We start from the raw sequence: 817,778 nt of genomic DNA, 5'->3' as shown, positions 1-817,778 counted from the left end.
TCTCTTTTCCTCCTCAGTTGCTAATGTTTAGCCTTTAAATAATATATTTACTGTTGCTCTATTGTAAGAGGTGTGGGGTGATTGGGGAACAGCGGGAGACACAACCTTCCATGCTCTGATTTTCAGTAAACAGGAATGCTTTGAATCTGTGCAAAACCAAAACAACCTTCTTATGCATGCTAAAGAACTCTCTATAGAAAATACATTCTGTATGGGATTAAGGGGAATAAGTCCAAATTTCTAGAAGACGGCAAACTGTATTATCTGCCTTGTTGATGCAATTTTCAGCAGCGGTTAAGGAGAGAGGAAAGACTTTGCCATTGGGTAAAGAGCTGGCCAATAGCAATCCATGCCAGTTGCTACACCCATTCTGTGCTCTAATATTCTATTTTCAGAAGAAAGGAGGCAATTATCTGTGTGAAGCAGAGTCCAGTAGGTACTGATGGGTATTTAAAAAACAGACAAACAAGGACACCTATTTGCCTTTCCTTTGCCTGGAGTATAATAAACATCACAATCTGGGCTGAAACCATGCAGTATCAAAGAGGGATGTAAGTGTTAACTACATATTGGACAGCAGCCTGGAGTTCAGCTTCCTTCTCTAAGGCTGAGAACTTGAGCCAAACAGCTTTCTAAAGGAATTTGCTATGGAGACATGCATGTTAAGTAAGAGATAACCAGAAGAGCTTAGCCTTCTCTGCTATTGCTTTTTAAAAACTCATTTTTTTAAAAAAATTCTTCTTGGGCAGCATTCTTTGGCTTAGAAAATAAATCCACAGTGTCCTCAATCATTAAACTGCTTACTGCACAGAAACCTTTTACTTTACCGGTCCTGCCTGATAGTCAGATATTGGGAACTTGCTGCCTTTGGCATGTTGTTGGACTCTAATTCCCATCAGCTGCAGCCAGCACGGCCAATGGTGAAGGATGATGGGAGTTGTAGTCTGGAAAACAACCAGAGGTTTCCCACCCTCCCATAGTCCATGGGAAATCAAAGCTCAAATACTAAAGGATAACTGGTGCAGGTTTCTTCCAGGGCCGGCTCAACCATGAGGCAAGGTTAGGGGGCTGCCTTAGGCGGCAGGATTTGCAGGGACAGCAGATCCCAATGTAGATCTTTATCCCCCCTCCCCTTATTCCTGATGTAGATTTTCACTCACCCTTCTTCCCTGGTGGGGAGGAGGCCCCATTTTGTCATTCGCTTCACGCCCCAGAGTCTTGGGCCAGCCCTAGCTTAAAGCTAAGAAGGTGTTGGTTTGCTGAATCTGGACTGAATTCAGCCTTCTCACAGGTGTTGGTAACTTAACTGGTTTATTAACAGGTTTTTATTCCATTCCAGGGCAGGACTCTTTAATATATGCCTGCCACAGCTTTTCTCCTAGGTCAGAGGTTTCCAAACTCTGGTCCATGGACCACCCGTGGTCTGTGAGCTTCATGCAGGTAGTCCAGGGCATGTGTATGGATTTGGGGTTGAAGGTGGGAGGCGATGCATCCACTGCATTAAACATCCTTATTGATTTTTAACTGTATTTTTATTGCATCTTTCATTTCTTATGTTCTATTTTATTGCATTACAGTTTGAAATCTATGCAACTTAAATTGTAATGCAATTAAATAAAATGCTTAAGAAACAAACGAAGCAAAAGGGTACAGTCAAAAATCATACGGATCTCTGACTTCCGGTTTGGATCGCCAGCAGTATGGGAGCGCGGAGAAGTTGCTGACTGACTTCTCCGAACTGCACGGGGGTTTTGAGGGGCAACGCAAAGGCACTGCGACCCCAAAATCTCCAGGGGGGCCCCCTGGAGGGAAATGCTACCAGCAGCGTCGAAAAGGTCTGAAGCTTTTTGGAATTTTCCCCTCTTTTGGGAGGGCTCCGGAGCAGAGGGACCGAGAGACGCAATTTGGTAAGCCCTGCGACCCCGCGCAGCTATGTCTCGAGCTCCCGCTGGAAAGCGGCGACAAATCTCCGAAATCTTTCAGAACTGCTGACTTTGGAGCTGTTAAATAATTATTGGAGTGTAAAATTTGAAGAATAGGCTCCAAAACGCAACAGATGTGAACGGATTAATCTTAAGGTGCCTGACTGTATCTCGGAGTCAAGATGGCGCTGGAAGTTAATTGGAAGAGTGAGACAAAGTAACTAACTCTCTCCGCTGTAGAACTAAGAGAGGGGGAAGTCCCCGCTGGTGATTTCGTGGGGCAAAGTAACCAAGCGGGAAAAAAGTATATAACGAAATGAAACTCTAGAGACTTTGTATCGGAAAGTGGATTACTGGAGAGCCTCAACAGAAAGCTGAAAGCTGAGGAGAGAAGGGAGGAATAAGCGGAGGGACATCAGAAGCGGAGAAGCGGAGAAGCGGGGAAGACGAACGGAGGGGGAAGAAAGAGCTAACAGCCTAGAGAGTCGGCGAGGCGAATTTCCTACCCCCCCCACCAACCCCCGCGACGGTGAAGAATCACCCCGACCCTCCGCACCTACCTTCCTTGTGGTTTTCCTTCAGCTCTACCAGTTTGTGTCCCTTAGTCAGTTGCCATTTTATTCGGACAATAAAAAGGACATAGCGCGCAAGCCCGGCTGTACGAGACGAAACAGCCTGCCTCTGAGGGCAGAAACTCGGCTAGTAGACGCTCGGCTGGATCCGCTCGAAACTGTTTTTTTTTTTTTTGTTTTTTTTTGAAAGACGATTTTGAAGGATTCTTTTTCTGCCTTGTTTTTGCTTTTGGACTGATTTTGCGTCGTGGAGCCGACCTTTCTCCTGATGCCTGCGCCCCCCTTTTGGAACTGGAAGCCGACCTTTTCCCCTTAGAATTCGAACTTTCCCACCCCCCGTGAGGAGCCTATTCAGACTCTGGCGAGCAACTCCGAAACCCCTTGGACCGCTGCCCCCGTGTTTGTCCGGTGGCCCCCCCTCTGTCCTCCCTCCCCCCTCTTTCCTTATATCCTTACACCCTCCGCTTCATTGACATCACTGACCCCCTGATCTCTGACCGCACATAAGGTATTATTAATAGGATTGGAGCCTGCATTTATGTGGGAATAGACTAAGCTAAATAAGTGGTGGAGAACCAAAGAGAAATCTCCGTGCTACCTGCTCTAACCGGATTTAATTATTTTTTATTGCTCTCTTACCGCTTTTATGTTATCCTTTTCCCTCTTTCTCTACTATTCTGGTATTAGGTAGATGTAAAGATCTATAGATTAGAGGGGAAAGCTTTTCTATACTGTGCAAGGGAGCAACTGTGTACTGAGTGTGAAAACAGACGGGATAGTAGCATACTGATTTAAAAGACAACGGAGATATTACATAGAGAGGGAGGAGAAATAAGTCTGAGAACACAGGAAGAGTGTGCTGATTGAATCAGGGGGCAGGTTATAACCCTCCCCGGTGACAACCAAAATATCCAAGAGTGTGTGTTATTTTGTAGGGAAAATTACAAAACCCTTTAAGTTAATTTATAGTGAGAGGAGGGGAGGGAAATAGGTAAATAGGCAGATGGCGGGGAGGGACGGGAAGAAGTCTGCGGGAACACCAATGGACAGGAGAACCTCAAGGCAAGAGGAAATAAAAGACCTAGATGCACTATGGTTGAAAATAAAAGAGGAATTCAGACAAAATGAAACACGTATAGAAAAAAAGCTAGAAGAAATGCAAGAATCCTTTGACAAAAAGATCGAAGTTGTCACAGGAGAACTTTCAAATAAGATAAAAGATCTTACAGTCAGAACAAAATCTTTAGAAGAAATAAACAAAAAAGTGCAGAAAGATTTGAGAGACCAGAGGAAGGAAGTTGAAAAAGCCAAAGGAAACTTTGGGGAACTGAGCAAAACTCAAGATCAGGTCTTAGATAATTTAGCCTTGATGGAGATGAAACAAAAGCAGTTAAATTTAAAATTTAGAGGAATAGGGGAAGAAAGAGAGGAAGACATAAAGGGGAAAATGATTAAAGAACTTGCGACGTGGCTTGCACTGAAAGAAGAAGAGGTCGCGCAAACGATAGAAAATGCTTTTAGAATAAAAATAAGACCGAAACAAAACAGATTGAAAAAAGCTCCAGGGGACTGTCTAGTGATTTTCAAATCGATAGAAATGAGAAACATGATTCTGAGAGAAAGTTACCAGAGGAAATTGGTAATTGATGGAAAACCAATTATTATTTTTAAAGAAATTCCAGTTAGACTCCTCCGAAAAAGAGAGGGCTACAAACAAATAGTTGGTATCTTAAGGAAAAATGGTATACAGCACAGATGGGAATTCCCAGAAGGGATCTCCTTCTTTTACAAAACGAAAAGATTTAAAATAATGGAAAATCAGGAAGTCAGTAAATTCCTACGTAGATACGAAAAAGATCTCGGGGGGGTGGGAGAAAGACGTGGAGAGAAGGAGGGAGGGAGAGAGGAAAGAGGGGAGGCGAGCTTGAGGGGGGGACCAGAGAGGGAAGGAGGAGCAGAGGGTGGGGAGGAGGAGGAGGAGGGGGAGGAGGGGGAGGAAGGGGAGGAGGAAGAAACCGAAGAGCAAATAGAAGAAGAACCCAACCGAATTTAAACCGGTAAAACCTAGACTGGGAATTTACTGACTTACTAGCAGATAAAAATGACAAGGAATCTTAAAATCGTGTCTTGGAATGTAAATGGTTTGAACGAAAAAGCTAAACGGAATAAAATTGCGAATGTGTTGAAAAAGAAAAAAATGGATGTAATCTGTATACAAGAAACTCATATAGCTAAAAAGCATAAACATATTTTAACAAACAAGTATTTGGGTACGGAATTTATAAACTCTACGGAGGAGAAAAAAAAGGAGTGGCAATATATGTGAAGGAAAAATGGGAACCAAAAATGATATATAAAGATGAGGAGGGGAGGATACTAGGGGTTCAAATCAACTTCCAGGGAGAAAAGATTAATGTAGTTAATATATACGCTCCAAATACAAATAGACCTGAGTTTTTTAAGAAATTGGAACAAGCCCTAACAGACTTAGATGACAACAAGACGATACTATTGGGAGACTTCAACGCGGTGCCAGTACCAGAAATTGACAGACAAACTGAAAACAGAAAACGAAATCAAGGAAAGTTACCGAAATCTTTCCAAGATCTGGAAGAAAACCTAGACCTAATAGACATATGGAGACATCTGCACCCAACAGAAAAACAGTTCACCTTTTTTTTCAGAAGTGCATAAAAGCTGGGGCAGGATAGATCAGATCTGGACCTCGAGAACACTTACCCTAAGAGCAACAAGCTGTGAAATCCATCCAAGAACACTTTCAGATCATAACTTGATAACCTTAGAAATTAAAGGTGCAACACAGGGAAGCTTCAGATGGAGACTAAATGAATATCTATTAGAAAATGATGAGATCATTGAAAAGGCCAAAATTACCCTAAAAGAGTACTTTGACTTGAATCTGAACACAGGAACAAACATAGAAGTGGTATGGGACGCCAGTAAGGCGGTAGTAAGAGGCTTATTTATTCAGCAAAATAACTATATGAGGAAGATAAGACAGCAGAAGAAGGAAGAAATACTTAAGCAACTAAGAGAGCATGAGAAAAAACTAATAGATCACCCGACGGACGAGCAAAGCATTCGAACAATAAAAATCCTACAAACACAATTTTCGATGCTGACGAGTCAAGAAATTGAATGGAAAATCAAACAAATGAAGCAAAGATATTTCGAGTCAGCAAACAAAATAGGGAAATTCTTGGCCTGGCAACTGAGAAAAAGACAGAAGCAGAATACGATAAACAAAATAAAGGTAGAGGAAGATCTGATAGTAGACCCAATAAGAATACAAAAGAAGTTTCTCGAGTTTTATGAGGAATTATACAAGAAAGGGGAAGAGGATACAACACAAATAGACAGATATTTGAAGAGACATAAAGGGAAGACCATTACAGAGGAAGAAAGACTCCAATTAAACAAGCCCATAAGTATAGAAGAGGTCCAGAACGCCATAAAAAAAATGAAAATAGGGAAAGCTCCAGGCCCGGATGGTCTCTCGGCTAAATATTATAAAGTCTTAGGAAGTCAATTATTACCGACGCTTTGTGATACCATGAATAATATCTTGAGGGGAGGAAAAATACCTGAGTCGTGGAGGGAAGCCTTCATAACATTAATCCCAAAACCGGATACAGATAAAATGCATATTAAAAACTACAGGCCAATATCTTTATTGAACAACGATTATAAAATATATGCCGATATTATGGCAAACAGATTAAAAAAATGCCTGATACATCTAATACACAAAGACCAAGCAGGCTTCTTACCGAATAGATTCCTGAAAGACAATGTGAGACACACCATAAATTTAATCGAATATTTGGAAATCAACAATGATATACCAGCGGCTTTGATTTTTATAGACGCAGAAAAAGCGTTCGACAATGTCTCTTGGTCGTTTTTGCTAAAGACCATGGAAGAAGCGGGAATAGAGGGAGAATTTCTGAAAGGAATACAGGCAATATACTCAAAGCAAACGGCCAAACTGGTGATAAACAACACTCTTACAGATACATTCCAAATTGAAAAAGGAACCAGGCAAGGCTGTCCCCTCTCCCCGCTTCTATTCATTATAGTATTAGAAGTCCTGGCAAATATAATAAGATCAACATCGGATATTCGAGGAATCAAAATAGGATCAAGGGAGTATAAACTAAAAGCCTACGCAGACGACCTGATGTTATCTTTAGAAGAACCGCAAAGGAGCATCGAGAAGGCGCTGGAAATATTAGAAGAATATGGCAGACTAGCAGGATTCAAATTGAATAAATCAAAGACCAAGATATTAACAAAGAATTTGAGAAATGAGACGAAAGAAAAATTAGAGAGACAACATGGAATTGAAGTAACCAAGAAAATAAAATATCTAGGTATTTGGCTCACACCCAAAAATATAAATTTAATGGAAGACAATTATACAACGACCTGGAATAAAGTCAAAAAAGACCTGGATGTCTGGAACAGAGTAAACCTTTCGTGGCTCGGCAGGATGGAGGCAATAAAAATGAATATCCTACCTAAGATGTTGTTCCTTTTCCAAAATATTCCGGTTATTAGAGGGACTAAAATATTCAAAGATTGGCAGAAAGTCCTCTCAAGGTTTATATGGCAGGGAAGGAGGCCAAGGATTAGATACAAACTACTTACAGATCGAAAAGAGAGAGGAGGATTGGCGGTACCCAACCTAAGATTGTATTATGAAGCGGCCTGTCTATGCTGGGTGAAAGATTGGATAACTCTGGAAAATAAGGATTTACTGGAACTCGAGGGGGTGGAAAACAGGTTTGGCTGGCATGCCTACCTCTGGTCAAGTAAAGGGAAAGTACACAAGAGCTTCTCGAACCACATTATCAGAGGTCCGATATATGAAGTCTGGGAAAGAAACAGAAAACTGTTAGAACCCAAAACACCCTGGTGGTTGTCCCCAACAGATATTTTATCACTTAAGAAAACAAATTTGGATGAACAAAGCTTAACATATGAAGATCTACTGACAAGTTCCCACGAAGGTTGGAAATTAAGATCGTACGAGGAGTTGAAAGAAAAGTTGAAGGGTTGGCTACATTACCATCAAATCAATGCAAGATGGACGGAAGACAAGAAAGTAGGAATGAGTGAAAAGAAATCAAAATTCCAAATTGAAATAATTGAAAGTAAATCTAAGTTACTATCTAAAATGTATAATATTTTATTAGAACATGACACAAAAGATGTAGAAATTAAAGAAGTTACGGTAAAGTGGGCAAGAGACTTAGGATACAATATAGAACATGAGAAATGGTTAAAATTATGGAACGAGGGAATAAAATTTACAGCAAGTGCGGCAATTAGAGAAAACTTAGAAAAAATGATATACAGATGGTATTTAACCCCAGAAAAACTAAACAGGATGTATAAGACCGGTAACAAGGCCTGCTGGAAATGCAAAACAAATGAAGGGAACTTCATACATATGTGGTGGACATGTGAGGGAATAAAAAAATTCTGGAATCAGATATATGATGAATTAAAAAAGATATTTAGACTCACATTTCCCAAAAAACCAGAGGCCTTTTTACTAGGGATGGTGGGAAAAGAAATACCGGAAAAAGATAAAACCCTGTTCCAATATGCAACAGCCACGGCTAGAATGCTAATTGCTCAAAATTGGAAAAATCCAACTTTACCAACGGTGAAAGATTGGCAACTGAAACTTTACGGCTTTATAGAAATGGCAAAAATGACGCAAAGAATTAGAAATCAAAAAAATACAAAGTTAAAAGAAGATTGGAATAAATTTATGGTATACATTGAAGGCAATCTTAGTAACTTACCAACTACAGTAGGTCTGACCTAAATCTTCCAATGTTATAAACTAAAAACCTACACCAGCTGTATGATGAAATCATTAAAGGTAGAAATCCGAAATCAGGAGGGAAGGAAGTTGTTATTAGCAAATTGTCTGTATGTACTCTTTTTTCTTTCTTTCTTCTTTTACTTTTCTAATTTCTCTTTTTTTCTTTTTTTCTTATTTAATGTTTTTTTAAATGTGTAGTGGATGTGTTTTTCTCTTGGATGTATGTGATGAAGAAAACTTAATAAAAAGCATTTGGAAAAAAAAAAATCATACGGATCTCGGAAAGGACAATACAATTGTTACAGCAGGTCAGGTGGAAACAACATTAAGAGGTCTGCCAAGAACCTGAGCAATTTTCCAGTGTGCCATGGAACAAACAATGGGAAACACTGAGATAGGCCCTGGGAAGACTGTGAAAGAGGAGTTGGAGTTATTTGGGAACGGTGCACAGTATTTCACTGTGCCTGAGTGTATGTGGCCAATACACACAATACACATGGCCAGTTTCCCATAAACCCTATATGTACTGTCCTGAATTCGGTGGAAGCAGAGATATATACATGTAGCCTTTTGGAGTAACATCAACCTCTTTTTTTCTTACAGATAATTACTGCAGCTTGAACACCTCTTTGCATTTCAGCTTCAGGATCAGAGAGAAGAATCCCATGGAAACATATCACATTACAGAACTGGGTTGTTGTTGTTGTTTAGTCGTTTAGTCGTGTCCGACTCTTCGTGACCCCATGGACCAGAGCATGCCAGGCACTCCTGTCTTCCACTGCCTCCCGCAGTTTGGTCAAACTCATGTTCGTAGCTTCGAGAACACTATCCAGCCATCTCGTCCTCTGTTGTCCCCTTCTCCTTGTGCTCTCCATCTTTCCCAACATCAGGGTCTTTTCCAGGGAGTCTTCTCTTCTCACGAGGTGGCCAAAGTATTGGAGCCTCAGCTTCAGGATCTGTCCTTCCAGTGAGCACTCAGGGCTGATTTCCTTAAGAATGGAGAGGTTTGATCTTCTTGCAGTCCATGGGACTCTCAAGAGTCTCCTCCAGCACCATAATTCAAAAGCATCAATTCTTCAGTGATCAGCCTTCTTTATGGTCCAGCTTTCACTTCCATACATCACTACCGGGAAAACCATGGCTTTAACTATACAGACCTTTGTTGGCAAGGTGATGTCTCTACTTTTTAAGGTTTCTTTTCTCCAAAGAAGCAGGCGTCTTTTAATTTCGTGGCTGCTGTCACCATCTGCAGTGATCATAGAGCCCAAGAAAGTAAAATCTCTCGCTGCCTCCATTTCTTCCCCTTCTATTTGCCAGGAGGTGATGGGACCAGTTGGGAGAGCCAAGCAAATAAGGAGCAGAATGAATGGAAAACAGAGCAGTGTCGTTTCTATGGTAGTTTAAGAGATTAACCCCTAGAACATTGCTATGCACTCCTCACTTTCACAAGCAACAAGAGGTTTCCTTTGGCTTACAGTGGACTGGAGATTTAAGTGCCTAGGTAATATTTGCTTGGGAGACGCGTGTGGCGCTGTGGGTAAAACCTCAGTGCCTAGGACTTGCCGATCGCATGGTCGGCGGTTCGAATCCCCGCGGCGGGGTGAGCTCCCGTCGTTCGGTCCCAGCTCCTGCCCACCTAGCAGTTCGAAAGCACCCCTAAGTGCAAGTAGATAAATAGGTACCGCTTTATAGCACGAAGGTAAACGCCGTTTCCGTGTGCGGCGCTGGTGCTGGCTCACCAGTGCAGCTTCGTCACGCTGGCCATGTGACCCGTAAGTGTCTTCGGACAGCGCCGGCGCCCAGCCTCTTGAGTGAGATGAGCGCACAACCCTAGAGTTGGTCACGACTGGCCCGTACTGCTTGTTTTTAAAGAAATATATATACAAGGAGGCTGAAAGGAGAAGCAAACGACACTCCTCCACAGCAGCCAATCTGCTCTCATGTGCTTTAACTTTGTCAACTTACACCTGTCTTCAAAACTGCCTGCATAATCTGCTGAAGAAGAAGAAGAAGAAGAGTTTGGATTTGATATCCCGCTTTATCACTACCCGAAGGAGTCTCAAAGCGGCTAACAATCTCCTTTCCCTTCCTCCCCCACAACAAACACTCTGTGAGGTGAGTGGGGCTAAGAGACTTCAGAGAAGTGTGACTGGCCCAAGGTCACCCAGCAGCTGCATGTGGAGGAGCGGAGACGCGAACCTGGTTCCCCAGACTGCAAGACTACTGCTCTTAACCACTACACTGCACTGGCTGAGCACTAGTCACAACCCTCTGTATTTGCAGGAAACATCCACAGCCATGAAGCTTAAGGAACACTTAATTTCTGCCTCTAGGGTCACAAAAGTCTGTAAACATAACCATTGTGATAGACCAGCTCGCAGTAACCAGGACAGCAAACATACCAATGTGTTGCTACAAGCTTGCATTTCAGTGGCAAGATCAGAGCACTATTGCATCAGGCCCTGTCTAAAATGACACATAATTCGCACCTTGTGGAGACTGGAACCTGAATGTAGAAAATCTCCATTTTCCCAGGGAGTGTAAGGAGTTCCTGAAATGGGTCAGGGAAGACCCAGCTGCGGAAAAAGCAAATTCCTTGCCAGGGATCATTAAGAAAGTAACTGAAAACTAGTGATATCATAATGACTTTTAAGTGTATTATGTGACCCCATTTGGAATACTATACAGTTGTGGTTGCTTCACCTCTTAAAAAGGATAGTGTGGAGTTTGAAAAGTTTCAGAAAAGGAAAACCAAAATGATCAAGGGCGGGAGAACTCCCATATGAGGAAAAGGTTTGCATTTGGCATTTGAGCTCCTGGGCTGAATGCTGGAAGATTCAGGACAAAAGAAAGTACAGTCGTACCTTGGAAGCCGAACAGAATCCATTCCAGAAGTCTGTTCGACTTCCAAAATGTTTCAAAACCAAGGCACAGGTTCTGACTGGCTGCAGGAAGCTCCTGCAGCCAATCGGAACCCGCAGAACCCACATCGGACGTTCAGGTTCCAAAGAATGTTCACAAACCGGAACACTCACTCCTGGGTTTGCAGCGTTCAGGAGCCAAAACGTTCGAGTCGCAAGGCGCTCGACTTCTGAGGTACGACTGTACTTCATATAACTGCACTCCCCACACTTATGCCCCCTGGCAACTGATATTCAGAGGGCTACTGACTCCAATACTGGAGATAGGATGCAGCCATAATGACTCGCAGCCATTGATAGCCTTATACTTCATCACTTTATCTAATCCCCTATAAATTTATCTAATCTCCTTTTAAAGTCCAAGTTGGTGGCCATGACTACATCTTGTGCTACTGAAGTCCAAAGTTTAATTAAGTGCTGTGTGAAGAAATACTTTCTTTCATCCATTCTTAATTCTTCCAACATTCAGGTTATCTGGATGACGCCTGGGCTTCTAGCATTATCCCTAAAGGAGAAAAAACAAGTGCTGTATTTTTTCTCAACCTCATGCACAATATTACACACCCCCTCTCCTTATTTGCTTTATTTCTAGACTGAAAAGGAATTGCTCCAGGCGCCTAATAATAACAATAACAACAATTTATTTATACCCTGCCCATCTGGCTGGGTTGATCATTGTGGTTGCTGTTTTCTGAACCTTTTAAAAGTTCTACAGTATCCCTCTTGGGGTGCTGCGATCAGAACTGTACACAGTATTATTCCAAGTGTGTTCACGCTGTTGGAGAAATTTAAACGGAAGTTCCTAGAGTGGAGGTTACTGACACAGAAACCCAAAAGGAAAGGAAGCAGGCTTCAAGTCAAAAGATAGGCCTTTACTGAAATAAAAATGTGCACAGGCACAGGCTCAAAAATAAGGAGGCTGCTAAGATCCACATCCAAAGCAATGCTTTTTATACACTTCCAGATCAAACGCGTCATTTCATTTCACCGAAGGATCACACAACAACCTTATGTCAAATAGTTGCAACCCACGCCATAGATCCGTAAATGGAAAGCTTGCTAATTATCCATCCTGCGGATCAAAACTGGGTTGCTGTTTTCCCCTGTCCTGCTGCTCAGTTGGCAAGCGCAGCAGGCTCGCCGCTTCTGCGATGCTCACGCGGGGGAACGTTTCTAGCCCAAAGCAAGCCGTTTGCATAGCCGGCTTCTGGCCAGGATTTGCAAGCGAGCGCTTTAACCCTCCACCCCACCTCGCTCCCCTCCTAAGTGTCATGCAAATACCAGGGAAGAGAGGAGAAAACCGCCCAGCGCGCAAATGTAAGCGCTGCTACTATTGGCCCGTGCAGAGGGCGGGGAGGACCGGTGTCATTTCGCCGCGTTGCCTCACGCGCCCCCGGACCTCGAGGAAAGGAGCCCGCCCCCTCCGAGGCGAATTTGGCCGGCAAAGGGAGGGAAGGAAGGAGGCTCGCTCGGCTCCGCGGCTTCGATTGGCTCCGGGAGGCGGGCTGGGCCCTGCCTCGATAGGGCAGGAGAGCTGTCACACTCCTCGCCGGATCGAGTTTCTCGCCTTTTACGCACGGCCATTGCGCGCCGGGAAATATTTGGAGAATTCGCCGGGGAGAAGCGTGTCGACTGCTGCTTGCCGCTGCTTTTCCTCCTCCTCTTTGCACGGGTGGAGGCAGGACCGGCCGCCTTGCTACGCGTCTCCTCGAGGGCAAGCCTTGCCAGGTAACAAGAGAAAGCTCGCGCCTTCGCCAGCTGCTCGCTTGCTTCCCATTCATCTTTCTTGCATTGCTTGCGCTTCACAGGAAGCTATGGGAGGCGGCTGGAAGGTTGCAATGCTCCTCTGCAGCAGCCGCCTCCTCCTCGCGTTGGCGCGCAGAAGGAACGTTTCCAAGCCGCTGTTCGTCCCCTTTTGCTATGCATCTTTCCAGGGCTTTCCGCCTAGGCGTCCTCTTGGTGCTCAGTTTTTGATGTGGACATGCCCTGCTTAAGGAAGAGGATGGGTTTCCCCACTTCCCTTAATTTCTGGGTTTTGTTGCGCGCACGGTTGACAGGTTTGGCTTGCAAGCCTCGACCCATTTTCTCCAGGGTTGTCCCAAATTGCATGTATTCAGATTACTCACCCTGGAGTCGATGGGGTAGGGAGAGGCTGCAGCGAAGCGCTTGCAGGCCGAATTTGAATACAGTACTTGCTTGTGGAAAAGAGCCTGGCTGAACGCAGTATATCACAGGCAAATGTGCTTAGGACTTTATCGCTCGACGGCTACAGATGCTGCCGCCTAAATAATAATAATTTATTATTTATACCCCAGCCACTCTGGGCGGCTTCCATAGAAACCTCGATGCTCCAGTTTTAAAGTACCTAGGACGACCCTGTCAGGATCTGACTGAGGGCCGATCCAAGACTAATATTCTGTATCCTTCAGTAGCAAAAAAAGACAATTTTTAATTACATAGCATTTTCAAATGTTCAGGGCCCTTTTGAATCACAGAGCTGTAAGGGACACCCCAGGGTCATCTAGTCCAGCCCCCCATGCAGTTTCCACAACAACCCTGTGAGGCAAGTCAGCATTATTGTTACCCATAGAGAGCTGAGGTCGAGGGAGTGCCTTTGCTTCAATTCACGCCGTGAATACATGGCTGGGGCGAAATTTGAACCGGGTACCTCTTTAGCCACTATGATTCAGCTACTCCGGCTGCTGGTTTCCATGGCAGCTGATAGGCAGAGAGATCCATTTTAGTTGTCACGAGTAATAACTGTTTATAGATCCCCATAAATTTTATCCGCTCATTCCGCCGCCGCCCCCTCACCTGGCCACTAGTTTAAGTTCTTAACTGTAGAGGGTAGCTTGCCATTAGAGACATGTGAGCCAGCCCTTCACCTTGCATTCCTCCTTCCTGATTATTATTTTTTAAAGACACATCATTCCCAGTTCGTTTGTTGCGCCTTTAAATCCGCAGGCCGCTCCGTTGCGCTTGCCTTAAAGCAAGAAAACGAGATCGTGTTTCTTGCTGGCTTCTCTCCAGGGGAAACATATGTGGGTGGTTCTCTCCCCCCCTTTTTATTTTGCAACGGGTTTTTTTTATAAAAAAAACAAGTATCCCCCACCCCCGTTCCGCCTGCAGTAGAATCGCACCAGGTGGAACTCGCGGCGGCCCTTCCCTCCCGGGTCTCGATTTCACAGTCGCGTTTCTCCTTAAGGCGATGTTTGGTGCACACGAGGGCGCCTGTTTCTAGAAGAATCGCCTGGAAGGAAGCCGGTGGCGGCAGCAGTAGCAGCTTCCTCCAGCGCTCTCGGCTGGCTGCGGTGCAAATGGCGCTTGCTTGCCAGGAACTCGAACAGGAAGGCGGGCTGGGCTGGTGCAGACGGAGCTGCGCAACAGCGGCGGCGAAGGTTGGAAACCGCCGGGTTCTAGAACGCGAGCCCGGGGAATTCCAATTTGGAACGCGGGTTAAAATTTGGAACGCAGCTGAAGCCGCTGGACGAACGCCTGCCGTTCATCCCGCGGGGGGACGGGAGGAGAGGCGTGGCTCGGCTTTCTCTCTCTCTCTCTCTCTCTCTCTCTCTCTCTCTCTCTCTTTTTACACGCAAGGAGGCGGTGTCTTCGCTCTGGTGGAAGAGAAAATTTTCCAACTTGCGTGACGCAACCGATACGCCCATGGTGCCCTCCTAGTGGTGCAGCAAAATAATAATAATAATTGCTAGCGCATTTGCAAAACTAACCATGGATGCGTTCAAATTGAATGGGGGAGCGCGTGTTGAGATGCCTGCATTGGCCTCGATGACCCTCGGGGGTTTCTTGCGAGACTGATTCTTTTTGCTATTCGTGGAAACAGACACACCCCTGTGCTGACGTCAGGAGTTGTGCCCGCCTCAGTTAGGACCCCCTCTCCAATATCTCTGCCCAGAGACCTCTGGTGTTGCTCCTCCTTGTAGCCTATTGACCTGCTTTCTCCTAAATCTGTCAGTAGTGCGAAGGAGAAGTTGCTTCCATATGCCAAGCCCTGGGCAGCTTTGTGCACCCTGCTCAAAGGAAGAGGGCAGATAAATGGCCTGGGAGTGATGATAGTAGTGAAGCCAGCCCTTTCAGGGAATGTGTTGGCTGCCGCACACCCCCTTTGCATTTTATTTGAGGGGCCACCAAAATCTGGAACGAGCTCTGAATCTCTTTGAGACCTTGTGTAGGGGATCTGAGCACTCAAAGCAGTAATTTGCTGTGGGCGGGAAAGTGGATTTCTCCCTTTGTCCATTGCCATTCCGAAGTGTTCTGGATTGACCTTTGAGACCCTGCTTGAAAGTAGTATTAGACAGGGAGGTCTTTTTCCTATGGTGGCTCCATGCTTTTCAAACTCTTTGCCTAGATAGGTAGGTGTGGCTCCGATCTTTTTTCCATTTAATAAGACCTTGAGGATTCCCTGCTTCTCCCCCCCCCATTGTTTTTAGTTGGTATTTATTTTAGTTGTTTGGTATTTAACTGCTACTTTTAAAATTCTTTGTTTTGCTGCATTTGCTGCATACTTTCCCGTGCTGATTTAATGTTTTATTGCTGCTGTAACCTTCTTAAATGTCTTAGTGTGGTTTTTTCAAATTGCACTTTTATGGCTTGCAAATTGCCCTGTGGGTGAGTTTTGTGTTTTTATATCCCGCGAGTCACCTTGGTTAATCCCGAAAGGCGGCTTGTGTAAGAATCTAAACAAATTAAAGTTTATGTCCATGGGCTCAAAGGCAGGCTTCCTCAAACTCAGCCCTCCAGATGTTTTTGGCCTACAACTCCCACGATCCCTAGCTAGCAGGACCCAGTGGTCAGGGATGATGGGAATTGTAGTCACAAAACATCTGGAGGGCCGAGTTTGAGGAAGCCTGCTCAAAGGTCTCTTCTCTCCACCCTGCCCCATTTGATCCTTGCCAACAACTGGAAGGTAGGTTAGGTTGCAAGAGAGGAACCAATCAAAAGTCACTGAGTGAGCTGGAATGGGAATTTGAACCCAGGACATTCTGCGTTTCAGTCGGCATATTTCAGAAAGTGTCAATAAGGTAGATTTGCCTTTAAATGCAAACTGAATCAAATTCCTCCTGCCTTCTTAAGCGGATTGTAATCTCTTGTTGCCAGTTGGCATGGAATGCACCAATCCTGCTTGTTCCATTGCAGGGCTGAGAAAATAAAGTGCCCGCGAACCAGCATTAGATGTGTTAGTGACTGCTTTGTACAAGTTTGTCTTTGAACACATACACCCATGCAAGCATCACATAGGCAATTGTGACTTGCCAGACCATAAACCCTGTGCAAGGCATCCTATTACCTGGCTGGCCTTGAATCAAGATCCTGCAGCAGTGACAGCCAGGTAAATCCTTAGAAGTGCATGAGTTGCTCAGCTTTACATGTGAGTATGTTCTTAACTTGGGGCTTAAAGCTGTAAATGGCTTGCAGGATTCAAATTATTGAGAGAGTCCGAAAGCCTTTGTAGCCTTTCTGTATCGGGTAACTATGCAGATTATGTGGAAAGCTATGTCTTTAAACAGGTGATGGGGCAAGGGACTTCCAAGGGAAGTTATTTTGCACCCCCCCTTCCCAGGAGTGCAGTTTTTCTTACAGCAGTTATCCACACATTTATATACCCTGTAGTCCAGCCTTTTCTCAGCCTTGAGTCCCCCAGATGTTGTTGGACTACAACTCCCATCATCCCATCATAGTGACTGGGAGTGGCCGCCGAGACCACATAACACTGGTCTTGAAAGACCTACATTGGCTCCCAGTACGTTTCCGAGCACAGTTCAAAGTGTTGGTGCTGACCTTTAAAACCCTAAACAGCCTCGGCCCAGTATACCTGAAGGAGCGTTTCCAGCTCTGAGGGCCTTCTGGCGGTTCCCTCAATGTGAGAAGAGAGGTTACAGGAAACCAGGGAGAGGGCCTTCTTGGTAGTGGCACCCGCCCTGTGGAATGCCCTCCCATCAGATGTCAAAGAGATAAACAACTGTCTGACGTTTAGAAGACATCTGAAGGCAGCTCTGTTTAGGGAAGTTTTTAATGTTTGATGTTTTAGTCATAGTGTGTTTTTAATCTTGGTTGGAAGCCGCCCAGAGTGGCTGGGGAAGCCCAGCCAGATGGGCAGGGTACAGTAAACAATAAATTATTATTATTATTATTATTATTATTATTATTATTATTATTATTATTATTAATTTATTTATTATTATCCCTAGCTAGCAGGACCGGCAGTCAGGGATGATGGGAGTTGTAGTCCTCCCAACATTTGGGGCCCAGGATTGAGAAAAGGCTGCTCCTAGTCACTGAGGTTTTTTGAAGCTTAGAGGGAGTGATCCAAATTTCTGCACTGTAGAAACCTTCCTGGTTTCAAAGAATTTACATAAGCAATGCCTTGTAGCTTTTGGCTGCACTCTGAAGCAAGGTCATTCCTCTATAATCTTCCCACCTCAGCTTGTGTGGAAAAAAAACTTCCGCTGAACCTGTTTTAACCCTTCAGGCACTGCTGGCTGTTTACACACCTTTGCTGAAACATTCTTCTGAGCAGTAGGTGGAAAATTCCACCACCACTAGCGAGCCAAAATCCCCAGTGGTAGGATCAGCTTCCTCTTGAAATAGGTCAGAACACTTAAAGGTATAATTGTGATTTTTTTGTATTGGCTCTGATCACATTGGTGGGCTTCTGGGACTCAGTAAAACCTCCCCGCCCCGCCCCCAAGTAATATTCACTTTTTGCAGCTGTATGGTTGTTTGACTTATTTCCCCTCTGCTACTGATTCCTGTTCCTTGTGTCAACCCCTCCTTTTGCTTGCTCCTAAGCAGCAGACACGGGTGGCGCTGTGCGTTAAACCACAGAGCCTAGGACTTGCCGATCAGAAGGTCAGCGGTTCGAATCCCCAACACGGGGTGAGCTCCCATTGCTCAGTCCCTGCTCCTGCCAACCTAGCAGTTCGAAAGCACATCAAAGTGCAAGTAGATAAATAGGTACCGCTCTGGTGGGAAGGTAAATGGCGTTTCCGTGTGCTGCTCTGGTTCGCCAGAAGCGGCTTAGTCATGCTGGCCACATGATCCGGAAGCTGTACGCTGCAAATTTAGCGCAAATTCTGGGCATTTGCAGTCTGATTTCTTTTTGGTGAATGCAAGTTAAACATCAATGAGAATGAAAAGTGCTCAGCTGTGACTGGCTCATGCCTGTTGTGCATTTGACTATCAAAACTCACAAGAGCAAACATGCATTTCATCAGTTGGGAGTTGACATTTGATAGGGTACACGGAAATGAGTTCCCTTTCCTTTTATTCAGCTTTGATTGAAAAGAATGGAAAGACATGTCTGGCACGCAGGAGTCCTAAAACTGGGTTCCTGAGTCACGGGACCGACCTGGTCTAGCAAGAAAACTCCTAGCACATTTGCAAAGCTAAGTAGAGTCCAGTGCTGTTTCAAGTTAGATAGGGGGCTGTGTGTTGAGATTGGGATCGGACTATTGACCCCCAGGCAATGCACTTTCCCCCAGCTGCTAATATGTCCTAACTCCGTAGAAAACAACAACGCAAACTTTCTTTTTTGTTTCCCCTCCCTAGACCAGATCTCTTTATTTTGGGGATATTCTGAGACCCGCTTCCCACTGTTCTCTTCTCCGCCCCAACACCTGCGGATCCCAAGTTATGTCCACTGCTCTAATTAATCTGGTGAGAAACGGAGGCCACCAGGTGAGGAGGAGAGCGCTGCTGACATCGCGCCTGTTGCAGGACGACAAGCGGGCGGCGGCTATCTGCCCTAGCTCCACCAGCGTACGCCGAACATCTCGCTTTGACTTGGACGGCAGCGGCCGCCCAGCCACGTGGGACTCCTTCGGGATCTGGGACAACCGCATTGATGAGCCCATCCTCCTCCCGCCAAGCATAAAATATGGGAAGCCCATCCCCAAGGTCAGCCTGTCCAAGGTGGGCTGCGCCAGCCACATTGGGAAGCGGAAGGAAAACGAAGACCGCTTTGATTACGCCCAGCTGACCGATGAGGTCCTGTATTTTGCCGTTTACGATGGGCACGGCGGGGTGGCGGTAGCGGACTTCTGCCATAAGCACATGCAGGAATTCATCCAGTGAGTACATGAATTCTCCTTGGGGTTTTTTTTAAAATTATAGTGGGGTGGAGGATATTGCACAGTTGAGTAGGAGACACCTCTTGATGTGTATAAGCTGGGCACCCAATGGCACCTTAAACCAAGAACAGGGCCTTCTCTGCAGGGGCTCCCCATCTGTGGAATGCTCTCCCCAGGGAAGTTCGCCTGGCGCCTTCATTATACACCTTTAGGCGCCAGGCAAAAATGTTCCATTTTAACCAGGCCTTTGGTTGATCTGGTTTACATCCTATGCCCTTTTAAAATATGGCTTTTTGGGGGGGGGTGTTATTGGGTTGTTTTTCTTTTGATTATGTATTTTGTGGTTTTATATCTTGATTTTATTCTGTGAACAGCCCTGAGACCCCCCAGGTATAGAGTGGTATATAAATTCAATTTATAATAATAATAATAATTAATGAACTATGGTTATAGTCTCCACAACAGGATGTTTTCGCCCGGCAGGTTGGTTGAGATGATGTTCAGGGTCCCTTCCAAATCTGATTCTATGATCTCAGCTACATTGCTTGGCTGTAGCCTGCTCTTACAACACTTCACTTGTCCCACTATGCAAGAAGGATAAACACACACAGTGGAAATGGAATTAACTATGCACTAAGGCAGTGGTTCTCAAACTCTGGTCTGAGTTCTGTTTGGGTGGCTTGTGGAATGGCTGCAGCACAGTCAAATATACCTGTACCCAGCGCTGCACTTACTTTCCTTGATGGGATAATTGAGGACTAAGATGCCCAGCAAAGGGGCCCATGATTCACATGAGTCAGCTGGCTCGATGGAGATGTCAGCCGCCAACCTGGTGCCGAGAGATCTCCACGTAGTTGTAGTTGGACCTGCACCAGTAGCAAAAGGCACCAGGTGGCCTGGGGAATTTCAAACAGTGGTTCAGAGCAGTTCAGTGGTGGGATCGGTTATCTGGGGTCTGAGGGTGTATGAGTGCTTGTAGTAAGTAAGTAAAAAAAATAATTATACCCCGCCCTCCCCGGCGAAGACCGGGCTCAGGGTGCCTAATATCAAATATCAAATGCATTAAAACAAAATCAAACAATTGATTAAAATACAGCATAAAAATTAGAATCAGGATAAAATTAAATGACTGCCAATGAATTACAACCATAGGGGTCGGGAACCTCAAGTATTCATCAGGGAGCCAGTGTGGTGCAGTGGTTAAGAGCGGTAGTCTTGTAATCTGGGGAACCGGGTTCGCTTCCCCGCTCCTCCACATGCAGCTGCTGGGTGACGTTGGGCTAGTCACACTTCTCTGAAGTCTCTCAGCCCCACTCACCTCAAGAGTGTTTGTTGTGGGGAAGGAAGGGAAAGGAGAATGTTAGCCGCTTTGAGACTCCTTCGGGTAGTGATAAAGCGGGATATCAAATCCAAACTCTTCTTCTCTTCTTCATCAGGGCCAGCTATCCATGTTGGTCCCACATGAGCCGATAAAAGGTAACTTACAGGGTCCCATAGATGGGGGGGGGGGTCAAACTGGGCCCAGACCGAAGGCCAGGCGGAACAGCTCCGTCTTGCAGGCCCTGCGGAAGCATGTCAAGTCCCACGGGGCCCTGGTCTCCTGCAATAGAGTGTTCCACCAGGCTGGGGCCAAAGCCGAAAAGGCCTTGGCCCTTGTTGAGGCCAGTTTAACCTCCTTGAGGCCCGGCACCGCCAATATATTATTATTTGAGGACCATAAGGTCCTCCGTGGGGCATACCAGGAAAGGTAGTCCCGTAAGTACGAGGGTCCTGGGCCGTATAGGGCTTTAAAGGTTAAAATAGTGGTTCTCAACCTGATGGTCCCCAGATGTTGTTGGACTACAACTCCCATCACCCCTAGCTAGCAAGGCCAGAGCTCAGGGATGATGGGAGTTGTAGTCCAACAACATCTGGGGACCCACAGGTTGAGAACCGCTGGGTTAAAACCTTGTAGGAGATCTTCAGACAAAGGCTGGACTACTGGGGTGGTCTAGCTCGGATTTCCTCCAGTGAGTGGACAGGAGAGCTATTTATTTATATATATGATAAACATATACTTCATCCAAGGATCACAGGGCAGTCAACAGCATAAAAACACAAAAATACACACAACATAAAAGCAAACAAAGTCATAGGCTAGATGGCCTATGACAGCATTCACCAATCTGCTGTCCTCATATAAACAGAGGAAGCTGCCTTATATATTGGTCTGTGTAGCTCTACATCATTCCACTGGCTAGCAGTGGCCTTCCAGGGTTTCAGGTATACCTGTCTCTCCCAGCCCTACCTGGGAGGGATTGAACCTGGAACCTGCCCCATAGGCCTTCCAGCTCTGCTGAAGGAAGCTGTCCCAAACGTCTGAAGGGCAGCTGATTGGTGAAGGCTGGTCTACAAGATTCCCTCCAGCTGTATATGACGACACCAGTTGCCTACCCATGAGAAGGCCAGGGGGATGATATTGGTGCTTTTGCAACTACCGCCACTTGTATCTCAGTAGCTGATGTTAGAGGGTTTCTTGGATTGGAGCTTTTGCACTTCCTTCCTTGGGGAGAATTTTAAGACTCTCCCTTGTTTTTTCCAGCGGCTTTCTCACTGAGGAGCAGAACATGGAGTTGGTATTGATGAAAGCGTTTTTAGAAATAGACAAAGCGTACGCCAGGCATGCTCAGTTGTCCGCGGATGGTAAGTAAGAAGCTTGTTTCCGTTCAGCCATAAAAGAAAGGCAGGAGAAAAAGAAATTCATGTGGAAACCACTGTTTTTTCTATTGAAAGTTAAGGCTAGCAGTTGTAGAGAGAGAACGCCAAGTAAAATATAGAAGGACTTGCCTGTTTTTACAAGGTTAGCATGGCTTCATAAGCCTGTGCTGCTTAAAATAATGTTAAAATAATTTGAAATGTTACCTTCAAGCAGATTTGTCCACAGCTGATTTTACACCGCGAGACTATACAGAAGTTTCTGTGTAACTCGGCGGGACTTAAGTTTTGAAAAGGTATGTTGAGCTGTTGAGCTACAATGACTGGGATCTAGAAGGTTGTGATGAACAAAAAAGTCTTTCCATTCGTTGCCACTGGATAAAAAATCTCTGTGTTGATGCACCGACCTCCACTTAACAGAGGTAATGTTGGTTAATGTCATTGGCATGGATTAAGCTATTTAAGGCTAGGCTATAGTCTTACTTAAAAGCAAGGGCCATTGATTTCCAGTACCTTCACATAATAGCGGTTGGACTGATGGGGTGCCAATTCTGTGTTAAATGCAAGGTGCTATCCAACTTACTCAGGTTTTTAAATTAAGTGGAGACAGGCCTTCAATGTGAACCTCATGTTATGGCTCAGGCTGTAGATAATAACTTGATGAAAATAAACACACACGCCAATGTGCTTTTCCATCACCTTTTGATAACCGTCCCAAACACAACATCTAGCTTGATGGGTAGAACACATGTTTACATGTAGCAGCCCCTGGCTTTTCCCGTAAGGATGGGGAAGACTCCTGTCTGACACCCTGGAGAGAGACTGCTGGCTTATAAGAAAATATTAAGATTAACCTTAGGTCTGATGTTCCAATACAGCTTCATAAGTTCATCCTTGGTGGCTCTTTGCATCCTGTTTTCTCATAAAATATAACATGCCTGCCAGCCCAACGCCTAATCTATTGCTAATGTATTGTTTAGTTTTACATGGATTAATTATTATTGCTCACCAAATTAAATAGATACTTCCTGATGCAAAAAATATACTAAATGTATATCTCACTTATAGCACTAAAAGCAATCTTAATGGAAGCATTTGTTTGGCTTAGTATCCTTTCTTTCACATTTGGGTCGGTTCCATCTTTAGATGTACGTGTCTTTTGGATGGAGAACATCTTGCATAGCCAGCAAGGACACTTCTACAGATCTAGCCTACAATTCTGCCCATATTCTGTTGAGACTGAGCCCTTTGAACCCAATGTGACTTACTTATGAGAAAGTATGCTTGGGATTGGGCCGCATGGTTGCAATCATAGAATTGTAGAGTTGGAAGGGACACTGAGGCCAACCCCTTGCAATGCAGGAATCTCAACACGTGGTCTCTCATCCAATTTGAAACCATACCGGACCTGCTTAGCTTTGCAAATATACTAGCAGTTTTATTGCTGCCTATACATCAGTGATGGTGAACCTCTGGCCCACGGGGCATAATTACACCTCGCAAGCAGTTTCATTCAAACTGCCTACCTGCCCCAGAAGTTTAAAATATGTTCCTGGGCCATCAATTTACAGATGCTTTATTACAATCAGACTTGTAGTTAATGCGCTGTTTGGGTAGTCTGAGTCTTGTTTTACAATGTTGATTTAGTAATGACAGTATAGTTAGTAATAAAAAAAAGGTGTGGTGTAATTTTTGTTTCCTCGTCTTAAGAAGTTGCCAATCAAAACCATGATTTTTAAATTCTTTAATATGTTAACCTGCAACACTGAAGAAGTGAAAGAGCTGCAGAAACATGCCTGTTTTTATGTTCAGATTTGTGACACCAAACTTGGGTGCATTTGCTACATTTATCTACCAGGCCATTGCTCTGAAGTGAACAGGAATTATGCCTTGCACGTGTCCTATCTGTCTTAGTGTGGCTGTGCAACTAAATTCCCAGGGAATTGTACTTATAGGCTACTGGAGATGGTGGTTTTTTAATGTTAAAATTGGTTGGAGCACAACAGCCGCAGTGCCCTTTAAAGTATCCAACTTTGCCTAATGCAAATGGTTGGGACTTTTGGACAAATAACAGCTAGGCAAATGCGTAAGTGGGTTTTACTCAGTTAAAAACTAGAAGCCAAAAAACAAACCCACCCCGGTATTTCCCCCCTCCTTGGTGATTGATTATATTTGCCCAGGTCAGATGTGCACAGTGTAACTAATAAAACCGCTTATTTGGCCAGTCCCCTTATAAAATGTTCCTTTTAAATGCCTTTTTAGAGCTGTGCAATTCCAAACTTCATAATCCCTCGTCGAGTGTTTGAACAGCAGGAGGTGTGCAGATGGATTGGCCTAGTAACCAAGCCATGGTTGCTATCAGAGATGGATGCGTAATAAAATTGGGTGCAATAATATACCCCCATAGCATTTCTAAGCCGAGCCCTTGAGTTAAGAGGGAATGCTTCGCTCTCTTTTGCAGCTCTGATCATCCCAAGTGTTGCAGGTTTCCTCTCTTTACTTTGAGCAAAATTCCTGGGTGAATTTCCTATTTGCCTCTGTGTACATGTTATTTATGGCAGACACTGTACCTGACCAACAGCTCTAGAATTGGAGGCCCGGGACTCTATGCTGGGCTTCAGTGGAAAGAGAGATCTGCTTAATGTGGTCCCAGGTGAAGGAGTCTGGCGGGTTCCTAGCCGGGACCATCGGAAGGTTCCCACAACCACTTTGTCACATTAGTTGTGACGACATGCTCTAAAAGGTGCCCAGTGAGTGTTAAGATACCTCTTGAAAGATTTTAGATGATAATATTTCTGTAGTAACATAATTTCTGTAGCTGTCTAGGAAGCAAACAAATTTTTGTTTTGTTTTAAAATAAGTTAATTAACTTGTGTTCTGAGCCAATGTGTTTTTATGCTGCTAGATACCTTCGGAATAAATGGTGGCAAATGGCTAGTGACTTTATGAATAGTGTGATTCCTTGATTTTGGAACTGCAATACCGCTTGCGGAACAAATCCACCTATTTGCATTTTTTTTCTTTTTACATTCTCTCATCATTCCAGTGAAACTTGGAAAGGACTCCTGTACAAACTTCAGTAGATATGAATGCATTGCCCAGCTTGAGGCATTTAGGCAGAGGTGGGCAACCTGTGGCCATCAGTGATGTCTGACTCAAATTTTTGTTCTTCCCAGGAAACATGGCTAATGGTCAGGCATGATGGGAGTTGTGGTCTGGCATCATCTGATCCTAATGGCCCTTCCCATTATATACATTATACTTTTAAAGCACATTCAAAACAGGTTCTTTCCCTCAAAGAATTCTGGGTACTGTAGTTTGCCACGCGCAGAGTTAGTTCCCAGCAACCCTTGACAAACCACAGTGCCCAGAATTCTTTGAGGGAACGAATATGCTTTGAAGGTATGGTGTGTACACAGCTTAGTCCACTCATTGTTTTGATCACTGTCCTCTGGACAGTTCGTCAACGTCCGCCTTAAAATGTGGCACCCACAACTGGGCATGGTACTCCTGGAAGCAAAGCTTAGGAACAAAAAACATAGGGCTTCCCACAAAGTTTCACTATTCATTTAGGAAGTGGAAGAGAACGTTAAACTGAGGGCTGTGTTATTTCTTAGTGCTGAGTAGCTCAGGCTTTTAGGATCTACCTATCCAACAGGATAAGAGGTCAATTACTTTAACTCCTTTTGCAGAGGCTATCTAGGAATTTCTGTGCATTCACTCCTGAGTGCTTTTAGTTATGACCCTGGGATTCGCTGCAACACCCTCAGACATTGGGTGTGTGCATACACACAAATCTCAGTGTGGTATTTGGAGAAGGGCTGTAGATTGCTCATCCCAAAAAGCTATGTCGTCAGGCTTTTAACACTGTGCAAGAGGAGCAAAGCTGTGCCTCTTTTCTGATTTTGGGTGGCAAGATCACGCCAGCCTCTTACGATGGGGTTTCAGGGAAGGCGTTGCCTTTTAGAGCAGTGATGCTAAGGTAACGTTTGGTTACAGATGCACATCCCAAAATGTGCAACTTGCCTTTCCTTAATTTTATGGGCGTAAAAATAAAATAAAATAACAATGTCTGATAATTCCCATCCCAAATGAAGTCCGAAACTGCCCTGGAGTTTGTGCTTTCCAAGAGCGGAAAAACAAACCCACTGATTCAAGATGTCCTGCCACTGTACATTTGTATCTGATGTCTCGGACTGATTCCATCATTATGGGATGGGTGCTCTGATTCCTGAGGTTTTCCACAGCATTCACCTGGCGTCAATGCCAAGGAAATCCAACAAGTTAAAGAAAAAAGGCCTGTTGCAAACATCCCCCCGAATTCGATGACCCATTTGTCATATTAAACCTCCATGTAGAAGCACTCATAGTAGTCTCTTCCTGAAGTGGCACTGCAGTTCGAAAAGCAAGGAATTGAATTGGGGCGAGGGAGGTGGGGGAACTAGAGGTGGCCTCCAGATCTGGCCTTTAAAATTTAGAGGGGAGTTGGGAAAGAAGGCAAAAATTAGCTCAACCTTTTACGCCTTGCTGTGCTTTATTCATATTGCTACTTAAAACAGGTATCTTACGAGCAATGCTAAAAAGTGTGGTTTGCCCCTCTCCATTTCATGTGTAGTGCTTCTCCTTTCCCACCCTTTCCTTATTTAAGCACCTGCTTTGGAGTGTGCAGGAATGTTATGCAGGTGGACCTAGAAGTAAGTCGCACACCCAAGCCCACGAGGTGTACTTCCAAAACACAAATAATACCAGGCTGATTGTGCTATAATGTCATGACCACATTGAGCTTTCTGTGGTTAGAGAGTTGGACTTAAGGCGTGAGACCAGGGACTTGGCTATAAAGCTGCAAATGCCACATTTTAAGTGCATTTTATTTGCATTATACAAATTTGACACTACATAGTGATGGTGAGCTTATGGCAAATTCAATATATTTTTCAAAAATAAAATTAAATTAAAAAGTATTTTTATATGTGTCTAGATTCTGCCCAGGGCTCAAATCCCCACTCATCTATTAAGCTCCCTGGGTGACCTCAGGCCAGTCACTCACTTTCAGCCTGACCTACCTCACAGGGTTCTTGTGGGAATAAAATGGGGAGGAAGAGAAGCCACGTATATCGCCTTGAACTCTTTGGAGGAAAGGTGGGATATGAACGCAAGAAAATAAATACATTTCCTAATGATACAAAACATCCAAGAAGAGATGGGAGGAAGGGGGGGAAATTATTCCATCAAAAATTGTTGGGCAACCTTACAAAGGCAGTTTTCAACAGCTGGTCAGCGAGCTCTTTGCAGTAAGAATACCTGTTTTAATTCATTGCCTAGTTTAGATTCCTCTTCTGTTGCTGTCCTTTTGTTTTCCTATCTAACGTCTCCATTCTGTGGTGCTTCCACTTCACAACAAGGCTTGATGTCTCCCCGCCCCCCGCCCCTCAAGTGTTCAGTTCTTCTTTATTTTTTAATATATATTTTTTATAATGCATGCCGCCCTTTCATCCGTAGATCTCAGGGTGGTTCACAACAAAGAAACACAATATAGAAACACTTTAAATATGTGATAAAAACAATAACAAAAATACACGAACCAGTAACTCAACTCTCCCCCTTATTAAAAGATTGCTGTAGATTCTCTTGGCATTTCAGTTCAGGGGCAAAACTAGGCATAACTCAGGACCTGGCGCCAGTGTTAGGAATTCAGTTCTATAAGTTGGGCGCCATATGGGTCCATAAACCAGGGTCACACTCGCCCAACGGAATGCATGGCGGCCATTTTGGGACCAGGTGGCTTGAAAGCCCTATTTTTCAGTATGGCTTTTTGGTTCCTGAAATTCATTCTGATAAAACAGAACGGATAGTGGCAGATAGCCAGGTGTGAAATGCGCCTGGTGAATTTCGAACGCTGACCTGGCCTGATCCCCTTCCCTGAAAGGCTTGTCATACCTTTCACAACTGGCTTAGTTCTCCTGCATCTGTACCCAAAAAGGAAACTGATCCAGCGCCATGCAGCTTTGCTACTGATCACCCGGGAGTAAGGAAAAAGGCTTTCCCACTACTCGTAGAACTTCAGCCCCTGTAAAGCACATGCCAGTTTAATTAAAGTACTTCAGAAAGCTACTGTGTAAGGGCATTTGTTTAAGGCTCTGTAAAGGTAAAGGGACCCCTGACCATAAGGTCCAGTCGTGGTCGACGCTGGGGTTGCGGCTCTCATCTCGCTTTACTGTCTGAGGGAGCCGGCGTACAGCTTCTGGGTCATGCGGCCAGCATGACTAAGCCGCTTCTGGCGAACCAGAGCAGCGCACGGAAACGCTGTTTACCTCCCTGCTGGAGCAGTATCTGTTTATCTACTTGCACTTCGTGCTTTTGAACTGGTAGGTTGGCAGGAGCAGGGACCGAGCAACCGAAGCTCACCCCGCCGCGGGGATTTGAACCGCCGACTTTCTGATCAGCAAACCCTACGCTCTGTGGTTTAACCCACAGCGCCACCCGCGTCCCTTTTAAGGCTCTGTAGCTGCACCTGTTTTACTAGTATGAGAATAGACGAGAACTCGCCACAGACTTCACCCAGCCCAAGCACCAACATGCCACATTTTCTCCCCATTGCATGGAGTCTTGTTGCCAAAACGCTGCTGCTTTGTGTGCATGCCCCCACGCTGCTTGTTTCCTGTCTTTGTAGTTTTAGCTATGCAGCAGTGACTCTTTACGGGTGGTTAAAGTTTTTTAAGTTGAGTGGCAGCTTCGTGTGTAGTGCTCAGGCCTTGACCGCCTCTCCTTGCATGACGTTTTGTAGCTACCTTGCTGAATGCCGGAACCACGGCGACAGTGGCCTTGTTGCGTGATGGGATTGAGCTGGTTGTGGCCAGTGTTGGAGACAGCCGCGCCCTTCTGTGTCGCAAGGGGAAAGCCATGAAACTGACCATCGACCACACTCCGGAAAGGAAGGATGAGAAGGAAAGGTACTTCACCAGAAACCTTGGGCTGGAGCTGTTGTTTTTTTTTGGGGGGGGGGGGGAATGTAAAATTTGTATCCCTTGCAAAGACTGCTAAGGAATGAAAACGAGCAGCTGTGGGCAAATAATAATAATAATAATAATAATAATAGTAATAGTAATAATAATAATAAATTTTATTATTTGTACGCCACCCATCTGGCTGGGTTTCCCCAGCCACTCTGGGCGGCATCCACAAAGACCAAAAATACACTAAGCTCTTTCACAGCAAAGCTGTGGTTGGCGTCGCTTGCATAAATTGGCCGTGCTTATTGCTTGGATATGTACAACCATAGTGAACGTTCCATCCTCTCTTCCTTTCCTACTTTGTGTGTTTGCGCATGTGAAGAATCAAGAAAACTGGTGGTTTCATAGTCTGGAACAGCCTGGGACAGCCCCACGTAAACGGCAGGCTTGCAATGACCCGCAGCATAGGAGATTTGGACCTTAAGAAATACGGTGTCATAGCAGAACCAGAGACAAAACGGCTTCAGGTAAGAGGCTGAGCATCTTCCTTTTCTACACCCTGACCTCATTTTCTTGTAAAGATGGCACAGCACAAAATAGCTGGCACTGCTACCATTCCTTAGAAGTGTTTCCCACTATCACTGCTCTTTCAGACTGTGGTACCCTGGCAGAGCCTGCTATGGCCTGGTCTATACAGTATTTGGACCTAGGGGCGGGGGGGGGGGTGTTTCCTGGCTAATTTATTTTTTTCAACAAAGCATTTGTGCCTTGGATAGCATACAGAATGTGTGTGTCAATAAAGCCACTTTTGCAGAGTTGCCAAGTTCCAGGGAGATGCATTTTTGGCTATATACCTATGCATCTCGGAATCTTTTCTTCCCTTGAGGCCTAGCTGGCTTTGAGAGGGAGGTGGGAGAGCCACTACTGACCTCTGTTCCTGGCCAGTATTACTCACTTTTCCTTATAGGGTTAATGAGGGTGAGCCAGAGAGAGAGAGAGGAAAAGATCGGAATGCTACCTAGGTTAAAAGTATTTGCCCTCCCTCTAATGGTTAACTCGGCAGGTGAGGGCCAGCAGGATTGTAGCGTAACTGGGGCCGCTGAGAAGGAAGCTCAAAATTTTGCAGTAGTATAGTGGTACCTCGGGTTACAGACACTTCAGGTTACAGATGCTTCAGGTTACAGACTGCGCTAACCCAGAAATAGTACCCCGGGTTAAAAACTTTGCTTCAGGATGAGAACAGAAATCGCGTGGCGGCAGCGGTAGGCCCCATTAGCTAAAGTGGTACCTCAGGTTAAGAACAACTTCAGGTTAAGAATGGACCTCCAGAACAAATTAAGTTCTTAACCCAAGGTACCACTGTATTAAAAATATACTAGGTGCCCTCATCCCAAAAATAGCCCTATGAAGACTGAACATGATTGGCCACAGAATGCAAAGTGTGGGTTCTTTTTTTTGGGGGGGAGGGGTAATATAAAACTAGAGGGAAGGGTAATAAAATTGAGGTTCATGGAAAGAGGGGGCTGATGGAACCCTGAAGAGGATCACGCCACACTGCAACACTTTGTTGCAGCTCTCACTTGTGGAAATAAGTATGTTTACGTTTGTATCACTACTCAAAGCTGGGCATTTAGTATACTTTTGTTTGTGTGGCGTGTCATTTCAGTTGCACCATGCGAGCGACAGCTTCCTGGTCCTTACCACAGACGGCATCAACTTCATGGTGAACAGCCAAGAAATCTGTGACTTTGTTAGCCAGTGTCACGATCCCACGGAAGCAGCTCACCTTGTAACTGAGCAGGTAGGCGTTTCTGCCTTTCCAACACAGAAAACACCACCACTGTCCAGTTTTGAGCAAAGCCAGTTAAGTCCGCTTGATTCTTTTGGGGTGGAACAACCTCCTACAAACCAGTGATGAGACAAGCCCAGTTTGTTAAACGTATATGGCGGTTGTGTTCCTGCAAGGAAAATTTTCCCATTAGGTTTTATTGCCTTCAACAGCTAATTGGAAGTTGCTGGTGTAGCTCAGATACATCACTTTCCTTTCAGTTGTGCCCTTGCTCAAGGACAGCAGGGACCCATAGTCTTGCTTTACTGTCAGATATAAAGAGTTGCTTTTCGAAAACAGATGCTGAAAAAGTCAACAGAACTGCTGCTGCAACTGTTTACCTGCTGGGAACGGTTCTCTTACTCAAACCGAGAAGATACTAATTTTGAACAACGCAGGCAGTCAATGGATGACTACCATATCTAGTCAGCTGGAATCCAAAAAATAAATCCATACACTACAGTCTGCATTGTTTTATTTCCCCCCCAAAATCTGAAGATCACTGTTCCCCACATTTATTGATAGCGTAACTTAGGAGTAACTGATGTGGGGCTCCCCTGGATGCTATTGGACCCCAGCTCCCATCAGCCCTAGCCAGCATTGCCAATGGTCAGAGGTTGTAGGAACTGCAGCTGTGTTAAGCTAGGTATACAATGTGGTGGCATTAGCTGATGATGAACAAAATTGTATTTTATTTTATTTTGCCATTATGATGATTGTTATTAAACAGTATCCACCCCGTGTTAAAACTTCTGTGGGCTATTCTTTCTCCTCCCACACCACCCTGTGATGCATTTGCCCCATGTTGAAATTCACAGACTTCTAAAAAGGTCCAACATGCAGAAATGTGCAGAGTGGCTGAAATTTGTGGGTAGCTTTTGTATCAACACCCTTCTCAATCCGTTCCTGTTTATTAATAGTCACAGACTTCAGTTTCTAGAAAGTATGTACTGATAACAAGATTAGGTTCAGATCCTGATTTTAGTAGTTTGTAAAACAGACCACCTCAGCGCAAGGTACTTTATGGATTGTCCAGTTTGACTGATCCATCTAAGTCCATTTTATTTCTCTCCTGCTCGTCATTCACAATTGGGAAACTTGTGTATTTATGCATACATTTCCTCTTTTGACAGAAGTGGATAAAATTTGAAGGCGGGGTAAGCCCTCCAGTGTAGGCAAAGCCTGCCAAATCACAGGCAATGAAGTCCAATTGCTTTTACGCCTTTGGGAGGTGCTTGGAATGGGAGGCTATAATGTAGCCACAATTTGGGGGGTGGGACTTCCCTTGAATTTGAATTATCTGGGGAATGCATTAGATGCTTGTGGACACCAGTTCCCACCAGCCTCAGGCAACATGGCCAATGATTGGGGTGATGGGAATTGTATTCCAGCAACATTGGGCAGGTCACAGTTTCCCCCCATCCCTGATTTTGGTAGGATTTCAAAACTCCAGATTGCCTGCATCAATTCTTAGTTGAAAGAATACAGCCGAACAGAGTGAAGGGCTAAAGCTTTGTGCCTTTTGCAATCTCTCCCTCAGGCTATACAGTATGGAACGGAAGATAACAGCACTGCCATCGTCGTGCCGTTTGGAGCCTGGGGCAAATACAAGAACTCTGAGGTCAACTTCTCATTCAGCCGGAGCTTCGCCTCGAGCGGGAGATGGGCCTGAGTCGCTGCTGCTACGAGGAGATGTGGACTGGACTGTCCTGTAGGAGGCCTCGCAAGGCAGAGAGCAGATCTGTAGATAGTTGCGCCCATCTCTCTCTCTCCCAGCACCTTGTGCTTTCTGCCTGGGTAGAAAACCATCGTTAACTTGATGTTGCCTCTTTAACAAACACATCTGCTACTGCTTAATCTCAGAGCCAGTGATTTCCGCCCCCTCCGTCCAACGTAGATAATTCTGTCTGGTTCTTTGGCACAGACAAGATGTTGGCTCTTTGCACCTGGGTGACACACCCTCTCAAGGGGTTTTTAACCAAGTGTTTCTTATGCACAGCGTATGTTTTTAGAGGATGAGAGAGAGAGAGCGAAGAGGCCAAAGGGGCTCTCTTAATTTGCACAGTGCGAAAGGGAGCAAGCGCACAAGGAGAGAAAAGGTGGGGTTTCATCTTCTCCGCTCTCACAAGTCTTTCCTTCCCTATTTGAACAGAAGTAAGAGAAAGCCAGGAGATTCGGAGGCAATGTGGCTGGCTGTGCTTTGCTCTGCTCAGCCTGCTGGCACCAGGTTAACCACCAAAGCTGACTTTGGTTTTGGTTAGTCCAGTTCTGGAGAGAAAGGGATCTTGGTCTCGGGGCTAAGACTCCGTTCAGTGGAAGTCAAACAGAAAATATCAGCTGTGTGTATGTGTGTAATGTCCTGTTCTTAAGTCCAATTTCTCATAAGCAGAATGTGGCTTTTACACTTGGGCTGAAGCCCATGTCTATTCCTCTGTCCGTGGGTTTATAATTGGAGAACCCCTCCATAACCCTCAAGGCAGAAGTGGACACAACACTAACAGGGATTGTGGCAATCGTCACGTTTCTTCCGAAAGGCAGAAGCAATGTAGGTTTTCTGTATTTATTTGTTTTTTCTTTAAATATACCAATACTAAGAAATCCCCTTTTTTAAAAAAAATACTGCTTTTCAGGAGCTAAACCCTTTCAAAGAACATCTTGTTCTTCAGTTCTTTTTTAGATGTTGCTTCTCTTTCAGAGCCACTGAAAAATGCTGTCACAGATGCACAGAGTTAACTTGGATGGGGACATGTTGCCCAGTGGGTATTCAGTGTTCGATTGCACAACGGTTGAAGTTCCTAAGGGATTTCTCTCCCTCTTCCCAAGTTAGCAAAAAGTTGAGGATACGCTTTGGAAGGGAGATTTTTGTAAGGGAACGGGTAGGGTTATATTTGCACTTGCCACTCGTCTTAGTCAGAATTTCACTTTAGAAGCAAATGCTGGAGGGAAGCAAAAGGTTTAAATGAGGTAAGTAGAGTTTCTCCAGGAAATTCTACACTCCCCCACTTCAAATCTACCACGGGGGGGACCAAGGGAACAATCGGCATTCCTTGGCAGGACTTCAATAGGTTTCATGTAATAGAGGCCAAGGATATGATCCAGAGTGTTGTGTCACAGAGACCATTCACACCTCTAGATCATGGGTAGCCAACATGGCAGCTGCAGGTATTGTGGACTGCAGATCCCATAATCCTGACAATTGGCCGTGCTGGCTGGGACTGCTGGAAGATGGAGCCCCAGAACACTTGGTATATACTGCTATATACCGTTGGTACTAGAGGCTGTCAACAATAGTTCTTCATTTCTGACATAGATACTTTGAACATAAATACTTGGAATTGAAAACTGCCACCCCAAAGCAGTAAGAATTCTTTCACAGTGGGACGTTCTCCCTGGAAAGGTGGTGGACCTTCATTGAAGGTTTTCAAGTAGAGGTTGTATGGGCCTTCAGACATGGGTGCTTTAGTTGAGATTCCTGCATTGCAGGGGTTTGGACTATAGATGACCCACAAGGCCCCTTCCAACTCTACAATTCTGTCATTCTATGAAAACCCAGAATTAAGCCGCTATAAAGTTACCTGGCACTGAGGTGTAGCAGTGCTGAGCTCTTTTAGCTGAACCCTGATCGCAATGTGAACCCGTGGACTTGCTGCTTGATGCCAGTACTAATTAGAGCCACACCTTTTGCATAAATCATTCCACTTTCACTTCTGCACAGCTGCTCATAAAGCTTCCTTTGGCCATGTACCTGTTGAAAACCACAAAGTACTTTGGAAACGGTGCCCTGGGTCCTGTTCTGGTGTTATCTTGTGTGTATTCTACATGTTTGTATATATGATATATAGAGAGAAATGATATATCTTACTTTATAAGTAAAAGAATATGTTAAAAAATATTTGCATCCAGTGCTGTTTCGCTTAGTCCCCGCAACGGCACATATGAAAACGGCTTCCCTCTTTCCTACTTCCCAGGTTGTTGGGACCTGGGCTGAGAAAGGGCTAAAGTGTATGTCCCTATAGAGTCAGGGTGATGTATTATCCCATGTGAGGAGAACATTGACCTGTCTCTGTTGGGGTTTGTTGCCTTTGGAGATCTTGTTGTATAAAAACAGCAACCTTTTTGTGCGCGTCCAATTGATGCACAGCCGCTGAAGCGTGGGTCATTTGGGATCCGGAAGGGTGGGCTCATGTTCACTCCATCGACATGCACAGGGGCCATTAACAGAGAGAGCCCCCCCCCAGTGGTCACTGCCTGTCTCCAAATTTGGCTACCTAGTTATGTGGCATTGTGTTAATCGAATGATCCCTCATTGGCTGGGATTGTTCCATTGGATCAAAGGCTGCATAAGAAGAAATATTTGTCACAGTCCTAATAAAGTTTCTGCCACCAGCACTTAAGTCTTCTAGCCCACTAATGTGTACCAACACAACGACAAACAAACCTATGGTCACGTAAAGCATACTCAATAAACACACAAGACGTAACCGGCTGTGTTCTTAGATAAATAAGGTATACTATTCATTGTATCAAATCATAAATTTCAACAGAAGTAACTCATAAAGTTCAACAAATGAACAAAGCAGAAGACCCAGTAGATCAGATCATTCTCTAATCAGTTTTTGCATAAGGTCCATTTGTGTAATAGTGTATTCCACCTGTCTGTTCATAAGGTCCAAACAATCCACATGAAAGGTTGTTACAGAGACCTTGTTTTGCCATCCTGGGCTTCATCAGTAGTTAAAGCTCTAAGTAATACAAATAAATACAATATTGTGATCTCACACATTTTACAGCAAAAATAATATAAAACCATAAATAACTATATACCATATGTGATATTACAGGACAGTGGATCTTATGGCATAGTAGTAGCTGCGGTAAGCAGCAACTGTTACAAAGTAGGGTTATATGAACAAGCACAATATTGATTTACAGATGTTGGCAATCCACAGTTACAGAATATCTTTCTTAAAGTGACCTATATGGCACAGCAGAAGTAAAACAAATTTAATCCATGCTCAGATGTTATACATATAAACATTAATACAAACTCATACATTAATGTAAACAATTTTTGGATTGAAAGTAATAGCAATCCACAGATGCACAATTTTGTACTCAAAATTTGAGACAATGAATAGTATACCTTATTTATCTAAGAACACACCCAGTTACGTCTTGATTGAAGATTCACGAATGTGTACCAGCATGTCATGGAATAAATGCAACAGTCGCATTTCCCAAACTGCGCAGAAATAACCACCAGTGGCTACCTGCAGAGAGGCCTTGACCGTGCTGTATACAAACCGCGCCCTGGGCTTTTTTGTTGTTGAATGAAAATGCCTTTTCTTTCATTGTGTGCCGGAAGAACTTTGCCTGTATTTTGCACAAAACTTGGAGCTTTGGTAAGCGAATGGGTGGTTGATTTGGTTACAAGGGATTTGATCAAACTAAATGTAGGCAGTGGGGAGCAAACTTAAAGTATTCAACCAAACCGAATTAATAGGTGCTAGTTTTTAGGGTGGGTGAGTGGGTTTCTGAGACTGGGGATGGGGGAAGTTCAGTTGCTTTTGATATTACTAAACCATAGATCCTTTTATCACGTTGCTGAATGTACTGGAGAGAGGGAGACCCTCTCCTGGGGAGTCAAAGTTGGGAGGTTGCAATGCCCCTCCCCAAAGGCGAGATGACAGTGTAAGGAAATTCCTGCATATGTAGAGTGTGACTTGCAGCTTCATGCATTGTAACTGACTTGTTGGAAGTACTGAAGAGCACTTGTGTAAATTGTGTTGCGTACTTTTTGCCTTGGCGAGAATGTAGATATTTGAATGTTGATTGTTCAGGTTTGGGGGTGGGGCATACAAACTTGTTGGGTAGTCCAAATGCAGGCTCCCCCCTGCTGCATTTTTGCAGAGGCTGTTGGCAGACCATGGTTAACTATTTCCACACTGGGGCTTAATGAGAAACCCCCCTTGCTCTCTGTCAGGAATGTCTGCCGAAGGCAACACCACGGTCTGCTAGCACGTCTGTTTAAAAATCAACAGCAGTGTGTATGATAATTAAAGTTTCTTAATGGTCGCTGTGACTGGATGTGGACATTTCTGTTGTGGATTCTGTGGCACAGCTGCTGCATCATTTTAAACAGTTGCTTTGTTTAAAAAAAAACATGTGGAAGCAGGTTGGAGACGGAAGAGTATTTTAATAAACAGCTTGCTCCTAAGGACAATTGCCCCCTCGCTTTTTCTTGACCTGCATGTCCTTTGATTCGAATTACAAGGAATGGTAGGATATTTTTTTTGTATTTTTTGTTAGATTTTCCGTCATAGAATTTAATTAAAAAAGAGAAAAAATACACAACAGAAAAGAAACATTAAATCATTATACATTAAATCATACAATATCCAAAAAGAAAAAACATAAACAAAATAAAATAAACCCACCACCCTGTTTAACTTCCTTCCACCACTACTCGTCTTATCAAAAATCAGTTTTACCCTTCTCATTGCATTCTTATTGTTTTTATTTTCTCTATATACATACATATGTCATTGATAATTTGTTGTTTTGATGCATTTACATTCTTAATTTAAGCATATTAGCATGTCTTTTTTAGAGCAATATTTTGTCATATAATCATCAAAGCACTGTGAGGAATGGTAGAATTTTTCTGGGGCTTTGCTCTCTGGTAGTTGGGCTGGTGTGTCCTTTGGACCTTTCAGGGAAAGACAAAACAGCCTACGCAAGTTCCCGGATAATGTATTCACATGTCTTTTTAGGGTGCCAAGCAATGGGTGGAAGGCACAGATGGTTGTGGGTTCTTGTAGGCCTTGGGCTGCTTTCCCTTCTAGCTGTCAGAATGGAAGACATCCTTGTGTAATGGAAGCTAATAATGTCATGTAGGCCAGTATGAGCCAGTTTCATGCCCAGGGTACTTGTGTGCTTGGAATAAAGCTCTCGAGGGCCTCATTGCGATGCTGAGTGGAAGATTTCCCAAATATTCAGCCTGATCTTTTATTCCCCTTCTCTTCCCTCCCTCTCCCCTTTTATGAAGATTACCCACTCTGAGACCCCACAGCTAATTCTCCCCTGGCCTCCTCCCTGGCCCAAGTAGGACTAATTCAGCCAGCTAGCCCTGGGGATTATCTAATTCTTATTAGATGGATTTCCCCTAAATTGATTTCTGAACTTTGAATTTTATTGTTGTTCATGTTTTTATACTGTAGTTTATGCTGCTTTTACAATTAAGTGTTTTAATTAGCTACCCTGAGCCTGGTTTTTGAACCAAGAAGGGTGGGGTATAAATAAAAAAAAATATTATTATTATTATTAGGGTGCCATATCTTAGTTGTGGAGCATGCAGAAATCTCCAGTTAAAAAAGATTGGTGGAATCTGCCCCTTGCCTGAAGTCTTCGTGATCTGCTTGGGAGATTTATAGAAAATTCTGGACTTTTGTTTATTAGATTTATAATCATAAGATCTCAGGGTGGTTCACGGAATAAAATACAGGATAAAAACAAGTAAATGAGTAGAACAAAACAGCAAAACAGTAACCCCTCACCCTTCCCACAGACACATTTAAAATGCTGTATAATATTAATCAGTCCTGGCTGAAGAGGAACGTTTTCGCCTGGCTCCTAAAAATATATAATGAAGGCACCAGGTGAATCTCCCTGCGGAAAGCATTCCACAAAAAGGGAGCCACTACAGGAAAACGGCCTGTTCTTGTATTGCCACCCTCTGGAACCTCACATAGAGGAGACACACAAAGAAGGGCCTCAGAGGATGAACGCATAGTCTGGGACAATTTATATGGGGAGAGGCAGTCATTCAGGCTAGGTGGACCAAGTCAAACGATTGTCTGGTTCCGATGACATTGGATACCTTTTGAGTAAATCATGTGTGTCTTCAGTTAACAAATCCTTTCGGGAAAGTCTGCCAGAGCTGTGCAAGTTTCAGCCTGCAGGAGAAGAGAAGACAGAATATGCTTGCAGTCTTTTAGACAAGAGGATCCATTACCTAGAGGGGTGGTAGGTTGGACAGCTGAGGCAAATAGCCCAGTCCATTGCGAGACTTGGCAGTAAATGTTATACTGGATGTTGAACCACAAATCCCTTGCCAGGATATTTTTTTCCTGTAGCAGCCAGACGTGTCAGCCAAATGGGCCTGTAATTGAAGTCAACAGTCTTCAAAAGCATGTCATGGTGACCTGTATCACTCATGGGACACAGCCAGAGAAATGGGCTGCACCTCATTGCTTTCGGAATGAACTCAGGTTTATGCAACATGGGTTTCAGGAGTTGCAGTGAAAAGTTCAGACCAACTGCATTGGCACGGAAGCCAAATTGCTCTTGCTCTCGTGGCAGGTGCAGTGACCCATAAATGGATCTGTATCCTTTCCAAAATGCTCCTGTCAGAAGACACCACTGGCTATGACACACTTGGAAAAGCACCTGCCCCATCTTGTCACACATACTTTAGTAAGGCGGTTTTTCCAGGCAAGGCTGAAGGCAATCATTTCTTTCAATGTGGATTTATTGGCTGAACTTGAATGAGGGGTCTTACTGTATGCACCATGAGTGCAAAAGGGATATGTTGTTTCTGCTCTGGAAGTGCAAAATATCGAAGCACAGGCATATAATAAGTTGTCTACTCATCTCCTTGATATACTTTTTGACTGAAAAGGAAAACTGATGAAACCTGCGGCAAAGTTGTGGACACTCAAAGACACACTGCGGGGGAGGGGAGTGTCTTAATGTTTAATCCACTGAACTTTCTTGTAACTGGCGAGAATTGGTTTTTCAATGCCATCCTATTTGGGTTATGTTTTTGGATTACCGTACTTACATTACAGGTACTAGGCATGGGGAAAAGGAGAAGTTGTTCCCCTTCCCTATTTATAAAGTTAGCTTTTCCGAAGTTGTTTGCAAAGTTTCACATTGAGACATTTGCAGTTCAGTAGAAGAGCAGCTTGGGTGATCCAAAGATCAGGTTCATCCTTGCACACCACACTTGTCCATTCATTGTCTTTTTGCACACACTGCCCATTAATAAGTATATGTAGATACGCAATTTCCACTGGAGTTAAAATAAAACAAAAAACTTCCCATTCATTCCAGTGGGAGGTTTTTCCACATGCAAACTGCAGGTGCAGAGGGCCTGATCAGAATCAAAACTCTTAACACAGGTGGGCTTTAAACCTTTGCTTAAATTTTTAAGCATTTCCATTTTCACAGAAACACCCATGGTTCTTAATGTTATTAACAACAATAATGTTAAATAGCATGGCCCATTGGTATGAGGTGGTTTCCTATGTTCCTATGATTTGGGCAAGGCTTCATGGGCCTCATCCTTACTGAGGTAAGATGGTCAACCTGCCTTTGGGCTACACCACTGGACTGCAGGAAGGCTCTCACATTTTAAAAATACACTTTGAAAAGCTCTCACTTTTTTAAAATACAGGACTTTTTTCTGACTAAAACAGCTCCTAGGCATCCTTGAAACTGTATCGTGCCGTGTGAGGAACAAAAATATTGTAGCGAGCACCCTTGTTTCCATATAAATAATAGCCCACAAGGGCTTTATTTTGGGTAAACAGACTGCTTAGTAAAATACCAAATCCTTAAACAACCCATATATTTGGAGCACGACAGAAGTGAGAAGAGAAGTCTTGAATGTAAGAATATTTTTATTTGCAAACAAGCGCTTGTATTGTTGTGTGCACTTTAGGGGAAAGGGACTGTGGCTCTGTGGTAGAAGCATCGCTTCTGCACACTCTCCATGCTCATAAGCGCACTGGCCTGGGTCATGTGAGCCGGCAGGGAAAAGCTGGAGGACAGATAACTGTTTTCTAAGCACTAGAGAGCTGGAACAGATGGCCCTTCCCTCTGGGCATTGACAAGCATTCCTCTCAGAATACTCTTTCTATCTTGCTCCTACACAGCAGCTGAGGTGGAACAGAGCCAAATGCAAACAGACCAGTGCTTCACCAGTGGGGACTCTTTAAGTATACTTATCTGACTGTCAACACTATGCTCAGCCACCAGCAAGAGAGGTGAGGGCTCTCCTGTCCAATCAGAGCTTTTGCCGCCTGCCCTGCCTCTTTCCTGCATCCCAGCCTTCGGGTGCCAAGCAAATATGGCTGCCTCAAGCCAAAATATACCTGAGAGGAAGAATGATGGAGCACACATCGTCTCCACATTAGCACCCATGGGCCTTTATTCTTTTTTAAAAAAATCCATAGGATTCCTTTAAACTTTATCTCTTAGGAGAGTAAAGGGAAAGGGATGTATTTGCTAATTCATCTAATAATAATTATTATTTATTTACAGGCAACTCCCAATCTATTCAGGGGTTACGTTCCAAGGCACCGTGTGTTTAAGTGAAATTGTGTATAGCTGAAACACCACGGAAAAGGCCAAATCCACAGTGTGATCAACTCCCACCCAGAAATTAATGTCCCCACGTGTGGATCCAGAATTGGTCTCCACAGTCACTTACGGACTCATTGTTAAAACTGTGTTTATGGAAGACAATCTTACTTGGCTACGGGTGATCGCCGCCGAAGAAGAAGAAGAAGATTATTAATTAAGATTTGTATACTGCCCTTCATTCATAGATCTCAGGGTGGTTCACAACATAAAAATAAAACACGAGTAGCAACAGCACACAGTTCCAACAGGAGATAAAGCCTGCATGTAGTGGAAATGTGGGTTATCCAGAGAAAGTTAAGTCACAGATATGTTACACAGAAAGCAGTCAAATTCCTACGCATTTTATAAAGGTAAAGGTACCCCTGACCATTAGGTCCAGTCGCGGATGACTCTGGGGTTGCGCACACATCTCGCTCTATAGGCCGAGGGAGCTGGAGTTTGTCCACAGACAGCTTCCGGGTCATGTGGCCAGCATGGCGAACCAGAGCAGCACATGGAAACGCCGTTTACCTTCCCGACGGAGTGTTACCTATTTATCTACTTGCACTTTGTGCTTTCGAACTGCTAGGTTGGCAGGAGCAGGGACTGAGCAACGGGAGCTCACCCCGTCGTGGGGATTCAAACCACCAACCTTCTGATCGGCAAGCCCTAGGCTCTGTGGTTTAGATCACAGCACTACCCGCGTCCCATACGCATTTTATAACCACCTTTAATTCTTTTAATTTCATTGGGACCAAGGGAGAGTTAGCTTTTCATTCACATGGATATAGCTCCCTTCGATAGGAAACATACCTTCTCTTGTGCTAGGGATCTGTACTAAGCAATAGTGTAGAAGGGAGGGGAAAACCCATCCCTTGTTCATAATTCTCATGATACAGCACAGTAATCTTTCAACGCTCAGCAATATAAGAATAGATGCTTCCATCTAGCGGCTATAATGGGAACTGGGAGTTTTGAGTTTCAGCCTTCAGCAGCAGCAGGTGGTGATAACATCAGGCTTTCCGACTGGTGAGGGTCACAATCCCTGTGTATACACTGGGTGGTATTCAACTCAGTGTTACTCAGAGTAGACCGACCAATGAAATGAAAGGGCCTAACTTAGCCATGCACATAAATTTCTTCTTTTTTTTACAAAAAGTTTTTATATTTTTCAAATTTATACATTTCATTAATTTTACAATCATTTTAACATTTCAAAGCTTGACATCTTTCCCCCTCTTTCTGTAGTTCCTTAAATTTATTTTTTAATATCTTCTGCATATCCAAATTCATTTAATTATCTAATTTAAATACAAACTGTTATGCAGGTTATTACAATAATCCTGCCAATGTTTTTTTATCTGATTGTACTTTATCTGAAAATTTTCAATAAACCATTTTCATCATATTATAAAAGGTTTTGTTATTTTGATTTCTCATTCTTCCGGTGAGTTTCGCCATTTCTACATGTTCCATAAGTTTTCATATGCATTCTTCCTTTGCTGGGACTTCTGCTTCTTTCCATTTTGGGGCGAGTAGCATTCTTGCTGCTGTACGTAGTAGCATACCTAACTAAATTTCTATACAATTTAGGTAGTTCTGTCCCTATAATTCCCAAAAACATATGTTATAAGAAAAATACTGCTCCCTTTCCCTTATGGGGTATCTAAGAGCCCGTAAAGAAGGCTGATTGCCAAAGAATTGATGCTTTTGAATTATGGTGCTGGAGGAGACTCTTGAGAGTCCCATGGACTGCAAGAAGATCAAACCTCTCCATTCTTAAGGAAATCAGCCCTGAGTGCTCACTGGAAGGACAGATCCTGAAGCTGAGGCTCCAATACTTTGGCCACCTCATGAGAAGAGAAGACTCCCTGGAAAAGACCCTGATGTTGGGAAAGATGGAGGGCACAAGGAGAAGGGGACGACAGAGGACGAGATGGTTGGACAGTGTTCTCGAAGCTACCAGCATGAGATTGACCAAACTGAGGGAGGCAGTGGAAGACAGGAGTGCCTGGTGTGCTCTGGTCCATGGGGTCACGAAGAGTTGGACACGACTAAATGACTAAACAACAACAACAAGAGCCCGTATAGAGTCCTTGAGTAGTTTCTCTATTGGTAGGAGAAAAGAACAGAGGCCAACCAGAGAAAATTGAGACGCAAGGCAGCTAGTAAGCCTGATCTTTATTAACTGTTGCAACAGGGTGTTCACAACCACATGCAGGAGGCAGGAGGGACCCAGAACAATGATGCACAAACCCTAATATAGACTTTTGAAGTTGCCCACCCTTCAGCCAGAGACCACCCCCCAAAACATCACACGTACATCACAGAAAGAGGCGGGCTACAGTAGAAAGACATCACAAGGGGCCGTCTACAATACAAATCCTGTCTGGCAGGATACTGATAATGGTCACTTGATTGCTTCACCTGGGCAACCTGGCCATTCCTCTTGAGATGCTAAATAGCTCACCCTATTCATATACCCTTAAGACAGGTAAGCAAAAGACAATGGAGAGTCTTTCCCATTTCCTTCCTCCTTGCAGAGAAATATCTGAAGTCAATTTGGGAGAGCCAAAATGGTTTCAGGACTGCTCTCCTGTACTATTTCAGACACACGGTTCATTTACTCATGTATGTGTTTGCCTTGTAGATTTTTGAACATAGGATTTTTATATATGAGACCTTGGAATTCCTATAACACCTAATTTCTCTGTGTCTGCTCTGAGTAAAACTCAGCTGAATACCAACCACTATACCCTGGAAACTAATAGGTCGTTATGTGCCCAAAAGGTACTTAGGCCTTGTCCACACAATACCTCTGAAGCACATTTAAAGCACATTATTTCCTGCAAAGCATTCTGGGCGCTGTAGTGTACACCTCATGGCTTCCTGCAAATCTCCCGTCTCACCTCCCGCAACTCACCATGTTGTAGCTGAATCTGCTGCAGGTATTCCTCTCACAGACATGGTGGACCTTGATTACTGGTCCCCACTGGAACTCATAGTGTGAATGATGAAGGTAACTGATTGGGGCATTTTAGTGATTTTCACCTGGACACTGTTTCTGACCGCTGTCACATCAGTGATGAGAAAAACTTATAGCCTGAGCTTCTGTGTGTATATTTGGAAGCAAGTCTGGGATAGCTCAGCTGGTAGAGCATGAGAGTCATGGGTTTGAGCCCAACATCAGGCAAAAGATCTCTGCATTGCAGGGGGTTGGACTAGATGACCCTTGTGACCCTTCTGATTCTATGTCCCACTGTGATCAAGAGGCTTTATTCCCTAGAGCAACCTTCCCCTACCTGGTGCCTTCCAGATGTTTTGGATACAAGTCTCAATGTCCTGCCAATCTAAGGGCTTACCTTTATCACTTATCCTATTGCCCTGCTCTTTCCAGGCATAGGTAAAGGTAAAGGGACCCCTGACCATTATGTCCAGTCACAGACGACTCTGGGGTTGCGGCGCTCATCTCGCTTTATTGGCCGAGGGAGCCGGCGTACAGGTTCTGGGTCATGTGGCCAGCATGACTAAGACGCTTCTGGCGAACCAGAGCAGCACACACAAACGCCGTTTACCTTCCCGCCAGAGCAGTACCTATTTATCTACTTGCACTTTGACGGGCTTTCAAACTGCTAGGTTGGCAGGAGCAGGGACCAAGCAACAGGAGCTCACCCCGTCGCAGGGATTCGAACTGCCAACCTTCTGATCGGCAAGTCCTAGGCTCTGTGGTTTAACCCACAGCACCACCCGCGTCCCTTTCCAGGCATAGGCTCCTGCATAAAAGTTCTGTGTCTGTGTTTTTTTTTGCCTCCAAACTTTCCCACCCCCACCCCCCTATTTAGCGCTCAATTGTAGCAAGCACCAATTCGGGTTTTCTGCAGACTGCCATTTGCTCCGACTGAGCTTTAGAGAGTGGGTTTCTGCAGGGGGAAAGCTCTGGAGTGAAAAGGAAAAGGGGCTCTCGGATATGGAGCTTTAAAGTGTGGACTGTGCTTGAAAAGAGTGGAGGAAAGGAAGTGTGGATAAGCCCTAAATCTATAAAACATTTTACATCAGGTGCAGCTTCCGAACACTCTTCAAGGGCTTACGCAGAACACATTGTGGTAATCTAAATGGGAAGTGGCTTCGGCATGCCTCAGTCTAGCTGGTATGTAGGCACTTCATCCTCATCACGACTCTCAGATTGTTTTTCTTACTCATTGCTAACACCCAATGTTCACTTTCATAAGACACTCAGGATCTCCCCCCCCCCCCAGTGAGTGTTATGCATTAAAGCTGCAGTCCTGGGAGCAGTTCCGACTGAACTCATTGGAGCTTACTTCTGTGTAGACATGTGTAGTACAGTGGTACCTCTGGTTACGAACTTAATTCGTTCCGGAGGTCTTAACCCAAAACCGTTCTTAACATGAGGTGCACTTTCGCTAATGGGGTCTCCCACTGCCGCCACATGACTCCCATTCACATCCTGGGGCAAAGTTCACAACCGGGAGCATCTACTTCCGGGTTAGCAGAGCTCGTTACCCAAAGCGTTCATAAGGAGGATGGTACATAACCCGAGGTTCCACTGTATAGTATTGCACTGTAAGGAGTCACTAATCTCTTAAAAGAACTTTATACTAAATTGTGGACCCCGATATGATTCTATACCTCCTATGTTAGGTTGGCCGACTTTTAAGAGCAGTATCTTGGCTTCAAATCTTATGCATTATATGAAATTAGCATTTCATATAATGCTAATTGGTTGGCACTCAGAATAGTTTTCATAGCTCAGTCATGCCTTTCGAGGGAAAAGCTGTTATACAACGGACAAATCATCATAAATGCCTGATGCAAAAGGTCAAACTTATATAACTAGCTATTGATGGGCACAATCCATTTTTATTACATGGCTGTATAGTTATGGTTATACAAGTGGCTGTCATGCATATCAGCAAAAAAGAACGCTGCTTTATTAACAGGGAAAAGAATATCTTCAGTTCTTTTACAGAAAATCGTGCCTCTTTGTGACACATAAATGAAACCGGAATAACTGTTACTAATTCCATGAAGTACTCATAGCTGAGGAGGGGATTTGATTATGTACAAAACAATATGAGAACCAAAACGTATTCATTCTTCAAAATTCACACTTCTCTGAATTTTGCAATCTAGTTCTCCAACCAATGTTTGCAGCACGGCATATGTCAGGGGGTAAATGTGCATTAAAATGATGATAGTGAAGTTAACATGCAAAAAAGCATGATGTCAGGAGAAATTGCTTGCACAAATCTGTGGCATTAGGAGAAAATTGCCTCTGATGTGGGACTACAATTCCCATCATCCATGCTGGCCGAGAGTTGTAGTCCAAAACGTTTGGAGGAGCCCAGGTTGTTTTGCGCATTCTGGAGGCCAGAGGCCTAGTTCATTTACTTCCATATGTTCTGGGTTCTGTCAATCCTATAATTGGCACAGACTTCTTAGGATTGCAAAATTCCTTATTCATATGGTCCTGGTCCTCTTACCTGCTCTGGGACACCCTGCTAGGTCCTCCTCCTGCTGATGCACGTGCATGGAGGAATGTTGGGATCTGTCGTTTTTGAGAGAGCATGTCCCTCTTCTCTCTTGTCTCTCAAACCACAAACTCCATCTTGAAGAAGCTCCATTGTAGCATTTGGGGAACACCAGCTCACTGTTCAAAGCATTGCTTATTCTCACCTGCTTCTGTTGGGCTCTAGCCCAATCACACGGGATCTGGGCACAGAGATGCAGGGAAAGAAGTCTGCATAAGCATCCTGAAGGAGGATGGTTATACATTTAGCCTTAATTTCCCCTTCACAGTTGCCGCCTTCCAGCCTGAGGACCTTCAGGCCATGTCCTGCTGGGGTCCTCCTGGCTTAGCAACAGGGCAGAATTGGGTGTGTTATTGAATACCAGTAAGTTCTTCCACGCATCCTGGGCTACTCCTGCGGCACTATCAGCTCTCAGACAAGAGAAAGTGAGCCTCTGGGCTCGCCCTTCCCTAAGCAGACCTTTCACCCCTCCCTTAACTGCAGCTGGAAAGGGGAGGGGTGAGCTGCCTCCTTTACAAGGCCCTACAATAGGGCTTGCCTGGGAGACAGAGAGAGGAAGTGGGAGAACCTAGCTGGCTCTGTGGATTAGCACTTTATGCCACAGAAAGTGGTCCCTTGGGTGCCCCAGTCAGGGGGAAGACTTTGCCTTCTTGCAAGCTGTTCAAAAGACTAGAATTGAAGCTTCACCGGACAGCGTTTCTTCAACCTTCTCTAGCTTTTAATATCCTTATCTGCTGCTGCCTCTTACGCACAAAAGGTAAGTCCAAAGTTGACTTCTGAGAACAGTTCTCCAAAAAAGCTTTCTTGCTTTTTAAAATTTTATTTTAAATGTGGGGCTTTTTCCCCTCAAGCACACCATGGGTGAAGAAGGGAGAATATTAACTATGAGCTATAGTTACACGACCGAAACAGAACAGGCGTGTTTCACAGCTGCTCCAAGCTGATAGCAAGGTAGAAATTGGAGCAATTTGGACCTGTTGCCTATTGCCTTTGCCGATTATTCCGACTGAAAGGTAGATTTTAATCTAAGAACGAGATTCACAGATTGAGGTTAAAAGGAAACCGAGACTTAAAACCAGCCTCTAAGGCGGAAAGTGGCAAATACAGGAGGGATCCACTACGTTTCTCAGAATGACGGGAATATATAATGGGTGCAAATGAGTGTAATCTGGGCAGAAACAGAAGTCTTGGTGATTGAAACCTATTCAGTACTAATATGAACATTAGATTGATTTGTAATTTTTAAAATCTTGGATGCAAATGCCCCTGTGTTAGGGGACTAACAAATAGAATCATAACAGAAACTCTTGAATTGTGGATTCACAGTTCTTCAAAAAAATATGTGAGCCAAACAACAGCTATCCTTCAAAATCTGGGGTACTGTGAATTTTATGATGCACTTGTTCAACCAACAAAGAACATATTACATGTAGGGTAAAATGTGCATAGAAATGCATATGCTGCTGACAACGGCAACGAGAAATGTATTATGTTGCTGTAAATTCCTTGCAAAATGTACACAGTAGGCAAAATTGCTTTAAAATTTACTTTAAGAGAAATGTGCCCTAAAACGCTGATTATTTTTTGGTGAGGACTTTTCACATAAGAAATATGACAAAGAGTGGGGAAATCAGAGAAACAGAAATCGACAGGATTTACCTATTCTTTTAAGTATAGGAAACATTAGTATTTTTCTTTTTAATGGACTGATTCCAATTTCTTTAAAGTCAGAAAGAATTAAGCAACTTCCCTGGGAGACGACCAGCGCTTATCTAATGTATCTTAAAAATAAAAGCAATGTGAGGGCAGCTAAGCAGCATAAGAGATATTATTCCCCCTGCTCCCCTGAATTAGTTTAAGAATTTTTTGGCTAAATTATATCTGGTATATTGTGAGGGAAACAACTTGAATTTTCTTGGAAATGCAGGCTGCTTTCTCTCTCTCTATATATATATATATTTGTTGCTTAAATAATGTGGACACTAAAGTGTAGATTTAACTACCGTATTTTTCGCTCTATAAGACGCACCAGACCACAAGACGCACCCAGTTTTTGGAGGAGGAAAACAAGAAAAAAAAATTCTGAATCTCAAAATCCAGAACAGCAAGAGGGATCGCTGCGCAGTGAAAGCAGCAACCCCTCTTGCTGTTCTGGCTTCTGGGATATCTGCGCAGCCTGCATTCGCTCCATAAAATGCACACACATTTCCCCTTACTTTTTAGGAGGGAAAAAGTGAGTCTTATAGAGCAAAAAATACGGTAACTACCAGGAGTGTCATTTAAATGAGCTTTTGCCTTTTTTTAAAAAAGCTGGTAATTCAAACATAAATATTTCAGGGACTTTAAATGTATATTGAATTTGAAAATGGCCCATCTGTTTCCAATTCCCTGTCAACAACATTCAAAAGTAACACACACAAAACTAACAGCAATGCTCATGAGCTGTTTGTAGGTTTCCCAAAGGAAACTGTTTGGCCACTGGGCAAAGACAATGATAGATTGGCTGGGCCTTTGGGCTCATCCAGTGGTTCCTGAACTTTTTTTTCTGGGTCATGCTTTCAGAATAGAAATTTGCTCACCACACTGAATATGTTATTGATAAGAAATACATGGGGAAACAAAAACAAACAGCTCTTCGCAGTTCTTGATTCATAACATAGAACACAACTACTTTGTAATGTGATCGTGAGACACCCAGAAAGCATAAAACGATTATTTTTGAACTGTGCTACACTGAAATGTTTAAATGTTTATTTGTTTGCTCCTGTCGCACCATTTGAGAACAGCTTCCTTATATCCTATGCATGTTGACCCACATGTACTGTATTTTTTGCTCTATAAGACTCACTTTTTCCCTCCTAAAAAGTAAGGGGAAATGTGTGTGTGTCTAATGGAGCGAATGCAGGCTGCACAGCTATCCCAGAAGCCAGAACAGCAAGAGGGATCGCTGTGCAGCGATCCCTCTTGTTGTTCTGGCTTCTGAGATTCAGAATATTTTTTTTCTTGTTTTCCTCCTCCAAAAACTATGTGCGTCTTATGGTCAGGTGCGTCTTATGGAGAGAAAAATACGGTAAGTCCCACTGTTTTCAACGGGGCTTTCTCCCAAGAAAGTGTGCACAAGATTTCAGCCTGAAAAGCATTCTTAGTATTACATGAGAAAACTCCATTTAGCATTGCTCCTCACACCCCTAATATTACATCCAAAACGTATCTGTAGTTTGGGCAGGTGTAGCAGTTTTTAATAGGCCATTTAAAATAGTTGAGAGACGGGCTGTCCTGCCTGCTACTTCTGTATATTTTTAAAAGCAGGCGTGCTATATGCTATTGAAATCTGATGTGCTATATGCGCACATCATTCTTCTGGATGCTTGCGTTATGATTAATGCAACGAAGTATGTGGTCCTTAGTTATGCAGGCTGCAGTCTTTTACTGTTTTGTCCCAGGGCAACCAAAGCAGTGCCTTCTCCAATATGCTGATTCTGGTCTCTGATATCCTCTGTTGAGGTTCTGCTGTTGACTTATAGTGGCGACAGTGAAGGTCTTTTCTGTGGAACCATCATTTCCCAAGGTTTTCAGGGCTTTATATGTCATTGACTAAGCCTTGAATTCGGACTAAAAAACAAGTGGGCAGCTGCTGATGACTGAAGGATAGAAGGGGCTGTCAGTCTCGGTTCTCTTAGTTCCGTATTTTCGTCCCGTTATTAAATTCAGTTCTCCACATTTTGCAGCAATTTGCGATCAGAAAAATCCTTATGGAAATTTTAGTGCAAATTTCTCCTTTAACAGCAGTTTTCACTAATGTACACATTTCATCCTTTTTTTGCACAGCTTCTCCTAATAATACTCATTTCCCCCTTAAAAAATGTTTGGTTGGAGCACTGCATAGCAAATTTGGACAAGTGCAAATTTCGAAACTTTGTTTTGGTTGGATAGCTGTGTTTTGCTTGGCATCATGAGTAGCCCTACATAGTGTGTTGAAATAACTGGGCATTTTCTCACTGATCTGCCTCTCCCATTTCCATACCCATTTATTTCATTCACCCTAATTTCAGTCTCCTTTAGGCAGCAAACTTGCAGGCAGTGTCTATATTTCATATCTTACATAAAGCGCTTCAGTGCCTTCACTACAATAAATGAATAATACTAGGGTACAGCATATTTTCTCAGTATTGGCACTATCCAGCAAACATTAGTCAATAAAAGCAGCAGACTAACATCTCTCAATGAGCTTAGTGGGACTGATTATCACTATTTTGTGGGATTCGATTGTGTTCATACTGGAAATCTATGCTTCTGCAACTAAAATGGATTTAAGTGCCCTGATGCAACAAATCCATGTTTTAAAAATGAACTTTTTGCAAGGAGGAGAGTGATGGGGAAATACTGTACACTTAAGAAGTGTGGGATATGCACTGACTTGCAAAAACTGATATAAACTTTGTGCAAGCAAATTGGGATGAATGCTCGCTGCCATATAACCTCCCTGCAAACGGTGTTATTTCTTTCCTGGAATTCCTCTGGAGAAATAGCATTCACTGCATCAATATGACAAACTCTCTGGTTACAAAAGCTATAGCAAGTCAGAATCGATGGGATAAACCTCTAGGATAGCACACACATACACACAAACTAACACAAATATCAAAGGCAGAGGAACTAAATCAGTAAAATGTCTAGGGATATGGCACAAATGATTCAACAGAAATTCTCAAAATAAACCAAGAGCTATTACATATTAAAAAACTGAGAAATATTTGGAATGTTGGAAATCTCTCTGTATATCCTGGATTGATAGGATATCAGTAATTAAAATGAATATGCATCCCTAAACCCTGTTTTTGCCCATAAATATTCCTCTATTCAAGGAATATTTATAAGCAAAACCAATATTTCCCCCTTCTTTTATTTTCTAAAATTTGCAGATAAAAATAGATAAAAGTGAAAACATATTCCTGTTATCGTTTTCTTTAATAATTTTAGACAAATAGCAAAAGCGCTTATTGCACTTTATATAGTCAAAGAACCCACATAGAATAGCAGCAAAAATCATATTCCTTAAAAAAGTAGAAAGAGGAGTGGTGGTTCCTAGTACTGTATTCTGTTACCAAGCAGCAAAATATAGCTTCTCTTTAGGATTCGTTATTTCCAGTAAAACAACAGAAGCAGAAAAACAATTATCCTGAATAAAGAATTTAAAAGTCTGTTAATGAGGGGCACCTTGGAGCCACCTGAATTTTGTTGCTTATATTGTCTGTGTTCATCTTGTGGTTCACAGGGATAAAGCACCTCCGGAAAGATGGCTCAGAACCCACAAGTTGGCATCCCCATGTCCGAGACCAGTACAAACGGCATCCCAGGCAAGAAGCAGATGAAAGCCAGCACAGTCACTTTTCACAACATCTGGTACAGAGTGAAGACAAAGTCTGGCTTCATAGGTTGCCGAAAAACAGTTGAGAAAGACATTTTGAGAGACATCAAGTACGTATTTCTCAGCCTGAATGTGCACTCACTTTCCATATGTATGTGTGTGTATACTTTGAGAGGGTCCCCTGTGTTTCTCCTACATTATCTTAGTAATCCTTACAACAGCCCTGTTTTGTAGGCCAGTATTATTATCCCCATATTACAGATCAAGGGCAGTGCCTGAGTTCATGAAGGATGGGTGTCAAATATTCTGATAAACCAGCCACACCCAAGTTCCTTATCTGCTGGCCTAGCGTCAGCGAAGACCAGACCCTGCGAAATCCACTGAGAACTTGGGTGATATAAGTTAGGAAGAGGAGACTGAAACGGTTTCAGAGTTCATTGCACTATCCAAAGCCCTTTCAGTGGACAATTTTTGCCTTAGAAAGCATAGGTGGAGGAAGGGTGGCCCTTTGGCAGGTACGTGATGGCAGTGCTAACAGATCTTCTGCCTAAGATGGCGTGGCAAACTTTCTGTGGGAATTGCTGGATCTAAAATGGCAGCCACCGCTGTGGAAATCTGCCAATGCTCGCTTATTGACCTGTGTCGGGAACAAAAATTGATCAAGCAAACACGGCGGTGGTTGCAAATGGTGCGTAATTGACTGTGAAGTTCAATGCTACATGAGAACAGACAGTAATATGACTATGAATAATTAACCGAATTATATTGTTCCCTGTGTGAAAGGTAACAGGGGACCACACCCTACGGAATATTTGGTAGCTTGCCCTTAGATAAACTGAAATAATGTGTTATGAAAGCAGTCGCTATTAACCCTAGGGACCCATAGGGTTGATTTGTAAGTTTCAGGGATGCCCCATGGATCTGCGATCAGTGCTGGATTAACTCTAGGCATCCCCCCCACAACATGCGTGTGATTGACTCGCGCATGACCACATACGTATGCAGTGCTGGGAATAAATAAATCGATTCAGACTTGGAATTGGCAGCAGAGCACTGGAGAGTCCTTGTGGAGCCCGAAGAGTACTTCAGTGAGGACAGAGGAAGCCTTGAAAAGACCGGAGGCACAGCTGGAGGGAGAGAACTTAATTATACCACATTGTGCTCCTTGAAGTAAAGGTGCAATACAACTGTAATAATAATTATAAAGTATGTATGTATGCTATCTTGAAGGACAGCTTGTCCAGATTGCCGCTGTAATGTTAACTCGCAGGGGCATTTTTGAGACCATTGTATGGATGCACTTTTTAAGGCTTTCAGCCTTTTCAAACCCAGGCTTCGAATCAGTCTGTAGCTTGAGTTTGACCAATAGATGCAATGTACTGAAGGCGAAACAACTCACAAGAAATGTGCTGGTTTTGTATTGCAGCGGTATAATGCGGCCTGGACTGAACGCAATCCTGGGGCCAACCGGCTGTGGCAAGTCTTCGTAAGTTTTGTGGCAGTGAGCTAAAGCAGCTACATGTTAACTTGGCTCCAATTCCTACCCTTGACTAAAAGAAAGCCCTCCAGGCAGAAAACATGGCTTCATATATTGAAGCCCAGAAGGGGTTCATAGTCTGGTCTAAAATAATTTTGCTGGAGGATCAGCCTCTTTCCTGCAATTCTGGTATAATGTTGTGAGCATGTCCTCAGTTACGTTTCTCAGTGGGACTAGCTAAACGATGCTGATTATGCTATTATGGTCTTGACAGAGGCAGACAGAGGAGCAGAGCAGTCTATAAACTGAGTCAAGACATCTGTGTGAACAAACTGCAAGTTATGTCCAACACACAGGGCTGGATTCATCTACTCTGTTCTGCTAGCAGAAGCCGGCAGAATGACTCCGGCTAAAATAATGGGGATTCTTTTCTTCTCCGTACACCTCCTACACACACACACACACACACACACACACACACACACTTTCTTATGGAGGACTGGGAGGCTGCCCAGAACAGCACTGGAGGGAGGAGAGATCATCCCATCGGTTAATAGGGTGTGTTGAAATTTTCAGCTTTCAATTTCCCCAAATGAGTGGTGCTAAAAAGTTGTAACATGGCTTGGGAATTCAAAAGATATTTTGGTTAAATGAATAGAAATTAGTTTTTTTTCTTGGCAACTAGAATGATAGGTTTCAGGAGCCAACACCATCGGCTCTTAATCTCAAGTTCGTGGGTTCAAGCCTCACGTTGGGTGAAAGATTCCTGCGTTGCAGGGGGCTGAATTAGATGACCCTCGTGGTCTCTTCTAAGTCTACAATTCTATGGTTCTATGAATTTGGTGATCTGTGCTTTTTAAAATAAAACTCTTAAATGGCAGCCACACCAGGGAAAAGCGCAATCAGATCAGAACCATGGGGGGTGGGGGAGGATTTAACTCCTTCCCCTCCATACCTTGGGCCTGATGAAAATCCTCCCCAGCTACACTTTTGCACTGGAGAGAAGCTTTCCTCTTGTCCACATAGTTGCTTTTGGAAAGGGTTGGGATGAGTTATTTCCATTAAAACTGTGCACGATCAAATCCAGTTTGACTCCCAGTGTGCTTTAACAACAACAACAACAAAAACACACATTGTGTGGGTGGGTGGGGGGAGTCCTGTGTGATGTAGTTCTGCCTTTTTCTTCTAGACTACTGGATATTTTAGCCGCAAGGAAAGATCCCCATGGCTTGAGTGGAGACGTTCTAATCAATGGAGCCCCTCAACCTGCCAATTTCAAATGTATCTCTGGATATGTTGTGCAGGTAAGCCACCCATTTTCTCTGACTCTATTTATTTTACCCTTTACAAAATCCAGTGTTAAAACCAGGATTGCCCGGTGCGATGCACAGTCCCCGTTTGCTTTATGCGAATGTTGCAGAGCATGGAATAGAGAAGGTTTGCCTGGAGCTGTGCGCGTGATTTGTGGCTTTGGTATGTGAACTGGAGTTCCTGATTTGAGTTGCGTATCTATCTGTTTCCTTTGGATTTGTCCAGGATGATGTGGTCATGGGGACCTTGACCGTGAGGGAGAACTTCCAGTTCTCAGCTGCCCTCCGATTACCGAAGACTGTGAGGGAGCAGGAAAAGGAGGATAGGATCAACCAGATCCTCAAGGAGCTGGGCTTGACAAAAGTGGCAGATTCAAAGGTATCATCATTGCTTCTCCAAAACTATGTCCCACACTTACTAAATTCCGGGATAAAAACTATACAAACAAGACACTACAGAAAAAAATTAAGAATTTCAGAGGTGAATATTCTTTTGAACAATATACCCATTGCACTGAAATTGACAACAGGACAGTGAAAATGGATTCTATATGCCCTAATGGTGGGCAAGAGATTGATACTGATGGATTGGAAGAATAGAGATACGATTCCTCTTAATCAATGGCTTGACAACATGGCAATGTTTGCAAAATATGGATAGCTTATAGACACAGACTGTCTTTGAATACAATATTTGAAATGGGTTTACACAGAAGATATTAGGTTATTGACAATTATATGTGTGTTAGGATAATAAGAATATACATATTTGTATATTAATGTATGGTAATGTAAGGGGTTTTTTCCGTTCTCACTTTCTTTCCCCCTTCTCTATCATTATAAATGAAATTCTTCTAATGAAATATTAATCTTTATTATTTTAAACGTTTATTTATATGGCACAATCGACATACATAATATCGCTCAAGTTCTTGTTTTGCATTAGGTTGGAACCCAGTTCATTCGTGGCATATCGGGGGGAGAGAGGAAACGAACCAATATCGGCATGGAGCTGATTACTGATCCTGCAATCTTGTTCTTAGATGAGCCAACCACTGGGCTCGATGCCAGCACAGCCAATGCTGTCCTGCTACTCCTGAAAAGGTAATTGCTAGAAAAGGTACTGCGTGTCTTTGGCCGTGCATGGGATGAAATAATAGCGCTTTCTTCAGCACTGGTGCAACGAACTGTGATGCCCAAAGTACGATTCTTGTGTGAGCCACGGGGATTTAGTTGATAGGGCTGGAATTGGGATGGAGAGACCACCTGTGTCCAGAGTTTTACTTAGCCATGTTATTTATGCTAGGAAACAACAATGCTTGCAATAAGTTACCTGAACCAGGGTGGGGGGAGGTAGACGGAAAGGCAACCTATTCTTCCCTTCCTGATTCCTTCTTGACGAACTGCTTGTTGATATGTAGATTGTTTCTCATGCTTTACTTCTTTCCTGCTTCTCCAAATCAGTTATTGTTAACTTCTTGATTCCGTGTTGGCCACATGTAAGATTGAGCTGATATGTGGCTTTGTTTGCCATAAATAATAAACCTTGCTTTCGTCTTTCAACCAGCCATCAGTCTTACTTGACTATTAAATTCTGCATTTCACTGCAATATATACCAGACACCACAATTTATTTAAAATGATTTATGTGCCACTGTTCATACAATGTATTGCAGGGATTTCCAAATGTAATATTTATTTATTTATTTATTTATACATACATACATACATACATACATACATACATACATACATACATACCCTGCTCATCTGGCTGAGTTTCCCCAGCCACTCTGAGCGGCCTCCAACAAAATATTAAAATACAGTAGTCCAAAATATTAAAGCACAACAGTAAACCAAGACTTCTCTAAAACCAGTCTAAAAAGTAAAAACAATATAGCAAAACAGCCAGAAAACAGAGGATGAGGTAGTCAACTTCAGCTTTAAAAGGCCAGATGGGACAAATAGTTTTCTGCAGAAAAGTGACAAGAACTTCTCTTGGAAGGCACAATTGCAAAAACGAGGGCCAAACCTAGCTTCCCCGTGAGATGGAATCCTGAGCAGGGCATCATCGGAAGATCTTAAGTGCCGGGAAGTTTTGTATGGAAGGAGGCATTCTCCCTAGATAATCGAGACCCAAACTGGTTAGACTTACATGGTGAATTTGGGTCAGTCACTCCCTGTGAGCCTGCCCCAACTCACAGGTTTTTGTTGAGCTAGGGGAACCCATCTGTGCTTTCCAGAGGTACTTTGGGGGAAAGTCATATACCGTACAGTAAATAAACGAGGTTAAATAGGTTTAGTGTTTTTCAGAGAATCAATCTTGAAGTGCAGTAACAGCACTTGATTTTTTTCTTTGAATAGTTCTTTGATGGGACTTACAATACTCCCAGCCTCATAACAAGACAAAAGGGGAAAGTACGGTGATAATAAATGCAAACTGTGTAGCTGCTGAAAGAATGGACTAGGTCCCTTTTTTTTCTGCGGCTCACCAGACATTGGGGAATTGTAGCCAGCCTTTAACAAGTCTCATTTTCCTGGAGGTGTGCAATGCATTCATAATCTCTTCCTTCACAGGTATGCAGTTGAGCAGGTATTATGGAAGTGCAGAAGCAGGCACACTTCAAGAAGTATTAGCAACCTAACAATATTAAAAACCCTAACCCCACTCCCAAGCCGTTTCTGACAGCCTACTCCCAGGTTTAGCTTGCCATACAGCAGATCCAGTGTTAGAAACTGAGATAGGAGCAAAATGGCACCTTAAACCTAGGTTATGGGCGCAACAACGGAATGTCTAGGCATGCTTTTTTAATAACAAGAATACAAAGCTGAAAATGAATGAACTGCAGCTAAAATATTATGTCCATTTTTCACATGGTCTAGTCCAGTGTTTCCCAACCGGTGTTCCGCGGCACACGAGTGTGCCGTGAGACATCGGCTGGTGTGCCGCGAGATACCTGGAGGGAGGCGGGCGAGTCGGTCGGCGAGAGGCGGGGCGGCGGCGGCGAGGAGAGGCCGCGCCTCCTGCTGCTGCCTGGCGCTCCTCCTCGCAGCCGGCAGCGCTGCCTGGGCGCCTCCGCGCGACTCTGCCTCGCTGGGTTTGGTCTCCCAGCAGAGACGGGTCACACGCGCCCCTCCCTCCCTCCCTCAGCCTGCGCGGAGGAAGAGCCAGAGAGAGGCATCGCTCCTGCGCGGCGGGAGAGGGAGCAGCCGGAGCGATGCCCCAAACGAGCTGAATTCCGAGCGAGGGACTGAGGGGGGAGGGGAAAAACTTTCACTTTCGTGCGTCCCTCCCGGCGTGACGCTGCGCGCTGACGTCACGGGGCGGGGCTTTAATGGTGGTGTGCCGCGAGATTTTTTTTCAGTAAACAGGTGTGCCGTTGCCCAAAAAAGTTTGGGAAACACTGGTCTAGTCCTTCCCCTGCCCACTCCCCTAATATTCTTAAGAGGGGTCTCTTAGCCTTCAGAGAGCAGCTGGAAGTGGGGAGGCAGGAAAATGTCCTCTTTTCCTTCCACTCTGCAGTTTTAATCTGAAATCTTAGGCGCAGTAGTGCACCCAGAGCTCAGAAACCGCTCGTGCTCATGAAATTCCCTGTCACAAAATGTGCCTAGAACAATGGGAGTTTTGAACACTGAGCAGAGCTGGAAAAAAGGCAGAAGCTATCTGCTGGGCCAAATCGGGGAGTGAAACCAGCTTCTCAGGTAGCTAGAACATCAATTCAGTGCCCATTATACAAGTAGTCATAGCTACTGGGCTATGGAGAAGAGAAGCGGTGGGGCAGCACAGAGAGAGGTGGTCTCTTCACTTTGCACAGCTGTATGTTGAGAATTTTGACCTATGATAAATTGCAGGGGGTTTTTTAGCTTGCACATTTTGAATGAGTAACACCATGTTTTACAAAACCTTAAGCTGGTTGACACCTTTCTTACTGCCTTCTCTGTTCAGGATGGCCAGGCAAGGGAAAACAATCATCTTTTCCATCCACCAACCTCGCTACTCCATATTCCGACTGTTTGATAAATTGACCTTACTGGCAGCAGGAAGGATGCTTTATCATGGACCAGCTCAGAATGCCATAGAATTTTTCAAATCCAGTGGTAAGGTTTCAGAAGACTCTCTACTGAACATAGTGGGGACTGCTATATGTGAGCATATCTCCCCGTTGTTGTTTTGTTAAAGTCAGCTCAATTTGGCTTTGCTACAGGGGAGCGGGTGGATGTATTTATTACAATGGCCTAGTCTTGAAGTTACCAAAGCATGGACGGCTGCAGGCTGTTTGATAATCTGGAGACAATTTGGGGGCTGGGAACAAATCTGAAGATTTTGAATACACGACCCCAAGTACTTTGCAATACATTTTCACCACCTGCTTATTGAAAGACCTGCAAGCCTTTTATTTCTTTGTAGGTTATGAGTGCGAACCGTACAACAACCCTGCTGACTTCTTTCTGGATGTCATTAATGGAGACTCGACGGCTGTGGCTTCAAACAAGACGGGTGAAATTGAAATAGGTGTGCAAAACACAGTTTCTTTGTTAGAGTCATTCTGCGTTGATTAGCTTTGCCATAGAGAAATCGCTCCTGTACGATACCATACAGAGACCACTGGTTTGTATAGTGCCGGTGCCAGCACAACAATCTATTCAGAGATCATACCCATCTGTTGTGCAGATTACGGCATTCAGCTGTGCATCCGTGTGCATTCAACGTACCGCCTACCTCCCACTGGTACTGACACACGGTGAAGTCTCAGCACCTACAATCCGACAGAGCATAAGACCCTTAATCTCAGGGTCGTGGGTTAGAGCCCCACACTGGGCGAAAGATTCCTGCATAGCAGGGGGTTGGACTAGACCCTCATGGTCGCTTCCAGCTCTGCAGTTCCATGATTCTATAAATAACTGTTATTATTTATAGATCAGAGCAACAAAGAGCTGGTTTCAAACCAGCCTGACAAGGAAGCTCAAACCCTGCCCAGGCAGCAGTGAAGTTTTGCCGAGCTACCACTGCATCCAGACCCCTGTCACTCATGCTAGCAGGGGCATAAGTAGGCATAAATCTCTGTGCGAGCCTGGAGTTGGTGCAGGAATTGGACCTGATGCTGTCAAATGATGGCAGTTGGGTTGGCTAGGGAGCTAGCACATCCTGGGCCTGCTTAGCTGGTCCCTGCCTCATTTTGGTGCTTTCTGTATGCTGCTGCTGGTGATGTGGACCTGCTAATAGTTCTTCTGCCCACTCACATGCTTGGAAAGGGGAAACTGCCCTTGTAGAGTGACTCTGGTGTTACTTTGTGGTTGGAGGACACCAAAGGCCTCCACTCAATCCAGAACCACCTCATCCTGGCACAAAGAGGGTTGGGATTGCAATTGAATGGCTTAGGACCAGGATACCTGGAGGACTGGCTCCTATCATACAACTCTGGTCATTCCTTTAGGGCAGTGGTGGCCAAACTCAGCCCTCGGACTACAATTCCCATCATCCCTGATCACTGGTTCTGTTAGCTAGGGATGATGGGAGTTGTAGTCCCAAAACATCTGGAGGGCCGAGTTTGGCCACCACAGTTTTGGGGTCAGGCTGAACATGGGACAGGATCTTCTTCTCTGTCACCATGTCCCAACTTTGGAATGTCACCTGAGAGATCAAGTACATGTGAAAAGTATCTCGGTGTCTTAGTTGACCACAAAATGACCATGGGCCACCAATGCAAGATGGCTGCAAAAAGAAGAAGTTATTCCAGTCTTAGGCTGCATTAGCAGACAAATTCATGGAAGATCTACTTATCAACAGCTACTAGGCATGATGGCCATGCTCTGCTTCCACAGTAATGCTTCTGAATGCCAGTTGCTGGAAACCGCAGGAGGGAAGCGTGCTCTTGTGCTTGAGTCCTACTTGTGGGTTTCCCATGGGTATCTGCTGAGAACAGGATGTTGGACTAGGTGGGCAATTGAGGCTCTTCCTGTGTCCGTTTCATTCAAACAGTGGACCAAACTGAAAGCGAAGAGCAAAGCACCTCTTTGGATGGTATGAACTCTAGTCCACAAAAGCTTATGTCATATAAAGTAAAGGTAAAGGTAAAGGGACCCCTGACCATTAGGTCCAGTCACGAACGACTCTGGGGTTGTGGCGCTCATCTCGCTTTATTGGCCGAGGGAGCCGGCGTACAGCTTTCGGGTCATGTGGCCAGCATGACTAAGTGGCTTCTGGTGAACCAGAGCAGCGCATGGAAACACCGTTTACCTTCCCGCCAGAGCGGTACCTATTTATCTACTTGTACTTTCGAACTGCTAGGTTGGCAGGAGCAGGGACCGGGAGCTCACCCTGTTGCGGGGATTCGAACCGCCAACCTTCTGATCGGCAAGCCCTAGGCTTTGTGGTTTAGACCACAGCGCTACCTGCGTCATATACAGTACTCAGCCTTTATGTTATGCTACATTTTGTGTTTTGTGCTCTAGCTCAACTCCCATAGATCCAGAAGACCATGTTAAATGTATTTCTCCATCTCTCCAAAGATAACATTGACGAACACATCAGTCGTGATCAGACACTGGCAGAGAAATTGGCAGAAAAGTATTCCAGTTCCACTTACTACCAAGAAACCAAAGCAGAATTAGAGAGGCTGTCTTTGGGGAGCCAGAGGGAGACCTCTTTCCGAGAAATCACCTACTCCACTCCCTTCTTTCACCAGCTCAAGTGGGTCTCTAAACGCACGTTCAAAAATCTGCTAGGCAACCCTCAAGCCTCCATAGCACAGGTAATACTAGTCATTTAAAATGCTTTCTTCATTAATCTACGCCCCAGTGATACAATACTTGCATTGACCTGTGCAGCTAGTGAGTTACTGCTGTGCACATGTTGATTGCACAAGAAATAACCTTAAGCTGTTGGGGGCTTCCAGGTGTAGAGAATGGCAGAAATAACAAATGGATACCAGAATGCACCAGTGTTTTTCCATAGATGCTGGAATATTTCACCCGGAGCCATGATGACCACCCACATTTTGTTTTGGAGATGGTAGTTTGCATGACTATATTGGAAGATGCTCACCTAAACCATTTCTTTATTTATGAGATTTGTTTCCTTCTCTTTCCATTAAATATTGCAATGGAATTAAAAAACAGAACCAATAAAATGAAGCGGTTAAAATAACCAGCATCTAAACCAGTAAAAACCAGCAGCAGAAACAAGAGGTTCCATGACATTCACACAAGCCACTAAAATTCCTAGGGGAACGGGTATGTTTTGAGTTGCCGCTGAAACAACAGTAGTGTAGGCGCAGTGCTATTTTTCTAGAAAAAGAGGCGGCAGAACTCACCACGAACGCCTCACTTGTTCTCTTATAATGGCAATGGGGCCTACCTGAGTGGTGCCAGAATTGAGTTCCGGCGGAAAAAAGCCCTGTGTAGGTGTCATCCATACCTCTGGGGGAAGAGCATGCCGAAGTCTGGGGGGCAAACACAGAGAAGGCCCTATCTTGTTTTACCTTTGTCTGTGTTCTTTTGAATAACCAGAAGTCTCTCTCTCTTAAGTTTCTTGTTTTCTGTCTCCTTCCACCTTGCCACAAGGTTTTCTGTTCATAGACTTTAGAATAATAATAATTAATTAATTAATTACTAAATACACTGGTACCTCAGGTTAAGTACTTAATTCGTTCCGGAGGTCCGTTCTTAACCTGAAACTGTTCTTAACCTGAAGCACCACTTTAGCTAATGGGGCCTCCCACTGCTGCCGTGCTGCCGGAGCACGATTTCTGTTCTCATCTTGAAGCAAAGTTCTTAACCTGAAGCACTATTTCTGGGTTAGCGGAGTCTGTAACCTGAAGCGTATGTAACCTGAGGTACCACTGTAGTAGCTATCCTGGTCTCCAGCTCCATATTGGGAAGCAACACCCATTTCACTGAAGAGACCTGCGTATTGGGCCAAAAATACATACTGTGTCCCATGATTGGCGCCTACACAGAGGGCAGGGAAAGAGGGCGTTGGCAAAAGCAGGGGATACGAGGAAGCCTTAGGGCAGTGGTTCTCAACCTGTGGGTCCCCAGATGTTGTTGAACTACAACTCCCATCACCCCTAGCTAGCAAGGCCAGAGCTCAGGGATGATGGGCGTTGTAGTCCAACAACATCTAGGGACCCACAGGTTGAGAAAGGCTGCCTTAGGGGAAGAGGAGACTGGCTCCGAGGGCGAGGATCACCTGGAAGAGGCTTGTTCAGTGGGAAAGTGACAGGGAGGATGAAGATTGCCGGAGGTTGGGGGGACCTTGCAGAGAGCAGCAGCAGGGACTTGGTGGAATGAATATGGGACCGGTGGAAGAATTGATCGAAGCAAAAAAGGAGCCCAAATGCCCTCCTCTCCACCATTACTGTCACCTCAGCCCGTAGGCAGGCAAGGAGGGAAGAAGGGCATTGTTCGGCTGCGTGCACATAGCAGCTTGGGGAGAATGACAGCTAAACACAGGTGGGGAACGTCTGAGGGAATGCCGGGGAGAGTTACAGCTGAACCTAGGTGGAGAACGCCTGAGGTAATGTTCACAGCTGTGCCTGGCCAGGCTAAGATGGGGCTGGAAGCAAAGAGCATGTGATTTCTGCACCTGCAGTTGACTCAGCTGACTGTAGCTCTTGCCCATCACTCCTCCCTGGAAGAGTACTTTAAAGAGAAAGCGTCCCTCAGGCTGAAAAAAAAAGTTCCCCACTTGGTTTTAACCACATAGTCCCGACCTTTTAAACTGGTACGATGAATTGACATGCTTTGCTGCCATTCCCCTTCATTGTTTATATAAAGGTATGCATAAAAAAGGAGAAAATAAAAAGGTTCCCCACATCTGGTCAAAAGAGCGTCAGATTTGAAGTGGTGAACAAGGGAATGTTGCTTATCCCAAATCAGCTTTAAGCCTTTATTTTCCCTAGCTGCGTTTATTCTGAGCCCCAACAAATATGCATCTGGGTGTCCTGAAGGAGGAAGATTATCTTGGGGAGGGGAGCGCAGGAGGAAGGCCACGAGAAGGCTTACGTTTCTCCCACCTTTGCGCTTCAGATGTTCAGCAAACCTCTTTGGCCCTTAGAGGTTGGGGCTCTATAAAACATCTAATTAGATCCATTTGATTCCTTCTTAAACTTTTGCTGTCCACAAGCCAAAAATCTCCTCAGAATCCTAGAATTACGGCCTTTGATTCCATGTGTATGTTGATATTATGGAGATCTCTCTTAATTGCTTTGTAAAAGCTTGACCTTGTGACAAGAATAATGCCCTTTTAGAGCTTTTTAATCTTCCAGGGTTAACGGTCCTGACTCCCCAGCCCCTCCAATCGTTTTGATCTCCCTAACCTCATTAGGAATGGATTTGAAATGCGGTCTCCAAATGCCCTACAGTTCTTTTTTAATCTTCTCAATTGGGCCTTGCTATGATCCTTGTTTTCTACTACAATTGGCTTAGTGCTTGGATTATCCCTGACATTTGGTCCTTTCGGCAGGTTCTTAACATCACGGTACCATGTATGGAGGGCCCTCTGTTACGTTTGAGGGCTGCTCTTGCCAAACTGCCTGATACCATCACATTGGCCGCGGTTTTAATCATTCATACTTAATGCTTGATATGCGGTCTTAACCATTCTGGCAGTACCAGCCCAATACATTCTGAGTCCAAACGGTGCCCTACCCACGATGGTCGAAAGCATCCTTCGTCAATCTGGTGCACCTCCAACCTCCCATCAGCCCCAGCCAGCATGACCAATGGCCAGGAATGATGGGAGTTGTAGTCCAACAACATTAGGGTGGCAGGTTAGAGAAGCCTTCATGGAGTCATTCGGTCATTCAAACACTAATCCTTTCCTTCAGCTGTCACTTCCGCCCCTGGTATAGCCTTGTGTGCTCCAAGTACATTAGTATACCAGTAGATACTTCATCAGCTAAAAAGAGAAAAAATGTTTACCATATATCACACTTTATAATACAGGAGTACCTTGTGTTACAAACTAAGGTTACCAGACGTCCCCGTTTCCCGGGGACAGTTCTCGGATTTATAAATCAGTCCCCTGATAAAATCCTCTCATTCCTACTGAAGTTGAAAAGTTTCCCCGGATTCATTGAAAAAAATCTGGTATCCTTATTACAAACACCTTGGGTTGCAAACACTTCGGGTTATAGACTCTGCTAGCCCGGAAATAGTACCTCGGGTTAAGAACTTTATCTCAGGATGAGAACAGAAATCACGCAGTAGCAGTGTGGCGGCAGCGGGAGGTCCCATTAGCTAAAGTGGTACCTCAGGTTAAGAATGGTTTTAGGTTAAGAACAGACCTCCAGAACGAATTAAGTTCGTAATCAGAGGTACCACTTTAATAATAAAAAACCCTTCTCAACCAGGGTTTCCCAAACTTGGACTACAACTCCCATCATCCCTAGCTAGCAGGGCCAGTGGTCAAGGATGAAGGGAATTGTAGTCCAAAAAAAGGCTGGAGACTCAAGTTGGGAAACCCTATTCTGAACCTATTTGGGCTGCCTTGAATCAACACCCTTCTTCAAAGTTTGCTGCATACATCATCACAGGCCACTGCCAGTTGTGATACTTATTTTATCATTAATATTATTTTATTAATGATATCAATATTATTTTATTTCAAATGTAGATCATGCTAAGAAACCAAATAATAAAAACACGCTGGGGCTGCAATTCTATGTCCCAGGCTTGGGAGGAAGCCCCTTTGTATTCCAGGAACTTACTTCCGAGTAGATATGAATAGAATTCTATTGCACTGTAAAAAAAAGAATACCAAAAAAAAACACCACCAAAACAATCGTGCACCCACAAAATACATAGCAGCAGATGAGACCTCAGTAAAACAGCCATAATCCGAAAAATAAAAGTCAATTGCAAAATATAAACAGCTTGAGCTGATTTCAAATGCCTCCTTAAAGAAAAAGGCACGTGTCTGGTATGCCGTTTCTCAGGCTGCAGCAGGTTTAACCTGCTAAATTCCAAAGTTCTATATGAAACCATGATAACTTAATATGGAGCTTGCGGTGGTTTTTAGCTGCTGGAGGGTGTTTCGTTGCTAATGACAAGTCCAATTTTCAGAAGGAATTTGATTTGTATTTGTCTTCAATTTTGTAGTTGACAGCTAGTGATTTTTGCACTCGACTGTATGCGATATAACACTGCTGTATATTTCGTTTATGTTTCAGCTCTGTGTTACCGTTTTCCTGGCGGCAGTCGTAGGTGCCATATTCTTTCGGGTAACGAATGATACCACTGGTTTGCAGAACAGGTGAGGAATCCGGTGGCTGTGTGATGAGAAAATGGTGGCAGTTTTTGATTCTAGAGAAATCTTCAGACTTCTTAAGAAGATAAGAAGATCAGGCTGGATCAGGCCCATGGCCCATCTCATACCAGCACCACAGTCGCCTGTGGGAAACCAGCAAGCAGAATCTGAGCCCAAGAGTCCATTCTCCCTTCCTGTGGTTTCCTGCAATTGGAAGCATTCAGAAGCATTGATGCCTCCCATTTTGAAGCTTGAAATTTAGCTCCTGTCAATTGAAAAACACAGCCTGTAAAACAAATACTAGCTTCTGCTTGGACTTTATACATCTCTTTTATTCTTTAACTGGATAGAACTGCTAACCAGCCAGTATCTTAGCGTTCCATCTTGTAAAACCAGGCGATGACAGCTCCTTCCCCCACAATTTGTAGGGTACTGGCAGCGCCTTGCAGAGCCAGGCAGAGGCCTGGGCCAGGTAGATAATGTGCCCCCCCCTTTTTTACCCTGGGGATAACTGAAGTCTTATAAATAAGTATATAAATAATTTTCACAAAAGTTATGCTGACAAATAATGTTATTTCAAGGCTTGAGCTGTATCTGCATATAAAGACAAAATGGAAAATATAGATATACAAGACAGTGCTACCTCGGGTTACATACGCTTCAGGTTACAGACTCTGCTAACCCTGAAATAGTACCTCAGGTTAAGAACTTTGCTTCAGGATGAGAACAGAAATCGTGCTCCGGCGGCGCGGCAGCAGGAGGCCCCATTAGCCAAAGTGGTACCTCAGGTTAAGAACAGTTTCAGGTTAAGAACGGACCTCCGGAAAGAATTAAGAATTTAACCCGAGGTACCACTGTAGTGCTTTTTAAAAATACATTGGGGAAAGGATTCCAGGCCTAGTCAACAAAATTTTAAACAAATGGCCACATCTTCATCAATTTTTCATAATTTTCAAAAGAACTTTTAGCGATAAGAAAGCCAACACACTTATCTTTAAGGTACGTGTGGTTTTAATGTTTGGCAAACAAGATTTTTTTTTTAAAAAAAACCCCACCAACTTTTAATAGCATGAAAAACATGGTCCACCATCACGCTGGCTGCTTGGAGCCTTGGTAGCCTCCACCCAACCGGGGCCCGTTCCGTACTCCTCTGTGGAGCCGATCGCAGGACAGGGAAGCTTTTCTCTTGGGCCCGGTCTTATTCAACATCTTTATCAACGACTTGGATGATGGACTCAAGGGCATCCTGATCAAATTTGCAGATGACACCAAACTGGGAGGGGTGGCTAACACCCCAGAGGACAGGATCACACTTCAAAACGACCTTGACAGATTAGAGAACTGGGCCAAAACAAACAAGATGAATTTTAACAGGGAGAAATGTAAAGTATTGCACTTGGGCAAAAAAAATGAGAGGCACAAATACAAGATGGGTGACACCTGGCTTGAGAGCAGTACATGTGAAAAGGATCTAGGAGTCTTGGTTGACCACAAACTTGACATGAGCCAACAGTGTGACACGGCAGCTAAAAAAGCCAATGCAATTCTGGGCCTCATCAATAGGAGTATAGCATCTAGATCAAGGGAAGTAATAGTGCCACTGTATACTGCTCTTGTCAGACCTCACCTGGAGTACTGTGTCCAGTTCTGGGCACCACAGTTCAAGAAGGACACTGACAAACTGGAACGTGTCCAGAGGAGGGCAACCAAAATAGTCAAAGGCCTGGAAACGATGCCTTATGAGGAACGGCTAAGGGAGCTGGGCATGTTTAGCCTGGAGAAGAGGAGGTTAAGGGGTGATATGATAGCCATGTTCAAATATATAAAAGGATGTCACATAGAGGAGGGAGAAAGGTTGTTTTCTGCTGCTCCAGAGAAGCGGACACGGAGCAATGGATCCAAACTACAAGAAAGAAGATTCCACCTAAACATTAGGAAGAACTTCCTGACAGTAAGAGCTGTTCGACAGTGGAATTTGCTGCCAAGGAGTGTGGTGGAGTCTCCTACTTTGGAGGTCTTTAAGCAGAGGCTTGACAACCATATGTCAGGAGTGCTCTGATGGTGTTTCCTGCTTGGCAGGGGGTTGGACTCGATGGCCCTTGTGGTCTCTTCCAACTCTATGATTCTATGCCAGCCATGGCCCCAGGGAATCCGCCCACCGCTGCTGCACCTCCGTGTTTGTCCCAGTGCATCCCCTGCAATTGTGAATATGCTGAATTGTGAATATTCCAAGGCCCCCTTTGGAATCGGAGGCCCGGGCCAAGTGGCCCATATGGCCCCTCCCCTCTGTCTGGGCCTGGGTACTGTCCCCTCCCATTCTGCCTCCACTCACCTCCCAAGGGGCTAGTATCTTTAACATAAATTGGCAGCTGCTCAAGGGCATACACTGTAAATGCCTGTTTTCTACCAGAAATGGACCTTATAGCTCTTTTCCCAGTGGGTGAGGCAGTGGTGAAGATGAGAACATGGGATCGTCCAAGGATGAGCTTGCTAAAAAAGTGGGTTTCGGGGAGGAAAGAGGATCCTTGTTGTGAATATCAAATATTTTTTCAAAGGCTTTATGGTGACAATCCGTATTTCCTCCCCATAGAATTGGTGCTATGTTCTTTATGACCACCAACCAGTGTTTCAGCAGCATTTCCGCTATTGAGCTTTTTGTTGTGGAGAAGAAGATATTCATGTAAGTAGAACACTGCTGAACAGGCAACACTGTATATTATTATTATTATTTGCCTTATTTATTTGCTTATTTTATTTATTTATTTCAAGAATCATCTTTCTTACCCGCCCTTCACCATAAGGTCCCAGGGCAGGTTGCAATTTAAAAACGCAATATTAAAACAAGTTCAAAACATATTAAGAGTCACAGGAATAGAGTGGGTCCTAATATATAAGGCCAGGAGACAAAACTACATAATAAAGGTCCCGGACACACCTCTGTGGAGAGGTAATTTTACAGTATAGGGAGGGTTTTTTAATGTTTGATGTCTTACTATGTTTTTATACCCGTTGGAAGTCGCAGAGTGGCTGGGGCAACCCTGTCTGGTGGGTGGGGTACAAATAATAAAATTATTATTACAGCATAGGGTCCACCCTCTTCCAGGCTGCTCCCCCCCAAAAAAATAAATAAATTCTGAGGGTAGTGAACTACCAAGAGTTCTACCCTATGCTGATCTTAACACCCAAGAAGTTCTAAAGAGAAGGAGACAGTCTTACAGTGTAACTACAAACTACAATTTCCAGCCTCCCCTGAGAAGAGGAACTAACTGTTTTACATCTCTGGTCTGCATGACCCCAATGTATATTTTTATGGTAATTTTTTTTTAAAAAACGATTTAATCCCTAGCATAACATTTTCTTAAAAGACTGATAAATAAGACTGAACGGATGTAGAGTTTTGGGGGGGATGATTTTATTATGGCAACATCAAAGTTTTGTCAAACTGCATACAATGTATCTCGGTTGTTTACTGTGTTAAATTATTTCAGTACTTTAAAACTTTACCTGGTAATATTGTACTGTTTATATTCATAGACATGAGTACATCAGTGGATACTACCGAATTTCTGCATATTTCTTCTCAAAGCTAATGGCTGATTTAATACCCATGAGGACTTTACCAAGCATTATCTTCACCAGCATTGTTTATTTCATGTTAGGTAAGTATGTTGTCCTTGAAGCTATGCAACAGAGCTTGCCAGGTGGATCCTGCAACAAAATGTTCTCATGTGCAAATGCTCCTGTTCCGCTTTCCAGCCCATCAACCCTACGCATTAGGATATTCCATCCCTCCGTCACCAGGGCTTTTTTTCAGCTGGAACTTGCCAAAACTTGCACTTCTTAGGTGGGCGCTATTGCCATTATAAGAGAACAAGGGAGGAGTTAATGGTGAGTTCCGGCACCTCTTTTTCAAGAAAAATAGCACTCTCTGGCACCCAAACTGCGGCCACTCTGCTTCCAGTGCCCATTGGCAGCTTGTTGCACCCTCAGTGCACTAGGCGCTGGTTGCAGAGGGATTCTGGAGGCAGCGGTTTCATCCGGAATATACTGCTGAGTGAAGCTGTCGTCGCTGTCTGCCCCTTATATCGGTCCAGGGCGATATATTGCCCAGGCCTGTTCCAAAGGCCAGGTAATGTCTGAATGGGCCATTGGCAAGTCACGCTCTTTCAGCTTTCCACCTAAAACTAAAATAATATGAGCAACCTCATATTATTTGTTGTAAAGCTGCACAAGGAGTAGAAAGCATTTCACCCATGCAGACATTATTAAATAAGCAACATCATGAAAATAAAGTGTATGTAAAGTCTATGATGCATAATAAACTAGTAACAATATTTGACTGTATATTCTTCATCAAAAAACACGCATTTTCTTTTTGATCTCTAAGGTCTAAAGGCAACACCAGAGGCCTTCTTTATCATGATGTTTACTCTGATGATGGTATCTTACACAGCGACTTCTATGGCGCTAGCAATTGCCGCAGGACAGAGTGTCGTGGCTGTAGCAAATCTACTCATGACCATCACCTTTGTTTTTATGATTGTGAGTATCCTTAAATGGTTGATAGGAAGTTGCTGGCATTGCAGCAGCTAGGAAACTGAATCAGGTGGGTGCCCCCTTTTTTTTAATAACTAAAACTTTATTGCCGGAATTGCTTTTTATTGAGTTTTATAAACAAGGACCACAGGAATAGTAAACAGTACAAATAAACAGACCAAGTTTTCTCATGTCATTTGTCTATCACAAAATTAGCATAATAAATTTGCAGTACGATCTACAACATAGGGTTCATTATTAGTGGTCAGTGTGTAAGTTCTTGGTTCCTGAATTGGTTTAAACAAAGACAGCAGGGAAACAGGATAAAACAGAGTTAACAGATAACATCCAACATCACATAACTAAACGCCTAATCAGGAGCCCTTGTGGTTGTGCTTAGATTAAGTATGAGTAATGGTCATTTTAACTCTTACGTTACCTATGAAACAATAGAAAGTGTTGGTAAATTGATGGACGTGAGAGGGGGTTTCAAAGTGAAGCTAATACTTTATGTTTAAATTTAGATCAATCAGATTGAGCCAAATGCTAGGATGGTTCGGGGATGGTTCGCTGGGATGGGTGGGATGGTTCGTTTTCTGGAATACAGTGGTACCTCGATTTAAGAACAGTCCTGTTTACGAACGATTTGGTTACAAACTCTGCAAAACAGGAAGTAGTGTCCCGGTTTGCAAACTCTACCTCGGTCCAAGAACAGAATCCGAGGCCTCATTAGGGAAAGCGCGCCTCTGTTTAAGAACGGTTTCAGTTTAAGAACGGACTTCCAGAACGGATTAAGTTCGTAAACCGAGGTACCAATGTACTGGCATATGTTATGAAATGAAACCACACTGGAGTAAAGCCATCTTTCTTGATCTGTCCGTGTGTCAACCGCAGTTTATTTGTTAAATCTTTCAAGAAGGGCTGATTCCCAAACAGCTTTGTACCAATTGTACAAGGTCTTTCCATTGTCTGGGTATCTTGCATCTCACTCCTTGTAACAAAATGGCTCATTAATTCTTTATTATGCAAATCCAGATTGTTGACTACAAAGCGTCATCGGATTAAATTTTTAATTATGGTTTTGTCTGCAGATTTTCTCTGGGTTGTTGGTAAATCTCACCAGTATACTGCCTTGGCTTGCCTGGCTCCAATACTTCAGTATACCTCGATATGGGATGACAGTAAGTGCTTCATGCAAAAATCATTTCCTCCCCAAAAGTAACTATTCTACCTATAATGGAGCCTTGGTGAAAGACAAACTAGTCAGCTCAAGCGCTTGGAAATTCTGCCCCATAATTACAGGCATATAGATAGATAGATAGATAGATAGATAGATAGATAGATAGTTTTACAGGCTTTGCCCTCAATCCAGCTAAAGTGAGTTGTGACTAAGGTTACAGCCATAAACATACTTGCTAGAGAGTCTACCCACTGAATGTAGGTCATACTCCTGAATAAACATGCATAGAATTGTGTTGTAAGATCCACTGAAAGCAAAAGGACATATCACTTTCAACGTAATCCTGATGCCGTCTGCAATGCCTCGGTTAACAGCTGCCCCTAAAGTCGACCTGGGCTGAAGCACTTCATGGATTGCTGGAACATTTGCATACTAAGTCACTTAGAATCATAGAATCTAGAGAGTTGAAAGGGACCGCAAGGGTCATCTACTCCAACCCTCTGCAATGCAAAATATTCTTTTGCCCAATGTGGGGCTTGAACCCACAACCCTGAAATTAAGAGCCCCGTGATCTACCGATTGAGCTGTTCCAGCTGTAGTAATCTGGGCTGAAGAATAGCTTCCTTTATACTCACCACCACAAAAAAGTCTACAGTCTGGGAGCCACCAATTTCAAATTTCACCAATTTCACCTTACCCCCATTATGTGGTTGTAAATAATAATGAACGTGCAAATATATATGACACTCTCCCCAAATGCTCAGAGCATTTCACATACAACCTTTGTGTTCCTTACAACAATATTACTCCCATATTGCAAATGGAAGAGGGAATGTTGAATGATAATGGCTTGTCTGATATCACCCAACAAATGTCATAGTGGAAGTGAGGACTAAATCAGCAAAACAAACTCACAGCTCATTTTCTATCCTATACTAGCTAGAAAAGAATAGTCTGCACACTACAACATTTTTACATGAAACTACGCTGCAACAACTCTCTTGCTGTTACTATGCCTTTATATCATTTTTTCTTTTTACTTTCAAAGGCACTGCAGGTTAATGAACTTGCTGATCTCAATTTCTGCAACGTAAGCATGAATGAAAATTGGAGCAATTCTAACTGTACAGATCTCAGCAAATTACAGATGTAAGTGAAATATATTTTCATTCTAGCTAGATCTAACCCACTTAGCAGGAGGCACCTACAAACCCCCACAAGAGTACTGTTCACATTAATATGATGACTGCATTCAGACATACTGAACCATAGTTTAATGCAATGTGAATGGACCTAGGTGAGCCTCGGGTTTAATTTACTTCCCTGTCCCCTCCAAAAATGGTCATTGTTTTGGATGCCTCCCAGGGGAAGAAAGGCATTAGAAAGAAATTGCTATGTTATTGTTTTGACACTATACTATTTATGATAGCAGTGACACTATGAATGGTTTTAGCGTAATCCCTTTAAATGAGGAATTCTGGAAACCCCTGAGCCAAATCAGAGGGACATTTCACTATACTGTATATATCTTATTTCATTAAGTACACACAAAAAACAGCTGTCTTAATTGCAAGTTAATTCATAACCATGAAACTAGGATCATGCTTACTGCCCACTCGGAGGCATATGGAAAATCCATGCATAGTCTGTACGCTTTTCTGTGCTGAATTTAATCTTGGTCATGCTGGATGGCCCGATGGAACATAGGAAGTTGATTTATAGCTGGGGGTGGGTGGGGCTGATGTAGTCTCACCACCACTGCCCAAGCAGATCCCTTCCCCCAAAAGATCCTACTAATTTTGCAGTAATGTCAAAAAAAAGAAGTTAAAATTATATACAGCACTGGGGTTAGGTGGAGAAGTTTTTAAATCTGCCAAATCCAGTACCCTGATGGGAAGGCAAGTTCCTTGGTCATCAGACTGATCATCCATGGAGTGCAGAGGGGTCACTATCCCCCCTCTTCAGCTGACCAAGTGAGGATGGAGGTTGTGTTCTGTGTGGTGTCTACCTTCATTCTTAGCCCAACCTGCTGTTGCCATGTGGTCCCCAGAGTATTGGCTAAGGATAGATGCACCCTTAGGCCAAAAAGCTTAGCTATCCTTGTTTTATAATGAATCAGAGCAGTGGTCCATCTAGCTCAGTGCTGTCCACACTGATGGCAGTGGCTCTTCAGTTTACGATAGGGAATCTTTTCCTGCTCCACTACAGTAGATGCCCAGGACTGAAACTGGGACTTTCTAGGTGGTGCTGTGGGTTAAACCACAGAGCCTAGGATTTGCCGATCAGAAGGTTGGCGGTTCGAATCCCCGCGATGGGGTGAGCTCCCGTTGCTCAGTCCCTGCTCCTGCCAACCTAGCAGTTCGAAAGCACGTCAAAGTGCAAGTAGATAAATAGGTACCGCTCCGGCAGGAAGGTAAACGGCATTTCCATGCGCTGCTCTGGTTCGCCAGAAGCGGCTTAGTCATGCTGGCCACATGACCTGGAAGCTGTATGCCGGCTCCCTCAGCCAATAAAATGAGATGAGCGCCGCAACCCCAGAGTCTGTCATGACTGGACCTAATGGCCAGGGCCCCCTTTACCCTTTACTACCATTGGGAAAGGGTTATGTGCTCTTTCTGTGCTAAGCTGCAAAGTCACTGGCTACTTCTGGAGGGGAGGGGGACACTTATAATACGTTGCAATTCTAGGAATAATTCTCAAAACCTCTACTTGTACTTCTTTGTAGGTGCACTGGAGAACAGTATCTCAAAAGCCAAGGGATCGAACCAACTGCATGGGGCCTGTGGCAGAACCATGTTGCACTTGCTTGCATGACCGTAACTTTCCTTACGATTTCATACATGAAGCTGCGTTTCATGAAAAAGTTCTCTTAAAAAGCAACAGCTTGGAAAACAGATCTATGATCCAGGCTGCCCTGGGGGTATCATAAGTAGCAGAGCTAAAGGCATAACTATTCTCTTCTGCTGGCAGTCTTATTTCTTTCTTAGAACACATGATGGAGAAAAACATTGCCAAACGCCTGCATTTGTAGTGCACCAAAATATTCTCTTTTAATATTGCTATACTTATTTAGTGGCACTTCCAACTGCAGGCAGGCAAATGCCTGAACAGTTATTTTCAACTAGCCTGATCCAATCAAGACTGACTTGTAAGCTCTGTAAATTTCAGTGGGAGAGAGTTCATCATGTGTTTAATTCTCCAACAGAAACCAATAGGATATAAAGTTTGGAAGGAAGAATATTTATTAGAACAGTTTTTGAGAGGTTTGCCCTCACATTTTGAAGTGTGTAAAGGCAAACAGATTCAACTTAGGAAGAAACTTGGGTTTTTAAAATGAAGCCCTTTTCGTTCACAGGCTTTGGAATACAACTTCTGCTACTGCTTTGATAGCACTTTTGGTGTGTTTGGAGCATGTCACACAGATTAGCATTACACCCATGAACCTTCCCTTATGTTCGGTGCATGAATGGAAGGAGGAAAGAACATGATTGAAATTTCACCCCCCAAATCCCCTTTCTGGCCCTGTCCCCCTGGTGTCCATGCAGTTAGCATGGTGTTTGGAAAGTAGAGACTGTCATGCATACTGTTGCACACACACACACACACACACACACACACACACACACACACACCTTCCTTTTCAGACACTGCACAAAACATTGACTTCAGAGTGGAGGACTTCATGCGTTTATTGAACGTGGTGCTAGAGTGTCATGTGAAAACCTGTTAAGCCAGTGTATCAGATACGCAAAGCAGCATATACTAGGATCTCAACAAGGTTTGCTTCATTTTTTAAAAAAGAAAAGCAGCTTTGGGAGATGGGGTGAATGTGTGTAGAGATTAAGTGGGGCAGGGAGCTGGGACAAAGGATGCTCCTTATTTTCATCACTGCAGGTTACGCCCCCCCCCCCATGGCTTCCCATCCACAGTGTTTGGAATCAGTTTGCCCACTTTCATTTAAATCAGAATTCAAGCTATTATTTCATTGCATGTAGTTTGTGAAATATCTTCTTTCTCTCCCCCCCCCCCGCCCCAAATAGGAGCTAGTCAAGAAATTAGCATATCTCAAATTTAATTTAGAAATGCTTTTATTTAGGGCATCCTATGAATGGGAAAGTTTTGCATACGAATTGTAACTAAATAGTTGAAAAATAACTGCTTATTATACACTTTATGAAAAGGATCGTGTTCCTTGAAGTGCAATCGGTTACAGATACCCAGTATTATGGTTAATGATTTTTTAAAAAAATTTTTAAATGTTTCCTTTCTGTTATGTAGCCTCTTTGCCCCATTTTGAGTTTAGGTTAGGCGGCAGAACCTCATGAGCTGAGTTGGACCCTGAATGGCTTACAGCTTTATCACTTCAACTCACCCTCAATCTACTTTCATCTCTGCTGTGTGCTGATATTCTTACTGATGAGTGTGGGCCTTAGGGAACAAGGGCAGACTGTCATCTTACACTTGTACAGCATTTTGTTTCTGTAGGTACCCTGAAAATAAACAAACAAATAATATCAGATGCAGTGAATGTGTTTTGGCTTCAGCCTTTTCAGACACATACATACGTTTGGGGACCCATTTTTTAATCTTAAACCATATATGGTGGTAAGTGCTCCTGTTGCGACCCACCTTGGATCAGGCTATGTATGACCCAGTAGCTGGTCCTGACCCACCAAATGAAGACCAGTGAATGAGTGCAAACTGCTGCTCCCTAAAACAGTGGTGCTGTAAGCTCTGGCCATTTGAGTGGAAGTTCAGGGCTTCCTACTCATCAAAATGAGCAAGAGTACTACCAAAAAGCACCAGGTTGGGTTTGCCACATTTTGAAGTACCATTTAAAGAGCAGTCACCACCATGTAAGCCTGACTGGAGGTTGTCTTGTAGTGTTAGCTTCTATGTGCTGACTGATTTTGTCCTTGGTTTAGCATGGATAGATAGATAAATAAAGATATAGATATAATAATAATAATTTATTATTTGTACCCCGCCCACTCTGGGCGGCTTTCAATAAAGATTAAAAATACATTAAAATGTCACACATTAAAAACTTCCCTAAACAGGGCTGCCTTCAGATGCCTTCTAAAGGTCAGACAGTTGTTTATCTCTTTGACATCTTATGGGAGGGCGTTCCACAGGGCGGGTGCCACTACCGAGAAGGCCCTCTGCCTGGTTCCCTGTAGCTTAACTCTTTATGTACTGTGAGAGCAAACAGAACACATTTTTATTAATGCTGCAGTAACATACCTAATCAACACTGCTGGATATCATATTATTTTGATCTTTCCTCCTTTCGGATAAAATAAACTCAATAAATAATAACTAATTATGTTAATTGTGAAAAAGAACAATGCACGGGGGGTGGGGTGGGCAGAGCTGGCACAAGCCATTTTGGTGCCTGAGGCAAACCACAAAATACTACCTCCCTGACCACGGGAGAAGAAAGGATGAGTGAAAATCTAAACCAGAAACAAAGAAGGAGGGAGAGCCAGTGGTGGTGCAGTGGTTAGAGAATTGAACTTGGACCTTGGAGACGAAGGTTCGATTCCCCACTCAACCTTGAAGCTGACCTTGAGGGCTAATCCACTACCTCTCAGCCTAGCCTGCCTCACAGGGTCGTTGTGGGGATTAAATGAGGGGCAGGAGAACTAGGCAAGTCCCCTTGGAGCTGCATGGAGAAAAATGGTGGGGATATAAATGCAGAAAACACAGTGGTACCTCGGGTTAAGAACTTAATTTGTTCTGGAGGTCCATTCTTAACCTGAAACTGTTCTTAACCTGAGGTACCACTTTAGCTAATGGGGCCTCCCGCTGTGCCGCCGGAGCACGATTTCTGTTCTCATCCTGAAGAAAAGTTCTTAACCTGAAGCAATATTTCTGGGTTAGCGGAGTCTGTAACCTGAAGCGTCTGTAACCCGAGGTACCACTGTTTTTGCTGCTTACTTTGGAATCAGACGCTCTTTTAATTCTCCAGTGCCCGGCTGTCCAAAAGCTCCAGCTCCCCACGAGAAAACTCTCCCGTTGTTGCAAACGGCCAGTGAGTGCTCCTTCCCACAGCTTACGTGGACAATGGTCTGTGTTTCCAGCGCTTGGATTTGCTCTTTCAGAGATGGACACATAAGAAAGAATATTCATTTGTACAGCCAGAGGGGTCATTGACATATTTAAACCGTCTAGAAAAGCAAATGGTGATGACTTGGGTTCATGAACTGCAACCTGACGTACCACTGTAAAAAGATCCTGCTGACCCTGGGGATCCTGTCGCCTCACCTTGTCCCATGGGGGCGGGGGCAGCCCATGTAACCCAGAAACAGGAGCCCCCCCCTCCCATTGGTGTAGCCAAGGGGGAGGGGCTGCCTCCCAATCAATTAAAAAAAAACTTAATTGAGATTCTGCCCACCCAACCCACAACATGAAGCTTGCCCCCCCCCCAACATAAATCCTAGCTTAATCCCCCCGACCATGACGTCTATTTTTGTCCCCCCCCCCATTTTGCCTCCTCCCACGCTCGGGCCACACACGCCACCCCCGCCGCGCGGTGGAGGGAGGGCGAATGGGCCGCGATGGAACGTCCCCGGCGGAGCCGTTATTTCCTGGCTTGCGGTGAGATGGGGAAGGGAGAAGAAGAAGCCGGAGCGGGACCTCAGCGCGCGCGCTCTCTCTTTCTCCCGCCTTCACCTGCCGAGGCGCTCACCTGGGCCCCCTTCGGCCCGTCGGAGTGGAGGGACTGCTGCTAGCGCATGCGCGGCACTTCGCCCGCCCCGGCGCCTTCATGAATGGGTAACAAAACAAAACAAAAGGGACGGAGGGTGTGGCTGGAAAAGGTTTTGAAAAAGAGGGGAAGTGTGTGAGTTGAGGGGAGGCTGCCCTCTAGTAATCCCGTGGTTTTGAGGGGTGGGGAGTGAATCTTCATGAGGGGTGGGGTTGGGGTTGGGTGGAATCCCTCAGGAAAAAAGGGCGCTCTTCAAAATGGGTTGAATTTCCAAATCTCGTTCATCATCATCATCACCACCACCACTTTTAATTTGTATACCGTCTTTCTATCTTACAATACCCTAGGCGGTTTACAAGCTGAAGAAACAAAGAATGTATACCTTATAACAATCTAATGCAATACAAAAACGTGACAATAAAACATAACGTTAAAATACGCAACCTGCATCAAATAATATAGAATAATATTAAATATCAGCATATAAAAATTAACAGAAATCCACTTAAGAAGTACAATAGTTTCTAAACTACAATCGATAAAACAACAGCAAGCCACAGTGCATAAAAGAATACAATACAAATTGAGAAGCAGAGACTGGAGGGTGGGGCAAGGCAGGTTCAGTGGCTCTGAAATGCCTCTAGGCCTGATGATGGTGATGGGTATAATACCTTGCCCATCTCACTGTGTTGCCCCAGTCACTCTGGGTGGCTTTCCAGCACATAAAAAACATAATGATGGGGCATACCCCTAAACATTTTGTGAATGTTTTGCTTGGCCTCATTGAGGGGCAGTATTTCAATGTGAGTAGCAAAATGAGAGTATCCCTAAACATTTTTAAAGGGAAAAAAGCACTGAATAAAACATTCAGATGTTTTGGTTTGGGGATGCTACATGCACCCTGAATCCAGAACTTGGGGTCACTGGCGGAGGAAGAGGAGTGCGGGGGGGGGAGCGCACCACCCCTGACAGCGTGATCCCAGCAGGGTGCCATCGCAGTTGCCCCCCCCCTGCGCTGGGCACCACGCCCCCAAGATGCGCGCCACGCCCCTGCGGCCGGCCAGCCCCCCCCCGCTCTCCGCCTCCCCCCCCCCCCCCCCGGTGCTGGAGCATGAAGCTCCGTCACTGCTTGGGGTGGGTGGGCAGAAGAAGGGCTCTGGTGTTTGAAGAAAAAAAATAAGGGAGGGGGGGCATAAATTCTAACCATGACCCTTCTCTGCTCGTTGTAGCTTTAAAAACTAAAACTAAGACTATTTATAAACTGCCGATGCATTAAAACTATAGTGGCAGTGTGCAATAAGATCATTTGCATGTAAGATATTTCCTAAAAACACATGCTCACCTCAGAGGGAGAGACAATTATATATGTATGTATTTTCTCATAACTACGCCCCAAATAATTGTGCACTTAGGGTGATGCTGTCAAGGGTGTGCCTTTAGGAGGTGCTCTGTGGTGACTGGTTGCACAGGTCTTTTTCGGTTCTTATTTTGTATTTTTAATAGCTACAACTGGCTCGGGTTGTTTATTTTGTCAAAATGTTTCTATTCCAGAGTACATAAATTGGCTAACAAAACACAAACAATTTAAGTTGCATTTGTTACTCCAAATCCCTGTCATTCTCTCTCTGTTAAATGCATGAGGGGAACACAGTTGCAAAATGGAAATGGGTGTTTTGCACACTGGTGCCAGCTTTGCTGTGGGATAAATGGGCAACCTAGTTATTTCCTTTAGCCATCATTTTAAAGATCTGGGTAAATGTGCATTCCTGTGTGGGCGTTGTGAAGTGGGAAGTACATAGCTCCCTAAAGAATTTAAAAGAATAAAATTAAAGGATTGTACAGAGGGCAGAAATTGCTGACAGGATTCAGCAGGTGCTCATGATATCCATGCAGCCATAGTCCACAGAGCAATGATAATAGCAATGAATTCTGTGCCTGTAGGAAGAACTATATTTTCCCAAATACAAAACTAATTTACACAGGGGTTATGTTTCGAGGCACTGTACGCGCCAGTGAAATTGTGTATATTTGAAGCACCATGGAAAAACCTGCAAACACACCCTTGAAACCTCTGTAAACCCTTTAAAAAGCCAGCAGTGCTTACCCAATGCCAAACTCCACCACAATTGTTCCCTACAAACCTTCTCAAACTCCACAGGCCTCAATGGTCAGCGCAAGGGCTCCTAGGATTCCTCTTACAAGGCTCCTGGGATAGATAGGCGCTGTTTTCACTCCTTTCCCCCATTTCTGGGCTCTTCTAGAGCCGTTTTTGCAATTATTAAATTCACTTCTGGTTCGGCATGATGTTTGTGTGTACAGTTGTGCATCAGCTGGACACTCATAAATAACTGGAAGATTCCCTAGAATATTCTGAATGGAGAAATCCAAGAGAGCTCAGGGACATTGACACACTCCCACCCACTCCCCAAGCACAGCTGGATCTTAAGTTGTTTGTAAGAGACAACTTCATTTTTGAGACAGAGGCTGCATATACACCATACATTTAAAGCACATGACTGCCCCCAAATAATTATGGGAGCTGTAGTTTACCATCTCACATAGCTACAGTTCCCAGCATGCTTAACAAACTGCAGTTATTTGGGGAAAGTCAGGTGCTTTAAATGTATGGTGTGAACATAGGCCAAGATAGAGAGGCAGACAGCTACCAGAAGGCTGAAAGGCATAAGATGATGGAACACCTCTCTAGGGATCTGATGGGGCAGTGTTTCTTAAGTTAAACAAATATTACAGAAACACCATAAGCCCTCTCTATCAGAGGAAGCCAAACCCTGATAACCGGTGCCCTTGGAAATCCCCACAGCTCACGCAAATAGAGAGTGTAACAGAAAATTAATTTAGAAAACTTGGATGCCCTGCCCTCATTTTGTTTCCTTTAAATTGCCTTCGTAAAATTTTTATTGCTGGTGGTGTTAGATTAGAATTGGGCTCACGATATACTTCTGCTACCTGTTGCTACTGGTTCCTCGTTTGTTACAAACCTACAGTGACTTTTCTGATCACTCATTTGTTTATTGCCATCACCAGCATTTTCATCAAGAATCAGACAAATTGAAAAGCATGTAAGCATATGTGATGACGAAGATGCAGGTTACCTACGGAAGAAGAAAATCAATTTTCTAGGATCCGAGTTTGCTGAAGGAAGCACAATGACCTTTCATCACATCAGCTACAGAGTGCATTTGAAGACTGGCCACTACGGCTTTCGAAAAGTGGTTAAAAAAGATATCTTGACGGATGTCAGGTATGCTTAATTGCCATTGCTTACTTATTTTGGGGTGCAATTCCTGCTTGTTCCATGTACGGAAAGCAAGGTGGGGAGTGGCGTCACTGGAGGGAAAGTTGCTGCAGCTCACTGGTAGAGCATCTACTTTGCATTCAGAAGGTTTCAGGTTCAAACCCTGGCATCTCCAGGTAGGGTTGGGAAAGATTCCCCACCTGAAGCCCTAGTGAGCTACTACTACCAGTCGACATAGACAATACAGTGGTACCTCAGGTTACAGACGCTTCAGGTTACAGACGCTTCAGGTTACAGACTCCGCTAACCCAGAAATGGTACCTCGGGTTAAGAACTTTGCTTCAGGATGAGAACAGAAATCGTGCTCTGGCGGCGCGGCAGCAGCAGGAGGCCCCATTAACTAAAGTGGTGCTTCAGGTTAAGAACAGTTTCAGGTTAAGAACGGACCTCCAGAACGAATTAAGTTCTTAACCCGAGGTACCACTGACTGAGCAAATGGATCCACAGTATCATGTGGTATGAGGCAGCATTCTATGTTCCTTACCAGTCCTTTCCTGCCCCTGGTATTGTTTTACATGCATTCTACTCTGCAGCTGGAATACTCATTGTCAAGAGATGCCCTCCTGAACCCATCTCTCTGTGTTACAGAGGCCAGGCTTGTTTCACCTAGAGGCAGTGCTTTTTTCCTTCTTCTAAAAAAATGTTTAGGGATACTCTCATTTTCCTACTCATATTGAAATACTGCCCCTCAATTAGGCCAAACTTAGATTCACAAAATGTTTAGGGGTATGCGTACCCCCTGCGTACCCCCAGGAAAAAAACCCACTGCCTAGAGGGTTTCCCAAACTTGGGTCTGCAGCTGCTTTTGGACTGCAACTCCCATCGTCCCTAGCTAGGAACGTTTTAGGCCCCTCCATGAACAAAAGGATCCCATCTGTTAAGAATAGGGACAATCTGGATCTAACCCATACAGAGAAACTAAACCCAAATGTAAGATGAATATTTATGGCATATAACCCATAATCTTGTAGAAAAGGAGTAAGGAACGTGTCACCTACCAGATGTTGCTAAATTGCAACTCCCATCATCCCTGACTGTTGGTCATGCTGGCTAAGGCTGATGAAAGTTGCAGGATATTTCCTGTTGTAGAACATTTTCTGCTTCTTGTACACTGATATTTAAAGGGGTGGGGGGAAAGATGCTTAGTTTTCAAATTATGAAGAAAGTACTCGTTTTCAAACTATGAAGAAAGAACTAGTTTATTTTTGTGCAAAAGTGAACAATTTTATCAAAGATGTCATTTTATTGGAATGGCTTTACACATTAAACAACTGACTACTGACAAATTGCTTTTCGTTTACAGTGGTGTCATGAAACCTGGTCTCAACGCAATCTTAGGACCTACAGGCTGCGGCAAATCTTCGTAAGTGTTAACATATGGGTAAAGATCTATTTTCTGATAATATTAAACGTAACATTGTTACAGGTTTTTTTTTACATTCACAACCAGTAAGTGAGGTTCTGCAATGAACGTGCATATTTGATCAGAACAAAATGGCATCAGTCAAAACCAGAAAAGTGCAAGGTAAAAAGATTCAGTATGGTGTGCAGAAAATGGGTAAAAAGAAGTGTTTTTTCCTCCTCTTATAATACCATAACTTGGGTTATCCAACATGGCTGGATATTGGAAAATGCAGGGCAGGTAAAAGGAAGATCTGCTGCACACAGCACATAGTCCAACTCTGGAATTTTCAACCACAGGGTGCATTGATGGTAACCCAACTTGGATAGCTTTAAAAGGGTATTAAGCAAATTCATAAAAAGATAATGCTAGACTAATAATGGAGATGGCAGGACTTTGAATACCAGTTGCAAGGGGACATGAGTAGGGAGTGTGGTTGTGCTCATGTCTTGCTTGAGCACATCTGGTTGGCTAGCATGAGAAGAGGCACCAAATTGCCCCCAATATTGAGGGGGCCTAACTCGCATGTGTGACATCACATGTGTGACGTCACACTGTCCAGAGAATGGTGAGCACTCTGGAGGAGCTGGCCACTGAAGCTGTGCTGCTCTCAGCTCCACAGTCAGCCTCCTCCGCCCCCTCAACATCGAGGGGGCCCGACTCCCTTCCAACATGTATTGAGGGGGCAAAAGATACCTTGGCCCCCTAGAGTTAGTGTACCTGGCTAGACATGTTTTTGGTGTGATCCAGCAGGGCTCTTCTTAAGTTTGCAACAGTGCGATCTTCAGATGTTGGCACAAGTAACTTTTCTTGAGTCCCTTTGGTTTTCCTTATAGGCTCCTGGACATTTTAGCTACAAGGAAAAATCCTAAAGGCCTGACAGGAGACATTTTGATCAATGGCTTCCCTTTGCCTCCAAATTTTAAATGCATTTCCGGATATGTAGTTCAGGTAAATAAAGTCTGTAGTGGATCTTTTATCGCGTTACATGTGTGATAGCTATTATTCTATTTAGACAAATGATTTTTATGATACTTCATGTGTTGATTGTCTGCCAGTGCAATAGCAGGATGCCAGTGCTATCAGTGTCTCCTTTTCTGTGCATGATTACTGTTAATCATGTAAATCCACTCACCTTCTCTGGTGGGCACCATTGCATGCCAGCATTCCCCACCCACCCTGCCTGCTGGATCCCACCCATGGATCCCACCCATCTGCTCAATCAGAGAATCGTGAGTGGGCATGGGGGGTGAGCCACCAGGCAGCAGGCTCAGCCACCCCTGGCATATAGCGGAGGCTGCAAAGCTAGAGTTTTCTCTTGCTCTGGCTGTTTCCCAACTGATTTCATTCTAGCTTGTACCAGGACATATGGAGAGGGCCATAGCTATTAGCCACCTGTCATCAATGCTCATTAAATAATCATCTTCTGAGCAGGCGACTTCAGCCAGCTCTGGTAATGTCAACTGACCTTCAGTGCCCTTTAGCGATCAATCAATACATAAAACAAAAAATAGCAGCCTCTTCTCTTGACACAGCACAGTAGCACTTTCTTTACTATGTTAATGCGTACAGTGGTACCTCGTTTTACGAACAGCCCTGTTAACAAACTATTCAGTTTACGAACTCCGCAAAACCGGAAGTAGTGTTCTGGTTTGCGAACTTTACCTCGGTCTACAAACGGAAGCCAAACGGTGGAAGGGCACCGGTGGTGGGAGGCCTCTTAGGGAAAGTGCGCCTCAGTTTAAGAACAGAGTTAGTTTAAGAACGGACTTCAGGAACGGATTAAGTTCGTAAACTGAGGTACCACTGTACTAACAATTGTGCAGTAGTGATAAAACCTAGTATAAAGTTCAATTGAAAACTTTTTTTTTAATCAATAAGGATGACATAGTGATGGGAACATTGACAGTCAGAGAAAATTTAGAGTTCTCAGCGGCCCTTCGGCTACCATTGTCTATGAGCAAAAAGGAAAAGCAAGAGAGAGTTGAAACTGTTCTCAAGGACCTGGATTTGTCTAAAGTTGCAGACTCCAAGGTATCTGTGTAGTGGCATTTAATACAACCAAACATTAATTGTTAATGTCAGAACTCGTGTTATAAATACTGGCAGATTATGCAGCCCTTCTGGCCATCTGCCATAGAGGCTTTAGTTGAGATTCCTTCATTGCAGGGGGCTGGACTAGATGACTCTCGGGACCCAACTCTACAATTCTATGATTCTCCCTGCCTACCTCTGCAGGGAGTCTAAGTGCCCATTGTTTGCTACCCATTCCCACTTGATCGTGAGACTATCTCAGCCCCTTTCTTATGCGATGCTGGTAGCATGGGAGCTATGCAGCGCATCTCTCTTCTATGCCACTGGAGTAAGCTGAGGAGCCCTGGGTTGGGGAGAGAAGCCTCACCACTCTGGCATTGTCCCATTGTGGACATGGGAAGCCCCAGCTCTGGTGACCAAATGCAGCCCTGCAGATTGCTCTGTCTGGTCTTTGGGGCTCTCCCAGGCCACGCCCCCTCTTTGGACCACACACTCTCACCAGTCCTGCACCATGCCCCCCTCAAGTGCTAGAATGTGTCTTTGAACTATATCATAATCAAACACATAATACCAAGGTTGGCAGGTCTATAACAGCAACTAGTTTCCCTCCCCTCCCTCTGACCAGAGTTTGAGCAGCAGTGTGTGTGTGGGAGAGAGAGAGAGAGAGAGAGAGAGAGAGAGAGAAAGAAAGAAAGAAAGAAAGAAAGAAAGAAAGAAAAGAAAAGAAAAGAAAGGGTTATGGGTTGAGTTCCAGAAAGACCTGTGGCTGGGAAATGGAGGTGTTATAAACAAGGGTGGACTTTGGTAAAATGGTGCCCTGAGTAAGGACAAAATTTGACACCCCCCTTGAATATCTCTTATTTTCACGCCACCTCCCTCTTGCCTTCTGTTCTGTGCATACTCTCAAGCGCACTATGTCATAGTTGTGGCATATTTTGTGCCCCCTTGGCTCAGAGCCCCAAGAGAGGAACTGCCCTAAAAAAGCTGCTGGTTGTAAGAGAGGTATCTGAAAGATAGGGGTGATGAAATCTTATGGGGGGGGGGGGAGAGAGAGGTCCAGAGATTTTTCCTGTGTGCTAACTGAAACATTTTCATAGTTTTGAGGATCCTCATTTTGAAACTTCATTTCCTGTACCTAGATTGGCACCCATTTTATCCGTGGAGTTTCCGGGGGAGAGAGGAAAAGAACCAGCATTGGATTAGAGCTCATTACGCACCCTACAGTATTGTTCTTAGATGAGCCGACAACCGGACTGGATGCCAGCACAGCCAATGCCGTCCTGCTTCTCTTAAAAAAGTAAATTGTGCTAGACTCTTGGAGACTGCACCTTATGGCTAATGATGTACTCTCTAGATTGAAGCAAGAGACAGACAGACGGGGGTGGGTGGGTGAAAACCTGAGCCATGGCTGGAATATTGACAGTCTGATGTTCCTTGGTTTGGTTTGTTTTTCAACAAGGCAATTATTTTTAAAGACAGCATTCCTTTTTTTTTGTTTTTCGTCACAGCTTTTATATTCACTTTCTTATGCAATAGTTTCCTCCATGCCTCCAACTCTGGTGCGATCCCACAAGACAGCACTTATGTTATGGTTATGTTGTGAGTTGTGTGACATGCTAAGTGGATATGGGTAAATGAAGAGGGGTTGAGTTAGAAGACTATCAGTTTTGGTAAGAATTTTGCTTACAGTGCTGCTTAATGCAAGAGCCCAGTGTTGTTATCTAAAGTTATGTCCATTCGTGTTGTGAATGGTTTGGAACATTAAAACAACAGGTAATTACAGTAGTTGACGATCTTTCCTGTGTTGCATTCAGGATGGCGGTACAAGGGAGAACAATAATTTTCTCAATCCATCAGCCCCGGTACTCTATTTACAAATTGTTTGACAGCCTGACGCTACTTGCTGCTGGAAGACTTCTTTACCATGGCCCATGTGACAATGCTCTTCCATACTTCAAAGGTCTTGGTGAGTTTTCATGTGGTATGTTAACTTTAGACCCAGAATTGAGCATGAGTCCTTTCAAATTCCTGGATCCAGGCAAGAGTTAAAATCTAATGGAGAATCCCATTGTTGAATTAGCCAAGCAGGGGCCATAATGGCTGCTTACCCAGTCCAGGGGTGGGCAGCGGTTGCAGTTCATTATGTCCGGCTAGTGGGACTGCAGTGGCCCCTAAGTATGGGTCATTAGCTTTGTTGGCATCCATCTGTCTTGGGAGACAATGGAAGAGTGCAGAATGTGGAGAACTGAATTTAAGACTGAAAACATGAGAAACTGAGAGAACCGAAAGTGACAGTTCATAATTGTACCTGTAATGTTCGCAAATGTACCTGTAAATGTGTTTTCATTAAAGCTGCCTCAGCTGCCGGCTATGTCAAAATAAACCATCTTTTATTTACAGGTTATTTGTGCGAACCATATAACAACCCTGCTGATTTTTTTCTGGACATCATTAATGAAGATTCAACTGCTGTTGGAATGAGTAAAATGACCATCATTACTATACGTATGTATTCTGAAAGTCTTCAGAGTTACCTTGATGAATCTGTGTGTATCAGCACCAAACCACTTCTCTCTCTGTGTTTTTTTTTAAAGTACTTATCTATTTGGCCCTAAAATGTGATAGGAGGTTCTACTTTTTTGTGAAAATCCCACCCATCCCCACCCATAGAATTGGCAGAGTTACTAGACCTGATTTAAATAGCTTCTGGTCTAATCAATCACAACCCTAAGACAATATTGGGCTGCATGCACACTGTTCATTTATATTACATTTTAAACACATCACTTCCCCCAACAAATTGTGGGTCATACAGTTTACCTCTCACAGAGCTATGATTCTCATCTCCCTTAACAAACTGAAGTTCCCAGGATTCTTTGGGGGAAGTCATGTATGTTAAATGTGCCTTAAAAGTATGGTATGTATGCAGCCTTAGAGAGTATTCCTAACTGTCCAGATCCTCTGGCTGGAGTGCTTTCAGTTTGGGGCAGAGGTGCTTCTCCACCTGTGTGGAGCAGCTCTGCTAGCAACAGGGGGACTGGGGAAACAATTATGCCCATAGAAAGATCTGTGGGCATAGAACTACCACCAGCAGTATTTTTGCTAGCCGTAGACTGTGAAACGCAGCATTTCAGTGTTCACCCAGAAGTAGCTTGGGATCTGTTGCAAGATGGTCAGTCTGTACACAACCTAAGATAGTTCAGAGTACACAAACTGTGATTTAATTTGCACCTGTTGCTCATTTGCAAAGGAGTAACCTCAGTTTTCATTATCACCCAAAACAGCCATTGATGAAGACAATGACATGGAAGACACTGACAGCATTGCATTAGGATTAGCCATACGCTTTACCAGAAGTACTTACTACAAACAAATGATGGCAGACCTCGATGCACTATCTTCGGACGATAAAAAGAAAACGACAGCTTATAAAGGAATTCCGTACACCACACCCTTTCTTCATCAGCTCAAATGGGTGTCCAAACGCACATTCAAAAATCTGATTGGAAATCCACAAAATTCTACTGCCCAGGTATCCTAAATTAACCTTTTTTTTTGGCGGGGGAGATCAATGTTACTAGGAAGCTATGCGGGCTATTTAAAAATGAATTTAATTTAAATAACAAAGAGCTATAGGAATAGTTATGTTTGATATACTGTGGGTTGGTGTCAGGGTGGGTGTTGGGAGCAGGACAGACCTAACTTACATGGTGTCAGTGAAGTGAACCATTCAAAGAAACAAAATAGCTCGGGCCTCGTGAGCACAGCAACACTTCCCAGCAGATCTTGCCCCAAGCAGGCAGCTGTGAGGACTGAAGGTCCCTACCTTTCCGCAGCTCTCTAAGTCCCAAGCACTCTGAGACTCCTTTGTCTTGACTGTCTTTGCTCTGCTCTCTTCAGACCTCTGTGGGTTCTGGGAGACCAGTGGGAAAGGGAGCTGGTCACAGCGGAGGGGGAGACTCCCTGGCTTCTTCAGCAGCCTGCCTCATCTCTGCCTCTTGGCTTCCATCATCTGCTTCTGCCTCTGGTTCTGAGCTGCTCTCTGCTACAGCCCCTTCCTGCTCACTAAACCCTGTTACCTCTTCGGCTTCTGACTCCGCCTCCGCCTCCCAGTCAGCTCCCTTTTCTCCCTCTGACCACTCATTGTTGTCCCACCACCAATGCCCAGGCTCTGAGCCTTCTTCCCTTGGGGGTTCCCCAGCTGGTGGCTCCTGCCGCTCCTCTGTGTCCAGCTACTCCATCACATCTGAACTGTACATGTCCTCTTCTTCCCCTGGGAAGCACATTTCAAGCACACGCCTGTACTAGAAACACCCGCAAGTTGAACATGACAGAAATGACGAGGAACAGGCATGGGCAGAGCTAACATTGTCGCCCCTGCTGTCCTCCTCACTGATTTTCTGAACGCTGGGTCATGATGTCTGAAGAGAGCCGTAGAAAACAGCAAACAACAATGTATTGCTGTTCCAGCAGGTATTCTGTCCAAAGGGCTCTTTGAGTTTTCATCTCAGACGGTGTGCCCATTCCTTTCGCTATGACCTCCACTTCTGCTGCAGATTTGTCAAGAATTCTGCAGCGGTTTTCAAAGATACATAGTGATTGCTAATCATCTGTTCAGAGGCCGTGAAGTTAAAAGCTTTGTGTGTGTATGTTGATATTATGGGGATCCCTATTAATTGCTTTGTAAAAGCTTGACCTTGTGACAAGAATTAGGATTTTAAGAACCGATAATCTTCCAGGGTTAATGGGCCTGACTTTTTTCTCACAATCATTTCTATCTCCCTAACCTCATTAGGGATGGATTTTGAATGCATTCTTAAAAAGACCCCACATTTCATTAAGCCTTTTTTCCTTTTTTGGTAATCTTCTTAAATTGGTCTTGATATGATCTTTGTTTCCCACTTCAACTGGCTTAGCAGTAGAATTATCCCTGACATTTGGTCCTTTCAACAAGTCCTTAGCACTACGGTACCATGTATCAAGTGCACTTTTAGTGTTAAGGCTCAGGCAATCCCTCCTGCTTAAACACGACTGAACAGGCTGTTACCGTCATCTTGGCTGAGATTTTCATCACTTTTGCTTGTTCTTAAGAAAGCAAAGCATAGTTTTTAATCAGTTTGATCGTTGTCCTCTCCCTCCTTCTCTCTGTATATTTCATATAGAGAGAGATACATATAAATATATGTGTGCATGTGTGCGTGTGTAAATTGGCTGGGCAATTTTATTGCTCTGTATAAATGTATTTAAAGGGATGTGGGTGGCGCTGTGGTCCAAACCACTGAGCCTCTTGGGCTTGCCGATCAGAAGGTTGGCGGTTCGAATCCCCGTGATGGGGTGAGCTCCTGTTGCTTGGTCCCAGCTCCTGCCAACCTAGCAGTTTGAAAGCACACCAAAAAAGTGCAAGTACTTAAATAGGTACCGCTCCGGTGGGAAGGTCAATGGTGTTTCCACGCGCTGCTCTGGTTTTGGTGTTCCATTGTGCCAGAAGTGGCTTAGTCATGCTGGCCACAGGACCCGGAAAAACTGTCTGTGGACAAACGCCAGCTCCCTCAGCCTGTAAAGCGAAATGAGTGCCGCAACCCCAGAGTCGTCTGCAACTGGACTTAACTATCAGGGGTCCTTTACCTTTACAAATGTGTTTAACAATACCTGGTTTGTTCCAAAATCTGGCAGAGTTTAAACACATCTCTGTTGGATTTTACCTTGTAAACATTTAGTAGAATGTTTTCTTTTCAAATTCAAGTTGAGTTGTTCAAGTTATTATTCCCAATAGCATTTTAAAGCAAACATTATTTTACAAAGGGGGGGAGTTGCATAGAATTCAAGAAATAAAAGAAATAACAATGCAATTAAAGAACCAGTATTAATATTTAATGCAATAGGTGTGCTTTCTCCTGTTTTCAATCCCAAATCCATAGACATGCTGTGGGCCATGTGAATGAAGCTTATGGACCACTGGTGGTCTACAGACCACAGTCTTGGAACCCTGTTCTATATTACAGTGAAGGTCCAAAGGCCATTTTTATAAGTTACCTACAGTGATATGGTTACTTCTTCTTCTGTGGTTTCTCCTATGCCAAAGTATGATTTGTATCCACCATTTACCGGTACTTAGAAAAGACTGATTGAAACGAATGGGAATTATTAACTTGGGTCTGATTTCTGTGGATCTGCTCAGCTGGATACTAAGTTGGATACAACCCTATGTTCTAGGACTAGTATTGCCAGGCATGACCAGTGTGGTATATCAACACACATCCTTCCCTAACAAAGTGCAGTGCTCATCATCACAGCAGGAGAGCAACTTAATAGATAACAGTTATTATACTTTCACGAAGTCCACTATTTTTCAAAAGTTTCCTTCTGCTCCTCACTCCTCCCTGCCCAAGACAGCGTGTTTTCAATATGAAATATTCTTTCCCCACACTAGATATGTATTGCCACTTTTCTGGGACTAATAGTAGGATCCGTATTCGCTGGAGTTAAAAATGATGCCACTGGCATTCAAAACAGGTGAGTAAACGCTTCAAAAAAAGAGAATGCAATGTAGCGTCATCTTCAGCTAGTATTTATGTGCAGAAAAGTTTAGGTAACAATTTACTTTAGGACGTATTTTATGCAGCAGTCTCCAATATATTTGCTTAAAGTTTTATTTAACCATGGGACAAGGCTTTTTTCCCTTTTAGAAAAAGTCTGGTATTGTCTGATTCTATCTGAGAAGGGCTTCCTAGAGTTCACAAATCTTTAGCAAAGCTGAGTCACCCAATTCAAAGCATTTGTTTCTCCCATCTAAGGATGAGGGAGAAATTTGTTTTTTTATGCATTTTCTTGTGAAACTACCTAATCTGCACCTAAACCAGAAAGCCAACTGAAGGACGGTTGTCTTTCAAAATTTGCACATCTCCAAATTTTGCAGTGCAGTTCTAAAGCTGCAGTTGAGTTTTGCTCCGACTAAACAGTGTGCACAAAAATATATTAGAAGAAATAACGTACGAAACTAAATTATATGGGGAAATTGCTTGCAGAGATGCATATTTTAGAAGAAATCCACACAAAAATACGTAAGGCTTTTTGCACAATTTTTTTTTTTAATTGTAGATTGATGCAGAAATTAATCTGTGCCTTGGTATCTCTAATTCTGTCTTTTTTGGGTTCCCTTGTAGAGTTGGTGCTTTGTTCTTCTTGACGACCAATCAGTGTTTGAATAGTATTACGACTGTTGAACTTTTTATCACAGAAAAAAGGATATTTATGTAGGTAAAACTGCGTGTATTGGAAAACCAAGCTTACTCTTCTGCTAGTAGCCTTATTTGCTTACCTGTTCTTTGGTTGAGTAACTCATCAGTCAGTTCCACCTATGGAGCCCATGCTCACGGCCATTTTGCCACACATATCAGCCCCTGGTTATGATAAAAGCCTTCTCTTCATTTGGTAAGGAGATACAGATGGCCAAGCTGTCCTGGCTGAGAGCGCTCAGTCTGAATTAAAGTTTGGCTGTCTGTATGGGCTCCGGGTTTAGGGAGAAATAATTCTCTAAAATAAGGGTGAGAAGCTTTTTCCAATCCAAGGACCACATTCTCTTCTGGGCAACCATGCAAGTGTCACATATCCATGGTGAGCAGGGCCTGGGCAAAAGTGGGAGGAGCAAGAATTTGACCATTGTAAACATAGTCTAGTTTCTACACACCTTTCTCTGTCCTCCAACCAGACAAGCAAGAGGCATCATCGCAATTCAAAGACACATTTCTGCCAGGAAGAACCAGATATTGCCTGAGAAGAGGGTGTGTGACCTGGAGAAAGTATCAAGGGCCAGAAAAAGGAGCCTTGAGGGCCGCCACACCCAGCCCTGCTCTATAGCATCAGTTTTGGCACCTAAGGAATATGTGAATGTTGAGCCCATATTCCATTCCAGCGAATACTAGCTCAGCAGTTGCATGCTGGATGCATTGTGGACCTGGGTAGAGCAAGCACACTTTCATTAAAGCTTCAGGGGCCCTAGCTAAGTGGCAGAATATGTGCTTTGCCTGTTGCTGAGTAGTGACCTCATATAATCATAGAGCTGTAGAGTTGGAAGGGATCCCGAGGATCATCTAGTCCAGGGGTCTGCAACCTTTAAGACAAAAAGAGCCACTTGGACCGAAGGAAAAAACCTTGGAGCCGCAAAACCATTGCGACATTTAAAACAGTGGGGAGTGTCGGGGCCCACAATGCGCCTTCTCCCCTCGCTAGTATCCGCCCCGGAGCCACGGCAAAGGTGTAAAAGAGCCACATGCGGCTCCAGAGCCGCGGGTTGCTGACCCCTGATCTAGTCCAATCCCCTGCAATGATAGAATCTTGCTCTTGGTGGGCTAGAACCACCAACCTCCTGGTTAACAGCCAGACACACTGATCTATTGTGCCACAGGGAAGACGAAGGACAGGGCATGTTGCCTGAATAATCCTGGCACTATCTGGACACCATGCTCTTTCTGTTCTTGACAGTAAAGCTGAATGTGATTATATTGGGTAAATCTTTCATAAAGCACTTTTGACACCCTCACAAGTCTATAAAGCAGGACATAACTGTTTTAAATAAGCTTCTGGGAAATGTCTGGTACTAGTTTGAAAACTGGATTGAAAACTGCTGCCATTTATAAATCCATTTGTTGGTTGTGCAAGTCCTGAATGCGTGTATTTTGTGTTGCAGACATGAATATATAAGTGGCTACTATAGAGTTTCTGCATATTTCTTCTCAAAGATATTAGCTGATATGGTGCCCATGAGGACTTTACCTGGCATCATCCTCACTTCCTTAAATTATTTCTTGATAGGCAAGTATACTACAAAAGTCATGTTTCTTTTTTCCTTAATTTAGATACTAGATGGTGGCAGGCAGATTGCTTGTTGCATATCACTGTTGTTGGAAAGCACAATATGCTTATTTCGCCACTTAAAACCATGTGTGTATTCAGGCACACCCTCCCGTACCAGCAACTGGGGAAGTGGACTTGATACTAGAAATGTTTATGCCATAAAAAAAAATTAGTTAGTCTTTAAGGTGCCACAAATGCATTGGTTGTTTTGCCGTAGGAGACTAACATGTATGTTCCTCTGGAAATAAATAGTAAAGTTATTGTTTTCCTTTTGTCGACCAAATCTCACTTTTGGTGTAAAATATATAATAGGTTGATTCTAAATTAGCAATAATATAAAACACATACCCAATGCTTGAGGTGGGGTAGGAGAGACCTGCTAACTCCTATATCTTGGCAGCCCCCTCAAGCACTGTGTATGGGCTTATGGATTTCATTAAGACCCACTCACCCCAGAATTAGGGTGGTTAAAGCAGAAAGGGATAGCAAAAAGCTCCAAAAAGTTCTCCTGAGCTAGGGGACTGAGCATTGAAAGGTTAAACACAGCTCTTACGCATTTATGAAAGTGATGCACACTGGACTCCAAATACAAATGTCACATATACATAGACGTGATCTGAGTGGACAGTGATTGACCAGGCTACCAGTCTTGGGGTTGTGGTGGAGAGCTGGATGAAAATGTTGACCCAAAGTGCAGCTGCTGCAAAAAAGGCAAATTCTTGGCTTTTCAGGTAACAAGATCATAGAACATTGTATTCTGTGTTCTGTTTACAATACATGCAAGGACCAAAAGCATCACAGTCAACAATGCTCTTTATTGACAAATAAAACCAGCTCTGATATTAAGGCTGACATGCTAGTGCAAAGCTGCATATGTGTACAGTTTTGCTCATGGGGAAGCCTGCATTGCAAAATTTTGATGCCAAGTATGTACATCTACAGTCGTACCTTGGTTCTCAAATTCAATCCATTCTGGGAGTCTGTTTGACTCCCAAAACACTTTGAAAACCAAGGCGTGGCTTCTGATTGGTTGCAGGAGCTTCCAAAAAACGTTTGCAAATCGGAACACTCATTTCCGGGTTTGCGGTGTTTGGGAGCCGATTTGTTCGGGAGCCAAGCTGTTCAACTACCAAGGTACCACTGTGTTAACATTTTTAATTTGTTTCAGGTTTCAAGCCAACTGTGGTAGCCTTCTTTACCATGATGATTACTGTTATATTAGTCGCCTACGCAGCCAGTTCCATGTCTCTGGCAATAGCAACAGGGCAAAACGTCACGTCGGTTGCAAACCTCATCATAAATATTTGCTTTGTTTTTATGATTGTGAGTTTTGGTTGATTCTTCTCTTTCCCCTCCTCCTTTGGTGGGTGGGGGTGGGAATGTTTAGACAGATATTATGCAAAAAGGCCACATTGCCACATTTCAGCCACCGCCCAAAGTTCTATCACATGAACGGGATGTTTCATAGGGGAGCAAGTTTGCCTTCAGGGACGCGGGTGGTGCTGTGGTCTAAACCACTGAGCCTAGGGCTTGCCGATCAGAAGGTTGGCGGTTCAGATCCCTGCGACGGAGTGAGCTCCCGTTGCTCTGTTCCAGCTCCTGCCAACCTAGCAGTTCGAAAGCACGTCAAAGTGCAAGTAGATAAATAGGTACTGCTCCGGCAGGAAGGTAAACGGCATTTCTGTGCGCTGCTCTGGTTTCGCCAGAAGCGGCTTAGTCATGCTGGCCACATGACCCGGAAAAACTGTCTGCGGACAAAAACTGTCTCTCGGCCAGTAAAGCGAGATGAGTGCCGCAACCCCAGTCATTCGTGACTGGACTTAACTGTCGGGGTCTTTTACCTTTACCTTTTTAAGTTTGCCTTCAATGGCTGTAAGACTCCTAGATAGTGCCCATTTGGGGTGAAGTCAAACTGTGAAAAGTTAGAGCACTTGCTGTGGCTGTTGAGACAGGTATGAGAGACATGGTTTTTTGCAGCTGTGGCAGATGAAGGCATCCAGTTGTGCTGCTGCAGATGCACCACAGGGTTTCTTATCTCTGCTATCCTCCCAGTGGTCATTCCTGTTCTGGCCACTGCTATGGATGTGCAACCTGTCTGTCTGTCTGTCTCCAGGCTCTGTGGTCGTCTGCAAGGGATTCCCACACAGTGGGGTTGATGTTGCCAGCCTTCATGCCATGTTTACAGACATAATGGGAGTTGCAAAGATGGTGCCCTATCTAAGACTCTTTATCCCATAGAAAACGAATAGCCATTCATTCCCGCAGGAAAAATGTCTGCCATTAAACTAACTTATGATGCACCCCTGAAATGGGGGCGGTGAATAAAAAACACACACAGTTTGCTGAACTTCAAAAAGTACATGCTTACTGATGATGGGTGCTCCAGAGGAATAACATCTTGGTAAACATGAAATCCACAAAACCACTTTGTATATTTCACGGCGATGAGAATGAATTCTGGAAATGGCTGAAATCCTTTAAGAGCTTTGGGTGAAATTTTTTTCTGTCAGTATGACTTTTCCCTGTCTTTTAAAACTACTATTACCATTTGTAGGTTTTCTCTGGCTTGCTGGTGAACATCACAACCATTTCACCTTGGTTGCTGTGGCTGAAGTATTTCAGTATCCCGCGCTATGGCCTGAATGTAGGTATCAGCCTTTCCCCCTTTCTTCTTTAGAAATGGTTCTGGAAGTTTAGAACTCACCACCAGCTATTATAACCCTGGCTACAAATTCATATAACTGACCAGAGAAGGCTATCTTTCCCCTCAACATTGACTCTGTTTTTTTTAAATTTTAAATACTTCTTAAACACCCAAACTTCTAAGCAGTTTACATAAAATACGGTACGATAAGTTCTCTTAAGGCTGCACCATATGTGCAGGTGTTTAATAAAACCATGTTTGCTCGCCTAGCAAACACATTTTAATTAAACGCCACATGTTACTTTAGCTAATTTTAAATGTAGGCATTAAAATGCCATTGTGTGGGACCAATCTGGATTAGGACCCTAGTGTGGCAGGTGGGTTTTTTAAAAAACAACAACAATGGCATTGATGTACCTTCATTGATTTCTGCTCTTGGGGAAATATTAAGAGTCCCTTCTCATTTCATCAAGCAACTGCCTGGATGGTGGCTCTGTTATACCTGGTTTGGGAATGGACGAAGGCTGTTTCTGATGGTGGAAGTGCAGGCCTGCCCCCTTTCTCATGTACTACAAAGAAGACCCCACATATTAAGCATTTGCCATACACTGGTTACTGAATGTGTGAACTGGGCACAAGCACACTTTCCACGTCCTTTTCTTTTAAATGAGAGGGTGAGTTATGTGAATTGGACACCACTACATGATGAGCGGTGGGAACGAAAAACACCCCACCCCTTTTGGACCTGTGACTTGAGATCACAAGACAAAACGAAAGTGTGGAAAAGTGATCTCACAGTGACATCTAGTGATATAGGCTGTGAACTGCACAGTGCTGCCTGTTAATTAATTAGAATCAAATATCCCTCTCCCCCGCCCACATTGTTAGTTTGATGTGAATGATTTTTGGACTAGGGGGAGATTGAGATTTTGTTCATTATTGTTCATTTGTTAATTAGTGGGTCTGAGTATTGCTTTATTCTTTGAGCATGGCTTTTTTATAAAAAGGATTTTATACGAAATATTAATATATTATTTGATTCCCCCCACGGTAATATATACTGTATATCTTCCCTTTTTGCTGTAAGTCACTTGGAGAACTTCAATAAATCTAATAAATGAAATGAAATGCATATAAAACTTCAGGTGAAATAGTGTTTTCTGCTACAAAGGGTGTGTGTGAATTGCAGGATTTCTTATGCAACATTTTCCAGTTATGTTCTTAAAAGCACCAATTGATCCTTGGTATACTAACTTGTGGCAAAAAATAGTGCTTGAAAGCATGTGAGGCTGTTCAGACAGGTTGACTCTTAATGCACACAGCGACTGACAGCCAAACTGAGAAACCTCAGCTACTTTTGGGATCTCCACCAATCTTGGATATTGAGAAGTAAATGTGTAATGTTTTCATATCCTTAACAAGACTGAAATTCTTCTTGTCATTTTGCCTCTTCCTGTAGGTGTGAAAATATGGAAGTCTTCTTAGGTAACAACAGTAGAAACAAGCAAGTAATTCAGTTTTGTTTGTCTTTAAAGGCTTTGCAAGTAAATGAATTTACCGGGCTTAAGTTTTGCTCAGAACTTGAACAAGGGGTCAACGTAACCTGCATCGCTCCTAGTCCATTTACTATGTAAGTACTTGGCATTTTGCAAAGAGTTGAGCTATACAGTAAGCTAAAAAAAAAGATACCGGAGTTTATTTAACAGTTACTCAGAGCTGATTTCTTGCACATTAGAATTAACCAGGGATGCAGGTGGCACTGTGGTCTAAACCACTGAGCCTCTTGGGCTTGCCGATCAGAAGGTCGGCGGTTCGAACCCCCATGACGGGATGAGCTCCCGTTGCTCTGTCCCAGCTCCTGCTGTCCTAGCAGTTCGAAAGTACACCAGTACAAGTAGATAAATAGGTACTGCTGTGGCGGGAAGGTAAACGGCATTTCCATGTGCTCTGGTTTCTGTCACGGTGTTCCATTGCACCAGAAGTGATTTAGTCATGCTGGCCACAAGACCCGGAAAGCTGTCTGTGGACAAACGCTGGCTCCCTCGGCGTGAAAGCGAATGAGCGCCGCAACCCCATGGTCGCCTTTGACTGGACTTAACTGTCCAGGGGTCCTTTACCTTTTTAACTAGAATTAAACCAAGAAGAGCCCACTGGATCTGGCCAATGGCTCTTCTAGCAATCTCCTCCTCTGGTTTTCAGCAACTGGTATTCAGAAGCATGCTGCCTCCAACAGTGTAACACACTCACTAAATAGAGCCTAAGCATAACCTCCCCAACCCCCACTCCTGAATATTTGACCCTTTGCAAAAAGCAACAAATAGCAAGAGGCAACTGCTCTTCTGCCCTTACCTCACCTCCCAACTTCAAGCCTTAAAAAAAATAAAAATCATTCTTTGAAGACTGCTTGCTCCTTTCTCTGTTGGTGGAGTGCACAATACTATGCCTTATTTAAAAAACAACTATCTCCTATAGTATTATTTCCTCAGCCCACCTCCATTTACAAGGGAGTTGGAGAGCACAATACAGTGGTACCTTGGGTTAAGAACTTAATTCATTCTGGAGGTCTGTTCTTAACCTGAAACTGTTCTTAACCTGAAGCACCACTTTAGCTAATGGGGCCTCCTGCCGCCGCTGCACAATTTCTGTTCTCATCCTGAAGCAAAGTTCTTAACCAGAGGTAATATTTCTGGGTTAGCAGAGTCTGTAACCTGAAGTGTATGTAACCCGAGGTACCACTGTATTGGCATTGGGCTCGGAACTCAGCCACTAAAGCACCAAGGATGAGATGGGTTTACAAACTGGGTTACATACAGCTCTGTTCCTCTGCTCATGGAAGGCTCTTCACTCCAGTGGAAGCTTGTGAACAGAATATTTTTGCCACCTTCCTCTGCAGGGATGCTTTGGAACAGCATGGCAGAGCCTGTGCAAAGAACTGCAGGAGAAAGAATAAATTTGTAAACTTTGCCTGCTCCCTTTCCACCCATGGCACAGCTGGATATAACCCAGCATCTATAAAAGTCCAAAGGTGAAAGGTGATGTGGCCAGTTATGGGAGAGAAGAGATCCTAGAAGTGGGCTGTGGTGGAGTGGAGAGGAAGGCTTCACTGTATTAGTCTTAGAGTAGGGTGTGTGTATGTGTGTGTGGAGTGTCTGTGTCATCCTCTATCAACTAATAGCAGTGTCTTCTTTGTATTCCATCTTTTGTTGTCATACATCTGACTTATACAGTGGTAACTCTGGTTGTGAACGGGATCTGTTCTGGAGGCCCGTTTGCAACCTGAAAAGAACGCAACCTGTGCCTGCGCGGGTTGCGATTCGCCGCGTCTGTGCATGCGCGTGACATCATTTTGCGCATCTACGCATGCACGAGCGGCAAAACCCGGAAGTAACCCTTTCCGGTACTTCCGGGTCACCACGGGACGCAACCTGAAGCAAACATAACATGAGGTATGACTGTATTAAGAAACAGCATTGAGAGTAAAACAAGAAAACTAGGTAAAATTAGGGACAATGCATTTCTAACAAAATTTCTGCCTTCAACCTGTCTTTTCTAGATGCACTGGAGAAGAATATCTGAAGATGCAAGGCATTGACATGACTTTCATGGGCATGGTGAAGAATTACGTGGCTCTTATATGCATGACAATCATTTTCCTCTCTATCGCGTATCTGAAATTGAGATTTATTAAGAAGTATACTTAATCGAGCAGGGCACGCGTGCCTACTAAACACTACAGTGTATTTTTATGGTAAACATGTAATATATGTAAAGTATACAGCTGATTTATAAAACTTTTCTTTCTTTCTTTTCTTTCTTTCAAGAGAGAGAGTGGAAGGAAAGTGGCCATTGTGCCAACTGGAACTTTCCTCCCGTTAGCAATTAGCAAATAGCCAGGGATTCTGAATGGGGAAATGGGTGTGGCAAAGCACCCTCCCCCATGGTCCTAACCTGGCCTGTGACCTCCCCCACCAGTGCCATCTACATATAAAACTATATGTATTTATAATCTACAATGTCACATTTAAACTGGCCTTGTCCTTCCAAACAGTGGTTAAGGTGGTCAATGTCTTGCCCATACAAAATCAAACCAGAGGTGGGAGCTCACATGGTGGGATATAAATCTGCTCCTTACGCAAACAGAGACGTTTGCTTTAGTTCAAGATCCATGGATTGAGTTGAACTGGGTCAAGAGACCACCTATTCCTACAACCGGCCCACAGAACTAAATTGAAACCCAGCCTGTTCCCCCCCACCTAATAACACACACAAACTACTGCAAACCATATAAAGTCTTTATTTAAAGTGGGGAGGTGGTCACTATTAAACCAATACATCTTTGACCACTATGGAAGACTTGGATAACTAATAACTTTCCAACACACCTTTGCTATTAAGACATTAACCTAAAAACAGGGGGTAGCTCACGCTTCCATTGTGTGAAACAAAAGGGATACAAAAACAGGTAGCTTCGCTGTCATACACTAAATGTATGTACGTTGTCAGTATGCATGGATAACCCATGAAATCTTATTGCACTTCAAAATGAAGTTTGTTATTAAGTAACAACATGTTACAACAATATATATAAACATATATATTAATATATATAAACAAATATGATTATGAATGCAAACATTTTGGTTTTTATAGCAACGCTGCAAATGTAAGATATAATGACTGTGATGGCTGTAAATACAAACAGGAAGACACAACTTTTGAAACAAGCACGCCAAGGCGTGTTGCAATGGCAGCTTCCCACTCTGCGGCTTGGCATCTGCGACAGCATGGCATGAAAGATCTGGGATGCCATTAGCACTACTGTGAGAAATCCCTGTGGACTGAAGCACCCTCTTGAAGACATCTAGCCCCCAGCAACAAAGCCAACTGAATGTGTCCCTATGAGTCATACTGTCACACAGGTTGTTGTTTTGGAAATGCACCACATAAAATCTTTCAGAAATCTAAAAGACTCTGACTTGCTGACTTTTGTGCTCTTGCTACATCACTAAATGACCTTTCAGGGTTTTTAAAAAAATTTCATGTCTAATTTAAGCCACAACCCAACCACAATCCGTGCCTAAGAATAGAATGTTGTAAATTTCCTACCAAAAAAGAGAACTCTGGGTCCCTCTTGTGGTCCCTTTAATTTTCAATTAATGCAAGGCACATTGCTAATACTGTTCAATTGAAAGGCATGAGCTGCCAGTCTGGCACCTCACAAAAGCTGCTTCCACAGTGGAATTTTACTGTAGGATAGACATACTTTCTGCATTATGTTCTGAGCAAAACATCCTCCCCCTGCAAGTATCCCTCCTTCAGCTTTGGGGCAATTTCCTCAGGTGTAGGTGACCTGCCATCTAGCTGTTCACTCCCCCCATTTTTGCCAGTTATGACCTGCATAGATTCATCCAGCCATTTCCTTCTCTATGGTTAATACTCCTCTCTAGGAATCAACTCTTTATCATTTTAGCCCTTCCCTTCCCAAATTTCATTAATCAGTTTCTTACCCCATCCCAAAACTCTAGAAACAAGATGGGGGGAACACTTATTATCTGGGATGCAACCCAGAGGTGTGGGAGGGTGTAGTTAACCCTTTCACCCTCATGCTGCAGCTTTAATTGAAATTGCTTCACCCTCTCAACGTTTGGGGCTGGGGACACTGCCTACCAGGCTAAAAGAATGTCATTTGAATTTCAGAGGTCTGGAAACCGAGCTGCTATTCTGCTTATAGCTTGAAGCAGAGCTATTAAACAGGGTGTTATTAAACAGTACTTTTTCTAGGGGTACTCAAAGGTATGCAGTACTGACACCTTATTTTCTTAGAAGAAAAGCACTGGTTAAAAATGTGGCACTTACTGTAACAACTTCATGGGGAGTACCAGCACCCTTTTTTTCTAGAAGAAAAGCACTGCTATTAAATCACCCATGTTTAGAGGCACACTGTGTGAAAATAGCAGCATTTTAAGAACCAGAGGGGACTTTGCCTTCACTTGCCATTTGAGAACTACCGCTTGCTTAACAGAAAATTCCTGTGCCATTCCTTGTAGAAAAACAGAAGAAAAAAAGCGTACCATCCCAGCCACATTATTCTGGACATTGTGTGATTTCATTTCTCTCTGGTGAATGAAATGCAGAGGTTACTTTTTTGGCAAGTAGTTAGGATAAACTACTGTAATACCCATTTCTCTTGAAAGCAGACAACAGCTATTTATCCTTTGATTTGGACAGTTTCTTTGCAATACTATTAAGAGTACAGGATTTCCAGAATCCTGCTAACTTTAAGAACATACAGATAAGATTTGCATTAAAAATCGGTGTGTTTTATACTTTATATAGCAAATTGAAACTTGATAGTTTAGGGGTCGTCGTCCCCCACTCTAGAGGGCTAATTGCATTTTTGAAGGGAATAGAGTCCGGAGGGGAAGCCTCAATGCATCTGTATGAAAACATGTAAAGCAACTACTAACAGTGCAATCCTATGCATATTTACTAATGTGTTCAATTGTGCTGACTTTCAGGTAAGTGTGTATAGGATTGCAGCCTCAGTTATTGAGCCGACAATTCACTATATGAGCTTACTCATTTTCTATGGAAAGCAGAGAAATTTGTGACATTTCTGTAGATTCTTAAGTAGCTGGAACCGAGTCCAAGGCTGGATCAGTTCTGTTTGGTAGTGCAAGGGTTCTTGCACTAGCAGATGCGAAGGTTTTGCTATTTCACAACAGAGAAATCCAATATAACAGCTGTGCTGGTGGAAACTTGGTGCGCAACCTACTGTACAATCTATCGTGTGACAAAGTTACCTGCAACCTACTTTTACATTACTCTGTATGTATATCGCTAAGTGATTTTAATTGAGTGCTACATTAGAGACAACCCCAAATTAACTTTTCTTTTTAAAACACTTCTTAGTCTCCCATTTTATATTTTAAAAAGCATCAACAGCTCGGCTGTTTCTCTGCTTACTGAATCTGCCTCTGCATATCTTAGAGCTTCCTGTGACTTAGCCAAATCACTAACTGTGCGCAATACTCATAATTTTGTAGGCAAAGGAAAAAGTCTACTAGACATGGACATTGTTGCCACTGTTCCCACCTCCTCCGGCATCAATGCCTTCTGTGGACTGTGAGGAAGAAGGGCGGGAACTCCTAGCCCGGGACTGGCCATTGAGCCCCATTGGAGTTCCCAGTCTGTGGCTCACTTGGGATGCCGTGTCATCCGATTCCCATCGCTCCAGCTCTTCTCGTACAAGTCTCTCCATCTGATCCCTGTGGACTTCATTATCACGGCCCAGCCTGTCGTCCTAGGCACAAATATCATAGTGTCCGATCATACAAAGATTGCAAAAAAAGATACACTGGAGTATGAATTCTTAAACTGGGAAGAAACACTTATGTGGTTTAAATGGTTTAAAATTACTAACACAGCTAACAGAAACAATACTTTGTCTTAAGAAAACAGGAATAGAGTGAAACAGCAAATTTGCAAGAACTGTTTGCCTTTTTCTGGCACATGTGAGTTACCTCTGTGACCCCATCAAGCAGCCTTCCCAGCACCTCTTTCCTTTTCAGTTTTGCTCTCTCCATGGCTTCCAACTTCACGATGACAGCGTCAATCTTAGAAACAATGCTGCCTATGGAATGCTCCATGCGATCCACTCGCCGCACCAACCTAGAGCCAAACATTTTTTTTTTTATAAAATACGGTTTTTACTTAAACAATGCGTATTTTATTTTGACTAGAGATTTAATGATCAAGCAATTCATGTAATACTTATTAGGAAAAAGCCCCTCTGCCCTAGTGGTCTATTATCATGTACTTTTGCACAGATCAGTCTCTTGCATCTCCAATGAAAAAGTAGTGTAAGAACAGGGAGAAACCCCGAGGAGCCGCGGCCAAGCGAAGTGGTCAGTACTGAAGCAGCATCTGAATCAGGGAAGCCTCACTTTGAATTTTGCCTCTGACATGGACCTATGAAGTGGCCTTGGGAATGCCACTCCCATTCAACCTCCCATTTTCAGTAATGGTAAGAACCTTGCAGGGCTGTTATATGGATTTCAACAGTTTAATGCAGGTGAAGTACCTTGATAAATAAATCCGCAACAAAGCATAAATATATGGTTATTTTATTACGGGGTGTGTGAAATGCTGCAAGCAACACTCCACAGACCATAGCAATGGGAGCCACAGCTTCTTTGCATGGCAACTGTCTTCTGGAGCACACAAGAGGTGCCACTTTAAATTGAGAAAAACAGCCGAGAGCTCATGTTCTCTGGCAATCATATAGTTCTACCGCTGAATATATAATAGCCTTGATTAAAAGGGAGGAAAGGCACCATGCAATGTTCTTTGAACATTCATAATCAAGTAGAATTCCCCTATATCTGGACATCTCAGAAGACAATCGAGCAGTCTACACGTACTACTGTGGAAGGACACTAACAGCAGCAACCCAAGAACCTTTCAGCACCTCGCTCAGAATGCCTAGGCAACAGAATCAGCAACAATCATCTCCTATGCTTGCTGGCTGCTCATATAGCTACAACCCTATGCAAGGCTTTGCAACACACAACAGAAAGACATCAAGATTAGAGAGTGGTCGGGATACTCAAGTGTTTTAGCTTATTCTAGCAGGATGACAGCATAAATGCACAGCTGTCCAGAAACAATAGTCCCACATTCCTTTGCTGACTTAGTCACAGGACGGCTTGTTGTTACTACCCATCTGTATTTAGTGTTATTCCCCCTTCTGTTTTCCACTGGAACAGAAGCATTTTCCCTCAGATATTTTTCAGCTGGATTCCTTCACATTATGTTCCCAGACTGAAGTTATCAGAGATGGGAAGAAGGTAGACAGTGATCCACCAATGGAACTCTGAGCAATTTCTGGCAACTGCCTTCTCCCTGCACCTTCTCCCAAGACAAATCCAGCACTCCATTGCAAGCAGAAGCCTCATGCCCCACTGGGTTGAATGCAGGCTGTTTTATACATATATAAATGCTGAAAACAAACAAACAAACAAACAAATAAACAAACAAACAAACGCAAAACCCATGAAGATCCTGGTTATAGCAGGAGCTCTTGCCTTTGATAAAAGGGACGCGGGTGGCGCTGTGGGTTAAACCACAGAGCCTAGGACTTGCCAATCAGAAGGTTGGCGGTTCGAATCCCCCCGACGGGGTGAGCTCCTGCTCTACTCCTCGGTCCCTGCTCTTGCCAACCTAGCAGTTCAAAAGCACGTCAAAGTGCAAGTAGATAAATAGGTACCGCTCCGGCAGGAAGGTAAACGGCGTTTCCGTGTGCTGCTCTGGTTCGCCAGAAGCGGCTTAGACATGCTGGCCACATGACCCGGAACGCCGGCTCCCTCAGCCAATAAAGCAAGATGAGCGCCGCAACCCCAGAGTCAGCCACGACTGGACCTAATGGTCAGGGGTCCCTTTACCTTTTACTTGCCTTTGATGCTAATGCCCACCCCCAAGTAACAGATTCAAGTCTCTCTCACACAACCACACGAGGGATACAAGCAACATGTTGTTGCAGGGCTCTGCTTGTAAGTGATGGAGCACCACAGTTCAATGTTAAAGCATCTGTTTTGCATTCAAAGGTCCCAGGATTTAGTTCCCAGCATCTCCGTGTAGGGCTGGGAATATCCCCTGCCTGAAATCTTGGAGGCTGCTGTCAGTCAGTGTAGACAAGACCGAACCTGATGGACGACCAGTGGCCTGGCTCAGATTGAGGTCGTTTCCTAGGATGCATTTCAAAAGGAATATCCAGAACTGTGTTGGATAATGACATTGTTTTAAAACCCCAAAAATTCCTAATACTAACACTTGAAATTCTTCATACGAAACCCCACTTGAGCTGCTGCCTCTCCTCCGGGAGCTGTGTCCACTGTCGTCATCGTCGTCCTCTTCAGAGTCATCCAGGCTTCGTGGGAAGCTACGGCCGCTCAGCGGACGATTCAGAGAGCTTCTGTCTAACTCTAAGTCCTCCTTGGTGAAAATAACAAAGGCTATAAGGTTCGTAGGGCAGGCACAATATCAGAAATACACAAAGCTCTCTTTCCTCCCGAGCTTGTTACAACCAGGGACCCATGCTTGCCACAAACTGAAATCCAAAATTCTGCCTAAGTGATTATTTGAGACAGCTTCCTGCAGCATTATTCCACGTGTACTTTGTGTCTTGCCATTTTTACCTTCTTTGTTCTGAAACTAACGATGGCATTTGTGGCTCGGCAAGGCCAAACATAAGGCATCGCTCTACTCTGCCTTGCACTGGTCCAAGATCTGCACAAGCAGAATACAGTACAAATGGAACAAGCAAAAATAAGATAAAACTGCTTCGCTGAAAGCAAAAGCAGTAGCTTGGATCATATAATCCAGACTTCTAATAGCGAATACAGCTAAAAACAGTATTTGTTCATTTCAAGAAGTCGTCCCGTGGTATTTAAACCATAACTCACCCTCTCTTTTTCCAAATCATCTCTCATTTGCTGATGCTCCAGCTCAGTCAATTCCTGATCTCCATCTTGGTCATACTTTGTAAAGATGGCTTCAATCTCGGCATCAGTGTGTCCCCTTCTGGAAATAAAACACACACACACAAAAGCTTCAACAAAAGGTTGCCAAAGGATACAGGGTAGGAGAAGTTAAAACATTATGCATGAACAGACACAAATCAGCAAATATAACTGCTCCTTGGATCCATGATGTTATATTGCTATCGTTAGTATGTCTAAAATTGGCATTCCATACAAAAATATCCATTGAAAAAGATCAAAATCCACCCATTGCACAAAAAAAGGTTGGTGAAATTAATTACTCCTTAATGCACCATGTGGAAAGCAAGTTCAGGATGCTGAAAAGGCTACTCACCACCATTGTTCTTGAACTATGGTCACCAAGAGCCTTTTGCTGGGAGAGTACAGTGGGCCCTCCGGATACAAACTTAATTCATTCCGGGGGTCCGTCTGCAACCTGAAAAGTCCACATCCAAAGGCACCGCTTCTGTGCATGCGACGAAACCCAGCAGTATACACTTCCGGGTTTGCCGCATTCGCAAGTCAAAGTTGACATATCCGGAGGGATACATAAGCAGAGGTACAACTGTTTTACAGAGGAGGACAGTTAAACTTACCCCTTCAGGTCTTGCCGCAGTTCATCAAAGTTCAATTTGCCTCCGCTTTGTCGCAGACTCTCTGAAATGTCATCGACTGGTGTTTTTTTAAGTTTTAATTTCACCATGGCTTTAGTGTAACCCTGAAATAGGAAATACAGTCTGTATATATAGCCAAAGCTATAAAACTTAGCAGCATATGCTAGAACTGTGTATTTTTATGGATGCTTTCCTCTCACATTACCTTTGGTATGAATGCACTGAGCTTCCTACTTCCGCATCAGAGGATTAACTTGGGAATGTTTTGTGTGGCAAAATGCTTTCTAACTGACCTGTGACCTGTACATTGCTGCTTTCTAACTGCTAAAGAGATCAGTGTCAATCTTCTTCAGCCGTTAAGTTTACTCACATGAAGATATTGACTTTCCAGGGTTCTAACATGCAGGGAGGGCCTCCTCACTTCAGAAACTTGCTCTCCCACCTGTGGAGGACTGTAAAGGAGAGAGTGATGCACTGGATGGGGAAGAGACTGCCAGCTCTCCCTGCCAGAGATGGAAACCTTGGACCCTCCAGGTGATGGACAGCTTCCATCAGCCTTGATGGCTATACAGGTTGGAGTTGATGGGAGTTGCGAGTCCAACTGCTGAATGCCTACAAGTTCCTTATCCCTGGCATGTCCTGGGAGCTGCATTCAGGTACCTTCATAAAATACCAGCTGAAGCTCCATGTTTAAATATGATTAATAAAAGGAACTGGTAAATTAATTTGCCAACCAGGAATTGTGAATTAATTTGCTAACCATTCTGAAGGGGCTCTGAGCCCCTTGCTTGTGCCGTAAGGTCAAGGCAGCAAAGATACCTGTAAAAGGCTTTTACCTTTCTTATAAGATCCGACAGTTCCATTTCAGATTTCTGCTGCGCCATATCCGATTTGACTTCAGAGTATGTATCGTTGATGATGGCCAAAAACATGTTCTGTTTAAGACAAAGCATTTTAAAATGCAGCTTGAAAAACAAACAAACCCAAAGCCTTTGACTTCATTAAAATATAGTTACTGAGCGTATGCTAAGATTAAGTTTTGTAATTTTCAAAGAAAACGGCAGGCTCTGTCCAAGTGAGAGGAAGGGGGACCTAGAATAATGAGGGTAATTTGCAACAGCCCCACCAGAACTAGTTGTTCATTATCCTGTCCTCTCAAAAAGAGTGAACATGCCTCGGTCCTGTATACCTGAAGGAGCGTCTCCACCCCTGTCGTTCTGCCCGGACACTGAGATACAGTGCCGAGGGCCTTCTGGCGGTTCCCTCACTGCGAGAAGTCAGGTTACAGGGAACCAGACAGAGGGCCTTCTCGGTAGTGGTGCCCACCCTGTGGAACACCCTCCCTTCAGCTGTGAAGGAAATAAGCAGCTATCCTATCTTCAAAAGACATCTGAAGGCAGCCCTGCTCAGGGAAGTTTTTAATATTTAATGCTGTATTGTGTTTAACACTTGATTGGGAGCCGTCCGGAGTGGCTGGGGAAACTCAGCCAGATGGGCGGGGTATAAATAATAATTTATTATTATTATTATTATTATTATTATTATTATTATTATTAGGATATAATGTATAACCCTCTGGGGTCAAATGCAAAAGAAAAATAGAATTAGGCCAGGCTTGGTGCTCTCCCTCCCCCTTTCAGCATCACGCACTCTGACAAGAGCGGTAGATGTATACTGTAAATGGCCCCGTGATCCTTGGATAAAGCATGGTGTATAAATATAGTAGATATAACAACAACAATGGGCAACAACAACAACAGGCAGTTGCATTCATAGCTATAACTCATTTCCATAAGGCTTTGTCTCAAAATAACAGCTCCTGAACTGATTTTAGTTTTAGGTTTATTTAGAGTTCAAACTGAGCTTGGGAAGAATGAAGGCCTCTTGATCCACCTCCATTGAAAAATGCAAGAAGGACATGGACAATAGGGAGAGGCTGCCATCTCTACGAAGTGTATTTCACAATTTAAGAATGGAACGCTAAGCAGTCACAGTCTCACATTCCAGAAACTGAGTAAGCTCGTAACAGATTGGGGCAGGATACTTGTCCCTGCACTTCCCCAGGGCCCCATGTACCTACTGTCAAACTGTACAACTGTTACTTTTTTATAATGAGGAGTGGACATTATCATGGGGACATACACAACTCAGAAACTGCACACTGTTAAGGCCCTTTGAGTATTAGTCGTATTGAAGCCCAGGAAAGATAATAAAACAAAACAAATAAAATTCAACTTAAGAGGATGATGGCAATAAAACAAAAATGGCTATGAATAAAATGGTTACATACCAAAAGAATGAAGAACATAAAGAACACAAATGTAGTGAAATAAACGGGTCCCAAAACTCTGTTAGCTTCTTCAATCTCTGTAAAGTCAAAATCTCCCAACAGGATGCGGAACTGAGTAAAACTTTAAAGAGAACAACGCAGTTTTAGCCAATAGTTGAGTACGTCTCACAAAACTGCTTCCACCCCCCTTGTATTCTGGCAGTGGTCTACACCATTCTTTCCAGCATGAACACAGGTGGCTGGTAGCAACTGCCTAAACAAGTCCAGCCGCAATGCAAATATATCTGCAAATATGGAAGTATTTTATGAAGTTCAGTTGGTTACAGCGTGGTGCTGATAATGCCAAGATTGCAGGTCTGCTCCCCATATGGAGCAGCTGCATATTCCTGCATTGCAGAGGGTTGGACTACATGACCCCCAGGTCCCTTCCAACTCTACAATCATATGGTTCTAAGTTTTGCGTAACATCAGAGAAATTTATTTGATGCTAGAATTTTGAAAACCCACAAGAAGAACTTCACTAAAACAGACAGAATTTTAACAATGAATTTGATGCGATCTTCTGTGTCCGATGAGGACATTTGGTAAGCCACTGGCAGCCTTTTAAAGATTCTATTGTTGTACTTACACACTGTCCTGGAAGGTACTGAAATCGTCAACTTGTGCACCAAACACAAGGTAAGCTAGCTGAGCATAGGCTATGAAAATGATGAAAAACATAATGGCAAACCCAAGAACATCTTTGGCACATCGTGACATCGTGGTAGATAACTGGCTCATTGTTCGGTTGAAGCTGATAAATTTAAAGAGCTGTCAAAGAACAGAAAAATATTTCATGAGCTGGGTAATTGAGTGAGAGTAGGAAACAGGGAGAAGAATTAGGCTGTTAAACACTGTAAACCACAAAAGAAGGAACATTAAACAATTCTGTAGGCTTGTTCAGACATATTGACAAGCCACGGATTGTACTAATCATAGACGGACTCTAATTCACAATGTGTGCTCCAGGCAAACACATGGAAGACATGGTTTCTGTGGTTTTCTTCTCCTCCTGCCTTCTCTGTGATTCCCTGGATTCTATTCTAAACAATAGAAGCCAGTCAAACTTTGCAAACCATGGAGTGGTGCAGAGGCTATACCAAACCCTTGTTTGCTGAATCTTTAAATCATGGATTCAGGTCCTGGTTTGTCAGACACTCACAAAGCACAGTGGATTAGAGTGTATTGTTCCAAAATTATGAAAAATGATACCTGGCCCTTACAGCTGAACTATTTCAGAGTGTGGTATGCTAGTACTGTAAAACAAAGTTCAAAGGAACTCTCTGCTAGGTAGCACTAAACACCAAGGATGACACAAGTAGCAGAAAACAGTGTTGTAATAAGTCACTTAGAAAGGAAATTTAATCTAATTAAATCTAATTTTCAAATAGTTTAATCATTCTTTCAAGGCAAAAAGCAGGTGGTCTAGCCAAGTGAGTGTTCTCTTCCTGCCTAGCAACAGCTTTCTCGGATCAACATTAGCTCTTAAAATATGAAGAGTTTCAAAAGCAACTTTGGATTTGATGGATTTTGCCCTTGGTTTGGAATGTTCTCCTTCCTGCTATGAGTCTTATGGTAGGGTAGGGAACAACACATATTTAAAGGAATAAAACCATGAACAGATTTGGATGTAAATTGATTTATCAAAATAACAAATACAAATTCCCTTAAAAAGATATTAATATATGGGATGAAATGCCTTCATTCACCTGAGTATCAGTTAAGCATGAATTACCTTAATCCAGACGAAAAACATGGTGACAGCTGCAATATTGTTGAACTGTGTTTGCCAGTATGCTAAAGGTTCAAAATTTGGGAAGTTATTTTGATTTTCCAGCAGCTCCTTCAGTAACCTATCCACAGTAGATGTTCGATATATATTAATTCCTATAGCTGCCACCGATAGCTGAGTGCAGAAAAAGAGTACATAAATAATATGGAACATGCATCTTAAAAGAATCATAAGAAGAGCCTGTAACTCTTGTCCAGAAATCTTGTGAGACATAGAACTGCCAAGTCTTGCAATATCTCTCCCTCTCCCATTTCTATGGGATAACTGAGAACTCAACCATCATGACAGCTCACCTAGAGGTTTTCTTTCCCAGCAAGAGGCAGCTGGGGCAGCTAAAGAAGCTGTGCACTGGAAGAGCAGATAGGCACACTGCCTCCTCATGCACAGGGAACTCACGAGACAAATTACCCAAGGTCTCTGCCCATTAGAACTAGTGAGTCAACCCACTCTTCACATCAATCCACAAGCACTTCTCTCAAAAGAAGTGGCAGCAGTGCCACTACTGAAAGATTTGTAGTCCTTAGATCTCACTTACCACGATAATGAGAACATCAAGACAATTCCAAAGACTCCTGAAATAAAAGAGTCTGTGTATGTGAATTTCCAGGATTTCTTCCACCACGTAATAAAGAACAAAAAGACAAAAGACAATTTCGCAGGCAGCCAGGAAGAAGTCAAAAGTGGAAATGTAGTGGATCAACTTTACAGGCTGGAATTGCCAAGATGTAAGGAGGCCTCCTGTTGGTGGGAACTCCACCAATAACCTGCATTTCAAAAATAAATACATGCATTTCAAAAATAAATACATAAATTCATCTTGTTATTAGTAGCAATTTGTTGTTTTATCGCTCAGGAATCCACCTGGAAGTATTTTTATACTGAAAGAAATTAATTTTATAATAAATAAACATTTGAAAGACAAGGCTTGGAAACAAACTAAAATGCAAGCAAGCAAAATATATACAGGTAAAGGACCCCTGGACGGTTGAGTCCAGCCAAAGGTGACTATGGGGTTGTGGCGCTCACCTCGCTTTCAGGCCGAGGGAGCAGGCATTTGTCCACAAACAGCTTTCCGGGTCATGGGGCCAGCATGACTAAATCACTTCTGTCGCAACGAAACATCATGACAGAAACCAGAGCACACGGAAACGCCATTTAACTTCCCACCACAGTGGTACCTATTTATCTACTTGCACTGGCATTCTTTCAAACTGTTAGGATGGCAGGAGCTGGGATAGACCAATGGACGCTCACTCCATCGCAGGGATTCAAACCACCAACTTTCTAATTGGCAAGCCCAAGAGGCACAGTGGTTTAGACCACAGCACCACCTGTATCGTGCTTTTATTTATTAAAAATTACAACCCACTCTTTACTATTCACCCATCCCAGAGCAAGAAACATTAAAACACTACAGTAAAATACCCTTTTATTTAAAGACAACTTAATGCAAAAGCAGAGTAACATCATTCATTCTACTGTTTTAATATTTTTTAAAAAGAATTTTTCTTCACCGCCCACAAGAATGCTGTACAGGAAATTATTTACAAACAAACTAAAAGTGTCAGCGCCATTTAAAAGTTAACAAGGATGTTACCAATAAGAAATCGTACCGAAGTCTAATGTTTTCATGAGTTTTAATTATTGAAAAAAACTCCCTGTAAATGACTTTTTAATGCAATTCATTTTAAATTGCTCTCATTTTACATGAATGCTCTTTATGCATGTGTATATGGTTCTGCATATCTACTGTATATAAAATTACAACATATACACACAGCTGTGTGGGAGGTGAAAGATGTGAACGCAGATCTCACTTTAATAAGGGAGGGTTGCTCAAATGCACCTCTTCAATTTGCCTGTGAAAAAAGCTGCAAGCATTTGAACTCACTGAACTAAACTGTTCTTCAAATGTCAAAGTAACGTCTTTTTAAAAATGACTGATAACATTTCATTTTATGTCCCCTTAATAAAATTCAAGGCACAATTAACTTTTCAGTATTCCTGCCAGTGTGTTTGCACTATGCCACTTTTCGGCCTCTCCCCATCCCAATGAGCAGCGGCAAATTCACCTGTTGAGAGGTCAGAAGTGCCATTCACTACTACATATATAGTTTGGCTCTAGTTTTCATTTATTTCAATGGTAATTACTTATGAATAAATACACACAGATGCTCTAAATCAAGCTTACTCAACCTCGGCCCTCCGGATGTTTTTGGCCTATAACTCCCATGATCCCTAGCTAGCAGGACCAGTGGTCAGGGATAATGGAATTGTAGTCTCAAAACATCTGGAGGGCCGAGGTTGAGGAAGCCTGCTCTGAATCTACACAGTGAAAGCAGACACTACCATCTGCTTCATAAAGGCTGTGTTCCATCACCCAACAATTCCAGACTTACCTGATAATGCAGAAAAGATTGATGTTTGCATTGTACACTGAAAAATCTATAAATGTTGCCCGTGTGCCTCTATCAAGCCACAAGCTGTTCTTAAGGCCAAGAATTAAAGCAGATGTCTCCTCTCTGCTTCTGGACAGATCCTGGTAATAGCCAGCTCCACTGTAAGTTGCAAGCAACCCCCAATGGCTACTTCCATTCAGTTCTTTTTCACTGGTATAAATCCAACTGAAATGCAACCAGAAAAGAAAAGACACATTGAAGAAATTCTTTTCATGCATGTTTACTACTTTGCAGGAAAACCTAACTGTAAACTCTTAGTGTTAACAATTCTAACACAGATGGAGGAAATTCCCTCTCAGCCTTCTCTCTCTTCATCAAAATTAAACTGTTATGGCAGACATGGATGCATCTGAACTATTCAAGAATACAGTGGTTGTTTTTTTTTCAAATTTACACAGGCTGTTTATGTGTTAGCAGAAACAAATTAGTGGTTATGGGATCTCAGGTAAAATAGTGCTTTTATAGGGACTACAGCACAGACTAAATGAAATCTAACCAAGTCCCTCCACCAAAAGAAGAGACCCCATTTGTGAGATGGATTCCCCCTTCACCCTACAGCCTCCTGCATTCCCCCCAAATCTGTTCCAGATTGCTAGAGTTGGCTATATTTACGTGAGAAAAATACATACGCGGTTCCATTGCGAGGCCCGAACGGTGCAGTGTCCTCATTACTCACAGAGTAAACATCGTAACAGTCTTTAATTTCATCTTTTAAATCTTCAGGTATTGAACACGTGCCATTCCTCACTTTCAGCTGTCGAATGCGAGGCACTCCCAAAAGCAGGTTCTCATGGTAGATAAAACTCCTGTTCTCTGCCACGGTTCTGTTGTTGTACCACATCTTCCAGTACAGGCCATCTAGCAAAGGACCCTCAGTGAACTGAGACAGAATGCAGTTTCAGGGAAATTAACTCTTGCTAAGATTCTGCAGGTTGATTTTCTTTAAGATATAATTTTATCACTGAATAATGTTTTAGAATAGACCCTGTGTAACAATTTCTATCATTACAGCATAATCCTCTGTCTATATCTATCTGTTCATACTATAGAAAACTAGTCCTGTTGATGGCAAGAACTGTTTCCAGGATATCCAAATAGAAGCTTTTGTATATTGGAGAGAAGTTGGTTTTATCCCAACTAACCCCACCCCACCCTCCCACTATATATAAGGGTCTGGTGACTTCTGTGGCAATGTATCTGAAGAAGTGTGCATGCACACGAAAGCTTATATAAGTCATCACTGTGCCACAAGAAATAAGAAGGTGAGGTAGTAGTAGTTTCATTAACTGGCTTCTTTGAAAGACTGGATTAAATTGTACCGTTAACTCCTGCCAAATCATACATACTTTTCAACACTGCAATAGACTAAAATTGCCTTAATATTTTTCTGATAACACACCATGTACATATTATTTGAACATATTCCTGCTCAATAACCAGATTCCACAGTACCTTCCAGAAGTCTTCCATTGTAGATAAAGTTTTAAAATTGGTCTTCTCCATTTTTGACACTGGTGTGTCTAGAAAGAGCTGTGACATCACCCTTGTGTAGTAGTACATATTCGAACTCACCATCCCATATGACACTGTAAACGCAAGTTGGGGGGGGAGTCAAAATGTTAATTTTTTATAAAAAAACAACAACAACATACAACCCATACAAGCACCAAACAATATTTTATTAGGCTGTGTTATGAACACAGTAGGTAAATAAACTTTTAATTCAAACAGTCTACGATTTACCTAGCAGACTCCAGTGGGGATCTGGGTCTGATCCTATACTGATTCAGGAATAGGGGGGAGGGAATGCCCACAATCTTGTTGGAACCTGCCTGATTTCATGCTCCACCCAAATAAATGTGCTGTAGCATCAGTGGCCCCGTTACAGAAAGACCTAAAATATTGTATATCTTAACAGTAGCTTTCATCCTTTTTGACCCACCTTTGAACTCAACCCCCATCATAGAATCTACCTTTGACTATTTTTCTGCGCAAGTCCATCTTTGTCCTTCTCTTTCTAGTACTCTCCTCTTTCTCCTGTCCTTTAAAACATTTAAACAAAAGAAAGAAAATGGTGGCGCTGCTGCTTATGTAACCCATTTTAGATCATGTCACAACCAAGTTTTGAGCACCTAACTGCTGGCTTGAAGAATACGTATTTGATTCCTCCAAATATCTGAACCATAAGCAAATCTAAAAATTGTTCTAATAATTCAAACAAAATGGTCCATACTATCCAAAAATGTTTCTTGCATATATATCTTTTTTAAAAGAGAAAAGATGGCAACTTCGCAATTTCAATGAAACCACATTAGACAGCAATGCATTTCATACAAATTCACATCTGGTTAATCAGCTGCCTAAGCTTCTAATATGGATAGCCTCTAACAGCAATAAACTTCACAGAAAGCCTGCACTGCAGAACAGCAGAATGCTCTCAGAATATTTTATGTTTCTTTAGGAAGCAACGCTACTGGCATAAGCACAAATGAGCTTGCACCAGCCGTGCTCCGAAAGGGAAGAGACTAATAACTTGTCAGTAGCATCTTCTTCACTTTACTCATATGCTCTGTTTGTTGATTTCCACTAGTGAAGAGAGGATTATGAAATATTGTTCTTGACACTCAAAATTATTCCTTAACCCCCCCAACCCCCCCCACCTTAGCACAGGTAAGGAACTGAACCAAATACAGAACTTCAATTTTGTGAGTGGCAGTGTTGCTTTTGCAAAATCATAATATCATCTGCAATTGAATTTTGATAGCATAATGTAAGGCTCTCTTTTTCCATAAAAGATGGACGTTCATGAATTGTCAAGACAGGTTAGCACATGTGCTACTTCTTTTCTAGGACTATTAACCATGTAGAGACACACTGAATCAGAGAAAATGTATAACCATTACAGCTGAATAACTAATTTTAGGAACAATGCCAGTCCATAGTCTTGAAAGAGGAATGCTTTAAAAACAACAACCCACTAGAACTATACTGAATTAAGAATAACTAGTGGTCATTATTAGTTATCATGTTAAAGTGATAGCAAGAGTCTACTTACAGAAAGACAAGACCAGGAGAAAAATCAAGTACGTGATCAGTTCTCGTAAAACACTTTTCAGATATCTCTCTCTGGTTGTGGTTTCTTCCATTAGGGTAGTACCCCACAGACCTTGAAAAGGAAGCATTAACAGAAAAAACATAAGAAATGTAACATACAGTACTGACATGTTTAACTGTGCCTATACAATCAGGTCAAAGTGTGCATTTGATTTTAATTTGGTATATAAGCTCTGGCATTCATTTCCCTCCTACACAAACTACCAGATCTACCATATATTGCTTTAACATTTTGGGCTTTAACATTCTGGGGCAAGGAGCTATGAGTATGCTGAGGACGCTCCACTCTGTTTCTCCAAAACATCTGAATTGGTGGATCTGTTGAGACTTAAACATTACACATTACACATAACTGATTGCTGTGTGTTTTAGGTAACGTTATCTTTTTAAGCAACTGCTGCTAGATGTCCTGTAAATATTTTCCATTCATTTAAAATATTGGGACATTTTGAACAGTACAGATTTTGAGATTAATACATGAAGTAAGGATTTAGCACCATGTGCTGCCAGAAGTATCTCTAAGATTTAGTACATATGCCAAAACATGACCTAAAATCAAAGCGTCAGTAAATACTATACATTCTCTTCACCAAGAAGAAGTGCTTCAGTATGTGACTGTAAAAAAGATTAGCCGGCATATTACCTAGTCACAAGAAGGTAATAGAAAACTACTCAATGCCGGGGCTTTTTTTGGGAGGGGTTGAAATTATACAAAGCGGTTGGGAATATTTTGCAGGAAAATACTCAACACAAAAAAAGCTTAACCTGAATGTCCCACAACTTGCTATAATGAAGCTTGTAACCAAGTCTTGTTTACCTGTCTACCCCTGACTCTACCTTCCAGTGGCTCAATGTCAAATTTTAGTTTGTAAGTTCCTCTGAACAAGGCCCTTTCCCCTTTCCTACTCTGTAAAGCGCCCAGTCCACAGAGGACAATGTAAAGAATACATTAACCCAAACAAAAATGGGAGCGAGTGAAACATGGAAAAAATTGCTTATGCACGCTCATATCACAACAAGCCAGCAAATATCTGTCACAGCACTGTTTGCTTTTTTGCTGCTATGGGCTAAGATGGCTCTTCTTCTGGAATTTGTAGCTAGATGGTTATCCTGAACTGGAACAAATGAGCAAATACTGGTTGACTAGGCAACAGAAAGCTTGAAATGTACTCTGACGGAGCTGCAATTCGCAAAACTTGGCAGGGTGCAGGTTTTTTTTACATATATAATCAGACATTGCTTTTCTGCTGTGTTTCCCCTCCAAAAGGTCTCCTGTTCAAACAACTTAACAATAGTGTATACAACAACTTAACAATATTGTATAAACCATATTGCATGTGGTTTTTAAAGGGATACTGATTCCTGAGGATTTGGAAATCATGCAGTCTATGTGACTGCAATTCTGCATGTACGTTTGCCGGCTTGGAGTCCAAAGTAAAGTGTCTACATTTTTTGAGGAGGCTCCCATATAACATCTTTACTGTTAGCTTTGGATTTTCTCTTAGGAACTTGAACAACTTCAATATTTTCTTTTAAAGTAGCCTAGTCTGCAAGAAGTCTTCAGCACTGGACGAGAAATCTTTTTCATCCCAAACCCGTGTGCTTTTCTAGTCAAATACGTATTACCTACTCGTTTGCATGAAATGGTGAAAAACTTTGTTGGAAAACAATACACAGTGTATTCCCACATCAGATGCAAACAGAAGCAGACAAAAGTGAACTGCTTTGCTTGGTTTTCCCCATTATAACTAGTTTGGCCCAAAGCGTTACAATTTTTTGAGATAGATTAGCTAGATGGATGAAGGAAAGGTCTGACTGGATAGAAAGTAGCTTCCTGGGCTCTTAATAAAAAAGCATTAGTAGCAGGAGAGGAGGCAATGAGGTGGTAGGGCAGTGGTGTCCAAACTTTTTTCAAGGAGGGCCAGATTTGATGAAGGGAAGGGCCGTGAGGGCCAACCAAAGTTGTTGCGCTGTTTTTAGGATTGAAATTATTGAGCTTTTTTTTAGGGTTGAACTTGTTGCGCTTTATTTAGGATTGAAGTTGTTGGGATTTTTTTTTAGGATTTTACCCCATAAACTGCCGAAGGGGCCCCCAAAACGGACTTTGGACATGCCTGCATGCCTGTGGTAGAGCCTTTGGCCAACAAGGGAATCAAAGGTGTGCAAGGAGATTGCAGAGGAGCTGAATGGATTATTTGACTCGCGAGAAACATACAAGTAATAAGGTGAGGCAGGAGAGATGCGAGCCAGGAAGGGCGGCGGAAGGGCCCGGCCGGGCGGCCACTCACCTCGCAGGCGGTGCGCCATCCCTTTGGCCCAGGCGAGGCGGCGAGGCGGCGGCGGCGGCGGCTGCTCGGCGACCTCCTCGCCCGCCTCCTCGTGAGGGAAACGCGGCGTCGGCGTCGGGGCGCCTCCGGCGGAGCAAGGCCGCTGGCCTTCGCCCTCCTCCTCTTCGCCGCGCCGCCTGCGCCTCCGCTGCCTCCCGCTCTCGGCGGGCCCTGTCGGGCGCCGGGCGCCGGGCTCCGAGGGCGAAGGCGTCCCTCCTCGGCCCCACTCCACCACGCCCATCTGCAGCACGGGCCCCGCCGCCACCGCCGCGCTCCCGCCAGCCGCCCTGGCCGCTTCGCCCGCCTCCTCCTCGGGCTCGAAGCCCGGGTTGTCCCGGCTCCAGGCCTGCCTCGAGCAAGACGAGAGCGGCGGCGACGGCGAGCAAGACGAAGGAGGAGGAGAAGGGGAAGAAGCGCCGCCGCCGCCCGGCGGGTCCCGCAGCCGCCCCAGCTCCAGGTGCTCCAGGCCGCCGGGAGGGCAAAGTCCCGCCATGGCCCCCCGACCCTGGACGAAGGCCGCCGCCTCCGCCTCAGAAATTTCCTCTCAGGCCGGCCGAGTAACGGCGCGGGAAGGGAGCGCCTTCGCCTTCTCCACCGCCCGCCTTCCAGCCCCCCATCCCCGCCCACAGCGCGCCGCCTCGCAGGGGGAAGCGGGCAGGCCGGGCTGCGTGTGTCTCTTGGCCGGGAAGCTGCGGGGAGGGGAAGAGCTGCGTTCCCCGGACAGCCCGGAGTTCCTGCGGCTCCTTCCGAATCTAATAGGAGTTTTGTTTTGTTTTTCTCTCTCTTTTTCTGCAATTTGAGCTGCTGACACAGCCCCGTCCTCGCCTCCGATTAGGATTACCCCGGGGGATCCCTTTCCAAGGTTCCTCTAGTCCAGGGATTTTTCAATTTCCAAGAGACTGCGATCTACTCCTACTAAAAAACAGCAACTGGCAGTGATCTACCCATTGTATTGACCAAAGTTGTTGAGATTTTTTGGGGAGAGGAAGACCCAAAGTTGTTGAGTTTTTGCTTTGTTTTTGGGGGTGAGCGATCAGGATGACACGGTCGACCAGGGACGCCCCGCAATCAACCGGTAGATCGCAATAGACCTGCTGGACATCCCTGCTCTAGTCTGTTATAGAATTCTCAGATACAGAATTAAGTTTTGATAATTGCACAATGTGCACACACACACATAGGTATATAAACCACATTAAAACAGTACAGGAGAGCAATTCAAAAGCCATCTTGGCTCTCCTTAAAGACTCTAAATCAGTGGTTCCCAACCTTTCTTTGGCTGTGCCCCACCTAAGCATCTCTAAAATCCTGATGTCCCCATCTGTGGCATATAATTCTTATTATTCAAAAAGTGAACCCCTGTTCACGTGGAGGAAGCCTAAAAGGCCATTAACTGTTAATAATTCATTCTTGAATTGTCCCCCTTAAAAATCAAATTGCTCCTCTGTGGGGTGTGTGCCCCATGTTGGAAACCACACTCTCAATATTTCCTCTGCCTTCTTAATCCCCCTTTCCAGAGAACAGGTAGGCAGATAGCAATCAGGGAAGTTCCTGAAGGTTATTCCTCTCTTATATCTATGAAGCTCCTTTGTACGAATTGTTTGCCCACATACTCTGCACTGAAGGATGTCTGACAGGCCTCCTGATTATCTTATCAAATGCTAATGTTTTGTGTAAACTGTGTCTGGAACTATGTAAAGCTTGTTAAATCCTCAGGAATATCACATCTTGGCCTGCCTGAGCCACAGTAACCCCACTTTACGTGTGATATAATTTCTGACTGTACCAGTGGCGTAGCGTGGGTTGTCAGCACCCGGGGCAAGGCAAGTAATTTGCGCCCCTAACCCGTGGATTTGCGCCCCCTAACCCGTGGATTTGTGCCCCCTAACCCGTGGATTTGCGTCCCCTAACCCGTGGATTTGTGCCCCCTAACCCTAACCCCCAGATGTTGCGCCTGGTGCGGCCGGCCCCCCCTGCACCCCCCACGCTACGCCACTGGACTGTACAGTACAGGGGGTGTCCTTCTCCATGCCAGAATGCTAAACCCTTAAAAGAGATGTTTCTTCTTGGTTCTGGGTCTCTCATGCCTCCTTCCTAGGAGGGGAGGAAACTCTGTCGCAACAGAAAAATAAAGATCTGCCTTGCTTTCCCTGCATCCTGCCTCCATCCATTCATCTCTGACCGATCATGGACTTAGGGGACTCAGTCCCTTAGGGAGTTGGGCAGCAAAAGTCAACCATCCCTATTTTTTCTATATCAAGTCCAACCCCTGCAATGCGGGGATCTCAGCTAAAGCATCCATAGCAGATGGCCATCCAACCTCTGCTTAAAATCCTCCAAAGGAGAGTCCACAACCTCCCGAGGGAGAGACGGTTACTAAAAAGGGTCCAATTTAACTAACTTGCTTTCATGTTTCTTATGTTCGATGTTTTCTGTTAGTGCCAAGTCTCACATTCTTTGGTCCCCAGTTTCAGTAGATGGTTGTTGGCCTGCTGGTTGGTGTTTTTTGTGTTTTTAAACAGATCAACATGCCTGAGTGTGTTTTGGAGTACTTTGGAAAATAGACAACACTGCTCATTTAGATAGCATTTTATTTCAAGTGTTAAAATCATTAAATGTGAATCATATAGAAGACTCTCTAGGTTTTTCTTTTTCTTTTTATGATGAAAATGAGAATGAGCTACACAGAAAGGCTTGCATTGCTTTAGTGGAAATGAGAACTAAAGGCTTCAATTTGTTTATATAACAAAGCCTGTTGTATTTGGATCTTTACTAACTGAAATCAAACTCATTCTTGAAAATAAATGTTGACATGAAAACAAGTTTCCCATCTGCCTAGCTGAGAAAAAGAATATTACTGATTTCTGTCCACATTTTAATGTTAATCTTCCTTGCTTTGAAAGTAGAAATTTCATTGTCAATGCTAGGCAGTTTCAAAGACCTCTGATTATAGTAGTTATTTTAGAGGCACAGGTTTCATATTAGACTTCTACACTTCAAACTTCAGCTTCCTCACTGTCCTGGAAATCCCCGAGGACATCGGCTGACGGTTCACTTTCATCAAAGACCTGTCAAAAATATAATAAAATTACCATATTGCCCCAAATATAAACCACACTTCCCCCCACAAATTCTGACCGTGAAAAGTTAAAGAACTTATAGAATTCTATGATTCTATGAAATCCTCAGATACTGACTTACACATACAATCATGCAATCAACAAAAACTGCTGTGATGGCACACAAGGCAAGAAATGAGCATCTCTCCTAAAACCAATGGTTGAACTACTAGAATGCATTTAATGCTAATAAATTGAACAGTCAACACAAAGAGCGTGACGACTTAGAAGCCGTGACCCACCAGTTGAAGCCTGACGGGCTAAAATCTACCTGTAGTTGTGATCATTAAGGTGCACCTCTGGAGGAAAGTAAGCTAAGAATATTCTATTGCCTAGAATTTCTAAATTTGCATAATTTGTTATAGCAGTTATCGCTGAGCTACCCAGTGTGTGTGTATGCTTAAAGCAGTCATTTAAAATCTTAGGATACTTAAATTTGTGCTTCTATAGTTAATAATACTTTATCTCAAAAAGCTAAAACCAGCAGAGGGCTAAACTTTAGCCATACTGACTATTGGCATTCTCACAGCCAATGCCAAAGTGATGCCTATAATGAACTAACTGAAGCAGAGTTAGATTTCTATGTTGTCATTTTTACCTGTTGCTCAGCAACGTTATTGTTTTCTTCTGTTAAAAAGGATACCTGTAACAAAACAACAGCAACCCAGTATATTACTGTTATATCTGTAGAGTTCTGCCAGATGCAAAACTTTGGTGCTGCCCTTTTTAAAGCAACTCCCTTTCTCTTGTCCGGAAAGAGGGTTAAAGGTGGTTTAGAGTTCCAAGGACACTATAGTTAATGTGAACTGCTTTCCCTTGTAATCACGGTTGCAAACTAATTTCAAACCATTAGGGAAGGACTGGAGTTCATTAGTATATTACTGGTTTTGCATAGGGGGATGCAGAGGTACGCATAGCCCTAACCATTTTGTGAATTCAGTTTGGCTTCATTGAGGCGCAATATTTCAATATGAGTAGGAAAATGAGAGTACCCCTAAACATTTTTTTAAAAGAAAAAAGCACTGAATATATGCATTTTTAAGCACACTGTATATGCATTTTTATACACCTTAGTTGGCTGGGGTCACAAAATTCAGAGAAGTGTGAATTTCAAAAGATTGCTCTGTTTCAGGTCATGTATTGTGTTGGAAAGTATGAATTAAGGAGGCTTGCCTTTAAATGTGAATGGGAATGGATTTCTCCACCAGCTCTAGTCCCAGATTCAATCCTAGGCATCTCCAGGTAGGGCTGGGAGAAAAAGCTATCCAAAATTTTGGTGAGTCACTACTAGTCTTTGTAGACAATAGTGTGCTAGGTTGACCAATGATCTGACACTGTACAAAGCAACTTTCTGGGCTTCAAATTCTGTGTGTGTGCATGTGCTTATGTGTTTCTAAGGGAACCATGGTTAGTGTTAAACCTGGTTAGCATTGGTGCACCAGCAGTAATCATCAAAGGCAAGGAAGGGGATTTTTATTTAGAGGGGAAGGAGAGAAAAAGGAGTGCACATGCACAAGGTTAGTTCCCAATTTGTAAACCATGGTTTGCTCTGTTTTGTATCTGCTAAAGACCTTGACAACTAATCCTGTAAGTTAATCATGAACAAGTTATTCATAGCATCACACACTCACTGTACAATTCTCTATAAGAAAGCTTACTTGTGGTTCAATCTTCTCTATAGCTTCATCCGAAGAAGGAGCACTCTGAAAAAGCAAAATGGATAATGTTAAAAGCTATGTCTATGACAAGGCCGACTGAAACAGTGAAAAGGTCAAACAACACATTGGTTAAGTTGGAAAAACCCAAATACAGTCGTACCTTGGTTGACTAACATCTGGCGAGTCAAATGTTTTGGCTCCCGAACGCCGCAAACCCGGAAGTGACTGTTCCAGTTTGTGAACTATTTTTGGAAGCCGAACATTCAATGGGGCTTCCAATTGGTTGCAGGACTTCCTGCAGCCAGTCAGAAGGTGCACTTTGGTTTTCGAACATTTTGGAAATTGAATGGATTTCCAGAATGGATTCCATTTGACTTCCAAGGTACGACTGTATACTGAATGTTACAGTTGTGCATGAGTGCCAGCCCTGACATCAAAGAGAGAACTCTGAAATAATAATAAAAAAATATTCTTGTATCAAAATAAAAAAATTCCTTCCAGTAGCACCTTAAAGACCAACTAAGTTAGTTCTTGGTATGAGCTTTCGTGTGCATGCACACTTCTTCAGATAGGAGAGATGCTCACTTCTTCTTCATTATCTGAAGAAGTGTGCATGCACACGAAAGCTCATACCAAGAACTAACTTAGTTGGTCTTTAAGGTGCTACTGGAAGGAATTTTTTTATTTTGACTATGGCAGACCAACACGGCTACCTATCTGTAATATTCTTGTATGTGTGGCATCGTATCTTCACCGATAGAAACATAATAAAACCTTTGAACAAAAATGTGTTCATGTCAAGTTGATTGATTGCAGTAGTTAATTGAAGCAACTTAACCATAGTCCATTCTGTAAAAACTCAGTGTGATAAGTTACTAGATAAGATGTTAGATTCCAACTGACATCAGGAGAAGCATCACCATCAATGGTCAAGGCAGATGGGAACTGTAGTCCAACAACAGCTGGGGGGCAAAAAACTCCCCATCCCTGTTCTAGAGGGAAGCATTCCTGCTACTATTTTACGTCAAAAAAATGGAAGGAGAAGAAGTGTTTGGAAAAATGTAAATGATAATACTGAAAGCAGTGTCTTGCCTAAAGCCAATCTAAGCATAATGCAAGCTTCTTATATTTAAATACGAAAAGGGAAAGTCCCAACTTCATTAAATGTTGCCGTATTACCTCTTTGTCAACCTCTGTCAAGTCCAAAGCAGATGAGTTCAGAAAATCAAGAGAGTGGATTTTAACAGCACAATTGTCTTGTTAAAAATGATTTGTATGGCTTACTCCCAGGTCAATGGGGTCAGGACTACAACCTTTTTAGCTGTCACATCAGCAAATAACTCCTATCCATAGCAAAGAAAGGTATTGCCATATTTATTCACATCACTGGTCATGTTATTGCTCCCAATATTTATATGTTTTGTTATCATGTTAGAAGTCATAATTCTACCAATGATGACCCTGAACCTTGTGGATACTTTTTTGCTATATTTCTCCGGAGAGTTGAACAGCAAAGAAACTTTACATACCTGAGCATCTTCTGCTGGAGCTTGCAGTTGTTTGACAGCAGGGTGGTTTTCAGCATCCTGGGCATAGAAAAAGAACCAAAACCTGTATTTTTTCCACCACATCAGTTTCAGGTTAAGAACAGACCTCCAGAACGAATTAAGTTCTTAACCTGAGGTACCACTGTACCGAAAGTAGTGTCTTGCCTAAAGACAATCAAAGCATAATGGAAGCTGTTTCTAATTAACTACGAAAGGGGAAAGTTCCAAGTTTATTAAATGCTGCCATCATACCTCTTGGTCAACCTCTATCAAGTCCAAAGCAGGTGAGTTCTGAAAAGGAAGAGTGTGGAAAGTCATATTTCTCCTGACAAGTGCACAGTTTTCTGATTTAAAAAGATTTATGTGGAAAGGGCCCTCATTTGGACTGATTGCTCTTAGATTTCTGCTCCACTGCTTAGATATGGCCCACATCAGCAAGTCATAAGATCACAGCAAGGAAAAGTCTTGCCATAGCTATTGCTTCAAATATTTGTTTGCTTGTTTGTTATCATGTTAGAAGTCATAACTCCACCATTGGTGGGACTTCCGGGTTAGCGCCTCCGGCAATGGCGGATTTCCTCTGATCGGGAGGAATCCGCTTCGTGGAAATTAGGGTCTGGACCGCCACGGCGAGGCGGAGACCCATCAAAAACCACAGGCGGGAGAAGCCTGTGGATGTGGGATTCGGCAGGCACCTTTTGCGCCTCCCCTACTCGCGGGGAAACCCGGTTTCGGGGATCCGGAGTGATGTGGGGTGAGCGGCGCGGTGCTTCGAATTGACTGCTCTTTTCACGGAGTGAAGCCGCATTGCTGTTGCCGGAGAGCGCTGACTTAATCCTTAATTCCTTAATTCCTATATTAGATGCGCTTGAAGCCAATTTAAAAAGAAGTACTGTGTACAGTGATGTTGCTCAATTGTTTTCCATTCTTGCTAATCTGACAGCATCTAAGCAAGAAATTGAGCAAGGTAGTGAACCGTTAATGGAAGCACACCCAGAAGATACTGACCTGAAACTTCTTGATAAATTTTTGCACTTTCATCTGTATGTGAGACAAAGCCATAGGCTTACAGAAGAGCACTCTCTGTCTCATACAGACCTTTCTCAAATTATATACAAGGAAAAAATTCAGCTGGCCTTTGCTAATGTGGAAACAATCTTGCGGCTATTTCTTAGCTTTATGGTCACTAACTGCTCAGGAGAGTGGAGTTTTTCAAGACACAAAATAATTAAAAATGAATTAAGGGCCACAATGTCTCAAGAGAGGTTGCCTGCACTGAGCATTTTGTACATTGAAAGTGACAAACTTAGACAAACAAATTTTGATGAAGTTTTGGATGATTTTGCTATGAGGAAGGCTAGAAAAAAACATTTTTAGTCTGTCTTACTGTATTTGATGGTTGTAGTTTACTTCTTAATATGTAATTTAAAACTGACTTTTTAATGAAAACATAAAGTAGATTCTAAAAGTGCCACACTGTCAGGTAACCATGATCATATTACCGTATTTTTCCGTGTATAAGACTATATTTTTCCTAAATTTTTGAAGTTTAAAAGAAGGGGTTGTCTTATACATGGAAAGATACAGTATTTACACTTCCCAGGCAATATAATCCGTAAACTCAAGGTGGTTTTTTATTTTTAAGAATAACATTACAACTTCATTTTCCTAAAAAATAATGCTTATTCCACAAAAGGTTTACAAAGTTCAGCTATTGCAAAAGTTTTTCAGTGTTAATTTTAACATTTATGCATTTTTAAAAACCACCATGGTATTTAACAATAGTATCTTATGTCCTTTAGAGGAGAAACTGTGAATTGCAGAATTTTAAATACCTGTCATATCCTTGGCTTCAATCAATTTTGTTTATAGCACTCTTCCATTTTCTTCTAGTTGTGAGTGTAGGGGATTGGGAGGGGATCACAAGTAAGAGTAGCCTAGGGCCCCTCTTCGTCTAAATCTGGCCCTGGTTTTCATGTCAGAAGTCACAATTCTACCAATGATGACCCTGAACCTTGTGGATACTTCCTTGCTATATTTCTCCAGAGAGTTCAACAGCAAAGAAACTTTACATACCTGAGAATCTTCTGCTGGAGCTTGCAGTTGTTTGACAGCAGGGTGGTTTTCAGCATCCTGAGCACATAAAAAGAACCAAAAAGACAGAGAAAACCTGTAGCGTGGAAAGTCTTATTTCTCCTGACAACGGCACAATTGTCTGATTGAAAATGATTTATGTGAAAAGGGCTCGATTTGGACTGAAACCTATCCATTCTGAAGGAAATCAGCCCTGAGTGCTCACTGGAAGGACAGATCGTGAAGCTGAGGCTCCAATACTTTGGCCACCTCATGAGAAGAGAAGACTCCCTGGAAAAGACCCTGATGTTGGGAAAGATGGAGGGCACAAGGAGAAGGGGATGACAGCAGACGAGATGGTTGGATAGTGTTCTTGAAGCTACCAGCATGAGTCTGACCAAACTGCGGGAGGCAGTGGAAGACAGGAGTGCCTGGCGTGCTCTGGTCCACGGGGCTACGAAGAGTCAGACACAACTAAATGACTAATCTAAACAACAACCTTTAGATTTCTGCATCAGTGCTTAGGTGGTGTGAGAGGGCAGGAGTGTCTACACTTCTAGTTCAGAATGTAGTATAGTAACAAACAGCACAATTCTAACACTGTCCACTCAGAAGTAAGCTCTACTGAATGCAGTGTAACTTAATCCCAGGTTAATGGTGTCAGGATTGGAGCCTTCGTAGTTGTCACATATGGGCCACACCAGCAATTAAATCCTACCTATAGCAAGGAAAAAATCTGGCTATATTTCCTCATATTAATGGTCAAGTTATTGCTCCAATTTTATTATATTTTTTGTTATCATGTTAGGAGTCATAATTCCTGACCCCGAACCTTGTGGATACTTTCCTGCTATATTTCTCTGGAGAATTCAACAGCAAAGATACTTTACCTACCCGAAAATTTTCTAATAGAGCTTGCAGTTGTCTGACAGCAGAATGGTTTTCAGCATCCTGAGCCTACAAAAAAGAACCAGAAACTGTATTCAGAATGAAACTTTCCCATTCATAATGTTCTCTCCGCCACATAAGAGTGGAACTTAATAAAAGCAACAGAGGGTCATAATTTATCCAACAACATCTGGAAGACGTCAGGTTCCTATTCCTGCTCTGGGGGGAACATGCTTACAACACAGATAGGAACTATTTTACCTCAAAACATGCAAAGAAAGAAAAACATTAGAAGAAACATACCGTATTTTTCGCTCTATAAGACACACTTTCCCCCTCCTTAAAAGTAAGGGGAAATGTGTGTGAGTCTTATGGTGTGAATGCAGGCTGTGCAGCTATCCAAGAAGCCAGAACAGCAAGAGGGATCGTGAAAGCAGCAATCCCTCTTGCTGTTCTGACTTCACTTCGCTTCTCTCTCTGTGCAGCGCCTCTTCAGTGCTGGAGAGGCACTGCACAGAGAGAGAATATTTTTTTTCTTGTTCTCCTCCTCTAAAACTAGGTGCGTCTTATGGTCGGGTGTGTCTTATAGTGCAAAAAATACAGTAAATGGTAATATTGAAAGGGGTATCCGACCTAAAACTGATGAATGCATAATGAAAGCTGCTACTGTAATAATTAAACAAGAAAAGACAAACGTTTGACTTTATTGAATTCTGCCATCTCACCTCCTGGTCATCTTCTCTCACGTCCAAAGCAAATGATTTCTGAAAATCAAGAATGCAGAAAGTCATATATCTCCTGATGAAAGCACAATATTCTCATTGGAACATTATTGATGGGCCCCTCTTTGGACTGATTACTCTTAGTTTTCTGCATCACTGCTTAGGTGGTGAAAGATGGCAGATGACTTCACACTTCTTGTTCTGTATGCAGTGTAGCAACAAACAGCACAATCCTAACCATGTTCACTCAGAAGTAAGTCCTATTGAATTCAATGGGGCTTACTCTCAAGTAAGTGGGGTTAGGGTTGCAGTGTATTAGCTGTCACATATGGCCCACATCAACAATAAAATTGTATCCACAGCAAGGAAAAGTCTAGCCATAATTCCTTATATTGTTGGTCAAGTGACTGCTCCAAATAACATTTGTTTTGTTAGCAAGTTAGAATTCATAATTCCACCAATAATGACACTTTCCTGGTACATTTCTTTGGGCAGTTTAATGACCATGACGCTTTACATACCAGACCAACTTTTTCCAGATTCCTGAAAGCAGGTTGATTTTCAGCACCCTGAGCCACAGAAAGAGAACCAAAATCAGTATTCAAAAATGAAACTTTTCAGCTGCTAAAGCTCTCTCCACCACACAAGACTGTAACTTCATTACAGAAACAAAGGGCTCTCCCAGTCATAATTTATCTTTTCTGCAGAAGGTTGCCTTTCCCACTGTAGTTCACCAGGGAGGAAGCATTCTATGCCAGTTTACAGCGCATGTTTTGAGCTTCTGCATTTATACTGCTGAATACAGGAATAAATCTCAGCAGTTCATCAGTTACTTTGGTCAGAAAATAGAGATAGAGTCGAAAGACTAAAATTTGGCTAATTTAAACATAGTTAAATATGCTTTTGATAGAACTGATAAGGAGTTAAGTTGTTTCAAACATTTAGTTTGGGGCGAGATATTATATTCCATGAATTCGATGGTATTAAATATAAAGAGCCCTTCTGAGTCAGATCAAGAGTCTTAGGGCGGATCTACACTCGTCATTTATAATGTTAAAGGTAAAGGTAAAGGGACCCCTGACCATTAGGTCCAGTCGTGGCCAACTCTGGGGTTGCGGCACTCATCTCGCTTTATTGGCCGAGGGAGCTGGCCTACAGCTTCCGGGTCATGGGGCCAGCATGACTAAGCCACTTCTGGCGAACCAGAGCAGCGCACGGAAACACCGTTTACCTTCCCACTGGAGCGGTACCTATTTATCTACTTGCACTTTGACGTGCTTTCGAACTGCTAGGTCGGCAGGAGCAGGGACCAAGGAACGGGAGCTCACTTCCATCGCGGGGAACCTTCTGATCGGCAAGTCCTAGGCTCTGTGGTTTAACCCACAGCGCCACCCGCATCCCTTTTATAACATTAAAAGTGTGTTATTAAAATGTGACACCAGAGGGCACTGCAGAGCAGCGAGCCACCGGCGATGGAAAACTGTCATTAAGCGGTATAAAACGTTACATTTAATAACGTTTAACATCTAGAAGATCAATGTAGATGCAGCCTTAAATTGGCCAGTTGGATGCTTCCAGGAGGCCAACATACAGGGCTCAAAGGCAAGAGCTCACCTTGATTGTTTACCCATTAGCAACTGGCACAATATAGAGCTGCCATTTAGCTGTCATGGGTGACACACCATTGATTTATCCTCATTTAACAATTTCTAAGCCAGTGGTAGGGAACCTGTGGCCATAATAATAATAATAATAATAATAATAATAATAATTTATTTATACCCTGCCCATCTGGCTGAGTTTCCCTAGCCACTCTGGGCGGCTTCCAACAAAATATTAAAAAGACATTAAAACATCAGTCATTAAAAACTTCCCTAAAAAGGGCTGCCTTCAGATGTCTTCTAAAAGCCAGACAGTTGTTTATTTCCTTGAATCTGATGGGAGGGTGTTCCACAGGCCGGGCGCCACTACCGAGAAGCCCCTCTGCCTGTTTCCCTGTAACTTCGCTTCTCACAGTGAGGGAACCGCCAGAAGGCCCTCGGCACTGGCCTACCAGATATTATTGCCCTTCAACTCCCATCATGCCTGGCTGCTGGCCATTTTGGCTGTGCTGCGTAGGAACTCAGTGCCCAACAGGACATGGCTGGACACAGGTTCTCCACCCCTGTTCTCAGCCAGCGACCCACCTGATATAGCTCATTTCATATGCTTGTTCTGTGCAGTGCACATAACTTTGTTTTGACCATCCTGAGTCTACCACCTGCATTTCCAGTACTTGTGTGAATGAGAGGGAAAGGGAGAGATGTCTCTGTTTCAGTGGAGAGGATGTTTCACATACCGGTGTTTTCAGTGCCCGAGTGCTCTTGGAAGTAGGCTTATCTTCAGAATCCTTCAAACACAGAAAAAATAAAATAAAAAATATCAGCAATACTTCAAAATGAAACTGCCATGCCCTAGTATTTCAATATTTCATTCACAACCAGGGACGGATTTAGGTTTGATGAAGCCCTAAGCTACTGAATGCATTGGGGCCCTTTATATATCCTGCTGTCCTTTGTCAACAACAAATTGTCGCTGTTTTTGTGTTGAATATATGCTATATGGTAATTTATGGACCTAATAGGTATCTAAAGCCATTTGCACATAACAAAATATGTATTTTATCAAAGAAATTGTTGAACTGAAATACAATTAAGAAGAGGTATATTAATAGTGAAATTTTGGGGGCACCCCCAAGAGAGTGGGGCCCTAAGCTATAGCTTGTTTAGTTTATACGTAAATCCGGCACTGTTCACAACACACTGCTGTGTTTTAGTAGAAAGCCTTTTGGTGGAAACATAAATTATTTGGTGGCTGAAACGCCTGTTTTATTGATTATAGGCCTGTTCAGTTTGCTAATTTCAAAGGCTGAAGTAGCCCATAAGGTAAAGGTAAAGGGACCCTTGACCATTAGGTCCAGTCTTGACCGACTCTGGGGTTGCGGTGCTCAGCTCACTTTATTGGCCGAAGAAGCCGGCGTACAGCTTCTGAGTCATATGGCCAGCATGACTAAGCCACTTCTGGCAAACCAGAGCAGTGCACGGAATCGCCGTTTACCTTCCCGCCGGAGTGGTACCTATTTATCTACTTGCACTTTGACGTGCTTTCGAACTGCTAGGTTGGCAGGAGCAGGGACCCAGCAACAGGAGCTTACCCCATCGCGGGGATTCGAACCGCTGACCTTCTGATTGGCAAATCCTAGGCTATGTGGTTTAACCCACAATATAGGTTGCAGTAGTTATCGTTGGCCTGCTTTGGACTAATTATGAAGTGCCGAGAGCTTGGAGCTTGAGAGATTATAGGGAGAGGTAGAGGCAGAAGCACTCAAGACTCATGTATGAAGCACCAAGCAATGATATGGCATTATATCTGATCCACGTCTTTAAAACCCAAAGCTGAACAATTAAATGGGCTCTATCAGAACATTAACAATGAAAGGGGGATCTGTAACTGAGCCCGTGAAACCATTCTGAAATATTGCAGTTATAAACCGCTTAGAGGAGGGATGTCCCAGTTGTCGTGAAATAGAATCCTTTTCGTTTTCTTGCCTTATCTTCCTTGGTTTTCCCGCTCCCAGCATTAGAAGGATGGTCCTGAAAACAAATATCAAAAACTAGTAGAGTATGTGAAAAACCATATCACACAATATGATGTTTTCTTTCTCATATTAGTTCAGTGTGTTATAGGTTTGGGGGAGACACTCTGAATGATAGCTGTGGGTCTTTTCCCAACCTGTGACCCTGTAATTGTGAGTTTAGCATTGAGTAGAAGAAACCTGTTAAAGCAGTTCCTTTGTGAAATAATAACTCTTTTGGTTCCTTACCTTTTCTTCCTTGGGTTTGTCGCCTTCAGCTTTAGAAGAATGCACCTGAAAATAAAAATCAAACCCGTGTGTGTGTTGGGAAAATGCATCTCACAATATGACGTCATCTTTCAGAGAGACAGAAACATGGCTGATCTGTGCTGGACCTAAAATGGTGGCTTGGGACTTCCCTGCAAACCAACTGGGGAAGGAAGATCTGTTGGGGTGTTAATGCTGTGAGCCCCTCCATCTTACGCTCAGGTTGTATAGATGTGTATATATGAAACCATATGCCCTAAGGACACCACAGTCTCCATTGACCTTCACTCCAAGGGATCGGAACCTTGGCTATGCGCAGGGTCCCATGGAATCTCTTGCTGCTTGGAGACTGGGGCGTGTGCCACGGGGTCCTTTTAGGTTCCTTACCTTTTCTTCTTCAGCCTTGTCACTTACAGCTGAAGTCAAAGGGTCCTGAAAACAAATACCAAATATTAACGTGTAAAAAATACAGTCGTACCTTGGTTCTCAAATGCCTTGGTTCTCAAACAACTTGGAACCCAAACTCTGCAAACCTGGAAGTAAGTGTTCCAGTTTGCAAACTTTTTTCGGAAGTCGAATGTGCTCCTTTTTGAGTGTTACGCTTCCGATTTGAGTGCCACACTTCTATTTCGAGCCCCACACTTCCGTTTAGAGTGTTATGCTGAGGTCTGTCTGTTTTTGCTATTTATTTTGCGTTTTTGTGGCTCTTTTTCTTTTGGTGTGTGACATTGTGGAACCCAGTTCAGCTACTGATTGACTGTGTGAGTGCAGTACATTGTTTATTGCTTTCATTTTATGGATCAATGGTCTTGTTAGATAGGAAAATTCATGTTAAATTGCTGTTTTTGGGTTATTGCTTTAAAAAGTCAGGAAAGGATTAATCTATTTTGCATTACTTGCTATGGGAAAGTGTGCCTTGCTTTTGGAACGCTTTGGTTTTGGAACGGACTTCCGGAACGGATTAAGTTTGAGAACCAAGGTACCACTGTAAATAAATCACATCTCACAATAGGATGTTGTCTTTCCCAGATCTATTCAGCAGAAAGGAAGCTTTGCATACCTTTTCAGGTTTCCCTTTTTCTTTTTCTGCTTTAGCTTCTTTCTCCTGGTGATCATCATGCTTAAAGCAAAGAAAAAGTACCAATATCAGTATTTCATCTGGCACTTACTTCATGTCTCATGACTGTCAGATAGGAACTTCTCTGAAGTGAGAAGCCTTCATATGATCCATGATCATAACTGAATCCTGTTTATTCAGTTCTGTGCAGTGCACATAACTTTGTTTTTACCATCCTGAATCTACCACCTGCATTTCCAGTACTTGTGTGAATGAGAGGGAAAGGGGGAAAAGTGGAGAGGATGTTTCACACACCGGTGTTTTCAGCGCCCGAGTGCTCTTGGAAGTAGGTTTATCTTCAGAATCCTTCAAACACAGAAAAAACAAAAACAAATATCAGCAATACTTCAAAATGAAACTGCCATGCCCTAATATTTCATTCACAACCAGGGACAGATTTAGGTTTCATGAGGCCCTACTGAAGGCAATGGGGCCCTTTATATGTCCTGCTGTCCTTTGTCAACAACAAATTGTCGCTGTTTTTTTGTGTTGAATATATGCTATATGGTAATTTATGGACCTAATAAGTATCTAAAGCCATTTGCACATAACAAAATATGTATTTTATCCAAGTAATTGTTGAACTGAAATACAATTAAGAAGAGGTATATTAATAGTGAACTTTTTTGGGGGCACCCCAAGAGAGTGGGGCCCTAAGCTATAGCTTATTTAGCTTATACGTAAATCCGGCACTGTTCACAACACACTGCTGTGTTTTTGTAAAAAGCCTTTTGGTGGAAACATAAATGATTTGGTGGCTGAAACGCCTGTTTTATTGATAATAGGCCTGTTCAGTTTGCTAATTTCAAAGGCTGAAGTGGCCCATAAGGTAAAGGCAAAGGGACCCCTGACCATTAGGTCCAGTCGTGACCGACTCTGGGGTTGCGGTGCTCATCTCGCTTTATTGGCCGAGGGAGCCGGCGTACAGCTTCCGGGTCATGTGGCCAGCATGACTAAGCCACTTCTGACAAACCAGAGCAGGGCACAGAAACGCCGTTTACCTTCCCGCTGGAGCGGTACCTATTTATCTACTTGCACTTTGACGTGCTTTCGAACTGCTAGGTTGGCAGGAGCAGGGACTGAGCAACATCATGCTTAAAGCAAAGAAAAAGTGTCAGTATCAGTATTTCATTTGGCATTTACTTCATGCCTCATGACTGTCAGATAGGAACTTCTCTGAAGTGAGAAGTTTTCATACGATCCATGATAATAACTGAATCCTGTTTATTTTATGGCGCAGTTTACATACACACCCCAGTTCAGTTTTCCATCAGTGGACTGGATGTGTTTTGCACCAGCGCCTTAGTGCCTGAAGTTCTCGATTTTCATGATGACCTCCAAAATCTTTTTTCAAAACAACAACAACCCACCCTTTATTTTTTAACCTTGGTGCTATCGCTTGTAGCTACACAAGGATGATCCTGAAAACAAAAATCATATCTCACAATGTGATGTTGTCCTCCCTATACTGGGGTGTGTGTGTGTGTATTTATTTTGATTATATATTTTGTGGTTTTATATTTTGATTTTGTTCTGTGAACCACCCTGAGACTTCCGGGTATAGGGCAGGATATAAATTCAACAACAACAACAACAACAACAATAATAATAATAGCAGCTCAGTGGGGACCAAGATTTACATACTTTTTCACTTTTTTCTTTTCCTGCTTCCGCCCCTTTGTCCTGCTCAACTGACTTAACCTCAGCATCCTTAAATCACAGAAAAAATACCAACATGAGTATTCCATTTGACACTTGCTGCAGGCATTATGCTTTTCAGATAGGAGTTATCGCTGAAGTTGGAAGCCTCAATATTACCAGTAATCATAGCTGACTTCTCCGGGTTTATTGGTGAAGTGGATGCACCATGGACTAACCTGCTTAGTGCATAAAGTTCTGTGTGGGAAGATTGACTTCCCAAACCCTCCCAAGACAGAATTCTTATGAGACAGACTCAACACCAGTGTTCAAAGATGGGACTCGATTAACAGAAGGAGGTCTGGAGGCATAGCAAGTAATTAATTAATTGCATTACATAATTCCTTTTTGAGTGATTTAATGTCATCATGGGAAAGACAGGCTCCACTGAATATTGTGTTTTATACCACTCCATTCTATCAGGAATTTATCATTGAATTGCAGACCTGCTCTCCAAATCAACAACACGCGCACACACACACACACACACACACACACACAGACAGACATTGTCTTTCCCATAACTACTCAATGTGTTTGGGGATGGGGGGGGTGTCAGACTGGATTCTACCTGTGGATGCCCTCCAAACCTGTGATCCTGTGTTTGTGAGGTTTAGAATCTAGTAGAATAAACCTACTAGAATTTTGAATTATGGTGCTGGAGGAGACTCTTGAGAGTCCCATGGACTGCAAGAAGATCAAACCTCTCCATTCTGAAGGAAATCAGCCCTGGGTGCTCACTGGAAGGACAGATCCTGAAGCTGAGGCTCCAATACTTTGGCCACCTCATGCGCAGGGTCCCATGGAATCTCTTGCTGCTTGGAGACTGGGGTGTGTGCAACAGGATTTCCTACCTTTTCTTCCTTAGGTTTATCACTTTCTGCTGGAGATGAATGGTCCTGAAAACAAATATCAAGTATTAATGTCACACACACACACACACACACACACACACACACACACACACTGATATTGTCTTTGCCATATCTACTCAATGTTCTGGGGATGGGCGGTGTGTGTGTCAGTCTGTATTATACCTCTGGATCCCTTCCAAAACTGTGATCATGTGCTGGTGAGGTTTAGAATCTAGTAGAACAAAACCTGTTAAAGCAGTTCCTTTGTTAAGGAGACCAGAATGTGTGCAACAGGGTCCTTTTAGGTTTTTACCTTTCCTTCCTTAGTTTTATCGCTTCCTTGTAGAAACCAATGTTCCTGAAATCAAATACCAAATATTAATGTGCAAATAAAAATAAATCTCACAATATGACGTGGTCTTTCCCATATTTGTTCAGCACGAAGGAAGCTTTACATACCTGTTCATTTTTTTCTTTGGCTGCTTCAGCTTCTTTTCCCTGGTGATCAGAATTAACCTGAGCCCTCTTAAAACACAGAAAAGGTACTAATATGAGTATTCCATTTGACACTTACTATATGCCTCATGGCTGTCAGATAGTTCTTAAACTCGAGGTGAGTAATCTTCATGTTATCAGTGACCATAATTGAAACATGTGGATTGTTTGGTGAAGTTTACATACACACAAGTTCAGTTTTCCATCAGTGGATGGGACATGTTTTGCACCAGCCTCCTAAGTGCCTGAAGTTCTGGGTTTTTAAGGAGAAGACTGACCTCCAAAATCCTTCCAAAATAGAATCCTTATGTGATAAAATCAATACCAGTAATAAAAAAAATGAGTGGGTATGGGATATTCTTAATTACAGAGTTCCTTTTGTTTGTTTTTTAAATAATGTTTATTAGAGTTTCACAAACAATAAAGAGTTTCAAAATTTAAACATAAGAAAAACTACAAAAATGAAAAAATACAAAAACAAAACACATAAAAAATACACAATAGAAAACAGTTAACAAAAGAAGGGAAGGAAAAAAGAAAAGGAAAGAAAAACCAAAAAACAAAACAGAAAATAGATTAGTATTTTCATATCTTATATTTCATTCGCTAGTTTCTGGACCTCCTCACACCTCCCACTTTGTATTCCAGTTCAGATATTAAATTCAGCAAGTCCTTACCCTCTAGCATTTATCCTCACTCAAGATATTAACCTATTATAAATATCAATTTTCCAGTTATCAATCCCTATTTACATTTTCTTTGAAATCTTTTTACCAATACCACTTATTTTCCATCAGACATCATTTTAACATTCCTTAATTTTACAGTGCTTCTGCAAGTAGTCTTTAAATTTCTTCCAGTCTTCCTCTACAGAGTTCCTTTTTAGTAGATTAATGTCCTCACAGCAACGGCAGTTTCCACTGAGCTGGCTGCATTACTTTGTTCTACCAGTAACTTTTCCTTGGGTTGTGGAACTTCTCACAAAATCAACAGAACAAGAACTGCCACTCACACAACATGGAAATTGTGTCTACCAAGAAATAAGAAACACCTTTCCTTAAGCTGCAACATGGCTGCTTTACACAGTCTCCACACACAGAACAAAGGGGCAAAGCTAAATTTTACACAGGGTGTGTTATTTGCCTGTGTGTGCAATTCATCCGACACACAACAGGGATGGATCTAAAGGGCAGGTACTAGCATGTGTCGAGCATTCTGCACATGTGGTGGGCACATGTGAGCCCAAGCGCCGCTCCTGTGTCCCTCACTGTATGGGCTCTACGTGCCACTGAGTTCTTATGGACTGATTCTGTAGATCAGTGGATTATCAAAGATGGAGGCCGTAATGAAAGGTTTGCCAAGAAGTAGCATAGGGATGTGAGTCTTTCTGGTGTGCCAGAGGCTCCTTTAGAAGCAGTAAAAACTACACTGTGATGGTGCAGCATAGTGTCTAAGAATCGAGCTATGAATCATAGAATCATAGAATCATAGAGTTGGAAGAGACCACAAGGGCCATCAAGTCCAACCCCCTGCCAAGCAGGAAACACCATCAGAGCACTCCTGACATATGGTTGTCAAGCCTCTGCTTAAAGACCTCCAAAGAAGGAGACTCCACCACACTCCTTGGCAGCAAATTCCACTGTTGAACAGCTCTTACTGTCAGGAATCAGGAAGTCCCTGATTTGAACAACATCTCCATCAACACCTCTCTATGCTGCCTTAGGTTGTTGTCTGTGAGCATCAGTTCTCCCCACATCTAATAACACTGATTTTCTTCATAGGGTTGTTATATAGATTACAACTACGACGTGTATGTGAAGCACTTTGAACTCCCGAAAATGCTATTCAGATGTTAATATTGTTATTAATGCTTTGCCTTAGTGTTGTTAAACTGGATCTACTGGATTAGGGTGATCATACAGACACCTGGCCTGTGCTTCATTTTCCACAGGAGGCAAATGAGGGGATGCATTACATACCTTCTTTATTTCCCAGTCCTTCTCAACATGGCCATCTTTTTCATGGTGAATCTTGGAAGGAGAGAAAGTAGAAAAAAGAGATGATGGGGCTGGATCTCTTGCTGTCAAGCCATTAAGTTTACAATTCTTGGCTTTTTGCTTTTTTGCAAATGTACTTACTGGCAAAGCCAAGGCAATGCTGAAAAGGCACCAGCAGATCACAGCAGTCTTCATTGTGAAAGATCCCCTGAAGAAGATGTTCTAATGGTCAGTTGATAGGTTACATGTACAAAAGAAGAAAAGCTGAAAAGCTGATTGCAAACTTGCTAGAACTTTTCTAAGTGGCAACACGATCACGCGCTTTCACTTTGTGGTCTACATTCCCACTGCATACTGCTCATCAGTGCCGAACCATCATCAACGCAAGGGAACAGTGAATAGACTGAAGCAAAGAGGCACAAGGTGGCTTCCTGAGAGTGGTACCTTGAAAGCAGGTGAGTGTGACAGCATTGCCCACTATGGTATTTACATTTGTTCCTTTACTGCCCCTGGTAAATCAGTTTTGCTGCAGGTGATGTGTGGGTAAGTAGCACTTCAACAACCTACAAAACTCGATTGATCTGAAATAATAGCAGGACAAAAGAAATGCTTGTGTGTGTGTAGACTAAGGATGTCAGAGAAATTCAATTCAATTTGCTTTTAAAGGAAAACTTATGTCATTTGCATTTCACAAAACAATACATGAACTGAAACTCATCCATCCTGAGAAAAACCACATTTTTTTCCTGAATTTTGTAATGCAGTTCTTCAAACGAGTAATGTGTACAAAAATGCATATACTCTGGTAAAGTGTGCATATAGAAACGCAGATGTTGGTGGAAATGACCTCCAAAAACGCATTGCATTAGAGAAAATTGCTGTGCATAAATGTATGGGAAATGACATATAAATATGTATATAGTGGTACCTCGGGTTACAAACACCTCAGGTTACAAACACTTCGGGTTACAGACTCCACTAACCCACAAGTAGTACCTCAGGTTAAGAACTTTACCTCAGGATGAGAACAGAAATTGCACAGCGGCAGCAGCGGGAGGCCCCATTAGCTATAGTGGTACCCTCAGGTTAAGAACAGTTTCAGGTTAAGAACGGACCTCCGGAACGAATTAAGTTCATAACCAGAGGTACTACTGTATTAGCAGGAATTCACTCTAAAATGCTGATGAATTCTCATGAGGACTTTTGAAAATATATATCTATAAATGGATGTGGAAAATCAGAAATTTAGAGAAGCCAAAACTGACAGATTCGTCTAAGAGCAGTCGTTCCAAAATTTACTTACATCTGAGAGTGGAGCTTGGAGCAATCTTGGCTTACTCAGTTTCTTCCTTTCTTCTTCTTCTGCTGGATGCCTACAGCCCCCTGGCATTTAAACCCTTCCCAAGAAATTAACCCACCAGTTGTCACCCATGAAGTCGAAAGGGGGAGGCCATTAGCTTTCTTATCACCACATTCCCCCCTCCCCATTCAATGACTTTCAGAACAGACAAAAGCTACTGGTTGAAGTGTTCCTTATCATGATCAAGCATTTGTGTTCAGTGCTCGTTTTTTCGTCTCAGGTGGGAGGATTTAAGGGGCACAGAGTATTTCATTCAGCTCGTGTAGGAGATTGTGAGGGGCATGTTCTCTTTTGCAAACTGTGTGGAAGAGGAAAAAACAGTTCTCTCTTCAGAGATCAACTGATAATTGCTCTTAGATTTCTCATGGATGAAGATATGTTTGGTGTGCTTCTTTCTGTGTGCATGAGTGGTTCATTAAAAGGACGAGGTAATCATTCATTGGCATTTGGTTTCAGTGCAGAAAAGGGAGGACGGAGTTTGGATCCCATATGGAGGATGAAGTAAGAGGGCTGTACAGTGTAGTGCAATGTATTCACAGTGTACTGATTACATTTTTTTTAAAAAAACCCCCACACTTCTTCACGGCATCTCATGGTGGCATACAATAGTCTTTTCTTTCCTTATTTTTTAACCTTCAGAACAACCCTATAAGGTAGGAGGGACTGAGAGATGGCAATAGACAAGGTCAGCTTGTAAGCATCACGGCTGAGTGAAAGGTTCAGTTGAGCCTGTTGTCTCTGTAGCTCTCATTTAACATAGTACAGTGGCTCATACAGTGGTACCTCGGGTTGCAGACGCTACAGGTTACAGACTCCGCTAACCCAGAAATAGTACCTCAGGTTAAGAACTTTGCTTCAGGATGAGAACAGAAATCGTGCGGCGGCAGCGGGAGGCCCCATTAGCTAAAGTGGTACCTCAGGTTAGGAACTGTTTCAGGTTAAGAACGGCCCTCCGGAACGAATTAAGTTATTAACCAGAGGTACCACTGTATGTTGTGAAAAGTTGTTTGTCCGTGTGCCCATCTGCTGTCCATAGGTTTGGCCACCTCTCGCCAAACTCAGCATGGGGGCTCCTGAGTTGGGGTGTGTGGTCGTTTTAAACATTTGGGCACCCACCACCATTTTCAATCAAGATGGCAGACTGAAATGTGCCTTTGGTCTGACTTCGCCTATTTTTTTCCACATAGGTGACGCTGCCTCTTGAGATATTACACTATCCATATAAAAAGTCACAAAGTGCTTTTTGGTTTCTACAAATTCCCGGGCAGTGCCAGACACTCCCTGCTAATATAATATAAAGGTAAAGGGACCCCTGACCATTAGGTCCAGTCGTGACCGACTCTGGGGTTGCGGCGCTCATCTTGCTTTACTGGCTGAGGGAGCCGGCGTACAGCTTCTGGCTCATGTGGCCAGCATGACTAAGCCGCTTCTGGTGAACCAGAGCAGCGCACGGAAACACCATTTACCTTCCCGCCAGAGTGGTACCTATTTATCTACTTGCACTTTGATGTGCTTTTGAACTTCTAGGTTGGCAGGAGCAGGGACCAAACAACGGGAGCTGATCCCGTTGTGGGGATTCGAACCGCCGACCTTCTGATCGTCAAGTCCTAGGCTCTGTGGTTTAACCCACAGTGCCACCTGCGTCCCATAATATAATATAGATCTAGGCATAATGATGAGTTCCATACTAGGTGAGATGCTGAAGGCAAAAAAAGTGTCTTTGTTTTCAATGTTTGGAAGGCCATTTAGCTCAGGGCAAGGGTCCATAGCTCCATGGTAGAGCATCTGCTTTGCATGCTGCAGAGGTCCAATCCCCATCATCTCTAGGTAGGGCTGGACCTGGGACAGACCCCATCTGAAATCTTGGAGACTCTCTGCCAGTCAGAATAGACAGTACTGAACTACATTGACCAACGTTCCTACTGTGCAGGGTTTTAAAAAAAGAAAGAAAGACATAGCATCAGTTTGGGTAGTGTGTGTAATGATTATCAGGCCTACAGGAGGTGAAAGGGTGAATTTAAACAATTCTTCCACTGCTGTAGCCCTGAAAAGCCATCTTCTGAAGTTGACCACTGAGCCACAGTCGCCAGTGGCGTAGCGTGGGGGGTGCCAGGGGTGCCGGCCGCACCGGGCGCAACATTTGGGGGGGCGCGTTTGGCCGGCCCTCCTCGAGGAAGCAGGAACCCCACTGTCCTCGGACCTCCTCCAAAGGCTGGCGGTGGGGCGGAGAGACCTTCTCCCCGCGCCAGCCTTCGGATGGCTGCTCCGAAGCCTGGCGGTGGGGCGGAGAGACCTTCTCCCCGCACCAGCCTTCGGAAGGATGATCCGAAGCCTGGTGGTGGGGCGGAGAGACCTTCTCCCCGCGCCAGCCTTCGGATAGCTGCTCCGAAGCCTGGCGGTGGGGCAGAGAGACCTTCTCCCCGCGCCAGCCTTCGGAAGGCTGCTCCGAAGCCTGGCGGTGGGGCGGAGAGACCTTCTCCCCGCGCCAGCCTTCGGAAGGCTGCTCCGAAGCCTGGCGGTGGGGCAGAGAGACCTTCTCCCCGCGCCAGCCTTCGGATGGCTGTCCTGAAGACTTGTGGTGGGAGCAGTGGCGTAGCGTGGGGGGTGCAGGGGGGCCTGCTGCACCTGGCGCAACATCTGGGGGCGCGCGGAAGAGACTCGAGTGCTAAAATCCATGGGTTAGGGGGCGCAAATTACTTGCCACGCTACACCAGTGACAGTCGCTTCTCATTTCCCCATCTGATGCAGGTGGAAAACTGATCAGAAGAACATCTGGGTTTACGCACTTTAATTTTTAACTAAAAATTAGTTAATTTTTAGTTAACTAAAAATTAGTTAACTAAAGGGGGAAGTAAAGGAATCTTTAAAAAGCTCTCACATCTATATTAAGTCTCTCCCTCACATGTATCTAAATATAGAGACTGATTTGCCAAACTTGTTCCCCCTCTGGCTTAGCTCTCAGATGAGCTTAAGGAGTACAGATTGTACTTGCAAAATGGGCCAGGGAGTATTTTACCATGAAACTGACAAAGCAACACACACCATATATATAGAGATAGTCTAGTTGTGGATATTTTTGGATACAGTACTTTTGGTATGGATTGAAGAGAAAGCAGCAGAGAGGGTGTTTAAAGGCTGTTCTCCACTTTACATGATTTCATGCCCAGAACATAACCCCTGCGTAAGTGGGGAGTCACCTGTATACAAGTTTGAAGTCAACAGCGCAGAATATCACTTTCAAGCCCATTGCTGGCTTTCTCCACTAGGTGGGGCTTGCTGCAGTCCCAGGTTTGAAATTAGTTCAATTAGCTGGAGTATTTGAGCGATTTTTGTTTTGTAATTTCAAGGGCTACAGGGCTGGCACAGGGCTGCTGAATCGCAGAGGCATTTTGAGAGGGAGAAGGTGGATTTCATTTAGTTTGGTGGGTAACAAGTGCTGTGGAGCTGCAATCAGCACCACATTGTTCCCTGTACAATAGCCAAAGGGGAATGGTGCCGCAAAGTGACATTTCCCCATTGCAGGGGACACAAGGCTGGCTGACAATTGCAGCGCTGCGCTCACTCCAAGCCACCTCAAGTCAGCTGTGTGAGAGAAGACCTGCCCTGTCCTCTTGGGCTTGGATGTTGCTCCTGGATCTTCTCTGAGATCTGCTCTGGAGGCGGGTGGAACGTTTCAAGTGGGGACCACTCTTTATCAAAGAAGAAGAGTTTGGATTTGATATCCCGCTTTATCACTACCCGAAGGAGTCTCAAAGCAGCTAACATTCTCCTTTCCCTTCCTCCCCCACAACAAACACTCTGTGAGGTGAGTGGGGCTGAGAGACTTCAGAGAAGTGTGACTGGCCCAAGGTTACCCAGCAGCTGCATGTGGAGGAGCGGAGACGCGAACCCAGTTCACCAGATTACGAGTCTACCGCTCTTAACCACTACACCACACTGGCAAGACACCCAGAATGACCGCTGACATTGGTGAGGAGTTGCTGCTCTTAACTTGGCTGTTAGAACTGTGACTTAAGAACTTGCAACTGAGGTTGCCTTGTCCTCCTCCCTTCCATTTCTTTTTTCCTTGTGCCTTTTTAGAATGTAAGCCTGAGGGCAGTCTTAATACGGGTCATTGTAAGCTGCTCTGAAAGCCTCTTTTGGATCAAGGGTGGGGTATTGATGCAATGGTGATAATGGTAGGTCCCCTCTCCGAAAAGTTAAAAGAATTCACCTTCCACTTGAAAGTTGGAAAAATTTCCCCTCTTTCGCAACTACATGAATGTCCCAGTGAAAGTATGTGTGTGAACTTCAGCCAAACACTACTTTAAACCAATGATTTATCCATAACCAATTTCCTCATACCCAAATGAGTTGGTCAACAGAGTTTTAGAAGCTTCATGTGTCTATGTGCATTCTAGACTCCATGCTTAGCTCATATCAGAAGTATATAAATTGAATATGAACTATCTGAGCCAGGTTAGCCATTCGTCTATAGCCTTTTAGACCCTCGTTGTTGTTTTTAGACTCTAGATTTCCAAGCTCAGCTGAGAAGCTCACTTGGTGACCTTAGGTCTGCCGCTCACTCTTGTCTTCCTTACAGGGTTGTTGCTATGATGATGGGCAGAATGGAAATCCATGCATGTATGCCCCCTTGGATGAATGACATAGCCAAAGTAAGAGAATAATGTTTGTTTGCCTGAAGCAATTAGAGTAGAAATTAGTGTACTGAATGGTCTTTGGAGATTTCATTGTTGCTTTCAATATGTGTTTTCTTTAAAATTAGACTATGAGTGGATCTACACTCACGGTTTATAACATTAAGGAATGGTGAAAGAACGGTTATCACAACGTACAGTGGTGCCTCGCAAGACGAAATTAATTCGTTCCGCGAGTTTTTTCGTCTTGCGATTCTTTTCGTCTTGTGAAGCACGGTGTCGGGGAAGTTTTGGAAAAGCTTCAAAAATCACCAAAGTCTTTAAAAACCTTTAAAAAGGCTACCACGCCACGTTCTATGAGTTGCTCCTCGAAGTCAAGTCGCAACTGTATTAACGGTGTTAAGAAAAAGGAAACAAACTTGCAAGACGTTTCCGTCTTGCGAAGCAAGCCCATAGGGAAAATCGTCTTGAGAAGCAACTAAAAAAACCAAAAACCCTTTCGTCTAGCGAGTTTTTTGTCTTGCGAGGCATTCGTCTTGCGAGGTACCACTGTATTTGGACATACTATGTTTTGCCTGTAACATTAATAATACATTATTAAAATGTGACACCAGCCGGCGCTGCAGAGCAACCAGGGAAACTGCGTTGTTACGGAGGAAACAGGTAAGGAACGTCTTTGTTTTAACAGTATGCCCTGTGATGTTTAAAAAAGATATATTTAATATCGTTCTAATAACGGTAAAAAAGTCAGTGTAGATCCAGCTTCTGTTACGGTGTGGGATTGAAGATCCGTTACTGTTTTTTTCTTTAATTTATGCATTTGCCATGTTTCTATTTACATACCATACTTTCCCATCATACCTTGTTTCTGTACATTCTTAATGTTGGCAGTACAGAAGAGTTCTGCAAGTAATTTTAAAAGACGGAACCAACATATGAGGTCTGGTGAGAAGACGACACTGGTCTCTTAGCATATAGCTCAGAGACAGAGTATCTGCTTTGCTGGAAGAAGATCTCAGGTTCAATCCCTGGTATCTCTAGGTAGGGCTGGGAGAGACCGCAGCATCTACACTCAGTGTACACAATACTGAGCTAGATGAACCAATGGCAGAAGGCAACTTCCTAGACAGTCATATCTTGGAAGTCGAATGGAATCCGTTCCGGAAGTCTGTTCGACTTCCAAAACATTTGGAAACCAAAGCGTGGCCAATCGGAAGCCCCATCGGACATTTGGCTTCCAAAAATAGTTTGCAAACCAGAACAGTCACTTCCAGGTTTGCGGCGTTTGGGAGCCAAAACGTTCGAGAACTAAGCTGTTCGAAAACCAAGGTATTCCTATGATAAGAACCATGCTGAGACCTAGGCATATAAGGTTTTGTCTTTTTATTTAACTCACAATTGTCAACAAAATATACATTGCAACAGTAAATCCTTTGGTACTACAGTATCATGAGATGCAACATTCACTCTGATTGTAAAGCTAGATTTCTCTCTCTCTCTTTCTCTCTCTCTCTCAACTCCATCACAACCCCCTATGAGACAGAGCAGGAAAAATATGCAGCAAGAAGGGCTTACAGTTCTATAATGGACAGGACAGCTAGTACTGCACATTTAAGGTTGACATCCTCAGCATGTTTACCTAGCAGTAAGCATGCACCAAAATCAGTGGGACTTACTTCCAAGTAAACATGTGTTGGATCAGGCTCTGCATTTGCCTGGTTAACACTGCTGCCGATAACTGCTATGATTGCGGAAATCAAACGTGTGATATGCATAGAATTGGGAGCAAACATTCAAGTAGAAATTGCATTGCCTTTCTCACACTTCTCTCCTTCACGCACTCAGCAAAACAAATTTAAAAAAAATTCCCAGAAAAAGCCACCTGTTATGAATTTGGGCTCCAATCCTAGCTGCACCCACACATGCGAAAAATCTGGGGAGTGCTCATAGATAGGCGTGGAGACAGGAGCCTGCCTGTTTATCCACTTAGAGGGTGACCTCATTGTCCTCAATGCTGTGGTGGTCCTCAGCGCTGTGGTGATGATCCTCAGTGCTGTGGTGGTGATCTTCAGTGCTGAGGTTGTGATCTTCAGTGCTGTGGTGGTGATCCTCAGCACTGTGGCGGTGGTCCTCAGCGCTGCGGTGATCCTCAGCACTGTGGTGATCCTCAGCACTTTCGAATGTTTGGTTGCTGACACTGTCAGCATCATGGCCGTGATGTGCCTCTTGGAGTACCCCACTGAGGGCCTTCTTATACTCTCTGCTGTCATGGCTTTCCATGGATAAGTGGCTGTCATCGTGGTCACTGTCGTCATGGGGTTCCTCAACGCTCTCAAGTTTCTGGCGGCTGTCGTTCTCCGTGCTTTTATCGTGGACCTCTTGGCTGTCTCTCAGGTGACTTGCGTCATCACTTTCAAGGCTTGTGTCGTGGCTTTCGAGAGAATGTGACTTGGCGGAATGGGATTCGCGGCTCTCCACGTCTGGGGTGCTGTCCACGTCATCCGAAACATCACGCGAATCAAACTGCAAGGCCCACAAATGGAAGACAATAAATGGCCACCCAGAAACAGGAGGGATAGCTACAGTGTTGAGTAACAGAACAACTGTCGTCTCCAACTACGTTTTACTCATAGCAGACCCACTGAACGAACCCAAGTTAGCCATGTCTATTAATTTCAATGGGACGACTCTGAATAGGACAAACATTGGCTACAATGCTATGCCTACTTGGAAGTAAACCCCATGACATTCACAGGTACTCTCAGGTATGTGTGCAGCCTTAAACAGGTTTAGCAGTCATCCTCTTTCTTTAGGAAGCTGTAGGAATGGACAGAGCAGCCTAATTTCACCCTGTTTCTGGCTGCATACTCACCACGCCTTTAAAGCACCCCTCCGCAAGGAATATTATATATATATACACACACACACAAATTTTATTACGGTCCCAGACGAGTTTTACATACCATACTAGACAAGCATAAAACACAATAGAATTAAATTTGGATTAACAATCAAATATAATAATAAACAATACGAATATGGCAGCCGTTGGAAAGGTGGTTTAGCTCGTAATCTCTAAAATATTATCTAGAGTTTGCATCTGAGGTCTTAGTCTTTGTAGTTGCACAGCTTGTTCCCTGGGTTTTATGGCAGCTACGCAAAATTTGGCCACCCTTAGTGTGAACTCTGAATCCTTGTCCTCTAACAGAAGACAATAAATCTCGATCACCTCCACGACTGAGTCGCAAAGAATATTGGTAGCTCTGTGAGGGATAAACTAAAGTTCCCATGATTCTTTGTAGAAGGGGCTGTATGCATTTGATGTATGATGTGTATACAGTTATCAGTGCCTCTGGTGCTCAGGCAAAGGTCTGTCCCTTTCAGTTCTCATTTTTTGAAAGAATGCATGAAAGGTCCACATATAAATTGTACATATATTTTTTTACACACCTTTTATGTAACCCCCCCAACTTTTAAGAAGATAAAATACGTGCTTTTCAGTCCTCTCATCTGAAATATATATGCATTTCTGTGTGCAGGTTTTAGGTTATAATACATATTGTATGCGCACATTTTGTGTGCCAAAACTGCACCAGAAAATCTGCTGTGAAAATTGAACAAATTGCTCCCCATCCCTAGGAGAACACACACCTAGGAATCTCTAGCAGAAAATTCTTAGCAGTTCAGTTTGTTGCTTCTACCCCGGAGTACCCAGGGTGGCTTCCTAATAAAGAATAAACTACATTATAAAATAAAATCAGCGTTTAAAAATAAATAAATAGACACAATCAACAATCCAAACTACCTTCACCAGACTACAACTGCTAAATTTATTATGCCCAGATAGTTATAGTGGCAAAGAACAGGGCTGGGTAGGCCAGAAAACTTTATAGTGACCTTACATTTCATTTCTAATTGAACTCTGTATTGGGGAACCAGGCAAAATTTCTTTTTCTTCTGGAGTTTTCATGCTTCCAAACAAAAACAAACATGTCTCGGTTAACTAAATTTTAAGACTGGGAATCCCAGAGATTTTGCTTTTCTTTCCTGGGATTGCTAGGACTTTTGCGAAGTCTATCCACCAGATTTTTATTATTTTTATTTTAGGCAGGGAGTTTCCTAAAAGAGCATTACTACTTTTCCTTCCGAGCTTTCTTTGCAACATCTTGCTTCCTGTTTCAACTGGCACCTTCACAGCAACCACAAGCGATACTTTTCAAATATGCAATGTTTTGAATATCTCCGGCTCGCAGAAGCTTCTGTGAGACAGATGGACTTTTAAAACTGAACATTTGCTTCCTCTTATGCAGTTAGGGAAGATGAATGGAAGGAGAATGAGTTGCTTAGGGTTCTAAAAAAGAACACTCAGAGGTACCATAGCATTGCTGCCCCGGGGGAATTAAACCATGATGGCCATAGAGTAAGAATTCCACTGGCAAAAATGTGTGAACCATAACAACGGCAGGTGGATTATATATTTCTAAAGAGGTCAACTGCCTAGCTCTTTTTACTTACAGTACATCTGTAGCATTTACCTTTCCAGATCTTTTGTGTGCCTTTACAGAGTCCTCATAATGTACCAGGTCAACTTTTGCCTTGATTCCATAAGGTACATCTCCTCTACCAGTAAAGACCTCAGGAGTGACAGGCAAGGAAAAGGGAGCCTCGGTAGGGTAATCTGTGACGCCGTTTTCGTGTGACTCATCCGACTCATCCGAATCGTCATGGTCATCATCGTCCACATCACTGTGGTCATCGTCATCTTCCTTGCTCTCGCTTTGAGGCACAAGAAGGGTCTGCAAGGAAAGAGAAGCAACTCAGTATTACAGGACGCAGAGATGTAACACTCAAAACATGTTTATAGGTCTGGGTGTGCCTGATGACTGCACAACACAAACACAAGCCTAGGGGGAGGGAAAGAGGTGAAAATATTGGGAGGTATGTAGTGATGTATGGAAGTGAGAGCTGGACCATAAAGAAGGCTGATCGCTGAAGAATTGATGCTTTTGAATTATGGTGTTGGAGGAGACTCTTGAGAGTCCCATGGACTGCAAGAAGATCAAACCGATCCATTCTGAAGGAAATCAGCCCTGAGTGCTCACTGGAAGGACAGATCCTGAAGCTGAGGCTCCAAGACTTTGGCCACCTCATGAGAAGAGAAGACTCCCTGGAAAAGACCCTGATGTTGGGAAAGATGGAGGGCACAAGGAGAAGTGGATGACGGAGGATGAGATGGTTGGACAGTGTTCTCGAAGCCAGCAGCATGAGTTTGACCAAACTGCGGGAGGCAGTGGAAGACAAGAGTGCTTGGCATGCTCTGGTCCATGGGGTCACGAAGAGTCGGACACGACTAAACAACAACATGTTGTATGTGGAGGGGAGAATTAGTTAGGCACCCATGCTGTCTGCTGAGTGTCCTCTGGAGATGGCTTTTCCAGCCCTTGTCTTGCAACACTAATACAAACTCAATCTCTGTTTCCTAATATACTGGTTCTCGTCCCCCACCCCAGGCCATGTAAACTCCCTTCTGTGGTTCCCGCACTGGGGGGAACAGTGATCTGCGATGGATGGAAGTGAAGGGCACATGGATGTAAGAAAAAATATTCTGCGGCAGGGAAGTGAAAGGCACATGGATGAAACAATATTCTACAGCAGGGATGGACAGCCTGCAGCCTTCCAAAATTTTGTTGGACTGTGGCTCCCATCAGCCCTGACAATTGGTAATGCTGGCTGAGGCTTGATGGGAGTTGAAGTCCAACAGTGCTGGGGAGAGCCATAGGCTCCCCATCCCTGTTGTACAATCCTTCTAGTGGCAGCACTGACGCAGGGGTTTCGTACTTAAGATGCACATGGTTGGAGGAAAACCTACCTGTTGCTCAGTGATCTCATCGCTTTCTTCGGAAGACAGAGAGGCCTGGAAATGAAACAGTTATTTTGTGAAGGCTTGTTTTACACACACACACACACACACACACACACACACACACACCATGATCCCACTGAATTAAAAAAAAGTCAAATGAGTAGTTTTAGGACAGACAAAACGTCTCTGCGCACTGCATGGCTGACTAATGGGATTTGCTGCTACACAATAGAGTGATGGCCAGTGGCTCAGAGCGCTTTAGGAGAAGATTAGACAAATGCAAGAAGGGTAGGTCTATAAAGGGCTCTTATCCTTGACAGCTAACTGGAACCTCTGGATTTAGAGTCAGGGAAGCTCAGAATACCAGAGGACAAGCACAGAGGGATAGCTATTGCCTTTAAGCACTGCCTGGAGGCTTCCCAGAACTATCTGGTTGGCTTCTGTTGAGAAGAGGATGGAGGCGGCAGGAATTTCCTTATGATCTCTTTCTGGTCAAGTTTCAATTGGGTTTGGATTCAATTGGAAAGTAAAAAAAAAAAAAAAGACAAACTAGAAAGACAAAATGAATAGAAAAGTGACCAAAAATTAAATCTAGGAACCAATACGGAGTCCGAGGCAAGCTAAAAGTTAGTCATGACTAATGCCCAGTGGGATTTCCACGTTGATCCTATGCATCTTTACTTGGAATACAGTCCCACTGAGTTCAGTTGAACCTATTTCCAGGTAAGTATGCACAGAATTGCAGCTAGGTTGGAATTTTATCCAACCAGGTCTGTGGAAAATTATCTCTGCTGAAATTTTCTTGTATCAAGAACAAGAGCAAATTATCTGAATGGTTGCCTACCTACATGGATAGAAGAGTACTGGTTCTAGATTCAACCCCACTGTCCCCTCTTGGCATTACAGTACAGTATAAAGGTAAAAGTACCCCTGACTGTTAGGTCCAGTCACGGACGACTCTGGGGTTGCGCTCTCATCTCGCTCTATAGGCCGAGGGAGGCAGCCGTTGTCCGCAGACAGCTTCTGGGTCATGTGGCCAGCATGACTAAGCTGCTTCTGGTGAACCAGAGCAGCGCATGGAAACGTTGTTTACCTTCCCATCGAAGTGGTACCTATTTATCTACTTGCACTTAATGTGCTTTTGACCTGCTAGGTGGGCAGGATCTGGGACCGAACAACAGGAGCAGGGATTCGAACCACTGACCTTCTGATCGGCAAGCCCTGGGCTCTGTGGTTTAGACCACAGTGCCACCTGCATCCCGCTCAGTACAGTATAGGTTATATAAAATGTTGGTCGTACTCAGAATGGACCCATTGAAATTAATGGGCGGGCCAAATTTTGGTCCCTTGATTTCAATGTGAGTGGAACTTAGCTGGGTACTACCACATCTTGATTCTTTAACGATGGAGAAGAAAGGCTTCGTACCGGCTGGGAGGACTCCTGATGCTCTTGAGACTCGTGGCTGTTCACATGCTCCTGGCTGTGCTCCTGGCTATGAGAGTGATGGTGGTGATGCCCGTGAGCATGGTGTTTATGATGATGCTTGGCAACCTTTAACAATACAAAATACCAATGTTGGCATTCAACATGCAACATCGCAGAGCTTGGCTAACGTAGAAGGGGAACCAGGGCCTGGCAAATGGATACCAACCCCAGAACCAGTGGCGTAGCGTGGGTTGTCAGCACCCGGGGCAAGGCAAGTAATTTGCGCCCCTTAACCCGTGGATTTGCGCCCCCTAACCCGTGGATTTGCACCCCCTAACCCTAACCCCCAGATGTTGCACCCGGTGCAGCCGGCCCCCCCTGCACCCCCCACACTACGCCACTGCCCAGAACTGTGAGAACAAGGTGGAATAGTTAGCAGAATTCAGATCCTACTGCAGAAGTGTTAGGGGTGACTGAAAATAATTCAGCTAGTGCCACCTTGAAATCAGTATTGGCCATATCAAGGCTGTGTGCAGTTCTGATTACCTCAACTTGTATACGCCATACATTGAAAGCACTTCCTCCCCCCGAACGGTGGTTTCCCCTCACAAAGGTGCAATGCTCAGCATCCTTAACAAACTACACTTCCCAGGATCCTTTGGGGGGGTGCTTTAAATACAGTGGTACCTCGGGTTAAGTACTTAATTCGTTCTGGAGGTCTGTTCTTAACCTGAAACTGTTCTTAACCTGAAGCACCACTTTAGCTAATGGGGCCTCCTGCTGCCGCCGTGCCGCAGGAGCACGATTTCTGTTCTCATCCTGAGGTAAAGTTCTTAACCTGAGGTACTATTTCTGGGTTAGCGGAGTCTGTAACCTGAAGCACATGTAACCTGAAGTGTATGTAACCCGAGGTACCACTGTATATGGTATGAACGCAGCCTAAGGCTCTGAGTAAGGTGCGGGAAAGTCAGCAAAAGTGACTAACTGTTCAATCTTCTGCATCTTTACTCAGAACAGAAGTAATTCTCGCTGTGTTCAGTGGGGCTTACTCCCCAGGAAGAGAGGGTAGGACAGCATCTGAGGGGATGGAAGATGCTCCACTTGGAAGCAGGTCATTGTTTTTGCTTGTTTTCTCAAAGGGGGCACATGAATTCATGAAAAAGAGACTCAGCCTTATGTAATAGGTGTGTGGATCTCAGAATCATGGAATTAATCCCGAGCTGTGATATAATAAATCCAACAGTAAAATGAATGGAGTGCTAAAAGGATGGGGGGGGGGGAGGAAGGAACTTACATGATAATCTTCAGAACTCTTTGAATCATCATGGTGTTTGCCAACCTTTGAAAAGAAATGCGGGGGAATAGAGAGTCAGTATCGATTCACTTATTCTGCATTACGGAAATACGTGCTTCTCATGGCTTATTTGTTGTATTTGTATTGTACTTACTGGAGCTGCCAAGGCGATGGCGAAGAGACACATGCACAGCACAGCGATCTTCAACATGATGGATTTGCAGTTGACTGTTCAAAAACAAAACAAACACTTCACTCTTAGGACCAGTCCAAATGCACAGAAATAGTACAGGGGGGTATAAGTCTGTTTTGTTTTTTTTTTGCATTTTAAATTTTTTTATTAATCTTTCCATATATATACATTAAATCCGTGTTTCATACATCTCATTCTTTTGGACTTCCTTCAACGTCCTTGACATTCATTCGTATTTATCTCTTTATAACGCATTCCAATCTTTCGTACTGCCATTAGTACCATCTTTCAGACATTGTTTTCCATAAGCAATACTTCTTAGTGTTTTACAGTGCCTCTTTAAATCCTACTAGCGTTGTGTTTACTAAACATTTGTTCTCCAGATAATCCGCAAATTTTCCCCAGTCATCTATAAATTTTTGATCCTTCATATATCTAATTTTCCCTGTCAATTTATCTAACTCCGCATATTCCGTCAATTTTAATCTCCACTCTGTTAACGTTGGGCTTTCTTCCTGCTTCCACTTCTGCGCCACCACGATTCTAGCTGCTGTTACCGCATATTGGAAGATTTTACAATCCTTTCTTTTAATATCTTTTCCGACCATACCTAATAGAAAAGCTTCGGGTTTCTTTACAAATGTGTAACTTAATATCTTTTTGATTTCATTATAGACTTCGTCCCAGAAGCTTTTAACCTTCCCACATTCCCACCATTGGTGATAGAACGTCCCTTCTTTTTGTCTACATTTCCAACATTTGTTATCTGTTTTATACATCTTGGCTAGTTTAACGGGTGTTATATACCACCTATATAACATTTTTAACATATTCTCCCTTAACAGTACACATGCTGTAAATTTTATATTCACTCTCCACAATTTTTCCCAATTCTCCAATTGAATATCATAACCGAGGTCCTTTGCCCACTGAGTCATCACTTTTTTGACTTTCTCATCTTTCATGTTCCATTCTAACAGTATTTTATACATACTTGACAGATTTTTCCGATCACAGTTTATTATCTCTCTCTGAAATTTCGATGTCTTTTCATCGTAGCCCCTCTCTTTCACTTCTTTTTTAAATATCTCATTTATCTGATAGTAACTCAGCCAATCGTATGTATATCTTTTTACCTGGTCGTATGGTTTAATTTTCCACTTCCCTCCTTCCTTCAATACCATTTCTTCGTACCTACCCCATTTTTTCCCCATATTGACTTTCTTTACACTTATTAACTCCACTGGTGAATGTTTTCCTAACATACAATTCTGCCCAATATACTCATTTATACAAAACACATTTCCCCGTTATCTATATTTTCACTCATATATTTGTATATTATTTTAATATGCATCTTTTAAAAAAGATATATTACAAACTTTATTGAAAGCATATGCATTTTGTTTTCTTTGCACACATTACTTGGCTAGAGAACTGCACTGCAAAATCTAGAGGATTTCCAAGGATTTCCGTGTTTCACTTTGCATATTGTTTTGGAAAGTGGGAATCAAGTAGATTCACCTTTAAATGTGGACTGAATTAAAATTCTCCCCCATCTGCAAGTTTGCATGTGTGACTCAGCTTTTTCACATTTCCCTTTCTCAGGAAAGAATATATATATATATATGTATATAAAACCACAGAAAGCTATATATACAAAGAGGCTAGCATTCTGCCTGTGGAACTTTCTTCTAGGTTTTGCACCCCGATACAATATTTTCCCTCCAAATATTATTCCAGGAAAATACCATATCAAATCAGAATCAGTTCCCATTGGTTTCCCTGTATTTATGCTATCACTTGACAAAGCTAATCTGACCAACAGAAGAGAACTTCTGCTGCCCAACATCAGACAAAAGGGAGTTAGAATGACTTCTAAATTCAGCACTTTGTTTGGGCTGAGAGATGAAAGAACTGAACATATGACCTCTGCAGATAAGATGCTCTTGATGTGATCTGATCCCAGGCCATGACTGCAGTGGGAAAAATCTCTATCTACTGTATATGTGGTGCTGCAACCATGGGTGTGGGCAAGGCCCGCCCCCTAGATCAAGTAAAACAATAGAAATACTTAACTAACGGACCAATCACGTTGGTTCTGCACCCCCAACAAAAGTCCTGCCCCCCCAACAAAAATAGGCTGTGCCCATTGCTGCGAGTCAACATTGGGAGTTGTAATGACTGGGCATCTGCTGAGGCCCATGTCCCAGAGGAGGCCCCTCCAGCAACCCTTAGCACAGCTTTCCTTAACCAGAGGACCTCCAGAACTTTTGGACTACGCCCATCAGCCCCTACCAGCATGTGCAATGGCCTAGGATGATGGGATTTGTAGTCCAAAACATCTGGAGGGCACCAGGTTGTGGAGAAGTGCCATAAAGCCTCCTGGACCTACTCCTTGCTATTGCTACCAGTTTACTTGTACTGTCTACAAGCGAGGGCCATGAGATGAGAGCAAAGTCAAGGAGCATCCTTCCTCTGTCCCTCTGGGCAGTGATGTAGAATGGGTCCAAAGGGGCAGGACTAAACAAATGGGCAGGAGCAACAGTGATGCAGAGGAGAGGGACTACTTAGGAAGGGCATATTTCCCAAGCCTTCCCTGAAAACCAAAAACTAAACATCCCCGGAGACTGCAAAACTTACTTCCTAGATACTTTTGGAATGTTTCATAGAGTTAATTGTTAGAGAAAAGGGAACAAACCCCCACTTTCTGGTTCAGAGATCTAGCAAAGTTGCCTGCCAAAGAGTAATTCTTTGAGGTTCTACCAAGGAGCTGACAGTGCTCACAAATAATATAATAACCAACAGGGCGATCCTATATTCATACTCAGAATTCAATGAATACTCAGAACTCAGAATACTCAGAATACTCAGAACTCAAATTCAATGGAATTTACTCCCTAGTATCTGTGCTTAGTATTGCAGCTGAAGTCGGTGAATGAAATAAGCACCAAGAGCAAGCACAATATTGACAAATATTTGTATTGTTACTACATCTTCTGCTACCCTACCCTGACTCATTTGCCCAAGGCATCACCTTTCAATACTATTTGCAACTGTGGAACACTGCAGTTTGGATTGCATAAAGCTATTGAATGGTGTCAGATGGTGTCAGTTGGCTCCTTACCTCTCTCGCCCTGACCTAGCCACTGTGATCCACGTGACGGTCACCTCTAGACTGGATTATTGTAACTCGCTCTACGTGGGGCTGCCCTTGGGACTGACCCAGAAACTCCAGCGGGTGCAGAATGCTGCAGCGAGACTCCTTACAGGGTCCTCGCTGCAAGATCACATACACCCGGTGCTATACCAGCTGCACTGGCTCCCGGTGGAGTACAGGATCAGGTTTAAGGTGCTGGTCTTAACCTTTAAAGCCCTATACGGCCTAGGACCCTCGTACCTATGGGACCGCCTCTCCTGGTATGTCCCACAGAGGAACTTATGATCTTCAAACAAAAACATCTTGGAGGTCCCAGGCCACAGAGAGGTTAGGCTGGCCTCAGCCAGAGCCAAGGCTTTTTCGGCTGTGGCCCCGATCTGGTGGAATGCTCTGCCACAAGAGATTAGGGCCCTGCGGGACTTGACATCTTTCCGCAGGGCCTGCAAAACAGAGCTGTTCCGCCAAGCCTTTGGCTAAGGCACAGCCTGACTCCCTCCTTTGGCAATCTTCACAGAACTCTAGCCCAATGGTTGCCATCAATTTGATTTGAAGTAATTTTTTAATGAAATGATTTTAGAATGTTGTATTATTTTATTGTTGTTAGCCGCCCTGAGCCCAGCCCGGGCTGGGGAGGGCGGGATATAAATAAAAAGTTATTATTATTATTAAATCTGTAGGCTTTTGGTAACTTCCCCTTCTATGCATCTACCATCCTCAGCATAGCTCAGTCAGTAGAGTATGAGACTCTTAATCTCAGAGTTGTGGGTTCAAGCCCCATGTTGAGCAAAATATTCCTAGATTGCAGGGGGTTGGAATAGATGATCTTTGTGGTCCCTCCCAATTCTACAATTCTGTGAGTCTATGATTCTAATTCCCAGTTAACTTATTCCAGAGTAGCCCACAAGGCACTCTGTGAGATTTAAAGCTTACAGACTGCAAAAGGACATACACTATTTTATTTTAAAAACCTCTGTCTTGCTCAAGAATATTACAATCCAATAGAATTTACTGATTTTTGCTCCAAGCAGATTAATGCACCAGTTCTATAAATTTCCACAGACATCAGAGCACTGCCTTGTAGTCAAAGGGAAAATTCCAGAAGAGAGAATTTCCATGGGGGGTCCCAACTCATCAGCCAACAGATTTTCTCTCTTTCTCTGACCTTGCTACACATTAATATGAATAGGAACCTGAAGCAGAATTTTAATTATAAGTTGGTTTTGTAATTGATCCTTCCTTCAAAGGCATTTGGAAAGAACAAGCTGAAATTTCCAAATCAGGAAGGATCGCATTGCTCAGTGTGGCACTGCAGGGGGAAAAACTGATGAATCAGGGCTCAGGGGACATCAGAAATTGATGAATCACGACGGAAGGCTAGGTATTAGCAACCAGGCTGATGGGAAAGCTGGCACACTTCACCATGCATTGCCCTTCCTCTCACGAGGTTAATGAGCACTTGTGCTAAGAGAGAAAATCGATGGGAGAACATTGCACCAAAATGTATTTGAGCAAAACCCTTGAAGAGCAAAGCAGGAGTGCTTTTTCAGAGATTAAATGCAAGAGTAATATGATGGCTTTTAGCTAGGTGCACAGTGATAATTAACTAGAAATTGCATCTGAATTGATGGCACAAGAAGTTAAAGAACCTCCTTGGACAAAGTCAAGCCCAGACCCACCAGCCTCTGATCCCAATACATGTGAAATAATAACTGAGCATATACAGAGTGATTTTCCCCATTACCAAGTAACCACATCCTGCACTTGCATATATGGGACTAAGGAAACAGATTATTAGTTATGGTTGCCAACTGTTTTTCCTTGACAGGGCTCTTCTGTCTTTTAACAGCTGCATGGTAGGCTGAATATTCAGCTCTTATTTCTGTGCATTAGGTGTCTGTTAAAGACATAGGACTGCCCCACCCCCCAACATAAAGCAGCTGGCTGGCAGCCCTAGTTTCCAAAGCATAGAATCTGAATTTCTGACAAGCTTATTTGTTATATTTTCTTCCTCCTCTTCCCCCGTGTTATTCTTGCAACAACCCTGTGAGGTAGGTTAGGCTAACAAACAGTGGCTGGTCCTAAGTCACCCACTGAACTTCATGGTTGAGTGAGGATTCGAATCCTGCACAATCCTAGTCCAGCACTCTAACCTTTGACCCACCTGGCTATCTGCATGTAAACCCCTAGACTTCAAATATTATAAATTTAGCATCAGGGATGCTGGAATGAAAACTACATCTTGTGCCAAAAGCGTGTGGCATTGGAAGTTGGTGAGGGTACAGCTCACAAATCTGTGTTTTCAAGTGGCAGGTTCTGTTCAGCAATACTCTCTCTCTCTCTCTCTCTCTCTCTCTCTCTCTCTCTCTCTCTCATAAACCGCTTCCTCCCCGAATCCCTAAACATTCTCCCTAGTGCAGGCAAAAGAGGCGTTGTAAATTATTTTTAACGCTGTGCACTAAAAGCCTTTCTATCTCTGCCCCTGAAGCTGGAGGAGTTTAAAGCCTCCATCAAGTACTGCTGCACTGCTTTCAGCTTTCTGGAAATATAAGAAGACTGAATAAAATAGGTAAAGCAAAGGGAAAAGGCTCAGGTACCTTACGTTTGTCTGGATCCGAAGTGTAGTCTGAGGCAGAGGTCTGCTGGTTTGTATGGAGAAGCTCAAGGCAATCCTTGGATCATTCACTCAGATGGTGCGTGATCGTCCTTCTCCTGTTCTGCTGCTTTTCCGTCTGCAGACCTCTGGAATTTAAACTCTTCTCCCAGACACGAGCCGACCAATCCCCACGAGGCGGAAAGGATGAGGTCATGAGGTTTCTTGTCACTGTCCTCCCACCGTTCTCCTACATTTCCTTCTGGGGTTTGTGGCTTTCAAAGCAAACAAGAAACTACTCTATGGTTAAAGCATTACTTATGTACAATCCCATTAACAGGCATTTCAGATCAACGCCCAGCATTCAGTCCTGAGCCAGAGGGCTTTAGGGTCAAAGAACTTTTCATGGCATTTGTCGGAAGGAGAAATAAAATTGGGAGGTAGGTTTTTTCCCCCATGGATAAGGAACGTCTTCATCTCAAAACAAATCACTAGAAGCTGAGGGTGGGGGGAATATGCGCTGCACACAAACCACAGGGAACAGTGGGGTGCGAATAGCATCTCTGAAACATAAATGACGAGGCAGATCAGAATTAATCTGTATGGAAACAAATTCTTATAAATTTTATATTTAGGGAGCTTGGAAAGGGGAAGAAAGAAAGCGAAATGCCAGCTTTTGCAATATTTGCCTCCTGTCCTACAATGTGGTTGACCTCTGTCACCAGTACTGGCTTATAAGGGTGGCCGAACCAAATTCTTGATCCTTCTTTCCTCATCTGCCAGAATGCTCATATACATTCAGCTGGTCCTCATTCTTCCTGTTCTTCCTTTGGGACCCATAACTTTATGTAACTACTAGTGATCCATCACTTGGAAAAGGTAGCTTTGTGGGAAGGCCCTGGGCTTCCCTAGTAAACCAGCCGATCACAGGCCAGATTGTCTTCCTGCTGCCAAATGGGCCAATGGCGACAGTACTTAGCGGGCGTTCCACTGGGCGCGGGACCATCTGACAAATTGCGGCCCTTGGCACCACGTCCAAGAGAAGTTTAAATGCCTGGCCTGCAGGGTCTTTCTGTCTCACTTTGCTGGTTCTCCCACCCTCTCTCCCTCAGATTAGGGTTTTTCATGGATGGTACAATCTTGCTGTGGACAATGCCAGTAGCCTAATTTTCAGGGGCCGGGCAGGAATTTCCCCCACTTGGCTAATTGGCACCACCATTTGGGCTTTCGCCTACCTCATAGCAATTGTCACAACTTTGTAAGGCGGATAGGCATTGGGTAGGTCTTGGTTGGAGGGGAGGTTGTAGCCTACACCTCCATAGAAGAAGAAGGGTTTGGATTTGATATCCCGCTTTACCACTACCCGAAGGAGTCTCAAAGCGGCTAACATTCTCCTTTCCCTTCCTCCCCCACAACAAACACTCTGTGAGGTGAGTGGGGCTGAGAGACTTCAGAGAAGTGTGACTGGCCCAAGATCACCCAGCAGCTGCATGTGGAGGTGCGGAGACACGAACCCAGTTCACCAGATTACGAGTCTACCGCTCTTAACCACTACACCACACTGGCTCTCACTGGGTAAGGGCATCCTCTTAAAAGGCTCTGGGAGGAATGGCTCCTGTCCGATGGCCAGGCGAGGGCTAGGGCCATGCCACTCCTCAAATGCGGACCACTTTGGGGATGTCCCAATTTGACGTAGGTCATAGTGTGCTCCCCTCTCCCACTGTCTTCACCCTTAGAAACATTCCCAGTGGATGGGCAGGAGTGACAGGCGCTGTTGCTTACCACAATGCCTATTGCCAAACTCCACATCTGTAACCACTAATATTGTGGGCTTATTTGATCCCGAAAACCAATATGCTGTGTGTTGTCTAGTTATTCGCACCTTAGGGAACAGGGTGGTCACGGGGCCTTGATGCACAAATCCTTCTGTTTATCAAGCAATATATAAACTTTACTAAACTAATAAACTAATAGGGAGGCTGCTGCTGCTGCTTGAAGAGGTGGCAAAGTTTATATACCACCTCATATATATCATGGTAATCCCCACTCCCAAATATATAAAAAATTCTCCCAAGTATCTTTAGGGGTCCTTTTCACGCAACACACATGAAATGTGAAGAAGAAGAAGAAGAAGAAGAAGAAGAAGAAGAAGAAGAAGAAGAAGGCGAATGTATTGAATTTTACACATTTTTGTATGTAGCTTCTGCAATAAACACATTTATTTTGCAAAGCAAAATATCTGAATGTCATGCTTTTCCTCTTTTGCATCAATGCATTCTTATATACAATTTACTCCAGTTATATTGCATTTCTGTACCCGTTATTCAGCTGGAGAGTTGCATTGCAAAATTCAGAGATGTGTGAATTTCAGACTGTAGCTGCATTTTGTTTTGTGTTTTGTTTTCGAAAGTGCGAATTTGGTGGGTTCCTCCTTAAATGTGCATTTAACTGAATTTGTCCACCCTCCTCTAGTGAAGAGTGAGAAAAAAGAAATGGCGTAAGGCACAATGGTGTCAAACGACTGCAGTGCATCCGTGCCATTTGCAATGCAACCAACAGACTTTAGGTTAAGGCGACATGCAGTCCGAAGATTCTTCATGACCTCTTGACATTTATTTCACTGGTACCTTATTTTGAAGCTGCAGAGTGACTAGCTAGCCACCAGAGGGCTCTTATTGACAGCCCTGCTTTTGCAACAGTTCTCCCACCCCCTTATTGAGGTTACCTTGTTTAGGCAGACATAAACAAGATAAAATAAGAGAGGGGGAGGGGGTTGGGAACATGTGCTTGGGTGGAAGAACCAGTTTCTTCAAAATCAGGGGTGGGAAGACATCGGTGGATTCAAAAGACACGTGGTCACTGAGTTTCTAGGAAAGCAACAAAAACAAAGTCCAGTTTGAAATGAAAATTAAAATTTGGGTTTCAAATGTCACTTGGCAGCCAGAGTGTAAATAAGGTCTCTGTGGTCACAGCTTTCCAAAGCAAAGCAGGCTGTGTGGAGTAAATAGAAGTTTACGTGAAAAGCAAACGAAGAACCCAAATGTATCTTCACTATTGCTGGCAATCTATCTTGCTGGGAGGCGATGGAGATTTTTTTGGGGTGTGTGGATAGATGAGAAAGAGAAGGAGCCTTTAAAATCCTCTCACCCAAATGGCCCATCTAATAATAATAATAATAATGAAAGCCTGGAATAAGAAATATGTTTATCAATTGAATTACATGTTCTCAATTTCACTTTAAGGAGGACAGACGAGAACAGACCGTTCTCAGGTAGGAAGGGACTGTTCTCTGGTCTCCTGTAGCTGCACATAGAACAGGACAGAGAGAATGTGGCCTGCAAGGCATGCTGGGAAAGAAGCAGAGCCAAGGATCCCTGTTACAGAAACAAGTCTCAGTCCATCAAATTGCTGAGTCAGGATTGTCAGCTATAGCATTGGGATTTGACTACCTTCTTGAAATGGGGTTTAAAATTTCTTTATCGACCAGCAAATGTTAAAGATGAAGTTCTCAGGGGCGTATAATCCAGACCACCATGGACAAGGGTGGGGAGCCTCAGGCCTGGGGGCCAAAATGTGGCTCTCCAAGCCTCTCTCCCTGGCCCTCAGGTCTCTTCCCAAGCCACTCCCTAAGCCTGTTAAGCAGAACGGATCTAATTCACATAGAAATGAAAAATGTATGTGTATTAATGAAGGTTTGAAATGGAAAAGTGCTAAATATGCATTGCTAACATCTGAATGAGAAGCAACTTTACTTGCATTTGTTCAGCTTTTGATTAGATAGCTCATTTTTAAATTGCTTTTGTGCTATGCAGCCTACTTGATAATGCTGATGCTCAATTTACAAATGCATGATTTATTCCTGTCGTATGAAATATTGTAAAAGTTCCTGCAAATAACAACAACCAACAAAATGCTGGCCAGGGAGGTTGATGCTGTCAGCTTTTCAAGTGAAGAAGAAATGTATGAACTCCACTGAATGGATAATTGAGAAGGTACTAACCATAAACGTAACCCTCCCAAACCTGGTTCCTCAGCTGGTCACCTACATAATTGGTCCTGGCAGCAGGGGCAGGTAATAATTTCTTGGATGCCGAATCTGCTGCCCCCTGTGGATCCTGGCACCTGAGGTGGCTGACTCACCTTGCCTCATGGGTGTGCCAGCCCTGGTCATGCTACAGTGTGACAAAGAGACAAAACACAGGAAATAGCTTTAAACATTTATGGTATACTAGCGCAGAAAAACACACACACCATTTTACAAAAATGGATTAACAAAACCATGGGTTTAATCATGAGTAGTTCTGGCTCCAGCCCATAAATTTTTGTATGTAAATTCTAATTCACCCCCAAACACCCCTCATTGAAATTGTAATGTGTTGCCACAATCATTTATTTATTTATTTATTTAGACATACCCCGCCCATCTGGCTGAGTTTTCCCAGCAACTCTGGGTGGCTCCCAACAGAATATTATTATTATTCATAATAAAGCAATAAAATATCAGTCATTAAAAACTTCCCTAAACAGGGCTGCCTTCAGATGTCCTCTAAAAGTCAGATAGTTGTTTATTTCCTTGACATCTGATGGGAGGGCGTTCCACAGGTTGAGCGCCACTACCGAGAAGGCCCTCTGCCTGGTTCCCTGTAACTTCACTTCTCACAGTGAGGGAACCGCCAGAAGGCCCTCGGAGCTGGACCTCAGTGTCCAGGCTGAACGATGGGGGTGGAGATGCTCCTTCGGGTATACTAGGCCGAAGCCAGCTTCCACATTCTGGATTCGTTGTAGTTTCTGGGTCACCTTGAAAGGCAACCCCATGTAGAGCACATTGCAGAAGTCCAAGCGGGAGATACCTAGAGCATGCACCACAATGGCTATGCTATACCTCCATGGTAGGTGAGACGGTAATGCTTCTGGATAACAATTTGTCAGGAATGAACCAGCTCCTAATGGAACTTTGCAGCCTGCGGCAGGTCAGAGACTTAGATTTGACACAGGCTGAGCTGAGCAAAGAACACAGCAGAATGGTGACTCTTCCAGAGATTGGAATGCCAGTTGCCAAGGGAACAACTGAGAGCGGGCTGGAACACAGCCAAAGCTCTCAGGATGCTCAAACAGGCATGAACAGACATGGAGACAGTCTGTCAGAGCAGGTAGAGGCTGGAGCTAATCCAATAAATTGGAAGTTGGCAAATAGGAGGGCTGCTAGATAGTAAGCAAAACAAGAGACCCAAGGGGAGACGGTTCAATATATTATGTAGAACCTGGAAGAAGTCTTCAGAAGAGTCATCTTGAGTGATAATGTCAGCGGCTGCGGCATGCTGTTTATTTTTGCAATAAATCCTCCTTTTTAATTACCTACACTTACTGTGTTATCAAGCTGGGAACCTGGACTCCTGACACAGTTGCTGGAAGCCATAGGAGGGGAGAGTGCTGTTGTGCTCAGGTTTTGCCAAAGGGTTTCTTACTACCATCTGGTTGGCCACTGTGAGAACTGGATGCTGGACTAGGTGGGACACTGCCCTGATTCAGCAGCCTTCTCTTATGTTGTTTTCCAGGAAGAGAACATGTGCATTGACAAAGGGGGGAATTTGGGAGGTGCACAATGTTGTTGCGGGTGCCTTTCCTCCTCCCCAAATGAACGCCCCACTCCAAGTGGGAGAAAACCAGAGCATGCACCACTCTGGTGAGACAGTGCGCAGGCAGGTAGGGTCTCAGCCTGCGTACCAGATGGAGCTGGTAGACAGCCGCCCTGGACGCAGAATTGACCTGCGCCTCCATGGACAGCTGTGAGTCCAAAATGACTCCCAGGCTGCGCACCAGGTCCTTCAGGGGCACAGTTACCCCATTCAGGACCAGGGAGTCCTCCACACCCGCAGCTGCCCTCTGTCCTCCCAAAACAGAACAGGCACTGCGTAGATAGTAAGAATGTTGCCAGAAAGGAACGTTTCTGGACTCCTGAACTTCAAAATACCAGCACACAAGTTGTTTACAAGATGTTAACTATGACGATAATGGGCAACAGATGGAGAAAGAACATCCTGCATATAATTTGATGTTAGACATATAGGAAGATTATTGGTTGAACACGTGGCAGAAAGTTTGGCAGGAGCAATGGCAAATTGTGGCTGGCCCCACATGTGGAGAAGGAAATTAAGCCTTAAGGTGCACATTACAGAGAGGAAAGGGAAGCTTTGGATTTCTAAAACCAAGAGACGTGGAGAGGTCTGGGGCGCCATTTAGGGAGGGTAACAGGGGCCGCTCTCTCCTGCATGTGATTATTTCTCTACAGCACCTATTATCTCAGTCCATTTTGAATTATGGTGCTGGAGGAGACTCTTGAGAGTCCTATGGACTGCAAGAAGATCAAACCTATCCATTCTGAAGGAAATCAGCCCTGAGTGCTCACTGGAAGGACAGATCCTGAAGCTGAGGCTCCAATACTTTGGCCACCTCATGAGAAGAGAAGACTCCCTGGGAAAGACCCTGATGTTGGGAAAGATGGAGGGCACAAGGAGAAGGGGACGACAGAGGATGAGATGGTTGGACAGTGTTCTCGAAGCTACGAACATGAGTTTGACCAAACTGCGGGAGGCAGTGGAAGACAGGAGTGCCTGGCGTGCTCTGGTCCATGGAGTCATGAAGAGTCGGACACGACTAAACGACTAAACAACAACAACATCTCAGTCCAACTCTCTAGAGGAATAGCTGCGCTTGGAACAGTGATCCCTGAAGTCTAAACAAAACTGCAAAATTCTATGAGGGTAACATTGAATGCATGGTACGAAACCTACTTGGCGTCTGCAGTATGTTGATGCATGGGCAACAATAGGTTATCTGTTATGTTAGGTTCTGATGCTCTCTGCAATTCCCTTATTTTCATTTTGCAGTCAGATGAAACTCCCCAATATAGGTTTGGATATGCCCCTTCCCACCTGTGTGCTGAGGGAGATCACTCAACATCAATTTTTTTTTTTTAAGAAAAACAGATGCAAGGAACCCAGATTGAAAGAGGGCCATCATGGTATTGGGAGAAGGAAACTTTAGGCTTTCCACTTGTGCCCCTGCCTCCCTCTATTAGTGAAACAACATGGAGAAAGGGTTAACTCCCTCCTCCACCAGTGCCCCTCTGGTGCAGCAGCTTTTGAGCCTGAAAAAATACTTTGCAAGTTCAGTGTTGCTTACATTGACTAGCTGGTTTTTACATGGGGGATGATTCTAGTCTTACCCGGAGATGCTGGGGATTGAACCTGACATTTTCTGCATGCAAAACAGGTATCAGGACAGGAGTAGGCAGGAAAGGTGACAACAATCATGAATCTACCAAAATAGATAGATACTGGCTTAATCTAGGTTGATATTGTTGTTGTGAGGTACCTGAAAAAAATCACAACCAGTTCTTAAAAAACAAATTACTTTTTAAAAGCAATTTAATTATTGGATACTGTATATGGATGGGCCTGTGAATCTGCCCCCTGCACGGGAAATACCTTTGCTGTCCCCTCCGCCCACCAACCAAACCCTGATATGGCATCTTGAGGTAGTTGGTGGATAGGATTTTGAGAAGCATTAGAGATAGATAGGCCCATCCCTGAAGTGTTCGGGTCCTGAGTACACTGGAAAGCATAATATATAATTGCACACACAAGTCTGTGAATTACGGAAGTTCCTCGTATGGCCCAATGACTGCCATTTAGCCCATTTTAGTCAAGTGACTTTTATTTCTCCGTGGAAAATGCAACAACAGCAATACTCAATGGAAACAGTTATTGTGGAAAGTGGTTTTAAATGGCCTTCAGGTGGACATCTTATGACGTGTTGTGCAATCTCGAAAGATAAAGACTGGGTTCTCAAACTGGGGTGGGGCCATATGGCAGCTATAGGAGGTTGTGAGAATTACGTTCTAGAGAAAGAAAGGGTCCTGTGGCAGGCAGTGCTTTCATTCTACTGAGAAACTGCTTGGTTCTTAAAGCCAGGGCCGGCCCCCAGGCAAGGCAAGGTGAGGCAGCTGCCTCAGGCATCAGGTCCACAGGGGCAGCAGATCCAGATGTAGCTATTTACCCCCCCCCGCTTGTTCCTGATGTAGGTCTTCACTGACCCCTTCTACCGTGGCAGGGAGGCGGGTGCCACTTTGCAGTTTGCCTCAGGTGTCGAAATGTCTTAGGCCGGTTCCGCTTAAAACTATATTGACAAATAGTTCATGACATGTTAAACTCCGTCTGTTTATTAAGACTTCAAGTGGGAGGCTGCAGAACTGAATGCTCTCCTGTATGTATGTATGTATGTATGTATGTATGTATGTATGCAGGCATGAATGTGTGTGAGTGTATGTATGAGTGTGCATATATGTATAATAAAAACAGCACCTTTCTGTGCATAGAAAACTAGATGCTTGTCACATAGTTTGGTGTTGCATATAGGGAAAAATGAATTTGCCAGTTTAGTCTCTCTCAGAAAAAGTACAAATGGGGGCCTCCGTTAAGTAGGACATGTGGATCTTGGTCCATTTAACGTTGGCTCCCAAAGTCAGAATTTTTTTTCACTTGTGCAAATATTTCTGAGCTATGGGGCTCATGCGAATTTCAGGCTTCTTGTCCTGCCCAACTGTTTTTCATGTTTTCATCTACTCATTATAACCACAGCAAGAGGAGGAAGACACAGAACATTCCTGATGTCTTTCCAGCAGTCTAGTGGAAAGACGTTCCTGGGTGTCTTCTTGGAATTTATCTGTGAGTGGAAACATCTTCAGTGGCATCTCACCACAATACAAAGGAAGTCTGAACACCTCCCAGAAATAAACCTATGATTTCATTGGGACAGCCTTACTGACCCATGGCCACAAGGTAAATATTGCGTCTCAAACACTCACCGGAACTTATGGTTACAGGGCATTGAAAACATTTTTTCAGCAGATTTCACAATAATAATAAAAATGGGCATCCTTATTTATTTTACATAGCTGGAATTCTTATTGTCCAAGCATATAAGAGACTGCTTTCATACTGCATTGATCCAATTCATTGGACATGACCCAGCTAACTTTTGGGGGACTTTCAATGCAATCCTATAAAGCAAGCCTGACCGAGTTCAATGGAGCTTACTCCTTGGTAAAGCAAGCCTAGGTCTGCAGTCCGAAAAACATGCTTACATATCTCTCAATAAACCATAATGAAGGAAACCTTCTAACAGATAGTTGAGTTGGTCTGCTGCAACAAAAATAGCACCTTAAAGCATGTGGAAGGTCTCAGGCCTGGAGACAGAATGTAGCTCTCCTGGGAATGAGTTCTAGTTCATGAAAGCTGTGCTGCAGTAAGTAAAGCAACATTTTTTCCCCCTATTAGTCCTTAAAATGCCACATGACTTCTTGTTGCCGCTGTTAACCACTCATGAATCACCAACCAAAAATGGTTCTTTCATTTGCCTGTTTGTATATAGGAACCTGCTTTTACACCACGGCAGACTGTTTTGGCCACTCACCTGGGATGTATTAAAATGTTGGGGGTTTATAAATATTTTTTAAAACAACAATAGAACAAAATGAAAGACTAGTATTCGTGATATTTTGGTTATTGATGCAGGCTCGGAGCAGATGTAAAGTAATGCCATCGTGTTCTGCATTTCTCTGCCACACTGTTGGTTGCTGTGGGAGAGGAGGGCGGTTGGGCACCGCATCATGTGTTTCCTTACGTGCACATTCAGGAAGAGCAGAGCGTAAATACAGGGCTGCCATTTTGGTTGCCAGCCCTGTGAGCAGTGTCTGCGCCCAGTTCTAGCTATAGATGCGGGTTCCTTTTTATGGGATAAGCTGTAGGTATTTTTTACGGACATCCTTGTCATTTTGTGCCTAAGGGTTCACCCATCGTTCGGTTACTTTCACAGACTTTTAAAAAGAATCTTCTGTCACCCTTCAAAAAGTAAAGTGAAAATAAAACCCCAACGACACGTCATGGTGTGTCCATGCTTTCCAACCCTGAGGTGAGCCTTGCTTGTTGTCTTTTCCTAGGCTGAGGCTGGGCTACTCTGGAACATTTGGATAAATGCCTCCCAGCTATGTCTGGAAAGTGCCCTTCGCATGTTCGTTCTGTATCACTTTACGCCGCATTGTGTGGCAGTCATTTCTCCAAGCAATGCTTGTGCTGTGAGGTCATTCGTAATTATTAATCAATATTTGAAGGAGGTGCTTTTCTTGTCTCTAGCAACCTCAGAATGTACCTTTCACCACACCAGTACAGTGGTACCTCAGGTTACAACACTTCAGGTTACAGACTCCGCTAACCCAGAAATAGTACCTCAGGTTAAGAACTTTGCTTCAGGATGAGAACAGAAATCATGCTCCAGTGGCGCAGCGGCAGCGGGAGGCCCCATTAGCTAAAGTGGTGCTTCAGGTTAAGAAGAGTTTCAGGTTAAGAACGGACCTCCGGAATGAAGTAAGTACTTAACCTGAGGTACCACTGTATTTCCTTGCTCTGCCAGAGTTGCTAATATGTCTCTGCTGTGATTTTATTTTTATTCTTTTTTGTAACACATTTTCGTAAGGAGGAAGGAGCTGTGATGCTTCACTTTGCACCATGCCAGCTGATGTATGGGATGGGTCCCTGGCATAGATCTCTACATGAGTTGACCTGCACAACCAAGACTCCAGCTCCTGTAAAAGCCTACACAGTGTGCATAGACAAGTGTGCTCATGGGCTGTCTCAATTAAGATACCTGTGCACAACAACATAGAACAACAATAATAACAATATAGAATAATAATATAGAAATGGATGCATTCCTCCAGAACACACTCTGCTTTTGAAATCTGCAGCCTTTTAAACCACATACAGTGGTACCTTGGGTTAAGAACTTAATTCGTTCTGGAGGTCCATTCTTAACCTGAAACTGTTCTTAACCTGAGGTACCACTTTAGCTAATGGGGCCTCCTGTTTTCTGCCACACTGCTGCCATGCAATTTCTGTTCTCATCCTGAAGCAAACTTCTTAACCTGAAGTACTGTTTCTGGGTTAGCGGAGTCTGTGACCTGAAGCATCTGTAACCTGAAGCTTCTGTAACCCGAGGTACCACTGTAATTCAGAGTCAAACATGCAGTCTCTTCCTGATGCTAATTGTGGTTAAGCAATTTCTACCTATGCCAAGCCAAGATGCCCACAAACTGAGCAGACAAGCGAAACCACCAGTGGGTGAGGCACTGATTAGGAGCCACATGACAATGGCTTGCCTCGGTTTCTGTTTGCAGCGTCTGCTTCCTAGACCCCATGATAAGAAAGTGCATGGAACCGCTTCCCATATGCAAACTGTGGTTCCTGTGTGTATGTCTGCGTGCAGGCCCTTGTAAACATACCCTAATCTTGCCTGCCCACTCCTGCCTCAAAGGCAGGACTTTCGGTAAGGGCAATGGTAATTAAAAAACCCTACATGTCTCGAATACAATTACACGGTTAGCTTCTTTTTATTTATTCGTTGTGTCTGTGTTGGCTTCTTGCTCTGGGGAGAGGAGGCGGGGGTGCTCATTGTGACAGTAAATTGTTGCAATAAAAACAAGAAAAATGAAGCCCCAGACCTAAGTATGATGTAACACAAGGCTTCATTGTTCTTGGACTTTGTTTTCCCACATGTGCACATTTATGAAGGTCGTGCCCTCTGCTATCATCCCCGGCAGAAGTCAAAACACTTTCTAAGTTGTAAAACTTGAGGGTTGGCTCAAGACATTGAGCCATTTGAAGCAGTTGCAGCCTCACACAATTTTGGAGGTGGGTTCTTCTTCTTCTTCTTCTTCTTCTTCTTCTTCTTCTTCTTCTTCTTCTTCTTCTTCTTCTTCTGTTTTATAGACTACTCATCTTCATGACAGAAACATCAGGGTTGGTTTCCAATGTATAAAATAAACATAAAATAAATTGATTACAGTGTAGTAGTTAGGGCAGGGAAGGGGAATCTGCTACCCTCAAGATGTTGCTTGATCATTGGCCATCATGAGGCTGATGGGATTGGAATATATAAAAATCTGGAGATTTCCGAGTGTTGGACTGGGATTGGGAAAACCAAGGTTCAAATCCTCACTGAGCGATGAAACCAAGAAAAGACACATCATCCTCATCCTCAAAATTTATTATCTACATGCTCCCCCCCCCATCTGACTGGGTTCCCCCAGTCGCTCTGGACAGCTTCCAACAAATTAAAACACAATACGACATCAAACATTGAAAACTTCCCTAAACAGGGCTGCCTTCAGATGTCTTCTAAGTCAGATAGTTGTTTATTTCCTTGACATCTGATGGGAGGACATTCCACAGGGCAGGTGCCACTACCGAGAAGGCCCTCTGCCTGGTTCCCTGTAACCTCACTTCTCGCAGTGAGGGAACTGCCAGAAGGCCCTCGGAGCTGGACGATGGGGGTGGAGACACTCCTTCAGGTATACTAGTAAAGGGACCCCTGACCATTAGGTCCAGTTGTGACCAACTCTGGGGTTGTGGCGCTCATCTCGCTTTACTGGCTGAGGGAGCCAGCGTACAGCTGGTCATGTGGCCAGCATGACTAAGCTGCTTCTGGCATACCAGAGCAGCGCATGGAAATGCCGTTTACCTTCCTGCTGGAGTGGTACCTATTTATCTACTTGTACTTTGACGTGCTTTCAAACTGCTAGGTTGGCAGGAGCTGGGACCGAGCAACGGGAGCCAATGTAGGTCTTTCAGGACTGGTGTTATGTGGTCTTGGCAGCCATTCCCAGTCACCAGTCTAGCTGCTGCATTCTGGATTAGTTGTAGTTTCTGGGTCACCTTGAAAGGTAGCTCCACGTAGAGCACATTGCAGAAGTCCAAGTGGGAGATACCTAGAGCATGCACCACAGTGGCTATGCTGTAACTCCATGGTAGGCGAGGCGGTAATGCTTCTGAATACTAGTTTCTGGAAGTCACAGGAGGGGACAGTGCTGTTGTGCTCAGGTTCTGCTATAGGGTTTCTTACTAGCATCAGGTTGGCCACTGTGAGAACTAGATGCTGGAGTAGGTAGGACACTGCCCTGATTCAGCAGCCTCCTCTTATGTTGTTTCCCAGGCAGGAAACACATGCATTGACAAAGGGGGAAATTTGGGAGGCGTACAATGTTGTTGTGGATGCCTTTCCCCCTCCCCAAATGAGTGCTCAGGTTATTACCATTATGCAGAAAATGTCTGTTGTGCCCTAAATCGAAGGCTGCCGCATTTCTAAAACAGAGTTACTGTATTTGCACACTGTGGAATCATTCTCTCTCTGTGTGTTTTAAGCTTGCTTAGGAAATTGTTGTTAAGAAATATGTCTCTTTGGTGGAATGTAATTAGCATCGCTTTCTTCCTGCTATGAGCTATAATTCTGTGAGTAACTGGAAGCAAAAAAAAAATTGAGGTTATTCTGAGCCATGGTTTATGCATTTCAAATAATTTGTAAAGTTAGATTTGTAGCAGTAGATGAAGAAGGGGGTGTGCGGAAAAGCCCAGCAGACGTCTCTTTCACTTCCTGTTTAAGTCCGTGGTCTGGGGAGGAGTGCCACAGCCTCAAATGACAGTTGGTTCACTGGAAGAAATTGGTTTCTTCCACAATCTATAAATGTAATTTTAGGGAGATTAAACAGGGCATCACAACATGCATGGACTTTTGTACTGCAATCTTTGGCTTGACATGAACTGGGTAACTCAGATTCTGATCACGAGTAATTTGTGATGCTTGTACCAATAACTTCATTTATTCAGAAACACTTTAATATTATTATTCAATATTTATTTTTTTTCAGCTGGGACTCAACAGAACTCAGTTCCAGCACCTCTCAGATGAGTGCCATTGCCATTACAGTTGTACCTCTTGGCTCCTGAACAAATTGGCTCCCCAAACAATTGAAACCCAGAAGTGAGTGTTCCAGTTTTTGAACGATTTCTGGAAGCTGAACATCTGGTGCGGCTTCTGATTGGCTGCAGGACGCTCCTGCAGCCAATCAGAAGCCGCGCTTTGGTTTTCAAATGGTTCCAGGAGTCAAATGGACTCCCGGAATGCGTTCTGTTCGAAAACCAAGGTACCACTATATAAGAGAACAAGGGGGGGGGGGATTCGTGGTGAGTTCCAGAACCTCTTTTCCCAGAAAAATAGCACCGTTTATTATTATTTTATTTATTAAATTTGTATACTGCCCTCCATCCGTAGATCTCAGAGCAGTTCACAACACCAAAATAGAAGATTTTAAAAAAACAATACAAAATACATAATAGAATAAGAATGAAAACCAACCATTAACCCCCCTTCCACAACCCATTTAAAAGGAAAAAATTCCTTCCAGTAGCACCTTAAAGACCAACTAAGTTAGTTCTTGGTATGAGCTTTCGTGTGCATCTGAAGAAGTGTGCATGCACACGAAAGCTCATACCAAGAACTAACTTAGTTGGTCTTTAAGGTGCTACTGGAAGGAATTTTTTTATTTTGACTATGGCAGACCAACACGGCTACCTATCTGTAACATTTAAAAGGGTATTGGATGTAATGAACCAAAGGCTTGGTTTTCACCTGTGCCACTGTCAAAGGTGGGAATGCATGCAACTGAGACTTGCTGAGGCTCATTCTCATTTAGTGATTTAGCGTTGTGTCCAAATGCCGCCCATCTCCTTTGTCTTCCCTCCCCTCTCCCTTTTTGTCACCAAAAAGCCAGTTAATACACTTAACTGGTTTGTTAGCAGGGTTGTACATGATGTCCTGACATGAGTTCCTAACAAGGCTTGACACAGAGTTTCTCCAAGCCATAGCAAGGCCATAGCAAAGCCATGTGCAAGCTTGGCAAATCCACACTGTGATCAACTCCCACCCGGAAACCAATGTCCCCACTGTGGAAGGACGTGTGGGTCCAGAACTGGCCTCCACAGTCACTTACGGACTCATTGTTAAAACCGCGTTTATGGAAGACAATCTTACTTGGCTACGAGTGATTGCCAAAGAAGAAGAAGCAGCAAGGGGGCAAACGCATAGTTAATTCACTGTGTCTAAATATAGTGCAGAGAGCCAGGGCAGAAATGTGAGTCAATGAAGTGAGAGGTACCTAAGATTTGTTTCAGATTATGATGAGTTTTGAGGAATTAAGCTGCTGGCTTTTAAGAGAAGGTGGGTTTTTGAAGGAAAGGAGAAGTGAAGAGTAATTATTCTGGAAGAAAGTCCCGACACTGGCGGAGGAAGAGGCGTGCGGGGGGAGTGCACCGCCCCTGGCAGCGTGATCCCGGTGGGGTGCCATCGTGGCTGCTGCCCCGCCCGCGCTGGGCGCCATGCCTCCAGGACGCGTGCCACTTCCCTACAGGCTGCGCACTACGCCCCCAGGACTCGCACCAGCACCGCCCACACCTGCTCTCCGCCCCCCCCCCGGTGCCAGAGCATGAAGCTCCACCACTGAGTGGATTCACTGACTGTACCCAGTACAGTGGTACCTGGGGTTAAGTACTTAATTCATTCCGGAGGTCCGTTCTTAACCTGAAACTGTTCTTAACCTGAAGCACCACTTTAGCTAATGGGGCCTCCTGCTGCCGCCGCGCCGCCGGAGCACGATTTCTGTTCCTATCCTGAAGCAAAGTTCTTAACCTGAAGCACTATTTCTGGGTTAGCAGAGCCTGTAACCTGAAGCGTATGTAACCCGAGGTACCACTGTATCAGGTTCTTGAGGCAGGAATGTCATAAGTTTTTAGGCTGGGCTCCAGATTCATGTACTTGTGTTTAGGCCTCAGAGCCCTCATCCAGCACAGAAAGGAAGGTGTGCAATGTCCAGCAATGATCTTATTCAAATGACTAATAAATACAGCAGCTGCCTTAGAACAATAGAATCTTAGAAATCTAGATTTGGAAGGAACTCCAAGGATTATCTATTGCAAGCTCCTGCAATCACAGGTGAACCTGCTGACAAATTGACATCTTGTGGCAAAGAGCTTTGTGGACCAAACAGCTTTGTTTATAATGGCCAACAACCACACAACTAACAAGCCTAATTATTGGCTCTTGCTGGATTCATAGTGTCAGGAACTGGAGTGTGTGGGTCTACATTTCCTATTTGCCACAGGGTTCGCCTTCTATGAATATCGTGCCTCTGTGAATGTGAGTTGCTGGGGAACAACAGCAAGAGATGGCTGTTGACCTTGGGTTGTGTTAGCAGACTTCCCAAGGGGCATCAGGCTGGCCACTGTGAGAACAGGATGATAGATGGGCCTTTGGTCTGATTCTTATGTAAACCCATTGTGCGAATTAGATCAAAAGATTCCATGTGACTTGAATGCTTCCACGTTGGTCTAATAAAAACCCGCAAATGTCTTCGTTGTTTTTTAATCCTCTAGGTCTAAGAGGAATGAAGTAGCCCCTTCCTCCACCCAAACCACAGCCCAGATTTCATTTTTGAAAACACGTTCCTTGCCATCTTTTTGGATCAAAACACTAGAATAGCGCATCCAGTGGCGGTAATTTCCCTTCTAAAACCATTGTCCAAGGCATCTTGGCATTCTGCCTTCCAAGTTGCTACACCCTGCTATTGAATCAAACGCCAAGGTTGGTGCCCTGCTTTTGATTTATATAGCCCAAGTTCTTGGCACCATCACGATTCTCTCCGCACCTCCCTGACTCCATATAGTTAAGATCTAGATTTTGCCAGCTGGGCAGTTGCTGCATATTCCGTCACAATGACTGCATTTGAAGGCATCACACCAGCTAGATGATATAGCCAATTGCACATTTAATAGCAATTGTGTAGCATATTTTGCGTGTAACAGTGAATGCCCAAAATGTAGCTGGCGGACAAGTTGCACATTTTCACTCAGCAACTAATAAAAAATGAATGCAACCTTGTTTCAATTGGCCACAAATAGCCAAACAGCGAGATGGAGAATGTAATTAATCTATACCACAAAAGCACTTTTGAGGACCCAAACACAGCCATAATTAAAAATGCCTCTCCCAAATCTCTCTTTCTTCCTTACTACACTAATTAGTTCCATCAGAGTCAATAACTGGTTTAGCACTGTACTTCGCAAGGCCTGAGGTTCCTTGTGGATTTATTGGCTGCCAAGAAACTATTAAGAGCTATAAGTCCACAAGCTTATAATGGAAGGATGCCACAAGTCTCAGCTGGTAGCTGCTGTCTCTGTCAATGCTGGTGTGGTTTATTAAACCATACTCGAGACCAGCTGATGGTGCAATGTATTAACTGGGTGGAAAGCGAGATGAGACGCAGACAGGGCTGTAATCTGAACCCCTGGATGGGCTAGAGGCCTTGGGTGGTCAACCTGGGTGACCTCCAAGCTTTCAAGGCCCAGACTAACCACATGTAAACAGAGAACAAGCAGACGTCTGTGCAACATTGTGAAATGTTCCTCACCTGTGTCTGCAGCTTGTCTTTCTGTATGCACCACTACTAAACCACCTTCAACTTAAGCACCTTTAAGATGAGGTCTGTCAACAGAATCCTTCTCCATCATCATGAACTCAATCCCACCGTACACTGGACCTCTTTATTTGAAGGCTGTTCCAAACATGGCTTAATTTTTATTTATTGTATTGATTTCTCATGTTTTCCTCCAAGGAGCACAAGACAGCACACATGGTCTCCCCTCATTCAACCCTACTTAACAACCCTAAGACCCTACATAACATCTTCCAGCCTTGGTTATTCAGTGTATGCAAGCTGATTCTCAAATGTTTAGTACTAGAGCAAAGTTGGGGTCTGATTTCCAGATCTGGGATGTACGTTCTCATGTTAGGCCTTGATGTTAATTATTATTGCATTTATTTGCATACATTTATCTGGTGCCTGCTTCTTGGGAGAAAAGCAATGACAAACCTAGACAGCATCTTAAAAAGTAGAGACATCACCTTGCCAACAAAGGTCCATATAGTAAAAGCTATGGTTTTCCCTGTAATGATGTATGGCAGTGAAAGCTGGACCATAAAGAAGGCTGATCACCAAAGAATTGATGCTTTTGAATTATGGTGCTGGAGGAGACTCTTGAGAGTTCCATGGACTGCAAGAAGATCAAACCTCTCCATTCTGAAGGAAATCAGCCCTGAGTGCTCACTGGAAGGACGGATCCTGAAGCTGAGGCTCCAATACTTTGGCCACCTCATGAGAAGAGAAGACTCCCTGGAAAAGACCCTGATGTTGGGAAAGATGGAGGGCACAAGGAGAAGGGGACGACGGAGAACGAGATGGTTGGATAGTGTTCTCGAAACTACCAGCATGAGTTTGACCAAACTGTGGGAGGCAGTGGAAGACAGAAGTGCCTGGCATGCTCTGGTCCATGGGGTCACGAAGAGTCGGACATGACTAAACGACTAAACAACAACAAAATCTGGTGCATGGGTACTGTAAGGATGCAATATTATTTCTTGAGTATATCAATGCAATAATTTCTGTCTCAAAAGTGACACCCAAGATAGCTTGCATCCTAAGTCATATGCAGAAAATGCTACAAAACAGTGAAACTGATTAAAGCTAAATTAAAATGGGACACAGAAAGAGAACCTAAAAGGGTTCAAAGACCTAAAAACTCAAGGGGGTAAATAACTGGTGGAATTAATAATAATAACAACAATAACAATAATAATATCTTCCCAAGGCTTAAAAAAGCATCAAGGAGAGGGCCAGTCAGCCCTCCCTAGGCTTCGAGTTATGAGCTTTGCTGGATGAGGTCAAAGGCTCATCTAGTTTGGCATCCTGTTCTCACATTGGCCAAATACACATACACATACACGCATCACTTTTAATCTTTCTCTGAGATGCAGCAGGGAGGAAAAAGGAAAATTGGGATATTCCAGGATCAAATCAGAAACCAAGATGGCTTCTGTAATTCCAGGACTGTCCCTGGAAAATCAGGACACTTGGCAGGTATGTAAACTTGGAGATACCCTTTATTTAAAGTGTTCCTAAGGGGGTGACAGGGATGCGGGTGGCGCTGTGGGTAAAACCTCAGTGCCTAGGACTTGCTGATCGTAAGGTCGGCGGTTCGAATCCCCGCGGCGGGGTGAGCTCCCGTCGTTCGGTCCCAGCTCCTGCCCACCTAGCAGTTTGAAAGCCCCCCTAAGTGCAAGTAGATAAATAGGTACCACTTTATAGCGGGAAGGTAAACGGCGTTTCCGTGTGCGGCTCACCAGTACAGCTTCGTCACGCTGGCCACGTGACCCGGAAGTGTCTTCGGACGGCCCCGGCCTCTTGAGCGAGATGGGCGCGCAACCCTAGAGTCGGTCACGACTGGCCCGTACGGGCAGGGGTACCTTTACCTTTTTAAGGGGGTGACTGTCCCAGACCACACACTTTGAAGGGGACGCTGCCTTAATGTGGCATCAATGACAGTAACCCTGGTGGGCAGCTAACAGCTGGCTAACAGCAAGGTAGGACCTGCACCCTCACCTGGGGCCCTACTTCCCTGCACCTGTATTCAAAACCCAGCTAGAGATGCCACAGGGCTGAGAGAAAGGTCAGAGACCGGAGGAAGGGAGAAAACAGAGCGTGCCTGGGACTGATTAGCTCTTCAGAATTTAAAATGTTTTCTGCTAGTTAATCTCGATGAGGATCTGTATGCCTATTGTTTAAAATAAAACTGAAAGAGACCTGCATAATGTTTGCTTTAGATTGCAAGGAAGACTTTTTGTTCACTGATCTAAGAAGTTAAGGATTTAACATCTTTGCAGGATTGCTGTGTATCATGTGTTCTTCAACCTGATCTGAGTTTGCAGAAGGTATACATCTTTCTCAGCTAAGACTCCCCCTTTTTTCCTGCCCCTTTGGCTCATCAGTTGTTCACCTGATCTGGATACAGCCGGTTTGTCTTTTCTTAGATCTCTCATTGATCCAGGTTTAGGGGGAAGAAGAATGGAAAAAACAGTCCTTCCCACATATAGCCCGGATTGGGTTGGAACAATCCAATCTGATCAGCAAGCAGAGCCTTAAACAAATCTGCTCTAATTAACCTTATCTCAGCAATCTCTGAGTCTCATAAATGCCAGCGAGATCACCCTCTTGCATGAAGCAGCCTCATTCTACCAACATCAATGGAGCCATGTGGATTTCACTAGCCCCGTGCTGGCTGGTTCACTGAAAGGAAAAGCACAAAACCTTCCTTCAATAGACAATGGGAGCAGAGGGCTTGGGTTAAGGGGAAAAGGAAGACCCTGCTGTCTTTTTTCTAACTGCTGCAGAGCAAAAACTTGCTAGCATTTTATCCCCGAATCATTGCACGCCAGTCTGCTTTGCTTATGGATTTGGGTCAGGGAGAAAACAGAGTTGCCATATTTTAAAAAGTGAAGCTTGTTGATTATTATTTTTTTGGTCAGAGTTGTTGAGCATTTTAATTTTTTTGCAAAAGTCATCATACGTTGCCATACAGACTTTTAACACATACCGGAAATTCCCCCCAAGACAAAACCCTAGGACAAAAGCAAAGCAGTTGGGTGAATGATAGCCAGCTTGCATGATTGCAGGAAGGGGCAAGGTAGGATCAGCTGCCTGGGACACATGCCAAAGTATTGTGCAAAGAGATATGCAAGATGGATGCTGTGGCTTGAACTGAGGACCAAATGGCCTGGCCCTGTCTAGTGTGATATTTGGGCCTCAGCCAATAGAACTTTCTTAACAACCATGGTCTAATAGGATACCTGAAGTAGTTGCTAGTTAAATTTACTTTTGCTATATTTTAGAGTTAATGTTCACGCACAGGAGTGCAGTACTCTATGATAAAACAACCACGTGATATTCTACCAGAACCTTATTGTGAAGGCCAGGTAAGAATAAATAAATACTAGTAGGTCTTGCACAACATGGAGAATCTGAGGATGTTCAGAAATTCTTTGTCTTGGATCTGTCACTTTTAATGACTATCCATAAATTGCATACATTGGGAAGATTATATTGCCTAAAGTATCTAAATTGATGTACCTTTGAAGACTGCAGCCTTCTAAACATCCAACTTGTTTGTCAGCAAATTATTTTCTAGAAAACATCTCTGTGGATCACACCAATAATGTTCTTTCTCCAGAAATCCTGGAGATATATATTTTTTAAGACTCTTTTTTATTACGCTCCTCTGAAAGCACTGGAGCAGTCATGGGTTTCGTGGTTTCTTGCATGGTTTCGCTTTGGGAGGCAGCAAATAAAAAGCTTAATAAGAGAAATCGTGTTTTTCCAGACTCCAGCGGGTGAAGTGCAGCATGTAACTAGCTTAATTTGTAAGTGGCTTTGACTCATATGTTCCAAAGTCTTGCAGTTAAACGCTAGACGTTATGTGGACGTCACAAGTAAATTTATTGCTAATGGAAATAAAGGAGAGATTGAGAGAAGTCTTGTGACTGAAGATACTATGCAAGCTTTCCATAGTGATAGCTGCTGATTTGGCATCTGGCAAATCATAGCTTGCCATAATCAACAAAGTATTAAAATTGTATTTTAAAAAACAGAGCCCCCAAGAGAACAAATTGTGGCCACTCAAGCATTACTCTATCTCCTCTCAGACCACATTGCCTATTGCAACCTGTGATTCCATATCCATTGTCATGGATGAAGGCAGTCCAGTCATGGCCGACTCTGGGGTTGCGGCGCTTATCTTGCTTTATTGGCCGAGGGAGCTGGCGTACAGCTTCCGGGTCATGTGGCCAGCATGACTAAGCCACTGCTGCCGAACTAGAGCAGCGCATGGAAACGCCATTTACCTTCCCACTGGAGCGGTACCTATTTATCTACTTGCACTTTGAGGTGCTTTCGAACTGCTAGGTTGGCAGGAGCAGGGACCGAGCAATGGGAGCTCACCCCATCATGTGGATTCGAACCGCCGACCTTCTGATCGGCAAGTCTTAGGCTCTGTGGTTTAACCCACAGCGCCACCCACATCCCAAGAGTCATGCTAGATCAGATCAAAGGCCTGCACAGCATCCTGTTCTCACAGTGGCCAACCAGATGCGCAGAGGAAGCCTGCACTGATTGCAGCACCACTTCCCTCACTTGTGATTTCCAGCAACTGGTACTGAATACCAGTGTGCTGCCTCCAACAGTGGAGGCAGATTATAGCCATCACCTCACCACCACCCCAGCCACAAAGTACCCCCCCACTGATTTCCTGCCTTCATTTCTTGTTTAATATTGTATTAATATGTTGGTTCAATTATAATTTCCCTTGAGCATATTTTTTTATAATGGAAAGGCAGGATACAAACCCTCTACTAAACAATAGTAACGATATGCAGCCATAATTTTCAAACATATTTTGCAGTCATTTATCTCCTTAAAGCGATTTGAGGTATAGTATAGGAGTTTCCAAAGTGGTTTACAAATGTCTGAAATGGTAAAGTTTCCGCAAAGGTCAATACAGTAACAACAGAACGTTGCAACAGGAGACCATAATGCTAAGTTAGAGGGAAATGCAAAGAGATTGAAGGTACATTCTTTCACCTTTGGTGGACGTGCCCAAGGATCAAGGCCTTCTGGGAAATGATATATAATGAACTGAAAAAGGTATTTAAATATACTTTCCCGAAGAAACCAGAGGCCTTCCTCCTGGGCATAGTAGACCAATCGGTGTCAAAGAAGGATAGAACTTTTTTTATGTATGCTACAGCAGCAGCAAGAATTCTCATCGCAAAGCATTGGAAGACACAAGATCTACCCACCTTGGAAGATTGGCAGATGCAATTAATGGACTATATGGAGATGGCGGAGATGACTGGTAGAATCCGAGACCAGGGAGAGGAGACGGTGGAGGAAGATTGGAAGAAATTTATTTGCAGAAATACTGTAAAATTCATGAATGTTAAGGACATTGAAAAGAATCGCAGGGGCTTTAGCAACAAAGTAAAATGTAAGATTGGACCAACAACAGATAAATTAAGAGGATATGAATTTGCTGAATTGGTTTTTAAAAAAAGGGATACAAGAACGGGAGATGTGAGGAAGTCAGGAAAGTAAGCTAATTGAAAATGAGAAATTAAGAAAGAGGGAATTTTTGTTTTTTGTTATTATATGTGTTTTTATCTTTTTTGATGTGTTTAATGTTTGTACTCTTCTTTTGTATTGTATTGTTTTTTGTGATTTTCTTTGTTTATGCTTGTCTATTGTGGAAACTTAATAAAACATTTTTATATATAAAAAAAATAATGCTAAGTTAGAGAAAGCCAGCCATTGAATGAACTAAAGAAAATCTTCACCTGATGCCAAAAAAACTAATACTGTTATGGTTGAATAGGGGAATTATATAAACAGCAAAGTCCAAAGGGAATTAAATTCAAGAGGGTACAGACTGCATTAACTACTTTGATATCAGTGACTATTCATAAAATACAATTGTGTTGATAACACAGATATCCAGGCATTGTTAAACCAGGATGTCTATGGTGTATGGTGTATGGTCATTTCAGTTTGTTTTTACCCTTACTGTTTAAAACCCTCCCATTCCCACTGTGTGTGTGTGCCAAACATTTCATGAGTCTAATGAAGAAATCTGTAGTCCATGAAAGCCTGTGACATAATGGATTGGTTAGTTTTTGAGACCTCATTGCAACCCTCTTTGTGGACTTCATAGTCATTCCTCCTATATCCATATTAACTGGACAGCAATTTCCAGTTTTTCAATTGGTCTTTCCATACAGGCATATGTTACAGATACACTATTTCCATTTCCATGGGCCCCTTTGGAAGGAAGGGTGGGATATAAATTGAATAAGCAACTAAATAAATATTGGGCCCAAATCATCATACGTTCCTTCACTTGTTTAAACTCCCATTCAAATTTTAAAGATGACTTTGTAATGATTAAAAGAGGTGTTAAATGAAATTGTTTTTGTCCTGCAATGAATTCCTAGGACTTGGTTGATGTTCTTAAAGATATGTTGCCTCTCAAAAAAGAGAAGAAGAGGACAGCTTTGTTAAAGCTCCAATATAATTATGTCATTTATTAGATTTATATAGCGCCCTGCATCGTAACATCTCAGGGTGGTTCACAGAATAAACTTCAGGCTAAAAGCCTGGTTGGATTCATTCCATTTACCTTGTTCTTACTTTCACTGTAATGTAGAATATTTTAAGGCACAGTTAAGGCTGTTTCCTTTTACCTGCGAGTAAGTCCTCTTGAACTCAAATGTGGCCCTCCAGGCCTTTATCTGGCCCTCAGAATTCTCCCTAGGCTGTGCCCCACCCCAAGGCCTCATCCCTCCCCAACCTGCACTACACCTAGATTGTGCTTTTGCACGGGTGAAATGTGTCCTTTGAGCTGTGATAATACCTCCTGCTGGATGAAAGATGGAGAGATAGGTGTGTGTGTGTGTGTGTGTGTGTGTGTGTAGACCTTAGACTTCTGTACAAAAAGTAAAAAAGAATACCCTTTGCTCTTCCAACTTTCTTCTGACCCCATTCACCTCTGGCATGTGACACTTGTCTTCCACTCAAAGAAGGTTATTCATGAGGGAATAGCTCTAGAGCTGCTGTTTTAACTTCCCCTGATTCCCCTGCTGTAGTGTTGCTCCAGGCCATTGTGGGAAATTAAAATGGCGGTTCTTGGACCCAGCCTCCTGTCTGCTTCTGCTGGTTCCTGGACATGCCCACATTGGACAGGGGTCCCTGACACAGGACAGAACCTACCAGAAGATAATTTTGAGGAGCCTCTGAAACCTGGATCGAGCCCTATGTCGGGGGATCAACACTGAAGGAACATCTTTGAACTTCTGTCAAGACTCCACGCAGAGAGAGACTGTTATGACTGCCATCCTGGTAGTCTCCTGCTACCAGCTACAACCTGGACTGGAATGACTTTGGTTTACTACTGAATAAACATATAAGAAGAAGTAAACAGTCCGTTCCCTGTACATGTGGACGGTCAGATGTTTCTTCTTCTAAGTGTCTCTACATGCAGTTTATCCTTTAAAGCTCAGCCTTCCGACTTAGTAGACAGACAAGTTGGCAAATCAACGTGAGCTTGTCTGCTGGAGGAGGAGTGGAGTGAACTCAGTAAATGTGTACAGAAGCCGCTGCCAGTAGTCAAGTCAACAGATCGTATTTTATTGGAATGGGGCCTGTGCGGTAAAGGAGAACCTCCACCCTTCCCTCCACCTCCAGTGATAGTTTTTAATGTCCCATCAGGGCAGTAAGAAAAATAAAAACAGTCTGTCTGGGGTCTAAAATTGCTAGAGTAGAGTACATCAATAAAGATGTCCATCATGCAAGATGTTCTGCTCAGGAAGCACCAGGGCCTGTTAACAGTTATAACATGCTCAACTAACTGCACACAGAGGCTCTTTAGAATTTTTTTTATATACTGTACTTTTCCGTGTATAAGACGAGGTTTTTCTCTTTAAAAATCATGCTCAAAAGTGGGGGTCGTCTTATACATGGGTAGTGCATAGGGTGGACATTTGATTGGTTGCTGCTGAGGCTGTCAGTGGCTATTGTGCAAGTTATTGGTTGCTGCATCAATGGGTGGTGTTGAGTGGATGACGCTCTGGCAGTTGGGTGGGCAATGGAACAGATTGGGAGGTGGATTTAGCAATGTGTGTGGCAAAGTGATTTCGGCAATCCCCCCTAAAAAAAAGCTCAACAACTCTGTGCCATCTCCCCCCATTTTCTTAAATTTGAGTCCCCCAAAATAGGGGTCATCTTATACATGGGGTCGTCTTATAGATGGAAAAGTACGGTATAGACCTGGCACTAATATTATGCCATTTTAAAAGGGGGCTTCACTCCACTGCTTAAGCTGCCACTGCTTATTCTGGAGCAGGCCTTCACCTCACTGATGCCCAAATGGCATACTGATTATATTAAATGCAGGACTGAATGGACTATGTGTCTGTTTCTATATAGCAGCTGTGGGGATGGGTGACTAGTGTTGCAAGCAGTGCAACTGCTCCATTTTGAGTGGGACATCCTGGATTGACAGAAGCCATTCCAGCTTCTGATGCCAATCCTGGATGTTCCAGAAGCCAGTGTTTCACTCACCCGGGAACCAAAAGTGCCCAGAACCAAAAGCTCCTATTCCTCCCGTGCCGCTTCCGGAAGTACAGTGGTACCTCGGGTTAAGAACTTAATTCGTTCTGGAGGTCCGTTCTTAACCTGAAACTGTTCTTAACCTGAGGTACCACTTTAGCTAATGGGGCCTCCTGCTGCCACCGCACAATTTCTGTTCTCATCCTGAAGCAAAGTTCTTAACCCAAGGTATTATATCTGGGTTAGTGGAGTCTGTAACCTGAAGTGTATGTAACCCGAGGTAGCACTGTACATGTTTGTGAGGCGTTTGTGGAGGTGGTAATGTGTACACAACCAAACCTGAGATTCTCTCATCTGTATTTTGAAATACTTGAGTCAAGAAGCATGCTTCTTCTGAAGATGTCCTCTAGCTCTTGATTAGACAATATGCCCAGCTTATTTAATTTTCTATATTGAAAAGGAAATCCAAAAGCAGAGCTTGCTGTGTGTGTGTGTGTGTGTGTGTGTGTGTGTGTGAGAGAGAGAGAGAGAGAGAGAGAGAGAGAGAGATGTACTGAACATTAGGAAATCAGTGGCAGAATAGCTGCAGACTAAATTTTTGCAGACGACAAAAAGTTGGGAGAAGCAAGGACAACCAGTACAGAGAGGAAGAGGAACAGAAGAGAGGACAGCCAGAAATGGATACAAGCAGATGAAATTACATGTCCTTCTAGTCTAAGAGCAGATCTCTCTAAGATAGAAGGCGTATACTGTGCATGCTGCTCTGAAACATCCAAATCAGGAAATCACGTTAGAAGAAGGGCTGTAGCTCAGTCGCAGAGCATCTGCTTTGCATGCAGAATGTCCCAGGTTCAAGTGGACTTGGAATGTTCCCATCTGAAACCCCAGAGGGCTTCTGCCAGTCAGTCTAGACAATATTGAGCTACATGGACGGATTCAATGGGGGAAGCTTTCTATGTTCCAAAAGAACATTTAAACTATTGCTATCACAGGGTGTTGAGTCAAGGGGGAGCCAATTTGAGAAGATCCATGTGGGGGGACGATGACGACAAATTTTGGCCTTGCAGTGAGTGCCATACTACAAAAGATTACCAAAGCCGACACCTGTTATTGCAGGTGTGAAATGGTGCCCTAATAGCTCTCTGTTATAGCTTAAGCTCCTCCCCCCCTTGTATCACAGCGCAAGTAAACCTTGGAGGTTTTTAAGCAGAGGTTGGATAGCCATCTGTTATGGATGTTGCAATTGTCAGGAGCTTGTCCTACTCTCGACTGGCATGTTCCCTCCCTCCTGGTCGTCGTTTGGGAGCTTCAAAAGCTTTCTTCTGCCTGAACATCACAGCAACCGATGCCAACAGACATCGACACATTTAGGAATCCGCAGAGTTTGCGCAGCTTGCATAACACACTTCAGCAACTCAGCATTTTGGCTAATCTACTTTATTTACATATAAACACACACTGAGCGCTGCAACATGGCTCCCTCTCTCTCTAGCATCAGACAGCAAAGAGAAAAAACAAAGGACAATAGTCCCACTTCACGGAACACAGTAACACAAACAACCTGTCTCCCTCATCACTTCCCACTCTGTGGAGTCAAAACATATACCATCATGTGACAGACAAAAATCCCATGACTGCAGTCATGAAGCAGGAATTGTAACAGCAATACTTGCACTGCAGGGGGTTGGAGTTGATGAATTTTGGGGTCCCTTCCAACTCTACAATTCTATGGTTCTAAGTCTCAAATGCTGCTACCGTTCCTCACAGAGGAGTTGCTCCATCTCCTTGATCATTTTGGCTGCCATTTTCCAAACAGAAACGGAAAGAAAGAAGGGACCAGTATGGGTAAGTCATTAAATATAAAGGATAAGTCATAAATATAAAGCCTCAAATTGAAGCACAGAAAAATTGACGTGTACTGCATGTTTTCAACTAGCTGTTGTCTTGGGCAAACATGTCTCACACACTCTTAAAGCGAGGGTGGTATAGTGGTTAGACAGAGGTTTGGACCAGGATGAGAGAGACCCACGTTCATCTTCCCACACAGCCATCAACTTCACTGAGTGACTTCAGGCTAGTTACTGTCTCTGAGTCTAACCCACCTCACAAGAAAAATAAAAAAAATTCCTAGACTATGGCAGACCAACACGGCTACCTATCTACCACCTCACAAGGCAGATGATAAAATGAAGTGTGTGAGGGGAAACATTCCACACAACAACTCAAGCTCCTTAGGGGGGAAATGAAATATAAACAGTTCTACTGCCTCATTGCAGTCATTTATTTTAGAGCTAAGTTGAAATTTTCCAGAAGACATTAAAAAAAAAATCCCCTTAGAAAATGAAGATCACTTTGTAGAATTTTACCTGAATGTTTTGCACAATATTTTTGATGGGAAGGTGTCATCCCACCTTCCCACCCCATGCTGTGGGACAATGCTAAGTTCCAAGGCATTGTGACATATGCAAAAGGTTGACCAGGTTGCTAACACACTTGTTGCCATTGCCACTTGCAGGGGCAAGAAAAAACGAAAAAGAAAATAAGCATTAGATGGGGGGGGGGAGAGAAATAGCTGTGCTGCTGACTGCTAATGGTGAGCCCCTCACTGTATAAAGCAATCCACACCTGACTGCCCTTGGTGTGAAATATTAGGGCGCTTTCCTTTCCTTTTCGTGTGGGGGGCCATTCAAAAATAGCACATACCCCACCCAAAGTCTGAAATGGCACAAACCATTCCAACAATTTGTTTTGCTGCACCTTTGGGTTTTAAAGGTCAACACCAACAGGTGAAGGTTAAAACAGAAGGTGCTTGCTGAATCTTTATTAGCAGAGCATTCCACAAGACTGGGCTGAAGATATTAAAGGTGTAGTTTCTCGTTTTCAGATAAGCCACACCACCTCAGGGGATGACCAACAACACTGAGGCAGATGATCGCACTGATTGAGCTGGACCATAAAGGTTCAGGTGATTCCTAAGGGATTGTTCAGGGCTGGGTAAATTAATACAAGGACCTTGAACCTGGCTTGGTAGTAGATGGGAAGCCATGCAGACGTTTTAACTAGAGTGTCACATGTGTCCTCATCAGTAGTCTGGCTGCCACATTCAGCAGCAACTGCTGCAGCTTCTAAACTAGGCCTAAGTGCAGCCACTTTTGCCACATGTGTAGACCAGAGCACCTGACCTTTCCATGGCTTGTGGTAAAGGGTAAAGGTAAAGGACCCCTGGATGGTTATGGGGTTGCGGCACTCATCTCGCTTTCAGGCCGAGGGAGCCGGCATTTGTCTACAGACAGCTTTCCAGGCCATGTGGCCACCATGACCAAGCCGCTTCTGGTGCAACGGAACACCATGACGGAAACCAGAGCGCACAGAAACACTGTTTACCTTCCCGCCACAGTGGTACCTATTTATCTACTTGCACTGGTGTGCTTTTAAACTGCTAGGTTTGCAGGAGCTGGGACAGAGCCATGGGAGCTCACCCCGTCGCAGGGATTTGAACCACCGACCTTCTGATCAGCAAGCCCAAGAGGCTCAGTGGTTTAGACCAGTGTTTCCCAACCTTGGGCCTCCAGCTGTTTTTGAACTACAATTCCCATCATCCCTGACCACTGGTCTTGCTAGCTAGGGATGATGGGAGTTGTAGTCCAAAAACAGCTGGAGGCCCAAGGTTGGGAAACACTGGTTTAGACCACAGCACCACCTGTGTCCTTGTGGTAGTGCTGCCCAGATGTTGTATAGCTTCCAATCTTTGGGATTCTTTTGTGTTGTTCACCTACAGATTTCTTTCACTTTTGATTTCACTTGGCTGAGCATATATTTGGATCTCGTCCTCTCCATTGTTCTTCTCTCTTTTGACTCAAGTTGCTGAGTTTTGTTTTAATTCCCCCCCCCCCCCGTGTTCCCAGCTGTTATTTTTTCCATCTTCTATAGGCTGAACAAAGGAAACTAGACCACAGTGACTAAGCATCAGCTGGTGTTGCACAAAACTGTGAAGTTCTCCTGCTGGGACTCTTTCCCATCAGGTGGGGTTGATTAAGTACTGTATGTCATCCTCTTTCCTCTAGTTAGTTCATAGCTGATTTATTAATACATTCCATTCTTGCTCTGCAATCCACAAGCCACAGCTATCAAATAAACTAGATGTTTGTCAAGCTTAAATGGCTTACAAGGACTGCATTACCTCATATTTTTGCCAAATGTAACCCTTCTGTAAGATATGTGTTTGGTGTTAAATTTGAGCCAATCTAGCAAAGTTGCATTTCTCAAACCAATATGAGAACCAAAACACTGCTGTCCTTCGAAATCTGTACTTCTTCAGATTTTGCAATGCAATTCTCCAACCCAGAAATGCATACAAACATCCATATGTTAGAGGAAAGTGAGGACAAAAAATGCATATATTTATTAAAATAATGTACAAAAATACCGTTATGGTAGGGGCAGTCTCATGCAAAAATATCTATGTTAGAAAAAAAGTGTGCAAAAATGCATACCAATTTTAAGGTGAGCTTTAAAGTAAAGTGGTACCTCAGTTTTCAAATGTAATGCCTTCTGGAACACTGTTTGAGTGAAATGTTCAAAAACCGAAAACTCAGAATGGAAGCCTTAAAACAGAAAACTTGAAATGGAAGTCACGTTTCCGGTTCAACTTCCGAGGTGCATTTGGAAACTGAGGCACTTATTTCTGGGTTTACGGTATTCGAGTTCCAAAATGTTCGACAATGGAGACATTCGAAAACCAAGGTACCACTGTAACCACACACTAATGCTAAATTGGGGAGAATAGAAATTAAGATGAGAAATTGAGAGAAGCTTGAATTGACAGATTGGTTCGTTCTTCACTGCAACAGCTTCAAGTTTATCACTAGACCATCATTCTTCCCATATCTATTTAGAGAAACAATTAAGTTTGTGGATATTTTCATTAAACTGGATTGAAGGAAATGAAAGGAATGGTGTGTGTGTGTGTGTGTGAGAGAGAGAGAGAGAGAGAGAGAGAGAGAAATCAATGAAGTTGGCTAATGTGTGTCAGTGATGCACTGTAATTCAATATACAAAGGCCATCTATAATATTTTACATTTAATTCCCTGACATGCCAGCACCAAATATGGTCTGCAAAAAATAAAAGACTACGGAAATCAGTTCCTACAATTAATCCACTAAGGCTTCAGTTGATTAATCTGTCATGTAAACCAATTAAAGGCAACAGGCCTAGCTGAGAAACAAATTGCTGGTGCTGTAGAGAGCCTCTCTGAAGGTGCTGCCTAAGGAGCAAGTCATGATGAAACCAGAGGGTCTTGTGCTGCACAAGGAACACAGAGAGATGTACTCAATAAAGATAAAGACTTTGAGTGATACAGAGTGGATCTCTGGCCAGGCTGGCCTTGCCCTCACAGAATTTGATGCATCTTTTAAAAAGGAACTAAATGTAAAAGGTAAAGGACCCCTGGACGGTTAAGTCCAGTCAAAGTCCAGACTATGGGGTTGTGGCGCTCATCTCGTTTTCAGGCCGAGCGAGCTGGCGTTCATCCACAGACAGTTTTCCAGGTCATGTGGCCAGCATGACTAAACCGCTACTGGCGCACAGAGGACCGTTACGAGTGCCAGAGCGCACGGAAACACCATTTACCTTCCCGTCGCAGCGGTACCTATTTATCTACTTGCACTGGCATGCTTTCGAACTGCTAGGTTGGTGTAGTGGAAATGCGGAAGACAATTATATTTCGAGGAGTTAGGTGGCATGTCCCTTTCCCTTTAACTTCCCCAGTTTGAGGTCTGCTGGATTCTTGTGTTTCACACACCTGTCGGGAGTTTCTTGGGTTCTTCTGTGTTGCAAGTGCTGGCCGGATGCCCGGATGCAGGTAGTGGGAGACTCTCAGCCGCTCTGTATTAATTTCACCTCAGGGTCCTGGGCTAATCATGAGTAATGCCAGGTACGCTTGATTATATCAAGGCAGGCTATAAAAGCCATAGGTGAGAGGGGCCCGGGAAAGCTTCTACCCAGATCAAAGGACCTGATGCTGGGAGACTGATGGTCGGGGTCTTTCTCCTGCTGCTCTACCTGGGGCTCTGGTCAGCTGAAGGGGAGATTGGGTAGCCCCTGTCAGGTATGTTTTATTTTATGCTTTGCATGCCTGCTGTTTATTTGTTAATAAAACTGTTTTGGTTCCCCTTCTACCTCCTCATTCCTTTTGTCCTGATATCCTTGGAAAGAACTGCTGTACAGTGGTACCTCAGGTTAAGTACTTAATTCATTCCGGAGGTCCGTTCTTAACCTGAAATTGTTCTTAACCTGAAGCACCACTTTAGCTAATGGGGCCTCCTGCTGCTGCCACTGCGCCGCCGGAGCCCGATTTCTGTTCTTAACCTGAAGCACTATTTCTGGGTTAGCGGAGTGTGTAACCTGAAGCGTATGTAACCCGAGGTACCACTTTATTTGGCAGCCCAGTTGGCAGGAGCTGGGACAGAGCAATGGGAGCTCACTCCGTTGCAGGGATTCGAACCAGCAACTTTCTGATCAGCAAGCCCAAGAGGCCCAGTGGTTTAAACCACAGCGCCACCCGTGTCCCTAAATGTATCAGTTTCTTTTTTTTAAAAAAATATTTTTATTGCTTTTTTTTAGATACAAATGTAAAGTCAGATATATCAAGAGATAATAGTAAGAAGAAAAAAGAAGAAAAAAGAAAAGAGAAAACCATCTTTCCAAAACATTTTCTCATAACCAACCGGACTTCCCCACATCTCCCACACCCTGCATTCTTTACAATAAAGATATCAGCAAATTATTACCTTGTTTCATGCATTCCTTTGTACTTTCAAATAGTTATATTTTATGTTTAAAATACTTGTTGTCAGATTACTTTGCCTTAAAATGAATATGATATTACTCTAAACATTAGTCCTTTCGTAATTATGACTTAATTTCCCATATCACCAAATCTTATTGCTGAAGCTGAATTTTCCAAGTCATGCAAATTCTTAACATTCATATAACTTATAATATTTTTGTAAATAGTCTTTAAAAATTTTTCCAGTCCTCTTCTGTTGTTTCTTCTTCCAAATCTCGGATTCTGCCAGTCATTTCAGCCAGTTCCATATAGTCCATCAATTGCGTCTGCCACTCTTCCAGTGTGGGCAAATCTTGTGTCTTCCAATGTTTTGCAATAAGTATTCTTGCTGCTGTTGTTGCATACATATAAAAAGTTCTGTCCTTCTGTATCAGTTTCTAGAAACAGCAGGAGGGGAGAGTGCTGTTGGACTTCAGTCCTGCTTGGACTTCAGTCCTGGGTTCCCATGGGCATCTGGGTGGCTACTGTGAGAACACGACACTGGACTAGATGGGCCCCTGGCTCGATTCAGCAGTGCTATTCTTACTCTGCTAAATGGATGGGTGTGTTGGCAGATGAGTGTTTATTGTGGGATGGATACCCTCATTTGTGCACGTATGAAGGCTGTATAGAATTCCATTGGCATTAGAAAATGCCAGTCCCCCTCCCATTCCAGTCCCGATTTAATCCTTATTTACTCTTTCTGTGGGAAACCTGACAAGTTAAAAGAACCCTGCGGCCAACGACTCACTTGCAATATATCTCAATACCTGCAAGCTGTATTAAGCCCTGTCTGGGGAGCACCATTTGAACATGTCATCAGTGTAATTAAAGCATATAAAGACAAGGAGCATAAATGCTTCAAAGGGATGGAACGGTGTGGAAAGGGAGGGATTTATAACAATGGGAACATTGTACGTCTGTGTGTAGGGGAGAGACCGGTGATGATTTTTACTGCATAAGAGATTTGTTTCTGTCTGAGTTCTGAATCCAATTTCATGGTGGTTTTACGCTTTCCAGTAAAACAAAACCTCGGTGAAATATTTCAGGGGTGTCGGAACGTACCCCAAGGTTGACTTCCTTAGCGTTCACTGGAGACCGTGGTGCCTTTATGATAGATGGATTTATTTCCACAAACATATAGGCTGAGCATAAAGGCTGAGAGCAGTGACGCTCAAACAGATCTTGCTCCCAAATTAGGATTCTGAGGGGGTTCCCAGAGCCATAGCTTTGGATTCAGACCAGAGAGACAGATATTGTGTCTCCCCAGAGCTGATATCATTTACTTTACATCCTTAAAGTAAAGTAAAGGTAAAGGGACCCCTGACCATTAGGTCCAGTCATGACTGACTCTGGGGTTGTGGTGCTCATCTCGCTTTATTGGCCGAGGGAGCCGGCATACAGCTTCCGGGTCATGTGGCCAGCATGACTAAGCTGCTTCTGGCGAACCAGAGCAGCGCACGGAAACACCGTTTACCTTCCCGCTGGAGTGGTACCTATTTATCTACTTGCACTTGGTATGCTTTTGAACTGCTAGGTTGGCAGGAGCTGAGACCAAGCAACGGGAGCTCACCCCGTCGTAGGGATTCGAACCGCCAACCTTCTGATCGGCAAGTCCTAGGCTCTGTGGTTTAACCCACAGCGCCACCTGCGTCCCTACTTTACATCCTTACCATTGATTAAAACAGCAGCAATGCAGAACAGGAATCAAGGAAGAAGGTGGCAAATAGAGAACTAGCCTTTTCTGTTGTACCCAATGAAATGCTCTTCCCAGAGAAGCATTTGGTCAGTGCTAGTGGCCTATCCTTTGGTAGATGTCTGATATTCACAGGGGATGGATATTTTATGTTTTTAGATTATTTTTGTTTGGACACCATATTGCATTATTCCAATGAATCGCTTCGTTTTCAGTTGATATTTGATTATACACAGTATTTTTGGTAGCGTCATTTTTTTCTTCTGTAAATTGCTTCAGTTGCGGGAAATACTTAATAGATTTAATAAACTAAATGTGCCCATCTGCCACCTTCTGCCCCTTCTGGTTTGCTCCCCTTTAGATGGCTATGTTTGTTTTTCTACACACAAAATCAAGAGCAAAGACACAACATTAAAGTATGGAATACATATTTCGATTTGTCTTTTCTTTTCCCGATGACTGAAAGTGCAAGAAAATAGTTTACTATACAGTGGTACCTCGGGTTACATACGCTTCAGGTTACAGACTCTGCTAACCCAGAAATAGTACCTCGGGTTAAGAACTTTGCTTCAGGATGAGAACAGAAATCGTGCAGCAGCTGCGCAGTGGCAGCGGGAGGCCCCATTAGCTAAAGTGGTACCTCCAGAACAAATTAAGTACTTAACCCGAGGTACCACTGTACCTTGTAGGGGATTATTATTATTATTATTGTTATTATTTTGGTGGAACGATTAAGAACCAGGCAAACTGTTTGCAGTCTCTGCTCTTACACCATCAAACTCACATCCAAACATTTCCACCTGAACCTAAAAGTAAAATATTACCTTTACTTTGCTCTTGCCCAAATTAGTAATACAGCTATACCCAATTCCTGCCTAGATATTTAATGCTTCGTGTTGCATGGCTCATAATGAGTCCTTGTGTCCCGTCCCCCCCAACACTTTCACCATCTGGGCGTGGGTAGGATTTAATGATTACCCAGGCACACAAAATAGCATCCGTTCACTCCTGCTTGGTATGTGTGGGAGCAGGAGGTGGAGGTGAACGTGCAAAACAAAGGAGAGCTGTTCATTGACAGGAAGCTGTCCGTTAATCACGCTCCGGGTTAAAATGGGTGACTAGGAGGCAGTGAGGCAACAATAGCGTGGAGGGAAAGGCTATGGCTGGATGGGCACACGCACAATCCATTGCTTTCAGGTGGAACATCAGAATGTAAGGAGAGGTCTCTCCTGGATTAGACCAAAGGTTTGTCTTGCCCAGTAACTTTCCCAATGAATCAGAGGCTTCCAATAAAGACACACGCAAGGCATTATGACAACTGCCTTCCCACACACTGTGACACCCTCCACAAAGCAATTGGTAATCAGAGGAATAGTGCATGGGTTGGCAAACTAAGGCCTGCAGGCCGAATCAGGCCCAATTGCCTTCTAAATCCTGCCCCCGGACTGTCTGGGAATCACCAGTGTGTGGATCGCCAGTGTGCACGTTCTTTCCCTCGCCCTCCCTCTCCCTCACACAGCAGCGCCGCCGCTGCCTCCTCCCTCCCTCCTCCTGGCTTCTCCCCGCCCTGCCTAGAGGAGGAAGGGGGCAGGGCTTTGTTGGTGCCAGCCCCTCTCCAGAGCCCTTTCACATGCCGCTCATCATCCTTCCGCCACCGCCGCCAGCCCTGCTGCTCGCAAGACACAGAAGCCACGGTTGGCTGATCGCCCCTCTCGAGCGGCCACCACGCAGCCCCTCTCCAGAGCCCTTTCATGCACTGCTCATCGTCCCTCATTCATTCCCCCCCTCCAAAATATAGTCTGGCCCCCCACAAGGTCTGAGGGACATTGGACCGGCCCCCTGCTGAAAAAGTTTGAGGACCCCTGGTATAGTGCCTCTGAACTTGGGGGTCCTATTTAGCTCCCGGCTAATCACTGTCAATAGAGGGATGTGGGTGGCACTGTGGGTTAAAGCACAGAGCCTAGGACTTGCTGATCAGAAGGTCGGCAGTTCGAATCCCTGCGACGGGGTGAGCTCCCGTTGCTCGGTCCCTGCTCCTGCCAACCTAGCAGTTCGAAAGCACGTCAATGTGCAAGTAGATAAATAGGTACCGCTCTGGTGGGAAGGTAAACGGCGTTTCCGTGCGCTGCTCTGGTTCACCAGAAGCGGCTTAGTCATGAGAGCCAGTGTGGTGTAGTGGTTAAGAGCGGTAGTCTCGTAATCTGGGGAACCGGGTTTGCGTCTCCGCTCCTCCACATGCAGCTGCTGGGTGACCTTGGGCTAGTCACACTTCTTTGAAGTCTCTCAGCCCCACTCACCTCACAGAGTGTTTGTTGTGGGGGAGGAAGGGAAAGAAGAATGTTAGCCGCTTTGAGACTCCTGAAGGGGAGTGAAAGGCGGGATATCAAATCCAAACTCCATGACCCGGAAGCTGTACACCGGCTCCCTCAGCCAATAAAGCAAGATGAGCGCTGCAACCCCAGAGTCGGTCACGACTGGACCTAATGGTCAGGGGTCCCTTTCCCTTTACCTAATCACTGTCGATAGGCATACCCTCCATAATGATTGGCGTCTTCTTTATACACCTTTAGGTGCCAGGAGAAAATGTTCCTCTTCGACCAGGCCTTTGACTAACCTTCTATACCCTTTGAAATATGTTTGTGGGAAGGGGTGGGGTGGGCCATTGTTTTGTTTTTATTATATAGTTTGTGTTTTTATCTTGTATCTTTATGCTGTGAACCACCCTGAGATCTACGGGTGAAAGGCGGAATACAATTAAAAAAATATATATAGATAGATAAAATAAATAACAAACTTTCTTTTGACTGCCCTGAATTTACTGACAATTGGTTTCTTTGACCCTGAATTCTAGTGTTATGAGAGTGGGAGAGAAAAAATCTACAATGCTCGTAATTTTATAAGGTTACATTATGTACCCTTTCTCTTTCTTTTTTTCTTTCTTTCTTATGCTAAATTTAGATAATAAATCCTACATAGGAAGCTGTCTTATACTTAGCCAGATCACTGACCCATTTGGCTCAGTATTGTCAATACCAGGACTAGAGAACCAGTCCCAGTTAATGTCAGGGAACTGACATCGGAGGGAGAGGCGAAGGGGAGGCTCCCAGATGATGCTGGCGAAGGACCCAGCAGTAGGGGGAGAAACAGCTCAGTAGAGGGGGAAGCCAATCAGCGCAACACCGGGAATAAAGGGGGGCAGATGGGGGAAGTGGAGAGAGGGCTCCAGGACTCTTCACTGGACATCAGTGAGGAGAGCCCAGGTCCTCCGCTACCCACGCCTTCCCTGCGCAGAAGACTCCCGCGCAGTGAGAGGAGGAGGAGACTGGGTGTCAAACAACTATTATGTTGGAAGAGGTTCAAGAAACGCCCACTGACAGATTCTGCCAGTGACTGAGGCAGCCACCATGAGAAGGGGCTGTGCAGTCAGAAAGGTTTAACAAGGCAAATTAGCCGAGAAAGGCACCAGTTTACGCACGAGTAACTCATACCCATTACAGTTAAGGTTGAAAACCTCTGAGGGAACCTTAGGGACTCAGCTACAAAGAAAAAGAACTTTATATGCGTTGTTTATGCATTCTAACAATGTGACACCAGATGGCGCTGTGGAGTTCCGTTTTTGCTTACCCGACTTTTCCTACAAAGTTTGCAACACATTTAACTGAAACCCTTCTTTGATGTGTCTAGAGAGCCAGCCTAAGATGGGATAAGCTGTCCTCCTAGCTCCACTACAATTCCAGGTTACATTCTCAGCCAACTCACAAGTGAAGTGAGCTCTCCACCATTTTTGTGCTGCGGGCTGTAAGTTGCTTTCTGCCTGCGCAACAGATCTGAGCTGCGATGATCTGAGCTGGACTGACTTTCTGTCTCGGGGGAAGTTAACACCTCCAGAATTCCCAGTACCACTTCCTGAGCAACCTTCCGTGTTTGCTTTCCACGTGGTCTCACATCTGTGTACTTACCTGGCACAATCCTGTTTCCTCCCAAGAACTAAGAGTGGCATGACTGTTGCGACACCACAAATGAGACAACATTTCCAGGTGTACCCACTTCATTATATGCTTTGTTTCATGCGATGCCATGCACCATGGCACAGCGCATCGCCAAAACTCTCACTCACACAAACCTTATTAATGCGCTCGCCTCCTGTTCTATTTTTGTTTAGACGAAGCAAAAAGAGTTCAGCCGAATCTTAAGAAACTACTTTTAACTTCTTCTTTTTTAAAAATAGACAATACATCATAAATTGGGTTCGCTAAGCCTTTTCTATGGAAACTGTCAGAATAGCACAAGTCTACCTCAGAACTGAGCACATGGGCCAGAATTGGAACAGTGGGGACCATGACTTAAATGGAAAACCTGTTGTTTTCTTTGCCCTAAATTTAGAGCAGGGGACATTGCTGACATTTGCCCAACCTTGGAAAAAGGAAGAATGGCTCATGGTTGCCGGCTCTCGATCGCCTCAGACAGCTGCCCATGAACCAGCTCTGCTATTTGCATGCAGAACAGCCAATGTTCAGTCCTTGGCATGGCCCAGAACTGGTCCCACTAAGGCTAATGGGGCACTGCTCCACCAACCTCAGTTGGCACTAAGTCAGCTCTCACCTGCCTGCCTTCTTATTTACTTAAATCCAGTCCAGCATGGCATGTCAACTCTCTGCTCTTTACTCACAGTATTGATTTATAGGAAAATGGATAATGCTTTGGAACAAATTCAATGATAATGTCCAACCTTATGGTGCTTTCACCCTGATCAAACTGCTGTAACATTCTGAGTACAAGCACAATCACACACACACCACTTGTGCACATCTGCATATATGTGTGGCGCTGGGAGATAAATAAATAGAACCATACTGTGATGGCCTGGGACTCGGGCTCAGACTCGGAACCAGAGGAGACTCAGTCTGCACCGGATCCTTTGCCTCAGGCACCATCTAAACCAAGTCTGGGGCCTGATCCAGAAGAGTCCCAGTCTGCACAGGTTCCCCTGCAACAAACACCAGCTGGGCTGAGTCAGGGGCCTGAGCCTGCCCTGGCTCCAGATGCAGGGATGACCTCGTTGCCTTCAGCTGGGCCATCACTTACAGCTGCTCCACTACCGGTTTGGTCAGGGGAGGCTGAGGCGGCCCCTGGGTCTAGTAACCCACCGACGTCTCCCGAGCTGCAGAGACTAAGGTCTGAGAGAAGGAGAGACCTCAGTACTCGCAGGAGGAGTGCTCGCTTCAGGCCAAACAGGGAGGTGAGTTGCTGGGGGATCAGGACCGGCCACTACCCCGACAAAGATAAAAGGCTGTTGGACCCTGCCCCAGGTTGCGGGAGCAACATTGCTGTATGCTAGATCCTGCCTGAGATCCTGAATCTGTCCTTGCCTGGTTTCCTGCCTCGTGTCCTGCCTTGGCCTTGTTGGACTGACTCCCACCGGAACCTTTGGATTCTGGACTGGTCCTGGACTGCATTTCACGGGTTACCCCCGGGCCCAGCACACATACCAGGAAATGGGAGAGAGCTGGAGAGTCCCTGTGGCTTGTGAGAAGACCCTCCTTGAAGCCTGAAGAGGACATCAGTGAGGGCAAAGAAAGCCCCAAAGAGACCTGAGGTGCAGCGGGGCTTTGTTTTCACTGCTCAGCCTCCCTGCCTAAGAGTTGATGCGCAGGGTAGCGCAGCAGTTGCAGCAGTTCTTTCTCCCTGCATCCTCCATCTGGCCCCAGAGTTTCAACTCTTGATATTTTGGTCTGGATGAGAGAGAGAGAGAGAGAGAGAGAGAGAGCTGGGGAGCAGGATGGAATAGGCATTTAAAGGCTTTTTAGAAGGTGCTCCTCACTTTACACAATTTCACTTATGTGTGGGGGGCCTAGAAAGTAACCCCCATGTCAGTGGAGCGATCCCTCTATTTCTTTGGTTTATTTAGTTTTTAAATAATTGGGAGGGGAACCACCCCTAGAATGTCCTGGCTTTGCCTGTCATTGGCTCTGACTCCACTTACTGGTGGTCTCTCCGCTTACCATCATACCAGTTCCATGGGGCATCTCCAGGTACGGCAGGGAAATACTTCTGTCTGAAATGCTAGAGAGTGCCTGCCACCTAGAACAGACAGGCCAATGTTCCTCAAACTTGGGTCCCCCCCCACCCAAGATGTTGTTTGACTTTGACTCCGACTGTTCCCGATGGTTGGCTAAGTAGGCGAAAGATGTTGCGAGTTGCAATCCACCCCCTCTAAGGACCCAAGGTTGAAGAATATTGGAGTAGACATTCCTGAGCAAGACAGACAAACAGTTTGATGTGGGAGAAGGCACCTTTCTAGGCCAATCATGTGTGTGTCCACCTGAAATATTATTGGTTCAGCCCAGACACAGGTAAGAGTGGGCAAGGTACCTGATTCAGTTCACATTTAATTCACTTTCCTTAACAATTCACAAAGTGAAACACAGAGCATCCCTTGAAACCCATAGGGAACCTGACCCTCTCTAGGTATTGCTGGACTTGCTTGGTTGGCATCCACATGTCTTGGGAGACAATGGAGGAGTGAACCTTTGGGGTGGAAGGTTACAGCGCCTGCCTCCCGTTATTCCTGACCAATGGCCAAGCTGGCTGGAGTTGATGAGACTCAGAGTTCAGCAACATCTGGCGGGCCAAAAATTCACAACCCCTGACCTAGGCAATTAGGCTATTTGATGGTAAGCCTCATTAGGAGTATGCTTCCACCCTTTAATTCTTATTTTTTTCTGATTTTACATGACTTCCTTTTGACTGGGGGAAGGGAGGGTCCTGAATATCAAACTTGGGCGGCTTTAAAAGAGGATTGGTCGAATTCATGGAGGGTAAGGCTATCAATGGCTACTAGCCATGAAACCTATGCTTTACCTGGGGTTGTAATACTTCTGGATACCAGTTGTTGGATAGCATAGAAGGAGAGAGTGCTGTTGAGCTCAGGTCTTGCTTGTGGGTTTCCCAAATGTTGGTCACTATGAGAACAGGATGCTAGACTAGATGGGCCATTGGCCTAATCTACGGTAAAGGTAAAGGGACCCCTGACCATTAGGTCCAGTCGTGGCTGACTCTGGGGCTGCGACGCTCATCTTGCTTTATTGGCCGAGGGAGCCGGCGTACAGCTTCCGGGTCATGTGGCCAGCATGACTAAGCCGCTTCTGGTGAACCAGAGCAGCGCACGGATACGCCGTTTACCTTCCCACCAGAGCGGTACCTATTTATCTACTTGCACTTTGATGTGCTTTCGAACTGCTAGGTGGGCAGGAGCAGGGACCGAGCAACGGGAGCTCACCCTGTCGTGGGGATTCGAACCGCCGACCTTCTGATCGGCAAGTTTAACCCACAGCGCAACCCGTGTCCCATATGGCCTGATCTAGCAGGTTCTTAAATACTGTTTTGTTTCCCCCCAAAATGAATACCATTATTGGGACCCTGGCTCCCCCCCCACCTCACGTCCTTTTAACGATTAAAAAAATGGAAGAGGGAGGGAAACAGAAATATACAGCAGCATCATGGAACTTTCTTTTATTTGCCAACAATTTGGGATGGAGAAGAAAGAAAGAGGAAGCGAAACCCCCTAGGGAGGATGTGGTCTGGAGATCTGACCCAAGACAAACTCTGAGAGAAATTTGATCCGGTCATTGCCACACAGCCACTGTCCTGGGCAGCATCCCCTTGTCTTTGCCAAAGCTCATTACAGGCTTTTGCTGGGGCTTTTGTATAGTGTCTCTTTTCAGTAAGTTTAAAGAGAGCCTTCTCTTCCAGTAAATTACTGCCTACAGTTGGGTTTTTTCAAACAAGTCTGTAAACTTGTGTTTTCATACAGTCTGGCTCGTCGTGGGCCTTGCCTAAATGCTGGACATACAGAAGGCTGGACGGTATAGCAAAGCTGAGTCTCTGGTATGAAAACAAACCTACAGACTTCTGGTTTGAAATGCCCACAAGTAACAACAACATGTGGGGAGCAACATGGGCAGGATGGCTTGGAATGGGACCAGGAGCGGAATAAGCCTGTGACGTGGGGCCTTGGTCACTCCAGTCTTTAGTCTTCAGCCTGGGACTGGGCCCCTTAAGACAACAAGCCTGTGGAGAAAGACAGTGGGTAGGGGGAGGATGCGGGCCAGGATTTCTGAAGAAAAAAGAAGGAATTAGAAGCAAATGGTGGACCAAGCTGATTGTCAACCCTGCTTGGCTATTTCGAGGGACATTCACTGTACACAAGCACCACAATGCCAATTTAAACAGTCTTGGCTCTCCCCTGTGGAATCTGGGAGCTGTTAAGTGTTCTGAAAGTAGCTAGGAGGCCCTTATTCACCTCACAGATCTACAGTTTACAGAGTGGTTTAACAACCAGCCTCTTCACAGGAAGGGGCTTCTGGTGAAGGCCACGGGGTCAGGGACGGTTCATGTGGGGAGACGTGGTCTTTGAGGCATTGCTTATCCTGAACCACATATGGCTTTGTAGGTTAAAACCAGCACTTTGAATTGAGTCCAGAAAGTAATTGGTAGCACGTGTACTCCAAAAATGTTGTCCAGTCCCTTTTTAAATGCTATCTAAGCTTGCATCCCTTACTTTAACTGGTGATTGTGAACACTGGAAGTGATTTGGGTATTGCATAAAGAAACAGGTATTGAAAGCTGCTTTGAGCACATTTTGAACCTGAAGAAGAATTCTGTATAATGCGGACCTTTGCCTTCTAGCATTGCCTTTCTAGCATTTTCGAAACCAAGACTTTATGGTCTGACAAAAGGTGTTGCCATCCTACTTGACCCGTGTGTTTTTCGTTAAACAAGGTGCACCTTAGGAAGACTTCAAGTCGATGTTGAATGGTGAAAAATAATTACAATGGTGTCTTATTTTTAGAACGTTAGGTGAGATCCTATTTGTCCTTCTTAAGATAATCATGTCAGCAAGATTCTTATGGCATCCAGTTATAATATTCCTTAGTTATAATTACTGACCATGATGTGAGTAGGTGTTTGGCTGTCAAGGTGGCTCTCATTGGGTTTCTGAGTAATCTAGCTAAGAGGAGACAGGATGTCGTTCAAGAACCCAGAGGGAATTTCCTGGTTTATAAAGAGAGGGGTCATGGTTGGGCTAATTAAACAATCCATAAATATCCATCGTTTTTGTTGTAGCTTGGGAATGGGCAATTTCCCCAATCTTAAGGGTTCTATCCAATGCTAGTGGCATTCAGTATAGACCCATTGACATAAATGGACATGACTAATTTAGGCCTATAATTTCAATTGGTCTACTTTCAACAGAACTTGGTTGGGTGCAACCTCAAGTTTAGTTTTCCACATTTCCGGGTCAGTTTGTAATGCTTAAAAAAAATAAAAAATCAACAGCATTTTAGTATGAGATTCTCCTAAAAAATTGTTTGCAGCTTTGTTGAATATTCCCATTTTGCAAATATAATATAATGCAATATAATGCAGTTTTATGCTGTTTTCACTAAAATATGCATTTTTGTGCATATTTTGCTTAGTGCATATTCCTTTATGTACACATTGCTCGACTGGACAACTGCATTGCAAAATTCAGAGAAGTATGAATTTTGAAGGATGGTTATTTTGGTTCACACATTGTTCCAGAAATTGCAAATTAGGAGGTTCATCTTTAAATGCAAACTATAATGAATTTCTTTTCCATCCCTTTTATGGGGAATAAAAGTTACATAGCTGAAACTGTGAGCTATGTGTCCTAAATATGTCATGTCATGTGTGAATTTTAATCTCTTTAGTATTTTAACTTTTTGTATGTTTTAAACTTTTCTTGATTTTATTGTCTTATCTTTTGGTAAACGATTTTGAGGTTGTTGTTTTTAATCAAGTGGTATGTAGATTTTATGGAATAAATAAATGAACAAAGTAACAGGTTTCTGAAAAGTTATCACCAGTCCCAAGGTGGTGGTGGAATACTTCTTATGCAATATGTTTATTTAGGGGAAATGGATAAAGACTCTCCAATAGCCTGGTATCATGACAAGCACCATTGCAAGACAAATCAGAGCTGTGAATGGAAAACTGTGATGAGAAATAACTCGGTTGGATCCGTTTGGGTTGGATCAATTTGCCCCAAGTTCCAAAGGCAGTCATGATTTAGCTCAAGTTCCATGGGCAACTAAAAGCAACTAACCCACTGTAGTAGGTATGAGTTACTCGTGTGTAAACTGGTGCCTCTCTAGGCTAATTTGCCTTGTTAAAGCTTTCTGACTGCGCAGCCCCTTCTCATAGTGGCTGCCTCAATCGCTGGCAGAATCCGTCAGTGGGCGTTTCTTGAACCTCTTCCAGCATAAAAGTTGTTTGACGCCCAGTCTCCGCCTTCTCTCACTGCGCGGGAGCCTCCTGAGCAGGGAGGGCGTGGGCAGCGGAGGACTGATGTCCAGTGAAGAATCCTGGAGCCCTCTCTCCGATTCCCCCATCAGCCCCCCTCTATCCCTGGTGTTGCGCTGAATTGCTTCCCCCTCTACTGGGCTGTTTCTCCCCCTGTTGCTGGGTCCTTCTTCCGCATCATCAGAGAGCCTCCCCTTCGCCTCGCGCTCTGATGTCAGTTCCCTGACACCCACTAAACATTGAGAAGCCAGTCAATTATTTTTTGGAGAACATAGATGACCAGCTATTTGAATGGGCAGTGGTTCCCAACATTGGGCACACGTCCCACAGGGGGGCAATTTGATTTTTAAGGGGGGCAATAGGAGAATGAGTTATTAACAGTGAATGGCCTTTGGGGCTTCCTCCATGTGAATAGGAGATCACTTTTTGAATAATAAGAATTATATGTCGGGGGGGCATCAAGATTTAGAGATGCTTAGGTGAGGCATGGGGACATGGAGGGACACGGGTGGCGCTGTGGGCTAAACCACAGAGCCTAGGACTTGCCGATCAGAAGGTCGGCGCTTCGAATCCCCGCGATGGGGTGAGCTCCCGTTGCTCGGGCCCTGCTCCTGCCAACCTAGCAGTTCAAAAGCACATCAAAGTGCAAGTAGATAAATAGGTACCGCTCCGGCGGGAAGGTAAACGGCGTTTCCATGTGCTGCACTGCTTCGCCAGAAGTGGCTTAGTCATGCTGGCCACATGACCCAGAAGCTGTACGCCAGCTCCCTCGGCCAATAAAGCGAGATGAGTGCTGCAACACCAGAGCTGTCCGCGACTGGACCTAATGGTCAGGGGTCCCTTTACCTTTACCTAGGTGGGGCATGGCCAATAAAGGTTGGGAACCCCTGACCTAACCCTAAGTGAAGCCTGTCAGCTGATTGTGCATTAGCCATCTTCCAAAATAGCAGGCAAACTCAAAATTCAGAAAGCTGCAGAAAAAGGCACGGTGCTAGCATTTCCACAGTGAGTACCACATTTCTGCAACAGTTGAAAGTGAGAGGTGGAAGCTAGGAAACTGTCCTAAACTAAATCAATCCATTGGCCCACCTAATTCTGCATTGTTTACACAGATAGCCAACTGCTTTCCGGGATTCTCCCAATCCTACCGGGTGAGGAGATTTCACCCCTCCCATACCCAAGAATCTCCTGATTATCTCCTGATGGTCTCTGCTGACTCTCCACAGAAGAGGAGGCGTGTCCTGCCTATCTACTTATTCTGCCCAGCAACATATCAGTGTGTGTGTGAGAGAGAGTCAGTCAGTCAGTGTATCGGAGAGAGTGAGAGTGTTAGAGATCCTAGAGATAAGATTGCTGCTAAGAGCAGCTGCAGACTCTCAGTGTAGCATTGATTTATGCTTAGAATATTCAGCTCTGTATATAGTTTTGTATCATAGTTGTAGTTACAGAATAAAAGGAAGATATTTTACAGAGCTGCTCTCCGAGTGGTTTATACTCTGCAAGACTCTGCAAGACTCTGCAAAACTCTGCTGCGCAACGACTGAATTATTGAGACAGTGAATCCGGTGCTCTCAGCTCTAAGCTGTGAGTCCACAGCACTGTGACCTGTTCCTGTGAGAAGGAGGTCTCTGGCGGTGCTACCCACCTCGCCTAGCCCAGTCGGGGTTGAGGTGCATGAGTCCAGTTGGTGCACTGGCTCTAGGGCGATGCTGACACCGGGAGATGCCAGGAATTGTACTTTCTTCATGTAAAGTAGATGCTCAACTGAGATATGCCCCTTCTTGTGTGAGAACACGCAATAATTCTGCATCCAGGAACCTTAATCAGTCACAGCACATCTTTTGCATGTTTGAAAACTGCGCCTGCACCTCTCCTTTCAGTATAGCTGTGATTTCCAGACAGCAAAAAGACAGAGATTTGGAGGTTTTTTCTGTCACTTATGAAATTGCCCTTAAATTGTCAGGTCAGGAGATTTCTCAGACCCTCAGGACCCAAACCTGAGGCCTAGGGGTGACCTCTGGGGATGTCAAAGGGGCAAGCCCCAGAGATGTCATTTAGCGTGACACATTAAAACATTAACCTTAGTTGCTGAAAGTATGTCATTCAGATAACCCCCCCCCCCACACACACACAAAGTCTAACAAAGAAGCAAATATAACACTGGTTTGGCACTGAGATAGAAACCTTTGCTAAATAAGGTGTTCCCAGGTTTTGTTGAAATGAGTGGATCATTCCTTCTCCCTGCTTAGGGAGCTTTTGTAGTGAAGGCGCTGTCTCTCACCTGGAGATTTACCTGCCGTCTGGGGGAGAAGGCAGGCAAACCTGGAGACTTCGGTTCAGCCCCTGGGGTCTGGCAACCCTAAATGTGAGGGGTGTGTGTGTGTAGATGTGGTTCGTCAGAGCACAATGCACCACAGTGTGTTCGTATTCAAGGTACTCTTGTCTTTATCTGGTTCCAGGCCTGAGTCCTGGCATTGCAAACAGGTTTCACAGCCAGGTTTATTTAAACCCTGCTTGCCGGCTGTTTATGGAAACAAACCTGCTTTTTTATTTTTCACATTCTTTCCCATGAATTCAAACAAAGAGAGGATGTTGGCCTCCAAATTGCTTTCACTTTCTTAACCATAATCAGGGAGGCTCATAAAGGTTGTTTGTGCTTTCGGCAGACCCCGCACATTGTATGTGAAATTGGGAATCTCCTGTCCTAGAAGTTTATCTGGCAGGTTGTACATGACCTGCTTCTATACCATTCTCCAGACACTGGTGAGAGGACCCCTCACCTCTGAACTGTATTTAAACCAGGCTCCTTGGAGTTCAGGAAGACTAATACAATGGAACCTTGGGTTAAAGATGTTTCAGGTTACAGACGCTTCAGGTTACAGACTCCGCTAACCCAGAAATAGTACCTCGGATTAAGAACTTTGCTTCAGAATGAGAACAGAAATCGTGCAGCAGCGGCACGGTGGCAGCGGGAGGCCCCATTAGCTAAAGTGGTACCTCAGGTTAAGAACGGACCTCCAGAACAAATTAAGTTCTTAACCCGAGGTACCACTGTACCAGAAACTTTATCGTCAGTTAATGCTTGTTTTGCTTTGTATTTATGTACTTAAACCTAGATTGCCATTTTGTTTTGTTTTTGTAATATTGAGTTGGGAGTGCTCTGGGGTTGGGGTCTGTTTCTACTCTCCAACTTCAGGCCTGGCCTTGGGTCCCTCCATCCCCAGTAAAATAACTGCTACTAGCTTCTTGATCTGATTGAAGAACTTCTACTTAGTTCTGTCCTGAGGATTCAGTGTGGGCTTACACAGTCATAGGATTCCTGTCTTGCTTGTTCCACTGGGAAAGCCATTCTATTTACTGTACCTCGTTCATTTTTCCAGATAGCATCACCCAAAACTCTGATTTAGCCACAATTCATGCATGCAAGGGGGTTGGACTAGATGGCCCTTGTGGTCCCTTCCAACTATGACTATTGCATTCATTCGGTTTGTTAAATTGTTGGTTTTTTGCCATCTTTGAATTTACTGAATTGTATATTTCTATTTTGGTGTTTTGAATGTTTGCTGTCCGCCATTTTGGACACACCTCATTGTGGGAAAATTGGAATGTTGGTAAACTCAAACCAATCAATAAAAAATGAAAGTGAGATAATCACATGTGAAAGCACACTATGCTTGTTTGAGTGGGACCCTGGCCAAGTCCATGCTGGCAATATTTGTTCAGACATACTAGTCACCGTGTTGTTGTTGTAGTAGTAGTTCTTGTCCTTTTAATTGGGCTCAGTTTCGAACTCTACGCCCTGCTGTCAAACTGACAAATGCTAACTCCCACCTCACCCACAGAAGGTCTGTCAGTGTCATCAGTCCTTCCTTAACCTAATAAACTTCCCCCCAAAGCAATTCAGACCGGATGTCATTATTCAACCTGAGGATATACAGTATGTATATTTAGTTTTTACAAGTCTACAAAAATACAATCAATTCCAAGGACCTGAAGAAGTGCTTATTTTAACAACAGGTGGTCTTCAAGAGGTTGTTTTCAGTTAAGTTCTAGGAAACAGCCAAGTCTACAAAACCTGTCACAGACAGTTTGGTTTTTGTAACAAGGTTATCGTTGGTTATTTCAGGTCTGTCTGTCTGAAGCAAATCATTCTCAGAGGCAGGTAGTGTAAACAGAAAGGAAGGGCTGGGATTGATGGGGAGGAGATATTTAATTTAGTTCTTCTTTGCTCTCACACAGCCCCCATCCACACCAAAATATGCATCTAGGCCAGGCTTCTTGAACCTCAGCCCTCCAGTTGTGTTTGGCCTACAATTCCCATGATCCCTAGCTAGCAGGACCAGTGATCAGGGATGATGGGAATTGTAGTCTCAAAACATATGGAGGGCTGAGGTTGAGGAAGCCTGATCTAGGTAGTTTAATGGGAAGGATGAGTGCTGTGAAGTAAATTTTATGTTGCACATGCATTAGCCTTCAATCTGCAAATTTCCTTTGCTGAATTCATTTGTGTTTGTAAAATATTGTTTTGTGCCACTCCAATTTCTGAGCAGTGTGAGATTCCAGGGGTTCCAGGCGCTGTGGTGCCTTTATTTACACACATATACAACAACGGTGGTTCACAGCATTGACACCCCAAGAGGGTCTCGCTTCTCCCATGGCTCCAGCTGTGGATTCAAACAGAACTCAGTCATCACTCTGTATATCTGTTTCCAGCTTCCTGCCTTTGAAAAGTGCTCAAATTAAGGCAGAGTGCATGCAATTTGCCCTTGATCCTTGGTGCCTACATGTGCCTATACACCAGAGGTGCTGACTTGTGCCCAAGATTGAGGGGGCCCAGCATGCTGTGTGTGTCATCCTGCACACATCGCACATCATGTGCACACAATGTCATGCACACAACATGCATGTATAACATCATGCACATGACACGTGTCATGAGCGAGATGGCGCAGCGTCGGAAGGAAGCTGATTGTGGAGCCCAGCATGGCACAGCTTCAATAACCAGTGGCTCCTCCTCTCTCGCATTCCGGAGGAGCTGGCCATTGAAGTCGCACAGTGCTCAGTTCCATGCTAGGCCTCCTCCACCCCCCCTCCAACATTGAGGGGGCCCAGCCCCCTCCCAACAGATATTGAAGGGGGTGAAGAACCTCGGCCCATAGAGTTGCCATGCCTGACACACACACACACACACACACACCAGATTTGCACTCCACCTACAATCTAGTAATCGGGTTTTGTTTTTATGGTTTTATTTTATTATAAGCTACTTTAAGAATCCTGTTGGATTGAAAAATGGGGTTTTAAGTTACAGAAAGATATAATACATCAATAAATGTAAAAAAAACACACACAACAATTTTCCAAGGGGAAAAAAATGATACCAGGATCTATTGACTACAACTGACTGCCTCCTGGAAGATTTAAAATGTTTACTAGTATCCACTTCCAGTAAGCTTAAAAAGATTTTGAAATCAGGACAGGTTTGCCCTCTAGTGGGAATTTGAGTTGCAGCCGTGTGTTCATTTCTCCCACTAAAAGCTCTACTGCTATTTATGCATGTGTTCATGAATACCTGCCTGCGTTCTCCTGGGACTGTGCCCTTTGGCTCTTTCCCACTGAAGGTCCCACAAGGACTGACCCTCAGAAGGTCCCAAGTTCAACCCTTTGCATCAAGATGGGGCTAGAAAAGCTTCCTCGCTAAAACACCGCTTCCCCATGAGAGCAGACAATAAGAGGCAACGGTCTGATTCAGTGTAAGGCACTTGCTTTGCTGGGGCACTGTGTACAAGAGCACGTGAAGAAGGGGAGAGCAAGCTTGAGTGTGTGGTCTCTAACCCCATTGTTGCCCTCTGCATGTTCAGGGAGAATGATCAGCAGTGGGGAAGCCTCCTATGGTTGTGGAGACTCCCATGCATTCGAGAACCCTAGAAACTCATCATTCCAAATTGGGTAGGTAGCTCAGGTAGCTTCACCCAGTGCAAGCAGTTGCAGTTGCCCTTGAACTTGAGGAGGGTAATGGCAAAGGGGTGGTGGAGCTACATGTGATCATGCAGGCTGTTGTCACCTTGTGTCCTTATTTAAGCCTCATTATGAGAACCTGAGGAGGACTTTAGTCACACACAGTTCTCATGGAGATGAGTGGGACTTAAGTTTACTTTTCACGCTGGTTTCAGTGGGACCTATGCTTGTGAAACACGGAGCACTTATAAACGCCATCCCCAACTCCTCGAAAGATTCCATCAACAGTGTCTCCGAAAAATTTTACGCATCACTTGGGAAGACAGGCCAGCTAATTCCAGTGTACTGGAAGAAGCAAAGATCACCAGTTTTTGAAGCAATGATTCTTCAACATCAACTTCATTGGACTGGTCACGTTGTGCGGATGTCTGATGATCGTCTTCCAAAGCAACTACTCTATTCCAAACTTAAAAATGGAAAGCGCAAATGCAAAAGAGGTTTAAAAACTGTCTCAAGGCAATTTTTTAAAAATGTAGTATGAACACCGACAATTGGGAAACACTTGCCTTTGAGAGCACCAATTGGAGAACAGCCTTTACCAAAGGTGTCGTGGGCTTTGAAGACACTCCAACTCAGGACGCAAGGGAGAAACATGCTAAGAGGAAGGCACACTTGGCAAATCCACACCATGATCAACTCCCACCCGGAAACCAATGTCCCCACTGTGGAAGTGCGTGTGGATCCAGAACTGGCCTCCACAGTCACTTACGGACTCATTGTTAAAACCGTGTTTATGGAAGACAATCTTACTCGGCTATGAGTGATCGCCAAAGAAGAAGACATGCAATAACTTAGTCCAGAGCTAAGTCATGGATAGTTGTTAGCATAAGAGCCACTTGTCTCCCAATAACTACATTTAGCAGTCAGGTTGAAAGAATGTGCTTGCAGGGAGTTCGTGAGTGCACTGTATACTCTTTTGCATGTTGTCTGACTGCTGTGCAAACTTTTCCAAAGATGATCCCATGAGCAACACACAAAAGGAATCTAAGATTTTCCTAATGTGATCAGTTTTCCAGTGTTCTTATAAAAAGCCTGAATACAGAGTATAGGAGACTAATTGCACAATCCAACCGGACAGTAGACTTTTTATTCCCATTGAACTGGGTGGTGGAACACATGCTTAATTATTGCATTGAAATCGATGGGAGAATTGTGATCAGTTGCCTAAGAGTTAAATTTACATTTCTCTTTTTGAAATAAAGCTGACAAAAGCTGGACTTTTCCAATACTTTATTGGCACGTGACATAATCATAGCATCGGTTATTATTAAATACTACATGTTATATAGATGTCCTTCTACTGTTTTGCAGCATGTTTTACCCAAATAAAATCAATACAGTAAAACAACTATTCAGTCCTCTAGCTAATAATTTCAGATTACAACATAAAAGGTATTGTGAAAGACGTAAATTTCAAAGTTGCTTTTAATGCAAGGATAAGGAACCTATGGCCTTCCAAATGTTGTTGGATGGACTCCAGTTTCCATCGGCCTAACCAGCATGGCCAACGGTCACAGGTAATGGAGTTGTAGTTATGCGTCATCTGGAGGATCATAGATTTCCCTGCCTTCAGAGTTTAGAAAACATTATAATGACAGGAGCTGTGCTAAGTAATCTATTGCTGATTTTTGGACATTATTGTGGAAATACAATTTTCTTAGCTGCCCCAGCTGCAACAAAGCATGTCTCTCCCATATCAGTCTCTACAGCCACAGTGGGCACTGTAACTCTCCAATAGTTTGACTTTACTCCCAAAGGCACACTCTTCCATTGTACAGACAGATGCTAACAAGCTGCTGCAGTGCTTTACCTAGGTGCTGCTTCTTCCTTCCTGAATTGACCTAGCAGATGATCACTATGCAATCATTGCACAGTGAACAGGTTACAGCAGCCTCCCCTGAGCTGCAACTTCTAGCAGTGTTGCTAAGGCTGATGGGAGTTGTAGTCCAAATTAGCTGGAGGGCGCTAGGTGGGGGAAGGATGGGTTATGGGATCACCTCAGGATGTCATGTGGCAAGCAGATTTGTGCAATATAATGACATCACTAAGAATAAAAGCTAGCAAAGCCAATTTACACAAATAAGCTCTCCATTTTGCCATTACTCCCCCCCCCCAAAAAAATAATTGAGCAAGGGAGGTACAGCTGAAAACACTTGTGAGTTATTTCGACTCAGCCCTAATAATGGCTCTTGAAGTGCAATCTCTGATATATGCCTACTCCAAAGTAAATCCCATTGAGTTCAATGAATCGTGCTTCCAAGTAAGTGGGTATAGGATTTCAGCTTTATTCTGCACACCAGAGCAATGCCACATAATTATGGCCTATGAATCACCTAGCCTAGTGCATTTGAGGCTCTCTTTTCTTCCCTTCTGAACAAACGCAAGCAAATCAAGCAGTACTTTTCCGCTCCTGGGAATCTTCTTGTGAGTTGGTTCCTTGACTGTGGTCATGACTTTCATCAGATCGGTCTTCTTCAGTACTCTCAGGTGATTCATGACTGTCGGGTCTGTCATTCTGATAGTCTTCATAAGACTGGCGGCTGTTTTCCTCACTCTCCGATGATTGGCTGCTGTCATTTCTACGGACAGATGGACGCCTCTTCCCATGTTGACTGCTCTTTCTCCTCAGGACACCCGAATACCCATGGTAGTGCTTAGCTGCACTGCTGCCATACGTTCCAGTATTAACCCTAGATGCCTTTTTGCTTGGCTTCATAACCTTCTTATTGCTCTTCACAGTGGCCAATGAGGGCCCCTGACTTTTAAGCTTCTCATTCTTTGGAATATTAAGGATGTCTCGGATACTGCCATGAGACCCACGAGATTCAGACAGGGCACTTTTGAACTGGATCGATTTTTGACCACTGAGCTCCTCCTCTTTGTTGGAAGAATCTATATCACTCCTCTTGAGATCTGCAGAATCTCCAGTAGCTTTCTTGTAACTGATAGCTCTTTCTGGAGTGTCCTTGTTGACTTTTTGAAATGTGACACCAAATCCTGTTTTGCCACTTTCAGTCATCTTTGGGCCACCCAATGTGCTCTCATGAGCATTTTTGGTTGTTTTTTCATAACTGCCACCTTCACCAATACTAGGCCTTTTATGAATAATCCCAACTTCACTGGGACTTTTTCGACCGTGCTGTGTTGTACCAGAATCAGAAATTTCTTTGCCGGAAAGGAGAGTAAGTTCACCTTTTGAATGTGACTTAGTAGTACCAGATCCATCCACATGACCATTTAGTTTCCTGCTCAATATAACTTTGCTTTGCTTTGTTTTCTCTGCCTTGGTATCACCAAGCTCCCCCACGTGACTGATAAGCCTTTCTTTGGTACCAATTTCATCACCAACTTTTTTTTGTAGTTTGGTAATACCAGCTGCGTCCAGATGGCTGTTGGACTTCTCATTACTGACATCCTCTCTGGTTCCATCTTTTTCCCGTAGGTTGGTAACACCAGCTGCTTCCAGGTGGCTCTTGGACCTCCCATTAGTGACATCCTCTCTGGTTCCATCTTTTCCCTGTAGGTTGGTAACACCAGCTGCTTCCAGGTGGTTCTTGGACCTCCCATTAGTGACATCCTTTCTGGTTTTATCTTTCTTCTGTAGGTTGGTAACACCAACTATTTCCACATGGCGGCCACTAGTGACACCATCTTTTACATCACCCTTTTTACTTGGTTTGGTAGCTCCATATCCGTCCTTCTGTCCATTCAGCTTCCTAACTGCCACTGTATACCCATCTTTGCCTTTTGTATGAACTGTAGCATTGCCACTACCATTTTCATTAGCCACTTTAATTTCACTGGTGTCTACGATGTTAGTGTAGTTGCCTCTGGTTCTCATGAGTTCAATTTCCCCTACACGTTCTCGAGACATGTTGGCTTTTACTTTGAGACTTGTGTATAGTTTCGTGGTACTGTTATCCCTTTTGCTTTTGTCTAACAAATGAACATGACCACCTTCTTCTTTTCCTGGCTCCCTATTGGTGGCATCAGTTATGACTTTCAAATGGACTTTTGAATAATCTTTGCTTGGTGGGTCTTTAATTTTCTTGGGAATATCATGGAAAGGATTGTTTTCCCAGACTGCACTGGCATCATTCTCCTTCATCTCTATTTTGATGTAGGGATCTTTTGATGACTTGGTATTACTAGATAACCCAGATTTGCCATCTTTATCTTTCCCCCGAAGTTTATCAGTGCCTCTTGTGTCTTGATGGTCTTTGACTCGGTCATGATATTCATTGCCAATAATGACGCCATGATGGGTGTCAACTTGGCCTGGAAAGCCTATGTCCCCACTTCCATCTATCTCAATGGTGTTATCTCCTGTAGCAATTTCATTTCCTTCCTTGTTTACAATTATCTCCATGTGATGCTGGTGGAGATCCTGATTTGTGGTGTTTCCATAATGTCTATATAAATTTTGGCTGCTTCCAGTAGTTCTTCTGCCCTCAGTCTTTCTGCCATTTCCAGTTGCATCAAAGTGCTTCTGCTCTTCTCTTGCCTCTTGTGTTGTATCAGTGAAATTGTCAGCGGCCTTCCTTGGTACATTTTTTCTGTCAGACCCATGAGTGATAATGGAAATGTTATTTCTGTTTTCTTCTTCTTTCTAAATTCCAAAAGAAAACAAATGGTGAGCTTGACAGGAGAGTGTATTTAATTTAACAAGCAAGGTAAAGCTTATTCATCATCTAATTTGTTTATGGCTAATGTGTTTATCCATGGAGTATGGGAGCTACAACCGTTGCTATTTCAGTAATAATTCAGTCTGGAATTTCCATGTTTTGTTCACTTATTATTATATTTTTTACAGAGAATCCAGACCATGTCACTGGCAGACTGTTGCACTCTATGTTTTCTATGTTGTCCTTTTCAATGTTTTCCTTAGACCTGATTTGTGGGAATTATTTTGATTTTAAACAGTTTTAGAACCATCCTGCCCAGTGCCAACTGGCAAAATGCCAATGAAACATTTCAGGGCCACTGTGTGTGTGTGTGTGTTTTTTTATTTTTTAATTTAAATGCTTCCTGTTTGTAGCTCTGGCCCTTCTTACCATTTTCTGCTGAATGTGGCAGTGGGAATGCTGATAAATAGCTTGTTGATTGCCTCTTGGATTGCCTGTTAATTACCCTTTAATGTCAGTTACTGTTCTTGGGGAAGCAGGGAGCTCATTTCGGCAAGGCTGTTAAATTTGTGGGGTAGTTTTTTTTAAATGAGAATTACTTACAGAAGAATATTGGCCATTGGGATGGGGCATTGCTGGATAAATCAGCAAGACCTGCGGAGCCAGCTCGCTTATGAGGTGAATTTGCCTGAGGCAGCAGGAACTACAAAGGCAGCAGATCCAGCCTCCAAGGAATGCATTGACTGCTGCTGCAAACTCCTTGGAGGCTAGATCTGCCATCTCTTTGACAGCTCTCCCCACAAGCCACCTCTATAGTGGCCTCTTGGCAAACAGAAGAGGTGCTGCTGGTCTCTTCCCACCCTTGTTCCCTATGTCGGTCATTATCCCCACTTGTTCCTGATACAAATCTTCACTCACTCTTTCCCTTGCTGTGAGGGCACCATTTTGTGGTTCGCCTCAGGTGCCAAAATGTCTTGGGCTGGCCATGCTTATCTGTGTTGGACCATCATTTAATTCTGCTCCCAGCTGCTTAAAGGTAAAGGTAAGAACATGCTCTGGTCCATGGGGTCATGAAGAGTCGGACATGACTAAACGACTAAACAGCAACAAAAGGGACCCCTGACCATTAAATCCAATCATGGACGACTCTGGGGTTGCTGCACTCATCTCGCTTTACTGGCCGAGGGCGCTGGCGTACAGCTTCCAGGTCATGTGGCTAGCATGACTAAGCCGCTTCTGGGGAACCAGAGCAGCGCACGGAAACGCCATTTACCTTCCTGCCAGAGTGGTACCTATTTATCTGCTTGCACTTCATGCTTTCAAACTGCTAGGTTGGCAGGACCTGGGACTGAGCAATGGGAGCTCACCCCATCACAGGGATTCGAACAGCCAACTTTCTGATCAGCAAGCCCTAGGCTCTGTGGTTTAACCCACAGCACCACCTGTGTCCAATCCCAGCTGCTTATGGAAAAGCAAAACACTCCTCTAACACGAGCACCGCACCATGTTTCTGCAGATCTTGCTTAAGAACAGTTTACTTACTCGGCAAAAGCTGAGAAGTAAAGTCACTTTGGTGGCATTGCATCAGGATAGATGAGTGTGCAGATTTCGATATGTTTGCAGGCCAGGGGACATTTCCAAGCTTAATAACCCAAGCACTAGCGCTTTAGGCTGCACAAATGCTTGTCATTCTGAAGGCAAGGGGTCGAAAGGTGCATCTCCTCTTTCACCATGAGCCTTTTTCAAAATAAATTAAAATGGAAACAGCTGCTGGGATGCTGTTTCTTGGTGCTGCAAATGAGAATGAAATAGCAACTGCAAGAGAGTTTGTGGGTGAAATTGATGTGCTCCTTGTATACCGTGTGGCGATAGTGCAACAAATGCAGACAACTAAAAAGGTGTGTGAGCCAAAACGTTGTTCTACCTGAATCTGTGTTTGATTGTTGGTCACCGCAGACGAGTACACATAATTAAATATGTAAAACCCGTGCTTGGAGTGACGACCTTTGAGCATTATCTGGGGGCAGAAAAGAAGGCATTAAAAGTACTCTTGGAAATACCACGCTTCTGTTCATTTCAGCTAAGTCTGCTTCTTGAACTAGGAAAACAACAACAACAACAACAACAACAACAACAACAACAACAACAACACCCCAATGGACACCAGGATGTTTGTGTGATAATCAACACTGCCTTGTGAATGGTCAGTATAATTATTTTTACAGTACTTTTAAACTTCATTGTAATTAGTACAATCTGCATTATTATTATTAGTCATTTCCCTCTGACCTCTCTGCTCATGTTTCTACCTCATCAAATCTTATGCCACATAATACATCTGTTCGACTTTAAAGAGCCGCAGGATCAACACAGCTACCTCTGTGGAAATTATTACAATCCCCACCAGAGGGCATGCTTAATCTTCTTCCTTCCATATTCCAGAAGGACAGTCTCTTGAGTCTGTTAGTCAAACCAGAAAGATGCAAGCAAGCTTTTCCAAAGCAGTCAATTTTGAGGTCACAGGGACTGTGCAGGGGGTGGGGTAAAGACTTAGGGACCAAAAGGGGGAGGTGAAAGAGGTGCTAAATAAGTTTAAGAGTATAGCACAAAAATATAATTAGTGCACTTGCAAATGAGGAGACTGTAAGATGATTTCACATTTCAATAGTATTTCTCATTTTTTTTACATGTTATGGTTCTTAGTAATTCTGATAAATGGTTAATAAATATTGATTATATGTTGATATTTCTTGACTTTATTTCATTTATATTCTTAAGAATCTTTGTTGGGGATAACAACAGCTTTATAAGCTCTTCAAAGGATCAATGAACTCAAGTTTATGAAACCCTGTCTTAAAAACTAGGCATTGTATCAAAGCCATTTTTTCCTGTCCATTAAAGCTTACACCACAACATATCTATGATTCTTTAAGATGGCACAGGACTCCTGTTTGCTTATCCTTAAGTGTGGGAGTATCTCTAGGTTGTAACTTTAAAGGACTTTCCACTCAACTTAAACATTGTTACTGGCATTCAAAATTTGGCAATATGGTTGTGGAACATGTATTTGTCCCCAGAAATTCTAGACTTCCTCCCCTCTCATTTTCTTTAAAGAATAATGTGGAAGCTCAAAAATTGCTGTAGCAAAGTGGAATTTATCTGAACTGTGTAATACCCTTCATTTCTAACAGTTACCAAAGCTTGTCATTAATTTACAAAATGGCAATGCTACAGCAATTCAAATATTGCATCCAAACAAATGGAAATGGAATTATTTTTTTAAACCTCCCAGCAGCCCTCCTCCACATCAGCAAAAGCTTGTCAGAAAAGGATGAGCTGGCATTACTTCCTACCAATGATGTGGTAATCTGGATCATGCCTAGGATTGGTCCCACCCTTTAACCAAGATGGGCCCCTTGCCTCTAGAAGGTGGAGAAGCGATGAATCAGTGGCCCTGTCACCCTGACCACTGCATCTGAAAATGCAGATACTCTTCGGGGACACCTCATCCTCAATTGAAATACTTTATTGTCACTTGTACAACTTGTATACAGTGAGATTACACAAGCACCCCCCCACTCAGCTCTCTTAGTCTTAATTCCCCTTGTTTACTGACTCACACCCACCAAACCCAAAAGTCAGTTGTCCTGTTATCTTTTCATTCAGCAGCCTAACAGCCCACGGATAGAAGCTGTTCTTTACCCTGTTGCTGCGACTAATCATGCTTCTATATCTTCTGCCCGAGGGCAGGAGACCAAGAAAGTGCCGGCCAGGGTGTGAATGATCCCTGAGAATTTTCCTCACTCTCCTGAGGCAACGTTCTTCCGCTATTTCATCCAGCGGATTCACGGGACAGCCCATAATATCTTGTGCTGTATTTACCACCCTCTGTAGGCACTTCCTATCAGTTGATGTCAAACCAGCGTACCGCACTGTGATGCAGTATGAAAGGACATTTTCTATTGTAGAAGGAGATCATCAAATGTTGATTGACATCGTTCTTTCGCAATACTCTGAGGAGATTAATACTCAATGCCTCGCTCTGAGGAAGGACCCTATGTTCCTCAGAGCAAGTTGTAGATCCTAAGAAGGGCCTTAAGTGACCTCTGAACAGGAGCGAGAAGAGAGTTGGCAGCAGTGGCAGTGGAGGAGGCTAGTGTACAGGGAGGCAGCGGCTGGCCTGTCTTGCCTCAGGCGGCATAATATTTTGTGCCAGCCTTGGCCATGCTACAGAGCTGGTTCTAAAGACACAAGGCCTCAGGGTGAGAAAAGAAATTTCCCATTCCTGTTCCAGCAATGGAAATTAGCATTAGAAAGCAAAGTGCATTAAAACAGAAGAGTATCATATCGATTATGCCTCCGCGCAGCATCTGTATATTGAAGCACACTACTCATCCCATGTTTCTGTGGAACAGACAACACTTTCGCGCCTTCTTCTGCTAACAGAAGCTGAAAGAAACCATGTTGTCATCAAAATACCTGACTCATTTACCTGGTGTATATACGCTCGGTCTTTATCACCCCTGTTATACAGAAAATTCCAAGTGGGTCTGAACTTCAATGCTTAAAATCCCTGATAGAGAATAAGGATCCAGATATCATGCTAAGGGTGGCCAAATTTTGTGCAGCTGCCATGAAACTCAGGGAACAAGCTGTGCTATTACAAAGACTAAGGCCTCAGGTGCAAACTCTAGATAATATTTTAGAGACTAAGACCTAAACCACATTTCTAATTGCTGTCATATTCGTATTGTTTATTGTCATATTCAATTGTTAATTCAAACTTAATTCTATTGTGTTTTATGTTTGCTTAGTATGGTATGTGAATCTGGTCTGGGACCATAATAAATTTAATTTCATTTACCTGGTGATCTCCCCGGCACTTCTGCTTTGCTTTCCTGTAATGGGGTTGAAGCTCCTGGAGAAAGATGGGAGGAAAATAAACAATATCAGGTAAATCTCTTCTGAATTGTTGGTGTGTTCTGCTAAAGGGTTGTCTACAGGTATTCAGAGGGTGGCTGGGTAAGAATCTAACTTTGTTTTAGCTCTATAGTAGCAAACTCCTGGTCTTGTTCTGACACTCACCTGAACGTGATCTCAGAGAAGGTGAGGGAGGAAGCCACATATGCTGGCCCCACCTCCATGTTCTCCATCTCCACTGACTGCAGCCTCAGGTCTTTGAGCAGTGAGTGGGAAGGTGTCTGCATGTTGGGACCCTCCACACAATTGGGAACCCTGAGCATTTGGGATTCCTTGAGGGATCATCTTACACCATCCGTTTCTATCCTATCACTTCAGCCTGCATATCTATAATGTTGGTTCTGTGTTTGTAAGGAATAATCCCTTCAGTGTGGCAGCACTGGAACACACAACCTTCAACGTACTGTATAGCAAGGGACTATGAGACTCTGGGCAGGAAGCTGAAGAGCCTTGGGACACAGGTGGTCTTTTCATCACTCCTTCCTGTTGAAGGCCATGGCCCAGGAGGAGAGAGGAAAATATTGGAGGTAAACCACTGGCTGCGCACGAAGAATTTGGCTTCTTGGATCATAGTTTCCGCTTCCTTGAGGAAGGACACCTGGCAAAGAGATGGGCTGCATCTCACAGCGGTTGGCAAGGATGTGTTTGCTAAGAATCTCATGAGCCTGATCAGGAGAGCTCTAAACTAGAACTTGAGGGGGAGGGAGACAACATTACAGATGACAGAAGAGCACTTGCTACTGGGGATAATAGCTTCATTGATGCACAGGAAGCCGAGGTGCGGCTCCAGAAACCTGCTAAAGGGCAGGAGATTACAAGAAGGAAGCAGTTGGAAGGAATGACTCGTGGTTTCAGTTGTCTCCATACAATTCTATTATCTCGTTGCTCTCTTTGCTCCATTCCTTCTAACTCAAAGCAGAAATGGTGCCTCTCCATGCAAATAAATGTCACTCCTTGACTTTAATTCATGTAGAGACATTTCATACAAAGGCACATGGGGAAAGGGGAACATTATGAACTACACCCTGTCATGTGAATCTGCCTGAACATTAGAATCAACACTGAATTCCAAAATGTGGAGTCCTAGCCATAGTTTTTCACCAGATGTCGCACTTCTCTGAATGTTGCACAGTCTGTTTATGTCGTGTCTTTTCATAGGTATGCGTTCCTCTGTTGAAACTTTCTAAAAACATCTGTCCTCCAGATGTCACTCTTCCCCAAAAGTTACTCTCGGGAGAATCTGTATATCATTTCAGCCTGAAGTTTGGAATACTCACCGACTGAGCCCAGGTTAAGCCACAGAGAGTCAAGTACAAAACAGCAGCCTTCATCTTCAGAGCTTCCTAAGGACAGAGCAATATAACTGAGAAATGTTTTTATTTCACATTTAATGCCTATGATCACAATCCAAAATAACCCCTCCTTGCTCCTGAAAGCAAATCACTCATCGTTCTGAGAATCAACAATTAAAGAGTAATGTACTTTTAATCTTTGTTGGAAGCTGCCAAGAGTGGCTGGGGAAACTCAGCCAGATGGGCGGGGTACAAATAAATTATTATTATTATTATTATTATTATTATTATTATTATTATTATCATTATCATATTTCTGAATCAGAATGAATGGAGCATTGATTTGCAAAATGTGGAGGCCAATCCTATCCTTGTTTATTTATTTATTCATGACATTTATAGCCCATTGTTCCTTCAGCGTGGTATATATTGACCCCCCTCCCGCTTTTACTCTTACAACAGTCTTGTGAGGTAGGCTAGGCTGATAATCAATGTCTGGCCCAAGGACACACAGCCTATCAGGCTTGAGTAGGGATTTAAACCTAGATACATAGTCAACTCAGCCGGTAGAACATATATTGGGGGAAAGTGTGCATAAGAATGAAGCTGTTGGTGGAAATAATGTACAAAATTACATTATATTAAGGGGTATTGCTTTACAAAAAAAAAGTTTGCATTAGGCAAAACTGCATATAAAACCATGTTTATCAGGGAAAAATTGCACTAAAATGCTGATGAGTTTCCATGAGGATTTTTTTTAAAAAAGCAGAAATAGTGGAGAAATGAATTTGATATAGGAAAAATGAGAAACTGACAGATCCTTCCAATCCCTTGTTCTGATTGCAGCTTGCTTCAATAGGAGCTGTCCCCCCCCCCCATATCTACTGCAGGCACTAGGTAATGGTGGTACAAATTGGGACCATTAACAGAGACCAAAAAATTACAGCCCCCTCCCCCACATTCCCCAAGCTAAGGTCCTGATGGGAATTGGGACCCTGCACTGGCAATTTGTGTTGAACAACAACAGCAACTGTGCACTTAAGGGCACAAATACAGAACTAATGTGACATCTAGTTAGGCCCTTAGTTAATTTTACTCAGTTAGACTTAAGACATAATTAAATTCTTCTATAGATTTCAGTAGGATCCATCTAAACTGAAAACGGTACGCAACTAAGATTTACTGAAGCCCACTGAAATTAATTGAAACCTGACTAAGTTAGGTCCATTAACTTCAACATGTCTACTCTGAGTAAAACTTGGTTGTTTGAATCCAACCTAATGTAAATTTCAAAGCCTTTGCATGCACATCCAAACCATGGGATTAGGGCAGTTGTGGATAACAGATTATATTAAATAAAACAAGAGCTATTTGCACCTGCCAGCAATGGCAAAGGTTATCGCTATGCTGATGTGCCTCTCCTCCTGCTATCCCTCAAACAAGCAGAGTTTGCCTAGAAGCATCTGGCTTAAATTGAGCACATTGCACCTCCAATCCTCGAATTCTTGAGTGAAGATATACAACAGCCTTTGCCAACCTGGTGTTTTGCAGTCCAAAACCTCTGAGGGGCAGCAGGTTGGCAAATGTTGAAATGTAACATACCTGAGGTCAATTATGTAGAAGTATTGCTTTAAATTATTCAAATCCATAAAACTGCATAGCTACGAGGGAGGACCCCAACGCTGTTTAATCCACCTTCTTAAACCTCCACATGTTAAACCACATAATGCATAACACATTAATTTACTTTTGCTTTATTTGTTAAAAATGTGTGTGCTGCAGTCTCTCTGTCATTGTGGGTTTTGAAGGTAAGGTGGCCAGTGGGAAGAGGGCTGCTGCACTTTTAATAGTGGCGTAGAAGAGGAAATTTCTACACTACTATTAAAGGTACAGGAGCCCTGTCTATTTGTCCATTTGGCCACTTCAACTTGAAGTATCAGGATAGTAAAAATATAGAAGTGCAGATAAATTCAAAATACATGCCATTGTACAGAAACAACAGCAATAACAAAGGAAGCAATTAGAAAATCAGTGGCAAGCAGATCCAACCCTAGGCAAAAAGAAAAAGACCAAATTAAGAAAATCAAATCAGTTTACCTACCAAAGATCTGAGCAAATGTAACCTTTCTGGGAAATGATCGGAAAAAGAGGTGAATGGAAATGCAATCATTTAAAAATAAGGACTGATATACATGGTTGACAGGATATGGACTTGGGTGTGAAATAAAGAATAAGAATTGAATGCTTCCTAATATTGAAGGTAGTGCTGTAATGTTGTACTGGAGGAGAAATATTGTTGATTATAATATACAACAATAATTAGAGAATCCCCCTTGGGCTTCTTGCATCAAAAGAAACGAAGGAACTGGAGGCTCCTGGGTCGAAGACTGGAAAAATATTGGCCAGCAGAGGAAGGAACAGCTGAATATTAATCTAGATCGAGCATTTGACCACTGTGAAGAAATATTGTATGTATGGCTGACAGATCTGAGCAAATGGGGCGAACTTTGCTTGCCATCTAAATAGTAATATAATACTCTCCTACCCATATTTTTACAGATCTTTACCTGGCATGCACTATGCACAAAGCTAAGTATTCTTTAATACAAAGGTGGAAACCTTCCATCGATATAACTAACATATATTGGCTCAAGGAAATGGGATTAGACTTTGATGGAGGTCCATCCAATTTCCATTTGTCAGCATTCAAGCTTTGCAGCATTAGAAAATGAAAGGCAGAATGTTAGGTTTAGCTGATCCAAGAGGAAGCAGGAGATTGTTATAGAATAGTAAGGAAATAGCTCACGTTTCCTGAAGAAGACAGGGTATCTTCAGCCGATGTTGGCAGCCTTTTGCCCACCTTGCTGAAGTTTAAAGTTTATTATAATAGTAATGGCCAATCAGCTCTGGCTGCTTTTAGCCCTTGCCCACAGATAACTGGAGGAGGGTCGGTTTTAATCTAAAAAAGTCTTTGTGGTGGAAGCCAGCCATCTCATGTTCCATCGAGGTGGATAAACAAAATGCAGGTTATAAATATCTATTGTGCTGCTGAAGGTGCCTGATAGTGACTGACATTTCATGATGAGGGCTTCTAACTTCTTCAGTTAATACAGTGGTACCTCGGGTTACAGATGCTTCAGGTTACAGACACTTCAGGTTACAGACTCCGCTAACCCGGAAATAGTACCTTGGGTTAAGAACTTTGCTTCAGGATGAGAACAGAAATCATGCTCCGGCAGTGCGGCAGCAGCGGGAGGCCCCATTAGCTAAAGTGGCGCTTTAGGTTAAGAACAGTTTCAGGTTAAGAATAGACCTCCAGAACGAATTAAGTTCTTAACCCAAGGTACCACTGTAATATGGGTAGAACTATACTTATGAAACAGGGGTGGTCTCAAGAGGCCTGATCCAGCCACCCATCAAGACCCCACTGATTTTGACAGCAGCAGCAAAAAAGAAAAAGAAACTGAAACATAAGGGAGATAGATGGCTCATTTGATGAACAGAGAGGAGCAATAACCCCACTCCACAGATTAGCTGAGGAGATGAGGCCTATGTTCCTGTGCATATGCTTCTGTGTGTCCTTTGTATGTGAGCATCCTGTGTGCAGGTAAAGGTAAAGGACCCCTGGATGGTTAGGTCCAGTCAAAGGCGACTATGGGGTGCAGCGATCATCTCGCTTTCAGGCCGAGGGAGCTGGCGTTTGGCCACAGACAGCTTTCCGGGTCATGTGGCCAGCATGACTTCCATTGCACTTCTGGTGCAATGGAACACTGTGACAGAAACCAAAGCGCACGTAAATGTCGTTTACCTTCCCATCACAGCGGTACCTATTTATCTATTTGCACTGGTATGCTTTCAAACTGCTAGGTTGGCAGGACCTGGGACAGAGCAACGAGAGCTCACCCTGTCATGGGGATTCGAACTTTCAACCCTCTGGCAAGCCCAAGAGGCTCAGTGGTTCAGACCACCTGTCTTCTGTGTGCATGCTCATGAGTGAGTGTGGGATGACCACAGCCACTTGAGACCATTACTGGCATGAGACCCCTGGAGGGTTGGCCAATGGTTGGCCCTTGAGACCCAAAAGATTAGCCACTTCTATGGGTGAATATTATGGTTCGATTTCTCTCATTTTCTTATTTTTTTCTCCAGTCTTAAATTTACTTCTCCACATTTTCACATCAGAAAAGAGTTTTCATGAACATTTTATTGCAAATGTATTCTCATATACACACCTTTGAATGTCATTTTTCTTAATATACACATTTCTCAAAGCAATTTCCATATATATATATATATATATATATATATATATATATATATATATTGGTATGCCATTTACACCAATATATGCATTTATAGGCACACTTTACCTTATCATATGCATTCTTGTATTGTTGCTTGGCCGAAGAACTGCATTTCAAAATTTAGAGATACGCAGAGTTCGAAGGATGGCTGCCCTCTGGTTTGCAGAAAGTATTTCAGAAAGTGAGAATTAAACAGGTTTGTTTTAAAGTGTGAACTGAATGGAATTCCTCCCCCGTCCCAAGCCAACCCTATTTTAAAAGAACATCCTGTGGGGCAATTCCACTCTCCCCTGTATCAGTGGAGGAGGAAGGGGGTGCAGGTGTCATCACTGAGGAAGATGACAAAATGACAAAAATACGAGTTTTAAATAATAATAATAAAATTGGGCTCACAAAACTTTTTAGTTCAGTCAACAAATGGAACGAAACATGGCTGGCACTGGGCGCCACACTGTGGGGCCTGGCACTTACCGTGGGGTCTGCAGCATGCCCGAGCCACGTGTTTCTCCTGGGAGTGACGTGGTGGCTTGGGCGACTGCAGGCTTTGTGCTGCCTGAAACGGCAGCGTGGGACTTGTGCCTGCGCTCCGCCTCTCCCTCAGTCTCCCTACAGCTGAGGGGGAGGCAGAGAAGAAGAAGAAGAGTTTGGATTTGATATCCCGCCTTTCACTCCCCTTAAGGAGTCTCAAAGCGGCTAACAATCTCCTTTCCCTTCCTCCCCCACAACAAACACTCTGTGAGGTGAGTGGGGCTGAGAGACTTCAAAGAAGTGTGACTAGCCCAAGGTCACCCAGCAGCTGCATGTGGAGGAGCGGAGACATGAACCCAGTTCACCATATTACGAGTCTACCACTCTTAACCACTACACTGCACTGGCCGGTATACAATGCAGTGCGCCCCCATAGGCGGCTTGCCCCACCCACATGGGCGGCTCGCCCCGCCCCCAGCTGCAGGACACGCATGCCACACCTGGCATTCGATGGCTAGCTACCCTGCATAACAGCTAGTTCAACTTTCCTTGCATAATTATGATGTAAGCTGCCATATCTGAACTCCTACTTCACATCAACTGCCTCTGGCTGGGGGGCAGAGTAGACACATTGGTCACAACATCAGCACATGGGATAAGTTGATATTACAGAGGGGATGGAGGAACCTGGCACTGTGCCACCATTTTTATTGGAAGCTGTTCTATGTGACGCCAGGATGGGAGATCTGCAGCCTTGTAGATGATGTTGCTGGACCTCAACTCCCATCACCCACTGCTGGCTGGGGCTGATGGGAGTTAAAAGTACAGCAGTATCTGGAGGGATGTGTACGTCCCTGTTGTATGGCACAGTTCCAAACTCAGTGTGGTTTTGTAGGTTCCTTTCCATCTTATTTACCATCATGGGTGTTGAACTGAAAGTGATAAAGTTAAAAAGGAGGGCTACATCGAGTGAGTCAGAGCAATTATGTTCTGCTTTTTTGAGTACCGGGAATGCATTTTTGCCTAATTGGTTGTAATTGCAGCTTTTATTAAGTATACAAAAAAAAATTGTTGCTGTGGAAAGTTTAGGGAGTAATTGGTCTATTTTGCTTGAGTATCTGTAGGCAGCAAGTCTGCTTAGCCAGGTGCATCAAGCAAATTTGAAGCATGGTAAGGAAATATACCTGTGGGCTGAGTTGAGGTATGTTAAAGGGTAAGGCAGCTTACAGGGTGAAGAAAGAGGAGGCAGGGAATGAAATAGCAAACACAGCTTGATTGCCAGGCCAGTACCGTGCCAAGTCAATACCCGTGAAAGCTTAAATATTTGCTGTGGTATTAAAATAAATGCAGAGCATGGGCAAATGGTAGATAAAATAGGGAGCTAATTGCACATAATCCCCATTTAGATTTATTAATAGGTCCTGGTTTTCCAGTCTGCTGTTTTTATTAAAATAACGGCCATAATTCACAGTTGTTTTATAGGCGTAAATCATTGCTATGGCAACAGCTAAGGAGTGAAATACTGTGGTTGTGATTGATGGGTAATTTCAAGTAACCTCCTCTGGATTAATCTATGTTAGAAAACCCCAGCAGGTGTATGGAGGTCCTGGGCTGGCTGGACAACAGGACCTCCCTCAGGTAGGTCCAAAGGAAAGCAGAGCGATGTGTTTGGCATCAACTTGGCTGCAGGAGTTGCTGGAAGGAGGCGCCATCCAACCATCTTTAAAGCCCTATGCGGCCTAGGACCCTCGCACTTATGGGACTGCCTCTCCTGGTATGTCCTGCAGAGGACCCTAAGGTCCATGAATAATAATAGCTTAAAGGTCCTGGGCCCTAAGGAAGCCAGACTATCCTCCACCAGGGCCAGGGCATTTTCAGTGACGGCTCCAACCTGGTGGAATGCTCTGTCCCATGTGACTAGGGCCCTGCAGGACTTGATTTCCTTCTGCAGGGCCTGTAAGACAGAGCTAGTCCACCTGACCTTCAATTTGAATTAGCCTGATCCTCTATTCCCTTTCCCCTTTCCTCTTCTATGAAGAAACCCTTTCTGGGACCCCACATTTAAATTCTTCCCTGGTCTCCTTGCTGGCCCTAGTAGGACCAACTTGGCCAGTTAGCCCTGGTGTTCATTTGATGTCTACTGACTGGTGTGTTTTTTTCTTCCTCAAAATGACCCCTGAATTTTTGAATTTTATTGATATTGATGCTGCATTTTATGTTGTATTTTATGCTGTTTTATGCTGTTTCTAAGTCACATTTTAATTGTTAGCCTCCCTGAGCCCAGTTTTTAAACTGGGAAGGGTGGGGTATAAATAAATTATTATTATTATTATTATTATTATTATTATTATTATTATTATTATTATCTTAGGGACTCCACTCCAGATTTGTGGGTGTTTTCTCCTTAGCCTTTTCTTCTCCTGAAAGTATCCCATGGGGCAGTGGAGGTTTAGGTTCAGAGTTTTCCTTCTCCTGAATGGGCTAATAACCAGAGTGTAGTTCCCCATCATTCCTGACCACTGAACATGCTGCCTGGGACTGGTGGGAGTCCAATAGCATCTCTTAGGCAACCAGTTCCCCATTCCTTCTCTGTCTGCTTACTGCTAAAGTATTATGGTGTGTGAGCATCAGCTCATACGTAATGTTAGTCAGGTAGAAAACACTGCATGCATGATGGTGAGACTTGTGTGCTGTTTACTCGGTTGAAGGGAAGTTATAATGTGGAAGAGGAAGCAGTCATCAAAGCTAGCTTACATTTTTAGACATACACGACTAGAAATGCACAAGGGAATGTGGAAGTTCTACATTGTTTTGGTGGCTGCAACTTGAAAACTTCTCTGCAGTGTTAACTGCGTCCAAACATGAAAAAGTGTGTCAAGAGAGGTTTCTGGTTCCCATATATTTGTCAGGATTAGGAGTGGAGGAGAAATCCAATCGGGTGTGCATTTAAAGCCTGATTATCAAATTTGCACCTTCTGAAACACTGTATGTGAACCAAAACACAGCGGTTCTTCAGAATTCGCACTTCTCTGAATTTTGCAATGCAGTTCTCCAACCAAATGTGTTTACAAAAATGCATATATTTGGGGAATGTGTGCATGAAAACGATGCTGTTAGTGAAGATGACACAAGAAAAATGCATTGCTATGGGAAACGGCTTGCAAAAATGTGTACATTAGTCAATGGTGCATATAAAAATGTGTTTATTAGGAGAAATTTGCACTGAAATTCTGATTAATTTCCATCAGGACTCCCCCCCCCCAAAAAAAAATATTGCAAATTGCTGCAAGATGTGTGGAGAACTGTATTTAAGGTTGGAAGACGAAACTCTGGGAGAACTGAACCTTACAGATCCTTTCATTCCTAGCTCGTCAGGATCTGGATGTGAATGTTTTATGGTTATGCCACATAATGTTGACAACAGTACTTGAATTATAAGGGGTAGTGGAGGCTCAGTTACCTTTTATTATAAGTCCCATAGTTCTTATTTTCAGAAGCCTATAGAAGAAGAAGAAGAAGAAGAAGAAGACGACGACGACATATTGGGGACATAGTTTGGCTAAAGTTAGGGGATTCAGTAGATGGGATATGTATATTTCATAACAGAGTCCCCTACCTTTCTCTCATCTTATGTCTTCACCCGTAATTTGAGTAGTGGGTTTTACACTGTTCAAGCTAAGCAGATTTCAGCCTGGCTGGATAGGATGACCTCTGGGTGCCCCATGAAAACTGCTCTGCGCTTCCCAAAGGCAATGTGGAAAGAAATGAAAATGGCCTGACAATTTCATCATTCTTTATCTTTACTTAGAGCGAATCCAGCCTGCACAATGTTTCAAAACTCATCTTGACTTTAACAGAAACACAGGGGCAGGGCATGTACAGCATACGACACACTTCAGTTTGACAATAACTCCATTCGACACACTTCCGAACCGTTCTAAAAACAAAACTGCAAACCCTACAAAAAGTCCACAACGGGTACATGAATACTGGTCTAAAGCGCAACAAATACAGTTATTTTAAAAAAAAAACACCAGACAAAAAGAATACATTTTCATAGTTAGCAGTAAAAACAGACAGCAACCTCCACTCTCACTTAAAAGGCACCATGTTATATTGTGATACTTCCTGAGTAAGCATTTGCAAAAACATTAAGCAGGCCAAGAGACGGCTTCTTTTCCTCATTGGTTATAGTAGTATTCTTGGCCATAGACGTCGTACCCATGGCCTTTGTAGTAGCTATACTCGTCCTCATAGGCTCTGAAAGTATCCCCTCGGGGCTGCCCATTCTCACTCGCGTAGTATTCTGTTTGAACCTCATAGCCATTCTCATAACCGGTGGTGGTGGTATCGTATGGCCATGGCTCTTCAGAGGGCGTGTCATAGTGCCACTGGTCCTCCGTGGTGGTTTCGTATTGGTCCTGATACTCCGTGGTGGGGAGGACTGTGGGGAGCAGGGTGGTCGGAACGGCGGTGGTCGCTTCGTTTTCTTCCCCTTCTTCCTCTTCCTCTTCTCCATTGCCGCCATTTCCGTTCTCTTCCGCGGTGCTGTTGGTGCTTGTGCCGTTGATGCCGCTTCCGTTCTCGTCCACCGTCTCTGCTTCTTCCTCTTCCTCCTCTTCGTTTTCTTCTTCTTCGTCACTGTCTTCCTCTCCCTTCCCTCCTTTTTCGGGAGCTTTGTCCTTTTCACCCTTTTTAGCTGCTCCTCCATTTCCAGGTTTCTCCAGGGGCTCCTTCTTTACGGGGCCCTGCATGGACACATCAAATATTGCGGGAGGCAGGAAGGGGGAGAAAACACAGTATTAGAATGGAGGTAGGTGATCCAGGCAATCAATCCAAAATATGAAAGCTAGGAACATAGTATAACAACTTTCCCCACTAATCAACATACCATGCCCGCATGTGATCCCAAATAGCAGTGAACAGGAGTTGTCTAACCCTCTACATGATACAACTTTGACCATGTATATATTAGCAGCAGCGTTTGAAATTCACCAGGCACATTTTGCACCTGGCTATTGGCCACTTAAGGGACGCGGGTGGCGCTGTGGGTTAAGCCACAAAGCCTAGGACTTGCTGATCAGAAAGTCGGCAGTTCGAATCCCCGCAACAGGGTGAGCTCCCGTTGCTCGGTCCCTGCTCCTGCCAACCTAGCAGTTCGAAAGCACGTCAAAGTGCAAGTAGATAAATAGTTACCGCTCTGGTGGGAAGGTAAACGGCGTTTCCGTGTGCTGCTCTGGTTCGCCAGAAGCAGCTTAGTCATGCTGGCCACATGACCCGGAAGCTGTACGCCGGCTCCCTCTGCCAGTAAAGCGAGATGAGCACTGCAACCCCAGAGTCGGTCACGACTGGACCTAATGGTCAGGGGTCCCTTTACCTTTTACTATTGGCCACTTGCAACCAAGTGAAGATGCCAGGATGGTGCCTAACGTCTCCACCATATGGAGGTGCATGCCTGGGGAATTCTTGCATCTTGACTGTTTTCACACACTAGCAACACACCCTGTAGAATTCTATCCGTTATATTCCACCTGTATTGTACAATCAGAATGAATTTCAGGAACCAAAAAGTCGTACTGAAAAATACGACTTTCGAACTATCTGCCCCCAAAATGGTAGCTAGGCATTCCGTTTTGGTGACTGTAACCCTGGTTTAAGGAGCCATTTGGAGCCTAGCATATATATCTGAGTTTCTAACTCTGATTAGCGCAGGCATAGATAAACTCGGCCCCCCAGATGTTTTGAGACTACAATTTCCATCATCCCTGACCACTGGTCCTGTTAGCTAGGGATGATGGGAGTTGTAGTCCCAAAACATCTGGAGGGCTGAGTTTGCCTATGCCTGGATTAGCGGCTTAAAATGCAGCGAGATTGTTTTCACACCACTGTGTTTCACGTTGCATTTGCCACATTGCTGTACACACTAGAGAGGGGCTGAGGATGCCTTCACCTGGTGCCCTTTACCTGTTTGGTTTCCCTGTACCTGCAACCCCTCCCAAACTTCTACTGATGAAGCTGTCATCTGCACATACGCTGTCATCTGTTCATGTGCCACAGCCTTCTCAAATGTACTCTTGGCTTCACTGCCAAGTGAGTGCAACTACCATTTTCATATTGGTTAGAAGATGATTTGGAGGAAAATGCAGAAAGCAGCAGCATTCCTCAAGAAGCTACAGGATAGATATGGACTGTGGCTAATGTCACATGCTCTGGGCAGCCTTCCAGAGGTCAGAAGCTACAGTGGGTGGAGAAATGAATATGAATTTTACTTTTATACAGGAGGTTAGCTTCTACACACACCTCTCTCTATCCTCCTTGAGAACAAGCAAGAGCCATTTAGAGTTGCCATATCTTGAAGAGCAAAAAAAGAGGACTCTCATTTAAATACTTCTACTATATGTAGGCTATAAGAAGCTGTGATATATTGCTGAGGGTGGAAGGAGATGAGAAGAGGGAAGCAAGTCTTCAACCACCAGTTACGTCTACGTCTCATCCAGAAAGTATAGCCCAGACACATTTTGGCAAATTTAAAAATGCCCACCAGGACAGAAATTTTACCCCTGAAAAAGAGGGCCTGTCCTGGAAAAAAAACACCCAAGCAAGAGAGGTAACACAAGAGGGGTGAGGGGTGTGGCTAAGGAGAAGGTGTGGCCTGGAAAAAGTCCATTAGGCCTTCCACCTGCTGAAGGATCATAGAATGTGGTAGAAGCCCTGCTGTGTCCATAGAAGACCAGATTTGCTGCTGCCACGACAGATATGCCCCTGTCTGAGTTGGATGAGGACCATGGCATGGGAGCAGGGATGGAAGCTTCAACCCATTGCCCCCCACAGCAGTTCTGATCTGAATCATCTCCCCTCCACCCCACTATTTGCAATGGGAGGGGAACTTGCCTTAACGCTATTAAGAAGAAAGCACCCCATTATATGGGATGGTTTGAGGCAACAGGCTGGTAGTAGCAACCTGTACAGCTTTCCATTTATTGCAGGGGTATTAAAGGTCCACCAATCTTACCTGCTTAGGAGGTGTGGCTTTGCTAGTGCCCTTTTTATCTGCAGTCACTGCTGCAGTAGGAGCCTCTGTCGCCTCTTCATTCTCCTTTCCACCTTCATTGTTTTCTTCATTTGACTGTCCCTGGAGATGTATCAAAAACCAGGAATATCAGAATTAATTTCAACTTCAGTAGATGCAGTAAACACTGGTTTATAGAATGGGCAACTCTCTCTCTCCTTCCATTTCTCATGTGTGCAATAACCATATATCTGTTTAGCTTCCCTGTTTAGGGAAGCTTTTAATGTTTAATAGGTTATTGTATTTTAGTGTTTTGTTGGAAGCCGCCCAGAGTGGCTGGGGAAACCCAGCCAGATGGGCGGGGTATAAATAAATTATTATTATTATTATTATTATTATTATTATTATTATTACATCAGATTATGACTGGTGCATAGAGAAGACATTAAACAGCTCTTTATGCACTATATGAAGAAGACCTTTGTGATGCTCAAAAGCCTTCACTGTCATCAGAAAGTGACATAAATAATAGCACCTGTCTACCTTCCACTTTGAAATCGTCCCAGCTCAACAGAGTCCATGGTGTGTGTGAGAGAGATCGAGACAGAGGACTCAGCTATACAGCTGCAAATAAAACGTTTTGAATGTGTTGTAAAGGGCAATATATAATTGTGACACAAGATGGTGGTTGTGAGCTATAACGAATTCAAAGCATTTTCCAAAACGATTTTTTTTTTAAAAAAAAAAAAGCATTTTCACAATGTTTTTAACATGTGTGCAGATTCCACCAGACAACGAGACGGCTGATAGATAGATCCACATGCCAGATCAAATGAAATGGAAACACTGCTAACCATATTTTATTTAAAAAAAACAACAGACGAAGCTTGAAAAAAATGTTTCCAGGCTAATATTGGAATGATGATCCAAATGCACGCATGTTGCATTGTGGAATCACAACTAGCATCTGGTATTTATTCTAGAGCAGGGGTCAGCAAACTTTTTCAGCTGTCCCTCAGAACTTGGGGGGGGGACTGTATTTTTTGGGGGGGAAATGAATGAATTCCTGTGCCCCACAAATAACCCAGAGATGCATTTTAAATAAAAGCGCACATTCTACTCATGTAAAAACACCAGGCAGGCCCCACAAATAACCCAGAGATGCATTTTAAATGAAAGCACACATTCTACCCATGTAAAAACACACTGATTCCCAGACCGTCCGCGAGCCGCATTTAGAAGGCGATTGGGCCGGATGCACACACATTTTAAGATTTAAATTAGTTTGACTGAGAGATGGGGGATTAGGGCACTTTCTGCTACAGCTGTCATCAAGGCATCTGATATTTGAAGGGCGAACTGGGAAAGTGAACCTCAGGTCCTGGATCAAACTTGATCTCAAACATTTGCACTGGCACCAGTGCCCCCAATGCTGGCACAACCTCACCACAAACTGGCATAACGCCATGTTTTGCAGTATTGCTCTGGCATTGCTGTTGGTCAGAGCAAGCTAAGTACTTCTGTGCCGGGGCAGCAGTTCTTAGGATCAGGCGGTTAAAACACTTAAAATAAGATGTCGTGCAGTGCCAGTAAAAACCTACGTTATTTTCTTCTCTGTTGCGAGAACTTGCAAAATTGCATGGTGTGGCTGGCTATTTGGATAGCAATCTGAGAGCATCACAAACTCTATAAAAAGCAATTATAGTGTTCTTGTTTGTTTAAATGTTCCTGAGGTTCTGCTTTTGTCGAGGCTGGACATAGCCAGTAGCAAAACCATTGAGATGGATCCGAGAAATACAGTGGTGCTTTCTGAATATTCGCAAGTGACAGTCTGCTTTTCTACATACTGAGGCTTGTGAATAGAAGCCTCCAGCTGCCTGTTGTGGCAGCTCGGAATCCCAAGAGCCATCTTTCAACTGCATTACTACCACTTACATCCTTGTCAGCACCTGATAGAAGAGTGGAGGAACAAGGAAGTGTTGCCAGGATCGGTAAATAGCTCTGAAGGAAGGGATGTAATGAAGCACCCCAGATCCCTGTAGTAGCTGTCAGCTACTACAGTCAACTGGATGCTTCTATGTGATTTTTCCCCATTGTTCCTTTGAACATATTTTCAAATGATTTAAGTTTCTTAAGATCGCAATAAAAAATTATCAGGAAATATAATGTTTTCATTTAGTGCATTTCCATCCACCCCTGAAGGGCTCTTTGTAATGTAAGTCTTACCAGGATTGGTAAGATTTTGCAACCTAATTCAAAAGATCTAGAGGACCCTCGCTGTCCCTTCCAACTCTACAATTCTATGATTCTATGACTGTGCTAACTACCTACTATTTCCCACTTGCAGCCCCACATGTCTTCAATTCCCCCTCCCCACTTTGTCCCTTTTAAAATCCCTAATTTACACCGCCACCTCTTTGACTATATATATATTTAATTCACATACATTCAGTAAATTGTGTTTTAGAGTACTTTTCTCCATACCATTCTAATTACTAATTGCTTCCCAACAAAATATATTATGGACAGAGGGTACAGTGCAAACATTAGTCCTGATGTTCAGACCTCCTGCTCCCCACCCCCAAAAAAGCATTGACACAGGATAATTGCCTCTCATGTGTGCAAATTACAGCCTAGCAGAGCTGGTAATAAATAGATCTTTACCTCTAAAGCCCTATTCTGTTGTTAATTAGGGTTGCCAACTGTGAGGATTATTTGTTTGCTTGCTTCTTTGGAAAGACAGTTCCCACCTCAAGGCAGTTTACAGCAAGTATATATATGTATGAAGTTTTAGTGTTTTGACCATCATCTTCAAGAGAAGAATCAGAATCTCCATCCCATCCTGTTTTTGCATGAATCTGCCATTTTAAAAAAAATCTGTGTGCAAATTTGTATTTAAATATATATTTCTGAATGTATTTTCTCACAAGAGATGCATTTATCAATATCCTTTATCTCACTGCACACATTTATAAACATATTTTTATCCTAAAATACATATTTCTAAAGGCACTTTGGTACATTTTATGGTGTTCACACAATATATTCAATAAGTGTACAGTCTATACCTGTGTACACAGATAGTTGAGCTGCATGCTTGTGGAGTCACATGTAAATTTCACTGAGTGTACAGTTTGTGTGCCTGTGTACACAACAGCTGAGCTGTACAAATCAACAAGTGTACACTCTTTCACACAAACCCTTGTGCGCGGGTAGAGACTGCTTGTGACTTAGCACCACCAAAAGCCAAGAAAGACAACTCCTTTCCCCCAAAAACCTGGGAACTGTAGTTAAAGGTGCTGGGAATTGTAGCTCTCTGGTGGGGGAAACTACAATTCCCAGAATTCTTTAGAGGAAGCCAAGTGCTTTAAGAGAGAAAGGGGTGTTGCCTAATTAAAGACAGGAGGTTAACTTTTTATTAGGGACCCGTCCAACTCTCCTTCTATGACTAGAAGCTCCTTCCGTTCACACAACAAGAAGTTAGGATGCAAAACAAGGTGTTTGTCTCCCAAAAATAATTGTTTCTTATAACTCCTGCCACCAGGTTGCTTCACCTGGAAGCCCAATCTGGCACTTATTCTGATCCACCAGGTACCAGCCTTTGCCCTCAGTCACCAGGCACTGCTCTGCTCTGCCCCTATCCTATCAGGCTCCACTCTGTGATCCACTGAGTCTCATCCTCTAGTTTCCAGATTCTGCCCCTAAATCTCAGGGCCTGCGCCTCAGGAGAGCTGGCTAATTGTCATGGTGACAAGGAGAATCCTACCCAGAAGTAAATCCCCGTTGCTGAAGCCACAGAGAACCTATGAAAGAGCCTTTTTGGGGAAAGCCAACAAGGCTTTCTCTAGTAACCAGAGAAATAATAAAAGGTTGGGCGAGATGGTGAGGTCTACATTTAACTTAGACCCACCCCAATAACTGTTCATAAAAACAACACCCTAACAGAATGGGCCTAGAAGGCTCAGGGCTTGAGACAAATGTGTGTAAAGTTCTGATTCTCATGCAGGAACTTCATTTACATGGGAGAAAACATCTGCCCCCAAAGTACAATAGAACATAGTGGCACTCTTGTAGCTTTTGACATCCAAGTCAGGCAAAAAAAAAAATCATTTTTTATAAATACTCTTGTGTCTAAGCACATATTGACCCAAGAGACCATAACGGTACTGAAATGAAGAAGCTATTCCAGGCTGTTCAGGTAAAATATGTGTTCCCCAAATAACATGTATACCAAGATACATATTTACCTAGGAGATTATATCGGCTCTCGGGGAGCTAACACGGTCCTGAGGTAAACACAAACATGGAGAAGATGCATAACAGCCAACACTGCAAATACGCCAGCGCCCAGACCTGTGTCAGATACCATTGCTCCTTGTGGACACATTGTCCCTTTTTGTGTCAATGGGCTTGCTTTCTGTTTGACTGAGGTGGGTCTTGTTGTGGATGGCTCTTTGGGGACAATCCAAAGGAAATAAGACTCAAGTCCACTGGCTTAAGGAGACCTAAGTCCTATTTCAGGCATAGGCAAACTTGACCTTCCAGATGTTTTGGGACTACAACTCCCATCATCCTTGACCACTGGTCCTGTTGGCTAGGGATGATGGGAGTTGTAGTCCCAAAACATCTGGAGGGCCGAGTTTGCCTATGCCTGTCCTGTTGATTACAACGGGGCTGAAGAGTAGTGGGAAAGCCCTTCCTGCATTCTACCAGGTTGTGGATTGAGTAGACTTTGTACAGTTGAGGGAGCAGGCGGAGAAGCAGGGGAAAGGCTAGGTTGAACCTTCTTCCTTAATATACCTATTTTCTTAATGTAGGAAGTGATATCTGGTTTTCAACATTGCAATATATCATCAACTAAACATCTAATATACCAATAGAGTCGTACTTTGGAAGTCAAACTGAATCTGTTCCAGAAGTCTATTCAACTTCCAAAATGTTTGGAAACCAAGGCACGGCTTCCGATTAGCTGCACAACCTTCCTGCAGTCAACCGGAAGCTACAGAAGCATTGTCAGACGTTTGAGTTCCAAAGAACATTCGCATACCGGAGCACTCACTTCCGGGTCTGCGGCGTTCGGGAGCCAAAACATTCAAGTTGCAAAGCATTTGTCAACCAAGGTATGACTGTATATCACAATGTCTGAAATAAGGATGGAGCTATTAGCTGGCTTCATGGTTTTTCCCACATTGTGATTTTTGCATAACACACACACACCATGATTCATGATATATTGCCAGGTCAAAAATTATGAAACCAATGTCACGATATGGACTTCAAACCTGCTTTGGACAATATATCGTCCAGTCCTCACACACATCATGATTCGCAATATATTTCCAGGTCAAAAATTATGAAACCGATATCACAAAATGCACTCCCAATTGGTTTTGGATGATATTTTGATCGTATATATCACAAGGTGTTTCTTTAAATTATAATTATTTAGCTATGTGATTATCCTTATAAAAGAATACCTGAGGGTGAATTAAAGCTGACCTGCCCAAGTACTGAAGAACAAAATATTATTGAATACTTCACCTGAGGACCATAACAGCTGCATTGGTATAAATGGACAAAAGTCACATCTGTCTCTAAACCTTTGGCTCTCACAATCTCTCACTGTGCCTTTAAGGGTTGCTTCTTGTTTAGAGGACTTGAGACTTGAAAAATATTGCGAGGAACCAGAATGGAAACTTGTGGGCAGTTAGTAATCGGCACCATGGACTCTCGCAGAGTACATTCTATAAAAACAATCCTGGTTGTTTTCTTATGCTCCTTGGTTTGTTGTGACCAATGCCAAACCTGTCTCTTACCCCTTCTTCTTCTTCCTCCTCCTCTTCTTCTGAACTATCACCACCATAGCCTTCTTCGGATGAGTCACTGTTAAACTAAAAAGAGATACAATTGTGAGGCATTTCCCGTATTTCTATCACAAAACAGAATGCTGAATTGTACGCATGTAAACGGTCAACTTCAGTTCTCAGAAAAACACACACACAACCCAAACAGCAACAATCCCATCTGCACTATACAATTAAAACAGTATCACCCCACTTTAAATAGTCACGTCTTCCCCCAAAGAATCTTGGGAACCGTAATTTGTTAATGGTGATGAGAGTGTTGGGAGACACACACGCACCCCATTCCCCTCACAGATTCCCCTATTCTCAGATGTCCTTGGGAAAAGGGATTGATTGTTAAACCAATTTGGGAATTACATACTGTATTTTTCGCCCTATAGGATGCACCGGCCCATAGGACGCACCTAGATTTGGGGGGGGGGGAATAAAGGGAAAAAAATTATTTCCCCCTCCCCCAGGCGCGGGGCCCCCAGAACAGGACCCAGAGCGATGCAGAAGCTGCGTGCAGCTTTGGCATGGCTCTGGGAGCTTGCGGGGCTGGAGGAGGGGGAAGCCCTCTGCCAGCCTTCTAACCAAGTCGGGGGACAGCGGGAAAGGCGCGCTGCGCCTCCCGCTGTCTCCCGAGTTTGCGGGGCTGGCGACAGGGAGGAGCAGGCTTCTCCCCCCCGCCAGCCTTCTAACCAAGTCGGGGGACAGCGGGAAAGGCGCGCTGCGCCTCCCGCTGTCTCCCGAGTTTGCGGGGCTGGTGGTGGGGCTCTCCTGAAGCCTGCATTGGCCCCATAGGACGCACACACATTTCCCCTTCATTTTTGGAGGGGAAAAAGTGCGTCCTATAGGGCGAAAAATACGGTATATAGTGCAGAAGGAGCTTGGTAGTTCACATGCTTGTTATGCATATATATGAGGCTCCACATTCAAAGTTTAAAACCAGAAGGTCTCTGGTTTGTTCTGTGTCCTGCTGATACTGTGAAAGTTATTTTTTAAAAAAATTAGATTTACAGTGGTACCTCGGGTTACAAACACCTCGGGTTACAAACACTTCGGGTTACAGACTCCGCTAACCCGGAAGTAGTAGTACCTTGGGTTAAGAACTTTACCTCAGGATGAGAACAGAAATCGTGCACCGGCGGCAGCGGGTATCTAAAGTGGTACTTCAGGTTAAGAATGGTTTTAGGTTAAGAACGGACCTCTGGAACGAATTAAGTTCGTAACCAGAGGTACCACTGTATAGACAGCCCTTCATCATAAGGTCTCAGGGCAGTTCACATAATAAAAGGCAGGATAAAAACAAGTAATTATTACAAACAAAACAGTAAAACAATAACCCCACCCTTCCCACAGACACATATCCCCCTAAATTGATTTTTGAATTCTGAATTTATTGTTATTCACATTTTATACTGTATTTTATGCTGTTTTTTTGTTGCATCAATTAAGTGTTTTAAATTTGTTGTTAGCCACCCTGAGCCCGGTTTTCTGAACCGAGAAGGGCAGGGTATATATAATTTTTTTTAATGATGTGATGATTATTATTATTTCATAGGTTGTATAATATTTTACACACACACACACAAATTATTATCATGCGTCTAAACTTAAAAAAGGAGCAAGGATCATGAAATATGGGTGCTACTCAGCACCTGACCTTCAGCCAAAGAGCTCAGAGGAGCTTATCATAGAATCATATATTTGATTCCCAGAGAGGCTTTCATGCGGCTTTTTATACGGTGACAGGCCCACCGAACTTCAGCCATAGAGCTTCATGGGCTGGACCACACTTCTCAGCTCACATGGCACTCTAAACCTTGGCAATGCTCTCAAGGGGTGTGTGTGTCAGTTTCTTCCTATCACCCATATAAAAAACCGGAATGTTGCAGAAGCATCCTACGTTTTAGGTTAGGAAATGTTATCCCATTACAAGCGTTAGGTGTCTGAACAGTGTACTTAGAAGCGTACCTAGACACCCAAGCAGTCTACAGATGTTTGGGTTGTATGCCTATATTGGCCTTAACCTAAATGCCATGCCTGTTTTTTATAAGGAGGCAAACAAGAAAGATATGAACAGGATTCATCTTCTACACAGCGAAGCACAAAAATATCTCTGTACTCAAGAGACATGCCAAACCACTATTCTGCCGGCACAACATTCCCAGAAGAAGGACCATTTTTAGGCTTCTTGCATGAGCTATCCTTGAAAACATGTAATTAGCGTCCCCCTGCCCCAGCTGGAATCTCTCTCTTGCATGCAAGAGTAGGGGTGGAGGGACAATGTCCATTATGTTCGCGTTTCAAGGTGAACTTGGACTTACTTAAACAAGATGAGACCTGAAACACAGCCGTCCTTTGACATTCACAGTAATCCAAATTTTGCAATGCACTTCTCCAACAAATTAATGTCTACAAAAATGCATATTACTTAGGTGAAAGCATGCATAAATTAAATCCAGTTGTGAAAATAACATGCAAAAATGTGTTATGAGAAATGGCTTGCAAAAAATGTGTACATTGGTCAAAACTATATACAAAAATCTGTTTATTAGGAAAATTCTTAAGGAAATTTCATGAGGATTTTTTCCACACACAACTCCCCCCCCCCCAAAAAAAAAATGCCAAAAAAAATGTGTAGAACTGAATAAAATTGGGGGGAAATGAGATACTGAAGAGAATCAAAATTGTCAGATCCTTCCATCCCTATTTAAGAGACAATGATCAAGACTCCTACATATGGAACTGCCGTCTGAATAGCTGCAGGCAAAGGTTTTGTTTCCTTTTCTTATCTTTACAGTGGAAGTTGTTATTATAAGAAATATTGTGACTTGTATTCAGAGGCATGAGGCAAGTTATCTCATGCACTGTCTCCCTGGGCCATCATCACTGATCTCACGGGGACCAGCTTAAAAATCCAAAATTCTAAACACACACACACCCAGACACACACACCTTTTTTGTGGTGCATGTGGCAAGGACCTGAAATTACAAAAGGGATTTCACATAGGGGTTGTGGGTTTCGTGGTTCTGTGACTTATACAGTGGTACCCCGCAAGACGAATGCCTCGCAAGACGGAAAACTCGCTAGACGAAAGAGTTTTCCGTTTTGGAGGTGCTTTGCAAAACGAATTTCCTATGGGCTTGCTTCGCAAGACGAAAATGTCTTGTGAGTTCCTGCTGGTTTTTTCCCCTCCCCCCCCTTTTCTAAGCTGCTAAGCCGCTTATCAGCTGATCCGATCAGCAGATAAGCCGCTAAAAGCCGCTAATAGCGCTAATAGCGCTAATCCGCTAATCCATCAATGGGCTTGCTTCGCAAGACGAAAAAACCGCTAGACGAAGAGAATCACAGAACGGATTCTTTTCGTCTTGCGAGGCACCACTGTATGTCATTTCTGAGGGCTACACATAGATGGAGATGGTCTATTCTACACATAGATGGAGATGGTCTATTAGGGTGAATGGCAGACCCTATTTTCCAGGGATAGTCCTGGTTTCAGGTTTGGTCCTGGAATGTCCTACTTTCCCTTAGGACATCCTTATTTTCATCAGAGAAATGTTGGAGGGTGTAGAGTTATGCAGTGCTTTTTTTCCTGGGGGTACACATACTCCTAAACATTTTGTGAATCATTGTACTTTTCTCTATTTACTGTATTTGTTTTCCCCAATTTGAACTATAAATGGTGATTTTCTTGAGTCAAAATGAGAGTACAGTCATACCTCTGGTTGCAAACGTGATCCGTGTGGGAGGCACGTTCGCAACCCTCAGTGTTCACAGCCTGAAGCGCCGCGTCTGTGCATGACACGATTTGGTGCTTCTGCGCATGCGTGTGACGTCATTTTGTGTTTCTGCGTGAGCGCCAAAACCCAGAAGAAATCCATTCGGGTACTTCTGGGTTTGGTGCAGTCTGCAACCCAAAAACGCACAACCCGCAGTGTTTGTAACCTGAGGTATGACTGTACCCCTAAACAGTTTTTTTAGAAAAAAAAGCACTGGAGTTATGTGACCCCCGAACCATTGAGATAAGCAATTATACAACCTTTAGAAGACAACTGAAGTTAGCCCTGTATAGGGAAGATTTTAACATTTAATGTTTTATTATGTTTTCATTTGTGTTGGAAGCAGCCCAGAATCGTTGGGGCAATCCAATCAGATGGGTGGGGTATATTTAATAAAATGATGATGATGATGATGATGACGACTAATGCTGAATTGTATGGAATGATGCACTGTTCAAGCAACCTCATTCTGCCCTTAGCCAACTCCTACATGTCTGCATCCGATCCAGAAGGTGGCAGTAGCTGTGGCTTCCTCCTTAATTTCAGGATTGCCATTATAGAACTCAGAAGGGAGGAGAACGACAGCAAAACGATAATTTCTTGTTTGTGCCTCTTACTGGCTCTGACTTCTCCTACTGTTGGCCTCCTAGCATTCCGCCACACCAATCCCAGTGGACACCACTTGCTACTACGCAGAGGCAAAACACTAGAGCCATCATATAATAATTAATTAGGCTCAAAAGGGCCTCTAACTCAGCGTCTGTATTTGCCTTTATTTCATGTCTCAGTAATGGTTCTTACGTTTTTTTTAAAGATTTGGGTTTGGCATTTTAAAAAGGAATTGCATTTACCTGATATCTCTTTACAGGTGGGTAGAGGTAGGGGTACCTATAAAGAAAATACCTATATCTGTTCTTGAATACCTGTCAGAAAAAAGATAAAAGAATTTCAGCTGTCAAATTTAAGGAAAGAATCAACACATTTCATTTTGAACTGAGAATTTGATTTAGTTGACAACATACTGCATTTTCTTCAGAATCCTCTGCTTTGAATCTTCTTCTGAAGTTTTTTACCTGCAAGAAAAGAAGAGATTACTTAAGGCGGTGGTGATTTTCCCTTTTTTTCCTGCTTGCTTAGCTGGGTTTCGGTGCAGGCCTTAGTGATTCCTAGGTGAAACACATATCCACAATAGAAAGGAAAGTGTTCTTTATTTCTTCCTCACTTTCAGGCTTCTGATCTGGGGTTGTGTTGTAGTAATACGTTGCACTAAAGTGCTGTTTGCTTCTACATTAGCTTCACCCCCCCCACCACATACACACCAAACAACAACACTAGAGTGACACCTAGTGATGTATGCAGGATTGGCCTTCATAGATCAAAGCTATTTCTGCTGAGCAAAGAACAAAAACAGTTATCCTTTCTTTCTTTCATTATCTGTAGTGGGATGGACCTCTTCTTATATCTGTAGGATGGAGTTGGATGGGGTATAGAAAAGAGCAGCAGTGTGATAAGAGAAAGAAATATATCATTCTAAGCTGTACAATGTACTATGTGCAGGGATATAAGAAGCCAGAGATTTCCATCCCATCCTGTGTTGCTGTTGTTGTTGCCATCAGCATTGTTTCCATTTTGCTGCAGTTCAGCTTCTTCTACAACCTACATGATTCACCTTGCTATTTGCTGTGGCCAAAAGCAATCAAATCAATTATGCAATTACCGTAATGTCAATGCATTTCACTGGAAGGGAAACATCAGAAACATTTGCAGACTGAAAATGGCAGGGCTAATTTCACTTATATTCTGTTTCATGATTTCTGTTCCTAACCTCAGATGAACATGTGAACTGCAGCAATTTCTGGTCACATTTCCATTTCTGATGGAATTATCTTGCATTCCTAAAGGAGGTGATATTTTCATTTCTGTGAGTTAACTGCAAATAATCAAAGCTCTAGGTGGGACACAAATTCACACACACCCAAGGGCCACATTCCCTTGGGGGTTATTTGTCACGGGGGTGCAAAGCAGCACCTCCCATCCATCTATTCAAATTGACACACAAGTGCATCCTATTCATCCATCACCCATTTATTCTCTCAGAGAGAGAGAGAGAGATGTACTGAGTTGAATAGGATCCAAAATGCAGCAGTCTGATTGGTCCCAGAACAATAGGATCCAGAATGCAGCAGTCTGATTGGTCCACAGGAGCCACCCAATCCAGCTCCAGGTGGAAGTGAATCTGCAACCTGATTGGCCTACAGGACAATCCCGGAATTAGCCAATCACGTGGGGCCCATTGTGTAAATAATGTATATAAAGGAGACATTTCAATAATAATAATAATAATAATAATAATAATAATAATAATAATAATAATGGAGGCATACAAATTGGACAAAAAAGTTGGTTTCCAGGTGGAAAAATCAAAATTGGAAACAGAATTGTTAGATCCAAAACCCAAGAATTTGTCAAGAATGTATAACTTGCTGTTGAAATGGAACACTCAGGATGAGACGGTGAAATCAGCTATGATTAAATGGGCACAAGATGTTGGACATAACATAATGATGGCTGACTGGGAACGGTTATGGACCACAGGTATGAAATTTACAGCATGCAATGCCCTAAGAGAAAATTTAATGAAAATGATTTATAGGTGGTACATGACACCAGTTAAGCTTGAAAAAAATTACCATTTGCCCAATAATAAATGTTGGAAATGTAATGAGACTGAAGGTACATTCTTTCACCTTTGGTGGACGTGCCCAAGGATTAAGACATTCTGGGAGATGATTTATAATGAAATGAAAAAGGTATTTAAATATACCTTCCTTAAGAAACCAGAGGCCTTTCTCCTGGGCATGGTCGGCCAATTGGTGCTAAAGAAGGATAGAACTTTTTTTATGTATGCAACAACAGCAGCAAGAATACACATTGCGAAGTATTGGTGGATTTACCCACCAGGGAAGAATGGCAGATGAAGCTGATGGACTACATGGCAGATGAAGCTGATGGAAAAAGTTTAAAGACTATTTACAGAAATATTGTAAAATTAAGGAATGCTAGAAGAATGTTGGAATTAAGTGATATGGCTTTAGTAGAAAGGTTATAAGGAATTAAGTACAAATAGATTAATAGAGTATTAAAAGAAAAATAAGGTTGAAATGTGTTAAGATAATTATAGGATAGGAAACAGGGGAAGATGGAAAGGAATTGCTGAAATAATTAATAGAAGTGGAATACAAAAAGGGAGGTGTGAGGAGGTCGTGGAAATATGTGAAAGAAAGATAAGACATTGAAATTTATTTATTTTTTCCTTTTCTTTTCTTTGTTGATGTGTTTTTAAATTGTTTTTGTTTTGTCTTGTTAGTTTAATGTTTTAGTGTAAGGCAGTGTCTTTGTATTGTAATGTATTGTTTTTTCTTTGTTTTTTTTGTAGTGTTTAAAATTGTTGTAAAAACAATAAATATTATTAAAAAAATAAAAATAAAGGAGACATTTCGGGGGAAGTTCCATTCCTCACTACTATGAGTTGGATAAAGAGCACGAAATCCACTCTCGACTCTGAGTATATTTCAGAAGTCAAGGAGAAGAGATGGAGCTGAGAAGCAGAGGACCCCTGGAGCAGGATGGAAAGGCTCCTTGTACACTTCTTCCTTGGATGCTAAGCGGCAGCTGTTTGATTTTGTCTCATGAATGATATTGGTATGTCTTTCTCCTCAACCATGACTTTTGTGGTTGTGGCTGTGGCTAGGCAACTCGGACATCAATCCATGACCAGTCCCCACTGGGGACCTGCTGCCAACTTATCCACACACCCACCCGTTCTGTTTGCATATGGCTGTGTGACCTGAGCAAGAGACAGGCACATTGCCAATATACACAGAGTTTTCTTGTAGCATTTCAACGGTCCACCAGCAGGCAGGGCCAGCTGGCAGGGAATTCAATTGCTAGATGCAAAAACACAGAATGGAAGGGTCAGTACCCTTCAGAAACAGTTGCGATAAGTGTCATTGAAGTAGATGTTCACAATGCATCCTGTGCTGCGTAAATAATTGCTGATTTTACTCACCGAGAAGGCGCAAGCTATTCCCAAAATGCAGAGGAAGATTAGGGCTGCCTTCATTTTTTTCTGATTTCTGGAAATAAAAAAAGAAAATACATTTCTAGGTTGGGAAACCAGGCATTTATACATGACAGGTGTTATTTTCACTGTCCTATTCACACAATAAATGTGTATAGAGTAAACACATGGAAGAGGAAACAAGGCTGTGTCCACTGGGCCCACCAATGACCTCCACGTGTTCATCGAGAAATCCTGGTCAGTGTAGACAGAATTGAGCTAGATGGACCAATGATCTGACTCTGTATAAAGCAATTTCCTAAGTTTCTAACAGAACCTACATGCCCGTTTCTTGGCAAACTTACAAAGCCTCTTGACTGAGAGCCAAAGACCAAGAAGGTGAGAGTATTAGACCCATCCTTCAAAAACTCAGGGCCAGATCCAGCCCAGCCCCCACCATCAGATGCCAAGGCGACAGATGTTGAGGGGATAGGGAGCTGAGGTAAAGTGTTGGAAGACAGAGTTGTTGTTGTTGTTGTTGTTAAAAAGGTAAAGGGACCCCTGACCATTAGGTCCAGTCGTGGCCAACTCTGGGGTTGCGGCGCTCATCTTGCTTTATTGGCTGAGGGAGCCAGCGTACAGCTTCCGGGTCATGTGGCCAGCATGACTAAGCTGCTTCTGGCGAACCAGAGTAGCGCATGGAAACGCCGTTTACCTTCCCGCCGGAGCGGTACCTATTTATCTACTTGCACTTTGACGTGCTTTCGAACTGCTAGGTTGGCAGGAGCAGGAACCGAGCAATGGGAGCTCAACCCGTTGCGGGGATTCAAACCGCCGACCTTCAAATCGGCAAGTCCTAGGCTCTGTGGTTTAACCCACAGCGCCACCTGCGTCCCTGTTGTTGTTGTTAATTGAATTTATATACCCCCCCTATACCCAGAGGTCTCAGGGTGGTTCAGAGAAAAGATCACAATATATAAAATCAACGTAAAAACAATAACCCAATACCCCCCCAAGCAACATTTTAAAAGAGTACAGGATGTCAGTCAGGTCAACCAAAGGCCTGGTTAAAAAGGAACATTTTTGCCTGGCGCCTAAAGGTGTATAATGAAGGCGCCAGGCGAACTTCCCTGGGGGGATCATTCCACAGGTGGGGAGCCACTGCAGAGAAGGCCTGTTCTTGTGTTGCCACCCTCCGGACCTCTTGAGGAGGAGGTACACGAAGGAGGGCCTCAGAAGATGTTATGTAGGCCATGCACGCTTTGCCATGAACCCAGTAAGCTAGCCTGCTGCCTTCAGATAAATGGAGGATGCTGTGCTCTGGGCAGTGCTAAGAAAGCTACCAGTTCTGACTGGTTGTGGTTTATGTCTGTGTAATTGGGGCAGGAACCATCTTGTCCTCCTTTGCCTCAGGCAGCAATGGTCCTTGGACTGGTATGGCCTACCATGTTGATGGCCTCCCCTCCCAGTGTTGGTGAGTGGTCCCTCCTCTTATATATTTCTGCTTGGACATGGTAGAAGCTCCGCAGGTGGAGGAGAGGGCAAGGGCAGAGTTGAGTGCCTTTGCGATTGCTCACAGTGCCTCACAGCAATGTGATGTTGCCCTGAGGCACTATGAGTAGCCCCAGAGGCAGCCACCCTGCTGGAAAAGGGAATTTAGGCCATCAGCCTCAACAATGGTAGACCCTTGGCTGAGGTTGCTGCCTGCTTGTGCCAGGTTTGAAATGGGCTGCTGCTACTGCGTTGATATATGATCTGTTCCCTTCATCTGGTGCCCCTCCTCCTCCCTCCCTTGGTCATGTTCCAGTGTGACCAAAACGCTTCATCACGTTTCATCATTGCCAATATACCATCATGCGATGAGAATGGCTGTTTTGCACCGTGAAGTTGCTATTTCTTTGCAGCAGAGGAAACTTAAGCAAAACAGAGACACAAAAAATGTTGTACTTGACCTCACATTTGCTGTCAAGATGGAATTTTTAAAAGAAGAAGAAGAAGAAGAAGAAGAAGAGTTTGGATTTGATATCCCGCCTTTCACTCCCCTTCAGGAGTCTCAAAGCAGCTAACATTCTCCTTTCCCTTCCTCCCCCACAACAAACACTCTGTGAGGTGAGTGGGGCTGAGAGACTTCAAAGAAGTGTGACTGGCCCAAGGTCACCCAGCAGCTGCATGTGGAGGAGCGGAGACGCGAACCCGGTTCCCCAGATTACGAGACTACCGCTCTTAACCACTACACCACACTGGCTTTTTTCTGAAATATGGCTGCCAAACATGTCCTATACTCAAAAGCAACTCTTGATCCTATCATAATCACATGTAATAGTATAGGCATCTATTATGTTATCATCATCCTATCATGTAATGTAGACCATCATAGCTTGGCAGGGGGTTGGACTCGATGGCCCTTGTGGTCTATTCCAACTCTATGATTCTATGATTCTATAGCCTCATGTGATATAATAGGCACCTCTTATTTCACTGTAGCTCCAACTACCCATTATTTATGAGAATTTGGCAGTGATATTGTGAGGAACAGCTGTGCTGGAACAGCTCCATGGATCTTAGTGGGATAGGAAGTAATACAAAGTTAATTGAATGAGGCTGGTGCTCCCCAAACCTCAAAACACCAAATCTGGACTGATTCCATGGGCCAGCTGTGGGGAAGATTGAGAGAAGGCGATATCTTTATCTCATTCTACTCATCCAGCCCTGTTAACAGACTGATATGCCAATCCATTCCATAACAACTTCACTGTTGATATAAGGCAGCAGGAGTAGTTATTTTTTGACCCAAAGGTCATCCTTGTCCAATTATTAGAGACCTCATGTCAGTGGTAGACATTGCCAATAATGGGTGTGGCTACCCACATGCTCTCTTGAACACAGCTCCTCCTCTTCCTCAACTGATCAGGGTGGATTAACACCTCCTCTCTGCTCAAATAATCAATCTGATGACTGAAAGGGGACGTCTGCATCTCCTTCAGGGCACTGGCCTCTGCCTACCCCAGTTCTGTGTCCCCCCCCCCCTTGCCACTACAATCAAAACTGGTGGAGTCTTGGGGAGCCAGAAAACTTTCTTCTGGGGCTGGATCAGGCCTTGAATTCGGGAGTTAGGCACCCATGTTAGGTAAATTCATAGTAAGGGTTAAAATCATAGTACGGGGGCTGGGGAAGAAGAAGAAGAAGAAGAAGAAGAAGAAGAAGAAGAAGAAGAGGAGGAGTTTGGATTTGATATCCCGCCTTTCACTCCCTTTAAGGAGTCTCAAAGCGGCTAACATTCTCCTTTCCCTTCCTCCCCCACAACAAACACTCTGTGAGGTGAGTGGGGCTGAGAGACTTTAGAGAAGTGTGACTAGCCCAAGGTCACCCAGCAGCTGCATGTGGAGGAGCGGAGACGCGAACCCGGTTCCCCAGATTACGAGTCTACCGCTCTTAACCACTACACCACACTGGCTCTGGTAAATGAGTTTTGAATATTCTGGAATAAATCACAATGGTTACAGCTTTATATGCATTCACTTCATTAAACCAAGGCCCCTCAATAAACGATCTAAAGTATTTGATGGCACCCACAATCCTAGTTTGGTTTTCTCAGCATAAAATCTTCACAACTTGGTGCCTTCCACCTGTTGTAAGACTACAACTTCCATCAGCCCCAACCAGAAGGGGATGATAGGAGCTGTAGTCTAAAACATTGGGTGGGGGGCACCTGGTTAGGGAAGGTTGATATAAAGATTGATCCAGGAAGTCCCTTGTCATTTATTTTACTTCCTCCATACAGCAGATGAGTTCTCATAGACATTGTGTTACTTATGGCCTCCTAATGAGGTCGTGGCTGATGTGATGTTTGAGGAACCCAAGTAGCTTTAAGCAAGACAGTTACCTGCTAGGCTCAGCCTTGTCTACAGACGGCCGAGAGAATGACAGTGACATACTCAGTAATGTATGGATTGCTGAGGACATGAATGGAGAATACTCTGAACATGCACAAAATGCTAAATAAATGCTAAGTATTAGCACAGGCTCATTACATAGAGCTAGAGAAAACTTTTGCTATTGTGGTTGTTAATAATTTTGGACTTCCTGCCCTCCCTCCACCCACTAGTAATGATGTAAAATAAAGTTCAGCCAAGCATCTTTGAAGCCAAAGAGCTACGAAATACTACTAGCTTGTAAAATGTAAAACATTCCAGGTCTTATTCTGTTTGAGCAATTTCTGGCTAGCAAGAGAATGATTTAAGTAAAAGAAATTGCACTCTTGATAAATTTGCACCTACAAAATGAAACATAGGTTACCTCAAAGCTAGAGTCAGAAATCCAGAAATCCGTGGCCTAAAGAGGAGAGAAAATTACAGTTGCCAGTCACTTACCAGCTTGCAGTCCTGAGAGTTTACAGGCTAGTCTCAAAGGAGTGAGGGGACAGAGATTTAACAGTTCGTCTGTTTGTTCTCGGCCATCCTAGTGGGATATAAGCACTATTTTTACCCTTCACCAGCCAATCACTGCTTCCCTTGCATGATGTCATTGAGTGGACTCTTACCAGAAATTCTCCAAACTTCAACATTTTTCTAGTCACAGATTTCATTTATAAACACACAGTGCCATTTTAGTGCCCAGAGTTTTGGATCATTCCACTTAATTGAAGGTTTGAACCAGAGATGAATAGGTTCGGATGCCGAGCTGCATAATGATGGTCTGGGTTTAAATTAAACTAAATATCGGGAACATTAGTTGGGTGGTTTTTTAAAAAAAAGAACGTGGGTTTTTTTTTCATTTTTCTTTTAGGGGGGGAGGCAGAAATTGCAAAGGGGTGGAGTGAGAATTTCTCTATTTCCTCCTGTAATGCTCTCTACAAACAGAGTGAAGTCATTTGAATGTGAATTAGAAATAACTCAGACATCAAAAGGGCCACTTCACCTGTGATGTTATTTCTGCATGGAGCTGCTGCAAATAAGCATACGTTGCATTAAAATAGACATCTGTACTATTTTCTCAATCAACAGTTAACAGCATATTTTATTTAGCGTTTAGATGGCACTTTAAAAAGTCTTCAATGCACTTGGCATATGAGACCTTTCTGGTGATGCAAGACTACAAGTTCCATCATCCCATATTGGCTGGAGCTGATGGGAATTGGTGTCCAACAGCATCTGGAAGACCATAGGCTCCTCACCCTTGATCTCACTGAACATCCTGTTTTCCACACTGTCCAATCAGATGCCTATGGGAAACCCACAAGCAGGATATAAGGGCAACAATATCCTCCTGAGTTGCTCCCCAGTAAATATTATTCATTGGCAAACTATTTCTGAACCTTGAGGTTGTATAGAGCTGTCATAAATAATAACTATCAATGTGGTATAGTGGTTAAGAGCAGTGGACTCGTAATCTGGTGAACTGGGTTCGATTCCCCGCTCCTCCACATGCAGCTGCTGGGTGACCTTGGGCTAGTCACACTTCTCTGAAGTCTCTCAGCCTCACTCACCTCACAGAATGTTTGTTGTGGGGGAGGAAGGGAAAGGAGATTGTTATCCGCTTTGAGACTCCTTAGGGTAGTGGTAAAGCGGGATATCAAATCCAAACTCCTCCTCCTCCTCCTCCTCCTCCTCCTCTTCTTCTTCTTCTTCTGTGAATTTGTCTAATCCTCCTTTAAGTCCATCTGAACAAGCTTCCATCACCAAATCCTTTGGCAAGGGGACATCCGTAGATTAATTGGGCAGGCTGTGAAGAAGTACTTCCTTTTGATAAGTAACCCCTTTCCTGAGAAATTTCAGTAGCCTCAAAACACTTCCTCCATCGAAATACTTTGGATGTTTCTCCAACCTCCAAAATGCATTTCAAATTTTCACAATGCCCAAAATGACACTAGGTTGCGGCATTGTGGATGAAACAAAATGGTGGCTCAGTTGCCAACACAGTTCCAGCAGCAGCAAGGGGGGAAAATACAACCTAGGTTAAAAAAAAGAAGGAAGCTATGCTGGGATCCTCAACTTTGAGAAACTGTTGGAGAACTTTTCCTTCTCCAGGAGAAAGTTGGGGAAATGTTCCTCATATTTTTTTCAGCCCATTAAGAAGGTGGAAAAATTTTGATAGGTCATTTGCAGACAGCTCTAAAAGCAGCCAATGAAGATTGAATACTTCATATACAGTGGTACCTCAGGTTACATACGCTTCAGGTTACATACGCTTCAGGTTACAGAAATAGTGCTTCAGGTTAAGAACTTTGCTTCAGGATGAGAACAGAAATTGTGCTCCAGTGGCGTGGCAGCAGGAGGCCCCATTAGCTAAAGTGGTGCTTCAGGTTAAGAACAGTTTCAGGTTAGTACGGACCTCCGGAACGAATTAAGTACTTAACCCGAGCTACCACTGTATGTGGAACAACGGTGTTGTTGTAAATTACCAAGTCAGAGCATAGACACTAAAGTTGGATTATGGTCAGGACCCCAGGGCCAGCTACCCTAATCCTGAAGAACTGCAACTGGCCACAAGTGATGTTTGCATTGCATTTTTGCTCCTTTGAAGACTGCCACCTTCTGAAGCTGTGACCTCCCAACACAATTCTAGGTTTGGGACTCCATGCTGACTCAGAGGGAAAATGGCCACCTACATTCAGGGCAATTTCCAGAAAACATGCTCCTTGGTGGTCTGGCACTTGGCTGGACAACCAGCAGAAGCAGTTGGCTGGGATTTGCCACGGACACCAGCTCCTAAACTGGAAATGCCTTGGCGAATATTTGCATGTTATGCACATTCCAAATTTGAGAGAAGCATGCTAGTTTTACATTTGAAACAGCATAATACGTGTCATTCTGATGCAAACATGGGAGAACTGCAAACCAGAAATGGATTCTAGCATGCAACCTGTGTCCAAAATCCAGATGGGAAGGTCATTTCCTGCCGAAATAACCCCAGTTGACACTAGGTACATTTTTGTTGCGAACCCAACATGATGGAAAGTAATTGTAAGCCACGCTGAAAATAGGAATCTCTCTAGTTTCTCCTGGGATCTAGTGTCTGGCTGGAATAAAAAGAATCTTTATAAGACGATGTTGCATAAAAGTTTCAGTACTGGATGTTCTGACTTGAACCAAGATTTAAGAATGAACAGAGGCCTGGAGAAAGGTCTGAAGGTAACTATTGTAGTTCCATCTCTGCAGTTTTGCAGACTTTGACCCAGCCAGTACCAAGATGGGTGATGTCTTGGGTGGAAGGAATCCCATGTATCTCTGAGGCCTAGGATACAAGTAATAATACTAAGGCTGCAATCCTGTACCCACTTACCAAGGAGTAAGTCCCAGCTAACTCGCATAGAAAAAAGTGGCATTCTTTTCTCTCTCTCTCACGAGACGACACAGGCCAAAATGGCCGCTGCAAACTCATGCAATTTCAGGCTGCACTTTTTTCAGGCATGGTGTGCAAAAGCACATGTTTTGGGGTGTTCTGCCTGAAAAAAGTGCTTTATGGGGGCTCATGATCTTGCATGAGTCACTTGACTCACACAGGAGTGAGGACCTGTAAGTTGGGTTCTCCATTTCCTCCATTTCCATAGCAGTTTATGTTTTTTAAAAAATTCACATGAACATTCACCAGCATTTTAGTGCGAATTTCCCATGATATACACAAACTTTTGTATGCAATTTCCCCCAAAACTCATGTTTTTGCAAAGCAGTTTTCCCTAATACATGTTGTGTGCTATTGTCACCATTTTATGCATCTGTGTGCACATTTTGCCCTAGTATGTGCATTTTTGTACACATCGCTCAGCTAGAGAATTGCACCGCAGAATTCGGAGAAGTGCAAATGTCAAAGGATGGCTTTGTTTCCTGTATTGTTTTGGGAAGCATAAATGAGGAAGCTTTGGGCTGAATTTATCCTCCATCCTTACCACACACAGTGCTGAATGGGACACTAACTGTCTCTGTTGGTCCTTGAAGGCAAAGGTAGGCATTCCTCTCCTATGACTTTCTCATAGGAGCCACCAAAGGTTTTGTCTAGCAAACATCCACAGTGGATGCTTCTTCTTCTCCTCTGTCTTTTTTTGTTTTCATTGATAGGAGAAGGTACGGGGAGAATTAAACTACTTACCTGAGAGTAAGCCCTATTGAACTCAATGGGACTTCCTTCTGAAGAGACGGGCATAAGATTTCACTGCCGATTGCTTAAACTGTGATCAGAAATATTTGTGTTTGGAAAAATGATTGTAAGATGCACACAACCCACTGGTGGTATTTGACTCCTAGTAAGTTGGCAAAAACATACAAGACAAGTACAAATATCTGCTGGAAATGTAAAGAAAAAGAAGGTACCGATTATCATATGTGGTGGACTTGTAAGGTAATAAAAGCTCTCTGGGAGATGATATATAATGAAATGGGGAAAAAAATGTTTAAAATAAACTTTGTTTAAAAAAACCAGAAGCGTTTTTATTAGGAATTACAGGTACCAACATTCCAAAGGAGCAGAAAAGACTTTTTATGTATGGAACAACAGCCACATGGATGTTACTAGCCCAGAGATGGAAAGAAGAAGAAGAAGAAGAAGAAGAAGAAGAAGAAGAAGAAGAAGAAGAAGAAGAAGAAGAAGAAGAGGAGGAGGAGGAGGAGGAGGAGGAGGAGGAAGAGGTGGAGAAGAAAAAGAAGAGGAGTTTGGATTTGATATCCCGCTTTATCACTACCCTTTGAGGAGTCTCAAAGCCGCTAACATTCTCCTTTCCCTTCCTTCCCCACAACAAACACTCTGTGAGGTGAGTGGGGCTGAGAGACTTCAGAGAAGTGTGACTAGCCCAAGGTCACTCAGCAGCTGCATGTGGAGGAGCAGAGACGTGAACTCAGTTCACCAGATTACGAGTCTACCGCTCTTAACCACTACACCACACTGACAAGGTCCCAACCAGAGAGGAATGGCAAACCAAGCCGATGGACTATGCCAAAATGGCAAAGCTGACTGGAAAACTCGGGAACCAAGAAAGAATGAAAGAATGGGAAAATTTTATAAGTTATTTAGGAGACCACTGTAAGCAGATGGAAACATTGGCAGGATTTTGATTTCACTTGTAGTGTAATAAATACCATGGATAATATGGACTGATATCAAAGTTAGAGTGTGGAAGAATATGCAGTTGTAAATGTTTAAAATGGGACCCCATGGAGGGGGTGGGGGAAAGTCTTGCGATTCGGACGAATCTCTGTAAATGGATATATATATGTATATCTGGATTTTTATAACTCTGTACAGTGGTACCTCGGATTAAGAACTTACTTCGTTTTGGAGGTCTGTTCTTAACCTGAAACTGTTCTTAACCTGAAGCACCACTTTATAGCTAATGGGGCCTCCTGCTGCCGCCGCACCGCCAGAGCACGATTTCTGTTCTCATCCTGAAGCAAAGTTCTTAACCCGAGGTACTATTTCTGGGTTAGCAGAGTCTGTAACCTGAAGCGTCTGTAACCTGAAGTGTATGTAACCCGAGCTACCACTGTATTTGTAAAATCAAATAAAAATGATTTTAGGAAGAAGAAGTAAGATGAACTGAACCCAGGCAACATATAAAACCAATAAATGCATACATAAATAAAAGCAGTTTGCCAAGTAGTCATGGGGAGGAGGCTATTAGAGGAACACAAGTTCAAAGCCCATTTTGGACATATGGGACCAGTTGCAGTGAATGATTTAAAAGCTGAGCAACTAAATCAACCAATGGAATGTAAGAGAAAGAGAGAGAAATGTTATAGCTTCCCCAGAATCTCGACAGCGGTTATGTCAACAAGCTCCAATTGATTAAGCACTTTCTCTGCAGGGACCTATAGAATTTTAACTAGTTTTTCCCCAACAGCTAGGTAAGAGTATGCATCCCACAAGCATGATTTTAATAATTAGTGATTGCCCCGGTGAGGTTAGCAATGAAAGTGAGCCTTTCAATGCCTGTGGGGTAAATCATGTCAAGAGCGTAGGAATCCCACAGAGACAAGTTTATGCTTGATATTCTTCAACCCAGCAAAGCAAACAGAAGAGAGTGAAAATTACCTATTGGTGTGTTTTTTTATTTTTTAAAAAGACAAACCCCAAGAGTAAGACCGTATGTCCTGTTTCCAAATCAAACTGGAAAACTCCGTAGGACAGGAAAACCAAGGTTATGTCATTTCAAATTCCTTACCCCTGGCGGATTTCCTTCACAGCAATGGCTTATAAACACCTGGCTACGAGACCCAAGTTTTTGGTAAAAAAAATTAATGTGGTTGCTTTGGGTTGTGACATTCTGGCAAAGATGGCCACTAGTCGTGCTGCTCCCATTCAAAGTTTGCTGAGTTACTGAAGTTACGCCACAGATTATTAACCATGAGTTTTCAAAGGCACACCTCAGGGATGGCATTATCAAACACAGCACTCTTCCTTCTTGCATGATGATGAGAACCATGAGGTATAATCCCTTAGTGTTGGACCTGGGTGTAAGGAGAGCTGAGTTCAAGTACTTACTCAGGTATGTGTAATTAATATAGGGGTTGCTCGTGCATAAGTTGCCGCCACTCCTAGCTATGTTGCCTTGTTAAACCCTTTCTGTCTGGACAGCCCTTCACTTCGTGGCTGTCTCAGTCGCTAGCAGAATCCGTCAGTGGGCATTTCTTAAACCTTTTCCAGCATAAAAGCTGTTTGACCCCAAGTCTCCTCCTACTCTCCCTGCGTGGAAGTCTTCTGCGCAGGGAGGGTGTGGGTAGTGGAGGACCCGTGCTCTCCCCGCTGGTCTCCGGCGAGGAGTCTTGGAGCCCCCTCGCCGATTCCCCCATCTGCCCCCCTTTATCCCTGGTGTTACGCTGATTTCCTTCCCCAGCTGTTGAGCTGCCTCTCTCCCTGCTGGGCCCTTCTCCAGCATCGCTTGAGAGCCTTGCCTCCGCCTCTGGCTCCAATGTCAGTTCCCTGACAGTATGAAACTCACTTTTTAAAGTGAGGGCCTTCTTGGTAGTGGCGCCCGCCCAGTGGAGCGCCCTCCCATCAGATGTCAAAGAATTAAACAACTATATGACATTTAGAAGACATCTGAAGGCAGCCCTGCTTAGGGAAATAATATATTATTATTATTATTATTATTATTATTATTATTATTATTATTATTATTATTAAATTTGGGTGCTGGCAAATGAGACAAATAAACAAGATCACGTATCCCTGTTCAGTTACCCAGATGCACACCTTCACATCCAGCCTAATTAGGAGTTCCAGAGAATTTGAAAGCTTCCTCACTATTTTATGACATGTTAGTTGGTTCTAAGAAAGGTGTTGTGTCTGTGTGTGGTAGATTTAGGAGTTTTTTGTATGGACCCAGCATCCTTGGGGGGGATGCCTTTCAATAGTTTACAGAGACAAAATAAATCTCTTTCACAAGCCTTCCATTATACTTTTCACTAAGAACTTCCCTGTTGCCTTTTCTGATAAAGAGACTTTGCATAATCTGATCTCATTAGCATGGTCTGTACCAGGCTGAAGAAAAATGGGGAAAGGCATTAAGTCCAGAGGACTTTAGCTCATGGGCTAACACAGCATTTTTGGTTCTTTTTCAAGGACAGCTTAGGAACCCTTAACGTCATCAGGAATATTTATAAGCCATTTTAGTTTTAACCCCTGCTTTCCAGGGAGTTTGATACATCCCCCCAACCCATCCCCCAATATATGGTCCTTGATCCTCAGATCTGTGATATGCTAAGGTTGAGTCAAAATTACTGGCCTAAGGAAATCCAGTAAGCATCCTTAATAAACCGGGATTTGAACTTATCCCAGCCCAGGTACAATATTTTAGATAGATTCACAAATGGTAAAGGGACCCCTGACCATTAGGTCCAGTCGTGGCCGACTCTGGGGTTGCGGCGCTCACCTCGCTTTATTGGCTGAGGGAGCCGGCGTACAGCTTCCGGGTCATGTGGCCAGCATGACTAAGCCGCTTCTGGCGAACCAGAGCAATGCACGGAAACGCCGTTTACCTTCCCGTCGGAGCGGTTCCTATTTATCTACTTGCACTTTGACGTGCTTTCGAACTGCTAGGTTGGCAGGAGCAGGGACCGAGCAACGGGAGCTCACTCCGTTGCGGGGATTCGAACCACCGACCTTCTGATTGGCAAGCCCTAGGCTCTGTGGATAGATTCGTACATAGTGGCAAAAACATGGTTTGTCATTTAGTGCACAGGAGAGAGTCACAGGCCTAAAGCTTCCTTTTCTCTCTTCAACTCATGCGAGAGGAGGAACTTAAAGATTCTAGTCAAACGTTCTAACAAGCTGCAGTTTTCCATTTCTTCTGAATCCAGGAAACTGTGGTTTAGGTGGGGATAAGTAATAAAAAGAGGACAGAAGAATGGAAGAAGACTGTGGAGTGGAGTGTAAGGAAGTCTAACAAAGTTCTGATTTCCCCCACGAAGACTGAAATATCAAGTGTCAATTTCTTTCCCAACATATTTCTCGTTCTTTTGGTGCCCTTGCTTTGCTGGTGTCCTAAGCACGTCCTTAGCCTGCCTATTGGCTAATCCAACACTGCCAGTTATTGGTGGGGAGGTCTTCATATCCTTTTGATTTCACATTCCATAAATCGCTAAAGTGCAAGGAGAAGTTTCAGCTGGGAGGGCTGTTGTTTTCTTATCTTAATCAGCCATGGAGCCTCCCCTCAGATTGTATTCTTCTCTCCGTACGTCTACTGCTTTGACAAAGAACGTGCAGAGCCATTCCAATGGCTGGGGTTGCCCCAAGGCTTTTGGAACCAAGTTGGCTGTGTCACGCTAGTGTTAACAGTTACACAAACCACTTGGTTTATTGAGGCATTTACTTCAAAGCCTAGCTGAAGCCCATTGTGCTGTTGCAAGTGAGGCCTAATTATAAGGATCTGAAGCTCAGTTTGGGTTTCGATTGAAGCTCCAGGCCAAAAATATCCTACAAAATCAAAAGTAGACCCTGTCATCTGATGCCAGCTCAGCACACTTCAAGTGGAGAAAAGAAAGGACTGGTGTTCAGCGTTCTGCTTTTTTTCATGGACCCTGAACAAGCATATTAGTCAAATGCCTGGACTGCTATGTTGTTGTTGTTTTTAACGTTCACTGAAAACATGTATAGCTTTAGTTTGTGAAGTTGTGTGATATTCTTTTAGCTTTCCAAGCAGAAATATTGTGTATTTGTGGTAAATCATGAGCTTGGTGTTACATACAGTGGTACCTCGGGTTACATACACTTCAGGTTACAGACTCTGCTAACCCAGAAATATTACCTCGGGTTAAGAACTTTGCTTCAGGATGAGAACAGAAATCCTGCTCTGGCGGCTCAGCTGCAGCAGGAGGCCCCATTAGCTAAAGTGGTGCTTCAGGTTAAGAACAGTTTCAGGTTAAGAATGGACCTCCGGAACAAATTTAGTACGTAACCAGAGGTACCACTGTAGTCTATTGAGAGTTGACTATTGATTTTACTTTTAAAATGTTGGTTGGTATTAAATTGAATCCAAACTGAATCTTCATGGGACATTATTCTAATAATTCTATGATGAGATCCAAAAGGAACTGAGCTGTGTGAAGACAACAGCATTTAAGACAAGACCGGGCCGCCTCCAATAAATTTTGCTGCCAAGAACAAAAGACAAGATTCTCCCCTCCCTTTCCATGTACAAATGCCAACCCAACTGGCAGTTAATTTTTATTTAAATACTGGTGGTGAGCCATTGTTTCCCATGGCATCTGAAGTGCAGAGTGCATTGGTTGGAACAAACTCTCTTTCTGTCTCCTAACACCTCGCTGCAAATCCCAACATTGCTGTCTGAGGCTCATTTTGCCTAATGGTAGGAACAGCCCTGAGACAAGGTAACAGGATCAGGTAGTAAGTCGGGATAGAGGAATCCATCCATTTGTCTCATTTTCACATTTTCCTTATTATAAATCCAGTCCTCCACATTTCTGCAGCAATTTGGATTTTTTTTATTAAAAAATTGCATTATAATTTATCTGCATCTTAGTACAAATTTCTTCTAACAAACCCATTTTATATGCAACTTTGCCCAATGTTTACATTTTTGCAAGCAATCTTTGCTTATATAATGCACTTTGTATGCTAGTTGCACTCTTGTATGCATTTTTGCACACCTTACTTGATTAGAGAACTGCACTGCAAAATTCGGAGAAGTGCAAATTTCAAAGGATGCCCTTCTTATAGTTCGTGTATTGTTTTGGGAAGTGTGAATTAGGATGTTTGGGGCTAATGTTCCTCTCCATCTTGAGCTCGCACAGTGCAGACTAAGACACCCCCTGTCTCTGCTGGTACTTAAAAGCAAAGGCAGGATTTGGTTTTCGCTTGACTTCCTCGCAAAAGCCATCAGGGATTTTGGCTAGCAAATATGCCCACTGCATGCTTCTTCTTCTCTGCCTTCTTCGTCTTCAGTGAGGGGATGGGCAGAATTAAACTGCTGACCATTGTTCAGTCGGCCAACTGCCTCAAAAAATTCAGATAAGCACAAATTTCAAAGGACAACTTCAGTTCACAGAAAGAGTGAATTTGCTAGATTTGCCTTTCAATGTGAACTGACAGTGATGTAAAGACACCTGCCCTGGAGAGTTTCAGCCAGTCAGATTGGACAATGCTAGGTCAGAAAAGGATTCGGAGATTGCTATGAATGTTGATTAAGCTGAAATGCAAAGAGTCTTAGATTCGTAGCCTAATACTTCTGTTCTGGACAAAGGGTAAGTCCCATTGAAATCAATCATACTTAAGTAAACATGGAGAGGATTGGCTGTCCATTGTATTAAACCCTCCACTGTTTCTCTATGAAATGTCAACACATTTCTTTTGGTTAATGCTCACCAGTTTGCTTTAACTACAATGCTAATGCCAAAAATGTGGCAGAAAGGGGACACACATACACCCAATTTTAAAGTATCCTCATCCTAACCACAATTACTCAGCCTGGTTAATTTCAATTGGGTTTACTTCCAAGTAAACATTGTGGCATAAAGCTCCCCTTCTAAGCACGCCTGCTTTGAAGCCAGTTCCATTTGACTCCATGGGCTTACGCAGAAGTAAACTGCTTAATGAGGCATCTGTATTTATCCACGGAATGAAATATAGAGCAAAGCTTGGGCAAGAGACACATTAACAAAAATTCTACTTGGACGTGTTTTTATTTTTAATTTCAATAATAGCTGAAGACACGGTGCCGCAAAAAATATCCCTGTACTCACAGAAGACGCCAAACCACCATGCTACTGCTGAGACATCATTCCCAGAAGACAGACCACATTTAGCTTCTAAGGAGCCTTCCTTTAAAACACCAGCCAGTTGTTTGTCGTCCCCCCCTCCATGCAAGTGCATTCCAGTGTGGGGAAATGCAACCTCTGGGGCAGCCAGACCCACGGGTGCTCAATATTGTCTACCCCAGGGGTTAGCAAATTTTTAAAGCAGTAGGCTGGTCCACTGTCCCTCAGACCTTGTGGTGGGCCAGAGAAGCAGCACTGGGGGGGGGAGCTGGAAGAAGAGGTGAGGGGGGCAAGTAGTCCTGCTCTCCACCCCCCAGCCCTAGCCCCAGCCCCAGTCACTGCGCTTACCTTCCCAGGGACTGCCGCCGCCGCCACCACCGCTGCTTCTGCTTCTTGTGGCTAGGCAAAGCGAGCTCGTCCACTCCGCCCTCTGGCCCACAGGAGCACCAGGGCAGCGACACTGATGACGATGGGAGGAAGAGGCCGAGCCGCGAAGCCAGAACCCACCACGAAGTCGAGACTTCCGGTGATGGTGATGGGAGGAAGAGGCCAAACAGTGGCAGCTCTGCCGGTGACAGGAGGAAAAGGCCAAGCGGCGGGGGCTCTGCTGGCAGCGGGAGGAAGAGGCCGAGCGGCAGCTATACCAGTCAAACGCTGTGCCTGGTTTACCTCAGCACGGCGCATGGACGTCTCTGCCAATGAAACGCCGCTGAGGTAAACCAGGCTTTTGAGTGGCAGAGCCACCACCGCTTGGCCTCTCCCTCCTGTTGCTGTCACCAGGAGTCTTGGCTTCGTGGTGTGTTCCGGATTTGTGACGCGGGCCAGATTTACGAGCCTGGGGGGCTGCATCCGGCCCCCCGGGCCTTAGTTTGCTGACCCCTGGTCTACCCTGGCTGGCCGGATTTCTGACATGGAACATTTCCAGCCCTACCTGAAGATGCTAGGGACTGAAACGTGGACCTTCTGCATGAAAAACAGGTAGACTAAGCTACAGGTGCCTGACAGATGCACAACTTCACCACACTCAAGAGCAGTAAGAAAGCCCACAGACATCTGTCTTTTTCTTCAGCTGACATTAAAGCTACATATTTTCTTTTGAAAATAAGGGTGCTGAGCATTCATTGAGAATATTTCTTATTGTTTATGGAATTGGGATTTAAAGTTCACAGCATGTTACACATTGAAAGAAAATTATACGAAAATGATGTACCGGTGGTATTTAACTCCTAGTAAATAGCGATAAAATGTATTAAACATGCTCAAATGTATGCTGGGAATGTAAAGAAAAAGAAGGCACCTGTTATCACATGTGATGGAATTGTAAGGTAGTAAAAGGATTTTGGGAAATGATATCTAATGAGTTGAAATAACTTTTGTTAAAAAGCCTGAAGCCTTCCTTTTAGGAATTCTAGGTGCCGAAATCCCAAAGGAGCAGAAAAGACTACAGTAGTACCTCTGGTTACGTAACCCTCTGGTTACGTAAACTTCAGGATGTGAAAGTGGCAAACCTGGAAGTATTTGACTAGGTTTCACCATGCGCCCATGAGCAGAAGCAGTTCTCAGGTTGCGGAAACCTTGGGATCCGACCGGACCTCCAGAACTGATTCCGTCCACAACCGGAGGTATCAATGTATCTATGTTTGCAACCACAGCTGCATGGATGCTACTGGCCCAGAGATGGAAAGAAGATAAAATTCCTACCAGAAAAAAAATGGCAGATGAAGTTAATGGACTATGCTGAAATGGCTAAAATGACCGGAAGAGTCAGAAATCAGGAAGGCCAAAATTTTAACAAGGAATGGGGAAAATTTATATCTTACCTTAAAGACCATTGTAAATAATTTAAATCATTAATAGGATTGGAATATCACTTGTAGTTTAAGGTTGAATTCTGGACATAACAGAAGAAGTAAAGGATCATAAAAGATGCGGGAGGAAAGAATTAATAATTGGACCCACAAAGGGGGAGGATGGAAGTCCAGAAGATTCCTTTCGATCTTGTTTTTATGATTTATGTTATGTAAAATTTTACTTTGAAAAACCAAATAAATAAATTTTATATATAAAAAGAGAGAATTATTTCTTATTGTTATCGATCTGTTTAATTCATTTTTCAGATAATGTAAGCTCACCCCTCACACAGCAGCGGTACGTATCCCAATAATGGATATCAAGGTTAGTATTGGGCATAGAAAATGAATAAAACTTGAAATAATAATAATAATAATAATAATAATAATAATAATAATAATAATAATATAAGGGCAGAACTCAAAGAAGCCAAATGTTGCTGAATACTGGGGTCACCGTCTTTACTGTGTTTGCAAAGGCAATAAAGCTCCGCCATTCTATTGCAAAAGAGCCTCTTTTCCTCTGACCTCTAACTATTCGTAAATGCTGAGGTAGCTTTTCAATCAAAGCAATTTCCCAAACTTTGCTATGCCATTGTTTCAAACGGAGTCCTTTTTAAGCTTTCCCAATGACTTAAGAATATGAATGCTGGAGGTTATTTCTTTTTGGAGGGGGGGGGGTAAGCTGAAGAGTAATAAAAAAAGCAGTGACCAAGTGTGCCAGGCCTTCAGTCCATTTCCTACAATGCCCACAACCTAGCGTTGCACAGTGCATTGTGGGACATTAAAAAATGGGCTAGGCCCGGGAGTGCAGTGCTGTATAGAGCAGCCTTTCCTGTGCTTCCTGGGGTTGATGGAAATTGTTGTCTAGTAAATCTGGAAGAGATGCGGGTGGCGCTGTGGGTTAAACCACAGAGTCTAGGACTTGCCGATCAGAAGGTCGGTGGTTCGAATCCCCGCGACGGGGTGAGCTCCTGTTACTCGGTCCCTGCTCCTGCCAACCTAGAAGTTCGAAAGCACATCAAAGTGCAAGTAGATAAGGTAGGTAAACGGCATTTCCGTGCACTGTTCTGGTTCTCCAGAAGCAGCTCAGTCATGCTGGCCACATGACCTGGAAGCTTACGCCAGCTCCCTCGGCCAATAAAGCGAGATATGCGCCACAGCCCCAGAGTCGTCCGCAACTGGACCTAATAGTCAGGGGTCCCTTTACCTTAACCTAAATCTGGAAGGTAGCAGGCTGGTAGAAACTGACACAAAGCACAGCCACCACAGCAAGGAAAACCGAACCTAACAGAGTAGGGGGTTCACCAGAAGACACTTTGCCCAGTTTGTCCTCAAGCCTGAAGCCAGCCCAGAATACACAAGTCAATTGTCCCTTCCAGTAAGCCCTGGAACCTGTATATTGAAGCCATATTCAGTGCTGGTGATTCACCTAAAGGCAACATGGAACCATGCAGGAAAACTTTACCGAGTACCCATGATCACTCCTGCAAAGTAAAGGGACAGCTCTCCAAATTATATACGGCCCAATGGAAGGAACAGCTTGTATACTTAAACTGCACTTTCAGCTTTCTCTTGATCCCTGCCCCTTGTCTATAAATACTCCATTTTTTCTAAAAGTAAGCATTTTAGTGAGAAAATTAGGGAGGGAAAGGAAAGGGGAATGTGGGCTGGGTTCCACTCTCGTGGAATCAAACGCCTATGAGGTGGAATCAAACGCTTTCTGAAACCAAGTCTTTTGCATGGAGGGGAAAAGAGGCGACATTACTCAGGGCAGAACCATGTATTATAAAGAAGGCAGGATGCGGCATTGCTGTGGAAGCTGCAGGACCAGCGTCCTGTTGGATCAGACCAAATCTCCACCTAACCATCTAACTTTCTCTACATTGGGCATAACTTCGCAATTTTAAATACCCATACCATAACCCCTCCACAGCCGTGTTTTTTAAAAAAATAAACTTTGCCCACCTCCCAAGAATGGGAGGGCATGTCAATCTTGTCTTTTCTCTCTGTTTCTCATTTTTTAAACCAAAAGTCCAGTCTTTCACATTTCCACATCATTTCGAAATTATTGTGTGTGTTTTTAAAGAAAACACCAGCATTTTGGTGAGAATTTCTCTTCCACGTTTTTGTATGCAATTTCACCTAATACAAATGCTTTTTGCAAAGTGATTTCCCCCAATTCATGCATTTTTGCATCTTTTCCCCCACCAATATATGCATTTATTTGCACACTTTAATCAAGCGTATGTATTTTTTGTGCACATTATTTGGATGGACTGCAAAATTCAGAGAAGTGCAGATTTCCAAGGATGGCTGGTCCATGTATTCTTCCGAGATTTGCAAATTAGGTAGATTTGCCTTTCAATGTGGACAGATTGCCTTTCAATGTAAAATTCCTTCCCCATTTTATTACTGCTCCCTCACCACCACCACCACCCCAGGTAACAGCTAGGTCAACCTACCTGATGCCCAGGCCTCATAGCTACATATACTTTCCCAGCTTCTTGTTCTTTGTAAAGTGTAGCTCCATCCTCAAAGGGCTTTCCTCAACACCATTTTCTTCCTTTCCAGTGTTTGGATTATTTATTTATTGGCATCTCAGCCGTTCAGGACCTCAGTGGGTTTTGTTTTGTTTTGTTTTTTTCAGTTATATTTTATTAAATTTCAAAAGTTTCACATATACACTCCAATATATAATACAGTTTTCTTTTCTTTTGTCAACTTCCCACCCCGTTTTCCATGGTGCTTTTTTCCCATTTCCCCACCTTTGCTGAACCCTAGCTTCTATCTTCTATGCCATAACAACAGTACAATAATCTCTAATTCCTTCTGTTGCTCGTGGTTCAAATCCTGCCTGTGAATTCATCATACTATAGTATTTCTTTAAGTAATCCAAGAAAGGCTTTCAATCTTCCACAAGATTATCATCATTAGGCTCTCTTATTTTGGCTGTTAATTTTGCCAATTACCAGCCCACCACCTTACTTATTCATTCTTCTTTGGTGGGAACTTCTTAACTGGACTGGTTAAACCATGAATGTGGCCAAATACACAATAGGGTACTATTTTGTTTAATAGCAGAAGCTTTGAATAAAGCAGCCACTGAGGCTTACAAAAGACCTTTGTTCACGGCACAGTTTGCAATCTGGACATTTAATTTTTTATTATTACTTTTCCGAAGCATGTTGAAAGCGGGGTTGTTGTTTTTTGTTGCTGTTCCTTTTCTGCCAGGATATTTACAGCACCGCCTGGGCTTGTCCTTCTGACAGCTTCAGCACACTAGCTTTGTTGTGTTGTCAAGTTTCCACGCCCTAGCTCAAAAAAGGAAGCCACAATCCCCAAAATAAGTAAAAAGAAAACAAATGCCCCAGAAAACCACAGAGAATACAAGAGTAAGGGATTTGTCTGCCGTCCCATTCCAGCAGGTCCCTTTCCCTCTCTCTGTAGTATTTGGAGGAGATTTCTCTCTGTGTGTGTCCAAAGCTTGTTTGAAGGAGCTACCCTGATAATAGAAATCCGCCTGAATCGATGGTGGTATCAATGTGCAGGGATATATGTCCACAGGGTTTGGTGGGTATGCATGGCAGGACAAACTTATGAGCAACATCCATTCTGCATTAAGAGGGACTGTCAGGGACTGGACCTCAGAGTCTATGGTGTCTATGGTGGAGACATCCCACCCTCCTTCTCCTGAACCATCTCGAGAAGAGGAGGCTAGTACAGTGGTACCTCGGGTTACATACGCTTCAGGTTACATACACTTCAGGTTACAGACTCTGCTAACCCAGAAATAGTACCTCGGGTTAAGAACTTTGTTTTGCTTCAGGATGAGAACAGAAATCGTGCTCCGGCAGTGTGGTGGCAGCTGAAGGCCCCATTAGCTAAAGTGGTGCTTTAGGTTAAGAACAGTTTCAGGTGAAGAACGGACCTCCGGAACAAATTAAGTACTTAACCCGAGGTACCACTATATAGATTTACAACAGTGGTTTGCAGAAGGTCATGACTCTGAGAGAGAAGAGGGGAAAAGCTGAGAGAAAAAAGAAGAGAAAGGTGGGAAGCAGCAGAGCTGGAGCAGCTGGCTGACACATTATCATTAGAAAGCATTCCTGGCCCTGCTCCTCCTGGAACCCGGCGTGCATCAAGAGTACTAGAACAGAAAACTCAGAGGCAGAAAGCACAGATCAGCCGATGAGGGACGACTTACAATAGGAGAGATGGAGGGCATGGGACTTTACTCAGAGAAACGCCATTGCTGGGATGGAGAGGTATATTGAATAAAGGACTTGGTAAGAACTCTTCCTGTTATCGGCTTCTTGGCTGCCCACCAGGGGAGGGATCAGATTCCCTGAAGCCTGACAGGTACCTGCAGATGAACCACTCACTGAGCATGTGTCCTAATTTGTTTGCAAAAGGTTTCTGCATACAATGCCCACTATTTATTTGTTTACTGAGCATTCATTCTGACTTGTCTGCATGGAGGTTATATGGCCCCCACCACTCCATAGTTCTCCCACACTTTCTGGTGGATTTCCTTATCACTTTCATTTCCACAAGAAGTCTGGTGATTTTCAAAGCTGGCTTGTTGCACAAGAGGACTGGAGCACTTTGAGCCCTAAACTTGCCAAGGCACCGAACCACATAACACCAGTCCTGAAAGATTTACATTGGCTCCCAGTACGTTTCTGGGCATAATTCAAAGTGTTGGTGCTGAGCTTTAAAGCCCTAAATGGCCTCAGCCCAGTATACCTGAAGGAGCGCCTCCACCCCCATCGTTCAGCCCAGACACTGAGGTCCAGCTCCAAAGGCCTTCTGGCGGTTCCCTCACTGCAAGAACTGAGGTTACAGGAAACCAGGCAGAGGGCCTTCTCGGTAGTGGCCCCCGCCCTGTGGAATGCCCTCCCACCAGATGTCAAGGAAATAAACAACTATCTGACTTTTAGAAGACATCTAAAGGCAGCCCTGTTTGGGGAAGCTTTTAATATTTGATGAATTATTGTATTTAAATATTTTGCTGGAAGTCCCCCAGAGTAGCTGCGGAAACCCAGCCTGCTGTATAAAAGGGAAATCATTATTCATTGCTCCACCTACTTTTGCTTCTGGCCACGCCCACCAATGACATGTGGCTCCTGGAAGGTTGCTCAGAAAGGTAGGTGGAGATGCTTCTCCCTCCTGCCCTAGAGAAATGTAGTTTCATAATGATGGCAAATGTTTCTTCTTTAGAGGTTGCCCTCCATTTTGCTGTGGCCAAGTCAAGAGAACGATCAGGATAGAAGACACTCAAAATCTGCTCATGGATATGTGAAGGGGATATGTAGTCCAATGTGGCTGTGAGGTCCACCACGGTTGTCACATGTCACTTCCAGCTCCTCTCATGCACGGTTCCTGCACAATCAAGGTTCTAAATTGTGCAAGGAGACCCCCTGAGTACAGCAGGCTCCATGCTGCAAACATTGGTACTGAATGCGTGGGAAGCTGGAAGGAGCCACGTGACAACAATGACAAAGCTCCTTTACTGCCCCTTCATACAACTGAGCAGGGTTCATGCGTCATTTGAAATGGTTGGAAATTCATCTTTAGACAGAATCATCACATTCGCCTTCCGTGCCTCGTGGAGGAAAGCAGCCATTTCAATTGTGAAAGGCGCTTTGGAACGCCGCAAAATATTGCCTCAGTACTACAGGACCTGCTGTCCCCATTCACTCCCCCTATTGCAATTTTGTCCCAAATTCTACCATTTTGCCTTATTAGTACTGATATCTATGGGTGGCACCAGTACTATCTGAGCAACTTCTCACTTATTTGGAAGTGCTAGAATTATTGGAATCACTAGAGTCACTGGAGGTGCTGCTGTCATTGGAACTATCAGAATCAGTGGAATCAGTGGAGCTGCTGGAATCACTTTGCCCACTGGAGTCACTGGAGTCAGAAGAGTTGCTAGAATCACTAGAGTCACTGGGATCACTAGACTCAGAAGTATTACTTGAGTCACTGGAGCTGCTGGAGTCACTGGAGTCACTAGAGTCACTAGAACTGCTAGAGTCACTGGAATCACTGGAGTCACTAGAGTCACTGGAACTGCTAGAGTCACTGGAATCACTGGAACTACTGGAGTCACTAGAGTCACTGGAACTCCCGGAGTCACTAGAGTCACTGGAACTGCTGGAGTCACTGGAATCACTGGAACTGCTGGAGTCACTAGAGTCACTGGAACTACTGGAGTCACTAGAGTCACTGGAACTACTGGAGTCACTAGAGTCACTGGAACTGCTAGAGCCACTAGAGTCACTGGAACTGCTGGAGTCACTGGAATCACTGGAGTCATTGGAGTCACTAGAATCACTGGAACTGCTGGAGTCACTGGAGGTGCTAGAATCACTGGAGTCACTAGAGTCACTAGAGTCACTGGAACTGCTGGAGGCACTAGAGTCACTAGAATCACTGGAACTGCTGGAGTCACTAGAGTCACTAGAGTCACTAGAATCACTGGAACTGCTGGAGTCACTAGAGTCACTAGAATCACTGGAACTGCTGGAGTCACTGGAGGTGCTAGAATCACTGGAGTCGCTGGAGTCACTAGAATCACTGGAACTGCTAGAGTCACTGGAATCACTGGAACTGCTGGAGTCACTAGAGTCACTGGAACTGCTGGAGTCAGGGGACCCATTGGAGTACTCTGGGCTTCCAGAGTTCCCTGAAGTGCTGGCCTGTTTCACCTCTTCCTCGTTTGAACCACTTGAACTATTTGGTTCTCCAGGCTGCTGACTGAAATTGCTCTGGCTCTCCACCTGCTGACTAGACTCAGAGTCATCAGTACGACCTGGGTCATCTCCTTGCATGCCTTCATCACTGAAATGGTAGCTGTTCAGATGATAAGGGACATTTTCTCTCACATCAAACTCACGGCTGGCCTGGAAATCCTTGATGTGCTGTTTGCCAGCAAACAGAGCTGCTTCCGAAACGATGGACTCCCTTGTGGTCAACACTGGACCATGAACTGCATTCTTCTCTCTCAAATGCTGCGAGCCATTTTGTTCCGCATTGCTAATCGTTTTGAGAAGCGCTACATCCTGGCTGTCAACCTCTTTCTCTGTTGGATATTCAACATAGGTCTCCCTGGGTTTTTCCGTGTTGGGCTGACTGTGGCCTTTGGCCTGCACAAAGCTGTTGTCCTCATGGAGCAACAGGCTCTCGGTTTCGTGCGGATAGCCTCCTTGGGAACGGATAGGATCGGCTGTAGAAACTTCTTCAGGAATGGCATATTCTTTGGTGAGATCCAGAAATATTTCTCCTTCCTGGTGACCCTCATCTCCATTCTGCTGGTTCCCATTCGTAACGGCAGAGCTGGTCTTTAATACTTCTTTATCTGCACTGATGGAATTAATATTACCCTCATAGCCTCTCCTGAATAGAATTCCACTTCTCTGGATCTGTCACACGGAAGCAAAATAAAACACCAGTGTGTTAAGTCAATTCAAAGGTATATATGGAATCTCCAGAAAAAGGAGGAGGTAGTCAGTTTAAATCCTGCCATATTGACACTAATACATTCGCTAATTGCTCCTAAGTACCAGGACATTTATGAAACTCACCAGGGCCAACATTTCCTACCTTTCTAGCGCTAGGCAAAGGTGTGTGTCCCCCCGATATTTTTTTAAATGCTTTTTATTGATTTTTCAAAACAAAAATAAATAAAGCATATACTCTTACATTCAACATTTTTGTGTCTACTTACCGTATTTTTTGCACCATAACACTCACTTTTTTCCTCCTAAAAAGTAAGGGGAAATGTCTGTGCGTGTTATGGAGGGAATGCCTACGGGTGGCATGCCTACAGATATTCCTCCTCTACAAACTACGTGCGTGTTATGGTCAAGTGCGTGTTATAGAGCGAAAAATACGGTATTTACCATGCGCATTATCGCGCCCGGACTTCCCTCCTTCCCTACATCGGCTTTCACAATTAACATCCTCTCTTACAGATTCTTATTTACACTCTTTCCACGTCACAATATTTATATTAACCCTGCTTCAATCTTTAAGCTTCTACAATTATTCGTATGTACTCAACAAATTTACTCCGCTCCTCTTCGAACTTTGTTACTTTTTGGTTCCGAATCTTGTAGGTCATTTTCGCCAATTCTACGTATTCAAACATTTTCATCTGCCACTCCATTAAAGTTGGGATTTCCTGGGTTTTCCATTTTTGAGCCACTAGAATCCTAGCGGAGGTCGTGGCGTACATAAATAATTTATGATCCTCTTTTCTTAATTCATCCCCTATTATCCCTAGCAAAAAAAGCCTCTGGTTTCTTTGGGAAAGTGTATTTAAAAAGTTTTTTCATTTCGTTATAAATCATGTCCCAGAATTTTTTCATTTTTTCACATGTCCACCACATGTGAAAAAATTCACCATCTTTTAATTTACACTTCCAACAAGCTTTGTTACTCACTCTGTACATTTTTGCTAGTTTAACCGAAGTGATATACCACCGGTACATCATTTTCATTAAATTTTCTTTTAAAGTAGAACTCGCCGCAAACCTCACACCTTCATTTCATAACTTTACCCAGTTATCATAATCAATATTATAACCAAAATCGACTGCCCATTTTATCATAACTTCTTTTTGTTATAAAGATTTTAAAGGCTTTATTAAACTTGTTGCTGCTGTTTTAGGCTTCTTTTTATTTGCCATTATTGGTTGTATTTTGTATACCGTACTTGTCTCTTTTCGTAAAGTGCTATTGATGCTGAGCAGAAAGGCAGTATATGGCCCCATCTGCATTGTACTTTTAAAGCAACATCATACCACTTTAGCCGAAGAATCCTGGGAATTGTAGTTTGTTAAGGGTGCTGAGAGTTGTTAGGGGGCCCCTATTCCCCTCACAGAACTACAATTCCCAGAGTTCCCTGGGAAGAGGAATTGGTTGTTAAACCACACCAAGGAATGTAACTTTAACAAGCTACAGTTCCCAGTATTCTTAGGGATAGGGAAACTATGACTGTTTGATACCGCTTTAAATATACACTGCAGAAAGGCCAGGAAGCCCATTAGTCAGCTATTGTTTATATCCTGCTGTTCTGCAGTCACACTCCAAGTAGAAGTCAACAACAAGAAACATACCTAGAAACCAATCTATAAGATTAAAACAATTTGAATGCAATATATGATACACAGCTAAAAAAGAAAACTGAAGAAATTGAGATGACTCAGATGGTAGAGCGTGACAAACTTAATCTCCCAGCATGTTTTCGAGCACAATTCAAAGTGTTAGTGCTGACCTTTAAAGCCCTCAATGGCCTCGGTCCAGTATATCTGAAGGAGCGTCTCCACCCCCATCGTCCAGCCTGAACAGTGAGGTCCAGTTCCAAGGGCCTTCTGGTGGTTCCCTCACTGCGAGAAGTGAGGTTACAGGGAACCAGGCAGAGGGCCTTCTTGGTAGTGGCGCCTGCCCTGTGGAACGCCCTCCCAGCAGTTGTCAAGGCAATAAACAACTATTTTACTTTTAAAAGACAACTGAAGGTGGCCCTGTTTAGGGAAGTTTTCAATGTCTGACACTGTATTGTTTTTAATATTTGGTTGGAAGTTGCCCAGAGTGGCTGGGGAAACCCAGCCAGATTGGCGGGGTATAAATAATACATTATTATTATTATTATTATTATTATTATTATTATTATTATTATTATCTCAGGTTCATGTGTTTGAGCCACACATTAGGCAGAAGATTCCTGCATTGCAGGGAGAAAACTAGATAACCCTTGTGGTCCCTTCCAACTCTATGATTCTGTGATTGTGGGTAAAATAGCAAAGTCCATCAAATGGATGTCAATAGCATGTCAGAATGAACAGGTTTTCCATTCTTGTCGAAAGGCGCTACCATGGAACTCCTGGGTTTCCCAAAGAATTAAGTCCATTTTCTGCAAAGAACCTATGCAAGCCAGCTAGTTTTCAAGCACGCAAGTATTGCAATTTGCAGGACTCTTAAGATGTTTAAAGACTGAAGCATTTTGGATTGCACCCAACAGAGCTTAGCTGCGAAAGGAAGCAAGGCGGAAAGCACTGGTCAGTCATGAAAGACCTGCTCTTGTAGGCTAAGCAGAAGCTCGGAACGTTCCTTAAATCTTTTATTTATCTGGTGTTAAGACTTTTCATATTTTGTATACTTACCGGGGAAGCAATGGCTATACCAATGATATATATCAGCAAAAGCAGAGTCTTCATGCTTGGGATTGCTTTCTGTGAGGAAATGGAAAATGTATTATATATTTCACTACTAACACTGAGTATTTAATTACATAGCAGAGATATACAAGGAAGGCTCATATAGGTTGCATTGGGGCAAGGGGGCTATGCCAGAAGAACCAACAAGTGAACCATTAGGGGAAATAACCAAATAACGAAAAAGTATTATTCATATTGACCAACAATCAAAACTGACATTATAATATTGCCATAGAATGCAAATAGCACCCTCAGTTGAAGTATATAAAAATCCCAGCAGAACAACTATGCAACAAGTATAGAAGCAGATGTGTTATGTAAGATTAGTTTTGAGGATCTGATCGAAGCCTCTGAAATTAGAAAAAGTAGGATAATTTTTTCAAATGTAAATAAAGTGGACGTATACAAAAATGAACATTATTTTCCATCTTACCGTAGGCTTCATTTCATTTCAAAAAATAAAATTTTATTTTATAGTTTATTATTGTTTATATTTTGATTTTTTTGCCAACTTAGCAGTTGGAAAGCACACCAGTGCAAGTAGATAAATAGGAACTGCTGCGACGGGAAGGTAAATGGCATTTCCGTGTGCTCTGGTTTCCGTCATGGTGTTCCGTTGCGTCAGAAGCTGTTTAGTCCACATGACCCGGAAAGCTGTCTGTGGACAAATGCTGGCTCCCTTGGCCTGAAATGCAAGATGAGCGCCACAATCCCATAGTCGCCTTTGACTGGACTTAACCATCCTGGGGTCCTTTACCTCTACTCTTTTTTTGCCTTTTACCTCATATTTTGAATCAGAGACAACGAAGAACAGAGTTTGGCACATCATTACGTGTAACACAGACTCCCTGGGCTCACTGAAAGGTGGCAGTACTATTCTGAGACAAGCCACTACCCGTCTGAAAATATACCAGCCTCTCCAAAAAGGGACAGAATTCTTGGAAATGTAGAAGTCTGCTGAATGCAAAATGTAGCCCTCACAATTACATTAAATCCTTGCTTCTACCATGTCGTTTATATATAGGACAGAGCGCCCTGGGTGGCTGAAACTGAGCTCTGACTGTGAGGGCTCCTAATCTGTTATTTCCTCTCTCTAGAATATTTGACGGGAATTAGGGTGAGAACTGTATGTTGCAAGTGCAGGGTATTTGCATGCAATCCTATAAAATCCTCTTTGTTGCTCACCTGCCGGTCTCAATAAGCCTATTGAGACTACTTAATATGATACAGAGTAATAATTTTACTGCCTGAGTAATAATACATTTTCCTTGCAAAGTCCAGGATCTAGGTTTCCTTTCTTGTGTTGAGAGAGTGACACAATGACAAACAAACCTAGTCACTTTTTAGACTGATTAATGTTCACTGCCCAGTCTTCCAAAAGTGTAAATTACGCTGAAAACATCTGGCAGGGGTAACAATAAACACTGCTGCAGCTGGCAGAGGTTTTTTGCTTTACTTTTTTTTGTTCTCTAGCAGCAGAGCACTAAATGTACACATCTAGGCCTCAATTATTGACACCAGGCCTGGGGCTTGATGTGCCACCCAAGACCAGAGAAGCCACATCAGTTGGTTAATCATAACTTCTATGGCTGACTAGAGGATTCTGCATGAAGCAAAGGGCAATCTTAGCTGGGCATTTCCCAGCTAGCACAGGGTTCTAGGCGTTGCAAAACCACAGGGGAGGCAGAAAACTCATAATAATGGGTTTCCTTCGGTCATGAGTGTGACATCCCCATTTAGGTGGAGAAAATGCTCTCCTTCTGTGGCTGGAAAGAAAGAAAGAAAGCTACAGGGGAAATCTCCAGACACATGAGAAAGTCCACTATTCCATATGGTAAAAAAGGAGGGCTGGGGGAAACCAACGTTCTCTTTTGAAAATAGCTAAGAGTCAATTATTGTGCATGGTTTAAACCAATGTACCTATTGAGAAATTCTTTTCAAACCATTTTTGGCTTTTACAGTTTCCACAGACGGGTGGGTGATTCACAAGCAATCGCCAAGGGAGTCAAGTGGGTTTTGTTGGTAAGCACTACCCAAAGGGCCACAGTTCAGTGGTTGAACATCTGCATCCCAAATTTCCATCGCCAGCATCTTCATGCAGGGCAGGGAGAGACCCTGGTCCAAAGTCTTATAGTCATGGCTAGTCAGTGTGGACCATACTGAGCTAGATGGACCAAGGATCTGATTCCATATAATGTAGTTCCCTATGTCCAAATGGAAATGTAAGCAGATGCTTCAGAGGAACCTTTAGAAAGGGGAACCCGAGATGAACCAAGTTTTAATGAAATCTAAAGTTTGCATTCTTTGTAGTATCAGTCACTGAATCAGATGGCCACATCTTAATGTGGTAAGCTTCCTGCCACTAAACCTGGGTAACTCCCCCACTCAAAACCTATTAGAGAGCCAGCGTGGTGTTGTGGTTAAGAGCGGTAGACTCGTAATCTGGTGAACCGGGTTCACGACTCCGCTCCTCCACATGCAGCTGCTGGGTGACCTTGGGCTAGTCACACTTCTTTGAAGTCTCTCAGCCCCACTCACCTCACAGAGTGTTTGGTGTGGGGGAGAAAGGGAAAGGAGAATGTTAGCCGCTTTGAGACTCCTACGAGTAGTGACAAAGCGGGATATCAAATCAAACTCAAAAAACAAATGGGGGGGGAATTCTGGAGGGCACAGCAGGAGCAAAGTATATTTCTAGGTGGACAAAAAAAACCACAAATAAGGCAATCTTGTAGGTAAACTGGTCCCAAGTATTTAAGGACTTCGTATACTAATGGTAATAAGGGACACGGGTGGCGCTGTGGGTTAAAGCACAGAGCCTAGGACTTGCTGATCAGAAGGTCGGTGGTTCAAATCCCCACGACGGAGTGAGCTCCCGTTGCTCGGTCCCTCTCCTGCCAACCTAGCAGTTTGAAAGCATGTCAAGATGCAATTAGATAAATAGGTACCGCTCCGGCGGGAAGGTAAACGGCATTTCCGTGCGCTGCTCTGGTTTGCCAGAAGCAGCTTAGTCATGCTGGCCACATGACCCGGAAAGTGTACGCCGGCTCCCTCGGTCAATAAAGCGAGATGAGCACCGCAACCTCAGAGTCGGTCACAACTGGACCTAATGGACAGGGGTCCCTTTACCTTTATACTAATGGTAACACATTGAACCTGAACTGGTAGGAATTCAGAAATGGAGGGCATGTGGGGGATGAGCTCATTGCTTGTGGGGGCTGCTTGCCCCCTGTCTAGCACCACCAATGCAATCTAGACATGGATTTCATGTGCAGAGACTTTGTGTGTGTGTGTGTGTGTGTGTGTGTGTTTACTTTTAGAGTCAAATAGCATCATGGGGAGCCTGATAATTATCAACATTGCAGCACGCACAGTGGGAAAAGTTAACATTTTCCTCCCCTGCTGTGGTCATGAAGAGAATCTTGCCCCTGAAGCCAGCATTTGCTTTGGAGGGGAAGTCCCTGAGTGATGTCAATGAGCAGCATTCAAAGGGGGAATTTTCCTCAAGACCACAGCGAGGGAGAAAAGAGTTACATTTCACCTCTGTCCCAATGTCAGTACCACCAGCTGGTGCTATTTGCATTTTTATTAAATCAACAACAACCCAGAGACATTTTAGATGCAATAATGCATTTGATATCATGCATATCATGCATGAGTTTGACCAAACTGCAGGAGGCAGTGGAAGACAGGAGTGCCTGGCGTGCTCTGGTCCATGGGGTCACGAAGAGTCGGACACGACTAAACGACGAAACAACAACAACATATTGTAGACCTAAGTAAGACCATTGCTTCTTCTGATCCAGAATTGCTTGCTCTGGTAGTGTCCGCACTAAGCAGGTATCTCTCCCAGTTCTGCTACTTGAGAAAGTTTATTTTTCAATGGCGATGCCAGCGATGGAACCTGGAACCTTCTGAATGGACAATAGCACAGGGGCTGCTATTGCCATAGTGATGCTCTCCTACCAACCTGTCCTTATCTGAGGATGCCACATTTTTTAAAAAAAATATGGCTCCTGTGCCTTTATCTGCATTTACGGCAAACAGAAATTCAACAGGGAGCATCCCTCTTCACAACTTCTCCCTGCTGGGAAAAGCCGAAGCTGTTGAGATTTCTGCCTGCTGAGTAGAAATGATCATGTAAACTGATGATACATATAATTGTGTGATAAATTTGCAAAGTACCTCTACCTCCTTCCAGTAAACCACAGAATGCTAATTGCTGTTAACCCTCCTATGCAAAATTGTTGATTTTTTTTTTAAAGCAGCTTTGCTACCTGCTAAACATCAATGCACTCATACAAATGATCACTGTATTGGTTGTAGGAAATATTTGCTATGTATACATTGTTTGTCCTTTTACAAAATTAAATAAATTCAGCGAGAAACCATCTGTTTCAAAGTAAAGCACGTTCCACTTACCTTCTTTGCTGTGCTGCAGTGAACAATCTTAAAATCATTAGTGATGTTTTTTTGATGCCTCTGTGCCTCAGTTCTCTGAGGTACGGACCCACGGAAGTACCCTGCAAGAATTTAAATCGTGTTTTAGCTTCCAGGCAACCAATCAAAGCCTAGCAACTTAACTGTGACTTCACACAGGGTCTTAAGCGAAAACCCACTAATCCCCCCCTTTTGTCCTTGAAATGATTATGTGCCTTTGCACTAAATTGAAATTCTCCACTTCTCCCCCACTCAGGCAGAATGCTAGATAAGTATATTCCATGGCTTGTTTTTGCAAGATAATATATATTATGAATGCCAGGCAAATCCCCGCTTCTGTGATTACTATATTCCTTTACCTACGTTTTTCCTTTTGAGATATTCAGGTGCATTCTAACTGAAAGGTAAAATTTTAGTGGCACTCCTGATCCGGTTAACTTATACATCAGCCTACCCTTTAATAGCTATTTTTTGTGATGCTCCATAATCAAATCTTCTAGCCTGGCTATTGTCACAAGCCTTCCACTTGTTCAGACAACCAGGTTTCCCACTGAAATGTCCCTTGATTTTTGCAGTCATCAAAGCCTTCTCGGCAGCTACTTTTTTTACACATCACTTAGCATCCCATCTCTGAATAGATGATAGACTTTAGCCACGCTAGGTTTTCGCACATGCAGCCAAACAAACTGTGTTTTCACCACACAGCTGGTCCTGGTTTTTCAATGCATGCTGACATTTTGCGATGTCACAGCTGACAAACTGTTGGAAACCTTTGTGGTGGCACAGCAAACTTTCAATATTCACCAAACAATTGGAATGTGGAAGGGCTTTGAAGCAGCCCTGTTAATGAAGTCATGTTTCATTAAAGTCTCACGTATTTAGGGCCTCAAAATCTTTGAAAGAAAGAAGGTACCGTAGAAAAGAATTTCCCCCAGAAGAACAATGTCCAAAACTCATTGGGAGTCAGCTTGTCAATAAACCTTTCTCTCTTTTTTCCACCAAATAGTTACTTTAAAAAAAAAAGTGTTTGTTATATATTTAACTGTACAAACTCTAACCGATAATAGAGGATGGGTTTTTTTAATATAAAAGATCTAATCATTGTATGTTCAGGTTAAAAATCTATAGAGTCATCGTGCTCACAATCACCTTAACATTACAGAAAAATACTGAATATGCAGCCCATGACCTCTCCCTCAGTTTTGGAGATATGTCCAATTTTGTCCATGAATTTGCCTTATACACTTTTGAATCCACTTAATGCTAAGGACAAGCAAATTCCATAAACCGGTCATTTAAATAAGTGCTTCCTGAGGTTTTCCCGGACATAACTGAATTTCCTGGACATAACCGAAAATCAGCAAAAATACGGGCGTATGGCAACCCAAAAATTTGGGTCAGTAGAGAAAGATTTCTGGTTGCTGGGCAGAGCCATCCCAGAAGGCCACGGACCTAGTTACAGTGTGAACAGCATCCATTCTTTACAAGCCTAGATGACCCTCATGGTTTCTTCCAATCTACAATTCTATAATTCTGTTATTATTTTTTGTATGTTGCTTGCTCTATGAGCTGCCCAGAGAACTCTTTTCATGGGGCAGCTATAAAAATGTAAAAAATAAGCACAGGGTTGTGTGAAACCGTTCCGACATTTTTATTGCTCATTTCTGACTTCACATTAACTTTTCAGCTTTCCCCCTTTCTTTTTAAATAAAAAAAAATCATACTAACGAAATATAAAATATAAACACCTTTTTTCTAGCAAAGTAGCTCCTGGATCTACTTTCTTTTCTTTTTTTTAAGCCACTGGTGTGTTTGTTCAAAATAGTTATTATATACTATATTGTAGATTTTGCAGGTATGTGATATATATACCTAATGGGCACCCTTGAGGGAACAGTAGTCATTACACTATTGAAAAGCGAAGCCCTGGAGGCTCTGATGAAATTATAGATTTGCATTCTCAGGAAGCCAGGGCTTCAAATAGGAAGGGAAGTCTGCCACCATTCAGCAGGTAGACAAAGTGCTTGTTTGTAGGAGCCACTTCTGCTAACAAACAGCCATTTCCCAGGTTTTATTGAAGGGATATAAGACAAGCCACCCTCAGCTGCTCTAATATTTCTGCTCTCTTAAATCAGTGGCACTCAGTGAGTAGGAAGAGATGGAAGTGCCATATTTGTTCATCTACCCCAGTGCCTCTCACAACCTAGTGTCCTACAGGTGCTGGCTAGAGCTGATGGCAACTGTGGTCCAAAACATCTAGACAGTAATAGGTTGGGGAAGGCTGATGGAGCTCATATTGTCCCCTCCAGCCTCCCCAGCTGCCCTCTAGATGTCTGGTGTCTGGAATTTCCTGAACATATATGCGATTCGTGAGCCGAAAATAGTGTCTGGGCGGAATTTACAGTAACCAGTTGAAATGTTCAGGCGTATGACATCAGAAGTGTTGTTTTTTGACGAATTTCCTTTAAAAATAGCTTAAAAACGGAATTTTTGAAATATGATATTTCCCAGTCTGTATCTGTATTGGAGTTGTTTTGAATATGTTTTTGTTGTTACAGGGGCGTGGGGGGGGGGTAGAAAGGAGAATTCCCAGAATGCCACAATCCAGGTTTGGGGCAAGTACTCTCTTGTGAGATAAGCCCAGCAGAGATTTAAAAGCACAAGATATGCAGCCAAGTAAAGCATGGGAATATAGGCTGTTAGACCTTCCAAATATGCCCTGCCAAGCTCCTTTCAATGTTTCTCACTTCCCGTAGCATACTACACATTTAGTAAAATGGTTTACTTACAAATTCTTCAAAGGTCTGGTCCATGTGCTTTTTCCATACCTCAGTCAGAAAAGTTGCACAGGCAGTAAAACCTGATTTAGTTAACAAAGTGGTGAAAGTTACTAAATTATTGGCATAGGAACACAAGAATGGCTGTTGAGAACCATACCAGCTTAGCCTCTTCACATGCTGAGTTCATCAGGTAGACTGGGGAGGGAACAAAGGCTTGATTACCTAGTTCTTTGCAATGTGAGAGGAAGTGAAGATCGCTATGCCTGGCTGGACAGATTACTCTATAGCAAGGTTTCTGAAACTTGGGTCTCCAGCTGTTTTTGGACTGCAACTTCCATCATCCCAAGTTAGCAGGACCAATGGTCAGGGGTGGTGGGAATTGTAGTTCAAAACCACTGGAGAACCAAGTTTGGGAAACCTTGCTCTATGGTATTAACTCCTTCATGCATTAATTAGACTAAAGTGTGATGGTTCTATGAGGCTACTTATTCCACATTTTATTGTTTTATTGCTGTACGTTGGCCACTATGGACTCCTTTGGGAGGAAGGTTGGGATATAAATTAATTAAATAAACAAATAAATATAAGTACACAGAATTTATTAGAGGGAGAGAAGCAGACAAGAGAGATAATTTTTAAAGATAAGTGAGCTCTTCTAATTAAATTTATGAAGAATAGATATAAGGTAAAGTTTCTCTATGTGGATAAATATACACATACTGTATATATAGTAGTATGTATTTAAGTAGTTATTGTAATTACATTGTATTTCTGAGATTGAATAAAAGTTAATAATGTTGATAATAATTTAAATTATAGTAATTATATCTAAAATTCCATCTATGCATGTTAATTAGTCAATGCAAATTTTATGCAGTGTCGTGGAGTTCTGCCCCTGTGTCTCATATAGATACAGTGCTTTTTTTCGGGGGGGGGGGCGCAGGGGTACGCATACCCCTAAACATTTTGTGAATCTAAGTTTGGCCTCATTGAGGGGTATTATTTCAATGAGAGTACCCCTAAACATTTTTTTTAGAAAAAAGCACTGTATAGATATACACAGAAACCTGCTTTGATTGTATAGCAAATATTTCTGACAGAGAGTGGGAAGTAGTTACTTAAAACAGCATTTTCCCTCACAACGTATCAAAATACAGCCATGGGTTTGACCCAGAGCTGTTCAAACATTTTCCTTTCTGCTGGATTGATTTTCTATTTCTATACAAGTCCTTATCCTGAATTAGTATTTCCCAAGAGCACCAACCAAAAGGTTACAAAAATACCCCCACCCCTCCAAAATGAAAAGGATAGGCATGTCCAGCACAGACTCCTAAAATACCAGGTGCCAGGTAAATGTTCACATCTCAATGAACTTAAATAGAACCGCAAGCAAATATGACAGGGGACTTTTTCTGCACGTCAAACAGTGTGGGCACAAATCCTTCAAGTTTAGGGATGGCAAGGAAATAACATCACATAACCAAACAGATGGCCAAACCTCTGGACTTGTTTACAACCACTGAAGAGCCTTTTGATTTAAAACATGGTGGTGTTAGTAGCAAGACCGGTGAGATGTTGCATAAGGCTTTTGAATAGCAAAGGGCTGGTGTCTTCCTTAATATAGAAAATACTCCCTGTGGAACACTGGGGCTGATCTCTTGCTTTTATGCCACACCTTTGACAGACAGCTGCTTATCATAATGCTCTTTGGGGCTTCAAGGAAGTCTGGCTCTCAGGCTGTCAGAGGCTGGACTGAGGAGGAATGGTGGGGACGGCCGCCCCTCTTCCTGCACTGTCCCGAGAAGAGGAGGGCAGTATAGATTTAGAACTGTGGTTTGCAGAAGGCCATAGTTCAGAGGCTGCAGAGGGCAGAAGCTGGGGAATATTGGAAGAGTAACATCAAGAAGAAGCAGCAGCAACAGGGGAGAGACAGCTGACAGACTCAGTGTCCTTGAAGAGCATTCCTGACCCACCCCATCCCTGTTGGGATGCGTCCAAGGAGACGGGGGCAATTGGCTGGCCCCCAGCTGGCTCCAGCCCAGTGGCCGGCAGCCGGGCGATCTCTGGTCCTTGGATCAGCATGTAACTGCCACTCAAGCTTCAGAAACCTTCAGAAGCTGAGCACACAAGCCAGCAGAGAATAAAACTCTTCACAACAGAAGGGCAGATAGAGGCTGTGTAAAGCATATTTACAGGCATTTTATTCAGCATCAGGACAAAGAGAAAAACATGTCTTCTCCCCCTAGTGTCCAAACAAGCAGCATAAGCAAAAGCTATACACACAACGGAAGTTCCCAGCAAGCTGTGCTGGAATGTAAACAGACATGTGACATACAACAACTCCACACATCTGTTAAGGTGGAACGGAATATCGTAACACTCCCAAGACGAGACAGGCATTGAGGCTATTAGAACAGAGAGCTCAGAGGCAGAAAGCTCAGATTAGCCAGCGTAGGAGTGACGACGAATAGGGTGGACGTAGGAGGGGTGGGACTTTACTTGGAGCAATGCCATATTTTGGGAAGGCTGCATTCCTTCGTCACTCTCTGTGAATTATTGCGTGGTAAGAACTTTTATCGTTTCTCTGATTCTTGGCTGCCTCCGTGGGAAACATCTGATTCCCCGAAGCCTGACACAGGCCCATTTATTTAAAGCAAAAAGAGCTAGAAGCCTTGCAGCAAGGTCAACCTGATCTCCAAATGATATATTGTCCTCAAACTAGGACAATTTCCTGCTAAGCAGGAAAGTGTGCCATTTAAACATAATCATTTTTGACATGGCTCTTGAACATTCACCACCACTGCCCGAAATCGCTGTTCTGCACCTGGCCTTACTAGATCCCTTGGGGTTCTAGCAAAAAACACGAAGTTGATATCACAAGCCTGAAGGGTGTCCATCCCTAGACCAGAGCAGGGGTGGATTTAAGGCTGTGCGAGTGGTTCAGACATATTGGGTGCTGAGACAAGGGGGCTGAGCGAGGGACTGGGCTTTGGGAAGGAGCTGTGAGGGCTCTGGCAGGGCCTTCATTCCCAAAGTCTAGTTAGCATTTCCCCAGCTTTAGGAAGGAGGTGGGGGCTCTAGAACTCTGCCAGAGCCCTCACACCTCCTTCCCAAAGCCTGGTGTCTCCTTACCCACCTCTGGGAAGAAGGGCCTCGTCGTACCACCAAGAGATAAGGGAAACCTTGCATAAGCACTGTAGTGAACATTAGAGTTGCTGTATTTAAAACTTTGGGTTTGAGTTGTGGCAGGCTTGGCTACTGATTTAGACCAAGGGTACAAGGTGTAACAGTAAGGGCAGTGGTTGAGGAGAAAATTCTCTCATTCTCTCTCTCTCGGCTGCATTCCTGTGGTGTTCCAAAAATATGGTTCTCACTAAAAGGCAAAATGAGAGAGTGGTCTTGTGTAAAGAACACTTTGAAATCCTTTTCCTTACTTTTCCTTCATCTCGCTCTTGGCGCTGTGTTATTATACTTGGGAAGCTGGGGCTCCATGCAATGGGAAGACATTTGTCTGCCGAAACAGTTTGAAGCACAAAGGTTTACTATTGCCATGGCGTCCTCTTGGGCTCCTGAAGATGGAAGAAAGAGCTGTAGCCATGTGTAACAAACCTTAGCTTGAGGACTTCTCTTTTTTAAATCCGCAGCATTGTGGTCAAAAACAAGAAACCTATTTAGAACTTTGTAGGACGTTTTGGAGTGGGTACTTCAGTGAGACTCTGGCATGCTTTCTGAGGCAAATGCTCCAAGTTTTATAAACTGATGGAGAAGATCGTATTATACCAAGAGTTGTGTTGCCAGGATGGTTTGGTGGGCTTGAATTACAGGAGAAATGCAATTTTGAGGCAATTTAAAATTCACTATGAAAATTTTGAAGATTCACATTTTAAACCACTGGGAGATAATTCACATGTAGCACTGAACCAAGCCATAGCTTATTATGAACGTATAAGCATTGGTTTGGGTTAGCATGCCGTCCAAACCTTGCCTCATGGTTTGTCATCTCCTGACAAACCATCCGCTCTGGGCCTGCAAGTTCACATATTCCTGCTAAGCCATAATAAAAAAAATCCTTCCAGTAGCACCTTAAAGACCAACTAAGTTAGTTCTTGGTATGAGCTTTCGTGTGCATGCACACTTGTTTTTAATAAATGTGAAGGCAATCCCCTGGAGAATCACCAAAACAATATTTCATCCAATAGACCTGAGCAACTTTACTGTCCCTTATTTTTCTCGTATGTGCCCAACCCAGGAGTAAAAGGAAAAAGTCATCATTTGCTTTGTCAACAGCTGATGTCAGCTCCATTTAAGTAGAGGGAGAACATGCAATTTACCATAAAAGTAAAATATACATTGCATTTAAGTGGTACTTAGTAAGGTAAGGAGAGGGGTCTCCTCAATTAATGTTTTTTTTAATTAAAAAAAACCACCTTTCAGGCTCTAGTCATAAGAAGCAGACCCTTTATTTCAGCCTCTTGTCATACCTCCTGGAGTGGCTTCAGGGCAATTCACTGTGATGTTCCCCTGCATTTCACCCTTCTGAGGAGCTTCACAGGTAGCTAGCCTGAAGTTCCTGTCTGGCTCACTCTTCCTCCGCTGCTGTGGCTCTGGGGAAGATGAGAAGGAGTCTGAGAGCTGACGGACAATACTGACAGCTAGTATGGTGACATCTATCCCTGGGATTGGAAGGTCCAAGCCCAATCACTTCTCCAGATCACTGGCCGTTAAGAGATCTGCTGGAGAGTGCTGCTCTCCTTGGTCCTCATCTAAAGAGACCTCAGATTCCAGGTCTGGGTAGGGCTATACCATGACAGGCAATTTACCACCACCGCCCCCAAAAATACCTGGGCAGTACCTCTTCATTCAAGCCCCTCTGGTTCAAAATGGGTGCAGGAAACTCTATTGGTAGTTTGTGCCTGTAACTTATGACTTGGGTATATATTGTTGGTTGGTTGGTTGATTAATTGATTGAATATGTATCCCACCCTTCCACCCTAAGGAGCCATGGGGCAGGAAATATATATACAATTTAAAAATGAAAACAAAGTATAATCATAACAATCATAATCATATTTATATGCTGCTCCCAAGAAATGTTCTAAAACAGATTAAAACTCTAAAAGACAATTAAAAATATACTTCCACATATTAACCATTTCCAGACTAAATCTAATATATATAATATCTTAATATTAATAGATTTAATAACATTATTAATTCAGCTATATAATATCTAAATATTTGTGGCAACTCTTGGAAGTAGCCAAACCATGCTGAAAGTCTCAGGGGAATTTTAGGAACACCCCTAATGGAAACACCTTTATTTTGGGGGATTAGTAATGGAGAAAATGTGCCTTTGAAACAGGTTGAAAGGTATCCCTTCCAGAAATTTCAATGAGCCTCTTCTTCTGGCTTTATTGATCTATTTAAATGGTCAGGACAGGCAGGCAAACCACCTTAACCTCAGTCATCCAGGAAGGATGCCTGATGATATAAATACTCCAGCCCGCCACATCCAGAGGCAGCTCACCTTCTGTGATCCCCAGGACAGGTGGAAGACAAAGGCGACTTTTAAGGTTCCTCCTTAAAAGCTTCTTTGACTTAGGAAGTCGTAACTTCTCAAGGAAACTTTGCTACAATAATCAGACTGGCTGTATTTTTCGCTGCACAAACTCTAGGGCAGAGCTATCCAGACTTTTCACGTTGGTGACACATTTTGTTTCAGACATGCATCATTTCGTGACACAGTAATTCAGTTTTACTAGCAAACCAGAGGTGAAACTAACCCCTTTACCAACCCTGGGAGGAGCGTGGGGAGCATTCGCATGACACACGTACACTGCAGCTGACACACTAACGTGTCATGACACACAGTTAAGAAAGCTCTGCTCTAGGGTGCTCACCCGCCCAGAGTGGCTGCAGAAACCCAGCCAGATGGACAGGGTATAAATAATAAATTATTATTATTATTATTACAGTCTTACCTTGGGTTACAGCCACTTCAGGGTGCGTTTTTTTGGGTTATGCACCCGCCGAAACCCAGAAGTACCGGAACAGGTTACTTTGGGGGGTTTGGCGGTCGCACACACGCAGAAGCACTAAATCACGCTTTGCGCATGCACAGAAGTGATGAATCGCAACCCGTGCACGTGCAGACACGCCGCTGTGGGTTGTGAACATGCATCCCGCACAGATCACATTCGCAACCCAAGCATCCACTGTATTATTACTGCTACTACTACTACTACTACTACTACTACTGTGCAATTAATTTATCTGCCGCGGTCCCCGCTAATTGATTTGCGACTCCAATTAGCGATTTATGGCCGCCCGGCACACTTCCTCTTGCGCAGCTCTCAGTTACGTCTCAGCAGAGTTTCGCACAGCGGTGTAAAACTGTCACATAGCTTGGCTTCCAGACAAACACACAGAGAGTCCAGGTTTGTCTATTTACAGCTTTTATTCCAACATTTCTCAGGAATTTCCAGGACTATTTGCAGCCATGACAAAACTGCATCCTTTCCCCTCACAACACAGAGTGAGACTGGCAAACTTCTGACCAAGCTCCTCCCAAGCTTCCAAAATTGACGTCAGAATGGTGTGGCATCATGGGAACAACTTAACCTGTTAAGTTCCAGCCTCAACACCCCCCCTTGCTGCACCTTCTGACAAGACCCTTTTGAGTTCAACACCTTCCCCTTTACCTTGTGCTCCTTCCCAGCATCTTTCCCAGGCACCTGTTGAACCCCTTCAACACTCCCAGAATCGCACTGTGCGACACTTTCCCACGCACCCGTGACCTGAAACCCCTCTGACCCACTTGGGCCAGCAGTTGTTTCTTCTCCGTCAGATTTTTCCCCCTCTGACTTGACAACCCGTCCGTGAGCTTTCTCCATTACGCTTACCGGAGATGAAGCCTCACACCTGGACACTCCTTTCACAACCCTTGGAGATGCCCAAACCTGCCCTGACCCCTGACCCTGGACTTGGTCCCCATCACCAGGTTCTGAACCCTGATCCTGGACCTGGTCCCCATCACCGGGATCAGCCTCTGCCTCCCTCTCCTCCCTTTGAGGAGACTTTGCACCCGTCACCTGGTGACGTATTCCCTTTTCCTTGAAGAACTCCTTCAGAGCAGACCCAGTGAACTGTGACCCACGGTCGCTCCTGAACTCTTGCACCTTGGTGGAGAACCTTCGTTCCACCTCCGCAACCCAATCCTGGATCAGTTGCGCCACCTCCCCCTGTGATTTGAGAGAGAAACACCAGCCAACCTGGCTGTGGTCACCTGTCAGCGACAGCACATACCTGGCCCCACCCAGACTCTCACACCTCATGGGTCCTGACAGATCTGTGTGAACAAGCTCAAAGGGCTCTTTGGTTACCTTCCCAAACCCGGGAAAACCAAGCACCTTTGCACCTTTGCATGCCCTGCACCCTTGGGACCTCCCACATTCCCGGAGCTTGCACCCTTTTGTGCACCTGGGCAACTTCTGCACATGACTGGGAACCTTAGCACACTGCGCCTGTGCTTTTCCAGCATTCCCACAACCCTCCAGAGGTGACTTCAGAACAAAGAAATCGTTCTCCCTCTGCACGTTGACCAGTTGTCTCCCTCCTCTGAAAATGGAACAGGTGTCATTTTCAAAACAAATAATGTATCCCTGCTTCATTAGAGCTGATACAGATAAAAGACAACACTTCAGTCCCGGCACAACGTAGACCTCTAGCTCCTCCTGTAAAGGAGAGAAAAACACGTTAGCCACACCACAGACTGATTTTTGTGTTCCGTCTGCGAACATAACAGTCATTCCAGTTAAAACAGCCCTGCAGTTCCGCATTTCGCCAGCAGGTTCGCTTTGGAATCAAATTGCAATTAGCTGCAGAGTCAATAACAAAACTTAGCTCTGTCCCACAGCTGTCTTCAGTCAACGCCAGACTAGCCGTGATCTGATAAGTCTCTTCCTGGCACCTGGCACGTCCACCAGCCTCAGTCCCACGCCTGGTTGTTTTTCCAGACTGGTTGCCATGGAAACCCGACTGGTTCCCATGAGAGTTCAGCTGTTTGACCTTGGCAACATCCTGTCTTGCCTCTTTGCTCCGGTGGGGGCAATCTCGCCGCAAATGTCCCGGTGCTTTACACACGTGGCAATGACGAACTCCAGTGGAAAAACACTGCCTGGGGCTCTTTCCAGCTGGCTTGGCCCTCCTTCTTCCGGAAAAGCACTCCTTGCCAGATCCGCCCCCCCTGAACTGCCGCTTCATTCCAGCAGGTTCAGTGGAAAACTTTTCAAACTTGCCTTTGGAAGTTTCCGCCCCCCCGACTTGCTCACTAGCACTTCTTGAGGCTAAAACATCAGGAACAGGGGCTCCAGCCATCTCTAGGCTTTTGTATTCCTTCCCCAGGGCTCTGGCCTCCTGCTGAAGCTTCACAGCAAACACAGCAGTACATCCCCAGACAGCCCTTGCTGACTTCACGTCCTTGCCCAACTTCTTAGAGTGAGCTTTCCAGACGGAATGTCCTCCAGACCTGGCTGTCTGCCATTGTCTTCCCGGGGCCCAGCGTACTCACGTAAACAAACAGCCGCTCTCCAGCTCCCGGTCTAGCAGATCAGCTCTCCTGCCTCTCACAACTCCAGGCAGAACTCCAAGCTGGCTTCAGCATCGTCGTCAGCTTGCCTTCAAACGTTAGGCACAGCTCCAAGCTCTCTGCAGCCTTCCTGCACAGCGTCTTCAGCTTGCTTGCCTGCTTGCCTCAGATTCCGGCCTCCTACCGTGCCTCCTGCTCGAAACCGCAGATCAAAGCTCCCGGCAGTATCTTCCGTGACAGTTTTACGAGCGATGATTTAGGTTACCCATAACCTGTGCAATTAATTTATCTGCCGCGGTCCCCGCTAATTGATTTGCGACTCCAATTAGCGATTTATGGCCGCCCGGCACACTTCCTCTTGCGCAGCTCTCAGTTACGTCTCAGCAGAGTTTCGCACAGCGGTGTAAAACTGTCACATAGCTTGGCTTCCAGACAAACACACAGAGAGTCCAGGTTTGTCTATTTACAGCTTTTATTCCAACATTTCTCAGGAATTTCCAGGACTATTTGCAGCCATGACAAAACTGCATCCTTTCCCCTCACAACACAGAGTGAGACTGGCAAACTTCTGACCAAGCTCCTCCCAAGCTTCCAAAATTGACGTCAGAATGGTGTGGCATCATGGGAACAACTTAACCTGTTAAGTTCCAGCCTCAACTACTACTACTACTACTACTACTTTCACCCTGACGCCACCACCATCACACCCAAAAAATAATGTGATACCTTAAAGTTAGCTTCTCAAAAGCCTTGGGAGTGCAAAGGGCTTGTGTTAACTCCAGACACCCGCTGGAGCTCAAATATGGATGGTAAAATATGAGGGGAGGGGGAATGAGACTAAGGCAGCAATCCTAACCATGCCTACTCAGGTGTAATTCCTACTGAATTACCCTTGGGCCTTCCCTCCCATTAAGTATGAGATGGGAGCTGTCTTCATTGTCTGTTCAGTGCTTGCTGAAGATCTTCCCTTTTCAACAAGTCTTTTAAGCAGAGATGTTTCCCAGCCTGCACCTGTATCGGAACTGGTTTTTTTTAGATGTTTTCATTGTTCCATTAATTAGTGAGTTAAAAGGGAGAGACATGTGCGTGGCACGCTCTTCCAACCACAGGACCCAGCATTCTACAGTTCCTGATGGCAACAGGTGGGGCCAACAGGATGTAAAAAAAGGAGGCAGAAGCACCATAATCATCAGAGACTTTGAGAACCCAGGTATGGGGCAATCAGGTGTGTTGGCTGGCAGGGGGAAAGAGCTCTGAGACTCAGTAACAGGATGCCCATAAAGAATAAAATAGAAGTAGCTGAGATCTCTACTATCCTAGCCTACTCAAGGTTCAGTTAGTTGTCAGTCCTGAAGCATCATCTTTATACAGTGGTACCTTGGGTTAAGTACTTAATTCATTCCGGAGGTCCGTACTTAACCTGAAACTGTTCTTAACCTGAAGCACCACTTTAGCTAATGGGGTCTCCTCCTGCTGCTGCGCTGCCGGAGCACAATTTCTGTTCTCATCCTGAAGCAAAGTTCTTAACCTGAAGCACTATTTCTGGGTTAGTGGAGTCTGTAACCTGAAGCGTATGTAACCTGAGGTACCACTGTACCTAAAGACTGTGAGAATATTGTAGATCTGTTGCAAGTTCCTTAATTCATCCTACTCCTGACTCCTAAGTCTTCCTTCTAGAGTACATAAATAATATATTTGACCCCCTTACACAACTAAGTTCCGTGTAGATTATTGTAGAAGTGCTTTCAGGACTCAGTTCTGGAAAACCAAGCCCCCCCCCCCATTTCATCTTTTCTCTCTGAAAACATTGCTTCTTTTGACAAACTTATATGGAAAGTTTGCACAGCAGATCTTCAATTTGAACTGAAAGCAACAGGCATGATTCTTTTGACTTTAAGCAGCAGTGCCACTTGCTGGCCATTAAAAAGCATCACAGTTCATTCTCGCAGCAGCTTCTAGGACAGCGGTTTCCACGAACAGATGTTGGACTACATTTCCCATCAGCCCCAGCCAGCATGGCCAATGGTCAGGGATGGTGGGAATTGTAGCCCAACAAACATGTAGAGGACAACAGTGGTGTGGACAGGCTGAGGAGAGATGGGAAGAGCCATTCCTGCAAGGGTAGGAGTGTGTTTTCAATTGGCGTGTGAGGAGCTTACCATCTGCCACCTTTTGGGAAGAGAGATCTGTAGGGGTGCTTTTTTGGCACATGTGCTGTGGGGGCCCTGCATTGTTACGTGGCCTCAGAAGCACTTGAGAGTTAAGTTTATATTTGGTACTCAAGAGGCCGTTCGTGCTGAGCCCTCCTGCCCCTTCTTCCACAAAGGAAGTTGAGCCCAGGGCCCAGTAAGGCGCAGCTTCAATGGCTAGTGGCTCCTCCTCTCTTGCCCCCTCCCAGCAGACATTGAAGGGGCTGAAGACACTTCAGACCTATAGACAGGGGCCGTCTTACCCAGAGGCACTAGAGGTGTGGGGCACTCGGGCGCTGGGCTCTCAGGGGTGCCAGGCCAAGAGTCCGGGGCCCGAGAGTTGAGTCCGGGGAAGAGCCCGCCCATCAGTCGGAGCGCCACAGAGGGCTCTTCTGCTGCAGGTGGCTCTGCGCCATGAGTTTGCGGGCGACTGAGCTAGCGAGTCACTGAGACTGGTGGCCAGCTCTGCCATCCTACACGCCTGGGACTGGGCAACCTGGGGGGGGGGGCGTCGGGTGGATCTTTGCACCCCGATGCCACATATGCTTAAGACAGCCCTGCCTATAGAGTTGGCTGCTGGTGAAATGTGCTGCAGACACCTATTGTGCTAGGAGTTGTTTGGAAACCCCTAATCCCCTCAAACAAGGTGAAGGGGATGACAGAGGATGAGATGGTTGGACAGTGTTCTCGAAGCTACCAGCATGAGTTTGACCAAACTGTGGGAGGCAGTGGAAGACAGGAGTGCCTGGCGTGCTCTGGTCCATGGGGTCACGAAGAGTCGGACATGACTAAACGACTAAACAACAACAACAATCCCCTCAAAGACCTACAATTTCCAGAGTTCCCTTGGAAGCAGGATGGACTGTTAAACCGCTCTGGGAACCGTAGCTGAGGAACATCAAGTTAAACTGGGAAAGTGTAAAGGAACGGGGGTGCTAAACTGGGGACTTTTGTCAACAAGACCCAGGCAGCTCTCAGGGTTGGCTCACCAGAAGAGGGAGCAGCTGGCCTGCTTATTGCTATAGTACAGAAGGTGATACTCTAAGCAGTGGTTCTAAGTCCAGCGGTTGTCTGGTGACACCAACAGACATGCTGGCAAAGTTCATTGGGTTCAGGCCCAGATATGAGTTTTTGGGGGCTGGTAACATAAGCAGAAGATTGGACATATTCCCCAATCCAACCCCCGTTTGCAAGCTCAACAAAATTTGGAGATTCAGAAGAAGCAGGTATATGGCTGGATTGCATATACTGGGCATCATGCTGCTCTCAGATACCCCCTTGGTGCCCATCAATGCCTGCTGGCCCCAAATATTGTATGTTTATATTGAGAGGATTTAGCTTTTGGGGAGGTTGTTTGGTGGGAGGGGTGTGTGTTGTTTGTTGTCTTTTATCTCCACCTACAAACTTGTCACACTCCTGCTTCTGTTCTCTGACACCTGCACCCAACAGGCAATATAACAAAACCATTCAGCAGAGATGTATTAAACCAGGTATAGGAAAATATATATTTATAATAGGTTAAGATGTTGAGCAAGGACAAATGACAGAGGGTAAGAACTTGCTGAATTAAATATCTGAACTGGAATACAAAAAGGGAGGTGTGAGGAGGTCAGGAAACTAGTAAATGAAGTATAAGATATGAAAATATGGATTTCTTTCTTTCTTTCTTTTCTTCTTTTTAATTGTTTTCTATTTTGCATTTTTCACATGTTTTGTTTTTGTATATTTGTAGCTCTTTTTTCTTTTATTAGGGTAATTCTTTGTTTTTATTTTTTTATGTTTAAACTTTGAAACTCTTCATTGTTTGTAAAATTTTAATAAATATTATTTTAAAAAAATAAACCAGGTATAACTAATTTTTCTTTTACATTTTAAAGTTCTTTATTAGTAAATACAGAGTTGTGTTGTTGTTGTTTTTAACTTAGGACCACATGTATAAAAAAGGGATTAGAAGATAGCCCACAACATTTTCCCAATACAGCTATACATTTATTACAAAATATTACATACATCCTGTATTAATTATACCTCCGAGGCTGTGTGAACAGCTTCTGTGCACAGGCAGGTGGCAAATATCTTCTTTGCTTTCTATCTGTGCAGTTGCTACAGTTAACAGACGTCTTTTCATTACCACACAGGTGCGAACAGGAGCTGGCTACTATATATTTGGAATCAGTGTTTGCCCTAGGCTGTGCATGGCTGTGATCTTTTTCTTTTGTACAAACAATGGAAAATAGGTCCTCCTTTAGACCTCTCATCCCTCAAGAACCAGTCTTGTATTTGGGGTGCTATGGTTATTCAAATGAAATTTGGGGGTGTTGAGGTGTGAAGCCTTTTTGTACGTGAGCAACTTTGCTGCGTAGAAAGACCAGCTCCCTCTTTGTCCTCTTTAAAAATGAGGCTGCATTGGCATCAAGGAAATAAACAGTCATGCATGTATTCACCACATTTAAATAGTGGAAGGAGCAATCATGCTATAAGGCAGAAGAGGACCCACTCTCAAATAAGAAAAGAAAAATAAACTCCACTCTCCAAACAGCAAAAAATAAATGCCCAAGAATGGAGAGAATGAAATATATTCCTTGTTGTCTCTTCAGTGACGTCACAGGAACTGGCCAATTGATGCCAGTAACAAGGCCCAAGCAGCATGCAGACAAGCAGGGGATTTCACTGCTGTGGGGCAGGGGCTAAAGTAATGAATGGAAGGGACATGATGTAGGGGCTCTTAAAATGTTGCTGAGGTTCATAGTGCAGGTGGTTCCCCAAGTACTTTACTGAAAGGCCTTCTTTTGAATGGAACAGGCATCAGCTGCTACAATGACAACCTGTCCTGGGACTTTTATTTTTCTAATTCTGTGGATTACTGTTTCCAATAAGGCTATGCTGTGGTCTAAACCACTGAGCCTCTTGGGCTTGCCAATCAGAAGGTCGGCAGTTCGAATCTGCGCAACGGGGTGAGCTCCCGTTGCTCTGTCCCAGCTTCTGCCAAACTAGCAGTTTTAAAGCATACCAGTGCAAGTTGATACATAGGTACTGCTGCGGTGGGAAGGTAAACAGCATTTCCGTGCGCTCTGGCACTCGTCACGGTCCTCCGTGCACCAGTAGCGGTTTAGTCATGCTGGCCACATGACCCAGAAAGCTGTCTGTGGAAAAATGCCGGCTCCCTCGGCCTGAAACAAGATGAGTGCCACACCCCATAGTCACCTTTGACTGGACTTAACCTTTACCTTGCAAGACACATACACAACAGCCCCCCCAAAAAAATTCAGTGGTAGTGGCAGAAACAGATAAAGGTTTTAAATGTTGTTGAACTCCTAACTCCCATCAATCCCAGTCGGAATGGCAAATGGGATTATGGGAGTTGTAGGAGAGCAACACGGGGGCAGCCCCAGATTCCCAACCCGTGTGGCAGGCCAGTGCAGAGCTTATCTGAGGCCTGGAACCTCAGTCTTGTTAGAATAAAGTTATAAACTCACACAACAATGCAGCTGGTCACTGGAGGCCTGAGGCAAGCCTATTCGGCTGTCCCCACTTCTGCCCTGGACCTGCCCTGCCTCAGGCAAAATTCCTGGTGGCTTCCACTGTTCTGAAGTGTTGTTGAAATATTTTAGTCTCCCTCAGAATTACTTTTTTTTAAAAAAAATAATTTTTATTAACCGGCCAATCACATCAAATCAAATCACATCACATAAATTCCGAATTACAAAGCCGAATTTTAAATTTTGTTGAGGGAACCCATATTTCAAGATCCGAAGGAATTACTCAGGTGTTTTACCTGAGGAGGAACCCCAACATTTGCTTTGACTTGTGCTTTAGTTAGAATTCCGTGGCAACTTGGAAATGTGTCAAACCTCACATGGTTTGTTCTGCTAATCTTACTCCTCAGATAGGATCCATCTCGAATTTCACTTTAACTGAAATTCAGCGGTGACTCTAATTTCCTGTTATCAATATTCACATTGCTAAAAAATGATAAAATAAATTAAAAGATGAGATCACATCTTGACCTCGAAATATTATGTAGTGTTGGGTTTGTTTTTAATGCTTTAATACCCATCCTGGCAATCGTTATCATCGTAATCGCTAAAAGGCTTATTATGATAAATGTCAAGCATTAACTTTCGGCTTTCTAGCTCCATGCTCCTTGACCAGCTGTCGTCTTCTGTACTTTCAGAATTGCTTTTTGTGTCCTCTCTGGATTGGCTGGATTCCCCTTCTATAGAACGACTGTTCTCCTCGCCTTTGGATTCACTGCTTTCTGTTGATCTGCTCTGCTGGCCTTGCCATTCTTCGGACCGGAGAGCATTCGAATCGCTGTCTTCACTGCTGGCACTGTCTTGGGAATCTTTGCTGCTCTCAGACGACGCACTTTGAGACAACCTGCTGTCACCCTGGCTGGATTCATCTGTGTCCTCGGATGATTCTTCACTCTCTTCTGTAGATGTGCTCTTCTCACCTGATCTGCTGTGTTGTCTCTTAAACTCCCTGGATTCACTGCCCCTCGGTGGCACTTTTCCTACTTCTTCAGTAGAGTCACTCTCCTGCTCTTTAGATCTGCTAACACTGGCTTCATCTGATCTGTCGCTTATCTCTACAGATTTTTTCAAAGTCTTCTCATATGAGTCCCTGCTGTCTTCAGTGGATTCACTCTTTACGTCTTCTGCAGATGCAGTGTTGTCATCCTCTCTAGACTGACTGTTCTCATCCTCTCTAGACTGACTAGCCCTGAGTTCTCTGGACTGGCTATCTGCATCTTCCCTGGACTGGCTGTGCGCATCCTCCCTTGAGCGGCTGGGTGCATCTTCCCTAGATTGACTGTGCACATCTTCCCTGGACTGGCTGTGCCTGACTTCCCTGGAGCGGCCGTGTGCATCTTCCCTGGATTGACTGTGAGAATCTTCTCTGGAGTGACTGTGCTCGGCTTCCCTGGAGTGGCTGTGCACATCTTCCCTGGAGTGGCTATGCTTGGCTTCACTGGATCGGCTGTGCACATCTTCCCTGGAGCGGCTGCGTGCATCTTCCCTGGATCGACTGTGCGCATCTTCCCTGGAGCGGCTGTGCGCATCTTCCCTGGAGTGGCTGTGCGCATCTTCCCTGGAGTGGCTGTGCACATCTTCCCTGGATCGGCTGTGCACATCTTCCCTGGACCGGCTGTCAAAGGTCTCTTTGGACTGACTGCGGCTGTGCCCTCTGGATGAAGGCTTTACAGCCTCTCTGGAATGACTGGTTGCATGCTCTCTGGATCTACTGGGAACATTTTCTGTTGATTGACTAATGTCTTCTACAGACTGGCTTTCTTCTTTGGAATCAGCATCCTCCTGCTGCAGGGACTTTTCCTCTTCAGGGCTGTGATCTTCATCTGAATCAGCATCAACATAATGGTATACTTTCCTGGCAAACTGTTCCACTGATTTGCTGTGATGTTTGGCTTTTCTCTGCCCGTTTTCTCTGCTGCTTTCCTGGCTGCTTTCTTTTGAATGAACATCTCCGTGAAGCATGTGAGAATCACTGTCATGGCTCTCAAAGATGTTTGGGTCATCACCTTGCATTTCTTTGTCATCAAAATCATACCTATCCTCTTGGCTGCTGCTGTAACTATCACTTGCTTGATTTTTGCTGTAATCAGTAATGTGGTTATTCTCTTTTTCAAGGTCTCTGCTCTCGCTACTGCTGCTGCTGCTGCTACTGCTGCCATCATGGCGTTGGCCGATAGCATTGTCACCATCTTGCTCCCCGTTGGTCACCCACATTTGCTGATCATTTCCTTTGTTTGGAGTGACAGTCTGCCCATGAGTGCCTTCCTCATTATGTCCATCATCACCACTGGCACCCTCATCATTGGTCAGATCACTTCCTCCTTTCCCCATGAAAGTATACAAGACTTGATCAGGGGAATAAAGCATGCCATCGTTTTCAACATCAAACTGTTCTTTGGATTTTCTGATATCGCTGTGGTCTTCGTGAACCTCATTTTGATCCTCCTATAAAAGACGACAAATGGGAAGGGGGACAAAACTTTATTATTTCACGTTGTTTTTAGAGTTTCTTAGGCCAAGTGGCACTCTTGCTTCTACCCCAACAAGCAGCTGTTGTGCCAAAAGCAAGGTGGTTCTTTTACAATGAGATTCAGAAGCAAGACATCTGAAGGCAGCCCTGTTTAGGGAAGCTTTTAATGTTTAATAGATTATTTTATTTTACTATTCTGTTGGAAGCTGCCCAGAGTGGCTGGGGAAACACAGCCAGATGGGTGGGGTATAATTATTATTATTATTATTATCATCATCATCATCATCATCATCATCATCATCATCATCATTATTATTATTATTACTATACAAAATACACAAGCGAGAGAGAAGATTAAAGGTTTTATTCTAAAACAGCAAGCAATCTATTCATACCAAGCAAGCACTTCAATTTGCCACTTGGAAGACCTCAAGAACCAGAGAAGTGATTCCCCCAGCCTCAGTTTGCACAGCCCTGCGGCCGATCAGTCTGTGCACATGCTTCAGAGAAACTCTGCCCAAACCGTCAGATTTTGTAGACAACCTGTGTAGTTTTCAAGACTGGCTACATGCAGATCCTCCATTCGCCACCCCCTCTCAAGACCTCACTTTCTCAAAACACGTCAAACATGAGAGAAGGCACCAAGTACTATCCTTCCAAACTGATAAGGTAGCTGGCGAGGGGCGGGTAGCGCTTCACCTCCTCCCAATGTTCCCAAAACATCTAAGACTGTTCTCAAAACATTCATATCACAAAATAACGATGAGAAGCCAAAATACATTCCATCAAAAAAACTCAAGAAGAGAGATGGAGGAGGAAGGAACAGAGGCGGGAAGGGCTCCGTGTCAGACCCCTAACTCCTCAATACATTTTGTCTTCTGGAAGCATTTCTCATTCTGCACCACAACATAGCGTTTTGCTGCTGTATCTATCAAAATGTTACAACTGAGTGAAAATAGCCTCCTAAAATTCTCAGCTCTATACTTTCAGGCAGTGAAATTGGGAGCAGGGTAAGACTGTGCAGCTCAGCTGACCTCCATCCAGGTGAGTTGCTGCAGTATACCAGGAATGGGCAGGAGATGGCAGTTGCAAGGTTGGCGCAGTGCAAATACAGCAGAGCAGTCAATCTGGCGTTCCTGCTGGCGTGTTTTCACCATGCCAACCACACAATTGCCATGCTGCTTTCTGTCCCAGTGTGCTGCTGTGACTCAGCCAGATAGAGGTCAAGGCTGGGTGGGGAAAGTAGCTGTCAGTATGTATTTTTTTTTTTCATAAAATTTTTATTGGTTTTACAAAATTTTTAAGAAAAACAAACAAACACTTAAAATGACAAACATACACGTATAGTTTCAAACCTATTTTCATAAACCTCTTTTCTTGGACTTCCCCATACCCCCCCTCTTTGCATCCCAATGTCCAAGATTCAACTAGCAACTCCCAATTGTTACTTTCCAATCTCTGTCATCTTAGTCCTCTTTTATATTCTAACCTTATATCCCTGTACCCCCTTGTTTCTAGAAACCACAACATTTTAGCATTCATTAAGTTTATAGTATTCCTTAAGATAACTTTTAAATTTTCTCCATTCTTCTTCCACCGTCTCTTTTCGTTGGTCACGGATTCTGCCTGTCATCTCGGCCAGTGTCATATAGTCCATCACTTTCATCTGCCATTCTTCCAGAGTGGGTAAATCTTGTGTCTTCCAATACTTTGCGATGAGTATTCTTGCTGCTGTTGTAGCGTACATGAAAAAAGTTCTATCCTTCTTTGTCACCAATTGGCCGACAATGCCCAAGAGAAAGGCCTCTGGTTTTTTAGGAAAGGTACATTTGAGTACCTTTTTCATTTCATTATAGATCATATCCCAGAAGACCTTAATCTTCGGGCATGTCCACCAAAGGTGATAGAAGGTACCTTCAGTCTCTTTACACTTCCAACACTTGTTATCGGGCAAATGATAAATTTTTGCCAGCTTGACTGGGGTCATGTACCACCTATAGACCATTTTCATGATGTTTTCCTTTAAGGCATTACATGCCGTAAACTTAATGCCGGTGTTCCATAACCATTCCCAGTCAGCTGACATAATGTTATGTCCAACATCCTGTGCCCACTTGATCATAACCGATTTAACTGTTTCATCCTGTGTATTCCATTTCAGCAACAAGTTATACATTCTAGATAAATTCTTAGTGTTGGGTTCTAACAATTCAGTTTCTAATTTTGATTTTTCCACCTGGAAACCGTTTTTCCTATCCTGTTTGAAAAATTCCACTATTTGACGATATTGAAACCAATTTTGTACCTTATGTTTCAGTTTCTCATGACTTTGTAGTTTGAACTTATCTCCATCCTGTTCTAAAATTTCCCAATACTTCGGCCATCCGACCTCCATATTGAGTTTCTTCACTGCTTTAGCCTCCACTGGTGACACCCATCTAGGGGTTTTATTTTCCAATAGATCTTTATATCTTATCCAGACATTAAACAAAGCTTTTCTGACAATGTGGTTTTTAAAGGCGCTGTTGACTTTGTCGTACCAAAGATATGCATGCCAACCAAAAGCATTATTGAAACCTTCCAGATCCAAGATGTCCGTGTTCTCGAGGAGCATCCATTCTTTCAGCCAGCAAAAAGCTGCTGCCTCATAGTACAGTTTTAAGTCCGGCAGGGCAAATCCCCCTCTTTCTTTAGCATCTGTCAATATTTTGAATTTAATTCTGGGCTTTTTGCCCTGCCAGACAAATTTCGAGATATCTTTCTGCCACCTCTTAAAACACTCCATCTTGTCGAGAATCTGCAAGGTCTGGAACAAAAATAGCATTCTAGGCAATACATTCATTTTGATCACTGCAATTCGGCCTAACATTGACAATTTCAAATTTGACCATATGTCTAGATCTTTTTTAATTTCTGACCAACATTTTTCATAGTTGCCCTTGTACAAATTCACATTCTTAGATGTTAAGTAAACCCCTAGGTAGTAGCTGTCAGTATGTAGGGTAGGGTAGGGTAGGGGAGAAAGAAAGGGTAGGAGAGAAAGAAAGGTAAGGCGTAAGAAGCTAAAGAGGAAAAATGAGACAGGAACATCACCGGGGAGTGAATCAGTGAAGCGGGAGCTGTGATCAAACATTATATGCAGGCAAGGGAGTTTGGAGTTAAGTGCTGAAGCCTATGCTTCAAGGGACTGCAGAGGATCTGGGAGCAGGAAGAGAGTGGGTTGCAGTGGGAACATCACCTTGCTGTACCACATAGGCAGCACCAATTCACCAAAAAGGACTCCATCAAAAAGGAGGACAGAAATGTTGGTACATTGTATAGGAAAGGATTGTGGAAGAATGGGGTACAGTGCTGGTCCAGGGGTGGGGCTAACAGCACAACCCCACCCCTTGTTATATGTAGGGCTACCCTTCATGCAAATAGTACATGAAGAGGTCTCCTTTTAATCCAACATTCAGAAGGAGTGGAATTCAGAGCAGCATAGACCACAAGAATAATGCAAGAACGGAGATCCTTTCAAAACTACAGTGAATGATCTGTGATGACTTTATGAACATTCATATTACTGAATTGAGGTGACTAAACTTTTAGCTGCTTATGATGGGGAAATAATTCTGGCCACTTCAATTCAAAGGTTTATACGGTAACCTTTTGAATACCTACCAGAGATGTTCCATCAGCAGATTGATCATCAGAACTGTCCCCATGGTCATGGTTGTCATCTGCCCATTTCCTCTGAACTGTCTGGTGGTGGACTCTGAAATAATTGCCGTCATCATTGTCCCGAGTGATCCATTCATGGTCATCTTCTGAGGAGCTCTCCAGGCTTCCACTGGAAACTTTCCTGATGAAGTTCTTGCCTTCACTGCTCTCATGGCTAGTGCTCACACGTTCACTGACATCTTTCCTTCTGTTTTCCATGCTTGTGCTTAGCCTGCTCTCTGTATCTTCATCACTAACATCTGTGGAATCAGCTACCTCATTCAAGCTTCCTTCAATTGCTGTAGCCTGTACAAAAGATGGACATTAAGGAATGCCTTGTTGCAGTTTTGTTGTTGCTTCTGTTCTTATGCATTTGTTATATTATAGTAAATGTCAAAAATAGTGTGGTTCCTATCACATGGGACTATATCAGCCACCCCTAATGCTCCAGCTGTTTCATCCTACAACTCACATCATCCCTGATCATTGGCCATGGTGGCTACGCTAATGAAAGTTGAAAGCCAACAACATCTGGAGGGGCACATGTGCACAGGTGTATTTCTAACAAATTTTGTTTGTTTGTGTGACCTATTCCTTTGCTGGGCATTAGGTAAAGCGGGGCAACTCCTGGGATTTTCTGCCTCAGGTACCAGAATAACTTGGATGTCCTTGGGTACTTTGGGAGGAACCACTATTTGCTTATCTGCCTCAGGCAGCAGAATGTATTGAGCCTTTGCCTCAGAAGACCTAAGTGGAAGCTGCTCCCCAGCAACTGGTAGCAAAGGAAGACTTGCTTTTATCAAGCACTGAGTTCCAGCTTGCCTCAGTGGTTATCGGTGGGCTGTGTGACAGACAACAAAAGGCAACATTTGGGGAAACCAAAGAGGAGGGCAAGAAATGCTGACTAAATAATTCTAGTGTAGCAGATGGCCAGGTGATTTCATCCAAAGCACAACTCAAAATCTGAGGGAATTGGTTTTTTGGTTGGTTGTGTTGCACTCAATGTAACTTGATGATCTCAAGTGGTACTAGGGAGAGTTCTTTCCTGTTTCTGACTTCTAAAATAATTTTGTAGCAGAATTCATCATTTGATGAAAGAGAAAGCACAATGACCTGCTTACCCAATGTTCCTCAGAGCTCCTGTGATGTGCACCTAGGTGTCTGGATACCTGGATATATTAAAAGAAGAAAAACATGAATGAATGAATGAATGAATGAATGAATGAATGAATGAATGCTGTAGCTGTTAGAGAAATTATTCAGAAGGACAAAGTCAGCACAAAGGACACAAGCCAGTTGAAGTTACATGTTTTTATATCCTACTTGATTTCAGCGGGTGAGCTGAGGACATACTTAAAACCAAACATGTTTAAAATGTCAGGGTTGCAATGCATTTTTTAAAAAAATACTTACAGGACGAGCACAGGATAGAGCCCACAGGGAGATAAACAAGAGTGACGTAGTCTTCGTATTCATTTTAGTTTCTGTAACAACATCAAAAACAGAGTGTAAAAATAGAGAATGAGCAAGAACTGTATTGGCCATTTTTAGGTCAGAGATGGTAAAGAGTCCCTCATCACTGCTCCTTTTCACCATGCTGGTGCCAGAGTACACACCTGGCTGGTTTATGCAGAAAGACCTAGACCAGGCTTGCTAAGGCTAGTCATTTCTTTTTGCAGGGCAGAATGGCCCACTGCATGTTGCTAGCAAGTGGATTCAGCCCACATGCAGCCAGCTGCCAATTTCATGCCAGCTTAGAGCAACAAATCAGTGTTGCTTGCTAAAGCTATGTATTATGTGCAACTATGCAACGATAGTGGAAAACCAAATTTGCATGTACACTTTATTTTTCCAGGCAATTATTACTTCATGTGTTTTGAGCACACAGGCTGCACCGGGGCCGGCCCACTCGTGAGGCAAAATGAGGCGACGACCTCAGGTAGCAGGATCCACAGGGTCAGCATATCCTGATGTAGATCCTTATCTCCCCCACCCCCCATTCTTGATGTAGATCTTCACTCACCCCTTCTTCTCTGGTAGTGGTAGGGAAGGGGGTGTTGTTTTGCAGTTGGCCTCAGGTGCCAAAATGTATTGGGCTGGCTGTGGTCTGCACTTTAAAGCACACCAAACAAAACCGTGTTTTGATAGAGAGGGCATGCCTGGAACTTTGTTTGCAAAATGGGTCCTCCTGCACATAAGCTAGTGACTGTGCACAGAATGTTGACTGCCTTTCTGAGAAGTATGTTTTATTGTAAACAGCTTTGGGGATTTTGCAATGAAGCAGCATACAAATTCTGCTGAATAAATAAAACATATAGAGCCATCATTGCTTTGTGTCCCACCGTGCTTTCATAACACTTCAAACGGTACCCCTGAAAAGGCTGAGAGGGAAACAGAGAATCGGGACCCAACACCTGCATTTTGGTATGACTCATAGGTGACTCACTACACCCCGCCCCTAAAAACTACGGAAATAGTATTTAAAGGATTGTTTAATAAATAAATTCCTAACTACGTGAAAGAAACAAGGGTATATCTCACACATCCACATAAGCACTCATAAGAATTAGTGTGCTGTAATGGTTAGAGTATTGGACTCGGGCCTGGGATACCAGGATTCACATTTGCTCACTGGGTGGCATTGGGCCAGTCATTGCCTCTAAGCCTGACCTACCTCACAGGGTGGTGGGGACTGATTTCTTTTTAAAAAACAAATTTTTATTGGTTTTTAAACCAATAAAAGAACCATTAAACACCATTAAACACTTGTCCAGCAGTGCCTCTAATGATGTTTGCCCTATCCATTGACTTTAGACATAAACTTACACATTCAATCTTCAAACATATTACTTAACATAACTTCTCCACTCAGAATATTGAGCAACTGGCATAACAAGGTCCACATTTGGGTCCTTAACATAGTTAAAGAAAGGGGTTTCACGTCTCTTGGAAGGTGTCCCTATGTGTTATGCCTTTATGGAATCATAGAATCATAGAGTTGGAAGAGACCACAAGGGCCATCGAGTCCAACCCCCTGCCAAGCAGGAAACCCAACCCCTTTAATTGCCCTCCTGTCTTTGGTAAGGCACTCAGACATTGCTGGATCCCAGGTATCATTTTCCCATATGTTCCGGGGTATTTCAGTCTTTTGCTGCTGAGCTATTGCTAATTGTGCTGTGGTCAGTCGGAAGGATGCTAGTTCTCTGCGATGCAGTGTGGAGCCCAAGTCTACGTCCAAAGATAAGAGTTGCTAAGGCAGGGTGTTTTGGGGATTAATTGCAGAGAGGGAGAACCATGTCTGAGTGACTTGTAGAAAAGGAAGTACAGTGGTACCTCGGGTTAAGTACTTAATTCGTCCCGGAGGTCCGTTCTTAACCTGAAACTGTTCTTAACCTGAAGCACCACTTTAGCTAATGGGGCTTCCTGCTACCGCGTCGCAGGTGCACGATTTCTGTTCTCATCCTGAAGCAAAGTTCTTAACCTGAGGTACTATTTCTGGGTTAGCGGAGTCTGTAACCTGAAGCGTATGTAACCTGAAGCGTGTGTAACCCGAGGTACCACTGTACATAAATGAAATAAATAAATAATGTGCCTTTCTTTATTTTTAAGTGCTAAGCTTCCCCCCGCCAAAAGAAACGGACAAGAATGATCCTAAGTCGCTTACAACTTGACTTAGTAAATTTCATGATTGAGTTGTATGAAATAAAGGGAGCAAATGCAATTGGTAAAGTAAACCATCCGCCCCCCCCACCCCCGGTCATTCCTTTTCACACAACCACACACAACACCTATGTACAGTTAGATATAGATGCTACCTCCAAGACAACAGCATTGAGGAAATGATTGCAGCAGCTCCAGATAAGTGATCACCTACACACAGTATTCTCAAAACACATTGGGACTAATGATCTGTGGATGGTGGTCTGTTAGGAGAAGGGGTACTTCCCCAATTTTTTAAACGAGTTGGGGGTGACTGTCTATTATTGGCTCTGACTCCACCTACTGTTGGTCTTCCTGCCTTTTGCCTTACTGGTCCTGATGGGCACCAGTCACTACTGTTAGCGATAAGTGTACATGCACCCTTGCACTGTGGTTTGGAGCTGGCCCTTTCCTTCTTGGTGCGTATGTAGCATATGGATCTCCTATCACAGATTCATCATCATCACTACAGCCGGAACTTTTGTATCGCCTGATAAACATGGAAGCACAATCCTTTGGAATGGTGACACCATGCTGAGATTCATCAAATGATTAGATAAGAAGTGATGAGATATCAAGAGATGATGCATAAAAATCAGCCCTAAGCCCTGTTCAACCAGGGGGGCCACACATATTTCAACAATAAATAATGGAAACCAGGTACGTATTATTAGCAAACATGGCGTTAATATTACAGAATTACAGAATAGTAGCATTGGAAGAAACACCAAGGGTCATCTAGTCCAGTGCAGGGATCCTGCTCATAGCTATCATTGGGCAGGATTGAACCACCAACCTTCTGGTTAACAGCAAGACACACAGAACTTGTATATTGGAGGCAAAGTTTGTAGGCAAGATACTCCCAATTTATTGTTTTGTCTCCACATGCATCCAAATTTGCATTTTATAAAACACTCATTTCCATTGTTCAATGAGTATCAAAATGATTTAAAGACCCTTTTTGCTTAAAACTCACAAACATCAGATAATGAGAACAGGGACTTAGCATTTTCCTTCATTAATGCTTCTTCATTAATCTCCCACATCTTTAAGACTTCTCATTAATACAGTTCCAGCAGCTGCCCCCTGTGCTGGCTTTAACTCTTAACAGCATCGGAACAAGGAAAATAATTTAAGATTTTACCTTTGTGCCTGTCTCAGTGAGGTTGCTCCAGGGTTTCCTTTTTCAAAATTTGCTCCCCAAAGCACATCAGTTTGGGATCCAGTTCTTGAACACCAGTTTTTGACATCTTCTATGACGGTGCACGAATTTAAACTCTGCTTCAGCTACAAAAGGACCAATCAGCAGCCTTGAGGAAGAGAGTGATGTCATAAGGTGTCATCAGGCTTCCAGGCTGCCCCCGCTTCCCTTCTGCCTCCAAATGGACGTTTTCCCTAAAAATAAGCTGTGGTTCTCAAAATGACTAGACCAGTTTGCATTTAATGAGGGATCTTGCTAAGGGTTCATTTGGATTTCTAAATTTATACCACTTCTCATGCCTGCAGGTTTATGAGTGTAAACAATTGCAGTGTCACCCACATTTATACCCAAAGTGCTGTTATCCCCAGTCGCACTCGCTTCCTGCTAATATATGTATTATACCAGTAGACAGTTTGTACCGAAGTGCTTCCGAGAACCGTCTTTAGCATAAAAAGATCTGTGGGCTACCATATCTTCTCGCCTTACAGCCACCATGTGGGAGGATGCTTAGAACAGCTGCAGCACTGAAATGAAACTGCTGAATTTGCCCTTTGCAGCTGTGATACAACCAATTGGCATGCTACCGATGCCAAGGTTTGCACCCAGCTAGGATTTTCTTTAGCATGTCTGCTGTGACAGTTTAGGCAGTGGAAGAGGCAAGCCATTTTTCAGACTCAGCTTAAAATTTCAAACTGAAAAGTGGGTTGCCTCTTCAGTGTGCGGTAGACACAGGGCTGGATTAAACCCTGTGGAGGCCCCCAGGAAGTCAAAATTGGGGGTGGGGCTGAGGCCTCACAAGAGCGAAAACAAGCAATATTTCTGCTTCTACTCAGCTACTTGTGAATATTCTACTAGGATCTGGAGTTGGCAGGAACTTGCAACACGCTAACTGACAGAAAGCTTTATGAGGTTTCTGGTTCATGCACTCTAGTGGGATAACATTGAACTAAGAAAGCTTGATTGTAATTTTCTTTCAAGGTCAAATCAATATTATTTCGATGTGTTGTCACAGGCGCCCTACCTGAATAGGTAGCTATTATAGTCTTTCTTTAGTCCTTTTCTTAATATTTAGGCTGTGTTACTATATGCCTGAACATTTTGCTTGCCCTTTTCGCAATTTTTCCCAAGTCTACTGTGTCCTTTTAGAGGTGAAGCAACCAGAACTGTACACAGTATTCCAAGTGCTGTATCCTCCAGGTCGGCAGCTTGAATCCCCACGACAGAGTGAACTCCCATTGCTCTGTCCCAGCTTCTGCCAACCTAGCAGTTTGAAAGCACACCAGTGCCAGTAGATAAATAGGTACCTGTGGTGGGAAGGTAAACGGCGTTTCCATGCTCTCTGGTTTCTGTCATGCTGTCCAGTTGCACCAGAAGCGGTTTAGTCATGCTGGCCACATGACCCAGAAAGCTGAATGTGGACAAATGCTGGCTGTCTTGGCCTGAAAGCAAGATGAGCGGCGCAACCCCATAGTCGCCTTTGACTGGACCTAACCATCCAAGGTTCCTTTATATTTTTATTCTCCAATGATTATATTCTGTTGGTAGCTGCCCAGAGTGGCTGGGGCAACCCGATGGGCAAGGTAAAAGTTACAAATTATTAATATTACATTATTATTATTATTATTATTATTATTATTATTATTATTATTATTATTTGGTCACACCATAGATGTGTATAGTGGCATTATATAGAGGTAGTTTTCTTTGCGTGTTCTGCTGTGAATTGATCCTCCCAAATTAATGGGCTGATCCGAGTGTAAGTTTCCACCGGATCACAGATTAACATGGAAATGGGCCGGAAGGGACTTGGACATGAAATCATGTGAAAGCAACACAGACCAGAAATAATACTGTCTATCCCTATGAAGAGGTGCTGGGGAAACATACACCAATGACTGCGCCCAGTTTGGACCTAAATAAAACCTTGCCACATCCTGTTAGTGAGACATGAGGGACTGGAGGCAGAGAAAGCTTACCCAAGCAGAAGAAAATCCATGACGGCAACTACAGCTTCCCCACTTCCTCACACTCAGCTCAGCCATTTCCTGGTGACACCCACAAGGAATGTTAGGAATAGCTGCCAGGAAGGGCTTCTCCAAGCTTGCCTGAGAAACCAAGCCTTATATAAATTGCTAAGAAGAAGCGCTTAAGAACACAAAAACTTCACAAACTTGTTTCTAGCATAAAGCGGGCATATACATTGCTTCCAAGTGGGACTTCCACCTGAGGCTCTGGGAGTGGCCAAATCTATTCATTGTTATTGTTCCAGACTTAAATGTAGACCTCCACACTTCCACGTCACTTTGCGATCATCATTTGAAAGCCCTCGTAAAAATCCGTCAGGATCCGGGTGCAAATTTCTCCCTTACACAGATTTGTAAGGGAGAGCCAGTGTGGTGTAGTGGTTAAGAGCGGTAGTCACGTAATCTGGGAAACCGGGTTCGTGTCTCCGCTCCTCCACATGCAGCTGCTGGGTGACCTTGGGCCAGTCACACTTCTGTGAAGTCTCTCAGCCCCACTCACCTCACAGAGTGTTTGTTGTGGGGGAGGAAGGGAAAGGAGAATGTTAGCCGCTTTGAGACTCCTGAAGGGGAGTGAAAGGCGGGATATCAAGTCCAAACTCTTCTTCCAAACTCTTCTTGTATGCAATGTTGCCTACGATACACATTTTGCAAAGCAATTTCCCAGAGTATAAAATATTTTGCATGTCATTCTCACTCATTACATGCACGTTTTACCCCGATACATGGATATTTACCACCATTACTCGTCTTGAGAACTGCATTGCAAAACTTGGAGGGAAACTGGCGCATCCCTACATCCCAGACCTTGCAGCTGCCCTGCCCCATCCCCATCCTGGACAACAGACTCACAAGACCACATGAGTCACAGCTGCATGAATGGCATCAACCAGACACCTTGGAGAGCCACTGCCAATCAGAGCAGACAGTACTGGTGCTAAGTGGACAAGTAGCCTGGCAGTTGACTACCCAAGATCTCATTTTGAATTTTGTAATACACAGAACTGTTTTGAACTGAGGAATGAAGGGGGGGTTCTTTGGAAAGCACTGCTGGTGTGCTTGATTCTGCAGGTCCGCAATACCTGCTCAACCTGTCCATTTGTATATACAGTGGTACCTCGGGTTAAGTACTTAATTCGTTCCGGAGGTCTGTTCTTAACCTGAAACTGTTCTTAACCTGAAGCACCCCTTTAGCTAATGGGACCTTCTGCTGCTGCCAAGCCGCTGGAGCACGATTTCTGTTCTCATCCTGAAGCAAAGTTCTTAACCTGAGGTACTATTTCTGGGTTAGCGGAGTCTGTAACCTGAAGTGTATGTAACTTGAAGCATATGTAACCTGAGGTACCTCTGTAAATCTACTCTATCTTTCAAAGGGAAGCAGAGCTATCCCTCCTGACCAGGGCTCAGGAAAAGAGGAACGTGAAACAATATATTTTTGACATACTTTGGAAAGTTCAGGAAATGTAAAAAAATTCCCCTAGCCACCAACACACCAGTAGTGGTAGGTTCAGTTACTTACATACAAACCCCTAAATAACTCTGAACCAGCTTACCTGGGGGGCGGGGTGAATCTTCCTAGAGTCAGCATATGAAACCTGTTTAATTTTGCCATTGCCTGATGATTATTGGCCTGTGGTAGCATGGAAGTGGGCTTTTTCATTGGTGGTGCCTGTGTTGTGGAATGCCTTCTCTTCTGAAATATTAGAGGTCTTATCAACATTGGCATTCCACCGGCTCTTTAGGAAGCATTCCCTTGAGTTGAACTTGTGATTTTATTGTTTTAACTGATTTTTAAATGTATATTAATGTTATTGGATTGATTTCCTGTTTGTGAACACGTTAAAAGCCAGTTGGGCATGTAAGTGGCCTATAAGTTAAATAACAATAACTCTTGTTGTTCTTGTTCAGTTGTGGCGCTCACTGAAATATGGCTATACAAGGCTGCAAATTGAAAATACATTTCCTGCGACCAAATGATGTTTATATCAAGTAGTATATTTACTCATGTACAATTGTAAAAAGGATCTCAACCACTGGATTCAAGGCAAAACACGATTGCCTCCTGCACAGTCTTAAATTGATGAGGCTCAATAGCATCCCTTTCTCTGATTTCCTTTTGAAACAGAGAGTAAAAGCTGGGTGGGCCATTCCCAAGAAAAATACATGAAACAACATGAAAAATAATAATTTATTTTACAGTTTACACACAGGGCACATTTATAATCTTCTAAGAACCATGATATTGAACAAGTAAACCAAGAAAAAACGGGCCAGGTGGTGTTTACCAGGAATTCTATTTGCAATGTTTCATTCACATATGCAAGTCAGGATCCTGCAGCCAAGTAATGAATAACACTTATAAGAACCAACCCTGGAGGTCTTTGATGAATGAACATGTGTATCAGAACCTGGGCTTTTGTATCTGTTTACCAACAATTGAATACCCATTGTGCAAAGGCATATAATTTATTGCAAACAAAACCGCAGCACTCAAAAATGTATAAACACAGCATTTTTGATCCCCTGCGACTATAAGGACTGGGGCAGCTTTCCTGCTAATGCGTCCCCAATTCAACCTCGACCCTGATCCTAATCACACTTATACAGAGATCTTGTGGTGGTAACTTCCTGACAAATGTGTTTCGGCCTGTTGGCTTGGCTTCTGTGTCGTTGTCCAGTCTTCCTCTGCCATCATGAGCGCTCCCATTGCCGTAATTTGATCCTTCCTCAACCTTGCGTTAATAATCACTGGTTAGGTCGTTGCTCTGACTGCCTTCACTTATGGATTCACTCTCAGTGTCTCCACCTTCTGACTGAGCATCACTGTCACTCTCCTCGCTTGCTACAGATTCATCGTCACTTGCCATTTCCGCTGTATCTGAAGCACCGTCGCTGGCAGCACCGTTTTCCGCACTCAGAGGTGCACTCTCACTATCGCCGTCAGGTTGGTTTGCCGAATCGCTCTCACTTTCACTGCCCGTTAACTCACCACCGTCCTCGCTATCAGTGTCTGACTGGCTGCCATTTTCACTGCTTCCTGCTTGACTGCTACTTTCGCTGGTGTCCGATGGACCACTGCTATCACTCTCGCTACTGCTCTCGGATGTGGAGTCACTCTCACTGCTGCTATCAGATTCGCTGTCGTCCTCACTGCTGCTTTCACTCTCACTGCTGCTATCAGATTCACTGTCGTCCTCACTGCTGCTTTCACTCTCACTGCTGCTATCAGATTCGCTTTCACTGCTACTGCTCTCACTGCTGCTGCTGCTGCTGCTGCTGCTGCTCTCACTACTACTGCTACTGCTGCTGCTGGACTTCTCACTCTCACTGCTACTCTCACTGCTGGATTTCTCACTCTCACTGCTACTCTCACTGCTGGATTTCTCACTCTCACTGCTGGAATTCTCACTCTCACTGCTGGAATTCTCACTCTCACTGCTACTCTCACTCTCACTGCTACTCTCACTGCTGGAATTCTCGCTCTCACTGCTACTCTCACTTTCACTGCTACTCTCACTGCTGGATTTCTCACTCTCACTGCTACTCTCATTGCTGGACTTCTCACTCTCACTGCTACTCTCACTCTCACTGCTACTCTCACTCTCACTGCTGGACTTCTCACTCTCACTGCTACTCTCACTCCCACTGCTGCTATCAGACTCACTCTCACTGCTGCTTTCGTCAGCCTTGCCATCACTTTCGCTGCTACTGTCAGGCCCACTCTCGCTGCTGCTCTCAGACTCACTTTCTCCATTGCTTTCCGACTCGCTCCCACTGCTGCTATCAGATTGACCTTGGCTGCTGTCTTGATGGCTGTCACTGTTGCCGCTGTCTGACTGATCGTCACCCTCGCTGCTCTCTGGCTGACTGTCTTCGCCGTTGCTCTCGGCCTGCTCGCTGCTCTCGTTCTCACTGGCACTTTCTTCCTCTTCTCCATGAGACTCGTCTTCTGAGTCCTCCCCATCGCTTGCCTCACTTGACGCTTCTTGCTGGCTGCCTTCAGACTCGGGGCTTTCGTCGGGCTCGTCCCCTTGCATGAGTTCAGAACTCAAACTAGAAACGCTATTGCTCTCGGCTTCGCTGGTGTCCTCGTGGTCACTGGCATCCTCTAGGCGACCTTCACTGGCGTCCTGGGAGCTGCTTGCATTGGGAAGCCCATCCATGGCCTCTCTGTTGTCAGGGGTCCCATCCCTGCCAGTATCATTCACATTGCTGCCACCTGCGTGGTTCACAACTGATCCGTTACTGCTACCGCCAGCGCCCTGGAGACCAAAAGGAAAGGAGAATGCAAGCAAATCCCAAATGAAATCATTCAGTTAGCAATTCCATGAATGGATTTTAAACTGCAGGCAGATGGGGGGCCCTGGTGTAGATTGAAGGGGCTTGAACCCTTTGCCCCCCACTGGAGACCAACTCCAGACTGGGCCCATGCTGTTTGCAATTGAGGGAGGGAAGCTTTCATTAGAGTACAGTGGTACCTCAGGTTACATACCCTTCAGGTTACATACGCTTCAGGTTACAGACTCCGCTAACCCAGAAATAGTACCTCGGGTTAAGAACTTTGCTTCAGGATGAGAACAGAAATCATGCTCTGGCAGTGCGGCTGCAGCAGGAGGCCCCGTTAGCTAAAGTGGTGCTTCAGGTTAAGAACAGTTTCAGGTTAAGAACGGACCTCTGGAACGAATTAAGTACTTAACCCGAGGTACCACTGTAAATGGGAGCTTTTGCTGCAGTGCAGGTAGCGTGATCTGGATCAGGACCCACAACCGAAGGCAAAGGGGCTTAAAGCCCCACAACGACCCTTCCAGATGGGAAGGGAGATGTGCCTTCATTTTTTGTTTTGTTTTTGTTTTGTAGTGAACAATTGTCCACTAGGAGAATGGCATCTGAGAAGAGGGTTGTGCTAAAATGGTATAAAGTGGCAATTCCAAGCAGAGAAGCAGCTGCTGGGAGGCAGTGCTAAACTCTTCCCCCGGCTCCAACTTTTGGTTCCTGCAACCCCTCCCTCAAGCTGCTCTACTGCTCTACTTATTTCTAGTCTCAGAGTGCAGAAATGAGAGGGGTGGCAGGGGCAAAGGCAGGGCTTGGCAGAATAGTTCAGTGGCCTCCTCCCACCTGCTCCTTCTCTACTTGACATTGCCCCATCATGGGTCCCAACTCACCGTAGCAACACCCTCTGAGTCTAGAGTGTTATTCTCTTTCTTTTTGAGGCACAGCTCCACAGTTCCGTTGGCTGCAGCATCTCCACCAACATCTCTGTCATTGTCACAAGTCTGATTGCTATGCTTCCCTCTCTCATTTCCCCCCAGAGCTGTCGTGTCTTCGTCACGTCCATCCCCCCAGCCATCGCTAGAACCTTCTTCACTTGGATCTCTGCCATTACCACTGCCAGCTTCATTAACATCCGCCCAGTGAATGCTTTCTCCATGGACCATATTTATCATAGATGCCCTTGTTATGTTTCCTTCAGGTGCAGCATTTGCATATCCACCTCCACCTGCACCATTTAGGCCTTGGATGTTGTTACTCTGGTCTCCTGGGGTGCCACCATATCCTTCTGCAACCATGTTACCAATGTGGTTTTCCTTTCCATCGTCATTTTGAGTGACTGTCGAAAGGTCTGTTTGGATGGTATAATCAACACTCCCATCTCCAGTCCCGCGACTGGCATCACTTGAGTTTCCACCTTCCAAGCTACCCCTAAGGATTCCCTCTCCAGTAACATCCCTTTCTCTACTTCCATTTGTTGTGGCATGACTAGGGATGCTCTCAGGTCTTCTGCCAACATTTCCAAGAGCATTCACTAAATCATCAGCTCCACTGATTATATCTCTTTGTGTGGCAGATTCGATTCTTTCACATTCTTCATGGCCAACATCTCCTCTGTTGATGCAACCAGTGGTATTTCCAATGGTATTTCCACTGTTTCCACTTTCATAAAATCCCTCGTCATTCTCTGCACCGTCGTGTTTGCTGGTATGGCCCACGTTTGATTCATCCTATGGAGAGAAAAACATAATCAGGAAGCAGGAACTGAACAGAAATGAAAAGGGAACATAGGAACCTGTCTTACACTGAGTCAAGTCATAGGTCCTCCTAGCTCAATGTTGTCTCCACTAGCAGAAATGTTAGAAACAGAGATATGAAAGCTAGGAGCTAAAGTGCACCTTAAACCCAGGTTATGGGCACAACAGCAAAATGTCTAGGCACACTGTTTTATAACAAGAATACAAAGCTGATAGTGAATGAACTCCAGCTAAAATCTTACGTTCATTTTTCACATGATCTAGTCCTCACCAGAAGACTGCAAAACACAAAGCCATGCTTCCCTTGCCCGCCTCCCTAATATTCTTAAGAGGGTCACTTCTCCAGTCTTCAGAGAGTGGCTGGAAGTGGGGAGGCAGAAAAAGGTCCTCCTTTCCTTCCACTCTGCAGTCAAGCCCTGGATTCTTCTTACGCCCCCTTTCCTTCATATAAATATATCTTTCTGGCACCAGAATCAACACGTATTTAGGGCCTATACAACTGGTGGCAGAGACACCCACCATGAGTGTCCAGTTCACAAACCTTACTGTATTTTTCTGGATCTACTGGAAGTCTAGCGGGAATGAATTTCTCCTCCCTCACTCTCAGTACCAGCAGTGGCAGTTTTAATGTGAAATCTTAGGCACAGTACTGCACCCAAATCTCAGAAACTGCTTGTGTTTATGAAATTCCCTGTCACAAAACGCGCCTAGAACAATATGTTAGTTTCTGTTTGCCACTGAGCAGCTGCTTAGAGTCACAAGGCTCTGTTTACATTCCAGAAACAGTCCAAGCTATTGGAAGTCTCACGGGAGAAGGGAGACGGATGTGACGTACTGGTTTCTCTGTTCCTTTGTTCCTTTGTTTCAGTTGCTCTCTGCTCTCACAGAGAGAGGATGTATTTTTGTCTGCGTAGTAAGAAATAAAGCATAGCGATGTAGCCATAAATCTCATCACTTCTGCTGCTTTGAAACTCTGCTGAATGGGGGAACGTGCCTTGGAGCCTCATCAGAGGCTCAGGTCATTAATTATTCGTCGGAGGGCGATTCCGAAGGACTCGGCCGGAAGGTGAGCTTTATCAGCTTGGCCGAGTGGAGATTCCGGCACAATAGGAGTTTCAAACAGTGATTGGCAGTGGCCCTCCAGAGTTTCACTGGACATTGCTAGTCCTACCTGGAGATGTGGTCCGTGGCAGTCATGTGACAGGAGGGCTTGAGCCCACAGAGGGCCCAGAAAGATGTCAAACAGTTCCTGGAGGCAATGGGGTTGAGGGGGAAGGGAAACGTATCCTAAAAGGCTTTCCTGAATAACATCGCTGTGATGGCCTGGGAATCTGATTCAGAAGCTGAACCTGAGGAGTCCCAGCCTGCACAGGAGTCCCCACCTCCAGGGCCGGCTGAGCTGGGACAGGGGCTTGAACCTGAAGGGCCCTCACCTGTGCCGGATCCTCAGGAGCAGACACCAGCTGAATCCGCTCTGGCCCCCAAGGTGATTGAGGACCCATTGCCTGCAGGTGCTCCTCTCCCAGCCCTGTCAGGGGAAGGTGAGGTTGCCTCTGGGTCCAATAACCCTCCAGCCTCTCCGGAGCTGCAGAGGCTCAGGGCAGAGAGGCGGAGGGAACTGGTTTCTCCCAGGAGGAGTGCTCGCATTAAGGCCAGGAGAGGTGAGTCACCTGTGGGCCGGGACCACCCCTGGCCTCAGAGGAAATAAAGGCCAGTCAGCCCAGTCCCAGGTTGCGGGAGCAACATTGTTGGTAACCTGTTCCTGCCAGCACCCTGTCCTGCTCTTCCAGAGTTCCTGACCATGCCCGGCTCCGCTTTGCCCTTGACGGACAGCCTCCATACCCTCGACCTAGGACCGGACTCAGACCACGCCGCACGGTAACCCCCCCCTCCCCGGGACCAGACAAGATGCCAGGGTTGAACCAGAGACCTTCTGCTTACAAAGCAGCTGTCCTACCAGGGAGCGGCAACCCTTGCTCGAAGAAAAGTGGGAAGACTCCAAGCAAGAACCATGCAATACTCAGCTGAAGGCTGGCTTTGTGTTACTGAGACTATGTGGGAAAGAATTGACATTGCACCATGTGGTGGCAGTCATAATGTGGTCCGTGGCGGTCATGTGACAGGAGGGCTTGAGCCCGCAGAGGGCCCAGAGAGATGTCAAACAATTCCTGGAGGCAATGGGAGTGAGGGGGAAGGGAAACATATCCTAAAAGGCTTTCCTGGATAAAATCGCTTCCAATGAGAGAGGGCTTGTTGGAGTTGCCCAGGGAGAAAATTCCATATTGAAGGTGCCACGGTGGAAAGGGTCTCTCAAACGGAGACTGGAACCTAAGACGGTGATCTTAAATCAATGCAAATAAATAGGTCTCTTTGGGGGTATTTCCTCTACATGCCACTTCCTTCTCTACCTGTGTGGGTCCCTCGTGTGGTTTAGAATCCTGACCTTCCAGGGTTCTAAATTGTGGGGATCTGCTACAAGCAGGGAATCCTCCCCACGGCAGAAAGTTCAGCCCCCAATGCATGGAGGGGCAATGCAGCTGTCAACAGTGATGCTCTGAGGGGGTGTGGCTAGGAAGGGCCCTCCCCTTCTTCTTGGAATAAGCCTAGCACATGGGTAGGCAAGCTAAGGCCCGGGGGCCAGATCCAGCCCAATCACCTTCTAAATTGGGCCCGCGGACGGTCCGGGAATCAGCGTGTTTTTACATGATTAGAATGTGTGCTTTTATTTAAAATGCATCTCTGAATTATTTGTGGGGCATAGGAATTCGTTCATTATTATTATTATTTTCAAAATATAGCCCGGCCCCCCACAAGGTCTGAGGGACAGTGGACCGGCCCCCTGCTGAAAAAAATTGCTGACCCCCTGGGCTAGCATGTCTTTAAATGCTTTTCAGAGCAGGGTGCCAACCAGTTTTCAAATTGCAGGATGGCCAGAGGTGATCTAACCCTCTTAGGTATCATTTTCAGAAAGCTACAGAGGAAGAATTGGTTGCCTAAATTTGGGGAAGATGGGTTTGTGGTCTTCTGTCCATAATCCAATTGCTCTTTCAATTTCTTTTTTAAGAAAACACCAAAACCTGTCTATCTGTCACATTCTATTACCCATTCCTATAACTTTTCAAGCAACATATTTGTCAATGCATTTTCAAAAAACCCTTTCTAACACATTTTTTAAAAATATTCTGCTAGAGGTCACTCCCCGGTGACCAGAAATAAAAGGAGTTGACACGTTTTGCTTGACTGCTGTTGATCTTGCTTAGCCTTAATTGACGGCGACAATGGCAGGTGGGTGGGCTGTTTTCAAGGCTTCAGGCCACATGCTGGCACCTGTGACAAGAGCTAAAACGGGAGCTTAATTTGGCACAGACAGGAAAACCGCTGTTCTTTAAATATTAGTTTTTCAGGAAGTGCCAAGTTAGGCCTGGGCAGAATGTCAGATTTCAAAGGAGTGCAGGATCAAAACGACACGGTTGGGTGTAAAGATAGCATCACCTGATCGTCTTGTTTATTTCACTGAGGAATAGCTGCCATTATTAGGCTGCATACACAGTATAAGATTTAAAGCACTGTTATAATACTTGGACAATCATGGTTTCTAGGGAACCCTTCCCTGTTTTGCCTCTGGCACTGCCCAACACTGGTATGTAAGAAGGAATTGTGGTCCTCAGACTTAGAATAATCCAAATGTTCACCACTCCATCTTAATCTGCAACAAACCAGCCAGAGTATTGTGGGAGCACAGTAGGGTCACATCCTCACCATGCATTTAAAGCACTGCTATATTGCTTAAACAGTCATGGCTTCACCCCAAGGAATTCTGGGAGATGCAGTTTGTTAAGGGTGCTACAAGTTGTTAGAGGATATCTGTTCCCTTCACAGAGCTGAGGGACGACGACGAATGAGGAGGAGGCGGAGCTAGCACCACAGCATTAAGCTGCTACACACGCCCCCCGGAGGCACCTGGTTGGCCACCTCCGGTGGGCGTGGGCGCCAGCCAGGTAGGAGGGGAGGGGGCTAATGCCCCCTACCAGGGGCGGGGCTCGGTCTCCCGCCCACAACCACTCCCCTCTCTTCCAGGGAGGAGAGTCTTTGTTAGAGGATATCTGTTCCCTTCACAGAGCTACAATGTTCAGAGTAACCCAGGACCAGCCCAATACATTTTGGCACCTGAGGCAAATCACAAAATGGTGCCTTAATCCCCCCTCCCCACCTCCAGTGCATGAGTGAAGATCTACATCAGGAACAAGGGAGGAATAAAGAGCTACATCAGGATCAGCTGTTCCTGTGGATTCTGCCGCCAGAGGTGGTTGCCTCACCTTGCCTCATGGGTGGGTCAGCCCTGGAGTAACTCTCTGCCCAGGCTATACCTTATGTGCTGTGTTGCATTTGGAATGAGAGAGTTGGGCTCCCCATTTGCTCATAGTAGGGGCCAATATGGTTAAGCCCTTACTAGGAGCAGTGGATCTGAAATCTGGAAATCTGGAAATCTGAAATCTGGAAATCTGAAATCTGATTCAACTTTGCAGAATCAAATCACATAGCCAAGAAATTTCACAAAGATGAACTCACCTGATTTCTCCCGATGCTACTGTTGTTGTCCCTTGGCTCACTCTGCAAGAGCTTTTAAATCAGAAAACAAAGTTGAAAAGGCAATCGAAGCTCACTTTTAAAAATTAACCAACAGAGAATATCAAGATTGGTGGGGGGTTTTTTGTCTGATGTGTAGTGGGAATTTATGTAACAACACAGAAAATTCTGCAAAACGGGAGCAGGGAAAGATTTAAACTAAAGAGGCTATGGAAAAAGGACCAATTTAATTTGAGAATGTCCCACCAAAAATAATTTGCATTTGTAATTTGAGTCATTTCTCTCCTTAATAAATTTTAAAAAATAGTCCAGTAGCACCTTAGAGACCAACTAAGGTTGTACTGGCTTTCGTGTGCAGGCACTCTTCTTCAGATACACGAAAGCTTATACAGTGGTACCTCTGGTTGCGAACGCTTCAGGTTACGAACTCTGCTAACCCAGAAATAGCTGCTCCTGGTTGCAAACTTCGCCCCAGGATGCTAATGGAAATTGTGCGCCGGAGTCACGGATGCAGCAGGAGACCCCATTATCGAAAGCACGCCTCAGGATAAGAACGGTTTCAGCTTAAGAACGGACCTCCGGAACAAATTAAGTTCGTAACCAGAGGTATCACCCTACCCAGTACAAACTTAGTTGGTCTCTAAGGTGCTACTGGACTATTTTTTAATTTTTTATTTTGACTGCGTCAGACCAACACAGCTACCTAACTCTCCTTAACACGTGCTTCATAAGAACTGCTGCTGCTGCTCAGCAGAGAGGGCTTTCTCTTTTAACTTGTTTTTAAATTTAATAGCCTTTGAAATTCTTTTTTTAGTGTTTCAACGGTTTTTCACTGGCTGTAAGGGCACTTGGTGGGATGTGCCTAGGAGGAGAGCCGTGGGGGAGAGCAAGGGAGGCCCAATTACAGCGGTTCTGGGTAGGGGGAGGTATGGCTTGGGAGGAGGGGCAGTTAGTGACTGTGCTGGGTGCCAGCCTCTCCTCCCTCCTAGGGAATTAGGGTTGTCATATCAGCAAGCCCTCAAGTCTGCGACTGCTGCTGTTGAATGCCAGGCTGGTGGCTTTTTGCACATGCTTTGTGAGCCCTACTGCAGCGTGAGAAAGTTTCTAGGCCACAGCGTGCCTTGTGTGTGCAGAGTTGCACGTGCAGAGTTCTGGCCTGTTGCCGCGTTAATGACGCCGCTGCTCAGACCCCACGCTGGAATCTTCCACGCATGTTTCTCAAGCAATTCCACGCACTGTTCACCTGTCTTTAAGTACAATGTGCCCTGTGAGTTCTTCTACCCAACAGCCGTTGCTTTCACGTAAGAATATATTCCTTTCCATCTCTGCATGCGCCCATTTGACGGCTAATTCGTGCCCGTGGACATGTCTGACATATACGCAAGCCATTAAGAAGAACTTACTGGGGCTGCCCAGGCTACGGCAACAATGCAAAGAAACACAATGGTTCTCTTCATCTTCATCGGCAGGCACAGCCTGACCTTACAAATGGGGCTGCAAATAAACAGATCATTCAGTGAATTATAAATCCAAGCACACATTGCTACATGTACCATGGCGTACGCACTGTTTAGTGTATTGTTCAGGTGTAATTTAATTATCTTCAATTTTCCCTTTCTTTCTTTCTTTCTTTCTTTCTTTCTTTCTTTCTTTTTTCTTTCTTTCTTTCTTTCTTTCTAGGATGTAGTAGTTTCAATGTCAGATGAGGACCTGGAGACCAGAGCTCCAGTCCTCGTTTAGCCCAGAATTTCACTGGGGAGTTGCCCACATTGCCACTTAATATGGATTTGGAGCTTATACATTGCTTCCTCCAAAGAATCCCAGTAACTGCCTCTCATAGAGTTATAATTCCCAGCACCCTTAACAAACGACAGTTCCCTGGATTCTTTGGGTGAAGTAATGTGCTTTAATGTGCTTTGCAAGTGCTTCAAATGTAAGGTCTGTATGCAACCAGTGAGGAGGAGGAGGAGAATAAACTCTCCTACTTGCATTGTTGGTCTATTAGCTCCACCGCTGCTCCAAACAAGACTAGAATGATTTCCTGCATTGCACTTACAAAGCTTTGTGGCACAGGCTAGCCTTTTCTAAGCAATTATAATTCGAGAAACTTCCTCTCTTGTAATTCAAGACTCTCATATGCAAGAAAACATCAATGCAAACATCAATGGAAGTGTTTTCTACTTTTTCTTTTCACATGCACATGGACTGGAGAAGATGAAAGATCTGGAATATTTCCCTAAGATATGTGTATGTGGGGGGAGAATATTAATATATATTAGGAATTTTACATTCAAACTGTAATCTATTTCTTGCAACCCTTTTGGAAACCCAAGGCTTTTTTCCCCCAGCCAGAACTTGCCAGAACTCAGTTCCAACACATCTCAGGTGGGCACCATTGGCATTCTAAGAGAACAAGTGAGGCATTCATGGTGAGTTATCTTTTCCTAGAAAGATAACACTGAGTAGACCAGCTGAATAAGAAAATGATTCCTGCTCCCTCCTAAATCATCTCACACTTCCACCCATCTGGGTGATTCCGAGCAATGTTTCATCTTATAGTTTGATTCAGATTAGGCAGTAGTCTACAAAGCCTTATGCTACAATGAATCTGTTCAGCCCGATCGCAGCTCAAGACATTTTTAAATAGCAAAACTAACCAGCTGACACAGTGAGTTCTTACCTTGGCCTCCAAGACAGACACTATCTTCTAGACCTCGAATCCACCTCACCGACTCTGGATGAAGCTTTGCCCCTCACCTTTGAACCTGCCTGAAATTTAAAGTCCGACTGGGGAGGATACTAACCAATCATTGCTCTCGGGGAGCTGCAAGATGGAACTTTGGTGGTGAAGTACATATTAACCACCCACATTTCCTTAACAAGACGACAGGCTTTCAGGGGCCCGAAAATCAACTTGGTTCCAGTGTGACTAGACTGCTTTCCCTCCACTTAATTAAAAAGTTCACATCAAGCCAGTATAGCCTCTCTTAAATATATAGAATCAGCCGCCTGCAGACACGGTGACCCAGACATTTCTTTTCCCATTGTGGTCATTTTACTTTATAATCTCCCAACTTTCCCCGGTGAATAGCTTTAATCGACGAAAAACGCACTTTGCTTGGGATGGGCATTAATTACTCTTAACAGCCGCGAGAAAACATTGATTGCTCCATTGGTGGGTCATCATGACATCCTCAGTTTTTCCTTTATGCCAATGGTTTTAAAAGTCAGAAAAGTGCAGGAGCAATTGCCGTTCGATTGGTTACCCGGCAAATCTGCTTGCGAAGGGAAGTAGATCCCTGTGGCCCTGCATGGTATCTCCAGACCAGCCTTCCACAAACTTCTTCAGCCCCTGGCAGTGTCTGATAGGCCAGGGATGATGGGAGTTGTAGTCCAAAACCTCAGAATTTCACTCTCTGACATTCTAGAGAACGACTGCCAGTCAATGTGAGCTGGATAGACCAATGATCTGATGCTATTAAGATAGCTTCCTATGTTCCAAAATGGTGCCACCTGGAAGTTGTTTTCCCAGTAGTGATGTATGGAAGTGAGAGCTGGACCATAAAGAAGGCTGATCACCAAAGAATTGATGCTTTAGAATTATGGTGCAGGAGGAGACTCTTGAGAGTCCCATGGACTGCAAGAAGATCAAATGCATCCATTTTTAAGGAAATCAGCCCTGAGTGCTCACTGGAAGGACAGATTGTGAAGCTGAGGCTCCAATACTTTGGTCACCTCATGAGAAGAGAAGACTCCCTGGAAAAGACCCTGATGATGGGAAAGATGGAGGGCACAAGGAGAAGGGGACGACAGAAGACGAGATGGTTGGACAGTGTTCTTGAAGCTACCAGCATGAGTTTGACCAAACTGTGGGAGGCAATGGAAGACAGGAGTGCCTGGCGTGCTCTGGTCCATGGGGTCACGAAGAGTCGGACACGACTAAACAACAACAAGGAAGTTGTTCCATCTGTCCCATTCAGAATGGGCAACAGTCAGAGGAGATGGGGGTTGTAGTCCAACAACATTTGAAGCTCACCACATTGCTTACCACTCCCCTATAACCTGCTGTTTGTGCAGTCTTGACAAAAATGTCGCCATAACAAATGGAAGCAGCAGGGGACCGCAACAGATGGGAAAATTAAGTTGAGGCCTAGAATGCAAGTAAACATAGGAGCTCTTAGAGGGCAGGGAACAGTCCTATAGAATGCCTTAAAGCTTTCTCATAGAAGGAAGTCGATATCCTTTGGGGCTTGTTTCCTGTAATTATGCCTCCAATTTGTCTAAATATATGAGTTCTGCATGTAGCAGGGTCAGGAAGCAGCACCACATACCGCTTCAAAGCTCGGGAAAGTGCTATTCTCAATGTCAACAACCTTCTGAGGCGATAGCTTAGCTTGTGTTTTGAATGAGACAGTCTGACTTAAGCTTCTATTCAATGCTTTCTAGGATCTGCACTGTGGTCCCCCAGTTCTGACTTGCCTTTATGCCAAAATCACACCCCCCTCAAAAAAAGCCATCCACAAACCACCAATATTTTGACAGAATTCTCCTGTACTGCACGCCATCCTGATCTCCGAAATTCCAGAGGTTCCAGCCACTCAGTCAAAGCCCATGTTTCTGCTTGGGAATAAGGCACAGCAGAGACTGTGGTGTCTTTAAGATATATGGTTCATTTACACACATATAGAACATGAGCTTTCGATGGAGGGGTTCACAGCATTAACACCCTGAAAGGATCCTGTTTCTCCCATAGCCACAGCCTTGGAGTCAAACAGATATCAAACATCATGATTTCTTCTCCACCCCCATCGTTCTGACCGGACACTGGGGTCCAGCGCTGAGGGCCTTCTGGCAGTTCCCTCGCTGCGAGAAGCCAAGTTGCAGGGAACCAGGCAGAGGGCCTTCTCAGTAGTGGCACCCGTGGAACACCCTCCCACCAGATGTCAAAGAGAAAAACAACTACCATACTTTTAGAAGATACCTGAAGGAAGCCCTGTTTAGGGAAGCTTTTAATGTTTGATGGACTATTGTATTTCAATATTTTGTTGGAAGCCACCCAGAGTGGCTGGGGAAACCCAGCCAGATGGGCGGGGTATAAATAACAAATTATTATTATTATTATTATTATTATTATTATTATTATTATTATTATTATTATTATTATTATGTGACACCAGAGAAGCCACCAACAATGGGAAACTCCTATGAAACTTTATAAAACTTTTTTAAAAAACAACAACAACACGTTTAGCAGATCGATGTAGATCCAGCCCAGGTTCCTTTTGATCTTTTGTTCTCTTAGTGGCCCATCACACAAGCCATCACCTCACGGGAACTAGCCTAGCTTAATTAGCTTTTAATACTTGCTGAGTTCAGAAATTAAAAGTGTCCAGCACACACTCCAAGCCTTAAATTAATTCTAACATGTGCTGAGTCCAAGAATTATAGGTGCCAGACACTCACAAACTCATAATATTTATTTGTCCATCTGTGATCATAGCACACAGAACAATATGTCTAGCATCTGACACACAGTATTTACAGCTGTATCAAGTGTTTCACTATATTTGATAAGTTGAATTTCAATGGTGTCTGGTGTTAGACACTATTTGATCGTTGACATGTGTTTTAAATACTATGCTGTGTTTAGATGCAGACAACATTTGCAGCTGCCAGTTTATAGTTCATATTTTGAAGACTGGAAGCAACAACCAAAAAAACCAGCCAAGAAGACTGAAGCAGTCAGATTTTGAAATTTGAGGTAGAAGTTCACATTCAATATGGAAATGTGAATCTACCTGGTAAGGTATATGATCTTGTTAAGTGTCACAACATTCTCATGAAGAATGGCTGAGAAATAGCCGTTTAAAAATATTGTCCCTTTCTAGGCCATATTTTGAACATTTTTGTACATCTGTCTATCAGTCTAGAACTCTAAAGCATATTTTAAAAAAGAAATTAAAGGATAGTGTGGAGGTCTCCTTTTTGCGAATTTGATTAAATTATGTTATGCATTCCAAAAATTATGAGGTTTCAATAACCATCCAGAGTGAGTTATTTACAGGGACGGATGAATCTGTCATTTTTGGTTCCCTTCAGTTTCTAATCTTTCCAATCTTATGCAGTTCTCCACATTGCCAGCTCAGTTTGTTGACTTCCTTTAAGCCCTTGTGAAAACTCACCAGAATTTTAGTGCCAATTTCTTAACGTTTTAACAAACAATTTTCACTAATATATGCGTTTTTATGCATGCTTTATCCTAGTTTTTTTTCCTTTTTTTGCTCCACACTATGAAGAGAGAGAACTGCATTGCAAAATTCAGAGAAGGATGGCTGTGTTCCAGTTCACGTCTTGCTTTAGGAAGGCTTGTGGTTGTCCACATGTTGTTGGACTACGCTTCCTAGCATGGCTCATGAACAGGAATGGGAATTCCAGTCAACCAACATGTGAGGAGCTGCAGTTCCCCCAACCCTGCTCTAACCACTGCACTCCACTGCATTTATTCTCTGTTTGTGTCAACTAGCCTTAAGTAAGCAGGCAGCAAAAGGTAAACTGCTGGAAGGCCGAAAACAATGAGTTGTATAAAGTTACCTTTTTTTGGCACTCGGCAGGGTCAAAGAAGGTGTGTAGTCTAAATAACTATGCTCATCCCAGTTATTATCTGTCTGGCAAAACAATGTTCTTGTGGGGAGAGGCTGCCTTTAAATAGATTAAACCACAGTGCATTAAACACAAAAGGGGAAGTTACTTCTGCAGGTTGCTTTGGAAATGAGACATAACAGCTCTAAGAACCACACGCACACGCACAAACAATTGTGGTGGGTGGGTGGGTTTTAAATCAGCTTATCAGTAAAGCATGTTCAGTTAGTTCTTTTTCCAACTGAATTCTCTTTTAAAAAACAAAAACCTGTAGTCATTTCATCTTGTAGCCACTAAAGCTATTTATCATCTCACAAGAAAGAAGATTCCACCTAAACATTAGGAAGAACTTCCTGACAGTAAGAGCTGTTCGACAGTGGAATTTGCTGCCAAGGAGTGTGGTGGAGTCTCCTTCTTTGGAGGTCTTTAAGCAGAGGCTTGACAACCATATGTCAGGAGTGCTCTGATGGTGTTTCCTGCTTGGCAGGGGGTTGGACTCGATGGCCCTTGTGGTCTCTTCCAACTCTATGATTCTAGGATTCTATGAAATGTGAGGGCTTCTTCACACTTCCACTAGAAAGCATGAGTCTGGGTGGCTTTGCACTTGTCCCATGCTTTCCTCCAGAAAACCCGCTCTTTAGCATCAAAATCAGAGCAAACATCAGTCTGGAGAAAACCTGGTTGACATTTCCTCCAATTCAGCAGTAAAGAACGGATTTCTCCAGGGGAAAGTAGAAGTGTGGATTTATATACAATATACGATATCTTTATTGTCATTGTCCCATGCAGAACAATGAAATTCAAAAACTACATAAAACTACATAAAACATTCAAAACCCCCTAAAAACTCTGAAACCCCATTTTAAAATATACTATACTATAGAGACCCCTTATGCTGCGTTTAGAACCAGAATTGCATTTGCGTAGAAACTGTTTCTCAGGCGGCTAGTCCTGGCCTTTATAACCCTATACCTTCTTCCAGAAGGCAGAAGCTGAAAGAGATCATTTCCGGGGTGCATACTATCCTGCGCTATCTCTGCCGCTTTCTTGTGGCACCTGGCAGCATAGATTTGATCTAAGGTGGGAAGAGTGCACCCAATTATTCTTTCTGCAGTCTTTACAACCCTGGATAGCATTGTTTTTCCCCTGACTGTGCAGCTCCCAAACCACACAGAGAGACCATAAGTTAATACACTCTCCACAGTGCAATGGTAAAATGCCATCAACAGGTCCTTTGAGAGATTGTTTTTTCCGGAGGATTCTCAGAAAATATAACCTCTGTTGTGCTCTCTTCACCAGGTCTTTGCTGTTTTCTCCCCAGGTTAGGTCGTCTCTCAACTCCATTCCCAGAAATCGAAACACCGAGACCTGTTCCACGCACTTCCCCTCAATAATAAATGGGTGAATAAGTGGGTGATTTTAATTTATTTTAATTTATTTATTAAATTTGTATGCTGCCCTTCCAGCCATAGACGCTTAGGGTGGCTCACTAAGTCTTCTAAAGTTAAATTTTCTGGAAAGTGGCTTTGTTGGGTGTTATATTGGATTGGGTTGAGTGAATATTGTTTTTATATAGTGGGCAGATGAAGAATCAGAAGTTCTTTACTTTACAGTGGCTTCTAAAGTCCCTTTAGAAGCAAACTTTGTTCATCTCCTATGGGGGGGGGGAGGCCACACACCGTTGACCATCCTTGCAAGTTTCCATACCACCTTTGACTAGCTGCTGGGGCTGCTTGTGCTGAGCTTGGGAGTAATTACACAGTACTGCTTGTGGTCGTCTTCAAGGAAATTGAGTAACTGCCACGTTCTTTGGAGAGGCATCCCTTAAGGCAACAACAGCAACAGGGAAGGCAGCACCATATATGGACTTCCTCTGGTTGCCCAGTGCTCTTCCTACAGACTGAAAGCCAGCATTAACTGAGAGCTTCCATGAAGGAATCAATGTACATCCCTCCGGACAACTAGGGATGGGCGCACCTGTCAATTTTGGTTTCTCCGTTTCTCATTAAGTCCAGGTTCTTCACTTTCCCACATCAGCCTACATTTTTTTTGTATTTTAAATGTCCTCAGCATTTCAGGGTAATATATGCAGAATTTTGCCTTGCAATTTTGACCCATTTTATGCATTTTATGGACATTTCCCTGTGTCCTGTGGACTTTTTTTTTTTAACTGCATCATAAAGTCTGGAGAAGTGAGAAGTTTTAAGGATAGTTATGTTTTGGTTTGAGTTGTATTGCTTCAGGAGATGCAAAGATGAATCATAGAGTCACAGAATTGTAGAATTGGAAGGGACCCCGAGGGCCACAGAGTCCGAATCCCTGTAATTCAGGAATCTCAGTTAGATCATACATGACGGATGGCCACCCAACCTCTGCTTAAAAACCTCCAAGGAAGGAGAGTCCACCATCTCCCGAGAGAGACTGTTCCACTGGCGAACAGCTCACTGTCTCAAAGTTCTTCTTGTTGTTTACTCGGAATCTCCTTTCTTGGAGCACACAGCCAGCAAAAGTTGAATTTAAGTGAAATATAGGGTTGTCGTCAATTAAGGCCTACTCATAACAGACCTATTTTAATTAATGAACCTAAGTTACTAACTTCCATTCATTTCAGTGGGTCTACTCTGAGTAGGACTAGCCATGAATTTGAGCCTTAATTTTTCAAATACATTAATAACATGATGGGAGCCTTGAAAATAACAAATAGATAAACCAATCAGCATCCGTTTCATGCATCTCTTGGGTCTTTTTTATGCTGATGGACCTATGCTGCTGTTTGAAGCTTTTTTTAAGAGACTAGTCATTTTAATGATAGATTTGTGCTGTTCGTAAAGGTAAAGGTAAAGGGACCCCTGACCATTAAGTCCAGCTGCGAATGACTTTGGGGTTGCGGCGCTCATCTTGCTTTATTCAGCATGACTAAGCTGCTTCTGGTGAACCAGAGCAGCACACAGAAACACCGTTTACCTTTCCGCTGGAGCTGTACCTATTTATCTACTTGCACTTTGAGATGCTTTCAAACTGCTAGGTTGGCAGGAGTTGGGACCGGGAGCTCACCCTGTCGTGGGGATTCGAACTGCCAGCCTTCTGATCAGCAAGCCCTAGGCTCTGTGGTTCAGACCACAGCACCACCCATGTCTCTATTGTGCTGTTCTTAATGGTGTTTTATAGTTTATTGGCCTGATATTGCAGTATACAAATGGAGGTATGTAAATATTTTTATAAATAATTTTAGAGGCAAAAATCTAAACTTTTTATCACAGAATTGCCATTGGTCTCCATTGATCCCAGTCAAAGGAAAAAGAGACCCCACACCGCTCAGAGAATACACACATGTATTCACACCAATCCCAGACTGTATAGAATGGTCTTTTGTGTTCTGCATTATTTTGATTCTAGTTACAAAATGTGCTTCGAAAAAATTCCACCTAAATATAGAGTTGACTTAGTGAAGCCTACAGGTGGGAGGGTGGGTTTGGTGTGGCTTCAGACTGGGCCATGAACATTCTGCACAGACATCCTGTTGACACAACGGAGGGAGCCTCCCTTGAAGCACATAGTATTTATAATAGGTTGGGATTTTCAGCCAGTAGACCCCAAACATCTAATTTTCTATGGGAAAGAAAATAATGCTCACCCAGTTCTCTCCACTGAGATGCTTATGTATCATGTACTCTCTCCCTCCCTCCCTCTCCCTCTCTGGTTTCTCCTTCCTTCGGGGCATACAGATATGAGAAACTTTACCCATGCACACACAAAAATAAGATGTGTGTGTGTTTGTGTGTGTTTCCATTGCCTGGTTCCTGCCCCCACTGCCACATTCTGTAGTGAAACTATAATTTCATCACAAGAGCTTTTCTGTTTCCAGAGCTATTTTTAAGGCAATGGTTTATTTATTTTCTTGAAGCTACAGCAGAATATCCTCTCTAATGTGGCTGACTAATTCATAATTATTATTATTTCCTTGATAGTAGTTCACTCTAGATAGTCCTGATGCAGAAATGTGAGATACTCCCTGCTCTCCCCATGTCTTCTAACACCATCCGGTTCATATTAATCCTAGAATCGTAGAGTTTGAAGAGACCTGAAAGGGTCATGCAGGAATCTCTACTAAAGCATCCATGACAGATGGCCATCCAACCTCTGCTTAAAAACCTCCAAGGAAGGAGAGTCCGCCACCTCTTGTGGGAGTCTGTTCCACCATCAAACAGCTCTTACTGTCAGAAAGTTATTCTTGATTTTTCATCAGAATCTCATCTCAGCTTGAATCCATTGGTCCTCTAGTCCAGGAGAAATCAAGTTTGCTCCATCTTCTGTGTGACAGCCCTTTAGATATTTGAAGATGTCTCCTCTTTTCCAGGCTAAACACTCGCAGCTCCCCAAATGGTTCTTCATAAGGCTTGGCTTCTAGATCCTTGATCATTTCGGTCACCCTCCTCTGCACACATCCCAGCTTGTCAATACAGTGGTACCTTGGGTTAAGAACTAAATTCATACTTAATTCAACTGAATTCAACTAAATTCATTAGCAGGATTTTAACAACACTTGTAAGGTAACAAATACGTCGGATAACATGGAAAGTTTTAAAATATGGATGATGAAATAATATGCAGTTGGAAAAGATGACAATAGGACCCATGGAAGGGATGAAGGGGAGTCTTGAGATTCAGAGGAATCTCTAAATCTGAGTATGTATTTGATATTGTTATAATTTTACACTTGTAAAATCAAATAAGAATTGTTGTTGTTTAGTCGTTTAGTCATGTCCGACTCCTCGTGACCCCATGGACCAGAGCACGCCAGGCACTCCTGTCCTCCACTGCCTCCCGCAACCTGGTCAAACTCATGCTGGTAGCTTTGAGAACACTGTCCAACCATCTCGTCCTCTGTCGTCCCCTTCTCCTTGTGCCCTCCATCTTTCCCACCATCAGGGTCTTTTACAGGGAGTCTTCTCTTCTCATGAGGTGGCCAAAGTATTGGAGCCTCAGCTTCAGGATCTGTCCTTCCAGTGAGCACTCAGGGCTGATTTCCTTCAAAATGGATAGGTTTGCTCTTCTTGCAGTCCATGGGACTCTCAAGAGTCTCCTCCAGCACCATAATTCAAAAGCGTCAATTCTTCGGTGATCAGCCTTCTTTATGGTCCAGCTCTCACTTCCATACATCACTACTGGGAAAACCATAGCTTTAACTATACGGACCTTTGTTGGCAAGGTGATGTCTCTGCTTTTTAAGATGCTGTCTAGGTTTGTCATTGCTTTTCTCCCAAGGAGCAGGCGTCTTTTAATTTCGTGGCTGCTGTCACCATCTGCAGTGATCATAGAGCCCAAGAAAGTAAAATCTCTCACTGGCTCCATTTCTTCCCCTGTTATTTGCCAGGAGGTGATGGGACCCGTGGCCATAGCTCAACATAAAAAATAAATAAATTACTCACACACAAAAAGAAAAGGTTGCTCCCAGTTGACAGCTGAGGGAGAGGAGGCCAGATGGAGCTGGGCTAGTAGATACTCTCCCTCTTAAATTGGTTGGAATAGTTGGAAAGTATAGAATAGAAATCTCTTTTTTGCCCCTTCGATGTTTTTAAAAGGCTCATGTGGGGGGAAGCAGCTCCATCTCCGATCATATATTTCTTCCAAAAACATCCACTTTCTGAGGCCTGGGAGAGGATGCTGGCTGATCCAGGGCTTTTGTGTTCCCAACCCATTTCCGAATTGGTGGAAACTTCTATCTTTGTTGCCTGTCCTTGTTAATTTTGGATGTTCCCAAGTATGAGATAATATAATTTTCCAAATTATAACCTGCGAGTACATTCTATGGTTAAAATATTTTTTCAGGCAATTTTTGAGGAAAAATAAACGATAATTTAAGGCATACACACACAGAGAGAGACACAGAAACACACACACACACATGGAAGAAATTCATCTTTATTAAGATGGTGTGCAATTTATTGCGATGAACATACAGAAACAGGGCAATTTAAGATGCAAGTTGAAGCATTTGCTTTAAGTCAATTGGCTTCCCTTTTGAGTTTGGGTTGTCATTTCACTCCAGTTAAGTCTGGAATGGAATTGGGGTTGGCAGAAAAAAATGCAATATTTGTATGTTCAGATTGTATAAAAATCACAAACTGACATAAGATCAGGAGAAAGTTTAAAGTTTAAACATGGATTGTGGTCCTTCGTATTTGTCAATCTGGCTCTAAACTTCCCCCTAGTGATCTTACACAGTAGAACATCCAATCGTGTTGTTTGTTTGTTTGACTGGCATGGCACCTATAAATGGGTGGTATAATGGGTTGGGAGTTACTCGTGCGTAATCCTGCTCCGTTTGAGCATTAGATTGCCTGGTTAAACCCTCCGGACTGCACAGCCCATCTCAGCATGGCTGCCCTTAGTCACTCGTAGAATCTGTCTGTGGGCATTTCTTAAAGCGCTGCCAACATAAGAGCTGTTTGACGCCCAAGCGTCTCCGCCTCTCACTGCGCGGGAGTCTCCTGCGCAGGGTGGGCGTGGGTAGCGGGGTGCCTGGGCTCTCCTCACTAACTTCCAGCGAAGAGTCCTGGAGCCCCTGCACCTCCCTGTCCCGTTGCCCTCCTGGATCCCTGGTGTTACACTCATTCTCTTCCCCTTCTTCCCAGCTGAGTCTCCCCCTAGCGCTTGGACCTTCCCCTGCAGAATCAGAGACCCTCTCCTTCTCCCGTGCCTCTGATGGCAGTTCCCTGACAGGTGGCAAGGCATTTGCAAAAACAGTGCTGTTCTTTCTTAAGTACGGAAAGTATCCTTCAATGCTTGGAAATCTAAGAAACCCAAAAATACTGAGATTCATAAATGGGTTGTGTAGTTTGTTGCTTTTCTGCTAAATCAGTGCAGTCTCGATTGGTTTATTCTGCCATCTTGGTTCAAAATGGCATTCAATGGTATCCAAACAAGACCTAAAACTGCTCCTCAGTCTCAGGAACCACCGTGCCAAATTTGGCGGTGATATCTTCAGAGGGCAATGCAACAAAAAGATGGTTTCAGGGCTGAAACAGCCTTGGTTACCCAGGTGGGTTACCTTTATCAAGAGAGGGACAGGGAGAGTGTGACCCTGCTGCCCCTGCTTGATCCATCATTGGCCTTTTATACCTTTGGAGACTCTTGAGAGTCCCATGGACTTCAAGAAGATCAAACCTCTCCATTCTGAAGGAAATCAGCCCTGAGTGCTCACTGGAAGGACAGATCCTGAAGCTGAGACTCCAATACTTTGGCCACCTCATGAGAAGAGAAGACTCCCTGGAAAAGACCCTGATGTTGGGAAAGATGGAGGGCAGAAGCAGAAGGGGACGACAGAGGACGAAGTGGTTGGACAGTGTTCTCGAAGCTACCAGCATGAGACTGACCAAACTGTGGGAGGCAATGAAAGACAGGAGTGCCTGGCGTGCTCTGGTCCATGGGGTCACGAAGAGTCAGACACGACTAAATGACTAAACAACAAGGCAAACTAGGGCCTGGGGGCCAGATCTGGCCCAATCGCCTTCTAAATCCAGCCCACGGAAGGTCCAGGAATCAGCGTGTTTTTACATGAGTAGAATGTGTGCTTTTATTTAAAATGCATCTCTGGGTTATTTGTGGGGCATAGGAATTGGTCCATCATTTTTTTACAAAATATAATCCTGCCCCCCACAAGGTCTGAAGGACAGTGGACTGGCCCCCTGCTGAAAAAGTTTGCTAACCCCTGCCTTTGACCATGGTATCCTTCTGGACCAGGGATGGGTATCAAAGGCCCTGAATTACAAGGGTTTCTTTCCTGCCAGAGAGTAGTGGTGGGGGAGTGTGTCTCAGTCCACTGGCATTTGTGCTATGGGGTTTTGCAGGGAGCTATTCTGTCCCCCTCACACAAAAAAGCTGCACTTGTTTTTCCCTCTTCCCCTCCTTTTTTTTTTTTTTTTAAGAAAACCACTGAGACAACTGCAGGTGTCATACAGCTGCTGATGGGACAAGTTCTTAAGTGCTTTTGTTGAGTCTGAGCATTACCGTCTAATCCCGAGGATGGTGATGTCAATGAAAACACTCCCAGTGGATTCCATGGGGTTTCCATGGGGTTTCAGCTTTTAAGTGGGTGCAGCTTAAGTTCCCTCCTTCTTTAGGTTGCTGTCGTGGGACTGGGAATGCTCAGGATGGAGTTTGGTAACCCTTGTGGCTTAGGTAGGACTCCAATGAACCATGCTTGAGGTTAGTGTTCGGAAGGGAGGGGGGTTGGAGAGGACTTGGAATCACAGGCTCCAAGTACAGTGGTCCCTCGGGTTACATACGCTTCAGGTTACAGACTCCACTAACCCAGAAATAGTACCTCGGGTTAAGAACTTTGCTTCAGGATGAGAACAGAAATCATGCTCCAGCGGTGCGGCAGCAGCAGGAGGCCCCATTAGCTAAAGTGGTGCTTCAGGTTAAGAACAGTTTCAGGTTAAGAACGGACCTCCGGAATGAATTAAGTATTTAACCCGAGGTACCACTGTATGGGGGAACTGTGGGGGCCTAGGTCCCTTCTGCAGCAGCTGCATGGGCATGCCACAGGGCGTCCACATAAATTTTCACAGAGACCTTTCATAAAGATACATGGCAAGCTGATGGGAAAATGTGGAGAATGGACTTAGATTAGAAAAATAAGAAACCAAGAGAAACCCAAACCCACACATTCACCCACCCTGGCTGGTGAGTAAACTCTGTGGGTTACTTTCTAGGTCTTAGAAGATTCACCACAGTGAGAGGGTTTGGCACTCTCCGAACTGAGGCCACGTATGATGAAGTTCCGTACTGGAAAGGGCTTCTTAATCCTGCAAAAATAAAACAAATCCCATGTGAGTATTAGACATAACAAAGTAAAACTCTGGAGTTAGAAGCCAATGGTTGGGATTAGCAGACGTGTTTTTCACAAAAGCCTTGCAGAAACATCATGCCAGCTCCTTGACCCTGTTAAGGTTTTTACACACGATGGGAAGAGTGGAGTGCATTTTGCTAAGCTCCCACTCCCTCCGGCATGTCACCTTCTCCTCCCCACCATCCTTCTACTGGTGGGGAAAACTTGCATGCAAATCCTTGGTATGAGACTCAAATAAGGGATAGGAAAGGGGAAGCAGAATGATAAAGGGACTGGAGAAACTCCCCTATGAGGAAATAACGCAATGTTTTGGTCCTTTTAGTTTAGAGGGAAAAGGTGAGTCTGGAGGGAATGGAAAGAGGTGTATGAAATGATGTGCAATACAGATACAGTGGTACCTCTGGATACGAACGGGATCCGTTCTGGAGCCCTGTTCGCATCCTGAAGCGAACGCAACCCGTGTCTGCACGTGCACGGGTCGCGATTCGCCACCTTCCACACATGCACGTGACGTCATTTTGAGCACATGCGCATGCACGAGCGGCGAAACCCAGGTCGCCGCAGAGCGCAACCCGAAAACGCTCAAGCCGAAGCTACTTTAACCCAAGGTATGACTGTAAAGGGAAATAGTGCTTCAGGTTAAGAACTTCGCTTCAGGATGAGAACAGAAATCGGGCTCCGGCAGCGCAGCAACAGCAGGAGGCCCCATTAGCTAAAGTGGTCTACAGGTTAAGAACAGTTTCAGGTTAAGTACGGACCTCCAGAACAAATTAAGTACTTAACCTGAGGTACCACTGTATTATTATTATTATGTGTGTGGAGCACGTCTTTCCTTCTTTGCTAAGGTGAGTTATGAGAAAGGGGGCCCCTTCATAACTATTGGACGGTTGCAACACCTGCTGTGGCTGTAAGAGACCAATGCGGTAAATACGTGTTTTGTTGCGGCTGGGGCAGATGAAGGTATCCAGTTGTGCTGCTGGCTTGAGTAATATTGTATTCCAGCATTTTGCCCTCCCATTTGTCCAGAGTCAGGACTCCAGGATGGAAGAACGATTGCTGGGCAATGGTGTTTGGGGGCCTGTCGGAGCAAAGCAAAAACAGATAACATACACAGAAGGCAAGGCATGCCAGAAACTGTGGCTGCTGTGCAATTTATTCAGAAGTCAAAGAATTGTTTCGTTATGTGTTTCAGAAAATATTGGCAGCTTGACATAACAAATAGGAGGGTACATAATGTACAGCCATCCCAAACTTTAGTCAAAGGTTTGTAAGAAAAAACTGTTACAAATATAACCAATGAGAAGCTGGCTTGCTTAACAGGTTAGCGTCATCGGTGATTTGCAGATAAGCCTTCCTCACAGGGATGGTTCCAAAGTATAATGACCTCCATGTCACGAAGAGACTCTAACAGTGGCCTGGAGGCAAACTAATAAGGCAAAACTAAGAGTGGTCCAAGGCAGTTTACAATCACTTTGCGGCAGCATATGTATGTGTGTGTAGCTTTCCTTTGAGGAAGACAACTCAGCAGCACATCTTTTCTCCCTTGCTAAGGTGAGTTGTCGCCGAAGAATTGATGCTTTTGAATTATGGTTCTGGAGGAGACTCTTGAGAGTCCCATGGACTGCAAGAAGGTCAAACCTATCCATTCTTAAGGAAATCAGCCCTGAGTGCTCACTGGAAGGACAGATCCTGAAGCTGAGGCTCCAATACTTTGGCCACCTCATGAGAAGACTCCCTGCAAAAGACCCTGATGTTGGGAAAGATGGAGGGCACAAGGAGAAGGGGACGGCAGAGGACGAGATGGGTGGACAGGGTTCTCGAAGCTACCAGCATGAGTTTGACCAAACTGCGGGAGGAGTGGAAGACAGAAGTGCCTGGCGTGCTCTGGTCCATGGGGTCACGAAGAGTCGGACACGACTAAACGACTAAACAAGAAGAAGAAGAAGAAGAAGAAGAAGAAGAAGAAGAAGAAGAAGAAGAAGAGGAGGAGTTTGGATTTGATATCCCGCCTTTCACTCCCCTTCAGGAGTCTCAAAGCGGCTAACAATCTCCTTTCCCTTCCTCTCCCACAACAAACACTCTGTGAGGTAAGTGGGGCTGAGAGACTTCAAAGAAGTGTGACTGGCCCAAGGTCACCCAGCAGCTGCATGTGGAGGAGCGGAGACGCGAACCCGGTTACCCAGATTACGTGACTACCGCTCTTAACCACTACACCACACTGGCTCTCAGGGTGAGTTGTGAGAAAGGGGGCCCCTTCATAACATTTTTTTCCCCATTTGTGGGTAGGATACTGTCATGGGACAGGAGGCAGCTTTACCTGCTGAACAGCAGCCTGAAGGTGGAGAAGTTGGAGTGACTCCACCTGCAGCTGATCAGCCTTCAAGGTCACAGAGCAGAAGGCACTGATGAGAACCAACTGGCTTCAGCCTTCTTAAACACAGCTCTCAGCACCAGAGTCAGATGCTGGAAACAACATCTGTGGTTCCTGGTCCGGCTTTGCTGCTGCCTGCTCTCCATCTGAACCCTTGGCTTTGATCATTGGATTCCTTGACCACTGGACTGTCTGACTATGTGGATTGCTGTTTGCCTGACCCTCGAAACGGACTTGACTTCATATGCTGACTCTGTCGAGCATATCCTAGAGTCTCTTCTCTTTTGTTTGATTTTGCCCTGCACTCCACCAAGTCCTGCATGCTGTTGCTCAGCACTGGGACTACAACAAGTAGGAAGAATGCCTCTGAAGAAGAGTTGAGGGAAATCACAAGCTCACACTCAGGTCCTACTTGCAGACTTCCCATGGGCATTGAGTTGGCCACTGTGAGAACAGGATCCTCAGCTAGATGAGCCATTGGCAGCTGGCCTGATCCACCGGGGCTCTTGTGTTCTTCCTTAATCTATGGGATTTGCAACCACAAGATGTGGTGATGGCCACTAATTTAGATGGCTTTAAAAAGGGATTAGGCAAATTAATGGAGGATGACTGTGTGCTACCTCCAAGATCAGAGGTGACATGCTCTGAATACCAGTTGTTAGTACTCATGTCCAGTTTACGGGCTTTCCCATAGACGTCTGGTTGACCACTGTGAGAAGTCCACTCACCTTTTACCCAGTGGGCAGCCTTGCAGCCAAGCAGCTGGGCCTCAACAGTTTTCTAGCGCAGGGGTGAAGGTACGCTGCCTCCTCCCTACGTCACGGCCGACCGTGTCATCTGTGCTGTGGGACAGCCCCAGCCAATCAGCTGGCAAGGTGGGTGTGGCCATGGGCAATTTAATCACAGATATTGAGAAGATATTGAATTATTTGAGTAGGTTTGAACAATTTGGGGCATTTAAAATGTTAAAAGTTAAATAAACTTTGTGGAAGGAGAAGTGTTAAGGTATATAGAAGTGCACATATGGTTGATTTGAATATGTTATTGAATATTATTGAATATGTATATTATTGAATATTGTATACCCAATGTATCAGCTGCCTGGGAGGTTTCACTGTTTGTGTTTTGGTGATTGGTAAACAACAACAACAATAATTGATCACAGCGTTGCCGGTCGGCACCCTCTTGCCTCTTTTTCGGATCAAACCCTCTTTTCATGCCTTGCTATGGCAGTTGTCAGTCGCCATGGTATTGGGGCTGGGTAGGAATTTTCCCCACTTGGCAAATTGGCCATTTTGTTTTCGCCTACCTAGTAGCAATCATCACAACTTTTGTGAGCTTAGGCATTGGGTAAGCCTTTGGTTGGTTGTAGGGGAGGTTGCTGCCTTCGCCTGCCCCTCCTCAGTAAGGGTATCCTGTTAAAGGGATCCAGGGTGTGAATACTATCTGAAGCCTGGATTTTGGCTTAGGGCCATGTCACAGCCCTTACGGGGACCCTGAGGGTACCCCTATATAGTGTAAGTCATAGGGCACCCTATCAGTGGTTTACCCTTCCGTGGACTCCCTGCCAGAAGTCAACATATAGCCTGGCTTCACCCCAGTGCCTAAGCCAAACTGCTCACATCTGTAACCGATAAAGTTATGCCCTATTTGAACCCACAAACCAAAATACTGTCAGGATGTTTTATTGTTCTCCTGGGAACTTTGTGGCTCTGGTGCCTTGGCACACAACAGAATGTTGGATCAGACAGACCTAATCTAACTGGGTTGTTCTTGTGTTCTTCACTGGATGTAACGTGTGTTCCTGTTTTCATCTGGGAAGTCTTGGATGACATGCTGCTTCATCATTTTACATTCAAACGCAAATTTTAGATGTGAGCCATGAACCAGAAGTCCCAGATGATGGGCCAGGCATGGGAGTCAGTCATGGGTAGCACAGAAATGTTCCAGGACTAGGCAGACTTTGTTACCAAGGCAAACTCCTAGCCCAAACAATAAGCATATTAAACCCCTTCCTATCTAATATGACCCAATGATGGCTAGCCTCGGTGAACAAAGCTAGTCCAGAGCCTTCCTTCCTGGTAGGATGATGTTCGGTGTAGCAGTGGTGAGAGTTTGGGAGCTGCTCATAGGACCAAAGATTCTTGGGTCTGTACCTGGGAGCACCTGACACTGACTCTGGTGTTGGTCACCTGATGCCCTTCTGAAGTTTTGGACCACGTCTCCGATTGGCCCCAGCCAGCATGGTCAACAGTCAAGGAAGATGTACGCCAAACATCTGGAGCGCACTAGGTTGGGGGAAGAGTGGTTGAATTCCTAGCAGGCCTTCTCTCTCTCCCTACTACTGCCAAACACATTATTTGTCTTTCCTGCCAATTTTATAGCAATTTGGATGACACAGTGGCAAATCTACTCAGAGGGATATGGAAGCCTGAACTAAGAAGATAATTATCTGTGGTGGGTGGTGTTCCCGATGTTTCACTTTGGGGTGTTGTCTTCAGATATTTTAAACCGGAGAAGATTACTGACTGACAAATATTTAGAAAGTAAGGTTTCAAAATAGGCAAGCAATGTAAGAACAGAGGATTTTGGACGGGGTGGGTCTTGGCTATGAGATGGTAATAAGGTTTTTTCCCCTTTAATAATAGGAGTTGGGTAAGCGTCAACTTCCCTAAGCTTTGTAAAGATATGAATAGGATCACCTGGGCATAATTTATTAATGGATAGCATTTGCTTAGTCCAGTGGCTAACGTGTGGTCTTGAACAAAAAAACACCTTGGGATCAGATCCTGTACCTGAGATGCAATAGTGGTCATAAGCAAAGGCCATTGCATATAGATCCAACCATATCAGCCCAGAGTGGGGCAGTCATCTTTATGGAACCATCCCTATCAGTGCAATCCTGTGAATGTAGAGTCAAAAATAAAATTCACTGTTTTTAAATTCACTTACTCCCAGATACATGGATTTTAGCTTAATAATTTGGATCTCAATAAGCTGCACACAGTCTCATTCTCTGTGTCCCAAATCTGAGGAATGGATCTGAAGTTTCGGAAGCAGCCCAAAGTTGGAGGAGGTTGCTTTGCTTCAAACAAGGTCCACAACTCTTTGAAACAGGTTGCCACTGTACAGGTTGTCCAGAGCAGATGCACACCCTAGGAATTTCTGCCACTGTGGTACTCAATGCAATGGAGATATTATTCCCCAGATGATATTGAGGTACTGACCTTGGCTTCAGCAAGACTGCTGCATTAGTACATACTTCATCAGTTATGGGCAGTTCCTCTGACAATCGCTTCTTATCACAATAAAAAGATAGCCCAGGAATTTCTGAAGGTAAACCACAGACACGAAACCAAAACTCCTAATCTTATTGGGTATGAACAAATTATGACTCATGAAGACCAGTGATTTTTTTTCTTTGATGATTAAAGCCATGTTATTGGGACATGACTATACAGTAATATAAATACCAGCTACTCACATAGAGTTGTGAGATCAAGTTGACTAGATTTTTCTTCAGCCAACCTTGAAGCAAAGTAAAGGTAAGACTTGGGGTGCTTGAGAGCCAGTGTGGTGTAGTGGTTAAGAGTTAAGAGCGGTAGTCTCGTAATCTGGGGAACCAGGTTCGCGTCTCTGCTCCTCCACATGCAGCTGCTGAGTGACCTTGGGCCAGTCACACTTCTCTGAAGTCTCTCAGCCCCACTCACCTCACAGAGTGTTTGTTGTGGGGGAGGAAGGGAAAGGAGAATGTTAGCCGCTTTGAGACTCCTTCGGGTAGTGATAAAGCGGGATATCAAATCCAAACTCTTCTTCTTCTTCCATTTTGGGGCTTAGCATTGCAAACGGATTCCTGAGTTATCACATGTGGCTTGTTGACAACATGTGTTTATTTGTTTTCAGCTTAATGGATTTTCCTTGGTAATTGAAAATCTGAATTGGGGAGGGAGAGATACAGGGTAGCATTTTGATGGCAACAACACTGTGTGCTTACTGCCAAAAAGAAAAGCTTTTCATGCATTGGGAGCATCGATCCCACAATAATCACCCATCTGGATGCACCCAAGGATTTTAGTGCAATTTAGAGAGCCTAAACTACTTGGATGTGTCACAAATGTACTCTACAGGTAAAATTACATATATTCGTTACATCTCATCAGGGCTGGCATCCAGGTTAGACTCCAGCTATGAGCCAAAATGTATATCTAGTAGTCAAAAAGTAACCTGAACAGCTGCTTCCGCTAGAATGTCATAACATTACTAAAATATATTGTTTTGGTAGAAATAAGTAATTAATTTCAATGGGATTTACATCCAAGTAAAATTTTATGCAGAAATTGTCCTTGAAGAACACATGGGGGGGGGGGAGAGTGAGGTCACACACTGACCATGCCCACAATATCACAGTTGTTGCCAGCTCCGTCATTCATTGGGTGGAAGTTCTGAAGGGTAAATGATGTTCATTCTGGAGGAACCTATTGTGTTCTAGCCAAACCCAGCAGACATGAAGGACTGGGAGTGGAGCCAGTGGGTCGTGAGATGTTTGGGTAGCAGCAGCACATGTGGCTCCCCTCCCCTATCTCCACACAATCTTGGATAACCTCTAGATAATTTTTGTAAAGAGTTCTGCTGACTACCCAATCTTTAGCAAGCTGGAAAAAAACCCCTGCATCAATTGTTCCTTACTTATGTTGCTTCAGGTTCTTCTGCCACAATGAAACTGCTGATTTGTCTTTCCTGCATTCTGAGCATAGCAGCCGCTGTCCCAGTCCGTGTAAGTAGCACTGAACCTGTGGAATGGGGAAACCTGTCAGGCCAACTACAGCTGGAATCTCTTCGTAATACAGTTGTTGCGCACTGTAACAACATCACAATGAGATAAAAATAAGTAAAGGTGGTGGGAGATGTCAAAGAGATAATCAGAGCCTTTTGGGCTGCTAAACACATGACATATTTCCTACTCTGGGTATCAGTTCTGCATAGAAAGTTGCAAGTGTGCCACCACATGTGCATTTTGCCCAGTGCGCATATAATGGGAAAGCCTGTTTCACAGGCTCTTCCAATCTTGTGTATGTTATACAAACAGCAATTTATCACACTTGAGTTCACCATTTCAGAGATGTGTATGCCCCAAACTGGTATTCATGGAATAACCAACTCTGTATACTGATTATATAAACAAGTCCTGGCTCATATGAAGTGGTTGCCTCAATCTCCTTCCTTCCTTCCTTCCTTCCTTCCTTCCTTCCTTCCTTCCTTCCTTCCCTCCTTCCCTCCTTCCCTCCTTCCCTCCTTCCCTCCTTCCCTCCTGTTATGCCAGGCACCAGACTCTAGCTGCTGAATCATCATCTTCCTTTCCTTACACCAGCTGCCCCTCTCCTCCTTTGCTCAGGGAAATGTCTCTGGGCTCAGAGACATGTTAGGGAAGGCTGAGGGGTCTACACACCTGAAATTCATTTTCGAGCTGGGCCAGCGTTGCCCAAATGAAAACAAGTGACAAAAGAACTGTTTGGAGAGGTAGAAGCCTCCATGGGCTGCAAGAGGGGTGCCTGGAGGCATCATGCTAGGGGCTCTGGCCCTCTCCCAGCAAACTCTCATTGACCAATCCATGGGCAAGGACAAGTTGTGCCTCCAACTGCATTGTGAGATGAGGGAAGAGAGAAGAATTCACATGGGAGGTGACAGGAACCTGAGGAAATGGGGAATAAAGGATATGTGGAACCTTTGCTTGGGTTCTAGAGGATGGGATGACCCAGTGTCATCCTGTGAGGATAAAGCATGAAATCCAACCCACAAAACACGAAATCTAACCCTGGTTTTATTTCATATGTTTTGACAGCGGTCAGCAAGTGGCAGTGCCAGCAACGAGGTAAACCATCTTGTGTATTTCTTAACTGTTTTAATTGTAATATTTTATTGTTTGTTTTATTGTATATTTTAATTCAGGATGGTAAGATGCCCCAATGGATTTGTTATTGTGTATTTTGATTGTGCATTGATTTTATAGTTGTATGCCACTTAGAAGCCTTTCTGGTATATAAGTGGTATATAAAATAAAAATTATAATTATATCAATAACCGTCTGTGTGCAAGAGTGTTAGTGCCATGGAAACAATATTAAAAGCACACATTCTGGAAGATGCTTTTGATTTCTGGCAGGGTTTTTTTAAGAGCAGCATGAATATGTTTGCTTGTTTGTTACCTTAATTTTGACTCCACTATTTTTAGGGCAGACCCTTCACAAGGCCGCTCCCCAAATTTAGTAAACTTCGTATATCAAACAGTATGAGGGGTGTGTGGGTGTGGGTGTGTGGGTGTGTGGGTGTGGGTGGGTGTGGGTGTGTGTGGGTGTGTGTGTAAAAGCATAAAGCCATCAATCAAATACCAACCAGAGCAAATCAGTTTTCAAAATCTGCTTGATTTTGATAGGCTTCTGATGATGACTGATCTCATGTTCACCAGGATGCAGGTAGCCTTTCGAGCAACCTGGTCCTTAACTGTTCAGGGTTTAAAATATCAAAACCAGCTCTTTAATATAGCCATGCTGAGACTGATAGGAGTTGTTCTCTGCAACATCCAGAGAGCAACAGGTTAAAAAGGGCCAATATACATCGAGCCTCAAAACACACACACAACCAATTAAATAGGAAAAGAATGGGTGTCACATGATCCCATAAGCATTTTGACAGCTGCTTTCTTAAAGGTAGCCCTGCAGAGAGAGCATTACAGGAATCAAGTGTGGATGTCAGCAGAGTGTGTTCAAGCCACTTCCACCACACTTGCGGTGTTGTCTGTCTCCACCTTCTGTTTCTCTGTTTCCACAGCGCATTCCTATCATGGTTCCTCAAGTGCCTCCTCAGGTTCCTCCTCAGTTTCCTCCTCAGTTTCCTCCTCCACTTCCAGCACAACCATACCCACCTCAGATTCCAGCACAGCCATACCCACCTCAGGTAATACCAGCACAGCATGCCTATGCTTGTGGCAAGTACTAAGTTCATTCCTTCAATGGCACAAAACCCATTCACCAAAATGAAGAGCTATGCTTCTGCATCCCTGGATCCCTTGCTCCCCAAACAGGAAGAGCCCACTGATGGCAAGTTGCAAGAGGGTGGTCTACATCGTCATCTAGAGGCCATTTTAAAGGGCGCCATATTGTCAGGCTGGATTTGGATATTACCTGGGAGCAACAAGAGATGGTGCGCAAGGCTGCTCCTGACTACTGCTTTGTTGTGGGCAGCCGCGCCAACTATAGGGGTTGGAAGGGGATTCGGCCCCCTGAATATTTGTGGGCAAGGGGCTGAGCCCTCCCCCCAAATATTGAGGTCATGTGTATGACTGAAGGAGCGTCTCCACCCCCATCATTCTGCCCGGACACTGAGGTCCAGCACCAAGGGCCTTCTGGCGGTTCCCTCACTGCGAGAAGCCAAGTTACAGGGAACCAGGCAGAGGGCCTTTTCAGTAGTGGTGCCCTCCCTGTGGAATGCCCTCCCACTAGATGTCAAAGAGAAAAACAATTACCAGACTTTTAGAAGACATCTGAAGGCAGCCCTATTTAGGGAAGCTTTTAATATTTGATGTATTACAGTATTTTAATATTTTTCTGGAAGCTGCCCAGAGTGGCTGGGGAAGCCCAGCAAGATGGCGGGGTATAAATAATAAATTATGATGATGATGATGATGATGACTTCACATGATGCTGGGCCACCTTAATGTGGGGGGCAAGTCAGCACCCCTAATTGTGGGTGTATTCTGCAGCATGCTCTTGATACATGCTGCCTTAATTCTGCTTTGCAGTCATACCTCAGGTTACAGCCGCTTCAGGTTGCGTTTTTTCAGATTGCGGACCGCCGAAACCCGGAAGTACCGCAACGGGTAACTTCCGGGTTTCGGTGGTCGTGCATGCGCACCAAATCGCAATCCGTGCATGCGCAGACGCCGGTTGTGAACGCTGCAGGTTGCGAACGTGCATCCCACACAGATCATGTTCGCAACCTGAGCATCCACTGTACTTTGTTCTTCAGTGCTTCTCCAATACTACTGCGTTATTGCTGTCGGGGCAGGTGGGGTGGGGTGGAGTGGAGAGTTATAGCACAACAAAAGAAAGACAAAAATAAACCAGAGCATTTGTGCTGTAAAAGTTACAGAATCTCAGCAGGCTGTTGCAGGATATGCACTAATCGGAAATGGAGCATTGTGACTGCCCTGGAACTTTTTGTGGGCGCAAACAGTATTGAGAGCAAGATCTCGTATGAGCAGCTCAGTAGCATGAACGTAAGTCATTATGAATGCAGGATAAATAGGATGTCTGGAGGGGATCTTAGCAACACTTTGTTTTCCTAGGCATTGTATTCAACTCGTTTATACACAAAGCACATTTTCATTGTACCTTCAATTAAAAATAACAAGGTGATACAGTATACAATAAAATGCAATAAAATATGCTGCTGTAACATCCAAGAACTGACCATACATATTTCTAGTATGAGGTTGGTTTGATGCTGTTCTGTTATGCATAGAGCCCAAATTACTAGCCCTTCCTTTAGCTGATTCCTGGGTGGCTGAACACTTCCTAAAACCCTTCTAGAATTGCTATACCACCAGATGGCACCATTGTTTCAAACAACTGTAGTTCTCAATAAGAACCTTGGTTTTCTTCGCCAAAGTCTGGTGTGTACTGTACACAAGGGGGAAAATGACATTTCATGCAGCTGACTGTTTTGTTGAGAAGATGCCTTAGCAACTGGACAGAGACATTTAATGAGGGGGATGTGAATAACAAGATAATTAAAGTCACATGTAAGTAGCCGTGTTGGTCTGCTGTAGTTGAAACAAAATTTAAAAAAAATTCTTTCCAGTAGCACCTTAGGTAAGGGACCCCTGACCATTAGGTCCAGTCGTGACCGACTCTGGGGTTGCGGCGCTCATCTCGCTTTACTGGCCAAGGAAGCCGGCATACAGCTTCCGGGTCATGTGGCCAGCATGACTAAGCTGCTTCTGGCGAACCAGAGCAGCGCACGGAAATGCCGTTTACCTTCCCGCCGGAGCGGTACCCATTTATCTACTTGCACTTTGACGTGCTTTCGAACTGCTAGGTTGGCAGGAGCAGGGACCAAGCAACGGGAGCGTTACGGGGATTCGAACCGCCGACCTTCTGATCGGCAAGCCCTAGGCTATGTGGTTTAACCCACAGAACTACCCGCGTCCCTATACCAATAACAAACTTAGTTGGTCTCTAAGGTGCTATGGAAGGAATTTTTTTTAATTAAGATAATTAAAGGCAAATATGTTAGCGCGATTTGTTTCATAGCCTTGTTTCTTTTACAGATGATCCCGATCTATGTGACCTATGATCCAGCTCAGGTAACGCCTTAATATCCATGCATGGGGGAATTCTAGCACAGAGGGGGAAAGCAAGGATTCAGACTGGGGGGATAAGGGCTAGGTGGGAAATCCTGTGATGAGTGTTTATATTTTGAAGATAAACCAGGTGAAGGTAGCCGTCGGGTCTTGAATCCTTGGTGAGTTAGGGACTTTCCCTGCATCCAAAGACAGGCACTGGTAGACTGAGCAGATGAGACCAACACTGAGTCCATGAGGGTGGTTTCTGCCCATGTTGTAGAGCAGGCTTCCTCAAACTCGGCCCTCCAGGTGTTTTGAGACTACAATCTCCATCATCCCTGACCACTGGCCCTGCTAACTAGGGGTCATGGGAGTTGTAGGCCAAAAACATCTGGAGGGCTGAGTTTGAGGAAGCCTGTAGTAGAGGGAAGTGAGGGGCAGATTGGGCTTGACAACCAGGGAAGGGAGCCCACCTAGAAGAAGGAATACTCTGAGCATTGATCAGTGTGTGTTAGTAATTAACCTGCTTTGCAACAAGGAGGCAACCTAGATAGTGTAACCCATCAGATTTTTCTGTTTTGTTTTAATGTGTGTGTGTTATTTACCGTTGTGAGTCACTTTGAGTCGCTTTTGCTTTTTTTAAAAGTGACTAATTTAAATATTGATATTGAATCAAAACCAAATATCTCCCTTGTTTTCTTGTTTTCGCTTAGGGTTTGCCCTCTATTCTCTCCAATCTGCCAGGCGTGGTAAGTTCAAAATTCTGCTTGCTTTCTATACCACCACCTATTTCAGACTTTCATAAGCAGCAGCTGTGGTTAACACTCAGATTGAGTAAGAAATGAGAGTTCAAGAGTGAAATATCATCCACAAGGTAGTTCCTTTGTTATCTCCTGCCATCTCTCCTATGGTTTCACCAGTCCTTTTTTTTTTTTTAAATAAAAAAAGGTCACATTTTTGAATGTCTATGCTGTTTTCCAGCCTGTTTTCTTCCTATCAGAACCAACTTGTATGACTCTCCTGGCTGGGGCTGATGGAAGTTTTAGTCTAGAACATCTGGAGGGTGTCAGTTTGTATCCACTTCCATACAAAAACTCATGCGCATTTGGTGAAATGAACTGAAAAATAAATATAAAATGCCAATTCTGGCTTAACCAATTTCAGAACAGACTTCTTTGTGGGGATTCAAAAGAGCACTAATCAAGTAACGTTAGTTTTGATCATTGAATGAGTGCATTTGCAGCATAATACTCAAAACCTCTCTACTCAGAAGTAAGCCACATTGAGTTCAATGTTATACCTGTTTACCAGGAAGGAAAAAGTCCCTATGAACTCAGTGGGAGTTACAGCACTTTCTGAGCAAACATGGATAAGATTGCATTGTGGAATGCCACTTACTTTCTCTGGGTTGCTCCCCAAATCTATGAAATTTAAGAGATGGGAAAGGAATAAAATCCACCAAGAGAGCAACACTTCTCGTCAAATTCTGCATCGGTGTTGTAAATACTTTAGCTAAAGTGAATGATCTCATAGTTTCCTCATTGCCACCACATTGTGGCAGCTCCCGGATATAGAAAACCACCATTTGAAACCAAGCTTTATATGATTGAATGAGGTCCCTTTTCTTTAGGTGAACCCTGGAGCTGGAGGTGTTGGTGGCCCATTTCTGGTAAGACAATTTACTGTTCATCATTATTACTAGATTGTAGCACAGTGGCCGGGGGGTGGGGGGTATCTACACTGCACTGTGGAAATCGGCCCATAATGCTCACCAAATAACCGTGTGACTGACCAAGAATGCAGTGTACTGATTTATTGCCTCTCTCTAGATCCCTTATCCTGGAACTCCTGGGGCGGTAAGTTCATTGATCTTCATTGCATCATACTTCCATAGTCAGAGATCCAAGGGGAAACTCAGAGGTCTTTGAATGGTTGCCTGATTATATGAGTGGGTTTAGGCCATTGCACTTAATGAAAGGTATTCTGCAATAGAAGCGGGGAGAGAAAGCCCTCAATGTTTGTGGGGGAGGCCATGGGCACACTTGGAATTTTGAAAAAGTGGCTTCCGTGGAGTTGTAACCTGTCAGAACCAAAAAAAATATATGAAATATGAAGACATATTATTTCATTATTTGCAACTTTTAACATATTTATGATCTCAATAAAAATTAACAATACACAGTGTTTCATTTAAAAACCAAAAGGCAAACAAAATCTTCAAAAGATTTTATAGTGCTCTGTTTTGAATTCCAAAACACTCTAGAAGTTTCCAGTTCTTCAGATTTATTGGCAAACAGTTTTCCTTGCCCTCACATAAAGGTAAAGGTAAATGGACCCCTGACCATTAGGTCCAGTCGTGACCGACTCTGGGGTTGCGGCGCACATCTCGCTTTATTGGCCGAGGGAGCCGGCGTACAGCTTCCAGGTCATGTGGCCAACATGACTAAGCCGCTTCTGGCGAACCAGAACAGCGCACGGAAACGCCGTTTGCCTTCCCGGCGGAGTGGTACCTATTTATCTACTTGCACTTTGACGTGCTTTAGAACTGCTAGGTTGGCCGGAGCAGGGACCGAACAACAGGAGCTCACCCTGTCGCAGGGATTCGAACCGCCGACCTTCTGATCAGCAAGTTCTAGGCTCTGTGGTTTAACCCACAGTGCCACCTGTGTCCCTGCCCTCACATATACATGCTAAATACTTTTATTGAATTCTGCAAGATCCCAAGAGTTAAATATACCAAGATCATAGCTTGTTTTTACTCATAATTTGACTATATGAGTAGGGGACATTTATGTTTTTTATAAGTATGAGACTTTTACATATATTTGGGGAGTGTAAGATATCCAGCAAGTCAGGGGAAGTTGAACAGAGAGAAAGCTTGTTTTCTAGAGCTGGTGGTAATTAATCATACTGAGTTTTAGGGTGTACCGGTATACCTTTCCTAGTCCTAGAAATAAATTTAATTCATGCTCAGACAATCCTGATCTAGATGGGCAAATATAAGAAATATAAATAGATAGCTTACACTGTGCCGTCATGCAGGGATGGGTAGGAAATGGGTTGAGATCTACTGCGGATATCTGAGTGATTTGAAGTAGATCGGCAAGGATTTCTGAATCCAATTATTTTACAGAATACCCCCTCCAAATATATATACTATGCTAAAATGAAGAAAACCGTGAGCAGGTGGAGCAGTAACAAAGAGTTTGGAAGAACAAAGGGTTAGGAAGAACTATAAGCTCAGAGCACAGTTCAGTTTGGCACTAAAAACAAATTCCTGGGCTCAGAAGTCTTTAACTCTTAAGTCAGGGGTCACCAGTCTCTTGGGGTCTGTGGACACATTTGAGATCTGGTGAAACTGTTGCAGACCACATGCAATGGCCAGTCACACACTGCGACCTATTCCATTGGCTACAGTGGAATACTACTTTCATGTGTAATTTCAGAAGTGGGAGGGGTACCTTTTGAGTACCAGGGAAGGTACCTAGTGGTGAATCAATGTTTTTTGCACATGCTCTTATTGGTGGATTTCAGTTTCTGGGTGCGGGAAGTGGGTAGCAAAGAAAGCAGATTCCTTTCTGCCTGATATCTGCCCACACCTTTCTTGGAGGATACCAAGATTTATGTCAAATGCTTTTCAACAGTCTTACTGTCTTACACATTTTTAGGGCTTCCCACCTATTGTGGGGGTAAGTAGTTTTATGCTTCTATTGGTACTAAGAACAACCAGCTGGAGTCTGCGGGGGGCTGGTTTGTGCCCCCTCAAAAATGTGCACCCAGGGCCACGGCCTCCCTGCTTCCCCCACTATGCCCCTGCCTACCGAAAAGGTTCAGTTTCTATGCCCCTCATCCACAGTCATGCTTGCCCCATGCCTTTCCCAGGTAAAACCTATTCTTTAGCTCAAAATCGGAGCAAAAACTCAACTTGCCATTTGCTCTGAGTGGTAAAGAATGGTCCCGTCCCCCTATGGAGATAGCAACGGAATAAGAGGGAAAGCTGGGATAGCTCTGTCAGTAGAGCATGAGGCTCTTAATCTCAGGGCTGTGGGTTCAAGCCCCTCATTGGGCAAAAAAATTCTGCATTGCTGGGGGTTGTGCAAGATGACCCTTGTGGTCCCTTTCAACTATTCAGTCCTATGATTCTATGCCCTAAGGGGAGGAAGCCTAAAGAAACCACTACAGCATATGCATGAACTCCCAAAGGCTTCCCCCAACATCTCCTCAAAAAACATAACATAGTATTATGAACAAATCATGGTTTATGAATGAGCCTCAGGGCTGAGTACTACCCACTCTCCTTCCTTCATGGCTTGTGTTAAGCCAGAGTTCCCCATTACATCTGAACTGATGAACTTTAACTGAATGATGGGATAAGAAACCATCCAGGGCTGTGGTGGATGAAGCTTTAAAAGATCATCCAAACTGGGACAGAGTTTTACCAGGGACCAGAATCAGACATTGGGAACAAGTGCTGTCTACATACTTTCTGTATAAGAACTTTTAACCAATGAAACATTACTTTCTTCAACAGAAATAGCATCCCAGCTGATATACCCTCCTGCGGTATGTACCAAATGTTTTGTTGGCAAATTCCATTTCATATCATTTATAGCTTTGCTGCTTTATGAAATGCTTAACTGTCAGCAAGCCCAAGGCACAAGGCTTATGTTTAATACTAGTATGCCAAAACCTGTACAGCATCCCGTCATGTGTGCCAACTTCCCTCACTTATTCAGGACACATTCCAGTGAATGTTTAAAAATGCTTAAGGCTACAATCCTATTGAGAGCAGGTTTGATTGTATCCCCAAGTAAAAATGCATAAAATTGGGCTGGGTGCCCCATGGCTTTCAGTGAAGCAGAAACCAATGGGATTTTCAAGGACTTTGCTTTGGCTGAATTGGAGAGCAGATTTGTAGCGCAATGAGACAAGTGACCAGGGCCAGCCCAAGACATTATGGATGTCCGAGGAAAACCACAAAAAGGCACCCCCCTCCCCGCCAGGGAAGAAGGGATGAGTGAAGATCTACATCAGGAACAGGAGGAGAATAATGATCTACATCTGCTGCCCCTGTGGGTCCTGCTGCCTGAGGCGGTTGCTTCACCTTGCCTCATGGGTGGGCCGGCCCTGCAAGCTTGTAAATCTCTGTCACACATCAAATCAGACTATTGGTCCATCAAGCTCAATATTGTATACATTAACTAGCAATGGCTCTCTAGAATTTTCAGGCTGAGGTCTTTTTCCTAACCCTATCTGGGATCTTCTAGGTACAAAGTATATGCTCTACTACAGAGTGAAGCAGAGTAGATTGATGGGATCTTGCAAAAAAGAGAGAAAGAGTTGTTGCCTATGCTTTTTAAACCCAGTTTAAGAGATTCGTTCAGCTTCAAATCTGATTTTGTGTTCTAAAGGTGACAGCAAGAACATGAAGGATGTGCTCCATGCCTGCTTTTACTTCCCTGCTGCAGTCTTCAAGCCACATTTGTATGCATCTTGAATGGCAGTTGTTTGCTTTAAATGGCTATAAGTAATAGTAAATTTCTTTTTTTGACAATGATACACCATCTGTCATCTCTTGTGAAGAATTGTTTTCACCTAATGCAATATAAAGGCATCAGCTTGTAATCTAAGCAGTGTTCATATTTGATTGGGTAAATGTAAGCACTGAGAGTTCCATTTTGAAATTGTCAAATTTTAAAAGAAAAGACCACGGGTTTTAACTATGGGTTTAAAGTTCATTACCACCACTAAAGATGATAAATGTATGAATGCTGCATTGTGTAACACATTGGTAGAAATGCATAAATTTTGGTTTGCTGCTCTGCCTCAGTGATTGAAATGTCTCGCTTAACAGATTTCAGTCAAATAGGTCACTTTCAATTAATTGTGTTTGAATTCCATTCCAAGCAATGAGAAAAATTAGTTATGACTAACTTAAGTCCCACGGTACTAAGATGTAACTAACAGTACCCAGCCCACAATATCTTTTATGTTTCTTGCTGGAAAATGGGAGGGGTATTCCCTTTAAAAATTGCATGAATAAAGAATACAAATGAGCACATCAAATTTATGTTTATGGTCTGTTTGGAGCAGAATCAACACATCACAATTTTTCACACCTCAGTATTTTGGGTTTTTCTCTTCCATGTAGATTCAGTAGCTTCTAACAAAGCCTAACCACAGTGCTGGCCTAGTTTGCACACAACAGTAAGCCGTGGTTTGCTTAATGAACCACAATTAACAATGTGTTATTCCACAAGTGACTGAACAAACCATGGCTTGTTTTCTAGCTGCAAAGGACTTGGCAGCTTGATGAATGTCTGAGGCCAAAAACAACAACCCCAAAAACCCCTATGGTTAAAGAATGGTGTTGCATTCTCACATAGTGCCAACCCTTGGTTAAAACAAATCAAGGTTCATAAGCTAAGGGCTTCATGCTATAAACAAACCATTGTTAAGCTGCTGTGCAGGATTTATATATAACACTTAATACAAAAAATTGTTCAATAAACCTTAGCATAAGGTGTGAGCCAGATGGTTTTATTATATCAGCATTTCCCAAACATTTGATATCTGGGTTAATTTTTCTTCCGGAATAAATGGAGGTCATATCACATTCAAAAAGATTAAAAACCAGCTCCCAGGATGATGAGCATACGTTCTCCTTACAATGACAGGATTTTGTTGGCATCAGTCTGCCTCGGGAGCCAACGGAGCAGTGTGCCTTTGGGGATGAGGTCAAGCTGTTGGATGATTGCAGTACCTACAGTAGCTGTAGAGACCAATGTGGTAAATACGTGTTTTGTTGTGGCTGGGGCAGATGAAGGTATCCAGTTGTGCTGCTGGCTTGAGTAATATTGTATTCCAGCATTTTGCCCTCCCATTTGTCCAGAGTCAGGACTCCGGGATGGAAGAACGATTGCTGGGCAATGGTGTTTTTGGGCCTGTCGGAGCAAAGCAAAAACAGGTAACATATGCAGAAGGCAAGGCATGCCAGAAACTGTGGCTGCTGTGTAATTTATTCAAAAGTCAAAGAATAAAACCACTTCGTTATGTGTTTCAGAAAATATTGGCAGCTTGACATAACAAATAGAAGGGTACATAATGAACAGCCATCCCAAACTTTAGCCAAAGGTTCATAAGAAAAAACTAAGCACTACAGTATAACCAATGAGAAGCTGGCTGGCATAAAAGGTTAGCGTTATTGATTTGTTGATAAGACTTTGTCATTACGGTTCCAAAGTATAATGACCTTTAGGCAGGCCATGGCATGAAGACACTCCAACAGTGGCTCGGAGGCAAAGCTATTCTTTAGAGTGGTCCAAGGTAGTTTACAATCACTTTGGTGGTAGAAATATTAAGTGCTTGAAAGCAGGTTTCTAAACTGCTGGTGGTTTCAAACAAGAATATTCTGTGACTGGAGTCCAGAGAGCTTCTGTTCAAACACTAAAACATCTAGTTCCTGTATATCAAAATATTCTCCAGTAGCCAAAACAGTGAAAGCTCAGCCAGTACAGGAAACGAGAATAATTAAAAGAGCTCCCACTTTTTTAAAAAATTGGAAATGGCAATATAAGATAAGCTTACTGGAGTGTTTCATTCCAATATGAGCTAAGCCTAGAGGTGTGTTTCATTCAGCCAAGTAAATATTTTAAAATATGTTTGTGTTGCCCTCTGTTTCCTCAATCATAGGCTCCTGGGTCAAATCCTATATTACATTTTCTTTGCGATTATACCAAAGATCTCTTTTCCCTTCTCTACAAATACTAGGATCAGTGTGGTAAAAACAACAATAGTACGGTGGCTTATTTTGTATGATGAACAAGAGATAATTCAGATTATGATTTAAAGATACACAATGCAACTCTGTGCATGGTTTACTCAGAAGCAAGTCCCTCTGGGTTCAATGGGGTTTATTTCCAGATTAAGTGCATAGGAACGCAACCTAAATTGCTTCCTGATTATGGCAATAAATATTAAGCGCAGACACTAAAGGGTTATTTCCAGAACATTAGATCAATGTCAGGAAGTAAAACTGATTGCAGCTGTTAATTTTTATAATTGTAAAATACCTCTCAACACTCCTGTTGATCAACAAAAACCACACCCTTATACATGTTTTTATTTACGTATAATGGATGCAGAATGTGTTCTTGAATACCTTAGCAATATTTCTTGATAGAAAGAGAGGGCACCGTGCAGCGTAAGCTAGACATTTAGAAGTCACACTGATTTTATTTTACTGGAAAATTTAATGGGGATTTGGCTTCACTTAAATTTGGCTGCTCATCCTTTGCGGCTTTAAGACAAGGATGAGGAAGCTGTGGAACTCTAGATGCTGTTGGATTACAACTCCTATCAGCCCTGCCCACTGGCACATGGTGGATGGGGTTAATGGGAACTGGAGTCCAACAAATCTGAAGGGCTGTAGGTTCTCCATCCATACATCAGTAATCTCATTCTTCAAAGCAGTATTAACACCTCATTCCATCCCTAAACTTCTATCAGCCATGTTTAGGCTTTAGTTTAGGCCTTGATCTCAGCCCCATCATGGCAAACCAGGTTATGATCTTCCCTCCAGTGTGCTCCTCTTTTCTCTGCTACGAGCTTGACAAAGTCAGCATGACTGGCATAGAGTTTCAGCTTTTCTCCAATGTCAACCCATTTCACTTTCCCAGCATCATCTCCTGCTTCCAACTGTAAATTCTCCATTGCTTCACCTGTTATGCAAAGAGAGATTCTGGCATTAGTTTGAATCCTTTTAACCTACAGCACAACCCACTAAATCCTCCACCAGGACTTCTACCCCATGACAGCTTCCATGGCAAAGGACATAAGTAAACACCGAATATTCTTGTGACAGAGGTTCTCATACTTTCTGTAGATTTGACAGCCCACCTTGTCCCAAGGAATCAGGCTTGAACACAAAGGAAGGGTGATAGCTCAGTGGCAGAGTGCATATTTTGCATGCAGGAGGTCCCAGGTTCCATCACTAACATCTTGATTAAGAGCTGGGAAAGATCCCTATCTGAATAGCCACTGCAATACTGAGCTACATGAACCAATGGACTGGTTTGGTATGCAGAAACATAGGAGTCGGCTTGAAACTTAAAGCAACAAATGATAACAAGATGACATTTTTTGTGCAATGGTACTCATGTGCCACTTAGTCATCAGGAAACTTTTTTTGGTTTTTAGTGTTGAACTTTAAAAAAAATAACAATCTAGCATAACAATGCACAAGTAAGTGTGCCAACAATTAGGCATTCAAGTATTACTTAAATTTCTTTTTCTGTCCTCCTCCAACTTCCTATAGTCAAGAATGTGGGGGGGAAATGGTTAGCAACTGGAAAAATAATTATTATCCTTCCCATCTTCTAACAGAGATGAGGAAATTGTGGTCCTCCAGTTGTTAGACTATAGTTCCCATCATCCCTGTCCACTGGCCATGCTGGCTCGTGCTGAGAATTGTAGTGCAGAACGTCTGAAGGCCCCTGGTTCCCCACCCTTGTTCCAACAACATGACAATGGGTGTGGCCACAAGGAAGGCAGCATCCCTTACTCACCAGTTTCATCATGGTAGTTTACGGCTTCTGTCTCCATCCAAGCATTGTCTGTGTTACGAGGATCATCCACATACCCTTTGTATACCTGGAAAGCCAAGATACAGGCTGACAACTGTCCTGTTTACTATTTGGGCTCTAGCCCAATTAAAGAAGTCTTAGGCAGATAATCACGTGAGTTTGTCAACTAAATAAATCTACAAAAAATGTGCAGCTGAGATGGGAAATTTAAAGAAAAAAATATTTGTTTTTGAATGGTGCATGCTTAAGTCACACCAGGTATCGTCTTGGAACAAGGGAAATGCCATTTAATGTATGCTTGCCACTGGCAGTTTTTAAAAGCACTTTTCTTTAAAATGTACTAAAAACGGGGTGGAGAGAATGTTGTACAGATTATTTTAATCAGTCCATTAAAGGTTGTTATACTTCCTGCTACCAAAAGCTGCTTAATAAGAAGCTGCTACTCTTTGAAATGTAATTGAAAAGAGTTCCATCGACCTTCGCATGTAATATTTAATGGGCTTGCAAAATTATAACAGGAGCAGAGAGGGCACTCACCACAAAGTAATCTTGACTGAACAGCCTGTTCAGTTGTTTCTCCATCTCTTCCTTCTCAGCCTCAGTTTTCTGTAAGGAGTTCAAGGCCTCCTCGCTAAATTCTCTCTTTAGTGCAGCCGACAATTTTTCCCCTGGGTCTACCATGCCCTAAAATAAAAGGTTGTCACTTGTTACAACTTCCTTCAGAGCCTGGATGCTTTCCCTTTGAGGCTAATCCCACCTTTGTTGGGGAGGGCGATTGTCAGAGCTGCTTGAAGATCCTAGCTCACAGAGGATCACGCTAGCCAGCGATCATTAAGTAAAAGTCTTTATTGAATTACAGTTTCCATTCTCACGCTGCTGCGCGCAACTCTACGTCTAGTAGCTAGATCGGCGAAGCTCCGTCTGAGTCTCCGCCCCGTGTGCACCAACTTAATATCCTAGCCTTGCTCCACCTTTTCCGCCTGACTGTCCTCCTCTGGGTCCCTCTACCCCCCGGGGCTTCTTCCCTCCGGGATTCTTCTGACGCTGACCCGGACCCTCCTGCCTCCTTGCGCCGGGCTTTAGGACCTGGTTCCCTTTCGGGGCTGCTTACTGCGCCGCCTTCCTCTGCATTTGAACTTGGCGCGCGCGCCCAACCTTCCACTTTCCTCTTAACCGTTTCTTCGCTCCCCGATGGAGGTGTGGCCACTCCTGACTCATGCCCTCCCTCCTGTGGTGAGCTGCCAGCGCTTCCCCCCTGGCTCCCTTCCTCTTCCCTGCTTCCTGGCGGTGACGCTGGTCCCGATTTCCAGCTGCTCCCCCCTGAGTCCCCTCTGGCTCTATCTTCCTGGGGTGCCCCCCTAGACTCCCCCCTTGCCCTGGCCACTGGTGCTCCTTTCTGTGAATCCTCTGATTCACTGGAAAGACTAGGAGATCTCGGGTCGTCGTCATCACTCATCTTTTCTTCTGCCTCCTCCCCTTCGCTCTCTGTTTCCTCCCTTGCCCGTGCCTCTGCTTCTAAACCCCTGACATCCATCCCCCCCTCGAAGCCCCCCATTCCCCCCTCCCCTCCTTCCGGTGCTGGAGCTGGGGGCTGCTGTTGCAAAGGGACGAACGTCGGATATCGGTCGCTTCCCGTGGCGGGCCTCCATCTGAAGTCTCCCGGGTCTTCCTCCCTGCTCTCGTCGACGACGGTCACCTCCGCTTCCATCTCTGTGCCGCCGTGCTCGAAACCAGGGTCGTCCCCGAAAATGTCCATGTCCGTCTCTCCCTCACTTCCTCCTGGCGGCGTTGCTCGTCCTGAGCATTCCAGCCACTTTCTGCGGAACTGCTCCTCTGGCCTATCGTCCCACCAATACGAGGGTTCTGAGGCAGATCCCGAGGGTGACCCCTCCGGGGAACGGACGTCTCGTGTCGGGTCCTCGTCCGAGTCGAACCCCCGGAACGTGCTGGCCGAAAGCGTGGGCGTGAAAAACCAGTCGTCGAAAAAGTCTGCTGGCATGGGTCTATGTGGGAAGAGGGCATGAAACTCGTCTTTGAGCAGAGGTTCGTCCAAGGCGTAGCCCGGCACCCAGCTGTTCGCACTGGCCGGGGTGCCCTCCTTGGCGAGAAAGTATTCTACCCCCTCTTCCCCCCACCTGGAGTCCAAAATCTCCGTGACTTCGTTGATGCGCTCCTTCTGTGCCACTCCCGCGTGCCCTGTTCTGTCTCTGACCGGACTCGGCGCCGTTCCGGGTTCCTGGAACCTGTGCGGTGCCTTGTAGGGAGTGAGCACCGATCTGTGGAATACCGGATGCATTCTGGAACCCTCCGGAAGTGCCAGTCTGAAAGCTACCGGGTTGACCTGCTCTTCGACTTGGTAGGGCCCCAGTTGTTTATGCCCTAGTTTCTTCTTGGCCAACGACCTGGCCGGCACTGCGTGGGCTGCTAACCAAACCCAGTCTCCCACGTGGAGCTCTTCGCCAACCCTTCTGTGCCTGTCCGCTTGTACCTTGTATGCGTGCTTGGCCAGCTCCAGGTGGCGCCTCAGCTGATCGTGGACTTCCTGCAGCTCCGACGCGAACGCACCTGCTGTCTGCGGCTCCCCCTCCCCCATTCTTTCCAGTCCCGGGAAGGTTCTGGGGTGCCTCCCGTTGTTGGCGAAGAACGGCGTGACCCCCGTGGACACGTGCTTCGTGTTGTTGTAGGCGAACTCGGCAAGCGGCAGGTAATCTACCCACGTCGCAGGCTGTTGATTTGCATAACATCTCAGGTACTGCTGCATGATGGCATTGACCCGCTCCGCTTGCCCGTTGGTCTGCGGGTGTCTCGCCGATGCCAGGTTGATCTTGACGTTCAGGAAGCCCATCAGCTTCTGCCAGAAATTCGAGATGAACTGCCGCCCCCGGTCGGACAGAATAGACCGTGGCAGACCGTGAACCTTGAACACGTGGTCTATGAACAGTTTGGCGGTTTGCTCCGCCGTGGCCACCTTAGCACACGGAATGAAATGCGCCATCTTGGAAAACAGGTCCACCACCACCAGCACTGCCGTCTTGCCCCTCGAGCTGGGCAGATCCGTGACAAAGTCCAGGGCCACCCTTTCCCAAGGTTCAACCGGAGTTTGCAGCGGTTCCAACAGTCCGGCCGGCGGTTTGTGCACTGGTTTGGCCCTCTGGCAGGTGTCACACCTCGCCACGTAGTCTGCGACCTCCCCTCTCATTCCAGGCCACCAGAAATCCCTGGCTACTAATTCCACCGTCTTCTCCTTGCCAAAGTGCCCGGCCGTGGGCGCGTCGTGCAGCTGCTGCAGCACCTTGGCGCGAAGGTCGTCTCCCGGCACGAAGATGGCCCCCTTACGGATGAGCAATCCATCTCGTAGCTGGAAACCGTCGGCCGCAGCCGTGCCCCTTTGCACCTCTGCCATCTTTGCTTGCGCGAAGGAGTCATCCTGCAACGCTCGTCGCACCGCCTCCAGGTCCACGGTGGCCGCGGCGCACGCCCATACTGTTGGTGCGAAGATGTGCATGGCGGCCGCTGGCGTTGCGTCCTCCAGATACTGTGGCTTACGGGAGAGGGCGTCCGCCATGATGTTAGTGTCCCCCGGGACATACTCTATGCGGAAGTCGAAGTTCGCAAAAAACTCAGCCCAACGTATCTGCCTCTGGTTTAGGAACTGTGCCGTGCGCCAGTGCTCCAGATTCTTGTGGTCCGTGCAAACCTGCACCGTGTGCTTGGCGCCGATCAGGAAGTGCCTCCACGCTTTGAACGCTGCATGAATGGCCAGCAACTCCCTGTCCCAGATGGTGTAGTTCTGCTCGGACTTGCTGAGCTTCCTGGAGTAAAACGCTGCCGGTCGCCACACCCCCTGCTGGTCCTTTTGCAGCAGGACCGCCCCCACGGCTCTGTCCGAGGCGTCTGTCTCCACCCTCATCGGCCTGCTGGGGTTGACGTGAAGCAGCTGCTCTTCCGACGCGAAGAGACGCTTGAGTGCCTGAAAGGACTGCTCCGCCTCCTCTGTCCAAACGAACTTCTTTTTCTTGGAGCTAAGCGTGTCTGTGATGGCCGCTGTCTGCATAGCGAAGCCCTTGATAAACTTGCGATAGAAGTTCGCAAAGCCGACAAACCTCTGGACCTCCTTCCGGTTGCGTGGACTCTTCCAATCCAATACCGCGCGAACCTTGGCGCTGTCCATGGCGAGCCCCTTGTCAGACAACTTGTAGCCCAGAAAATCCACCTCCGTCACGTCAAATTGGCACTTCTCCAGCTTGGCGTAGAGCCTATGTTGCTTTAGTCTGGTCAGCACTTCCTTGACGTGTCTGTCATGCTCCTGCTGCGATTCCGAAAAGATCAGGATGTCATCTAAGAAACAGACGCACGTCTTGTAGAGAAGTCCCGCCAACACGTGATGCATGAAAGCTTGAAAAACGTGGGAGCCATTTTGCAATCCAAAGGGCATAACTCTGTATTCGTAGGTACCCAGTGGCGTGAACATGGCCGTCTTCCACTCATCTCTCTCCCGCATACGAATGAGGTTGTACGCCCCTCGCAGGTCTAACTTGGTGAACACTTTTCCCTTCCGCACCTTCGCCAGGAGGTCGTCGATTCGGGGCATGGGGAAGTCCAACGGCTTGGTCCCATTGTTTAAAATGCGATAGTCCACGACCAGTCTTTTTTGGGGCGTGTCTCGCTTTTTAACAAAGAATACTGGACTGCCCCCCGCTGCCTTGGACTCTCGGATGAAACCGCGCTCCAAATTATGATCTATGAACTGTTTGAGTTCCTGCAGCTCGTCCTCTGACATGGAATACAGTTTCCCCTTAGGCAGCGCCACCCCCGGCAGCAGGTCAATCTTGCAGTCATATGGTCTGTGAGGGGGTAGCCTGTCTGCCTCCTTCTCGCAGAAAACTTCCAAAAATTCTGCGTACTTGTGGGGAATCGCTTGCAGCGTGCCTAGCAGCAGCTGTGACTCCTCTTCCTCTCCTTCCTGCCGGGGCACGATGCAGTGTTCAGCACAAAAGGAAGAGCCGAAGATCAGCTGCCTCTGGTACCAAGCCAGCGTTGGGCTGTGCTTGTCCAGCCAACTCATTCCCAATACAATGGGCGTATCCGATAGTTGAGTGACATTGAAGCTGATGATTTCTTTGTGATTTCCAAGTCGCATCGCCATGGGCGGCGTCTGCTTCACCACTTGCCCCCCTAGCAACTCCCTGCCATCCACCGTGACAACCTGCAGGGGCAGTGTGGCCGGCAGCAACTGTATAGCGTGCTTGTCGACAAAGTCCTGCCCTATAAAGTCCGCATTGCTGCCTGAGTCAATGGTGATTGGCACGTCAACGGTGATTCCATTGGGCAGCTGGAGAGATGCGGTGAGCCTCACCACTGGTTTGGGCGGGAGGGGGTTCACGGGCTGTAAAACCTCTGGGGACTGCGTCACTAACACGTCTGGCTGGGCCCCAGGGCCTCTTCCTCCAGCCAGACTGCGTCGTTTCCCTGCTGTGGTCCCCCTTGCTGCGTTGCTGCAGTCACCATTGCCGAGGCTGCAGTAAGCTTGTGGAGCCTCTGGGGACACTCTTTTGCCATATGCCCTGGCTCCTCACAGACGTAACACTTCCTGTTCCCTCTAGGAGGCTTCGCTTTCACTGCTGCCGGTGCTAGGGCTCTGGTTGCTGACTGAGCCCTTGCACCTCCAACCTCCATAGGTTCGGCTCCTCCTCCTGGCGGAGGCGTGGATTGCGCCCGCGCTGCTTCTCTGGGAAGGAAGGAGGGGCCCCTGGCTGGTTCGCGCCCTCCACGCCCTTCGTCCCTGCTCCACGGACGTCCTTCCAGCCTCACCCCCACTGCCAGTGCCCTCTGAACGACCTCCTGGGTGGTTCGGGGTCTCTCCCCCCTCGCGATCTCATCTTTAATCGAGTTGTGCAGCCCCTCCCAAAAGAGGTCTCTTACAGGAGCCGAATCTCTGTCCCATTCCAGGGCACTGACCAAGGCGAAAAAGCGGGCATGATACTGCCTGACGCTGGCCCCCCCTTGTCTCAGCCCATGCACCTCCTTCCGTGCAAGATCCACGTCAATACTTGATAAAAAACACCCATCCATCGCTTTAATAAAGGCATCTGCATTCTGGAGCGCCGGATCCTTATCTCTCCATAAATTGCGTAGCCATGCTCTAGCATCCCCATGCAAATGAGACATGATGAATCCCACTCTCTCTTGCTCATCTCTAAAGTCTTTATGCAGCAGTTGCAGTGCGCACAGTACGTCGGCTCTAAAGTTGGGATACTGTTGCAGGTTCCCATCGAAGTGAGAGACCAGCCCGCCTGTCCGTCTCGCCAACCCAATTCCCTCCTGCCGGGGTGTCTGCTTTGTCAGCACGTCTAACCTGACCTGGAGATCCCTGCAGGCGGCAGCTGCCTCCTCCTCTCTCTTCCTGGATGCGAGAGCCTTGGCGTTCAGTTGTGCCACTGCTTTTCTGAGTTCCTCTATCTGCTGCTCAGCCGTCATGTCGTCTGCCGTTCGTGAGCTCGCTAGTAGGCACCTGTTTCTCTCCCCTCCTCGAGGCTGTAGATGCCCACAATACTGAGACGGAGCTTACTGTCAGAGCTGCTTGAAGATCCTAGCTCACAGAGGATCACGCTAGCCAGCGATCATTAAGTAAAAGTCTTTATTGAATTACAGTTTCCATTCTCACGCTGCTGCGCGCAACTCTACGTCTAGTAGCTAGATCGGCGAAGCTCCGTCTGAGTCTCCGCCCCGTGTGCACCAACTTAATATCCTAGCCTTGCTCCACCTTTTCCGCCTGACTGTCCTCCTCTGGGTCCCTCTACCCCCCGGGGCTTCTTCCCTCCGGGATTCTTCTGACGCTGACCCGGACCCTCCTGCCTCCTTGCGCCGGGCTTTAGGACCTGGTTCCCTTTCGGGGCTGCTTACTGCGCCGCCTTCCTCTGCATTTGAACTTGGCGCGCGCGCCCAACCTTCCACTTTCCTCTTAACCGTTTCTTCGCTCCCCGATGGAGGTGTGGCCACTCCTGACTCATGCCCTCCCTCCTGTGGTGAGCTGCCAGCGCTTCCCCCCTGGCTCCCTTCCTCTTCCCTGCTTCCTGGCGGTGACGCTGGTCCCGATTTCCAGCTGCTCCCCCCTGAGTCCCCTCTGGCTCTATCTTCCTGGGGTGCCCCCCTAGACTCCCCCCTTGCCCTGGCCACTGGTGCTCCTTTCTGTGAATCCTCTGATTCACTGGAAAGACTAGGAGATCTCGGGTCGTCGTCATCACTCATCTTTTCTTCTGCCTCCTCCCCTTCGCTCTCTGTTTCCTCCCTTGCCCGTGCCTCTGCTTCTAAACCCCTGACAGCGATTATCATTATAAAAACCATATCAAGAGGTGAGGCAGGGATGATATGAAATGTGATAACGGCAGATGATACTTTAAAAAATGAAATACAATGGAGATATCTGATGACAGATCTCTCGACATGTCAGTTATGTCCTTACTCACAGCCTAATATGCCATGTAACAATGAATAGCCAGCTGCTGAGTGTTGTAAGTTTTTCTGGGTGTAGCTCAGGGGTGAGGAACCTCAGGCGGGGGGTGGGGGGTAATGCAGCTGTTCAGACCTCTCTATCCGGCACTCAGAACTTTCCCCAGACTGCCACCACTCTCTGCAAGCCACAGTCCCCACTGGCTCTGCTTTAAACCCATGTTTTTGCCTGGCTGCAATGTGCCCTTGAACTGTGACAGTACCTCTTGCTCATCTGGATGAAGGAATCACAGAATCATAGAGTTGGAAGGGACTCAAGGGTCATCTAGTCCAACCCCCTGCAATGCAGGAATCAATACAGAGGGGTACAGTGGTACCTCGGGTTAAGAACTTAATTCGTTCCGGAGGTCCGTTCTTAATCTGAAACTGTTCTTAACCTGAGGTACCACTTAAGCTAATGGGGCTTCCCGCTGCCGCCGCGCCGCTACCACGCGATTTCTGTTCTCATCTTGAAGCAAAGTTCTTAACCCGAGGTACTATTTCTGGGTTAGCGGAGTCTGTAACCTGAAGCGTCTGTAACCTAAAACGTCTGTAACCTGAAGCGTCTGTAACCCAAGGTACCACTGTATGTACAGGAGCTAGTGTGCGGCCCTCAGAAGGAAATGTGGCCCTCAGAATGAAAAAGTTTCCCCTCTCCTGGTGAAGATTTTAGTAATCCTTCAAATGCTTAGCGAGAAAGGGAGCTGTGACACACACACAGAGTCCTTTGGAGACCAGCACATTTTTTAAAGCCAATTCTGTCAATTCTCTCTTCTCACCCCTGGAATGGCCCATTCCCCGCAGTCCTTCCTTTTGATTGCGATGAACTGCAAGATACTTTTGCCAGATGCTGGGTGAGCTACTTTATTGCCACTGCCGTCTCTCTTCCACCTGCAAAGAGTAACAGGGGAAAAAAGATTAATCTGTGGTTCAGCTCAAGACATGCAGGAAAATGCCACTTCAGATGTAACATCAAACCATAGCTATGGCCCCAATGCCTGCATACTTCCCACTCACACCACATGCTCAGATTCTCTTGCTTGCAATTTAGCTGCAAGACACAATTTGCTGCTACTTCTGAACCATGTTTCGCCGGATTTTGTTGCAGTTGCAAATGTAAGGCTTGCTGCTGAACTGGAAGTGAGGGAGGTAAACAGAGGAAATGAAGAGAAGAAGGAGAGAGTGTGTGAGCTCTGGGCTCATTCATACAGTTCCACAGTTTGGTATTCTGTCTGAACCCACCCAGAACATTGGAACTGAAATGAATGTGGAAACCTTGGGTCTGCTCAGCAAGGATGCATTGTGGGGGCTCAGGCAACATAGCAATTGCTTCCATATAGTTTTTTAAGTCATCTTAAAGTAGAATTAGAAGCAATATCATGATCAGCATTTTTAATATTTCACATATTGACTTGAACGTAAAATATTCCCATTTGACATCATCTGGAATGATATTACTTACTTAGTTACAAGAGGATCTGCAGCATGATTTGGTCCCCAACGCCCCAAGAGACCTCGGCCCACTAATCCTGTCCTGCCTACAGGATTCCTGAAAAACAACAGAGCACAAATGAATGCCTGGATATGATCCAAAGGCCCACAGAACTGAAGTTCCACATGGCCAAAGAAGATTGCAGCTCATCTTTCTTGAACAGCAACGCCCCCTCTTAACCAAATGCCACTTAGCACACTACTTTTGAAACATGGAAGCCTTTCAAATGCAGTCTGTGATACAGAATTGGGAGCGGGATGGATCTGCTGTTCAAAGACCAAAACCCTACTGGGCATGTCTAGCCTCTCTGGTGCACCCAAAATAGGTCTTCGAAGCATATGTATTTTAAAAAATATTTAACGAAACAGTGTTATGACAGTGTTATAGCAGGGGTTCCCAAACTGTGGTCTGTAGACCACCAGTGGTCTGTGAGTTTCATTCAGGTGGTCCGCGGCATGTCTACATTAAGTATTCATATTGATTTTTAATTGCATTTTAATCGTTCATCTTATTTTTCATATCTTTTTGTTGTATTACAATGTAAGGGATGAAAATAGTATTATTATAAAATACTATGTAAGAAATAAAAGCAATTAAATACAGCATCTAGCACACTGCATTACGATTGCTACAATAGGCGGGGGGGCGGATGATTGGGAACAAATGGCTTACAGGGTATTCAAGATTTTGTTAGAGATGTTTTTCTTATATTCTCATTTTTTAGAATGCATTTTAAAAGCATGTAATAGTTTCAGTGTTTTCTTTTTAAATGCTAAAGTCCTGAATATAATTTTCTGAGGAATAAGAATGTATAATCTGGTTTACATGCCTAATGCACTATCAAGGAGTTTACATTAAATACACAGTTAAGAAAAACATTATCAAGAACAACTCATGGAGCTATGAAACAGCATGAGATAAACCTTTTCTTCCTGCTTCATTCTTTACACTTGGGCCACATAACAACCATTACTTTGCCTTTCACATAATAGCAATACTGGTTGAAGTTATGCTCTTTTAATTGTCTTTTAAACCCATGGTCCTAATGGCAATCAAGGCTTCAGAAAACAGCTTCAGAAGAGTTTTAACTTGGAAACTTGCAAATATGTATTGGACACACATTTTAGCAGACAGGCAACCAGGATTCTGAACCAGTGAATCAGTGCTGACCTCTTAGGTTATTTCCACTAAGGTATGTGATCAGATCAAGACCTTCACTCACAGACTTTTGATGCATGCACAAGCACCAACGCAGAATGTCAAATACCTGGGCCTCTCATTTTCCACGTGATAGAAACCATTCTGGCTCCTCCTCTCCACTTGCCCATCCTTCTCGTTGAACTTTGGAGAAAAGTTTTTCACCCTTTTCAAGAAAATAATAACAAAACTGAAATAAACAATTTTAAAACCCTTCAATGTGCATTACCAACATCCCAGTTTCTATGGAACTTATTTCCAATGTTAGCTGTATTCAGGATCACAACCTGGCAGCCCAATCCTATCTGGTAAGATGTCCTTTACTGTAATCCTTTTGCCCTATCCTCAAACTGTCTATCAGATTCTTCAGTCTGTTTTCGCATTACTGTGTGTGCTCTTTAGCTTGCTCATTTCATTTGTGCTTCTCTGTGATATCCATGTGTTTGGCATGAGTTTGTGTGCCAACTGTTAGAAAAAGTTTGTGGTGTGCAGGTATGTAGGGAATTAGACTTGTGTTGGGGTGCTCTTTTTGGGATGGTTGCAGGGCACATGCCATCTTTGTCTAGCCAGGACCTACCTAATGCAATGATGAAGGGCAGACTTTCATTTTTCATTGCTTGACAGATGCCAGTTACAGACAACTTAGTTAAAAGCTTAGCATGGACAGCCTAGAGTTTCGTGTAGGTGGGAGAAGCATTCTGCTTTCAAGCATGTGCACATCTGACCTATCTTTTTTAGACAAAAGCTGTCTCCTTCTCTAGCCCGTACATAAAGAAGTTTGTAGCCCAAGGCCAGTGCTTGTTTGGCAACAATTTGGCAGCTGCTTGATTGCTGACCGGCTCTTGATTTTCTCACAGTCAGAGAGCGAGCGGTAAAACCTCTAGTTATTTAATGGTTCAAAAGAATAAGCCATAATGACATCAATTTTGCACTAAACAAACAATGCTAATATTTGGCTTTTTTCAAATCATGCTTATTTTTAGCATTGTGGCTGCTAAAATCTGGGGACACTAGGTAGCTGTGCTATATGAAAATGGCAAAGTTCTTCCCTGTGACACAGCCAAGTTATGTTGCTAGGCTCAGTTGTCACCCTGGCCTGCAAATAAGCCTTCAGTACATGCAGGACAATGCATGATAAATTCCTCCATTATGTAAACCAAGAGAGGACTAGATTTATAACTTTGCTTCTAGTAAAGTAAGACCTTCATGCTTCGATTTGTCACTTGGTGGTCTGGAATTAAGCTAGTAAATCTCCTTAAGGTTTTAAAACTGCTTTGAGGGTTTTTGTTTTTTACAACTAAGTGGTCTATACATTTTATGAAACAAAATAAATAAAAGGTGGTAGTTTAAAGCTACCAGTGTGGTATAGATGGTGCTGGATGGGGACTCACGGCAACTGTTTAAATTCTCCCACAAGCATGCAATGATTTTTTTGAACTTCTTTAAAAAATGTGTTTTCTACCTTCCAGAACCTCTGAAAAAGGGCATGCCACAATAAATATATACAATATCAAATGCATGATAAAATTAAAGAATGCATCCTTTACTTTTGCATTTGTTGATTGTGAACAAGCCCTACAAATTTATAAAGTGCTTAACTTGGGTACTGTTGGTAGCTTCCCCAATCCCACCACCCCATATCAAAATTAAACACTTTGGTTAATTTGTAGGATCTCAGCACAATTCCTCTGGAATTGTATTCATGCCTAGTAATACGTTTGCTATTACCAGACGAAATAAGATAAAGGAAGCACCTTATCCAAAGCTGCTGCTATATTTAAGTTTAGCTGCTAGTCAACAGCTGGAAGGATTAAGTGGCAGTGCCAACTCACCAAGCAGAAGGGAGGGCTTCCCCCTTGAGCCTTCATTATTCCCTGCCACTCTCACCAAAAGTGTCATGGACTTTGAAGACGCTGGAACTCAGGACGAAAGGGAAAAACGTCCTAAGAGGAAGGCACGTTTGGCAAACTCTCACCATGATCGACTCCCACCCGGAAACCTATGTCCCCACTGTGGAAGGAGGTGTGGATCCAGAATAGGCCTCCACAGTCACTTACGGACTCACTGTTAAGACCGTGTTCATGGAAGACAATCTTACTCGGCTACGAGTGATCGCCAAAGAAGGAAGAAGATGACTCCCTGCCACTGTCAGAAAGCATGTATGCATTAGCAAAACTTACATAAAATATTTGCTGCCCTTGATATAACTACAGTTAGAAGTGCAATGAACAGAGCTGGATTTTTACGTGTCAACGAGATTCCAAAATTTACCCTATAAGTGCCAAAATCTGTACAGCAAGCTATTTCCACAATGGTGAGCTTAAGCACTGCATATTCTAACTGCAGCATTTGTGGCTCCCTTAGTCCAAAATTTAAGTCCCATTTAAGTCTTGGGGTATAAATAACCTGAACTGGAACTGTATTATTGCTTGTTAGCTGCCCTGAGCCCGCCCTTGGCTAGGAAGGGCGGGGTATAAATAACAAAATTATTATTATTATTATTATTATTATTATTATTCAGCAGCCTCCCTGGAGAACTTAATAACTGAACACAACTCCTCTTTCAACAGTTTCTCTCTTATAACTAAGAACGAAGGCAATATATGGTCACATTCATAAATATTATGCCCACCATTTACTTTTAGTCAAGCAAAAGCGAAGTCATTCTCAAAAACAAGCCCTCCCCTTTTACTGCACCCCATTAGTCAACCAACAGTGCTCACCCAATTTCTGGATCTGCCCATTTAGGTCCTGCCAAAACAGATTGTGCTGTATATTCCACAGGGCTGTAATCCTCCCATTCAGTTGACCAATCCACCTTATCGTTGGGAACTCTGCTGCGCTCAATGTTTGATCCTGGATATGGGGAGGTCCTTGCTTTGTTATGCAAATTTTCTCTTGCATCTTTACAATTCGACATTTTAGCAGCCTTGCTGTGAAACCAACTTTCTGAAGATGGGCTGTAGAAAAATAGAAGGAGTTGCACACAAAGGGGAAAATAAACTTGATGTAATGCTGTGCGTTGCAGGATTGGGACATTTCATACATAGTAAATTGCACACAAACACCATCAATATCACAGCCATCCAGGAAAACTCCACATCTTGTGTGATTTAAGTGCTAAATAACCAACTGTTAAAAATGTGGGCAAGTGGGGAAAGTTCATCCTCCCCCAGGAGGATGGCCCAGTCTGTTGAAAATGAGATTCTTAATCTCAGGGTCATAGGCTCAAGGCCCAAATTGGGCAAAAGATTCCTGCATTGCAAGGGGGTTGGACTAGATGACCTTGCGGTCCCTTTCAACTCTGCAATTCTATAATTCTATGAAGGTGGAAATTTCCTTACACAAGCTGTTGACCTATCAACCAAACTGTAGTTTCATCACATTGTAAAAATAAAATATCAAGTATGGTGCTCATGGGTATTATAGGGGTGGCATGGTGAACTTTTCTAATGCTCGTTTGTTCAAAGAGGGGGGAAGGTGGATGGGGACACTTTAGTAAATGACTTAAATAATTTGCAAAAAAACAAAACAAAACCAAGGAAAGGGAAGGGCCGCGTGTGGCATTGCCTCCCCCCCCCCATGCAGCCCACGCGCCCCCGTAGGCATGGGGGGCAGCCAGAGGGGTCCCCGTGCCACCACCCAGCACTCTGGGGCATCAGGGCCCGCCTAGGGAAAAGGATCCCCTTTAAAAGGGGATCCTTAAATCCGTTTCCCCCCCTCCCCGCTATCCCTTGGGAACCCTGTCGCGGGGGGGGGGAGGCCAAAGGCCCCAGGCTTACCTTTGGAGCGAGGAAGTCCTTGAAGTCCTTCCAGGAGAAGCTCTGGAGCCAAGTGAGGATTCCTAGGTAAGATCCTCCCTCTATTGTGTGGGCAGGTAATCCCTCCCCTACCTGGCCTGGTCCCCTTGGCAACGCTTCCCCCAGGTGGGATTGGACAACTGACTGAGGTAGGCGGAGACCTCCAGGTATCCCACCTGAGGGAAGGCAAAGCCAAGCCTATGCTGTTGGAGCCGCTCCAGATCTAGGGGCTGCACGCGTCCACGCAAAGGGCGCCCCCCATTTTAAGCGGGGAGCGGTCATTCCTTAATAAATTATCAGGTTTTTTTAAAAAAAAATGAAAATGAAGAACTAAAGTACATTTCTAGTTGTTTTAGTTAGGGAGATACATTTTTTTAAAGGCAATATTGCTTCCTCTGCTACTGAGCCATGGGTGAGTGATGATAGGATTGCAGCCAAACCACAGTTACTGAGAAATAAGGAGGTGGTATAAAAGCAGAGACATCACCTTGCCAACAAAGGTCCGTATAGTTAAAGCTATGGTTTTCCCAGTAGTGATGTATGGAAGTGAGAGCTGGACCATAAAGAAGGCTGATCGCCGAAGAATTGATGCTTCTGAATTATGGTGCTGGAGGAGACTCTTGAGAGTCCCATGGACTGCAAGAACAAACCTATCCATTCTGAAGGAAATCAGCCCTGAGTGCTCACTGGAAGGACAAATCGTGAAGCTGAGGCTCCAATACTTTGGCCACCTCATGAGAAGAGAAGACTCCCTTGAAAAACCCTGATGTTGGAAAAGATTGAGGGCACAAGGAGAAGGGGACAACAGAGGACGAGATGGTTAGACAGTGTTCTCGAAGCTCCCAGCATGAGTTTGACCAAACTGCGGGAGGCAGTGGGAGACAGGAGTGCCTGGCGTGCTCTGGTCCATGGGGTCACGAAGAGTCAGACACGACTAAACGACTAAACAACAACAAATGTGTATAAAGGTTAAAATGCACACCGAAGGGAAAACTCACCATCACCATTAATGAACACTGAGTATGATCAGTAGCCATGGAACACTGAATGTTAGTTGGAAAAGAAAGTCAGCAAAGGACAATTAGGGGACAAGGGAAAGAGGGAATGGAGTATTTTGGAGGAAGGTGTGGTGGCTGGAAACCTGAATAAGAGCACTGCTTTTAGGCGGCGAGAATACACTGCAACGTTTTGTTGCAGGCTCCATTTCCGCTACGCAGTTGTTTCACCAAGAAGCAAACTTGCTCCCAGATTTCAACATTCTAGCCAAGGAGCTTAAAGGTGCTAGCTAGAATAACTCAGAATTCCTTATGCTTACATTTAAAATGTATAAAATTAAAATACATTTTATTAATTTTCCATATCAATACAATTAAGTCGGCTGTGAAAACTATTAGGCTACCAGCATTATCATTCTGACATTATTCCCCACACATCTAGGAGCCCTTGCTCACTGATCTATGTAGAAAGCAGGAGTGTAATATTAGATCTTGGGACAAATACCTGTAGGCTAGATTCCTGGCTGCTTGAAATAGTGGGTAGAAGTAAGTGCAGGAAGAAGACTTAGCAGCAACAGCAGTTAAAGTCACAGTGAGAGAAACCACGGTAACCGTCCGGGCCAGGAAACCCCTTGCCATCCCATGCAGTAAGCTCAAAGAGAAATGCCCACCAGTTGTGGAGCAACCTGGAAAGTCAGGAAACCAAATAGAAAACATCTTAGCATAGTATGTGTTGATCCTTCTCCATTCCCCGCAAGACAAACTGACAATTCACTTCACAATTTATACTTTATACAAATTATGGGGCGGAAGGCAGGTATTGTTGCGAATATTACGGTACATAAGACTTGCTACCTTTATTTTATGTAAACTCGCCCCCAAGATTCGGCTTGTGTGGCCGAAGATAAAACACATTTTTGCATTTTAATCTCCACAAGTATTGGCTGTTGCATTATTTATCTAGGACAAGCCATTTTGCAAAATACACCAACGTATGAGATGAAATAAGACTGCACTGCAATCCTATTTTTATTTTCACAGGAGTAAGTCCCACTGAGTTAAATGTGTAGCAGGAACCCCCCACCCCAATCATTCTGTTTGCACAAACTCCACACACACTCACACTCACACACTACATACGCCACATTTCTGTTATAAATTCATAGAAAATCAACCATATATCGGACTCCATATGACAAGGACTATCAAAGGGGGGGGGTGACTTGATTCTGGTCAGCCATAATCCCTTCATCATCCCAGCACATCCACAGGAGCCCTGCCCAGTTGCTATGTCAACCCTGATAATCCCAGACAGAAGACAATCAAAATCACAAAAACTTGCATATGGGAGTGGATTCAGCACAGACTGAAACAAAGGACAATGATCAGATCTTCCCTCTGGGGGCAGGAAACTGCAAACTCCCCTTTGTCTCCTGGAAGTGACTCATGGGCAGGGGGAAAGGAGGAACCAGCCAGGTGACAGGACACTCAGGTTACCACCACAACTCCTCCCTCAACCCCTCCTTTCTGTAATGTATGCATGATGTCAACCCCTCCTTTCTGTAATGTATGCATGATGTTTCTGGGGGTGGGCTTGACCTGGAGGATGGGAATTTCAAAAGTTTTTATAAGGTCTTGCACACCATCTTTCTGGGTCTTTCCTCTCTCCTGCAAGTGAGGGGAATACCCTGTTGAAACAGTTCAATAAAGGCCAAGCCTACAGGCTGCTGTTTTGCTCCAAGTTATCCTGGTTGGTGTCTTTGTTTTTGTCCAAGGGAGCCCTCGGATTTTTCCGGTAACAAATGGGAGACTGCATCTTGGTTTTTGTGGCAATTAAAGAAACCATTCGGATTAGAAAGCACTGATTTAAATCCTTAACATTAGTCAACATTTTTCATTGACATATCACAGGGTTGGACTGTCGTCCCCCTCCCCCCACCCCAAAAAGTGTATTGCAGTTTTTACGTAACTGTTAAATTGTGTTTACAACTAGGCAGAACACTTGCAATTATATTAGTAGGAGTACTTTATAGCTATAGGCATTGAATTATATTGTGACATTTTCATACTGGGTACCAGGGCAAAAAAACTTGTGCTTTTAATAGCTGAAGAGGAGAGGACATTCTAGCAAGTTTAGCTTTTTCTGCGCCTGCACTAAAGCTGTATCTGGCAACATTATACACCTGGCATCATAACCAGCAGGGTGCAGGTGGCAATATTCTTCTACACATGTATTGACGGTTCAGAAACATTTTATTACAGGATAAAACCCATAAACAAACAAGGCTGCTTTACTATATTCGGACAGGCTTGCTTTGACTAGCCAGTCAACAACTATTTGCATTTTTTTTAAAGGATGTCTTATGTTTTTGCATTGTAAAACACCCTGATATTCATAACATTGTAGCGTTCGAAGGATCCCAACACCCCATGGTCATTTAACTGAGCCTCCTGCAATGCTGAAATCACAGCCAAAGAATCCCTGGTGGTCATCCAACCTCTTATTTTAAAAAACTCAATGGAGTTTTCTTAAGGGGAAGCTATTCCTAATGTTTAGTCAGACTCTCCCTTCTTGTGCATTTGAGTCCATATCATCATTACTGCTGTATATTTATTTACACTCCGCCTTTTCCCCTGACTGAAGGCAGCTTACAAATAAAAAATAAGAACAGCTAAAAACATAGGGGTTATTATTGTTATTATTACTAGGTGTTATAGAAACAGTTCTGTAAACAAATATCCATTGAAGTAACTATTGCTATATATTTATTTACGCCCCACCTTTTTCCTTGACTGAAGGCAGCTTACAAAAAAAAGAACAGTTAAAAACAGGATTATTATTATTAGGTGTTATAGAAACAGTTCTATAGACAAAATATCCATTGAAGTAATTATTGTTATATATTTATTTACGCCCCGCCTTTTTCCTTAACCTGAAGGCAGCTTACAAAAAAAAAGAACAGTTAAAAACATAGGATGATTATTAGGTGTTATAGAAACAGTTCTATAAACAAAATATCCATTGAAGTAACTATTGTTATATATTTATTTACGCCCCGTCTTTTTCCTTGACTGAAGGCAGCTTACCCCCAAAAAAGTTAAAAACATAGGGATCATTATTATTATTGAGTGGTATAGAAACAGTTCTATAAACAGAATAAATATCCACTGAAGTAATAGCCGAGGCATAAATACGTTTTGTTGTTTTATCTTTTTTGCTCTGAGGTGTTCTGTTCTGATTTTTGTTTTTCTATGAAGTGGTGCATATACCGTAAATCTTAGGGAAATATGAAATTCCCCACTCAGCCGTTAAAGCTCACGGGGCTGCCTCCTGTCAGGCGAGCCTACCTCGCAGGGTCGTCGTGGATTAAACCGAGGGCTTTGCGCTTCAGAGGAAAGGGAGAGCTAGATCAATGCGGGTTTAGATAAGAGCCGCGTAACATTTGTCCCGTATGTATACGCGTCTCTGCATACATATTTCTAGAACCGAAATACAGATCGCATCTCATTTATTTTTGACATTCGCGTTATCTATATAGGAAAAAAAGCGCGGGAACTGGCGAGGGGGGGAGAGAACCGGCCTCCCCTCCCCCTCTCGCTCTCGCCTCAGCACTCACCCCCCGCAAAGCTTCCTCTCTTCAGCCCTTTTTTTCCTCCCAAGCCGCCTTTGCCCCCCGTCAGTCAAATCTCTGCTCCGTGATTGGCTGCGACGGGGACAAAAAAGAAAAACTGTCGCCGCCCTTACCCAATGGGCCACGTCCGTGTGGCCTTTACCCCGCCTCCCTCCACCCCTCAGGGAAATGAAGCCAGGGGATTAGCGGCGTCTCGTTCGCCCCGCCTATTCTGGATGGTCGATAGGGCAGCGCGGGTGGCGATGTGTTGACGTCGCCTGTCACCTTTCCTCGAAAAACAAAAACAAAAAGCGCTTCTACGTCACACGTCGCCCGTATTCTGATTGGGTTTCAGATGAAGGAGAGGCGTCAGGCCTTTACCACTGCCCTCTCGCCTTTCCACACATAGAGGTAGAAATATAGACTCACACACCATCCAAGAGGCTGAGAATAAGCAATAAATTAATAGGGAACCGCATAGGTCGGAACCCATGAGGATTTCCCTACATTGCAGGGGGTTGGACTAGATGTCTGTGGATCTCTTCCCGCTCTACAAAGCTACCCGAGAACGGTCTGCCAAAAATTCATGTTTTGCGCCGCTCTACATTTTTCCTACCTCTATGGTCCCTGTGACGAACGTGGCAAATACTCTTAAAGGGATATCGCCCCAGGTCCAGTTCACAGAGAACTGACACCACAGAGATAGGCAGCAGTAGAGTTACTTTACCAGCAAAGGTGTCTGCGCTGACCAATGGGCAACATTAGAATCATAGCATTGTTGGAAGGGTACCCAGGGTCATTTAGTCCAACCCCCTGCAATGCAGGAATTATATAAAATGCATTAAAAACCTTGCCCATAATTACCATAAAAACAGCATGGCGTCAACCCTTTCCTTAAAACCAGTTAGTTCCCAAAAGCCTGTTGGAACAAGAAAGTCTAAGGAGGGAGTTCCGAACTAGGAGCAGCCACCAAGAAGGCCCTGTCCTATGTCTCTACTAAGCATGCCTGGGAGGGTGGTGCTGGGACTAGGAGAAGGGATAGGAGCGTAGTAACATGACTGGGGTTAGGGTGCTTTAACACTTGGTTGTCCCCACACTGATTCCTGCATTTCAAGGGGTTGGACTAGATGACCCTCAGGATCCCTTCCAACTCTATGATTCTATCATGCTAGAATCAAGAATTTTACTTAAGGCTTTTACTTTAAACATGCTTCTAAATCAACTGGCTATTTGTTCTGCTAAGCCAGGAAAACATTTCCAGATGCTTTCTAGGATCTTTTCCTACCCTTGAGGGAAATTATCCTAACCACCCAGCTCATCCCTTAGCCAAGCCCTACCCAAACCCTCTCCAAACCCTCTTTCTGACAGCTGATCTGTCAGGTTCTGTCTTACTCTCCACTCCCTCCTGATCCGCCAACCCTGATGGGATGCACCATCTCCAGGGGGGTAACTCTAGCTCTCTGTCGGGCCTGCAGAGAGCATTTTAAACAGCTTGATTCTGTCTCCCAGCCCTCATTTTTAAAGGTCCTTTCTCAAATTCAGTTCCTCCACTGTGCAACAGGCTGCTCCCAAAACTGCAGCAGGTCAGAGAGCTTTAATGGGGGAGGGAGTACTCTAGCAAGAATATACACACACACACACACACACACACACACACACACACAAATTATTCCTACAAGGTTGTTCCTCCACCCATTTCATCTTCACAACAACCCTGTAAGGTAGCTTAAAAGGTAACGGCTATATTTCAAGTTTGGGAAAGAAACAAAGACCTATTGGAAAAGAAAACCCCTTGGTGGATTTCACCAATAGAAGTTTTAACCATCAAAAAAGTCAACATGGAAGGGAAAAAAGCTACTTTTGAAGAACTAACCAAAAAGACAGATCATGGTATAAAACTCTAGCCGTATGAGGAGGTAGAAAGTTTATTTACAGGGTGGTTACAGTATCACCAAGTTAATGATTTACTAAAAGAAGATAAAAGGAAAAAGGGATTTGAGGATAAGAAATCTAAATTCAATATCAATATTCTAGAAGGTAAAAATAAAGTACTATCAAAAACATACCATTTATTATTGGATTGGTATATGAAAGATGAAGAGATAAAGGAAGCCATGGTTAAATGGGCTATCGATTTTGGCCATAATATCGAGTTTGATGCGTGGCAAGAACTATGGAATGTAAACATGAAATTTACGGCTTGCACTGCCTTAAAGGAGAATTTGTGGAAAATGATCTACAGATGGCATCTAACGCCAGTAAAGCTAGCAAGGATGTATAGAACAAAAAATAAAAAATGTTGGAAGTGTGGAGAGGTGGAGGGGGACCTCTACCATATGTGGTGGACCTGTAGTAAAGTGAAGGGCTTTTGGGAATTAATCTATAACGAACTTTAAAAAAATCTTTAAATATACTTTCCCAAAAAGACCTGAAGCTTTTCTACTGGGATTGATTGGAAAGGAAATTGAAAAAAAAAGATAAAAACCTCTTTTTATATGCCACGACAGCAGCCAGAAATATGTTAGCTCAGAATTGGAAAACAGACATAATACCAAATATGATGGACTGGCAGGTTAAAATGATGGACTACGCAGAACTGGCCAGACTATCAGGAAAATTAAGAGATCAGGACGAGCAGAAGTTTCAAGAAAATTGGAGTAAATATTTGATGTATATAAGAAAAAATTGTAAATCTTTGAAGACACTGGTAGGGTTGGAATAACTCTTACAGCGTGTAGTTGATAATATGATATATAAAGTACGTGACATTAGAATTTTATTTGATACTTACCTGTTACCGGAAAAATCCGAGGGCTCCCTTGGACAAAAACAAAGACACCAACCAGGATAACTTGGAGCAAAACAGCAGCCTGTAGGCTTGGCCTTTATTGAACTGTTTCAACAGGGTATTCCCCTCACTTGCAGGAGAGAGGAAAGACCCAGAAAGATGGTGTGCAAGACCTTATAAAAACTTTTGAAATTCCCATCCTCCAGGTCAAGCCCACCCCCAGAAACATCATGCATACATTACAGAAAGGAGGGGTTGAGGGAGGAGTTGTGGTGGTAACCTGAGTGTCCTGTCACCTGGCTGGTTCCTCCTTTCCCCCTGCCCATGAGTCACTTCCAGGAGACAAAGGGGAGTTGGCAGTTTCCTGCCCCCAGAGGGAAGATCTGATCATTGTCCTTCGTTTCAGTCCATGCTGAATCCACTCCCATATGCAAGTTCTTTGTGATCTTGATGGTCTTCTGTCTAGGACCATCAGGGTTGGCATAGCAACTGGGCAGGGCTCCTGTGGATGTGCTGGGATGGTGAAGGGATTATGGCTGACCAGAACCAAGCCACCCCCCTTTGATAGTCCTTGTCATATGGAGTAAAATAAAAATGGAACAGTGCAAATCCGATGTATGGTTGATTTTTCTATGAATTTATAACAGAAGTGTGGCATATGTAGTGTGTGAGTTGTGATAGGAATTTTATGGTCTGAGATATATGGTAATGTTCATAACTGCACATACATAGATCAACACAGGAAGACCAACCTGGAACCATTTTGATTCCTAAACTGACCAAATCCTTTCTCTGCAAGGTTAACCTGGAAAAGCCTCCCCATTGTCTCTTTCCTCACAAATCCTGTCTCAAGGATATGTCTGTTTGAATAAGGTGTGAGCCTGTGACCTGGCCCAGGAAATAAGTATTTTACCACTACAAAAGAATGGCCAGGCTCCCCAGGCAATCCAATCAAGTAACTTGCCAGACAGGAGATAAACTGTGACAGGAGAAAAACAACATTTAAATTTTTGTGATGCATGCATAATGTTTCTGGGGGTGGTCTTGATCTAGAGCATGGGAATTTCAAAAGTCTTTATAAGCCATTGCACAGCATTTTTGTGGGTCCTCTTCCTCTCCTGCGTGTGAGGGGAGCACCCTGTTGCAACAGATTAATAAAGATCAAGCTTACTAGCTGCTTTGCTTCTCAATATTCTCTGGTTGGCCTCTGTTATTTTCTCCTACCAATAGGGAACCTATGTAAGGACTCTATATGGGCTCTTGGATACCCCATAAGGGAAAGGGCATATTTTTTATTTACAACAGAGTGTGAGTGTGTGAAGTTTGTACAAACTGAATGATTGGGGTGGGGGGTTCCTGCTACATACCAAAGAAATGGAGGGAACTCAAAGGCACGATAGAGCCTAAGTTAAATATGTAACCTATATATGTGTATTTATGAATGTATGTATGTTTACTGAAAATCAATAAAAACTTGATTTGCAAAAAAAAAGGTAGCGACTACCCCAGAGGGAGAACCATGTATGGTGCATTGAGCTCCCTGGAGGACAAAGAAACACTTTCATGTACTTTCCTTTGGACCTTTGAGCTTCTCTGTAAACTGAGCCACTGCCACAATACTTTGTTTCTTCAGTAACCTGCAAGAAAGTGGCACACATACATACATGCTGATCTCAGTTTATTTATTAAGCCATGTGGTAAGGGTGTAAAAAAAAGTCCAATGCATTAGGTAATTTTCAAAGTAATTTGTATGTTGAAAAGTGCTGCAGAACTGCAAATATTTCTGCAACCTTTGAGATGACATTGTTAAAAAGGGTTTTTTAAAAACAACAACAACTGTGGCATCGTGAACGCGAGTGAAAGTGAGGCAAATATAGAGAGGATTTCTGCCTCTGTAGACCAAGGTTCAGTCACTATTTCTCAGCCTAGCCTATGTGATAGGAATTTTATGGTCTTAGATATATGGTAATGTTCATAACTGCACATACATAGATCAACACAGGAAGACCAACCTGGAACCATTTTGATTCCTAAACTGACCAAATCCTTTCTCTGCAAGGTTAAACTGGAAAAGCCTCCCCATTGTCTCTTTCCTCACAAATCCTGTCTCAAAGATATGAATAAGGTGTGAGCCTGTGACCTGGCCCAGGAAATAAGTATTTTACCACTACAAAAGAATGGCCAGGCTCCCCAGGCAATCCAATCAAGTAACTTGCCAGACAGGAGATAAACAAGGACAAGAGAAAAACAACATTTAAATTTCTGTGATGTAGGTGGGATGTATCTGAGGGGTGGTCTTAGGTTACACCCCTTCTGTGATGTATGCATAATGTTTCTGGGGGTGGTCTTGATCTAGAGAATGGGAATTTCAAAAGTCTTTATAAGCCCTTGCACGGCATTTTAGGGCGTCCTCTTCCTCTCCTGCGTGTGAGGGGAGCACCCTGTTGCAACAGATCAATAAAGATCAGGCTTACTAGCTGCTTTGCTTCTCAATATTCTCTGGTTGGCCTCTGTTATTTTCTCCTACCAATAGGGAACCTATGTAAGGACTCTATATGGGCTCTTGGATACCCAATAAGGGAAAAGGGCATATTTTTATTTACAACACCTACTTCACAGCATTGTTGTGAGAGGAAATTGAGGAAAGGGAGAACCATGTATGGTGTCCTGAGCACTGAAATGAGGCTGCATTTTAATGTTGTATTTTAATCTTGTTTTTAAGTTGTATTTTAATCAATTGTTTTTTATCCCTGGTGTTAGCCGCCCTGAGCTCGGTCTTGGCTGGGGAGGGCGGGGTATAAATAATTTTTTTTATTATTATTACTACTCAACTAAATATAAAACCCACAAACAACTAAGATCTGTGACCATCTGCAATCTAGTTTCACGAACAGGTTTGCTTACAATAGTGTGCAATATATAATCACACAGGTTAATTGCTAATATAGAAATTGCATCCTTCTAAGCAACTGGGTGTGTTCCCCCCCCCCTTGTTCATCACTATTAAACACACACACACACACACAACTTAGTAAATGAATAGCCTGTTGTATTACAAAGTCCTCCCAGCTGTCAGCTAAGTCACAGACGAGCAGGAGGAATTAAAATGAATCTCATACTGGAACTCCTGCGGCTCGTAGGCATTATAGTCTATTCGTACCTGGAAGCTTGTGTGAAACTTGTTATTCCTGCGAAAAGAAAATCTGTCAGTGGTGAGATTGTGCTTATCACTGGAGCGGGACACGGCATCGGAAGACTCACTGCCTATGAATTTGCCAAACGGCACAGCAAACTGGTGCTCTGGGATCTAAACAAGGTACAAAATAGGTCCCCCTTTGAAACCCTATAACGAATGGGAATGGTAAATGCTGGTGTGTGGAAATAATGGCTAGCAGGCTTCCTGGGTTCTTAGAATCATTTGCAGTCAGTCCTACTCATGTTTTCCTGGAAAGAAACTCCATTGACTTCAGTGGGATGTACTGTGCTCCTTCATTATGTCCGTTTGCCCTTCTGCGGCAGGCAGGCGGATTTGCGGGCAGGCCACGGGGATGCTCCCAGGATTGGTATATGACCAGCTGGATTGTTCCCTGCCACCCTTTTGACAGGTAAGGGTATCCTGTTAAAAGGATCCGGAAGGGATGGCTCCTTTCTGACGCCCAGATGGGGGCTAGGGCCTTTCCACTCCTCTGAAGGGAACCACTTGGGGGATGCCCTGATTTGACATGGGTCATAGGTTGGCTTCACTCTTGGAGATACTTCCAGCAGATGGGCTGGAGTGATATTTGCGGTGACTTACCTCAATGCCTATGGCCTAAACCTACACATCTTAGTTTGCCTACCCATGGCGTACATGATTTTGCCCCTGAAAGGCAGTGACTGGCCCAAGGTCATCTCATGGGCTAAGTGGCCCTTTGAATTCCGGTCTCCCGGATCCTAGCTAGACACTCAGTTATGTACAGAATGCAAGGAAATGAGCCATTTTTCTCCCTTTCTGCGTGGCATAGCATGGCGTTGAGGAAACAGCTGAAGAGTGCAGAAATCTGGGAGCCACAGTTCATGCCTCTGTTGTGGACTGCAGCGTCAGAGAGGAAATCTACAGTGCTGCAGAGAAGGTGAGACCTGAAAGCGGCAACGTTTGTTTGTTTGTTTGTTTGTTTGTTTTTGTGTGTGCCCCCCCCCCTTTCTCTCATCCCCCTCCCATTTATGTTATATCCAGCCTGAAGAGCTCTGGAGTACTCAAAGACTTCCTCACTATTTTGTGATATTTTGTTTAGTCCTATAATAAAGGTATTGCCTGCCTCTGGATTCTGTGACTGTAAATCTAATCCCGGCTGCTCTTCTCGTTTGTCACATTTTAAAGGTGAAAAGAGACATAGGAGATGTCAGTATTTTAGTGAATAATGCCGGTGTGATAGCAACAGCAGATCTCCTTTCCACCCAGGACAAGCAAATACAGAAAACGTTTGAGGTCAACGTGCTCGCTCATCACTGGGTAAATATTGTTACGGTACTGCTAATTGGTGCTTTTTCTCTATTAAAAAAAAATGTTTAGGGGTACTCTCATTGTCCTACTCATATTGAAATACTGCCCTTCAATGAGGCTGAACTTAGATTCACAAAATGTTTAGGGGTATGCGTACCTCTGCATCCCCCCTGATGTTGATAATAATAATAATAATAATAATAATAATAATAATAATAATAATAATAATAATATTTTTTTGTTTATATCCCACCCTCCCCGGCCAAAGCCGGGCTCAGAGCGGCAGCTAACAGCAAGTAAAAATAGCAGAGTGGACATAGAATCACACAGTCAATTAATTAAAATACATTCTAAAATCAGTTCAGAATCAAATTAATGGCTTCTATGAGGATTACAGAAGGAGAGAGGGGGTCAGACTGTGCCTTGGCCAAAGGCCTGGTGGAACAGCTCTGTCTTGCAGGCCCTGCGGAAAGATGTCAAGTCCCACAGGGCCCTAGTCTCTTGTGACAGAGCGTTCCACCAGATCGGGGCCACGGCTGAAAAAGCCCTGGCTCTGGTCGAGGCCAGCCTAATACATTAAAAAGTACTAATACACTGCTACAGTTATATCTGATAATCCAAACTAAACCATGACCAATGCACTTATATCATTTACATGCTAAATATTATGGTTGATACACACTTTGCCATAACTTAAGCTGATTTCCACGGAGGGAATCTATTCGTTTGGAGGCCGACACCGAGCTGGTCATCAAAATCATCAAGCTACACCCCTTTTCCCAAAAGCAAACATATTTTCAAAAGCAAACTGCTTTAAGGGGGAATGACTATCTCCTCCACCCCAAAAACCCTAGGCAGAAAATGCCTTGCAAGCAGGGCATGCAAGGAAGTAGCCATTGCCTGGGTTTAAAATTCATTCTTCATAGACAGTTGGAATAGCTCAGCTGGTAGAGCATGAGACTCTTGATCTGAAGGTCTTCTCCAACTCTACAGTTCTATGATTCTATAAAGACCTTGGGCGATCAGCGTAGCTCCTATTTGGTGCTCATCACCCCTGAGGTTAATGTCATAGAGCATCTCCAGCAAAGAGAATGAAGATGCTCCCTTCCTTTTCTTGCCATGTCAGTTCCGTAGCATCTGATGGTGGCGTGCCACTGCGGACCAGCCCCAATGGGGAAGTTCTGTTTGAGGCACTCCATCAGGGTGTGACAAGGGTGCAGAAATTCACCATGGGCAAATGGTTGTGGATGAGCTTCCTCCTAGCTTAGAAACTGGGGCAGCTGATGGGGTGTGGGAGTAAACCTGAACAGGTTTGTTTGTGGACGGAGTGAGTGAACTCGTATTCCAAGCAAGACATGGAACTCTAGGTAAAGTGTGGATGTGGTTCATGAACTTGCATCCAGCGTGATTACAGGGTATTTGTGGGTTGGGGGGGCGTTGAAATATTTGTTTGATTTCTGTTGCATTTTTATTGAATATTTCACTTGCGATAATATGCTCTTTAGGCCAAAAAGCAGCATATAAACAAACAGTAATATAGCAAAAGGAAATACTAGATATGTGGGAATCTAACAAAGTCTTCCCCCTTCTTTTCAAACTTCAAGACAACAAAAGCATTCCTGCCAGCAATGATGGCAAAGAACCATGGCCATATTGTCACTGTTGCATCAGCTGGTGGGCATCTGACAGTCCCTTTTATGGTGTCTTATTGGTGAGTGTAATAGAAACATTTCTGTTCATACCAAAGAATGCTCTAGAATTAGTCTAGAATAAAATTGTTACGTCTTCCGTGGTCTGTGTTTGCCTGAGCTTGAGTCTGGGCTAAGGATTCTCAGCCCCTGTGTTCTGATTCGATACATGATATCCAATCACAGGACATTTCAGGATTTGGGCCTCTGCCATTGGCCCTTAAACTCTGACTTATGATTCGCGGCTTGGAAGTTTAGCCAGCCAATCACGTTGGGAGTAGGAGTGGCCTAGGCCTTCAGAAATGTATATAAGCAATTGCTTTGCCCCTGTTGTCCAGTTCTGTAGTTCAATAAAGGTTCTTGCCGTTATCACTATGTCTTTCCTTGTGGGTGATATCCAACAAAGGCATATTCAGGGTAAACCCACTGAAATTAATTAATTTTTATAATGAATGATTTTAGAATGTTGTTTATGTTGTACTTTTGTACTGTTTTATTGTTGTTAGCCGCCCTGAGCCCGGCTTCGGCTGGGGAGGGCGGGATATAAATAAAATTTATTTTTATTATTATTATTAAATCAGTTTAAGTGTTGTGAAGAACTTTGGTCACTTATAAGTGATTTATTTTCTGTAAGTTTGTTACTAATTCTCTAGTATTATCTGTCTTAGCAATTCATTGATTGCGGCTATATTTTGAAAGCTTGCATGTTGCACATACATTGGGTAATGTATATCAATCTGCTACTGGGTCAAGTTCATGGTGTTAGTACTAATAGATAAGGTCCTTTACAGCTCAGGACCGGGTTGCCTGAGAGACTCCCTTATCCCTTACACACCCAATCGATGTCTGTGGGAACATTTCTCGGGCAAGTTCCAAAGATCTCTACTGTAGCAGGGCTTTTAGTGTGACTGCCCCTGTTCTGTGGAATAGTATATTCCTACATTGCAGGGGACTAGATGACACTTGGGATCCCTTAAAACTCTTTGATTCTAGGCACCCACAACTGGATACATTTTTCTTCTGAACGGTACAGAACACTGATCCAAATCCCTACTCAGAAGTCAGTCCCACTGAATTCAATGGGGTTTCTTGTCAAAAAGTATTTTCAGGACTTTCCCAGGTGGACAAATATCTCTTTGCTACGAGTGTCATTTTTTTAGAAGTTGTATTAAATGTATCAGCTTTTTTGTATGTGTGCTATTAACTGTTTTTTTCTGCTTTCATTGTACAACATCTTGAAATGGTTGTGTAGATTGTGATTATTATTATTATTAATAATAATAGCTAAGAAATGTTTTCAAAGATCTCCCAAATCTCCTCTTCCTCTTAGCTCAAGCAAGTTTGCTGCTGTTGGGTTTCACAAAAGTCTGACTCAAGAACTGTCTGCTTTGGGAAAGGATGGGATAAAAACCTCATGCCTTTGTCCAGTGTTTATTAACACTGGCTTTATTAAAAATCCAAGATCAAGGTAAGTAATGCGAAGGCTCTTTTCCTTTTTTTAAAAAAAAATCCCCTTTTGAAACAGCTGCTCCTGTTCTAGAAAAACATGTATAATAGTCCCCGGATTCATTGAAAAAAATCTGGTAACCATAGTCTACTGACATATCTGTTGGCTGAACAGCTTCTTAGTCTTCCACCACCACATGTAGTACAACGTCCTCTGTCTCAGACTGCGCTGACTCCCCCCACTCCTGGTTCCTGCCTCGCAGGTGGCATCAAACCCCATAAATTACTGGTTCCTTCTCCTAGATCACTTTCCTGGTCCCCTGCCTCTGCCCCATGCTCTTCAGGGTCCTGTCAGTCACTGACATCATGGGATTAATTTCATGGGCTAGCAACAAAGGAAACCATTACAGTGCTCCTTGGGTTACATATGCTTCAGGTTACATATGCTTCAGGTTACAGACTCCGCTATTCTTCAGGTTAAGAACTTTGCTTCAGGATGAAAACAGAAATTGTGCTCCGGCGGCGCGGCGGCAGTGGGAGGCCCCATTAGCTAAAGTGGTGCTTCAGGTTAAAAACAGTTTCAGGTTAAGTACGGACCTCCGGAACGAATTAAGTACTTAAACTAAGGTACCACTGTAGACCTTTGGAGGAATTGCAGAGAGTTAACAACATTTAAGAAACATTCTGGCAATTATTATAACAATGTTGCTACAGCTAATCTCAAATTGCCCCATATCCATGTTTCTGGCAACATTTTAGTGAGTGTTTTCCTTTAACCGCAGGTTGTCGCCTATTCTGGAGCCTGATGTAGTTGCGAAGAAACTCATCAATGGAATTCTTTGCAATCAAAACATGATTTTCGTTCCTTCAATTGTGAAATTCCGCTTGCTGCTGGAAAGGTATATGGGGTGCACGTAGGAAAGGAGCAATGAATTTCCGAGTTGTTATTTGGGTTAAAAACATGCCTTGTGGTCAAAACAACATCAGCAAAAAACAGGCAACCAAAGTCAAGTAACTGTATCTAAAAGAATTCTGAGCTTCTGTGACGGTTGTAACTTGATGCTTCTATTTTCTTTGCAGAATCTTACCCGATCGTGCCTTGGTGGCTTTGAACAAGTTCACAAACGTAAAATTCGATGCAGTTGTTGGAAGCAAGGGAAAAGAACATTAGATTAAGAGAAGAGATGCCTTCACTTGGGGTGTATATGAATCCATTATTCAGGTGTCTGATTAATGCCAGGCAAAGGGTAAATTATGTAACACCTTGTCTGTAACCTGCAGATGCAATCCCCTGAACTTCCCATCCCAAATATATTAAAAGCACAGTATCTTGGCATGTATATTGCTTCTTGGTATGTTGCAATCACGTACTTTCTTCCATTCTTTATGTTTATATGCCACCTTATGGGAGCAGCTCATCCATTAAGGCAGAGATGCAGCAATGCAGCCCTAGAAGCTCCTTGCTGCTTTCGAGGAGGAAGAGCGATGAGCTGGTAGCAAGTTTGTGACTGTGTGGGTGTACTGGCACAGCCAGTTCCACTGGCGGTGTGCCTGTGCAGCTCCCCCTTGCAGTTCCCTTGCCTCTCTTCCTTTTTAGTAAGCAGCAGCAACACCACAGCCATACAATCATAGAATTATAGAATTGTAGAGGACCCTGATGCTGGGAAAGATGGAGGGCACAAGGAGAAGGGGAAAGATGGAGGGCACAAGGAGATGCTGGGAAAGATGGAGGGCACAAGGAGAAGGGGAAAGATGGAGGGCACAAGGAGATGCTGGGAAAGATGGAGGGCACAAGGAGATGTTGGGAAAGATGGAGGGCACAAGGAGATGCTGGGAAAGATGGAGGGCACAAGGAGATGCTGGGAAAGATGGAGGGCACAAGGAGAAGGGGACGACAGAGGACGAGATGGTTGGATAGTGTTCTCGAAGCTACCAGCATGAGTTTGACCAAACTGCGGGAGGCAGTGGAAGACAGGAGTGCTTGGCGTGCTCTGGTCCATGGGGTCACGAAGAGTCGGACACGACTAAACAACAAGAGGACCCTGAGGATCATCTAGTCCAACTGGCTGAAATGCAGCTGTGCTGCACAGGGATCGAACCTGCAACCTTGGTGTTACCAGCACCAGCTGAGCTATCCAGGCTTTGCTATTGCCATGTCTCCACAAGGGCTGGGCGATATATCAATATATCATCCAAAACTGGTTTGAAATCCATATTGTGATGTTTAGCTAGTGATATATCATGATGTTGAAAACTAGGTATCGCCCAGCCCTACTGTTCGACTCTACATAGTTCCACCCTTATTTCACAAATCATGATGTATCTGCAATTCAGATGTTTAGCTGGCAATGCCATAGAATTAATTAAGCAATGGCAGGGCAATATTAACTTGACATGCAAGTAGAAAGTACAATTACTGATAACGGCAGTAATTACAGGGGCAATGACTGACGCCATGCTAATCGTAATACTAGTGGCAAAGGTTGGTTTCGATGGGAGAGAAACATCCAGGAATGGGTAAAATCAGCCAGATACACTTCATGTAATCTGTTTGTAGACACTCAGCAGGAAATACTACATTACTTGCCATTGTGACATGCATTTTCCAGGCACAAAACAAAGGATCACATGAGTGAAAAAATGTGGGCACACATAAATATTCATGCTATTAATTGTTTGATCCTGATATTTCCTAACATAGTTTGTAAAGTATGAAGGAGACATCCTTCCCTGTCTCCCACCAACATTACATCCATGATCACACAGTAGGAAAACCATATTTCACACTCATGTTTATTGGGTTCTGCTACATTATTTCATACTTCAAGGGAGAAAGTTGTAAATGCCTCATCCACCGTCCAGTGACATTTTGCATTTCTCCCTGAAAGAACTGAGTTAGAGGCTTCATTCATTTCATGATACAAAACATTATTATTTCTTTGTTTACGGAGGGAGGAAACTTAACTCTGGATTACACCATTCTTGAGAGATAGGAAGACATCATTTCAGTTGCAAGGAAAAGTTGATTTCTCCGTGCCATTCATGCATACATAGGTTGATGGAGCTACTTGCTACAAGGAGGAAGTGTATGATAGGTTTCATAACAGATTAGATTCTATCCAGAATTACAGCTTCAAAGAGTTAAAAGCAATTAAAAACGGGAATCCTATCCCCTTAGTTTTCCTTGTCCTTGTATCCAATGGTAAAATCAAAATTAAGTTTATTCAACTTCCACAAAGCTTTAGCTCCACGAGCTGGAAGAAACCTGGAGAAAAGAGGAAGATATATTAGTTTTTCAGTGTTGGGCATCCTGCAACTTTCTAAATATTGGACTTTGACTCCCATCAGCTGTGGCCAGCACGGCAATGGTAAGGGATGACTGAAGTTATAGTCATGTGAAGACCTATATGTTCCCTATAAAAAAATTCTGAAGTGTGTACTGCAGTGTGTATCTGAAGAAGTGTGCATGCACACGAAAGCTCATACCAAGAACTAACTTAGTTGGTCTTTAAGGTGCTACTGGAAGGAATTTTTTTATTTTGACTATGGCAGACCAACATGGCTACCTATCTACTATATGTTCCCTGTCATTTGTCTACCTGGAAGTAACACTCTGAAAGCAACAGACACATTAATTAGGCCAAAAGTGGTTTTGGTTTTTGTGCTTTGGTTTTAAAAAAATACATTTAGCAGTTGGCTTTAATTTTTCAGCATACTTACCTATCCAGCATGACACTGACTTTCAGAAATCGTGGGATGAAAATCATGCTCTCATTGGTTAGAATTCCCTTCATTGCTTGACTTGCGACTTCTTCAGGCTCCAATGGAGGCATTAATCTGAAGTTAGAGAGGAAAAAAGCAACATTCTATTTGCATATTCTTTGCAAGGTCAAGGCTTGGAACTTGCGACCAGTACAAAAATCAGGCAATGGGATGATGCTCACATGATAGGCCAGGAGCACAGGTAAATGAAGCCAAAACACAAGAGAAGGTAGGGGAGGATTTCTTTTAACTGAACTACCTGAAACAAATCTAAATGGAAACTCAGATTATTTTTAAAAGAGGCTGGGCCACTCCAGACCGTTATTTTATTGCAGCAATATTTTGCAACATGCTCTCTGATGCTATAAAAGTGCTTTAGTGGTGGATTTATTTTGCTTTATTTGTTGTTCTGCGACGCTTCCCCAATACCACCTACCACATTATTGCTGTCTGGAAAGCACGACAAAAAACCAAGCCATGCCACCGATATAATCTGTGGCGTGAAAAGTTACAGGATTTCAGCAGGAAGTTACTGCTGGAAATGAAGCAGTATGACCTGCAAAAAGAGTATTGAAAGTGATATTATGTATGACCGCTGTAATGGTTCTAGGGGTTGCTCGTGCGTAAATCGGAGCCACACCTGGCTGGGTTGCCTGAGTGAACCCTTTCTGTCCGGACACCACTCGCCCATGGCTGTCTCAATCGCTGGCAGAATCCGTCAGTGGGCGTTTCTTGAACTTCTTCCAGCAAAGAAGTTCTTTGACGCCTAGTCTCCGCCTGCTCTCCCTGCGCAGAAGCCTTCTGCGCAGGGAGGGTGTGGGCAGCGGAGGACCCGTGCTCTCCCCGCTGGTCCCCGGCGAGGAGTCATGGAGCCACCTCGCCAATTCCCCCATCTGCCCTCCTTCTCCACTGGTACTACGCTGATTTCCTTCCCCAGAAGATGTGCTGCTTCTCTCCCTCCCGAGACCCTCTCCGGAATCCCTCTGGAGCCCTCCCTCTCCCCCTGGCTCCGATGGCAGTTCCCTGACAACCGCCAAAATAACATCTTGATAAGCACAAATCATCATGAATGTTCAATAAAAAAAAGACATCTGGGACACAACAATAGATGGAACAAAAGGAAAGGAAGGACTAAATGGCTGGCACTACAAAAGGGCACTTTTAACATTGGATTTTTCTAACTGTCAATGTCACACCTTTCTTATTCAGTACCTTGACGACGGATTTTTGACAAAGTCAGAATTTATAAACATAGGGCAGATGCATGAAGTCTTGACCCCGTCTTTCTTCAATGCAGACAGCTCTTCTGTCAGAGCTCGGTGGAGCCCAACTGCAGCGAATTTGGACGAGCTACGAGAAATTTTGGACATAGCTTAGTGGCTGGATGATCATGATTGCCTTCTGCACAATACAAATCTCACATGAAACATCACAAATATTCAGGGACAACATGCAGCTGTTTTAGAGCTGTCAGCCCTCACTAACCTCAGACCTACACATATGGAGTGATTGTATTTGTTATAGACTAGACTTATGAGCTGCTTCTCCACATGCTAATTTTATATTTTTTAAATATACATTTTTATTAGTTTTTTTAACATATCATTTCCAACAATCATATAATATAACTTCTTGTCTTATACAATATTTTAGACTTCCGTCAACACCTCTGATGATTTTCTGTTCTTTATCACTTATTCTGCATTCCTTAATTTCTCTATTACTCTTTATTATCATTACCGGTAACTAATAGTTCTCCTCATAGTCTTTCTTGCAATATTTCAAATAATCATCCTTACAAAACTTCTTGCAATCCTACTAGCACAATCTGTTCATTACAATTACTTTTCAGATCGTTTGTATATTTACTCCTACATGCGAATTTTACAATGCATGCATGTGCTTTTGCCACTCAACTGCTGTTCAGCTACTGGAAGCACATTTTGGCCAACTGGGATTTAGATATTCAGTGAAATCTTCGCCCACTCAGCAATCCCAGGGTCATGAGAATTAGCTTTAGGTTAGCAATCAAGCACCACTCAGTTCCTCTGGTTAAAGTAAGATGACTATAGTTATGATGATCTCTTATTGACTGGGCTCAGGTTTCTAGCTCCTAAGCATGTGGGATGTGGAAATGGTGAGAGCACTCTGAAATCCTTTAGTTTGGGAGGGAATCATTTTATTCTTCTCCTTCTGCATCAGGGATCGAGAAATGGTGGTGCGTCAACTGTTGCTGGACTGCAATTCCCATCATCCCTCACTATATTGGCCATGCTGACCAGGACTGATGGGAGTTGGGAGTCCAGCAACATATGGAGGGTCACAATTTCCCCACCCCTGCCCGATGCTGCGATTCCGCTGCCTTACATGTATCATAATTTTGACGGATGATTGGCTTATTGCATTTCATGGTACTTTCATTGTATCTTTGGTGGCATCCATGCGCTGTTCACCAAAGTGGGGACCTCTGGTCCAAGAGGTAAAGGTAAAGGGACCCCTGACCATTAGGTCCAGTCGTGACCGACTCTGGGGTTATGGCGCTCATCTCGCTTTATTGGCCGAGGGAGCCGGCGTACAGCTTCCGGGTCATGTGGCCAGCAGGACTAAATCGTTTCTGGCAAACCAGAGCAGCGCACGGAAACGCCGTTTACCTTCCCGCCGGAGAGGTACCTATTTATCTACTTGCACTTTGATGTGCTTTCGAACTGCTAGGTTGGCAGGAGCAGGGACCGAGCAACGGGAGCTCACCCCGTCGTGGGAATTCAAACTGCTGACCTTCTGATCAGCAAGCCCTAGGCTCTGCGGTTTAGACCACAGAGCCACCTGTGTTGCTTGGGGTGCAGGTAAGGGGGCCCTTAGTCAAGCCCAAACATCCAATGGGAGGACAGAGGAGAACCTTTTGATCAGCAAGTCCTAGGCTCTGTGGTTTAACCCACAGCGCCACCCGTGTCCCTGATCCAAGAAGCAGTATATAAATTAAGAATTGCAAGCTCGTGGACTTCAAGTATGTATTGGCATTGGCTGGACACTTATGATGTAGTCCAAAGAGCTTCTGCCTGAATTCCAGAACATCTGAACCCTTGCCTTCCACACCACAGACATTCATGCTCCCAGAAAATGGCGCCACACCATTGGGAATCCATGGGTGCAGCTTCTGAAACAGGAGCAGGCGCTGCATTTAGAACAGGAACTGCCATTCTTCTTGTGCGGCAAATGTCCACTTGTACAACAGAACACACACACCCCGTCCTCTCTGTGGCTGCTCCTCACACATACTCAGAATGTCCTCCAGATAGCTGGGGGACCCTCGGGAAAACATTTCTGGGGTGCACACACTGGGAGAGGGGAGGAAGAAAAAGCTGAATCCCATCCAAAGTATTCTTCCGATAAGCTGCATTTCTCAAAAGGTCAGATTCCATATAAAATCACTTGTTGGGTAAATAAAACCAATACAGGTAAATTTACTCACAAATTTAACAAGAGTAGGGTATTATTTTATGGCTTCTTTTATTTCTGCTGATGGGGAAATGTCTCTCCTATATACGCACCAATAAGCCACGAGGAATGGAGCCACTATGTGTCCCCCGGCAGAAGCCACGGTGATGATATGGCCGTGGTTGTTCTTCATCATGGTCGGTAGAAATGCTTTTGTGGTCTGAAAGTTTAAAAAGAAAGGGGGTAACTTTCAGGGCCGTCTTAAACATATGCGGCACCGGGGTGCAAAGATCCACCCGGCAACCTTCCCCCCCCCCAGTTTGCCCAGAGTTGTTGACCTGTTTTTAGGGAGGAGAAACCCCAAATTGATGACCTTTTTTTAGGGTGGGCTGGTGAGTCGCGCACAGCAGAGCTGGCTTCGCCAGCCGCCTCAGCAGCAATAGAGGAGCCCAAGGCAGCAGCGGCAGCAGAGCAAAGGGGGGCGCCTGGGGGGCGGGCAAGCAGAGCCCAGCTGTGATGGCCTGGGAATCTGATTCAGAGGCTGAACCTGAGGAATCCCAGCCTGCACAGAAGTCCCCACCTCCAGGGCCGGCTGAGCCATGGCAGGGGCTTGAACCTGAAGGGCTCTCACCTGTGCTGGATCCTCAGGAGCAGACACCAGCTGAATCCGCTCTGGCTCCAGAGGTGATCGAGGACCCATTGCCTGCAGGTGCTCCTCTCCCAGCCCTGTCCGGGGAAGGTGAGGTTGCCTCTGGGTCCAGTAACCCTCCAGCCTCTCCTGAGCTGCAGAGGCTCAGGGCAGAGAGGCGGAGGGAACTAAGGTCTCTCAGGAGGAGTGCTCACCTTAAGGCCAGGAGAGGCGAGTCACCTGTGGGCCGGGGCCACCTTAGGCCTCAGAGGAGATAAAGGCCAGTCAGCCCAGACCCAAGTTGCGGGAGCAACATCGTTGATATCTTGTTCCTGCCGGCACCCTGACCTGCTCTCCTGAGTTCCTGACCACGCCCGACTCCTCGCTTTGGACCTCGCTCCGCCCCTGACGGACAGCCTCCTTACCCTCGACCTAGGACCAGACTTAGACCACGCTGCACGGTAACCCCCCCGGGACCAGCACACCAGCACAACAACAGTTGAGTGTGAGGAGGTGGCAGCGGCAACTGAGTGAACCCGGGCGCCTCATGTGAGCAGCATGCACTGGGCGGGCGTCTCAATGGCCCACCAATCCCAGGTGTGCAGGAGGGCAGAGCCGGCCAGCTGCCTCTGCCTTGCTCGCCCACAGAAGAGCTGCGGCGCTCCGATGGACTCTGCTCCACTCGGCAGTGGCTGTCGGCTCTTCCCAATCCCTGGACTCCAAATCTCGGCCCTGGACTCTCAGTCTGGCGTCCCTGAGAGTTCGGGGCCTGGGTGCCCTGCACCCCTAGCACCTATGGGTAAGACGGCCCTGGTAACTTTCCATAGAAGTCAGCCATTTAGTAAAACAGTAGCGACTGTTGTGCCAGCTCTGCTGTTGTTGTTTCAGGTTTGTTTGTTCTTAGTTTCCTTTATTTATTCTGAAGTGGGTTTTATTCCGTAGGGGTCAATGCAGTCACGTAGGTTCCACTCTCCCGTCTTCCAAGTGCAAGTGGCAATTACAGTGGGGAGGGGCAAGGAGAAGGGACCCTAGTTCTTTATGTACATGCGTTATTTAATATCACACGTCTTCAATCCATAGGATGAGCAGAACAATTTATGGTATAAATTTGAAAACCAGATGCAGAAATGAAAACGAAATAGTGCTGTGCTGCACTAATAAAACAGCGCTGAACCACGCTGCATCTTTTCATTCCGGTGTAATGTCACATCAGATGATGGAAATTGGGGTGGGAAGTCAGCAAAAGAAAAGAAAATAAATATTATGTATTGGAGTGTATATGTGATTGTTTTTGAAAATTTAATAAAATATAACTGGGGGGTGGGGGAGATGATCGCCTTTTCCAACAACATAACAGCAGCCTGCCCTGTGGCACTCATGGGAACGCTCCAACATTATCCATGTGAGAGAGTAGTCCGCCCTTTCGCCAGCATGGCACCTTCCAAATGTTTTGAACTACAACTCCCATCAGCCCCTGCCAGGACTACCATGAAAGCTTGTCATTCAAATAATCTGGAGGCCAGTAGGTTGCCTGAAGGCTATAGGAGATCATGGCAAGCATTATCAGTAACTCTCATTACACAATGATGGGTTCATAGGGCTGTTCTTGCAACAGGGCTGTGCTTAATGATTCTTTATTACCCAGTAGTGAGCAAGGATGTTGACTTCAAACATTTTTTGGATGGCTTCATCCTCAGTTGACAGCACGTCTGTTGGGGAGATCACCCCAGCGTTGTTCATCAAGATGTCCACATCACCAATCTCCTTTCTCACCTTTAAAGAAAGGGAGTAATATAGGGCAGAGGTGTTTAGCTGCTCTGAGACATTTTATGATGTATGGAATGAATAAATGCAAATAATAATAAAATTACAGATTACAGGAGGTTAGATTAGTTTGCTTATATGGTGGTTGGACATACTGCAAAGCACAGTGTCAGCACAGAACACCTTTAGCAGCTGCTCAATGCCTTCCTTTCCCCGGGGCATCTATACTGTAAATATAAATAAGCACATTCAAATTTTATGCAGAAATGTAGAGTGATCCTGTGCCTCAATCTCCACAAGCGTATGTGCCAGGATTGCAACTTTCTTGAATTTCTCATATTCATTTTGCTATCGCCAGTGAGTATGGACAGGTAAAATAAAAAAATTCCTTCCAGTAGCACCTTAAAGACCAACTAAGTTAGTTCTTGGTATGAGCTTTCGTGTGCATGCACACTTCCATGCACACTTCATGAGCACACGAAAGCTCATACCAAGACCTAACTTAGTTGGTCTTTAAGATGCTACTGGAAGGATTTTTTTTATTTTGACTATGGCAGACCAACACGGCTACCTATCTACATATGGACAGGTAGGTTTGCATGACTCACCTTTGTCATTGACCCTGCTGAGTGGGTTAATGAAGCCATAACAGTGCCATTCTACACATGTCTACCCCGAATGAAATCCTATGGAGTTCAATAAGGCTTGCTCCCAGGCAGGAGGGTACTAGATTGTAGCATAAAGCAATTTTTTATTGTTAAATTTCTTTCCCCCCCCCATTGAAGTCAATAGGGCTAGGGTTAGGGAAAGTGCTTAACTTTGACAGGATCTTGTCCTGAACCCCTAATTAATACAAAAAGCATAAGAAGTCCAGTTGGTCCATTATTTTCATTATTGGCTGTTTTTATTCCATTTATTATTCCATCTTGGCTGTGAGTCCTGGAAGACCTGCTCCCTGCCTTTCAGGCCTTTTCCCACCTGGCCTGGGAGGGAGGGTTCTAGACTGACTCCAGCTACAAAAGCTGAAGCTGCTGAACAGACACTTTGGCCGGGGTATTGTTTCGGGGTGGGGTTGTTGGGGTTTTTTGTTTTTGCTGTTATTGATAATTTTTTTTAGATCTCATGATTTATGCGGAAGTTGTTCAGTTTGGTTGTGTTCTTTGTGATGTGTTTTGTTAATTGTTTTTGGCTAATTTCATTATACTTGTATTTATGTAAATCTTTTCATGTAAGCTGCCTTGTGCATGGTTTTTACTATGGAAAGGCAACATACAAATAAGATTATGATGATGATTTAAAAGGGCAATGCATTTATTAGGAGTAAACTCTCCACCAGGGAGGGATCTCCAGTATGAGCAGTGCAGAGAGCTGATTCTCCGGAGAAGAGGAGAGGGACAGAAATGTCTCCACGGGTCTCTCTCAGGTGAAGTGGAAGGATTTGATGGTAGGAGAAAGAGCCTGGTTTTGAGATAGTGCAGGACTTTAAAAAATATTTTATTTTTTTACTGGTGCATTGCCCTAATGCACAAATCTCCACTGAATATATCTCTGCAATTTGGCTAGCTGCCAACGAGCAAGAGACACCTCTCTTTGCAACGCTGCTTACTTAATATAAAACAAATGGAATGAGAATGAGAAACCATCTTGCACAAGAAGCTATGGGCATGTTTTCCTTTAAGTCTTCCGCATGCAACCTATCATTTCCCAAGCATTCCTGCTGCTAAGCTGATAATGAAGCCTAGATATGTGTAACACCTCAGAAGGTCTCAGGCTCAATCCTTAACAATTCCAGGGAGGGCTGGGAAAGGTTCCTGCTCAAAACTCTGGAGAACTACTCCCAATCATTGTGGAGAATACTGAGCTAGAAAGTCCAATGATCTGACTTGGTATAACCCAAAGAAAATCCCGTGTGTTGCAAATCAGAACACTCTAAACAACAACAAGCAACAAGTCAGCTAATAATATACAGACAATATTTTTATAACACTATACTGTTTCAAAATTCATAAACAGAAGACATATAATATGTGCATGGAGTCACAAACTAATAAGAATCAAATAAATGTTCCATGAACAGGAATGGTGGGAGTGGTAGGTCACTGTCAAAGGTCTTTCAGGATAATGAACTGTTTCAATGATAAATCTTCATCAGCTAGCAATAATATGAAATGAAAACCATTACCATTCAAATACAGTCCTGTGAAAGAAATGACAGGCCTGCATGTTAACCAGCCAATAATAAATACACACCAAATTAATAGGCCCCAAGGTACATCAAATGGCCATGGATCAGCTATCACTAAAAAGTGTAGTAAGCTGATGCTGTTGGCAAAACCCTAGCAGTAGCATTATCAAGGCCTCCATTTCAGTGATCTTTGACAGTGACTTACCACTCCTACCATTCCTGTTCATGGGAAGACAGGCGAACCAATATCAGTGTACTGGCAGAAGCAAAGATCACCAGTGTTGAAACAATGATTCTTCAACACCAACTTCATTGGACTGGTCATGTTGTGCGGATGCCTGATGATCATCTTCCAAATCAACTACTCTATTCCGAACTTAAAAAGGGAAAGCGTAATGCTGGTGGTCAACAAAAGAGGTTTAAAGGCTGTCTCAAGGCAAATATTTAAAAATGTAGTATAAACACTGACAACTGGGAAACACTGGCCTGTGAATGCTTCAGTTGGAAAATAGCCTTTACCAAAGACACTCAAACTCAGGACGCAAGGGAGAAGTATGCTAAGAGGAAGGCACACTTGGCAAATCCACACCGTGATCAACTCCCGCCTAGAAACTAATGTCCCCACTGTGGAAGGACGTGTGGATCCAGAATTGGCCTCCACAGTCACTTACGGACTCATTGTTAAAACCGTGTTTATGGAAGACAATCTTACTCGGCTATGAGTGATTGCCAAAGGAGGAGGAGGAGGAGAGTGTGCACTAATAGCGATATTATATAAATAACAAATAACAATATTTAATAATTTGCTGAACTTTAGGTAAAAAGGTAAAGGACCCTGGACAGTTAAGTCCATTCAAAAGTGACTATGGGATTGTGGCGCTCATCTCGCTTTCAGGCTGAGGGAGCCGGCATTTGTCCACAGACAGCTTTCCGGGTCATGTGGCCAGCATGACTAAACCACTTCTGGAGCAATGGAACACAGTGACAGAAACCAGAGCATACGGAAACGCCATTTACCTTCCCACCGCAGTGGTACCTATTTATCGACTTGCACTGGCGTGTTTTCGAACTGCTAGGTTGGCAGGAGCTGAACTTTAGGATACTGGCATCATAGCAGGTTGGGGAAGCCTTTGGGAAGCCTTTGGGGGAATCTGAAGGCTCACCTTCTCTGCAGCGCTGTAGATGTCCTCTTTCTTGCTACAGTCCACCACAAAAGCATGCGCTGTAACTCCCAGCCTCCTGCATTCTTCAGCAGTTTCTTCAACGCCATTCTAGAAGTGGAAAGGGATTGAAAGCTCACTGGGAAAGGGTCTCAAAAACCAGTTAGAATTCTTTTAGAGGATGCTATTGAAAAAGGTCCAGTCAGTGTAGACTAACCCAGCTCTAATCCTAGTAATAAAGCAATCATACCTTGTTGATGTCCCACAGAACTAACTTGCATTGACGCCTCGCAAATTCGTAAGCAGTGGCTCTCCCAAGCCCATGGCCGGATCCAGTGATCAGAACAATTTGTCCGCTGACACATTTTTCCTTCACGGGAATGAAAAGCTTGACAAGAGCCTCTAAATAGGAGTAGAGGACTACAAGGAAAAACACAGGGATCTCTAGCAAGAGATGCATCTTCTTTTGAGAAAAGTTCTGCACACTGAGACCAGTGCACACCTGTGTGCGCACTGTTATTTATTAATCAGAAACTGACGTCCTGGCTAGGTTCCACATGGCCACGCAGCTACCCTCAACGCTCCTGATGCAATGCTCCAAAGATCTGGCTTTCCATGCAAACATTTTGCAGATTTATGCCTGCCTAACTGACACCCCACTGAACAGCCTCAAGCCCCCATCCCATGAGAACAGCCACAAGTCCCTGGTCTCCTTGGCTTGGCTTGGCTGGCTGGAAGTGGAAGTAGAAATGTATCCTTATTGGCTTTGGAAAATGGAGAAAAAAGTCCCCCCCCACCCCGATAATATAATCACTCAATCTGCTGTTCTTCCTTTAGCCTCCTAGCCCCTCTCTCAGACATTAAGCTGACCAATGTGTCCCAGCCAATCTAAATAGTCCAGTGCTCAAACTGGGTTTGGGGTGCAGGTAGAGGTAAAGGTACCCCTGACCGTTAGGTCCAGTCATGGATGACTCTGGGGTTGCACGCTCATCTTGCTCTATAGGCCGAGGGAGCTGGCGTTTGTCCGCAGACAGCTTCCGGGTTACGTGGCCAGCATGACCAAGCCGCTTCTGGCGAACCAGAGTAGCGCACAGAAACGCTGTTCACCTTCCCGCTGGAGCGGTACCTATTTATCTACTTGCACTTTGACATGCTTTCGAACTGCTAGGTTGGCAGGAGCTGGGACTGAGCAATGGGAGCTCACCCCGTTATGGGGATTTGAACCGCCGACCTTCTGATCGGCAAGTCCTAGGCTCTGTGGTTTAGACCACAGCGCCACCCTCATCGCTTGGGGTGCAGGTAAGGGGCCCCTTAATCAAGCCCAAACATCCTATGGGAGAACAGAGGAGAAGCAGTTTTGTTGTTTTTAAGGTACATGATAAAATAAAATTGCATGTCAGAATTATATAGGCTTGCCTATTTAGCAAGTGCTGAAAATAATACAGAGCAAGTGCCTGACTCTAAAAAAGAAAAGAAAAAAAGGGACCTCACCAAAATGCTGGAGAGGGTGCACCTCCACAGGCACATGCCTCCACATGTGGTGAGAGTGTCCCAAAATCCAACTGTTCTGGACAACAGTCATACGAGAAATGTGTAAAATAACTAAGCAAATATTAGAAATCACCCCAGAATTGGCCCTACTAAACATCTTCCAAGACAATAATGCCCATTTACACCACAAAGAACTCATAACCCACCTACATTCAGCAGCCAGAAACTTCATAACCAGACACTGGAGAGACCTGTCAGGAGTAAGCATGGACCAATGGTACAAAATAGTATGGGAAACAGCCTTACTAGAAAAATTAACCAATAAACTGAAACTGACACGGGGACAAATAGAAGAAGACGTCTTCACCCCGGTATGGCTCCCCTTTATCACATACACAGCTCAATAAGACAATGACAAAAATCCACCAGCAGCATACAAATCAATATGACTAACCTGATCCAAAACACCCACTCCACTCACACATGAAAACAAAGATCACCACAGCCAATCACAAACAAACAACCACACCCGAGGCCAACCCCAACCTCTCTCACCACCAAAGAAACACAAGTGAATAGCAGAGAACCTGCACAAGCGACGCTGACACAAAACCCCACATATATTAAGTATAATAGAAACATCGCCACCCAACCCCACCCATCTTTCCCCCTCCACCTCTTTCCCCCTTTTCTTCCTAATGTCTCAACAAATGAAACTGATCTGTAAAAAAATGTTACTTGAAGAAAAAAAAAGAGAGAGGATTGCAGATACTTTTGTAAACCACGAAAATCTTTAATAAAAATACATTTAAAAAAAATAGCAAATTGATGTGGGAATGTGGAGAACTGAACTTCGACTTAGAAAAACAAGGAGAGAGAAACCAAAATGGACATATTCATCCATCTCTAATTCCTTCAGTGTCTTCCTGGTTCCCTGAAAATGCTCAGTGTTACAAGAGTTGGGGGCCTCCCCCTGTTTCTGAAGAGCAGTAGCAAGATCACAGGGGGTTCCCTGGACCTGTGTTCCTTTGGAGAACTGAGACACGGAGGACACTGTTGTAGCTTTAAGAAATATGGTTTATTCGCCTATTTACACTTTCAGCATTTTTATTTCAAGAGGGGCTTCTTACAGCAGTGCAGCCCTGGAGTCCAAGGGATCTCTCCTAGCCAGCCTTCAGCCAACCTGCCTAAGATGGATCCCAGTTTTTCTTCTCTCATTTCTTCTTCCCAGAACACCTTGCTAAAAGACTCCCTTTTCCTGTCACCTCACACCCAGTTCCCCTGGCACCATCTGTCTCCTCAGGCAAAAGGATTCTTCTCAGACGGCGAATCAACACCATTTGTCATGTTTACAGATTTGCTCTTCAATAGGTCAGCCAACCTGGTTTGTGGAAGTCAGCCCAGGAATTCCTTGTCTGGGACTGCCATACATCTGGGTTTTCCTGGACGTGTCCGGGAATCAGACTGTCAAAATGGCGTCCGGGCAGATTTTTGCTGAATCAGCAAAATGTCCAGGAAAAACCTGGGCATATGGCAACTAGGGTGATTTTTTAAAGAAAAATTATGGGGGGACACCACATTTTTGAGATGTTCCCAAAAAAAGCTCAACAACCCTCTTCTGCTGAGGCAAGTACCCAAAATTTCAGAAACTGGTGGAAGACCAAACCAAAGGCCAATCATAGAATGAAGCGATTAAAACTTTGGGGGCCTGTGTGTCAAAGCAAGGAGATACAATGAAGCAAGAGATGGTTTACTAATTTATGGTTTTTTAAATGGCTAAGAAACTCAAAGTACATCTTAAGGGAGAAGGGGGTCTTTTTTTCTATGACTTTCCTTGAGGCAAACGGAAGGAGACACTATTTTTAACCCACTAGGCCGGGGGTCTGCAACCTTTAAGACAAAAAGAGCCACTTGGACCCGTTTCCGAAGAAAAAAAACCTGGAAGCCGCAAAACTGGGAAGGTGATGTCGGGACGGTGCATGACTAACACACGCACCGCCCCCATGCGACGTCACAGCCATACAGTGCCCGCCACAGCGGGGAGTGTCAGGGTGCACAATGCGCCTCCTCCCCTCGCTAGTATCCGCCCCGGAGCAAAGGTGTAAAAGAGCCACATGCGGCTCCGGAGCCGCGGGTTGCAGACCCCTGCACTAGGCTAATATATACTGCTACCCTAGGCAAGAAGTAAATAATATATGAGAATGTATTGTCCCCCATGCATTTGTTTTGAACTTGGATTTCTGATCAAAAAACATGGGGGGGGGGGGTGAAAAACATTATCTGAACACAATTCCCAAACATTTCCCCTCAGTCCAACTCTGGCCTACCTTGTTTACTTAACTAAAAAAAAATGTGCCTGCAGAAACTTTGGAATCAACCCAAATAACATATTTGCTAAGGGGCAGTAAACATTGCAAAATAGGTGAATATGTGCATAACTAACTTTAGAGGTGGTTTAATCATTTGTCTTTTGTTCACAGAGTTAGGAAATGTGACTAGAAAGCACAGTAAAACGCTACCTGTTCAACTTATTTTTGCTTGGTGAACACATTGGGGGAAATGTGTGAGGCAGGTGTGGAGGACTCCCTGGTCCTGAATGGGGTAACTATGCCCCTGAAGGACCAGGTGCGCAGCCTGGGAGTCATTCTGGACTCACAGCTGTCCATGGAGGCACAGGTTAATTCTGTGTCCAGGGCAGCTGTTTACCAGCTCCATCTGGTACGCAGGCTGAGACCCTATCTGCCCGCATACTGTCTTGCCAGAGTGGTACATGCTCTAGTGACCTATACAACAGGTACGGTCATTCCCAAACTGTTGGTGCTGACCTTTAAAGTCCTAAATGGCCTCGGTCCATGTTATGTACTCAGTTGAATAGGATCCAAACTGCAGCAGTCTGATTGGTCCTAGAACAATAGGATCCAAAATGCAGCAGTCTGATTGGTCCTAGAACAATAGGATTCAGAATGCAGCAGTCTGATTGGTCCTAGAACAATGCAACAGTATGATTGGTCGGCAGGAGCCACCCAATCCAGCTCCAGATAGAAGTGAATCCACAACCTGATTGGCTTACAGGAGAAGTCCGGAATTAGCCAATCACGTTCAGCCCATTGTGTAAATAATGTATATAAAGCAGATACTTTGAGGGGACTTCCATTCCTCCTCACCACTATGAGCTGAATAAAGAGCATGAAATCACTTTGCGACTCTGAGTATATTTCAGTCCAGTATATCTGAAGGAGCGTCTCCACCCCCATCATTCTGCCCAGACACTGAAGTCCAGCTCCTTTAATATTTAATAGGTTTTTGTATTTTAATATTCTGTTGGAAGCCGCCCAGAGTGGCTGGGAAAACCAGCCAGATGGGCGGGGTATAAATAATAAATTATTATTATTATTATTATTATTATTATTATTATTATTATTATTATAAATGAAACAGGATGGGTTGTTTTCTGAGTTTTGAACCATACTTTGGCTTTCCATGTATCAAAATTGGCAGGTTAGATCAAGACACACTGCCAGTTATGGCTCTCTCTTCAAGGGACCCAGATGAAGACTGAAAGCCACCCTCTCCATCACCACTTCAGACAAAGGAACCAACCTCCAAGCTGGTGACCTTTCCTTCCACTTTTACACACAAGGAGGCCTAGCTCTGGTGGGAAATCCAGATGGAGGATGCATCTGGCAATTTTGGTTCCTCTTACTTTCTACCATTTCCAGGCTTAAGTTTAGTTGGGGATTTGAATCTTGCCATTTGATTAGTGGTACAATTAGGTAACTTAAGACTCTGTTTCTTTCAACCCAGCCCCCCTTTTATGAGGAAATGTGTGTTACAGTGGTACCTCAGGTTAAGTACTTAATTCGTTCTGGAGGTCCATTCTTAACCTGAAACTGTTCTTAACTTGAGGTACCACTTTAGCTAATGGGGCCTCCTGCTGCTGCCACGCCGCGTCGCGGGAGCCCGATTTCTGTTCTCATCCTGAAGCAAAGTTCTTAACCTGAAGCACTATTTCTGGGTTAGCGGAGTCTGTCACCTGAAGCGTATGTAACCTGAGGTACCACTGTACTTCACTTGTTTCAAAACATGGCGCTCAAGATCTCAAAGGAGGAATGGCTTGAATTTTATTGGCTTAGACTACGGGACAGTCGATTTTGGAGGAACATGAGGAGAAAACATGGGCAGAGCAGTTCAGCTGTGGAACCTCAGCCTGGGGCTGATCTTATATTTGCAACAGTCACAAGAAGCATATGGCACATTCTGCAGTTGTTTGCCATCTCCCAAGTATGCATAATGTAGACCAGCCACAATCTTCAAACAGCTGTTAAGTGTTGGAGTAGGATCAAATATTTGTGGGACCTTGCAAGGCAATCCCTGCTGCTGAATGCAGCAAATCCTTCTCTTTTTATGCCAATTAATTTTTATTGCTTTTCAAAAAAAATAACAAATTAACAACAAATTAATTTAAATTTAGTACAAACTTTAAAAGTTGACTTCCCATCTTACTTTCAGGGTGTTTCTCTTCCCTCCTTTACTTGCTCAGTGTAACATAAATTTCCTAATTCCATTTCAATACGTAAAATGTTTCAGCATTTTATCATTATTTTCCTCCTTCTTCATTTCCCAGCGGCTGTACATACTTCAATTCCTGCTTAGACTTTTATTTAACTAGAACATATTCCCAAATGTCAAGCCGAGTTACTCTTCACTTTGTCAGCCCACAAAAATCATTAGTTATAAATCAATATTCCACAAATACTACTTATCGCTCCTGCCGTTTTACGTGCACCAAAGTCTGACTAGTGGCGGTAAATAAGAAATCCTCTTCAGCGCAGAATTCCATTCCCAGAAAGTCACACTTCTAAATGTAGTTCACCATCCTAATTAAGTGTACAAAAATGCATATGTGAAGATCAAGTCTGCAAAAAAGATGCATATATTTGGGAAAATAACTTCCCCACAAAGCATTACATATGGGGAAATGGCTTTGCAAAAATGAATGTACTAGGTACAACCACATACAAAAATTACGGTACATCAGGAGAATTTTGCACTAAAATGCTGGCAAATACTCCTGAGACATTTTAAATATATATATTTGGAAACTGATGTGGAAATGTAGAGAACTGAATTTTAGATTGGGAAAATGAGAAACTGAGAGACATTGAAGTGGACAGATTTTCCTACACCTAGCAGCATCACGTCCTACATTCTAAATTTGAGTAACACATAGGCTGCCTTTGTGAATATACGCAATAGAATGTTGCAGCAGAGGTGACTATTGCAGCATATTCTTGTTAGCTGTACTTCTGAAGCTGATAACAAGAGGAACAGCCATCCTAATTCTTCAGGGCGTGGGTACTGCCAACTCCTTGCATTTTAAGGATTCATGTGCACTCACTGCTTCTTTATAGCATTAGCTACCTGAAGAGTTTCTTTTGCCAGAATGCACAATAAGCAGCTGCAGGGCAGAAAGCCTCTAATATGGAGGGTGGTGCTTGTCATCCATCTAGTCCTCAAGACTTTAGTCATATGCATTTATTCACTCTTGGAAGCATTGGTGAAACTCTTTATTCCAAAAAGGAGAAAATCTGTTTGTGGAGAGATTGTTCTGATCACCGGAGCTGCCCACGGGCTTGGAAGAGCAACAGCCCATGAGTTTGCCAAACGCCAAAGCAAGCTGGTTCTTTGGGATATCAACAAGGTAGGTGTGTGTTATTATTCTACCCTCAATTCTGAGTATCAACAGGTAGTGGTAAATGTTGCAGTGAAGCGTCCAAAAATGCTTTCAAATTATTACAGGGCTTGCAAATTTGCAAACCAGACCTAAGGCCATGTCTTCACTATTAATTTAAAGCAGTACCATACTTTAAACAGCCATGGCTTCCCCCAAAGCATCATGTGAATTGCCATTTGTTAAGAATGCTAAAAGCAGTGGCGTAGCGTGAGTTGTCAGCACCCGGGGCAAGGCAAGTAATTTGCGCCCCCTAACCCGGGGCAAGGCAAGTAATTTGCGCCCCCTAACCCGGGGCAAGGCAAGTAATTTGCGCCCCTCTAACCCGGGGCAAGGCAAGTAATTTGCGCCCCCCCTAACCCCTAACCTGCCGATCTGAGGCGAGTTGCCGCTGGCGCTGCCGCCCAAACGACGCCGCTTGCCCGGAGAAGGAGGGGGGCAGAGAGGCGAGGAAAATGCAACATGGCCCAGCAGCTGCTGCAGCAGCGGCGGCGGAGGCGGGGCTGTGAGGAGGGGCTGCCTGGCGCGTCCTCCGTGGCCCTTACGCGCGGGGACCGCTGCCTGCCAGATGCCTTCAGCCCGGGCGCGCGCACAGCTCGTCGGTTCCGCGAGACATGGGGCTCTGCTACAGCCTGCGCCCAAGGCTCTTCGGCAACTCTGGAGGCAGCGAGCGCGCCCCCCCAGATGTTGTGCCCGGTGCGGCTGGCCCCCCTTGCACTCCCCACGCTACGCCACTGGCTAAAAGTTCTGAGGAGACCCCTATTCCCCTCAGAGAGACACAAATCCCACAGTTCCTTGGGAAGGGGGGGGGAGGCTGCTGACGGTGCGCGCACTGCCAAGGCTTGACAAGGCGTCCAGTTATCCCAGGTTGTTCCAGCAAGATTCCTGCTGCAGTGCCAGCCTTTGGCTTTTGACCAAGGAAGGGATACAATTGTTTGCATGGACATTTCTGTGTGTGTGTGTGTGTGTGTGTGTGTGTGTGTGTGTGTGTTGAAAATCCCTCAGAGTGTTTCAGATGACAGCCTGGTGCCCAACACCAGATGCAGCGCCGGATTTTGGGTGGTGCGGGTGGTTCTCCCGCAAAGGAGTGCCGAACCGAAGGGGTGCAAAATTGAGATCACCCATCACTGAGAAGATTCATTTTGGGGTGCCAAATCTTGGCCTCGCTCAGGGTGCCATATTACCAAAGATGATCAAAGTCTGTCCCTTCCGGATGGAGAGGAATCATTATTAGGTGCTTTAAAATAATCGGAGCTGAGGATTGGGGTGGGCTGGAGGACTGCTACACCTTGTTGCCTGCCCTAGAGAGAAAGAAAGATGTGGCCACATGTTCCCTTCTGCTCTCTTTTACCTCTTGCCTCCTGCTTCAGGTCTGCCTATCCCTCGTTTATTGAAGAAATGAACCTATGCTGCCAATTCTCATAGTAAGGTAAAGGTAAAGGGACCCCTGACTATTAGGTCCAGTCATGGCCGACTCTGGAGTTGCGGCGCTCATCTCACTCTATAGGCCGAGGGAGCCGGCATACAGCTTCCGGGTCATGTGGCCAGCATGACTAAGCCGCTTCTGGGTAACCAGAGCAGCACACGGAAACGCCATTTACCTTCCCACCAGAGCGGTACCTATTTATCTACTTGCACTTTGACGTGCCTTCAAACTGCTAGGTTGACAGGAGCAGGGACCAAGCAACGGGGGCTCACCCCGTTGTGGGGATTCGAACCGCCGACCTTCTGATCGGCAAGTCCTAGGTTCTGTGGTTTAACCCACTGCGCCATCTGTGTCCCTCGTAGTATTCTCGTATTAGATCAATATAAAGTAAGCAGCACATAAGCGGCACACAAAAAACTACCAAACCATTCTACGTTCTAAATATTAATTTTTGTATTTATCCTCTCAGAAATTATATAATGAATGTTTAAAGGTTAATCAGGTTTTGGTTTATATCACCAGTGAATGTATGTAAATACCCAAAATATTGAGGGAGAATTTCCTGAGAGAGAATTTACTGAAGAAGCCTGAGACTCTTTATGGGCAAAACAGGTGACAAACTCCAGCACCCTGTGTAACTCTTGTGCATAACATCACCGACACTTCGTTTGATCAAACTTAACTTTGTTGATATCTACAGGAACCTGGCTAAAGGAACTTTAAAGACTGAACCTTCCTTTTGGACACAATTTGAATGAGTTTTCTGTTTGTGGCTTCTGCAGTAGATCTTGTACATTGTTCTCCCAATTTTTGGATTATTTATATAAGATTTAGAACGTAGAATGGTTTGGTAGTGTTGTCTATCCCTCGCTTATTAGCTGCACCCCTGGCAGTGCAATTAACACAGGGAAGAAGGAAACCACTCTTTGCGTAACAGAAATAAATGCACATCCCACTGCTTATTCCTGCCCCAGTTTTGCTTCCCTTCCCTCTGTTGTATATTAAACTATGGTTCATTAAAATTTGGCACACGCAGCACGGCTTCCCTGTACAGGTCTTTTGTTTATGCCGTGAATATGCTAACATCATACCTGTGGGTTATAGATGTTTATAGATGTTTTCTCCTGCTAGGAAGGTGTTGAGGAAACAGCTGAGGAATGCAGAAAGTTGGGTGCCATTGCACACGCTTTTGTCGTGGACTGCAGGAACAGGACGGAAATCTACAGTGTTGCAGATCAAGTAAGATTCCTATGAGATGATTCCAAACTTTTTCCAAGCCTGTTGGGTCATCGTGGGATGACCTTGCATATTCCCCAACACTTGGCACAGGAGGAGATGTGTGCCTGTTTTGCATTAAGTGAGCACGGAACGTCCAGAGTAGTGTGTAGCACTCAGAGTCCTGGACTAGGCATATAGAGAGCTGGATTCAAATTCCCCATTCAGCCAACCTGATCTACCTCACAGAGTTGTAAGAAGAAAATAAGGACGAGGAACCATGCTTGTCATTCCTGGCAACTCAGAGGATCAGCAGGTTAGAAACATCATAAATAAATAGGCCTGTGCTGGAAAAGCTGGAGTTCTTTCACAGGACAGCCTCTTTCCCCCACCCTCATCGAATGTACCTTTTGAAATATTTTATTTAGAATGATAAAATAAATTTAACTTTTCACAAGTCGCATAAAACTTGATTGTAATAAAACCTTTATTCTTTACCAAAATAATAATAATAAAACAAAGTTTTTTAAAGTTTTTAAAAAGCTATTTAAAACATTTTTTAAAAACATCAACAATACAGTCTGCTAAAAACCAGATAAAAACATGTCAACACTCTACAATGTCTCGATAGGCTTCTCTAAACAAAAGAGTTCTTAGCAGGTTCTGAAAATAGTGCAATGATGGCACCTGCCTAGTGTCAATAGGCTGGAAGTCCCAAAGTGTGGGTGCTGCCACACGAAATTTCTTACGAATGCAGAGTGGGTATTGTGTGGCACCTGTAACAGTACCAGTTCTGCAGATCGAAGAGGTTAAGTGGGCATATGTGAGGTAAGGTTATCTCACAGGGAAGCTGGTCCCAAGCTGTTAAGGGCTTTATATACACTAACACCTTGAACTTGCTCTGGTAGCAAATCAGCAACAAGTGCAGGTCTCTGAGCAGAGGAATTATATGCTGATAGGGTTCTCGCCCCTGTCAGCAATTGCACTGCAGCATTCTGCACAAACTACAGCTTCCAGATCAAGCGCGAGGGAAGCCCCGCATAGAGTGCATTGCAGTAATCCAGTCTTGAAGTAAGCAGTGCATGGACTACTGTGCCCAGGCTTTATATAATAATAATAATAATAATAATAATAATAATAATAATAATAATAATAATAATATTTTATTATTTATACACCGTCCATCTGGCTGGGTTTCTACAGCCACCCTGGGCAGCTTCCAACAAAATATTAAAATACAATGGTCTGTTAAACATTATAGTGGTACCTCAGGTTAAGTACTTAATTCGTTCCCGAGGTCCGTTCTTAACCTGAAACTGTTCTCAACCTGAAGACCACTTTAGCTAATGGGGCCCCCTGCTGCCGCCGCACCACCATAGCACGATTTCTGTTCTTATCCTGAAGCAAAGTTCTTAACCTGAAGCACTATTTCTGGGTTAGCGGAGTGTGTAACCTGAAGCATATGTAACCCGAGGTACCACTGTAGAAGCTTCCCTAAACAGGGCTGCCTTCAGATGTCTTCTAAAAGTCTGGTAGTTGTTTTTCTCTTTGACATCTGGGGGGAGGGCGTTCCACAGGGCGGGTGCCACTACTGAGAAGGCTCTCTGCCTGGTTCCCTTTAACTTGCCTTCTCGCAGTGAGGGAACCGCCAGAAGACCCTCAGAGCTGGACCTCAGTGTCCGGGCAGAACAATGGGGGTGCAGACACTCCTTCAGATATACTGGACCGAGGCCGTTTAGGGCTTTAAAGGTCAGCACCAACAGTTTGGGAATGGCCGTACCTGTTGTACAAGTCTCAGGTCACAAAGAGCACTTGTAGCCACTGGGGCTACCCGGTACCAAAGCCAGACACTGAAGTACCCCTTGACTGCAAACCTGCTTCTTCAGGGAGAGTGCAGCAATCATTGTTGTCATACCAATTTCTCAGAAATGGGAATTACTATACGCCCACAGTGCTTCCGGCTTGCCAAGGTTCAAGTTCAGCTTGTTTCTCCTTATTGCATCCAGGTACCAACCCAAGCATTGCATGGCCACTGGGTGTCATCAGCATACCGATCACACCTTGATCCTTCTCACTTCCCACTGCTTCCTATGAATATTAAATAGTATTGAAGGTCAGCCCCTTCATCTAGAATCAAGTTGTGGGTGAGGATGGTCTTATCATGTGCCAATCTAGCACTGAACTCTGTGTGAAGTTTCATAATAATTTGTCCTTTTATTTCTTTATTTTTTAAAAAATTAATCTTTATTAATTTAAATTACACACATATACAAAGAATTTACAATCTCAAACCACAAAAAGAAAATTAAAGAAAAAACAATTAAGAAAAGAGAAAAGAAGAAAATACAGAAAGAAGAAAGAAGAAAAAGCAGATTTACGTGCATAAAAAAAATCTTAATCTTCCTAATTAATACTTAAATAAACCAGACTTCTGAGAAAACAAGTCTTTCAATCATTCTCAATGTACTGCTTATACTGTTGGTTTTTTTGAACAGTTTTATATTCTTTAATATTGTTCCCATCTACCCTACAAACAGTATTTGTTGTGTTTACAAGTATCACTCAAGTTCTGCTAATATGGTGTGGTTGGTACAATATGATCTTATATAATCCTTCAATATTCTCCATTCTCCAAATATTTTCTGCTTCAATACTCCTCTAACTCTTCCCGTCAGTTTTGCTAGTTGTAAATATTCTAACATGAGTATCTGCCAATCTGTGATTCTCGGTATTGTTTTGTTTTCCCACTTCCTCGCCACAAGAATTCTTGCTACTGTGGTGGCATACATGAACAGTGGTCTTATTTCTTTTTTAATTTCTAATGGTAAAATGCCTAAAAGAAAGATCTCTGGTTGTTGTTTTTTAAGTGAGTCTGAATACAGTAATTTCTTAAATTCATTATGGATATTATCCCAGAATTCCCTAATGATTGCACAAGTCCACCTCATGTGGTAGTATGACCCCACATCTATTTTACATCTCCAACAAATCAGTGACCCTCCTTTATACATTTTCGCTAGTTTCAAGGGGGTATGATGCCATCTATATAACATCTTCATGATGTTCTCCCAAAGGTTATAGCATGCTGTGAATTTAATATCTGCCTTCCACAATCTCTCCCATTGGTTCATATATATGTTGTATCCAAAATCATGTGCTCATTTCACTATAACTGACTTGACTTGTTCTTCTTTTGTTTCCCATCCCAAAAGATATTCATAGATTCATGAGATATTTTTCCTTTAATAAAAATTACCGTAATTTTCGTTCTATAGGACGCACCCGACCATAGGACGCACCTTGTTTTAGAGGGGGAGAACAAGAAACAAAAATCTCCCCCTCTCTGCTCAGCGCCCCTTCAGCGAAGCGGCAGGAGAAACGGAGCCCCTTCCATTTCTCCTCCCGCTTGGCTGAAGGGGGGCTGCGCAACTCTCCCTCTCGGCTGAAGCCAGGAGAGTCTTGCTCTCCCGGCTTCAGCAAAAGGAACCCGAAGCATTTGGAGTGCAGCGTGAGTTCCCACTGCGCTCCAAAGGCTTCAGGCGGCTATCCCTGAAGCCTGGAGAGCGAGAGGGGCCCTGGCCCTGCGCACCGACCCCTCTCGCTCTCCAGGCTTCAGCAAAAGCAACACGAAGCCTTGTTATAAATAACAAGGGTGACAGAGGGCATCCCTGTCTCGTCCCTTTTCTGATGGAGATGTTCTCTGTGAGGTTACCATTTGTTAGAAGTCCAGCCATCTGCTGTTCATATATTGCCTCTATTCCCTTCTTAAATTGTATTCCAAAATTCATTATTTCCAGTTGTTTTTTCATGTAGAACCAAGAGACATTATCAAATGCCTTTTCAGCATCAAGTAGTAGTAAAGCTGCCGTTTTATCACTATTTGCTTCTGGGTATTCTAATATGTCTATGATGTTTCTTGTATTCCTGAGATTTGTCTGCCAGGGAGGATTCCAGCTTGATTTGGATGAATAACATCTTTAATGACCTCTCTGAGCCTATTTGCCAATATGTTAGGAAAGATTTTGTAATCATAATTTAAAAGTGATATTGGCCTATACTTAGTCATTAACTCTGGGTCCCCTCCCTGTTTGGGTATGGCGGTTATGTATGCTTCTTTCCATGAATCGAGTACTTTCCCTTGATTGCAGATGTTACTCATTATTTCAGTAAGTGGTGTAATTAATATTGCTTCCATTTTTTTATAATATTCCGCTGGGAGGCCGTCTGGGCCAGGTGTTTTGCCTACTTTAACTTTCTGGGTAGCTTTCTTAATTTCTGCTTCTGCTATTGGGGCATCCAATATTTAAAGTTTCTCTTTCTTAATCTCTGGGTTTTTCTGTTCATGTAGATAATATTCAACTTTCCCCCCTATATCTAATTCTTTCTTATACAAATCTCCATAATATTTTACAAATTTTTGCATTATTATCTTAGGATCATCTATACATTTCTCATTTATTTTTATTCTATTTACTTGTTTTTCATTTCTCCTCTTTTTGAGTTGCCATGCCAAGTATTTACTTGGTTTGTTGGCAAACTCAAAATTATTTTGTTTACCCATTCTCAAATTCAATTCCATTTCTTGCTCTATTTTTGATTTGTATTCTGCCTGCAATAGTTTAATTTCTCTTTTAATTTTGTCATCGCTTGGTTGTTTATTTAATTCTTTTTCTTTTTCCTTTATTTCCTCCAACAATTCTGTTTTTTCTTTTTCACTTTCTTTTCTTAATATCATATTTTGTTTTATAAAATATCCCCTGATGACCGCCTTGCTCACATCCCATATTGTTCTTACATCACTAACTTATTTGTTGTTCAATTCAAAATATCCTTTCAAATTTTTTTTTGCACCCTCTACTATCTTTTCATATTTCAATAGAAGTTCATTTAGTTTCCATTTCCGCATTCCTGTTGTCCAATCTGGTTTTATTCTCAACAAAACCAGGCTGTGGTCCAAAATTGTTTTTGGTAGAATTTGTACCTCTTCAATCCTTCTTAGCAGCTCTTTGGAAAGCCAAATGGCATCTATCCTGCTAGCCAATTTCTTTGGTTTGGAATAGTATGTATATTTTTTCTCTATTCTTTGCTTGTATCTCCATGAATCTACTAAATCTAAATTTTCACTCATTTTTAGAAAGGTGGATGGTAATTTCTCTTGGTTTTTATTTCCTCCAGGCCTATCTAATTGCGGGTCAATTACTCATTTAAATCCCTGATTAATATTATTTTGTCTTCCAGATATTCCATCAGCTTTATTTCTAAGTTCTTAAAGAAGGCTGCTTTTCTTTCATTAGTGCTTTTAAATTTGTTATAGGTGAAAAAAGAAATTGGAGATGTGAGCATCTTGATAAATAACGCTGCAGCAACAAAAATAGCAGTACTGTGTTCAACCAAGGATGAGCTGATCCAGAACATGTTCGACATTAACGTTCTTGCTCATTTCTGGGTAATATTATTATTACTTATTGAATTTATATCTGCTCCCCTTCCCCCCTCCAGTTTATCTCCATTTTTCAGCCTCTACCTTTCTGGCTTCCTTCTACCTGCTTCCTTTCTCTTGGTTTGGGACTCTCCTGGAAACTGAAGCCAACCATCGCTTTATTCTCCAGCTGTGTACATGGCCAGCTCCCAACACTGTGGTATGATGGAGGCATGACGTCCTACTTTTTATGCTCATAATGCAATATAGAAGCATAAAACGGTTAAAAATTAAGCAATAAAAAGACAAGGTAAAAAGTAGGGTGTCATGTATCCATCTACATCAGGGGTTAGCAAACTTTGTCAGCAGGGGGCCGGTCCACTGTCCCTCAGATCTTGTGGGGGGCCGGACTATATTTTTTTTGGGGGGGGGGAATGAATGAATTCCAATTCCCCACAAATAACCCAGAGATGCATTTTAAATAAAAGGACACATTCTACTCATGTAGACTGTCCGTGGGCCAGATTTAGAAGGCGATTTGGCCAGATCTGGCCCCCAGGCCTTAGTTTGCCTACCCATGATCTACGTTGTGAAAACCATTCCTTAACCCTTCCTTAACTTGAAAAACCATGCGAGTAAATCAGCCCTAGACTTCCAGCTCCCATCACCCTCGGCAAGCATGGTCAATGATGAGAGTTGTAGTCCAACAATGTCTAGAGAGCACTACATTGGCCACCCCTGGGATTAATCAGTTACATGAATCTATTAAAAATTTGTGCTGGACTGACTATACCCCCTTCCTCTTTCATGGAAATGTTCAGCACCCATGGAAGCAAATAATAATTGGAGACTTGTGGAGTTGGGGGATCAGGATCTCTAAAATGTTCACAAAATATAAAATCTTCATTGCTTAGTCTCAGTCATACAACAGTTTGATAAAAAGTGGGACACCACTCAAATGTTAATAAAACAAACTTAATAAACCTTAAGTTTCTGATTGTTTTCAGTTTGCCATACGAGGATCCTATGAGGTGATCAAGGATCCTCCCTTTTTTCCATTTCTTTAACCCAGAGATAGTAAACTCTTTGTCTTCAAAATGTTGTTGGACTACAACTCCCATCATCCCTGATCATTGGCTATGCTGGATTGGCAAATGCTGCTATAGTCCCTTCAGCAAACAGCAGGTTACTTCCAGATATTGGCATGGTCCAGGGTCCACCTGCTCACTCTCATGTCTTTCCTCCTAATTGTAGTTCTTATATGAGGCCTGGGGAACATTTGGCCCTCTGGGTCACCAACTCACATGGACTACAACTCCCATCATCCCTAACCATATGATGTGAAGGCTAAGGCTGATGGGAACTGGAGTCCAATAACATCTGGAGGGCAAAGGCTTCCCCAGACAGATTTCTGACAAAACATTTTGGAACCATTAGCTTCTAACTTTTCATTTTCTTTCTTTCTTTGTTTTAATTTGCATTCAAGACAGTTAAAGCATTCCTGACACCAATGATTAAAAACAATCACGGACATATTGTCACGGTTGCTTCATTCGCTGGGCATTTAGGCATTCCATACATGGTTTGCTACAGGTATGAATCATTGTGGTTTTCTTTTATCAGGGTAGCAAGTTCAAGCTCAGCTCAAAAGGGGTCCACAATTGTTGTACGTTTGGGAGCCACTGGTTTAGAGGGTTGTTTAGCTAACATGGCGGATTCCTGAGTCACATGGGAGAAGCACATGAGGAAAGTCCCAAGAAAGAGGCAATTTGGCCGCTCAAAAATGGAGTTCTTGGTCCAAACTTTGCAGGTCCTCTACATTCCCAGTCAGGGTCTTAGCTAATTAAAATCAGGGTCTTAGCTAATTAAAATAAAAATCAGATTGGTTTTCAAAAATAATAATTGTGTGCTGATTTGCAAAAGGTCTTACTTTTAAAAAAGAAGGGATTACATTTGAAATAAAGGGATGTGTGTGTGTTTATGTGCTTTTAAGGAGATGGGGGGGAAACCATTTTGTATGTTATACCATAATAAGCATAAATGAAAGAATATCACAGGGCGGCGACCTGAAAAATGTTCTCTTCCACCATTCTCTTCTGTCCTACGGAATGCCCTTCCCTTCGCTGTATGGGAAGCAGCAACCACCAATTGCTTCAGACATTGTGCAAAGATGTAAGGCAGGATTCAGAGAAGGCGCCTCATCGGCAAAAGCCCCATGGAAGGACTGCCATTTTCACAACAGGGCTCTGCCCTATGTGCCCCCAACTCAGAACACCCTGAAATTGGCTTGGAGGAAAAACCCAGAACAGTGTATATAGGGAGCGAAGGGGGGAGGGAGTTGTCCTGTCTAGCAAGCGGTAATGCTTGCCTTTACAAAATGGTTGCCTTAGCGCAATGCTGACTTCTTCTCACACCTATTTTACATGGGGTTTCCCTGCCCCATATAAGACCCTGTTTCTAATTTGTTTGAATTTCATTGATTTGAAGCGTATTCCATTGAACGTGGGGTTTTATTTGTTTTTATATGCTTTTATACTGCTGTTGTGATGGTTTTAGGTTTTATGTTTGTTTTAATGATACTGTCGGTTTATTTATTTTGTCAAACACCACTTCAGGTTTTTTTAAGATATATTAAAAATTAAGCGGATTATAAATGCTTTAAAAACTAAGACATCTATTTCCCCATAAATCGTGTCTAACCTCACCTCACGCCCCTCCCTCAGTTCAAGCAAGTGGAGTGCTGTGGGATTTCATGAGAGTCTGAAAGCGGAGCTGAGCCTTTTGAAAATGGATGGGATTGAAACAACATGCATGTGCCCTGTTTTTATGAACACTGACTCTGTAAAACTCCTTAAGGCAAGGTAAGTGATAATAAGGGTAGGGAGTTTGTATCCACCTGCCCCATTGCATTAACTGTTCTTTGATGCATCTGTGTCGCCTTTTTCCAGTTTCTCTAAGCAGTGAGAAGTTCTAAGGTTCTCTCTCGGAAGACAGAACATGGTGTGCAGTAGCATGCACCAACCTTGTGCTTATTTCAATTCACATCTGACATGCGAAATGGAAAAATTCTTGATGGTGGTGGTGGTGAACGCAGCCTGTGTTACAAACAATAAGTGTTCTGTGAAGGGTAAGGTAAAGGGGGACCCCTGACCATTAGGTCCAGTCGTGGACGACTCTGGGGTTGCAGTGCTCATCTCGCTTTATTGGCTGAGGGAGCTGGCGTACAGCCTCCAGGTCATGTGGCCAGCATGACTGAGCCCTTCTGGCGAACCTGAGCAGCACACGGAAATGCCGTTTACCTTCCCACTGGAGTGGTACCTATTTATCTACTTGCACTTTGACATGCTTTCAAACTGCTAGGTTAGCAGGAGCAGGGACTGAGCAACGGGAGCTCACCCCGTCACGGGGATTCGAACCGCTGACCTTCTGATCAGCAAGCCCAAGAGGCTCAGTGGTTTAACCCACAGTGCTTCTGCTAATGCAATTCTCATTGTCCGTACTGAGTTGGGGCTGGTGTAGCACCTATCCTGCAAAAGGAAGCTTTGTAGTGGCCAGTTCTGAGCCTGAATACTTTGTGCTAGAAAGCAGATTGCTCTTCTCAAAAACAGGAGGTGTGGGGAATATAATGTTAAAAGTGTTCAGGTTAAGAGCTGGCAGTCAGGTCCTGACTTTCCTGTAATATTGTCCATTGGGGGTGTTTAAACCTCACAATCTGAAATGCTAATGGAAAGTTTGGGGTTGTTGTTGTTGTTTAGTCGTTTAGTCGTGTCCGACTCTTCATGACTCCATGGACCAGGTAAATACCACTTTGGGGTACTTGGCTCCAAACCTGAGTGCTAGAACCAGTGAAGGCGGTGAAGGTCCTGTGTGAGTGTCTGGAGGCGGTTGGAGGATGGATGGGGGCTAACAGATTGAGGTTGAATCCTGACAAGACAGAAGTACTCTTTTTGGGGGACAGGAGGCGGGCGGGTGTGGAGGATTCCCTGGTCCTGAATGGGGTAACTGTGCCCCTGAAGGACCAGGTGCGCAGCCTGGGAGTCATTTTGGACTCACCGCTATCCATAGAGGTGCAGGTCAATTCTGTGTCCAGGGCAGCTGTCTACCAGCTCCATCTGGTACGCAGGTTGAGACCCTACCTGCCCATGGACTGTCTCACCAGAGTGGTGCATGCTCTAGTTATTTCTCGCTTGGACTACTGCAATGCGCTCTACATGGGACTACCTTTGAAGGTGACCCGGAAACTACAACTAATCCAGAATGCGGCAGCTAGACAGATGGCTGGGAGTGGCCGCTGAGACCACATAACACTGGTCTTGAAAGACCTTCACTAGCTCCCAGTACGTTTTCAAGCACATTTCAAAGTGTTGGTGCTGACCTTTAAAGCCCTAAACGGCCTCAGTCCAGTATACATGAAGGTCTCCACCCCCATCGTTCTGCCTGGACACTGAGGTCCAGCGCCGAGGGCCTTCTGGCAGTTCCCTCACTGCAAGAAGCCAAGATACAGGGAACCAGGCAGAGGGCCTTCTCGGTAGTGGCCCCTGCCCTGTGGAACGCCCTCCCACCAGATGTCAAAGAGAAAAACAACTACCAGACTTTAAGAAGACATCTGAAGGCAGCCCTGTTTAGGGAAGCTTTTAATGTTTAACAGACCATTGTATTTTAATATTTTGTTGGAAGCTGCCCAGAGTGGCTGGGGAAACCCAGCCAGGGTATAAATAATTTATTATTATTATTATTATTATTATTATTATTATTATTATTATTCTCTTCAGCCCTTCCTCTTGGAACTAGCTGGAGCCCAGAACAATGGGTGGAGGAAGCGGGATGCAGTGGGGGCGGGTTGCCCCAGGTGTCGCTACTGAGGGTGACAAAATGCCAGGCGGCACTCATCGTGGGGCCTGCAGCACACCTGAGCCACGCGTCTCTCCTGGGAGTGACATGATGGCTTGGGTGCCCACGGGCTCCACACTGCCCCAAATAGTCCGCCCGCTGCCTCCCCCTCAGCTGTCGGGCGGCTGAGTGGGAGGAGGCAGGCAGACTCCTTGGTGGCCCCGCAGAGTGTCCTGCCCTGGCTTGCCTCGCCCCGTGGGCAGCTGACCTTGTCCCTGGGCACAGGGCACACGCGTTGCCCCAGGCGCCCAATCGGCTTGCTCCACTGCTGCCCAGAACAGAAGCATAATGGCATAAATGCTAAGCTGTGGTTCAGCTTCTGCTACGCATGCAAACAAGCCTACTTCAATCCCCCACATCTTGAAAAAGAACCAGGAGAGAATCCTATGTGAAATCCTGGAGAGCTGCTATCAGAATACACAATACTGTGCTTCACAGACAGCTCGTATCACAGTTTCCTTTGTTCCTATGCAAGGCTTGTTGAGTAGAGCAAGTCTCAAATGGAAGCACCGTTGCTCCACAGGACTTGCGTAGGAATACACCACAACACTTGGTTGTGGGTCTGTATGGTAGTTACAGCTGGATTTGGTCTTTGAACAAAGCAGGCTATAAATTGGAATGAATAAGCAATCAAACATTTATTTTCCCTATAACTTCAGGTACCCTTTGTTAGAGGTGGAAGACTCAGCCAAAGCATTAATGGAAGGAATACTTACTAACCAGAAAATGATTTTCGTTCCACGGTGGGCCAAATTTCACCAACTTATGAAGTAAGTGTAATGCATATAATGAAACTGGTGTTCTATTTGTCTGGCTGTAAGCCAAGCTTTCTATTTGGCAATACAAATTATTTATATTGCAATTTAATAACTAGAGAGTCAAGATGTTGACAAAGATGTAGGTGCTAAAATAGGAAAAGGTGGATCCATGTCAGTGGCGTAGCGTGGGTTGTCAGCACCCGGGGCAAGGCAAGTAATTTGCGCCCTCTAACCCGTGGATTTGCGCCCCCTAACCCTAACCCCCAGATGTTGCGCCCGGTGTGGCCGGCCCCCCCTGCACCCCCCACGCTACGCCACTGATCCATGTTACTACCTTTTATAATGCACCAGGATAATTTGGGCTGATTATCTTGAGGAAATTTGACTGCTATCCCAGACAGGTGCCTTCCATGACAAGCAGTCGGGCGTGCCGCTATTCTGAGTGATTTAACAGATGCGTTTTCTTTTGGAGAGTCAAACAACAGCAATGTCCAATAGCCACTGAAAGCCTTATCCTCAATATTTAAAGTCTTCCAAGTTGGTGGCCTCTTGTGGAAGCTGATTAACTGTGTACTGTGTAAAAAAAGTACAGTGGTACTTTGGGTTAAGAACTTAATTCGTTGCGGAGGTCCGTTCTTAACCTGAAACTGTTCTTAACCTGAAGCACCACTTTAGCTAATGGGGCCTCCCGCTGCTGCTGCCATGCCACCGCTGTGCGATTTCTGTTCTCATCCTGAAGCAAAGTTCTTAGCCTGAGGTACTATTTCTGGGTTAGCGGAGTCTGTAACCTGAAGCGTCTGTAACCCGAGGTACCACTGTACTTCCTTCTGTCTGCTGTTGTTGCTGTTGCTTGTCTGACTATCCAAAAGACATTGTTGTCAGTGTGTATGATCCCAGGAAACATTAGTTCCATTTTCTGAGGAATATACAGTGTGTGTGCTGATTTGAAGTATTATCATTATTCCATGGATATTCCTATTCCATTAGGACAAGTAAGGCACTGTCCATCAATCTCAGTCTGCCCTCTGCTAGCCCCTGCCTGCCTACCTCCTTACAACCAGCCTAGGGGGTGGAACTGCCTATCAGTGGCGTAGCGTGGGGGGTGCAGGGGGGGGCGGCCGCACCGGGCGCAACATCTGGGGGTTAGGGTTAGGGGGCGCAAATCCACGGGTTAGGGGGTGCAAATTACTTGCCTTGCCCCGGGTGCTGACAACCCATGCTACACCACTGCTGCCTATCAGCCTCCTCCTCCTTTGCCTCAGTGTTGCCTTTGTAGAACTCAGCAGAGAAGAGGATGGGCAAAACCATAATTAGCCGGATCTGCTCATCATTGTTGTTCACCTTCCTGCATTCCGTCCTACCGCCCACGAGGCATCAGCCTCCACTGTCATTATTCCACATTGGGTTATTATACTTCCCATCAAAAGTATTTTTACTCAAAAAAGTGGTTTATAATTTTATATATATATATATATATATATATATATATATATATATATATATATATATATATATTTAAATGCAAAAAAATGAGGTCAAGGTGTCTTTTTGTTTTGTTTTGTAACCCACTATTTACAATCAAGTAGTAAAGAAATTTTATTCAATAAATAAATAAATAGACAAATAAGCCATAAATGCCAGTGTTTCAAGATCAGACTGATTAGATTATAATTGTTGTGATCTTTCTTTGTAATTCTGAAATAGCTCTAACCATAAGAATCATATAGAAGTGTTTTCTGTACCATTGTAACCCCACTCCTCCATTATGTCTTCTAGGTGTTTGCCAGAACGTGCTTACAATACCATCATGAATGCTGTCATGTTGTTTCAAAGTATTTAAATGATTAAATGATTGGTTAATTCCACAATGAGTCCACCGCTCTTAACCACTACACCATGCTCCTGCCAACCTAGCAGTTCGAAAGCACATCAAAGTGCAAGTAGATCAATAGGTGGGAAGGTAAACGGCGTTTCCGTGCGCTGCTCTGGTTCGCCAGAAGCGGCTTAGTCATGCTGGCCACATGACCCGGAAGCTGTACGCTGGCTCCCTCGGCCAGTAAAGCGAGATGAGCGCTGCAACCCCAGAGTCAGCCACGACTGGACCTAATGGTCAGGGATCCCTTTACCTTTAATTCCACAATATGATGGAAATAATGTTTGTGTGCATTTCTTCTGTTCCATGAACAAATATGCAAATTATGATATATATTTTCACTTCACAGAAGCGAATGTAATTCCCCCCCACACACATACTATTTTCTCAGTGTTTAGCACTTTTATCATATGCTAAAACAGGTATGCTCACAATCAGATCGCACCTGCGGTCTCCTCCTGCTTAGCACTTTTATGCAGCTTATTTATTGCAAGTAATGAACTGGCAAGACCTGAAAAATAAAAGTTCCGGAATAATGGACATTTTAACTGCTGTAATTTCTCAGGGCCATGTTAAAGTCTTTGGAGTATCTGCTATGTGCTCTTCACAGCTATATCTTCCCCTTCCCCCCAATAAACTCATTATATTAAGTTACTAAAGAACGGGTTCTTCAAAAATGCTTGTTGCCATGATTATAACTATGACAACTTTCCCAGAAAAATAAAACCACCCAGAGCTTTAAATTACAATTAGAGCAGCAGTAGATTGCAAAGATGGTGGAAGTTTCCTGGATGCATAAAGAACAGCTCAAATAACAACCTACCGGAAGAAGTAAAAAGGTATCTGGGAAAGCAGAAGAGTGTTCAGAAAAGCTCAAGGGCTTTTATTTCTCATAAGAGACATTTAATAGGCAATTTAACTATTGGGCTCAGATACAGAGGTGGGGGAGAGATTCAATTCAGTTAACATTTAAAGTTGAACGTACCAGATCCACACTTTATTTTATTTTTTACCAAAAATTTTATTGGTTTTTACAATATTAGCAGCAAACAAAAACACAAAACAAACAAAACATAACAAACATAAATCATAACTGTCAGGGGTTCAGGGACAGAGGCACAGGTGAGGGGGGAGACGGAGAGCGATGGGGAAGAATCCCAGGACAGTGAGGAAGAGGATGACAATGACTTGAGGTCTTCCATGAGTCTCTCAAGTGAATCGAAGGATTCCCAGAAGGGGGCGCCCCTGGTCAAGCCAAGGGGGGTCACAGGGGGGACTTGCCAGGAGCAGGGAAGCAGCAGGGAAACCCCGAGTGGGAGTGGGAGATCGGGGCCGGCTTCCCAGCAGGAACGGAGTGAAGAGGGTGGAGTTCCCAGTGTGACACACGGAGCAGAGCAGGAAGGAGACAGGGGAAGGAGATCGAGGCAGGACGTCCTGCCGGAAGGGGCGGAGAGTAGTACAGGGAGTAGTGTAACTGTCAAGAGGAAGGTCAGGGGTAGCGAACGCGCGCCAAGTTCAAATGTGGAGGCGCGCGGAAATGCAGAGAGCCCGGAGGAGGAGCCTGGTCCCAAAGCACGAAGGAGGGGGGAGCAGGCATCTGAGGAATCCGCGTCAGGAGAAAGCAGGAGGGAAGGAACCCAGGGGGGCAGAAAGACCCTGCGGAAAAGGAAGGACAGGAAGAGGTGGACTAGCACAAGCCTCTTAAACTGGTGTAGAGGCGGGACCGATTCAGAGGGGACTTCAAACGTCTAAGGCTAAGAGACGCGGGGCTGCACGCTTCGGTTGTGGAACCAATAATGAACTGCAATAAACATCCTTGTATATAAGAAGAGCTTGGCGTTGGTCTTTTGTGTGCTGAGACCTGAGGCAGCCCTTGACAATAACCTTATTGAAAACAACAGTTATTAACTTTGTAAAACGACTTCCTCGTTTCCCCTTAGTTGAATTTCATTGCATATCCTTATAACGGTTTTCCAAATCCCAATTTTGATACCCTTTAAATTAAACATTAACATCTTTAAATCTTCTCCTTCTTGTATTAAACATATTATTTTATCAGTTAACATAAATACAATCCTAAGCCCATTAAGTATCTGGAAGCTATTTCCAGTTATTTAGCTTAACAAATTTAGCTAAATAATCATTAAATTTCTTCCATTCTTCGTGGTGTTCCTCCTCCTTCTGGTCACAGGCTCTTCCGGTTAGATCGGCTAGCTCCAAAAAATCCATCATCTTCATCTGCCATTCTTCTACTGTTGGTAATTCTTGAGTTTTCCACTTTTTAGCTAACAAAATACGAGCCGCAGTTGTGGCATACAAAAATAGTTTAACATCTTTCTTTGGCAATTCCAAACCTGTTATTCCAAGAAGAAAGGCCTCTGGTTTCTTTATAAATGTATATTTCAACATTTTTTTCAATTCATTATAAATCTTTTCCCAGAAGTCTTTCACCTTGGGGCAGGTCCACCACATATGAAAGAATGTTCCTTCCTTTTCCAACATGTATTATCACAATTATGATACATCTTTGCTAATTTTACAGGAGTCAAATACCATCTATACATCATCTTCATAATACCAGATCCACACTTTAAAGAAACAATATACAAACTGAAATGCAGTCATCCTTCAAAGTGCACACTTATCTGAACTCTCTAGCCCAGTAATGTGTACAAAAATGCATATACTGGTGTAAACAGTGCATATAAATACATATATGAGTGAAAATGGCATAACATTGCTTTACAAAAATGTGTATATTAGGCAAATCTGCACACAACATGTGTATAATTTGCAAAAAAATACGGACAATTTTCATTAGGCCATTTTTAAAAAATGCAAATTGATACAGAAATGTGGAGAACTGCATTTAGAATTCAAAAACTGAGAAATTAAGAAAACCCTGAATTTGACAGGCTTGCCCGTGAGCTCAGATTGCTTTACAGACTGTTGGAACAAAACGTTGTTCATACAAACCAGGTTTTTTTTTCAGAAAAGCAATTTATCTCTCCAAATATGGGAAATAGAGAACACTTGTTCAAAAATCAATGCACATCATTATTGCCTTTTAACATATCTTAGGGCCAATGTTCACATGACAATCTGGAAGAAGAAGCTGTGCCTGCAGGTGTATATACTTATTCCTGATTTCTGGGAAATGTCAGACAGAGCTCAGTAGGTGGCACTCTTTACTTACAATCTGCATTGAAAAATGATAGCCTTCTACAAACAAGGGAGGTTTGGAAATTGACCAGAGAACTTAAATGATTGGGGTTGTGTGACAGCTGCCTTTTGCATCTTGAGTCGAACTAACCCACCCAGTCCTTTGCTGAAGAATGTCAAGGGGTTTGTGTAATACTTACATAACAGGACACCAAATGAGTAGTAAAGACCAAGGGCAGAACACTCCCAGCTGGTTGACATTTTGCAGTGTCATTAAAACTGCATTCCACATGGAAAGCCTAGGAAATGCAGAGTGAGAACAAAACAAAAGCAGAAGTGTTAAGACCTTGTTTGCTTTTAGGATCAGCTAATGGCCACAGCAGGTGAGTAAACAAAACCAGGGCTTATTGGTTGTTGTAATGATGCAGCTAACATGCACCCAAGCTTATCTTTCCCATCAGTGGCCCGAAATCCATATGAACACAAGACCAGGAGCAGCTCTCAGTCCATCTGTGTAAATGTGCCACCCACTACAGGTGCATTCTGATGGACATTTACCTGGAAGCAAGCACCACAGAGTTCAGCAAGATTTGCTTTAGAGTAAAGATGCATGCGGGAGGCAGTGGAAGACAGGAGTGCCTGGCATGCTCTGGTCCATGGGGTCACGAAGAGTCAGACATGACTAAATGACTAAACAACAACAACAACAAAAGATGCATGTCCATGATCACTGCAGATGGTGACAGTAGTCACAAAATTAAAAGATGCCTCCTTCTTGGGAGAAAAGTGATGACAAACGTAGACAGCATCTTAAAAAGCAGAGACATCACCTTGCCAACAAAGGTCCGTATAGTTAAAGCTATGGTTTTCCCAGTAGTGATGTATGGAAGTGAGAGCTGGACCATAAAGATCGCCGAAGAATTGATGCTTTTGAATTATGGTGCTGGAGGAGACTCCTGAGAGTCCCATGGACTGCAAGAAGATCAAACCTATCCATTCTGAAGGAAATCAGCCCTGAGTGCCCTCTGGAAGGACAGATCCTGAAGCTGAGGCTCCAATACTTTGGCTACCTCATGAGAAGAGAAGACTCCCTGGGAAAGACCCTGATGAGAGCCAGTGTGGTGTAGTGGTTAAGAGCGGTAGTCACGTAATCTGGGAAACCGGGTTCATGTCTCCGCTCCTCCACATGCAGCTGCTGGGGGGCCAGTCACACTTCTGTGAAGTCTCTCAGCCCCACTCACCTCACAGAGTGTTTGTTGTGGGGAAGGAAGGGCAAGGAGAATGTTAGCCGCTTTGAGACTCCTGAAGGGGAGTGAAAGGCGGGATATCAAATCCAAACTCCTCCTCCTCCTCCTCTTCTTCTTCTTCTTCTTCTTCTTCTTCTTCTTCTTCTTCTTCTTCTATGTTGAGAAAGATGGAGGGCACAAGGAGAAGGGGACGACAGAGGACAAGATGGTTGGACAATGTTCTTGAAGCTACTAACATGAGTTTGACCAAACTGCGGGAGGCAGTGGAAGACAGGAGTGCATGGCATGCTCTGGTCCATGGAGTCATGAAGAGTCGGACACCGCTAAACGACTAAACAACAACAAAAGATGCATGTGGTCAGAGTGTCATGCAGGCAGCAGTAGGTTTCTGATGGCATGCTACAGCGGCAGCTTTCAGTTTCTGCCTGCATCTAAGGGGTGCAGCTGTTTCCATGGATTCACTATAGCAACCAAGCTGGGCAAAGTATGCCTTTGTTTGTTTTGAAGGCTGGGCTTCAGGGAAGGGAGAAAAATATGCCAGTCCTTCATTCTGCCTGTCAGCATTTTCACTGTGGTGCTAAGTGGGCCAAATCTGAATGCACTTTTTCATCTCCAAGGGGTGTGGGCTGAGAGGTGATTAAGTGCTCTGTAGTATAACCAACAGACAAGTCTTTCCTCTCTCCTTCCTATTTCAACTAAATTGAACCTCATCCTAAGCCTTAAATTGAAGGGGAGCATTAGGAAACATGTGTGCAAAGGAGGAATGAGGAATGTGTGTTTCTCCCATCAACCCCAGCCAACATGGTAGGTGATCAAAGATTATGGGAATTTTGTTTCAGCAACGTTTGGAGGGCCACAGATTTCCCCTCCCAGGTTAAAGATTACAAAATGCTGAGTATTGGTGCTCTCATTTCTGAACAATTTCCTGTTTCTCCACAAGCTGCCCTTTATTGACATTGATGGTAATTCCTCCTCCCGGTCTTTCAGATTTGCTTCTGACCTTTTCATGGTCCTGTTGTTTGTTTGACTTTGATCCATCTGGATACATCATAGACTTTGTTCCATAAAATTGTGCCTTGTTTGCCCTGACAAATGTCCCTGTAGCTCAAGGATGGGGAGTCTGTTTCTCTCTAGATGTTGTTGCACCACCATTCCGATCACACCTGTTGTTGGCTGAGGCTGATGTGAGCTGGCATCAAACAACGTCTGGAGGGCCTTCCAAGTTATTCATTAAAAAATATTTATAAAAAGTATTTATATAGCGTATTTATTTATAAAAAGTATTTATATAGTGTCTCTTAGGCAAACATCTCATACTTTTCACAACCTTAATACAACAGAATGCATTAAAATATTATAAATTAAACAAGCACTATTGATAGTCAGAATTGTTTTTACAATGAATGGTTGGCATCAATAACCAGCAAAAGCCTCAATAGAAAGGTAACGTTTCAACCTGTGCTCAGATTGCTCCACTTTTGCTCCTCCTTCCTAGGGAATGGGATTAACCCCGAGTCAGCCCAATACATTTTGTGACCTGAGGTGAACTATAGAATGGTGCCCCACCACTATGTCATTTTCCTACCAAGGAAAGGTTTTCTGTCACATGCGCCCAAGCACATGGGAAGAAAAGCCAGTGGTGTCCAACTGTGCGTGCACTTGCTTACTTTATTTCCAGTTAGGAGAATGTACCACCAGCTCCACAAGGACACCCGTAGCCAAAGATGCCCTGTCGGTTTACTGACCTAAATGCAACGCACCACACAATGGGAGAGCAAGCAAGCACAAAAGCAAGGCTAACACACACAAAAGGAAGCAGCTCACCATTCCACACATCCTGGATTAAAGTGGAGACAGATTCAGGTAGGTAGCTGAAGAAGATTCAGGTAGGTCTGAAAAAGTGTGCATGCACACGAAAGCTCATACCAAGAACAAACTTAGTTAGTCTCTAAGGTGCTACTGGGCATTTAAATATATATATATATATATTTCTAAAGCGGAGACACTCACTCACATTGCTCTTGCTCACTAGCTGGCAGCAAGCAAGCAAGAGTGCTTTGCAGATTTGCAGCAAACCATTATCGTGGTGCTGTGTGAACGCAACCACTGCATGCTTCCCTCAGTTAGGTAAATTAATGTAGTTCCACTAGACTAAGCTAAAAGGACATAGACAGAGTTACCAAAGCTTGACTTTCAAAAAGAAAACCAAGATATTTGGGCTAAGAAAACTCTGTGATCTTTCGGCATCAGACAGCTTATGCAATGTAACAACATCACGTACCCTCAGACCAATCTCTAGGTGGAAAGGTATTCTAAAAATATGCATGATCAATCCAATTGCACATGCGTCATACCGCTCTTACAAGTGTATCACACAGACAAAAAATAAATAAGCTTCTGAGTGCATGTGTGAAGCTTTCCTGGCTAAAAATCACACTTCACACAAATGCTTCTTTCTTACAGTAGCAAGCAATCCTTTCAAATAACTAACAAAAGCCTGAGTTTGGAACAAAAACGAGTTTAACCTGATATCAGCAGCTCCTAACAGTCATCACTAAACAACTTTTTTTAGATTTCAGGTGTGATCTAACTTCAGTAATGGAAATCAAAGTATGTTTATATTGGTTTCTGGGACAGCTAGGTGATAGTTTGGATAATGAATGGACTATATTATTGATAATCTTGGGACTGACATGACAAAGTCATATTGGTAACATTTGATACAACAGTTGATCCACTGCTTCATAATGGCTTCCTGTGTTATATACAAAATAACTATCAATAATACACAGATCAAATCAGCAAAATTTTAAAAACAAGTATGTATGCATAACTATATTACATGTCTGGGTGGGCTTGCTGGAATAAACAGAAGTCTTTAGCAGGCATCTAAAACAATATATAGCTTTGGTGCCTGCCTAATGTTTAATAGGCAAGTTTTCAGAAGTACGGGGACGACGACCCCTAAGCAGAAAGTGTGTGTGTGTGTGTGTGATAGAATGGAATGGAGTATCCTGAAGAGGGCATGACTGGCTGGACACTTTGAACAGCAGCACTCCACACAACAACCTTTTTTCTTCTTTCTTGAAGGTCTCACTTGTATATCTAAATAAATTTTACCCATAGGTGCTCAGACAGAACTGGCTAACATTTTGTGACAAGAGTCAGCATCCCCCAAATGCTACCTACCATACAAATAAATATTTGCTGAGCTAATGGACCAACAATAAGAGTGGTAACATTCCTTTCATGATTCCTGAACAGGAATGGGAAGCGGCATGTAAGGATTAGCCTTGTCCGTGGGCCACTGTTACTTCCTGTGACCTCCCAGCATTCTTCAGCAACTGAGAAGGTATAGGACACTGAAACCAGGGTCATTCATGTCAGCTGTGCCTACTGTTTGAGAGGAGTCACATATAGCACTTGTGCATGGCAGAGTCAGCTGGAAATGTCAGAGCAAAAATAGGCTCAGCTTGCCTATTGTTAACTAGGTGCAAATTCCTGCTTTTCCTGTACAGTAGACATTGCTCAGATTGCTTAAGTGGGCCATTCACATTGTTCATAAAGAAAGAGTCTCCATTTCCCTTTTCACACCGTTTCTGCCTGTGCTTTGAAAAAATCTTTCACTTCCTGCTAGAGTGACTATATATAAAGGAGGGCACAGACACCTCTACTTTTATGTAAGGCAAGAGCAGGCTGCTAGTTCTAAAACTGGCACTGTTAAGTGTTTGTAGGTCTGCAAGGGAACTGGTGGGGCAATTCCAAATTCTGCTGTTCAGATAGACAGTTCCAGATCAGGCGCTTGTTGTGCAAAAAGCTTGCTAGCAACTGTTGACTCCACCCCATCAATTGTCAATAGCTGAATTAGGCATTGGGCACAGGGCCAACAAGTAACTGCACCTTGAAGAACAAAAAGGAAAGGGTTACTACTTTTAACCAGTTGTGGGGGAAACAGCAGGGAAGAGCTATTGCCTTGATGCCCTGGTTGTGAGCTTTCTGGAAACATTCTAGCTCATGTGGGGAATTTCAGGAGTGGGAAGGCTCAAATCTTTATCCTTGGAACTTTTCCCAAGCATCACCTCTCACTGGACCTCCTTCACACCCCAAGTGCTTTAATATTTTTTGTCTGGCTGGAATCAGAGGTATACCTAGGCTCCCTTGCACCTTTGGCAAGGAGATGTATCTGGACCTCCAAAGCCAGGAGAGACCATGGTGCAGAAACTGTAAAAGTTTGCTTTTCATTGCCTTTCGCCTTTTGTGTACCACCAGTGACCAGAAGCATACCTAGGCTCTTTCTTCCCTCTGAGCCTTGCTCATAATTCTAACAGGGCTGCTGGCTGACTAGGGAGAGGGTCCTGTAAGGTTGCTGCAATACTGTCGGGCAGGCTTCTGGCCACTTTGAGGCAGAGTGGTGCGATTTTTGCGCCCTTCTGAGCCTGCAGCCTTAGAGGACACCAGCCTGCCGAACCCCTAAGTATGCCCCTGGCTGGAATGTGTCCTTGAGATAAAGCCTCTCATTTGTCTGGCTAGAGGACAGAAATGTGTGTGCAAGTAAAATATGCATTTGTTGCTCTTCTCACTTTTGCCTCTGACACCATGTAGCCATTGGAAGGTTGCTCAGGAACGGAAAGTGGTCCATGGGTTGAAAAAGATGCTGGTCACTGTGGTAAAGAGGATGCTGGCCTGGCTGGAATGAGCAGGGCTCTTTTGGTTCTGATGCATGGTGACCCAAGAAACTAGCAAAAACAATAGGTTACCAAACCCCTGGTGGCCTAGTTAAATGGCTGTATAAGCCTGTCTCAAGAAGCTGTAGAAGCTACCTATAATATCGTATCACAGCTATGGTGATTTAGGTGATATTTGAATGGAGATACAACCTGACAAAAGCATCTTACAACATGCATCTGCCTTGCATCTGCTCAATGCTGAGAAGAAGAAGAAGAAGAAGAGTTTGGATTTGATATCCCGCCTTTCACTCCCTTTAAGGAGTCTCAAAGCGGCTAACATTCTCCTTTCCCTTCCTCCCCCACAACAAACACTCTGTGAGGTGAGTGGGGCTGAGAGACTTCAAAGAAGTGTGACTGGCCCAAGGTCACCCAGCAGCTGCATGTGGAGGAGCGGAGACGAGAACCCGGTTCCCCAGATTACAAGACTACCACTCTCAACCACTACACCACACTGCTTTTCACCCTAGGCCACTGGTGTCTGCACAGATTGACAAGAGTGTATGTGACTGAATAGGATCATATTTCCACACACCCACTTCACCAGTTTGGTCCAAATAGCTCAACAAAGATTCCAAGTTGTCTGCAGACACAGGCAGAAGAAACTGGATAAACCAGACCATCCCTCCTATTTTTAGTGCGCTAATTAGAAGGCCCGCAGAGCTGCCTTGGGAACTGGGGATGTGGTGCTTTGGTAAAAGGGTGCTTAACTCTTTTCAAAAACTCGTAATCCCATTAAGGTAGGAATTCTAACATCTGGAACTCAGCACCATAAGAGAGGGAAAGGGGTAGGCAAAGTAGATATCTGCGTCTAGGTGGTCATCCCTCATCACCACAGCCCCCAATACTGAAAATATGACTATAAAGTACTGACACTCATGACAATTAAATGCTATTATTTGGAGCAGGGAGCAGGCTATTATTTGGAGCTGAAGAAAGGCTCTCAAGAGCAGGTTGCAAATATAGTAGAATGACAATCCCTGCTATCACGTTTACCATCAAAAAGACACAACACAAAAAGGAAAGTCAGTGAGAGGGAGGAGGGGAAAAAAGCACATGCAGACACTAGTTCTTAGTTATACAAGTTATTGGACAGGTCAAATGAAGTGACACAATCCCTATGTGTGGTTGTAGTGGTTAAAGTGTCAGACAGGGACCTGGGGGAGACCAAGGTTCAAATTCCCCACTTGGCCATGAAAGCTCACCATCACATGCTCCGTTGGGCCAGTTGCTGCCTCCTAGCCTACCCTACCTCACAGGGTTGTTGTGAGGATGGTGATTATACCACGTGCACCACCTTGAACTGCTTGGGAGGAGAAAAGGTGGGATATAAATGCAACAATCTCTTATTTTATTATGAAACGCTGGAGTTTTGATGTGTTTTCCCTTTGCCCAAGCCAATTCACTCTCGATTTAAATCAAAATGTGTGGCAACAGAGGAAGAGTGACTAGTGGGGTGCCACAGGGTTCTGTCTTGGGCCCAGTTTTATTCAACATCTTTATCAACGACTTCGATGATGGACTCAAGGGCATCCTGATCAAATTTGCAGATGACACCAAACTGGGAGGGGTGGCTAACACCCCAGAGGACAGGATCACACTTCAAAACGACCTTGACAGATTAGAGAACTGGGCCAAAACAAACAAGATGAATTTTAACAAGGAGAAATGTAAAGTATTGCACTTGGGCAAAAAAAATGAGAGGCACAAATACAAGATGGGTGACACCTGGCTTGAGAGCAGTACATGTGAAAAGGATCTAGGAGTCTTGGTTGACCACAAACTTGACATGAGCCAACAGTGTGACGCGGCAGCTAAAAAAGCCAATGCAATTCTGGGCTGCATCAATAGGAGTATAGCATCTAGATCAAGGGAAGTAATAGTGCCACTGTATTCTGCTCTGGTCAGACCACACCTGGAGTACTGTGTCCAGTTCTGGGCACCACAATTCAAGAAGGACACTGACAAACTGGAACGTGTCCAGAGGAGGGCAACCAAAATGGTCAAAGGCCTGGAAACGATGCCTTATGAGGAACGGCTAAGGGAGCTGGGCATGTTTAGCCTGGAGAAGAGGAGGTTAAGGGGTGATATGATAGCCATGTTCAAATATATAAAAGGGTGTCACATAGAGGAGGGAGAAAGGTTGTTTTCTGCTGCTCCAGAGAAGCGGACACGGAGCAATGGATCCAAACTACAAGAAAGAAGATTCCACCTAAACATTCGGAAGAACTTCCTGACAGTAAGAGCTGTTCGACAGTGGAATTTGCTGCCAAGGAGTGTGGTGGAGTCTCCTTTTTTGGAGGTCTTTAAGCAGAGGCTTGACAACCATATGTCAGGAGTGCTCTGATGGTGTTTCCTGCTTGGCAGGGGGTTGGACTTGATGGCCCTTGTGGTCTCTTCCAACTCTGTGATTCTATGATTCTATTCTAGGAAACGTTTCAAACGTCTGACATGGGGCGGGGGGGGGGTCGTGCATCCCATCCACCCGGTTAAGCGTGAAAAATTTAAAGCTGTAAATCCCATTGAATTCAGTGGACTGACTTAAAACGCAGCAGAGGAAGCGACATACAAAGACGGACAACCTCGCTGCGTTTCGAGCTAGTGAGGCGTACATACTCGACGCATGCGCAGAAAAACAGTATTTCCCCCCTCCCCTCAGGCGGGCGGCGGGCGACTCTCTCTCTCCAGGAGGCCGGGGTGGGGGGGGCGTGTTTGGTAATTGAACAGCCGTTAACGGCCATAAGGAGAGCGTGCGCGCGCAGCCCACGGGTTTGGGCTCGAGCCCAGAGCCCATGCGCGCGGTCCCCATCTCCTCGCTCCTCCTCCTTTCACCCGGCTCGGTGCGCTTCCTTGACACGCCTCCCCCCTCCCTCTCTCCAGATACGTCTCCGTCGGATCCGGGCTGGGCGCATGCGCTGTTGGCCGCGTCCTCCGTGCATATATGCCTGAGAGTGTGTGTGTGTATTTGTGTATGTTTTGGGCTGCGCGCGCGGAAGGTAGGGAGCGCGCGCGCCGGAGGTAACGGCTGCTGAGGTGCAACTACCTTGGCTGCACCAAGGAGGGAGGCAGGGAATTGGCGTGGTAAGGAGGCTGGAGCCGAGGAAGGAGAGAGGCAGAAGGGGGCTGTGGAAGGTGGGCTACAGCAAGGCGTGCTCCCTCAGTCCTGTACATTTGAGGGTTGCTCATCAGGAGCACTCTGTGCATGCTCAGAAGAAATGCCCCGTTTTAAAAAAACAACTAACAGCAACTCGCAACCATTCATTTATGCGTTTCTGGTTTTAGTCCTGGTAGGGTAAAGCAGTTCTTGGGGCTGGTCCAAGTTATAGATGGGGAGGAGGGAGGGGTGTTTTTAAGGCAGGGGCACCGCTCCTTGGGAAGGAAGGGGTCGTCAGGGTGCTAAAGCTGGGGGGGCAGTGGCGTAGCGTGGGTTGTCAGCACCCGGGGCAAGGCAAGTAATTTGCGCCCCCTAACCCGTGGATTTGTGCCCCCTAACCCGTGGATTTGCGCCCCCTAACCCGTGGATTTGCGCCCCCTAACCCGTGGATTTGCGCCCCCTAACCCGTGGATTTGCGCCCCCTAACCCGTGGATTTGCGCCCCCTAACCCCCAGATGTTGCGCCCGGTGCAGCCGGCCCCCCTGCACCCCCCACGCTACGCCACTGGGGGGGTTGTTTTTTGCACGTGGTTTACCTTGGGTGCGAGAGGTGATGCTGCTGCTGCTGTTGGTGATGATGATGATGATGATGGAGTTGGCGGAATGCAATTGTTTCTGCTTTTGCTGAGCTGAGGGGGTGTTCCTTGGTTGTTAGGATAAAAGCTGGTTCTCTTTTCCCTTGTCGTCGGAGTGAAATAGAGCAGAAGGAATAATGTAGAAATGCGTGAAACTGGTGAAGGGCAGAGCAGACATATGAGGGGGAAGGAAATGAAAAAAATCAAGAACTAGGTTTAAATGTGAATTGCTCATTTACGAGTCTCAATTTTAGAGAATGAAAGATAAATGGAGGAAATGTATAAAGAGGAGGGAAAATTACATCACTGTAGACACATATAATTTGAACATTTTACTAATTTTCTTTCAGCTAATGTTTCCTGGTGCTACTCAGGTTTGTTTCCTTTACAGATTGATTATGTGCTTCCTGGTTAGTGAATTCTGTAAAATACAGTGGGTATTTGGGTCAGAAACATCACACATTCCATAGATGGGCTCTCTCTATATTTTTGGATACAATGTAGAAAGAGTTGAGCTGGTGGCATTTAAGCTCTTGCATATTGTTGTGTTATTATAATCCCAGTTGCTTTTTGTCTTGTGTCATTGCTGCTTCCATTACATTACATTTCACTTGAATAGAATAATAGAGTTGTAGAGTTGGAGGGTCATTTAGTGCAACCCCCTGCAGTGCAGAAATCTTGGCCAATGTGGGACTCAAAACCCCGGCCCTGAGATTGAGTCTAATGCCCTTATGATGAATGTAAATGCAGTGAATACTACAGTTTAAGCATCAATTTTCATACCTAAGCAAGACTTCCCGATTTCCAGGTGCATAACATCAGTGCCATTAATCACAATGCTCTGGGCTATGACTATAACCATGAAATGTTTTTATGTAGTTTTCCATGTTGAAAGCAGATCTTCATTTAGTTCCTCATTTAGAGAATGTACTTCTGTTTTCCATATAGTACTGAAAACTGAGTGTGGTGTACACTACTTCAGTCCCAGTTTGATCATATTGCACCAATTTGCATCAGGTTATGCATTGTTTCCATGCTCATTGTAAGTGCTGATACTAACTCTTAAAACCCTGAATGGTTTGGGAACAGTTTATTTGAAAGACTGCCCAGACTCAACTGGTCAGATCTTTTAAGATTGGCCTTGGAGGCGTGATAAGGTTGATCCTGTTGGTGGAAAGCAAGAACACAGATTTTTCACTTGTGGAATTTCCTCCTGTGAGAACTCAACTTGGCCTCCCCCTGCTTATGGCCTTTAAGTGGAACTGCCAAGCTTTTTTTGGGGGGGGTGATTTGTCTTGTCAATTAATGTTTTAATTGCAAGCTGCCTTGTGCAGCCTTCTTGTAAAAGCCTGACATAAATATATTGAATAATATACAGCCTCTTTGGGAAGTGCACCTGAAGTCCACAGTGTGAAAGTGTGTCATTCAATTGCACATTGTCTATGCTGCAGTAAATGTGTATCCAGTCTCTTTCCCTCTCCCATGCACTGATGTATCGTGGCCTTGCTGTAGTATTTGGTCTGCAGAACTAAGAACCAAACAGCAGTAGTGCAGAGCAGGAGAGACAGGGAAAACGGCAGATAAGATTTAATGCTGTAACTGGGCCTGTGGACCCTCCTGTTATTTTGTCATGCTACAGTCCTCCCTCCCTGAAGTTGGCCACGTATGTAATAAATCAGGGGTGAAGCAAATATGTTAAAGATAGGCTGTGTCTATAACATGGTTTCCTTTTTAAGGCTGTACATATACAGTGGTGCCCCGCAAGACGAATGCCTCGCAAGACGAAAAACCCGCTAGACGAAAGGGTTTTCCGTTTTTCAATGCGCTTCGCAAGACGAATTTCCCTATGGGCTTGCTTCACAAGACGAAAACGTCTTGCAAGTCTTGCAATTTTTTTCGCTCCCCCCTTTTTCTAAGCCGCTAATAGCCTTTTAGCCGCTAAGCCTTTAATAGCCGCTAAACCGCTAATAGCGCTAAGCCGCTAATAGGGTTGCTTCACAAGACGAAAAAACCGCTAGGCGAAGAGAATCGCGGAATGGATTATTTTCGTCTTGCGAGGCACCACTGTAGTCATCACACGTACCGTGAATGTGGGGAGGGCTCACCATTGTAATTTTTTATTCTAAGCTTTTTGTGGCAGCTGTAAGTTTCACTCTGTGAAGCTCCATGTACTGTATGTTGTTGGAGCTATATAAGCATCTACTAAACATAATAACTTTTCTGAAAGTTCCTCAGATAAAAGTATTGATATTGATAAAGCGTCCTTTAAAAAACATGTGACTGTAGAATGGCACGATTTGTCACACAAACTTTTGCCATTGAAATGAGTAAAGGCTATGTTTATGCCACGTTTGTTATAACAGACAATTTCTTAACGCTGGGTATATGTCAATTTACCCCCAGTTGCCATCCATGTGAACTTTCTCACAATACCCGTGAACTTGGTAAACAAATGCCACTGTTTGTATTCAGTACTGTCAGACTAAGAGACTACAGACAGTTGGTATCTGGTAATTCATTTCCTTGTTTAGCAATGGAAAAAAATGCCCAATTTTAGACAGCAAAGAGAAGGACTTGCATTCAGTTTATGAAGTGAATGGAACATTGCAGCATTGTTGAATGGGGGCTTGAAGTTCTCCATTGTTTCGGTTTGGTCCTGCAGAATACTGGAGAAATTTCAAGAGGTCGAAGATCATTAGTATAATGTTGAGAGATCAGATTGCATGAGAAGTGGCATGTTGGCACTGAAAAGTTGCCCTAAGTGTTCTGCTGCTTTCAGAACAGAGAGTATCTAGGTTATAGGAGGTTGGTGGCTTTGAAACTTGCATTTCAGGTAATCTGCTGGTTTGTATATCAGGGTGGGTGAGGTGCTACGCAAAAAGTGTGCATGTTAGAGGTTTTGATGTATTGCACTGTTTGCTTGGAGGGAAATAGTCTGTTTAGGCCACCCATCAAAAATATAAAATGATATCTTTTCAAATGATACCTAAAATGAATTAAAAGTGTGATGCAATTAAGTAGGCATTTGGTGCTTCTGTAGAGAGGGGGATTGTTGAATGTTGATTGTTGCTCTTTGTATATGTAAGTAAAAATGAAATATTAAAAAATATATATATGGGAAAGTGGGTAATTTTATCTTATTTATAGGTTCTGAGGCATGAGATCAGCCCAACTGTTTAATTGAGTAAACAGTTTTGGTTTTAAATTGATTAGCCAGGAAAACCCAAAGTAGTTCCTGAGGCTGCATTGCAACCATATCACAGGTATTTTTTCAAAGCTAGCTACACCATGCACGCTACACGTGCTCTCCACTCATGCAACTGATTATGCACACACATGCAGGCATGCAGACACATGTGTGTAATAAGTATGGCTATTCTCCTTGACCTCAGGGGTTGGGGTCGCTAGAAATGCTGCATTTTATTCCAGATCAGTTATGAACAAGTTAAAAGCACTCACCCCACTACTGAGCCTTATGGGGAGCTTACAACTTGCATCCCTTCATTGCAAGAACTGTTCCTTCCCTTCCTTTCCCTCTAGTTCCTGTTCTTTAACCAGTTACCAGTCCATAAGAAGACCTCATTACTGCTGTCTTTGCTCATGAATCTTGGTGGGGGACTGTGTCAAAAGCTTTTAAAAGGTTGGTGAGACAGGACCAGGGGTGTACGAAGTGAGGGCTGTCCGCCCTGGGTGCCACCCGGGGTGGGTGTGTGACAAAATGGCCTGCTGCCTCCCCGCCTCCAGCTGTAGGGTGGCCAAGGGCGGTCGGGCGGCCCACCCCACCCCATGGGCAGTTTGCCCCGCCCCTCGGCGTCCCGCACCTGGTGCTGGAGAGGCTTCCTCCGCTACTGGGCAGGACTCACCTTTATATAAGTCACTCTGATTCTTTTTCAGCAGAACCTGTTCTGTATGCTTGATTATTTTATACTTAGTAATGCTGTCCGCCCGGATCCCATTTAGAAAATTTGGCACTGTTTGGCCATTTTCTTTTTTTAAAAAACACAATTTTTATTAACAGGCCAATCCAATCACATTATTTCCAAATCATATTACTTCCAAATTATACAGCCAGATTTTAAAATTTTGTTGGGGGTACCCTTACATCAAGCTCCGAACGAGAATCAAAACATCACTTCTGTTACTGCTTTTATCAAAAGGTTCTATCCAGATCTGTCCAGATAGTCTCTTTATTACTTCTTCATCTTCTTGTTGTTATCATGTATTCCTTTCTTTGCAATCTCTGATAGTCTTCGCAAGCAGGTTAGGAACAAACAACATCTGCGTGGGTTTTGCACACTCCAAAAGTCATATCTCATAAGGACAGCCGCCATTCCTCCCCTTCTTCAAAAATTTATCCTTGGTCCGTCCTATTAATTTTCCCAAGCTTGCCACGTATATCACAAAGGGGCTCTGCCAGGTTATCACATTCAATCCATCATTTACATTCCAATGACCCTGGTCCTCCTCCCCTCGTCTTTCTTCGACAAGCCTGTCTTAGCAAGACACCATTAAAAACTGTGTCATAGAATTTTTCCTCCGCACTCCATATTTACCAGTCCTCTCTTCAATCAATAATTCACTCCACACAGCTCTTAAATTCTTGCTTGCGATTAGTAAAAGGCGACGATTCGTCTCTCTGGGGTGGAGGTTTATAAAGACTCACATGAGGCAAAGAAAATAAAAGTTTTTTCCTACACCCCCCCCTCTTTTTTCGCTCTGCACATACCAGTCTCGTAATGGTGGTTCATCGCTTGATTTATTTGTCTCCTCCCGTCGCTCCAAACACAGAGATGCATTAATCAGCAGCCTTATCTCTCGAACTTTGCTTGATGTAAGTGCTTCAGCTTCATTCCAATTGTATATTTCCAATTATATTTTCGAGCTGACGCGAACCAGGGCGCTGATTGGAGACAGCGTCAGTAAGCGCCGAACCCACCGAGGGCTGATGCCAAATGTCCTGCACCCCCTTCTTTCGAATCTGGGGATGCATTATGGACGTCGCTGGCAAGGCTGTCCTCCCCATCTCCTGGGGGGGGGGGTAGGAAGACTGGATACTTCCCATAGCAGCCACTTTATTACCTCATGTGGGTCAGAGAGATGTTATTGTCGGCCATCTTCCAATGCGCCACCTGGTGGCCCCCCCTGTTTGGCCATTTTCTAGATCTTTGATAAAGAGGCTTATCTTGAGGACAAGCTATATCTTTTTGTTAGAAGATCAGTAATTTCACATTTGAGTTGGATGGATACAGTCTGAAAATCTGTCTGACAAAGGAAGTGTGTCTCTGTAATTTAGTCATTATCTACTTAGAGCAGTGGTGTTTAAACTTCACCTTCAGGGAATCTTTTCCTCAACAACTTGTGCTGAAGAACTCCTGCTGCAAAACTCTTCCATGTTGTAGATGACTCTGGTCTTTCCTCTGAGGTGCATACTTGATTTATATGGAGCACTTGCCATGCCATTTAAGTTTGACCATGTCTTGCATGAATTGATCATTACATACTATAATACATCCTGGCTGCTACCCATTGCTGGGAAGATCAGTAGGAGGATGCAAACTACCAAGGGCATTTACATTACACATTTCTTGTTATAGAAGTTCAGGATGCCCTACAACACAGGAAATTACTGTCTTATAGCATGGATCCATATGAACTTTAACCAACTTGAACCTTGAAGCCAAGGAGGACCATTTAATGGAAGAGTTTTACTTGAAGTATAGAGTTCAAGCTTAATCTCTGTCATGGCCAAATCATGTTTCATTTCAGTTTCCCATCTATACTGTAAGTGGGAATAACAACAACAACAACAACAACAACAACAACAACACTAGTTTAATAATAATTACTGTTTGGAGTTCTTCCCTACCTTTACCGTGAAGTCCCAGGGATTATAGTGGGTGGGTACTATATATCTCAGGTGTAAATGGTGCAACTTAAATAATAATGGCCTGATTTAAGAGGCTATGAGTGAATAATAAAACTTTAATCTGCAAGTGTTAAAGTTCAGTTGTGTACAGGAAGGTATCTTTAATCTTCCTTAGATGCTAAGCAATTTGAACAATAAAAAACCCAACAGATTATATATACTTTGAGAGAACTTCCTTCGGCCTTAACTATGCCAAGAAGGATTTTGTGATATTTAGAACTGTAGTTTGTTACTTTGGCTTTGACTCAAAGGTTCCCTGTATGAATAGAAAGGCAGTTGGAGGGTGTTCCAACTTCACTTTTTCTCCTTCCTGCTGCCCACCCAACCTTTATGCTACAGACCATATTGTTCCAGAAGATTTGTATCTTTTGCACTGTATACTAGAACTCAATACAAGTGAAACTAAATTGGTCAACCTTTCCTATTACAGCATTGTGCAAATTTAGGCTTGTTTTCCTCCTGTTGCTCACAGGTGCTTGGTTCTAACTCACTGTAGAAATGTACTAGCAGTGGCTTGGATCCTAATTTTCCTTCCATGAGTCAATAGGGTCCATGTTCCTAGACTGCCACTTCCACCATTTTCTTTCCTTCTGCAGCCCCATGAAAATCCTCTCTTGCAGGTTGGGGAGTTTGGGAAGGCATGGAAGGTTATGGATGTAGGGGGAAAGTTGGTAGAAATCATTCACTCTCACACGTGAATGGATGAGCAACTTGAGATCCAAGCCTATGTTCCCATCCTGATAGTGACTTAGAAGTTGCCCTCTTGATTTTATTGCCTTGGTCTTTGTAAAAGACAGAATAATAGTTGGCAGCGAACTTCTGTCAAGGGCTTGACGGAGGAAAACGCCTAATCTATTTTCATTTTGTTCTAGTAGTGAGAAAATGGCAGTTCTACTCAAGACTGGAGGTTCTTCTTGATTTGCTTGGCAGGATGTGTGGGGCTTTTTTTCATGGAGACTGAGAACAAACCTGGAAGGAGACAAAACAGCTAATGGCTTCTGATTCTATGGTCCCAGAGCAAGCAAAGCATCATGTGGTAAAAGGCAGAAGGCAGCAGCCACAGGAAAGGTCACCTTTGAACAGTGATGGTGAAGAAGAAACATTTGTATTTGAAGCAAATGAAGCTTGGAAGGATTTTCACACCTCTCTCCTTCGATTCTATGAAGCTGGGGAGCTTTGTGATGTTACGCTGAAGGTGCTGATTCCATATTTCCTCCTTTGTGTGTATGTGTTTTGAGTGTAGAATGGTTTGTGCGTTTATGTATTAATTCACTAGAAAATATATTAGCTTTGCATCATTTATGTTGACAACATTTGGGAGTTAGTGCCATGCAGTGTTGCCTTCCCTTTAACCAAAACTCTTCCTAGTAATGCTGCAAGTCAGCAGACTATTTGGTGCTTGTAGGGAGAGTGTGATTGTGCTAAATTTATGGACCTGAACTCAAATTTCCAAGCTTCCCCCCCCCCCCATTATTGTAAGAGGCCACAGTACCTATATAAACCCACTCAACTGATGTGACATGGCTGCCATCTTGTTTAGATAATGTCATATATGCAAGCCTGGTCTTAACATTCTCTTCCTTACAAGGATGGGTCCAATCAGATAAGAGGATGCTCAGTGAAGGTTGCTGAACACCAAGGGTAGGCTGTGGGTTAGCCAATCCCAGTGGTGTTTCCAGGTTTCTAAGCGCACCTCTTCACTTTCTCCCATGTAAGTAGTAGTTGCCATTCTCTTCTAGTGGGAAAAGCCCTAATACTGGGGATAACAATCTTGAGGTGGACAAAGTTGCTACTCTCCCCTCTTCCTTCTCCTAAAACAGAGTGTGTGGGTATGGGTGTATTGGAATGGGAGTACATTAGCACTGTTTTGCATTTCTGTGGTAGTGCACCAAGGCTCTTGCTTGTCTGTGGAAGGAGAGGAATACAACTTCTGCAGTGCTTTGAGAAAGTATATAACAGTTTACAACTGCTAGTACAGTGGTACCTCGGGATGCAATCAGGGTCCGTTCCAGAGCCCCGTTCGTATCCTGAACAGAACTTAAGATGCGACTGCGCGTGCGCGGGTCACGGTTTGCCACTTCCGCTCATGCGTGTGATGTCATTTTGACCATCTGTGCATGCGCGAGCGGCGAAACCCGGAAGTAACGTGCTCTGTTACCTCCGGGTCGCCGCAGAGAGCAACTCGAAAATACTTCTCCTGAAGTGTGTTTATCCTGAGGTATGACTGTATCCACAAAAATGCCCTGAGAGCCCAGCTGCTTAGCTAATGGGTTTCAGGCAGCCTAGGTTTACTACATATTTTGTCCTTTTCTTCTTCTTTAAAGGTCCTCTTAGGTGCTGCCCTATAGGCAATTGCAACAGTGGCATGGAGGCTACTGTTCCAAGGGTTCATCCCACAGCACTCTTGTAATGTTAAAGATCAAGGTCACAGCTATATATTGCCTGGTTACTACGGATGATTAGAAAGTTTCTCCTAGGCAAAAGGATGACTTGGAGCCCATTTCCTGTAGCACATTCCTGTTTTAGTGCTTTTTATGTTGTATCTCTTTTTATGATACAGTTTTACCGTTTTTATGTTGTATTCTTGTATGTCGCTTAAAGATTTTTAAACAAAGTGGTTTATAAATTATTTTAAATAAATAAGTCAATAATTTTGAGGGACTGCCTAGTTCAGTGGTACCTTGGGTTATGAACTTAATTCATTCCAGAGGTCCATTCTTAACCTGAGGCACGCCATCGCTAATGGCGCCTCCCGCTGCCGCCGTGCCGGCGCCGCGCAATTTCCGTTCTCATCCAGGGGCAAAGTTCTCAACTCAAGGTACTACTTCTGGGTTAGCGGAGTTTGTAACCTGAAGCGTTTGTAACCCGAGGTACCACTGTACTTTAAAAACCCACTATACATGCTCAGTTCAGTGCAAGTTTGAACTCTTATCAGGTAAGACTTTTGCGTCAGCAGCCTTCTTTGTTTTGCAAATTGATATTGAGGTTTTTATGCTTTTCACACTAAAAACTACTGCTGCTGTTATCAAGCTTGCATGCTTCCCCCCTCCTCTTGCACAACAGGAAGGGGGACTTACATGTGGTGTCACTTATTATTTGAAACAAATAAACCAGAAATCTAGGTTACAACAAACTCTGGTAAGTTTCAAAGTAAGCTACCATTGAATTGTGGGATGAATCTGAGTGTTTAAATAAGAGTTTGTAAGCCAGAATGCTTGTTCATACAACTCAAATTGACATTTTTTTGACAGTGAAACTAATTTTTGCAGAAGAGAAAAAGTTGATTAATAGAAAATATTTTCAAGAGGATTTTTGTACCTGAAAACACATCCTGCAAATTTAAGAAAAACAGCTGGGTGGGGGAAGCTAGCTTCTTTAATAAGGAACCTAAAGACTGCTGGATCATAACATGTAAACTTTCATTAGACTCATATCCTTATTATCAATTGATAGTTAATCTTTAAAATCATATAAGGCACAAATATTTTCAGCCGGGTTGACTATCCAGTGCAAACCCATTTTTTCATTTCTGTGCTGAAATAGCACATTTATTTTATTCCATTTATATCCTGCCCTTTCTCCTGCTTTAGTGTTTGTGTATGAATATTGGTCATTTGTTACTTATCTAGTGGTAGATAACCAAAGTGGTTGCATTGCCTTTTCCATGGTCAAATTGTACACACAGATCCACTAGCCTTTGTAATGCAGCAAAATTGACCCGGCATAGTGATGTCTCTGCTTTTTTCATGGCAGCACATTGTCTAAAGTCATGTACAGCTAATTGCTTTTCATCATTTCTTGGCAAGAAACTGTTTTGGCTGCATTAGATTGCTGTGGCTGTGGATTATTAAAAGAACAGCTAATTGAGATGACTGGATAAAACTACTAGAAATAATTCAGGGATGGAACTTTATCATTAAGCTAGTTGAAAGTGGGACTAATGAAAAATGATTTTCTCTTGCAGTTAAAGCAAAAAGTAGGTTTTACAACTGAATATGAACTGCATATTCATTGTTGAAATATTCATCAATACAAATAAAGTTGTGGTGCTGTGATCAATATAATTTATCTTTCAAATTTATATAAATACTTGATGGAGACTTCTCAATAAAATGTTATGACTCTTACAACAGTACCACACATGTATACTAATCTATACAGAAAATTGTCATTGATCTGAGTAGTGTTGTTAGTCAGTTTTCTGTTTATTCAATTTTCTTGATAGTTCTGAGGTCAATACCCCTTTGCACTTCTGGATTTGATTAATGCTAATAATTTTTAAAATCGTTAACTACATCTTTAGAATTCGAGACCACAGCTTCTTTGTATTAAGGTAAAACAATTAACTCTATTAATATAAATGTATGTTATCCCACAGGTAGGTTCAAAGTTGATCTCCTGTCACAAGCTAGTCCTGGCTTGTGTTATTCCATACTTCCGAGCCATGTTCCTTTCTGAAATGGCAGAAGCTAAACAGACATTGATCGAGATCAAAGACTTTGATGGTGATGCCATAGAAGATTTGGTCAAATTCGTCTATTCATCTCGACTGACTCTGACGGTAGACAATGTCCAGCCTCTCTTATATGCGGCCTGCATTCTTCAGGTAGAGGTAGTGGCCAAAGCTTGCTGTGAATACATGAAACTACACTTCCATCCTTCAAATTGCCTGGCAGTGAGATCCTTTGCGGAGAGCCACAATCGTATTGACTTGATGGATATGGCCGATCGCTATGCATGTGAACATTTTGCTGAAGTAGTGGAATGTGAAGATTTTGTGAGTGTGTCACCTCAGCACCTTCATAAACTGTTGTCTTCCAGTGATCTGAGCATTGAAAGTGAAAAGCAGGTTTATGGTGCTGCTATTAAGTGGCTTCTGGCCAATCCACAGCATCATGCTACATGGTTAGATGAAATAGTTGCTCAGGTAAGGACCGGATGAGAATGGAGTGACTAAATCTATTGGTGTCTCATAATATGCAGAGGTGGGGTGATCTGTGGAGTGATTATACTGGTTCACCACATTGGAACTGGATCACTTTTTTGTTCTCAAAAAAGATTGACACTTAAGACAATTTTTCTCTTACACATTCTTTGTGACAAATTGAAGTTGGGGTCACTTCTGTTAAATCCCTGAAAACTACGGGTTTCTCAAAAGCAAATTTGGTTACTTTCCGTCTCAGAGCCAGGTCACACACATCTGCATCTTGTCACCACACATTATCTGATGACTTGCAGCTGAATGCATGAGCAGCGTTGATTTGTGGAGAGATTAAATATTTTATGCATGTCAGTCATAGTTCAAAAGTGCAGGCAGCAAGTAATCACAATGTGTGTGTAAGTAGGATGTGTCAGGGTTCACAGCAGCTAAAACACATGGAGGAATGTCACTGTTGTTACAACTAAATGGAATCTTGTTTTTTCATCTTCTGGATCTCTCTCTCCCTAGTGAAGACATAGGACATACATACTGGCTTCAGTTGTAGGCCTACAGATGCAGAATGACCACACTGAGCAAGGCAAATAGAGGATCATGATGTTCTCCATGATGTCTTTGGAGGCTTGCCTTGTAATTGCTGAGAACTGTTACTATCAGTTCAGCTGACCACCCATAATGTCCATTCTCCTAGGTGCGCCTACCACTGTTACCCATTTGTTTTCTCATGGGAGTAGTGGCAAAAGAAGAAATTGTCAAGCAGAACCTAAAATGTCGGGACTTGCTGGATGAAGCAAGGAACTACCACCTTCACTTAAGTAGTCATACCGTGCCAGATTTTGAGTATTCTGTACGGACAACACCAAGGAAACGCACAGCAGGTAACTAGTTTCTGAGGCACCAGTGTTTTAGAAACTCACAAAAGGTCTATTCTGTAGAGGTGTGAGTACTCATGGAAGAATAGTAAAAGACAACATAAATGAATTTGTACACAGCATGACATTAGTAAGCTGTGTCATTTTATTTAAGTGCCTTAGAGTATAGCTTTTAAAATTCATTTTGTGTGAGGGGAGGGAGAATCTGTATCTACACAAAAGGTTGGTTCACAATGGTATAGCATTGCCTCGGCATGAATCTCTGATTTGAATGCTAAACTATGGAATACTGTCTCAACTGATGAGCTAAATTTCTTGTATTGTACAGTATGTATTACAGCCTAACAGTCCCAATGTACAATCCTTGGATACATTAATGCATTTGAATGATGGAGAAGAGTTTTCAACATAAAAAAAAAATCCTTCCAGTAGCACCTTAGAGACCAACTAAGTTTGTTATTGGTATGAGCTTTGGTGTGCATGCACGCTTCTTCAGATATGTATGTTTTCAATATAACATACAATCTGCCTCCATTGCAATTGATAACAGAAACTCCCATGGTTAAAGGAGCTGGGTTTTGCCCAGTTTTTGTTGCTTACTTGAGTCATCTGAAGTGATGTGCTCTATAGGAATCTTGAAGCAGTGTGCTGGACCTTACCTGTAGTGGTGTTGGCCAAAAACACATATCTCTTTAAAGTGGAGAGGGATGTTGGGATTGTGAATGGACTAAAATCAGGCTTGTTAAGGAGCCACTTGCCTGGAAGTCCATGGTGAGTTAGAATTGCCTTAGGCAGATAGCCTCCTGCAAGTTGAAGCAAGCTGGTTCTCTTTATGTTGGGCTGTCAAAAATGCATGTGAATAGGGAGGCTATTTTAAGGGGTTATTAACTTTTGTGGATCTTTCCACAAGCCTTGATTGGGTGACTTGTCTATTCCAGCTCTGACTTCCCTCTCAGTCTGTGTTGAAGCCTCAACCCAGTTCATCCTAAGTTGAAGCAGGGTGGAACTGTTACTGTTGAATGACAAATTGTCAGTGTTGAACATTGAAAACAGTAAATAACACTAAGCCAACCAAACAGACCAGTTTCTACTATTTAGTTTTAAGAGGACTTTTAATGTGTGCTATGTTCAGCATTCTGTACTTTGCCACCCTGTGACTTTTGTGTGATGAATACTGACGTTCTTAAGAAATGAGGTGTTTGTGACTTTTGTTGTATGTTTTCTGTTAGGTGTCCTTTTCTGTGTTGGTGGTCGTGGTGGATCTGGCGACCCATTTCGCAGCATTGAATGCTACTCTATAAATAAGAACAGCTGGTTTTTTGGCCCTGAAATGAACAGTAGGAGGAGGCATGTGGGTGTAATCTCTGTGGGAGGTTGGTAAAAAGAAATCTGTGCTCTAAAATTGCTTTATACTTTGTTGAAGTTAATGACTCAGCCATTCCATCAACCAAAATTACAGCCTTTGTATACAAAATAGCTGAGAATAGTAGTTCGCTTCTTGCGATAAAAAGATGCAATTGTTTCTGTTTTGCAGTTAACTGGTTTTGTGTTCTGGGTTTCTGCCCAATGAAATGTCCTCTCTAGTACTAAAAATACAACTCACAGCTTGAGTCTAGCCACAGTACCTACCACTGAATTCAACACTAGGAACTATTTACTGCACTAGTAAATAGCATTGCATCTTAACTTAGAAAAGATTTAAAACTGCTGCCTTTGTATCCTAGTACTATAAAGTATCATCAAGTTCCTGAGACTATTATTTTCCCCTGATCTTTAGATAATGTGGTGCTGTTTTCTTTACAGAAAAAAAATATTGTAGACATTACGCTATAGCAGTAATGGAATATATATAATAGAGTGGCAAAAAATGTGAATCTAATTTCACTAGGGCGGCACAGTGATTATGTGTGAACTAAGACCTGGGAAGCAGCTGTTTCACATCTTGTCTTCTTGATATCATACTAGATGGCCACAGGAAATACTTTTAGGAGTTAGCCTAGTTTGTCTGACCAGAAAATTTTATATGTTTCAGGTAAAGTTTATGCAGTGGGTGGACATGATGGAAACGAACATCTGGGCAGCATGGAAATGTTTGATCCTCTCACAAATAAATGGATGATGAAAGCATCAATGAATACCAAAAGGTATGTAAACTTGGCATGGACATTCGGTTTTGTTGTTCTTGTTGTTGTTGTTAAAGAAGTAGATTCATGTGGAATGAATTACCATTTATTGAGGTATACATCAGATAGGCTGCACCTAGTCATTGCCAATGCCTGCAGTCCAAAGTAAGATGCAACACAGAAGGTGATCAGCGGACATAAAAAATATGAGATGAACACATAAGGTGAAAAACAGAAGTGGGGAAGGAACAAGATAAATTAGAAAAAGAGTCAGAGTTGTCTCATAATTATTTTAGCTGAGGTAATTGTAAGTGGTGTTTTGTGAAGCTGTTGGAAATCCCCAATATAAGAGGATTCTTTATATTCTTTTAAGAGTTTGGAATAGACTGATAATGACAAAATGGACTGTGTTCGTTGGGTATCAGAAGGGAAATTAAAACTGATTTTAGGCCTTTAAAGAAACATGGGGGAACAAAGTCTGGAGGAGGCATGAGGACATCTATGCCATCTCCACCCCTGATCTTCCAACATTGAGTGGATTGGACCTTCCAACATGCACACAATACTCATTCAGACCTTTCTACTTGAAGTGAGAAATCAGAGCTAGAGCTGAAAAGTGCAGAGAAGCTGCTGGTGGTACTGCATGTGCCACACTTCATTCCTCATGTGTTGATTGAATGCATGAATGGGGTTTTTGTATATAGAAAATTGGCCCTTGCCAACATACAACAAGAAAGAATTTATGTCATGGTCAAAACTTGCAGTTCACTGATCTGTTAAATCTTCATGTTGTCGTTGAATATTATTATCTGGTGATTAGTGTGGTTGAAAAAAATTAAAGAAAATTGACAGAATTACAAACCTGCAAATGTTCTAGAGTCCAAAATCTGTTCTTTAATTCTTTCTTTTGCAATATCTTGAAGAAACGTTTTCAAGGTCTCTTTGATTAAGTATACTTCAGCTGGGAAAGAAGCTTCAATTTGTGATTTGCCCTTGGGGTTTTATGAACTTTGGTATTCTTGAAAAGTTGCCAAAGTGAGGTAGAGCTAATGATACCTAGTAACTCACTTTGCCAGTTTGTAACTCACTTTGTCAGTTTGTTTTAAGATTATGTAGTCTGATAACTAATTGCGTTATTTTATTAGGAGAGGGATTGCTCTGGCTTCTCTTGGAGGTCCCATTTATGCTATTGGGGGACTGGATGATAACACTTGCTTCAGCGATGTGGAGAGATACGACATTGAATCTGATCAGTGGAGTGCTGTAGCACCTATGAATACACCCCGGGGGGGTGTTGGCTCTGTGGCTCTTGTGGTAAGCGACTCTGGGTTTTTTATTGGCATTCAAAGGGCATCGGCACAGAAATGTCGTATAGCTCTGCCTTGCAAGTGTATTGCAAGTGTATTAAAATTCTTGAAGGTTATATGGAGGTCAAACTTTCTTGACTGTTCTTCACTACATTGGTTTAAGGTGCTACTCTTGAAGTCGTGATAAGAGGCAATGAAATAAGGGATTGAATAAAAGGTGGGAAATGAAATATGGAAGGAATATAATTTAATTAAAAACAGAACTTGAAGACATTGCAGAGTTAAAATAGAACTCTTCAGTGAAAGTGGAAGGTCTTTGCTTGGTGTCATAAAAAACAATAAACTATTTTTAATCTCTGTTATTATTCTGTGTCTTAAAATAGTTATTTAACTCTGTGGAACTTTGTCACGTTTTTATATATATATTATTATTAATTAGATTTTTTAGTTGCTTATCTTGCCGAAGGCAACCCAAAGCAACTTACAACCAAAGTCTTGTTATTAAGTGTTGTTCATTGCAGTATTTACCTGATTGCAGGGGTTTTTTTGTGCTAAGTCTTGTTATATAGAATGTTGTTAATGTGGATCTTGCTGTTTTAATTCATTTTATTGTTTTTGCATGTTGCCCAGAGGATTTTTCGGGTTATTTGGAGGGGTAATTGATAAAAAGACTATATTTACTAAATATAATTACCGTATTTTTTGCACCATAACACTCACTTTTTTCCTCCTAAAAAGTAAGGGGAAATGTCTGTGCGTGTTATGGAGGGAATGCCTATGGGTGGCATGCCTATGGATTTTCCTCCTCTAAAAACTACGTGCGTGTTATGGTCGGGTGCGTGTTATAGAGCGAAGAATACGGTAAATAATGAATGTGGATTCATATAAGTACAGTATAACTTTGGCAAGTACAAAATAAGTAATAACCACAGACGATAATGTTGAAACCTGAAAACTCATCTAGTAAATTGGATCGAAAGCTCACTGTTGTGTTGGCAATGATTATATGGTGCTCAAAATTTTATCCTTGGGGATAGACTGCTGCTGCCTAGCAAGCTGGTTGACAACTGTTTCTTTATACATTGTGAGAGCAGAAGGGACACATCTTAATTTTTGCTGCAGTAACGCACCTAATTCACCCTTGAGCCTGGCTGTTGGATAGAACATTCATTTGATCTTTCCTCTTTTCAGAACCATGTATATGCTGTTGGTGGAAATGATGGTGTCGCTTCTCTCTCCAGCGTGGAGAAGTATGATCCTCATCTAGATAAATGGATAGAAGTGAAAGAAATGGGTCAGCGAAGAGCTGGCAATGGGGTTAGTGAACTCCATGGCTGCCTATATGTGGTAGGTGAGTAGCACCTAGACGTTTATCCATGTGCATAACTCATCTTCTTGTAGCTTTGCTGTAAGTGTTTGAAACAACATCATCAAATGATTACACTGGATTTTAAGTATTTTCGTTGCTGGCTGTGGACAATACTGTATTTTGCGATAAAGTGATAAATAAGCTATCTTTTTTCAAGGCAACAGTGCACTACTGGGCATAAACCTCGGGCTCCTCTTCTTACTAACATTGAGGTACACTTGCTTACAGATCATGCTAACAATGGACTAGGTTTTAGCTTTATAAGAATTGTGGGCTTTTAGGTCAAATAGCAGATCCATTGTATTTTTTGGTACTGTTTGAATAACTGGGTCACTATGCATCCTGTAGCTTTGCTCCACAGAACAGCTTGTGATAAAACTACTGCATAGTCTGAGAGAAGATTTCATGCTTCCCTTGATGCAGGTGGCTTTGATGACAATTCTCCGCTGAGCTCTGTTGAACGATTTGACCCTCGCAGCAACAAGTGGGAATACGTAGCGGAGCTTACGACGCCTCGGGGTGGAGTTGGCATAGCAACGTTAATGGGCAAAATCTTTGCTGTTGGAGGGCATAATGGAAATGCTTACCTGAATACAGTGGAAGCCTTTGATCCTGTGGTCAACAGGTAACTTTGATTCTTGCTTTTACAGAGCTAGGTCTTTATGCTGGATGAGACGTGAACCAATGGATTCAAGTTACAATGGTACCTCAGGTTACATACGCTTCAGGTTACAGACTCTGCTAACTCAGAAATAGCACCTCGGATTAAGAACTTTGCTTCAGGATGAGAAAAGAAATCGCGCAGCGGCAGCAGCAGGAGGCCCCATTAGCTAAAGTGGTACCTCAGGTTAAGAACAGTTTCAGGTTAATAATGGCCCGCCGGAATGAATTAAGTACTTAACCCGAGGTACCACTGTACAAGAAAGGAGATTCCAACCCAACATCAGGACAAACTTTCTGACAGTAAGAGCTGTTCAGCAGGGGGTGAAAATCCCACAAGAGGTAGAATCATAGAATCATAGAGTTGGAAGAGACCACAAGGGCCATCGAGTCCAACCCCCTGCCAAGCAGGGTGGTGGACTCTTCTTCCTTGGAGATTTTAAAGCAAAGTTTGGATGGCCATCTGTCATGGATGCTTTAGTTGAGATTCCTGGATGGCAGTGGGTGGAACTAGATGTCCCTTCCAATGCTGCAATTCCATGATTCTGTGAAAAGTAGGAAAAATCTGTGTAGTTGATGTTAAAGTCTCACTTTCTCTATTGCAGCTGCCACCAAGCAGTTATTAGACTTGGTGTTCATTCTAGGGAATTGGCAAATGTACAAGTGAAAAGGGTTGTGGGTTTTTTTTGACAGACCTGTTGTAATGGATGAGTCTAGGAAGCAGAAAAGCAGGAATTTTGACAAAGTAGAGATGGTAGGAAAAAAGTACCCCAGAACTCGAACCTGTTATTGTGCCATGGGTGTGGTTGAGTCCACCAAACACATTCTCTTGACTTGCCCTTCTTATGCAGAGCTTAGACAAAATTTTATAGACCCACTCCTATGTCAGTCTAGCTTCCTACCCGGAGAAAACCAGGTTTTACACTTGCTGAATAACGTCACTAGAGCTATACCTTCCTTGGTGGCCAAATTTCTTTTTTTAGCTTTTAAGCGTTGCAAGACTATAATTGACTGCATTGATATGGTGCTATCTGTTTAGCCCATTTTAGTGTTGGCTAAGTTCTAAAATCTTCCTGGAGTTTTTAACTGTGTATTGACAAATGTAATTTTTTCTGACTGACGGTCGGATAAAAGGTTGATGATGATGATGATGATGATGATGATGAGTACCCCAGAACTCATTCATTGTTCTTAGACATATATAAGCAATTATAAAAATCTTGTTTTAAAATTATATTTGGCCTTGAACTATTGCTGTCTTTGTGCATGGGAAGCTAAACTCTCTCCTCTGCCTAGTCTTGCTATTTAAATGCAAATGGACCAGCATTTAGTTCTTCAGCAAAGTTTCCTTCATGGGTGGTGGTAGAACCCATAAATAGTTACAAAAATAAAATAGAAGCAATTTTCAAAATTAGCACTGTATAAGAGATTTTGTCACGCTAAGCTGTGTAGGAAAGATGTAGCTAAGCTTTTTTCACTTTAAGGTATTTGACGTGTCAAGGACAGTTGCATTGCTAACTCCCCTTGTATTTAATTTTTCCTCTTTCATTCTTTCTCAGGTGGGAGCTTGTTGGTTCCGTGTCTCACTGCAGAGCTGGGGCTGGTGTAGCCGTGTGTGCCTGCCTTGGCAGCCAGATCCGTGACGTGGGTCAAGGGTCCAGCAATGTGGTGGATTGCATGTAAAATCGAAGACTTTGTGAAATGCCATAATACTTTACAACCTTTGTGCAAAGACATTTTGATTTTTTTAAAGCAGTATGTGTAGATACTCAAAAGCTTTTTTTATTTATAGAACTTGTTCATGTTCATACCTGGTAGCAAACCATGGTTTAGCATTACATGCATGAGCTGAATCAAGTTCAGTACATCCTTGGCCTTCTTTTCCTTCGTCTCTCCTTGGTCTTGGGTAATGTTTAGCTTCACTTTCCACGAATCTCAGCCTTTCTTCTCATCTGGACCAGGGATCCTGATTTCTCTCAAATCCTAGTTAAACAAACCACCTTCATAAGAGTCTGGCTTATCTTGAAATTCACCAGAGTTTGTGATAAATTAATGCTTTGGAAAACAGGACTAGTTGAGATGCAAGGAATGTCCTTTTGGCCACAAGGGAAGAGAGGGCATCCACGGCATTGCCAGGGCTCATTCTAGCTCATGCATGTAGCACTAAGTTCGCAAATGTGGCCTCACCAGTTGTTTAGTACAGGGGTGAGGAACCTGTGCCTTTCCAGATGTTTGACTACAACTCTCATCATTCCTGATCATTGTCCATTCTGCTGACGCCAATGGGTGTTTGGGTCCAACATTTGGAAGGCAACAGGTTGGTCTGGCTTAGAACACGTCCCCCAGTGTTTTCATAGTAACAGAGATGTGGGGACTTCATTTTAAGCATCTTATAACTGCCAAAGATGTTGGAGAACCTTTCGTCTGTATATTTCAAATGACTGGGATTTGTCCTCAAAAGTTGGTACACTTACAATTATCACAGTTATCTAGAGAATCCTTTAAGTCTTGTATACATTCTGTTTAAAAACTCTTGACTTTATGTGTAAATGTGTTCTACAGTTGTAACACTATGCAGACCCATAAAAACCTGGAAAACTCCAAACTCCTGAAAAGCGTTAATTAGGAAATTGACTTGAACAACACTTGAGAGATTCTGGTGTTCTGATATCTTGGCTTTCAGAAACTGCATTTGATGCCAGTTTTGTTTGCTCTGGCAATACAGATGAATCAGTTTGTAACAGAACTACATTCTGCTTCCTTGTTGAAAATTGTACAGTAGAAACAAGGATCATGAACTGTCTGGATCAAGGATTATGAAAAAATAGTGGTTGCTAGTGATGTTGTAACAGGGTGAAGTATACTGCTTATGAACCATCTTCATTTCATCCTAAGAGCTAGAGCAGAGGTTTTCAATCTTTTTGAATCCACAGCTCCCTAGGCCAACTATATTCTTTCTGTGGCACCCCTGTAGGGCTCAGGAGTCCAGTTATGTCACCCTTTGCCTGCAGAGCTGGCAGCCTCTCACCCTTTTTTCAAATGCCCTCCTTTGTGGCGTGTTCCCTCAGCCTCCTCTCCTTGGGAGTCCTCTGGGCAGCTGCTGCCGCTGCCGCTTCCCCTAGTCTCTGAACTCTCCCCCTGCCCCAAAGAGAGGTGCCTCATCACACTGCCCCACAGGAAGAGGGTGCCCCCAGGCTTAGTGGCCCAGTGGAAACTGGCCAAAGGTGAACGTGAGACCAGCACCTTACTTTGGGAGGCAGCAATGACAGCAGTGGGTGCAGCTGGGCCTGCAGGGTGGAAAGACTCCGCTTTAGCACTGGGCACTCAGCTCCCAGGCAGGCCTTGCACACAGTAAGTGCAAGAAAGGCCAGCACAGCGCCTGGCTGCCTGCCTGCCTTCCAACTTGTTTGCCTATTTGCAACAGCAAGGGCTGGTGGACTGGCTAGCTGAGCTCACTTGCCCATTTGCTTGCTACTCCAAGGCCACCTCAGCTCCTGGCAACCAGCACACCATGGTCAGCCCCAGAGGCACCATTTGCCTGGGGAGCTTGTAGCCAGGGCTGCTGCAACAAACAGCCACACAAATCTTTAGGGGGCAGAGATGTGAGAGGGCATCAGAGGGATGGAAAGAGAGACAGAGGCCACTTTTGCCCACGGCACCACTGACCATCATTCAAGGCACTCCAGGATACCACGGCACACTGGTTGGAAACCACTGAGTTAGAGGGATTTTTGTGTCCACTCTCCTGCTGCTTATGAATCACCTTTCTCTGTTTTCCTTGAGGTTACTGGCTTTTACTTCAGTTTCCAACCTTGCTTGCATCTGAATCCTGGACCATTCCATTTTCAGATTTCTCATGTGACTTTTGGGACAATCGTTCAGCAAATCATTTAGAAGCTGGTCATCTTGTGCTGCTCACCTTGAATGGACTTTTCTGGTTAGTTTGCAAAGCCAGAAAATTAATTTGCCTTAATGATAACGAAAGGGATAGGCTTTTTAGTTTTGTTTTTCTTATGTGTGTGTCGCGTGTGCATGTATGCTCACTTTATATTCAAAACAATCACTGCAAGTCATTTCTCAAAGAAGTTATCTCACTTGGGGCCCGATACTGCAATGCCACCACGGGATGGAGGAACCTTTGTGGAATCCCTGCCAGATGGTGACTTTGTCCCTGGGTGAATATCTTCAGAGATCCAGGTTTTAATATGGTATGAAGTTGTGGAAATAGGTTGGCACCCAGCATCTCACTGTGTGAGCTCCTTGAAGAAGAAGCAGTACATAAGGAAAAGTTTGTATTCTTAACCCATGCTGGTTCATTTCCATACCCCCCTCCCCTTCCTGGTGGGAGAGCTAGTGTTTTGGAATGGATCAAGCCTTTCTCTAGTGGTTTAAGTGTGTCTTGTTCTGTTGTTAACTTAGAGGAGAGTACAGTTGTTAAATCATGCTAAATATTTCTATTGGGCAGCCTGAAGGAAAGATGAAATTAGACTTGTGTGTACATCAGTTGGAGGTTTACTTAATTTGCAGTCTTTTCCTTTTAAAATTTAATTTACCTGATTTGATGTAGTGGGTCTAATTTTTATCCCCATCCCACCCCAATTCTTTGTCAGAACTGCACTGAATTTCTTTTGTTCTGGTTACTTATCACTCAACCTATGGAGCTCTGCATGTGAGACAGTGTATAGCTGTATTTTAAGAGCAAGCATCTTGGGGCAGCTTACCTCTGTTGTGGCAAAAGCTCATGAGGCAAGGAACAGAGTGCCGCGTCCTTTTATCAAAAAGGAAATTGGGCGTTTTGATGTTGGGTATGCAATTTGGGAGCTGCCTCAACACAACTACATATGAAATTGTAACTTCCCATCTCACAAGGGAAAATTTGGGCAAAATGTATATGGCTAAAGCTTTATGCCTAAACATTTTATGGTGGGTGGGATTGGCTTTGAGGCACAATATGGGCATAACAACACTGTGTTTCTTGGAGAAACAGTTATTTAATGATTCTCTATATGTAGTTCTATCACTTTACTATTGCACTGCCACTTCTAAAACCTGGTTTGTATTAGTCTGTGGTATCCAGTGGACAAAATGCAGAATGAAGTGGTGTGGTATGTTGTGTGGAAATTGGCAATATTGTAATAAAATACATTTATTTGTTGGCTTGTGCATTTATTTCTCATTTGGGTGGAATTTCAGTGCTGAAAGGCAGATAGCGGATGTATCTTAGGTCCCCTGGAAGCCTTATCACTGACACTTAAGAGATGCAGATGTTATCTGAATAAACTGCACATTAAATTATCAGAAACTATTGCTCTTCTGAGGGTTAGTGTTGATGAACCATCTACCTTATGATATTAAATTTTATTTCTTGACAGAGTTCTGCTGATAGGACTACCTGTGGTCAGAGTCCTTTGTTTAGATGCATATTTTGTAACCTGCTGGCGTCTTGCTGTGCAGTCCAAGGATGGCTCTGGTAGCACCGTGCAAGAGATCATCATAGAAATCTCTAGAAACATGAAGCAGAGAGGAGGTTGTAATCATAATTCCTAGCACCAAATACTTTTTAAAATGCAACATGTTTCTGCTATGGGTTTGTTCCTTCTGCCTGCTGCATCTCGTGTCACTAAGTCACAAACTAATAGCTTGCTGTGGGGGAGCAGTTATGTCTCCCAGAGTGGGTTAGAAGTGTTGATGGCGACGATCCCTGCTTTTACATAATCCAAAAGACATGACAAAGAAGGGAAAGTGATTGGGAGGGAGGAGAAAACAGATAACTTGGGCATGATTTCTTTGTTACGGACTGCTTTTCCCCCCCAGGGGGTACTCAATGGTATGCAGTACCAGCACCTCTTTTGTTGTTGTTAAAAATTGTGGCACTTACTGTAGCAGCTTCATGGTGAATAAAGGTAAAGGGACCCCTGACCATTAGGTCCAGTCGTGATCGACTCTGGGGTTGCGGCATTCATCTCGCTTTATTGGCCGAGGGAGCTGGCGTACAGCTTCTGGGTCATGTGGCCAGCATGACTAAGCCGCATCTGGCGAACCAGAGCAGCTCACGGAAACACCGTTTACCTTCCCACCAGAGTGGTACCTATTTATCTACTTGCACTTTGACGTTCTTTCGAACTGCTAGGCTGAGAGGAGCAGGGACCGAGCAACGGGAGCTCACCCCGTCACGGGGATTTGAACCGCCGACCTTCTGATTGGCAAGTCCAAGGCTCTGTGGTTTAGCCCACAGTGCCACCCATGCTCATGGTGAGTACCAGCACCTATTTTTCTAGAAGAAAAACTTCTAGAAAAGTTGGAGTTCTTGTAATGAGCCGCGGGAAGAGAAAGATTTCAAGGGGAGGAGACCTCCTGCGCCTCTCTGTTTCCTGTTAGAGTGATGACATGGCAGTAACAGATGACAGTGGCGTGTCTGCATTATATAGTCATTTGGACCAGAGATGGGGAACCTGTGGTCTTCCCATTACTGCACTCCAGCTCATTATTTCATGACCAGCGAGCATGCTAACTGGGCCTGATGGGAGCTGGAGGGCTGGTATCCCCTGCTTATCTCAGACCATTTGAACGATTCATGTCTAGGAAGCTGCACTGTTCATTTTTCCCCAGTAGAGGGAGGGAAAGGGCCGTAACTTCCTGTCCTCAAAGGAGACCAGCAACATAGCTTATGGAAATTTGCTTTGAATCATCAGGGATTTGTAATGTGGGAGGGCTGGTTTGAAAATCCTGGCTTCACCCAACTTGAGAACTTGCTGCAGGCTGTCCATTATCTCAGCCTTAATTAAAGAGTCCTCTGGCACCTTTAGAGACTAATGGATTTATTAGGGCATGAGCTTCTGGAGGCTTGGTGCTCTCAATGCATGAAGTAGTTTGGAATGCTGGAAGGGCTCTAAGGTGGCAAAGGCTTCTTTGGCATTTGGTGCTAATTTTTGGTAAGTCAAAACAGATGTGCACAGGACTGGAAAAAGAAGTATTGGTGTTCTTAGAAATCTGAAATATTCAGCCTGGTGCTGAAGGGTTAGGAGGTTAAAAAATTTCTCCAGTTCTGACTATAATAAATATCAATGTCACCAGGAACAAGAGATTCTAAGGTCCTGTATTGCATAGTAACAGCCTATTCTAGACTTTGCCAAATGCACAATCAGCTTTAAGCAATCAATTAACTTTTTTAATGGATGTATCCATGTCAATGTTTCTGCAAATCATAATCCTGTATTAATTTTGCTCCAGCTGCCTCTGCTACATCTGTATAGCATATGCATGTTACAGGACTTTTGTTTGAACTCATAAAAGGTACTTAAATGTTGAGGTTTTCTTCTTCTTTGGCTTATGTGCAGGGCTGATTTCATGGTGCTTTGAAGCGGAGTTTTGAATGTCAATGTTGCATTATATAGATGCAGCTGCAGTGCTCTTGTTCTGAGAGAGACTTTCACACTAAAAGGATCCAACATACTGATCTCTCTTTGCCAGAAAAAGCAGATTAAGAACAGTTGTATGGCTCCGCTTTCAACCTGTATCCAACATTTGGTACAAATGAGACTATTGGGAAATCTTTTGGTCCGGAACACTACGTTGTTAACTTTATGCTTTTTAATTGTTGCAGAAGGACAGCCTTTTTGAAGGCAGTAGTATTCACATACGGCCTGAGGGCGGATAGTGGTAATAAATTACATGTAGTATGGATTATGGATGGAAAAAGCAGGCAAGCCTTAGGGCCTGCTTGCGGGGCAGCAGTTTTTTTAATGTGTCCCACTCTGTGGCTGGCTATCTGCTTCTCCCCTGCTGTTAACCTAATGGCCCTGAACATTAATGCTCTAAGTAGGAAACTATGCAGTAAGAGCCGAGGGTGGGTGTTGTAACCATTTGTTTGCTCCATAACGAGAATAATCAAGGGCTTGGAGAAACTCCCCTATGTTAAAACATTTGAGTCTTTGTATAGAGAGGGGGGGAAAGGGACGCGGGTGGCGCTGTGGGTTAAACCACAGAGCCTAGGACTTGCTGATCAGAAGGTCGGCAGTTCGAATCCCCACGACGGGGTGAGCTCCCGTTGCTCGGTCCCTGCTCCTGCCAACCTAGCAGTTCAAAAGCACGTCAAAGTGCAAGTAGATAAATAGGTACCACTCCGGCGGGAAGGTAAACGGCATTTCTGTGCGCTGCTCTGGTTCATCAGAAGCGGCTTAGTCATGCTGGCCACATGACCCAGAAACTGTACGCCGGCTCCCTCAGCCAATAAAGGGGGATGAGCGATGAGCGCTGCAACCCCAGAGTCGGCCACGACTGGACCTAATGGTCAGGGGTCCCTTTACCTTTATAGAGAAAAAAGGAAGGAGAACATGATAGAGCTTATAAAATTATGATCTTTTGGAGGGCAGGGTCTGTTTCTGAAATGGCTGCACAGTTGAGTTACACAATTCAAACAAGTCTCCTACAGGCGCATCAGAAAAATATACAAGGGTTTGTCTTGCACCGGTGTTTCATGTTGTCTATCAATTTCATTTCCCTTTGGCTCTTGTTCTGGTATCAGATTCCTTATCTCATACGTATCTCTTCTTCTCCAAAGAACCTAGGCTGATGTACATGGAGGGGCTTGGGGGTGCATTATCCTGTTTTATCTTTGCAACAATCCTGTGAGAGAGGTTAGCAGAGAGAGTATGCTTCATGGGAGAGCTGGGATTTGAACCTCCATCTCCACAGCAAATTCCACTCCTGAAATAGCTACCTTGTGTTGCTTATATATTATAATCAGATTGGCTCTTACACCTGGCTTGTATTCAGCATTTGCTTTAGGTACGTGCTGCTGCTTCTCAAAGTTTTGGGTTTGCTCTCTTCTCTCTTTTGGTACAGGTAGGTAGCCGTGTTGGTCTGCCATAGTCGAAACAAAATAAAAAAAATCCTTCCAGGAGCACCTTGTTTTTGTTTAGTCGTGTCCGACTCTTCGTGACCCTATGGACCAGAGCACGCCAGGCACTCATATGCCTGTTGTCTTTGTCCATGGAGTTTTCTTGGCAGGGATACTGGAGTGGCTTGCCGGTTCCTGCTCCAAGTAGCACCTTAGAGACCAACTAAGTTTGTTATTGGTATGAGCTTTCATGTGCATGCACACTTCTTCAGATACTTGAAGAAGTATCTGAAGGTATCTGAAGAAGTGTGCATACACAAAAGCTCAAACCAATAACAAACTTAGTTGGTCTCTCCAGGCTACTGGAAGGAATTTTTCTCTTTTTTGGTGTCTTTGTTATATATTTTGTCTTTTTTCTTGCTATTACATAATAGTAAAACCTGGGGCCATTCAGTGAAGCTGAATGTTATATATAAAATTTGTGAAATTTATCAATGGCTATATAGTATTTCCAGTCTTCCGTGTTGGAGGTGGGTGTGCCCTTGTCTCCCAGTTGCTTGGAAGTGGGCTATCTTGTTTGCAAGCTTCCCATAGGTCGGCTGCTGAGAGATCAGGATGCTCTAGCTCCTAGTAGAGTCTAGTAGGTGGGTTTTTTTGTCTGAGCCTCTTCCTAGGCTTGTGGATCAATGGTTAATGTTGGATTATGATCTGGGAAACCAGGGTCCAAAACCCAACTCACCTCACCAGGTGAACTTGGTCCAGTCACCATTTTTCAGCTTCACCTACCTCACAGGCTTGTTCTAAATGGATCTACAAGGCAGCTATGAATGTTTTGCAGTATTGTGTTACTGTACCTTCATGCTTAGTGTTTTAAGGCATAATGCAGAGGGGCTGTCTCTTGCAGAAGCCCCTGTGAAATGAATGGGAGCACATCAAAATTCAGTGTTTAGGAGAACTACCCTTTTGAATTGTACCCATCCTTAAGATATTATGTTTTTCTACAAGTAGCATTTCAGAGACATTGGGGGCATCTGTCAGAGTAAGAATATGCCAGTACAGTGGTACCTCTGGTTAAGAACTTAATTTGTTCTGGAGGTCTGTTCTTAACCTGAAACTGTTCTTAACCTGAAGCACCACTTTAGCTAATGGGGCCTCCTGCTGCCGCTGCGCCACCACTGCACGGTTTCTGTTCTCATCCTGAAGCAAAGTTCTTAACCAGAGGTACTATTTCTGGGTTAGCGGAGTCTGTAACCTGCAGCGTCGGTAACCTGAAGCGCGTGTAACCTGAGGTACCACTGTACCTTTCTTAGGACCAGAAATAAAAATGGGTGAGGGGCTAGTGAAAGAAGAATGCCGCTGGGCTAGATTAAGAAGCTCCCAGCTGCAGGTTTTAGTGGTCTTACAATAGGGGGTGGGGAGAGAAAGTGTTATGAAGACAAATTACAGCGTGATAATCTTAAAACATAATGAGGAGAGTGCTATTACATACTGAAGGTGGAGGGTAAAATATAATAGTGGTTTTGTTTTGCCAGCCAAAGCTATGCAAGAGTTGAGAGCCAACAAGCTCCATTGGCTTTTAGTCTGCACTCCAGGATTCAGGCTACCACCGTTATATTGCCAGGAACATAAAAATGCATGATTTATATTCTGCGTTTTAAGAGTGCAGAGTCACCAGAAAGACCCACGTTTTTAGCTTCCAATAGTATTAAGCAAGGAAATGCTGAAAACTTCATAAGCAAAGTCAAGAAGTTACCATCCCGCACTATTAGGATCACTAAAAATTAAGCAGCTTCATTTGTAATTCTGGGACTACCTGGTGACATAAAAGGGCTGATTAGAACCTTGTAGCCTTCAACATGGTGCCATCCGAGAGCTCCCCTTTGCATCTCAGGGCCCTTCACTGGGCCCACTAAACAGTAGTGGGACTCTGGTTGTTTGGTGCCCCGAAGTAATGTTATTTATGCTGGGCACTCTGCCAAGGAGTACCTCAATGCAGGTATCAGTTCCAATGGAGCCCCCACTAGGTACTTCAGCCATGGCAGTTGCCCAAGGATACTGGAGGCTAATACTGGCCTGAAACTCAGACGGGCAGCAAAACAGGAAGTTCAGGTCAGCTTTTGTTTGTAGCTGGGGGGGGCAGGGACTGTATTCAGCTTAGAGGGGTACAAGCTGTGCAGGGCTTTCTTGAAGGATTGTGGTGGCGTCTTCTCTGGGCACCACTGCTGTTACTGGAATTTTCAGAGATCCAGACATTGAAACAATACAGAATTCTTCTCTTTGAAAGTTGAGGCGCTGGCATTCTGTTCAGTTCAGAAGCTTGCTACCCTACCAGTATATCATCACTGGTGGCGTTTTGTTTTGTTTTTGGAGACCCAATACCGGCTTAAAAATATTTCCACACCGACTCTCAAGAAAAATGCTGTTTCATTTAATATTTATTTTATTACCCCACATGAATTTAACAAATCAACCTGGAAATACCACCAATATACAGGGCAGAAAATGTAATTTACAAATGGGAGATACAACACCCTATAATAAATTTTAATGTAGAGTTCTTTTTTATATATAAAGAAACTAAGGAGGGAGGAGGGGGAGGGCAAGAGATAGCGCCCTTAAAAAATAAAATTGTCATCAATCTTTCAGTCCACATCTCCAGTGTCAATGGAACTTTCAAAATTATTAAATAATGGTATCTTAGACATATAGAACATTGGCAATTTAAATACATTAATTATAATTCTAAATAAATATCATCTGGGAAAGGAGGCTGCTTTAAGTACACAGCTCCATTGACCTGTGTTTAAAATGGCAAAACAAATTTACTTCTTGCTCCTTAGATAGGCTGGGCCCCAGGCCCTGGCTGAAATCAATGGCAGTTCCATCAACATCTGGGGTACCAGAGTCTGGAAAGGGGGTGAAATGACATTTTCTCTGATTCTTCAATTGATCTTTCTTTAATAACATTAAAAAAAAGTCAAGAGGTTATAAGCTTCCTAAGCGTGATTCCCCATAGACCAACTGCTTCTTTGCAACTGCATGTAAAATAAAAAGAAATTGCAGAACATGTCACACGTAATTCAGCTTAGCTTCTGTGAACGTTAAGAGGGAAGCTGTGCTCTTGTTTGGTTTTGGAATAGGACATCCCTGGACCAAATCAGATTGGAATCTTTCTGTTCATTGGTTGGTTGAAGGAGGAGGAGGGAAAAGCCTATGTTCTTTGCTGCTCATCTTTGCATCACCCCACAAACGGTAATATAAAGTCAGCAGCATAAATGGATTAAACAGGAACCAATGATCTCTACCCCTTGGATAAAGTGCTCAACAAGCAGGTCAAAAAGTGGGTCCCTTGACAACCGGGGATTCTTAAGCTCAGGGTGTGTTTTAACAGAGCAAAAGCAGCAACAAGGCAAACAGCAGCAGCGGCTGGCTGAGTCGGATGCCATTTGGCCAGGAGAGGGGAGCAGAGAAAGGAAGAGAAAGCCAGTCCTGAGACTACAGCTGTCAACCAGTCAGAAGAGAGGGACATGATTTGGAAAAGAAACAAAAATGAGTTTAGTGTGCATTTGCTTCTTGTCCGGACCCAAGAGCTTAGTAGGATAAGTCACCTGGGTGCAACCATAATTGCTTTGTGTGTCCTTTCCCAGGAAAGGACAAGCACCTGATATTTGGATTTGCCTCCTTTTCCTTATCATTTCTGATTGGAACCTGCTCGTGTAAGGAGCTAAGCATTCAACAGTAGCTATGAAATTTGGTGGCCTGGGTCTGCCCAGCAGCCCCAAAGCAGAGGAGGGGCAGGGGGAGTCTGAAGAGCCAGGGGTGGGGCAGGCATGGGACACTGCTAAACTCTTCCCTCCTCCGGCCGCATTGCACCAAAAAAGCAGGGTGCCAGACAAGTTGTGCCCTCCGTGGACTATTTTGCCACACTTCAATGAAGATCCTGGCTGTCTGCCCCAAGTCTAGTTCAACCCTAAGGAACAACATTAAACTGGGATGAAAATCTGGAACTTGCTCCCCATTGGAGAAAGTGGCTTTTCCCTGAAATCAACTAAGGCTTCGACTTTCCATGAGACTTTCCATGCTGAACTTTTGCAGGGCTGTGTTCCCAGAGGGGAGCTGCAGGAATACACCCTACTATTGAATCACAGAAGCTATGAGGTCCATTGACATTTTAGCAAACCCTACAAGTACATAACAGGTCCTTCTAAACAGGAATACTGCTTCAATGCTGCAGGGCAGTTTTATATGGGACAAACATGTAAGAATGTCAGACTGACATTTTAATATCAGGAGTCAGCTGTAAAGGAAACTGTGATGCCTCACTCAAGCACAGTTTATTTGGAAGAGATTCCCACTGCTCTGTCATAAAGCCCGGTGATGACAGGAGCAAATGGGACAGTTAAGGCACAAGTTGGGAGGAGAACAGAAAAATGGGTCCTTAATGAGTTTTAGACTAAACAGAGAGCAGTAAATAGGCCAGAGGTGCTACAGTCCTGAAGCCCCTCTCTTCAATTGGGACTTTTATAAAGACACACGAGGATATGCTTGCAAATCTAAGACAATTGCCATTTACTCTCCTTGAACGTGGATTGAAAATTGGCCAAACCGATAGGTTACTGTTGAGGAAATGGAAGTATTTTAAAAAGGAAGGGGTTATGCCAAATCTTACGGTCAGGTGTCATACTCGCCAGTAGACATGGAAGTTGGGCATCAGTAACCAGTGCAAACAAAAACCGAACCAGCCATTTCAGAGAGGGTGAGATGGCGTGCTACGAAGTTCCTTCTGCTTTAAGGATCAAAAACTGAAAAATAATCTTGCTACAGCCAGTATGAGCCCTTCTGACTGCCCAACTCCTCTTTTCCTGTGCTAGCCAGGGACTCCTCAGATTCCGGCTTGTGCAAAAGAGCCACCATGAACTGTGCTTGCCCTGTAAGACCAAGACCAAACCCCTTTGCTGAAACGTCGAGTGCGTCCACTGTATGGACTACAGGGGAACTGAAAGAACAGCGTTTTTTAAAGTACTGAAGACAGCGGTTGCAAGCAATTCCAGTTCAATTCATTAGTGCAGTATTGCTCAACTAAATTTGGAGGGGAGGGGAAGCCAGCCCACCCACCCCCACCTTGCCACCCCATAGGGAGGGGATAAACATACCTACACTGTGCATCCTCTATTCACAAGAGGCTTCTGACAACACAGTCCCAGATTTCCTGTTTCCCATACGAGATTGTCAATGCCCCACACGCATGGCTGCAAAACCACGACAGCTGGGACTGGCACACTACTGTCAGCACAGGTAGAAAGGAAACCAGGGAAGAGGGGCTGGGCAGGCCAGCTACAGAATCTAGGTGTGCCTGACACGAGCTACAAGCCCACCCATCAAAGGGGGGGGGGAAGGGTAGTAGTGCAACAAATAGCTACGGCTGGCAAGTGGAGAGAGAGAGAGAGGGGGAAGGAGGAAGATAGCTTTGCCATTTTGTATTTAAACGAAAGTGGGGTCGTGCTGCTGGATAACCCTGCTTCCTTTGTGAGTCTCTGTCCATCCCGCCCTCCAGGAACAAGAATACATGCTACAGATTGCATTTTGTGGTTTACATTTAAAAGAAAAAGGGGGGGGAGAAGAGAGGCAAACAAATGTGAAGCCTACGCTGGGCCCATGGACGTTGCATCCTTTGAGGTGTTGCAGAAAATTCTTTGGGAGACGGTTTTCCTTCTCACCGGCACTTCTTCATGTGTGTACTTTTTTCCCCCATTTTTTGTTTGTTTTTTTTGTCCTGCTGGTTATTCATGTAACGAAATGTTTATAGACCATTGACACATTGAACCATGACGGGAAAAAGAGAAATGAAAAAAGAGAACATTGCACTTTGTCCTTTGAAAAAAAGAAAGAAAGAAAGGCACCCTCCACTTTTGAGGCCTCTTCTCCACTTCTTATCTTCCAGGTGGCCTATTGGCACCGTAGCAAATATAGTCCTTAAAGTTTTCCAGTGGCGCCAGATCCCCTTCCACCAAGCTCCATCCTTCCTTGTTCCAGGTACTTATAAATCCCAACAAGCCAGCCAACCAGGCTGTTTTCGGAGGCTTTTCAAAGTGCAAAGAGTCCAAAGGCAAGGGTCTCTCTCCTCGAAGCACCAGTTAAGGCGTACTTGGTTGCAGTCTCAGCCACTGCAAACCCTGGCGGGTGTAGTGTACCAGTTCGATCATACTGCTGTTCAGCGAGAGAGGGCAGGCGGCAGCGCTGAGCTCAGAGAAAAACTCTGAGAGGGAGAGAAAGAGAAAAGAGGAAATCTGGCGTCACACGTTTGGCTCCTTGCAGTCTGCACATCTCAGGCATGGAAAGGGTTCGCCAGAAATGTAGGAGGCATTGTTCAAGCTGCCTAAATGCTTAGCTGAAAGTACCGTACCTCACTCTTAAAGACCTGCATGAGCAGAGTTTTCACCATAGCTGTTTACAGGCGGCACTATCTGCCTGTTCTAGTTCTGCAACAGTGCGGGGGGGGGGGGGGAGAGAAACTAACCCCACAGCACGTAATACTTGGTATTAGGAGCAAAATTCAGTTTCACAGGAATCTCGGCTTGCATTCGAACCCCAAAACATGTTCCTAGTCCAGATGGAGATTAAGAAAGATATGCTTGGATGCTAAGAAAGATTTTTTGGGGGGGGGGGGGTTTCAGCACCCTGCAGAGCTCCTCGCTTCACAGTATGACTGAGAAACAAAGTGCATTATATGAATTATGTGAAACTGTGCTAATGTACTTAATCTGATTCATACTGAATCCACCTTTCCGTGGTACATGATTTTGTTTTCTTATTTTTTTAAGAACATACTATTCTGCCTCCTAGGAATATTATCAAGGGGCAAAGAAAGGTGGCTATAACCCCCCCCCACACACACACACACCAATAAATCTTGGTGACTGACAAGTTCCCAGTAACAGGAAGTGAATTAGACAGTATTGCAGATATTCTGCACCCCAAGGTTGTCGCCAGAAACAAACAGTGCCTGAACATGTTGTTTCAATTTTTGGAGGATCAGAGATTAAATGCCCACCAGCCAGAAGATAACTCTACCTATTTGACTTGTAAGAGCTGACCGTAAGAGCTGTTTGACAGTGGAATTTGCTGTCAAGGAGTGTGGTGGAGTCTCCTTCTTTGGAGGTCTTTAAGCAGAGGCTTGACAACCATATGTCAGGAGTGCTCTGATGGTGTTTCCTGCTTGGCAGGGGGTTGGACTCGATGGCCCTTGTGGTCTCTTCCAACTCTATGATTCTATGACTTGCATTGGCTCCTTTACCAAGAGACCACCTAAAATTAATCTCCTGCTTTGCTTACTGAATGACCGCCACATTTGTCTTTACTTCTGTCTTTTAGGATCCCATGCATTCTGACCAGTGCTAGATGAAACTAACTGCTAGGTATTTTATTTCCAAAGGGCAGGCAGAAACAGTTACTACTGTTCATTTGCCTTTGGACTGGCAGCCGCTCTTCCAGGGTATCAGGTAGCAGAACTGGGAATGGCCCTCTGCCTTAGGTCCCAGGTGCCACTGAGCTTATTTATGCGGTTCTCCATAACAATCTTGCCAAATAATGTGCAAAATAGGCCTCCTGAGGAAAAGCAAAGCCTCAGGGTGCTGCATGGACTGTGTCAGTAGAAACTGAGGAAAACAGAAAGCCTTACTCTTATTCTTCCTGGCCAAAACATCAGCTTGTTCCCAGAAATCGTAGGCATAGAGAATATAAGAAGTGATGCCAACAAAGGAAGAAGTGATGGTTGGGATGAAGTGAGGAACGTTGACCGAGGAGCCAATGCTTCCACTTCCGCAGCTGCTGGCGCTGGAACCTGTCTGGGAGCTCACAGAGCCGGCTGGAGAGGGCATCGGGGAGAGAGGGGACGGTGTGCCTATGCTCCTGAAGGACAAAACACAAGAATCGCCATATATACCATCAGTGAATTCAGGAGCTGAGTTTCATTATCTTTAAGCAAACAGAGAGCCAGGGCTGGGGGGAGAATGGAATGGGATGTCCTGGGAGAAGCCATGGCCAGCTGGAATACTAAACAGAAGCGCTGGGAACTGCAATGGCCCCACTTGCCTTTTCTGAAAAAGACATCTATGGAAAGACGTGTTCTGGCATTCTGTTCTTCTCACACACATGCCCTCCACTGTACACTCAGACCCCAAGGCCTGAATACTTGCTTTGTTCGTTAATATGCATTTTTCAGCTAAGAACCTGAACAGTTGGGAGCCACTGCCATACAATCAGTCATTCATTGCCTTATTGTGCGTAAGAGGCAAACACAGCCAGTTCAAGTCTCATTTGCCACAGCTTCTGCAAGGAACTCTTGACAGGAGTGGTCTAACTAAGCAGTGTTCCTATCAGCTGAGGGGAGCAGTGGTTCACTGGGTGGCTAATTTCAGTTGAGGAGCTGAAACTCCACTCAGTGGCAGTGGCTGTTGTGGCATTAAATTTAAACTGGCAAGACTCAAATTGCGCCTCCTATATAACCACCAACAATGTAAATGGGTGGAAGAGAAGGCCTTAAGCAAGTGTGCTTTCCATCTAGTGAACTTTAGTGCCTAGTGGGATCTAGGCCAAGAGTTCCACAGCCCAATATCTGTTCCATCACATTAATAGAGAGATCAGACTTTAGGGGAAAGGATGGCAGAGCCATCTTTTACACATCTGCTCAGAAGCCGTTCCTAGTCTGTTCAGTGAACCTTCTAAATAAGTGGGCATAGGTTTGGAGCCTAAAAGTATAGTTACAAGCTTCAGGAGGAAAAGCCATCAGAAATCCCCAATTCACCCTCTTGACACTAAACCAGCCTTAAACTTCCCATGTAGGTACAGCGTGAAACTTTTATTATTTCAAAATCAGGTTTCAAGCTTTTGTAACAAGGGAAGGGTGATATAGATTTCAGTATTACCTGGCAACACACGGAGAAGGTGCTTGTGTAATTCTAGAAGAACTCTGAAACAAGGAATGGAATTCTACTCAGTTCACATTTGACACCAACTTGCAACCAGTTCCAACATTGCATTTTTAACTACGCCTTGTAAGATGCTATGTATTCATATTGTTTGAGGTCTATCTCTTCTAAGAGAATTGTCTGGATTGAGTAAGGTAAACAATGGTAACCTGAGGTCTGTCTGACGTGAGAACGAGTGTTGTGCCTACACACACCCTCATTCACTTGCCTCAATGCAAATCTTTGAGGGTTTGTTAAAACACAGTTTCCTGTTATGTCCAAATTGGGAAACTTTGGTCTAGCAAACCAGGATCAAATTGCAGCTTGCAATCCTGATTTGTGAACTGTAGTTTTAACGTGCTGGGAAACTGTGGTTCAACAAATCAGAAGTCTTGCAGCAAGTCTTGCAAGAGAAGGGAGGCTAGAACGGGAGGGAAAGTAACGCAGGCACAATCCTTCTGGGTCTGATAAATCTTTTGCTTATTAGACTAGCAGTGTTACTTCTGAACTTAGAACCAAGAGTCTGTTCTGACAGTATGTCCACTGGCCAGATTATACAGCGGTATCCTCATGTTAGCATACTACCTTGTGAGCGATTTACAAGATCCCTATTATCCTTTTGTAATAAAAGAGAAAAAGGAACAACACAAGCGGGGGGGGGGGGGGAATAGAGACACCAAAAGGGAGTTATGATCTTCCATGAGGTTGCAGATTCAATATTATGCTGCTCGTGCAAATAAAGCAGAGTATTCAGCGCAAATTGCCCACAAACTATTGTTGGATCTGATGTCACAAAGCTTCTGTTTTTATTTTTAAATCAAGTTCTGAAGCTGAGTTAGAACCAACCCCAAGTCCCTGCCAAAATACGACCCACAACGTTTTCATTCTCTACCTTGAAGTGTTCAATAAGGGTCCGGGAATACTTTATTGCTGTGTCCTTCTTGTAGCGAAACATTGCCATGTACAGAATGGCTTGGCAGCGCATGCTGTGAAAACACAACCAACATTGAGCATATGAAGGTGCCTTATCAGACCTTTGGTCCATCTAGCTCAGGGGTAGGCAGCCTAAGGCCCGTGGGCTGGATGCGGCCCAAATCACCTTCTCAATCCAGCCTGCAGATGGTCCGGGAGTCAGCCTGTTTTTACATGAGTAGAATGTGTCCTTTTATTTAAAATGCATCTCTGGGTTATTTGTGGGGCATAGGAATTTGTTCATCGCCCCCCCCCCCAAATATAGTCCAGCCCACCATGTGGTCTGAGGGATGGTGGACTGGCCCAGAGCTGAAAAAGGTTGCTGACCCCTGATCTAGCTCCTTACTGTCTGCACTGATTGGCAGCATCTCCCCAAGACGGAAAGAGATCTCTCCCACCCTCTACTAACTGAGTCTTTTAACCAGGTATGCTGGGGGCTGAACCCAAGAACTGCAAAGTATGGGATCTGCGCCTGTGCTGAAGCTGAATAGAAATCAAGACTTGGGGCATGCAAAGCATATGCTCAACCACTGTGCTATAACCTCTCCACATGAAAACAAAATATAAAACAATAATAGTTTTATTACTTATACCCTGTCCCTCTGGCTGGGTTCCCCCAGCAACTCTAAAATAGTGAGGGCATTTTCACCGCAACCCAGTGAAGCCAGGGCTGGGGTGGAAATTGGGGGGTGGAGGTGGTTTTATATCCCACTTTCCCAAATGGGTGTCACATACAGTTTCTTGACAATCTTTAATATAATTCTGTATCGCTCTCGCTACATTTTTAAATATTAATTTGCTGTTTTAAGAAACAATGTAAAACACAGAAGACAAAAAAAATGATATCCTAACTTCCTTTTAATGGTATTGTACACTGGGTAAACGTAAGGGTTTTTCCTTATCATAGGACTGTAGAGTTGGGACCCCAGGGGTCATCTAGTTCAGCCCCCCGCAATGCAGGAATCTCAACGAAACCATCCATAATGAAGGAGAATCCACAACCTCCTAAAGGAGTCCGTTCCACTGTCGAACGGCTATCACTGCCAGAAAGTTCTTTCTAAGGTTTAGTCAGAATCTCTTTTCACGTAACTTGAATCCATTGGACTTAACCTTTTTCTTTTAAAACCCTCCCACCTTATTTCTCAAACTATAATGCTTGAAAACAGAAGGTCCACTCACCAAAAAACAATGAAGATTTTTTCATGCGTGTTTGTTGAAGAGTCCGCAAAGTATTTTAATGTCATTATGAATCTGTGAGAAAGCAAAAAATAAAATAAAATAAATGTCTGCTTTTAATAATCAAAACATACATCCTGACTTGCTTACTGATTCCAGATAGTCCTGCTGACATTGAGGAAACAGTGCTGATTTAGAAAACTGATTATTTGGCCTAGAGTGGAATGGGGGAGGGCTTACTTATTTTTTCTCTTTTAGATAGCCCACCTGCTATCTTCAAAGGAAAAGTACAGTGGTACCTCAGGTTAAAAACTTAATTTGTTCCGGAGGGCCATTCTTAACCTGAAACTGTTCTTAACCTCAGGTACCACTTTAGCTGATGGGGCCTTCTGCTCCTGCCGCCGCACAATTTCTGTTCTCATCCTGAAGCAAAGTTCTTAAACCAAACTACTATTTCTGGGTTAGCGGAGTCTGTAACCTGAAGTGTCTGTAACCCGAGGTACCACTGTATAAAGCTGTAGATTTCTCCATTTCATAATGGCGCCACTTCTGAGCTCAGGTCCTTCGCCAACGCAAAGCAAAAAGTGCAAGAAGGTAGGGGGAAGGCCCCTAGCGTAGGAAGAGTAGAAATTGGGAGTATGAGCATAAGGGGACGTGCTTATTACCAGGCAAGGAAGGGGTGTCCCACTTACTTGATGAGGTCTATGGTCTCTGCGAACATGCTATAGGCTGGCTTTGGTGAGAGGGGATCAGATTCCATGGCAATGCCACACTCAATCAAGGATAGGGCAGCATCCAGGTACTTGAAGGCCTTTCCAATGTCATCTGTCTGTTGGAGAGAAGAAGAATGGTGGTCAACTAACAAGGGTTCAATGCTCTGTACAATCATTTGGACTGACGCCAAGAATTTGACATGGGAACCTCTAGCCCAGGGGTCTGCAACCCGTGGCTCCGGAGCCGCATATGGCTCTTTTACACCTTTGCCGCAGCTCCGGGGCGGATACTAGCGAGGGGAGGAGGCGCATTGTGCGCCCCGACACTCCCCACTGTGGCGGGCACTGTGCTGGCTGTGACGTCGCATGGGGCGGTGCGTGCGTTATTCACGCACCATCCCGACGTCACCTTCCCGCCCGCCCGCCCACTACATTGTAAGGGGCATGTACGCTGGTCACTGCATTGAAAGGGGGCATGTACGCTGGTCACTGTTTTGAAGGGGAGTGAAGAACACACACACACAAAAAAGGTAACTTGTTAATTTAACGTTTATTTCTATGAGAAGGAGTAATTCTGAGGGGTCCAACAAAGAAATAATAAAAAGTGACAAAAAAGTTATTTTTATAATGACGAGTTTTGCGGCTCCCAGTTTTTTTTTCTTCGGAAACGGGTCCAAGTGGCTCTTTTTGTCTTAAAGGTTGCAGACCCCTGCTCTAGCCTCATGATGGCAGCCGATTTCCATTTGAAGGCATTCCCCGCTCCCCCTTTAACGCCCACATACACACTTAACATGCTTAGCTATGGTTTGTTTACTGCAAACAAGCAACAATCTGAAGTCCTCCTTGAGTGATTTTTTCCCCAAGCTTAATTTTCTTGGGAGGCTAGGGTGGTTTTGCTGGAGACTGCAGCTAGGGAGACAAGAGTTAACCTTTCCTCCCTCTAGCATCAGTCACCAGGAAGATCACCCGACGCTAACATTTGGCTTGATAAAATATATTTCTTTTGGAGCAAATGGGAGGCTTTTCACCCAGGCCAAATTTAAGAGGGGGCAGGGGGGTGGGACCCAGCAGTCTCCAGGGATGGCTTCTCTGGGTGCATGTGACCCATGGGCAACGCATTTGCAATCCATGCCCAAAACACACGGAACAACTGGGCAGAGGGGGGTCCCAAGAATGGAATGGAACGGAACTGTGCAAAAGTTTAACATGGCCATTTCAAAGGACGCACATATTTTTTGAAGCACCAAATCTATTCACTGCTTGCTGTTAAGCATGATTACATCATCCAGTAGAACACAATGCACTCAGAAACTGGTGCATCTGAGAGGGAAGAACTCATTACTGCTGCTTAAGGTAAATGGCGTTATGCAACCAGACTAGCTTTCTCTAATCAGTAAAAAGCTTTTTAGCTTTTTCAAAGCAGGAGGGAAGGGAAGGACCAGGGGCTATTAGAAAGCAAAGAATTTACTTTCATAATCGAATAAGCAAAGTCCATGTATGCACATATTGGTGCTGGCAAATGTCAGCGACTTGACAGCATGCTGCTATGCCCTTTCACAACATCCCAAATAGATGGCTGGGGTTGATGGGACTTGTAGTCCAAAAGCAAATTCTGCACACTAAGTCGGGGAAGACTGTGATATGTGATTTGAGTAGCAAACATGTCTTAGGTGGCTATTCCCTATATTCTGTCCCACTCCAAGCAACAACCAGAAACCAAACCCAGAATTGAACTTTGTAGCCTTCAGAATGAGGTAGCAGAATGGGCTGTACACCACCAGAATGTGGGGTACGCCACTTTCAAACATTCCCCCATATTTTAAAAAGCAATGGACAGAATGGTATAAACAGCTTGTGTCTGAAAAGACTGTTGGAGAAGCAGAGTTGAGGTGGGGGTGGGTAATGACGGGGCGGAAATTATGTCCCAAGCCAAGCACTCTTGGTGTTGTTAATGCCTTGCCAAGACCACAGAGGCCAAAGGGAAGTGGCCTCCCCTGCCACAGAAGACCATCACAGAGCACCAGCCCTGAGTAACACAAGCTGTTCATGTCGTGAACCATAACACTGAAGCCCAGATTGAGCAAATGCAGGAAATGAGTTCCAACCACAGAATTTCTACACTTTAATTAAGTAGAAGGGAGTTTAGTTATCCGGCCGCTCAGAACTTTGGGCAAACTTTCTTGCATCCAGCACTAAGTCAAAGCACTTACCATTGTGTCGGCTTTGTGCCTCAACCTTTTGGCTTCGTTTAAGTGAAATTCCACTGGATGTTGTCTGAAGTGAGACACAAGACAGAATGGGATTTTTCAGTTTGTTTGTTTTTTAAAGTAAATGAAATACTAGTTTTGAAAAATGTACGTGCTTTTGCTCTGCACAGGTTGAATTAGTCAAACCTCTTAACGTGCATTAATGAACTCAGATCTTTTACATCAAAGAAACTACCTACTTGCCTAACACTTGTCAAGACATAGAGAGAGAGATCTTTATGTGTGATGTCTCCATGCTTCTCCAACTAAAAGGCTCCCTGCATTCAATAAACTAGCATGAGGGAGAGAACAATGCTAAACATCCCTCCTCAGAATGCTATTTTTATATGTGCAATGATTTAAAAACAAAACCGGGAGTAGAGGCACTTAAAAATGCAACCCATGTTCCTGAATTTTCAGGAGATACACTACAGGGTTCTAATACCTTAATATGCCATAGTTTCAGTCATGCTTCCTTGCTTGAAATACAAGAGACAAAGGATACACAGCATCCTATTGGTTCTAATTCTGACTGTTGCTATCATATACACCCTTTGAAAATTTAGACTACATCAGAAGCTGTAAAAATAGATCGAGGGGTCCATGTGTACAAGCCATATGAGGGGAAAGTTTGAATGGAGAAGCAAAATGACATCTATCTGGACTTAGGTGGGGTAGGGGAGACTTTAAAAAAAAATTTTTTTTTTGTTTCATAGAATGGCAAGCTAGGTGGTTGACAAGAGAAGAAAACAAGGAAGGTAAAACGAGAGCTCAAAAGCGAACTTAACCAGAAAGGAACAGAAACTGCATTCTTACTTGTGCGGCTTGCCCTGAGGTTTGGTTGGCTTGGAGGTACCATTTGGCAAAGAAGGCACTGGGAAAGGATTTGGAACATCATCTGCAGATCTCTGAGAAATCAAAGAGGAAAAGGCATCAAGTAAGTTATGTACTCAGAAAAAGATAGCCACATCAAAACTTTTCCTTTCCAAGATGAGCATGCATTTATTTGCTCCAGGACATCTCTTTTCACTGCATTTTTTAACAGAGCATGATGAGGAAACTTGGCTTCTGACTAGAAATGTTCCAACAGGCTGAATATTTTCTAGAGGGTGGAAAAGAATAAGTCACGGACTCTCTCCCCAACCCCTTTGATTCAAAAGCCCCAAGTGAGCATGAACTTGCATCTAGTGTTAGGAAGTAATATGGCTGTTGCTCACCCACATGATGGGTGAACTGTTGGAATCTCCACTCGGCCAAGCTGATAAAGCTCATCTTCCGGCTGAGCCTTCGGAATCGTCCTCCAACAATAATTAATGACCTGAGCCTCTGATAAGGCTCCAAGGTACATTCCCCCGTTCAGCAGAGTTTCCAGCAGCATGCAGAAGTGATGAGATTTATGGCTACATGCTATGCTTTATTTCTAAGCTATGCAGACATAGCCCCCCAAATAAGTATTTGAAACCTTCTCCCCTGAGCAGCCCAAGGTCGAGCCCTGTAAGGAAGAGGTCATCATCAAAGGCTCCAATTGCGAATTAGTCATTGACACCTACTTTGTTGCTTTTTGAGCTTTCGGAAGGCTTCCCCTCCAGTTTCCTGTGCTTGGAGGATGAAGAATCCTTGTGGCTATCCTTGCTCTTGGCAGTGCTGATACTGAGACCAGGAGGCTGGCTGCAGGCACCGCTTTCAATCTTTGGCCTCTTCTGGGCCATCTTGGCTGGTTTCTGCGCAGGAGACAACGGTGGAGGCGGCGGTGGAGGCGGCAGCGGCGGCAGTGGCATCTCTTGTCTTTGTGTCTCTACTGATGGCTTTGAAATCCTGGAGAGGGCGAGTCAAATCAGTTTTAAGCCATATGGCTTATTGTAAAGCCTTCATTGGTGGAAGGGGAAACACAGGGGCTCTGTTTATTTAGTGGGAGATGCTGCAAAACAGACAGCTGAAAAGACTTCATCAAGAGCAGTGGGGAGGGGGGAATTAGGGACTTTCTGGCAATTCATTTGCACATTAACCATCTGCAGAAGCCAAACATGTATCCAGAATAACACACCCTTGGGCTTTGTCTCTAAAGCAGAACTGAAGCTAAGGATCCGATTAAATGTAGCTGCTGGGAGACATAACAATTTGGTCCCCACAATGTCTGAGGTCCAAAGAGCTACTTTCAGGTGGACCCAGAAGTTTGGGCAAACTACTAGGTGTTTTTTTAATTTTTGCTTTGAATGTCCGGGACAAATGTGGAAGAACTTAAGAAGCTATCCTCCCATTTCAAAAGTGGTTTGCCATCATAGGAACATGGCTGTTGTTCAAAGCCCCCCTGCAGACGCAGAACCATTTATTATTAGTATTATTATTAGTCTGTGCAGGGAAACATTTGGCTTTTAAACAAAATACTTTTTGAAGACTCTGTCAAAAGGACTCCCAGTGTCATTCTTGAACCCTTTCAGATCCATGGCTTAAGTCACAGTAAGTCATTTTGTGTACATTGAACATAGATTTCGTTTGTGATCTCTGCACTACACAGGGTCAGAAACTGGGGCAGCGACTCACAGTTGCAATGCTAAGAATTCTCTCAGCCAGACTGAAAAGTGACCACAATGCAGTCCTTTTATAGCACAACAAGCAAGTTTCAAACAAAAGACACTCAGAGGTACCACCTGTTCCTATTTTCCTTCTGCTCAAGATTGCAATCACCCTGCATACATATTTATCTATAGAATCCTGCCAATTACTTTAGGATTAAGTAAGACAATGGATTGGCAAAGAACGTTAAAATATTGTCAGAATGCAAAATGATTATTCGTAGGAGTGCAACGATAGTAAGAACATCCGGCACAATGTGCTCTTTTAAGATTCAAAGGATTTATTGTTGCAGATTCTAGTATGGCCACCAGAATTTTTGTATCTTTAACTACTATTTATTTGGTGCACTTATATGCTGCTTTTCTTCCATGGAGCTCAATGCAGAATGCATGGCACTCCTGCCCAAGATTTCACCCCCAAAACAATCCTATGAGGTAGTTTGAGCTAAGAGATAGTGGCTAACCCAATATGTATTCTGAGCAAGGATCTGAACCTGGGTTCCCGCAGTCCTAACACCCTAACCGCTACATAGCACTGGTCCTCCATGAAACTGCAATATTCATAATACTTTGTTTTTCAAAGTCCAGTACCAGGCCTGGATATGTTACATAAGCTTTATAGGCAGAACTTGGAACGTGAAGCTGTATCACACATGCTCAAATCTAACACTCAAGACTAGCTCTTTGGAGATTACCTTGGTTTAATTCAGTGTTTCTCAAAGTTGGGTCGCCAACTGTTGTTGGACTACAATTTCCATCATCTCTGACCACTGGTCCTGCTAGCTAGGGATGATAGCAGTTGTAGTCCAAAATCAGCTAGGGACCTACACCTTGTGGCTGGCTAATTCCACAGTTCCACAGCACTTTGCAGAACTATGTTGCAATGTAGACCAAAAACTTCTTGATAGTCTGTGGCCCGGTTCAGAAGTAATGCAAAACCATGATTTCCTCCTGCTAGAACAGGCTGTGGCAAACCCTTCCCTTCTCCATGCACTAACAGAGGAGGTTCAGAGTTTCCCATTTTCTGTCCCCCACCATATTTGAATGTGGGAAACTGTGGTTTGTTCCAACCAGGTCCAAAACATGATTTCAGGGCCCTTTTCCTTTTAAACGAATGAAAAACTGCAATTCGAAATGAGAGCTAAGTTCGAGAAACAATGGTTTGATTTATTCTTTATGTAAAAACATGCTGCATCCTCATCACAATTCACTATGCCCCCGATCCAAATATGCACATGTGCATATGCATCCATGTGCATCAGCCAGGGCTGCAGGAACGCTCCCTCAGCAAGATATTTCCATATGTTACCAAGCGTTGTTCTGTAGGCGAAAGGGCAGGACTCCCTGTTCTAAGCACCCAAACCACAACAACTAAATTGCCTGAGCTCTTCCCCTTCTGGCGAGAGTTAAGAACACACAGATCCCAGGCCGCATCAGGGTTTAGGGATTTGGTGCCCGAAGCCTGGGCAATTTTATAAAGTTTTAAAAATAAGTGTCCTTACCGGCAAGCCTTGGGATCTACTAGGTGCCTCAGATTTAATCTAAGGGGAAAGAACAGTTTGAACAAACGCAGCACTGATAACAAAGCAAATATTTGCTAACTGTTTCGTAACATGAATATTAAACAATGCCGTGTATGGGGGTTTCTGGATATTGCCAGCACAGTCCCAACAGCCTTTAGTGGTGCAAGTAGTAGAAAAGGTTAGACTCCTACAACTGAGACAGTCACAGCCACAATAGCCATGCTGTAGACTTAGGCCATTCTTTAGCCAAAATAATGATTTATTTATTTTTTTAAGCTGAAAGCACAAAAAGGGAGCCACTGCCCCCCCCCCCCACTTATTTACACGAGAACTTCATACTCACTTGTTTTTACTGGAGTCTTTGTGACCTGACAACGGGGGTGATTTGGTTTCTCTATCCATCTTGACTTTTTTCTGATCGCTTCTCAGAGAATCTTCCTGCTGATAAAAGGACAAATGCAGAACAGTATTATTATTACTGTTGTTGTTTACTGGATTCCTTACCTGCATTTCAAATGGTCTCAGGCCAGGTGTCAATAACATAAAACACAGTGTTAAAATCAGTCAGCATTGTTGCTGTTTTTCCAGCTAACAGCAAGCGGCCTGGGCGGCTGGATCAGATAAGGAGCCACAGGCTTGCATCCATGGTTTCCCATGCAGCTAAAATATAAGCACAGTGGAAGGGTGCTTCTATGTACATAGTTTTCCCAAGCTGCAGGAGGGCCTAAATGCACAAGAGAGAGAAGCTACTGGAGGCCTGTGGACAAAATCTGTTCCCCAAGTAGCCTGGCTGACCCCCAAGTAGCTCTGCCACCCTCCATCACCCTTTCCTATTATGCATGGACACAGGAAAAGGGCTCTTCTAACATATTTGGATGAGGTTTGTACAGCAAGAGAGGCTTCGACGAGGCACTTGCCTTCTTCTGTATCACAGCTGTTGAGTTCCTCCACGCATGAGCAAGGAAAAGAAGAAGAGTTTGGACTTGATATCCCACCTTTCACTCCCCTTAAGGAGTCTCAAAGCGGCTAACATTCTCCTTTCCCCTCCTCCCCCACAACAAACACTCTGTGAGGTGAGTGGGGCTGAGAGACTTCAGAGAAGTGTGACTAGCCCAAGGTCACCCAGCAGCTGCATGTGGAGGAGCGGGGAAGCGAACCCGGTTCACCAGATTACGAGTCCACCGCGCCTAACCACTACACCACGCTGGTCAAAAACAGCTGACGGCCCTAAAAGGAGAAATTTGCCCAAGCCTTCATTGCTGTTCACACTGTCACTGAGGTGAGGAGGTTAAAGACCTGTCCCCCGAGCCCTCAAGCTTCAGGGGTAGTGAATTAATCGACAATAATCTTTCAGTCCTTCCGTTCTTGCTCTTCAGTTGAAAATGTGGCTGGTGGGGGTGTTAACTGCTTGCTAGAAAGTGTTATATTTATAGAGATAAATGTGACTGACTTCATATTGCTCCCCCACAAAAAGTTGCCAATCATTAATCAGCATGTGACATGCTGATTTCAAAATGTAATCCTAGTTAGCTAATTTAACAACATCTAGCAGGACTGGAATTTCCATTCTTCTTTCTTATTTGGGGGTAGGGGGTGGGCTTGGGGAACCGACTGATTTACTCAGCAGTCCAACCAAGAGAGAAATCTCTACCTCAGCAAGACCAAAGGAAGCCATGTATACAGGATTTTTTTCCTGACCTTGGATGATTCAGATAAGGCTGCCTTTTAAGCCTGTTCAATAGATATAAAATTCCTGGTGAGTATGAATTAAACTGAGACTGCAACACAAAAATTCCTTCTGGTCAAGTCACTGATAGCAGCTGACTGTACTTTTGTTTGCCAAAAGGGAAACACACACCAGAGAGTTAACCCCACGCGGATCCCCCCCCCCGAAGCTATTTTAACAAGAATCAGATACACGTGGGGGGGGGGGAGGAAGTTATCGAGACAACTTTTATACACAAATGCTTCCAGCAGAAAACCACCACCACCGTCCAAACCAAGGGAAAATCAGGATTAAGTTCAGAAAGAATGTACTATGAAAAGCAAAGCAAGTAAACCTTGGAATTGCATGATCCTAGCCACAAGACCGAGAAATGATTATTATAGCAACTACCAAGTGACTACTCTGAGTCACTGAGCTTGCTACTCAGTGACTATTTTTACCAGTCAGCTCACTACCCCAAGTCAATTGCTGCATCTAATTTTTTTTAATACAAATGAATAAAAGAAGGTGAAAAATATTAAAATATTAGCCATTATAACATTTTAAACCAGTGTGCCATGTCACTGCCCATTAATTAAATGGGCAACATTTAATTTTCTTGCTTAGTTTTCTTGCATTTAAGAAAAAAGTATATGGATGTTAGGTAGCTAAGTTACTTGCTTGCCACTTTTGATTACACCAACCCCTAATATCCTATCTATCTATCTATCTATCTATCTCTATCCATCCTTAAAAAAAGAAAATTAACATCTACACAAAAAGTAATGTTGTTATCTGGCCAGCTACCATTGGGTAGGATATTCTACGTGTTACTGATTTAATTGTGTAAGGTTGTTTTAAGTTTCTGATTCGATCATCAATATTTTGTAGGGTATTCGGTTTTTATTTTATACACAGTTTTAGAGATTGCAAGAGAAGCCAGGAGTCACATTTTAACGTCCCACAATTCTCCAGAGTGCACGGCAGGGCCCCCAGTTCATCCATCACATTAAACCATTAAACTGGTGCACGCTTTTTAGATATTATTTCCACAGCCAAGAACAAGCCTTGATTACTGCTTGCAGTTTGCATGCAGTGGTGCGGCGGCAGCAGCACCAACGGAGGAGAACCGTGCAAACTTTTGAGCATCGTGCACCGGCGTTCTCTATTTAATGTGGCATGCCAGCCAGGCTACTGTCACCCCAGGGGTTGCTGTGGAAAACTAAAATAGCAGGTTCACAGATGCAGCCAGCTGTCACGGTAGAGAGAGGGCAGCTGCTTTAGGATGTCTGGGCCTGATACTGATCCCTTTTCTAATCATCTCTATCATGGAATCTTCCGTTCTCTCCACCACTATATTGCTGAGCTGAGCTGAGCTGCCATTTTCATTGACCTCAAGACCTCCACGAATCACAGCCAGTACAAATCTCTCACACACAAACATAATGTGGTTAGTGGAGGTGATGTAGCACCGAATATATTATTCTGAACTGCTGAAAATACAGCTAAGAAGGGATGGATATTGTGCGTCCTATTTTTTTTTATTTTTTTTTTAGCAAAGAAACAAACAGATAAATAAGGTAAAGGTAAAGGGACCCCTGACCATTAGGTCCAGTCGCGGACGACTCTGGGGTTGCGGCGCTCATCTCGCTTTATTGGCAGAGGGAGCCGGCGTACAGCTTCCAGGTCATGAGGCCAGCATGACTAAGCTACTTCTGGTGAACCAGAGCAGCGCATGGAAACACCGTTTACCTTCCTGCCGGAGCGGTACCTATTTATCTACTTGCACTTTGTGCTTTCGAACTGCTAGGTTGGCAGGAGCTGGGACCGAGCAACAGGAGCTCACCCCATCGCAGGGATTCGAACCGCCGACCTTCTGATCAGCAAGCCCTAGGCTCTGTGGTTTAACCCACAGCGCCACCTGCATCCCTCAAACAGATAAATAGCACGTGGTAAAATAAATACAAGGAATACTGAAGGGTTAAAATAAAAAGTACCAACTGCACAGATCTCCCTCTCTTACCTTTCTCTTTTTGACAGACTTGCTTGGCGCATCCTCTTGTCTCCTCTTGTCTGCATCCTGCTTCTTCAAGCTGTGGCTCTCTCTGACCTCCAGTCTTTTGGGGCAGTCCCCCCCCTTCCGGGGCGGATGTGGAACCCGCGAGAGGAGAGCGAGCTCAATTTTAACCACAAGCGAGGGAGGGACCGGGCAGTCCCTCAAGGGCGACAGCAACTTCTTATCCCTGATAGGCAAGAGAAACTTGTCCTTGTCCTCTCTTACCACAACAGCTGGTTTCGTGCCGCTAGTTCTGCTGGTGGCGGGAACCCTGGGGCTCTGGCTCAAAGGGCTGAGGGGCAACAGCTCCAGGGCACTGCCAGCCGCACTGTCTTTTGCAACACCCCGGTCCGAGAACAATTTAACAGTGGCCTGGTGCAAGCTCTTGTGCTTTTTCTTCTCGGCGGGCTCCGGCACTGCCAGCTTCAGTTCCTTCTTGTCGCCAAACTTCAGCCGCCCTTTCGTTTTCACCTTGGGCTTGTCTTTGGAAGACTGGTCCTTTGCCCCATACAGACCGGGCGGCTCACTCTCTACCGTCAGGCCTCGCTTCGGTTCCTCCGGTGCTGCGACTTTGCTGGACTTCCTGGGCTGCTTACTGCCCACAACCTGGTGGGACTGGGGTTCCTCTGTGTGCACCGGAGACTTCTGGTAGCTGCGCTTGGTAGGGAGGTGTACCTCTTGAGCTGACCGGGGTGCTTTGCTGGCAGTTTTCGAGTGTCCATCTGGCGGCTGCGAGCATTCCCTTTTGCTGCTGCTGCCGCTGCAAGTTTTCCCTTGCCCCTTGCCTTCCTGGAGACTCCCCCTGCTGCGGTCATCCTCAAGGAAATTCTCGGTGGGAGACACCGGCTGGTTCACCTTGATCAGCCAGTTGTTCAGCTGCCATCTGTTGGATGTCTGTGGATCGGGCTGTGGCGAAAAAGAAAAGAGAAACACCAGTCAGTTGTGCACCCGTCACAAGACGCATTGCTTCATCTGCACCATACCTCTGAGGCCTATATTCTGAACTGAGCAAGGGTGGAAGGACCAGAAATGGTGGCTTTGCCCAAGAACATAATTCTGATGTGAGCACCAGCACATGCCCGGGCAAAGAGCTTCACTCGGTCCTGTATACCTGAAGGAGCATCTCCACCCCCATCGTTCAGCCCTGACACGGAGGTCCAGCTCTGAGGGCCTTCTGGCGGTTCCCTCATTGCGAGAAGTGAGGTTACAGGGAACCAGACAGAGGGCCTTCTCGGTAGTGGCACCCGCCCTGTGGAGCGCCCTCCCTTCAGATGTGAAGGAAATAAGCAGCTATCTTCTCTTTAAAATATATCTGAAGGCAGCCCTGTTTAGGGAAGTTTTTAATACTTAATGCTGTGTTGTTTTTAACACTTGATTGGAAGCCGCCCAGAGTGGCTGGGGAAACTCAGCCAGATGGGCGGGGTATAAATAATAAATTATTATTATTATTATTATTATTATTATTATTATTATTATTATTTCCACATCCACCACCCAAATGGCTCTGCCTTTTCTTTATTGCTGTGCCATGTCTGGGCTATCTCCAAGGAAACCTGCCTGAGGTGGCTTCTCTTACTTCCAAGGTGTGGGGCTTCAGGTGTAAGGGACTGTGGCATTTGCCTCCTAGGTGGGTCATAAGGAAAGGGTTAAAATGAGTGTGATGTGATTGGCCAGTGGAAACTGATAGGGGGAGTTAGAATGGGAGCTGTGTGGAAGTCAGTTGAGAGTTGGGGGAATTGGAGAAGGAAGAGGGAGGATAGGTCTGTGGGTTGGTCGAGTTGTGTGGTGAGAGAGTGAGAGGAACTGTTAGGTGGAGTCAGATAGATAGTTGGGATAATCAGTTTGAAGTTGTTAGGAACATATAGGACAGTAAAGGAACTAAGATTAAGAAACTGACAAGAAACCTTAACTGAAACCATAAGCTTGTTAATGCCTATAAAATAAACTTGATTATTTGGTAATGTTAACAACTGTCTGGACTCCGTGTGTACCCGAGAGAAACTGGTTGGTGGCAGCGAAGAAAGCAATCACAATGGTGGCACAGGGTCAATAGACCGTCAAACATCTGGGGACCCTGTGTGATCGCCACAGGGACTAAATGTGGTCCTCCAACCCACTGGGACCATACCCAGGCCAGGCTCCTCACCAGCTGTGCTCCACACCCTCAAGCCTCTTGGGATGGAGAGAGGTGCATGGAATGTAGCCCATTGTATATATTCAAATCCATAGAGCTCTGCCCCACTTGGCCCTGCCCACCTCTGTCAAGTGGGCCCCCATGAAGACAATTGCGCAAAATGTACAGAGTCACTCTATGGCCTGGTTCTCACTCAGATAGCAAACCCGTCCCTTGTCTATACAGTGGTACCTCTAGATACGAACGGGGATCTGTTCCGGAGCCCCGTCCGCATCTAGAGGTAAACGTATCTAGTGACGGCACGTCTGTGCACGCGCGCTTCGCTTTTCACCGCTTCTGCGCATGACGTCATTTTGAGCGACTGCACATGCGGCGAAACCCGGAATTAACGCGCTCTGTAACTTTCGGGTTGCCGCGGAGCGCAACTCGAACGCGCTCAACTCGAAACGTATTTAACCCGAGGTATCACTGTACTGCTTCAGAGGGAAGGTAGCAATTCTAATGACTCCACGCTCCGCCATACAAAACCAGAAACAAAATCTCTGTGCGTAGAAAGCAGGCCTGTCAGAGAAAAGCCCACTTGTCCCAGACATGCTGATTTTCTATGCACAAGGGGTATTTATTTATTTTTATGGACAAGCATGCAGTCCTATGAGCCCTCATCTGCAGCCCAAAGCGGTGCAGCCCAGATACAGTGAGGAAAACCAGATGACTCTACAATCAAAACTGTAATCCAAATGGTATTTTGCTTCCCTCTCTGCTTCATATAAAGGACTGCAATGTGGGTCCCCTGCTATTATTATTATTATTATTATCATACCGCCCTATACCCGGAGGTCTCAGGGCGGTTCACAGAACAAAATCAAAATATAAAACCACAACATAGATAACCAAAATAAAAACAACCCAATACCCTCCTCTCCCAAAAAACCCCCATAGAATGTCAATCGAATCAACCAAAGGCCTGGTTAAAAAGGAATGTTTTTGCCTGGTGCCTAAAGGTGTATTATGAAGGTGCCAATCAAGAAGGTTGATGGGTAATGAATTAAGGCCCATTTTTAAAAGATGGTTTTCATAATTCCATAGATCCTCAACATGCCACACAAAGCTTGACATTATACCAATGACGTAAAAAACAGATTTTCGTTCCCGAAGCAATTTCACAACACTCCTGCTCTTGATTATGACATTAATGGTGCTTTTCCCCAGTTTGGCTTCCCAAGTAGGTCAGCGAAGGCCTCCAAAACTGAATAAATCAAGTCAAGTCCAGCCACGTCCCAGGGAAAGAGGAGGAGGGGAAGGAACCCTTCCTACAGACATGAATGTTCCACACAGATTTCTGGAAAAGGTCTAAATCTTCTGTTGAAATTTGCTTAAAAAAAAAAGACTTGCACATATACAATCATGTAAATAAAATAATTGGGATCGAATGGTTTGAGCTAAAATTTCAAAACAGAACTTAGATGCAGAAAAGATTCTGAACTCAAAACCACTCAAAACACGGGCAGAAATTTCACCCTTGTTCAAACAGTTCTTTGATTTGTTGGCAATAGAGGCCTTATGGTCATCGTTCAGAGGACACTTTACAATCGCTCCGTATGACAGATGTCATCACCACACAGAGCGCATGCAACTGACAGGCACCAGCACACCAGGCCTTATCCCTGAATTTGTAAATTTCATTGGGATTTTTTAAAGCTTCTGATCATTGCACTTATAGGGCAAGACCCGAGGTGACAGCTGCAGGTAGCATTCAATCCAACTGTTCAGTAAGAAGCAAAAACTTTTTGACACCTTCTGCTATTCCAGCCAACAGTTTGTAGTGAAAGGTTACATCAGGATGTATCTGAAGGTCCTTCCTCCTGGATCATGACCCCTCCACCCACTTTCTGTGCAATTCTGCAGCGCTGTACAACACAGCCCCACTCAGCCAGGAAAGTAAAGGGGGCAGTAAGGAGAAGTGGAAGAGAATCATTGGTTGGCGCAAACTGCCTTCCACTTGTATGACCGCTGCATACAATCTGTTGGCTGGAAGGTGGAAAGAGGCCTTGGGATGCCTGATAACCATATGGGCATCATCATTATTAAAATGTACTGAACTTATTTAATGTATTAAATACACTTTGAATATATTAGATGCTTCGATTTAAGGTTTTGTCTGTTTTGCATTCATGCAATTTTTTTAAAAAAATATTTTTAATAAAGATTTATTAGTTTACAAAAATATGTGCATTGTCTCTTTTTTTCAAGTTGCCTACAGATCAGTTTCATTTGGTGTGAGACATTAGTGTTACATACAGTGGTAGGTTAGGAAGAAAAGGGGGAAAGATGGGAAGGGGGGAATGGCGAGTGGGGTGGGATCGGGCGGCAATGCTTCTATTCTTCTACTTAGTATACGTGTGGGGTTTTGTGTCAGCATCACTTGTGTGGGTTCTCTTTACTATTCGCTTGTTGTATTTCTTTGGGGGTGGCCTAGGGTGAGGTTGGTTGTCTCTGATTGGCTGTATTGAAATTTGTTTTTTGTGTGACCGGGGTGTGTGTGTGTTTGGATCAGGTTAGCCAGATTGATTTGAATGCTGCTGGTGGATTCTTGTTGTTGTTTTGTTGGGCCAGTACGTTTCCGAGTACAATTCAAAGTGTTGGGGCTGACCTTTAAAGTCCTAAACGGCCTCGGTCCGGTATACCTGAAGGAGCGTCTCCACCCCCATCGTTCAGCCCAGACACTGAGGTCCAGCACCGAGGGCCTTCTGGCGGTTCCCTCACTGCAAGAAGCCAAGTTACAGGGAACCAGGCAGAGGGCCTTCTCGGTAGTGGTGCCCTCCCTGTGGAACGCCCTCCCACCAGATGTCAAAGAGAAGAACAACTACCAGACTTTTAGAAGACATCTGAAGGCAGCCGTTTAGGGAAGCTTTTAATATTTGATGTATTACAGTATTTTAATATTTTTTTGGATGCCGCCTAGAGTGGCTGGAGAAGCCCAGCCAGATGGGTGGGGTATAAATAATAAAATTATTATTATTATTATTATTATTATTATTATTATTATTATTATTATGTGATAAAGGGGAACCATACTGAGATGAAGGCGTCTTCTTCTATTTGCACTGTGCCTCTGTTGAAACATTTCTGGCTACATGGCCTGAAGGAAATGACTTTCAGCCGGTGGCTAAAGTATGTGCTGATGGTGTTATGTGGACGGCTGGACTACAGTAGCACAGGGTTCAAATGTACAGCGTGGGAAACTGGGAGGGTGGAAAGGGACCAGTAACGTGGTAGAAGAGATTTACAGCATTCTGCTGACAGAACAATTAAATTATCTGATTGGATTAAAAAAAAAAGTCAAGAGGGGCCTCCTATTGGCTATTCATAACACAGAGATCATGCACTTAAAAACAAATGGGACACCGTACCTCAGGTGTGGATGCTCTCGTTGGGGGATCATTTGCTTCACTTTCACTGGAGCTGCTCTCACTCTCAGAGTCAGAGGAACTGTCCGAGTCGCTTGTGCTCCCAGACTCTGGACTGCTGGAATGTGCCAATGCCACACTCTCAGGCTGTGATTGTGGGGCACTGCAAGTCAATACCATGAGATAAAATTAGAAGCGGGTAAGGATCATCTTTCTGCACTTCCACCCCCTCAAGAGACAGGCTAACACTGGGGGTGGGACAGAGAGAGAGAGAGAGGGAGATAAAATCCAACCAGCATCATTTAAAACATTCTATCATTGTTCACTGGGGGATCACATTTTCCTGATCCCTCAAAAGGATGAAAATGCAAAAGTGCTAAATCACAATCACACACACACACACACACACACACACACACACACACACAGGGGTGGAGGGAGGGAGAGAAACATTTCTAGGAAGCAAGGGGGCTTTTGAGAGCAACTATGTGATACAGTGGTACCTCGGGTTACAGACACTTCAGGTTACAGACTACGTTAACCCAGAAATATTACCTTGGGTTAAGAACTTTGCTTCAGGATGAGAACAGAAATCGTGCGGCGGCAGCAGGAGCCCCATTAGCTAAAGTGGTGCTTCAGGTTAAGAATAGTTTCAGGTTACGAATGGACCTCCAGAACAAATTAAGTTCTTAACCCGAGGTATCACTGTACAACTGCCAGAAAAGCAGAAGATCAAACACATTTCATCTAATGACCAAAATACACCATTTCCCCGGGGGAGAGTAAATAAGCTCAAAACATGTACAGTGGTACCTCTGGTTATGAATTTAATTCGTTCTGGAGGTCCGTTCTTAACCTGAAACCGTTCTTAACCTGAGGTACCACTTTAGCTAATGGGGCCTCCTGCTGCCACCATGCTATTTCTCTTCTCATCCTGAGGTAAAGTTCTTAACCCGAGGTACTATTTCTGGGTTAGTGGAGTCTGTAGCCCGAAGTGCAGTGGTGCCCCGCAAGACGAATGCATCGCAAGATGGAAAACTCGCTAGACGAAAGAGTTTTCTGTTTTGGAGGTGCTTCGCAAAACGAATCTCCTATGGGCTTGCTTCGCAATACGAAAATGTCTTGCGAGTTCCTGCGGTTTTTCCCCCTTCCCCCCCTTTTTTAAGCCGCTAAGCCGCTTATCAGCTGATCCGATAAGCCGATAAGCCGCTAAAAGCCGCTAATAGCGCCAATCCGCTAATCCGTCAATGGGCTTGCTTCGCAAGACGAAAAAACCGCTAGACGAAGAGAATCACAGAACGGATTCTTTTCATCTTGCGAGGCACCACTGTGTTTGTAACCCGAGGTGTTTGTAACCCAAGGTAACACTGTACATCCTTGACTTTTTAACCTTGTTTTATAGAATCTCAGAATTGTAGAATTGCAAGGAACCCCCAAGGCTCATCTATTCCAACCCCCTGCAATACAGGAATCTCAGCTAAAGCATCCCTGACAGATGGCCTCCCAACCTCTGCTTAGAATCCTCCTCCAAGGAAGGACAGCCTGCATACACTCTCAAGGTGGAAAAAATTCAGCTGCTGAACAGCTACTGCCGTCACAAAGTTCTTCCTGACGTTTAGGCAGAAACTCCCTTTTTTGTAATTTGAATCCATTAATTCGGGTCCTTCCCCGCAGAGATCTGCATTACCTTACAGTATGATTTATTTTACATTTTGTATTCTATTTTTGTATGTTGCTTTTGTTTCAAATGTAGAGTGGTTTTTAGATTTTAAAATAAGAATCTTACTCCATGGAACTATGGATGGTGTACACAAGGTGATCCCATTTTATCTTCACAATCCCACAGGTGAACTAGATATCTAGGAACCCCAAAGCATACTGGTCAATAACTCTGCCTCCACTGCTAGGACTCGCTAGTGGATAGATTTGCACTCAGTTCCTACATGTGAGCTTTCTGTAGGTGTCCGGCTGGCTGCTGCAGAGAACAGAATACTGGGCCACTGGCCTGATCTAGCAATGCTTTTCTTACACTCTGAATTCTAGTGCTTTGAAGAAGCAGGGAAGTATTAAAACAGCCTCATGCATTCCCTCCAAGTGTTACCAAATTATCCCAATCAGTGAACAGTTCAGTCAGTCTCACTCTCTCTCTCCTCTTAACCTCTCGCCCACAACCCCGAGCTGCTTCCACAAGGATTTCTGTTTACATGCATAAAACAACTTGTGAGCTGTTCCCCACCTCTGCCTCCCTGTTATTTCCAAGAAACCGTACCTTGGAGGAGTGGATGAGGAAGACGGCTTATCAGAAACCTATTTAACAAGAAGAACAACAACAAAAAAGGGAGAAAGGTTAGTATAAGCAGCTCAGGCAGGAAAACAGGCCATAAATGTTTTTAAAGGTATTCTGGGTATTTGCAGGATTTAAAAGTTTTATCTACACACACTGACTTGGTCATCGTCACCCTCGTCACTATCGCTGATCTCAAGGTCTTCATGTAGCATTCTGAAAGAGAAAAGAGGATATAAATGTAACTCGCTGCAAAAAATTACAATGACGTTTTCAAGTTTGTTTTCAAAGTTTTGATTAATCTACACTCAACATACTACTCTGCTGGGAAAGTGTTCTTTGCTCAAGCTTGTCTCTTCACAGTATTTTTCTTGGAAAACGAGCACAGGTTTCATTTTTGCACTCCGAAGAAAAAGGCCAAGCTGAACTATTTCCTCTGCAGAACAAGAGGACTTCATCTTCCCCGGAGTCTCTGCTCATGAAAACTAATATAGTCATTGCTGCAAAGAAAGATTCGTGGTGCATGCTCCCATAACACTAGAGATCTGGAAAGTGTTCCTATCTGCCTGTCAGAATAGAGCACTGCTGTTGTCCAAAGCTTAAAACTGGTTGTGAAATGAAGATAAGTGTTCATGGGTACTAATGCCTGTTGGCAATCCGGTGCCATAAACCTCACTAACTCAAGAACCACCATCTGGTGGCAGAAGTGATGGCAACCAAGGATTTGAAGTTTGCTATTATGTGAACAATAAGGGGAAATGACTGGCCTGAGGAGGCAGTCATTCTAATGACAGCTTTAAATTGGTTTCTTTAAGTTTTTTTATATCGCTGCACCCCACCCTGATACTTTTTGAGAGGGCAGTATATAAATACCTTAAAAAATACAAATAAATGCATATACCAGTATATAATTTTTTTAAAAAAATAAAATTGTATTAGTTCTGCATAAAGCTGTACACAACAAAGATGACCATTCCAAAAATAGAAAGAGGTTCTTTCGAACCTTTAGACCTCCTTCCCTCCCTCCATCAGTTCCATTTCTAAATTTTATTCCTGCATCTTTTACTGTAATCCATTATATCATCATGGTAACCAAAGTTCATGTTACTTTACAAGTATCATTGTATTATTGTATTCCTACCAATGATTTCAACTGTTTACAGTGGTCTTTCAAATATATTTAAAAAACAGGTGCAGCACTGATGCAGGGGTTGTATTCCCGCTGCGTACCCTCCAAATCTACTCTGCAGGGTCCCCCAACCCACCTGAGCTGATTTTGAGGGTGTGCAGGTGGGGAGGGGAGCTGTAGGGGCTAGGAGAGGGCTAGGAAGTTCTGCTGCACAGACAGAAGCCACTTGCGCAGAGTTGTGAAGCCGAGTTCTACTCTACGGCATAATATGCACACAGCGGGCTGGATCCAAAGTGTTACTTCAGCAAACGCAAGAACTTGTTTCATGGAAAAGAGAGGACCAAAGCTCTTGCTGCAGAAAGCGGGAGAGGTAGAAGTTTGCCAACTCTCCCTGCAGACTTCTGCACCACTTTCTACCAAGTTCCACAAAAAAGCTTTTTGGGGAGAAGGAGGAAGCAGCAAATATTGCTTCCCCACTTCCTCAGGTGGAAGTGCCCAGTGAGCAGAGTTCTGTTCATAAGAACTCTGGATCCAGTTCCGTGTCATTATCACAATATGTATTTCTATGAAGCTGTGCTAAGAAAAAGGGGGGGGGGGACACAAGGTTGTAAGTGGCAACTGGGCAACTAAGCAAAGCTTAGATTACACCTAAGCTTTTGCTTAAAGCCAAAAACCAGTAATTAAACATGACTACCTACCTAAAGACTGAGAAAACGCATTAAAGGTATAACCAGCCAACCAACCAACCCCAGCTCCCAAACTACTCCTTGCACTATCATGAAAATCAGACACTCAAAGCTGAATTAGCACAAGTTAAAAAAAGAACCACTGGATCTTAAAGGGGATATTGCTTTTTAAGAAGCTTTTTGCTCTTAACTACTATCCTCCCTGTGCTAGAATGAATTAATAATGGCACGTATTTTTTATTTATTTACATGCCACAGATTTTACTCAGAAAGTACATCCAGTTACCTCTCAGACACTGAAATATGACCACTTTGGGGATGGATCCTGGCAGCTACTTGATACCAAACAAACAGTGCTTCTAAGAGCCAAGAGGCGGAAGTGATGGATAACCAAATCCAAATGAAACCACAGCAGGAACAGGAATGTTAGCCAGATAAGATCTGATATTTTTGAGGCTTGCCAGCTGGCACCCACAGATGAACAAACCCATCCAGTTTCTGTGCGTATGAGTGTGATCTAGCAAATGGCAGGTGAGAGGGTAACCCTGTTACTAACCATGTCAGGCTGCAGGTGGGAGCCCAGCTGTCCCTCCATTAAAAGAAAAACCCATTATATCAGGGAAGAGGTTTCCAGCTTGTGTGTAACAGGTACCCAGCACAATAAAACAGAGACTGCATGATTAAGTTTCAATCTTTATTTTATTCCCCCCGCCCAAAAAAGGGACTGATAACCAGTCCTTCCAATTTGTACTGCTAGTTCTATAGGTGTTTAGTTATTAAGTTTGTTATTGCTTTTTAATCTGCTGCTACGTGTGCTGCTGTTGGTTTTTAAAAAACTATTCATTGCTATTATCATTTTTATAGCTTCTTTGCAATTTATGTGAAAGCGAGATATAAATACCTAAAAACAATCAAATAATCAAAGCAATAAAAGCAAACTTTTAATCATCATGGGCTGCTTTCCTTAGATTGTCTCCCCTGTACCAAACACTTTGCTTCTTAGCGCTTTGCCAAGCCGGCTAGTTCCAAGGTTGTTGTATCTGCCCAGCACTGGAAAATAAGTCAGAAAGCTACCACAATAGCTACTGCATTTAAATAAATCACAATGTTGCAAAGCTAACTATGCCCAACTAGAAGCATATGGGGCAAAACTATTCTGTGGCACTGGCAGGGTACTAGAGTACAGCTGCTGTCAGTGAAACCAGTCCCTTGTTAAGCCTCGCTTAATGTAAACACATCCTAATGAAGTTTGGTCCTTCGGCATTTGTGGTGTACAATGGATCCTATTATGTAAAGATCTACCAAGGGATTATATCAGCATAACCACAAACCCTGGAGGGCAATCCTACAGATTCTTGCAGCGGGCTAATAATCATGTTCTCTACACGCATGTCCCCTTTCTTCTCGGCTCTTCAGCGTTGGTTTATACAAAATCACACAAAAGCAAGCCTGCGGTTGCCCAAAAGACAAGAGCTCACAGGACAATTTCCAGAAGCCTACAATGAAAGGCCAGAAGCAAAGGAGTGAATTTTTGATGCCTCGTGATTTTTGCAGGCGACATGACTCTTTCACGTGAATACGTTTTTGTGAAGCAGTGTTTAAGAAAATAATCACTATTTCTTTTAGTAGATTCTCAAACCAGGCGTAAAAAAAAAATCATGCTGGTAGCTGCTCATTTTAACTTGCTGTCAGTTATCTGTGACTAGGCAATACACCCAGCCAGTTTATTGGAAGAAAATCAAGTGCACATGATATACAGTGGTACCTCGGGTTAAGTACTTAATTCGTTCTGGAGGTCCGTTCTTAACCTGAAACTGTCCTTAACCTGAAGCACCACTTTAGCTAATGGGGCCTCCCTCTGCTGCCGCGCCACCAGAGCACGACTTCTGTTCTCATCCTGAAGCAAAGTTCTTAACCCGAGGTACTATTTCTGGGTTAGCGGAGTCTGTAACCTGAAGTGTCTGTAACCTGAAGCCTATGTAACCCAAGGTATCACTGTACTTCCGGTTATTATTTTATTTAGCAAACTTGTGTCCTGCCTTTCGTCCCAAGTGGTCTCCCATTCAAGCACTGATCAGACCCAGACCCTTGGCTGATCTTCAGTCAGGTGGCTGCATAATAGAACAGTACAGCTGGAAGGGACCCTGCGGGTCATCTATTCCAACCCCCTGCAATGGAGGAATCTCAGCTAAAGCATCCATGACAGATGGCCATCCAACCTCTGCTTAAAAACCTCCTCCAAGGAAGGAGAGTCCATGTGCCCTCACAACATGTCCTGAGTTAGGCATAGCTGCTGCAGTTCCCATGACTGTTATGAGCGGATCTAAACAATATGCAGATGCAGAATTCTAGACTATGCCACTACCATCTAGGTGCCTTCTTAGTTCCATGCATGTTGCATTATCAACCCAGCATATCAGAGGGAAAGCTTTCACGATTTCTACCTGCAGGAAGCTATTTGCATGCTGGAGAACATTCAGAAACGTTACCTCCCACTCATATTTTGAGTGGTACAGTCTAGAATTCTATGACCTCATAAGGCTTACAAAACCTATACTGTATCTCCAAGTTAATCCTCTCGATTGCACCATGATAACAATCACGTGTAGCATGCGCTTCTGGTTCACATGCAGATGCCCCATCCCATCCCCCCACTTAAGTCGCGCACAACGCTGGGAAATAATTAAACAATTCCACTCAAACCCAGAAATGGGGGGGGGTATGGAGAGAGAGCTGGAAAGTCCTTGTGGCTCACAAGGAGGCCCTCCCTGGAGCCCAAAAAGGACGTCAGTGAGGTTGGAGGAAGCCCCGATGAGACCGGAAACACAGAGGGGGGCTTTGTTTACCCTGCTCAGCCTCCCCTCCTAACAGCTGATGTGTGGAATAGCGCAGCCGCAGCAGCCTCTTTCCTGAATGTCCTCCAGCTTCCTGCCAGCCCCAGAGCTTCCATTCTAGTTGTGGATATTTTGGGATACAGTGGTGTTGTTGTTTTGTATGGATTGAACAGAGAGTGGCAGAGAGGGTGTTTAAAGGGTGCTCCCCACTTTATGCAATTTCATCTATGTGAGTGTGGCGGGGTCTGGGATGGAACGCCTGTACTAATTCTTTGCTTTGTTCAGTTCTCCACATTTCCACATCAATTTGCTCTTTTTTTCTTTCTTTTTTAAATGTATTTTTATTAAAGATTTTCTTGATTTACAAAAGTATGTGCAATGTCTCTCTCTTTTTCCCCAAGTAACATTTTTTACAAATCAGTTTCATTTGTTGAGACATTAGGAAGAAAAGGGGGAAAGGGGTGGAGGGGTGGAAGATGGGTGGGGGTGGGGGACGGTGTTTCTATTTTACTTAATATACGTAGCGTTTGGTGTCAGCGTCGCTTGTGCAGATTCTCTGCTGTTCACTTGCATTCCTTTGGTGGCGAGAGAGGTTGGGGTTGGCCTAGGGTGTGGCTGTTTATTTCTGGTTGGCTGTGGTGGTCTTTGTTTTCATGTGTGAGTGGGGTGGGTAGGTGTTTTTGAATCAGGTTAGCCATACTGATTTGTATGCTGCTGGTGGATTTTTGTCATTGTCTTGTTGGGCTGTGTGTGTGATAAAGGGGAGCCATACCGGGGTGAAGGCATCTTCTTCTATTTGTCCCCTATGTTTACCTATGTCATTTTAAACTGTGATATTAATGCTGTATTCTTAGTTTTAGATTTTGATTTATGTGGAAATGGTTTTCCATTTGGTTGTGTATATTTTTTATGTGGTTTATATATTGTGTGGTGTGGTGTAGTGGTTAAGAGCTGTAGACTTGTAATCTGGGGAACTGGGTTCGTGTCTCCGCTCCTCCACATGCAGCTGCTGGGTGACCTTGGGCCAGTCACACTTCTCTGAAGTCTCTCAGCCCCACTCACCTCACAGAGTGTTTGTTGTGGGGGAGGAAGGGAAAGGAGAATGTTAGCCGCTTTGAGACTCCTGAAGGGGAGTGAAAGGCGGGATATCAAATCCAAACTCTTCTTCTTGTTTATGACTTTTGTAATTATGTAAATCTTGTCATGTTGTAAGCTGCCTTGACCATTGTTTTTAACTGTGGAAAGGTGGCATACAAATAAAATGATGATGATGATGATGATGATGATGATGATGATGATGAAGAGCCACTACTATTCAGTGCAGACCATAATGAGCTAGATGAACAACAGCTAAGCGCTATATAAGGCAGCGTTCTATGACTATGAGCACAGGAGCTCCAAATCACTAATGCACAGGAAACTGCACATTTGACTCAGTCCTCAGTTGTGGTGGTGGAGGTTTTTTTTGGAGTGGGGAGGGGGATAATTATGAAATAGTTGCCACTCAAACCCAAAGCACAATTTTTCTGCCCCTACACAAGAAACTGCAGTAAGGTTTTATTATCCCAGATGAAGGCATCAGTGTTCCAAATAAAACCTTCAGAAGAAAATGGCATTATGTGGGAAGACCGTGAAGACTACATCTATTATCCAAAGATGACACCGTTTATTTTTCCATTATCTTCTGAAGGGCTTCTTCCCAGAAAGAAAGAAAGATAGACAGACACAAATTGCCTCTGTTGGCATATTATTAATAGCTTTCAGATAAGCTATTAATAATACAGCAAGAAACTTGCAGCTGACGAATTGTTCCCAGGAAGGACAATAGAAGCTTTTTCTTTTTTTAAAAAAAGGAGAGTCATCACTCACTACATACAAGAGAAGAGTATTTGCTAAGCAATGTTTTGTTTTTGTTTTTTAACAAACTCTTAAATGATTTGATTAATTTAAGAGGAAAGGCTAGATTTCATTTTTTTTAAAAAAAAACTTTAAAAAACAAACAGTTCAGAGCATACAGTCAAAGTTAAGCTTTTTGAAATCTTGCACATGCTTGCCTCTGCAACCAAAATCAATGCAACTAACTCTGCCTGCATCGTAGTCCAAAGCTGTTTTAAAGTGTTTTTAATGGGTGTTTTAATGTTGGAACCCGCCTTTGGGACTTTAGAGTGACGGACTGGTAATAAATTAATTTTTAAATAAATAAATAAATAATCTTCAATGTTTTTAATCTTGAACTTTTGGAGTATACAGAGTATAACATTTTTGGATCCGTCATCCTTAGATGACACTGGAGAAACAATGAAAGAGGACTTTAAAAATAAAGAATGCTGGGCATGCCGCATTTTGAGTGTGCGGGGGCTGGGGGGGAAACTCTTACATCTTTGGGAACAAATTATTTAGAAGGAAGAGGGGTTTGTGTGTTTACAAACAGAAGTAGCTCCTAAAACTTGTCACATGCCAAATATGATCACCCTAATGCACAAACAAGCTTGTCTCTCCTAGGGCTCCCCTAACGTCAGTGGGAACTGAACTTGCCACCTGCTGCTGTAAATAACAAAAACCTTGCTTCCATTCCAGTGAAGCCAGGTGCTAAACTTGAGGGCCGAACTCAAGAATGGGAAGCACTCTGGGAAATCCACGTTTGCTCTGCAAAAAGCTTGCCTGCTTACTCTGGGCACGCAGATGTAGAGGGATTTCAGCTTCTAATTAGGCAGCACAAACGCTGCTTGTTTTCAGTCGGCTACACTCTGTAACGTGAGCGACTCAAAAGTGGCTGGAGTTTCAGACGGTCACGTGCGTTTCAAAAAGGAAGAACGGAAAGAAAGAGAACTATTGTGCAGAGCAACACACAAACCCAAGAGCGCACTAATTAAAACAAACAAACTTGAGGAATCAACTTAATTAAGTCCCCGGTCCAAATGGTGCTTATTCTTGTTTATATACCGATATTTGGGGAGCCATCTTTTTTTCTACACTTTTGAGGAGCAATAGGGCGTTCTCATTAACTGCTGATAAACAGTTTTCATTGGCAAGGAAAAGGAGAATGTTCTTCTGCACTGGCAGCCATTGTAAGATGGCATTAACCAAGCCACCTGATAAAATACAGCCACATCCAAGGACTATGCTCTATGTTCAGACATAATTGCAACTCCAGCAGGACACTGGAGCTGTTATATATACCAAAGCAGAACACTCCCAGGACTCTAGTCCCACTGTTCTGGTTCTGGCAGGGGACAGGGGCCGGTGACTCAGAAGAAGGAGCAAGCAATTCTGCTGTGACTGCAGTAATCCACCTTCATCCCTAGTTATAAAGAGATTGGCTTTAGTCCTGGAGGTTTCATATTCCTCTAAAACCAATCTGTCATTAATTATATGGATTTAAGATGCTCCATGGGGATAGGACAAAGGCAGAAGGGACAAAAACCAGGCTTGCAAACAATAGCTTCCAATCCGTGTAGCCTTGGAAAGCATTTCACAACTCATAAGTCAAAAGATCTGAAGGGGTGGTTTCACACATTGTGCTCGCCATTTTCATGCAGAAAAAGAACACAACATGGAATTATGCAGGCTAAAGGAAAACTTGGAAGATTACAGTAAGAAAATATCTCTAAAAGTTGCTCATTCGCGCAAGCTACCTTTTTCCAAAACACCTGAAAAACTTCAATATTGTGAAGTTATTGCTCACCTGAAATGACTTTGAAACATGTTGGAAAGCCATGATATGTGTACATGTGGCACAACAGCTGCATGTACACTCATCAAAGGTAACAAACTACATAGTGTTCTTTGTGATAAGGATACCCACACAGAAAACATTGGTGTGTGGAACATTCTTTGGCTCTTGTTCTCATCAACAACTGGCTTCACCTTTTTAATTGTTAACATCAGTTAAAACTGAAAGCAGTAGTTGATTGATTTGCCCAATTAGGGGCACCCCCCCCCCAAAGTATTGTTGAGCAATGCAATTCTTCTGCAAGGTTTGCCTGACAAGGAAGCAGCATTGATAGATTCTGGGCTTCAGATAAGAGCAATTTAAAATAAAAGCTTTCTATTAAGTAAAAGACCACAGCCCACCCAAGTACAGTTTGAACAGAAGTGTCAATATAGCTGCTTGAATAGAGATGTGCTGCATTTTATTTGCAGAGCAATTGACTTCAGTTTTAAATATTTAACTAGAAGACTGTGTTTATGATCACAATTTAGTGAAAATTATTTACCGTGTGTTTGGAGCCTGTTCACACCATTTCAAAACCAGTTTTCTTAAGGGACAGTTTCACAGTTTTAAATGGGGAAGCCACTGGTTTAAAGAAATATTAATTGCAAAATATTAATTTTGTGAGTTTTATCCGATTCACTGAATGTGAAGGCTCTGCAATTACCATCACGGCTGTTAGGTACTGATAGGTAAAGGTAAAGGGACCCCTGACCATTCGGTCCAGTCGTGACCAACTCTGGGGTTGCGGCGCTCATCTCGCTTTACTGGCCGAGGGAGCCGGCATACAGCTTCCGGGTCATGGGGCCAGCATGACTAAGCCGCTTCTGGCAAACCAGAGCAGCGCACGGAAACGCCGTTTACCTTTCTACCAGAGTTGTACCTATTTATCTACTTGCACTTTGATGTGCTTTCGAACTGCTAGGTTGGCAGGAGCAGGGACAGAGCAACGGGAGCTCACCCCACCGAGGGGATTCGAACCGCCGACCTTCTGATCGGCAAGTCCTAGGCTCTGTGGTTTAACCCACAGTGCCACCCGCATCCCTCTAGGTACTGATACCTCCTGGTTAACCCTGTAAATCTTCCTCCCATAACTGTTCTCTTACACACACATTGTTAAATACTGAGATATGAAAGCTAGGAGCTAAACAGCACCTTAATGCTAGGTTATGGGTGCAACAACGGAATGTCTAGGCACGCTTTTTTATAACTAGAATGCAAAGTTGAAAATGAATGAACTGCAGCTAAAACATTATGTTCATTTTTTTACATGGTCTAGTCCAGGGGACCCCAACCTGTGGCCCACAGAGGCCGTTTAACTGGCCCCCGAGCCCTGAGTTCATCACGTGTAAAATAACACCGTGCCAAAGGAAAATCTCACATGACTCTAATGGCATACTTAAAAATAACATAGCACTTGGGAAACTAACATGAAATGGGAGATTTAAGAGATGTGCATTGTGCTTCAGTGTTCTATGGTGTTTCTAAGCAGAAGTTCTATTAGAAAGGGTTCTGTAATGTTACTGTTACCACTCGTTTCCAGCATAGGTACACTTACAGCAAAGATTCCTAGCAACAGCTGGTGTAAATGTTTTGTTTTCTAGAAACATTCATGCACAGAGACAATTAAGGAAGATTTGCTGACCATGGAAATCAAGCTAGACATAATTCTTACTTCTGCCAAACAAGATGAAACCTGTATCTGTGCTTAAGTCTCACCAGAGATTTTAATCTTCAATAAGAAAACCTGTCCCTAATTTATCAAGCGCCTCTACTCCCACTCCTACTCCCACAAACAAACAAACAAACAAACAAACAAATGGAGCAACATGGCAAAGTTTTGTCAAGGCAGTGGCAAGCTGAGAAACTAAGGTTCTGGCTCCAGTCCAATTTTAAATCATCAACATAATCAAAAGAATCATGGGGCTGCTTAATATGTGAACTTTAATGTGTGCAGCTAGCTTTGCCAAAGAAATAATTTCATTTGTTCTCTTTCTCTCTCGCAAAAGCAATGTGCCATCTTCATGGGTGTGGCCTTCTGGCAACACAATTTGGAAAAGTTGTCAAAAGCCCCACGGATCACATGGAGCCGCTTGCACAATTCTTTGAGGTGTGGCTAACCTCTAGTGCATGGGTAGGCAAACTAAGGCCCGGGGGTTGGACCCGGCCCAATCGTCTTCTAAATCCGGCCCGCAGACGGTCTGGGAATCAGAGTGTTTTTACATGAGTAGAATGTGTGCTTTTATTTAAAATGCATCTCTGGGTTATTTGTGGGGCATAGGAATTTGTTCATTTCCCCCCCAAAATATAGTCCAGCCCCCCACAAGGTCTGAGGGACAGTGGACCGGCCCCCTGCTGAAAATGTTTGCTGACCCCTACTCTAGTGCAAACTAACCAAGTAACTAGTTTCAGAAAAGCCTGAATAATTTCTTTAGTGGCAGTCTGCACATGAACAGATGTTTCAAACAACATCTTGAAACTCAGGGCAACCATCCAGAAGCAAATGCATTGCTCCCAGACATTTAAAGTATAGCATTCAATGCTGCACTGCGCTTATGCTTTCACAAAAAGCATGTAGATTTGCAGGTGCGGCCAGGAGGCTGTCCTCAGCTTCCCAGTAGAATTCATTTTCAGGATGGCTCTAGCCATGTTAGGTATTGATGCATATGGTTGTAAGGGAGTGTAAGCAGTGAAATGAGAGGGAAATTAAATGCAACAAGTACAGATGGTGCCATATAATTAGAGTGAGAGTACATGAAAAATAAGCACGTTGTGTCTAAACATACAACTAAAGTTTGCAGTTCATGCATTTGATGACGTGGACTCTTTAATATTTGCAGGTTTAGGCCATGATAACATTTTCCAGGTAACTTAGGCTCCACAAGTCTCTGTTGTTGTGGGAGGGAAGAAGCCACACCAAGCAGAACTGAACTCCCCATAAATGTTTGGGTAGTTCAGCCCTCATTTCTGCAGCTGAAGTGATGTGTGTGGTTGAGGGGGTGTGGTTTCATTAGAGCCGGCTTGTAGGCCAAATGGGGTGGCCTGGCAGGCTAGATGTTCCCCACCCTGACTTAACTAATGTTCAGAGGCACAAGGTGCAGCTACTTACGATTTTCCTTGCTGAGAAATAGACGTCTTAGAAGGTGCATCATACTGCTCTGTAAAACAACAACAAATGTTTTAGGCTGTACAAGCATTGTACCATTTAAATTGTTTTCTATTGCCCTCCCCTCTCTCAGTGTGTGTATGCCTCTCACACACAAAGATTTATGCATTATGCAATCTGTGATAATTAGGGCAGCAACTTTTAATTGATGGCATATCGTCTGAATCCATGCTAGGGGTATGGATTCATACAGGTTCCCCAACAGTTTGCAACTTTCATTTTTATTCCACAAGTTAAAGACAGCGATATGTCTAATGCAGCTAAGGACCAAATAAATAAACGCGGCTCAAACTTTTGGACGGGTGTTAAATGCCTTTCTGCTCAGTGGAATTCTATAATTCCATTACAGATAACTCAGGAAGGCTGCCTGGAGCCCAGGAAAGACTGAGATGACCACTATTGATTGGTTTTACAACCAAGATAAGGGTAAGTGGTACACAGGTGGCATACAGCTTCCTCCCTCCACAGGTATTCCCACACTATTCCTTGGAAACTTTTACATCTTGTTTCCATGTGGTTAGTGACGATCACATGGCCGTGCATCATGCTAATGACCCAGTAACCATAAACACCATTATGTGTGGCCATGTGATCTGCTTTAACCACATATCAGGAGACAGAATGTTACCTGGAGTGGGGCTAACTACACCACATGGGGTTACTTCTAAATCTGCTTCGATCAGCCCCATTAATAGCTGGAGCTCATCATTGCAAAAAGCACTACTGGAATGGTCATGGGTTCATCGCTCTGCCTCAATTTCCATATTGCAGTGATAGCCAGGAGCAGCTGCTGCCAATTCCAATTACAGTAGCACCTCGGGTTACGTTACCCTCGGGTAACGTAAACTTCAGGTTGCGAAAGCGGCAAACCTGGAAGTGTGTTGCTGCGCGCGCATGTGCAGAAATGGTCTACCACCCCCATGCACATGCGCAGAAGCAGTTTACCACTTCTCCTCGGGTTGCAGAAACCTTGGGATCCGGCCGGACCTCCGGAACAGATCCCATTCGCAACCGGAGGTACCACTGTAATTGACTGAGTCGTTTTTGTTGCTTCTGAAAGATTCCTCTGTTTACAAGTAAATGCACAATAGATACAAATATAGGAATGTTTACAGTGCCTGCAGAAATGTATGCAGCAGACAAACACTGGGCTCAAGCCAACAGACACTTCTATTGTTCAACATGCTTTCATTTCAGTAAAGTTTTGAATGGAAATTTCTCTTCCATCCCTGTTGAAATGAACGCAACCACAGCAGGACACAGCAGACTGTATCCAAGCAACCGCACATAGATTTTTAGATCTCTCACTTACTCTGGCTCTGTATGACTGATCCACCATGCTGGGTTTCCTAGAAAGAGGGGGAATGGAAATTTTAATCATAGAATGGTAGCTAAGCTCCCACCTTCAGCTTTCATTTTGGCTGTGAACTACCGGTAACTAGGTGACCTTAATCACACCAGTATCTCTCAGTCTTTTAATCTACCATACAGGGATAATACCAGCCTGCTTTACAGGAATGTTGCAACAATTCTTACGGTGATTTATATAATACCACTGAGAGATAAGATGTCAGGTCTCTGCCCCAAGGAGCTTACAATCGGCACAGAGGAACAACAGAAAAGAAATGAAGGCAGGGGTAAACAGGGAAAGAAACTACTTTTACGTCATTTACTTATTTTAGAAATCTATGTTTCACCCTTTAACTGAGTTTTGAGGGTAGTTTACAAAAACCGTAGGAAATGGGGACTAAAAGTCTTTGTTAAAGGTTCCACAGAGAAGCTGAGCTTTGAAGAATAATTTCGAAGAAGTGAGGAGGTAGCCCATAAGGGGTGAGAAAGGGGAGCATCGCAAGACAATTAACACGTCATGATGTACTATGAATACTGATATAATGAAGGGAAGTTATTTGAACACCGTAAAGAAATATACTATTGCTAAGCTATTGTTTTGTCTTCAGAGTATCTTCCGCAGGACAATGTGAATATACTGACTTTGTGTTCTGCAGTAATTACGTTTACAGTCATCATTTTATTGTTTTTCAATTCAAACTTCTTTCAATGGGTTGACATTTTTAACTGATTAGATTTAAGCAACTATTATTATTATTATTATTATTATTATTATTATTATTATTATACCTTTGCAGGGAAAGGAAACTTTGAAGGCTCAGCTGTGCTAGGAGTATGGATGGCTGTCAAAGGAGGTGGCCATGAATGGGTCATTTCCTAAGAGAGAGAGAAAGAGAATGGGAAAAATGAAAACCAGTCTTTAATGCTCATTTCCTGTACTTACCCAGCATCAAGACACATGTAAACCCAAAGCACTGGGACAGCACAAGATTATAATCTGCATTTTTGCTTCTTGGTTCTTGAGGGCCTTGCAGCTATCACGGTGTGTGTGTGTGTGTGTGTGTGTGTGTGTGTGTGTGTTCTTCCCTGGCATTTGAGGCATCCTTCTACCTTCTACTGCCACCAATCATTTTGAATATACTGCATACGAAATTTTAAACTGTGTCTGAATTGGTGGATTAAAAACAGCAGCAGCAGAGAAGAACTGGGGCACTGGAATTTAAGATTCTGCTTTGAACCTCAGACCCATATCAACTTCCTTTGGCTATTATGAGGTATAGAGTATACAGTGCCGTTTTTAAAATGCATGTGTCCACTATTTCCCGGGCAGGGGAAAGGGAGGGGAAAAAAGCTTCTGCTAATAATACTTGATGAAATGGCACAAACTAGAAAAAGTTGGGGTGTGAGGGACCCTAGAGAAAGTGTGTATTCAATAGCAGTTATGGAATAGCCTTATCAGGGAGAAGTTTGATAGTTTGCGAATTTTTGCTGGGAACTATTAATCTGTGTGGGGTAAAACTACAGCGCCCAGAATTCTCTGAGGTGGGCAATGTGCTTTGAATGTGCTTTCAAGGTACAGTATGTACACAGCCACATGGTACTGGCTCTCAGTTTGTTTCTGGGCCCAATTTAACGCGGTGGTTTCAACACCTTAAATGGCATTGGCCTTTTAAATTTTTTAATGCCTTTATAGACCAGGTTACTTTAAAGGCCATATGGACCTACACAAACCTCTTTAGAGGCCCTGCTTTTGGTGCCCCCACCAAACGAAATGAAGTGGATAACCTCTGGGAAATGTGTTTTCAACAGCAGCACCCCAGTTATGGAATAACCTCAGTTAGGCTCACGGGGTGCCCATCTTTGCGGCCTTTTCAGTAACTTTCTGTTCACCTAGATCTTTTTTTTAAAACACAGATGGTCTGGGCCTCTGTTTTTTTATGTGCTTTTAATTTTGAGGATGCAGTTGAAAATGAGATCTTGCAAAAAACCAAAACTCACGGCTGAATTTTTGTATCTCTTCCCCTTCCTTTTAAAAAAAGTGTTTTTTTAAAAAAATGTTTTACTTGAAATTTCAATTGTTTGCTTATTTATCGTAAACCACCCACAGAACTTCACAGCACACAAAGGTTGTATCTACATACAGTATGTTATCTAGGGCTAGCAATTCAGAAAACATGAGACACATGGTTTTGTTTCAAACCTATTACAAGGATTGCCCAGAAACATTCAGGTTGGCTAGTTTGAAACATTTCAAAGGAACTCTTTATTGTTCGTCCAAAGCAAACAACCTTTGAATTCACACCCTGTAGCTAGCCACAGAAAAAAACAAGCAATTCCTTCCTTTACACAGCAGAAATAAATGGTTCTGCTGCCCACATCTGTTGCTTAAAGCACACACCAGCCACAGGCAGATACACTCACCTTTAAAATTTCTTCAACACAATGGACTTCATTGGAGAACGATTGCTGGAAAACAACCAGGATAAAAAAAAAAGTGGGGGTTATTCCATGGACTGGTCCAAATTCACAAGCAGAAATGTAAAGGGTCAGGCTTATAGATTTGCTTAAACAGCTGTTTTATTGACGTTGCGTATGACGAATGAAAGCATGGTATTTATGAACACTGTTATCAGGAACCCTGTTTAGGGGAAAGATTTCCTTTCCTCGCTTAAGTGCTCTCAGGAGGGGCTTCCTTCTCCTCAATTAAACCGCACCCCCCCCCAACCCACTGAGGTTGCTGTTTGGGCCACACAAAGCTTACTCTCTTAGCAATGCGAATTGCTGCATGCCAGAGAGGCACGGCATCTCCCAGTGAGGTGTCTTAAAGAGGGAAGCTCCTATATCACGCCGTCTCTTTATGTAGTTAACTATTTTTGCCGCCGGTTGGAAGAACACAAAGTAATCGCCGCAGGAGGCTGCCCCTCCGAGGAATAAAAGGCCAGTGCGGAGGATATACTCGGTGTCTCTTCTAAGATATTGGCGCCACACCCGTTGCTTTGTTACAGAAACACATAGAAATTCACCTTTGTCCACCACACCCACGCAGGAGAGCTTAAAGGCTCTGGGCTTTCTGCTCACAGTAGAGAACAAGGCAAGTCTCAGCTAGACTTCAGCAGATTAACCCAACATTTAGTTAGTATTCGAACACCCAGCAGTAAGCTATGCTGTGATAGACAGAAGCTTAAAGAAAGTAGAAGGCAACATTCAAAAAAGAAAAAGGTCATTTAGAGGGGGGAGAGAATGAACAAAATATATATAATGGCAATAGTAGCAGATTATTGAATGTATGGGGTGTTGGGGAGGGGTAATACCTCTGGTGGGGGACACCTTGGACTCCTTCTGGGTTAGTTTGTCCATCTTTGTTCCCCACAGCTATCACCTGTGCCTCCTAGAAGCTGTAAGCATGTGACAGCAGCCACACCCTGGGAATGGTTTTAACTGGCCGGCTAAACCATGTGAGGGTAGCCTTCAATGGGTCTCAAACCTTCCATGACTTAAGGACTTCCCCTGCATGCAAATTCAGGCTCTGGCAGACTGAGACCAATAGTGGGTCCAACAATCAAGAAGATGACTTCTGCATGTGCTGCAGAGGGAAATGAGGCGCAGATTGGGGTCATCAACCTGGGAAGGTAGCCCATCCAGGAGAAGGAAGACTCCAGTCCTAAACCTCTGCTGCCTTATGCGCTATCTTGCGTGTATTTTCAAGGAGATGACACAAGCCGAAAGGCTAAAATGTTCATCTTTCTTTCCATGCCTCTCTCTCCACGACTTTTCTCTTCTCCTTCACCCTCTACCACATCAAAAGAGTTGCCAAACCACATTGCATCTCCCTATTCAAGAACGCAATATAATTAAAACCCATCCACTCCTCTCGGCTAAAATTCAGGTTCTTTGTGCTAGTCAGCTCCCATCTTGCCTACTGCAGCCTTCTCCGTTCTGGCCCTCCCACTTTCACATTTCTATCATCTCACCTCTATCCAAAACGCCACTGCCAAAATCATACACCTCTCCAGTCTCTCAGACCATGCAATGCCTTCCCCCAAATCCCTTCCCTGGAACATAGGAAGATGACATGTATGTGATCAAAGGACCTATCAACTGAGTCCAGTTCTTGTGTCAGTTCTTCAGGGCCTCAGGCAGAGCTTTTTCACACCATTTGCTAAAGGTAAAGGTAAAGGGACCCCTGACCATTAACCAGAGCAGCGCATGGAAACGCCGTTTACCTTCCTGCCGGACTGGTACCTATTTATCTACTTTGACGTGCTTTCGAACTGCTAGGTTGGCAGGAGCAGGGACCGAGCAACGGGAGCTCACCCCGTAGTGGGGATTCGAACCGCCGACCTTCTGATCGGCAAGTCCTAGGCTCTGTGGTTTAACCCACAGCGCCACCTGTGTCCACCATTTGCTACCTAACCTTTAAGAGACATGAAAAAATGAAGTTCCCTGGGGTTGACCCTGGAACTTTCTGTCTGCAAATCAAGTGCTCTACCAATGAGCTACAGCCTGGCTCCAAGACATTGTACTCTCACTGGCTCCTCTTTCCTTCATGTACTCAACTTCTTGACCTCGCTTTTAAAGCTTCCCAAAGCTTTGTCCAACCTTATCTTTAAGCCTCTGTTTCACCTTATTCTCCACCCCTGACCCTCGCTGATGACCACTGCTCTGCTCAACACGACCTCCCTAGAGTCTCCTCACTCCCTTAAATGATTCTGCCCATTATTCCTTGCCAAAAGTCATGAATGACAGCCAATGAAAACAAGTCTTGCAAAACCAAAACTCCTTCATCAGAGTTCTGTGCAGAACCTTAGCTGGATTGCAAATTAGGCTATGTTTTGCTCAAGCCTGACTGCTGCATAACTCAATTAAACTATCTAACAAGCATACCTTGCCTGCAAGCTAAACCGGACATAAAAAGGAAGACTTTAGTCTACTGTCCATGCTTGTAGCACAGGCAACGCTGAACATCAATGCTGCTTTAAATATACAGTATATATTCAGAAATATAGCTGGAATAAATACAGATATGAAAATCTGTGCTTTTGTTATCTTGGCAGCATCATCTCAATTATCCTCTTTGATTTTCAAATGTTAGCAGTTTAATTCAGAAAAATAATAACATTCAGATGCTACGCGTTTATGAACTGTGGACGTGAGGTCGGGGTGCTCTGGAGCTGCAAGATGGAAGTTTTTGATCACAGCAAGGATTCAAAACATATCTGCCATTTTATACCTTGCAAGTAACTCCAAAGCCTGGCAAACACATTTTGGGCACACTCCCACTGGAGAGTTCTCCTCTGCACATCTGATTCAAATGAACTGCAGCTACAGTAAGTTTGCAACTTGCGCGCATTTAACTTGTGCACATTTAGCTTTCTGCTGGTGGTAAAATGAAATAGGCAGAAAGGGGGCAAGGTTCTGGGGGAAATGGCTTTGGCAATTCCACCCGCCACTGAAGCCAATTGGTTTTGACTATACGCGATTTGCCTTTAGGTACGGCCCCCAGAACGTAACCCCCACATATGTAGCTAATGATCAACCAGGGCTGTGAAGAACTGCATGGTGGATTGTACCCACTCCACTTTCCAGAATCCGTATTCTCAAAAGGGAAAAACACTTGGCTGCCAGGAATGACACATCGGGGCTCTCTGCCCTGTTGCTATCAGGCTACCAGAAGAACTCTCTTTGCCCCTATCTCCCCTCACCCCACTCCCCTTTCTGAGCAGAATATTATTTATTTTGTACGGAAAATATTTTATCTTTGCACTGTAACAACAGAAGTCAACAGCCTGTGTCCTTGAAATGGCAATTCCAAACGTAACTTTTGCAAGGTTTGCTTACTAGCCAGAAGATAACCTTGCTTGGAAACTGGTTGGCTGAAGCCGTTCTGAGATTACTGGGTGGTTGGAAGACCGGCACTTTTACCTATTTTTTGGCCTTCTCTTGATACAGTGGCACCTCGGGTTACATACGCTTCAGGTTACAGACTCCGCTAACCCAGAAATAGTACCTCAGGTTAAGAACTTTGCTTCAGGATGAGAACAGAAATTGTGCGGTGGCGGCGCAGCAGCAGCAGGAGGCCCCATTAGCTAAAGTGGTACCTTAGGTTAAGAACAGTTTCAGGTTAAGAACGGACCTCTGGAACGAGTGAAGTTCTTAACCCGAGGTACCACTGTACTGCTCTTAGAAGGATACAGAGTGACGATGATTTGGCTTAAACTGGGGGAGGCAGTTTAAGGAATTCATTAAAGGCACTCTGAGCTCAACCACTGTCACCATTACCTGAGCTTTGGGTCAGTGCTTACTCAAGTCCTCAGAGATGAGACTAGCCTAAGACAACCTACTGAACTGCCTTGCCAAGGTGAGATTCAAATCAGAGGCTTCCTGGCTCATTGCTGTCATTGCCATACACTTGTCACACTAACTCTCACTGTGCTACAAATAGCAGAGCTCTCTTGTTACTTAGCAGTGCCTACTGCAAACACACAGTGTTGTTTATAACACCCATAAAGCAATAAAACCTTCTGGATGCAAAACAAGCTTTTGTTTCACTGCAGACCAACACTGAGGAACTAAGGTATAACTAAGCCAAATACTGCCTGTGTAATTTTTATTTTTAAGAGCCCATCTGAAGGGTGGTTATTCCCAGTTAAAAGTCCCCACTTCTCTCCTTTTTATTAACTTGCAGAACCAGTCGATAAAGAAAGGGCACTTGCTTTGATGTGCTTTAGGCAGAAGTAGGAGGCAAAATGGCACACCTATTACTAGATGATATCAAAGCTGCATTAGGAGTATGCAAATTTCCAGGTTTCACAGAACCAGTCAGTGGGCAAAATGAAAAGGGGTTTTGGTGATAAATGCCCGATCTACAGAGCTGAGATGGAGTATTTACAAAGCTCAGATATGTTTGCTACAACTGCCATCATGATTCAAGTCATTGTTGACTTCTTTCCTGAAGTTATGTGCTGTAATTTTCAGGCACACAGGTGTTTTTTTTTGGGGGGGGGGAATAGATTGCCTTTAAAGATGGCAGTGCCTCTTCTAGTGTGGTTTGCGACATCATCCAAACCTGTAAACCTTGTTTAACATTAACTATGGTTAAACAAGCCAGCTTCAGAAACTGTGGTTTGAAGTTTGTTTAAACTAACCACAGTTAATATTAAACTCAGTTTGGATAGTCTGACATACTGTGATTACACAAAGGAAGAAATTCTGCACTCCTAGCCACACAGGAGAGGAGAGCGCATGATCTCTGAAAAAGATTATTAGGCTCATTCATGTTTCATAGCCATTGTTTAGCGTGATGTCTGAATAAGGCCAATAAGAGTCGTATGAACAGAGCTGTACTGAGAAAAATGAAAAAGGAACAATTATGATATACAACCATATGAAGTTGTCTTAATACCAGTATGGATACGGAACTTTTAGCTCATGGTCAGTTCGGATATAAACCTTAACTGTGGTTAAAGCCATTGGAAGAAGGGAAGGAATAACTTGTAAGGGATTCTGCAAGCTTTCTTAACTTTGGTAATGTTAAATTTCAAACTGCGCAACAGTTTCCCACAAAGGGCTGCACTCAAGAGAGGTTAACAATACACACACAAAGTGGTTAAGGGTTCTGGGTGTTTCACGTCAGCCTGTAGATCCAAGCACATCTGATAATGCAAGAAGGACTAACCTTATCTCAACCTCTCAGTTAATTTACGCATCTACATAAATCCAAAGGCGAAATCAAGAGCTGTCTTGGCAAAATACACAGTAGTATAGAAATGTGATTAGGAAACCAACAGGGGAGTATCTTGTGGTGTGCAACCAACAGTTGTGTTCCTTTATATGAGGGACTGCAGCTCGGTGGCAGAACACATCCTTTGCATCAAAAGATCCCAACTTCAATCCATGCCAGGGCTGATGGGAGAGACTAAGCTGCCTGAGCAGCCATTGACTTTGCTGCTGCTCTTCTTCATCCCTTCTGCATTAGCAGTGCGGAAGCACCCTGTCCCTTGCCGCTGACTTCTGTTTGCTTTGCCACTGCTTCTTTGGCAGCAGTCCTCCCCACACCCAGCTCATGCTATTTTGCAGTGCCAGATAGGACCTCTCACATCATCTCATCATTCCCTGCTTCACACTACAGAGGACCTGGGGGTGGGTTGGATCCCGCCTTCAAGCATCCCATGGAAGTTTTTTTGCAGCAGCAACAAACAATGCCAAGAACCAGAAGAAAAAATGTTTGCAAAGTTACAGTAACGATAACCCACCACACACATTTTAGGCACCATTGGCCACAGCAGCACAGCCACCCCACCAGAATGAATTGCTCTGAGGGAAGTAGCCACTGCCAAGCAAGGGTGGGAAGGAAGAAGCAGAGGAGCCTGGGAACGTGCGGTTCGGCAGGGCACCAGGAGCGCCTCCCCTACTCACGGGGAACCCCATTTCGGGGCTCCGGAGTGAAGTGGGGTGAGCGGCGCGGTGCTGCAAACTGATTGCTACTTTCACGGAGTGCAGCCGCACAGCCATTGCCGGAGAGCGCTGACTTTTTCCTGTGGACAATTGGATTTAAAACAAGTACCCGTGAGTAGAAACGGAAAATTGGATCAAGAAATATCCTAATTTGGCACCGAAGCGGGAAGGTTCAAAACAGAAGTCCGCCTTCCGCTTTTTGTATATAGACTGAAGCAAAAACCTTGTAAGCTAAAGCCTGGAAAGTCGTTTATAAAAGTCTAAATTTCCTTCATTTACAACCACTAAAACCCCCTTGGAAGCAGGAGAAAAGGGGGGGGGGACTTTGTTTAAGCCAGCAGGAGAGGGAGTAAAAGACAAGTTTCCACCGTCTCAAATCTGGGAACGGGGTGTCAGAGACAGAAATTGTTGGAGATGTTCATTGACTGTGAATGGAACACTTTGACAGATAGCTAAAAAAGAGAAACAAACTGATTCCAATGTTGCCTTTTGCATTCTAAAGAAACAAAATATCTGAAAAATGAAAGTAATTTTCCTTTGTTGGACTTGCCTTAAAAAGATGGATAGAAATAGAAATTGTCTCCTCTAGAGGGAGCTTGTTAAATTGTTGTTGCAGTCTACTTGAGGACTAGACAGCTGTGAGATTAAGAACGTGGGACCAGTCCCTTTGACCTTGGATAAAAATGTGCTGGGAGGAAGTTTTGGTGCTTGCTTTATGCAAGACAAGTGCTTTGTTGGAACAGATGCATGAGAAGATGGATTTGATGAACGAGAAAACGGATTTGATGACTGTTGTGGTCAATAACTGTGGACAAACAGGGAATACTGATACAGAAACCATTCAGGGACCAACTCAGGAACCTGTATTGATTGGGCAAGTGCAAGTGCAGAAGATAATGGAGGAGGTTGTGGTTGCACCTCAAATAATACAAATGGAGAGATCCGAGGTCCTGCAGGAGCATAAGCCGCTGTTTTTGAAGATTGAAGTTGGAGTGGGTCAGGGGGAGTCTGGAGCTGAGGAGGTTCTTAACTTCGGAGGGACTTTGAAATATGCTCTTAAATATTCTTTGGATTACATTGATGACTGTGGGGAGTGGGACTGTGGGGAATGGGCTGGTTTGATGAAGGGAGATGGAGATAACTTTGGGTTGGAACCTCCCAGAGACCTACTCCTCAATGAGAAAGGAAAGAAATTAAGAAAGAGACCAACAAAAGACAGGTATAAACAAGAAGAAGAAGATCTGCAGAAGGGACATGGAAGAGACTTAAGAGCCTTGGACATAAGATTACCAGGTTGATGGACTGGACGGAATGGACAGTAAGGACTGACATAACCCGAGACCAGGAAGAAGAGACGTTGGATGAAGATTGGAAGAAAGTTCTTAAAAATTTATTTTGAGAATTAGTGTAAAATTAACGAGTATTAGGAAAAATGTTGGAATGAAACTATTTGGCTTTAATAGAAATGATATAAGGAGTTATGTATAAATAAGTATTAAGTTTTAAGTTTTAAGGTTTTTTATGGTAAGATAAGGTTAAAATAAATTAAGGTAAATTGAATGACAGAATATAGTGAAAGATGGAAAGGATTTGCTGAGTTAATTAATAGGTTAAATTGTTAAGATAAATTATTTAATAAAAATTGAGAAAGATGGAAAGAATTTGCTGAAATAACTAATTAAACTAGAATACAAAAATGGAGGGGTGAGGAGGTCAATGAAACAAGCAAATGGAAGTTAAAGATATGCAATATGGGATTTGTGTGTTTTTTTCTTTCTTTTTGTTGTATTGTTGTATTGTTGTATTGGTTTTTATGTTTTATTTTCTTCTTTTTTATGTATTGTAGTGTTGTTTTCTATTTTTTCTTTTTTTTCTGTAATCCTGAAACTTTTAATAAATATTATTTTTTTAAAAAGGAAGAAGCAGAGAGATTTGCCAGGTAGGAAGACTAGCCCAGGGGTCGGCAAATTTTTTGACCGTGGGCCGGTCCACTGTCCCTCAGACCTTGTGGTGGGCTGGAGAAGCGGCATGGGGCGGGGGGGAGCTGGAAGAAGAGGCAAGGGGGGGAAGTCTTCATCCCCACCCACCCCCAGCCGCTGCGCTTAGCTTCCCAGGGACTGCCGCCACCACCACTGTTGCTGCTGCTTTTCGTGGGTAGGCAGAGCCACCTCGTCCGCTCCGCTCTCTGGCTCACAGGAGCACCAGGGTGGCAGTGGAGGGAAGATGAGTGGAGCGAAAGGGCTGGCTCTGGAGAGGGGCTGCTAAAAATGGTGCTCAGCCAGCCCCCTTCCTCCTCTAGGCAGGGCGGGGAGAAGCCAGGAGGAGGGAGGGAGGTGTGTGTGAGAGAGGCGGGGAATGGAATGGCGCAAGGGGGGAATGGCGCAGCCCAAACAAACAGAACCCCCACGCCGATCCATGGACGGTCCACGGGCCGGATCCTGAAGGCAATTGGGCCTGATCCAGCCCCAGACCACTGAACTAGCTAGTAGAAGCAAGCTTGGGGGAGTGGATTGGACGGCTGTTCCCAGACCTGCCACCTGAGGCTGTTGCATCCATTCACCTAATGGAAAGATCAGCCCTGAGAATCATGACCTCCCCAGTTTAAGAAAGGCTGGGTAGCTGGAGAGCCATTGCCAGTAAGAGCGAATTCTAGGCGAGACGGTCAAAAGAGAAAATCCATGGTTAGCGTATTTGCTTCGTTTTGGGGCTAAAGTATTTTCACAAAATCAATGCGCAAAGCATAGGAGAGATTTCCATTGTTTAGCACAGATGAAAAAAGAGTGTTGCTGTGTGTGTGTGTGTGTGTGTGTGTGTGTGTGTGTGTAGACAAACTGGGGTAGGGGGTGGCAGAGGGAGACAACAACCAACAACTTCCAGTTAACCATACAGTACAGATCAACAGCAACAAACTGAACTACTTTGTACAGAAAACAGTAAGAGACTGGGAAAGACGTACGGGGAGCAAGCTGCCCAGAATAGCTACCTTTCCTTCTGGAGTTCTGCCTAGGTTCTTGTCAGAACCCTGAACAACCTGCTCTTTGTTAGCACTCCCGCTTGCAGAAATAAATTTGGAAATACAATTACGAATCCAAGAAGTTTCAAAAAAATAAGAAGTAAAACAAGACTTCTGCGCGGAGGTGCGTGGAGAAAATGTGGCTATCATCACAAACTGTTTACGGTTTTCATGACTGAAGTGCTTCTAGTTTTGTTTATTTGTTTGTTTGCCTGTCCTATAACAGTGTTGCTCTCATTTTACAAATTGGGAATTGAGTCCGAAAGCTAGGGGGGCTTGGCCTATAAGGCCACCCAAAGAGTTCACAGCTAAGCTGTCTTTTCCCAAGGCCAAGTCTGAGGCTCTGTTCCATCGGACCACACATACGAATAAAACGCTCTCCAGTCTGCAACACATTTCCGATGTGGACCTTGATGCTGCACGACGTGCCCACAGCTACTACGGTTAGGTTGCAGAATCTCACCATGAGGAGCATATAATTTTGTTGATTGCATGGCTTGGGAACCTAGAAGCTAGGAGTGTTTGTGGATTTCCTTTAAATGAGTAAGGAGAAGCTGAATGCATGACGAGTTAAAATAGTGCCAGTGTTCCTCTGGGTGAGTGAATGTTTATGTGCTTATTTTTAAAAATGGTTTCTGCAAGCCAGAAACCATGGGATGAAGCCAAACCCTCCCCCTTGAGATATGGAAGACACGCAATGACTTGAGAGGAATCTGGGAAACAAGTGTCCCAAGAAAGAAATGGAGGAGCAGGGTGGATGAGAGGGGTAAGATACATGGAAAGTTGATGGTGCAAGTTTGTCAGGGACGAGCCATAGCTCAGTGATAAAAGCAAACGCATTATATGCTGAAAGTCCTGGGTTCGATCCCAGGCCTCTACAACTATCCATTTGTTTAACAACCTTTATATGCCGCCTAATAATAATAACAATAATTTATTATTTATACCCCACCCATCTGGCTGGGTTTCCCCAGCCACTCTAGGCGGCTTCCAAAAAAACACTAAAATACAATAACCTATTAAACATTAAAAGCTTCCCTAAACAGGGCTGCCTTCAGCTCACCTAGAATCATAGAGTTGGAATAGACCACAAGGGCCATCAAGTCCAACCCCCTGCCAAGCAGGAAAGACCTTCAGATGTCTTCCAAAAGTTTGATAGTTATTTTTCTCTTTGACATCTGGTGGGAGGGCGGGTGCCACTGCTGAGAAGGCCCTCTGCCTGGTTCCCTGTAACTTGGCTTCTCACAGCGAGGGAACCACCAGAAGGCCCTCAGCACCACCAGAAGGCCCTCAGTGTCCGGGCAGAACGATGCCAGTGTAGGTCTTTCAAGACCAGTGTTATATGGTCTCGGCAGCCACTCCCAATCACCAGTCTAGCTGCCGCATTCTGGATTAGTTGTAGTTTCCGGGTCACCTTCAAAGGTAGCCCCACATAAGCGCATTGCAGTAGTCCAAGCGAGAGATAACTAGAGCATGCACCACTCTGGCAAGACAGTCTGCAGGCAGGTAGGGTCTCAGCCTGCTTACCAGATGGAGCTGATAAACAGCTGTCCTGGACACAGAATTGACCTGCGCCTCCATGGACAGCTGTGAGTCCAGAATGACTCCCAGGCTGTGCACCTGGGGCACAGTTCAGGGGCACAGTTACCCCATTCAGGACCAGGGAATCCTCCACACCTGCCCACCTCCTGCCCCCCCAAAACAGTACTTCTATCTTTGCACTGAAACCTCTAAGCGGCTAAAAATAATCAGGTAGCAGGTGATGTGAAGAACCTCTGCTTGAGAACCAGGATAGCTGCTGCCACTGACCCCATTCACACACAATGGTAAGCCATGGTTAGAAACAAACCATGGTTTACTGTGAATGAGCAGTGTGCTGATTCACACCGTTCAAATCACACCTGTCCTGTCTTGACCTTTGCTGAGCTGAGCTGAGAGTGTGCACATCACAACAACTGGCTTAGTGTTACATGCAACTGGCTTTCTATCACGGGTTTGGAGAGAAGAGACACATGAGCACTGGTTCGTCTGTGATGCTAAGCCAGCAATGTGGTTTGTTTTCTCAAATCGGAAAAGGAAAGGGTAAAAGTGGCCCGATTTCAGCAGCGCTGCACATCACAATAAGCCAATTGTTTTAGATGAGAACCAGGCCAGTGAGAATACCTAATACTACACTGCAATGCTATGAACACTTGCCTTGCAGCAAGTTTCACTGAAGTCAATGGGGCTTACTTCTGAGTAGACCTGTCTAGGACTGCACCGTGATTCTATTTCAGTTTGACTGAACTGTGCTTCCCCATCCCCTTGAATGGAACTTTTATAGCTCTTTTGACTGTTACCTATAAGCAATGCATTGCAGCAAGGCTATATATCTAGGATTTTATTACTTATTATTGCCTTTACTTGGTTACCAGATTTATGCTTTTTACAGTCAGAGCCAAAGGGTGATTTAAGCCATAACCCTTGTTACTTTCTGGAGAGTCGGGTTTTGAAATCAGTGACTTGTCAAGGCATCTGCATTCAGTTTCTATTAAATTCCATTTTCAGTAGGGATTAGGTTTTCTTTGCTTTCTTTTTTGTTCCCCCTCTCAAGGAGAACTTGGATGACTTGCCACGTGGAGATTTTTTTTCCTTTTTCCCGGGCCTGCTTGATTTCCACAAAACGCAAGGGAAATTAGGCTGGAGACTGCCAGTGGTGTCCTCATTTCACTCCTATGTGCCCAGCTAACTTTAGCGCAAGGCCTCACAAGAGCAGAAGAGTTTGTAATATAAGAGAGAAATGACCAAAGCCAAAAGCCACAAAGACCAGAACTTCATCTGAACCAAGACTCCGCACACTTTAATCTGGTCCTCAATGACTAAGCTTTTCTCCGCTACATGCAAAACAACCATCAGTCGTGCTTTCTGAGCATGTCAAAATCACTTTCTGTTACCCACCACCAGAAGACCACACAGAAACACCTGCAATTTACAGGTTTCTAGGTCAGGGCCAGGTCCTAGGATCTTTCATGAAAGTGTGGGGGGACGGGGACGACATTAACTGTGACATATTCTTAACTATTCAAGGTTTTTTTTTCTTAACCATTAAGGAAATTCACATCGAAGTTTCAGGTGAAGGGGGGTGGACTTCTGCAATGCCAATCTGCACAAAGTTAGCAAGGGACAGAGTGTGCTTATATGACTGTCAACAATAATATTCTGATACAGGAATTCCCGGGGCAACTTCTACGGCAAGAGTAAAGAGCTGCTTATGGAGATAGGAGTTCTGCTTTGAGTCCTTTTGATGAGCACGTCTTGAACACACTATCAGTTATGGGAACAAATACCGTATTTTTTGCACCATAACACTCACTTTTTTCCTCCTAGAAAGTAAGGGGAAATGTCTGTGCGTGTTATGGAGGAAATGCCTACGGGTGGCATGCCTACGGATTTTCCTCCTCTAAAAACTACGTGCGTGTTATGGTCGGGTGCGTGTTATAGAGCAAAAAATACGGTACTCAGGCATTTTCAGAGACCGGGTGAGCCCTCTCAGACACTTTTGATCTGCTTCGTCTAAAGGCCGATAAACAGCATTACTCAGTGCAGAATTTTGGTGCACCACACATACAGTGCTCAGCATGTTTCAGGAAGTGTACGCCTCTTATCAACATGACCTTGTTATGTGTATTAACTTTGCACGCGCTCTCTCTCTCCCCACCACAAATCTCCAACATGCACATCTGACTACCACCCTACTTAAGACTGCCCAACTACTTAAGGTTCCAATCCTATGCACATTTACCTGGCAGTAAACTCCACTGAACATAAATGGGTCTTACATCCGAAGACACACATATAGGATTGTGCTGGTAATCTTTCAAACAGTTGGACTGACTTAAAGAGATCTGGTAGTAGTCACTTCAAACTCAGGAGACTTGTATTTGAGATCAGGAGAAATACATGTTAGGGTAATTCTTATGCTCATTCTGAATTTTAAGCCTTGGGGACAAATGACTGTTTCATTATCTTTGCAGTCAAATGAGGGCTAGAAACTTTACACACAAAAAACACAGGATTCTTAAGATTCCAAGAGAAACACTTGGGCAACAAAAACACAAACACAGCAGGGAATGCATATATTTATCCAACACGGGGTATAAAATCCAACTTGTCTGGTGTTACTAAAATGTAGGCCACCCATGAGTTAATGTATTCAGAGCTAAAAACAAAAAAAGCAGATGGAGTGACATTTTGCTGTCAAAACTGCTTAGAAGCTAAGGCTGTGAACAGTAGAAATTGCACCCAGGAGCACTGCTGCAAAATACTGTTAGTGTAAACTAAGCCTTAAGCAAGGAAGCAAATATATACTACCAACAAACCAACTTGGAATAATTTTCTATTGAGATACTTACATATTTTGATGGGGTGGAGGTTTCTTCAAATGGGTATTTTAGTTATTGCTGGGTAGCCCAAATGTTAATTTCTTGTTTTAACATTTGTTTAAAGGTTTTCGGTTCACAGAATCCCAAACCCAGGAGGTTTACAAATAACTGAAGAGGTCACATCAACATGTATAATGGGTTGGACCTCTTTTATGAACCATTGTGCCAATCTTGGTTAAAGATCAACCATGGCTTTGTACAATAGCGTGGTTCGCGCATAACACTAAAGCTAACTATGCTTTAGAATGTACAAGCAAATATCTGGTGCAATATATATATATAAACACAACACAGCTGCTCTGATTTTTCCCTGGTCCTGCTGTCTACCAGCATCTCTGCTGGTATCTCAAGCCAGAGTTTGGTTTAGGAATACCTGCAAAACCCGGCATGTGGTTTGTTTTTATCGAAACAAGCCACAAGCTGTAACCAAGGTTTGCCCTTGGCTGACCACTTATGGTTTGCCTGGGTTAACACCTAAGACCAAGCCAAACTATGGCTTAGTTCCTGGTAGAGAGGCAGCAACGAAACAGGAGGAACAAAGCAGCCATTGTTTTCTAAACGTGTACCAGTTTGTTCACACTAACTCATAGTTTAGCTGAGTATTATGTGTGAACTGAGTAGGTGTCTGATTGACACACCGTAACTACAGCTTATGTCTGAGCAATAGCTTGTTTCACAGATCTGGTTCAGGTGTAATGCTAAAATATGGCTTATGGAGGTGTCGCCTTTAGGTTTGTGTGCAGCAGCTCCACGCCACGTGCAAGGGAAGGACGTGAAGGTACTGCAGTTCTGAATACAGGAAAGTGTGGTTTGGTCAAACCATTGTTTCCTCCAAAGCCAGAACATTAAACCATGGTTTGATTCTGAAATTGGATACATAAGCCTGAATATGGGATATTTGACATCTAACAGACAAAACCAGGTGTCAGTTTTATCCCCTTAACAGAGATTACTTTATAACCTTGAGGGCTATAAACAGAACATCACTATTATAAATAATGTGAGGGATTTATTAGCACAGGGGAAACCTGTCAGAGGCTACATTTCAGTAGTGTGTAGAATCAACTCCAAGAGTGGGTCTTCATCCCAGAGGGTTGAATGAAACTTGGATGTGGGTCGCATCCTGCCCACAGGCTGAAGTTTCCCACCCATTTTAGATCAGTTCCAGAAAAGCCAGGCTGATAGGCTGGCAGGCTGTGAGAAGTCGAGTATTATTTTGCACACTTAGGTCACATTCCTGGATTCAGGGAAGGAAGATTTTCTGTGACAGCTAGAAGCACGTCTACACTTACAAGAATGTCAAGCTGAATTCACCCCGTTCTTCATGTAAGAATACAGGCCTCCTCCATATGCATGAGCCCAAGAAGGAAAGGCAGCCTTGGGAATACCTGCATGTTAACATCTCCAAGAACGCACGCTGCTGGAGGGGGGAAATAATCTGGTACTGAATGTCTGAACCCCTTCTCCACACAATTCTTCTTGACTTTAGCTACAGAGGTACTGTCCTCTCTACTATTGAAGTCAAGAACACAGAATTCAAAGCCAGCTGGCTCCTTTTTCCGGAGTGAAGGGGTTGTGGAACCTGCAGTGCAGCGAATGGTACAGTACAGCCCTGAGGCATCTCCTTACGCAGTCTTGATTAAGCAGATTTCTAAGTGTGCGGCTGCACTTATCGTTATGCTCCCAGGCTGTGCAGTAACCAGCAATTCTGCTTAGCCCAGAATTTCTGTATTGAGAGTTCCTGAACCCACAGTTATGGAACACGAACAGCCAAATACTTTGTGTGTGCGTAAAAGCACGTAAGCCTAAATTAAGCATAACATGTCCCACCAATGGACATTTCTTTCTCTTCCAGCATGTGCTTCACCTGCCACTCAACTAGTATACAGAGCATATTCTAACCCTTATGCTGAAATAAAAGTCTTTGCAAACACCGACCACTTTCCCACATCACAAAAAAAGCTCAACACTGGAACATGATAGTTTCGTTCTAGAAGCTATTTTCAATGCCAGGCCTCACTTATAAGGTAAAAAAGGTAAAGGACCCCTGGACGGTTGAGTCCAGTCAAAGGAGACTACCGTATGGAGTGTGGTGCTCATCTTACTTTTCAGGCCGAGGGAGCCGGCATTTGTCCACAGACAGCTTTCCGGGTCATGTGGCCAGCAGGACTAAACCGCTTCTGGTGCAACAAGACACCGTGACAAGTGCCAGAGCACCCAAAAATACCATTTACCTTTCCACTGCAGTGGTACCTATTTATCTACTTGCACAGGTGTGCTTTTGAACTGCTAGGTTGGCAGAAGCTGGGAGAGAGAAACGGGAGCTCACTCAGTCACGTGGATTCAAACCGCCAACCTTCTGATCAGCAAGCCCAAGAGGCTTGGTGGTTTAGACCACAGTGCCACCCGCAACCCATAGACCTCACTTATAATTAGTAAAGGGGGCTTCAATCATGTGCAGAGGGCATTTTCCTCCAAGTAGCCAGAAGCTTCCCCAACGTGCTAGGGACAGAGAGGGTGGGGTATAAAAATCAAGATGCTTCAGTTTACAGGCAAGCTTGAGTCCTCTTTTCTGAGGTATTAAGTCCTGCCGGAGACCACCCAAGATCCCCCTGAACTCAGGTCTCCCAAACAAGGAAGTAATAATACTGACCGACTGCCTCCCAAAGCGGCTGAAAGGATTAACAAAGCTAATGATTATACATAGCTCTCCAGTTAAGTCTCCCAGCATGAACGAATGCAAACTCAGCACACTCCATTTCACCAATAGAGGAGGAGGCTGACCGCCTATCCAAACCCCTCTCGCTTCTGCCAATGCAGCAAGGGAATTCATTCAGGCTGGAAGAAGGAGGAGGGAGTTCTCCAGAGACTTCTAGCCTCCCTCTCTACAAATGACACTGGATGACCCCCCTCAAAGGATTCAAGTGTTTTACATGAAAATGGTTTTTAAACAATGGCTGCATTGTATGCCTCAAGCATGGGTGCTTGGAGGGAAACAAGCATTCTTTTCAAGATTTTACAAGGTTTTCTGACCCAGAGATAGATTATTTTGCCCAGGCCTCATTCCGATGTAGAGTAAAGCATCCTTCTTCTCTCCTTACCTCTACTGTTTTTGTGGGTGAAAGAGAAATCAGCACACTCTTGTGTCAAAATGGTTATTTTATACGTAGACACAAAAGGTTTGAATGTGAAGGTATCTGGGAAAATGAGAGGGATGTGGGAAGGTACCTGGTTGCAGCCTCATGGACACAGGGCACATCTACAGCAGAAGTCTGAATAAAATGTCCACTTTCTTCTCTATAACTAGCCTGTGGCATAGAAACAAAGAATTGTCGAGTTGGAAGGGACCCCAAGGGTTATCCAGTCCAACTCCCTGCAATGCAGGAATCCCAGCTAAAGCATCCATGACAGATGGCGACCAAACACTATTAAATAACAAGTGATGAAGCAGTAATTGATTAATAAACTGAATTACAGTGGTACCTCTGGTTACGTACTTAATTCATTCTGGAGGTCCGTTCTTAACCTGAAACTGTTCTTAACCTGAAGCACAACTTTAGCTAATGGCGCTTCCCGCTGCCGCCGCTGCACAATTTCTGTTCTCATCCTGAAGCAAAGTTCTTAACCCGAGGTACTATTTCTGGGTGAGCGGAGTCTGTAACCTGAAGCGTATGTAACCCAAGGTACCACTGTACTTGATTAAAATTGTGGAGATTGATTGAGCATTGCCATTACATCTCCATGTCATTTAAACTTTTGCCTTAAGGATTCACGCCAATTATCTTGCTGGTTTCTCCTCAACTTGGCTGAGCTCCCATCCGATCAGGAAATGGGAAGTCGTTTCAGAACAGGGGTTATTAACCAGTTGCAAGCCAACATCAGGAGGGCCACAGATCAGCCATTATCTACCTGAGGGGCCCTGTGATGATAGAACAGTCTCTGGAACAATCTTCCTGTTTCTAGTGCAGAGAGGACTGGATTGCGTGCAACACAAGCACCTCAGGTACGACCTGGCAAAAAGGAATGTCTTTCTGGATATATGGTGATGGCTTTATATCCTAGTCTGAGGGGATATCATAAACCACAGTTTTCCAGTTTGGCGGTCACAGAAAACGGATTTAAGAAACCAGGAAGAAACCTCACTGAAGCCAGGTTTGAGAGAGATCTTCCTCTTTTTAGTTTGCCTAAAAATTGCTGGTTAAAAGTTAAATTGCCATTTGTGTATTAAAAGATGAACTTACTTTGTGAGGGGGTTTGGAAATTTTGTGGGGGTTTGGAAGGCTTTTGTATTCTTGCTTAGTTTAAAGGGTTAATTTTAACACACACACACACACACACACACACACACACACACACACACACACACACAGCTTAACTTGCATATACATTCTTGGTTCCTTAACAACAGGCAAAGGATAGAATATGTTATTTTTGTACTAGCCCCCCCAATGCTCTCATGTTATAGTAAGCAAGAAGATGGAAACATTTCACACAGTAGAAAATGTTACCAACTTATTCTTGCTACTGTTTTAATCATCCTTTATTGGCTTTAATAGAAATTTAAAATTCTGACATCACTCTCCATGCTCTGTATATTTAACAAGGACTAATTATTTAATTAAAAGCCACTCTGGTTTATTTCTTTTTTCCAGTTGTCAATTAAGAGTAGCGCTGCTGTCAATACTTCAGAGAATCATAGTTTGAAGCACTTTGTAAAAGCTTAGCAAATTTTAAATAAAAAAAATAGCAGATCCGTCGCGTTTGCTGAACATGATCTTTTCTTGAGAGACTAGGATAGGCATTTCATTAAATTCATGTCTGACCACCAGGAAAGATGGGTAATAATGGTGCGCTGCCTAGACACCTTAATTTATTTCAACGGTAATAATCTTATTTAGTGTTACTTAGAAATTTAGATACCATAAAGAGTGGGGGGGGGAGGCTTTAAGGGGAAAGACTGCATTAACAATAGAGACTTTATTGATGGAAATTTGTTTCACAATGTGAAACACACAAGGAACACAATGGATGAAGGTGTGAGACAAAACTCACAACTAATGCGGTATTAATATGGTTTGTGCATTACGATAAAGGAAGTAGGCGTTTTCAATAACCACAGTCTCCAGTGGTTCTCACAAAAATTTGAAGATAATTGCCTTTAATTACCAGTCATCCCAGACTTTCTCTTCTTGTTCCAGATGCCACTCTCCTTCTGCAAAAACATCACACTCCACTGTCATCGGCCTCCTCCTATGTGCCCAAGAAGGCACTGAACTTGCATTTCCCATGCAGAACCCATCCATGTGTCCAAAAAATAATTAATGATGTGGCATGGTGGTCTGCTATTATAGACTATTGTATTTTAATATTTTGTTGGAAGCTGCCCAGAGTGGCTGGGGAAATTATTATTAGGGGGAGGAAGGGGGTGGGGTTTTTTTGTGTGTTTTTTTTATCCACTGAATGCCCACAAAACCTCTGGTATGAAGAAAATAGCTGTCTGGATCCTAGCTCAGACCATGTAACACCAACTCTCAGATGAGTTCCTAGGCTAAATCTAAAGGCCTAAGCTACTTGGGATCAGAATATTATGAAGACCACCTGCTTCCTTTATCAGCCTACCCATACATCCAGGGTTATCTATAGAGGCCTTGCTTCACAGAATCATAGTTAGGAGAGACCCCAAGGATCATCTAGTCCAACCCTCTGCAATCCATGCTCCCTCATGGCCTGAGTAGGGGCATCTTGAGAAGAGTAGTATATAAATTTAATAAATAAATATAATAAAATTATAACTGCTAGTGGATCTACTGGGTCAAATGAGATTTTTTCCTCCATTACCCCACAGCCTCAAGAATATTGGAGAAACTTGTATGCTGCTTTGTCTCACAGGTGCATAAGCAGCTAACGGAACCTTTTCTGTATTTATCTACTGTTTTATACTGTGTTTGGGGTTGGTTGTTTTTTTTAAAAAAAAACATTTTTAGCTCTTTATTTATAAATGTAACTCTTTTATATATGTTATGTTGTGAATCGTTTTGGGGTGCCTCACGGGAAGTGATTCATAAATGAAATAAATTATACTAACTTTGAAAACATGCACATGGAGATTAGATGTTTCTGTCTCACACCCGATAGGCAACAACAAATACACTGTAATGTTATGTATAACTGTAACCAAGTTGTAAGGCTCTTAATAGACAAAATACCACCCTCTATTCTGCTGTAACAAATTTTACTAATGTTTTTTTTTTAAATGTAAAACATTTTCCCTCACTTCTCTATCTCTACAAGTATTCCAGCTGATCTCCTAACTGTCAAAACTGGCCACAGAACCCCTAATGTTATAAAATCTCACATCAGACCAAAAGCCAACAATCCTACAGTAGTTCTTAAATGTATCAAAAACAAAGTCCCTATATTGCTAATATAGATATTATTATTATTGAAGTAGAGAGAAATAATAATAATTATAATAATAATATTTTTTTATTTATACCCCGCCCTCCCCAGCTAAGGCAGGGCTCAACATATAATATTTACAACTTTCTGAATCTTCACCTGTTGGTCAACACATGGGACAGGGCCATAGAAGACAACTCCTAGGAGCTTGGGGGGGGGGTTCGGCCCCCCAATAAAATATTTGAGGGGGCTGCCCTTTCCAAAGTTGATGAGCACTGTGCGGGTGCACTGTGTCATGTGATCAGATTATGCAGGGCAGGGCTTATCTGCCCCCCCAAAAAAATATTTTATTCAAGTTGGCACCCCTAGACAGGGTCTTCTCTGTTGTGGCACCAAGGTTATACAGTACCCTATTTAGAGAGCTCCATCTTCCATCCTCCTTGTTCAGGTACCACATTTAAGACATTTATTTGGGGGGCCAAAAAGAAAATACAAATCACTCTCATTGCTGCTGGTTCCTCTCTCCTCCCCCACCTCCCGCCTCTGTTAGATCTTCATGCTTTAAAAAAAGAAAACTTGAAAGTTTTATCAATGTTTTATAAATCACAAAGACAGCTGATAAGCTACTTGACACCATGTCTAGTTATCATTAGCGCTATATTCTGTGAGGGTTTTATTAGCCATTATTGATGTTGCCACAGGTTTATTCCTTTGGGAGCATATAAATAACCAACAAATAGTGAGAAAATGCCACCCAAGCGATTACCTGCTTTTGCTGGCATTTGTCCCTTTAGTATTAGGTGAGCAATTTGTTCGGCACCACAGTCCACGGCAAAAAATATTTCATGAGCTGGAGAAGCAAGAATCGCCTTGCCAAAAATCCATTTAGTTAAGCACTGTTTCCAGAAGTGACTGGCTGGATACTTCTGGGCATGCAAGCAGATTATGAAAGGCTGTGGCTTTCCTTTCTTCTGCATAGACACATGTAGAAAATGACAACACTACATAAAAGCAAGGGGGGGGGATGTACATAGGAGCACTGTGGTTCTCCTATTTTGAAAATGACTGGAAATGGAGAAAACTTGAGGGGAAATGTATTAACTGTGTGAAGGAGAAAGCGAAGTCATATGAACACGATAAAACATTAATTCCACCTTCATTTGAAACATCATAAAGCATTCACTCTGCAACCATTTCAGAGGAACTACCAGAGCCGGCTGCCAGCTGGTATGCAGAAAGAAAGACCCAATGGCTTCAGAGGGGAAATATATGCAGGTATCTATACTCTTGAGGAAATGAGCTGAGCAAAATAGACTCTCAGCAAAAGATCTCTGGGATTATTGCTACCATAACATAGAGCCATTACGACAATAAATCCACACTGCATTCATTATCAATATTGCTTCCTTCCCTATTAACAGGAAACGGCTTTTGTCAATATTAACAATGCCTCTTCCAGACAAAGATTAACTTACTGCTTTTTAAAGGGGAGGGGGAGAGAAACAAGCCATAAAACGGTAAGAGCAGAGAAACCCCGGCATTCTCGTAATGCGGCAAGCAACACTGCTCCAAGACTTCCAGACAAAGTGCACACAGTGGGACCTAGACCAGGCCTCAGTGGAACAGGCAAGGTGTGTTATGAAAGCTTCAGCCAGCCAAGACTAGTTTTCCATGGAATCGTAAGGTGTGCCTTCTTCAGACTGGAAGGCAGCAAATCAGGCAAGGATTTATAGCTTTTGGCCCACAAGCTGCAAGCATTCCCCCCCCCTTTTTTTAAAGTAAAACTAAGAAACATTGGGTTGAGGGAGTTTATAGCTGGATTTCCTTTCCTAAAGTCCTACAATTTCTATAATCATATATAAAAGGTAAAGGTAAAGGGACCCCTGACCATTAGGTCCAGTCGTGACCGACTCTGGGGTTGTGGCATCATCTCACTTTATTGGCCGAGGGAGCCGGTGTACAGCTTCCAGGTCATGTGGCCAGCATGACTAACCCGCTTCTTGTGAACCAGAGCATCGCACGGAAACGCCATTTACCTTCCCACCGGATAAGTACCTATTTGTCTACTTGCACTTTGACGTGCTTTCGAACTGCTAGGTTGGCAGGAGCAGGGACTGAGCAACAGGAGCTTACCCCGTCATGGGGATTCGAACCGCCGACCTTCTGATCAGCAAGTCCTAGGCTCTGTGGTTTAACCACAGCGCCACCTGCGTCCCATAATCATACATACACACAGAGGGTCCACTGTATATAATATAATATAATCATACATACACACATATTATATACAGTGGACCCTCTGGATACCAATTAAATTCATTCCAGGGGTCCATACTTAACCTGAAAAGTCTGTAACTGGAGGCACTGATTCTAGGCACGTGCACAGGCAATAGAGCGCTTCTGCGCATGTGGCGAAACCCATAAGTACAATGGTACCTCGGGTTAAGAACTTAATTCATTCTGGAGGTCTGTTCTTAACCTGAAACTGTTCTTAACCTGAGGCACCACTTTAGCTAATGGGGCCTCCTGCTGCTGCCGCGCCGCTGTTCTCATCCTGAAGCAAAGTTCTTAACCCGAGGTACTATTTCTGGGTTAGTGGAGTCTGTAACCTGAAGCGCCTGTAACCCAAGGTACCACTGTACACACTTCCAGGTTTGCTGCATTTGCAACCCTAAGGTTATGTATCCAGAGCGGTACGTAACTCAGGGGTCCACTGTATTTCTAAAGAAGCTATCAGTTGTCACACTCTAGCACTGGAGAACCGCAGGCTGGGGGGGGGAGAGAGACTGTCAAAAAACCATGCCTCCACATCAGGCCACAGCTCACAATGCCTCTGGTGTCCCTTGCTTGCCTGGGGGGTGGGAGATATACATATAGGTGGGTGCAAAGAAACCTCTGGATTTTGCATGGCTGGAATGTAGCTCACTGTATAAAGAAAGAGTCTCATCTGTTGCTTTGCCCATGAGGGAATGCAGCCTCTATAGGCTTAAAAAGGTCCCGTCCCCCCGCTATAGCATGACTGGAAAAAAATATGGGACAAAGATATGATGATGTAGCGATGGGGCTTTGCAGATGACAGTGAAGAATGAATGGAACTCAGGCATGTTCCGTTTCCAGCGATTCCTAGGAGACACTGAAAAATCTTGTTCCCCTTTCCAGGTCTGGTTTAGCCAAAGTCACATACATGCCAAAGGGGGTGGCACCAAAAAGTGTACTTTTTTAAAAGAACCTTTCTTCAATTTCATAATATAAATTTAAGGGGGGGGGAATCTTTAAAAATATTAATGCATACAAATAAATGTGATTAATTTCTTTGAAACTCTCAACAAAGATGAATTAATTGCTGTGGAATTATTTGCACAAACCATGAATTCCAGTTGAGGTCAGACAGGCCCCCTCCCTACAGACTCTCTGGCACCTACTGAAGAGATTTTAATTTGTAGTTAGTTTCTATAGTTTTGACTTTTATTTTTAATATTGTATCTTTACAAACCGCTTAGACACTTTGGCAGTTATAGTGTCCACATAAGCACTACTTAACTGTTTAAGTAATTATATTGCTTAGTTTTAGTGAGCTATATTAATTATCCCTTCCACCACCCTACCTCTTCACCTAAAACATTAATTCTAATTCATTTGTAGTAACGAATATCTCATATACACACCCTGCTGGATTTTGGGTGCTCTCCTCATTACTGTCAGCTTGGTGAGAATCTCTTCTGAACACTTTCCAATACATGGACACAGACAGGCATAACCTAAGAACATCAGAAGAGCTCTGCAGGATGAGACCAAAGGCTGCCTAGTCAACATCCTGTTCTCATAAACGTCAGGACACTCCTTCACAGCTGATCCATGAAAATCAACTCCAGGGGGCCGAGGCAGTCATTGCTCAGACCAGCACTTCATCAGCTTCAGTGATTCCATCCCTATTGATCAGATGATTGATCTGCTAAGCGGTGAAAGGACAATTCGTATTCCCATCATAGTGCTGAGCTGGGCAGAGAGGCTGGACACTGTCCAAGGTTATGCTAAGGATTCAAATCACTTTGTTCCCCACAGCACTTTTTCTTTCTTTCCTAGTGGCAGTGCTGGGACAGCTGGGGCATAGAGTATTCCAAAATAAAAGTACTAGATCTGGAAGAGATGAGGGGGGATGACGTACTTTCCTTCCCAAAAACGAGACTCAAGCCACAGCACCATCACACCATCTCCACTTGCCACAAATGTAGTCCAGCCCACTGCCAGCCAAAGCATTCTGGCAAATGTATGTTTTGCCTGAAGGACGGCATGTCACAAGCTCTAGATAACCGCAACATCTTTTCTAGAGGTCCAGAGCCTCCTGAAATTTGGGAGAATGTGTGGGAAAGAAACAACTACCTATACATTGGCAAAGAACAGGTTTCAGCTGATGCGCCAGATATCAACAACAACCTGTGTCGACTACTTCCCCTCTGGACATGCCTGGCTTTGCTTTTCGATGTCACAGAAAGCAGCTTTAGATCAGTCAGCTGAATGATGACCGAGTTCTGAAGTAATACAAAATAAATTAAAGCATATATTGCTTTTGAATGGCATGCCATAGGTGCAGGTATGTTGAATGCTTTTGGAACCATTGGATGGGACAGAGAATACTAGATACCCATCATGAAATGTCACTAAGAGAAAAATAACCCGCGTGACTTTTTGATGTGGGATAGTCTCCGTAAGTAGGCCTTAGTGGGGTAACAGCTGGCTTATTAATGTCTTGATGTGCCTCCAAAAAGAGTTTGCTTCAATGGTACTTAGCACCCCTGAGTCTGCAGCTTGTTTCTTCTAGACTCCACGAGAGGGGAAATCCAGGAATCTTTCACCAGCAGCTTCAAGAAATGCACATTCGTGCATTTACTCAATGCACAATGTGTTCTAACAGCATATAAAAACAATCACATGGTGATGTAATGCCAAGAACTTTTCATAACCAGAATGAATGAGGGGGAAAAGATAATCAAAATCCTACTAGGTACTATAGAAAATATTTTAGTTCTCAGAGCAACAATACAAATGCACTAAGTAGAGTTGAAGAAAGCAACACTACAACCTTTCAATGCCCTCAGTTTTTAAATCTCTCAGTTGCTCACAAAGTAGGTCTGAACTAATTTTTTTGTGCATTTGGAGCTAGACAAAAAATAAAAATCTCCCAGAGCAAAGGCTGTGTTTTCAAACTGAAACAAAACTGCATGCATTCTACTTAACTGCTAGTAGAAGACAAAACTCCTTAGAGATAGAAAATAAAGTGAATAATTGATAAAGCATCATTTTATTTATCAAGTAAAAGAAAGACCTATAAGTGAGGAGGATGAAAACAAACTAGGCACGTATAAATCTGCCAGATGATGATTAAATATTCTCACTGTATCAATATCCTGAAAAGGTAAAAAAAAACCTACAGTGAGCAGTAACTAGGGTTTAAGTAAACACAGCATTAACTGTAACTAATTAGCCCATTAACAAGGCATCTCCAGAAGCCATTAGTCTAGTACAGCAGTTATTAGACTTTATGGCCTTTCCACAGGCCTGCAATCCACACCCAGCAAGCACCTTCAAAAAATCCAAGTTCCAGGATGCCATTTTAATTTCCCACAATGCCCCAATGTAGTATTGGCTATGAGACATTATGGAAAAGTTCACACTGGGCACGGGCTAGATTTTATCATTTGAGCCTTTCTTGAATTGAAAGTTGGGAGGGTGGTATTGAGGGAGATTCCATGTTCAGACAAAACCTGGCGCAGAACAGGTAATTTCTCTACAGTGTAAGGGGCATCTGTGTCAAGGAGTTGGAAGTACATAGGCCCAAGAGATTCTTACCAGAATCAGACTTTTCCTGTGATGTAACAAGTCTTGGGATGCAAGCGGCGTCCATGGGGAAACTTCGGAATAGGTCTTGTTGCCTTTAAAACGGATCCCATTTTTATTTTACTAAAATCAGACTGTAGTATTTGAGTATGCTTTGCCCCACAGGTGCCACATGTTATCAATGCATCACTAACCTAATTCTAAATAGTTTTAGAATTTCTCTGCAATGGAATAAAGATCACATAGGCCGCCCTCCCCCTCCAAAAGCCCAACCTAAAACAAAAACAGCAACTTGAAAGTTAACACTAGCAGTCACTACACCTTGCCCCCCCCACACTTCCAGAAAAAGGTCACACAAGCATTGCTTCAGAAGCCACAAGATCACAGCAACTTTGCAAGACGTTAAATGCAATATTTTCCATCTCATTTATACCAACCTCTCAGATAATACAACAAAAACAAACATTTCAGGCTAAGAAAATCGCAGCATATGAGTAACTCTGGAACTGTTAGCTTCAAGAGCATTTCGCCTTGGAATGATTCAATAGCTCCAGAGTTTTATTTTGTGTAAACTCAAGCAAGCGTGCCAATATAAAAGAGAGAGAGAAAGAAAAGTTTTCCGTGCTGCTCATAATGATTCAGCAGTTATTATTTTTATAAGCAAGACAGGTTCCCCTGCCTAGCCAGGTATAGTACCTTCTGCCACAAGAGACTTAGAAGCTTGCATATATATGTATGTATTCCGTTCCTGGAGCTTTTAGGAAACGATGCCAACGGAATCCAGGACTGCTGACGCCAAGGAAAACGGCTACAAGCCTGTCAATTATCTATCAAACTCTTTGCAAAGGAAGGCTGGGAAGAGGAGGAGAAGGAGGAGGAGGCGTGCGACTGCCTCAGCCCCATAAGCCATCCTTGTTTACGAGTCACCTATGCAGGGAGTTCACTGGTACCTGTTTGCTTAAGCACGACAGCCCACAGAAGAGGAAATCCTTCCATGGCTATTTGTAAACAGCGCTGGAAGGACGACACCTGCCTGCAGTTTGCACCAGCTCGATAACCTGCTTGGCAGCCCACCTCACCCTTAATTAAAAAAAAAAAATCTCCCCCCCCCCCCTATTTCCACAGCTGCTACGGCCAATTTTGTATTTGTGCGGGGAGGTTCACTTACCTCCGTGAACATGTCTTACTGCCTTCCTACATGGCAAGAGAGGTTTCCTGTTTTCATACATTCCCTTGTCAGCTGTAATCAGTGTCAATAAGGTTAGCGTCTTTTGTGCTAGCGGCTGGAGTGTCGGCCCTGACAGGAAAGAACTTTTTAATCTCTTCCCTCACACTGAGCCATGCGAAGCCAGCGAGCGCTCCCAGGCATAACTCCCTTGGCTCCTCTCCTAAAAAACGCTCCCTCAAGTGCGCGGTTGCTAAGCAATATCTGCCGTGCTGTGTGTGTGTGTGAGTGTGCGCACCCCCAACACACACACACACACACGTTCCCCGCCGCTCCTCTTCGTAACGTTTGAAATTGGCAACATCTGTCCCTTTGGCGGTTCTCACTTAGGCAAAGGACCGTGTGCGGAGTTTTTATTTTTAAAAAAATAAAAGCAGAGGAAAAGCGCACGCCGTTTCATCTGGCCTCCTGTAATGGCTGGTTTTGTTAATATTTCATTTCCAGTTTTAAAACAAAAGCAGCGGCCGCTGCGCCCAGAGGAAGAGCAAGGAGGGAAAAGCAAAGCCCCGTAAGGTCCGGTGGGAATCGCCGACAAAAGCACATACAGCAAAGTAGTTTATTTATTTTTTCTTTGCTCACTCTTTCTGGCTTGGGTTTGTTTATTTAAAGACGACTTTTTCCACTCTCTCTCTCTTTTTCAACTTTTCTATTGCTCCCCCAGATAAATAAGTAGCTGTATAAATAAAGCGGTTACAAGCGACTACAATAAATACATTAATAGCACCGGTTTTCGTTTACTGTATTAAACTCAGCTTGTTTTTGTTTTTAAAAGTGTCCACTGCGACTGATAGCTGTTTCGCCTTAAAAATTAATCTTGTGTCAGTCTGTGGTTATGTCTGTGTGTGTGTGTGTGTGTACACACCACACACATGACAAGAATGAAAAGGGAGCTTTTGGTTGCTGTGAGGGTTTTTTGTTTTGTTTTGTTTTCCTACTATTGTCAGAATACCTTTTCATGCTGGAATTTAGAAATCAATCATGAGTAGGTATTGCATTTTATACATGCCCATCTCACCTCAAAACCAAAACACGAACCGACAGAGAAAGGGGAGCTCTGCCACTGTTTTGCTGTATTCCATGTTAAAAATTACCCTTTTTATGATTTATAATTTTTTAAAAAATGGATCGAGAGCTTTAGTTCTACAGATGTATACCTCACTTCTAGTATCCCTACTACCACCTGAAGATCCATTTTAGAGTTGGGGTAAACAACTGAGAAGTCCCCTGACCAAATCAGGCATACCAAGTGGGAGAATATGTTGCTTTCCTACATACACACAAAAAACAGCTGGCGGCCTCTTTTCAAAATGGCCCTCAAGGAAAATTAGTAGCTCTATCCAGAGATCTAGAGTCAATAAGTGTTGCGGGGCTATCAGCATGTTGTGTGTACAATAGGTTGGATTTTGCATTTCCAAGTAAGATGGAGCAAAATTAACTGAAAGTAGCTAAATAATTAAAACATAGTAGGAAAGGGAGGTTCGGAGGCATGTTTCAAGAGCTGGATTTCACTCATACTGTTTGCACTATGCACCAAGGCTAAAAAAGAAACCTCATGATTTTAGCCATTAAAAAAGGAAAGGAAGAAAAAAGAACAGTAAGAGCGCTTATTAACATTATGAGTAGTCCCCATGTTGGCTAACAGTTTGATAATACGTTACAGCACACCAGGCTGAATCCAATTCAAAGAAAGGCACACAATTTATTTCTTCAGTGGCCTTATATGTGTCTACCTCTGTGGTGAATTGAGGCACTGAAATAACAGTGCGCTACCAGCTTGAAAATAGTGGTCTGAAATAATATATGTAAAATTGTTTAAATGCTTCCTCAAAACCATTTTCCCTACTCGATTCCCACACATATATTTATGTTTATAAAGAGTCCTGTGGCACCTTAAAAACCAACATATTTTAATACTTAAAGTTGCCACAAAAATGTACGAATTGGTGGCAAGTTCACATAGGCAGCCCTTGTTATTAACCATTTCTGGCTATGCAATCACACAGAAAAATACACAGTGGGAACTGGCATTAAATCACCACAAATGTGCACCCCCACACACACACATACTATTGGCTGTACTTTCTGCCTGTGGCTGCCTGTGACAGTGGGCACACAGTGTTGGCCTAACCAAACATTATGGAGAATTCTGCAATATAATAACCAGAAAACTTCAAACTCCCGAAATGACCCCAAACAGAGATTCTGTTATAAAGAACTAGAAACTGGGTTAATGTCATAAGCTTTTCAGTAAAGGATTTAACCACCCTGCAAGTGTTTAGAACTTTAATAATGCAAGTGGAATCTACAACAAAATGTTGCAGCGTGAAGAGCTCTTATTCATGAACTCTCCTAGTCCCACCTTCACACCTCAAGACATCCAACGTTCTGCAGGTTGTTATTTGGTTTTTTTTAAATGTATTTTTGTTAAAGATTTTCTTGATTTACAAAGGTATGTGCAATGTCTCTCGTATTCCCCCCCCCCACATAACCATTTTTATTTTTTTACAAATCGTTTTCATTCGTTGAGACATTAGAAAGAATACGAGGAAAGAGGTGGAGGGGGGAAATATGAGTGGGGTGGGGGGTCGGGTGGTGATGTTTCTATTTTACTTAATATATGTGGGGTTTCGTGTCAGCGTTGCTTGTGCAGGTTCTCTGCTATTCACTTGTGTTTCTTTGGTGGTGAGAGAGGTTGGGGTTGGCCTAGGGTGTGGTTATTCATTTGTGGTTGGCTGTGGTGGTCTTTGTTTTCATGTGTGAGTGGGGTGTGTGGGTGTTTTGGATCAGGTTAGCCGTATTGATCTGTATGCTGTTGGTGGATTTTTGTCATTGTCTTGTTGGGCTGTCAAAACAAAAAAAATCCTTCCAGTAGCACCTTAAAGACCAACTAAGTTAGTTCTTGGTGTGCAAGACCAACTAAGTTAGTTCTTGGTGTGCTTTTGTGTGCAAGCACACTTCTTCAGATACACATCTGAAGAAGTGTATCTGAAGAAGTGTGCTTGCTTGCACACGAAAGCTCATACCAAGAACTAACTTAGTTGGTCTTTAAGGTGCTACTGGAAGGAATTTTTTTGTTTTGACTATGGCAGACCAACACGGCTACCTATCTGTAACTGTTGTTGGGCTGTGTATGTGATAAAGGGGAGCCATATCGGGGTGAAGACGTCTTCTTCTATTTGTCCCCGTGTCAGTTTCAGTTTATTGGTTAATTTTTCTAATAAGGTTGTTTCCCATACTATTTGGTACCACTGGTCCATGCTTACTCCTGACAGGTCTCTCCAGTGTCTGGTTTGATGTTTCTGGCTGCTGAGAGTAGGTGGGTTATGAGTTCTTTGTGGTGTAAGTGGGCATTGTTGTCTTGGAAGATGTTTAGTAGGGCCAATTGCAGGTTGTTCTTTGTGGGGGGGGGGCAGATTCCCACCCCTCCCCATTTTTATACTTCTTCAAACATTGGTGTTTTCCCAAGTATGCTAATTTTTTTATTTCTCATGGGTGGGCAAGGCCAGAAACAAAAGTGGGTGGCGCAATGGATTTGAAACAATGGATTCGATGCTTCCCTTTGTACACTAAGCTACATTCCAGGCATGCTAAAGTCAGGATTATTTTCCCCCTGAAATCCATTTCTCCATCCTGGGAAGCAACTGGCATCATCAACATTCAAGGACAAATTTCAGAAAGGCAAAAGCACAAAGTGAGGGTATGGAGCAAAGTCACTGAGGGATGTGGCTTGCAAGAGAGTCAGCTAGACAGAGGCTTGGAGGGCCTCATTCACTCCCTGACCCAAAGTTTCCTCCTTCCACACTACCACACTGGTTCTTGATATACCGATTCGATCCAGCATTATCGTCTCAATAGCATGGTTTGATCTGAGAAGAATTACACTGGAAGTATCAATTCTCATGCCGCCTTGCCTTCTTCTGTGGTCTGCTACACAAGGCAAAGGGTGCAAGGATCAGGCGCAAGCATTCTTGCAGAAGAGCAATACTGCACTTTTCATGCTGTTTCAGAGCAATGCATTTGATTCTGCGGCAGTACAACACTGTACCGTGGTCTCCCATCTGTCAGATGAAAAAGCTTAAGAGGAACAGCAGAGCAGGTTGGGAGAGCTGGCAGAAACCTCCAAGTCAACCAGTAGATACCAACATAGTTCATCAGTTCCACATGTTCTGGCAAATTTATTTGGATGCAAGCCTGCAAGCACCTCCACTTGGTGTCTGTGTGTGTGTGTGTGTGTGTGTGTGTGTGTGTGTGCGCGCACACACACACACACACACGCACACGCAAACATGCATTAAAATCTTAGTTTATAGGCAGTTTTTTTGGACAGAAGACCTCAGAGCAGCACAGAAAGATGCTAAGAACACACAGCACGGTTTAAAAAAGAGGAAAACCTAAACCTTACAACTAGCCTTTCTTTCCCATCTCCCAGAAAATACAAAAATTCCTTCCAGTAGCACCTTAAAGCATTGCACACGAAAGCTCATACCAAGAACTAACTTAGTTGGTCTTTAAGGTGCTACTGGAAGGAATTTTTTTATTTTGACTATGGCAGACCAACACGGCTACCTATCTGTAACAGGAACCAGAAAATACAGCGGAAGTTATCCACCAGACAGCCAGTTCACATTAGCTGCCTATGGTCTCGGTCTCTCTCTCTCTCTCTCTCTCTCTCCCTTTCTCCTCCCCCCTGGCAATCCAATGCCAGCTCAGTGCTAGGTTTCTGCTCTGCAAGACTTCTGCATCACAACTGAACTTATCAACTCAAGGTAAGGCTCTCCCTCTTTTGACCCTTCAACATCAAGCATCCTGCAACCCACTCCTCCTGCCTCAGGGGCCAGGTGCGCACAATGCTAATTCCAGTTTGTGTCAAGGCTAGCCAGTGGAGAAGAGGGCCGCTGGATATTTCAGTTTAAGTTATGGGGAGGGGGGAGAGAGAAGGGGGAAGCTTACCTTTCAGCAAATGTACCAGCCCAGATGTCATTGCCCACCAGAGAGCAGCAACGACCAAACACCACGTTGGCATGGTGCAGGAGGGAAAGAATGTACTGCTCTCTTTGCATGGCTCAAGCAGGATTGCACCCCTTGTCAATAAAGGAAAAACAGATACCTTAGTGGCACTGCTGAAAACCTTGTGGCAGGGGGTATTTAAATGCCCTCATATTACCCTGATTTCAAAGTGGGGCTTTCCCCACACAAAATCTGCCACTGATTTTTTTTAAAAAAACCACATTGTAAAAATGGATTACAAAAGGTTGTGCAAGCGAAAAACAGACTAAGCAGCTAAATGTCTGGTCTCACTTTAGAAGCTCGAGGACTAAATGCTGCTGTATTTCTGGGCATTGTTCTTCGCTCCCTCCCCGGCCAAACCTCTCACTCCCTCCATTGTGTGCTACATCCCAGCCTTGTTGGAAGCTGTTCGCCTCTCATCTGCTCCTAAGTATTGCTCAAGTTTTTCCTGCTGGTTCTTGCTTATCCTCTCTCCTTTCATGTCTGTGCAAATTCCATCAAATCACAGAAGGATCAACAGCTTCTCATTAGCAATTCTAACCTATCACTTTCGGCAAGCTGTGCCCCATAAAATAAAGGCCAAGTAAAATAACAGGAGGCTTTCTTTATGTTCTCTTTCTCCTACCTGGGGTTGCCAGATGTTCTCAATTTAAAGGGCTGCATGTATTCAGAAAGATTACTACTCTGCACAAAGTGTGTCTCTCATCTCAAAACATCTGATTACTGACAGCACTCCAGAAAGCAATATGGCAGGTTAAGAACATCTCTCTCCTTCTCCCTCTCTTTTACTTTTATCCGGGCTATATTTGCACTCACACTCTCAGCTTCTAAGAACATCGGCTTATCAGCATGATTATCCTTGAACCAGAATGCACACTTCATTCTGTTTCACCAGTCAGGGACCACAGAGCCAGTCCAGCCACAGTTTAGTATGACAATAACCATCTTGAGGCTCTTGTGCTCCATATAAGGAGTTTGGAAGCTTTTAACTTCCACTTTTACTTAACCACAGTTAGTTGTGTCATCTGAGCCAACAAACTGCTGTTACTGTTGAAACTATGGCTCCTTTGAAACAAGCCAACTTGAAAGGAGGGCTTCACATCATGCTAAGCTATGGTTACATGATGACTATATAATGTTTAATGGCTGCATTAGGATGTCACACTAAACTACGGTTAGCGAAACCTCCTAACGCAGCCATTATACTCGCTATGGGAGTGTACTTGAATGGCAGCATGCAGAATTAGCATGTTATCATGTTAATGAAACACATGCTTTACAAAATGGGGAAATGTTGTGTTGTTGATTTTTTAAAAAGGGCTCCCATTCCCCTCTTTGAAGATTTAAAACAATGGTTTAAAAGCCACTCAACCGTGTTCGCTACAAATGCCACCTCATGCTGAAACTTCCAGCTGCTGGTTTTGAAGTCCATGGAAGCATTATTAAACGTTGATAAGCCACAGCCTTCAACACAGCTGTGTTACATGCAAAACTGCAAAGGGCTCACTTTGGATCTAAGAAATGCAACATGGGTGCTTAATAAAACACGATTACTAAACGCTCTTTAGAAAGCAAAATATATTTCAAACTCTTTGCTTGGCCTGCATGCAACATGGTCTTCTGCAGAGAAGCAGGTTTCTGCCCTCCAGCCGACAACAACTTCTGGCAAAGGGCTCCCCAGCCAAAAACGGGAAGGCAGTCTGTCCTAGCTCTACTATGGGCTCATTAGGTGGCCAAGGGTAAGCCACCCAACTCAATACACTTCATCTCTAATCTGAAATACAAGAACAGCAGTGATCCTACTGACATAGGATTACTGCGAGAGCAAGCACACACAAATAAAGATTGGGAAATAAGTAAATAATCTAGGAAGTGAAAAAGCAGGAATGGCCAAGCCTGTGCAGTTTCCTGTCTGAGGAACACGTGACCTTTCACCTTGAAGAGCAACTCCCAAACACCAAACAGAATTAAGGAAAAGCCCTCTAAATGTAGTTAAGAAGGGTTGTAATAGCTGCAGTCAGCCCCCCCCCCTCACTCCTCCTTGCAATGTCTCAAAATTCAAAGTACTCCATGGCTAACTGGGCTGTTTTGTGGACCCCAAATGTGGCCACTCTTTGGTCAGCAGCTCACTAGTCAGAATAATTCCAAAATGAGGCAGGCAGTCTCTCCAGTTCTAAATATAGGGCTTCACATGAAACAGCAACCTTGTGATGGGTCATGCATATATGAGCAGGTGTGGGCAAGTTCACACCCATACACTGCAAATTAAATATCTATTTTAACCGGTGGTTGTTGTTTTTTAAGGGTAAATGCCATTGCATAGCTTCTTGAATGCTGCAAGTTAGAGACAAGAGAATTTGGAACAGCAGAAAGGCTTGTGTATAGATTTAGCATGAGTACGAAGTGAGTCATAGCATAGCTATCCACTGAGGATTAATTGACTCTGTAGTAAAGCTGATTCCTCTGTTCAAATGGAAAGGCTGAACTTGTCAGTGTTGCCGTAAGCAGATGCCGTCAACAGTTAAATTCACAGCTGCAGGTGGCAGCACACAAGCCTCGAAAACTCAGTGAGTCAATCATCGTTTGATGAAAGTGATGTCGAAGGCAAGCACTGGGGAAGAACAGTGACTATCAAAAACAGGGGGGAACAAAATCCTGAATGCATTTAGGACCCAAATGCAGGAAAATTCCAAATCATACGCCAGCATCATTCGTAAACTATAATCTGGGCAGTAAAGCAACAGAGGCCTGCTGAATTATGCCGTCGACGTCTAGGAGATTAGTAGACCCCCTCTGTAGTTTGCATTCCATCAGCAACTGAAAACATTTTGGCTCAGGCAAGTTTTTTGTTTGACCACAGTTTTGACTCTGCATTGTTCTTAGTTTTTATTCTGTAATTTTTCTATGCTGCTTCGGCAGCTTGTTTTATTATAATGCTTTTAATTTGCTATGTTTGCTGCTTCGGGTGGTTTAATTCTTGAATCAAAGTTTATAAAGTTATCTAAACAAACTCGCACGCATAAAAACCAAGAACAGAAATATTTAGCCTTGTAGCAATAAATATCCATGCAGGTTTTTCCCCTTTGGCTGTTGGCTCCTCTTAACAGTTTCACTCCGGATTAATCAATGCATAATAATTCCAACCACCTGATTGTGGTATCTGCCGTTTATTATTGGTTACCAAAATTGCCCCCTCCTCCAATAAACAAACACAGACAATAAAAGCCAAGAACCACAAACAAAACACCACCTGAAACCATATCGCTTTTGTCTAAAGTCTATCCTTGAACTGTTTTTAACAAGCCTGCACAACCAGGTGCTTAACAGCTGTTGAACAGGGCCTGCTACACCTTTCTCATTCTGGCAGGCATAATTGAAAGAGGCGGCACGCACCTCAGATCCGCTCAACCTCCTTTGCCATCACCTTTCCCCAGTCTGAAAGGTCTAACAAAGTACTTTTTTTGATGAGGCAGAAGAAGCAAACATTCCAATTCCCCAGGCAGTGTCCTTTCCTACAGATCCCAAAACCAGGGCCGGAAAGGATGCACAGAAAGCTTCAGATTCTCACTGGGAATTCTGGGACTTGGCAGTGCAGTCCCAGTTCCTGATGGCAAGATATGCTATTGCCAGGAACTTGAAGCACCAGCTGCCAATGTCTCCACCTATCCTGACATTTTTGGGTCCTTGAGCTGGGGGGAAGTAGCAGCTGCAGAGGGGTGTTGGAGTGTTTGCTTGAACATTTTTTTAAAAAAAGCTTTGTTCCACTTTTGCTGTGAATGGGAGGGCGATTGTCCATTTCTAGCATTGAGTAGCTTCTCAGCCCACAATATTCTATTAAAAGTTGGCTTCTCTGCAGCAAGTTCAGCTTTAATGATTGTACTGTACAGTGGTACCTCGGGTTAAGTACTTAATTCGTTCCAGAGGTCCGTTCTTAACCTGAAGCTGTTCTTAACCTGAAGCACCACTTTACCTAATGGGGCCTCCTGCTGCTGCTGCACCACCGGAGCCCGATTTCTGTTCTTATCCTGAAGCAAAGTTCTTAACCTGAAGCACTATTTCTGGGTTAGCGGAGTCTGTAACCTGAAGCGTATGTAACCTGAAGCGTATGTAACCTGAGGTACCACTGTATATTGGTTAAACCTAATTATTATTATGGATTGCCCTAAACCAAAACAAGTAAATATGAATAAATCACTTTACTGCACCAAAGTAAAACCAAAACAAAGAGCAGCAATTCCACTAACCTCAGTCGCTTCAACAGGTATTTTCAATTTGGGCAAGCTGGGCAAGTTGGGCTTGACGTTTGTTTTCACGTTTGCTATTTTCCCGTAGGACTGTTCGTGGTATTCCTCAGGAAGCGGCTTGAGTTCCGGCGACTCGTCCGGAGCTTGATCTTGACCATCCATTGGCCTCACGTAGGCAGTCGGTTTCTGCTGTATTGCACTGGTTTTTGAAGCCAACGATGCAGGGAAAGTCTGGGAGGAAGGCTGAGCAGCAACAGCTACAGGAGCATTCAAGCTGTCCTGGGTTTCATTCTCACGTGTTCCAGCCACCAGCTCCAGAGAAGGGGAGCTATTCTGCCCGTGGTTTTTGTTGATGCTGCCGAGAGACCTGGAATTGACACGTTGGCTGGAATGTAGAGGCGACAAGGGTGCTACAGGGGAAGACAACGAGGACAGCAAGGGAGAAAGTTCCAAAAGGGAGGGCTGCAACTTGCGGGCTTCTTCAATGCATCTTTCATTCTTCTTCTGGCCTCTGCTGTTCTGGCCTTCTTGAGTCTTGCGGCCTTGCTCTTGACTTCGCCTCTGGTTGCTGGGCAGCCCGCCGCTTTGTGAGCCCAGTTCTATCCTTGAGTGAATTTTTGGGTGGTGCAGAGAGTTGCCCGCAGAGGGAGCACCTGAAGCAATGGGTCCCAAGGGCTTGCGGTGATGGCTACCATTCTGGAATGAGGCAGGTACCACGCTGCTGGTCTTTTCAGGCAAGAGTGGACGATCTGGCTTGCGCTGAGGGATCAGAGACATGACGCTTGTGGGGATCCCTATGAAATCTTGCTGAGACTTGATGGCGATAAGCTCCTTCATCTCTTCGTAATTGCCAAACATCTTCTGAATCCGGCTGGATAGCTCATCTGCTTTGTTGTTCTGAAACAGGGAGGAAAACAACCGCGAAATGGAAGAGGTGAAATTAAACCATTCCCGCCCCCCTCAGTTCACCGAGGATGTCCTCACTCCTTAGCAGATTTTGCTACTATGCAATGAGAGAACCAGGGTCACAGAAAGGCATTTCTGCTTATGTGGTGCCAAACCAAAAGGTGAATTGAAGAGTGTGGGGCAACACAGGTTAACAGAAACCTAAATTCAACTAGCCCGATACCTATAATCGCAATAAAATATTATGTACAATTTTTAAAAAACTAAGTGTCAGTTGTCCAAGTTTTTTCTTTTTAAGTCATGCCACTGCTTTTATACTCAAATGACTGCATCACTGAAAATCTGGAGCTCTCTTACAGCTCGAGTGAGACTGCGAGCCCAGCATTTTCTGGTAGCAATTCCCCAGTAAAACACACAGAGGTCTTGCTAAGCCCTGCAACATGAGTTCTTTAAAGCAGGAAAGCCAGGCATTGAATCTGGGATCCTCTGCACTCAAAGCACATGGTCTCGCATTGTGCTATGGGCCCTCTCAGGTTCACTTCTTGCTGATCAATTTCTATCTGCACATTTTTATTTACATCCCCACAAGCAAGAGAGGCTTGCTTCTGAAAGAAAGCTGAAGGTATAGAGATAAGAGTCTGTGGCTTCCTTGAATTGGCAAGGACCCCACAGCCACTGTCTGGAGACAGCAGAAACGCATTAGGCAAAGAGGCCAAAGACTCCATCTGTAAATGCAACAACTCCCTGCTGCAAATCCTGCTGTGCAATGTGAGATGGTGCAGATACCTTGTAAGGTTCTCCAAAGAGAGGGATATCAGCAGGGAATGATTCTTTCTCCTGGAGAGCTTCCTGATTCCTCCTCTCTTTTGCTTGGATGCGGAGCAAATTTCTCTCTTCATTGTACAAGCTGTGGGCAGAGAGAGAAAGAGGGGAAATTACTACCTAGGCTATGCTTCTGCAATTAACAAAGTACCTCCTCAAGCCAATAAGGGCTTTCTAGAATTGCAAAAGGCAGGTAGGTAATTAAACTAAGCAGGGACCTTGCACTCAGTAGCTAAGCAGACAACATAGTTGGACAACACAGCGCATAGATACATGCCTGCAGGCATGCTGGGGAGACTCAATGAAAGCAAGACATGCTTGCATAAAAAGTCTGAACAAGAAAATACTCTAGCAAACCTTTTGCATACCAAAAATAGACTTTTCCAAGGTCCACACATAACTGTTTGATGTGGCCTTTACAGAAGTACTGAGGAGGTGGTTCACACACCCTAGTCATCATGTTCTTTATTCCAGACACTCCATGGACCCAAGAGATTAGGGACAGGCAACTCCCATTGGCCTTGTTTCTTGCCTTGCAGAGGAGTAACCCAGTAGATAAGAAGTTAAAAGTAGTTGTTTACCAGAGCTATAGACGGCTTAGTCCTTAGCATAAATATGTGTAACACAGCTCGCCATGGGAGTGGGGGCGCTGAAATAATAATAAGCCATGCAATGGGGGGCACTGATGACACACCTCTCGAAACCCAAACAGCTGCCTTTATAGACATTTCATCAGGCCTACTTCTGCTTCCTTTTAAAAATACATTATCTCAGAGATCACCATGAGGTTGAAATCTGTGGCTTTGTGTTGCATGTTATGAAGCACATACAGTTCTGCTAATTCATTGCAGCCAAAATGACCCCAATCATCAAGTGCTGCTCCAACTTTTCCTCAAATGCTTCAAATTACGAGGTTTCCACAGCCTCCCTGGACAGGTTTGTTCCACTTGCCAATTGTTCTCATGCATGGAAGGATTTCTTTCCCCAGTGTCTACCTTCCCACAGGGATCCTGGGAATGGGAACATGCTCTGGCCGAAGCCCTAGAAAACCACTCGCTGTCAGTCAGTGTAGACAAGAGCTAAAAGGAACAATGGTCTGACTCAGTGTAAGACAGCTTCGTATGTTCCCTATAGATATGCCTGAGAAACAGCAGGGGCTACCCTTGCCTGCCCACTTAAGTCCATTATTTCTTGTCCCATCTTGACACACACACACACACACACACACTGCTACCGCCTGCTTCTAGCTGAGATTGTGAAAACTGCAGCAAATCCATTTTCCCAAGAAGCAGCAGCCATTTTTGGCTTTCACGCTTGGACTGAAATTTGGGGGTGTTATTACACACAGTAATGCACTGGGAACAAGGGAAAGAAACCACTGTCTTTTCAATGACTTTATGTGTAAGAAAGCTCATGGAAAAGGCCGCAGAATGTTGATTTGTTCGGAACAACCGCTACGTGTGAACCAGGGCCTCTAAAACAACTGTTATTATTCTCTTATCAACACAAAGCTGAGAAGGCAGATGTGCATTGCCAGAGGACAACAGTGTTATGTAAAATATCTGGCAATGCATCGCCACAGAGCCCCTGTACCATTCTGCCTTGCATACCCCAGCCATTAATGCAATTCAGCAGAAAATGCTTCCACACCAGTCCCATTGATTTCATTGGGTTTTAAGCAGGCCTTCTTGGAAGGCTGCTCTGCTCTGTCATCAGCCCTTATAGATTTGTCTCACCAAGTGGCCGCCACCAATTTGAATCATCTCCTGCACCTCTCTGTTTGGAGATTTGCACAATGAGTTTCAACAAAATGCCTGGATTTTTTCCCCTTCAGGTAACACAGAGACAGAGGCTTAACAGCTTTGTTGAAATGAAAACATTATTCTTCCACCAGACTGGCTTATTTTAAATTTAAAAAAAAATTCCCACCATTCTTCCAGCTGGCCCTAGGGGAGATGCCCCACCTAACAATGCCAAGCCTATGAAAATCTCATAGAATTTATGCAACTTGCTCTTGGGCAGACTGAGGGACAGTGAACGGGCCTGGGTCTAAGCTTTGTGGATGAGCAGAGATTTGAACCTGCATCTTCCCGGTCTATGTCCAAGTCTTCACTCACTAGGCCACTCTGCCTCTCAATCACTATTTTTAAAGGTACCAGCCTGAGCTCTTCCCTTAGAGGTCTTCAGAGATTAGGAAGCTGGGTACGCAGAAAAGGACCAACTCAGTGGCTGAAACCAGGTTCTGAAATTCCCTATATTGGGAGACCCATTAAGTTCCCCCACCCCCAGATTTCTACTGTGGCCTTTGTTTGCTTTTGTTTTGTAGACAGTTTCCTGCGTGTTCCTTGAGAAAATGTCAAAGCAGGGGTAGCATATAAGTCGCTTCTTGGACTGGTAGATATATTGCTTGTTTGGGTAAATGGTAGGTATCTCATTCATGTAAAAAAAAAAAAAAAAAGGTAAAGGACCCCTGGACGGTTAAGTCCAGTCAAAGGAGACTATGGGGTTGTGGTGCTCATCTCACTTTCAGGTTGAGGTAGCCGCGTTTGTCCACACACAGCTTTCCAGGTCATGTGGCCAGCATGACTAAACCTCTTCTGGCGCAACAGGACACTGTGAAGGAAACCAAAGAGCTCATAAATGCCGTTTATCTTCCTGCCGCAGCGGTACCTATTTATTTATTTGCACTGGTGTGCTTTCCAACTGCTGGGATGGCAGGAGCTGGGGCAGAGCAACGGGAGCTCACCCCATTGCGGGGATTCAAACCGCCAACCTTCTGATTGGCAAGCCCAAGAGGCTTGGTGGTTTAGACCACAGCACCACCCTCGCTCATTCATGTATCATATCTTGATCCCTTTCCTCTTCTAGCACTCTGGCTGATGGCTCAGCCCCCTAACCACTCTACGAGCTAGGTTAGGTTGGGAAAAAGGAAAGAGCCAGAGATCCTCTTAGGGCAGGGGTAATCTACCATTTTATGGTGGCGCTGTGGGTTAAACCACTGAGCCTAGGAGTTGCCGATCGGAAGGTCGGCGGTTCAAATCCCCGCAACGGGGTGAGCTCCCGTTGCTCAGTCCCTGCTCCTGCCAACCTAGCAGTTCGAAAGCACCTCAAAGTGCAAGTAGATAAATAGGTACCGCTCCGGCGGGAAGGTAAACGGCATTTCCGTGCGCTGCTCTGGTTCACCAGAAGTGGCTTAGTCATGCTGGCCATATGACCCAGAAGCTGTACGCTGGCTCCCTCGGCCAGTAAAGCGAGATGAGCGTCGCAACCCCAGAGTCGGTCACAACTGGACCTAGTGGTCATGGGTCCCTTTACCCTTTAATCTACCTTTTTATACCTACCACCCACAAATACATCTTTCTGGATGCTAAAATTTCCTTACCGCCCACCAATGCTCGATGGAAGGAGGATTCAGTTTGCACCGTACAACCCCCTACTGCCCACCTAGAACCCCGAAATGCCCACTAGTGGGCGGTAGGGACCAGGTTGACAACCCCTGTCTTAGCGGCTCCAAATTTGAGCCTCTGTTCCTCAGAGCTACAACAGGCCTTCTATGCATGGCACCAAACTGGCTCACAGGAAATGCTGGGGGTGCGCGTGTCACATTATAGACTTCTCAGCATCATTCCAATTTTAGCATATGTGGAGCAAACACAAAGCTATGCCTGCCAACGGCCCACGGAAGGATGAAATTTGACTCTCCAAACCCACGGCGAAAGTCAACAAAACTGGATTCTGCTTAAGAATGTCAGGCATTTTGAATTAATAATCAAGCGCAAGGAAATGTGGCCTTGGGGGAAAGGCATGTTGCTTGTTTTTGTTGAGAGGCACACCACAAGCGTAACTTGGATGAATGACCTGTTTCACAGCACAAGCAGTGAAATCATACAAAAGTGTTATTGTGGGGTGGAAGTGCAATATACCGTGGGTTAAGAGTGGTGGTTTGCGTGGGCCCACTCACTTCCTCCTTATTGAGGAGCCATGGTGCGGTAATAAGGGAAAGCTAACAAAAAGCAAAAGGCCCTGATGTTGGGAAAGATGGAGGGCACAAGGAGAAGGGGACGACAGAGGACGAGATGGTTGGACAGTGTTCTCGAAGCTACCAGCATGAGTTTGACCAAACTGCGGGAGGCAGTGGAAGACAGGAGTGCCTGGCGTGCTCTGCTCCATGGGGTCACGAAGAGTCGGACACGACTAAACGACTAAACAACAACAACAATGAAAAGGGCCTTTACACCTGGTTTTCAATCAGGGAAACATAACAGTAATGTAACTAGGGTGGTGCTGACAGGAGTGCAGCTGCTCAGGTTGAAACCTCAGCTTCCCTCTTAGAATCGCAAATTGGCAATGTTGCACTGGCAGCAGTTTGCAGAACGCACCTGGCAAGGTATAGACCTAACAACCACCTACCCCTTTTGCTCCATTCCCCACACTGGACTGTTCGGTCCCTTCCTATCAATACTGCCTTGCATCCTGTTTTGATCCGGTCCTCCTTTTCCTCCCTGCCGACAAGCCCTGCACTGCCTCCCACTGCAAGATGGAGGCCGTAAACCTTCCTATGCCGACACCTGCGTCTTTTGCCTTCCACGCAGCTGCGCTGGGAACAGGAAAAATTTGGAAGTTTTCCTCTGACGTATTTATCCTGCTCAAGCGTAGCCACAGCTCTTGCCGTACTTAAGTTCAAGAGGTCCCCACACCAGGAAACCCCCCCTTTTCCCACTGCCAAGTCACTGCTTTCAAGAGAATACAAGAGGAATGGAAAGAGTTAAGAAACTTAAGGTGGCAGCGATGCTGCACAGGAGCAGAAACTCAGAGGCCTCTGGAATCACCACGCTTGTGTTGTGACAAAGCAAGTTAGTTGCTGGCGTGTTATTGGGAAACAGAAGCTCTGCTGCTGCCATGGCAACGGCAAGCCCAGACCACTGACTTAGCTAGATCCTTCCATTTATCACATGCAGGGAGGCTGCTTGCTTTACAATTCTTAAACATAAAGAGAAGTTGTTGACCAGCAACATCTACCTTCCTCCTTTCCCCTTCTGGAGAAAGCTTGCATATTCGTTTTATTAGCAGGGGTTTCTCTCTAAAGGAAGCCATTGCTTTTGCTTACTCGCTGTTCCGCTGACCCAAATATAATGGCCTTTAAACCGCTCGGGTCTGAGTTTCTGCACTACGAGTTAATCTCACCTTGCTGTATTTAGGGCGCATTAAAAATGGCAGAAAGGCGGTTGCTTTTCTCTTTCTCCCCCCCCCCACCTCACCCAGACCAATCCCAAACAAACAAACAAACGAATACCCAAAACAAGATGCAGCCTGAAAAAACTACAATAACAGAATATCTATAATTCATAAGCCTTTGAAATCCTTTGCTATCATTATATTCCGCTGAGTGATCGCTGAATCAAAAAACTGAATTTAATCTATTAAACATATACAGTGGTACCACAGGTTAAGTACTTAATTCGTTCCGGAGGTCCGTACTTAACCTGAAACTGTTCTTAACCTGAAGCACCACTTTAGCTAATGGGGCCTCCTGCTGCCGCCGCGCCGCCGGAGCACGATTTCTGTTCTCATCCTGAAGCAAAGTTCTCAACCTGAAGCACTATTTCTGGGTTAGCGGAGTCTGTAACCTGAAGCGTATGTAACCTGAGGTACCACTGTAACTGCAACCGAAGGGGATAGGTATGGTTACGTGCCAGCCCAGTCTCTGCTGAGTCATGAGCAAGGCTTTGGGCATCCCAGGCGCCTATTCAGGGTCTGTGTTTCCTTCAGGACAATAAGGAACAGCAGAGTTTGTGGTGTCTTTATGATGTATGGTTTATTTACACACACAAACCTGGAGCCTAGAAAGGAAGGGCTCACCACAACAGCACCCCCAAGGATGCCAGCTTATTCCATAGTAGCAGTTTCAGCATCCTTTCTCTGCAGCCTCTATTGCTCTGTGGGGCAACTTTTCCTCTCTGCTTCCTGGTTATATAACACTTCCTAAACTAAGTCCTTCATCTACATGAGGGCTCAATTCATTTGCATCCTAGCACCTTTTTCCTTTGATGCTTGGAACTCCTGATCACCTCACAAATAAAGTTTGTCTCACTTCATTAACACTTGTTGATTTGGCTAGGATTACCATTACCGTGTCCAATACACAAACCAGGAAATGTGCCTAAACCCAATTAGCTTTTACAGATGCTTAGAATATACACTATGCTTCCTTAGATTCTAATTCCTGAGTAGTCTGACACATGGTTTCAACACAAGCTTAATTAATTAAACACCTCTAACTCGCTACAGTATGAAAACTTTATCGGAAGTGACCATTTTGCAGATTCATACAGACCCTGGTCATATGAACTGATGAAGCTGGTAACAGGATGCAGGGAAAAAGAAATTCTTCCAGGAGGAAAACTTCCCATTACTTTCCCCCCCTAGAGGGAGCTTTCTATTTCTAAAAATGCACCCTTCCATTAAAAAAGCAATAGTAACTTAATGGAGACAAATCAAATTAACACCAAACTGAGCAGTTTCAATGTTGAAATTAACTTTTTTTCAGGTGACACCTCCTACGAAGTGCCAGTATTCTAAACCAACACACAGTATATTTGCAAACTGGAACAGGGAACAGAGGAGGAGAAAATGAAACCAAAAGAATATGCGCAACTAAACATGAATATAGGGATATTGGGATGGTTTCATTTCAGATTAAGACAGATTCAATTATAGTCCATGAAAATACACTGACTGGTTTTAAACGTGCCTTTTACAAAGCATGCCATCCCATGCAAATAACTATTTTTTCTATTGTTATTATTTTATTTATAAATAGTCAGGTGATTTCATAACATTAGCTGCAAGTCAAATCAAAGCCAACTTAAAATTCTAATTCTATGTAACTGGCAAGTGAAAGTAAAACCCAAACTAAAAAAAAAAAGTGTGATTGCATTAAACCACATTAAGTGTATTGGGGGGGACTTAACTATTAAATATTTCAGTAAACTCTGAAAAAATACATAAAACTAACAAGGTGTATCTATATCATTTTCATTTTGCTTACTAAAAGCAAAGCAAACATGATACAACTGATCCTACTCATTTCAAAGTTTTCTAAGCCTCTGCTGAGGAGGGGGTAAATTCCCCAAAAAATGTGCAAGATTTCCTAAACGTCAAAGGAAACCAGCTTTTCTTGTTCCAACATTTGTGACAGCATTTTTTCATTCTATTTTAACATACTGAAGCTGCAACACGGATGTGAATATAAAAATTGATACTATTACATAGGCTGGGCATAACCCAAGCAAAAAAATTATTTAAGGATACCTTTCAGTAAAATTAGTGCTGGACTCAAGCACTGAAACTGATGATATTCAAAAAGACTGAACTGTGTAAAAGCAGTACAGCACTGGAATGTTTCAATGTATTATGTTTTAATGACGAGAATATCAATTCCATTACCATCCAACCTGGCGCACAATTTTTTATTTTATTTTTGCATTTACTAAAATATTTATATGGGGCTTTCGGTATAAGCTATGTCCAAAGTAGCTCACATAAATTTCAATAAAAACAACAACAATAAAATATTTGAGGATATGGATGATAAAGTGTTTAGAAATGAGTGGTTTACACACACACACACACACACACACACACCGGGTTACATGACAAGTTCAATGGGACTTACTCCCAGGTGAAGTGCAAACAGGATTGCAAACTCAACAGTGACAGGTGACTGCTATTGCTACTGCTTTTCAACTGATTGAACTTTGCTCATTTTGCCGTTTTTAAAACTAGCATCAGCTGAAGTGACCCAAACAATTTACATTCAGGCTGTGAAGTTTTCTGGGAAAAGGAGCCTCGTGTAGAATGCCCACCAGACTAAAACTTCCTTTATTCCATTGGCCCAAATTGCCTCTTGACACAAATGTCCGGTTTGCGACACATTAAGCGCATTATTCATTTAAAACAGAAGCATCACAAGTGATAGCTGCTAGGTTTTATGCTGCAGGAGGGGGAAGGGGTGGACAAGAAGCTGTAAGAAATGGGTAATGTGCTTCCGCTCTAAAACATGAACCATTTCTCCCTTCCAAAGATTAAGGAAGAACGTTTCCTTTTAACACAACAGCAGGAAATCAAGACTTAATAAAGCCCTTTTCTCATTAAAGCTACACCTTCCCTGCTATGAGAAGAGAGCTATTAAAGTTTCTCAAGAATAAGGGTGGAGCTTTTCCCCTACCTTTTCATGTATAAAAAAGTATCAAGATTATCTTTTCTAAGAGCAATAAAAACTAGCCATTGATATGTATCATCACATTAGTCACACACCCAGTCCTGCTTCTCACTAAAATCTGGATGGGAAAATTTCTAACAATGGAAGACAGCAGCCAATGCACTGGGCTCAGTGTCCCAATACTGATGTGAAATGCACAACTCTTCCAGGTCTCTGTGCACCAAACCACAACTCTTTTTGCTTTTGCAACACTCCTGGTTGACCATCAACACACATCCCTTCATGCCCTGGGCCTTTTATGAGGATTTCCAACTAGCAGTCAAGGTAGACATCTGCTTCTCTTGCAGGAATGCTTGATTCATTAGCATTCTGTGACCGAGCCTTCCCTGTTAGGACAACCATGAACATTCCTTGCCATCTCTGCATTCTTAAACATTTCCCTCTATGGCTTTGCATATCATCTCAAGAAGAAGAAGAAGGAGAGTTTGGACTTGATATACCGCTTTATCACTACCCGAAGGAGTCTCAAAGCGGCTAACATTCTCTTTTCCCTTCCTCCCCCACAACAAACACTCTGTGAGGTGAGTGAGGCTGAGAGACTTCAGAGAAGTGTGACTAGCCCAAGGTCATCCAGCAGCTGCATGTGGAGGAGTGGGGAATCGAACCCAGTTCACCAGATTACGAGTCTACCGCTCTTAACCACTACACCACACTGGCTCACAAGGGCAAGACACCTTGTACCCGAATCTTAAAATATACCAGAATATAACTGACTACAAAACATTGGCTAGACTCAGCATGTCAGTACCATGTCTAAACTAATATAGCATAAGGGAATGACCTATGAACCAGCAAGTAATCTGGATGAGATCTTGCATGACCAGCAGCAAGCAGGCCTCTCTCAACATCCAGAATCCCATGGAAGACAAAAACCTGAAAGCAACCCAATTAATTTGCCAGCTTGTTACTTAACCCTCGGGAAGGTGTGAAGAATGAAACAGTGCAACAGGCAGGTAGCATTTACTATTCCCATTACTAAAGGATATGTAATCGAAGGGTGAGGGCCTCTGTTAAGGAGGAAAGGGAATCCTGGCAATGCCAACTTCCTTTTTTTGCAAGTGCAAAATGATTAAAATTAAGACTGACTTCTTGGTAGGGAGTCTAGTGAGAAGGAAGAGATCTCCAGGGCGCTGGTGCATTGAGAGAGCCGACTCCCCAAGCCGGCTTCCAAGTATTATCTTTTGTTGGAACAGTCAGATGGTTAAAGAGCAAGAGCAAAATATATTTTATCTCGGCAGGGCTGTTAAAAAACAAAAACACAGAGAGCGAGCAGGAAGAATACAAAGGATGGAATGTGCTTGCATGCAGCCGAATTGGGAGGGTTAATTAGCACATCAAAGGTCCGAGACAACAAAGGAGAAAAATCTGCAGCAAACAGTCAGCTTGATAAGAGTTGGGGAGATCAAATATTTACCATGGTTGATGCCTTCACCTTGCCACCCCTAAGGCTCCCTCTCCCCTTAAATGCTGTGAGAGAGACCTAGCAGAAAAGCTTCACCTGCCAAGTCTCTGCTGGTCTAACAGCTGTTAAGAGTCACAGGAAGGCTGCAAGGGGAGGGGAAAGGAGAAGGTCAACTCTAAATACCACCTTTGTCTGCAGCAGCCTTCCTTAACAGCTGCCAGGCTGGGACCAGAGGCCCTCCAGATGTTGGACTCCAACTCCCATCTGCCCCCACCACCAGCAAGGCCAGTAGTCAGGGGTGATGAGTCTTGTAGTCCATCATCAACTGGAGGGCTTAACAGGGGTCAGCAAACTTTTCAGCAGGGGGCCGGTCCACTGTCCCTCAAACCTTGTCTGGGGCCGGACTATATTTTGAAAAAAAAAATATTAATGAATGAATTCCTGTGCCCCACAAATAACCCAGAGATGCCTTTTAAATAAAAGGACACATTTTACTCATGTAAAAACATGCTGATTCCCTGACCGTCCACAGGCCCGATTTACAAGGCGATTGGGCCAGATCCGGCCCCTGGGCCTTAGTTTGCCTACCCATGGCTTAGAGTCATAGAGCAAAGCAAGGTAAGGATGCCAGGGTTTGGTTCCCCTTCACACTCCTAGACTTTTATGCACCAACAAGATGAGCATGCGCATAACAAATTCAGGATGGGTAGCGGGTAATTATCCAAGGATAGCACAAGAAATAAGTTAACACATACCTCAGACTATTTCTAGCTACAACCATGACCACCCTGCCCCAAATAATTAACCCTGCCTGAATGGCAGGAGCTGCAAATTTATCTTCGCTGCAGTTCAATTTTTCTAAGAAAAAAGAAGGGGAGGAGAGAGGAAGAACGTCAAATTGCCTAAATCTTAATTTCCCCTTCCTACTGCTTCTGTCTTCCCATTCCGTGATGCCTGTCTATAGCCACCGCTTTGCAGAGAAAATTGGAACATGCTTTTGAACGGGCCAGTTTTTCCTTAGGTCTGAAGTATTTCTAACACAGCAAGCTTTTTAGATTTTTAAAAAAAATTTCTAGAAAAATTTCTAATGCCAGCATTTCTGCTTTAATTTATTTTGCTTTCTGTAAACCTCTCCCCTGAAAACCCAAGTCCCCCTTTCCAGTTTTTCAGAATTGCTGCCTTCTGTCACTCACAAAAACAAGCCAGAAAGTTTATCTGGGATTTGTCTTCCTGGGGAGACCAGTAAGTCAGTTGTAAAACCTGCTGCCTTGGAATTAATAAACAAGTTCTACTCCTTTGAAAGTGAAAGGGATGTTTAAAGGTGGAGTTAGTAGAAGGAAGGAGGATTAGTAGAAAGAAGCTCCGCACTTGCCTGGAAAAAATGGTCAAAGACTAAAAAATGCATGAAACACTTCCTTAAAAAGCACTATTATGTAGGATACTGAGAAAATTGGTGAACATATTCAGTAACACAAACCTCCTGCTGGAATAAGTATTGAAGATGGTTTTCCAGATCCATGCTCTTTTCAGACTTTCAATGACAGTCACTTCCTTTAAAATGTTGAACACACTGGTTAGAGGTTGCTAGCTCCAACCTCAAAAGAGTACACTTGAGGCAGCTGGTAGATTTTTAAAAGCCACCCTAAATTATTTCAAGCACCTGAGGAACAATTACTTCCCAAATGCATTGAACCTGGAACAGATTTTAAGTTAAGGCACCTGGAACTTCTTCCTCTTCTGCTTTCGTAGTTTTGTCATGGCTTTTCTGCACTAGATGACAGAAAAGAACTGCTTTGCCAGGGGTCAAATCAACAAACATACACTGACAAATCACATTAGTTTTCCAGCAGCGAACACATGTGAATTGCCCACTGACCATCTGAAAATTGCCACGGGTCTTGGGCTGACCACTTAATGGGGTTTTTTTTGGCCTGTTGTAAGCTCTGTCCTAAGGGACGCGGGTGGAGCTGTGGGTTAAACCACAGAGCCTAGGACTTGCCAATCAGAAGGTTGGCGGTTTGAATCCCCGCGACGGGGTGAGCTCCCATTGCTCGGTCCCTGCTCCTGCCAACCTAGCAGTTCGAAAGCACCTCAAAGTGCAAGTAGATAAATAGGTACCGCTCCGGCAGGAAGGTAAATGGCGTTTCCGTGCGCTGCTCTGGTTCGCCAGAAGCAGCTTAGTCATGCTGGCCACATGACCCAGAAGCTGTCTGCGGACAAACACCAGCTCCCTTGGCCAATAAAGCGAGATGAGCGCCGCAACCCCAGAGTCGGTCACGACTGGACCTAATGGTCAGGGGTCCCTTTACCTTTAAGCTCTGTCCTAGATGCTGTATGATTTTAAATTGTATTTTTACAGGCATGGCGCTGACCACCTGAATGAAGCTTGTGAACTCCAGACCATGGTTTAGAACTGCAACCTTAAAATATTCTGCCAATAGCCTGCCAGAATATTCCTTGTGCATGGAGCATAGGAAATGTCATACCTCGGTGGCAGAACATCCAATCCCTGGCATCTTCAGGTACCACTGGCACGGGTCCGCAAATTCTGTACAGCCACTGCCAGCCAGTGTAGACAGTAATGAGTTTCCTATGTCCCTAACATGATAACTTACGCCCTATAGGCCTTTTCCCAGACCTTACGTAACTGGGAATAGGAGCTACAACAAGGTCAATTATATAATCCCATTCATTTACTGTTTTGACACCTGCTAAAAATGCACGCTAACCAACAGTTTAAAAACCATGCATGCATGCACAACAATATCGTTTTTCCTTCTCCCAAAGAACAGTGTGTCCTGCCAAACCAGTATTTGCAAGGAGAGGGAGTGAAGGAAAAGGCAAGCAAGCTGATCAGGTTTCTCGATGTCACAATTTAATGCGTATGTGGCAGACACATAAAAGTCGCTGCCCAGGCCAGATTTGTTTTGCGACAATCTAGCATGATCAAATACAGCAGGAGGTGGGATGCATCAGATAAAAAGACATGGCTATGTAGATTACGGCACATTTGATTCTCAATACCCCAACACACACACACACAAATTCTATGGGCTAATGTAAGCAGACTGCAATCTTGGACATAGTTGAAAGCTGGAGAAGCAAAACCACTGGATCTTCTAGGCCGTTTTAACACCACTCCAACAGGAAGCAGGTTTTATTTTCTTCATTAGGCAAATGACTGCCACATTAGAAAGAGGAAATCATTGCTCTTGAGTATACCGTCTTAGCAAATGCAAAAGCTGCACATTTCCCAAAACCACCTGATACCCCACCCTAATGACAAGGACACAGAAGGATCTATTTACCCTAACCACTGGTGCTCTCTGGCCCCAAAAATGGGAGTGCAATGCAATTTTGCAGGCTGGCAAAACAATACTGGGCTATCTGCGCTAATCCATCCTGGCTTTATGGAAGAAGAGCATGTCGACCAAGCTGGAAAGTGCCAGAGAGCGAGCAGGGGTCACAACTTCATGACAGAAATCTCGGCGGAGGCAGCAGCAGTTAACTGTGCAGTGGTCTCTCCCACTCCAGAAATCAGCACTGCATTAGCTAGGAAGAAGGTGGGCAGGTGATTTTACTACTTGCCTGTGGGCAAATGCTATTCTGCCCCAGGCAATCAGAAAATTGTCTTACTGGGCTTTAACAATGGAAGTAATTTATGGCCTTTTATCTTTCCATCCCAAGCCACCCAGGACAGCTGAACTTTCAGCAAACCTGACACTTGACGTCATTACAGTTCATTTGATTTGGGTATAACAAGCTCCCTTTTTTTAAGCTGTCCAAACCGCATCCATCCAGTCTTTGGCATGGAGCTACTCATCTGTCAAGACTCCGCTACAATTATGGGCACTCTGCTAATTGTTAGAACACCCCACATGGAATAGTGTGGCCTCCTGAAGGAATATATCAAAAAAACATTGTTCTGGTATTAATATATCAATATGCAATGAATGAAACTTATAGAGTAAAAAATTAAGAAGAAATGGGTATAAGATGAGACAGTCAAAAATAACATTGATAACACAGCGAAAAGAAATAAAGAAAGCCACATATAGGTGGAGGGAAGTCAAAATTTATGTCTGTATGTTTAGTTTGTATGTTTGCTTTCTTTTTTGTAATCTAAGTTGAGAGGTGTATATATCTACGTATAATAAGTTTGTTTAGTGTTCTGGTTTGTGTTTGTAAGTATTGCATTTATCAATAAAAGTTTTTTTAAAAAAGGAATAGTGTGGCCTTCCTAGGATATTTGAGTGATCTTTTCTCACTCAAAATCTGAGTTATCTAGCCAACTCTTTTTAAATTGTCAGCAATTGCAGATCCAGTATTTCCTCTTCCTTCTTTCGGGCTAATCAATTGGAAAGTTGTTTGTACGTGTATTTAGCTCTAGAACTACATCATTCCCATAACCGATTTCCTAAAAAGTCTGGGACCTAGGAAACTAACATGGGCCTTCCATCTATGCATGTAGTTAGATCACCTAAGGAGGCCCTGCGTTCCTCCTTCAGGGTCAGAGATTCAGGATGGTGGTAATACAAGATGGAACCCTTTTTAATGGTGGCACCACGGATGTGGAATTCATTCCTTACGTGACCCATCATGTCCCACAGCTATTAGTTTTAGACACAGGAGTGAACAGCTTTATTTCACAGGGTGTTCTGAATCAATCAAGTCAGTTTTTCATTAAAACTGCTATGGTTTTGTTTTTTAATTGTTTTAATCTGTTTATTTAATGATACTGCTATGAACCAGGCAAAAAAAAAAAAAGGAACATAAACATCCTATTAAAATAAACAACCTGTGTTTACTCAAAGTGTGAATGTTTTTGGATGTAATGGCTCACAACACAATTTTTTGAACTAGGATACATTTCATTTCGGGGGGGGGGGGGGACTCCACCAAAATGAATGGAGACAGGCCTCTACTGAAACTGCCCATTTGTTTCAGAGTAAACCTGCACCAGAAAACTTCCCAGTGAATTGTGACCCTGCAATCGCAGCAGAGCAGTTTCAGATACTAGCTCCAGTTTATTCCTTTGCTGAGAAAATCACGAAGACAATCTACCTCTGGATAGCTGCAAGCCTTTCACAAATAGACATAAATAAAAGATTTTAATATATATATTTCCTCACAATTCCAGGTCTAATGCAGTTATTTTGACAGCTATTTAAATTGGATGTTGCACAAGCGCACTTCGAAAGTTTACTTTCTGCAAAAGTTGCTACATAAGGCAAATTGCTTATCTGATACGCACTTCCCCTTTCCAAAAACAACTCTTGGGTTCAGCGTTATCTCTGTTTTGTCCTCAAAACAGTCCTGTAAAATAGGTTGGGCAAGTCAAATTTAGCTTAAGAGTGGGGTTCATTTGCTAAGCACGGATTTCAACCTGGATCTCTGCAGAGCTAAACCAAACATTTGCTCTCCATAAATGCGTACCACAATTTACCGGGCTAAGTAGAATTCTCAACACCATCTACCTTCTGAAACGTTTACTTTTAGCGTAACTATTTTTGTAAGCTGATATTGCAGCGCAAGCCTAATATCCTCCGCACTATTTCTAGCCCCACCAAGCTAGTATTCCTCAGAAGAAGAAGAAAGGTGATTTGACTTAGGAGATGACTGCTTCCATGGGCGTAGCAAGGATTTTTGTTAGGGTGGGAGCAGAACCTCGGCTTGCTATGTATTTTTATTTATTTTTACTAATGTAGGGGTTTTTTGCCTGCGGCTGGCTCCCACATTGTCAAGGCAACGTACGGGCCTCCCATTTCCATGTAAGCAGTCCGCATCATGTAGGCCAGCCATCCACAACCTGCCCTCCATATGTTTTGGATCACAACTCCCCTCAGCCTCATCGGTTGTGCTGGCTGGAACTGATGAGGGTTACAGTTCAAAACATCTGGGGAGCCCCAGTTTGGGGGACCCTTGTGGGGGACCCTTTCCCACATCAGCATTCTTCACCAAAAGCAGCGGCCATGTTGCCCGAGTGAACAGAGACCTAACTTGGTCTGCATAGCTATAGACGCCCTTTTCCTAGGGCTTATTGTGGTCCTACAGCTCTTCCAGGCAAGCCTTCTACACAGGCCTGCCTGCACATGTCACTCCACACAAGCCTGGTCACAACACACACACACACACTCCCCCCCCCTCTGTGGGACACAACACTTCGGTTTCTGTGGCACACAACTCTTCGGTTTCTGTTACGCAACTCCCAGCAATTTACTTCCACACACCCAGAGGGATGCCTTGGAAGAGACTTTTCAGGCACAACCAGCCCAAGTGACTCCCACAATGGCCAGACCCAAGTTCCACAGGAGAGTTTGCCTTGCAAGGAGGACGTTCCCGCCTGAAGCATCTCCACTACAGACAAATCCGCTTATTATGTTGCATGGCCAAATGTCACTGGAGCGGGCCTGGGAGAAGCAAGGAGATAAAACTGAATACCCAAACCAGGAAAATCTATGCTCTGCTTCGCATCTCCATTTAAAGTCTCTTTCTCCTTTCTCAGAAATGCTATCTCTCAAGGCCTTTCGAAATGCGTTGGCTTTCACCCCCACCTCCGAACTATCCTTATTCAAGTACAGTCAGGAAGCTCACCACTTGGATCAGCTAAATTTTTTACACTGTCAACATAGGTGTTATCTCACAAGTTCACACATAGGTGTTATCTCACACATGTTCAGTACAGAATGCCCTCCTGTTCCTTGCCACTGCTGATAAAAGAGCTCTTGTTGTCTCCCCACATCCCTTCACCATAGAAAATATTGCATTATATGAGGCACAGAATTACACAAAGCAGAGAAGATATCCCATTTGGCTGCTGCGCTTGTTTTACACACACACACACACACACACACACACACGGGGGGGGTTTTTTAAGAAAATAGATATTGTGGCAACTGTTAATATTTACGATGAATGCATTTTGGAACTGTCTCAGATATTGAAGGCATATACTTATGAGACGGAATAAAAAGGTAACCCCTTGACTTAAGAGCATTACATCAGAGAAAATAATGCATATGTTTGATACAGTCATACCTCATGTTACGTCCGCTTCATGTTACGTTCTTTCAGGTTACGTCCCCCAGCGACCCGGACGTACTGGAAAGGGTTACTTCCGGGTTTTGCTGCTCGTGCATGCGCGCAAAATGACGTCATGCGCAGAAGTGGCGAATCGCAACCCGCGCGTGTGCAAGCGCACCGCTGTGGGTTGCATTCTTTTCATGTTGCGAAAGGGCCTCCGGAACGGATCCCATTTGCAACCAGAGGTACCACTGTACTTTTAAAAAAAACAACAACAAGTTTTTTGGGCATGGCTTGACCTGGCCACTGTTAAGAATGCACCCTGTTCTCACAGAGGGTCAGGCAGATATCTATGGGATGCCCACAGGCAGAATCTGAACACAACAGTCATTCTCACCACTTGTGATTCCTAGGGAAACTGGTATAAAGAGGCAGGCCGCCTCCAACAGTGGAGGATAACATAACCATCATGCCTGGTAGCCACTGGTAGTCCATGAATTTGTCCAGTCCTCTTTTCATAGAATTGTAGAGTTGGAAGGGACCCCAAGAGTCATCGAGTCCAATCCTCTGCAATGCAGGAATCTCAGCTAAAGCATACACAAGCATGTATTGATGGCCATCCAGGTTGGTGGTCATCAGTACAATTTGTGGTAGAGAATTCCATAGTTTAACTACGGTGCTGTGTGGAGTAGAATCATAGAATCATAGAGTTGGAAGAGACCACAAGGGCCATCGAGTCCAACCCCCTGCCAAGCAGGAAACACCATCAGAGCACTCCTGACATATGGGTGTCAAGCCTCTGCTTGAAGACCTCCAAAGTAGGAGACTCCACCACACTCCTTGGCAGCAAATTCCATTGTCGAACAGCTCTTACTGTCAGGAAGTTCTTCCTAATGTTTAGGTGGAATCTTCTTTCTTGTAGTTTGGATCCATTGCTCTGTGGCCACTTCTCTGGAGCAGCAGAAAACAACCTTTCTCCCTCCTCCATGTGACATCCTTTTATATATTTGAACATGGCTATCATATCACCCCTTAACCTCCTCTTCTCCAGGCGAAACATGCCCAGCTCCCTTAGCCGTTCCTCATAAGACATCGTTTCCAGGCCTTTGACCATTTTGGTTGCCCTCCTCTGGACACATTCCAGTTTGTCAGTGTCCTTCTTGAACTGTGGTGCCCAGAACTGGACACAGTACTCCAGGTGAGTACTTTCCTTAATCTCTGCTGAATCTTCAATTTCTCTGGGATGAGCCCCAAATTCTAATATTGTGGGAAAGGAAGGAAAACTGCTCTCTATCCAATTTCTCCATGCTGGGCATAATCTTATATACATCTACCATGCCCCACCCCACCTTTCCCCCCACCCCTAAAACCTGATGTGCTGGAAATTTTCCTCTCAGGGGAATTGCTCCATCCCCTTGATAATTTTGAGTGCCCTTTTCTGAACCCTAGCTCTACAATATCCTTTTTGAGGGCAGGCAACCAGAACTGTAAACAGTATTTAAAAGTGCTGTTGCACCCACAGATTTGTATAACAACTAATTCCTTTCCTAATGATCCCTAACAAGGAAATTTCCCTTATTCACAGCTGCAACACACGGGGTCAACATCTTCAACAGAGCTATCCACCAAGACCTTTAAGTCAGAGTGTATATGTGAAACTGAGAGAGCAAAAACCGCCTCAAAAGAATTACAGTAATTTTAATCTCAAATAAAAACATTTTTAGAATTTTATTCTGCTTGCTAAGTACAAGTCTTCTTGCATATTTTTAAGCAGACTGCATTGTATTTCATTTATATAACAACAGTAGATTCTTATATTTTTAATTATCCCTGGATTGCTCCAGTTCTTCAACACATTAAATTACAACATACATTAATGGTTGGCACACTTGAGGAACAGTTTTCCCTTTCTGCATTCTTTATGGTTTCTAGTCCTCCTTCCTGTGTGTGTGTTTTTAATCTAATACACAACTTGTAACCAAAACCCATCAAATAAAGTGGGCCTAGCTACATCAGTGCAATAAAGATTCATAGTGCAAAAGGGAAAAGCCGCTGTCATGTGCTGTGGATTCACGCTCGGCCAAAGACGTTAACCTTAAGGTATGTGTTTCCTCAAAATCCAGAAATTTTACTTTGCAACTCACATATGTAGACACTGTTACCCAACATTTCACTTTCAAAGCACAACTATTCAGGATTTTCGAAAGTCAATGTATACTAACCGAGTTGCAAAACCCAGTTCCCCAAATGGATGGCCTGCATTCAGCCAGCAATTCAGATACCGGTACATTTCTAGTATGCTTCAGCACAGGCCTACCAACCTGTGGCTCTAGTCCAGGACTGACAGATTAGGCTGACCTGTGAGCTGATGCTTAAATAGATTTTTAAAGAAACCCAAATTCAACATACGGGACGCGGGTGGCGCTGTGGTCTAAACCACTGAGCCTAGGGCTTGCCGATAAGGTCAGCAGTTCGAATCCCCGCGACGGGGTGAGCTCCCGTTGCTCGGTACAGTTCGAAAGCATGTCGAAGTGCAAGTAGATCAATAGGTACCACTCCGGCAGGAAGGTAAACGGCGTTTCCATGCGTTGCTCTGGTTCGCCAGAAGCGGCTTAGTCATGCTGGCCACATGACCCGGAAGCTGTACGCCGGCTCCCTCGGCCAATAAAGTGAGATGAGCGCCGCAACCCCAGAGTCGGTCATGACTGGAACTAATGGTCAGGGGTCCCTTTACCTTTAATTCAACATACAGTGAGGTGGAGGGCGGGACAAGGAGATGCTGCTCCAAGGGGGATCATTCCTGAGGGGTGCTGCTTTGCAAAGAGCTTCTCTGTGGGATTGCTGCTTCAGGAGGTCGGGCATTGGGCAGAAAGGAAAGCTCTGCACTCCAGGCTTAAAGGCATCTATGGGTTGCACTCCACCCTGACCTTAACACAGCTGTCCTAGACCTTTTGGCAGTTTCTTCTTCCCACCTGGCACCTCTCCTTCTTCTTGTCTGGCACTCCGTGCTCACAGAATCATAGAATTGGAAGGGACCCCCAAGGCTCAACTAGTCCAAAACAAGGCCATCCATGAGAGGTGGCCATTCAACCTCTGCTTAGAAACCTCCAAGAAGAGAGCACGGCATCACTCTGGGCAGCCCAGCCAGATGGGCAAGGTATAAATAATAAAAGCATCATCCTCATCCTCCTCCTCCTGACCCTCAACGATCCGTGATCCGTGCTCTTTCAATCCAACTCTCAGTCCAACAGCTACCCACTCTTCAAATCGGCCTGGTTAAGTTCTGAACTGAGGCTTTGGCTGAATCCAGTGCACAGGCCCAGTACAGACTTCTACCATACCATACCTATTTAATTAAGTTCACTAAGGACTACAATTGATGCTTTTGAATTATGGTGCTGGAGGAGACTCTTGAGAGTCCCATGGACTGCAAGAAGATCAAACCTCTCCATTCTGAAGGAAATCAGCCCTGAGTGCTCACTGGAAGGACAGATCCTGAAGCTGAAGCTCCAATCCTTTGGCCACCTCATGAGAAAAGACCCTGATGTTGGGAAAGATGGAGGGCACAAGGAGAAGGGGACGACAGAGGACGAGATGGTTGGACAGTGTTCTCGAAGCTACCAGCATGAGTTTGACCAAACTCTGGGAGGCAGTGGAAGATGGGAGTGCCTGGCGTGCTCTGGTCCATGGGGTCACGAAGAGTCGGAAACGACTAAACAACAACAAAAAGGACTACAAGCACTTCTCCTCCTAGCTCTTAAAAATTTAGCACTCATTTTTTTTTTACCGGCTTCAAGAGTTAAGAGCAGCAACAGAACCAAAACAGGTGAAGCACCTATTTACTGTTCTTCCAGGCAGTTCAGGTGTTGCAAAAGAAAGGAATCGCCTTCTTCCCATACCCAGCAACAGCTGTTATCTCCTGCACAGCTCCTAAATAAGGAAGGAGATAAGTACGTGCAAACATACACTCACCCGCTTTTGGATGCGTGCGTGCCTCGGAAAGAAAGCGTGCATGCATCCAAGCGCAAGATGCTTGTGCAATCGACTCCCACAAAACTAAAGGTTTGCTCTCCTTCCTTTACACAGTTGCACACATTCACGCGGCTCATAACCCCTCGCCCTCCTCAACTTCCCTTGCACAACCTTAACAGTCCAGAGCAACCCATTGCTTGGTTTTTTCCAGATTGCAGATAAGCAGGAAGAGAGTGAAACAACAGGTTTCTTTTGCAATGAAATCTTACTTCAAGGCCCTTTTCAACTGACAAGCACTATTTAAACATTAAGTGTGCATTTCTGGCATGCTGCAATTACTGCCCAGAAGTTACACGCTGTGTGGTACTTACTCTGTACACAACTCACTATTTAAATCAGGCAAATGCTTGGAACAGGTAAAAGACACCGGACAAACATTTATTAACATCTATCAATTGCTCTGTGGGAGAGAACTACGTTAGTCTGAGGTTTGAGACAAGGCTAAGGCTGCAATGCTAAGCACAATTCATTGAGAGCAAGCCCCACTGAGCATTTACTTCCAAGTAAACATGCACAGGATTGCACCTCAATGGGATACTGCCCTTCCAACCAGGGAAGGGACCCTGAGGGTCACCTAGTCCAAACCCCCTGCAAGGCAGGAATCTCAGCTAAAGCACCCATGACAGGTGGCCATCGTCTTGCCACAGTCCAACATCGCTCTCATTACCGCTCTATATCCAGTGCGCTCCCACAGCTAATTTATTACGCTGTTTTCACATTATGTTTGCCACAATACATATTGATCCTGCAGTTTCTGGACAAATGCAGCTGTTTGATGTACCATATTTTTCCATATATAAGACTAGGGGGGGGGTTACCCCAAAAATAGGTTTAAAATTGGGGTTTGTCTTATACATGGGTAGTGCTGAGGCGTGTTTTCTTAATTCAGAGTCCCCCCCCCCCCGCCCCAAATACAGGGCATCTTATACATGGAAAAATACGGTATTTTTCCACCTTCAGCCGAGCTTCAATCTGATTAGAAAACTGGATGTGGCATAAGTGGTAATATAAACATACCCAACAGAGCAACGGGAGCTCACCACCGTTGAGTGGATCCGAACCACCAACTTTCCGATTGGCAAGCCCAAGAGGCTCAGTGGTTTAGACCACAGCGCCACCCACGTCCCTATTGGTGTTAATAGTTCAACGTATTACTATCAAACAGAGTAGGAGCTGTGTTAGAAGCTCAGATATAAAAGCTAGACACCAAATAACACCGTAAACCGAGGTTACAGTCACCACAACGGAATGTCTATATGCCAGGGGGTTGGACTAGCTGACACTTGGGGTCCCTCTATCATCTCAGCTATATTGCTTTAGTGTGGCTTGTTCTTACAACAATTCACTTGTCCCAGTAAGCAAGCAGGATAGACACACACAGTGGAAATGAAAATGGAATTAACTCGGGTGGTGCTGTGGTCTAAACCACAGAGCCTAGGACTGGCTGATCAGAAGGTCGGCGGTTCGAATCCCCGCAACAGGGTGAGCTCCCGTTGCTCAGTCCCTGCTCCTGCCAACCTAGCAGTTCGAAAGCACGTCAAAGTGCTAGTAGATAAATAGGTACCACTCCGGAGGGAAGGTAAACGGCGTTTCCGTGTGCTGCTCTGGTTCGCCAGAAGCGGCTTAGTCATGCTGGCCACATGACCCGGAAGCTGTACGCCAGCTCCCTCGGCCAGTAAAGCGAGATGAGCGCCACAACCCCAGAGTCGGCCAGAACTGGACCTAATGGTCAGGGGTCCCTTTACCCTTTACCTAAGGCAGAGGATTTTAAACTGCAGTTGTCACCCAGAAATCTCCCCGTAGTCACAACTGGCCCCATGCCAGTAGCAAAATGTGCCTGGTGCCCAGAGAAATTTGAACACTGGGGAAGAGAAATATAGCCTTCCTGCTAGAAGGTAATGTCCCCCTTTAAGAGGAAAAAATGAAGCAAGAGTGAGATAAATCTTCCCAAGTGTACATGATTCATTTTATCTCTCTCTGCATCTCTTCTGCAACAGATCGGACATGTTCTGATCAATCTAGTTAGCCTACCTCTGGCTGCAACTGCTTTCTAGCTTTTTAAGCAACTATAAATATACTGAACATCAACATTTGCTTCCTGTCCGAAAGGCCTCTGGGCTCCACCGTTGTTTATACAAATCCAGTTTCCTGAGTGGGTAGCATTTCAGAAATTACAAGACTACTCTTGCATCAAAACACAGTCCAACATTTTAATCACAATATAGTTCCGTTCCCTCATTTTCTGCTCAGTTCCTTCTGCGTAGTTCTGGCCTGCACTCAGTTTGGGTCATGCTCTGCGAACATCCACCACCACCCCCTAATTGCATACAGAGAAATCCAAACGCAAGAACAAAGGAAAGTTGGCACTCAACGAGATATGAAAATAACATTTCTGTAGCTACGTTGCTTTTGTACAAGTCTGTGCTGTGTTGACTGCTGACACCAACAGACTTTAGAACCGTTTTCAGACCAAGGGCCGGATTCCCTTCTGCGCAGCCTTTTGGGGGCCACGAGCCAGTGCTGGGGCAAGGCCAAAAGGAGGTAAAGCAATGGATGCATATCTGATCTTTGCATAGTAAAATAGCCTCTATACTCATACGCTGCTTCTCCCATCCAAGGAAGCAAGTGACATTATCAGAGATAAAAAGACCCATTCCAGTCAGTCAAAAGCATTCAAGGAAGGTGCAAATCAGAGGCAGAGGTTTTTTTTGTGGCGGGGGGTCTGGCTTAGGGAGAGTCCTGGGGCCTAGATAACAGAGGTTTTGAAGGCTACTTCTGCCCCCATGCATTAGAGTAAGGATGGGAAAGCTGTGGTCCTCTATGCGTTGTTGGTATCCCAACACCGATCTGCTCCCAGGTCAAAAGAGCAGATGGTGGGAGCTGCAGTCCAATAAAAGCTGGTTCCCTATCCCTGCAGGAAGGGTCAGGAAAAATTCAGATGCACAAGCCATTCCAATGCAAGCATGGCCATACAATGGAAAATGATTATGGCTGAAATGGTGGCCTGTTTTGATTTTACATTTGACTTAGGGGGACTCATGAAATTTGCCATTCACCTTGGGCAAACTATTAACACTTATGCTTCCACATCCTGCAGCTTCCAGCACCATGTACAGTCATACCTCGGGTTTCAGACGCTTCAGGTTGCACGTTTTTGGGTTGTGCACCGCGCCGAACCCAGAAGTACCGGAACAGGTTACTCCCGCACGGATCACATTTGCAACCCGAGCATCCACTGTACCATGTTCTCTCCCTTTTAAGATGTCTCAACATGGTGGCTCTTCCATGGAAGGGCCATAAAGGGGCAGGAAAGTGGCCAAGAGAAAAGGAGAAGGCAACAGACAGCAAGAGGGATAAGGACCGTGGCCAAATGGAGCCCGCTATGCTTATCTAACGTGCAATTTAGGATACATTTTGCACCCCAGTTATCGTCATTAGGCCTTGCCTTGATAACATACAGAATTCCTCAAGCCACATGGCACACCTTATTATACCAAAGCTAGCCTTTCTTTTGCTATTTAGATCAGCTTTGGAGATTGTAAGACAGTCTCCAAAACCAGGTGCGCAGGTGCATTGAAAATCTGGTGTTCCAGCCTATAATGCAGGTGAAGAGCGGAAACACTCACATAAGGAAAGGATATGTAAGCCCCACAGCTTTCTTTATCTCACCTGCGTATTTATGGATTGGCTTAAATATATTTCATATGTATTGCCATCTTCCATTGAAGAAGAATACAGATGCTTTACAGATGTTTGAAACGTCCTGAGAATTCCCGGGGGGGGGGTGTACATCATTTTTCAGTTTCTTGCACATATTGGGCTCTGCCTTGCTGCTGTTTTGCAACAGAAGCAGCAGACTTCGTGGTTTGCAAAACAACCTTGGCTGTGCTATTTTCATTTCTGTGGGGGGGAAAGAGGGGAGGCAAAAATAGTGGCCAGTGTACAATATCTTTATCACCAGCCTGATTAGATTCTATTGCTGCTGTTGAACAGAAACACGGGGAAAATAGAGCAAGTTCAGGATAACATCACACATTCTTAAAGACTCATTTTGTGAGTCACTGGAACCGCACAAACTTCATTGTTACTGGAAATAAGGATATCCTTTCCAGCCTTATGCCCATTACTGAACACAGTTTATCGTCACAGAATTTCTCAATGATTCCAGCAGCACGCATCCTGCAGTTCCACTTTTTCACTCAGGTTCAAAAAAACCAGGAAAAACAGATATATAGCTTTGAAGCAGGCTTAGTAACGAGACCTCGAGATTTTCGATATTGTATTTAGAGTTAAAACAATATAGTGCAGTGGTATTAATACAGTGGTACCTCTGGTTAAGAATTTGATTCATTCTGGAGGTCTGTTCTTAACCTGAAACTGTTCTTAACCTGAGGTACCACTTTAGCTAATGGGGCCTCCTGCTGTCGCCACACCACCACAATTTCTGTTCTCATCCTGAAGCAAAGTTCTTAACCCGATATACTATTTCTAGGTTAGCGGAGTCTGTAACCTGAAGCGTCTGTAACCCAAGGTACCACTGTACTGCCTCCAGGTAGTCCCAGGGGAAGGAAGGAAGGGGGAAGTCAGGGTGAAAGTGCAACGTTGCCTTCCAGCGAGCATGAGACGTTGTCTTTTCAGCCAGCTTTCCTCTCAGCTTTGGAGCTGGGAAGCCAGAGTGGAAATCATGCCAGCAGCTGCATGCCCAAACCCCAAACCTCCTGCTCCCAAACAGGAAAGGCAGGCAGAGAAAGAGTGGAGACAGTGCTGCCGAAATGCTCTTAGGGTCTTCCCCCAAGACTCTCATGCCCATGAGATTGTTCTGGTCCACATGCAATTGGCTCCAGAAATGTTCCAGCCCAAGATATCCTCTCACACGACTTCACATTCAAGCAGATTCTAAAGTATCTCAGTCTACGACGTGACCCAGACATAAAAAAATGTTAACTGTGGTCCGCAGACCGTTTTAGAGCAAGTATCCATTTCACTGCCCTTCTTTACGTTCACAGATCAGCAAGGCGTGCGTCGGGAATCTTGCCCTGACTCAAGTGGTTTCTCAGGTGTGTACATAAAAATGTGGATAGAAGAGGCTCGAATGAGAACTCTTCTGAACACCATCCTCTTACAGAAGTTGGTGCCATATGAAATAACAACAAAGGATCTTGTGACACCATAGCAGCTTTTAAAATTTTGTGGGCTACAGTCCCTAGTTGTTAATGCCTTTAAGGTGCCACAAGACCCTTTGTTACTTTGAGGCAACAGACATAACAACAGGACTACCCACCGCTCTGGAAATCTTATGAAATAAACATTCTGTCTCAAAAATGAGGAACACAGGAAGCCGCTGCGCCAATTCTTCAGAAGTCGTTGTAAACTCAGTGACACGAGGAGAGAGAGTCTACGTCACAGATAAGCCTCTGTTGAGGCCCTGCTGTTATCCAGGTTGAAATAAATAACACCAGAAACATAAGCTGCATTACTTGGAGCACAACATGATTAACCACAAGCAGAGAGCTCCCACTAGGCAGACCTTTGACGGAAGGCGCACGGAGGACTTCTCAATCATTGCCCAAAGCCCTTCTTGGCTGATTAAGAGCTTATATGCCAGTCACTGCTGTTCCAGAGAAGTTATTAGCCCACAAAAGAGTGGTTCTAGCCCACTTGCCCATATGTAGTCACCTTAGTCATTTGTGGTCCCTAAAGGGATGAGCAAATGGGGAGACCACAATTTTATCCAGTTTTCCCCTCTGCTCTCCGGAAGCAGATTCTTAAGCAACCACAGATGAGTACACAGATGTCTATTTATAAGCCCATGTCATGGACTGGCTGGATGCAGAGCAGTGGTGGGAGGTACCAGTTGGGGAACCCCCAGGGGAAGAAGACTTTGCCCTGGGCTTCCGCCCAACCTCCTTGTGGCCTTCCACAGGTCGCTGGATTCAGACTCCCATACGCCCCAGCCAGTGTAGCCAATGGTCTAAGAATGACGGGGGTTATAGTTCAACATCTGGAGGGCCACAGATTCTCCAGCCCTGCTCCAATTCCCCCACTTACTTCCTGGTTTATGATCAGTGAGAGTTCATCATTCTGTTTGAACTGGGCAAGCTATGGTTGCTGCAAACCATAGTTTACCTGGAATTCAGAATTAAAACCCACAATTTGAACTGGGTTTCCAATTCTGGGTTTTTTAAATTTTATTTTAACAAACTGCTGTTATATAGCCCAAGTACTTCTCACACTTTTTCTTATTAATTCATTTTCTGTATGAAGAAAGCACATTGTAAAATAGAAAACCTACAATTAAAATTCAAAGTCATGAGTGTTTTATATTCTGGCTACTATCTTCTTGGTTTGAGCCATTTCATTTAAAAGCAATAATTTCCTTTAAAATAAAATAAAAAAGCAAACACACAAAACAAAACTTCTGGATCGCACACATTAAAATTACAACTGCTTACATGAAATCAAAAGAGGCACAATTATTCCCAAGCAGCTGTGCACTTTATCAAATAACCAGAGAAAGGATCTCTTAAGTCCTGCCAGCTACAAAATAATTAAGCCTGCACATCATCCAGAGCGTGCATCATTACTGTACTTCTTTGTCATACCAAAACAAACAAATATATATGTTATGTAAACTGGTTCAGCCATGCATTCATCTACAAGTAGTAGCAATTAACCCTGACCCACAGCAAAGTGGAAGGCTGTACCTGCCCACCACTACTATGACAGAATGATAGATTTCCAGGGCCAGAGAAACACCCTCTAGATCAGGGGTCTGCAACCTTTAAGACAAAAAGAGCCACTTGGACCCGTTTCTGAAGAAAAAAAAACTGGGAGCCGCAGCGGGCGGGAAGGTGACGTCGGGACGGTGCGTGACTAACGCACGCATCGCCCCCATGCGACGTCACAGCCAGTACAGTGCCCGCCACAGTGGGGAGTGTCGGGGCGCACAATGCGCCTCCTCCCCTCGCTAGTATCCACCCCGGAGCCGCGGCAAAGGTGTAAAAGAGCCACATGCCGCTCCGGAGCCGCGGGTTGCCGACCCCTGGTCTAGATTATGTTCATAATCTCTCTGTCTGTCTCAGGCAGGGTGCAGCAGTTGAACTTCTAATTCTCTCTGCCCGGGTTTCAGACTCAAACAGGTGAACTATGGTTTATCCATCCTTCAGGCTCACACAATCCTCCCATTACACACACCCTGGTTTTCTTCTTTTTCTCAGAGTTTGTAGATACCATAATTTGCCTCCAGATCAGAATCCTAAATCCCATTCAAATCATGGTCTCCAATTCTGAGTAGGATGCAAGCAAAGGTTTGTGCAAACCATACTTGTCCAATTTGTACACTGTGGCAAGCCTTTGGTTTGCTCTAACCGAGAGGAGGAAGGATGGAATAAGTAAGGAAGAGAGGGAGCAATCAAGACTGAAGTCTGTTCATGACAGCCAAACCGTGGTTGGACTATTTGATCTGCATTAGCCAATGTATCCCCACTAATGCAAGCTGAGTAACAGATCATATTGGGAAACTTAATCCTTTCCCCTCAATCCCTGAATTCATAGGTAGGTGAAGTTTAACTAAGATAATTTACACACACACACGTTTCCCAAAGGAAGCTATATATAATTTTATCTATATTCTTAAATAAATATAAATGGCTTATCTTAAATATCCTGGTAAATTTATCAAATTCACCAATGCTGGAAACTTTCCATTTTATTATATTCATCCCTACCCCTAAGGTAACTTGAGAAACTGCATTTTACTCATATCCCTAAATATTTACCTTGGCAGCTCCCTAAACCTGAATCCTCCATGTTCACATCAGCTCTGTTGTCTGCCTGCTTCCCTCTTGTAATTTTAAAAGCGAAATGTCTGAATGAGCCTCATTCAACTAAACAATGCTGTGTCACTGCTTCCAATTTATTCCAGTTTACAGGATACCCAACACCTTGATTCAGTGGTCAAATTATTTGCTGCAGTTCTAATGGCTCTTTTGAAGCTCTCTGAGCATCACTGGAGAAGTCCAGTATCCTGACAGCCGACCCCAATAAAAAGCTAAAACTATTAACTTCAAAACACAATGCTATGTTATTGTTGCTTATTTGATTTCCCATACAAATGTCTTAACTTTAAAATCTCTTTTCAAGATACATTTTATTTGTACCTGCTTGTGGTACAACCCTGAGCTGTCATGCTCAGGGGTGGTGAGCTTGTTGCCTTCCAGATGTTTTTGGACTTCAACTCCTTGACCACTGGCCATGATAGCTAGAGCTGGGAGATGAAGTCCAGCAACATCAGCAGGTCCACAGCCTCCTCCATCCCAAATAATGCTGAATATAACCAAAGGTTAACACAGCCCAGTGTGCTCTCCATCGCTAAGCAATTGCGATTGCCACCTACCATTGTTCATACACAATAGGGATAGCCAACATGGTGCCTTCAGATGTTGATGGGACTACAGCTCCCATCTGCCCCAGCCAGTACAGCCAATGGTCAAGGATTATGGGAGTCTGGAATAGCTCAGTTGGTAGAGCATGAGACTCAATGTCAGGGTCATGGGTTAGAGCCCCATATTGGGCACGAGAGTCCTGCGTTGCAGAGGGTTGGACTAGATGACCCTTGTGGTCCCTTCCAGCTCTACAATTCTATGATCATCTGGGAAGCTACTTGTGGCTCACAACATATGTCCCCCAGGGTTGCATTTGCCTCTGAACATGAAGGCTTCATTCTCAACTCATTTTGGCTGAAAGACACAGATGAAAAAATTGTCAGGTACAAAACAAAATCTGGATTCTGGGTGTTATATCTGTAGAAATAGTTACTATGTGGTGAAGGCCTAGGCTGTGGTTTACAGGATGTTCCCCTGGGACTAAGGTTGGATTACATGACCCCTCTGTATGTCGTACGATTCAATGATTTTATATACGGCTTATTTACAGACCTTTTACATCACAACTGAGCGTTTCTCTTTGGCTGTTATGTTGGAAACCAAGAGCGACGGCAGAGCTCAGAAATATTCACAGTCCCAAGAATGGACTGTGCTGTCGCCTGTCAAGTTAAACATTAATGTTTTGTTTGCCTGAACGGGAAAGGAAGCTGGACTTAATGCACTCCGTGACCTATTGGTGCTCATGTCTGAAAAAAGACAGCAAAAAGCTCAGTCTAACATATCCAGCAGCATCTTAGATTGGCTAACTATTTCATTAGCAGAACTTCACAGATCAACTTGCAGAGCCTCCTCATAGAAAGCTTAGCAAGTCTAAAGTATGTATACATTCCAGCACAAATCTTAAAGTGCTTGTGAACGATGGTGTGCAAATATATTTATTTGATCTGGCAGAGATATCTGCTGGACCAAAAGCTTAGATCTCCATCTGAAGCTCCCTATCTCCTTCATCCCTTTGTTCTCTGCCTTCGTCTTCCTCATTCCTAATAAACATCATATAGTTTGACAGCTGGGTCTTGCGTGCATTGCTGCCAACTCATAGGGTTAGTGTAAAACAAACAAACAATCAAATAGGCCTAAACCGCCACAGACATACAGGACTGGGATTGGCAGGGAAAAGCAGGCTGCTGTGATCTCTGGGAGAGACAGCGGTCTAGGTGCTAGGAGAAAAGTAAGTTTCTTTAACCCCGGGGCAGGTCAAGGAATCTGGTGGCCATCTCCGAGTCCCCATTAAAGTGTTTTCCCAAGAGCCCCAAAATACCCTCTGTGTGAGAGCTATAGGTACAAAGGGGGGGTGTCACAGTAGCAATACTGGATAGTATGCAACACAACTGGCCTACACTGCAAGGCAACCATGCAAGGAAACATGTCAGCAGGCTATCTCACAGCCTTCCCCTTTCTCTTACAGTCAACTGAAAGGTTGACCTAAGATTCTGAGCACAGAGCTCAGAGCTCAAACAGGGAGGGCAGATCACGCTATGAAGACCTGCCTACATGCTACACCGTGAGTACTTACAGTTTTTCAGGTGCACTAACCTTTGCAAAACAGGGTGCTTCATTGCAAGATTGCACATAAACACACCCTCAACAGAACCTGTGTGTTTAGCTTTTGAAGACTTTCACAATCTACTGCCTGCGCTCCTCAGCATATTGCAAGGTTGGCTCCGCCTAAGGACGCTATCCTCATCTGCACTGGGTTTTTCCCCTTACACACACATACATACACTTTCAAATACCTTATTAGTTGTGAGGACTCCAAAGCTCAAGCTGCACTTGCCAAATGTCTCTTCAAAACACTCTGAATTAAGCCTGCAATCCTATTATTAGCAGAATTACCTGCAATCCTGAGGACACCGTCTATGAAGTTAAGCCTCATTAAATTTGACATGACTTGCTTCCAAGTAAACATGCAGCGAGATCAAGCTGCAAGTACTATAGCAGCAAGTCAAATATTAGCTCCAAACAAACTAGCCAATACCTTTGGGCATGGCCTGAAGGCAACAGGGTACTGTAGTTAAACTTGCTGAAATTCAGCAGAGCTTGGTCTGGTCAATGTCTATCAGATGGGAGACCATTAGGAAACCCTGTCTTGAGTAACACAATGGAAGGAAGATGGGTTATGAATGACATAGCTTGTTGCTGGCATCCATCTGTCTCAAGAGACAATGGTGTGCATTAGCAGCACTGAAGTGACTTCCCTGGGGCGCAAGAATGGGCAGTGTGTATTGAGGGCCTAGAGGGGCAACAAGACCCATCCTCTCTCAGTCTCCCTGATGTGGTCCAAGGGAAAGCAGAGCAATACGTTTGCCATCAGATTGGTTGCAAGAGTTGCCAGGAGGAGGCGTACAAGATGCCATCCAATTGTCTTAGGATTTGTGTAAGGTTTGCTCCTTAGTCATTTCTTCTTGTGAAGATATCCCACAAGGCAGTGGAAGTCTGGGACCTGAGTTTCCTTCTCCTGGATGGGCTACCCTCCCAGGTCGATGAGCCCCATCTGCACCAACGTAATCGGTTGTTGTTTAGTCGTTTAGTCGTGTCCGACTCTTCGTGACCCCATGGAGCAGAGCACGCCAGGCACTCCTGTCTTCCGCTGCCTCCCGCAGTTTGGTCAAACTCATGCTGGTAGCTTCGAGAACACTATCCAACCATCTCGTCCTCTGTCGTCCCCTTCTCCTTCTGCCCTCCATCTTTCCCAACATCAGGGTCTTTTCCAGGGAGTCTTCTCTTCTCATGAGGTGGCCAAAGTATTGGAGCCTCAGCGTCAGGATCTGTGCTTCCAGTGAGCACTCAGGGCTGATTTCCTTAAGGATGGATAGGTTTGATCATGTAAATGTATGCCCTGCTGGTCTTGAAGCAGATCCTGTCACAAATAAATCAGTCCAGGATTTCTCCTCTCTTGTTCCCTAACCGCACTGAATGATGGGGACACCATTATCAACAAGAGCTAAAAAGATGACTTAGTATCATGAAATTCTATTCTCCTTTATCAACTCCCATAACACCTTTTCATGGCCAAAGTGCTCAGCAATCCTTCCACTGTAATCTCTTAGTAATAAGCCTCTTGCATTATCACCTGGAGCTGAACTGTGTATATGGGTGCTAAGAGGAAGAGAAAGGACTTTAGCTAATGCTCTTTCTTACCATGATTAATGCTTTCAACACTCCCTTAGAGGTGAGCCTGTGGAAAGTCTTTAGAACTGGGAACAAAGAGGATCGAGCAACCATAATAGGAATACAGAAAGATGCTACGTGCCAACTCAGAATCCTGATCCATTTGGCTCAATTTTGGGAATATGGTTGGAATTGTTGTAAATTATTGGCTCCGATTGCTTGAACTGATTGATTGAACTGAAGCTTCCCTGTACTCTCAGATACATACGCAAAGGTTGGAAGTCAAATTCATTAATACAGATACACTAATGAGATTCCTTCTCCAATTAAGACATGCACTAATAGAGAGCTCCAACAACTGCGTGGGATTGGACTACAATTTATATTCAAGGATTTGTCCACGCTTCTCCTCATCCAGTTGCTTTCCCCTACAGAAAACTGCTCTTTGGCGCTCTATCGGAGGAAACGGCAATTCATGTTTGCTCCGATTTAGCACTAGAGAGTGGGTTTTCCATGGGAAAAGGAGTGGAGCAAGGGGGAAACCGATTGGACCCATGCCTAGAAAGCAGAAGTGAATCCCATTCTACTCCAAAGACTTAGAAGCAAGCTAGGGAAGATTGTGGGAGCTTCAAGGCATACATCCTGCAAGATGAAAACAGGGACATTTTTATACTTGTGGCATCCCGGTTCTCGCAACCAAAGTCTTATAGTCAACTGTCCCAATAAGCAGTTTTAGGAATTGAGAAACACTTCGTGTTGGTGTATGTCTGAGGTTTCTTCCTTTCTCTTTATTTCCGGCTGGCTCCTTCCCTTTCTTTCCTTGTAAGCCGTCCATAGCCATTCTGTTTAAAATATTATGCAGCCTGATCATATAAATGCTTGCTCAGAGGGAAGTGTGCATAGAACCGCAGTCTTCGGTAAAAGAGGAGGTTTTGCCGCACCTCTTCCTTCCCACAGTGAGTAAACATAGGCATAATCTTAAACCACCTACTCTGGAATTAATCCCACTGAACTCTGCGTTCTTCCTTCACCCCACAAATAATTTTTAAAAAAACAGGAACAGTGTTTTACCTGAAAACAGGAACTGTTCCAAGGCTTGACATTTTGATCACAGAACCACACTAAGCACACACAGCGGCTTTGTACAGCAAAAGAGGGTTTCAAAGCTGACCCACAGATAATCCGACCTGTTTTCCACTTTACACCAGAGGAAGGCTAGGGAGGGGTGCAGACTGGACAGAAGGAGAGACCGCTGTTTTCCTGAACTGCAAGGAAACCCCTTGGAAAGCAAATACATAGAGACACAGCTACGGGCATGAAGCAAGGCTGCTGGTGGCAACGACAGGGAAGAGGAGAGGACAGAGGCTTAACACACAAAATGCTTGCACTCAAAATAGCACGTTGCAAAAGGAAGCTTTGCGCTCTGAAAGGCTCCAGTCAGCTAAAGGAGCTGCTACTGTAAACTCTATTGCAAAGGGACACAGGGGAGGTCACAACTGATTGTGATCTGATCAAGCCTATTATCTAAATTTAGCCTGATAAGTCTCTTCATTCATTCTCAAAGTCACACCATTATTCACTGGGTCTGCAGATGTTTTAACTTGGGACATTTTTACGCATGCGCACACACATACAGTATTTATATAGGAGTTCAGTACAATAAAAAAACTTTGCAAGCGTTAACTTGCAATCATCAGACAACATCTGGCACCCATTTTACAGATGTAGAAGGGATGCAGAGAGCTTGCCTGAGCCTCTGATGCACCAAATTCAACGGTACTTACATCCTGGTAAGTATGTTTAGGATTTCAATCTTGGGGGAAAGCTAAGCATTCAGTAAATCACAGTCAGTGTGGTATAATGGTTAGATTGCCAGAATAGGAGGTGAGATGGACAAGAAGAAGAAGAAGAGTTTGGATTTGATATCCCGCCTTTCACTCCCTTTAAGGATTCTCAAAGCGGCTAACATTCTCCTTTCCCTTCCTCCCCCACAACAAACACTGTGAGGTGAGTGGGGCTGAGAGACTTCAAAGAAGTGCAACTAGCCCAAGGTCACCCAGCAGCTGCATGTGGAGGAGCAGAGACGCGAACCCGGTTCCCCAGATTACGAGACTACCGCTCTTAACCACTACACCACACTAGCTCTCAAGGGTTCGAATCAGCCATATGAAGGTCACTGGGCAACCTTGCAATGCACACATAAAACTACAATTCCCCTTTATTTTATCTGCACAACATGGCTCTTCCACAGCTCCATGGGAAACACAGCACCCCAAGATATAACGCTGCTGGAGGGGTGCTCAGAAGAGCATCGTTCCAGTCCGAGAATGTCTCCGAAACATTACCATGCAACACAGCTTCCCATTGCAACTGCTGGCATGCCCTCTGCTTGAGCAAACCCTCAAGGAGGGACGTAAGCCAAATCTCTACAGAGAAATGCCAGCGTTGAATTGTGCACCTTCGGCCCATCTCCGACGCTGAAATCAGAATTCTTCACCGCCAGCCATCATTCAGGTAGAGAGCAAAGCCAGCTCGTGATAGAGGCACTGTGCTGTAACACATCATCATGCAGCACTACTCTGCTGCAGAGAATGTCATGGTAATTGAAGACTCTTCCCCCATCCTGCAAGCCTAAATGAGGGCTATACATTAACGACACTCCTAAGAACTACTTCACTCGCCTCCCTTTTGGAGAATATACTTTACAGGTAATAATGAGAGTCTACCGTAGGGCCATTAGCTAGCTGGATTCAATCAGAAAGCATGGGGAGGAGGGGGAAAGGAGCCATCTGCATTCATTAAAATCCATGCTTCCCTCTTCTTTATGTCAGAGACTTGCATTCATCCAGGCAGGTGTTTTTCTCCCTGTTTTACCAGCTCTGAAAAATAATCTCCATATCCGAACAATAGAAGGAAGGAAACCGTCCAAAAGCCGGGAGCTGAAAGCATTCTGAAGAGGGAGCTTGAAGCTCTTTATGCAGTAAATCTTGTTTTTCTGCATACTAACTCTTCTATCCGCAATGCTCAGAATGGGCAATAAAACAGCTACCCACAATTCTATTCCCACTTTACAGATGGGAAGGTAAAGTTCGGAAATGCTAATTGATTTCTTAAACATTAAATGAAAGCATTGAAACTGGGAGTCACTAGTGGGTTTTTTTTAAAAAAAAAAAATCAATATTAAATGAGCAAAGGTTTTGTGCACCTGGAATCCCCCAGGTCTGAGGACCAGCTCCTGCACTAGTAGCAAGATCTCACCGACATGGTGGAAATTAGCCACAAACTAGCAGAGAGTGGAAGGTTTTGCTATAACACAGAGAGGCAGTAGGTCCAACTGGTAATAGCAACTACTGTTTAGTTGGGAATCTAACAAACACACATCTGATTATACAAGCCTCTTGCAATACTCAAGAATATGTATATATGATTTACTTACAATATTTCTAATCTACCCTTCACTCAAAGTGTCCCCAAGGTGGAAACCCATAAACTTCAAATTCAAATGTTACAATTAACAAGCAAAACAAATAAACAGACAAAAACTTAGAAGGCAACAGCATCAAATCAAACACAGGAAACCTCCAATATTACCTCCCTCCTCCCCAAAGATCTGGATTATAAAGCGAGTCTTCACCTACCTTAACACAGAAGGTTGTTCCAAAGGCATCAACCCACGTAGAGAAAAACTACGTTAATATCCTACCACTACCGAATAACAAAAAGTTAAGAAGTCATTTGTCTTGAAGACCACATGCCAAGGGTACATAGAACCTGTGGCCCTCTAGATTATGAATACAGCTCCCATCTGCTCCAGCCAGTGTGTCTGATGGTCAGGGATGATGAAGCCGATGGTCAGTGGTTCAACAGTCTCTGGCCAAGTTTCCCCCATTCCTCAACATAACCATTTCCCCCCAAGGCTTTTGCCACTGGGTGCTATCTAAAAGATAAACCTGATTATCACACAAAGAAGGTCACACAACACCTTTATCTTTCCTGCTGATGACTCACTCACCCCCTCCCCACCAATACCTGCAGCAAAGCACAAAACCTGTAAAAGCAGAGCTGCAGAGGAATGTTGGAAGTTATCTGGAATAAATTTTAACTCAATTTATGTGGAGCAGTGGGGAGGCCCAATATGAACCCCTGAACATTTTCCCAGAGTCCTCTGCAACACAGACTACGGAATGAAGAAGTCAGGAAAACACCCATCTAGATCGACTCTGTGTTCCTATGATTATAGTGTCACTGCAGTAATCTAAAAGTAATACCAGAATGCATTAACCTACTGTTCTCCCATCCACCTACCCACCGCAGCCTCCCCCGTGAGGCCTGCAGCTTTTGTGTAATAATTGAGCCAATGTATTATGTCCCAAGGCTCAGGGGCAGTGCAGGAGATTTGGGGGGGTGGGGTGGGGGTGGAGAACCATACTGGTGCAAGCCAGCTAAGTGACGCGCCCTCTAAGCAGCCCAGCACCCGCAGCAAAAACCAGTTCAGCAGCTTGTCCTCACCTGAAGACAGCAGCCTAATAAAACAAAACCTCAACGAAACTTTAAACGGAGCGCACAGGTTAATATGTAAAGCACAGTTCAAACGCTGTAAGCCCTGGCGTTACTGAAAGTGGCCATTTCTAATCCTTTGCAGCTAGAGCTACTTTGACTTGTTCAAGATAATAAGGGACATCCATTTCCCGTTTTTTCTGCTATTCACATCTCCCCAAAAGCTGGGTGTCTTTTTTAACAAAGATGCTGATGTTGTGCTGGTCGGGTGGATTAGACATGCAAAAAACTGCCCCCTCTTGTGCACTGGGCTCTCCTTGCAATTGTTGGAGACTTAGGTCGTATAAACACCATTACATTAAAAGCACAAAACTTCTCCCAAATAATCCTGGGAACTGTAGTTAGTTGTGGGTGCTGAGAATTGTGGGTGTTCTACAGTTTCCGGGGTTCTTTGGGGGGGTGTCATGTGCTTTGAATGTATTGTATGTGCACAGCCTTAGTTTTCATACATTTTCAACACCCTGTTCGACGTGCACTTTTTGGTGATTGTAGCATTCATACAGATTTTGTCCACATGGTTGGGGGAAATCCCAGATTCCTGAGAACTTAAGACATTTGATGCGAGAAAATAAAATATGTTTGTGTAGGCCTGTTTGTCTGGATAAAGAGATGCAGATACACGTTGTGCAAGGAAAGTGCAAAAAAATAAATAAACGAGGAAGAAAGGTTTCTCTCCCCCCACGCCCCAGACTTTCACATTTCAAATTCTGAACACAAACTAAACAAATTCTGCTATGTGAAGAACTGAAATTAAGCAAAATATTTCAAAATGTAATTGTTAGTTCAATATATTTTCCCAGGAAGGATTTGGGGAAAGAAAAACAAACAAAAAAAGGACACTCAGGGAGAAAACTACTGTTGTATGTGGTCCTCAAGTATATACTGCACAAACCCAGAAATTAGTATACATGGAAAGCGTGTATCAAGTCTCTAGACCTCAATATTGTGAAAATAAAAGTTTAAAAACATATGCAATGCCTCCTGACATCTCAAGAACAGGGGTAGGGGCCGGGTTCCTGGTTATCAGGAGCTGGAAAATCGGCCTGTCCAGGGATGGTTTTAAGAAGGTCACAAAATGCAAATATGACAAGGAGAGGGGGGAAACAACACTGAGTGGGAAGGAGACGGGGAGGCAACACCATCAAGGAGACATTTCCTGTTATCAGGGGCTGGGAAATTTGCTTAAAACTGGCTAGTTTACAAAGGTGACTATAAAGTTGTAACCCTATGCAATGAATGCAGCAACACTTTCTCTGATTGTATACAGGACTACAATGGAATTTCAGCTTTTCTTCTTGCAAAAAATGTTGACAGATACATGTGTGTGTGTATCCCCTGCCTTTCAATGGCTATTTCACAGTCCCACATTTTAAATTTAAACAAAAAAAGTAAATGCAATATGCACAGCCCTGGAAACAGAGGCAATAGGAGAGGGCTCAATACACTTTATAGAGTTCTGAATTTACCTCCCAACCATTTCCAACTGAACCTAAAAATCTGGCTTCTAAAACCTCTCAGCTATTTTCAACCTCTTTTTCTTCCCTGTTCTTACTTGCTGTATGGATTCGAGTAAGATTCCCCAAGAGTGGGTGGATGCCCTGAACAGCAGATTCTCTGCTTGTACAGCAGTCACACACAAAATGAAGCTAAGAGCAATATATATACAGAGTTCTACTTTAGAAACCACCTGGAGACCCTGTCTGCTTTTTGTAGCTGCAGTTTGAAGCCTACCCAGGCTGAGGTCCCCTATATACTGCAACATGCTCGAAATTAGCCAGGCGCCAAGCGCCTTTTGCAACCAAATAAAGATACTTGGGTGCCATGATGGCGCCTGATAACTCCACCATCTGAGGATCGTTGGATCTGGACTGTTTTCACACACTTATACCCCATCCTGTAGAATTATATCAGTTATATTTTATCTGCGCAATCAGAATGAATTTCTAGAGGTGGTACCTCGGGTTACAGATGCTTCAGGTTGTGCACCGCAGCGAACCCGGAAGTACCAGAAGGGGTTACTTCCAGGTTTCGGCGCTTTGCACATGCGCAGAAGCACTGAATCGAGACCCGCGCATGCACAGGCGCGGCACTGCGGGTTGCGAATGTGCCTCCCGCACGGATCACATCCGCAACCCGAGGTTCCACTGTATAGTGGTACCTCAGGTTACATACGCTTCAGGTTACAGACGCTTCAGGTTACAGATTCTGCTAACCCAGAAATAGTACCTCAGGTTAAGAACTTTGCTTCGGGATGAGAACAGAAATCATGCTCTGGTGGCGCGGCAGCAGCAGGAGGCCCCATTAGCTAAAGTGGTGCTTCAGGTTAAGAACGGACCTCCAGAACAAATCAAGTACTTAACCAGAGGTACCACTGTACTAAGCTTTGGAGAAAACAGCCAGAGGCTTATGAAACGAACCTGTGGAAATCGTCCTACGATGTCAGTAATAACCTTTAGAAACAGCCTGGAATAATTATTCCCAATATACAGAGAATAAACTGACAATATACACCAGTGTTTCCCAAACTTGGGTCTCCATCTGTTTTTGGACTACAACTCCCATCACCCCTAGCTAGCAGGACCGTTGGTCAGGGATGATGGGAATTGTAGTCCAAAAACAGCTGGAGACCCAAGTTTGGGAAAGCCTGATATAGGCTGTGTGGGATGAAGCACAGCCACTCAGTTGACAGCTTCAACGATCCCTTTAATAGAGTCACACATGAACTACTTTGGGACACATAAATGGCTGTAGTTAAACAGCTGCATTAGGTACACAACACCTCTAGGCAAAAAAGAAAAGAAAAGCAGTAGCTCCTACATAATTGCATGCAATGGGTGAAAGAAATCTAGTGGGGGGGGGACAATTCCGTGGTAAGAATAGCTGAAACAAAAATGTAATTCGGGGATGGGACACCTCCAGCCTACAGACCAAATGTGGACCTCCAGAACTGTTCCCCACCCCCCACAATTTGGCACGTAAGGAAGTTTTCCTGAAATCGTGCCCACCTGCCCCAATGTCCTGGCCATGGGAACTGGCTGACACAACCAAATCTGGTGGAAAACGGAATGCTTCTACATCAGCCGATGTTCGGGGAGTTCAATCCTGCTTGGGCAGTATGTGTGTGCGCGCGTCCCCAACTCTAGTGGGCCCACTTTGACAGGTGGGTGGGACAACCCACCTGGCCAATCACTAAACATCAATAGGCCATCAATAGGACATGTTCCATTAAAAGAAGAAGTAGTAGTAGAAGACAGATTCAGCTGTGGGGAAAACTTGTCATGCACTACAAATAATTTCCCAACATTTGCGTCAGGTTAGCGTTTAATTCAAAATCTGCATCGATAAATGACATGATTCATGCAACTTTCAATATGAGAGTTTCAGCCTTTTTTTAAAAAAAAAAAAAAGGATGCCTTGGAGGTGGACAGTGATCGATGTTCCCAAATTGCACTTTCACATATGAAAATATTTCACTGCTCAAGACTACATAATGACAAAAAGAGCTGAGGACTAAGCTCATGGGTGGCATTTTACTTTGGAAAAATCACTCCCTTCAAGTTGCAAACTGTGACCCTCTCCCCTTCACCAGGGTCACTTTAATCAAGTTTTCCATTTTAATTTAATGCTTAATATTTTTGGGTTGCTGCACACTGTTATTTGATTCCAGGTTTCTAAGACTTCTGGACACTATGATTAATTTTACTCAAGTAAGATTGTGGGAAGGAGAGGGAGAAACTAGAATCCAATTCAGTATGTGAACACGGCAGGCTGTATCAAAGCACTGAGATAGCATGCTGATATTTGCAGCCCAAGTGCCTAGAATTTGCTTCCTTACCCCTGAATCAAAACAAAAGCAGAAGCTGAGCAATCTAACCAAAGAAGTTAGTCAGAATTCTCCCATTTCCATGTTCCACTCCTACACCATAACTGAAGTCTGGCTTGCAAAGAGCAATTTTGTCTGCTTGCAACCAGGGAGAGAGGTTCTGTGAAATGGAAGGCATAATGAGGCAGTTGCACTCCAGTTGCATTTTCAAAAGCATGCTTAAAAAAAAAAAATTTCTCCTAAGCATAAAACTAGCACACTATGGAGAAACCTCTCTCTGAAGAAACGCCATGCTGCATCTGTAGCAGCACAACCGGACGCCTTCATCTGCCCCAGCTGCAACAAAACATGTCTCTCCCTGTCTCCCATATCAGACTCTACAGCCACAGCAGGCGCTGCAACCTTCCAACAGTTTGACTTTACCCCCCAAAGGCACACTCTTCCACAGTCTCCAGAGACAGATGGATGCCAACAACGACAACAGAGAAACCCGAGAGGTAAACTTGGGTCAGGGTTGGTGCCAGGCTTGAGCAAGCTCTTAGGCAAAAGTGCTGCCTTTGGGGGTCACTCACAGTGTTTTCACCGCAGAATGATGTCACTTGGGGGGGGGGCCTGGCACCAGCAAACCCACAAAGCTACTATGTTAGTCCCTGTAACTGCTTACTCTGCCAATGTCAGGCATCACATGATCGGAAATGGAGGCCACATGGCACGAACTCAACTAGCTTTCTACTTGCAGGGCGTTGTTGTTTTTTAACTTAAGTTAATATTTTGGAGGACGCGGGTGGCGCTGTGGGTTAAACCACAGAGCCTAGGACTTGCTGATCAGATGGTCGGCAGTTCGGATCCCCGCGATGGGGTGAGCTCCCGTTGTTCGGTCCCTGCTCCTGCCAACCTAGCAGTTTGAAAGCATGCCAGTGCAAGTAGATAAATAGGTACCGCTCCGGCGGGAAGGTAAACAGCGTTTCCGTGTGCTGCTCTGGTTCGCCACATGACCTGGAAGCTGTACGCCGGCTCCCTCGGCCAATAAAGCGAGATGAGCGCCACAACCCCAGAGTCGGCCACGACTGGACCTAATGGTCAGGGGTTCCTTTACCTTTAATATTTTGGCGTGGTGCAATTTGTATTTTTTCTTTTGCTGTATACGTAAAACCAGGCCAAAAAAATTCTCTGTGAGGGGCAGCCCAAGTGGTGCCCCTCTCAAACAATTACTCTAGCTAATTCTGCCAAATCCTAGGCACACATCTACTTAGAAGACAGTTGCGCTGAGTTCAAAAGGAGCTACTCCCAGGTAAACGTGCACAAAACTGCAACCGAACCTTCCAATCCCTACCTCTGAATAGTAAGTCCCGCTGAGAGACCGCTTTGTGTTTGGTGCCTCCCAAAAGGCATTGTCACAGCTGACACAATTCTACAAAGAGAACTGCATGTGCAGGGTTTTTCCTTTGTGCACAGGACTCAACCCTGTAGGCGCCAGGCCATCGTATGCTAAAGTCACAAGCGGAACATCCTTACTGAAATCAGAGCTATGCTTTTCAGATTAACAGATGCCCGGTTATTTGCTCATGTGGGGAAAACCAGGCGGCTCAAAATGTGTAGATATTTTTTACTATATCTGTTTGGTAAATGTTTCTCTTCTAGGTAAAGAGGGGGGGGGGGGGGAAGAATCCATATGCTAATGTTTCTTATTCTTCCCGACCTTTGCTGCCAAGCTGCCTCACAATCACCTGCAGGGCAAACAGAAGCAAGACTCTCTGGATTGGATTTCATAAACAGCCTCTCCTACAACAGAGGATTCTACCACATAGAAAACAATTCTGAACTCCTTGTTGCAGCTACACTCCAAGCGCTTGCATCTCTGACTGTTCTCAACACATTCTGTTGAAAAGTCAAATCGGTGTATTCAGATTTTTGCTGTTTTTAAAGTATCACACATTACATTCTCTCTCCTCCCCTCAACCAAGAACATTGACATTTGCATCAGAGGCTATGTCCTCCAAACATCACAGAGACACTACAAAGGACTGAGTTCAATTACGTTGCCTCTTAAACGATACAAATCAAGTTTAGCCAGAACGCTTCACTCCACCCTCAAACCTCCCAAACTATGCCAGTGAACGCTTAAAGGCAAAAGTTGAGGTTGGCACTTTTATGAACTAGAAGACGGCCAGCAAATTATAACTTGAACATAAAGACTCTGGCAGAGAGAGAGAGATGGAGCTTTAATACTTCCAAAACTATGGCAATGACCCATTAGCAATATTCTCCCCATTATTTATTGCCCAACATTACCCAAGGAAAGTTGCAGTTATCCAGAAAAAAGAATACAAGCATCTACTTATCCCACGCAGGAGCGACCAGACATTTTTTTCTCCAACATTGCCAGTTGCCACAGTCCCACCTCCCGGTTTCCAGCCAGGAATCTACACTACTAATAGCAACACCAAACATCATTTTGAAATAGGTCAGCTGGGTACCAGTTTATTTATTTTTTTGGAGGGTGGTAAGAGAACCACAGTGGGAGCCTGGTGGGTGTGAATTTAAGGGAAGAAAACTGCATCCCAAACTCATCATGCTGCTTCAAATACAGTGAGGTGGATAGTCCCCCCCCCCCCAATTTAGCCATGGGATTTCTCAAATATTCCTAAGGAAGGAAGAGGAAGGAGCAGCAGCAGCAGCACTAATAAAAAGCCTTTCCCCTGAAGCCATAATCCGAAGTGATTAGGAACAACCATTTTTTAAATGTATACAGTACCTGGATTCATCTACCATCCCCTAATTTGGCAGTAACTAGAGATAATTACTCTGGTTCACTCAAACTCCCCTTTCATTGCTCCACAGACCATTTCCATCCTTTGCCTACTCAGCAGATTTCACTCACAGTCTGCCCAGCTACCATTTTAAAGGCATGCAATCCAGAGAAAACTGAAAGCATACTAAATCCGTACACATTTTACAAAAAAGACCCGTTGTGTCAGCATCAGTATATATACTTTCCTTTATAATAAAGGGGCTGTTGAAGAGGAAAGCGCTGCAAGAGGGGATATCAATGATCAGCTTTTATAAGATAAGAGGATTCCAACTGCTTCCCTCACAAGGATTTTCTTTAAAAATGCACCATTACATTTAAATACCAGGAGGTTCCTGTTTCACAACCTTTCAGAGAGAGGTAAACTTTTTTTAAAAAAACAAAAACAAAAAACTGTCTTTGATTTTTAACAAGGGGGGTGGGCTGGTGAGCTTTGCTTTCTTTTTTAAACCCAAATACATTTCAACCCGATTCGAAACAAATTAAAAATTAAATAAAATTCTGAAGAGCACAAACTTTTGAGAAGGGGAGGGGAGAGAGGGAGAGAGAGAACAGGCGAATAACGAGCAGCAACGAGGGGAAACACTCCGACAGCAGGGAGGGAGGGAGGCTGGGAAACAAACATAAAGCTTGCTTTTATTTTTATTTTTTGGTAGATGGCTTAAAAAAAATTTATAATCCTTACCTTGACTGGGCAGCCATAGTGAAGTTTAGCAAGCCGACCGTCTCCTGGCCATCGGAAGGCTTTCTTCGCCCTTGCCCTACCCTCCGCCACCCAAAAACTTCCTGTCCATTTGCTGCTGCGCTCTGCGCCCCTGGCTCAGAGAAATCCCACTTTTACGCGCCCCCTTCCTTTCTCCCCAAAGACTGCTGCTTCCTCGGCTGTAACGCTTCCCTCTCCCTCCCTCTGCTAGCTCAGTCCGACACTAATTTGGATAGACATCCGGGCACCCGGGGGCCTCCTCCAGTCCGGCTCGACACATTGCAAGCCAGCTGAGAGGGCGAGCGGAGACAGGGGAAGGGGGAGGCGGCGGAGCTCGCGGGCTCTGCTGCTGCTGCTGTTGCTCCACAGGTAAGCGAGCCAAGCCCGGGACTGGCTGGCTGGGCTTGCTTACTGAATGGCCATTGGGAGCTCCGGACCGTTCCGGCCTCTGAGCCGACCCATTATGGGGCGCTGGGGTGAGGGGGAAACTCGGCGAAAGCAGCGCGCGCTTCTGGCTGCGCTTTTTTCCCAACGAAAGAAGGGGATTGTTTTGGAGAGCCGGTTCTGAAACGATTCGCACCTATAGCCTCGCCCCCGCCCCCCCCCCGGCGAAAAGTTCGCATGGTACGCTCCGCCTTCCCTTAAATGGACATGTTGTTTTGTCAAGGGCGACGGAACGGGGAGGGATGGCTCCGGGAGGAATGGACAAGCCCGGCTGCGGCGAGCCTATCAGAAGGGGAAAGGCGCGCGGCGAGAGCGCACACGCGGACGCCCCGCCTCGGAGGGGGAACGGCTGCTGAGCGCTGCCAAAATACAAATTATTCTCACACACACACAATGTACAAGCACGCACCAGGCTGGACACGGAGTTCCCTCCTGCCTGGCACTGCTGGCCTCCGCGCAATGCGGGGCGCGCGCGGATAAGAGGCAGCCGCCGCCACCGGGTGGAAAGATACTGGCAACTTTTGCTCCGATGCAGAATCACAGAATTATAGAGTTGGAAGGGACCCAAGGGTCATCTAGTCTAACCCCCAGGAACGCAGGAATCTCAGCTAAAGCATCCATGACAGATGGCCATCCAACCTCTGCTTGAAAACCTTCAAGGAAGGAGAGTCCACCACCTCCTGAGGGAGACGGGTCCTTTGCCAAACAGCTCTCACTGTCAAAAGTATTTCCTGATGTTTAGTCGGAATCTCTTTTCTTGTGACTTGAAGCCATTGGTTCCAGTCGTGCCTTCCAGAGCAGGAGAAAACAAGCTTGCTCCATCTTCCATGTGACAGTCCTTGAGATATTGGAAGACGGTCATAATATCTCCTCTTTTCCAGGCTAAGCATACCCAGCTCCTTCAACCATTCTTCATAAGGCTTGGTTTCCATAACCTTGATCATCTTGGTCGCCCTTCTCTGCACACATTCCAGCTTGTCAACATCCTTCTTAAATTGTGGTGCCCAGAACTGGACACATTATTCCAGGTGTGGTCTGACCAAGGCAGAATAGAGTGGTGCTATTACTTCCCTTGATCGGGACACTATACGTCTTTTGATGCAGCCTAGAATAGCATTGGCTTTTTTTTTTTTTTTTTTTTTTGCTGCTGCATCACACTGCTGACTCACATATCGGGCACTCAGTGTTTCCTTACTTCTGGGGTGGGGGAATCATACTTTACCCACGATTAGTGGGTCTTTTGGTGGGTGGAAAGAGGGACTTACAACATTTAAATAGCTTGCACTCTGTGCAAATAAAAAACCAGAAGCAGAGGTGTGTTCTGTTCCTTGATCCCTGCTTCTGTGTTCCAAGGAACAACATATTCAGCATGCACCAATGGTTCTTTATCCCACTTTACAAAACAGAAATGTAACTCAACTCAACACAAAATGCTCGATGAATGCCAGGTTTTTGAGTAGGTAAAGGTAAAGGGACCCCTGACCATTAGGTCCAGTCGTGGACGACTCTGGGGTTGCGGTGCTCATCTTGCTTTATTGGCCGAGGGAGCCGGCGTACAGCTTCCGGGTCATGTGGCCAGCATGACTAAGCCGCTTCTGGCGAACCAGAGCAGCGCATGGAAATGCCGTTTACCTTCCCGCCGGAGCGGTACCTATTTATCTACTTGCACTTTGACGTGCTTTCGAATTGCTAGGTTGGCAGGAGCAGGGACCAAGCAACAGGAGTTCACCCCGTCGTGGGGATTCGAACCGCCAACCTTCTGATCGGCAAGCCCTAGGCTCTGCGGTTTAACCCACAGCACCACCCAGGTCCCTAGGTTTTTTTGTTATGTTACCCCAAAAAATGTACCGATATTGAGGGGTGCAAGTGTGCTGCTATATGTTTCTAGTCCTTATAGGCATAAAGACAATTTGAACTGAAATGGGAAATGCCTACTGAAAATTTAAAAGCCAAAGGTGGTGGTGGGTGAACTAATTTTTTCACTGGCCAATGTGTCAGTGCCCTGCATAACTTCTTGCCCCTCCACAGGACAAGTAAATATTAAAATATCTCTCTGCATCCTAGGAAGAACATTGCAGTAAGAGGGGGAAGCTCCTCCTGGGCATCGACCAAAGGTGAAGCAGCTGCAGGGTGCTGGACAGAAAAAAACACTTATAAGAAACATTGCAACTGAGAACTACTTTGCTGTTTTTCATCATCCCTTCCAACTGCTTTTCCTTTTGTGTTGTGGGTTGTGCGCTGTTAAGTCGGAGAGGGGAAACTGTCTTATTATTGATTGTTGTAAGATGCTCCGAGAGCCTTTTCTTTTTGGTTAATTAAATTATACAAAACAACTAAATTACAAAGGGAAATCATGCAAATTAGTTCGGTGAGCATAATTGATGACTGGTTGCAGAATTCATTTATTGAAGCACATAGTTGTTGTTTTTTGAGGGTATATGCATACCCCTTGCCAAACACTACAAATGCACAGAGAAGTCACAATAGAAATTATGTTTTGCAGATTAGGAAGCAGGTTCTGATGTTTTAAACTGTGGGGGATTTTAGAGACCTGTAACTCATCTTTTTGAAGCAGGGAACGGGGCTTGTGATGGCTTCATATTAAAGCTATTTTGAAAGAATATATGTGCTGAGCTGGTGGAGCAGCCCAAGGGATTTTGTACGCATTCAGTTCCCAATATATTTTCCAATGAGAAAATGTTTCTTACAACCAGAAACAGACTTAGGTATCAATTCTGCATGAATGGCCAAAAGAGAAAAGGATATTTTGAAGGGAGGGGGGCAGTGCAAAGCAGACAAACTAGGCGGCCTATTGCACAGAGAAGGCAAGCAGCCCAGAACATCTGATCTCCTCTTGATTTCAAAGTGGAGGCATAGATGAGCTAAAAAATATAATAAAACAAAGTGCAAGAACTGGTGCTTCTTTTTATCTACAAAGGCTGCAGGGAAGTCAGTAGTAGGGAGGGTGAGGGTGAGTAGCAGATAATCAAAAATCCCTAAACAGAGTTGGTCCCTGTAAAACAAAGATATAAACCTGCTCAGCCACACACAACAACACACAGAGAGAGAGGGGGGGGGGGAGAAAGCAAACTAGGAAGGAGCTAAAGTAAACTTGGGAGCCTTTCCTTCAGCATAACAACTCCCTAGGCAAATCAGCAGAAGTTGAGACATCCTGCAACCCAAGGAACACAATGTAATTGCTGATGTGCAATACACAGGATTGTTTGTAAGCTATCCATTGCTACCCTACCCACTAAAATAACCCAGACACCCTTCATTCATATTCATTTGTAAGTTAAAGAGCTTTGCAGCCATTGTTTTATAGATAGATACACCCCCCCCACACACACCCTTAATAGCCAACACATCTTGGGCAAGCACTATGGAGAAGCAGTAAGTCTGGAGGCAGGCCTTAAACAAAGCTGAAAAGGGGCCTATTAATTAACGAGATGTGCCTTAACAGCCTCCATTTATATCCCAATAGATTCCTTTGCTGCGGGAGGTGAAAGGGCTCAGCGCCCTATTGTGATTCCAAGTGCATCAAGCATGCAAGCTAGGGACTTTTCATTCGCAGGCAGACCTCTGGCCCCAGTCCATGAATTGTCCCATTGAGGGAGGCTTCAATAGCCCTCCACAGTCTCCCTACTGTACAGCCAAAATAACCAGATTCCCAGCTGAGACTGCAGATGTGCCCTTTTTACCCATTACCTCAATAACAACGCACAGGGATTTTTCCGCAGGTCTGATGTGCATAGCATTAAACGTCCCGCACTTCCCTCCCAGAATAAACTCACATATGGGTACCAAAATACCAACACAACCACAGATTCACCCATCAGCATTACACATCCAGAACTCTCGCATATAAGGAACAACAATCAAGGCTTCCTTGATTGGATCCTGCAGAGTCCTGTATACTGGGCAGCCTCATCTATGCTATGAACGAATGAATCGTTATTTGCGCCAGCCTTCGGCCATAGCAATAAAACAACAATACGATATACAAAGAATAGAAATAAAAAGTCAATTATATAAAATAAATTTTAGGGTTTTGCATCAACAGTCAAATAGCGGATCTTATTCTGATTGCCCCAGCTCAAAACCCTTGCAACCTTTGCTGTCACCTGCTCATCTTGATCTGCCAAGAGAAAGGACACTGTGGCAGTGGTTGGGTGACCCGGGATGGACAATAAAAGAGGGGTGATAATCTCATTCCTCAAGTCTTTATAAAGAGTGCAAGCCAGAAGGGCATGCGCCACCAATTTGGTACTGCCATCTGCACAGGGACATAAGCGTTTTTCGTGTGGAATCTGTTGGAATCGTCCCTCAAGTACAGCTGAGGGTGATACATTCAATTTTGTGAGAGTAAAAGCACGTCTATATTTTATAATTCCTAGGTTATGCAGATAGGGTGCCAGAGAGTCGAAATGGGAAGTTGTTCTGACGCTCGATATCATTTAGGTGCTGACAAATGAGACTGTTTGCTTTACTAAAACCCAAAGTGAGTACAGTGGTACCTCAGGTTACAGACGCTTCAGGTTATAGACTCCACTAACCCAGAAATAGTACCTCGGGTTAAGAACTTTGCTTCAGGATGAGAACAGAAATCACGCAGTAGCGATGTGGCGGCAGCGGGAGGCCCCATTAGCTAAAGTGGTACCCGAGGTTAAGAACAGTTTCAGGTTAAGAATGGACCTCCAGAACGAATTAAGTTCTTAACCCAAGGTACCACTGTAGCTGTTGTGGTGATAAACCACAAGAGTGAAGTTTTTGATAGACAATTTTAGTCCAGGCGCTCGTGACAATCTTGCAACACTAGGGATATCAGGCCAAGGGAATTTGAGTTTAGGCATCTAAGAGAGACAGTACCCATGTAGCTCTGGTATTCACATGCTAAAACTATCTTGCCAGGAGCCACAAGGAGGGATGCCAATGGCCAAGGCCCACCATTGCAATGGCACCGAAACCAGTCACAAAATGGAGCAGAACCAGTCACAAAATGGCGGCACAGAGATGGAGCCCGTCGTAAAATGGCCATGCAAGTAACTGAGCTTGAGTAGGCCACTCTTCCTGCAGGGTATTGTGCAGCAGGTAATGGCAGCCCACTGGCGATCCTTGCAGCCACGCACAATGACAGCCTGACCCACACCTCACAGGTTTGTTGTGAGGATAAAATGGAGAAGGGAGAACCCTTCCCCACAAAGGAAAGAGGCTGCTGTGGAGGGTTCCCTGGCAGCAACTCTTAGGATTCCACTACAGTGGTACCTCGGGTTACGTACTTAATTCATTCCGGAGGTCCGTTCTTAACCTGAAACTGTACTTAACCTGAAGCACCACTTTAGCTAATGGGGCCTCCTGCTGCTGCCGCGCCGCCGGAGCCCGATTTCTGTTCTCATCCTGAAGCAAAGTTCTTAACCTGAAGCACTATTTCTGGGTTAGTGGAGTCTGTAACCTGAAGCGTATGTAACCTGAAGCGTATGTAACCTGAGGTACCACTGTATGTTGCATGTGCAGAGGGCCCCTTTTTGGACTACACCACAGCCCAACTAAAGTATAGTGTTTATGGGCAGCATATGGGACAGGGTAGTGTGCTGGTTTAGACGGACAGATTTGAATTTGAACCAGACCCAGGTTCAATTTCCAAAATTAAGCTGACTCTGAACCAGTCACCCTGCTCTTGGCCTCAACTGCTTCTCAGAGCTGTTGCAGAGCAGATCTAGAGGAGGGTCCCAAGTTGATCAAGGTCAGGGAAGAACCCATAACGATTTGAGCCAGGTCTGCCTGCCAAGAGAAGAAACGACTGTGCTAAAAAGGTATAATAATGTGAGCAGCAGTCAGTTCTTCCAACCCACAAGCACTATTTAACTGGGGAAGATAAGGAAAGCAACAGCAATTAGCCTATACGGAAAAGGAGCAACTTCCACCATCTACAATGAAGATAGTAAATGGATGTGGCTTTGGTCCAGCTTACAGGAGGCTACACCTCTAATCACTTGATATATTAGTAAATATGGATTGTAGAATACACACACACACACAGGCTGAAGTGGAAATTGGGGTGTGCAGGGTGTTGGGGGAGGGGTAGTGCCTCTGGTGGGGAGGTAGTTTGTTCATCTTTGGTCCCCACCCTGCACTCAGCTCTCAGCTGTGGCTCCTAGAAGCTGTCAGCAGGCGACAGCAGCCACACCCCAGGAATGGCTTTGACTGGCCAGCTAAAACCAGGAGAGGGTAGCTGGTCTTGGGGAAGGGACTTAACCTGCATGCAAAAGACAGGCTCTGGCAGATTGAGCGGACGGGACCATTAGTGGGGCCAACAGTCATGAAGGCCGTTTCTGCAAGTGCTGAAGTGAGGGGCAGATGAGGCTCATTAACCTGGGAAGGCAGACCATCTAGAAGAAGGAAAACTGACCTTAAACCTCTACTGCCTTGCAAGACAACCCTACACAAATCCCTGAGATGGTTGGATGGTGCCTTGTACACCTCCCTCCAGCAAATTCTGCAGCCAAACTGGTGCCAAATGTATTGGGCAACATGAGCAAAGCCAAAAGGGGAGCCTTGTCATCTGAGCAGCCCAGGACCTCCATTACGTACAGCCCAGGCTTGTGCCCCAGGGAGATCATTGTGATGCTGCTAACACAGTGGTTTGACCTCACCCCTGGAGGTGTACTCCATTGTCTCTCGAGACAAGATGCCAGCCAGAAGTGGCACTTCTAGATCTCTGTGGTATTTGTGCACAACTTTATATTGCTAGTCCATCTGATGTATTCATGATACGGTTTGTTAGCAAACAAGCGTATAAGTGGTTTACTATAACTAGGAGTGGAAATACTGTGACGCGTGGGGAGAGTTATCCATTGTAATATGATTTTTTAAAAAACCTATTCCCATTTACCAGAAATTGCCAACTACCTTCCAGGCATTTTTACTCAACAGTAAGTCCCAACTCCCAACTAAGTACAGTGGTACCTTGGGTTAAGTACTTAATTCGTTCCGGAGGTCCGTACTTAACCTGAAACTGTTCTTAACCTAAAGCACCACTTTAGCTAATGGGGCTTCCTGCTGCCACTGCGCCACTGGAGCACGATTTCTGTTCTCATCCTGAAGCAAAGTTCTTAACCCGAGGTACTATTTCTGGGTTAGCAGAGTCTGTAACCTGAAGCATCTGTAACCCGAGGTACCACTGTATGTGAGTTTAGGATTGCACTGTTATTACTGCAATGCCCCTGTAACTGTCTCAGAACCACCTTACAGGTTTCTTGCCACCTTTAGGTGTAGGGGGAGAGTCTTCCCTGCAGCACCTCACAGGATACTAGGGTGAGGTTTCCACTTGTGAGCAGAGCTGGCTACGATGCACCATGACAGCTGCCCTTTGAATCGTGTTTTTCCCAGGAGACTCCTTGTTCTGCCTGGATGGCTGAGCCAGACTTAGGCTGTCTGCAATGTAAATGCAAGGAACTCCTGCCAAGAGCTAGAAGAATGAATCTAGGAGCCTTACAGACCACCTTTCCTCAGCTAGCCTATCCTGCAGGTAGCATCCTCCAGGCAGACATTATCCGAGCAGCTTAATAATTTTGCTTTAATTGTTCTACAAGCAGCAGCTAGTTTCTGCAGAGAGACAAATTTAGCACACACAGAGGCTTATATGTTCCTGTTGGACTTGGGAGAACAATTCAGTGAGCAGGCAGGCTATAAAGAGTGTTAACGACCGTGATTTATATACCAGCTAAACAAAGGCAGAATCCACAGGCAGGATGGCAATTTGCTCTTCAGATTCACTACAGCTGTCAGATTCATTTTGATGCAATATCTGATCTGGGGTGAGAAAGCACTGCCTGTTTGGATAGTGCTAGACTAGACTCTGCAGGAGATGCATTATTTTATTTCTCGGCTTTGAATTGTGGGTGTGGGTGCGCTTTGGGAACATTAATGAAAGGGAGCGCACATTTATCTCAAAGTAATTTAGAAGAGGCAATTGAGTCAAGTCCTTTTGAACAAGTGAGATCACCCGGCATATTCACTCCCGGGTTAGCATCCCAGACTGGATCAGTTACCTTCATGCATATCTCCTCATCAGTAATTTCCTACCCTGCTGCCTCACTGGTGAAAGGATCCATAACAACAGGCTGGAGCACTTGTTAGCTCTTTGAGGCCAGGAGACTTATATTTGCACTATACATATAAAGCAGCCTCATATCACTTTAAATGGTCACGGCATCTCCCAAAGCATTCTGGGAGCTGTAATTTGTTAAGGTTGCTGAGAGTTGTTAGGAGACCCCCTATTCCCCCCCCCACAGAGCTACAATTCCCAGAGTTCCCTGGGAATAAGTGATTGTTAAACCTCACTGAGAATTATAGCACTGAAGGAGCAGGGAATAGAGATCTCCTGGTGGTGCTGTGGGTTAAACCACAGAGCCTAGGACTTGCCGATCAGAAGGTCAGCGGTTCAAATCCCCGCGACGGGGTGAGCTCCCATTGCTTGGTCCCTGCTCCTGCCAACCTAGCAGTTCGACAGCACTTCAAAGTGCAAGTAGATAAATAGGTACCACTCTGGCGGGAAGGTAAACGGCGTTTCTGTGCGCTGCTCTGGTTTGCCAGAAGAGGCTTAGTCATGCTGGCCACATGACCCGGAAGCTGTACGCCGGCTCCCTTGGCCAATAAAGCGAGATGAGCGCCGCAACCCCAGAGTCGGTCACAACTGGACCGGATGGTCAGGGGTTCCTTTACCTTTACAACAACTCTCAGGCCCCTTAACAAACTACCATTCCCAGGATTCTTTGGGAGAAGCCATGACTGTATAAAGTGGTTTGATGCTGGCTTTACATGTACAGTGCGGACAGGGTCCTAGTCACCAAACCACAAATAAATTCCTTCTGGTATAACTGGAGACATCCATTTTGTGGTGCTCTAACTGACCCACCAGTGCCGATTCCAGTACCTCTATGATCCCATCTTGTTCCCTGACCATTTCCTCCAATTTCACTGTTCAGAGGCAAGCGCCATTGCTTATGTAGCCAAAGCGACAACACCCACGCAGAAGAGAGAGGAATCAGCAGACTCAAGGGAACACTAAGATCTGCAAAACTTCAATTTTTTAGGTAGAAAAAACCCTGCTTCAGAGTGTAGGAACCCCAATGAGCATGTACAGTGCTGTCTGACTGCTTTGGGGGCAGAGAGAAAACTGGGTGGAAGACAGGATGAAATAGAGTATCCCGGAGAGGATCACTGAGCAGGAACACACCACAGAAGTCCCACTTCTGCTTTTTAACGTCTAACTATCTGCTGCTGACAGGAGAGATCACCATGCACTGTTTTGGAGCACGGTGTCAGCGATATGCTGAGAACACCAGCTCTACTTTTCTTCCACCTCGGACTCTGTGGCGGCAGTAAGCACCTTGAACAGGCGCCCAGACAATACTACAGGTTAGAGGGGAGTTAACTGAAACTCAATACGACTTGTTTTCCCCCCCTCGTGCCTCTTACATTGTCGCGCTGAGCACACTTAAGCTGGAAATTTGACTATAAGGGATTGATTAATCCGCACTTTTCTGGCTGTGGAAATGCAGCTGTGTTATGGGAGCAGCATTTGACCTCTTCCAGGAACTAAATTTCTCCTTAATCCCTTTAAAACCTGATGAAGCAGCATTGCTGGCCATGTTTTGACAAAGTTGCTCCATGTTGCTTCACTTAATTTACATAAGCCAGAGGTGGCCGGTCTGGGTACCAGATGGAGATCAGTTGGCCCCAGATGCATGTCACAGGAACCTAGGAAGCTGCCTTAAGACAGATTCTGACCATCAGGTTCATCTTGGCTTGCAGCAACTCTCCAGGGCTTCAGACAGGCATCTCTCCTTGCCATACCTGGAAATGCCAGGCATTGAGCCTGCCTTCTGCATGCCAAGCATATGTCCTACTGCTGAGCCACAGCCCACCTTATAAGAATAATAATTTATTATTTGTAACCCACCCATCTGGCTGGGTTTCCCCAGCCACTCTGGGCTGCTTTCAACAAAGATGAAAAATACATTAAAAAGTTACACAATAAAAACTTCCCTGAACAGGGCTGCCTCCAGATGTCTTCTAATATGTCAGGTAGTTGTTTATCTCTTTGACATCTGGTGGGAGGGGGTTCCACAGGGCGGGTGCCACTACCGAGAAGGCCCTCTGCCTGGTTCCCTGTAGCTTTGCTTCTCACAGTGAGGGAACCGCCAGAAGGCCCTCAGCGCTGGACCTCAGCATCCGGGCAGAACAATGGGGGTGGAAGCGCTCCTTCACCTTATAAGGGGTCAGTCTCCATCAGTGCTAGAAATTAGCCAGGTGTGTTTTCCAACTGGCACGGGTCCAGTTGTGGAGATCTCTGAATGCCAAGTTGGCGACAGACATTGCCACCTGGCTGGCCTCTCCATCTTTCTTAAGCAGGTAAGCAAAAGGGCTTATTTATTGCATTTATATTCCACCTTTCTCTCCATGGTTCACCCCACCCCTCAGTTAATCTCCACAACGACCTTGCGACTGGCTGAAGGTCACCCAGTGAGCTTCATGACTGAGTGGAGATTTGAATCCTGATCTCTTAGGTCCTAGCCCAATCCCCTAACCCAGGGGTCTGCAACCCGCGGCTCCGGAGCCGCATGTGGCTCTTTTACACCTTTGCCGCGGCTCTGGGGCGGATACTAGCGAGGGGAGGAGGCGCATTGTGCGCCCCAACACTCCCCACTGCGGCGGGCGCTGTACTGGCTGTGACGTCGCATGGGGGCGGTGCATGTGTTAGTCACGCACCGTCCCAACGTCACCTTCCTGCCCGCCCGCTACATTGTAAGGGGCATGTACGCTGGTCACTGCATTGAAAGGGGGCATGCACGCTGGTCACTGTTTTGAAGGGGAGTGAAGAACACACACACACAAAAAGGTAACTTGTTAATTTAACGTTTATTTCTATGAGGAGGAGTAATTCTGAGGGGTCAAACAAAGAAATAATAAAAAAGTGACAAAAAAGTTATTTTTATAATGACGAGTTTTGCGGCTCCCAGTTTTTTTTCCCTTCGGAAACGGGTCCAAGTGGCTCTTTTTGTCTTAAAGGTTGCAGACCCCTGCCCTAACCACCCTGGCTTCCTTCTGCTATGGGACAGCTATTTAAATTAAGTAAGTAAATAAATATGGGGAGAGCAAAATGTCTCTTAGAGAAGGATCCAAAATATTTTCCTGGAAGCTTCAAAACTCATTTTGGAGGGAAGATGGCGCCTAGACGTTAGGCGACCATAGCCTAAGTTGAAGGTGCCATTTTGCAATCAGCTTATATATCTTACTCCCCATGGCTTCATCCAGCACAAAGGGCTCACTATTATGGAGAGCATGCAGGTGATACAGCACTGCATACATATATGAATATTTGAAGACAATTTTAAAGCAAGCGTGCGCGCACACACAGAGGAGTCAAATTGCATACAAAGTCCAAAGGGGACACAAAAATATGGAATTTCATAGAGTCATAGAGTTGGAAGAGACCACAAGGGCCATCGAGTCCAACCCCCTGCCAAGCAGGAAACACCATCAGAGCACTCCTGACATATGGTTGTCAAGCCTCTGCTTAAAGACCTCCAAAGTAGGAGACTCCACCACACTCCTTGGCAGCAAATTCCACTGTCGAACAGCTCTTACTGTGCTCTTTCTCCATGCCTTATAAATTTATAAGACTTCTCCATTCCCTGGCAAACAAAACCACGGCCATTTCTTCCACCCAATGCTAGAAACTTAATACAATGCCAACAAATTTTCAAGTTGAAGTTTATTCATAATCCGCAGACCTTTGAATGGTTTTCATGGCTTCGGTGGAAGTTGCCTTGAGCACCTTCCACTAAAGCTGAAGAGGTGACTCAAACGTTTTTATAGACACTCAAGAGAACAAGATTACAAAATGCAAGTGCCTTTCTTGATTGAATCAGGAGACAGACAGAATTATCTTGGGGCAACCAGTGAGCCATTGTTGATCTAATCTATTTTACAGGTTGCCTGTTCTTCTGAAGAGCCCTGCACTTGAGAAGGCCACAGCCAATTTCTTTCATGCGACAGTTCTAGAAAAAAACGGGGTTCGCTTTTGCAGCCCAACTCCTTAACCAAAGACCACCCACAAAGCATCATACATGTGAGGTGTGACTTCTCTCCTGTCAAGATACCTGATCATGCTTTGATGATTGCATTATCTGGCCATTCTTTTGAGATAGTAAATACTTTAGTTGTAGAATCCAGGTCACAGGCCTACCCCATTTATGAACAAAATATGCCCTTAAGACAGGATTTGAAGGAATTTTAAGTAAAAGAACTATTAGGAAAGGTTTCTCCAAGATATTTCATCCTGCACAGGAAATATTTAGAGCCATTAGGAGAGCTAAAGTGGCTTTTGGGGCTTGTTCTGTGCGCTAAAATAAAGTGTAATTTTTCCTCAGGGAATATTTCCTAAATTTTGAAGGGTAAAGGACTGGTTTTCCGTGAAGTGTGTGTCTGATAAGTGTGTGCACCCTAAAATTTTATAACAGGAAGGTGAAGTGGGAAATAAGGCATATTTCTGTTTACAGCGACAGGATAATCCATGCCCTGTGCTTGTTGCACAGATGCAAAGTGCAAGATGAAATTTGGAAGCCCTCAGCAATGTCTCTTAAGACCAGGGGTCAGCAAACTTTTTCAGCAGGGGGCCGGTCCACTGTCCCTCAGACCTTGTGGGGGCCAGACTATATTTTGAAAAAAATAATAATGAATGAATTCCTATGCCCCACAAATAATCCAGAGATGCATTTTCAATAAAAGGGCACATTCTATTCATGTAGAAACACGCTGATTTCTGGACCATCCGCAGGCTGGATTTAGAAGGCGATTGGGCCGGATCCAGCCCCCGGGCCTTAGTCTTGCCTACCCATGCTTAAGACTATAAAACAAAAAGGAAGCCCAGGACACACAAACAAAACCTGAAATACTGGGAGCAATTCTCAGATGCCTCTAGCAGTGCCTCACTAAGCTAGTTCACACAATTCAGTAAGCTAAACTATGGCTTCTCTATGGGCTTCAAGAGAGCATCTTGCAAGTGCACTTTGCCCTGTTCCCTGCTTGTTTTTACCAGATTGGGGAGGAGCAAAGTGCCTGCAAACTCTTTTCCAGGGACCCGTCAGCAATCCAAGGTTGAGCTTAGCACACTGGTTTCCAAAGTGCTGCCTGGGAGGTAGTGAAGGCTGGGTAGTGCAAATGACTATGGGACCTTGAAAAGCCCTTATCACAGGATCAAGTCCATCAATTTTGTTGAATTAATGGAACTAAATAGTTTTAATTGGATAAAGGTGCAATTAATTGTTACTGTTTCGAATGTTATTGCATTGTGATCTTCTTCAGTGGGTCATCCAAACCACTAAAGTCCTCTACTTTATGGACACTATCCGATCCGGGGTGCCATTCGCAGCACGAAAAGTCCATAAGTAGAGCGCTGCTTCTGCGCGTGATGCAATAGAGTGCTTCTACACATGCACGAAGCGTGCATAATGCTTCTGCCCATGCGGCAAAACCCGGAAGCATACACTTCCGGGTTTGCAACCCAAAAATCTGCAACATCAACCTAACGCAACTAGAGGTATGACTGTATTCTGAATATAGTCGTACCTTGGGTTTTCAAACAGCTTAATTCCCAACATTTTGGCTTCCAAACATCGCAAACCCAGAAGTGACTGTTCCGGTTTGCAAACTATTTTTGGGAGCTGAACGTCCAACGGGGCTTCAGATTGGCTGCAGGAAGCTCCTGCAGCCAATCAGAAGCCGTGATTTGGTTTTTTAACATTTTGGAAGTCGAACAGGCTTCTGGAATGGATTACGTTCAACTTCCAAGGTACAACTGCAATGCTTTTTATAGAGGGCATTGGGAAACAGTTTATGGAGCCAAGGGGGTAGTGGAACAAAAAAGTTTGGGAACGACCAGATTAGCATGTCATCTGAACCAGGATATATGGTTAAGCTGTTTCTCCACTAACCATGACCAGCAGCTAAGGCTGTTCTTGGGTACCAATCATAGTTAGCACAAGTCCCAGCTCAGATTACCTAGGCTTAGGTTCAGTGCAACACAGGAGCAAAGGAGCAGGCGTGGTAAGCCATTGGACTTAAAATGCTGCACAAAACAGGTCCCTAAATGGGCCCCAATAAACTTTTATTATGTTTCTGAATATGCTGGAAGCCAACTAGAGTGGCTGGGGCAACCAGTCAGATGGGTGGGGTACAAATAATAGAATTATTAAATTATTATTATTGGTGTGTTTAACAGTAACCTTTTGTTCCTGCAAAGATCACGAAACAAGGACAAGCGAGCAAGGGCCTCTCTAAGAGAAGTGGATGGTGCCTTCATCCTAAGTCCTACCTGTTCCTGGTGTTTGTAGAAGCCATCTTGACAATCCTCTGCAAATCAGCTCATCTGGAAAGGAAACATGAGTCATCAGCCAATCAGACTTCAGTTTTATCACTTTTTCAAGAAGATCACACATCACTCATTATATAGCATTTGAAAATTGCAGGAGCTCTTTCAAATATATTCTTGTTGCTCCCTGCAGCAGCGGTAGCCTTTATTAGCACAATGCCTTTATGACTAACAAGTCACAGAGTAGCAAACAAGCTTTCAAGCTCACCACCCCCCTTCTTCAGGCTAATTACTAATCAAAAACTAAAGCCAAGAGTATACTGTATAAGAAGAGGGTTGTCCCATTTGTCTTTGGTGTAACATGAGATCTCTTCACTGCAAACACGGTCTAGCCTAATTAAGTCTGGGCAAAACCTCTTCAATTCAAGCTTGAGTATTACAACAAGGTTTTCGTAATTCATTCATTCTCTCTCTCTCTCTCTCTCTCTCTCTCCATCTTCTTTTCTTTTTTCCTCCCTCTTTGCTATATGTCCAGCCTGAAGAAGCATTCCGGTAAACCCAAAAGCTTGCTCATTACTTTATGACTTTTCAATTGATCCCAACCATTGCTTTTCGTGCTTTCTTATTTTGTTTTAAAATCATGTACAGAGATCTCTGCAAGTCCTGCTTCTAAGACAGGTCACTCTCGCTTATTCTCATTGTAGAAATGAACAGCTAGAAGTGTCGACTCCAACAAGCCTGAAGCAGGCCTCGAAACTTCATTTCTTAGCAGGGGTTCCCAAACTGTAGACCATTAGTGGCCTGTGGTGTGTCTGTAAAAATGAAATTTTAAAAAGCGTGCAGCATCTAACACAGCTCATTGCTATTGCTACAACAAGCAGAAAAATTATTAAGAGGTCTGCTAAGACCCTCAGCGATTTTCAAGTGGTCCATGGAGACAAGGGTGTGGCAGGAAGAGAGTTTGGGAACCACCACAAGGCTACCCTTAGTCTACCTCTTAAGGAGGATTATTACAAGGATTAAAGTTGAGAGCATAAGGAGAAGCAGAGGAAGTTAAAAAGATGCTCAACTGTTACATTCAACAAGCATACAATCTATGTATGCAGATGGTTGAGCTGTACACTCCTACAGTAATTCAGAAGGCCCAGTATACCTGAAGGAGCGTCTCCACCCCCATCGTTCAGCCCTGACACTGAGGTCCAGCTCTGAGGGCCTTCTGGCAGTTCCCTCACTGCAAGAAATGAGGTTACAGGGAACCAGGCAGAGGGCCTTCTCAGTAGTGGCACCCACCTTGTGGAACGCCCTCCCATCAGATGTCAAGGAAATAAACAACTATCTGACTTTTAAAAGACATCTGAAGGCAGCTCTGTTTACGGAAGTTTTTAATGTTTGAAGTTTTATTGCATTTTTAATATTTTGTTGGGAGCCGCCCAGAGTGGCTAGGGAAACCCAGCCAGATGGGTGGGGCAAAAAGGTAAAGGGAACCCTGACCATCAGGTCCAGTCGTGGACGACTCTGTGGTTGCGGAGCTATTATTATTATTATTATTATTATTATTATTATTATTATTATTATCGAGTATACAGGCAAGCTACATATGTGAGCAAGAATACACACTTTCACACAAAGACTTGAGACAGCCAACCCCTGTGTTCAGTGTAATGTGTGAACAACCCTAATGGAATAATTGTCAAAATAAATACTGGGAACTTTAAACATGCTCTCGATTCAACAGCCCTGCAGCAAGAAATAGTCTTTCCTTCCCTCTTCTGGTTCTTTCTTTCTTCCTTTTTTCTCTCTTTCTCTCTCAAAAAAACCAGCAGACACACACCAGTCTTCTTACACACTTAATAAATTTTAAGGTGCCAATGGGTTCTTTCAAAGCAAAAACAGGAAGTTTCCACTCTTTCAAGTGGTTTGCTAAACCCCAGCATTACTTTCAACAGGGAGCTTCAAAAGCCTAGAATTCACATTTAACGCTAGTAATGCTTATAAACACAAAATAGACATATATATTACAGATAAGATTCTTTGACCGAGTCCCTGCGGCTATTATGATTTAGTTAGTGCTTCCTTCGATTTACTAAAAGACATGCAGAGAGTTCTATCTGGAACAGAAGGAGTGGGGGACAGAAGTCTGGTGCTAGAACTTACGAAAGCGCAGGAAAGAAGATAGACAGGATGGGGCTGGGACAAATTCTAAACCACCAAGGAAGCATTTTATTATGGGTTGGGAGAAGAAAGGCCAGGCTCCCAGGGCACACCTAACTGCACTATCAAGTCAAGCAGCAACTAAGGTAGAATGAAACTGATGCACCTTATCAATTGTGTTTGGTTTGTTTGGTCTGTGTTTTGTTAAAAATAATTAAAAAACAAAAGGAGGGGAGTATTTTGTTGTGAGCGCCTATATGGAAGCCTGCAAGCCTTGCAATAGGACAGGTAAAAAACAAAAGCAGCCTCTGGCAACCTGGTGCTTTCGGACAACAGAGTTTGCCAATGTGATGCTCTTCTGATGTTTTAGACGACAGCCGCTTGTTTTGCCTTACATCACCGCAAAGGATTGCATTGAAACATTGCTAGAAACATTGCTACAGATGAAGTGAAATTAGCAAAACAAGCTCACCAATGTTTGCAAAACATTGAGGCAGTTATACCGTTCGTCACTGGACCCAAAGTTTTATTAGGCAACATTTGTCGATATAGGGACACAGGTGGCACTGTGGGTTAAACCACAGAGCCTAGGACTTGCCGATCAGAAGGTCAGCGGTTCGAATCCCCACAACAGGGTGAGCTCCCGTTGCTCAGTCCCGGCTCCTGCCAACCTAGCAGTTTGAAAGCACGTCAAAGTGCAAGTAGATAAATAGGTACCGCTCCGGCGGGAAGGTAAACGGCGTTTCTGTGCGCTGCTCTGGTTCGCCAGAAGCGGCTTAGTCATGCTGGCCACATGACCTGGAAGCTGTACGCCGGCTCCCTCGGCCAATAAAGTGAGATGAGCGCCGCAACCCCAGAATTGGTCACAACTGGACCTAGTGGTGAGGGGTCCCTTTACCTTTACCTTGTTGATATGCTGTTAACTTTACCATTTGACATGCCTAATTTGTAGTTCCAGAAAAACAGTAAAGAGCCTGTGCAAATCCACCCAAATACATATTGTAAAGCACTTTGCAACATCAAGAAGAAGTAAACACAGTAGTAGCAAACAGGATTCTTCTCTGACTCTCTGTCATCACTCAGAGTCCAAGCTAAAATCGGATTTAAGCTTCTTTCCGCAAGTGATGGCAATACAGATGGCAAGACATACAGAAGCCCACATGCCATGAATTTGAAAGAGAAGGAAGCATACTAATTTGCTCTCTAGTGAAATTTAAAATTGGCAACACATCCTCCAAACAAAATAGTTCTTCATGCAACAGGATGGATTTTGTTTGCATATGGCATGCAAATACCCAAAGGGGTTTTTTTGGGGGGGGGGTGTATGCTACTACATTTGCACACCCATTTTGGATACTGGAAACAGATAATGCCCATCAAATGAACTAGTGCATAGGATGGAATGGGGTCTCCTGTACCTTGATGAGAAGGTGGCACAGCTTTTATCATACTTGCAGTACAATAACATCCCTTTTCTACACAACTCTTAAAGATACAGGAGCCCTGGCTGCTATTATTAAGGTTACAGGCGCCCTGGATTCAATGTGTCTGGTCACCCTAAGTCTGCATAATGGATACAAGCCAGTTAAAGTTAAGCACTATCCCTGCATGATCAAAGTGTTGTACAAGCCAACACACACACACACACACACACACACACACACACACACACACAAATAGAGAGAATGAGGGGAAAGGAATGTTTTGATAAAATGAGGCCAGTGTCAGTCGACTGCAATCTTAACCCCATTTACTGGGCAGCAAGACCCATTGAATTCAACAAGACTAAGTTCTGAGTAGACAACAGGACTCTGCTCTGTGAGGCTGAGGGTACGTTATTTCATATGTGGTTGTGGTGGACCTGTAAAAGGGTAAAACTGTATTGGGAAATAATTCGTAATGAATTGAAAACAATGTTCAAAAGTACCAGAGTCCTTTTTGTCGGGGATAATTCAGACGGAAATTCCCAGATGTCAAAAAAGGTTATTTATGTATGCCACTATGGTGGCCCATGTTTGGTTAGCCCAAAAATGGCAAACAAATGAGGTCCCAACTAAAGAAGAATGGCAATTTAAAAGTGATGGAATACGCGCAGCTTACAGACCTAACATATAAAATAAGAGAAGAAGAACATACATTTAATGAATAAAAATGTTTATTGAATATATGGAGGGGGGGATTGTGTACACTTGAAAATGTTGGCAGCATTAAGATAAATTCAACAGCGTAAATAAGTTTAGATGGATGTAATAATGGAATACTGAATGGTTTAGTTTAGGTAAAATATGCAGGGATTTATGTTATGCAAAATGAACCATGGAAAGAGAAGGGAAGTCACTGATATTTTAAGGTTGTTTAAATGAATATTCTAAAATGTAAAACAGGATTTTTTTTTAAAAAAGGACTGTGTTCTATGACGACCAAATACAGTGGAGCCTCGGGTTACGTTGCCTCCAGCTTACGTCACCCTCGACTTGCGACCAGCACAAACCCGGAAGTACCGGAACAGGTTACTATTGGGTTCACGCCGTTCGCACATGCACAGAAGTGCTAAATCGCGCTGCACGCGTGCGCAGACGCAATGCTTTGGGCTGTGTCGTTTTCCAGTTGCAGCAGGGCCTCTGGAACGGATCCCCGCCGTAACCCAAGATTCCACTGTATCCTTTTTTCTAAACCAGATTTTGTTCTGTAAAACAGTCATTCATATTTGCCTCATTTTGTAAAAAAATTCCTCCTCCCTATTTCCATAAAGCAGATGCCGAGCTGTTTTATTTAATTACTTTGAAAGGACTAATGTAAAGATGTCAAGGATTGTACCTTGTACCTGCTGCACAACAAGGCAGATGTTGTACCATTGCGCTCCAGTCTTTCCCAATGCTTTGGTGAGCAAAAAAGTTTTCAGAATACTTGGAAAACATATAACAGACTGTTCCACATGGCGGGAGCCACCACACTAAAGACCCTGCCAATTCATGAATCGGGAAAGTCGACTGAACCCCCATGCCGTAATAAAGCTCTTGATCCAAATGTTCAGAGGATCATCTGTGAATAGCACAATGCACCTCCCATAGGCTTCAGATCAATATTGTGCAGATCCACCTTTAAAAAAAATAAATGTGTGTATACAAATCGTAACTAAATTTGCTACAGATCTAATGGAAATGCATTGCTTGATGCTCCATGGGGAGGCTCAAATCTCAAAATGGGTTATCTGCTCTTTGGCAAGCCTTTGGTCGCTTCTCAGTGAGCAGGTATATTTGAGTCGCTTCTGAATTTTGCAACTTCAAAAAACGTTAAAATTCCTAGTGAGTGAGATGGAGCCTTGGCTGAAGCGAGATTGAACGAGCGGCCTCTAGTGGCCAAAGTTCAATGCAGTTTTATAGAAATGACTTTTTAAAAATAAATGCAGGAAAAACCATTTGTTAACATAAACAACAACTACTACACAACAACAACAACAAAAACCCCGTACCCGTTTCATCTGCTGGTGGATTATTGGAGCTCACTTCAAGCATTCAGCATTATTTTAAGACGGTTTTGCAACACTTTACTACCCCAAGCACAGATTAAAGACCATTTCACAGATTTTGTTTTAAAATGGGTTGAACCAGATTATCCTCAGCGTCCCTTCCAACTCTAGACTTCTATGAATCTGTGTGCAAATACAAAATACTCTAATGTATACATAATAGCCTCAACGTTGGCCATATCTAGACTTGGGACAAACTCCCAGTCCTTCACACACCTCCTGGGGCTCTGGAGCCACACCCCAAAGTTACACAATTGGTTCACACATATATAGGCACACGCCAAATGCTAGATCACTACCCTGTATTACCGTGCAATGTGTGCACCAGAACTGGTCAGCACACTACTATCCAGCCTAGGATATGCCCGTATTTTTTCAGACACACACTGAGTGAAGGAACAAAGGCCATCTTTTTTTATTCAGTTACAGAATATCAAAAACTCTTTAAAACCACAAAAATCAAATGCATAGTGCATATATCTAGACACACAATATAGCAACATCTAATCTTTTCGCAGAGCAACAGTCTGCCATGGCTACTAACCCTGTGGAAAATTTTGAAAAGAGCATTTTAACAGTAACTCATAATTTAGATAGTTTTGGTTGGCTAGTTTAAGGCAAAGGGGATACTTCCATTTGCTAACAAGGCTTGTCCCAGAGGGATGCACGTTTTCTGTTGCAAACGGTTCCGAAGTTTCCAAAGGGGCATAGGGAACATTTAAATAAATAAACAACAACAACAACAAAACAACAACAAAGCATTGAGACAACTGCTCAGCACCCCCCCACCCCGCCCTTCTCCTGGTCTTTCAAACCACCAAAACGCACAGGCAAATCACACACACACACACACACACACACACACACACACAATCATTTGAGGCACTTTCCACCGTTTTGCAGCCTCGACTGACTCGCCCCTGCATTGCTTTTTTAAAAACAACAACAACAACAAGCAATTCCCCAACAGAATCCCACGGCACACACTTTTTGACGGGATTAACGGCTTGACAGCCCGGGAAAACTCTCTGCAAAAAAGCAAAACAACAAAACAACAAACCCAAACTTTTGGATGTTGATGCTGTTTGTTTTCAAAGCGGCACAAACATTGAGTTGATAACCTCCCCACCCCCCTAAATAAATAAATAAATAAAGCGCCCCATAGCTTTTGCAAGGCAGAAATGGACGGCTGCTTGCTTTTGAAAGAGCTTTCTCATTGAGTGCCTTATAGAGTCTAGAGGTAGGGAAATGGACTCTCTCACCTCCGCTACAGCCGTGCAAACCCCATCAGGAGCGAAGAGGGGAGGGGGCCAAGCCTGGACCGGCCTCCCCCTCTAGCAGCAGCAGATGAATAGAGCCAGGAGAGGAGGCTGTGCTCGCTTGCTTTGCTTACTCGCTCGCTTTCTTGCTTTCTTTGCCCTTCATAACCTGTTGCTGCTCCTGCTGCTGCTGCTGCAGCAGCTGCTACAGCCTCATTACACCGGGCAGAGACAGAGAGAGATGCGGGCTGCAAGAGCTGCCCGCGAGATTGGCTGGCCTGAAGCGACAACCAGAGAGCAGCTCCAGGGGCTGCCGGTCCCGCCTCCTTCGCTCTGACCACGCCCCCCTCCGAAGGCGGTCTCCTCCTCCCGCCCCCTCCTCTCCTCTGTAGCCGAAGCGTCTCCGGGAAAACCCGAAGAGCCGGCGGCACTGAAAACCCGGCAAGTCCGTCGGTTCGAGACCCGGGAATTCAACCTGGGGCGCTAAATATTATTCGAATTACAGAAGGCAACCGGGGAGGGTAGTGCGAGACTTAAAACAGCATGCTCCGGAAAGGACACCACTTTCATTAAGCCAGTGATTTTTTTAATGGCATACCCCTAAACATTTTATGAATCTTTGTACTTTTATCCATTTCCTGTATTTATTTTCCCCGAAAATGGTGATTTTCTTGAGTCAAAATGAGAGCACCCCTAAACATTTTTTTAGGAAAAAACAACAACACACTGCATTAAGCTAAGCAAAGTTCACCAGGGGTTAAATCCTGACACTGGTTTTCAGTGTTCAACTTCAGCTCCTGAGCATGTGCAGAATACCCCTTCCTCCCATGAAGCAACCCTACCCGGCTTCAAGAGCAAAGTTTCCAGGTCAAAATAGGTCCCCTGCTTACCAGCTGCTCATGTTGCCCTATCTCCGGGTTTCACACAAAGGCCCAAGGATTTAGCCTTTTTCCTCCGTGTTTCCCCCACTCCAAAGTTTAAACCAGGGTTTCCCAAACTCTGATCTCCAGCTGTTTTGGACTACAACTCCCATCATCCCTAGCTAGCAGGACAAGTCTTCAGGGATGATGGGAATTGTAGTCCAAAAAACAGCTGGAGACCCGAGTTTGGGCAACCTTGGTTTAAACTATCCCCTATTTAAGGTTTCTCTTTTATGAACTGGGAGGTGTAGGGAAGGAAAAAGGCACCAATATGGGCATAGTAAATCTGTTTTAAAAGAAGTAATTAGAAGGTGGCAACTGTGTACTGAACATTAGCTAGAAGGCTGGTCTAAATAAACATTGTTTTTTTAAAAGATGAGCTCAAAAAAGCAAACATCCCCAGCAGTGGCAGATACCACTTGGGTAATGTACACATTAGGGGTCGTAGGTGTTGCTGTGGGTTAAACCACAGAACCTAGGACTTGCCGATCAGAAGGTCGGCGGTTCGAATCCCCGCAACGGGGTTAGCTCCCGTTGCTCAGTCCCAGCTCCTGCCAACCTAACAGTTCAAAAGCACGTCAGAGTGCAATTAGATAAATAGGTACCGCTGTGGCAGGAAGGTAAACGGCGTTTCCGTGCGCTGATCTGGTTTGCCAGAAGCGGCTTAGTCATGCTGGCCACATGACCCGGAAGCTGTATGCCGGCTCCCTCGGCCAATAAAGCGAGAAGAGCATCGCAACCCCAGAGTAGGTCATGACTGGACCTAATGGTCAGGGGTCCCTTTACCTTTTTAATGTACGCATCACTGCTTGCTCCAGTTCCCGTGCTCTCCCACTGCTGGTGTTTGAAGCCAAGTGCGCATGACGTTCGCCACAATCCTTTTGTTGTTGTTTCTTCAGAAACACACCTGGTTGATGAGCTTTCCCTCACAGCAGCTTCCATCCAATTCCAAAATTTCAGCTGCGGTTAGGCTGAGGTGTGTACTTCTGAGGCAGCCATTGCACATGTGCAGGTGTCGGTTTCACTGAATAGCAGTTTGGCTTCAGGAAATCAGGTTGTGCGCATCAGGCGACAACTTCCCCACTCCCTCCCTCTCTGGTGCATGCAGGGGGCTAAAAAAATAAATAAAAGTGACTTAAAATGCAGTATGGGACAAGTAACACTTGCCCAAAAATGGAAAGAAGCAGAAGTCCCAGCAAAGGAAGAATGGATACAAAAACTTATGGAATACAATGGTACCTCAGGTTGCAGACGCTTCAGGTTACAGACGCTTCAGGTTACAGACTCCGCTAACCCAGAAATAGTACCTCAGGTTAAGAACTTTACCTCAGGATGAGAACAGAAATCGTGCAGCGGCAGCAGTGGGAGGCCCCATTAGCTAAAGTGGTACCTCAGGTTAAGAACAGTTTCAGCTTAAGAACGGACCTCCAGAATGAATTAAGTTCTTAACCCGAGGTACCACTGTATGCAGAAATGGCAAAACTTACCGGAAGAATAAGAAACCAAGACAACAAACTTTTTATAAAAGAATGGAAATGGTTTGTTGAATATTTACAGACAAATTGTAAACAGATCAGAACGTTGGCAGATTATTGTAATAACCTGCAGTTTTATAAGGGTATATATTTAAAGTAGATGAATAAATGAGCAAATTAAGTTAATTTGGATATGCAGGAAATATTAAAAATAAATTTAAGGAACCGCAGAAAGAGGGGGAAGGAAGTCAAGTTTTGAAATGTTAAAATGATTGTGAAGTTGGTGAAATGTATAAACTTGAAAAGTATAAATATTTTTTTTAAAAAAATGCAGTGTGGGAGGCACCACTGTATACAATTATGTATTGTGTGTACACATGTCTGCTGGTTCAGGAAGAGGGACAACCAAACTCTCTATCTCTCTCTCTCTCTCTCTCTCTCACTGGGCACTTGGAAATGGAGATGTTGCTATTTGTGTATTAACAAACTTGGCCAAGTGAGTTATGGAGACTTGATTTATTGGTTGAATATCTAACAGTGCTTCCAAACAACATGTATATTGAGCATTCATCCTGATTATTATTTTTTTGCAGGGAGATTAGACAGCTTTGGTTGTTTAACTAAAGTTCATTCTGATTTGTTTACAGGGTGGTTAGATGACCTAACAAAAATTAAAACCCAGGTGTCATCCCGCACTTTCCGGTGGTGTTTTCCCTTCGCATTCCTTATTGCAAAAGGTAACTGATTTTTAAAACTGTTTTCTGCTTTTCTCTATAGGTGCGTGAGAGGGAGAATGGGTGCTGAGAGAGACTCCTTTGGATACTGCTGAGGACAGTCTGTGTCAGCATGATCTGTCTGAAGTGAAGAAGATAGAAGGTGATACCTAAAATACAGTGGTACCTCAGGTTAAGTACTTAATTCGTTCCAGAGGTCCGTACTTAACCTGAAACTGTTCTTAACCTGAAGCACCACTTTAGCTAATGGGGCCTCCTGCCGCTGCTCACAGCCGGAGCACAATTTCTGTTCTCATCCTGAAGCAAAGTTCTTAACCCGAGGTAATATTTCTGGGTTAGCGGAGTCTGTAACCTGAAGCATATGTAACCTGAAATGTATGTAACCTGAAGCGTATGTAACCTGAGGTACCACTGTAGGGAGAAAATTGTGCTCTAAATAAGGAACAAAGTGAATAAACATGAGATTGTAGATGTTAAGTTGTGGGTGAACATATCAGACGACACAGCGATTCTTCAAACAGCTCTTGTTTATTCACAGGCCAGAACAGAACTGAACTGAAGGGTTCAGTCAGCCTGCTTATATAGAGCTCCAGTACAACGTTACTGTAACATCTTTCTAAAACTATCCAATCACTGAACGTCACTTTCGATCCTTCATTTGCATAACTATCTACAGTATCCCCCTGCTGGCCAAGGGTGAGAACTTCAGTACATAACAGTAGATATGTTCTTCCCAGTTATATGTTTATGAAAGCAAAGCTGTTTTGAAAGTAAAGTTCTCTTGAATATAAAGAGTCTGGACATTGCATATCATCAAAATATATATACACAACATCTACTGTATTTAAGGCAACCTGTTGGAAGGCTAGAATAGCTTCGGTATTTCCAGGTTAAACCCCCTGCTTTTAACAGCTTTCTTTTCATAGAGCCAGCTATGAAGAGATGCTGAAGGCAGCAATATTTTTGGGATGTGTCAACAGCGTGATACATAATTTAAAATGTGTGCTTGCTCAGAGCAGCAAAGTTACTCAAATATGTCTTCCGTTAGGAATTTCAGCCTCCCTTTCCAGCTGGGATGAGGCGCCAGTTTGGACAATGTTATGCCCTTTGTTGGAACAGCACTGGGAACAAAACAAATCCATCTCTTGGCTTACTTCAAAGATTTCACTGGCACAACTTGGGGCCGACAGAAATTTTGAACGTTCTGTTCCATTAGGTTGACAGTCTCATTCTCATCTCTCTCTTTCTCTTCAGCACCCTCACCTCAAGCTACATGCATGCAGGGCAGCAGACTGAAAAGCAAATTGACAAAGCCGGTTTTGTGGGGATCTCAATCATAGCAAGCAACAAATGGATCCACGCTGCTGTGTTGTATGGGCACAACTGGCCACCCTGCTTGGCAACAGTTGGAGCTCAAACCTGTCTCAAAACCATCACTCCATCCAAGCACAAGCGAAGTATCAGCAAAGCTCAAGGAGAAATCCCAAGGTTTGCAGAACTATAGAAAATCCTTGCAGGGGATTCCCAAATCCCTTTCTTTAAACCTCCCCCCTAAAAAACATGAATACTATTGGCCCAAAAATGGAAGCAAGAAGAACTACCAACATTAGAAGAATGGAAGATGAAATTGATGGACTACGCAGAATTAGACAAGCTAACCAGAAGGATCCGAGACCGGCGGGACCAGAGTTTACCGAAGACTGGACTAAATTTACGGAATATCTGAAAAGTATTTGTGACGATCAGATTACGTTTGTAGGACTACAAGAAATTCTGTGAGAACTTAAGAAATATTGTAAAAATGGAAAGGGAGAAATGATTTGTTAGAAAATGTAAAGGCAATATTAAGTTAAGAATTGCAGGAGAAACAATCAAGACGGAAGACTATCAGAGATGCTGAAGGAAGTCCAAATAAGGATATATGTATAATAATTTGTGTGGTATGTCTTTAAAAATTTTGTATGCTAAAATTAATAAAAATATTACAACCCCCCCCCCCACACTCCATAAATGTGTTAGAAGTGTTGAAGGGTATAAAAAGGGTTTTTGATGGGAAGTGGAATAGTCTGCGTGGCTAGAACATTTTATTTAATTGCCTTAAGATCTCCAGAAGAGGCTCTTCCACGTCCTGCTGCTGGAAAAAGTTCGCAATGGGGTGGGGGTGGGGAGGTGGGATACAGCCCTATCACTTTGGATCATCTACCTTTATTTCTATACTTTGAAGATTTTTTTTTTAGATGATATGATACTTTATTTAGAATTCAACTTTAGCAAAGAAAATAAAAACCCCCACAGTAGTTGCTACCTCAATTCCTTTACAATTAACCAATTTTAATAATATATAAATAGTAATATTTTTTTTAACATAACATCACTTTTAACTTACTGAGGTTTTCATATTACACTTTTATCTTTTTATCTCTTTCTTAACATATCAAAAAGAGAAAGACCAAGAAGGGAAACACAAAGAAAGAAAAAAGAAGAGAAAGAAGGAGAAGGAGAAGGGGGAGGGAGTGAGCGGAAGGGAGAGAGGAAAAAGAAAAGAAAAATAACACAAAACAAAACAAACATATTTGGCTTCCGATTAGACTCATTGTATTATTATTTCTACAATTTTTTCTCACACAGTTCCAAATTATTGTATTTCTTTCTTTGTTTCTGTCAGATATCAAAAAACATTAAGTTTGTTGTTTTACAAGGATCATTCTATTTCTGCCAGGAGATATTTGTTATTGTATTGCTTTTCCAAATACTCTTTAAAGATCTAATTCTCCCTGAAGATTATCTTTTGAGGTTTACCTCTGCACGGGGCCGGCTTACCCATAGGGGCTAGGGGTGCGGGGCGCCCGGGCGCCAGGCTCTCAGGGATGCCAGGCCGAGAGTCCGGGGTCAAGATTTGAAGAGCCAGTCCGGGGACTGAAGAGCCAGGCCAGCCGACAGCCGCTGCCGAGTGGAGCAGAGCCCGTTGGAGTGCCGCAGGCTTTTCTGCTGTGGGCACCGAGGCAGCCAGCCACCCTCCTCATTGAGAGGCCCGCCCAGCACACACATGCTGCACACATTAGGCGTGCAGCTTCCCTCCCAAGCCTCTGTGGGGATTGCTCTCTTCCTTTCACCCACCGTGGCAAGGGAGAGAGTTGTGTGTCCCCCAAAAGCTCAACAACTCTGAGCTGCCCCCATAAAGAAGCCTAACAACTTTGGCTGCTGCCTCCCCCCACAAAAAATGGGGGTGCTGGGCAGTTTTTTGCACCCCGCCGCTCAATATTCTATAGATGGCTCTGCCTCTGCACTCCCACTAACGTTAAGGGAGTAGCAATGAGATACAGGACCTTCTCAGTGGTGACCTGAGGCCTGGCCCACCCATGAGCAGTGGCATAGCGTGGGGGGTGCAGAGGGGGCCGGCCGCACCGGGTGCAACATCTGGGGGGGGCGCTCCACGGGTTAGGGGGTGCAAAATCCACTGGTTAGAGGGCTCAAATTACTTGCCTTGCCCCGGGTGCTGACAACCCACGCTACGCCGCTGCCCATGAGGCAAAGTGCGGCAACTGCCTCAGGCGGCAGGATCTACAGGGGCAGAAGGTCCGGCCTCCAAGGAATGTATCGCCTGCTGCTGCCGCTGCCGCCACTGTGGCAGCAATGGCTGCCACACACTTCTTGGAGTCCAGATTTGCTGCCTCCTCAGCAGCCCTTCCCCAATGGCGCCTCTAATGCCAATTTGGAGGCGCTGATGGCCTCCTTCTATCCCTAGGGGGGGGAAATGGCAGAGGAACCCACCCTCTGTGATTCAGAGCAGACCGCATTCTGCCCCATGTACAACCTTCCCACTTTAACTATTGGGTAAGATTGATTTTATTTCCCACCTGCCTCTTATTCCTGGAGTATATCTTCACTCCCCACTTGTTCCCTGGTGGGGTAAAAGCCATTTCATAGTTTACCTCAGGTGCCAAAATGTCTGGTGGGAAACCCAGACTATGGAATGCTCTCTCCAGGGAGATTGGCCAGGCGATTATTTTGTTATCTTTCTAGCACCAGGCAAAATCCTTTTTTATTATCCCAAGACTTTTGTTAAATTCCTAATCCTTGATGTAAGTAATTTCATGCTGCCTTTATCTGAAATGTGTGCTGCATATATTTTTATCTGTCTATCTATAGTTCGTGTATCGATTGCATTTTGCTTTTATGTGTTTGTAAAGCCGCTCGGAGGGAAAACTTTTTTTCTTCAGAACAATCCACAACAAACAAATAGACAAGCAATACTAACATCAGTCAGAGGATCCGGGTGGCGCTGTGGGTTCAATCACAGAGCCTAGGATTTGCCGATCAGAAGGTTGGTGGTTCGAATCCCTGCAATGAGGTGAGCTCCCGTTGCTCGGTCCCTGCTCCTGCCAGCCTAGCAGTTCGAAAGCACCTCAAAGTGCAAGTAGATAAATAGGTATCGCTCTGGTGGAAAGGTAAACCATGTTTCCGTGCGCTGCTCTGGTTCGCCAGAAGTGGCTTAGTCATGCTGGCCACATGACCCGGAAGCTGTACGTCGGCTCCCTCGGCCAATAAAGCGAGATGAGTGCCGCAACCCCAGAGTCGATCACGACTGGACCTAATGGTCAGGGGTCCCTTTACCTTACTAACATCAGAACACTATAAATCATTGGTCATTAAACATCAGTAGATTCCATTTATGTTGTTTGGCAAAGTGGAGTCTCAAATACTGTAAATCTTGGTAACCTCGCCCCAGTTTTCTAGGGAAATGTATGACAAAGTAATAAATACACCAATATCAGTTTGTAGTATCGCCTCAGTTTATTTTAGCATATTTGCCTCCAGCCATATGCCTTACAAATACAATACTCTTTATTACATCAGAAGCAAACCTGTGGGAAATGTCAGAGGCAACAGGACAGGCTTGAGGTCAAAAATTAAGGTCCTCACGAGAAATGGACCTGTGAGGGGGAAGAGAAAGTTACTAAGCTGGCCATCATTGATTATGAAAAAAGTGAGTAGCAAACACAACAGGGAACCATTATTGCCAACCCAGCAGGAAAATTAATTAAGCTATTTATAATACATGACAGACTTTTGTTCATTGTTTTATACAGACCCCAAGTGCCTTTATAATTATAATCCTAAACACACTTTAGGGAGCAAGTTCCACTGAATATAGTGTTATAGGAAAAATGGGGTTTGGCTTTTGCTGCCCAGCTCTTCAAGGGACTGAGTCCCCTAAGTCAGAGAGGAACTTTTTAATAGTTACCCAACCCCTTAGCCAAAGACCAGTCAAAGAGTCATACACACGTCTCCTGTCTGCCAAGATAACTGACAATATTTTACTGATTGCATTACCTGGCCACCTTTTGAGATGGTAATTACTTTAGTTCTAGAATCCAGGTCACAGGCCTACCCTATTCATACACAAAATATGCTCTTAAGGCAGGATTTGAAGAATTTGTAAGTGAAAAGAACTACTGGGAAAGGTTTTTCCAAGATATTTCCTTCCCAGAGGAAATGTTTGGGGTCATGAAGAATCAAGATGGCTTCAGGATTACTCTCCTGCGCTATTTGAGACATGTGGTTTAGATACTTAATGTATGTGTGTTTTACCTTGTGCACATTTATTCTATATTTGAGACCTTAGAATTCTTATAACAACTGCACGATCTGCTTTTGAGTAAATATATTTAGGATTGCAGTGTAGGGCACCTACAAAGCTGTCTTACAACAGGAGTAGGAAACTGTTCTCAATGTTAGAGCCACACTCCCTCTTGCTGGGGTGGGAGAGGGGCAACAGTTGAGACACACCATTCTCCCCCAACTCATTTAATATCCCCAGCAACACTGTGAGGCAGCTTAGGCCAAGAGGCAACAACTAGCCCAATGTCATTCAGTGAGATTCATGGCGAAGTGGGAATTTGAAGTGCCTGGCCTATATATTAACTTCCATTCTTTCTTGTACGTATTGTATAGCACAATGCTAGCTTCCCCACAACTTGCCTCTGAGAAAATTATAGTTCACCTCGAGATGGACAGACCATGTAGGTCCTGCCATGTCCCAATACACAATTTGTTGAAAGCTTTTTCATTTGCAAGGAAGTTGGGTGACTCTGGCGGGTCATTAACGCTATAATCACCACTTACTAAAGCTAGTTGCAGCTTCTTTCCCGCCCTTGCATGGATAGATGTTCCACTTATTTTTCTATTACAGGTGAGCACAATAGGATATCCATCTGTTTCTGAAGTGCAGGTGTAAACACAGCACCATCCACCCATCATGGAATTTGATTTTCACAGGAAGAAGAAAAGAGAATCTGTCTTGAAAGACAGTGGTTATAAAGTGTATGTATTTTTCACTGCATTGTTCAAATAGAGTTCCTTCTATCTTAAAATCTTCAGAGACATGTACAGATTGGAACAGGATAACTATCCTTTCCGGGCTGCTGGACACATTTGGAATCTTGACAAATGTCTGTGGTCACCAGTCACAAACTGGCTGCTGTGGGGAGGTGACACAACACAGAATGGGTGGCACACCTAAAAGAGCAGAAAAAGAGAGAGGACCACAAAATGATGTGGGCAAACCCCTCCCATTAGCACACACCTCCATCAATGGGAAAAAGACACCTAGGTCAGTCACTGTTGCACTCACACACAGAAAAGGTTTTTTTGCAACTCTGTTCTGCTTGGAACAGAAGGGAGAATGGGTGTCCAATCTTGGCATTCAGTGAAATGTGCGTATGCTTTAAGGAGAGGTGTTCAGCGTGGACAAAGTCAAGCAAACAGGAATGGAACAGGGGGAGCAAACAGTCTTTCCGCCCTGTACATTATGGATTTTTGAGGAGATATTGAGTGAAGCCTTTTGCAGATGCCATATTAGGCAACTGGCAGGGATTTCCCTCTGGTGGCGAAAGCAACAGAGGAAGAGGAAAACCAATTTAGGCACAATTTTATATGCACTTTTTGGAATTCCCTTGCCAAATGCATACCTCTAATTGTAATGCTGACATTTCAGGCACAACCGTTTTGAATTTGCTGAACTAACAAGGCGTTTGTTGCAAGCATCTGCAGAAAAGATCAGCAACCCTCTCCATCATGACATCTGTTGGGGCTCTCCCTTCCACCTGAGGCCTGTGAAAACTATTTTGAAAGCGCCCATCCCTTCTGTACAAGGTACATACGTGGACTTTGTGGACCGGAGGGTGCTGGGGTTTCCTTCTTAATTTAATTGCTTACTCAACACAGAATTAATATGTGGAATTTACTGCTAGGAGAGGGCCATTGGTTTAATTCCATAGTCTATAGACCTACCTTTAATCTAAACACACATTCAGTGACCTCTTCCTTAATTTTGTACCATATTCATTTGCAAAAGAACTTTAAATATTCAGTTACAGGCAGTGGTGAGAAAACAAAGTTGTGTTTTTATCTTAAATTTGGGATAGGCACTTTTATCTGGGCCTGATAGTCTTACCAAATTCTTCTTCTTTTTTTAAGTTTGCAAAGTTTGTATCAAACATGTACATAGGGTGTAGACATACATATTTGTATGCAATGCTACAATAGATCGAACTGGGAAGTGGTGCAGTGGTAAATTCTGAAGTGTACAGGGGTGTTCAAGCATGATACCCTGCGCAGTTGCTTTTCCATAGCCTCACGACCAGGGCCAAATGGGAAATGCATGACCTGGCAAAAGTTGGTGACTGGTCTACTGCAGGGGTTGCCATTGTGGTACCCTCTAGATGTTGTGGATTAGCAAGCATGGCTAGTGATCTAGGGCGATAGGAGCATGTGCCACCTTGGCTACCAGCTGGTGTAATGTACTTTGGGCTGGGGAGACCTTGGCTCACATCCCTGATTCACAGACAAAGGGGTCATGTGCCAGGACAGACACCTGACCTCCCCAGGTTTGCAACACTGGCAAATAGGGTTCTAGATCACTTTTGCTGTTATAAAGAAGAACTGTAGATGCCATTTCCTGCATTATAAACTGTAGATGCCAGTTCAGCGGCCAAGTTGCTCACCATGGAAAGATGGTCAATTCTGCACTGGTTGCCAGTTAGTTTCCAGGCCAAATTCAAAGTGCCGATTTTGACCTATAAAGCCTTAAAAAGCTCAGGGCCACAATACCTCAAGGACCGCCTCTCCCCATATGAACCTGCCCAGATCCTGCATTCATCACCTGAGGTCCTTCTTTGTGTGCACAAGAGGTCTAGAGCAGGGGTCAGCAAACTTTTTCAGCAGGGGCTGGTCCACTGTCCCTCAGGCCTTGTGTGTGTGGGGGGGGTGGACTATATTTTTTTGGTGGGGGGAACTATATTTTGGAAAAAACTATATTTTGGAAAAAATAATAATGAACGAATTCCTATGCCCCACAAATAACCCAGAGATGCATTTTAAATAAAAGCACACATTCTGCTCATGTAAAAACACTCTAATTCCCAGACCGTCCGTGTGCCGGATTTAGAAGGCAATTGGGCTGGATTTGGCCCCCAGGCCTTAGTTTGCCTACCCATGGTTTAGAGGGTGGCAAACAAGAATGGACATTTTCTGCGATTCCCCTTTGTGGAATTCTGTCCCCAGGGAGGCTCGCCTGGTACCATCATTACATATCTTTAGGTGCTAGGTAAAAATGTTTCTCTTGAGTCAGGCATTTGGCTGATTAACATCCTATGGCCTTTTAAATGAGGGAGGCTATGTGTTTAGTTTGGTTTGGTTTTTGTTATACTATGTATTTTTTTTAAAGTTGTGAATTGCCCTGTGATCTTTGGATGGAGGGCAGCATACACAATTTGATGATGATGATGATGATGATGGATTGCCATCAGCCCTGTGGCCAACATAGCCAATAGTGAAGAACAATTAGAATTGTAGTCCATCAACTCCTGGTCTACATGTCTAAAGAATTGTGTTTCTATGAGAATCCTGTTCCATTCTTCTCTTTTGTTTCATAATCTTAGCAATAGAATTCAACAGGATTTTACAACGCCAAAGACTTGAGAAGATTGAACTTCACTGCAAGTTAGCACAGCAAGTGGAGTCCGAACTGAAACGTAGGATCTATTTGGCAAGGAGACCACTGCCACCAAGTGGTCCCAACTAGGTCTGACTCATGTTTATGGTGATTATATCAACCGTAGAGAAGCTATTCACCACATCAGTGCACAAACTGAGCAGGCTAACAAAGGGCTTTCCGCAGCCTTAATAAGATCATGTGTATCTTAGTAACATAATTCAAATTATTAAAAACAGAGTTGGGAAACCAGTCTTGAATGCCTAATGGTGGTCAATGCAGGGAAGGCAGGACAAAGAACAATGCTATGGTCCTGGTCAGATGTAATGATAAGTAATGGTTTATAAATGCATGCATGAGCTTTTGGCTCACTTGCTCCTTCTTCCGCTGCTCTTCCAGCTGCAAGGAAGAGATGGGAAGGCTTCACGTACCATTTCCCCTAACCACAGTTAGTGGAATGGGCTGCTTCATGCAATCTTCAACAGCAGGGATGGGCAGGGGCATTTTTGCAGCCCAAGGGCCACATTCCCATCTGGGTGACTTTATGAGGGTCATATGCCTGTGGGGGGCGGGGCAGAGGGGAAAGTGGGAGGGGCAACAGGTGTGAATTTTGCCTTTGGAGAATAGCCTAGTTTGTACAAACACTCATTTACCCCCTTCATCCAGAAAGGCAAGAGGCGTTATTAGAGTTCATCCCAGCCAGACAAAAGCACTTGGGGTGCAAAATGGAGCCAGTGAGAGATATGTCCTAGGGAAAGTTCTGAGGGCCACATGAAGAGAAGTAGAGGGCCAGATTTGGCCCCAGGCCTGACACCCCTTACCCCTGTTGGAACAGCAAACTGCACACCGTAAAGAAAGTTGATCTGGTCTGCTCAGAAGAATTGCGTAGGGTTGGGGGTGACCCAGGGAAGCCATGAAAACATTACCCACTTGATCATTCAAGCCCCAGAATTTATCATCACCATATTGCCATAATTTTATTAGCTGGGTGTGCTGTGCCTTTGATTTAAACAATTTTTCTTATATCAGTGACTTTAGATAGCAATACTTTTAAAACAGGCTAATAATGATATTCAAAATATTACAAGAAAGCGAGGACTTCAGTAAAACAGAGCCCTATTTTCCTCTATTCAACCTTCTAAGGGCCAAATGGGCAGGGCCTGGGACAAAGTGGGGGCAATATAAAAGTCTTACCTTTGATACAAATAAACGAGGCATTTGCTTTGTGTGGGCTCCACCTCCTCTTCCAGCCATCCCTGTCCTCCAGTCATGACCTTTTTCTAGTATGGTATTTGCAGCCAAAAGTAAAAAATCCATTTTTTGAAGCCCACCCCACAGATCCAGATCTTGCAATCATGATTAGGGCAAACAAGATGTGACATTTCCCCCATAGCTTAGCATTGCACAGCTGACCGACGTTAAAATAATTTGCTGTCTTGGGGAGCCTGAGCCAGATAGGGGATAGGGGCTTAAAAATGGACCCCCTACAATAATGGAAACTAGGCAGCTGCTACTTGCAATGGGAATAAAGGTCCCATTGGTGCCAATGCAAGTTTTCTTCCCATTGTGTGTAACAATTTGGGAGCCTCTCATTTCAATCAGGATCATGCCGGGAGTAAAGGATTAAAGTAACCTCCTGCTGGGCCACAATCCTGATAGACCGGGACATTCGCAGGGAAACCAAAATGCTTGTTTACAAAGCTATTGTACTACCAACCTTATGCACAACCACTTATAAACGCCATCTCCAACTCCTCGAAAGATTCCATCAAAGGTGTCGCCAAACATTTTTTACACATCACTGGGGAAGACAGGCAAACTAATATCAGTGTAATGGAAGAAGCAAAGATCACCAGTGTTGAAGTAATGATTCTTCAACTTCAACTTCGTTGGGCTGGCCATGTTGTGCGGATGCCTGATGATCGTTTTCCAAAGCAACTACTCTATTCCGAACTTAAAAGTGTAATGGAAAGTGTAATGCTGGTGGTCAACTAAAGAGGTTCAAACACTCTCTCAAGGCAAATCTAAAAAAATGTAGTATAAACACTGACAACTGGGAAACACTGGCCTGCGAGCTCCAGTGGGAGAACAGCCTTTACCGAAGGTGTTATGGACTTTAAGACACTCAAACTTAGGATGCAAGGGAGAAACGTGCTAAGAGGAAGGCACGCTTGGCAAATCCACACCACGATCAACTCCCACCCGGAAACCAATGTCTCCACTGTGGAAGGATGTGTGGATCCAGAATTGGCCTCCACAGTCATTGTTAAAACCGTGTTTATGGAAGACAATCTTACTCGCCTATGAGTGATCGCCAAAGAAGAAGAAGATAGCTTAGAATCCTCAGCACTCACCATTTCGCAAAAATCAGCTATGCAATGTCGTTACATGACAAATGTCAAATCTCGTTTGGCCCTAAGTTAATCTGATTAGTAAGGGCTTGCTGAGGTAGTCAATGGCAACAGGCATTCTCTGTGTGTGCTGTTGTTACCTATTAACAATTCCCAGTAAAGGTAACCTGATGGGATGAACTTCAGCAGTTCCTAGCACTCAACTGCAAAGGAGAAGACTGGGACTAACGTGGAAAGAGGATGGCAAACAACTCAAGTGGCATCCCATATACTAACAACGGAACAAGCAGCAATACAGACGGGCAAGATTATGGAAGTACAATATATGATCTGGCTTTTCCCATTGTGATAGCAATTATCACGGGTTTTATGCTGTTCTCCATGGGTTGCGCTACAGATATGAAGAAGATGTGGGGCCACATCAAGAGGCCATCGGGCATCGCTGTGGGGATGGTGTGCCAATTTGGGCTGATGCCTCTGACAGCCTATATTTTGGCTATCAACTTCCCTGCAAAGTCAATCTACACGCTTGCCATCTTTATCATTGGCTGTTCCCCTGGAGGTTCCCTGTCCAACTTTGTCAGTTACTGGGTGGATGGAGATATGGATCTCAGGTAGGACAACACAATACAATTTCTTCTGCACATAGTGAAGGAGAGAAACATAACTTAGCAATTCTGTTTCTTGGCAGGCTGGTTGCCATGAACAAGTGGCTGGATCCAAACCATGCCTAATTTGTCCCATTGATTTCAACAATGGATTCCAACCCGACTCAGTCTGGCCCTGGATCTAGCACAGAATGTGCTTTTTCTTTCCTTTCCTCATTGGGGAGCATTCAAATGTGCAGTCTTGCACCTGCAAGCTTAAGTGTCATAATCCAAGACAAGTCATGCCACATGTTTCTGTTGTGTGCACATATCTGCTCTTACACTCCAGCATTCCTACAGAGACGTCTTTGGCCATGTTCGCCAACAGGCTTTGAAAGGGATTAGGTTGACATGGGATGTGCTTCTGTGCAGAACATGTGCTTGGAGATGTTTGTGAAGCAGTGGCCTCTTATTTTTAATATTGTGACTTTAAGATTACAGTATGTACCATATAATCAGGAGATGACGCTAAATGATTCTGGACTATTTGGCTGTATCAGTCTTTCTGTAGTAGTTTTATAGTTTCATAACTAATTCACAGAAAAGTGTTAGATACTGTTTGTTTTGTAGTTTATACAGGGTAAAAATGAAACAAACAAAAAACAAACAAAATGCCCAGGGGTGGGTGGGTGGGAATTAATGTCATTGAATGAATGAATGAATGAATGGTCATTGATGTATAAAAATACGACCATGGCAAATACCTGGGAATTCTCTTTCTTTAGGCCTATATCCTTTCTCAATCTATTCATTCATTTCTCTAGAAGCTACTTTCCAACATTCTGTCACACTACTGTGTGACCAAGAAACAGAGCTCAAGATGCAGATGAAGCTAGGATTAGTTTTCAGCGACTAAGGCCACCCCACCAGGGTTGAAAAGCAGGTTTACTTAATAGTACGCCTCTTTATTTTCTCCCATATAAGTGAATGATTTCAACTCACGCCTATAAGGAAAAGCGAAATACTGATAAAATATTGCAAGGTGGACAAAAGCTTTTACTGCTGACCTCTGGGTGGTGATACAGCCCTCAGAGGAACTGCAATCCATATCTGCTTGCACAATACACAGACTGCACCCCTTTTCTGTCATTACAATGCCTTTTGGAAAGGAGAGTTTTTGCCAGGATAGAGGGGTCTCTCTCTCTCTCTCTCTCTCTCTCTCTCTCTCTCTCTCTGTGTGTGTGTGTGTGTGTGTGTGTATGTCTGTGTGGAGAGACCTTTGCACAGCACTCTGTTGTACAATGGTAAGAATCACACCCAGTACTATTTTTCTAGAAAAAAAGGTGCCTGAACTCACCACGAATGCCTCCCTTGTTCTTTTATAATGGCAATGGCGCCCACCTGAGAGGTGCAGGAACTGAGTTCCGGCAAGTTCCGGCTGGAAAAGAATCCCCTGCGTTGTTCCACTAGCATTTGCCTCTGGTCCTGCCCATCACAATTAGCTACAACTCCTGTGTAGGAAACCCATCTCTTGGTAAACCACTTTGAAGGTGTGTGTGTGTGTGTGTGTGTGTGTGTGTGTGTGTGTGTGTGTGTGTTTTCAATCAAGTGGTGTATAACTTGAAAAAATAAGTACAGTGGTACCTCGGGTTAAGAATTTAATTCGTTCCAGAGGTCCGTTCTTAAACTGAAACTGTTCTTAACCTGAGGTACCACTTTAGCTAATGGGGCCTCCCACCGCCACAGATGCACTATTTCTGTTCTCATCCTGAGGTAAAGTTCTTAACCCGAGGTACTATTTCTGGGTTAGCCGAGTCTGTAACCTGAAGTGTCTGTAACCTGAAGCGTCTGTAACCCGAGGTACCACTGTAATAATGGCACACACACACACACTACTGTTGGGGAGCTTGTCACAATAGATTACATCATTAATTTGCCTGCAGACCATCTCTTGCTCCCACCCAAGCCTCTTTCACTCTATTACAGCATCAGCATGACGGCCCTCTCTAATATGGCTGCACTCGGAATGATGCCTCTTTGCCTCTTTATCTGCACACGGACCTGGGAATCTGAAGGCGACATCAAAGTTCCATATCAGGCCATAGGTATGTTTCTTGCTCATCTTAAAACATAGATGACAGGAGTTGAGCTATCCCTGCCCAGATAGGGGCACAGCTGTGTCACCCGAAGGCAGGCACTCTATGCCACCGAGACCACCTGAGCCTCAAGCAACAGCAATGGACCCAGGAGGACCCCCAAATTGCGAACTTGCTCTTTCAGAGGGTGTGTAGTATTGGCAAAACCTATTGGTGTTTCGCAACTTTCTGACTAGTTGCAGGACCTTAGCCAGACCTAGTAGAGTACATTCAGAATCCACGGAAGCAATTGGCGACTTGGCTGTAGACAGGCTAGACGAAGCAGGAACCAGGATAAACGAAGCAGGAACTACCAAACTTGTAGTTAGGTGTTTATTATATACAGTGCACTATTTACAGGAACAGAACACGGATCTTTTGCTAGCTCTCTCTGACACGACTCACAACTCCTACACTGACACACTGAACCACTGAACTCACGAACTCACACATTCCAGTTAGTAGGCCATTAATTATCACTCCCTTCAGAGAGCTTGACCAATCAGGGAGCGGTCTCCATGTCTCTGTTATCACCAGGCAGACTTACTCCTTCAGATTGCCTTCTGGCTGTCTGCCAAACCTTAATTGACTCTGTGTGAGTAGCTGCACGTACACAGTTTCCCAACATGTAACTCCATCAGGAGCAGGCAACCTCCCATCAATCCAGTCTAGCGAACCACGCACAAACAGGGCCTCCGTCTAACCTGGGTTGAGCTTCAGTTTGTTAGCTCTCATCCAGTCCGCTACTGAGACAAGACAATGGCCCGGCACATCCGCAGTGCCACATGCAGATATAAAGGAGAAGCAGAGCAGTGTGCTATCGGCATATTGTTGACAATGTACTCCCAACATCTGGATGACCCCACTCAGGGGGTGTTTTCATGTAGATGTGAAATGGCATGGGGGACGAGACAAGGTGAGGTGACTGTCTCAGGAGGCAGGATCGCCCCTTCTTTGCTGGCAGGAAGGGGCAACATTTTGTGGTTCACCTCAAGTGCCCAAATGTCTTGAACCGGCCCTGCTGAGAAACCCCACACTGAAGGCTCCATGGGGCCAAACAGCTCTCTCCAAGCATCAGACTCTGGAAACAACCAACCAAGTAGCTCTGGAACAACCACTCTGACAGCTACTCCGGAAAAATACCATGGTCAGTGGTATCTAAATTCGCTGAGAGGTTGAGGAGAATTAACAGGAACACATTTTCCCTGTCTCTCTCTTGAGATAACCTTGTAGGCTGACCTAGAAGCAGCTTCTGTGCCAAAACCGGGCCTAGACCCTGAACGAAATGGATATAGAAAATCAGTTTTCTCCAAGAGTGCCTGGATCTGGTCCAAGAACCTCACCCAAGAAGGGGAGATTGGCAACTGGCTGCAAGTTACCTCGACTTTCTGAGCCCAGGGAGGGTTTCTTGAGCAGTGAACATCCTTTCCTGCAAGGAGGCATTAATCACCTCCCAGGCCCAGCCAGCTGTGTCCCCCCCCCACTAATTTTTATCAGCCAAGAGGGGCAAGGGTCCAGAGTGCAAGTGGTCTCTGAAAGCCCCTTCTGCAGTACTTCCCAAACACCTGAAAACCAGCTGAATAGATCTACATTTGACTCCTCTCTTTTTGAGGGGCAACTCTTCTTAGCCTTAATAATATCTACCGTTGGTGACATTTCTGTTAAATATAGAAGGCCGTTGACCAGCACTTTGCAAATACCCAACAACCCAGCTGAGTAGACCTACATTTGACATTCACTAACCTTCTCTTGTTGTCTTTGTCCATGGAGTTTTCTTGGCATGGATACTGGAGTGGCTTGCCGGTTCCTGCTCCAGGTGGATCACGTTTGGTCAAAACTCTCCACTATGACCTGTCCATCTTGGGTGGTCCTGCACGGCATAGCTCATAGCTTCTCTGAGTTATTCAAGCCCCTTCACCACGGCAAGGCAGTGATCCATGAAGTGTCTGGCGTGCTCTGGTCCATGGGGTCACGAAGAGTCGGACACGACTAAACAACAAAACAACCTTTTCTTTTCCTTTTTAGGGACAACTCTTTTCAGCTTTGCTATACCCATCGCTTGTGGTTTTTGGGTGAAGTATAGGTGGCCCAGGCAATCCCAAATCATACTCAAGGTAAACTTGGGAGGCACATTCCTGTTAAGGAATTAAAAACTCCTGCACGGAACAAAAGCAAGCAAAGATATACAATGTATTTCACCCTATTTCCGCCAGTCCACTCAAGGCGATTTACAATCCAAAGCAGTTGCCATTGATGTTATTTTTAAAAATGGGAAAAGGAAAGGAGAAAAGAAAACGGACGGGATGGCAAATGCTAATTCAATCTCAGATGCCAATTCTTCCTGTATGATTACGTAAGGATGAGGGTAGAATGACTATTGATGGAGATGGTTCTGGGAGGAGGAAGGATGAGCCAAGTGATGAAAACCAAATGGAACGACATGCTCCACCTTTCTCTTTGTCCATTTGTAACAGTTTGGAAGCACCATTGGAGGATTTCTATGGGTAGCCCCGGCAGTAGCCTACTTCCTGACATTTCAAGGTTCTTGGATTGTGGACTACTCTCTTCTGATAGTTGCAGCAGTGCTCCCAGTGACTGGCTACCTTGGTGGCTTTCTGCTGGCCCGTCTCACCTGCCAGTCTTGGCAAAGGTACCCGATAACTTGATTATTTATTTGCAGGAACTGCTTATAGCCTGCCCTTTGATCAACACAAGAGACCAGTCCAGGGTACAAGAAATAAGAATGCAGCCCAATGATGTGGGCAAGATACCATGCTTCATGGACTTCTAGGCTTCCAAGCTGATGTGGGGTGGCTTGGTGGCTCCAGGGGTGCTATGAACACACCATCACATGCTCAGATGTCGTCAGCTGCCCTTGAAGAGGTGGTGTGGTGTGGGTTGCTCCTTAAAAAGGAGGCAATGTAGCAACTATTGGCCAGTCACCAACCTTCCATTTTGGGTAAAGGTGGCAGGAAGGGTGGTGGCAGGGATACTTAAAAGTGTTCCTGGATGACACTGATTATCTGGATCCTTTTCAGTCTGGGTTTAGGCCTGGAATGGAATCAGCCTTGGTCACTTGAGAGGGTGACCTATAGCAGGAGGAGGACAGGGAGACTGCAATCTTGTGCTCTCAGCAGCCTTGGATACCGTTGACCAAGGTATCCTCCTGGACTGATTGAATTGGCCAATTTTGGGAGTGGAAAGTTTTCGGACCTTTTTGGACCTGTCGAATCTTCCCCCAAGTGACTGTGTGTACAGAGAATTTCAAAATCTTTGTGCTTCCAGGTGTCGGACGATTTCTGTGGAGACAGGAACTCAGAACTTGAACTTGCCCATTGCTGTGTTCCAGCTGTCTTTCAGTTTCCAGCATTTCATCCAGATATATCCATCCACTGTGATCTATAGCGCGTTTCAGTTGCTAAATTTATCCCTTATGGTTTCAGGTAGGTAATTCCACTCAAAAATGTGCCCCGAGGAAAGCGAAAACAACTGGGGAGTACCAAAGACAGGTCTAATGTATAGAGAAGCAGTATTCAGAATAGGAAAAGAGCAGTTGTTGTTTACTGTTTTCTTTTGTTGGATGAGGTCCAGGTGTTCTTATTTTATTGCTGAATCAAAATATTTAAATAAGTGCTCAAACGGATGAAATAATTGGTGAGGGATGTAATTCAGAACATTTATATTAGTGTCCCCCCCCCTTAATTAAATCCCTTAGAAAGACTTCACACGTTACATTTTTTAACGTAAGGTATAGATGTGATTGGGACGCAGGTAGCGCTGTGGGTTAAACTACAGAGCCTAGGGCTTGCCGATCAGAAGGTTGGCGGTTTGAATCCCTGCGACGGGGTGAGCTCCCGTTGCTCAGTCCCTGCTCCTGCCAACCTAGCAGTTCAAAAGCACATCAAAGTGCAAGTAGATAAATAGGTACCGCTCTGGCGGGAAGGTAAATGGTGTTTCTGTGCGCTGCTCTGGTTTGCCAGAAGCGGCTTAGTCATGCTGGCCACATGACCCGGAAGCCGTACGCCGGCTCCCTCGGCCAGTAAAGCGAGATGAGCACCACAACCCCAGAGTCGTCCGCGACTCGACCTAATGGTCAGGGGTCCCTTTACCTTTTTATAGATGTGATTAACACATATATTACTGGCTGTATAAGCATATAGTTTTGGCCACAGCTACCTATGCCGAATTTACATTTGGTAGCAAACACAGGTGCTCCTCTATATAACAGGGAAACCCACTGTGGAGTTAAAAGCGCAAGCTTTTATTTTGAAGTCCTTAGTGAGAACCGAAGAAGACCTCAAGCTACTCATTTGGGCCAAAGGTCTATCTAGTAGAGCATCCTGATCTCAGCCACATGCTTCTGGGAAGCCCTGAAAGCACCATGTGCGTGCAGCAGCCCTCTGCCCACTTGTGCATTGCAAGGGGTTGGGCTGGATCATCCTTGGGGTCCCTTCCAACTCTGCAGTTCTTTGGTTCCACATGCTCCCCAGTATTCAGAAGCTGGTTGCCCATGATGGTATGGGGGTGGTTATACCTTTTCAATACTGTTCATGGCTGCAAAAGGTTTTGGGCAAACATACTGGTTCATTTCCAAGCGGTGCCCATCTTGTAACTTCCTGTTGAAAACCTGTGACTTTTTATAAATGTTCTGAGCATAGCTGTCAACTTTTCCCTTTTCTTGCGAGGAATCCTATTCGGAATAAGGGAAATTCCCTTTAAAAAAAGAGAAACGTTGACAGCTATGGTTCTGAGGTGTGTGCATCTCGCTTTTGCTGCTCCACAGCACAGGAGTGCTCCTTCAGACGACAAAATGCATTGGGCAAGCATTGCAGCACAACGAAGAAAGTGGAATTATGCATGGGTGGGTCCGGAATAAATCCAGCATGAATGTTGACATGTTGTTGCAGAATATGCCCTCCCCCCAAAAAAAACCCCCCCAACAACAACCAGCCCAGTGTGGGTGGGCACGGAGTATTTCCGTCCTGGACTATCACTCAAGCAGTCTCCTAAGTCATTTTATTCATTTGCTTTGCACGCAGGTTATCAGATTTATAAGAAATGTCTGGGAAGAGCAACAGCAGCAGCAGCAGCAGCAGAAGAAGAGAGACCATCTGATCCTCAGGTCACAATGTCAGGCAATTTGGGCGGTGAAATCAACTTGCGATTTGAAATGGAGCACGAAGTCAATTCCAAAATGGAAAATAGTTTCAAAGTTCTTTAGCTTCATCAGGAAACTATGTGTGACAGGTGTGTGATTCAAATCCTATGTACGTACCATCCATTTAAAGCACGATTAAATTTTCTGTTTTACAGTTTAAAGTACACATTTTTAAATCCTTAAGATATCAATGACTTCCCTTCTTCTCTTTCCATGGTTCATTTTACGTATCCTAAATCCTATACCAATCAGTATTCTATTATTACATCCATCAAAACTTATTTACTGTACACTGTTGAATTTATCTTAATGTTGCCATTGTTTTCAGCTGTACACAGTTATTTCCCATATATTCAATAAACATTTTCCAATCTTCTCTAAACGTATGTTCTTCCTGTTCTCTTATTCTATATGTTAAGTCTGCAAGCTGCGCATATTCTGTCAACTCAAGTTGCCACCCTTCTTGGTTGGAACTGCGCATGTTTTCCATTTTTGGGCTAACAAAACTCTGGTTTTTTGGGGAAAGTACTTTTAAACATTTTTTCAATTAATTATGGATCATTTCCCAATACCCTTTTGCCCTTTTACAAGTCCACCACAATTCCTAGTACCCTTAACAAACTACAGTTTCCAGGATTCTTGGACCCAGGGTAGTTACGTGCTTTAAATGGATGGTGTGTACATATCCATAACAAGATCTGTGCTACTACATAGGCACACGAATGCATCTATCAAGCCCTGTCCTTTTGTTTAAGTGTCCAGGATGTCAATTTGATGCCTCATCAAAGAGTAACACACACACACACACACATATATATATATATAAATAAAATGGTTGCCACAAGCCAGAGTGTGCAATGATTCCTTTCACAGTTATGATTAACGAAAAACATGCCATTTAAAAGGTCACTTCCAGCATTTTTCCTAGGCTGGATAGTTCTCTCTGTATGTTTCTCCAAGTCTTTCATGCTTGGTTTGCTTGTTCAGACATTCTGGCTTCAAATGCAGAAAAACTTGGGAAGATTAACAGTCAGAGTTAGTTAGATTGCATATTTATCAGGTCAGCTTCTGTAGGGCACAGCCACAAAAGGGAACAGAGTGTCATCTAGGCATGGGTGGCCTGTAAGGTCTGATGCCACCCCACCCAAAACTTGATCAAAGCAAGAAGGATCTGAGGCTGAAGAGAAAAACAGGTCAAATTGACAGAAGACGTATGAAAATGAACTCTCTTTTAAAAGTGTTTTATTTACACTGTGGAGACGTCCCAGCAGTTATAAGCTTAGACATCTGATAATTGAACTTTTTTGTAAAAGTATATAAATATATACACAAGACTCTATATAAAGTAAACATTGTGTAATACAGTAAACATTTGCTATTTTTCCTTATGCTAGTTAAGTTGTTCTGTAAAGCTTAAATACTGATTTCAAGTATTTTCTATAAAAAGCTCTACTGTATTAAAAATGCTGGGGGAAAAGACTGCTCTGCTATAAACAAAATGCTTAAAAACAGACTAATAAAAAATTACCAGTAAGAAAGACCACCAGGATAAAATACTGTTTTCATTTCCCAACCGCCCATCCCTTGCATCAGAAATATACTATAAAATAGTTGGGAGGGAGAGAAAACGTAATACTTCTTTAAAAATAGGAAGAAGGGTTTTTTGTTCCTTTTAAAAAATGTGTCAATTGCTTATCATAGTTCGAAAAAGCTGCAAAAAAATTGCAGCGTTATTAAATATATATGGCGCACAAAGAGCCCCAACCTGTTGAAAAAAGAGGGGGTTATAGTGGTACTCGATAGAGATTGGAACTGGAATCCTATTGGCAGAGCTCACCTAGGGCACAGCTACACTACATTCACGCACACGCACACACACACACACACACACACACACGTACTGGTTTCACACCAATTTAACTGCCATAGCTTCCCCCCAAAGAATTATTGGGATTTGTAGTTTGATGAGGGCGCCGAGTATCCCAGTCTCAAGTCTGTCACCAAACTACTGTTCCCCTAGGGAGACCTCACACAGACATTTAACTTGTTTTAACTCTGTAGTGTAGATATGCCCAAATTATTCAAGAACCTCATTTCCCCCCTTAAATGCATATTTGACTTGTAACGGCTTAGTTGCTTCTTGGCTTTTCTTCCGCTTGGAGCCGTTTTAGGACGTACAGGATAACTTGATAGCAGAAAACGTACTGGTCCTGCAAAAGGAGGAAACGGTGTGTAAACTCACGGGAACACCAATTCTGAACTGCAAAAAAGTGCCTGCAGTAGAGTCCACTGAAACACAGCTGCATCCTAATCTTTCACCCCACAGATTACACTGGTGTAGAGCTTTGCTCTCTTTCTTCAACTGGGCCTTTAACTAGTGTGCCATCCATTCTCGCAACCTCCAGGTGGTTCGGAAGGGGGATGAAGTCACAAACCCAACCCCACCGTCCGCACCCCTTTCCTGTCGCCAACCATCCATGCTGCTCAAGGGGAACACTGCAAGGCCAGCATTATTAATCTAGTGCAAAAAAAAACCACCGCAAAACCAAATAGGAACCTGCTTTGTTCAGTCAGTGCCCTGCTAATGGGCCCAAACCAAGAGAATAGGAACTGTGACGGACTTATGCTGTTTTGTATGGAAGCAATTTGGGGGGGGGGAGGGACCTAGCTCAACTGTAGAACAAGTTCACCCCCTTGTGTCTTTAGGCAGGGCTAGTAAAGACCCGTTTGATACGATGGAGAGCTGTTGCCCATCAGAGGAACCAAGGCTCAGCTAGATGTACCAATATTGCGACTCATTATAACACAGCTGACTCTGCTTCTATGTTCCTCTGTCCATCTGGCCTAGTAACTGGGACCCTGAACGCCCACTTTACCCACAGGTACCTGCAGGGGCCCGCTTCCAATATTTGGTCTTCTGGGTTTGCTGGTTGCAGGAATTTTCTTTTTGGGGTGGAGATACTGCCTGCTCTTTGTTTGCTTGTTGTTTTTTGGGGAGGTGCCCTTGTAGGTGCTTCGCTGATTTTTCTATGGGGGGGGGAGGGCTTGTCCATCAACAGTCCCTTCCCCAACCCATGAAATGGATATATATATATTTGTGGTGCCCACCCACAATATTTCCTTAGAACCCCCAAAAGGCTGGTGACTCCTGGTCTAAATGAATTAGCATTAGCTCTCCAAGGCTTCAGAAAGGTTGTTTTCACAGCCACCTGAAGTCATTTCCAGCCAATCTCTTTATGGTGTGTTCATTCTGATTTGTTTGCATGACTGTTACTGAGCATCCATCTGGATTTGTCTGCACGAAGGCTATACAACTTCCTGTCAATTGATTGTAATAATAATAATAATAATAATAATAATAATAATAATAATAATAATAATTTATTTATACCCCACCCATCTGGCTGAGTTTTCCCTGCCACTCTGGGTGGCTTCCAATCGAGTGTTAAAAACAACACAGCATTAAATATTAAAAACTTCCCTAAACAGGGCTGCCTTCAGATGTCTTTTAAAGATAAGATGGCTACTTATTTCCTTGACATCTGAAGGGAGGGCGTTCCATAGGGCGGGCGCCACTACCGAGAAGGCCCTCTGCCTGGTTCCCTGTAACCTCACTTCATCTCACATCATGCATTTTTTGTCACTTTCCTTACCTGGTTGTTTTTTTAAAAAAGTGGTTTTGTTGCGCAAGAGTGCTTAGATTGCAAAAAAACCCCCAAAACTGGCTGGTATGCAATTGAATCCCACTTGCAAAACAGAGGCAGTCTGGAGACAGGCTGAGCCAGCCAGTCCAAGACTGTCTATTCTAACAAGCTCTCCAGTTACTTTGGTGGAAGCTGTTTCCAGAATCGCTACCCCAAATCCTTCAAGCAGCAATGCTAAGGAGTAGAACTTGGGCCTTATGAATGCATCGTGATCCTTAATTCCCTCCACATTCTGGTCTTACGGATTAAATGGCTCAGATTACACACAGCATCTGCAAAAGTGCAAACGCACTTGTAGGTGCCAAACCTGCCTGCAGAAATATGCAGTGTATCCAAGTTCCTTGTTTTGAAAGTTCCTCACCTTCCTGCTCTTTGATCTGCCGTTCAGAGGGATACGCGGGAGAAAAGCTCCCGAAGAAACCGGAAGCGAAACTGAGTTAGGACACACGTACCTCCGTTTGCACCATGCCGTGCCTCTGCAAGCGCATTGTGCGCACCACGTCAGAGATGTCAAACTGGCAAAGGAAAAAGAGGAGAAGCTGTTAGGCACCACTGGTCTGGAAAGGAACCTGCTGAAGTGTTCTAGAAGAGTGCACCAGTGCAAGGGCTAAAACGAGGACTGCACGCATGACATACAAATAAACCTCATTTACAGTACATGGCGTTCCCCAAAGGATCTTAGGAACGGGTGCTTATCCCTCACAGAGTTACTGTTCCCAGTACCCTTAACAAACTCTGTCTCCAAGGCAGTCTGTACATGTTCAGCAGCAGTCTTGGCTCTGAGGAGGAGATTTCCAGCAGGGCAGTGGCAGGTGGATGCTTAACCACCACAGAAACCCCTTCTTTGCCATGACCCCAGACTCTAAACAGTGACCAAGGCACTGAATCAATGGCTACAGGGACCCTAATGAGAAGTTCCATTAGGTTTCTGACTCTGAGGAAGTCAGTGGTGATCAAGGGCTGCTTGGATTGGCAGGAAGCTGCTGAGTTAGAGCTCCAAATAATCATTCTATAGCAGTGTTTCCCAACCGGTGTTCCGCGGCACACGAGTGTGCCGTGAGACATCGGCTGGTGTGCCGCGAGATGCCTGGAGGGAGGCGGGCGAGTCGGGCGGCGAGAGGCGGGGCGGCGGCGGCGAGGAGAGGCCGCGCCTCCTGCTGCTGCCTGGCGCTCCTCCTCGCAGCCGGCAGCGCTGCCTGGGCGCCTCCGCGCGACTCTGCCTCGCTGGGTTTGGTCTCCCAGCAGAGACGGGTCACACGCGCACCTCCCTCCCTCCCTCAGCCTGCGCGGAGGGAGAGCCAGAGAGAGGCATCGCTCCTGCGCGGCGGGAGAGGGAGCAGCCGGAGCGATGCCCCAAACGAGCTGAATTCCGAGCGAGGGACTGAGGGGGGAGGGAAAAAACTTTCACTTTCGTGCGTCCCTCCCGGCGTGACGCTGCGCGCTGACGTCACAGGGCGGGGCTTTAATGGTGGTGTGCCGCGAGATTTTTTTTCAGTAAACAGGTGTGCCGTTGCCCAAAAAAGTTTGGGAAACACTGTTCTATAGAACCAGAGCCGTGACCCTCACCATCTCCTGAAGAACTAAGAGCATCCCACAATGCCTTGCCAGCAGAGTGGTCCAAGGAATACACTAGGCAGGAGGGCTATGGAGCAAACAGGTCTGCCTTCAAACCAAAAGGCTGGCTCTTTAAGAGTCTGCAGTTCTCCAACACAGGAGAGGTGGGCTGAACACAAAGGCCTCAGTCCTTTATGGAGCAAGCTGCTCACTTGGAACTCTCCGTGGTGCTGTGGCAACTGGCCTGCTTTTATGTGCCCCAATGTGCTGCTCCTTGGGCCCAGAATAAAAGGTAAAGGTACCCCTGCCCGTACGGGCCAGTCGTGTCCGACTCTAGGGTTGTGGGCCCATCTCACTTAAGAGGCCGGGGGCCAGCGCTGTCCGGAGACACTTCCGGGTCACGTGGCCAGTGTGACAAAGCCGCATCTGGCGAGCCAGCGCAGCACACGGAAAAGCCGTTTACCTTCCCGCTAGTAAGCGGTCCCTATTTATCTACTTGCACTTTGATGTGCTTTCGAACTGCTAGGTTGGCAGGTGCTGGGACCGAGCAATGGGAGCGCACCCTGCCGCGGGGATTCGAACCGCCGATCTGATGATCGGCAAGTCCTAGGCGCTGAGGTTTTACCCACAGCGCCACCCGCGTCCCAGGCCCAGAATAGGGCACTCTAAATAGCCGCCTTCCAATGCAATAATGCAGAAATGTGCCAGTAACCCTGGGGTGGGGCAGGTGATTGCAGGTGAACATCTGCAGGTGGGGGAATGATTAAGCATCCCTCTTCCCATTTGCTGCTTCTCCACTGTAAGCTGCCCCCTCGCCCTGCTCTTTACAGATGTTTGGCAGAAGTCAGTAAAGGTAAAAGGGAAAGGCAAAGGACCCCTGGACAATTAAGTCCGGTCAAAGGCGACTATGGGGTTGTGGTGCTCATCTCGCTTTCAGGCCAAGGGAACCGGCATTTGTCCGCAGATAGCATTCCGGGTCATGGGGCGAGCATGACTAAACCGCTTCTGGTGCAACGGAACACTGTGACAAAAACCAGAGCGCGCGGAAATGCTGTTTAGCTTCCCATTGCAGTGGTACCTGTTTATCTACTTGCACTGGTGTGCTTTCGAACTGCTAGGTTGGCAGGAGCTGGGACACAGCAAAGGGAGCTCACCCTGTTGCAGGGATTTGAACTGCTGACCTTCTGCTCAGCAAACCCATGAGGCTCAGAGGTTTAGACCACGGTGCCACCCGCATCCCTGACAGATGCCAGTAGGCCTGGGTGCACTGATGAACATCTAATTCTGACCCCAGAGAATACTTGCTCAAGTCAGATACATATTCTTCTGCTAAGGATATGCAGCTAGTCTTGTCCAGGGGTGTGAGGCACCATATTATACAAATGCCCGTGGTTATTTTCCACACATTTCTGAAGTGCAGAGAGACCTGAACAGTAAGCTAAAGGTAAAGTGTAAAGGGACCCCTGACCATTAGGTCCAGTCGTGGCCGACTTTGGGGTTGCGGTGCTCATCTCGCTTTATTGGCCGAGGGAGCCGGTGTACGGCATACAGCTTCCAGGTCATGTGGCCAGCATGACTAAGCTGCTTCTAGCGAACCAGAGCAGCGCAAAGAAACGCCGTTTACCTTCCCACCGGAACGGTACCTATTTATCTTCTTGCACTTTGATGTGCTTTTGAACTGCTAGGATGGCAGGAGCAGGGACCGAGCAACAGGAGTTCCCCCTATCGCAGGGATTCGAACCGCCGACCTTCTGATCGGCAAGTCCTAGGCTCTGTGGTTTAACCCACAGCGAATGTAAATGGAACATTAAAAGCTCAGAAGAAAATGCCACCTAGGGAAGTTAACCTTGTGAATTCTCTGAGTAGATATTGAAACTGAAACTATACTTTCCATGGGGATGTTGTATCTTTCGTACCCATTGCATTAGAAGAACGGTGGATGCAAAATAAGCAAGCTAGCCAGATAACTGTAGGAAAGAGAATGGATAGTTACTCACCTCAAGATCCTGGCTGATCAGTCCCAACACCACGTCTATGCAAATAAGCGTCCCTGATCGTCCAATGCCTGCGCTGCAATGAGTGATGATCGGCCCTGATTTGTGGATGTGCCTCATGTAGGATATGAAGGTGAGCAAATCATCTGGCTGAGAAGGTGTGTCATGATCTGGCCAGGCAGTAAAGTTTAGGTGGAAAATACGCCGGAGTTCGCCAGTCTAGATTTTAAATTAAAGCAAAAAAACCCAGAAAGAGAAAGAATTGAGGCTTCTGTGAAGAGTAACAAGTCTCTAAGCAAATGCAAAAAGCTGCCACTTTTTGAAAACCCAACAGGCAGCTATCTCGTGTAGAGTTTCTCCTTCCTCTATTTGAGTATTGTTAATGTTGTTCACTACTATTTATACAGCTGGGGTTTTTGTTTGTTTGTTTTTCCATGGATATTATGTTACATGAATATTCATGTATTAAATTCCCCTTCCCTCGTGGTATTACGTATGTTTTCTTTGCGGTGGATACCTTCAGGTGACACGCAACTAACATGTTCAATAGATAATACTAGGAAAAAACCGAAACAGCCAATCTGCACCTCGCGCACTCCCTGACTTCTCAGTTCCCCTCTCCCACAAAGCCATTCTGCAAAGTGTGACACCCTGTTCCCTTACCTGAATATCCTCTAGCTCCATAACTCGAATGACGAAGCCTTTAAGCTGCTGCAGCCTCACCAGAGCGAGACGGAGCTTATCGCTGATCATCGTGGTTTTTCCGAGGACGTCGGGCCAGTACCTTTGACATTTGACCTTTTCTCCTTCTACTTCCTGGGTCATCATGGCGACGAGAGTGCAGTTCTGCTCCCAAGCCATTTGCCAGAAGTCCGCCACTGTGGTGGGGAGGGGTCCTTGGCAAGCAATATAAACATATTCCTTACTCCCCACCAGCATCCGGATAAAACTGGCATTGATGTAGCCACCTTCGGCCCCCAGGGGTACCCTTGTGGTGTCGTCTGCAATTCCAAAAACAGAGGAACCAGGAATTTAAAAGGTGTTTTATCATTGCTGCTCTTACTGCTGCTGCTATGACATCTATTAGGGGATGTGGGTGGCGCTGTGGGTTAAACCACAGAGCCTAGGACTTGCCGATCAGAAGGTCGACAGTTCGAATCCCCACAACGGGGTGAGCTCCCGTTGCTCGGTCCCTGCTCCTGCCAACCTAGCAGTTCAAAAGTATGTCAAAAGTGCAAGTAGATAAACAGGTACTGCTCAGGCGGGAAGGTCAATGGCATTTCCTTGCGCTGCTCTGGTTTGCCAGAAGCAGCTTAGTCATGCTGGCCACATGACCCGGAAGCTGTACACCGGCTCCCTCGGCCAATAAAGTGAGATGAGCGCCGCAACTCCAGAGTCGGTCACGACTGGAGCTAATGGTCAGGGGTCCCTTTACCTTTATGACATCTATTTGCATGAAGTTTTAGGAAGTTCAACAGAATAGGACTCTATCCACAAGAGTCTACAATCTTTAATTTGACACGGGGGCAGGGGGGCACAACAGGGGAGGGAGGTGTAAACATGGGAAGAATAATTATTTCAGTTACATATACATAGGCTTAGTCACAGTACAGAGACCAGTGAGCAATGGTAAAGGTTCACAGCATAATCTCAAACACAACATGCAATCACATTATTTCATAGCTTCTTCAAAATGCCTTGGCACAGCTGTGGATGCAATGCTTAAAAATGTAGGAAAGCAGGTGTGCAAGTTCCTTCCTAGTGTAGTCCAAAAGGCATGTGCATCTTTTCAGCAGTGAGGGCTCGAACTCCAAATATGGAGATAGGTCACTTAATAGCTCACTGTTGGGGTGAGGGCAATGTTCTCCCCCCTTGGGACATTTACATGCATGAAAACTGCACACTCAAGTCAGATTCACACACCTGCTTTCTCCTCTTCTCTGTCAGTTCAGAAGCTGCCTCCTAGATGCGAGTCAGAATAAAGTGCATTGGGGAAATGTTGAAGAACGATGTAAGAAATGGCTTGCAAGCTCAAGCCAAAGGTCAGCTCTACTGAATCCTGCACTCTTGTCTCCAACAATAGCTAACTGGACAGCCCTTGGAAGCTCTCAAATGGGGCTTGATAGAGAGTACCAGCCCCTGTTGGCTTGGCCCCAGCCAAATACACCACATGCAAAAAAAACAACATTTTTCAAGTACACCTCTGCAGTTCCTTATTAGTAACTTGAGGCTATAGTCCTTCAGGAAGTACCTTAAGAACCTTCCTAGGAGGTGGCTCCAGATCTTGGATCTCTTGAATTTGAAGCTCGTTATTTTGATGAGAATTTTCATACATTTCGTGCATAAGAGGCCAATGATCCTAACACCACTTCATACAAGCAGGAATCACATCCCAGAAAATAAAGGTCTCAATATACTGCAAGCTATAACACCGTACTGTTTTCTATTGGGAAATTTGATGGAGCTCTGCATTTCTGGAACTTGCCTCTCCCACTAAGTATCTCTTGGGAAATTAATATAGAGGGTGAGCAACAGAACAGTGGGATAGTGTGTAAACTCTGCCCAAGCAGAACGGACACTGGGTAAAGGTTAGTGGATGCAGCGTGATAACCAGGACAGGATACTAAATTATTTGCTGTACTGCCCGTGCATGTGTCACAGTGACCTAGCCTTATGTTTTCTTTGGGAGTCCTTTTCTTAAAGGGGGCATTGGCTCAAGTGAGATCTTTTAAATATATCTGAATATAGTGGCACATATTAACTGCTCTCAGGAAATAGGCTGCATGGGATTCAGTCTTGAGAGAGTTTACTTGGCACTGACGGTGTCAAACAGAACGCCATTACCACCCAAACACCTAATACTAGGCACGCAGGGCTTGCATTCCAGGGGCAAACTGGATATAATGAGGGCAGCAATATTTCTCGTTCACGTAGCTGCCTTGGTACGTCCCACAGAATTGTTGTCTTGGTGCTTAAACACAGCTTTCCAATTTGGTACTTCTCCAGCCTTAGAGAAGCTTTCTTAATTCAAAATACCACCCCCCAACACCCCAGCTGATATCAAACTACGGCTCTTGAAAGTGACCAAGCAGATTGCGACCCACTGAGCCACCATCCTCTATGGATGAGAAAAAGTGGGGGGAGAGAAAGGGTACTGTGATGGGATGATGAGCTGCTTGTGCGTAAAATCGTAGTCCCTCAGAGTTTGTGCAAATCCACAAACCTCTGTCTGTGACAGAGCTCCTCAGACATGTCTGCTCTAGTCACTTGCAGATTCCGACAGTGGCTGCTTTCGGAAGCGTTTCCAGCATAAAAGCTCCTTAACGGAAACACGTCTTCTGGACTCGCGGCGTGACAGTTTCCGGCGAGGAATGGGTCTCCCTATGGGAGCTTCAGACACCTCCCCACTGTTCTCGCTGGACGTGTCCCTGAGCCCTCCCTCTTGCTTGCTTTCCCTCAGATCTCCCCCTCTCACCCTGCTAGTTCCTGCTTTAGCTGCTGAGTCTCTCTCAGCCTCCGTGAGACTTTCCTCCAGAGACCCACCTCTCCCCCTGCTGGTCCCTGCTTCAGCTGCTGAGTCCCTCCCAGCCTCCGTGAGCCCTTTCCCCACCTGTTCCTCCGATGGCAGTTCCCTGACAGGTACCAAACCCCAAGCAGGAAGTGAAACAAGATATTTATGCAGGGCTGGTATACAGTGGCACCTCGGGTTACATGCGCTTCAGGTTACAGACTCCGCTAACCCAGAAATAGTACCTCGGGTTAAGAACTTTGCTTCAGGATGAGAACAGAAATTTTGCTCCGGTGGCACAGCGACAGCAGGAGGTCCCATTAGCTGAAGTGGTGCTTCAGATTAAGAACAGTTTCAGGTTAAGAACGGACCTCCGGAACGAATTAAGTACTTAACCTGAGGTACCACTGTACCGCGTTTTAGCTGGTTGGGTAACCATTTTGGCATGCCTGCCACTGATCCGAGGCCCACATGCCGCAAAGGAGCCACCCTACTCACTCACTTTATCCCTTCATCCTCAGTTCACCAAATCCCACCTTGGGGAACCCTCCATCGCACCTCTATTGACACAATCAATACAGATTATCTCCTAGCATAGAGAATTCACACGCAGTTACCAAGCTGAGGGAAACCCTTCAGGAAAGGATAAAGAGACAAATTAAACTACAAATGGACTTTCGGAAATCAGGACTTACAAGGCAGTATGTTCTTATATCTATTCTTCTTCCTGTTTTCCTTTGTTTGGCCCACCAAACACTGATCCAAAGGCTTTAGGTCTTGAAGATTCTGTAATGAGACGTGTAGTTGACTAACATCATTTAACAAGACATGTACATGAATTTTTATTTTTTTAAAAAACTACCAGACTGAACCAGGGTTAAAGTATGTGTAAGCAGATTAGTTTTTATGGTGTACGTGTAAGAAAACATGTAAGAATGTAGGGGAATAAAACAAAAACAAACCACCTGAGTTTTCGGAGGGGAAATGCCCACTAAGAATCAGAGGTGAGTGAAGCAGACCTGTTTGCATTCCCATGTTATCTCCTCTCATATTCCGAGAAGAGACATGACAGCTGTCACATGGAAGATGGAGAAAGCCTGAACCAATGGCTTCAAGTTACAAGAAAGGCGATTCCTCCTAAACCTCAGGAAGAACTTTCTGACGCTAAGAGCTGTTTGAAAGTGGGATAGTCTCCCCAGGAGGTTGTGGGTTCTCCTGAACAGGAGGTTTCTAAGCAGAGGTTGGGTGGCCATCTGTCATGGATGCTTTAGCTGAGATTCTTACCTTGCAGCGGGATGGACTTGAGAACCCTTTGGGGTCCCTTCCAACTCTTAGGATTGTGCCCACAGCGCAAGAGAGTGTACACTCACCTCAATCTCCTTTGAAGGGACGCCTTGTTCCAATAGGCCTCGCAGCATCCGGATAGTTGACTTCAATTTGGACCCTGTATATCTGCCCGAAGGAAGGACTTGGACGATCGGAAGTGCGACAAGCTCTTCGTCGGTGACTAAAGGGCAATCTGGCACGGGAAGGAGATGGGATTTATGAGCGCCTATAAAAATCCACCTAAATCCAGTCTTATGCTGCCACCCCATGAAATATAGCAGCAGTTGCCTGCCTGGCAGCACGTGCCACTTTCAAGTTGTCAGTGGCTGATGAAAACATATCATGATTATTGCTTTTGTAAAGGCTCCCCGTAAATAACTTGGGTGGTAAACAACCCCCCGTTTCTCATTATCCCTCCATGCTCGGTGCTTCAAAGGTTGCTACCGACATCGCTTTTCTCAGATTTTTGTGAACGTCGGCTCAAATTTAACAGAAACTAATAAATAACCATCTGCATTGTTAGCGTTCCTTGCACAATGAGTAGAGTGCAGACCCTTTATGCCAGGCAAATTCGCTGCGTTTTGCAGACAAGGTAGATTGGTTTGTAAGCCGTAGTCTTACAGCTCAAACATTGGTGCCGAGCGGTTGCGGGGCAGTTCTTGAAGAGACAAGCACACCGTGTTTTAAAATCACATGTTTTACCCCAAAGGTTCCCAAGAACCGTGTTTGCGAAGAGTGCTGTGGGAGCTGAGCTCCAGTTTCCAAGATTCTTTGGGGGTAGCTATGTATTTTATTTTATTTTATTTTATTATTTATTTATTTATTTATTTATTTATTTATTTATTTATTTATTTATTTATTTTTTTATTTTTATTTTTATTATTATTTATTAAATTTCTATACTGCCCCTTCATCCGAAGGTCACAGTGCGGTTCGCAATATAAAAAACACAAAAAATACATACCATGATAACAAACAAAAACAATAACCCCTAACAGTTTAAAAGGCTATAGATTGTTTAATTAGTCAAAGGCCTGGGAGATTAGCGGTTAGATTACTGCAACATATTATATGTGGGGCTGCCTTGAAAGACAGTTTGGAAGCTTCGGCAGGTGCAGAGATTCAGCAGCCAGAGTTGCTCTCCGGAGTAAGATGTCTTGAGTATGTAACACAATCCTGGCCTACTGCCAGGCTGCCAATCAGTTTCTGGGCCCAATTCAAAGTGCTAGTTTTGACCTATAAAGCCTTAAATAGCTCAAGACAGCCTCTCCCCAAATGAACCGTCGCAGACCCTGTGGTCATCATGTGAGGCTCTTCTTTGTGTTCCCCCCACAAGAGGTCTGGAGGGTGCCAACACGAGAACGGGCCTTTTCTGTAAGGTAAAAGTAAAGGGACCCCTGACCGTTAGGTTCAGTCGCGGACAACTCTGGGGTTGCAGCGCTCATCTCGCTTTACTGGCTGAGGGAGCCAGCGTACAGCTTCCGGGTCATGTGGCCAGCATGACTATGCTGCTTCTGGCGAACCAGAGCTGTGCATGGAAACGCCATTTATCTTCCCGCCGGAGCGGTACCTATTTATCTACTTGCACTGTGTGCTTTCGAACTGCTAGGTTGGCAGGAGCAGGGACCGAGCAACGGGAGCTCACCCCGTCGCAGGGATTCGAACCGCCAACCTTCTGATCGGCAAGTCCTAGGCTCTGTGGTTTAGACCACAGCACCACCCGCGTCCCCTGCCTTTTCTGTGGTGGCTCCCTATTTGTGGAATGCTCTCCCTAAGGAAGCCTGCCTGTTGCCAAGCGAAAATGTTTTCCTATAACTAGGCCTTCTGCTGATTGAACATTCCATGGCCTTTTAAATGTGTTTGTGGGAAGGGGGGGCAAGTTATTGGTTTGTTGTTGCTTTATTATGTACTTTATGTTCTCATTTTGTATTTTTATGTTGCGAACCACTCTGTGATCTTCAGAGGAATTGTGGTATACAAATTTAATTAATCATCATAATAACAACCACCCACTTTTTAAAGAAAGCCAGGTCTTTGTGGTTAGGGAAGTGACAGGCTAAGTGTGGGGTGACTGAATGATTGACAGAAAGACTTAAGCACCCAGCAAGGACATCACTGTTCTATAACCGCCCCGTATAGGAGTCAGAACAATTGTTTAATAAAGATGGGACAAAATCTAACCTCTGTATAAACTATGTGGAAGCAAATCAGAATCAATACTGAATAAACAGGTAATCTGCAGAAGACCAAAAATATTGCGAATTGGCCCCTCTCTCTTTGATTGCTTACCTTTAACAGACTGCTGCTGGTTTATTGATTCAATCGGTAACTCGTCACTTCCCCAGGTAATCTCGTCGTCGTCTCCCTGACCCACCAGAGGCCGCTGGGGTAATCTTAAAAATACAAACGTTTCCTTAAAAAGACCCAAAACTGTGTCCGCATTCCCCCACCACAAAGGACAAAAAATTATCTTGAGAAACAAAACGTTCCAAGCAATGGAAGTTCAAATGAAAGTAGGAAATACCAACTTAATTAGATTATTTATGTCAATTCTTAGTATGATTCATGTGAGGAAGGTAGTTTCCATTTGTGTTTTTATGGCCATCTTATTCAACATTCTATGAGGGCACAGAAAATGAAGCATAATCTGCAGACGGCAAAGGAAGCCTGACCTTCACGGCATGCCACATGAAATATGGAATGGAACATGGAAACATGTGCCCATTATATCCGGCCCCACCAGCATGATACACTGGGTGGCTTCCCACAAAGAATTCTGGGAACTGCAGCTTGTTAAGGCTTCTTCTGAGAGTTGTTAGAGGACCTGTCTACCCCCACACAGTGCTAAAATTTCCAGAGTTTCCTGGGGAGAGGAACTGATCATTAAACCACTGAGAACTGTAGCTCTCTGAGGGGAATAGGGTTCTCCTAACACCTTTCAGAAAAAGGGATGCGGGTGGCGCTGTGGGTTAAACCACAGAGCCTAGGACTTGCCAATCAGAAGGTTGGCGGTTTGAATCCCCACGACGGGGTGAGCTCCCGTTGCTCGGTTCCAGCTCCTGCCAACCTAGCAGTTCGAAAGCACGTCAAAGTGCAAGTAGATAAATAGGTAATGCTCCGGCGGGAAGGTAAACGGCGTTTCCGTGCGCTGCTCTGGTTCGCCAGAAGCGGCTTAGTCATGCTGGCCACATGACCCAGAAGCTGTACACCGGCTCCCTCAGCCAATAAAGCGAAATGAGCACCGCAACCCCAGAGTTGGCCACAAATGGACCTAAGGGTCAGGGGTCCCTTTACCTTTACCTAACACCTTTCAGAAACCTTAACTAACTACAGTTCCCATGAGCCTTTGGGGGACGCCATGCATGTTTATAAAGTGGTATGATGCTGCTTTAAATGCACAACGCAGATGGAGCTCAAGCTGTTGGGCTCCATGCAACAGCAAGAAACACCAATTTCAAGTATATCGCTAAGTGTGCCTAAGACTATATTATTACACGGTATTTTTATTTCAATTTTTTGAGCTGTCAAAACCAGTAAATATGAGCCAAATTAAGGATGACTGGCCTTGTGTATATCTCCATTTTTTAAAAAAACCTCACCTTTCAGAAATCCTTTTGTTATTACAATACTCTTCACAGCCATTTATTTGGGGTGGCTAAGGAGAAAAACAGAACAAGACCATTTGTAAAACAAATTATAATTACATAGCGGGGAACTAGCAAGGTAGAAAACTTTTCTGTAAAAAATTCTGTGCCTTATTCTATTCCGTTCTTTTCTTTTCGATGGGAGAATATAGAATAGTGTCACCTCTTTCTTTTTGCTGCCTACAGCCACCATTTTGTGCTGACAACCACAACATCCACCAAAGACGCTGACAGTTTCTATAATACTTAAAAACACTATGTGAATTGCCAGACAGTCAATATTTTGGATGGCTTTCAATCACACATCAGCAGATTAGGTTGCACAATTTTAATCATTTATATTTTCTTTTTAAAGCTGCCCTTTACCGCAAGGTCCCGGGGGGAGGTAAAATATACAATTATGAAAACAAATAAAACAATTACAGACAAAGCAAAAGTAAAAAAGTGAAAACTATTAAAAATAGCGGCATATATACAACAATTCCACATATAAAACCAGTGCAATTTTTTTTTATTAAAAAAAACCTGCTACCATATTTATTTTACCTCTGGGAAATCGTCAGGCAACGATGACCCATCACAGTCTGTGTCTTCTGATTTCTCTTCTGCAAGTTTCCCATTTGCCTCTACAGGGAGAGAAACATGGCGTCAAAAAATAAGAAAAAAACCACACAAATGATCAGGACTGATAGGCTTTAATCACTCACTAAATGCAAGTGTGTGCCACTATTTAACAAAACCTCATGAAGGCTAGGGCTGTGGGGAAGGGGAGGGGGCTGCTGGAGATTTCCCCCGTTGAACATCTGCCTGCCACACAACTAATAAAAGACACAGGAGACCTGCCAGAAAAAAAGAAGAATTCCTTACTACATCCATGGGGCTAACTTGGAAAAGGTCCAGCTGCTGCTCCTTAAATGCTTAGCTATCCGAATAGTATTGCCAAGCACAATAATTAAGGGTAGGGAACAACTACCAGCAGCTGAAACACAGACACTAAAGGAACCACTTATTTCTTCAGCAAATCATTTGAAGGGAAATAAGCTACCAACTTTGGTGAAGGGATCTATTTCTGACTTTCCTATTTCTGAGCCTTTTATACTTTCATTATGCTTCGTTAGTTTTTCTGCTTGTTTGCTGTCACCAGATGTTGGCCTGAGCGTGTGCGCATGCGCGCACACACACATACACACACGAGCACTCAGACACCTATGTGACGTTAACATATGAGAGTGCTGGAGGTGAAATAGTTAAACAGGTTACCCAATCAGAACCCAGGGGGTGGAGTCAGAGGGACTATAAAACCAGCTCTGGTGGGGGTGTGTGAAGGGGAGTTCGTTGGGTGGTTGGTCGGAGTGGGAGTGAATTGGGATAGAGTCTGTGGGTAGTGTCAGGGAACTGCCATCGGAGGAACAGGTGGTGGAAGGGCTCACAGAGGCTGGGAGGGAGTCAGCAGCGAAAGCAGGGACCAGCAGGGGGAGAGATGGGTCTCTGGAGGAAGGTCTCATGAATGCGGAGAGAGACGCAGCAGCTAAAGCAGGAACTAGCAGGGAAGAGGGAGGGCTCAGGGAGACGTCCAGCGAGAACAGCGGGGAGGTGTCAGAAGCTCCCATAGGGAGACCCATTCCTCGCAGGAAGCTGTCACGTCGTGAATCCAGGAGACGTGTTTCCGTTAAGGAGCTTCTATGCTGGAAGCGCTTCCGAAAACAACCACTGTCGGAATCTGGAAGTGACTAGGGCAGACATGTTTGAGGAGCTCTGTCACACACAGAGGTTTGTGGAGTTGCACAAACTCTGAGGGACCACGATTTTACGCACAAGCAGCTAATCATCCCATCACAGGTAGGTTGAGTTAGGGTAGCGAAATAAGTTGAGTCAGGAACAGTTAGGAGCTAGGAAGACAAGTAACTATCTGAGAGGTGGTTTAGTGAGTGAGAGCAGGTAGTGGAAGTTATAGGTCTGGATAGGCACCCCATGATTGTAATTGACCAATACCATTTATGAAACCACATGCTTGTTAAACTGCAATAAATAAACAAAAGTTTATGTTCCAATTTAACCCTGACTGGACTCAGTATTGTCCCAGGTAGGGCCTGGGTGGTGGCAGCGAGAAATAAAGTGGTGGCACAGGGATCAATAGATGGTGAAACGTCCAGGGACCCTGTGTGATCGCCACAACCTCTTCCTCCCAGCCTGCTCCCTCTTCTCCCTCATCACCGTCCCACCACCAATCCCCTGGCTCCGAGCCTTCTTTCCCTGGGGGTTTCCTTGGGGGTTCCCCAGCTGGTGCCTCCCACCAGTCCTCTGCATCTGGCCAGTCCATGACTCATCATCACAACTGAGGCACCACCACCAAAAAGCCCCTTCTCTCAAGGAAAAAAAATGTTGCGCTTTAGCAAAACTCGCATAAACATTTCAAATACACAACACACAGGTGTTTATTTTCCAAGATACCCTGAAATGGGAGCCTCCAGCATTGAGCCTGAAACTATGTCAGACAGAACTCTGCAACTGCTAAAGATCAACGATTTTGCCAACGGTTAAGCAATGCTTATCAGCAACTTCTGGCTGAGAAAGCTTCCCTGGAAGTTAATGAGCATGCAGACTGAATTAGCACTAACAAGGCATTTGCATCACAGATAGCGACGACCTAGTAAGAAATGAGTTGCAGGCCTAATAAAATTCAATCTTGTGAAGTACATCAACTCTGGAACGGTCTCTTATTAGTGGGATTTTTTTCACCGATGGCTCACTTGACTGTACCTGGCAGGTGGTTCCCAGATGCGGCGTTACTACGGTTTAGCAGGTTCTGGGCTTCTTCATCTACAACATCTAAAAGGTACTGAATGACTTCGTTGTGATCGTCCACATCGTAAGAATCATCGTCTTGCACCTCTGCTTTAAATAAAACAATGTCACATAGCTGTTGCTGCCAGGGAGAAGAAAATGAGGAACATGTGGAATTGCAAAGCCCCGCTCCCCTTGCTGAAAGGCAATACAATTTTTAGATAATCTCTTCTTTGTTTCTCAGTGCTAGGTAATCCTTGAAAAAGAAGCAAACAGACTAAATCTCCCTTCCCCTTCCTTGGAAAAGAAGGAAATCATTATAGGACTGTGTGATCTACGCAAGTTTACTCAGCTACCATTGCTTGCGTTCATCCCTTGTCTCTGTTTCTCCATGTTTCTCACACCCTTCCTCTGGTGTAATCTGGAAATCTACTGTATTTTTCGCTCTATAAGACGTACCAGACCACAAGACGCACCTAGTTTTTGGAGGATGAAAACAAGAAAAAAAATATTCTGGAGTCTCAGAAGCCAGAACAGCAAGAGGGATCGCTGCGCAGTGAAAACAGCGATCCCACTTGCTGTTCTGGCTTCTGGGATAGCTGCGCAGCCCGCATTCGCTCCATAAGACGCACACACATTTCCCATTACTTTTTAGGAGGGAAAAAGAGAGTCTTATAGAGCAAAAAATACGGTATATCGAAAGCTCCTTGAGGAAGAGGCCTGTTTACAGCAAAACACCACAGCACTTTGGGTGGTAAACCCATTGAAAATCATGGACCTAACTTAGCCACACTGATTAAGTTCAACGGGTCAATGCTAAGTAAGACTTGAATAGCATCCAAATAAATGTACAATTCTAACAACATTATTGTTCAAAAACATTATACTGAAGCCGGACAATACAACCTAGAATACTTAGGCACAGCACCCTCATTCATTTTACTGTTTCAGTGCACTCCTAAAAGCTTTTGTAAGAGATACAAAATCATCCCACTCTGTCATCCTTACCTGAGTTGTTACTGTAGCTGGAAAAATCAGAGGCCTGACTACTAACGTCTTTAGATACGGTGACATTCCCTGGCCCTTTTGGACAGTGGCAGTTGTTCATTTCACCATTAACCTAACAAAACCAAGAATCATAAATCAGTTTTCTCTTTAAGCACTGCTGGCAATATGGGTTTCGGTGTTTTGGCCCCACGATTCAGGGAAGTATGCAGCTCGCTGCTGGAGCACAAGCGTAGCTCACAGAAGGCCCAAACTTCAACCCCTGTCATCGTCTAACTAGGTATGACATGGTTCAGACAGCGCCAAACCATGGTTTGGCATTACATGAAGCAACCTTTCTCCAATCACATGTGCCATTTCCCACCCTGACTTGCTGACCGACCAATTTAAAATGGTTTGCTATTAACATCTGAACTAGGCAAACTGTGGTTCGTACAAACCATAGCCTATATCCACAAACCAGAATTGGGAACCATGGTTTCATAGTGGTTTCCAGTTCTGGTTTGCAGACAAAACCTGCCTAGTTCAGGTCTAAGAGTCGGCTATGGTTTCTCTCTGAATTCAAAAGCAGGGACAGTTCGAGGAAATGAGGGAAGCTGCACTTTTAGGTAACGCTAAACAATGGATTGACTCTGCTTACAGAAAGACAGAGGAAGGAGGCTAGTCTGATATCATCAAACATGCAAATTTTAAATAAACTTTTCCAGACACTTCAAAACTTGACTAATCTAATATTTTTTTAAAATTCCAGTAAATGGCATTATCTGATTCATGTTTACTTCTGCTTAAATACTGGGTATTTAATATTTATTAATAAATGAACAGTTAAAAATGCTGGCTGGGAAGGTTTCCTCCCACTGGCAGAAGGAATTTCCTCTGTCAGAAACAGATTTCATCTGCCAGAAGAATCCCCTTTCTTCAAAAGGAAGGAAATCTGCTGGATCCAGCTCCAGCTGTTGACAAGCTGAAGACCATGTGAACAGCCAAGATCACCACTGATGTAAATTTGCCCTGCGCAAAGCTGTTCCCCTTTAAAACACAAACATTTCATTGTGCGGCACAATTCCTCCTGCTGCAGCAACAAGGGGAGAGAGTATCTGTTCTCAGTTACTTACTTTCGGTGCATATGCCTCAGGTCCTATTTCTGCTTTGCCATAGGGGTCTCCAAGTAAATGACCTACGAGAAGAGTGAAGAAATTGCATGATTTGTTATTTTCCAACAAACTAATAGGTTTCAAATTATAACTTGAAATTTAGCCATCTTGCGATTAAAAGTTACAGTGGTGCCTAGCAAGACGAAATTAATTCGTTCCGCGAGTTTTGTCGTCTTGCGATTTTTTTCGTCTTGCGAAGCACGGTGTCGGAAAAGTTTTGGGAAAGCTTCCAAAATCACCAAAGTCTTCAAAAACCTCAAAAAAGGCTACCACACCGCGTGCTATGAGTTGCTCCTCGAAGTCAAGTCGCAACTGTATTAACGGTTTTAAGAAAAAGGAAACAAACTTGCAAGACGTTTCCGTCTTGCGAAGCAAGCCCATAGGGAAAATCGTCTTGCGAAGCAACTCAAAAAACCAAAAACCCTTTCGTCTAGCGAGTTTTCCGTCTTGTGAGGCATTCGTCTTGCGAGGTACCACTGTATTTATCTTTCTTAAATGTACTTTTGAGGATGTTGCTGCTGCTGCTATTTTTATTTATTATTATTATTATTATTATTATTATTATTATTATTGTTGTTGTTGTTGTTGTTGTTATTGTTATTATTATTTCAATTTAAATACCACCCTTTATCAGAAGATCCCAGTGGTCGGTGTACATCATTAAAAACGCATTACAGAGCATCAATGATAAAAACATAATAAAAATAGAAAGCAAACTGATGGACAGCCTAATAATAAAATAGTCATCATAATAACACTCTTCTCCCCCACATTTTCACAAGTCATAGACTATTTAATAGCCATAGGCTTGGGTAAAGAGGAATGTTTTTGCCTGGTGCCTAAAGACATGTAATGATGGCGCCAGGTGAGCCTCTCTGAGCAGAGCACTCCACAATCAAGGGAGCCACCACAGAAAAGGCCCATTCTCTTGTTGCCACTTTTGAGAAACTATCCACAGCACAATATGAAATCAGCTTGTAAAACTGGTATACATTTATGCCCTTACCATTATGCTTTATTGACCTTGGACTTGAGCTATTGGGGCCTTTGGACCTTGGAAACACTGGATGGCCATCCCTGCGAAAATAAGAAACTCTTAAGCACAGTTTGTACAAACATTTCAAAATATACCTGATATCTGTCTGTAGTCTTTGAAGGTGACCCGGAAACTACAACTAATCCAGAATGCAGCAGCTAGACTGGTGACTGGGAGCGGCCCCCGAGACCACATAACACCGGTCTTGAAAGACCTACATTGGCTCCCAGTACGTTTCCGAGCACAATTCAAAGTGTTGGTGCTGACCTTTAAAGCCCTAAACGGCCTCGGTCCAGTATATCTGAAGAAGCGTCTCCACCCCATCGTTCTACCCGGACACTGAGATCCAGCACCGAGGGCCTTCTGGCAGTTCCCTCACTGCGAGAAGCCAAGTTACAGGGAACCAGGCAGAGGGCCTTCTTGGTGGTGGCACCTGCCCTGTGGAACGCCCTCCCACCAGATGTCAAAGAGAACAACAACTACCAGAGTTTTAGAAGACATCTGAAGGCAGCCCTATTTAGGGAAGCTTTTAATGTTTGATGTATTACAGTATTTTAATATTTTTTTGGAAGCCGCCCAGAGTGGCTGGGGAGGCCCAGCCAGATGGACGGGGTATAAATAAATTATTATTATTATTATTATTATTATTATTATTATTATTATTATACATGCTTTAATTTGATGGTTCGCTTCTAGTTGCATCCTTGCCTATGTTCTGGTACATATGCAAATATGAAACTTGGTTATTCTTATTTTCGTTACCCTTTTCTCTTAGCACTACAAAAAAGGGACATTGTGTTATGGGGCCTCTGAAACTTGACACAGTTTAAGGCCTCAGCATGTCTTAATCTGAGCCCAAAATATATGTACCGTAGATTCCAGTGTATAGGACGACTTTTAAACCCCGGAAAATCCTCCCAAAAGTCGGGGGTCATCTTATACGCCGGGTATGGGTTTGCTGGGCAGCGGGCTCCGCTCCACTCCAGGAGGAAGCTGCCCAGTGAAGCCGGCTTAGCATTGCTGGGCAGCTTCCTCCTGGCGCGGAGCCCGCCGCCCACTGCCGCATATAAGACTGCCAATTTGGGGGGTCGTCTTATACCCCCAGTTGCCTAATACGCCGGAATCTACGGTACATTACTGAAATTAAGCCGACTGGGCTCTTGTCAGGTGCCTGGATGGAAGACTGCATGTAGCTGTCTTCCCTTGAGCTGCATCATGGAAAAAAGGCAGGAATAAAGAAAATAAATAGTACAGCATTTAGCCATTCCTAAGAAGTACCTTGTTCCTTTCAACACCACTGTTGGAAGCGACATCTCCAGCGTCCTCTTTGCCTCTTTCAAAGTCATGCCCTGGGTGCTGATCCCATTAATGTAATGGATGACATCCAAGGCACGAAGAGTCCCTTCTACGGCTGCGGCAGATTTTGGAGCGATATCGCTAATGTATAACACTTGATAAAGGCTGTCGTGACCACCTGCAAGGGAGATGCCTGGAGGGGAAAAGGAGAAGAAATAGCACCATACATATTTTGCTTTTGCAAACAGAAGAGGACGGATGGGCAGATGCCACAAAAGTTTGGATTACCCAGTTCTTCTTTATGGCATGTCAAGTTAATGTCAGGTAGTAGATGTGGCAGCATGGGAAACTTAGGCGACTCCAAAACACGCCCAAGCACCAGCCTGACTGTCTTTGGAGCAGCTCGGAGGAAACTGACAGCATCTGTGTGGCTCATGTTAGTGACATCAGTATCATTAACCTGTGAAGATGAATATCAAAGAGAGAGATCTGAGATGCGGCAATGATTTAAACAACCTAAGCAGCATTTCCAGACAGTGCAATGATTGTCTGACACTATTATTTTACTTTTAAAAGACAACTGTTTAGGGAAGGTTTTAATGTTTGATGCTGTATTGTTTTTAATATTCAGTTTGAAGCCGCCCAGAGTGGCTGGGGAAACCCAGCCAGATGGGCGGGGTGTAAATAAATTATTATTATTATTATTATTATTATTATTATTATTATTATTATTATTATTGTTGTTGTTGTTGTTGTTGTTGTTGTTGTTGCCTGTCATGGTTGAAATATATAAAAAAATTGTCCAGTAGCTCCTTAGGGACCAACTAAATTTGTTCTTGGTATAAGCTTTCGTGTGCATGCGCACTTCTTCAGATGCCTGTCATGGTGATTGAGGAAGGGGGGGAGAGGGGGGCAGACATTTTATTTATTTACTTATTTCAGAAATTTTATATACCACTTGATTGTAGATTCAAAGCTGTTTACAGAAACACATGGGATTTGCACAAGGACCCCTTCAGGTGAGGTAATCACACACACACACACACACACACACACACAGAGCGCAAGATACAAACACTGAAGATTGGAAGAGGGAACTACAAACAGTATGAATTAGGATACTAGCATCTTCTCGGTGAAAATCAGTTAATTTATATCCCATTTTTTCCTCATGAAACACATTCAAAGGAACTTGCAAGAAGCAAAATTGGAGAAAAGATGCGTAGCGCTAAATAGTATGTAACAGCACCAAATAATACATAATAAAAACCAACATCAAAGGATAACATCAAAAATGCATAGAGGCAAATCACCTTGAGAAAGTCTTGTTGGAATAATACTTCTGAAAGGAACCAGCAATGTGCCCTTAGAAAGGACATGTACAACCAATGCGGCCGTCACAAGCTATTGTTAAGTAAACTGCTCTTGCAATGACAGCCACTGTAGCTAAATATAAACTAACCAGGCTATCGTGGAAACTTTTAGGTTTGAGATGTCTCTCCAGCAGACCAGGCTATATGCACGGCCACTGCAAATCCTTTAGCCCACTGCAAACATCTTTAGTCTGCTGCAGCAACAGCCTCAGTGCTGCTGTTTTGCCTTTCCCCCAAGTTTTATCTTTTAATTTTATTTATTTATTCAATTTATATACTGCCCTTCAAAGATAAAAGGTAAAGGGACCCCTGACCATTAGGTCCAGTTGTGACCAACTCTGGGGTTGGAGCACTCATCTCGCTTTATTGGCTGAGGGAGCCGGCGTACAGCTTCTGGGTCATGTGGCCAGCATGACTAAGCCGCTTCTGGCAAACCAGAGCAGCGCACGGAAACGCCGTTTACCTTCCCGCCGAAGTGGTACCTATTTATCTATTTGCACTTTGACGTGCTTTCGAACTGCTAGGTTGGCAGGAGCAGGGACCGAGCAACGGGAGCTCTGTGGTTTAACCCACAGCGCCAACTGCGTCCCATGCCCTTCAAAGATACAGAGCATAATAGCAGGAGGAATGCTTTTGCCTGGCACCTAAAGATATGTAATGAAGGTGCCAGGTGAGTCTCCCTGGGGAGAGTATTCCACAAATGGGGAGCCACTGTTCTCGTGTTGCCACCCTCTGGACCCTTTGTGGATTTGTTTTTCAACATAACAGGAAACAAACCAAGTGGTCCTTCTTCTTCTGCTTCATTCCAACTCACCTTGATCAGTCGATCTCCGGGTTGTAACCTCCCATCACTTTTGGCAGGGTCTTGAACGACGTCATGGATGTAACAGCCAACGTTATCATTGCCTTTGGTCACAGTGAAACCAAGGCTACCCTTCTCTGATTTAGTCAGGACAACATGGAGCTCCACCTCCTGGAAGGAAGCACATTTTCAGCACGTTTCAGACTGAGAACTAGCAACACAATACACATACACAGCTACATAGATCTGCATGTGTTATCTATCTGTGTGGTGGTATTTGAGGAATGCAATTTCTGCGAACAAACCAATTTGCACCTCCTGGACTAACATGCAGATCAGAAGAGAACTCTCCCTTGGATTTTCCTCTGAATTTTGCAATGCAGTTGTCCTGCCACGTTTTAAAAACAGTATATTTTAAGAATAAAGCATGTTTAGAAATATGCAAATTGAGACAAAATGGGTGGTATTCAATTAGTCTTTAATCAGAGAATACCCACTGAAACAAGTGGCTCTAACCTAGTCATGTTAATCAATGTGTACACCAACCAATATTTTTAAATATGGGTTTCTGTTTGGATTCTTTAAAAAATTGCAGATTAATGTGTGGAAACAGGATGGAGAAGATCTATGAATGAACATGTGCAAAACTGACCTGGGACAGAAACAGATTGATCCACTTGTCCCCAATACACAAGGATAGTTCAAGATAGCATGACACAAAGGAGGAGATAATTGAGGTCAGGTATGCATGTCACAGGTGTCTTTTGGGCAGTTTCTAAGTGGATGCACTAAAAATAGCTTCCGCAGTTTAAACCTGGAGCCCATTTGAAATCTACTTGCAGGTATTTCTTTTTAAATATGAAAATTAGATCCAATAGGCAAGGAAACATCCCTGTTTGGATCACCCGGTGTTTTCACTTTTACCTAAAAGCATCTGCGATGGGGTAGGGGAGGTCCCAACTGACCAGAGCAGCAGCAGAGTATTTCAATAAAAATAAAACAACATGGTACGGTCCACACAGAATGAAGTAGGGTAGATTTCTGATCTGCAAATTGGCACAGACGGCACAAAAGTCCACTGGGCTGCAACCGGGTAAACTGTAGCATTTTGCCGTGTTTGCACAAACCTAAAAAACCACGCAACCCTCCCTCCAACTACTGAGAAGGAAAAGTGGGACATTACTGGTTCATATTCATCGGCGTGTTTTTCAAGCTGGCTCAAAAGCGACGCAAGGCCTCCTGGCGCTGCCACCAGCTCAGAGACGGAGCAGCTGTATTTCTCGTCCGCTGAACCAGATGTGAAGGTGCGACATCTTGATATTGGTAGCAAATCCATTGGGAGAAGAGACGGTGGGTTACTAAAGGAAAAGGAAAGGAAGACGAAGAAAGGAATAAAAATTTAGGTTGGCTCCAGTGCCTCTGGAGGAGGGTTGAAATTGCAAAGGTGGTAATTTATTGATTATATTTTTAACCCATCTCTTGATTCTGAAATGGGATCCTCAGGGCAGTTCACTGGTTTAAAAGACCATCCACATGGCCAAAGCAGAGGAGATGGAGGTAGCCACATTGTAGTCATGTGTTTGCCCTGTTCACCTACATGGGAATGTAGGAGTCAGACCATTATCCATTTAGCACAGTGCTGTCTGCATTGACTGGGCAGGGGTCTCTCCCAGCCATACCTAGAGATGCCAGGGATTGAACTCAGGAACCTCTGCATGGAAAGTCAGTGCTCTGAATGAAAAGCAGAACTGGGACATTATTTTTCAATCAAAAGTAGTGTGTGGGTGAAGGGAGCTGAACCCTCTAGGCTAGGGTTTAGTGAATATGTCAATTTTGGTTTCTCTCAGTTTCTAGCTTTTCCAGTCTTAAGTTCAGCTCTCCATACTTCCACTTCAGTTTGCAAATTTATTTTTTAACAGTCCTTGTGAAAATTCACCAGCGTTTTCCTGAAAATAACCTCTAAATACACACTTCTCTATATGCAATTTTACCAAATGCACACATTCTTGCAAACCAAATCCCCCTAACGCAATGCATTTGTGTATGTCATTTCCACAAATACACATGTTTTATATTTACCCTAGTATATGTACTTTTGGACACATTACCTGGCCGGAGACCTGCATTGCAAAATTCAGAGGTCCGAATTTTGAAAGGTGACTTTGTTTTGGTTCATGTGTTGCTTTGGAAAGCATGAATTAGTAAGCTTGCCTTCAGATGCAAATAGAGTCAAATTTCTCCTCCCTCCCTACCCTAGAGTTTACCTCTCTGCAGTCAATCGACCCAGGTATTTTTCTCTTAAGTCAGTCCCTTTTCAGTTATCAGAACAGGGCTTGGAGGACAGAGAGGAATTTGTTGCTCTCTTGCTGCAACTGCAATCCCACCCCCAACTGAAATGGATGCAAAAATTAGGACTCCACCTCAAACCTCATTTTAGACATGAATGGGGAATGTTAGATGCACAGCAAACATGGTTTCCCCCTTCGAGTCTAGCAGGACTCACAACTTATCATGTTAAAAACCAAACTATATGACTAAATTAATTTAATGAAACGAGCCAACAGCACATGCCTGTTCTCAGTTTCTGGTTTCCCTGGTGTCTCATGAGGAGCACAATATATGGTGCGAATGGTTTCCTCTTGGCTGCAGGGCGTTTCATAAGGACTAGGTGCCTCCGCTGCCGATTTGTTGGGGTTTTGGTATAGGGCGGAGCTCCACTTTGTGCTCGCTATCTGGGCCGCATTCGCAGGAAGCTCCTCCCCTCCGCTCCCGCTGCTGTCGCTGTAGCTGTCCCTTCGAGAGGGGGACTTGATCCGCTTCCTGCCCTTGTCCGTGGCTTCGTTTTCGTCAGAGCTGTCGTCTTGCTCCCCGTTAGGTTGCTGAAGGTTGCCTTTGCTGACATCAGGGAAAATCTGCTGAGGGGAATGGATAGGAGTCTGGAGGAGAAAGGACAAGAAAGTATGGCAGAAACAGGACCAAGCATGTCGGCTGTGGTTTCAGAGAGCCGGTGTCACTGTCATGCGTAATGCACATGTACGCCCCCACCGACCCACCCAGGTTTTCATTGTTTGTATAAAGTACTTTGGAGGCTATTAAACTCCTACACCAGATTAGTAAAAACACACTTTTTGTTTGGGTGAAGCTTAAAAGGAACGTCTCTCCCCCCATATGAACCAACCCAGACTTTGCGATAATCATCCAAGGCCCTTCTTCTAGTGGCTCTTCCATGAGAGGTCTCATGGAGGTCTCATGGCAACACAAGAACAGGCCTTTTCTGCAGTAGTTCCCCATTTGAGGAATGCTCTCCCCAGGGTGATTTGGCTGGCGCCTTCATTATACATCTTTAGGAGAAAACGTTCCTCTTCAACCAGGCCTTTGGCTGATTATCACCCTATACCAGTGGTGTCCAAACCTTTTTCAAAGTGAAGCGCCGTGGCGGCTGACCAAAGTTGTTAACCTTTTTTTTAGGATGGAAGTTGCTGAGCTTTTTTTAGGATTTTACCCCAGGAAATAAACCGCCACAGGGGCCAGATTAAACTGACTGACGGGCAGGATTGGGGCCCCAAAACGAACTTTGGACATGCCTGCCCTATACCCTTTTAAATGTGATTGCAGGAGGAGGGGATTATTGGTCTGTTATTGTTATTTCCCCCCCCTAAATTTTGTGTTTTTTATATTGTAATTTTATGTTGCGAACCCCCCTGAGAGGTACGGATGAATGACGGTATGCAAATAATAATAATAATACTAATACTAATATTACTAATAATAATACAGTGGTACCTCTGGTTACATACTTAATTCGTTCCGGAGGTCTGTTCTTAACCTGAAACTGTTCTTAACCTGAAGCACCACTTTAGCTAATGGGGCCTCCTGCTGCTGCTGCGCTGCCACCGCACGATTTCTGTTCTCATCCTGAAGCAAAGTTCTTAAACCGAGGTACTATTTCTGGGTTCGCGGAGTCTGTAACCTGAAGCGTATGTAACCTGAAGTGTATGTAACCCGAGGTACCACTGTAATGGAATCTTTGATGCACCTTTTCATAAAAAGTCACTCACAACATCCAATGTGCTACCATTCTTACCAGCAGAGAAGGGTCAATTTCGGGCAGTATCCCAGGAAGTGGCCTGCAGAGGAGAAGGGTGACTTCGGGAGATGTTCCCCTAAGAGCTGAAATAACCTCCTAGATGTAGAAGAGATTCAAAAATCAGGCACAAACGCTGAACAGGAAGGTGTGTCTACAACTGAAACAAGCCAACAGAAAGAGGTGCTGACCTGTTGGGACAGTCCTTTTAGAGACGCTCCGTTCACTTTCAGGATGACGTCCCCAACCTCGATCTGTCCGCTTTCTGCAGCCGGTTGCCCTGGGAAGAGCTTTTTAACCCTGACTATGCTGGAACCTGGCTGCTCTGGAGAAACGCTGTCCTCTCGACAGAAACTGAAGCCTAGGCCCGAGCTGTTTTTCACCAGCTTCACCTCAAACGTGTTGTCTGCAGAAAAGAAAGGCAAATGTTATTGCGGCACGTGAAGACGCCTGATCTCACTCGCTGGTCATGCTTCAAACACTCTCCTCAGGCACCAAGATGCATAAGTACACATCCACAACAAATGGAAAGCAGAAAAATCGATACTCACGCAGCCTAAGATGCTCTGGTTGCTGCAGAAGTATGAGAACAGAACATTTTTATACCACTCGTTAGAAACTTGGGACAAGTTGCCCACCAAACAAAGCAGCCAGTACTCCAGAAATTAACAAGCCAAGTCTACTTCTACACCATTCATTTAAGGTACTGTGATACCACTTTAACAGCCATGGGTTCACCCAAAGAATCTTGGGAACTGAAGTTTATTAAGGATGCCAAGAGTTGTTAGACCATTATTACCTTCACAGAGCTGCAATCCCCAGAATTTTCTGGAAGGAGGGGTTGATTGCAAAACCGCTCTGGGAACTGTAGCTTCCCAAGATTCCCTGGGGGCAAGCTATGACCGCTGAAGTGGTACCATAGTGCTTTAAACATAGGTGTGGACGCAGTCCAAGCCACGTGGAAGAGTGCAGAATGGAGGGTGTCAAACGTGAACAATAACTGAATCTGGGAGAAAGGTACAAATACAAACCTTCATAATTTAATTCCACTGGAACATAGGGCAAGTGATAACGAAAAACCAAACCGAACAACCCAGGATATGAATAAACACACTAATAGATAGGAATTCTTTTCTTCACACGAGGGGCCTGGTTGACTTCCAATGGCAACAAAGCCTCAAGCGGGAAAATTGAAATGAACATCAGTAATGACAACTGGAAATTCTGTAAAGGTTGATGAGAGTTGTTAAGAAGTCTGCTATCTCCCCCACAGAACTACAATGTGCTTTAACAATCAAGCCTTCCCAGGGAACTCTTGAGAATTGTAGATCTGTGAGGGGAACAGGGGCTTCCTAACAACTCTCAGCACCCTTAACAAACCCTTACTCCCATCGTTCAGCCAGGACACTGAGGTCCAGCGCCAAGGGCCTTCTGGCGGTTCCCTCACTGCGAGAAGCCAAGTTACAGGGAACCAGGCAGAGGGCCTTCTCGGTAGTGGCACCCGCCCTGTGGAACGCCCTCCCACCAGATGTCAAGGAAATAAACAACTATCTGACTTTTAGAAGACACCTGAAGGCAGCCCTGCTTAGGGAAGTTTTTAACGTTTGATGTTTTATCGTGTTTTTAATATTCTGTTGGGAGCTACTCAGAGTGGATGGGGATACCCAGCCAGATGGGTGGAGTATAAATATATTATTATTATTATTATTATTATTATTATTATTATTATTATTATTATTATGTTCCCAAGATTCTTTGGGGGAAGGCGAGACTGTTTAAAGTGGTGTCATAGTGCTTTAAATGTACAGTGCAAATGGGGGCATAGGAAGGGGGGGGAAAGGAGAACTGGAAGTGATGAAAACAGAGAACAGGTAGGTCAGGTAAGCAAGTAAGCGATGATTCTTGCTTGAAGGAGAAGCGGGCTAATAATAATTATGGTCATTACTGTTTCGTCCAAATGGTTTAATTGAGCTCATGGACCAGCCCTGTAGGGCCACTATTATTTTAATGTACTGAATAGAGTGAAAGATTATGAGTCATTGGAAGAAGGGGAGTGTGTGTGTGTGTGTGTGTGTGTGTGTGTGTGTAAATTTAATAGTGTTCAGTTGATTTTTTAAGTTATTTTGTTAATATTGATTCTAAATGCCATAGTGATTTGTTAATCATAAACAGTGGTACTTTGGCTGTCAAACGTAATCCGTTCTGGAAGACTGTGCGACTTCCGAAACGTTTGACAACTGAGGCACAAAAGGCAGTCAGCAAAGTCAATGGAGAATTTTTAAAAAAAATACAGAAGCCGTTTGACTTCTGAGGAGTGTTCGAAAATGGAAGCAATTACTTCCGGGTTTTGAAAGTTCAGGTTCCAAAACATTCAGCTTCTGAGACGCTCAAAAACCGAGGTACCACTGTACTATGACTCACACTGTAAGTGTGATATTAGCTTATTTATTTATCTATTGTTACTGATCTGTTAATAGTGTTTTATAAATGGCAATGGTTTTAATAATAATCTGTTAATTATATGATATGATTCACACTGTACTTGTGATATTCTATTCTATTATTACGGTTATTTATTTGTTGCTTGTAAGCCACTTTGGTATTCATTTGACTGGAAATGGAATAGAAAGACAATCAATCAATCAATCAATCAATCAATCAGTCAGTCAGTCAGTCAGTCAGGGAATTCTACTCAAAGGGCCTGACACTGCAGTCGTTCTAATGTCATGTTATGTCTCGGTCCACTGGCCTGCCATTCTAGAGGTAAAAATAACCTATTGAGGCTCAAGCCCACTTTGCATTCCGACAGAATCTCACCGTCAGTGACAAAGTTGTAGTCTCTGGCATGTGTCATTTTCTTCACAGGTCTTTCTGGGGCCCCACTGTGATTGGGCTGGTTTGGAGGTGTGCACTGTGGCGTAACTGGAGCATGGACTCTGGCGGCTGGAGGCTGGCCCTTTTCCAAGACCAGGCGGACCTCCTGCAGGAACAAGCGTACAGACACTTAGCCATGGAAATAAAAGAAAAGGTCAGCACAGGATGAAGTACGCAGCACCAGGGTCTTTTTAGCATTGGCTCCACACCTGTGGAATGCTCTCACCACTACTGAGGTGCGTGTCGCCATGCCATTGTTTCCTTTTAGAAATGGGAAAAGACACAACTCTTCTGACTAGCTCCTGGATGAAGGTATCAGCAGATGAAATGATTTGTGAATAATTTTCTTGAATGGATAACCAATTCATGCTGCGAATCTCCTAAGAAATGAATGCTTGCATTTGAGTCTTGCCTCTGCCAGTTGTTGTTGTTGTTGTTTAGTCATTTAGTTGTGTCCGACTCTTCGTGATCCCATGGACCAGAGCACGCCAGGCACTCCTGTCTTCCACTGCCTCCCGCAGTTTGGTCAAACTCATGTTAGTCGCATCGAGAACACTGTCCAAGCATCTTGTCCTCTGTCATCCCCTTCTCCTTGTGCCCTCCATCTTTCCCAACATCAGGATCTTTGCTAGGGAGTCTTCTCTTCTCATGAGGTGGCCAAAGTATTGGAGTCTCAGCTTCAGGATCTGTCCTTCCAGTGAGCACTCAGGGCTGATTTCCTTTAGAATGGATCAGTTTGATCTTCTTGCAGTCCATGGGACTCTCAAGGGTCTCCTCCAGCACCAGAATTCAAAAGCATCAATTCTTCGGCGATCAGCCTTCTTTATGGTCCAGCTCTCATTTCCATACATCACTACTGGGTATGGAACCTCAAATAAGGAAGTATCCCTGCATTGCAGCAGCAGCCAGAATATGTGGACGGCGCCAGGATTAGCTTGACCTTTGCCACACAGTTCTGGAAGAGCCACCACATACCTGCCCATATCTTTGAAGATAGCAGCAGCACAGCCTAACGTTTCAAAAGCCACGATTCCTGGGAATACTCTGGCAGCTGCTGCTTTTGCCACACGGGGGAGAGCAGCGGCTGTCAGAATAAGCAAGCGACTTCTGCAATGACTGAGAATGGCTTGGTGGATGGTGGCAGAAGCAATAGTTGTTCCTTCTCCCAGGAACTTCCTGCAACATAGAAATGCAACATAGAAATTGGCCCCAGAGAAACAAGGCTGTAAACCTCCTACCTGGCCGGTATTCCTCAGGATTTCCACAGCTTGTTTATGGGTAGCTCCTTCCAAAGTAACCCCATTGACAGAAAGTACACGGTCACCTAGAACCAACAACAAAGGGTTACAGGAATCCCGTAAGCAGAGGCTAAGCACAACCCAACAAAATAAATCTCCTCTCACAGCTCCAGTCAATAGCCATTCATTGGAGAAAGACTTGTGCAGGATAAAACACCAGCAGAATGAAAACATGGAAAGAACTTTCTCGGTCAGGTCAAGGGTCCGTCAAGACCAGCGTCCTGTTTCCAATAGTGGGCAGCCAGATGTACCTGAATCTGACCAGCCATCCCCGTCCCCAGCATCTGATCTCCAGAAATATGCGGCCTCTGTACACTGACGTCCTAAACAGCTACCGAGGCTGATAGGGTCTTGATAGGCCCAGCTAAGTGGGATTCTCCAAGAATCCCGGCTATTCAGGAAGCTGCAAAACCCCAACGTGAAAATAAAGGTTAATTATACTTGCCTTTTTGAATTCTACCATCAGCTTCAGCTGCTCCCTTAGGAATAACAGCTTTCACATACAGGCCTCCATGCCTCACGTTCGTGTTGACACCACCCTGCAGATTAATAAATTGGACAAAAGTTACGACCTTAATGGAAAGTCAGATATCCGAAACCAAAGGCACCAACCCAATCCCTTAAAGGAACCCAGAACATACTCATGCAGGCTATCAGCAAGGACAAGCGGCAGCCAAAAATGAAACCCAGAAGGAATTATTATTTTTCTTTTCTTTTTTGAGCCCCATGCAAGCAAAGAGATGGTTCCCAAGGCTTCTTCTGGGTACAGAATTCTAGTTTAAAGTTCTGGTAACAGATCTATTGAGAATATTTGTGAAGGTTAACAAAGCATGAGTCTGAGGGTATATCATGCATGTCCAGCCATTCAGATACAGACAGACACAGAGAGGGGAAAACTAAGGTGCACTGCTTCTTCTTGAGTTATGGAAAGCTGAGTCGGGGGAAAAAATGAAATTTCAGTAGGCTGGGTGGTGGGTTTCTTCTAATGTCTGAAATTTCAGTTTGGTCACCATTTCCTGCTAAGTTTACTGTGCCTTTAACTGCTGTACAACAGGCAAGAATCCAACAGGTGAAGCTTTCCCCACTGCTGCATCTCCAAAAAGGGAAAAGCTCAATTGTTGGATTTCTTTTTGCACAACATTGCAGAAAGCACAATCGGGGGAGGGGGGGGGACCTGTCCACTTTAAGAAACGTGGTTCTTGAGCAAGAAGGGGTCTATGGATCCCTAAACTGGAGGGATCTGAGGCTCTTCAGAATTGTTGGCTTCCCACTCCCATTGGCCCAGCCAGCATGGCCAATGACGATGGGAGGTGTAGCTCAGTAACAACTGGGGGGCTACAGGTTCCCCATCTCTGGTTTCAGCAAAAGGCTACTCCTTCCTTAAGAGTGTCCACTTCCTATGCTTTCAAACTAGCAGCCTTATTTTATGTATGCTTAAAGGTAAAGGTAAAGGGACCCCTGGCCATTAGGTCCAGTCGTGACCAACTCTGGGGTTGTGACGCTCATCTCACTTTATTGGCCGAGGGAGCTGGCGTACAGCTTCCGGGTCATGTGGCCAGCATGACTAAGCCGCTTCTGGCGAACCAGAGCAGCGCACAGAAATGCCGTTTACCTTCCCGCCGGAGCGGTACCTATTTATCTACTTGCACTTTGACGTGCTTTCGAACTGCTAGGTTGGCAGGAGCAGGGACTGAGCAACAGGAGCTCACCCTGTCGTGGGGATTCGAACCGCCGACCTTCTGATCGGCAAGTCCTAGGCTCTGTGGTTTAACCCAGAGCACCACCCGCGTCCTGTACATATGCTTACTTGGAAGTAAATCTCTCTGTGCTCAGTAGGTTCACTCCTATATAGGTGTTGATAGGATTCCAAGCCGACAGTATTTAGTACAGGGCCAGCAAAACACATTTGCTTTCTGTTTCAGATTAGAAATTGCAACCAACGTGCTCACAATACTGTGCAACTCTAAAGTGTGTTACAGGGAAGCAGGAAATGTGTTTTAATTTCTATGGCAAACTGATTTACTTTGAAAAGGATGAGAACTCTAGATTATTTGGACCAATGCCTTGGGGAATATGCCTGAGCTGATCTCCTTGGGTGAGCCACAAATACCTCTTCTAGAGATCTGCATTTACTCAACTCTCCTTGTCCAAACTGCTTTCCAAAATTCTGAGATGCAATCCTTCAATCTGATCTTTGGAAAGTGAACTGAAGATTGCCATTAAAAAAGCACTTTCAGACAACCCCACAAAAAAGCAATAAACACAAGGACACGGCATTGTATACCCGCTTTCGGAGTTTTATCTTTAAAGTGACATTGTCAAGTAGTTGCAGCCCATTAAGTACGAATGATCATGTACAGAACTCAGCTTACGTTCTTACAAAATTGAAAAGGCATGCCAAAAAGTGAGGTTACTGCTGCCAGCTTCTAACGCAGAAATGGTCAATATGCTGAGCAGTCAAGAGTCAATGTAATTGCAGGTTCTTCTACCCTGTTCCTCCTGCCCCCTCCCCAAATTTACTGGGGTGGGGTGCAACTAAAATTCTGCTTGATACAACAGGCAGAGTGGGGCGTTTGCGCGAATGAAGGGATGGAGGAAGAATAAGGTGAAAGAAGGCATAGCTGTGCCACCTCCCTCAGCACTTTAAAAGCATCCATGAGTTACAACTCAGAGAAATTGTGCATAAATATAAATATTCGGTAGTATTCTGCTTCGCAACCAGCAGAGGGAGCTCAGAGGATGTGTGACAAGGCTGTATCGACTCAGGTGCCAATAAGTGGCAACAGAACCACATACAAAGTCAAGAGTTAAGCTTGAGAGGTAATTCACTGATTTCCAGCAGTCTTTCTGCAGGGACAAGGAGAGTCACCACTGCAATTCTGCAGTGTTATAAATACAAGCAGGGAAAGTACGCATTTTTGTTGTTGTTGCTTCCATTCATGGTACGCATAGTAATACGTTAGGAAACTCGATTCTGATCTCAGTCGTAGTTTACGCATGAATTAGGGCAGCTCTGCACATCATGAGTGCTGTGGGAAATACTGGGGTTTCACACAGAAAATACATAAAATGTGGATACCCTACGTGAGCATGTGGCAATAATGCTGGGTGGGAAACTTGTGGTCCTCCAGACGTTGTTGGACAGCAACTCCCATCATCCCAGACTCTGGCAATTTTGGTTTTTCTCAGTTTCTGATTTTCCAATCCTAAATTCAGTTGTCCACATAAATTCGCATTTTTTTAAAAAAATCATGAACTTTCACCACTATATTTTTGTGAGAATTTCTCCCAATATACATGTCGGAATATTTTTTTTGCTGAATGTATACGCTTTAGAAAGGCGATTTCCTCTCAAATAATGCATGTGGAATGTTATTTCCCCTAATAAACACATTTTTATGTACACTTCACCCCAGTGTATGCGTTTTTGTACACATTACATGGCATTGCAAAAGTCGGGGAACTGCAAATTTCAAAGGATGGCTGTATTTTGGCTCCTGTATCATTTTGGAAAGTGAAAACAGGGAGGTTTGCCTTTAAGTGAGAACTTGGTTGAATTGCTCCCCCAAACCTAGGCTGGAGTCCAACAATATGTGATGCACAACAAAGTTTGCTTTACTGTAATGTATGAACCAAGTCACTCTGTGTGTGCATTTTTCCCCGAACAAAACACAACACTCGGGTTTCTCTTGATGTGCAGAACTTGCCCTGAATCCTTCCCCTTTGCATGTAATGTCATGCAGAACCTCAGCCTTGAGAGTTGTTGAGAGAAGTTAAATATTAGCAGCAGGTTTAACTACTTGACAGTGCCTCTTTAAGGTCCACTGCTACCCTGTAAACCATACATTTTTAACAGGTCGCTTGGAGTGGAAGAAAAAAAGAGAAAACAGGTAAAAACCTTGTCAAACAGTACCGTGACACTTATTCCCAAGCCGTTATCATTTTTGGCCAGTTCGACCTCAAAGATATCTCCAGGTTTAAGAGGCGGTGAAGAAAACTTTTTAGAATTCATTGAGTTGGCCAAATTCATGAAGTAAGGCTCCTTTACAAAAAACAGACAAAAAAAACAGAGAGAGAGGAAAAGACAAAAAAAAGAGAGTATACCCTGTTAGAGAGGTGATTTGTGATTAGGACTGTATTACATATTCAGCAGGGATAGCCAAAGGTTTGAAACAGGGATAAAATGAGATTACACGTACATAAATATTTACACATGCACAAACACAACGCAAATAAAAAACAGGGAAGCACTCTCGAAATCTAAGCAGATATATCCAAACGCAACTACCATTTGATGCAGTCTTTCAGGCGACATTCATGATGTTATGGATCAAAGCGTCTGCAGCGACAGATCTCCCAGAATAAAGGAATCAATATGCCAATAATTGCTTGGGTCAGATACACGGCCAAAATTGCACGGCGTAATGCGGTCATGTGTGGCCAGCTGATCTATAAAAGCATTATGTGCCTGAGCAAGCGGTCAGCTGACCTACAGGACCCTCACGTGACCCTGTCACAGAAGGCTCCAGGTGGGCAGGTTTTGGCTAAGGAGCAGGAGGGGTAGGATAAAGGATGTTAAAATGGGATTAAAAAAGGGTTTTGTGAAAACTGCCTTGAGCTGAGGGGGGCGGGATATTCCAGGGTCAGACTAAGAGGGAAATAAAGGTAAAGGTAAAGGGACCCCTGACCATTAGGTCCAGTCATGACCGACTCTGGGGTTGTGGGGCTTTTCTCGCTTTATTGGCCGAGGGAGCCGGCGTACAGCTTCCGGGTCATGTGGCCAGCATGGCGAACCAGAGCAGTGCACGGAAACACCGTTTACCTTCCCACCGGAGCGGTATCTATTTATCTACTTGCACTTTGACATACATTTGAACTGCTAGGTTGGCAGGAGCAGGGACTGAGCAACGGTAGCTCACCCCACTGCGGGAATTCGAACCGCCGACCTTCTGATCGGCAAGTCCTAGGCTCTGTGGTTTAACCCACAGCGCATGTAAATAAGCTCCTATTTCTGCTCCCTAGGAAGGAGGCATAAAGCAAGGAGATCTCTGGGGTTACGCCATACACCGGGGATGGAGAAATTCTCTTTGTTGCCCAAAGAAAGACTTTGCCCAGACCACACCCACTCCACATGGACTTTCCACCCTTGAGTGTTCATGTCTGAATGGAATATAGCTCCATCACGAAAAACGGTCCTTGCCTGTAAACAAATTCTGTGACTTATAGAGGCAACAAAAATTACCCTGATAGGACTGCAGCAGGGCTAATAGTCAAAGTGGGTGGGGGAGAAGTAAAATGAGAGAAAATAAATGTTGCGTAAATGACTCATGTCTTGGCCTACTGAATTCACCACGATTATCCCGTAAGGCAGCCGTCACCACCTGAAACAGCATCTAACTCTCTATAAAGCGTTTAGCATGCCACTGTCCTGTTTACCAGCAACCCTCCTGTTAAAATGATTCATACCCACAACAGAGAGAGACCCCAATAAGCGGAGACATCTCAAGTGCCCATTTCCCAGGCAGGTGGGGATTGCCAGAGTGGGGAACCTCACTATAAATAGTGCAAGCGTGCTGAAATGGGCTTTCCGGAGGGCTCTTTTGGAACCAAAACCAAGCTCTTGTATTATCTTTTGCTGATCACGTAGGCTAATATACGCTTGCAAGTAATTTCTCCTTGGGAAAATAAGCCCCCAAAGCGTTAGTAAAAGGTGCCAGAGCGGTTAAGCAATGGAAGCGCCGGTTGCCGATCCCCACCCAGTCCATCTCACTCCCTTGTTTTAATTTCGAAACAAACCAGTAACTATATAAGACCTCATCCACACCATGAATTGAAAACACTCTTATACAATTTTCACAACTGTGGCTTAAGAAACCAGTTCCCAGAATTCTTTGGGTGGGGGAAAACCATGACTGTTTAAAGCATCATCATGGCGCTTTAAAGGTATGGTGTGGATGGTATGGAGGTAAAAAACACACAAAGTGGTATAGAAATGGACTATGCCTTTTTGGCGGCCGCTGTTGCTGGTTCCTGGCTGCTGGAGTAAGTGGCTTCATCCATATCAGAATCTCCTCGGTCAGAATACTCCACGGTCTCCGCCGTTCCAACCTTTTTGGCTTTTGTTGTGTTTGCCTCCAAAGATGCTCCGCTTCTTTCGCTGAATTTGGAAAGGGCAAGCTGGGAATCGATGCAATTCTGGTATTCCGGCTGGGGCTTGTCGCCGATATGGTTGCCGAAACCACCGTTTGTTTGGCTCTGGGACAGGCTGGCACTTTCGGTCCTGGAGTCTTGGGAGCTGAGGCTTCCGTCCCGTTTACCCGAGCCAAGGCCAGATAAACTCCCAGAGGTAGGCCTCTGCTGGCTCAGTGGCCGGTTGTGTTCCTCTGAAGACGACTCTGCCTCATGGTCTGGTGTCAGTGGCGGCCTTTTAAAATACCCCTTTGTGCCACTGAGGAGATTTGATGGTGCTAAGGAGAAAGGGAAATTCCCAACAGTAAGCATTATTTAAATAGCCTAATATAGTCATAAAGGTAAAGGTAAAGGAACCCCTGACCATTAGGTCCAGTCGTGACTGACTCTGGGGTTGCGGCGCTCATCTCGCTTTAATGGCCAAGGGGATTTGAACCGCCGACCTTCTGAATCTCCTAGGCTCTGTGGTTTAACCCACAGCGCCACCAGCGTCCATACTATAGTTATACCTTGGGTTAAATATGCTTCAGGTTGAGCGCTTTCAGGTTATGCTCCGCGGCGACCCGGAAGTAATGGAACACGTTACTTCCGGGTTTTGCCGCTCGTGCATGCGCAGACGCTCAAAATGACGTCACGCGCATGCACAGAAGCGGCGAATTGAGGCCCGCGCATGCGCAGGTTGCGTTCTACTCAGGATGCGAACAGGGCTCTGGAATGGATCCTGTTCGCATTCAGAGGTACCACTGTACACTGGTCAGTTGAGACATACATATCTCTGCTTAATAATCCAAAATATGCTCAGGTCTTGTGCCTGGGTGCTCCATCCTACAGCCAAATCCTTCCTTCTTTCCGTCTCAGCCCTACATGAGCCACAAGAAATCAGAAACGTGCCAGCCCTACTGAATGTCAGATCCAAGAACAAACGAAAGACAGAATTCCAACCAAACACGGCCGATGAGAGGATTTGGGGGACAGCATCAGCCCTGGGATGGATAAACATGTCAATTTCATTTTCTCTCAGTTCTTAATTTTTTCTTCAGTCTTAAGCTTTAATTCTCCACATTTCTGCTTCAGTTTGCGAAGTTATTTTTGAAGTGCCCTTGTGTGTGGATCCAGCACTTTTGTGTGGATTTCTCCTGTATTTTTATAAGCAATTTTGCCTAATACACGTGGTTTCTTCCAAAGCAATTTCCCCTAATATTTTTGTATGCTATTTTCACTAATATATGCATTTAGATGCACATTTTAGTATATGCATTGGATGGAGAACTGCATTGCAAAATTCCAAGAAGTGCGAATTTTGAAGTATGGTCAAATTTCAGTTTGTGCGTTGTTTTGGAAACTGCGAATCAGGTCAAGTTCACTTTTAAATGCAAATTGACCTGAATTTCTCCTCCATCCCTAATTGGCACCCAGGTCAGGAAACTTTAGGCCAAACTGACCCTTTCCTTAATGGCCTTTTAAGCAGGTTATAAAAACATTTTTGCTTCAACAGGCCTTTAGTCTGGTTTCCCCTCATGCGAAGCCTTTTAGTGACTCCTAGCTCTCTGCTTTTACTACTTATAAGTTGGACTTTTGCTTTTGGAATTTTACTGTCTGCTTTTAGTGACTGCAAGTGTCCTTGTGGGCCTATCTGGGCTGAAAGGCAGGGTACAAATATTTAGACAGACAAACAAACAACCCTGATATAATGAGCTATGTCAGCTTATCAATTCCATCCACCCCCAACGATCTGCAACTTTGCTCCAAAGCTGTCCCTTTCCTTCCACCCACAAGCTAATTTTATCGGATGATAAATTATGCTAGCTGGGTATTAACTGGCAAGTTTTAGTGTTGAAGAACCCCGGGATATGTGGCCGAAGGTGTAGCCAATTCCTGCTAAAACCTGCTGCGTAACAGTGCCTGCCTTAAGGGGAACATGGAAATTACTTTCTAATTGCAACAACAAGAACAACTGCAACTGGGTTGAGCTATTGTGTATAGATGTACGAAAGGAGAAAAACTAAGCAGAATTTGCAGATTACACCAACTATTTATCTAAGACAGGGGGGTGAGGAATTTCTGGCCAGTGGGTCAAATTTGGCCCAGCATGGCTGCCTTCCCTGAACCATGCCTACCTACCTCATATGTGATGACAGGTGTGACAGACATAGCTGGATCAATCACACAGCTGATCCCTGCAGAAAGTGGTTTTGCTAGAGCTCTGCTCTGCGCTTTGGCAAGAATAGGTTTAGCAAGTCCCTTTGTGCTGTGGTTTCCAAGCACCCAACAACTGTTAGGCACTTAGGAAGTGCTGAACAAGGGACTCTGACAGGAGGGCGGGATAATGCCGTTTGATTGACAGGTTGGTTGTCCCAACCACCTGTCAAAGTTGGCCCGCAGGGGGTGGGGGCAGATAGCAATCTGGCCCGTCAGGCAAAGAAAGGTTCCTCACTGCTGATAACACTTAGCGGAATACCTTTCGTATGCCCCTCCTTAGGCTGCGAGATGACAAGGGTCACTTCTTCTGGAGCATGCTCAATAATTTCCAGTGCTGTGTGATGGCGGACCCCTTCCAAGCTCATACTGTTCACTGATATCAAGCGGTCCCCTATGGAGAGAGAATGATTCGGAGATCAAAACAATACATTTTCAAGTTTTTACAGAGGGGCCATGGAGCAATCCACTGACTGCTGCAGATGTTCAACATCAATTTAGTGCTTGGTGCAATGCAAATGATGGACAAATCTGGCAATTTCAGTTTCTCATTTTCCCAATATTAAGTTTGGTTTGGCTCATTTCTGCCTATGTTTGCGTGAAAATGTGGTAAAAAGGTAAAGGACCCCTGGATGGTTAAGTCCAGTCAAAGGCGACTATGGGGTTGTGGTGCTCATCTCGCTTTCAGGCCAAGGGAGCTGGTGTTTGTCCACAGACAGCTTTCCAGGTCATGTGGCCAGCATGATTAAACCGCTTCTGGCGCAACAGGACACTGTGACGAGTGCCAGAGCGCACAGAAACACCGTTTACCTTCTCGCTACCTATTTATCTTCTTGCACTGGTGTGCTTTCGAACTGCTAGGTTGGCAGGAGCTGGGACAGAGCAATGGGAGCTCACCCTGTCATGGGGCTTCAAACCACTGACCATCCGATTGGCAAGCCCAAGAGGCTCAGTGGTTTAGACCACAACACCACCCGCGTATACACACACACACACACACACACACACAGTCTGCATGAAAATTCATAAGCATTTTCACCAATATTTTAAAAATTGTATGCCGTTTCCCTTAGTGTATGCATTTTCCCAAGCAATGGCTCTCATGATGCCTTGAATGGGAAAGTCTTGTATCACATTGCCATAAGTTCTTCACAGGTTCTTTTGGACCCAGATTTAAATCATCTCCACACGGCCATAATGCTTGCTGTGCGACTATCTTGGGCTAGTGACTATCTCTCAGCCTAACCTACCTCACATAGTCGTCATTTGGCTAAAATGGGTGCAGGGAAAGGTGGGATGAAAATATAATAAGGATAAAACAAGAGTGATGGGTATTTAGGATACCCCTTGCAGTTATGTTTTGGTTGTTGCAGCTGTGTGGGGCTTCAAAAAAGCTGTGTGGGGCTGTTCATTTTCCCAGAGAAAGAGTTTTTTCTTCCTTGTCTCTTCCCCTGATCTACACAGCGCCCTTCTGAAGTTGCTATTATTAGCCCCATTGGTTCTGGGGAGGGAGGGAGACAGGAGATAATACCCACCCCCTACAATGTTTCCCCAAGCAAATTAGACCCCACTCCAAGAGGTGTTTCAACAAAGGGAGAGAAAGAATAATGGATCTCTCTCACATCACTGTCTAGTTTGGTCCTGATAAGAAGCACTGAAACTTTATTTTTCCAAGATGAGCTGTTAAGCTATAAACTAACAAACCAAACAACAGGCAGCCATCAATTGCAGACGGTTAGCAATATAGCTCGCCTACATAAAAAGTGTAATTGCCTGATAGGGCCATTCAATGCATTTCATTTTCCAAAATTAGCAGCAAGCGTGTCTTCCAATCACTTCTAATGTCATTGCCAATGGCAACATTCAGTATTTCAACATTAATACATATGCAGTAACTTTTGTTCATTATATTTGTTTTTTCAAGTCAGTGTTTTTAATATTCTGGCAGTATTTCTACTGCTTTCTTTCAACATACAGTAGCAAGCCTAAGATTTACCTGGTTTTAGCGATCCCTGCAAATCTGCTGGTCCTCCAGGAGTTATCGAGTGAATGAAAATCCCGAGGTCAAGCTTTCCAGTTTTCTCCCCACCAGTGATCTGAAACCCTGTTTAAAGCAGTCATTTAGTAAATTTTGTAAAACATTCATGGCAACGTTTCATGAGATTTTCAGAGACCCATTGACCATGGTTTACTAAGAATTTCATATTGGGTGTCCTCCAATATCTTAGATAAGGATAATGGTCAGTTTACCCCAATGGGGAATCTAGAGATAGAGTTAGGTAGGACATAACACCATGCTGATGACTTTATATCAACAAGTGTTAAGTCTGTTCCAATATCTGATAGCTTTCTAAACCTGGGGACATTTCATTCAAAAACAAAGGCATCTTCCAGACTGAACTCCACCACAACCTGCTCCACCTAATCAAGCGGTATGCTCGATTTTTGTTCATTTCTGTCATTACCTATGACTTTCAAAGTGACATCAACTCACCTAAGCCATACTTCTCATCTTTTTTCAAGTTTACCAAGCTGATCTCCCTTTCTGGCAACAACAGTGGATTCTGCTTCATTTGTAGAACATCTGTAGGGAAAGGGAGGTGGGGAAGCCACTGAGATACAGCAGGGTATATTTATTTCTTGGAACATGACACAACACGAAGGACTTGAAACCTTTCAAGTCAACCTTCACTTGAATTTGCTTTGTAATTAAAAACAGCTCTTCTTGCATCTCAAGAGGGGCATTAATGATAGGGCTCAACACGGCTTCAACATTTTGGGGAAAGGAAGTTCTTCTCCTTCCTACATGAAACACATCCTCTAGGATATGCCATCTGATGAACATTTAACAATTTTATCTCCACAAAGCAATCAGCCCCCATTTTGAATATGTGTACATTAATGCATGCAGATTCCATCTAACTCATCGCCTTTGCGGGGTCTTCCAGAGTCAGATATTCCTCATGCAAGACAACTTATGGTTCTGGAAGTGATGCCATGCTACAGGGGCTTCATGTAGTGGAAGAACTAGCCAGGCCCATGCATGGGGAGGGCAGCTGGGTCAACTTGCCCCGGGCCCTGAAGGGCTAAGCCGGCCAGCCCATCCCTGCTGCTAGACTTTCACTGTCATGCCAAGATTTTCTAACTTTATTTTAACAAGACTCCTGCCCTGGGCCTCAGACCAGCTCTGCATGGGCCTGCTTTCACAATAGTCCATAATATAAAGGTAAAGGTACCCCTGACCATTAGGTCCAGTCGTGGACGACTCTGGGGTTGCGGTGCTCATCTCGCTTTATTGGCTTCCAGGTCATGTGGCCAGCATGACTAAGCCGCTTCTGGCGAACCAGAGCAGCGCATGGAAACGCCGTTTACCTTCCCGCCAGAGTGGTACCTATTTATCTACTTGCACTTTGATGTGCTTTCGAACTGCTAGGTTGGCAGGAGATTCCATAATATAGTGGAACTATATTAAACAGGGGCACAAGATGAGTGACTGGACCTGTGTGTGAAGTCCCCTGATCTCTCTCTCTTTTAAAGGACTCATAGCTCAGTGGGAGAGCCACATGCTCTGCACGCAAAAGGCTCCAGGTTCAATCCCCGACATCTCCAAGTAGGGCTGGAGATTTTGGAGTGCCACTGCCAGTCAGTGTTGGCAACACTGCGCTAGACAGCCCAGTTGTCCAATTGGTTATCAAGACAGCTTCTTACATTCCTAACCATTGCAGTGCAACTGTTCCTGTTGCAATGTTTATCTAGGAACAAGCTATCTGCTTTTTATAAAGAGGAGCTGTGGTACTTAAGTGCTTCAGTGAGGGGAGGAGGGAATCAGTATCACCAAAAATGACAGTATAGAATCACAGAATTGCAGAGGTGGAAGGGACCACGAGGGTCACCTAGTGCAATGCCCTGCAAAACAGGAATCTTTCTTTCACCCAACGTGGGGCTCAAACCCACGATCTTGAGATTAAGAGTCTCATGCTCTACCCACTGAGCTATCCCAGGATTAAGTCTGTACACGGTTCAAGTTAATTACTAATGGACCTTTAAAAATCCAGTCACAAGGTCTAAATTTTATTGTAAAAAAGTACTGAATCAAACAATGCTGACCTACAACATAGGCTTGGCCAGTGTCTTCAGCGGATGAAGAATCAGATTCATTTTTCCTTCTTTCTAGGCTGGAATTTAAACCTGCATGAGAGTGTGAACTAAAGGTGGTTGGGAAACGGCGAAAGAGAAGCAGTGAAAGGGGAGTGGAGAGGAAAACAGAACATAGAAGGGAACAAAGGAAAAAGTAAAAAAATAATAATGATATAAACATGACAAACAAAACACAAACTGGTGTAAAGGTAGCACCACATCTGGGCGTTAAGAATGCACCAGTGGAAATCAGTGAACATGGAGATGTTTGTTCTGTGCGTGTAGAATCAGAGCTCCATGGGAATAAGTATGAAACAGCTGGCCGCAAAGAGATTTTAGGATGAGGAAATGAAAACGAATCCTGCCGTTTTGCAAAACTGCAGTACGTCCTAACAGACGGTGGCCCCTGACATCTGAGGAGTGGGTCACTGAACTGTAAAAAGCTTAGGAAAATACAGTGGTACCTTGTTTTGAGTCCTGGACGCTCGACGAAAAGTACGCTCGACAAACTGCCACTCTGAGCACGCATGCAGAGCGGTTTGCGCTTCTGCGCATAGCACAATTTAGCGCTTCTGCACAAGCAGCAAACCTGGAAGTAACCTGTTCTGGTACTTCCGGGTTTGCCGCGGACGTCCACTGAAATGGACGCTGGACGGGGCGAACTTATATGGAGGTACCACTGTATAACAAGGTGAAAGTGCTGCAAAAATGCTCAGGAATTCACTTTCGATTCAAAACAATTCTAAAAATGGATCTCTGCTTACTTTTGGCCTGAAGACACCAGCTGTTTAATATAGCCCAATAATCCCAGCTATTGACTGCAGGGCATTAGGAAATGCTGTAAATACAAGAGAGGACTTGGAGAACTTCTGTGGCAATGGTAACCACCCTCCCTAAAAACGGTGTACATACGTTAACTAAAGTTTGCCATGAGGACAGCAACAGAAAAAAAGACCACTTTAAATGCTGCAACCTCCATGCAAATGCCACTGAGAAATGCTTAACCTATGGCAGTGGCAAGTGCAAAAATGAAAAGCCTCTTATCCCATGCTTTGTCCCAGATGCACACAGTGATTTCACTCCGCACAGGTGGCACTGCCTGTGTTTCAGGCTATGCAAGAGAGACTTTAAACCAGGGGTGGGAAACCTGTGGCCCTTCAGATATTGATGGATCACAACTTCCACCAACCCCTGACTGACGGGCCAAGGTGGCAGAGGCTGATAGGAGTCCCACAGCATGTGGTGGGCCACATGATATCAATTTCTGCTTTAAACATTACACAGAGCACCTTCAAAGGGATGTACTTCCTATGGGAACGGCCATGTTAAAACCAGTCCGTAAAAGAGATCCTTACTTGTTGAGCTTTGCTCCTCCAGTCGCTAATTCGGCATCAGATTTTGGCACCTGCTGAAAGATCTTCCCCATCATTTCCTCCATTCTCCGCGAAGAGGCGTCCACGGGGGTGATAACGTTTTTCCGACGCGGACTGACAGACACCTGGCTCTGGGTCAGGTCGTGAAAGGATTTGCTCATGATTCTGGGCCTTTCCTCCCAGGGCAGCTTCTCGTTTTTGTCCCTGGAACAGCTCTGGGCAGACTGGAAGAGGGAGAGTTCAGAGTAGGAGAGCTTCTTGAGAATATCCGCTTGCACCGACAACGGCCGGACCGCGAGCCTGTTCAGTGTGCTGCTGGCCAGGCTGCCGGTGCTGATGGCACGCCCCATGTTGAACCCTTTGACAGAATCCGTGTGGAGGTTGAGGCTCCTAAATGATGCTCTCTCTGCAAGGAAATGGAAAACTGGTTTATGCATTTTCCCTTTCCATGGAGACACCTCCCTTTCCATGGAGGCGCAGATTGCAGCTATAACAAAGGCGGCATTTTTCCATCTCTGCCAAGCTAAGCAGTTGGCTCCTTACCTCTCTCGCCCTGACCTAGCCACTGTGATCCACGCGACGGTCACCTCCAGACTGGATTATTGTAACTCGCTCTACGTGGGGCTGCCCTTGAGACTGACCCAGAAACTCCAGCGGGTGCAGAATGCTGCAGCGAGACTCCTTACGAGGTCTTCGCTGCGAGATCACATTCACCCGGTGCTATACCAGCTGCACTGGCTCCCGGTGGAGTACAGGATCAGGTTTAAGGTGCTGGTTTTAACCTTTAAAGCCCTATACGGCCTAGGACCCTCGTACCTACGGGACCGCCTCTCCTGGTATGCCCCACAGAGAAACTTACGGTCTTCAAATAAAAACATCTTGAAGGTTCCAGGCCACAGAGAAGTTAGGCTGGCCTCAACTAGAGCCAGGGCTTTTTCGGCTGTGGCTCCGATCTGGTGGAACACTCTGTCACAAGAGACCAGGGCCTTGCAGGACTTGACATCTTTCCGCAGGGCCTGCAAGACAGAGCTGTTCCACCAGGCCTTTGGCCAGGGCACAGCCTGACTCCCTCCCTCAGCAATCTTCGCGGAGCTCTGGCCCAATGGTTGCCAGTGGCTTGAATTAATTAATTTTATAATGAATGATTTTAGAATGTTGTTTTTGCTGTACTTTTGTACTGTTTTATTGTTGCTAGCCGCCCTGAGCCCGGCTTCGGCTGGGGAGGGCAGGATATAAATAAAATTTATTATTATTATTATTAAAAGAAGCACACCTCAAAATGCCTTCTGTGTAGACTGGGAAATCTAGAAGAAATAAATATGGCAGCTGTGACTCTTAAAGCTCTTCGGGGCTCCAACGTTTACCAATTCAATACACTCAGAAGCCACAATCCAACAGTAACTGTAGATGGGTGGTGATGTTTAGGGTGCATACAGACTTAAAGAGTGTGACTTCCCCCAAATGAATCCTTGTAACTGCAGTGTGTTAATGGTGCTGGAAACTGTAGCTCTGTGAGGTGTAAGCTACAGTTTCCTGGGGTTATTTTTTGGAGAGGGATGCCATGCACTTTAAATGCATGGTGCACACAAAGCCCTATGTGCACACACATACACTGAGTTAATGTTTTAAAAATAGCACTTAGCAGTGGGAGCTGTCTTTTTCCAGGACAAAAACCAGTCACTGGGCCCCACAATCCAGGGGGAGAGGGGCTGCCGTCAAAGCCTGTCTGAACATTGGATGCTTGATACAATAGCTCGGCTGTGCACTAGTACAAACAACAGTGATGCTAATAATTACATTGTCCGTACTTAAAAGACCTACACCGGTTGCTAATTTGTGTCTGGCACAATTCAGAGCACTAGTCTGAATCTTCAAAGCTCTAAGTGGTTTGGGACAAGGTATCTGAAAGCCCATCTGCTCTCACATCAGCCTGTCTGACGTTTAAGATGTTCTTCAGAGGACCTGCTCTGACTGGCTCTCTCTTTTGAGGTAGTAATGGTGGAAACAAGGAACAGAGCATTTTGGGTTGTGGCACCTCACCTTTGGAACGCCCTCTCCATGTTTTTTCACCCCTGCCCTTTTAGACTAGAGGCTGCCATTTTAGATTACCCCAAATGCCTCACTCTCAAAGGTTTGTTTATTTTTTAAATAGGGAGGGTTAGCGATGGCTGCTACAAAAAAAAGGTGTTTCCATGCTTTTGTGGCTGCTACCATTCTCTGAATGGGGTACACTGGGAGATGTAAAATGGCAGTTTCAAGAACTCCAGAAGATTCCAGAACACTGCCACACCTAAATTTGCAAAGTCTCCTGAAATGCAAAAGGAGGGAAAGCAGTTTTGCCTCCAAACCCCTCTCCCCAAATCTGAGCTGAGCTTTCAGCACCCGCTCCTAAAGTAACCAAACTTCACAATGCCATCCTGTAGTGGTTAAGAGAGGTGGACTCGTTATCTGGTGAACTGGGTTCGCTTCCCTGCTCCTCCACATGCAGCTGCTGGGTGACCTTGGGCTAGTCACACTTCTTTGAAGTCTCTCAGCCCCACTCACCTCACAGAGTGTTTGTTGTGGGGGAGGAAGGAAAAGGAGAATGTTAGCCGCTTTGAGACTCCTTAGGGTAGTGATAAAGCGGGATATCAAATCCAAACTCTTGGGACAGACAGGACTTCTGGCTGAGGCCAAAACTCCTGTGCATACTTTCCTTGGGACTTCAACCTCTGATTGAGCATACAGAGGGATGTGTCGCGAGGCTCTTCAAAAGCACACACCTTTCATTGCGTCGTCTCTCTCTTTTATCTAGCATGAAATGTCTTCAGCCCTTTGAAGCCTTTCGATGTAACACTTAATCTTCGTCTAATCTCTGCCAGTCCTCTTTTGCACTCTTTCAAGAATTTGAATCTCTTGTATTTAAAGCTCAGTGCCCAGCGCTGTACACAAGACTCGCCTTACAAAGGTTTTACATGAAAGAAACCATTATCTCTCCATTTGTAACTAATCCTCCTCCTCCTTAGCCGTAAGACCTTGTTAGCTGGGTTTCTGGCAGACACCACGGGCTGAACAGTCTCCACCGAGCTATTGTCTCTTTGTCAGCTTCTCACAACAAATGTGTACTATATACACAGGTGGCAAGAACTATTATTATTATTATTAGCAGTCAACATTCATGTTAATTTTTTTTGCCCATATATGATTTATTGCTTCTTACATTTTTTTAAGCAATTAAATTTAATAGCTGTAGATGATGACAGTTGTATGCAAACACCCCAAGTTGTTAAGGGCCTTCTAAATTAATGCAAGAACCTTGTACCTGGCCTGGGGACCTAATGCAAGCTTTTGGACATCTGAGTTAAGTGCTGTTGTTTCCAATCAGAGTACAGTGGTACCTCGGGTTACAGATGCTTCAGGTTACAGATGCTTCAGGTTACAGACACTTCAGGTTACATACTCTGCTAACCCAGAAATAGTACCTCGGGTTAAGAACTTTGCTTCAGGATGAGAACAGAAATCGCCCAGCGGCGGCATGGCAGGCCCCATTAGCTAAAGTGGTGCTTCAGGTTAAGAACAGTTTCAGGTTAAGAATGGACCTCCAGAACGAATTAAGTTCTTAACCTGAGGTACCACTGTAGCTCTCTTCTGCAAGCTGAGGTCCAACACAGAGATTGTATACAGATTAGCAACAGCAGCAGCAGGAGGAGCAAGAGGACAGGACCAGCCATTGTGCTTACCTATTTCCTGAGCATCTTGGTTACTTTGCCTGGCTCTCATCTGGAGCTGAAATTTATGCTGCGAAGAGCAAAGCTGCAGCAAGTACTGGCAGGTCTTGCTGGTGTCAGTTTGGAAGGCATGTTTTATACCATCAGATGTGTTCTGCAGAGTTATCTTCCTCTTCTGTAGCAGGAAAAACAGGTAAAAGGCAGACACAGATATATGAGCTACTTTCCAGCTTTGGGGTGATGCAAATCATTATTCAAGAACAGAACTTGCAAGAAGCAAACAATTGACTGGACTGCTGTACCGACACTGTACATTACTACAAAACCTGAGGTGCAGAAAATGCAATTACAGCTCAGCTAGATATTATGCAAGGGTTATACTGCATGTGAAAGTATTCAAAGTGCAGGACAAGCAAGATCAAGATCATGGTGTGGAGGTTTAGCGCTCCTCCAGAGGTCCTTTTTATTGTGCATTCATGATGGTTTGTGCTCATGATTGTATCAGGGCAGTTATATGCAATTCCACTTTCAGTATCATTTCCACCTGGAAAGGTTTCAGCGTGGACACACTGCTTTTTTCCCCAGCTGGTGACTGCTGAATTCCTTTCCTATTTCCTACCACTAATGTTCTGGGTTTTGTTCCACTCTCGTTGCGCCACAGGGAATGTGGGCCCCACCAGATGGCAATAATGAGGCAACCCTGGGGAAGTATCTCAGAACAACAAATAAAGCGGAATGGTGTGTGGACGGGCCCAGTATAAATCCACAATTTTTGGGTTGATGACATGTTGCAGAAAGTACCTGTTGCGTAAAACACCAGTTTGGAGGGATTCTTAGTCCTTTCCTCCAATCCTCTTTTTCCAAATCTGCTATTTGCTGCAGAAGTGAAGCTTATACTGATGCTAATAACAGGTTCCCCCCCCCGGGGGGGGGGGACTGGAGTGTACAGGGAAAAGACTACTCTCCCCTTCGTGTGACACATTCCTGCTCCTACCCACCCATCTCTGAGGCTAATCTCCAAATGAGTACACAAACTTAACATCACATGTAATTTGGCCCCACAGGTATTGTTTTTCAGTATTCACCATTTGGTGCTCGGAATGAGGAACGGAAGAACTAAAAGGTAACACTAAATTGAGCATCTTTTCAACTCCATGGCTTGAAATAAATGGGATTCGAAAGTGCTGTAATATTAGTTGGATTCTGCTCTTTACACTAGAGAGTCAGAGTCAACCCACAGATTCAGGGCAAAAAGCACACACCATGTGACACAAGCCTCACAAGACTCCGCCACCTCAGAATACAGAGGGGGGGGGCTGTATGTTTGAGAGCTCCTGTTAAAAGAAAATGCTTCCCTGCATATAGAATGGTAGCTTAGCGGGGAGAGAAAGGTCAGTCTAAATGCCTATCATGAAGAATTTTGGCAGTGGCGGAAAGGAAGCAATTATGCATGCAACCCCCGTCCGTCCCCCCCATTTGCATTCTGAAGTGGTACAGTCTCAGAAGGACTGTACCATAAGGTTCCTCCTACTCCATTATCGGTCTTCAGTGGATGAGATGCCTCCAACAGCACAGTGACGGATCAGCTAGCAAATATCCTCAACCTCTCCAGCATGATATGGCCTGGCTTGTTGCTCATCTAGCTTCTATTACTAAACTATTTGCCACACACTATGGAGCACACGGTATCTTCCTCTTGTTCCCTTCTGGCATGCTGTCATGTGGACACTGTAGATACCGTATTGGCCTGAATGTAAGCCATACTTTTTCTCCAAATTCTGACAGCGAAAAGTTAAAAGTGCGGCTTATATTTGAGACCTTCCCTTTCCCCCCCAACAGCTCTGGGGAGGGCTGGGAGCAGCAGGGGGGCTGCACCCCATTGCCCCACACTCCCGGGCTGTTCTCTTGGGGGGGGGAGCAAGGCCGCTTTGCCAGTGCCCCCCCCCAGAGCAGCCCAGGGGCGTGTGGCAGCAGTGCGTAGCCCGCTTGCCACTCCCAAGCCTCCCTTGAGCCGCCAGAAAGAGGGGGAAGGCCGCCAGCAAAGCAGTGCAACCCGCCCCCCAGAAGCAGCCCGGGTATTGTCTTTATTTCTTTTCCCTCCTTCAATTTTAAAGGTGCAGCTTATTTGTGGGTGCGTCTTATATTCACGCCAATACGGTAACTGGAGTTTTGTGGGTGGGTGGGCAGGCATGGAGTTGTCCAGTCTGTGATTGTACTGGTGGAGGTGGGAGGAGGAAATGTTACCAACGTACGCTGAAGGATATTTTTTTTGTTTCTCTCCACGGGAAGCGGAGGACAGGTGTGCGGGCTCCATTGTGGACCTCAAAAATGAGAACTCCTTTGGGGCAAACTCCCAGCAAAATCCCAGTCTGAGACTTTTTCTCTGGCAACACACGGTGGAAATGAACGCCGTATTCTGTCAGCCTTTGGCAAATCTACACAATGAGAAAGGAGGCACAGAAAGAGAGAAATGTTTGTGAGAAAAGTTAATTTGAGGACATTGATGAGTGTAAAAATGATATTGTGCAGTTCAAAAGAAGAAAAATGTGACCTTACGATGAGATTCACCCTTTGTTTTCATTACTCATTTCACATAAAAACAAATGTGAACATACAACATTGTACATTAATCATGTTCAGTAACAAAACTGTACGTATGTGTGTGTGACTTTAGTTCCACACCAATGAATGCATATTGAATCTGCAACAAATCACTTCAAATAGATAAATAAATAAACACATATTTTAAACACATCTTATTTCTTGGCTGTTACTCTGAAAAGTAATTGCTATGGTTACCTCTGGCCAGGTGCAACCTACATGTAAGACGTCACCAAAAATCAGAAAGGATTTTCCGAAATGTATGATGTGGCTTTCCTATACTTCAAGAGTGTTTAACCTTTTCCAGCCTGAGGGCCACATTGCCTCATGGGCAATCTTCCAGGGGCCACATGCCAGTTGTGGGCAGGACCAGAGGCAAAAGTGGGCGGAGCAACAATTGTGACCCTTACCCTTGTACAGAAAGGTGCGTTTCTGCTAAACAAAAGCCAGAGGTTTACATGCGCACCTCTTTCCATCCAGGTGGCACTGGCACCACTCAGGGACACATGTTCCAGTCATTCAAAAGCAAATTGAGGAAGGCGAAGAGCAGGACCAGTATAGGGTGTGCTATGGGGAGCATTCAGTGCGGGTGGTGCTGTGGCTTAAACCACAGAGCCTAGGACTTGCCGATCAGAAGGTTGGTGGTTCGAATCCCCATGACGGGGTGAGCTCCCGTTGCTCGGTCCCTGCTCCTGCCAACCTAGCAGTTCGAAAGTACACCAATGCAAGTAGATAAATAGGTACCGCTCCAGCGGGAAGGTAAATGGCGTTTCCGTGTGCTGCTCTGGTTCGCCAGAAGCAGCTTAGTCATGCTGGCCACATGACCCGGAAGCTGTACGCCGGCTCCCTTGGCCAGTAAAGCGAGATGAGCGCTGCAACTGCAGAGTCGGTCACGACTGGACCTAGTGGTCAGGGGTCCCTTTACCTTTACCTATGGGGAGCATTCTAAGGGCAGACAGAAAGAGCTGGGGGCCACACTGAGCTCTCAGAGCCTGAGGTTCCCCAACGTCGTTACAAACTTATTTTCACCATTTGGGTTTCATCTGCTTGGAAACCTCTAATGAAAACGAGTGTGGTGGGCTCCACGCTTGACTTCCCGTACTAACCTTCAGAAATTCAAGTTCTGCCTCTTTTTCAGAAGCACCTGCGTAGTTGCTATGTAGTTTTGGCAATTCTTCTTTCACATTAGACAGGTCCAGATTTTCCAGCACTCTAGCTGGTAAATAGTGTTCCGTTCTGAAATAGGATAGGCCATGCACCTACAGAAAAAGAGGGAAAGAAAGAAAAAGCATAAGGGCAAGTTATGGATCCACAGGCATGACCCAACCCGGTTGCAGGCTGGATGATGTGCTACCCTGGTAACGCCAGAATAGCAGAGGTGTGGATGATGAGGAACGCTGTGACACACCTCCCTAGTTGCTAGCAGCGATCCTATTCATAAAAACATTGACCGAGAAGCACAGAATCCAGCTGGGAAGAATGTGGCAAATGTAACCCCCTTGACCCTCATGCATACCTTGACCCTCAGAAGACCCAAGACCAGGTGCAGGGAAACGTTGGCCTTCCAAAGGTTGCTGAACTACAACTCCCATCAGCCCCAGCAAGCATGGCAGTTGTAGAGTTCGGCAACCCCTGGAGAGATAAGGGTTCCTTGCCCTTGGCTCAAGACCTATGTGAAGATGACATATTGAAGTTACCTTTAAACCAGGCTTCCTCAAACTCGGCCCTCCAGATGTTTTGAGACTACAGTACCCATCATCCCTGACCACTGGTCCACCTCGCTAGGGATCATGGGAGTTGTAGGCCAAAAACACCTGGAGGGCTGAGGTTGAGGAAGCCTGGTTTAAACTGAAAGACAAGGTATGCCACTGCAAAGTGAGAGAACTGCTAGTGGGCCACAAGAAATAAGAATGCCAAATAACTGGATGCTCCTAAATAGAAGAGATTGACCACTGTATTTCCTCTAGCAGCAGAATCGTCCAACCCAGCTGTGCCTGAGCATCAGAGGTGATGGACTTGTTCAATCCTGGTTTGGAGATACAGAATAATCGACCACCCTCAAATGGCATGTTGTGTTTCCACACGTACACCTGCTCTGGGCTTGCCTCCCAACCATCCTGTCAGCGACATCTGATTTGCAAAATGGTAGTCCTAGTAGTTGGATCTGGCCTCAGGTTTGTCCTCCTGTGACATCAACAGTGCCTTTAGCACTGAATTAAAGACCCAAACAATTTGGATCACTTTGACTTACAAGGCCTTGAATGGAGAAGACACTGGCCCCAATCTGCACCTTAAAGATCATTGCTTCCAAAACAACAGGGATTTTATCTCCCGGTTGGTGGGTCGCTTTCGCAGAATGGAAGATGGCAGCAGGATCTCCAAGGATGTGATCTATGGGGAGCTGGCTTCCTACTGGCGGACCAACTCTGCATCACAAGGATGTCTGTTAATGTGACATGAAGGCTGGCAACATCAAACCCGCCATGTGGGAGTCCCTTGCAGATGACCATAGTGCCCGGAGACAGAAAGTCATTAATAATAATTTATTATTTATACCCCGCCCATCTGGCTGGCTTTCCCTAGCCACTCTGGGCAGCTTTCAACAGAATATTAAAATTCAATAATCTATTAAACATTAAAAGCTTCCCTAAACAGGCCTGCCTTTAGATGTCTTCTAAAAGTCTGGTAGTTGTTTTTTACTTTGACATCTGGTGGGAGGGCAGTCCACAGGGCGGGTGCCACTACCGAGAAGGCCCTCTGCCTGGTACCCTGTAACCTGGCTTCTCGCAGCGAGGGAACCACCAGAAGGCCCTCGGCGCTGGACAGAATGTGTCCGGGCAGAATGATGGGGGTGGAGATGCTCCTTCAGGTATACTGGACCGAGGCTGTTTAGGGCTTTAAAGGTCAGCACCAACACTTTGAATTGTGCTCAGAAAGTCAGGTTGCGTATCTACAGCAGTGACCAGAGGAGGAATGACTGCTGGAAGGAGTGCGGAGAGAAAAAAATGCCATGATGTCTCTGCATCAGCAAAACCGGATGCCTTCATCTGCCCCAGCTGCAACAAAAGAGGTCTCTCCTTTATTGGTCTCTACAGCCACTGTAACTCTCCAACAGTTTGACTTCTACCTGGGTGCAGTCTTCCATTGTCTCCCTAAACAGACGGGATGCCAACCACGGCAGGTCCCTTCTGCATGCTTGACAGGATGGATGCAGCCAGCAGGCTAGCCACCCTTGCAACCAAAACCATGGTTCAGCACTAGGTGCTAATGCAGCCAGCTCTACTTTCTAGCTGCTAATCCTCAGTTCTATGGCTAACACACGGTTCATTCCCGAAAGCTTGTTTGCGTTCTTCCCCCTGCACTTCAAAACAGCCGATCAACCGAACGAGTAAAAATCTGCATTTATATAGCCTTCAAGATTCTAAAACAACTGAGAGGCATCGATCTACACAGCAGGCTCAAGAGCTGCAAAACAGGGTCTGATTGTTTGCTTGTGATTGGCTGTGGTGATCTTTGTTTTTGTGTGTGAGTGAGGTGGGTGGGTGTTTTGGATCAGGTTAGCCATATTGATTTGTATGCTGTTGGTGGATTATTGTCACTGTCCTGTTGGGCTGTGTATGTGATAAAGGGGAGCCATACCGGGGTGAAGGCGTCTTCTTCTGTTTGTCCCCGTGTCAGTTTCAGTTTATTAGTTAATTTTTCTAGTAGGGCTGTTTCCCATACTATTTGGTACCATTGGTCCATGCTAACTCCTGACAGGTCTCTCCAGTGTTTCTGGGTGCTGAGAGCAGGTGGGTTATGAGTTCTTTGTGGTGTAAATGGGCATTGTTGTCTTGGAAGATGTTTAGTAGGGCCAATTCTGGGGTGATGTCTATTACTTGCTTAGTTATTTTACATATTTCTTGTATGGCTGTTGTCCAGAATAGTTGGATTTTGGGAACAATCACACCATAGGCCAATCCCAACCTCTCTCACCACCACAAGGGAACACAAGGGAACAACACAAGCAACGCTGACACCAAACTCTACATACATTAAACATAATAGAAACACCGCCACCCGACCCCACCCCTATCCATCTTCCCTCTCTCCACCCCCCCTTTCTTTTTTCTTTTCTTCTCCCCCTAATGCCTCAACAAATGAAACGGATTTGTAAAAATGTTACATGGGAGAAAAAAAAAATACGAGGCACTACACTTCTGTAAAACAAGAAAATCCTGAATAAAATTAAAATTAAAAAAATAAAAAATAAAAAAGAGCTGCAAAACAGAACCAGGAGGCTGCTCACAAATGAAAGATGATCCTTACTTCAGCCTGGTAATCTCCATATTCTGCCTGGAGGGCCAACGAGGCCAGCAGCAAGGCTGTCTCTTCGTCACAGTGCATCTTCTCCTCCAGGATATCTTTCCTTAACTGCAGGTAATACTGATGGCACGTCAAAGTATGCCTAGTGGAAGAAGAAAAAGGAGAAGGGGCACTTGAGCACAGTCCTTTCTCTAACCCACATTTTAGAGTGTAACCTAACATTACCAGATTTTTTTCAACAAATCCGGGGACACTTTTCAACTTCCTACTAAATAGATGGATTTTGTCAGGGGACTGATTAGTAAATCCGGAGACTTGTCCCCAGGAAACGGGGATGTCTGGTAACTTTAGCGTAACCAAGTTCATAGAACACAGCCAGAGAGATGTGCATGGAAGATGGTCAAGAGATGGGAGAAGCTTCTACCAATATCACACACTGTTAGAATTTATTTGCATACCCCCTTTCAGCCAAAAAAGGGGTCCCAAGATCGCCAAAAGGAAAAGTGTGGATGGAAGAAGAATCGGGTGGGTTTTTTTAGTTAGACGCCTGTGCTTGAATTTGTTTTACGCGTGGAGATCAGTGTATGCTGATCAACGCACAGTCTTCTCTGTAAGGCTCCATTCTGATGACATCATCATCATTATTATTATTAATTACTATTATTATTATGCCGCCTGCCTGACTGGGTTGCCCCAGCCACTCTGGGCGGCTCCCAACAAAAAACAGTAAAAGCACAACACAACATCACACACTAAAAACTTCCCTGAACTGTACAGTAACAATACTGTATTTATTTATAAGAACACTTTTACACTGCCTTTTGGTTCTAAAGAGGACACCTCACCCACCACCGATGATTAAAAATCTCATTGCAATTCAAACAAGAGTGCATTTCTACAAACCAAGATCTGCAACAGGCAATGTTAAAATGCATTGAACATGGATGGGGACGCTTTTCCAGTTTGAGGGACCCTTTCCTTTAGAAGGAAACCTTCTGGGGGACACTTGCCAGGGGTAGGAAGGGCCAGAAGCAAGAGTGCATGGAACATCAGTGTTAATCTATGCACACACCCTCTATCTTCCATCCAGGCAAGCAAGAATTCAAGGCTGCACCCTAGCCTGACAAAAGAACTCAAGCAAGGAATTAAATAGGGCTGGAGAGCGGTGGCTTGGAGAGAAGAGGGTGTGGCTGAAGAGGGTGTGTGGCTTTGGGAGAGTCCCGAGGGCCAGACAGAAGGGTCTCAAGGGCCACATTCAGCCTCAGTACCTGAGGTGCCCCATCCCTGCACTAAACGTTTGTTGGAATGAAAGCATCTTAACCACCTGCTTAACAGATATCAGCCGGGTCCAGTGAGTTACCCAACTAGGGTTCCCATCATCAAAAATGTAGGCTCAACTCACACATAATGCCTCCAAACTTCCAGGCCACAACTTGTGAGGAGTGGGAACAAATTTTGTGTTCATGCCATCTCTTTGTGAGCTCACTTTACCACTTCCATGTTTGGGCAAAGCACAGCAGCAAATTATGGCTGGTGCACGGCAGGCATAAGGAACCTCAGGCCTTGGGGGGGGTCAAGTGTGGCCCTCCAGGCCTCGCTATACGGCCCTCAAAACTCTCCCCAAGCCACACCCCTAGCATTGAATCCTGAGTATTTTTGCGCAGCTGAAATGTGCCCTAGGACTCTGACAACCTCTCTTGCCTATTTTGATGGGAGGATAGAGAGGGGTGTGCAGAAACCAGCCTACTGTAGGAAATTTAAGATCTGAAAACATTCTCAAGATTTAAATCAATGTTATAATTATTATAATTTGTAGCCAAGCCATTGTACATCAAACATTATTGTTTCTAAGGGAAAGGAACGAAATAGAAGTTGTTCTGCCCGTTCTTGCCTCTGGCCCTGCCCACCAGTGGGAGGCTGAAAAGAGTTTCTCCAGCCTTCATGTTCGACCTCCAAGCCAGAATGGCAAATCAAGATGAAATATACTCGGAGTCGAGAGTGGATTTCATGTTCTTCATTCAGCTCATAGTGGTGAGGAGGAATGGAAGTTCCTCCACAATATCTGCTTTATATACATTATTTACACAATGGGCTGCACGTGATTGGCTAATTCCGGGATTCTCCTGTAGGTCAATCAGGTTGTGGATTCACTTCCACCTGGAGCTGGATTGGGTGGCTCCTGCGGACCAATCATACTGCTGCATTGTTCTAGGACCAATCAGACTGCTGCATTTTGGATCCTATTGTTCTAGGACCAATCAGACTGCTGCATTTTGGATCCTATTAAACTCAGTACGTAACACAAGATCTGAAACCGATTTTCAATTCTTGATTTGGAGGGTGGTTTGGATGTAACAGGAAACCATGGTTTGCCTGGGCAAGGGGTGCAAGGTTTTCAGGGAGAGCAGATGCACTTAGAAGCACATTGGATCCCTCAGGAGAATGCATGCATAGCAGTGTGGGTCATACTCACTGTATCAAGCTAATATCATCCACAAAGAACTTAATGCGGAAGAACAAAGTGAAGTTGATTGCGTTCTTGCTCTTTTTCTTTGGTTCTTCTTTCCAGCCTTCAGGAGCTATTTTAGTCAGTTTCAACTCGGGGTCGATGAAGAAAAACTCATTGTCTGTCATAAAAAAAAAAGAGGAAACCCCAAAATAATTAATAAGGAATTATTTTCACTGGCAGTTGTTCCTTTTACAGAACTCGAGTTGGGTTGGCTCAATTTCCGATTGGTCATTGAGTAAAATATATAAATGAAGCCTGCATTTTACAGGCTTCCTTTGGGTTGTGTTCGCCTGGAATAGGCACCCACAGCCCATTCAGAATTGAACTCTGCCCTCCCGTCTATCAGCTATCATCACTATCAGCTGATTGACAGGTGGGCGCGGTATGGGGGAAAAGACTTCAAGAGGCTAAACTGGATCCTCTGGCAGGCCAAGACTGTCTTTTGGGGGTTGGAGATTCTCCACTCTTGACCTAGATCATCTGGGAAATTTTTTACTTGTGGCATCACACCTTACAGAAATTGTCCCCCCTGAACCTGTTTGTCTTGGTAACATCAGCACATGGCTTGAGCTGTATCAGAAAAAATTGTGCAGGAGGAAATTAGTCCCTGCCTTTGCACTATGGTCTCAATTGAGATCAGCGGCTGTTACTGGAATCTTTTAGAGTAGAGATTTTCAATCTTTTTGAGTCCATGGCTCCCTTAACCAATTACACTCTTTCTGAGGCACCCCTCTGGGGCTCAGGAGTCCAATTATGTCACCCCTTGCCTGCAGAGCTGGCAGCCTCTCACCTTTTTCCCAACACCTTCCCTTGTGGAGTGTTCCCTGAGGCTCCTCTCCCCTCTCCTTGAGAGTCCTCTGGGCAGCAGCTGCTGCCGCTGTCCCTAATCTCTTGAGCTACACAGCCCCAAAAAGAGGTGCTGTTCACCTGGAGAGCTTGTAGCCAGGGCTGCTGCAATAAACAGCTGTGCAAGGCTTTGTGAGGCAGAGACGTGAGAGGGCATCAGAGGAGAGAGGGAAGGGAAGAGGGACAGAGGCCAGTGTTGTCCATGGCACCCCTGACCATCATTCAATGCACCCCAGGGTCCCACAGCACACTGGTTGAAAACCACTGTTTTAGGCGGAGGCTAAGATGCTCTTAGGGGATGCAGATGGCGCTGTGGGTTAAACAACAGAGTCTAGGGCTTGCCGATCAGTAGGTTGGCGGTTCGAATCCCCGTGACAGGGTGAACTCCCATTGCTCGATCCCAGCTCCTGCCCACCTAGCAGTTCGAAAGCACGTCGAAGTACAAGTAGATAAATAGGTACCGCTCCAGCAGGAAGGTAAATGGCGTTTCCGTGCGGTGCTCTGGTTCGCCAGAAGCGGCTTAGTCATGCTGGCCACATGACCCGGAAGCTGTACACCGGCTCCCTTGGCCAATAAAGCGAGATGAGCGCCGCAACCCCAGAGTCGGCCACGACTGGACCTTACGGTCAGGGGTCCCTTTACCTTTAAGATGCTCTTATTCATGTACTTTATAATGTGTAGTTTGGCTCTGAGATGATACGGAAATTCCTTTTGTGATTATTGATCTGTGGTTGCTCACTCACATACGCAAGTCACCACTTGCTGCTGCTGTCATCAAGTAATGAGCGCACACATGTTTTACACACACACACCCCTTAGTGAAAAAATGCCCTTACCTTTTAAAGTGGCTAAGCCAAACAAATGATGCTCCACTAAGCCAATATGGGCCACTACCATATCAAACACGTCTTTGCATACTGTCTTGGTGTCGCAAGTCAGCTCCAGCCTCTGCCCACTTAAAAGCATGACATTTACTTTCCGGCGATTGTCTTCATTCTTCCCTTTCTTGTTCTGTGTTTCACGAAACAAATTGCAAAGGACTGTGTATTCTTGGGTGCCAAAATAGAGGAGGGCATTTTACGGGAGACTAAGCAATTCAACATGTTTGGCGAATTGGCTTCTGGTTTAAAGGGTTTCTACACATTAGTTAAATAAATAAACAAATATGCCAATATAGTTAAGTGTTATTTTTGTTTTTAACTTACCAAGATTGACTTTGGCAGGTCCAAGGAGGTGAATGGATCAACAGTAGTTTTCACAAACTCAGGACCAAAGAAATTCTACAAAACACAGAATTTATTATTAGTAAATTGTATTTTTTTTTAATAAAAAAGAGGCATTAACAATGCAAAACTAAAGACTTGGGAGCAGAGATACCAGCAGCTATTTGGAAATAAGTGGGGATAGCAAATTTAAGAGTAACACTTTATGTATCTGACAAAGCTTTCTGTTTGTCTCCAAGTTGCCACAAATGCTTATGTAGAGAACCGACAACCTGGCTGAGCTACCTTAACATTCCAGTGGCGTTTCAAGCCAACTACCTTCGAGGAAGCATTTTCACATTGACCTGTCTGCCATGTAAAACCCAGGCAGAGGATTCCATTGGGTTGTCTGCCATGGAAAGCCTGGGCATTGCAGAGGACTCCAAGGCATGATGTAAGGTGTACTGCTCAGTTCACACACAGCACTGCCCAGGCTTTTCGTGCTCACCACCACTCTGTGCGAATCTAGCAGTACATCCTTGGAACACACCCAATGCTCCCCCCTTTATGGTGGAGTATCAGCAGGACGTTGCTTTACATTGTTTTTAAAGTTGCGTTTTAATGCTCTAACCCGCCCTGGGACCTCAGGGTAAAGGGCAGGCAGTCAATAAATAAGTAAATAATAGGAGCAGGCAAGTTGTATTTCAGGTAAGCTTGTCTGTCATTACGGATCTCCTAATTGTGGAATTACTGGTAAGGTGTTTTTTTTTTTGGGGGGGGGGGAGAATCGAGGCTTGAAAACCATATGCAGTCATGCATCTAATATACCAGGAAGTCATTTAGACTGTGCTCTCAGGATCCTTTGCATTGTCTCACAGGTTGCCTTGGAAGGCACTTGAATCAACAGCCGCAACAGGCAGTAGGCAGCCTGGAGACATTCTAGGAAAACACTGACTAAATGGCTCTCCCCATTTCTCAACACGCCGGTGTCAAAAAACCAGACACGGTAGTCCCAACCCATTTGCTTAATCACCTCCATTGCTGTTGGGACATGCAGGCCTCCCAGTAAGAATCTAAGGAATGCCTGTATGAATGAGATTTTTTTTACAGGCAAACTTTAAGAGAACATAAGGTCACCAACCACCAACACATTTTTTTAAAGAAGCGTATGTTCTCTTAAATGTGAAGCACTTATACAAACAGATTTAATTCTAAGAATGGAGAGAGTATAAGCATGAGCATTGGAGACATGATTACTGAAAACGGCCATTGAGCTGCTGTCCATGCAAACAATCAATCAATCACTTTGTCGCTCAACCTGAAGTCAAAACAAGTGGTGAAATGGAAGTCTCTGTGGGTGCATTTTGGACAAAGCAGGAGGAGAAATTCTGGTACTCTGTAGCACCTATTATTATGAATTATGTTTACATACTGCCCTTCATCATAAGACCTCAGGGCAGTGCACAGTATTAAATACAAGATAGAAACAAAATTAAAACAAAAATTAAAATTAATTAAAACAAAATCAAAATTTAAATCTAAATTTATTAAAACAAAAATTAAAACAAAACAGTGACTTATGCGTCTGATGTTCCCTCAACAGTACAGATGCCTAAACATTACCCTTAGTTTCCTTTGGGTCATGGCTGTTTCCAACGCCATTTCTCTCAGGGGGTCCCTTGTCATATCAAGCACCGGCGACCTCACCACTTCTCCAGGGTAGAGACTTAGTCGAGACTGACGGAGGGCCATTTTCGCCTGCAGCTGCATCATCTCCTCCTCTTGGCGCTTTAGCATTACTTCTTGGCTCACCAGGTTGCCTTCAAGTGGCGCTTCGTACTGTCTATTGATGAGGAAGAAGAAGTGGGGGAGGAAAGTTGACTGGCCACGAAGAAACGCACTCATCAGGCATGCTAGGAACATAAGAACAGCTTGAGCAGGCCAAAGGCTCATTTAGCCCAGCATCCTGCTCTCCCAGTGGCTAACCAGAAGCCCATGGGAAGCCTGTACGTAGGACCTGAAAGCAACAGCACTCTCCCTACTTGTGATTCCTAACAACAGGCATTCAGAGGCATATCGGCTCCATTACTGGAGGCAGGACACAGCCATGAGGGCTGGTAGCCACTGATAAGTTTTATCCTCCATGAATTTGTCTAATGCTCTTTGAAAGCCATCCAAGTTGGTGGCCACCATGACTTTTTGCAGGAGCAAATCCCATAGTTTAATGATGCGCTGTTTGAAGAAATGCTTTACTTGGTTTGCCCTGAATCTTCTAAAATACAGCACCAAAGATGCGTTTTTAAAAATGCACATTTTAGGATAAAATGCTTAGAAATGTGTATGTTTTTAAACACAGAGATAAAATGAATACAGTGGTACCTCTGGTTACGTACTTAATTCGTTCTGGAGGTCCGTTCTCGACCTGAAACTGTTCTTAACCTGAAGCACCACTTTAGCTAATGGGGCCTCCTGCTGCTGCCGCGCCACAGGAGCACAATTTCTGTTCTCATCCTGAAGCAAAGTTCTTTACCTGAGGTACTATTTCTGGGTTGGTGGAGTCTGTAACCTGAAGCGTATGTAACCTGAGGTACCACTGTACTTAATTGTGAATCCACAATATGTATTTATCTTATGTACATATTTATCATAAATACAAAGGTAAGTACATATTTAAACATGAACTTTTGTATACATTTCCATACAGGAAAACACACACATGCATGCAAAAACACAGAGAGATGAACTTGTAAACATGCAAAATTCAAATGGAGTAGAAATGGACTGATCCGTCCACCCTTAGTAAGTACGACACATGCGGCCAACTGTGGCTCCTGACACATTTGTCAATAACTTGTTCGTTTGCTCCACGGTGGTGTACATGGTTATTTTCCTCCCTATTTTATCCTCACAACAACCCTGTGAGGTAGGCGTGTCTGAGAGATGGTGGCTGGCCCAAGGTCATCCAGAAAGTTTCATGGCTGAGCAGGGATTAGAAACTTGGTCTGTCATAGGTCCTTGCCCAACATGCTAACCAATATGTCAGTGCATAAAATCATCACAGATGACTACACCCAGACGGCATATAAATTATTACACCAAGATACCTTCTGTGTAGGAATCTCAGTTACAGATAGGTAGCCGTGTTGGTCTGCCATAGTCAAAATAAAAAAAAATTCCTTCCAGTAGCACCTTAAAGACCAACTTCCCACCTTAAAGACCCCTCCCCACCTTCTCACTATATAGAAGGATCTGGCAACTTCTGTTTCAGTGTATCTGAAGAAGTGTGCATGCACACGAAAGCTCATACCAAGAACTAACTTAGTTGGTCTTTAAGGTGCTACTGTAGGAATCTCGTAACACATGAAGCAGTCTCTCAGTATAAAGAACAAACACCCACTGTTAAAAAAACCCCACTTTCAACTTTCTTCCGTAACAATACCATCTATGGCCTCAAGGTCAGACCTAAATTTATAATGCTACCTCTGAACTTTTTGGCTTAGCTTCCGAAGTCAGACCATAGGAATTACTGATTAACTTAGCGCTGGTAGGATTACCAGTCAACTGGAAAATGGGATTGTGGTGAAGAGTAAGAGCTGCAGCAACGCCTCGCCTGCTGAACTTGCAGAAGCACTGCTGCGCATTAGGATGAATGGAGGGAAGCCAGGATCAAGGAAGGAGTAAAGAAGAACCTTCAACCTATCGCAATAAAACTGAAGTGACCATATCCCACAAGGGGGCTGAGGAAGAATGCTTCTGCCCCTTTAGGAGCACTGAAGAATACAGAAGTTTCACAGGTCCAGCCTCTCCCACCACAGCACTGTTATCACACGGAACCACCAGAGCTGAAAACCGCCCTGCTGCTTGTGGAACAGGCATATTCTGAGCAGAAGCTCTTAAACCACACAGAGTCACTGCGTGCTGAATCCATTGTTTCTTTCCCTCACTGGTTGGCCCCATAACAGACCGATGCTAAGAAGAGAGACACAACCCAAAACATTTTTTTAGACTGACAGCAGTAAAAACACTGGCTTAAGTATCAAATGTTTCTGTTCATTTTCTCTGCCTTATAACTAGACTTCTTCCAGTTCGGAGAACTCCCTCAAAAATATACTAAGGTAAGGGGGTGCAGCTAATCCAGGCATAGTGATAATATCTTCAAAGGGTTGTAACTGGAAGGGGGGGAATCATTTCAGATGCTCAAAGGCATTAAAAAAAGGCAGAACTGGCCATCGGTTGTAGTCATCCTGAACTTGAACGGCAAAGAAATGATTAAGAACTGGAGGAAAGGTTGCAGTCAATAGGACTTTTCCTGTGGGTGGATAAAGAAGGGTGGGGCTGTTTTACAACAAAATAGGGTGTAGCAGCTTGCTTTAAAAAGAAAAAGTATTACAGCTTCACTTAAAAGCTGTTTTTGTTGGTACTGAAATTTCAACAGGTAGATTATTATAAATATGTTAAAATGGTTTCTCCTCTGAAAAGTGATCCCAATGCTGGAGGAATCAGAAAACATGTTTTGACAGACTCTCTATCATCCTTAAGGGAATGCCCATGTCCATGCCCGCTGCACTGAAATTGACAACAATGTGGTCCTCCTTGCCCCTGACGATCATTTATGTCCCAGCTGCAGTTCTTATAGTTTCACATAGCTTCATCAGTCACCACCTGCCTCTGTACCTCCTCCCAAATCAATTTATTGCAGGGACAGTAAACCACTGCACTCTTCAAAAGGATTCATTGCTGTGCTTCTTCTTGAGTACAGGCACTCAGTAGGGAAAAGAACAGCAGCTCACTTGTTGAATCCCAAGGAAACATGTCCCTTGGCATATTGGCCCAAGACAGTGCAAGGCATGATGCTCAACAGCAAGTACCTCCTAAATGAGCACATTAATAAATTGAGCTCCAATAAGTTAAGAGGTATATGGATTGTTATGTTTGCTTCAGGTTGAGCGTTTTCAGGTTGCATCCCGTGGCGACCCGGAAGTACCAGAATGGGTTACTTCTGGGTTTCGCCACCCGCGCATATGCGCAAAATGAGGTCACGCGCATGCGCAGAAGCAGCAAATTGCGACCAGCGCGTGCGCAGACGCAGGTTGTGTTCTTTTCAGGTTGTGAACGGGCCTCCGGAAGAGATCCCGTTTGCAACCAGAGGTACCACTGTATTTGTGAAATGTTCAGATTTACAAAAAGTTATATATATATTTGGAATGCTCACATGCCAAGATTTTACCGCCACTGGAGTTTGGCTCCCTCCAGTTTCCAATTCAAGACTCAAGTGCAAGACTGGTTCCTGGCGTCTACATGGATTGACATGGATTTCAAGTGAGACCGATTTCACTATGAAGCAGTGGAAAGGATCACTGCATGCAGAAAGTCCCAGGTCCAACCCCCCAGCATCTCCAACCTGTCAAAACCCCAGCCTGTATTGCCAATTGAAAGTATTGCTCCTGCCAGTATTTGAAGGGCACCAGGTTGGATATCCCTGCTGTAAACAATACTAAGCTAGATGGACCAATGGTCTGACTTGGTATATGGCAGCCTTGTGTACTCAGGTGATGACCTTCGGTCATTTGCTTTAGTGTCTCCAATCCTACACATCCTCTGACTTTTCTGGGAGGTGATCCAAGGCGACACCTACATGCTCACAAATTTCCAGACACATATTTCTTTCCTGTAAGTGGGAAGATAAGTTTCTTAACCCCCCCATTTTTTTTATTTAAACAGTTGCAGAAAAGTTCATGTACGCCCACACGTTTCTTGGGGAATTAGTCAGAAATAATTCTGCCTCAAAGTTTACCTCAAACAGATGAAACCTTGAGCTGTTCCAAGTTTGGGCAAAGGTGGGATATCAGACTATAAATCATTGGGCAAGGGAAGAAATTCACTCATTTCAAATTCACTAAGACAAAATGGATGGTGCTCAACTAAATTTTACTCAGAATAAACACACCGTAATTCATGGACCTAATGTCGCCATGTTCGTTAATTTGAATGGATCTATGCTGAATAAAACTTAGTTGACTGCGACCCATTAGTCCAGATATAATGAGGTCACTCAATAAACCATGGTTTGAGTTTGAAAGGCCGATGAGCTTCTGAACTATACTCTCCAGCTACCTCCTCCTCACATGGTTGACTTTGGTAGAGACTCCATGATCTCTTAAATCACAGTAACCCATGATAAACGAACTAGAAAAGTGAGGTTCAAGGCCCTGTCATGAAGAATGGGAGAGAATTTAGTTTGGCCTGCACTTTTAAGTGAGCCAACCCTAATCTGCACCTCTTGGATTACTGCTTGGATTCCGCACTTCTCTGAATTTTGCAATAAGAGTTCTCACGTCAAAAAATGTACCAAAATGTATGTTTTAGAAAAACATACAGTGACAAAAAGTACTCCTTTTCATACCATTGTATTTTTATTTTTTTTTAAAACCCACGTATTAGTGCAGAAATGGGATGGAACAGACTTACAAATGAAGTTATGTGAAATTCACCTGAATTGGAAATCCATCCATTCTCCCTACAAAACCAAAATGACAAACCAGGAGACTAAGAAACCAGGAATTTCCCTCTACAACCGGGTGCAAGAGAGGAGGGTGTGGGCAGGAAGGTGACTGCTTACTCATGGCCAAACTATCTGTGATTACTTCTGAACTAGGCCCGGAGATTCTGTATGGTTTTTGTTGAAACTTAAGATTGCTCCATTCTTCTCACAGTGAAGTACTTCTTCATACAACACATATTTAAACTATGGCATTCGCTCCCACATGATCCAGTGACATGTGGCTCGGATGGCTTCAAAAGAGGATTAGGAAAATTCATGGAGAATAAGGCTACCAATAGCTACTAACCACAATGGCTATGTTCTACCTTCACTACTGAAGGAAGTAAGGTAAAGGTAAAGGGACCCCTGACCATTCAGTCCAGTCGTGGACGACTCTGGGGTTGTGGCGCTCATCTTGCTCTATAGGCTGAGGGAGCCGCCGTTTGTCGGCAGACAGCTTCCAGGTCATGTGGCCAGCATGACTAAGCCACTTCTGGCGAAGCAGAGCAGCACACGGAAACGCCGTTTACCTTCCCACCGGAGTGGTACCTATTTATCTACTTGCACTTTGATGTGCTTTCGAACTGCTAGGTTGGCAGGAGCAGGGACTGAACAACGGGAGCTCACCCCGGCGCGGGGATTCGAACCGCCGACCTTCTGATCGGCAACTGAAGGAAGTCTATGCCTCTAAATGCCAGCTGCTGAGAGTCAGCAGTAGGAAAGGTGATATTGTGCTTACCTCCTGCTTCTGGACTTCCACAAGCTTCTGCTCGGCCACTGTGAGAACAAAATGGCTGACTACATGGGCCATTGCCTGATCCAGCAGACTCTTAAGACTCTCATGCTTTTTTTTTACCTCAGCCTTTGTCCATGTATTCGACCTGATGAAGATAGATCATCTGCTCCTGGGGAAGGGCCACTGGAGTCATCTCTCAATGCTTCAAACCTTCTCACTGGCACATGAAAAAGAAACAAGACCAAAAAAATGCCTTAAGTTTGTGCAGGAAATCTTACTGCAGCATCAAAAATTTCACTGGATGAAGGTGTCCACTTTTCAAGGAGGTAGTACATCCATGTTACATCTACAGAGGCATGGTAATACTGGAAACTGGCATCAGTCATATTTTTAAGAGATTGCCATTACTCTGTGGTTACCATGTGGTTACCTTTGGGCTTTGGAACATTTGGGCTTTGGGAACTACAGGACCTAAGCAGGTAGTTCAATGTCATCAAGCTACAATTAACAGAAAAACCTTGACAGCTGAACTGGAATAAAGCCAGTTTGCATTGCAGATTAAAGCACCCCTTTGCAACAAATATTCCTCCGTTGTTTTTTGCAGTTCAGAAAGTGATTCACTAAAAAGGGTTGCATGACCATCAACTGATGGGATAATGTATAACCTCTGCACAAAAAAATCAGGAGGAAAGCACATTGTCATTTAACTTCTTCACATCGAATCAGAAATTCTCAACAAAGAGCAGACATTATGAAACCTCAACTGTGGGCAAGCAAATCAGAAAGAATGCTCAATAAACAAGTTTCCTGAGGGAGGCCCTTCTTGTCTCTTCTCTCTCTTTTTCTGCTGTTTATTTCCCCGTGCAGCCTACCTAGTACTTTCCCCATAACCAATGAAGTGGAAGGAACAGAGACAATACAGTGGTACCTCGGGTTAAGAACTTAATTTGTTCCGGAGGTCCGTTCTTAACCTGAAACTGTTCTTAACCTGAAGCAACACTTTAGCTAATGGGGCCTCCTGTTGCTGCCGCGCCACCGGAGCACGATTTCTGTTCTTATCCTGAAGCAAAGTTCTTTACCTGAAGCACTATTTCTGGGTTAGCAGAGTCTGTAACCTGAAGCGTATGTAACCTGAAGCGTATGTAACCCAAGGTACCACTGTAGTATTAAATCAATGGTTTGCAATGAGGTGGAAGGAGCTTCAACACTAAATATGATGTTGACACCTTTGGTGATGAAAGCAGCGACGCTTTTGCTCAAGTCACAGCCCATTAGTTGAAGAACCCAACTACACGTCATTTTTTGGCCTTCATATAGCTCTTACCTTGCCTGAAATCTGCCTCTGAAGAAATGAACGATGGGGTCTCACTTTCCGTGCTGTATATGTCACTGTGGTACGATTTGTATCTCTGCACATGCTCTGAAAGATTTTTTGAAGAAACACAGAAGGGTATGAACAGTCAACAGGGATATGGCATCCATTATACATCATATGACCATTGCACATGCTTTATAAGATGTGGGGGGAAATGCTAGCCATCGATGCGCTGTTGTGGAACTTGTCACCACAGAAAATTGTCGAGGCACAAACGGTTCTGCAAAACATTATCTTAATTCTGCAGTCCAATTTACCCAATTTACCAGAACAGAGTAAACAGGATTATGAAAAAGAAGTCGTCACTAGACGATGCTCAAATTTTTTCTTTAAATCTCCCCTGTTCAAGATATGGCATTTGTTCTGGCCATGGTTAAGGCTCTCCCAGTTCAGAAACTAAGTTTAAAAACACGGTATGTGTACTAGAATTTGGGAATTCCCTTTAAGGTAGTTAGCAGCAGTCAGACATGATGTAGAGGTTTACCTCACCTGGGCTGGTTCACTCCAGCGATTTTAGGCGTCTGTGCAAACATGATTTCCAGAATCTGCACAGATGCGATTTTTGGCATCTGAGCATACACAGACATGAATTCCAGCACCGCGGAAGCAGGTCCCAGAGCCGTGCTTCACCGGTTTAGTACAGCGCACAGGGATTCGCCAAGTGGGCGGCTCGTGGGCCAGTTAAATGACCCCCATGGGCCACTTGTGGCCCATGGGCCTTAGGTTGACTACCCCTGTTGTAGAACCACAATCAAGCTTGAGAGGGGTGGAGCCTGGGGAAGCATGAACTCCTTCAGCCTGCTCCCAAATTGCTCTGCCATGGTTAGCATCAACGCAGGCCCCAAATGTCATTAATTATAATTGATGTATTGACTGAAGAAGATGAGACATGAACTCAGAGGAAAGCATTTGCTATATCCATCAAGCAGTCAATGACGATTATTAACAGAATACAGATAAGGTGTTGTTGCAGTAAATATCGAAAACTTACTCTCAGTGGCCTTCTGTAAAAAGGTCTAGTAAAACAAATCAAGTTAAGATAGGTCTATTGTTCTAATGGCCTTCTTGTGAGCACCTATAGGCCTCTGGTTGACCATTATAGGAAACAGAATGTGGACCTGATCCAGTAGGACTCTTTTATGCTCAAGTAAATCTTGACAATGGCATATAGGTTTACACTTTTTTCTGTTGTAGAAATAAGCTTGTAGTATGGCAACAAAGAATGAACAACACCAATCATTATATCGAACACAACAGAGTGTACATTGACATCTTCCTTCTGTTGCTATGTTTATCCTTTATTATTGCGTCTAGGGTGGAGCTTAGTAACATGTAGGACATCTCAACCTTTCCTCAGCTGGTATGGATCTACCTTGAATTAGAATTTCTTAGGATCAAGTTAAAACTAGCAAACGCTCACTGAATCTGTGAATTAAACCTACAGAGTGTTTTTAGCCGGCCAGGACTGACATAGACCAAGTAATGCGGCTGGAAAATAAATGTGTGTGCCAATCGATACTGAATTTGCGCTTGCTCCGCCTGGTTGTCATTATCAGGAAAGCACGTGCTCCCAGAACGAAACAACCTCGGCTCAAAACTAACAGAACACATCACTTATTGAAGGCAATGGATGTAAGCTCCAAAGTTGTAATATGGACAAGAGCTCAGTGCCGCCAAACATCAAGAGCAAAAGCAGAAATAACAAGGCCTGCGTTTAACAAGGTTCAAATGATCTGTGCAGAAGTTCTCAAAAACATAATGCAATACAAATCACCAGCACTGCAAGTGTGTGTATGTGTAAGGAAAAAAGATACCGTATTTTTCGCTCTATAAGACGCACCAGACGCACCTAGTTTTTGGAGGAGGAAAACAAGAAAAAAAATATTCTAAATCTCAGAAGCCAGAACAGCAAGAGAAATTGCTGCGCAGTGAAAGCAGCAATCCCTCTTGCTGTTCTGGCTTCTGTGATAGCTGCGCAGCCTGCATTCGCTCCATAAGATGCACACACATTTCCCCTTACTTTTCAGGAGGGAAAAAGTGAGTCTTATAGAGCAAAAAATACGGTAATTAAAACAAGCAATACCAAAGGGGCGGGAGGGAATTGTTCTTTAAAAATGGGAATAACCCAAGCCTGTTAAATAACTAAAGCAGTCTGTGCCTCAGTTCTCTAAAAACCTGTTTTTAGTTTTTGAGATGCCACAAGTTCTGCTTTGTTGCATTTATGCTGGTTTCCTCCACACACACACACACACACACACACACACACACACACCCCGCCCCATGTTTTATGGTTTCATGCTTTACTTTGGATTTTGTTTGCTTCTTTGCTTCTTTATTTTTAACTGCTAGAATAACTTTATGCTATGGGGTTGGCATACAAACACCATAAATACATAAACAAAACAAGGTAAATGTTTTTTGTGAAACATATCTGTATAATTATTATTAATAATTTTGCTAATAAATGTTTGAGGTTTCCCACTCCACCCCATCCTTTTAAATAATCTGTGGCAGGAATTTTGGACCTAAATTAAGATTGGGAACAAGTAGCTGACTGGGCCTGATGAGAAGTGGAGTCCAACAACATCTGGAGAGAGACATATTGGCTACCCTACTGTTCTAGATTGATCTTTTTTAAAGGAGAGGTTTAAAAAGATCAGTTACCTTCCATGCTCCCCCTCCCCATGTTGGTCAAAATATATAATGACATTAGCTAAAGCTTTTTTAAAGAAACCATAACATTGAAGTTCCTGGCCAGTATCATTTAGAAATCCTAATATTTGGAGCTAGGAGTGGCGTGCCCTGAAAGCCAATCTCCTCATGTTCTATCAAACCCATTCTGTCCCTGAAACAACAGTAGTCTGCGTCGCCAACTTCCACAGTCAGCAAAATACAATTAACCCAGTTCAAAAGACCACACTAACCACACAAAAATATGCTTGGACCACTGCTAGATTTATGACTGTATTTAAAGGACAGGGATCGTGAGTCTCTTAACCAGTAACCGTTGCATACTGTGCCATACTTGCTCATGCATGAAAAACCCATGTTAAACTCATGGAGCCAAGCATTCCCCCTTCAAAACGACACAGAACAGAAACTTATTGGGAGAAACAGAAGTCACTCTATTTTACGCAGGAAATAACACAGCTACAGCTCAAGCAGTAATAATTGAAACATGTGCCCCTGTTCTATAGATACCCTCACTGCAATACCACAAGCTTAACCACATGTGCAACTTTTACTTGAAGAAAATGCAATTTTGGGTGGTGAGCAAGCATCACAAAGACTGAGGAGGAGAAAATATGTTAGAATGGCATCCGATTTCAAACATGCTATATTGACAGATTCCAGATGTTAAGAATCATTGGTCTACCCCATTCCCCAATTGGTGTTTTCTCATGTGTATATTCTGCACTGTGTTCTTGACACAGTAATAGTGCATTTGTGGTGGACTTATTCTGCGGGTGGTGCTGTGGGTAAAACCTCAGCGCCTAGGACTTGTCGATCGTATGGTCGGCGGTTCGAATCCCCGCGGCGGTGTGAGCTCCCGTCGTTTGGTCCCAGTTCCTGCCCACCTAGCAGTTCGAAAGCACCCCTAAGTGCAAGTAGATAAATAGGTACCGCTTTATAGCGGGAAGGTAAACGGCGTTTCCGTGTGCTGCGCTGGTGCTGGCTCGCCAGAGCAGCTTCGTCACGCTGGCCACATGACCCGGAAGTGTCTCCGGACAGCGCTGGCCCCCAGCCTCTTAAGTGAGATGGGCGCACAACCCTAGAGTCGGACACGACTGGCCCGTACGGGCAGGGGTACCTTTACCTTTACTATTCTGCTTTATTAGTTGGTCTGTGATGCTTCCCCAATGCTGGGGCTGTCTGGAAGGGCTATAGAGCATTCGTAGGCAAACTAAGGCCTGGGGGCCAGATCTGGCCCAATCGCCTTCTAAATCCGGCCCACGGATGGTCTGGGAATCAGCGTGTTTTTACATGAGTAGAATGTGTTCTTTTATCTAAAATGCATCTCAGGGTTATTTGTGGGGCACAGGAATTCGTTTTCTTCAAAATATAGCCTGGCTCCCCACAAGGTCTGAGGGACAGTGGACTGGCCCCCTGCTGAAAAAGTTTGCTGACCCTTGCTATAGAGCAACAGAAGTGGAACACACAAACACATATAGGGCGGGACCATTTTAGGCACGTCCACTTGACACATGATCGCTGACATGCAGGTCCTTTTGGACCTGGATGAAGTCAGAACGAGGGAGGAAGGGGTGGGGTGGGGTGAGGTGGAATGGGGCACACACATACCCTCTTCACCCCCAAACAAAATAGCTGCCACCTCTACATACACATCTTAAACACGAGAAGTTATGGAATTTCAGCAGAAAGTTATGGGATATGAACTGATTGAAAATGAAGCAGCGTGACCACCCTAAAACTTTTGCAGCCCAAACATGATGAAAGCAGAATCTCATTTGACTGCCCTGATAGCATCATGAGTACACCACAGCTCAAGAAGGACACTGACAAACTGGAACGTGTCCAGAGGAGGGCAACCAAAATGGTCAAAGGCCTGGAAACGATGCCTTATGAGGAACGGCTAAGGGAGCTGGGCATGTTTAGCCTGGAGAAGAGGAGGTTAAGGGGTGATATGATAGCCATGTTCAAATATATAAAAGGATGTCACATAGAGGAGGGAGAAAGGCTGTTTTCTGCTGCTCCAGAGAAGCGGACACGGAGCAATGGATCCAAACTACAAGAAAGAAGATTCCACCTAAACATTAGGAAGAACTTCCTGACAGTGAGAGCTGTTTGACAGTGGAATTTGCTGCCAAGGAGTGTGGTGGAGTCTCCTTCTTTGGAGGTCTTTAAGCAGAGGCTTGACAACCATATGTCAGGAGTGCTCTGATGGTGTTTCCTGCTTGGCAGGGGGTTGGACTTGATGGCCCTTGTGGTCTCTTCCAACTCTATGATTCTATGATTCTATGAAAAAGGACGTCTAGAAGGGCCGTTAGCTTGCCAAGAAGGCATAAACTGCTCTCGTGGTGCAGAGCAAGCAAGTAAAGCCTTCTCTTTTAATATAAAGCTCTTAAAGGACAGACTATGGGACAGAATGACCCTGAACAAGGACAATTGGTGCATGATGCTCAGCAACCATCACCAGGCTTTGAGAGAGTACCAAAACAAATCTATTTACTTTACAATAAGGCTGGTGAAATCCAGCCTATGGGGGGTGGGGTTGTTTATACATAACTGACGTTATCTGAATATCATATTGTCAGGCTTAGACAATATATTATAAACAGAAAGTGGCAGTGGTTGGGGCAGGGGGAGGGCGGGCGCGGAGGAAATTTTGCCAGCGCTTTATTTTTCTGTGGAAAATTTTCCATTTTGTAAGTTCATTAGTAAAAATGAATGTGCGCCAGCCGCAAACAAATATTAAGCAGGGCTGGCAAGCTTCAAAGCTTTTAGCTTTGTTTACTAAACAAGAGTACAAGAAGCATGCTCAAACGGATCACTCTCTAGGAGATCAGGAAATTTTCTAATCAAAACCGAAAGTTTTGCAATATAAATTATCCTATGCAACTTAGCCCAGTTTCTATAGGCAAATTTTGCAATTCTAAATTTCCTGGAAAAGAATCAAGCTAAAGTCGCACAAACTGTTGAGGGTGTTGATAAGAAGGAAGAAGCTTCTCAAATCATAAGCTTGCCTCCATAGAATGCACTAAGATTCCAAAATTATCAGCTGCCTATGTGTGTGACATATTTTAATATTTCAGAACGGAAGCAGTATCCTGTGGGGTAGTTATTATATGAACAATTGCCATCTCGGCTCCTCCGCTTCCAAAACATTCCTTAAAGAGGTCATTCTACCTGTTTGTTATAAAACACCCCCTGTGTAACAGAACCAAAGTGTTGCACCTAAACATGCATACTCTTTCTACCTATCCTAAGTCTCTTAGATTATAAACTCTTATTTTTTCTCAGGTGTGAGAAACCTCCTGTCCGCAGGTTGAATTCAGCCTTCAGGTCTCCCTACCCTATCTGACCAGAAAGACTATCTCCAAGCCACACCCCATACTGGTTTTGCTTCAGGCTCCTCCTTGGCTATTTCCCCCTGGCTGGGATGTGTCCAGGAACTGTGAAAATCTTTCTTGTTCGCTTGTCTTGATGACGGGTGGATAATTCTGCAGGATAATTCTGGGAGTGTTTTGGGGAAACAGATGTGACCACGTGCTTCCGGTATTACAAACACTCCAGTTAGTAGGAATGATAATACTCTTCCCCTCTTGATTTTTCCCTTTGCAAGTATGGTACTACAGGCAACCTGCTTTTCATGCGACTGGTGTGTGCACAATCGCACACACGTGCACGAAGCCAAACTGGAAGTGACCTGGAAACGTCATAAGAGACGTCACTCAAAGGGTAGGGTGGAACGGGGTATTTCGGCTGCGCGCAATGACACAGAACACAACCCCTGTGCAAATTGGGAGTTGCCGGTGTGCACAACAATCACACATTTCATTGAAGCTGAAATACAGGAAGAGGTTGGATTTTTCGCTCCACAAACAGTACGGGCACAAGAATAATAGGAGAGGGAAAAGTGGTGATATTGGACTGGCAGGAATAAGCCTAAGATGGATCATGACTCATACTTATGTGTTACCACACCACTTCTTTCAAACAACTGAACACAGATTATTTCAGCAACTCTTAACACAACCAACGGCCTATCTCCATAGTGCAGGTGGGAGATTGGTAACAGTGGGTTCCCTAAGGCCCCCTAACGAGCTAATGGCTTGGTTGAGATTTGAATCAGGGACTTCCTGGCTTATGCTCTTATGGCATTTCCACACACAAAGCTTAAGCTGCCAAAATTGCCCCATAATGTGAAACCTAAAATGGCTAAGTGCAGTGTTCTTTAACCTTGGGTCCCCAGGGATTGTTGGATGACATCATTCCCAGCTGGCTTAGCCAATGGTTCCAGATGATTCGCGTTGTAGTCCAACATCATCTGGGGATCCAGGTTTGAAGAAGACTGGGCTCAAATACAAAGAGAAACGGAAAATGTCTCTCTTTCTCTGGTCTGCACTAACAAGGAAGCAAATGTGAACACAAACTACAGAGGGAAAGACTCCATGTTTAAGGTCACAACTACATCAAGACATTTAAAACACTTGTATACCAACTTTTAAGACTTATAGGTTCCCCCAAAGAATCCTAACAACCCTCAGAACCTTTAACAGACTACAGTTCCCAGGAACAGTTTATCAAATCAATCATTCTTCCCAAGGAACCTCTGAGAATTATAGCTCCGGAATGGGAATAAGGATCTCCTAACACTTAGCACCCCCAACAAACCACAGCCCCAAAGGTTCTTTGGGGGAAGCCATGATTGCTTAAAGCGGCTTGAGACTGCTTCAAATGTGCGGGTGGAGCTTCAAATGTGTATGGCACAAAATTCACTGACCTTCAACATTCATGGCGCCTCGCAGCAACTGCAACTTCTTCTGCCTCTCTTTGATCCTGTCAAAGGCACTTGATAAGGCTGCTGATGTCGACGTCTCTGGCACATAGCGCCCCTGATCTAGTTTTTGAGGGCCAAATATATCGAGGGCTATGCTCCCGTCAGAGTATCTGCCCTCCTTGTTTCTCGTAGCTGCCGAAGTCCGTACTGGGACTGTCCCTGCATGATAGTGTTTGCGGGAATCCCCAACTTGGTCTTTCTGGGCCACTTTGTCAGCTGAGCAGAGCAGATCTGAGGAGGAAGCCCAGACTTTCCGCTTGGGGCCAGCATCCGCTTTCCTTTCCAAGTCACTAGCCCTACACCGGTAAGGGCAGCCGGCATCCATGTCATCTTCACGGCCAGAATTGTAATCGGAGGAAGCGCCCTGGCAAAAGTCTTCCTCGCCTTGAAGACCTCTGAGAGACAAGAACCCCATGGACTTACTAAGCCTTTTGCTAAGCATGGTCTGTTCAAAGAACGGAGCCGGGAGCACCTCTGGGCCATCAGCCACTAAGCTTCTTCCTGGAACAAGAAGAATCCATCTTGGATATGTACAGCTTTTTCCGCTTTTCAACAAACAACGACGCTTTAATTGGTTTTTGAAAGGTTGGACAGAGTAACAACGAAAGGTTTTCTTTACAAGGCAAGTGTGACAGCTTCATATAATGTATGAATTCAATGGAAAGAAATGGCAATATTATATTTTGCATTTATTTACTGCAGAAGTAGACTTAAAACATAGCTTCATGGACAGCAGATAAGAGTTTGACATACAGTGGTACCTCGGGTTACAGACGCTTCAGGTTACAGACTCCACTACCCCAGAAATAGTACCTCGGGTTAAGAACTTTGCTTCAGGATGAGAACAGAAATCGTGCAGAGGCGACGTGGCGGCAGTGGGAGGCCCCATTAGCTAAAGTGGTGCTTCAGGTTAAGAACAGTTTCAGGTTAAGAATGGACCTCCGGAACGAATTAAGTTCTTAACCCGAGGTACCACTGTATCTGCCATTTTTTCTCAAGACGATGGAGCGGTAGTGAACAGGGAGCAAAAGTTAGCCTCTGCCTTGATAGTTACAGTTCTCTATAGGCGTGAATGGCAAAGACTTCCAATTAACATACTGTCAGCGGCTGCAATCCCAAATCCATTTACCTGGGAGTAAACTCCACTGAATTCAATAGGACTTACATCAGAGTAGACATGGTTAGAACTGCGCTGTAAATCTGTCCTCTGTCATTAAGACTGGGACTTAGCAGCCCAGCTACCCACCTCCAGGAATTCTACAGGTATTAGCATGAAATGTATGTCTGCTTAAAAAACAACAACATAACTATGGCGCAATGTACCCCACAGGGGCTCATGCAGTATGATGGACACTTTGGTTGCATATATAAGGCAAGATTAGTTACCATATTCTGAATAGCAGAAACAGGTGTGTTCTCTCAGAAAGAACTAAATTGCCACGAATATGCCACAACGAAAATTGTATTTTTATCTCTCATCCATCCCCCCCCCCCCCCAGGAATCCATATGCTTCTCCCATGAGAAATCCTAAGTTTCAGTTGCTTCTCAAAGACACATATAGACATAATAAATTCCTGACAGAAATACAGGGCAACTTTGGTTGTTTCAACTTTAGCTCATTGTCTTTTCCTGTCATGAAATAAAAAATACAACTTCCCTATAAAATCCTGTCCATGTACCTCACAAAGTGACCACAGAGACCAGTCAGTGGTAGATTCAGTTTTTTTAAAAAAATATGAGTTAAGCACTACCACAAACCACCAAACATTCTTGAACTTTATTCTGGGACAGCCTCCTGATTATTGCCAATGGCTAACGGAGATGGAAACTTCGATGGAAGTTTTGTGTTGTGAGCAGCAGGAAAATACATCTTGTTTCCACATGGAAACAAAAAGAAAAAGGTCAAAGGGTGCAATTAGAAGGACGGGACTAGATTCAGTCCAAGAGATAAATATAGCCTCTATCCCCAAACTGTCAAAGATAAAGTACATCAACAGCATACGCAGTTATATAATACTCAATCAATTGTCATCGCTGATGCAATTGCACTAACAGCAAGCCATGGCCTTAAACCTCAGACCAGTTTCAAAGTAGTCACACTGATGTTAATGGATTTACACTTGAGCAAGTCTAACCCCTCTCTCTTCTGATGCTCTTGGGACTTTTTACTTCCTCGACATGAGATTGTTTTGTCTGTCAACTCCTGATTTCTTATCAAAAGTGCTCTCTTCTCTGCCTTGCCGAATCATCACCATCCAATTTCCCTTAATTTATATTTTCTGCCAAATGTCTTTAACATTTACTCTCTCTGTTTCCCTGCAGAAAACCTTACTCCTCATTCACCACAGCTGCGGGTTTTGAATCCAGCTCCCCTCATTATCTTGACTGCTCTCAACGATAAGCTGCTAACGATATTCTCTTAACAAATAACATCAAGGCTCTTGAGAGTCTGCAGTTTACAGCAGCTGCTTTTAATACTAGTTACAGATAGGTAGCCGTGTTGGTCTGCCATAGTCAAAATAAAAAAATTCCTTCCTTCCAGTAGCACCTTAAAGACCAACTAAGTTAGTTCTTGGTATGAGCTTTCGTGTGCATGCACACTTCTTCAGATAGCATCTGAAGAAGTGTGCATGCACACGAAAGCTCATACCAAGAACTAACTTAGTTGGTCTTTAAGGTGCTACTGGAAGGAAGGAATTTTTTTATTTTGCTTTTAATACTGTCAGCCAGTCTCTTCTTAATTCTGGTTTTGGCTTCAATTTCTGGAGTTCTCTTTTAGATCTAGTTGCCCATAGGTCTTTCCAGATGCTCTCTTCAGAGCACCACTCCACTCGTACCAGCCACCTACTGCCCACGAGGAATAGAGTGCTCTATGCTGAAACAGACAAGGTTTTCAGCTGCTGCCAAAAGGGCATCACTATAGTACCAGCCTCTTTTCACTTAGGTAGTCAGTTGAACATTCTAGGCTCCTTTGAAATAATAATAATAATAATAATTTATTATTTATACCCCACCCATCTGGCTGGGCTTCCCCAGCCACTCTGGGCGGCTTACAAAAAAATATTAAAATATTGTGATACAGCAAACATTAAAAGCTTCCCTAAACAGGGCTGCCTTCAGATGTCTTCTAAAAGTCTGGTAGTTGTTGTTTTCTTTGACATCTGGTGGGAGGGTGTTCCACAGGGCGGGCGCCACTACCGAGAAGGCCCTCTGCCTGGTTCCCTGTAACTTGGCTTCTCGCAGTGAGGGAAGCGCCAGAAGGCCCTCGGTCCTGGACCTCAGTGTCCGGGTAGAACGATGGGGGTGGAGACACTCCTTCATGTATACTGGACCGATGCCGTTTAGGGCTTTAAAGGTCAGCACCAACACTTTGAATTGTGCTCGGAAACGTACTGGGAGCCAATGTAGGTCTTTCAAGACCGGTGTTATATGGTATCGGCGGCCACTCCCAGTCACCAGTCTGGTTGCCGTGTAATGTTCCATCCCTCTTTTGCTTCTTACCAGTTGCTTCCAAGAGAAAAGGAGGGGAGATGGTGAGAATGGAGGTGTGTTTTGGAGGGTAGAAGGAAGGGCTGTCAATAGGCTAAGCAGGCACATAGTAAAGATACATGAGAGGGAGGATTAAATGGGGTTGGTTGAATGTGGGGTGGAGGGTGGGAATGGGGACAAGCAGAAACAGTGGAAAGTAGAATTGGAACTTAACCTTTTCCCACTTTCATCCCTTCCTTTCCACAATTCCTTGTGGGTCCACATCCCCCCCCCCCGAATAAGATGCCAAGTTTTGGGGATTATACTCCGAAGGGGCTTATTTATGGAGTCCCTCATAAGATTTTCACTAAACAGCAGAGGAATTAAATTATTAAGTTCTGTGTACATTATTAAAAGTAATTGTAACTATTGCTCTACTTTAATAGTGACACCCTGATACAAATTCTGCTATTTAGACACATGGGTCCCATTGCTAAGGAATTCACCATAAAGAATTAGATAAATATTTCAGCATCGCTTCACTCTGGAAGAAAAGTGGGGGGCGGTGTATATATTTTCATATTGAGTATCAGTCTAAGAAATTTGCAGCGAGCATATAAACCACTCAATATTCATCTCTTGGTTACAAGCATTACACCACCAGAACAGCCAAATAGATCCTGCTTTTTATTGGATGCTCAATCTTCACACGGGAGCAGAGCCCTGAAATACTTGTTAAACACTGAAGATAGATGGCACATAAAGTAAGAGGAGGGAATTAACAATGTGGATTTAGTTCAGGGTGGAAGAAAAGGAAACACACAGGCACACACCCCAAACAGGGCCTTCACAAGACCTAGCTTATGCTAGGCCAGACTGGGCAAGGTGAGGGTCAGATTCTGCCTTCCTAGGATACTGAATTATGAGTCTCACAAACTCAAAAGCCAAAACGTGGGTTGTGTTTAATCCTGACTACTTTGAGCTTTCAGGCCTTTCCAGGAGCTATTTGCTAGGGACAAATCTCACAGAATCATAGAACTGTAGCCCAACTCCCCTGCAATGCGGGAATTTTTTGCCCAATGTAGGACTCGGACTCATGGACCTGAGATTAAGAGTCTCATGACTCAGGTTAAAGTGTGGGGCGCCCACATGGTTCTACATCTGCTCACCATCATGAGAAGAAGTGGGGGAGTCTATTTCAGGCTGCAGCATGGCAGGTGTATTAAGGAGGAGAGAAGCGTGTATTTATGGGAGATAACTGCATTCAGATTAATCTATTCTTTTATGTATAACATTTCTATGCCTTCCTCTTCCCAAAGAACAGTAGAGTGGCCTATGTGGTACAGAACCAGAGGTATTATTTTTCTCCCATCTGAGGATATGGTATGGAGCAGGCATAGGCAAACTTCGGCCCTCCAGATGTTTTGGCCTACAATTCCCATGATCCCTAGCTAACAGGACCAGTGGTCAGGAATGATGGGAATTGAAGTCCAAAACATCTGGGGGGCCGAAGTTTGCCTATGCCTGGTATGGAGCATGTGAAGTACTAGGACTCTTATTGAACTGAGAATCAAACTAGATGTGGCACATGTTTCTCTATTACAAATTAGCCACCACAAGTGTGTATGTGTGAGCATGAGTCCACACATGTCCATGGGGAAATTCTCTCCCCCCCCCCCGCTTTCCCCTAACAACACAATTCAGCTGAGTTCCCTCCTGCCCCACTCTGAGCTACTATTAGCTCCAGGGGAGTCTTAATTGGATTGAGGAGGGAGGGGGAAAAGCTACCTTCTCCGCTGAAGCTCCTATCCTGATTGGCTTTTTTACTTTTTATAATCGAGACATGCTAGTTGCACTCATGACATTAGCACTGCATCTAGTTTGGCTTCAAGATGCTTCCCTGATCAAAAAAAAATGTGTGAACATGTCTTGTACTGAAGTAGCCATGCAATCGCTTCTCCACAACTCCAGAACTACGGGACAGTTTTCAATTGCGCTCGTTCCATCAGTGCAAGGATTTACACTTGTGCCACAGAACTTTCTCCCTCCCCTCCCCCCCCTGTACTTTGGATACATGTTCAGGTTTTCCCTCAAAGCTTCCACCATGCACTCAGATTTTTGCCACATCACCAGTGTGCCACTGTGGCATCTAGCTGTGAGGTGAGCAATCTGCTTTCAGGGGCAAAAACCTGTCAAGCTGGTCACAGCACCAAGAGCAGCTCTGCTTCCTTCGTTGTACTTGTCTGCAAGGCAGATTAAAAAGCACTCTGGATTTCCCCGACATTAACACTCCCTTCATTGCTAAACACGCACCTGTGGGAAGTCCTTTCCCTCTCAGCCTCTCCCGGATGGCCTGGCTCCTGTCAGTCTGCGCCTTTCTGTCCCCTGTGCAGGGAAGCTGATCCACCTGTTTAGAAAAAAGAAGAAGCAATCAAGCAGATCTGAAAAAACTATACACATTATTTCAAAATATTTGCAGCATTTTATGCATTATATGCTTCCATGTTCCTTTCAGATCAGAACTCAGCCAGCTCTTCTAGGGTGGTTGAATATTGTGCTGCTGCTGCTGTTGTTGTTTAGTCGTATCTGACTCTTCGTGGCCCCATGGACCAGAGCACGCCAAGCACTCCTGTCTTCCACTGCCTCCTGCAGTTTGGTCAAACTCATGCTGAGAGCTTCGAGAACACTGTCCAACCATCTCATCCTCTGTCGTCCCCTTCTCCTTGTGCCCTCCGTCTTTCCCAACATCAGGGTATTTTCCAGGGAGTCTTCTCTTCTCATGAGGTGGCCAAAGTATTGAAGCCTCAGCTTCAGGATCTGTCCTTCCAGTGAGCACTCAGGGCTGATTTCCTTAAGAATGGAGAGGTTTGATCTTCTTGCAGTCCATGGGACTCTCAAAAGTCTCCTCCAGCACCATAATTCAAAAGTATCAATTCTTCGGCGATCAGCCTTCTTTATGGTCCAGCTCTCTATTGTGCTACATGCATGTAAAACTCATCAAAGACTCATTCTGCTTCTTATCCCTAACGATCTATAGCACGAGGCAGTCATCAGACATTTTATCGCTATGGTTCTTTGTTTTGGCATATATTTTACAAAGTTTCTTTCTGAGTACTGGTCATTGACCTTAATATAAAGAGATTTCTTGGTTCTAGGTTCAATTCCTGGCATCTCCAGGCAGGGTTGGGAAAGGCCTCCCTCGTCTGAAACCTGAGAAAGCCACTGCCAGTCCGTGTTGAAGTAAAGGTAAAGGTAAAGGGACCCCTGACCATTAGGTCCAGTCGTGGCCGACTCTGGGGTTACAGCGCTCATCTCGCTTTATTGGCCGAGGGAGTCGGCGTACAGCTTCCGGGTCATGTAGACAGCATGACTAAGCCACTTCTGGCGAACCAGCACAGCGCACGGAAATGCCGTTTACCTTCCCGCCGGAGTGGTACCTATTTATCTACTTGCACTTTTGACGTGCTTTCGAACTGCTAGGTTGGCAGAAGCCGGGAACGAGCAATGGGAGCTCACCCCATCGTGGGGATTCGAACCGCCAACCTACTGATCGGCAAGTCCTAGGCTCTGTGGTTTAACCCACAGCACCACCCGCGTCCCGTTGACAACACTGAGCTAAATGGACCAATGGCTTGACTCAGTGTAAGTTGGCTTCCCATGTTCTTAATATCACAGGCGAAATCACCAGATTGCAATTGACCTTGCAGGCCTGAGGCAGCTGAACAAGCAGGGAAAGCTGGTAATCAGGGCAAAACACACAGCCCTTTGCGCCTTGTAATTATTTGGTCAACAGAAATCGAGACGTGCTGGTCAGGAGCCAAGGAGAGGGCTAACATTGCGGAAGCTGCATCTTGCGTTGACTCACAGCTTTTGTCAACATTCTGCATGACACACATCGCACATCCCTAAATGTCTCCTTGCTACATGGTTTGAGCCCTGACTGCACTTGCGAGTCTGTCACTCCCGCATTTAAGCAAACAGAACAGTAAGCAGTGCAATTATTTGATCCTATCAGCAGCATGTCTCCAGCGTAATTTAAAAAGGCAAGATGCTGCAGGCCAAATTTTATCCTAGTTTATCTTTGGCGAGTTTTGCCAGCATAAATCTGAGGCATTGTTACACAGTAATAACAGGCCTATGAGACCTGATGAATGAATTGACTTACTGGACAGAATTTAGACATACAAAGGAGGATATAGGCTAATGTAGTTTGGCATCATTAATCTGTCAGGGATATCCATATGCTCAGCCTGCTAGGTTGTGCGTAGTCATGAGGTACTTATCAGGGTCAACTCGACTTTCTTCAGGGCTGGAACTAAGCTGAGTAGGTGTGCAGAAAAAGTACTGTATTTTTCGCTCTATACGACGCACCCAACCATAGGACGCACCTTGTTTTAGAAGGGGAGAACAAGAAAAAAAAACCTCCCCCTCTCTGCTCAGCGCCCCTTCAGCGAAGAGGCAGGAAAAACAAAGCCCCTTCCATTTCTTCTCCCGCTTGGCTGAGGGGGCGCTGCGCAGCTCTCCCTCTCTGCTGAAGCCAGGAGAGTCTTGCTCTCCCGGCTTCAGCAAAAGGAACCTGAAGCCTCCGGAGCGCAGCGGGAACTCATGCTGCGCTCCAAAGGCTTCAGGCGGCTATCCCTAAAGCCTGGACAGCGAGAGGGGTCGTGCACACCGACCCCTCTTGCTCTCCAGGCTTCAGCGAAAGCAACGCGAAGCCTCCGGAGCGCAGAGGGAGCGCTCCCTCTGTGCTTCGGAGGCTTCACGTTGCTATCGCTGAAGCCAAGGAGCCTGCATTGGCTCCATGGGACGCACACACATTTCCCCTTAATTTTTAGAGGGGAAAAAGTGCGTCCTATAGAGCGAAAAATATGGTAACTTAAAGGCCATCTCAATTTAAGGCAAAAGATCTTCCTCCTTAGACACCCTGTCGCAGCTGTGACTTCAGCTGATTAAAATGAGCAGCTGAAAATTCGGAGCGTGCTCATCTGAAGCAAACCTGGGAAGTTCCAAGGAAAGCAAACATGACCATTCTGGAGAAAGTCTAGAATATCTGTTGGCTCCCAGCCAGCTAAAAGGAAAAGTCTGAGGGAAGTACTTGAGGGGGAGTGAGAGAGAGGGGACCCCATGTGTGTGAAGGCAGGGGGCTCCCACTTCAGGGCTTCACCGTCAAACTCTTGGAGGATGCTAACCTATGTAGAGGTGACATGAGATGAGGAGAAATTTGATGCAGTTCGCATTTAAAGGCAGACCTATCTGATCAGCACTTCCTGAAATGATATGAGAACCAAAACACAGCCATCTTTTGAAATTCTCCAAACTTCCCAGCCAACTAATGTGTACAAAAATGTATGTGCTGGGTTAGAGTGTGCATAACAATGCATATATTTGTGAAAATAACATTAAAAATCATTTATATTAGGGGAAGTTGCTTTGAAAAAATGAATATATTAGGAATACAAACATATGCATGGGGGAGAAATTTGTACTTAAACTTTGATGAATTTTCATGTGGACTTTTTTTTTTAATAATGCAAACTGATGTGGAAATATGGAGAACTGAACATAAGACTGGGGGGGGGGGGGGAAGCAGGGAAACCAAAGCTGACAGACTCACTGATCCCTAGACGTTACACAGGGGTGCTTTCCATCCCCATCATCTCCCCCTCAAGTGAGGGCCTGAGAGCAGAGAAAACCGTCTCCTTCAAGTATGGATCACAGTTTTTGCCAAGGGGACATAGAAGAAGGGTTGTATTTCTGTGTTTTTGTAACAGGAGGATTTGCACATTACATGGGGCACTGAAGATGGCACTGAAGCTTACAGTAACATGTTCCTCAGTAAGTAATGACGGCTGTGGAGCATGGGGTCTTATGTCGTTAAACCAAGGAAGGAGGAAGAACTACAAATCCCATGATCCCATTCTAGACAATCCCAACCACATCTTAAAGGCAGGTCTTCAATACCTTTCCTGTGTCTAGCAAGTCTCCCCTACTTTGGGTTAGATTCTACCCCTTCAGTAAGTACTCGCGGAAAAAGGGAATGGTTTTCAAAGCAATGTGTGTGTGTGTGTGTGTGTGTGTGTGTGTGTGTGTGTGTGTGTGCTCTCCCATCACTAGCTCCCTTGCAAATCTCTCACGAGCCCTCTGAGATCTGTGTTGAAAACTCTGTTGGATGTTTCTTTAAGGGAGGCTGGGAAGGTGACTTCACAGTAGCTCTGCCAACTTTCAACGGTTGCTCAACATGCTCGTAAACACTTACCCCAGACAAACTCCCCAGAACCAGTTTCACCAACTGTTTCACATATGAGAAGGAAGGGGCACAGCTGCTGTTCCGGATGTGAGCACTGCAAGCGTCCAGAACCGTCCGCACAGACACACGGGCATAAACAAGGTCTTCACACATGCTAAGCAGTATGCTGTTCAAGTGATCCCCAAGTTTAATGGGCTGGTGGTGAAAAGAAAAGAGCAGAAAAACCTGGTTAGCATCTGCCTCCTCCTCGTTTTCATTCTCTCGTAATAGATCATGCCAATATCGGCCTTAGAGTGACCCGACTCTCAGTCCACACTTGACCGGCAGTGGCTCTCCCAAGGATAAAAGCACAATATAAATGGTTAAAGCACAAACAAAACAAAACAACTGCAATCTTAAGCCCTGTAAGAATAATTGCACAAAAATATATGGAGGCAAGTCATGGAAATACGATGCAGATAAAATTGTTTATATTGCTAGGAAAACATTTTTTGTAAACCAGTAAAAAACAGGAGCTAGTAGTTCACACCTCTACGGTTTAAATAAGTCCACAACTGTATGGTTGAAATAAGATGGGGTGATTACTCTTGATAAGCTATAAAATATGAAGTTGCCCTTCTATTTGTCCACATAGGCCGGTATTATCTGTGCTGTCTGACAACAGCTCTCCAAGGTCTCAGATGGAACCTAACAGACCAGATCCAGGCATTTTTGGAAGAAACTGATTTTCTGGATCCATTTCAGTTGTGGTTTGGGCCCAGTTTTGGAACAGAAACTGCTTTGGTTGCCCTGTATGATGATCTCTGTCGAGAGAGAGATAAGGGAAACATGTCCCTGTTAATTCTTCTCGACCTCTCAGTGGCTTTTGATACCATTGACCATGGTAACCTTCTGGAGGAACTGTCTGAACTAGGGGTGGGTGGCACCGCTTTGCGGTGGCTCCAGTCCTACTTGGGTGGTCGTTCCCAGAGGGTGTTGCTTGGGGAATGCTTTTCAGCCCCATGGAACCTTCAGTGTGGGGTTCCGCAGGGCTCAATCCTATCCCTACATGAAATCTCTGGTTGGCGTTATCTGGAGGTTTGGAGTACATTGTCAGCAGTATGCTGATGACACTCAGCTCTATTTCTCCTTTACATCTGCAGGTGAGGCAGTGGAAGTGCTGGTCTTGCCTCAGTAATGGACTGGATGAGAGCCAACAAACTGAAACTCAATCCTGATAAGACTGAGGCACTGTTAGTGGGTGGTTCCCTAGACCAGATGGGTGGGAGAATGCCTGCTCTTGATGGGGTTACACTTCCTCTGAAGGAACAGATTTGTAGCTTGGGGGTACTCCTGGATCCTTTGCTGTCGCTTGAGGCTCAGGTGGCCTCAGTGGCCCAGAGTGCCTTCCATTAGCTTCGGCTGGTGGCCCAGCTAAACCCCTATCTGGACAGGGATAGCCTAACTACTGTTGTCTTTGCTCTGGTAACCTCAAGGTTAGATTACTGCAATGCGTTATACGTAGGGCTGCCTCTGAAGACGGTTCGGAAACTTCAGCTAGTGCAGAATTCAGTGGCCAGGTTGCTCACCGGAGCAAGACGGTTTAAGCATATTACACCGATCCTAGTATGACTGCACCGGCTACCAATTAGTTTCCAGGCCCAATTTAAAGTCCTGGTTTTGACCTATAAAGCCTTAAACGGCTCAGGACTGCAATATCTTGAGGACTGCCTCTTTCCATATGAACCTACCCAGACCCTGAGATCATCTTCTGAGGCCCTCCTTCGTGTGCCTCCTCCTCAAGAGGTCCAGAGGCTGGCAACACAAGAACAGGGACTTCTCTGCAGTGGCACCCCATATGTGGAATGCTCTCCCCAGGAATGTTTGCCTGGAACCTTCATTATACACCTTTAGGTGCCAGGTAAAAAAGTTCCTTTTTGATTTGATTGACTTCCTATGTCCTTTTAAAATGTGGGGTGGGATGGGGGTTGATTGGGTTGTTGTTTTGATTCTGATTATGTAATTTGTGGTTTTATACTTTGATTTTATTCTGTGAACTGCCCTCCAGGTATAGGGAGGTATATAAATTCAATAAACAACAACAACTCCATCTAACAACTGTTACTTGACCCCTTTAACTGGAGATTCTAGGGACTCCGCACAAAGCATGTGGGCTGCCACTGAGCTATGGCTCTTCCCTTGACCCAAACACTGTTGCTACATCTGTCCCGAAGAACAGCAACGGGCAGGTTCTCACAGACATGTTTTGCCACTGCCTGCCATTCAGCTGCAAGTCAATGGAACTGCCTCTGCAAAGTGCAACATTCCAGCTGACTTCAGGTAATAGGAAGAGTTCCATTTGCAGTAACCGGTTCGTTTGCACATGGAAGATACCACTTGGCACTACAGATAACCAGAAATGCGTGCAGATGTGTGAACCTGGACCTAAGTACGTCTGGATCTACTTGGCCATAACACAGAAACATGATACGAAGAGAGTCAGAAGGAAGGAAGCAAACTGACTGGACAGCTGGAACCAGCCTAGTCTTGTAATTAGTGGACAACACCCAAACAGCTGGGAACTGCTTACATTTTTTTCCTGTATTACTAGTTGATCATCTTGTATATTCTGTTGGAAACCCACACTCAAGGGTGTACACCCTCGGTTGATAGGATGACTTCCCAGCCACCAAAGCCTTTGAGTTTTGTATTTCACTTTCAGGCTTTCAAAGTGGGTGGTTATCTTCTGATGACATGCCCTGTCTAGCACTGCACACTATGACTATTATTTTACTCTGTTTGTTCATTGGCAGTAGCGTAAGTAAGAAAAGTAATACTCTTCCCATTTGGCACCAGTTCCTCCCATCTGTGGTCATGACATGCTGGGATGGAGGAAAGGTTAGGCATTCTACCTTCTGCTTCCTACTTCTCCCCAGCCGTTTGCTTCCTCCCAATACCACTTTGCAGCAAGAAAAGCAAACAGAAGTTGCCTGGTAACATATTATTACGCCCCCAATAACATCCCTTCACTACTCACCTGGCTTTGCGGGACATCATAGTCAGCTCCCCAATAAAGTGTCATTCCGAGAGAATAGATGTGAATCTGCAACACAAGAGACATGTGTGGAATTAATGGTGTAGCAAAGGCTTCTAATTATGCTTGCGATGTGCAGGGGGAAAAGAGAAAGGAGGGAGTTAATACAAGATGGAGTCTTGCAAGACACTTGAGAAAAACCCCAAGATGTCTTATAACCACATGAGATGCATTTTATGTGAAACAGCTGCTGCAGAAAGTGATTTCTTATGAGAATTGGCAGTAATATATAAAACTCTTTAGTCTGAGCACACAGAACTAACAACTGATTTCTTAGAGATGTTTTTCCTAAAACATGTCTGCCTCTTTGTTTTTTTACAAGGCAGGAGTGGATTTCAAAATCTGCACATCCCTCAAATGAGCTACAAAGCCGAGTATTCCTGGCAACAATAGAGTTAATGCAGTTGTGGGTTTGTTTGTTTTTTAGTTTGAATTTAGCAAGTGACCAACAAGGCATTCTTTTGTCTGTCCAGCAGCCTGCCAGAAATTTATCACCGAGTACATCATTTCTTTGGTTTAGGAATGAAGTCATAACCCAGAGGCTCATGCAACCCTGTCATTGTATTTCAGGAGGTCATCATAAATGGGAATTTGCTTTGGCTTGTAGCACTTTTTGTGGAACATGCTCAGATTTCAGGAACAGGAGCTGAAAATAAAAACAGATTCCCACTCAGAAGCTCTCTTGATGAACTATAGCCGAAACAAAGCAAAATATTGAAAGCCAGAGTAATTAGAAGACACAGTGTGGTTAGCAGCACAGTATTATGAGATGGACTTGCTTTCTAATTAAAATAATAATATGTGCTTTAAAAGATTATTTTTTCATGCTCTGTTATTGACCTGAATCCTTTTTTTACTCCCAAATGAGGAAAAAATTAAGAGGTAAATAAATTGAAGACACAAAACTGATTTCCTTAGTTACTTGTCCTCAGATAATGACTGTTAAAACAAAATGAACAAATCATGGTTTGCTCATCATTAACATGTCTCAGGCTTGCACACTCCCACCATCCTCCCTCTTAGGTAAAGGGAAAGGACCCCTGACCATTAGGTCCAGTCGCGGACCACTCTGGGGTTGCGGCACTCATCTCGTCTTACTGGCTGAGGGAGCTGACGTTTGTCTGCAGACAGTTTTTTCTAGGTCATGTGGCCAGCATGACTAAACTGCTTCTGGCGAACCAGAGCAGCGCACAGAAACACTGTATACCTTCCCACCAGAGTGGTACCTATTTATCTACTTGCACTTTGACATGCTTTCAAACTGCTAGGTTAGCAGGAGCTGGGACAGAACAACGGGAGCTCACCCCGTCGCGGGGATTTGAACTGCTGACCTTCAGATCGGCAAGCCCTAGGCTCTGTGGTTTAGACCACAGCGCCTCCCACTTACCTTCCTGGGTTGAGCAAACCCTAAATTTGATGGCAAAACTATGGCTCGCATACACCATAGTTTGTAAATAATGACCAACTGTGGTTTGCTCAAAGCAGGAAGTGGGAGAGGGAAGGAAAGAACAGGGAGAAAGCATGCAAGCCTGAGGTACAGTTGTGATGTTCAAACCATGATTTGGCTACTACGCACCAGCTAAGTCAAAATCCTTTAAATCACTTGATTTTCTGGTCGTGGACTATATTTTGAAAAAACTAACAGCGGTGGAGGAACAATAAGTGGCGCGCGAAAGGGCTCCGGAGAGGGGCTGCTTTAAATGGCGCCGCTCGAGGGGGGCACTCAGCCAACCGTGGCTCCTGTGTCTTGCGAGCGGCAGGACGATGAACGGCATGCGAAAGGGCTCTGTAGAGGGGCTGGCAGCAACAAAGCCCAGCCCCCTTCCTCCTCTAGGCAGGGCAGGGAGAAGCCAGGAGGAGGAAGGGAGGAGGCGCCGCTGCTGCCCTGTGAGGGAAAGGGAAAGAACGTGTGCGCTGGCAATCCACGCAATTCCCGGACCATCCGCGGGCCAGATTTAGAAGGCCTGATCCGGACCACGGGCCTTAGGTTGCTGACCCATGTTCTACTCTACCCACCATGCATCTCTTTAGTTTATACTTTCATATCCCATCCTTCCTCCAGTCTGGAGCAAAGGTGGCTATCAGTGAATAAATAAAAGCAACATACCACCCACGAAACACCATTAAAACACTACAGAAGAGAGATCTGATCGCAGTACCTTTTCGACATCAGAAAGAGACGACAGCGATTGATTCTGGAGGACTTCTGGTGCTGTGAATGCTCGCAGGTCTTGGCTGGAAACATTCTCATCTGTGAAGGATACACTGCCGGATGGAAGAAGCAGGAGAGACCATGGGGAAATGATGAATCCCAGAGCAGTGGGATCAGCTGTTGGTGGAAGGAGGGAACCAGTGTCAATTAAGATAGCAGACATGTATTAAAAAAGGACTTTTCATGCATGCATTTAATTACCATTCTTGTCCCAAGGCACCTCTGGTGCACAGACCTAATTAGTGCCTCTAATTAGCCTCCTTATTTGGCTTGCAAGGTCGTTTTGGCTAAGCCACACCCATCAGCCCTGTCCCTGATGCCGGGGCAGGTAAGATGCAGCTGGGCTCAAAGGGGGTTTGCAGGCACTCAAATATCAGCTGCAAAGCCCCAGTGAACAACATTTTGAAAGCAACAACGACCAGCTGATTGCCAGGGCTTGCAAAGCACTGTGAAGTGGGCCTCAGTATGCACTGCCAATCAGCTGATCATTGGGGCGTGCAAAGTGCTGCTGTGCTCCACCTTGCTTGCAACTCCCTTTGGAGAACTTCCAGTGCTGTGAGCGCTCCCAGGTTTTGGTTGGCCACAAGCATCCACTTGACCACTGTGAAAAAAGGATGCTGGAGTAGACAGGCCACTGTCCTGATCTAACAGGACTCATCTTAAGTTATTAGGCTGAGCCTTTACCTGCATGGCAGGTAAATAGCACAGGCAAAAACGGGTCAGCTGATGTCACTGCGATGTCAGGTGACTGACAGCTGCACACCCTTGCACACTTATCAAATGGCTATGGTTCAGGCTCAACAGCTACTCATCCTTGTCCTACAGTTTTAACATCCTTCTGCTCCTGGTTTTTGCTGTTCTCCAGTTACACAAAGGAGTTTGCTACCTTATTCAGATTCAGTAGCCCCAAAACAGGATTTCTTTTTATCTGCATTTTTGAGTGACTTTGCTAGCAGTCCGCAGCTCTCCTTCCCCAACCCTATGAAGGCAGGAAATATTTTCATATGCTGTATTTTGTACAGTGGGACCCAACGCCACCTTGAATAGATGAACTAATGTTTCTTTCCCTGTCATTTTGTGTGCGCAATTACTCAGAAAACATCAAAGCCAGAGCGGAACGCTCCAAATTGGAATACCTTTCCTCCCTCAGGTTTCCTTTTTCGGCTTGAAAAACTAATCCGTCAACTAAAAATTACTGCAACGGTGCCTGTCCGGACTAATTCTTAAAGGCAAAACTTAGAACCTAATTGGTGTACTGGTGGGAATCTGTGTGGCGAAGGCAAAGTGCTGCCCTCTTCACAAGAACTTCCATTCATGCTCCCTGAATAATGTTGCCATGAAGAAAAACAAACTCTGAGATGATTCAGCCTACACTTGACCTTTTAAGAGAGGAAACCTTCTATCCCCAGAAATGGCAAGCCTTGTAACAATAAACTTCTCTGTAGAGAACTTGACCAAACCGTCAGCCACGCCAGTATGCGGTGTTTTTTAGTTATTGCGGAGGTTACTTCCTGTCTTAAAGGACCCAACACCTCTAGGGGTGTGGAAATTGTCTTGTCCACTCTTGGGAGTGAGTGGGACATTTTTACACCATCTTCATCCACTTTTAGAAACTGCGAGTAATCCCCATTATATAAGATGACAGGAGAAGAGGACACGTATAAACCCAAGTGGTAGATTGCACACAGAGTGGTCAATCATAGTTCCCCAAAACTTGTAACTCAGAAGAGGTTCGTTGCATGCAGTAGGAAAAAATATATATTAAGGAGTATCATTCTTCCATCAGAAATAACCGATACTGAGAAGGGCTAAGCTCAGTGACAAGAGCACATGAGCATATAACCGCCCCAGCAGTAGCATCATCCCAAGCAAAACTTATCATAAATGCACAATAAGAAAAGATGTCTAGAGGGGCCCCATTGTTGATCTGGAATAGGCAGGGTGGGCAGTTGTAGAGCAACATGACAACTGGCTATAGAAGCTACAGGGACGGGGTTTCATATGCCATACTTGGTGCAGTGGGATCCAACATCACCTTTAACAGAAGAACTAATGTTTTTTTTCCCCTGTACAGTCATACCTTGGAAGTCGAACGGAATCCGTTCAGGAATTCCGTTCGACTTCCAAAACGTTTGAAAACCAAACCGCGGCTTCTGATTGGCTGCAGGAAGCTCCTGCAGCCAATCAAAAGCCATGGAAGCCCCGTTAGACATTCAGGTTCCAAAAGAACAAACCAGAACAATCACTTCCAGGTTTGCAGCGTTCGGGAGCCAAAACGTCCTGAGTTCCAGAGAATTCAGGATCTAAGGCACGACTGTATTTTGAGTGTGCAATTTCCCAAAACATACTATAGGACTGCGATGATAGGGTGAAGGTCTTTACAACTAGGGTTTCAATGCAGATTTTTTTTTACTACAACTCCATGACCATTTGCAACACTGGCTGGGGCTGATGAGGGTTGCTGCCCCAAAACATTTGCAGCGCACGAGGCCACTGAAAGCTGGCCCAGAAGAAAAGGTACACAAGGCCAATGCTTGCAAAAAAATATTGGAAGGCAATAACTTGAAGATCAAACTAGAGCTGCAGAATAGACTTTAATCTGAATCCAACCACGGCAAAAAGAAAATAAGAAGATGGGTTTTTCTTCTTCTTCTGGGGTAGCCTGCTAAATTTGCCAAACTGAATTCAGCCAAACACACAGACAAATGCAACTGCTTGCCAAATTTCTTGAGAAGCAAGCACAAAAGCAACATTACTGCGAAAATGTGAGTGGGGAGGTAGAAAATCAAGTATGAAAACTAACTTTTTCTCCCTTCTTCACTCACAGGCTCCAAGAGAGAATGCATGGATAGTCACAAAAAAGACAGTTCCAACATTCAGAAAACAGGAAGAAGAAGAAGAAGAAGAAGAGGAGGAGGAGGAGGAGGAGGAGGAGGAGTAGTTTGGATTTGATACCCTGCCTTTCACTCCCCTTCAGGAGTCTCAAAGCGGCTAACAATCTCCTTTCCCTTCCTCCCCCACAACAAACACTCTGTGAGGTGAGTGGGGCTGAGAGACTTCAAAGAAGTGTGACTGGCCCAAGATCACCCAGCAGCTGCATGTGGAGGAGCGGAGACGCGAACCCGGTTCCCCAGATTACAAGACTACCGCTCTTAACCACTACACCACACTAGCTCCCAGTGGTACAGGCCTCCCTGAAAGCAGAAAATGAACTTCACCAGGAGAAGACTAGGCTAGAACCATAAGACATAGCATGCTACTTTTTCACATACAGGAAGATTTTGGTGTGTGGCATCAATCAAATGTGTCATGTGCTCATCAACTTATGTAGACAGCTGCACCCCATTCTGCTTCAGGTATGGGGAAGCACTGAAACGTGCAATTCTCAACCACTTTCTTGATAGACGCTAAGATTATTGATCTATGGAAACAGCCCTGTCTCTTTCTATGCAACCCTTCTTTGGCTTCTTATCTCTCTCACGTCCCTTCTGGGCACACCTGATGATAATACTCCAGAACACATGGACCAAACTGCATTTCTCTCGCTGTGGTTCTAAATGTGCCCTGCTCTGACCAGGACCAGCCCTCCACCGGCCCCTGCAAAATGAATCAGGAAGTGGCTGTAGGTAAAACAGTCAACAAACCTTTCTTGGCTACTGACCTGCCTGGTTTGTGCTAAGGATTTTATGAACACAGAAAGCCGCTTTTTACAAATTCAGACCCCTGGAGCATGTTATTGGCTGGCAGTGGCTCGCCAGCATTTCCGGTAAGATTTCCCCCCAGCACTACCGGGAGATGCCAGGATTTGGACCAGGAACCCTTTGCATCAAAGCTCTATCCATGGAGCTACAACCCTCTCCTGTACCAAACCCGGCTGTGAATTCTCTACGAACAATTAATTTAGTACCCCTGCTGTGGCAGCTACACATTCCACCTTTGTTTTTTTTAAAAAAATATTTTTATTACATTTTTCAGATACAAAGTCAGAGATATACACAGAATATAAGAAATATAGAAAAGAAGTAAAAGAAAAAGAGAAAGAAGAAAGAAGAAATCCAACTTTCGAAAAAAATTTTACATAGCCAACTGGACTTCCCCACATCTCCCTCATCCTGCGTTCTTTACAATAAAGATATCAGCAAATTATTACCTTGTTTCATACCTTACTTTGTACCTTTCAAATATTATATTTCTAGATTTAAAGTACTTTTTATCAATTACTTATACCTTAAATTAAAAATAATATTACTTTAAATTTCAACTTTTTCTTACTTATAACTTAGTTTCCTGTTCACCAAATCTAATTGCTGAAGCTAAAGTTTCCAAATCGTGCAAATTCTTAACATTCATACAGCTTATAGTGTTTTTGTAAATAGTCCTTAATTTTTTTCCAGTCCTCTTCCACTGTTTCTTCTCCCAAATCTCGGATTCTGCCAGACATTTCAGCCAGTTCCATGTAATCCATCAATTGCGTCTGCCACTCTTCCAGTGTGGGTTACACATTCCACCTTTGGAGCCCATCCAATGCAGCCTAGAATATTGTTGCGTGATTTCTCACTTCCTCAGGGAAAGGGATAAATTCCAGGGTCAGCAAGGACAGAGGGAAAGTAAGTGTGAACAAGCCCTTAGATTTATTCCTTTATTTATTTGTGCATGGTGTTGTTGGGTGTCTGACCCCTACATCTGGGGTTTTTTTTAACCCGTCCTGAGCAGTCAAAGAGAGGCTCTGAACCCTCAAGGGACCTTCAACTAACCCTCTGCTCTCCCCTCTGCCTTTCTGCCCAATTTAAAAATGAAAAGTAATGTTTTCTTCGCCTGCCCCTTCCTAAGCGGTCCCATGTGTCATCTGTTACAGGGGACGGACCTCTCTTTGAAAGGCTGTTCAGTCCTAAGGTAAAGGTAAAGGGACCCCTGACCATTAGGTCCAGTCGTGGACAACTCTGGGGCTGCGTGCTCATCTCGCTCTATAGGCCGAGGGAGCCGGCGTTTGTCCGCAGACAGCTTCCGGGTCGTGCGGCTAGCATGACCAAGCCGCTTCTGGCGAACCAGAGCAGTGCACGGAAACACTGTTCAGTCCTAGTCTAGTTTAAAGCCAAAGAACTGTAGGAGCAAGTGAGCAGGGCGTTGGAGGTTACCCACCAAAAGTTATCAGCCAAACAGCAGACCTGGTCACAGACCTCCTCATTAAGGCGAGACGTGTTGTATATTCTTATTTAAATCACAGCAATTATTTTTAAATGTCCATCTCTAGTCACAGAACTTCAGGTATGCAATGTTTAGGCAAATCTGTGCCCTCTTTCCAGATGACACATTTTTGGCGACCCGTTAAGTCACCATCCTATTCTTCTCCTTAGTTCATGGTGGGGGTGGCTCTCTTTTAAAGCCCTGAAGAGAGATCTCTGGATATCAGGAGACCACGTCCCAACAATCGGCTTTCATCAGCCAAGTAAGCATTCCTAACAAAGGAATAGCTGGCAGGCAGCCATGTCAATGGCCTATGCTCCTGGGTCCTCTTCTCGCATGCTTGCCTAGTCTTCATTTGCCTCCTACACTTCCTGGCCTCTCGCCCTGGACTGAGCCTTGCCCCAGATCTCGTCTAGGCAAAACCACCCACTGCTCTGTCCCTTGTCGAAGACTGAAGACAGGGCTGTGCACTCCTTAACTCAGCTAAATGTCAATTAAACAAAGGAAGTTGCTTTATAATATGCCCTGAGAGCCTCCTGTTGTTCCCCTTCTAAATACCTTGTACCGTTGCATCCTACGCAGCGACAAGGGAGGAAAACAAAGTGGTTTGCCATTTGGGTCCTCCCACTCAGAAGTCCTTTGATGCAGTGTGTCCATGTATAAAGTGATTTTTAAGTTGAGTTGTGCTTTTTAAAATACCTCCCCACCCCACCCCCAAAAAGTCACTCCTGTTTCTGTCTCTGCACAGTTGCTCTCAAGTGACTCCACTGTCTCTCTGCTCCAAAGTCTTGTTGCTGCTAAATCTCCCTGCTCTCTCCATCCTCAAAATGCAGGAGTTCTTCCAGCGAAAGGGAATTTTAATCTTCTTTCCAGGACCACTGGAATTTTTGTTTTTTGTTTTTGTATGGCCCTTGGTCAGTTGTGTGTCATTTTCAGCAATTAGCTACCAGATCGGTGAGCTAATTCTAGAGCTATGCAGCCTGTTCACAGAAGCCTTGTGAGTTTTAATAAGCAGTGCCAGAAGACAACTAAGTTTGTTTGTTTGGTTTTTTTAAAGCGTATATTTACGAAGGCAATGCAGCCTCATTATTCCGGCAAACAAGGCAATGGCACAAAACAAAAAACAGATGATTTCTTGCAATCTGTTTGCATGTGCCATGAAAAGGCAACCATTTCACAATTCAAGAAAACCCAGAATTATTTTGATCACGCTACTGGTGCAAAGACATTCCCCTTGCCTCTCTCTGTGTCAACTCAATGACAGCATAGCAGTGAGACAGTATGCTCTTGCTTAAGCTTCTCAGCCAGCCCCAACCCAAAGAAAAAGTGAACTGGGTGATTTAGAGTCAGTTGCTCTCAGCCTAGCCTACCTCGCAGGTTGTTGTGAGGGTGCTTTAAAATTTATAGAAAAAGGGTCAGATGAAAACACAATTAAACAGTAACTGAGCATACCTCAGTTACTAAAAAGCAGAGACATTACCTTGCCAACAAAGGTCCGTATAGTTAAAGCTATGGTTTTCCCAGTAGTGATGTATGGAAGTGAGAGCTGGACCATAAAGAAGGCTGGTCGCTGAAGAATTGATGCTTTTGAATTATGGTGCTGGAGGAGACTCTTGAGAGTCCCATGGACTGCAAGAAGATCAAACCTATCCATTCTGAAGGAAATCAGCCCTGAGTGCTCACTGGAAGGACAGATCCTGAAGCTGAGGCTCCAATACTTTGGCCACCTCATGAGAAGACTCCCTGGAAAAGACCCTGATGTTGGGAAAGATGGAGGGCAGAAGGAGAAGGGGATGACAGAGGATGAAATGGTTGGACAGTGTTCTCGAAGCTACCAACATGAGTTTGACCAAACTGTGGGAGGCAGTGGAAGACAGGAGTGCCTGGCGTGCCCTGGTCCATGGGGTCACGAAGAGTTGGACACAACTAAACAACAACGAGCATACCTCTGCTAAAATAACCTGTGGCCACCCATATAAAACAGTGGGCATATTCCGAAAATCTCTGCTTGTAATATCTTGACAGAGTCATCTTTTTTGCTTTCCGGGGAACACACACTACAATGCCAGACATGCAGCCTGTGGGCACTGTGAACCCACAATCAACCCACTCAGCCATGTGGACAGGACAGGGTGGGCGATGGGTGGTCCCAGCACCTGGCCTGGATATTCATGCTTTGGGTGCTGGTGGCCTGCTCCCTCTTTTATATTAGAAGCATGGCATCACTCTACATGTACAGATCTACTCCACCACAACAAACAGGTTGCCAGGATGTGCATTTGCGTGGGCCAGCATGGGGTTGTTGCGCAGCAGTTCTCAAACTGTGGTCCACCAGTGGTCTGTGAGCTCCATTCAGGTGGTCCACGGCAGGTCTGTGGGTTTGTGGTTGAAGATGAGAGACAGCACATCCACTGCATGTAATGTTCGCACTCATTTTTAACTGCATTTTTCTTGCTCCTTTAATTTCCTACGTTGTATTATTACTACTATCATTGCTTAAATTTGTATGCGGCCCTATACCCACAGGTCTCAGGGCGTTTACAACATAAAGTCACAATGTAAAAACACGTAACAGAAACAAAAACAAAGACAGAAACAAAAGCAACTATGTACTCCAAAAGCACAACATAACAAAAATGCAATTAAAAACCACCCAGCATTTAGCACTGTGCATTGTGATTGCTACAACATGGAGAAAAGGAATTCTGCCAAGACCCTTCGCAATTTTCAAGAGGTCTTTGGGGGTGGGGACAACAGTTGGGAACCACTGGAAATGAAACCAGTTGGGAACCACTGGTAACGAAACCAGTGTGTCATGTGCTCATGTTGGGACAACAGTTGGGAACCACTGGTAATGAAACTGAAGGTACATTCTTTCACCTTTGGTGGACATGCCCAAAGATTAAGGCATTCTGGGAGATGATCTATAATGAAATGAAAAAGGTATATAAATATACCTTTCTGAAGAAACCAGAGGCCTTTCTCCTGGGCATGGTCGGCCAATTGGTGTCAAAGAAAGATAGAACTTTCTTTATGTATGCTACAACAGCAGCAAGAATACTCATTGCGAAATACTGGAAGACACAAGATCTACCTACCAGGGAAGAATGGCAGATGAAGTTGATAATAAATAATAATAATAATAATAATAATAATAATAATAATAATAATAATTTATTATTTGTACCCCGCCCATCTGGCTGGGTTTCCCCAGCTACTCTGGGCGGCTTCCATAGAAACCCAAAAACACTAAAATATCATACATTAAAAACTTCCCTGAACAGGGCTGCCTTAAGATGTCTTCTGAACGTCAGGTAGTTGTTTATCGCTTTGACATCTGATGGGAGGGCGTTCCACAGGGCGGGCGCCACTACCAAAAAGGCCCTCTGCCTGGTTCCCTGTAGCTTTGCTTCTCGCAATGAGGGAACCGCCAGAAGGCCCTCGGCGCTGGACCTCAGCGTCCGGGCAGAACGATGGGGGTGGAGACGCTCCTTCAGGTACACTGGGCCGAAGCCGTTTAGGGCTTTAAAGGTCAACACCAGCACTTTGAATTGTGCTCGGAAACGTACTGGGAGCCAATGTAGGTCTTTCAAGACCGGTGTTATGTGGTCTCAGCGGCCGCCCCCAGTCACCAGTCTAGCTGCCGCATTCTGGATTAGCTGTAGTTTCCGAGTCACCTTCAAAGGTAGCCCCACGTAGAGCGCATTGCAGTAGTCCAAGCGGGAGATAACTAGAGCATGCACCACTCTGGCGAGACAGTCCGCGGGCAGGTAGGGTCTCAGCCTGTGTACCAGGTGGAGTTGGTAGACAGCTGCCCTGGATACAGAATTGATCTGCGCCTCCATGGACAGCTGTGAGTCCAAAATGACTCTCAGGCTACGCACCTGGTCCTTCAGGGGCACAGTTACCCTATTCAGGACCAGGGAGTCCTCCACACCAGCCTGCCCCCTGTCCGCCAAAAACAGTACTTCTGTCTTGTCAGGATTCAACTTCAATCCATTAGCCGCCATCCATCCTCCAACCGCCTCCAGGCACTCACACAGGACCTTCACCGCCTTCACTGTTCTGATTTGAAAGAGAGGTAGAGCTGGGTATCATCTGCATATTGATGGACACCCAGTCCAAACCCCCTGATGATCTCTCCCAGCGGCTTCATATAGATGTTAAAAAGCATGGGGGAGAGGACGGAACCCTGAGGCACCCCACAAGTGAGGGCCCAAGGGTCTGAACACTCATCCCCCACCACCACTTTCTGAACACGGCCCAGGAGGAAGGAGCGAAACCACTGATGGACTATATGGAACTGGCGGAAATGACTGGCAGAATTCGAGACCAGGGAGAAGAGTCGGTGGAAGAAGATTGGAAAAAAATTAAAGTATACTTACAGAAACATTGTAAAATTAATGAGTGTTAGAAGGATGCGGGGATGAATTAACATGGTTTTAGTAGAAATGCAATAAAGAATTAAGTAAAAGTTGATTGATATTGGGTTAAATTGAAAAAAAAATAAGGTTAGATCGTTAAAACTATAGAATCAAAATTGAGAAAGATGGGAAGAACTTGCTGAAATAGTGAATTGAACTAGAATACAAAAAAAGGGAGGTGTGAGGAGGTTGATGAAATAAGTTAAGGAAAGGCAAAAAGGCAAAGACATGGAATATTGGATGTGTTTTTTTAGCTTCTTTTTTGTCTGGTTTTTTTTTTTGCTGTATTATTGTATGGTTTTTATATGTTTTATGTGTTTTGTTATTTTTTTCTACTTTATTGTTATTTCTTTTTTTCTTCTGTAACTTTTAAATTTTTAATAAATATCATTTTTTAAAAAAAACAAACAAACAGTTGGGAACCACTGGTATAGTGGTCAGAATGTCAGACAAGTCCTGGACAGACCCAGACCCAAATCCTTACTCAGCAATGAAGCCTAACCTACCTCATAGGGTTGTTGTGAAAAACACAATGGAGGAGTAATTTTGCATGCTTTCTGGTGCTCCTAAGAGGGAAAAGTAATACAGTGGTACCTCGGGTTACAGATGCTTCAGGTTACATACGCTTCAGGTTACAGACTCCGCTAACCCAGAAATATTACCTCAGGTTAAGAACTTTGCTTCAGGATGAGAACAGAAATCGTGCTCTGGCGGCGTGGCAGCAGCGGGAGGCCCCATTAGCTAAAGTGGTGCTTCAGGTTAAGAACAGTTTCAGGATAAGAACGGACCTCCAGAACAAATTAAGTTCTGAACCCGAGGTACCACTGTAAATAAAAAGATGGTCCACTATCTTCCTAGGGCCTCTGATTTCTTTAATTTTCAGGAGTAGGGAGCCCTGCACTGTAACCTTCCACTTAAATATGGAAGCTCCCACCACCATGCTATGATCGCTACAACTCATTTAGGTTTCTTATACATACATATGCGTTCACCTACACAAGTTTGCAATTACTGGGTTACTGGTAGTGAGTACAAGAGGTCAACTGGAACATATTCAAAGGTTTTATGTTGCTAGGTAAGCCCGATAATTGTAAAGGATGGATTGAGTTGTCTTTATTATTCTTACGTTCCCGAACTAGGACTTGACAGTTTGTACAGAACCTCCCTGTTTCGCAATATGAGTCCTGGACAAGGCAAGAGCACTCCCTTTCCTTACATGAGTCGGCACCTCCCATCCACCTGTCACGGTGTCATGAATGCATAAGCGGCACCGTGAATATTTACTGATTCAGTGAATCTCCCGACACGTCACGGGCACAGAGTTGTGTGAGGTTGGTTGGCACTTGTACATGTTCACGCAACAAGACTGACAAAATTTCGTCACAATTACCAGGTTCGCCACAGCTCAGGCAGCCACACCCCGTACTTTTGTCTACAAGACGCCCCCATGTGTAAGACGCCCCCATTTTGGGGGAGTGAAATTTAAGAAAATGGGGGGAGATGGCACAAAATTGTTGAGCTTTTTTGTGGAGGATTGAACAGAGTTGTTCAGCGTTTTTGGGAGAGGATTACCGAGGGTTCTTGGACTTTTCTTGGGGGGGGGGGGGAGAGCCGAAAATTGCTCTCCCTCACGAATCGCAAAATCTGCCTCCTGTCTGTTCCCTCACCGGCAGAAGCTGCCAGTTGCCCGCCCAATTGCCGCAGCGTCAGCCAATCAACAACACCCATTGACGCAGCAACCAATGACACGCACAATAGCAGCTGACAGCCACAACAGCAACCAATCAACGTCCACCCTATGTATAAGACGGCCCCATGTTTTTAGCTTGATTTCTAAGGAAAAAAACATAGTCTTATACACGGAAAAGTACGGTAATTCCTCTTCAAATCTCCTATATGCCCACAAAATTAGAATTCTGGAATACTAGGCATTAAATCTTTTTTTTTTTAAGCCATGGAAGGAATATCCCTCATTCATAACTCCAGGCATTTCCTAGCTGGAGGAACAGGAGGGTACTTAAGGAACATGACAGCCACAGAAATGTTCTCAAGTGAAGCACTACCTGCTATTAGCGTGGAAGGGAAAACCCCACACTCAACTCTCCAACAACAGCGCCATATGACCAAAGGAGCTGCAAAATCGCTCTTAAAAACTTAAGATCAAACAGCAACAATGCCACTATAAACGGTAAGGGCAGAAAGGCTCCATTAAGAGTTGCCTTCTGCAGTTTTGGTAAGCTATCCTGTTTAAAGAGGCAACACCTAACTGACTTTTCAGAGGAACAAAATAAAGGAAAGACCTGCTCTTCTACATACACCGATGCCCATAACACATAAAAGAAACATCACTGGAAAGACCTGTTATTTCTGACCTCATGCAGTATAAGCGTACAAGATGCAGCATGCGTCTGCATGCAACAGAAGACTACAAGACACAGCACACACCCTCTGAATGACAAGTGCTAATGCAGGTAATTAAACAGGTGGAATAATAGGACTGGCCCAGGATAGGCATCTTTGTGCAGATTAGCCTGGCATATATTTTGATGTTGAAATGGAGGTTAAAAATTGCCGGCCTTTCCCTCCCTGCCCAGAGACTAATGCTATGAATTAGGGCATGGAAAACTGTGTTAAACGGCTTGATTTGCATCCCTGCCAAGGGGACCTCGTGTGCCTCCTGCAGATGAACCATCTTAGAATCCACATTTCTCATGTTGCAGTGGTCATCAGCGGCTGAGATAACTTTGGAGCTGACAAAGGACAAAGCCGATCAACGCCCAAAATCGTAGCCTCTGCACTCAGAGTCAGCATCCTATTCAAGTAACTGTGAACTCTGAGTGAGACTCCTTATGTAGATGGAATGGTACCTTCCACACACAAATCTGAAGATTTCAGGGGAAGTCTGCGTACAAAAGGGCTTCAGGGGGGAAAGAGCCAAGTGCAATGGGTACAGAATGCTGACCGACTGTCAAGGAGTTTAAAAACAGAATTCCAGGGGCGGAATGATATATCCCAAGAAGAGAGAAGGGGAGCACTCCATACTGCAACACTTTGCTGCAGGTCTCACCTGTTACCAAGCGCAAGAGACAAACCACAGGTCCGTAATGCTTACGAGCTTTTAGGCACATGTGGCTGGCAAACTGCTGGAGACAGCATTTTTAGCTTGATGAACCTCTGATCTTATTAAGCAAAGCAATTCTGGCGTTCTTATAAATGTTTCTTGAACGTAAGAGGCTGCCTTGAATCGAGTCAGACCACTGGTTCACTGAGCTTAGCACTGTTTGCTCTTGACTGGCAGTGGTCTTATAACGTCTTTGGCAGGAATCCTTCCACCAGAGACCCTTTAGCTGACAATGCTGGAATCGAACCCTGAACTCTCTGCGCGCAATGTGGTTTAAAACTGAGCTGTCATCTAGTCCCCTCCATGTACAGTGGTACCTCTGGTCGCGAACGGGATCCGTTCCGGAGGCCTGTTTGCAACCTGAAAAGAACACAACCCGCGTCTGAGCATGCGCGGGTCGCGATTCGCCGCTTCTGTGCATGCACGTGACATCATTTTGCGTGTCTGCGCATGTGCGAGCGGCGAAACCCGGAAGTAACCCTTTCCGGTACTTCCAGGTCGCTGCGGGACGCAACCTGAAAACGCGCAACCTGAAGCAAACGTAACATGAGGTATGACTGTACTGATGTAAGCAAGGAGGCATGTTCGGTTGGCTCCCCTTCAATTTCAAGTTTCAACGTCACCCCAAATGCTGTTGGGTTTTGCATCGTGATAAGCACTGAACTACACAACTATCCTGTAAGTCAGTGCATTAATTGCTCCCTTTCACAGATAACATCATGGAGGCCAGATTATCAAGACAACATAAGGAGTAGAATCATAGAGTTGGAAGGGACCCTGAGGATCGTCTACCCACTGCAGGAATATGCAGCTGTCCCATGTGGGGATCAAACCTGCAACCTCATGCTCTTAACCAACTGAGCTACCCAGGCTGAGCAACATCCAATGCCTGACCATAGGAGACCACAACTCCTAATCTACTTTTGTTGCTTATAAAAACCAAGGACTATTAATTTAGGAATGTCATTCTTACAGCGGGGGGGGGGGGTTGAGGGTTGGATTACCTTAGTGCAGGGGTCAGCAAACTTTTTCAGCAGGGGGCCGGTCCACTGTCCCTCAGACCTTCTGGGGGGGGGGTGGACTATATTGGGGGGGGGCAAAATGAATTCCTATGCTCCACAAATAACCCAGAGATGCATTTTAAATAAAAGCACACATTCTACTCATGTAAAAACATGCTGATTCCTGGACCGTCCGAGGGCCGGATTTAGAAGGGATTGGGCCGGATCTGGCCCCCGGGCCTTAGTTTGCCTACCCATGCCTTAGTGGAAAGCACTCAGGGGCCACCTTCCAGCAGTGGCCGGGGCCTGACCCAAAAGTGGCTGGGGCTACATAAACACCAAACACACAATTCACACACACACACACATACACACCTCTATCTTCCATGCATTAGGACAGTCTTTTAAAGATTGCTTTCTAAGTCAGGAGCAACAAGTTCACAATATTCTGTTCCTCGGCTCGGGGGGGGGGGGGAATGGAAAGATTACTACAACATGATGTACATCATCAATACTGGGCTAGAAGCCATGTTCTAATAGTTATACACCGAGTATCTGTGATCCCATTGTCTAGGAGTGTTGCCTGGGAATCCTAGCCAGAGCAAGAAGTGACTTTGTTGTTATCGCTTCGATCTTAGAAGCTGGTATTAAGCAAGCGCTCTGCTAGCTCGAGGGCACTCTCACATAAACATCTGAGGAATTATCTCCATCCTCCTCCTCGTTATTATTAAATATAATAAATAATGATAGTATTCTAATGAAACCTGCTGGAAATCTTGGGAACAGGGGGTCTTAGCCTAGGGTGGTGAGATGCTCTCTTGGGGCTTCTTCAGACAAGGGACAGGGGGCGGGCTGGTGTGGGGGACTCCCTGGTCCTGAATGGGGTAACTGTGCCCCTGAAGGACCAGGTGCGCAGCCTGGGAGTCATTTTGGACTCACAGCTGTCCATGGAGGCGCAGGTCAATTCTATATCCAGGGCAGCTGTCTACCAGCTCCACCTGGTATGCAGGCTGAGACCCTACCTGCCCGCGGACTGTCTTGCCAGAGTGGTGCATGCTCTAGTTATCACCCGCTTGGACTACTGCAATGCGCTCTATGTGGGGCTACCTTTGAAGGTGACCCAGAAACTACAACTAATCCAGAATGCGACAGCTAGACTGGTGACTGGGGGCGGTCGCCGAGACCACATAACACCAGCCTTGAAAGACCTACATTGGCTCCCAGTACATTTCCGAGCACAATTCAAAGTGTTGGTGTTGACCTTTAAAGCCCTCAACGGCCTCGGCCCCAGTATACCTGAAGGAGCGTCTGCATCCCCATTGTTCTGCCCGTACACTGAGGTCCAGCTCCGAGGGCCTTCTGGCGGTTCCCTCATTGCAAGAAGCAAAGCTACAGGGAACCAGGCAGAGGGCCTTCTTGGTAGTGGCGCCCGCCCTGTGGAACGCCCTCCCATCAGATGTCAAAGAGATAAACAACTACCTGACATTCAGAAGACATCTTAAGGCAGCCCTGTTCAGGGAAGTTTTTAACGTGTGACATCTTAGTGTATTTTTGGTTTTTGTGGAAGCGGCCCAGAGTGGCTGGGGAAACCCAGCCAGATGGGCGGGGTACAAATAATAAATTAATAATAATTAATAATAATAATAATTTCTTGCACACAGAACAGTTCCTTATAGGAAAATGCTCATAAACAGAATGGAGGTAATGACAAATGGCCATGCATCTATTTCCCTTCATGTGCAGCACATGTGTTAGTTGCAGCAGAACCTGGTGTGCAAGTGATGGTTCTATGTAGCAATCTACTTTCCATGCGTTTTGTTTTGTGATGTGTAAAGTGGCCCCAAGTCAAAGTGGAACTGTGTGAGCTTCTCCAAGAGGAAAGGAGCTCCAGTATGAGGTCAACACGTTGGAGAATACACACCAGCATCAATGAAGGCATGACCTTGCATGTACGAAAGTTGGACACAATAACCGGATAGAGCCAATAGTTGCCATCTCAACCCTACCCCACTTATGGATCTATGTCTATTAAATCACCAGAGGAAGCCAGCAGTTAATCACACCAAGCAAGCTGGTGTTAACTCTTTACTGGCAAAAGAGGATCTGCACAGGAGTGTCAGGCCCAGTGAGAACAGCAACTCAGGTCTGGCCCCCATGAAGCACTTGCCAAGACTAAACGTCCCTGCCTCCATACAGCCAGCTATGTCTTCTCTCCAGGGTTTTCCCAAGCAATTGGAGACTTTGCCTACATGCCTGCCTTTGCTCCTCCCACTTCATGCCTCTTCTGGTTCGGTGGAGGGGGTAGCTTTTTGCAGCAGGATGGGGAGATACCCATGCCTCTACACCAGCCTCACTCATCTCTGCCTCTTGGCCTCCCTTCTCTAGTGTTTCTGCTTCTGCCTCTGGACTTCTCTCTACCACAGACTCTCCCAGCTCACTAAGCCCTGTTACCTCTTCAGTATATACCGTATTGGCCCGAATATAAGCCGCACCCGAATATAAGCCGCACCTTTAAAATTAAAAGGAAAAAAGTCAATACCTGAATATAAGCTGCTCTCTTAAAATTCCGCAGGCACTCACACCCGTTCCGTTTTACCGTATGTCTCTTTCAGCAGCGATATCGTAAAAGCCAATTTTTGTTAGGTCGTGAATTTAAGCCGCACTTTGTAACTTTTCACAGTCAGAATTTGGGGGGGAAAGTGAGGCCTATATTCAGGGCAATATGGTAATACCTGGTTTTCAGGATTTTCACAGGCTGCCAATCTGCTACTGGGCCAAGTTCAAGGTTTGTGGAACTAACTTATAAGGGACTCTACACCTCAAGAGCGAGGTTTTTTGAGAGATCACCCTTCTATACCCAGTAGGCCACTGTGCTGTCCAGGAGAGTTTCTCCTTAAAATCACACCAACTCAAGAGGTGTGCTTTCAGTGTGGCTGCCCCTGTTCTGCAGAAAAAACATCGTCATTGAGAAATGAAAGGCACCCACTATCTGTACTTCCTGGGAACAGCTGAAGACATTTCTGTTTCAGCAAGATTTTCCACCAGGATGAAAAGGTCTCTCTGCCTTTAGCTGTTCATTTTGTACCGTTTCTAAAGCGTACTTTGCAACTGCTTTTAACAGTGTTTTTAGTTGTTCTTTTATGGAGTGTTTGTAAAGCACCTTGAGAAAAATGCAAAATACCATTCATCAATTACTAAACAACAACAGAGCATGCTAAGAAATGGCTGAAGGGATGGCTGAAGGGGAGGGAAGTGGATGGGTTGTAACATTTCCTGATTTCATGTTGTCAATAAGATATATGACTGCGGGCTGGCACTAGATGTGGTTAAAAAGTCTCCAGAATGACTAATCAATACCAAAAACATTGCACAAGACCTGCAATTCCTTCCCACTTTTCAAGAAAAGTATGTGCAATGAAAGGAACATTTGCAGGGTGCTTTAACAGTCCCCATTTGGTTTGACGACTTAATAATAAAACCCCTATTTATGGAAGATGAAAGGACAGGGAACTCTTACTACATCGTCTGTGCAGTTCCCTCAAAGTGGTCTGAAGACAATGCAGGGATCCGAAAGTAAGCGTGCAATTCAGAAGTGTGCAAGCGAATCAATAAAAAGGCTTTATTTGTGTGTTTGTGAGGATAGTATCAAGCTTGAGATCATCACAGAATTCAAGGACAGTAAATCTCATGAAATCCCAGGCAATTCCCAGACTGCGCAAGGGGGCTTTCTGAACAGGATTAGTCCTTGGAAGTTACTTGCACTGAAGAAAACGAGGGATCTTTTTGGGTGAAGGTGCATAGGGCTGGTTTACAATTCAGGCTTCCTTTATACAGTGGTACCTCGGGTTAAGAACTTAATTCATTCTGGAGGTCCGTTCTTAACCTGAAATGGGGCCTCCCACTGCCGCCGGAGCACGATTTCTGTTCTCATCCTGAAGCAAAGTTCTTAACCTGGGTTAGCGGAGACTGTAACCTGAAGCATCTGTAACCTGAAGCATCTGTAACCCAAGGTAGCACTGCAGATTGTAAAAATAATAATACAAGAGCTCCCAGAGTGCACAGAACAGAACTGTTCATCACCATTCCCTCTAAAAGCAAACTTGGGGGCGGTGTGACAATCAATCTGAAAGCAAAACAGAGGCTCATGAAAAAGTCCTCATGAAAAAGCACCTGCATTTTAGTGTGGATTTCTCCTGATATACCGTATTTTTCGCCCCATAGGACGCACCGGCCCATAGGACGCATCAAGTTTTTTGGGGGGGAAATAAAGAAAAAAAATTATTTCCCCGCCAGGCGCTTGTGGGGCAGGCAGCGGGGAGAAGCGCTCTTCTCCCCGCTGCCCGCCTTGCGATCAGGTCCGGGGACAGCAGGGAGACGCAGCGCGTCTCCCTGCTGTCCCAGGAGTGGTGGGGCAGGCAGCGGGGAGAAGCGCTCTTCTCCCCGCCGTCAGCCTCCAAACCACTTCAGGAGACAGCGGGATGGCGGCGTTCCGCCTCCCTCTGTCCCCCGACCTTGTAGGGCTGGCGCTGGGGCTCTCCTAAAGCCTGGAGAGCGAGAGGGGTCGGTGCGCACCAACCCCTCTCGCTCTCCAGGCTTCAGTGAAAGCCTGCATTCACCCCATAGGACACACCCACATTTCCCCTTCATTTTTGGAGCGGAAAAAGTGCGTCCTATAGGGCGAAAAATACGGTACTTATTTTTTGCCTAATATTTTTAATATGTCATTTCCGCAAATATATGCATTCTTAACCATGCTTTACCCCAGTATATTCAATTTTGGACACATTACTTGGCTGGACAACTGCACTGCAAAATCTGGGATATTTTGAAGGATGGCTGTGCTTCAGTTCTCATATTGTTTTGGAATGTGTAAATTAGGCAGGTTCGCCTTTAACGACAAACCAAGTCGAATTTCTCCCTCGTCCCTGTGGGTACGGTAGGGTATCTCACAGAACAGCCATTGCATTCTGCGCTAGCTGCAACGTTGCCTTGAGCTCCCCGCCCCCTTTTTAAAGGAAAACTGGGGTAGAAACCTTCCAATCAAACAAGAGTGAGGGACTTCTTCCAAGCATCTAGGATCAGGGCTACACCTTCCATGAGACAAGGTGAAGCAACTGCCTCAGGTGGCAGGTTTCACAGGGGCAGCTGCAGCTGTGGCATGCTCCTTGGAGGCCAATGTTGCCACCTCTACAGCGGCCTCTTGGCAAATACATGGCCCTGCTGGGTCTCCTCTCAACCTTGTCCCCAGAGCAGATCTTTGTTCTCCATTTCTTCCCGATGTAGATCATCAGCAATTCCCTCTTCCCCAACAGATGTCTTGGATAATCCCTGTCTAGGATTATCCTGAGATAATGCAAATGAAGTGGTCTGAGAGCATTCTAAAGCAGCCTTCACCAGCTTGGAGACTTCCAAGTGTTTCAGACCACAACTCCCATCAGGGGCTGATGGGAGTTGTGGTCCAAAACACCTGGAAGACACCAGACTGGCAAGGGCTCTTCCCAAAGTGTCAGGAAGACCCTAACTGTGCTGGGCCCAGAGGTAACCCGAGCAACGCGGTCCAGGCCCGGTTCCAAATCCAAGGGTTCCGCGAGGAGTCAGTCCAACAGGGCCAAGGCAGGACACAAGGCAGGAAACCAGGCAAGGTCAGGCACAGGATCACAGGCAGGTTCTGGCAAACAGGAATGTTGCTCCTGCAACCTGGGATGGGGTCCAGCAGCCTTTTATCTCTGTCGGGGTAATGGCCGGTCCTGATCCCCCGGTGACTCACCTCCCTGTCTCGCCCAAAGGCGAGCACTCCTCCTGCGAGTACTCAGGTCTCTCCTTCTCTCAGACCTTAGTCTCTGCAGCTCGGGAGATGTTGGTGGGTTAGTAGACCCAGAGGCCGTCTCAGCCTCCACTGACCCAACTGGTAGTGCAGCAGCTGTAAGTGATTGCCCAGCTGGAGGCAACAAGGTAATCTCCGCATCTGGAGCTGGTGCTTGTTGCAGGGGAACCTGTGCAGACTGGGGCTCTTCAGAATCAGGCCCCAGACAAAGTTCAGCTGCCGCCTGAGGCAAAGGATCCGGTGTGGACTGAGACTCCTCTGGCTCCGAGTCCGAGTCCCAGGCCATCACACCAACCTTAACATCGAGACAATAACACTGACCTGCTTTGCTGAGCTGTAATAAGCAGAACTAAAGAAAAATATATGGCTTTGAACATTCTTAAGTGCTATGGGAATACTAGGCACGGTTATTATTTCTATTACTGCAGTGATGATGGAGATATGAATTGCAGTCAGCTACAGATTATTATTATGCTACCTCCTCTCCCTACAGTTCTACTCTCTCTATATATAGATGTATATTCCTCCTGGGATAAATGCAGGACACAGTACAATTGTCCCCTATCTCCACTGGTGCGAACCACCTTCAACAGTGAACTGGCCTGCAGTGAGAATGAAAGCATTTTAAACGAATGAAGAAAGAGCAAGCAAAGGCAGAAGAGAAAATGGGTTTTAATTCCCCACTTTTCAGAGAGAGAAAAGGACGACAGGATGTGCACAACTGGGTTTACTAAGATAAAGTTTCCCCCAAGTACCTTGGCTATGCACTCACAGAGAGGGCGGTGGGCTCTTGTGGGCGTTGCTTTTTTGGAACGGCAATAAAACGTGACCTTTGAGACTCGTTTTTCACATTAAGGAGTTTGGAGTAGGAGGAGAGACTGCCCCAGGCTTTTCTCCTTGACACGGCGCCAAATGTGTCATCACAGGGCTTCAAGTGCTTGGGATGGGAACTTACAGAACGGCCATTTCTCCAACTCAACTTTTCATTAATGCTGATAAATCAAAAGCGGCTGACGCAACGGTCCACATTGCTGCAGCAGCATTAGTGCTTCCACCATGAACTCTGACCCGTAGCTTGTTGGTAGGCTATGGGAACATTCCCCCTGACCCATTTTCTAGACCCCTTCCTAGAACATTCATCTTTCATTACAGCAAAAGACAAGTCTCTAGAAGGGCTCGGCGATATATCTGGTTTTCAACATCAGGATATATAACCAGATGAACATCACAATATATCATAATGTCTGATATAAGGATGGAACTATGTAGAGGTATTGGGCTGGCTTCATGGTTTTCCCCACATTGTGATTTTGTGTCACACACACACACACACACACACACACACAGTGATTTGCTATCTACTGCCAGGTCAAACATTATGAAATCAACATCATGATACGGATTTCAAACCGGTTTTGGATGATACAGTCATACCTTGGAAGCTGAACAGCTTAGTTACCGAATGTTTTGGCTCCTGAACATCACAAACCCGGAAGTGACTGTTCCGGTTTGGGAACTATTTTTGGAAGCCAAACATCCAACAGGGCTTCCGCAGCTTCCAACGCAGCCAATCAGAAGCCACGCTTTCGGAAGTCGAATGGACTTCTGGAACGGATTCCGTTCGACTTCCAAGGTACGACTGTATATCGATCAAATCTGGTCTTTAGCCCTTTGGCTCATGAAGATAAGGAAAAAGAAATATACAGGCAGTGCCATGCAACTAGGAAACTTGGGTGATGGGGATGACAGGACATAAAAGAGGTATTGGCACAACTCCTCCGCCTGCCTCCTCCCCCCCCAAAAAAACCCAACAACACCACGTTAAGGACTGAGCACCCTTACTAGCTACAAAAAATCTGAGTACAGCTGGCAAAGAAAAATGGGAGTGGTGATGGAATGGAGTAGCCTCAAGAAGGACATGGCTGGCTAGCACCCTAAAGGGAAGCACACTTCTTAGGACAATGCACTGCAGTGTTTTGTTGCAGGTCCCTATTATTCTATTCCATTCTCCAGCAAGAACATCCCACTGTTCTGCCAAAATAATAATAATACAGAGGCCCTGGGATGACTAATGTCTGGCACTTATTTGTCATTTTACCAGAAATTTAATTTTGCAGATGTGATTTAATAAACCAAATATCTTCCAATGTACTGGGCTACATTTACAGTGGTACCTCGGGTTACATACGCTTCAGGTTACAGACTCCGCTAACCCAGAAATAGTACCTCGGGTTAAGAACTTTGTTTCAGGATAAGAACAGAAATCGTGCTCCGGCGGCGCGGCGGCAGCAGGAGGCCCCATTAGCTAAAGTGGTGCTTCAGGTTAAGAACAGTTGCAGGTTAAGAACGGACCTCCGGAACAAATTAAGTACTTAATCCGAGGTACCACTGTATTCCCATTTTTGCCCTTATACAGGAATCCATGACAGTGTTCTCCAACACACACACACACACCAACCCCCAGTTATGCACAGGTCAACCACAAAATCCCCACTCCCTGCAAAGCTTCTGTTACAAGTCAGGACCTTACCTTTCCGGAACAACTCCTGAAGGCTTTCCGCGCTTTGATTCAATACAGCCCATATTTCTTCTTCATGCAGTGGTCCTCCCCGAACCTCCAGGGCTTCAGCTAGTGACACATGCATGTTATCTGAGGAATCAAGACAAGATGACACTTGTTCAAGAATGTGCCAGGACTCCATTCAGGTCTTTCTGATGCGTACTATTTGCATAGAATTCGGGAGGAATTTTGCTCTGAAGGCAACAACAAGGGCAATTCAAACCTACCTCCAAAACACAATATTTAGATTCCTGAAAACGTCTTGCATGCAAAGGGCATACGAAGAGGGGTTGCTTCTAGTCAGAGTAGACAGTTTGGGACTCGACGGACCAAAGGTCTTATTGGGACTAAGGCAGTTCCATAGGTTCTATTCTCACATTAAATGCACTAAGCGGCATTTATTTACTTTTTTCCTTACAGAACTGCCCTGGCTAAGTTCTGCAACTGTAGGGTTAATTTTTGTGCTTGTATAAATCTTCTTCTCTCACACATCAGGGCTAGTAGCCCAGAGGCAGGCAGGGAAAAATAAGGAGATGTTTGGTACTTTCTTATGCTGACTGACTCTCCAGACAAGGGTCTTTTCCCAGCTCTCCCTGGAGACACAGAGGATTGAACCTGTGACCTTCTGCATGCGAAGTATGTGGGGCTTTGCCATTGAGCTACCACCCCTCCCCTAACGAAGTCTGTCCGCAATTCACCAACTGCAAGTTGCTTGGACTGAAGTGTCAGGACAAAATCCAGAGCTTCTGTAGGGCCAGTACACTCACCAGGGCAAGACGGTTTGAACATATAATTGCACTGGCTGCCAATTTGTTTCCGGGCCTAATTTAAAGTACTGGTTTTTACCTATTAAGCCTCAGGACTGCAAGACCTCATGGACCTCTTCCTCCCATATGAACCAATCCAGACCCTGCGATCATCATCTGGCGCCCTTCTTAGTGTGCCTCATCTGTGAGAGGTCCAGAGGGAGGCAACATGAGAATGGGCCTTTTCTGTGGTGGCTCCCCACTTCTGGGGTACGTTCCCCATGGAAGCCTGCCTGGTGCTTTCATTATATATCTTAAGGTGTCTGGCTAATTAAAAAAATCTATGGCCTTTCAAACTGTAAGTTTTTGGTTGGTTGTTATACTTTTAGGTTTTCATATTGTAAACTACCCTGTGATCTCTGGATGAAGGGCAGTATAGAAATTTTAATAATAATGATAATGATAACGATAATGATAATGTGACCCAACTGGCTATTAGTGTCACCTGATCTCTGCTGATTCAGAAGCTGCAGTAGCACCACTTAGCCACTTGTAATGATGGCGCTACAGCACAGCTGAAAATAGACCAGCAATTCCCTCTGGGGAAACCATCCCTAAACATAATTGGTGTCGCCTGTTTTATAAATCTTATTGCCCAAGACAGTGATTTACTAATGAGGTATTTTATGGGTATTTTATGGTATCCAGCCAGCTGCTATCAAGAAAGCAGCTTTCAAGTTTCAACAGCTCCTCCGCTATCAAGACCTGTGTATGCTGGGGAACGAGGAATCGCCTCAAAAACCAACCCCAGAACTTCTGAAACAAGAATTTAAAAACCTTCAGCCTGGATAAATTGTGCAAATACAACACATTTGAATGAGTTCTTCCTTTCACACAATTCATTCTGCTTTTGGAAGTCGCAACGACAGACAAGGAAGCTATGCAGGATACTGAATCTCTGCTCCTTGGAAAAGTTACTCAGCACTTCATTTAGCACCAGGCACAGTAAATACCGTTTCAAGCATGTATTTTCAACCATAAGGAATAGCAACCTGCTTTTAAAAAAGAAAAGAAAAAAGAAATGCTGATATTCTGCAGCAAATACTATACAGTGGAACCTCGGTTGTCGAACGCTTCGGAAGTCGAACATTTTGGCTTTTGGACGGCGACAACCCAGAAGTGAATGTTTCCATTTTCGAACACGTCTCAGAAGTCAAACAGCTTCCAAGGCGCTTTTCTCCATTTTTTCAATGGATTTTGTCGACCGGCAACTGCGTCTCGGTTGTCGAATATTTCAGAAGTCAAATGGTCTTCCGGAATGGATTATTTTCGACAACCGAGGTTCTGCCGTATTCTGAAGCCATACTTATATACTGAAAGCACACCCAGTTTTCCAAGTGTGGACCTTAAGCGGTCAAAACAGAACCATCCACATACAAAAGGGAGGTATCAACACCAAAATTTCCAGACGTACACAACACTTTTAGAGGAAAAGCAGAACTGCCTATTGAGGACTGGGCACTCATTCTTCTGAGAGTATCTGATGACTGCTGGGCCATGAATGCAATGAAATATATTGAAGAGGCTGTGGCTAACTGGAAGGAGCCCTGAGCAAGAAGAACTTGTGAGAGAGGCTCTAGAGTGCTTCAGGTGGCACATATTAAATCTGACTTGAGTCATGGGTTTTGTCCTCCTGTGCTGGTATTTCCAGGTTGAAAGTCTGAACCTTTGTGACTAAACAGAAGTGAAAGCTCATGTTTTAATAGCTTGAGTTCACTTGTACGCCTAAAGCCATTTCATACTTGCTTGTAATCCCATCATCATGTACTGCCAAGAATTATATGCCACAGATGTATTACTGGAGAAAAGAATGGTGCACCAGTTTGACAATGATGCTGTTTCTTAAAAGCCCTTTATTTCTGCCATAAAACTACCCTGACAGTGTTTGCTTGATTTGATAATAGATATGAGAAAAGTGAACTCATACAACTTTTGATGCCCCACATGGCAAATTTGGCTATAATATATCAGGGATGGGGGAAGAAAATTAAACAAGTTGAAGGTTTTGTTTTTTTAATTGAACCAAAGAACCACAGAATTTAAGAGTTGAAAAGAAATCCCAAGGTCATCTACTCCAACCCCTTGCAATGCAGCAAACACAGCTAAAGAACCCCAGACATCATCATCATCATATATTATTTTGACCCCGCCCATCTGGATGGGTTTCCCCAGCCACCCTGGGTGGCTTCCAACAAAAGATTAAAAATACATTAAAACATCAGTCATTAAAAACTTCCCTAAACAGAGCTGCCTTTAGATGTCTTCTGAAACAGATCTAGACAGATCACCACCCAACCTCTGGCCATGATAAGAAAGCCATGATAAGAAATTAATCAACATGATATAATGATAAAAGGAATACCATGGAAAATAATGGATCATCATAAACCAACTAGTGTTGGAAATATATATAGGACAACTGAAAGAAACAAAGGTTTTCAGTCATGTTGCCCATACACGCTGCGGCTATATGGGCCAATAATCTGAATAGGCAGCTTCCTATGTTTCCCTACACGTTTCCGATACTGGCAGCTCATTCAGCGCAGTGTCACACACTGTTGAAAGAGCAGCCCCTTCAACAGCCTGGCTTTGGCCTTCTGCCATACCTGCAGCATCCAAACCAACCTTGAAAGATGTTCCACATGCAGCGCATTGCCATAATCCAAGCTGGAGGAGGTGACCAATGCCTGGACCAATGCCACAACTAAAGCATCCCAATCCAGGAACGGACATAACTGTTGGTACCAGTCAAAGATGGCAAAAGGCACTCCTAGACAATGAAACTACATCCAGTGTCAAACACGTATCCAAGAGCACCTCAAGCTATGCTCCTTCAGAGTCAACCCTCATCCTAAACAGGCAATTTCCCTGACTTGAAAACCACTCACCCACATAACCTCTGTTGTACTAAGATTCAAAGCTCAGTTTAATTACCCTCATCCAACCCATACAACTCCTGAGCAGCCACACCTGATTCGAATTTTATGGAGATGTAGAGTTACGTGTCCTTCGTGTGTTCATGACACCGTTCTTCAAACTCTGCTCTCAATGGCTTCATGTAGATGATAAACAGCAAGGCAAAGGAAAAAACTGTGCCCTGCAAACCCTATAGCGTAACTGACCATGGCCTGAAGAGCACTCCCCGGATATCACAATCTGGAACCAACCCTGGAGATAGGAGTGGAGCCACTGCAAAATAGTCCCCAGAATACCCATCCCACAAACCTGGTCTAGGAGGATACCATGGTAGGTATTATCAAATCCAACAGTGAGATCTAGGAAAAGAAGCACAGACGCTCTCCCCTTGTCTTGTGCATTAACTAGCTTACCAATGTCAGGAAGTGTGTGTTATCAGCAGCACAGCCTCATTAACTGGTCATTGTAATTATTTTGCTTTTATGTTATTACATCACTGTCTGTTCTTTTTGCATTTCATTTTTCTCCCAATGTTCCCTCCCACACAAACTCTCAGCTATGTGTATATATTGTTGGGGTTTTTAAGTGTTTGTTTGTAATTGGTTTAAAGGAATAAAAGAAGAATTCCCTGGATGCCTAGATCCAGGTTTGACGCAAACACACTCTTGGTGAGTGAGCCCCAGCAGAGCAAATCATAAAACATGCAAGAAAGTAAAGCTTGGAAATATAGGCTGATAGACCTTTAAGATATTCCCTTCTAAATTCCTTCCAAAGTTCCCCTTACTTCCCTTAGCAATGAAAAATAGACAACATGCTTGGTCAGTTAAAAAGGTTTACTTGCAAACTCTTCAAAGGTCAGATTCATGTGCTTTTCAATACAGCAGCAAGAAAAGACAGGAAACAAAACAGTTTCAAAAAGGTAAGAGTTTTTAAATTATTTGTATAGAAACACAAATTATAGAAACACGGTCTAAGCTTGGAACAACTAACCCATACATACTTTCTGATCAGAGTCACATGGTGGAAGAGAAGGAACAAAGGCTTTGGTAACCCTTCCTCTCAAGGTGAGGGGGCGTGACCTAGTTAAGTCTGGCAGAACTGCTTACTCTATGGTCTTAACCCTTTCACGCATTAACTAGAGCTAAGCATGCTCGTTATATGAGACTGATATTTATCCCACATACTGTGTATGTCTGCCAATTCGGAATTACCGTATTTTTCGCCCTATAGGACGCACCGGCCCATAGGACGCACCTAGTTTTTTGGGGGGGAAATCAAGGGGGAAATTTGTATTTCCCCCCCAGGTTTGCGCAGCCATCCCCAAGCTGGAAGAGGGAGACGGAGCGCTCCGTCTCCCTCTTCTGCCTTCAGGGACAGCCTCCCTAGCCTCTGTGGTGCAGCGCACTCCGCTGCCCTGCAGAGGCTTTGCGCAGCCATCCCCAAGCTAGAAGAGGGAGACGGAGAGCTCCGTCTCCCTCTTCTGCTTCAGGGACAGCTTGCCCCGCTGTCCCCCGAGTTTGTGGGGCTGGCGGGGGGAGAAGCAAGCTTGCTTCCCCCCCGCCAGCCTCCAGATCAGGTCGGGGAATAGCGGGGTGGCGGCGCTGCGCCTCCCCGCTGTTCCCCGAGCTTTTGGGCTGCAGGCTGCTGCCCGCAAGCCTTGCGAGCCCGCGGGACATCCCGCCGGGCTTGCAAGACTTGCGGATAGCTTCCTGAAGCCTGGAGAGCGAGAGGGGTCGGTGCGCACCGACCCCTCTCGCTCTCCAGGCTTCAGCGAAAGCCTGCATTCGCCCCATAGGACGCACACACATTTCCCCTTCATTTTTGGAGGGGAAAAGTGCGTCCTATAGGGCGAAAAATACGGTACACTTCATGCACTTCATGCGGCCCACAAATGTTTATGTCACGGTGAATTTATTACTCTTAAAGCAGCCACAAGACACTTTGTTGTTTAAGCTTCAACAGGCTAACACAGCTACCCCTCTAGGAAAAAAAGGCAGTTTTAGTTAGCCTTAACCACTAATGTTTATGCAAGGAACAATAGCTAAAGCAAATGAAGGTTGCTAATGGCAATGGCATTGTAGCAGATAGAAGAAAGGCACAAGACACATGCTAGATCTCCAAGCAATGCTTTGGAGTGTTGTGCCTGTACTGAACCTCTTGGAAGTAAATGCAGAAGAGGAGAAAGTCAGTCAAGGAAAGTCAGAATGCAAACAGATTATCTAAAATGTACTTAACAATACTAGATGGTTGTTGGAGATGTATGAAGGCCAAAGGTAACTTTTCATGCAAATGGTGGGGTTGCTGCTTAATTAAAGAATGCAGTTTTATTTCCAAGTAAATAAAATTATAACTGGTTGTCCTTTTACTCAGTTGACGCTGACAGAAAACCCCACATGTACACTATATAAAAGAATATACAGTGGTACCTCAGGTTAAGTACTTAATTGGTTCCGGAGGTCCATACTTAACCTGAAACTGTTCTTAACCTGAAGCACCACTTTAGCTAATGGGCCTCCCGCTGCTGCCACGCCACCGTAGCACGATTTCTGTTCTCATCCTGAAGCAAAGTTCTTAACCTGAGGTACTATTTCTGGGTTAGCGAAGTCTGTAACCTGAAGCGTATGTAACCTGAAGCGTATGTAACCTGAGGTACCACTGTAAACCTCAAGACCCCACCCTTCTTCTCCCCCCTCCTCTTCCCCAACCTTATACTGTAAAGGAAAAGGTAAAGGTACCCCTGACCATTAGGTCCAGTCGTGGATGACTCTGGGGTTGTGGCGCTCATCTCGCTCTATAAGCCGAGGGAGTTGGCATTTGTCCGCAGACAGTTTTTCTGGGTCATGTGGCCAGCATGGCGAAGCCGCTTCTGGCGAACCAGAGCAGTGCACGGAAATGCCATTTACCTTCCCGCCGGAGTGGTACCTATTTATCTACTTGCACTTTGACGTGCTTTTGAACTGCTAGGTGAGCAGGAGCTGGGACTAAACAATGGGAGCTCACCCCAACGAAGGGATTAAAACTGCTGACCTTCTGATCGGCAAGCCCAAGAGGCTCAGTGGTTTAGATCACACCTTATACTGTACTCAACACTAATGTCTAACAACAAATGTAACTGATTTGTACGAAAGACCCCACATCCTGAAAAAAAGAGACGAGGCATGTACTTTTGTAAACCAAGAAATTCTTCAAAAATACTAATAATAAAATAACTGGCTGTCCTTGCAGTCAATCTGGTAATGATTTTGGAATAGGTAAAACTTCAGGTGCAGAGCAGTGCATGGGAAACCAATAGAATGTCCTCAACAGACCAAAGGCAGAGAAAAATATGTGGCTTAATAGTACTGAATAAAATGATATAAATAATTATGGGATGGAAGAATCGACTCAACAGAAATATTCAGAAAAACCAGCTTCCTTTTATCCTTCGCTGGGTCAGGCATCACACAAGGGGAGTCTGTGTTGCTGGATCTTCTAAACATGATGAAATATATTTACTGAATGCATTTTCGCTTATGAATGTGATTATGAAAATGTGAATTTTTAATTTTTTTAGAAAAAGGAAGTCAGAACGAATAGGTGGTTCTTGGGGAGTTGGCTGAACATAGTGATAAGAAGATTATGCTGGTGGGAAACCAAGCAGCAAATGACATTAAAATGTGCATAAGCGCTTTTCAAACTCTTTAAGCATTAACTAGATGAGCAGGATCAGGACTATAGTGTGTGGGGGGGGGAAGGGTTAACCGTCTCCATGAGTGCCCAAAATAGGAATGTTAAGGGGAACCCTGCTGAATAAGACCTAAGGTTCATCTAGCATCTTGTTCTCAAAATGGTCAACCAGAGGCACTTGGGAACCAAGAACACAACAGCACTTGGTTTCCAGCAACTAATATTCCATGTGTGTTGTCTTCTGACATTGCTAATGACACCCAGTCATCATGACCAGCGTCCACTGATAGGCTTATCTTTCAGGAATCTGTCCAATTCCCCTTTAAAGGCATCCAGGTTGGTGAATATCAGGGGTCTCGGAAAATTCCAATGGAAACAGAAATGGGAGCAGAAATTGCCAATGTTTCCTTATTCATCCCATGTCGGGAACAGAATTCAATCCAGGAAATACAGCGGTACCTCAGGTTACAAACACTTCAGGTTACAGACTCCGCTAACCTGGAAGTAGTACCTCAGGTTAAGAACTTTACCTCAGGATGAAAAGAGAAATCATGCACCGGCGTCAGCAGGAGGCCCCATTAGCTAAAGTGGTACCTCAGGTTAAGAACGGTTTTAGGTTAAGAACGGACCTCCGGAACGAATTAAGTTCGTAACCAGAGGTACCACTGTATAGTCTTCGCTGCTGCCGTTGTTTTCAGTCCATGTGAGATGTGATTGGGTATGCTTTCCTTCCATTTGCTTTGTGTGCGCTTTTGCAGGGTAGCGTGGCAGCAAAAGATGGCGCCTTTTGCTGCCGTGGTGCCCAGCAAACCAGCTGACTGCAGCCAAGTAGGTGGAGATGCTAGGTGCCAAAAGCGGGCTCCCAGAGACATCTCCATCCAGCCGCAAAAGACCAACTGCCAGTTGCGAAATGCGACTGGCGCCCAGCTAATTTCGAATGTTGCTTGGGACTACAATTCCAATCGTCCCTGACTGTTAGCTGGCTGGGGCTGATGGGAGTTGGAGTCCAGCACCATCTAGAGAGCATCGCATTGGCTACTCCTGTTGCTCTTAGCCAATAGCTTTTGAAATATGAGGACCGCATCCCAAGGGAATGCAGGGAATACACAACATCAATTCTTACAACACTTCTTCACGACACTCCAGTTAATCACTGCCAAGCAGAGCGCTGCATCACATTCCTCTGTTGCACACTGATCACAGAACTAGAGCATTACCTTTTCTCAGAAGTGGATTCACTAATGCCAAAGCGATTTCACAATGGGCAAACGACAAGCTTTCCCCCCATGAAACACACCCACTTCTTTTTTTAATTATTATTTCCCAGATTCACCTGGGAACAAGACAAACTTGTTTCTGGACGTTTTGTGTGTAACCAATTGGCACGTTCTAATCCCAAACTCCTGTTGTTCTAATAACAGCCTTAAAAAAAGAAATAGCAGAAAGGGGTAGGGGGAAGGAGTATTTTGGAACACTCACTTTCAAGCACTGAACTTCCAACAATGCCATGTTTAGCCAACACACTGCACCTTATCCTAAATTGCTATTCAACAAATTCTATACAATTTCAACTACAAAGGCAAGTTTGATTCTTGTAAAAGCGAATTGCCCTTGTAAGTAATCACAGGGTTCTTGAATCGCGTTCTTCAAATTAAGGGATGGATGCACCTCTGCAGGCCGTCTTATACCACCTCGGCGTAGCGTGCTCCCAAACGGCACGTCTTTCTAGGTTTGTCTGCCCCCTCCTCACCACTTTCATTTTTAACTGGCATATGATCCAAGCAACTGCAACCAAGGCTAATCCAATAAACGAAAGTGACGAGCAGCATTTCAAAGAGTTCATTAGCACTGGTAACCCTACTTAAATGAGCAGATGAGCTCATTAGATCTCAGGAGTGGTTGCTATCAAGAACAGAAGTGCTGTTTTTCTCATCCCAAATTGCGCAAGTGTCAATTGTTGTTAATTTATGGAACGAAGAACATAAGCAGAGGCCTCCTGGATCAGACCAAAGCCCATCAAGTCATAGAATAGAATATCATAGAATTATATAGCGGGAAGGGACTACAAGGATCATTTAGTCCAACTGGCTGCAATGCAGGAATCTTTTGCCCAACCTATGACCCTGAACTTAAGAGTCCCATGCTCTACCAACTGAGCAATACTCCAGTACACTGTTCTCACAGCAGCCAGCTAGGTGCCCACGGGAAGTCCACAAGCAGGACGTGACTGCAACAGTGCTCTCCCTACTTGCAATTCCCAAAAACTGGTGTTCACAGAGGCATACTTCCTCCAACAGCGAAGGCTGAGAATAGCTATTGTGGCTAGTAGCCACTGGTAAACTTATCCTCCATGAACTTGTTTGCTCCGCTCTTGAAGCCATCTAAGTTGGTGGCCACCACTACCCACTACAGGATGCAACCTGGTCCACGTGACAACTGCTCTGTGAGGCAAGACGTTATGCCACACTCATAGTTTAGAGATGGATGCAAATGAGCCACACAAAGCCTCAGGTCACGAGGGTGATTTAGAAAGCTCTGGCTTCCACTTTTGCTTCACCGCAGCATCTGAACTAGCTAAACTATGGTTAACAAGCCAATCTGAAACCACTGTTTAACCATTAATCCAGGGATGTGGAACATGTTGCTGGACGCTTGCTTGGCCCATGGTGATGTAGCCCAACAATATCTGGAGGGTCACAGTTCCTCCACTCCTGCATAGACTACAGTTTGCTACAAAAACAATGAGATGTGGTCAAGCAAAGAATGTAAGTGAAGGCTTCCTAACTCTCCTCCACAGGCATGCTGGACAAACAGGGGAATGTGCAAGCCTGAGGCTTACTGCAACTCACTCGCCTTATGCTAAACCATGGTTCAATGTGACGTCCAAACTGGGCTAATAGCTGCCATGCTTCAAACGCTGGTTTTGAATTGCAGTAAAGCAGGAATTGCTGCTGGCTTAAATGTAAGCCTGGCAGGAAAAATGCTCAGTCCAGAAGGGATGGAGTGGCAGGAAGGCATACCTGATCCTGCCATCTGCTCCCAATTCCTTAAGGGTAGTCATGAAATCAGCAGCACCCTGCATGCCCTGAATTCAAGCCCAAGGCTGCCTTAGTTTGTGTGCTTGCCTTTAGTTAAGGACTAATCTGTGCACCGCTAATGAAAGAAAGGGAGTGAGTCAGACTTCCTTGACCAAGCACACACACTCTCTAAATTTTATCCAGACAGACAGAAGGAGAGGCACTGTCAAATTTCCTATTTGTGCCATTTCCCCAATCTAAGTTACTCCCCTAAAGCTGCTATTTGCCCTCTGGGGTGAAGTATGCAAGCATCATCCAGGTGGCAAATCAACATGAGTTGTAAATCCTTTAACATCTGCAAATAAGCAGTTAAATAAAATGTCATCTACTAGTCAAGGTGATTATTACACTTACTGTAGACAATATAGGTTAGCTATCTATTCAGTCTTAACTTGATATTTGGAGATAGGAATATCAGTGCAGTTACAAATATTTCTAACTTCACTGATAATACAGAGGCTAGCAGAATCTTGTCTAAGTGTTATCATCTTCTGTTAGTTCAGCTGTGATCGCCTTTAATAGTTCTCTCTAGACATCCTAGTATTGCAAGACATTTCTGGAAGCCAAGTAGGAAAAACAAAAAATAGAAGCTGCAGAAATAATTACTCAACTTCCTTTCTGACCTATGACATTTGTAATTCAAAGCCTTAATGGCTGCTTAACAGAAAACAAATTGTGTCTAAAATACTGAGTCAAAACAGAGTTCCATAGAACTCGAATAATACTTGACACTGAATGACTCAAATGCCAAGTTGCTCAATAGGTTCTAAGGTCTCACCCTGATAGTGCAATGCTGTGGTGTATTATGCAAGGCAAAGAATGGGCAGGATTGTGCTCCCAATGCAGTATCTTTCGTGGCCCAGCTCCCAGGCCCCTCTCATCAAGGGACCACAGGTTGTGGACAGCACCAGTTAGTTAGCTGCTACTTGCAGTCTCCCCTCCTCCCAAGTCTTCTGCTGTATGCAGAGAATTCAGGAAAATGGACTACCCTATCACTTTGTGCTAGGGACGCGGGTGGCACTGCGGGTTAAACCACAGAGCCTAGGGCTTGCTGATCAGAAGGTCGGCAGTTCGAATCCCCGCGAAGGGGTGAGCTCCCGTTGCTCGGTCCCTGCTCCTGCCAACCTAGCAGTTCGAAAGCACATCAAAGTGCAAGTAGATAAATAGGTACCGCTCCGGCGGGAAGGTAAACAGTGTTTCCGTGTGCTGCTCTGGTTCGCCAGAAGCGGCTTAGTCATGCTGGCCACATGACCCAGAAGCTGTATGCCGGCTCCCTCGGCCAATAAAGCGAGATGAGCGCCGCAACCCCAGCGTCGGTCACGACTGGACCTAATGGTCAGGGGTCCTTTTACCCTTTACCACTTTGTGCTAGGCAGATGGAGTAGCCTAATGGAATTACACCAGTCCTGATAGCTGCATGGGCTGTCAGTGAACTAACGGACTCAATTCAAAGTGTTAGAACTAGCATACAAAGCCCAAAATGGCTTGGGATTCCAACTACGTAAAAGAGCACCTTCCCCAGTTTCAACCATCCTGGACCTTATGATCGGCAGGTGAGGCCTTGTAGGTGCAGCTGCCACTGAGGGTGCCTGACTGGTGCTGACCGGTAACAGAGACTTTTCAGCGGCTGCTCCCCATTTGTGGAATGCTTTCCCTAGTGAGGAGCGTCTATCTCCCTCTCAATGACTTTCATGAAGAACATACACACTCAAAAATAATTCAAGCTGGCAGACTCTGGTGTCAGTTGCAGCAAAAGCCTGTTCCCTGTTGAAATCCAAGTAGGTCTGACACACATTTTTCCAGAGCAGCTTCCCCATACATAATGCAATTTTTATTTTCACAAATATATGCATTTTGATGCACAGTTTACCACAATATGTGCATTTTTGTACCTATTACTTAGCTTGAGAACAGCACTGCAAAATTCGGAGACGTGAGACTTTCAAAGAGCGGAAGAGTTTCGGTTCGCATATTGTTTCATACAGTGTGAATGAGGTAGGATTGCCCTTAAAATATGAACCAAATTGAATTTCTCGCGACCCTTCACACACCCTTCTTGGAACTATATTGATCCTCTGATATAACCCTGAAAACTACTAAACCAGAATCTATACTATTGCCCAATAGTGGGTGGTGCAAAGAACAGCAGGAGACTTGAGTCTGGCTATTGCAAATACGGTCTGAGATCTTACACAAAGAAAAAGTTTGTATTCTTCAATGGTCTGAGATTTCCCCACTGAAGACCTGTGATGAGTCAACAGCACAGACAAAGGCACGCATGCTTCCAGGGAAGATTAGGTGCATAGACTTGACTGGGTTTTACTTAATCGTGTGATAAATGGGAGCCACAGACCATTCATAGTTGATTCTTAGAAACAACCTAGCCCAGCAATCTCTCTACAAAACGTTGAGTTCACAGCTTGAGACCACTTGCCCTACAAACTGCTTCTACCTTGTTAGAAAAGCTTTTCTCTCTGTGGTTGAACAAGAGCCGAGATTTCCTGAAGGACAGGTGGAATTTTAATCTCCCGGGATTGTGCATCTATTTTCGGGTCCTGCTAGGGAAGGGTTGCCACTGTCAATAGAGGGGATCCCTAGAAATCTGATTAAGGTTTTGGAACAAAGACAGCTTTGCAGCAGGAAACTGTGCATTTTAAAGTGACTTGGTCGCAGGCACCAGATGGGACGCGGTTGTGGAATCAGCTTTCCCTTTATCCCAGGGAACCAAGCTTCCAACCACCGGCTCTGTTCCACATGCTCTTCTTTTACTGCTTGTCATTGCAAGTTGGAACTAGCTTAATAGCTCAATCATACAGGCATTTCTGTAATATTCATGAATGACTGCTTTCCTAAGAACATTCTACAGAAATCTCAATATCCGTAACCAGCCACAGGCAAGTCACCAAAAAAAGAGAGATGTCTCAAAGAGGAGTCTAATCATCCTCGATCCCTATCGCACTGGCATCAGCTACAGAAAAAGGAACACACACTGTTTTCGGAAAGCATTTGAAGAAAGAAAGAAAGAAAGAAAGAAAGAAAGAAAGAGGGGGAAAACTTGGGAGGTATAAAAATAGAAACAATAAAAGTTCAAAGATGGAACTGCTTTGAAGGATGAACTTCAGAAATAAAAGATAAAAATATAGAAAGTTGTCTTGTACCAAGCAGTGAAGAACTAACCTTGGCTACAGCTCATAGTTAGCGAGGAGAGAGCTGAACCACAAATCCTGGTTTGGACAACACACCAAGCCAAGGTTAATATGGAGCAGGAATAAACACAACTGGTGAGGAGCAAACTGGTTGCAAACTCACCTCTGGGAGCTCCCACACATTTGCCCGGACCTGCTCAGCCAAAGATTGGGTTTACTGTGTCTTGTGAATCAGGGATTTAAGATGGGACCTTTGGCATGCAAACATCTGCTCTATAAATGAGCTGTGGATCCTGCAGAACATGAACCTTGTTCTCTCCAGGGATGGTCTGGCAAGTTTAACCGTTACAGCACCACACACCCACTGCTATGAGAGAGGAACTGGCTGAAATCATGTAGACAAAGGCTGTGTACAAGCCATATATTTAAAGAACATGACCCCCAAAGAAAGCTGGGAACTGTGCTCTGTGATGGATAAACCATAATTCCTAGTATTCTTTGGGGGCAAGCATGGGTTTTGAAAGTGTACTGCGTATGCAGCCTAAATCCTTATATGCATGTACTAAAAAAAGAAGACAGATATAGGAACTTTTCTTTTCCTTCCCTGCCTAGTCACCAAGAGGCAGTTCTTTATTTTCAAAGGCAACAAGGCTACAAGATGTTTTAGGTTTAAAAATACTCAACGTTGATTCTGAAGAGGCGTATCACAAGACTACGTTCCACTAATGTCCTGTTCACAAAAAATGTGTAGCAGTTCAAGTTTCAAGACAGTAAGTAATGCCCCTTGAGCTTCTTTAAACCTTTGACCTACCCTTCCTTCCTTTCACAATAATGAGAGCATAAGATGAGCTGGTATAGAGTTTCTCTAAATTTAAGTACTCTATAAAACAATATAATCAGAATGTAACGTGAGCAAAGCATGCTTTAGGTTAGATTTAAACAAACAAACCCAATACTTTTAAGGTAAATAATAACAGGCTTACAATAAACACTCCTATTATTTGATACCCAGCTTCTGATAAGCTGATAAACTGAGCAACCTGGGACCTTCTGAATGCAAGGCATGCTCTCAACCCATTGAGCTAGTGAGCCACTGCTTATAATTGCTATACTACGTTTGTTATAGTTGCTGTAATATACTTCATAGGGCATCAAGTGGGTGCAGAAGGCAGAACGAGTAGACCGTGGCAACACAAGCCAGAGGCAGGAGTGGGAATAGTAAAGATATCCATTCTTTGCAACACAAAAGTCTGTCACACCTTGCCACAATAAACGTTAAGGCAACCTGAGCACTAGAAATACGATTCAGTTCCCATTTAAATGCATTTAACTCAGACCTTCCAAAGCAGTAGGCATTTTGTGTTTTCGTACTGTAAAGTGCCCTGTGATCTTTGGATGACGGGAATAATAATAATAATAATAATAAATGAACTGAAACATAGACATCCTTCAAAATCCACATGCCTCCAAATTCTGAAAGGCAGTTCTCCAGCCAAGTAACGTGTACAAAAATGTATATGCATAAAAATGCACACACGCATATATATATATATATACATACATACACACACACACACACAACATAAAAATGCATATATATATAAAACAACATACAAATATGTATTGGTGGTGTAAAAAAAAGGATACAAGAACTGGATTGTATCAGGGGAAACTCCTTTGCAAAAATGTGCATACAAACATATGCATTTTAAGAGAAATACGTAAAAAATTCTGGTGAATTTTCCCGAGTACTAAAAAAAAGATAGTGATCTGAAGTGGAAATATGGAGAACTGAACTAAAGTCTGGAAAAAGAGAGAAACCAAAACGGACAGATTTGTCCCTCCCTACTTCATGTCACAAGAAAACAATGCTCTGCAATGGAAGGATCCTGACCACAAGAGGCGTGTTCCTGAGTCTGCATCCTGAGCTTCCTGGTTTGACCTTCAGGTTGCTTCTAACCCTACGACTTGAAGATAGAGCTGTCTCAGTCTAGAATTAATTATAGGGTTGTCTCATATGCAGCAACAAAAAGGGAAAAAGAAAACAATGAACAGGAGCAGCTCAGATATAATTTCCTCCCATTCATTTCGAAAGTGTCGCACACGTACCTTTTTATTCCGGTGAATTACATTGAAAGGCTGTGCAAAAATTAAAAATCCCCGTAAGACTTTCCTACCAGGAAAGGTTCCATCCACTTTGACATTCTTCTTTTGCCAGGTCTCGTATCTTTACAGTCTAAGCCAACATGGCTTGGTGGCAAGAACATACTCTTTGCTTGTAGGAGGTTGCAGGTTCAACTCCCCGGCATCATCAGTGATGGGGAAGGGGCCATAGCTCAGTGGCAGAACATCTGTTTTGCATGCAGAAGGTCCCAGGTTCAGTCCTCAGCATCTCCAGGTAGAGCTGGGAATGTAGAAGTCTGGAAGAGCCGCTGCCAGCCACTGTAGACAATACTGGCCTGACTCTGTATAAGACAGCTTCCTATGTTCCTACGGCCAGGTCACACATTATGAAAAAAATAAATTGCAGAATTACCGCAATAAAATTGGCTAATGGTCTCAACATGGGATGCGGGTGGCGCTGTGGGTAAAACCTCAGTGCCTAGGACTTGCCGATCGTATGGTCGGCGGTTCGAATCCCCGCGGCGGGGTGAGCTCCCGTCGTTCGGTCCCAGCTCCTGCCCACCTAGCAGTTCGAAAGCACCCCTAAAAGTGCAAGTAGATAAATAGGTACCGCTTTATAGCGGGAAGGTAAACGGCGTTTCTGTGCGCTGCGCTGGTGCTGGCTCGCCGGACAGCTTCATCACGCTGGCCAAGTGACCCGGAAGTGTCTTCGGACAGCGCTGGCTCCCGGCCTCTTAAGCGAGATGAGCACGCAACCCCAGAGGCGGTCACGGCTGGCCTGTATGGGCAGGGGTACCTTTACCTTTACCTTTAATGGTCTCAACTGGTATAAGGACACTGGGGGTGTTTTATTTAGAACATACATCAATTGATGGGTCAGGACCCACAAATGGGCTGCACCACCAACTTAAGATGGGTCTCCTTGCTGTCACAGAATCATAGAATCGAAAGGAATCCTGAGGGTCGTCTACGCCAAACCTTTGCAATGCAGGAATCTCAACTAAAGCGTCCAAGACAGATGGCCATCCAACCTCTGTTTAAAAACCTCCAAGGAAGGAGACGTCTGACACCTCTTGTTGGAGTTGTTCCATTGTTGAACAGCTCATAAAGTTCTTCCTGATGTTTAGTTGGAATCTCCTTTCTTGTAATTCAAATCCATTGGTTTGGGTCCTAGCCTCCAGAGCAGGATAAAACTAAGCTTGCTGTCAGAGCAGGACAGGGTGCCTTTCCCCGCAGAAAGGAGAATTTCAGCAGAATTTCACTCCTGCACAACAAGCAACGGCTACCCAAAATCCTTCTTCTAGGTGGCATCTAGCAGCAGCCAATGTGGTGTCCTCTGGAGTTTGCTGAACTCCAATTACCATCAGCCACAGCTAGCATGGAGAATGGTCCAAGAGTCATGGGAATTGTAGTCCAACCACGTTGGTCATCCCTGAATTAGATGGCAAAGGAGTCTTGTTCTCCTTTGCATCTGGTCACCTTAGAAGCTGCATTCCCTAACCTGGTGCTCTCCACATGTTTTGGCCTACCTGGCACCAATATACTGGGACCAAGTTAGGCACAAATGGCTCAAAGAACTGTGGGTCCCACAAGGTGGCTGAACAACAGCTGAATGGGACCAGCTATCGTTTGCTTTCCCACACACCTGTGAATCTGAGCACTTTGTCAATTTGTCACCTGGGTTTAAATCAATTCTCTGTCCACAGTGCTACATTTGTCTCGTTATAAACTTAGGGGTGTGGTTTTTGTTTAGTATCAACAGATTCAGATTTGCAAGAAAAATATATCTGTACAAAAGAACAAATGTGGCGTGGACTGGAGGAAACAAATACTTTCCTGCAACAGCAATTTATAATTTGCTGCACCAGACTATTAGTCCAGCTGTGATGCCTCAATCAATATATCAAACTACCATTGGGAAACACACCTTCATGTTAACTTTAGACGGATATTACAATAGCACTGCAGACAGGTAGCCTCAAATACTTGCAACACAGTGTCAATGGCAATCTAGTCCGGCACGCAAACATTTCCTATAAGCACTGTTCACTTACGGAGAGACAAACCCCTCCCCCCTTTTTTTGAGAGAGAGACTTATGTTGTCAAGCATAAATCTTGCAATTAGGAGGGTTTAGCTCCAGATTAGCTGAGAAAGCTACTCGCACGACTATGGCAAGGAAGAAAGGGGTGTGTGTATGTTAGGAAGAAAGCTGGTGCACACAAGGGTATTTGCATTTTATACAATTGATATTTTTTTAAAAAAGTGGATCAGATTTTAATAGAACATATATTCTTTTTATGTTATTTTATTTGTGTAAAACCTTAATTTAATCTTTTTAAAATAAAAATCAGGTCTTGCTTTTTGAAGTTTCAGTTACGTTGTGTCAAAAAGCAATTGAGGTGGCCTGGATTTGTAATACAAACATGCTATATACGCGTACGCATCTCTTCAAACCTAATTAATAATATGAACAAATTAAAGACTAATTTTTCTACGTTAAGAAAGGCACAAATATTGGTTAAAAATATCTGACATCTAAGGTCAAGTGCTATGAATCAGATATGATAGGTCTTGCGCTGAATTTCTCATTGTGGCCTAAAAATGAATATTTCTAACTATCCAGTTCCGCATGCCACACATTAAGAAGGATGGAGACAAACTGGAACAGGTTCAAAGGAGGGCAACAAATATGATCACTGGTATGGAAAACAGTCCTAAGAAAACTGGGTATGTTTAGCCTGGAAAAGAGGGACCATGATAGTATATAGAATTGAGATGGCTCAGATGGTAGACCATGATACTCTTCAACTTGGTCATGGGTTTGAGCTGCACGTTGGGAGAAAGATTCCTGCATTGCGGGGGGTTGGACTAGATGACCCACCGGATCCCTTCCAACTCTACGTATCTATGATTCTGACTCTGAGAAAAGTGATGCTTCCTTTCCAACTGCTTGCATACACTCAGGATATTTTTATACTTCGAAAATCGTAGGATGCCCTTCAAACACTCTACGGCTGGCAAGAAAGAGCATGTGTTGCCAGAAAGTGAGGTGGGGGAAATAAGACCTCCTCTTATGATGGAAAGCCAAGTGTGCTACAGCCAGAAACCAGAGTTCATGGAACTTTCACAATGTGCAGACGATAAATCCTTTCATATTATTAGAATTACTGGACAAAGGGACACATTATGCCCTCGGCTGCGCAGCAGGGACATAAAATAGCACAAACTCTTTTCTAAATGAACTTCCAAATCCGGGGTGGGGGGCAGGGAGGAACTAACAGATCATCTTCCTCCTTTAGAAGCTTCTCTGTCTGAGACTCCAAGGGATGGGAAGGGACTGGTGGCAATGGCGGTCAAGGGCAGAAGAGCTTATGGCGAAGTTCCTAGCTTCTGTTTTATTCAGAGTACAGCAAGAGAGTCAAAAAAGGAGTAGCAAAGGAGGAAATGCCTTAAAAAACCTCCAGAGTTATTAAGTATTTGGGTGCCAATGATACGGCAGCTTCTGCGCAGAAAACGCACTAGTGACTTCTTTGTAGTCTGGTGCAACTGATAATATATACAGAAGTCTAATTACAATCCAGTGCATGTTTACTTAAATGTAAATACCCCTATGTTTAATAAGGCCTACTCTGAGGTAACTGTGCACAGAATTACAGCCTAAAGAGCCCCCCCTTCATACACCCACTGAGAAAGAGGACCACTCCAAATGAAATATCCCAGAATCCTCTTCTTCGTTTTTCCACAATTCCTTGCAAGCCAAGACCCAATAGTTACATCCCTCCGTTACTTCTCATTTCTTGATCCCAAAAGTATGCGTACTATAATTTTATGCAAGGGCTATTTTTGCTTTTTCTTCAGTTGCAGCCAGAGATAAAACTCAGTGGTGTGGCCCAATAAACTGTGAAGGCCCGAGGCCCTTGCTTTTCCTCTTTCTCTTGGCACCTGCTGGGAACTCTCCCATTTGCTAAGGGGCAGCCGGCCAGTCAAAACAAAGCATTGCTCTGATGTAGGTCAGCGAAAAAGGGGTTGCCAGAAAAGCTGATACAGTGTAAAAAGAACCCACATCACTTTAATACAACTTAAGTAAACAAAGCTGTGGCAGAGAGGGCAGCTTAAATCAAAGCAGGCCTCCTGCCCAGACATTGTGTGATGGTGCTGGTGGTGATGATGAAGGGGAGGTTAATGTGAGCGTATATGATACAGCACATTAAAGTCAGCATATTCAGTATTTTGATCAAATAAAACGAAATGTGAACATTTGCGCCAAGTGCTTGTCAGCAGTCCCAGTGGCTTCGCGCTCAGTGGACGTAAAGAATCTGACTGGAAAATGAGAGTAGTTGACCCCCGCACCATGTGGAGAGAACAATCTGGCTCTTAATACGGCTAAGACCAAGGAATTGGTGGTGGATTACAGGAAAAAAAAGTCGGACATTCAGCCCTTGTATATCAACGGGGAACGGGTGGAGAGGGTGGCGGAATTCAGGTTTTTGGGAGTAGCTATCGATCAGGGCATGACTTGGAGCGCACATACCACTGCTCTGGTGAAGAAGGCCCAGCAGAGAATTTATTTCCTCAGACTTTTAAAGAAGAACAATCTGAGTGAGAGACTGCTGGTGTCCTTCTACCGAGGCTCCATAGAGAGCATTCTTACATACTGTATTTGTGCTTGGTTCTCCAGTTGTACAGCTAGGGAGAGGAAGGTGCTCCAGAAGGTCATAACCACAGCCCAAAGGATTATTGGTCATCCTCTCCCATCTTTGGAAGAACTGTACGGTTCCCATTGTCTTAGAAAAGCAAATAACATCCTGCAGGATTCATCTCACCCGGGACACGGTCTGTTTGCACTACTGCCTTCTGGCAGGAGATATAGAAACATCAAGTCAAAGACAAATAGACTGAAAAACAGTTTCTATCCAAGAGCTGTGGCCTTTTTGAATGCTGTAACTCGATAGTGTGACCTGGGAGTTTGATGGGTGTGGTGTGGGTGTGGCTGGAATGTGGTTTGTTTGGTTGTTGTTGTTGTTTTGCTTTTGTTGTTTTAAGGGATGGCATCCAATTTCGTTGCACTTTGTGCAATGTTGCACTTGTGTAATGACAATAAAGAATCTATTCTATTCTATTCTATTCTATTCTATGTATTTAATACACTTTCATAACACTTCAAGAGTCATGTAGAATCCCGGGAACTGTAGTTTAAGGGTGCTGGGAATTGCAGCTCTGTGGTGTCTGCATCCTTAACAAACTACAGTTCCCAGGATTCTTTCGGGGAACATGTTAACCATTACACTTGGTATAAAAACACTTTCAATGGATGTGACCCTGGGTTTACTTTTTATTGAGCAGTTAGGGAAAATGCTGCCTGCGTATTTTTCTTTACAGGCCACACATTAAAGCACCATGATGCCACTTTAAACGATCATGGCTTTCCCCAAATAATTCTGGGAGCTGTAGTTTGTTAAGGGTGCCGACAGTTTTTAGGAGGCCCCTATTCCCTCACAGAGTTACAGTTTTTGGAGTTCCCTGAGAACAGGTCTTGGCTATTAAACCACTCAGAAATGTTTTTCCCTGAGGGAAACAGGGCCTTCCTAACAACTCTTAGGACCATCAACAAACTACAGCTCCCAGAATGAGATTTGGTGATAGGCAACTACCTTTCTATTTTTTTCAGGCTTTTTAATTCAAGGCCTACTAATAATCATGGTGGCCCTGTACTACCTTCAGAGGAGGCAAACTTCGGAAAACCAGTTTCTGGGGAACAACAGTAGGCAAGGGCAAGTTGCATTGCCCTCATTTCCAGCTTGTAGCTGCCCAGAGGCTGGGTGAGATAGCTCTTCGGTCTGATCCTGAGGGGCTCCAATTATGTTAACCTTGTTCTCTCCCGCCCCACTTGGTTGGGTTCCTTATGGTTTTATGCTCCTCCTGTTGATTTTGCTCTTTCTTCGTATATTTTAAACACATTTTATTGCATGTTAAAATTTTGTAAGCCTCCCTGCGAATTTTACTGAAGGACGGGCTATAAATCTCTACGCTAAATAAATAAATTGTGGTTTGGAGGCAGACTGTGGTTTGTGCAAAGGATGGTTTGCTTGATTTGGATGTCACGGCATCCTGTAATTACCACAGGCTGTAGGACTGTAGGGAGCTTATATTAGACCCCAGATCCGTCTAGCTCTGTGCTGACTAGAAGAAGAAGAAGAGTTTGGATTTGATATCCCGCCTTTCACTCCCCTTCAGGAGTCTCAAAGGGGCTAACATTCTCCTTTCCCTTCCTCCCCCACAACAAACACTCTGTGAGGTGAGTGGGGCTGAGAGACTTCAAAGAAGTGTGACTGGCCCAAGGTCACCCAGCAGCTGCATGTGGAGGAGCGGGGAAGCGAACCCAGTTCACCAGATTACGAGACTACCGCTCTTAACCACTACACCACACTGGCTCTCTACAGCAAAGATTGCAAACCTGTGGCACTTCAGAAGTTGTTGGCCTACAACTCCCATCAGCCCACCTTGCCTGGCCAATGATCAGGGATGATGGAAGTTGTAGTCCACTAAAATGCTCTCCCCAGGGAGGCTTGCCTGGGACCTTCATTACGTATCTTTAGGTGCCAAGCGAAAACATTTCTCTATAACCAGGCCCTGGGCTGATTAACATTGTAAATGTGCTTGTGGCAGGGGGGGGCTTATTGGTTTGTTTTTGTTTTATTATGTATTTTGTGTTCTCGTTTTGTATTTTTTATGCCGTGAACCTCCCTGTGATCTCCGGAAGAAGGGCAGTATACAAAATTTAAAATAAATAAATAATAATAATAAATAACAAACTTTGGAGAGGCACAAGGTCCCTATCCCTAGTCTGCACTGAAACCCAATCCGTGTAGAGTCAGCTGTTCACAGTGTCAGGTAGGAGACTCTTCCAACACTTCTTGGAGAGCCTGGGGACCTTCTGTAAACATTGCACTCCATCATCAAGCTATGGCCCTTCCAGTACAAAAAGAGAGAAGAAATTCAAGAAGTCCAAAAAAAGGACTGGGCCTAAACCATTCTGTGTGTACTGAACAAGTGCCTCCATATATAAAACCTAAAGAGTAATTTTTTTAAAAAAAGAAGAAATGCTGGACAATGTGGTGAAGGAGATTAACTATCCTTAAGTGGAGTATAGTATAGGAATACAGTCATACCTAGGGTTAAATATGCTTCGGGATGAATATTTTCGGGTTGCGCTCCGTGGCGAACCGGAAGTAATGGAGTGTGTTACTTCCGGGTTTCTCCGTTCGCGCATGCGCAGACGCTCAAAATGATGTCACGTGCATGTGCGGAAGTGGCGAATCACAACCCGCGGACGAGGGTGCATTCGCTTCAGGATGCGAACGGGGCTCCGGAACGGATCCCCGTTCGCATCCAGAGGTACCACTGCATCTTTCAGATGGGCATAGGGTTGTAATGCAATAACAACAACAACAACAACAACAACAACAACATATGCACACCATTTCTTTCCCCAAAATAATCCTGTCTTTGTTAAGGGTGCTGGGAATTGTAGCTATGGAGGCAAGCTTTAGTTCCTAGGGTTATTTGGGGGGGAAGTAATATGCTTTTAAATGGTGTGGATGTGACCCCCGTCTCAATATTTTCCTGCATGTTAAATCTGCACACCTAACAATAAGCAATTCTCTAAAAGAAATCTGAGATACTTTGCCTTTTCCCATTTTTGGCACTGAGCAGACCAGCCTTGGCACTGCTCCACCCTGACTTATCCATCCATCAGACAACTCTTTTAACATTTTTGATTCCATCAGGTAAAATCTGACAGTTACAGAAGTCAAGCAGGAATGCAACAAGAGGAGTCAAAATTCGAAACCGATACCTTTGGCACAGACAACCCCTTCTAATACTTGACTCTCCTAACCTGGCTCTTCCCATTAATACCCTGCCCTGTGTTTAAACCTCCAGGCTGATTTGGCCGCGCAGGGCATGTGATAGACCAGCCACAAAGCAGCTCAATAAATGACAATGAGTCTCTGTAGTTGATGAAGTGAACTTTCGGCACCGCTCACCAGTAACTCTTTATAAGGAGATAATCTTTAAAATTCATTATTAAGGTCAATCAAAGGACTGCACACCATGGTGAACAGCACAGCACGCAGCTATCCAGAACATGGAGTTTTGGACGATTAAATTGTTTACTGCAACTCAAATTGCAGTGCAGCGAGATGCAAGGCATTCAGTGCCCACGCAAGGGGTGAGGAAGGGATCGGTTTCCCCAGACTGCACTTTTAAGCCAGTCTCTGAACTCTTCTCGAGTTCTTCCACAGACTTTTATGCGCCTTTCATTTCCAGGAGAATTTTTAATCAGATTATCCCAACAGGATCTCTGGTTAAAATAACAAAATTCCACATTGTTTGGGCATAAATTGGGCATAAATCAAGGTGACTGGGGAACATATTCTTCCATGCCGTATCAAATGCGGTACTCTCTCTCTCACAGACAACAACATGGAAGCCTACACCCTTTGTATATCAAGCTCTGTTTTGGAGGCACAAGAGGAGGAGGAAGTGTAGTCAAAGGGCATGGAAAGAGCATGCATTGTCCCCTCTGAGGCCAAACTACATGTGACCTTAAATGCATAGTTCTGTCCCCAGCCTCCAAGATCTGGCAGGGTTCTGGATCAGTGGTAGAGAATCTGCTTTGCATGCAGGTGATCCCAATTTCATTCCCCAGCATCTGCAAACAGAGCCTAAACAAAACCTAGTCTGAAGCAATGGAGAGTCCCTGCCAGGACTGTTGACAATATTCAGCTAGAAGGACCAATGGTCTATCTCAGTACCGTATAGGCAGCTTCCTATGGCACCAAGTGATGAGACCAATTTATACAAGAATGTATGGGAATACATTCTTTTATTTAAAAAAAACCACAACACTTTTGAGGTAGATAAGGACAAGATGAAATTATACAATTGAATATAAATATATAGATGGGAAACGGCTATGTATAGTGAATACTTATCTACTTTTTAAAAAATTCACTATGATCCTTTTCTTTTACTTCTTTATTTTTTCTTTGTTCTTTTTTCCTTTTTTCTGATATCTTATCTTTCATTTCACTCCTTTATTGTGAATAGCATTTTATAGAGGTATAAATAACTGTAAATATGAAAAGAGACAAAATATTCTCTATTTTTTCCCTTGGTTATATGTATTTTCATTTTCTTTTGTTGTAAATATGTATGTTTTCTAATTTGTACTTAATAAAAATTAAAAAATATTTTTAAAAAGAATGTATGGGAATATCATATATTGCTTTTTTGCCCATATTCTCGCTTTTATATCTATCTTTGTTGTTGTTCTTTTTCTCCCTCTCACTTTTCCTTCTTTTTTCCGCATCACTTTATTCCTTTTAATTGAAATCACCTTAATAAAATATAAATATTAGAAAAAGTAATGAGACATAGAGTGATATACCGGTACATGCATGCACGAATGTGCCTCCTACTTCCCTGCGTCCTTAACTTAAGGGCACTGTGGAACTGCAGGGTTGCTGTTGTTGTTTGTGTGGCCACATCCAAGTTGATCCAGTGAACCGGGTTTTGCGTGCATCATGAAAATTTGCTGAGAAGACAAAATCCTTGCAATGAAGGAACCAATGCATTCCTGCATACAGGTTCCTTCACATGACAGAGCACTGTGTGTCAGCTGTTTTTATTCATATGGCACAGCCTCACATCTGGAGCCTTCCGTTTAGGGTCACCAACATACCTTTGGAGAAGGCTCCTGTGTTTTTAACAGCATCGTGAGAAACAGAAAAAGAAGTTGGCACCCTTCTTCTGCTATTTCTATAGTTCCACTGAAACGGGGCAGATTTATGGCCTCAATACATCGAAGGAATAGCTGCAACAGGCTACAGCTACCAAGATTCTTAATACATGCCCACTTCCTCAAATTGTTTCAAATATCAATTAAAGTAGTCTTAAATAAAGGTGGTTGAGCGTAACTGTGGCAATGAATCAGGTTGACAACTTTCATTATTTTCCCCTTAACACTGCAGGCTTAAACAAACAATGAAAGCACAGAAAATGTTACAAATGTGCTATATTTCAAAAGCAAACCAGTACACAGCTCCTGGCTTGTCAGGTTGTTATTTATTCAAGGTTCCACGTTAATTAGCCCCATTCGCCATCTGTATCAAGATGTTGACGATCACGGTTTGTTTATCATTTAATCTTTCTATGCATCAATTATTGCTGCTGTTGTTTAACTAAAATACCATACTGTATTCTGTACTGGAGCAAGCCTCCCAGATTCATCCTTCTGGCTAAAGGGGGGTGGGGGTGGGGAAGAGTCCATAATTGCATTAAACCTTTGCTAGAGTATAGAATTAATGGTTGGGAACAGGTTCTACTGCAAAAACAAGGAGTTGCAAATTAGAGCATCTATAATCTTGGCGATAATGAGATAAGTCACGTTCTATTTGCTTAAAGTAATAGCAGCCACCCATAGCATTGCTAGTATCCTTTTTTCCCCCTCAAGCAAAATTACAGTGGTACCTCAGGTTAAGTACTTAATTAGTTCCAGAGGTCCGTACTTAACCTGAAACTGTTCTTAACCTGAAGCACCACTTTAGCTAATGGGGCCTCCTGCTGCCGCCGTGCCACCGGAGCACGATTTCTGTTCTCATCCTGAAGCAAAGTTCTTAACCTGAAGCACTATTTCTGGGTTAGCGGAGTCTGTAACCTGAAGCATATGTAACCTGAAGCGTATGTAACCCGAGGTACCACTGTACAGAACTGGCAATGGACTTCACTCCTCCAGACTGCAGGTGGTGCATTCCAGTTTTAACGCTCCTCCATATAAAGAACTCCCTGCAGTTAGGAAACTCGCAGAGCAAAGATACGGGTCCTAGCCTAATTTTTTTGGCCTGCTGAGCTGGTTTACTGTTTGCAGGGGTGCATTAAAAAGTATGAGCACCCAGCTGCAGACTGAAGTGGTACAGCCCATTCTGCAATCTCGTCCTGATGCAAGTCTAGACAGGCAATGAGTTCTTCAGCCCACCTCCTCAATGCAAACAACAGCAGAGGATTTAGTACTTCTTCTTCTCCTTCTCCTCCTCCTCCTCCTCCTCTGCTGCTCACTTTAGGACACATGCAAAGAGCTCTTTATCCACAGCCCATAAGCCGCTGCGGGAGAGAACTTCAGTATGGTTTGCATTTTGACGAGAAGCTGCCTAATTCGCAGTACTCAAACCAATACAGAAGCAAATTAAAACAATTATCCTTTGAAATTCACACGTCTCTGAATTTTGCAATGCAGCTCTCCAACCGATGTGTACAAAAATCCATACATTAGGGGAAAGAGTGCATAAAAATGCACAGATTAGTGAGAGTGACATGCAAAAAAAATGCATTATATTGGGGGAGGGGCAAATGGTTATTAAAAAGTTTGGCTTGGTCAAAACTGCAGGCAACAATGTGTGTATTGCAAGAAACATAAAAACTAAAATAAAATATTGAGGAAAAATTGCAAATTGCTGCAGAAACAAAGAGAACTGAATGTAAGATTGAAAAAAATGAGAAACTGAGAAAAACCAGAGTTGATAGATGTGTATGCGCCTAGTTTATGGCAGGCTATGGGGCAGAGGAGAAACAGTCATGAAGCAATAAAACTGCTGGCACATTTGCAAAGCTAAGTCTGGTTTCAAACTGGACTGGGGACCACGTGATGAGATTCCTGCATTGCAGGGGATTGGACTAGATGACCCTGGAGGTACCTTCCAACTCTACAATTCTGCGATTTGAACTAAGGGATATAGAAGGACATTCTGCCAGAGCCTCTGTTGCTCAGAGGGAAACTGGCAGCAGAGAAAGTTGGCTTTGGATCAGGCCTGGCACCTAGACATCATGAGCTGAAACTTGGAGAGGGGCTTGGCTCATAAGGGCTCTGGGAAGGGATTAAAGAGCCCTTAAGCCTGGAAGTGAGCAGAAATGGCATCACAAGCTGTGATGGAAGGAAATTTTGGAAGTGCGGGGGTTGGAATACTAAGTCCCCGAGTTCAGAAATCCTTTACGAGCCAAGCTGAAACCAAGTTACAGGTTGACTCATAAGGCAGGAAAGGAATCGAAAAACAACACCGCCAATATCAAAATGCCTTTATACAAATCTATGGTGCAAACACGCTCTGTGTATAATTCTGGTCCCCGTCCCTCAAAAAGGATACAGAGGTACCTCAGGTTAAGGACTTAATTTGTTCTGGAGGTCCGTTCTTAACCTAAGGTAACACTTTAGCTAATGGGGCCTCCCGCTGCCACCACCACGCAATTTCTGTTCTCATCCTGAAGCAAGGTTCTTAACCCGAGGTACTATTTCTGGGTTAGCGGAGTCTGTAACCGGAAGCATCTGTAACCCAAGGTACCACTGTATTGTGGAGCTGGAAATGGTTCAGAAAAGGGCAACCAAACTCATCAAAAAGGTAGAGTCGTTCCCCTATGAGAAGTTATGACATTTGGGGATTTTTAATGTAGAATATGCAACTGGGAGTGTATGGGAGGGTGATAGAGGTGTATAAAATTATGCATGCAGTGGTGGAAGTGGACTGGGGGGGGAAGTGGACTGGGGGGGATTATCCTTCTCTCATAATAATCTATTTCCCAGAATCGCTTTAAAAACAACCATATAGCATCTGACTAGTAGTTCGGCCTAATTGCCAACAAAAGTGTGTGACCGTGATGGGGAACATGTAAGGTCTTCAGATGTTGCTGGACCTCAACTCCCATCAGTCCCAACCAGCATGGCCAATGGTGAGGGATGATGGGAGGTGAAGTCTAACTACATCTGGAGGACTACAGGTACTCTGCTCTTGACATATATGTAATGTTGTTTGCGGATGCTAAAGTTTCCTGGTTAGCCTTTCCTGGTTAGCTACTGTAAAGCCTATTTACTGTGTCCAACCACAATTTAAGAAGGATGTTGACAAGCTGGAACGTGTGAATAAGCAGACCTTATGAGAAATGGTTGAAGGAGCTGGGTCTGTTTAGCCTGGAAAAGAGGAGACTGGGAGGAGATAGGATCTTCAAATATCTCAAGGGCTGTCACATGGAAGATGGCGCAAGTTTGTTTTCTCCTGCTCTGGAGGGTAGGACTCAAACCAATGGCTTCAAGTTACAGGAAAGGAGAAGAACTTTCTGACAGTAAGAGCTGTCTGACAGTGGAAGGGTCTCCCTCAGGAGGGTGTGGACTCTCCTTCAATGGAAGTTTTTAAGCAGAGGTTGGATGGCCACCTGTCATGGATGCTTTAGCTGAGATTCCTGCATTGCAGGGGGTTGGAATGACCCTTGGGTCCCTCCCAACTCTATAATTCTGTGATTCTGCTTTTAACAATTTGTTGTTGTTTAGTCGTTTAGTGGTGTCCGACTCTTCGTGACCCCATGGACCAGAGCACGCCAGGCACTCCTGTCTTCCACTGCCTCCTGCAGTTTGTTCAAACTCATGCTGGTAGCTTCGAGAACACTGTCCAACCATCTTGTCCTCTGTCGTCCCCTTCTCCTTGTGCCATCAATCTTTCCCAACATCAGGATCTTTTCCAGGGAGTCTCATGAGGTGGCCAAAGTGCTTTTAACAATAGGTGCTCTTAATTTGTTACGCAAGTGTTAGCCATTTTACAAATGCACAAGCCTTTCTAGATTAAAGCAGCATGCTCAGATCACACATCCATGATCTCTTCTCCACTGAGAGAGATGAGAGTTAGGTTTCAATACAAACCCCAGAACTGTGGTGCTAGATAAGATTGCATAAATGCACTTCATTGTTCTCTGCACCCAACCCACCCTTTTAACAGAGCTGGGAAAGAGACTTAACAAGGAGAGAAACAGCTGTGTATTCCATTTCCATTTTACAGCATATCATCAGTTCACCTGTAATTGTACACAGGCAGCCTAACCACCCAGGTTGCCTTTCGACACAGGACAGTTTTATACAAAATGCCAGACACGTTCAGACACGCTTTGATTTCTCTCATTCTTTTCCTTTCTCCATGAAGCAGAAATGAACCATCTATACTGTGATTCAGTTTTCGATGACCACGTCGTTAGTGATTCAAGGCCAGGTTCAGGTTATTTCCTGAAACGCATCGTTCCGACTAATAAGTCTTTCCTTGTCTCACCCAAAGCAACACATTTAGTCTTCACCCTTCGCCACTTTTCCTAATTGTTAAGAGCAAGTCGCATGGGGTTGCATCTTCATAAGTGACCACTCCCAATTTTCAAAGTTTGGTTTGGCCTTTTATCTGCATTGGCTCCCAGTACGTTTCCGAGCACAATTCAAAGTGCTGGTGCTGACCTTTAAAGCCCTAAACGGCCTCGGTCCTGTATACCTAAAGGTGCGTCTCCACCCCCATCATTCTGCCTGGACACTGAGGTCCAGCTCTGAGAGGGCCTTCTGGCAGTTCCCTCACTGTGAGAAGTGAGGTTACAGGGAACCAGGCAGAGGGCCTTCTCGGTAGTGGCACCCGCCCTGTGGAACGCCCTCCCATCAGATGTCAAGGAAATAAGCAGCTATCTTATCTTTAAAAGACACCTGAAGGCAGCCCTGTTTAGGGAAGGTTTTAATATTTAGTGCTGTATTGTTTTTAACATTTGATTGAGAGCCGCCCAGAGTGGCTGGGGAAACTCAGCCAGATGGGCGGGACACAAATAATAAATTATTAATTATTATTATTATTATTATTATTATTATTATTATTATTATTATTATCTGATTGGACCTGTTCAGGGACAACATCATTCTGGGGTGGCGAACGAGATACTGTGGTACCTCGGGTTAAGTACTTAATTCGTTCTGGAGGTGTGTTCTTAACCCGAAACTGTTCTTAACCTGAAGCACCACTTTAGCTAATGGGGCCTCCTGCTGCCGCTGTGCCGCCGGAGCACGATTTCTGTTCTCATCCTGAAGCAAAGTTCTTAACCCAAGGTACTATTTCTGGGTTAGTGGAGTCTGTAACCTGAAGCATATGTAACCTGAAGCGTATGTAACCCAAGGTACCACTGTACTATGGAAATGGCAGCAAAGGCACCCAACAACTATGACAGCTCACACAGAAAAGAAGATGCTAGTCTGATCCCTACGGGGCTGATGTGCCTCTGCCGCAGATGGCTAGAGGGTGGCACTACAGCTTCCGGCCCAACAAGAGTCATGTGACACAAAGAGCCAATAGGATCTCAACTTCCCATACAAAGCTGCCAACTCTGGTCTCAGTCTGAGGTTCCTTGTCCATCTGCTTACCTGTTGGCCAACTGCTTCCAGACCCAGCGGCCATGATCAGTGAGGGAAACAGATGAGGAAGCACATAAGCCCCTCCAACCCAGTTGCAATTTCCTTTCAAGGAAATATCTGGCTGTCTCCTTTGAAGGAAGTTTTAAAGGCTTACCAGGTTTTCCTTGGCTCTTAAGGAAGGGCTCAGTGGTACAGCATCTGCTTAGCAGGAAGACGGCCCCAGGTTTAATCCCTGACACTTCCAGGTGTGGCTGAGAATGTCCCCTTGTCTGACATCCTGGAGAGCCACTGCCAGCCAATATAAACCAGGCATGGGGAACTCAATCTGGTCAGGCCAAGTCTGACAGCTGAGCAGAACCACCCACCTGTCAATCACCCAATGCCACAACTGGTGATTGTTGAATCTTGAGAAGCCCCTTTCAAACTGTTACCATCTTGTGCCATTATTTGCTGATTGGTGGTGCCAGCAAACCTGCTTTAAGCTTAGCCATCTTTTTACAGGGGCTACACCTGATATCCCAATTGCTTGCAAGCCAAATACGGAGGGCTGATGGGCTTAATTAGGTTCACAAAGTGAAGGTTTCCCATCCTTCGTGTGTGGACAATACCGAGCTAAATAGACCAACAATCTGGAAGCTTCCAGTGTTAATTGAAAAGTTTTTTTGCACAGACTACTGCTGGGGTTTTTCATTGGGGTTTATTTACTTTTTATTGTATTAAGTTTATTTAAAGTAGTTGTTTTAGCATGATCTGAACTGTATGCTTCTTTTTAATTAAACTGTGTATTTGTTATTAATATATGGTGCCTTGGAGAAAACTTGAAAGGCAGTTTAGAAATATCTGAATACAGAAAGCCCAATGTCTCTTTCCTACCTCACTCAGGTGACATAGTAATGTCTGATAGGCCACCAGCAGAAGGAACTAGCTGTTTAAGGGGACATGCACAACTACTTTCTTCATCACTAGCACATGAGCACGGATCTCTGCCAATCTCACTTCTATGAACAAAATGCCCATATAAAACATCTTTGTCCAACTTCACTACAAAGGAGGAAAGCACACTTCTGAGATGTTCCAACTTCCTTTATCAGTTGGATGTGTTAATGATATGTGTGTGCTGTTCGTTAACTAACAATTAACTTAAGGAATGCCACTTCATTATTCCTGCTCTTTACTTACACTGCAGTAAAGAAGAACCAATTAGCCTATGTTATGCCAGTTCTCCCACTACCATTATTACATGGTTCTATTTCCTTGATTCTCATCTGCTATTTTTATGAAATTACAGGTAAGGGTTTGGTAAGAGTTACTTTGACATATATGAAGATAGGTCTGGCCATTCAAAGCTGATTTGATGAAAGCACTGTATTGCCAGAGTTAAGACTCAAACATAGTTTCTCAAACTTATGTTTCCAGCTGTTTTTGGGCTACCATTCCTGACCACTGGTCCTGCTAGCTAGGGATGATGGAGTTGTAGTCCAAAAACAGCTGGAGGCCCAAGTCTGGGGAAACCCTGCTCTAACCATCCAAGCCAGCAGCCACTGTTGAATATGAGCAAAGTACTTTTTAATTAAGTACGAGTCACCACCATAAGGAGCTTTTGCCCCGTATTATTATTCATTATTCTTACAACATTTATATCTCACCTTTCTTCCAAGGAGGGGTTCACCCTCTCTCAACTTTGTTCTCACAACAACCTGGTAAGGTAAGCTAGACTGAGAGATGGCAACTTCCCAAGTTCACACTAAGCTATTTTGGTTGTCAAAATGCAGGCTTGAGTATATTCCAGAATTCTGCAATTGTGGTACCAACTGCTGGGCTCAGAATTTCTGCATTCATTTGAATACGGGCAACACATTTTTGATCCTTAAGGCTGCAAATATAACCTTGGAAATGAATGAGCACTACATACAGTGGTACCTCGGGTTAAGTACTTAATTCATTCTGGAGGTCCATTCTTAACCTGAAACTGTTCTTAACCTGAAGCACCACTTTAGTTAATGGGGCCTCCTGCTGCCGCCACGCCGCCGGAGCCCGATTTCTGTTCTTATCCTGAAGCAAAGTTCTTAACCTGAAGCACTATTTTTGGGTTAGCGGAGTGTGTAACCTGAAGCGTATGTAACCCGAGGTATCACTGTAATTCGTTCCGGAGGTCTGTTCTTAACTTGAAACTGTTCTTAACCTGAAGCACCACTTTAGCTAATGGGGCCTCCTGCTGCCGCTGCGCCGTCTCTGTGCAATTTCTGTTCTCATCCTGAAGCAAAGTTCTTAACCCGAGGTACTATTTCTGGGTTAGTGGAGTCTGTAACCTGAAGCGTATGTAACCTGAAGCGTATGTAACCTGAGGTACCACTGTACTTAGTTTGATAACCCAGGTGGATTAATTCAGTAACGACTACACAGACTGGCAGTTGCTCTGCAGGATTTCAGATGACTGACGAACAGTGTTAATGGAACATACTTTTAGAGGCAATAAATTTACAAAATGTTAATGGGTTTACATCCACACCCCTTCTCTCCAGAGGGCCATGACAGAAGTCTCTGCAGAAGAGTTTTGAGAATCCCTGCTCCTGATAATACGCTGTTCCAAGGAAGGAAAACCATCAAGCACATTGAAAAACATCAGAGTTGCTTGTGAGATCCTAAACGTATTGGGACCGATACATATAGACAATGTAGGTTCAGGTCAAGAACGTGCATTTTCTGCCTCATTTTACACACGCAAATACAATCTGTCAGTAATTCCCAAGGACTCTGCACACATGAACTCACATAGAGAATAATTAACACAGAGAAACACAACAAGGGATATAAGATTAAGCATACTGTACAGACTTAAAACCACAGAAATCCAAGTACTACTTGCTTACGTATACCACTCAAAAGCACACAATTAGGATCCAAAACCTGATGCAAACTTTCTGAAACAGAGATGCTGTCACACTGTCTTTTACTACCTACAATGGATAAAAGACCCAGGCCAACCACCCAAAAGCCAGTTCTAACCATTCCTTAACCAGCTCTGAATATCTTTTCCTAATCAGGGGAAATGTTAATTGCACGTTTTTGGGAACTATCAATCACACCCTGCTTTATTTGCAGAGTTCCCCAGGTTGGATGTAACAGGGAACACTGGTTTAACACAAGCCAGGATCTTTGCACTGAAACCAGCAGGCAATGGGGGAGAAGAGGAAGGGCAAGGGAAGAAAACTCTGCTTTGCTGCTCATTCTTGGCTTCGTAAACCATGGTTTACAAAACCTGCAATAATTGGCCAAACTGGGTCAGTGGCTTATTTATGGCCACTTAGCAAGTACATCACCGGGGTGGAATTCTGATTGAGGCCCTCCTAGCTCACACTCTTAGCTACTATATTCAGCGTTGACAGATTTAAACCTTACTGGATCTACTTTGGTTTGTTTAGGCTAGGAACCTGAGGTTTTACCATCTTAAGTGCAAAGTAGTGGCTTTGAGAGTCCGAGGCAATTACTTATTGCACTCGAACCATGCATGTCTATATATGAGGCACAGAACTACATTTCAGAACTCCTACAGATGACCTGCTTATAAGTGCTCCTCCCCATTGGTTTAAATGCCTGGTCCTTTGCGGAAGTGGGATTCTTGCACAAGGCTTCCCAATGAACTCTAATTGTATGGTCTGAATTTGCTGGTATGTGACTGAATCCCATCCAAAAACAGGGAAGTGTCTGGAAATGGCTGTAGTCACCAAAGATCAGAAATTCTAACAACCAAATTTTGTGAAGTGGAGGTGTTTGGGTTTTGCTGAGAAACGCATGTAAATCTACTGGTAACTCCCAATTTACCTTCTGCCCTATTCCCTGCACCACAAGAAACTAGGTAAAGGTAAAGGGGACCCCTGACCATTAGGTCCAGTTGTGACCGACTCTGGGTTTGCGGTGCTCATCTCGCTTTATTGGCCGAGGGAGCCGGTGTACAGCTTCCGGGTCATGTGGCCAGCATGACTAAGCCGCTTCTGGCAAACCAGAGCAGCGCATGGAAACGCTTTATCTTCCCACCAGAGCAGTACCTATTTATCTACTTGCACTTTGTGCTTTCGAACTGCTAGGTCGGCAGGAGCAGGGACTGAGCAACGGGAGCTCACCCCGTTGTGGGGATTCGAACCGCCGACCTTCTGATCGGCAAGTCCTAGGCTCTGTGGTTTAACCCACAGCACCACCCGCGTCCCTTACCACAAGAAACTACTCTTGTGGAAAAAAACCCATTTGATATTGAAGTACCTCCTAATTTCACAGTGACCTCTGGACAGCTGTAACCTTACACAGAGCTGCAGCCCTCTTCAGGTGTTCAACCTAAACAAAGGTGAGGGCAAAAGCATACAGGGCGCTTAATGGGGCGCATACCTACCCCAGCCCCCCATTTCCCATGCATGGCCACTGCTGAACTTCCTGTTCAGCTGAATAGCTTAGAAGCCCCTTCAGACACAAAGGTCAGAAGTGGAAGGAGCAAGGAGCATGGCAGCCCGGCATATGGCAGGGGCTATGCATGTCTTCCTTGGATGGAAACTGGTCCATTAGGATGAACAGGGCACTGCCCCAGCAACCTCAGTCTACCTTTAGCCAGCACACACCTGTCTGCCTTCTTACTTACAAGCAGCCCAGGGAAGTGGCCTTAGCTGTCCCCTTTCTCCTCCTTGGTCCCAGTTTTGCACTTGCAGAATTCAGCAGCAAGTAAGATGAGGGACAAATTAGTAGCAAGTAAGATGGATCCACTTACTGTTGGTTTCCCTGCTTTTGATTGTACCAGCTCCAAATGGTACAAGCCACCACTATCTGACTCCTTAATGGGTTCACATGTCCAGGCTGGACACCTGAAGAGGGCTTACTGTCTTACAGAAATAGCTCGCCACAGGTCCCACAGCTCAGCACAGTCAACAAAATACAGTGGTACCTCAGGTTACATACGCTTCAGGTTACATACGCTTCAGGTTACGGACTCCGCTAACCCAGAAATAGTACCTCGGGTTAAGAACTTTGCTTCAGGATGAGAACAGAAATTGTGCTCCAGCAGCACAGCAGCAGCAGGAGGCCCCATTAGCTAAAGTAGTGCTTCAGGTTAAGAACAGTTTCAGGTTAAGAACAGACCTCCAGAACGAATTAAGGTACCCAAGGTACCACTGTATGACTTGGCAGGTGGGCACTTGGATAGGAACCTCCACAAGGATAGGTTCTATACAGTTTTGACACACAATCAGGTCAGATTCATAATCACTCGTTCTCTTCTGAGGTATTCCAAGTGTTATATTTATTTATTATAAATATAACAAATTATTTTCCAAGTGTAAATGTGATCAGCAAGTGAGGGCAAATTTGTATTTTGGAAAAGTGTATATCAGAGTGGGGGACCTTTTATCAGTCTGAGGGCCCCATTCCCTTCTGGCAATCTTCTGAGATGGGGTGGAACCAGAGGGAGGGAAATGTGGGCAGAGCAATGAATATAAATTTCACTTTATGCACACCTCTCCTGGTCAAGTGAGAGGCATTAAGAGAGGTTAAGTGTTATGTACTGAGTTGAACAGGATTCAGGATGCAGCAGTCTGATTGGTCCTAGAACAATAGGACCCAGAGTGCAGCAGTCTGATTGGTCCACAGGAGCCACCCAATCCCTGATTGGCCTACAGGAGAATCCCAGAATTAGCCAATCACGTGGGGCCCATTGTGTAATTAATGTATATAAAGCAGACATTCTGGGGGAACTTCCATTCTTCCTCATTACTATGAGCTGAATAAAAAGAATGAAATGCACACTCGACTCAGTGTACTGTATTTTCTGCTCTATAAGACGCACCTTTTCCCTCCTAAAAAGTAAGGGAAAATGTGTGTGCATCTTATGGAGCGAATGCAGGCTGCGTGGCTAAGCCAGAGCAGGGAGAGGGAGTGCTGCGCAGAGCTCCGTCTCGCTGTTCTAGCTTCGGGCTTAGCTGCACAAAGCCTCTGCAGGGCAGCGGGATGAAGGCACGCAAAGCTAGACTAGCTAGAGGGAGCACTGCGCAGTGCTCCCTCTAGCTATTCTGGCTTTTGGATAGCCCCCGCAAAGCCTCCATAGGGCAGCGGGATGAAGGCTCCCCCCTGTCCTGCAGAGGCTTCGTGTGGCTCTTGTGGGAAGTGGGGAGAAGGGACAGAGCGCGCGACTCTGTCCCTTCCCCCACCTCCCAGAAAAGCCCCCAAGAACCGCGCTCCCTTTAAAGAGCGTGCGGTTCTTGAGGGAGATGGGGGAAGGTACAGAGGCAGCTTACCTGTGCGCAGCCTCTTCCGGGCAGGGTGAGCCTTCATCCCACTCACCCTGAGGCTTCAGCGGCTATCCCAGAAGCCAGAACAGCAAGAGGCTATCCCAGAAGCCAGATCCCTCTTGCTGTTCTGGCTTCTGGGATTCAGATTTTTTTCTTTCTTGTTTTCTCCCCCCCAAACTAGGTGCGCCTTATCGTCTGGTGCGTCCTATAGAGCAAAAAATACGGGTATATTTCATTAAGGAAACCAGTCAAAAACATTTAAGGACGGTGCAAAGCCACACTGAGAGGGGTTGTGGCCTGGGGAGAGCCAGATAGAGAAGCTTGTGGGGGCACATTTGGAACCCCCACCTGAGGCCTACGGTTCCTCACCCCTGGTGTACATCACATACACCTGCATCAGGGTCGGGCCATGGGCAGTGGTCCAGAGTGCCAGGAGTCAGGAACTGGGAGCCAAGAGAGAAAGTGGGATATGAGGCCAACCAGGAGGTAAGGTCAGAGAATGAGCTGAGCTAAGAGTCAAAACCAAGAGGAAGACTCATGAACATTTAAGTTGTGTGCAGTCAGCTTTACAGCGTTGGCTAAAATTAAAATAAGGTGGAAGAAAGATGGCAGGCATCCAGGAAAGAGAACTTTGGCAATCCCACCCGCCATTGAACCTCATGCATTTAGACTATATGCAATGTTGGCTTTAGGTGCAATCCCCGGAAATTTGCCCCCACGTAAATTGTGGGCTTACTGTATGCTAGCACTTCAGTGGACCTTGCTTTGCCAAGCAAGGTTCATCTAAAAAATTAAGTCCTTTCCCCCTCCCCATTCCTACCCATGAAGAGCCAATGGCCGGGCCGGACAGGTGGAACTAGGTCAGATCAGGAGGAATTTCTCCCAGAGAAGCTACAGGTACAAAGTTCAACACATCGGGAAGTGATGAGCAGTTCCTGACAAGATTGACACCTAACAAGAAGTCAAGATTGGCTGCGGCTCCATATTATTCAGTGACACACCTGAATTTGAGACTATATAATGTGTAAAAAAATACTTTCAGAAGTCACCTTCCAGCAGGGAAACAAGTCATGTCAGTTTTGATTTATATTTCTCGCACAGAGCTGAGACCAAGAAACGCCCTGCTTCAACTTCTACCTTAAGGCTTTATATCTTAAGGCAGATCTACCATATTTGTAAATAGCTAGAGACTCTACAATCTGATATGGAGAGAAATGCCTTGCAGAATAAAATTCATTCTGAATAAAGAAACACATTTTGCTTGCAAGAAATATCACTTGGGTTGCTCAATACCATACAAGAAACTGATAAGGCAGTCGCAAGGTTTCTTTTATCATTTCCCCACCTCAAATGAGGCACAACTGTTTGGGAACACACAATGGGAATTTAATAAACTGATTTTCATTAAAAATCAAAAGGGAGGGCCAGTTCCCGCATAACATTTGGTTCCATGGCACAAACAGGTGGAAAATGTTGCGCTTGAACTGGTCATCCCTAAGGACTGTTTCAGCATGCTCGTGTCAGAAGCATTCCTGAAAAATCGAAATGGAAGGGCAGCTCCAATTAAACATTTTCTGTTTATGTCTCCATTCAGGACTTGCTTCAAAGCATCCCATGGAGCCAATATTATTTCGGAAGCTGCCTGGAGTTAGGAAACTGCCACTTCCGCCTTTCATAATTCTTGTTCCTTGTAATTATTATTTTTAATCAGGTTTCAAGTCCTCATGATAGTGAAGGTCACCTTTAAGTGTTAAGTAATGTCTAAAAAAAGTTTATATATAAAGGCTGAAGTGTTGATTAATAAGCATGTTTGTGACCCTTTGTAGTCAGTTACTTTTGCCTCTACAAATCCTATACTTGCCAGTAAGTTCAGCTGAACTCAAGTGGGACTTATTTCAAAGTAAACATGCATGGGAACATAACCACCAACCTAGACTCCTCCATGCTTTCCTACTGGGAATGGCTTCACCCATTATGAAAAAAACCCACACATGTTTGCCACAGCTGTATCAGCACCTAATATGTCAAATTGAAAGGTCAGGCCCCAGTCCTCACCTCTAAATTACAGAAACATAGATTTGTAGAGCTGGAAGGGACCGCAAGGAGCATCTAGTCCAACCCCCTACAATACAGGTATCTTCCACCCAACACGGGACTCAGACCCACAACCTTGAGGTTAAGAGTCTCATGCTCTACTGACTGACCTCAGGGCATGTGTTGGGAAGCCTGGATTGCCCACATTTTTTTCCAGCGAATGTCTACTACATCTTTAGGGGAAAGTATCTTCCATTCATGTTTTTACTTGTTTACAGAAAGAAACCCTGATAAAACATGAGCAAAGAACACTAAACTAGTCTTATGACGCCTTGAAGATCAACAGATTTACTGTAGCACAAGCTTTCATGAACACTTCATCACATTCAGAATTCACTATCTTCATACGGCAAATATAAAAAATGGGCATATAGATGGGGAACATAACATAAACAGGAGACAAAATGACCATGGAAGGCAATAGGTATGTATTCTGTGACAATTCTATGCAAAGCTCAAAAGTAAACCAGATACACACAGCTTTATTAGCAGCAGATAACATAATCATCCTAGGTCTAACACCTGGAGTGAGAGGAAAAACACCATTGTTTCAATTCAGGCCTAAGCAAATAATATTAAGCTCCCTGATAAGTTCTCATTGACAATTTCATGGTGGAGCCTCCTTTTGAAGTTCCTTTGTTGAAGGATCCTGGGAAACGAAAATATTTTCCTATTGGTTTCTGAATGCTGCCAATTGCTGTGTTAGATCTGTGTCCATTTATTCCTTTGCACAGAGATTGATCTGTTTGCCCTCCATCGGTAGGACAGAAGGGCATTGCTGGCAGGTGATAGCATGCATCAGCCTGGATAGCTCAGTTGGTTAGAGCGTAGTGCTAATAATGCCAAGGTTGCTAGTTCGATTCCTGTAGGGTTGGACTAGACCAGGGGTCTGCAACCTTTAAGACAAAAAGAGCCACTCGGACCCATTTCCGAAGGAAAAAAAAATTTGGAGCCGCAAAACTCGTCATTATAAAATTAACTTTTTTCTCACTTTTTTATTATTTCTTTGTCTGACCCCTCAGAATTACTCCTCCTCATAGAAATAAACATTAAATTAACAAGTTACCTTTTTGTGTGTGTGTGTTCTTCACTCCCCTTTCAATGCAGTGACCAGCGTACATGCCCCTTACAATGTGGCGGGCGGGAAGGTGACGTCGGGACGGTGCGTGAGTAACGCACACACCACCCCCATGCGACGTCACAGCCAGTACAGCGCCCGCCACAGTGGGGAGTGTCGGGGCGCACAATGCGCCTCCTCCCCTCGCTAGTATCCACCCCGGAGCCGCGGCAAAGGTGTAAAAGAGCCACATGTGGCTCCGGAGCCGCGGGTTGCAGACCCCTGGACTAGACGATCCTCAGGCTCCCTTCCAACACTATGATACTATTCTGGAAGACGAAGATGAACAGGTGAAGCAGCTCCTGACATGGCTGATGGCGTTGCAATAAGAAGATACAGGGACAAAGCTGACCACTGGGTTCGCTGCAGGGTCTGGTCCTGTGCTCATGTAGCCTGTTACTGCAAGCAGCTATTTTCAGCAGCATAGGCAAACTCAGCCCTCCAGATGTTTTGAGACTACAATTCCCATCATCCCTGACCTGTTAGCTAGGGATGATGGGAGTTGTAGTCCCAAAACAGCTAGAGGGCCGAGTTTGCCTATGCCTGAGTTAAGGGGATATTTGTAAGACAGGAGGCCTAATGGACTCTTAAGTCATGAAAGCTTATACCATAATAAACTGTTAGCTACAAAACCATCCTGGAAACTGTTGCCATAAGGAAAGTTTCTCTCTCATCTGGGGCCACCACAGCACAACTTACAAAAAACAACAACCACACCCCTCTTCTGGAGCCAAACTACATGTTACACTTCGGAAGAAGTCAAACCATTGGTCCATGTACAGGTAGGTGGTATCTGAAAAAGTGTGCATGCACATGAAAGCTCATACCAATAGCAAACTTAGTTGGTCTCTAAGGTGCTACTGGAAGGATTTTTTTTATTTTGTTTTGACACTGTCCACATAGTTCAGTATTATCAACCCTGGCTGGCAGCTGCTCACCAGAGTTTCAGGCAGGAATCTCTCCTAGCCCTACCTGGAGATTGAACCTGGTAACCATCTGCGTGCAAGGCAGATGTTCTGTCACTGAGCTATTGTGCATCCCCAACCATGGGCATAGCCAGGATTTTTGTTAGCGGGGAGGAAGGACCTTTGTTCCGGGGGGGGGGCAGAAATGTCATGATTGGTCAGTTAGTTAAGTACAGTGGTACTCAGGTTAAGAACTTAATTCGTTCTGGAGGTCTGTTCTTAACCTGAAACTGTTCTTAACCTGAAGCACCACTTTAGCTAATGGGGCCTCCCGCTGCCGCTGCGCCGTCTCTGTGCAATTTCTGTTCTCATCCCAAAGCAAAGTTCTTAACCCGAGGTACTATTTCTGGGTTAGTGGAGTCTGTAACCTGAAGCGTATGTAACCCGAGGTACCACTGTATTTCTATTGTTTCACTTGATGTAGGGGGGTGACTGCCCCTCCCTGCCTACGCTCATGTCCTTAACCACTTAATAAGTAGTATGCAACTGCAACTTGTGCTTTTTATTATATGTGCCAGGGGGTGGGGAGTGGAACACGATGATATTATTATCCTGACCACGTTGCAGAAGGGTTTAATCCACTCTATCCTGAGACACGGTGGAAATTCGTCCCTGCTCAGCCAATGGGAACTTTTTTCCTAAGCTGCAAAATGGAGTTGAACCCCCAGTTTCCATCCCAGTTGCAGCTGGAAAGGGATGCACTGCTGTGATCAAGGTAATAACCCCCTGGCGCCTTTATTTATTTGTTTATTTACATTTATATCCTGCCCTTTCTCCCAAATGAGCCGAGGGCAAGAAACACATCTGCAATAAAAAAATATTTAAAACATTTCAAAACTTTAACAAATTCAGGAAAAAACAGAAGGCATGTGCATTGAACATACTGTATACTTTGATTCTCAGAACAGAGATTGAAGAACTGAGCAAAGTCAGGCAAAAAGTAAGTTGTGCACAGTGTGTCCTGAGTTCTAGAATTCCTTCTGAACATAGAACTGGGGGCAGTCCATAAACACTGGATGCAAAATATCAGTATAAAGAAAGGATGGGGAACCTGTGGCCCTCTGTGTGTTGATGGACTACAACTCCCATCAGTACTAGTCAGGAATGATGGAAACTGTAACCTAACAACATCTGGAGGACCACAGATTCCTTGTTCCCAAAGTAAAGATTGGAACTCTGCATTCATCTAATAGCAGAAATTAGATGATTATTAACAGCCAAGTGTTGTGACTTATTTGCAACTGTCTAACCTATGTTTTCACTATGGTAATGATTATGGATCAACATTCCACAACATTTTGTTTCTCCTGTCCTCTTGTTTGATGTGCAAACTGCTGGGTGAAAAAGGAAAACAACAACCACCTTGGCAACATGCAAGCAGTATATTTGTGCTGCTTGCTCAAGCCGGTCTTGAGCAAGGTACGATCAAGCATGTGAAAGGAGCAAAGTGCTGTAAATAAGAAATGTGCAAAAAAAGATAGTTGACCTGCACTTTCTAGGCACGAGTCTGAGGCGTTTCCCCTTAGCCTTGCTGCTTTCCCAGGTCAAGCACACACGTTAGCTTTCAACAGGAGCAAACATCAATCCAGGGAAAACCCGAATTTTCTCCGATTGAGTGCTGAAGAATGCTCCCACAGCAGGACAATAAGAAGTGTGGCTAAGCACGTAGCATTCCTTGCCTGCTCATTTTTCCAGTTCAAACTGAGTGATCCTGAACCCTCTGGTTTCTGTTCTGTTGGGGCTGAAAACTCTGAACCGAATGGGAAGACAAATACAATTCCATTCACCCATCAACATCACTTAAGTAAACAAAATGCTAGGATGAGGACAGAAATATATTTATATTTCCAATGTTTGCGCTACTGGGCTGAAGGTACAGATGAGGCACATAAAGCAAAGTGAAATTGCACACTGTGGTGGCAAACGCATAGCTCCACATTTTCTGAGATAAGGGCCCCATCTGCACTAGACATTTAAAGCACTACCATACCACTTTAAATAGTCACGGCGAATAATTATGGGAACTGTGGTTTCTTAACAGTGCTGAGAGTTGTCAGGATTGAACCTGGGACCCTCTCATGCAAATCAGATACTCTGAACTATGGTCTCCTCCTGTCCCCAATTACACCCAAGGGAAATTCAGGGATATTTTGTAATGCCAATTTGAAGGGGGGTGGAGAGGGGTGGCACTTGCAGGCGGAGAAGCCTTTGGGCTGAGTCCCCATTATACCCAGACCCACTTAAAAATAAATAAATTAAACACTGACCCCGAAGCAAAAGCATATATGGCCAAGAAGCCTCAGGATCCAAGGAGCTGGATGGAGAGAGGCTGCCATAAGCGAGCGGGCCACCAATTTCACCAACGGTGCCCATATTCTATACATAATTAAAAGTAGATCTGACAGATCCACACCATACATTCAAAGCACATGGCTTACCCCAGAGCTTCCTGGGAACTATCGTTTGCTCAGGATGCTGGGAATTTTAAATTCAGAAGATCTGTAATTGATGAGCTCTATTTGGGCGACAGGAATGCAGGTAGCGCTGTGGGTTAAACCACAGAGCCTAGGACTTGCCGATCAGAAGGTTGGTGGTTTGAATCCCCACAACGGGGTGAGCTCCCATTGTTCGGTCCCTGCTCCTGCCAACCTAGCAGTTCGAAAGCACATCGAAGTGCAAGTAGATAAAAAGGTACCGCTCCGGCGGGAAGGTAAACAGCGTTTCTGTGTGCTGCTCCGGTTCGCCAGAAGTGGCTTAGTCATGCTGGCCACATGACCCGGAAGCTGTAGGCCGGCTCCCTCGGCCAATAAAGCGAGATGAGCGCCACAACCCAAGAGTTGGTCACGACTGGACCTAATGGTCAGGGGTCCCCTTTACCTTTACCTATTTGGGCGTACAAGATTTTGGCCTCATGCCGGGCACCATATTACGAAAGATTACCAAAGACCACCCCTGTTATAACTTTGAAGGGGGGAAACTAAGCTGCCAAGATTCTCTGGGGAAAGTGAGTGGGCTGTAAATGGATGGTGTGGATCTGACCCTTGCTGATCTGAAGCCTACCAAGAACAAAAAACAATACACCACATTTTCTTGTCAATCAGTCCTGTGGGACTAAAAATACTGTAGTTACTTGGTTAAGTATGCCCCAAATTTCTCCAGATGCAAAAAGTCAAAACACCAGCAGAAAACCCTACCCGCAGCCCACCCGCTTTCTCTCTTTCCAACAAACCCAGCCAAGCTGCAATCGCAATCAATGCCATATCTCAAGAACAGGAGAAATACGTGCAATTTGTGCCGCGAAGAAGATGCTTTAGATACACCAGTTGTCAACAGCCACCTGTGGCCCCACAGTTTTGGATGCCATGCATTTAGTTCGGGATCCACCCAACACACAAAACCGGTTGCGCCGTTTCAATTCCCAACCAAAATCAGACTGCTCCAGAGCAACTCCTGGCGGTTCTCTATGAAGTAAATCCTGCCTTTGTTGTTTTTAAAACATGCAATTTAGGGAGAATGACACACTCTCCAATATGAGAGGAGAGATTACGCTGTGGTTTTGCGGAGGTGTTGATTACAGGTAGATAAATATCAAAAATGAAACCCGTATTATTTCTCAGCACTCCCCAGCAGATTTCTCCCCCGATTTCAGACTTTTCTCCCACAAATCTCCTCCTCCTCCTCCTCTCTCCCAATCTCAGCTGAATGTCAACAGGATTGTTACCGCAGAGTAAGAGTGTTGAAGGCAAGCAGGCCAAGATCCTCAGAAGAAAACTTCATGGAAGTGACTGGGGATCATTCTCTCAGGAAAAATAATTGTATCAGGGCACTAGCATCTTAACTTTCAAAGCTCAAGTTTTATTCCAAATGTCTTCTCCATCTGCTAGTTTGTGAACCTCAAAATTTCTGCTCTGTGCTGAGGTTTTGGGACAGGAAATAGTGGGAAACTTTAACAACAGCAGCAAAACAGCTTGCATCAATATTCTCTTTCCTCCCTTGCATTCTTCTGATGAGACACAAATTTTCCAGTTATTTAAAAGGGAGAGAGACCGGCAGGCAGGCAGGCTTGCTGAGTGAAAAAAGACACAGACATACAGAGCAGGGAAAGAAAAATGTGCCCTAAGAAATTTATCCTTTCCCTTCCAACAAATCCATCTGTACATCTCTCTCTCGCACACACACTCACAAATGCTCATCCCAACACCAAGCAAAGACATTTGTCTCCATCCTGACCTCCCAGTCCAATTATATATGTTCCACGTGGGGGGTGATCCATGTAGAAAACAGATTCTTTACGACTCCAAAACCACACCGCTTTGATGGCTTTCCCCTTTGGTGGTTTACAAACGTGGGAGAAGTTTGATCCTTCCAACACACACTTTCACTGCAGCTGATGCCTCCACACCATCACAATTTCCCAGCGACTCTTTTAAAAAGTACAGAAAGCAAACAACAAAAAAGGTCTGCTTTAGGAATTTCTTCCAGGGGTGGGGAAACCTTCGGCATGCTGGGCGCTGCTGAACTCAAATTGCCATCAACCCTGGCCTGCGCGGCCAATAGTTAAGGCTGATGGGACTTGTAGTCCAATATCCGGAGGGCCAAAGGCTCCGTGCTCCTGCTGCGCCCTATCATCCACAGCAACCCCACCACAAGCCTTCCCTTCCCCCTCCTGCACACCCCACAGGGAGGGGAGGTGGGGTCCGACACATACCACCCTTCAGACTTTCACTTGCCCCCATCAGCACGCGAGCACGCAGCCCAACTCCGCATCATGGTCTCAGTAGTCCTTATCAGAGCTAGCCAAGTGCGCACACACGAACTAAAAACTCGGGAGTACTTGTGGGGAGGGGTATTTTGGAGCTGGGGACAGATCCACCCCGTATTACAGCACTCTCGAAAGATAATTAGGGCAGGACGCCGCCGCCGCCTCCCACCCGTCCAAGGCAACACACACCGACTTCACTTACCAGCCGCCTTGAGTTCAAAAACAACACCGCAACACCTCGGTCCTGGAGCGCTGGGCACGGGACGGGGAGCCCTCTCTCCTCCCCGGCGACGGCGCTAACTGGAACCTGCAAAGGAGCCCGGAGAGGGGGAGCCGATGGATCGGGGCTTCGGCGTCGGCAGCATCTCCTCCCGGGGTAGCTATTTTGACCGGCCCGAGCCCCCCATCTCTCTCTTCCCCACCCCCTTCCGGCTTGTTTGCTTGGCGAAAGAGGACGCAGCCCAGGGCGCAAAGTTTCCCTGCAAGTTAGCCGCGGTTTCCAGAGCCCGAGCGGGGAAGGCAAGGCGATGCGGGCTTGAGATCTTTCTTCGGCGCCTGCCTGCGCCCTCCTCCTCCTCCTCCTGCCGACACCAGCCGAAGCGGCTGCTCCCGGAGTGCGTGCGCGCTTGTTGTGTCGGTGTGCCTGCGCGCGCGTCCCTAACGCTGCCTCTCCAGGGCTGTAACCATTGTAGCCAGCCGCGAAGCAGCCTCCCCCGCGCGCCCGCCCGCCCGCCTCTCAGCCACTCACGCCCCTCGGGGAAGCTGCTGACACAAGCTCGATGGGATCCCGTCTCCCGCTCGCTCGCTCGCTCTCTCCCTCCTGTCCCGCCCCGTTCTGGGGCCCTGGCAGGTCTAGCCGCTCTCTGGTTACTAAGCCAACCTCCAGGCCTGCTTGCTGTTGTTGCTGCCGCCGCCGCCAAGAGCAACGTGGTTTCTTCCTCTCCTTTAACTTTTTCAAAACGCTCCAGGAAAGCCGCCCATCTTTCCAAGATGATAAAGCTAGGGTTTTTTTATTTATTTTCCTATACTTCGCACTCGCTCCTGGACATTATTTTATCTTCCATTCTTTGCAATGGCTTGTGCACAAAATAAGATTTAACGTCGTTTAATATAATATCTAATATATTATATTTAATATAATACGATACTTTTTCCTGTGCTTTGCATTGGCTCCTGCATATAATAATAATAAGTATAATACTTTCTTTTCTATTCTTTGCATTGGCTCCTAAATACAATAATTATAATATGGGGTTTTTTCCTCTGCTTTGTCTTGGCTCCTACTACTTTATTACCACTATTAATACTGTAAAAATATGCAGGAGCCAATGCAAAGAACAAAAAGGAATAACTTATTGTTCTTGTTGTTGTTTTTACTCGCTATTCTTCACATTGGCTCCTATATGTTATTTATTATTATTGCTAAATGTTATTGTTAAAAATACAGCCCGAACCAAAGAACCTCTGGATATTGGCTAAGAAGCCTCACTGAATTCAGTGGGATTTACTTTGGCAATAACCTTGTTGGTTGCACACAGTATATGAAGAGACCAGCGATGTGGAGCAGCGACTGCCACTTTTTTCATAGCTGGGACTGATGTCATCCTCTGGTTGCCGCTTGCGACTATTATTATTATTAATTACATTTCTACACCACCCTTCATCTGATGATCACTGGGTGGTTTACAATATATGGTAAATTTGCATGCCAAAGAAATAACTTTTTCTCAAAGAAACTCACCGAAGTAAACACAACCAAAGGGAAGTTACACTTATCCTCTCCATTCCTTTAAGATGGCTCTGCCCCCATCACTTCCAGACTGTCCTCACTTTGCAGGTTTTTTAAAGGAGAGAGCATCTGTTGCATACAAGGTTCCTCAGAGACAGTTTGGTGTAGATTGTTGGGGGGAGGAGAATTATTACAAGATAAAGGTAAAGGGACCCCTGACCATTAGGTCCAGTCGTAGCCAACTCTGGGGTTGCGGCGCTCATCTCACTTTATTGGCCGAGGGAGCCGGCGTACAGCTTCCAGGTCATGTGGCCAGCATGACTAAGCCGCTTCTGGCGAACCAGAGCAGTGCACGGAAACGCCATTTACCTTCCCGCCGGAGCAGTACCTATTTATCTACTTGCACTTTGACGTGCTTTCGAACTGCTAGGTTGGCAGGAGCAGGGACCGAGCAACGGGAGCTCACCTCGTCGCGGGGGTTCGAACCGCCGACCTTCTGATCTTTCCGTGCCACTCACGTCCCTTTATTACAAGATACCACCTTACAATAACTAACTATAGCTTTGCAATAACTGAAGTTTGTGTGTGTGCCTAATTTTCTCTTACTTGCATTCCCCTCCCAGTGTTGAATTTTAGGGTGTTGGAGCAGGGAGCCTAGCTCTTTTACTTTGCAGCTCACAATTCAAATGGATGGTGATGTTATTTACTACAGGGAACCAGGCAGAGGGCCTTCTTGGTAGTGGCGCCCGCCCTGTGGAACGCCCTCCCTTCAGATGTCAAGGAAATAAACAACTATCTGACTTTTAGAAGGCATCTGAAGGCAGCCCTGTTTAGGGAAGTTTTTAATGTTTGATATTTTATTGCTTTTTATTATTGTTATTAATATTCTGTTGGGAGCTGCCCAGAGTGGCTGGGGAAACCCAGCCAGATGGGCGGAGTATACATAATAAATTATTATAATATTATTATTACTACTACCTTATTATTTGTACCTATGAGCCACCTAATAAAATACATTCTGTAGGTGACATACACCATCAAAACAAGATTGAAAACACACCATGCAACAATTCCAGTGAAATAACTGTAAAACCAGCATGAGCTCTTCAATAAAATTCATCATTTTTCAATCCTGTTATTATAGTGATTGCTAATAATAATGATAATAGTAACCACAATATACATATTTTGCTAGCTCAGTTTACATTGCACTGCTTTGTATACACAACCTTAGTCATTCTTACCGCAATAAAGTAGATCTGTGTTATATCCTCAGGACGTAGGTTAAGAAGGGGAACGGACGTTCTCTTTCCGGGACTACCTGAGCAGCAGGAATGAAGGACAGAAGCCTAATATTACAGAGGGGCATGAAAGGGTTGTGTCTACAAGGCCGCTGTGGGTCCTGGGTCAATGTGAAGGGTGGATGGATTCGCAACACTAGCCTGCTAGCACCCAGAGCAGATGGGAGAACAGGTAAAACCTTATTGGAATAAATGACCCATGTTTTGCACCAAAGTATCCGGTGGTACGCAATACCAGCACCTCTTTTGTTGTTGTTGCCACTTACTGTAACAACTTATAGAATCATAGAATCATAGAATCATAGAGTTGGAAGAGACCACAAGGGCCATCGAGTCCAACCCCCTGCCAAGCAGGAAACACCATCAGAGCACTCCTGACATATGGTTGTCAAGCCTCTGCTTAAAGACCTCCAAAGTAGGAGACTCCACCACACTCCTTGGCAGCAAATTCCACTGTCGAACAGCTCTTACTGTCAGGAAGTTCTTCCTAATGTTTAGGTGGAATCTTCTTTCTTGTAGTTTGGATCCATTGCTCTGTGTCCACTTCTCTGGAGCAGCAGAAAACAACCTTTCTCCCTCCTCTATGTGACATCCTTTTATATATTTGAACATGGCTATCATATCACCCCTTAACCTCCTCTTCTCCAGGCTAAACATGCCCAGCTCCCTTAGCCATTCCTCATAAGGCATCGTTTCCAGGCCTTTGACCATTTTGGTTGCCCTCCTCTGGACATGTTCCAGTTTGTCAGTGTCCTTCTTGAATTGTGGTGCCCAGAACTGGACACGGTACTCCAGGTGAGGTCTGACCAGAGCAGAATACAGTGGCACTATTACTTCCCTTGATCTAGATGCTATACTTCATGGTAAGTACCGGCACCCATTTTTCTACTTAAAAAAAAAGCACTGGATGTATCTGTCTTGGATGCTTTAGCTGAGATTCCTGAATTACAGGGGTGTGAACCAGATGTTCCTTACTTTTAGAGGACAACTGAAGGCAGCCTTGTTTAGGGATGCTTTTAATGTTCAATAGACCATTGTATTTTAATATTCTGTTGGAAGCTGCCCAGAGTAGCTGGAGAAACCCAGCCAGATGGGCGGGGTATAAATAATAATTTTTTATTTATTTATTATTATTATTATTATTATTATTATTATTATTATTATTATTATTATTATTATTTTCCTTGGGTTCCTTCTATGGATCTCTAGAGTCCTGAGGATGCAGAACACCAAATATGAAGAGGCCTGGAAACAAAACACTTTCCTAGCCCAAAGGAGATTGAATATCAATATGAACCAAAACATGTAATCTTTTAAAAAAAGAGAATGTGGAATTATATGAAGGCCTCTTTCCACCAGGCCCACTGCTTGTAGAACTCTCTCTGTTCTGCCACCTCTACCGTTATCTCCCCCCGCCCCCCCCTGTTTCTTTCCCCTAAAAAAAGAGTTAAAAATAACCTGTTAGAAACACCTAAAAACAATTACCTACCCTCAAACTAATCATTTCAAGGTTGCCAGAGGCAGAACTTTTCAACCATGCCTGGGTAAACATGAGTTTTTAACAGTGAGGGCCTAAACTGATATTTTCCAGTGGCAATGAAGATAAACTTGGAAAGAGTGAACTCCTTGGATCAGAAAAACAATAGTGGGAATGACTGGAGCTCTTCCAAAGAACTTGTCTCCAAATTAAGATAACAAAGAGGCTACAAAGAGTCGTGTGGCTCCTTCGAGACTTAAGGAGACATTTCTTAAGGCATGGAGCAGGGTTAGGCAGAAGATTGTCTGAGATTGCTGGTAGATCTTCAAAATCCCACTATCTGCTTTCTGGAAACAATTGAATTTATTTTTGTTCCAACAAGTTTTTCCAGCTGAATGAATGGGTCTTTCTGCTCTGTGTGTCTCCTCTTTCTGTTTTTAAACTCATCTGTTTATGTTTTTTTAAAAAACGTTTTCCACTGTTTTTATTTCATTTTGTCCATCACCTTGAGATGCTTGTGCAATTAAAAAGTAATAAGAAATATATCCTTATCTACTCAAAGAAGAACTCACGTGGTATCATTGCTTTGCTTTGCTTTTGTCGCACCTAATATAATTTTTGCCAAAGTGCTTTGCTTTGAATTGTTGTCAGTAATTCACAGTATGTTGTTTCTTTCAAATCAGGGGGATGTGCATGTAGGAGACTTGATGCAGCAAACATAAGGCAGACTTTGTGTTTTTTGGGAGCGAAGCTGCGGCAGGAGAGTGAGTAAACAATTACAAGCTTCAGTGCTCCAGCTTGGAAAGTTGCTGTGTTTACTTGCAAAACAGTCCCTATGGAAGACCCACAGGCTTATAGCTTTCAGGAAACTTCCCTACCAGGCATTCTGAGGAAAAATGAACTGCCAGAATCCTGTCACAGCAAAGTTTCTAAGCATTTGTCTCAATCCACTGAAGATTATCTGTGGGCGAAAACCAGCCTTTATAGTCCTGGTCTTCATCTTCACCATACATTTAAGTCAGCATCATATCAGTTTAAACAATGCAGAATGGTGTGAAGGGTCACGATGATGATGATGGTGATGATGATGATAATTATTATTATTATTATTATTATTATTATTATTATTTATTATTTATACCCCGCCCATCTGGCTGAGTTTCCCCAGCCACTCTGGGTGGCTCCCAATCAAGTAATAAAAATAATACAGTGTTAAATATTAAAAACTTCCCTGAACTTCAGATGTCTTTTAAAGATAGGATAGCTACTTATTTCCTTCACATCTGAAGGGAGGCTGTTCCACAGGGTGGGCGCCACTACCGAGAAGGCCCTCTGTCTGGTTCCCTGTAACCTCACTTCTTGCAGTGAGGGAACAGCCAGAAGGCCCTCGGCGCTGGATCTCAGTGTCCGGGCTGAATGATGGGGGTGAAGACGCTCCTTCAGGTATACAGGACCGAGGCCGTTTAAGGCTTTAAAGGTCAGCACCAAGACTTTGAATTGTGCTCGGAAATGTACTGGGAGCCAATGCAGATCTCTCAGAACTGGTATTATGTGGTCCCGGCGGCCACTCCCAGTCACCAGTCTAGCTGCCGCATTCTGGATTAATTGCAGTTTCCAGATCACCTTCAAAGGTAGCCCCACGTAGAGCCCCACATGAGCAGTTCAAAATGTTTTGCTGCCCAGAACAAAGGGCAGTATGGTACACCTCCCCTCCCAAATTCAACATACTGGTTTGGCAAAGCCTCTCCTCCTCCCAGAAGGGAGGGGTTGTGAGTGGGAGCAGCCTCCCACGGGGGCAGAGAGTCGTATTCGGCTCCCTGCTCCTGATTGGTTCTGCTGCCGCGGCCAAGCCTCCCAGCCGACCAATAGGGCTGGCTGGTGGGCGGGGCTAAATGCGTTTAAACAGCCCTCTTCTCTCAGTCTGTTCCTGCTTTGACCTTGCCTTCAGGAAGAGCGTGGACTTCTTGTCGCACATTAAGGAGGACTTTGATGAACTGGCTGTATTATTCCCAGAAACCACTGTGTTTTGGTCCTCCCTTCTAAAAAGAAGGGTGTGGCGTGGCAGTCATAGCCCTATAGCGATTGACAAATCCAGGAAACTTCTGAATCGTGTGGTGGCCCGCAAGCTGCTATATATGAATGGCCATGTGATTGCACACCCTGACAGCAATGTGTTTTTGTTTCGTGACAATGGCGTCCATCTTTCTGATCAAGGAAATGATGTGTGGTTGGCAGACATCATCAGAAGAATTAGGAATTGGTTGCAGCTGTGAGGGTATTGCCTGTGAGCCTTTTGGCTCGGGTGGCGGTTAGGCATTGGAATGTGTCTGCTGTGTTGGAGGATTGGGTATGCGCCATCATCTACCCCTCCTCTTTTGGGTATTCCGTTAAATGAATCCGGCGGTCGTGGATCCTGTCTGATGCCCTGCTAGTGGCTAGGGCCATGGCACGACCCCCGGTGATGTCATGGGGTTGCTTCCAGTTGTATTTGCATCAACAAGCTCCTCTCATGGGTTGTTAACCCTGATATGACTCCTGGCTGTGTGGAGTGGAGTCTTGTACAGTGGTGCCCCGCAAGACGAATGCCTCGCAAGACGAAAAACTCGCTAGACGAAAGGGTTTTGCGGTTTTTGAGCTGCTTCGCAAGACGAATTTCCCTATGGGCTTGCTTCGCAAGACGAAAACGTATTGCGTTTTTTGCAAGTTTGTTTCCTTTTTCTTAACACCGTTAATACAGTTGCGACTTGACTTCGAGGAGCAACTCATAGAACGTGGTGTGGTAGCCGTTTTTGAGGTTTTTGCTGATTTTTGAAGCTTTTCCAAAACTTTTCCGACACCGTGCTTCGCAAGACGAAAAATTCGCTAGACGAAAAAACTCACGGAACGAATTAATTTCGTCTTGCGAGGCACCACTGTATTGCTGTTTCATCCAGTGCCTAAGCCAATACTACTCACATGCTGTAACCAATAAACGTTGTGGCCTAATTTTGCCCATTAACCATTAATCTGTGTATCTTATTATAATCCTATGTGGGTGAAGGGTCCTTGACTCACAATCAAATCTTACTTCACTGGCTCCTTCCACTGCCGCTGGGAGCAGGAGGCTAGATTGGGGTGTGCTGGACAGCAAACACCTTCAAGACCTTGCTGGCATTCCCTGTTCCCCAGCATCTGCCGCCTGAGGCACCTGCCTTGCTTTGCCTAATGGTAGGACCTGCCCTGTTATACAGATGTACCTCGTTTTGCGGCCGGGATCTGTTCCAGAGCCCCAGCCAGTAGCTGAAAAGGACGCAGGGCAAAGCGCCATGTCTGTGCACACGCGTGGAGTGGTTTGCGCTTCTGCACATGCGCGAGTGGCAAACCTGGAAGTAACCTGTTCCAGTACTTCCGGGATTGCTGCGGACGTTCGCCGGAATGGACGCTAGACAAGGCGGACGTTCGCGGAGGTATTACTGTATATGCAATGGTTCGGAGGCCTGTCAAGGTCACTGTTTTCCTGACGAACGGATGGCACTTGTTAGAAGTACAGTTTGTGACGCATCACACATTGCTGCAGGGCTCTAATAAGAAGAACACAAGTTGCATGGCTTGCAATGAAATAGGGAAACGAACCATCATCGAACAGTGAAGTAAGGGAGGTGGCGGAATTATGCGGCAAAAGGTATGGAAAGGAGGCAAAGGATTTCCCCAGCGGCTATTCAAAAATAAGAAGGCCAAGGCGACACAAAGCAGCTCTATATGCAATAGGGAAGAAGAGGCTCGCATGCCAACAATGCACCAATTGTGCCCAAGAGTCAAAGGGGTGTAGACAAATGCAAAAGGGTGATATTTGGAAAATGCTGCTATGCCACTGCCCTAGAATCCCATCAGTGGGGAGCTGAAAGCAGCACTTTGGAAAGGAGGTGGTGACTTGGGTTCCCCATCCCTCTAATTCAAACGTTTTCATATTCAAAATAAGAATATTACACAGGTCTGTACAGTGGTGCCTCGCAAGACGAAATTAATTCGTTCCACAAGTTTTTTCTTCTTGCGAGTTTTTCGTCTTGCGATGCACGGTTTCCCATAGGAATGCATTGAAAATCAATTAATGCGTTCCTAGGGAAACCGCCTTCAGACCAGGTCCGGGGACAGTCTGTCCCCCGACCTCTTCTGAAGGCTGGGGGGGGGACAAGGGCTTTTCTTCCCACCCCCAGCATTTTAAAAAACCCCGGGACAGCGGAGGACTTCTCCGCTGTCCGGGGCGATGTAAAAGCCCCTGGGAAGGCAGGCAGGGGGGACAAAGACTTTTGCCCCCCGCCCGCCTTCAGAAGAGGTCCTGGACCTCTTCTGAAGGCGGGCGGGGAGCGAAGGTCTTTGCTCCCCCCCCGCCTGCCTACAAAAGCCGTCTGGGACAGCAGAGAAACGCGCTGCCTTTCTCCGCTCTCCCGGGAAGGCAGGCAGGGGGGAGCAAAGACTTTCGCCCCCCCGCCCGCCTTCAGAAGAGGTCCTGGACCTCTTCTGAAGGCGGGCGGGGGGCGAAAGTCTTTGCTCCCCCCCGCCTGCCTACAAAAGCCGTCCGCGATAGCGGGAAGCGCTTCCCTGCTATCCCGGACTGCTTTTAAAATGCTGGCGGTGGGGAGCAAAGCCTTTCGGCCCCCGCCGGCCTTCCTGGACCTCTTCTGAAGGCCGGAGGGGGGGGGGAAGGCTTTGCTCCCCACCACCAGCATTTAAAAGAGGTCCCCAGAGATTTCCCTATGGGCTTTCTTCTTGCGAAGCAAGCCCATAGGGAAATTCGTCTTGCGAAGCGCCCCCAAAACAGAAAACCCTTTCGTCTTGCGGGTTTTCCATCTTGCGAGGCATTCGTCTTGCGAGGTACCACTGTATTCTAGCCAGCAATTGAAGCATCTGCCACCAGTAGCAGAATCCAGGCTTCAAATTGGTCCCTAAACCTTAAGGGAATAAGCAAGATTTGGAAACCAGCATGCAATAGGGTTTATTTCACGCTCGCCTTGAACGTCGCAAGTAAATTAACACTGCTGCTTCTCAATCCATTGCCAGCAATTTGGCAGAGAAGCCCAAGTTCGCATCTGCCAGGTGTGATGCCACAGAAAAGTTGTTTTCATACAAATGAGGCAGAGGTGATTTCAGGCTTTCTGGTGAGTGTACATTCCAGTAGCTCTCTAACTGACTGGTGTGCCAGTATAATGCAGCAAGTTTGCAAACATGCGTTTAGAGAGTCACCGTTTATGGCATCAGCTTTAAGTGTATTCCTTAAAAATTACCGTACTTTCCCATGTATAACATGCCCCCATGTATAAGACGCCCCCTATTTTGGGGGACTAAGAATTAAGAAAATGGGGGAAGATTGCCCAGAGTTGTTGAGCTTTGTTAAGGGGGGATTTGCTGAAAATCACTCACCTGCCTGGCCGACACACGCGTTGAAAAAGCTACTTCTTAGTATACATGCATAAAAAAGGCTGATCACCAAAGAATTGATGCTTTTGAATTATGGTGCTTGAGGAGACTCTTGAGAGTCCCATAGAGTGCAAGAAGATCAGACCTATTCATTCTGAAGGAAATCAGCCCTGAGTGCTCACTGGACGGACAGATCCTAAAGCTGAGGCTCCAATACTTTGGCCACCTCATGAGAAGAGAAGACTCCCTGGAAACGCCCCTGATGTTGGGAAAGATGGAGGGCACAAGGAGAAGGGGACGACAGAGGACGAGATGGTTGGACAGTGTTCTCGAAGCTACCAGCATGAGTTTGACCAAACTGCAGGAGGCATTGGAAGACAGGAGTGCCTGGCATGCTCTGGTCCATGGGGTCACGAAGAGTCGGACACGACTAAACGACTAAACAACAACAAATACATGCATAGGATTGCCCTTTAAGTTAGTTTTCTGAAACCTTTCTCCAAGTGAAGCGGATGGAGAGAGAACCTTCTCTGTGGTGGCATCCCAGCTTTGGAATTCCCTCCCCAGGCCAGGACGTTCACCTGGCACCTTCACAATTATAATTTAGATGCCAGGATAAATCACCTGTTTCCACACCTTTGGAACTCTCCAGGGAAATACAAATGTATGTATGTATTTTTTAATGAAAACTCTGGAGGCCCTTTTATTCCAGTCTGTACTTAGAATATGTGCTGTGCAAGTATGATTTTTAAATGCTGCTGGGTTTTAAATCAACTCTTAGGTTGTAACGCGGGTGGCGCTGTGGGTTAAACCACAGAGCCTAGGACTTGCCAATCAGAAGGTCAGCGGTTCGAATCCCCACGACGGGGTGAGCTCCCGTTGCTCGGTCCCTGCTCCTGCCAACCTAGCAGTTCGAAAGCACGTCAAAGTGCAAGTAGATAAATAAGTACCGCTCTGGCGGGAAGGTAAACGGCGTTTCCATGCGCTGCTCTGGTTCGCCAGAAGCGCCTTAGTCATGCTGGCACATGACCCGGAAGCTGTACGCCGGCTCCCTTGGCCAATAAAGCAAGATGAGCGCCGCAACCCCAGAGTCGGCCACGACTGGACCTAATGGTCAGGGATCCCTTTCCCTTTACCTACGTTGTAATCATTACATTTTTAGGTGCTTTAAAATGGTTTGCAAACTGCCTTGTGAGGGCAGTATGAAAGTCAGGTTAGAAATCCTTTACAGAGACACACACACAAATGGCTCTGTGTGATACATCAATCTTATTGTGTGCAGAATTGTATTTGTGTAGTATGGAAAGTTCAGAGAGGGTTGAAAAATGAGAGTGGGCCTTTTCGCTGCTGGCCCCCTGTTTGTGGAATGTTTTCCCTGGGGAGGGCACCATCTTTATTTATTTTCAGCACCAGGCAAAATCTTTCCTTTTTACCTTTACCCTTCCCCCCCTTATTTTATGGCTTTCAAGTAGTCATGGCCTCTTTTAGTGGGGTAGTATCTGTAAGCAGCAACTTTTATTTATTTATTTTTTTACAGATCAATATTGCCATTCCTGCAGTTTGGGAGAAAAGGCCACCTGAAACAAATGTTTCATGCCCAGCCTCTTCCTCAAGCCTCTGAGCCTCATTACTAGAGAAAGCAATGGAAACTGACTGACATAAGCAAGTTTATGGCTTGTACATATCTATGTAAATACGTTGGTTTGGTGTCAACATATTCACTTGGCAACAGAAGAAACGTGTTTGAGTCGATCTCGCTTCTACTTTTACAGGTCTCTGTTAAAAACGTTAGTACCTGAAACAATGCGTTCTGGTCAATATATTCCCTTCCTCGTTCTTTTTCACCCTTCCCTGTTGTTCTTGATCAACCATGAAGGGGGATGTGGAAGGCTGGAATGTTGAAGGTGTAAATTTTTTTTTACTTGTCTAATGTTGTAATTGCCTTCACAGCCTTCTTATGCTCAGAAACTGGAGATGTTAAGAAGGGCAGCCTCTTAATTATAATTGACTTTTAATTAAGAGGCTAGGCTTGCATCTCTGCTTTCTGGGCCCTGGAAAGCTATGAAAGGCGTCAACGTAATTTTTCAGCCAAGTTTCAACACATGTAAGTGCTGCTAATTGCAAACTACATTTTTTACAGGAGGAGGGGATTTTTCATTTTTTATTTTTAGCTTATTTGCGTTTTTATTCTTGGGAAATAATCTGATAGGTTGATATGGAGCGATTTATAGTTTCCAAGCTTTCATATTTCCATAGCATTAAACTCCTATCTTAAACTAATGGCAAACGTAGAATTCTTCAGTCACCAGAGGAAGCAATATAGACTCAACAACTTCCTTTCCAGCTGTTAAGTGAAGCATTGTTTCAGTGCCTTATCAGACGAAAAGGCGTGCGCGCGCGCACACACACACACACACACACACAAATCCCTCCAAAGACAACGTAATGTCCATATTCCACAACTCTGAAAGTCTTTATGGTTTAGCAGTAGATAATATTGTTCCCCCATAAAATGTGCCCAGACCTCTCCCATTATTTCAGCTCAGCGGTTTTCCCTTGGTGAACTGGTGCATGCTGAAAGCTGTAATTTATCATACCACAACATTATTATTATTTTCCCTTTTTTGTATTTGACTTTTACTTGTGATATTTTAGGGCACTGTAAATCACCTATGGATTATCTTTGAAATATGGAGCTGTATGTACATTACCTAAACATAAATAAACAAGTAAAAAATAAAGAAACAATGAGTGGTTTTCCTCCTTGTAGCATCCTATCCCGGCACTATGATGGGGAAGAAAGCCGTTCCAAACTCCTGTGTCTCTTCTTAACTTTGAAAAGTACCTTCTGATGTGGTTTCATTTTTACAAACTCTTAAGAGGAAACAGGAAGGGACACCCCCCCCCCCGAAAAGGTTGGTGGGTCACTAAAAACACCTTTGCAGGCCAGGTCTGGCTAATGGGCTGTCAGTTCACCACCTTTGCTGTAAGCCATCTAGATTCTTTATGGAAGGGATAGGGAATCTGTGGCCCTCCAGACGTTTGGACTCCAACACCTGCCCCTGCCAGTGTAGCCAGTGGTGATGAGTAAGTTGCAGGGTAAGTGGCAATCTCACAATGTGAATGAGAAGTCAAGGAACAGATTTACCAGGGACACTTTGAAATTCCTCGATGAAGCAGGATCTGGGTGGTCTACAAGGCCCTCTCCAACGATATGATCCCACTTTCACTGCCACTTTACACGGTGAGAATACCAAAGCCTAGGCACGTGTCTCTACACCTTCCACAGGGAGTTGAATCATGCCTACTTCCTTTCTATTTTAATGAAGAAAGTGGTGGGAATAATGCTAATAAAGTAGCTTGTGCTACATTTCAGTCCATAAAAATGAGATTACCCATTTGAGAATTGTCAGCATGCAAACCATAATTTTAATGAAATGACTGGCTTCCTTTTTTAAAACCATTTACGTAAAAAAAAAATCAAATCATCCCACCCTCTGGTTTGTATTTTGCCACTCATAACAATTAATTGGTAGATAATTTAACAACTTGACCTAACTTTTGAGCTGTAGCCTTCACATTATGAGGCATAATAACCTTTTTAAAAAAGCTGAAATTTGTATCCAATGAACATGGCACAGAGGGGAATCTTTTATAAAAGCAAAAACAACCATTTCCCATGGTTCGCTCTTCTGTACAAAAGTAATTCTATTTGATTAGCAAAATAATCCCTGTACTCTTGGTTCTTGGGCTGTCTTCTGGGGAAATGAATACGAACATTCCATTTTGCTCTAACAAACACATTACAGTTAGGAGCTTCCTGTAATCAGCATCGTAATTTGCGCAGAACTCAATAGGATATCATCTTATCACAGTCACTTGGCATTTCAAAAAATGCTCTTGCAGGGGTACCTGGACGCAGGGGAGAGGAAGGTCTGGAGGGCCGATAGGAAAATGTGTGTGCGAATATTGGCCTGTGTACGTGCGGGAACATTAATATTTCTGAAGTACCTAATGTTGTTCTGGGAGGGTAATTGAGCCCTTTTACCAACTAGAGATTGTATACTGTACACCTTGCCCCTTCTCTGGAACAGGCCCTGCTGTGCTTGGAAGATCCTACAGCAAAGTAGCTACTGGGGTTTTGTTCCCTAAAGAAAAAAGAAAAGAAAAAAAGTACCGTATTTTTCGCTCTATAACACGCACCCGACCATAACACGCACGTAGTTTTTAGAGGAGGAAAATCCGTAGGCATGCCACCCGTAGGCATTCCCTCCATAACACGCACAGACATTTCCCCTTACTTTTTAGGAGGAAAAAAGTGAGTGTTATGGTGCAAAAAGTACGGTAATTTGCAAAAGCTGAAGGCAGAATGTTCTTTACCCTGCCCCAAGTAGTGAATTTCTGAAGATAATCCGTCTCTTGGTTTCACTTGGCTAGTTCTTTCCTTTTTTCTGTCAGTTGATTTCTTCTCATAGAAGAGATTAATGTTTTCGTTCTTGTGTGTTTTACCTGCGGTCACAGTGGCTGCACACAGACATCACAATAGGCGATGCATTACTGCGATGACAAAAAGCCTAGGAGAGCCTCAGGCTCTCTCACACACTCCCTTTCCCTCCCCTCCAACACAACCGTGAGGAGATCACAAACTTCTGCTTCTGCTTTGGGCCAGCCACAGTTTAGCATTATATCTGAACCCTAAAACTCTGGTTATGCTGAAGCAGGGTTTATTTGAAATATGACCCTCCTGCGCATTGCAGTCCTCTCCCTGCTGCACCTGTGTAAGTGCTATCATGGACTGAGGGAAACACAACATCTCCCCTCATTACTAAACTTTCCAGATTCTGCAACGCTGCAGAAATAACAGCACTAATTGATTCAGATTTGATTACAGGCTGCAATCCTACACACACACATACCTGAGAGTAAGACCTCTTGAACTCAATGAGGTTTACTGAGTAGACGTGCAGGACTGCGCCATTAATCATGTTTCCTATATCTATAAGCAGTTTTAGTTTTATTGTAGTTTATCTGAGCCCGGCTTCGGCTCGGGAGGGCGGGATATAAATAAAATTTATCATCATCATCATCATCATCATCATCATCATCTTTTGCTAGCAGCCTTGTACCCAGTGTTGCTTGGGGATTCTAAGAAACTAAGAAACCCAGCAACTCAGTGCAGTTTTGAAAGGTTCAGTCCACCATCTTCATTCAAAATGTCACCTACCTGCTCCTTGATCTCAGGAACAACCATGAAAAATCCAGATGCACAGTGAACCAACAGCTTTCCAAAATGTATAGTAAATGTCATTTCCATTTATCTTCCTCTGCAGAAATGTTCAAGAGGGAATCTAGAGGTCATTGCTTTGTTCCAAGAACTGGAGGAGCTTGCCCCATCCTTGTTTTGCTGTGGTTTCATAATAATCATTCCTAATTCTTTTTTCTTCGCAATTCTCTATAGACGAGACCCACCCCACATGCATAAAACTTGGTACAATCCCCACCCACTCAGTCTGCTTGTCTCATTTTTGCTTCCTTTTAACCCAGCAGGGACTTGCTTTCATCCGTTTTGGCTCACCACCACTTGGATTCTGCCTACTCTGCCCCTCGCATAATTTTTTAAAACCTTGGTGTCTCAAGTTTTCTCTAGTGTGCATTTTCGCATTTTTGTCAGTGCCAGCCACTCCCACATTAGAGTGTGCAATGAAAAACAGAGGCCTGACTGTGGGGGGGGGGGGAGTTTCTAGCAATGCATGTTTTTTTACTGAAATTATGATTATTTGTTTAATGGTGAAAACAGCAATGAAAGCTACGTGAGTGTGACTGATATGTTCATGCTGGGATTAACTAATTTGTAGCATAGAGCTATACATCAGATTCAGGGATAGGCCTTCTAGATGAATGGGATTGTTAAGTTGAGGGTGAACATATCAGACGGCATAGCGATTCTTCAAACAGCTCTTGTTTATTCACAGGCCCAGAACAGAACTGGACTGAAGGGTTCAGCCAGCCTGCTTATGGAGAGCTCCACTGCAAAGCAACAGTAACAACTTTCTGTAACTATCCAATCACTGAACGTCACTTTCAATTCCTATTTGCATATGTGGACTTGAGTGAAAACTATCTACAGGATCCCCCTGCTGGCCCAGGGCGAGAACTTCAGTACATAACAGGGATAGGCCTTCCAACTCCCATCAGCCCTCGTCACCGTGGCAACTGGTCAGGGATGATGGGAGTTGGAGTCCAGCAACATCCGAAATGGCCAAAGGTCCCCCACTCTTGCAATACATATGTAAATACATATGGGATACAGTAAGCTTGCAACGTACACATATTTGACTTGCACGCATTCAGAGTTACGTACTTGGGAATTATTATTATTATTATTATTATTATTATTATTATTATTATTATTATTTTACAGATTGGAAAGAGAGCAGACTTCCAGGAAAAACAGATTTTGGCAATCTCACCCAATGTGGGCATGTCCCCCTGGAAGGTAACCTGCACATAAATTATGGGCTTAGAATTATAGAATCACAGAGTTTTGGAAAGGACCCCAAGGATCATCTAGTCCAACCCCATGCAACAAAAGGGCTGACTGTACCCAACTATACACTACATAAGTAAATTCCACTGTGATCACTAGGACAGCCTCCTCGTTATGTGTATACTGGAATGTAGCCCGATATTATACTGTAAACTATAATAAACAAGAGCTGAGGGGAAATTTCATTGCACTGTAAGGTAGGGCAGTCCCAGCTACACCTGCTAAGATTTCCTCTCCTGCACATCCATTAAAGGTGCATCATCCTTGCCGTCTTTTGCCTCTAGCAACCCTATCCTAAAGTAACCACAGTGCATTTGGAATAGCCGTGACTGGCCTCCTGTCATTTCAGTCCTCAGTAAAATAAAATAAAAAATTGCTGGTGCTCACCATGTAGTTGTTACAGTAAGTACCACACTTTAGGTAAAGGTAAAGGGACCCCTGACCATTAGGTTCAGTCGTGGCCGACTCTGGGGTTGCGGCGCTCATCTCGCTTTATTGGCCAAGGGAGCCGGCGTACAGCTTCCGGTCATGTGGCCAGCATGACTAAGCCACTTTTGGCGAACCAGAGCAGCACACGGAAATGCCGTTTACCTTCCCGTCAGCACGGCCCCTATTTATCTACTTGCACTTTGACATGCTTTCGAACCGCTAGGTTGGCAGGAGCAGGGACCGAGCAACGGGAGCTCACCCCGTTGCGGGGATTCAAACCGCCGACCTTCTGATCGGCAAGTCCTAGGCTCTGTGGTTTCACCCACAGTGCCACCCGCGTCCCTGCTACACTTTAAACCAGTGCTTTTATTCTAGAAAAAAAGGCGATAGTATGGCATACCCTTGAGTACCCCCAGAAAAAAGCACTGAATATTATTATTAGAATTTATATACCGCCCTATACCCAGAGGTCTCAGGGCAGTTCACACAAAAGATCACAACGTGTAAAATCAAAGCAAAAACAATAACCCAATTAACACCCCCACACCCCAATTGGACACAGTATTCCAGGTGTGGTCTGGACCAAGGCAGAATAGAGTGGTGCTATTACTTCCCTTGATCTGAACACTATGCTTCCATTGATACAGCCTAGAATAGCATTAGCTTTCTGTGCTGCTGCATCACACTGTTGACTCATGTGGCCAGCCGCCATGTCACGTTTGCAGACATCTTTGTAAAGCAGAGTTGGTCTGCCAACAGGCTTGGTGCTCGAAGCCAACTCCCCGTAGAGAACGTCCTTGGGGATCCTGCCATCTTCCATTCTGTGTACATGACCAAGCCAGCATAGATGTCGCTGAGACAGGAGTGAGAAGGTCCTGGGAATGTGGGCTTGGGAGAGCACATCTTTGTTTGAGACTCTGTCCTGCCATGAGATGCCTATAATCTTCTTAATGTAGTGTGTGTGGAAGGCATTGAAGCAACGCTTCTGATGAGTGTTAAGTTGCCCACGACTCACTTCCATAAAGAAGTGCTCAGCACACAAGCCTGGTAGACCTTCGTCTTAGTACTGGGCCAGTAAATATACATACTATCTAGTACATGTGTTGGTGTTGGTGTTGCTGTTGGTATCCATTTGTTTTGAGAGGCAATAGCATACACCACATATATACACTATCTTGAGAGTCCCATGGACTGCAAGAAGATCAAACCTCTCCATTCTGAAGGAAATCAGCCCTGAGTGCCCTCTGGAAGGGCAGATCGTGAAGCTGAGGCTCCAATACTTTGGCCACCTCATGAGAAGAGAAGACTCCCTGGAAAAGACCCTGATGTTGGGAAAGATGGAGGGCACAAGGAGAAGGGGACGACAGAGAATGAGATGGTTGGATGGTGTTCTTGAAGCTACCAGCATGAGTTTGATCAAACTGCGGGAGGCAGTGGAGGACAGAAGTGCCTGGCGTGCTCTGGTCCATGGGGTCACGAAGAGTCGGACACAACTAAACGACTAAACAACAACAACAACAAGCATACACCACCAAGAGTGAAGTCAAACCACTGCTTTAGCAGCACCAAAGTAACCTCCTTGGGATGCAAGCCTGGGCAGTGTGTATGGAGGCCCTGGGCTGCCCAGAAAACAAGACCCTACTCTTGGCCTCGCTGATGTGGGTCCAAAGGAAAGCAGAGCAATACATTTGGCACCAGCTTGGCTGCAGGAGTTGCCAGAAGGAGGCAAACAAGGCACCATCCAACCATCTTAGGGTCGGGCCTACATCTTATATTTTGACTTGACCCTTCTACTATTAGGTCTTAGAGGCTGAACACTGAAAATGACTATGATTCTCATCCATCTCGATGGCAGTGTTTTCTTCCTATGAATGTCGTCTGTGGTTTGGCACATATTTCAACCCAAGTGGGCGAGCTATACATGAAGGCAAATCTGAAACTCCGGATGGTTTTGTTAATGCAATCTTGTCTGTGCTGCAAGGCCGAACTGTGTTCATTACACATGAGGGATTGTATTTGAATGCACATCTGTTCTGCTCTAAAAAATAAACAAAGGAAACCCTTTTCACCCTTGGCTCTTTTCCTTTAGATGTTAAACCAAAGAAGAATGAACAAAGTTGTACAGCTGAGAAATAAAACTGTGCACGTACTAAGTCTTTTGCATGCCCTTTCGGTGATTTTAAGTCTTTCTGCCAGCAGACTGTGCCAAAAATATTGGTGATGGGTCCATAAACATCATAAATTTTCTCATATGGTGACAGGATAAGGGGAAACTCTGGACTCAACATGCCTATATACCAGTTAGGCTAAGTGCCCCCAGCTCATATGTATATGTTTATACATAATTCCTTTCATAGCTGTTGCTTTTCTGAAGTCATAGGCCAGGGGTGAGGAACCTTAGACATGGGATCCAAATACTTCTGGCTTCTCTCTCAGACCCCCAGGACCATCCTGAGGCCACATCTCCTCTTCCTACAACACATCCTTCACTGGGCTTTGCTTTCCTGCCCTGCCCAAGTTATTTGCCTGGCTGGAACATGTCACTGAATTCTAATAATGCCTCTTGCTTGCATGGCTGAAGAATGGAGAGCTCTCTCTCTCTGACTATAGCTGGTTTTTAAACAGGGAGTCAGGGTGCCAAATCCAGTATCCTAAACTCAGTCCTTTGCTTGCACACTGGCAATGCCCAATTCATGCCTGAGGTGCTTTGTGCCAATGTAATATCTGCGCAGATGCAACCTTTCACTGTCTTTCTCTAAATGAGGGAAGACAGGGCAGACCTATGCATGGAGGATGGTAGTTGATGCTGTCACTGCTTTTGATCAAGAGTAACCCTTGTCCTGGGTTACTCTTTGCCATATCCACTCATGTTTTAACAGTACTGTAGTAGTACCCTTGTACTAAAGTGAGGTGGTATTGGGATCAGATGAAGGTGAAAGCCACTATCCCTCTAGGACACCCTCTTTGCCTCTCACAGTCATCTCAAGGTGACGTACAATAAAGGAGAAAAATAAATCATAGAATTGTAGAGTTGGAAGGGACCAACCCCTTTCCAAGTCTAACCCCCACAACTAAAGTAGGGTTGCCATGTTTCCAAAAAGGGGGGATTGTCCAAAGAATTTGTGAACTATTTTTAATGAAATTCACCAAAATCTACACTTCCGACATGGGCTGCCATACACCCAGGTTTCCCCGGACATTTTAGCGCTTGCCACCCAGACAATACGAGGGCCGAATAACAGACGTATGGCAACCCTAAACTAAAGCATCCAACCTCCACTTAAAGACCTCCAAGGAAGGAGAGTCCACCACCTTCTGAGGGAGTCTGCTCCACTGTCAAACAGCTCTTACTGTTTAGTAAAAAAAGAATTAAGAACACACAAAAACAACTGAAACATTTAAAGCAAACCTAAATGATATAAAATAAACATCCGTAGCAAAGGATTGTTTATCTGAAATGTCTCTTTCAAATGCTGCTGAGGTACAGCACCCAAAAGCTCCAGCCAACATGTCCAGTGGTCAGGGATGATGGGATTTCGGAGTCTAACCACACCTGGAGGTTGATGGTTTCTCCAGCCCCGCTTTCCAACTACTAATTAAGTAGGGGATGTCATAGCTATGACCTCTCCTGACCATGCCTTCCTAATACTTTCACCATCTATCACTATACAGTGGTACCTCGAGTTAAGAACTTAATTAGTTCTGGAGGTCTGTTCTTAACCTGAAACTGTTCTTAACCTGAAGCACCACTTTAGCTAATGGGGCCTCCTGCTGCCGCCGCACCGCTGCCACACGATTTCTGTTCTTATCCTGAAGCAAAGTTCTTAACCTGAAGCACTATTTCTGGGTTAGCGGAGTCTGTAACCTGAAGCGTATGTAACCAGAAGCGTCTGTAACCCAAGGTATTAGCTTTCTGGTATTATCAGGAGCCTTGCTCTCTATTGCAGTGGGAGATGGGGTGGGCAAAAGGAAGTGGCAGATCGCAGAAGCAACAGCAGTTCCATCTCCTGTTTAAGCCAGTGCAGGGGTACCTCAGGTTAAGTACTTAATTTGTTCCAGAGGTCCGTACTTAACCTGAAACTGTTCTTAACCTGAAGCACCACTTTAGCTAATGGGGCCTTCTGCTGCTGCTGTGCTGCTAGAGCACGGTTTCTGTTCTCATCCAGAAGCAAAGTTCTTAATCTGAGGCACTATTTCTGGGTTAGCGGAGTCTGTAACCTGAAGTGTATGTAACCCGAGGTACCACTGTAGTTTTAAAGGGGCAGAGGGAATTTTACCTGGCACCCTGTAGACAGACTACTTTTTAAGAAGTCGGCAAAGGTCAAAAGTTTCATGACCATTTTCTTAAGAAAAAAGAGTTGCAAACCACCCCAAAATCACAACAGCTGTTTCAGCTCTGCACCATGTTATTAGTTTAAGTGTTGAAACAACATCTGGCATTTTTCTTGCATTTGTTGTATACGGCATGATTTCTATTAAATTTTTTAACAGGGCATTTATCAGGGACAATTCTGACAACACATTTTTCCTAATGAAAACATCTACAACCATTGCTGCAAAACTCCACATTCCTAGCTGCCACCGGTACCTAAAAAAGATACCCAGAGAGTCAATGAACCAGGTTTATTTTGCTCCCATGTGTGCTGTTGTGTACATAACCAGTTTCCTCCTCCTTGGACAGAGCAGTGCAATACTCCCATTATGCTAGGACCAGAAATTCTCTTCTGGTTCTAGCACACATGCCTCCAACACGTGAGGAGCTTTCAGACTTTTGCTGTTTTGGGGTGAGATTCAAGCATATACCAGCAAATTCAATTTGTGCAATTACAGTTGATTGTGATAAGAAAAGTAACAGGGAAATGTACTGGACAGTGTGGGATAACATTTGTGTTGATGCAACTTACTCTAAGCTCCCAATAAACAAATCGGAATGAGAGTTCATTATGTAGTCAGCATTGCCTAATCTCCTTGCAAACAAATAGAAGAATGGCTCATTAAAGAGGTCATCTGGAAGCACTCGCATAAGAAAATGATGGGGGCACACCCTCAGCACATGCTCCTGGAGCACCACACATGCACACAGAAGGTGATGCCATACTGCCTCCACTCCCCAATGGCACACCCAGCAATGGCCTCAGGTTTCCAGGTATCCCTGCAGGTTCATATCCCCTTACGTGCCTCACAAGGACTGTTTTATAAGGACAATACATACAGGAAGGAGGAGTAAGAAGACACAGCACTCATCGAGAGTGCCTTGGGCAGGAGGCCTGCAAATAGCACACACAGTCCTTGCAGGGCAAAGTTTCAAGACTCATGCAGAGAAGGCAAAACTGCTTTGAGAAACGGCCAAGCAGTGGAGCCAGGACAGACAATGAAGGCAGCCACAGGCAGCAGCAACCTCCAGGGGTTCACTCCACAAAGTTGGAAAAACAAAAGATGGGATTTTGAGCCCCATCAGGGAGAAAGAGGGAAATGGCCTATTCACTTTTTGCATGTGCAGCGTAAGGTGCTGGTGCTGGTTGCTCGTGAGTAACCAGGCAGGACGTCGACCTGTCTTTTACAGGCTTTATTGATGCAAACTATTTACAGTGCAGAACTACAAAGTTCATGTCCATCTTAGTCACTTGCAGATTCCGGGAGTGGCCCCTTCCGGTTTCTCCCCCAGCATAAGAACTTAAGACACCCCAAATCTGGGTGACCTTGGGCTAGTCACACTTCTCTGAAGTCTCTCAGCCCCACTCACCTCACAGAGTGTTTGTTGTGGGGGAGGAAGGGAAAGGAGAATGTTAGCTGCTTTGAGACTCCTTCGGGTAGTGATAACGCGGGATATCAAATCCAAACTCCTTCTCTTCTTACAATGCCCAAGGGATACAAATTATTGCAGGGGAAATATTCGCTGAGGCAGAAAGTGTGACAGAAAGTGCAACCAATCTTTCTCCACCAGGATTTTCAGATATACCTTTACTTCCCTCTAGTGGGCCCTATACAAATTACAGATATTTCTGACCACCCCCAACAAGACAATGGCCAAGTTCAGACATTCATCTTTGAATTTTCAGAAACCACTGTTTATGAAGCTGTGGACAAGCCTATGAATGCACGGACTTCCCTTTCCTCTTCCTTTCTTGCAGCTCCTGCAAGGAGATGGTGGTTTGCATTAAGCCAGAGTTTCCCAGTTTGGACCCAATGGGCAGGGATGAGGAACCTTCATTTTGTGGGCCCTTGGGATTCTCCCCAGGTAACAAACCCCTGGCACAGGTTGCATCCTTTACTGACACAGCCTTGCGCCTACCTTGAGTGTTTTTGCCCAGCTGGAATGTGTCCTGGATCTCTGATCATCCTTCTTGTTTACCTGGATGGAACACAAGAGGGGTATGTGTGAATGAATGTGTAGAAACAAGCCTACATTACAAAGGTAACATTCACATTTATCGCTCTGCCCACTGCTTCTGGAAATGTCTGGGAAATTCCGGTCATATGTTAACCCTATTAAAGCAGGGTTAAGGAAACTTTTCAAGCTGAGGGCCACTTTTCTTCCTAGGCTACCTTCTGAGGGCCACATATCCATGGTGCGGCAGGGACATATCCGGAACACTGCCATTGGAAGCAGTGTTTGGGCAGAAATCGCTAAAAATGTCCGGGAAAATCTGGATGTATGGTAACCCATGCTGTCAGTGCTGTTTTTGCTGATTTTCTTTAAAAATAGCTCCAAAACTTGGGGGTTCCCCCCAAAACAAATTGCCATAAAAGTTCAACAACTTTGGCCCAAAAATGCTTTTCCGTCCTGAATTTTCACAGTTTGAAATATGGCAACCCTAGGTATGCATGGATAACATGCTTACTTATGGCTTCGTAACTGTGGTTTAAAGAACCATGGATGGAGGTCTGAATGCAACAACTGTGCAGTAACAAGCAAACACATAAGCAACTGAAGGGGGTGGGTCTGTCACTTATTTGTGGTG

At 44.3% G+C, this 817,778-nt stretch overlaps 22 protein-coding genes and 4 long non-coding RNA genes across 90 annotated transcripts in view; 11 read left to right on the top strand and 15 right to left on the bottom strand.

Moving 5' to 3' along the window:
* Positions 1 to 78,321, bottom strand: part of LOC310685756 (putative E3 ubiquitin-protein ligase HERC6) — a 121,452-nt gene extending 43,131 nt beyond the window's left edge. The window contains exons 1-2 of the mRNA XM_083458627.1: positions 78,135 to 78,321; positions 77,853 to 78,009 (exon numbers count right to left, since the gene is read on the bottom strand). Of these exons, the coding sequence (XP_083314753.1) occupies positions 77,853 to 78,009; positions 78,135 to 78,240 (263 nt within the window). The 5' untranslated portion in view covers positions 78,241 to 78,321. The remainder of the gene's footprint in view (positions 1 to 77,852; positions 78,010 to 78,134) is intronic.
* PPM1K (protein phosphatase, Mg2+/Mn2+ dependent 1K) lies at positions 12,545 to 37,057 on the top strand. 4 transcript variants are annotated; one of them, XM_083458909.1, is made up of 8 exons: positions 16,604 to 16,622; positions 17,763 to 17,897; positions 18,842 to 19,362; positions 21,944 to 22,044; positions 28,841 to 29,006; positions 29,389 to 29,533; positions 30,673 to 30,807; positions 32,375 to 37,057. In XM_083458909.1, the coding sequence occupies exons 3-8, from the start codon at positions 18,926 to 18,928 to the stop codon at positions 32,504 to 32,506; spliced, it is 1,116 nt and encodes a 371-aa protein (XP_083315035.1). In that variant the 5' UTR covers positions 16,604 to 16,622; positions 17,763 to 17,897; positions 18,842 to 18,925; the 3' UTR covers positions 32,507 to 37,057. The 4 variants fall into 4 exon arrangements, with proteins under 4 accessions (XP_083315033.1, XP_083315034.1, XP_083315035.1 ...); XM_083458907.1 differs by lacking the exons at positions 16,604 to 16,622; positions 17,763 to 17,897 and adding an exon at positions 12,545 to 13,003; XM_083458908.1 differs by lacking the exon at positions 17,763 to 17,897 and having other exon boundaries at positions 16,523 to 16,622.
* LOC310685800 (broad substrate specificity ATP-binding cassette transporter ABCG2-like) lies at positions 43,602 to 75,053 on the top strand. 4 transcript variants are annotated; one of them, XM_083458750.1, is made up of 16 exons: positions 43,602 to 43,735; positions 52,066 to 52,268; positions 53,585 to 53,644; positions 54,825 to 54,939; positions 55,172 to 55,324; positions 55,892 to 56,049; positions 58,892 to 59,043; positions 59,354 to 59,458; positions 61,456 to 61,697; positions 66,120 to 66,202; positions 68,787 to 68,876; positions 69,731 to 69,855; positions 70,584 to 70,738; positions 71,824 to 71,913; positions 72,961 to 73,061; positions 74,638 to 75,053. In XM_083458750.1, the coding sequence occupies exons 2-16, from the start codon at positions 52,087 to 52,089 to the stop codon at positions 74,783 to 74,785; spliced, it is 1,959 nt and encodes a 652-aa protein (XP_083314876.1). In that variant the 5' UTR covers positions 43,602 to 43,735; positions 52,066 to 52,086; the 3' UTR covers positions 74,786 to 75,053. The 4 variants fall into 4 exon arrangements, with proteins under 4 accessions (XP_083314876.1, XP_083314879.1, XP_083314877.1 ...); XM_083458751.1 differs by lacking the exon at positions 43,602 to 43,735 and adding an exon at positions 47,324 to 47,547; XM_083458752.1 differs by lacking the exon at positions 43,602 to 43,735 and adding an exon at positions 49,039 to 49,608.
* On the bottom strand, positions 70,835 to 77,239 carry LOC310686007. Its single transcript, XR_014515632.1, has 3 exons — positions 77,157 to 77,239; positions 76,285 to 76,402; positions 70,835 to 71,963 (listed from the first exon to the last, which is right to left on the bottom strand). It is a non-coding gene; the product is annotated as an uncharacterized lncRNA (long non-coding RNA).
* A 100-nt stretch (positions 78,322 to 78,421) lies between the features above and the next one.
* Positions 78,422 to 101,837, top strand: LOC310685797 (broad substrate specificity ATP-binding cassette transporter ABCG2-like). 3 transcript variants are annotated; one of them, XM_083458740.1, is made up of 16 exons: positions 78,422 to 78,512; positions 81,667 to 81,883; positions 83,241 to 83,300; positions 84,176 to 84,290; positions 85,221 to 85,373; positions 86,513 to 86,670; positions 87,188 to 87,339; positions 87,774 to 87,878; positions 88,658 to 88,905; positions 91,804 to 91,886; positions 92,537 to 92,626; positions 94,060 to 94,184; positions 95,395 to 95,549; positions 96,781 to 96,870; positions 98,406 to 98,500; positions 100,424 to 101,837. In XM_083458740.1, exons 1-16 carry the CDS (start codon positions 78,473 to 78,475, stop codon positions 100,569 to 100,571), a joined length of 2,034 nt encoding a protein of 677 aa, XP_083314866.1. In that variant the 5' UTR covers positions 78,422 to 78,472; the 3' UTR covers positions 100,572 to 101,837. The 3 variants fall into 3 exon arrangements, with proteins under 3 accessions (XP_083314866.1, XP_083314867.1, XP_083314868.1); XM_083458741.1 differs by having other exon boundaries at positions 78,508 to 78,689; XM_083458742.1 differs by lacking the exon at positions 78,422 to 78,512 and adding an exon at positions 78,695 to 78,756.
* Positions 101,838 to 101,904: 67 nt separating this feature from the next.
* On the bottom strand, positions 101,905 to 122,563 carry PKD2 (polycystin 2, transient receptor potential cation channel). 3 transcript variants are annotated; one of them, XM_083458648.1, is made up of 16 exons: positions 122,043 to 122,563; positions 120,008 to 121,822; positions 117,661 to 117,771; positions 116,058 to 116,191; positions 115,235 to 115,485; positions 114,546 to 114,770; positions 112,682 to 112,910; positions 112,090 to 112,260; positions 110,944 to 111,125; positions 110,316 to 110,436; positions 108,862 to 108,960; positions 108,008 to 108,129; positions 107,334 to 107,451; positions 106,700 to 106,860; positions 104,394 to 104,541; positions 101,905 to 104,173 (listed from the first exon to the last, which is right to left on the bottom strand). In XM_083458648.1, exons 2-16 carry the CDS (start codon positions 120,537 to 120,539, stop codon positions 103,934 to 103,936), a joined length of 2,844 nt encoding a protein of 947 aa, XP_083314774.1. In that variant the 5' UTR covers positions 120,540 to 121,822; positions 122,043 to 122,563; the 3' UTR covers positions 101,905 to 103,933. The 3 variants fall into 3 exon arrangements, with proteins under 3 accessions (XP_083314774.1, XP_083314773.1, XP_083314775.1); XM_083458647.1 differs by having other exon boundaries at positions 106,700 to 106,863; positions 122,043 to 122,559; XM_083458649.1 differs by lacking the exon at positions 122,043 to 122,563 and having other exon boundaries at positions 106,700 to 106,863; positions 120,008 to 120,154; positions 120,627 to 120,690.
* A 57-nt stretch (positions 122,564 to 122,620) lies between these two features.
* LOC310685898 (uncharacterized protein) lies at positions 122,621 to 141,514 on the bottom strand. 2 transcript variants are annotated; one of them, XM_083458990.1, is made up of 17 exons: positions 141,398 to 141,514; positions 140,236 to 140,302; positions 140,077 to 140,127; positions 138,062 to 138,127; positions 137,916 to 137,960; positions 136,695 to 136,760; positions 134,994 to 135,053; positions 133,916 to 133,960; positions 133,641 to 133,685; positions 132,392 to 132,442; positions 130,575 to 130,622; positions 130,057 to 130,095; positions 129,338 to 129,400; positions 128,447 to 128,503; positions 124,824 to 124,868; positions 123,764 to 123,808; positions 122,621 to 123,114 (listed from the first exon to the last, which is right to left on the bottom strand). In XM_083458990.1, coding segments are annotated over exons 1-17 (867 nt in total). In that variant the 5' UTR covers positions 141,400 to 141,514; the 3' UTR covers positions 122,621 to 123,042. The 2 variants fall into 2 exon arrangements, with proteins under 2 accessions (XP_083315116.1, XP_083315117.1); XM_083458991.1 differs by lacking the exons at positions 133,641 to 133,685; positions 134,994 to 135,053; positions 136,695 to 136,760 and adding exons at positions 126,353 to 126,409; positions 126,623 to 126,661; positions 137,603 to 137,647 and having other exon boundaries at positions 140,236 to 140,316; positions 141,398 to 141,499.
* Positions 141,515 to 147,459: 5,945 nt separating this feature from the next.
* Positions 147,460 to 154,899, bottom strand: LOC310685884 (uncharacterized protein). Its single transcript, XM_083458963.1, has 6 exons — positions 154,829 to 154,899; positions 154,675 to 154,719; positions 153,381 to 153,506; positions 151,961 to 152,005; positions 150,627 to 150,887; positions 147,460 to 148,614 (listed from the first exon to the last, which is right to left on the bottom strand). Exons 1-6 carry the CDS (start codon positions 154,883 to 154,885, stop codon positions 148,078 to 148,080), a joined length of 1,071 nt encoding a protein of 356 aa, XP_083315089.1. The 5' UTR covers positions 154,886 to 154,899; the 3' UTR covers positions 147,460 to 148,077.
* A 57,731-nt stretch (positions 154,900 to 212,630) lies between these two features.
* On the bottom strand, positions 212,631 to 225,163 carry MEPE (matrix extracellular phosphoglycoprotein). Its single transcript, XM_083458693.1, has 5 exons — positions 225,119 to 225,163; positions 222,298 to 222,363; positions 220,905 to 220,958; positions 217,965 to 218,057; positions 212,631 to 216,024 (listed from the first exon to the last, which is right to left on the bottom strand). The coding sequence occupies exons 2-5, from the start codon at positions 222,349 to 222,351 to the stop codon at positions 213,805 to 213,807; spliced, it is 2,421 nt and encodes an 806-aa protein (XP_083314819.1). The 5' UTR covers positions 222,352 to 222,363; positions 225,119 to 225,163; the 3' UTR covers positions 212,631 to 213,804.
* Positions 225,164 to 230,860: 5,697 nt separating this feature from the next.
* IBSP (integrin binding sialoprotein) lies at positions 230,861 to 252,228 on the bottom strand. Its single transcript, XM_083460245.1, has 7 exons — positions 252,153 to 252,228; positions 247,792 to 247,858; positions 244,745 to 244,795; positions 244,574 to 244,645; positions 239,910 to 239,984; positions 234,097 to 234,216; positions 230,861 to 231,832 (listed from the first exon to the last, which is right to left on the bottom strand). Exons 2-7 carry the CDS (start codon positions 247,843 to 247,845, stop codon positions 231,266 to 231,268), a joined length of 939 nt encoding a protein of 312 aa, XP_083316371.1. The 5' UTR covers positions 247,846 to 247,858; positions 252,153 to 252,228; the 3' UTR covers positions 230,861 to 231,265.
* A 15,344-nt stretch (positions 252,229 to 267,572) lies between these two features.
* Positions 267,573 to 279,541, bottom strand: LOC310685872 (uncharacterized protein). The gene is made up of 3 exons (XM_083458925.1): positions 279,481 to 279,541; positions 275,008 to 275,076; positions 267,573 to 272,265 (listed from the first exon to the last, which is right to left on the bottom strand). The coding sequence occupies exons 2-3, from the start codon at positions 275,059 to 275,061 to the stop codon at positions 270,634 to 270,636; spliced, it is 1,686 nt and encodes a 561-aa protein (XP_083315051.1). The 5' UTR covers positions 275,062 to 275,076; positions 279,481 to 279,541; the 3' UTR covers positions 267,573 to 270,633.
* A 16,206-nt stretch (positions 279,542 to 295,747) lies between these two features.
* LOC310686227 (uncharacterized protein) lies at positions 295,748 to 309,689 on the bottom strand. The gene is made up of 6 exons (XM_083459415.1): positions 309,639 to 309,689; positions 307,606 to 307,771; positions 304,176 to 304,246; positions 303,884 to 303,931; positions 302,724 to 303,068; positions 295,748 to 299,035 (listed from the first exon to the last, which is right to left on the bottom strand). Exons 3-6 carry the CDS (start codon positions 304,236 to 304,238, stop codon positions 297,101 to 297,103), a joined length of 2,391 nt encoding a protein of 796 aa, XP_083315541.1. The 5' UTR covers positions 304,239 to 304,246; positions 307,606 to 307,771; positions 309,639 to 309,689; the 3' UTR covers positions 295,748 to 297,100.
* Positions 309,690 to 311,898: 2,209 nt separating this feature from the next.
* Positions 311,899 to 323,053, bottom strand: LOC310685775 (uncharacterized protein). 2 transcript variants are annotated; one of them, XM_083458690.1, is made up of 6 exons: positions 322,977 to 323,053; positions 321,700 to 321,790; positions 320,279 to 320,329; positions 314,846 to 315,682; positions 313,299 to 313,945; positions 311,899 to 313,226 (listed from the first exon to the last, which is right to left on the bottom strand). In XM_083458690.1, exons 2-6 carry the CDS (start codon positions 321,757 to 321,759, stop codon positions 312,422 to 312,424), a joined length of 2,400 nt encoding a protein of 799 aa, XP_083314816.1. In that variant the 5' UTR covers positions 321,760 to 321,790; positions 322,977 to 323,053; the 3' UTR covers positions 311,899 to 312,421. The 2 variants fall into 2 exon arrangements, with proteins under 2 accessions (XP_083314816.1, XP_083314815.1); XM_083458689.1 differs by having other exon boundaries at positions 311,899 to 313,945.
* LOC310685981 (uncharacterized protein) lies at positions 312,540 to 353,565 on the top strand. Its single transcript, XM_083459140.1, has 11 exons — positions 312,540 to 312,627; positions 342,861 to 342,934; positions 344,000 to 344,029; positions 344,985 to 345,110; positions 347,485 to 347,520; positions 348,213 to 348,248; positions 349,130 to 349,168; positions 349,329 to 349,355; positions 351,168 to 351,188; positions 352,031 to 352,062; positions 352,911 to 353,565. The coding sequence occupies exons 2-10, from the start codon at positions 342,875 to 342,877 to the stop codon at positions 352,034 to 352,036; spliced, it is 381 nt and encodes a 126-aa protein (XP_083315266.1). The 5' UTR covers positions 312,540 to 312,627; positions 342,861 to 342,874; the 3' UTR covers positions 352,037 to 352,062; positions 352,911 to 353,565.
* Positions 353,556 to 376,039, bottom strand: NUDT9 (nudix hydrolase 9). 6 transcript variants are annotated; one of them, XM_083458958.1, is made up of 9 exons: positions 375,988 to 376,039; positions 375,673 to 375,759; positions 369,984 to 370,220; positions 367,331 to 367,426; positions 366,034 to 366,120; positions 365,351 to 365,462; positions 357,621 to 357,767; positions 357,066 to 357,150; positions 353,556 to 356,219 (listed from the first exon to the last, which is right to left on the bottom strand). In XM_083458958.1, exons 3-9 carry the CDS (start codon positions 370,178 to 370,180, stop codon positions 356,026 to 356,028), a joined length of 918 nt encoding a protein of 305 aa, XP_083315084.1. In that variant the 5' UTR covers positions 370,181 to 370,220; positions 375,673 to 375,759; positions 375,988 to 376,039; the 3' UTR covers positions 353,556 to 356,025. The 6 variants fall into 6 exon arrangements, with proteins under 6 accessions (XP_083315084.1, XP_083315081.1, XP_083315080.1 ...); XM_083458955.1 differs by lacking the exon at positions 375,673 to 375,759 and adding an exon at positions 372,561 to 372,741 and having other exon boundaries at positions 375,801 to 376,029; XM_083458954.1 differs by lacking the exon at positions 375,988 to 376,039 and adding an exon at positions 372,561 to 372,741 and having other exon boundaries at positions 375,673 to 375,766.
* Positions 376,040 to 381,515: 5,476 nt separating this feature from the next.
* Positions 381,516 to 387,411, top strand: LOC310685984 (estradiol 17-beta-dehydrogenase 11-like). Its single transcript, XM_083459144.1, has 7 exons — positions 381,516 to 381,770; positions 382,459 to 382,566; positions 382,815 to 382,946; positions 384,542 to 384,648; positions 385,956 to 386,093; positions 386,854 to 386,970; positions 387,152 to 387,411. The coding sequence occupies exons 1-7, from the start codon at positions 381,561 to 381,563 to the stop codon at positions 387,240 to 387,242; spliced, it is 903 nt and encodes a 300-aa protein (XP_083315270.1). The 5' UTR covers positions 381,516 to 381,560; the 3' UTR covers positions 387,243 to 387,411.
* A 1,439-nt stretch (positions 387,412 to 388,850) lies between these two features.
* Positions 388,851 to 399,544, bottom strand: LOC310685918 (estradiol 17-beta-dehydrogenase 11-like). Its single transcript, XM_083459033.1, has 7 exons — positions 399,256 to 399,544; positions 399,009 to 399,116; positions 395,538 to 395,669; positions 393,382 to 393,488; positions 391,046 to 391,183; positions 389,792 to 389,908; positions 388,851 to 389,336 (listed from the first exon to the last, which is right to left on the bottom strand). The coding sequence occupies exons 1-7, from the start codon at positions 399,463 to 399,465 to the stop codon at positions 389,246 to 389,248; spliced, it is 903 nt and encodes a 300-aa protein (XP_083315159.1). The 5' UTR covers positions 399,466 to 399,544; the 3' UTR covers positions 388,851 to 389,245.
* A 6,022-nt stretch (positions 399,545 to 405,566) lies between these two features.
* LOC310685915 (17-beta-hydroxysteroid dehydrogenase 13-like) lies at positions 405,567 to 567,576 on the top strand. Of its 3 annotated transcripts, XR_014515601.1 has the most exons (8): positions 405,567 to 406,197; positions 408,785 to 408,892; positions 414,183 to 414,314; positions 415,774 to 415,880; positions 417,011 to 417,148; positions 419,837 to 419,947; positions 421,712 to 421,887; positions 565,961 to 567,576. XR_014515601.1 is itself a non-coding variant. In XM_083459030.1 (7 exons), exons 1-7 carry the CDS (start codon positions 405,940 to 405,942, stop codon positions 421,773 to 421,775), a joined length of 918 nt encoding a protein of 305 aa, XP_083315156.1. In that variant the 5' UTR covers positions 405,567 to 405,939; the 3' UTR covers positions 421,776 to 422,470. The 3 variants fall into 3 exon arrangements, 2 of the variants coding, with proteins under 2 accessions (XP_083315156.1, XP_083315157.1); XM_083459030.1 differs by lacking the exon at positions 565,961 to 567,576 and having other exon boundaries at positions 421,712 to 422,470; XM_083459031.1 differs by lacking the exons at positions 405,567 to 406,197; positions 408,785 to 408,892; positions 565,961 to 567,576 and adding an exon at positions 408,963 to 409,184 and having other exon boundaries at positions 421,712 to 422,470.
* Positions 426,446 to 457,020, top strand: KLHL8 (kelch like family member 8). 19 transcript variants are annotated; one of them, XM_083458773.1, is made up of 11 exons: positions 426,446 to 427,021; positions 427,896 to 428,080; positions 441,468 to 441,790; positions 444,974 to 445,522; positions 446,226 to 446,412; positions 447,636 to 447,779; positions 448,439 to 448,550; positions 449,675 to 449,843; positions 451,028 to 451,187; positions 451,629 to 451,830; positions 453,425 to 457,020. In XM_083458773.1, the coding sequence occupies exons 3-11, from the start codon at positions 441,587 to 441,589 to the stop codon at positions 453,546 to 453,548; spliced, it is 1,851 nt and encodes a 616-aa protein (XP_083314899.1). In that variant the 5' UTR covers positions 426,446 to 427,021; positions 427,896 to 428,080; positions 441,468 to 441,586; the 3' UTR covers positions 453,549 to 457,020. The 19 variants fall into 19 exon arrangements, 17 of the variants coding, with proteins under 17 accessions (XP_083314899.1, XP_083314887.1, XP_083314897.1 ...); XM_083458770.1 differs by lacking the exons at positions 426,446 to 427,021; positions 427,896 to 428,080 and adding exons at positions 435,142 to 436,419; positions 436,740 to 438,309; XM_083458761.1 differs by lacking the exons at positions 426,446 to 427,021; positions 427,896 to 428,080 and adding an exon at positions 433,825 to 433,937 and having other exon boundaries at positions 441,526 to 441,790.
* Positions 429,011 to 433,685, bottom strand: LOC310686038. Its single transcript, XR_014515667.1, has 2 exons — positions 433,483 to 433,685; positions 429,011 to 430,117 (listed from the first exon to the last, which is right to left on the bottom strand). It is a non-coding gene; the product is annotated as an uncharacterized lncRNA (long non-coding RNA).
* AFF1 (ALF transcription elongation factor 1) lies at positions 463,122 to 609,955 on the bottom strand. Of its 22 annotated transcripts, none has more exons than XR_014515523.1 (23): positions 609,608 to 609,931; positions 602,669 to 602,722; positions 543,627 to 543,747; positions 541,935 to 542,831; positions 505,758 to 505,802; positions 504,126 to 504,212; positions 503,299 to 503,335; positions 501,930 to 501,978; positions 490,615 to 490,675; positions 490,445 to 490,482; positions 488,179 to 488,338; positions 482,602 to 483,540; positions 479,217 to 479,314; positions 478,853 to 478,891; positions 476,328 to 476,592; positions 475,594 to 475,685; positions 474,742 to 474,805; positions 472,511 to 472,647; positions 471,822 to 471,893; positions 470,563 to 470,656; positions 469,629 to 469,672; positions 467,981 to 468,612; positions 463,122 to 467,783 (listed from the first exon to the last, which is right to left on the bottom strand). XR_014515523.1 is itself a non-coding variant. In XM_083458594.1 (23 exons), exons 2-23 carry the CDS (start codon positions 602,692 to 602,694, stop codon positions 466,839 to 466,841), a joined length of 3,711 nt encoding a protein of 1,236 aa, XP_083314720.1. In that variant the 5' UTR covers positions 602,695 to 602,722; positions 609,608 to 609,955; the 3' UTR covers positions 463,122 to 466,838. The 22 variants fall into 22 exon arrangements, 18 of the variants coding, with proteins under 18 accessions (XP_083314720.1, XP_083314718.1, XP_083314709.1 ...); XM_083458594.1 differs by having other exon boundaries at positions 463,122 to 466,960; positions 468,383 to 468,612; positions 490,621 to 490,675; positions 609,608 to 609,955; XM_083458592.1 differs by having other exon boundaries at positions 463,122 to 466,960; positions 468,383 to 468,612.
* Positions 588,363 to 590,911, top strand: LOC310686024. The gene is made up of 2 exons (XR_014515652.1): positions 588,363 to 588,468; positions 590,353 to 590,911. It is a non-coding gene; the product is annotated as an uncharacterized lncRNA (long non-coding RNA).
* Positions 609,956 to 617,578: 7,623 nt separating the features above from the next.
* LOC310685999 (uncharacterized protein C4orf36 homolog) lies at positions 617,579 to 621,980 on the top strand. The gene is made up of 4 exons (XM_083459157.1): positions 617,579 to 617,720; positions 618,927 to 619,057; positions 619,731 to 619,888; positions 621,676 to 621,980. The coding sequence occupies exons 2-4, from the start codon at positions 618,993 to 618,995 to the stop codon at positions 621,816 to 621,818; spliced, it is 366 nt and encodes a 121-aa protein (XP_083315283.1). The 5' UTR covers positions 617,579 to 617,720; positions 618,927 to 618,992; the 3' UTR covers positions 621,819 to 621,980.
* A 4,608-nt stretch (positions 621,981 to 626,588) lies between these two features.
* On the top strand, positions 626,589 to 632,146 carry SLC10A6 (solute carrier family 10 member 6). Of its 2 annotated transcripts, XM_083459103.1 has the most exons (5): positions 626,589 to 626,771; positions 628,827 to 628,915; positions 629,276 to 629,451; positions 630,087 to 630,244; positions 631,841 to 632,146. In XM_083459103.1, the coding sequence occupies exons 1-5, from the start codon at positions 626,660 to 626,662 to the stop codon at positions 632,020 to 632,022; spliced, it is 717 nt and encodes a 238-aa protein (XP_083315229.1). In that variant the 5' UTR covers positions 626,589 to 626,659; the 3' UTR covers positions 632,023 to 632,146. The 2 variants fall into 2 exon arrangements, 1 of the variants encoding a protein (XP_083315229.1); XR_014515615.1 differs by lacking the exon at positions 628,827 to 628,915 and having other exon boundaries at positions 626,591 to 626,771.
* Positions 632,147 to 633,184: 1,038 nt separating this feature from the next.
* PTPN13 (protein tyrosine phosphatase non-receptor type 13) lies at positions 633,185 to 795,036 on the bottom strand. 6 transcript variants are annotated; one of them, XM_083520397.1, is made up of 47 exons: positions 794,142 to 795,036; positions 747,720 to 747,839; positions 725,583 to 725,752; positions 723,367 to 723,432; positions 720,360 to 720,545; positions 716,417 to 716,510; positions 710,578 to 711,135; positions 703,062 to 703,157; positions 701,858 to 701,954; positions 696,084 to 696,303; positions 694,464 to 694,538; positions 694,095 to 694,269; positions 692,377 to 692,530; positions 689,907 to 690,045; positions 686,705 to 686,857; positions 685,250 to 685,432; positions 683,010 to 683,172; positions 679,273 to 679,696; positions 677,888 to 677,985; positions 676,275 to 676,364; positions 675,777 to 675,884; positions 674,043 to 674,174; positions 671,399 to 671,862; positions 669,294 to 669,437; positions 665,841 to 665,934; positions 665,336 to 665,421; positions 664,041 to 664,203; positions 661,415 to 661,629; positions 661,224 to 661,322; positions 659,711 to 660,075; positions 658,323 to 658,497; positions 657,152 to 657,310; positions 655,253 to 655,424; positions 654,947 to 655,157; positions 653,639 to 653,709; positions 652,594 to 652,655; positions 651,482 to 651,593; positions 650,450 to 650,584; positions 648,236 to 648,315; positions 647,645 to 647,700; positions 646,335 to 646,438; positions 644,090 to 644,238; positions 643,415 to 643,505; positions 639,875 to 640,212; positions 639,215 to 639,430; positions 636,116 to 636,178; positions 633,185 to 634,169 (listed from the first exon to the last, which is right to left on the bottom strand). In XM_083520397.1, the coding sequence occupies exons 2-47, from the start codon at positions 747,832 to 747,834 to the stop codon at positions 634,089 to 634,091; spliced, it is 7,401 nt and encodes a 2,466-aa protein (XP_083376523.1). In that variant the 5' UTR covers positions 747,835 to 747,839; positions 794,142 to 795,036; the 3' UTR covers positions 633,185 to 634,088. The 6 variants fall into 6 exon arrangements, with proteins under 6 accessions (XP_083376523.1, XP_083376525.1, XP_083376524.1 ...); XM_083520399.1 differs by having other exon boundaries at positions 669,309 to 669,437; XM_083520398.1 differs by having other exon boundaries at positions 650,450 to 650,581; positions 794,142 to 795,034.
* Positions 648,322 to 649,745, top strand: LOC310686060. Its single transcript, XR_014515691.1, has 2 exons — positions 648,322 to 649,070; positions 649,529 to 649,745. It is a non-coding gene; the product is annotated as an uncharacterized lncRNA (long non-coding RNA).
* Positions 795,037 to 817,778: the final 22,742 nt, after the last annotated feature.

This window comes from Podarcis liolepis, assembly GCF_965112155.1.
Source record: "Podarcis liolepis genome assembly, chromosome: 9".
Taxonomy (NCBI): domain Eukaryota; kingdom Metazoa; phylum Chordata; class Lepidosauria; order Squamata; family Lacertidae; genus Podarcis; species Podarcis liolepis.
Note: the sequence above shows the minus strand (reverse complement) of the source record. Positions and strands in the feature narration are given on the sequence as shown.

What these genes read in the sequence shown, in the direction of transcription:
- PPM1K (XM_083458907.1), top strand. Translation starts at nt 18,926, where the DNA reads ATGTCCACTGCTCTAATTAATCTGGTGAGAAACGGAGGCCACCAGGTG. An exon ending in CACATGCAGGAATTCATCCA is followed by an intron (nt 19,363 to 21,943) that starts GTGAGTACATGA and finishes TGTTTTTTCCAG; the next exon opens with CGGCTTTCTCACTGAGGAGC. An exon ending in TGCTCAGTTGTCCGCGGATG is followed by an intron (nt 22,045 to 28,840) that starts GTAAGTAAGAAG and finishes GACGTTTTGTAG; the next exon opens with CTACCTTGCTGAATGCCGGA.
- LOC310685800 (XM_083458750.1), top strand. Translation starts at nt 52,087, where the DNA reads ATGGCTCAGAACCCACAAGTTGGCATCCCCATGTCCGAGACCAGTACA. An exon ending in GACATTTTGAGAGACATCAA is followed by an intron (nt 52,269 to 53,584) that starts GTACGTATTTCT and finishes TTTGTATTGCAG; the next exon opens with CGGTATAATGCGGCCTGGAC. An exon ending in CATTGTTTATTTCATGTTAG is followed by an intron (nt 69,856 to 70,583) that starts GTAAGTATGTTG and finishes TTGATCTCTAAG; the next exon opens with GTCTAAAGGCAACACCAGAG.
- MEPE (XM_083458693.1), bottom strand. Translation starts at nt 222,351, where the DNA reads ATGAAGGCTGCTGTTTTGTACTTGACTCTCTGTGGCTTAACCTGGGCT. An exon ending in GCTTAACCTGGGCTCAGTCG is followed by an intron (nt 220,959 to 222,297) that starts GTGAGTATTCCA and finishes ATCTTTCTCCAG; the next exon opens with GAGCTTCAACCCCATTACAG. An exon ending in AGTGCCGGGGAGATCACCAG is followed by an intron (nt 218,058 to 220,904) that starts GTAAATGAAATT and finishes TTCTGCCCCCAG; the next exon opens with ATAATGCTCAAAGGTCGTCA.
- IBSP (XM_083460245.1), bottom strand. Translation starts at nt 247,845, where the DNA reads ATGAAGGCAGCCCTAATCTTCCTCTGCATTTTGGGAATAGCTTGCGCC. An exon ending in CACCTGTAAAGAGATATCAG is followed by an intron (nt 239,985 to 244,573) that starts GTAAATGCAATT and finishes ATCTCTTTTTAG; the next exon opens with TTTAACAGTGACTCATCCGA. An exon ending in AAGCCACACCTCCTAAGCAG is followed by an intron (nt 231,833 to 234,096) that starts GTAAGATTGGTG and finishes GTGTCCATGCAG; the next exon opens with GGCCCCGTAAAGAAGGAGCC.
- LOC310685775 (XM_083458689.1), bottom strand. Translation starts at nt 321,759, where the DNA reads ATGAAGATGAAGAGAACCATTGTGTTTCTTTGCATTGTTGCCGTAGCC. An exon ending in CCGTAGCCTGGGCAGCCCCA is followed by an intron (nt 320,330 to 321,699) that starts GTAAGTTCTTCT and finishes CTGATTTAAAAG; the next exon opens with CTCTTGCAGAGTGAGCCAAG. An exon ending in ACTCAGAGGGTGTTGCTACG is followed by an intron (nt 313,946 to 314,845) that starts GTGAGTTGGGAC and finishes TTTGGTCTCCAG; the next exon opens with GGCGCTGGCGGTAGCAGTAA.
- SLC10A6 (XM_083459103.1), top strand. Translation starts at nt 626,660, where the DNA reads ATGACGGCCCTCTCTAATATGGCTGCACTCGGAATGATGCCTCTTTGC. An exon ending in AGTTCCATATCAGGCCATAG is followed by an intron (nt 626,772 to 628,826) that starts GTATGTTTCTTG and finishes TTTCCTTTTTAG; the next exon opens with GGACAACTCTTTTCAGCTTT. An exon ending in AATCCCAAATCATACTCAAG is followed by an intron (nt 628,916 to 629,275) that starts GTAAACTTGGGA and finishes CATTTGTAACAG; the next exon opens with TTTGGAAGCACCATTGGAGG.
- LOC310685797 (XM_083458740.1), top strand. Translation starts at nt 78,473, where the DNA reads ATGGAACGTCCCCGGCGGAGCCGTTATTTCCTGGCTTGCG. An exon ending in GATATCTTGACGGATGTCAG is followed by an intron (nt 81,884 to 83,240) that starts GTATGCTTAATT and finishes TTTCGTTTACAG; the next exon opens with TGGTGTCATGAAACCTGGTC. An exon ending in ACAGGCTGCGGCAAATCTTC is followed by an intron (nt 83,301 to 84,175) that starts GTAAGTGTTAAC and finishes TTTTCCTTATAG; the next exon opens with GCTCCTGGACATTTTAGCTA.
- LOC310685872 (XM_083458925.1), bottom strand. Translation starts at nt 275,061, where the DNA reads ATGAAGACTCTGCTTTTGCTGATATATATCATTGGTATAGCCATTGCT. An exon ending in GTATAGCCATTGCTTCCCCG is followed by an intron (nt 272,266 to 275,007) that starts GTAAGTATACAA and finishes TCCGTGTGACAG; the next exon opens with ATCCAGAGAAGTGGAATTCT.
- PKD2 (XM_083458647.1), bottom strand. Translation starts at nt 120,539, where the DNA reads ATGGCGGGACTTTGCCCTCCCGGCGGCCTGGAGCACCTGGAGCTGGGG. An exon ending in TGTTTTTCGTCTGGATTAAG is followed by an intron (nt 111,126 to 112,089) that starts GTAATTCATGCT and finishes GTTCTTTGACAG; the next exon opens with CTCTTTAAATTTATCAGCTT. An exon ending in ATGATTTGGAAAAAGAGAGG is followed by an intron (nt 106,864 to 107,333) that starts GTGAGTTATGGT and finishes ATTTTCACCAAG; the next exon opens with GAGGACTTAGAGTTAGACAG.
- LOC310685984 (XM_083459144.1), top strand. Translation starts at nt 381,561, where the DNA reads ATGAATCTCATACTGGAACTCCTGCGGCTCGTAGGCATTATAGTCTAT. An exon ending in TGCTCTGGGATCTAAACAAG is followed by an intron (nt 381,771 to 382,458) that starts GTACAAAATAGG and finishes TGCGTGGCATAG; the next exon opens with CATGGCGTTGAGGAAACAGC. An exon ending in TTCCGCTTGCTGCTGGAAAG is followed by an intron (nt 386,971 to 387,151) that starts GTATATGGGGTG and finishes TTTTCTTTGCAG; the next exon opens with AATCTTACCCGATCGTGCCT.
- LOC310685918 (XM_083459033.1), bottom strand. Translation starts at nt 399,465, where the DNA reads ATGCATCTCTTGCTAGAGATCCCTGTGTTTTTCCTTGTAGTCCTCTAC. An exon ending in ACATCCTTGCTCACTACTGG is followed by an intron (nt 393,489 to 395,537) that starts GTAATAAAGAAT and finishes TTAAACTTTCAG; the next exon opens with ACCACAAAAGCATTTCTACC. An exon ending in GTCAGTGTCATGCTGGATAG is followed by an intron (nt 389,337 to 389,791) that starts GTAAGTATGCTG and finishes TCTTTTCTCCAG; the next exon opens with GTTTCTTCCAGCTCGTGGAG.
- PTPN13 (XM_083520397.1), bottom strand. Translation starts at nt 747,834, where the DNA reads ATGCATGTGTCACTAGCTGAAGCCCTGGAGGTTCGGGGAGGACCACTG. An exon ending in TGACCCAAAGGAAACTAAGG is followed by an intron (nt 694,539 to 696,083) that starts GTAATGTTTAGG and finishes TGTGTTTTGTAG; the next exon opens with AATTTCTTTGGTCCTGAGTT. An exon ending in ATGGAGATTACCAGGCTGAA is followed by an intron (nt 686,858 to 689,906) that starts GTAAGGATCATC and finishes CTTTTTCTGTAG; the next exon opens with GTGCATGGCCTATCCTATTT.
- LOC310685884 (XM_083458963.1), bottom strand. Translation starts at nt 154,885, where the DNA reads ATGTTGAAGATCGCTGTGCTGTGCATGTGTCTCTTCGCCATCGCCTTG. An exon ending in AGAGTTCTGAAGATTATCAT is followed by an intron (nt 153,507 to 154,674) that starts GTAAGTTCCTTC and finishes GTATTGTTAAAG; the next exon opens with GTTGCCAAGCATCATCATAA. An exon ending in CACACAAAAGATCTGGAAAG is followed by an intron (nt 148,615 to 150,626) that starts GTAAATGCTACA and finishes TGGGCCTTGCAG; the next exon opens with TTTGATTCGCGTGATGTTTC.
- LOC310686227 (XM_083459415.1), bottom strand. Translation starts at nt 304,238, where the DNA reads ATGAATACGAAGACTACGTCACTCTTGTTTATCTCCCTGTGGGCTCTA. An exon ending in CTCTATCCTGTGCTCGTCCT is followed by an intron (nt 303,932 to 304,175) that starts GTAAGTATTTTT and finishes TAATATATCCAG; the next exon opens with GTATCCAGACACCTAGGTGC. An exon ending in GGAGCTCTGAGGAACATTGG is followed by an intron (nt 303,069 to 303,883) that starts GTAAGCAGGTCA and finishes TCTTTTGTACAG; the next exon opens with GCTACAGCAATTGAAGGAAG.
- LOC310685981 (XM_083459140.1), top strand. Translation starts at nt 342,875, where the DNA reads ATGAAACTGCTGATTTGTCTTTCCTGCATTCTGAGCATAGCAGCCGCT. An exon ending in GTGGCAGTGCCAGCAACGAG is followed by an intron (nt 344,030 to 344,984) that starts GTAAACCATCTT and finishes CTGTTTCCACAG; the next exon opens with CGCATTCCTATCATGGTTCC. An exon ending in ATCCTGGAACTCCTGGGGCG is followed by an intron (nt 349,356 to 351,167) that starts GTAAGTTCATTG and finishes ACACATTTTTAG; the next exon opens with GGCTTCCCACCTATTGTGGG.
- AFF1 (XM_083458588.1), bottom strand. Translation starts at nt 579,619, where the DNA reads ATGCCTTTGGAACAACCTTCTGTGTTAAG. An exon ending in TACCTGTTGAAGCGACTGAG is followed by an intron (nt 505,803 to 541,934) that starts GTTAGTGGAATT and finishes GTTGTTTTCCAG; the next exon opens with CAATCGTTCTCCAATGAAGT. An exon ending in ATCAGTCATACAGAGCCAGA is followed by an intron (nt 501,979 to 503,298) that starts GTAAGTGAGAGA and finishes GTTGTTTTACAG; the next exon opens with AGCAGTATGATGCACCTTCT.
- LOC310685999 (XM_083459157.1), top strand. Translation starts at nt 618,993, where the DNA reads ATGGAATTTGATTTTCACAGGAAGAAGAAAAGAGAATCTGTCTTGAAA. An exon ending in AAAGACAGTGGTTATAAAGT is followed by an intron (nt 619,058 to 619,730) that starts GTATGTATTTTT and finishes CTGACATTTCAG; the next exon opens with GCACAACCGTTTTGAATTTG. An exon ending in GCCCATCCCTTCTGTACAAG is followed by an intron (nt 619,889 to 621,675) that starts GTACATACGTGG and finishes TCATAATCTTAG; the next exon opens with CAATAGAATTCAACAGGATT.
- LOC310685898 (XM_083458991.1), bottom strand. Translation starts at nt 141,484, where the DNA reads ATGCCAGGGGGCTGTAGGCATCCAGCAGAAGAAGAAGAAAGGAAGAAA. An exon ending in ACAAACCCAAGGAAGAAAAG is followed by an intron (nt 132,443 to 133,915) that starts GTAAGGAACCAA and finishes CTGTGTTTGAAG; the next exon opens with GATTCTGAAGATAAGCCTAC. An exon ending in ATCTGGAAAAAGTTGGTCTG is followed by an intron (nt 130,096 to 130,574) that starts GTATGTAAAGCG and finishes CTTGATTTTCAG; the next exon opens with AAATCATTTGCTTTGGACGT.
- KLHL8 (XM_083458773.1), top strand. Translation starts at nt 441,587, where the DNA reads ATGGCTTCTGATTCTATGGTCCCAGAGCAAGCAAAGCATCATGTGGTA. An exon ending in GGGTGTAATCTCTGTGGGAG is followed by an intron (nt 447,780 to 448,438) that starts GTTGGTAAAAAG and finishes TATATGTTTCAG; the next exon opens with GTAAAGTTTATGCAGTGGGT. An exon ending in TTTGATCCTGTGGTCAACAG is followed by an intron (nt 451,831 to 453,424) that starts GTAACTTTGATT and finishes ATTCTTTCTCAG; the next exon opens with GTGGGAGCTTGTTGGTTCCG.
- LOC310685915 (XM_083459030.1), top strand. Translation starts at nt 405,940, where the DNA reads ATGCACAATAAGCAGCTGCAGGGCAGAAAGCCTCTAATATGGAGGGTG. An exon ending in ACGTTCTTGCTCATTTCTGG is followed by an intron (nt 414,315 to 415,773) that starts GTAATATTATTA and finishes TTTGCATTCAAG; the next exon opens with ACAGTTAAAGCATTCCTGAC. An exon ending in AAATTTCACCAACTTATGAA is followed by an intron (nt 419,948 to 421,711) that starts GTAAGTGTAATG and finishes TATGTCTTCTAG; the next exon opens with GTGTTTGCCAGAACGTGCTT.
- NUDT9 (XM_083458955.1), bottom strand. Translation starts at nt 372,694, where the DNA reads ATGGCAAGGGGTTTCCTGGCCCGGACGGTTACCGTGGTTTCTCTCACT. An exon ending in GGGAATGGGCCATTCCAGGG is followed by an intron (nt 357,768 to 365,350) that starts GTGAGAAGAGAG and finishes CTTTTATTTTAG; the next exon opens with GGCATGGTAGACCCAGGGGA. An exon ending in AAACTACCATGATGAAACTG is followed by an intron (nt 356,220 to 357,065) that starts GTGAGTAAGGGA and finishes TTTGCATAACAG; the next exon opens with GTGAAGCAATGGAGAATTTA.